This window comes from Zonotrichia leucophrys, chromosome 1A (genome assembly GCF_028769735.1).
Source record: "Zonotrichia leucophrys gambelii isolate GWCS_2022_RI chromosome 1A, RI_Zleu_2.0, whole genome shotgun sequence".
Lineage (NCBI taxonomy): Eukaryota > Metazoa > Chordata > Aves > Passeriformes > Passerellidae > Zonotrichia > Zonotrichia leucophrys.
The window spans coordinates 60,066,162-61,219,594 of record NC_088170.1 but is presented as its reverse complement, the minus strand read 5'-3'; the positions used below and the strand labels follow the sequence as shown (position 1 = coordinate 61,219,594).

General features: G+C 38.7%; 5 protein-coding genes and 1 long non-coding RNA gene across 26 annotated transcripts; 2 read left to right on the top strand and 4 right to left on the bottom strand.

Annotated features, from left to right (window-relative positions):
• Positions 1-202,014: 202,014 nt before the first annotated feature.
• MAGI2 (membrane associated guanylate kinase, WW and PDZ domain containing 2) lies at positions 202,015-921,024 on the top strand. Of its 17 annotated transcripts, none has more exons than XM_064702939.1 (24): positions 202,015-202,685; positions 429,149-429,265; positions 626,679-626,798; positions 676,607-676,822; positions 683,798-684,011; positions 695,584-695,663; positions 762,015-762,072; positions 768,831-768,952; positions 770,369-770,551; positions 798,422-799,057; positions 827,590-827,621; positions 831,932-832,121; positions 842,265-842,306; positions 847,611-847,702; positions 854,048-854,240; positions 855,208-855,294; positions 857,243-857,491; positions 870,411-870,596; positions 874,188-874,392; positions 877,009-877,249; positions 879,101-879,244; positions 897,103-897,241; positions 903,003-903,091; positions 918,023-918,212. In XM_064702939.1, the coding sequence occupies exons 1-24, from the start codon at positions 202,385-202,387 to the stop codon at positions 918,077-918,079; spliced, it is 3,993 nt and encodes a 1,330-aa protein (XP_064559009.1). In that variant the 5' UTR covers positions 202,015-202,384; the 3' UTR covers positions 918,080-918,212. The 17 variants fall into 17 exon arrangements, with proteins under 17 accessions (XP_064559009.1, XP_064559010.1, XP_064559011.1 ...); XM_064702940.1 differs by having other exon boundaries at positions 902,981-903,091; positions 918,023-918,160; XM_064702941.1 differs by lacking the exon at positions 903,003-903,091 and adding an exon at positions 902,722-902,758 and having other exon boundaries at positions 918,023-918,160.
• On the bottom strand, positions 903,551-907,579 carry LOC135442764 (uncharacterized). The gene is made up of 2 exons (XR_010438718.1): positions 907,077-907,579; positions 903,551-903,726 (listed from the first exon to the last, which is right to left on the bottom strand). It is a non-coding gene; the product is annotated as an uncharacterized LOC135442764 (long non-coding RNA).
• Positions 921,025-949,559: 28,535 nt separating the features above from the next.
• On the bottom strand, positions 949,560-1,012,856 carry PHTF2 (putative homeodomain transcription factor 2). Its single transcript, XM_064702925.1, has 18 exons — positions 1,012,739-1,012,856; positions 998,505-998,581; positions 986,909-986,965; positions 983,446-983,515; positions 980,737-980,895; positions 976,186-976,351; positions 975,322-975,486; positions 970,237-970,438; positions 968,370-968,528; positions 965,341-965,559; positions 963,273-963,401; positions 961,793-962,065; positions 960,522-960,653; positions 959,573-959,659; positions 958,376-958,531; positions 955,095-955,190; positions 952,662-952,787; positions 949,560-951,915 (listed from the first exon to the last, which is right to left on the bottom strand). The coding sequence occupies exons 2-18, from the start codon at positions 998,547-998,549 to the stop codon at positions 951,895-951,897; spliced, it is 2,262 nt and encodes a 753-aa protein (XP_064558995.1). The 5' UTR covers positions 998,550-998,581; positions 1,012,739-1,012,856; the 3' UTR covers positions 949,560-951,894.
• Positions 1,012,857-1,013,274: 418 nt separating this feature from the next.
• On the top strand, positions 1,013,275-1,021,293 carry TMEM60 (transmembrane protein 60). Of its 3 annotated transcripts, none has more exons than XR_010438716.1 (5): positions 1,013,275-1,013,389; positions 1,016,481-1,017,639; positions 1,018,104-1,018,212; positions 1,019,197-1,019,302; positions 1,020,462-1,020,488. XR_010438716.1 is itself a non-coding variant. In XM_064702924.1 (2 exons), exon 2 carries the CDS (start codon positions 1,016,523-1,016,525, stop codon positions 1,016,925-1,016,927), a length of 405 nt encoding a protein of 134 aa, XP_064558994.1. In that variant the 5' UTR covers positions 1,013,275-1,013,389; positions 1,016,481-1,016,522; the 3' UTR covers positions 1,016,928-1,018,012. The 3 variants fall into 3 exon arrangements, 1 of the variants encoding a protein (XP_064558994.1); XR_010438717.1 differs by adding an exon at positions 1,021,211-1,021,293 and having other exon boundaries at positions 1,013,318-1,013,389; positions 1,016,481-1,018,212; XM_064702924.1 differs by lacking the exons at positions 1,018,104-1,018,212; positions 1,019,197-1,019,302; positions 1,020,462-1,020,488 and having other exon boundaries at positions 1,016,481-1,018,012.
• Positions 1,021,294-1,021,974: 681 nt separating this feature from the next.
• RSBN1L (round spermatid basic protein 1 like) lies at positions 1,021,975-1,068,605 on the bottom strand. 3 transcript variants are annotated; one of them, XM_064702922.1, is made up of 9 exons: positions 1,067,999-1,068,605; positions 1,057,554-1,057,667; positions 1,046,473-1,046,733; positions 1,046,090-1,046,154; positions 1,034,293-1,034,430; positions 1,033,950-1,034,092; positions 1,032,226-1,032,393; positions 1,027,464-1,027,572; positions 1,021,975-1,027,367 (listed from the first exon to the last, which is right to left on the bottom strand). In XM_064702922.1, exons 1-9 carry the CDS (start codon positions 1,068,591-1,068,593, stop codon positions 1,026,714-1,026,716), a joined length of 2,247 nt encoding a protein of 748 aa, XP_064558992.1. In that variant the 5' UTR covers positions 1,068,594-1,068,605; the 3' UTR covers positions 1,021,975-1,026,713. The 3 variants fall into 3 exon arrangements, with proteins under 3 accessions (XP_064558992.1, XP_064558989.1, XP_064558993.1); XM_064702923.1 differs by having other exon boundaries at positions 1,026,821-1,026,978; positions 1,027,086-1,027,367; positions 1,046,090-1,046,733; XM_064702919.1 differs by having other exon boundaries at positions 1,046,090-1,046,733.
• Positions 1,068,606-1,080,173: 11,568 nt separating this feature from the next.
• Positions 1,080,174-1,149,483, bottom strand: PTPN12 (protein tyrosine phosphatase non-receptor type 12). The gene is made up of 18 exons (XM_064702918.1): positions 1,149,152-1,149,483; positions 1,117,609-1,117,717; positions 1,114,503-1,114,579; positions 1,113,395-1,113,490; positions 1,112,329-1,112,367; positions 1,111,538-1,111,609; positions 1,110,117-1,110,176; positions 1,107,495-1,107,637; positions 1,106,044-1,106,110; positions 1,105,375-1,105,452; positions 1,105,189-1,105,287; positions 1,095,992-1,096,077; positions 1,088,080-1,089,035; positions 1,085,084-1,085,161; positions 1,083,675-1,083,763; positions 1,082,707-1,082,737; positions 1,082,085-1,082,201; positions 1,080,174-1,081,481 (listed from the first exon to the last, which is right to left on the bottom strand). Exons 1-18 carry the CDS (start codon positions 1,149,248-1,149,250, stop codon positions 1,081,420-1,081,422), a joined length of 2,358 nt encoding a protein of 785 aa, XP_064558988.1. The 5' UTR covers positions 1,149,251-1,149,483; the 3' UTR covers positions 1,080,174-1,081,419.
• Positions 1,149,484-1,153,433: the final 3,950 nt, after the last annotated feature.

Here is a 1,153,433-nt window from a genome sequence, read left to right as displayed (position 1 = left end):
GGCACTGGTTTGCTAGGCTGTGAGACTGTGGTTGTAATACAAATTTAGTGATGCACAGAGATTGTTCAGACACTTTGGTACAGAGCTGGGGGTCCAAAGGCTTAGATAGGTGTGACAGTGTTCACAGGGGTCTTAGGATGAGGGGAGATATGAGGATCTGACTCCATGTTTCAGAAGGCTTGATTTATTATTTCATGATATATATTACATTAAAGCTATACTAAAAGAATAGAACAAAGGACTTCCTCAGAAGACTAGCTAAGAATAGAATAGCAAAGAATGATAACAAAGGTTTGTGGCTCGGACTCTCTGAGCCAGCTGACTGTGATTGGCCATTAATTAGAAACAACCAACATGGCCCAATCAAAGATCCACCTGTTGCATTCCGCAGCAGCAGATAATCAATGTTTACATTTTGTTCCTGAGGCCTCTCAGCTTCTCAGGAGGAAAAATCCTAAGGAAAGGATTTTTCATAAAAGATGTCTGTGACAGATAGGGTCTATTATAATAACCAGAAATAATATTTTTAAAGTGTTGGCTGTCTCTGTGTCTGGAGGTTAAGCAGCCTCAGCACACAGTCAGCCCTGAACTTCCAGTTTATATTTTGCACTGGGTTTGGACAATCCTCTCACAGACTCACCCAGGGTCGCAGGGAGGAAGGTCCACGGAAGGGGGTGAGCAGTGACAGAGACAACAGAGCACACATCACGCCAGAGAGAGGGGCTGGATTGCCACTGCCTTGACTCTGCCTTCAAATAAATTCAGTCCTTAATCTAATCACCTGTCTGGTCCTATTCAGAATGGAACATTAAAAGCAGAAACCAGAAAAAATACTTTTTTTTCTCCATTCCCCTTTCCAAATAGGGTGGAAGTAGGTTTTGGTGGCAATATTGAAGAATCAAAGGGTTTAAGTTCCTAGAAAAGGAAAAAAAGGAATGGTTACCATCCAGCAATCAAAGAAGGCTTTATGATTTCAGGCAGTGTCATAATCTTCACCTGACAGGGAAAGAAGTTCAGGGAGCACCTACAGTTTGGTTTTGTTTGGTTGGTTTTTAAGGGTGGCTTTTTGTGTTTGTTTGGTTTTTTTCGGGGGATGTTTTTCTGGTGCTTAATACAGAAGGAGCATTCTCCTGCATGTAGCTCTGAGTAGTTATAATCAGGTTAGGAAAGCACTTTTAGCAGCCTAGAGCACAGCTGTAACCTCCCCCAGTGTTAACTGGACGGCAGCAGATGGAGCAGATGGAATAGTGTCAGAGGCTGCAGGAGCAATCAGCATGTTGAAGTTGAAGAGTCCCTGAGGCAAGAAAATTCTGCCTAAGTATAGTTTACGTCTTGGGATTTCATTCAAGCTTTGTTGAACTTTTAAGACATGTGGTCCATTCTGAACTCTTATAAAAAAATATCAATAGTTTGCAACAGCTACGGTGCTTCTCCAGTGTGCTGCCAAATCATTCCTGCTCCTCTGGTGACAGACAGTCCAGGCAGATGATTTATTTGCTTATTGAGATTTTTTCATTGCAGATTTTAGCAACTCATCAAAAAAAAAAAAAAAGGAAAAAAAAGCACATTCCTCATAATGTGGAATGTATTGAAATTTGCCATCTGCTCCACTCGAAGCATCTATAGGGTTTGGTTGACAACTGCAGCCCATCACTTCTGGCACTGGCTAACACACAGCCCAGTGCTTTTTACTCCCCTTTTTCTGAATTTGGCATTCTTCTCTGCAGGTCTGAAACAAAACCTCATCAACTCTTTACAATTGCTTTTAACCTTTAGGGCATCACTAGTGACAAGAATTTGCTTCTGGAGTGTGAAATTAGAATATTAACAAAAGTGTGTATATTTTCTTCACACCACATAAAGGAGCAGGAATGTTGGCAGATGAATTATGTACTCCAAAAATGCTGGCAATTCAGGCAAAATACTGTGAAGTGGGTAAAATATATGTATATCTATATTCTGGGATGTAACTGTCTGTTGCAGCCAGCCCAGCTGGCACATGCTGCACTCTGTGCACCAGCTGGCAGGAGATCAGCCTCTATGGTAGAAATATTTAAGATGCCTATTAAACTTTTGGCATAGGCCATGGGGACTGTTATCACCACTCTCCTGATCTATGGGATCTATGTAGTTTCAGCCCAGTTCCTTGGAGAAAAACATTCCCATGACAAAACTGTGGGTGCTGTAGGATCCTGAGGAAGTATCTGGATAGGCTCCAAGGACTAAATGGCATCTCTTAACTGCTGCCACCACTTCCATTTCCATTCTGCTGCCTTCCAGACCTCCAGCAGCCTGGCTCCCATGCTGCCTTCCAGGGATCCCAGCCTCAGGACCCCTGTCCATGGCTCTGAGTCACACTCAAGGGCCACTTTCTGTCACTGCCCACGCTGGGGAGCTGATTTGTGCTTGCTCAGTGACTTCCTCAGAGCATTGTGATGGTGCTTCACAGGGGTTTTCAGATGAGGGAAGAGATGAGGATTTGACTCCGTGTTTCAGAAGGCTTGATTTATTATTTCATGATATATATTACATTAAAACTATACTAAAAGAATAGAAGAAAAAGTTTTCATCAGAAGGCTAGCTAAGAATAGAAAAGAATGAATAACAAAGGTTTGTGACTCAGACAGAGACTCTGAGCCAGCTGACTGTGATTGACCATTAATTCTGAACATCTACATGAGACCAATCACAGATGCACCTGTTGCATTCCACAGCAGCAGATAACCATTGTTTACATTTTGTTCCTGAGGCCTCTCAGCTTCTCAGGAGGAAAAATCCTAAGGAAAGGATTTTCATAAAAAGATATTTGCGACAGAGCATCATGTTCCTTCTCTGGTCCAGTGCTGGAAGACACAAAATAACTACAGAAACCAGGCACTTTTTGATTTTTAATGTTGCCTTCCTTGCTCATTTGACATGCAATGAGCCTACAGTGCAGGAAGGCACATACTCTGTGAATTATTGTTGTCAATCAAAGGCAAACCACGCAGTAAATTCAACAGTGACACAAATGACAAATAATTTTATAGGAAAAGAGAACCAGGACTTTGCTGCCTACTCAGTACTTTTCCAGGAGACAGACAAAGGACTTCATATTCTTGTGCTGTCAGTCTTGCACATTTTATAAGCAGTGACTTTGCTAAGAAATTTTAAAACACTAGAGAATGCTGATAAATATAGCAGCTATTTTATCTCCATTGGATTGCATATTCCCTGTAGCCTGTGTAATGATATTTTATCTATATTAATAGCTTATTCCAGGCAGCAACATATATTTTTTGTCTCTTTCCCTTTCTTTTCCTTTCTCTTACTCCAAAGGCCTAAAATGTTTATTGAGGGAGAATGTGGTACAAAGAGAACTACTTGATTGTCACATGCTATCACCTCTTATTTTAAGCTCTCCATCCTATGACTCATTAAAATTTCCTGAAGCTCTAGCATTTCTGAAAGAAAAAAATAATCTGATACCTTTGTAACTGGATATTAAAAGTTGTTTTGTACAAAATTTCTTTTGCTAAAAGTTTCCCCTTTAGATCTTTTAAAAAACAATTTAAAACACTTTTCATCTAAGCAATAGAAACATATTTTTCATGGTCTCAATGGGATGTTATAATCAGTGTAATCAGAAACAATAGGTGAATAATGTATAAATTTTCATCATTTCAAGTTTATCAGTACAATGATATGACCTTTCATGTTGCTCACATTTGCTAATCAGTGTGTCACTCAGTTGATCCAAGCAGATTTCTAATATCAGCTATGCTAAAATTAATTTACTACCTCTGTCCTAATCTCCTACTCTCTGATCAGTAATTAACATCTTCCACATGGAATAGTTAAATTTCCCATTCTAACAAAGCCAAACCTTTCAGCTGTTCAGTTTTAAGATACAAACAATTGCATTTCACAGAGCAATGCAGAACTCCCTTTTAAAATTTATTCTATGGTCCCATCCAATGTGAACAAACCTTTAAAGAAAACCTCATGCATTTTATACAGTTATGAAAAACCTTTCGTGTAGAAATAGCTTGTAAAAATAGGAGTCTTTATTCTGGATCTTATCCAAATAAATATTGCTTTAAAGTGATTATTACTAAACCCAGGATGGTCCTTACCTAATAACCTTCATCTGTTTTCCTTGTGAAAACCACTAACCACTCTCATAATGGTCATAAAGGACACAAACACAGCAGTGTGGACTCCACCCTTGGCAGGCCATGAAGGAAGGCCAGGGAGTCAAGGGCTGGAGAGATGTGTGTTCCATGCAGGCTTCTTCCTGCTGGGCTTGGGGTGTTCCACAATCATTAGTGTGGGTAATTACATTTCTTCAGGCCATACCACCAGTTCCAGAATTTTTTTTCCAAGGGAATTAATTTTAATTAAATTAATTACAGTATGAGGAAATGGAAATTCATCTACAATTCTGTGACAATGCACATGGCCATGCAGGGAAATCTATGAGGGCTTCACTGCCATGTAGCACACTGCATGTACACAACAGATCACATTGACAAAAAACTTGTTTGCAATAGGAAATTGTGTTAAGAGTTATTGTCTGTGCAAGGAGAAATCCTGTTACAGCAGTATACAAGGGTTTATGCAGGCATGTCTTAGTCTGTGATGTGAAATAAGGTAAACCAGTGTAAGATCCAAAACATTTCATACCAGGCTTATGGCAGTAAAAATAACATGGCTAATCCATCATACATGAACTCACATGTTTTAACAGCTTTCACCCTGTATGCAAGGCTTGAAATGCTGCTTGTTTCTGACAATCTTTGTATCAGCAATCAAGATAATTTTCATTAATTTTCAAAGGATGCTGCTGAAGACTCTATGTTAAATATATGCACGTATTGAAGAAAAACAATGGTAGGAATTTTATTGCAGAGTGTTTTGGCACAACTTTTTAGAATGTCATGTTGCAGTCACTGCTTTCCACTGTGTCACACCTGCTTACACCATTTATGACATGTTACACTCCACAGCTGTAATGCAAAGTGACTTATCTGGTGTAACACAAAGTGAGGCATTAGCAAATGTATAAATAGCTTTGGGAGGGAACCAGATTTAGCAAGGAAATTTTGATTGCATCAGACAGTGCAGATTTTGATAGACTTTTAGTCAGTTTGCAACAGAAGTCTATATGTTTGCATTATTCAGTGCAATTTAATATGAATTACAAGATGAAGAATGTAGAGAGACATTCTGGTAAAACTCTGTGCCATAATATATTAAAGAATCACGAGAGCTACATTTATGGACACTACATATCAAATTTGAGAAAAACAAACCCCAGGTATTTAAGGACTCATGACATTTACCAGAACCATGGCCCAGTCCTGAAAATACTTCAGCCTATGAATAATTTAGCATATGAGGAGTTAAGCTAATATACATCAGTTATTCTCTTTGAGTTAGAGACTAAGCAGGCACGTGCCTTCAAGCATGTGTGGGCAGTGCACATTTTGTCCCCCAGGCCTTTTATTGTCAAACATTTTTCCCCTTTACTTTAAGGAAAAGTACTTCTAGTAATAGCAAAATAAAATTTTAATATATGGAAATATACAAAAAGATGTTATATTATGTAACTAAAATTTTACAGGAATATACTTTGGCTCAGCCAAATGAGTACTTACAGTTACTTTATTTCAATTTTTAAATTTGTAACAAGTAATAATCAGAAAATTAAAGAAAATGGCTCCAACAAATAACTGGGAAAAAAATTCACTGAAAGATTTACTTCATATGATTTCTTCAATAAATTAACTTTATTGACAAAAAGAGTAAAACTTTCCACGAAAAATACTTCAGAAAAATAGCTAAATTTAATCATCATAAAACCTTGATGAAGAATTTCCATTACCATAACATAAATATAGAAACAGTATATTTTATTACTTCCATGATATAATTGGAAACTGTCGCAGACATTTTTCATAGAAATCCTTTCTTTCACATTTGTCCATCTTCGGGGAAGCAAAGGCCCAGAAGATGAATGTAAACAATTGTTATCAGCTGCTGTGGAATGCAATAGGATGCGCCTGTGATTGGCTCATCTTCCACGTTTCCAGTTGGGGGCCAATCACAGAAGCAAGCTCAGGGACAGATTCCCTGGAAACAGAACTTTGTTATTCATTCTTTTCTATTCTATTCTTACCTTAGCAAGCCTCTGCAACTTCTCTCTTTATTCTTTTTAGGATAGTAATAATGTATTATATATCATATATCAATAAATCTAGCTTTCTGATCATCAAACAAGATTCTCGTCCTTCTCTCACCATGAAGACCTCCTCAGGTCGCTGTAATAGGAAACTATTTGGAAAATATATATATAAGGATACAATTTTAAAATATGCAACCTTTACATTGGTGCCCTGTGATTTAAGACTTTTTTTGTTGTACTACTCTAATACTTCCTCTTCATAGTTTTGGATGGAGAATGCCTAATATTTTAGAGCTCTTCCTTGATTACTCCAATATGCTTTACAGGAAAACATTAATTCTGTCAGTAAATGCATAGAAAGCCAGCATGTCCTAATCAGATCTGAATTCTGAAATATTTTTAATTTATGTAACATGGCAGTGGTATTTCCATCTACTGAAAATTGCACATATATTTCTGTAGTGAACCCCTCAAAAGTGACTCACAGCAGTTAAAAAGTGGTGGAACATGTGCACTTAGCACGATTCTGGCCTTGTAATTTTTAAAACACATTATATTTTGAATGGGGGAACATTTCTGCACTCATTAGCAGAGCCTGTTTTTCTGCAACAGGGTTGCTGATGTATAAATTTCAACATATTCTGGGACACAGATTAACTCTGGAGCACAGATTTGCAGACATAGGATAAGAAAAGAGAATAGCTTTAAATATTATTTGTACCTAGAAATGTTTCAGTTTTTGCAACATGTTTGTGGTTTGGAAAATAGAACTTAACTTCCCAACTTAAGATCTGAAACCCCAACACCCCTCTTGGAAACAGGAGCTTAACTTTGCCAAATCTCAGCATTTTCTCTGACATCAGCAGTTCATACACATGTGATACAATAGAGAATGAGCCTGCAGAAAAGTAAGGCACAGCATTATTTTAATAAAATCTAATGATAAATGAATTTTAATATCCTCTAATGCATTTTTGGGGTTTTTAGGTTCACAGGATTAGTTGACTCTTTCTGGCATAGATAACATAGTTGAGATCTATGAGACAATCACTCACTTCCGAAGTGTGAGAATAACTGAGTTAATTAGCAGATGTGAGTGTGAAATAGCTTTCCCATTAAAGAAAAAATCAAGATACTAGAAAATAATTGCTGCAAAAAGGTATGAAAATTAAAAATTGCATACATATGTATTAGCCAAACCCACATGGAGAATTGACTGCAGAAGAGTTAAAACATTAGATTGTCTTCTACATGTTTATATTTTTATAATTTAGTATTTTTTACACAAGATAGAAAACAAATCCATTTTTCAAATCTTAAAATGTTATTTTTTGTTTTGTTTTTTTTTTTTAAGTATTTCTGAAATAATTAATTCAGTACAATTTTGAGAGGAAAAATCCACTGTCCCCTAAACTTTCCACAAATTTGTAAAGGTTTCAGTTTTGACAAATAAACACCATCAAAACCACCCCCCCCCAAAAAAAAAAAATTGTTTTGTTCCTATGAAACCTTCCTTATGAAACCCTCATAAAACTTCTGATCAATTCTATTAATCCATTCCTTTCTGGTGGAGAATTCTTTTTCATATTCAGCTCCCTCCCACATTCTTCTGCACTGCAGACTCCTTCTAAGTTAAGCCATTCTTTGATGTAATGGGGAAAACAAATTTTCTAAGTTCCTTAAATGTATTTTTCCAGTTGTCCAGGCTGCTGAATCATTCTCTTAGGAAAAAAATTTTGTTGTACTTTCAGGTTTTTGAGGGCAGAAATAAAGAGTTTCTGCTTGCTACAGTGCAAATGTGAGCAGTTCAAAACTCATCCTCTAGCAGTTAGATCCCATTTTATGTCATAGGATATGAGATATCTTCTGCAATTATTTCATACTGTAAATTTTTGAAGACAGATCCCATGCATTTCAAACAAGGACTTTTAATTCTCAGTTAGTGGCTCCAGGTGATCCTGTTACAGCAAGATAAACACTGATGATTAACCTGAAACTCCAGTATTTCCCAAATCCATACCCTGCAGAGCTGAATCAGAAATTAAATTTAAATGCATAACACAGTTTTGCTTAGAAAGAACAATTTCTATTTATTTTCTTGAAATTTGAAATTACATAGGAAAAAAAAAAAGAGTGGTGGACTTCCAGAATGTGTGAAATAAGTAAGCAATGTAAGATTCCTAATTGCAGATTCGGTCTGGGATTCAGCTGATACCAACCAAGAGTCATTCCTCTTTATTTCAAGTAATGACCCACACTAGGAAAGAAATTGTCCAATTCTCTGTTTCTTGTGAGAATAAAAGACATTTCCTGAGGCTGTTCAGATTTCAAGTGTACTTTGAAGGACATAGATGTCAACATGACCAGGTTGTTCCCAGTTTGTCAGGCAGAACAAAACCTGCTTCTTCTGATGAAGTGCTGAGGTCCTCTTTCAGGATGGTGACAACTGCAAAGAATTTTAACTCAGAAGTTGGGGCTTCCAGAAAGAGCAAAATCTTGGGGGTTGATTCATTGAAAATCACCAGACCTGAGAACAAAATAAAAGGGCACGATTTACATAGGAATACAAAACATTTGTTCTGGTGAAACATTTTTAGTGCAATCTGATGGAGGGGGGTAATTTAGCGTGCACATGGTTAGTGGAGAGAAGGAACTGGTTAGGTCATGGCTGTGTGTTTCTGCTGGAGACAGAGGCCAAAAGCCAGTGGAAAAACTATAAAACCCAAACACAACAAATCTGAAAAGCTGTGGCACTGCTGTATAGGCACTTTTGGCACAAAGAGAGGGAAACACCACATGGAAGGGAGAGGCCTCTTGATTCTGTTACTGCAATGTTGTCATAAAGAGGGCTCTGTCTGAAATTTCTATAAATTCACAGGGCTCCATTAAAAAACAGCTACTTCTGATCAGAATTATTTCATCCTCATGGAAATATTCCCTGAGCCCCTGAATTCTGTTAGAATTATAGGATCAAAAAAGGTAAATTACACAGACTTTCACACACTTCATATTTATTGAAATGGCCACATTTTAACTGTAATGTATTTTATTCTATAGCTTAAGAAATACAACAGATAATAGGATTTCTGAATCATTTCCTCTGTAAAAATTACTGTTACTTTTTAAAGCACAGTGAGGTCCAGGGCACTGTACTGTAACCTTTAAATTTCTTTAACACATTAAGATGGGAATTGGAAATGCTTTCATAGCTATGCATCCTATTAAACGCTGACCTAATATTAAAGCTCAGTATACAAGTAGCAAGAGTTGAGAGAATAAATTTTGATGTGCTTTTTTCACAAGCACATGAGAGTAAGAAATAATTTGTTGTTTAGGTGCAGGCTTCATATTTTCAAAGTAGATTTGCTCAGATATTTATTTAAATCTCTTAAGAATAAAAATGCAATGTTGCATAATTCCCAGTTTTACTATTTCTACAATTACACTATTTTACCTAGTCTTTCTTTAAAGTACTCTAAAGTAAGCAGATTCACAAACAAACACATATGCAGCAACATCTGGTTAGTTATTGCCCTTTTTTAATCTGGTACTGGTAAAAGGGCAAGATGAATGTTTTTTAAGCAGTTTAGTACAATTAGATGGGCAAAAGCATCAAATTCTATATTAAGAGGATGTCTCAGGAAAGTTTCTGCTAAAATTCAACCAGGGTAGTTCAGCCATCATACAAATTTGATGGAAAACTCTGTATTTAAACTAAAAGCACATTAGTTTCTGGTTTTGAGAGGTATTGGAATAGTAGGACATTTTATTTTTTCTTTCTACATACTCAATTGAAATTATAAAATCACCAGTGTCAAAACTATTGAACACCCACATCTTTGTGAGGCTGAAAAAATAATGCAGGTCACAAAATATGTTCTTAATTTTCCGTTCCATTACATCTTTGACTATTTGAAGAAAACACAGCCTCATCCTTCCCCAAATCTGCCAAAAGAGCACTACAGATTTAAAATACTTCAAGATGGTGGATAATAGGCACAGATAAAACTTGGTTTGACTATCTCCATCCTGCTTTTCCACCTCCTGGGAATTACCAAGCAAACACATCCCATTTGCTGCCACCTGAAGCTGCCAAGTGAGAAGCCTGGCATGAGTGATTGCCACGTGCCACAGCAGACAAATGCTGCTCATCTGTGTCTTGGCTCCACACTGGTGCTGATACACATAAAGCATGATTAACACCACTGCCTGCAAATGCAGGGATTTAGTCCAGGTAAGGCTGGAAAGTACAAATCTCTGTATCACTTCACTGGTATGGTTAGCCAAAAGCAATCCCTGCTTCCCTCATGCTGGAAGCATTGTGGTGGTGCTGTTGCACTTTGCTGGAAAAGCTCTTGTTTCTGGCTAAATTAGAATGCCTTACAAGGCATTTGTCATTCATGGTAACAGTAGGAGAGAAATCAATAGTACATTCACAGCTGATCCCCAGCAGCTCTTGTTCTTCCTATTCTTTAAAAAAAAAAAAAGAAGAAAGTGCTGAGTTCCTCAGTCTGGATAACTTCATTATCTAATGCAAGCCCCAATTAGAGAAGATTTAAAAGGTAAACAGTCTCCCAAGGTACAGAAATTCTGTAACCCAGTTTATATCAGGGATGGTGAGCACCTCTCATCATTGCATTTTTAAGCTACAACTACCTTTAGGAAGTTGTTTGCTCTTATCTTAGTACCTGTTGGTTATGCAGCTGGTCAAGGGGTGTGAGGGTGTGGGGAACCTGCCCCAGTGTTGACTGGGGTGACTGTGTGAAGGGACACCACAAATTGTGTCCATACTAGAATGTGAATTTCCATTAACTGATGTGATGTAAGGGCAGGACTTACTGCCCCATCCTGCTTCACATTTTTTGTTGTTTTCTCACTATGGCAATTCTCTCTCACAGCCCATCTTCATCTTTAGCTATTCTAAAGCACATTAACACACACCTCACCAACACTTCTGGGCATCAGTGCAAGAAAAATGTTACCACCTTTCTGTTTTCTAAAGAAATTGAGTTCTACTAACTAATTACCAGTGTGGGGTTTATTTCTCTTTTTGAACAAAGCAAACCTAGATGACTTTGCTCACCTTAGACAATGATTCTTAGTTTTCTCTGCTTTCAGAGCATAGATAGATGTGAACTGTTACAGCACAGAGATTAGGCTATAATTGCTCTTTTATACAATTGGATCCCAAAGTACTGTGTACTGGTATTCTTTATTGCAGCACCTAGAAACCCCAATTGATTAGGAACTTTTTTCTAGAGGATGCTTTATTCTTTGTCTTCTGAGGCTGATAATCTTCATGTTCAATGGAAAGCTTTGTCCTCTATTTATAAAGTAAGGATTAAGATATAGAGCATCTCAATGATCTCTTACTATCACCCTCAAAGACTGTGACAGCAGAAACACTAAACTTGGTTTCTTAATTGAGAAATATCTTTGACTTTTTTAGAAAATTCATTGAAGGAAGACATGTTGCTTTAATTGTGTTTTTATTCATATTTGTCTATAAATACATGTAAATAGTGTACAAATATGCATTATTATTTATCCATAGATACACCATGTATATATACACTAATATATGTGTGCCCTAGCATACATGTATGAGGAAGGGCCATTAACAGGACTCTGCTGTGCTGCTGGGGCAGCCTCAGGGCTCTGCTCAGCACTGCCCTTCATGGGCAACACAGACCCATCAAAGAGAAAATCCAGGACAATACCAACAACAGAGGAACCTGAGGGACATCAATAGGAAATAAGCTTTATATTACTCTTGTCATTGGTGCCTCAGGCAGCATTTTCCTTTATTTGTGTACCTGATTCATAAATTGTACTGAGGTGCCACAGTCCTGCAAAGCAGAATTCTCTTATTAATCTGGCAGGCATTGTTGGTCTCAATTTTTTTCCAGTCTGGCAGGGTGCAAGGGATGTAACAGGAACATACACCCTAATATTAATCACATTTTAAGTATTTTAAGTATTTATTTATTTTATCTTTGTGCCAGCTGTAGTACCTGGAGCTGGATGCCTCACCAGGGCTGTTGTGGAGAGCATCAACCCTAGCCAAAACAAAGGCCTGCATAGGTCACCCTTTAGTGAGTGAAACTGTATTTGAACACACTTTTATTAGCAGATTTTAATGATCATTCTAGTAACTCTGGAGCAGCTGTCCAAATTATTTGATGAGTCTGATGATAAAATATTGGAACAGATTCTTTCTTCATATTGTGAAATATTAGTCCTCCAGGTCTTGCTAACAGAATGTGAGACTGAAGGTACAAACCTCATGGAGCTGTTTAAAGCTGAATTTCAATGTTTAGCATTGTATGAGACCAACTCTGTGATGGAATCATGGAGAAAATTCATTTCTTCTTACTAATATAAACTCTTAAAAATGTCTGCCCTAATTCCCACTCACCTCAGTTTTCCTTGCGCTTCCTAACAATAGATTTCTGAAACTGAATTCCATATTGCCTATCTGGCATTGAATGCTCCACTGCTAATGTCAGGAGAGAGTCATTTGCTGCTCCCAGCTGTAAAGGTGGCATTTGATCCTGGATCAAAATCTATATCTGATAGCAAATGACATCTCTATTATTGCCAATAAATTTCTGATTAGCCAGTGGTGTAGTCCTTATAATACATAACAGAAGAGTTGGTGACAGTGTATTATAACTCAATGTTTCTTCCTCTTCTTCTCAAACTTTTTTCCTCAGTTTTTCTTGGATAAGAAGGTACTGCATGAGTAATGTGCAATGAGAAAGCACAGCACAGAATAAAGCTTATGAGAATCCAATAAACCAGATATTTATGAAGACAGGATAGGATAGAATTTATAGATAAAGTGATTGCATAGAAGGAAATTAATTTCAATATTCACTTGCAATTCTGCAGGAGAAAAATTGAAAGTTTGTCATAGTACACTGCTGTATTTTGAGGGGCAACATCACAGGCCTGTTGACTTAAGAAAATTTACAAACCACTAGAAGTAGCTGTCATTTTTTTCAGTAGATAGTAAGTATTAGGAAATAGAAGCCTGGGAATCTTTTAGGCCTGTGGAAAGCTGTTGGAAACATGTTTATATTGATATGAGTGAAGAGAAAATGTGAAAACATGGATGCAAAATACCAGCGGGAGAAGAATTGTAAAAATTGGACATGTTGGTGAGGCCTCCAGAAGCAGATGATCAACATCCCAGCACGCACTGTGACCTCTCTGAACAAACAGGTACGAAACAGAGACTGACTAAATGCTGATGACTCACAGCAGTGGGACACAGTAGAAAGATTAATCACCACCAGCTTCCAAAGGGTACAATGAGACACATCCAAATCAGCATTTTCCTAAAGCCAGAGGCTGCTGGGACGGGTCAGAAATGAATCTCGTGGTGTTCCCCAGCAAAGGAGGGGGGCTCAGCAGAAACGGGACATGATGTGGGGCAGAAAAGGATGGGCTGGGGAGGAACTCTGACCTCTGGTGACGCATTTTTCATCATGTTTGTGTCTATCATTACCCCATTTGTATTTTCTACTACTCCAGAGATGTGAAGGCTTCTCCAGCAGCCCTTGAAGAGGAGAGCCCTACAGTAGCCTTTTTATTTCGTCTAATTACTTTCTATTCACATTAAAATTTAGCCAATTATTAATTTGCTCTTATTTAAGCTGGTTTTTTTTACTCACCTACGCATTCAAAGATATGCATTTACTCCAAATATGTTCAAATATATGTTATAGATAAGGATATAAACGTATTTTATATGCAGCTGTGTATATGCAAATAAAATATTTATTTACATATATTTGTACAATTTTGTATATAAATTTATATGTAATACATTATGCATATAAAAATATCTGCCTATATATGGAAGGAATGATAGGTGCATGTTGTATATTTTTACATAGGATCACTTCCTGGACAAAAGGAAATATGGAACCAATCAATTGGTTTCAAAAATGGCAACTGGCCAATCACATGAATGAGAAAATATGTTGGCTGTGAGGCAGTTGTGCACAGCAGCCACTGTGAGAGCTGGGATGGGGCTCCCACAGTGCCACACGTGCCTGGCACCACCAGTGGCACCCTGGGCTTTGCCCCTACAGCTCCATCCCGAGCTGCACCATGTCCAGCTCTGCCTCTTGGCTTTTCCCAGCCTGTGCTCACCCAGCAGCACCCCTTGGCAGCTTTGCAGTGCCAAATAAACACTCCCATTATTCAGTCGTCTCAACAAATTTTCCTGAAGCTTTAACTCACTTTTTACTTTGCAAATCTTGCCCCTATCTGTCTCTATTAATTGTTCCAGCAACAGACTAATTGCTGAAATTACTTCTGTCAACTGAACTGCTTTCTTCTTCAGCCACTGTGGGTGTCTGTGGGCTAACCCATGATGCCCCACCTCAGTTAATGGAAGCCTTTATTAATGTTCTGTGGTTGCTCTGTGTCATTTGCTTTCCAACTCTTGCCCAAGACAGGAATATTAAGAAACATGTCCACAGCTTGCATCCTTCATTGGACATACTGAACTGCTGATCCTGCTTTAGCTGAATGTTGTTGTGTTTTGTACAGACTACAAGTCTGCCAAGAAGAAACATTATTTTTGTGGTCCAATGGTAATGAAACTTTCCATTTAAATAAAGGAAGTGTGTTCAGATCAAACAGAACATTATATGAAATTATTTGGTTGATGCATCTGTCCAGAGCAGGGACGCAGAGTCCTGGGTATGAACTGGGCTCTGCATTTTTTTTCTTTTTGTGTAGTAGAGAAAGAATTCAAATTGGATTTGCTGCTTAAGACCTAGAAAGTATGCACAGCTGAAAATCCCCAAAAGGGGTAGATACTCATGTTCATCTAGCCCAGCTTTAGCAACCAGAGTTATTCCTAAGTGCAGTAATCCTACTGCTGCTGTATTACACTGCTCCCTTTTTCTTCATGCAATGAAGATAAAAGGATAATAGGCACAGATTGTTTTTTTCAACTAGGATGTTTTTGGCTACTAAATATTTTCACACATTCAGAAGACCATGAGAAAAAAGTAAAGAAATCCACTGAGAACTATGAAAATACAAAGATCCCTGAGGTACTAATTACTAGTGGCTGGGGGTTATTTGCCCTGTTCTTATGCATTTTAGGACTGCTGCTGTCCAGAGTCAAAGAAAAGGCTGGGCAATAAGGTAATACAGTATTCATCATATCTCCATGACATTTATTTGCTTTGCAGTGCTGCATTCAGACACAGCAGTGCTGTTTCACTGCAACACTTTAGTTTTCATTGCCATTGCAATCCGGTGAAGATGAGCTATAAGTCTTGATTTGCTTTGATTTATTGTGCTGAGCCATACTTTGTTTCACCAAGATCATGATGAAAAACTTGCTGAAGTGCAGAGGGCACAAAGGATGTGTCAGGTACCAGGTAACCAGGGAGGGTCGCATTGCCTCCTTGGAACGTAGACCAATACTAACAGTCCCTGCAACAAATACCAGAGTGGTGTATGTTGACATATAACTCATGTGAAACTAATCAAATTCCAGTGAATTCCAGGTATCAAGAAGGGATTCCAGGTATTGACTGAAGAAGGGAGCTTGAAAATCAAAGCAGAATTTGACAAGATGAACATATAAGCAGAAGATGATGTAAATAATTATATGAATTACTCTGTGCCTGAGCACAAGATTCTTCAATTTAGCGGTTTGTGTCTATGCTTAAATAAAGATGTGCATTTGCCTCATGTTTTACAGGTAAGAAGCTCAAGTACATTCTCCTCTGACTGCACAGCCATCATTTCTTTTAGTGTGCAGGAAATTTTGAGTAGGTTTACTCTGCTATATTGATTTGGGCTTGACTTACCCACGCAATATACTCAGACTCAGTGTATGGCTTATGTTCTTTAATAAAAACAAATCTTTCATATATGACCAAAACCCAAGCATTATGGCCTCACTAGAAGTTTCATTTTTCTTAAATAATTTTTATTGTTTCATCTCTCTACCAGATCTGTGATCCTTGTTCATCCTCAAACTTTCTTAACAGAAATCCTTAACCATGACACTCTCGTGTTGTGGCACCACCATGTGTGTATGTGTGTTGAACATTTCCATTTATAAGGGGGAAATGAGATTCAAATAAATGCAAGCTTCAGTAAAGCTATAGAAAAGAAGTATCTTGTGATTACAGAGCTTTAAGCTCTCACTGTATTTAGATATTTTTATTCTTTTAAATATTCTATTGTTTCTTTGCTGCCAAGGTGGGACATGAAGGCTCCTTATGATTCTGAAATGGAAAATCCTGAAAGTTTTCCAAACCAAAATTTTGTTTTAAGACTCCTTGCACACAGAAAGTCTGTATGCAAAGGTTGTAATATGAATGGTTATTTTCAATGCTGTTCTAATTTGCAAGAAATCAGGGAAGTCTCTAAGCCATTAATAGAAAGAGTAGAATCTTCAGAAAAATACACTCTGTTTTCCATATTTATTAAGTAATATAAATACTCGTTGTAAAAGTATAAAATATTAAAGAAATGGAATATTTCCAACAAGATAGGGAGAGGCCATTAAAGAAAATATCAAGGCAAACTGCTACTGTGACAGCTCTATCAGGAGGATCAGTGTCATACATGTGCTGTCTCCTGCTGGGATGATTAGTAAAAAATCATTTTAAAATTATTTTATTTAAATTTTTGTCTCCATACCTTAAATTTGCAGAACAGTTTGCATTTTTCAGTATGCCTAAAAAATTACACTGACCATGTTTATTCCAAAGTATCTCAGAGTCTTTGAAATCCTTATTTATTTCCATGGGAGTTATGTACATTTATATTATTTTAGTTCCTCCTTGAGAGAAGTTTTCTGTTGTATTCATTTTTAACATACCAAACTGTCCTTTTCTTTCTCTTCAAGCTGGTTCTTTCTGGATGAGAACAATTAATTGCAGCTCTGAATTTGTCAGCTTGTAGGACTTTATGGGTGAGTATGACACTGATTTTTATCTCTCCTAGTACATTGCAGGCAATCAGTCTTAAGGAGTGCAGCTGCAGTGTGAACATGGGGCAAATGTAAATCCCCAGTAAACAGTGGAGGATTTAAAATATAGGTCTGCCATTTTACATAAAATTAATATCCATTTATAGATATTTTCTAGTAGTGATGTTTTTTTCCAAATGTATAAGTAAAGAAAGTCTTCAAGTGTCATTCTGATTTATCAGATTCTGCAAACATGAACCAACCCATAGAGAAGCAAATTCTCACATTAACTGCTATTCTTTCCCACATCAATACTGATCTATCCAAGACAGGGACATAATACAGCCTGAATCATCTGGGACTTCAGGTTATAGGATCAACACAGCAAAGCATATATGAACTTCTGGTTTGGAAAAATTAATAAACCTCTGTGTATATAAGTTTAAAAAGAAAAACAAATCAGTTGCTTGAAATCCTGTAAGAAAATGGACTTGCTGAGCAGCTGTGCACAAATCATTCATCTGAATCTGCAGGCAATACACAAAATTACTTTCAAAATTCCTCTGACATTCCATACACAATTTTTTAAAGCTAGCTCTGATTAATGATATTGCAGACATATGTCTTCCTTTAGCAGGCAGTGGAGGCTGGTGCTCCTCTCTTCAAGAGTTCTACTAGTTTGGTTCCTATATTTCATTCGTATTTATGTTTTGCCATTTGTAAGTTTACAAAAGTTAATAGCCCCCAAGTGGATCTGCTGGCTGGCATTTAGAAAGTTCATCAGAAGCACTTAAACTTTTTTATCTCAGATGGAATGGTACAACATTCCCACGGATTTACAAGAGTCATTTATCACAGACGACACCAGCCGTGACACAAATATCAGCCAAGGCCATTTTTTGGTCTAACGCACTGCCACGTTCATTGATTTTTTAACTCCTACTACCTTTCCACAGAATCCTCTAAAAACAGATTTTTTGAATTTCCTTTTTAATGTTCATAATCACACTTAATGCACATTTCCAGGACCACGACCATTCACTTTCCACCTGCTTTACAAATGAGCAGGAAAATCTCCTGTCAATGCCTGGAGAAGAAATACTTAATAACTTCCATTAGTATTAATAGAAGTTGCCAGCATGGATCCCTGTGCATTTTATTGAGAGCAGACTTCAAATTGGACTCTAAATGTTTTCATTAATTTTTAATTTTGTAAGTAAACAGGTCTAAAAATCCAGTGGAGGATTTACTCCCTTTCTAAACTGTTTCTGGATGAAATGTTAGCACTTTTGTAAGGGAATAAATATTGAGATAAATATCGATATTGCTGTTGAGAAGCCAGGTACTTTCCAGTAATAAGAACTAGAAAAGAAAACTTCTATTAAAAAAAAAGGAAAAAGAAAAAAGAAAAGGAAAATGCTGTTATGACTATAGCAAACTTTTGCTTTTAAATTAGGAGATTAATTATTAAAGAGGCGCTGTCCATCCTTAATTTGCACCATTTCACACTTCAAGTAAATTTGACCTGCAGTAAAGAATATGTTTTTCTAGCAAATACAAAAGATCCTTGTCAAAAAAACATATTGCTACCCTGATGACTAAAGTGTATCACCTCAGTTAGGCCATCCAAACGGTATCTCCCTGATGTCATTGTCACACTCTCCAATTGCTTTGATTCATTCAGTGTCCCATGTTGTACACCAGAAGAGGGCTGCCAACACTGTGAAATGGCCGGGGGGATACTGACAGCTTGTCAAGGATCAACATTCTGCAGACACAAGAATCCAGGAGATTCATTGAATGATGTTGTCATAGGCAGTGGAAGAAAACTGATTCAGGGGGTGTTACATACACATTTATGCAAAGACTTCTGGAAATACCAAGTTATTGGTCAGAACAGTAAATTACGTGAATAATTTAGGAACTGCCTCTGAAGGGTCACACTATTTTCCGCATTTGAAAAATTTTTAGGACAAGAGAAGCAGCAACAAATATGATGCCATCAATGCATGTCAGCAAATTACGTGCCGTTAGCATCCAAGATTTAGACATTGACATGATATACAAACAATTTAAATCATTTACTCTCCCTTTTACTCAGTAGCATCAGCCCTCCCCACTGATCAGAGAGAAGTGTGGCTGTTTTCTGCTATGCTTTTTAAGAGGTAACCAGGAGTGATATTTGTGCTGGCAGTTTGGTTATTAAAGTCTTTGCATGGGGCTCAGAATGAAAAAGCAAGCTAAAAATTTAATTCAAATAAGAACAAGAATCCCCATTATGGTCAACCCAAAAATGCATGAAATTAGGATGGGTTTGGCACAATGCTTTATAATTAAAGAGCTGTGGGCTTTCAATCAGAGACAAACGTCATCTCACTCTCTTATTAAGTGCCAGAGTAACTTAGCTTCATTTCATGGTTCTTGCACATAAATTGCCCTTAGATTGATCAGTGTGGAGCAGTTCCTCAGTGTTGTACATAGCAATTTATGTCATGGCAATTCCTTTGGGTTCTAAGGAGAAATAGAGCCATCCTAGCAGAAATGTAATCATTACATTTACCATGGCTATGCTGCACTAGTCACCTTCATTTTCAGGCGCTGTATGGTCAGGAGGGGCCAGGGAACATAGGCAGGGGAATTGTTCACAAAGTTTCTTCCCTTTTCATGGTTCAGTGGGAAGCTGAGTCCGACATTCACAGTCCCTACTGAGCTCTGAGGGATACACAAAATGCTTCTTATTGTTAGTGGTGTTGTGGGAAGAGGGAGACAAACAGATGTGTTTTGCTGATTTGATGTGAGGCTCATTATATCTGGAAGAATTTTTCTGACTGAAGGAAGGTACCTCTGTGGTCAAATCTAGTGGGCCAAAAAAAGCTTTCATCAGGGTTGTCAGAGATACACACACCTAGATAAAAATTGGGATCTCACACAAAATAAATCTCTTCTCAAAGGAGATTCCAGGGTTGCTGTATCCATTACTTTGAAGGTAAAGTCATTTATTCTGCTGTTCCTACATAAGCATTGAAGAAATTAAATTTGAACAATCAAGACTAAGAATTATGTACAAAATCACTATTTGTCTCAAATTCTTTTGACCCTTCTTGAACACCTCCAGTGCCTCAATCTGCAGTCACTGGTTATTACAAAGGTTTTGCTGTAACCAGGTGCTATAACCTAGAAAATAAACCTAAAGCATAATGAAAATTTGTCATTCTAAAAGCAGGCAGAATAGCTAAGATAAAATATGACATCTTAGTCATAACTACAGATAACTTCCTTTGTAGATTGATGCCACTTAGGGAGGGAAGTTGATGCCAGCTCAGAAAACTACCTCAGGTGAAGTCAAGAGCACATAAAGTTGGAATACAAACTTTCTGTAGAGTCAATATTTTAAATCCCCCAAAAGACAACTGAGTCTACCCAAATCTGATTCTTAAATCTAAGCTGTGTCAAAAGATGTGTATGATCTTTCGGCTATCAACAGGGTCAATGAGAGGTATTTGGAGGTCTCAGTCCCAGATATAGATGGCATTTTAGCTTTAACCCCCTCAAAATACCCCAAATCAAGAAGAATAAGAGTATTCCAAATCAATACTGACTCCTGTGTAAGACCTCCCTGGTAATTGTGAAGATATGCTTATGACATCCAAAAAATCACTGGCATATTCTTTGTTAAAGTAGGTTCTGGAATAATATCCAATTTAAACCTGTATTCCTTTAGTTAATATTCCAATCAGAGATTTTTATGGTTCATTATAAATCATTAATTTTATCCATATAGATTTTAAATGGCCAATATATTCCCCTAGTTGCTTAAACTTTAATTTTTTTCTTTCATGTGTTGATTTTGGGATTGAGCTACTTCCTCAAAAAGCCAAAGTACTGATTAAACAATGATTTATTATAAGATTATCATTTATTGATCCATGTTCTCCAAACATTACATAAATTGAGTTCAAAGCCTGACACTTTTTTTTGACAGCGAGATCTCTAAACTTACTTGCATGTCTTTTGAATTAGCTACTTACCAGATTAAGTATCACTATTACAGCAAAGGTGTCACAATGTCACTAATCATTTCCTGGTTGCTTTTTATGTTATTTTTTGTGAATAATACAATCCTATCCCATAGTTTCCACTTAGCTCCTTAATAAACTCTCTTCAAATTATTCTGTGGAATTTTCTGCTTTTACAAAGTCTGTTACAGGATTACAAATTTTTTAGCCACTGAAATAATAAAAAAAGGTGCATTCACTTCAGAAAGTAAAATGGGAGAAATGAGAGCATTCCAGTATGAAAATACAGTCTAATCACAGGATTCACATTAATCATTTTTGCAGAGGAATCCAAACATATAAACTGCTGACCTGTGGGCAGGTATTCCTGCCTCTCTCATCATGTAGGGGTAATCCTCCAACACCTGCCACATTGCCAGCATGCCTAAAAAAAAGAAAGCTTGGGAAATCTTTACTGCATGCTCAGCTTGATCAGTTAGAGATCCAGCTGATCTTGCTCAGCACAGCAGCAGAACAATTATCTCGCCAGAGAAGATCTCGAGTAAAGTGATGGTTGGGTGAAATCCTGATTCCTGTGTGGGACTAAGAGGCACAACAGCCTCTCTGCCCTGGAAACGTTCTTTAAATAAGAAAAGAAGATTTTGGCTATTTGTACAGAATTTATTGATCTGCTTTTGCACTGTGAGTTTAACATATCTAGAGCACATCTGGCTCACTCTTGCACAGAAGGCAGCTGTGCAACATGTGTGTGTGTGTGTTTCAGTCCAGGAAATCCCAAGCAGAAACACGACAAACAGTTCCTGGCTTCTCCCATCAATTGACAAACATTATGGATAAATTCACCGACTTACACGTTTCAAAAATCAGTGGTTTAAGAAGATGTCTTCCATCTCTATATGTTATTTCAAAATGTGATGTGGGGTGATTTCTGTCTAGTTTTGAAACGTCTCAATGTCCCACATAGTGATGGACCATGGATTTTTATCCACATCTCCTCTTCAGAATTCTCTTGAAATACCTGGAGGAAGAACCACTGAACTTGGTTTTACAAATTAGTGTGCTATGATTCAGAGCAGATGTGTCAGTGCAGAACTCCTGTCCCAGTATTCCCACATCTTTTCAAAGCTCACACTTGAAGTCCTGCTAGAACTGCACATGCTGGTTTTTATTTGCCATTTATCCTAAGTAGGCCCCTATGGAGAAAATGTGAGAGACGTGTACGGCAGATCATTTTCATAAACAAGTTGTGTAATTACATTGGTTTCCAGAGCCATCAGAAACAGAACTTCAACATAACCATCCCTTCCTGCAAGTTCCTCTCGCATTTTTTCCCTGTAAAACTTCTCATAAAAAGCCTCTTCAAAAAGAGCTAAAAGAAATTACATTCCCAGGATGTATCAGATTATACCTAAAATAAGGAAATAAATGTCTCTGGTGCAGCATGTAAGTTTTTAAACAAAAACTACTAAAGTCATTTATCTGCTACAGGAAACAGCACAAATACTTGTAGATACTTCCAGTGATAGTAGAGAAGGAATAGAGAATGAACTGCAAAGCTTTGCATACAGATAATTTCAACATAATTTTTGGATGGGTGTTTGAGTTGCAAAGAACAGTGTTTAGTAGCAAATGGTAACTGTGACAATATATCCAAAGGATGATGCATGTTAGGGGTTGGTAGATAACTGATCTGTTTGTTCTCTACCCAGTTCCAGGCCATGCAGACTTGGGCATACAAATAAATACAGGTGAACATTTACCAGCTGCCTCGAGACTTCACCAGAAGAAATATGATTTTATCTTGTGTTATAGATCATACCTATCAGTGATTACATCTTCAGTTTGCATTCAGTAAATTTATGGTGGTCTGGGGTAATACTTCATGCCTAAAGGGAAGCATGGTCCAAAGTAGCTAACACCAGTTTAGGATCCAGGCTCTCTGATTTGGCAATGTTGTCTGAATAATCAGATGTTATTTCTTTAAGCCAGCTTTCAACAGATTGGAACAATATAATTGCACAGGCATTGCAAACATGTCCCAGAGTTTTAAAAGCAAATCACAAGACAGAAGATTAACAGATTTCATTAGGTACAAGCTAACACTGCAAAATGTAGATGCATAGAGTCATAGAGACAACAAATATTGTTAGAGGTAGTTATGAAATACTTGGAGATATAGAATTCACTGAAAAATTATTTTTCCTCCTTTGTCTTCTGTGTACTTGCTTCCTACCCAGCAAATAAATCTTTTAATAATGATCTGTTTGAAGTGTCATTTGTTATGACTTGCAAGAGTCTTCCAAAAGTCTCCTAGGCAGGACAGGAATAAAACTTACATCATTAAAATGGGAAGAAGTAGCTGGAAAGAGTAGAAGATATGCTGTATAAAAATATTTTACAGGTATCTGAATTTGCAATTAGTTTACTGTCTTGTTTCTTTTTAGAAAATAGTAAAGAGGAAACAGTTTCCACAATAGCAACCTTTAAAACAATGTTCCTCTTAAAACTAAATGAAATTTGAAATAGCCTTTTAGTGACTTTCACAGTAAACTGGTAAAGAACAGTAGTATTATTCAGGGTTTACATGCTTTGGGCAAATACATCTAGCACAGTATTTCACCTATTAAATTTGAGCAATTCAATCAGCCTGCTTGATTGGATGGATGGCAACATCTGGTCTGCTTAAGACTGAGTAGTTTTGCTCTCAGTTCTATGTGTATCTGCCTTTTGTCTGTGTGGTGGGATGGATTTTTCTGTTTTAATTAGAGAGCTCTGGTAAGTTCTCAATTCCTTGATTAATACATTAATCACCTTGGCACAACTAAGTCCCCTTTTAAAACACTGTCAGGTAGGGAATGTTAAGCTTGTATCAAACTGTGTCATGTAATTACACATTTCAGTTTCAGCTTTCATGAAGCCAGCAGCTCTACAATAGCCTCAGTACAATTTGTCTAGCCTGAGAAAGGATGTGCAACCCAGATTGCACCAGGCAGTTTATGGCCAACATCTGAGAATTAAACTGAGTGCTTGAAGAATTTCTCCAATGCTCTGTCCAGATCCCAGTGGAACAAATGAGCCAAAGATGAAATTTCCAAGATTTTCAAGAGAAAAAATGAAATTCTACTGTAAAGAGATTTTCTTTTGTCTTCCTTTTTTTCCCTCTCTCTTGTGATATGAATACCTGAGATTTGCCTTGATCCAAGGGGTTGCCTTGCAACAAATGACAAGGAGTGGGGTCAGCTGGTGCCTGTGGTGAAATCTCAGTGGAGAAAATTGCTGTGTTTTGGTTATTCAAATGTGAGATAGACAATAGATTTCCATCCCAGCAGACATCTAGGGCAGATCTGTTGTTTGGAAAGAGTGGCTTGAAATTGGAAGTGGAAAGGCACAGGTAACCCTGGAAATTAATTCAGAATTAGGACACTTCCAACTAGAATCAAAGTTCATCCAAAATCACATCCTTCATCTTGCTACAGGATTTAACTGCTTCCTGCATAAACTTGGATGAATTAGTAATGATGATGTTGAGTTCAATTAGATGTAAAACCAGCATTTACTCTTTTTGCTTTGTAGGGTACAACCTGTCCAGTGGTAATATAATGAAATCCAAGCTGCATAACGAAGTCTTACATATCTTCAGTGGAAAACAGTGTGCTAATCATTAATTATAAATAAAGGGACAAGTAAAGCTGAACTGGGTGAAGAGTCCCATCAGCTTGCAGGCAAAAGATATCACTGATACCCTTTTCATGGCAGGATTACTGATGATTACTGAGTATCACAGGTGGAAATCAAATCTTCTGGTTGTTATTGAAGTATATCATAAACGAGGAGCTGGATTCTATGAATAGAAAACAATCAATGAGAGGAGACCTACTTCTCATTTAGCATTGTTTATTTTATGTTTCCTATTTCCAACTTCATATTTCTTTTCTCTTTCTCAATTTCATATACAGAGATGATCTTGAGAATCCCTAGAGTAACTCCACTAGTTTTGTGAAGATGCACAAAGCATAAAAAGGCTCAGAACTCTGAGATGACAGAACTGAAAATGTACTACTGCAAAAGCGAATTCTATTTCACAATGAATTGGGTTGAAGATGAGTGGGGTGTAAGCTTTACCTGTCATTTATTCATGACCTGGTGTGAGTAAACCTGCGCGGGGGTGTGAACGGCCCTGGAATTTGGCTATCTGGTGAGGGGCGAAGGCCAGGGCCCCTGCGCATCAGAAAACAGCCTTTCTCGGCGTCTTGGCCTCGGGCTGAGCTGGGGGATAGCTCGGAGCAGCGCGGTGAGAGACTAATTAGGAGGCGACTACTTGCTGGGGTAAACTGTCGGTTTATTACAGAAGAACCAACAAGGAGGGAAACACCCAGCAAATGGCCCCGAACAAGGGGCAGGAGAGGGTTTTAAGGGAAAAGGGGGGAAGAAGGCAGGGAAACTCGGCTATCCAATAGAAATACATATTTGGAGGTACGAAACATAACTGATATACTAAAGTAACCAACTGTTATAAATCATAGGAGGGGCTCCGGGCTACAGCTAACTATACCTCCCAGAGAAAAGAAAATTCTCGAAACCTGGGAGGAGAAAAAGAGTGATTGACTGACCCCAAGGAGGAAACAACTTTCACTTTATAAGAGAAACCAAGGGAGGAGCAGTTTCATTTCCATAGCAACCTAACTGGCAGGGTAGCAGCAGGAAGTAATACAGAAAATGGGGGAGCAAACTAACGAACTTAAGAACACACCACAGCATAAACCCTGTGAGGGGTTTACTGTGAGGACAGGTCTCTGCTTCCACCTCAGCTTCAGCCTACCAGTAAATGAAATGTAAACTTCTGACATCACCTTTCCATTGAATCTTTGTCATAAGGCAACTCAATTTGTTAAACAATGAGATTAAAACCAGAGCTGGACTAGATGAAGTTCAGCAGCTGAACTCCATTTAGCTCCTGGAAATGACTGTCATAATCACATCCAGCACAATCCAGTAAGAACTAGTTATTCAGTTATTCCAGTAATTTCTCTAGGTCAGATGCTCTCGGAAGCATCAGGCATGGCCTGATATGACAGCAGATTTTGGGTGCCCTGGGATGTGCCATTCTCCTCAGACAGCCAGTGTGTCAGTGTCTGCACAATGCAGACTGGCAGTGATTTCTGTAGGGGCACATGTGGAGCTGCAGCTCTAAGCCAGGCAGCAAACATGTTGAATCCTACCACCTTTTGTCTTGTGCCTATGATCCATTGTCTAGCACAGGCAATATACTTTAATTTGCACATAATTCATATTTTGCTTTAATATCTATCTTCACACACCTAAAAAAAGGCATTAATTAATGTGTTTACAAGGCAAAAAATTGTCAATAGCCATTAAGCAAAAATCTAATTCCACAAAAAGTCAAGTAGATTCAGCTTTACTTTCATGGTCAGAAAATTTATTTATTCACTGTCATTGGGGCATATGGTCAAGAGTAACAATATTTTTACTAACATCTTATATGCAGAGAAGTTTTGGAACATTTAGTTTATTCTTTTTGGACTTTTATGCATCTATGCATTCCAAATTAATTTCATTGCCCATAAAATTTTAATGATTTTTCAGTTTCTCCAGGTAGATTGCTAAATGTATTAAATATAAGAAATATTTGGATTTTTTATTTATTTATGGTTACTAAGCACTATAAAGACAAGATAGAACTAAAACCAACTATTTAGGCATATGTTCTAAAACACAGTCACCTTGGATAAAGAAAAATTTTAGATGCAAAATTTCTTTCCATTCTGTGATGATTGAAAGTGTTTTTTCATTCTTTCTGAATATTCTGTAACACATTTTAAGAAACTTTTATCCCTCTTTTGTAAAAATATGTAAAGTAAAATTTTGAGGATACCTTTTTTAGTTTCATTTAGAAAGGAGTTGAGAAAAAAATTTGACTCAGAATTTTTATTTACTTGGCTGCTTTTCCATTAACTATTAATTTAAAATAAAGCATATGGTTTCTCTTCAATTTTCATTCATCTGTCAGAAACATTTAGTATAAGTAGCAGAAGGCAAACTATCCAGTTGCTGTTAATTCATTTTAGAGCTGAGCAAATATTTGGTTTTTCTATCTGAAAAATCAGATAGAAAATCAGAGAATATTTTCATTTCAAGTACTTGCTCACTTTCATCACCTTCATAAATTTGAATACTTAGATTTTGTAAAACAGAATAATTCTATTTCATGAAATACAGTCAGTAAGTTAACTGGATGCAGGAGAAAGGGATGTTTTAATGTTTGAGAACAGAAGATCACATAGATCCCTTGATGGGACAGATGGTGGACACGGCACTTTGCGAGGCTGAGTGGTGGATGGAGTTACAGAAGTGTTCCAGAGCAGGGACTCCTGAGGTGCAGCAGACAGCACTTCCAGGGCATTGAAACACCTCCAGGGAATGCTGAGCCCAGTGTGGAAAAGACCAAGGTTCTCAACGCTTTCTTCACCTCTGACTTTCCAGCACTGTTGGCCCCCAGGTCTTGGGAGCAGAAATCCAGGCTGATGTGAACACAGACCCACTGTCAGTGAAGGAAGGATTGGTGGCTGAACTATTACAGGAGCCTGAGCCCTACAAATCAAGGGGCCCTGGCAATATCTGCTGAGGGTGTTGGAAGAACTGTCTGACACCATGGCAAGACCACTCTCCATAATCCCTGAGAAGCCATGGAGACTGGGTGATGTCCTGTTGCCCTGTTGCCCTCTTATTGCAAAGGTTCCCATACCTTCTTGGTGATTTCTCATGGGCATCTCCTTGCAGCACTGACTCCACCATCTTCACAGCACAACTCTCTCCTCACCCAGCTAACCCTTTCGTAGCACTCATCTTCTTACTGGACACAGCTGTGGCCTGTTAAGGGCAGGGCTGTTCCTGATCTTTGGTGATTAGTACAGCTGAAACTCCTCAGGGGTGAGACTAATTTCTGCAATGTCTTTATTTTCTTACATTCTATCCCTCCACAATGTCCCAGAAGACTGGAAGAAAGCTAATGTTGAATCCACCTACAAAAGGGGCTTAAAGGAAAATCCAGAAAATGATAGACACATCAGTCTAGTTCAGTTCCTGGGATAGTTATGGAATAAAGCCTCCTGCAAGACATCAGTAGTCAAATGAAGTGTGTGATTGGGAAAATCCAGTATGGATTTGCATAGGACAAGTTGTGCTTAAAAAAACTTCTATGACAAAGTAGAAGTTTTTTCAGTTGATGGGGGACCTGATGGAATCCTGGATGCTGAGAATTTTAAACTTTCTGTGCTTAAAGGCACAGACCTACAAGAGAACACTGCAATTGACCTGAGGCTGTGGAGAAGGCTTCCAAAAATTATTAACAGCACTGGGGTTACGGGTGTGTAGGTGGTTATGAGTGTGTAATATCACAGGGTGGAAAACTTAGAGTTTGGGGTTTTAGAATATAGAAATAAATATTAAGCAAGAGGGAGGTTTTAGGGCAGAGACAAGTTGTTCTTCTTTACCTTCTTCTTCCTCCTTCTTTGTGGGTTTGGGTGATGTTTTGTAATGGACAGAAAAGTCCGTATTGAGGGCTTTGAGGGATCGGTTATTGGGTTAAAAGGGAAAATAATCTAGGTGTGATTTCTTAATTGGATAGTTTAGTCTTAAAAGACCTTGTAACAAGAGAGAGCCATTTTGTGCCTTCTAATGAAAGGCTGCCGAACTCATGGCTGTGAGATTGTTTCACTGATAAGAAATATAAACACCTGAGTCTGAATATGAAATACTCTCTCAAGTGCCTTCAATTCTGACCTTGAGAAACTGGTAGGGACCAGCAGGAGACATTGTTTACATAGATTTCTCCAAGGTTTCTGATGTGGTTTCCCAAGGTCTCCTCCTATGTTATGGTCTGGACAAGAGACATGTACAGTAGATGGGAACTGGCTGATGAGCTGCACCCAGAGTGTGGTGGTAAATAGATTCCTTCAAATTGGCAGTTTGTCACATTTGGATCCCCAGGGATCAATACTGAGTCCAACACTGGTTAATATCTTGGACCAGAGGACCCCTGAGGCCCCTTCTAATCTGATATTCTGCTATTCTACAATAGTGACGTGGGTAAGTAGTGGAGCTCAAGGACAGCACATTAATATTAAACTTGACAGTGCAGCAGAGGATAAGTTAATTAAAGAATAAAGAAGAAAGATTCAATCTTCCCAACTCAGAGCTGCTGTCAGCCTTTGTAAGTTGAGCAGAGTCATGCCTGTAAGGATGTCAGATCTCCAATGAAAAACCCTCTGCTTCTGGAAGTGATGTTAGCATTTTAGTTCTTAATGTCACTGTATGGGGACCTGGCCGATAAGGTCAGTTCTGTAGAGAAATATAAGCATAAGAAAAATTCACCTGAAAATTCACATTACATTCACATCTGCAGGAAGAAGGATTGAATTTTAAAAGACACTGAATCAGAAAAATATTTTGATCATCAAAATGGCATATGTTCTCAGTGTGATGTAGTGGCTAATATAGTCTTTGGATGCATGGACATGTAGGGCTGTCTCCCCATTAAGGCATGCTCGAGTTATCATTCAGAGCTAGAAGCATCAATTCTGTCTCAGGGCAGTGCTCCACACAAGACTAATCTGTCCTGCTGAGAGGTGACACAGCCCTGAACTGTGCCAGGAAAAACTCACAGGAAAACAAGTCTTGGGAAAAAAAATCCCAACTCACTGCTCTTGCACACAACATTAGAGAAATCTGATGAAATATCATACATGTTCAGTGACTTCTGCTCAACTTAGTGAAGATTAAGATGAATGATTCAGTCATGGTGCACCAGCACAAACTCCCAGCCAGCATCACTCACTACTGCTGGGCAGCTGTCAGACCCAATATGATTGCTGTGCTGTTTTGACTGTAGCTGACACACTCATGAGAAGCAAATATAAACCCAGGATGGTAACTGTCTCCACACAATTTTTTTAAGTGTCTACAGTGCAGGTGTTTACAGACCAGTCACATTTTTTGGCCCTCAGCACAGCTCATGAACATCTGATCAGTGAAGTCAACGAGTAAGAACTCAGTTGCCTGAATAAGGATAGTGGATGCCATTTGAGATGCCCTGGAGGATGTCACACATCTGTACAGAGATGGGCTATATGACCCCATTCCAGAGGAAAAACAGGGTTCTGCTGCAGCAGGAAGATGCACAAGTTAGTCCACAGCATCTAAGTGGCACTAGGCAATGATGATTTGGCAGCTGAATATAGCTACTAATTTTTGTTTTCTGAGAATAGGCATCTATACTTTGAGTCCAAAAATCTCTCTGAATTCACTGTTTATTAAATTTCTATTGTCTATGATTGCCTAAACTTATCACACACACAGGCATTATACAACTCTGTAACACCTAAATTTGGTGTCTAAATCGGGAGGCTCATTTACAACAATCAAGAAGACACAGAAATATGTACTGGATGTTCCAGCCTATGCATAGCTGAGGCACAGTGCTACTACTGTTTTCCAAAGCACTACCTCACTTCCAGAAATTAATTTTTGGAACACAAACATCGATTTTCTCAGATTTCCCCAAATACTGATTTTCAAAGGATGATCCCAGGGATGAAAATTTGTAAAATAAAGAATTTGCATATGTGTGAATGCAGGGTAGAAACACAGCAAGCTTTGCTGCAGTCTCCCTTTGAAACTCCTGATTTTGTGTACATTTTCACTTTGACTCACACCTGCAAAACTAATCTGTCTAATCCCAGTTCCAGAGGCAAATGACCTGAGACATGTCAAATGAAATTTATCAATCACAATCGCTAAGGCTGTTTCACGCAGTGGAGCAGTGTGCAGAGATTTAAGGTAGCATAGGCCCAAGTTAATAACCACAGGAATGTGTAAAGACAGCTTGGACCTGGAATTAATTGTTTATTTATGTGTAGCCACTGGCAGAGTTTATCTAAGGCAAAGACAAGGAGCAGCTCTGAGCAAGGTTTGCTGTACAGATTAAAGCCTTCTCTGCACTACTCAACACTCCTGAATCCAGAGCTGATGTCCCTGTCCCTCTTTGGAGTGAGCCACAAACCGAATTGAGGAAGCCCAAGCTGAAACCTCCTCATCCCTTTTCCATGGAGAGCTACAAATTCCCATTACAATATGAGACAGATAACAGGAAAATCTGATCACTTGTACACAGAAAAATGAAAATGTCACTGTCACAAAATAGTCACTGTAACAGGAAATGGATTATCAGGTATTTTGAATTCCATCTGGCAATGTGCTGATAAAAAAAAGGCAAAGAATTCCAACTTATCTCTCCTACGTATTTAAGTTTATTTTATCAGACAAGCAAGAAAAATATAACTTTAAATTTATAAAATGCTGAGCTCATGATTAAAAGTAATGGGTATGAGGTCTTCTCAGAGTTGTTTTTTTTCAGTTCAGTTTGACGGTTTTTTTTCATCTGTTGTAAGTTAGGAAAATGAAATACACTTATTTTATTCAATAAAAACTGTAAAATAAAGTACAAATAACCCCTCCTATTGCCTGTTTGAAGCATCAGAGACCTCAGATGCTTCAAACAGGCAAATTAGAAAAAAAACAAAACAATAGTAGAAACACTCAGAGGAATCTAAATTACATCTTCTATCAAAAACGGAGACTTGGTGTCAGGTGAAAAGACACAGTAGCCAATCCAAGCTATCAAATATTAATACAGTCAATGTAGAACAGACTTATATTCGTAGTCCTCTTAGACTAATGACAAGTAATTTTACATGTTTCCTCTATTTAATTCCCTTTTACTCTTGTTCTTGTCACCTGGAACATCACTGACAACCTACACCATTTGGTCAAAATATTTTCCTTTCATTTTTCACAGAAAAAAACCCATCTGCAGCAGATGACTCAAAAAAGTCTTGGTAGGTTACAAGGCTGCACAAGACATTACATGGGTTCCTGGCGAGCTTAGAGAAATCTGCCATGCACTGGGTCGGTTTTAGGCTAATAGCCAGGAGATCTCTTGGCCCAGGCACCAGGCAGAGATAACATAGAAGCTTCACACAACAAGCCCTCAGAAATGGCACACAGGGACTTACATGCCTTGGCAGGCTGTGCAGTGGAATGTGAAGGGAGGAGATAACTTTTACATTTGGATACACTAAGACACAGTGATAAAAATTGTAATCAGATCATTATCACATTGCCAGAATATCCAATTCAATTATAAATCTTGGATGTATAATAAATACATCTGTGTAGCCTTAGGCCCATATTCTTTTCCCTGCACTAAAATTTCTTTTGGCTACAGTACAAGTTTCAGTCAAGCGGTAAATTTCAGGGCCAGAAGAACATCATGGCTACAAGATGAAACTGTGCCTGAGTGAATTTTGGCTTGACAGAGCAGAGGAGAAGGAGGAGGAGAATTGGGGCACTAGGCATGTCTCCAACACAGGCTCCAGCCTCACACTGCAAAAGGTTCCTGGCTTGCTTCTGCCTCATGACTGTCCCTGGTACCATGTTGCAACGGGGTGCTGAGGAGCATGGTGAGGAGCATGGTGGTGAGGAGCTCATCCTTCTTGGCCTCAGGCAAGTCTCACACAAGCTCATGCCTCTGAACCTCCCCCTCTGAAACTACATTTAGCTTCACTGACACAGTTTGTGATAACTCTGGCCTCAAGCTTCACAAAACCCTTTACACCCTGCTGATCCAACAACCTGATCTTAAACGCATGATTAGACTTTGAAGGCAGTAAAGTTGTACTCCAGATAAGCAAAGTTGCGGTCTGTCTACTGCTAAAGGCATTTTCACCTAAAAGTTTCCTTGGTCAATTATCACACTTCAGCTGTCACATTGCTTGGCCAGGTCTCCAGTGGGCAGCAGTTAGAGACACAGAAGCCTTAACCTCTTTTGGGTTCATGTCAAAGGTCTCAGCACTGTGTTGGTGCTGCCAAAGTTGCCACACAGTTTTGTAGTATAAACTAAGGTTACATGTTGGGTACTGGAGAGACTGGCATGATATGAGTAATTGTTTCAGTGAGCAAGTCCTGTTGGACTAACACTGGATACCTTTGTAGAGCAGGAATCAACCATCACTGGCATCAATGTCTGAAAAAAACAACAGGAGGCACAATGAAAACCCAGTTAACAGATGCATTTTAACAAACTTGCTAAGGTGTGTGTGCACAACTTGCAGCAGTGAGAGCAGAATCCTCATATGTAAACACAGACACATACACAAATCAAAAATCTGTTATTACTTGCTGGAACAGAGTTTGCTTTGAAACATCTTTCTTTCAGTTGTTGCAAGTACATTTATTAACTCCACAGGAGTTGTGAGCTGTCCTTTCCTCCAGCAGAGAGGCTGCTGAAAAAGCCTGTATTTCTGTGATGGAATGGTCTTTTCTGACCAGTCTGATTAGCAAGACAGAGCAATTTATTTGCAAGCAGAGAATCCATGATAATGCCATTTTTCATAGCAGCCATAGAGGTCAACTATATTTCCTCCAGAGTCCTCAGCATGTTAACACTGAAATATATCACAGGATCAAATTCTCAGCTTATCAACCACTCCTTTCTGAGCTAAGTATTTTGTTTTGAAAGAATCTGCTCTGATCCATGCTTTTGGACATTTCTCCCTGTTCATTGTCATTTGGGCCTTGTGCTAACTCCCACATGGATCTAATCAAGCCACTCAGCCACCATAATTGTGCAGGTATGGAAAAAATAATTTATTTTTTCCCTTATATCTCACTAACAGAAGTATTTATCATCCCAAGGACTGTTTTTGTGAGAGGAAATCTTCTTCAGCAGTGCATGAATTCCCTAAGGATTATTAGCTATATCACAGCAATTTTCAAATTTATGGATGCAAATTTTAGGGTGACTTATAAAGAGAAAAAAACAAGTAGACTCTTTGCACTTATGTGAGGAATAAAGAAAGACTAGAAAGTTTCTGCTAAAAATCATTTCCTCTATTGTGAATATTAAGTGTACTTTCCTGTTTTGTGGGATTGATTCTTACAGAATCAATCAAAGTACTGGATATATGAAAAAACTCTAATTCAAATATAACTGTGTAAGGTGGGAAAGGTGTTTAGTCAGACTTTTGTGTCATTAAAAATTACATAAGTCAAAGTTTAGCTGCAATCTTGATAGAAATTGGCTAATAGAATTAAATTCTCATTCTTCTTCCATGAGATAACATGGGAAAAAGGTAAGCGTCTATGTTCCTGAAATCACGTCTCTTTCTGTCTTGACAAGGTACCAGTCAGCTCCTGAGAATTTCCTAACCAATTGACCAATTTCAAGCAAATGAGTCTTTGGTGCCTGTGGCACCAAAGGGACTACATTCATGTAAACTTCATGGGAATTGGTGGTTCTGCTGGGGAGAAAAATTGAAATCAGCAATCTTCTGGTGGAAAATCTGGATTATTTGGTAGCATTGTAGACTTCCATGGCAGCCCTTTGGTCAAGTCATCTGTAGGTTGCAGTGTGAGCTGGTAAACAGAGATCATTGGAAAACACTGAGGGTGCTTTATGGGACATTTTGGAAAGCAGAGATATTGTATGGGTTGTAGGGAACATGGAGCTCCCCAAATGTTGTGGAAGAGATCCTTATTTCCTTGGAAATTATCCACAAAAGAAAAGAATCTGGGGCAGTTACTTCTGGGTATAAACTACCAAGAACTTAATTATAGTAGTTGATTATCTGGCCACGGCTGCAGTGTTATGAAAAGGAAGACTGAGGTCATGAAGGAGATTCTACAGACAGAGAATAGCTTATCTTTTTTGTCCACTCTACTTCTGTCAAAAGCTCAAAGAAAACTTGAACATTTAGACCACACTGGATATTGACAGAGTTCAAATATTAATTTATGACATGTCAGAGTAGCCCATTGAATGTTGCATGAATTCCAGAAAAGAATGGTAATGATAATCGGGTGGGGCAGGCTGAAGAACAGAAATTTCATTTCAGGAAGGGAAACGGAATCTTGTAATTTCAATGAGGACCAATTAGGCACTCTGCGGTGGGGGTCCCTGCACTTGACAGCATGCCATACCTTATGATTACTTTCACTTTGGCCAAGAGTTTTATTTTCTTTTATCACTATCCAAGCCACACCATGTCCCTAATATCTTCCACAACAAAGTTCTGTCTTCCTCCTTGATATTTTTGTACTGATTTTGCAGCATCTGTGACGTTACTGTTGCCGGGTTTTGCACCTTTGCACTGCAAAGCATTTTCTTGGAGTCACTAAATTTTCCAATTTTCTTTATTTTTCCTTCAATTGAATTTCATTTGATCGTATCTCCAAACCAGAGTCTTTGTAAGACCTTCCTTCCTGTTGCAAGATATTCAATGGGAAGCAAGTTTGGCAAGATTCAGTCCATGTCCCTAAACTTGATGGCATGCCATGTCGTTTGATGGCCTTTATTTTGGTGAAGAATTTTTCTACTATTTTCTTTACTATATATCAATGCCATGTAAGTCATATCTTACCCTCAAAGTTCTATCATCCACCTTTATTTTTTCTCTTGAATTTGAACAATCTGTAAGCCCATTGATGCCTTTGAATGTCGTTAAGATTTTAGAAGTTTTTTTTTTTCAGTATCCATGCCATATCCCTCATAACTTCCCCTCCAAAGAGTGTCTTCCTCGTTGACTATTTCCCCTGCATTTGCAACACCTATGAGCTTAGTTTCCCCACTTTGGTCCTTTGCACTGCACTAGATATAATCCCAGTCAATTTCCTGGTAGTAAAAAAATTTCAAAAATGCCAAAAGTTTTTTATTATTTATCCTCCAATTGAAATTCCTTTGATGATATCTATAAAAAAGAGTCTATGAGGAAAAGACCGGCATTGCAAAGGACCACAACATGTCAAAACTAAGCTCATAGATGTTGTAAAAGCAGGGGAAACAGTCAAGGAGAAAGACAAAACTTGGAGGGGAAGATATCAGGGACATGAAATGGACACTTAAAAAAACCAAAGAAAACCAAAAAACAAAAAACTTTCCCTACGTTCAAAACATAAGCTGTGAGAAAACAAGATACATTGCAAAGGACCAAAACATGCCAAAACTAAGCTCACAGATGTGGCAAAAGCAGGACAAAATGGCAAGGAGGAAGACAAAACATGGAGTGGAAGATATCAGGGAAATGACAGGGATACTTAAAAAAAAGAAAAAAACCTTTCCCTTAGACAAAGCCATGCAAAGGCATGGCATGCCATCAAGGGCAGGGACATGCACCAAAGATTCTACTAGTGGTCACCATTGAAACCGCAAGATTCCGTTTCCCTTCGCAAAAGGAAATTTCCTTTCAGGAAGAGAAAAGGAATCTTGCGAACATGAAAAGAAAGGCTTACTAACAGTCTGGAAAGGAGATAGGATCAAATGAATTGCAATTGAAAAAAACATCAAAGAAACAAAAAAATTAGGAGTTTTCGTGTCTTCAAAAAAGTGGCTTGTGAGGCAATTAGATGCATTACAAATGAACAAAAGATGACAAAACTAAACTCACAGACATTGCAAAAGCAGGGAAAAACGTCATGGAGGAAGACAAAACGTGGAGGGGAAGACATCAGGGGCATGGCATGGATACTTAAAAAAAAGAGAAATATTTATTCCCTAAGTAATAAACATAAAATTTGAGAAACGGAGCTATATATCAAAGGACCAAAACATGCCAAAACTAAGCTCACAGATGCAATAAATGCAGGGGAAAAAGTCACAGGGGAACACAATACATAGAGGGGAAGATATCAGGGACATTGCATGGCTATTAAATAAAAAGTAAGAAAAAGCAAAAATACTTTCCCTAAGTCAAAGCCATCAAAAAACATAGCATGACAAGAAGGGCAGGGACATACACCAATGATTTTTAGTGATTTCATTTCCTTTCAGGAAGGGAGACGGAATCTTGCGATTTCAATGGGGACCAATAGGGGAATCTTTGGTGCATGTCCCTGCACTTGATGGCATGCCATGCCTTTGCATGGCTTTGACTTTGCGAAAATTTTTTTTTCTTTTTTTCACTATCCATAGCATATCCCTCATATCTTCCCGCCCAAGCTGAGTCTTCCTCCTTGACTTTTTCCCCTGCTTTTGCAGCATCTGCGAACTTGGTTTTGGCCTGTTTTGGTCCTTTGCACTGCGCTGGATAGAATTCCGGTCCATTTCCTTGTAGTCACAAAATTTCCAAATTTTTTTTTTTTCTCCTCCAATTCAAGTTCCTGTGATGGTATCTCCCTTCCCGAGCGTTAGTAAGTCCTTCTTTTCTCTTTTGGCCTTCAGCGGGGATCAATTTGGGCAAGCTTTGGTGCATATCCCTGCACTTGATGGCATAAGGCCGGCCGTGTGATTGCTTTGACTTTAGGTAATATATTTTTCTGGTTTTGGTTTGTTTTGAACTATGCATGCCATGCCCCTCATATCTTCCCCTGCAAGTTTTGTCTTGCTCCATGATTTTTCCCCTTCTTTTGCAACAGCTGTGAGGTTCCTTTGTGCGTGTTTTGGACTTTGGCACTGCACCCCATGTAATTCCGGTCATTTTCCTTGTAGTCATTATCATCACTAATTTTTCCACTTTTTTTTCTTCCTTTCATTTTATTTCTTTTAATGGTATATCTTTTCCAGAGTTTTTTTAAACCCTTCTTTTCTGTTTGTATGATTTTCTTGGGGATGAATTTTTGCAAGCTTTTTTCCACGTTCCTGCTTCTTTTGCTGGCAGATGGCCTGCCTTTTGATGGCTTTCACTTTAGCGAAGAGTTCTCTTTTTTCTTTTTTTTTTTTAGCATGCATGCCATGTCTGTAATCTCTTGCCTTTCAAAGTTTTGTCTTCCTCCTTCATTTTTCCTCCTGATTGTGTAATATCTGTGAGCTTATTTGTGGTAATTTTTGGTCCTTTGCACTGCATCTGATACAATTGTCGTCCATTTTCTTGGAGTCACTGAATTTCCCGATTTTCTTTTGTGTTTCTTCCTCACTTGCATTTCTTTGATGGTATCTCCATTCCAGAGTGTTTGTAAGTCCTTCTTTTCTGTTATTAGCATTTCAGTGGTGATAAATTTTTGCAAGCTTTGGTCCTGCACTTCATGTCATCCCATGCCTTTGATGGCTTTCACTTTGGTTGGGATTTTTTTCTTCTTTTTCCCTATCCATGCCATGTCTGTCCTATCTTCCACATCAAATACTTGTCTTCCTCCTTGATTTTTTTCTCTTGCTTTTGCAGCATTTGTGAGGTTAGTTTTGGCATGTTTTGTCTTTTTGCACTGAACTTCATTTCTTCCCAGACCATTTTGGTTTATTTTGTCACTAAACGCCCCAATTTTATGAGTGGTTTTGATTTTTTCATTTGTATTTTATTTGATTCTAACTTTTTTCTTGAATGTTTGTAAGGTTATCTTTTCTTTTTTCACAGGATTTCACTTCTCTTCCTGAAATGAAATGAGATTGCTTTTCTTGCTCCCGAACATGTAGAGAGCCAGGGGGACAGGAATTCAGAGTAGCTGTGCACTGTCCCTAGGAGAGAACTTCAGCACTGCTGGAAACACAGACACTTAGATTCCCCCAACTCTTATCCCAACGTCAGGAAACGAGTTAGGGAATTATGTCAGTCACCAGTTACAGTGGCAGAGGTCTTGGCTCTTTTTTGTTCATTTACTCTGGAATTCCATTTCTGCAGGCCTACATGCCAGTGCTGTTCAAGTCACACTTACACTAAACCTACTAGGTTGCCGAGAATGTTATTTGCTGAAGATTGTTCAGCACTCTTTAATGAGAGCATCTCGAACAGCTTTTAGTTCATCAATCAAAACAGCAGCATCTGCATTTTTTCTTCCCTATCAATTTTGCCATATTTTTGTTTCTTCATTCTGGGCTCTTCATCAGCTGTATTTCCTGCCAGCCTCCCCCTCACCACTCATCAGTTGCCACTGCAGAAAAAGATACTGATTTCCATACCGTGACAGCATCTCAAGGAACAAAACACAAATAGTTTACTCTAAATTATTTGGACAACAGCCACAACCTCCCCAGCAGTTACCTCCCTGTTCTGCTCTTAAATTCTCTTCGTGACACAGAATTTCCAATGAATGCCACACATCACAGGGACCACAGCTGCTAAAAGAGCTGGCAACTGGCGTTATGCATGTGCCATTCTGGGGGAGGGTTGTGGGGAAAGTCCTGTACAGGTGGGATAGATCCATGCATATGGAACCCCTAAAGCAGACATGGGTAGTAATAGATCAAAAGCATCAAACCTTCAAGATAAGAAAATCTATTTCAAAGATGTTGCAGGAAACAGAAGGGTGGAGGTATTTTTGGTTTTGGTTTCTGATTCTTTGTCTTTGGATTGTAATCTTGTGTGCTTAGCTCAGGCCAAGGGAAAAAGACGAATTCTATGATTTGGCAATAAAACTCCATAGCAATACTTTGCTTCTCAGTAATAACTTTCAGGGAGTTTCTCATTAAAACTGCAGTACTGCATTACACACGTGCACAGAGCTCAGTTTAATGGCATAGCCAACAACAGAACACTTCACTGCAACTCCCTTATACCCAGCTTCAGTGTGAGGTGTAAATCATGCTTTATTTTTATTAACACGCTGATACCAGAAGGCAAAAGTTATATGTTTAAGCCCATCCCTGTGAGCACTGCTGATATGACTTTCCAATACCAGGCAACTATAACTCACTGTGGGAACAGTCTGGATAGCATTTAAATTGCAAGAACAGGTTCCAAAGGGGCTGGACACATACACTAGCAAAGGCAGGCCTGGCATTTCCTGGAGGACAGGTCTGGGAAATGCGTTTTCTGGTAAGAGAAAGCTGAAAGGATTTACTGATGCTCTCAGATACAGTCCCAGACCATTTTCAATATTTGTCCTGGCAAACAGCAGCAGAAGGAGGATGCATAGTGGCAACAGGGAAATGGAAAGCAGAAGGAAACAGAAAGTAGAGCAAGAAGTAGAATAAGTGTAACACTAATTAAAAATAAGGAGGAAAATATAAATTTTGGTTACTGTGATCAGTAGCAGCCTTGGGAAGAAAGGTAGGTTAATGTAAGTGTGACTCTTACTCATCTGCCCCTTGGTTTGAACTATAGTTATATACTCTATAACAGCTACTTTACAGAAATTATCCCTTTCAGGCAGGGATAAATAAGGCACTTTCTATGCAAGCTGCTGATAAAGGATGATACTGAGACATTATTTTTCATATTGTACTGAGCAATCTATTATCAGTATCAAATGATACTGAGAGATTGGAAAAATACAGATAAATTTTTTCAGGTTTTTTAGCCTGGTTTTAAGGCATTGGGTGAATGCAACCATGTTATTTTGTTGCAGAGGCTTCTTCAGCAATAAAAGTACTATTTAATTACAAATTCCAAGCTCAAATAGCCCTTAGTTACGTACGCTTCATCCTGGACTATTCCAAGGTCACTCAGCCAGCCAGCACAGAGACTGAAACGGTCTGATCAGACTTTTCTCAGTATTTCACTACGTCTGAAATGAAAACTGTCTTCAAGTCACATCTCACATTTCTTTCTAGTCCCTGAATGTGTCTCTCATGTTGTGAGACATTACAGAAAATGATGACCAAGAAAATGAGTTTCTACTTTAAATGATGCCTACCCACTTAAATCAGCATGATGCTATTAGAACATCACATGACAGACTCACATTGAGTTAACCTTTTACTATTGCATATTCACTGCTTAATCAGATGAAGAAAAGCCTTGCTAGCTCTTGAAAATGTTTTACCATGAACATTGGCTAATTATCATATATTTACATATATTCAGGAAGCTTCTGGCACACTGCACAAGTATTTATCTGTTAGTATGGTAACTGTCTTATTCTTTCACAATTAAAAGGTCTTACAATTTTTCAATTTACTAAAAATCATCTAGCTGGTATAATCTAAAATATCCTCTACTCTCTATATTAAAAAGCCACAGGTTTCAAATGATAACAAAGGAAACTTGATGAAATAGATTATATATCCTGGCTAATATTTGTGTGACAGTTACTCTTGATGAGAGCAATCTATATTTGCAACGAATTCAGAGACAATGCAATCAAGTTTTACTACCTCTTTTGCCTTCCTTGAGGCTTGAATTAGAACTAGTAAAGGGCAGTTACTGAGTGATGCAATTGTTTGTCCCTTGAAAGAAGACTGCTGGCATTATGGACCATGAAAACAAGCTCCTAAGATGTAGGGCACTCATTCCTTTTCTGAAAGGTTCTCTTCTTTTCATGGCATGATATTCATAAATTGTCTCACTCAGAAGACACATCTTAATCCCATAGAGTAAATATCTCTTAGCCATGGCAGCAATAATTAGCAGCACAAGTTAGGAACTAACCTACCTTATGAGAAAACTTTCTGAGAGATGATGATTTTTTTCAAGTTGCCAAAAATGTGCTTATGAACGGCTGCTGCTGCTGACAGTGCAATTCTTCTGATTAGTTTATCCCCAAATTCACTCCTGCCTCAGAAAAAACACAGCTCTATTTATCACTCACTGTAGATTACTATCCGAGCTAACTACCTAGATGTCAACAGGTTTATATTCTGAATAGACACACTAGTTTAACACATCATTAATATTATTAACACAAAAGATCCCAGCTGTACATAACGGAAAGCAAAACCCCTGTATTTTTCACCAGGTGCTCTTTTTTTATTTAAAAAACTTAAAAAATCTCTGCTCTTGTTCACAGCCCTGACTACATCAATATACATGTTTCCAAAGGCTTGTTAGGGTATATTTTGGGTCATACTTTTACATTTATGTGTGAATTTAAGAGGCACATTAGGATTATTTTGTGTCACACTAGTACATTTATACGTAAGTTGAGGAGCAAAGGCCATAATTTAACTATCTAGTATTTCAATAGGAAGATATCTTTTCCCATTAAGAATACAGATGCTTTAGTCAAAGTCATGTTTGCATTACATCAACAGAACATCAAAAATAATTGCCTTTTTGTGCAGCAGAGCACAGAGGTCTCAAAGAGGTCTCTAAGTCTGGTATCATAATGAAGGTTTAGAGCATAATGGCAGTCATAAAGTTCTATTATAGACTCGAACATGGCAAAGACAGAAATAAATCGCTATAATCTGTAGGCCCCCATAAAACAAAAAACTCAGTTTTCCTCATTACCTTTTGCTTACAGAAGAAACCAGAGGACTAGCCAATGACTTTTAAATTCCTCCAGTAATGGAAAAGTGTACAAGACAACCACGGAGATGACCTACACGGAACACCATGGTGGGATACCTCTGTTGAAATTAAGGTGAGAGGCTGGCACAATTCCCCATAGTTCTTTGCTTGTTAATGCTAATATGCTGTTGTCAATTGACTACTGTTCATCCCCCAGTTCCAGAAAGTTCTGTGTTCCCTGTTCCTCCATTGGCTTTCCCTGAGAGACCCCTCCCACTCTGCTCCCCCGTTGGTGTATCCTGTATCACTCCACCTTAACTCCACCCCTGACTCCCTTCCCCATTGGATAATTTGTACCCTGTTCCCGCCTACCTTCTCACAGGTAAATACCCTGGCCCCAGCACTGCTCCTGGCTCTTCACTCCTGGTCCCTTTCAGTGTGTTGGCTGGGAGCTGAGTACAAGTCGCAATGTGTGATTTGGGATGAGTCTGCTGTGAAACGTGCCTTGAGCTGTTTTATTTTTCAGCATCAGTCTCATTACATGGTTATGACAATGGGAAGATGCCACTAGCTCACATCCCAGGCAGCAGACCAAGAACTTTAATGTTACAACTTACTTTACAAGTTTTTTGACCAATCACACAAAGCAAAAGCACATTGACAGTAGTTCTATCCAACCTCTATAAGCACACGTACCTTTGGTTAAACCAATACTTGCTTATTTTGAATACAATACCTGCTTGTAAGCCTTAAAACAATGCACAGAGCTCTATTACTAAGCTTCAAACTTCCTAATATCTTGCTAGATAAACTTTTCTGTAGTTTAGAGAGTTATTCTAAACAAGCATTAATACATAGACCATTTTTCTATATGTCCTTGCTTTTCTACTTTTTAAATAATTATTCTGCTGACCTTTCTCATGGCTACTACTTAGCTCTAATCACAGTTCTACTGTATCTGAGGCCTGCCTTTTGCAGCTTTCCCAAACCCCTATAATTTTGTAGATTCCCACACAGCAGAGGTTGTGTTCCTGCTTGCTCCTGTTTCTCTCCTCACCCTCGCCTCACCTGGACCCTTGGATTTTCCCTTAGAAAACCTTGCTGGATCTGCTATGCGAGGAGTCCTCTCATTTTCTCTGGTGAGATTTTGATTACACCATTCGGGCTCAAGTGTCTGATGGGCTGGGGGAGTTGTCAAAGCAGCCTGAAGTGGAGACACAAGTTATGTACTAGTGATTAAGGGCGTTTGCTGTTAATAGTATGTGCTTTGCTTATTAACTCACCTTCTCTAGGTTTAATTTCAAGCATTTGTATCTTCTGCACATGTCTTTGTGGAACAGAGGTGCATCTGGCTTTATCAGATTTTTGTTCTACGTGTAGGTATTTAAAAAGGCAGTTGGATCACTGCTTGTGACTTCCTTTTTGATAAATTCCTATGTACACAACCAAGATTTCATTAGTCTCTTGGCCAGATAACTGTATTGAAGCCCAGGTTCAGCTGATTATCACAATTGTCTCAGTGTGCCTGTTTTAAAGACATTTCTAATATGGATAGATCTCTCTATGCTGTAATCAGGTTCTGTATCCTTCCTTCCTAAAGGTGTAATTTTACAGTCAATTTTATTGAAGGTCAAATTAATTGCTTGCAGCCTGATTTATCAAGTAATTATTGTGATTGGTTTCTTGCTATAAGATATCTTTCTTTCTGTAACATATTCTCACCATTACTTATCATTTTCATTACTTGTGTCTTCCGTGAACTTTGTCAGCAGCAATTTTTGATTTTCTCCCAGATCAGCAGTACAGTGTGGAATACATGAAGCCGGGGACCAGCCGATAAAAATCCAATTTACAGTGGCACATTGAGACATAGCAGTTGCCTTGCTTTTAAGAGTAGTCTAGGTAGATTGTGGATTCTTGGTGACAATTGCTATAAATATTGGTGTAAGTGCATCACAGAATTCTAAGTTTGCAAATTGTGTTAACTCTAACTTAAAAAGAAGTAGTAAATTAAATTTTAATATAAATTGGACATCATCCACTTTTAAGTAGTTTATTGTTTTTGAACAGTTATGACATTATTTGTTTAAAAATTATAGTTGAGGTCATCCCTCTAACCCCATGTTTACATTGCTGCAGCATTTGCCTCCTTTCAGTGCTCCAGACCCTTCATGCTCCAAGACTTGAGACTCAGGGTGGAGGAGCCTGACCATCTCTCTTGAAGTTACTGGATGCAAGTCTTCTAAAGCCAGTGACAAGATAATAAATTTCCTCAGCTAATTCTTAGCATCGTTCTGTCTGTTGAACAGACAGGTTGTCAAGTGCTCTGAATGTCTCTTGGTGTGTCAGATCTGAGCTATTTATGGCACATGCTTTGTATTACAAATCACAGTCACTGTCCCTGGGCTGGTCATTACAGTAATCAGTACAAAATTATACCCAGGAGAAAACCCCATGCTAATCTCTCCTTTGTTAATCTAGTCACATTTTCTCTCTTTTCCCAATCCTGTGTACCTGTAGAGGAACAGTGGCTGTAATGTGCTAGACCTGTATCTGTTTCTATTCCCAATTTGAGTGGAAGGAGTTGAAAAAAATGGTTCTTTTAGTCTTTAAGGGTAAACCTACTTACTTTTTGTCCCTTTGTTTACACCAAGGGAATTGTGTTTACTGTTGGGCAATGACATTTCTAAAGTCCTATTAAAAAAACCTGAAGTATCCACTACTACTGTCCTTCAGCTTTATAATCAGAAGTATGCCTGTCTGTCTAGTGGTATTTTTACTGCAGGAAAGGTTCACATCATTGTTTTGACATTCTTCAGCAACTGTCACTTAGACTTTTATTTGTGTCATTTATGCTTTTATTTGGGTGGTCATACATGTGCTCTGCATGATGGGTGACCTGAATTTCTTTTGTTCCTTTTGTAATCTGGAACTTGTAACAGAAGTTTTAAATAATCCATCTGATCTAAATATGGTACAAACAGCATGACAAAATATTTCTTTACACAAAATTACAACAAACTCTTAAATTGCCCATTCATTCTTTTTTCTTTTGTTTTTTTTTTAATTTGTTTTTGAAAACTTAAATATCTTTTGAAAAAAAAATTGACATTGAATAAGAAAAAAATTGCTACCACTATCTCATTTATGCAAACACATAACTGCAAAAATTAAATTTCAAGAAAGCAACATTTTTTACAGAAATACCATTAATTGATCTTCATGTGAATACAGAGGCTTTTTTCCCTCCTTGAACTTGCTTATCCATGTTGTACGGAGTTCTTCTTGTGTTACTAAAAATAATAGAAAAATTCCTCATGAGATGAATAAGCCATCTTAGGTCTTAACTAAGTCATTGAAAGACATCTGCCTGATCTCATTGCAGTTGCCAATTTTAGGTTTCTGTGTAGAGGAACAAATCCCTCCAGTTTGCAGTGTGTTCAAAAAATCCAAGCTGCTCATGGCTGATGAGCACTTTTGAGGGCACAAGACTTGTGATATGCTTGGCAACTCCTATTTTATGAGTCAGATGGCTTTTAGAGTGATTTGGAAACCCTGTGTGACAAGCCTCTTGTTTCTTTAACCCTTTACTAACACCAATGCATTTTCTGTGTCACAGCCCAAGATACACAGAAGCCTTGTGGTTTATATTCCATATCAAGCCAGAGCTCATGAGGTTTCTGTATCTTCCTCAGTATAGCAGCAAAACACCTGCTTGAAGAACACTGTCTGTCCCAGTCATAAATAAATTTTTCAGTCTGCTTGAAGCACAGGCAGAGGATGTTAGAGATCTTGTCACATCTTGTCACTTAAAGCATGTTAGGGTGGTGTTGACTAGAGGTAGCTAACACAGGGTCAGTCAGATGGGTCAGATTGCAGCATTGTATGAATAATAATCAGTGTGCTGGCAAAATGGAAAACATACCCAATTTTGCATTTCTCACAGTTCTGGTCTGGGTAGAATACTATTCCATATTTTCATTAATTACTTGGATGATGGAACAAAGAATGAGTCTATTAGATTTTTAGACATTATCCAGTTTAGAGGGACTGAAAGTATGTTTTGAGACAAATCTAAATGATTTTTAAAAATAGAAGAAATATTTTGGAAAACAAGGATGCAATTTAATAGCCAAGTTTTATATTTTGAGAAAAATAACAACAGGAACAGAGGATGTGAAATTATTAATCAAGTACTGGAGTCTCAGGTTGAGATATAGTAGTGACTCAAACTGGAGAGAAATCAAATAGCTTTGAGGCTGCAAAAGAAGTCCAGCATTGTACTTGAATCCAAAACAGCACTGTCAGATGAAGTGAGGTTTTTTTCTTTGCTTATCTGGAGTCCTGAGTTTTATTTTGTGCACACAGTTCAGGCATAGCCTGCTTGGATAAAGGCTGGAGGAGAACAAGGTGAATGTTTATAGCCCTTGGATATATAACTCACTGACAAGCAACAGAATCACAGAAACATTTGGGTTGGAAGATGCCTCTAAGATTATGGAATACAGTGCAGCACTGCCAAGCCCACCACTAAGCCATGTCCCTAAGTGCCACACCTACACAACTTTTAAATTCCTTCAGAAACAGTGACTCCACCACTTCCCTGGACAGTTTGTTCCAATGCTTAACAATGTTTTCAGTGAAGACATTTTCCTAATATCCAATCTAAGCCTCCCCTGGTGCAACTTGAGGCCATTTCCTCTTGTCCCATTACTTTTTACTTGTGAGAGAAGACCAACCCCCGCCTATTTACACCCTCCTTTCAGGTACTTGAGGACAGCAATAATGTGTCCCCTAAGCTGCCTTTACTCCAGGCTGAACATCCCCACTTCCCTTAGCTGCTCCTCATAAGATTCCTCATAAATACTGACTGAAACAGCCACGCTTGATTTTTTTTCTCAAGTTCCTGCTGAGAAACACATTCAATTTTATAGGAGAGGCCATGAACATACCATCCAAATAAAATTATTTTTTAGGTGCAGGAACTACTCTGAATGGTCATGCATGCAGACTGTGCACACCTGCAGCATGTGTTAACCCTACCTGGGGCATAGTAGAGTTACTCTGATTAGCAGATTTCATTTCTGTGCTGCGGGTCCTGGTTCAAAACTAGGAACCCTGTAGGTGGAAAAGTCATTTGGATTCAATATATCTTTGAATCATGTAATGGTTTGTGCTGGAAGGGACTTTATAGTTCATCTAATTTCAACACCCTGCCACAGACAAGGACACCTTCCACTATCCCAGGCTGCTTCAAGCCTCATCCAACCTGGCCTTCAACATTTCCAGGGAATGGGCCATTCACAGCCTGTGTGGGCAACCTGTTCCAGTAAACAATTTCACCCTGATATCTAATCTAATCCTACTTTCTGTCAGTTTAAAGCCATTACTCCTTATCCTGTCACTACAAGCCTGCATGCACACATATATCAAGAGGCATTTTCTTTATTGGGGAGTGCTAAAGGATGATCAACACAAAGAGTTCATGTTTTATGTTTTCAAAGTTCTCTGTAACAGTACAGTGTCTTTGGTTTTGGTATAAGTGTAAGAGGGCTCCAAGGATATGGTTTGCTTTGGTGGTGACCAGTTTACATACACTATGATCCTCTTTAAGAATCCACCTAGTTTCCCCTAGAAAGTTTACAAAAAGTATTTTAAAATACATAGCACATGAATATTCCATTTTTCTTGGATTCAGCACTTTGAATTTGTCTTATTTTTCCTTTTATGATAAAAAACTATCATAATTGTTTTTAATGCACTTTGAAACCAGCATTGCTCTGAGTTTTTGACTCAAGTAACATCATCTTACTCTTATTTGAATTCTTGACATTTTTTTTTAATGATAAGGATGTTCTTTTTCAAATCAACACATTTCTGACCAGATTAGAACAAAGGAAGTGCTGGGTCCAATGACACTTTCATGTATAGAATAGATATAATTCTTGAAAAGATAATTTTTTTCTTGTATAGTAATTAGTCTTGTGATTGAAGCAGGATTATTTTATTTTTATGCTCCATTGCAAGATAATTCAAAATGTTACATTTATTTAATGAATAAAACAATACAAGTGTTTTGGCAGGACAATATTTGTACTGTACCAAAATCTAGTTTTTGATTTCAAGCAGTAAGACCCAGCACCAGAAATATTTTGTTCTTGCTCACAGTATAGTAAATATTTAATTTTTCATTGTCACTGCTATGCATAGCTTTTCCTTTAGCTCTTTCCGTGCTGTGTGACATGACTAACTACTCTTGCCATTATGTTCTCATTTACTAATGTCATCGTGAAGCAGTAGCTTGTTGTCTTCATAATGAGATCAGTGCCTGGAAAAAACAAAGCAGAGTAGTCATGCATCATATTTACCATAACTGACATGTTATATAAGGGGAGACCTTGTTACAGCCTTCCAGTACTTGAAAGAGCCTATAAGAAAGATGAAGACAGAATTTTTAGCAGAGTCTATTGCTATAGGATGAGGGATAATGGCTCTAAATGTAAAGAGGGTTGAGTCAGACTAGATATAAGGAAGAAATTTTTTGCAGTGAGTGTGGTGATGCATTGGAACAGATTTCCCACAGGGGTGATTAATGCCCCATCCCTGGAAATATGCACAGTCAGGTTGGATGGGATTCTGAGCAACCTGATCTAGTGGAAGCTGTCCCTGCTCATTGCAGGTGTGTGGGACTGGGTGACCTTTCAAGATCCCTTCCAAACAAACTTTTCTATGATTCTATGCTGTGCTTAGAGAAGAATAAAATATCATGGATCAGAAGCATTCAGTAATGAATAAGAGAACTGCAGAAGCAAAGAAAAACAAGGTAACAGTCTCATAACATGAGACAGAGGTTTGGCACCAGGTCAGTAAGGGCTGACCTGGGTATACCTCTGTGGAGGATTTAAATTAGGGTGGCTGAGCTCAGATCAATAGAGTTTATGCAGATGTACAATTTAGCTCATAAAACAGAAAATAAGCATCAAGGGGAAGGAAATTGGAAACAAAGCAAAAGGTAGTCCAGAACCATTGGGAAGTGTTTTCTGGTGATGCCCTCTCAATACAGTGGCAGAGATGTAGGGCCACTCACTGCTCTCTCCCATGAACCTCAACAATGCGGTGAGTGGGGCTGGTTAAAGAAAAGTAGCAAGTAAGGCAAAGGTTAATTACCAACACTATATGACCTGTAAACTGAACAAAAAAGGAGTTAGGACTATTATCAATCCTTGATTGGAATTCTTGAGATATTCCTACCCCTTTGTACCTGGCAGCATTGGGTTGTGCAGCTGGCATGTTATGTACACAATCTGCCATTTTCTGCTTCCTCATAGGACATACCATTTGCTCAGTGCATGGCTGCTGGTATTTACACTGCTTTCAAAAGTTACTTAAACAGTTATCTTGTTCTTTGAGAAGTTTAATAATGTCAGGAATTTTCGAGGGGGCAGTATTGTTTTTAAATTTTATACTGTCCAATCTAGCCTGTGAGGAGCGAAAAATTATCTTAAATGTCAATTTCAAAAATTCAGTATCGAAATAGCTGCTTGGGTTTCCTAATGCTGATTACATGGTGTTTTCTCTGCTTAAATCTGTCACTGGGAAAAGGAAGGCCTTTGCTGGAGTCGAGCCATTTGTCGGTGAGGGGAGACTCAGACACTCAATATGAGTGATAAGCAAATTCCGTTTATTGAAGAGAGCATCAGACACTTATACAGCAAGTAATAAGCTTATGAATATTCTGTAAGCTAAGCAATCTATTGGTTAAACTATACTATCAACTCTTCCTCATTCCTTAGGGGTTACATCTCTCTTTTCTCATGTCTCTTTCACTGTTTGTTATCCTACCACAGCTAGGCCCAAGGACACTGCTATCTGTGCAGGTGCAGGACTTGGAATTAGCCATGGTTTTGTACTTTTCCATTTTCTAGCAGCTAAATTCCCAACATAAATCTACTCCAAAAATGCTGTGAAGCATTCTTTTCTGAATATGTCAGTGTTGTTTGTATTAGTTCATAAAAAGCACTTGATTCACCCGGATCAAAAAATAACTCCTATTCCCTTATACCTTAACATTTTCTCAATATAAAGGGAAGGAGATTAGCAATGCAAAGGTCTGCATCTGTTTTAGCTTAGGTAATAGAGTGCCCGGTATAGAAGGAAAGAGAATTAATGATTTTGTTTGTCATGTAACAATGAAGCTGCATGGGAGGATGTTGCTGAAACTTGCATGCAATGCATCAGCTGGCCTGAATGTTTTTCATGAGTAAGAACTGGAAATGGAGAGCTTACTTGTCATTCACACTTAGCAGGAAATAGTAAAAACACCCCCTTTTTCTATAAAGATATCATGATGGTGTCATGGAGTTAAATATTACAAAACAAGCTCAAAGATGAAGGCTCAAAGTGAATTCTTGAGTTCACTCTCTGTGGGTTGTCTTTTTTTTATGTGCAGGAATGCACTCAAAAGAAAAAGTTCACCAATCTAGATTTTTTTCATTTCCTTAGAGTGTCCCTGTTCAAACCCTGTTCTGTGCTCCATGTGACACTGAGTACATGAGGAAAAAAAATAGACAGCAGCTGCATTAGCAGTGCAGGTGCACAAACTTTATTCTCTATTTCCTTCAAGTAATTCCTTCTCCTAGTCTTGATATCAGTTCTGGTTTATTGTGAGCTGAAGAAGTCTCTTCCTGGCTGAAAATCTATATGATGAAAGTACAACAGTGCCAACACTTCATATATACCCAGCTGCTCAGTGGGATCTCTGAGATGAAACAGGAGAGGAGACCTCACCCCCAGGTCTGACAGTACAGGGAGGGAAAATAGTTCTTCTCTTTTCTAGTAGGTAATGGCAATTGTCATCATAACAGTGACATGGGAGAGGGATGGAGCTCACAATCCCACTGTAAAATTATATATAGCTTATGAAAAGGATCAAATAACCTCCACATGCACTGTATGAGGAAACAATGAGCTTTTGCCTCACCCTTCTATATGGTACAAGCAGCCAGGTAATCATTCTTTGCAGGTTTAGAAGGAGGGAAAAAATATTGTTGTGGCAAGAGTTTGGATTTTTCTTGTCTGAAGAATGCCTTCAAATCTCTGATGTTACAGGCAGCTGGGAATTTTACAAGCTCCTCTGACATATAAATTGTTATTGTGCACAAATATTTGCACAGTGTTGTACATACCTTGATGATGGATGAATGAATTACTGGTATCATTAAATAAAAATTACAGTATTGTTAATAACAGCAGCAGTAACAATACTTAAAAGTGAAAATCTTGTCCAGGAAAGAAACAGCATTAGGAGGATATCTGTTTGCACAAAATGTAGTGATAGAAAAGAACATGAAATCAAAGCTCAGCAGAGAAATAAACCATAAGGGCAGACTGGGTGAGATGCCTGGCCAGCTGGACAACATTTACATTCCAAGCAGCATTCCCATGATTTACTCTGAACACATGGTGAGGTCATGACTAGCAAATAACTCCAGAGCAAATCCACATCTTTATGCCTGAAGAGAAAGCCGAAGGACAAAGGGACTAAAAACTGATCATTTAAAGACGTTTTAATATTTCACAGAAGTACATAACTATTTCCATCCACAAGGATTTTCAAAATCTTTCTATAGAGAAATAATTTTCTCCTTCATTGACTTCACAAAGATATTTGATATGGTGGGATGAAACCAAAGATAAATTTCCCATAACATCTAGATAAATTTTCCTGCAAGCTTTATTGCAATAAAAATATTTGTCGAAGCCGAAGGCAGAATACTGGAGTGCTTTGTCATTATAAAAGACATAAAACAAGGACATATATTATGGTGCTTGATTTTTATCTAGTTTTTATTTATTTTCTCTCATTTTTTTAACAGATAGGAAAGAAACTACAGCAATTTAAAAATAAAGAATGCTAGCAAATTCCAACATTTATAGATTCATATTTATCAATTAATGTGCAGATTGTACATTGTTGACTGAATAATGGATTTATCTCCACAGCTGCTTGTTATCAACTTAATCCTAAGTCACAAATTCCATTCAGTCTTCTGTGCTTTTTCCATGTTCTCCTAAGGGTCTTTTTTTTTTTTCCCCTCAAGTATGCTTAAATTATTGACTCCTTCAGTGTCCTTTATATCTGATTACATGTGTAAGACATGTTGTCTGCCTTCTTTTAATTGATTCATTACTATATAATTTGCCCCAGAATTCTGATTATTTCCCCCAGAATTCTCATTTCTGATGAATTCAGAGTTCTGATGAGCTGACTTTCTACTTTTCCAGATCTATTTGGTATATTTGTTATGTATGATGTCCTTCAAACAATCTGCTAATATGAAATAACATTAAGTATCATCTTACATGCAAAATATTATTTTTGTTTCTTATACAGACTCCTCCTATTATTCCAGAATCATCAGGGTTTTCTGTAATTTCCTTTGGTTGTTGTTTTACCTGAAGTATACTAACATGAGCTCTCTCTTTGATGTATCTTATTTTTTTGTTTATATTTATAACCATATTCCTCAGGTGATAAAATCAAATATTCTGTGAACCTGAGACTTCTGAAGAACTTGCTTCCTACCTTAGGGCACTGCTTAAGTCTCCCAGGGTTTTGCTTATTAACTTTGTTAACATAAAAAAATTTGATCATTGTCCATGTAGAAAAACAAGTTAGATTCAGACAGTGGCTAGGAAATAACTCAGATGAAGACAGCTGAAAATTTATTGAGAAAGAAGAAAAGATTCAAAGAGCAGGAAAACACTCCCTATTACTTGTTGAAATGAACAGAGACAAAGAGAGAAGCCCAGCAGGTGGATCTGGGCTGAAATACAAATCCAGTAGTTGGGCTTTAACAGTTTTACAACCCACAAAATAGCTTTGTCTCTTTAGTAATCATAAAGCCAATGTCTACAGTTTGTGACAAATCTAGAAGATGACAACTACCATGATACACTGTATAAGGGTTTAAGGGTTTATTTTCAGTGCCAAGGAAAAAAGAAAAATGCTGTTCTCACAATCACTGAAATGGTACATTGCAGTGTCATGTCCTGTCTGGGGACATCACAAACACACACTACATAAAAAGTGCTGAAAGAGCAGGGCTAAATAAATTTTGCTGCAGTCTTAAAAAGCAACAAATGGAGCTATATTTTATATAGATATATGAAGTGTTAGAAATTAAATGTTGAAGCAATCTAGTTGTGAAAAAAATCTTTATGATTTTCATAGTTCCATTTTTTATCCCTGGTATCTGGAGACTTGCTGCCTAGGAGGCAATGCTATTAAAGTGGACAATTAAGTCTCATTCAATTGCTGTAGTCATTACAGATTTGGAGTACCACTCCACTTATTAACATTCAGGCTTCATTAATCCAAATTTTTGTAAGGGATGAGGTGAGGTATTATTATTATTGCAAATTACCTTATTCCTTATGTTTTCCAACTGCATATAAAGTATTACAGGCAGATGGAAAGTTTTTACTTTGTGCACAGTGGCAAAGACAGAAATCAACACTGAAGTTCAACTGATATTTAGGCTGTTCTGTTCATAACCACCCACACTGCTCCTAATCACACACTTAACCTGAGGTGCAGCTCCTGGTCCAGCCCAGGGGTTGATGAGAATCACCACGTATAACATTCAGGTAAAATAAATTTGCATTGTTTCAGTCTTGGATTCCTGGGGGCAAAAGGCAGGGGAATCTGTTCCAGCAGGGTCAGAGTGACTCCTGATGACTTTGCCAGGAGCTGGCTGAGCAGCCCCTGCCCCAGAGGTGCTGCTGAAAGCCTGTCCCTCACCTGAGCAGGATCACAGTGACCTACTGTCACCTCTGCCATCCCCAGCCATGTGACAAAGTCCTTACAGCTCATTTTTATGGCAAAGGCAGAAAAATCTTCCAGCCACCATCAGCCTGACCTGGTCAGAATTTCTTCCTGTGCCTGTGCTGTTGATGAGCACGTTCTGGCCTCATGTATTCAGTTGTTTGTGGTGGAATAAGTCAAAGGGGGTACATCAGCTGTCCTGGCTGCTTGCCAATGGCCCAGCTCCCAGGAGAACAGAAACTAAACTTAGACCCTTCCTAGTGTCTGCACCACAGTAGCTGCGATACAAAAACCTACCCCTAAGGTGCAGAGTGTCCTGATGGGGATACCCAGGGAATATTTTTATTCTCATTCCTAGGCTGAGTCTAACCAAACGTACAGCTGTAAACCCAGTGTAACATGCTCTCCATAATGACATTCAACAAACACCTTTTTTTTTTTTTTTGCACTCTTTTGATTTAAGTAGTCTTCCATTTGCTAATTATAATTAATGAGGTGCTTCTGAAACAACTGTGATGGAAAATGAACATATTAGGATTAGTTTGCTACTGCAATTGCACCATCTTCAATTTTTCTATCTTACTGTCTTTACCTTTCACACATAATAAAATACCGAAAGTCCTTCCTCAAGTAAACACCAGAATATTAAGTTTCTCTAATATTCTGCAATACTCAAGTGTACTGCATTGAAGAATAGCTGCATTAATTCTAAATGTTTATATTGTATTTTCTATATTGAATTATTAAAATGGCACATTAATTATTTATGTGCAGCATTGATGTACTTCCTAGTAAGACAATGTATGAAATAGAGCTGTCAAATATAAAAGAAGGGGAAAATGTTAATATTTGCAACAGAGGACTCCCTCCTCATTCCAGACTGAAAAGTTTTTTGTTACATTATCCATCACAGGTTGACAAAAAGTGTTTTCCACTGAAATATCTAGTTATAGGGACATCCAGATGATTGCTGCCTTTTAACATTCACAGCAATAGGGATCAAAGAAATGCATCCACTCTAGGTTCAAATAAACTAATTGATAATTTTGGATCTGATGAGCAAGTGACAGAATATTTCAGAGGTTTATGGATTAATTGAGATGTAAGAGGTCCTGAAGGAAAAGGAGGGGAGGAAAGCAGAATCACCATTCCTGAGAGAAAGGTTCATTTGACTTAATTTTATGCTGATTCCCTACAGAACAGAGCTATAATGTTCTGAATATGAGGTTGTTGTCTGATCTCTGGATCTTGTCAAATATTTCAATTTTTGGGGGTTTTTTGCTAAATTAGAGCAAGTTAAATTATAAGAAGAATGATGTGTCTGAAATCTTTTATCTAAAAAAATCAGTATTCTATCTCCTTTGAACTGTAATGTACCCTAATGTGTAAGATTGAAGGAAATAATTAATTCTTTATGCAACTAAAGAGAAAGAAACTTATTTATGAAATTAATATTTTTCTTTTCTGCATCATGTGACATAACTGATTTCTGAAGGCACATCCTAAGCTTCATTAATGGAATATATTTGCTGTTTGTCTATAAGTTTTAGATATAACAGTTCTAAGTTTCCTCTAAGCATTTAAGTCAAAACCTTTCCACAACACACCACATTGTTAAATTAATCTCCACAGCTACTGAAGGCAATGGAATAATGGATTCCATTTGACTATTGATAACACTGGGTTTTATCAACAGTAAGAATTATATATCCAAATAGTGCAAATTGAGTAAAGTTACAGGAAAAAATAAAGTGCCTCATTATGCCTATAAAGCATTTAAAAACGGATTAACTCCCCTGAAGTCTCAAAAACTGCATTTCCAGAAATTGGAGATATTAAGACCAGTCAATATGTGCAAGCTGAGACCAGCTAAAAGCAGCAACTCTCTTTGCTCAGAGGTCAGCCCTAAAGAGAATTCTATATTTATTAGTGATGTGCAGTATATGTATATGAAAAAGAACTATTTGTTGTTCCCTGAGTATTATTAAGACATCAATTATTTGAAACAAGTTAATTTTTCTCTTTCCTCTGGATGAGGATCTATGCTCTGCTGCATGAATCTTTTTAATAAGAGATTGTAGCATTTTTCCAGTTTAGTTTTTAGTTTAAACAGGTTTCTCATGCATTGTGCAGGTGATTAGGTGTTCCATCTACTATTTGAGGTTGCTATAGCTTTAATATGATTCTTAGGTAGGTCCTTCACCTACCTAATCTACTGTGAAGTAATCTATTATTATGAAAATTCATTATAATTGGACTACATTGTGCTTTTATTCATGAGCAAAATATGGTAAAATAGGAAAAACACAATATTTGGATTTGATAAAACTTATAACAGAATCACCAGTCCATGAACATCAATTGTAGAGCATGAAACATCTTCTAAGACATTGATTTCATCCAGGTAGGGCAGAGGAAATTAAAGGAATTTTTTTTACAACCCATTGCCTTACCCTCTGTTCTACTGAATCCTAAAAAATTTTGGAGGGAAGAATTAGAGCTTGAATATTTCATAAGTAGTACAGGGTAATAGATTTTAAGAAGAAATTTAACCTGTGAACATAATTCTCAAAATATCTTGTGCTGTTACAGCTGAAGAATGCTGTAACACTACTGATTAGATGGAAGTTTCACTGAAGATTGATATTCCTTTGGATTGCTTGAACACATTCAAAGGTGCATATTCTATCAAAAAAACCTGTTGTGTTTTATGCACATAAAATGTTAGGAGCAAAATATCCTTGCAAGTCAAATTCACAAAACATTTCTGCAGTCTCAGATTTGTGCAGTAGTGAACAGATTTCTTAGTCTAGAAAGAAAAGTCTAAATTTGCCACATCATTACAGAACAGAATTTTAGCAAGGCAACTCGACTCCTTTTTTAGAATGGGAAAGGTCAGTTCCCTGAGGAATTGTCCATTTTGTCATTTCAGTTACAATAACTTTGCTTTCAAATTGAGCAGTATTCTCTGAATCTTCAGGCCATAAATGTATCTTGGACTGTTAGAAAGAGCAGACAAAGCAGATAATATTGGGGATCTGCTGAGGCACAGTGGCTTCTGGATTCTGTGGAATTTTTGTTTTTTTAGACAGTACTAGCTCTTATATTCCTACAGATTTACCATTTCATCCTGCCTCATCTTTTATAATTTTCCTATTAGCAGTTCTTAAATGGATAGTAATTGTAAGCACATAGAAATCACTTAAAATTCCAAGATCTCCATAAGCATTTTAGGGACTAAGTCTCTGGAAACAGGGCCTTAGGAACAAGAGGGAGAGCTGCTAGAACAAGCCAGCTGTCAGCATGGTCTGTGAAAGGACTTGGAGGTCACGAGGACAGAAATCTGAAATATGCAATACAAGATTATTATTATCCCCAAAGAGCAAACTGAGAAAGGAAAATTTCCCTTTTTTTCTTTCTGTGCTCCTCTAGTCAATTTTTTATCTATGGAAAGCAACAATACTAATGTATCTGAACAAACCAGGCAAGCTGATTGATTTCCATTTTCTTTTAAGACAAAATTTTATTAAAAAGAATTATAATAGGGAAAAATATGGAGGAGAATTTCTAAAAATCTACATATCTTTTAGGGGTTAAAATCCCATGAAGCAGAAAATTCAGTGAGTCAATCTGATTCTGATTCTGATTCTGATTCTTTCCCCACTCCCCACCAACAAAAAATAATTGATCATCTATTTATTCCTGAGAATTTTCATTTTTTGTTCTGTGGCTCTGTGACATGTTCAGTAAGTGAATGCTTGAAATTATTGCCTTGGTGTTTTCCCTATGGTGAAATAGGCCATTAAGTTTCAAATCAATGTGGATGATTGCAATGTGAAACGAACAATTTTCTTGAAATTAATACTGGAAATGAGAAGCTATGGTGAAGAAGTAAAATCAAAATTCATTTTTAGACACACTCCCACTATTTTCACAGAACTTGGATAATTAACCTATACAAGCATTTAACCACATTTTTTAGTTTTTGCTCAATGCTCATTTTCTAAAATTCACTAAACTCAATGAAAAGATTTTTGGAACTCTCATCCTAATTCAAGTATTTTTCCATAGGATTACTTCACTCAGATTTATAATACCCAAAAGCCCTGAGAAATCCCTTGGAAAGAGGATGGATTTTGATGAAGAATCCGTGTGATATAAGCTCTGACCAAGACTACCTGTGTCAATGCCCCAGCAGCATAAGCAATTCCCACAGAAACTGCTGAAATCTCTTTTTAATTTCTATAGCTGGAGCTTATTTCAAGCTAGGGCAAGAAGAAATGGGGGTTCAGTCATCACAGAGGGCATATGGCTTTTCCAAATGGAACATATGCAGGTTCTGCAAGACAACTCATTAAAAGAGACAGTTAGAAACTGTATTTATCATGAAGAGCCTGCAATCTAAGCAGCAAAGTCTGTGACTGGGTAGATAAATACAGGTACAGAGCAGTCAAATGGCTTTATCAAGGTTAGGGACAGAGCTGAAATAAGAAATCAAAGTACCTTTAATTCCAGCCAAAGCATTTCAGATCTACTAAAGGATGTGCATGACATGTGACTTCAATGAAGTTTTAAAATGTATCACAAAGGAGATACTTGTTCATGAAAAATATCTCATGTTGTAGCCAGGCTGCAAACAAATGCAGCTTTTTCATGGAAAGACTACTTTTTCCTGCCTCTTGAAAAAGAAATGAAGAGGCAGAAATCAAATTGAATTTTGATGAACAACTGGAAAATCTTGTCTGCTGTTCCAGCATATTTTGCTGGTGTAGAACAAAGAAAAATAATAATAATAAAAAAAGAAATGCAGCAAATGAAATATATATAGATTAGCTAATTTGGATTTATTGAACCTTACTCCTTTATTGCAACATAAAAAGTCTGGTTTAATAGAGGAGAATGTGAGGGACAGAGATTCACAGAGACTAATAGAATACTTTGACACAACTTTCCTTCAGTGATGTGTCTGGACACGTACTTGCTTTCTCTGCTCATTTTTTTCTTAACCTTTTCAGTCCCAAAGACCAGATTAGATCAGAATATACCACATATCTGCAACACATAAAACATACTATTAAATTTCCAGAATCATTATTATTTCTCATTAATTTCTTTCAAAATTACTTTTTGGGGGGGGGGGGTGGGTAGGGATGTCTTTTATTTTTTACAGATGCAGCACAGAGCTCGGGAAACGAAGCAATAACACATTATAAGGACCCTGATCGTGAAGAAATGACAGCTTCCTGCAGCAGGAGGCTATGAGACAAAAAGATCTGAGCTGTTTCAAAGTTCTGTTACTGAGAACAGCAATAAGGCAGAGGGAACCACATCCCTGAGGTGCTGCCTCAGCAAGTGCAGCACCAGGGGCAGCTGATGCTGCTGCCAGCAGTTCCTCACACTCATGCTATGTGTGTGAGGAGCAGCAGCATGTGCACATGTATGAGAATTGGTCAGAAAGGCTGAAAAAATCTGATGTAGGAAGGCACACTTGAATGGCACAAAATGTCTTTTTCTACTAAGAAACATAAAAAGAAGAGCAGATTATTCCTCTGAACCTGTGATATGGTGTGATACAGACTTGAACACCTTTCAAGTCCCTTGGTTTTTGGTTTGGATTTTTTTTCAACTCATAGCATGAGGTTTCTTATATTTTTTGGACAATAAGACAAATTTACTAACAAAATTCACTAACAAAATTTCTTAACAATAGGAAAGGAGAAGAAAACTGCTGTATTTCTGATGTTAGCAGCACAACTATTCTATGAGAATCTGAAGGTTTTCACCTTCTCAGAACACAGGAAAGGTGCACAGGGAGCACTCTGCAGTCCTAAGTAACTCAAGATGAACTATTTGATGTTATGTGCAATTCACAAGCAAAAACTCTTGAGGCATAAACACTTAGTTGTGAGGGCAATTTTTTTTGTAATTTACACAGTGAGAATGAAGTTTTCATTTGCTTGAACAATTAACCTTTTCATATTATACATCCAGCAAGGATATCTGGAAAAGATACAGGGGCAGAAAAGTGTTCATGCTAACTTGGGATCTCTGCAGTACTTAAATCTGAACCAGCCAGCCCCACCTCTCTAGTCAATGGAGAGAAATAGGCACTTTGAATGTCTATTTTGGACAACTATCCTAGGAAGGCATGAATCATGTCTTAGAAATATTCATTTTTCCTTGAGCCTTCTAAACTGTAAATCTCTTGAGATAAGGATCTTTTATATGAGTTTGTGACTCCAAATGACACAAGACATTGATGTATAATGCCTGGTTTCAGTCCCAAGAAAGAACAGCCGATGAACAAGTTTAAAGAAGTGGTGAAGGACAACAATTTAGAGTAATTCTGAGCGCCATCAGAAGACTTAAAATGGGTGATCGATGCAAATGGCACAAAGATAGGATGAGAGCTTTGTGGATCATTGACTTTTGTGACCTTGGTCCACAAACCTATGTACTAAGAGCTGATAGAATAAATCAGCATGGCTAAGTACAGTGTCTTTGTCACGGGATGAAATATTCCCTCACAAATCTTCATAGCCTTCTGCAAACTTTAAACTTTGTATCTCTGAGGTAAATTATTAGCTCCACTGTCAGTGTTTCCCAGCTAATGCAATGGAAATGAGGAACAGCTTTACCAACAATGAATAACAACCCTACATTAGAAATAAGAAATAGCATGGGAGTCTTCTTAGCAGGTCTGATTCCAGTTCCATTATGATTACTACAGTAATTTTCCAGTTAATTAATCTAATACACTGCAATCCTGACATTCAAATTGCTCATGCTTTCACAAAACACTTTTCTTTGATGCATTGACCCACTGCATTAAAGTAATAAGCAAATTGTTTAAGAACATCAAGTGAAAATAATTTGAACCATTTTCTTTCTTGTTCTTTCAAAAGGATCATCTACACCATATAATAGCCTGCTCCAGCCTCCCATGAATTTCATAGAAAGACTCAAATTCATTTGAATGAGGGCTGACACAGTCCTGTAATTCTACTAATTTAAACCAACTATAAATGAGTCCCCTGTTTTTTAAAATGCATAGCACAATATTGCCAGGAATAAGCATGTGTTCCACAGGATCTTATTTTTCTTTTATTACTGACTTGACATCTTTCCTTATTCCCACCAAATAACTGGAAGAGGTGAAGAATAAAAAATAGTACCCAAAGAAAATATAAAATCCTATATGTGGATGCCATGGGACAGAGAGAGAGAAATGGCAAGCGTTTCTCACAGCAGCTTGTGAGAAATTTTAGGGAGCTGGAAAGGTGTGATAACCTGTTGACTATAAACAATTTGCAGGTGCTCTTCTTCTACTTTATTTTTTTTTTTTTGTTCCTCTCAACAACAGTGCGTGAGAAAGATGTTTGTGTTAGTTAGCCAATAGAATGTATAATACCACTCTATAAAAACTGCACGGTTGTTTTGAATAAAGCCTTCTTTACCTTTTCTATTATCCTGCCTCTCACCTGTTCTTGCCCCGACCCCGGTGCATGAGTGACACCTATATTCAGTCTTGACCATGTTCCCAAACTTAGGAGGTGGCTGTTTGCCAAGCTGGTGAGTGACAGTGTTCTGCAGAGGGTGATGGTTACTGCTCCCAGCCAAGCAGCACCAAAGGAGCCACTGTTCTGTCTCAGCTCAGCCCTAACTGGAGGAAAGAGCAAAGTGATGCTGCTGTGTGTGTGCAGTGAGAGAGCTAAGAGAAGGAGCATGCCTGAAATCACTCCCTGAAAGGGAAAGTGATGCAGAAAACCACTTTTTAGCTAAATCCTTAGCTGATATAAACCAGCCTAGCTGCACTGAAGTCAGCTGATGTCCCACCAGTGGGTATGAGCTGCAAGTGTGGCCCATTGCCCCTGCACATGGGGTGGGCTCACCTTCAGACTGTGCTGCTGCTGGAGTCACACAGCCGCCAGTGGCCTCACAGGTCCACTCTGCCATTGGGCCCCAGCTGACATCACTGCAAGAATGCAAAATAATTCTTGTTTGCTCACAGCTTCACTGCTTCTACCTGTAGTTACTCACCTAAAAACTGGAAGGTATTCTGGTTTTTATACATCCATTCAGATGCAATCTTACATGGACATTCTTCTGGGAAGCAACAATCCATATTTATCAGCAGCGAAGGCAGGAAAAGTGTTAAGTGTTACAGCATTTGAAACATCCACTTCAGCTGCCTTTAGCCTTTCAATAGTTTATTTGACAAAGAACTGTCAAGGAAGTACTCCAGAGCTGGTGAAGGGCACAATTGCTGCCTTGCCTTGTGTGCACTGCAGACATTGTGCAGCATTCTGTAGGGCTGTGCTCTCTCTCATCCCCAGGAAGGATAGACACAGTGGAGGTTCTGGCAGCAGTAGGTTGTCTCAGGATCACATTTATTTAATAGAATGGAAAATCTGCAGAATTTGGAATTGTGAGATAAATATTTAAGGTATTTTTTTTATTTCACCTCTTCATTTTTTTTTTCTTAATGTCTGTCTTGGATCAGCTGCTGAGCTCTGTTTGCTTCTGAGAATTATCACCTTCTTCCTCAGTTTCTGGATTTCAAGAAATGATGTAATGCACAATATTGAAAACAAGCAACAGAGAGACTCAGAAAGTGTTGCTAGTAGCTACTTTTCAGATTTTTTTAAAGCAGTTTATATTTCAAGACAGGATTTCAGGGTTGATTAACTGTCTTTGCTGTTGTTGCAGCCATTATTTTGGTAGGCAGCTCTCCAACATCAGTGTGTCTATTTTGAAGCTGAATGAAATGATGCAGAAGCATTTATTTGTGTCCATCTCTTCTGGTATCTAGTAAAGTTAAGGGAAAGCCTTAGAGTACTGTCAGAGGCTTTGAGTGTGGGCTTGCTGAGCCAGTCAGAGAGCCATTAGGCATGTCGTACCTGACAGCTCACCCTGTCACCTTTTCAGGGAGAATATTTTGATTGTTTATATATAAATGCCATTGTTTGAGATACAAAGACAATGGAAACTATGACAACTGGTGAAAAACATCACATCTTATGGCTAAAGCAATGTAATTGCCAGTATTTCTGGCCAATGCTCAGTAAATGTACTGCAAATTGTTAGCACTTCTTGCTATTAACTTCCCCATGTTTTCTTAATAACATTGTTTTATTTTAATAGACAGTTCCCATAAGGCTGCTCATGTGACTGTGATTCATTATAGACATAAAAGCATTTGTTTTTATCTGAAGAGTGCAGAAATCAAAACACTGCATGCAAATACCAGATTAAAGTTGAGAAGCACAGGAGAAATAAAAGGTCTTGCATTAGGAAGAACCAAGCACCATGAGGGGGAAGGTTACACATCACTCAGTGCCTCACCACCATACTGAGCTCTGAAGCACAAGCCAACATAGTTAAAAACTTCTTTGGTCATCTCCTGTATTTGTGGGGTGCCCCGGTGCAGAAAGGAATGATGAATCTGACTCCATGTTCTCAGAAGGCTAATTTATTATTTTATGATAATATATTATATTAAAGAATACTAAACTAAACTATACTAAAGAATACAGAAAGAATACTTACAGAAGGTTAGAGAGACAATAGTGAAAACTCATTACTCCTTTCAGAGCCTTGACACAGCTTGACGGTGATTGGTCATTAAGTCAAAACAATTCAAAGTAGAAACCAATGAAACAATCACCTGCTGGTGAACAATTCAAAGCAACAAAACACAGGAGAAGCAAATGAGATAATGTTTTCCTTTTTCTCTGAGGCTTCTCAGCTTCCCAGGAGAAGAATCCTGGGCAAGGGGGTTTTTCCAGAAAATATGATGGTGACAGTCATCTCCTTCAAGTCCTGCTCCTCCAGGTGAGCTGCACATCAAGTAGAGGGCACAGACTCCCTGTGGCAGAGAGCTGTATGAGCATTTACCATCACCTGTGCAAACTGCTCCTGATCTCCTCTGCAGAAAAACCTTGGGGCTTTTTTGAATTGTATGCAAAGCCTTCCAGAATCAAGGTCGTGGTCCTTACATGTATTTATACACACACATCCTGGAGCCAGGCTGGAATGGGTACATGGCAGCGCAGACCCGTGGGCACAGCTGCCGCTCTGACTTGCCCCTACATGCAGTTCTCACTTCTACTTATGCCTGCAGGTTTGTATTTTGGACTTTCAGTCTTTAGACCTCAAAGTATGTAAAACATACTTTGTAAAACACAAAATCATGTGTGTAAGCATGAGACATAAATTACATTTACATGTAATGACAGTATTCAGTGCTGAAATAAGTAAAACATTCTGATTGAGAGGCTTGTGGAAACTCCACTGATTATTTCTGAGGGCAGAGAAGGTTAATGTGACATAGATGATCCTGATGAGTCCAAACACCTAACAGACAAGCTGCCTGTTTCTCCTCACCATTTGTAAGGAAATCTCGGTGAGCAGTGTCCATGAGCATTGATATTGCAGGTGCGCACAGGAAAGGAGATGAATCTCTTTAAGGGTGACCAAAAATTTACTAGCTTTTGTCTAAGTAGAAATACATTTGTATTTCTTGTATCTTTGTATTATTAGAACAAGGATTTCTGAGACAATGGAGACATTCACTCAACTGCCCATTCAAACAAAAGGCAAGTTTGGAATTAAATCCTGACTGGAGTTTAAAATATATATCTGCAGTAAGTTGACATAGCAGTTTGCATAACTGCTGCAGCAAAGCTCTTTCTTCTTCAACAAAATGCCTTGCATCACTGTGAACTAATGTACTGTGTGACTAAATGTTTTGGAACGGCAACTTCACAGATCTCAATCCTGGGCTGTCTAAATGTTTGTTGCAGCAACAAGAGAGTCGGGTCACACCTGAAAAGTTTGCAACAGTCTTCCTGGCAGTATCCTGGAATTCTTTAGACCTCTAACTTCTACATGTTCAAAAGCAAAATATAAGAACTCTAAAGAGTATCCTAGCTTTTCAGGACTTTAAAAGCCATGTATTTTAAATTTTTGGTCTGGAAGATAGGCTGGGAGTTATGTTTTTTCTGGTGATTTGGTTTTTCTAATTTAAAATCTTGTCACAATATCAGCTGCTGCCTCTGGCTACTTTATTCATTAGAAGAATGGTGCTTGTTAAAACAACAAAATATTAGCTGAACTGTGACTTCAGATCCACAACTTAGGAAAACATCTTCATCACTGCTTGCTGCTTCTGACAAAGCTACACTGGAAATTCACATCAAGTAAAATGATAATGAGTCTGCTGTTGCAAAAATAATCCTCTTGGTTATTAATAATTGATAAGGTTGGGCACTGATTAATTCATGGCATAATATTAAAAGCACTTTATGAATTAGAGTCAGAAAAAATGGGATTGTTTATGAATAATGAGTTCTTTTGAATAATTTCCAAAATCAATAGACAAAGCTTTAAAACTCCTATGTCTGATGCAGAGCACAATGCTCTGACCAGCAGCATCCCCTGCTCTTTTAACTGGGGAGCTGCTGTCCAGGGTCCCAGGCTGGTCTGGCTGGAAATTCCTGTCCTGCAGACAAATGTGCTCTGAACTCTGCCCGTCCCTATTGCTCAAAAAAGCTGAGGCAATGCAACAAAAAAAAGAGCAGAACACATTGCAGCACCAGAAACAAAAAGATCAAGGGGAATCACTTTGATTTTAGCTTGTCCACCCAACCTTCCCATTCATTCCAGTTTTCTTTTAAATATTGTTCACTGCTCATTGTAGTTGTAAGTTCAAAACTTGCTATCTCAGCTTCTGGTTCAACTTCTTCCAAAGAAACAAAAATGTCATTAACTTCTATAGAAAAAGGATCATGGCCCAAGTGATCACTTCGCAGTGTTTTCTGTTTTCTCTAAAAATGAGGATAGCCACAAGGCTTAAAAAAAAAATTCTAAACAAAGAGTAAAAGAAATCACACAACTCCCCTTGGGACTTAATGAAGAAAGTCTGTTGGGCAGCTTTAATGAATTTTTGCCTACAGAATCCCAGAGAGATGCTCAGAAGTGGATCTGTGCTCCCTCTAGCAGCAGTGAGTCCAACCAGCTCCCAAAGCCACATCTCCAGTGGTAGAAAAGTCTGAACCTTTGCATGAATGTATTGCAGTTTTTACCATATTACCATGAAAAGCCTTGCCCTAACACCCAACCTAGATGTTATTCACTGGGACATGGAGAACAGCTTCTCTCTTTGCAGCAGCTTTTCATGTATTTAAAGATTGTTACCAGAATCTCATTTTTTTACTGCATTCCCATTATATCTCCATAATGCTAAGCAGTTCTACTTAATTCAGCACCTCTTTGCAGGCTCTGTGTCCTGGATCTATGATTGCTTACATTTCTACCTATTTCTCTCACACTTTTGCTGCATTCTGTAGCAGAGGTGAAGAGCTAAGTATGTTCAGTGTGTCCTAGACCATCATGAGTTCTTATTCTATTTAAAATAAGCTGATAAAATATATGGAGGCTACAGAAAGCTCTTTTTTTAAAGTGAGAAACAAATTAATAACAAGTAATGAAATGCTGGGTAAAAAGGATTCAATACTTTTTAATATAATGACAGAAGAATTAGATGAAAGGGGAAGAACTTTTCATGGATAAAGAACTGGATAGGAAACAAAACAAAAAAAAAAAGAAAAAATCCTAGCAAAGTCCATCATAACTGTGTATTGAGTCCACTATCTTACTTACCAGTGAATTTGAAGGACACAAAAACTATTTGAAAAATACTGTGTTAACAAGGGTTATCTGATATTAACTGCATGTCTTATCAGGCATTTGTTACACAACAAAAATATAGCAGCATGCACAACAGTAGTTTCTCCAGTTTATCTTAGGTCAGCTTTTTATGATCCCTGGTTATATTTGTTTTTACAGCTTCCCTTACTATTCATTATGTTTCATAGTCACTGATAGGCAAACCCTCCACGAATTTAACTGGTCCCATTTGGTCTCCACAGTGTATTATGTCAATATGTTCTGCAGCTCAGTGATGTACTCCCTGAAAAAGGCTTTCCTTTTATTGTTTTAAGCCTATTAAACATTATTTTCTTGGCTGCCCTGCTGTTGTTGAATTGTGAAAAACAGTGAATAATCAATGCCTATTCACTTTCTTCAGGAATTTATAGGCTTTTTCCAAACAGCCTAAATCATCTATTTTCCAATCTGTTTGTTCTGCTCTGTTAATTGCCTTATTTTATAGAAGCTGTTCAAACTTTTGATCAGCTTTGTTCTACTCAATCCCCTCTGAGACAGAGTGACCAGGAGTCCACAAAGTGTTCATGGCTGGACATGATGGATTTGAGCGCTACTTGCCTTGCTATTTTTACAGAGAATACATTGGTTTTTTATGTGATTCTGTATTTTTCCAAGTACTGAAGTAAAAGTTATTGTTAGTCAGTACTTTGGTTTTCCTTTCACTCTGAAACATAAAAACAAAGAAGTGGTGTGATATTTTACAGAGTGATATGCTTCCCATTTCAATTGCATGAACTCTCACAATTGCATTCAACTGCATTCAACTCTCACAGTTCAAACAATTTCAAATGTCTACTAAATATAAGTATTCCTTACATATTTATGTATTTTGTGGTACACCTTGAGCTTAAATTTTTGCTGCCCTAATTGCCTTAGCTGTCTGACCACAGCTGCTATGCTTTCTGAAGACCATTGTTAAAAACTTTACTCTGTAGCTGACCAGCTCTTCCCTGGCTTCTTCCTTTCTCTCTGAAGCTACTTACAGAATGTTTTCGTGTTCATCTTAATGACCCTTGCAAGCTGTACCTCATTTTATACTTATTTTCTGCTTTCTGCTATTGTCCGTGAATACTTATCTCTACTTATCTGTCCCTGGCTTAATTTGCCCATCTCCAGACTTCCTTCCTGTGTTCTCACCTGTGATCGAGCCACAGAAATCTCTTCCTGCATTTCATCCTTGGCACTTGCACAGTTTGTAGATGTGCTATTACTAGTCCTTTCTTAAGAGAGCTCCCTATTAGCTCATTTTCCTGTTTATACAGATTTTATTTGAATAGCGATGCTCTGGGTTTGATGATGCCTTGGCAGCACAGGGATGGAACAGACAGTCTCAGTCTCGAGGATTTCCTTCCTTAACAGACCTCAGATTTTTTCAAGAGCCCTAATTCCATTATAACTTGTATTGTGACTGATTTCACTGCCTACTCACAGGAAACTGCATCTACCTCATTTTCACAGAAAATTTGTCTGTAGAGGATCCCTGCTATGGCAATTGCCTTTGTTGCTGTTTAAAGAATTCCTATTAAGTACATCTATCTTTTCAGCACTTAAATAAAAACCTTGCAGATATACAGAAACGCCTTTTTATTTCTGAAAAAGGTGCATATTTTTATGTTAAAATTCAGACCATGTAAATAATGTATTGCAAGACATAAGAAAGTAAATAATGTGATCAATGTAAAGATTTTGTTAGAAAAAGCAAGAATGGACATATATATGGAATTTTTGCAACACAGGCTGCCTTCCCTGAAAGAAACAGTGTATCATAAAAGTAAGCATTCAGCATAAAAATAAGGACAATTAAACTTGGCAGCTCACACACAGGGACTCCAATTCCCAGACTTAGACAACAAAAACATTATTTGCGTTTGTGTGTGTGTGTGTGTGTGTAAGGTACTGTAGAAGGGTTTCTAATTGGTTTCTCTAAGATATCAAAACTTCACAGAGCTACCAAAAGGGTACTCACAGATGTTACAGAATATGAAGTTCATTGGCTACTTCTAAGCCAGCACCTTGGAAAATATCTTCTGCATCTCAGTGTTTAGTCAGGTGGAGTTGCATGGTCTTTACATTTCTACATGAATCATTTTCTCAAACCCTATAGCAGAACTCGGTTCTTCAAGTCAAACACCTCATTAATTTTATTTTGTGTGATAAATGTTACTTTTCCTATGTCTGCCAATCAAATCAGAGATAATCCTGCAAGAAGCTGAATTCAACTAATATCAGCAATACCATATATTCAACTTTGGCCCATCTTGCCATAATTCATATTACATTTAAGAGCCACTGCTCTATTCAATTATTGTCTTGGCTTTGTTGGAAATGTGTCATCATTGCCATTATTCAAGTTATTCTTCATTCTTTCTGAGATTTCTATACTTTTTTTTTAAAGTCCCTTCATCTTTACAAGTGTTTATCAACTGTTCTGCTTCATTGTTTATACTGTATCACAGATAACAAAGTTTGGACTTTTCTTTTTTTCTCAGCATTTTGATGAACTGTCTGTAAAAATCAGAGGTTTCCTTCCAATTTTTTATCTACAGAAACTCCTTGATTATTCAAAAATAAACCTGGGAAAAAAACCCAAACCTCAAAACTTTATTAAAATGTAACCAAATTTATAACAAAATAGTAGATGAGAAAGGAAATTCAAAAGGGATCAGCAATTAAAGGTCATGTCTTACAAAAAAAAAAGTGAATGTTATTTTATTTCTTGATTAGCTAAGTTGTTTCTGGATGAGATGTTCTGTATCAGCCATCCAGAAAAACTTTATAAGAGTGAGCCCGAAGTATATAATAAATACTTTTAGCTTCTAATGTTAAGGTCTTAACAATAAACTTTCTTTTTGAAAGGAAAAGTTCAGTATCTGCCACTGTATGAGTCCAATTTCTAATAAGCCCTTCAGCATTAATGGAGAAGAGTCTCATATTCCATATTAATGGATCCCAGAAGTGCTGTTTGATGACAAATGTACAAGCAGTTTTATCTTTTGGGCACGGTAGCTGAATTTATTTGACTTGGCATGGAAAGCACCAAGATCTGCCTGTAGCCTGAATGTATTAAATAACATCAGTACTAAAGGCAGTAATCTGGAAGCATCCAGAGAACAAAATCCAGGGTCACCAACAGAAGATGAAGAGTTTAAGATCTTTTTTTTATCCGCATCCTATAGCTGGACATGGCTTCCTTATTATTATAAATATTTTTGATGACTTATACAGCCTTACTGAAAGACAGTAAACACTGATTCTGAGCAATGCAGGCTTCTAAGAGTGCATTTAAATAAACAAGTAAAGGTGTCTCAGCCACACAGCACTGGGCAACTCTGAACTGCACACAGAGCTTTCCTGACATGGGATTCAGGTAAACCTTTCCATACAAAAATATAACACAGAAAAAATCCTGACTGGGTAAATCAATCACCAAAAAGGATCCCCAATCTCCTTTCCTCACAATGATCTTGATGTAGACTCATTGAACTTGCTAAACATAAATTTGGTGTATTCCTTGTTATCAGGTGTTTTCATTAATCTGTTATGCAATTTTAAAGAGAGACGCCTATTTAAGGAAACATTATTATCAATTGTATTTTCACATGCCACTTTTGATCAAAGGACCAATTGTTGCATTTATTCACCTAAAACATGGTCCAAATTGTTTCTATATTGTGCTGAGGTGGCTTGTGTTTAAATTTTTATCCCTAGACTGACATGTTCTAGCTTATATAGGTAAATCTATTTTAGGCAGTTTTCTCTTTCTGATATGCTGTTGTGTCTTTAAGTGCCCCTACAAGTGCTGTGGCTCCTGAGGTTTCTATGCTCAGCCACGTACCTGCAGTCACAGATTCTCATTTTAAGATGAAAGCATTTATACAGATTGTAAAAACTCTCTGTCCTGCAGTTCCTCATAGACCCATCTGTGTATTTAATGCAGACAGTTCCCCAGTTTACATCATTTAACTTTGGAAAGTTCCACTTTAGTTTTTTAGCATGTCAGGTAATATATTTTTCTTTTTGGTAAAAATTTCATTTACAAAAACAGAATTACTCTCTGGCACTGGTCTGTGCATGGCCCAGGAATACTGGAGTGATTAGGGGATGTCACTTTCCTGTAGCACTGTGATTTCAAAGGCAGCAAGTGGGATGAGTCCTTTTTCTCCCTGGGAGGCACAAAGGTAACCAAAAATCAGGCAAGGCTGTGAACCAGGAAAAATTCAGTTGAGATGGCAGAATGTTTTTAACCAAGGTTCAGAAGGGAGCAGCCTTTCCACATCTGCACTGATGAGAGAGAGGGAAGAGCCTGAGTCAGGCACTGATGGTGCCATCAGTGTTTGCATCCACTGCCAAGAGCAGCACCAAGCAGCTCTGCTCCAGAAGGCATCAGGACACAGAGCTGGCCACTGGTGGAGCCCAAGGCAGCAGGTGAGAGCAGTGCTGTGCTGAGCTGGCTCTGAGCACAGGGAGCACCAACAGAGTGCTGTCCGTCAGCCAACAGAGTGCTGTCCCTCAGCCACGACACACCAGGAATGGGGGACCAACCCATTCCTGAAAATCATGGGCTGTGCTTGTCTGCTGCTGTTTTAGTTACAGACCCACACTGACACCAGTGCTCAGGGGCACCCTGTAAAAGCCCCCAGCATGACTCTGGGGAGCACAAAAAGGTTTCTGCTCACTTATCTATCTTCCAAAGCCCATCACTCGCAAATCCTATTTTCATAGTCAGGTTGCAACTGTTCAAGTTAAGGACTACTTCTGAAAGCAAGACTGTTCTTTTTGCGTAAGACAAGTCTGCTCTGTGTTTGTCATTCCCCCAGCAAGGGTGAGTGGCTGCTTAGGCCCTGAAAACCTCATTTTCTGTCCCAATATTTTTTGTTTGTTTGCTTAATAGGGGAGGGAATTGTAGGAAATTAGAAGGGTGGGAATTGTTGGGAGCAGGAGTGTATTCAAGTACCTGAATTGTTGAGCTCACCAGCAAGTAAACAAATTGAGCTGAGCTTTTGCTGTGTTTTGGTATTCATTTTTTTCTGCTTCTATCAATATCTCAAGTTTGGATAATTGTTTTTAACTTTTTTTTTTAGGAGTGTGTTCATTAACAAACAAAAGAAAATTCAGGTTCATACTATTTTCAATTACTTGATTTGTGTGAGGTTAGCCACCTAATTAACTGCATGAAGTACCTGAGTAACTGATAGGAACATGGTTCTCCCCATTCATTTTATAACATAAAACTTTATGTTCTTATTTTTTGAGATATATTTGCAGTCATGCTGCAGATAACACACAGTCTTGGGGAAGCAGAACAGTATTCATATATATTTAGCAGGGGCCATTTAAGTTAATATAAAATCATTGTTCCTTGAGATTACATAGGAAAGTAGTTTTACTGCAAATGTGGAGGCATGAAAGCACTATTTTGTGGGCACAAAGCAGTATAATAGTTATTTCTGGAAAGAAAATAGCAATCCTAATCTATAACCCTATTAAAATATCAAAGCAAATTCATTGATGCTCCTGAGAAGTAACATCACAGTGCCATGGAAATGTGAGGTTACTGGAAAGCAGAACATGACTTTGACAATGATGATTATTTTCACACATGATAGTGAGGAGCTGCTATACCAAATTCTGTTCCTTGTGGTTTCTAGGCCTTCCTGGATTTTATCTGTCCAAACCAGGTGTCTGCTACCAGATCCTACACCCACATGTAGAGTTAAGTTACATCTCCCATTTTTAATTGTATGCAATACCATTATTGACTATCTAAAAAAGGCTTTGTGCTGTGTATGCTTTTTGGTTTCACTGTGCTTGAATGTTTTATTGGAACATTTACTCAGGTGACTTGAGAATTACTGGGTAGTAAATGCACTAGTTAGGGAACTTAGCTGTGGGATTTTATATTATTTTTCAAATAATGGGCTAAGGTGCAACTATATTTTGTCTAATTTTATCTTTGAAGGCTATCAGTCATCCTTTGCTACAGATTACCCTTGCAGGTTTGAAGCACTAATAAAAATAAACTTGTGATTTCAGAAGCGAAGCACACAACTCTTTTAATGCATGTATTGCATAGGAGAAATTATTTTCATACATTCCACGTCTAGATTTAGTTCTGATTATTGATTTGAATGGATTTTCACTTAAAGTTGATCTCTCAGTCATAATGAGTCATATTTGACATTTGGTCTTGAGCCATAAAGGTCTTAATATTTTAGCTGTATCCAGGTCATCAGTGTCTGCAGCCATCCATTGGCCACATTTTCTGCTTTCACAGTACCTCTGATCATTTGAAATATGTTTCCTTGAGGAGAATTCCAGTCTTAAAATTCCCTAGTAAAAACTCATGACTCAGTGTTTTTACAGTGTTCAGATCTTTAGGGATACTGAGCCACATATTGCTGATTCAGTAGCACATGAATTCTGTAGTGTTCTAATTACTGTCTACAGATGTACAAACAAGTATTTGGTCCAAAAGATTGATTCATTGCATCTGCCTTAAATACCCAGGTTCCCTGTCAAACAAGGAGATACCTCTCAGAATGAAATTTTCAAAGTCTTTAAGATGACACCTGTCTCTCTAGCCTTTATAAAGCAAATATTTCCTAACAGGGCTATTCAGCTTCCCACAGCCAGTGAGGAGCTGCCCAGAACCAGTGGCATAGGGAGCTCAAGAAGGGAATGGTCTGAACTGTACCCAGACAGCTGCCCTGCACAGGGCAGCCTAAAATCCAGACTTGCTATATCAGACTGTTAACTTAAATTGGTTTTCTCCAGTCGTGGGAGACAGAGGTAACAAAGATTACCTGTAAAAGGCAATCTGATTTTCAATGCATTTTCCACTGATGAGGGCTAGGAGCGAACAGACTGGTGTTTACAGATGTTGACAAGTTCCCCCTTATTTCCATGAAATTAATTACCTTCAGACTTTTAAATCTCCCTTTACATGATGTGGGAAAAAAAAAATCTGATTGCCAATCTCAGTTATTTAAACACTTTGGGAATCACTGCCATATGTCAACATGTATGCACAAGACCGGATCTTGAACACATAATTTTCATTCATCCTTAATGCAGCTAAATGCTTTTGTTTTCCCAATCTCTGAGCAGACTGGGAGCTGTTTGCTGCAAAATCCAATTCTTTATTGCATGAGACTGCAGCTAATTCAGGGACCATCTGTGTGTACTTATAACTTAAATCATTCCTTTCAATGTGCTGTATATTGTGCTTGTCAAGGTTCAGCTTCATCCTCAGTGGCGTTGCCTGCTTACCTAGTTCTGCCCTTTCCCAATGGAACTCATCACTTTCCTTCTGAGCTTGCACATAAACAATCTTGAGATAGCACCATATTTTACAAGTTTTCCTCATTTTGGTGAGCCATGCAAAAAGGCATGAATTGCAAAGGATTCTGTGCTGGAATTGCTGCCCATCCTCCCAGTGCTCGCTCTCAGTTGCACAGCACTGCCCCATGAAGCATCCAACAGCAAAGTGTGATTGTGACCCTAAACACAGGCAGGGCAGGGCAGGGCTGTCCCACCCCAGCCTCCCTGATGTCCGTGTGTCCTTGCTCAGACCAGTGAGGAGGAGCAGAACATTGTCTGCTAGAACAGTGGCTGGCACCTTGAAGAGTCCACTGAAGGTTCATGTGACACACGAAGCACCTCCTGATGGATTACTTCCTTCAGAGAGCATGACAATAGCACAGAGAGGGATAATTAGCTCTAAGGTAGCTGTCTGAGGTACCATGAGCTATGATGCCTGAGGTTTCACTGCAGCTATTGAACCATTTTCCAAAGACTGTGTTGCTGTGAGTATTCTGTATATCTAAGCCAGATGGACTTAAGGTACTGCAGGCAGATCAGCTGCAACCCTTATGCACAGGCAAGTGCTCTTCAACTTGCTTTCTGTATATTTTCTGTCTTTTCAGAGATGTCAATATCTCTTTTTAGGCCCAACCACTTATAGGAGGTATAAAGGGTCTGTGTTTCTGATGAGGGATTAATCTCCCTGAACTCCAGTTCTCAAGTACTTGCAGCTGGAGCTGCAGTACTGGCTGACATTTCTTCAGCACCCTGCTCTCTGTCATCAGCTCATAAGATCTTGTCGTGCAGCTTTTTATTCTTTGGGGATTTTTCTGAAACTTTTACTTCTTCTGTGACTCTGAATTTTTCATACTGCGACTTCTTTTTTGTTGTGGAAAATGTTTCATCTATAGTCACAAGCGCTGGAAAGGAAATAAAGAACTAACATCTATAATTGCCAATGCCACATGGTTTTTAAAAGCCTCAATTGAAATTACCAAAAGTTGATCACTGCTAAATGTAGCCCTCAATCAGAACTGGAGACAACTTTGGCAAGCAGTGCATGCTGTGGTTGCTGTCAGCTGCCCAACTGCAGGATTGTCCAAGGCTTCTCATCCTGAATCCTGGTCTCCTCTGAGGCAAAGAGCAGAGGGACTCCCCATCATTACAGGGATCTGCAGGTAGATAAAGGAGCAAAGTAAAAGTAATCAAAACTAGAAATAAAACTGCTTCATGTCAGGTGTGTAAGGTACAAAAGAGGAGGAATGGGAAAAGTGACAAATCTAGAGGTGCTCTGAGGAACGGAAGAATGCAAGCAATGAATGAAAGTGGTTTCAAGGAGAGGAAACAGTGAGGGAGGAGCACAGTTGAGAAATGTGGGTAAGTCCCTTTCAGGCAGAACCATCAGCATGCCAGTTCCCATCTGAGTGTCCATCCTCTCCTGTGGAGTCTTGCTGAACAGGAATCTGCCAGATGGTGATCTGAGGTGAAGGAAAGCAACACACCCTGAAACATCTGTCCAGGGACATTTTGTACTTGGAGAAAAGGGACAGTCAGGAGAAATCCTTTGGGAGAAGGAAGGAAACCTTGACAATGGTTTACAGGGAGTATTGCTTCTCTCAGCTATTTATACTGCACATACATTGCAACAGAATCTGTGCCTCTGTATCTGTACGATGTCAAGCACATTTCAAGAGCTGCACTCAAATAAAAGGGAAATACAGTGGAAAAAGAAACCATGGGATTTTGTTCCCAAGAATCTCAAGACAATCCTACTGAATGACAATTTATCTACATTTAAAGGTTTCATTCCCACAGTATGTTTGTGGTGTGTCTTCAGCTGTCTTAAAACCTGAAAAGTGATTTTGTGGAACATAGTTTTTTAGTTTGAGTTAGTTTGTTGGTGTTTTGGTGCCTTTTGTAGACATACATTATAGCGTTATCTAAATGTGTGATGAATGTTCCATCAGCACCCAACTTCATTTAAAACTTGCTGATTTTCTGTTGTGCAGATTTCCTTCACAGCTTTCTGGGAAGAACCATGCAGATGCAAGCTGTGAAAGTCAGAGGAAATATGTAGGAAACAAATACTCTGTAAAAGAACAAAATAGACAATAGAAAATTAGATACAGAAGTGAGAGAAAAAGAAGGTAAAATGTAAGGAAATGGAAATGAAGACCAAGACCTGAAAGAACCACCTGTATTCATGAAGTTAATTATACCCTAAGAAACACTAAGTTTCTAAACAGATTGCACAATATTTCTGTACATAAAAATATAACCTGCTATTGCACAATTCTGCCAGAGGTCTATGTAAGCCTGCAAATGCTCATTCTCTTATAAGAAAATCTCCTCAAACATTTTTTATCTTGTTTCTCCAATGAGTGCAAAAAATCAGCAAATTGTGAGGTGTATTACTTCTTGCATCTTCCATTAGTATTTGAAAACTGCATTGTACAATTTTACATGTACTGCCAGGACCTTGATCCTGCACTTTATCATTAAAAAATGAGCCCAGGAACACAGCAGCATTTTCTGACATGTGGTAAAATACATTTTTTGACATTAATGTTGCTCCTAAGAGTGCAGAGTCAGCACATAAATGGGCTGCTTTTGGTAATTCTGATTGTTACACATGGCCCCCCTGCCACACAGAGCTTCTATCTCAGCAATCACAGAAAACTGAAAAACTCCCAAGGCTTCCCAGGGTTCCTGAAAAATTTTAGGCATCATAAGATCTTCCCAAATAAGTGTATGTTTATTAAAGAAAAGATAATCTACATAAAACCAGAGGTTGTTGCAGTGCCTTGAGTAGACTTATGCAATCCTCACTAGAGGGACTTTTCTCTTAATTCCAATTTCATACATTTTTCAGCAATGGAAAACAATGAGGGAAATGTATTTACTAGCTGTAAGTTGTTAAGAGGAGCTTACAGTATTCAGTGTAAATGTCTAACACAGATCTTATTACGAGGTAAATGCTAATAATCTAAAATGCACTCACAATGCCACTGTGCACTCTGCTTATGTGAGACAGTTATAGCAAATGGGAGAGTTTTCCAGAAGAAAGAGTTGTTTGGCTCATCTCCTCTTAGCACACAGCTGTAATTTTAAACTCTATGTATCATGGCTTCATTTCACTAGATAAATTAGGAATAAATAAATAAATCCATCACTTAATTTGGGTTGTAACCTTAGGAAATCTCTCCTGCCTTTACTTTTCTTCTCTTTTTTGGATGCCTTATCAATCTCATTAGATTTTCAAGTCAGGGATTATCCTATGGCATATTTTGCTCTCAGCTATGGCTCAGTAAAAAAGACCTTGATCTCATTGGGAGTCTGCTCACTTCTGTAATATAAAGTAATGTTAATAAAGAGGTCAAATTAGTGATACTTCTGTTGCTGTCCTTGAAGACTATTCTGTAGACCAACAGTCAAATAGAGTAGACTTCAAATGAAGCAAGTTTTCTTTTTTCATGTATTATCACAGCCTTTTCTTTCTCTGCATAACTCTTATCTGCTCTCAGCTCTTCTGCTCAGTGCTGTCCTGAACACTCCATATCTACCTCAGAAGTCCACTCATCAAATATTTATAAATTAGATGAATGTTTCATCACCTCTTAAGTTAAATACACAGATTTCCCTTTCTAAACCCTTCTTCTAATCCCCATCAGCCCCTGGATTTCATTTTGTGGTTTGCCTTTGGCCATCCAGTATTTCGTGCAAAGGTACCCTTTTTCCTACAGACAGCACAAACAAAATATCAGCCTGAAAATTTATGGCCTTAAAAAATTGCTTCACAAGACCTGAAATAGCAAAGCTTTCTTATTAATCCTGAATGTGCCGTACTACAGGAAAGTAACATGGATCCCCAGTGACAGACCATAAACCATGCTTCTACCAGTTTTAGTACCTTTCTCAGAAGAACAGCTTCTGTGTTTAAATTTTAAAATAAATGTTAGATATTTAAAGCAAAAGGATTCCTTTTGCCCTTCAGATGCTCAGCCAGTCATAAGGCACAACAGGAACTCCTTTGCCAGCACCAACATCCGGCTCTTGTGCTGCTGGTGCCACAACTGATTACACTTTACAGAAAATGAGAACTGCTAACAGCAGGGCCAGGAAGGCTCAGCCTTCCCCCTTCCCCCACCTTTTAAAGGCTTGGATTCAGAATGTGATTCACAGCTCCTATATGATTTTTTCCTGTGTAGATATAAATTTGAAACAGTATGACAAGCAAAAAATGTTTGCTTTTCTTTCAGGGGGATATGAATACAGCACATATTTTTCAAATAAAATAACTGAGAACACTATATTAAGTGATGGACTTTTTTACACACAGAGCTATTTTTTCAAGGTCAAAATCTGTTCCCAGTCAGATCCAGAGAAAATTCACAACTGATTGCAGTGGCACTGGGATATTGCATTAAAGTCCAGGTTCTTTCCTCACAATTTAGCTTTCCTATATGCAAAGTCAGTGGTACGTGTATGACATTGTATTATGAAAACTTTCTCATGATTCATTCACAGTGTTATTTTTGTGACTCCAAGTGAGAGCTGGTAAAACAAGAGACAAACTGTAGCAGAATCCATCTGCCTGAAGTGTTTTGTGAACAATCACAACCTATCTAAAAACCAAAATGAGAAGAAAAGCACCTTTGTTTTCATGTAGGGTCATTTGAGTATTTTTCATTCACTTTTTTCCATTCTCTTTTCCTTCATTCTCACATGGCATCCTCCAGTTTCTCTCTTCCCTCCTCCCATTTCTGCCATCTTAACCCTTACATAAGAATATAAACACCCTTCTGCTCTTAAGGTAGATGGACGTTTTTTTTTTTTTTAAGGAACATTTCTGCTGAATGTCATGTTCTAATATAATTCAGTAATGGTTTTTCATGGATATCATCTCAAATTTTTAGAGAGTCCAGCTCCAGACAGCTTCACCTGACCAATTTTTATGCTCTTGATAGCTCTAGTGATGGGGAAGGTTATAAAACTAACCCAGTGACTGTCAGAGGTGTTCCGTTGCCCAAGCATAAGTATCCAGTGATGAAATACCCTGGGGCATCTGAGACATCCCCACAGTGGTGGCAGACGCAATAGAGGGGCCCTGCAACCTCCTGCCTCTATTTGGACCACTGAATCAAGCCACTTTTCCTTGAAGATAAACTGCTGAAGGAACTCTGTTCCCAGAATTAATTATGTCTCTGATGGCTGTAATCATTCTATAAGGGAGCTTAGATGCCATAATGGCTAATGAACACCTACATATATATGTTTAGATCATATGCCTTGGTTTAGAGCTAAGTTTCATTCACATGGTTTCAACTGGCACCAGTAGAATTATGATCATTGCCACACATTTCCACAAAAACACATTACTTGGTGACAGTTTTGATGCCAAAGCAATGTGGGCTTCTCAGAAGATTAAAAAACCACAACTGAAAAGAACCAAATGGCAACAACCTGTTACTTAACAATCACTTCTAAAGGAAAGGGATGTCTCCAGTAAGTTTCTTGATACACAACCAAAATCATACCAGAGCAGATAAAGTATAGGAATTGCCTAATACCTTCCATCTGCTGTGCTGAAATCTATGCAGATGATCCTTATCCAGAGCAGGAATAAAGCCTCTCACTTTGACACAGCATGAACTGTAATTCCAAAGACTTCTAAGTATTAGCAGATAATCTGGTGCTAAAATAAAGTAATTACTATTAATCTTCTAGTTGATATATAGAGTCTGCAATGTTTAAGAAATTATTTCCTTTCTGAGGCTGTAGTGTAAATAGCTTTTGAAAAAAATAAACTTCCACTATTCCAGTTCAGAAACAACTGACTGGCTTTAGTGAATTCTAATTCAAAGATTTTAGTTCCATACACCAATTAAAGCCTGTTTATAAACATGGTGTTTTATCAATACAAAAGTGCTAGATGAAAATCAATACTGTAACTGATGTTATTTTTCAAGAGGAGAGGCATGTATTTTATCTATTACATAATGAAGATTAACTAGCTACAGACTTTAACAATAGTGAGACAGGAAATCCTTGAAAAGCAGCAACACCAAGTCATGATTCAATCTCACACAGCTATGGCAGATTCAAATAGTGCAGATGACAGAAGGGTCCTGAGACAGTAAAACTTTTCATGGAGTTTTACATGGTGGACATTTCTCAGTCTTCATGACAGAGTCAGCTTTGATGATGCTCTGTGTTCTTGACCTTGCAATGTGCTGAGAAATCTGAAATAATGCCTAATCAAAGGCAGATAGAAGTGTTTAGAGTTTCATCTGCTTCTGATTTACCTGCACAAAGTGTTGGGAAGAAGTGTATAATAAAGAATGCTGGCCAGGTTGATGCATGAACAATGTTTTCTTCAGTAAAGTAGAAACATGGCAGTTATATACAACAGACAAAGAGCCCTTCTGATGAGAAAAAAACCTCCCTATTTTAATGCTTTACTAAAGCAGTTACTCTTCTTTGACCCACTAAATTCCCCAACTCTGAGATTATAAAGCAGTATACAATCTGGGGCACAGCAAGACAACTTAAATGTTTAGAATTTAGGGCTTGCAAAATAACAATGGGTTTCTACTGTCCCTTGTGTTAGTGATTTTCAGTATCATTTATAACCTTACTTACCCATTTCAGCACCACATCAATAGATAAAACTGATAGGCTCATTACTTGGGGCACAATCAGGGACTGTACACTTAGGAAGAAAATACTTCTGAGATTATGTGATCTTGATTGTGTTTTAAGTGTCTGAAGTGGAGCATTTCAAGGAGGCACCAAAAGGAAATGTATAATGAATGATGTCCTGAAAATTTCATGAAATTTGTTTTCTGATGGGGAAAACCAGTTAACTTATGACTCTGTCTGGTCTGACACTGCATGTCTAAAGCCATTTAAATGCAATCAGCGAAGCTTTAAACTGTGGAAAGCTAGCACAGTCTTAAAATGGGACCCATTTTGATTAAATTATCTTTAAAATAACCTTTATTTTACTGTATCTATCTCTATAGTGTTTTCTGAGTCTTAATTTTACCAATAAATTAATACTGATCACAAGTCTATTCTGACTGAAAATAAAAACACATTCAGACACCAAGACTATGTGAAATACAGGTACAGATGCTATTAATGGAAGTCAGTGCTGCTGAATACTCAGCTAACAACAATTAAAGTATAATATGTTGTTCTTTCAGGCTTTCATACAATGGAGGCTGTTACAAGCACTCCTTCACTTTTATCAGATAATTTATAGGGGAAAAATTGGGTTTTAGGAAACAGTTAATAATATGGAAAATGAGATAACGAATAGAAAGCACTAAAGCTTTTTGAAAACCAGAGTTTCTGTAAAATCTCTTAGTCTCAACAGGCCTGTAAATACACTGAGGTTTAATCATCTCACCAGGAAAGGAGTGCAGGCAGGGTAATTCTGCTGATCCTTTACTTGAACTGGCTATGGGGGCCATGCATCAGGCTTGGGGTGCAGCATCTGCTCTAAAGTCTGCACTCACTAAAATTTCGGTTCCATCTCATTTCATTAAAGTGGGTAAGGCCTTAGCCAATGTCTGTGCAAGAAATGGGCAAGAATTGGAGAATAGGCTGAAACTCATTTCAGTCTGTTGAGAGAAGCTGAGAAAATGGTGCTGCAATCCTAGACTGACTTAAAGCTTGTGGCCCTTAAACACAGGAGGGTGAATAGCACAGGGATGGCCTTAGCACATGCTGGTCCTCAGTCTGGACAAGAGTCCATTTTGCTATTTTGGCATGGGTAGCACTGAAGTACTCATTCTAGATGTGACTTGCCTTGTCTGTTTCAGCCTTTACCACCTTCAGATTATACTACCAAAACGTGAGGCTCCATGGTGCAGGAAAAGCCAGCCCTGCAAAGCCAGTGCTCATCTGCCTCCTGGTCCCCAAACTGTTCCCCAGGTGTGGAGCTGAAAGCCATGCCCTGGATGGCACAGAACCTGTCTGAAGAACACTTTATTTGCTTTGGATGTAGTTAAATGAGCTGAGGGACTGATTGCCTCTTGTTCTAAAGGAAAGGGCATCGCCAGAAGGGCATTTCCCATGAAGCGTGGAACTGATTTCACAGAGCTGCTACAAGATCTTCTCATGCATGCAGAGGTTATTGATCTGGCAGCTCTCGGGGAAATCTTACAGATTTGGTCAGAAAGAGAGGCAAAGTAGAGTTTTTGCTGTTGATTTTCCTTATTGGTTGGATGTCTGAAGATTTTGCTTATGCCTAGGGGCGTTTTTTGTTTGTTTGAGTCTGTGTAAACAATTGTAATTACAAATCTATTAAATTAAAGTCCATAGAGATTTTGTATTGATTTTTTATTGCTGTTTAAATCAAAAAAATGCAGGTCTGTGTCTTTTTTTTTTTTTTACTGCACGGAGGAGTATAAAATCCAGATATGTTCCAATAATGATTATTTTTACTTTCTGTAATAAAGTAGGATTACTGAGGTGAGACTTCAAGGAAGAACATGCAGAACACTACACTGAAGAAGTGGTTTTTACTTTCAGAAAAATTTAGAGTTTAATTAAAAGCTTTAATGAGGAACATAATCAGTCTTAGATTTCAATAAATCCATAATAAACAGGAACATGAAAGTCTATTTGTACAAAGTCAGAGATAGGCACAATAATGCCTTTGATGACAGAAAAGCACATCAGGTTGTTTACCAAATACAGTCTCAGCCTTCCTATCTCCTCAGCTCTCCACCTAATTATCCAAATTTCAGGGGGAAAAAAATGGATTTACTTATCTTGATGTACATTAAGTAAGTTATCCTTAGGTCTGCAAGATTTGCAGAGCAATTTTTTAGCATCCAAAATGTTTCCATGTTAAATTAACAATTAACATGTGTTACATGTTAATTGCATTAATATCTAGTCTTTCACCACAGCATTGATCAGAAGATGGTTTCTCTTGCTCAGTTTTTTCTGCCTCTGTTTCTCAGTTTTATCTGTTGTGACAGATGAGCTTTGAGTTTCGAATGGAAGGTGATAATGTGCTAGTCACATCATCCCATTTGATTAGTTATTTCGTAAAACTATTTTGATGACTAATCACTTTCACCATGTCAAAATGAATCCTACTCAGTTTGAAAGGTACTGTACAGACACAGTAGTAATGGATTAAAATTACATGAGGATAATGAGTTTAAAATTTTTAAAATGCAGAAACATTAATTCTCTACACAGTTTGTAAACCACACATATGCCTGTGCATAGCAATAAGGGAACAAAACTGGCTCCTGAAGTGTAGTTGTTTGATGGCACATATTGTTTTATTCTTTCCAGAAACCAGTATGGCTCTCTGTCTTAGAGTCAATTAGGTTTTATACCCTTACACTTCTAATTGGAAGGCTGTTTCCAATTCTTGTTTCTCTCATGGTTAAAAATCTCCTCATATCCAGCCTAATTGCATCCATAGCTGGTTTATATGCATTTGTTCTTGTGTCAGCACTGTCCTTTACCATAAATAGTTTTTCTCCTTCCTGATGCTTACCCATCAAGGATCTTTATAGAGCAATCATATCCTCTCTCTGAGACTTCATCTGATGGACTTAACAAGCAAAGCTTTTTTAGTAACTTTTTATGAAAAGCCTCTCCATTCTACTGATCCTCACAGTAACTGTTGTGTTTCTGATCCAGATTTTGATTTAACTTCTTAAAAAATAGTATTTTAGAGGGGATTTTCTCCAGAAACTTGAACAATCCCTAATGATTATATGATACATCTGTTACACCTCAATATTGCATTTGACTGTTTCTTTTTTTGTTGTTATTTATGGTGTTTCAAGCATTGTTTGGTGCATGCCAGTCACTGCTGTTCCCAAGAATTTCTCTATCTACTGCTTTGTGCGTGTACACTTGTGCATTTCCTAAAATCACCGACACTTCTGCTGTGATTAATCACAAAAATAAATGCAGAATATCTGTTACTCTGAGGAGTATCTCTCTCTGCACTTGATTTATGGATAATTCAACTTTTTGTCAATTTGAATAGTGAGAATTCAGAGAAATATTATTTCATGGTTTTGATCAAGAGATGACAGGCTTAAAGGTTCTGAACTTTTCTGAGATGACTTCAGAGTTTGTTAGCAATGATTAACCAAGATCCAAGGTTTTAAAACAAGTCTTAAAGACCTTACAACTATCATTACAGATTTTAGAGGTATAATTACAGACCCCATAGATGAATTCTCAAAATCTCAGATGAGTTCCATAGAGTAGGAATGCAGAGTTCAAACTGAAAAATGTACCGGGTATTTTGGGTAGAGCAGATCAACATTGACAAATGACACAATGAGGCAACAATACCTCTGTCTTGGAGAAAGCAAATTAAAATTTTGTAATGTAAAGGATAAACCATTCAGAAATACTCTTAGGCATCAAACTTTCATTAAATTCTATAACATGTGAATCCAGCCATTTTAGACACTTAAAAATGCAAATTTCAAAACTTAAGCTGATGGACTGGGTATAAGGAATAAGCCAGAAGGATAAAATCATTCACCCTTTTGTTTTCTGCTCTTTCCCCCCCCCCCCCTTTTTATTTCCCCTCAAATTTTATGAGAACGCTGCAACTGGAAAAATAATTTTGCCAGAAAACCTTTCTGCTGAAAAACTGGGATAGATCTGACATACCTTTACAGTCTAAAAAATAATGTGTCCTTGATTTAAGAAATCTGACTCAGAACAGAACAAAATTATGAGCCAGGGAAATTCTTACAATTAAAAGTGATTGCTTTTGCAGTGAACCTCTTCACTGCAGGCAGTTACTTCAAGAGCTTTGTCAGTTGGAATGAGTTTGCCAGCAGCTGTCACACATCTTTAGCCAATTTTTCCTTGTCACACACTAAAGAACCAGAATGACTGTCCTTAGCTGTTATGAAAAACACTTGGATACCTTGGAATACCTTTAAGTGAAATTTCTGTGGTATTTCTTGGACTTATTCAGGATGGCAGCCTGGCTCTCTGGGACAATCTGCTGATACTCAGGGCAAGTGCAGTGCAGATGCTTTTTCCTGCAGAGTCTTGAAAAGGAGTGTATCTGAGCTTGGTCAAAGTGTGAGAACCTCTAGGAGGAAGGATGGCCTTGGGGACCTGCCCTACAGTATTCTGCCCCACACCCTCTGTGTGACCATGGTCAAAACCATCTGTCAAGCAGATCTGAGGAGGGGATGACACTTCAGCACTTAGTGTGGAAACACTTCAGTGAATGATGGTGGGATGTTTGGATGGGGCTCATGGAGGGAAAACTTTGCTCACGGCTAGATGCCAATCATTACCATGGTAAAAGGGGAATGTACCTAGGGATACTGACATGTTAATGTAGATCGTTGGCTTCAGGAATTGCTTTTACTCTCACAATTTTTAGAACACAAGCAGGGAAGGTTACAACTGTCCAAGCCTATCAAACAGAAAATCAAACATCTTAGACCTGCTCATAGGTATTTCTGTCTTCACCTCCATTGTGAGTCTGATTAATAGCTTGTGGGGGTTTTGAATCCTTTTGATTTATTTAAAATGCTAAAACTGGCTATTAGCATCGAGTTACACCAAACCAAAAGTAGAGCCCCTTTTCTCATTTTATGAAATGCTACTGCTAAAAAACACCTCATGGTGGTGTAAGAGTATCTACACTAAATAACTAAGCATGTAAATTCCTTTAATCTTCAGACAGAATTTAACACCTGTTTGCTTGTGAGACCTGTGAAAATCTCAGTCCTAATCATATCTGCTTATCCATTACACTTTTTGGGTTATGTGTCAGATACTCCATGTGGCTGTACTGTGATCAATGAGTTATGAGCTAAAAAGTGTTTGAGGTGAAGGTCATGCCAAAGCCCATATTTTTTCCTGTGGGCTTTCCCCCAGTGAACTCCAAACATGCCACTTTTGCTGAGGAGAAGGGTGCTCAGCCAGACGAGGGCTGAGCTCAGTGCACAATGTGCCACCTGCTCAATTAATCATGAATCTGAGCCCATCCCAGATCACCATGACTGCACTCCAAGGCTGACTGAGTCCAGTGTTCTGAAGATGCTCTGTGGACAGATAAGCCACAGGCAGCCACATCCATGAGAAGCAACCTGAAACTGGTAATTGATAAGCATAGTATAGATCTTTTGTTCATAAGCTTCCGTAACATTGTGCTTTTGCCAGTCTCCTAAGTGGAACAGAAATATGTGTCACAAGTATCAGAACAAGAAATTAGCAGAATAAATCTGAGGGAAGTGTCCCTCATAAAAGTATTAGGTCACAGAGTGCAATTTAGGTGCTGGTCTATCTTTTTCCACTTAGAGGAGCAAATGGGCATTGGGATCTGAAACTGAGCACTCTTTTGCTCAGACCCACTCTACCTCACTCTACCTCGTTGCTGACCTAATCACAAATTCATGACTGCTGTAAAAAACTCAGGCCGTGAGTTTTATCGACCCAAGCATGACATCCAGCAATTCAGGAGAGACCAATCTAAACATCTCGTTTCATTTTCTTTCATGTGGCCAAGAGCCCAGATCACTTTCAAGTTCATTTCATCTTTCTTGTGTGCTTCAGCAGAAAACAACCCCCCTATGGACACTTTTGGGTCACTAAAATTATATGAAATTTATCTATGCTAAATTTCACAGAGTTTTTAAGGGCAACATTTTATATAGTTAGCCATACAGAGAAGTGTATCATGCTGAGGAAAAAGAACAAAATTTATATATGAAAGTGTGTAATGTCTGGGTTATTGTATCCTTTAAATAGGATACTCCTGGAAAAGAGTAAAGAACTGCACAGAGCTTCTCAGAGGCAGGGATTCAGCAAGGACCCTGTCTGCTTGTATAACACCATAAGGAATGAAAGAAATTAAAAATCTTAAGATATTGAAAATCAGGCTAACACAGAATGAATCAAAAGACAGGGTCATGAACAGGAGTTTCTAAATATAGATACATGTATATGTATGTATATATATATATATTCATATATATATATATATGAAATTTCCTTTCTTTTACTTGGAAAATCCCATAGATACTCTTTCACTCAAGCTTTCAAGCTTTCACTCAGTAAACCAATTTTACTGGAAATATATTCAGTTTCCCAAGAAAAAAACCCTGTACCTTTCTTCTATGGCTGAAGCACCAAAAAATTGACTGTAAAGGACTTTTCCCACTGTATATGGCTAAATCAACTTATATCTATAAAAATTATTGTCCTTCTTTTGTTTGTTTGAGACATGGACACTCTAAAAGTTAATATGAGTTTAGGTGAACATTTGTTAGTTAAAAGGCCCTAAACCTGAGTGAGTAGCTTAATTCCCTTTCAAACTGAAAATAGTGAAAAAAATTGCAAACATTTGAATTCTGAACAAAGACACTCAATCATGGATTCATAGCTTTCATTTTCTTTAAAATCATGTTTTTGATTTTAAATAATAGCCCTGAGAGTCCTCACACAAAGAAATCCTGAGTCTGTTTGACTGACTCTAAATTCACGTTTTTTTCCAAAGTGTGAAGCTGTGGTAAAATGGACAGATGCTTTTTTAAAAGGTGATATATAAAGCCTCCAAGGAATTTGTCATGTGCATACAGATGTAGCTAATAAAAAAGTAATAGCTGAACACATCAGGATCTTTTTGTGCCAAAGAACCATGAGATCAAATCAATAAATTTTAATGCATTTGTTACAAGAATCTCTTTCAGATGAGAAATGGGGAAAACTCAGGGAGAGTTGCGTGATCAGAGAGAGAGAGATCTGTTGCTTGATCAGGCAACAGAGGAAGGATTTGAGGAGTGTGGTTGTTTTTCAATCAGCTATTTAGGTGAGATATCACTGTATTTATTTCCCACTTGTTTTCCTCCCACTCCAGAGATGTTTTTGCTCAGAATAAGCTTCTCATGTAAAAACCTGAGAAACTCCCTTTGCACTGCTATGCAGACCAAGATTTCCATGGAACATGGGCCAGATAATGGCCCAAAATATGTGTCATGTTTTCTGTCAGTGCCAGAGTGCACACACATGTGCCTGCTGCTCCTGCCCGGAGCCTAGGGCCATGAGATTCTCATTCTCTGAACCTGGGAGAAGCAGTGAGAGAAGCAAAGAATGATCACAACAATTCTTATCTCCTTTACTGCTCCTGTGTTGTTCTCAAGTGGAACACATTGAGGAAGATTGTTTACCTGAAGGAATTTGCTTGATCCAGGTGAGTTTGTCTTGGGACTGTCGGCTGACAGTGCAGTGGAGTTGAGTGTTTGGCAGATTCAGTTTAGATGTAAAGTAACATAATGTAATATAATTTAGAATAATACAGTATTATAAAGTAATTATTTAGCCTTCTGATAAGATGGAGTCCTCCTCATTATTCCTCCCTGATGTCAGACAAAAATGTCACTGATATAGGACCATCCAGCCCCAGCACCATCAGTCCCAGCCCCAGCTAGGACACATCTGCAGCCCCACCAGAGCCCTGTCCTCCTGTCCATAGGCTGGGTCCCACCCCCAACCCGCATCCCACCCATCCCTGGGGCTGCCCAGGAGCCCCCATCCAGCCCTGCTCCTGTCCAGAGCTCCTGCCCCTCGCCCCTGTCCCACCAAACACAGAGGGGATGGGAATGATCCAGCAGCCACGAGTATCGAATTGGCAGCAGAGGAGTAAATCACAGCCCTGCAGGAGATCCAATAACTTGTCGAGTAAAAGGGTAGCAGGGATTCTCTTGGATTGCTAACAGGACAAAGCAGTTACCAGCTCTTCTTTATTTGGAGAGCAGCAGCTGCAGCTGACTCATACAAAATGTTAAATCTTACACTGACCTGCCCTACCCTCTATTACAATTACGGTGTCTCTACTTGGAGACTTATGTTCTCCATACAATATGTTCAGCTCATCAAAGTGATGTATGCTCACAAGCCTCCATATTCGTGCTGGCTCTCAGGAATACATGCAGATATATATATAGAAATGGATCCTTGAAATTATATAGATATAAATATACACATAGATAGGACAAAAATCTCCATGGAATATCTGTATGCAAAGTCAGATTTTCTTTTAAGCATGCAGTTCAGTCTTGGTAATTGCTCACACCAATTCTGTCTGGAATATAGTAGGAGCTTTAGCAAAGATGTCCAGAAAATTCAGATCTATGCGTGTATATTTTATACTTGCACGATGCAGAGGGAAATATTTCTTTGTGAAGATTTAAAATAAACCATCAAAAGGTCATCAATCAATATTTAGGCAAAGAAGCCAAAAGTGAAAATTCATTTTTACTTAATGTCAACTTCTGTCTCTGAAAATGAACATTTAATATAATGTAATTAAAATAATATCAAATTATCAGTAACATTTTTCAGATGTGGCATTTCAAATATTTTTATTTCAGGTAAAATTCTTGATGTTTTCAGAGCCACAAACACTCCTAGAAAAAAAACACTTTGGTTACATGTACATTAATTTTCAATTAATGTATGAAATACTTCTAAGTCCCAAAAAATCATTTATAACAGGGATTTCTTTACTAGCAGAGATTTTAATAACTGGTGCTCACCCAGCTCTGCAGCCGAGCACTACCATGGTGTTTCACAGATCTCTCAGTTCTCCCCAGCTGAACATTTGCAAACCTGCCCTCAATGACCTTTCCTAAGCCAGTGATTGGTATTTTTTTCTTTCTTTGACCACCCTACACATCATGCTTTGCCAGTCAAAGCCTGAACTGAAAAGAACTCATCATCACATTGACAGATTGTCACATTTCTGACTTGAATCTGCATGTTCACATTAAATTCATCTGTCTCTGCAAAAGATTGAGACCATTGTTTGTCACACAAACGTGTCCAATTGATCAATAATATACTCTCATCAGCCCATGGAAAGCATTTACTTGCTCTCAGTGAATGCCAAAATTCCCTGTCTAATTCAATATGCTAGCAAATGAGGACACATTAAATTGCTTTCCTGTATGTATATGTCTATTGACAAGAGATTTCATGCTAATCTCCTTTATACCACAGAACTATTTTAATGGTTGAATGCTTCAGCCTTTGTCTCCACGGGGTAGTAGAGGTAATCAGGCTTTCTCTTCCATAATTTCTCTTCCCTGCCTGCAGATGTATACAGAACATTTTCTCCATAAGCTTAGTGGGAAAACTTTACATTGTAGAAGAAAATACATGTATTAATAATAAGCAGAAAGCTCTGCAAAGTTGATGCTCAGGCCTGGAATTCATTTCATCCAGGACTATCACATACTTTCTACAATGCAAGAACACAGTTTTAATACCTTGCCTGTTTGTCAGGCCTAATTTAAGTTTGTGGGGTTTTTTTGGGTTTTTTTTTTTTTTTTTTTTGGTCAAGACCTTGTTAGAGATTCCATTAGTTTTATTTGCATGACAGGTTAGAGGCATTATTCTGACAATCTGATCCAGGCCATTGTCAGCAGCTGTATGTGTATCACATCAGGCACTGAGAAGCTCACAGGAGCCTGAGGTTAATCTTTCTGCCATACATCAGGCCCCCACAGCAGGCAGGGTAAAGTTGAGTCATGCCATAGTTCACTACCACCCCAAACTGAAGTAAATTATCCATTCTATACATGATTTCACTGGCACAGAAGTGTGTTCCAGTGTCTCTTCCACCACACCAGTTCCAGGACAACATCTTCATTACAAATTTGCCCAACATTTCACCAGGATGATGTGTAAGTCAAATCAGACAGGACTATCTATGAAGGATATAATATAACCTATAATATTATCAATATGCTATATATGGCATGGATTTTACCAACATACCATAAAATTTGGTTTTTTTGGATTCAAGGATGCCTAAGTATATTTAAAAAAGACCTTAACACATTCACACAAATAAAACAACACCAAAAAACTCATTGAAACAGTCATAGGGCAGAGCCAATCATAGGTTCATGGTTATCAAAATACCAGCCTGGCATCTAATTTATTATTCCTTCCTACAGAAAATAGAACAATAGTTCTTTGCCACCCACACACAGTGTTTGCTGCAGTATCTTACCAGGGTCAGATGAAATAGTTTTGGTGTTTTTAACTGTTAGCTAAAAATTTGGTTTTTATTTGCTTTCTCATGCAAAGAATAATAATGTAACTTTATGATCAGAAGTATTAGAAATTTTATTTTAGCAAGTAGTAGATATTCTTTAAAGAAAAAAACAAAACAATACCTTATGGCTTTTAAAAGACAGCCCTGCAACTTGTGAAGTATTGTAATTCAGGCAGTATCTCTTTGTGCTGCCATGACTCTGAACAGGTTCCTATCTGCATCATGTGTGCTGATAAGATAGTCAAATACCACAGGTCTGTGATTTGTAAACATCTGAATCAAGGGCACTGCTACATTCCCTGATCATTCATGCAGTGGAGTGCAGCAAAATGGAACAGAAAAGCTCTTTGGAGCTCTAACTGCAATGCCCAGAGTTCAATAAATTAGCTGAGTCTGGGGAAAGGTTAAAAGAAACAAGCTGGTTTGATTCAAGTTATAATTATTTTTCTTGTATCATTTTTGGCATTCTCAAAGCTTGTTTATGCCCTAGAAAGGCATGTACTTCTGCCAGCTCCATGCAAATGATTACTCTATGCATGACCTTGTCAGGCAGCCACATTGAGCATTTCATTGTCTATGGGAAAACTCTGCTTTAACTCAGCCAAATAATTATCACAAAAGTGGTGCAGTGAAAAAATAAAATCCCTGGGTCTCATGCTGCAATACTCCCATTTTTTTAGTGATTTGGTAGACATACAAAATGGAAATAAGGTAGTCAAGTCAAAATAGTAGTAATTCTCATTCATGTAACTGATAAAACCAAAACTCAGGGTCCATGTACAGGGTCCATGTACATTTTTATTTCAGTCATGAGACTACATACAGCATCTCCAAAGGGACATCTGAACTGACATTAAACATGTGGCTGCAGCTCTTGCTACCACATTATGCTCACATGGAATTTGCCACTGTCTTCCCAGTTCTGAAAATTTGTCTGAAAGGTACAGATTCGTGTGCCTCAGTAAGAGCTTTCTCTTCATTTGGCAATTGTTCCCTCCATTGTGACATGAAGCAGTACCAGACGATCCCCAGCTTCTCTCTTTGGCAAAAACATTATGCCAATGTTTTTGGCATAAACATTGCAATGATGCCCTCTTTGGATTCATTACCTCCAAAGTAAAACTGCTTCAGATTCAGCCTCTTTTCCTGAGTTCACTTTAGAATACCAGGTCAAATTTAATGTCAAGAGAAGGGCTTTTTTCAAAAAGTGGGAAAGCTCATCTCTTCATTATAAACTGAAAATTTTAAAGGAAGCATTGCTGCCTGGGGAGCAATTCACTGCCTGAACACTGGTAACTGGTAATGAGGGCTTTGGCATGTGGTTTTCTAGAGCTGTTTTTTTCTTTCCCTTTAATAAAAGAAGCAATAAATGATACATTAATCGAAGATATATGAGATGTGGATCAAATCTTCTCTTTTTTTGTGCCCATAAGCACCCTTAACTCTCAGAATCTCTGTTTTGTGCACACCCAAGCTGTGTTCATGTAGGGAGATCAGGTGAATGTTGTAGCTATGGAACAGGGCTCAGGGCACGTGCCCAGTGCTGCTGCTGTGTCATTGCTGACCCCCTTAGCTCTCTGTGCTCTGGAGTTACACTGCCTTTAACAGCAAAGATGAATAAAGCTAATTCCTGGAGGTCTACCTCACCTGTTGTGGCGCTTTGAAGTGCAGGGTGAATGTACTGGTAGAACATGAAGCCATATGAAAAGAGGTTCCAGTGGGACCCATTGCACCCCCCAATACCACAACACCCAGAACCTTAAGGTGTACAAAAAGGTCTCTGAAGTTCCCTTTACTTCAGGCCTTAACCCTGAAATCCCCCACTTTGCCCTCCAGAACCATGGCTATCATACAATTTAAAAGTAGCACGGAAGAAGCAACTTTTCCCCCTGAAGTAACAATCCTAAGAACCTTAGGTTTAGTAGAATGAATTAAGTGGGGCAGAAAAAATACTGTAATCAATGTTCATTTTAGGCTCATTTAATTTTAATTTTTATTTCTGGGCTTCAAAATTGGAAGAATAATCTTCTTTATGAACATTTATACTGCACTGTAAATTTGATAGCATATATCTTTGCAGAAGTGCTAAATGTTACAATATTTAATTTGGTTCTGCTGGTTTAGGATAAAATTTATATTCATTACACACAGATTGTCTATTTTCATTTTTACATGGATATACATTCTTCATCTGGCCCTAGGAAAAATGAAAAGAGTGTCATTTCAGATTTCCCTTAAATCATTCATTTAAAGAACAACATTTTCTTTGACAATAAACTTTAACATTACAATTTTTTGCTTTCAGGTTTTAAGACCTCATAAGAAATGTAAGGATGAACCTGTTATTTAAATATTTCTCGTGAAAACTAATGTTTTTCTCTTTGAGGTCCTGGGACACTTATTGATTGAAATGTCTCCCAAAGCCAGATGTTTCAAGGAAGAAAAAATTCAGATTATATATTTTAAGTCTTGCAGCCATGTATCCCCAGTGTTTTCATATGTTCAAATCTGTTTTTCATGTAAACCAACAAGGCCATCCTTTGTTTGGTTAAGTAAATATAAATTAAAATTAACAATTGTATAATATCTGCCTGTATTCACATGAGAGATTTTGTGGCTTTTTAAATCATAAAATTAAGCCTCAAACAATGTTGCTACTGGCTAGAATTTCAAGTCAGAAGTGCTTTGCATTACCATATGCCTGAGCTCTTTCTATCATGTAATAATCTCAGTTTAAATGAGCCTCTTCCAAGGGCTGCATGCAGACATTGCTGGTGGCATTACATGGGAAACACCAGGAAGGATCATTGCCCTCAGTCATGGATAAAACAAGCAAAAACAGCCTTTAACTGCCTTCCCTCCCCTTTAAATTAATATTAAAAAAAAAAAAAAAAGAGCAATCACAGTACCATTTGGGAGGACATGCAACAGAGAAGTAAAGACTTGTGACCATCTCTCTGCTTACTAGGCAGCACAGAAAACCTCTGATACTGAAGCTCATTCCCAGGCTCAAAAGAAACCTCACATTCATTATTAAGGACACAGAAGCAAATAATATGTGAAAAACAGATGCTCAAAATGTTTTTGGAGAGAGAACCAAGAATTGTGCTTGTGAGTACGACACATTCTTATAAACTAAGTCACAGACAGAGTGGGAGGAAAATTGCAGTGCACATCTCAGCAGTCCTGTGCTCTTTTGCATCTCCAGGAATGCCAGATCTAAACTACTGTTTATTTGAGCAAAAAAACCTCTTTCAGAAGACAGATTTTTCCTCTCAGGCTTTCAATGCAACTGTTCTCCAAGAAGCTCTCATCTGATTTTTGATCCAAATTACATCACATTATTCATGAAATTGTAATATAATCATCTAATCAATTCAACAGCCAAGGAAAACCAGTTAGAAAAACCCATGCTGAGCAAGTTTCCAGACTTAAAGAATTAAAGAATTTATGTTTTTCCACTTTAATTTATGCTTTTGAGAACCTGGGTTAAAACTACTAAGTCATCTCTTGCCAGTGCAGATTGCACTTTTAAAGTAAAAATTTGCTGAAAAGTTCATTTACTACAATTGTTAGACCAGGTATTGAATTTTGAAAAAATATTTCTGCAAAGGAAAGACAGAGTTTATAAGCAGTAAGGAAATGCAGAAGTCACAGAGAATTAGTAAAGTGTCCAGAAGCATGATGAAATCAGAGTAGGGAATGCAGGAGAATTGCTGTTTCTGTAATTTGACTTCTTCAGCATAGTTTTGATGGTGATCAGCAGGATAATTGTGATACTGAGCTGTATGAGGTTGGATCATGCTTTCATTTCTTTGTCTATTTGCTGCTCTGCAGTGGATATTTCCTGTGCTTTGTGGTCTTCCTAACCTCCCAATACTGTGAAAACAACAAAATGTGTCACAGTATTCAGGACAAAGCCCTTGATCATCTAAGTGTGCCATGGTTTTGAGGAAATGTTGGTATGCACCAGGCTGGAGGGATGATCCTAGGGGGATCACCTGGAGGTTGCATATTCTGGGTGGCCTAGCATGAGGTCCTACACCTGCATGAAGACCTGAGGTCCACCACTGTGCATCCCACAGCCACGTGCTTCCATTCCAGCCCTGCAAACCCCAGCAAGGACCTTTCAGAGTACAAGTGTGCTCTGTGTGTATGTGTGTGTGTTTTCTGCTGCAGCCTTCTCACATGACAAGATAATTGAGACCAAAGCACAGAGGAAGTGTGAAGGTATGAGTGAATCTTAATAATTTCTACAAAAACAGAGAATTCAGCTTTCTCATTCACCAGTCTGCTCACAGTGTAGCCTCATGTACAAGGGACAGGTAGAAAGAATCAATGACCAAGGAAGGACCACAGACAGGTTCTTCCAAAGACAGAGCCCACATCACCATCTCAGTCATGAAGGCAGAGTTGGAGAGGTGGTCTGACACACGGCAGCCCCTCTGCACCCCTTGTCCCTTTCCAGCAGCACAGGGCTGGAAATTCCTGCCATTCACACACAAGCAGAGCTGCACAAGTTCTGGCACTGCTGACTAGCCAGCACAGCTCCAGCAGACACCTGGCCAGTGCATTTGGAAGTCCTTGATGGTGCCAATGCATGCAGTATCAGAAGATCTCTGAGTGATCAGGGATGCGCTGGTTTTGGCTGGGATACAGTTAATTTCCTTCATAGTATCCTGCATGGGGCTGTCATGAGAACAGTAGGGATCACAAAGTAATTTTTGCTGAGCAGAGCTTACACAGAGGCAAGGCCTTTTCAGCTGCTCATCCCGCCTCAGCAGTGAGGAGGCTGGGGCTGCACGAGGAGTTGGGAGGGGACAGAGCCAGGACAGCTGGCCCCAGTGACCGCAGGATATTCCACACCATACAAGACAGACATTTTAGGGGCATTCAAAATTACAGTGTTTGTGTTCCCAACTAACCACCAAGCAAGATGGAGCCCTGTTTTCCTGGAGATGGCTGAACACCTGCCTGCCCTTGAGAGGCTGTGAATTAAGTCCTTGTTGTACTTTGATGCACACACTGCTTCTGCTTTACCTGTCAGACCCACAAGGTTTCTAACTTTTGCCCTTTGATTCTCTCTCTCATCCTACTATGGGGGAGTGACCAGTGAGCTGCCTGTTGGGTTTCAACCACAACAATGGATTAAGCATGTAATAATCCTATATTTAATCCCATTGCTCAGCCTGAATGTGTAAATTAATGTCACACTGAAAGGGAACACAATGCTTTTATGAGTCACATCCTTTAACACTGGATTTCTGGACACATTTTCACCTCCTAGCTTACTAAGAGCTTGTGAAGGACTCAAAGGTCAGAATCCTTCAAATTTCATGGTACTTGTGCAGGTTTCCAGATCAAGAGAATGTCAATCAGATTTCAGTATTTTTAAAATTTTATTTTCTGTATATGAAAAGATGCACAGTTTTACTTAGTGGATGCTAGAATGTAACTCAGAACATTTGGTTATTCAGCTTCTGCCTGGGCGTGTTTCATCACAGCCCAACCATTTCTGAAACTCCACAGGGATCAAAGAATATAAGAGATAAAGGCCCCTTAAAACACCACAGTCCTTATAAATTCTTATCATGTCAATTTTTCAGTGGGAAAGGATGACAGAAGCATGAAAAAGCATCCTAACAGAGTACAGAGTCCATCAGTGCCCTCAAAAGAGACATGAGCCTAGCAGTCTTCCAGTATTGTTGTCTTTGCAGGGTAGATAAGAAAGAGCCAGAGGCTGCAGTGTGAAATGAAGATTAAAAGCACTTTTCCTGTAGAGAGGAGCTCATCTGACATCTATTTAAAGATAATGATAGCAGTCTGTTAAAGGCAGGTGAAACAAAGGGACAAAAGAAAATGTGTCTAAATAAAAAATAATGGTCATGGAGCTTAAAGGACTCAAAAATAAACACACATCAGGTCACTAACCAGTAAACAGTAGAATCTTAAAGGCCGTTTATCACAGAGCTGAACAGATATACGCAAAAAGAACAATGTTCTTCACCTCAAATGGTAAATCAAAAGCATGCTTTTAACCAGCAACAGCCCAAGAGAGGGGAACAAAGAAGCTCTTTTGATTCACTAGTGACATTGCAGACATAATGGCATCACCGCTCAAGACAGTGAAGGATATGTCTGAACTTCCTTCTTAGTTTTTTTTTTTTTTGCAATTTATTTAAAACCAAAATTAACTGAAGGAAGATAGGCTGTTCATGACTTGGTTTGTATGCTGGGGGGTGAATGACAGCTCCATGCAGCTGAATTGTTATGTCTTAAATGGTCTATAAAAACCCATAAAACTCAACAGTGTTTCCAACCAATCTGGTCACCATGAAGTATAAGACTCATTTCACAAGTTTTCTTAATTTTCCTCATTCAGGCTGAGCTAAGAAGATACGAAGATACAAATACAGATTTCTGCCAGACTGCAGTTCACAGAACAGATTTGCAGCTTTTATACATGGCTGCATCTCGTTAAACTCCACAGAGACATGCAGATTCAGAGATGAGTATCTTGTCCGTCAAGCAAGTAATGCTGTTGTATGTGTGGAAAGGAACAGTTTATTTTAGAACTAGAAAAGGAAACTATTTTATGCAAGATTGCACTAGCCTTGCAGAGTCTGGTTTGCAACAAAATTTTTACAGAGAAAGTGGATTGAATTCACCTACTTGAAACTTGTAAATAAGGTTTTACTTCACAGACGTGACCAAATTTCCTCAACAACTCAGAATTTGTGTCTTAACTATCTTCCAGAGACTTTAAACCTTCTGGCACAGATGCCACTTATATATGTTGGATAGATGCTTCATAACAGGAGAATTTCTAATGTCAACCTCTTTCTTTTTATGCCAGAGGAAAATGATTATTTGCTTGATCTTTGATACAAAGGGCTTTTGATGCCACCCAGCCACATGGGCAACTTTGTGTGTGTCCACATGCACCTATGCATGCCACCAATCCACTGCAGTGCTTTGGAATGACATATTGCAAAGGAACTTTCTAAAATTCCACATCCTACTTGAGATGTAGCCCACTTGGAAAATTCAAATGTAAAGCAGAAAGATGAATATTTGACTTGCTATTCTAACAGACTTGCATGACTGAAACACCCACTGCCAGTAAAACTGTTCAAGATCTCTCGTGATAACTTAATATACAATTTCAGTAAGTTTGCTGGTCTGGTAATGCCTCTGGAAATCTAGTCATAATCATCATCTTAATTAAAAGATGTCCACAATTAGACTGACAAGAACCATCAGCCTAAGTCTGTCTTCTGTCAGACTTGCTGTAATGTGTTCTGAAGATATCCTATATACCATATACTGCCTTGCTGGTGACTGTGTGGCTGTTAAGAGAAAAAATTTTTTCTTTGTATTAGGAAGCATCAGAGAAGAATTTTCCTACACAGTAAATGCTACTTACAGACACAGATTTTTCATTTCTCAGTTTTTTAAAAAAATCACAACTAATTTCTACACAGGTAACGTGTGTAAACCAGTTGATGGAACAAGTCACAGCAATGCTTGCTTTGGTGCCAATTCCATTACTTCGATCAGTGCTCCTTCAAGGTGGAAAATAGCTTTGGAAGAACAGTTTAAAATGTTTTATACAGACAAACAAATACTAAAGAATTTGTGACTTTTGCTCCACAAAAATCACAGATGTGTTTGATTTAATTTCTGAAACAATTCAGAATTAGGAATGCATTAGAAATGGCCAATGACCACTTTTTAAAATTTTCATTCATGAAAAGCTTTTCGTTCTAAAAATCCACTGCAGCTGAAAATAACTCACTACTGAAAAAAACCCATGCCAATAAGATTCATTTCAAGGCTCCCTGGGTGTTACCTCTTTCTCTGACTTCAGATTGTGATGATTTAATGTTGTTCCTATCTTCATTGAACCCACATTAAAGAGGACATAGGACAAATCATTATGCTTGTATTTAGATAGCTATTGCTTCTTTCTCCATGTGCCCAGGACAGCCCAGAGGAATTCTAGGCAAAGCCACCATTATGAGCATCTCTTATGAAAAAAAAAAGAAAAATAAAAAAATATTACTAACAGCTTTTACATTTGTTTAGAGCACGTAACAATATCTAGAAATTCATTGCACAGGTGATCCTGAGCAAACAATATTCTCTTTCCCACGTCAGTTTAGATATACCTGAGTGGAATGCACATTGCTTGGTGACTCAAGGATGGGCTCTCTGAAATAATGCCTTCAGTTTAGCACTTCTTAAAAGTGCAGGGGAAAGGTTTGACTGGGTAGAAAGAAGAGGATTTGGCAGAAAGAGCAAGTATATTTTGCATGGTCCCAGCAATCTGCTGCCACCATCTCTCCTTCTCTCTTCCTTCCCTCATGGAATGAGTGCAGACTCTGACATGGGAAAGCACAGGAGGAGAAAAGGGACCACAGGAAAAGACTTTGAAAATCAGGGTATCTTGTGTCATGCTGTTCAGGGACTAAGCCTGGCACTCTAAGCCTCCTGAACCGTAAGTTCAATGTTTTCTCCTACCTGCAGACCTATTGTGCTGCAGTCACTCTTTTGTTGAGAGTTCTGTGGTATTCTTTGCAAGAATAAATTACAAACACAAATCAATTCTGTGACTGTCTAAAATATTGTTCACAGAAGCAGGTGAATGGTGGAACAAATATTAATACTCTGTAAAACAGTAATAAAAGTTTATTCCCTAGTTCCTTATGCACTTATCCATGCTGTATAAGGATGACTTTGCATCCTTTCAGTCAGTTCTCCTTCTGGCTATACAGGGGATTCAGTTTCCATAAAGACTGTGGTACTTTTGAAAAGGTTTCCCATTATGAACTGAATCAGACTTTTTCCTGAACTTTATGAGGTCCTCTGAAATGGCAGAACATTGAACTGCCTTTGATATGATCATTTTCTCTCTGAGTAATAATTATAATTAGCTCTTTTCTAATATCCTCTTTTGGCTTTAGTACAGCTAAGGCTATAAAACAGGCCTGAAACTTTTCCCAGGCACTGTTGGGAACTCTTTTGTATTTTAAGTCAATACCTAAATATAATAAGTTTTCTTAATGTGAATGAAAATTCTGTATGAAGTCAATGATGTTCTACAAAGCTATTAGACCTCTCTTCCCTTGAAGTAACCTTGACTAGATGGCTAGAAACTCATGAGGGGTAGTCTAGAATATGTCCTGATTGTCTTCCTTCCTCTCCCATTTCATCATTTTACCCCTCTCTTACTGCCTTCCTTCTGCACAGAATCTTCCTTTCCAAGTGACCTGAGCCTCTTAAACATTCTTGACTCTCTAAAAACTTACTCCCCTTATTTCCTTTTCATTTCCAAATACTTCTCACACACTGTTTACAGCTACGGTGTTTCTTTCTGCAGTAAGAAATCATCCTCAAAGACACCTGCCCATGGCTCTCTAATAAACAAGCTCATGACAAATTGTTTCATAATGGTTTTCTAAAAAGCAAGTATTGAATCTCAGCCACTCCTTGTTGAGGATTGTCTTACCCACTCATATTTTTGAACTGTTTCTTGCTATCAACTTTCAGAATGTGGCCTTGTGGTGGGCATTCAGGTGGCTGCATGTGTCCCAGAGGGCTCAGGCATCGTCTGCTGCTCTTTCCCTGCCACACTGTCAACAGCAACAGCATTCAGAGCACCTTTATTCTGGGGATTCTCCATTCCACTTCTGTGGGCAGCTCTAGCCTCCGATAGAGATGTAAGCCTCCTCTTGTGTTTCTGTCATATTGTTATCAAGGGATCATGCGAAATTCTGGATGGGAGGACAACAGGCATTCTCCAGTCCAATCTGCTGCTCGAATCAGGGTCAGCTCTGAAGTCAGACCAGGCTTCTCAGGGCTTTATGCAGCTGCTTAACGGCTTAAAAACCTTCATGGAAGCACAATGAGCAACCTCTATGAAAGCCTCATCTTGTGCTGGGCTGTTCTTGTGAATCTCAGTCTTAACATCCTCAAGAGTGCTCTAATGGAGTGTAGCTTTTCTCTAAGGCTCACCTACTACAGGAAATCCATTTATTTTCTTGTCATCAGGTCACATCACCTGGATGCTGGTGTTGCACAGACTCTCAGAGACAGAAGTCTTTGTGCAGAAATTAATTATTTGGATTGTGGCATAGGATCAGGGCACAATTGGACTGTCTCATGGGCTCACCCTGGAGTCCCAGTTTTAAGGGTTCTCACAGCAGCATGTTCAGCTGGATTGGGTGAAACTCTCTGAGATGCTCTTCTGCTCATTTCATACAATCTACCTGCCTGTGGGTGTACGTGACCACTTCAGTTCATGTGTGATAAAATGTTATTGATTGTCTCCACTAGATCCAAGCCAGCTTCAAAACACTCAACAAAGAGCTGTCCTACGTGACCATTTCCTCATCTGAAGGAATATTTTCTATTGCCTGTTTACACCTTTTGCCCATGTACAATTTGACTGATCCTGCAGCAAGAATTTCTGTGACACTCTACCCACAGCATTAATCAATAGATGTAAGCAAATAAATTGGATTTGACACAGCAGGAGCAGCCCAGTGGATTCTCTAGGGCTGTCCAAAAATCCCACCTGGAGAGGTGTTGCAACAATCAATAAAATATTTCATTTTCAAGGTGGCTGGTGTTTCAGACAATCACCTAGGTTTTTAATTCTCTGTTGGAGAGTGATAATGACAGCAAGCTCAACTCCTAACTTTCATGAGATGGGGGAGTAACAAAGTCCTGGGAGTCTTTTGCTGTCACTGGTATGTACCTCAGTCATGTCAAAAACTCATGTACTCCTCCAGGCACTAAGTGGGAGTTTCCAGCTGGGAATGAAATTAGCAAATTAGTTTACTGTAGCAACAGCAAATTGACAAAAGCATAGGAACGCATTTTTCTTTGATATTTTTTGGTTTCTGCTTTTAACTATGTATAAAGAAGAAGAACACTGTATTCATGCATATAGTATGGACAGGTCTGTTTTTTTCTGAGCTTGTATATATATTTGTTATGAATGTATTTATGTTTCTTGTTCCTGGTGTATTTCTTGTATTTTATTCAACTCTGTTAAGGGTTGACGTCTGGTATTCTTGTTGTAATTTGGAAAAAAATTCCACAAAAAATCCCCATACAAAATCTTCTCCCTTTATTTCTTACTTTAGATCAATACTTTATTTTTGGAATGAAGGACTGAATTAAAATATTCTGCTGTCACGTCATTAATGAGAACTCAGAGCTGACACTTGCTTGTCTAAGTCCTTCAGTTACCTGTATGACACAGCAAAGCCATTCATTTGATCAAGATCAGAATATGCTTAAACACCAGAATTTATGAATTTAAGATTAGAAAGAGAGGGGGGTTATATGGCCCAAAGAATTCATTAGAAAGTTTTACACAAAATAAAACTTTAAATCCATTTGAACTTGGATATCTGAGATGAAATGACAAGGAGTAAAAGAAATGACAATGAACATAATTTTCTTTTGTGTTGCTCTAATCTTTTCTGTGAAAACCACTTAAGTCTTGATCATAGTACTTGCTTGAAAGCTGCAGGGGAAGAAGTTCATAAAATTAAGTTTCCAAGTCATTCAATTACTATTTAGTCAAACTGTTCAGAAAAAATCTTCATAATTCAAAAAATCATACTTTTTCTATTGTGTATGTGTGCATGATTTTTAATCAATATAGCCCTTAAACATTATAAAACTGAAATATTCATAAATATATTTGACCTGACTGCAAACTTTACTTTTTCTAAGATCTGAAGATCGCAGTCAAGTCTGAGAATGAATTACAAATGTACACAGATGCTCCAACCCATGAAATATTTGGATTAATCATATTTTTGCAACACAAAGCAACTTTAAAAAGCCTGTTGTTAGCTTTCCTCAGCAGAAACATCACTGAACCGCCTTGGCAGAAAAATAATTGCAAGTGGGTAGGTCCTACATAATGACATACCTGGTTTAAGACAAGAACAGAAGTCTACACAGCCTGGCATTCTGTGAATGACAATGGCCAAAACAAATATCCTGGGCATATGGGAGAGGGGCAACATAATGATTTTTTCAGGATATTTTCCACCTTCCTGATATTTGAAATTCAGAGGTATCCTGGAAGAAATGTGATACTTGCATATTTAAGAGAATGAAGGAGATAAATCAGTACCTGTGCCAGCCCTCCACTGCCTCCATGCCCCACTTAAAATGAAAAAGAAAAAAAAAAAGAAAAAAGAAAAATAAGAAAAAAAAATGAAAATAAAAGAAGAAGAAAAAAGAAAAGAGAAAGAGAAGAAAGAAAACAAAAGAAGGAGAAAAACAATCAACAGATGAGCAGTATTGTGAGTGTAAAATATCCTTTTGTATTTTTTCCTCCTGGTAATAGATGTGATATTGCAAGCACAAATCTCACCTACATGACCCTGTTGATTCCAGCAAAAGACAGAGAAAAGAACAAGTTTGGAGTTTGGGGATTAACGTCTTTGTGCTGGCAGCACAGCATTTGGATGTGTTTCGTGCTTCTGTGTCAACATTCACACGTTTTTGGCAGGGGATGATGTTCAGGGCACCGAAGGTTCACAGCCCTTTCCCAGCAGAACACAGCCTGCCAGGGCAGTGAAAAAAAATGCTTTAAAAAACTGACTTGGACTAGAAGGGGTATGCATACTGCTTTCAGATTGTCTTTAATCTCCTGGAATGCTAAAAAACATCATCAATCATTTCAAGATTTCCTGAGGTAGAGACAGTGCTGATAGCTTTTGGGGTCTGATCCCAACCTGCCTTGCATCCGTAACGGTGTTTCTATCACACCTGAGCCTTAAGGGAATTTTCATCCTCCTTACTATTATTTTTAGTTAACAAATGTAGTTAAGAAAATCTGATCTGTTAAATCAGTTTAATTAAGTGAGTGTGAGCTCTTTGTGTGTGAACATTATTGTTTTGGATTAAATGAATTTAGTTTAAATATTCTGAATCAATATATGCCAAACAAAAATAAACACATTATTGGACTGAAGTAGTTGCTCACATGCAGTTTTCAGTGTTCCACATTTAACTCCAAAGCTTAAGTTAAGATAGTGTAAATTTAGACTTTGGACTGTGTGTGATTCCATTCCACAGTACATCAGATATTTGAGACAAGATTTTCTGGGGTTACATTCAGTTTCTCATATGTTTCTGCTTAAAAAATCAGCACTGAGCAGAAGCATTCGCTAAAATAAAAGAGCCAGAAAACAATTTTCACAACTATCAACAGCACATAGACACTTGGAGTGTACAAGTGTCAAGATACAGAAGCTGTTGAAATCAGTTGGAAAATGCTTATCAACATTACAATTTTGTATCCTGTCCAGCAGACCAAATATTTACAACCGATAGCAAATTTTGTGGTAGCTGATGATTTCCTACCAAAAGTTTTTATCTTATTTAAAATAGCAAAAATATCAGTTTCTTTAGGCTATTTTACAAAGCATTAAAAGTGTTTGTTAGAGCCAGATTAAACTCATTAAAAGGGAAAATTTTAAAAGCAATTAGTAGGGGTTTTTGCAAGCCACTTTCTTGTAATCTATTTGGGACAGCAAAGAAGCACTTTTGCACTCAGTCTGCAAAAGGAAACTTTTTTTCCCCACAATCATTGTGTGTTTAAGCCCATTGAAATTCTTGTTTGATTAAATTATTGGTGCAGTATTTTTTTTCCCACCCATGGGAATTTCCTTATCTTTAGTTAGGATATGTGTTAAAATATTGTCCTACCAATACACTGCTTTGTGAGGGACTCTTAGAATTTTACTGAGATACAAACACAGAGCTGGTGACTGCAGAGGATGTTTATACACAAATATCAGGGGCATCCAAGTCCTGGAAATGTAAACGTTATGCCTGAAATCTTTGAGGGGAAATGGGATGTGCACTTTTGTCATTTGTTTAAAAGGAGCAGGGCTGAGTCCTGATGAAGCAAGAGCAGGATGGCAGCAGAATGCTTTTCCTGATGAATCCACAGTGATGGAAACTGAGCAAAGAACTGCATGGTCCACACCAGGAGGGCCACTGCCAGGGAAACAAGGCACACCATCGCTTTCTTTCTCTCCACAATTTCTTGAGAGGTGGATGGGAAGCTGAGCTCTTCTTCCAGGCATTCAGTGAAATGACTTGTGGGAGTGGTTATGGGCTGCCCCTGGAAAGGTTCAGACTGGACATTAGGAAGCATTTCTTTACAGAGGGAGTGCTCAAAAACTGGGTCAGGCTTCCCAGAGGGATGGTTGATGCCCCAAGCTTGTCAGTGTTTAAGGGGAATTTGGACAATGCTCTTAATATTATGCTTTAACTTTTGGTCATCCCCGAAGTACCTGGACAGTTGAATTAGATGGTAATTATAAGTCCTTTCCATCTGAAATATTCTATTCTATTCTATTCTATTCTGGTCCATTCCGTTCTGTTCCGTTCCGTTCTTACAGATGCTTCAGTTTTAAATGTCTTTTTCCTTCCTTACAGTCACAGCATGCTGAATGATCCAGGAGGAGAAAGGGAGGACATTCTTCTTTACCAAGCTGTTTGCCTCTCACCAAAATATCAATTTTCATCTATTTCTCCGTGTGTAATGTATTCCTGTTTACACCGTGATTCATGTGAATTTGTGAAAGACATTAAGTCCTTAGAAACAACCCAAATCTCCATCTTTAAGATTCTGGAAAGTTGGTAGAAATAGTATCTTGGTTTCTGTCAGTAATTCAGTGAATTTACTTCTTAACATAATATAAAAACTTAATTCTCATACTATTTTATATATTTTTTAGAATATGACTTATTCTTTGAGCTCTGTCAGGAATAAAGATAACAGTAGTTCAGTAGGTGAAGATAAATTATTCTCTGATTCTATCATCAGTTTTTAGCCAGAAAAGTCCTTTAACTTTCCTGGTAGATATGAGCTGAAGCCTCTACACAAAGCTTTTCTAGCTCTCCCCTTATGTACATTAGAAACATTAGAACAAGCTCCAAGGGGAACAGCAGAATAGAGAGAATATTGCATGAATTCAAATACCTCATGTTCTTGTCCCAAAAAATATTCACTCATCAGGCAAGCCCATGAGAGCTCATTAACACAAACCAAGATTCTTGGCTTGGTCCATCAGCTTGATGCCACCAAACCCATGGAGTTACTCCAGAGCAAGATTTATAACAAAGTGAAGAGCAAACCTCTCTTATCATTCACATCTTGATTAAAGATACACATTTCTTCTCTCTTCCTGTGAGAAATTTGTATTTGCTGGGAATGAGAATTGGGGTTTATAAAAGGACTGCAATATTATTCTTCCCTCTTTATGTTTTTTCCCTAACTGAAGTGAAGCTGAAATTGAATATTCAACAGTTATGTCTCAACTGCAGAATCACCTTTAGTTTTTACCTTTTATGCTTAGCTGGGAAGGGGTGCCAGAATCACAACTGTCTCCCAACATTAGTGGAGACAATCCAGAGACACTTTTGCAAACTGTGGCTGTGTTATCCTGTTTTGGCCATTCAGCCCACTTTATGTCAGGACCTGGAACAGTTCTGCTCCCACTAGGCTGTGATCAAATAATGTTGAATGAGTTTAAGCAGAAAAGCAGAATCCAGTTTTGTTCCTGGCACAGACAAATTCTGGAAGCAGGATGCATTTCTTCTCAAGGGGATCTGAGACGTCTTCTTCTTATTCCCCACTTGAGTCAGCTTGGTTGTATTTATGTGAAGATACCAAAGCAATCTTGGAAAAAAGGTAGACTATGCCTTTTCTTAGCTATGTGGAGTATCTCCTGCAAGAAATTGTAAAACATGAAGATCCCTTGGTTTTATTTATTGTCAATGTTTATGTTATCTCAATTGTTGTACATTTGCAACAGCTGTGAAATCCCAACACAGAGATATTCCTGGAATAATTATCTCCTGCTGCAGTCTAATCAGAGTAGAGAATGTGACTAGGTCAAGGCTCTGGAGTTTTTTAAGATGAGATGCATGTGATGATAAATAATGTATGTGTCTAATGTGTTGCAACAAGATGTAAAAGAAAATTAATTCCAGAGGCAGTTTTTTATTATTCTTGAGTCTGTATCCTGTCATCTTCACTGTGAGTCAAATGCCATATTACAGCTAAAATCCTGTTCTGCAAATGAAATCCTTTAGTCATGCTAATTTTAATTTTAAATTCGATTGTTTGCATTTTACAACTCTTACTATTAACCTGCAAGCCAGTTATACCTCCTAAATTTTAAGACACACAAAAAAACTCTTTTCCTATTCTAGCACTGCAGATGTAAATCATGATGCCATAGACTTACCTCAAGTGCATTTCAGGAAAGCTGAGGGCAATGAACTGAGGAGGAAACTGGGCCTACTGAGAAGGCCTGGAGGAAGCAGAAGAATTAAGGCAGGAAGGATCTAGAGACCTTTAACAAATATAAAATGTAGGCTACAAAGCCATAGAAAACTGAGTTTCATCAGTTTTACTGGAACAGTTTGTTTCTACAGGAAGGTATACCCATGTAGGCAATAAATTTAAACAGTTCCTCAGGTTCAACCAGCCATCAGTAGGGTCTGGTACCCCTTTGGACTCGAGCTGTGTCTCAGACCTGGGCAGAGCAATTTCCTGCCACCTTTAACACTATCTAGATCAAACGCTCCTCTTATACCTTAAGATTTGGATCTGGCCGTGATCTCCTAATGTTAAAGCTTCAAAATTGTTTCATGGTACCAGCAGTCAAAAACACTAAACCATTTACTTTCCCTTTTAAAAAATTGCTCTGGAGAGAAATACAACTTTTTTTTTTTTTTTTTTTTTTTTTTTTCCACAGGATGAATCAATTTTAAGCAGTATTTTATTACAGGAAATGAAGCATACCAGGTGGAGTTTGACATGCTTTTTAAATTGGCAAAATTAATCAAACTCCAAATTTGACAGGTTAGTAGAGTTAATATAACTAGAGTTTCAGCAAGTGCCCACTAGTGAATACTGCTCAGGACTGCAACTTTCCAAATGGGAAGGAGAACTCAAGCCATTCAGATATCATCTCCTTGCAGTATCCCCTTGCTCCCGCAGAGGTTACAGCAGTGCACTCCATAACAAGTGACTGGCCATGTACAAACAGCATAGGTTAATCTTTTGCTCTAAAAATTCACTAGCTCCAGGCAGATCTCTGTCTGGAGCAACTGGGAAAGTGGGTTTAGATGACCTTGATGTGTATAACATCAGGCACAGAGCTAATCATCTGAGAATATATATCTAAATCTAAACTATCACAGCTAAATGCTAGAGTTCTATGTTCAGCTGAAATTTGTTGAACATATTTGCTCACCAGCTTGGCTAATATCTAATTTTAACTGCAGAAGTTCTGCTAATTGGTTCACAATTCAGCAACTCAGGCTTTGAAACCTTTTTTCCCATTGAATTAGCCATAAGATGCATATCTTATGAGAAGGCAAGTTATCTGGGGAGGGAAAAAAAAAACTGGTACCACAGCACACATCTCAACTATTGATCTGGCAGCTGGTGGTTTTAAATCTCTAATAGCACATTTCTAATCGCCTAAATAAGCAACAGCTGAAAATATTTCCAAGAGAAAGGAAATTTCTCCTGGTAAATGGAATGGAGGAAGAGAAGACAATGACAATATTCACTGTGTCATTCAGAACATGAAATAAATGAAAAATTAAGAGTGAACATAAAGTTAAATGAGAGAGTTGACAGGAAGATTTGAGGTGAATGTAAGATTGTGGTTTTTTTCAGTACAGGATTTTTTGAGATAATCCTCTACATTTTATCTGACATTAAGTTGTCCTGGGATTCAGTTTCTAAACTGACAGTGTGAGCAGAAAGTTATTTCTTTAAAAAATCACTCCCTCAGTGAGGGACATTACTGTCACAGAAGCATTGTACCATTTGCTCATGCAGGCCAGTCGGATAACATAAATGCATTTTCACACTGTGTACATAAGAGATCATGCAAGATCTTGAGTTCCTCCATGAGACAAATTACTCAAAGCTGGGCAGGATGCAAATGAATAAATCAAACATTCTGATTGAAGGAAATCATTGGTATTGACCACCCATTATAGGAGAATTAAAGTCAACATTTACATGGACATTTTAATCCAAAGATTCCCACACTCCAAAGATTCCTGCTTTTATGCATATCCAGGGTCAGATCAGGGTCACAACCTGTACACCCACCTTCCACTCAGCCGGGAGCAGGACTGGAAGCCCAAGGGCCCCACAAAGATTTTATTTCTCTAAAATTGCAACTCCAGCTGCATCCCTTCAAAATAGACCTGCAGGAGGCTTTTGCCTCTCAAATGCTGTTTTCATGCTGGGGTGGCAGGGTCTGCAGTTAGGGGGTGGGAGCATTCACCACTCTTCCTGATGATGCTGTTCAACAGATCATTTGGCTGCAGTGAGGGAACATAACTCACTACCACAGCAGTTACTATGATCCCGTGGGATTACAGAAATTACAGAACTAATAGTTACCTAGCTACTAAGTAGACTTTTCCTGGTTCCAAGTGGATTTAGAGGCTCACACTTTCAGCCACAGGCTCACATTTTCAGCCACAGACCTTCCTTATTCTTGGTAAATGTTAGGACATCTCTGAATAAATATCAGCAGGGGCTGAGGTGCTCGGGGGTCAGATATTTCATCAAGGATGACCATGTATCTGGAAATCCACACACGTCCAGGGCTCATGTGTAGTGTTACTAACAAAAGGTGATTGTTGGAAAACATCCAGCTCACTAATCCTCTGCTCCAAGTCACAGTGTACAAGGGCCTGACATATTGTGCAATGACTCTGCAGTAGTAAGCCTCAAGGGCTTACTACTAAAATGTTATTTCTCTAAATAAATAAATGAATGTATGTGTTTAGATATTTCATTTCAACAGTGTGAACCCTCTTCTGTGCCTCCAACTTTGCAAACAGAAAAGCTTCATAAAACTACAGCTATTTTTGAAGTTTCGGGTAAAGTAATATGGGGGATTGACATGTTAGTTGATGTAATCACAAAATAATAATAAATTATTATAGGCTAAGTATCAAAGCTTAAATGCAGGTGATATGCATGCATTCATTTCTCTTGGAATTATATATAATTGATTGGAATTATCTATATTTGTACTGCAGGAATTTCCAAAATTGAACCTAAGAGCTTAGAAAACCAATGTCAGAAGAAAAAACAAACAAACCCCAGAAAACTTCTGTCCTTCTGCTCTCCATATAATTTGAATCCACATAAATTCTGTAAAAACAAATTGCAACAAAACCTCCTGCTATCTTCATTGCAGCTTCTATATGCAGTAAAATGTATTCAAATAATAAAACAGTTCTTGATTCAATGGTCTAATGTTTTGGAATTTAGAGGGGACATTTCTGTGAGTGATGTTGCAGTACATTGCTCACTAAAATACAAACCACTTTTATAAAGCAACACTACAAATCATTTGGATCTTTTTGTAAAACCTCTCCTGGCAAATGCTTCCTATCACATTGATTTTTGAAGAATACTTCAGATTCTCATGCTTTCATTGTGGCTTATTAGCATAGAGTAATACAAAAATACATCTATTTTTGGACATTCTTTCTATCAGTATTAATTAACTCTTGACTATGCTAGAATGATCAAGACAGATTACAGTTTTATTTTGCCTTTTTCTGGATATCTTGCTCACAAATTTTGAACTTTTTGGCATATTTTCATGAAGAGAAAAAAAAATCTAGTATTGAAATTCTCCTGAGTTTTCAAAACATCAGAAGAAAAATGAAATTGTGGAACTCATATATTTAAAATCAGAGGTGGGAGAGAAAGGATGGTAGAAAAATAATTTCTGTATGTAAATACTGTCATTCTTACATGGATCAAAAAGAGGAGTACAAATAAGCAAGGTGAAAGGAAGATTGTGAAATAGCAGATTTTACTGATGGCTTGTGAACAGCGAGTTCTGTGTCCTTAAATAGTGTTCTCCACAATACAGTGTAGTACTCACTTCTCATTAAAAATCTGCTGTCAGCAACAGCCTGAAGGCTTTTGGCCTTCAAGTTGTTGAAACAGAAAGTAAAATAGAAATAATACAACTAGCTCCCTCATATTTGACAGCTGGGAGCGTACTGGGTGCATACAAATTTTAATAGCCAACACAGAAAAAAGGAAATTTCCTAAACAATTCACTGGTGTACAGTGTGCTCACCAATCACAACTGTTACACTCAAGATGAAGAAAATAATCTTCTAAGGAATGATCTTGAACTGAAGGTTTAGACCAAAAATACAAAAGGAGCCACTAGAGACAATCTCATGCAGTACCTTGTGGTGCTCATGAATGAGTCCTTGTTTGATGTGTTTATAAGACCCTGTAAATAGATTTTGAGCTTTCTTCTCTTAAATAGATGCTATCTATCTTAAATAGATAATTTTCACAGTGATTAGAAAGTGTTTCCTAATATTCTATTTAAATTACTCATTGCCAAAAGTTAATTCACTTTCCTATTTACTTTGGCCATGCAAAAAAATAGCTTATTCTCTTGTAGTACACCTTTCACAAGTCACAATACCATTGCTATGATTTTCCCTTTGTATCTTTCCTAGAACAAACAGAACTAATTCCTTTATAGGTTTGGTTTGATAGTTTAATTACTGCTCTGGATAATAATGGCTATCCTTAGCAAATGCTATCATTAGTAATGGTGAGACTAATTTTTGTCTCACATTCCCTTTAATAATGCTTGGAAAATGAAAGTTTATCTGATGTCAAAATATGGAAAGAAGTGGAGTGTTTCCAGATGGTCAGAATAAAACTGTTCAATTACAAAAAAACCTTTCATATAATGTGTTTGTAAGATTTCTCTTGAAATGGCCATTGCTGGCCTTATCATCTGAAAATGTTTTGGTGTACAGGTGACCTGCAAAACAGGTGACATATTAGAGTGTCATGCATAGAAAAGATTTTGTTTCTCTTCTGGCATGGAAGATAAAGGATCTATCAGTATCTTCCTCACACTAATGCAGATTTCTCATCATTTTTGTAACTCTTTGTAGTACTGTAGCATGTAATATTGCAATAATTACAACTTTTGTAATATTTATTAAAGGTCCTTAAAATTGGACATATCTGACATCAAGACATTGTTTATTTTAGTGCCAAGGTCAAGTCCTTCTACTACCTCATCCTTTGTTAACACATGGCATCACTCAAATAAAAACCTGGAAAAGCCTCTTGCACACCACATCCACATCCTGCAAGGTGATGAGAAAAAATAAAAAAGAAAAAGAAACAAACAAAATGAAAAGCTTTGCCTGTAACTGCTTACATTGTCTTAACAAGCATGTCAACCTACCCTCTACAGCAGGGGCCAGCCTTGACCATTTCTGAAAAATATGCCAGCATGAACTTGTGTTCATGCATGATTGTATATTGCTCCAAATCTCATTAATGTCTTAGAAATAGGAGATATTTAAATTCAGAGTGGGTTAGAAAAGTCAGCCTGTTGGTGAGCAGTAATATTGCTCATGTCTACTGAGCTTTCAAAATAAAGACAGGGATTTGATAGAGGAAAGAAGGACATCAATTCACAAAGTTGCTGTGGGTAATATCACTCATGAGCTGAAGATTTTGGCAAACAGCTGATTTTGAATTTTCACTGTGAATGGAAACTTCTAAATCATTCTGAAGAGAGAGGCTTCTTGAATTTACAGAGATGGATCCTAAAAATAATATGATTTATTAATAATGAAATTAAGGGTAAGAGGATGGGAGTATTTGCATTATTAGACAGAATTAGTTCTGTTCAGAATAAGCTCCTGGGGTTTCCTTATGTCAAAGGAAGACTTTTCCTCACTTTCCAACAGAGAGGCCAATGGAGTGATCATATATAATAATTTACTGTTATTATACACGAGATCCTCTGGTTCTTATAAAAATATAAGAGATTCAAGTTAAGAATAGAGTGGAAACAGGGTTCTGTCACCAGTGCATTAAAATATTATAGTCAATTTAGCATTAAAGAGCTTCTGAGGTGGACATAAACTGAATACAAATTACTCTCAGGTCAGAAACATTTTCTTCCACAAAAGCAACATTTTCAAGGCAGCCAGAGTTCAGGAGAAGAAAACCTAATTAAGTGCATTTTTAAAATTAGGTTTTTGAATATCTGCTGGATTTTTGTATTCAATAGATATCATAGAAGTGAAATCCATTAGATCCTAAAGAAAGGAAGACTTTTCCTTCAGGGTTTATACTACCATTTGCTGTATATTGACTGTTTTGAGCTAGCACCATCTATCACTTTAATCAGGCACTGTAATTCACTCTTTTCATTCTATACGATGGCATTCAAAATCCCGAAAAACTTTAAGGACAAAACAATATACAGCCTCCAGGGAAAACTTTGTATGCCTTTAATATATGATTTTATATGCCAGCATCTCCACCATGACTGAGCTGAAGAAATGTTACCTGTCATCTCATACATTGGGAAGGTAGAAGGATGATCTTTTCAAAGGCTGAGATGTGTATTGGGGTCAAATTGCTTTTAAACACTTCGTCCCCTGAAGAAAATCTGTTGTTCTGATCAAAGCAATTGTTTGACAGATGGATGAATAGTGCCTTTCAAGCACAAGCTGCTGGGCTTCTGGTAGGAATTCCTACAAGGAATTTCATGCCTCATGTGCTATGGAAGAAATCAGGCTACATGGTCACTATAGTGTAATCTGTATGTAACTGAGTGTAGCCCAAAAATTAAAATAAACATGTGGACTAAGGCAAAAATTCATAAAGTGACTATCTTTTAAGTTTGGGTTTTTTTTCTGGAAAATATGACTTCCTTCTTTCTCCAGAAACAATTATTTGTGTTTTGCTTAAAATAAATAACCCACCTAACCTATATTGGTTAAACACCAAGATTTTCAGCATGTGCTGAAAAAAAAGTGAAAAAATTGAAAATCTGTGATGGAAGAAGAGTCAAAAGGATCCTTGGAACAAAATGGCAGTGTGATTACTGAAAAAAAAATTATTATAAAAATGACAATATTATAAAAGAGAAATGGGTCAAGAAGCACTGATGTATGTTTTCACTTCAGCTTAAAAATAGCAACAAAATTATTCAAATATTGAGAAAAATGTGAAGAAAATATTCTGGAAGTGTATAAATGGTAGAATTCAGTAGACAAATCTGGTAATTTTGAAACCATAAAGTATTTAACCATCATCCTGTGAATACATCTAAGTTCAAAAGGACAATAAATGACAGAAGAGAAAGGAATCAATTAATCTTAAGATCATAATTTTTTGTGTCATATGAGAAATGAAGTAGAATCCATTCTAAATATGCATGGAAAAATGCTTCCAATTAGGTATCATGTAAAATTATAATACAGTATTCCTGCAAACTAATTCAGAACTGGTCATATGACCAACATTGAGTAACTGTGCAAACCCTGCTGTAGTGATAGAGGAGAATAGTTAATTTATACTAAATTTTAACATCACCTGGATTAACTAAAAATGTGCTGCACTGCAAAAAAAAATGGGGGGGGGAGTGCATTTGCCTTAAGAATCAAAACAACCTTCTGTGGAGTGCAGTTGTTTACTGAAGCATAGCTATAAAGCTTATTGCATCTGGTAGAATGCCAGCAAATAGAAATTCCCTGTAATATATGAAGGGACTTGATTCAGGAAAGTACTTTAGAAAAAATTCTTTTTAAAAGACTGGGTGAAACCCAGATCTCAGATTCACAAAAAGAGTGCAAAAGTCCAGCCAGGGATATGAGTGCAATGCCTAAACTTGGCTTGGATTTGTCTGAGGCCACCTGAGACCTTGGTAGTTCTGCTACCATGGTTGAATGTCACTACATTTCCCTCTAAGAAAACTGCTACATTAATGAGCCTATAGCTGAAAGGCACTGACTCAAAATACATCAGGCAAGGCAAAAGGAAGGAGGCTAGAAATAGTTGACCATGGTCTTCAAAAAATTGATGGTAAAAGAAATTATATTTTCCATTCATCATGACATTTCCTAGAAATCATGTTAGATACCATTAAAATGCAAGAAAAAACTTTTCAGGATACACATGAAAGCAAATAATTTTTGCAAATATAGGTTTGCACACATATGAATAATCAATTTATATCAACAAGTTTGTAAGGCTTTGCTTCTATTGCTGTGTGCTCCTGTCTTTAAACTGGTGTTTACCCTGTCTCTGGTGTTACCCAGAGGTGACTTTTCTCTCTATTAGAATTAATGGATTCTGTGATGGTGTGCAAAAGACTACTCTGGGCTAATTCTGCAGTGGAGCACAGAGCAGAAGCAAAAGCAATTGTAGTTCCATTGAAAAAAAAAAAAAAAGGGTTTGATGCCAAATTCAAATAAATTTTAAAAAACCAAAACAAAACAAAAAAAAAGTAAGTGTCAAAGTGTTCTAATCTTTCAGCTTGGAATGCCTGAAGTCAATTGTGCAAAGACTATCTAAGTGAATTCTGTAGGAAAGAATTCCATACCTAATAGAACCTACAAAAATAGAAACACAAAGATTGACAGAGTAGTTATCCAAGGTTCATTGTGAAAATGAAGGATTTATTGCACGGGGTTCTGAAAAAGTCGGCTGTGGAAACTAATTGATATTTTCAAGAATTACTTGAATGTTGGAATTCAGAATGTTTCTCACATTTGCTAGTGACATCATGCTGGATAAAACTGCAAGTACACTCACCAGGAATTCAAACAATCTTGATCATTCATGAGAACACCTGAAGAAACATAAGGCTGTCTGTGAAACAGGAACCAGAGCAAGATGCTGATTGTAGGGCAGGAAAAATCAGCTACAAAACATAGGAAGGGGACAACAGGTTAGGGAGTAGTTCTGCAGTGGTATATTCCTTAGAGAGATTTACAGACTGAACCTGAATCTATAGAACTTCCCTGATGCAAAACAAAACACAGATACCATCCAACTCATCCATGCAGGTACACATTTTCCAAAGTACTTGAATCAACATCCTGGAAGACTCAGCTGATGCACATTCTTGGGCTCAAGTATGGTAAGAATCAGTTGAACAGAGTTTGGAGAGAGTAATGGGACAAAACTTAGTCATGAACATGACTTCCCAGTGAGGAAAAAAGTGGGACTGGCTGGCCAGAGGAAGAGGCAGCTGAGTGGCAGCTCAATAATTACTCAAAATTGCAGAAGGTTGCTGCAGAGAGAAAAAATCTGTTATTCATGTTATGGGGAAAAAGACAAGCAGTAATCAGCTTAAATTCAAGTAAGAAACATTAAAATTAAACAGCAGGAATTGTTTTGTTAGAAATGATAGTGGAATACTGAACTTTAGTAGGTAGGATAACCTGCATACCTGGACATGTCTAATAGCAGGTTCTACAACCATGTGGTGCTGGTTCAGGACAGGAAAATGAGCTACATGACCTCTCAGGGCCCTTTAAGCCTTCTGATTCTACATTTAAGGTATTAGAAATAAAGTGAGACTGCAATAAAATGAGACTTGCCAAAGGAAATGCTGAGAGAAATCTTGGAAAGGATTCTGGGAAACAAGAACAAATAAAAAACCCAAATGGTTTTTATCCATTTAAAGACACAGAAGAAAAGAGAAATGAGGTGCAACATAAGAAAGAGTTTTTTAAATAATATTGAACTAGGATAGATGTGTCAGATAACTGCTGAAAAAGTATTTGAAAATCCAAGTAAGTACAGGATGGTGAATTTATCATCTGAGGTAAAGCAAGAAGGTTTTTTTTAGAGTTTTAGGAGGACAGGGCAATTTCTACTGCAAAATAAATAACTAAATAATAGGGCAAGATCCATGATAAAGTATAAAATATTTTTGAGAAAACATAAATACTATAAATTCATCTTTTAAAATATTGAAAATAAAAACAGAGAAAAAGAGACATCAATAGCTACAAAACCAGTTTTGTCAAACCTTAAAGTTCTGTAAGAATTTGAGAATAAATTTTTGGAATAAAAAACAATATTGAAAACACACAGATAAATCATAAATGGGATGATCTCTAGTATCCAAACAACAGATTGCCAAAGGTTTGCCTGATTTCTCAGTAAGAAACTATTTGTAGAGGAAAATTTAAATATAGTAGGTATTTTCTATCTGATTTTCAAATATGGTGCTTTATGGAAAACAGTTGGTAGAGCCTAGCTGAGTGGGAATTAGTAAGTGAATTCTGATGGGAAAAGGAAATGACTTATGGAAAATGACACCTGGCCATGCTGGAGGGAAAAATACCAATCTGGATAGAGTTTACCATTCTCTACCATTGATCTTTTAAAATGTTTTTGACAGCCTAAGCACTAAGGGTAGTGTTATGCTGCTAAATAGGGCACAGTCAGCACATAGAGGGACTGGGACAGCACCAGGAAAGAGCAAGGCAGCCGTGGTTTGTGCACGAAAAAGTATGAACTACAATGTACAGCACAACATACGTGGAGGCGCTAAAAATAAATTTGCATTGTAAAATAGTAGAGAATGGGACAAAGAGCACCATCATTGTGGGTAACAAAAACTGTGTCTCCCCACTCCCCTATTCCTCAGAGTAACCAGCTACCGGAGCTGGAAGTCAGTGATGGGGAGGTGAGTAAAGCCCCCAGAATCCAAGAGGAAATAGTTAGTGACATGCTATGCTAATTAGACATCCACAGGTCCATGGGCCCAGATGGGATGCACCTGAGAGTAACAGGGCAGTTGATGAAAGAGCTCACCAAAGCCATTTTTAATCATTTACCAGCAGTCCTGGTTAACCAGACATCCCAGGTAAGTGGAAATTAACAAACATCGGGTTGTTTAGCCTGGAGAAAAGGAGACTCAGAGGTGACCTTATCACTCTCTACACTCCCTGAAAGGTGGTTGCAGTCAGGTGGGGTTGGTCTCTTTCTCCAGGCAGCACTGACAGAACCAGAAGACACAGTCTGAAGCTGCATCAAGGGAAATACAGGTTGGATATTAAGAAAAAGTTTTTACAGAACGGGTGTTAAAGTTCTGGAATGGTCTGCCTGGGGAGGTGGTGGAGTCACGATCCCTGGATGTGCTTAAAAAAAGACTGGATATGGCACTCAGTGCCATGGTTTAGTTGAGGTGTTTGGGCTGGGTTGGACTTGATGACCTTTAAGGTCTCTTCCAACCTGGTGATTCTACGAATTCCGTGAATTCTGTAATGCCACATACAAGAACAGCCAGAAGGAAAATAGAGGGAACACATCATGCTGACCTCCATGCCAGGGAAGGGCATGGAGTAGATCATCTTGGACACCAATTCCCACAGCATTTTCCTGGAGAAACTGGCTGATCAAGGCTTAGATAGGTGTACTCTTTACTGGGTGAAAAACCAGATAGATGACCAGAGGGAGGGGAATGGAGTTACACCCAGCTGGTAGCAGTCTCTAATGGGGTACTGGCTCCTGCTGAATGCAAGAGCTGATATGGCACAGAGCTCTCCCATGCCCTTGCCACCAGCCAAGGTTTCTGACATGTATCTGTTCTGGTTATTACACATGTCGTTTTGATAAGCTCCAGCCTAAGCATCCCAGTTTAATCACTGGTAGGGTTGCTCCTAGTTCCTCTTGGCACTTACTCAAGTATGCTAATTTTATCACTGTTAGTACAGCTTCCTTTTGTATAACAACATGAACATCTGTGCCACCTCCCCTCTCCACCTTTAATATTAACATTTCTGTGGGTGCTGAGTTCTGCATAATTAGGCTCATATCTGAAGAAGGTCTGGCCAGTCCAGGCAGTCCTAGGAACACCATGTTCTTCAGCTATTATAGTGGTCCATGGACATATATACTGTCTTGGGGAAAAGTAACAAACCCTGATGGTGTAAGGCATCAAGTAAAATTCTCTTCGTAGTTCCTGTTGCCCCATTCAAGAAAGACCAGGTGCAGAATTGGTTATTAAGCTGATTTATTAATACAATGCCAGTGTGTGTACATTAGGGTTTAGTTCAGGTCAGGAGTGCCCTTTTTAAATGAATCTCATCACCCTCATTTACCACATTTAGGGCACATAAATAAGAATATTTTCAAACACAGTGAGTGATACCCAACTGGTGTGTGTTCCACCCACAGGACCAGAGCAGAGGAGCAGGCAGGTGCTCTCACAGGGGTGTTGAGCAGTGGAAATGCCCTACTCTGCTCGTGCTGTCTGGCCTCCGGAGGCTTCTGTTGGGGCTGGAGGTGGTGAAAAGCCATCCTGCAGCCCAGCACACCTTGCACAGGGCAAACCCCGAGGTGTGCAGCCCATGCTGGGGATGCTGTGGGAGACTTTCCTGGCTTTTATGGCACAGAGATGGAAGGGGAGCATCCCCACTGAGAGCAGGGCAGTGTTAGGGTCACAGGTGGGTGACTGGGAGGCTGGTTAGGTCAAAATAACTGAACAGGGGGTGAGAAATGATGGAACACAGGAAAAATACTTGGTTTAACAAACAACAAGGTGAGAAGCTGAGAAAAGTAACAGCATCATGAGGAATAGCTAGATTTGTAAAATTCGCCTTAAGCAAATGTGAGAAACAGACAGAATTCTCAGACAATTGGTAACAGAATAAAAGGTGCCTTTAGGAAGCCCAGACTTATAAGACCACTGCCTAAGAAAAATACTAATGCTTTGTAATTTTGCTTCCTTGTTACCTGGGTAAGTATCAGAAATTCTAAATATGGGTACAGATGCAGAAACAGTGCCAGCAGTGAGGAAAAAAAAAAGTAAGGGTAAGGTAGGAAAAAGGAAGATAAAAAAAGGTACTAGAATATACCAAACATTCTGACAGAAAACAAAAATACAAGTTAATTTTTCTACTTCTGACAAAACAGTAGATTTGTTGGCTGTTTTCTGACAGAAAAAGAGGCAAAATTTTGAATTCACAAAATATTGGTGTTATCCTTCCACAAGCTCAGGTGAAATCTATCTGTGTAGTTCTGGTGCAATATCCTGACAAACATCAGTAAAGGGAAGGGATGACCCAGTGAGAATAAGTGACAGAAGGAACTGTAGAAATGAGAGTAAATAAAAGAAAATTACTTTCACTTCCCAAAGGATTCCAACAGCCCTGAAGCTATGCAAATCAGTGTCTTCCCAACCTCAAGTAATCTAAAGCAATCCTGCACCTGCCCTTGCCCAAATTGTAAAACCAATACAACCTTGCAGAGAACCACTGCATGCTATAATAAGCAAAATCATTCAGCTGCAACCCCATAACTGAAGTAATTAAAGACTTAGTTATTAAAAAAAAGAGCTCCGTGGCAACTTAATCAAATTTGGGATGAGAGTATGAGCCCTACCCTTATGGACGACTTCTGTCTCACACTTGGGAACAGCTGAGGCACTTTCACTGAACATGACAAGGTCTATCACTTTGCAGTAGTGACTAACCAGAAAGAGGAAGAAGAGTTATTGATGCACCTCCTTACTTCAAAGAACCTGATAAGAACAGAACTTGAATCAGGGCAGGATTCTCATCTACATGGATCCATTCTTTAGCAAACAGATTCAATCAAAACTAACAGCACAAACAGACAATAAAGTAAGATACATATTTGCATTCTGATATCAATAACATCGATGGAATCATATTTTCAGTGTAGAAGGTCTCCAAATTATCAAAATATCTGAAATTTTACCTAAATTTTAAATGCTTAAATTGTGGCCACTGAACTTGGCTCCAGTTTTTCTGGAGCTATCTGTCCAATCTCTAACCAAACTCAACAGATTAGCAGATGAAACACTTGGGGGAAAAGAAAAAAAACAACAAAACAAGCTTTTCTTTCTTATTTCAGCATTTAAGCATTTCCAGATTAAGGAATTCATGAATTATGATGGTGGAAGTAGAGTACAGGAGAAAAGGGCAGAGTAGAATAGAGCAGAAAGAACACATGCCCTTGTCAAAATATTGTGGTTGCACAAATGAAGCCAATTAGGAGCTCGGCTGACAAGATCTCTTTTCCCATGCAAGGGAAATCTTTTCTAGACATATATCTTTATGTTTTCTATAGCTAGAGAAAACAAATAGACATTTCTAAAGAAAAGAACAGTAATGATTACAGCTAAGCATGAAAGGTCTCTTGTTTAGTGAATCATCCACATTTTTAAGTGCTCACAATTATAAGTTGAAAAATTTCATTTTCTGGAATTGTGCCCCAATTTGTTCTCAAAGAGAGGTAGCTTTAGACCCTTAAGGGAAATTGGTTGAGCTCACTATAAACATTTTGAATATGTAGGAACAGCTTGCTGATGTAATTTAGTAGAATTATCTCCACAGCAAGAACAAAAAAAGCATAAACTTTAATTCTTGGCTTCCGTAGTTTTTAGAGGGATATATGGGGAAAGGATAGCAACAACTTCAAATGTTATGAATTTTTAAGCACATGAATGATGGACTTATTTTGCCCTTGTAAACCTAGGAAAGGATATATACACATTAGGGGGTTGCCATGGCTTGTGAAGGTATCAAAATCAGTAGTAACTCCTGGTTTCCATATATGAATCACACAGATTTTTAAGCAACATATATATATTATTTATTTTAAATAAATTGTGACATTTTAAGCAGCACTGATACAGCTGTGATGTATAAAAGGAGACACCTGGGTCAGTTCTGTTAAAAAATTCAAAACACGATCTAGGAGTGATTTTCTGTATTTACTGAAACCAATCATAAATCTTGCATTCAATTTAGTGGCACTGACCTATGCACTTATTTTTGCCTGAAGTTCTCTCCTCAGTCTGCCTCACCTGAGGTCATGCAGGTTTGTGAGGGAATCATGATTCACTGATATTCTGCAAAAAGGGAGAAGTGGTACACCTGCTGCAGGAACATATCTTAGGGGAATTTATTTCTAAGTAGATGGATACAAGAGGAGGAAGAAGAACGACACTAAATTGATTTTCCATTGCTCACCAGAAAGTTGGGAATTCTTGTGAGTGTGAGAACCCCATCTGGATATTGGGAATTGTCATGCAACCAATGTTATGCAGCAAGCAACCCAAATGATGTTGCAGATACCTTTGTGTAAAACCTTCTGTGCTGAACCATGATGACAAAAGGTGCAGCCTCACTGGAGGCAGCACTCTGTTCTTTGGCAGACGGGCTGAGAGCCCACCTAACCCCACACTGCCCAGGAATGAGCTGGGCAAGTGCACCAATGTGTGTCTGCATCCTGCGCAGCCAGCAAATCTCTTGTGACAGCTTTTATAAGTAGATCTTTTTTCTTGTATAGCAGGCCCCTTATTCAACACAATCTTCAGATGAATATTACCATTGACGCAAACAGGAGCCCCTAAATGCTCTATAGGGTGCACAATAGAGCAACAAAATCTGATAGAAAAGCCATCTTAAAGTAAGGAGACCATAAAATAAAAGAATAATGGGCTCTCGCTCATACAGTAGGCATGCCACAGAGGAAGGGTCCTGTTCAACACTAGGGAAATGGGATTGGAAAAAAGAGATAGTTAATTAGAGTAAAAAGGGAAAGATAGGGGAGAAAGAGAACTAGTAAGCAAGCCTGCCTCAAAAATCAAGAGCTGTAATTTTTAGTAGCTGCTGGACACTTTCAGTTTCTTTGAATTTGGTAGGAGTTTGATGGTTTTACTGATGGCTAGGTCAAAGCTTTGAGTAATTTGCACCAGACTCCTGAACTCAGTATGAAGTCCCTGCCAATGACTCTAAGGCAGATGATATGGCCTCTATTTCTAACATAACATGAGAGCAGCAAGAAGTGAATATGCTTGGGCTGGCAAGGATAGCCTCAATGAGGTGAGTTCTGTGGTGGATGAGCAGAGGGGGTATCAGGAAACAGCATCATGGATAATGCCATGGTGTTCTAACAGGACAGCCACAGACTCAGGCAGGAAAAGGGTTCAAACATATAGCTGACAACACAGGAATAAAATTTTCAGAAGTCCTATCCCAACAGAGAGATAGATTTGGCTCAGGTAGGGACACCAGGGTGCAGCTGCCTTCCCAGTGACTGTTAATGCTGCTCAGAGACTCCAGATTAATACAGCGACCTCCAGCCACTCATTTATCACCAAAGTTATTCCACGAGTCTAAATCCAAAAACAGCCTCAACCAGAGTCCCTAAACAGGGGCAGTGTCATTTATCAGACAAAACAGAAGCTCACCAGTTGTGAGTTCCATGCAGGAAACTGAAGGTCTCCAGTCTGTGCAGCATAAAGGGTGACAAGTTTCTGGTTGCTGTACATTAAGAGCTCCTCTCAAGATATTCTGTCTCAGAATACATCCTAATTAATAATTTAAGTGGTTAAATTACAAACTCTTCTAAACTTGAGGCCCTCATTTTTCTACCATTGGAATTATGTTTTCTCACAAGTTGCTCAGTGGATTTCAGCTCTGTTTTCATTTAACAGCAGCTCTTCAGTAGGTAGAAAAAAAATCATAAAATCTCACTGCAGTGCTGCTTTGCCCTGCAGAATTACAGACTCAAAGATGTATCCCTGACAGAGAAAAAACAGTCTGCAATGAACATAGATTCACGAGTTTGAAGGCAAAAGATTATTATGAACATTTATTCATTCCTGCATAGCTCAGGTTACAGAATTTCCCACAAGTGATTCCAGTGTCAAATCCAGTAATTTACAGTTGAATTAGAGTACATACCCTGAGAATGATTGGAACTTTTCCATAACGATGATGCAGTATGCTCTATAATGTTCTACATCAGCTCTTACTAGAAAGGCAATGAGGAAATATAAATAACTTCACACTTTTAAAACTTTGTTTTAAAACATTTTTCAGCATTCTTCCATATCTTATTTTTAATTAATTAGACTGAATTTGTCATGAGCTTTGCTACATGACATATTCACTGACAATTTGTGCAAATATCAACTGACAAACACAAGCCCAAGACATAACTGGGACTGTGGATGCACTTCTGCACTGAAAGTTTATATTAATGAAGAGTGTACATGACCAACCTCTTCTTGTATTCTGCTCTGTATTACCCTTTTATCAGACGTAGTTACTCTGAATTTGTGGTCACTGTGCATCTGGGTACAGGAATGTTGGAAGATGCAAGGTGGAGCTAAGGCAGTGTCCTGTGGGTGTTCAGTAAATCTGCCTTTAGCTGTGTCAGCTTCATGTGGCACCGTATGTTTGGTGCAAGGAGCCTGAAATCATTCAGGTAACTCATTAACAGATCTGCCCAAATGGAGACTGCAAAAGCAAATTTCATCTTAGCATTCTTCCAAGCAACAAGACTCATTTCTCAGCTGATGCAGAAATAATTTAATTTCTTGAAGTCAAGAAAACGCTAAGAAAATCAATTGTCACCAATGGGGATAATGTAATCAAAAACTCCCCAAATGGAAGAATTCCAGAATATGCCAAAAATGCCTGGAAAGAACTTTTCAATCAGCCTCGATGGCAAGACCGTTTCTCTTCTATCAGTGATTCTATCTGCCGACTGCTTGCAGTCACCCCAGAAAACATGCAGAGGAAAGGAACCAGTGAGTCCCATAGTGTCTCTTCTGCTCTAGAATAACCATGCAGCTATTAGAAGTCCGCTCCTAGTTCAGTGCATAATTATTGTTATATTTCTTTTGGAAATGACTGGCTTTTATCAGCCCTGATTGCTCCTCCCCTGGAAAAGGTCAGTGTCTCCCCAAGGAGGTCCTGCTCGCAGCCTGAGAGAGATTGCCTGGAAGTCATACCCTTCTGTCAGCTGACCTTTAAATACAATAATGTCAGTTTGTTAACAAGAAAGTTTCATTTGTTAAAGTCCTTAGTGTTAGTCTGACATGCCATTTAGAACACTTACCTGTTTTTTTCTAGCCTGTGATCCCATGATAATGTTACAGTGTTAATCTTCGAGGTCACACACTAGGCAGGTTCCCACTCCAGCCCTTACTTGCAAGCTGAATATAAAAATTTTCTTCTGTCATTAAATTAGTTTTAAGGAAGTTCAGACACAAGTTCAAAGAAATATCATACAATTTCCAAAAGCTTTTACTCCAGAGGCAAGAAGCACTCTTTTTGTTTCTCTATGTGGTTGTAAATCTCAGGGAACTTGGGGGGAAGTTTTTGACTGATTTCATGGGTCTGCACAAAACAAATACTGTATTCATCCTCTATGTGCTAAAGGGGCAAGTACTGAGCCTTTAATTAAGGACAGTGATAGTGCAAAACTGTTTTTCAGACAAAAGTTTAGCTAGAATATTGTTGGGTGAATATCAATCATCCAACACCTTAGCAAAAATTCAAACATGCTTTCCTGAACTTGAAGGCTTCTTCTGGTGATGCCTGTATTCACAATCACAGGCATGATATTAGGCCTTTTGGTGAGCACATACATTATTGACAAAAAGTAAAGGTTTTTTTGGGGGGGAATGTCATTTTTCTTGTAACACTCGTAGAGAAACAGGTCAGGCTCTTAGGGATCCTCTCCTAGGAATCACTCAAGTGGTTTACACACTGTGGGGAGCAAGCTAATTGTAAATCTTCCCTAGAAACTGAGTCCCTGCTGCACCACCCTTCTCCCCAGGCTGCTTGCATAGGCAATCTATCAAGATGCACAGGATGCCTTTCTGCCTTCCCAAGGGGTTTGCTTCCAGAGAAAACTGAGGGAAGTGTGAGTGCTGGTAACCACCATGTGGGGATTAACACTGTGGGACATGACGCAGAGCACACCTGCCTCTAGCATGGACATATCAGTGAAAAGGAGACAAAACAATGAGGCCACCCAGGCCTGTGAGGTCTCAGTCCCTCAGTCTTGTCAGTGTTAACAGGGGGAGGAGAAAAGAGTGACATACCATCAGTCGGAGAGCTGGTTAGAGTCAAGACACTGACAAGAGGAAATACAACTTACCTCATATATCCCTTATCTCATACTGCAAAAGCCAAATTAAAAAAAAATATTCCAAGCTATCATCCAAACTAACCTGTCCAAGCCAAGGAAAAATGTTTTTCCAAACTCTGATAAACACCTTGATCGTGAATATGTGATTGCTTTACACTTGCAGCACATCTAAGGACATGGATTCCCTGCAAATCACTGGAGCATTGACAGAGCTGTGCTGATGATCTGCCTCCAGCTGTGCCCCCTAAGCAGTGCTCCAGGCAAAGACACACACAAACTTCAGATTATTTTCCTACCTCTGCTTGGTGTAGCTTCCCCATAATGTAATTCTGAAGTTCACATTATCCCTTTTAGTCACAGCACTGCAGGCATCTCATGTTGAGGTAATTATCTGTGATGACCCCGAAGTCCTTCTTGGAGTTTAATGTACCTATCATGCTCATTACCATAATATCCCAGTCTCCATAGTACCAAGGCATCTGAGTCAGTCATGTCACTGCAGAGCACAGCCTGGAGAACAGCAAAGAAGGAAAATAGATGAAGATAAAGATTCAAGAGCAAAAGCACAGGCTTTTTAATTATTAGAAGATATTTAGGAGATCAAAAGGGTAATGTAAATTTTCTGTAATGAAATGAAGTCTGAGTGACAATGTTCTGTTGGAAATAATAATGTTGAAATCATTTTGCAAAGCACAGCACAAAACTGCACTGTAGGAACTGACAGGAAATCTTTTTTTTACTAAGAACAAATAGATTGAACAGAAGCAAATTACAATAGAAGATTAATGACACTGCCACGTACTCTGACTAAACCAGGAGTAACTTCATTGCAAACCATGCAGCTACACGTGTGAAAGAGTGCTGTAAGCGTAGAATAAAGCTCAAAGGGAAATTCAGCTCTACTAGTAATGATGTGAAACAGTGGACAGTCATGTAAAAATAACGCACGTTGCCCAGCATGGTTTCTGTCAAATTAAATATTCACTCTGCTCTTACAGATCTGTCCTTGACACTTGTTTCTTGCTAGTTAGTCACTGAGTGACCTCCTTTAACAAATGACACTTCATATCTGTAGTTTTGCACCACTAATAGAAAGAGTATCAATCACACATTTTCGCCATTGAATTGTGCATCTCATGTTTGTGACTGAATTGAGGAAGAGCCATGCTGGCACAGCAGTGCTTCAGGGTGGGAATCATCTCACCTGGCTTTCCATGTCTATGCCTAAAGCAGTCAGACTCAACTCCTCCTACAGCTAATTACAGGCTTTTCTGTATCAGGGCATAAATGGCATCTACTTTAAGTGTAGATGAGTTATGATCTGGAAGTGCCTGTTTCTCTTTATTGACTGCACAGGGAGCCAGGAGTGACTAGATCAAACAGAGCCTACACAGAGTCAGCTGAGTCACCCCCACAGTTTATAATTTTGATAAATCTCACACATATTAAACCAAATTTGTTCAGTGAAACATTCTTTTAGCAGAGCCTTTGGTAACTAGCATGAACTTAGAAAATAGGTCTTCCTGTGTAAACCTCCCCTGCCAACACACTTTTCCTTCAGGAAAGTCTGTGTCACTGTGTCAGAGTATCTCTTAAACAAACACTTTGCCAGGTACCAAAGGACAGCAGACCAAAATTGTATAGCTGCCTCCTGATTGCTTATTAGCCCTCTGTTGCCCAGCCTATAGTAAAGCATTTTAATGAAGAGAAGGAGATTAAAAATGTCCATGAATGGTTTGAAAATCAGACACTTGTTAGAGATGCCAGGTTATTCCAGGAAGCCTGCAATGGATGCCTCTGTGGGACCCCTTGTCATGCCTTGGCTAATTCCCATGCACTTAAGTGTGTCCTCAGCTCACATTTTGCTCTCCTCTTCCAGTTGCCACTGCATGTACCAATGATGAGCTAAAGGCACAGCACTGCAGGTGCCCAGAGTGGCACACCTTCTTCAGGCCAGTCTGGTACAAGGGAGTTCTGGTCTGCAATCATGTAATCAATGTAGGACCAAAGGGTAATGACCAGGATCCCTTCTCTGTTTCATGTTCATTCCCATCATAACTTTGACACAGAATAATAAAATTATGGAGTGATTTGGGTTTGAAGGGACCTTAAAGGTCATCTAGCTCTAACCCTCCTCCCATGGGCAGGTACACCTTCCTTGTGCTCAGACTTCCATCCATCCTGGCCTTGAAGGCTCCTAGGAATGAAGTATCCACATCCTCAGAGTAAAGAGGTTTTTTTCTAACATCTGATCTAAGCCTACTGTCTTCCAGTTTGAAGTCATTCTCCCATGTCCTACCACTATATGCTCATGTAAAAAGTCCCTCTCCATTTTTCTTGTAGGCTGCCTTTAGGCACTGGAAGGCCAGAAATAGACTACCCTGAAGCCTTGTCTTTTCCAGGCTGAACAAATCCAATTTTTTTAGCCTGTTCTCATAGAAGAGGTACTCAAGTTAACTGAGTGCCCTCCTCTGGACTCATTGCTGCAGGTCCATGTCCTTCTCATGCTGGGGACTCCAGAGCTGGATTCAGTACTCCAGGCGGGATCTCATAAGAGCAGGGCAGAAGCAAAGAATCACCTCTCCTGTTCTGCTGCCCACACTGCTTTTGTTGCAGCCCAGGATACATGCAAACATCTCATTAATCTCAGGTTAAAAAAAAAAAACAAACAAAAAAAAAAAAACCACAAAAAACCACAAAACCAAAAAAAAACCTCTTGGTAGAAAACCCCAGGTAGAATCTTCAGGTAGAAAGGTGTTTGGGGAGATAAAAAATGTCTGGACAAGGTCCTGGTTAGCTGGGTCTAGGCTGCCCTACTGAGCAAGGGTTTGGACCCTTCCAACCTCAGCCAGCGTGTGACTCTGTGAAAACTCCCACAAAGCAGCTCCTAGGGACGTTGGTCAGGAGAAAATTGAACTGGTGCATTTGTCCCTGTGCCTGTAAAACCAGTGTGTGGAACAACCTTTAAATATGCAGTGAGGAAGGATATCCCTGCTGCTGCTGCTTGAGATTCTTGTTCAGGCATACAGGTAAAACTGGAGTTGTAGATTTAATCTCTGCCATAGGAAGTAATTGGAATGTCCTAAAAGCCTCTCTATTCATGGCTCCCTTTAGCAGCTATTTCACAGCAAAAATCCAATTTCAACTATCCAGATTCAAATGTAATGGATCTTTCCATGTTACTTCATAACAGCAGCTCTCATTTGTATTGATTTTAAGATTATTCTTACATAGTAGATTTTGGAGTTACTCCTGTTCTAGTCTGCTTATATAAACTCGTAGAAAATCATACCATTTTTCTTAAATTAACCTGTCTAGGGAAAAATCATGTGCAATAACAAAATCCATCCAATGCCAACACACAGCAGGGCATATTTTCAAGGTCTGGAACTGTACAAAGAAAGAACATTTTTGTCTTCCCAAACAGTACACCTACAAAATAAATTGGCTCTCTTCACATGAAACATGAAAAAAACTATATGCCTCACCATGTTTTCAATATTTAGCCTTATTTCAGATTGACTTAATTTCAAAACCAAGTTCTGTCATATTAAAACCAAGATTTGATTGCCAAGAAACAAATCTTGCTGAACAACTCTGGTTTTGAAATTTCAGTTTTTTTGTAAATAAAAGCACGGAGTCTCACTTGTGATTCTCTGTCTTGCATGAAATACTGAGTTTTCAGACAGAAGACAACAGTTCTGGGGTTTAGTGCTTGCCTTAGGACAAGCATGCAGTCTATAGGAGCCTCCAGTCCTAGAACCCTGCTGTAGAACTGTTTATACCACCTTACACAGATTATTTGGGTTTGTACCTTCTAGAGGCGCTGCGGTTTCAGTATTGAACAACACCATCTTGTAATTTTTGTAGTATTTTTGTAATATCCCCATGCACTGCCTTATGAATAGGAGTCTGATGATGCAGTTTTCAGGATAGTCTGATCTTCCTTTGGTATTCTGTTAGTTGTTACAAGATGAAAGAACCACTGAAGGAATTTGTGTTAAATGTCAGTCTCAGAGAATGACGTACAAAACAGCCTCATTCTATTTTCTGCACAGAGATTGACTAGAATTTTTAAATCTTTCTTTTTGGGGAATACATATGGAAAACTCTTATGTGATCCTGAATCTCCTTGGAATTTTAAGAACTTAGATGAGATGAGAAGTTGTCCTTTTAATTTTTTTTCCAGAAATTGACTTTGAGGACATATTTAAAAATTCAGCTAAAAGCAAGATTATATTTTTTCCCATCCCTAGAGGGGCTTATAGGATTCCATTAATAAATCTAAAGAAATTATTTTCCCTCTTGCTACATTATGAACATGTATTTACTCATATATTTACTACAGCATTTACTGCTGCAGTGTTTGTTCATGCTTTGTGGCTTTCATATTAAGGAGGTACAATGGGAGGTGAGCTGAGTCATGTGGACAAACAGAACTGCTTTGGAAGTCACCTTTGCATTAGGTGGAGAAGAAATGAAGAGGAAAATCAGCCAAAAGGGAAACAGTTTCTCAGTTTACACTGTGACATGCCAAATGCTGAGTACTTGCTCTGTGGGGAAATGTCACAGAGCAATTGCATCAGCCACATGAAATCTTCAGAGAGAAAATTCAAGCCCATGAGACTTGGAAGGCTGAATAACAGGAACTGAGAGAGACAGAAAAATTAATCAGCAGCAAGGACATGTTGGAGCCATTTAATCTTGAAAGGGGCACAAGTCCTACCTAATGAGATGGAGCTGTTCATTAAGAAATTCAAAAATATCACAGAGGATGGGAAAGGTAAAAAAATTACATTTTCCTCATTAGATAACATCAGTGTAGCATCCAGCACTAAGGATGCCCCTCTGAAATTAGAAATTCAAACTGGAAGAGGGGACAATGTTGGTAAGGGTAGAAGACATAATCATCAGGCAAAAGATCAGTGTTTTCTTCTTCAGGATGATTATATAAAGACTTCTGCTCATGACAAATGTGGTGGACATCATAAGGAATTACAACCCCAACAGACAAAGAAAAGGGAGGGAAAATGCTTGTTGAGATTTTTTTTTTGCATGCCTAAAGAAGGGCAATAAAGCTGGTGAAGGGTCTGGAGCACAAGTCTGCTGAGGAGCGGCTGAGAGAGCTGGGGGAGTTCAAGCTGGAGAAAAGGAGGCTCAGGGGGGAATTATTGCTCTCCAATACTACTACAGGTTGTAGCCAGGTAGAGGTTGGGCTCTTCTCTCAGGTATCGAGTGGCAGGATGAGAAGAAATGGCCTCAAGTTGCACAAGGGGAGGTTCAGTTCAGGTATTAGGAAAATTTTCTTCACTGAAAGAGTGGTCTGACAATTGGAATAGTCTGCCCTGGGATGTGGTAAAATCACCATTCCTAGGAGTGTTCAAAAGGTGTGTGGATTTGCACTTAGGGCCATGGTTTAGTGAGGACGTGGCAGGACTGGCTTAACTGTTCAACTCGATGGTCTTGGAGGTTTTTACCAACTTGAACAATTTTATGATTCTGTAAAGAAAAAAAATTGCTCCAGGTTCATTGTGAATAAAGGTGATTTGAATAGGAGAGGCAAACCCTAAGGGATAAAAGGTTAGATGGCATTTAAAATCAAGAGGGTTTGAGGACTTTTTAAAAATAAATTGTGGAGGAGTGCCAGCATTTGCAGTGATATTTTAAAAAAGAAACCTGAAGAGCCCTAAGTGAAAAGGAGAGCTCAGGAAAGACAAGTCCACTGAAGAAGGCAGATTAATTCTTCAAAAAGGCCTTAACTTCAGTAAAAAATTGGGGCATTCTTACATGAAAAACTTTCCTTAAGAGCAAGGAGAAAAGGGTCAAGGGTGTCCACAGAGAATCTGTTTGAAACCAAAATAACTGTGGAAAAGACTGTGGTGTAACTACAGAGAAAAGATATATTAGTGGACCTGTGGATGAATACTATCAGATTAAAAATTCAACATTACTTCATTAAGGGCAAGTTCTGACTTATAAGTGTCTTAGAGGGTTCTAAAAGAGTAAAAAAATTATGATAATAATAATTATTTGACTGGTTTAATCTAGCCTAATTTTCAAAGACATTTTAAAGGAAACTGAGCAATGACTTAAGAAAGAAGGTTCTGTCATGTAAAAAATATTTGATGAAATACAGAAAACCTAGAAAAGGAGCAAATAAATAGTTCTTACATATCAAGGATGCCAGCAGTTGTTTCTATAAGGATCTGTTCAGAGACCTCTGCTGGTTAATATATTCATAAATGACCTAGAAAAGACAGTAATCGATGATAAGGTTTGCTGATGGTTCCAAGTTATTAAGGATAGTAAGATGAGAGCCAACTGTGAAGTGTTGCAGAAGAACTGACAAGATGGATTGGGCAATAAAATGTCAGAAGAAATTTACTGTAGACCAATGTAAAGTGATGCCCCTGTGAGAAGCCAATTGCAGCTTCAGAGAAATTGTTTTATTCTGTCTTTTACTGCCTGGGAGCAAGAACTTGGGGTATGATGGTTGGTTCTAAAAAAATACCAGCTCTAGGCTGGTCAGTGTTTAAAAAAAAACAACTAAAAATTGAGCACAGGACAGGAATATGTTGGACAAGAAATAGCTAACAAAGAAAGCACCTGTATATACCTTTATCCTGCTGTATAAATTCACAACTCACCCATGCCACATTCTTCAGTTAGAAAAACACGTGAGTGAGAGGTGTGACACAGATCTACAAAACCGCATTGATCACAGAGAGTAAGGAGAGGGATGGACTGCTAAACAATAATTCATTCCGTGAAAAAGAATCAGTCTTCATCCATGCTTAACATCAATAACAAAACAATAATACAAGGAATTTGACAGTTTGACCAAATAGATTTTGGAAGCCACTGAAAGACCAGTTGAAAGTCTTATCAACAAGGCATGAGGTTAATTTTGTTTAACTTTATGTCTACATTATGTCTGTACCTGAGTTATTTGGCTGGACTTCTTTTGCACTCAACAGAAAAATATTTTCAGCATGCAAAACAGATGATCATTTTAGACATGCACAAAAAGAGTTGTAACCAAAATTCCTGTTTGCTTCCTGTGACCATAAAAGGACCCTAGATAATTATCTCAGACACAGAAAGCTGCACTCCAGTCATCTCCAATTTAAGTGAAATATCAGAGATATCCATATGTTGAACAGGAGAACTGGCTTTCTTACACGAACATATCAATAATTTTGCAAGACTGTCCCATGCTCAACTGACTACACAGATGAAGCCCACTGCCTACTGCAGGATCACCTTTTATTCTTCTAACCCCCAAAATACACGTTCCATTGCTATCCCTTCCCATTGCTGTTATCTAACTGCAGTTCTATGCCCCATGGCTGTCCACCCTCCCACACACAAGTGACTCTGTTCCCCTCCCTTTTCTGCAGCTGATCTCCTCCCTTGCTCTCCGTGTCCAGCTCAGGGGCTGCTCCTGTGCCTTCATGTGCCATCAGCCGGCTCACATCTTCTTTACAGCAAGATCCCACATTCCCTTACCAGTGCTTTCTGTGAGATAAGGCAGGCTAAATGGTGTAAGATGAGCACCACAGGTTTTCTCTGATCATTGGCATTCTGGCAAAATTCCCTAAACTGTTTTCAGCTGATTGGGCAAGTCCACTAAAGAAGCTGCTATTTAAGGAATGCAGTAGCTATTAAAGAGAATAAGTTTTAAATTATTCCATAGAGGCATAAATAGCCAGGGTTTTCACATGTGTGCAGGGCATGTACCAGATCAGTAAAGAGCTAAAGACTCAATTTAGAAGATGCATACTTCCAGTGTAAATTTAATATTTTTACCTTTAAAAGAAAATACAATTCATGTTCTGGCTCTTTAATAGCCTCTTAACATCTTATATATATAATTAAGCAGAACAGGTTTTCCATCACAGTTTAAAAACAATCAGAACATGAAGAGCTAGGATTTATCAGTTTAGAACACAACTGTGTTCTGTTGAGCTAATTTTTGACAGTAGTTGTGTTTTTGTGAAAATGCACAAGAATATGTTTAATCTCAGTTTAATTCACTACTTTAGCTTAATGCTGAGCTGAAGTAAAGCTGTGAGAACCAGAGCATGTTGAAAAAGGAGGCAAGCTCATTTTTCAGTTTCAGTTTGTAAATCAATGATGAGGTGTGAGATGGTGAGATTTACCCAATTTAAAAATTTGAAGAACGTGGAAAGAAAAAAAAACATTGACTAGTGATAAATAATATTTTCATCTAATACCTTAAGTTTCATTATAGCTTGTTCTGAGTAGCTTTTTAATGCATTTTTTGTAGTTTTAAGTCCCAAATAAACAATATCAAAATACCATTAATCTTTAATTGGGCATCAACTAAACAGAATTTCCATTCAAATGCAACCTCATACAAATAATAATTAAAAAGACAAATTATCCACTAACTAATGAATTCACCATTCATTGATTTCCAGCATAATAAAACAATAAGTACTAAGTAGAACAATAAAATTATGTAGTTTTATTACAAGTCAGACAAATATGCAGCAGACATGCATTTTTCACTGAGCAAATAACTACATTAAATTTATCAAAATATTTCAGCTAATTAGAACAGACTATTTTGCAGAATATCTTTCAGAAAAGGATAAACATTATTTAAATTAATCCTTGTTGATTTAAATGGTGCTTAAAGTCACTATGATATGAATCACTCATCTTGGCGCACATTCTGCATATACTCTCTAGTTTTATATGCAAGCAGTGACATCTCATTTGGAAAAGGTTGAAATCCATTCCTGTTCCATTGTTAGCTGTTGAATATTCACATTTGCAATTAATTTAAACTGCAAGCATTTCCTGCTTGGTCTGCTGGTACAAGATTTTGTTAAGAAATCTAAGTACAAATAGAATTTCCACAGCTGTCATAGATGCAGATAATTCATCTGGGTAGGAGAATGAGTCTGAGAACATCTGCATTTTTGAACATTTGCAAGTTGCAGTGCAAATTATCAGTGGCATTATTATATGCAAATAATGTGAAAATAGGAGTTTCATAGTACAGTCACAGGATGTAAAATGGTGGGAAATGATGAACTACTGAACTACCCTCAGCTGGAGAAACTGAAAGCTTTACATGAGGCACAGGCAGTGCCTCCAAACCCTCCACAATGGTCACCTAGGATAAAACAACATCAAGGATGCTGAAAGCCAAGATTAATTTCTAAAAGGCTTTCTGCACAGAAATAATGCCCTTGAAAATTCACATAAGAAAGAAGGAAAGCTCATTATACAAATCCCAGGGGGGAAATGGAGTTGGCATTGGTATAAGATAATTGTATTTAGGAAACCTCTTTTGAGCTAATTCACCTCAGCATAAGTGATCTTGTGGATCGGGCTACAACAGTGAAATTCAAATTTGTACAGAGTAAGCAGACAATTCATGCTGCATCAGAGGAGGCAAGAGTGAGGGAGTCTACTGAAGCACTCAGAAATGCTGCATTACCTGCCAAGCAAATCCAGAGGAGGCATAGCACTGACAAGGAAACAAACACAGGTCAAATAATTTCTCCATGCCTCTTCATATTCGCAACAGGGAAAATACATGTTTATTAATATACTTGCTAAATTCAAATAAACGCAAATACCTGCATAGTACCAGTCAGGTAGCATAACTGTAGAATGAACTGCCTAATTTGATGATATAAAAAATCATAGTCAGATATAAAGTTCAATATTCTGAGGACATTATTTGTTTTAACTACTGAAACCTGAAAAGCTCAGGAGAGAATAGCAGTTGCTTTTAATGCTAGATCCTGAATAATATATATATATATATATATATTTGGCATATTACATACAAAATCACACATCACATTGGAATTGCACATTAAATTGGAAGAATGCAGGTGATTCAAACAGGAGTAACACTTTAGTGCTTGCTCTTCTCTGGCCCTTACAAAAAATAAAAAAAGTAAATTTTTAATGGACATAACTACAGTACATTTTCAAGGAAATAGACTGCAAGTCAGACCAAGAAAAACAACTTACAGAATAATTAGCTAACATAGATGTATTCAGTTAGGCATGGCCAGATGTAATTCCTTCTTGGATGATTCAGGATATAGACAAAATAAGCTCTGATCACTATCTTTTCAAAGCTGTGAGACACAGATAATACCTTGAGGAGTGGAAAAGGACTACCAAATTCTCTATCTCCAATTTAATGTGGAAAAAGGAGGACCCAGTGAAATACAGATCTAATCATCCTAGTTCCAAATCTTGAAATACACTGGAAAGCATATTAGAAGTTCATTTTGTGAATGTCCAAGAGATAATTAAATGATAAACAACGACCAACATGATTTTGCCAAGAAAATTAATATGAAACCACTCTAGTGTCATTAAATAGCTTATTAGACAAGAACAAAAGAAAAATATATTATGTAGCTAAATTTTAATAAAGCTTCTGACATTATGTAACATGATGTACCTTAATGTAATTAAATAAGTACTAAGTTCAAGACGAATGAATAATCAGTTCAAAATTGGATTTCAAATTGGCTTTTACCTGTGGTCTACTCTTAAAATGTTATGGATAGTCCTAAGCATCTCTGATCAGTTTTTCATTCTTCTCAGAAATACATATTTAAAGAGGAGGCTGGGCATATATTAAGTTTCCTGGCTGACCTAGAAACTTCAAACATTCTGCAGAAATCCTAACAGATGAGATGCACTATATTTCTCTTTCTAGAAAATTAGGCACATCTTAGATGAAATATGGCAAATTAGTTTGGACTGATCTGATTTCATAAACTGATATTGCATTTAATCCCATTTTCCATTTATCTCTATGTCTTAATTATTCTTCTCTTCCAAATTTGTTCAAAAGGTTTTCATTATACTTAGGTCAAACTGACATATATCTAGTTTTCAAGATTACTTTTTTTTTCTTCTCTCAAATATCATTACCATAATGCTGTTCTCGCTGCTGTACCATCTCTAGTTTGACAGATTCAATACAATGCCTTGCTGCCAACTTTAAAACTTAATGTACTAGTCCTTTCCAGTAGTATGCCATGTACATCATTCTTTCCCTTCCAACTGAGCTTAGGAACTTTCCTTCCACCTAAAATGGGCAGGCACATTCATCACTCATTGTCTTAAAACTACAGGGGAGATGACAGATGCTGGTGTCAACCCTCCCTTCAAGGCCGTGCTTCTCCTACCAGCCTGTTCTCTAACTCTTCCAGATATGAGCTCAGTCCACACCGAGCAATAATCAGGTTTTCTTTTCTTGTTCAAGAAAATCCAGTTTGTCAAGGCCCATGCTGATGGCTTCTTGCAGGCTGATCAGCCAGCCTGTAGCCCTCCAGAAGGTGGAGACCCCTATCCTATCTGGTACTCACCTGTCAAGGATAACACAACCTGGGGGCTTTTCACTCTCTTATCCTTGCTCTTTCTTTCCTCTGCATCATCTTCATTTATAATATACACTACTGCAGTCATCTCTTTTAACACTTCCAAAATATTTTGACTTCCCTCACTTAAAATATACCTTACTGAAGATTTCCTGCCAAAACACAGTTCATGTATAATAGTGAGAGTATTCTCCCCTCGAAAACCTCTGCTCACATCTTGGAAGAAATTTTCTTCAATAAAAAGAACTCTGATTATGCAGTGCTTTATGCAGTGCTTACTGTTGCTTGAGCCTTGCAATCCTAGTATTAACTTCTTCTATAATTCCCAGTTTCTGGGTTAATCATGCACAAATTTTATTCTACAAAAGCAAGTTGAAATTTTCCCATCCACTGCTTTGCCTGATTTATGACTACTTCCCTCTCTATGCATACAAGATCATGGATTGTAGTAATTCTAATACCTAATTGTAATACAGCATGTCACTAGTAATTTTTTGCATGTAATTCTACAGCCCTAATAGCATACATTTTTCATTTTTGTAAGAGCTAGACAGATATTTAATCTCCTTGTATATTTTTTTAACAGAATGTTATTGAAATTCTGAAATAATATTGATTTACACATACAGATACAGTGATTAATTAATTGTTTGCTTTTAAAACAACAGTCACAAAATATAATAGATCCTGTGTTTAGTGATGATATATGATTTTAGGCATTGGGACCAAAATCCTATATGACTCATACAAAAGATCCAGTAACTTTCTGTGAGCCTTTAACAGTCAAGGTTTTGGCCCCACAAAGGATGCAGGGGCTGAAAATATATTTAGAGATGATTTAAGAGCACAGCTTCCAATTTATGATTTGAGATTTCTGCACTTAAAAGGCTTCCCAACTCTGCAATTGCCAAAGCTCCATAACACTTCAGGTTTTAATTTGTTAAGTTCCCAAGCACATGAAGCTGTGCCACAGCTCATTTCCAGGATGATATCTTTCTTGACTAATTTGACCTCTTTGCTGCCCAATTTATGCCAATACACCAGATGGAGCAAAAGATTGGTCACACTTACTGGTCACTGCTTGTGACCTCCACACTAACAGGGAGAAGATGTCTTTCTCTAAGAGCATACAGACAAAAAGGCCAGGTTATCACAGCACACTGCATCTCTATATTAATGAAATCTATAGCAGATGGCCATTTCCTATATTAGAACTAGCTTCTATACAACACTGTGTATAGAAAAATCCTATGTTGGACCTTATTTGGGCAGAGAGGAGGAATTGAACTTCAAGTTTAAAAAAAAAGCTGTTGAAATGGTGCATAGTTCTGTCACATTTTGCATAAACCACTGAAATCTGATCAAGTCACCCAGGTTAACATAAGCATTAACAATTTATTCTAGTAGATGAAATAAAATTTTAACAAATTTAAAGGCTCTATTTGCCTTACCAGGCTGCTTACAGTGAGTCAGGATATACTCTGTTCTGTCAAGCCCAGGCTGCAGTACAATTGGAAATAAATTTAAAATAAGCAGATTGCTTACTTTACTTTTCCAGGGACTTCCACCTGGAAAAGTGGAAAACTGTGACTTCACAGGCCTTGTATAATTTTTATTCCAGTGAATGTACCATGTCAGGTACATGAACAGGAATAACTTCTCCTGGAAACTCAGAACGATTGCACGAAATAATATGCAAAGCAACATGAATAGCCAAATAAAGGAGAAAAATTGTCTTAAAAATTAAAAACTCGAGCCTTCCATTGTCTCTTTAATCATATCTGACTGTCACTTTTATTTCAAACCCAGGGCCAGTGGAAGGCACCAGGATGAAACAGCCCATGCCTTATCCCAGTGGCTGGAGCAGTCTATTCCCAGCAGCTGTGCAGTCATACACCACAGCATTAAAAACTGACTTGTCCCCAAAGCAGGAGGGCATACCAATCCAATCTGCCAGCATTTCAACACAGCAGCTCTAGGTGTAGAAAATGGAAATGCTAATGGATTTCAGATAATTACAAAATGTATTACTCCTAGTCTGCATTTGAGTGTTGATGTCTGTTTATTCCACATTAGAGTGGAACTGTAGAAGAGAACACAAGCACATAATATTTCTCCATGTGAGACATTTGTAAAGAGTATGAGAGGATAAGGATTTATGTTCACCTCTGGTTTTTCTAATAGTCAAAAGAAGTGTAGAAATGAAGTCTAGAGATAGTCATGCCCAGAATATACTAGTCAGGCTGCAGTCTGCAGTGTGTAAAGGAATATAAGAGAAGGTGCAGGGAAGTTACACACTCCCCATGTAGGTTTATGAAGTGCCTCATGAATACATTTTGCTCAACTGCCTTGATTTATTTCTTTATTCTTTCCTCTTTTTTTTTTTTTTTTCTGTTTTCTCTCCCTTTTTTTTTCTATTTTTCAAAAAAGATTTTGAGATGTTAGTACTTTTGTAGTGCAGTGTGACTCTTCAAGAATTATCCAGTTTGGACCTGGTTCATGGATGAGATAGTGTGCTCACAGAAAAAGACAAAGTTGCATGGGCAGAAAATGTTGCAAATTCCTGGCCCTACAAGTAACAGCAAATTAGATAAGAGCAATCAATGTTACCCAACTCCCTGATCCCCTTCAAGGGTGCGTTGGCTGAACAGATTCGTATGATTCTCTCATACATAAGAAGAAAATACCAAATTTGTGGAGAGACATTATATCAGAGGTTTAGGAGCAGTTAACCACTGACACTAGAATATTATATTGCTGCCACAGAGATTGAAGAGGAGCTAAGGAATGGAGAGGATTCAGAATGATTGACTGACTGAAAAACATTGTCTGCAATAAAATTTTAGAGGCCTGAATCCATTATGTTTTTAAAAAAAGGTGATTTGATTACGGGTTGTTAATTCTAATTTGAGTAACAATCTGATTGTAGCTGGTTCATCAACCTCATAAATAAAGATAAAAGAAGATTCAGGGACTGAAAATTGAGGCAAAGAAAGTTCAGACTTCGAAATAAAACAAGGTGAGAACTTTTAGAAGAAGTATAAGCAACCACCAAGATAACCTAACAATATTAATGTTAGTTATTTTTTAGTTTTTTGATTTGGTTTTTAATTTTATTTTAAATGAAAAAAATATTTAATTCAAGCAAATTTATTCATGAAAGCCTTATGGCATGTATTATTCAAGAGTGCAGAATAGATGGTGATGATGATGATAATAATAAGACAGAACTGACATCTATTCTGAGTGGAAACCCGAGCTTATTTAATCCACAAGTATTTTGCCACTGGCTTGATTTCATTGTTGCTTTAGCTTATATTAAAAACTCTTTCACCGCTACAAATTTACTGATAAAATAAGCACAAACACCAGCTGAAGTAGACCAGGGGATCCAATCAAAGACAACACTCCAGGAATAAAAATGCTTTTTGGGTTTTTACAGCCAAGTATCCATGCGCACCAGTGCAAATAGTTAAACTGGCACAACAGAAAACACAGCTGATTGTGCCAGGACAGCATGATAAATAGTCAAACCTGGCTTTGGCAGAGGGGAGCAGGAACTTTCCAAGCCAGCTTTGCCACCAAAGACTGTATCTCATGTGTCTCCTAAAGCAGGATGCTTGGCAGAACAGGACAGTACTGGTACATTGACCCCTCATTGCCAAGGTTCTAAGACAATAGATCTTTTTAATGCAGTTGATTTGAAATGTGTGTTTGTTTATGAAGAGTAAGAGCTGAAGGCTTTTTACCACAGAACGGTTTTCATGTAAACCACAAACCCACATTTCATTTGCTAATAGCTCTATGTCGTATTTCCAGTCTCTAAAAGAAATAATAGAGAGTCTTAATGCCAATTTTCTTTTTGAAATGCAGCCTCTCCCATAGGCTGTACATTACAGCCAGCAGTCATCAGAGATGGATAGCAGGAGTGTATTTTTCTTAGTGTTGAAGACTCAGTGAGCTGCTGACTCAGAATCACCTTTCTTGGAGACATGCCTTCCTCACATGTTAGTTCTTTGCTTAGACCACTAGAGCCATTTAAAGAATATTTGATTCACCACACGGCAGCATGAATTTTGAGTAATATTCCCCTAGCACTTACAGTGTGGCTCAAAATAGCATCCATAGACAGCTATATCTTAAGTTGATAATTTATTTTTAGAATACAGCCCAGAGCATTTTTTAATACTCACATTTGCATTTGTCTTTGATTTGTGCTATGGAGAATCCCTAGTAAATGAAAAGTGCATCCAACAGATATTTTTTCAGCTTTTTTGAACTGGCATGCTATTTTTAAATGAGATTAGTAATTCCCTCATCTAGATACCATATTTTGATCTGTTGCTAAAGCCAACTTTAATGTCATGTCCTGAAAAGAACAGTAGAGAAACAGTACAAGGGAGACATAGCTGAGTATCTATAGCTACACAACACACACACCATAAAGAAGCTGTAAAAGAAGCTGTAAAGAAGCCCATAAGCTTCCAGGTAGCCAAAAAGCCATCCTCAATATCTTGCTGTAAGGCTTTGGGAGGGATGCCACAGCACTTTGACAATCTATTAGAATAAGCATTCCTATCATTGCCCTGACCCTGGTGTATTACTCAAACTACTGTGATCATCCAAGCTTTTGTAACTGAGGCAGAAGCAAGGCTGGGCTTGTGATTCAGTTTAGTCCCTACCTGTGACGGTGTTCACAGGGGTCTTAGGATGGGGGAAGAGATGAGGATCTGACTCCATGTTTCAGAAGGCTTGATTTACTATTTTATGATATACATTATATTAAAAATATACTAAAAGAATAGAAGAAAGGGTTTCATTAGAAGGCTAGCTAAGAATAGAAAAAGAAAGAAAGAATTAATAACAAAGGTTTGTGTCTCGGATAGACAGTCCAAGCCAGCTGACTGTGACTGGCCATTAATTAGAAACAACCACAGGAGACCAATCCCAGATGCACCTGTTGCATTCCACAGCAGCAGATAACCATTGTTTACATTTTGTTCCTTCTCAAGAGGAAAAATCCTAAGGAAAGGATTTTTCATAAAAGATGTCTGTGACACCTACCTTGATGGGATCAGCTGGAAAAGGGCCCTGATCCATTGGCTGGGCCACTGCAGGCACTGTCACAAGGGAGAGTGGCAATGTGCATCTCACACAGAGGGAGGTCGGAAAGTTCTTCAGTCTGATCAGGTCAATGGATTCACTCTTTTTACAAGTGTGTTAAATGCTTTCCTGGCAAGAATTTAGAATGTATTCAGCCTGTATGAGCTGATGCAAAATCACTACCACATATATTATTGCAGACCATCTACTGGTTTTGTAACAAATAGCCTTAGATTTAAAACCAATCTGTCATGGCAATCTTCTCTTGCACAGAGCTGATTTCAACAGCCCCTAACCCAGGCTCTTGCCCATGCATTGTCCCCCCAGCACTGTAACCCCAAAGCCCTGCAGCACCACATTGCCACAGCTAAATGAGAAGATATAAGGACTGAGGCTTCCCAGGGTGGTCTGGCCCCACTTTTCTTGACTTGCCTGAAACTCTATGGCTAATTTGTTCTACTTTTACTTATCTCTATGTGGTACAACCATGCTTTTATACAGATAGCTCTAAAAAGCCATCATTCTGTGGAGAATGAGGCACTTACACTTTAACACAGCAATGTAAAGTAGAGAAATACAATGCCAAAAAACCTTGGGAAGTGGAGAGGCAGGATGCAGCATAGAAAAATGCATGTCTGGAATGATAAGAGGTAGGCCCAGGCTGGCATTGCAGAGATAGAAACCATCCAGCAGCAGGCAAAGGATTGCAGACTAGGAGCTGGGTTTGATGGTAACAAAGAGCAGAAAACAGCAGTATCTTCCACAAAATGAGAGTTAGAGAGTAAATATGGATGCAACATGGAATTGTAAAACCATGAATGAAAGCAAAGGTGTACAATAGAAAAAAAAGTGTATGGTAGAAAATGTTTAAAAATTGACCAAGTAAAGGGAAGAGACCAGCAGGAACAAGACTGGTTCTTCCCACTGAAGGATCAGGGGCTGAAGGCTTATGGTCTTATCCTTTCCAGCAGCACAAATCTGCTGACTGCTAGTTCAGAGGAGAAGTAAAAGGGTAAGCATTCTTCAAGAAAAGCATAGAAAACCAAGAAATGAGTGCTAATATTTCAATTGTATCACTATTATTGAGACCTTTTGCGTAGAGAAGCACTCTAATTGCATAATTAGTTTCATTTTAGGGTCAGAAATAGGTCCAGAGTAATAATAATACTTGAATTAGGCTGCTGAGATTTCCATCACACTAACAGTAAAGCACTGGATGCGTTATATGTAGTGTGCTCCCTCCTTGCCCATAAAAAACATTTTGAAACACCACCTTCCCCTCAGCTGCACTTGTTTAATAGTTTGGGAACAGCAGCTGTTGTTTGAAAAGGGCAGTGGCCCTTCTGATGGACTGAACCCATGGTCAAAATAACTCTGAAAGAAAATCCAGCATTCCTCCTACAAAACCACTCTTTTTGTTACTGGTTATCAGCTCCTGATCTTGTCCACCACACCTCCACAAAAGCTGTGCTGCCATAACAAAGGGCAGAGCAGACACAGAACAAGAAGAAATCAGAATAGCTTAAATCAATGCTATTGCAAAGAAACAACAGCCAAAGGGGCTGGTCTGGCTTCAGAAAAGAGGTGACATGACTTACAGTCTCCAAGTGCTCTAGCAAAAGGTTGAAGATCAGATGTGTGCAACTGAATTATTTGTGAAATAATATATTTGAATCTCTTTTCTTTTTAAATGAGAGGCTAACCATTATGTAAACCAAAAAATTCAATTAGATTTTGCATATGTAACACAAAAGCAAGAGAAAAAGATCAAACCTGGAGGCACAAATATTGGAGACATCTAAAAACATCTTTAAAATCAGCACACATAGGTTAAGCAAATAATCAGCTAAAAATTTAATTTAAAATTTCTATCCAGATTTTTAATGTGTTAAAGACAGGTCTCAATTTGACTGCATTACCTATGAAAAAAACACAAAGGGGGCTATGGATATCTGTGGTCTGTAGGAAAGAGAGATGGCTGTGCAATGAAATAAATAATGTATAGCTGATGAAGGGACATGATGTAAAGATATACAGGTCATTAATAGATTTAAATATCTGGAAGGGGGAAGATGCTTAAATTCCTTTAATATTGAATAACCTCTCTTTATAAGAAAAGTATTTTCCACAGGAAAACATCAACAGATGTTTCAACAGACTTTTCAAAAAACTTTAAATTTACATATTTTTGCATAATAAAGGTTAAACTAATTTTCCTTATTTTTATTCAATAATAATTTTTCTATTATTTAGAGAAATTTGTTTGTAATTTTTCACTATAAAAATATATTTTGAAAATGTGTATTGGATATTTCTATTATTTTTCCACATTAAATATTATTGATTTTTTCAATATCTTCTCTTTAGTAAAAATGCCAGAATCAGCTTTTTCAGGAGCAAAAACCAGAGCTTTGTGAACTGCATGAGCTCAATGAACAGCTTGATTAAGTCTATTGTGACTGAGATGAGTGAATCATTATTTTACAAATTGCTGTTTATTAGTTCTGAAATACCCATTAATTTCTCCCAATTAAATATTAATAAATGTCTTTGTCAAGTTCATATAATTCCTTCCTGACTGTAATTTAGACCATTGTTTCTTTGGATTTCAGGGCTTTACATGCATTTCTACATCTGTTGTTCAAGAACCTCTTTGAACAGTAGAAAATACTTCTTAGGCTTCTCTTAAATTCTTCATTATGCTATTGATTGCAGTGTATTCTTGACTCCAACTCAACTAGGTAATTAAAAAGTTCTCAGGTTAGGCATGTGAAATGTTTAATTAAACAAAGTTGTTCAGCGTTGATCAGTACTTAAAAGCTTGGGTGAATCTGGCCTTGGAGAACGTTTCTTCTCTCAGAGCAGCTTAAACAATACTTCTCTCTTAGTAAATTATGTCCTTGTCACTGATTACTCTACTTCTGGTCCTCTTCAAAGAGAAGAGTGCTATCTTTTAATTTAGAGCTAGATCTCAGTACTTGGACTACAAAACCTGCTCATTTGAAGAAGTAATTAATGTCTGTGTCAGGAGATGGGATATTTATTACCAGGTTTAAGTTGTTTCATTAGAGGTACAGCTTGTTCCAAGGGAAAATAAAATCAAATAGACACTGTAACACTGAGCACTTTAATGTCCTGATGTTTATGTTCTTTGGCTCCTTGTCCTCAAAGGAATTCAAAGTGGTGCCAACAATAGGAACTGTGCCAGCAAAGAAACACCTAAGCATAATAGGACCCACAGGAGACAGGGATATCTCCTAAATCCCAAATGACCCCAGAGCACCCTCAAGTCCTTACTTGGACAGTTAGCTCCACACAGAGCTGCTCCCTGTGTGGTACCAATAGACAATGCCAACAGCCCCTTGTCAACATGAGCTGGTGAAATACCCAAATGAAAAACTGATGGACTGAGTGAACAGACACTGTCCTGGCTCTGATGCACATTCAGGAAATAAAGAATTGTCCCCTTCTGCAAATACTGCACTGGGCCATGTAGCACTTGGATCTGCACTGATACAGCCAATTCTACCACCTCTCACTTCTCCTACATCACCCAGGGTGGGTGCAACTCCCAAGCTCTGCCCTTCTGAGCAGGGCAGTTGCACTCTTCTCCCCCACCACACCCACATGTTCCTCCTGCAGCCTTGGCCCTGGGAAAACATTCATGTGTGCACAGTGTCCTGAAACTAGTGTGAACCCAGGAAAATAAAGATTGGCTTTTGGTTATGGGGGTTTATGATTGGAGAAGAACCACTTACAAATCCACCCACATGCTGAGAGGAGCGAAAACTACAATCTCTGTCTCTTATGAGAAAAATAATTCAAGACTACAAATAGTCTGAGGTGGGGAACAAACCCTGCTCTACCTGTTGAAATTCTAACAGATTATATCATTTAATTTGTGAGATTTACCAACTCTAATGTGACTTTTTCAGACACAAGGAAAAGGAAGGTTTCTCCCAAGATGAAATCTATCACATCAATAAATTCCGTTCATCGCGAGCAGATCAGTGAGACTCATTGGGGGACCCACAGGTCAGCCCAAGCATCACCTCTGCAGCTCCCTCGTGTCTTCAACCCCTTCTTTACTTCTTAGGGTAAGCTTTTTTTCAGGGTGTCAGACTAGAATAATTCTTGAATCTCTGTATATATAATCTAGTTATGCATCTGCCCTAGACATAATTTCTGTCTGTTTTCTAGAAGGAGTGGACATAAGTGGTTGGACTGAGAAGCAATTTTTTCCCTACACATATCTATTTATGTACCTGAAACAGCAGCCTAGAGATACCTTTATTCCTTTCCTCAGGTGTTGTGACACTTGGTACCATCCTTGTCATGTAACATGGCACATAACCATTCCCGCATTTTAAATTATTATTTTTGCACTCTTAAGTCCAGCGAACACAAAGAGAAACATGAATTTTAAAAATTCAAAATTGCTTTCAATCATATTTTTTTAATTTGGGGAAATAATGTCATAATATATTTAAGGTTTCACAACCTCAAAGCTGACACACGGATTAAATGTGACAGCCTAAGTACACAGTTATTGATTTGACATCCTCAGATTGCAGTAAAGTCATACAGGCTCTGACCTGAGACATCATATTTAAATTCTGCACTAAGTCAGATGGCATTGAGGTCTGGAAGTAGCAGGTATTAAAACTATATTTGCACATGATGTCTAAGGTCTCAGTACAACACAGGAATAATAATTTTCTTTTTGTGCTTAAGACTAATAAACTTAATTATTCAAAGAAAGTTCCTAAATATTTTCAATGATCACATGTGATCAGTGTCTTTCAGAAAAAGGATAATCTTACTTTTAAAAGTTTTACGACACAATTCTGAGCCACAAGTAGCTATCTATGAAATAACTTTGGAAGACCTACCTCTTTTAATCTGCTCAAGGTTATGAAAACATTTCTATTTCTACTGAAAACAGTTTCAGCAAGTTTCAAGACAGGCTCTGATAAAGTTTCTTTTATATCACTACTGAAATATGGATTTAACATGGTACACCTGCAGTCAAGTATTTGCATCACTCCTGTAATTGCTATGGATGGTCACTAATACTTAAGGCTCTTGCTAAACCACTAATTGTAATGATCCAGCTTACAGGCCGTAAATCAGGCTCTTCCTCAAGTGTCTAATCAAATCAAGACCTAAAAGAGTTGCTGGATCTGCATTTCTTGAATTCATTTAATATTATGGTAGTAACTTGAAAATTATAATATCAAATATTATTGTGCCATTCTGTAATTCCTTGTATAGAAACCCTGAAGTGAGCCAGAGGGAAAAAATGTTAAACTTGAAAATTATCCATTATTGTCCATCACTATTAATTATTATTTTAGAAAATTATGCCATAGAGGTGATATGTGTCTATCTAGAATCAGATACATGAAGTATTATTTTCAAATATGATTTCTAGCTCCCTGTGAAGCTGAGGCTCCTGAAGAACCTCAGCTAAAATTACTCTTTTTTTCAATTCCTCTGAAAAATCAAGGTGAAAAATGTCAACAGTTTCACTTAACTGACATCCCAAAGATTGCCAATGTATGTAATGGTGTTGATAGTACAATCCAGAAATTCCCAATTCTGTTTCTGCCATTAGTTGTCATCAACTTTGACAGGTACCCTATTCAGTTCAACATTATTTTGTTCAGAACGCATTTCAATATTCATCAGAACATTTCTGGACTGAGTAATCAAAATTGCTAATTTGTATGAATTTTGTTTTGTTTCTTGTTTTAAGATAGATATTCAGATCTTGAGATTAAATCCTTCCCTAACAAATTTCAAACTTCAGTGTGTGAACACAGCCAGCCTATTTCCTTTGTAACTGCCCTTTCAACATAGAAAATATAATGGGTATTATTAACATTGAACACTCACCATGCTGCACTACTTTTAAAAACTCCGAGCACCTTATTGGTAACCTCATGTTCTAGCATTAGAATCAATTACTGTTCAATTGACCACAGAAAATAAAAGTCTTGATATACCCTCATGCAGAAGATGAATAAAAGCCTCTCTCAACATGTTATTCGTAATTTTAGTGTCTATTTCTATTCGGATTCCTGGAATGTGATGCAACCACAGGAAAAGAATGGACCATTGACTGCAAGAGCAACCTTTCCTGTATCATGATGCTCTTCACAGATTTGTCAGCAAGGGCAAACACTCTCAACTGAGATAGGTTCCTTTACAGCTGGAACAGGTTCACTGTGCCTTCATTTTTGAGCTGCTCACAAGCAATGGCATAAAAGTCACATTTGCTGGTTTTAAGTAGCTTCTAGTTACATGGATGAAATGTTGTTATTTTTTCACCTCATATTTTGTACAGTGCAGAACAAAAATAAAAAGCTCTTGGGAATGATTTTTTTCTATAATTTCCCATTATCATAAGTGAACATTAACAAATCTCTTGTCTGGGTTATTAAAAGAAAGTCGGGAGTTACATAACCATGGAAACACAACTTCCAGCCCCCTCAAGCACATGACTACTCCAAGCCATGACAGGCAAAGCCCTGGCAGCAGGAGCATATGATCCATTGGATCTGCTGACATTCTAGGCATTAAATTTTGCTTGAACTTATGCACTGTGGAGTTTTTTATTATTAGAGTTGTTTTTTTTAACAGAAAATACGAATACATAAAATGATAAAGAGGTTATTCCATTAACTCAAATGAGCTGTGTGTTTACCATGGGCTATGCTGGCACCTGGGGACCTGACCACAGATATTTGGGTATTTGAACAAACATGCAGTGAGACACAGTTCTGGTTCTAAGGATCTTACTCATCTTACAAATAAAATATTCAAAGTGGGTGAAGAGAAAAAAAGTCCTTTTCTGACCACATTTAAATACACACTATAATGACATAATTGGAAAACCAAGTTGCTTTACTGAGTCAATGCCTAAGGATCCTAAGGATGCACAGAAAGTCTGCCCTGGTTTTGAACACTGAGATTCTGTTTCCCATGCACCACTGTTGCCTCAGCAACAAAACTGTACAGTTTTCCTCAAAGAGACTTCTGCTCTGCTGATCAGGTGCTTTTCACAAGAACATATTTCACTACAAATTTAAAAACTGTCACTATCACACTCTTTTCACTCCTCCATAGAGAAGACTACAACCAAAAATCTTCACAAATGTCTTGGGAACAGCTGCTATCTTCCCAAGCCAGGTGCTCAGGGTGGTGACAGAGAGGTGTTGAAGCTCAGTGTTATTGCAACACTTCTACTGTAGCTAAACCTGCCATTTCACCATCTTCATTCCCTGAAAGTTCAGCTTCCACTAGGAAGTTCCTGACAGACCACCCTGTGAAAGGCTGTTTCCAGAATGAAGGGATCTTCTATACCTAAAATTAGAGAGAGAATCTTGTTCGGGAATAGCTTCAAAGTTTTCTGCTCCTGTTGAAGCAATTCTTAATGTACTCAGCACAGCAAAATCATCTTTGCATTCTAAGAGTTCCTTAGTCCTAGCACATCCCAAATCTTGAGAGGGACTGCATCATACTGCTGGGAACACTCCCATGCTCCCTGGGAAGGCAGGACATCCAGAGGCAGGCTCAGACCCAGCACAACCATTCCTTGGCACTGTCAGGAACAACCCCACTCTTTTTTCCTTCTGAACTCACCTTCAGCATTTTTACCAACACACATTTCACAGTATGCATATAATTTATCAAATAATCTTCAAAGACACATGAAAAGTTTCTCCTTGGGGAAAGAAAAGAACTGCTCATGATTCTGGATGACCATGTTGCCTACAGCACTTTCACAAGGGTTTATTAGTGCAGTGGTGTGAGCATACACAAACCAGAGCAGAATATTGACACTGTTTAAAACAGAAACATCCCAGCAGTACCCAAGGCCTCCTGCAGGCTTTAGAGGAGGAGGGGATTATGAGGATTGGAGATTTCCTGAGCTCCATCTGCTTTCTGTGCTGTGAAGAGTGAAATGCCAAGATCCAAATTGGTGGCTGCAGGTTTGTTTCATCACAAGGGTCCTGTAATGGGATGTCCTCTGTGAAATGTGACTAGAGCTTTGCTTCCTGGGATGTACATATACATATACACATACAAACAAGCATGTTTGCTGGTCACATACCTTCCAAGCAGGACCCCATTTGCCCACAGAAGTTCCTAACACAAGATTATTTCAATAAAAAGGTAAATATTTGGTTCTGGGGGCATCCCATGATGCCTAAAATATCTGCTTGAAATTTCTGTGCTCTCACAGTGCTGCTGAAAACCTGCAGAGGGGAAGTCATTTGGCCTACAGTCAAGTGTTCATGCAGGGTAGAAGAAATCACTAGGAAATATCAAGGTTGTTCATTCACTTGTCATCCAAATTACCCAGCCTTTTTTTGAGGATGAGGACAAAATGGGCCAGGGCTGCTGTGCTGTGTATCTTATATTTTAGTTCAGAAATTAAAGCAGAGACTCAAGAAGTGAAAATCCTGAAAACCCAACACTGAATATTATTCCAGGCAGTCTCTTGCATCAGCATGCTTTGCTCCCTCCTGTTAAAGGCAAACCACTGTAAGCTGAGAAGGCAGGACCTAAATGTCCAGAAGGAGAGCAAGCAACTGGGTACCTGCTCTTGCTGTTTGATTGCATTTTCTGAAGCTACAAAGTCTGTTAATATAGCTAAATCTGAATTGAGCCCACTAAGTATGAAAGTCTTGCATCCTAAATGACAAGTCTGGCAGATCTAATGCAGTGTGAGCTCTCAGCTCCCAGGTAACTGTGATCTTCCCCTGCTGCAGGCAGACCTGCTCTGCTGTCAGTGCTAGTTCCCATGTCAGCCAGCTGGAGAAGCTCCTTGGACACATCACACTGCCAGCTGGAGTGCAAGAACACTTTCCCCTCGTAAAGTTACAATGTCAGATTTAAACAAATAGACTTGTAGCATTGTTAGGAATGCTGTCCAAAACGAGCAGATGTAATTACATCCACCTGCAAGAGCACAGTGCCAGCCCAGCTCAGAGAGGCTTCTGCTCAGGCCCATCGCTGAGCCAGGTGAGGGTTAGGAGAGGGAGAAGAGCAGCTCAGGTGTTCCACATCAGGCACTGAAACACGGCTTCACACGTGCAAGGGCAGTTTCATCAAGAGCCACCACGTGTGGTAAACAAAACTATGTGGGGTTTTTAACCCCATCAGCTGCCTGATGCCATTTTAGTAATCACTTATTGTTCTACCTCATCTTAAAATGTCTGCTGGGCCCTCACATGCTCCAGCTGTTAAACTATTAACTGATAAAGGAAATTTGCCCTCCTGTTCTCCAAAGCAGCTACCTTTCTTTTCTTTATCATGCTGGATAAGCCTTTTACTTGACTATGAAAAAAAAAGCCAGGTAAATACCCATTCTTTAATTAAGTTAATCCCAGCAGTCACAGAAAGCTGTCAGAGTTACTACAATAATACTGTCTTTTTGCACAACAGAAATGAAAAATAAACTATCCAGTATTGTAAGTTCAAGGTTCTACGAAGCATGGTCACAAAACCCAAGTTTTCTGGACAACTCTTCATCATTTAATTGTTTAGCACAAATTGAAAAGATAACAGGAGAGCATCACTACTGCCCATTTTAATGTCGGCAATTTCTCCAGGAATTGTGCCAGACATGGGTGTCCTTATGGTAACAAAACACCCTTAGGGAAGATGTGGGAGTTCATCTCACTCCTATTATTCCATGCAACTGAACAGCTATAGTTAGGCATCCAGAGAGATTTAGGCTGAGCAGAGCTATGATTATAAGCACTTATGGGGCAATACTCTTGGAGAATAGGTAGGCTAGATTGGTTTTGAGTTTTTGAGATTCTTTTATTTAGGCAAGATTTGAGTGATCAAATGTCTTTAAAACTGAAGCTTAATGGAGAAAAACACATTATAAAGACTATTTCCTTTATAGTCTAAGCCTTCTTATCTGGATGGAAATTAAAAAAAAAATAGAATTTAAAACAAAGGACTGAAGGAAAACTTGTCCCTTGGTCATGCTCCTTTATCTCCACAGATGTATTAGATATCTTTTCATTTGTGAAATTTAATTACTTGTGTATTTTGGCTTGATCCTTGAAATACCCTATTTTATTTTTTAGACCTTACATTTATATCACTTCAGCATTTACCACATCAGTAGGGCTCCAACGCTGTCAGAGCTTGACTTGGCCAGTACTGTCATAGGTTTGGCATCAACACAGTTTGAATTCAGAAATGTTATATAATCTCAAAAGTAAATTATTTAAATACATTCATATTCATATATTTAAATAATTACTCATATGCATGATGTAGTCCATCATACTAATGAATAAAATATCAGAAGGCATCTTGGAACACTAATTGATTTCTATTTATAAAGACATTTATGTGCCTTAATATATATACTTTTATATATACATATATATAGATATAGATATAAAACAAAATCTTTGTTTTTCTTGAATCAGCCTCTTGCCACCTGTTTAACTATTTGTATCTTCATCCTGAGTACTATTTAATCTGAAGCTGATGCAAAAGTCATGTCAGGATTGATATTTATTCTACTGTGTAGGAGGTATGAATGTATGATAATATACCAGGTATCTGACCAGCAGAAGGGAGTCACTCTAGCCCCAGAAAAGTTCTTTCTTCTTTATTTTTATTTTTCATTTTTATATCATAGGACTACACAAGAAGTTAGGCGTGTCAAGCCACAAGACACATGAGTGCCGAAATGAAAACAGAAGCATTGTTGCCATCCTTCTCTGCTTCTGTGTAAGAAAAACGATGTTCTTGTTGCTCCCAAAGAGATCAGTCTGTCACTGCTGCACAGATTGGCTCTTCAGAAAATCCAAGCAGACCTTACTGGGTTCTTGCAGGACACAGTAATGTACCCAAACCTCAGCAATCTCAAAAGGGGCATGCCTGTCTTTACAGCATGTTAAGAAAAAAATCTAACTGAAAGAAAGACATTTCCAAGAAGCAGAACTTAAAATTATGTCCTATTGATGAGCCACAAATTGGAAAGTAAAAAAAACATGCTTTTATTCATGTCATTAGTCATTGCGAGAGACCAGAAGGATTGCTGGCTCAAAACATTTCAGGTGCATGCGTGGGGAAAGGGGCAAGTCAAGTTTTCCCCTGCAAGGCAGTGCTCTGCTTAATACATCGCACCTGTGTCCCACCTGTGCACACCCCTGGCAGACTGGAGGCAAAGATCCACACCCCACCTCTGGCATCCCTAACCCAGCTCCTGAGTGGCCACCAAAACAGAAGTCCCATCTGGGGGGAGGGCCTAGGAAAGCCAAAATGGACTTAAACCAGAAGGCAACACAACTCTATGTTTTATCCTACTTTCTTGTGCCTTTTTTTGTCACCCAGAGCACCACTGATAGCAGGTGTGGTAGCTATTTTTTATTTTCTGTATCTCTTATCTTTCCCCTCTAATTTCTTCCGCTCAGAGTTTGAGTAACTTAATGGTGGATGAGTTTGAGTTTGCTAAGTTGGGGGGGCTTCCCTTTGTTAAGTTAATGCTTTGTGAAATGCTTCATGTTGATTGAATGTTGCTTTAAACTTTTGCCAAAGTTACCTAATTTTCTAAAGTTTGCCAGTGAAGTTTTTGTTGTTTTGCCTTTTTGAGAATATCTTGATGTTTCCTCTTGTGTCCAACTAAGGGTACATAAAAAGCCTGTAAGGCCTTCTAAGGGACTTGGTGAAGAGTTCTGGGGCATGAAGGTATCTCTGTCACTCCCATGAAGCACCTCAGTGCCAAAGAGGAGGAACAAAATGCATTACTGGGTTTGAGGTAAAAATGAAATGGAGGGCATGAAGAATTATCTCTGTAGCACAGCCCAGTGCCCCTGCATTCCTGGGTGGGTGAGTGGCAGGTGACCCACTGCAGAGACCTCACATAAACCCAGCACAGCTGCAGTGGGCTTCACCGGCTAGCTGGTGGGAAGAGAGAGAGCTGTCAGCTCAGATCCTGCTCCTTTCCCTGTGGCTGGGACCATGGCATCAAGCTACACCAGCAGGAGAAGTGGATGCTGTCACTATCAGATGTTTTACTGTCATCTGCAGATGGGGAACAATGCCCTCAGTGAGCTTGGTGCGTGAGGACCACGCAAAGATAAAAAAACAAAAAGTTTCAGAATTTGATTATGCTGAACAGATTTCCAGGCAGGCAAACAAAGAAGTGCTGTACTCCCTTGAAATACTGGCTATGTGCTCATTTAATTACCATGTAATCATTTTTAATGAGAATTAGAAATTTGGTTTATTCTTAGTCACTGAAAAAAATTTCTGGTACTACTGTTCTAAACAAAGAGAAGAAATAAAAGAACCAAACACATACAAACCACTGTTGTCTGTGTTTTTTGCATTTTCTATTCAAACACAACTCATGTTGCTATATAAAAAAATTTTATGACCACAAGATAATTTTTGTCATCACTATATCTGGTTTTTAATGCGATATTCTTCATAGCATCTAGTAACAAATGTACAGTTATCAGCCTCTAAAGGTTTTTTACAGGATGTATTGCCAATAACAATTAAGTTGATAGTGCCTTCTGAATAAGTGACTATCCAGATCTGTTGACCCAAGAGTTAAATATTGACTGAGAAGATTCAAAGGTCAATATTCTCCCAGAACACCAATAAATCCTAATGTTCTTCAAAATAAAAATGATGCACCTAATACCACATATACTGAAATTTCTTGCCTGGATGCCCCAATCTCTGTACTAGCCAAATTAAGGTTGTTCAAGAAAGGGGGAAATCTTTGTTATAGGTGTGAATAAAGAGCAAAAGGTGCAGTAATCCAGGCCAGGATCCATATTCCATTGTATTGTTTAAAATAAGAAGTCTGTTGCTCTCAAATATGCCAGGAAAAGTTTTTATCTATAATCAGTCTCATAGTGGAATACATATTCACAAATTTGTTTAATGTATAGCATAAAAAATAATTGCTGCACTTAGAAGAGGCCCAGTAAAAGATTTTATTATGCATTGAGTCTGACTCTTACTTAAGGTCAGAATTGAAAGGCAAAACAAAATCTTGTTTTAAGTCAAAACTTGCTTTAAGCCTTAAAGCAGCTGCTTGCTTAGTTAGTGTTATGAGATCAAAGAGATCAGCCCAATTGCACGGTGAGAAGCAAAGTGATTAACATCTTTATTTGATTGATTAAGCATGGTGAATAGATACTTTCACAGATAAACTGAGTCACCATGTTGAGCATCAGGCTCTAAGAGAGCAGCAAAATGATCCTACTCATAACTTGTGCTTCAGGAGCAAATGACCTGTGGAAAATCCTGACCTGATTGATTTCAGCTCATAGACTGAAAGCTGTGTTTTGCATATGAGTGCAAGGATGGAAAATGTAAGAATGGAAGGATAAATAGTGTAAGTAAACATGTCAGCAGGATGGGAAATCACATTCCAAGAAGAGGAAGATTACATTCAATAGTTTGTATGTACATACCTTAACTAGTAATTTTATGAGTTTTATTATTGGTCTAACAACATTCTCTGCAAATTTTTTTCAGATGTATGAACTTTTTCAACACAGGGTAAGATTCATTCATCCTTCCACAAATAAGCTTTCTCAGGCTCTGGGAATTTTTGGGGGAGGATATTTTGCTTTTCCATGTGTGTTCATTAAACCATTATTTCTTTGTACAATTTCCCTGGAATATGGGCTATGAGCTAAATTCAGATAAACAGATTTTTTTTACCAGAGTGGCATTCATAACCTATATGTCAAAGTGCAGGATCCAATAGCAGTTAAGGGAATTTTCTAATATTTACTGGTATTGCTGTATTTTCTACTGTGTACGTGCAATGGTCAGAATACATCTCATTATTTATTTTTACACTGCTCAAAACCAATTTTAGGGGGCAAAGAATGAGAAATTTTTCTTATTTGCTCACTCTAGATACTGATATTTAAATGCAAATTATCTACTGTTAGCTGGATTGTTATTCTTATCTCCCTGAACCTTGTCTTTCTTGTACTGTGCATTTGTTCTGCTTTACTATCTGTGAACTGTCTTTTTTTTAATTCCTAGAGGCAAATTCCCTCAAGCCTGTTCTAAGATGTACAGTAGTAAACATTCTCTTCTCTCAACTGGTAGAGCCATTCATCTACATTTCAAGTCTCATGCTGCTGGAAACTGGAAAATAATCAGAAGATTTGTTTATATATCACTGTTGTTCTAAAGTTCAAACCATTATAATAATAAAGTCCTATCCAGTATTCATAGAGACAAAATGTCAAACAGAAAATATGGACATATCAGGTATTTAGAACACTGAATCTCAAACAATATTGTACTAGGGGAAGGGAACAAAAGCAATTTTGAAGTTCAATATTTCAGAAAATGTAGGAGACAAACAGCAGGCAAAGGTGTCTTAGTCACATCTTTTTTTTCTTATGCTAAAATCCAAAATCATAAGACTGAGCAGAGAGACAATACCATGAAAACACTTTGGTTCACTTTTGGACTTAGGAATGTACTGCCATAGTTGAATTTCAATTTCTAGTGAGAAAATTTTATTGGAAACTGACAATCTGAACACTTGCAAGATGGAAAATATACTAACAATAGCATGCATAAGGGCATGAGTTTGAGGATGGATTCTTATGAGTTTTCCCAGTATAAAATGTTTGGAAAAACTGTAGTGAAAACTTAAAGGGGTGATTGTTCTTATTATAGACAGCACAGCTTTAGGAAATAAATACTGACCTTAACTATTTGCTGCTGATTTTATTCTTTTAATTGAATTTAGTGCTCATGGAAAATGCTAAATCAGGAAAATTTTTCTACATTAAAAAAAATGAAAACAACCATAAAACAGCTTTCCATGCCTAGCCCCTATTTATAGGGCTTTCTCCATTAACAGACCTTTCTCCATTAACAGACCTTCCTGACTGGGTTTTCCTGTGATGTGGCTTTCCATAAGATGGCCCTGCTCGAGTGGGATTGCTGCTCCAATTGTGGCCTCCAGAGGTCCCTTTGAAGTTCAGCCATTCTGGGGCTCTGTGAAAGGGGAATAAATGTGTTGGTGACTTTCTGAGAAGGGTACCTGTCTCCCATGGTCTTCCCAGAGCCTATTAGGGTTTGTTCTTGCAGATCACAAAATTGCCAAGAGATTTTAACAAACTTCCCTCCCTTACAACCTGTCGGGTTCAGAGCTCAGCACAGGAGAGCCATTGAAGCACATGAGTAATTTCAATATATAAGCAGTGCCACTAAATCAAGCCTGCAATGTTTTTACTGATTTTCTTAATGGGCTGTTGATATGCTTAAAATTATGCATTTGTTTTTTTACACAGGTCTCAGTTTTGTTCTGAGTTTCCAGCACAGGCACTGGCTGTTCAGGGGAGTCAAGTACTAGGGTTGAGTACCTCTCATTTCTTCCAATTATATCTGTAGGTTGTTTTCTTTCTCTTTATATTCATCACTGCTTAAACTCTCCAGTACCTTTCTAAGCAGATACTCCTCTCAGTGTAATGCTGTTAAGTCCTCCCCAGAGAGTTTCATTCTTCACTGCTATTCTGGTTTATTGCACATAGAGCCTTGCAGCCAAGCAGAGTGCTGACCCCTGGACAGGGTTGGGTTTTTTCATCAGCAGCTTGTATGGGGTTATTCTTTGTAAGGTCAATATTTCTGCCTATGGCCAGGGTAAATCCTCAAATGTTATTTGAATTCCTTCCATCAGCTTCTTTCTCCTGTAAGTTCAGGGATAAAATTTTCAGCCTGGTTCTTCTAGCAAATGCATTGTTTTATTTAAATGGGAAAAAGGAAATTTGAGAGTGTATTACCACTTCATCTTCATGTATGGATTAATAGCTCAGTAGTAGGATTAGCTAGAGAACTAAGGATGGTGTCACCTGTGACACACTGGAAGGTTCTTTGCAGTCTAGAAATGTTTCTATAAACCTGGTCCTCGGGGGCCAGGTTTTTCTCCAGCCTTTGCTGTTTTAAAACAATATTATCTTCTCTGACTCCTGTAAGATTGTAATTGACTTGCAAATAAAGTAATTCAGAAAAAATAGTCCATTATTTTAGTCACACTGAAAGAATTACCAGTTATTTTCTTTTTCCCAGTATAAACTTATAATTTAGACCTTGGTTTTGCTTTCAGTTAAACACATGTGTTTTGAAAAAATAAATACTAAAAATCCCAAAATCTAATATTTTCCATTTGTTGCCCAATTACTAATTTATTTTTATGTAATGAAGAGCTGAGTAGTAGACAATTATTTCATTATGTCTCTGAAGAAAAATAGCTTATGAAGTATGCTGGAGCGTTCTTCAGCTAGGGAACTAGACCTTAACAGGGCTTGGATACAACCAGAATCTGACAATCAAAAGATAGTACTTCATAAATTTTCTACATTTTTCCCCAAGAATCTTTCCTGATTGAATTGCCTCAAATCCAACTTCATTAATTTTTTTAATCATGTAGAGCAGGGAAAAAGTCAGAATCTTAATACTTCCACTGCAGGTTTTGTAGTAGTGCCAGTCTATTTTCTCAGGAATTTGTTCAGATGTTGTAGGAACTGGCAACAGTATAAAGCATATCACTGTGCAGGTCAGAGTGCTTATCAGCCATATTCAGGGTTTAGATCACCTTTTCTCAGTGCCAATGATGGTGAATTTAATCTTATTAGAAATATCAGCTGCAGTGGTAACAGGTCACTGGTGAATTGTATGGAGAGTTTGTGCAAGAGAGAGGTTTCCTATCTGTATCCATTGTATCTAATATGGATGGATGGGCAGTGATTGTGTTCAGATCAGATTTAAACTGAATGAGTTGAAGATGAGGCTTCAAAGTCTACACCTGAGTTATGTAGGTTTGGTTTCAATGATCACATTCTCCAGGCTTACTTTGAAAGGTCTCTGCCATCCCAAATCAGTAAAATTTTACTCTTATGATGTTCTTCCCAAGTCTAAAGTAGAAAGAGAAGAATTAGGGTTTAGGTTTGGACATGTCCTAAGTGTGACTCCCTAGGAATAGATGGAAATTTTAATATATGCATTAATTATTTTGGGGAATTAAAATATCACTTTTTGTTTTTCAATTATCTTAAAATCCTAAAAATTTGCTCTCCATTTCCAGTTTCTTCTTGGGCCACATCAATTTCTTTTTGGAGCCCATTCTCTTTCAAGCACTTAACATTTACTTGTTTTCTTCAGTAATCTAAAATATTGATTAGATTTCAATTCATATGTTAATATTGTGCCAGTTTCTTTGAAGATTGACTCTAATCTTTCATCCATTTTAGTTCTTATGTGAGCTTGCCGTGAGAAAAGAAATGCCTGGCCAGTCAAGTGCATATTAAAATACAACACTAATAAAGATGAGTTATTGAACTGAAATATGCAACTTTCAGATGTCGTCTTCTTTTCATTTTTCTTCTCTGCAGCACCCTTTCTTGGTCCCACACCACTAATTTAGCTGACAGGCTCAAGACTCTTGGGGTTCACTGATGGTGTTTTGCAAAAGAACCATTTCTTAGAACACATGAATTCTTAGAACAATTACATGAATCAGTTGGGTCTGAATGCAATGAAGATTAGTGTCTTCCTTCTGAAAATTGGCTTAAGAGCAGAATTTCATTTGGAGAGAAAAAATGCGCATTTTACTATTAAAAATGTTTTTATAGTATTTTAATGCATGAAAACCATAGTGGTATTAAGTCTTTTTTTAACTAAAAGAATGCTTTGTGAGACCTCTAAAGGGGAGGATGACTTAAGTGAATATTTTGCAACCTTTATTGTCTCTGTGAATGAAAAGATTAAGTCTACGGACAGCCGAAATAAGTATTCCTCCTGAGGTTTTTGGGATCAATACAAAGTTACCAGTACTCCTATCATTATGTCAGAGGGATCCTTTAGCAGCAGAGAGCACATTTTATGATCACTGCACGTCACAGCAACACAAGCACAAGGAAGAGTAATCACATTTCTACTTTGTTATGCTTTCAACCTCAACAAGAAGGCCAGACACTTTTACTATATCTTCACAGATTCATGTCAAGGATATTCACAAGCTAGCTATTTCAAAATAAAGGCCTCATTTGCTTGAAGGCCTCATTGCTTGAATGCCTCACTCACTTTACTTCACGTTAACTGCTTCACAGAATCTTGGTTATTCTTTCTTGATATTCATAAAATGCTGCAGTGTAACCTTGAAATTAAATGGTCAGGTGAAAGAAAAGCCATCCATTTGTCATAAAACTATAGTTTTTAAAGTCCAAAATAAAAGAAAAATAATTCATTGGGGCAAATCAATTGCTTTTGATATCGTCCAATTTTTCTTCTGGTCCTTTTCCAAAAGGGAGTAGAAAGCAGCAAGAAATAAAGAATGCTAAATGTTGAAGTAGTAATCGTATTAAGCTTTGTCAGTCAGAGCTTATTTTTTCTTAACTTTCCATAATGCCATTAATCTGAATTAATCAACTCACGGAGTGTGGTTTGTGTTTTAAAAAGAGCTCCCCCTCTGAGGTACAGCTCAGAAACTGGCAATTGAAAACAGATACAGAGTGCATTAGTGGGATGAAGTTGGCTGCCTCAACAAAAAATTCAGATTGACACAACAATTAGGCAAGACTCTCAAGTAGCTCCTGTGTCAGATACAGCTTCTCGACTGGATTTGAAGGGGGAATGGCATAAAGCCACTCTTGCTAGAGATAAACCTGGGATCGTGGGGATCAAGTGCTTCCTCAGCCATTTTGCAGATGACTCCAAGCTGGACAGGAGGGTAGGAGGGCTCTGCAGACAGATGTGAACAGCTTGGCCAAAGCCCATGGTATGAGGTTCAACAAGGCCTGGTCCAGGTCCTGCATTTGATCACAACAACCCCAGGCAGTGCCACAGGCTGGAGCAGTGGCTGCAAAGCTGCCTGGTGGAATAGGACCTGTGGGTGCAGGTCAGCAGCAGCTGAACATGAGCCAGCTGTGCCCAGGGGGGCAAGAAGGCCAAAGGCCTTTACTGGTGAGGCCACACTTCTCATCCTGTGTTCAGTTTTGAGCCCCTCACTCCAAGAAGGACATTGAGGTGCTGGAATGTGCCCAGAGAATGGTAACAAAGATGGTGAAGGGTCTGGAGCACAAGTTTGATGAGGGGCAGCTGAGGGAGCTGACCAGGAGAAAAGGAGGCTCAGAGAGGACCTTATCACTCCCGACAACTCTCTGAAAGGAATTGTAACCAGGTGGGGTCAGTCTCTTGTCCCAGCAAGTAATAGAACAAGGACAAACAGCCTCAAGTTGTGGGAAAGGAGGTTTAGATTGGATACTAGGAAAAATTTCTTGCCCAAAAGGGTTGTCAAGCATTGGAACAGGCTACACTTGAGAGTGGGAGTCACCATCCCTGGAGGTATTTAAAAGTTGTGTAGAAGTGGAACTTACAGACATCATTTAGGTCTGGGCTTGATAGTGCCGTGTCAAGAACTGGACTCAATGATTTTAAAGGTCTTTTCAAACCTAAACTATTCTGTGATTCAGTGATACTTTCTTAGCAACAATGTTGCAACATTTGATTTACATAATTAATGCAATTCCTCTTGCCACCTGCATAACATGGCAAACAACTCACAATAATTTTCCAAAAGCTTTACAATACATCGCCCTGCAGTGGTGGCTCTCCAGACTAACACAGGTGAAAATCACCTGAATTGCGGTAAAATGCTGAAGGATATTTGTGGTAAGCAGGGTTTATATGCATTTCTTCCAGCATTTTTGTATCATTACAGGGATCATTCACAGTCAGTGCAAGGTTTTGTCAGTAATTTTCAATACCTTCTTTTACAACTGTAGAAAAAGGTATTTTTCCCTGCTACAATACACATCTCTGCTGAGGAATTTTGCTGCAGAACTTAATTGCTATATTATGTTCTCCATCACTTCTATGATACCCCAGGGAAGAACGAATGAGAAATTTATAACTGCAAAAGGAATCTTTTCACCCCTTTGGGCAGCTAGATCTTGAAATAGTTTTAAATGGTATTTCAGGCATTATTACTTTAGCAGCCATCATCTTTCTAACCACATCTGGCACTCACCCATCACTTGCCAGTCCACCAAAGGAGTAGTCCTTTTTCACCTTAAAACAATCCAAAATGAAACAGTTAAGAGTGTTTTCATTAGGTCTTTATTACAACTCAGTTAATGATTCAAAATTATACTGAGCTAACTGGCAAGATTTTAATTCAGTCAGACCCATGAGGTTTTATCTCAAAATAAAATTCATACCAGAATTCATTTGGGTGAACTCAACAAGCCCATTAGTTTCAGTTGTTTTAGCAACTCGGGAACCTGGTGTTGTTTTTCTGAAGATAGTTCCAAATTGAGCTTCATTTTTTCCACACTCACACTGTGCCACAGTTCTCCCTGCACTGGCCTTATCTGCTGCAAATCCAAAACCACTCTTCTTCTCAAGCCTTATAATAGAGTATTTAGAACAAAACAAAATATATTTCTGGTTCAGCACTAGTGAGATCATCAACATACTGACTCAAAAAGAGAACAGGTAAATGCTAACTATTCAGGAGAGAAGAATTCATGGCTTTGTGATAGTGTAATTCTTTTGTGTGTTCAAATCTTTGCCACAGGAAAATCGCCTACTCAACAGAGAATATGCATTGTGTTTTTCAATTCATCTTACTCATGTGTATTGGAAATCCTCTGTGCACATCCACTCTCCAAGACATTCTCTAGCCCTCCTCACCAAACCTTTCAAAAAGCCTACAGATCATCTCAGGCTTCAAAGAGACACTGTTATGTATTTCTAGTAGTTCTGACTGTTTTGCTACCTCTTCCTTCCAGATTATTTGCCTGAGTTGCCCGTTTGACTCTTTGGCTCAGATCCATCTCATCCATATTTAGACATCTAATATATGTAAAACCAATGGAGAAAGACAAACCTCTCCCATGAGCCATTGGTGGCTTGGGTGGACTGAGTCCTCCCCAGGGGTGCCATTCCTTCTCCTCTGTCTGAAGAGAGATGCTACCCAGACTGTCCCTGACATGGAGACTCCTGAGCAAGACACATAAAGTTACATGCAGTGCTCCAAATGTGAATTCTCACACCCTTACATGCCTTCAGTTTCCACAGGGACAATAAAATAGAGCTTTGGTTTGAGAGGGTTTTTGTTATAGTGTAGCACAATTTGCGCTGGATGCTTTGGGGATATCTTTCTGCATGCTATTATTGTATTACCTACAAGTTGTGGATTATAAAACAAGACAACCTGATGAGTAATATTATATAATCAGAGCAATGATGAGACTCAGGAAAACAGATGGAATTCTTGATTTTCTTTTCCTTCACAGGCCTGTTGCTTTAATTTTCATATCAGTATTGTCACAAATTTTAAAGATCTGTTTTCTAATGGCTTCTTAGCAGAACAAGTGTTATACTCTAATAGACAGCTCTTTCCCATTCAACCCAAGCACGCAAATGGCCTTATTAAAATTTCTAACTTCACCTTTTCTGTGGTATGAGAAATAGTTTGAAGTAAAGAAGCAAAAATCCTTCTCTCTTATCCTTCCCAGATGCACTTGAAATGACACGGAATGACTTGCATGTTGGTGGTAACAAAACAATCTCCAGATACAGAATTGTACTAGTAGCTACCTGAATCTGAGGAAAAAGGATGAGAGGATAGGAGGAAATGCCCACACCACAGAACAGTGCTGCTGCAGTTTGAAGCCTGAAGGAACAGGAAAACTTTTTCCATATACCCCAGAAGTAGCCACTCATCCGTCCCTCAGCTGAGCTGGGGTGGAGAATGTAGGGCATGAATACATACCAGAGATGGATATTATTGTGATCTCATCAAATGGAGACTACACTGATGTCTAACTCTTGCATTCCAACCTTGAAAGTCCATCAAAAGAGTCACAGCACTGACCCCAGGTGAAATCCAATTTCTTTTTCATCACACATCTTTAATTTTCTGGACAGTGCCTCTGTCCCTCTTCCCGTTCCTGTACTGTCTGAGTGTACTTAGTTAAATTTGTCTGTTCTTTCTTCATTATCATCAGGAAAGGTTCTTTTTATTATCTTTCACTTAACATCATTTTACCCTGATGAAAAATCCCACCTACATACATTCTGTGAAGCCTGGCAATGCCTGTTTACATACCATGCATCTTTTCTCTCCAACTAATAAAGTGCTGTCACCAACCAGGTTTTGCATCCCATCTGGCATGAATATAACACATTAACCACCTAACCTGAGCCTACAGATAACAACTACTCTTCAGAATTATCTAAATATTATTTAATATTGTCATTTACACTAAAATTGAGTGGTAACACACTCCTGGCAATACTTGCTGGGGTAATGAATGCTTCTGGTGTTAGGACTGAGGATGACAACCAGAGGCCATAGGACTTTGAATATTCCCAGAGTCGTCATAGTGTTTTAGAAACACTGCACTTAGGATGTCATATTGTGAGCAGGAAATGAAAAGCAAATAATATGAAAAGGCTGTGCATTAAAAATGCCAAGGATATAACCTTTCTGACAACAAAGCAAAGATTCTTGCCTAATGTTATACTTCCACAATAATTATTTTTAACATTAGCACATTAATTAACTTCCCACTGTATATAGTAGGTTGCTGTTTGAATATGATTTAGAACCTATAACACATCTGTGTAAGTTTCTCTCAGTGGGACCTGCTTACCCAGTTTGGAATCAACAACTTTTAAAGCTATAAGGTAGCTTTGTGTCCTGCTGATGTTTATCATTTCTATAGGACATTTTTGGATAGTGTCCAGTGAGAGAAGCTATATTTTTACCATAAAATACCAAAGAGATGCACAAAAAGATGGATTTACAGAGGTAATTGTGCACCTTGAAAGCTGAGGAGAGCCGACACCTTGGGACTTAGAGAATCATGTAAGCACAGCCTGCTCTGTACAGTGGTCTTGGCCAGCCAAACCCAGCTGTGTTCACAAAATTTCTCTGCCATGTGACTGAAACCACCCTTCTTGCAAGGGCAAAGTGCTAATTTGCACATGCCCCTGAGCATTGCTGGGGGTCCCTTTTCAATGTGCCTGCAGGTCTCCCCCAGAGCAAGGCTGGGTTATGAGCAGATCCTGCCCTGAATTTCTGCTGTCACCTGGAACACCTGACATCCAGGGATTATACTCTGGCCCAAAGAGAGAAATTACCCAAAAAAGTATCATAGGTAGATGTGGGATGACAATTCAAAAGTTTAGTACTCTGGAAGTGTGCAATTTTTCACTATGGAAAGATCTCAGATAAATGTATGCAAATCTTCTGTGGTTTGTGTTAAAAAGAATGAAGAACAATGATTTCAGAAGGAGTTCTGGCAATCAGACATAGATTCCATTGCTAAATTCTCTCTCATAGATGCAAACATGCACATAAACATTGATCTAAGCATTTTATTCTCCAGTCCCAAATTTGTCTCACTCAATTTGGCAAATAGCACACACTCAGTGTGTGTCTGTGAGGAAATAATGTTCTCCCTTGTGCCTCAGCTTCCCCTTTCCATCAGTTGAAGCTTCTAATCTAATATTTTTTAAATTTGTACACAGGAAAAATGTTTTCAGGCTTAATATATCACGAAAAATAAATTACACAGAGACGTTTGCAAAAGAACACTGCATCAGTGCTAAGACGTTCATCATAAAGAACAATTATAGCAAATACACTTCGAATATTAAGCCTGAAATGTTTATAAGTGTATAAATCTTCAGAACAAATCCTTTGAGCAAAGCTGCTGCTTTCACAAGAAAGTGCTACGCAAGAAAATGAATGAGATTAAATTTTGTTTATGTATATAGCATACCATAATAATGTAGCTGCATTGGCTGAAAGCACTAATGACATCACATTAATTACTTTAAAGTGCTACATTGTCTCTCTACAAGTGCTAAAGGTCTCCTAGATGTAGCTGAGTTAAGGCAATTCTCCTTTAGTATAAAATCCATTCTTTAAAGATACACTTTTTACACTTAATATATATCACATTCATCTGTATGTTAAATCAAAACCAAGAAGAAGACACAATTACTATCTCTAAGCAGTTGAGGTGCATAAATATCAAGGAGAGAGACATGTCACAAGATTATAACAAGAAGATACAAACAGAATAGTTCAGGCTGAATAGGAGAAAAAGTGTATTAATAATGATAAGGTCTGTTGGACCATGGAATAGTCTTTAAAGGGAAATAATAGAACCCCATTTCTGGGAATAAGTATAAGCACACAGGAAAAAAATATGAAATTAAATATGGCAAGAAACAGTCCTGATATGACTTAAGATGAATCAGCTTGTTGTAATTGCTTTTTTCAATTTAAATTATCTGTGATTCATGGTGGACAAAGACAAACAGAAAACACACCACACAAGCGCTCCAGACTTTTAGGGATAGCAGTTCAACAGATTAACATTTAGAAGACACATTTGCAGGCCTATCAGTAATTCCATGAAAGAACTTATTATACAGAATATATATTGATAAAAATGGATCATTCATATTTAAGTTTTCAAATCTCCATTTCTTCCCCTCATTACCTCTGGACTTCATTTAAAAACAAAACAACAAGGCAATGGACTTTCTGATATTTATCTCTCTAGATCTTGTCAGAACACAATCACTATGGAAATTGTGTTGTTAATGAACTTCAAATTTCTTTTCATTTTTTTTTTTTATTGCCATGGATATTTTCTTCTTTATAAGCACTAACTTAGAGAATTGATAGCATGCTTTGTTATATTACAACTCATGGAGAAAATACTGAAATTGTAGTCTTCTAAATTGAGGTCCTTGAGGTGAAGGCACACAGAAGTATTTTCCATTGCTAGAGGAGGACACTCATCTCTAGGAAATACGAAAAAATTAGGGGTTGGCCAGAATGAGGCCAGCAACCATAAATTTAGTCTCCAGAAATGCTGAGGTCACAATTTCTGGAAGGACTGTAGTTTGAACAGCCTCACAAACCTCTGTTCTAGTTATAACATTAACTCTTCAGAGAGGAACCTCTAAAGATTCCTCCACCCTTCAAGTCTGGATCTGCTTCAGCAGACAGGGACTTAAAAGAACTAGGATTGACCTTCACAAACCCTTGAAAACCGTGTTCTAGAGAGAAGGTGGCAAAGCACCACAATGTATAATATACAGATGTCTTCAGGATGTCACCCCTGCCAGAGATCCTGTGGTACCCTGAAGACCACAGTTATTCCTGACAGTTTCCCATCACAGCCTACAGATCCAGCACCAGAAACAAACTAAATATTTTAGCTAACCTGGCTGCTAATCAGAATAGAAACTGCATACACAATTGTGCATGTAACTTTGTCTGATTGTTGAACAACTCTGTAAATGCTTATTCTCTCCAGAAACACAAAATCTGATCCATACCTGGAGATGGGACACATAAGGTGTCATGCCTGAATGATGAGGTTATTTTGATACCAAAGGGATACCCAATCAAGCATGAAGTTTAAGGTCTCCTAACCTGTCTTGCTACAAAACTAAAATACATGGCAGAAGCAAGCTGGTTTTGTCTGCTTTCTGCAGCTGAACCCTTGATTGTGCCTGTAGTGTAATGTTATCTCCTTTTATTTACACTCTGCTGCAAAAGCATTTTAGTTCTACATTCTGATTCCCTTCCAAATATAAAAGTTAACAGAATAGAGACTTCTTAAATAAAAATCCTCACCTTACTCCTCTACTTAATATGAAATATTGCCTTTTAGTGTGCAACACATATTTTCACCTCTGATTCATGGTTCTCAGGTGTATGACTTTATGTGCTCACATACACTCTCCATCACAACTTCAAGTGCATAAAACCCAACAGTTCTGTTATTCTGGCTGCTCTGATTCTCATCTCTTCACTAGCAAGACAGAAATAACACGAGCAGTAGAGGGCTAGTTCCTGTAGTAAAGTACCTCACATGCCCCTTTTCCCCTGAACAAGTGTTTTGTGTTCCAAATTTCCATGGCACATCCCATCAGCTCCTGAGAGCAGCACACGCATTGTCTGCTTCCGAGTTTGGAACGCGCTGATTGACAGACGTACACGCTGATCCACAAACCTGATGGTATTTTTGGCTTCCCCAAAGCAGAGGGCAGTGATTTACTCCTTGTATACTTGGCAGCAAGTTTTAATGGCCAGCTGGTTCTTTATGGTGGTAGAGGGAGGCGGACAGATGGAGGAAAAAAGAGACAGAAAATTCACTGTTGCTGTTGTGATCAATTGTATGTGGAGAACGTAACTTTAGTCTCTCCATAAAAAGAAAACAATCTTTGGATAAGGGTAATCCAAAGATTTCTATAACTATAAAATGACAAATTATTTTACTTTTTACAGTCAGCTGCGTTTTCTATATATCATTGCTATAGATACCCAGGATAATGAAGAGAAAGATTATTAATTTGCTGATACTTCCAATCAGAATGTAGGATTTAGGATCATTATAACTTGTTCATTCCTGGGTGATAAAAGAATCTGCCAATATCTGGTGAGATCAGTTTTCCAGATTAATTCTGGAAGGAACCTGAGATCCAGAATAAAAAGCTGTGTAAATCTAGTGCTTTGGATAAGGTTTTAAAGACGCCAAATAGTGTTATAATTTCCAGACTTTGAGCTTTATGTCAGCATGTATCTAAAACCCTAAGGCAGGGTTTAGAGAAAAGCATATAGGAAAAAAGAGTAATCCTAAAGAAGTTTTTCTTTTTCTCTTAAGTTTGAAGGCAAGTGACTTGAGCAATTAGAAATACTGTGTTCAAGGGACAAAATTCCCAAATACTGGTGATATTTATGTTACATTTAGCCATCTGAAGTCAGATATCCAATCTAAGATGGTCATTCAGATTCATATTGTAGGTGGAAAGAGGTCAGCATTCCTGTCATCCTCCACTATTTACCTGATAGCAATGAACTAGCTCTTCAAGGAACTTACTGATTTCCACAGATGGTTTCAAACTCACAGTTAATTTTGAAGTTTCTCAGGTTGACTAGGTAACAACTAACCAGGCTGAGTGGGTTGCTGTGCACAACAAAAGATTTGCAGTCAGCTAGGGTGAAACACATGAAAATCACAGGAGCACTTTTGCTATGGAGAGGTGACCATGTGCTCCTGGGAGGGACGCAGAACCAAGGTGCAGAGACAGGGAAGGGCTTGGCCACCTCAGCGTGTCAAAGGCAAAATGAAACCTGAATACAAATCAATGTCAACTTGAATCAACACAAGAGCTGAAAGCAGCCTGGCAGATACCTGCACTTCAGGCTTGCCACATTACTCTGCCTTACATTTGTCCAGACGCTGCTTTACCTTGGGGCCATCTCGAACTGCTCAGCACCTGAGGGCTTGTCTCCAGTGTGCCACACTGTGCCACACAGATAGGAGCTTCTTCTTTTAATTCCCAGGAAACTCGGACCTTGCCATCTTCTCAGAGCACTTCTATGCACAGTAACCTTCTTGAAATGAAAAAGAAAAATTCAGTAAAGTTGTCAGTATCTTTTTACCTTTCTCCTCACCCCCATTCATTTATTAGTCTGATAAACAAACCACTTTCCTATGAAAGCAGCAAATGAATGTTCATTTCCTCCTTCTAACTGGGAGAACTTTTGAATGGCAAAACATATGTCTTGCCAGTCATCTGTGCAGATACAGATTTTTATAAACAGATTTTTATCATCTATTACTAATGATCTATTATGTTAAAGCAGCTGTAAAATGAAATCCATCTTAATAATTTAGCTGCATCCCTACAATTCTAACAAATAGTATTTTCTCCCTGGGTGCGTAACTTGGGTGTGTAATTTGTCTTTTGGTTCTACAACTGAAGTTTCACAGGTCTGATGCCCACTTGCACTTTGGTGTATCATGAAATTTTCTAAAAAGTAAACAGAATACTCATGAAATATAGATGAATCTGAATATTAGTGAAGCACATCTGCTGTATAAGATGATACTGATGCAAAACACAAGACAATGCAGAATTTTAAGTCTTCAGACATTAGTGTCCTTTTCTTTGAGCATTAATATTCCTCCACACTTTTTAAGTTTTCAGAAGCCACTAGTATTTTGGATCTGCAGGAGGTTGTGAATAATAATGTGTATTAATAAGGTAGCAGAGGACACAAGTTGCTGCTGATTGCGTATCCAAGATTGTTGTTGATGACTACAGTACTTGCTAAAAAAAGTAAACAAATTCCTACACAGAGAGATCCAAGATATGCCAGTTGCCTAGATGCTAAAGAATATTAATTTTTCAACAAAAATGCTCTACTGTGCTATCATTTTCAAGGGATGTATTTCACAAGCAACATGTTTTGGAAAGGATATCAAAACCACTAGAAAGTATGATACACTATCAAAAGAAGTGTAAGGATTTTATTCTTTTCATTGTCCATATTATCACAGTCTCTATCAAGTCCAGCATTAAAATGCCCAAGAAATCAAGGAAACTCTCAAATATGCAGTATAAATTGTTTTTATAAACCTGAATTTGACCTTTGTGTGCTATAATTAAAGTAACTACCTTAGTTTAACCAGCAGCTTATTTTGATAACCTTATATGTCTGGTTAGAGTGAGAGTTCATCTTATATGCCTGATTTTTTCTCATTGACTTCAGCTGAGCTTTTCCCATGAGGATTCATGGTAAAAGGATTAGGTTGCTTTCAATTTTTATTTCACATATTTTTATTTACGCGTATGAGCCAAGGCCAGTACTAAAGGAGTTTATTTTTGGAATATGGGAAATGCAAGTAGGCAGTTGCATTAATAGATTTATGTAAAGTTCTTCAACATGAAACAATACATTTCACATCTAGCTTTTATTTAAATAAAAAGCTATAGAGTTCTGGGATAGACCTAACAGAGCCTGACTTACAATATGGTGTCTAGGAAATGACTTATTAGTTGCTATGCAATATCCAGCTTCCTGAACATCACTGAAGAGAAACTGCAGGCTCCAACTGTTAGACACATAAATACAACACAGTATTGTTTGGAGACTCCCACAGAAACAAAAATAAGGATATCAAAATGAGATTTAAGTTCCTCTTCCCAACAAAAAATAAGAAGCCCACGTTTTGGGCTATTCCAATAGTTTCCCAAGGGACTGGCAGTGCAAGGTACCCAGTCAAGGACTGTCTGCCTGCCATTACTCACCAGGGAAGTTCAGGTGATGTTTGCTGATAGGGTGAGTTCTTCTCTGACCAGGGATGTTAATGGCCATTACTACTGCCATGAAATCAACTGCTCTCAAACAACTACCCACAGTAGCTTGTCCATGCCAGCATCCATTTCCAGGCCTTATTTGTCTGGAATAACGTTCATAGTGCTAAACTATTTCAAAACAAATAAAACCATAGTTGATCTTCAGAATAACATTACTTGTCAGTTTAATTTTTAGTGGGAAGTCTTCAGAAGACAATAGAAAAGCCCTGAAGATCTGCACCATGTCCAGGACATGGGCACAGGACTTTTCTCTGAAGATTATTTTACTTCTGGCAAATATATGTTGTTTTAGGACAAGGACCTGCTTAGACACAGACACCACACCAAAAGGACACAGCTCATGCACACAGAGGCACAAGGCTTGTTCTGAATAAAGTGCCAGCAGAGCTGGGACCAGGCACATGCTGCTGCATTATGTGCAATATTTGCTCATGCATCAAAAATTAGGAATGCCCATTTTCATATTTTAAGCATTAGTATTGTGAAATATACATGACAAAACCTAGGCTGGGCGCACAACATCTTCAGCAGTGGTTCAATATCTTGGTCTGATCAGTGGTACCTGAGAAATACACAATTATCATTCCTTGTTACCTTTTATCAAGCCTTTCAGTTGAAAGGTATAAGCATACATAGTAATGCAATGTATAAGAAGCATTAAGCAGCATTTGTTTATACCATACTGTTGAATTTTACATCACACATAGATATTTTTACTTTTCACAATTGAAAACAATGAGGTATAAATTGAATAATGTGTAAAACCAGTGAGTACAAATCAGAAAATTTTAGAAGTGTCAGTGCAGCATGCGAGCATAGCAGAGGGAGTTATTCTTCAAGATATATCTAACTGCTTTGTCAGAACAGCAGTGCCTGCAGAAAGCTATTCTTGCTCTTGATGTTGCTAACACCCCTGCCTTTATCACAACCTCACAACATTTGGCACTTTTCCTAAGTCCTCAGGAAATGTCAGTAAATGTGTGGGGTTTTTCCATTTTTTTAAAATGGAAATTTCCTACTTCTTAAAATATTAATGTAAAGATTGGAAACATTTTGTCCAGAAAAGACAATCAGAAATCCCCAAAATTATAATTATTTTTCATACCTAGATTTTTTGATGTGTATCTTTTTTTTTAAATTTGTGGTACTGGCTTTTCTCATAATCTGTATCAATTGATTATTTATTTAGTTAAATGTTTATGTTTGGCTACTTATGTTATTGCATACTTTTAATCCAGATTAACAATCTAAAAAGCCCAAATTAAAAAAAACAATCAGAATAAATCTAGACACAAATCAAATTTCCAGTTTGCTGACTTATTTTTCTACAGAAGTGATTTTGGTTTGGATCAAAATAAGCAGCAGATCTGAACAAAGTTTGCACCAAAGCAGCAGCTCCCTAGACATGGCAGCTGGAAACTGATGCCCTTGTTAGCTTTCCTGGGAAGACAAAGAACAGCAATTTCACTGCTGGGAAGATGCTGGTGGCTCACACCTGCCTGGAACAAGGGCAAAGTTTCCACTGGATTCCCCTGGGGACAGCCTCCATGGTCTCCTAGCCTTCTCCTACGATTTTTTATAATTTTTCAAAGCAGTCAATATCACATAATACTGCAGTTTTGACAGTAACTGGAGTAGGTTACACACAAAGCTCTGGGAAATTGTAAGAACAATTACTTTTAATTTTTTAAAATTAATTAAATTGTTGTAACAATTTTCATTGGAATCATAGTAAAGTCAATGTATTCCTAGTATGGTGATAGCCTGTAACCATCAAGTGATCCTTTGGACACAAACAAAGCAAAGTGTGTTTTGGCATCTGACAATATTGTAAAGTTTTGAAAACATCATCTGCATGTAAGTCTGAAAATTGAGATATTTCTTTTCAATATTCTCTCACAGCACAGCAGAGCAAATAAATATTAGTCTTGGGTGGCAGACTGAGAATCTGAGATTTTCCAAAACCAGCACTGGTTTAATCTTCAACACCACTACCAGAGTCACCACAAAGAGAAGGAACAACAATTTTAATTGGAAAGGTGAGCCATGGGAGAGATCAAAGTTATTTCTCCCAGTGATCAGCTTATGTATTTCTTTCCTCATCTGACATTTCATAATGCCTTTCCTATAAAATATTCTCTTTCTGAGGATCTCAGTAGGATTTGTTGTAGGTACAGTTTCCCAGAGCTGATTAAGTTCATTGCTGGGTGTCTCTGCTGTTTTACCGGGGTACCTGCAGGAAGAAGGATGGAAATAGGGCCAGCTCAGAGCTCTGTCCCAGCCTAGGAGAAGTGGATTTTGGATTTTTTTATTGGGTGAGAAACACCTGTATGTGACTGGGAGTTTGCAGATGTCATTGGAAAGGATGTAGTTGGTATGCAGAGCCACATAGGGCTGAAAACCTACTGTTTGGAAAGGGAAATAAAGCATGTGGGTGCTGGAGCACAGAAACAGTAATAAAAACTTGTCTGTGTTAAACATTGAATAGTGGCATGATTAACAGAATAGTGGGTTTAGATGCTTAAAAAATGCAGTTTCTAGCAGTACAGCTTCCAGAGTGAGGAATTCCAGTGTGTTCCTATTCTTGAGAAGTCACTGAGTCTGACAAGCAGGGTGGGAAGGATAATAGCAGAGAAAACCCTGACAATGCACAAAGAAATGCACAAAACTGAGAAGGCTTTTCCATCCCTTTCATCATTGTTCATCTGTTCTGACTGTTCTTATACCATAGGTATGGAACAAAAACCCCTGAAATTAAGGCTAGGCTCCTGCAGAGGAGTAGTTTTTCCACAGTGGGCACTGGAATGAGCCGGCACGTTCTCATGGAAGACACATCCATCAAAATGAATTAGTAACTGCACTTGGCTGAACAGGAAGAAGCTGTGGTCCACTGGCCCCATAAGTATGGGGAAAGGACATTTTCAGGAAATCAGGCAAACCCTGGCACTAGGTGAGAAACATTAGATGTGATTTCCATGCCCATCTCTGCCTTTCTCCTCCTGCCTGAACTTGAACAAGTCTCTGAGTCTCTCTGTGCCTCAGTCTGTAATGGAGTGATAATATTTTCCTGCGTCACTGTGGGACAGTCATCCTGATATTGTGTTGATGGGTACAATTGAACAATCTGCCATATATTAAAAAGAAAACTTGTTCAGATGGATGGTACTTTATCACTGAAAAACGTCAAGTGAATGAGGTGTACTCGCTTTTTATAGGCTCCTTGTATGTTCTTTGTTATAATAAGAAATTCATCATCACTGTGGGGACCTGAGTCATCTTTGTCCTTATTCTGCTCCTTTTCTAGTGTTTTTCTTGAATGCAATACACATAAATCAGTATAAAAATGGAGTCACACCATGGCAAATCATAGGTTTTGTTTTTCTCCCTGGAAGTTGCACTAGCTCTGCAGTCCAAAACAATTATTACCATGTAATTTATTTTCACTTTATTATGTTTCTCTGAAATACAAATTGGAGTTTGCTGGTTATGCAACAGCTCTCCATATTCATTTTCCTACACAATGAAACTTCATCTGGGAATACATACAAATTAAGGATTCAAATCTTTCTAAGAAGTTTTGCAAAACTTCCTTTAGAGCCAGCTTCTATCAAATCCCATTTGCTTTTATAAGATGCTGAAAACTCTAATCAGAAATGTCTGTGCTTATGTGCTCAAAACAGAGTATCATCTATACCTTACCTTACTTTTCTGCAAAAATCCCTGAATAACGTCAAAGTGGCATGCCTTTCCTAATTCAAACATTTGGCACAACAGTGTTCTAATAAATGATGTAACAAGGGAGATCATAATAAGAAACATCTGTACAGATTGCTGAAGGCAAGCTCAAAGTATGTCAGAGTCTAAGAATTTACCACAAGGAAAAATTACTGAGAAAAATATGTAAAAAATGTTTATGTTCAATGTTTCTTGAAAAGGAACATGAATAAAATATGTAACTATACCACACAAGTAGACCACAACCCTCTTCTCAAATTTACAAAGCTATTGAAGGCTTTGCACAGGGAAGTAAGATCCCACCACTTAATAGCAGGAAAAGATTATGACCTCTCCCTTTTTGGTAGGAAATCTCAAGTACAGAGAGGCCAAATCAAAATTGTTCCTCTGATTTGAGTGTAATAAAAATTGGGCAAATCAATTTCATTTGCCTTTTGCTTCATCAAAAAACGCAATGTCTGAATCTTCTATCATTTTCATGCAAAGAAGGCAACACTTGGCCTCCTTGAAGACCATGTCCAAGATTTCTCAAGTCAGAGACCTCCAAAATGAATATGTGAATGAAGGTCATCCATCCATCGCATAAGGAATTTGCCTAAGGACACTCCTATACTGACCATCCTAATAACCTGATTCCCTGTGCTTCAACACAACACTGGTTTTCATTTTCTACAGGACTTTCTTTCATCCATCTGTACCAGTAGGAAATGAGTAAGAGAAAGCAAAGAAAAACATGCTGCTGAAACACACTGTGTTCTGAAAATCCATCCCAGGCCTTTGCCAACAGGTAGGGAAGGCAGCCACTGAGACTGCAAGCAGGGTTTTTTTTAAAAAAAAAAAGTGTTCTCTGAATGTAATGCCTTTAGATTCCAGGAGGAACAAGCAGTGAAAGACAAAACACAAGGAAGGAGATTGGACACATTCTGGAGAATGAATAATAAAGTTGGACAAGCACACAGCTCCCTGTCAGCCTCTTGCTAACGAAAAGTCAACTATTCCAGGAATCAATGCACTGTGCCTGGAGTTCAAAAGGCAAAAGTGCTAAGAACATCCAATGTTTTATATTTTTTTTTAAGCTTGGCCAGGTCTAGAAGGAAAATACTTGCAGTATTATGTAGTATGGAGATGTCTGTGCTGCGCCAGATACCTGATTATGAGAGCTCAAGGACTACTGACAGTGCATGTCACTGATACTCAAACTAAAACTTTTGCTCTGTGCTTGGCTAGTAACTGCATTTTTTTTTTTTTTTGGTCATTCCTCAGAGCTTTTCAAAGAGTGTTTTAAATGTGGAAAGACAGTTTCAAGGTTTTAGTTGTTGATAATTTTTTCTCCATGCATGAGGCGACACAGTTTTCAGGGGAGCTGAGGATGGCTTTTTAATAACAAACTCTGTTACTTGGAACTATATAAAATACTTCTGTGTTCTATAAAAATAATGCTGATTCTGTTCAAATAAACTCACTACTGAGATGCTGCAGTAAGCTTCAATATTTTTAGACCGTTTGGGCCCCAGGCAATCTGAAGAAAATATATTTATTTTAGCTTATCCCTGGTGTAAACAGAGAAAACCTGAGCATCAGGGTAAAGGTCACAATCCCATGGGCAACATCTGTTCCCTTGAATTTTGAGGAATAGTTTGGACTGTATGTGCAATAAAACTAAAGAGCTCTCCTCAATCTTCTCACACCCCTCCAAGCCTCACAGCCCCTAAATGTTGAAACCCTTGAATTTCACCTCATGTGTCAGACAGGAGCGGGTCAGCTACAAGTGCTGGAGAAGCTTCAAACTGTGACTCAGTCTCAGAGCGTCCCAGCTTCAGTGAGAATATCCAACAAGCTCTTATTACCTCTTGTCATCACTCTAATTCAGGAAATATGAAGCTTTATAAACACATGAACTTTAATCTTTTTTTTTTAACTGATATTCATTCTTCTAAAAAAATGTTAGTGCTCTTTATTGAGTTAAAACGTCACAGACAGAACAGATGTTTATGTTACATTTTGCCTTTTTACCATTTGCCTTTTTGCCATTTTACTCTTTATGTTACATTTTGCTTCACAGACACACACATTTAAAAGCTTACACAGTTTGTCCATATTTTCCTCTAATTATGCTGGAAAGTGAGGAATAGCATTCATTAATTGTTTTACTCATGATTTCTTGCTTTGGCAGGAATCAGAATCCATTTCAAAATACCGGGTGCCTCAGTTATGCCTGACTATTATTTATGTAAAATTATTTCACATGGTCTAACCAAGAACCAAAAAAAAAAGGTAGAATCACAGAATATGCTGAGTAGGAAGGGACCCATCACAATCATCAAGTCCAGCTTCTGGCTCTGCACAGGTCATCCCACCCATCCCATCCTGTACTTGAGAGCATTGTCCAAACACTTCTTGAACTGTGTCAGGCTGGTGGTGTGACCATTGCCCTGGGGAGCCTGTTCAGAGCCCAGGCACCCTCTAGGTTAAAACTTTTTCCTTATCAGGAAACCAACTTCCCCTGACTCAGCTTGATGCTGTTTCCTCGATTCCTCTCACTCGTGACAAGAGCAAAGAGATCAGGGACTGCCCCTCCTCTTCCCCTCACCGGGAACTTGTAACTGCAGCGAGGTCTCTCCTCTGTCTCCTGTTCTCCAGGCTGAATGGGCCAAGTGACCTCAGCCACTCCTCATAAGGATTCCCCTCCAGACCCTTCACCATCCTCATGGCCCTCCTTTGGACACTCTGAATGTCTTTTTTATGTTGTGGTTCCCAAAACTGCCCCAGTACCGGAGGTGAGGCTGCCCCAGTGCAGAGCAGAGTGGGACAATCCCCTCCCTTGCCTGGCTGCTCGTGCTGTGCCTGAATCCCCCAGGACAGGGCTGTCCCTCCCGGCTGCCAGGGCACTGCTGGCTCGTGTTCAATTTGCCACTGACCAGCACCCACAGGTCCGTTTTCCCATCACTGCTCTCCAGCCTCTCATTGCCCAGCCTGTCTGTACATCCAGGGTTTCCCCACCCCAGAGGCAGAACCCAGCACTTCCCCTGGTTGAACTCCGTATGGTTGGTGATTGCCCATCCCTCTGATTTGTTGAGGACTCTCTGCAGGGCCTCTCTGCCCAGGAGGGAATTCACAGCTCATCCAAATTTAGTTTTGTTGGGGAACTTCCTCAGCATTCCTTCCAGTCCTGCACCCAAGCCATTGAAGATGATGCTGAAGAGAAGCAGGCTGAGGATGGAGCCCAGTGGGACCCCAGCAGTGACAGTCCCCAGCCTGATGTCCCCATTCCCTGTCACTTTTGTGCCTGGCCCAGGAGCCCATTGCTCTCCCACTGTGTAACTCGGTTGTCCAGCTGTGAGCTGGATGTTTTATCTCTTGTGACATAAAAGTATCAAAAGCTCTGCTGAAGTCCCAAAAGATGATCTGCTGGCTTTCCTAGATGAGCTAGAGGGGTTACCTTGTCATAGAAGAAAATCAGTTTCAACAAGAAGGATTTCCCCTCATGAAGCCATGCTGGCTGTCACCAGTGACTGCGTTGTTCTCCAGGTGCTCTTAACTACCAACCAGAATAAAATTTTCCATTGTTTTATTGGGCATTAAAGTGAGACTGATAAAAAATATTCCCTATTGCAATATTTATTTATCTATAAATCTAGATTATTTGAATTATATTATAGAATTCTTTGTTATACTGTATGAAAATATTTATTATTTAAAAGTGTATAAAACCAGAAAAGTAGTTATTGTTTCATATGGCACACCCTTCAAGATTTGAGATTTTAGGAGGTCAGAGTCACTCAGATCTCGGAGATATTCAGATGTAACGCTGCTACAAGTCCATCTCTGCTTTTCTCAGTGTTTGCACTGCTTATAGACACTGGAGTGCCTGCCTGCTGTGTACCCACAGTCATGATTTATAAATAAGAGTTTATAAAAACTGTTCCTGTGTTGTTCTGCTCACAAGAACTGAAATACACATGAAACAGGAGTTCTTCAAGGATAGTATGCAATGGACATGTTTCTAGTGAGGCTGTTCTAAATCTAATGTAGTGAAACAGCAAGGTTAAAACACCAGTATATTTAACTTTATTTATAGCAAAGCAGCTGTACTAGTTCAAGGCATTTTATTTTTCCAAGTAAATTTTGCATAATGGTCTGCCTTTCTTGTTCAAATGACGAAAAAAAAAAAAAAGAAATTGGCAATGTATGAAAGGAAGAAAGCAGACATAAGAAACACATTCCTGACATGGATCCACAGTGACACAATGAAGACTCAAGTCCGGGAATTCACCAAAGTCTGGACATATTTGGAAGAAAATGAGGAAGTCACTTGCAGAGATCTCTCTCAAAGACAGCTATTTTAAGATGAGTTCTAGATCTCCTTGAAATGTCATTCATCAAATCAACTCCAGGCTGCAGATCCAAGCCCTGGTGCTTAGAGGGTGCAGCCTCCCCTGAGCTTTGGTGTTTTACCATTATAAATGAGATATATCACCTTTCACTACCTAAATAAACTGAAATCATGCCTTCACTCCTACAAACCTGTGAGGCACACTGAGCATTGTTTTATGCCAGCATGCATAAGAAATTCCATTTTGCATTAAATTAGATATTAACTGATAGCAAGCAATTATTTATACTGCTACACTGAAAATATCTTTAGGAAGAGCACATGCAATTGTGTTTTCAAGCTTAACTCCATCTCCTGACTGATGGTTGTTTGATTTCTGAAGCTGTGTGATGCATAAATTCTAGGCAATTATAAGCCATTTAAGATGCAGTCAGATTTAGATAAACTTAGATACATCTTCTATATATTTACACACCATTTATACAGATGACAAAAGGTCACATCCTGAGGATGTTGGCAATTTATGAGATCCCAGGATCCGTCCCAAAGAATCACATGAAGTTTTTGTGTTTATTATAGAGGTTGCCTGTGATTTGGCCATCGACCATCTGATGACAAGGATCACATCCACAGTCACAACTTTTTGTACCATCAAGCATTTTCTTGGCTGTGCAAGTGTAAGTGATTCCCACATCACAGCACTAGACATCACAGCATGGGAATTGCTGCACTAAATTACATTTTGGATCCTGAAATTATTAACACTGGAAGCGACAACATGGGTGCCTGAATCTGCTTCAATATAATCTCAGGCAAATATATTGTTGTCACTAAGGCCAGAGGTTCATAAGGATATCATTACTGCAGAGTAAAAACAAAATATAGGCTTTTAAATAATAACAGTCAGTCTTACACAGCTTAAAACCAATAAATGTTCAGTACTAGGAGAGATTTTACTGTTTTCACCACATACTAGCATCTTAGCACTAAACCTGAATTACAATTAAGAGACTGAGATAAAATGGAAAATGATAGGCTCAAGGCAAAAAGACTTACAGACCTTAGAAATGAAATTCTAAATGTCTAAACACAATTTTTCAAAATTATGGTGATAACTTTTTATTGGAAACTGTCCTGTGCTGCTTTTATATTTTATCATGGTAGCACCAGCACAAGTGCACTTGGGATATATTTATTGTCCTGGACTCAAGCCTGATGTGTGTTTGGCCCAGCTTCGCATGACTGCCTGGATTTCCCCACACACTCACACAAGGAAAAGGTTTTCCACTCTCAGAATCCAAGACTGCAGTGGTACTAGGGCATGAGCCCCATGAGGTTAAAACAGTGGTGGGATTAATTTATGGAATTACACGATCCACACTGGGTAATTTCCATACTGTCCCTGGCAGGACATCACCACGTGTCATGCCTGCTGCTGGCACCACGAGCTGCCTGCCCAGCCAGCGTGGGGCAGGTGCTGAGTGAATGAGGCTGGGAGCAGGGGTAGGACACTCATCCTCCCCGGGCAGCAGCTGGCACTGAGGCTCCTGCCCAGGGCCCTGCACCCAAACAGGGCCTCCAAATGCCCTTTTCTACCAGGATGCATGCCCACAGCTCCCTCCCTCCTCCTGCAGCCTCAGAGGGGTGTTTACACCACACTGCACAAACTGTGCCCCTGCTGCCTGCCCCAGGGCAGCAACCTCCCATGTCATTCACTCAGAGAACCACATGGCCTGAGGGCGCCTCAGCATATTTTGCCTGTTCACAGAGGATCCCCTGAGCAGGAAGATGAGCTCCTTCAGACTCAACACCTCCATGTGAGTAACACAGAGTGTAGCTATGATATTTTCTGAAAAATCCTTTCCTTAGGATTTTTCCTCCTGAGAAGCTGAGAGGCCTCAGGAACAAAATGAAAACAATGGTTATCTGCTGCTGTGGAATGCAACAGGTGCATCTGTGATTGGTCTCATGTGGTTTGTTTGTAATTAATGGCCAATCACAGCCAGCTGGCTCAGACTCTCTGAGACTCAAACATTTGTTTCTCTGAGTTTCTCTGAGACTCAAACATTCTTTCTTTTTCTATTCTCAGCTAGCCTTCTGATGAAATCCTTTCTTCTATTATTTTAGTATAGTTTTAATATAATATATATCATAAAATAGTACATCAAACCTTCTGAAACATGGAGTCAGATCCTTGCCTCTTCCCTCACCCTCGGACCCCTGTGAACACTGTCACACACAGAGCATAACACCAGCGACATTTATTTCTTTATTTAATAAGTGGGTTCATGCTGAGCATTATGAAGTTGTCCAGTAAAAGTATCAACCTTGTCAGGTCTCCACAAATGTATCCACAAAGATGAAGTGAATATGACAGTGTTCAAGGAACATTACAATAAATAAATAAATAAATAAATAAATAAATAAACAAACAAATAAATAAATAAATAAATAAGCAAAACAACCTCCAAAGCAACAAAAAACCCAAATCTCCCCCACCTCCCATCCCTACTCCACATCCTTCTCCAGGCTGTTTAAGGCATTGATTGGCACCTACCATGATTTCTTCTTTGGGTATATTACCACTGCCCCAGTTCTGCCGTCTAGCAATGGATTTTTCAGTACCTCTGTGGCATAATTTAGCCAAAAAAGTGAAATTATATTCATATTTCATATGCTTCAGTAGATGTTTAAATATGTTGATCTAATTTTTCCCTTTAGTTTATTTAGCATATAAATTGTCTCTTTTTAGTGTTATGTAGATTTTATCTCTTCCAAAAAAATAGTTTAAGTTATAGGTCAAGAACAGATTTTTCTACAATATTGCTCTAGTTTTAAGCTATTGTGACTGGAAAATTAAAAACAATATTTGCTGCCCTAACATTAAAGCACCAGGGAGAAAAACTGTATATTGTGGGTTGATTCAGTTCAGGAGAGCAAAAGTCAAAGAAAAACCAGAGTGTCTACTTTACCCATCAGGGAACTGTGTAAATATGACTCAAAACTAGTTTGCCCCATGGTGTCAGACACAGCAAAATACAAAGCCTGCCTTGTGTGCACATTTTAACTCTTTTCACAGCCACAGCAAGTGGAAGAGGAGTGTTCCCAAGAGGTAAATGTGTGCAGCCCTGCTGGCTGCTGTTGCCAGCCCAGAAGAAGTGAGCGGCAGTTCTCTGAACTGAGGAGAGCAGGACACTTTGAGCCTGAGCTGCAGGAAGCCTGTGGAGGTGATGGTCACTCCTGCTCTGGCTCTTACACAGCTGCGAGGAATACCTTTGTACCCAGTTTCCAAATGATCAAATAATACACAATGTTAGGGAAGCGTTCATGTTTTTCTTAGCTTTTCTTTTTTGTGGTTTCACTCGTTAGAAACATGAAAATTGTTATTGCAGTGTGACCAGACATCCATGCACCTTTTATGATTTTTCCAGAGACACAGCCATCTGATACGAGGATCAAACCCATTTGATATCAGCCTCATTTCAAAATGTAATTAACATTGCAACTCCCAAGAGAACCAAATGCATTTTTTTTCTGAAGAAGGGCAGATTGAATTAAATCAAAGAACAGATCATCCCACAGCCAGGGGTGGGAGAATGACCACTCCTGCTTCCCCACCAGGCCAATGCATAAGAGGGTGAACAATTATGAAGACCTTACATTTTTGAAATACACAGCATTACGAGCGTTAACATAAATGCGAAAAAAATCCTCACTGAAGCCAAATGCAATGCTGATCATGTATTCAGAAGTTTTTGGAGGAATATCAAATCTAACTCCATATTCCTAATGAATACAAAAAGGATGATTCTTCACAGTTGGCAGGCTGGTGTGAGCCATATAACAGAAATTTGTGGCTGTTCTCGCTCTGGAGTTAGAACTAGGGCTATTGAAATGATGGATGGTAAGGGGTATTTTACAGTATCTGCTGCAAACCTGCTCACATTTTGCATGAAAGTCCCTTTCTCTGCAGTGTGCTGGGAGAGCAGCAGATCTAAATGCTCTCAGTTATAAATGTCAGCTTCAAACCACTCAGGTGGGATCGACAGCACTAAACTGGATTAAAAACAGCCCACATGAGAACAGAATCAGACCCAGCAGTTACAAAACAGCTATATTAGAAGACAGTTAGCTGTTTCCATAGAAATGGAAATATGGATAAAATCCCTTCAGATCAGAGCTCTGAAAGAAGCAGGAGTAACCAAACTGTTTGTAAACGTGTCATGTCAAGCAGAAATCTCTGGTAAAAGTGCAGACTTGTGGTGCTTGTAAAGCTAATGTAAGTAATGCTCATAACACAAAGCCAGGGAAAATGCAGTCCCCAGTGCCTCTGGGCAGCCTTGCTCTTGGGAAGGAGGAGAACTGGAAGGCAACTGCGCATTACTGATCATGGTGACAGCTCCGTCCTTACCGGGGTAGAGCAGGTTACAGTGCTCACACTCAGCAGCGCTTACCCCACCATCCATCCATCCATCCATCCATCCATCCATCCATCCATCCATCCATCCATCCATCCATCCATCCATCCAATCTCCCGAGGCGGGGGCGGCTCCGCTCTCGCAGCTGGAGCCGGGACGCGGTGCCAGCAGATGGCACCGCAATGCTCGGCATCACCCCGTGCTACCCGAACGGCCAGAAACACTGCCAGGCAGAAATGTCCGTGGAATACGGGCAGGGACAGCCCCTGGCCGGGCACGGGTCGCTCCCAGGTGCGGGAATGCCGCGCTCGGTGCCCGCAGCGCTCGGGTACCAGCTGCGGCACTGCTGAGCTCAGCCACGCTCCCAGAGCTGGGCTTTAAATACCGAAATAACCCTGACAGGGCGTGCGAAGCTCCAGCAAACTGCCCAAACAGCGACTAAAAGGAGCATTGAAGAGTGAGCGAGGAGAATGAGCAGGAATTGTGAGTGCAGAAGAGCCGGAGGGAGGCTGAAGGCCCCGGACCGGGTGGAGATGATGATAAATCCCCGGCAGCCCGAGCAGTGTTTGGCCTTTCGGGAGGGAGCCACTGCTCGATCTCTGACTACTCTTACTCTACACATAGCGAAAACCAATTAGCAAACACTTTTCTTTCGAGCGTAATCCCAGTCTTGGGCTTTTCATTAGTTTGGGAGAGCGCTGGCAACTCCCACATCAGCAAGAATTTCCCGATTGCTTTCAGAAACGCTGCTCGCTGCATTCCTCCGAGAAATGCCTTCCCATTCGCACAGCATAAACAAGCACAGACATGGGCGAGACTTTCTGAAACCCTTTGCAGCAGCGTTAAATGGATACTCCTCCACATGCCTTTATTTCTAAGGGTGAACTTTGACTTCTCTGCTTCTAGCAGTACTTTTTAAAGGCTTTTTTTGGTGGGGGGTTGTGATACAATGAAAAGAGGAAAATGGATAAAAGGAAAAAGAGTAAAATATAAGTAAAACAAAAAACCTGACATATTCTGGGGAGGACTGAAAAGAAATAAATAGTTTTGGGAACTATTTTGCACTAATTTATTCTTAATTTCCAGTATATCCTCCTCCCCACTGGAATTTCACTAGGCCTTTTAATTATCTTTGATCATAATGGGAGGTTTCAGACCCTTATTCCCTATTTACAGCAAGTCAGCCTATGGTACGTGCAACTGCTTAGCAGATGTTTGTGTTCTTGGTAGGAAGTCACTTATGTGCCTTTGTTCTTTATTAGGAATGGCTGATTTGGCTAGGCTGAAACTATTGATGGCAATAACAAAAATATGGAAAAAAATTATTACATATCCCAAATACAAATTTTACTATTTTAAGAATAAAACCTGCTATCAAAAGTATTTTTATTCCAATTAAGGTGTTCTAGGTTTGTGTTCTGATTCTTCAAAAATTGTCCAGTATTTTCTTGTCAGTTCAGTCACTATACCAATGCCCTAAACCATTGTTATACATGGAGACATCAGTAATTTTAAAACCTTTTATTTAAATATTTCTCTATTGAGGTAAACAGAGATACAGAGCTAAAGCTCTTGAAATATTATGCAGAAGTTTTCCACACGGAGAGCTCTTGGAAGTAATGAAACAAGAACATTTTACACACATTTGCAACACTGTTTCACAGAGCAGTAACTTGGTAACTATGGCATAAATACCTCATCTCTACTTTGACAGTAAAAATAGGGGGAAAATCCTATTTCTGAACCACCAATGGAAAAATATGGGGCTACATCAATGCTTAAAAAATATTATTTGAAAAGCCCAAAACTTTTTTGAAAGTAAATGATTAATTCTTGAAAAATTTTGCACATTCAGATACAGACATAAAAGCTGAAAAAGTACAGAAATCCCTAATCTCCCTGATTATGCTTCCTTTAAGTAACTGCTCATTAAAATAATTTCATGCATGTCATCCTATCATAAGTGAAAATTAGACTGGCTGTTCAAAAAAGAAATAAATAACTGGAAGAACATAATTTCTCCTCCTTTCTAACATACACCCACTCATCCAGTTTTTGTTTGGTGAATATTTCTTTTTTCAATCCTACACCTTTAGACCTCTCCTAAGTCTTGCAGCAGTGGCCTGATCTGTCCGTGTGTGACACACAAAACTACCTGGGAAAGTTTTGTAGATACTGATGAACTCAGTTAGATCTCAGCTGCTACTGTGACTGTGAACAATTTTGGGTGGGATGTGGTCATTCCTCCCTGTGGCCCCTTCCCAGCTCCATGCCTAGCCCCTGATGAATATCATGAACTAGGTTTCCAACACCTTTTCCCTACCAAAGCTCTAACAGCAAAACTTACCCCACCTTTCAGTCCCCAGAATGAAGAGCTGATGAAGACACCTTCCTCTTATCTAGAAGACAGCACAATGCTTGTGTGATGAGCAAGAAAAAAGGTGTATTTTCTATCCAGAGCTTTCAACCTGCCACATGTTCTCCATGCAAACGCATTTAAACACAAGTTACTGGAACTTCTCAGTCCTTTAAACTGTTCCACTGTGCGTGACATACAGAAATAGCCACTTGATGACACAAAGACAGAGATTATGTGGGATATTACACAGGCATTACAAACATAAGGGTGATCAACTCCTACTGGAAAGTTACATAAATTTCAGCCCTTGCTCCGAGGACTATTTAATCAGGCAGTACAATGCTCCGTGTGAGCTCCTTGGGTTCTGACCGTGGGGTAAAATGTCATCCCTCCTCTCCCTGGAATTCATATAGTTATGCACTTTTTGACAAATAAAAAAGCTGCAATATGAGAAACGCAGGTGCCATATCATCAGGCTGCCAAAGGGAGTTGATCACAGGATTTTTACTGACTGAATGGAGATTAACCATTAGATGGTGGAAAAAAATAGCTATAAAACATGGTTTGTGCACACAAATGTCCTTTCCTGCAATTTAACATTGGACACAAGAATGTTCTAGGAATTTCTACACTCATATTGAAGACACCGATGAATCTCTTTCTTGGGAACAATCTATACACAGATGAACATTAATTATCAATGTATAATTTACACTTAGCCAGGTTTACAGCTCCAAGTTTCCCCTGACTACTCAAAATTAAATTTTGATTTGAGTACACTATAACTCTGCAAGACCCAAGTCCTTCTGGAGTCCTACATCTGAAACCAGTGCAGTGTATCTTCGAAAGATGCTACCCAGATCCAGCACTGATCAATCAGTTGTTCCCTTCTGGAGGAGGTTTTAGAAATCAAGGTGACAATTTACTATCCTAACTGGGGACTTTGGAGTCTACTTGTTTAATCCACATGAAAAGTTCCATCACAGCCACTATCTGCAGGCTCTGAAGTTGTTACATATTTTACAAAGTATATAGATAGAAATGTTTTTTTCCCCAATTAAGTTTTCCTATTCCCATGGTTTCCAAATGACACTTTAAATGAACAGTAGCTGATTTTGGTAGCTTTTTTACAGAAATACAGCATTTGGAGCCTTGCCCACACAACAGCAAAGTTTTATGGGTATTAAGAAAAGCAGAATTTATATTTCAAAAAATTATGTCAATGCTTCCTGCAGCTACTAAAGTCGATTTGTCTGAAGGTAACTGTTACATAAATTAATTTTAATATTTGGAGTACCCATACAAACAAGGACACAAAATATAGCTGTACTTCACCTATATATATCTATTTATGCAGGAATATAGCACAAGAATAAAGGAATAATATTCAGTAAGTTTAATTTTCAAAGCATTTTACTCCTTCTAGCTAAACCCGAGTCCTGCCTCATCACTGCTTTTCCCATGCTGTTTCTGGCATCTCTCACAGTGCTGTAGCTGTTCCCTGAATGAAAACCCTTTTCCCACCATGGGAATCCACCCCGCTCCTGCTGTCCTGAGTTTGTGCCCCTCTGTTCCTGAGACACCCTTGGCTGAACCCCACAATTGTGGGTGCTGGTGGGGCCCTCCTGTGTGAGATCAGGAAAGGTCTCCCCTCTCTGACGTTACCCAAAAGTTCAGAAGGCTCTTGGAACCCCAGAGCCAAGGGATTCCACCCACCTCTTGTCTGTTGGCAGCTCAGTTATTTCTCTGAGCCTTGTCAAAGATGCCTCAGAGGAGTCTGGATGGGGTGGATTGCACCAAGTACATTCAGCTTTTTAGCTCGCTATCAAAGAAAGCTCCCAGACACCAAAATTAATTTTAGCACCTATTCATTCAAGAAGGAAAAATGAACACCACCAGCACCTTACAGAAATGGTTCTGAACCTTGTATCCAACACTTCAGAGAAGACAGGAGACACACAGTAAGGAAATCAAATCCACTCTCCCATAATATTATAGAGTATCAATCTGCATCTATTTTATTCATCAGATTATCATGTCCCATTATAAACATCATACCATATGTCGAAGTACAGTTTGATCACGTTTGCATGAACACATTTGTTAACAGACTCTGGAAATAATCATAAATTATTGAAGTATTATGATGTCTTGTATTTGGACATAATAGTAAAGATTTATTCTAAATAATAATTATGTTTTCTCGGTTTAGTGTATATAGGTAATTCAACTGTCATCCTTGGGAAACAGCATAATTTCTAATTCACTATCAAAAGCTGTTTATGATGACAGATATATTAATATTTCTAAGTTTAAAAAATAAAATATGACTGTCATTCCAAATCAGTTTTAAGATAATTCCCTCTCAAATCAGGGCTTGGCTAGATTTACATTAATTTTTTCCAAAAAGGGATCTCTAAAGATGCAGGAATTTTCAAGCAGTTGCATCTGATTAAATATGCCATGTACAGAGAAGGAATAGCAAAGATTAAGACAAGTAAAAAATAGAGAAGATTACATTTTCCATGACTTTCCTCTTAGCTTTCTAACTAAATCCTGTCTAACGTAGACAGCAGTGTGTTTTAACTTCCATCTACTACTCTGCAAATTATTTTTATGTCCTGTTACATAAGTACTTCTTGAGTGCAATAATGCTTTAGAGGGATAATAAATAAAGAGGAACATAATAAAGGATGTTACACTGCAAAGAGCAGTGCATGGGGACAGCATTCTGTCCAGCTGATTCTTTCCCAAGTGTGTAGTTCACAAATTCAGAAATACATCATTTAAGTTTAAGCACTTGAGCATCAGATTTTCATTACTGTTCTAATAAAATGGAATAATAGATTGATAGTTCCCTGTACTAGTGGCAAATTCATCTGCAATTGTAAATTTTGCCATGTAAGGTGAACCTAAACCTAGTAAACATAAGCAGAGAATTATTTTAGAACTCTTCTGAAGAAAATATGGGAGAGCCTGAGAAAAGTTTGTGAACCCTGTACATAAAGTAACTTTTAAATAATTTTGAATACCTCAAACATGATTGCAAATCCTCTTCTTCCCTTTGGCTTCTTCAAACACCATTTTCTGAGTCAACATAACTACACAGGGCACTGATCCTAGAATTACCTGCAGGAATTTTGTACTTCTTTAATGAGCTATGTCCGTAAAGAAACTGCTTATTTGTTTAAAGTTCAAAGCATATTTAAAAATGTGTGCATTCAGAATCTAAATCCCTTTGCATTATAGAACAGAATCACATAATTCATTTAGTTTGGAAAAGACCTCTAGGATCATTGAGCCCAACTGTTAGCACAGAACTACCATCTCCACCGTTTAACCAAATCTCTAAGTGCAACACCTACACATCTTTTAAATATCCCCTCCAGGGATGGTGACTCCACTGCTCCACTGAGCAGCCTGTTCAACTGCTTGACAACTGTTTCATGGAAGAAATTTCTCCGAAATCTAAACCTTCTCTGGCACAACTTGAGGCCATTTCCTCTTGTCCTGTCATTTGTTACCTCAGAGAAGAGTCTGACCCCCAGCTTGCTACAGCCTCCTTCCAGGTAGTTGCAGAGTGATAAGGTCCCCTCTGAACTTTCTTTTCTCCAGGCTAAACAACCTTGACTCCCTCAGATATTCCAGAGCCTTCATCAGCTCTGTTGCCATTCTCTGATTCACTTCAGAAATGTCCTTAGACATCCCTTTTTGGAAAAAAAATAATGTAAATCTTGCCAAGCCCTGACTTGAGAGGGAATTACCTTAACAATGTCCCCCTTAATGTTCTCCCTTAGTGAGAGGCCCAAAACTGAGCACAGGATTTGAGATGTGGCCTCACCATTGTCAAGTACAGGAGGACAATCACTGCCCTGGTCCTGCTGGCCACAGTGATGCTGATACAAGTCCAGGTGCCTCTGGCCTTCCTGGCCCCCTGGGCATGGCTCATGTTCAGCTGCTGCTGCCCAGCACCCACAGGTCCTTTTCCACTCTGCAGCCACTCTGCCCCAGCCTGTGGTGCTGCCTGGGGCTGTTGTGGCCAAAGTGCAGCACTCAGCCTTGTCACACAATTGACCTCAGCCCATCAATCCTGTCCAGATCCCACTGCAGAGACATCCTACCCTCCAGCAGATCATTACTGCCACTCAGCTTTGTGTCATCTCCAAACTCACGGAAGGAGCACTTGATGCCCTTGTCCAGATCATTGATAATAATGTTAAACAGGACTGGGCCCAATACTGAGCTCTGGGGAACCCCACTGGGGTCATCAAGGATCACCAAGTCCAACTTAAGTGTATTACTCATATGAGGATCGAACCCACAGCATTGGTGTTATTACACAATACCCTAATCAGCTTTTGGGAAAAAGAAATCCCCAACCCAAATGTAAAATAAAACAGAAGTATGAATATACTTTCATTTTACCTAAGTATTAGCTCATTGACTAATTTAGAAGTTTAAGATAACAAGGAACTGTTGCAGTACTCTTTATTCTAAATAAAAATGGTCAATTAAATTCAATTTACCACCAACAGGATACTATTATATAAATGGCTAAATTTATTCCCTAATTTAGTCTGGTGTAGTAGATGCCCCAATTATTTTTATTTGTTAGCCCAAAAAGGGCATTTAAGAATGCTTGTTCCTATTACAAGAAAAGTGAGCTGCATGGTGAGGGACAGAGCCACAATGCAGTCCTACAATTTGTTAAGTTCTGATGGTCAGAGGCAAGGCTATAGAGTACAATATTTGTCCTGCAGTCTTAGAAGAAGAGATAATTATTGTGCTTTCTGTGTGAAGTCATCTAGAAGCATGGAATATGTACCAAAAAAAAAAAAATCCAAGTCCCCAAAAGAGTTTACAAATCTGGATTCCAGCCAGACACAACAGTGAGTGAAGCAAGCAGATGGGAGAATAAGGGCTAGGATAAGGAGCAAGATTCTCCTGCTAAGTAGTAGTCACAGCGTAACACCTGCCTACTGCCATCCTCTTATCACTGCAGAGAGCCAAGTGTTAGTAGTAACAAACACTGTCAAGTGCCATGCTTTTGCAAAAAGGAGTGAGCTCCCAAAGTGTGAGCACCCATAACAGTCAAAATCCCTGCTAGAATCACAATTTCCAGATTCGTAAAAAGCACCCGTGATTCAGAATAAAAAATACAAGCAGCTACATTCATTGTAAAAAATTTACGTTCCCATCTACATCTCCAGAAATTATCCTAGAAAACTATCCACTTTTCAAATGACAAACTGGTCTTATAACTACTCAATGATAACATATAAATGCCAAACTAAAGGTAAACTGTGGGATATATATACTGAAGTTCAAAATAAATCATTAAGAACAGAAATTCAAGTTTATTTTAACTCTTTTTCACACTAAGATTAAAGTGAGTCTCTTAATATTCACACAGACTTTATTTTGATAATTAATTATAACATACATATATGCAAATCAATTCAGTGGAGTTTAATTCCATCGTATTTACACCTAGAAGAAGTGTCAATTACTTTACTTGTTCTTTTGGGCTGGAATTGACTCACTATTTCCAAATCACAAAAGTGACTTATTTCCCTTAAATGTATAGAAACCAAACAAACCTTGAAAAGGGTCAATTTTGACCTACTTTTTATCTGTCTGGTTATTGCTGTCTAAGAAACAAGGTGACTTCTTGCTCCCTTGCAATGACTGAAAACATGTTCTTCAGGGAGACTTCTGTAAAAGATGCTGAAAAATCTAGTCTAATTCTTACTTTGCTGTGGATCTTTTTCTCTAGCAATAAATTGGCTAGCTTGAGAAGAGAGCTTCAAAATTAATGCCTTCCAGATTTTGCAATGGTACAATCCAAAAGCAATGACTTTCAATATCTTTTTATGTACAGAAATAAATTTTTAAAACTCTCACTACATTTATTTCTTTTGAAGACAATGCTAAGATGATGGACCTCAGTAGAAACCAAGGTACAACAGTGTGCAGATCTGCTTTAGGAAGATGATTGCATAGACAAAATCTGCAGGTGGAAACGTGTACTTTCTGAGAGAAGGGCATCCTGAGGTTACTGGATACCAAAACTGAAGGAGCAATATCAGGAAAACAATTAAGTACTTCAGAAAATAAGATTGTTAATTGGGTAGGTCAGACGTTTTCTGTAGGGAAACAGCTGCCAGTGCAGCACTCATTTTTTAAGTGCAAGCAGCAAGGATAAAAGATTTGTTCCAGTGACACTTTAAAATGCACACCCAAAAATTAAATCATGCTATAAAGGCAGCACTATGTGGGTCCCACTGAAAATTTGGTTTCACCTGAAGAGAAGGAAAAAATAATTCATTATTAGCTCATCTCTGTAGGATAAAGCAATATTTTCCTCTATTTCCAGCACTCCTTTGTAAAGTGTACCCTACTAGATATAAAATCCTGTCAAATGAGCAACTTGTCATTTTCTCTCACCACTGGGAGAAATCAGTTTCAACCTGAGACCAGCTGAACTAATACCAATTGCATCTATTTAGTATTGTAGGAATGCCAATATATAAACCCAGTAAATACATTATTAATTCATTCAGGGCTCCTAGGTTTGTAAATTAAGAGAGTTATTAATTTGGGTTTGGAAGAAGTGTCTTAATAGTGTCAATTAATTTTTAAATTGAATTGCATACCAAGAGCTTAACCTTCAGGTCAAGAGGTGCTCAGAAGCCAATTTAATATAAAAGTCAATGGGAAAATTGCTGTGAAGGAGCACTGCTCAATCTAATAATTGCAGAACTGGTCTCCATCCACAATATTGCCTTCATACAACTTTATGGCAAGGATGATGTGGCTCAATGAACAGCTGTGTCAGAAGACTCCAGTGATTTGGTTGGCACACAACCACACAGAATTACTGAATTGTTGAGATTAAACAACCTCTGCTAAACAACACCAAGTCCAACCCAATGCCCAGAGCAGGGTCAAGCAGAGCAAATTGCTCAGGGCTGAGCCCTGTTGGATCACAGAAGCCCACAGTGAGTCAATCTCTCAGCAGAGCTTATTACAGTGTTCAGTCTCCCCCAAAATCTATTATGTGCTCAGAAAGCGATCTTAGAACTTTGTGATCTTGCCTGCTTTTACCCCTATTATCCATTATATCTGTATTAAAAGCTGGTATTAAAAGCTGTTCAGAGCATAAATACTAATTTATGATGTAAATACATGGGACAAAGCTCACAGTGATGGCAGGAGTCCTATGAGAATTGCAAGTAATTGTATCTGACAAGAAGTTTACTGAATTTAAAATCTAAAGTGAAAACAAGACACATCCCAAACCAATATATATCACAAAGTCTTCAGGAAGTAATTAAATTATTTAAAAGTTCTTTCTAATTAGAATAGTTCTTTCTTTCTTCCTCTCTACTTTTTTAAAACCTCTTTTTAAAATAAATCTCAGCACTGGTGTTAGCCTCCTTATTTACCTATGGTATGGTCATTATTCCACTACTTCATTATTAACCTTGGGGTGAAAAAGAATTGGAGTGAAGGACTGCAGCAGCAGAACCGTGGATTAGAGTCACCACTGCCTACATCATTAATTTACAGGGACAAAAGAGCAAGTGTTACTGGCTTCAGACACAACAACCCAGGCAGTGGCTGTGACAGAAAAGTAGACTTACAAATAAAGAATCCTTATGAGAAAAAAACATCATGTTTATATGAAGGCCATGAGAGCTCCAATATTATTTAGATAGAAGAAAACTAACAAACCTGTCCTTGAATAAAGTCTCTCAGACTAATTAAATAATCTGTAGGAAATTGCAAAAATAATCTAATTGCCCATGCAGTGTTTCTTCTTCATGTGTTTCTAACTGCACAGTGACTGAGAACATTTTTTCCTTTGATTAGTGATAAAAAAATTCAGCACCTAGCAAACACAGTCTTTCTTTCATTTCCACCTATCATATAACAAGGCAATGATAAAGTACAGTATCTTTTCCTCTCAGCTCAAGAAAACACATTTCCAAAGTAAAAATAAGAATAATTTGACTTCTGAAACTTTTAAAATCTATTTTTATATGCTATGTGTTCAACACAAATCTCTCAACTGAGTGCAGTAAGGGCTGACTTGCACCTGTCTTGCTTCAGGAGGATGAGCATGCTTCCTTCTTCAAATTCAGTGGAGGTGCCTATCTGAGCATTTTCCCCAGGAAAACCTGGATTTCTGGTCAAGCATCAAATATTCCTGGAGACTGTGGCCTTGACCTACAATTTACAGGAACAAAAACCTTGAATTGAAGTCTTGATTGAGGGTTCTGTCTTCAAATCATTAGATTTAGGTCATTACATCAATTGAAGCTTTTTTTCTCCCCCTGAAAACGTCATTCAAGAGCAGCATCAGTGACCTGACAGTGCAGTGCAGTCCCATCCGTGAGCTGCTATTGATGGAAGCACCTGTGCAGAAATGTTCTGTTTGAGAATGATGCACAGCCACCAGTGTGACACAGCATGGGGCCATGTTCTGAGAATAACACCAAAACTGCACAGGAAGGTAATTCAGCATCCTTGAGAGCACTTTTGTTTATCATCCTGAAAACACAGCAAAGCCCATCTTGTGATTTTAAGCAGGTGTGGGCCAATTCCAGATCTACATAAACAAAATTGCACAAAACCTCAGGGTGTGCAAATGCCCTTATGTCACATCTGGAGCACACACACTCTGGTTGTGGGGCAGAGACAAGGGCTCTAGGTTTATCCTAGTATTCAAGTTTTTGGGTATTTATACACCACTCTGAAATTAAGCTTTGCTAATTCAAAACCATTTTTGTCACCAACCTCAGTGTGATGATACATGATACATAAAGATGTCTCCATCACCAGCTAATTCTGCAATACAGCCAGCTGGTGAAAGCAACCCAAATGTTTCTGCATTTGTGAAAAACACAGACAGCAGGGAGTGAAGAGTAGCTGGATCCTGATCAGACAAGGGATACCCTGTCCTTCAGCTGTCATGAGGCAGCACGAATCAGGAACTCTGTTGAATTTAAAAGTGTGGTAGAGCAATGGAAATGAGGCATCATCCTCACCAGCTGAATTCATTAAAGCTTCAGGCTTACTAAGGGAAAAACATTGAGAATTTGGCCAGTTGGGTGCTTCAGCACCACTTGCACCAAATTGCTAAATTGAGTGAGGTTTCTTTCGTGCTCAGTTTGGCTCATGCATGGCCTCTGAGCAGTGACAAGCATTGGGAGAGTTTCTGCAGGTATTATTTTTGAGTCATTTTCTCCAAACTCCTCATTGCACCATGCTTTAATATTTATGGAAATGTATCTACAAAACATGCAACCTCTTATAAATTTCCATGGTGATGTCTGTGTGAATACTTCTAACTTCAGAAGTATTTGTTAATTTTCATGACAAAAAGGCTTTGCAATCACATTAAGTGCTAGAATTTTGACATGGAGAAGTTACTCCTCTCAAAGAGATGAGAGAGATGTGCAAATAAGGTTCTGAATGGACATGCTGTCACAATTTTACATGGAACATCAACAATACATCCCTAGAATAATATGCTTTCATTTTATCTTTTATAAGTTCATAAAATATTCATCTCCTTTCCCAGCCACGCTGTGAGATCAATCTCAGCAGCACTGTTAGTTCATATGAAATGTAAAATGAAACCGATTATAAACATGAAAGAGGAAAGTCTCATTTTGTCTAATCCAAGGGAAATGAAAATAAGGCAAGGAAAAAAGAATTCAGAGAATAGGCCCATGGTAGTTTGCTAATCTAAGATATCACATACCAGAAACAGCCAAATGTTTATGGATATTTTAATGGTGAGGTAGATTACTGAATACTAAATATTAAAATGGGAAACTGAAGAGACCAGATACAGAATGACTTTGACTAGCAAGTGCACAAACTGGTGCCATGGTGGTAGAGGAGACATCAATTCAAACCCAGGCTCTTACTGAGCCACTTTATCTGCTATTTTTCAGAATACCAACCACCACCCAGCAGGAGTAATTCACGGTGAGCCTCCCGTTTCTCTTCCATTTCACTGTAACAGATACTTGTAGGCTTGCTATCTTTCTACTGTCAGGACAAATTTAAAGGATTATTTTCTGATGGGGTGTTGTGTGCAGTTTTGTTTCTGTCTTATTCTGTCTTCTGCTGTGGATATTTACTGGGATGCAATTTAAACTTGCATTGCTGTAGGAAGAGGCTATCATTTGTTTATTTCAATGGCTCTTTTCAAATTTATTTTGACAGACTGTCTCCACAACTTTGTCCCTGGGGAAGTTTTTGACCTCCAACAAATTTTCTATGTCTCACCTTAATCAACTCATGAGCAGCTAGCAAGAGCAGCATGGGAAGTATGTACTACCAAAATTTGATAGCAAAAGGGAAAAGTAACTGAGAAAGATTATTTTAAAACAAAAGCCAACAGAGATGAGAAGGAGAGAACAAAATGTTTCCTGCAATCTTATAAACCTGTTGTAAACAATACCATTTAGATGAACTTCAGTCTTTGATTTTTCTCTGCTCCCAAAAGTTGCCTTTATCCTCCAATACAGCCATAGAGACTATTTTCTTCCCATGCAGAAGTGATCACATTTGGCCTCTGCAAGAGCTATTGCCAAAACCGGAATCCTCCAATGGGTTGAGACAGCTGAGTATTACCCATTAGTTTGCATTTTTTGCCAGATGTATGATTTACAAAATGTTGATGTTTAAAATTAAATAACAAATTATTTTGAAACACTGATGGCCAAGACTATGGAACATTTTGATCTAAGACAAATAAAAACCCAACAAAACACACACAATAATTCTTTTTTTTCTCTGTAGTACTATAAAACATGTATTTTTTATCAAACTTGAGAATTTGGAGGACTTGGGAAAAGAATTTTTAGATAAATAGCCTGAGGAATTAGCCTTTCTAAAGCAAGTGTTCTCAAAAGCTGAAGCCAGGGAATGGGAAAAGATTAATACTAGAAATAACTCTAGACTCATACTAATAAAACTAAGACTCACAGAAGACATGTGTGACTGTAGTAAATGTGGTAACAAATTTCTAGTGGTTTTTTGGTGAAATTTGCAGCTGAGAATATTAGGAATTTTTTGTTTTTATCCAAAGAAATAAAGGACTTGGCATTTTTGCAGAATCCCAAGGAGGACATTTAGAACTCCAAGCTGAAGAAATCAACTAAGACACTCTGGAGCTCCACTGATGGGAAGATAATATATTACAAACTTTTCAGGTAACTAAAGGTACAGGGAAAATATTTATGATTTTGGATTTAATCATCTGAATTCCTGGCCCTAGATGAATACATGTCCTATGATGAATTTATATTGTAGCGTTGAGAAGCTTATTTAAGAATAATTGTTGGGTGGCTGACATGTTAAATAGAAAACTGTAGAGAAAAGAGGAATTATGCCCATACTAAAATGGAAAAAATGAGAGAGCAATATCATGTTGTTATCATCCAGTCACACAGGAAGCATGTGCTGAAGAAGGAAATTTAATGTCTTCTGAGTTCAAGTCCAACATTACAAACACAATTACAAGGCAGAGAACTCCATTCCTGCATAAATAATAGAAGATAATGGATGTATTTTCTTTTTATCCGCTTTGGCATGTGCAATACATCATTTTCTGTCTCAGGAATTCACTTATCTAAAAACATGGCATACTGAAAATAAAACCAGAATTCAGTTACTTTTTTACTGAATCTGTAATGTTACAGTAGGAAGGATTCCTTTCCAGCTACCAAATATATTTATGAAGTCTCACGCTTCAGCTTACTCATGTGCTCAACTTTACTCCCAAATGTACAGTGACTTACTGGTTCCTGTGTTTACAGGCACAGATTTAAAGGAATAATAAAGGCATTTGTGTTGTTTGCTGAATGTGTTTCATTATATGCTGTTGTTACTTTTGCTCAAGGAAATCCCTTGTGTTAGATACCCTTACATTCACACTCAGGACCAGCTCACGGGCCCTCCTGGGATGAACCAATGGAAGGGAATAACAGAAAGGTCTTGGCAAATCACAAAGTGCTTTTTGAGCTCTTCAGGGGTCAGACAGTAAATCTGCTCACTCACTTCTTCAGCCACATGCTGGGGTGCCTGCTCTGTCAGAGACAAGAATAATCTGGTTGCACAGATAACCCTCTACCCCTGTAAAAATTAAACAAAATGAGCTGAAATGGTGCAAAGCAAGCTATGTGTTTCTGGTATTACTGCCCTAGGCCCAAAGCACATAAGCCAGCTATGATATGATGGCAAAATTTCACTCATAAACAGTCAACTCAAAACTCTAAAATCTTATGGCTCCTGTAAGAGAATGCTGCAGAGGAACACCAATCTTCAGCCATCCTTCACTCCCTCCTGTTCTTAACAGGTATGGCTGCCATCCTCCTCACCAAGTTTTCTTGGTCCCTGAACCTGGAAACTGCCATCTTTTCCTGACATGAGGATCAAGCAACAAACACACAGATCTGCTTTGGGAAAACTGCTAAGGCTCCTTCCATCTAATCTCCCACTTCTCTGCCAAACTGCAGATGCCTGTGCTAGGATCTGCCTGGCTCACATTGCTGCCCTCCAAGTTAATGCCACTGCAACACCAATTCCACCACTTCTACATGTTATTATTTTAGATTAATACAACTGCAGTTAGACATTAAGGGTTTATTCAGCTGGGTTTTTCCATAGCACATGTGAAATCAGAAATGCTCTATCCATTAGCTATCGTTAAAGTCATCTGTCTTAAAATGGTAATGAGCATTTTAAAAACTCTGATCAATACTTTACTAGAGACTCCTAAGAAAAGTAACAACCACAACATGCCCTTCCCCCATCTAGGGATATTTCCAATATTTCTTGACATATTTACTAAGAGCTGTATTTTTGGCAGATGTCCTAGCGTTGTATATATATTGTGGTAAACATGGACTTACTTAAAAATTTATTTTAATTATAAGACAAATCAACAACAGCAATACTCTACTAGCAGAATGACTACAAACTCCAAATTAAGAAATGGTGACCACTTTTAAAGAGTGGACTTTAGTAGAGCAGATGACTCAGCAAAGAAGTGATTTTGGTAAAACATAGGAAGGATAATGGGATGTTGTGTCTTGTATTCCTCTTTTCAGCCATTTCGTTCCTACCCCATTTCTGAACTAAAAACCAAGACAAATTGAAAAGGCAGGGCTACAGAAAGACTCTACAGGGCTACCTACTGACCTCTTTTTGTCAGACCAGAGCTCCTGCTTCCCAGTGACAACAGGACATTCATGATGGTCTTTGGAAAAGGAGCCCTTGTTACATAACCCTTGTCCCACCAGTGAAAATATCTCAGTACCTTCCAGTCAAGACATCTTCCCAGATCCCCTCTCATCTTCAGCTGTCTGTACTTATGCATCTCATGTTTCCAAATATCTGGGGTCTTGGTTTCTTTATCCTTTGAGCCCACTTTCGTGAAGCCACTCACACACAGAGCTTTGCACTTCTGACCAGGCCCCCACAGCAAAACAGGTGGAATGACTTGCAAATACAGATGTCAGCAATTTCTCAAAGTTTTCTTCCCCTCTGCATGTGTCTTTCTACCCCTCTGGAACCCGAGTAGTTCTGAGGGAAAATGGACTGAAGAACCCTGTTTTCCCACAGACTTATAGTGAGGCTGATAACGAGCTGTAATTGAAACTTTTCTCATTACCAAGACATTTATATGGTCTCTCAACCATGTGAATCACTGTTTAATAAGAGGCAAGTTCATGTTACAGCCTTTGGGACATTTACAGGATCTCTCAGCCCTACCCAGCTGCCTGTTTTCATGAAATAGCTTAATTATATTTGAGATAGATTTGGGTGAAACTGCCCAACAGCTTCAAAAGTTATTGGAGAAGTAAAGGAGACACAGCCAAGCATGATCACATAAAGGCCTGTTTCCATAGAAACCAAGAGGAAAACAGCGGCACAATTTGGAAAATTTCATTGCGGAGTCACTTTAATTGAAATTTCAAAAATATCTGACCATCTTTAAATCACATGCCATAACGCAAAGTACATTTCTCCTGCCTTTTCCCATTTAATGCCCTGTCTGCAGACCCCTGCCTTCATGTATCCTGCTCTATACCCCGCAGGCTCAAAAACTACATTTCCTAAAGTCAGGATGTTGTTCTGAGTGTTTTTTGTCAACCTCCACTTGGGATGGAAACTATTTTTTTCGTCAAGGCAAGTTTCCTAGAAAGACATGCCTATTGCCACACTCACTGCTCTCACACATGTGAGGCATATGACAGAACTAAGCAAAGGGAGAGCTCACAGGAGGATTGAGGTACAGTATATGCTGAACAGTGCATCCCACTGCTGGGGCTCCAGGGAGGGTCTGCAGGCTGGAGGGTGGGATTTTGGCTAAGGACAAGTAGCAGAAGGCAACCAGTGCGAGGGTGGTGAACACTTGCTGGGTGACAGTAAATTCAAGGAGAAGAACTGCCACCCTTCTCTTTGTCATACCCTCTTCAGGTGTAGCACCCTCCTGAGCCATCAGCTCTGGGCTCAGCACCCAGCGTAAACAACAATGCCCATGTGCAACTCAATGAACTGAGGTTTTCGCATGGAGTGAAATAACTCTGCAGCAAACGCCCGTGACACGGAGATCCCCGAAGCAAGCAGATGTCTCTCGGCTTTGCAGCCACAGCCAAAGCCCAGCTGCCTTTGGTGCTTCCCGGCCGCAAGCAGAGTTCCTGATCCGCAGGACCCTTCCCGCTCCGGCTCGGGCAGCTCCCCCAGCGGTGCCCCCGACTGTTCGAGGGCTGCCGCTCCCCTCACAGGGGCGGGGCGGGGCGGTGCCGGGCCGGTACCGGGCAGTGTGTCCAGCCGGGCCGGGGCGGCACTGGGCAGGGTCCGACCGGGGGCAGACGCTGGGCAGTGTCCGGCCGGGCCGAGGCGTGCCAGGCAGTGTGTCCAGACGGGTGAAGGCGCTGGCCAGTGTCCGGCCGGGCCGGGGCGGTGCTGGTCAGTGTCCGGCCGGGGAAAGACGCTGGTCAGTGTCTGCCGGGGCGGTGCTGGGCACTGTCCGGCCGGGCCGGGCCGGGGCGGTGCTGGGCAGTGTCCAGCGCGGTATCGGTCAGTGTCGGCCGGGCGGGGCAGGCGGCGGGGCCAGCGCCCCAGTTCTCCCGAGCGCCCCCTCCCGGCCGGGGCCGCGCTGGGGCCGGGCGGAGGTCGCCGCTCTCCCTCCCGCTCGCAGAGCGCCCTGGCCCCCCCGCCCGGGCCGCTCTCCGCCTTCTGCCGGCCGTGCCAGGCAGCCTCTCTCTCGGCCTTCACTACCGGGTCAGGCGAGGCGGGAGCGGCGAAACAGCGCCCGCCTCGCTCCGGCACCGACACCGACAGCCCTCCTCCTCCTCCCCGCGCCGCGGCCGTCCCCTCCCTCCCGCTGCCTCCCTCCCTCCTCCCTCCTCCCTCCTGCCAGTTTCTCTACAACTAGTGCATCCACGCGCAGGCAGGGTCCGGCCGCCGCGGCTGCCATGGATATCAGCTAAAGCCGGGAGCAGCGGGCACTGAGGCGCTCCCCGACCCAGCTGCAGCCCGCGGGGCCGCCGGCCGGCACAGCCGCGGCCGCTCCGCCCGCCCCGAGCCTGCCCGGAGGAGCGCGGCTGCCCCGGGGACTGGGGGCACAGAGGGACGGGGGGAAGAAGCACAAGACTGCAGGGAGGGAGTCGGGCAGAGCATCCCCACGGCAATGTCCAAGGGCTTGAAGAAAAAAAGCCACTGGACGAGCAGAGTCCACGAGATCGTGATCGTGAGGAACCCGGAGGGACAGCTGGGCTTCGAGCTGAAGGGGGGCGCCGAGAATGGGCAGTTCCCCTACCTGGGGGAAGTGAAGCCCGGCAAGGTGGCCTATGAGGGGGGCAGCAAGTTGGTGCCGGAGGAGCTGCTGCTGGAGGTGAACGAGACCCCCGTGGCCGGGCTCACCATCAGGGATGTGCTGGCCGTGATCAAGCACTGCAAGGACCCCATCCGCCTCAAGTGCGTCAAGCAAGGTAAGGCAGGCACGGGCCCCCCTCCCTGCCCATCCCCCGGGGGCCGGGGCAGGTCTGGGGGAGCGGAGGGGGAGCAACTTTGTTGCTGCAGTTTGACTTTCCCCCTCCCCGCCGGAGCCGCCCCCTCCCCGGCGGCGGGGGGAGGATGCGAGCGGCGCTGCGCGGTACCCGCAGCCGGGCGAATTAAATGTGCGTCAGTGACAGCGCTTCGCCATGCCGGGGGGGCGGGCGGGGGGCGGCGGCAGCACCCCCTGCAGCCCCGCTCTCACGGGGACGGATCCTCCCGGCCCGGCCCGGCCCGGCCCGGCCCAAGCCGCCGGCCCCGGTCCCGCCGCCCCTCCGGTCGCTGCTGCTGCCAGGGGCCGGAGAGGCGGCCGGGGCCGGTGCGGAGCGGGGCTTGCCCTTGGCTTCGCCTCTCTCTGCGCTCCTTGGCGTGGGGACAGGGGCTGCCGCCACCCGCCGGGTCCCTGGTGGCGCCCGGGGTGCCTTCAGCATCTCTTAAGTGTCATTAGCGGAAAAGTCATTCATTTGATCCCTGGTGAAAACGATCGCTAATCCCAGGGAAGCTCAGAGCAAGTGAGGGGATAGGCAGAAATAAACTTTTGGGAGAGAACGGTGCACTCTTGCCTCGCCTCTGTTTCGCTTATTTATTTTGAAGTACTGTATAGGTTAATGCGTTTCCAGGAAAGTCAATAGAGAAGAGACGCCACAGATGCTGTTTACATGTTTGTTTCTGCCCTCTTTAAACTATGCTGAGTTCTCTGCAGCTGAACGTTCCCGAGGAGGTTTCTGCTACCCCAGCAGCGTTTCTGGAGCACAGGAGCTGCTCTGGGAGCCGAGTCCGTAGGTGCTCCTGGGCTATGGGTGGTGCAGCGGCTGTGGGCGTATCGCTCAAGTACGCATTCCAGCCGGGCAGCGAGCCCAGCCATTGAAAACTTGGGAATTTCTGCGGTGGGAAGTTTTTAGATACCATGTATCAGAGGCGCTTGTGCTCTGCAACTCCAGCCGTCAGCCTGTGCTCAGAGGACACAGAGGAGAATCTCTCTGACACTGGGTATAATTTGGCAATTTTGCTTCCTCTTTGGAATTGTCGGTTTATTGTTTAAAATATAATTTGCGATACTTCCGAATGCTTGAAGAATATGCTAGTTATTAGTTTATCCAGACATGACAGAACCAGTAGAAAGAATCTGATTTCCACCCAGGCCTTCAGAATGTACTTTATTGTCTGTTCCGTTATCTCCATGAGGTCAAGCCTCTATATACAGATATGATCTGGGACCTTTTTATTTGTCCTTATAGGTAAGTTGTGCAATATGCTGTAGATCATATCTTGACAGTCAGGCTGTGCAGGGAGACAAAAGAGTTCATGTGATAAGTGAAGATTAAAAATGACTATAATGGATTCTGTCTTGCCAGTGTAGGGTCATCTTTGGGCACCTGAACTCCAGGAAAGCTGCTCTGTACTGTCCTCTTTTTATTAATAATTTCAGTGTGAGTGGTTTCACTGTGATTGGGTTCAAAAAGAAGCAGCATTTGAAGTGTCAAGAATATAAGGGTAGATTGTCAGCAAACCAATTTCAATTTTTTGTTTCAGAAATCCTATAGATTCTTTACAATAAGGCAAACTTAAGGTTACTTTGAGTTGCTATGTGAATCATATGTCCTATCTCTTCACTGTTTTTATAACATTTCTCCTTAAGTCAAAGCAACCACTGGTGATTCATTAATGTGTGCACTCTTAATGAATTACCTGTCATACATGAATTAGGGACACTAGTCAGGCTTTTAGTCTGGGAATTACTGCAATCTTCTGCATAAAACTTAAGGGATAAATTCTGAGTTCTACCTAATTCTGTGTATCTGTACCTGTATCTCTACATACCCAAGGAGTTTCAGCTCAGTATGTTAACTCACTGCAGTTTTAATGCAAGTTCTCAAAGCACTGGCCACATGTCTGTGTGTTTGGAAATGACAGTTCAGCATAGATTCTTGGACTGAGAAAGACTTCCTGGCTGGAATATCTTTCAGTGCTCCAGCATCCTTTACGCCAGAGAGAGAGGCCTTCTGGATCCAACTTCCTATTGGAAAAAAAAAAAAAAAAAAAGTCAATGGTTTGTGCACTTTACTACCTGGCTCCTCCTTCCAGTGTCAGCCGGTGCGTCCCTGCGCCCCTCGCTGACAAAGCACAGGCAGCCACGTTACAGCAATATTACTATTCCCTGACAGTGCTTTGCAGCAGTGTGTAGGAGAGAAAAGGCTGAGCAATAAAATCTTTATATGTTTTTGCAACTTTTTAACTCCTTTTTAATTGCAAAGCACCTTTAGTGTGCTGGAGCAAGGTTAATGACTCCATTATCGTTTTTTCCGCATAATTTATCAATGCTATTGCTGTCAATTAGAATAGCATGACCTTGAATGCACCATGTGACTGTAGCTGCTTCTTCAGTGCTGCCTAGGAATGAAGTCAGAGAGAGAAATGTGGAGGTAGGACACGACTATTTATAATGTGATCTTTATGAGACTGTGAGTATTTCTCTTGTTTGAAAGTTTTGACAATTCAGCAGTGAAAATTTACTTGTAGCTGGAATCAGGGAATGGCTGGATTAGCTGTTTTAAAGCATAGAAAAGGTGCTTTCATGGTTTTTCCTTATGTTATGTTTGATTAAACACTCCCCTCTCTGGAATAATTAAATACTTCATCATTTATCACATTACTAGATGAAATACTACTTTTGAAAAGTCTAATGGAATATAGTGCTGTTTTGTGTTAGCTAAATATCTCGAGTTATAAAAACCCCAAACATACAATGTAGGAGTTGCTGCATATTATGAGGGGGAGTAAACTTCATGAGAAACTGATTTGCAGTTCCATGATATAATTCAACATGAATTCTTCTAGGTATAACACAAGATAAATAAATAGGCTTTTAATGCAGGATGTTGTGCCTCGTTTTGCATGAGGAGAAAAGACTGCAAGAATCAATATTATTATTATTTAGTCTTAATTGTAAGAGTTCACAAAGAAATATTCCTTGGAGACTATTTCCTGTTTGGGTTTTTTTGGTTAGTTTCTTTTTTGAGAGCCACTTGTTGTGCTACTGTTGGCAGAATCACAGAGAATCTCTGGAAACACATGGGATGAGGTCTTGGCCCAGATGAAGTCAAAGGCAAAGCTGTCTTTGACATCAGATTAAGTAGGCAGGGTTTCCTCTGCAAACCCCCGTGCTTTTTTTGAATATAAATCCTTCCAATGAGAGAATTGTATACAGCAGTTACATTAGTTGGGTGTACTGCAAATGCACATTTTGACCTTCTGCTCCTTTGGGTGAGGATAAGAGCCTTTTACTGTTCCTTAAAGAAATACTTCTGAATTTCAATGTGTTTGTTTTCACATGCAGAACAGTTTGGATTAAGTGCTGTCTTCTTCCCACACATGTACAGATGCGTAGTTGTAAAAGTAGCAGCGTGTTAAGGAAAGGCATCTTAATTTGGATAAGTAATCACATGGAGAAGAGTCATACAGGGAGCAGTGTTGCCTCCAGTTCCACTGTGTGTTCCCTGCTGTCTCAGATCCACAGCAATTCCCAGCAGTGGCTGGCCAGGTGTGTGCTGTGCGCACTCACTCCTGGAAGGGTTGCACCAACAGCCCACTTGGATGTACTGCATAAACCAGGATCTTTATTCTTTACCAAGAGTTATAAACTTCCACAGATGCCCTCAGCAGAATCCCAGTGAACAGTCTGAAAACATGGATTTCAGAACTCAGGAGCATTGGAGCAAATTTTGTCCTGGAGCTCCTGCCTGATGCATCTCTTTCTCAAGGAAAGTGGTTTGGATGTATTAAGTAACCAGGTGATCTGGCCAACTGAGCAATTTATTTTTAAAAGTATTTAGTGGTATGATTATTTGAAATGTGAATAAAACAGACACTGTCTATGGATATTTTCTAATGGCTCTTATCTGACTCTAAATAGTCAGACTTTAAGTGTCAATCCCTAATTGTTTAGCAAAAAATGCCACATTATGTGGCATTTAGTACACATAATGTAAGGAGGAACTGAAGTTTAATTTTCTCAATCCAATCATTTACTTAATAGTAAGCATATTCTAGAATGTTTTGCTGACTATAGATGTTGGGCATGTTCTCAAGTGTTTTCTCAGTCAGGAAAAGGTTTGGACCCTCATTAGGATGGACACAGGAGCAGCCAAGTTTGGGCAGACTGCATCCTCCACATCCTATTCCTGGTGGCTGTGACTGTGGTTGCTGAGCCAAGACTGAAAGGACACAGGATGGTACTGTCCCAACACCCACTGATTTGTGGCTATGGGGTTTAGTAGCCTTGTAGTGTTTTTTCTTAACGGGTTCATCCATAAACTTTACAATTAAAACCTGGCTTAACTTTGAAAATTTCGTTTTAAAGTCTGTGACAGGCCATTTGACAGAGAAATACAGCAATGCTGTCATTTTCCAAAGCTTTGGCTGCATGTGTAAACATGTTAGCCAGTTAAAATGTTAGTATTTTACTACAGACTTTTTCACACACAAATTCCTATGTATAGTTATGGATTTTTAAAAATGTTTCTGGTTATTTAAGGTCATAAATAATTATCTTCCACATTCATTAAAACACTGTGTGCATATAGATACTCTTTTGGTGATATTTCATCCTGGATATCACATACACTATTCTCCAAGATGGGAATGTTGGATATAGCTATCTTCACAAGAACAGTATTTTGAAACAGAAAGCTGCATGATCTTCCAGAAAAAAAGAAACAAAATCACAAGGGTCTTTCAAAAACCAGACCCAAAGAACCCTGAAAACCTACGTGGTTTACTTTTCTCTATAACTTTTGCATAGATAGTATTTGAAAATAAACTTATTCCTTTTTCCTAATTTGTGCTTCTTAGGATTTTATTAACTCCTGAAATTAAATTCAGAGTTCTTTTTTTACCATTACTTTATGTTATTCTTATGCTTGTCCATCTTAATTTAAAGACCATTGAAGCTGACTTCTGACTCATGTAGCTTGTGATTTATTCTTCAGCTCCTCCAGAGAGCTTGTGATGTTTCATGTCAGGGACTCTGCGTTCACTGGCAGCAGAATTATAATCATCAGTCTTTTTCCTTCCCTGAGAATTACAAATGTGCCATTAAAGGATGGGGCCATGACTTTGTTAGTGCATCATTTCCTCAAAGAAATTAAATAATTGAGAGTGCTCTGCTTAGCTCTGTTTAGTCACATAAGGTAAAGTTAATTTTACAGTAAGACTTGTACATCTGTTGATATTGTTGACATCAAAGGAAAGTCCTGGTGTGAAGGGGCAGAATTGTGTGTGACTTCCTTTATGCATCCTATAACCTCACCTGCATTAATTCAGCATTTCATGAAAGATATGGATTCTGAGCTTTTCTTTCAGCGTTCTTGATCTTCTCCTTGCTCTTTATAGATGAGGAGCTCCTTTCATGACATGAAAGATTCTATAAATTATTCATCTGCATATTTTGTATACAAGAAGTGGTGTATACATGGAAAAAGAACTCCTTCAAAAGGGACTTATGGGAGGAGGTGGTCACAACTGAGATTTAGAAAGAGTGATGGAAAGTGCTGCAGTAGCTGCAGAAGCAGATGTTTCTTGTTCTTCTCTTCCTCATGGTGCTGTAAACAAATAAAAAAAAATAATTACTGGGGACCATCGAGTCAAAGTTCAAAGAACATAATGATATTTTTTTGACTGTGTCAACATTCTCAAACTAATTTTTTGCTTATGTACCTATGTGTTTATAAATATAACAATATACATAAAAACTTAAAAATTAGTACAATCTTTGGTTTTTTTGAGACTGGTAGAAATTTTCATCTTTAGGTTGAGATTGTGTAAGAATTTGTATAGTACTGCTGTATACAAGTATTGCTACAGTACTACTCTAGAATATTTTTTATTCAAGTTTTGGTGCAAATATATATGACAGTTGCAATGAACCCATATGCTCTGGTGGTTAAGCAATGTACAGAATGGCCAAGGATTCTGCAGTGCGAAATAAAATAATCATAAACTTTAGAATAAGATTGACCAGATGCCTATCTAAGTAGGTGCAGTCTAGAGCACAGAACTATTGGAACTATTTATTGATTTCAGTGGCAAAGTGCCTGTCATTGAGTTTTGTTGCTGAATGCCATTGCAATGCTGGCCTTAACTGAATTTTTAAAAACCACAGAGGCTGTGATCCCGACAGTATCTCTTCAGCACACCCAATTTGTTACAAATCTGCTTTTCCTCAACCTCATAGAAACCCATCCAGTAAGAAGGTGTCATACTTTTCTGGCCATTTGTTTAGCTTTCTAACTGTAGGCTGAAACTGCCCAATGAAAAGTGGAATGTGGGCAGAAGCATGAGAAAAGAAAGATACTTAAGGGCTTTAACAAAAATTATTTAGCATTCCTAAACTGGACAAAAATTGGTAAAGGATAATCTCTAAAACAGTACTTATATGGTTTGAATGTTCTTTTAATGTTAACCTGAAATCTCTCATTTGTTCAAACCTGCTATCCACAATTTGGAGACTTCACTAGAAGCTGAGCTGAAAGAAAGCTGTTGTTTGTGTGTATCTGCCATGTATTTATCCTTTTTACATTACTCTTGAACTCCTAGTCAGTACCTTCAGATTGCTAGAATCCAGAAAGCTTAATCAAAAGGTAGCTTGCTGTCAACACAGCACTACCAGGTGTCTTCTCATTCATACATACATTATGATTAGTAATATATGAATAATGCTGTTTCGCTCTGCTTATCAGCTTCAGACGTTTCTCCTGGGTGTCTTTGATTATTTCCACAGCACATGAATTTGAGATGAAGGAAAGCAAGACAAGGAACAAAACGGAGAAAGTAAAATTGTGTGAAAGTTCCAGGAAAAAAAATTTAGAGATTATTAAAGTACATTACTGGTTTTAGAATTTACATATTCTGTCATATTCAAGAGAGAGTACAAACCTGTGCCTGCAGCACAGGAAAAATCAGCACAGGGAACATGTGTTTCCTAGGTCTGTCTTAGTTTCTCAAAACATGTTGAAATCATAGAATCATTTAGTTTGGAAAAGGCCTTAAGATCATTGACTCCAAGCGTTAACCCAGTGCTGCCAAGTCCACCATTAAACTGAAACCCTAAGTGCCACATCTCCAGGGTTGGGTTACTCAGCCACATTCCTGGGCAGCTTTTTCCTATGTTTGACAATGCTTTCAGAGAAGAAATTTTTTCTTAATATCCAATCTAAACCCCCCTTGTGGAACTTGAGGCCATTTCTTCTTGTCCTATTATTTGTTACTTGGGAGAAGAGGCTGACCCCCTCTCCTTTTGGGCAGCTGTAGAGAGTGATAAGGTCTCCCCTGAGCCTCTTTTTCTCCAGGCAAAACACCCCTGCTCACTCAGCCACTCCTCATCAGACTTGTGCTCCAGACCCTTCCCTCTGTTGCCCTTCTCTGGACATGCTCCAGCACCTCAATGTTTGTCTTGTGATGAGTGGCCCAGAACTGAAAACACAAGATTGTTGATATACTGAGCAGCCCTGGCCCAAATAGTGAGCCCTGAGGAACCCCACTGGTGCCTGCCCAGCGGGATGTAGCCTCATTCCCCCTACTCTCTAAGCCCACCATGCAGTCAGTTTTATGTGCAGCAAATGGTGCTCCAGTCCAAGCTATGACCAACTGGTTTCTCCAGAAGAATGCTGGAGTAAAGCTGTCCCTCTAAAATATGCACAATTAACTCATTCCAAAGGAAAAAAAATAGCATTCCTGCTTCTTCAGATGAAAGCATGAGTTATTGTTAACATGTCTGTGTTTCTGTCCCAAGTTCTCATGAAAGTTGGGTGAAGCAATGGTGCCACCTGAGAAGAAGAGAAACACATATTTGTGTAGGATTACTTTCCTACATGAGTGATGTTCCTACAAAAAAAGAGATTTACCAGGTAGTGTTTCATCATTGACAGAACTGCATGCTGGGTTCCTTGCTGCTGAGGCAGCACCTCAGCCTCCCTGGCTCTGTTTCTGCTTCCTTCTTCTCTGGTACCAACACAGCCATGGTGTCATGGCCATAAACACTACATAGTGGTAGTGCAGAACCAAAACCACTAAGTCATTACTGCACCTTTCTTTTCAGGCCTCTGACCTTGGAAAGCAAGGGCAACAGTCCAGGTATTCAACACCATGTGAAAATGGAATTAAAATACCAAATGTGCATGTGTTTTATGATTTTCAGACAAGACAAACTGGCTGTCTGCTGCCACATCCATAGATGAAATAATGCCTTTCTATATACATTTCAGTATAATATTTTTGTTACTTTCTTGAGCCATCCTTGGTTCAGATGTTCAGACCAGCGCACTTCATGGAGGCCCCCCATAAATTTGCAAACCATGGAGCCCTGTCTGCCACCAACATTATTCTTCTTGCCCACTCCAAGCCTTTTGTGCTAGTGAAGTACCTTCCTGTGTTGCTGAAATTAATCTTGTACCTTTCAGGTAGCACATCTTTCAGGTCTGGCATTAACACCAACTAGTTTATTCTGCCAGAAAGATATTTCTACCCTCTGTGCTTGAGTTCAGTTCAGAAAGCATGCAGAAACTTGTTCTGACATGGAATTCTGGCACTCCAGATCATGCCTGTTCCAATGGGAGAAGGGCTGGTGTGACAATCTCCCATTGTGCCTGGTCTGGGGGATAGGTGGCACAGCCTTGACAACATATGCCAGTCCCTGTAGCCAGTGATGGCAGCCATTTCATTGACTTACCCAGAATTATTAAAGTGTCCACAGAGTTCACAGATTACTACGCTGGGGCCCAGGGTTTTCCTTTGACAGTCTGTTAGGTCAGACACTGAGGACAGAATTGAGGTCACTCACTCACTCTCTGCAAAGTCAGAGTGTGTTTGTTTTTAAAAATGCTGAAGAAATATTGTGTCCTCATTATGCAGGAAAAAAAGGGAAAAACCCCCTAGAAATAGACTTTATCATTATGAGTAGTGCTCTTAGATTCACTGTACGTAGCAGAACTATGGAAAACAGTGGTAGAGTATAATGAGCAAAAATTTCTACACTATACTAGCAGGTACATTGTGTAGCTGTGTTAATGTAACATTAGTATTCCAGAGTAGAAATCCTTCCTGCAAACAGGTACAAATTGTATTTTATTACTTATCTATTTATTAATAGCTTTGTATCTCACGTTGTCCTTGCATTTCTCCAAATGAAATGTGCAAAATGATTTTTTAAATTGCACATTTTAAAGTTCTTTTTGTAATAATAATAAAAAATTCTTCCAGCTTTGTTCCTGTCATGCCAATCGTGAATTAATCTGCATATTTCTGATAAAATATTGCCATTTCATAAAACAACACCTAACCAGTCCTATAGAAGTTGAAAGCAAAAAAAATTGGGGCATCAGTCTCATTCCAGGACATCCATTTCACATGTAAGTTCTTATAACACACACCATTTTTTTCTACCTAAACTTACACTGAAAAGTGATGAACAGTGCTATTTGTACCCCATATGAGTTACACTGAATAGTTTCTATCATGTTACATTCTCACAGCTGATTCTAGTATGAAATGGAATGGCTGTGTTCATTTCTGTTATTCCCTTACTAAGTCCTTCTTTGTGCTAAATCTGCATTAATAAATGTCACATAAGCCTCTCACATGCTTCCAAAATGGTATGTTAGTATAAACAAGTATTAATCCCATTATATTTTAATTCTCTGGCCTTGTTTTTTTTATAGGAACAGCAATTTTTATTTCCAAGTGTTGCAGGGTCCTGCTGCTAGCTTAAAAAGCTAAAAGATCATGCAGGTGCTCCTATCATGGCATTGAAATCCTTGTGAAGTGGGAAAGGGAGCAGTTGCTGAACTCTTGTATCAGACTGATGGAGGAGCTGAACACTGCTTCAGATTAAACTATTGAGTGCTTTGCTTAGGTAAAGTGTGATTACCCCCCAAATTCCCTGTTCAGCCACTGCACTACTCATTTGGAAAACTCTCCTTGAAGCTCAGGCCTGCTGGGATGTCTGTTCTGCACTTGGTGATATTAGGTGGTTTGCTCTGACTCCTTTTTATATATATACATATCCATGTATATAAATAGTAATCATACAGTCATTATTTTTACTGGTATTTCTGATTTCTCCTTCCATGTGGGTTTGTTATATCTGCCTATTGTCTCACACATGAAATCTGAACTCGTGGTGAGAGAAGCTGCCTTTTTGTTGTAGCAACTAGCATGGCAATTTCAAGTTGAGAGTCTCTCGTTTCTATGGCAATGTGAGGAAGTATTCACATTAAATTCAGACTCTAACATAATGAATTTCTTGGAATTAGTTGCTGGAAATATTCTGTATCATTTTAACATAGGATCTGTAACTCTAATTGATTATAATTCAGTCTTGGTGATAGAAGCTTTAAAGTAGATAAAAGCTTAGCAATATTTTTTGATTTAAGAGAATATAGTGGTTATTACTAATGTGGAGCTTCTATTATTGGTAGTGCTGGTCTGTTGTCTCATGGTTTTTCTATTATAGCTACTGCTAGTGAAGCCTATTTAAAAAAATCTCTGTTATACTGTGTACAGAGAATATGTTTCCTGAAGAATTTGGTTTTTCATTTTATCTGCTTGCTTACAGATGTGGAGGAACATTTCTGCCCTGTAAACTTCTAGAGGAATTACTGGAATTTCAGACAAGCCAGTAAAAAGAGCTTTTTCTACACTCACTCTATTTGGTCATTTTCCAGTAAAAATAGCATAAAAGATTTCAGGAAAAGAATCCATTACAGTAGTGGAGGTTTTGTTAAGAAAATAAAGTAAAATCAAGATGTTGAGTTTGCTTAATTAAAATTGAAAGTCGGTAATTCAAATATCAATTAAAAGGTCTTCTGGATTAATATTTATATTGAGTTTTTATGTTAAGCCTGTGATACTTATGTACTGAAATAGTCTTCAGAACGGATGAACCCACAAAACTTATATATGCCACTTTTAAATATGTGTGAAATATTGTATAGGTTTGTGTACAGTTTATCTGACTTGCAGAAGTGTTACAGCTGCTTTGCCTTGATAGGGAATCATGTCTATGCCTGTGCTTTAAGGGTAGTGAAATTAAGGTTTCTAAGTGTAGAAGTCAAAAAGCTGAAGGTTTGGTTGTGGTTTTCTTTGCATATGTGAGAAAGAACCTCCTGCATGTGACTAAAGCAGTATCAGATCTAGAAAAGTAGTAAATCCAATTAGTATTATTTTGGGTCAATATTAAGAAGATTTCTGGTAAGTAGTGAGCAACTTTCTCACCAGTTTCTGTAGGAACAGGTTGCATGAGCTGCAGAACTCCTCCCTGTGTGTCTGTGCACTGCTGGCCAGCTGGTGAGGATGCTGCTGCTGGGAAAGAAGTTTGCAGCTGGGACATTGAACCAGAAGTCTTCACTTGTATCCCTTTAGATGCTAATATTGGCCTTGTTATTTAGACTGAGTAGCTTCCAGATTCTAAAAGTCATTTACAAAAAAACGGCACAGTTCCCAGACAGGGGGTTATTCTTGATGTCCTCAGCTGCCTCAGTGAATTTCAGTCTGAGGAGGGAAGCTGGGACTGTGTAAAACTTCTTCCCTCTTTGCTCTCCTGACCTGGGCTATGAGATAGAGTCCTTAGAAACCCATGGGAAATTACTGAGTTTCACAATCATAATGATTTTTGTCCTCTGTGCTGTCTTTTTATGGTTTTGTTTGTTTTTTATTTTTTTTAAATGAAATTTATTTCATTATTAAAGCCTGCCTAACTTTTTAGGAAGAAAGGATCTTTTTGAACATGCATGGTTTGCCCGTAGATGTGGTACTGTATTTCTCCAATAGAATTGCTTAGTTTTTTCCTTTTATTCTTTAAAAATATAATCTCTTACAACATAAATATTGTTATTAGCCTATCAAGCCAACTGAAATAAGATCCCATGGTGACAGGTACTACAAACTGGCAGGGAAAAACACTTGCTGCCCCAAAGGGTTTATAAAGGCAAATGAGACACAGAGGGTAGGTAGGAATAGAAAGAACTGCACAGTGGTGAAATGACTTGCCAAAAATCTCGGCTCAATCAATAACAGAGTGGAGAACACTGCAATGTAATTTAGAAGTCTATGCAAGCAGTACTGCATACAAGTAAAGGCACACAAACCACACAAAACCCCCTCTCCTGTTCAATGAGGGTTTCTATTCATGGCTCGAGTAAAACATTTTTGTAGGTATTTATTTTATATTTTACATGACAAATCCCACGTAATGCTTTTTTAATAACAAAGAGGCACAAGCATGCAGAGGTATCTGCAGATGAGAGTGTGATAGAGTGTTTTCTCCTAAAATGAAACACATTTCAGAAATATATTGGAAGTGGTAAAGTGTAGGAAATGAAAGTTATATACATTTATATATTTTAATATTTATCTTTGTTTGCACTGCTAATTGGACAACTAGATACTCAGTCACACTGTATGAGACATTTATTAACCTTCTTTTGGCCTGTTAATGCCACTGTTTGACAAGTAACAAACTATAAGTAATTTGTGTGGGGTTTATTTTGGGATGTTTATTCCTTCACCCACCCCCTTTGTCTTTTTGTATTAAAACCTTTTGGAAATAGAAGAAGTCCTAAAAATATTACCATAGGCAGAGTTTGGTTTGCTGAGTGAAACATACAAAATGCTAATTAAGAACCCATGGGAGCCTCTAATTTATCACAGTGGTGTGGCACTTCAGATTGGCTCCGTGGGTGGTGGCTCCTTTCAGAGCCCTGGTGTTGCCACCTTTCGATCCAAACTGGAGGGGGTCATTGGCATAATCTTCGATTTAGCCCAACCTGCCATCGCAGCAAAGTAATGAGGAATTGTGAGAAGTGAACCTGTCCTGGTGTGACAAGGACACCTGGCAATCCCAGGCAGGGCTCTGTTGTTGCTGTGTCAGTTGTGGTTGCACCAAAGGTTTCCTTTGTGCCTCTGTCCCTCTGTGAAGAGCTCTTGGTGCCTCTTTGTGCTTTCACCTCCTCTTTGGCATTGGTTTCTCACTTCTCACTGGAAACTCTTTGCTCCCACTGCCCTTGGAGAGGCTGGTGCAAAAGAATACTGTGCTGGAGTGGAGTGGGTTTCACTGTCTGGAAGGTCTCTCAGCTCTCCTCTTTCGTGCTTGGAGCTGGTGTGGAGTTAAAGCAGTGATCAGTGAGAGGTCAGGGTGGGATTTAGCTTTGCACAAGCAAGGCTGCTTAGGCCTTGCTGAATCCACCGTTTGTTTTCAGGAAAAAGGAGTTGCATAACATTAAGATGACATCTAGCTGAGGTTCTGCAATCCTTCTTTTAATCCCCTTCTATGTACCACAGTACTTCTAGATCCTTTAAATAGACTTGGCACAAGCCAATGCAGATTCCTGTGTTTTTATTCTGTTGAAGCACTCATGTGTCCTTTTGACAGCCATCATTCCTGTTTGATCTGCAGCACCCATTATTATTATAGTTAGCCTGATTGGACTTTGGTCCTGAAGTTGATTATGAGCACGCTGTTGTCTTGTTTGCATTATTAATTCATCAGGCTTTTTACAGGTGCAGTCATTGGTAGGTCTGAGAACAGAGGAAACCCTGAAAAGCTGATGTCTTCAGGGCAGCTGGTTCACAGTGCATGGTGAAACTGTTCAACAATTTGCTGCAGAAAATGTGCAATGTTCTGTGTGGCCAGTATCACCAGGGAATAGTGAGATGAGCTAGACTTTGGCTCAGGCACCAGACTCACCAGTCTGTACTCCTGTAAAGCAAAGGTCCAAGCAGTACTTGATGGAATAGCACTGGCATCATTGCCCTCCCTGGAGCAGGTGTCCTGAATTCAGCCCAGGATCAGGCTGTTCAGGCATGCCAGGCGTCCTCATAGCAGAAGGTAAAAACACCTGTGTTTAAAGGGTGCTGGGTCATTCTGCACTGGTGAATATTCATTTTCTTTTCTCATGGCTCTGGATGTGTCTCCCACTGTGCTCAGAGGGTTGGGATAGCTGAAGCTGCACAGAGTGCTGGGCCCAGCCACATTCCAAAATAGATGATGGAGTAGAGCATTGCTGTCTGTGTGAGAGGGAACCTGAGCCTGCCCTCTGGGGATGCTGTGTGGGGCACCATAAAGCTGTTGCTGAAGGCACACTTGCAAGCAGGTGACCTGGATGGGCTCCAGTTACACCTGTGGAGCAGGTCTGTACAATTATGTCCTTGGTGTGGGACTACACTTGGCTATAAATTCCTCAACTAATGCTTGTCAACTAATGTCTTCTTTCTCCTCCCTTTTGTTTTTTAAAAGCACGAAATGAAACCAAATGTTAATGCTTTGTTTGTTTTTTTTTTTTTTTTATTTTTAGAGCAAAATCCTTGTTTACTGACCAGTCTTTCTCAGCATAGTTTTATCTGTTTAACTCAAGGCTTCCTGCTGCTTTGCCTGACCACATGTTATGCACTCTGAGAAGTCCTATCCACTCAGTCACCAACTAGTTGCATCTTTCCAGCTATTCCTTTTTTTGCTCTTTGGAAGCCTTTCGAGCAAGAAATGACCCCATCACATCATGTTTATCTTCTGAGATCTGATGGATCACAGAACTACTGTGGCATTGCTCTGAATCCAAAGTTTATGCACATGTTTATTCATGTTTCGCCTGAAAACACTATTATGTGTCACTGTTGAGAAGTGATTTGTGATCAAACCCAGGAGTAGCCAGGCCTCTGTGAGTCTGCAGCCTTTTAAATTTTTTTTCCCCCTCTGGCTGGTAGCTAGAGATAACTGCTGTCTCTTGAAAAGATCCTGTAATTAAGGTGGGTGAACCTGCAGAATATGATTTACACAGGAGTTTTTCAGAAGGGCAGCAGAATAGAGAGGGGAAAAAGCCCCTAGCAAGATGTTTCACCCAAATTGGCAAGTCAGGGATCCCTCATTATATTTTAGATTTTTTAAAGTATATTTTTCTGTTACAAAGAGTATATCCATTCAAGTTGCATTACTTATTTTGTCAATAAAATATTTAATTTTTATTATAGTGTAGAAATGACTTTACAAAGATCAGACTTTTTTTTCTGACCCCATTTTTCCCTTTATTACCCTAACCAGCACACTGCAAAGCCTGTGCCGTTGAATTGTATGTAAAATATATCTTCAATAGAAAATGGGACCTGTAGCATAGGGGCTCCATTTTTAGCACCTAAAGGTATCTTACACATATGGGGTTTTGTATAAAATACAAAGAAGTCCCTGGAGAGGAAGTTTTTACAAGAGTGTGTAGTGATAGGACAAGGAGTAAAAATTTCAAACTGAGAGAAAGTAGGCTTATATTAGAAATTAGGAAGAAATTGCATACTGTGAGTGAGGTGCAGTTACCCACAGCTGTGGGTGCTCCATCCCTAGGAGTGTTCAAGGCCAGGCTGGATGGGGCTCAGAGGAACCTGATCTGGTGAAAGGTGTCCCTGCTCATGGCATGGGATTGGAACAAGATCATCTCTGTTATGGTTAACAGTATTACAAGTCATATAACTTCAAATTTTGGCTTTGAGGGACTAGCAACTGCAGTTTTCTCAGAGAACATAAATTGCAGGTGTTCTGTAGCTTTCAGTGTGAGGTGCATGTTTCTTGCTATGTCTGAGCCAAATGGAGCTGCCCATGCTGAGCAGCCCAGCGTGTAGCCCAGCTGGAAGTGGCTGTCATGCCCCAAAATGCTTCTAAAGCTCCTCTGCTTCCCCCAGGAGCAGCCTGTTCCCAGTGCCGTCCTAGCACAAACAATAGCTGCTGACTGCCCCAGCCCAGGAGTGGTCATAACTATTTCCACCTGGGTTTTTTCATTTGTCAGCTTTGAGATCTTCCTTCAGCTTGTTTTCCTTTGAAAAAAGTTTGTCTGTTAACAATCAGCTGGGCGTCATGTTTGCTTGCAAAACACCTGCAACAACACATCCTTTCTGCTTCCCTTATGTCAAACAAGATCCAAGAATTACATGCCCATGCTGACTTATGCTATACTGCTTGGAATTACATTGGAAATGCATGAATTTCATGTGTCCTGCTGGGCTTTGCTTTATTTTCACGTGCCAATATCAACTACTTAGGGAAATTTCGTATCAGTTTTATCAAGTTCACAGTACAGCATGGAATATTTCATATTTCTCTTATAGGAGAATTCCAAATCAACTGTTTTCAGATACTACATTTCTGTATGTTGGAGCTGTGTTTTAAAGGTTTATAATTGAGTTTTGGTTACTAAAGCTGTCTGTAAGCAATGCCTATAATTTGTTTCTGTCTTACAACTGTTTATGAAACCAAAAAAATTCTGATTGTTATTCAGGGATGATTGCAAAGTATTTTTATAATTGTTTACTATACATACAAGGAACAATGTGGTCAACGAAGAAGAATGAGGGAAAGGGAAAAAAGGTAGAAGTGGAAGGAACTGCTGAGTAATTCCATCCCTTCCAACTGTCTAAGAGGCTAGAAAGATTTGCTAGTCTGTAATGCTGATGCTACTGCCTGGGAATGTCCATCTTTCCAGATGACATATTCTTGCAGAGGGCTGTTCAATTGTTTTTTCAAGGAAAACAGCCTCTAATTAAGAGTTGCGCTGAGAACTGGAGATGTCCTGCCTTTGGAGCCCTGGCTGTGATGTGCAGGAAGGACTGAGAAGAGCCCTGGAGGTGGTGCCCTGACTCTGACTGCAAGAGTGGAGAAGGAAGAGAGATTTCTCTCCCCAAGAAGACAGTTCCAGGCCCTTGTGCTTGTTGGAAAGGATGGGAGACCAAGGGATTTGTGCTTTTGGTTGTGTTTTGTGCGTGGGGCAGAAGCCAGTGCCCCTGGCAGGCTCCTGCATGGTGCCTGGTGAGCCAGAATCCCCATGCAGACATTAAGTGTGAGAGTCTTAGTGTAACAGATTGTTAGAGCTGTTTGTTGTCCTTCATTGTGCAATTCAGGTCAACAGAGGAAATGAATGTACTTGGTCTAAAAAAATTCTGTGTTCCTCCCAGTTTTTATGAGTGTGTATAACAAGAACCTTTGGAAAAGCTGCATGTTAATGCATAAGTGGTTAAGTTATAGTAGCATTAAGGATTTGATTTAAACTAACAGATTCAAGGTTTTCCAATAAAACTGCAAATCTGTCTTTTCATCCAAATTTTAAATGTGTTGTGTATGTAAAATATCCTCTTTTTGTGATTGTGTTTTCGTGGACATGCTTTTTTTTCATTTTATCAGTGGAAGAGGTTCAGTTTTTCTGTACTACATTAAAGCAGATCCAGAGCAACTAACTGATCCCTTCTGTTTGAATCCTTGGTGAGTTGCAGCATATTCAGCATCAATCAGATAAACACTCTATCACAGATTTTGACCCTGTGATTTGATAGGAGTTATGTTCATAATCTCACTATGTTCCAAATATCTTGGCTGTTTTGGCTTTTTTCACACGTCTACCCAGTGTTTTAAATATGTTTTACTATAAAGCTCTTACACTAGAACACTCAGTGCATAGAAGCACAGAAATAGTTTGGAAAAGGCTGCTGAGATTGAGTCCAACTGGTCACCACCTTGTCAAGTAGACCTCAGAGTTAAGTGCCACATGCAGTAGTTTCTTGAATATCTATGAGGACAATGACTATGAGGTATATTGTTGCTATCATAGAATCACAGAAAGGTTTGGGTTGAAACACCCCAAGAAAGATCATCTTGTTCTAAGCCCTCTGCTGTGGGCAGGGACACCTTTCACCAGACCAGGTTGCTGAAATCCCCAATCAGCCTGGCCTTGAACATTAGGGATGGGGCATCCACAACTGTTCTGACCAGTTCCAGTGTCTCCAGTCTCCCATTACCCTCACTGTAAAGAATTTCTTCTTAATATCTAATATAAACCTACTCTCACAGAATCACAGAATTTCTAGGTTGGAAGAAACCTTTAAGATCATCGAGTCCAACTGATGTTGGACTCTCTTTTCTTTTGAAACCATTGCCCCTTGTCCTGTCACTGCATGTAATCTCCTTCCTGCTCTCTTGTAGCCCTTCAGGTACTGAAGGATATTCCAAGGTCTCTGGAGCCTTCTCATCTCCAGTCTGAAGAATCCCAACTCTCTCAGCTTGTCTTCATAAGGAGGGGTGCTCCAGACCTCTGATCATCATTGTGGCCCTTCTCTAGATCACCTCAGTGGGTCCATGTCCTTCTTTTATTGGGGGCCCCAGAGCTGGACACAGCACTGCAGATGGCATCTCAGAAGAGTGGAGTAAAAGACAGAATTACCTCCCTTGACCCCTTGGTCATGCTCCTTTTGATGCCACTCAGGATTTGTTTGGCATGTTTAATGGCCTTGAGTGTGGCTCCTGAAGTATTGATAAAGATGCTATCTCAAGGAGTAAACCAAAACTAACAAATAGACCAAATGATCAAATAAACAACCTCCCAAAACAACAAAACAAAAAACTCCAAACCTTCATGGGAAAAGAAAAAAAAAAGAGTAAACAGAAGGGAAATTAAAGTAAAAAAATTGGGCATTCAGAAGATGCTGTGTAGACTCCATAATTTAAAGCCATTGTTAATCCATTTGAAGTTATGTGATGCCTCAAAAAAAAAAAAAAAAGCATGCAGCTTGCGGCTGTTCTGGACTGGGGATATCTCTGCTTCAGTTCATCAGTCCCACGGCCAGGGGAAGGAAATCAGGGGGGTGGTCACCTGGGGGTGTCAGGGCAAACTTGTCAGGGCCAGCGGCTGCTGGGAGGGGGACAGCGGTGCTGGGGCCACCTGGGCCTTTGCTGGTGATGTCTGGGTGGATGGAAAAGAGATTGGAGGTAGCTACAACCTCTTTTGGCCATCCATGCCATACCAGTGCATCTCTTCTTGAGGGCTGTTGCGCTTGATACATGTGGGAGGATAGAACGTAAGAGAATCGTGCAGAAGGCAGTCTCACCCCTGAGGAGTTGCAGCTGTACTGATCACCAAAGATTAGAACAGGCCTGCCCTTAACAGGCCACAGCTGTGTCCAATAAGAAGATGAGTGCTACAAAATAGTGGAGGAGCTGGGTGAGGAGAGAGTTGGAGTTTGTTGGTAGTGCTGTGAAGATGGTGGAGTCAGTACTGCAAAGAGCTGCCTATGAAAATTCACTGAGAAAGATGAACTTTTGCAATAAGATGACAAAAAAGGGAATTTTTGCATTAAGATGATAACAGATATAGGCTTGATACAGTGCTGAGATGCAAGAATGTCATTATTTTAAAGTGGCAAATCTACCAGTTGTTTCAGTATTGTGAAGTGTTTGAAATGTGTAATGATGTAGGTTTCAAGATGCTTAAGTAGATTAGGGAATGGACAAGCACTCAGAGATCTGGGCTCTCATTCTCTAGAAACCTTAAATAAATTTCCCAAACTCTCTACTTTTGTTCCCCAATGATAATAAAATCACATAGATTATTAAGCTAATAATAGGTCTGTTCCTCAGAAAGAGTTCTGAGGGAGCTCAATTAATGATTGTGATGCATTGGACTGCAATAGCAGTCAGGGTAGCATAGTAATGGGATTTACAGACATGTAATTGCTAATTATTCAATATTGACCTGATCCTTAAAAAGTAAACTTTAAAAGCTGAATCAGATATTGTGTAAATATTATCTAAGTTATAATTTTTTTTAATTCAGAGGTACGTTCTTTGTTCATTTTCTCTGCATATCTCAGTTTTGAGACAATTCTCTGATCAAGTCAGAGATCTTTTTATTATGCCTTCCTATTTTTCCTGGATTTTTCTCCTGAGTGTTTGTGAACATTTAGGAAGATATCTGGCCAAAAAATATCTCTGTGTTAGTTTGTTATTCTTCTTGTGCATTGTTATCATTCTGTGATTTGTCTTATTTCATTTCTTCATTTAAGGGACCTGCATTTTGCATTCTATTTAATTTCTTTTCTAATGTTTTGCACTTCATTTTCATCCAAAATCAAACTTGTGGTCAGTCTCATGTTGGTTGTGGATGCTCCGTTGCAAGTGAAGAGAGTTACACAAACCTCAGTCTCAGAGTCAATACTAAAGGTAACTATATTGAACCCTTTATCTGTATTTGCTGGATTCTAATTGCCCAAATCCTACAGGGTTGTTGCAATATTTCATTAAACCTTGGGAGGACTAGGTGCATAAAAAAAATCAGTCAAGGAAAAGATAAGGCCACGCTCGGCAACCAAGTATTAAACTTGATTTCAAATTAAGTTAGTATGGAAAAAAGTGTGAGTTATTCCTTTGATTTCTATTTGATATTAAAGAAATTGAAATTCAATGTTTTTTTCCTGAACATACTGATTCTTTTAAGCACTTCTGAACTGTTTGGGATGTTTTAGATAGCTTGTCAGGTATCCTGCATGCTGGGCCTAGGGCTGTTTATTGCTCTCAGATGTCAAGTAAGAGAGGGTATCATCTTCTTTTATTTTGCCTCAAAATGATCTTAAAAAACTATGGCTGGTTTATTTGAATAGTCTTGAAAGGGCAATTCTTTCAAAAGAAAATAATTCATCTGCATAAACAAATATAAGATGTAAAAAGATTGAATTAGTTTATTTGTATTTGAGATTTTTTTGTAAAATTTGGGGACAAAATCTGCTCAAATGGTTTTCATAATTTGTCTTTGAGCAGTTCTAGCTTTTATTGATTCTAGATTTATAGATCCTTGACTTTCTGAATAGTAAGCTTTGGCATCAAAGATCTAAATGAATTTGATCTGAAGCTGAGCTGGAAAGCCTTTTCATAGCCTCTCTGAATCATTGTTAATCTCACTAGGAAACATGGACAAGTAATGATTTTTGGGAAATCATATTACAATTTTGGGCAGTACAGACCATAGAAAACTGAAAAACCCCTAAGTATACTAGAGCGTGTAAGCCTGGAGGAAAACATGCCAAGACTGGGATTTCAAAAGGACACAAGGGAGCAGGAAATCGCTGAAATAGAATAGCCCTCGTGAAACTTCTCTAAGAGAGTGAGGTTGTAATAAAGTGTTGGTTTCCTCAAATAATTTTATGGTCTCAGGGACCCTGAGAGAGCTGTGTTGAGCGTTGATGATCACTGGGGATTGAGGCCAAAGCTTGTCCTGCATTGACATACATGCAACTTGACCTCAGTCCATGTCACAGCTGTCTTCTGCTCTCCAGGATTCCAGTGCAGGAACTAAACCTCCAGGGTTATTAGTGAGTCTGGCTTCTGCTGTCCTGCAGTCATGATTTACTTTAGTAATTTGTTTAAAAGAGCAATCAGATCATTTTAGCCATTGATTGTGTTTGGTGCTGTCTAATTCTACTCAGTAATGTACGGGTCTTAATTTCTGCAGGGGCTATTATTCAAGAGGAGGAAATATATCTTACTTCTCCATAAAAAATAAGAATCAGTATTTACAGAAAGGGAAAAGGAAGTAGCCATATACATTGAAGACACGAATTAATTATCTTTTAAATTTATGTGTAAGAGGCAAATAACTGGATGATGCAAAGAGGGAGAATTTGTGTTGGTTTGGCTTTTTTTTTCCTACTGGCACTTTGTATGTTCCCTATAAATAATTGAGTGACCATGGTAGAGTCAAGTGTTTTTGCTCTTGATAAAACACTGATTTTCCCAGGGTAAATAACATCTAAGAAGTGGTAACTTGGGAGGCACCTCTAATGCCCCACTTACTTATTTTCATCTCATGCAGGATTTCTCTTATTTTCCAGTTGCTGCGAGAGTTCAAAAACTTTGTGCATGCCTTGTAAAAGAGCAGATTACTGGTGTATATAGGATAGATTTGGGAGGTATCAGTGACAGTTGTCATGCAGATTTACTGCAGTTTCCGATAACTTGCATTCCTTAGCACTGTAGGGTGCATTTCACCACCTGATACAGAAAGATATATTTGGGTTTTTCAAGAAATCTGTATTATATTTCTGGAATTACTAGGAATAGCCTGTGAAAGTGAAATATGTTAAAGTTGTCATCACAACCCAAAGAGTAGTTTTGTGTTTCAGTGTCTGCATAGTTTTCTGGGAGTGAGGCAAAAGAAAAGAAAAAAAAGTTTAAATTAGCTAAATCTGGTTTTATTATGTATTAGTGGGGGGAAGAACAAAATTTTGTTCTTCAGTAACATAATAAGATGCCTCAATGAATTGTCTCCATGTAGTTTAACACTGTTTTATTATATTGGTCTGATCCAGGCTATGAGGTTCTTTCTTTTGTTTGGCCATAGCTGATTATAGGTCATAAGCATTAGTATTCACTGAAGCAATGTAAAACTAGTGGAGGAGAAAAGTAAAATCACCCTATTAACTACAATAAATAAGTGGCTAGGTTTTTATACATAAGGATAAATCAAGGAAGTAATGCCAAAGGTGTGTCAGAATTCAAGTTATTATCTGTGTTTATAACTCTGTGGTGAAATTTTGCAGAAAATCCGTTTTATCTGTAGAACTGTTGCCCAGAATTCTGTAACTTTGACAATCTTAAAATTGAGTTTTAAAAATACAAATGAATTCAAAAGGATGCTTTCTAAAAAGTATATTTCAAGTGAGTTTCAGTAAAGAGAACACAGAAGCAGAAACTTGATTTATGTCTGACTGAATTTATTAATTTATTTATTAATTTATTAATTAATATTTATTAATTTATTTATTAATTAATTTATTAATTTTTTTACTGGGTGGTAAAAATCCCTTTCTCAGAATTCCTGTCTGACCACTAAGGACAAAATTTACCTCATTGTGTATTAATTAAAATTTACCTTGTCTATTGTGTATTAATTATTGTAATTTGCCTCTTTGATTCACATGTTGGAAAAATCTTTTGTACAAAAGAAAAGCAGATTTGGTCTCTTATTTGTGATGTGTTTGGAATCATGTGACTTAATCACTTTGGGTAGGAGCTGGAACAGATAATCCCCTTGGAGCTTAAGGAAGTGTTCCAAAATCAGGGTATGATCTTTCAGCCCTCAATTACTTGATTACTTGACCAAAGACCATCAGCCCTGTTTTTAAAAGTGGGTGTTGAAAGGTACCAAAGCAGCTAGTGGGGTTTCCAGGCAGCTGAGGAGCTTAACAAAACTGTTTACCAGCTGAATCTTTATAGACTCACAGGCATTTATGTTTTAATATGGGATTATGAATGGGAACACTTATTTTATTCTAGCCTAAATATGCTCTTGATTAAACATCAGAATGTAGATCAACCAGTTTTAATTCCTACATGGATTAAAGAAAAATGGAGTGGACCTCCTCTTTAAAAAGCAGAAGGATTTTCTTCTTCAGTGCTTCAGTGGTTTGACTGAGTGTCCTCTCCTCTCTTTGGCTTGTTCACTGAGGCTGTAGGGATGCAGGAGAGAGGAAAAAGCTGGTACTCAGCCAACTTCCAGCATTTTGGTTTGTTGGTTGGAGCAGCCCTATCCCCTAAAGATGACAGATAAAGGGGTGGTGCTTTTTTGGGTTTTTTTTGGGTTTTTTTGTGTGTGTGTGGTTTGGATTTCTTACCTGGGTACCTGTTGCTGAAGAGAAAATGCCAATTTTCTGTTTTGAAAAGTTGTAGTAGTTTGTAGTGGCTGTGATGCTCAGGACTTCACTGAGCCCAGACATTGTCATGGCCCTCCTCAGTGCCTTCCTCCCTCCAGACCCCTCTGAACAACATCCCAGGGCACAGGGGTGGGTTTGGGCTTTGTGGTTTCTGTGTCTGCTCACCTTGGTCAGCCCATGAATCCTCCTCAGCTCTTTATCTCACTGCTGGTCCTCTCTCCTGTCCTTCCCAGTGCTGTGTCCCACTGTTTTAGGAAAGGCCATCCCTTTAGTGCTGTACATGAGGCCTTTGCTTACACTGTAAAATTTCTGTTGCATTTGCACAAATGGGGAAATTTGTGGAATTACATTCTTAAACCAGGAAACAGGTTGTGGAAAATAGTTCTATTGAGATCACAGCACACAGGCTGTTGTGTGAAGAGAGGGGTGCTTCATGGATGTTGAACCCCTGTGAGGAAGAAAGGTTGAGAGGTTTTCTAGGTACTCCAGGTAAGCTGAGTTTTAATTTTCTTTTTTTTTCGTCATTGTGGACGAAGTATTTGAAACTGTTTGAAATTTACTCCTAATCTAATTGTTACAGAATCTGAATACCTGAACATAAATAATAAAAAAAAATCTATACAGAATTTTTCTTTGCTTAAGCTGCTTAACAGCTTATGTTTGAAGAATAATTTAAGCACCTCAGTTCCAGAATAGAATACCAATAACCAGTTCAGACTGAAGAATGGTGCTTTCACTGTCTTTTAGTGAACAGCAGCAGCCTGAAAAATCAAAGCATCTGTGCCATCTTCCCCATAGGAGAATGTGCAACCACTGTGCAGTAGTTTGCATGCTAAAATACATATTGCCCAAACTGGGTGAACAGTTTTGTAGGTTGCCTCCATACATATTTATATGAATGAATGAATGAATGATTAGAGTGTCTTGCTTCTCCTTGCGCTTCATAGTTGAAATCTATTCCTATATGATCGGGTATCCATTACACTATGACATTTCACTGCCAAGTCACTTTCGCAGAGGATAATTTATTGGCCCTTTTTATCTGCTTGTTTAAAAAACTGGTATAGAAAGGAGTTTTATGTTAGGGAAAATGAGGATTTGTCTGTAGGGAGGAAATAAGGAGCCTAAGAGAATAGCTAGAAACCCTGCAGGCAAAGAGGATGGTCTGTTTCATGGTGCTGTTACATCCTTCGGGGGTACATCAATACTATATTATGTAGGAAGCAACCTCTGCAGTTTCCCAGCCAGAGTGTCTTGTGAAGTCTCTGAGTCAGCAGATAATGGAGATAAATTTGGGATTTGAGAGAGTCCTTAAAAGAGATTTTATTCTTTCTTTAAATTGACATAAAAAACAAACAAAGCTTCCTTAAACCACTTTCTTGGTCTTTCTATGTTTAATTTCTTTTGTTCTTATTCAAGAGTTATTTTTGTAACGCTTCTTTTTAGTCTGCTCTGTTTAGGTTTTTATACCATTCTCACCACTATTGTTTCTGAGTGGATTTGAATACTATATAAAATGACATGACAAACATCTGTCACATGTTGCTCTTTCATCCTCTCCCCAGGGAAGAACCATGCCTGCAGTGCTGTATTTTTGTAAGACCTTTGTTGTTGCTTGGGTTTGGATTTTTTTTAGCTGTATACATGCTGCTGTAAGTTTATGTTAGAGCACAATGGCTCAGAAGAGAATCCTTTGTACTTGGAGGAAAAGAAGAGGAAGATTTTGAGTTACTACCTGAATGTCTCACCCATAAACATGGGAAAAGGTGGCAACACTCAGGCACTTGTCTGTACTTTCAAAATCTATTTTGTGGTGCTTTTTCAGCCATGCTATAGGATTATGGAGGGAAAGTTAAAACAGAGGACTTAGGCATGCCTTTGGTTCAGCGTGTGGTGAGGTCAGCAGCTGTCCTGGTTTGTGTTTGTGATCCACTTCGAGCTCCTGTGAGGTTTTGTCTCTTGGACAAGACCTCTCCCCTGACAGGTGACAAGCAGTTACAGTCTGCAGCTACAGTCATGTGCCTTGAGTGCTGTGTTGTAGCACAAACCCTCACTGTGGGTTTGTGGTGGTACTTTTGGCAGGATTGTCTAGTTGAGGAAAGGGAGATAATCATGACCTTCTGCTCACTAGAGTATGACACTATGCCAGCAGTAGATTGAGACAAGTGCTCTTGCAGTCAGAGTTGCTGGATGGCCCTGCCTCAGTGGCTGCTTTGGTAGGAGCTTCAGTCTGCAAAGTCACATTATTGGACAGAGAAAGAACACTGCAAGTGAGTTCCTGTGCTCTCAAGGCACCTGGCTGCAACCCCAGCTTGTTCAGTTCTAGCCAATAACTCTTGGTTCCCAAGGGAGACATGAAAATAATTGCTTGAGTCTGGGTTGAGGAAGCTACTGGTGGGCAATTCTTCCATACCCCTTTAAAAATGTATGGAAAATATATGACCCACCTTTAACAGGAACAGCTTTAATTTTTCTGACCAATTACATGATTTCAGAACTACATTTAAATTATTTTCTCACTTCCTTCACTTTATTTCAGGACTGTATAGGATGTTCAGTAACAATACTAATTTGTGGATGAAGGTTACTTTTACTCAGTAAGACCACGGGTGACTGTGCAACATCATGCCTGGAGTCACAGAGGCACCTATTCTGGACATGTGGATTTATCATGGAAGGTTCAGCTGAGTCTGGCTTTACTTGCCTTGCATCTTCTGCTGTGTTTCATTCCAGGATTTGCAGTTTTTCAGTCTGGCAAGACCATTACCATCACAAGAACTGACTCCACCTCATACTCGCCATGTAATTTCTAATAGATGGGTTTTTAATGAAGGCCATAAGTTCTAGAGGTTTTGTATGTTGCTTTGTAGCTCAAGCATATCTCTTAAAAATATGCACCCTCTTGATTTAATGACCTATAGGGATGAGAAATTTGTGATAGGTGAAGTGTTCCATAGCTAATTATTCAAACTCTTAAAAAAATCCTAAATTTTTTCTAGTGTATATTTCTAGCTTCAGCTTCCAGTTGTTGAACTTTGTTGGGCATTTGAATGAAAATTAACTCAAAAATACTCTTGTACTCAAATCTGGAGAGGAAAACTAAATTGCTTCTTAGCCTTCTATATGTAAACTATGCACCTGAAGTTTATTGAGTATTATCCATTTTCCAGCTCTCCAGCTGCTTCTGCAGCTCCTTTTGAACTCTTTTAAATTTATCAACAGCTGCTTAAAATACAGACACCAAAGCTGAGCCCAGTGTTCCACTAATGATTCTATGAAACCAAAATGGTACTTGAAATTCTAAGCACTGTTTGAATCCTCACCTTGTTATCCATGTAGTGATCTTTTTCACATGAGATCACCTTTTTTAATCCACCACTTAGTATAACTATAGCATTTCTTATTCTGAGACACAGTGATAGGATTTATGCTCTATTAGGCAATAAATCTGTGTGAACAGAGCTATGAATTGTGAAACTAGACTTTGTCCCCTTACTTGCATGGTTCAGAATGTGTGTGTGTATGTATCTTGCAATTACATTCAATGTCGTGTGACAAGTGAAAGTAACCATTCTGAAAATTGCAATGGGAAAAAGGGCATAGGTCAAATATACAACATTTTTTTGCAGTGGAAGAAAAGAAATTAATTCCCTATTAAGAGACATTTATCAGAAAACAGAATTATGTCATTGCTAAGTGATGCCCTTATTAGTAACCCAGCCATTAGTGGGGACTTAAGCTACTTTTGGTCATAGGCAATTCTGCAAGGTATGGTAGGAAAGGAATAAAAAATATCAGAAGATTAAATAATTAATGAGTCAACAAGGTTAGATAGGGCTCTTAATCACAGTTCCCCATTTACAATTTTGAGAGGGTAGTGAAGCAGTCAGTTTGCTGTGCCTCATTCAAATGTCATTGCTGGTAAAGGGAAAAAAGGAAGAGACAAAGTCCATGCTCTTCGCAAAAGGACAGCATGTATCTGGTGACAACCAGTCACACAAGTGAAGGGAATACAGCTATCAGACCACTTGGAAAACCCATGCTGTAATTTTTGGGTTAGTGATGATGATATCTGGGACTTCATCCTCACAGTTCAAGCTTGGTCTCAGCTGGATAAAGTAGGATGCTTTGAGCAGCCCTTTTCCCTCTTTAGATGTGTCTGATCACTTTAGGCAGCTTTTTGCAACCTAAAAACATGCGGCAGGTTTAGCTATGCTGGGAGACAATGTGAGATCTGATCTGATCTCACAGCTCACACAGATTCACCTTCTGGCTGGCCAGCTCTGGGGGCAGCTGTAGAGAGCAGGTCTCCATTACCTTCCCATGTCTGAGCTCATCACAATCAAATAAAACAGAAGGGAACACAAGGGAGGATAGCAGTTAAGGGAACAAGTAGATGGGTCTGTCACTCATGGGGAGTATCAATGGGTGAGACTGAAGAGATGAAGAAGAGAAAATGTGGTCAAAGGAGTACTTGAAAAAAATACAGGGAGTAAGAGGGAGAGATTTTAAGATTTGCAGAGGGCAAAAAGGATATGTGGACAGATGTGTGGGGAGTAGGTTGGTGAGACACAGGGTGTAGTGGCAGAAGATGGGAGTGTGAACTTCAGTGTTGCTAAACAGCAATCATTAAATACCAGCTCCATCTGATCAGCACCCTACCTGCCTTGGGCATCATTTGCATGGCTTATGTGCCAATAGCATGTGATTTTCTGGGAAAAGTGATTTAATCTATAAAAAGCAATTTAAGAAGCAGGCTATTCAGGAGGTGCTTAGGGCATGAAGGATGATATGGTAGATAGGAGTACAGTGACTTAGAAACATAAATAAGAGCAACTTAGCAGCATTATTTGCATTTCTAAAGGTTTTACTAGAGCATGTGTCAGTACAACAAGTAATGCTTTTATGTCTTATCACAGTAATACTCAGCACATTTATTCTACTGAGCAAAGAGTAAACATAAACTATAAATAACTAGGGCTTCAGATAGTGTGGGTTTTTTTCTTCTGACTTTGCAGATAAGATACAAAATTGGCTCAGCAGAGCTCTGCTGGAACATGTCTGATTGTTCCTATTTCCCTGCTTTCTCCTTCAGTTTGGGAGCAGTCTGTTTTATTGTCTTGGGTCTACTGGTCCTTGAGATTGAAGTTTACTAAAGTTACTGTCTGCATTGTGAAGGGAGACTTAGAAACCTCAGTCCCTTCAACAGATACCTAAAAAATGTGGCATTTGCATATATATGTGTGTATATACATTAGCCTGTATCATTTATATGTAATAGCCTAATGACCAGATTCCTTGCCAGGAAGTGGGAGGCCCAAGATGCAAACTCTCTTCTCCCTGAAGAGATGTAAAATGTAATTTGCTATCTTCTAAGTAGATGTCTCTATCCCAGATGCCAGGCACACTTAAATGGTATAAGAACTGCTCTACACAGTCCTTTTGAAATTATACAACTGAGAAGAACTGAATGCAGGCTGGTCTGATTTCTCATTGTGTAATTTTCTTTAATTTTGCCCTTAGATGGTGAAGTCATTGAGTTTCCTTCAGTTGTTCATCACATACAATGGGGGCGTCATCCCATTTGAGATGTTGGAATTCTGAATCATTTATTCAGGCAGTTAAATAATTTGTTTGGTGTATGAACTTATCAAAAGCCTAAATGTAAATGTTTAACACCGTCCAACTCTCTGTTCTATATGGAAATCAGCGTAAGAGTGTTTTACTAAATTGAGCCTGGTAGGTGGCTACTCTTCTGCTATTTGGCAATAAGTCAAAATTTAGTGAATGTAATTTGTCATAGACAGAAATAACACAATATCTGTGAGAAAACCCAAACTGTGGTTCTTGTTTCTTCTTTTATTATTATTTTTTAGCATATCACTAAAGAAGTACCAGAAGTATATGTTTAAGATCAAACCTTTTTGGGTGTTAGCAAGGATTGCAAAATTTATTTCTGATTAGTGAATCAATATTTTTGCCTTACACAATTGGGGTTAAATCATTCAGCAAGCCTTTTTCCTCTGAGATACGTCAGAATTACAGTCAGCTCTGTTCCTCTTGTTCTGTGATTTCCGTGTGAACTGAGGTCATGCTGTCATTCACTGTGGTCAGTTCCTCTCCTCCTTGATCTGTAAGGTCAGATCAAGAGTTACACAGAACCGTGGCCACATGTATCAGGGATCTTTCACGTCCCTCTGGTCTTACTTACCTGGAGTCCTTGCTGAATGAAGTGGTGATAAATGATCATCTGCTCCATTTGATGTGGTCTGGCAGGAACGCTGGGGAACTGGGCGGAGTGGTGAATTAGCCTTGCTCTATGGCTGATATCTCCTGAATCCACTAAATAATCAGCCTGGGGACAGCACATGACTCCTATTAGCATTCCATACCTGGATTAAGAGTTACAGTAAGCTCACTGATCTGGCTGTACGTTTGCTATGGCTGGGGGTTTGTGTAAACAGATCTCTAGAGAGTGCCACAAAAGCCACTATCCATAGAGGGACAACCAATGCAGAGCTACTTGGTGAACTTCTGGGGGTGGGGAAATCACTGCCATATTTCAGCACTCTTTGCACAGTTTACCAGGCATGTCATGTTTATGTAACTAATAAGGTGATAGCAAGCAATTTAGTTCTTACTCTAAAGTTATGATTACTATTTGAGCACCAAATTATTCCCAAGTAGTATCACATTGGGGGCCATGTGTTCTGTGTAGTCAGTGGTGGGAGACAGGGATGACACACACCCCAGTGTCCATGAGGCAATCAGGAGAGTTTATTGTTTGAACCCCTCTTTATACAAGGGGTTTGAAAAATCTGGTCTGGGTAGCTCACTGATCTTTGACACTGCCCAGCTCCTGCACCAGTGAGATGTCTGCAGCTGAGGAAGGACTGTAATTGGTTGAGGTTCCTCTCTGTCAACACAGGGGCTGGTTTCTGGAACCAGCTGAGTTTCTTATTTATAGCCAGATTAATTGCCCAGTACAAAACAGCTTGGACTGTGACATACTGGGACAAAGTAGCACAAAGAATTATATAGACATGGACAGGTCTGAATTTTCTTCATTTTTGGCAAATGTGAATTCTCTTGCAACTCTGCTATGTACTGCTAAGTGCTCAGGCTTATATTAGGTCAGATTTTGGAATGTAGTGCCTTTCACTGTGGGAAATAGGCAGCATAGAAGGAACTTAAAATTTCAGGAAAATTGAGCTGTGCTGGACAAAGCTATGTTTTCTACTGCTGCTGCAAACTGAAAGACAACACATGAGGAATTGTCTGGATGTTGAAAATTAGGTTCAGTTTCATGCCCACATCTTTTTTACAGGTAGAATACCTTATAAAAAAAATTATTAGCTTAAATGCTGAGCAGACTGAGTTCAAATCATAAGCTCCTTAACAGAGAGGCTTGCTTTTTCACATAGCAGCAATCATTATGGGCCTTGATCTCAGGGCTGTTTTGTGCAGAGTTCTGTGCAGTCCATAATGATAGCTGAATAGCTGTGCTACTTAGTGAAACTCCTTTCTATGACACCATAAAATATCTTTTGCTGGAAGTCCTCTATGTATAGAGCTGTGAAGTATTTAAAAATGAGCTTGGAAACTGCCTTGTGTGGGTGTGGAGTGTCCCCATTTTTTTTCCTTTACAGTTGGAATGCACCTGATTGGCTTAGACCTGGTCGACTTAGGCATTTTTTTCCTATGACTAATTTTTTTTTTGTAACACACATTCATTTTGATAACTTACTGTAACTGTTTAATTACATTTTGCAATTCAGTAATTGATTCTTGACTATATACCAGAAATTACATAGATTGTAAGAGAGGTAAGATGCTAAAAGGGATGGCTAATTATCTATGCTATTTCTAAAATGCAGTTTTTAAATGGCTACTTTATTAGTAGCTCATCAAAGCATTCTTTTAGAAAGAAAAAAAAATCTGCTCATGAAAACTGTCTGCAGCCTAAAATGCCTATCAGCTTTAGACTTGATAAGTCAATGAATCAATCATAATATATACACACCTAATCTGAGCACCCAGCATTTTATGAAAGTTGTAAGAGTTAAGGGTACATAAAATATTTGAGATCTGGTCTTTAATTAGAAGTTTTTATATCCAAAGTTTTGTTCTTGGGTAGACTGCATTTCTGTGACAGTTAGCTGATTTGGTTGGTGTTTAACATATGGCAATTTCTTAATTTATAACTTACATTTTATTATAATATATATAAAAAATGGAAAATAAGAGTTGCATAGTTTCTTTTAAATCTGTGGATATTGGTTTAGATGTAAAAATAATGAGGCAGATGAAATTAATTTATTTCTACTTAGGCACCCTCTGTGGTTCCTATTCAGTTGGTAAGCCATAGAATGTGCAATCCCTGTTTAAGCAATCACAGATGCATAGTCCACGCCTATATGGAGTAAGAAGTTCTGGTAGTGTTCTGTTTTGCAGCAGGTATCTCACCTCTGGTTCTTTAGCACAGGGAGTCTAGTTTTGGGCATCACATGGGAAATTTGATGGAGTCAAAAACTTGCCCTCCAGTGTCTTGTCTGTAGGGATCTTTTTTGCTCCCATCAAATTAAGAGGCATCCCTCACATAACTTCAGGCAGAGTGTGTGCATCTGTTTGCAGCCTAAAAAGAAGAAAAAATATCAAGTTTGTTGCGCGGGGGCGTGAACGGCCCTGGAATCCGGCTATCTGGTGAGGGGCGAAGGCCAGGGCCCCTGCGCATCAGAAAACAGCCCCCCTCGGCGGCTTTGGCCTCGGGCTGAGCTGGGGGGATAGCTCGGAGCAGCGCGGTGAGAGACGAATCAGGAGGCGACCACTTGCTGGGGGTAAAACTGTCGGTTTATTACAGAAGAACCAACAAAGAGGGGAAAACACCCAGCAAATGGCCCGAACAAGGGGCAGGAGAGGGTTTTAAGGGAAAAGGGGGGAAGAAGGCAGGGAAACCCGGCTATCCAATAGAAATACATATTTGGAGGTACGAAACATAACTGATACACTAAAGTAACCAACTGTTATAAATCATAGGAGGGGCTCCGGGGCTACAGCCAACCATACCTCCCAGAGAAAGGAAAATTCTCAAAACCTGGGAGGAGAAAAAGAGTGATTGACTGACCCCAAGGAGGAAACAACTTTCACTTTATAAGAGAAACCAAGGGAGGAGCAGTTTCATTTCCATAGCAACATAACTGGCAGGGTAGCAGCAGGAAGTAATACAGAAAATGGGGGGAGCAAACTAACGAACTTAAGAACACACCACAGCATCTCCCCGTTTCTTATCAAATAAAATTAAAATTTTCTATGCAACTCAAAAGGAAGGTGTCTGCGGCTTGTCCTGCCAATCTTCGCTTTCTTCGAGCTGGAGTTCGCTAGCCCACTTATGTTCTTGAGGCAGCTCTGTGGATTCCTCTTCATCTGAATCTCCTCCGGCTTCTGAGGAGAGGTCCTCCAGCTCAAAATGTTCCTCCAGAGGAAGTGCGGCATGATTGACAGTCGTTGAGGTGGCTTTAGCTATTAGTCCTTTGATCAAACTACGGATCAGTACGATCAAAATGCAAAATACAATCAAGCTCAAAACCACTTTACAAACAGATTCTAACACCGAACTGGCCCACCCGCTAAGGCCCCAACCCTTGAATATGTCCCCCAGCCAGTCTGATGTCTCTTGCCTGACCTGATGGACGAGGTCTTGGAGTTTTTTGATGGAGTGTCTGGCGTCCTCGGCCCGAGAGGACAGGTTCAGACAGCAGAGGCCCTCAAACTCCTCACAGTGATGGTGATGGAGCAGTAGTAGAAAATCTATTGCTGCTCTGTTTTGGAGCGTTGCCTTCCTTGTAATTTCCTCGTCCTTAAGGAGGTCGTATAACGCGGCTGAAGTATAATTGGCTTGTTTAACCACCCAACACTCCAGGCGGCCCAATTCACCCAGAGATTTCGCCACCGATAACCATGGCAATAAAATGGTAAAGGCGACGGATTTAGAATGAGACCAATGGGTAACTTTACCATCACAATCTTCAGTGAGATCTTTAAGATCTCTTTTAGATCTGGCCAATTCGGATGTGATGTTATTCCTTTTCCAATTGATAATTTGGGTGATGTTGGGGGTAAACAGCGTCAGACGGCCAAATGTGCACGGCCCTCCGATCAGACCAGAGGGGATGCCTGCCCACGCTCGATCGCCACAAATCAAGAGCACCCCCCTGGGAAGGGCGTAAGGGGTCCGCTTGGTAGAGGTGGGGCCCATGATTTTTAGAACAGCGCGGCACCACTGGCTCGCTTGATATTGTTTCTTTGTCTGCCGGACCACCTCACTGCCCTCATATATGGGGGCATAACTATATTCAAACTGAAAACAAATTGAGGAGTTGGTGGAACCGAGTAGATGCAGTTCTGTGGGCTCGGAGGGCGCAGGACTGAGCCTAGCTACTCCACTTCTCCAGGCATTACTGGGTTCAAAACCGGGGAGGAAAGTTAGGCTCTGGGCCAAAACGGGGGAAAGGGCAGACTGGAAGGCAGGGGGGAACTCGCCTGGGGAGAAAGGGATCCTCACAAGGCAAGACGACATCGGGTCCTCTGCTGCGCCGGTGTCGAGGCATATACTGTCCTGTCCTAATGATTGGGCCAAGGCACGCCAGACGTTGATTTTTGGCTGGGGGATGACCCACGGCTCCGCAGGTGGCAGAAGGAATCCGCAGGTCATCAGTACGGTCAACAACAAACAAGGATTGAGAGCCAGCGTAGTCAATTCGAAGACCATTCGGGGAGATAAAACTGAAATGAAAGGAGAGCCGTAAAAGTATGCAGGATTCACAGATATGGTTCCTCTCCAAACAACCAATTTAAGTAAAACTCACGAGGGGTAATGGTTGGAGCCGGGGGGAAAAAGGAGGAAAGGTGGTATAAAAGATCAAGGGGTGGAGGAGAAGCTGGGGGAGAGGGTTCTTCAGTAACTGGAGTGAGATCTGGAGAGAATGAGGAGGGTTGATGGGATAGTTTCTTCCGCCGACGCCAACATGCTTGCCGGACCTGTGGTACTGCCTCCTTCTTGATCCCCTGCTTCGGGACGAAGGGCCTGACCCACTTAGATGGTACCCACTTGGGACCCGAGGGAGTGGACACGCAGGCATATCCCCTCCCCCAAGTTACCAGGTCAAAGGGGCCCTCCGTCTGCCAGGTCTCCGGATCTTTTACAAGAACCGGTGGCCTGGTTTTAGGCTGCAGCTGCTGGTGACTGCCGAAATGTCGGACTATCGGAGGGTTTTGGCTGTCAAAAGAGCAATTCAGGAAGTTGAGTGTGTACAATGCCCTTGATAGCCGGACTTGGGGGGTCTCTGCCTTCATCGTCGGTAGTTGCCGGGATAGGACCTTCTTAAGGCTCTGGTGAGCTCTTTCCACCATGGCTTGGCCTGTCGGGGAATAGGGGATGCCGGTTTTATGCACTATTCCCCATTGCTGCAGAAAGCTTTGCAGCTCCTTGGAAACATACGCAGGGCCGTTGTCTGTTTTTAAGGTCTTAGGGATGCCCAAGACAGCGAATGCCTGGAGCAGATGCCTCTGAACATCCGCTGCCCTTTCACCTGTGTGGGCAGAAGCATAGATCGCCCCGGAGAAAGTGTCCACTGAGACGTGGACGTAACACAATCGGCCAAAAAATGGAATGTGCATTACATCCATCTGCCACAACTCGCAGCTTGCTTGCCAAACCCCGGGGATTAGCCCCTGAGGCTATGGTAGGCATTTGATCTTGCTGGCATTGGGGACATGTGGCCACTATTGCCTTGGCCTGCTCCTGCGTCAGATTGAATTGACGAACCAGGCCAGGGGCATTTTGATGGAACAGTTGGTGGCTGATTTTAGCCTGACTGAACACATCTGGGAGGAGGGCCTGCGAAACAGCAGCCGCCGCTAAAGAATCGGCGCGACGGTTACCCTCCGCAATGAAACCAGGCAGGTCTGTGTGTGATCTCACATGCATGACATAGAATGGATGCTCGCGGTTAGAGACTAACTCGACGAGCCTATTCAGCAATTCAAATAATCTCTTATTAGTGATCTCTTGAAGAACAGCTGACTCAGCTCGAGACACTACACCTGCGACATACTCAGAATCTGTGACCAAATTGAAAGGTCCAGGGAATTTCTGAAATGCCCTGACGACTGCATCCAACTCAGCAACTTGTGGAGAGCCCTCTACAACAGCAACATCGGACTCCCACTGCTGAGTCTGAGGATCTTTCTAAGTCATCACTGACCTGTGGGATGCTCCAGACACGTCAGTAAAAACTGTCACAGCATCCAGTGGCTTCTTGCTCTGAACCTTTTTCACCGAGAATTTAAACTCTGAATTGAATAATTCAGAGTTTATCACGCGCGGGGGCGTGAACGGCCCTGGAATCCGGCTATCTGGTGAGGGGCGAAGGCCAGGGCCCCTGCGCATCAGAAAACAGCCCCCCTCGGCGGCTTTGGCCTCGGGCTGAGCTGGGGGGATAGCTCGGAGCAGCGCGGTGAGAGACGAATCAGGAGGCGACCACTTGCTGGGGGTAAAACTGTCGGTTTATTACAGAAGAACCAACAAAGAGGGGAAAACACCCAGCAAATGGACCCGAACAAGGGCAGGAGAGGGTTTTAAGGGAAAAGGGGGGAAGAAGGCAGGGAAACCCGGCTATCCAATAGAAATACATATTTGGAGGTACGAAACATAACTGATACACTAAAGTAACCAACTGTTATAAATCATAGGAGGGGCTCCGGGGCTACAGCCAACCATACCTCCCAGAGAAAGGAAAATTCTCGAAACCTGGGAGGAGAAAAAGAGTGATTGACTGACCCCAAGGAGGAAACAACTTTCACTTTATAAGAGAAACCAAGGGAGGAGCAGTTTCATTTCCATAGCAACATAACTGGCAGGGTAGCAGCAGGAAGTAATACAGAAAATGGGGGGAGCAAACTAACGAACTTAAGAACACACCACAGCAGTTTGTGTTTTCAGTTTCTTCTTCATCCTGTGAAATGAAAATCTCATACTCACTAAACGGAAAACAAGCCAGTGTGCAAAGAAAAATGGGCATCCCTTCCTAGATTCACAAGCCAGAGGGTCCTGAGAGCTCTCAGTTTCTCAGAGCTGTATGAGGCCTGGCAGCTTTTAGTCCCCTACATTGGAACTTATTGCAATAAGAAGTTATCCGAAGAGGCAGCATGTCTGCACTTCAAGAGATTTTATAATCTGTAAAATATGAATAAAAAATTTAGCAATTTAAGGGAATGAAAGAGCTGGAAATGAGTTGCTGTGTAAGCTGACCACGAGGATAGTCTCTGGAGAGAATTCCCACTGCTCTCTCTGCACCTGCATTGCAGTAGTACCTATATATACGGTTTTTAATTGCTTCCCTCTAAAAATCCCCTTTGGTTCCTCCTGGAAGCAAGATTCCAGGTGGTACAGGCAATTGATATAATTTGGTATAAGAGGTGTTTTCTTATTAGGTAAATATAAATAGTGAAAAAAATTATAACAAAATGAGTGATGCAAATAACCAACCAAAACAATTTTTGCAAAAACCACACTAATTTAGCATGGCATGTGACCAGTCAAATCTAGACAAGAAAGAGTACAGCTGTACAAAACAGAAGTGTCCCTTGTGAAGAGAGATGAGCAATGCGTATCGGGTGTTCTACTGATTTTGAGAACAATCATTCTATTTTTGGATTGTTGTGGCCAACTGTGACACAATATCTCATAGGGAGGGCTATTACAGAACTACCCATTATTTCAGCTATACTTAAAATTCTACCAGCATTTGCATGATAAATGTATTTTTAAAGGCTACAGCGAGGCGGTAAATGTTCATTCGGCAACAATGACAGCTGTGATTAGCCATTTAAAAATATAGAAATAGAAGCAGAAGTTAACAAAAACAAGATTCTAGCATTTGTTTACAGGAATTCGGAAGGTGGACAAGCACTGCAGGGATGGGGCGTATCACTGGAGTCAGATTGTACAGAACACAGAGCAACAGTTCTGTGTACCCGTTTTTCAAGAAAGCTATTGTGTTGTCTTTAGACCCCAAACCTTTGATTATTCAATTTCTCTGAATCATTAGGAGTCCCAGAAGAAATGCCATGAGTAATAGTTGTGGACCAAGTCAAGGTTTGAATGACTAAAATAACGAAGAAGATCCTGATTTTTATCAGGCTGAAAGACAAATGCCATAACCTTTCTCCCCGTGTCTTTACACTCTCTTGTTGATTGTTTTCAAGACTTTGCTTGGCACGGATAACCCAGTATCAACTGGTCTCAGAGGGCATTTGTGTCTATTCTTCCCATGGGTAGAGTGTAGTTGGCACCACAACTTTGCCAAAGCCTCACTTGTGTAATGAACTCATTACCTGGGAATTTTCCAGCAAATGGGTCACCAGTCTACACCAGGGTAGAAAAACTGGGGGAGTTTACATGGTTGAGTACAGCTGCCCTTGCTTATGGGTGATACCCGCTTCTACATATATAAGGTTTTATGCAACTTGCTGGTTTTGCCATCCAGTTCATGTCCTTAGGTCAGCCTGTCTGTTGGATGGAGAATTACAATTCTCATCTCTCTGGAGATGACAGAGTAGGTTCAGGTTTCACCTTTTGTGGAAGTATCCATGTAGGTTCAGGCTTCACCTTTGTTAGGCTTTCAGTGTGATAGTCAAGATTGTGCCACCAGTGTGATAGACCAGCTACTTTCCAGAAACATTGTCCTTTCTTTCTTGGCATGGCCCTCATAATGCATCAGGCACCACTTATGCCCAAAACACTCTAGTCTGGAGTCCTTGCATTGGGACTCCCCTTCTCCTTTTGCCAGCAGGCTCCAGTTTACAGGCATGACTCAACTTTTTATCTTCAGGCCATTACCACCTGATAGCTTCCTGAGAGCCCTCTGGCTGGACTGTACACATTTACCAGCAGATGTGGAGCAGGGCTTGTTCTAGGCTCCCAGCCCAGATCATGCAGGAGACAGTTCTTCCTCACTCCTGCTGTACAACAGGCAGGATTAGGGCATTGCTGGGTCTGGGTTTTGGCCTCATGTTTGAGAGAGGGAGGATAGGTTGAGGAACCTTTAGGTAATTTCAAAGGGGGCAGCTCTGGGGCTGTGGTCACATGAAGAAGACAAGCAGGCCTATGAGAAATGAGTCTTCCACATGAACTGGGCTTAGTACCTTATAGGTTTTTTGGTTCAGAGGAAGAGCAGGTTGTTCAGGCTGCCCAGAAAGAAATGTACCTGCCCAGCTATTGCCTGTGCAAGTCTGACCCACCTCTGGTCAGGATGGTCAGCTAGGAGTGACAGCCTTGTCCCTCGCTTTTGTCACAGAGTCATCAGGCAGAGTGTCTCGGTGTGATGGGTTTTCCTGTGCCCCACTGCCTCTCCAGCAGCAGTGCAGGCACACCAGCCATGAGACATCCCAGATCTTCTGGCTCCAGTCGACCTGTACAATGCTACCAGGCCATAACAAAGCTTTCCAAGAGTATAGATGAGCAAAACCAGCTGCAGCAGGATTGTGTAGGGTGGAGGTCTGGTGCAGCTGTGAGCCCATAAGGTGGAAGAACCCACTGGGGCATGAGGAGTTCCTGGCACTTCTCTCATCAGATATGTGTGTTTGGCTGCCAGTTTCCTGGAAAATTCCATAATCACCTGTCAAGTGGAGACACCCAGGCATCCTACTCCACTTCCAAGCAGAAAGTGTTTTCCATGACTGGTCTGCTGGCTCACTTCTGAGTCCCTGCATTCTCCAGTCTAGGAATTCCACTCACATAGCTGGGTTGATGGGTGATGCAGCTTTGGAGGGCAGACCTGCAAACTCATCAATGCCAGAAGTGTAATGTCCGTAGCCTTTAATGGGATTTGTGCTCACAGTATTCTTAGATTTTTGTTGTTATTGTTGGCTTTGACTTTGACATTTGGAGGTGCCCTGTCACAGATTACCAACTCTTAATTAAATTTGGATAAATTGATCTAATGAGAAAGTGGACAGACTCAGCAAAAATAATAGGGCAGAAAATACTAGAAATGTTAATCTTTTTAGTACATTTTAACTGACATATGCTGGTACTGTAGATTTTTTTTATTACGTGGCCCTTAAGATCACAGAATATTTTAGTTCTATTTTTCTCTGCCATCTCATTCAGAGGGATAAATCCCTAAGAGTGCTCCTTGGTGCATGTAATTTTTCTGAACTTCAGGCCTCCCTCGCTAAGGATGACCAGTTTCTCAGTCTTGTGTGGCAAGGTTATGCCTGATCTCATCTGGCCCTAGTAAACAAGGGTGGCCTGTATGAAAATATGTATGGGACAGTTCAACTGCTGGCTCGGAGTGTGCTGGCTGCAGCAAGAACAGCTGCCTCATTCTGAAATGTCTTCTCTATTTGCTCACTGGTGTCCCATTGTGGTAGGTAATCCAGAGAGTTAAATATTAGTTGGCTTTCAGGTCTGCTCCTTGCCAGTGGCTCTTCTATATAAGGTTAATACAGTTGCCTTGCACTTGTCAAACCGGAAAACAAATGTGTGAACAATTAAAGCTTCTTTTGCGCTGTACAGTATGTGACTGTTCTCTGTACTCAGTGTCCTTTGGAAAGATTCTGAGCTTTATCACTGCCTCAGCCTCCTGTAGAGTTTAATTGCCACTTGTCCCAGGGTCAGGGGGCAGTTTTGGGATGAGCTCTTAGTTCCTTACAGAGGGAAATGGAGAGTTTGGCATGGTATGAGGGGACCTGACCCTGCAGCAAAACTGCTGAACTGAGGAAAGAACAAATGTTGGCAAGTGCATGACTAGTATTTTCTGGGCAAACTTGTAGATTTGGCAGGCACCTGTGACATTTGCTGCTCTTTCTTATGTTGATTGCTGAGTAACCCTGTTTTTTTTCATGACCCTTGTGATAGATCAAGCTTCTGTAAGTTGTGTCTACAGAGCTCAAACAAGAATTTTCCTACATTAAAAAATGTGTTTTGGGTGAGTTCAGGGAAGTTTGTCTAACTCTTAACAAAGCTCCTGTCCATTTTCATGGCAGAGGAAGAAGGATCTGTTGTCTCCAAGCCTTCTCCTGTCAGTGATATTCTGTCTCTCTTGTATCAGAAAGAAAAAAAAAACCCAAAAAAACAAAAAACAACCCAGGGGAAGAACTTTTTAAAAGATCAGAACAGGAATTTGAAAAGATTGGGAAAACAGGTGAGCCTGAAGCTGCAAAATCAAGCTGATGCAACTTGCTGGCATAGGAGGATATTGGCAGTGCACAGGAGTCTTTGCTTATCACCCTTGCTGGCATGGCAGTTGCTGTGTTACTATGGCTGCATTCAGGGCTATTGCTGGGCAAGAGCTGCAGTATCTCATCCTCAGACAGCCCCAGCAGGATTTTTAAGAGTTCCCCATTGTCTTTGCACATGTTTGCATGAATACCATCTCACTGGCAATGCCACATGGCCAAAGCTAGGGACTGTGTGAAACTCCTGAGCGCTGTGGTCATTGGAAGGGATCACACGTGCTTATGGCACTGGAGAATGGATGGAGAGCTTTGCCAGTGGGAGTTTCTGTTCTTTGGCAGGAGCAGGAGAGCAGCATGTCCCAAGAAGTACATGCTAAAGCTCTGACTGTGTGTGAGGGGTACCTGGTTTTACCTGTGGATTTTGTACATCACCATGGAGATTTCGGAAGCCTTAAAATGTGGTGGGTTTAGATTCCTTGTCATCATAATGATCATGTATTTCTTCCTGTGGGGTTGAAGGGGAAAATATATCACATTTGAACCCTACATCTCTTGGCTCTGCACATCTTCAGTGAGGAATTACAATCAGTACAGCAATGTCCTTGCCAACCTGACAGATCTGCTGACAGTTGTAAGAGTTAAGAAGCCCTTAAAAAACCCAGTGCCTGCTACTACAGCGCTGATGATTGCGCTTTTTCATTTGCCTGGCCCTCTATGGAGCCTTTAGCTCCCTCCTGCTTTTAACTGAACCTTGCAAGTGTTCACCTGTCATAGCAGGGCTGTGCAGCAAGATCAGTGCAGAGGCAGGAGGCCACTGACAAACTGAGCCCTTCTGGGTGGATAATTGATTACCTGTGAAACAGGCAGAAGCTGAGAGACCTGGGAGGAGCATGCTGGAGTATCTGGAGATCTGGAAGGTTTCTCCTCTTTGATGGAGTACCGAGGCACCAAACACAAGGTCAGTAAATTGGACATTGGCAGGCAGTGGTGACTCTCAGCTCTCCCCCGAGGTCCTTGGGAGGTTGCACCTACCAGTGCAGTGCAGTGTAGCCCCACATTTTTCCTCACAGTGAAAAGCAAGGCGCAGTTCTTCCCAAGAATATTTCTGGGTTTCACATTCTCTGAACCTCAGAGAAAGGAAAAACAATCCGTATCATTTGCTGTGCCTGTGTTGTGCAAAAGTGGAATGCAATGCAGAAACTGTTTACCCAAAGTGTCGGGTGACAGTCCCAAGATTCTGTGTAGTTGTGTGCAGGGTTGAGTGCTCGGCAGATTCAGTTCAGATGTAATGTAATATAGTATAGAATAATATAGTGTCATAAAGTAATTAATTAGCCTTCTGATATCAATGGAGTCCTCCTCATCATTCCTCCTTCGTTGGGGCCTTCTCGGCACAGCGATAGTGCAAGGCCCAGGCAGTTCACTCCTGGTGCTTTATTGGACTCTTCAGTACTTCAGGTTTAGTGAGGGTGGTAGAAGTTTTAGGGAATTAGGTAGGTAGTAGATTTTGTTACCCTTTTTGTGTCAGATATCTTAAGGCAAAGTGAGAGTTTACAGTCACAAGGCTTTAGGTTTTGAGAATAAGAGGTGCATAGGGCCTAAAGGGAGCCTGAGAGCTTCATCTGTGATGGAGGGAGGTGTCAGCTTAATGTTCTCAAGGTGTTCAATTAGACCCAGTTCTTCCAGTTTCTGGTTGAATGGCTTAAACATTACTTTATGTTAAATATTTAATACTTATAAGTTAAAGAAGGGTAATGGCCAAGTATTTTCTTCCTTTGAAAAAGCATGTCTCTCTCTTTTCAATTGGACTGAAGATGATGTTTTTGTGGCATAGTAGGTGACATTAGGCAACCTAACAAATCAGACAGCTATGGGGGTGTCAGCAGTTATTGCAGAGTACATATTAGCACAGGGACTAATGTAAATGCTGTTTTGGTTTCCTTGTGGTAAGGTGCCTGTGAGATGTCAGGAAGCTGTGCAGTCAAATTGGATTTCCACAGCTTGTTCATATGGATTTATTAAACTGCCTGTTTGTAGTGAGTGGGTAGTAGGACATCTGTACTTGACAAAGGGAGTTTGAGGACAGACTGTTATAACTGTTGTGTTTATATGGAGTCTTATGAATCTGATGAAGACATCCTTATGAATGTCCCTTAAATGTAAGAATGTCCAAATACTTGGGATTTATCAATTATTATTGACATATACATACAGAAAACATTGGTAGTGGGGGACCTCTAACATCTTTTAATGTGGCTGTAGTATTAGATCCATAGGGGTTTTTTTAAAGAAAAGGGAAAAAATCTGGCCAAATTTGTTCAAGATAATTACCATGAGAACAGAATAAAAAATTTTGGGCCTAAATACAGGGATAGCAAGATTTTATAGTGCTAATGACTGTTCTTTATGGCTAATTTTTTAAATCAAAATCTAGACTCAGTCCTGGAATCTGGTTTGCACCTGCAAACCAAAAACTAAATTTTAGATTAAAATTCCTGTAATGCCATTATGCTGAGTAGTACAGTAGTGTGGATTTACTGTATTTCTCTTGTAAATGCCCTTTCAAAATTACCTAAATAAAGTTCAGATCATTTCCTACAATAGTTCAGACAATTTTCTGGGTAAATATTCTGTATCTGGAAATTTCCATACAAGGCAGTTCAGATGCAGCCGCGTGGAATTAGGTAGTAAGATGTAGTTTATAGAAGTTTGTGAGCTGTAATAGCATTGTAATCAGAATCTGTAAAGAAGAACCCTACAAAGTGAGAAATTTTTCCCTTTTTTAAGATGCCCCAACTAAACCCACCCGAGGCAACCTCATGGCACAGCATGAAATGGGCTCTGCCTCAGGTATTGAGTTATATTTGCTTTTAAAGCCCATCCATAAAGAGCACTGTAGAAGATTGTTTGTGCTAAAAAGGTAAGCTGTCCAAAGTTAAGGCTCTGTGGGAGATCTTTCCTAGGGCGCACTCAGACACAAAACTTCCATCTCGCTGCTCAGTGACCCTGGTGCTATCAGGTGCTGAGTGCCTTCAGGTTCCTTTGCTGTCAGTGGGAAAAAACCTACACACCTCAAGATCAGGTCCTTGCCCCTCAGTATCTGCACACTCATGCTGGCACTGTGTACAATGGGATGGATGCTGAATGCTGGCACCAAGGACTGACACTGCAGCTGTCCTGGAAACACTTGTGATAGAAGCTGAAGGAGCATTTGCTTTGCTTACAGGGTAAGAAGAACTTTAAAGCTTCTCTGGTATTTCTTTTCAGATTTCATGCTAACGTTTATGCCTTTCTGCTTCTTTCTGTGCTTAAATTTTCTACCTTGAAGCTGAGTTACGAGTTAGAGCTAGTTATCTCTTGGAGACTGGAGAGACTTTTCCCCATCTCTTCTTCTCTCAGAAAGATTTCACAGCCCCCAGTACCCCCAGTGCTGTGGCACCCCAGAGCCCCCACGTCTCCTGCTGGCTGCCCCAACCATCAGGCTCTGCTGGGCTCTCCCTCCATGGGCTCAGCCTCCCCAGCCTGCCCAGGGTACCAGTGCCCAGAACCAGGGCTAGAGGTGTTACCACTGTCTGCAGGCAATGTTCTCTGCACTGATGTGCTGGAGATTTCTCTGCTAATGTATTCTCTTCTTCTGGATGATCAGTAAGTGTAGCAATTCCTATTACTAATTCAGTGACTTTAAACAAATCCCAGGAAGCAACTGAGGCTTTTCTCAAGGGAGAGTGTACTGAAAAAGATAAATGGCATAGTTCTTTTCCCCTTTGGTATTTTCTTTGCTGAGTATACCTGTGCATTTACATAATCATAGAGCCAGCACTACATGTATTTTTGTTAAATTTTGAGTTGCTCTTTTTTTAAACCCCATCACAAATTGTGTTACTGGAAACAAGATGTACATCTGGTCTGTAACTAACATGATTGTTGTTTTATTGGCTAATTGTGGACCTCTATATGAAGTGTTTTCATGTGTCTTGAACTCAAACAAGAATGTTACTTGCATTGATGCATGCATTTCATGGTCTTTTGGAATTAAATGGAGAAGACAGCCTTTCAGCAAGTCTTAATGCCTTTCCATATGGAGGCAGTGCCTTGCTGTGCACATGGTCTTTGATTTTTTCTCAGCTCTGAAATTTCTTACCTTATGGTCTATGTTCCTTTATTAATTTTTTTTTTATAAATAAGGGAAATTTAGCTTTATGGAACTTTATGTATTTATAATCCTGGAACTTTTCTTGTTTAGTGTGAGAAGTTGTAAATGTAATTATTCTACAACAGGACAACAGGTTGCTATATGAAATTGGAAAGATTTGTTGTAAGACCTGTTTCTGTCCATAGAATAATAATGTAGAATCATAGATTTGTATGGTATAAGAAATACAGAACATAAAATAATATTATCAGAAGTACTTTTTTTGTGTGCTGTGTGTGATAGCTCTTCTGGTCTTGAAATTAAATTAGAATGAAGAAACTTAAATGGAGTTTTCTGAACTGTAAGGTTAAATTGAAAAACTCATCTCAGGTTTACTGAATGTTAATTTGACTGAGGTTACCTTTCCTCTCTGTCAGGGAATTTGATTTCCCCAACCTTAAAGAGCTGTCTGGTATTCAGATGTTAGGACCCAAAGTAAAATCCAGTGCACTAAAGTCCTTGGAGGCTTAAAACCCACCAACCCAGACAGCAATCCAGCAAATTTACTTTCCAGGACTTCATAACCTAGTAAACATGTCCTTTCCTTACCTGAAAGCTTCCAGGACTCCTGTTATAAGGAGATAAGCGCTTAGCTCCTGCCTAGACTGTATTTGCAATTGGATTTAAGGAGGGAATAATTTATACCTCAGCTAGGTCCCTCGAGAAGCCCCGGAAAGTCCAGAATTTAAATTACTGTTTCAGGCTGAATTGCTGTCTGTCTTTCCATGCTCTCTAAACAGCACCCACAGTGCTCAGCTCCTGTGAAGTGTAAGGGTGAGGACTATATGAAGGCTGATGCCATGATAAATTAGCATTTCTTTTAGTACATCCCTAAAAATAGCTCGTGATGGAATGATATCAGCCATGAAGGGAATCCCTCCCTCTCCAGGCTGCTGTTCAGGGAGGAGCTTTCACCAGATGTGAAATGAGGACAGACAGTGTTGTCAGAGTCTGGATGAACATTTCAGGTCTGGGTGCTGATCCTTTGGGTTTGAATTGTCCTGTTGGGAGAGGGGGCAATATGGAACAGAGATGTTTTTGTCTTTTTCCTGTTATTCAGCAGTATCCCTTAGAACCTCTGAAAAACCTGAATGTGAACAGCTAGTGGGCTCAAATTCTGTATTCCCTGTAGCTCCCAACCAAATGTACCACACCATTTGCACATAGGAGTGATCATGTGATAAAGCTTCAATAAGAGTGCTATGCCAAGCTTCTTAGCCTCTTTCTTGCTGCTACACAATCCACTCATGATTCATCTGAATTCTGTGTTTTCCTAGTATTTCATCTCCTCTGCTGTGAGTGTTCAATTGTTGGCCTTACTGTGGGCATCGAACCAGTTCCAGAAGTGATGGAAATAGTCTGCAGTGCGTCTGCAATTTGAGACCAGGAGTTCTGCTTCATCTGTAGTGCCCATATTAATTCGAGATAATCCATCTATAAATTGACAGCATAAAGCCTTATAAGTTGTATTTATTCATTTGTATTATAAGCAGTGTTGTCAGATACACCTCTCCTGCAAAAGACAGAGAAGAAGAGTTTTTTCATCAGTATACTTCCAAATATTCTTAATAAAACTGAGTAACTTCAGCTTTAAGTCTGGTGGCACATGTATGTAATGTTAACAAGACCAGCTGGGAACAAGACTCTTATTGTTACTTTAATAGAAAATTAGAAAGGTTGGATCCAGCTGAGCAATGTTCTCAAAGTGATGAGTACCCTTATCTTCCAGGAACTTTAATGAAGTTGAAAGCACTGAATTAACTAGATTGACCTGGCATGAATTAATCAAGATATCCCATCAGCCATTTAGCAGAGTAAAGCTGAGCAATGTTTGAGTGGTCAGATCTCATTGTATAAGATAGTGCTCCAATTCTCAACAGGAAAGTTATGTATCTGGGGTACTACATGATGATTTTGTGCTTGATGGATGAGTAACCTGCAGGATGATGAAATAACTGGTGAAAATGACTTTAATTCACCTTGCTTTTGGAAAACTTTAGTTTTTTGTTTTTTTTTTTTGATGAGCAACATGCATTATTTAGATAATTGCTACTTTAGTCCTTTCTGTGGACGCTAATTATGGTAGTTTGAAAAGTGCATTGGAAAGAAATATATATCCTGTTCATCAGTGCTGTGTGCATTCTAGCATTAGAAAATGGAGAAAAATGCACCATTTTAGGTCATACACCGTTAGAAACTACTCTGAGAATCCTGCAGCTGCTGAAGTTCTGAGAAAATGATGTTCTGTACTCCCCAAGTCAATGAGAGCTGACTCATGCTTATGTAGCAAATAGCTGCTGCACTTAAAGGGTACTATCAGCCCCACAATATAAATGTGAATTGCATATGCCCACACCCTGAGTCACATCAGTAAAAATCTGCCATTGTACCTCAAATACACTTTTACCACCGTTCTGCAGGTACTTGGAAAGAAACTGTATTATAGTGGGGTTGAATCCAGGTGATGTAGAAGGAGAGCTAGGACATTTTCTGCAGTAGATCTTGGGCCTTGGAACTCCATCCCAGAAGGTGTCCCAAAGCCCATATGAATTTAGGAACAGGATGCACATTTTTGATACAATTATATTACTGTATGTGTTTTACAGTATATATGCATCCTAATGTACAGAGCAGAGGAATAGGAAAATATTTTTTTCTCTGGTGAAAGTCATATTGCTTTGTAATTTTGTCACTTGTGTACCTGCTTCCTCACTGAAAATACAGGTTAGCATTTGGATGGCACAAGCTTTTCATTTAGGTGTAAACACAGGTGTATGCAAAAGCCCGTGCAGACTCTGTGTCAGTGTGTCAGGTTCACACCTGCTCCCTCCATATTCCTGCAGCTCTTGTATTGCTTGGTTTAGGCAGCAGCTCCTGAAGCATTATTTGTGTCTCTGTATCTAACCAGGACCTCCCTCCAGCTGACCAACCTTCCAGGTGCATACAGAGCACGTGGCCACATGTGCTTGGAGCATAAAAATTGCTAATGGTCCCAAGACATCTGTGAGTTAACAGACAGGAGCTGCTCTTTGTGACTGCTGCTTTGCAGCTGTACAGGCACAGCCAGGGACTTAGAGAGGAAATGCTTGGGGTTTGGATTTGTTGCCTGAATTTTCCATCAGTTCCTAAGGAGGTAGAACTGTACCTGCAAAAGGTAAAGCTATTTGTCTCTTCAGAATATTTGCTGAACCACATAACTGAGTAATCTCGGGCATATTTCTGTTGAATCACGGTTTTTATGGGCAAAGACATAATAAATTCTTATTAAATGAAGAATCATGTAAAAATGGAGATTACATTGGAGATAGTATGTCCCAAATTTTGCATTCTTGACAGTGATAAATTAGACCATTTAGCATATCATAAGTTCAGTGAAGCAATATTTCAAGAGAATCCCTACAACCAGTAAGTTCTATAAATTAATGAAGGCACATAGAAACTGGAGTGCAAAACTCAATTAAAAAAAACATTTTTAAAGAAAAGCAAGAGGATATAGCATGGTTTATATTATTAGTCCATGCATTCTCCCATGAGTAAAGTATATTCCTGAGTGAGCAGGAAAAATTTCAGGCTGTGGTCACCTCCATAATTTGTTTGAGTTTTTTCATGATAAAATGTCATGAGAAGATGCATGGCACTCATTGCTTCTACTGTTGGCAAGACTAGAAAGGAGGCTTCATGTTATATACTGAGGAATGCCACTTCTGAGACTAATATTGAGTCTAATGCCATTTCAGATGCTGGAAAAGACAGCAGAAACTACTCTGCTCATGTGAGGTACTGTTTCCTCACATGCTTCCTGGTTTTGTTGTTAGAGAGCCTCTGGCAGAAGTCATGCTAGCTATAAAAAATTTGTGACAGGGACTTAGGTCTTTGCATCACAAGCAGCAGAAGTTCTTGACATTTCTTGTCATCTGCACCAGACATGCCTTTGCCAGGTATGAAAAATTAACCTAATCCTGCAGCTGAGTCTTCTGGGAGTTTGTATGCCTTTGGGAGTTCTGTAGTGGCAGAGGAAAACAACAAGAATAAAAAAGCCATCAGTCTTGACTCAGAAATAAGTTTCCCTTCCTCGAAGACTGTTGGAAACTTAGTTTGCTTTATAGAATCATAGAATATTTAAGTTGGAAAGGACCTTTGAATCCAGCCATTAACTCCACTGCAAAGTCCGCCTCTATGTCCCTTAGTGCCATATCTATGTGACTTTTAAATAGCAGGATTGGAAGTAAAGTCTTTGCAATAGCAGCTCACAATTCAAGCTGTTGCTCTGGATGCTGTGCTTTAGCATCATTAAAGTTTATTCAGGGAACAAGAAACTTCAGAAATTCTGTTTCACCCTCAATATTCAGTGGGCTGTGGCTCCTTACTTTTTATATCTTTCCCCAGAACTCTTTGGACTGGCAGGGACTTTTTTATTGTCTGGTGTGTATGATGATCATGACTCTGGCTTCTGGAACTTTGTCTACAAGACAGCATTTTGCCATAAGCATTATGCACTTGTCAGTTCACAATGTCCTTTATAATACAAGTCTGTTATTATAAGCCCACTAGGTACAAAAATTCCAGAAATAGTTTAATGGCTTTTTTTCTGACCAGGGATTCTGTCACCCACTGTCACCACAGCAGTGTCTGCAGTAGTCCCAGTGTCACTGCAGCAGCAGTGCTGAACAAAGATGCCACTCAGACACAAAGATGCAATGGATCTTCCCAGTGCAGTCATCTGTCACTGATGGCTTATCTCCAAAGCAGCACGTGTGGGGCCTGAACAGCATCTTATGCCATTCCCACCATCATTTGCAGAACTCAGCTGTGGTGTTACGTGTCCTGCCTCAGCTCTGATTCTTTATTCATCAGCCCTTCTTCCTAGGCTCAACAAAAAAGGCAGGGTTTAGATGCATTTTTCTTTCCTCTTTGGAAATTTGTCTGAAAGATTCAAGAGGAGGCAGCAGGACCCACAGTGAACACACGCACACAAAGTATCCTCACAAACTTCTGCTGTTGCCAGTAAACACCTACCCTGCTTGTGGGATCTGAAAACATATCACAGATGTGAGAGGTGTTAAGATAGATGAGCTGAAACTCCCTGCTAATTATTAGATACAAATAAAGGAAGCTGTCTCAGAACTATTCTCTTTTCCCCATTTTCACCTTTTTTTTTTATTTTTAAGGCATAGTACATACCCAAAGGAATAATGGGTGAAGACAATCAGCATGGATCAGGATAAGAAGGCCCATAGAGTTAAATTGTCCTTTGAACCTGGGCCTCAGTAGAGCCTTTCTGGAAATGCTAGAAGAAACTGAAGACATAAATAAAATAGTTAAAAATAAAAAATATAGTCAAAATACTTAAGAAAGCGAGATTAGAAGAGTTTAACAGTGAAAATTATAGCAATCAGGAGAAAAAGAAAGGAGTTAACTTTTTCTCTTTTTTCCTACATTTACAAATCATTAAGCTCTGGCAAAAGACCTCCAGATATCAAAGCACTCTGTTTTTCACACATAGCCTGCCGGAATTGTTCCCTGTGTTGAACCATGAAACAGTTCAATAGTAACAGCACTTGAGTTACTTTGCCAGGACCTACAGAGCTCCTCCTGCTTTGGGATTAGGAACTGATGGTCTAGAATTGGCTTTACATCCTTCACGCATCAGGTTCTGTGATGGTTTGTCTTTTTAGTTTTATTTCTTAAGGCTGAGAGGCTCTTTGGATTTTTAGCTTTTCTCCAAAATTTTCAGAATTGCTACTAGCAATATCTAATAATGTTTCAGCCTTGAGTTTTCATATGAAGTGTACAGAGGTAGGTATTAATTGTCACAAATCCTTATGCAAGTTTTCTGCTTCTATGTAAATAAAGCACCTCAATTTTATATGATTAATCTAAAACCCATTAATTTCAAATTAAAAGCATTATTTTCATATAAGTTTTTATGTATATTTCTGTCTTCCTTTCGTGGTTTAACCCCTGTCAGCGTTCAAGCCCCACTCAGCTGCTCACTCATTCCCCTACCAGTGGGACTGGGGAGAGTGTTGGAAGGATAAAAGCTGGAAAACTCCTGGGTTGAGATAAAGACACTTCAATAGAAAAAGCAAAAGCAGGCAAGCAAAGCAAGGAATCAGTTCACCGCTTCCCATGGGCAGGCAGGAGTTCAGCTACCGCGAGGAGAGCAGGGCCCCATCACGTGTGATGGTGACCTGGGGGACAAGCACCATCACTCCAAATATCCCCCTTCCTCCTTCTTTCCCCATTTTATACACTGAGCATGGTGTCACGTGGTCTGGAATATCCCTTTGGTCACTTGGGGTCACCTCTCCTGGCTGTTTCTCTTCCCAGCCTCCTCACCAGTGTGGCAGTACAAAAAGCAGAAAGGCCTTGGCTCTGTGTGAGCCCTGTTCAGCAATAACAGAAACATCTCTAGATTATCAATCCTGTGTTTAGCATAAATCCAAAGTACAGCCCCCTAACACTGTGAAAAAATGAGATGTACCTCAGCCAAAACCAGCACGCTTCCCCATCTGTATCATTGTTTGTCTCCTATCCTTATTTTCCTATTAGTTATTGATTGTATCTCATCCACAGTTCATAAGAACAGAATGGTTCAGAAGGTGGTTTGTAAGCCCAGATCTGGACTCCAGTTTGTATCATAAATATCAACATTTTTTCTCTTCTAGCTTCAGAGCACTCAAAGATCCAGAGATCTTTGTCCTTCTTGCCTACCTTTGTCTAGCAGTGAGGGAGGCTGGTGACCAATTACTCTGTCCCTTAGTCGTGGCCACATGTCGACATTTTAAGGTTGAACGCACTCAATGCATGGAGATTTTTCTTTTCTTATTATCATCTTACTTGTTCTTTTAAATACTCATTTGATATGACAGTTTTTTTATCTGAATGAGGGCAGAAAACAACACAAGAACAGTCTTTAAAAGAGTGGGAAACCTCTGCCTGGTGTACCATGCAGTTTTCTCAATATTTTCACTCTTGTATCTTTTATAAAGTGGCATTTTTTAAATAAAAAAAAATTGAGTAGTTTAGGAATTCCTAATGGCTATCTCTCAGGTATTTTGGTGGTTTTCAGAGAAAGTAGTTGAGCAGCTTTTCAAACTTGGCATTCATTTGCATGGTGTTTTCTATCGCAGTTAATTTTTCTATCTCATGTAGTCTGTAATTTCAGAACTAGATCTCAAAGAATGTCCCCCTCCTTTACATTTCATTAAATTAACTGGTAGACTTAAGGTATTCAAAAATGCTTTTTGGACAACGAACATTGATGCTTAAGCTTAATTTCTTTAGTTGGGTGTGTGAGAGTTCATTCCTGCAGTGCTCAGTAGAATCTACTCTAAATTTGGAAATCATTCAATTTTTAATGGAAATTTTGAGTAGTAGGAAGTTTCTTGGTCATCCTCTTTCCTTGGACAGAAGCATGTCAGGAAATGGAAGCTGTTGGAGCCAGTTTTACAATGGATGAGGATGAACCAGTTCCACGACATCACCCCATCACTTCATGGAATTTGATAACAGTGGAAGACTCAGGTCCATGGAATTGTGGTTCTCATCCTTTTGAGACTTGGTGGAAAGGAAAGAGAACTTCTATATACCTTTTTTTTTTTTTTTTTTGGTCAAGAACACCAAACCAGGAAAGAATGGGAAGAAGGTATCTTATTAACACTGTCAGTGTGCTGGAAGCCTGCAACCCTGTATGCTCTGCATGTCCCAAATCCAGAGACCTGCACAGCCTTCACAAAAGAGGTATTGAAGGAGTCCTCCCTTCAACCTGAAAGCAGGAGGAAGAGTAGAAGTTTTGTCAGTACCCGTTTTAGTTGAATATTGCACACAGGTATCAGTTGATGCCTAACAAATGCAAAAAAAAAAAAAAGTTATATTTCTATCATTACTGAAGTCAATTTGGCTGTCATACTGTTTTCATCTAGATAAAAGGAAGTGCTCTGAGAATGTCCATCATTATAAGAATGATGATTGCATTAATATAATACATTTCAGCTCACAGCCCTTCACAAAGCACAGAGCTTTACAAGCATAGATATAAAAGCTTCTAGAGACAGAGAAAAAATAATGGTCATATTAAAGCACAATCAACAGAAGTGGGAAAAATACATAATTCATAGAAATTTCTTCTAATTAAAAAAAAATAAAGATATAAGGGATGCTTTGTGGTCTTCATGGCATTTAATATCCTGCATTCAATTTGCTATCATGTAAATAAAAAAAAAAAAACACCCAAATTCCAAAAATGCCTCTTCCAAATTTACTTTCATTTACAGCAAAATTTACCACCTCACTGACTTCTTGTTTAATTTACCTTTAAGAGTTGTTTTCTTCAGCAGTCTATAATTAACTATTCTTGTTTTCAACTTACATGAGGTTCTCAGTTGCTGAACTGGTAAGGAAGAGCTGGTCCTGTGTGCTTAAGGTATATAAAATCCTTGTCATAATTATTTTTGGCACGTTGGTCTCTCAGAATAAAAGGCCCATGAAATGCAATTCCAATTTTGACACTTTCCTACTGTAACAGCAAAAAACCACAAGAGTGTGCTGAACTTGAGTTTTCACTGTTTTCAGCTTGCTGGTCATGCTTGATGTACCTGAGAAATGAAGTGGTAAACTCTTGAATTGATTTTTAGGGAATGGTACAGAGAAATATAAATTTGCTCTTTATTTTTGCTGGGAAAGACTGTTTGGAACACTTGGAAATTAGAGCACCTCCTTCTGAGTATAATTGCAAACAGCCATAGGTGACATGATTATTTTTATTTTTGATGCTGACTTTACATTATTTGGTTTAGCTTGACCTGATGTAGTATCGTCACATACATGATGTGACTTATACAATTAAAATTAGTTGGATTTTGCATCTTGAACAACTGGTAAAAGCAGCATAGCTTTCCTGTGAAAGAAATAGTTTATCATCAGAAAACTTGTAATTATGCTTGCTTTCATAATTTATTTTATGAGATTCAAGAATTAAAACACTCTGCAGTGCTAGCAATTATTTTTAAAGGCTGTCTCAATAAGTAACAATATTTTCTAATTTGATAATAGATATCTTGATTTCTAGTCTAATATGACCTTCACTGCCTTGAAGAATTTTTATTGAACACCTTATGAAATTGTTGCCATTATAAATTTTACACATCATTTACATCTGTGTGAAGAAATACAGCATCATTGGAATGTTGCAGTGGAATCTGGCCAACTACATTTTGTCTGTCTCATCTCTCACTCTATGTGTCAGCCTTTCCATCTTTGTGACCTCTATTCAAAGAAAAGAATTTTCACACTCTTCTAGTCTATTAAAGTAAGAACAAAAAAGGAAGAAATATTAACAATGATAAACCTGTGTAAACTATAAGTGTGTCTTTCTTTTGAAAAGTTAATGCATAATATTCAGCCTTAAATGATAGAGGTTTTATGGAATGAGCTTTCAGTTTTTTATATTGGATTTCAGTATCTAGCACCTTGCAAGTTTCTCCTAATTACCTTTTCATAATTCATGGGAACTCCTGAAAATCTCCAGGGTTCATGAATTGCAACTGTGAAGTGTTTGCAAAAATAATATACCCTATACATGGAAATAATTAAATGTTCAGATGGCTGAGTTACATCTTTGTAACAGGGTCTGTGTAAAGGGATGCAGAAACTGCCAGAGACCTAGGCCAGTATCCAAAAAGAAGTCAATAAATTGGTCCCAAGAACTGCATCTTAGTGAAAATAACTCAATGGAAAATAGAACCTTCAGTTTTATGAGCATATAGTGAAGACATTGTGCTTTTTTATTGAAACTCAAAAATCTTTAACCTAAGAGTTTACCCAAAGACTGGGAGAAATTGTAAAACACTAGAGTTTACAGAAATCCAGTCCAAGACCTGTTAAGATTGACTGGATTCTGAGAGCAGAACATGGACTTCAGCTTTGGTTTGATCCTCCCAAGGAGATTACCACCTTGTGTGAATGAGGAAGAGAAAGTTTGGGCAATAAACTGATCAAAAATAGTCATATATAAAAAATTAATATTAGTTGAGACAAAGCACCAGAAGGCGTACTGCTGAGATTTTAAATAAAATAATAAAATCCTAGTACAATGTAGCTACATTTGTGTGATTAAAGAGCAGTGCTGAGACAAGCAAGATGGAAAAGAATGCAAATGGTAATGGAAAAAGGGAAGGGGAGGTTCTTGTCCATAGGTTTTCTTCCAGTTGTTCCTAAGAGGCTGGATTGCTTTTGACTCTGCAGATTGGAAAATTATTCAAGATACAGAAATGTTTGAACACATATCATGCACCCCAGCTACTTGTGTAACATTAGGCTTGAGTTTATGTCCAAACCTATGCCACTTAAAATACAGGAGCTCTAATTCTAAGACTGCAAAAAAAAAAAAAAACAACCACCTATAACTGCAGAATTTTTTTTGTGGGAGTTTTAGGAAGCCTTAGACAAGAAGAATTGTCTTCAAGTCCATGTTTCCATCTTCTTCCCATTTTTTTTGTGAAGCTGGTGTGGTTTCTAGATATTGTGGGAAAGGAGCATTGAACCACAGAGACACAGTTCTCTGAAATGGCAATGTATCTGAAGAATCCTTTAAAGACACATGGAAATTGTTCCTTCTCCCTTCTAAGCACACTTACATCAGCTGTATAGGTTGTAAAATATGTAGATCATTCATGAGCACTCCAGTAAATTTCCAGCACCAGATTGGAACTTCTATTTAACAGTGGATAATCAGAATAGATAAATACTTCCTTACCTCACTGCAGTGCAGGACAATGATAGCCATTGTCACCCAGAATGAGGACAACGAGAAGAAACTTTGCCTTTTATGTGGCTGCTCAAATTAACAAGAAGCAAGAAAATCTTTAAGAGAAAGTTATTTTTTCTAGATTAGGATCAATAAATATAACCAAAAAAGCCAGAGTTCCAGTGAAAAATCTCTAAAGCTTAGCATAAAACCTCAAAAAAGGCAATTTATACTGTGGGCATCAACCATAATTTTCCTTCTTTATGTGCAAATCAGTCTAAGAAGTTTAATACATAATTCATGTGTGTGAGTAAATTCATTTATTTTCATGGCATGGAATGATATTGTCTAAATAGAAAAGGATGTGAAAGCACAGCTATTCAGTAGCATCATCAGATAGGATTCATTATCTTCAAATGTATTCTGTGTGTGTTGCCGATGGATGATTTAATATAATGCAGCTCCATTGCCAGTACTCTTTATGCCACACAAGCTTTAAAAGGCATTATCTGGCTAAAAGGCAGAGATGGCCTTATTTAGAGCTCTACTTATTATCTGATCTCTGAAAGTGCAGGGAGAAAAAGTCCACAGACTTTAAAGGTTTTTCATGTTAAAGGGAGATATTGAAACCCATTAATTTAGAGCTGAGAAATCTTCCAATGGTCATAGGATGTTGAGAAGATATATAAAGGGACAACTTTGTAATTTAAATTCCTACCTACTGTCATTATTTTGCCAACAACACTTTCAGCCTACTTTGTATTCCTGTCTTCCTTATTTCACAGTGTACTGTGCTTCAGGAACACCAGCAAGTCAAAGATAGGTATCTAGATAAAGGTAATGTTGTATATCCTGAGTAAAACCACTTTCTTAAAAAAAAGCAGTCCAAAGTAACTGTTCAGTGGATGTTACAGTAATATGAAAAGATCAGAGATTCAGTCCTTATCCATTCCTAGGGCTGCAAAACCAGAATTCATCCTGCAGGCCTTGGGTGCTCAAACCTCCCAGAACACACTGGGCTGTGGTGGAGAGGGTCTCAGTGGACATTCTGCATTTGATAGACAGGGCATCCTGTATCAAAGTGTTCACAGCTTCTCATCACCCAAGTGATGCCCTGATAGTCTTATCTACATTGGACAGAACCCAGCTGCTTCATTTGTTTCAGAAAAAAAGGAGTCTGATGGTTCAAAGGCAAGAAAGTCTGGATTCCAGGTAGGGAAAGCAGAGTTGCAGGGCGATGCTGTTTGCTGAAGCCTAGGAGAGATGCAATTTTTTGGTTTTATGAGATTCTTGTGGGAGGGAAATAGTCAGGTCAGCCATATCTTATAAAACACTTGGCAAGAATACATGAATTTTCATGCTTCCCTAAAATTGTTGCTAACTTCTCAGATTTGTTGGTTTTCCTGTATTAAGCATCTTGTATGAGTTACATACGTGCTTGGCTATTTCATATGTGGTAGGAATGGAGGACTGTTCATTTAAAAGGTTCAGATTTTTGTTATGGCTTTGTAGTTTTGATGTATTTCATGCTGAATTTGGCTAGAGTGGAGTTTTTGGGGGTTTTTTATTGAAGTTGTTTGCCCACAAAACAATGTAGTATCCTCTAACAGGTCAGTTTCTTGCTCAGTGCCAGTTCATTGTATCCAGAAGCTGATGTCTGAGCTGAAAATACAGAAGTCAACATTATTTAAGGCTGTTTTGATCTCCGTGACATTGTTGGCTGTAACTTGTTATCCCAGTAGTATTGTCATTGAGGGTACAGGAATGACCTGCTGGAGAATTTCCAAATAGGCTTGTGCTTGTGATTCATTATTCATTAAAGGAGACAATCTATACAGGGTTTTTAGGGTAGTCTAGTATGATGTGCTGCTTTCTTCTTCATCCCTTGTTCTCTTTTCTGCTGATTAGAAGCAGAGTTTGAGTTTTCTGGGATAGAAGAACAGCTTGATTAAATCAAAAGGCGAGAATATGACTTTAGAAAATGAAAGCCATTGTTTCACAAGGAGAAGTTAGTGATGTGTAGAATGAGTTTAAGTGACAGAACTTAAACCAAGAGCTGTGTCCTCTGTGTGAAGATTCTTGCTGGTTCCATCTCAGCACCAAGACAAAGTGCTCCTGGAATGGCTTTCCTCATTGCCCTTGGATGAAGGGCAGAGCCCTAGAAGGTGATATTTGATTCCCCAGGTGAAAAAAAAAACCCAGGTAACACTGAATTGACAAGGACAAAGGGCACCTCTGTTTGGCAAATCTCCCAATAAAATTACTGGATTATTTATGATGATTATTAATATTGTGAAGTGAAAAGCATGATTAGAGGAAAATATATTAATAAACAAATTATTAAAGGAAAATTAACTAATGAAAGATAAAATGATAAAGTGAAAGAAATTAACTTTCTGCAATTACCAAAGTTATTCTGATATCTGTTTTGTACTTGAATGTCCCTATAACAGCCATTTTGCAAAGAGCCAAAGGACATTCCTTCTCTCATAGTATCTCTCAAACAAACCAATGTAATAAATGACGTGAGTCAGCACTTCATTTACTGTCCAAAATTTAAGAATGCAAGCTACTCAGTTTATTTTTGATTATCATATACCTCAATTCAGAGTGGCAAATGCATAATTTTAATCTAGATATTTAATGTTTGTGCTCTGTAAGTAGCAACTCGTGATACTCAGTGTCAAATTTTGAATTATACAGATCTCATTTTCTGGAGGGTAGGGCATCTATGACTTTTTGCAAATGCTTTAATTTGTCCTACGCAAAGACTGTAGTTCAGCAAATTACCTGCACGTGTGCATAGTTTAATGTGTGGATGCTCATTGATTTTAGCTTAAAATTTTGATCTTTAAAGTCTTAATTTGTTTAATTGCATTACTGAATTAAGGCAAGAGTTGTTTAAAAAATGTCTTGACCTGAACTCTTTAGGATGCTATAACATTCAATTAAAATTTGTACTTGAATGTACACTTCCTATAGCATCAGCAATTACCCATTAATTTGTGCTTTATTTACTGACAAGCACAGGATAGAAGTCTCTGTGCCAGAAGTGGAACACACTGCTTTGCAATGATTCCACTCTGTACCACCAAAGGAGGAAATGAAGTTTTGAGGCATTTTCCTGTGGCAGAGTTTTCCATAATCACTAGAATACAGGGCTGTCCCACATCCAGAATGCTGAAAGAGGGAAGTACAGGCTAAAAAAAAGAAGAAAGCATTCACAGACTGATGGGGGAGAAAAGACAGTTGTAGAAGTGGGATGTGACATGATTTGCCTAGGTTGGTGGTTTTTTTGTGTGTTTTTGTTTGTGGATATGGGTGTTTTTTTTAGGTAGACAGTTCCCTTGACATTGTTTTATCTGTAATTGTAAATAAGCTGTGCATAGGACTGGAGTAACTCTCTAGAGTCAAGTCTATAGCTAGTCAGAGCTTATTTGAGTCAGGGGAGTTACAGGAGAGCTTTGACACGTGGAGGTTTAGTTAGTCAGAAATGTGTCCTCTGATGGAAAGCAAAAGAAAATCAGCTTGAAAGGTACTGCACCCTTTGAGGGTCAGTATAATCCTGTCAGTATTTAAAATGGATTTCACTATTGGTAATGTGACTGAAGTTGGGTCTGCACCAGATTCCTGGTTCAGTGAACAAAATTTAAGAGTCTGTGTCACTTTGAAGATAAAATAATCTCTCTCAGGACATGCTGTCAAAAGTCTGATGAAATGAAGTGCTGCAGCTTTGACTGGTTCTTTAGTTGTGCTTTGACTTCAGAGTCCTTTGGGTTATTCTTTATTAATCTAAAGAAATCTCACCTTCTGGCTATTTCACACTGTTTGAATTGCTAAACAAGTCTGGCTCCTTGATTTTGAATTCCAAAGGAGTCCTCTAGATCATATGAATGACCTCGGGCAATATTGCTAGTACCTGAAAACAATTCTCTGGATTTAGTTACTAGCACGGTAGTCAGTGTTACACAGGCTTATTTCAGGAATTTCTTTGCATGCATGAAAGTCACAGTTGCAGTACTTGACTTCAGAACTCCAACTGCAGTTCTGGGTTTCTTCCACAGTTCTGGACTTAATATTCCACTCTCCATGGTCTTGATCCTATACTAGCAACACTAGTTGAAATTAATGACTGTTCCAAATTAACTATAGCCACTAGTTTTCTTTGATGTTGAAGTGTCATTGCAGAGTCAGGTGACTTTTTAAATTAGTTTCTTACTCTCTGCATAGCACAGAGGCCTTAAGTCACTTGCTATCTCAAAATACCAAACAAATGTTAGTATTGGTAATTGCTATGATTTATGGGGTCTGGAGAATCATTATGGGGTTATTAAGGGAGTTTTGAATTTACTTCATATCACTGTGTTGACTGTTAGCTGCCACAGCCAAGTATGAAGACTTCATCCCTATCCTAATGAATAGTTGGTTGGGCTTTTTCATTTACATTATTTCACTCGTGCTTATTGAATGTTGAAGTTACTTAATGGCTTAGAAGGCAATGTATTTTGTCTAGATCTATTCATCCCAGAAGGCAGAGGTTTCGATTTCCTTCTTTTTATACTACTCAGTACAGAGTAAAAGCACACTGAGGAAGAATTCAAGAGGCTGACAGTATATATTCCCTTGAGAATAATTGTTCCTCAGGTTGGAGACATTTGGCTCAAGTTCCTTTATTTTAAGTTCTTTTTTTTTTCTTTAACATTTAAATTCTACTGAGTAATTGTACGCCAGTAATAACTTCTCTGAAAAGAGATGTTCTTTCTTCTAACTTTATTAGCAGAGATTCCTGATGTAAAACATTGTAGAGAATGAGATATTTGCAACACAATAGATTATTCATTAGCTGTTCCTGTAGACAAGTTTGACACAAAACCATTTCAATCTACTGATTATATGTTTGGAGTAAAATGAGTTTAACATTTTTTGTAAAATCCTAGTTGATCTGAATATTTTTTATTCTTCTATAAAGTATTTCTGTGGAACTTATTCTTTAAAGGTAATGTTTGCAAGATGTGGAAAGAGCCTTCCATTCCCTCCATCTCTGCTCTGCAGATTTGTTTTCCTAAAGCCACTGTCCCAGCCTTGGATCCCCCAGGTCCTTGACTTTGATGGACTCTCAATCCACTGAGCTGTTCGTTTGATTTCTTAATACCTGCAAATTCTCAGAGCTCAAGCTTTTCCTGCTTCACTAGTACCTGTTGTCCTGCTGGTGCTGATCTCTCAAGTCCTCCTGATGAAGCCTGTTAAGTTTAGGGCAGCCAGCATGATGGAGAGAAATGGGCCAACATTTCAGGCTCTTAGAAATCTGGAGAAAAACACTCAAATCAAACTGCAAATGCAAATTTTAGTCACAGTATAGAGGCAGACCTGGCCTGCACATGTAAATCCTTTAGTTATTATGGATATTTTGAGCCATGCCATCATGGCACTCAGTGCTAACCTGGGTCTCATAGTCTGCACTGAGTCCCACAGCCCCACAACTTTTACTGGTACCAAAGCTAACTGAAAGTTCATGTTTCCATCTTTGTGGGCAAGGTAAGTAGAATAAATGTATCCTGAGGCTGGCAAGAGGTTTTTTTAAGGATCATCAGAAAATGGTGGAAAAATGCTGTCTAGGGGAAGTTTCTGTTTTCTGTGACAAAGAGTCAATATTTCCCACTGAAAAATCTAATGAGAATGAAAGCTTGTATTCTGGGAAAAGATCTGCAGGGCAAAAAAAAAAAAATTAATAAACTTTCTGAGTTTTATTCAAACATTAATTTCCTTCTCTTGCTTCTATTCCCACTTATTTCTTTCTCATTTTTCCTCCTGCCAACTGCACCACTTATGACCCTCACATTCCCTTATCATATTCTTTCAGTTCATTTGTTACCTCCTCTGGCAGCATCAGACACATTTTATCTCATCGTAATTTTACATGTTATCTCCTGCCACAAAATAAACTCCCCTATTTGTGAAAGATTTACACAGTCTCCTATTTTCTCAGTTGTTTCTGAATCGTCACTTTATGCTGAAGCTCTTCAGACTTACACCTTTGGCAATAAACCCTATTTATTCCTTCATTTATTAGATTCTTATGGCATCCTGTTCTTTGTCTTTCCTTTGCATTGTAAATTCCTTTTGTATTGGTTCTCCAAGAATTTATAGTGCATCTGTTGCTCTGACTCTGTGCCTGTCTTCCTGTTAATGATACTGAGCTACTTTATCTAAATCTATGGCAGTGAACAACTTCAGACCTGCTTTGAAACTGGGGAGTAAACATTCTGGATGATCAACAGTTTTTGCTAGAATCATCAGAAGATTACATTATTTGTTGTGTAAAAGAATGTGATTGTGGTGTTGAACCACTGGTTCATGAATCTTGAACATGAATCTTGATCCAAAACAGTTAATTCCACTTTAATGTCACATTTATGACCATCCCCCTGCTAAATCAAAGGCTGTTGGTATTGTTCTCCAGAGGAAATACTGCTAAAGTAGATTCATTTTTTTCTGAGTATGAAAGGCCACAAATATTTCTAGAATGCTAATGACATTTAACACTGTTTAGTTGTGTTGCCTCATACACTGTGCTGTTATTTTTTGTCTTTCATTCTTGCCTTTTTCTTTCTTCAGAGCATAGAAAATAAAATTCAAAAAATTTAAAGCTTGATTATTTGTCTTGTCAGAGGTGAACCAGAGCCTAGATGGAAGAGAACTGTCTCCTGATGGAATAATATTGTGTAACTGAGGTGTTGGGACCAATTCTTTAAAACTGTGGCTAACACAAACATGTGACTCCCCTCTAAATTTCTTTTATAGTAACAGTGTTTTATGAAGCATAGAGTGTGAGAAGGAAAAAAGAGAAGGAAAACATATCTGGGGCTTGTTTCATTTTTTAAATGGATTTGAGAGCTCACATTTCTTTTCCACTGTGGAAGATTTACTGGAAGACTACTACATATTATAATTACATATTTTCATTTACTAATATCAGAATTTTATGCCTTCTGTTACACACTTCTGATTTTTCAGAAGTTGGTAGAAAATGAAAAATAATATTTCACCAGATCTCAGAAATTATTATTATAAGTGTGAAAACAGTATTTTGGGGCAAATTGTCTATTTCCAGAATTGAGCAGACTATCCCTATATATTTTCATGAAAAATGCCAATTTTTTCATTTGAGCTTTTGAATTTCTCAGGGTTTAATACTATTTGAGAGGACAAGAATACTATCAACCTTAACCACCTCACTGAGGAGGTTTCAATATTCTGTTGGGTGTTTACATGAAGCTGTGGATGCAGATGAGAGAATGGAGTCCCTGTTTGATGGGTGCAATCTCTCTTTATGCACAGCTTCATAACAACCAGTCTGGTTCTCCAGAGGACAACAGTAGGCCTTGATTTTGCATTTGTACATCAGAGCTACCATTGGAAACTTATGTCCAAAAGGAGATTTTTTTTTTTCCCTTGACCTTGTTACTGTTTCTAAAGTACAAAAAATAAGTTATGGTTTATAAATCTATTATTCTAGACATGCCTATCCACAAAATCTTCTTTGAATCATTTGTCACCATTGCTTGCTGTGTCTTAGTTGGTATTTCTGGTTTTCAGTGCTGAAATGAATGGGGGTAATGATGTCCCTCACAAGGGCATGAGGAGTATTAAGTGTTTTGTGCCACTCTTTAGCAGCTCTTGCAGCTCTTAATGATACCTTTGTAAATAGTAAACAGGATTGTTCTCAGTGATTTATTTAACGATATATGATTCACTTAGTTCAGATGATTTTCTTAACTATAAGAACTTATAAACTGGGAGCCATTTAGTTAAAGTCCTGTCTTCAGCTGAGTCAGATGGAATTCTCTAAACAGTGTAGATATCAGCATCTAATTGATTCCCTTGCAAGCCAGGTGCAAAGCTAATTTCTCTCTATACATAGTATATGGCAAAGAACTGCAGCAAGACTGTAGTGGCATGAATATAACTCTGTGTTGGGTAATGGAAAAGTATTAGTTAATGAGAAAGTATCTGAAAAACACTTAGTGACTCAAGGAGGACAGCAGGATGCAGGTGAGGAAATCCTCCTCCCTTGACATCTAGTGGAGACACCCTTAGCATGAGTAAAGATTTGCATTCATTTTGGTGCATGCAGCATGCCATGTGACAGTGCTCTTTTGACTCACAAGCAGCTGTAATGAAAATACACAGCAGTTTTAATTGCTCAGCACTGCAAGCGATAATTTAAATACTGAGGTCTGCTGTACAAGTTTTTAAGGCTGCGCTTCTCTCTGAGTGCTCTCAGTTTCAGCTATGTGCAGTGTAGTAGGCTAATTCTCTCTCAAGGAAAAATAGATTATTGGACTTTGATACTTTTAAATATAGGCAACTCTCCAATAACTGTAATTGTGATGTTTATTTATGTAACACCACAACCTTGATTTGAGGTTTTAATCATTTTAATTGAAGGTTTTATTTCAACCTAAACTTGCAAATAAGAGTATTTTCAGAAAGTACAGTAATTTCTTTCACATCACTGCTACTACTGAGGCTGCCGTTTAGCATGTGGGGAAAAACCTGCTATTGATAGAGCTTTCTTGTCTATGTTATTTTTAAACCCAAGGAAGTTGTAGTTTGCCAGTGTAAGGTGTTCTCTTTGAGTGTGCTGAGTGGCAGTGTGAGCACCTTCTGTGTTTGCAAGGGCAAACTGTCTAGTTAAGTGATGCTACTTAGAGAGTGACTGCAGATTCCACTAACAGATTCCAGTAACACTGTGTTCATTTGGTGAGAGTCTGTGAGTTTGGGCTTTTTCATAGCCTCTACTTAGCCTGAGTTTCTGTCAGTTTCCACATAGGCTACTTCTTCCCTGTTAGTCATTTCAGTTGTGCTATTTGTGAAAATAAGTCAACAGCCTGCTCTAGGAATATGGTCCTCATGTCTATCTCATTTCAGGCTGGTGGCCTAACAGCCCTGGGTGGCCAGGCTGCTGTTCTGCTTCTGCACAGCACATCTTTCATTGGTTTGAGTGGGCATGCACCAATCCATCTGTGATGTTCTTTTTCATACTCCTGACTCTCTTGGGTCAGACCCAACTTTCCTGGGTCAGCTTATCTCACCCAGGTCTTTGACCCCATCCTGTTGCACAGTCTAGCTGCATGATGACCCTGTTTGGTTATTTTCTATTCCTGCTCCATAGAAAACATCCTTAGGAGATTTAAGAGAAGACACATTGTCCAAATGGATTCTTTGAGTCTTGAAATCTGTGACAAGTCAGAAATTACATTCATGCTTATAGTGATAAAATTTTTAAAGCTAATGTGGCCCATTTGATCATGTTATATGACATTCTCTGCCTTACAAACCAGTTGTATTTTTTACGGCTTCCCCTCTCTTAATCCTTATTTAAAAATTCCTAGTATGATTTGACATCTCTTTTTACGGCAATGTCCGGTGAGTCTTATTCATAGCAATAGAAACTGAAAAGAATATTTTAAATATTATTTTTCACATTTAATCCTTCTACACTTCTTTGTTTTCTGGAGAGCTGAGGTGAATCTTTTCAGTGTTGCCTGGACATGCTTTCTAAAAAGATGCTTGGCATTATGCACTGAGCTGAAGAAGAATCTCTCCAATTGTTCCATAGCCTGGTCTAGCTGTCTTTCTGGTGGGTATTGATGATAATAGGAAATCTTTTAATGTAAACAAATTGAACCCAACTCTAGGGTGCTCAGAATTATTTTGATTTTTCTGCCGTGTTAGCTGGGCATCTGGTAGTGTTTGAAACCCATATTCAAACTATCTTGCTGTTGTTTGTACCTGCATCTGGTGTCCTCAGATTTGGAGATTTTTTAACAGAAATTCCTACTGCATGTTACATCAATTCCCAAACCATATAAAATTTTCTGTTACGCCATATCTTACTTCTTTTTATTTTCATGCTTAGAAGTTTAGTACTTATATTTTCCTGTCCTGTAAAAATACTGCTGTCATAAAATCTCATTATATCCTCTGTACTTAGTGACTGCAGCATATTGCAAATATATTTGCTATTTGCCTATTGCTTATTTATGTAACATGTGCCCGGTGTTTGTCCAATACTCTGGAACACTTCATGGGAGGCAACATATGGCACCTGTTCTTAGTTAAAGAAAATGTTGCTGAATCAGAGACTGATTAAGGATTCCTTTGCCTCACACCCAAAATTCCACTGCCTGAGGGAAGAAAAAAAAATAAACTGAATAACTTTGACTGAAGGCACGGTTTTGTTGACAAATGTGTGCCTAGCTGCTATGTTGTACTCATTCAAATCCTTCCTCAGAATTTCCCACCATGCTGCTGCACACTCATGGAGCTCAGTAGCAGCCAGCAATCTGCTAGCTGCTTATGAAGCTAATCATGAATTTATCCTGCTGTACTCCTTTCACAAGTATTTGTGGTTTCCATTAATTGTTTCCTCTCATACAGTTAATATGATTGTAAAATCATTGTTTTAGGGTTTTTCTCTCTGAATCCATAGTATGTATAGGTGCATACATAATTCAAATAAATCACTTTTAATAAATTTCCAGCTTGCTGCAAGAGAACTTAATCTATGGAGAGCTGTTGGTTTAATTCAAAGGAAATATTTACCTATCCATCCCCTCAGGCTGTGCAGGAGATATACTTTAGATAAGAGAGCAGGCTCTGTGCAAATAAACTTGAGATTATTGTCTACCTTGAGATGACAAACAGATCATTGTCTGCCTGAAGAATTCCCATGGACTTGTGGAAGTGGGACTTTCCCTCTCTCTAGTTTTATTTAGGATCTGCTAGTTTTATGGCCTCATTATCCCTTCTGTCCCAGTCAGAAATAGTCTGACCTTTGACTTTCAGTTAGCAGTAATTTGGAACTATTTTTATAAAATCATGTGTATGATTTTTCTTAAGATTCTTCTCAGGAATGTAAAATATTCTTAATATTGGTGTTTTTACCACTAAGTTGGTAGAGAAATGGAACTTTATTTAGATAGAGAATTTTTTCCATGCAAAAAAAATTATTTACCAGGTAATTGTCTGTGAGACTAGCATGGTATTATACACGAGGAGCATTGAGCTCAGTGCAGGTTAATGTAAGTAAAATAGTCTAAAATCATTGTAACTTGTGTTCCTTTCTCTACTGGGCTAACCATCACTGTTGAGAATATAAGCAGGGATTTTAGAGGGTCTTTTGTTGTAATTGTGCATTCTTTTTTATATTTTTATTTATTTTTTAGCTTGCAATTTCTTTCTTATCTAAGTCCTTTCCTAGCAATATTTTCCTTACCACAAGCCCAAATAATCTGCTGTCTGTCTGTTACAACAATACCCATTGACTCCATCTGAATTTTCCATAGAGAAAAATTTCAAGATAAGGTGTTAAATATTAAATCTACAATAATATTTTTCATTATTTGCTTGAAGTGTTGTTGAATTAGATACAATGGGCAAAGCTGAGCAGGCAGCAGAGAAGAAACTGCTTACAAAGTCAAAGGTTATGATGTACAGAGATAAAGGACAGAGAATCTGTATTATTCAACCAGCCAGGAAGAGACCCTAAGTCTAAATGAGGAGCCAATTAAAGCAGGCTGTTCTCACATAAAGACTAAATGCCATATTATAACATTGATCCATACCTTAAACACTCATTGATTTTTGCAAGGTGTTTCATCTGTAAAAGGGTGGGAAAAGGCACAGATTTTAATGAAAATTCAGTTGAAGAGGATAAATGAAGGTATAATCATACCATTTCAGATCAGTAAGATCTGCATTTTGGGAACAAGCACATTATATTTGCACCTGCTGTGTCCAGAGCTGGGCTGCCCAGCACATGGACTGACTGCAGAAAGTCCAAGGAAGGGACAGTGAACACAGAATTCCTATTAAAGGAGATTCTTAGGGATCTAGGAAGAGAGAAATGCCAAGTGGATCTGAGCAATGCATGAAGGAAGGGGATAGAGAAGACAGAGCCCAGGCTTTTACCAGTGGTGCCCAGTGAAAGGACAGGAGGCAAAGAAATTCCATTTAAGCATTGGATAAAACACTTTTGCTGTTAGAGTGGACAAAAACCAGGACAGGTTGCCCAGGGAGGTAGTGGAGGATTCATCCCTGGAGATAATGCAGCGGACACAGCCCTGAGCAAACAGCTCTGACTCTTTTCTGAGCAGGAGGCTCGATGAGATGGTCTCCAGAGATGTGTGCCAGCCTCATCCCTGCTCTGATTGTGCAATTCTGCACATCGGGCTGCTTTCTCATTGTCAGGAAAAATTTTCTAGGAGCTCAGATTTTCTCCAGCTGCTGCAAGCCAAGATTAATTGTATAGATTTTTTAAGGTACAGGAGAAACACAAGGTAGAAAACACAAAGAGCTCACTTTGAAAAAAGAGAGGTATTTTTGAAAGACTGTGTAATGTTGGTTCAGAGTAAACATCTGTAGAATGATAGCTTGTATTATTCTGTCTGGATGCTGAAAATTTTGATATGAAATAATTACTTTTTTAGTATTTATTCTGCAAATGAGTAAAGTGAGAAACAGAGAATACAAAGAAATAATACAGTAACATGGTGTCATAGCAACCTATCTAGGAGGTGTAATTTCTAGACTCTAATTCAAGATTCCATTGCATTAATTGAAAATTGCATTGTGTTATACAGTAAGTCTTGTAATAAGGAAATTCTGATGATTACATTAAATCCATCAGAAGTTAAAATTAATAACTTGCTGTTTAAGTGACATTGTAGAGAACAAATTTGTTCTTGTTCTGTCAAATAACTAGTTTTTGAGGGACCCATAAAGATGGAATCACAGCTGCGACTGAAATTAAATAAAACCCAAGATCCCAAATCCCACAAGTGCTTTCAAGAATTGTACCTTCTGTGTCTGACAATACACATTTCTATAAACTCACAGAAAAGTAGCTGGAAAATAGTGTGAAGAAGATGTTTGCATAAATATGAAGTTGGGTACAGCTGTTCTAAGAAAGCATGAAGCTAAAATAGCATAGGAAATGGAAGCAAGGAATTCTTTTATGTTTAAAATATAATCCTACATAAGAAGAGATTAATGAGAACAGTTGTGAAAATGAATTCATTTAAATATGAGCTATTTCCTTTTTTGGACCTCTGAAGTTTTGGTTTCATGAATATTTGTCAAAGTTAATGTTGTGAAGCTGAGCTGTTGCTTTTTCTTGGAGAATAATTCTTGTTGTCTTCCTTTGTGTTACATATTCTCTTTAAGAAAATGAAGATAATGCAATGATTAATATATATGCTGCTAAATCCTCATGCATAGCTTGATGCAGCCATGGAACAAGAACATTTTGCTTCTTGTGAAAAAGTAATGAACTGTATAAATATAGGAATCAAAGCTTAAAGTTGGCTGAAAATGATGAAGGGCTCTTCTCCTTGGAAACTTAATCTTTGTTCCATTTCTTGACATTCAGATTAGAAGAGCCATCAGGTTTTTCCAGACTTGCTCATGCAGGGTCACATCCATTATGGTGCTGATGGTCTCATGGGAAGAACAATGCTTTGTCCAGTTGTGTGGTGATGTACTTGAAAATGATACAGCTGCTACTGCAGATGTAAAAACAAACAAACAAGCCCCGTCATGGTTTACTACAGAGAAACAATAAAGCAAAAGCTTTGTTAAATGCAGTTTGCATATGTATAAAATTATTATTTTTATTATTTTTTTCTGAATTTTAATTCCATTAAGAGCCTCAAATATATAGTTAATATTGATTTTTAAGAAGCCAGTATCATCATGCATGTGGGGTCAGTGAAGGTGTTCTGCCTGTAGTAAGGGAAGGTACTCCAAAGCTGAAGGGTGAGTCAGAGTCATGGTTGTTTCCACTAATACCCTTCAATATTCAAACACAAGGAGCTGCATTCTGTTCAGAGTGGCAGGACTCCAAAAGGATGTCTTCTGGATAGACTTATTCTAGTTACATTGGGCATAGACCTCGATATGTTGTAAAAATCTCAATGTGTGCTTACAGCATGGGACTTTACATACTTGGGCAAAAAAGTCTCTAGCATTGTTTAAGTAAAAAAAAAAAATGTCATTGTCTTTAATGGCTCCTTTTTTTCCCCCTGTATATTGGTTGAATATTGAAAAGTTGTTTATAGTGTTGTTTATTCCAAACTATTTTACTTAGGCAGGTAGGTTTTGCCCTATGGAGATAACTTTAGAAAGTTAAAATTAAGCCGTCTGCAGTTTCTAATCTTATGAGGGAGAAACTCTCCTCAATGTATTGAAGTTGTCTCTTGAGTACTCAAAAATTTGCTTACACATATATCTCTAGTGCCATGGCAGATGGCACAGTCTGTGGTATGGAATGTCTAGGAGAGAAGTGTGGTAGAACATAGGATGATAGAACTCCTGCACTCTTGGGACCACAAGAAGGATATATAAAACATCTCAGCTATTGTTAGAAAACTTTTAAGCAGTTAAACTGTGAGCCCAAGTCATATGCAGATACCTACATCTAGATTCTTATTCTGGATCTCTACCTCATGCCTTTACTCAATTAGTATAAAGGAGCTGAGTAAAAGGACACTATGCTGCCTTCTAACCACATTTCCTACTTTAAAAGTGTTCTTATATCTATATCTATGTCTATCTATGTCATCTCTATCTATATATATTTATATTTAACTGTAAATGAAGTCCCACATGGTTCATTGGTATACATAGGAACTTTCTCATCCTTGGAATTACTCAAAAGCCATCTGGACAATAGTCTTGTGAATTCTGCTGTAGTGACTCTGCTTGAGCAGAGGGGTTGGACCAGGAGGCTTCCAAAAGTCCCTTCCAAACTCATCCCTTGTGTGGATCTGTGTGATATTTGCTTATGAGCAAATTTTGAGCTAATAGAAATATGCCAGTAGATGGTGCTCATGAATATATAGCTTTGTTCCCACATAATTAGCAATTTTTTGGTATTGAATGCTACCAGGATTCCAGCATATTGTTTATGTGGCTCTTTTAACAGCTGCATGATTAAAGTTCAGCACATACATAATTGTTTGCAAGGAAAGAGCCTAAATGATGTCAGAAGGTTGTAGATGAAACTGATCCCATAACAATTCCCTCAGCTGCCTTCATGCTAGCATGAATCCTCCAAAATCAAATTATTTCTAATCTATTTGAATTTCCCACTACAGAATGGCATTGTTCCTTGGCTCTGGAACTATCCAAAATCAAAGAACTTTGAGCATGTCAGGGAATGTTGGACATGAACTGCTGGCCTCAGTGCTTTACCACAGATAAATTAGGATAATAACATCTTCTGTTTGCTCAGGCTGCAGGAACTGACCTGAGAGCTGTATTGGACTTGACTCTGTTGAACAGATGTTGTAACAAGATGGTAAAAAATCCAATTCATTCCACACAAAAAAGGAAAAGTGTTTTATTTACATGAAGAGCATAACCACAGTAAAACAGTTTGATGAACACATTGTACATTTCAGAAAGTTGTTGCTGAATAGAGTGGGGACTAGGGCTTATAAAAGACACATTTACAAGCTGGTATCTCAGTGGTTGCTGCGCATAATGACTCCATGAAAATGCTGCAGTGGGAAGTTGGTGCCTAAGCCCCAGGAAACTGAATGGGTAAAACTGGAGGCTCAAAGAGGCAACTTGAAAACCTGAAGCTGAGTGAGAAGCCACTAGAAGTTAATTGTTAATGTATAAGAATGGTGTCTGAATTCCTGCCCAGTGGCAAGAGCTAATCTCTGTCCTTGGATCCTTTGAAGTGATTCAGTTTGGAGTTGAGCCACTTAAAGATTTATTTTTATGGAACAAGTGAACAGAACCTGCTGCAGTCATTGTAGGAAAATGGTAGTAGCATGATAGTACCTGACTTTCATCCACCTCCCAGGAAGCAGAAGAAAGCTGCCTTCAGCAGCCTCCATTCGTGTCTCCCAGGTGACAACTTCACCCACCCCATGGCTGCTGCGGCAGGTGGGGCACTCTCTGCCCAGCCCAACAAACACTGGGATGTGACTGAACTGAGGGGGTGAAACAGAGCCTGACCCTGCAGCTTGGTGCCTTGGCATGCACTGGTGAGCTGTGCAGACACAGGCAGGTCACAGTAGTCTCCAGTAAAAATGCAGAACCTCTCCAGAGACCAGGCACCATGGAATAAAACTCTCCAGTCTAGGTGATTTTCCCCTGTACTTAAGTAGATGTACTTACTGTTCCTCCGTGCCTTGTCTCCCTGTGTCCCCACAGTGCTTGATTTCCTACCCACACAATGTCTGTTTCAACAGCTCCAGAGTATTCCTCCACCTGGGCCAGCCTGCAGCCTGTCACTCATACACTATGGGCAATGTGCTTCGGTTCTCCTCAGGCTGAGGAAGAGTTCAGTCCAAACTCATCTTTGTCCCAGGAGAGGGTTCTCTTGTGTAGATCAGGGTTTTTTATCAGCTGGTGAAATAATTTCCATGCATGTTTCCAGGCATGTGACCCACAATGGAGGTGGTGATTTGGGAAATTTCTCATATTGACTGAATCCCACGCTGAAGATTTGGGAAATTTCTCATATAGACTGAATCCCACTCTGAAGAGCTTTCGTGCTTAGGACTTACAGAGAACTTGAGTGTGCCCATGCAGCTCAGGTCCCAGTGCAGAGTAGGGGGAAAAGCATCTTCCTGGCATTCTCTTGGCATGGACAGGGTGCAGCCCACCAGGAAATTGATCAAGCTGGTTTTGGATCTGACTCATACCTGAATAAAATGCTAAAATTATTTAGTAGCTCATGTGAGTAAATTCATGCTTTTACATGATAGGAAAATGGGGGATTACAAATTTTACACAGAAAAGCATACACTAACCTTATTTTAGTGCAGCATAAGGCAAAAACTGATTGTTTTATGTTAATGAATTCACATACTGTTTACATTTTATTTGTATTATTTTGTTGCTCCTTAAATACAAAAACATCATTATAAATATTTTAGATATTTTCAGCTTGTAAGTTGTTTTGCCACAGCTGGTGGTCTATTTTGCCAATTTGGATTAAAGGAACATTACCAGTTGGAAATCTAATCCATTTTACAAACAGAGTTAAAAGGAGAATAACTTGCAACACCTGCTAATAACCCCCCAGCCAGTTTCCCTGTTTCTTTTTAAGATTTTATTTCCCCTTGCTTTTCTCTCCCTGTGCCAGGGTTTGATCATTGACTCACTGCTGTGAAAGGCAGCATTGCCACCAACTTTGGGTGCAGACTTTGAAGCTCTAGAGGTAGCTGCAAGGCTTGGTGTGCTGTGGAAAGCTGCAAAGCTGCAGCTGTGTTGCATGATGGACTGCCTGGAGATGCTGTGGGGCCACCCCTCACACATCAGCACTCTGATATCAGCCCTGCAGGGGCTGCTCTCAGTAGAGATTCTGGCATTATCTCCTAGTCAGGCAGCTCAGTCTGCATGTGGCACAGCTAAGCTTGGGGCAGGCTGGTTTGATGTGCAAGAGCCCTTGGTGAGACAGCGAGGAACTGACTGCACAGGGAACCAAACAACTGTGCCCAAAGGACCAAAATATGCACAAAGCCATAAATTAAGGGGAGAGGAGGAACAGAAATGCTCATGAATAAATTGATAGCTTGTGTTGTGTGCTTGTAAAATTCATTTTATAGCACACAGACTCTCGAGTGCATCATCTTCCATGAGGTAGCTAGCAAACTTGTGAATGTGAGAGCAGTGCCAGCAGATGGAAAGCTACTACTATGAGTTTACACAGAGTTCTCTGTCAGTCTGACTCATCCACCCACCTGGTCTGTGCTGCCAGTGAGGTCAGACTTCACAGGCACTTTGCTTTCTCTGCCTTGTGTGGATTCCCATTCCCATTCCAGCACATGGGATGCCTCCCCAGCACACCTACAGGGACACGGATCACCTTTCCCTGTTCTGCTCCCTTCTCACCTGGGTCTGTCCTGGGATGCCTGAAGTAAATGAGGCTATCAGGAATGGGAAAATATCCAGACATTTGGGTAGAATTGGGACCTGATAAAATAATGTAATTTCTTTATCAGTAGCATATTAGATTTCCCAGCAGTTACTTACCAGAACGTGTCCCCATCTGCCCCCCTCTCTTTGCAGACATGTTCACATAACCTCTTGGCAGCCAGACCTCCCTCCCACTTTTCCTTTTGCAGGCAGGATAGTGGCTGAACTGCCTGACACTCATTCACAACTCCCAGGATCACCAACCACTGCCACAGTGCATCAGTTCAACCATTCATCTCCTACAACATCTTGCAACAATTACTTCCAAATACTGCTCAAAAATGTCTTACTTTCCCTCAGTATGCAAGTTATACAACTACAGGCCTTGGAGGAGAATTTTTCTTTTAACCTCAGGCATCATAGCATCTAACTTTCCCTGTTGACATCTTTTTTCTCTAGGCCAGAAAGATGTTTTTGTTTTTTCACATGCATACCTTTTCCAGCTTCATTATTATAAAGGTCTTGATAAAAATGACTTTCGTATTTTTTCCAGACCATCTCAGCCACAAAATGTTTTCTATGTCCTCTGACATTAATCAGTAAAACCCTGTTCCTGTGATGCATAAAAAAAGCCATCTTCAGCGCTAAAGTAATCTTTAATTTATGCAATGTTTGAATGATTTTCATCAGTTACTAGATACAATGATTTGATTTTCCTGTATAATCATTTCATCTTAGATATCTCACTTGCCAAAAAAGCATGACAGATGTGATGCAAACACTATTTTTTATTACAGTAAATTACTTTGTATTCAGATTTTTTTACATTTTGATACTTGATTACCCTAGGAGATAATTCAAAATAATTATACTTTTTTTTCATGTTGAAGTTTCATTCTTTTACATGATAAACCTGTTAATTCCCTGATGCAATTCAGAATCCAGTCTGCTATTTTAAGTAACCAGTTACTTCACAAGGAGAGCAAGTGCCCAATTCCATATTCATATGGTTCCGTCTGCCAACCATAATTTTATTTTTTCTCCTTTATATTCAATAGAGGAACTTCTGAAGATGAACAGGATCCAGTCTGCCTCATTTAAATACTCACTGTTCTCCTTTGCGTGGGGTTTTTCAGCACCTTGAGAGACTTACTCAGATTTAGTGCCAAGCACCTTCACAGAAATGAAGGGAAACAGTACAAATGCTAGAGAAATAGATTTGACACCCAGTCAGCCCAGCCTTTTTTTGGCAGTGTGTGGTAGCATGCCAGCAGCCACCCTTTGCATTTTGATAAGGATGCTTTTCAAACCATGGGGATCTATGGGCTTATAGGGAACCAGTGAAAAGGAATGAGGACAAGAGGGATAATTCTGGTCATCTAAAAATCACTGTGCAGAGCCCTGCACTTCTGTATGAATTAGGGTTATAGTAATTTTTCCATTGAACTTTTGGTTTTTACATTATATTCCTGCTGTATAAAAACCTCACACTGCTCCAAGAAGCAATGCTGAGATCTCCCCTTGTCAGTGATGCCAGACTTCAGTGTGCTTTTCCTCAGGACCTCAGCACTACCTCTGGACTAGCTGCCCTGCTCATGGCATGCTCAGGATTCCAGGAGTGGGTGCTCAGGCAGTGTCTGGCAGCATAAAATGCTGTACCAATTTGCAAATACAGAAAAGCTAATATCATTGAATCACCTCGTACTCGGCTGATTAAATTAAGGCAGGCAAGGAATTTTCAGACTAACTGGGGAAGTACTTAATTAAATTTCCTGGAAAGCAGACAATGGACCAACACATAGAAATCTGAGTGGGTTGTGTAGGCCTACCTCCCTACTCAGATAGAAACTTCCCCTTGGTTTGCCCTTTAACAGAACCAGATTTGTGCCAATGACATTGCAAGGTTGGAGCTGGCCTTCTGAACTTGATACCAAGGAAGAGATTGTCCGAAAGCTGACATAGTTTGCACTTTACCTACCTTCATTAACACCTTAATTTGCATATGAAGCCCACCCCCTGGCTGATAGTTGACCTTTGTGTTATTCCTGGGCAGAAGGCAGGTAGGAATAAGAGGAATAGAAGCAGAAACCTTCAGAACAGATTTTTGCCTAAGTGTACAATATCTGAATGAGATCTAATTAAATACACGTAACTTACAAATTAAATTTTTGATCCTTCAACAAAATCAGTCCCTTACTGCTGTGACTAGTCTTAGTAAGCAGTTTCCAGAATGAGATACTGAGCAGAGAATTTTCTGTACTGCCTGTCTACATGGGGATCAGCTTCAGTTGAGTCTGTAATATTAATACACACATCTACAGATCAAAATTTCCCATTACTTTTTCTTCTAGGGGAGAAAGATTTTTGCCTATATCAAAGAAAAAAGTGTAATTACTACAGCATTTACTCCTCAGTATTAATTTTGTATGCTTTTTTAAACCCAAAAGTTTTTACATACTTGCGAGTGTGTCCTTATAATAATTTAACTTAGATGAATTCATAATCTGACTAGGAATAATTTATTTATGAACTATTAGAGATTTAATTTCTTCTTAATGTTGTTTTGGAGACATATGCAATATATGAGTCCCTTGACTGCCATGGAAAAAAGAACATAGCTTTCTCTTCAAAGAGAGTAAAATAGAAGAGGATATTCCTTTTTTGGCTAAGCTTTATGATGTTTCTGGTTTGTTTCAGTTTTTTGTTTCAATATTTATACTATTTTATATACTTTTTAACTCATCAACAAAAGCAAGTTTTATTACTGTACCCATTCCAATTAATACTTCCCTAAACAGCAATGGTGAGACACTCTTGGCAAATTTTTAAATGCATTTCATCAAATATATATTTGGGTAACTTCTTCAGCATTTGATGCTACCCCATGAGCAACAAGAACATAATTTCCCTGCACTTAGTGCCCCCAGTTTCACAGAATGACAGAACAGTTGGGGTTGGAAGAGGCCTCTGGAAATCACCTTGTCCAACCTCCTGCTAAAGCAGATTCACCTGGAGCAGGTTCCACAGGATTGTGCTTTTGAGTATCTGCAGAGAATGAGACTCCACAGGCTCTCTGGGCAGCCTGTTCCACTGCTCTGTCTCACTCACAGTAAAGTTTCACCTCATATTCAGATGGAATTTCCTGTGTTTCAGTCTGTGCCCACTGACCCTTCTCCTCTTGCTGGGCAGCACTGAAAAGAGTCTGGCCCCATCCTCTTAACACCCACTCTTAAGATATTTGTATACATTGATCAGATTCCCTCTCAGTTTTATCTTCTTCAGACTAAACAGGCCCAGCTCCCCAGTCCTTTCCTTGTATGAGAGCTGCTCCAGTCCCCATAACATCTTTGAAGCTCTCCACTGGACCCTCTCCATCCAACAGTAGACTTAACAAACACACAAAAAAATCTTTCAATTTGCATGAAATTACATACTTTCCCAAAACATCACACCTCCTGGCACAAGTTCTAGATCTCTTCTCTCCCTCCACCCAAAAATACCAATAAAGCAATTGATTCCACATCCTCCAGCCCCAGGTTCTTCACAGAACTGCACTGTTCACAAATTCCACCAACAACAATCCCACAAAACCCACTCTGCAGTCTCTGCTGTTCCACAGACACACGTGCAATACTTCTCCCATCTGCCCCAGGATGCTTCCCTGTTACCTGGCAAGATTCAGGAGTGCTTTACCTGCCCCAGCTTCAACACAGGGCCTCAGGTGAGATGGAAGGTCAGAAGGACCAGACAGTGGCCAAGGTGACAAAGAAATTCACTGTTTAGCCAAATCCAATAACACTACCTATATTTTTGTGTATAGTGACCAAGGTTGTGTATACTTGAGAGAGGACATGAGTATGAGCTGCTTTTTAATGATTTACCTGAGATCCCCGTGCACATCCTATTGACTTCTAACTGTTTGGACTCTCCTTCACCAGATAACTCTGCAGAAGTGGTCCTGATTCCCCTCATGATTCCCTTGATGTATCAGAGCCAGGGAAATGCCTCTGTTGTAGGACAGGAAAGAGAAACAGACAGGTCTGTGCCACTCTTCCAAGAAGTAAATTGGATTCTTAGTCATAGAGTGTGTGTGCAGTTTGGAGGTGCTCTTGGTGGCAGAAGAACATTCAGAGGTGACTTTGGTGCTTGATCTGCTGTGTGGTGGGCAAGCAGTTAAAGGTTTTGGTACTATACTCATTTGGAAGGGCTACCCTCAGCTTGGAGACAAATGTGTTAATGAATCCATAATGTTCAAAACTCAGGTTCCTAAGAAAAGATTAGATAGTTGCCATGAGTTCCAGATGCTGTGCATGCGTTCAGCCTGGAAGAACTGGAAAACAAAAAACCAGAAACATTTCAAAGAACTAAGCATGGTGTCTTCTTACACTTTTTTTTTTTTTTCCTGAGCCTGCTGCTACTCATTTTTGTAACAGCTTTGTCAATGTGTAAAGATTTAAATGGTTAAAAATCTTTAAATCGTTATTTTTGTGTTGAAGGATGGGCTAGAAAACTACAGGGAGGTAAAACTCAAGTCACATTTGAGCCACTTAGGTTGAAATGTAGTCTGTGTTACATAATGTCCATCATGAAAAGCCCATGAATTCTTAACTATGTACTTTGATAGTGGCTGACAGATTGATTTACTGCACACAGGCTCCTTTGCAGGCATGTACCCATCTCTTCATACCAGAGCTCTGAAGAGAATGCCAGGGGAATCCATCTCCTGGAATGATTCTGGCTTCTAGTAATTCCATTTTTGTTGAGACCTGGTGTCAGTGGCTTGGATTTTTCTTCCTTTCCCCCCCCTCCCCACCCTTTCCCTTTTTTCATTCTTTAAAGCATTGCACTTTTAATTAGATGCAATTTTTGCTTACAGATGGGAAAGACAGTTGTGTTACATAACAGACTTTGTGAAATCCTTCTTCTTTCCACAGCGTTTTTGTGTAACTTGTGTTAACAAATCTTTTGTCCTTAAGGAATGGAGAAATTTTTTTCTTTATTCACTTCCCTTAAATGTTTTTACCCATCTTAGTTCAGTTGGACTAAAGATTTTCAGAAGACCAACCAGTTCTTAACTTGTACGAAAGACTTGCAGTGAAAGTCCTTGTACTTTTAGTAAAGAAGTGCAAGTTCTTCTACTAAAATCTTAACTTGTACTGAAAGTCTCCTGATCTTCCTGAGGCCTAAGGACATTACTATGAAACAACAGCATCAACAACAACAGCAAAATATCTTAATTTTATTGGCCTTTCTGCAAAACCTCTTCAGTGAAGTACCTGTTCACTCTTAAATCTGTTGTTGTGTAACATTGCATAAAGAATGAAGCGTATTCTTGGGCACATCTCATAAATGATTGCTGCCCTTGTTGAATGTATAATACTCCTTGGCTGAGAAACTTAAGGTTAGAAATACTGTTTATTATCTCCCCACAACATGTCAGTCCCTGTAGAGCAGCATAAACTTCAACATCCCTAAATGCCATGTGGCAAATTCTAATGTTTAAAACTTTATTTTGCCACACTTAGAGATTTTACTGTTTCTCAAGCCACAATTGCATCTCTTGCTACTGCTTTGTTGCTTCTCCATATTTTGACATGCAGTGTCATGCAGAAAATTACCCAATCTTTATAAGATTTTTAAATTGTTAACAGAGTTGTAACCCACTTAAACAGGTATGTAAAAATTATCAAAATTACCAAAATATTTTGTAAGCATGTTATTTTTTACCTTTGGCTCTTGATTGTTAATTAATTTTAAAATAGAGAGGAAAATGTATATTCAAAAGGATGCAAATATTAACTAGTTCCCAGTTTCTTTCCTTGAACCTGTCTCCTTCCTGTGCTGTCTCTGCAGTCCTTGAATCAAATAAACTTATAAGTCCTCTTTCTATGCCAGAACTGTCCTCTCCCAGGAACTAAATCACTCCCAGGAATTGCTGCTGTATATAACATGAAGTGGAGTACACATCTGACATAGAGAAATTGAATGTTTGATCACTGAGCATTCAGCTGGGATATTTCTATTGTGAATAGTTTATAAGCCAGGAAGTATCAATTTAAAATTTTCAAGAATGTGCAAAACTTCCTCATGTCTCAGTGCTTATGTATGCATGTGTAACATGGTCTAGCTGTTGACTCTGATATATTGATTTAAAATGAAGCTATTCTATTCTAGAAACATATTTTTCCCTAGAGACACAAGTAAATTGGAATAATCTCATGAACTGTGTTTCATTGTGTATTTTAGGGATAGCTGCAGTTGCTTGTGAATCTGAATACTTTGGTTAGCTGGTCAAACTCACTATTTTAAATTTATTTTTACTTTCATATTGAACATGCTGGTGAAGGGTTGCAATTTTTTAATTAAATTTCTCATATCTTGCTGTAATTCATCTTACTCATGTATTTCAGGGCTTTTTGTATTCACTGAGTATGCATATCATAAATTGTTGTAATTATGAAAAAGTAAATAATGGTGTGCCTTAGCAGCAATATAATTTCTTATTATTCTAAGTTGTGCCAAATGACAAACAACACTATTGTGTAGTGCTCAGAACATTACAGCAAATAAAACTTTAGGGATAAATAAAAGGCTACTGTAGAATATGTCAAACTGAATTTGCTGCAGTCCTTTCGGAATAGCAAACTTGTTCATGATCATTTAAATAATGAACTGGAAAAGAGGAATGTAAACAATACATGAAATTTATGGCATGGAATTTATGCTATGGAAGTAATTAGGTTATTCTGCTTACAAATCAGTTCAGATAAATTCTTTAAACTCTTTTCCCCCACAACAAAATGTTTATAAAAATCTCAAGGAAATAGACTGCATGCACACAACAGAAAATGGCTGCTGGAGACTACAATCCATGCAGATCTTTGTACTAAAGCAATGATTTAATAACTAGGAAAGACTGAGTCTTCTGCACAAACATTGCTACATGTCTAACAAATAATTCAACTTTTTAAAAAGTCTTCTAAATATGTTTTTCTCTTTCAGTACCGTTAGAATGGAACACATCTTTTGTTTATAAAGGACCGTGTACATCTGCAGCAGTAAGACTTTTATTAGGAATTAGGTCAATAAAATTCCCATTTAAAATCTCTTAATTATCTATGTAAGTGACAGATTAACCCTCAGAAGAAACCAGATAGATTCATCAGGCCTGTAATGCACACTTAAATTGATCAGTAAATTGATCTAAAATTGATCAGTAGTAGACCCTAATACAAAAAGCATGCACAGATCATGTTATCAAACAAATCTCTCTTATCTTTACTCCAAATAAGCTAGACAAGATTTATATTTGCTATCTTTAGAGTTATATTGTCGTGTTCCTTGGATGGTCTTGCTTTCATGTGTAGAGCTGCCCTATCCCACATAAAATGCTTCAGCTGTTCTCCCTAGATCTACTTTAATAATAGAAATTATATTTAGCCCTCCAGAAAAACTTTCATGCATTATCATCCAAAAAAAAAGCTCTTTTTTTTGAGCGAGTTATTGAATACCTTTCTTCTATCAGTTGCTTAAAAGCTCATTGAGAAGCCAGTTGATTCTATGATATATCCCAGATGTTTCTTTAGAGCTAAGGAAATATTCTCTGTGTAGTGGGGCTAGCATTGTCTGCCTCAGTGCTGTCATCAGTGCTCCAGGGTGTGCTGTACCCCACGTCAGTCTCTCTCATTAATATTTCTCTTGCAAAGCTGTCCTTTCAAATCAAGTGTTCTTCCACTTCTAATGCAGTCTCCACTGTTTCTGAAAGCAATTACCTTGCCAGACAAGGTGAGAATAGAAAAAACAGCTTTTCTTCTTCTCCTTTAGCTGGCTACAGATTTCCCTCTGAGGTCGTAGGAGTCACAAGTGTATTGCATTTTCTACAGCAGGAATTTGGGGCTGTGTTCCCTTGTCAGCACTTTGATGAGATCAGCTGGGATACTGCTACTACAAGGATTGGTGTGCTGTGTCCACTGAGAGACAATTAGGTTGTTGCTGGGTACACTTCTTGCTTTCTGAGCACACTTTGTATTGCTTGGGTTTGTTTTTTTTTCCCTGAAAAATGCATGTATAATAATGATTTTGCTCCTGAGAAATTACTAATACTTTTATGAGTCTTTGTATTTGGGACTGGCAAAGGGTTCCCACCAAACTTCTACTTTATCATCTTCAGCAATTGGTAGAGAGCATTATCTGTTGTTGTTTTTATTATCTCTCTCTGTACTTATGTTCTATCTAAATTTACTTTCCATGTTGCCTTTGTGTATTTGACAGAAGATCTGCTTTTATTTGAGAGCTCTCAAGAATGTGTTCACTGAACTTCAATTATTTGATTTACCTGGGGGAAAGTATTCTAAAATAGCATTTGATTCTTCTGTGAAAACACTATAGTCCTGCAACTTTAATTTGGATGTGTATATTTCAGAGATTGAGGTGATAAAGAGTGCATAAATTTATGTGCATAAATTAGCATAAGAAAATATATTATAACCACATACTTTGTGTATGAGTTTAAGGACTTGTGGAATTTTCACTAATGTCAGTTTATTTATGTCTTTCCCTTTCTACCCACTGGATTTTTTTGCCCCTCCCTTTATTAATTTTTCTTTATTTTCCATTGGAAAATTAAAATATTGTGCGATAGTAGGAAACTTGTCTTTCTTTTTTTCCTGGAAGCAGGAAACTTAACCCTGCAACTGGATGACATACCAGCTTTTACTTTGTGGTTTTGGCATGAGTATAATAAATCCCGATTAAAAAAGGAATAACTCAACAGCCTGGACACTGTCACAAGGGATCTACATGTGTTTGTTAAGTAGATACAATGAATTTTTGACTTGTGTTCATTGACATGGTGTTTAAATGAAGTCCTAACATCTTAAAAGCATCTTGTTTAGATGATGTGTGCATGCTGCAACAGCTTAATTCCTGCTGCTCTACTTTGTTGTCATGACTGGGTAAAATGTCTGGTGATTTTTCTTATTTTAAACATGATACAGTTTAGGAATTAGAGGGAAAGAAATACTCTTGAAGTGGAACAGAGAGGGTGAAATGAAGCTCATCATAACTGAAACTTCCAAAGAAGGTACTACTCTGCCAGACAGACATGTAGACAACCATGTTCTTACAGAGAAGCCTTTCTTTGAGGGCCATGAAGATGGTGAAGAGCTGTATGAGGAACAGCTGAGGTCACTTGGTCTGTTCAGCCTGGAGAAGACTGGAGAGACCTCACAGCAGTTACAGCTTCCTCATGAGGGGAAGAGGAGGGGCAGACCCTGATCTCTGCTCTGTGGTAACAGTGACAGGACCGGAGGGAGCGGCCTGAAGTTGTGCTGGGGGAGGTTTAGGTTCAGCACTATGGAAAGGTTCTTCCCCCAGAGGGTGGCTGGGCTCTGAACAGGCTCCCCAGGGCAGCGGTCACAGCCCCAGCCTGACAGAGTCCTAGAATTGTTTGGAGAGTGCTCTCAGGCACATGGGGTGACTCTTGGGGATGGAGCTGTGCAAGGCCAGGAGTTGAACCCAATGATACTTGTGGGTCCCTTCCAGCTTGTCAGATTCTGTGTTCTGAGAGAAACTTTCTTTATGCCTTTTAAAAGTAAAATAAAGTTATATTGAGAAGATTGAGGCTTCAGAATGTATTGAATGTATTCAGGCTTTGCTGCCTGACTCGACTACACCTTGAGACTTGCTAAAGTCTATTTTCAAGTCTCTTACCCTTGTTTGCAGAATTTGCAGGAAGACTGTTGTATTCTAGTTGTCATTCCTCTCCTCTGGCAAATCAAAACACAGTGCCAGCAATCTGCTTTGCAACCTGTCAGCTCTCCAAGGTTGTCTGCTCATGCTGGTTGAGCAGATTTTTTGAGCCAATGTTTTTGGGTGCTGGGTTTTGGGGTTTTTTCTCTCTTTTTATTTTGGAATTGTATTCCCTTTCACTTCTGCTGTTGCTTTAACTTCTTGTTTTTACCTACCCAATGGTAATTCACAGAACTAGAATCTGCCAGTTGGAATTTGTTATTCTGAAATTCTGGAAAGCCTGGGAGCAGACTACAGATTTGTAGTCAGACTGCTTTTCATGGAGGATTGGCATGTGTATGTTTTTTATCTTACAAGTATCACAGTATTTTTTTGTTAAGAGAATTCTCATGATCAAAAGTGTGATTCTTTGGGGGACTGTGGAGAAGAAAGTCTGTTTCACCAAGACAAATGCTTCCAATGCACTTGGAAAGGAATCTTTTTAAAGTTGCCTTTGGACCAAGTCCCAAGCTAACATGGTAGTAAAGCTGGGGCTGTCACTGAGCCTTCAAAAAGCTTAAAATGCAATTGTTATGATGGAAGTAAACAGGAGAATATGGAAAACACATTAGTTGAAATTTATCTTTTTAGATGAATGTGTGGATTGCTTTGTTCTTTTAAAGTTAATCTTCATAATATTCCAGAGACCTGATGTATAGAGTCATGTCCTTAAGGCATGAGTCAGCCATGGCACAGTCCTTCTCAGGGACTTGTGACACATGATGCACCTGTGATATTTGTAAACTCAAAAACTGAATTTTGTTGGGTAGGTAATATTTCTTGTGATTTTCAGCTACTGATGTGTCCAACAGTCCTTGCAGAGACTGCAAAGCCAACCTTCCCATTTTCACCCAAGTGTTCCATGCAGATGGCCACAGGCTCAAGCCTAAGCTGGCTGCTTTCTTGTGTCTGCAGTTCACAAATAGGGCCACTCTGCAAGAGCACTTGAAACTGAGGTAGCTCCTGGGCCAGACTTCTCTGTGCCACAAGATTCAGTCAATGCCTGTAAAAGAGGAATTTGTGTCCCTTGAAACGAGGAACCTATCGCATTTGAAATTATCTGTGATATAATGCTCTGAGAAACTGTTGGATAAAACTGGGGTAACTAGCTTCAACCTAAAACAAAATGATGACTACTGGCCTTCCTTGAAAGAAGACTGTTGAGTGTCTGGTGCTGATCTATAAGTATAGAAAAGAACTCCTAAGACTTTCTGATTAATATTAAAGGTGCACCTCTCTCCACTCCCTGTTTGTAGTATCTGAAATAAATGCCACCCTATTCAATCGGTTTTGTCTTTCTGCCACTCAGCCCCTGGAGATGCTTATATAAGAAGCTAAGACAAATCTGATTGCTGACCTTTGAGAAGTGCCTGATTCTCTCCCTGGTGAGTAGGTGAACTCAGGGTGACCAGCTTTGATTTGGATACCTGAATTTCAGCTTCCTAGAGTTGAAAAATATTAATCTCATTTTCTGCTAAATACAAGCCACATTGCTGAAATGTCTCTGAGTAAGTGAATGGCCCTTTCTTTTTTGCTTACCAACACAGTTTATTGTATTTTTACTCTTTTCAAGGTTTTGTGTAAACCTTACATAATGTTAGTTTAAGTAAAATTAGTTATATTATTATATTCACTTTTGCTTCTCCAGGGCTCAGTTGCCCAGAATTGCCAAGTGTTATCTAATGGTGCTGTTGAATACCATGATTGTGAATATACTTTAGGTCACATAATTTTTTTTTAGGTGCATTTGTGCATTTTCCTCTTTTTTACAACTTCCTGTTTATTTTTACCTGAGCTAAATAGCTATTGTACATCTTACTCTGAGTAGTTTAACTAGAGAATAAGGATAAGGAGTTGGCCAAACACTCCCTTTCTGATGGATGATCTTGCTAATAGTCACAAGTGGTTTTCTTAGAATGGTTTGATCAATAAAATTACCCTGAATTTAAGATCTCATTGTCTTTCTGTTAAAAAGTAGTAGTGCTGCTCTTGTAGGCTTGGTCAAGCATTTGATTTCTCAGGTGAAATTTTCTGCTTTGCCCAATTGAGACCGTCACTAAAAGGTTTTGCAATTTTCCAAATTACATTATTTCTTATTTCAGATCAGGCAAAGAATTTACTCAAATGATAACTGAGGGAAATCTAGCCTACAAAAAAAGCCTGTCTGTGAAGGGAGGAAAGGTGGCTTTGTAGACAGATGGAGGTTAAGGTAATCTAACAGCACAGGTCTGTGAGTAGAGGTAATCAGATATATCAAGTGACATCCCTGAGGTGTTGGTACTGGCCCTTGTACTGTTTAATATTCCTGTTGGCATTCACAGTCCTGAAAGCCACCTGTGTCCTGAGCTGTGTCACAAACAGTGAGGCCAGAAGGTTGAGGGGGGTGATCTTTACTGTGAATCTTTACTGTGATGGTGAGATGGTGGAATAGGTTGCCCAGAGAAGCTGTGGATGCCCCTGGAAGTGTGCAAGACCAGAGCTGGTGCAGCCTGGTGTAGTGGAAGAGATCCTCTCCCATGGCAGAGGGATTGGAAGTGGATCATCTCTGAGGTCACTTCCAACCCAATCCACTCTATGACTCTACTATGTGACAAAACAGTTAATGTCAGAAAATATACTTGCTCATTGCAGTGAGCTTGTTGCTCTTGACCAAAGAAAAATGTGCCAAGAATTCCCTTTAAATGAAATTAACTGGTTGTGCTAGCTGGCAGAATGCTACTTTATCTTAGTTTTTCTAGACGGATATCAGAACTTTATCAAATAAAGCCTAATTTCTCATAAATGCTGGTCATAAACATATATAAACATTTCATGCAGAGTTATTTTGTGGGAGTTGGAGGAGTAGGGGAGTTAATATTTATTGTTACAATGTACTAGGAATGCAGCCAGACATCCTCTGATGCAGGCTGTGCTCAGTAGCAGTGAATATAAGATTAGCAGCCCATGGAGTGAAAGACTGGCAAAGACAGGACTGTAATTCATAAACAGAGAAGTTGGATTTGTGCATTGAAATTGTTATTGTGCAACACTGTACAAAAGGCAGCACTGGAGAGGCCATTTACTTTGACTTTCCCCCTACTTAACTAATTGCTCCCTCCTAGCTGCTGCTGTTATGATTATAAACTTCAGCATAAATGCCTCCAGGTTTCACTGTAATTGATCATAACAAATCTTTTGCCATCAAAGCTCAACTGAACCTTTTCAGTTCAGTTTACTAACAGTTATTTTCACTGGTCTCTCTATGCCAATCTTAGGATTGGCATATCTTTCACATAAAGTTTGTCCAAAGAGCTTGTCCAGATTATTTACATAAATCTTGCTTTTTTTTTTTTCCGAGAGGCATTTTTAAGATCTATTGCTTTTACCTGGGTAGTACTGGAGATCAGATAAATGTATTCCATAAGCTTGAAATACCTTTTTGTTTAAGGAAAAAAGCAGTTTTACCTAGAGGGGCTTTGGAATTTATGCTTTAAATAGGAAAAAAAAAAATCAGCCAAATGGCCTTGTAGGGCTTGCCTAGAAGCTATAGGAATTGCATATATGGGAAATTGAATGATTTGGATTTTGGCTGTTCTTCCTACAGGAAGGAGCAGCTTCAGTGAGGGGTAAGGCAAAGGAAGGATGCCTGTTTTTTGCTAAATTATAGTCTTGCTTTGCATCTGTGCAAACAGTTTTCTCAGTAAAAATATATTGAAAGTAATAGAACAGGATAAATTACTGGGATTATCTAATTAGAAAACAAAACCAACAAGATAATTAAACTTTACACAGTAAGGCAAATTTTTTACACAGTGTGTCTGCAATACAGATTAAATGGCAACTCCTGTTGGTGTGGTTGGGCTTGTTCTTTTGGTGCTACACAGCACCATTTATTTTGGAGAGAAGAACTTTCTGTAAGATGCCCTTCATTGTAGGCCTTTTTTTATTAATGGGGCCACTAAGTAGCTACAGCATTTTCATTTCTACATCAACACATCTCGTTGCTTTAAAAGATCCCACTCCTCTTCTAGAGTCTGTTTCCTCTTGAAATGATGACCTACAGTAGGGTTCATTAATAAGTAGCAATAGGTTTTACAAGGACAACCCAGAGCAATATTAGCATGGCAGTTGTCTGTGGGGTTATCCAGCCAAGGAGGGCACACAGCCTTTGTGTTTTGCCCAAAGGAGAGCTCAGAGGACTTGTAGAAAATCCATTTGTGCTCTCACTGTAGGACTTGTTTAAAATACTTGTCCTGTCTTGCCTGTCTCATCAAATATCTGTGCCTTCTTTAATTTTTAATTTCTTCTTCTTTAGTTTTTCTTAGGTACTGTATTTATTGTCGTTATAATATCCATCAATAGGTGATAAAGAAGAAAAAATCCCAGGCCTTTCCTAAAGTCAGCTATGTAATTTGCATGGTATCAGATGGTGTGGTGGATCTGGTGACGTGTCAGTTTTGAATTAAAATATATTTTAATTTTATTTCTTCAGGGATAAAAAAAAAAAATCAAAGTCTTTTTCAGTTCCTCTAATAGAAAATTTTCATGTTTATTGCTGAGGCTTGCAAAAGTTTTATTCTGTGTGGTTTTTTTATTAGTACTTGAAAGTCTTAGATTGTCAGTTTACTGTTTGGATGGAACTGCCAGGCTTTCAGTGAATATCTTGCAATATTAGGGGTTTTTTTGCTGACATTAAATGTCTAGGTACATTTTCTTTCTGAGCATCTAGGTTTTCCTCAGTGTAGTGGAGGGATTTGAAGTTTATAACCTGGATATGCTTTTTTACTACGCCTGTAAAAATCCACCCACATTTGGCAAAGTTATGAACATTTGAAAAAAAATTGCATTTCACACATTCTTGGTCAAGTTTATTAGATTTTTTTAGCAGCTGCATTTCCAAAAGATTACATATGTATTGGATGTTTGCCTCCCTTAAGGTGGGACTTTCCTTGAAATTGCTGCTCTGAGTTGAGCAGGTCAAACCAGTACAACCAGAGGAACTGAGACTGGGGAATTTGCCTGTCATGTTTTCTAGTGAGCATCCTGTTATGATCAGTTAGCACAGCAATATGAATTAAACATTGAGGATTAAACTTCAGATGGGAGAGGAACCGAGCAGATGAATGGGAGTGATTATTAGTTAAGTGGTAAATAAAATGTTGTGTTTAGCATGCAGTGTTTTAGCATGGCTAAACAGGAGTGGGGACAGGACTAAGATAAGATGAGGATCACAGAAGGTGCTCTGGCTGACCAAGGGACAGGGGGTGCACTGGTGGTTGGTTTGCTGGACTGCATGAAGAGACTATGCTGCAGTTGAGAGGGGAGAGGAGGCTGAGTGGGATGGCCTTGATATTGTAAAGGAGAGAGATAGCCTGGATGTGCTGGATAAAATCTCCTGTGTGACTTCAGTCTGAGTTCTGCCAGGAGATAAAGTACTTCAAGTGTGCAAGATGTGTGCTTGAGAACAAACCATGTGACACCAAGGATACGTGCAATGAAAACCTTTTATTACAAACTGAATGCATTAAAATGCTAATATAGATGAATCCGGCAATACTTTCATGTTTTAATACAGAGCTTCTCAATCATTCAGTTATGTTGGCTGCCCCTTGTAGCCAAGATTTTTGGGATCACTCTCTCCCCCATGTTTTTGGCTAGACCATCTTTCCTTTTGTTTTGCATTGTCAAAAATCCTTCTGTTGATTGACAAAGATCCTGGAATTGTTTTTCTATAACTTCCGACTACATTTACCACCTGCAATCAGAGAGGAGTCAGCAGGCTGTCTTTGGTGTCAGTAGAGAAGCTTTATGCAGCAGAATTTATGAGTTTCCAAGGTTTAAAAAAGAATTTGTTTATGTATTGATTTAGTTCTCTTAGGAGGCCATGCATTCTGTCTGCTGTAAGTGAAGACTACAGCCCTGCCTTTGTTCTTCTGCCTCAAGTCCAGAGTACAGTAACTTTCAGTATCTTCAATTTTATTTGGAATACTGCTGTTGCTTAATGTTTTCTTGACCTGTTGATATCCTCTGTAAGACAGGACTGCAAGACTGACTTTCACATAAATTTAGCATTCCTTCTGTAGTCACCCAGCAAGAACAAATTCTTATCTCTTTTATTTTCTTTTTTGCTCTCTGTAAGTGTATGGGTTTTATAGGCATTTTATTTCTTCCTGTCTTTCAAATAGTCTTTGCATAAAGAAAAAAAAACAAACCAAAACTGTCTGGCAGAAGTGAAAATCAGATGGTGAGTCAGCAGAACCTGAAACCTCCTGAAATAAATTTTTGCCCTGACCCACTGAGCTGAAGCTGATGGATACAGCTCAGCATAATTGTTTCAAGCAAAAACATGGGGAAGAAAAGTGAGCATTAAACAAATATCTCCTTTTTGACTTACTGTGTAGCTTGAGAAAGAAAAATTACTTCATGACTTTGTGAAGTACACCTTTTCCTCTATGGATCAGCATCATTGTGTTTTTGGCCAGCCTGCAATTGAGGAAGTCCCCAGTCAGAGGAAGCTTCTCTAAAGACAGAAGTTCTATGCACCTGCATCTACACCTTGCATAGAAGTTCATGGTGTGAAGCAAGAATGTCTGTTTTTTTGACTTAATATCTTCCTTCTGAATGTCAATTGAATGATACAATTCTGGAAAGTAGAACAGCCAAAGTATAGCAAAGCTTGATTTCTGTATTAAGTGATGACTTTCCAACTATGACAGAAATTTTCTTGAAAAAACTAGGATGACACTGCAGCACCTTACCAAAAATCTTGATATTGGATTATGGGGTACCCTCTGTTCTAATGGCATTCAATTGATTGCTTCAAAGGAATGGGAAAGAAAGAGCCATAAACTGCTGAATTTATTAGATGTTTTGTTTTACTTATCCCAGCCAAAACAAGAAAATCAAGTAAAGTGTCAAAACTGTACAGCTTTCTATAGTTGCTCACTTTTTCCTGATTATAATGTTTTCTTTATGTTTTGGAAGAAAAAATGGTTTATAACCATGCAGTGAAATTCTTTTGAGATGTATATAATATAAAATCAGTTAATGCCCAACAGAAAGGAGACCCAGGGTAGAATTACTAGGCTTCTCCCAGGGCACATGATGAAAGTTTGACCTAATGTTTAAAAAGAGTAATTTAGACCCAATTCAAATTGCATTGAATTGAGTGGAAAGTCACTCTACTTTTAATGGAAAAAGAGTTGGGGCCATTATTAGTAACTTTAATATAGTACTGTCTCAAGAGGTTGCATTCTACTGCATTTTATGTTTGAATATGACTGCCTTGCTGCAAATGAGATGGTTATTGTGATTTCAGCAGCAGCAGACAATTTCTTGAACAGATTACCATTACAAGTAATGGCACAGAGGGAGGAAAGTTTATTGCCTGCTTGAATTTTTTTTGTGGATGAAACACTAGAAACACAAAGGCTTAAAGGGGAGTTGCATTCCTTAGTTTTACTGCACACTGCTGCGTTACAGAAAAAGGGGAGATAGGGGAAAATGCATGTGCATATGGAAAATAGGTCATGAAGTAGCTGATTCATGGACAGCTGGAGCTGAGATGATACAAAAGTCCCAAGAAAACAGTTACAAATCTTTGACCAAATGTTGTCTGGAGGCAGTGGAGGAAAACTTCTCCCATTCTAGTAAGTGAAATGTAGACTTGTCTCCTTGCTTTACTTGTGAATGAAGCATTTAAATGCTACTGGGCAGTGCTGCTCCATGGGAGGAGCTCCAAAGCTGGAGACGAGGCCGTGGTGCTGATGCTGGGCTGTGGCAGAGCTACTTTCTGCTGGTGGCCCCATCTAAGCTCTGGGCAGGACATCCCATGGCTCAGCAAATATGCTGGCTACAAACTTCTCCAGGAGTTAGCTTCTTATTTTGCTCCTTCATCCATGCTGGGAAAGAAAGAGGACCTTGGTAGACCCTGCCCAGATTTCCTCCTGCCACGCTGGAATAGATTTGGAATAGCTCCCAACTCCAGAGGTGTAATTCACATTCTACAGTATATGTGCTTGTAGGCTCTATCTCTCACCTGAATGGCTTCTGTCTTTTAAATTTAGAGCTAGTTCGTTGGGAAGCAAACTAAATGTATCTGGATGATTCTGTTCTGCCAGTTCTAAGTAATGCCTTTCTGAAACTTTATTCAGTTTTGGCTCCTGGATGTTTGGTATATTTCTGGATTAATTATATTTTCCTTTAAAGGCAACATTTTTCATGTCTGTAAATCAGTTAACACAGTAAAAAGTTAGGTAAATCATACCCAGATGGTTTTCTGACAAATTCATTGTCATATACATAGAAATGAAAGTACAGCATTGATTATTGATTGGAAAATCAGAAAAGATTTTTAATTTTTTTTTTTTAACCAAAGAAATCCAACTTAAAATCTTCTTTTATGTCACTTCCATCATGTTTTAGACTATAAAAGCATAGCATTGTGAAGTGCTGAAATAATAATAAAAAAAAATTGCATTTTTTTTCCTGATTTCAATGCTGATGTGAGGAGGCTCTGAAATGACGTAGGAGAGCACAAGTTTCTCAAACTTGTCTAAGTGTCATCTAAATATTCAGGAAAACAGGTAATTTAACAAAGACATTAATTTTATATGTTGTTCCATAAATGTATCAGGACCCTATGTTAATATCACTGTGTGTATTGAATTTTCTTCAAAGAAGTTGACCCACCTTCCTTTATGCAAAACAAATTTCTGAAAGCAGGATAGTCTCTAAGTAAGGAGATGGAAGTGGGCTGTGTTGTAGTGCTAACAACTTTCCTCTTATGATCTTTTGGAAAGGTTTTTTATTGTGACCACACCCAATTCTACTTCTACTCCTCTGTCTTTATCAAGGCCTTAGTCTGATTGATCAGCTCAGTCCAGATCTCAGCTGATGCCCCATAAGGATCTTGTTTGAAGCCCCACAAAGGACTTGGATGTTGGGTATGGGAAGATAAGAGATGCAGATTGCAAAATTGCTGGGTTAGCATCGGTCCAAACCAGTGGAGGATGTGCCTTGGTCACAGGAGGCAGCTGCTGCTTTTCAGTGTTGAGCATTCACTGCTGCATCCATTGGCCGGGTGAAAGTGAGCATTGTTTGCTTCTGGCACCAAATCCTTTGTGTCCCTAATTTTCAGCAGTTTGCATGGGTTTAAATACTTACAGACATACATTTACTAATTAGCTGTGTGAGTGTTGTTTGACTCCAAGTTTTACTTCAGAGATATGTGATTCCGGATTTCATGTACTCATTCTAACAATGTGCATTGGCTAAACTGCCCTTCATGCTTATGCAGAGTTTCTTTCTAGAGCAGTGCCAATGAACCTCCTCATCATCATCTATTCTAGTGCTTCATTTCCAATCAGTTTATTATCTCAAGCCAAAATGTCCATTACTCTAGCTTACAGATAATCACAAACCAGAGTCTAGACTGAATTTCTGCCTTTGTTTTCCTTGCAAGGGTTTGTATCTGTGGCTTTTAGAATGAAGAACTGATGTTCAGACACAGTGATTTTTCTGCAGTATATCATATAAAAGGGGATAAAATAGTTTAACATTGATGTTTCCATTAAGTAAAAAATGAAAAATCTCTGTAGGAAGCACCATTAAATTAGTCCAATTATATATCACTCTAATTTCAGGAAAGAGCATTATTATTAGTTGTATTTCTACTCACCACTGTCAGCATGAAGTAATAAAAAAAAATTAGAAAGCATAGAAGAAAACAAAACACAGGGACATGCATATGCCCATTTTTGTTGTTTCTGAAATGAGCAAGTGGTGGGGGAGTCTGTAAGAGCAGAAGGCTTGTAAGAAAGAGACATAGAGCTAAAAAAAAACATTGGGTAAAAATCATTCAAATATCTGGAGACCTGTTTTCTTTGCCTTGGTGGTGTAGAAAGAACACTATATTTTGGGGGTGGGAAGTGAGGCTGGGGGGGATGAGTAGGGTTTCTTTTTTTTTTTAATACAGTATTGAATCAATATTCATTATAACAACCCGCCACTTCTGTGACAAAACAAGGCCACAGGAGCCTAGGGGGAGATCATCAGCCTTTCCTTCCATCATGTTATCAGCTGCTTCTGTCCAGGTTGGCACTTTTTTTGGTTATGTGTGCCAAATATTCAGGATTATTTGTTTGGCCACACAGAAACACTGCATGGATTTTTAACACTCTGGTCAGTCACCTTTAATACCCCTCCTTTGATTTCCTTTTGTAGCACCATTTTGGTTTTTGTGCAATGGTTGCTAATTCCTTTCAATTAAAAATAACCCTTTTCCAGAGCTGAAATATTTCACTTGTTACTTTGTTCTATGTAGAATTTTAATCTTTTCACTCTTTTTAATATTTTTTGATTTGGGACTGGATTTCAAGGCTGTATATGACACATTTTTATTTATTTCCTATTGTTTCTCTTATATTACTCTGAATTAAAAAAGAATTAGCTATAAACAGAATAAATTATCCAGCATGCTTAATGTTGAGAATAGCTACATAGTAAAGGTGTACATCTCTTGTGAGATGGTATCCAAAAGCTTGTGTGAACTAGTGAGAAATTCAAATTTGTGCTTGGAAATAATTTCACTTAAATTTTCATTTCATGAAATATGATCAGAGAGAGCTGTTCCTAAAAGAAAAAAGTAATTTAAATATTTTTACACTTACCAAAATTATTTGCATCCCTAGTTGCTCAAAAATAGTTGCTATTATTTTACAATTAATTCTAAATTTAAATTGTTGTTTTCATTTATTTAACAAAAGTAAAACATTATTTAAGGGAATCATGTAAGTTGTTGAACAGGCAGTCTCTAATGAAGATTGCAATTCTGGTGTATGCTGCAGAATCTAGTACAGCTTGCGGCTGTAAAGGTATCTGTATTAAATTTTGTAGACATTCCTGTAACCCCTTCTCATTTTACATTAGTACTCTAGTGTGGATTTTTTCCAAATTCATCACCCTTTTGCTTTTAGGATATATAGGAGAGTGATCAATAATATTTTCATAAATCCCGCTGAACCTGAGAGCACACACCCTTCAGTCTTTGCAGAATTAGGTCCAATAATAATAAAGAGAGAGTTCACAAATGTCAATTTTGTAGTTCATACTACCCAAAGTAATTTATTCAGGTGCTGATAATGGGCAGAAGTAAACACTGATTAGGCTGGTAGGAAACTTCAGAGGAAAATCTGAATTATTTGGATGTATCTATGTAACAGTAATTGTATCTTCTGCTTATCCTTCCATCAAGAGAAAAAATGTGACCTTTGCTTAATGATGTGCTCAAACACCTTGTGGAATGTTTTAGGTTTTTTTTTTCTTCTTCTCTTATCTTTTTTCTTGAAACAAGACATTGGAGAATTTTATGATTCTGTGATTCAATATTTATGATTTCATTTTGACCCTTCTCAGGATTCAAAGTACACACAGATTTATGCTATGTACTAGTGAGGAAATGCTTCCTTGCATTCCCTTTCAGAGATCTTGAATTAAGGAAAGGGTCTTGATTTGATGCGTAGCTCCATCACTTGACTCTTTCTTCATAATTTTGTACTGTGAGTCTTAAACACATAGGCATCTTTCCATCATTGGGCCAGATGGAAGTAACTTTTTTACTTAGCAAAACCCAATTTGATTTGAGCATATCTTTCTCTTATTTATTTTAATGCATTCCATTTCATGTCTCCAAATGTTTTCATTTTTACCCAGCTCTCTGGGTGAGTTCCAAAATTCACATGCCATAACCATTCCTCTCCCCACCTCTACCAGAATGAGCAATCATATTTTATTCCTTATTCTCCCAAGTGAGCTACTTTTGCCAGACTTGTGTTTGTTTTGTTTGCCTGCCAAACTCCACCAAATGTCTTGTTTTAAAGATGATGGGCCTGGGTCCACACGAATTCAGATTGTTCTGCAGATTTTTTGAGTTTTATTTTTGTGAGAGTTTGTTTTTTTTTTTTTTTCTTCTTTTGTTTTGTGCCTCTTTATTTAATTTTTACTTGCAGATTTTTTTAGTCTGTAAGACATTGCAGCTAAAATGATCTTCAGATGAGGAGTGAATTTCCTTCTGTTCTCCCAGAATGATACATGTTAAAATATACTTTAGAGCAGTCTGGAATTCAGAGACCTGCATGGCAAGATCTTTCACTCATTTATGAAAGAGCAATCACCTGTCCAGCAATATGTGGTTTAAACTCAGTATTTACAGCTAGTACACTTCAACAGCTCTTCACTTTGTTTACATGACCTGTTAAAGGCAAAACTTTCACTCATATTCTTCTACAATCAGTGTATTCCTGAAAATTGCCATCAAAGTTTGATTTCAGTAGTTCACTACTGACATTTTTATGAAACTCCTTTGGGATGTGAATTTTTATTTCAGTGCTGTGGGTAATGCCTATGTAAATCTGTCTGGGAAAATAAATCAAATTACATGCAGGGCTGAAATTATTATTTTTTTCCCTGAACTATTTATCAATTCTATTCCACTCCAGAAAATTATAATGACGTGGCTGTCCTGGCTGTCATCTGAATATTACAATGGGAGTGGGATATTTTCCACACAGTTGAGAGCTCAGCCAAAAGAAATAGCTATGTTTGAAATACTTTTGGTTTGCTTTTTTAACTTTTCATTTTTAGCGTGGATTAAAATCCCTAAGTTCCATGGTGCTGTAGCAAAACTGCCTGTATAGGAGAAGTAGATCTATGTGTCATATTCCCATTGAGGCCATACAAGTCTGTGGGGATCAATATGACACAAATTTTGGGTGGTGGGGAAGGTTGTGGGGCCCCTCTTGTAAGAAGCTGCTGTCACTTACACTGCTTTAGGGAATGGCTCTGAAGAATAACAGGGAATCCTGAGAGTGCTGATGTCAGGAGTGGTTTTCCTCATTAAAACTCTTGCACTGTGCCTGGAGAGGTGAGCCAGATAGGTGAGAAGGAACTCAGTGCAGGGAATGTATTTAATCTGTGTCTTCTTCCTGTGGTAGGGGTGTCTGTGAAGGACTGAGAGAGGTGTCATGGCCAGTGTTGAGCCCAATTCATATCTAAGGGGGTATATTCTTCCATAATTGAGGCATTACAATGAGTCCTTTCTTCTACTACTCCCTTTCATCTTAGATTTTTTTCCTGCTTCCCTGATGGTAAATTCTAGAAGAAAACCATTGCTGATAATCCCAGGCAATAAAAACATAGAGGAGAGCAGAAAAATGAGCATCCACCGGTTTTCCTATTCCTGTCCTGTGAAATCTTACGTCACAAAGCAGTTATCAAAAAAAGCAAGGGAAGGAGAAAACAAGACATATAAAATAATTTCCTTATCCAGTTTTGCAGCTTCATAAAACTGAAATGAAAAAAGGGATTTGGCATTTGTGAATTGCCTGTGGATTTAGCACTTTCAGGCTGACTCTATTTTGGAGGCATTTATCCTGATTGAGTCTGCTGTCATTCAAGAATAATAATCTAGGAGAGAAAAACTTTGTGGATCTTTTGATCCCAAATTAAAAGTACTTTTGTCTGTCTTGTGTGCAGTCATTTACAGCCATGACATGAGATGAGAGCATTGTGGTATTATTTTACTCTCACTCCAGAAAATGTATAAAACATCTGTAAGACAGTAGGTAGTGGAACACTCAACCCACTCTTCTCCAGGGACTAATGTTAGTGTGTTAATTTAATGTTATCTATATTAGAAATGGCTATTTAGCATATATTAGGTGCAAAGAATCATTCAGGTTGGAAAAGATCATTAGGATAATGAACCTCAACTGCAGATTTGAAGTTTAGATATAGTCTGCTTCAAGGAATGGATGAAGAGCTCCCTGTGTTTCCTTAGGGCTATGTGGTTGGTTGGTTATGTTTTCCTGTTTTCCTACTTGTTTTTTGTCTGTTTTTTTTTTCTTATAAAAGAAGTAAAACATAATGAGACAAAAGGGATGTACTGCAAACATAAATCTTGAAAGGGTCAGTGATCTTTTTTTCTTTTCTCTCAGCAAACTTAAGGTAGCTAGAATTAGAAAATTCTGGCCAAATATTTTAAGTTTTAAAAAAATTGGATAAGACTTCCTGATAGACCTTTTATTGGCTCTTTTTTTTTTTTTTTGCATAGAGTCATATAATATGGTGAGTTGGAAGGGACCCATCATGATCATTGAGTCCAGCTCCTGGGCCTGCACAGGTCACCCCATGTCTAAGAGCAGTGTCCAATTGCTTTTTTTACTCTGACAAGTTTGGTGCTGTGACCACTCTTCCCTGAAGAGTTTGAGTGTTTTGTTTCTTTGTTTTTAAAAAGCATGTATTAATCATTGCCTCTGAAGTGTCCTTTCAGAGAGTTAAATTTTGGACTGTAACAGTCAGTTGTTTATCTCCAGGGAGCAGTGTGTAGAGGATGCTTTGTGGAAATTTTACTCTATGGTGATTATTCCTTGAACATTTTCACCCCAGAAAAAGCCAAAAAGCTACAAACCTCCAGCATTTCTGACGCAAGAATTCTGGAGTCCAGCATTTTAAGGCCATTTAAAGACTGCAATAGAGAGGACAGTGATGCATCTTGTTGCCACTACTAGATCATTGAAGTTGAAGAGAGGAAAATACGAGAGAACCCAAAGGAGTGCAAGAGAGAAATGGGATCCTAGCTCTGCATACAATAACTGGACTGGGAGACACTGCAAGACTAGTGAGGAAATGCCAAGTCACAAAGTTTGAAGATGCAAAATATGTTTTCACTGCTATTTTCTTCGTGATGCAGATAATGGGAGACTCAGAGGTATTTTACCATCCTCTGTTACCAAAGAGTGGATTAAAATAGAAGTGCATCAAATAGATTGATCCTTCAGGGCTTTTTGGGGCTTTGTGTGTGCTGATTTCCTGTGGCAATGTTTGCCTGCTTCCAGGGAGCTGTCTGTAGAGACTTTAAACCAGGTGTAACATTAGACCAAGAGATCAAATAGCATCTTTCCCTTCCTAAGGTGCACTGGAATGTGATGAAACTGTAGATTTGAAGCACTCTTATAATAGCAAATGATGATAAATTAGTTTAAAGACAACCTTTGAACCGGACTAGGATTTCAGTGAACTACTGCAGAAACAGAAATAACTCATCTGCAATTTCATTTGGCTGTGTGATGCACAATGGAGAAATTACAAATGGTGTTATTTACCACAAGGCTATTTTTAAGTGCATGTACTGAGCCTGCAATGCAAAATTTATAGCTGGGTAGTACTACTCAGTGACTGAAGCTTGCACACACCCTATAGGAGGCCATAAAATACTGTGGATTTTTAATCTAGAAGAAAAATTATTTTAAAAAGGAGGAAAGGGAAAGGGCCTCACATGCCCTCTCTTGCTATTTTTAGTCTTACTGAGATGGACTTTGCCAGCATGAAAATATTAAGACTTGTCCTCAGAATAACTTTTGAGCCAACCAGCAAATAAATCATTACTTGAGGAGAAGCTATTTTTATGTGTGGGGGTATATGTGTTGTGTGTTTTTCAAGAAAAAGCAACATGCTTGCACACAAAGATGTGACAGGATATTCCTTCAGACAGCTTTCAGGACACAGAAAGAACAAGCAGAAGTCACTGAATTACACGTTTGAGGCAGACTTTTGCAGACATGCACAGCACGGGGTCAGCATGCCAGCTCTCCCGTCCTGACAGCAGAGGCTGCTGCAGAGCCTGGGCTGTGGCTCTCAGGGCACTTTGTCCTGCTGAAGTCTCTGAACAGGGCCTTTTTCAGGGTAGGTGATGTTATATAGATAAAGCTTTACACACCTATGCACATTTATGCTACATGGATGCAATTCTAATGTATTCAGTTTCAAGATGTTTCATTTGTCAAAAGAAACTCAGAGAACGGTAAGACATTAAATGCACAACAGGAGTGAAGAGATAAAAAACCCCAAACCCAGCTACATGGTAATGAATACTTTCTGGTTTCTAGGATGGTCCTGGTTACCTGAAGGTAATGAGTTTGATTTTAAGTTCTCTGATTCTTAAAAGTGCAGCTTTGTTTTGTAATACCTGCTTTATTGTGTAATATCTGTCTGCCCTTTACCTTCTTCTGAAAGGAAAAGCAAATCCATAATTTTTTTTTTTTAGTTTTTTTTTTTTTTTTTTTACTTTCTTGCTGACTAATAAATACATCATGGTAGAGGACATTGGAATCACTGGAACTTCTATCCATTGGTGGTGTCTGTAAGCTGAATACCCCAATAACAATGTGAAAATGTCAGACTTGTAGGAATTTGCCATTTCAATGCATCTTTATCTGTAAAGGCCAGATTTATTACAAGGTCTATTTCTGTACCTTCTATAACTGGGTTGGAATAGTTGTCACTGAAGCTTTAATAGACTCACACATCAGACAAGCAGAAAGAAGAAGAGAGTGGCAAAAGCTTTTTAATACTTCATTAAAATTTTATTTCTTTGCTTTTAATAAAATCTAGTTAAGGAAATATATTTGTAGGACTTGTAGTATATTTATGAATTCTGAAATATAAGGGGAAAATCCCCCACGCTTGCATAGCTCCACAGCAAAACATTGCTCTTCAGACACTTTTTTCATTCTTCTGTTTTGGGTAACATCTTACTGAGTGAATAACAAACTGTGCTAACTCCCACAGTCTGTCACTCTGTACCACAGCCTCTTCTGTGCCATGCTGCATCCAGCCTGTACCTTTGGCTTTTCCAAGCTGCACTTTTGAGTGGAGTTGCTGATCCTTGTCTGGCATTTGCATTGGCTTTGTGGGGCAGCTCGCCCCGACCGGCGCTGTCAGAACACGTTGGGTCGCACGTATCTCAGCACCCAGGGCGCTCTTTTGTCAGGTCTGTCTGGGTTCTTCTGCTTTGCCCTCATCTCATCTCCCTTTTGGCTGCCAGGAGCACAGGAGGACAGTGTGTTGACAGAGGTCTCCACCTGACATTTTCAGGTGTTCTGTCAGGCAAAGAATTCCGCTCTTCCCTCTGCTTCCCACACCTGCCTCTTGCTGCCTGCCAGCATGGGCCCAGTCTGGTGGAGGGGTGCAAAACTGCTCCCCCAAACACACACACAAGGTGTTGTGGGTGCATGTGAAGCAGTGAGTCTCTCTGATGTTATTGTTCCACTCCTGAATTCTCAGGGACATGAACATTCTGCAGGCTCGCTCCTCATCTTTGATTAACCATCTCTGATGAACCGAAGGCTGTGGTGATGCTGCTGAGTGTGGTATTTGCTGGGTCCCCAGGATGAAGGAGGAATTGAGAATCTGACTCCATGTTCTTAGAAAGCTAATTTGTTATTTATATGATATTATATTATATTAAAGAATACTATACTAAAACTGTACTAAAGAATAGAGAAAGGATGCAGACAGAAGGTTACAAAGAATGATAATGAAAGCACATGACCCTCTCCAAAGTTCTGACACAGCTGGACTGTCATTGGTCATTAAGAAAAAACAATTCACCTTAAACCAATCAACCACCCACTTGTTGGATAAACAATCTCCAACCACATTGCAAAGCAGTAAAACACAGGAGAAGTAATCAGATAATTATTATTTTCATTTTTCTCTTAGTCTTCTCAGCTTCCCAGGAGAAGAAATCCTGGCGAAGGGATTTTTCAGAAAATATGACGGTGACAGCTGAGCTCTTCTCTTTCCAAGAGTTAAGGTCTGCCAATATATAAACCTGAGTGGTCTTGAAGAACTCAGCGTGTGAATGTAGGATAAATTATACATAATAAATATTTTTTTTTTAATAAATACTTCTTCATGGAAAATTTGGAAGCGATCTCTTGTGGATGAGGGATTGCTTGCGACATCTAACAAGAAATCATGAAGAATGAGGCACTTACGCCATGATGATTTTTTATGATTAAACAGTCATGATGTTAATCAACATTTTGTATTTTGGTCACTAAAAAAAATAAAAATAAGAAAGTTATAGCTTGGTTTTTTCCCTACTTTTTGCTTACATTTCTGGAAGTTAGTGAAATAGTTAATTATTTGACTGCCCAGGACTTCATAAAATGGTCTTCATTCAAACTATTAACTTTCTTTTAGATTTTGGTTGTGACTATTAAGTTTCAAAAAGCCTAAGTTGCTTTCTAGAAATAAAATCTGCACATGAGCCTTGTACTTAAATGAAGGTGTCTGTCTGAGAGTATTACCAGAGTCTCTACAATCCTGATCTTGCCCTTCCTCAAGTAAGTTGTGTTGGGAAGGGTTAATTGTAAAACAAGGCAGGCTGGTGGAGCAAATTCAGCATACAAGCAAGAATATGTGTGCCAGTTTTTAGGGATGGATTTTTGATTTTAATTTTTTTAAAATTAGTTTTTAAGTGCTTCATAATGAAATATTCATGCTTCATTTTATTTAACTTGTCATTTGGTCACATGCTTCTGGAGGAGAAGATTGCCAGGCGTGACTGAGCTCTTGGATCCTCCTCAGTGTTGGTCCATTTCTGTTTTACAGATTTAATTGACTCCAGATTCCCTCTGCACACTGAATACAAATGTATTGTTTGCTTAAAATCCTGGAATGGAAATCAGACATAGGTCCCACTGACTCAATGGGATATCATTCCCAAGTTTTGTAGGACTGAACTAGCTGAACCTGTTGTGCTTTGGAAGCAAAAGCAGCATTAATGTCTTTCATATCAGAATTGCATAGAAAAATACTATCAGTCTCTCAGTTAAACAGCAGCTCTTCAAGTTTTTACTCCAATTTTACTTCTTTTGCAGTTACACAAAAACCCCCATGGTTTGGGTAAAGCTCTGTGAAGGCTGAGATTGAGTGAGCTCTTTTAGGTTTCCGTCCGTGTTTCCCAAATCCTTCATGTAGACATTGACCTTTAGCAGTTAGTTCTGGTTTGCCTCATCCCAAGGAAGGCAGGCTGGAGCCAGGGAGGTGTTTCAGGCAAGGCAGGCAGTTTGGTTGGCTCGTGGCAAGGCACAGCAGCAGTGCCCTGAGTGCTGCTCCGAGCTGTCCTGGCAGGGATGGCAGCGAGCTCAGAACTGGCACAACATGGGAGCTGCTGCTGGCCCGGCTGGCAGGCACAGGTCAGTCAGAGTGTGTAACCCTCCTGAATGCAAAGTCACAACTGAGGCACCTCATCTTGATCTGCAGATTAAAAATTATGTACTTATAAGGGTCACCTCCTGGCTTATTCCTTTCCACAAGTCTGCAGGAACAAAATAACAAAAGGCACTTGAATGCAGTGGGAATGAGAACAATCAAAAGAACATCTTTGCTGATGCCAAGCACACTTACAGATTCTCACTAAATAATTTCTCCCAAAATTTGGCAAAAATATGGCAATAACTTAGGGTAAAAATCAGGCTGGCATTAACTATACTCTGATATCAGAATCACTAGAGCCTCATTAAAATTCTTATGCAAAACTTCTAAAGTGTTCATAACTACTTTTTTAAATAAGAGCTCAAGCTTGTCATTTAGATGATCGCTGAGAGTAATTTCCTTAAGTATAGTATACAGCAAGGGACTGCAATGGATTCTTCAGTCACAGTAGCTCTGATAAGGTATGTAGGGGCACAGTGTGTGGTGATTGGGATGGGGCTGTGGCTGAGCCCCATCCCCAGTGGGCACAGCTGTGAGCAGCAGGTGAGCAGCACTGACAGCAGTGAGCCATGGAGTGCCCCACACAGGGGCAGTGCATCAACATGGGGGATATCAAAGGTTGGGCTAAAGAATAAGAAGGGCAGATGCCTGCAGCCTTCTGAGGTGGTGAGGTGTTGCTCTGCATGGTTGAAGCCTTCTGGAATTGTATGGTGATGCTCTGTGTATCGTGCTTGTCTCGGCTATGAAGTACGCTGCAACAAAGGTACACCCTTGATTTGTGAGTAAAGGTGTTGTAACAAATAACATAATTTGAGGGTCCTAATTTTGGTTCTGTGTAATTGATAGGATGCACAATGGTCTTTTTATTTCTCTGTACTTTAAGATCTAGCACTTTCCCCCCAAAATTAATTCAGTAACTGCAGTGTTAGTCCTGACACTATGTGTTGCAAGAGGATGAGAAGAGCTGGTGCTGCCCCTTGCCCTCAGTTTCAGAGGGTTTCTGTAGGTTACTTGTGTAAAGCAGAAAAAGCTTTAGCCTGGCTGTATTAATTCAGTTGTGGCTGAGAGCAAGGAAGAGATAGCTGGGATCAGGTAGTCACAGTAAAGCCTTTGCTGGAAGAGCCAGATCTTAGAGAATGATGCTTAAAAGGTCTCATGTCTTGGAGAGGAGGAAGCTGGAAGCAAAAGTGCTTTTCCACTTGAAAGATAACTTGCTGGTACAGAGTTTCCATGCCAAAGTCAATTTTTCAGAACAGTATACTGTACAGACTTACTGCCATGTGTCATACTGAACAGAAAAAACTGTCTCCTGAGGTACAAGGGAAATTAAAGGATTAACTGGTGATGGGACTTCTTCCCCTCTCTAATTAAATAAATTAATTTTATTCTGGAATGGAATTCTGACTTCATCTTGGCAATTCTGGTGATTGACCTATCTACACCTGGTTTGGACAGTTGAATTTAAGCACATTTTTGTGAAGTTAAATTTTAAGAAGTCTCCACAGTCCTCTGAAATTTGGCTCAGCTGTGGCTTGCTTTTCCCTTTTGGAAGAGTGAAAGAGCCATAAAGATTTGAATGTTTTGAGGAATGTATGGTTTGGGAAATAAAGGGTGTAATCTTTGCTCTAAAAAAATCCCCAACTACTTGAAATCACTGAAATGAGAGGAGGAAAAAAAAAGAAAAGGAATGTTGGGAAGAGTCCAAATCCACAAACCCCACAGACGGTCCACATCAGCAAATGCCTTTTGTTTTTGATGATGTTCCCAATTATATATTGGGGTAGACACAGCAGATTTTGCACATAAATGCAAATGATGGCTGCATGATAAAAAGTAAATGTGTAAGTAGTGATGTTGTTGAGAGAGGGTGATAAAGGTCTAATGCCAGGTAACCAAAGAGAAATATTTTGAATGTGTAGATAATTGGTAGCTCTCACTCCCTAGTCCTATATTTGTGCTATAGGTACGAGTAAGAAGCTACTGAAACTCTCACGGGTATTTCATAGAGGCTGTGATCCACCAGGACTGGTGTGTGTAACTTACACATAAACAAGTGGTGTTTACCTAAGAGGATTGTTCACATGCTTGAGCTTACTGAGGTGCTGTAATGCTAAAAGCAGGTGCTCTGTTTTCACTCACATGGGTGATGAGGTGAACACCAGCTGTGTGTGTACCCCCCTGAAATTCAAGAACAAGTCTCAGGTACAAGTCACAGTCTCAACCTTGCAGTTGTATGAGTGCATGTGCACATCTGTGTGTTGTTTGGCAAAGAAATAGGAAAACACATTCTTTATTTTGACAGATGTTAGATCATTCATGCTATAAAATTCTGGTCCATCAGATAAAATTGTCTGTAAAATGGGATCTCCTTCTCTAGCTTTTCATCATTAAGGACAACTGTTACATTAACATCAAAGATCAAATCAATCCCATTTTATTTATAATATATTTAATTTTGGCTTGTAGCTATATTCTGCAAATACTATTTATGATTAAAATGTTAACTGATAAAAGTTATTGTAGAAAAACTGATTGTAAGAGTGTATTGGGGTTTGAGGTTTTTTATTTTGACAGTAGAAAAAGATTTGGTGTCTTTTGAGTTCTCTCTTCAGTGAGAGTATACAAGAAGTTTCTGCTAAAATAATTTAGAAATTAGTAATAGTTACTTTATAATTTTGGTAATTACTAAAAATATTGAAATTGTATCACTTAGAATTAAAATAAGGAAAAGGTTGCCTGGGGACTTGAGAACTCACCCAGCTCCTCTCTTATCTGGAGGCTGGATCAGCTATACCTACAGTACTTCCTGACAGATGTTTATCTGGCTCTTTCCTAAAGATCTGTGGTAATGAAAATTCCATAGGCAGTCCATTCTGGTGCCTCTCATACCAGAAGTGTTTTTTCCATCTCTTTTACCTCAGTGTGCCTTACTGCAATTCTCTAAATGAGAAGAGATTCTTTTATTTGTAGCAGCCACTTCCATTTATTTATTTAGAGTTATTATTATCCTTCCAAATCTTCTGTAAGTTAAACACGATTCATTCTTCACTTAGCATTTATCCCAGGATTATACCAAATTCTAGAATCTGTAGTGTAGGGGATGTAACTGCACTTACTGTGAGACTGATTTGGAGTACTTTAATTACAGCTCTTAATTATACCTGCTTATTCCAGCAGACAGCTGTAATGCCACAAATGATTGTCATGCCAGAATTGGAGGAACAGAAACTGTGTAGAATATCAAAAGCATTTTAGCTTTGGGTTTGTGGTTGTGATTGCAGAATTTTGTTAACATGGCATTTCTGCACTACTCTTGATATTGTATTGCTGTTACAAATTTTTTGTATAATATTGAAACAGCAGAGATTATAAATCCAAACATATTAATTGTATCAATTGTATTAATTTGGGCAATTTTTTTATAGAAACAATGAGATATAGGATTTTTTTTTGTTTAAATGTAAAATTATAAGGAATGTGTTAGGAGGTTGAAGGGGATTAAATTAAAATATTGCTGCAAATATTAATTTGTAGTGAATTGTGAGCACTAGACAGACTTTTCTTGCTCTTACTGGTCTTGATTTCATTACTTTTACTAGTGCTGCAATTCTGGAAGCTGGAAAGTTTATTTTTTCCTTTTTTAAAATGCAGAGGAAGCTGCAACTTGAAGTTAGATGTTCTGAATTATTTTGAATGCTTCAAATTTGCATTTGTGTTTTTGTTGCTTGATTGGTTTTGTTTTCTTTTTGCTTTCATCTGGGAATAAAAGGAGAATTATCTTAAAAAATATATATGGTTTTGAAATGAGGTATCACAAGTAGAGTATAAGATGGAAGCAGAAAGATCAGCAATGCTGTTTGCAGAGTATCTCAGGAAGGGCTTCAACAATGAAGACTTAATCAGCTTGAAAATTCATTTATATGGAAAAAACAAACCAAACCAAAAGAGTGGCAAGAAGCCCCCTTGAGCATGTTCCAAATGGGAAATTTGTGTACAAGCACATTTGTTTTTTTCCTGCCAAATCATGCCTAGGGATAAACATGATTGGAACAAAGGAGAAGGGTGAAGGGTGCCCTGAAGGATGAAGTGAGTGGGACCTCCAGCCTGAGTGCACCCCATGGCTGCCAAATAGAGCTCAGACATCACTGCAGCACCAGCTGGGTGCAGGCTACACATTAATACCTCTGATCCCTTGTTAGACTCTCTGAAAATCACTCAGTGTTTGAAGCAGTCTTTTTCTAGATATGAGGTGGATTTCTGTTAATTTAGTTTCAAGAGCAGTGCAGCCACAAGGAACTTCCTCATGTTCTCCTGCCTTTGAGGTCAGCCTGTTGGAGTGGGCTGATAAACAGTTTCAGTTATGCATCAGTAAGGGCCAATAGCTTATTACCCTCCATCTTTGTGCTCTTATGATTAATGTGTGACGGTGTTCACAGGGGTTTTTGGATGAGGGAAGAGATGGGGCTCTGACTCCATGTTTCAGAAGGCTTGATTTATTATTTTATGACATATATTATATGAAAACTATACTAAAAGAATAGAAGAAAGTATTTCATCAGAAGGCTAGCTAAGAATAGAATAGGAAGGAATGATAACAAAGGTTTGTGTCTCGGACTCTCTGTCTGAGCCAGCTGGGCTATGATCGGCCATTAATTACAAACATCCAACATGGGCCAATCACAGATGCACCTGTTGCATTCCACAGCAGCAGATAACCATTGTTTATATTTTTTCCTGAGGCCTCTCAGCTTCTCAGGAGGAAAAATCCTAAGGAAAGAATTTTCCATAAAAGATGTCTGCGACATTAATGTTTTTAAAGAAAACTTTTTTTTTTTTTTTCCCCTTCTGCTTTATTTCCCCTGAAAGGATAGGCCAATAGCAAACAGAAAACATCTACTTCTGGTCTATGCAAGCTTTTGAAAACCTCATGAGCTTCACAGCTGTGGTGTTCAGCTGCCTTTTATCTAATTCATTGTCATTTTGTGGTATCTCAGTGACCATGACTGTTTTCAAACATATTTTTTTTCTCTTTTCTGTGGGGGTGGCAGATTCTTCACATGGAGCCCTGGACACAAGTCATTCTCACACCAAGAGGAGCTTGGGGATCATTAGTTTGGGGTGGGAGTGGGCTGAGCATCAGCTCTGTGTGGATATCGGATGTTGTGGATCACAGGGAAAGGAAGCCCATTGATCTGAACCCTGTTAAGTGCCTGCTTGGACGTGTTCTTGAGACGCAGGAAGCCTATTGATCTCTGAACTCAATAGGGCAGCAATCCATTATTGTAGGTCACAGGGACAGCCTTCCTGTTAGATTTCTGATGCTTTTTCCCAGTGTGCTGGAATGTTATTTCATGGAATCTTTAAATGATGCTTCCAAAGAATCATCCCTTTTCTGTCTTTCCTGTTTGTGGCCATTGTTTGTTGCTATTTATGTTGGCGGGTACATATATCTAGAGAGAGAGATAAATATAGATGCTATAGATATTAATGTATGTAGTAACCCAAATTACAATTTCATTTCCGGTAGAGTGAAATTTGTTGCAAAAATAAATCAAAAATTTTCTAAATTAATACTTTATTTCAGAAAATATTAAAAGTGGAATTTATCTGACCAAATGTGTTCAGCTATAATAGATCCTTGAAGTGATTTTATGTTCCTACAGAAGGTGAAATGAACTTCTTGTGAACTAAATACATGTATCATCAATAGAGATTTTAGGATTGGTTTGCTTTGGGGTGTCTGGGGGGAAATAGAGTGTTCTCTAGACCTTGCTATATTTTATTTCTTGTGCAGAAGTGTATTTTTAAAATTTTCCTATCTATGTGTTTTATTTGTAAATATATATTTTTATATATGGAAAAAATTCTGATGTAACAATGTTTGTGTAGTTAAACTTAGACCTGGATAGCACAGATAATTATGAGCCTGTAGAGAAATACAAGGGTAAAAGAGCATGTTGACCCAAACACCAGCAGAGCTGCTGCCTGGTTTCTGCATTTTAAATGTATAAGCTTAATAAATTAGCTAACATGATTGTGAAATGAGTTTAAATTGAGTTACATGGAAAAAATAATTTCTTCTTTGAAAACAAGAACATTGCTAGCAGAAATCCAAGTTGCCATTATTAAATTAATGCAATTTTAGTGAATAATTAAATTAGAAAATTACTGTTTTGGCATTTTATCAAGCTATAGTTTTAGGTGTTATTATCCTAAACATGTGAATAACAAGCAGATACTTAAATGAAGCATATGCCAATAAATTAAGAGGCTTTCTCAAGTAGAATATTTTATGGTGACTAATTAAGAAAAAAACCCATAGAATGCATTTAGGAAAATACAACCATGGAAGTTAAACTAACAACAAAACCCCTTGGTGTTTAATGAATATAGAATTTACTGGTGCCATCTACTGTTGGCAAAATAGAGATGACAAAAAGATGTTTAAGGAGTGGTGAAAATGAGCATGAGAAAAGAGGTCAAATAATTCCACTCAATATCAATCTGAAGGAAAACATGATAGAAAGGTCAGATTAGTTTTTCATGTTTCTTAGCTTATACCAAGGGAAAAAAATAGACATAAGAGATATACTTGAAAACGTATTTGAAAATGTCAGACTTTTTAATCCCTCAAACTTCATGATTGTTCACCAGGAAAGGAAAGCCAGAACTGGATGTGTGCAATTCAAATATTGTGGGATTGGAGTTTGTCTTGATAGCTTTATCCTGTTTTTCTTTAACTTTTAAATTTAGTGGGGTCATTTCTTCAGCTTGTACAAACAGGTGGTGTTTAATTAATGTTAGTGTTGAAATGCCATATTAAAATGTGACTGTAAGGAATGCTCTTCCCCCCTCCTCCCTTCCCCTTTTCAGGAAAAAAATTCCTTCTTTGGCTTCTAGGGAAGTAGATAAATGTTGGAGTAGTTTGAAAAGTTTCAGCAAAAATAGCACAGAGATCAAAAGGATAGCTGTAATAGAAATAATTCAAATTTTTCTTAATAAAAACAACAGTAAAGGACAAGTCTCTCAACATAAGAAAACATGTTAGGAATTTAAGAAATTCAACTGCTCGTGCTTTCCAAGTGAGCTTGAAGTAGTGACAGAGGCGAGCCCAAATGTCTGCTTGTGTGCAGAGAACTTTAAGGGCTCTCCTGCTGGAGATTTAATGTCCCTCATTATGGGCTGGGTTGGGTGGTTTTCCCCTTTTAAAATGAAAACCTGTTTTCATTGAAATCAACATCAAAGGTCTTGATTACTTTAGCCAAGGTAGAGTTTCATCCACAAGTGACCCTGAAACAGGAAACTTGTCCATCTCCTGGATTGTTAGATGTTTTGTTCCCTTCCAGTGTACCTTTGGAACATGTGAGATGATTCTTAATGTGACTAAGATTTCATTTAAACTTCAAGATCAAGTAGGTGAGCACTCTGTCAGTAGCCAGATTGAAATATTAATATAGAGGTCAAATATTTTTCCTTCATGTTGCTAGGAGCTTGCATGTAAAACTCAACAGGACTTTAAACACCACTGATGAAACAGAAATACCACACAAACATACAGGTAATTAATTGGATCTGTTTTAGGAAAAACCTTAGACTGCATTTTTTTCAGGAGGGAAAAGAAAGCAAACAATCAAAATGTAAATTTGTGCTCTCATAGTTCATACATGACTTAAATTCGGGACAACTCCCCAGCAAAGCAGAATCCCAAGTGTGAGCTGTTGCTCAAGCTCCTTTGGAGATTGGGTGAGAATGGAGCAGCTCTGGCTGCTTCTCTGGAAAGCTGTGTCAGGAGTGTTTCTGGGCCTGAGGGAGGATTTGAAATGCTCCAAGCTGACTCAAGGCACATGCAGTGAACATGGTTTGAAATGGTACAGGTGAGCTGCGGGTACCAGTGTCTTTCACTGGTTATAGAAAGTGAGTGATGAAAACTTCCCACATCAAGGGATTCAAGCCAGTGTTTCCGACCTCAGAGCAGTGAAGTACCCTCTCAGGGTGAGGAGGATCATCCTGCATTTGTCTGCTGAAGATGGCTGTGGTGCAGCCTAGGGAGTGAGGTCAGGGCGTTTGGGTCAGGACAGAGACTGCTTATCCATTTCCATATTCCCAGACTGCTTTTGCATCTCATATTATGCAGCCATTTGGTTACCAGCACTGCCACTTCCCTGGACAGGGAGTGAAGCCCCTGCAGTGCCACTGGCCACTTCCAGTGGTCTTGTGTTGTCTCATTACCCAGTGTCAAGGTGGTGGTTGGTGACTACCAAGCTCCTTCTGGCACGATGTGTGTGTAGATGTTGGTGCGCTTGCAATAATACCTTCACAGTCCTCTCACTTTTAATGTGCACAGTGCTGAGCTGATCCTCTCCTGCCTGAAATGCCAGACAGAGAGGTTTGCCCACTTCCTTATGGTGGCACCAGATGCATCACTGGAAGAAAGGATGGAGGGGATTTAGGCAGAAGGATTCCTGCCTGTGGGAAGATAAGGAAATTGGAGGCTTGAGAACACTTGCAGACAAGGAAGTCCAAAATCTTTATACATAGAAAACAGTGAGATTCGTGGTTCTTGTGATTCACCATGAATGGTTTTTACAACTTTGCTTCATTTCATGCAGAAAAGAACTTCACACATGGACTGAATCAAACTGGAAGGTAGGAAGAGAACGGACTGTCTTCTCTTTGAAAAAGTTCAGTGCTGCTGTGAAGGACTGGATTATAGCAATGCTGCTGAACTCCTATATTGTTTTAATCAATTTCTTTAAATGTGAATTTTCACAGAAAATAAAATTGGGATTGCAGTTATAAGCATGCTGAGCACTCAGAATTGACAGAGAAGTTGAATGCTTTGGGTATGTAAAACCCAAATAATATGAAGAGTTCTAGAAAATAACATTGTATTCCTTGCTAACTGGGCTTCAAATCACTAAGTATGTGATTTTTTTACTGTTTTGAAGTTCATCTGAAAATTTCAGTTATTATTCTCTTCCTAGAAGGAGTCTGATGAAAGTGAACTAATATTTCTGATCATTGAGATCATATCAAGGAATACTAGAAAAAATCTACTAGCAAGTGAGTTGCTTCTGTCTGAAGTGCATGTTTGAATGGGGCATGGGAAACTAAAGCACGCAGTGAACACTGAGAAAAAAGGCAGATTTTAAGTATCTGTTCATTGAATGAACGTTGCCATCCATCTTTTACATTAAAATGGGCAAAGGCCTTGCAGAAGAGTTTGGATAAAGTCATACAAAAATGATTAGATCATATTGCAGACACATGGAAGACTATCCCATAAGTATGGCTTTCTGTAAGTTTTTAGGTGTTTATTAAGATATAGCTGAAGTTGCTGTAAGCAACTGTGGTTTTTTAATATATCCTGACCTTCTGCTTTTACAGCCCCTACCCATTTAATTTGTGTATGTTCTATGTTGCAGCTCCTTTGCAAACACCGTTCTCTGTTAAACTGCTGATTCCAGAGTGAATCAATGCATGTTAATGTATATGGACTGAAATTGTATCTTAAAATGACTCAAGACAAACCTAGGGAAAAAAATTAAGAGTCTTATGCTAAATATGTTCTCCTTGCCCAGATAATTGATGATCAGATATATTTTAAGTCTGTGCCAGAAGTACAAATCACCACATAGGTGTCTCTCTTCTGTGAAATTGTTCAGCCCATCCAAGGTCTCCACTACTTAAAATATTGAGTATTAAATATATTTTCACCTGTGTATAAAATATACAGGTGTATCTGAATAACAGCATTGTATCACCTTGCTGCTTTTCAAGGTTTTTCCACAGCTTGATTAACTCCCATCTAGCGCTTTGGTAATGCAGATAAAATAACTACATTAATCTTTTTGTTGTGCATGCTTTAGTTTTAGTATATGTTGCAAGAAAAACTTTCCTGTGCTGCATGTGTATAGTTTTTGTTTGAAGGTTGCTAGCATTTGCTGTTGTTCAATTTTTGTTAGTGTTAGATGAGTGCTGCAGCACTGCTGTGAAGCTGTAGTGGTGCAAAGGCACAGCACTGGTCTGTGTGTATGGGCAGGGACTGGCTTCCTCTTAGGTTGCTTTTTTGGTGTGTATGTGTTTATTTGTGTTTTGGAGGGGTTATTTGATTAATTTTTTTTTTATGTTCTGGGGTGGGTTTTGTTTTATTTTGGTTTTGCATGTTAATGCTTTAGGATTAGTCAATGCATTGTCTGCTGCAGAAGTACTTGTGTGTCCTTGGGGAGATGAGAGGTATTTTCAGCAGTGCATTGCACAGACTCTGAATAAGTGATTTGTAGCAGTATCTTCCCTTTGAAGTAGATGGCTCCCAGCCTTGATTGAAGTGAAAAGTGTTTTCTAGCAAATGAGTCAATGATTTGATAGAATCTCTAAACCTGGATGGGTCAGGGGGAGAAGTCTGTGTGAAGGTTAAAACTTGGCATGAATCCAGGTTAAAGTCTTCAACAGATTAAATGCCCTTAAATGAGCAGGGTGCTCTGCTCCAATAGCACTGCCTTGTCCCTAGGCAAAGTTCAGGTTTACCTTTTTTTAAAAAACATTTTGAATTGTTTAGTTATTTATTATTTAATCACTTCTTGTTGGTAATGAAAAGTCTCAGATGTAATGCATTACTGGACTTTCCTTTTGAGGTGTTTCCATACAAACTTCATAGTGATGTGTGAGCCATAAGGGTAGAATTGCAATCTTAAGTAATTTTTACCCTAATTATGTCCAAGGTACTTTGCCAACAGGTACACTAACCAAGCACATCACAGTAATGTATGGGTTTGCATCAGTTTGGAAATCTAAATTATAGCTTTATTATTTTATAACACTGGTAGAAATCTGTTCTAGGTCCAGCTCATCTATATATTAATAATGTAAATTTATATCCCTTCTCTTCCTGTCCAATAAAGGTTCCTTAGCTGCTCTGGTGACTGCATCTGGCTACACATTTAAATAGAAATAATTTTTCTCAAGTGTTAGAAACTCTGGAAACTGTCAATTTTAAATTATTATCATAGATATGCATATTTAAAACTCTGGAATTGAGATAGCAGCAACCAAAGTCAGTGCAAGTGGTTTTTTTAACGTAGCTTTCTCAAATGATTTATATTCTGGTTTAACTTGAGTGAAATAATTTAAAATCAAAAAATCTAGGTTTCATTTTAGTGTATTCAATGTGGTGTTTTGAGGCTTTGCATTTGAGTTTCAGATCCCATCAAAAGATAAACTTGATAACACTTCTGGCCTTCTGGTTTAGGGAGTCTTTTGTTGCAGAATACTTCTTTGCTTTTTGCTAAGCAATCTCAATCAATAGAAATTTGTTCTGGTGGGTAGGGGGAGGAACAGATCAATTTAAGCTTTACAATATGATGTTGTTGTTATTGTTTTTAGTTCAAAGCAGTGATTTTTGATAATGTGGTACCCAGACCCCTGTGAACAAGCTGTTCTTGCAGTGGCCACTTTCCAGTGACTTGGCTGGCAGTGTGTTTTCCAACAGCAAGGTGACACTGCCATGGGGAGGTTTGTCAGATTTGGCAATAATTAACAGCACTGGAGGCTTAGCAGAAAGCTCAAGGTCAAACTGTTTCCTTGCACAATTTCTTTTTTACCCTTCTAGGGACGTGATCCTTGCACAGAGAGGTTGAGGCATTCCTGGGGTTAAATGGGGAGGGATAGATTTTTGCACTTTTCTACATAATTAGAGGCCTTTAGTCTCTGAAATTCCCATTCTGCAGCTTTCATGAGTACTGATTTTTCACTGGAAAAAAATTGGGGAAGGGAGAGAAGGAAAGCAGAGAAGGCTGCAGGACACTTAATTTATGGGAACTTAAGCTAAAATCTCAAGCATATGAAAAGAGAAAATGTGCTTAGTGGACTTGATATTTAAGTGTTTGCTTTCCTCAGAAGACCAGCCTGCCACTGGGTTGTTTTAGCAGTGTCCAGTCAGCAGAGTCCCAGCCATGAAACAGCAGTGACCTTGCCAGTGCAGGGATTTTTCTTTAGCAGTGTTTAAGCACTGCTCAGATCCTTCCCTCTCTGTGGTCGTGCTCAGGTTAGTGATTTTATTACTTTTTCTTTCTTTTAGGAGCTTTATGTTGCATTTTTAGAAGGGAAAATGTAAATGAAGAAAGTAGATTGAAGAGATATATTTTGGACTTCTCAATTCAAAAACATTACTTTAAATGCAAAGACTGAAATTAGGCATGTTAGTCTATTCTTAGAGTCAAGATTTCATCACTCTTCACTGCCAGAATAATAGTGGAGCTGTTCCCACCATCTCTATCTGCATGGTGTGTAAAGGAAGGAGTTGATATTGCAAGTAATTATGTTGGTCTGGAAAATTTATTCAAATGTAATTAAAAAAGCTTTAGTATAAAGAACTAAGAATTATTTTTCTGTTATAATAACTATCCTCCTAATAACCATCTGTTTCTGGAGTCATCTTGGTTAAGAGTCTTGGCAGTTTCTGCCTTGCTTATACTACGTACAAGGTTAATTTTTTTCAAGTATTGATGAAAAATGATCAGCCACTGATTTTGTCTTTTCTTTTTTCAAAGTAAAGTACTGTGATAAAACAATAAAAACAGACAACGTGGTGGTTGCTTATTGGTGAGATGACCAAAGGAAAGGTCAAATAATCAATTAGAGCATCTTATGACATATATAACTCTTAAATATAGCTCTTGGTTTGGAGCATTCTCCCTACTGGCAAGGAGAGACATTTGAAAGCAGATTAGGCCACGGCCCCCATGCTCTTTTTGACTGTTAGTAAGCTGTTTCAAATTTTTTTTTCCCCAAAGAATAGAGAAATCAGATGGGCTCAGTTTTACATGTGGACTGGTAGTTCTGGGCTCCCATATTCAAACATGATGTTCTTCAGGTTTGGGTTACTGACACACCCTCAAAATTTACTGCCAGGGAGTTCCTGGGGCCAGGGAGCTGTGGGTGGGGAACAGGATCTGACCCAGGGAGAGGAGCAGCAACCAAACCCAGCCAGGAGGGAATGGGCAAGGCTGAGGGGACAGGGATGGGCCAGGACAGGGGTGTCTGGTTTGGTGGGGTGGGATTTGCCAGCTGACATCTTAAATCCTGCCATTGGTATGCCAGTGAAATGTAACATAATGAGGTATTGCCTCTGGCAAAGTCAGAGCCATTAGCTGACCTGGTGCACCACAAAAGCTTAAGATGAGTTTTAGGAACTGAGGCCAACTCCATACAACACCATTTTACCTGTTATGGAAATTATTGACAGTAAATGTACCCACTGGCGCACAAATGTGCTCTTGCACAGAACAATCCATCAGACACAGTCTGTGCTACTTCCTGTGCAACAGGAAAACAAATCAACAGGAAAACAAATCAACAGTGTTTGAAAGTTGACTGGACTACAGTGTGGCATTCACATTCTCTGAAAAAATCCCTTTGTCCAGGACTTTTCTCCTGGGAAGCTGAGAAGTCTCAGAGAAAAGGAAAACAATTCTTATTTAGTTTGCTTCTCCTGTGTTTTGCTCCTTTAGAATGGGTTTGGAGATTGTTTACCCACAGATGATTGCCTGAGTGGATTCTGGTGTGAGTTGTTTTCGCTCTTTGGCCAATCAGGGCCAAGCTGTGTCAGGACTCTGGAAAGAGTCATGAGTTTTCATTATTATCTTTTTAGCATTCATAAGTATCCTTTCTGTATTCTTTAGTATAGTTTACTATTCTTTAATATAATATAGTATCATAAAATAATAAATTAACCTTCTGAGAACAGGGAGTTAGATGCACCATTCCTGCCTTTGTTGGGGCATTCCCCTGCAAATACAATGCTACAGGCCAAAAACTGGCTGGAAGAATTTGATCTGAAATTAAAATCTGTGCCCTCAAGAGCAGTGGCATCCCAGTGTACTTGATGGAATCTGCTTTATGTCTCAAGTTGTCTAACAAAGAAAACAGTCCATAGGTTACGTTATTGTGCAAAATGTAAAGTAAGAGTAGTGAAAATAAAATTAATAGATTAAGAAAAATTATCTAGTCTAATATTTCTAATATAATAACATTGACAGTTGCTTTAAAAATATACAAAACTCACTTTTCTAGTTCTGAGTGTATTGCAAATGTACTTTGCCATTAGTTTAAGTTGCAAAGAGAATAATGTTGTTATACTGGTTTTGAAATCCTTCTCCTCACTGAATAAATCATCTTCATGCCATGCCAAATTATTCTAAATATAATATTGCAATGTTTCTTTTTTTATTCCTTTATCTCATCTCAGCCCACTGGAATTTGTGGTCCCAAGCTGTGTAATGGTTAAGTTTGGCTATTGATTTATTGCTCAATGCCTCCTTGCTGGCATGCTGAACTCTTGGGCATGATTCCCTTTCGAATCCCACTGGGAACAGAGTTCAAGAACTGTGTGGTTTGCCTAAAATATGCTAATCTCAGAGAGGTCATCACTCATAGGTTTGGCTGTGTGCAATCCCTCCCACTGGTCGCTCTGACAGGGTCTGTCCTGCTGGCTGTGAATGCATTTGCTGTCGTTCTTCAGAGATCTTTCAGTTAATTTCCCTATCCTCACAGGAAACCTTATCAGTTTATAAAGACCTTTCCAATCCAAAAATTTCTAGGATACTTTGAAGTTAGGTGAGGGCAGGGGGAAAAAGTCATTTTCACCTACCTCCTCTACCCAGTCTATTTTTGTTCAAGGACATTTTGCCTCTGCAGAATTCCTGTCAGCCTCAGGGCAGGGATGTTTTGTATCACTGAGACCATGATCTGCTTTATTGCTTTGAGCAGATGCATGCAAAAGCTGTGCAACATGGCCAAAATGGGAGTTAAAGGCAGTGTTTTTTCCAGAGGAGTGTATCATATTTGCCTGACAAGGCAAAGACTGACAGTCTTTGGTTCTGTTGTTAGGATGAGCATTTAATCAGAATAGCAGTGGATGGATCTTAGTTTAGGCACACAACTCTCTTCTAGTTTTTCATCACTGTGGTTCTTCAGCCTCATTGTGGTAACACATGGCAGTCCTTGGGAAAGAGAGAAGCTTGGGAAATGTAATTTGTTATTCTAGCTTAATTTTTATGAGTTGATAGGTAAAATTGCATCACTCTTGTTACCTATTTTTGTTTTGGCTCTGGAAATGTGACATGTACAAGATGTCTTAAATTAGCGTATCAATATGATAGTGATAGGTAGCAGTATGGTGTTCCTGTCTTTCACCTCACAGAGGCAGGGACCAAAATGGCAAAGCATTCATGGTGCTCCAAAAACCCTGATATAAGTGTTCTGTGCACTGGCTCCACATATTAGCTGGTGGGAGACTTAGGTTGTGCATTGGGTTTTTTTCAAGCTACTTTTCTTAGTGCATATTTGTTAATAGCACTCTCATCACAGGAAGTTGTGCATATTAATTGATAAGGGTTAAACTCCTGTGGGTCCGGAGTTCCCTCAGCTGCAACCTGATCTGAAATAGAGAGTATGCTAAGCAAGTGTACTTCTTTCACATGGTTGTTTCTATATCCAGTTTTGGTGCCTGTTGGAGGCAGGATCTCAGATGATCTGGATCTTTACAGGAATGTCTGCACTGAGCCAGAGCCCCTTTTATCTTATGTTCTTGTGATATTCGGGATGGAGGTATATGACAGGCAAAATCTCAACTCTGAATATGTTAGCAAAGTTTTCTATAAAATCATCTCCCAGTGAAGCAGATATTCTGTTCTATGATATTTGCATTCATTAAAGATGAATAGTGCAGCTTTTGTTGAACATTAGAAGGTGTTCAGGTAATATAAAAGCAGGGGACCTTTTGGCCTCAAAGTCATTGGAGAGGTAATTACTGTAATTGTAAAACTACATTGTTTCTTTTTATCACAGCTTGATGCATATACTGTATATTTTACTTAATATTTGTGTAAAACCTCCAATCTTAAATAATACATGCTGTTCTTTGGTGCATGAAGGTCTATGGTCTGTTTAAAAGGAAAAATGTGATGTACTTTATGGTTGGAGAGATGCAGTGTGAGCAGTGACAGCAGACAGAAGATGGATCAGAGCTACCAATCATTACCATTAAGGGAAGCGTTGGTGAAAGCTCTCTGTGCTTTTTAAAAACCAGATGGGTCAGCTTCTAAAGTTCTAACACTTTGGCTAATAATTTAGATTAGTCATCCAAGTCTAGCTCTTTCTTTTCCCTGAGTCTTTCTGCCTGAATGCTGACAGCACTGTTTGGAAATGCAGGAGGGAGAGCCAGAAGGAAAAGCAGATAGTACTTCAGTAGCTTTCCATAGCATACAGAGTAGCTTTGGGCCAGGAGAGAAAGAACACAATTTGGTAGCTGTTGGCCCAAGTGTGAAAGCTTCAGGTGTGGAAGGTTCCCTGCTTCCTTTCCCTTCAGAGATCCCCTCTGCCAGTGAGGAGGCACCTGTGTCCTGGCGGCTGTGCTGGAAGGCATTGATCAGGCTGAAGGACTCAGCTTTCTGTGCTCCAGCTTGAGCATGCAGTTATGGAGCTTAGTGCTGCCTTCCTTTTCCATGCCAGCCTTCTCAGGAGGTCAGCCCTGGTATCTCAGTCCTTTAGGGGCAAAGCTGATCACAGGGTTTGTGTCTTGGTTTTATAATATTTCCTGACCTTCAAGTGCATCGAGAGTTGTTTGAAGAAAAATTAATTCCTAGAAATGTCTGCATTCAGTTTTGCTCACCTTTTCAGAAGAGAATCATAAGAACAGATTCCCCAAAGTACATAAACAGGTGGTCTAAAGGATAATCTGTTTGAACTGTTTTTTCTTACATTTTGAAATCCAGTAGGGAGGGCTAATCTTTTGGCCTTCAGTTCCCTTTCTGCCCTCCCAGTGAAGGATGCAGAAGAAAGAATAAGGCGCAGATCTAATCTGATTTGCCAAGAGATTTGGATTTTGGTTTTTTTTTTCTTTTTTCCCTTCTACAGGGAAGAAAGATCCTATCTGAACTGGGAGATTAAGTGGAAACGCTGGTGTATAAGTAGTGGAATTTCAAGGAGTGTGAAGATATTCTTAAAAGGACTGTGAATGTAGCTGCCCCAGAAAAGCAATATCCACTCCTGTGTTTAATGCTGCTTGGGAAGATGGAACTTTTAAGGAAGAAGTCTTTCTTCCACTTGTAGAAATCCAAACCAGTATCTGGGTGTTTCCACAAATTACAGGTACCACTGTGAGTTTCTGTGCCCTTGTGTCTGCAGTTGCAGATTACAATGTTTTAGCCCTGCTTCAGATGATACTGTTTTTATTCCTGCTTCTTTCTTCCTGTGACTAAAGGGAAAAAAAACTAATACAGAGAAAGAAGTGCCCTCTTGCTAACAACACATTTATTAGCCTACTGTCCTGACTGCTTCAGTCCCCAGAGACAAAATCTTCCCTATATTTTGTGAGGCTATGGAATTTATCACTCCTACTAATGGTCTGATGTGCGTGACTGTCTGACAAGGATTTGTCCCTTGTTTTTAACTTGGAGATGTTTGTCCTTTCTCTTGCTAACCCTTTGCAGACTACAAATCAAAGTTGTAGCTTCAGCTTCTATGTCTGTGTGGTAAAAAAGCTGCAAAACCAAATTTTTGTTACTTAATACCAAGATAGATAAAAGCCTGAAAGATCATGTAACATTGTGCCCTTGCTTTCACCAGTGTTCTAACACGGGGGCTCAGTGTATGATTTCTGCTCTTTTTATATTAAAAAAAAACCAAGCCACTTTAATAGGAGTGAGATATAGCTGTGTCAGCATGCTCACACAGTCCTCTGCATCCCCTCTTCCAGAGGTTTATCTGTGGAAGTGATACATGGGCACTGAAGTTAGATGCCTTGGAAAATCCCAGCTCTCAGTGCCAGAGCAGAAAATTGTGCTGAAAGCTTGAGACTGACCAGAATCCATCACAGTTGGTGAACTTTTTAATTTCTTTCTTCTTTTTTTTCTGTCAGATTCCTCTGAAAGGAGTAAGTGTTGAGTGGCAAGTCTGGGGCAGTCCCCAAAGCAAAACAAGAGGGAGTATCACTTTGCAAGTGGTTTCTGGAATGACTCCAGACCTTAGAACAAGCTGTATGGCTCCTAACCACCCTTCCTGGACTTGGTCCTTGCAATTAGAAAGGAACTTTCAGTCTGGGAAATGACAGCCAGCTATAGCTTCAGACAAAAGGAGAAAAATGGGCATTGTCCAGAGGGGGAAAGTAGTGGAGCTGTGCAAGAATCTGGCTGCTAAGTTGTCTGTGGAGAAGAAACCATGAAACATGGCTGTTGGATCCTAATGATACAGGATCTTTAGGCATCTTTGGATAAAGCCATGGGAAGCAATGTATAGATTCTCTATAAATACCTCCAAAGAAGCTGCTGTTGTTAGATCCCCATTCACTGTCCACATCTCTTGCAGTACACAGGTGATTTTATTAATTTAGGACATTGGCTTTTCTTCACTAAATATAAATGTAAATAATGTTTCATTTTATCTTAAAAATAATTCTTAATATTGAAAAGTCTCCTGGGTTACAGAAATATTAAAGTCAGTGCGTAGAGTAATAGAAGATGGAAATGCATTCTGCTGATCATTCCCTCCAGGGACAGCAAAAAACCTCTATGCTCTTTTATGCAGTATCATGGTTTGTGATTAAAACCAGACCTGGTGTAGTAAGTGCTATACTAGGAGGCCTGGATGGAATATGCAGCCTCATTTAGTAGAAACTGATTTTGGAAGGATACTAGCTGATCTTGAAAAGGCATGTCTGTGTGAGGGGGAAAAAACTCTATAGCTGCTTGGGAAATCATCTGGGCACCATGATTTCATTTGCAGGTGTGCTTCAGTGACTTGGTGTTCATGTTAATCCTCTCAAAAATTTCTCCATGCTGCATCATATCACCCTACTGGCAGAAGTCAAGATCCAAAATTTCATTATTTATAAGGGATTCACCTGTTTAGCTGATGAATGATCCTTAACCATGTGGTATCAGGAAAAGCAAAGTGAAATAGTTTGGGGACTGGATAGCTAATAGAGAAGGTGTAATATCCCCTGAATCTCAAAGGACCATTGTCATCTCTCATGAATAACTGCTTTGTTCCTGCTAGGACAGCCAGTGTGTGTGGCAGACTTTGTGTGAAGAAATTGGAAGATATATAATAGTGCCTTGCAGCTGAAAAAAATCAGCATCTTTTGTGGACTAAGTACGAGTACCAAGGAGAAAACTCGCCCCAAGGTTTGCAGGGTCAATAGCGTGGAAAAACCTGTCCCTAGAATATCCTTGATCATTGTATATGTATTTTTCCCTCTTCTTTTTCTCTTTTTTTTTCTTTTAACATGATAACAGTTATGAAACACCTTGTAGTCTCTTCAAGCATCAGAACTTGTCTGAGCAGGTGATAAATGATGTCTTGCAGATTGGAAAGGTTGCTGCTATGTATCTTCACAGAGCTCTCGAGAGCCAGATAAAATACGTGAAGGAAGCAACAGAAGAAATACTCATGCATTTTTGCCAAGAAGGGTTGGAAATGCTGATTAGCATAAGAGGAGGATTTAAAACATACTTCTTTCTTAATTAGCATGTGTCAGGTTATCAAACTCAGCTCTCAGGTCATGGAAATTGAAATAGATACCAGCATGAAAGGGTGGCCACTTTGCTGAACTTCATAGCAAAGCTAGAAAACCTGGCTAATTCTTATGTTAAAGTCAAAGCATGACTGTGAATTTATTGTCTCTAGTATCTTAGTGCTTGCATGTTTTGGTTCTATTGCTGCCTTTGGAGCATTTTTCTTACATTCATTAAAATGATCATTTTAAGTAGGTCTGTGTTTAGCCTGTTAAGGGAAGAGAATCTTCCTGAAAGGTTAATACATCCTGATGGAAACCATTCTGGCAGTGCTAGCTACAGGGATATACAGATGAAGCATACATTCTCTTTGGTCCTAAACTAAAGCATTGATTATTTTGGTCATTTGTTGAGTTGGAAGCCTTCTTGGTTGAGATCCAGAATGATACTTATACTTTGGAAAGCTGTTCCTGAGAGCCACAACCAAAATTTTCCTCAGTAAAAGCAATAAATATTTATTTTCCCTTTCAAGCATAAACATTAAGAACATTAGTACTGTTACTTTTACAATGAAGGTGAGGAAATTGCATGTCCTATAATGAGATCTGCTTGTTAAAATGTCATGGTGTACTGAAAACATTAATATGGGCTTTTGCCAAGTAATTTATAATGGTCACTTGGTGGCAGATTTGAGCAGGTGTCTTTTTCAGTGGTCAGAATTAAATAAAAACACGTTCTTAATTCTGAGCCGTCCATATTTAAAGAGTATTTACATTTCATCCTCTGGAGTTGATAATGCAGCAAAAATCATATTTTGATAATTCTCGTAGAATCATTGCAATAAAGAATAGGCGCATTTTCCTCTGCTTTCCCCTTTCATTTTTCCTTCTCTGATACAGCAAGAAGTATTTGCTTGGTCATCACAGAGAATATTTTCCAGGTTCAGAAATGTAATTTTCTATCGGAAGTTTTCATTATATTGAATTGGAGATCTGGCAAGCCTGTGATCTGTGATGAGACACTAAGGAAAACCACCAGGTAGGCATAACTCCTCTGTAATTGAGGAAAGCAGAGTGAAATAATGGTTATAAAAGTTGTACCAGCAGATTAATTTCCAGGGGTGCTTATTATTATCAGAAGAATGTGACTGTTATTGTTGTGATGGAAAGCTGCCATCCATTTTACTGGATCTGCACACATTATTAAAGACCATAGGAAGAAAAGCAAATAGTTTACAGTTGGAGTAGGGTAGGTGTTTTAAAATTCTGTTATTTTGTGAAGCTTTAACTGCTGACAAAGACTTCCAAGCAGAAGGAATGTAGTACTGTGGATTTGCCAACACTATTTGCACAAGAAATAAAATGTTGTTTCCTCAGAGAAAAAAACCTTCAGAGGTTTTGACAATTTGGCCCTTTTTTGGTGCTAAAATGTTAATGAGCATTAGTGGTTCATTTCCATTAATCTTCCCTGGGAAAAAGAGACTTGTGCAGTCTTTTGTCTCTGAATGCAGATATTGGGATGCAGGTGATAGTTTCAAAATCAATTGTCCAATTTAAGCCAAGTTTGACAGAAAAAATAAATTCCAGTGGTTATGGTACTGAAGGCTTTGGAAAAGGGAGAATCAGGTTTGAGCACAGGAACATTTAGGCACTGGTGAATTCATGTGGGAAAGACCCCAAGCTGGATTGGTGCATTTACCAAAACTTTTCTTATTCTGTTTCTTGTAAATTAAAAGTTGTCAAATGAAGATTAGAACAACCTCATCAGCTTCTGTTTTGTTCCTGTGTCTGATCTAGTTCAAGGAGGATTGACATTGGCACAGGGAGACAGTAATAGAGCTTAGCCCAGCATCATGTTCTGCTTAGTTTCTTTCAGAACATAACTTTGTTTCTAATACTGCTTCTGATGTTTGTAAATATCACTCCTATTGTTCATAGACTTTTTGAGGAAAAAAATAGAGGCTCGTTTTTCAAAATGCTTATTTGATTTAAGGCTCATGTGATAAAGTCAAGCCAAGAAACACCTTTTACCTTTATCTTGTCCCTAAAAGATTTAAAAAACGTGTGTCCTTTTTAAAGTATCTTGGGAGACTTTTTCTGGCCTGATAGTATGTTGATTCCATAGTGTGCACTGCCTCATCTTCCATACCTCTCAGTTTCTGCAGCAGGGAATACAGGCAGATTTCAGGAAAATCCCACCGAAGGAACACTCGAGAATTTCACGGTTTTGACATAGTTGATCAGTGCTGTCTTTTCAGCTGACCTTCATCAGAAGAAAGATGATCTCTTTACCAGTATTTGTCTCAATTCAAAAGTCTTTTATAGAGGTTTACAGATGTATGAAGCCATTTCTTTTTCTTCTTCCAACTATTCCCATATTTATGTCTGTACCTCCCTTAATTGCATTGGATGCAGAAATCTCTCTTAATAGAATGAGCACCACATTTTTCAGTGTCACTGCAGTGCCATCCATCAAGGACTTTATCCGTCATCTAATTGTATTAACCTTGAGTAATTTCATTAGGTCAGCAGAACACAGAAAGCAAAAAGGCTTTACCAGTTCTGTTTCTATACTTTAATGTAGAAACTGATTGCCTATATAGGCAAATAAGCACACAGCCAATCATGTGGGAAACCAGTCATTAGACTGTTACCCCATTACAGTGGGCAACAAAAAACCCATATCCTTCTGGGCCTCCTTTTGATCTCCTCCTAGGCCATACTTTCAGAAGCCATCTCAGGATTTGTGCTAATCGTACTGAATATGCTAAACAAGGAAACTTGCACATTTCCTTGATAAAATCCAAGATTAGTCACGTCTTTGTAGAAAACAGCAAAGTCCCCTCTATCTTCTCTTTCACTATGAGCTCCAGCATCACTTAATACATTTGGAAGAGAAGGTCATGAAAGTTTCTGGACAAAAGATGATTCAGTGATCAAGATAGAAATGTATTATTTAGGTACAGATTTGGAGGAAAAAAAAAAGTTTAGTAAGAATTTTTTCTGGGGCAGGGACAGGAGGCATATTTTTACGATTCCAGAACTATGTTGCCTTATGATATAGGTCATCTCAATCTGCTTTTGACACAAAATAATCATTGAAAAGAATTCTATTCCTTTGTGAAAACATGTCCTGGATTTTGCTGACCACTTTGTATTTTTTGAGGAGCCTGTTTTAAAAACCCAGAAAAACCATTAGCAAGACTTACAGAGCCTTAGAATCTCTATTTAAAGACTTTGGTTCTTAATTTGACCCAGCTTTGATGTAATTATGTCTGGAAAGATGTTACTTGCTAAGTCCCTAGCTTCACTGAACACGAGCAACAGTTTCCACTGTTCCAGTTACAGCAAACAGGTCTAACTCAGTGGCAGTTTGCAAATCCATCAAGAGTGGTGCAAGATGTGGATATCACACGATACTGTAGCATACAGAAAGAAGAAAATGAAAAATTCCCTTCACATCCACATAGGTCACTGCTCAGGACCGTTCAATCCTGGGGTGATAGCAGGAAAATGTTTTGCTGTCTGCCATGCTGTAATTTCTGCTGCATGTTAAATACAATGGACAAGGATAATGGTAAAAGTTCAGGTCTGTTTTAAGTGCATTTAAGTGATCTGTAACAGTACTTGTCTGTTTTTATTCTAGACATCATAACTGCTTATAAGACATCTTGCAATATAACCCTCTGTATCTTCTATCTTTGTCTTTGCTGGAGAAGGTGAGCTTTACACAAAATGTCTTTCCTTTCTTCTTTGTAGCTAGTTTTAATAAAGTAGGAACTGGTATTTGCCTTTTGAATAATGGCACTGAAATGAATAAATAATTGAATTAAAAATGGAGCATTATCTAGGCATAAAATTTGTTTAGAAATTTGTCTTCACAGTGCCACTGTGTGTATATTCCTTTTCTGCATGATAGCTGATTAATCTGTTTCGACAGCAACTTAATTTTGCTAGCTGAGATATAGGGCTGGGCATCTATTAGCAAGTATTTCTTGTGAGGCACTTGCCTGGGGCTAGTTTCTTATTTAAATGAAGAACCTTCTGAAGCACATCAACTAAGTAACTCTACCTGGGTATGCTTGAAATATTATGCATGTCTCTGTTACTAATCAGAGAACAGCATAAAAATAAGACTGAAAATCAGTGTGTGAAAACCAGTTTTAAGATGGGGTTCTTCTTCTCTTTTCTTGAAAAGAAACTAATTAGTATATGCTCCTTCCTCCTTTAACTTTTATTATGTATTTTCTTCTTCTAGGATGCTCTTATATTAGCTATCTCCATATGTACTAAAATTTTTGACTATTTCTAATGTAGTATGATTTTAAAAGTGGCAACATTTGTTCTATTTTGGCTGATCAGAGGTGGACTGTTTAAGGAAACCTAGCATTTGAAAGAAACAGGAACCAGCAGCCTCTTTATACTGAGTGGGGAAATGTGACCGTGTTCTCAGGGGTCCAAGGATGAGGGAAGAGATGAGGATCTGACTCCATGTTTCAGAAGGCTGATTTATTATTTTATTAAAACTATACTAAAAGAATAGAAGAAAGGATCTCATCAGAAGGCTAGCTAAGAATAGAAAAAGAAGGAATGAATAACAAAGGTTTGTGTCTCAGACAGAGAGTCCGAGCCAGCTGACTCTGATTGGCCATTAATTAGAAACAACCACATGAGACCAATCACAGATGCACCTGTTGCATTCCACAGCAGCAGATAATCATTGTTTACATTTTGTTCCTGAGGCCTCTCAGCTTCTCAGGAGAAAAAATCCTAAGGAAAGGATTTTTCATAAAAGATGTCTGTGACAGGGAAATTAAGTGTAAAGGCTGAAGTAGTGCTTGAGGGTGCAAGTGTAACAGGAATGAAGGGTGCAGCAGCCAGGGGACAGCACTGTGTCACCCTCATTGCACCCACAGCAGCCAGGGGACAGCACAGTGTCACCCTCATTGCACCCACAGCAGCCAGGGGACAGCACAGTGTCACCCTCATTGCACCCACAGCAGCCAGGGGACAGCACAGTGTCACACCCATTGCACCCACAGCAGCCAAGGGACAGCACAGTGTCACACTCACTGCACCCACAGCAGCCAGGGGACAGCACTGTGTCACACCCATTGCACCCACAGCAGCCAAGGGACAGCACAGTGTCACACCCATTGCACCCACAGCAACCAAGGGACAGCACTGTGTCACACCCATTGCACCCACAGCAGCCAAGGGACAGCACTGTGTCACACTCATTGCACCCACAGCAGCCAGGGGACAGCACTGTGTCACACTCATTGCACCCACAGCTGCCCCTTGCACACAGCCAGGGCCACCCAAGCTTCTCTCAGGATCAATCCTTGAAGATACAACTACAGCTGCTTAAATAAGAAGAGTTGCTCCATGGACCAGGGAGAGATTAAATTATTTTCTTTTCCAATGATGTTCTAGTCTGCTGCTGTTGTAGGCATTTTTAATATTTTTTTTTGGTGTTCAAATGAAGCCAGAAATGGGTTGATCCCATTCTGGGGGGAAAAAAACACCCACAAGCAAACCAGTCAACCAAAAAACCAAAAAAACCCCACAACTAAAACGCAAACCAAACAAAGAAAAAACAATAACAAAACAATTTCAAAAAAAGCCCTCAAAGGCACAGTGTTTTTTGCTTGTTTACAGTATTAAATTCTCAGGTAGCAATGATGACTGTGAGGCAAGAAAAGATCTGGAGGGTCAGGGAATAATATTGAACATCTGAGTATGGAGAAAAGTGTGTGATGCCTCTGAATTCGCTTTTTATGAGGGATTAGTCACCAAAATATTTAGAAAAAGAAACAGCTCTTTGATGGAACATGAGTTGTATTTGGGGCTAGATAAAAATAAAAAATGTCTGCAGTGGAACAATGGAATGGGTGAGGGGAAATACCTTCTGATCATAGCTTACTTGCTAGAAGTAAAATGATAATTTCTTAAAATAAGAAGTCCTTGGAAGCTGACCTCTAATCCTATTTTTGACCTTTATCTTTATTTTCTAACAGATTCAAGTTAAAGAGCCATCTTATTTCCTACTGAAATATTTTATTTCCTTTCAAATTGCTTGAAATGACTGTTCCTCATCCTGACCTTGTGGCATTTAAATAAAATAGAACAAAATGAGTACACTATATGAACAGAAGCCACAAGAAAGGACAGCCATAAGGAGAAGCACATTTGTGTAAAATTGTTTAAACTGTGATGTTCTTTTGCACTGCATAACCAAATGCAAATATTGTTGAATGAAAAATGCTAAAGGGAGCCACAGAGAGTGGAGAATAACTGGAAGAAAAGAAAGGGCACATGAGGTAAAAACAAAAAATAAAAAAGGTGGATTCTGGCAGGGCATATGTGACACCAATGATGCAAAAATACAGAATAGAGCAGAATGTGCAGCAGAAGAAGTGAAAGTAATAGAGATTAAAGGGAACAAAAGAAAAGTGGAATAAAAGAGCAACATAAAAATGGAGAATAAAACATTATAAGAATTGAAATAAGATGGAACTGAGTTTTAAGTGGCTAAATGGGGAATTAAAGAAATATGGAAATATAATCCAGAGTTGGAGTAGACTCCTGTCTTTAGCAGTTGATTCTTTATAGACTTTGAATGCTGCATGTAAATATTCTCAAATGCTGTGTTAATCTGGTGGCACTAATATTATTCAACCTTTAAAAATTGCTACTTTCAGGGAACACTTCCCACAAAAGTAATTTACTGGACAACCCCAGCAATTTTGAGTTTTAATAAATCAAAAGCTACAAGCAATTAATGGAACTGCTCTGTTAAGTACTTGCTAGTAAAAATCCCTCTTAAAATAATGTTTCTAGGATTATGCCCCCTGTAGTTTTTTAAATATTCCAGAAGTGGTAGAGTTCCCACAACTCCCCTGAAGTAATTATTTCACAGTTTAAGAAATCTGTGAAGATAACTTCTGAGATCAGCTTCAGTCTTTGTCTTTAACTCAGTTAATTGCACAGAAACAATTGTGAGAAACAACTCATTCAGTATTAGCTTTTGTCCCTTGGAAAACTGTCTCCAAGTTCCTTCACAAGCTGCTGTCTGGCTAAATTGCAGATATATTTGAAACTACTTTCTTAGCTCTTGGTTTCATTTCCCAGGTCATCCTGTAGCTCTCCTGTGGTTCTTTTCTGGACTCTGAGCAGTTTCTCCTTCCTTCTGCTTCACTCTGCAAAATTGAGTTTAGATTTTATGTGGGAGCCATGGAGTGCCACAATTACTGTGTATCATGTCTGTATTGTCTCTAACATTTAATGTGAAGGTCAGAGCTAAGTACAAGTCATCACAGTTTAATCAGATTTGTTTGGTTTTTTTTTTTGCGGGGGTGTGGGGGGTATGTTAGTGGTGTATTGGATAGTTTTGCTTTTTTTTTTCTTTTCCTCAATCTCTGTCACAATGGAAGCATTTCTTCCACCTCCACCCTGAAGAAAACCCGAAGTGTTTTATGACAACACTGCTGAAATTGAGGACACAGTCCCCAAATTTGTTCCTGTAGGTCTCCAGTGCTTGCAGCCAGGGAAAAGAAAAGCTGGAGGGATCTCAGAGCAAGCCCTGTGCTGCTCCTCCAGCACGGATGTGAGCAAAGGTTGCCACCTGCCAATGGATTCTTTAAGCATCCACATGTGGAATGTACTTGGAAGTGGCATCAGCAGGCCCCAAGGCTGGATGTGCCCCAGGCTGTGGATGTGTGGGTTCCAGAGCCTGGACCCTGGGATGTGGCAGCGCCTCAGACCTCTGCTTCCAGGCTGGAGCACGTGGTCTGGGAGGGCCTGAGGAGGCAGGAATGGGGCAGAAAGCAAGCTTGACCTGTCTGCTTGACTATGTCAATGAGTATTTTAACTTATAGGTTTTATAGACTGCAGCTGATACAGTTAAGGTCTGAGATCCCCTCCGTGCCCTGAGCTGGATGTAGTTTGCTATGCTGAATTGTTACCATTTAATTACACATGTTCAGCATGTGTATAATAAGCATGCGTAAGATGCTGCTTTCATGGAAAAGTAGTTGGCTTCAACTACCTAGTTGAAGATACCACAAATAAACAGGGATTGTTGGATGGCAAACCTCATTTGTGGACAGCTATGAAATATTCCAATAAGACAGTGGTGCAGTAGTAGTGAGCCTGAGTTACTGCAGACCTACAATTAATCTGTTCACCAGGGTTTTTTAATTTGGTTGAGTCCTGCTCTGGGTAGAGCATGGTTTTCCGTGGGGATTCTGAATTTGGTTTGTATGACCATGCAAGTCTCTAATTCCAGTTGCAGAAACACTTCTTGTTCTTTTAGTGCAAGTTCTGCTCCAATCTTGCTGTGTTCTGAGCAAAGACTTAATTACCACCTCCCCTCAACAAGGACCCCAAGTAGGTAACTTTTGCCTGAGTAACCTGATTTTGGTTGTACTAAACCCAGACCTCAGATCCATCCACACCCTCAGCAGTGCCTGCCACAGGTGTTTAAGAAGGCTTTTTAGACAGGATCATCTGGTTGTGAGAATTCCCTAAAGGACTTTAATGCCTTCCAGCACATCATAATCAGATCTCATAAAGTTTAGGAGAGGGCTTGCTATTAAATAGTTGTCAGTGGATTTTTCTTCCATAAAATTGTCCAGCCATTTTGTGAACTGAGGTATAAACATTGTAAATCCTTTGGGAAGTAAAATAACATCTTTATAGTGAGATATATAGAGAAATGCCTTTTGTTACAACCTGCTATTTGATGGCATTTTTTGATGCCTCCTAGTCCTTGTTTAAGAAGGCAGTGAACAAATATTGCCTATTCATTCATCATTCCAGATTTCTTTATTTCTTTCCTGTCTCACCTACTTTTATCTTTTCCAGGCTCAAAAGTCCCATTGTATACAGTGTATGTCCTCTGCTGTAATATTTCCCATTTTGCTTTATTTCAGTTTGGGTCACTGTGCCTAATGGACTTTGCATTCATTCCATCAGTACTTCATAAGAGTTGATATGGTCAATGAGTTTGTTTCTCTGAAACCCTAACCTTGAGGTCTCATTCCTTTTTGGTGATAACTATTTCAGAACCAACCACAGCATACAGTTTCTTTCATTAGATATTGATATATGTGCATTTTGTTTGTTTCATTTTATATTTCATTTTTGTCTTTCTCTTCACTCAGTGCCTTGACACTCTTCTGCAGCATATGGAGTTGGCCTTTGTCTTTCCTCCATGGAATAGTTTATATTATCCCTCACATTTGCTGTCGCCCTGCTCATTTCCTCATCCAGCCAGAACTTGCCCTTTTCCTATATTTTCCCCTTTCTTTTTTGCTGATCTTGTTTTAAATATTCAAGAAAATAAAATTGAGATCTCTCTGAGTCTTGAAGAGGTTTCCTAGAGCTTCATGCAAATTTGACTCAAGCCTGTGGGTAAACCTTAACAGCTCTAAAAATAACACCTTTACCTTCTCCTGTCACTGACAGGCTATTCCACCTGCCCAACTAAGATAAACTCTCTGCCTGAAGGAAGCACAGCAAGGACAAGAGCAGATACTGCAGAGGCATTTAGTAGAAGAGATATTCAGAAAGCACAGACGAGGCAGATGGCACAAACTTACAGGCAGAGGTAGAGAGGACTATGAGGAAACGGCAGCCAGGATAACAGCAGAGCAGTCTGATGTGGTTTTTCCTCTGGCTTTTGCTGAGCCAACAGTGATCTCAGTTTTTAAAATGTGTCTTTGCAAGGTTTTGAGGAGCTCAGAGGCTGCAGATGCCCTGGCTTTTTGCTAAACTGTGGTGGTGGTAGTTACACTTCACGGAATAGCAAGGGTTTCTAACAAGTTACTTCATACGAGCTGCTAGTTTATAATCAGTGTGTGTAAATTTATTACCCAGTCCTTGATTCTTGAAATTATTAAGAGTGTGGAAAATATTTTCAGTTTGAGCATTTGAAACTGCTTGAAAGTTATGCTTAAACTGCTTGAAAGTTATGCTTAATGCAGTCATTTAACATTTTATGTCATGATGTTTGCTTTATTTTTTTTCCCATTTCCAGACTCGAGGTACAGCTCATTAAACACACCTGTGGCTGTACAGATACAAAATATTTTGTCATTCAAGATGCATCCCTTTGGTATTAAAATAGTGCTCATGCCCTACAGGGTTTGTTTTCTCTATTAACAAAATAGCCACAAATGTGCTTTTTAAAGAAAGGAGCTCTTCTGCTTCCAGCTTGCTCACCAAATGGACATTGTGTACTGTGAGGAATGGGAGCAATCCAACTCACTAGAGTCAGAAATTTTCATATGGCTATTTGTCATTCACAAAGAACAACTGACTATTTCTTGTCCAAATATTATTTGTGTAATTTACATTTCTGAAGGACAAGCAGAAATGTTATTTCTACTGAAGGTAGAATAACCCTTTAAAGCAATGTTTGGCTTAACAGTGAATTTACTGATTAAGCATTTGATTGTTCACTTTCAGGGTCAGTTCAAGAAACACCATGGAAACATCATAAAATGATGGAAGGGACTATAAAAATTATTCAGTACTAAGCTCCCTTCCAGGAGGAGTTCAAGTCCTTTTGCTTTATAAAATAACCATTAATATGTAATTTGCTTTAATTACTGTTATTAATTATGTAGCCTGTGCTTATCTGTACAGCTTTGCATGACTTAGGCTGTATTTGACTAAATAAAAAAAACATTACTTCTAAGTAGGCAGAGACCCCTACTCCTTTATACCAAAGGAAACCAAACACTGTGTGAACTTGTAATATACACAGTGCAGTGGTTTGACTCAGCTGACAATTTAAAAAGGATCTGTCATCAAGTACAGCAGCTGTCCTTAACATGTAATTGAAAGTATTGTTATCATGGGAAAACAACATAAAACAATTTACTTTTCTATTCAAGGTCTATTCTTTGTGGGCTAGTTTCTTGCTTTCTTTCAGTTTTTGTTTGTTTTTTTCCTATGATGTCCAAAGCAATTCAATCTGAAAAAGATTGCTTAGTAAATTTAAGTAAAAGAAAACTACCAGATTTTAATTTTGGTGGATGCATCCCATACTTTTTTGTCACAAAGCCTTAAAGTCCAGCAGATCAACACCTTTTGTTGCTCAAACTATTCTGATACTCTTTCTCTGTCATATCCAGGAGATTTGGTTTAAAATTGTTGCTTTCTTCTATTAGAATCTGGACAATCTGAATTCTCCAACTGCTGGCAGTGGCTTTTTTACTGTTACAAATAATCCTAGAAATATGAAAAATCAGAATGTTATGACAAGATTGATTACACAAGTTAATAATCTATGAAAACTAAAGCAAAGCTTGTAAAATAAAACCTGTTATTTAATCCTATGTGCCTAAAGAGATGAAGGAGAATTTGAGCTTCTTAACCAGTGCTGCAGTTTACCATCCACAGTGGGCAACTTAAGAACATTTGCTTGATGTTATTCTACGTTTTCCAGTATTTATTCATTCTTCAAAATTATTTGTATTTGTCTTACTCAGTAATGCCTTTAAAATTAGTAAATTTGACTGTAACAAATATATCTTCAGTTTTTAATGATCAAAATTCTGCCCTGTTTGTGCCTGCCTTCTAAAACCAGAAGAGAACAAATACCCAGTTTTCCTAAGAAAGCCTCTTCCCTTGTGTGTGGCAGGACTGCTGGCAGCAGCCCAAGGTGTTCCTAGAACATGCTGTAAGGCTTTGCACCAGGTGACAGCCAGCAAAGGTACCAAAGCCTGCAGGTAGCATTTAGCTCCCGGCAGGCAATCCCCAGCTGTGCTGCTTTGTGTGTCAACCATAAAATGTGTGTTGTCTTTCTGAAGCCTGACTAAGCAGCTTTGGATATTACAAAGGCTCTGCTGCATGTTTTAATTTACATAGATTAGTCTTTCTCCTTTTTTTATTACATTGACTAATCAGGACGATATCTTAGCCCAGACATGTTTATAACTGTGTGTGGCTGTGTTTGGCTACATAGATAAAATATCCTCTCATTTGCATGATTATTGCATGAAAGCAGTACTCTTAGGAGGCCCAAACACTAATTTAATACTCCTTCCCTGCCTCTCTTTTTACTTCCAGAACCCAATTGTCCACATCCTCACCTTCTTCCACTTCTTTGCTTTGGTGAAACCTTTTCATGGCACCGGCTGAACTACTTGGCTCAATTCTCAGGCTCAAAACCAGTGGGAATATAGGATGTGGATTTATCAGGGATGAGGTTTGCTCTGGCTGGATGTTTTGCTGCTCAGCATTTGTCCTTTCCAAGTTGGGCTAACAGGACAATCCAGGTGTGAGGAAGGAGGTGAATCCATCCATGGTGGAAACAGAGAAAGGGAAATATGAAGCAGTAGTTGACTGTAGAGAAAGTCTTGGGGAATCTTTTGGGTGTTTGAAGCCACCTTTGAGTGGCTTTTGTGGCTGGCTGCAGCTGCCTCACAGGCCCGGGGATGGCAGGCAGGGGGAAACATCTCAACACTGAACTGCTGCTCCATGCTCTGTGGTGTTTGTGAGGCCCCCAGGATGAGGTGAGAGATGAGAATCTGGCTCCAAGTTCTCAGAAGGCTGACTTATTATTTTATGATATTATATTAAAGAATGCTGTACTAAAACTATACTAAAGAAGGAGAAGGATATAGACAGAAGGCTTAACAAGAATGAATAATAAAAACTTGTGACTGACACCTCAGAGTCCAATGCAGCTGATGGTGATTGGTCATTAAGTAAAAACAATTCACATGGAACCAATCAAACAGTCACCTATTGGACAAACAATGTCCAGGCCACATTCCAAAGCAGCCAAACACAGAAGAAGCAATCAGATAATTATTATTTACATTTTTCTCTGAGGCTTCTCAACTTCCCAGGAGAAGAAATTCTAGTGAAGGGATTTTTCAGAAAATATCCCAGTGACAATGCTCGAAGCATAAATTGCTCCAAGTAGAAAAAGAAACAATTGGTTTTACATAAAATTCAGTACAATAACAGCTTCATGTCTTTTTATTTCAGGAAACAAAATTGTCAGAGTGTTACCAAATCTGCAGGAACACAGCTATAGTAGTTGACTCACTGAACTTTATAAATGTGGGATAAATTTGCAAAGAAACATCTGGGCCTTCAATTTTTCCAACAGATGGATAAGAGAATGGCACAAATTCAGACCCGATACTGCTTCCAAGATTTCTTTGAGATCTGTATTAGCAGATTTAAGCTTTGGTATTTCATATCAAGTGTTCAAACCTCTGTAATGAAAAGAGAAGACATTGGCTTAGATTCTGATAATGAGTCAAGCTTAGAAATAATAAATCAGTCAAAAGAAAAACAAATTTAAGGATGTCACATCTAAACCAATCTGTCATCTTAGTTTTGTAAGATTTTAGTAAGGCGTATTGGATAAACTTTCAGCAATGACTACCAACACAGTTCTGTGAGATGGAAATACCACTTGAAAATGTGGAATTTTTTAAATCTTGTTTGGAAAATGGGAATTTTTATTGTGAAAATGGAAATCATGTGAGTTTAACCTGAACTCAACAAGCAATAATGGTAAAATGCTTGAAAATGCCATGGAAAACCTTTGAAAAAGGGAGGACTTTTAAAATTAAGAAATTCCCAAATCTATGGGAAGAGGTATAGGAATTTTTCAAAAAAGTGATGAAATTTAAACTATAACCTAAATGTTGCTTAACTTACTTAATTTCAAACTTTCGGTTTTTCTTGTTTCACCAGAAAATCTAAGGCACTCCTCTTCCCAATGAGTGATCTACTTGCAGCAGCTGGGAAGAGCAGCAGTGACTTTTTAAGTGTTTTGGGGAGACACATCTGTCAGAGCCTCAGCTTATCACATCTAACCCCATTACAAACCAGCACTGGCTGCTTGCTCCCTGCGCTGTCCTAAACAATTCACTTGGTTTTCTTATACAGACATCTAAACATTGTTCCTAGAAGAGAAAACTGAGTAAACCGTCTTCACAGATGGATGGCTCTGCACTCTGATTTATTCTATTGATTCTGCAAAAACAGCAGTTTGATTTAAACCAGGGACTGTGAACTGCAGGCCAAGTGGGCAAGGAGAGCAAGGGAGAATGGCTGGTGACTTCAGAGACAGGTAGAGTTGTCCTTGTCCTTATGCTGTCACAATAAAAACAGTCAGGATGAGGTGTTTCTGTGCACTCATGTACATTCTTGCTTTTCACATGAGCTTTGACATTTCCTTCATAGCACTCTCAATCTGTGTCTTACCAGTTCCAGTGCTGACACATCCCTGCTTTCCAAATTAAAGCATAGGATCATGGAGCCCTCATTTGCTCCAAATCTACTTCTATTTGAAATAACTACAGTGCACAGTAGAAGGGTTAACTGCAGATCTGTACCATCACTTGCTGTTTTCCTCTGCTTTTCTTTCTCTTTTGTCTTTTAAAACAGGGAATTTGAGCTTCTTAACCAGTGCATATTAAATGCGCATTTTACCAGCCTAACATCTTTTCCTTTGTATTCCTTTTACCTTTCACAGTGGGATCTCAATTCTAAGCTGTGCATCTGTGCACTGCCAAAGTACAAATGCTTCCACACATGTCCTAGATGACTGGGGAAGTGTATCACTGTACCATACCAGAACACCCCTTAATAGCACTCTTAATAACGGTTTCCTGAAAATGTTTCCTAATAGCTGTAAAAATCCATTCTTTACCCTTCGCTTCACCTACTTTCAGAGCCTTTTTTGCTAAAGCTTGTGTGGTAAAGTGTCTGATATTATTATTAATACTTATTTAAAAGATGGTTTTGAGAAGCCAAATGTATAATTTTGTATTCATGGCTTTTAACAAATTTCTGATCTATTTTCTGATCTTACTTACACTGCCTAGTATTGTACAAATCATCTGAGCTTGTCTGGAAAATGAATTTTGTGTTACTTCTTGTGCAGAATAGTAAGTTCTAATTTTTTTTTTTTTTTGTATGCATGCAAGTGTAGTTTCTTGTTACCACAGTTTTAGGGAGAAGAATGAGAGAGCAGGGTAATGACTTGTGTCTGGATTTCCTATGCCTGTGTGGTTTTAATTTCTTTAGGATATGGTGCATTGTGGAGAACACTGTAATAGTTGGGATATGGTAGGCTTTTTGGCTTTGGTTTTTTTGGCTCATTATATTTAAATTATAGAAATAATGGTAGCTTCTCAAGAGTCAGGAACTGTCAGTCCAGGCTGGGCAGTCAGTGCTACATTGACATTCAGACCCATGTTACTATGATGGTAATAATTTAAAAGTGAATTTATTGAAGTTTAGTCATGTGACTGTCAGTTTCTAGTTAGAATTAAGTTCTATGAACATGTGAATAATTTTGCCATTGCCCAATCTGTCTGTGTCATTATAAAGCTGAGTACTTACCAAGTGAGCATACCTAGGCTTGGAAGTCTTTTCCCCATTCTGAGTCTTGCAGACTATTCCATTTTAAATCACATGAATATGTTGCAGGATCAAGCTCTCAGTTTTCTGTTTCACTTATGGTTATAAACTGTATACTTGTCCGGTTTTCGGCTGTTTGAAGGGCCTGGAAAGGCCCGGAGTGGCCTTGGGGCAGCCCGCGTATCAAAGGACGAGAAGAGGCTTCAGTTCTTCTTTCGGTCTTTATGTTTATTAATTGTTTATCTAAAAGATTTTCTTTCAGCCCGACAGAGGTCTGCTCAGCAGTCAGCCATGAGCACACTGTGTCCGCCCTCCAATCAGTCATCTATCTTTATACCCATGGTTACGTGTACAATATTTATCATTTTTCCCCAATACCATTTATTCTTATTGCCCGGTGCACTTTTAGTAATGACCAATCCTAAAGTGCCACCATCACCATAGAAGATGGAGGAGAAGAAGGAGGACAGGACACACCCCAATTCCTCCATCTTACTTCTCTAAACCCCCCTGTACAGAAATCCTAAACCCTGTGTCTCACCCTCTAATTAACTAATCCCTTCACCATTCACCCCGGTGAAGTCCTCTTATCGTCATACAGGTGTCGTCTCCCGTGTAGGATCAAAGTCCAGCCACCAGACACTTCTGGCAACATTCCAGGACTCCCGAGCCCCCCAAGGGTGGTCTCAGTGGCTCGGCACCTCAGTCCTGAGGTGCTGAGATCCCACATATACTATTATAAGTAAATCAGAAAATTTAGGGCAAGACTTCTTAGGGTTGTCTTAAGCTGCTTATATTTAAAATCAGTTGATTTGCATAAAGCTGGCTTGCCTCCTTATTCAGCAAAAAATAATGTTTATATTCCTAGAAAACTTAGGACTGGGAGGCACTTCATAGTGCTTGAATAGTGAGTGGCTTTTAAGAAGTTCCTGGTTTTAAGCTGAAGTAATTTGAAATTTTGTTGTACATGACCCCTTTTACCACCATTGATGCATCTGTGCTCCTCTTAGTACATGCAGCACCATGCATTCTGTGTGATAGCTTTTGTTACATGAACACTGGAAATTGATTTACCTTTGTCAAAATAAATGATACAATCATCCAAATAAATAACACAACTAATAAATTAGAGTTTGACAATATTCCCTAGTCAGTGATTCAAAAAAGTAATTTGCTTCTGATTCATTCATGTGCTTCTGTGATGGCATGTCAAATCACCTGACTCTAAAAATGACTCATTAGAATATAGAGTTGTGTCAAATGTATCTCAGTGAATTGCATTCTTAATTGTTTTCATTTTGGTCTCTCACTTTCTGCAATGTGTAAGAGAGATGTTTGCTGCCTTTTTTGTGGCTGGAAGCCAATCTGATATCTTGTTTCTTCAGTGTTGCCTCAAATACTGTCAGATCTAACTTTTAGTTCCTTCCTACTTTTGGCTGACTGTGCAGAGGATGCTGTGACTAAAGTGTTGATGTTGATTTCTGGATTTAATCCCTTTATTGAGTGGACTTTTGCAAATCTGTGTTGTGCAATTATTCTTTTTTCTATCACCAACTTTAATCATGACTGTGAGTAATTAGGGTCAGGATGTCAGACTAGATTTCCACTTAAAAGGTGTGCCCAGTAATCATGCTGATCTCAGATGATAAAAAGGATTAATTACTGTACTCATCCTGGCTACTGCTGGAGATTTTGCTAGGAGGAACAGCAAGAAAGAGTGCAAAGCTATTAATTAATTGCACTGTATGCCTTCCACTGCTTGTTCTCTTACTCCTTTTAATCCTTTGGAGTGCTATTATCTTCTCTGAAGCTTTTATGAACTCTTGTGCATATTTAAGCACTTTTGAAAAATTACCTAACAAGTATAATCTGTGGCACTCAAATCCATTAGAGTCTTTTCTCCCTCCAGATCGTGTGAGATTAGTAAAGAACATTGTAAAGAAAATAAAATGGCTACTTGCCTTTTCCCTCTACATCCGATGTGCTATCTTATATGTGGCAGCAGTTGAGTGCAATTTTAGCTGGAAATATAAATCCATGAGCTAACATTATTATAGAAAGGATTTACAGTGGTTTATCTACCTTTTTATGAAGAGTAAAACAGGTGCAAAACATGCCTGGGATTTTGTACATGACTAATTATATTTGACTAGCATTTCCCATTTCACATTAAACCCACAGCCAATTGCACCATGCACTGATTTTACACAGTGCCTGCAGACTACACCTGTGAGAGATCAGTGCATTTCCTGCTCTTTAAGTTCACCTCTGAGGAATGAAGGTGTCAGTTTTGGTAGAAACTTCAGAGATGGTGCAGGGAGTGGAGGAAACAAGAAGTAGTTCAAGCCCATGCAGAAGGGCCCCCCTAAATTGCTGGTGCTGCCCCAGGGATGTTGGTGGGGCAGTGGGGTTTGATGGAGTCAGGGTGATGGGTAACAGAGTGTGCACGAGTTCCTGGGCAGGGCAGTTCCTTCCTTGGATAGCAAAATCCTCCCTCCCAGCCAGCAGCAGCAGTGGGAAGGGATACAGATGTTTTAATGACCTGACTGAAATTCTCAGCCATTGTGGTCTGTGGTTCTCTGCACTGCCTCCCCTCATTCTCGGGCTGCTGCTCCTGCTTCTCACATTTCTTGGTATTGGCATGTCACTCTTTTAACTCAGTTCCTTAAATAATGTGAAGTGGAACTGTTTGATCTTTGTGGACATATTTCTGTTCACGAGGACATAGATTGCTATCATTTATTAATTGTTACAGTGTGGCAGATAAGCCCTAACCAATTATGGCCCCACTACACAAGCCAGTGATTCAGCACAAAACCAGAATGTTGTTCTGTCCAATAGTTTTACAGTTCTTTCTTTTCTGTTTTATAGAAGGGAACTAAAGGCAGGGCATGAAGATATATCTTTTTTAATGTCACATAGCAAGACACTGACAGAATCTGGAATTTAAGACCTTATTAATCTTAGTCCACTGCTGTAACCAGAACAGCAATTTCTTGCCTTGCAGTAGCTGATATTATTTACTTAGTGTAGCTAAGCCTTCTCGCTTGGCTGGTAAGAAACACTATTTAAACTGTGGTGTGAGAACACCATAAATCTAAAACAATTAACATTATATTCACTTGGGCAAAGACTTTTGTGGTTTTAATATTTAGAGGGTGTAAAGGCTATTTATTTCTACTCTGAAGCAAAAATGCGTGTGCATGTTGTGTGCAAAAACCGTATTTGCTTGTGTTTTGCTTTTTCCCTTAAGGAAAGAACCAATTACTTCTCTCAAGCAGAGCATGACATACTGGAGAAAATGTTAAGAAAAAAAATTAGTCAAAGTTAAAATAAATAGTTATGGTAAAAGCAAAACAACAGCCCTCTTTGAATTCAAGAAATTTGAAGTGAGACTGTAATATGTCAAGAAGAAAATTACAGTAGGAATTTTCTGTATTATAAATGGTGCTGCTCTGCAAGCAAGTATTATGTAGATCTTTCTACTTCATTAGGATGCATTCACCTGTGAGATTATGGGATTCCCTGCAATCCAAATGAGGATATACCCTCCTGTAGGTGTCTGAAAACAGCTCTGTGGCAGTGCAGGGGGAGAGGAAGAAATCCAAGCAAAATAATATTGATTTTTATTACTTGCAATTCATTTGTAGACGAGGAGGAAGAGGAAATGAGTGCTGTTTCTCATGTTACCATAGTAAACCTGGTGTTTACTATGCTCCTTAAACATTTTGCAGAGACCCAAGCAATGTAAGTGCATTTCTCCTAGCAATTCAAACCCAGCACTCAGCTCTGGGACATGTTAGAGTGTTCTCAGGTCCAGCAACCTCCCCATGGCCCAGCTCTCATCCCAGGGCTTTGCTAAACTTTGCAACTGTTTTTTGTGAACAGTGTTTATAGAATCACAGAATGGTTTGTGTTCAAGGGACCTATAAATGGCCATTTAGTTCAATCCCCCTGTCATGAACAGGGTCATGTTCAACTGGACTCAGTTGCTCAGAGCCCTGTCCAACCTGGCCTTGAATGTTTTCAGGAGTCTAGAGTCTCTGATGTCCATTATACCCAAACATTATTACCTTTGTCATTTTTTGTGTCAAGAAGGTCTGGTACTTAAAGATTAGGACTCCCTATGTATGAGTGATCCATAAAAGTAACCAAATCTCTGTCAGGATTGTGACTGTAGACAGAAGTATCAGGAAAATCTGTTTTGAAACATTTATAATGTTCCTGCTAAAATTCTCCTGCCTTGTATATCCATATTGGTTTTCCTACTTGCTTATTCTGGTCCCTGTGCAGAGCAGCAGGAAGGGCTGAGTAGGTACTGAGGATACCCCATAAGAACACCCTTCTAAAAACCAGTACATGGAGGAAATAGCTCAAAGGCTCACTGCTGTTGGAAAAGAAAAGAGTTTGAGGACAAGTGGTTTCAGGTTAGGAGAGGTGGAGGTGAGAGCAGCCCTGGCTGGGGAGAGCCTATGGTGTGACAAGGGACTGCAAGCCACTGCCACAAAGGGCCTGAGCCTCTGAACAAATGAGGGACTTCCCAACTCAGGGGGTTTGTGTTCATCTGGGAGCACACTGTGAATCAAGGGCAGCCTACACAGTTAGAGGTAATATATGTGCTTTTGAATCTCATAAAAGGTATTATTTCTCTCCCTCAAAACTTGGCTCTGATAGCTAAGGTGGTCTCAAGATAATGCATTTAATGGAACAGCACTTTGCTGTATCTGCATATTTATGTGTGCAAAGACCTGGCTGTAAACTTCTCTCAAAAAAAAAGCTAATTTCATCTTTCTGAATTTGAGACAACACTTTGTATACAAATAAGAAGTTAATACCTCAATGTTTTCATAATTAATGAAATATTTAGCTAAACTTGCGCTAGGGCGTACGCGGCCCTAAATCCGGCTAGCTCGAGGGGTGAGAAGGCCAACGCCCCTGCGCATAGGAAGCCAGCTCCCTTCGGCGTCTTGGCCTCAGGCTGGGCTGGAGGAAAAGCTCGGAGTTGCGCACGTGAGACGAATAAGGAGGTGACCACTTGCTGGGGGTGAACAGTCGGTTTATTGGGTGATCCGGAGGCACCAACAAGGAAGGGCACCAACCAGCAAAATGGCCCCGAACAGGGGGAGCGACAAGGTTTTATAGGGAAGGGGAGGAGAGAGGAGGGGAGCCCAGCTATCCAATGGGGAAACTCAAAGGGAGGTACTGAACGTAACTGACATACACTAGAAACCAATGAATACAAAGTAAAGGAGGGGCCCCGGGAACACAGCCAATCACAACCCCCAGAGAGGAGAAGGTTCTCGAAACCTGGGAGGAGTGGGGGATGATTGACTGTGCCCAGGGAGGAGAAAAACATCTACTTATAAGGTGGGATGAGGGAGGAGCGGTCATACAAACTGTAACATTAGCAACTAAAAATAGCACGGTATCTAGGCAACTTAACTGACAAGGAGGCAGTGGCGGGAAAAACTGGGGAGAGAGGAACCATTTACAAAGAACAAAAGAGGGTACATTACATAAAATGGGGGAGTAAACTGAGAAACTTAAAACACACTACAACATCTCCCCGTTTCTTAACAAATTAAATAAAGAAAACAGGAATGTCCGTAACTCAAAAAGAAGGTGTCCGCGGCCGGTCCTGCCAATCTTCGCCTTCTTCGAGCTGGAGTTCGCTAGCTCACAGATGTTCTTGGGGCGGCTCGGTTGACCCCTCCTCGTCTGCAGCTCTTTCGGCCTCTGAGGAGAGGTCCTCCAGCTCGAAAGGTTCTTCTTGGGGAATTGTGGCATGATTGGCAGCTATAGTTGTGGCCCTGGCTATTAATTTTTGGACCAAACCGCGGATCAACATGAACAAAACTAAAAGTACAATCAAACTCAAAACAATCTTAGAAACTGATTCTAAAACTGAACTGGCCCACCCGCTGAGGCCCCAACCCTTGAAGATGTCCCCCAGCCAGTCTGATGTTTCCTGCTTGACCTGATGGACGAGGTCTTGTAGTCTTTTTATTGAGTGCCTGGCGTCCTCGGCTCTGGAGGACAGGTTCATGCAGCAGAGGCCCTCAAACTCTTCACAGTGATGGTGATGAAGCAGCAATAGAAAATCTATTGCTGCCCTGTTCTGGAGTGTCGCCTGCCTTGTTATTTCCTCGTCTGTAAGGAGGTCGTATAGCGCGGCTGAAGTAAGATTGGCTTGTTTAGCTACCCAACCCTCTAGGCGGCCCAATTCACCTAGAGATTTGGCTACCGATACCCAAGGCAACAAGATGGTAAAGGCAACCGACTTTGAATGGGACCAATGAGTAATTTCATCATCACAGTCCTCAGTGAGATCTTTAAGATCTCTTTTAGATCTAGCCAATTCGGATGTGATGTTGGTCTTTTTCCAATTGATAATTTGGGTGACGTTGGGGGTAAACAGCGTCAGCCGACCAAAAGTGCACGGCCCTCCGACTAGACCAGAGGGGATGCCTGCCCACGCTCGGTCGCCACAAATCAAAAACACCCCTCTTGGAAGGGCATAAGGGGTCCGCTTGGTGGTGGTAGGGCCGACGATCTTCAAAACGGCCCGACACTACCGGTCTGCTTGATATTCTTTCTTTGCTTGCAGGACCACCTCAGTGCCCTTCTCGATGGGGGTAAGTGTATAATCAAACTGAAAACAAATAGTAGAATTGGCAGAACCGAGTAGATGTAATTCTGTGGGCTCGGAGGGCGCAGGATCCAGCCTCGCCACTCCGTCTCTCCAGGCATTACTGGGTTCAAAACCAGGTAGGAAAGTAAGGCTCCGGGCCAAAATAGGGGAAAAGGCAGACTGAAAGGCAGGGGGGAACTCTCCTGGAGAGAAAGGGATCCCCACAAGGCAGGACGACATCGGGTCCTCTGCAGCGCTGGTGTCCAGGCAGATGCTGTCCTGTCCTAGCGATTGAGCCAAGGCACGCCAGACGTTAACTTTTGGCTGGGGAATGACCCACGGCTCCGTAGGTGGCAGAAGGAGTCCGCAGGTCGTCAGCATCAGCAACATCAGACAAGGGTTGGGATCTAGCGTTGTCAAAGCGGGGGCCATTCAGGGAGATGTAACTGAAATGAAAAGAGAGCGGTAAAAGTATATGGAAATCACAGAAATGGTTTCTCTCCAAACAACTAATTTAAATAAAACATGCGAGGGGTAACGGTTGGAGCTGGGGGGGAATAGGAGGAAAGGTGGTACAAGAGGTCAAGGGGTGGAGGAGAAGCTGGAGGGGAGGGTTCTTCAAAAACAGGGGGAAGCTCAGGAGCATAGGAAGACGGTTGGTGGTGTTGCTTCCTTCGCCGACGCCAACACGCTTGCCGGACTTGCGGTACTGCCTCTGTCTTGGTCCTCTGCTTCGGGACGAAGGGCCTGACCCACTTAGATGGGACCCACTTGGGGCCTGAGGGAGTGGACACGCAAGCGTATCCCCTCCCCCAAGTCACCAAGTCAAAGGGGCCCTCCGTCCGCCAGGTCTCCGGATCTTTTACAAGAACCGGCGGCCTGGCTTTGGGCTGCAGCTGCTGGTGACTGCCGAAATGCCGGACTACTGGAGGATTTTGGCTGTCAAAAGAGCAATTCAGAAAATTGAGGGTGTAAAGAGCTCTTGACAGCCGGACGTGGGGGGTCTCCACCTTCATTGCCGGTTGTTGTCGGGACAGGATCTTTTTGAGGCTCTGGTGGGCCCTTTCCACCATGGCTTGGCCTGTCGGGGAATAGGGGATGCCGGTTTTATGAACTATTCCCCATTGTTGCAGGAAGCTCCGCAGTTCCTTGGAAGTGTACGCAGGGCCGTTGTCTGTTTTTAGGACCCTAGGGATGCCCAAAACAGCGAATGCTTGAAGCAGATGCTTCTGAACATCCGCTGCCTTTTCGCCTGTGTGGGCAGAAGCGTAGATAGCTCCGGAGAAGGTATCGACTGAGACATGGACGCAACACAATCGACCGAAAGATGGGATGTGTGTTACGTCTATCTGCCACACCTCACAGCTTGCCAGTCCTCGGGGGTTAACCCCCGAGGCCACGGTAGGCATTTGGTCATGCTGGCATTGAGGACATGTGGCCACAATCGCCTTGGCCTGCTCCTGCGTCAGATTGAATTGACGAACCAGGCCAGGCGCATTTTGATGGAACAGTTGGTGGCTGATCTTAGCCTGGCCGAACACGTCTGGGAGAGGGGCCTGCGAAACAGCAGCCGCGGCCAAAGAATCGGCACGACGGTTGCCTTCCGCAATGAACCCCGGCAGGTCTGTGTGTGATCTCACATGCATGACATAAAATGGATGCTCGCGGTGGGAGACTAACTCGACGAGCCTGTTCAACAATTCAAATAATCTTTTGTTCATGACCTCTTGAAGAACTGCTGACTCAGCTCGGGACACTACACCTGCAACATACGCAGAATCTGTGACCAAATTGAAAGGTCCAGGGAATCTCTGGAATGCCCTGACGACTGCGTCCAACTCAGCAATCTGTGGAGAGCCCTCCACAACAGCAACATCGGTTTCCCACTGCTGAGTTTGAGGATTCTTCCAAGTCATCACTGACTTGTGGGATGCTCTAGACGCGTCCGTAAAAACTGTCAAAGCATCCAGCGGCTCCCTGCTCTGAACCTTCTTTAGTGATAATTTGAACTCCGAATTGAATAATTTGTGGGCCGGCCGATCTACTGCGATGCGCCCAGTGTAGCTGTCAAGTGCAAACTGAAGATATTCATTGGTTTGCAGCAGTTCCTCAAAGGTCTTTAATTTTAATTGGCCCGATTCTAATTCAATTGGAATATGGATGCATGAGAAATCACACCCTGCAAGCTCCCTGATCCTCGATCTCGCCTTGAGGATCAGTTCGGCTACCAACTCCTGTGGCCGTGTCATTCTTTTGGACCGATGGTGGCTCAGGAAGACCCACTCTATGATTAAGAGCTTCTCTCCTGAGCCTTGGTCCTTCTGACTGTCGTCCCACTGATGGATGATGCCATGAAGGTGTGGCAATTTTCCCAGTACTATAAATTTGAATGGCAGGCCCGGATGGTAACGATGGGCCTGCCTGGTCGAAATAGCTTTTTGTACCCTCTCCAAGGCCACCTCCGCCTCTGGGGTGAGAGCCCTAGGGGAACTGAGCCCTCTCCCCCTTTCAACAAATTGAAAAGGGGGGCTAGGTCTTCGGTTGAAATGCCTAGCCAGGGTCTCACCCAATTCAAAGACCCACACAGTTGATGGACATCTGCTAGGGTCTGGACTTTTGTCCTAATAGCCAATTTTTGCGGAACAATGGTCCGCTTTGTAATTTCAAGGCCCAGGTATTTCCAAGGTGGCATCCGCTGAATTTTGTCCTGCTGGAGCTCGAACCCTGCAGCAACCAACGCATTGGTTGTCAGGTCAAGCGCATGGGCAAGCAGACTGTGGTCGGGCGCACACACGAGGATGTCGTCCATATAATGGTGAACAATGACGGCATCCCCGAGGGCTGTACGGATGGGTGACAGCAGCGAAGCGACATACCATTGGCAGATCACAGGGCTGTTCTTCATGCCCTGTGGAAGCACTCGCCAATGATAGCGCTTGGCTGGGGACTCACAGTTCACGGACGGAACTGTGAACGCAAAGCGCGGAGCATCGTCAGGGTGAAGGGGAATTTGGAAGAAGCAATCTTTTATATCGATTACTGCCAAATTCCAATTTTGGGGGAGCATTGCTGGGGAGGGCATCCCTGGTTGAAGAGGACCCATCTCAACTATTAATTCGTTAATTTTGCGGAGGTCGGTCAGGAGACGCCACTTGTCTTTGTTGGGCTTCCTGATGACAAACACTGGGGAGTTCCAAGGTGACATGGTCTCCTCCAGGTTGCCTTTCAGTAGCTGCTCTTGAACGAGCTCGTTGAGCGCCTTTAATTTTTGCTTATTGAGTGGCCACTGCTTGACCTGTACTGGTTCATCAGAAAGCCAATTCAGCTTCCAGGTCCGGCGCTCCTCAGTGGCCACTGCCCGAAAAACCTGGGGAGCCTTCGGGAGGTCAATTTTGGCTCCCCACTGGGCCAGTAGGTCTCTTCCCCAGAGAGGCTCTGTATAATCCAAAACGAACGGGCGTATCGAGGCCAATTGCCCGTCGGGCCCCTTAATTTGTACAATGCTCTTGGATTGGTTTGCCAATTGAAGGCCCCCAACACCAGAGATCGTGCCCGCAGCGCTTTGCAAGCCCCAATGTGACGGCCACTCCCGAGAGGGAATGATCGTCACATCTGCACCTGTGTCCAAAAGACCCCTCACTATCTTCTTGTCCCCGCCCAACGAAAGTTGACAGGTCAGGCGGGGCTTTTCCCTCCCCACTAGTTGTGCCCAGGCCACGGTCGGAGGCGATGTCTTCTCCGACGAAATCGTCCAGGGATCTTCTTCTGGCACTGGGATGGCCTGGGCAATGACCTGTCCCTTGGGGAGGAAAAGTGGGGGTCGGACACAGTACAGCCCTACCGCGAAACGGTCCCGGTCGGTAGTTACCAGACCAGGGACGATGTGGATGTCTCGCGGTGTGTGCTTGGTGTCTCCGACAACGGTCCACCTGCAACGTCTCAGTTTCCTCCAGCGACCCGGATGTTGCAGGTCGACAGACACCAGCTGGATGTTACTGCTAGGGATGTAAAGGTCCCTAGTCAGCTGCAGCCTGTATGGAGAAGCAGAGGACATGGTGTTAATTGCAGGTATAGCACCACAGGTAGATAAGGTCACGTCAGAAAAATATGTCAAATCCGGCAACATGTATGTCGGCGGTCCTCTCCTGTCTCCTCCCTCCCCGCAGGTTGTTGAACAGCCCGCCGTACTTTTATCATCGCGCAGGGAGGGGCTGCGCTCCAAACTTAGTTTTTTGCTTCTTTGTTCTCCTCCCTTTCTCGCTTCCGCCTGTACTCTAAGTAATCAAGGCGCATCGGGCACTGGGGCATCCAATGCCCGACTTTGCCACAAAGATGGCAGGGGTGGGTGGCCGATGACTTTCTGCCGGACCCAGGTGTTTGGGGTCCGGCCACGGGGGCAGCTTCTGCTTCCATGAAGTCCGGCTCGGGGCATTCAACAAAAGCCACAGATGTTCTCTTGGGCCGTGGTGCCAGGGAAACCTGACGCACCACGACCTCAATCATGGCCTCTATCGTGGGCTGGGGACTTCGAGGGAGAGTTTTTATAGCCTTGCGGCACTCAGCGTTGGCATTGCTGAATGCCATCCGCTGAAGCATCCTCTCCCTGTCATCATCCTCAAGCGCCTGCGCCTCCACATATCGGTAGAGGCGCTCGATAAAGGCCATGTATGGCTCTTGCGCTCCTTGCCGGACCTCATCCTCCTCCCATTGGGAGGTCACCACCTCCAGCTTGAAGAAAGCCCGCTCAGCTGCCCGGGCGGTCTCCACAAGCTGGGAGGGGAATAAGGCTTTCGCCTGAGCTGCCCCCTCTGCCCACTGTCCCTCACCCAAAAGGTGTTCCTGGGTGATTACCAGACCATCTGCGTCATGAGACATTGCAGGATTCCCCTACATATTGGGGAGAACCTCCAATATCTCCCTCCTCCATTCCCCCACCCAGACCCTAAACTCCATGGGCCTAGCAAGGCTGGAGAAGAGGGCCCTCAGGTCAGCCGGCACCAGATCTCCCTGTGCAAGGGCATTGCGGAGCATACCCCGGAAGTACTCTGACCCCCGGGAGTAGTCCTTCTGCGCCTTGCACAGCTCCTTGATCCGGGCCTGTGCTAAAGGCACCCACTGGGCCTGAGGGGTCCCCTCCCCACTCAGGTGGTAGGTAACCGGAGCGGCTTCCAACAAGGGCGCCTGCTCCGGCTTCCGGTCATCCACCCCCCCCCGCCCGGAACACCAAGCGTGGGAACCGGAAGGAGGAGCGTGGGAACCGGAACTGGAGGAGGTTGAGGCGGGGTCTGGCAATGACGCAGGGTGAGGGAGTGGGCGTGACCAACCACTCCTCTCCGCCCCCTGGGTGACGCTCGGAGGCGGAGGGAAGTACAGAGGCGGAGCGGGGGAGGAGCGAATGGGGGCTGAGCCGGGGGGGGAGTTCGGGGAGGAGCTGATGGAGGGGCGGAGGACGGAGGAATGGGTGGGGCGGAGGGAGGATATGAGGGAGGGGTAACCGAAAAGGAGGTTGGGTCTGGGGGAAGGAAGGGTTGGGGCAAGGGAGGAAGGGGTTAACCGAAGAAGAAGGAGCCCTGGCGGGAACGACCACGTGGCCCCCGCCATCTTGGGCTCCCAGGGAGCCATTTTGTGGATCATCAAGAAACCGAACAACTTTGGTCTTTTCAACTGGGGATTTGGGAACTGGGGTAGAGGGTGAGGAAAGAAGAGGAACCTGGCCAGGGCTCCTCGAAGGGGGAGGCTGAGCAGGTCGAGGGGGAGCAGGGGAAGGATGGACCCCCTGCCTCTTGTCGGCCTTCAAAATCCCCCTCGAGGGCTCCTGCCTAAGGGAAGAGGGAAAGGATTGAGGGGTAAGGGCAACAGAACGAGGGGAACGGGGGGATAAACCAAAACTTGCGGGCCTTTTCTTAGGTTCCCCTGACGAGCGGAGTGCCGCAAGCACTCTGCCCGCCCAGAATGCCACGGTTGCTAATTTCGTCTCTCCGGAATTAACAGCTTCTTCTAATTTGGCCAAAACGGCTGCCCAAAACCGTGGCTGCTTGGCAAGTTCCGGGGAAACTTCGGGGAACTTTGAAAAGACCCACTTAACTAAAAACTTTAACTCTTGCTTGGGGGCCTTCTGACCACCCCCAAGCAGCAAACCTTTAACAACATAATAGACCTCCTTTTGGGATTTTCCCAAGCCAGCACCCATGGCTCCTTTCTAGTGCAGGAACTGCTGTCACTAGAAAGGGGGAAAATCCACTGGTGGTACAACCACCCGCCTGAAAAATAACAAAAACTAAAACAACAAGCTATTCGCCACCAGCCCCTGCTCCCCCCACTGTCCCCAAGTCTGGGGTTTCAGCAAAGGGAAAAAGGATTTGGGTGGTGGGTCCGGGCCCCAAGTCTGGGGATACCGACCCCACAGGAAAGACAAAACAAAAAAGGCACGGGGGTGAGGAAGAGCCTCAGGGGAAGAGGGTGGGGGGTAGGTCCCCAATGCAGGGCATGTACCCCTAGGGGAAGGTTAAAAAGGCAGGGGGGAAGTCGGAAAGGTCCCCAGAGCGGGGCCCGATCTTACCAGCCTGGTGGCGACAGCAAAAGAAAAATCAGGTGGGGGTCTTCGTCTCCGGGGTCGTCCTCACTGGGTGCGAGGGGTCTCGATCCCGATCCCCAGGGAGCGCTGCCCCTAAAACAGGGCCTGCTACTACCTGGGGTAGTGCGGCGTCCAAAGGAAACGAAATGTCCAATTCCGAAGGGTCCGGTGGTCAGCTGTCCAGGCGGTCAGTTGTCCACTTCAGGCCCCACGTTGGGCGCCACACTGCGCTAGGGCGTACGCGGCCCTAAATCCGGCTAGCTCGAGGGGTGAGAAGGCCAACGCCCCTGCGCATAGGAAGCCAGCTCCCTTCGGCGTCTTGGCCTCAGGCTGGGCTGGAGGAAGAGCTCGGAGTTGCGCACGTGAGACGAATAAGGAGGTGACCACTTGCTGGGGGTGAACAGTCGGTTTATTGGGTGATCCGGAGGCACCAACAAGGAAGGGCACCAACCAGCAAAATGGCCCCGAACAGGGGGAGCGACAAGGTTTTATAGGGAAGGGGAGGAGAGAGGAGGGGAGCCCAGCTATCCAATGGGGAAACTCAAAGGGAGGTACTGAACGTAACTGACATACACTAGAAACCAATGAATACAAAGTAAAGGAGGGGCCCCGGGACCACAGCCAATCACAACCCCCAGAGAGGAGAAGGTTCTCGAAACCTGGGAGGAGTGGGGGATGATTGACTGTGCCCAGGGAGGAGAAAAACATCTACTTATAAGGTGGGATGAGGGAGGAGCGGTCATACAAACTGTAACATTAGCAACTAAAAATAGCACGGTATCTAGGCAACTTAACTGACAAGGAGGCAGTGGCGGGAAAAACTGGGGAGAGAGGAACCATTTACAAAGAACAAAAGAGGGTACATTACATAAAATGGGGGAGTAAACTGAGAAACTTAAAACACACTACAACATAAACTAAATATATACTCCGATAAAACTGGAACTTTAAATGTCATTTCCCTTCTGATAGGCTGAAAAAATTTTTGACCATGTATTGAAAGATTTTTCTGGAAAAAATCAAAGCAAAACAATGAACAACAAAATCCATAAAACTTTATTCTGCTGACTACCAGGGAAAGTTGTAAGCTTTTAATTTTTTTCTTAATTTTCCTCCTCAGCATATGAAGTCACTCTCCAGATTCAAAAGAAATGAAGGGTAATATACCTGAAACTCTAGAGAATAGCTGTCTAGTTCAAATTTGATGCTGTAACTGAATGTAATTATTCTAAGGACCTATTTGAATGAATATAGCCAAGATTAAATGGCTGTGGTACTTACGCTGTAAGCACAGAGAACCAGGAGTCCTGCTAATAAGCAAAGGATGTTTGTTTATGAAAATTTATGGATTTTTTATGTACAGCTGAACTTTGTTGCCTATATTCAATTTAAAAATGAAAAGTTTTGTACTATAGTAACCAAACTTACAGTTTTTGTTTTAACAACTAGTGTAATCAACCACTGATTGACAGTGTAAGTTTTCATGTGGGTAAAGGCTGCTGATTTCAGTTAATAATTACAAATGTATTCTAAATGACTGTCATTACAGCTCCATTATGGAAAGATCAGACACTGTGGCTCTGATTCTGATCTTAAGGTGGTCTAAATAAGGCATGAGGTCAAGTGAAGTTCCAGGTACATAAAATACAGGAGTAAAGCCTGTCAGAGATACCTGTCCTGGTATCTCTGAGATGGGGAGAACAAGTCTAGAAATGATCCTTCTCACAACTCAGTTGTGACTGTGCATTTTATGCAAAATGGTAGGAAAACATTAATGGTCAAGGCCTAAAGTCAGTTTATCTTGATTCCTTGCCCCCTGCCTGCTCTGTAGTTTACCTGAGACCACAGACTGCAGAGCTGTATTGTTAGTGTGCTAAATTCCTTGGATATGAGAGCAATGCACACACAGCATCATGATAATCATTCCAACTGTCTTTGCATTCTGATGGTTAAAGAGAGAAATCTTTGAATTTCCAAGTCCTGCAGAGCATGTGGACCAAAGATCAATGGAAGTTTTTCCATTAATTCCCTGGGACACTCTGGCATTATCAGCCACTGTTTCTGTGAAAGCTGATGTTCATTCAAGAGACCACTGGCTTAATGCATCTAAGGATATCTGCTGAAACCTGTAGGATTTCATTATTCTGATAAGTTACATGCATGTATGTACAGACTAAAGGCTGAGAATTTATTGTTTTAAAGGAAGAAAACTTTAAAATTTTAAAATTGTAAGAAGTACAAAATTCTTACAGTACCTCTTAGATCCTGCTTATTAAATAAATCTCCCCTGCTTTATTTCTGAGACATTAACAGGTAATCTGTGTGTAGTAAATTCAGAAGCAGGATTTTCATTCTGCATTTCATTCTGCAGTTGCTTCACTGGGTACTCTTATCCCTTATCAAGTTAAAATATGTGCTAACTTGTACAGTCACATATCTAACTGCCTCCTTATTAAGATGAACAAGATTTGTTCTATGATAGCAGGTGGTAAATTAGTTTTTAACAATCTTGCCCACTAAAAAAGTAATTATTTCTGGGCCTTATTTAAAGACTTTGTTTTAAACTGTTGCTTTTCATGCTGCCTTGGTTATTTTCCAAGCTTAATACTCCTTTTGTTAATTATGATTTGTGATTGCCAGACTACTTGTTTGGACTAGTAGAATGTAGTATTTTTCAAATAGGTATTCATTAGAAAGGATTTGTCTCTCCCAATTTTGTTATTCATAGGATATAAATGAGCATTACAGTTGAATTAAAGCACAATTATTGCTCATAACAGTCTCTGAATATTTTAAAACTTTATTTTTTCTCAAGACAATTTAATTTCTTTTAAAAAGTTCTAAAATTTCTTCATAGTCATAGTTCAGGTGCATATCCAAAAAACCTTATCTGCAAGAAGCAGACATGCACTGTAAAAATCAATATGAAGAATAAGATTGTTTTAATTTTTAAAATTATGTGATGTATGACATAATTTGAAAGATAGATTAAAAAATACCAATTTTACCTAAGAAGGAAAAACCAAATTTCTCTGGTTGAAAAGCATTTTCTAAAGAAAAGAAAATGAATTCTGAGCTGCCTGAGTTAGGAACTGGTTTTGTACCAGACTAAGCTCTCTTGCAATGGAATTCTCAGATGTGTAACTAAAACTTTAACCTGTGTGTGGCCAACATCCAAAGAATGGCACAGTATAAGAGCTTACAAAAGGACCATGAGTCAAACTGTGAAGGTCTGTGATGGGCCACGTGAGCTAGGAAGTACTGATGGTTTCCAAAATAGGAAAATGCTTTTTGTTATTAAAAAAACCCTCATTTTTCTCAGGAAAAAATTCCACGAAATATCAATTAAGAATTTTTTATTACTGTGGATAAGTCATGTTGATGGGCTGATCTTAAAAAGTTATTTCTGTTTTGTACTGCTGACCTCTATTGGTTTATTCCCACTATATGCTGATGTTGTGGCACTGCTGTTTTCCTCCCCTGGGAGGTGAGAGCTTATATTTAATTTAGTTTAGGAAGTTTTGTTGCAGAATGCCAAAAATTTGAGCATATATATATGTGTGTGTGTTTCTTGTCATGCACAAGTACAGCCATTAAGTTATTTTTAAGCCTCAGGTAAGTCAATGGAAAAGCCATTATCTTGGAATAGTGATTTGGTAGGGGCTTCTTGTGTCCATGAATTTATAAATATGCTTAAATGGTTTTATTGAGGTGTGGCCCTAGATATACTACGCTATAAAAATGAAAATAAATGCCATAAATGCAATTTTCCTGTTAGTCAAAAGTTTTAGAAAGGATAATTTGGCAAATCATCCGACTGTAGCATAGTCTAATTGGTTTTGAAGCCACAACATAAAATTTAAATTGGTGAAGATATTTAACTGTGTCAAATATTCTGTTCCTTCCCTCATTGAAGTCAATGCCACAATGTAATTTCCTTTGCATTTGCTCTTATCACTTTTTGAGTCTATTTCTGCTTGATGAGAAGCTCAGTATGGCCTGGCAGCGTTCACTGGCAGCCCAGAAAGCCAAAGGGATCCTTGGCTGCATCAAGTGTGCCCAGTATGTCAAGGTTTGGATTGGATATCAGGGGAGATTCTTTCCTGTGATGACAGCAAGACCCTGGCACAGGCTGTCCAGGGAAGCTGTGGCTGCCCCAAGACCCTGGCACAGGCTGTCCAGGGAAGCTGTGGCTGCCCCAAGACCCTGGCACAGGCTGTCCAGGGAAGCTGTGGCTGCCCCAAGACCCTGGAACAGGCTGTCCAGGGAAGCTGTGGCTGCCCCATCCTGGAAGTGTTCAAGGAAGCAGCCTGGTCACGTGGAAGGTGTCCCTGCTCATGGCAGGAGGGTGGAACAACATCCTTGAGATCCCTTCCAACCCAAACCATTCTGCAGTACTAGGATTCACATAATTGACATAATTTTTCTGATATTTGTACACAGAGGCATAATTTTATTTGCTTTTGTAATGACAGTAATGTCTTGAATCAATTCATAGCCTAAAGCCACCTGTGCTGACAAATGACAATATTAAGACATTCTAGCTCATACTGAGCCTCCCTATCCCAGCCTCATCCCCAAGATAAGACTTTTATTGGGCCATTCTTTTGATCTCTGAGAAGTGCAGATGGTAATGGAGGTTTAATTTCCAAGTTTTATCAGAGAGAGGGCCTGTGGTTAGCTCTGTGACAATGTACATAGCCCTGTGGAGTGCATGCAGTAGGTAAAGTGATGCTCAGTGTGTGCTTTTGAGAAGAAACCTTGGTTTGGAATTATTTTTAAAAGGAATATTTGCTTTAAAAATTAATTGTAAAAATGAATTTTTAAGCATCTCTAGGATTTTGCTGCTTAGAGTACTGTACTGGAATTTCAGATCTTAACGACTTCCCTGTGTGGAGAGAACAATTAAAGGAAATAAATGTCTGAGAAGCAAGTTTTCACATAGTGGCAGGGTGTGCATGGATTATAAAGTGCAGCCTGTAAGAGCCTGATGATTCTCCATGTAAATGTCCTGTAATCACTCAAACCAGTGGGAGCAGAAGTAAGAAATAGGCTTCAATTGCTACATTAGGCTCAAAATTTCTGAGAATCAGGCCCAAAATAGTTTGGGATTTTATTATTTCATTCTCTCCAGGGAAACATAGGAAACAGCACTGAGAGGATGAATAATGAGGCTTAGGAAATGCCATGTCCCTTTGGGTAAATTATGCAGCACATGCCCAAATAGGAGATTTTTTTCCTTATTCTGTCTTAGAGCTGCCAGAGAAAGACCAAGAAATTTCTAAACCCTTGGGATTCCTTCAGATCTAAAACTGTCTAAAACTGACTCCCATTGTCATCGAGTCCTAAAACATGCAGAGCATTCTTTTTGGAAAGGAAACTGCTGTTCTGGCTGTTCCCTACTGAAATTTCTATTGGAAAGAAGCATTTCAAAGGGCAGTTGCACTTCCAGACAAATGTTTCATATTTCTTGGCTTTCCTAGCAATCAAACCTTTGCCAGTGAAAGTCAAAAATATCCCATTTGTAGCAAGATGGATTTAACTCTATCAAAATTCTTTATAGACCATGATTATTAGTGCTATTGCCATATCCTGAAGATTTTTCCAGCTAAGGAATCTAAGCTAGTGAAACTCTAATGATGGGGCTCCTCACAGTGAAACCTTAGGTTTAGGCTTTGGGTATGTAGCCAGGATAATGGATAGCAGAGATCAGAGAGATTTGCTGTGGGTGAGGCAAGGCACAAGGTGTGGCACATGAACTGTGGATGCAGCAAGTGGAGTCAGACAGGGAGAGCAGGGGCAGGTGTGAGAAAGGCAGAGAATGATGCTGAAAGAGACCCAGGACTCAGCTCCAGACTGAGGTGAGGATCAGAAGCAAAGGCGGAGCAGCACAGACGTGCTGGGCTGGCTGCCTCTGCTCTGGAAAACCCAAACAAGGGTGGGACCTACCTATCCACCCATCTCCAGCAATTGCTGCAGGCACTGTGTGATCTCTGCTCTTCTGGAGGTTTCTGGAAGCAGGTTTGGGATAAGAATGACCCAGAACAGGGGAGTTTGCAGTGTAAGAGCCTCAGCAGGTACAGCCCAGTGTGGCTGCATCACAGTGAGTGGAGAAGAGGCGCCAAACAGGAAATCTGGCATTCTTTTTTCATGGGCTGCATCCTTGACTAACTGGTATCTGGTGACTGAAATATCTAGGTATTCCAAGAGTTCTTTAAAATTTTGCATTAATAGCTAATTATCTTTCTTCACTAGATCACTGTGGGTGCAGTTAACCATATTTTATCATCACGATAAGGATTTCAAGTGTTCTGTTTAATCTTGCCTCATGAGGTGATCTGTGACTGCTAGACGTACACTAGTGACCTAAATTTTGAATATTCTGATTTTGTTTTTGTCTTTTTTTGTTATTTCCCATAAGGAGCTTTATTTTAATAATATTTTCTGGAAAAGAAAAAATGTATTAAATAATTTCAGGAGAAATTTGCTATTTACCCCTGAAAAAAAAATTAAAATTAAAGCAAGAAAAGTCACTCTCCTATTTCCTTTTTTAATTTGAGTAATCAGCCTTGAAAAATTTCAGATTAACAGAATATGAAAATCTGAAAGACTTCATTTTCAACTCCGATTTATTTAACTTATTCTCACAAGAATTTTACAACCTAGATTTCTCAGTGCCTCAGTGACTATGCAGTTTCATAATGAAAAGTATTCCTGCATTGATTTCAGAATAAGATCAAACCCAGTACTGAAAAACATCTGATAGGCTGGTACAGCTCAGCTTGCTGGTGGGGAGAAGTCTCTTTTAAAAAAGACTCTACCCATTTTCTAGTGTTTTCCTGTGGAAAGGCAATGAGGCATCACACAACAGTATGGTGCTCTTAAGGTACAGTTTTAGAAAGCTCTAACTGTAGTTGCCCTTCAAGCCTACATTCTTGTTTAATCATATTCCAGAAGTTTAGAAAAACTATTCTGCACTGAGTCTTTGTTAAGCCTTTGTCAGGAGTGTTTGATATTTTAATCTTGCAGAGAGCAGTGAGTGAATTGTGCTAATTAGCACTACAGTTCCCCTGTCTCAGTGGTAGCAAGAATGTTTCTTAAGAAAAATATCTTTTATAAGGTATCTTTTGTACATCTAATATGTAAATTTATCCTCTTAAAATATTTATAATAGAGGGATTGTGTACCTACTCTGAGGTAGGTTTGTAAGGAGGACGGAGCTGCGTGGTGTGTGCAGTGGGTAATTGGCCACTGCTGAGAAGGGCAGAAAGCTCTTTGTGTTTCCCTGTACAACTGCCAGAGCAGTGTAGCTCACAGCAAAGGCAGTCTGAGGAAAAGTCTTCTGCACTCTGTAGGATTCAGTCTTGTGTACAGGATTAAGCTTTAAGAGTATGTATTATAACAATAGATTTGCATGAAGCTTAGAATTTAGAGATTCTGTTCCTCAGACATCAAAGAAAAATCCAAGCGCTAAATAATAAATCCTTCCCCAAGATCATCCCCATCATTTGGCATAGCACTAAACACATTTTAACACCTGGTGACAAGAGATGGGTAACTCTATATTTTCTTCTTCAAACAGGCTTTCACTCAAAGAAATTTCTGCCAGCATTGTCCCTCACACCAAGGGCACAGGAGCCCTGTGGAAAGTTCCAGGCCTCTGTGTTTGCTGCACTTTGTGGCTACAGGAGCTGTTTTCCTCATGCTACAAGAGTCTGATGTTTTCTTGGAAAAGCCCTATTATTCCAGAAAAAATTTAATGGCCATTTGTTTTCACACCTTCACACTGTACATACCCTAATTCAGAGTTTCCTTCTTCTTTCTCCTTCATCTGGTCATGGGTTACTAAGTGGTGACTGGGCAGCAGTGGGTGACACATCCAGAAAACAATTCATTAGCATTAAAAGTGCTGTTGTCAGAAGTACATCCATCTGACTGGGTAAGAACATGTCCAGATTCAGTTTGTTTTATTTTTCAGTGCCATCAGTCTGATGGTTGTTTGCATCCAGTTTGAGCTGTAGCAAAGTGGCATTTTCCTTGGCAGTTTGCACAAAGACAAGAACAGTTGCAATGAAAGGCTGGCTATAAAGTACTAATTCCTACAGGATTTCAGACTTTTGTCTTAAGTTTTAGGATAAGAGAAGCTTTGCAAATTTGTTTTAACAGGCCTTTCATCTGTAATAATAATATTTAGGATTTTTCATCTTCAAAATGCCTTACAAATTATCATTTCACAACACCCCAATGATACAGTAAGTATTTCATTTGCCCAAGACAATTAAGGGAGTCACCACCAGCACTAGGAATAAAGTGAAAAGAATGATATATATGGAAAGAAATATTTTTAGGAAAACTCTACAATAATTCTTTATTTCCTGTGTGTTCCTCTTTTTTCTTCTCCTTTTCTGAAATATGCTTTTTAATACTGAGGGCATTAGAACAAAAATAAGGGAGAAGATTTCAGGTTTGGATTTGTTCATGGTCTTATCTTCCACAGCTCATTGTACACAGAGATTTGACACTTTTCTGTATGATGACAGTATCAGTTTTAAATGACCAGATATCAGTTATAAACGACCAGACTAAGATAAATGTGTATTTTGGGGAGGTGAGAGGGAAATCCAGTGCTTGAGATTATTTAATGTACTGAAAACAATGGAATACTGCATGTTTTTTAATGAATAACCCAGGGTGTAAAAGTTAGAAAGGAGTTGCAATTCCATTTTCATTGTCCCAAATTTCCAGTTTTTGCTTGTATCTAGAGAGGGCAGCAAAGAGCTGCAGTTTGAAACTTCTGCAGCAGGTAACCTGACCAGTCTGCTTTTTCTTTGATTGCAGCCTCAAAATAACTCATCATGAAGATATTTTCAAAGTGTTGCTTGGTTTTCTGACTCCAAGTTTTTTGGGCGTAGCTCTGTGTTATGAAACAGGATGGTCAGAATTAACAACTTGACCACAGGCAAAGGATGTTTGCAAATCAAAAAGACGGTGTCTTGTAATCACAGCCTAAGCTCAGTTTATCTGTCTCGGTGCCTCCAGGTAATTTAGGATATTAGAAACAGAATTTTTATTAAACCTCTGGAAGTCTATTCAATGTCAAATGCATTGGCCTGAAAGAGCAGGCTGGAGATGTATATCCCAGAAGGACTTAGCAGACATTAAAGTGAAATTCAGTGGTTTCACTGCTCTTCAAAAGGAAATCCTGCTCCCTCATGCACAAACACACTGCAGGAGCAGATGAACTGCTGGCAGAGGGGACAAGCCTTTAAAAGTGAGGGAAGGGAGGTGATCTATGGGATATTTGGAGGGCATAGCCATGAACATCACATCATTAAAGAAAAAAGAGTGGATTTCAGTGGGTTCAACAGAGATGACTCCTTTGGAGCAGAGATGTAAGGACAGACATTGCTCTGAAGTCCAGACACTTAAAACATCTGAACTTTCCCTCCACTGTTCATTATTCCCAGCTGCCTGGCTTAGGTACAAATTTTTGTCCTAAATGAGTTAGTGGGAGTTTTGCCACTAATTTCAAGAAGATTGGCACCTGAGGTTAGCAGAAGTATCCTTACTGGGTTTCCTGTGTTCCCCTGTGCTCATCTACAGCATGGTTGGAATATATCATGTTCACAGCCCCCCCGACTACCAGCTTGTACATTTTGTGGAGTGTAACTATGCTTGTCAGCCTCAACAAGCCATGGTTTTTTACCAGTTTTATTTTTCTCATTTTCTGGGACCTAAAAGGACTCTATTTTTACTGGAGTGTGCCACTGATGTAGTTTGATTCTTTAGACAGGCAAAGTGCTGGTCCTAACCTCATGCACTGATTACAATTGATTTCCATAGCATCCCTCTTGAAAGGGATTTATATCATCCTTAAGTGGGAATTACCGGATGGAGGGGGATCAGTGGGATGTTATTTATGTGTACAAATATCAGATGGGTTGTATAGAAGGTGAAGTCAGACTGCTCAGTGACAGAGCAAAAGGCAACAGGCACAAAAAAAGATAGGAAAATCCATTCATGCAAAAAAAAAAAGAACATTGTGGTTTAAACTGTTAGGATGGATGGAAACTTGGCATGGATAGCTCAGAGATCTTGTGGAATCACCTGTCATGGAGATATCCAAGAGCTGTTCACAGCCCAGAGCAAATGATTGTAGGTGATCTTCCTTTGAGCAGAGGGGTTGAGTGGCAGGATATCTGGAGTTCCCTGCCAACTCAACCATTCTGTGATTCCCCAGATAGATCTTCTTATCATAACCTGCTGGAAAACAGTCAACAATTGTACAAATACAGTTAAAGCGGCATGAAATGTTTATTTAAATGTAAAAATTATAATTCATTGTAAATTAATTTGATTCTTTCCCCTAATAATCACAATAAATTAATGCATCTTTTAAAAATATGTAGTACAATATCTATTTAAATTATAATCTCCTGCTGTCTGATTTCTAGAAAAGATTTTTTTCCTAATATCTGCAATGCTTTATAAATTCCCTTTAAATATTCCATTTGATGATCTTCCTTCCATTATAAAATTTTTGAACTTTAAATGTCACTTGAAAGTCCTGAGCAGATATAAAATATAAATTATGATGGAAAGATGTCAAAGATATAAAGAAAATGGACATGCTTTTTCTCATGCTGTTTGTTTTATAAATGTTGTGACATTTTGACTAGGAAATAAAATACAACTTTTCCAGAACTGTAGGAAAATGACTGAATTTTTGGTAGTCATAAATTGTCATTCCTGAAAGTCAATGCATGAATGTCTTCCTTCACTCTTACAGCCTCAGTGCTGTAGAGTGAGAACTTTCCTAGTCATGGAACAATACTAAAAATGATCATTATTTAAAAAAAAAAAACAAAAAACACCCCAACAACTCTCTCTGAAGCTGTGTGGAACATTCAGAGAGTATCTGGCAGAGAGAAACAAAACCAATTCAGAAACAGCTACAGATGCTGCTTGGCATCAGAGGAACTTTTCAAGTGAGCTCTTTAGTAATCTCATCTCTTATTAATCATTCTTAGATATTGGGTCTATCATTTGCTAATAATCTCTACCAAACATTACTTTCTTACTCTTGGCAGCAGCCTTTTGAGTAATTGATGACTGTTTTCATGCTATGTCTCTTCATTGGCTGTCTTATTTTTAGACTAAACTGTCATGTGTATTTGTTGGTTTGGGGTTCCCCCATCCATCTGTTTATTCTTATTGCTGCCATGTGGATTCTGTCCAGTGGTTAATGCCTCTTGTGTTGTGTGGACATGCACCAATCATCCTGTCTGCCAGCCAGCAGAGACTGCTACAACAATTTACAGTTGCAATTTTGAAGTATATGCAATTTTAATTTTTTTTTTTTCCAAAGAAGGGCATTTCAAAGAGCTGTTCTCTATCTGACCCTTCTTTACTTGGATGCTTTTCAAGCCTTAAAGCTGGAAAGGAGAGCCTGGCCCTTGTGGTGCACATGTTTATTTGTAGAGAGGAAAAGCTGCCCCTTGGTGTTCCTAAAGAGTATTAACAGAACATCAGTACTGTTTTAGACTGATTAATGCTGATCACAGCTGTTCCATTGTGACAGTTAACCTGGGCTGAATGGAGTGAAAGGAAATATGGCTGATTATGATCTCCTGGTAAGGTGTTTGCCCTCCCTCCAATAGCCTGAGACAGTTGACATATTTGGCAAGTAGATGGTGGAACCATGGAAATATCTGTGCCCTTCTCTACTATCAATTCAAGTATTTATTTCCTTTAACAAAATGTATAGAACTCTAGTCTTCATTACAGGTCATTTTCCTCCTTCAAATTCCTATGATCAACTTGAGTACAGCCTTTTTTTTTTTTTTTAAGTGTACTACCAGTTAAGATTTAATGATGCTCTTCAGGGTACTGGCAGTTCCTCCCAGCTTTCCCGAAAATTTACTTTCTAGTCTGTTACCAAGGTCCTTGCTGCTTCTGGTGATTGTTATTTTTAGGAGAGAGAAAGGAGTGATGTTGACTGGAGAATGTACACTCATCCATAAATTTGGAGAGAATGTTCAGCTCATCTGCCATCTGTGTAGCTGTCCTTTCTTCATCATCCATATTTCTATCCCAAACACCCAAACAGTATGACTGAGAGCATCTTATTTACATTAAAACCTATCACTGGATGTGGAAATTTCTATTTTGAAAGGTGGTGGGTAGATCCACCATTATATGCTGTGAAAGTTTTTCCATGTGCCTGCTTGATCAGTAGAGCCACAGAAGTGCCCGTGTTGTTGCAGTTTGCTTGGAGAAGATGAATTGGGAGAGTGTTGCAGGTCACTGACCCTCTGAGGTGCCTGAAATGGTGTGACATGTTTCTGCAGGGCAAGGGTGTAAGAAAAGGGACAAATCTGCTGCCTCCCTGGGCAGCCAGGTCAGCCTGATCTCATTATCTCCATTCCTGAGATAGAAGAGCAAAGAAATTGTGTAGTAGTGAGAGAGAAGCAGCTGAACCTTAAACTGTTTTTAAAGACCAGCCCTGGAAGCAAAATTCAAGCTGTGTATGTTCTTAATTGGGGAACAGAAGACAAATCAAGAAATGAGTGGGTTAGCTTTGCTATATCAGTGGGCTTGTTTGTGCTGAAAGTGATTTTTAAATTTTAGCTACTCGCAGTTCTCTGTTTGTTTAAATTTGTTTGACAGTAGTTCAATTTTAATTAATTAGAACACCTTTGCCTAAAGAAATCATAACAGAGTGAAACACTGTATTAAGAAAACCAGCTCAAACCTTCCTGAGTACTTATTCTTGCCATGCAGAATAAAAATTGAAGGTAAAGGATCCTAGAAGAAACTCAGAGACCTTAGAGAAAGATAACTATTTTTTGTTTTAATGAGTGCTATTTTTCATGTGATGTCTAAACTCTCTCCAAAAAATTGTTTTGACCCTTGTTCTGACAAAGAATCAGCTAAGGAACCAGAGGGGAACAGACATTATGAAATAAAGATTGCTTCAGTCTCAGATAATTTTTTTAACTTCCTTGTTTAATGCTGCATAGAGTGCCAATAAATCTCCCTCTAGGCTTTATGAGTCCTACTTTGTAGGTGGCAGATCTCAGGCATTGATAGGTAGTCAAGGATTGGGGAAAATTAATGTCATAGAAAAGTTTGAAGGGGAGAATACGCCCTGATTACACAACAACAACAACAACAAAAAAGCATTCTTCACTGTCCAAGTTTAATATCTGCAGATCTGGATACAGCTATGATTTCTTGGCTTTCAAATGCATCTCTAGTACCACTGAGTTGCCAGCAATGTATTTCTGGGTGGTTCTGAAAGTAAGAGTTTCCTGCAATGTCTTAATTATACCTTTTTTTTTTTCCTTCTTGATGGGATTCCACAAAGCCACAAGCATGCATTTTAAGATGAACTATTCAAAGGAAAGAAAATAGTCACCAAAGCTTCCCCAGTGACTGATGTTGTGTAAATACTGCCATGGTACAGTTGGATTTATTTTTAATTATTAGGCCAGCCTGGGGAAGTGCTGTCAGAGAGCAGTGATAGCCTGTCCATTGCTCGTTTGAGCAGAACAAAGGCCTTGACTTGGAGCAAGTTGCAATGCAGATAGTGTTGTCTGAGTTTATTCTGCCTTTCTTGTTCTCAAGCAGCAGAAATGTAATCTGGAGCTGAAATGGAATTTAATGCTAGGGTAGATCCCTGTGGAGTTATAACTCAGCTATATATTTCTTAAGAAAACCATAGTTTTTCCATTTTGTTTTTGTAATATGATTTTGACTGTAGTTAGGAAATCATAATTCTGGTCTATCAGGGGTCTTAGTCTCATTGATCTGTTTGCTCTTTTACTGCTACTTTTTTTCTACTTTTTTTTTTTAGCTTTGACTTCTTTTTCTTCTCAAAAGTGTCTCATTTTATTCAAAATTAGGCATGATAAAATCTTAGGATCTTTTCCTCTACAGATTTGTTCACATTTTGTTGCTTAGGTTTTCAGGGGGCTACACATAGGGAAATACTGTTTAAACGGAATTGGAATGAGCTGATTTGGAATAAATAACTTACACAATGCTTATCTTAATTTATGGTCTTGCATACATTGTGTTGTCTTCTCTTACCCTTTACTACAAATGTTTTGTTTTATAAACCCACTGTCCAGTCCAACTCTGTGCTGCTGCTTTACAGAAGTAGATACACACTAAAGATGATGGTTATTTTTTTCTGTTACAGAGTTTTTCTGCTACACCTGCAATTTTACGAGTTTATTCTATTTGTTTGAAGGAAAAAATGACACACAGGAGTACCTTGAGACAGATTGATATTTGGGGGGAGTAGTGGAAACAACCTGAATAATCCCAGACTCAGAGGCCAGTAAATAACAGGATGTTACATTTGGAGTAGGACTCCATTGTTTGCCCATGGACACCTAATGTAATTTTAGATGTCCTGCAATATCTGAGTATTTGCATAGCATATATTAATATGGCACAGGTGCTAATCAAGACCTGTGCTGCTCTGGATGTGCAGCTTGGTAGCCAAGTGTCCAAAAACCACATGAAGCAGCCCCAGATGTTCTTTATTTTAGAAAGCAATAAAAAACTGGCCCTGCACCCTAAGAAATCACAACAGTCTTGCAGTGGGAGGTGTATCCCAGATGCTTTCCTGTCTTTATTTCATCTTTTTTCCTGCACACTGCCACTTTACGGGTGGGTTTTGCTTGGTTGGTTTTCTTATCCCCACACAGAAGTACTTACAGTCTGGAAGATATTTGTAAGGGAATACTTTCACACCATGTGAAACTTAAGCTAGTTTTCTGTATGCATTTGTATATGTAGGTGATATTAGGTTTTAGGAGCCTTGATATGGACTCCTTAGCCTACATGTTGGATGTCATGCACACACCCTTCCTGCAGAGGTGATGTATGGCATTAGGCAGGAAAGTTCAACACACTGAATGTTGCAGTGCACTTGCAGCATCTGTGGGTGCTGAGATATTGGGACAGCCAAATTCATCTCGAGCTCATTGGATTCAGAGGATTAACAGTGTCATAATCTGTATTTAGTGTCTAAAGGAGCTGTGCTGTATTGAAATCTCTGTCAGATGAAATCTCCTCCTCCAGCAGGCTTAAGCACATGCATTTGAAATGTTTAGGATCAACAGCAAGCAAAAACTTATTCAGAACTTAATTCTTAGGGTCTTGATGAGGAATGAAGGTCATGAAACCACACTGCATGTTGTCAGTTTTTGTTTTTTCATACTAATTAGAAAGGAGGCATGGAAATATTTATGACCACGAATAGTGCCTAAAATCTGGATAGCAGAGCAGTTTTGAGTGGATGGGGAAAGACTGTAAACCCAGCAGAGACAGATAAGCAGAAATATTTTAACTGTACCTTTTGAACCAATTTGGAAGGTCCTGGGAGTTCAGGATGGGAACACAGCAAATATTGGTACTCGCTCCTTGCAAAGCATCAGGGTGCTCTCAGTGTAAAGAAGATATCTAAGCAGCTGTAAAAATATTAGAACTTACAATTTTAATGTGTTTGATTGTAGGAAGTTCAAGGAAGGTTGAAAATGGCATGTACAAGTTACATTTCATTTTTCCTAGCCAGAATTACTCAACTCATCACTGTAGCCATTTTAGTGAATGCCAGCTCTAATCCCCTTGAGAGAAGTCAGTTCTCATTTTATAAAGGAACAGAATGGCAGAAGGGCCAAAATATTATTGTTCAGAGGAACAGGTGAGAAGAATCTGTTTTCTGAGGCTCTGTATATGTATAACAAAGGTATGTTCACAAAAGGACAAATGATCAAGGTAGCTTCTCCTTCTTCTGAGAGCCCCTTATCTGAGATACGGTTACTGCATGCACTCTCCTTGTCACCTGGGAAAAACCACACACAAGCTGATCTGCTGTCATGGATAAAGGAAGACAGAGGGTGTTGGTTTAAACTTCAGTGAAATCCCCTGTTCATGTTTGGCTATAAACACACGTGTGGTGACTTGAGCTGACAGACAGTATCTTGGTTAATTTCAGTAACTAGATGTGGGCTTTCAGCCCAGAGAGATAAATAGAGCTGCTATCCCCCTTGTCTGTCTGGGGAGCTGATGAAGCCTGTGAGAGGCTGAAGTGCAACCCCTGATTCCCAGCCAAAGTCTCTATCTGCCAAAGACCTTCCACACCCTTCACAATATGCAAAAATCCTCCAAAACTTTAATAAAGATTTAATTTTTCAGCATTTGAGATGGAAATGCCAGGGTGTGCTGTTGATGAAGTCTTGAACTCAAGTGTCTTGCAGTTATCTCAGAGAAATGTAATGGAAATCAAAATACAGTCTCTAAAAAAACTGATAATGCTGTCCTAGAATCTGTTTTTATTATCGCTTAAATTTCCTTCACTTTTAGTTGTGTATACAAGATGAATAAATCTATTTGCCATAACTGCTTGATACTACCCAAGTACTGAGAACTGGAAATTTTATGAGGAAATATTTTCTTATTCTGCGAGTTAGATTAAATTAGGTGAAATTAGACCATATGTTCTGGTGTTTGTGCCTGTGATGCAATTGTATTTTCTGTGAAGACATTGTCAAAATCTTTTTTCCCAGAAGGCAAAACTATTGAAACCCCATTTTTACAAGACTTTTTTTTGCATAACAGGTTAGAAGTATAAAGGCAATGTCATGTGAAAAGCATGTGTGCATTAATACTGACAGCTTTATCCTTTCTATTCCCATTTAGATTTCATTCACTGCTTTAGTCAAGCATCTTTTTAAGAGTTTTCTGTTTCATGATTTCTGTTTGGATTAGAAAGTAACATTAAGCAGATAGGGGGTTTTTTGGATTTTTTCCTGACTTTGTAATGATAGAAAGTTGTCAACTATCCACAGGTTTTTATCTACAGCCATCTATGAGATTTCTTCTATTCAGAAAAGTTCCAAGAAAAATATAAAGCAAATATTCATAGAATTTTTTTCAAATTAAAGTAAAACATATAATTTGAGCTCTGTCTTTGCTATATTGTGATAATATTATATACGTGTTCTAGTGCAAAAGTTAAACATAGAGTTCTCCTCTTAAAAATTATTACTTCTCATTGAAAATTGCTTAGGCTGGACTTCCATTACTCATTCCATTACCTAACCTGAAGCAGGAGATGGGGACCTCCCTAGTTAAACTGTGCTGAATTACAGGTCAGGAGCAGCCCAGATTCATCAAAATAGAATTGTGTTCCCAACACGTGTCTTAAACAGGGACCTCCAAACTTAGTCTTGTTAGCATTTAAATTTTAAGGAAAATGGAGATCACAGACAGAATCAGTATTTGGCATAATTTGTATAGATGTAATTAGATGAGTAATAGGAATATGAACAGGAAGATCTTCTCTGGCTCCTATTAAAAAAATTATTTATTCCTTAGGAGTTTGGAAACATGTTAAGTGTAGCTGATTTGTTGTTGACATGGTTAATCTCGTATCTCTTTATCTGGTATTTCTTTTTATTTAGCTCTTTAAATATCAAATAATTCAGCTGATATATTTTGTAAATTTAAAACAAGTCTTTGCTATTTTATAAAATATTTTTAAACCTGTAAAAATGAATGGCATGTAAATATAATAAAAAGAGTTGTTATCACATTAGAAAATAAAACCACACAACTATACATAAAATACTCAGATATCAGTGCTCCTCGCTGTGGACAAGGACTGCAGAGAACAGCAAAATTCTTGCTTGCTTACCCTGAAATTCCATTTTTATTACATGCAGAAATTAAGTGCCCAAAGTCTTGGTTTCTCACTTCCTTTCTCTTTCCCTATCATTATTTTTATCCTGGTATTGCACCTCCCTTGGCTCTGTAATCCCCTGAAACATTTCACAGTCCTGATTTTCCCATTCCAGCTCTCCATTTTTTCCTGTGCCCAGTCAGCTTTGTGTCCTTCGTAATCTCTCCTGCTTTCATGCCCATGTGTTTATCTCTCTGCATCCCCCTTATCTATTGGCTCTCAAATCTCCTTATCCTAGATTGCTAACCTTGCTCATGCTGCCATCTCCCCCTTGCTTTGATGAGGCACGAGGCTTTCAGCTGCCCAGCCCTATTACATGTAAGATTGCTTTTCCTCTGCTACAACTCTTTCTGCCCCACTTGGATACAGTGTGAGTAGAGAAGCTCCAATGACTTGTGAGAGTCAATGTAAAAATCCTTTTTTCGTCACTTCTCACATGGTGACAAAACTAATATCTGTTTTGCTGTGAATCATTGCAGAAAGCTGAAGAAGGATAATTTTTGCTGCTAGAAATGCATGTCACCCCTCTTTCAAACCATGGTCCTTGACCTTTGAAAAACTCCCATTATTTTTATAGTAGGGGTATTGTTAGTTTATTAACTAGCTGTAGATTGTGGAAAGTCATAAGAACACTAAAATAGCATAGATCTTTTGGGTTTGATCAATTAAGTAGCCTGAAAAATCTCTCTGTCAATACTTAGGATAACAGTCTGTCATGTACAACAGCTTTAGTTACAGGTTCGTGTGGAGTGGCCCAGCAAGAGCTTCAACCAAGGATCTCCTTGCAGTCTTCCACCACTTGGAAATGTGTCTTTACCAGATGCTGGAGTACTTGTTGCCTCTTACACTCCCATTAGTCAATAGATTTTAATGACTTTTTAACACAATTATGTGTCCTAGGCTTCTTGCTGATTTCTTATTTATTATGTTAAGTATGTTGAGTCCATCCTTCTCCAGTTTTGAGGCAGAGTGATTTGGGGGAGAATGTGCTAAAGCTGTGTAAGTTGTGTGAAAGAAAGCTGGTGTTGAGCTGAGATGATCAGTTGGTAGAGTGTGTCTGCCAATGGTAAGGAAGAGTATGGTGCATTTATGAAATTTCAGTATATTCTGAAATTAACATAGGAAAGCCACTGAGCTTCCAGGTGGGTTGGGTTCTCTCCTATGTTCTGGCAGTCAGGAGCAGATAAAAGGAGAGCTGAAATGTTCCTTCCTTTCCTGCCTTGTTGCTCCCCTCTAAGCTCCCTCCACAGAGAAGTGACATCGACTGGGAGATACAGCAACAAGGAAAGGGAATTTGGTTTCTTCTGATGTTTGTGAAAATGCTACTGCTTCTTTCTTAATAGGAATTTCTGTTCTCTTGGAGATGAACAATTTAATGGACATGAGCACACTTTGTACTGATGGTTTATATAGTGTACTTTAGATGCTGGGTATCATTTCCTTTGAATTCAGAGGCTCTGCTGATGTAGATGTACAAATACCCTGTGTCCTGGGATGCCTTTGTAAATGAATTTTTCTTCCTTTTTTCCTCCTTTTTTTGGTCCTCTCTTCAGTGGCTGATTTGTGCTATTCAACATCTGTTGCCTTTTATCACAGTGAATTTCAGCAATAGGCAGAGTGATTCCTGTCAGTTTATATATCATTTTTACTGCAGTTATGGAAGGAGCAGGAATGAAATGCCACACAAATACTGTTAAGAGGAAAAAAACCCCCAAAACTGAAAAAAACCTCACACCTCAACCAACCAAGCAAACCACACTACTGCTGTGTGAAAAAATAAGTGAAATATGTTAAGTTTCTGATTCTTCTTTTGATAGTTTTAATCTGATGAGTGGTTATTCAGGTTTATTGAAATCAGCATGATAAAAATAAGTGATTTTATTTATAAGACTATTCAGCATTTTTCACAAATGGTCAAGACTGCATTGCATTTAATCAGCTTTTGAAAGAAAATGAAAATTTTGTAGAGAAAAACCAAATGTGACATGAAGTTGCCACGTGTCAAGTGGATTATTTAGACCTCCTTCACTCTTGTTAAAAGCTGAAGAGTTGCTCTGAATTTTTTTTATCACTGAGATTCAGTAGGTGATTAGTGGAAACAACTTGTGAAGAGTTACCAACAGAAATATGATCAGAGTTGGGTAAGCAAAAAATTGAGTTACTGTACTAAAGGACTTTCTTCAGATTTCTTTAGAGAGAAAACTTCATTTTTTAACATTCGAGAAAACTGAAATTTTTCATTAAGACTTGGAGGTCCCAAAAGGATCAAGTTGTTAATTATTTAGCAGGAGTCAGGTAATTTCATTAGCATCAAAAGGCTTATGAGACACAGTACACATGTGGAAGCTAAGTAAGCAGCAAAGAGAAACAAAGGCTTTGCTTGTGTTGTGCAGAAGTGTGCTGTGTTTGAAATATGCTGTAATACTGAACTTGCGAGGTGCTCAGGGAAGATTCCAATGGTGAAGGGGTACAGGATACAGCCTTTGTGTTCTAGAGCCTGGTTTTGTAGGAGTTAAAGCAGAATGCAAGGTTGATAAGACTAATGATGTAATTAAGTGATTTTTTTTTAATGGCCTCCTTCACAGAGACAGGGGATCTGCCTCATCTGTTGAGGTGACAGTCAGCAACGTTACAGAAAAATAAGGAAAGAATCAGATAAAAGAGGACATGCTTGCTCTGGCTGAAAGCATTCAGGAAACTGGAAAGGAATATGATTTTCATATTGGAGGGTATTCAGTGGTACAGTGGTAGATTTCTTTTTTTTAATTGTGGGTTCTTACCTGGTCATGAATCATCTGGAAAATTACAGTGACACTTGTTGATGATAGTAAATTATTCTGTATAGCAAAGACAAATGCCAACTTGAAAAGCTGCATTGAATAATTGAGAAATGCAGTGGTAGAGGACAGGATGTTCAATATTGGAAAAAAATGCAAATGAGAGAGAAATATTTCCTGCTGTTGGCTCAGCAGTGAGCACTGGGATGGCACCATCCTGGTTTCAATGCCTGTAAAACATCCGGGTTGTTTTCCTTTTTTTTTTTTTTTTTTTTTTTTTTTTTTTATCTTTCTGATAATTTGAGAGCTGAAGTTACCAGCTGGTGGTTTTCCCTAAAAATAGTTTTAGTATGAGCACAGTATGTGCATTTTCTTTCACTGATTTTGTAAAGGTACATTACTAGTGGTACAAAAAAGCCATAATTTGCTTTTGGATAGTAGAACTAAACAAAAAGATGAATGGGGCATATATCTACTGTATAGACAGCTTTCCTTTTGTTGCTTTGGGCAATCATATAGTTAAGTGATAATGTTCCTGGAGATTGAGTCCATGAAGCAATAAATGGCTTTTATAGTTTATTAAATGCCGAAGTGCAGCTGGAGCTACAAAAGCCATCTCAAGCAGTAAGTATGTTATTACCATTATGGAAAGATAAAAGGAGAATATCATGGGAACAGGAATTTTTAAAATTTTGAGGCAGGGAAAAAATCAGAAAGGATAATATTTTCATTAAAACTATTTATACTTATAATAGTCCACCTTGAAAAATATGCTTATAAAACCCATCTTATTGTGGGGTAGATATGAACCAATGCTGTCTCTAACCTTTGCAATTTCAAACAAATCCAGATCCATAATATGTAAATGAACACTAATAACATTATGTGTAAAATTTTGAAGCAATAGAATGAAAAAAAAATTAAATTTGAGCTGGTTTGAATCTTAACTGTGCTTTTCTCCAAAAAAAAGCACTGAGAAGGAAGACCAGTAAGAGTCTTTGCAGCAAGAGTAGTTTTGCCCAATTTTCCTAAATCAATATGAATACCAAATTACGCTGGTATTGGAAGCTACCCTCTTAATTTCTCTTTATAATCTCTGGCCTCCTAAGGCATGTCCCTACCCCTGGCAAATGTCTGTTATTATCACAGAAGGTTTGAAAAGGAAGTAACTGGGGAAAAGACAAGACTAAGTTCTTTCTAACTCTGTCTCTAGTTGAGCCAAGTCCTGCAGCAGCTGAACACATCCTTTCCTGGTTCAAGCCCACAGCAAAAGGAAGGTTTCAGCTCCTTTTCTCAGGGCCTGGGTACCAAACTTGATCAGGCCAGGACTGAAGTGAATAGAGGCTTCTTTTATGGGTGATATAAATAGGACCCTGGTGACCAAGTGGTCATGCAGGAAAACATATTGATGCATTATGCCAAAGATTTAATATCACTAAGCAGTCGTGCTTTAACCTAAGTATCTGATTAATTTTCTCACCTTCTCTGACCCAGTGAAATATATAAGAATAGCTGTATGATATAAATAAATCCATAGTTGTATTGAAAATTATCAAAAATATGAAATAAGTATTCCCCAGTATTTGCCTGAAAATCATATCATCTCTTTTGAACCAGCTCTTCAAGACTGGGGAAGCAAATGCTTCAGCACTTAAGTGCATGAACCGAGTGCTGACATATTCTCTGTCCCAGTCAATTTCAGTCACTGCCATTATTTTATCCAGAAAAGCAACTGAGTTTACACTGCAGTACTTGGAGTTCAAAACTGTAGCAATTGGCTGCTGGCACCTAGAGGAGTGATTTTTTGTCACATTTAGCCAACTATGTTGTGAGCTCAGACCTTGTAACCAGAGTCAAACCTCCAGCACCTATGGCCCAATGTATGTATCCCTGAATTTAAGGCTGAAATATGAGTCAACAAATAAATAGTGGGCTGAGCAGAGCTGCTCCTTCATGGATGGCATCTACATTGCCTGAGAAGCTTGATGATTTCCAGGACAACAGCTTTGGAGTCTTCCATTTTAGATTAACAGATTTTAATCTTTCCACATATTTTAATATTCATGGAAAATTATTCAGGAATGAGGGCCCAGTCTGTTCCCATAAAGTCACCAAAACTTTTGTCAGTGACTTACATGGAAGCAGACCTGAGCCCAATACAAAAGCATCCTGTCACAAGCAGAGCAAACTGAAAAAACTTAATTTAACCAGGCATGCTTTGGGTACTGTATTGTTTAGATCAAGTTGTCTACAAACACGTGTCTGTACCATAGTTTTAGCTTTAACTCTCCATTGAACTTGAAATATATTTATTATAAATAATATTGGAAAGCAGTTATTTTCACTAGATCTTGTATATAGATCTCAAATGCATTATGTGACAATGCCTGGCAGCTGTCTTTCTGCGATGTAACCTGATGAACAAAATCTCCCAGGGACTGAATGCCAACCTTTATCCTGAATTACAGTTGTTGCATGTCTCTTTTGTCAGCCATTTATCTAAATCTTTGTCTTGTTTCTTTAAGGAATTTTTAAAGCCTTGGGAGGAAAGCAGTCTTTATATCACATTACTCTTTTTATATAGAAACTAAGGTACATGTTATCTTCTTCTGCCTTTGCTAAAGGCATGAGAGAAAAAACATATCTGCACTTTTCTCATGTAAGTGTATTCTTCTGGCCAGCCCTTGAACAGATTGCAGTTGTTAACTGAAAACTGTAACTTCATCAGGTAATTTTAGCAGCATATATTCACCCAGGTGGGAGAGGTCTCAAGAGTCCATGTGCTCAAAGCAGAAGCAGCACTGAATTCAGAGCAAGTTTCTCAAGGCTTTGTCCAAATGGGTCTCAGAAAGTCCAAGAATGGTAACCTGCAGCCTCTGGGAATCCTCTTCCAGTGCTTAATTATCCTCACAGTGACTTTATTTTTTTCTTATACCCAGTAGGATCCCTCTGTTTCAAGTCACATCCATCACCTCTCTTCTGCACTTCAGTAGAGAGCTCTCTTCTTGATCACCCTTTTGATATTTATTGCTAGGATGAGGTAGCTGTCCCTGAAGCCTTCTCTGCTCTGGACTTAACCCCCAATCCCTTAGACCATACTTGTGGAATTATATATATATTGTTACATACAGGATCTTGCTGCAAAGCCCATAATTAATTGCATATTTTGCTGTGTTTTTCCTGAGGTCAGATCATTTTGACCATTATTTGTTACAAATTTGAACGTCTTTTCAACTAACCAAATAACTGAGCAAATGGCTTATAGCTTTTAAAGATTAGTCATAGACAATGTCTATCTGAAATTATTTGAACCTATAATTGCGTTTTCAGTCAACAGTGTTCATTATGATTGTGTGTTTCAAAAAATTCTTTCAAAAAATTGAGATGCATACCTTTATACTTCATGTGTTTTAATCCCTAAAACATCAACTCTATAAGGAAGTGTCAGGTTCCTTCAGCCTGCTTTCAAATAGACATTTCAATGTTGGATGCATAAAAACACATCATTTTTGGAGCAGAACAAGAATTGAACATCTACCTGCTGACACACACATCAGGGATCTTTTTTTTGTGCCAGTCCTATGGTCATCTTCAGAGGCAGCAGATCTGAGCACAGGCAAAGGTAGCCCACACAAACCTTCCCTTCATGCTTTCATTACTTCATAATTACCAGCTCTACCCAAATGAGGCACAAAAGTTCTTTCATCACTAAATTACTAACAGAAATCTCAAGTGAAAGCCATGAAAATTTTAGTGTTCAGATTAACTGTGTATCATGTCAGTGCTTCAGCATGACAGCTCAGAGATTTCTCAGCAGGCCTTGTTCCTGTAGCATCTCTGTGAGTTGTCAGGAGCTGTTCAAACAGTCAAGTTCGTGCTGTGGGACCCATGTTTGAGACTAAATTATGTCCCTTTTTTCTCAGTTGCAAGTATGTGGATGGACACTCATAGCTGGTTTATGGCTTTGGTAGCTCTCCACAAGATTTTCACGTTCAGTTAAAGGGAGTGTAAACACAGCTGTTTACTTGTTTCCTACTCTTGTGGCTGTAGATGAAGCAATGTAATCTTTTCACTTTTCAGCAAGTGACATGGGTATCCATTGCTGACATTTCAGCTAATGGCATGAAATGCTCCTACTCTAACCCATGTTCCACTAGAGTTGTTATGGTTTGCATTTGGAATTTCAAAACCACAAAATTACAGCTTGTACTTTTTTTTTTTTTTTTCTCCAATAGCTCCATTTAAAATAAAAATGGACCAAAAATCCCGCCAAACAAATCTAATTATTTGTGCTTATTTTTTACAAAGACTGACATCTGACTCCTAGCAAAACAGGAGTTGATATTTTGTTTTGTGTTTCACCCATGGAAGCAACTGTTTGGTAAGTGAGGCTGCTGTTGATGAAAGTGAAGGTATGCAGGGTAAATGGGATTTCATAAACCATTGCATTTGAGGGCATAGGACCATTTGGGTTCCTGATTCATGGGAACTGTAGGGAATCAACAGGCATATGAACAAGATTTTCCTAGTTGCCTGAAATATTTATAGACAGCCTACTATATCTGGAATATTTAAATTATTTAAGTGATACAGACCCCGTACAGTTCTAACATGAAGGTTATATGTTTCTGGTAAAATATATAATTTACATTTCTTTAAGGAATTGTGAAGTGTAGATTTATAGCACTTGATGACCTTTGGCAATGCAGCATATAAGCAACAAATAATTCTCTGACTTGGGGCATGCATGAATCTCTTTTCTCCATTATTTAATCTTATAGTTGCACAGTAGGTCATTCTGTCAGATGGTGTATTTCTGTCTGGTAAACAGAGATTTATTTGTTTAGTAGGGATGTTACTGAGTGTGAGAAATGAGAAGTATTTTACCTGCTCTTGGCATTATTATTATTAATTATTTTTATTGCCCACAAAAGTATGCTAAGCACTTGAAAGAACCATTTAAGCAATTTAATGGATTTTGTGGTGGTTAAACAACCAGGGATATATTTCTCTTTATGTAGATAATTATACAAGATGTGCTGCAAGCAATCACCTAGCAGCTCCTTGTGTCACCATCATGTGTGATGTGATGTGATTTTTCCTGCTGTCTTATTCTTTCCATTGCACAAGGGACACATTGATTCTGACTTATATCATCACAGTGCTTTATATTTTAGTGTGATCATTGATTTGTATTTATTACAATATAAATTTGCATTCGGCCCATCCTTAGTCATGCCTGTATGTGTTAAACCTGTGGATGTAGCCAGAGAAGCTGAGGCCAGCAGGTGCTCTTATGAGCCCACACTTGCTTGAGTTGTACCCCGAGGGAGAGTTTGTTTTTCAATGGAAGATGAAAGAGCCTGGTTCTTTTTTGCTGAAAGGCAGCTCTGGTTTTCTTACAGGTGGTGAGAGTATGTGACAGAAGCAGCCCTGCAGGCTCCCAGGTCAGTGCAGAAGGAGGGGCAGGAGGTGCTTGCTCCAGGTGCCAGAGCAGATTCCCCTGGGGCAGCTCCTGCTGGGGCAGCTGTGCCCCTGCAGCCCAGGGAGGTCCCTGGGGGAGCAGATCCACCTGCAGCCCTTGGGCACTCTCCAGCCTGGAGCAGGTGGGTGTCCAAGGGAGGCTGTGACCCCATGGAAGCCTTTGCTGGAGCAGGCTCCTGGCAGGGCCTGTAGTGCCATGGAGAGAAGGGCCCATGCTGGAGCAGCTTTTGTGGCAGGATTTATGACCCCTGCATCCCATGGCAGAGACGCACACTGGAGTAGCTCATGACTGATAGCGTGTGGGAAGAACTTGCCCAGAAGTTCATGGAGAATTGTCTGCTGTGGGAGGGACCCCACACTGCAGCAGGGGAAGAGTGAGAGGAGTCCTCCCCCTGGGAAGGAAACTGTGGCAGAGACAGTGTGGGATTAACTGACCACACTCCCAGTACCCATCCCCCTGTGCTGCTGAGGAGAGGAGGCAGAGAATTCAGAGAGAGGTTCAGCCCAGGAAAAATAGAAGGGTGAAGGGAAGGCCTTTTTAAGATTTGGGTTTTATTCCTTGTGGAGGGATGGAATGTAAGAAAATAGTGCAGAAGGCAGTCTCACCCCTGAGGAGTTGCAGCTGTACTAATCACCAAAGATTAGGAACAGGCCTGCCCTTAACAGGCCACAGCTGTGTCCAATAAGAAGAGTGCTACAAAAGAGTGGGTTAGCTAGGTGAGGAGAGAGTTGGAATTTGTTGGCTGCACTAAGAGAGTTGGAGTTTGTTGGTTGTTGCTGTGAAGAAGAAAGAGCCAGTGCTGTGAGGAACTGCCCATGAGAAATCAGTGAGAAGGTATGGGAGCTTCACAATATGATGACAACCATTCCTCATTACTTACCCTATTCAGATTAGATTGGTAATAAATTAAACTCGTTTTCCTGAGTCAGATTTGTTTTGCTGAGGATGGTAATGTGTGACTGATCTCTCTCTGACCATATCTCAGCCCATGAGCCTCTCATATTTTCTCTCTGTCCAGCTGAGGGGAAGAGGGGTAGAGGAGCTTTAGTGGGCACTTGTTATCCAGGCAGGGTTAAACTTTGTACAATTTTATATTTGGACTAATCTCATTAACGTTTTTTCTACATAATTTGTGACAAGGGTTCATAATTATGTTGTTAACCCAAACAAGGATTCTTTTACATGTGATATCAAATCTTGTATGTTTAATCAGCCATCCAGAATGTGAAAACCAGATGGACTGTCACCATCTCTTGTCATTCCTTAGCAAACCTAAATCACATCTTCTTAATTAAAATGTAACTTTTTCTTTCATTTGCGTGGACTTGGAATGAGCTGTAATAAAGAGCAAATGCTAGGTTTAATAAGAATGAAACTTATATTGGGCAGCCAAGAGGAGTGTTGGAAGCAGACCTTGTTAATCAGATTGGAAGCATTATAGATGACATTGCAAATGGCTGCAATAGCAAAAAACCATTAAGTGCTATTTGAAATAGAAGTGTGCCATTTCTATTTGTGTATGAGTTTTTCGAACTGCATATATACTAGGTTTAAACAAATTTAAACTGCAACAAATATGCTTCTGTATTTAAAAGACAGTAAAAGTTTATAAGAAACCAATCTATTAATTTGAGACAGTTCCACTAAGCAAAGAAAAAAAGAAGAGAGAGAAGGAGCTCAGTGAAGCATAACTGATTCCATTTATGTGCTGAAACAAAATCATAGTGATAAAGATTTGTTCAAACAGCAGCTCAGGGCAGATTTGAAGTTGCTTTAGAAACTAGTGTGTGTGTTTTTAGTGCAGGTTTTTAATGGTAGAGCTGCTATATTAATATTTTTCTTTTCAGTTAGAGAAAGACAGTGTGTGTTTACGAGTCCATGCATCCTCTTGGCATTTAACATCATTTCCCTGGAGGGAGGGTTACAGCAGTTTGTTTAAAAGATCTGGAATAGAGAGACAATATTTTGTGAATATCCAGAGAGTCGAGTTTGAGTGTATTTTTATAATAATAGAGATTTTTTTAAAGCACTCTTTTTCATAACACATTCAACAGAGCTCTGCAAGGTGAAACACAAATCTACCTACCTGGATGTATTTATTGCAGCCCCTTTTCAACCTGCAGGTGAAATTAGTGCTTTGCAGCAGCACATACCTGCCTCAGAGAGGGACAGAGAAATTTCTTTGAAGATTATCTGCCTAAGATATGCTTTATTATTATTATTTTAAAACCAAAGTTGTCCTTGAGTCTATCCAACTTGTGTAAAAATCGTAGGGGGTTGTTTTGATGCCTAAATGTTCCACATGGTGTCACTTGCTCTTCCACCTTCCTGATTATGGGTGTTCTGTTTGGGCCACTTGCACACACATGCAAATGCTTCCAGAGCTCCTACCATGCAGGCTCCTTCTTTTGAGCTTGGCCCAAAGTGTTTTAAATTGGTAAATTAATCAGACATGACTGAATTATTGTAGTAAATTCAAAAACCTTTTCTGGCAACCGTTAATGAATTGATTTGTCCATCAAATCTCTTGCTGTGGAAATGGGGAGAGCTTTGGCCCCAGTGTAAGGGAGCTGTGTAAAAATGACAAACACCCACAGGCCATTGGCTCTGGTGCTGTGGTGATCCAGCTCAGTGCTGAGCCCCAGCCCCATGCCAGTGGCACAAGCATCACCATTGCCTTCACAGCTGGGCAGGGTAGCATCTCCTAGCATTAATAAAGGCTGCAGAAATGTTCTTCTGCCTTTGGAGGGCAAAGAGCTTTCCATAAAAAAGCATTATTAGCTGTCAAGTGCCCTTCTATTTTTTTCTCTATTTTGCTTCTGTCAAAAACAGAAAAAAAGAAACTCTGTTGAAATCCATTAAATTAAAGCCTTGTATTTAAAAGGTCTTGAGATTAATTTCATTACTGAAGCTTACAGAATATCATTATTCAGCATTTTTTAATGCCCCATTCAAATTGCTGCGGCTTAGGAATTGTTTGCACTTTCAAGTGAAAAAATTGCTCAGAGGGATTTGATGCTTCAGAAGTAAATTGCTCCATATTTATTGCTATAAAGATAATCTTCCAAACATGAATTGATGGTGCTCTGACTTCCTGGGAGTTTAGCACTTCTACTGTAGAAAACCTTCACAATCAACAAAAGGGGGAAATCGCTGATTACTGTGATAAAATTTGCTACCTGAAAGCATGAAGGACAGAGAGGACAGATATGACCCTAAGTACTTAAATATTCACAGAGAGTTAAAAAATCACATGGGTAGTTGTTAGCTAGGAAATGCTTCTGAGCATTTAACAAAATAGTTTTTTTGATTGTAAAACTATGCCAGACATCTTTTTCACTAATCCAGTTTGTGTATGTTCTTAGTAGTTCTAGTAGTTGTGATTCCTCAACTGAGATGTAAGCTGCCCTCTTATGTTTGGTCAAGTTGGCTTCATCAAATTTAAAAAAAACATCTTAATGGAAATAGAATTTTTTTATTATAAATCTACCATCCCACTTTCTTGCAATTTTCTTTTTCCCCTCTTGTCTTTGCACATAGGGATGAAACAAATGGTGGAAAATAAGATAACCTCATAAAAATAGTTCCTGCCTTCCTGTTGTTCCAGTCTCCAGGGAACAGATTGGTTTGGGCACCTGTTATATGTAATACATATTTTATAATTTTCTTTAAACAAATGTAGTGATAAAGAGTTGAGAAATTATGAATTTTAGACGCTATAGGTGCTGAACAAACAAATTCAAAATTTGAATACAAGTCAAAGATGTCTTCAAGCTGCAGCACGGGGCTTGTTAAGGCAGAGGTAGATAAAAAGGGTATATTTGGACAAAACATTTGTGGAAAAGTGGATCAAACCATTAAGTAGCAAACTTAAAAAATACAAAAACCAAAGAGATTTGTTTTACAAACTTATTGTCCGTTTAAATGGAAAAATGTAGCAGCCCTAGACTAGACAAAAAACCCTTAATGTTTTTAATTGGATTAATACGTTATCTTTGAATGAGAAAATCGATGCATTGTGGATGTGCTTGGCAGAGATTTGTGCTCCTCATGATTGCTCCTGATGGATTAATTTGCAGGATTGAGGTGCCATTTTTTGGAGTAGCATGTGACGTATTTTTGTAGTGCTTTCAAATTACTGAAATCACTGCCTTAGGAAACAGAAGAAAACCCAATGTATTTCCTCTGAATACAAATGTACAACATGCTCCTTTGCCTTTTAGGAGCTAACCTTTGCCTTCTATTACAGATCTTTTCCATGGGCATGATTAACTGAGTCACATGTGATATGACAGTCACATTTCTTACATGTGTGACAAAACCAAAGCTAAATTAAAAATTCAGTTACAATCTAAGTATTTTGAAGTACAACATACATATATTTCAGACCTGTAATTACATTATTATCTAGTCAGTGTCTCTGTTAAACCTGAAAATACCTATTTCCATTCTTTTAAGGATATTATCCACTGCTGCCGAAGTGAAAAGTGAGAATTCATCAGATTTCATTGGTGTTGGGGTGCCATTGGCAGTGAGAAAGAAGGCTATCAATCCTAGAATATCCTTTCTTCTTGGTCATTTCAATTTAAACTTCAGAATGAGAAAAGATGAACCCCATAAAACCTATTCATAATCAGAGAGTGAATTTCACTGCAGTTATTCAGCACAACAGAAGCACACATCACAATTTCATCTCTTAAGATGAAAGAAGATTTAGAAGCTGCTCCAGTGCTGAATAACTTCTAGAGGTGAATAAGCTACCAGCCTCTTTTCTTTTGTGAATTCTGTAATCCAACTCCAACCCATTATAAATGTGGAAGTGATGCCGGTGAAGTGTAGGCTCCACAGTGACCTTGGGATCAGTTCTCTCATGTTGCTAGAAGATACCTCATTATCTAATAAAATCAGAAATTTTACATTAACTGTTCAGATCTTTTGTTAAGTCAGATAGTGTCATTAGGTCTAAATTACATATTTTGATGTTCCTTTACCATGTCTTTGTATGTATTCTGCACGTATTTTTGTTCTGCACAAAGTCTTCATGAAAAAGCAGCTCAGCTTACTGCCAACTTGAGACTGCAGTAAAAGAATTAGAAACATCAGGTGATGTGGTTGCCCTGAGACAACATCCTTTAAGTATTTGTACAGCTTTATAAAAAATGACCTGTTGTTGTCAAGCCAAGAAGCTCAAAGAAGGAAAAAGCTAGTATTAAATATAATACATGTGACTTTTACATAATCCCTAAATCAATAATAGATTTTGGAGTTTGTGGAGCGTATTTGGATGGTGTCCACAATAATAAAATATAGGGCTAAATCTGTAGAAACCTTCTGTACTATTAGTTAAGTTCTGCTACAAGCTCTACTATTAAGATCTTTAGTAAAGCCACTTTCCAAATAGCCTTGGAACATGTTCTTCTCAGTAGAATAGAAATAATTCCAATTGATTAATTGATTACGAATTGAAGAAGTGATATTGAGAATAAAGATCAAAGACTTCTAGAGCATAGCATGAAGTTCACTCTGTTCTCTGGCCCCTGGAGCAGCTGGCAGAGTCTGGCTCACATCCCTACTGCTGTTCTCTTTTCCAGTCAGAGACAGTGGCAGGAGCACTGCAGGAAAATTCATTATTTTATCCCTTACATTATTTCCACTGGAAAATTTCTTCAATCCAGATATTTTTTTCACAAATTTAATCCTTATTTTGGGGCTTGAGAAGATTTTCAAGTTAGTAATCTACACCTTCTTGCGTATGATTTGCAGGCAGCTTTAAGAGCAGTTTCTACAATTTTCAGTGAAATTTTCATTCTGGTTTCCTTTGTTCTCCACTTTGTTCCCAAGTTTCTAGTTTGCTATTTAAATATAAGAGCCATGCATGTTTTTCTAAATGACAACAGGAGCTGCATCTAATATTTTTTATGAACATCCTGGTCATCTGTGAGGGCTCTCTCCTACATGAACGTCCCAAATAGTTAAACCAAATGAGCTTGGTACACAAACACTGTGCTGTTGGGCATGCTCTGCTTTTCTGCTTAGAAATCAGTGGCATGAAAGGCAACATGGGAACAAATACGTGAGGAGCTATAGTGCTCATTGAGGTCTTCAAGATGAGAACAGCAGCCTGGAATTTAATATTTTGCTAAAGAAGTTGATGAAATTTATGATTTTGGCTCTGTTCCAGCAGTGTACTTAAAGCCAAAGCATATTCCCATTAGATAAATCTATTTATGGAGGTGGATACATTGCCTCTTTAATAAATGCAAGCAATCATTAGATTGATAAAATTTGTGAGTAAACTGTAAGAAGAAAATGCAATAATTAGTTGGACAACAGTTCTTTTGGGTTGGGTTTTTTTGGTTGGTTGTGTTTTGGTTTGTTTTGGGGGGTTGTTTGTGAGTTTTTTGGTAAAAACATCTAAACTTTGTTTACAAAAAAAATCCACACATTACATTCATTCACACTATATCTCTGAGAATCTATGGGTTCTTTTGGCACACAGAGAGCATGCTGTTGGTCACATTCATGATTTCAGCTGGAGCTTTTGATATGCAGCCTTTATTAAAAAAACCCAAACAAGCAGAATTGTAAATTAAATTATTGAAATCATTAGAAGATTTAAGGCAGCATCCACAAGTATGCTTATTTTCTAAGAATGGAAACCCATTGATAGTCCCCCTTCCAGTGTCTTTTAAGAAACTGTTCTCACAAATTGGAAGTCATTGATGCATCATTTATTGCAGGATACTGCAATTATTGATGAAAGTTCAGAGGATTAATGTCTAGAGGTTGAAATAAGCATGAAAAATTCTTATTCAACAGGCTCTGGAAAGAACAAAGATTATTTGATATAAAGGTAGAAGGGACTAGAGGCAGCTCAAGTTTTGACAATATATATTGTAGTGTTACCTCAGAAAATAAGTAAGAAGCAGCAGAGTATTTTCTGTGCTTTGAATTTGAGTTTAGCCAAGTACTGGCTATTACTGAACTGTTTTTAGATTGCTGAACCATAATAAGAGTTTCAAACATGACCCACGTGGGAGTTCAGAGTCTGTGTGGAAACAGTGCTTGGGGATTGGCAGAGAGCAGTGAAGGCAGCAGGAGATGCCTCAGAAGACTCAATGGAAAAGGAAAGAATTTCTCCAAGACAAGATGAAAGGAAAGGTTTAGCAGACCTGGAGAAGAAAAGCAGGAGCCAAAACAGAGTGAGAAGGGAATTTGGAGTAAGGCTGGAAGATTCACAAACCTGGGATAAGGGATGCAGAGGGCAAGGAAAACCCAGAGGTGGTATAGCACAGTTGTGTGCTGTGGAAGGGCCAGGTTTACTGTGATCCCTGTGCTGGGATCTGATACTTCTCAGCACTGCTGGTAATGAAAATTCTTCATCATCAGAACCAGACCAGTGATGCTTGTTAATTCTAACAAAACTGAGTATTTTTGGCTCTAAGTACAAGAGAAAAATCTTTCTCTGGCTACTGCAGGAGAATGGGAGCACCTCCCTTTGTTTCCACTGCCCTTTCCCAGGCACACAGGCTGTTGCTGGTGGCAGTAATAACAGCAAGGTTATCACCTTGGGACAGTGCCATTGAGGACAGATGACAGTCAGGACATCTCTGACTAGGACAGTCTGCCAGTGACGACATCTACTTATTTTGCCTCTGCCTGAAGCTGGCCTTATGTTCCTCTCTGGGTGGTAAATCTACATAGAAAGAATGTCATCTTACTGCCAGACCCTACTATTTCTTCTGGAGCAAGCTATCTTAGCCTGGGCCATGTCCTAAATAGCACCATAAGAATTATTTTTTTTTTTAATACATGAAATTCCTTACAGTTTCCTCTCTCCTGTTTTCCTCAGTGCCCCTGAGCCCTTGTTTTCTCCACAAAATTGTTGTCTCAGTCAGAGCAAGGGATAAGTGGTGATCACTGAACGAGTAACTCCTCAATATTTCTTTTTAACATCAGCCATATGGTCAGTCTGTGATCATTGCTGAACTCGGTCAGGGGCTTAGAGACACAAAGCTTCTTATGCCTTTGTTAGGCCAGCTGTTTCAATTGGGAGGCTGAGTATCAAGCATCCATGGTGCTGAATTTATCTAAAAAATCTTACTATCTGGGGAAGGATTTAAAAAAACCTGACTCTAGTATGTACTGAGGATTCTTACCTAAGAATTCTTACCACATATCCAAGGCTAGCCAGAACATGACATTCCTTCTTTCTTATCCTTGTTGCTGGTTTTCTCCTGTTCTTAATCATAGTATCAACCATCCATGTCTTTTATTTTAACTGATTTTAGCAATGTCAGAAGGGGAAACAAGAATATTTCATTTCCAGTTTTATTTTAAGCAGAGTTCAAAAGTTTCCATAACACCTGGTGGCAATGCAAAAAACATTTTGTTTCATACTAGTTTATTTTACACTTTCCAGCAATATCGCAAAAGCAGTAGCATTTTGATAAAATTAATTAATGGTAGTGCAATTACGTGACAGATGTCTAGTAACTTTCTCACTTTGTAATCAGATGTGTTTTAAATGCACCTTATGAAGTAATACTGTCCTTAAAGCTCTTTGGAAGTATAATAAACTTCCTGGTGATGTTACTACTGGGAGTGGGGAGGAAAAAGGTTATTAGCTAAAAATAAAAAAGAATAAAAGCTTCTATTTTTCTGATGTACTTGCGGGTTTTACACTGAGAATGGAGCTGGGTGCTGAGCTGGCTGTGGGTGTGTGCTGTGCTCCCAGCCAGAGCTCACTCAGATCTTGCTTTTGGCTCACCCAAAATTGTCCCATCAGCTGATTCCCACAGGTGTCTCTCCTGCCTCTGTAAATTGAAGCAATTGGATAGAGAGAAATCATGCTCATCTGGTGCTTGAAAGAGGAAGAGAAATTGGTTAAAAACAACTTATCAGCCTCTCCCCTTCAGCTTAGGAATTGTGTTAGAGCCAGAAGGTTTCTATGGGTGTGTAACCCTCAAAAGAATGGTCAGCGAAGGTGTACACCCCTTCACTCTCCTCCTGGCCCCCCCCCAGTACACAGTGCTGGGTTGACTATATGATGCTTTTATCCCGAGTCATGTTGTTCTGTTTATGCTGAATAATAAGTTTTGCCCCTCTAAGACTTGTTCCAGAGAGTGAAGGAGGGAGAGAAGAAGCGGCATTTTGTTTTCAGACATGGCACTCACTCCTCCACACTCCTTCTCCTGGACTGTGCTGTCTGTGGAGGGACACACAGCAGGACAGAGCTTTCCTTTATTTTAGCTAGTTTATCTAGCTGAGGTAAAGAAGTTCCCTGGAATGTTTTTTTTTTTTTTTTCTTTTTCCCTTTTTTTGGAGCTGTTCAGCCCTCCTCTGGCCTGAACACCAGCAGAGCACCGGCAGCTCCACCTGAGGCCCACCAGGCCGGGCCTGGGCCGCGACATTTCCAGCACTGAGGGACTGATGAGAGACTGAGTGAGCTGAGCTGCAACCTGGGTAGGGGACTTTCTGAGTTTGTCATCTCTTTTGGAGCATCAAAGGGTTTTATTGCTTAATATTGTTTAGGTTTTATTGTTTAATAAGCAGGTTTTTTCCCACCTTTCTCCAAGGGATATTTTCTCCCAAACTGGTTGTGGGGAGGGGCCAATAGAATCTGCTTTCCTAGAGGAGCCCCTTTGGGGGTTCTCTCCCAAATCTGCCCTCAACCAGGACAGCTAGTAATGGATGAGGAGGAGGGTGAGGTATTCAACAGCTTCTGTGCCTCAGTCTTCAGTGGCAATGGAGATGCTGCTGGATAAGAGTCTGGATGCGACCCAGCAATGTGCAAAGCCAGTTGTGTCCCAGTGGGCATCCAAAGCAGTGTGGGCAGCTGGGCAGGAAGGAAATTCTGCCCCTCTGCTCTGCTTTGACCCCACCTGAGTTCCATCCAGCTCTGGGATCCCCAGCAAGGAAGCACATCGACCTGTCAGAACAAGTCCAGAGGAAGGGCACTAAGATGATTAACGGGATGGAGTCTCTCCTTTGAGGAAAGGCCTCGAGAATTGGGATTGTTCAGCCTGGAGAAGAGAAGGCTCCAGGGTGACCAAATTGCTGCCTTCCAGTACCTGAAAGGAGCCTACAAGAAAAGTTGAGAGAAGCATTTTACATGGGCCTATGGTTACAGGGACAGGAAAAATGGCTTCAAACTGAAAAAGTGTAGGTTTAAATTAGTTACTAGGAAGAAATTTTTTGCTGTGAGGGTGGTGAGGCACTGGAACAGGTTGCCCAGGAAAGTTGTGGATGCTCCCTCCCTGGAAGTGGGCCAGGTTGGATAGAACTCTGATCAACCTGGTCTCGTGGAAGGAGTCCCTTCCCAAGGCAATGGGGGCTGGAATGAGGTGATCTTCATGGTCTCTTCCTACCCAAACCATTCTATGTGGTTTCTGTGAATTTGGATTCTTCTGTGAATTTGTCAATCAAAAAGTCCTGCTCTTGAGTCCAAATCCTCAATTAGAAGTAATCAAATGGATCATTCAAGACCAAATTTACAGAGCCATTCCTGTTGCAGTGTCTGCACAGAGGGTTTTTTGCCCCCTGGAACAGGAGAAGGTGGAGTTGCAATCCAATAAACAGAGCTGCAGCATCAGCTACTCCTTATTGTAACTTTCTACAGTATCTCACAACACATGCTTCAATAACTGCTGGCAAGCACTGACTTTGGGAACACTAATCTCCCTGCCAGCTTCTTCATGGTACCAGGGTAACAGTGTGTCAGCAGTTGTAGTTACTGCCTCCAGGTTAAGAGGCATTTTCCCATGCTCTGTAATTACTAGCCAAACACCAAAGAATTAGCTCTGTCCATCTGACAGATTTGGTGATACTGTGTGATTGCTCCCACTGAAGCAATAACCATTCACTGACCGACTCGTTCCTGCAGGAGACTTGTTTTATAGCTCCATTCAAACACATTTAAGAAAGCAGAAATCTGAGGAGAGACTCTATGGCCTTATAAAAGTAAAGCTAAGATGTTGTAGCTTATACCCTGACATTTTCAGAGTTTTGATTTCAGACACCAAATTGCTCAGTCATCGAAGCAATCAAATTAGAAATGACAGAAAACATTCAGATAAACACAAAATCATCTGTTGCATAAATAAAGGTATAGAGAAAAAAAAAAAAAGAGATGATTTTTATAGTGGAAGGAAACAAATAAAAAGCCTGTCTATAGAAGAAAGCTCAAATAAAAATGGAGTGATGGAGATGTTCTCTCCAAATATCTGTTTATAATGTGCAGTCATTTCAGTTTAGCACCATGAGGAATGAAAAGTATAAGCCAGAATCCAGGGCTTCAGGCCAAACTTAGTGTTCTGGTTGTCAGCAAACAGTGAAAATGCTGTCAATTAGCAAAAATCGTTCTCTGACCTCTCACATCAAAGCAGTGATAATGTTTCCTTTGATGGTCTGGCAGCACTGGGATGAGAGAAGGCAGCCTGCTGATGGGAAAGGGCCCCCACAAAGAGGAGAACCCTGTGGAAGGATGGAGGGGCTCCTGTGCTGAGCCACAGCCGTGATGTGGCCAGGTACCTACAGAGAAGGGGATGGCTGGTGGGGTCAGCAGGGAATAGCACAAGCCAGGGGTCTGGAAAATGGGAAAACCTCAGTTTTCTGCTTATTTATGTCACTGGGTGATGCAGCTAAGCCCTCGCTTCTGCTGAAGGAGCGAGGAAAAGGAGACTAGGGGATCCCAGATAGACATGAATGACTTTTCTTTAGGTGTTTGACATTTCAGGTGGGCAATCTGTCTTGGTTCTGAGAAGCAAAGGAGAGTGAGACATTAAGAAAATCAGATCCAATGCCAAAATATCACCAACAATTATTTAGGAATCATAGATACAGGGGTACAATTTTTATTTTGTTTAGGAAAATGGCTTCACGGGCACCAAAATGAAATCTGATCTTGATTATATTGCCATAAACTAGTAGTAAACATAGCTGAGAGCAGAAATACATCAATAAAAGTCAGTCATAAAACTGAAAATAGAGAGAGGTATTAGGAGTTTGTTAAAATGGAAAAGAATATGAACATGGCATGTGAGAGCCAAAATCTTTAGCTGGAGATTCAAATTTGGTTCTACTAATCACGAAGTGATCCCACAGAGTTTCATGCTGCACAAGGGCAAAGAAGCTGAAGACTTGACAAAAACTGGTCACCTTTTGCTTCAAACTGTGGTAAATGGGAAGCAATTTTTCATGATCTTGTTCTTTGAAGTTCTCAGATCATTGAGTTCAACAATAAAAATGACATCAGCAGCATAAAGTTTAAAGTAGCGAATTGATTTTTAAGTTCAGACAGCCAAAGGCAAAAGTTCTCAGTAACAAAAAAACATTAAGCCATGGGGTTCTGGGTCTAAACGTTGCTGTAGATCATTTCCACTTGTACTGCAATGTGTATAGGACAAATCTATGTCTTGGCAAATGCCTTGCTTTGAATTTCTCCACTACAAGTACATTAAAATCATTCATAGGTACTTAGAGCATCAACATCTGAGTAAAAGATCTGAATGGGAAAGAATTTTCTGAATCCAGAACATCACTGTAAGTTTCTGTATTACTAAATAAATTCTGTGTTACTAAAAGGAAAAGAGTTGCTTATAGATATTCAATAGTGAAGTATTCTATTCAAAAATGTAAGAGAAGACCTTGCTGATTAGGCAGTGCACAGCTTGTCCATGTCAGAGTTGTCCTGTTGTCGCATCCTTGGCTGAATGCTTCTTTTAATCCCAAAATTCTGTGTTGTAAATTGCACCTTTTTGTTGTCCTTCTTGCAGTTTTAGTGAAGGTTTTCAGCCTCTCAGAGCTGAGCCCTTTTCTGCTACAGGCAGCCAACACTGCACAGCACAGTGCTGTGCTCTGCTCACTTGCCACAGTTGCTGGTACTGCAGTAGTAGAGAATTGTGATGCAGGTTGCATCTGCCTGTTCAGTACACTTGGAACTTAATAGAAAAATCAAAATATTTTGTTATTAGGAAATTGAAAAGACAATACCCAATTAAATTGGAGTTAACAGCAAGGGCTGAAATCACTGCTGTTATTAGGAACTGTGTGGTGTAAATTTGCTTGCATTTTGTCTCTGCAATTTCACGATAATTTCAGGCTGCTGAGCAATGTTTAATGTGTTCTTAATATTTCTGGTTCCGAGCTTGTGTCCATGTGTTTTGAAAAGCAATACTTTTGTACATTTGGGAACATTTGTGTAATAGAAAATATTTCAGTAGAAAAATATGTGTCTCTTTAACCTCAGGACATGTTCTTCCTGCTGTTGCAAATGAACTTGGGGAGAGCTGGGGTTTCCCTGAGAGTGCTGACTCAGGGTATATTTTGTACTGCATGAGGATGTTTTAGACTTTCCCATTTCAAAAGCCAGAAGTTGCTGACCCTTTCTGCCATCAACTTTTATTTTAAATCAATGTGTAGGGCTTCTGATTGTGTGGTTTAACAGTTTAGAAGATTATGGTTAGTTTGTATTTAATATTTCTTTGATATTGAACAGTGAAGCAGAAAATGACATTGTCTCACCTCTGCTGATACTTTGGTGGCAAAAGTGATAAAATTATATCCTTTTTACATGTGATATTTTGTGAAATTGCAGTGGGAGGTTTGGGTCAGTGTTTCTTTCAGCAATCATCAGTCTTGTAGTTACTAACTTTGGTAAAACTGCCTGGGCTAGGGATGGCAGCAGTGAACAGGAATGTGGACCTGTCTGAGCTTGTGTCCATCCCAGGCCTGATTTTAACCTTGCAGATTCTTTTGCTGTGTGGACAAGCCTGCAAGGCCTCTCTGGAGATAATAAGGTTTGAGAAGCCTCATATGAAAATATGATGATAAACAAGTTAAAGTAATGTTGAGCAGTTGGAGAAAAACCAGCATCAACAATTAAAACTAGTTCCAGCAGAGGATCAATGAAATTAAGGACTTCTAAAATTTTTTATTTTCCCCATTGAGCATGTCTGAAGTGTAGGTAAATAGTTCCAAGGCAAAATGCCATATGAACCTTTTCTCCTTATTTTTAATTCACACAATTTATACACAGCCCCTGCACAGAAGCACGGATAGTTCCAAAAGAGAGTTATTCAGCTGGAGGAAACATTAATCTTTAAATATAAGGTGGTTCACTTTATACTCTGGTACGGATTATTTAGTGCTTTTCATATACTATAGCTCAAAGCCTTTTACTAAGAAATGAACTATGGTAGAGATGTGCCCTGAATGCAGAACTCCCCAGAACTACAGATACAAATGCATTAGAGTTATTTTTTGTGTCTGAATTCTGTCACTTGGATCTATACAAATGATGCATTGGCATGAATCCTCTGCAAAATAGATGTCTGCTTTTATGGACTAACCAGAAAATGGGAATCCAGGAGTAATATTTGCAAAGATAAGAGGTGTCTTTCAGCTAAAGATTTTTTCCACCCCATAAAAACACAATTGAGTATGTATGAAAAATGCAGGCAGAAAAAATATTAGTAAATATGAAGCATTATTCTGCTTTTTTTTTTCTTTCCTTTTTTTTTTTATTTCACCGACAGCTAGAATTCCAAAAAATAAGCAGACACCAAATTTTGCCATGTGCTACAGAAGTGTGTGAGAGGAGACAGTTCTTCCCTGAAGACTCTTTACTCTGGATTGACAGGACGGGAAAAGGGTGGTGGCAACTAAAAGATGAGAGTTGATGTTTGAGAGCAGATGAGTTATAGTAATATAATAAATTAATGCTGGGCAGCTGCTGAACAATGCACATATTTTTAACCTCTTCAGTCACGAGGTCATACTCATGTGCTTCATTATCCTTCACTGGAGAGGCAGGCCAGTCCTGGCAACTGGTGACACTTCCTTGGCTGCTCTGAAGTGACTTTGTTCACTGCTGTCACTTGACCTTGTTTGGTCATTTGCCCACATCCTCAGCCACATAGAGATTGAAGTGGTTTGTACTTCTTTGATATTTGAATCTTGCTATTTCTATTCCTCTTTCCAGAATATTGAACTTTCTTATCCTTCATGGAAATCCCCTGTTTCTTGCTGTTTTTATTGAAGCTTATGAGAAGATAAAGAGTCAAGACAGAATTCAGGAAGTAAAGAGAAAATTATTCTATTCTTTCTATATCTATATAGATTCTATATAGATAGTAAAGATATAAAAAAAGATATAAAGTTGATTATATATCTACTGTGCTTGCTTTAAGTCTCATCCTTCTGTAGCACAACAGTGTAAAGGCAGCACTCTAAGACTCTGGGAATACCAAAGAGAAAGGTATCTTGAAAATTAGGTATTACAATTGATGTGTCTCCAGTCAAATGGTATGTTGCAGCATTTCTTAATGGATACCTTGGGCAAAGTGAGTATTTCAGAGATTACTGCTCTTACTGGTTGTCACAGAAAGGAAGCAATCTGAAGGTTTTTTCAAAAAAAAAGAAGGAACATTACATTGAAGTAACTAGAGATTCTTTTTTCTTGTTCTCTCCATTCTTCCTATTGTCTTTATTCAGAGGAGTTTGGAGGATCACCGAAATCAAGTTACAATAATTTCCAGAACTAAAGTTTTTTTCTTATTCTAGAAGAACAGAACACCCCTTTTCCTGTGTACCTCTGGCTCATGTAAATGGTATTGTACAAAAAGTACAATTCAATTAATATAATTATTGGACTGAATGACATCAGCAGCAGAAGACCACAAGAACATTGCCTTTTTGAAGAAATAGACTATGGTCTTAGTAGCCCAATTTATCAGTTCTTCATGTCATGCTGCAGGTAAAGTCCAGTGCCTTATCCTTTCAACTGGAATGCTCAAATTTGGGGTTTGAGTGAGCTTTTATTTTGTTTTGTTGTATTTTTGCATCTGTGCAGAAAAGTTGCATCTCCTTCAGGCCTTGGGCAAAGTTAATATTTTTTATGATTGTTGGACTGTGTGCACTTATTCAGTACCTCTATTTACAGCTCTGGAGTTACCTGATTTAGAAAGACTTTAAACTCTTTATTTCAATTTCAATTAATCTTTTTTTTCTAAGGAATGGATAATCTAGTTAGGTGAGCTATGAAACTTTGGCATAAATGCTCCAAGCAGATTGAATAGATCAGACCCATTTCCTTCAAGATCTTCCTCTTTTATTCTGTGCCACCGAAGGAGGTCAGCTCTGATGCCCTACAGGATCTTCAGGGCAGGTCATTAGAACAAACACCGTTTTCTCTGTGGTTATGTTCTTTTGCTGTGGGGGTTTAATAGTCTCTCTTTCTTTGCTATGAATTGTTTGGTTCTTGCTACAAGCACGCCAGCATGTTATTATATTAAAAATAAATAAATAAATAAAATTGGTGGCCTGTTAAAATGGGTTCTTGGTTCAATGTGAAACAATATTTTTTATGTAAGACTGGCTATAGCTTAAGATACCAAGATCTGTGTTCTGACCCTCACTGTCTAACAGCTTCTTCACAGCCCCAAGCAAGTCACTTCAACTTTGTTCTCTGAGAGCTGTGGATAATAATGAGTGTTTCAATATCTCTCAGGGCACCAAAACACAAAAATTCTGCTGGCTAATCTGCAAGAAGAAGGTACTATGGCAAAGAAGAGACCCATTATTAGCCATAAGTTAAAACCAAATGCAATTAAAATATCAATAAAATCATATGTGTTTCAGGGAAATGTACCCTCTGAGTAGCTAACAGAAAACAGCAGCTATTATATGCTGTCAGGAGTGGAGAATTAAAATGTCAAATGTGCTCTGCTTTGCCACATTTCTTGATACACTCGTTGTGTGCTCCAGCACTCAGATTGCTTTTGTGTTTCTCTCTGGACTGTGTCTGTTTCATGCTGGAGAGCCCAACCAGAACCCACTCCAGAGCTCCAGCTGTGCCCTCACCTGTGCCAGAGTGAGGTGGGAATCACTTCCCATGAGAAAGTCACATGCAGTGCTGAAATAGTGACTACCTCCCCAGTTTAAGCTCTTCCAGAGCTTAGCACAATTTCTCTCTTTAAAACTACTGAAGAGGTCTCAAACACTTTAGGATTGGAGCTCTATTAATTCACCATTATTTTGCCCTAAGGATCCTGGAGGGTGGAGGATTCTGTAGTATCTTATGTGTAGAAAGCCCAGAGTAGGTTTCTTTGCTGTTAACTGCTAAGTTCAAGCTCTCAGTCTCTCTGTGGAACAATTTCATTCATGTTCTTGCAGTGCATCTGATATATTAGTTGCCAGAGAAATAAAATCATCTGACTCTTCTCATGCATGACTTTTATTGTTGTTAATATTAAAAGTTTTCTAGCAGAGACAAAACTGCTGTCAGGAGTAGCATGGTGGGAGGGATGATGCTTTCCAGGTATGCCTGGAAGTTGTATAGGAAAACAACTGTGGGAGAAATCACCTGTAAAATAAATGAAATTGCATGGCATTGATAAATACTATGGCAGTTATGTAGAACTTAGGAGTGGTAGTAAATGGGAAAATATGAAAGCTTATTTACTGAAATGCATGAATATTGTAACCAAAAGAGTAAGACCCTGTTTGTCACTACTGTTACACATCAGTTTGTGACACAAAACAGCAGGGCAATATTCCAGTAGTTGATGTGTTGATTACAGCACAGGGAAATAAAGTCTATTGCTTTGCAACTTGTCAAACAGCTCTGTAAAATGTGGAACTAATGTAAAAGGTTATTTTTCTAACTGATGGTGTGGCACAATTGATATAAAAATATGTACATTTATATAAATAAGTCTTCAGTCACCTTGGAAGAATATCTATACAGGTGAAATCCTAATATGTCTGGTTATGCTCTGGTTTTGTGAAAAACTGGTTTTCATGTAAGGGGCAGCAATCAGATCTTAAAGTACATAAGCAATCTCGTGTACCTGACTAACATTTAAAGCTGTCTTATGGAATCTGTTTCTTGCTTTGCTCTTAGCCATTTGAACTTTCCTGTTGTCAGGAAAATCTACAAAAAATGACAAGGGAATTCTGGTTTATTCAGAAGTGAACTTTGAGCTCTTCTGAGACAGCGGTCACAAGCAAAATCTGAACATTTCAGAATTGTTATTATTTTTATTATTATTTTTATTATTATTAATTCAGAAAGAACCAATGTCTGATTGTTTAGTGCACTTGATGTTCAACTCATCCAGCAAGATTCTAAAACAAATCCCCGTTCCTGCAGTACTGCAAACAATATCCTCGAGTAACTGGTTTCCGGAGTGGGAGACAGGGTGTTTCTTAAGATTCATACTTATTTACCCAGAAGTGTGTTTTGGACAGCAAACTGAATAGGTCAGATTTAGCTGCTGTTTGGTAGTGGTCTATACACAAACATGTCCAAGTTTCTGTGATCTTCAGCTATTAAGACTGTCAAAGTATTTCTGCAGGAAATAAAGCTCATAAGAAAGGCATGGCTTCACCTTTGAACCCCAGCAAGATGTTTTCCCTTAGTCAGTACAATACTGTTGTCTGAGTAAAGTGCTGCTTGTTTATCTACATCTATTTCTAATGCATTAGCTGTATTTCTGTATAATTTCAATTTTATGCACTTTTTGGAGAGGACTTAGAATGGCTATTTTTAATATTTTCATGGCATTTGTTTCCTGGGGTAAGTATCGGCCAAGGTATGGTCTGGGGAGCATGTATTCTGTGAATACCTAAACGATTATTGCATTGAGGTTTTATGTAAAATTCTAGCCTTTATTTTATATTTCTGAAAAAATTACTTTCAAATTGAATTTGACATATCCTTCAATTCTTGGTAGTTTAGGAGGTGGCATCCAGAATGAAATAAATTCAGTGACCTCAGTACTAGCCTTACAGTAAAATTGCTTTCCTGATTCCTTGGTGTGCTTTATAGAAGCTTTATGAAAATGGTTTTATTTTTCTTTCAGGACTCTCTTTTGGTATTTGGAGCTTCTTTTATCTAAATGTTCATCTGTTATAGTATTAGTAAGTGACTTCCTATTTAGAAACTATATACAAGATTCACAAAAGTGCACATAATTTATATTTAGAAGGCTGTACCTTTCACTGCAGGTGTCTGAAGGTGCTGTTCAAATGGAGAAAAATGAAAGCAATTTCTTAGATATATTATGTTTTATTTGATATTTTTCACCACCTCTAAGGCAGCACTGTTATGTTTAAACCAAAATTTAAGACTAAAATCTCATATTCATGTATAATAATTGTATGGTGCAGAATAAATCATATGTGGTTTATGTGAAATGCTTGGATCTGAACAGTAAAGGCAACAGTTTTGCTGTTTGATTTCTGACATCTTTAAATATGAAAATAAATGTATAATTCTGCTTGGGGAAAAAGCAGCAGAGGCTGGTTGGGCTGCTGCACACCTGTCAAGCTTTCTGCTGGAAGAGTTGGCAGGCTTCAGCAAAGGTCAGAGAGGATATCGAGGGGATTATGGATCCCCTTTGCTGGCAGATGTTACCTGATAACCCTTGCTACCAGCACCAGCTCAAGAGGCTGTGCAGGTTTTTACCAGCCAATTTGCCAACACACTAAGAAAGGGCAAAATTTACCTGCAATTATCCTGACAAAGCAGGTCTGGTCCAGAGAACCTCAGGCTAAAGCCGGTTATTCTCATGGACAAAAATTTAATCATGTGATATTGAGGGAGTTTGTTGTATAGTTACTTCTTCTAGATTTTGCAGTATTCTTTAATATCAGATATGACAGATTTGCTTTTTCTCTTCTGTGTTTCTGAGTGCATATAAAACTCCCAATATAAATATATGTGGAAAAAAAAGTCAAAATAATGGAGCTGAACAGAGTTACAGGGAAAGCCAAGGGCTCCTTTCTTAAAAAGGTAGATTTTGAATTGTCTTTATTTCTGTGTCACAAAGGTTCACGTCCTCCAAAGTGTATTATTAACATTTTTATGACCATTCCCAGACAATTTTTACCAAATAAGTCTGACGGAAAAAAAATTATTGATCAAGACAGAATACTATGTAACTATGATAAGCAGTACTTCATGTCCTTGCTAATTAAGAAATGGAGCAAGATAATATTTCACTCATTTTTCTGTATTAATGAGTTTCTAATTTTTCTTGAAAATAATGCTTAACTAAATTACAGAAAACCAGTCCACTTTCTTTATCTCTCTGAAATATTTTTTTAAAACCCTATCATTTTTTTAAAGTAAAATAAATTGTAAAACAAATTGATAGCTACTTTGTCACAATCACATTATCAGAAATATATTTAGAATAGGTAATTTGATAATAAAAAAAAGTTATTGTGCCTCTTCACAAAGGCAAAAAGACTTGGTAATAATAAGCATGTAAAAAAGTATGCTTAGGAAAATAAAAATTAAAATAATAATGCTTTTAGGAAGCAGTTCTCGTGGGAAAAAAGCGTCAGTAAGACTGAGATTGCTTTTCTCTTTTTTTTTTAGAAAGACAAATAATAGTAAATGTATATTGGAGTTGACCAAATAATATGCAAAATAACATATTGATCTTCAGAATGTTTGATCATAATTAATTTGATTTTTTTCTGAAGACTGTGAAGATGTCCACATCAAGGCTTGTCCTAATCTCTACTGTTAGAAATAGATATTGATCCAGTGTTACTGCACATAGGTATGATATGGTCCTCTTGCACCTGTTTCTGAAACATCTGTTATTGTTAGGAACAAGATGCAGAGACAACTAATAATTTGTGTAGATGCAGACTTGAATTTCCTTCTGATTATAAGCTCAAATCAGTCAGTGGCTCACTGCCCTCTCCAAACCAAGATTATCAATCTGTGAGCACTTTCAGTAGCTGTAATTTTGCATACCCCATTGATAAAAATAAATCTGTTCAGCTGGACAATCTTAGTTTCAGTCTCTCTGATTCTCTAAAGAATTAATCTTGCTGTTCAAACGATCCCTTTAGAAATGAGCCAAATTTTTTTTTATTGTTGAGTAGCTCAGTACAATGTACTTGAAATGCAGCAATGGCCATGAGTATTTTGAAGGCTTCCTTACTCTTCATGCTAAGTTCCTCAGCAATAGAACCAGTGGATATTCTGGTTTTAACTTGCATTGTAAAATGCCTTATGGGCTTTGTATTATAGCAGGAAATAATATTAGGAACTACCCTGGCAAAGGAGGTAAAAACACTGGAGGTCCATCTATTGCCTACTCAACAGGCCTGCACAGAACACTGATTTCTGAGCTTCCTGCACCTGGAGACTCGTAGCTTGTTTGATCACACCTACACACCGTGGTTTCTGAAGTGCATCAGCTCCTCACTATGTCAGTGGAAACAGAGGAGGGCAATTCCAGATGGAAATTCCTCTTACTGATTTCCCTGAGGAAGTTCTCATTTCTTTTGTTGTGTGTAGAGGCAGTTTATGGTAATTATGGTGTAATTAGGTTCACCTTATTTTAGATCTCTGCAGGCATTTGTAGAGTCTGGCTAGTGTGGCATATACTAAAGCAGCTGCTTTAGGGTAAGATGAATCATGTCTAAAAATGCTCTTTCCTCCCCATTTACTGTAAGGGAAGTCTGTTAACTACCTCTTAACTAAATGTCTCCATTTTCTGTATAGGAAAATAATTAGGCCATCAGCATTTTCTATGATGAAGGATGTAGTCTAAATTCTTCTCATAAGGGCTGTTTCACTTGGCCCAAACAATTCAGATCCATCAACTAAAAAAAAAAGAATGTTAATGAACATTAACATAAAAAAAACCCAGAAGGAAAATTTGATTGTCACAGTTAATTAGCCATACCACCAAGGAACACTAGTTCTGGTTTCAGGAAGTGCTGAGCAAAAAGTTACAGCAGGGACTGGAAGTCAGAACTACAGATAAATAGTCACAGATAAATGCCCTAAAACGAAGCCTTGCACTGAATCTGTCTCTTTCCCAGCAAATATTTATACAAAGTGGAAATTAGGAACGATTTGTAGTTGCCTGTAGGGCCTCTGGAATACCTTAGACTGTGCCTGGCAAACTGTGCTTGTTGGGCTGAGCCTGGATGGGTTTGAGTCACCTTCTGCAGAAGAAGGATTTGAGTGCAGGTGCCCTCACATATTTCTGAGTGTATTCCTTAAAAGCTGAAAGGCAGAGAAGAACCACTGGGGAAACAATCACCATTCATTCCCCTCAGCAGAGTTTTGAAGGACAGTACTCATTTCCCCCTGACTTCTGAAGGACCTGGCTCATGCTCCTCCCTGCAAACCTTGCACCAGGTGCCACCATGCCTGGGTGAGGTGCCTGCATGTTGTAGAGCACAGGCTGGTTTTGAGGTAAGGGTTTCCTGTTCCTTATTTTGTGGAATTTCACATGCAGCAGATCTATTGCAACCACCTTTTATTTTGTGCAATCCAACTCTTCTAAGCATTGCCATCAGCCTCTCTCAGTGCTGTGGATTCTGTCTGGGAAATAAGAAAAATCTCTGTGTTGCTTTGTTCCTTTAGTGCTGAACCTTTCCACCCCTCTTCCTACGTGACCAGATCTCTTGAACCATAAAGGACATGCCTTCTGTCATCTCACAGAAGCATTTCAGTCTCAGCTGAAAGTCTGAAGGTTTTTAATAAAAATGGAAACAGAGTATACGTATGTGCAAATTACATTTTCACAGAGTAAAAGACAGCTCCAAACGTGTTTCTTCCTTATATTGTTTTCGTTACTTAGTGTGCTCCGTGTGTGAGCTCTGTTTATCTTTCAGGCATATAGTCTACCCTCAAAGTAAATGATAGAGGACACTGTATTCTATTAAATAGTGCTCATGCTATAGCTAAAAAACCTTAAACCATAAATAAGTTACCCAGACACTTCCACTGCACTTGACAAAAAAGTAGCATAATTTTAGTCTGTTCAGCCTAGAATATGGTTGATGGTGAGATCTTATAATTATATAGAACTTTTCATTTTGAACAACCTATATGTGGTCTGTAAAGAGACAGTGTGTTCCTGTGCCACCTTCAAACAATGAATTGGACATAGAACAGTGAAAGAGTAGGAATTACCTGGCCAAAACCAAACTTTTCCAGACACTGGAATTAATTCCTTATTCTTGTTGATTTTTGCCCTTTGTTTAATCTGAATGAATGGACTAATAAAGTAGCACATCAGTTTTAAATGCTGCCACTATGCTTTTTTGATTGCCAGTTTGCCATGTGAATGAATATACTTTCATAAGCAAATATTACCATTGAATTTTTTAATGCTAAAGTTTATCATAATAAAAATATGCAAGCTATCATCACACAGGTGATAAATTAGATAGTTTCATTTATTGGTGGAATGAACCAAACAGTAAGGAAACCCAGAAAGAATCAAGGATAACACTAAAGATGAAGCTACAAATTTCAGATACTTTAGTAATTGAATACTGTAAACTTTAAGTTATATTTTTTAAAAATTGCAAGCTTCACTTTTTTAAGAATTCTTCCACTGAATTTTTTTTATTTCCAAAAGGAATTGCAGTTTCTCATACTTCATGTGTGAAGTATGCAATTATGAATTAATATTCAGCTATGAAATTTGGGCTCACATAAAACCAAGTAATAAATAAAGCTGTCTTTATTTCACTTTACTTTGAAACATCTAGATTAGCTACAGCTACTTGGACTAAATGAACTTTAACTACAAAAGCAACCCCATTTTATATGCCTGGAAAAAATATTTTAATTTTTAATTACTATTTTTCCCATTAATAAGCTTTGATAGTGCATGCACCATAAGAAAAAAAATTCCTCTTTAGAGTGCTTGTTGAAGCTTCTATATATTTTCTATATAACCTGAATTAAAAAAAGGAAAATAAATTAATTCTGTCTAGAAGCATTTGTAGTTTGCGACCATTTACTGGTTTTCTCAGAAATCATTCTAATTATGGTGTCATTTGTAACAGAACATGGGAAAATATGTCTTCATTAGCTGGCACTTATTCCAGGCTGCACAGACCCTTGTTGCGCGGGGGCGTCCACGGCCCTGGAATCCGGCTATCTGGTGAGGGGCGAAGGCCAGGGCCCCTGCGCATCAGAAAACAGCCCCCCTCGGCGTCTTGGCCTCGGGCTGAGCTGGGGGATAGCTCGGAGCAGCGCGGTGAGAGACGAATTAGGAGGCGACCACTTGCTGGGGGTAAACTGTCGGTTTATTACAGAAGAACCAACAAGGAGGGGAAACACCCAGCAAATGGCCCCGAACAAGGGGCAGGAGAGGGTTTTAAGGGAAAAGGGGGGAAGAAGGCAGGGAAACCCGGCTACCAATAGAAATACATATTTGGAGGTACGAAACATAACTGATATACCAAAGTAACCAACTGTTATAAATCATAGGAGGGGCTCCGGGGCTACAGCCAACCATAACTCCCAGAGAAAAGAAAATTCTCGAAACCTGGGAGGAGAAAAGGAGTGATTGACTGAGCCCAAGGAGGAAACAACTTTCACTTTATAAGAGAAACCAGGGGAGGAGCAGTTTCATTTCCATAGCAACCTAACTGACAGGGTCCTGGGAAAGGAAGAAACCATTTAATACAGAAAATGGGGGGAGCAAACTAACAAACTTAAGAACACACCACATCACCTTGTAAATGTAGTTTACAATGAACCACCCATGAAGCTTCATATTTTGCTAGCAAGTATTATGAGGCTGTACAGAAAAAAACCCCAAACAATCTTTCTCAGGTGTTTTGGGACTTGTCAGGGTAAACATTTTGGTTTTTGTAACACAGACCATGTAACTTCTTAAGCCACACTGAAAGACATGATTAGCTATCCAGTGGGTTAAAATTATATTAATTTTTATTACCTTTTAAAAAAGGGCTTTGCAAAGACTCATTCTTCTGCACTGAACACAAGTGACTGGTTTTTACACTAAGCATAATTTATTCAAATGGAAATTTAGAACATGAAAAATTGATAAAACTTATCTCTAAATAATGTTTCTATAGTTAAGACCTGAACATTTGCTGTGTGCAATTTTTTTTTCTCTCTAAAGACCAATGATAAAATGTTGGCCTCTGACTTGGGTTAGAGGACACATGAGTCACCAACATGCCATGAGAATATCCAGTTGTCAAATCAAATTCATCATTTGTGTTAGCAGACTTGTTTAAGTAGAAATAATTATTTCACATTGGACTTTAGACAATTAGGTCAAAACTTCATTTAAAAATGGAGGGAAAAGAAACTGCCATTATACACAGTGCCCACACTGCTCCAGATCTTACCTCAAACTTCTGTCTTGGTGAGAGAAATCTCTGTTTTCTAAAAGAATTTATGAGTTAAGAAGAAATTACCAGATTATTAGGCAAACAAGTAGATTAAGAATATGTGTAATGTGCAAAATATTAATATTCTTATAATGAATCATAGAGTTTATTCACTGACATAAATGCACAGACATCTCAGTTTGGGTGAACCCATTTCAAGCAGAATTTAACTCTTCTAGTGTTTGAACATTTCTAAGTGAGGATATTCTTTTTTCCAGGGAAAGTATGCTCCAAACTGTTTCTTGCAATTTCTAAGTAGCTTAGATAAAATTGCTTCTAGATTTTGCTGTTCTTATGATTCCTGAAACCAAGGCTGTAAGCAAAAACTAAAAAAAAAACAAAAACAAAACACAAAGACAACACCCCAAAAAGCAAAGAGATAAAACCAAAACCCAACAGCAAACAGAAAAATAGTAAAATAGACTAAAGACACCATTTTGCAGTGGAACAACTGAAACTGGTATGTGTAATAATGTTTCTTCACCATTTAAATGTGGTTGTTCCCAGTGTAGATCCCAGTAGAGTTTCTAGGAGGGCAGCAAAGACCTGTTCCTCTGGGTCAGACCTTTTTTTGCCCAAATTTTCTTTTTCTCATTGACTTTGTGTCCACACAGGGCACCTGGGGCAGCCAATGCCCTGCAGCAAGACCTGTCGACCTGGCAGTGGCTGGAAGAAGGGCAGCAATGAGTTTGTCTTTGCAGCATCCAAACTGGATCCAGTTTCTTAGCCCTAATAAAGAGTCTTTAGCATCCACTCTTATAGCCCCCTTGGAAGCCTTTTGACTGAGATAGAGAGAAAACTGAAACCATCTCCTTAGGAGAGCTAAAGGACTGCCATCCAGAACCATGAATGAGCTGCTTAGCCAACACCAGCTTTTAGCTTTTCTGAGCAGCTGCTGAGATCTTCAGCAATTGCACAGCTCTACAAAAGACTGCAGTTTCCATGTGTTGTGTGGGGGAGTCTGTATTCAGTTCATTTACCCTAACATCTATTCCACAGCTGAGATAGCAAGTTATCCCTTGTCTTTTTGTCTCTGTTTAACATATAATTATGGTTTCTTAATTGCATTTTAATACCATCTGATTTTTAATTCTACATGCGCCCTCTAGGTACAATTTAATTCATGCGCAAGATGAATGTATTTTTTTATTTAACATTTTTGCAAATAGGTAATTTTGTTTGCATTGTAGTTACAAAAATGTATGTTGAATTATTTAAAAATTCCTAAATAAATTTTTCTTCTATGTTTCAGCATTGTAATTAAAACTGTGTAATTTAGAGGACAAATTACAAAGTCTTATGACTACATGGCAGATAATTGAGTGATAAAAACCAAAATCAAGATTAAAAGTCTCATCTTGAAAGTTATTTGCTTCTGCACAAAGTACTGCTACCAAAACAATTTACAGAAAGTTTCTTAAATTTGAAAAAAAAATTGTAAGAGCCAATCCTCACTTGATTTCTTGCGAAAATCTGGGGAAAGCCTCTTCTTGCAGGCATTGTGCTGTACTGCCCAGTTATGTTACCAATTTGAGATCAGCCCACAGTACTTATACTGAGTTTTTATTTTTGAAATGTGCATTACCCATATTTTACAATTCCTATTACCTACCTATGCAGCATCTGTGCAGTTTGGTTGACTTTAGTGGAATTATTTTTTGTAAAGAGTGGACTGCCCTGGGTGCAAACTGTGTGAGTTCATGGCTCTTTGTGCTAGAATTCAAATGACACTTTTCCAGCTCTGCACAAACCTTAGGAAATATAATATTGTCAGCAAAATGTCTTCTGGTAGGAGTGAAGAATCCTTTTAGGAGCACCTTCCTTCCAGGAAAAAATCACTGGTAGAAATCTGGGCAAGCAGAAAGCTTGCTGCTGCTTCTTAATGACAGGATGATGGTGAGGAATGTCCGTTGCTTTGGACTGGGAAGCAATTAATTGTGTAAATGCAACACTGTAATAAAATTAGCCTATTGGTAATGTGTTGGGGACAAAGCAAGAAAGGAAAGTCACTCATAAACAGGCGATGGAAGTAGAAGGTCTTACAGGTACCACGTAAAAAGTTACTGAAAAATCTTACTAAGTCTGTCTTCCTTTTGCAAGACACCAAGTTTTATTAGATTTCTTTATTTTCATATTCATTAAAGGCTTTGAGTAGTTGCAGGTTGAGAATAGTAATGTTCACATTTTAAGCCCCTGATCCCAAGAGAGTTATGAAACCAAATTGTGTAAGAAGGATGTGTAAGGAGGTGTGAGAAGGAAGAGCAACTTTAAGCGGTCATAATTTTAATCTCTAAAAGGTGAAAGATGGAGGCATGGATTAAGCACACCTGAGTAAGGGGTTATTATTCTCCTCTAATAGATGTAGTTTGGTCAGAATCTTGGGGTCCTTTCCTCAGTCATAGCCGCACTTGTCAATAAACAAACATACATGCCCGAGGAATTTTCAAACCATGAAGCCAGGAATGTCATTTGGGGTTTTTAGGACCAAGAGTACAACAGACTGAGGTATGTTACATCTTTTTCTTGCATTGGGCTCAAAGCACATCAGATGCAGTTACTAAGAGAACAAGGACCTGTCCGTGGCTCAACATAGTCCTTTGTAGTGTGAGGTGGTTGTGTGTTCTCCTGGTAGCACCAGCTGGAAAAAGGACACCAGGAGAAGGGTCAAGTGATGTTAGCATGAGTCAGTCAGAAGCGGAATTGATATGTTCCAGCTCCATTCACAGGACTCTCTGTTTTATGCATTAATGCATAGTCTCACATATTTATGTCTGGCTTTAGAAATTCTTTGCGAGTTTTCACTCATTTTTTTGACAGTTTAAGGAAGTTACCAGTGTTTTGTGCTTGTGCCTAAAAATTAAGATTCTTTTGTAAGGCGTTCAGCAGAAAATGCTTCCTGTGTTAAGTACTTGCTGAAAGAAAGGATTAGAATGTAGTTAAGCATTGGACAGATCATGCTGTGCACCCATAAAATATAAAGGATATAAATAAAAAGGCTAATAAAAGGATATAGCTATTGTGGGTGTTTAGAAAGTAGAAAGCAACAAACCAGGCAAGGATTTTAGTAAATCTTCAACAGGTTTTCTGTGTGCTGATATGTACAGTAATCTGAATAAATCTTCCTATTGCAGCAGACCATGAACTGAAGTTGTTCTTTTAAATTTAAACTGGGTCGTCTAACTCACCACACTTCTGCCAGAAGCACACTGCAATAATCATAGAACCACAGAATGGTTTGGCTTGGAAGGGAAATTAAAGATCATCTCATTGCAATCCCCCTGCCATGGGTAGGGACACTTTTCACCAGAACAGTTTGCTCAAAGCCCCATCCAACCTGGCCTTGACCACTCCCCAGGGATGGGGAGTTCATGATTTTTCTGGGCAGCCTGTTCCCAGTGCTTCACCACCATCACAGGAGAGAATTTCTTCCTTATCTCTAATCTCCATCCACCCTCTTCCCTGAGCCTTCTCTCCTCCAGGCTGAGCAGCCCCAACTCTCTGAGCCTGTTTTGAAAGCCCAGCCCTTGAATCATCCTCATGACCCTCCCTGGGCTCGTTTCAGCAGGTCCATGTTCCCATTATGCTGGGGGCCCCTGAGCCACAGGCAGCCCTGAAAGTAGTCTTGCAATAAAGAAACTATGTTTGAGTCATACGTGGGTCACTACAGAAACACTTTTAGAAAATGTTACTAGCTAATGGTAGCAGTGCAGAACATCTTGATTTGAAAGTAATTCTTTCTGCCAGAAACTTCTGTGGAAAAAAAATCTGGGCTTAAGATTTGAAGAGGTTAGAAGTTAAGGAACTGGAGAGATGACTTACTAGAACTCATACATATTTTATTTCTTTTAATACCTCACTTTTCAGCCCACCAAAACAGCTTCTAAAGGATTCTCAAATCTCTAGAGACGATTTTTAACATTATTTTTTGATGGAATAAAGTGCATCCATATGTCTGCTTTATTGAATGTTCCTAGTGCTCTCTGGAAAATAGCACTTCTATTGAAAGCAATATTTTTTTGCCTTATGGGTTGTTTTGGTTTTTTTTTTTTCAGTTAAACTTTTGGAAGACAGTCCATACAGATTTAGCCTTAAATTCTGATTCTCGTTACACTGCTATACAGTGTGCAGATTTGACATTTCAATAAATGCCTGAAAAGAATGAATGAAAAGATCCTAGTTTCTATGTCACTTAATCAATGTTGTGTCTTTAGTCAGATAAGGAATCAAAGTGATATTCTTAGTACAATACAAGAAAAACTTTATATGCTTATTCACTTCCCATATGGTATTGTAAAACAAAGCTTGATGGATACTTTAGCAAATTTTAGTTGATGGTTTGGCTAGGAAGTTAACTGTCCCAGCAGGAAATCTAATTAAGAATTATGCCAAAATGTTAGGGGTAGAGGGAAATGCATGGGAAGGAGTGACAAGGCTGTAGGTGGAAAGTTTGCAAGTGGACTGCAGGCAGTCTTATGCCACACTGTGTTCTAAATGCTAGTGTCCTGTTTTCCTGCATCAGACTAGGATAATTTTTTTCCTCTTTCTCCTTTGTGATTCTACTTCTCTTTTACCCTTTCTAAAGTCATGTCTACATTGTTAGTCACTGTATTAGCTGCCAAGGGAGACCAAATGACTATTTCAGACTGGATATCTGATTCTTAGACAGCTGAAGATGAATCATATTTGTTTAATGGTATTATTTAATTTATCCCCGGTAAGTGAGGAATGGAAAATGAGTGGAGCTGTGAGAGTCATGAATCTTTCAGCTTCGGTGGTTTGGGTGCTTTCAACTTTAATTTTCATGTTCCAGTATCTGTAGAATTAATTCCCTGACAATTCAAAACAGCATCGGGGAGGCCTTTAAGAAATTAAAATCTGAAAGCAAATGAAAGGAAGCAGGGCATGGTGGTGGAAATGGATGAGGAGTAAGGACCTTTGTAAGAATTGTGAATAGCCCAGGTGGTGCCCCAGGGGCATGGCCAGTTCTCTCCCTCTGTGGCCTCTTTGGAGTTTGCAAGTTCAGAAGATCAGACACAGGTATTTTCTTTTGCCTGAAAAAAATTGCTTTCAGTTTTGAAACCAGCCTAAAGGGATTTTGAAGGGAGTCTGAAATTTATACCCTTGCAGATACTAGACATGTATGTCTGCTTCATAGTATTAATAGAGACGTGAAATTGGGGACAAAAGGAAGTATAGGAAGAAGTATAGGAAGTGGGGACAAAAGCAAATGGCTAACAAGTTAAATGTAAAGAATTTGACTTACTGGCATTCCTTTCCTCTGTCACTGTAACTCCCTTGTTTTATAAGTACAGTATTTTTATTCAGGATTATGCAGTGTAAAAGCTACAGTGCAGCCTTATGTTGGGAGAAAAGAGAAGAGGGAGAAGCAAATCAATTGATGAGAATAAGTGCTAACAGCATAATACCTCTGCTTTCATGCAGAGTCTATGAGTTTGTTAAGTAATTTTTTCCTTGAAAACTAAGGAGCATATTTCTGTGATTTTGATAAAAATCCTACTGGAAGAAATCCCAAACATTTTGCAAGACTCATCAACACATTTTTAAAAGTCCTTCTCTAACAGTGGAGCAATTTGATTTTTGTAAAAGTGTAGCATGCTGTGGCTAAAACCTACTGATGTGAAAACACCACTGAGGTATTTTTCTGCAAAGATGTTTATGTGCAAATAGCAAATGGTGAAGCACAGCAGCAGATTAGCTGTGAAATTTGATCTTACTCATTTTCTGTAGGTATGTAGAATTAGAATTTCCAAACACAGTAAATTTAGGAGTTGCCTGATCCAGAATGCAACTTCATAAATATGCTGGTTTTACAAATGAATTTCAAATGATGGTTTCAAAGACAGCACCTCAGCAGGCATTTATTATCCAGCCTGGGAGATGTGTTCTTCAACTGACTCCAGTCTATGAACAGGACAGCATTATTCTGATTGGCCTTTGGCACATGAAATCCAAGTTGTTTTTTTTTTGACCACCTACTTAGCAATGGAAAGAAAACAAGGCTTTATTTTAAATGTGTATGTACTTTACAAGATACTTCAGCTTTCTGAAGCATCTAACATTTTTAAGATAGCCTAAATATCGACTAAAGAGCTCTACTGGGCTGTTTATAGACTATTATCACCTCTTAGATGTTCGTTCTTCAACGAAAAAGTCAATCATATTACTGTGAGGTAAGAGAAGTTCCACCAATTCTCAGGTGCTCTCTTCCACCTGTAATGCACTTGGCAGCAGCTGATCTGGTGTCTGTAGGGAATCTGTACCAGGAAGCCCTGGTTAAAAAATTGTTTTCAAAGTGTGATGGCAGCTGCAGCACCACAATATGTGAAATCCTACTTTTCAGAATATGCCTGGTACACATTTAACTGATACTCTGCATCTTTTAATGAAATATCCTGTAAAGGAATGTTTTATTCCAATAAAGCATCTTCCAAAATAGCTTTTGAAGGACTATATGACCTTGGAATAAATTGGCAATTGTTTCCAAATACAAAAACTCTTTATACACAAACTTAAATTTCTTTTAAAATAAAGCTTGTGACATTTTTAATTAGGCAAACCAGGAAGCCATATTTACTCCTTCCTTCTTGAGTCTTTTAAATGCAATAGCTAGAAATGAACTTTGGTTCTTCCTCTCTTAGGCATGCCAGCACTGGAAACAAACAAACAAAAATCCCTTGTTGAGGAACAGGCTCAAAAAGTCCTGAAACATCTCTCTTACAAGCTTTTTCTAAGGGAATCACAGTTCATATTTCTTGGAAAAAGGACCTGTCAAAATACTTGTCTTTTAAATGCAGGCAATTATTTTCATCTAGGAATATTCTGTGCTATATCTAGTTTGGGATGTAAATATTAATATACCAGTTGTAAAGGATTGAACCTGTTTATGGAGGTCAGGGCAAAAATTGATTCATTTTGCACTTAAACTTCAGGAGGATGGAGCAAGGAATCTTGAGGCCTTGAGTGATGAAAAATTTTAACCAGAGTGCTTATAAGCAAGACGAGCTTACACAGCTATACAAAAAAGGCTAGAGTATCATGAATTTTGCATGTTATTTTGCCATAGGAATCAGCTCAGAGAAGTGGCATTTTAGTTGGGTAGGTCAGCAGTCTTTCAGAGGCAGGAAGGCATCAGAGCACCTGTTTGTCCTTGAAGAGCTTGGTTATTAAAAAGATCTTAGTTACAGAAAAGGTGTAAGTGATGTACCACACCCATCATTATAGAAATGTGCCATAGCTTAGGGCATGATCTAGGAAAAGAAGGAGAAGTTATTGTTACAGTAAACTGAGAGAATTTGAGAGAAAATTAAGAATTATCATGTTGGATAATCGATGATCTGATCTGTGGACACTGACTTCATTATCTTCCATTTCTGAGGGACTTACAGCTACACGAAAATAAATGTGAAAATGAAATAATACTTCATTTGAAAAATCATGTCAAGTAGAAGGACTTATACAATCCTGTCCAGCAAAATGGTGGTCTGTCTTCTGTGGTGTGCCAAAAGGGGTTTGGAAATTTAAACATTCATCTTGTGTTGATCAGAATAATTTTCTCATTATTTTGTCCTGCTCATCAGCAATACATATTTTCCTCTGTCAGTGCAGCAGCTATTTAGCCACCAACAGAGTGCATTGGGGAGAGGGAGGGACAGGAAACCTAGCTGCAATAACATTTGCCTTAGCTAAAGGAGTGGTGTAAAGAACATCCCTTGAGTGCAAGAAGAATGTTAATGTCAGACAATTAAGCCTTCAGAAGCAGTGAAATGCCAGTTAATATGGCATTATTAACTATTGAAATGTGTTAACTTTTCCTTCTGCACAGGTATCTCCTGGTATTGGTTAATGGTATAATTGCTTACAGTTTATCACGCAAAATTCTATAACATCACATATTTTTTCATCTGTGGCATCAAACCTGTCTCTATTATTAAATATAGGCAATAACAGAAGAATTGTTAATGATAAAAAGGAGATAATTTTCTATTGGCCTTCCCATATGTGTACAACTGAAAGTAAGACTTTAAATATTTTTATTCTCATTTTAAATTTGTTGAAATATCTAGTAGAGAAAAAAAAACCCAGCAAACCAAACAAATTTGGGATGGGGAATCTCAGCACATCTAATTTTTTTTCTCATCAAATTGCAATTTCCAATTTTTCTGAATTTCGAAGATTTAAGAAAATGTTTTTCAGTAATAACAATAAATGTGAATCTACCATAGCATCTTTGTGCTGTAAAATTCAGAGTTCCTTTTATGTCATAAGCCACTTCACCATTTAGGGATATCAGTACCTATAAACTTTAGGCAAATAGGTGAAAATTATGAAACTATATGAGTAAATGCAAATTAGAATGTTTAGGATATTTTTGCAGAAAAGTGCAAGTTCAGTTTTCATATAGGAAATAATGTTTAAGACTTTATTGTTATTTCTTGCAAGGATTTTTCTGTTTGTTTTAAAGTACTCCATCTTTTCTCCTGCAGTTTCATCTTGTAATGCCAAAGTTATCTAGGCCCAAATCACAAAAAAGTATATATAGATATCCACCTCCAATATTAGTGGCTGACTTTGAAATCGTAGTAAATACTTTAGTCTTTTCAAATAGCCCTTAGAGCATATTTCTTACTGGTCACCTGTGGCATTGAATGCCATGATTGATGGTTTTAATAAAATAGATCCTATTCTTGTATTGTAATTTTCCTATTTCTCATAGTTGTGTTGAATCCTTGTTTTTCTGTGTCCTGTGACAGCCTATTTCATTACTATTAAAAGCTTTCTTGTTCTGATACCGAAATACTCCTAAAAACAGGGTTCTATTGCCCCTGTGAAGAAATGAAAGACTTTTCAGAAGAGTCATGAGTTAATTGCAGTTTGTTCCTCTAATGGAACATCAAATTTCCTTCAGTTCCAGTGGTGGTAGAGTCATGGGTCCTCTGTGGCTCTTGGGGTGAGTGGCAGTGAGGGGTCTGTGTCTAGCTCTGGTCTTATCTTTATATGCAATGTAGACAAATTAGAAATCAGCTGCAGGGGAAAACATCCAAGAGATATAAAAACAGGGAAATTTGTTCCCTGCGTTTGTTCATCTCAATATTAATAGGAGAAAAAGAACAGGAAAAGGAAGAGAACAAAGGAGAAAGAAATAGGTTTAATTTGCAACATAAACTTTCTTTCATAGAGCAGTTACAGGTATTTAATTATTGAAGGAGGAGAGGAGTACTGTAAACAAAGGACTGGAAACAGAAGTCAGAGACATTCAAGTTAAAATTAAGGCATACATTTTTAAGAGTAAGGCAAATGAAATCACAACAGAAAGGAAAGGGTCTTCAGCTTTTCCCATCTTCAAGACTGTAGATATTTCTGGAAACAGCTGTAGCAACATGAATTAATGGGCTTAGTGCAAGGGTCACTGTACTGGTTGAAGCAGCATATCCTGCAACATGTGGGAGGTCAGACTAAAGGATCTAAAGGGTTTTTTCTGACCTTGAATACCAAACATTAATATTTGTAATCTTAAAATATAACTGCACACCTTTGCTCATTTTTGGATGGTTTTTGATCTTTCCAAATCAGCAGCACCAAATAATAGATATACCTTCTCTTTGTATTATGCTTTTAAATTCCCCCCATTTTTTGATGCAGAAATTCAGAAAATGTAATTTGCCTTAAAACAAAAAAGAAGTAATCTTAAGACTGTCTCATGACTGGGTTCCAAGTTTAGAGACATAAATATTGCTCAGTGACATTTTTCTAACCCAATCATTCTTTCAGTAGCCTTTGGCAGCCTGGCTTGTTTGAATCTGAAACTCTGCATAAATTATTTCTAATACGCAGCATTTTTCAGTAACATTTTTTCTTGTTTGTGGTGTAGTTGTTGGCTGCTATCCCAAAATGTATCTTTTTTCCCTTTGTGGTGTTCTATTTTTGGCACAGATTAATACAGGCATTAATATTATTAATAATGATGATGATGATGATAATGATGAAAGTAGCAATAGTAATGAGTATATTGTTGGGTACTTGTTAGGGCAGCAGATAACCATTATGCTTGCAGAACAAGCAAAAAAAAGGCACATAGCATAAGTTACTATAGAATGAAAAGAAAGATTTTCTAGCATGAGAAACATATTTGCAGTGAGAAATTAATTTTATACTTGAGTTCATCCTTCAGATCAGTATCATAAGATACAGGCTGTATTCATTTTGATTGAAGATAAACCATAAAAGGCCAGCTGTGAGGCCTTAAACCAGTTGACACTTTTTAGGAGGTGCTATAGTGCTGGCAGCATCCTCAGAAGTTAGCTTTCCTCTTGGTTTTCCTTGATGTATGGCATTCCTTTGTTGTTGAGATATCTCCAACCAAAAAAAGTTGATATTTTCCTACACTGACTATTCCCTTTCTGGGTAAGGGCATCTGCCAACTCTTCTTTGACAACTGGTGAATTACTACATCTTTTACATGTTCCTTTAGAACAAAAGCCATATCCCCTTTTCACGGCGTCTTTAGTCTCTTGCAGATTCAAGGATGCCTCCAGACTGCAGTACAGGACAGACTGCTCTACTCAATTTTCTTTGAACTGTCTCTCCTCCATTTGTTTAATTAAAGCATCAAAAATCAGATGCCTTTATGGAATACCTCTGAATTCACCTCAGGAATAAAATCATAGCTTCAACTGAAGTCAGTCTCTAAACAGCCAGCCATGGATGCTCTGTTCCAAGCTTCAACCAACATCACACATTCATAACTTTTTGAAATGTTTTGGTTTCTTTCTTTTTACTGGGATGAACAGGATTTTCACTTCCCTCACTGTCTCAGTTAACACAAGAGAACTCCCCTGCTTTAGATGTTCCCCCTCAGGAGTTCACTGTATTGATGTAGAAACTGGTTCTGAATCTGAGTTAAACTGACATTCTGACACCATTGCAACTTGTTATTTGTGCAAAAGAAATCTGATTAGCAGGAGGTCTAAATTGTTTTTTGTTTATAATGTTCTTTGGAACAATATTTCTTCCCCTCAGTATTATAGAGTCTGAAGGTCCTTAGGGTGAGTGGCTTGTGCTATACTGATATAGACACATACAGATACTTCCTTTTTTTATGAGGCATTTCTTTAGATCTGACATCTGTTGCAAGATAGAGGTATAAAGATACAGATGTGTTAGGTTCATGCAGATTTATACAGACCCAATATTGGGACATCAAAAGCCTTGGTCTTGTGGGGTTCACTTGTTCTGAGGACGCAATGTGGCTGGCAGGGCCAGTAGGAACTGCTCTCTATTAATACTGATCCCCAAGATGCATTATTTTTTCAGTTATCCATAAAGTTTCTAGGAACTTCACATTGAGCAAGTCCACTGCAATCTTTAAGTTCTTCTGTCATGGAAACTAACTTGCAGTTTTGAGGCATCACTTGGCAGCTCAAGGAGCTTTCAGAAGCAACCTCAACGTTCAGATTGAACCCTTAGCACATTTTAGTCTGAAGGGACACTTGAAACAAACAGCATCCTTCCTAATGTGCAGCAGATTGTATGGTTTATTTGTTGCATGAAATATGCATTTTAAAGTCATTGTTTCATTCTGTGCCATCACCTTTGCCTCATTTCCTAAAGCAAAATAGACACTTGCAGAGTCCCTAAATGTAACCATCAGTGTCTTTCTGCTCTGACGCCTTATACCCCAAAATCTGAATGCAGACCTACTCTGGCATTAGCATTATTTGAGCTTGTTAGTATAGGATGAGTAAACAATCTGACTTGCACACTAGCATTGTTCTGCATGTGAGGCCCAAGTTCACGAGTGTTTGTCCAAGAGGCCTCACAGTAGTAAATGTGTTCAAAATGGGTAAAGGTAAAATTCTTCAAGCCTACTACTGAAATTATTCTGTTTCCTTTCAGTCTTCAAATACTGAAATTCCTTTCAGTATTCTCATGTATAGAAGAGAATACATGAGATGAACAGAAATTTACTTTTCTACAGCTGTACAAGCGTCCAAGAATCCGGCCTTTTATTGTTTTAATTTCCTGTTTTATTGCAGTCTTAGAGAAACAGAAAATTTTTATTATCTTCCTGATTTAAAACCATAAATCTCTCCATTATATCTGCATGCTGGTTTAATACTGTCAAGCATGTTAAAAATAGGAAAAGGTAAATTGACTGCTGGCATTTCTTATATGGTGTAAAATTTACTTACAGTATATTGGACCTGTAGCATTAAATGAAGGAAATGGCATTGGAAAAGTACAGATCTAATATTTTATGGGGTATGCATCAAAATGTCTACAGAAAAGGCAGGTGAAGTTACAGGCACATCCTGCTTGATAATGTTCGTGTTTGAGGCTCTTTTAATGGCTTTGTACCATATGCAGATTGATATTGACCTTAACATGCACAGATAAAACTGGAAATGTGTAACTATTAATCCACACCTCAGTGGCTTGCCAAATTCTTTATTGTCCCATGATTTTATCCCTCTAGTTTTCTCTTTTAATTAAGTAACAACTGTGAAAATGTAATAAATTCTCTGCAAAACCACTAGGCATACTCCTGAACTACAGACTATATTGATTTTAGTCCCGTAGATCATAGCTATAGGGACAATGTGCCTGAAGGGTAACAAAGTGAACCTACAGATTGTCATCTCATTTTTGTCCCCTGATGTGACACCTTTCTGCTTCTGGGGATGCAGAGTGAGCAATTTTAGTCCAGCTGTAATTGTGTGTTTTGTTCTGTGGCTCAGCAGACTGGGGTATTAGAGAAATGCAGCAGCAGTCTCTTCCCCAGAGGTTGAGGGCATCGTGTCTCTGCAGGCAGAGTGCATGATCTTGCTGGAGTACCCACCATCTGCCTGCCTACAGCTCCTGGGAGCAGGAGCATTTTATTTCTCTGTTGAAACATATTATGTAAGCACACATATTTTTCACAATCTAATTCTGCACAATGCACAGTGCCTCTTTTGGTCATTTGCATTTTCCAGCAGTGCTAATTAAATCAGCACGAGGGGACTCAGCTAACCAACTGAGACCATCCCAGAACATAACAGCCTCTTCATGCACTGAGCAGCTGGTTCAGTGCTCCAAGACCAAGTGCTGTCTTTCATGCTAAAGTACCATTCTACACAAAAGGTACCTTTGATGGCATAAAGACACTGCTCTGTTGGCTACACATACAGTAATTTTGAAGTGTTTGTTGAGTAGCGTTAAAAAGACTTCCATTTTTTTGTTTTAAAAAATCAGTCCCATTTTTGTAGGTTTTTGAGACCAGGCTAATTTGAAGCTGCATTGTGTTTGCATGCTGGGGATCTACTATTTGTGTCTGACCCAGAGCCATGGGCTCATGCCGTCTGGCTGTGCCTGGAAGTGAAGAACGGTGTTGCACTGCTTAGAAAGCTCTGTCAGCAGTAAGTACATGGCAATCGTTTGCTTTGTCATCTACAAATCTCTGTGTTGTGTTTTGTGGTTATTTATTTGCTTTCATTTCATCCTGCCAGCTTATCTCTGAGACAAGTAGGAAGATTTTCCTTTCCATATGTGTAAAAAAGAGTGACTGTAGGAATTGTATCCTCAGTGGGAATGATTCAGAGGCAGAATTAAAGAGGCTGTCTGCCCTGCCACACTGCAGAGCTAGAACATCCAGACTGATGGTTCTTTTTTTTGCCTTGATAAAATGTTTGTCAGAGACAGACCACCCAACACAACAACCCAGACTGTGATCCAGAGCAATAGTTCTCTAGTGTGGAATGTTCTGGTACCTGGAGCTGAGTGCTGTCATGACAAATATTTTTACATTTAATTAACACCTAAGTAGGGTGTTAATTCCCGTTCAGTGGGATTAACAGTATGATCTGCTTGTAAAACTCTAAATATTACATCCACTATTATATTCTGTCTGATTTATTTTTAAGCCTAAACATGACCTGTTCCACTAGCAGAGCAGAATTTTTTCCAAGTGACCTCAAACACTCCAGTGTCTTCAGTCTCTTCTGCCTTGACTGAAATGCAGGTTTCTTAGTGTGCAGGGCATATCACCACTCCAGTGTTATCCCACAAGGGCTAAACAGAGCATCCACTGCTCCAGTGGCCTCTCAACATGCCCAGGCACTCCCCTGCCCTTGGCTTGGGGACAGAACTTGCTCAATTTCCAGCATGACTCGTTTAGTTTTGTGTGCTGAGACATTTTCTGTCTGTCCTGGCTAACTTGTGTGATAACGCTGAGGTGGTGCCACTGTGGGCTGCAAGCTGAGAGGAGCATCCCACATAGGTGAGATGCAGAGGGCTGTGACACTGGTGCTTAGTATTGTGTTGTTTGTAAAACTGGAGGATACCTTCTCAGCTTCAGGCTTATTTGCAGCTTAATTTCCCATAGCTGAAAAATAGCTGCAAAGCATTTCCCCTTTTAATTTTTCTCAGTGTTTTACACTTGTTTTGACTTGATATGAATGGCACTTGATTCTGGAATACAGCATTTTCAGGAAAGGAAGCACTTTTGATAACATGTATGCAATTCAGTCTCAGAAATTATCAATAAATTTGTGAAATCAAAAATTCCGATTATCTGTTGCAAAATTGAGTTTGGAATTGACAAGTTTCTTGAGTACAAAGTCTGCAAAATGCTGTTGTGCTATCAGAAAGCAAGAAAGTAATGTATTATGGTAGTGGTTTTTCATGGTACATTACGAGTTCAGACTGAGATGCTGCAAAGACTTTAAAAAACTGGGCTGCCATTATTCAGATACCAACCTAAATCATATTTTTAAACTATTATTAGAACTCATACAATGGTAACCTCTGTGAGCTTACTTCCCTCATAAATTGTGTATTACTGGGATTCTTTTACCCAGATTAATTTTTCTTTTTACAAAGTGTCAGCAATTCACAGCCTATTAATATGGCAATATTATTTCCAGAAGTAAGGAAAATAAGTCTCTATCTCAAGCAATTAAAATTGTGCAGCTATGATTTAAGTAAAATACCTTTCAAATAATTCAAGTCTGGCAAAATTATGCCACTATTCCAATTCAGTCTTTCATATTTTATTTAAATACATGTCAGACCTCAAAGTTCCATCACAGTTGTCTTCCACAAAGATAAAATGAATAGAGTATTAGAGAAAAAGAATATTTGTGTCCCTACTAGTGAACAGTTGTACTGATGTATTAATAGAAAAAGAGTATTAAACAGAAGAGTAACTTTTCCATTAAAGGTGGGGATCAATTTCTGACTACTTTTATGAGGAGCTGGCTTTACCCACTCAAAGCAAGGACAGGAGAATGTTTGTCCTCTTGTAGGGGGATAGAACTTAAGTAAATAAAGATAGTATAGAAAGTAATCTTACTGCCTAAAGAGTTGCAGCTGAACCAATTACTAAAGATTAGGAGCAGGCCTGATTTTAACAGGCCACACCTGTAGCCAGCAAGAAGAGGATTATAAAAGGGTGGATTGGTTGGCTGAGGGAAGAACTGGAATCAGTTGGCTGCTGTGAGGACAAGGAAAGAGTCGGTGCTAGAGGAGATGCCTATGAGAAACATGAAGGAGGTACAAAACTCTGGCAATGTGGAACCCTTGCAATGTAATGAAAAGAGAACTCTTGCACTTTAATGACAGCACCCACTGGAAGAGAAATTTGAATGTACAAGTTGTGCTTTTGCTTGAATAATAAATCCTGTAACAGCACCTTCATGAAGAGTGACAATCTATCCATGTAGCTCCCAGCACAAGATTTTAGGGGCAGGTGGTCCAGAATGGGGCTCAGAGGGGACTGCAGAGGCTCTGGATGGGAACAGCAGAGGTGGCTTTTGGTACAAGTGAGATGTGTGTGGAATTCCTGAGGAATATTGTCTGAGCAGGCCCTTCTTGCAGGTCTTCTGGGCATGCACCAGCTGACCCCAAGAGGGCTTGCACGGTTTCAGTGCTGGGTGAGTCATCCTTGAAGCACAGAGAATTGCACTGATGGAGTGAGGCACAATTTGTATCCGGGCAGAGCAAATGAGGCCCCCATTATCAGCATTACTGTGTATTGCAGATTAATGCTGCATTTTTCAGAGAACTCAATTTGTCTCTTTTTTTCTGAGAGAAGCACATGGGTGTTTTTTTCTTCCAAGTATACACATTAAAAATATTTTGCTACAGTTTGATTAAAAATAAAATTCTTACACCTTCATGACTTTTTTTTCCTCATTAATTAAGTTTTACTGTTGGACATTTCTGACTAATATAGATCTTCCCAGTATACAAAACATCTTTCTGGAAATATATCCAACTGAAATAATGATACAAATGTTTTTCTGGAAGTAAAACCAGCCTTACTAATCTGTTCAAATGTTTTTAGTATGATACAGTCAATTTCTGGTTAAACCTATTTGTGAATTTTCATCTTTCGCCATCAATTTTCAAAGAGGCTTTGTCTTCAGAAGAATACCAATAAAATTCATTATTTCCCTTTTCCAGCTGACTTCTTCAAGTCAGTTTATAGAACTTTCTTTGGGAGCTGTATCTGAGAGCTTGGTTACATAACAAACATTGGTGCTAGCAAATTTCATACTCTGTTGTGATACCCTTTGACCAAATAGAAGGAGATTTCCCAGAGTGGGAGCATCTGAATGCCAGGTAGTGTTTGACTGCTAGTAAAGACTTCAGTAAATATGTACAAATTTCAAGAGAAAATATTGCTGCCTTTATATGAGTGCGCAGGATGAGTGTGGGTTTTGACATTCTCATTTTGTAAGTAAATGTATGATCTCTTACAATTTTATGTTTGTCAAAAACATCTGTAAAGATAATTATTTGCCTTGTAGCAAGTCTAGTAGGAGAAACACGAGTCTTTTAAATAGCTCAGTAGCAGTCATTAAAGTTTGTGTGTAAATTAAAAATCAGATCATTGATAAACTGGAGGCATCTACAAACAGCTGGTTCATCATTAGATTTAGTGAATTTGAAAAACTGGAGTAAAAGGCAGTTCATTTCCAAACAGATTTTGTAGAGAACAGCAACATTATTTGAACGTCACTTTATTTATGCACCTATTAAATGGAGCACCAAATAAAGGATGAGTATTCTGAAAGCAAAGTGCCCCAAACTGTCCTCTCTGTTACAGAAATGACAGCTGGACTTTTTTTACCAGTCAGTTAACTCATGGCATTTCCCAGCAACTTCAATCTAGAACGGTGCTGAGTCGTAAACTAACTCTAGGAAAACAAAACAAAGTACCTCTAAACAGCAAAGGTACAAAATTATTTTACTGGGTAAATATGCATTTTTTGAAGTTGACTTGGGGTAACTTTGAGATTAGAAAGTCCATGTTTCATGTTGCTAGCAGCCTTTGGAAGGTGCTGCAGCTGGCTTTGCAATGGAAAACTCTCTCTAGCTATGAGGAGTGGAGCTCTGTGTTGTAATAAGAGCTGAAGTTCAGCAACCTGAGTTCAAGCACAAAATGCACATGTGTTTGGCTCAGTTGATTCTCCTGCTGACACAGCCTCTCTGTATCATTACAAACCACATTTTTTGCTTCCAGCACAGTGCACACTTGTGTCTTCACATTTCAAACAGAGGCTTGAGGCTAACCACAAAAACTCAGAAAATAAATCCAGGGAATGATATGCTTTTACAGTACTCCTAGAATCAGCCTTCTCCTGTGGTGCTGGTCTCATTTGTGGCTGCTCCAGGGTTTCCTGTTTATCTGGTCCTCAGACTAGCCCATAAGGTGCAACAAAGGCAGGTGTAACACAGTGGTGAATTAAATCCAGGGTGTCCTTAGGCAGTGAGGACTCCTCTGCTCCCAGAAACAAAATGGAAACTTTCTCCACTGTGAAGATCAAAGAGTGTGCAAACCTCAGCCAGTCTCTTGGTCTGAGGAGAGCAGGTGGAATATGTCCTCTGTAGAGATTAGGGAATTGCATATTTGTACAGAGACAGACATCCAAATATGAATTCTCATAATGGGGTAAAATCAGTCATTGGCTAGAATTTATTGCAGATTTTTAAATATGGTCTGTATGTAGTGTCATCCCCATGCAGTTTAACTTGTAAATCCTACAATTCTGTGTTTTAAAATTTTGAATTTAAAACACTAGGAGGAAGAAATCAAAGGATAAATCTAAGGATACAAGTCTAAGTGCTGTAAATATGATACATGTGTATGTAAAAGATCCATAAGCAAAAAGGTCAGTAATATAATCCATACCAAAGAGAAAGACTAGAAAATAGCAGTCTATGAAAGAGAAGGCCGTTTCCCATCAATAAATTAGATCTTAAAATGTTTTTCATTGTATTTAGCACATAGAAGAATACCAAGATCTAATCTTTTCCAAAGCCTTGAAATTTGTTTAGATCTCCATTCAAGGATCATAGAATACAATTTATTGGAGTAGCCCCAAATGTGAAAGAAATTATTTTTTTCCTTGAGGATTTTCTTGCATAATTCCCTCTTGGTTCTCCGTCACACACGGTCCACAGAGCTCATAGCTCACCCCAAAGGTTTGAGGCTTTGCAGATAAGTCAGACTTGGCTGAAGGTAGCAGTGAAAGGCAGGCAGAAGTGCAAAGATGATGAACAATTTAATCTAGGGATAGAGAGGCTTTAAAATAAAATGTGTGATCTTCAGCTGATGGCTGACAGTGAAATAAATGCTTCTTATTATTTACTAAAGTGGTTTTTTACTGTTACGGTGTTTCCATGTTTTGCATGGAGACTTGAAGGATCGTCCCTTGTTGAGAATGCCCATTATACCATGACTGGGGAAATGCCAACACTCATCTTTATACTAATCTGAGCACTAGATAGGTTTGTTGAGAATGATTGCCCTCAAATAATAGGCTTAACTACAGGCTGTATTTTAATAATGAATCTTCTAAAATCCAACCAAGAGTTTTCATATTACTTGGAATTTTCATATTCTCTCTTCAAAGTGATTTTTCTGGTTAACTGTTGGCAGTTAAAGAAACTATTTAAGTAAATCATTTTATACTGACTCATATGTTTAAATGCCTGAGATCTTTATTATTCAATTATTAAAATAAGACACATTCCATTTGTTTAAAAAGTACCATTTGTATTGCAAACAAAATGAATTCATCTGAGTAGGTGAAATCATAATTTTTGTTCTTTAATGAAGCATTTCTTGAGGATATTTTTTAAAGTTGATTACAATAAAATGTCACTGAACTTGTGGGAGGGAAAAAGGAATTGTGGTGCTCTTTTTCTGAGAGGATCATCTGGGGAAAAACCAGGAGATACAGCAGGAAATTTTGGCTTAAAATCTTTCAGGGTGTAAGACAGAGGGTGTGTTCAGGAGCTGTGGCTGACATGGGCACTCTCACAGCTGTGTGGTCCCCATCCCTCACTGCTGCTCATTTCTGGTTTTTTTGCATCAGCCTGGAGGTGATGCAGGGTCGGAGAACAGGACAGGAAGAGGGAATTATAGATCATCTCACAATATTTGTATATGACAGAATGAAAAAAAAATGATAGAGATGTTTAACGATAAGTGGTAATGGTGTCACAAAATTATTGGAACGACTAAGATGGGTTCTCTAAGGTCATTTCAGGTATTCTGGATTCCTACCAGACCATTTGAAAAGACATTCAGAAATGAGCATTTAGATCATGCACACAGCTTCTTACCTGTGATGACTATGATTTTCTTGATACATCCCAGAGAGTCACAAAAAAAAAAAAAATATTCTTGCACTCACCTTCCTGGGTAAAAGAATAATAATAAATCAGATAATAACCTGATATAGCTGATAATAAAAATAATAAATCAGATATTCCTGATATAGCTGAATTTAAAAACTTAGGTAATAATTTAGGCTACTTATAGAAAGGTCAATTAGATTATCTGTGAACAGTGAAGGATAAATTAATCTAGCAGGCACCAAATTGCATGTATTACACTGAAGAGGTGCAGAAGGAACTTGAGCTGCTCTCAGATGGCCACAGACCCACCCCATGGTTTGGATATGAAGCTGCAGGTTCCACCTGAATAAATAATTGGATGAGACTCCAGTAGAGTACTCCTGCTGAAGCTGCTGAAAGCCAGCTCATTCAAGGCATTTGACTTTGCCAAATATATGGCTTATGTTTAAAGTCAGAAGTAGAAACTTGTTAAAAACAAAGGGAGAGCCAATCTGATTGAAGTAGAGCTGTAGAAGAGAGGGGGCAGTTTATACTGAAAGTTTATGAGCTTGTCTGCTTTCCGAGAGTAACAATACTAAGATGTTTCCTCTAGTTTCTCCAGATGCAGAGCATGTAGAGATGCAAATATAGATCTAAAATTCTTGCTTGCTCATAGATATTTCTAACCAGGAGTATTTATAGAAGACAGGGAAACTGAAATCTTATAAATTTTAATCCCAGCAAATAAAATATTGAAGGCAAATTATACTCAGAAGAGACGCAATTGATTTTACTGTTAAAAAAATCCAAAAAATTTACCACACCACTTTTTTGGAAGTCAATTCAATGAAAGATTATGATACAAGATGAGCAAATACTAATGGGTGAATACTCAGAAGTGTTTGTTGAAAATTTACACCAATAAAAATGTCTTAAGGGCAAAACAAATTATTTAACATTGCAGGAACAAGAGGAATGTTTGTGTTTACATGTTTTTCATGGAAAATATAATGCAAGTGTAGACTCCAGCTGGAACATCAGTGAGTTACCACATAGGAAGTTACAAAAAACCTGTTACAATATTTAGAATTAGAGAAAATTATAAACATTTATCCCTTCCATTTTCTTGGAAATGGCAATTATCTTCAGATTTGTATCTTCTAAAGATCTAGAAACTATTGAGTACCCTTTTGTCTGTGTGTTCTTTATTGTATTTCTTTTCTGATTGGTCTTTTCTACTAGATTTTATAAAGACAAGCAAACATGAGAGAAATACATTACAACACTGTAAAAAGTTATGCTTTGCTCATTGGATTCATAACTATAACGTGCAAACAGAGCAGTTTTTAGTTCAGCCAAGTATGTCTTATTCTATAATGTCTGGAATCAACTCCAGTCATGGTTATGAGTTTGCCATCATGATTGGTAGCTGTACCCAAACCACACATACATTATGCAAGAGATCATTACTGGAAGTATTTAATTCACAACCTATGTTTCTCAGCTAGCAAAGCAAGGGGGGGGGGGGATTCATTGGAGTGAAATGAAACTGAAACAGAGCACATGCCTCAAGCCAGCCAAAAGAAAATAAAGCATAAAAGCACTGCATGGCTGCAAGCCAGTGAATGCTCCATCACGCAGTTGTCAGCCTCCTCCTGTGGCCAGAAACCCTGTATATCATGGTCTGTGGGTTGGGCTCCTGAAGCTTGAGCTGTATAACACCTCTGGCACACACCAGTGCTCCCTGCTGCTGTCACATGCAGCGAGCAGGACATGGCCTGGGGGAGCTCCTTCCCTCTGAGCTCCAGCTTGGGAGCCCCAGCAGCGCCGGGGATTTGTGGAATGGTGATAGGGGCACCGGGGGTCCCTGAGCACCATCCCCAGCTCTCCCGCTGTGGGAAGCTGGAAATAAGAGAAAAGAAGGGGGTTTGGTTCATGTCAGGGATTTTTCAACATCTCAGTAACTCTCGGTGTTCTACAGAAAGAGAAAATAAATGGAAGTTGTATTCTACAGAAACCAAGTCAGTCACTTGTCTGACGGCGCTGGATAGGGCCATTAAATAGTAGTTACGGTAAAAGTGCTTTCCCCCTGTTTCTTTTTCTATGAACTTACTGCCAAGGTCACTGTTCTTCTTTCCCTACCAAGTAAACCAAATGACAACATTTTCTGTGTCTTATTTTCAGCCTTTTGGAGGACACAGTCCTATTACTATTACACATGTTATTCTTGCTTTATATAGTCTGTAACACAAGGTGTAATTCACTGCTGCTGAATCAAGGCTGGTTTACATATTTGCAATTCACTGTAGTTTTTTTGGAAAAAGTCTTATGGACCCAAAACTGCACACACAAGATGCTGTTGTGATTGTACTTCAAAAGGATCAGGCTGCTCCAAAGCTTAGGTACTTTAAATACCACAAAAGCACCTCTGGAGTCAATATGCTTTAAAAAAGCATCAGGTAAAACTACAGAATTTTTTAGGGGAGAAAAGCAAAAGAATGACAATTGAAAGGATGAACTAAAAATATAATACATCTATTTTTTTTTTGAGTTCTAGAACTATTTTATTTTTTAAAATTCCCAGGAGAAAAAATTCATTGTTATACCAGATTCAAAAAAAAAAAAAAGTAGCTTATGCCCAAAGTATTGAAAAACATGAATTAGTTCAGACAACAAAATTACTTTTGAAGAAGAAAATTTGTAATTGTACATTGTAGTTAATTGTAGTTAATCTGACTGCTCTTTAAAATGCACAAAACTCTATATTATGTACTCAGATATTAAGAAAAATTTTTTTTTCCATTGTGCTTTGAAGTTTTATTTCCTCTGCACCATGATTTTAATTTCTGTTTATTTCTCTTAGAAACTTGCTTTTGAATTGCATGTAACAAACGCAAGGCTGTAGGCATCTCTTCCTGTAAATACACATTTCTATATCTGGTTTGGAATATGCAATTTGCCAAAAATATCAGGTGACTCTTTTTATGAAGTACTTAGGAGGTTTTAGTGCATTCATTACACAGGTTGAATTTAATGAAATAAATGGCCGTGCTTGAAATGAGAGACTGTAAATAAAAAATGCACTTGGAGGGTCAGAAATCTGTATAGGTTCCTAAACTTCCTAATGTTATAAGTTGAATGATTCAGGTTTGTGTCAGTGGGCAGGCTACAGCTGCTGTTCCTGAGCTGGCATTTTCTCAGGCTGCCGAAAAGTATCTGCATCACTGGGCATGTTCTGTACATTTGAGTGAGAAGAGCAAGAGCTGCAGGACCTTTGCTCTCTGCAGCCGATCACAAACGACCGCAGATGCAGAGAGTTTCTGTGTCTGCAGAGAGATTCCTCAGAAATCTCTCTGCAGACACAGAGAGATTTCTGAGGAAAATTTCTGAGTCCTCAGAAATTTCTGATTCCTCAGAAATCTCTCTGCAGACACAGAGAGATTCCTCAGAAATCTCACAAGAAATTAGAAGTAAGGGTGGTCTCTCTGCAAAAACTTTTCTATTGCAAGAAACAGGGTTAGTGGTACCAAGTAGTTGATTACTTAGAGCTTGAGGATCCTGGAAGAACAGAGATCCATATGGAAGTTCTCAGCCTCAGGGAACCAGGCATACAGGTATTTTGTGTCTTATGAGCTGGGGTGCTTTTTTCCCCTCTTCTTTTGATTATGGAAGTTTGCTGGCTTTTTTGCCTTTAGCTAAAGAAGAGAGAAATTATTTATAAGCTTTTTATAAACTTGGAAGAAAAGGTTTTGAAGTTATTGACAAAGAACAGCAGTAATAACATTATGGACTTACAGTAGGCAGATAAATAGGAATATCTGTAAGAAGAAATATATTTTAATTTATAACCATTTATGCTCTTCAGTGACTTTCAAATAATTTGGTAGGGATGTTATGTGTTCCTATTTACAGGAAAATCTTTATATTGTCTAAGTCAATAAGGCTTTTGGCAGAGGGTTCAATAGCAAATGACATTTGAAAAAATGTTTTAAGGTCGCATGTATGAAGCAACAAGTTAGGGATCTATCTACTTGCAATTTTTCATCTTGGGAATGTATGTCAGAACTCAATGCAGTAATGATTTTCTATATTTTTCCTATGTCAGAATTTCAGAGAGAGAAGAAATTGAGTTATTTATAGACTTCTCCATAATTATGTATTTGATCCCTATTCAAGGTTAGGAGAAATTGGGAGGAACTATATTGGGAAATTCTTATTAATCATGTTGGATTAGATTTATAGATCTGCCTTTCATAATGGAACATCTTCCAGTCAGTAGTTGAAATTGTTTTGTCCTAAAGTTATAGTAAAAGTGGCAAATATAAGGTTTTTAACTCAGTTTTCCCACCACATGCCCTGCTGTGCTGGGATGTTGTAATACCATTTTTGGTGGTGGAAATAAAATATGAACCCTCAGTTTTGATAGTGTCTCTCTCAATTGTGAGTTCTATCAATATAAATAAACCAGAACATATAAAATTTATGTGATCACTAAATAAAGCCACATTTCATTCTAGTTACATATGGACTAGAATCACTGAGCACTGCAGAGAGATTTGGAGCCAAGATTTTTACTTGAATAAGAAATGGGAAATTGGTACACAGTCATGGGAAATGTAATGCCTAATACTTTATTATTTAGATACATATATAGGTAGTTGTATGATAACAATATGGTCAAGTTTTGTGCAGGAAGATAATTGACAGCTCTATGATCCTATATTTATTTTCTGAACTGTACAGGTTTAGCCAGTTATTTGAGCCAGTTATTGAGCCATTAACTTTTTTAACCTTTGCAATTATCAATAGTAAAAAATATTGTACCAACCACATGCTTTAACCAGAAAGCTCTGTGAGCTTTTTGTCCTCCATCAGGACAGAACCATGAAGGAAAATGAGCCACAAAGACTTCACAAGTGATTCATTGCTTCCATCAAAGCAATATGATTTTCAATTGTACTTTCATTTGTCTTTTCCCTGACAGGAGGCATCGTTGATAAGGACCTTCGTCACTACCTCAATCTACGGTTCCAGAAAGGTTCGGTGGACCATGAGCTCCAGCAGATCATAAGAGACAATCTCTACCTCCGCACCGTGCCATGTAAGTAGGGTGGAGATGGACAAACCTCCTTTTTAGTGCCAATAGGCTGTCTGGGTGAGTGCTGCTGAGGCCCTTTGCAATGCATGAGGAGATGTCTGTGGATAAAACAGACCTGTAAATAGATTTGTGGCTTGGTTCCAGTCTTCTACATTACTGCTGAGAAATTCAGCTGTGCAATGCTGATGTTTTTGTGGTGTTTTCAGAGCTGTAATTTCATCAAGTCTGTCTCTAGAATAATAATAATCTTATTTCTTCTGTGGTCTCAGAAAGCACAAATTTAAAGAGAAAAAAGCCCACTTTTCTGGGCTGGTTCAGTGGATGTCCAACAGAGAGAGTTTGATCTGCCTCAAGTTTCACATATCCATTATGTAACAATGCTATTGGGTTTAGAAAGCAATAGGGCAACAGAAGAAATGTATAAACTAGATTTTATTTGAATGCAACAGGCATGGCAATGAAAGTTTGTACTGTCTTGCAAATGTGTTTGTTGCCACATAAGTCAATATTCAACATATTCTGAAAACTCTGAAATGGTTTTTGTTGTATTGGCCATATTCAACTACTTCAACAGTAGACATGAAATTAAACAGAGTCACGCAAGCCATGCCCTACTGTCAGGGCCATGCCTTTCAGAACAGATCTACTTGGCTGACAGACAATATATCATTTAAAATGGACTGAAGTTCCATTATTCTTCCTTCATAAAATAATTGCTTAGCAGACATAAAATGGGTCTTCTGGTTTTGGCAAATAGGGGTGCACTTTTGAACTTACAAACTTGACACTGGAATGATAGGCAGAGAAAGGTGTACTGAGTTAGTGGCTGTGCTATTTACATGGTAATGAGTGGGTACTCTGAAAGCTGAGTTGTTGTGAATGCTACTGTGTGTTTTTACTTTCATAATTTTAAAGAATGGAGCTTTGAAAAGATCCTCCTAAAAAATAAATATAAATTCCTAATTTCTAATGTTCCATTTGCAACTGATCAGAAAGGAAGGTGGAGAAAAATATTTAAAAATTATTACCTGTATACAGAAAACAAAAAAATGTAATATTTATGTGAGAGTTATGATGAATTAAGTTTGTCTGAAAATGCTGAGAAACATCACAGCTGAAGGGGAAATGCATTCACAAAAAAGTTTTGAGACTAAATCCCACTTCGGAGGATGTCTGGGAGCATCATTAGCCTGAGCATGTTTTTATTATAACCCCAGTCCATGCTCATTAGTGCCACAGGTTCAGGTTAAAGAAGGAAAACACAACAATATTGCAACTACTGCACACAAGTGTATGACAGACATTGTCAGCAATATGGGCACAATGAGTATTTTTTTTGAGGTTGTTTTGTTTACATTCAAGGCAATAATAAAGTAGTGTCAAGTAAAATATGCTACCCACAGAAACAAATTTTTCATTCAAAATGCAACACTACAACCACAAAGACTACAATTTGAACCTATAAACAATATAACCTTTTCTTTTTGCTGTGGCTTCTCCATCTTCTGTGTTATTTTAGATTGTTAAGTTCTTAGTTCAGTATTGTATTATATAGTGAGCATTTTTGTCGAAGTAAAAACTACATTTTGAAATATACTATAGTGTTGCAGATGGCAGGTAGTGATTTGCCAGGTAAGTTGGCAAATATTCTTGGAGAGTGGAGGATTCTTTTCAGTAGTAGTGGTGGGAAAAAAAACAACCAAAAAACCTCCATAGTGCCTAATTGGTATATTTTCTTCAAAATTTTCTTGAAAATTCTATGAAAGTAATCCTTTTTCAAAGTGGGTATTTAAAAAAAAGAGAAATTATCAAATGCAGACAGGATGATATCTCATTAGCTAAAGAATTTTTCATAATCAGTCAAAAAAAAAGGACACCATCACACAGTTTGCAACCAAAATTTTCTATAAATCCTAATTGTGGTGAAAATCTTTTTTTAATGCAGTTTTACTCTATTCCCAGCATTCATGCCTAGGACAGAAAATATTTTCAACTATTTTCTTATTTTCATGTAACTTCAATAATTTTTGAATTACGAACTTACCTTTCAAGGGCATTGGTATTCACAATGTTCTGCTCTGGGCAGTATTTTATTTTTAAGCTCTGTACATAGACTAAGAGTACTGCTTGATTGTCCTTAGTATGCAGTGGTAATGTTTAACTGCCTGTACCACTGCCCACAAGTTCACTTATGAGTGCGCCTAACCATGAACTTATTACAAATCTGTCAACAGATACCAACACAGCAAAAGCAGCACTCATTTTTGTCAAATTCTTGTGCAGAAGAATGGAGAGGGAAACTCAACTGCAGACAGCACAGACTTAATTTCCAATGACAAGGTTGTAACACAAAGAGGAGGGGAAAGATAGAAAAATAGGTGGCAACATTTTTCTTTTAAAAATGCGTCCACAATCTTTGCTCTGTTACAGAGGCATAATTGACAGTAAAGCCATGAGAAGGTTTATAGAGAGTCCTTGACCTTGCATTTTTCTGTCCTTTCCTTTCTGTTCACACTGGCAGCACTAGCCCCAGCAGAGCAGTGGGCATGGCCATGGGTTTCTCAGCCCTCTAGGTCAGACTAAGTCATCTTTCACTTGCATTTTATGAGTGAGCATTCTCTATGAAGCCAGGAAGCAGAGAACTAATCCATTCCTCTTTTAAATCAGGGTAAGCCAACTCAAGTTAGACAACTGAACTGGTATTTACTAAAAACTAAATAAGTTTGGGCTTTGGACTCAACCTTGGCAGTGTCTAAAGCCAGGCTGGAAAAGGCCTTATAGAACCAGCTCTAGTGGGAGCTGTCCCAGCCCATGTTAGTGAGTGTTGGGACTAGATGATCTTTAAGGACTCTTCCAGTCCCTTAACATTCTATGACTCCAGGTAAGACTTTCAAGTGTCTGTTGTACAAGTGTACATCCCTGTGACACCAAGGAATAGATGGGCCAGAATCATATGATGTGATGATAATGGGTCAATTCTGCCCTCAGAATTTGTATGTCCTGAGAATGGGATGAATTGGTTGGGTTTGTGATCCTTAGGTTCCTCTTTTTTTGCTAGTGCAGTACCCCTTTCTACTAAATTAGAAATGACCATATACTCCTGAGAGTCAAATGCTGCCTTCCATAAGTGTCACAGGTCTCAGTGCATATAAAATTGGTTTTCCCTGCATTGCCAAGAGGAATGATATGGATATGTCCCAGGGTGGAATGTACAATTGTATTTGCAGCAGTTACCAAGCCAGTTCTGGAGAAAGGAAAATTCCTCATTTTCCAGTTTCAGAAGACCTAGGTGAAGGTTGTGTCATGCATTTTCTTCCCCTTTTCCTGTTGTGCAGAATTTTAGCACTTTTCACATCCTAAACTTACTCCTGATTTAGGAGCACTACTGTGCACTACTATGTTTTACCATGCCTGCAGAAAAATAGGCATGCTGAAACATGGTAGCTTTCAGCACTGTCTGACTCTATCCATCCAAATCTAGGGATTTGGAGAACAGCCACAAAACATGTAAGGCTCTGAATGCTATAGGCAGAAAACACCTTGGTCATGCTGCATCTTGTCCTTGGTAGTGCTCTCAGCAAACTGCAGTTGCCATGTGGGCAAGCAGCTTCCCAGTCTTCACTATTGTGAGAAGAGATGGCTCTAGCTCTGTGTCATCTCAGGAATTAAGCTTTGAGGAGAGTAAATCACAGGAAAGCAGTTTTGGTAGTGACATTCATGGCCAGACCTATCTCCTTTGATATGTCCTTTCCAGCAATTGCAAATTCCATTTTCTTTAAGAGCTGGCAAAACAGGATAGCTGTGGTTGAAAACAGAATCAGTGTATGCTTCCTTTCCAGACAGGGAATGTGAAATGATAGTGGAAAACATTGTGATTTAACAGCACTGTAAAAAGTCAAGGACAAGCTGATTCATAAAAGTAAAAAGTCATCCATTAATTGGAAGAGAAGCTCATTGATTTCCTCTGGGATATAACTTCAGATTGACAGTAGCTCAGATGGTCTATCCTGCTGGAGAATGTAGGAGGATGCTGCCCAGGAATACTTTCTTCACAGTGAAAATGGGGAAAAAGTAGCCTTAAAAACATTATGGGGATGAGGAAGCTTCCTCCCTAGTTTTTCAGTTTAGACAAAAAAGGAATTATATAAGAATACAGAGGACTGGGTATGTGGCTCAGCCTTACAGTTCTGGATATTGCAGTGTTACCATTAGCACAGAAATTGGAGGAAGGATGTTTTATTCAAAACATTTATCAGCAGCATAGGAAAAAAAGTTAAGTTTGTAACTGAGCCACATGTTGTATGTGAGTGACCAGGGGCAAGAAATGGAATTATTATGGGCAGCAGTTTCCCACACACCAAATTATGATAACAAATCCTCCATTTTCTCAGCTTTCCTGTTGATGTCATGGGTGCTCTGTGTTAGGTGAATACAATTAACACTGCACTGCAAATATGACACCTATGAACACTTAATAAGTTACTTCCACTGTGACTTTTTTTTTTCATCTTTTGTGAATATTTAGATTCAGGTTATTTTGAGTCAACATAAATAAGAGCCTCATTTTCAAATATAGTTTTGTTCTATTGTATTTTAGTATAGTCTGGTCTGTATATAAATTTAACTCACATGCTGCAATGTGTCTGTGTACTGTTGAAATGTTATGACTTACAGCATGCATATGTTTGTTGTCTAGTCCTCTTCCCAGAAGAAAAAGTACATGCAGTGATGCAGTTTTTTTCTGGGTGTTGATTTTATTTATGATATACAGTAAAAGTAGAGTCGTTAGCTTATACTTTGGTGGTACTAAAGTCAATAAAATACATTTATGCTTGAAGCTGCAAGGGAATTCACACTTTCAGACCTGAAGAAATCTCCATCTGAAAAACAACGCAAAACAAACAATGTCATTTCCTTTGTCAGAGAAGTGCAAACCTTATTGGTGAACCTTACCCATAATCTACTTTATGGGTACCAATCAGAAATAAAGAACTTCTGGGAGTGTGTAAGACTTTCCTCTCCTGATGATAGGTGTGATCATAGTTTTTATTTCTTCTATTACCTTTTATGTGGTCACAATAATTAGTAAATACTAAATCCACATTACATACTTAGGTTTTCATATGAGGCTTCTGATTTCCAAGCTGAGAAAAGAATTGCAGAATTCAAGTGGGCAATAATTCTGTATTGGTTGAGGGTAGCCAAACTCATAAGTTCTCTGTGCATAGTTCTGCTGCTCTGGATAAGGTTGTGAGCTATACCTGACTAATCCATATTTGGACAAATATTCAGCCTTTCCAGTCTTTTCTGAAAAATGCTTTTTTCTTCTTCTAAAAAGTGTATAGCCAAGAAAATTGAAATGGAAATGTGTGAAACAGACTTGCCAATGGTATAATATATTTTTCTTACAAGTTTGTTCATGTCCAAAGTATCTTACAAGAGGTATTGTCAGTGAAAGAGCTGCCAGTTTGACGTCATATGGAGCTATTGCTAGGATAAAATAACCTATGCTTAGCATACCATACTGCCAAGAAATGTCTGCATCACTGGAAATAACAGTACCTAGCTTTAATGACTACATTATTCTTCCAGTGTTAGCTATTGCTTAGACTTTGATGGTTCAGAACAGAGCAATGCAGGGCTCTTAACAATGTTCTTGTTGTGTATCTCATGGAGCACATCTCCAACGTGTACTTGAAGTGAAGCCATTGGCATCTCAAGCAAACTCAGGTAATTATGTGAGATGAGGGCCCCACTGTGCTGCTTGCAGAACAGCCACGTGTACCAGAAGATGAGAGAGTTGTCACTGCTTCCAACAGCAGACAGCCTAAATAGAAGAGGAAAAGAGCAGCTGAAAAAACCACAGAGCACCAACAATGCCTAAAATGTCCTGCATAAGGTGGAGTGGTGGTTAAACTGTTGCCTGTGGAGTTTGCTTTGTTTTCCACTGCTGCATTCAGTATTCTTGATAATCCACTGAAAATGCACTTGGGACAATGACCTGTTTTCCTGAGGGCTCTGGGAATTCCTGATCAAAATAATTTGGCTTATACATCCTTGTATTGACTTTTCATGTTATTTTATGAGACCTTTTGTCTGTTTCAGAGCAGGGTAGTAAAGGTTGGAGTCAGCTTCTTCTCCATCAGTTTGTACAAAGCATTGCCTGTGCTCAGAGCATCTTTGGGCTGTAGGCGCTGCATTGCCTTCAGCAGGAAGTAGATAAAAATAAAGCCAGGGGAAAAAAACATTAAAATTTATTTATCAAGGTGAACCCCAATTTTAATTAAGGTCTTAATTAGGATAAACAGATGTCTAGACTATATCTACAAATAACAACACTGATGGAAAATACTATACTGTCTGTTAATCATGAGAGAAAAAATGTACATAATTTCTGTCTTTTTTCCTCAGAAATTTCTCAGTTCTACATATTGGGAACATCAGCTTTCAGGTATTCAGTGACTAAATACTCACCTTAAAAAAACATGTATGCAAAGAAAATAAATACAGTTCAAGAAGGGGGGAAGGAATGTGTCTGGTGTGGTATAACTGTAGTAGGAAGTGAGAACAGTTGAAATATATTTAAGAGGAGTAGTTGTGTACCACTTCTGATATTGTAACTTAAATGTTCCATAAAGGTTGTATGAAGACATCAGAATGCTTTCATTGGCTGTACAGTTACAACAGTTCTGTTTCTCAGAGATTTTTGCACCTAAATTGCATCTACCAGACACTGAGGCTGATAATTCTGTTCCCTACTCCCATTCTTCCCACTCCGTTATTCTCTCCTTGCTGCTCTTTTAAATACCATGTTTTTCTACCATTTTAAAAACCAGATAATCTAAAATCAGGTTTTTTTTTTTGGTAAAACAGTGCCAGTGTAAATTATTTTTCTAACAGATAATCTGATGTCCTGCCAACTGGAAAGTTGATACAATACCACTAAAGTCACTAAAGGTTTAGCAGTGAAAAAAAGGATAGGAAAATGCTCTGAAATTGCAAACCCAATCTTTCTAAAGCTGCTTTCCTACAAAAGTGTATCACGTATTATCACATATCTTCCTTCACTGATGTTACATGGCATGTGATTTAAAGACTGATGCCAAGTATCTCAGGTTGCTCATCACATCTGTCTGGAGTTATTTATATGTGATGTAATACATGCATAACTCCAGATGAGAGTTTAGTTTATGCTGGTTGTCCCCAGGAATCAATAAGTGTTTATTTAAGCTCTGGGGAGGCTCTCTAGTGTTGCAAAATAGGTTTTCTAATTTCTGTGATACCAAAAGGATAAAGGATACTGGTATTTTTAAATGAGTTTTGATGATAGCCCTAATTGAATACTAGCAGCAAACTGGAAGGGCAGTAGCATGAATCTGGTGAAGTACCTTGCCTCAGCAGAACTAGAATAGTAAACAATAGAAGAGGCCACAAATATCTTATTTCACAAGTACAAGTCATAGTTCTTGAGTAGCCTAAAGCACCTGAAAGTTTGTGTAGAGTTTGTCTCTCCCTATGACTGTTGGCTTTTCAAGCCTGAAGATCTAAGATATACTACTGACCTTTCTCATTAAACAAAGTATCTTAGAAATTTAGGAATTACAAATATGATGAACAGAACTGGCAGCATTGTTGAATGTAAGCTTCCTATGATTTCTAAAGTATTTTTTTTCCTACATTATGCTTCCAAATAGCCTTTTGATGTTAAAAGTTTTTAAAATATATCCTCTAAGTAAATTTAACCTCCATCTGCATGCAGTCAAATAGGTCAAAAATTTTTGATTTTTTTTCTTAAAGTAAGCTGAGATACTCTAAATATCTGTGTTTTCTCTCAGTCTGGATAAGATAAACTGTCAGAGACAGTGGATAATCTTTACTTGTTGATTTTTAACTGAAGAACAACTGAACAGTGAACCTGGAACACCAAAACCTGTCCTTAGAAATTCAGAACAGTATAAACAAAAAAAAGAGTTGTGTCAAAGAGTCAATATTCTTAACTGAATGACCAATTAAACTGCTAAATCTGTATTTGCATCATTGAACAAAAAGGTCTAATACCAGTTTTGGGAGGATGGGCTTCTTTTGGTTTTTTTCTCTTCTGGAGCTTTCATCTACAACCATAAGAAAAAGCAAATGAGTGGTAGTAATGATGGATCAGGAGTAGATCATCTGGTGCCTACTGAGAAACTTATGAGAATTGGTAAGGACTTGGCCAAATTCACCAAATAACCAACTTCTCACATTCATGTCTCTGAAGTGCACCTGCAGCTCAGCAGTCTCCTGACAGCAGCTGGCGCCCAGGTCCTTCCTGGTTTGTTTGGACACCCTGCTCTGTGCCCACTCCCTTCATTCAAAGCTAACTACATTCATAACACTATACAAATTTAGATGTTTTTTCAAGATTTAAGGTTTTCCCACACAGATGAAGGCACAACTTTCTGCATATTTTCTGTGTCTTAAAAAAAAGGAAAGAATTTCAACCTTCTGTGCATAAGCTCAGGTCAATCAAGAAGTGTCTCTAGTGGCACCATGTTTTAGATTCAAAAGTACCCTGGCTAGAATAAATCCCTTTGAGAAGAAGAAACATTAGAGAATGAAGATTACAGAGGTGGTGTAACACCTGAAGATATGCTTAAGACCTGAAGAGTGAATAAAATTTTGGTTTCATCAATAGGGGTGAGATTAATTTGTAATTTACTGGCTGAAAAACTGTTATGAGGAAACTACTTTTTTGCAAGTCCTTTTCTTTTTATTTTCCTGTATCCTGAGGCTATTACTGTCCTGGTTTTGACCCATGACAGTTTGTCAAAACCTTGTATTTCTGCTTTATCTCCAGGTTTTGATTCTACCTAATGCATTTTTCTTTTTCTAATGTATTACTGTTATTAACATATCAACCTCTTGACTAGCAATCAATCTATTATGGATTATTCAAATAATTATGTCAAATTTATTCCACTGAGTCTGAACAGAGAAAGTTTCTTACTGTGGAGATGGCAGAAATATATTTTGATTAGAAAAAAATAATTAGAATAATGCAGAGGTTCCAGACCTCTGTATTTTAAATGAAAGGAAGGATATGGATTTAAATGCAGAACAGTGTTGTCATTTTGACTTTTAAATTCTTGTCTTTGAATTTTAAAAGCTTGCATGGACATATATTACAGGGTCTAGAAAGCACTATGCTTTTCAGTTAAGAGACCAGATTTTCTTAGTAAATTACAGATTTTCACAGTAAATTACATTTACTATTATTATTTGCTATTTTATCAATGTTTCTTTGTTGAAACTAATCTCTAATACCTGTTATACATTGCTAAAATATTTTCATATTGCTCACAAAAATAGTGAATCATTTCACATATAGGAAAGCACAAAAGTCACTCTAGGCGGCTGAAGGTGCAGTCTCCACATGTGTTGTAGTGACCTTTAGCTAGTGACAAAATGCACACCAGCACTCCCTTATACTTATGGGGAAATTCTGATTCCTGTGCTTGATTTTGACTCGTTATTGAGCTTTGTTTTTCCATGTGTTATTGCTATGATTTCTTCAACTCATATTGGTACTGACTTGAGTAGATGCTTCACCAGTTATTTCATTTGACTTTTTTTAATACAGAGAAACCCAGAAATGTCTTTTTTTTTCTTAAAGCTTTAAATCAAAACCATTATACCCCTTCTTGCAAAAATGGATTTTTTTTTTCTGCAGAAGAATCTGTGGAGCCCTTCCTGGTCACAGGTGTGTCAGAAGTCTTGCAGATTAATTTGTTTCACAGAACACTTCATTTAATTGGGAAATGCACATTGCATTGTACTCCTTCTTGAAGAGGTCTTAGAACCCAGAGGACAGGCTATCATTCAATTACCTTTAATTCATTAGCAATTGTATGCTATGGGAGCACTCAAAATGGTGATTTGGCAAGACTTGCTTTCTGACATAAAAGTAGAAGTCACTTTTATATACAATATCCTTGTAGCAGCAGCATCTATGAAAAAATTCTCTTGTTCCCTTGGAGATGTCCTGCTTTGACTCTCACTGAAATCTGAGCAGTTCTGAGCCTGTGCACGTGGTTGGCTCCAAATTTTTAAACCCAGCCTCACTCCCTGCTCGTGGTTTGGTGTCTGGCTCTGAGCCTGCCATAACTGATCAGGGAAAGGGAGCTCATGACTCCAGGCTGTCGGTTTTACACAGGTTGCAGAAGGTGGCTTTAACCAGAGCTGATGCTTATGGCATGGACCTTTGTAACTTTTGTTCATACAATAAACAAAGCATATTGCCAAATATACTTCAAGGTTTATATCCTCTAGATAAGCTAGTGCAGCTGCCTTCTCAAGAATAGGATAAAAATCAGGCTGGTTTCAAATTTCTCCCTTTCTCTTTTCTGAGTCTTGTGAGGACATGGTGAAAGGAACAGCTGAGCAGTGAGTCATTCTACTGTCCAGGGTTTCATTCAAGGAATATGTAAAATATAAACTTCCCCATCAATTACCAAAGATTATTCCCTCTTGTGTATCATGCAGAAGGAGGCTAGCTGTTTTATATATTATCTAATCTTTAGTTTATCTTTATGTACTTCAAAAATAATTCTTACTTCCTATAAAGCTTCAGAACTTGCCATGAGATCATTAGTTACTTTTATCTACACTGCAAATGCATCTCTACTTATATTAAGAGTTGGGCACCAACAAACTATTATTTAAATACACAGTTAAAATTGCACTTGGAGCCAGAAACAATTTACTGTAAACTGTCAGAGAATAGTTGTTGTTCTGTTTTTCTACTTTATAATGCAATGTCCTGAAAGAAAGTGATGAATTTTGGAGAAAATCCTTTCTTTCATCATCTTCACAAAAAGAGAGAATCTAATTACTCCTTTCCTGTTGTTATCCTCAATTTACTTTGCCCAGCTCTGGCATGTCTGGTAGGTTTTTGCAGGGAGCTTTAATTTTCAGAATCTTCAGAGTGAGAGACAGGGTCGTTTCTGTCCTGGGCCAGAACTTCTCAGTCTGAGTTGGAGAAATCAAGTGGAAAAAAACCAGGATATTTCAGGGATTCAGTCTGGACCCTGTTCCCACTAGCTTTCACATTAAAAAAAAAAAAAAATTAGAAGTCTGCATGGCACTGTGTTTCTAAGAGCATTTTTTCCTACACAGTCAAGGAAAGTAACCAAGCTGTAAGTTGTGAAATTTTTTTTCTGTTGATTCCTACTCTATTATATTCTTTTAAAATTCTGAAAAAGCAGCAAAGTCTAAAAGAAAAGAGAAGGCTTCTGCAAGATGCAATTATATTGTCTCTCTGTCCCTCTTTCTTAAATGTGGGAGATTTGAGCAACAATAATAAACATGAGAAAATGTTAGTTCTTCTGTAATCCTCCATTAGCATCATAAAAGAAAATTCTGAATAAAGATTAAAGGTTTATTTTTGAAAAAGGAAAAGGCTTCCGATTTAAGTTCTCTCTTCTACAAAACAAGGAAGCTTGGAAGTTGAACATAAAGGAAAATGGAGAGGCAAAGCAGAAGGGACTGTTCAACAAGGGAAGGTGACAGAATCTGCATGAGGGATGGGACAGCCCTGGATGAACAGACAAACTGGAGAACAAGAGGATGGAAAGCAGAGCCACAGAAAGGGACCCAGGGTCCTGGTTGATGCAAAGTTAAACCTGAGCCAGCTCATTAGTCAGTGCACTCTTCTAATGGTAATTTTTACTGATTTTGGAAACATGGAGGGTTGCTGAGGGCATGTGTTTAACTGTGTTATGACCAGAGGCCAGATCATGCTCTCTGGCTCAGGCAAGAGCTTCCTGAGGATCACGGCATTGTTGCCATTGTTAAGGACTCATTATGTCATAAACTGCAATGTAAAGTGCAATAACTGGGGTTTTTTCTCTGCTTTGCAAATGGTTGTGCTCATAAACTGTTACCAATGACTAGGCAGAAGTTTTAAGTTTTAAAAGGATAATGATGGATTTGGAGAGACAGTAAACTCTGACCAAAGAATGCACCTCCTATCCTCCCATGGAGTGACACCTCACAGGTCTCAGAGTACACGGCACAGTATCAATGAGGAAATCGTCTGTGAAGCCATTTGGGTGGTGGAGGGAATACCAAAGATAACTGAAGGTAAATTTGTAAACATTTGTTTGTGTGATAAATTGAAAACTTGCTAGTTTTCTGCCTTTTGTTAATACTCAGTCTGAAACCAGATCATTGGTTTAGACTGAAGATCATCTTAAATCCAGTTAATATATACATGCAGTTCAGAAGAAAACACTTTGCATTCATTTCTTGATACCTTTTCTGATGTGATTACTATTTTTTTACCCATTTCTGCTCTGACCAGTCTTAAGGGAAGGAAGAAATCTACTACCTTAGCTTGGCTGTGAAAATAAACTGTAAGTCACCTGAGGGATGACTTTAACCCACTGGTTAAGAATGTAAGGAAAATTACCCAGGAAGTGTACAGAGAAACAGTCATAACTTGGAGCACAATTTTTACTGTTCAAGTGAAATATCATCATGAACTTTCATTGAGTTGAAGGGAGAATTAATTTTATTCTCTATGTCTCTTGTAGAATTTTGTTAAATTACAAGCCTTGGCTTTCTGCAGGTTAGAAAATAATGCATCTCTTCCCCAGATAATATGGTGAGGTTTATAGCAGCTTAATTTTCTTTCATTATATGATTCCATGTGGGCCCTATAAAGACGTGATCTGCACAGCACTAACAATCTTTCAAAGCTAAAGCTTGAACAAATCAATGTCTCCAGGTCCATTAAACTCAAGCACAAAGCACGTCACGCTCCTGGACAGAAGGATTAATAAGGGTGTAAGAGTACACAGAAGTAAGAAAACAGTGAATACAGAAACTAGACTCGACCTGATTATTCCAGAAGTCATTCACAGGAGGGTCTATAGTGCTCTGGCTCTGTGTTCTTCCACTCCACTTTTATTCTGGTGCAGGTCATGGCATAAGATAGAAAATACTTTTTCTTCCCGTTATGTGGTCTAGCAGAGGTGTTTTAAATGGGTTCACAGAAACTGCTTCTAATTTATTGCCATATCAGTGCAGAAAGAGAAGGGGGATTCTAGTGAGAGAGAGGAACATTTAAAATATGTAGGCCTGGTTTTTTGTTCATACCATGTATGTACCTCACTGTGCAGAGCTGCTCTGTTCCCCATGCTTGTGTACTGTCCCTGTTCAGGCAGGATTGTGCACTGCTGCAGCATGTGACAGACAGGGAAATCTGTCTCAATGCAATACCGCATATGGTGCTGTAGTCTCCCTTCATGTCCCAGTTCTCCTTTCTTACCCCAAAGAGACATCAGAGAAAATGTGGGAACACAATTTCCTGGGCTAGTATGGAGTGTCCTCATCAACAATGCACAGTGCTAAGCATTTCAAGGTGATGGCTGTGTCTGTGCCAGAATAAACAGATGGAGATGAATGGAAAATAGTGACCCTCTGGCTGGTGGGAAGGGATTTCTTTCCCTGCACCTACACTTATAAAAACCTCTGATGTAGTTAAATGTTCCATTTGTTCATCTCCACTACTCCATCCATCTCCTACAGAAGTGTTCTTCCAAGCTTATTTACCAATGGCTTGTGCTTCCAAGTTTTAGATAGGAAAACTGATTCTGAATGATATAGCCCAATTTTCACTTTTGGAGGCTGAAGAATGCCACAGCAACTTGGCAAATATTATTCTGCAGTATTATATCAGAGCAGTATTCAATATATGTCTCTTAGCACCAGTAGCTTTTTTGAAGTGGTTTTGGGGGTCTGGGTGTTTTGTTTTGGTGGGTTTTTATTTTGTTGTTGTTATTGATTTTGTTTATTTGTTTAATGGTTTGCAATTTTGTTGTGGTTGTCTATTTTGGTATAGTTTAGGGTTTTGTTTGGTTTTTTTGTTTTTTTTCTTTTATTCTGGGGCTGGTTTTTTTTTTCATGTTCTATGTAGACTTATTTAAAATATTATGAGTCAGAGTTTTGGTTTTCTTCTCATTGTCCTTGCCAGATTTGGGATTCTGGCCCACTGCTTTTGTTAAATCTGGGCCATATACTACTCCTCCTTCTAAAAAGCTTTAGCAGAAGAAAACAATCCCAGCTGTAAAGTGTGGAAGAGAGTAGCAGTAATGAGTTCACCCTCACCTTCCCCTCACCCTCCAGCTCCTCAATAAGTTCTGCAGTAGCACAGGGGAGAGATGATAATTGATATTGATATTGATAATCAATCTGCTCTCACTTCATGGCCAGAAGCACATGAGCTTGACTTGCCTGTTCATTCTCTGCAGGCACCAGTGCCACTCTGCTGAAAATCTCAGCTTCTTTGCTGTCCACAGAGGCAAGGATTTGGTTCTAAATGTCACTGTAGCCAGAAATGCTGCAATAATGCTGTTGATTGTGTAGAATCCTGCTATCATGTATTGTGCATGGCTAACACTTGAATGATGGGTCAGGATCTGTAAGATATTTCAGATGAGTAATGCCAGGAAAGTAAAAATAATTGTTATTAGAACAGTTTGGTGATTTTATGAAGCAGCCTATTTTACATGAATGCAAACAAAAAGGATTGGCAATCAGATAAACCCCTCTTAGCTTCTTAATATTTTTTTCTGTTTCATCTGTTTTATTTTTTTCTCCTAAACTGTATTACTCAAATGAAAATTCAGTGCATGACAACTGAAGTGTGCCTAACAATTCTACTTCTTTTTAAAAAGGCTGAATTTCCTATTTAAACCCAGGGGCTTCAATCTATGAAAATGCTACATTACTTATGATATATGCTGTTGCCTGTTGATACTGCCTGGAGTTATGCAGTTGTTGTATTTCTACATGTTGGAACAAATAGCCTACAGGGATTGCAGATGGGAAGGGCTCCATGTGCTCTTGGGGGCCACCCACAGCACCTTGGAAGGTCAAGGTCTCAAGTGTACTGCTCACAAAGACTTTGGTGGACTTGGGAGGGTCAGAATCTGTGCCTTACTGATGTAACAACTGAGTCAGATCTGCAGGTAGAACTCTTCTCATCCTCCTCTGCAACTTATTTTGTACAATGAATTTTAAGTTGTTACTCCTAAGAGTTTCTAGTTGTCTGAATACACACCAGCAACAATTTCTCTGCTGATGTCAATCAGTTTAACTTCATTATTGTTGAGGATTTTTAGAAATTAGCACAGTTTCAGGCTTTAACCTTGTTATGATAGCCAGGAAACATCAAGTTCCTTTTCCAAATGATTACTGAATGCTAACAGCTCTCTGGGTGTTACTGATGTACATTGGCACAACTAGATTTGTTCAATGTTGAGCTAAATATGTTCCTGAAATTTCGAAATAATTAAAGTTTTGTAGCGTTTTTCTGTAGAGACTTGTAAATTGCTTTGTTCTCCTGAATTACAAAATTAGCTAAAAGTTTAATCAAAGAACTGTAAAAGGTTGCAAATCTAAAAACCAGGAGCAGCTTTATTGTTTTCTTAAAATAATGTAGTTATTGCCATTTGCATAGTTTAAAAACAAACAAACAGAAGCCCAAAACCCAGTGCTCACCCTAAGATTTAAATTAAGAGAACTGTTTTCATTCATTTTTGTTTTTCAAATAATTCACTTTGCCGGCTAATTTTGCAGCATGGTGCAGATTGTCATAATTGCTGCCTAGGAAGGGACACCTTTGCGAGGGTTGCTTTTGTCACTTCTCCTTATTTATTTCTTTGACCTTTACCTCTGAGAATAAATGTCATGTTGTGGCTTAAGCACTATTATAAGCAATAGCATGCCTGAGTGCAGCTGTAATTGAGGATCTACCTATTCTTCCCTTTGGAAAATTGATGCAGCCTTCACAGCTAAACCCAGGTGCTCTGATCACAATCAGGGGCAATTTGGAAAACTGAAATTGTGTGGTCTCGTTTTCATAAAAATCATTTTGATGGGGCCATTTTTAGCCCACATGTGCTTGTGAAAACAGAAGCAGAGTAGTAGGAGCCTGGGCCAGCACTGTTCACATGGACAAGGGATATCAATTTCCTTGAAAGGAAGAACAGGAGATACTGCAGAAAGACTGTGGGGTTTTTTTTACACTGGGCTTTGCTGTTTTGTTGTTTGGGGTTTTTTTCCTTCTTTTTTTAATGCTCATTTACACTGGTTTTCTGCATAAGGACTAAGAACTAGGAAGGTGTGAGATGAGGCTGCTCAGTGATGATGGGCTCAGAGAGAGCAGCAGGGAAGATGGACAAGGGGAGCACGGGGCTCTCTGCAGTAAATGAGAATAAGGGGTTGTATTTTTCACAAGACTGATTGAAGTGGCAAAGCTGTGGGGAGAGTAATGTGACAGGATTATTAAAGATTTCATTATAATAGAAATAAGAAAGAACATGAATTAAAACTGCTAAACTGACATTTTCTAATTTTTAGTGCTGTGGTTTATAAGTGTAGTAATTTTCTTCTATCATAAGTTACAGTGTATAGATAGTCATAAAACATTTTTTAATTTTTTTCCCTTGCAGAAAACAATAATATTTTAAGATGGGTTTAAAAAAATTAGACTTTTATCTTTGTTTCTTTTTTCTTTTGTTTACTTTTATTTTACTGCTTCTGCTAAACAGTACTCTGCAAAAAAAAGGTTTTCATGCTTGCTTTACTGTAAAATAACTACAGCTCTCAGTAAATGTGAAGACTGAAACAACCTTTTAATGGAAAACTCGGTATTGCTTTAAATATCAAAAGAAAAAATTTAGCTGGCTTACACAGAGAGACTTTCTTCCCATAAATTTGCAGTTTTACAAATTGTTAATTAGTCCTCTGCAATCATTCTGATGTTGGAGGGAAGAAAAATAATAAAATATATGTTGGCAGCTGCAGCTAAACCTTGAGTAATACAGAAAACAAAGATAAATAAAGATTCTGAAAAAGCAAGAAAGCTTGCTAAGAGCATATCTAGCCCAGTGTTCATAAAATTGAGATTATGTTGTTTATTTACAGCAGTTCTGTAAAGGTAATGTGAGTCGTGAAATAATTAATAACAGATAAGAGAACTTGTTCCTGATCTTTGTGCCAAGCAGGCATTTAGGTATCAGCTGGAAACACAGTAGCATTCTTTAAAGAAATACAGTGGAGCTATGTCAAATGAGAATAGAAAACCTTACATTTTTATGTGGAATTTATGTCTTTTAATCCCAGACATTTCTCTGGGATTTCTCCTAAACTCAGAAGCATTTGAGATGCATTCTCAGTGCTGGGGTAGCTCAGACATGCATTGCAGTGATATCCTTTTGAAAATGAGAGTAATTTTTGTCTCTCAGTGTGAACTGAACTTCAAGGAGTTTTCTCCAAGCAGCAGTACTGCCCAGTGTTTCTTACCAAGAAATGTCCATGGACTGTCCATTAGTCCAAATGTCCATCAGTCAGAAGGGCTCAGAAATGTCCTTGTTCTGTGTGGCTCAGGTGAGGAACCAGGAATCACTCCAAACTCTGCAGGAGGGAAAGTGGGACATAGGAGTTGTGCCTTATGAGAAATGAGATGGTTTTGACCAAATTGTTGCAGTAAAGAAGACTGTTGTTACCAAAAAAACCAAAAAAACAAAAAAACAAAAAAAAAAAAAACCCACCAAAAAAAACCCCACAACTATATTCAGTTTATTGTATCTTTAGAGGCTTAAAACTTAAGAGACTTAATTTCAAACTCTGTAACTCTGTTTTTGGTAATTGAAAATTAAAAGAGTTTGGGTTTTATGTTTCTTTTCAAAAATCATTTCTGTGTTGGTTACATTGTTTCCTGACATCAAAAACAATAATTTCTCAATAGTACTTTTGGGAAGACTTTACATTGGCACAAAGTGGATGCTAACCCCTTCTTTTAAGTGCAAAAGAACTCCAGTTACATCAAGAAATGGACTTGACTGCCGAATCTATTCACAGGAAATTTTACATTCCATCTTATGAGAAAGTGGCAGCGTTGCTTCTCAATTACAACTGTGCACATTACAGCATTCTGTATCTTTGAATAGTAATACATCTTTTTGGATGTATTGTGGCATCCTGTAGTTTTACTAAGAAAACCAATCTAGAAAATCAGCAATGTCACACCTCTTTAATCTCATTGTAACTTTTATATTGACGATGATTTTATGATTTGAGATTTTAGAATTTCTCAATTATTACCAAAAATTCCCAAAAATAATGCCTCCATTAAATTCTTTCAAAATAAAACATTTTATAGTTCTGTTATCCAAAGGGCCTTCTAATGGTCTTTAAACTGTGTGTGTCTTTCATATAGCTTCAGAAAGATACTCACAGAGTTAGGGAGGAATTTCCAGACTATGTGTCTCTGTTATCACCCACCAATGGCAGTGACACCAATGGCAGTGACAGCTGCTATCATTGCAGATCTCCATTTATGCATAGAAAGAATAGTGTAATCTCCCTTCTCACTTTCCAAAGTGGAACCTCCATATTATTGTCTTCTCATTTCCCTTATTCTCTTCTTTCTCTCCCTCAAATTTTTCCTCATTCTTGAAGGAGCCCCAGAACATCTGTCTTTTTCTTTCTTCTTTCTTCTTAAAGCAACTTCATTGCTTTAGGGGACATCCAGTCTAAGTCACAGTATAATCCTCTTGATGCAATCAGGGCTAAAGGCTGCTTTGTTTTTCGCCTGGTTATAAGCATTTCACATTGATCTGTTTCTACCACCTCACCTGAGGAATTCGTCTTTTTAGCTAATAAAAATTTTGTTCCGAGTCACACAACTAAGATGATGCAAACATCTACTGAGCAGATTTCCTTACAAAACTTCTCATCTATGTAAATGTTAATATAGGTGACATTTATTTATTACCAGCTTTGAACTTGTTATGGATACCATATTCACAGCCTGCCTTCTTAGTGTCACTAGCTTTACATATCAGACACTACTAGGACTTTTCTTTCTCTATATTTTGCTTACCACCACCATAATAATAATTTCCCTCAAAACATCATTTTGGGATTCCAGATCTCAGTTAGCACTGCTTCCAACAGTACCAAAATATTTTTTTGGTCACATCCCATTAAATAGTGATGGGAACCCTAATGTTGTTTTGGTCTCACTTGTGGCCAACAAGGCTGCACCACTGTAGAGCTGTGGTTTTGCTTTGATCTATTTCTGAGTGTATTCCAAGCCATGCATTTGATCTATTCTGACATGTACCCTGGGAAAAAATGTCCTTTTCAACATTTATACACAGAGGCCAAATAAGCATTTTAAACACAGATGTCTAGGTACATAAAGTCGGAGTTCCCTTCCAGAGTCACTATTCTGTTTATTCACCTCTTGCATTCATGATGCTAATTTCACTTTTCCTTCGTAAATTTGCATCTTTTCCTGCAGCTGGTATTTTAAAACCTTTGACAAAGGTAGTTTTTTCAAAAGTTAACATCTTTTATACAACAAATCATCAAGGTAACTTAATTCACTTTGAAGTATAAATGAAGGAAACTGAATTACAATTGATTCTTCTTTAGGATATTTTTCTCTATGTTGAGGCTGGACACACAAAAAAAACCCTGCAGCAAAGGGGTCCCAGCGGTGCCTTGCTTGTAGTGATTTTTGCATTCTGCATTTTATATGGAACCTTTTGTATACATTATGTGAGTGATCTTCAACTGTTTCTAAGTTAATTCCAAAGGGGGCTGAAGGAAACCTAGGGAAAAGGAACAGAGCTGATGTTAAAAAACAGGCAAGAACTGAACTGCATGCAGATGAGAGCAGGCAGAGCTATTTTGTGGCTAATTCCTCAGATGAACAACTCCCCACCACTTCCCTGCCCCCAAGGAGGTGTAAAAAAAGGGGAAAAACGTCACTAGTGCTGTTTTCCATTGACTCTTGTTCAGTGGAAAGTGAAACTGCCTGCAGTAGAAATTAATGGAGTTTGTCTGCTCTCACACACATCCACTCAAACTCCATGGCTCATACTTAACCCTTAACTTATTTTACATTTCTTTATAGCTCCTCAAATCCGATAAATTTACAAAGCTATAAAGCCAAAGGTAAACTCTCCCTTTAAGTCTGGCTTTTCTGAGAGATGCTCTTTGCAGAGACATCCATTTTGAATGTCAGAAAATACCCTATAGCTAAAGAGACATTGACAAAATCTATTTGTCATATTCAAGTAAAAAGAAATTGTCATCCTTTTACCGTGAGGTAGAAATGAGCAGGGGAAAAAGCTGAGTTAAGTATCTTATTGTATGCTAATGAAAGCCTGAAATTACAAATATTTCAGTTATGACTCTGAGACATTTTTTTCTTTCCTAGTGAAGATGTGAAGAACATATCAAGCTGCTTCTGTCCAATCAAATCCCTTTTTTGTTCATACAGAACTCCTAACAAGACATTGACCTTTATTACATCTTCCAAAGTCCACTGTATACAGCTGATCATAGAGATTACACTGCCAAAATTATAAAAATTATAATCCTGAATTCTTCTGTGCATACTCTGGCTTACTGCTGCCATTTTCTTTGAGTCAATGAAAAGAGAATGCTTGAAATAATTTAAATAATCTACAGTTATATACAGCTGGTTTTTATTAAGTGTTTGCCAGCCTGAGTAATGACATACTTTCTTAGGCATGTCACAATACGGCTGTGGTAAAATATTATACATTATGATTATATGAGTTAGTAACCAAGGAAACTAAATTGGTATTGTACCAGTGTCCTCTAGAACATATATAATTAAGAGCCTGTCAGGTTTTCTGAGAAAGATCTCCACTGTCTCAGGACTTAACAACAGCCTTGCGAAATTCTGATATACAGACTGAAATGTTTGAGGTGAGAGAGCAGGTGCTGTATCAGCTGTAACACACTTGTCTGTGTCTGAAAAGGTGTTCTTCAGCAGACTATATACACAGTTTTTATATTTTTCAATGGCGTTTTTGATGTCTTCTCAGTTGCTCACTGAAAGCAAATGCCTCAAAAATAAAGCCTCCATTAAAACTGAAGCCAAAAGTTTCACTGAAAACAGAAGATGTTGAAAACACTGAGTGACTTCCTGATGCAGTGGGTGACTTCCTGATGGATAAGATTGTAGGATTAGAATTATTTTATACATTCTCTACATTAAGACCTTCATTCATTTCACCTAACCTTGGGTGAAAGCCAGTCAAGTTTTACATGAATCCTACTTGAATCTCGGTCCTATGGGCACCTTTTGTCCAGACAGAAAGCAAAAGTATCTTGGGTAAGGTTAAATTGGATGTCTCTTCAAAGATCCTCAGAGAGAAATGATATCCACTTGAATATGTGAACCCAAATTAGACAGGGAGTGCCTTTTACCACTTTCATTTTACACTTTAAATTGATGCCTTTTTTGTTTTGAAAGTTCTTTTAACTCCCCATTTTGGTTTAATCCAGCTACTGATCACCTTCCTCTTTAAGATAATTTTAAGAAAACACCTGTTCAGGTATTCCTAAGAGCCCTTGTTATCCAGCCAATTTTGCCAAGGGCAAAAAGTCCCCCACAGATATCCCCTTGTTAAGGTTCTATATTAACTGTGGACAGATGTGTAACAGTGAATGCTTCTATTTCTACCCATGGAGTTCTCAAATGTCATTGTCTTAGTTTTATGAACTCCTGAAATCTGGGTTTTTTCTTGGTTTTTTTTTGAGGTTTTTTGAGGTTGTTTTTTTTTTTTGCAATGCACTAGGGCTGTATCCTGACAGTACAGTTAAAACAGTAACTTAACACTTCCCTCAAAACCAGCAGTTGAGGCTTGACAGCTTCATAGTATTTCTTAAAATTTTAAAAGAGCACATGCTGCAACTCAGAAATAGTTTGCTGTGAGCTACAAATAAAATATGCTCATAATAAGAAATCTGAGAACATCACTTTTCTCTGACTGGAAGGAGTGGTGATTTCCCACTAATCTATGTCACTCAGTGAGTTTGGGTAGTATGCAGAACTTCTCTTGTGGTAACGAGAAAATTATCTGACATTGCATCTATTTATCAAACATATGGGTGCAGAAGAAGACTTCAGAGCATAGAAAAAGAAAACACAGCTTTGTCTCAACGTGCCCATGTGTTTAAACAACAGCAAACTCTGCTTTATTTTCCTAATATTTTCAATGGTCAAAAATGGTATCATGGTATGAAATGGATCATGCAATTATGGAACACACAAAATGCCCAAAGTCATTGGGTCATAGCTCCTACACTGATGTGTGTGGAATAACCCCTTCTCTTGCCTAAGTGTGAGGCAGGATGCCCAGGGTTTGCTGCCAATAAGTTTAAGTGATTCATCCAATAAGTTCCCAAAGAGGTAGAGGAGTAGCATGAATATATGTAAGGTTTGTAATTTGAAATATCACAAATAAATACAATGATCCAATAGCAGCTTCTATGTTGTCACATATTGAAATCATTCATACTTTTCACAGGTAAGAAATTCCATAGTTTTGAGACTTTTTGTTAACTTACATTTAAATACACCATTGTTTTATTGTAAAGAACTCCTTTGGTTTTGAGGTATTTACACAATTGGGTCTGTTATGAACTTTCTACTCTTTGTTAACTGGCCATGATGGGAGTTGCACACCTGAAATCAAACACTGCAGAGCAGAATCAAGGTCACTTCTGGCATGCAGCAGAGACCAACACAAAAAAAAAAAAAAAAGGTGATTGTTATTTCCATACACTGTATTATAAAGATCCAGGCACTTCAATATTTTTCTCTCTGCTTGCTCCACAGTTGCATGAAAATAATATGTCACAGCACAAAAATTATATCATAAAATCATTCTGAAACCTCCTGCAAGCTGTTGTCATGGCAAAGGAATCTAATGAGAATGCTTTTAATTCAATGATGTTTCAGTGGGCCTTAAAAAATGTGAGTTGGAGCCAGATAGGAAATGTTTGTGAGTACATTACAACCTGGCATTGTCTCTGTGTATTTTAGATACTGTTTTTCATCATAACCCCAGTACTAGGAATACTGGAGGGTGAGATCTTTCTACTTTATACATTGTCAAGGTAATTGCTGGACAACTTGCAGTGTAATAGTGGTGAGGAAGGAACCACTCCATTGATACCCACCAGTCCTTATACAGTGTGTGGAAAATGTCACCACACTGGGAGGCTTATTCTTTCCATCTCTGAACCTGAAAGATGTAGAATTAACCTTGTTTGGATTCTTTTATGGCACAACTGGAGAAATTTGAAATTATTTCTGCTTATGGTTTCTATTTAGGAATAATTTCAAGATAATGTCCTTGGAAAAAAAGTTAAGAGCATTAATTTTCTCTGTAATTTTCACTCTTTCTAAGGAAGAAAATAAAGAGATGATTGGTCATTCATCTGTTCAGTGTGGCGGCTGGCATCTCTGTGCCAGCAAACACAATTAGGGAACAGATTTATTATATGAGCATTTCAGAATCAGTAATAACACCAATTAGTTTTCTCTTTTCCTGGAGAGAAACCCAAGTAACCCATCTTTGTGTCTGTGCAAAAAAAGTAGTTTAAGATTCAACTGCTGGAAATAGAAATCTGAAATATTCAGATTGGAAATCAAATGCTGCTGCCTAACAACGAGGGCAATATGCCACTGTAAATTTCTTAGAATAACTGATCAGAGAAAATGAGAAATTCATCTTTACTCTCAATCAATAGTAGCAGAGTCTCAGAATGGCTGAGTTGGAAGTGGCTTCATGGAGGGCATCTCCTCCAAACCCCCTGCTCTGGCAAGGCTGTCTGCATCCAGGTGCCCGGGACTCTGTCCAGGCTCCACCACCTGGAGTCCTGCAGGTCCCCTCCTGCCCAGCTGCTTTCTGGATGGGTGAGCCCCAGCATTGATGGGTGGGGTTCTTCTTCTGCACTTCTTGTTGAATTGCCCATCACAGAAGCTGGAAAATTTTAAAAATTTCTTTAAGTACAAGATGGTATTTAATTTCATAATTTGAAATAATAATTCTTTTTTTCTACAAATCCCATCTGCTGAGGGTGCACTGTATAGGTTTGTCAACACAAGATTAGTTGTTCTGGCCTAACAAATGCCAAAAATGTCAGATGCCCAACATGAACCAGCAATAGTGGTTTGAGTTTTAGAAATATAACTGCATTTCAATACTGGTCTGATTTATTTTTTATTCATGCTCAAAAAATAGATGAATTACATGTTACCAGTTAACCAAATCTCTAAATCAGTTTAGCATTTCATGTCATGAAGTTCAAGGCAGAACAATAATGGCCAGATGGTTATGTATTGCCATGCTTTAAATGGTTGTTAAGCATTAATTGGCTTATCACTATAAACAAACTGTTTATAGAAAAATGCATATTTAATAAATTAAGTAGGTTTCACATTTTATTATGTTAATTATAGCTCACAAAAAAAAAGGAAATACTTCTATTACAGCTGACTAGTGGTTTTATTTTTTTAATTTTAATTAAAATTTAACCATCAGATGGAAATTAAAGATATGCTACCCTGTCTTTTTCCTTCCAGGAGACTGAAAGGGTTGAAGACAATACATAAAAGCTCTCATTTTAAAGGGTGAAATTTATGATTTACACCTAATTTAGAAGTAGTGTGAGCTTTAGTCTCCTGATTTTAAGTATGTGAGGACATGTAATTCACCCCAAAATAGAAGGATGTCAGGTTTAGGTATTTTAATAAAAACAAAAATTATCTGAAGCATTCTATGTCTTAATTGCTGATGACCCCATTACTGACCTGGACAGTAATTGCAAGAACAATAATTTTCTGCTCTCTAATCTGAACCCTAGTTGAAATGCAAGAGTTCCTGCAGAGGGAACTGGCAATTTTTTGAGTGAGGAACAACTGTGACTCTTCCAGGTCAGTGAGAGATGTCTACTAGACGTGTATAAAGATAATCCTGTCACCAGGAAAGTGAAAAGTAAATATGAACTGAATGAGCAGCAGGACAGTTTGAAATTTAATGCATGTAAGAGCAGTGAAAACAGTGAGAGGATAGGTAAGTGATGAAGAAAAAAATTTTACTGATGTAAAATTCAGTTATTCCACTTGAGAGAAAAAGCAACTTAGAAGTGTGGTAAGGGCATCATCTGAGATAACTGCATGTCAAACACTTCTCCCAGTCCTTGTGATACAACAGTACATCTTTTCTTGACTTTCCATTGGCATGTAGCCTGGCCTTGGACCAAAAAGAGTGAGTTAAATGGATGCCCTGGGAGATCATGATGAAATGAGCAATCCTGCAAAGGGTTTAATGATAAACCTGTGTGTGTGTGTGTGTGTGATGCAACCTTTGATTACAAAGTGAGCTGCAGAAACACATTAAATTGTAAAAGAGCAGTACTAAGATAAGAACCTCTTTCTTGTAAAGAAATGAGATTTCTTGGTGTGTTGAATCTGTGCTTATGTGTACAAAGTCCCCAAACCAGAAGAAAATGTGTACCAAGTACTCCAGTTGCACACTAATAGGCGCAACAACAGGGTGGTGCAGGATAGCAAAGAGATGGTAAAAAAGCAGTTCTATCATGACTTAAGTGACTTAGAACACCTGATTTCTGCAATACATCAGAAGAAAAATTAGTATTGAATTAATCCTAATAAAAATGCAGGCCTTGAAAAATAATTGAGTGTGAGGAATAGTATGCATAAGATAATTAACTTCTCTTTATGATGAATCACAAGTTAAAACTTCCTATCTGTCCTGTCGCCTCATTTTTAAAAATAGGATTGTCAAGGAAATGGGGGAAGAGTTAAAAATTGTACTAGAAATGAGAACTCAACTTAGTGTTTAGTTAATCATAGTCACAGAAATATCACAAGTGAGAAAACTTTTAAATGCTCACAAAGGAAAGAATATGAACATACCCATGTGGAAAGGCAACATTGTTTTGAGTGGGGACATTATTTGCACTCTCCTAAGTTAAGAGAATATAATAAACTCTAAATAAACTCATCTACACTGAGTCATTTATCATTTTAAGTTGCTTTCTTAGGAAAGTGAACAAAATATTTGACAGTTTTAAGATGTTAAAATGTCTTAGTGTCTGACATAATTTTTTGTTCTTGCGTTTCTGCAAAGTTATAGCTACTTGGACACAAATGTGTGGTGAAATCTTTTATTTATAATTTGCCATATTTCCAGTAGTGGGGAATGGCCTTTAATAATACTTTTAAGGCTTCCTGGTCCTTTTTGTCCTTCTTAACTCACAAGTATAATCAAGATGTATACTAATTAGTAAAGTGACCCTTCCCCTTCATCAAAAGTAGCATGAAGCTTCATTTAAGGGACATGGGGTCACAGAAGCAGTGATATTTTCAGGTGAGATGACAATCAGGAGCAGTGGATATGGGCATTCCATGGTGTTCTGGGTAGGGATCCCTTCCCAGATTGCCCAGACCCACTCTTTGGTCTGCTGGCAGTGGTAGCGTGAATGGAGGCTGCAGTATCTCTGTCCTTTCCAGATGTACTCATGCAATTTTAGATGCTTTTTTCCTCACACAAACACACGGTTCCCCTCAGAGAGCACTTTGCCTTTTTTCTTTCCTTGTGTGCCTATGACATTTCTAAGGAGCTTTTAACAGCTTGAATTGTGCTTTCAGCTGTCTCTGAGAAAGCCCTATTCAAAGGGGCAATTACACGTGTGACAACTGTCTTCTCTCAGTAATTCCTAAATAGCCCACCAACAAAAAACTAAAAGCCATGCATGGGAACAGCATTTACCCCAATATTATTTGTGTGAAAACTGTGTAAAAAGCTACTGTTTTCTAGAAATGTCTGGAGTACAGAATTGTAGAATGTACCACTTTTTTATATTTTCCCATTTAAAATTACTCTTAAGGTAAAGTGTTCCAATTGTGAAAGTGCTCTGTTGATTATCCTGGTCAAACTTTGCTAGAGAAATGTGAGATAAAGGGAACCTCCAGAGTTAAAGGGAATAGCAGGGCCTTCTACACAAAGTATCACAGAATTCTGATGCCACCAGACAGTTTTCAGGCCTCTTGCTTTTTGTACCCAAGTAAAATAAATTTTGCAGTCTGGTGCTTACCATCCTCATTATAAGATCCAGTGCTATCATAATCCCTGTGCATAAAGCGGTGCAGAAAAAACAAGCAGTAAAGAGAACTATAAAACTTACGAGCGATAAGGAAAAAAAAAACAGGTTTGTACCAAAAATACTTTAATTAAAGCAAATGGAATAACTACAGAATTTTTTTGAAAGAAAATATAATGAAAAATCTTAATTTCTAAGATAAAGCCTTCAATAACGTCCCTTCTATTTGTTTTAAAACTGAACATGTTTTTAATAGGCTCCACTAGGAGATTAAATAAAATATTCCATTTAAAATGTCCTTTTTATAAATGTTTATTTTGGGGTTAGATTGCAATCTGTTAAAAAGAGCAACTCTTCCAAAACTGTCAGAGTAGATCATGCAGGAATGTGAAAGATGCAGAATATTTACTTAAGAGGAAATGGCCTAAGGAATTATTGCTAATTTTAATTAAGTTTTTTGCATACCCAATTGGTCTGCTATATCTGGACGTCCTTAGAACTACTCGTTTCCTGCAGAAGACATTGCTTCATGGCTGCAGCAGCACCTTCTGGTAATCCATTCACAAAGATTGCTTGTCATTTGATCTTTATTAATGAAAGAGTGGAAGGAACAGTTTATTTATAGTATGGTTAAGAAAAAGTATTTGGTAAAAACTAATTATGTGTGATACTTAGTCTTCACTGAACTTATTAAGTTCATAATTTCTTTACTCTTTGCTGCTTGCTGCTCTTTGCTCAAATGAAATATCCTGACAATTTCTCAGTAATATCTACATGTTTTTCTTTTCCTGTAGAAAGTAGTTGGTTGTTTGAGACACCAGCAGAGAATATTGAACTCCAGAAATTTTTTCTCCAAAGTGACCTGTGTGGCCCCATCTGCACTCAAAGACAGTTTGCTAACTGACCCGTGAAGTTATGAAGGACATGAACTTGTTTAACATGCCCTGTAATAACCACTAATGGTCTGTTCAGGGTAGGGAAAGCGTTCTTGTCCATCTCTTCTCTTGCATCACTGACCCTTTTTAGAAAATTACTAAGACCTAAAAATCAGTTTACTATTCCTGTAAAAAACAAGTGGAAAAGACCCACTTTTTAGCAAAATAAAAAACAACCACAAACCAAGCCAAAACCCCCAGCTTCCCTCCCTAAAAAACCCTCACCAAAACCACCAAAAACTTCTCTATCCCTTTGCTAAAGCTATATTTTAGTCACAGTAATGATACAAAAGAACAACAGTCCAAGCTGGGCAGTTCTGCTGTGGTTTTTTCTGTACATGTGCATAGTCTGTGCAATAAAAAAAATCCATAATCCAAAGACCAACAAAACCACAGGTGCAAGGAGATTATGAGAAGTCTCTGGGTAATTACCCAAAGCATTGGTTTTTGGGTTTTCCTGTAGTCTTCATTCAATGGCTATAATTAGACTGCATGTGTTACAAAAAGCTTTTTAATGAGCTTCCCTTTCCAGTTTACCTGGCAGGTACCCAGTTTATCCCAACAGATTTCTAATTACCTCCAGTGAGTTGAAGGGAAGTGACTTGCCAAATCTACCCCCATTCTCTGACCGAGGAACCATTTTCACTCAATGAAGATGAGTTATTTAGAGATCAAGTTTCTTAAAAGAGCTTAAAATTCAGCAACTACAGATGATTCCTCCTGCTGGTGAGGAGCCCTTCCTGTAAGCCAGGAAATTGCTAGACATCTTATAGTTCCTCACAGGTTGATTGTAAGGGGTTTATTGCCATGGCAATGGCAAAACAGCATCAAGTGAGATGCTGTTTGTTATAGTCTGGTACCAGCTGCCAGTGAAGGTCACTTCAGAGAACCAAGTGGGGAATAAAGTGCACAGTTCTTTGGCTATGATGCCTTTGATATAATGTCTTTGCTCGTTATATCCTTCTTCTTTTCCCTCTTTCTCCAAGCTTAGGTGGGAGAATCTCACTTCTTTCAAAGAAATGGTTTTAACTTAGTGTTCAGAACTTGAACTGGATTATTTTATTTGTAAAGAATGTCTGATTTATAAGATCAGAAGAAGGCCAATCAACACAAGATTTTTGGGGTCAAAAGTGTTGATTCCATGGATACATTTGTAATGCAGTAAGTTCTCTGTGCTCATGACAATGCAGCTTTTTGGTTTTCTGCCTAAAAGATTTTGAAAATATGTACATCCACTTGAATGAATAACTGGACCTGCAAGTTCCAGTCTCCCACAGGAGGTTTTACTTTGGGTAAAACAGCTGCAGATTTTGGCAAACTCAGACATGAGTCTACTCTAAATGAATCAATATAAGCAGAGACATCAGCTTCATTGAGGCCAATACACCAGCATTCCACCTCAAAAAAATTACAATCCTGTAATTATAACAAGTCATTAAAAATGCCCTTCCATGGGAGGATTTTGGTCACAGCTGTCCTGAACCCTGCAGCAAAATTGTCATGGGCACTTATTTGTGATCAAACAACTCAGCACCATGAGCAAGAGTTTGGCTGTTGATGATCAGAAAGTGCCTTTGTGGAAAGAGCAGCATTTTCATCAGCCTCTGTGCTCTCAAGAAAACTAGACACAGCAGGATGTCTCTACAGGGGAGGGTATTTTCATTTGAAGAAACAGCAGTTTCCATAATGAACATTTTTTATCCTGATGCAAAGCTAAGTGACATTGATAGTGACCTGATAACATTGAAATATAACTTACTTTTTAAATGACAAGTAAATTTAGAACCAATACAAAGAGAAGGTGGGTCTACAGTTAGGAATTTTTTTTCTATCTGTCCTGTTCATAGCACGTTTCTTAAAAATATGCTAATGTATATAGTTCTTGCACAGTGCAGTGAAAGGTGTTAACTTTAGATATATTTACAGTTTCAAAGAGTGGAAGTCTCTGGAAGGAAGTAGTTTAAAGAAACAACTCTCTGTCCCCTTCCTCTCATCCAGTTCTTTCCCCACTGCTATCCTATCTAACACATGCTGTACATCCCAGAATAATTTCAGTTGGCATGATATGCAAAACTCATTAAAAATGAATAGGACGGTCTCCACATATCTTCTATTTACTTAAAGTACTTGTTAGATATTTTCCCTAAGGATGACTTGATCCATCTTAAAGTAAACTGTTTCAACTGTGAGAGTGCTCCCTTGGTAATAAGGAATGGTAATAAGAAATCATGAAACCTGTTAGGACATTAATACAAACAATGTGTGTTAAAGCTGGGGAATAACTCTTCATACCACCAAAGTGAATGTCTGTGAGAAGGGCACTTTGGATAATACCTTTTGTCTGCTCTTCCTGGCTGCACACACACACACAAACTCTCACACTCCTTCCAGCATCCTAGCCAGCACTGCTGGGAAGGTAAAGAATATTCCCTTTAGAAAATAAAAATAGGATTATTGGTAGCACTCAGATTTTGTCTGGACCACTGAACCAGGCATTCCTAAATCCAGCTGGGAACTTAATCTTGTCAAAACACCGCACTAGGGCAAGGCCTAGGTAGGCAGACGTTCCTCCCCTGGTTTATTTTTGGTGTGAAGGATGCCCAAGAGCATAACCAAGAAGGGAATTGTTGATCTCTGGTTGGGGTGGACAAGACACCAGGGCTGACCATGGTGTGCACCTGTGTTTCAGCCTGTGTGTGGGCAATCTGTGCTAGCCAGGGTGTGCTTTCCGCATGGGATGTGTTGGATGGTGAGCTTGCCCCCAGTGTACCCTTGCTTCTGTGAGGGCTTCTTTCATCTTTTCGTTCTAAGTAATGAGGGATTAAAAGTCTTTGAGACAAAAATAAGGTCAGCTGAAAGAGCCTTTTTATGGCTGTATTTCTCAGTTGTATAAGACCTCAAATAAAGCATCTGACTTGGCATAAGAGCTCAGTGCCACAAAAGTTAATATCTGAGAAATGTAGTCATGCTTCCTGAGAAGTTAAGGGTGCAGTTGTAATTTCTTTCCTTTTAGATCTAGGTCAAAAATGTCAGTACCTATCAAAGAGGTGAAGCCTGTAAAAGAAAAAAAAAAAAGAAAAAAAAAGAAAAAAAAATCACTTCAAAGTGTGTGAATACTTCCAGGGACACCATCATTGCCAGTCTCAAACAGGAGAGGGGTTCTATAAGACACCAAAAAGGCAATGAGCATATGTCATGGTGGAGTTTTTTTAATGAAAACCAGTAGAGGGAAAATACAGAGGTAAATTTCTCTATCCAAGCAGAGTCTGAACATAATTTAATTTTTTTTTTTTTTTTTTTTTTTTTTTTTTTTTTTTTTTTTTTTTTTTTTTTTTTTTTCCTGAGAGGAAACAGTTCAAGTTCTTCATTCCAGACAATGGAATAAAAGCAGCTTTTAGCCTAAGGTAATTACTCATTATCATAATCTTCACAAGAACTTCCTGAGATGGACATGAGTGTACCTGGGGATCTTTAATCAAATTGAATGGATATTTTCCTTTTGCTAATTAAAGCTAGGAAGTTTGGTGTGAAATAAATTAGCAAAAACTGGTTGTTCTATGAAATGTTAATACAGTGCTAGCACATCTTGGTCTAATTGAAGCCCAGTATGTCATACATCATAATGATTCTCTAGAAATGCACATGGAAAAAGAAAAACATTTTGAGGACTATAAAGTATTATATTTCATTTAGGAGGAGGAAACTCATGCTGATACTGCAGAAGGCAGTATCACCACCTGTTTTGAATAAATGTCAAAAATATTCATGTTTCATAAAACACTACCCAAAAAATCCATTAAATTATATTTACTCATTGGGATTATATACAACATAGATTTCCCAGGAGCAAGAGAGATTTCAGTGCAGTTGTAGTTTCTTCTCCCAGAGCCACTGGCCTCAAAGAAAATTCATGTACTGGGTGCCAAATGTTTTAGGACTTACTGCACTACAGGTCAGCAGCAAATTCAGTGAATGTGGGTGTCTGGTTCAGCTGTTCAATTTCATATTTTTTTCAAATTTTCTACTATTTAAACATTTAGACAAACATATCTGAATCCATGCATATGGAAACTTGGCTCAGATGTACCTCTGCTTTTGCTCTGGTGTGGGTTTTTTTTGCCATTTATGACATACAGCATTCTTAGCTTTAGACAATAGTTTCATTTCAGAAACTTAAGCATCAAGATTAATTAGGCATAAAGCATTTTTCGTTTTAATGTTAAAATTATTGCCTCCATGTAGGACTGTGTAAATTTAAGTCCACCTGAAAGGATAGGTATATTTAAGTAAAATCAATTCAGCAGGTAAGATTAATACTGGGTTGTTTAATTCATGCTGTACTAATGTTAGGGTAAACCAAACCCTGACAAAACACATCCTTAAAAAACCCAGTTATGATCTTAAAAATGCAAAATCCTACAAAATATCTTTATTAATTATTCTTAAGATATGAGCTCTCACATGTGGCATAACTAGTCAGGAGGAATTGACTCAGTTGCAGGTATGAGCATAATGTGTTGCTCTTGCAGTATTTGTACATGCAGCTCTAATGGATTTGGAAATCTGCTGCAGCATGTTTATTTTAAAAGCACACCCAGTCTGAGAGGAAATCTTTATTTTCAACCCCAGCAATCTATCCTTTCTTCATTAAGGCCACAGGAATGGCACAGCCTCGTTGATGCTCTGCAGCTGTTCCTTTGCTGGAGTGTAATTCCTGTGCAGTTCCTTCTCACCTCTGCTCCTCCACATAGACACTTGACATTCAAACCATGTGAATGTCCTCCCATGGAGGATTTGGACATGGAAATACATAAAGCTCTAAAATTAGGCCATGATGTTCAAATTCCCAAAGATAAGGACGTAGATTTCAACTAGTATATGAAATAGAAATTGAGCCTAGTTTCAATTTTGTTGTCTTATTTCAGTGTTGAATGAAAAAATAGTCGCAGAATGAAATTGGAAAGGTCCTTGTGACTGCCTGGTATTTTACAGTTTTCTAGTAATTAATATTCAAAGCAGGATATTTCTATTGTCACTGTTTAATAAGTGGATGTTTCCTGCTAATGTGACTGTGGTTCTCCTACGCCTTTGAAAATTATAAGCATGCTCATGACAGCATAGAAATATATACTGTCAACATTCAGGTACCAGAAGTTCCAACAAGTTTAGTAAATCATCCACCATCATAAGGCACAATGAACTGTGATTGAGGAAGTGATGAATACTGCAAAGCTTGGGAGTGTCATCTGGCTCACTCTTTATTTTGAGCTCCAGTTGAACAATTGTCACAATATGTTCTGAAAGTGGTGGATTGCTACTAAAGATCAGAGAGATGAGTAATAGGAGAGGATCTGAAACCTTAAACTGTAACAGCAAAATGCCATGGCTAAGAAATTACTCTTCATATTATAAGGCGTCTAGTCTAGGCCTAATTAAACTTGCAGATTTCTTTGAGGAAATCAGATTTTGAATTTTCCTTTACTTCAATGAATTCTTGTGCAGTGACTAAAACCAACATAACTTTCTACGTTTTTGACTAAGCAATTATCTGTGCATAGACAACCTATATATCACTGACATTAAAGATACTGTTTCCATTGCAAATCCTGACACTTTCCTGAGGCTTTCAGATTATGGAATTTCCTTAAGCTTCTATTGTGAAGTACATTCCCCGGACAATACCTTTTGTATTCAACTGTGAACACTTACTGAATTGAACAATACATTCCTTTTAAGATCAGAGAAATCTATCATTGTTTATATGCGGTTTGGTCTTCTAGTTCAATATGTCAGCCAGAGAAGACTTCAGTTTTTCAGTATAAGAACTTCAGGTCAGTAAACAGACAGAGTAAAAAGTAAATTGAAAGTTTACTTTGAAAATTCTTAAGGAATAGCTTCAGTCACTCATCCAGTAGAGGGAACTCTAATACAGTACATGGCAGGTGACCTGGGACTGCAAGATCACAAACACAAGGCAAGTGTAAAACGTGTTTATGTTATATATCATTTGTAAAGGAAAGTACCTACCTCATATGTGCCATTAATTTTTTAGTGAGCTTATTCCAGTTTGTTTATTTTTTTCCTGCTTTTCCTTGTATTCTGTGGTAAGAGTCCATATATGTCTGCCAGATTTAAGGGATGACTTCCAATGACAGTGTCATGTCCTAGTAGTTCCTAAATATTACAGACCATGTACCATTGACCATTTAGTTGAAATTTTGTCAGAAGAAAAAAAACCAAAACTGTTAGCTTTTTAAGATGCCACAATTATGTGTCAGAGTGGCAGATAGTAATCTCTCTTGGAATGACTGGCACACATCCTTTGGAGGAGAGAGGAGCAGTTTACAGCACAAAAACGCAATAGTCACCAAAAAACTCCAATGTTGTATTAAGCTGCCTTTCTATAGAAAGCCCCAAAAATGAATTCACTCGCTTGGCTTTTTCTCCCTTTTTGGTTTTTTTTTTTTTTGACCTTTATCACCTGAATCTGCTTTCAGCTGGTATATCACTGTTTCATTGTTTTTAAGGCTTGGTGTCTTCACTCAGTCATCATTCTGTCATTTACTGCTTTCTTCTTGTAGTTGCTGTTGCTGTTCTTGTCCTTAGAGACAAAATGTCACCACCTTGGTTGATCACTAAATAGGCTTCTTAGGGAAAATTGTTTCTTGTTTCTTCCAGACTGCTAGAAGTTAGAAATAGCTGTAATATTTCTCTGTTGCAATCTGAACTTAAGATCCTTCCCAGGTCTGTCTTCTCCAAAGAGCCTTAGTTCTCCCATACTACATAGAGACATTTTGTTATTTCAACACAGTGAGATATTCTATGGTCTTCTATAAAATATAAAGAAAAGTTTAGAAATGCAAAACCCGCTGACATCACTGAACATTTTTGAAAGTTTTTTCAAAATATATTCACCCAGGGTAGGGTTTTCAATATTAAGATCTCACATGGAAAGGGATTGAATCGTATGGTTTTAACAAGTATTTGTTCTTATAGAAAGAAAAAATATCCCAGGACATATGATGTGTTGGCATTTCCAGTGGCAGCATTTCAGATCCTGTGCACAGCTGTGAAAGAGAGCAAAAGTCTAACCCAGCATCTGCTGTGGACTTGACAAGTGCTTCAGCTGTGGCCTCTTCTCTGCTTGCATTTCCAGAATTAAAGTTCCAGAAAGACAGACCTATTAGCTAACTAATCTGCTTTTTCCATGAAGTGCCCTGACTATTGTTGTTTTCAGATAAAACTCAACTTACCTTTCCACTATATTCAAGTAGTAGCTTTTTTTAAGAGGGAATCATCTTGGGTCATCTAGAAATGATTGTTAATAAAGAAAGTTTCAGGAAACTGAATTTATTTTGGTTGCACCCCTACAAAAAGAGATTAGCTCAGTTGGTTAGAGCATCATGTTGGCAATGCCAAGTTTGTGGGTTCTCTCTCTGTTTGGGAAACTCACTTAAGGGATGGACCCAACCGCCTTTGTAAGTCCCTTCCAACTCAGAATATTGTGTGATTTTGTGAACAGCTTTATCTTTAATACTGTTTAAGTCAATGCAAAGCTATTTTTTAGCTTCTGCAGAACCAAGAGGCAAAAAATTGCAGGAATGCTTACAATTTTGACCAATATTTTGTAGTTGCAGGGCAGTATAAATTTTATAGAAAAGTGGAACCAAACTAAATATTGATATGATATGATATGATATGATATGATATGATATCTAGTATTTCTCATTACTCAAATCTTTTGCTGCATCCCTTGGAATAACTCTAAAATTCCAATTCTAAGCTGTAGTACAAAACCTAGGAGAAAATTAAGTCATGCATAACAGAGATCAATTCAGAATTTCCTGAGGATGCCAAAAATAAGGAGGAATTAACTTCATGTTTACCTTTTAATTCATGGTCACTCTTGAGTATGTATTGATACCCAGATACAGAAAAAGATATCTCTGAAGTTCCAAGCTGTGTACCTGCATAAATTCCCTGTTCAGTGTTTTGTATTAGCTTCCTGTAGAGTATCCTCCTCTGCAATATATCCTGCATTAAATATGCTAAATGCATCAAATCTTCCTTGAAATATGTCTAAACACAAGGGGGAGAAATAGGTGCTTCAATTCATCAGAATTCGGCAGTGGTGTCAGACTTGAGAACATCACTTGGGCTCTCTGAATGATTACACTAATGCCAGATATTTCATTATATAAATTACATGTCTAAATGAGGCATAAAGTGGGCAGTCAGAATATGCCCCTTATTCAGGATACTTGTGCCATGTTACTATCAGGTTGGGTTTTCTATCCTCTGGCCACTCAGGGTGGCACAGCAGGATAGCTTGTTTTGTTTAGGAAAACAGTTTCAAAAATAGAAAACTGTAAATGCATATTTATCCACCTAAACAGTCTGGAAGTGTGAGTCTTGACAGATAGCTCCAGCTGCTGAAGTACAAATGCCAGGTGACAATACTTGTAGAACCTTGACACACCATGTCTTGTGTGTGTTTACTTTTGGGTTTGGTTCAGAATTGTTTTTACTGGTTTTTTTTCCCTCTGTTTTCTGATCCATATCTAGAGGCAATTACCAGGTGCCAAACATCTCCATAGGATTATTTTGATCAAATAAGCAGTTTTTTTCTGCACAAGGACTACCTTGAATTCAGCCCCTTCTCCAAGATGCTATGCACTGTAAATGCTGAATGGTATTGACAGACGTAAAAGTTGTGAAGGCTTATTTTCATTAATTGTTTAAAAATGAATTATTCTTTGTAAAGGTGTTGCTATAATGATGCAAAATTGCTTGTTTGGCTCTTGCATTTTCAGAACATTTCCCTTTTGTTGGCATTTACACCAATTGCATAGAAAGGGTTTTTGGTTTTTTGGGGATTTTTTTGTTGTTTTTTGGGGGTTTTTATGGTTTTGTTTTGGTTTTGTTTTCCTTTGGTTTGGTTTGTTTTTTTATTCTGAGATAAATACTTCTCTGTATATACAGTGAAAAGCAGGTCTGTGCAAATAGATTGCCAGTTCATGTTCCAGTTTTCCTAATACTGCTGGCATCTAAAATATTTCTCTTTTAGCACATTTGAAATTGATATGGATTGTTAATACATTACTCTAAGTGATGGAATGGATAATAATTTCCTAAAGTAAATGCAGGACATATCATACAATATTAAATAAAATGTGTAGAGGGACACATGTATAAGACAGGAAGGTAATTTGATCTCTGTTAAATTATTTAGAACACATTTCCATTTAAGTAAGGAGCTAATGATAAGCAACCAGGTGAAGATTTGCACATTGACTTATGGATTTGTATTAAAGATTTCACATTGCTGATTACATTTCAGCAAATTTCGGGGTTTCTCTTGTAAACAGATCATTTTATATTCTGTATATTGAAATGAGAGTTGGTGTTTAGGTTTCCAGTGGAAACGTGCAACAGGACCGATGTAAAAGGGCAAAAGACAGTTACTAAAATACTGGATTTCTTTTTTTTTATTGGTTGTACTCCTGCCATATACAGTGCTAGCAGAACCTCAGGAATGATAGATTTCTTTAATGATTTTTTTCAGGACATCAATATGCTATATATGAAGAAAACATTGAGATGTTTTAAATTTTTTTTACAATTTTGAGTTGTTTAGAATGTTATTAATTAGTAGATTGCACTATACCTAATATGCAATGGTTGCCAATGATACAGACAGCAGGATGGCTGGACTTGAGTTATTGGAAAATATTCAATAAGCTTTTTTAAAGTTGATACTCTTAGCAGATTCAATTTGTCACTGAAGCCAAAACTAAATTCAATGTATTAATCCACATTATCATCTTTTATTACATGTATCATGACTATCTTGAAGGGGTTTATTTTCTACATTATATTTGTAACATAATATTCATTGAATGTTCTGCATCAAAAGATAACTGATGCTGACCAAAGAAGAGGTTCACAATTCTTTTCTTTTTGAAATGCAAGATGAGGGAGAAACCAAGTGCTTGTCTGCTCTCACGCCTTGGTGGCTGCAGTAGCTGAACTTCACTGAGTGAATTTCCTGAGTAAGTAACAGCTCTGCCTGTGGTTTGCTGACATCACTTGGAGAATGTAGATGAGGTGTTCCAAGCATCAGCTCAAAAGCTGCTCTTGGTGTTTGGTGTCCATTTGCAGCCACTCTTAATCTTCACTTTGAATGCTCCCCTGCACAACGTGAGCCAGGAAGATGCACTAAAACTGCAAGGTAAATCTGTGGAGCTTGTGATGCCTTGAGCAATGCACCTGCTCAAATAAAAATTCCAGAGGACATATTTGCCCCCTTCAACCCTTAAAGAAAGGCACCACAGCCCCAGGATCAGTGGGTCTAGAACTCTGCAATTACAACTTACCATGATGTTCCAGAATCTCTAGCTGATTTCAAAGATATGTCTTAAATCATTAGTGCAAAATTATTTTCTTCTATGTGCAATGGGATTACTCTTTTGAATAACAGATGAGAAAGAATTCAGTAACCTTTAATCTCTGCCAGCTGGTTCAACCAAGCAGCCTAAAGAGGTGTGCAAATTTCTTATATACAAAATAGGAAAAAAAAATCAGCATTTGATCAATGAATTGTGAAAGTCAAAAGGGCATTTGTAAAAATAGCTGATTATGTTAACTTTATCTGCTTGCCAGTCTGCTTGTTCCCAAATGTTTGCTTCACAGAAGATGATAAATACACAGTGAATTTTCTAGACAAGCATGTACAGACTTGTGCCTTAGCAAAAGACAAAAAATATACATATCAAAGATTTAAATTTTTCATTCTTTCATTTCTGACCTTAAATGTTTACTATGTTCAGCCTCAGCATAATGATATAGTAGAGGGGATTTATTTAATTTCATTTTGCACCTTTAGAAGATCATATACAGGTAGTGCTGGATACATCTCTCACAGGTACTTATATGGTTGCATTATTGTGTTATCTGGGTATTTCACAGTTTTTTTTCTGTAAATTTATGGCACCTTTGCAAACAAAAAAATGGACCCATTATTCAATTAGGAACTTAGGCACACCATTAGGGAATGGTAAAGGAAATAATAGGTAGTGGGTCTACCATGCTTCAAAGTGCTTTTTCCCTTTTTGGGCATTTTTTGAAGTGACTTTTCAATCAGATAAAATAGAAATGGTTTTATATTGAGTCTGTCTAGCCTAGCCAGATCTCTAATGCAAACAAGATTACTCTCACCTACATTTGTACTTTTATAATGCAAATTCTGCACTTGATCTAGTTGCTAAACTCCTGTTGGAGGCCCTCAGTGGGAACTGGGTGATGAAGGCATGAGTCATCTCATCTTATTAACCACACAGGGAGTCTGGAAAACTAGCTGAGATATCTACAGAGAGGATAACTAATTAAGTTAAATCTAACTTAAAGCAGCTAGATAACTTGGTCAGGACCACATAGCAGAACAGGAAGCTGAAGTACTTCACCATTCCTAGGTCTGTGTCCTAACCTCTGATACAATGTGCCTTTCCATGACCTTGATTACATCCTTATCTTCTAGTCTTTAGTACTTGTCAATGTACAGCAATAAATTGTACAGCCAATGTCTACGATGTGGCCACCAGTACAAGTGCTACTCACTTTAGGCTCTGCTTATTAAAAATGTATTGTTGATGTACTGATTCCATTGACTATCAGTGGAGATTAGAGGATTATCTCAAAAGTGAATATTGAAAAGGTCTCATTGTCAAAGACGGTGAAACCAGACATTTGGGAAAGCCAAAAACAAACTCCACTAATTAATTTCCAATATTCAGAAAAAACTGAACAGGAGTCTCATGGCATGGTTTTTTAAGCTTGCTATTGATGCCACTGTTTAGGATTTGATCCCATTCTTTCTTCCTGAGAACAGTAGTTACTGTAAAAAAGCATTTTTGTATGGATTTTATACATATATAATTTCAGACTACATTCTTGTTATTATCAATGTCTTAGATGTCACAATTTCTGTTCTTTTTTTGTAATTGAAGCACTGGGATGAAGTAATTGACAGCAGGACCTATATTCCTGATGTAACTTGAAAGAAGTAGAACTTAATGTACTCTTGACTAGATTATCCTAATTTATCCAATAAGATTAGGGTCTGTAACATACAGAATATTTTCTACTTTCTGGACCAGAATTTTTTACTTCATACTCTGTTCTTTGAAAGTAAATTCTACATAAACCTGATAGGCAGTTAGGTTTTATAGTTTTTGTGCTCCTGTCTAGTTAAAGAACCTTCTCAAGGTGATGCCAAGTTTTTTTTTTCTTTATTTGTAGTTCCATAAATGATATATGAAGTCTTGAGACAAGAGACTTTTGTTGTATTTCATGAAGGACCTTAGGTCTACCAGGGTGATGAATCGTGTGATTGGGAATTTCTCTGGGAAGCCTCTGGTTTGCTGAGATTTACAACTTAGTGAAGGTTGGTCTTGTACAGTGACTCAAAGACCACATAAATCAACTAAGAGATTTTGGGATGAGTATTCTTTTCATTCATTCAAGCCCTAGAAAGAGCAGAATTCTTTCTCTGCGTCCCATTTCTATCTCTGAGTCTCACTGCAAATTCTGAAGCTTAGAAATGTTAAGATATGACCTGCTTTTTTATTTCAGACTGTGTTCTTTTTCCCCCTCTGTAAAGAGCATAACAAAGCTCATAAAGGTTCTGGAAATATTTTTAAAGTTGGAAAGGGAACAAGGCAGAAAACAGTGATAAGTGGAGTGATTATCTGCACCTGGGGTTTCTGTTGCGTACTGATCTATCACCCCTTCTCTCTTTGCCCTGTGAAGTCAGTGAAATCACTCAGCTGAGTAATAGTGTAAACTTTCAGAAAAACAGATGTCAACAGGACAGAGATTACAATGAACTCAGATAGATTATAATACCAGGGAGTAGAAATGAAAGACTATTAATTGCAAGGAAAACAAAAAAGCTGAAGAGAGAATGATATTAAAACAGAAGAGTTAAGAAGGAAAGGAATGGGATTGGGAATGATGCTTTTGCTCATTTAGAGAATAAACCTAATGCTCATTATCAAATATCAAAATATTATATCAAAATATCATATGTATTTACTAAGAATATCAAAGAAAAAAAATTGAATTTGCCAGCTGTACTGCAATATTTATATTCAAAGCCTTAAGGATTTCCCTTTTCTTTGTCCTTTTTCTTGTCACTTGCTGATGAAGACACAGAGTGTCTGTGTTTCTAATGATTACAACTGTCAGAATAATGTGGTGTACAAGCAATTAGATCTGTATTACTAAACAGGGTGCACACATGTTGAGTGCATATGGGAAAGGGCAGGAAAGAATTCACAACTCTGGTGATAGGTAGAAGCTCCATATTAAGGAGTTGATAGTGCAAATATATGGTCATAAAAAAAAAAAAGCAAAAAGTTTTACGAGCCACTAAATATGAACCTATCAGTAATTTGAATGAAAAACCTGAGTCTTGTAGTGCTCAGAAAATCCCAATGTGAAACAAGTGCTGACTGTTGAGGACTCAAAGGAGTTAAAGTGTTCAGTATTTGCTGTGCTGCAATACTACTGAAGCTGCAGCAAACAGAAATTGAGATTTCATATGTGTAGTATGGGGAGAGAAAATCAAAAGAAAATGAAAACAGTTGTATAAAAATTACTGTTCTTTCTATTTAGGTCAGCTTCTATATTACAAGGAAACCTCATGGTGTTGGCATTGTTTTGTGCCAAATTTTGGTATAATTGAATAATTTTATTATTTGGCTAAGGAAATAATGTAAAAGGTCCAGTCCTGAATAGCATGCAATGATATTAAAATGTTAGCTGGAACCAAAAACTGTATTATGAAGATGGGGTAATAACAGTGTAGTTAGGAAATAGCACATTTGTGGCTTACATCTCAATAAACAGAAGAATAGTGAGGTCAGTTTATGATTCACAGTTGAGAGAATTAGACTTTATCTGGGCAAGTGCTGGTCTTGTATCCCCTTCACAGAGGGCATGATGTGGGATCCTTATGCTTTTCCTAAGGAATAAAACCAGGGCCTCACACTTATGGAAACAGAAACAGCTCCAGGTTTTTTGTTGTTTCTATGGAAACAAACTCCCACTTTGTTTACAAGGCAGAGGAAATGCTTTTTAATGCATGAATTAAGGGCATGAAGCACTGTGCAAAACAGGTGAGCCTCCAGAAATCCTAGGAGTCAAGACCAGCAAAGCCAGCTGGGGCAAAAGCAGGGTTTAACAAGAGCTCATCTGAGCACTTTGCTGGTTAAAAAGAGGAGAAAACCAAAGCATTAGCTGCTGCTTTAGGGAGGATGGATCACTGCTATTATACCAACGAGTGTTTCAGAGGTTCCTAAATTGTCTTCTGTCTCACACTCAAAACTGCCACGTTTGAACAGTGAAAAATATTGTTTCACTTCCAGCTAAATGCACTTTAATGGCTTCTAGACAGCCATAAAGCTGAGCAGCAGGCATAATTCTTTCAACAGGATATAACATCCAGTGTGTTTCTTGATTATCCAACTCAGTCTGATGCTCTACGGATTTCCAGTGCTTCACACTTTTGTATAAGATGTATTTCTAATAGAATGGATTCATTTATGGGTTGGATATTTTTCTTTATGTTATACTGTAAGGATTTTTCAGTCCCCATGAATGTGTATTTTATCAACCTACCGTCTAAATTTCCATAACAAGAAATTATTTTGTTTCGTGATCTCCGTTAGCTTGAAGGATGTATGTGGCTTTCTGCAACATTTTTTTCAACACAGCAACTTCAGAAAGTTTGGCTGCAGGTCAGCAATTTGGTTTTAGTTAGGCCCAAGTGAAAGGGAACATGAAGAAAATGATGAGGTCTATAAATGCGTTGTAGAAAGTATTTTCCTTGTTGGAGTCATTAGGGAAAAAATTCAGTATTCAAGCCTGTGCATCCACCAGTCACAAAATCTTTACTGTTATCCTGTGAGTACCTACTTTCACCTCCAATGGTCTGCAAAAAATCTGTACTAATAGAGTAGGATATTGTAGAACATCTCAAGTTGGAAGGAACCCATAAGGAATTTTCTTGTAGTAGGTACTGGGTATTTTAATTTACTAGCTACATCTCTGTGGTAAATTAATATTTTAGGGTAATCGTGAGATAAATGCTCTTAAACAGTACCTTCCACAAACTTACTGCACAAAATCATTTGCATAGATGTACTTCTCCTCACAAGTATTAGAGTTAGCCATTCTGAGACTGCTGCCTTGTCTGCAAGGTTCAGTCATTGAGACTGGTTGTTTGGCTTTCATTCATAATGTTTATTCCTGCATCTTAAGTGAATTGATTAACTTCAGTGATTTTAGAGGCTTTCCTGAATGAGGTGGGATGGGTCCTTTTTCTGCAATAACTCAGAGGAATGCATGGTTGTAATGTCTGGTGAACTTCAAGCATGTGACAACAGATTTAAAAAGCAAGAGATGGATAAGTATCTAAAAGAATGAGGTTAGGATTAATACTGTGGCTTTTTGTTTCATTCAATCAATCAGTGACATTTGTAAGAATCTCTCATGACAGTTTATTTTTCAAAGCTACCCAGTAATCCCAAAGGCAGTGGCATTTTTGTTAGGTTCAAGTACAGTTATATTGTTCTCCACTCTAGCTCTCTGATATTTTGATAGTCAAATAAAACTCTATAATCTTAGTTATCATCCTAGGGTCATGCAATTTTTAGAAAATAAGATTGGATGAAATATTAGGTATTCCCTTCTATGCATTTTTGTTTCTCTCAGCCCTCCAGTTCAACTGGCAGGTCTTCTTGAAGCACCGTGAATACCCATTCAAAACAAAATGAGGATTCATTTACTGTGGTGACAGAGAAATGTATTAATACTGACTGTGATACAACAAACGATGAAAAAGGACAAAAGAGACCTGGACAATGTGTACTATTGTCTGATTGCCCTGAAATTTCTTCATGTTGTTTGGACCTGCATGTTATTCAGTGGTAATTAAACCTTATTAGTTTGCTTTTCTCATTATTTTTTAAACCCCATTTAATGCCAGGAAAGCTGTTGAACATTGCATATTAGAAAAACTATTGGCTGCATTTTTGCCTTACACATAGCTAGACGTCTCCTAGTTTGATGGGGAGCTTACATGCCAATATAAAAGCAGTTTATACATTGAGTTACTTTGTTAAATTACATGCACAAGTACCCCTGGAGTTTCCTTCCTGATGATGCTGTTTTCATTTTGAACTGCTGTTTTGACATTTGTAGAGTTTTAGCAAATGCTTCAGGAAAAGGTCAGTTTATAGCGACATTTTCCCTTTACAAAAACCTGTGGAGAGGACACTGAATACAGGTTTACTTGATAAGGCATAAGAGATTTTAAACAAGTCTTTTTTTACTGTGTTTTTGAACACTTGTTTTTCACAATCTTTTTTTGCGGTTTTGAGCTATGCTCCAACCTTCTACTAGAAAATTCTTTTCATAGATCTCCATTCTGAATGTTTTCCTTACACACTGTTAACTTCAAAAATATTTCACAGCTTAGGGGTTTTTGATACAAGAATGAAGTGTTTAGAAAACATAAGGCTAGGGTATTTTAATGTTACTGACAAAATCCAAATAGACCGAAAGAGCTCCTGCAAAAGCCTCCCTGCATGTCTGTGTGGTTGTGCAGTGTTTGCTCCTGGTCAGCTGTGCTGCCGCTATATCTGCAAACCCTTTTTCCCCCCCATTCAACTGGGTCATTTCCACCTGCATGTCAGTCCTTTAATGGTTTGAAATCCACCAAATTAATTAGATACTGTCTAGCAACATGAATCAATACTTCCCAACATAGCCAGAGCTTCTCTCAGTGATGTCATTGAGTAATTTACTGTTTAGGGAATAAAGGCCCATTTATTAATGAGAATGTCATCAACCTTTTTTTATTTCACATTTTCAAAATCAGGATATTCCAGTAATGTCTCTCTGACATATTTTAAAACTAAAAGTACGGTTCTTCAAAAACGTTCTCTAAATATTAAAGAAGAAATAGTTCACTTTTTCAAAAATACAGAGTTACAGCATGAGAAAATATATTGAGAAATGCATTACTGTCTGCCAATAAGTATAAGAATTCTCTGCGCCTGGGAATTCTGTGCTTTTAGCTATCCAGGAATTATATTGATGCTTTAGTGAAAACAAAATTTGTTTCCATCAAAGCAAGGCCTCTTAACTTCAAATAATAAACACTTAGAGAAGACTTTTAAGAGGCTGTTCACTGTTTCTATTGATGAGGTGGTTGTTAGGAAATACATATGATAGAAAAATGTCCATAAGTATATATTTTTAACCTTTGTATTAACACCATGAATGCTCTATGTTTAATGATTGAGGGAATTGGCCTTTAGTCATTATGTACTATACACTTTTTATACAGCAATGAGACAGAATATGCAAACTGACCTTTTCTTTGAATGAATTAGAATAGAAGTTCTACTGAATTCTCAGGACTGTGTGTACAGAACTCATTAGAGCTGTCAAATTACCTGTGCTCACTGAGCTAGTAGGACAGTGTGGTGGCAATATTTTATGTGGCCAGATGAGAGAAGTCCCATGAGCAAAATGACGCAGTTCAGCTTGGATGAAAAGACTAGTCAGGATAGGTCAATGGCATATATTTAGTCAAATATTGTATAACCACTCTACCACCGGAAAACAGAGAGATCTGATTAGAAATACTTGGTGAATTTGGTGGATGAGGAGGATGAAAATACCCACACCAAAATTATCCCATTTTTGAGAGTCAGTAGGCATTCATGTGAATTTTCAGTCTTTTTGTTTTCTATTTTTCAATGTCTATTGTTTTACAGGATATTATTTTTCAGTATGTATGTAACATGCCCTTACTGACACACTCAAAGATAATATTTTTGATTCCATCAAGTCAGAGCAAATTTCTTCCCAAATTGTTTACTTCTCTTTTGACTGACCTAAATTGTATAACAACAGCATCTTCAAATAAAATCTATGTTCATATGTAGTAAATGAGGAGCATGTGGTTATTAAACAGTTATAACAGTATTACAGCTAGGCCAGTGAGAATATTCATAGCATGTACTCCTCTGAACTGCTGCTACACAATTATTTTTGACAGATTCACTTACAAAATGATATTACTCGTTTTCAGAACACATCACCATATCTTAAGTAGAAACAGCATAGATGCTTCATTAATTGATTCTTTATTTTAAAAGAAATACATATAATTACAAGATATTAATAGCTTTTACCCTTTAGCTTTCAGTTGCATGGTCTTGGACAGAAAATTGCAGGGAAATGAAAGTGCAAGTGATATGCAATATGATATTCAAGCATTAATGTTATGTGTAATATTGAATTTTTCATATTTTTCTCGGACAAAAATGTCCTCAACTGATCCATAAGAAGTTTAAAAGAGCTTTCCTTGCAGTATTAGCCATGCTTTTTAAAAAGCATTTTTTATAATATTTGTTCTATTTTTACCCAACTTGGCTCAACATTGTTTCATGGGTTTCTGTTGGTAACCTCTTCAACTATAATAATTTATTATCTTTCATTTTTTGTGTTCAAGCCAAATGAACAGATTGCATGAATTATTTCTTTTCCATACTAACTAAATGATTCCATCAGACATTTTTAAGAGAGATTTTTTTTTTTCATTCTTCGGCTCAAATTAGGGAAATTTTCAAAAATTTCCTGGTTTAGCTCTGTCAGTGAAAATCTCTTTCCCTTTCCTGTCTTGTTTCTCCATGAAAATTCAGTAGTGGAGAGCAACCTGCCAGCAGAGCAATTGCCCATCTGACCATGTTCACTCAGTCTCAGTCATAGTCCATCCTGTTCATAAATGACTAGTGACTATTTGGGGAATTTAAATATTCTGTCTATTATGAAAGGGCCTAACTGAATTTTTTGGCCTAAATATCCAGTGCCAGAAGGTTTTGGGTTAGACAAAATGCTCCTAAATATATATGGAAGAATTAAATGCTGAATACTGAGAATAGAGCTTAGTTTTGTTTTGATTGTAAAGTGGTGATTCAAAACTATAACCTTACCATAGGTCTGTATACCTGCTGGGGTTAGGGCTGCTGAGATTGTTGAAATTAACTCTACACAGAATTAAACATGTGACTTTCTGTTTTCCCAGTCCGTGCCTTTAATGCAAAAATTAAAAAAACAGTTTAATAAGGCTTGTAAGCTACCTTACACAAAATAGAAGAGTTAACCATGCTTCTTTATGCCACTGCATTTTCCAAAGCCCGTAATAGTTGTCAGCTGGTGTTACTTGGAAAGCATAATTCTGAGTTTTCAGTAATGTAAGAGAATAGAGGTTCATGACAGAAGTAAGAGATATATGCTATTCAGTAAAATGTGCATATTTGGAAAGTGTTCAGGAAATAACAGTAAGATAAGATTGATTCTAATTCTAGAAAAGCTGACAGAATCCAAATAATCTGAACATATGTAGTATAAAGAAAAAAAGAAAAATGAAATCTGACTTGATCATGGAAAAAAAGTGCTCAAGAGGTAGTTATGGAAAAAGTAGTTTCTGAGAGCAGAAGCATTTTACTTTAAAAGACAAAGACTAATAAAAGCTGGAGCTGGGGAGTGGATGAGATCTGAAAAGAAATGCAGGAGAGCAGGTGGTGCTGCAGCTCACCCTGGAAATCGGGGGATTGTTCACTTGATTGTGCAGGCTTCTATAGTCTTACAGTGTTGAATTGATTTCTGTTGAACATAATGGTAGTTAAAGCATTGGGTTTAAGTGGAGACACCTGTGTTCAGGTTTCTTAAAAGCAAGTCATTCCCTTCATGCTTTCCTTAGAAGGAATCTCTAGGTCAATGAGATGCGATTGATACAGGATTCGCTGTATGAAATCCTGTGTGGGCCATGCCTTTGAAAAGGTCAGATTAATCTATCACATCACCCTGTGAAAGGCATTTTCCTACAGCCTGGAGCCTTCCTTGATTGCTTGATGTGCCTACATCAGTAGAAGAAATAATAAAGAATTTTTAGATGCATTGTCCAATATATCAGCTGAGCTTTCAGGTTATTCTGCATATTTCTGGATGGTTTTGGTAATGATCATGTATTTCTGCACCTATGTTGAAGAAAGTAAATCCATGGTTTATGCTCTAGCTAAATTCCAAACCTTTCACTTGATTCAGACATCTCCCATTGGGCAGGGAGGGAGGTGCATTGTGTGTGTCCCACGGGGATTGCACACACAGGGGAGTTACAGGGTAGCTCCAAGGTCCTGCTGGAGCTCCTGGTGCTCGTGCATCAAGTGGGATTGTGTAAAAGTCACAGGCTGCTCTGACACTCCACTTGCATTCCTGGGTGATGGTGGGCAAATCAGACACAATGACAAGAGTTTGTAAGCCAGTCAGAAGTGGTAAATGTTGCTTCTGCATTAGAGGTTAGCATCTAAAACACAGCTGAATAAAGAGAAGGGAAGAGTTTGGAAGGCGTTTAGGCATAAAATATATATACACACCATAATTTACATCTGCTCTTTTTACTTTAAAAAAGATCCTTCTTTTAAAAAGTTAAAAAAGTAGGAAAAAATAGTAAAGAAGCCACTACATTTATATACTTTTGCACTATGCAAATGCTGATTTCTATATGCCAAGTAATCAGAGAATTACATATCTAAATATTTCTAATTACTTTGAAAGTAATGCTGCATATTCTTTCATGTTAGTGCAGTGCTATGCCATTTCCAGTATCTGTGAATAATATTATTTTCTTCTAGCTGATCTGCAGTAAACTTCAAATTTTGTTGCTCTAGTTTGGTCATGCTGGAGTGCACTTATATTCTTCATGGTATCAAAAAAATTGGGTTTTTTTAAATTCAGTTACTTAAAACTTACAGTGTTCTGTAAAAAGCATTGAGTATTATTAAAAAATCAATTTAGGGTCAAATATATATTGAATGTGTTTTCTGCAAGGCTATAAAATATTTCAGAGTGTAAATGAGTGCTAAATTTTACATTTAGTTAAGTTCATCACCTTTTAAAATTTCATATCATCTCTCTCTGAGATATGCAATCACTTCCACTGGAGCACTTAAAGTTTGTAGTCCTCTAGAGCACTGGTGGGTATTTTCTGGAAACTGCTTGGTCAGTTTTATTTTATTACTGTGTAAAGGGCTTTGCAATACCTTAAGTATTAAAGAAATGTTTTTAAAAAATTATATTCCATTATGTGTAATGTTATGTGCAAAGATTATTGAGGAGGTCAGACTGGCTAATCAGAATGGTTCCCTTGGGCCATAAACAAAAAAATGTAAGACTAAATAACTACTAGCAGTTTTTTTGTGAATATGTGAAAAGGGAAACACTAGTTTAATACTTGAAAAGTATTGCATAGGAGTTTTTTATTTCTAATAAAGCTAGAGAGATATTGCAGTTCTCTTTTCACTTATGCACTCTCATATTTATTAATCCTTTTGAATTTTATTTATTCTGATTTAGGAGGGTAAGTGAATAATTTCATCAATTTTGTGTTACTTCAATATGTTCCTCCTAATTTTTAAGAAAACCATTTTAGTCTTCTCTAATAATTTATATAACATGCTTTTACAGCAGGAAGAAAAACATCCTCAAGCTATAACTTCTGTTGTTTACTGTGAAATCTTTAGTATTTTTTCAGAGTCTGAAGTCTGAAAAATATAGTAAAAAATCTTATCACAAGAGATTACTGGATGATCAAAATTTACCTGGATTAAAAATTTAGAAGTGGCTATCCTATTACTTAGCTGAAGTGTTGAACCCTTCTCTTAGTTGAGATGTGAATGCCCTAAAACCTAGGCTACAAGCTTAACTTTACAAGGAAGATGGGCATATATATTTTAAATGCTACTCTACAGTGTAGGGTTTTTTCATTCATTTTTTTATCAGGAAGCTTCCAGGTTTGTTGGTTTAAAATAGATATCCTGATTAAAATTAAAGAATCCAACACTTTCCTCCATAACAGCAATATTAAACCTAGATACATTTTAAAAAAGTTTAAGGTACACAAACTTTTTCAGCCTTCTAAAATACAAGGAGAACCTGCTGCTTCCTTCACATTCTTTGTGTTTTATACAAAAGGCAGCATGTGAAGCTGAACTGAAATCTAAGAGCTTACTGTGATAATGACAGTACTACTATTGCCCTTCTGAGGAAAGATAAAAGATATCAAGGACCTGTAAATCATTTTTGTGAATAAAAGAGTAGTGCATAGGGTATTACCATTTATTGAGATTTCTTTACGTTCTTTCTTTCCATCAGTCTCCAATAAAGCTTCTTGCAAGTTTGGGACAGGTGCATCTTTACTTCCAGAGTTCTCTAACCTGGCCCTCAGAATGAGTTTATTATGGTGAAAGAAACTTCAGCAGAGCTGGAAGAGCAAGGCAACAAATGATCATCTTTGATGCTCACAACAGCTCCTTCCAGTTCAGGATTTTGCACAGCAATGAAGTCAGGGAATTTTCCCCACGAACTTGGACAGAAGGACTGTGCCAGGAAGATTACCTAAACAGATTAAGTGCAATAAATTTTATAGTTTAACAGAACCATGCAGTGACATTCACAATGCAGTATGACTACAGTGCTTTGTCTTTGAACCCACAGCCAGGGACCACTTCATGCACTCTCTCAGCATGGCATAAGGCAGTTTAATAGGGCATAGCAATACTGTAAAGCTATTTGGAGCAGGAATAAAGACTGCCCTAATTACATGAAATTCTTACCAGAATTTTGCTGTAGAGTCGGAACTTAGGCAGAAAGACCAACACCACATGATAGACAGAAAAAAAAATAGCAGCCAAAAATCCAGATCATTACAATAAGTATTTAAGAATATTAAGAACCAGCCAAAGTCATGTTTATCAGGCTTGAATCTGTTTTCTGCTTGAGACAGTCTTTCTCATAACATTTTGAGAACTAAGGAAAAAAGATAACAGAAACATTGTCAGTTTTGCTTACAGTTAGCAAATCTATTACTGACAGAATTTTGTCTCACAAAAGTGAGACCTGTCCCTTTAATGCTAAGAATACATGAATTAAAGAATCCTCTTTTTGAGTTTCTGTGTATATGAAGGACCACAGTCCCAACAAAACTGTCCATTGTGCATGTAGCTGCTCAATTCATAAAAGATAGGTTTGTGACTTTTGACTCCTAAACTGCAGATGTGTGCAGAGAGGATCAGACCTAAGCATAATACTTGAAAATTATTTTAACTAATTGTAAATGACCATATTCCAGATTTCATCAGTATAATGGACTGATTAGAAGACACATTCACGTCTACTGCATATTTGAAATGTCTTGTGCCAAATATAACCCTTAGATAGCAACAGGACCTTGCAAATCATGGTAAAAGCCCATGGACAATGTGAGGATTTCCTTGTAGTCCTGGCTTTTCCTCAGGGTGGATTTGAAGACCCATAAACCCTTCCTCCCTTAGCCAAACATAAGGTAGCTTGATTTGAAAACAACTGTCTTTCATGCTATTTACCTTTCTTATGCTGTACCCAGCATATCTTGCAGGCTGGTTTTTACACTAATAAAACCCAGTGGAAGGCATGATTGGGGACCATTAACCTTTAGAACACAAAAAGCTTAAGCTCAGGGAATATTTCTGAGCTGCCTCACAGGGCTTTGAAGCCACTGCTTCCATCCTTCATCTAAATTGCCTGAATTCATTTTCAGGGCTGATAAACTGTCAAGTGAATTATGAGACATGGGCCTTGGGTTAATTTATAGAAATGCTCCTGCACCAATGCTGAGTAAATCCACCTTTCTTGGTTGACTATACCTGCTTCAGCATTCAGAACCTATTTTGGCCCTTTACAACCTCTACATTTCAAACTCTCCTTTCTTAATTTAAAAAAAAATCCTAATTTACTAAGCATTATTAGGAGGGGCATATTTTATCCCATATTTCACACTCTTTCAGATACAGTAGTAGCAATACAATATGTAAACAGATGGTCAAGTTGACTTATTAATTATTTTTTTATTAAGATGAGAAAGTCTGTCTCACTAGTCTGCCAGCATTTCACCTGTCAAAAATTAGTTCAAAGGAATAATTCACCTTTTATCTTCCTATATTCAATGGCTAGACAGACTGCAATTTATGCTTATCTGGCTAGCTGAGTTCAGAGGCAATTACAAGGAAATCCTGTACTTGCCAGTTACCTTTCAGTGTTGGGCTTTGGCTCTTTATTTCCATAGGTGTTCAATATAGGTAATATGGAACTAGAAATAGTTTGGCTGTCCCTTTTTAATTAACTATTTTGCATATTTTATAGATGAGGGAGACGAGTACCTCAAGCTGAGATATTCCCATGAAAATTGCTAACAAAAAACAATTAATCACTGTCATGTTTTGCTTACCTTTGGGTAGCTCTCAGATTGACATTAATGTTCATATTTAAATATTTGTATAATTGGACATTCAAATATAGCAACTAGAGTATAAATTGTTTTACTGAGAGAGAAGTTGTGAATACATTTCTTTGGAAAAAGAGGCAAAAGTAAACTGTTCACAGTACTTTGGGGTTTCTTTGCATACATCATTGTCATCTCTTAGCATTTCAGTTTGGGTAAAATCTATTTATACTTCAATCTTTATAGTATATGCATGATTACTTCTCAAATCCTGTATCAACAAGATCCTTCTTATGGTAATGGCTGTAAAGACCTTGCATGTATGGCAATTATATATAATATGCCCCTAGAGAATGCTTAGATTTCTTAGCACTGTGTAAGCATCTTGTCATGGTTTAACCCCAGCTGGCAACTGAGCTGCATACAGCTGCTCACTCACTGCCCCTGGAGGGGATGGGGAGAGCATCAGAAGAGCAAGAGTGAGGAAACTCATGGGCTGGGATAGAGGCGGTTTGGTAGGTCAGGCAAAATCACCACTTGTGAAAGGAAAGCAAAACAAGGAATTCATTCACTGTTCCCATGGGCAGGCAAGTGTTCAGCAGCCTCCCTGAAAGCAGGGCTCCATCATGCCCAGGGGTGACACCACCACACCAAAAGCCTCCTGCTTTCTTCTTCTTCTTCCCCCTGCTTTGTGCTGAGCGTGAGGCCCCGGTGTCTGTTGGGCTCAGCTGTCCCAGCTGTGTCCCCTCCCTACTCCTTGTGCATCCCCTGCCCAATTGCTGGTGGGGTGAGGTGAGGAGCAAAGACCTTGACTATGTGTGAACTTTGCTTAGCAATAACTAAAATATCCCTGAATTATCAACTCTTTCCAGCACAAATCCAAAAGGTAGCCCATAACAACTGCTATGCAAAAGCAGCACACATTTGGAAACCTAAAAATCCTATGATTGAACAGAATTTACCAGGCAGTCATGAACTGTAAAAGGGGGTGATAGAAAGTATTTCTTGTTCAGAGAAGAGGTACCATACCAATCATCACATATCTAATAGTTATCAGTCACTTCTCTACCAAGAAATCTCCATCACATTTGCACCCATTACAATTGTTTTCAGTAACAAAATCAGGATCAGTAAATTTGCATCCTGTTTCCTGCAGCACCTCTTACTAAAAAAAGCACCACATTGCTACGACATACTCCTAGCATTTAATATTTGAAAGCAAGATGCATAGAATGGTAACATAAACCCAACAGAGTTTTTAGCTTCAGAGGTCTTTAAGCTTTGTTATATATTTGGCACAAAGAACTGTGAAGATCTGCAAGGAGAATGATTTGATTTTTTTTCTTTTTTCAATTAGAATACTTTGAAGCAAGTTACTTTTTTTGCTCTGAGTTTTTTCCTGACCTGAATAATTGGAATGGTAATGTTTTCATAGATCAGAAGTGCATTCTGAAACTTAATTCCCTTGGCACCATAGACAATGAGTATTGAAATGGTAAGCGTTATTTTCCGAGGTCCTGATCTTACAAAGAGCACAGTGTAAAAACTTGGGAAGAGCAAAGTCCCTCTGTGTGGGAAATGGGTGTGAGAGGAGGTGAAGGTGAAAGAGGTTATGGTTGACTGGCACCACTTTCATCCCTTCTATGGAAATGGCTGTACTGGTAGGCATTTCCCACTCCTTGTCTTCTGTACATACACAGGGGTTGTCAGCTGTCCTGAATTTCTTTGCTTTTCTTCCTGCACATCATCAGAAAGACATTCTGTCCAAACACAGAAGCCTTCAGACTTTGTTGTAGGGCCTTGATAGCCCCATGTAGAGATGTTCTCCCCAGTCACAACACAAAGTTCTTTACCCACAGAATTATCCAGGTAAGACACACAGCTGCACATCCATGCAGCTTTTCCATCCAGAGCAAACCCCTGTGGCTTTACAGAGGTCACAGCCCCAGAGGAAGGACTGTTCTCTAGATTTTATGTTGCTCTCACTATAATGCCCAAGCTTAATAAACAGAATGTAATTTTAAAAAATTGCCAAATATATGAGAACTAGGCTGATCTGTCATGCTTATTGTAGTAATGCTTTTTTTTCTATTATTTACCTTTGGAAGGTATATTTGGGTTATAAAGACTAAATTGATTGTGTTTTCTAATTAAGAAGAAAATGAGGAAAGGGGCTGAATATTTATTTCAGAATTGCAGTCTACAGTATTTAAAATGCATGACGAGCTACAGTCTTGCTTCCTAATTACTTAGTCCCTGTCACTTCTCATTAACATGTAAATCATGTTATAAACATAGTAAAGGTGGAGTAAAATATGTCCTGAGGGGAGGGGGCACACTGGAAAATGGCTCTGGGCAGTGTGGTGATGAGAGTGTTTCATTTGCAGCTCATCTGTATTCCACTCCTATGGGAAGATGCATATATGAGATTTAAGCAATCATATTTTCTTTGTCCTAGGCTGGAGTGGTTGTTGCACTTAAACAAATTGATCTCAAGGCTTTAAATTATCTACAAGGAAATTAGCATACAAAATCTAAGACTATCAAAAATATTGAGAATACGTTTAAGGAATAATTGTATTCTTCTTTAAAAAGAAATAAAATCTGCTTATGATTTTAGGTGATAGTCCTGAAAATAAGAACATTGCTAATAAGATGTTTTGATTCATAGCAATCCACCAGCAAAAGTCTCTTGCCTCCCTGCTATATAAAAATGGATTATACATAAATAAGACAACATTCAGAATATTCAGAATTACTCACTTGTCTTTTAGTATCTAATATTTAATATTTGTAAGAATAATTGCTTCAAAACAAATTCAAGCAATATCATTAACACTTTTTACTTTACTCAGAGGAGTCTGCTTCTGAAAAGACATCAAGGCCTATAATTTTAATGAGAAAATCAGTTTATACCTATGATTTTGCTCTTAATTTACTTATCTGTCACTGACTGAATGATGAATGAGTTAGAAGTAGAAGGTCTTCTTCTCAAACACTACACTCCAATATAAGGGAAAAATACTTCTAAAAAAATATAATTTTTGTTCTTTTTTCTCTGTGAACAACTACTTTGGAGTCCTTTGTCTGAATGAGAAACTGAATTTGAAAATTTCGCCTTCTCCATGTAGTCAAACCTTACAATGGCTCATGAAAAAAAATATTTGGACTAAATACTATAAAGGAGTGAGTGGCTTATATGTATTTAGCATAGTTAGTAATCTGATTTAGCTCAAATTTCAGTGAACTGGTGAAACATATAAAGGTTCCAGAAAGACAAAAATGAGCACATTATTGTTTCATTAAAATTAGCTTACAGGACATAATAATATATATTGTGTGTATATCATGTTATACTGTAGTTTTTAGCACTTTCCATATGAATATGGCAGCATATTTAAAAAAGAGATATTGGCAAGTGATTAGTGGACAGCTGGGACTTTTGGCATGAAGGATGTGTATTTCACACATCTAGAGCTTACTGAAACATCTAATATTGAGGAAAAGATTAATTTATGTCCCATCTTCAGAAAGGGGAAACAATTTTCTTTATTCTGGGAGGAAGGATTATCTCATTCCCCAGTTTCTGCAGATTTTCATGACAGCTGGTTTCCCTAGACCATGCCCTGTTATCTGCCATTACATCCACTCACAAAGCATCAGTTCAATCATCCCACTAAAACGATGTGTTATGGTTAGCAATAGTGTAGGTGAAAGCAGCAGCTTTGATTAGAACAATTTGCTTGCCTCTGAGTCTCCCTATTTCAGGAAGCCAGTACTCTCAGGAAGACATTGTACTCAGGTTTAGTGTTTTATTCACAGACAAAAGAGCTGGAGATATATATTTTAGCGAATTAATTGAAATTTTAGACACTTCTTTGCAGTGGATCTTTTTAATTAGATGGCAATGACAGTACAATAACTGCTCCCTCATCTTGCCTTGTGGTTTGCTGGACATACAAGGCTCTCAAGCAAAAAGGAGATAATGGTTTCAGCAAACAGTATGTGAACTTTAAACTTCCTGAGTTAAGAATATTGAAGTGATTTGAGAAGATGAAAATGAGATGAGAGTTTTGATGAAGGCAGAAAGAAAAGGGATGTTTTTCAGGATGGTTCTTGCAGGGATATGGGCTGAAATAAAGCTGTCATCACATTTTTTGGTAGAAGTCAGTGTTTTCAAAAATCTGTTGATTATTACAAGAAGTAAAAAGTAAGAAAGGTAATATATCTTCAGTTAAATGAACCTGCACACAAACTTGTCTCAGCATACCAGGAGGCAAATTAAAGTGGGATTAGTCCTTGCATTTTGATGGTTTTCCCTAAAGAGAGGGAATTTAGTTCATACCTGAAGCTGGATTCTGGCTAAAGGGTCAGAGTCTGTAATTTCACAACAAAGTGATAATAAAATGGATTTACAGACCCTGGTACACTTGTGTGCTTGAGTCACACAGGAGGCAATGTCTTTGCTCAGAGTGGCAGGAAGAGGGAGGAGATGGGAAGTGACAAATTTGGGTCTCTCAGAGGTTATGTAAGGCAGTGCCAGGGCAGGAGGAGCTGAGGCTGCCGGGGTCAGTGGCCTGGCTGCTGGGCAGCTCACCAACACTCAGCCCCAACGGGTCAGCAGAGCCTCAGTGGGGCTGACAGGGAAGGAGCCCTTGCTCTTCCCATCTGCAAGGGCAGAAGGAGCACAGATGCTGAAGAAGTTGCAAGTCAGCCCCTTTCTGAGCCTCCCTCCTGAGGGCTCTGGATTGTGAGGGACAGTACATTATATAGAAAAAGGTGCTCTTCAGCAAGGGTGGGAAAAGGAATTCCCCAAAGCCCATGGTTTGTCCTCTGGCACTGGTATCCTTTAGTTATTGATGGCACTCCAGCCCAAAGACAGTTCCCAGATGGGTCCAGATGACTACCCTGTTGAGCACCAATTTCCTTAAGCCAATAACTGCTTACCTGCCATCACAGCAGCATTTCACCCTGCCTGCTTCATTGGCTTGGAAAAGAGTGTTACTCTAGGAACAGGCACTTAACTTCCCCTTTGACCCATCCCAAGCCCACTTTCCTGAGGGCACTTTTGCTCACAGAGTATTATTTCCCAGCCACCAGCCTTGCAGGACTAGAAGTGTGCAAACTCACTCAAAGATTTGGCACAAAGTGTCATGCATAGGGCCAGCAGGAATCTGTGACCTGCTGGAAAATAACAGGAAAGTACTGGAAATGTGGCTGTTTTCTCCAAAATAGAATGGAGGATCTGGTGAGTTAGCACAGAAGTACAAGGTCCTAAAGTGCCTCACTTACTGAGGGCAAAATGTAGAGGGACAAAAAGATTAGCACCAAATGCAACCTTTGGAGGACTGCAATGACAAAAGGATGGGAAAAGGAATGACCACAGGGTCTGGGCGGGCATTACAGTGAATAGGTTCTAAGTGATGCTCTACAGAAAATAATTATTTTTTCTTCTGTACTTGTCTTTTGCTGTCTCTGTGATTTCTTAATGGTTATTTGAAAAAATAATCTAAAGACAAAGTCGTGTAAGAGATATCAACAAAAAAGGTTAGTTTCACTTAACGATAAGTGAAGAAAAAGAGTTAAGTAAACCAGAAAATGGACAGTTAAGAAAAGTTTCCTGGTAACCAAAAAATTATGTGAAGCACAAAGCAGAAAATGAAAATTGAAATAGAAGTTGGGGAGAAGCTATGAACTTTTGTTAAATTTTTCCATTTGAATTCTGACCTGTTATTAAAATTTTCTGAGCCAGACAAAAAATTGGAGGCAGCCTGGGAACAGTGCTCAATGACAGTGACATTTCCTGACAGAGCAATTCTTTGCATATCAGTTGTAATAATTGTATTCAATCTGACAGCAACAGTTTAACCCATTCACCAGGGGAATTGTCTTGCTGCGAGACCAGTGATCTATGTTTTCATTTAGATGTCAATCTAGCCTTGTGCTGTATATTTTAAAGGTAGAATTAGCCTTAAATGATTGTACTAATATGATAAACACCATCTCCCCCTGAATTGTTTCACAGCAGAATCTTAAAAAAACAACTTGTTTTCTCTTGCAGAAAAACTTAGAAATCTAAGGGGTTTTGCCTTTTTCAAAGACAAGCTGAATGAAATAACTTATTTCCTAGGGCAGTTTCCTTTATTTGACCATAAAGGAAAATAATTTTGGGCATCAGAAAGTGTTTTGCCTCCAAATATATCCCTAGTGCTTCATACAGTTGCAACAACTAAAATCCAAGTGCCTGTGCCATTTTCTTACAGTATGAGTGGGTTTTTATTTTTTACATGAGAGGCAGGAGACCCTATCAGGCTGGAAGACAGAAACATCACATGAAAATCAGTTAAATACATCCATTCATTGTAGAAATTATGCTGCCCATAGAAAGCTTAATGGTGGGTGGAAATGGAGAGAGATGAAAATCCTGTGTGACTGGCCAAGCTCAGAGGGTTGGAAGCTGCTTTAGATGCACATTCGGTTGTCCTTTGAAAACTGTCAAGCCTTATAAATGCTTCCCAGGCCTGTTTCTCTGCTTCTGCAATACTGCTAGCTGCTGCAGAAAATATCACCAGAATAAATCTTCAGAAATTACACCCTGCCACTGGGTTGTACTGAAGATGATGGGTGCCTGAATAGACTTTTGAAATACAGCTAAAGTAGTCACTAAATGCATTTATGGTGTGAAAAACTCACCGATACAGGATAGTCTATTAATAGAAGGTGTGAGCTTAATTGCAAAAGGGAAGAAAAGAGGAGAGGTAGGGAGAGCATTGTAGGCAACCTTCAGGACATGAAGACTTGTAGCTTTTAATATACAGCTGTTTTCTGTGTGGTGCTATTGGCTTAGGTGGTGAATTGTTTATATACCATGTTAAGGATTATGGGAATGGCCCACTCCTCTAAAAGACTGGGCAAAGAGAACAAGCAGAAAGTTTGAAGACACTTGCAGAAAAAAAAATCAAAACCAAAAAAATTAAATGCAAGTGAAAGAAGGAAAGTTTTTTAGAGAGATTACAAAAAGAAGAAAAATAGAGATGGGGAAAAATAATGAAGATAGTTTGTGTTTTTGGAGAAAATCGATATATGTTAGTGTGGAGGGATAGAATGTAAGAGAATAGTGCAGAAGGCAGTCTCACACCTGAGGAGTTGCAGCTGTACTGATCACCAAAGATTAGGAACAGGCCTGCTCTTAACAGGCCACAGCTGTGTCCAGTAAGGAAATGAGTGCTACAAAAGAGTGGGTTAGCTGGGTGAAGGGAGAGTTGCTGTTTGTTGGTTGTGTTGTGAAGAGAGATGGAGTTTGTTTGTGCTGTGAAGAAGAAGGAATCAGCCCTGTGAGGAACTGCATGTGAGAAATCACCAAGAAGGTATGGGAACTTTTGCAATAAGATGACAACATGTTAGCTTAAAAAATTATCTAATTAATTGTTTGACATAACACAGAAAGCTACAGTGCATCTATCAATGGACAAAGTTTTCAGTGCCATGCTGTGAAGGCAAGGTTTACCTGCTAGCGCAGGTTCAGTTGGTGTGGTGGAATTTTTTCTTTAGATTAAGTCTGATTTCTCTTCCCGTGGACCCTTGAGAAATAAAGGCTGTAGAGCACCCCTTGAGCTTTTAGTGGAGATACTTAAAAATTTTCCTTGCAGAGAGATGAGGAAAAACTTAAATAAAGTAAAAAACCAACATGATGGTGAATGACTGTTTAACTGAAAGTAATGGACATTGATTCAATACAAAGTTCTTTTAATAGACCTTGTTTGCAGCCTCAACATTTACATGATCAATGTATTTACACCAAGGTAAGGGATCTGTGTGTTACTGTATGCAACACAATGAGACATCATGGCAATGTTTAACTACTGTCTCAAAATCCTTGCAGAAATAAAAATAAATACAGTGTTGAATGCACATATTCCCAAACCAATCCTTAAATGAAAGACAGATGATTTGAACAGGTTTAATTTTATCTAACTTCAGTCCTGTTAAAGAGAGTTGTCTAATTTCATGCTAGTCACAAAGGCTTCCTTTCCAGTAAATGGAATAAATAGGCATAGCTGAAAGATAAATAATCTGGCCTACTTTAGAAGCTATTTTAGGATGAAGCGTATTATCTTTTGGAGGTGCTTGTTTCTCTTTGACAAGAATGAAGAGAGCTGACTGTGACTGACCTAGAGTAATAGGTTTAACTTTTAGACCCCTCAAACAGGGTAAATCAGTTGCATTCTTTGTCATATGAAGGAGGGTCAAAGTAAAACACTGGTATGCCAGTAAGAAGAGTTTTAATTTTTTTTTTCACAAAGCATGAGTTGTTGTGTGTTAGTAATTCAGATTTGGAGTAATTCAAGAATCCCTTTGTTCTGCCTTTGTTTTCTCACTGTTACCCACGGCTCTTGCTGGTCTATGCTTCAAAAGCTATGTCACAGAAGTTTATGAGGAGTCAGATTATGATTCTTTTTTTTTTAAAAAAAGAATACTTTGTGGAGGATTTATATTTCCGTATTTTGTATGCTCCGCTGAATAGCATAGTAAAGTTAAAAATATCTTCCAGTATGAATTTTTTAACAAACAAAATGTCTTAGATGTTTCTGAAAATTGTGTAAAAATAGAACCAAAACAAAAATCAAATGTAGAACAGCACACAGAAATGCAGCGTATTCTGATAGATGACTATAGATTGCTTATTGTTTGCTTTCACTGGGTGTCTCGTTTTGAACAGGTTGGCAGCAGTTTCCCAGGAGCTGTCCTGAACATTTGTACCTGTATTTGGGTTATGTGCTTCTCACAGTACCACACTAAATATGATGTTGTGCTCATCTTCTGGACATTTTCCCAGTGTTATGTGGAAGCGTTCTTGTACATGGATCAAAATATGGTATTTCCACATATACACAGTCATCTATTTTCCTTTGAGTTTGGAGCTTGCTGTTGTGAAACACTGATTGTAATGAGCCCTGTTGTTTTAAGTAAATATTTGAGGTTCCATCTGAGCAGATCTCTTATTACGTGGCAAACGGCCTCGTTACAAACTGCCAAGGAGATGCAGTGCTGGGCATGCACAGTTGTGGTCCAAATGCATACAGCTGCATGTGATTCACTGCAGAAACTGAAAACCTGATAATGTCATTTGCATTACTTCATTTTTCTCATTATGTTATTCTCTTTATTACGATTTTGAAGTTACAGATTTCTGCTAAGTAAACTGTTGGCTTTTTTATTGTTTTTTTAAGGATTTTATTTTCCTGTTTATTGAAAGGACTTTAAAAACAGGAGCCACTCTTAACAGGGCTACTGTAGTGTATCATTGTAATGTTAAATCTGTCAAGGACACGAAATAGCATCATAACATTTTGACTGAGTATAAGTGACTGTGCTGTAGTTTTGAGATTGTGGCTTGCAAGTCAAGTGTCAGTAGAGGTAACTCATTAGCTACAGGGCTTTCAGTAAAAGACCATGCAGTGGATTGGCAGTCACGTAATGTTCAGCTGTATCTTCACAAGTGGGGTGGGGGTTTTTGCAGAGCACAGGTTCTCAAAAGGTTTGCTTCTAGGTAAGCAAATGTATTTTGGATCCCTAGATTTCAATCTCTTCCTTATTAATATTAATCAGATAAGGATAGAAGATGAGGAAGGGCTATTTATCTGCCCTGACATTAAAAAGAATTAAAAAAGAAAAAGGGCAACGAACATGCATACACAAATAAATATCACCCCCCACCCCAAAAGTAAGATTTCACAGTTCAGAAACAGTTTGTACTGTTCTGATCAGAGAACAGTACAACCATACACTGACTGCTTTGCTCTGGGCAGTCATCATTTGTACAGAACACCTGATATTACCACTGTTTTGAACTGATATTTTTCACTTTTTTCTTGTTTTAAACATGATTTCAGATAATATTTTCTTGTTGAACCTACCTGTTTTTAAAATAGAAGAGGAAACAGAACATCTCACATAAGAGATGTCTTAATAAAGAACACATGAGCAACTTCAATTTTCTGCAGTCGTTAATGGTGCTAATTAAGACTGCATTTTCTCACTCTCTCTTTGGACTCATGAGTCAGTCATCTGGAGAAAAGTCAATAGTGTCAGCCAGGTGATGGAAAGTTTCTTGAGGAGTTTTGTTGTCTAAAAAGCAGATCTGTTCCTGTAAACTGCCATCAATTATATGTAACATGTGTTCTAGGTTCTATATTCAACAGTCAAAATAACTGCAATTTCTCTTTCTAAGCAGCAAGTCTATATCAGGTTTTTCAATATTTTAGTGAAGAGAAGTGAATAGGGGATATGTTTTTCATGAAGTGAAAGAATCTTGTTTGAATCACCACAAGCTTCCTCTAGACTTGATGGGAGTTTGAATAATCCTAGAGAAAGTTTTAAGTGAGAGTGGAAAGGACTGTCAATAAAAAAACCTCCAACTAAGGATAAAGTATTTTATGTATGTGGTATGCTATAAATGTCTAAATGGTATGAGAGCTGTTGGAAGGTGTAGGAGCTACAACAATCTTATCTCAGTCATATAGGAAGAAGAGGGCTTTTTCAGAAATACATTGGTCTGTTTGAGACAAGACCATGAAAAATTTTCCATTTAGATCAGTTCAACAAATACAAATTTGAGAAAGGAAATTAACATTTTGGCGTTTGGGGTTTTTTATGTTCTTAAAAAATAAATAACAGTTTTTATAAAATAAGATACCAAAAGGATAATATTTCCCCCTGTATTTTCAGACTGTGATGTCTTTAAAGTCATATAGAAAAAGTGTCCTCTGATTTCTAACTTCTTTTGTTATTGAATAGATACCATTGAAGACTTTTAGTCATGCCCATGCTTTTTAGGCAAATCAAATCTGGCTCTTGTACTCAGAGATTATAGTAAGAAAACCATGACTCTTGGAACACCAACAGCTAAAGCACAGTAGATTTACTAAATCCTGACATGTGAATCATATGTCTAAAATCTTAAATGATGAAATAAGTGAGCGATGGAACACACCAAACATGAAAATATTTGTTTCTGTGAGCCACTCATTATATTGGCCCACTAAGGGCATGAGACTGTGGGAAGCAGAGCTGTATGCAACATTTCATTTTTTTTTAATCTGTTACCCAGAACAATAGTTTTGAACATGGATTTTAAAGAAATACTGCTTACTTGTATGAGAAAATTTGTCATTCATAGTCAGGAAGAATCTAGTAATGTTTTTGTGAGTGCACCCTCAGCAGTTTTGCCAGTGATACCAAGCTGTGCGATGTTGTCGACACATTGGAGGGAAGGGATTTCATCCAGCAGGACCTGGACGGGCTTGAGAGGTGGAACTGTGTGAGCCTGATGAGGTTCAGTGAGGTCAATTGCAAGGTCCTGCATGTGAGTTGAAGCAATCACAAGCACAAATATAGGCTGGGTGGAGAATAGATTGAGAGCAGCTCCCGAGTCAAACCCTGGAGTTCTACATCCAGTTCTTGGGCCATCAACATAAGAAGGGCATGAACCTGTTGGAGTGAGCCCAAAGGGGAAAGCAAAGATTATCAGAGGTCTGGAGCACCTCTCCGATGAAGAGGCTGAGAATGATGGATTTATCTAGTCTGTGAAAGAGAAAGTTCTGGGGTGACCTTAGAGCACTTACCAGTACTTAAAGGGGGTTTCAAGAAAGGTGGAGAGGAACATTTTACAAGGGCATGTAGTGATGCAAGGAGCAATGGCTTTTAACTGAAAGAGGGCAGGTTTAGATTAGATATTAGAAAGAAATTCTTCCCTGTGAGGGTAAAAGAAGACTGGAGATACTGGAACAGCTTATCCAGAGAGGTTGCAGTTGCCCCATCCCTGGAAGTGTTGAAGGCCAGGCTGGATGGAGCTGTGAGCAGCCTGGTCTAGTGGGAGGTGTCCCTGCCCGTGGCAGGGGTTTAGAATGAGATGATCCTTAAGGTCCCTTCAAATCCATCTGTTCTATGATCCTCAAAGCACAGATTGTTCAGTTTAGTTGGTGTGAAACTTGTGACTGACGGTAATAAATACATGGTTATTCATTTACGATTATGAAATGCCTTTTCAGTGGTTTGCATCCTTAGTATTGCACTTATATAAAAAAAACCCAATATATTTCTCTTATCTGACTTTACACTGAGAAATTATTTTTTGAGAATTTGACTCCTTTATAGGACTTGGTATCAAAGTAGGAAACCACAGCCAAAAGTGCCAAAGGCTAGAGAGGTTAAGATGAGATGGCAATGTAATCTTTTAATCAGTATCTCTGAATATAAATTAAAATATAATTCAAAATACAATGTAGAAAGACCAAATGGCGTCATATAAGTTTTGGGTAACATTTCTTATAGATAGAACATCAATCACTATATATTGTTCAAGTATTACTGTACTTCTTAAAAGGAAGTAGCAAGAATATGACAACAGTGTATCAAAAAAATCACAACTCCAGCAAACTGATTTTGGGCAAATTAGGAGGGATCGTTTTGTTTTCTCTTGTCTTGAATAGAAGCACTAGAAACATCTACTGTAAGCCATTAGGTCTGCTGGAAAAATAATTTCCAAGATTCTTTAAAATACAGTTTATTCAAGTCAAATGAAATATTACTGGTCTAGATATCTACTGCTATACCACAGTCCCACAAACAGACATCAAAGGCTTTCCTAGGTTATAAAAGAGCTATCCTTGTGATTTTGGAAACATCTGGAGATTATATCTGGAAGAAAGGCATTCTGAACAGATTTTAAAAAAAGATTAAATTCTCTGAGAATGCAGTAATAGGAGAGCTCTACACAAGTAACTGTGAAATCAACAAGGATGTGAAATAGATTCTGTATTTAAAATAATTCACAAAATTACTGTGTGAGCTAATTAAAGAAGACTAGAGGGAGTTTTATTGCTTGGAGTGTTAAAAATTAGACTGGATGAGACACTAGGGGGCCTGTTCAAAAACCTTTGAAACCTTTTGAAGTTATCATAAGCTTTTCCCTTGAATTTCAGCAGTTTTTCAGTCAACCACACATAGTTGTGCTAAAAGAATTGCTCTCCATTGTTAAGCTGTGCACTACATCACTGCAAAGTGTTTTCATTTTTTAATCTAGAAATATGTAAGTGTGGGAAAATAGAAACACTTATATTTTTATCTCTTGGAATGAAATTAGTTGCAATATGAATAGAAAAGATAGATTTCACATAAAGTTAGATGTTTCTATATTTCTCAGCATTGGTAAGGGATACAAACTCTGTTCTTCGCTAAAACTAACAAATCTTTTGCTAACCAAGATACAAAGATAGGAGTAAATTTTCCAAGTAGAAAATTACTGCTGAAAAAAAATTAATCTGAATTAGGAGTCAATAAAAAATGCAGTTTTTCGTTATAACTAATTAATCAGGTGTAAAAAGGTGTGGACTATAATATGGAACCTAAGAGGAGAGAGCCATCTAGTTCCCATAAGTTTTTCATTAGGTATTCCTACATTCTAGAATAAAATTTTTAAAATACTTTAAAATGGATGAGTACATTCCATTAGACTTGCATATTCATAACTCAGTTGTTTTTTTTCTTAATAAAGACTAGAAAAGCCCACGTAAAGTTTAACTTCTCCTCCTGTAAGTCTTGTGGAACTGTATTATAGGTAAGAAAAATTGTATTCAAATTTCTGTTTGTGCAGATATTTACCTATATTTATAATTGCATGTGCAGATGTGAAAAGCTGAAAAGCCAGGTGAGTGGAAATTACTCTTCCAGTCATTAATGTAACATCAGAACTGGATGAGAGTGTTAGCCATGTGCTTTTGGAAGTGTCTCTGTGATCAGTGCAAATGCTGACCCTTGGCTGTGACAGATTGAGAACAAACTGGAGGAGGGCAGAACCACTGGCCAAACACCAGCTCCTGTGCCAGTGTCCAGGGGGATCTGCGTGTAGGAGCTCACTCTCTGGAGCCAAGCCATGTGAAATAACAGCAAAGCAAAGTGGCTGAACTGGTACCTGTTCACTCAAAATCCCTTCTGCACTAGAACTGCTACAGAAATCCTAACTATTCCACTTCTGTCTAAAGTGTCATTAATTTATATTTCTAAATAACCTAATTCCATACCTTCAAGCAATCTAAGAAATGAAACTAGCATTTTTAAGGTCATCAAAAGATGGCAATTTGGGATGCCTTTGTATTATTTACAGATCAGAGATAAATTTGTAGCTTTTTTTTTCTGGTCATAGTTTTCTACTCAGTGGAGTTAGAGCCTCATCCAACTAGTTAGCTGTGAATTCCATGTATTGAGCACCATTCATCTGTATCTTCTTCACCCAGAGTTATAAGGAAGAAAATTTTTATTTATCAAAGCTTGAGTACCCATTTAAAACACCTAAAAAATATAGTTAAAGTTAATTCCAAGTTGATCCATTGAAATTTACAATTACTATGGATCCCTGTATGATGAATTTGTGTCTCTAAGCCTTGAATAATCCAATCAGTAGTTTCCACTCAAACAAAACCAGTTAAAGAAGTAGAGCTGAAATCCAAGATAATGATGTTTCAAGAATATCTATACAGATTATTTAATTGTAAGAGAGAGGTTTTACTGATCACATTTGTTTTATGTCTGTATTTCTCAGAGATGAGTAAACAATAGCTTTTTTTATTTCCCCAAAGATTAATGACATTCTGCCCAACACTTTGATTGGTTTAATCAGTGAGTTCCACCGACAAGGTGTGCGGACAGAAAATACCCCAGCCCCGAAAGCTTCTCTTATGTTTTTTCTATAACATCTTACTTGGAATAAGAGGTTGATTAAAATTAACAATAATTTTTTAATTGATGCAACTTCAGTACTATAAAACTTGAAGTTAGTCAGAAAAAAAACCCTCATAATTTTGTCGTCTTATTATAACTAAATACAGAATTCAAAATATTTGCAAGAATAATTTAAAATCAACTGAAATATGGAACAACATAAATTCAGGTTTAGTGATCCCATACTATCTGTTTGTGATACAAAGAATAAAATTAAAATTCCAGTGCTGTTCATATTTTTTGGAAAGAACTCTTTTAGAAATATAAAACAAGAGAAAGTAATATGAACGTAGGATAACTCTGTAAGGGAGGGCAGACACTGAGTTCTGACAAAACGGGTTGAAAGTCATTCTGATCTTTTGGCTATAAATAAACCCCAGTGAATAGGATTTGACATCAGATTTTGTCAGTGACTTGGTTTATATAACAAAACCATTACAGACTAGACACAAATGGCATGCTCCACTCAGGGAAAGCTTAGGGGGAAAAAAGAACTATAGGCATTGCATAATTTCTCTTCAGATAAGTTACATGAAGGATGGGCTTCATACAGTCTTGCCAAAAACCCAGGACTGACAGCCCCTGGATTGGCAGGACCCAGGCAGAGCTTGGACAAGGCACAATTGGGTATTGACATCAAAGAGAGCATGGGAAATATCCCCCTTTCTTTGACCATTATAGGAAACATGCCATGATGAACAAATCTGGTTTAATATAACATTCATATGCCAAAACAAACCAGTACAACAATTTTTGCTGAAATTCAAAGCATCTCTGCAGTGTTCCCGATAATGGTAAAGGTGCATCACAGAATACTGTTCAATGGAGTCCCTGAATACTGTTAATTCATTTTTCTTTTACTATCTATCCATAAGTAGGCTAGAATTAATCTTTTCAGTATATATTGATATATGTTTCTGAGGCTCTATTTTCTTCCAGTGTGTTTCAATTACCTAAAATTGAAACCATACTGTTCTACTGAAAAAATACCCCAGAAAACAAGCAAACAAAAAGAAGCCAGCACCCCCCCAAAACTTCTATGAGAACAAAAATATCCAAAAAATTGTTGTCATTTGTAGTATTAGAAAGTTTTTACTTTTACCCAAAGTTTTTCATCTCCTAAGATCAGGCTTTAATAATGTTTTTCAAGTTTTTATAGAATATTTTCTGCTTAGGCAATCAAAATACTGTGAAAAGGTTTAAATCATGACTTCTTTGTGACGATGTGAACCTAAAAATGTAATAAGTCACTTAAATTTCCTGAGGTCACATGAAAAGCTTTTTGAAGAACTAGGAATAGACCAGGCATTTTGTTCATAAATTAAGACACCTTGGCAAACAAAAATCGGTTTTAAATTCATTAGCTATAGCATTTTCCCCAGTTTTTGTGAAAGAAAAGATTTTCTATGTAGATGGGAAAATAATTTCAGTGCAGTTTATGACTTTCAGAAGTTTCTTCTTTTTTTTCTGAGATATGAACATTTTTGCAGCATCATAGAAATTATTGAATGCTATAAGGTTAAAGTAGTTTGCATGTCACTACCAGCAATTTAATGGAACCTAAATATTAGAAAAGACTTTCTTTGGTTCATGGGCTGACAGATTTAAGGTTTTAATTTTGTTATCACAGTTAGTGACAGTAGAGGTATCAATAACCAGATATTTGAAGAGTAATAGTTATTTCAAAGTTCCAGTAATAGATTTTAAAATCTATTTTGTTGTTTGCTATCAAAGCATAGAAAACTTTTGAACCAAAAAAATAATTTCTAAGAAGGCATATCATAAAATTAAAGTAGTGTTTTAGAATATGACATCCAAACAAATAAACACAGAGATGAATTGTTTATCAAATTTCCTCCAGGGCTCAAATCTATGAGCATGGAAACTTGCTAATGCAACCTGAATTATTAGGTTCTGTAACTCCCTAAGTTAATTCAAAATATATTTTCTGTGAAGAAATGCTATTTGTGTATGAAACGAGTTGGATGGAAAAACCCTTATGAAGGACGGTGGAAGTTTATTGACAAAATGAAACATATTTAAATATGTTATTCTTCATCCATTCTAAAATCTGAAAAACTGCAAACATAAACATTTATTTATTTCATCAAAAGTTTTAAATCAATTTTCTCAAGGAAGGTAAACTTAAATTCCAATTTAACTCTGCAGAAATGTCTGTGTTATGTAGGAAAGAAAGGAAATGGATAATAGTGGAAAATGCATTATGTCTCAGTCATCTAACATTGTTTAATGATACTACAAGTAGTTTTATAAATTCCTTTATATTAGATTTATGGATTGGTTACTAAAAATTTCAGATTGTATTAGACATTTCTTTCTTCAGTCCTCATTTAAAATGGGCTGTTGCCACTTCAGTATATAATTGCCTCAAAGAAGAAATTTCTATATTAACTGAGAGGTATCTGAATGTTTTTTTAGATTGCAAAAATCATTGTTAGTTTATGTTTATAATAATAATAAAAAGTCTTGATAAATATGGTGAGGGAAATGTAGAAAATTACCTCCATCAAATAAGATTGCCCTGATGCACATGTAATTGGTCAGAAGCTTCTAACATTCTTCCTCAGCAATGTAATGTTATTTACACAAAGATATTTTTCTAGCCTTAGACATTATCTCTCTGAAAATTAGTAGCTGATAAATTAGGTGCTGATGGGGAGCCAACAGAGTGCAGTCAGCTGTGAGTGTGAGGATAGCACTATTTGCATTCCTTATTATTCATAAAGAATTACAGGACGCCCACACATCTGACATGATTAGAACACGTGAACAGTAGATTAAAATCATTCTGTATTAAATATAGAAAATTAAGTAGAAATGAAAATACATTTTGGCCATTATCATGATGTGATGTTTGTTCAGTATTTCCTAACTGATCTGTGTTTCTGTGCCAGCTGTCTTTTCAAGCAAAAGAAAGCTTTAAATTTTGCTGGAAATTCTTTGCTTTAGATTTCAGTACAACTTACTGCCTAGGAATTACATTGGAGGCTGTATTGTAAACTCTAAGTCTCACTGGAACTGAAAACTCAGAGGTGATATTTCTCCCTGGCTTGCTTATGGCTGTTTTTTGGTTTGGTTTTATTTCTTTTTTTTTTTTAATTTTTGGTATTAATTATTTTAATGTGAATTTCTAGTTGGAAAGGTTATTTTTGAAGTTCATGCATCAGTCTTAAAAGGTGGCTGAATCCTTATATTCCGTTAAGCAAAGGTAAATGTACCTGTCCTTAAATAATTACACAGAGCAATGTTCAATGTTGCAAAAAATAGGACAAGAGAAACCTAATGTGCCTGGAAAGGTACTTGTCTGAAAGTTGGTGTGAAAACTCACAGGATGCAAAAAAAAAAAAAGTATTTTGGATCAGCCCCATGCTCCTTAATCACAATATATACCCAGACATGTGTTATTGCTTTCATTTAACTTGCAATTTTCACAAGTCTGGAGTTCCTCTGAGAGCTTTCAAGTCAGAAGAAGTTTACTGGCCTTTTGTGGCAGAAGTCCGATTGACACAAACATGTATACTGTCTTTGTAATCAAAACATTCAGTCTCTACAATCAGACACTTAAATTCCACTAGACGTTTAATCTGATAGTTAGATTGGTATACTGTAACTCAGTAATAATTACACTAAAATTCCACTGATTTGGGGACCTTTTTGTGGGTAGACACAATCAGTCATCTGCTCACTCTGCCTGCCGTCCTGGTCACTGGTCAGCTGTGGTCCGGGTGCCAAGGAGCTGTATTAGCTTGCTGAGCCTGAGGTTATATACCTGTATATACCTATTGCAAAATCACACAGCTTCTGGATCAGGAGGCTATAGGAACAGTGATTTTGTTTGATTTGACCATGTCTGTACTACTTGAGCAAAATTTTTCAAACACTCTCCAGGAAAGATCAAGAGCAGCAGAGAGGATTGCAAATTAAATCACAATAGTTAAGGGTTAGGCACACTTAGCTTCTGAGAGACTTCGTGAACCTTTATTACAAAGTTGGTATGATAGCAGAAATTTGGAGGTGGCAGATGCAAAGTAAAGAATACTAAAATATATATTTGAATTATCTGTATACCTCATTGGGCCTAAAGATATGGAAATTGCTCCTGCTGAGGAACACGGTACCATTTCATGGAGGTTTTGCTAATAATTCTGTTTAGAGCACTGAAACTTTCAAATAGACAATCACGTTAAGGAGATCAAAGACTAACTAGAAAATAAAGTGCAGAGTATTCAGTATCATCTTATCAGTTTAAATTTCCCATGCTAAATTTTAATCACCTCATTTAAGAAAAAAATGAAAGAATTCTGAAGAGCAAAATAAATAGGAGCAGAAGACATTCAAAGTAATGAAGAGACCTTGAGAAGTCTGATGCTAACTTGTGTACACAAGCAAGATGTTATGCTGAGAGGTAATAAATTGGAAGTACTGACAATGTAACTTATTAGCTCCTTTTGTGTCTTTTACCTTTATACAAAACAGGAGTACTCATTAAAACTGAAGATAGTCACTCATATTGAATGATAAAATGATGGATTTTTTCTATTGTTTTTTTACTTTGTATTACATTGAATTTGTCTTTGAATAAGTTGAGTTTTGGAGTTGAAAGTATTAAAAAACACAACAAGATATACACGTGACTGAGGAATACCCATAGTCATATCAGATAAAGAATGTCCTTTAGAGAAGGGATACAGACTCACAGATTTCTGAGTATAGGACAAAACATTAACTAATGGCAATTTTGCCTATGGGCTGATTGTTTCATAATTGTCAACTGCTGAGTTCCCTTCACCTTCATTTGAAGCATGAGGTGATGACCTCTGTCAAAGATGGGATGGTGGATTAGATGGATAATTGGTCTGATTCCTCATGACAGCTCAAATTATTCTATTCTAAAGTCAAAGTAAAGAAGAAAATCAAGCTCATACTTGATTGGGGTTTTGTGGGGAGGCTAATTCCTGCAAGCATTTCTGCAACACCTAAATAACACTGAAGTGAGAATTTCTGGAGATTGCTCCAAAATGCAATTTCTTGTAGAAGTAGGTTGTGCTAATTTAAGTTCTGGAAAAGGTTTAAAGCTGCATGAGGATGGCCTCCTGTCTGTAATAATGTACTTTGCTGTGCTGCAAAGCCTTGTTCACCCAGGCAAAATGCACCAGTAGGTATGGTAATATTCCTTCTATCATCTGAGCCAGCTTTCCTTTGACCACTGAAATATATGTGTAGGATCCCATATTCTGTTGTGTGTACTCATCCTTGTGGAACAAACATCACAAGCCACTGAGACTTGTTATGGACATTTTAAGCCTTTTAGGTCCAATAGATTGACAAGATAAAAATAGATGTAGCTACCTTTCAACATCTACATGATTACCAGGTCTGTATAATGAAGTTGTCTCTTCATTAGAGAAATAGCAGGAGCAGTTCTTTTCATGCTGAAGGGTACTTGAAAGAGAGTCCTTTCCTTCCTTCTTGGCTTGCTTCTGGTTTTCAAGGAGAGTATGCACAAACAACCCTGAGTTATTTAATGAATGCAACAACAAACTTTTCCTCCGTGCAATCTCTATTGTACATCAGAACATAGAGAACATTTTGTTTTTCTTCCATGTTCTATTGCTTATTTTTGTGTCTGTTTTTGCACTGTTTTGGGCAGCTGTGGTCACTGGAAGGACAAAATTCTGATTGCGAGATGATGGGAAGCTTAGAAACAGAAAAGGAGACTGTTTATGCAAGGAAACAGAATGTATACGTAAAAAAAGAAAATTATAAGACTCATTCTCAAAACAATATATCTCATATTTTCAATAATTACTAATATTGTGAGTTCTGCGCTCCTCTAGTATTACCTTTTGATAGAGGTTGATTACCTTTTTTAGACCTCTTCTAAAAATTCCAGTATGATTTGGTTAGTAAAAGACTGCTGTGGCAAAATAACAGAAAAACAACATTTTCTGGAGACTGCTTGTCAAGCAGCAAAAAAAGAGCAGTGCAACTGTAGAAATATGAGGTCAAATGGTCTTGACCACCATGAATTTACAGCAGTAGCTTTTAGAGCAGCACTTACCTAACCAGTAATGCCAGACGTGTAGTGAGATCTTGAGCAAGTCGTGAATTTCTTTAGTGCATTTCTATAGATAGCTGTGTGATGGCCCTTTCAACCCTGTGCTCCTTGGGGCATCTGGGGCATCTTTAAACCACATCTAAGTTATACAAGTTTTCCAGGCTGTCAAACAGGGTCCACTGAATCAGCTCTTTGGTCAGCTGACCAGCAGCAGTCCTGCTGGGGGACCAGTGAAATCAGAAACACATTAAATGGATTTTCTTGTACTCAGTGAAGTCTGAGAATAGTGCATGGCATACAAGAATCGTGGAGTAAATTTTATGCATTTGGTTTCCCATCTTCTTTATGTAGTGTGCTGGTTTTTTTTTTTGTTTTTCTAGCACTTTGCTTAGTTGTTTTTTATGTCATGTCTTTAGCTAGACAGTGTACCTACAAAGGTTAAAATAGGAGAGTCCTCTAAGCCAGAAGGTGGTATTCCTTTGCTTTGCCTTACTCAAGATGTAGCTTTTCTGGAATTATTTTCCAATACCCAAAATACAGGAATACAAGGAGAAATATAAGTACAAAATATGTCAATAGCTCCCTACAAAAAGGTGTCTTGGACTCATTTAATACACTCATTTATCAGTGCCTTTATTTTTAGAGTTTTCAGACTTTATAGTGCTAGTGATTGAAAAAAATCCTCCTGTTGATTTGCCTCTATCCTTCCATGTAGTGCGTGGGTTTTTCTGGGAAACTTTGACCAGGAATTGCAGGGATGTGGAAGGCTGCTTAGATCATGCAGTTGAAAGTGGCAATTCAAATGTCAAGCACTGAGTGAAAAACTGATTTCCACAGTTTCATAATTAATTCCTCTCTTATGCAGCCTTGCTCATTTTGTGGTCCCAGGTGTGAGAAGCAGCTGGTTGGCTGAGCTTGTGTGGGTGGCCAGCTGTGCCTGGCATGTATTAACACAAGAGGAAATTGCTATGAAAAGGTTGCATTACCTAAGAGAACATGCTGTGTCCACAGGTTAGTGTCACACCCTGCCCCACAGAACAACCAGATGAGCCTCTGCTTTTCAGACAAATAAATATATCAAATGGAGCAGTTCCTCAGACTCCTCTACATGTCCTAGTGCAGGGATGGTGCAAACAGCAGGTACACCCAACCTGGGAACTCAAAATGGCATTTCATGCATAGACTGAATTATATATCTACTTTACACATAGGTGCACCTTTTTGTGTCTGAGTCACACAGCTTGACATCCATAGGTAAATGTTAAAAATCTGTCTGCAATTAGAAGTTTTTCAAAATGTACCATGATACTGCCCCAGGATTCACTGTGGTAATAAAGTCTTCATGTGACAAGGTTTATATTTATCCTAAATGAATGAACTGTATTTAATCTTGCAAATGTTAATATGATTAGGAAAAAAAAGTGTTAATGTCAATGTACCTAAATGCCCATTTTTCAAATGATAACATGTTTTTCTTGCATTTTTAGGAAAATATACAATTATGATAAATGACAGATTCTGTATTTTTCATTATCCTTGGTTGCAAATGCTGGTATTAAGGTTGACTGATGCACACTGCACAAATAGGATGCTTTAAACTATGTACCAAAACACAAAGTAAACAGCTTCATGTGGCAGATAGTAATGAGTAATCCTGGACAAGCACAGGCTTACCAGTAATACAACCTTTAGGCTATACAGTTTTGTATTCTTGCTTTATTAGACATTCTTAAAAAGAAAAAATCTTTCTCAATTACTAAATGCCCCAGCCAGACAGCAAATGCATAGACTGGATAAGGAGGCTGGAGAATTTATTTATTTCCAATATATCTCACATAATCTGAGTTTTGAGACTTACCTACAGTCTGTGCATACAAAGCATTCAAATATCAATTTTAAATCACTTGTAACAAGAAGCAGCTTACAATTTTAGTCATTGTTTTTTGTTTGTGATCTTATTTCTCAAGTATGCAAGATTTTAAACAATCTTCTAATTTTAGAAATGTAGAAGATGTAATTTGAATGTTGAAGAATCATAATAGAGAATAATTGAGGAAAGATTGTTTTGTGATAGGGAGACAAATAAACCTGAGCTGCTAAAGCAGAAGACGGGCAAAAATGAGGCTTGAAATAGTAAATAAATACTGGACATTGATGGATCATGGGTTTACAGAGAAAGATGGAGGCGAGGAGGTGATTCTGAAGGAGGTCAAATGCATCCATTGAGACATGGAAAAAGAAGCAAAGTAGAAGGATGACAAGGTTGAGCAAGTGGTAAATGGATGAGTTGATCCATGACCAAAAAACGGTCGGGGAGGTGGTGCTAAGCAGTTGAAGGAGATGCCATTGCAGCTGTACCAAATACCAGTATGATAAAAAGAAGCTTGAGTAGAGGAAGAGTCCAGTCGGCATTATTTTTCTCTTTATTTTCCTCAGTCTATGTAAGTTTTGAAATAATATATGTATCTTACCTATAGGCTCTGAACTTTGGCCATGTCCATAGTGCAATAGGTGCAGTTTGATTCCTAACTCTCTTTCTTTATCTGAGTACTCACTTAAATGGATTTGGATTTATATGTGCAAGTATATATTTAAGGAGATTCAATCCAGTAAGATCATTTGGGAAACTGTAGTTTTTTCTTCTTACATTAGACAGGAAAACACTGAATGCTAAAGCTGTCATCCTCACACAGTCAAGGCTGAGGCATCATTATAGAGCTGTAGTGTCAGGAGCTAATCTTTTTGAATGCTTAAAGAAATTATATTAATAAATCTGATCATAGAAGGAAGTTTTTATGTGAATGGAAGGATTTGTTCATTATAGGCAGCCTCATTTGGCTTCTCATTTAAAAAAAATGTCCTTGTCTGTAACATGAAGAAAATCATGTTAAGGTTTTTCTACAAGTGTCATTTGGCTGTAGGAAAAGATAAACTGAATCAAAAGGCTCTTTTCTCTTGGGACTACTTCAGACACTCCTCAGAGACTTTGGAGACGTGCAAAGGTGAACTGGCATTTGTGTAGAGCACACATAGTCACTACTATTCTCCTTTAGTGTTTCATCTTTTCTCTTTTCTATATTCCTGAATTATAGAAGATGGATATAATTTGGTTTTCAGTGTGTAATTAGCATAGCAGTATAAAGAGCCCAATGTTTTTGCCTCAGACAGAGACAGAAAGGAGCACTTATTGTTTCTTTGCAAGTTAAGAGTTAATATCCTAACTATGGGCCTGGGAAATGTTTTCCTAAACCCCACTACTCTGAGACTGCTTATGTCCCATGAGCTCTTGTGCCATTGCTGTGGCTGACCTCCACAAAGTCTCAGCATACAATTGCATGAGCTCTAACTACCCTTTTTTTTGTTAAAAAGAAAAAGATTCAGTGGGATGAGTTGCTAAAGCCAAAATTTAAAAATAAACAGCAGTTTATTTTGCAATGAAAGCCAGTGCCTGACAAATAAAATTACAGCAGCTGTAAAAGAAAAGTGTCCCAGTCTACACAGTTAATGATATCTTTGGTAATTAAGTTACAAAACTAATGTAAACACTGCAGCTCCTTAGTTATAGCAGAGCTCATAAAGTGCTTTTGTCTGCTGTATTTTCTTTCTGAGTGAACATATAATAGGTTTATTGTATAAGTTGAGAATAAACTGAATTACAGAATTAAGCCCTTAATTATTTGACAGTTTGGAGGGCAATTAACTATCTCTAAAAATTGTTTGGTAGTTTAGTTAGCACTCCCAAGTTTTAAAGGAAAAACTGAATGATATTTTAAATCTAATTTACTTAAACAGCCAAATCAAATCTTGCTGTGAGTACTTGCAGAAATTAATCTCCACTTGTGCTTTTTATTAATTGGGAAAACCAGCTGTATTCAACCTGTTCTTTAAACCTGGCTTTCTTTCAGTGAACAAACAACTGGATGAATAGGTATTATCTTGAAATAGAGTAATTTTTATTTAAAGGCATGCTTGCTGTCATATGATTAAAAAAAATGTGAAAAACCTACTAAAACTTTGAAAGGACAGAGGATATGGTAGTAATCTTGTATTTAGATTGTCTTTCCTGCAAGTAGCTATGTTCTGAAATATGTTCACGGGATTTTTTTTTTTAAATTTGGTATATTTTTGGCATAACAGACCATTTTGATGCTACCATTTTGATTACAGGAGAGAGATACATTAGCATCTAGCTGTAATTTGATTTTATCCTATCTCTATTTCCTACATGGTTCTATTTGAAACTGTATTTCAAATAAACTGTGTATGCAGCAAAGTTGTCTGGCAACAAAATCTATGGAGCCAAGGAGGTATTTGCTACCAGATAATGTGATCCTTTACCTTTTACACCATTTTGAATTCTTATCTTACTTTATCATTTGCACCCCACAAGATGAGATCAAAGTCACCCATATCTCCATGAACATTAATAGAAAAACCGAGCTTGTCTGATGATTGAGGGAGTTATATAAATACTTACTGCATTTTATTTTTAAAGAGCTTTGCATTGAATAACCTCTGAAAGATGAGGGGTTGTATGTTTTTATCTGTATAACACTGAGCAGTTTCTTAGCTGATAGGTGAATTTACTTCAATTTGTTTGAATGCAGGGGAAAAAAACCAATATGACAATATTTATTTAGATTGCATTGACCATTTGGCATTGACCATATCTGTAATGTAACTCTATCCAGGATAATATAAATATTTCAGTATACCAATATGTGAAGAGTTTGACCCTACTCCATGTGAATTTCAGCATTTCAATAGTTTCTGTGTTTAAGTACAGAAATCTTAGACAACTTAGTCCCATGCTAAAACTATGTCAGATGAAAGGGAAAAAAATGAAAACTAAAATCAAAATGCAAAAGCAAAATAAATTAATGCAAAAAATTGTATAAATGTCTTTTTCAGACTGAAAATCTTGGTTGGAGTTGCTATTTTAGACATGCACATATAGAAGTCTAAGAATAATCCTGTCTCTAAATTTTGAGTTGGCAAGTGTGAATAATGGCTATTTTTCCAATTTTGTCAAAGCAACCCATAGTAGTAAGAGCAGAATATCTTCTCAGTGCAAATGGTTATAACAGCCACAAACGGGCACCCTAATGTGGTACCCACAGTTGTAGTCAACAGCTATTGCAATCTGTCCTCTACAACACCTCTTTTTATTTTTGATTATTTCACAGCTTAAGGCACCACCAGGCAAGTTGTTTCCTTCTCAGCAGGGGCTGCTGCAGCCTGTTGTGCCAGTGCTGAGGCGAAGTGAGGCTCAGGGTCACTGTGAAATTGAGAGATGGGCAGAGAGCAAAAAAAGTAGGTAGTCAGGAGGGCAGAAGGGAAAATGGAGCAAAATCTCATTTGTGGTTGGTAGGATTGTGTTGGTGTCCTGGTACAAATCAGAAATCCCTGGATGTGCTTGGCTAGATGGCCAAGTGATCAGGGCTCACTGAAAAGGGGTAGAGTTTTTAGACCACAACAGAAGATACTGATCTTAACAAAGGATTACTCCAGGAATTCTTACCTTTTTTTTTTTTTTTTAATTAAAAATGAAGGGCAGAGAGGTGAAAAAAAAGAGACTAGAATTTATTTTCTTTAACCTCAGTTCTGAGATCCTTCTTTCAGTTCACAGCTTTCTTACATTCTTTATTCTGATTTGTTGGTAAAGTTCCTAACAGACCTTGGATTTAATTGTGTGTTCTTTGTGTCTGTGTTTAATTGGAGGTTTGTTGCCTTCTTGAGCCCTTGCTATCAGAACTCCATCTTACCCATTAACATATCACTTTATCAACTTGCCACAGCTGAGATGGTAATTGAGATAGATCTGTAGGAACCAGTAACAATGATAAGACACAGACCCAGTGGATACTGAGAGGCATTTCCATGCAGCTTGGCTGCTGTCCATCACTTTGACATCAGTTTCTCCCTCACAATTCTACTGAAGGGGTTTTTTGTGGCCAGATATTACCTGTTATGCCTATTTGAAAAAGGCACAGAGTGATGCCCTGTGGATCAGCAGTGATTGGTTTTAGTGCTTGACCTGAAAAGCACGGAGAAAGGAATTGTTTTTCTAAGGCCTGCTGATGGAAGATTTGCTGTTATTTTAACTGAACAGAGGAATAGGTTGCATGGTTACCGTGCTGTGTACCTCAGAGACAGCTTTCGTACCTGGAAATGTTCAGGGAAGCTGAGTGAGGAGAGTTCTGATGTTCTTAGTACTCATATTCATTTGAACTTGACATCACCTTTATTCAATTTATATGGCCAAGCACAGTAATTCTTCAATTTTAAGAGGTCACATCAGAAATTTGTCACTTAAACAGTTTTTATTGTTGAAACAGTCTTTTTTTTTTTTTCCTTGTATGTAAAAAAACATGGAAAACATTTTCCCCGATATATATATATATATATATATATTGAGCCATGTGTTTACATTTCTTTGTCTCCTGGTGACTTCCTTCTTTTGTTATTGGTTATTATTAAATTGACATAACTGCTACAGATAGAGTAAATAATGCCATTGTTTTAAGAAGTATCACAGAAGGCCACTTCTACAGCTGGGGTCTTATTTTTGCTTTTGAATGTCCATTTCCATTGAGATACCCTCCCATCTGCCTAAAGCTTTAAACATTTCTGTTATAACCTTTACATGGAGATTACCTAAAGAAAGGTGAAAAGTCCTATTTTAGATATATTTATTGCATGTTCATTGGCTTCTGATCATGGAATCACCTCTGGAGATCATCCAGTCCAATCCCTTGCCAAGGCAGGGTCGCCCAGAGCAGGTGACAAAGGAACTTTTCCAAGTGGATTTGGAAAGTCTCCAAAGAGGGAAACTCTAGAACCACTGTGGGCAACCTGTTCCAGTGCTCTGCCACCCTCAGTGTAAGGAGGTCCTTCCTCGTGGTGAGGTGGAATCTCTTCTGTTTAAGTTTATGGTCATTGTTCCTTGCCCTGTTGCTGAGCACCACTGAAGGGTCTGGCACAATCCCCTTGTCACTTTGAGATATTGATATGCAAGAATCTCTTCTCCTGACAAAACAGGCCCAGCTCCTGCAGTATCTCCTCATGAGAGAGATGTTCCAGATTCCTTACCAACTTTGTGGCCCTCTACTGGACCTGCTCCAGTAACTTCTTGTCTTTCTTGAATTGTGCAGACCAGAACTGAACACAATATTTCAGATGTGGCCTCAGTGGGCAGAGTAAAGGGGCAAGATCACCACCCTCGATTTCCTGGCCTCAGTTTTCTCTGGTACTTGGGGTTGTTCCTCCCCAGGTGCCAGACTCTTCACTTGTTATCTTCATTATTCTCTCTGCCCAACTCTCCAGCCTGTCCAGGACTGGTGATATGGCAGCACAGCCTTCAGGTGTATCAGTGACTCACCCCATTTCATATCACCAACAACTTCCTCAGAGTGCATTCTATCCCTTCATCCAGGTCATTGGTGTTGAACAAGTTGAATAAGACTGCAAACAAGCTGAATAAGACAGAAACAAATTGAATGAGACTGAATGATGATCAATTTGAGGTTTAGGTTGAATGGCTCAAAGTTTCTGCCAGCACAGAAAAGATTTTCCTCTGTACCATTACTTGTACAGAAGGCAAGGATCACAGATCCCCCCTGCCTGCGTGTGTCTGTGTCTTTGGGTTCCCTTCAAAAACTTTTCAACTTGGTGCATTTTAACTGAATGTGACAGAAGTAGAGGAGTCTAATTAATTAAATAATTAGATTTCCACAGAATTATAAATGTTTCAGTTAGACATCAAGGTCAATCAGTCACAAGACACTTCAATAATGAATTATGCTTTATTAGTTCCAGTGACGTCAGACCTTACTGTTGGCTTCCATCAATCAGTCAGTTGCTTTGGTGCTAGAGGATGTGTAAACACACGGTAGATGCAGATGGCTGTGCAATCCATGACTTTTGAACAGTCTAGATTTTCAAACATATTTAAAAGCAATTGTGGTGGTATTTGAGCATCCAATAAAATGTTAAGCACCTAGCAGGGTTTCTTGTGTAGAAAACTTGAGTGAAGTGACTAAGCATTTTTAAAAGTGTCCGTGTATCTGCTCAAGCATATGAGAGAACATCTGTTGCACTTTAAGTATGAGCAACAAAGGTTCCTTTTCAGTCCACAGATGTGCTCATTTCTAGGAAACACTGATGCTTTGAACTCCACATTCCTTTCTTGTACCCTAAATTAAAAAAAAAAAAAAAAAACAAAAATAACAAAACAAAAAAATATGGACAGAGAATAGAAAAAAAATTTAAACAGAAGCTTCAGATTTTTCAATCAATTATCTGCAGAAATCTATTTTTCCTGAGGTGCATTAAAAATGTTCACAAGTAATCTGCTAAGCATATAAATCTGAGATAGTTGCCTAGGATTCCCTAACAGAAAAAGATAGTGATGCTGGAGGCTAATTCCCTCTAAGATAAGTACAAAAGATGAGTGCAAAACAGTGCCCTGTGGACATTCCTGTCTCTTTTTTTAAGGCAGGCTAGATGATTAGGTTGTATTTGACATCTATCATTTCTGTTGCTAAAATTAACCAAAATTATAGCCCCATCTAGTCTGCAAATTGACATATCAATTTCTGCTAAGTAAAAGTGTTCCTCAATGTGAAACAGGTAAGATCTACCCCTAAATATTCCTTTAAATTGTTTGTTCTATTTCATGAGATTCATCAATATAGCTTTGTCATCATATTTAAAACTTAAAAAATGAGAGCCAGTATTCAAAGATGATTATAAGATCTGAGTTCATACTTCTGCAGAGACTAAAGCAACTTCAAAATTTTCTTTATCTGTTTTAGTGCCCAGAGATTGGTCCTGATCATGCAAGCATTTTTCCTGCTGATTCCCATTGTTTGCAGTTAGTCTTGCTAATTGAGAACTATTTGCCTTGACCAGTCTAAAATCATGTTCATGCCATCACAGTCTCTTAAATATTTATCTTTTTCTTTGATAGATAAACTGTGTATAATCAGCTCAATGTTGTGGGTGAAAGTTGAGCTGAAAGGTTTTTGCCAATTATTAAGAAAGACTAAAGATGGCAATTTGTCTATGTTGTCTGTAAATATATTCTGAAATTCCTCTAGGAAGAATTCAGTCCTGGATTGTTTGTGAGGAGCTTGTGTTGATCTTCTAATCCACAACAAAACCACATGCCCTCTTCTGGGAAGTGTGCAATTCACTGTCTCCACTCATAAAGTAATCTCAGGCTTGAGAATGTGAACAAATTTTATTTTTTTAAAAAATTATTAAATTTCCTTTTAAAATCTCTCAGTAAAAAAGATCCCAGTAGCAATGAGCCTGCTTCTAAATAAAGCTTTTATTCCAAGCTCCCTTTTTTCTCACCTTACATACAGAGGCACACAAGGGACTCACTCTTGGCAGTTTCTGCCACTTTGTCTCCTAAAAACAGACAATAGTTTGTCATCCTAATTGTAAGCTCTTAATGTCCTATTACACCAGTGACAATTCAAGAAAAGGGAGCTTCCAAGCTTGGCAAAGGGTAAAGTCTCCTCTCCTGCTTCCTATTCATTCACCAGAGCTCTGCTGGAAGCATGAGAAATGAGTTTGCTGCATGTTTCTGTGCAGCTCACACAGAAACATGAATATCGTTCACAGCCACCACCATGCTGTGTAGAGCTGGCAATGCCACACCGGCCACACTTTGAGGGACAGAGCTATAAGCCTGTCAGATGTTCCTTTGTCTTCCATGTACCATTAATCTTATGCTCATTATCAAGGCATCTTCAAGGGCTAACACAACCTGTTTCCTTCCACAACTGACATTTCTGGGTGACAGGATAGGAAGGGTCATCTTCAGATTCTGCTAAACAGGAGGTGGATTTGCCTTGGTCTTAGAGGTCATTGCAGCATCTTGCAAAGCAGTAAAAATAGAAATGGGTCCCATGTGTCGCTGGAAATCTACTTTTATGAAAAAAAATAAAGAAAAAATGTTATTTACTTTTTTTTTACTATAATGTGTAAGAACAGAAATAAATGCCTTCTGTTCGTGAATTGTGAAGGTATTTTTATACTTCTAATTCACACTGGCCAAGTTTAGTAAGGAAAACAATATTCATTTTGGAGGATTGCTTTGGCTTTTATAAGAACCATTCCAAAACCTATGGAGATATTGGAGGTATGAGAAAGGGATCTGGATCCTATTCCCTTTCTGTGCTACAGCTAGAGCATAAGCCAGTATCCCTTGGTCAGTCCATCAGAGGATTGCACAAACATGGAAAGGAAAAGTGTGGAGGCAGACAATTTAGTAGTGGAGTCAGTGGAAATCCTGAACACATTTGCTGTGGAAACCATGGAGAATTGCAGTAGAAGTTGGTACCAAAGCAATGCACCAGGCAGGGCAGAGGTGCACTGCTCCCTGCAGAGCTACATCTCTCCTGCTGACACATGCTGCTACTGCTTATTAATCCCAAAAATTTCATTTCTCCTAACAATGTCCATCACATTTTAAGAGGTGCTTAAAGAGGAGTATCAATGGTAGCTAGAAATTGACAGTTAAGTTGCAAACACCAGTGCATACTCAGTCTACCAAAGATGCTTTCAGAAATATCCTTTCTTCCCTTTATATGATGCAGTATTGTTGGAAAATCAGATGCAAATAAACATAACTTTGGAAAAGATGGAGAAGGAGGACATTATCACATTCATTTAAATAAAATGAAGTAAGCACAACTGACATTTTTTTTCCTTCACTGCTCAATGTGGTATAATAAATCATCCTTGATGTTTCCCCATTTTATTATCATTATCTGTGAACAAGCTAGAAGTAAGTTGATTCTTTATCAGCTATGACATTCATCTGAAAAACAAGACTAAAAATTCAGTCTCCAGAGTGAAAAATTAAAACCATTAGGGAAATATGGAACAGAATGTCTAATCAAATGATTATATTGGATGAAGGAAAACCATGATTTGGCAATGAGGCATTTTGCTTTGTAGTCAGAATTAACTTTCTAATTATAATGAGTTATGAATTTTGCAATTATTATTTTTTAGAAATGTATAACTCTCCAAGAGAGTGGATTTAAAAACAACAGTGTTTTCAACATCAGGAGAAAAATGTACTAAAGTACTACATAGAATTAAAGTTTATACACACACAAAACTTAACTGTAACTTAGTTTGCACTGAAACCAGTATTTACTGGGCATGTGATCTGAGAGGAATATAGTAACACTGTACCAGCTTGCAGGAATGGGGTTAGACATGTCAAAAGCCCTCTGGATTTAAATCCAGTGGGGGACATGATGGGAAATAAGAAGGTTTCTGCAGGTACATCTATAGAAAAAAAATAAAAGTAGAGCAAATGTGTTCCTGCTGCTGCAATGTGCAGAGTACTTGGTGGAAAAGGATGAGGTGCCCAGTGTCTTCTTTGCTTTGGTCTTTACTGTTAAGACTGGCTTTCAGCAATGCTAGGTCCCTGAAGTCAGTAGGAAAGTCTGGAGAAAGGAAGAATTACCCTTAGGGAAGAAGGAGCAGATAGGTGGGGCAGGATGGGACATACAGAAGTATGAGTGCATCCCTGGAGGGTTTTACCCATTAGTACTGAGGGATCTGGCTAGTCACCACAAGGCCACTGCTTGAAGGTCACAGCTCTCTGGAAAGGTTCCTGAGGACTGGAAGACAGCAAATATTACTCCTATAGCTAAGAAGAGAAAGGAGGAAGGTCAAGGGAGCTGCAGATTTGCCTGCCTCACTTCAGTTGCTGAGAAGGGGTGGGAGTGAAAAATCTTGGCAGCCATTACTAAATGCACTAAGGACAAGAAGGTGATTGGAAATAATCAGCATGAATTTATGAAGCAGAAATCAGACCTGATCATGCCTTTATGCAGTAAAATAACTAGCATGGTGAATGAGAGGAGAGCAGGAGATGATGTACACCTTGACTTTAGCAAAGCTTTCAGCACTGTCTCCATATTATCCTCATGGACTAACTGATAGAGTATGGATTAGAGAAATGGGCTGCCAGGTGGATTGAAGACTTTTTGAACTGCTGGTGCTAAGAGTTTTAATAAGCCTCCCAAAGTCCAGCCTTTGAGGTCAGTCTGTATAGGGCAGGTTAATAATGAAACAACAACAGCATCCTGCTTAGCAGGTGTCTGTTCAAAGCACACTGTATGGACAGGCTGCTGCAATACAGAATAGACTTTTTTGGGGGTAGATGAACCACCTATGCTTAAGTTCAGAAGTAGTCAGATCTTAGAGTTCCTTTGTGCTGGCATGGGGATCATGTGGTTTGTAAGCAAGCTTGGTTGTGAGACAGGATTTTTCCTGTAAAAGTACCTTGGTCAGTTTTGGGATGGATCAGGACCTTGAACTAGCACAATGAATGAGGATGAGAGAGAATGAGGCCATGGCAAGTTTACTCTGCACTGACATAAACTCTGTCCCTTTCTCAATGGGAAACAATAGGAATAAATCAAAGAGCCAGATTTCAGGAACTAGACCAGTATGTGGTCACAGTTGCAAAGATTTTTTTCGTACTGGAACTACAATCTAAATTATCTTTCATGTATTTATAGAGTGATTGTCTTTCACTCTATAAATCACTTGACATTATACAATAATGTTGAAAGGAAGAGCAGTTTAGGCAAAGTCACACTTCTCACATGGAAGCAGGACTGCTTTGAAATGTTGCCATTAGCTTGACTTTTTGCATATCTATTTTAAATTTTACTAAGCAGGGAAGTATTCCCTTGGAAGTAGTGTATCTAGATCTATATTTTGTTACAAACAAGGTTAGAAATATTTCATTATTGGTTGTGTGATTAATGAGAATGGTAACTAGAAGTAAACCTATATTAATGTTTAAATGAACTTGGTTTGTTTTTCCTTTGTTGGATAACTATATCAAGGGAAATTGCTTTGGAATGGATCAGCTGACTTAAAAGGGTTAACTGCATTTCTGGAAGGGCAAACCTATTTATTTCCTTATCTGTCTTGTTCCAGAGAAAAGTAACTGGCATGGAAAGTATTTTCTAACTCTGGCTAAGCTGTTAATTAGAACACTTCTCAGAAACAATGGATTTTGTGAACAAAATGAAAGAAATCTGTAATTGAAGAGAGCAATTCAGAGTAACTAGGTATTAGTTTTGCTTATGATTCCCTGCATACTATAATTTAAGTTTCTGGTTTATAAAATACGTATTTTTAAAATTTGTAGATGTGTATTTCAATATGTGTTTTTAAAATTTGTGTCTTTGAAAAATACTCAAATCTCCATGTATAGGTATAAAACTGTAAGAACACAAAATCATTTTGTTTTCTTCTTCTTCATTTAAATGTGCACATCCATAACACAAGGCAATGTTAAGGCAGTGATAGTAACAGGCTTAGCTATTGGTGACTTTTTTCTGAATAATAGTATGTTTCCTGAAAATTGCAATTCAGGGATTAAACTCCATATGATCTTTGCTTTAAGCTCTTAGATGAATTACAGAGAGAGAAGGGAAATATCTCCTTTCAACTTTTTTGGAACTAAATATTGCAGCTTTTTGATTTCGAAGTATAACATGTAGATACCTATGTATAAAAGTGAGGGGGTTTTTTGGTTTAATACACTGGACAAAAAATAATTTGGTTTTGAGGTGACCTCAGACGTGGTAGTGATGTTACATGAATAAAAAGAAACATATAGCTTGATTAATTATCACAAAAAGTAAAAACTATTTATGCTAGGAGAGAAACAGATGTCCAGAATTCACTTGGCTTTGCCACTGTCATATCGTTGCCACTGTCATACCTGAAGTGCTCGTTCACCTAACCTCCCAAACTACAATCAGTCATTCTTATCAATACTTGTCTTTGTTAACTCACTCTGCATCACCTATCCACCTCTGACATTACAGAAAGAAACACAAGAGTTTCTGTTTGTCCTTTAGTCTCTTGCTCTGGAATTAAAATTAAATGCACTCCTTTCCTTTCTTACCTTTTCTCAGGTTTGGTGTGTTCGCTTCTGCTGAATGAGCAAACTTTTTTCCATATAGCCCATTTCTTCCTTCCAATCTAAGAGTTTTGTTTTGCTTTTCAGAAAACTGATGTGTTTGCATGAAATTTCACATAGTAGTTTGTCAGCACTTGAAATAAGAAATACTGTACAACAAATTGTCCATACTGAAGTAATGCAGTTACAGTATAATTAATGCAGCTTTTAGGGCTCTCCTGCCTTCATTAGTGTGTAAGAATATTTTCCATTCATAATTCTCTCCATGACAACTCATAAAATGAACAGTTTGTGCTCATTTTGTGCTAGTACTCATTTTGTTTCTCAGTCATCCAAGACCATCTGCACACTCCTTTTACTCTAAAGATATATATTTCCATTTCAAATCAACTTGCAGTTTGCTGAATATAGCAACCCAAATACTATGATTGAAGATCTCTTCAGATAAACTCAAATACTTTAATTTCTTCTTCTAAAATTCCTGTGGACTAGGTACTTCTTCCAATAGTATGCTCTCTCTTGTGTATAGACATCTAATTTTGTCTTTAATTCATAAGGCCCGTAATGATTTATTTTCCATTTTAAGTTGAATGGGTTTTAAAGCATAGATCCCATATTTCAACTTGCATGATGTTATTTACTCTAAAATATCTTATCCTCAAATCCAGCAAAAGTTGGGAGTAAACTCAGAGCTGACTTTCTAAAAAATAAACCTTTAACTGGTTGTTGTTATGGTAAAAACAAATTTCTTAGGAAAACTGGCTCCTTCTGAGTCTGCCCCATTTCCTTCCATGACAGCAGAAACTGACAATAGCGAGAACACATCTTTCCCCCCAATACATTTTTCTGTAGTTTTTATCTGTTCTTTTACCAGTATGGTACCTCTGCACTATGAGTCTTCAAGTGAAAATACTAGTAGGACGAAGCATTTAGAGAGAGGTCTCATCAAACATAGGAATTTTTTGCTACATAAATGCTATAAATTTTGCCCATTTATTTTAAATTTTGTCCAGAACTTACTTTCTCTTCCAACCTCTGTCTATATTATGTCTGTTTTTTTTTTTTTTTAATTTTCTTTTTGCTGCAATTTAAAAGATAAGTTCAATTATTTAGGGATGGCCAAGGACAGGCATATAAAATCATATATAAAGAAACTAAGCTTTTCAGTCATGAACACAAGGGGTAGGGGAAATAAAGTAACATTTCTATATTTCACTGCTCCATAACATCCAGCTCAGGTTATAACTTAAATAATAAACAGTTCATTTTTCTATATTTCACTGCTCCATAACATCCAGCTCAGGTTATAACTTAAATAATAAGCAGTTCATTTTTCCATGTTCAGGAGACAGGCATGTTCTTTCACAAAGAACCAGCAAGCCAGCACACCCCTTCACCATCCAGGCTTCATGCTGATCATTAAGAACCCCCTGCAAGGAGCCTGAGGTCAGGAAATTTTGGCTCTGTACATACTCTTTCAAAACTAGAGATCTGTAAAACATCTGCCTTCTTTTTTTTTTTGTACTTGGAAGCTGTGTAACACAGAGAGACTGATGCTATTTAGGTTTGAGAAAAAATAACAATCCATCTCTCTTAGTATCTTAGTAACTCCAGCATCCAGTGATGAGAATTATAGGAATAATGGGAACAATGATTACTCTTCTGCTGTAGTAATGTAGTCAGGAGTGGAAAAAAACCCCGACTTCCTTCTGCCTAATTGCAACAGTTACTCAGCTTTCAACTTCTGCAACAGCTATATCCACCTAAATTAGTTTCAAAACTTGTGTAAAACTGGGTTTGCTTTTATATTTCAGCATTCACAGATCTTCAAAAAAACCAAAATTAATGTTTATGGAAAATAGTCCAATGTATTTAGTGAAATATATTAGTTACCTACACATCTATAAATATCCCTCTGTAGCCTGATTCACAAGCTAACCATTACTGCTTTTACCTGTCAGATTCAAACTGAGGTAAATGAGGAAATATAAAATTAACCTTAGCTCTGCCCTTGCAAATCCATGGCCTGCCGTATATATTTTGCATTCTGTGTTTGCAGATAATATAAAAGAATCATGGAAAAAGCACTTTGCTTACTTCACAGAAACACTTTTTCTTCTCTTTAACTCACTGTGTATTTTACCACTCTGCCCTGTCATGCACTGCTTTTGGAGATGGGCTGTCACAGATATTCCCAGTGGCTTTTGCAGAGGTAAAATTGGAGTGAGTTAGACTGAGCTGTCATGTACTGTAATTCTTTATTTTATGCTTTTCAGAAGGTTTAATTTTTCTAAAGTGATGCTCTGTAAGAGATACTAGGGAGAGTCTTAAATGTGTGTTAACAATTTTTTTTTCTCAGAGATTGTAATTTCTTAATGTGGGAGGATATAGATTTTTATCTGATTTCTGCCATACAGGAATATTGTCTTAAGATTGAAAGCCTAACTAAAACATAGAATCCTCCTACAGCAACAGCAACAAAACAAAGAAAAACCCAAACAAATAATCCCCACACAAACCCCACAAATTAACCCAAACTAAAAGAAAAAAAAATTAAAAGAAGGATTCTAGAACTGAATTGGAGGTGTTTGGTAAGTCAGAGGCATCACACATGCAAATTTCTCACTATCTGAAGAGGCAAGGACGTTTGGAGAGGTGCTTAGAATGCAGTTGCCTCTTCAGCACGATGGTATCCAGAAAATGATATATCTAACAATATTTTGAAGTTTTTATAGTAAATAGTGAAACCGTTTGCTGAACTGTTTTGTCCTGATGGCAATGCGAATGTCATAATTAAAGTTATCATTCAGCTTAGGAACATGGATCATCATGGTTTGTGCCTGTGGCATGATGATTAGATTAGATGATTTAGATTCTGATGCATAACCTTGAGTTGAGTATCTTCCAAACAAATATCAGAAAAATGTCCTAAAAATTTATAGATTTTTGCATGTAGGATGATGAGTGTTGGATTCTCAGCACAGTTATAAAGTGGTCCTATATTCTCTTAGTTTTCCTTTTTCTAATTATGTGTAATTTACTATACAATGATAGAAAAAGCACCATCTTTACACCTCCAATCCTGCAGATTACATGTCTTTTATTGTTTTAGGAACTGTTGATACAAATGTTGTACTCATGGAAATTCACATGCATATGTCTCCTACAATGATGCCCTGTACCTTATGAACATAATTACGCCCCACAGCACAGTTAAATGCCATTCTGGTTTCATAAACAGGTAAACTGAGGCATTGCAGTCATTACTTGCTTAAAATTACAGCGTTTTAATGATAGCATTATTGGTGCAAGCCAGGAGCTGTGAATAGCAATTGTTTGATCCAAATTGTAAGAACATACCATTAACCAACTTCAACTACAGCCACACTTCTTTATAAATTTGTACTACAAATGTTTCACTTGCATTAAGCTAGAATGGTTGTTGACATTTATATTTCATCAGCTACCTCAGTTCCAAGTGCCTCTTTCAGAAAGTTCAGCTTTCTAAGGCCACATCATGCATCTCATATTTTTCCCTTATTTCTTTCCACTGAGTTTCCACCCTGCTCTGCAAAACCTTGTCACTTGGACCCTGCAGTGTGCTAAGCACACTTTAAAATTCTCTTTCCTTTCCTGATGATTTGTTTCATTAGTGACATTCTTCAAATCAAATGTACCTAATCCATGGTTCAGTCTACTAACAGGAAATCGGTTCAGTGAACAGGGTTTTATATAACAAAAGAAGTGCTCACTTAGAGAGTACTTTAAATACTTTGTTCATTGAAAAAAATGCTGACCTTCAGATTTTTCTGGCTTTAATGCTCTGGTGTTTCAGTTTGGATTTAACTGTAAATGAAAGCCTTCGAAAGCCATATAATCCATCGATCTCATACTTGCTGAAGCATAAGTTCCATGGTACATGAGTTTTTTTATTTCTTTAATTTTTTTCCTGCCGTAATTATGTCAGCTATGTTATTTCCAGGCGTGCCTAATACTGGTGTCTGTCCTGCTGTACATTTTCTAACCAAGGCCCAAATGTCTTCGTCTTTTTTTTTTTTTTTTTTTTTTTTAAATTTTGGAATTAGTCATTTCAATCCCAGCATCTGAATTCATTTGATGGGAGGAGGTATCCTCTTTTTGGTGCTATCAGTACTTGTGTTATTGGACTGTTGGGGCTTAGGTGTTCTGCTTTGAGATTTGGGTATCTAAAGATATGGTAATCTTTCTTGATGGATTGTTTTTGTTGTTGTTTACACAGACTTTAGCTATTTCCTGAGACTTTTTTAATCCTGGCAGGAATATGTTTTTATTTCTCTTTGCTTTTAGAGAGGGTATAGATATCAGAAACTACAATAGACTACAGACCATTAGATTATTTATCATCTCTCACATCAGTTTAACTAGCTGCACAATTCAGTGTTCTGAGGAAATACTAAAACCTACTGTCACCACCACCATTGTTAGCTTGGCAGGCTTTCAAAATTATTGATCTATTGGCAATACTCTAGAAAGGGAGAAAGATGGCCATTAAGGTCAGAGAATGAAAACAAGGAAGACCAATTATGCCAAAGAAACTCTGTCTTGAAACTGGAATAGTCTAAGGAATTATTATGCCAATTAAATACATTTATTTATTAATTTGTTTCTTTCCTCAGGGAATAATGATTCCACAGTGTTATTGATTAGAATATTTAGGTCCTAAAGTAAAAAAGCCTTTTTACTGAGTCATGTCATGCTTCTTTTATTCCTTCATTTTAAATCTAGTAAAATAACCTCTACCTCACAGAACCCAAATGACCTTGTGCAGCTCAGCTATCATTAAATTATTAATATAAATACATTTTATAGTAGAAGCATGCATGGTGATCAGATTTCAAGGAAAGTAGGTTTCCAAAGAAAGGAAGTGAAAAGAACCCATCCAGAATGTGAGCAAGAATTATATAACATGATGTTTTACTCTTAGTATACACTTGAAGAGCTTTTTTCTTATGATTTATCTTGTGGTTTTCCCATTACTCTTCAGTGGGATACAGGTATTCTTTGAAAATCCTAGCCACAGAATCCTGAGATGTGCATCTTTTCTATTTACAGATCCATAGTTTTCAGAAAGGACTTTCAAAAAGGACATAGTTTTCAAAAATGACATTTTCTGTCACTACTCCTAGAAGTGATGGCCTGGCTCATCACTCATCTCTATTCTCTTCCTTCCCTCTGGAATATATATCTTATGAAAGGAGATGCATAGATGGAAGTTCTAACCCTGCCCTAAATAGGAAGAAATTTTCTCCTGATACATCCTGCCCTACCTTCTAAGAGAGGACAGAAACAATCCAGCCATTCATTATCTAGTTTTCAATTCAGAATGCACTTTATCTGACTGGAGCCTGGTTTAAAAGAAATGAGTTCTCCCCGTTTCAGTCATCTGTTTTTGCTGTTGTGATGAAATGCCAATAACACTCAATAGCCTGTGCTACTGTCAATAAGATTATTTTACTGATTAAGGAACTCTTCCTTATCTAGGACTACGTGTGAAATAGAATATTTGCTGTGAGGTAAAAAAGTTGAATAGCAGAAAAAGAATTCCAAAGCTCAATGTAGCATCTGCAGTACATCCCAATACTGATGAATTCTTCTTTATTCACACTTAAAAATGCCCTTAACATTCTACATATGAAAATTGTTGCCTGTGCCATCACTGGAATCAGATGCAAGGCAAAAAATCCACAAGTCCTCTTATGACTCCTCTAGGGAACATGAGACCAGCAGTAAAGATCTATAATCTAGTCAAAGTTTCAGCTCTCATTTTAGAGTAGCTGTATACTGTTACTTTTGCTGCAGTTCTACTCTTTCGATGAAATGAAAAATCCTTCTGTATCATATTTTAACGGGGTGGCAATATTGATATTTGCAATACAATATTCTATTTGTATTTTTTGCTTGCTAGGCCACAAGATTTTTACAATACTCAAAAGTTTGTTCTTATTTTATCAAATTCCTTATAAGAAACTGGAAGGGTTGAATGAATATGCACTGAATTTTGGTATGTGTAATCTTGGTTCACAAGAATTTTTTTGTCAGTGGAGAACAGTGAGGTAAACTGTGATATCAGAAATCTTGACATATATGTCAAAAACGGGTTTCTCTTTATGTGTGAAGGTGTTCCACAGAATACAGAAAAATACAGTAGAAGAAAAAGTAAGACTAGGCTCTTGGTGTTGATTGTGACAACTGGGTACAGGCCTGACACTCTGAAAAATGAGTAGTTGCAGGTACCTACCTTCTAAGGAGAGTGTTAGCTGTGTGCTTGGGATGCCAACTCATAGCTTTAAATCATAACATTTCCACCTAAAGTAGTATTAAAAATTGGGTGTTTAGTATTTAGTTTTGACTTACCCGTGTAGCAGCTGCAACTGTTCCTCTGTATTTTAACTCTTTCTAATGTTCCCACTGCATAGGATATAAGACTTAGAAAACCTTAATTTTCTGTAGTTGCACATTAGGAATTCCTATTGATAGCAGTCACTACCTCTTGCCAATTCTGACTTTCGGCTCACATTTGAATTCACACACTTCCTATAAAATCTTTATTTGTCAACTTTCTTTTGCCAAATGTAGGGCTTCTTAATTCCAGAATTCTTATAGAAAAAAACACTTCTTTAGGAGGTTAAAAAGTTATGATTTCTGTCAGACTCAAGTTATCAAAGATTCTTCTAGAGAAAAGATTTTTATTTGTGCTAGGGAAAAAAAAAAGTACGTATAGAAGTAAAATGTTATTTACTAAGAACATGCTGTACCAGTTTTGGTTTCAATTTGACATTTAGTGAGTGCCTACAGAGTGAGTGGCACTATTTGCTCTGCTTTTGAATTTGAAGGCATGGGGTCTCAGCGATAATAACAGCTCCTGCCTTGCAATGAGGATGGTTTGCCTTCCTTTTTCACTACATGTGGAAGTAGGATCTATGATTTTGTGCTGAAGAAAGGGCTTCTTATATGTTAGCCAAATTCACTTCTGGGTGATCCAGAGTAGGGTTATGATTCATTGGTGGTGTTTGAATGTGATGCATTTGTTGGCACCTTTGACTTACTCTTATCTAAAGAATACATGTCCTTATTCTTGCAAATATGTGGGGTTTACCCTTTAGACCTCCCACTTTATATCACCTAATTTTCCTGCTGTATGTTGATAAGAGCTTTGACTGAAAGTGGATCTTTGGTAAAAGGTGCCTTGGAGCCACTATAAACAGTCCATCACAGCATGTCAGTGGTTTGACTTTTTGTTCTGAGGATTTCTTTTTGCGTGTGTGTCTGAATCTTCCAAAGCACATTGCATGAGTTTTTGTTTATTGTGAAGAAAGAAAGGATATTTCTTATTCTGATGGGGGAGGCAGTGCTGAGGATGCACTCTGAATTCCATATAGCAGAGTAAACCTACAAAGCCACAAATTGAAAGAGAGATGTGAAATATATTTTCTGAACTCTCCTGGCTTTTAGAAAGAAAGAATGCTTCCATGATGCCAAATCCACAAACAGGCTGTCTTATAAATCTTGTGGTTGATCTCCATAATGTGCTCATTATTCAGGCCTTCCTGGATTCCCCCTACCCCTTTGTATCTTCACAAAAATTCTAAAAGCTTGATAGGTTGAAGATGACTATTGCATTTGAAAATGACTTTTATAAAAATCCTTTTAAATTGGCCATTATGCCCCAGCATAGCCGGGGAGACTGAAGGACAGACAGACAAATGCATGTTTTTGTGTATGCCTTACCCACATCCTCCTTTCCTTCCTTCTTGCCTCCCTCTCATAATGCCATTACAGAAACTTGGTTCTCCTTAAGAAACCAAAATAAAAATATTTCGCTGAGTTACACCAGTGAGTTTGTACTGACTTTTGGGAATCACTCTTGATTTGTATCTCTCTGAGAGTTAATTAAACTCTGAGGGCTTAATGAGATCGTTTAGGAACAGGTCTGCAAGGATATACTATGTGGCTTTCTGCAGGTGAATAGGTGCAGTGAATGGACTGGGCCTATTCACCCTTGTAAGTTTTTACAGAATTGGATTTTTAGGTATGATTTCAAATTTTAGCTTTTCTTTCAAGTTTTGAAGAGAATCTGAAATATTAAAATGTGTTTAATACCTGCAAAAGGATTAGTAACTGCAATTGCATTGTTATGGCTGTACTGAACTACTTTTTATGACTACAAACACAGTAATTTCAGATTCAGGATTTCTATAAAGTTTTCTAACAATAAACAGTGTAAAAGAATGCAGTGTATCCAGCCAGGTACATTGTAAAACAACAAAATTGTAATGCCTGATACAATAATTATATCGAATGTCCCATGATTACATTAACATTAAAGATAAGGCAGCCTTACAAGACCAAACCAAAACAAACAGACAAACAAAACCAACACACTTTGAAGAATGAAAGGGAGAACATTTTGTTTCTGAGAAAAAGTTGCTGCAATAGTTAATGTCACTATAAGAGAAAAGGACAATTGGAGGAAGAGGAAGGGGAATATGGAGCAGCCGTAGGAGAATGACGGAGAATAAGAAGAGAGGATAGCAATGACGGGAGCCTGAGAGGGCCGGGCTGAGCCTGTTCCGGTGTTCGCTGCGGGGCTCGGGGCGCTGCTGCTCTCCAGGGTCCTGAACGCTGAGAGCCGCCAGGTTGGTCAGGAGGAGCGGGGAGAGGAGTCGTTTAAATAGGAAATTTGAAGTGAATGGGTCAAAATTAATGATGAAATTTAAATTTTGGAATAAATTGTTTGTATAAATAAGAAAATTCATAAATTTTATTTATTAATTTATTTATCTACTCATTTATTTATTTCCCTGTTGCAGTACAGATTGTTTTGTACATCCTGTGCATTCACTATGGTTCTTATGGGAAATGTGCATGTTTTTGCATACTCATGCACAATATTTAGAAAAGAGTTTGATGTGTTCTGCTGACACAAGCTTCCCATTGTTGCATTCCTTGTGCATTAGATCTAATCAGAGATATGCTTCCATTCTGCTTTTCATACTGAGTTAATTCCCTCTTCCAGTGGGCAAGCACACCACAGAGTGTTTCATTTACTTGTCATGGTGAGATCAGGAAATCTATTGTTAATTATTATGGTTTCAATTCCCAACTCAGCTTCCTGTGTGAGATGTGCCACTGTGTGAGTGTTTGACTATTAATGACTAGATGGAATATTAGTATCTACACTATGAAGCTTTCTCTCTTTATTTAGGCAAATTTTTCTAGAAAGAAAAAAAAATCAAAATGGTACCAGAAAAATCTCTTGCCCACTTGTCCAGTAATTGTTTTAAATACAAAACTGTCAGTTTTATGTGTGCATATACGAATCAAGTGATACAATTCTTCAGACTTTTAAAATGCACATAACATGCAAACACAACATTTAAAACACTGCATGAATACAGAGGTGGATACTATTCAAAACAATAAAAGCAGATTCATATTAATGAGAAAATATTATCACAGCTAGTTAAAATACTGAAGGTACCAGAAAGATTAAATAAAATACTTAAAATTGTAGCTGTCATACCTCATAGTTACATATAGCTACAATTCTTTTTATATGTATTCTGAATAATTTAATGATCGTCTTTTGTTAATAGGAAACAAAAAACCTAGAATTTCAGTTGAAACTCCTACAAAAGCCCCAATGAGTCCCCAGATTGGAAGCTTCAGAGTGGGAGAGCAATTGTATGAAAAATGCTTACCTCCTCTTCCCATACAACACATCAGGAGGGGGGGAAAGGAAAAATGTGTCAAAATTTCCAAATGTTGAGTTTCCCAGAACAATCATATATGAAATTTAAAATCAGCCACTTCACAGTAAAATACTGTTGGCTTCAGAAGAGGATTATAGTCTTCAGTAACCATTAGGAGTTACAGTAGTGGATGTGTTATCTTTCTGTAAACATCAAGCTGCGGATTTGGATTATTTGTAGAAAAAGTGTAGCCCTTCCATTTTCTTTTTCAAAGGTATTACAGCAACCCCAAATATGACTTATTTTAAACAAGGTATCCTAATATAGCATATACAAGCAGAATACTAAAATGTATTTTGCTTTCTTTTTTTACTTCCTTTATTTTAATATGACATTAAATAAATAAAGAACATTTTCATAATTACAATTAATAGGAATATAATACATTAGTAGACCTAATGTTTTAAAGATTGGTTTTCTTAATTTGTTATTAGCATTATCTTAATCCAAAATTTGCAGTAGAAATTTTGAGAACTGTTTTAGAAGAGGTTTGTATCATATACAGGGACTAGAGAGGACTGAGCAAATATGCAGTGGAGTAAATAATCTATAGCAGGTAATAACTTGGAAGCACAGTGCAACAATACTAGTTTGAGTAGGCTCTGTCAAGAGTCTTTTTATTTTCTAATATTATATACATTCCTCTTGCAAATTTAAATTTTCTTATTCTTTCTGTTTCATTCCTACTAGTAGTAGCACACAAGATTAAAGAGTGTTTGCTAAAATGTAATTTAGCTCTTCTTAAGTTATGGTGAAATAACATTTCAGTATAAACATAGTCATGTCGTATTAATTTTGATACAACCACAGTGATTTTTCAAATTTACATGTTAAATAACATTTAGAGATCAGGAAAATATTTTTTTCTGTGAAGAAGTTTTATGAAACTTATTATGCTTGGCTATTTAACAAAGGAAAAAAAAAACTGGCAATTTTTTTTGTTTTGTTTTAGTTTGTTTAAAATTGTATTTAATCAAGATATCACTTACATAGAAGGAGAATTGGCAAAATGCTTGACCAGTTTTCATGGATTTAGGTAACTGTCTTTGCAATATACTAGGCACTTTTAGCAGAAACTTTTCGCATCTTTATGGTTTCAGGTCTCAAACTGGATGACGGAACACTAGGGAGCAGTCAGAAAGATAGGTGAAGAATTTATTTTTATTTCATTCTTTCACATAACCTAAACACTTGAAATCTAGAAAGATTCTTTCCAAACTATTTGCTTTTCTCAAAAAAACAAACTTTTTTATTTTTTCTATCAGACAAGAGTTTTGCACAATTCAAAAAATTGTATCTTTCCAGTTCCAGAGAGGAAAACTATCAACACATGGGCAAAATCATAGGAGCAGGAAGACATTCCAACTCTAGTTTCAAATAAAGTAGGTCACATGCTGTAAACTCAGACCAGGTAGAGATTTAATTTTTGCAGTCAGTGCCACCAGAGTTGTGTGAATTAAGCTGCTGTTTAATAAAGATCATGGCATCCTATTCTCTGGGAAGAGGGAAAGAGGTCCTCTAATAAGAGAAGTGTGCTGAGTCAATCAAGTGCCATTGGAAGAAGAGTGAACACTGAATAAACCAGTAATTGACATCTTGTGGTTACCCCTATTGTAAATCAATTAAACTGTACTGAATTCCAACAGGGGAAAGCAGTAGGGGCACAGATCCTCACTGCAATGCTACCATAGACCATCCTACTGGCAGGCACTGGAAGCCAATTAAAAAACTTACTTATCCAAAATAACACACTTAATGAACACACTGTCTGAAGAGGACTGTAATTATCTTCTCCTTCTCATCATGAGCCTGAACAGGCAATATTATAAGCTCAAGGAGAAACAGTTGAACTATCCCAAGAAAGTTAAATTAATATCCTCAAAAAAGTAACCAGGCATTTTTATGGGACTTTTCTCCCATTGCTATCCACTGGCTTCTGCCAAAGTTATTAAGGCTAGTGTGTTTATCAGATAGATGAAGACACTGAGTCTTCTTTGAAACACAAGTCTCAGAACTGGTTGGCAAAGTAATTTTGTTAAAGTTTCTCTGGAAGCTGTACATTCCATTCCCCAAATCATCCACAAGTTAAATGTTATGGAATTTAATTGAACCCTGTGCAAAGTTTGTACGAAGGAATAAGCTTCCTCTCTGTTGAGCCCTAATGAGGCTGCTGGTGAATCTGGTGTGCTGTGGCTCCTCAGGATAGGAGAGACCTGGTGCTCCTGGAGAGAGCCCAGTGCAGTTCAGTGCAGACTGGGGGACTGCAGCATCTCTCCTAAAAGGAAAGTAAAAGCTGAGGGAGCTGGGCCTGTTCAGTCTTGAGAAGAGATGACTGAGAGGGGACCTCAAGAATGTCTGCAAGTGTCTGAAGTATCTGGACCAGGCTTCTTTTGGTGGTGCTGAGCAACTGGAAAAGAGCGATGGGCAGAAACTGATTGACAGGAAGTTCCACCTGAACACAAGGAAAGGTTTCTTCACAGTGTAGGTGACCAAACAGATTACCCACAGAGGTTGTGGAATCTCCCTCACTGTAAATAATCAAAAAAATCTGGGTGCAATCCTGTGCAATGTGCAACATACCCCATACAAGGGAAAAAAAGCATGGACATTCCACCATTCATTGATGGTGACTTTCCTCCTCAATGTCAAGGGAATTTTGTTATTTCTATTTTTATCATTCACCTGGTTTTTGAAGAAGGGAAAGTTTCCATAATTTCTTCTCTTCTTGTAGCAAATTCATTTTTGTCATGCCTCAATAATTTGATAAGGAAAGGTCATGAATTCCAAAGGACACTTGTGTTAATGTAACTAATAATTTCTCAGTTCTTTGTCTGTTTTAAAGTCAAATATAACAACTAATCCATTCCATGGAAAGGCCTTCTATGGAGGCTTTCTCTAGCACGAGTCACAGACCACATGTCAAATGGCTTATTTATAATGCAACTGCATTCATACCACATCTCTACCTCAGCCTTCTTTCACTTTCTTCTTTGTAATCTTTAACTTGTGATGGCAAGGACTGTAGGTAAAGCCAGAACCCGAACGAAATCTACCTTAAAATTGTTAAATTTCCTGATTAAAATTTGCAATATTTTTAAGGGTGGAAGTAACTCAAACTACTGTAAATGCCATATTTGTTGGGGTTTGCCCCATTGTATAAAGCATGTGTGTAACTTGTGTGCACTTGGTTATTTTCATTCATCGATAATATTGATGTAGTTGTAGCTGTTTTCTTCCTTTAGCACTAATTTTGAAACATAGACTTGCAAGTTCTGCATCTGAAGAGTAATGGAAAAAGAAGCCATTTGTGCCTGTTTGCTCCACAAATTTAAAAATACTTCATAAATACATGGCATACCCATTTTCTTACTGATTGAATGCAGTTTCATTTTTAAGGATATATGTTTTTGACTTGCATATAAATGAACTGTAAAAAAGATGCAACCTATTTCTATGACTTCATTTAGGAATAAATCCAGCCTTAAGGCTGATATTATTATAACTAAAATAGGGATTTTTTATTGTTATTTTATGTAGATATATGCATTTTTTTACTGTTTTGAAATTAACATTGCAAATATTGAGACTATTTCTCTGACAAAGTAGACCATTAATTTATTTTTGTCATGCCTCAATAATTTGATTATGTCTGTGTTGTTTGAATTAAAGCTCTAATTTTTAAAAGATTATGATTTAAAACTAGTGATTCTTCTGGGAAACTCTCAAATTCTTCTCTAAAGATTACAGGAGATAAACTTAATGATTAAAAAAACCTGTATGTATTTCCTGAGTGAAGTATCAGTCTGTACTGGTTTTTATTTTAATAAATATTACTGCACATAATTTCCAAAACTTAATTGTTATCTGCATGGTTGAGACAGGTTTTCATCCATATTTATTACATGGTTTTATTAATTATGTATACATGTCTGTACACATTATTTACATACCTACTTGCATGTATACCTACAGCCATCAGATGGAAGATTAGCCTCCAGTTTCTTCCAGTGGATTAGACCTGTACTTACAGCATCAACATGAAAAGTCTGAATGTTCCTGTCAATGCGTATGGCAGCCCAGGCAATACAAAAGGCTTTTCTTTGGAAACCTAAAATCACTGCTCTATTTCTTAGAAAGGAAATTGCTTCCTTTTGAGAGTTGTAAACCATACTTTGCAATAGCTGGGTGACCGCAGCATTTCATTGTTGAAAAGCTCTACTGTACTCAGCTTTGCTGAAGTGAACATTTTGATGACTGTAATAAGTGTGCATAAGATGTGATCCTCTTGCTTATCAAGAAACTCATCACATTCAGTGGGAGCCCTGTGCAGAATGACACAACTGCATTCCAGTAATTGACTGCATCAGAAACTTTGTTGAGCAGTCCCATGATTTACACACTATTGTAACTATTCTTAAGTATCAGGCAGGGTAATTTGTGTCTATTTGCCTTTTCACCAATGATAGTTTAGGCCTATTTTTGTGCTAGAACCAAGTTTTATGTTGACTTTATAATAATAATAAAAAGGCTGACAGTATCCAAGTTAGAAAACACCAATATATATGCAATTCTGAGTTCTGAAGATGTGTAGCTTGGCTGGCCCTGCTAGCCTCTGCAGGAGGCTTAGTCAGCTGGCTCTCTCATATTTGTCCCATTGCATTCAGTGAACATCACTACACTGCTTGCAATATTGTGGCTTCAGGAGAGTGAAAGGAAAAAAACTATTATTAGGGTAACTACATAAGGGCCCAAAAGAACTGCAGAATTCCACCTGTAACCAGAAACTTAGACAACTGATATGAAGTTGTTTTGTTCCTGTCTTGTGTTGATTCCTATGGTCTTCATTGTTGGGATCATCTTAAACATGTTCTAGTGTTAGGTGTGCAGTTAGGTGTGTGCAGTTGTTTGATATCTTTCTACTAGGATGTGCTTACCTAGGCATGACAAGTGTCCCACTTCTGATATTTTTTTTCAAGATATAATTAAATGAAATGTAGAAAAGCAAAAGTCCATGATTTTTTTTTCCCCCCACGAAGACTGGTTTGAAATAATGCCTCATATATATATATATATATATATATATATATATATAATAGTAATGTGAATTTTACCAGCCCCTTGGAGTGATTCTTGGTTTCTGCCAAAAGATCATGGACTGTGGTAAAAATTTTGGCTGTGATAGGAATGATGTGAAGCACTCTTACTAGAACATTACTGAAAAGGATGTGCCAGGGTTAAAAACCGTAAGTCTCTGAAAGATAGAGTTGTTATTATCAATCTAGTAGATATAATAACAGCCTCGTCATATGGTGAAGTTAATCTATGTTCTCTCATATAACTCTTTTCCCTCAGTGTCCTAAAAGAAATCCAGGTTGCTCCTTTGTGTACTTATCAAAAGAATACGCCTTACATCATAAGAATGATAGTACAGAAAGTAAAAGGTGGAAATCTCATTTAGTGTGTAGTGCCAGAGGAACTGAGGTGTCTGTGGACAGACCCACAGTTAATACAAGATGAGTAAATGGTTATTTGTTATATTGTTGGAAACATTGGGAAGTACTGGAAGTGCCTCTGTTGGGTGGTGGATGGATGAGTAGGCTTTCTGGTCTTAACCTGAGTCTTTAACAACCTTGTCATAGGAAAATGGCTTTAGATTTCTTCTGGAATAGGTGGTACATTACATATACACATTTAGTTTCTCAGAAAGACTGATTCAATGTGGATGCCTACTTTCCCCTTTGTGCCTAGTTTTGCAGGTGTTTCCTGTTTGTTACCATTTTATAATGAATGCATAAGGAATATTTTGAGTGAAATTGTGGTCTCATTAAACATGATATAAAATTTTTAATGGAAACTGAGGTTCTAAATGCAGCATTTTATCGAGACTCATAGTGTGTTTCCTATAAGATTTTCTTCTAACATATTGTTTGCTAGTAATTCTGGCTGTTGCAACAATATTTGGGTATTCCTTATTACTTGGCAATAACTAGGATTCTCACAGAATCTGAATTCTTTCAGTCTTTTAGAGCCTAAATTCCAAAGCCCTGCACCGTATGGTGGCTTTAATCAGGGTAATCCCAGGGAGCAGGGCCATTGGATAGCCTACAATTCAGAGAGTAAGTTTTAAATGTAATGGCCCTTACATCAAAGATAACTTGAATTGCAATATAATAATATGAATAAAGAGCTAATAATTGTTTTTAGTTGAGTACGGTCCATTTGCTGATGAGAAATTAAATATGGCTTCAGCATAAATATTTAAATATTTTATAGTAAAAAAAATTGAACAATTGGGAAGAATCTGTAAAGGGATACAGAGCGAGCATAGCATCTAAAAAAAATTATGTTTATTAAGGAATAAGCCTCTAACGTTAAATATTTAAGGGGTGTCATGGTATCCAAACTATGTATGAATATTGCCACTGAAAAGTTGAATTGCACATCTTGTGTGGATTGCCAGCGCAGAGCTGGAAAGCAGAAGGATGCCTGACGATCACCTCGGAGCCCTATTTCCCTCCCTGCTTTGTAATGTAAATGGCTAGTTTGAATCCCAGCACGGATCCGTGCGCTCAGTCCCCGAGCATCCTCTCGGTTTGCGAGCGGAAGATCACCTGACCGCCGCCCGAAGCTGCCCCTGCACGGGCGGACGGAGCGATCGCGGCTCGGGCAGGGCTGCGGGGCCGGCGGCGGCGCCGAGCGCGGCCGGGGGCGGAGGGAGCGCCGGGAGCGCCGCTGCCTCAGCCCGCAGAGAGGCACAACAAAAGAGCTCAGCTGCGGTTCTTGCGCGGCTCTGCCTGGCTTAAGCAGAAGATTCTAGACATTCGTGCCGAAAACATCAAAGCGCAGCTGAGACTACGTCTGCCGGGGAGATTATTTCCGTCCCCAGAATGGGCTGGATCCAGTACAGGTGGTTTGCAGATCATGCGAAGACAGACGGGCTGAGAGCCATGGAAAGGTGGGATAAGGCGCTGCCTTCTCTTTCTTGCCGTTTTTTTTTCTTTCTCTCTCTGGATTTGTAAAGCAGTGTAGCTGGAACCTGAGTCAGGATCACTTAAAGAGATTAGATGGGGTTTAATCCCACAGAACAGAACGAAAATGGGAGGCACTGCTGTGTTCAGACAGATGTTGAACCCAAACTTGCGCTGAGTTGGACTTGCTGTGAGCGATCGTAGTGTAGCTTTTGACGTTGTCTTTGTTTAGAATAGTTCCTTCACGAAATACGAGGCTTTAGGACGAGCTGCATGCTTCTGTAACAAATTGACTGTTCCAATGCTAGTAGATTTTTGCCAGAGAAGCTGCAAATGAAGGCTTTGGAGGTGAGTTTATGGAAATAGGAAGAGCTGTTGACTTTTAATTCCTTGTGATGTGGGCATGGTTAGAAGTTGAGCTGTGCTTGTTGTTGTACATTGTCTGAATTGTAACAATGGGCAGTTCAAGTAGAGCAAGTTTGAATGGTGTTTCTTCAGCATTGTAAATGCATTTCACTGGTATGATCTTTGGCTTTTCACAGAAGTCAAGGAATTTCTTCCTTTTTTTGGGGAAAAAGCTATCAGATTTTTTTAAATATCAAAGAACAAGGGCAAATTAGCATTTATATTTGAATGGTTGTTGTTGTTAACACCAGCATGCCTAAACATCTAAAACATATCCCAGCAATTTCTCATTTCTTTTGCTGGGCAGAGGCATTTCTTTTGTTCCTGATTTTTTCCCCTGCCTCTTTAGAACAAAAGGCATTTCCTTTTTTTTTTTTTTAATGGCAGCAAGCGAGTTACATACAAATTAGCAATTTTATACAGGTTAATGCTCTGCTTCATTCTGAAGTAAACTGCCTTAAGGTATTAGGAGGAGAGGGGGTGGGCAAACCGGGGGAGGCTTGACCGATGCCCAAGAAATACTGAATTCAGATGGATTTAGATCATACAGAGAAGCAGACATTTATCTGTAACTGGATTTCAGCTCCATGTCATGCAAAATCTGCAGACTATAGCAGGAAGACTCTTAGCAACCAATAAATCAGATTTGTAATGGGCCTTTAAAAATGTCTGTGAGGGGTGACTGCTTGGGTCCCCTTTGGCCAAATTAAGATGCAATCTGACAGTACAGTAACATCTGTGTGCTGACATTTTCTCATGAACCTAGTGAAAAATGGCTCCAGATCTCTTCTTCAGTCCCCAAAAGACAGTTTCTGAATAGCCATGCATTTTCCCCTTGTATTGTTGTTTGTTATAATCACCATTCTCTCTGGTAATGTCTGACTGGCTTGTTTTGCTTTGCTTTCTTTGACTGTGTGACTGGCTGAGGGGCTGTAGTGGGCAGTGGTTGTTTTACCTGAAACCAGAACCTCGTGCCAATACTACTGCTTACAAAAAAGGAATAATTTTACAAAGTGTGTATTGCAAATGTGTTGTACAAATACTGCTAATAGAGCAGATTCTGCCAGTTCTGCTGGAATTAGGTAAGTGGGTTGAAAAACATGTGTCTTAAATGATGTGCCGCCCATGATACAGGTGAAAAAGAAATGCCAGCCTTTGGTGAGTGCAGCTGGCAGGTAAAACTGAAACTCCTAACAAAAGGTGCTGGAATAAAGTCCTTAAAGGCCAGAAGGATATGTATGGGTACAATCATTTGTTTATCCAAGGGAGTTCACGTTCAGATACTACAAGAGCGAGGGGAGAGGAGGAGCAGGGGAGGCACTCCTTTAATTGTACTACAAGTGTGCTGGGTGGAAGGAGCCCCGCATGGAATGGCCATTCAGTGTGATTCTGCAGCTCTGCTCCAGCCCTCCTGAGCAGCAGCTGCAGCCCAGAGCTGGGAGCAGCCTCTCCCTGTCCACGTGTGGGGTATTGCAGGGCAGAGAGGAAGGGGACCGTGTTTCTCCAGAGGGATCTGTGCCAGGGGATTCATGGGGCGAATGGGAATTTCACTCCAGTGAAAATCACTTATTTAAATGTTCCCGCAGATAGGGTGGCTCCACAGCACTAAAGTAGGGCAAGTAGGAGGCAGAAGGGTAGCTGTGAGGAGTTGTCAGTAGTATGGATCCTCTCCAGAAAATGTGGCCAGTGTTTTTTGTGACTGCTTAATAGCGCCTACTATTTTTGTTGGTGCTTAGAAAGCATGTTGCGTGCAGTACTTATAAAACCCCCAAATGTTACTTGCCAGACTTATTGCAGTCATTTGAGATTCATTTTCATAGACCTAAATGATTCCACTACCGCCAGAAAGGAGCAAAAAAGGAACTTTAACACTGAGTGCAGATCCCATTGCTCCTTCTGTACAGGTTGATAATTTGACAGTAGTAAACACCTGCTTCATGGAAAGTGACACAATTGCACAGTGGGATTGTGAAAAAGAAAAACAAACATCTTGCAAACCATCAGACAAGCAGAAATGTCAATGAGAGGTGTTCAAATAAATAGAGTTAAAAAGCTTTGAGTGACAGAAGGATTCCAGGTGCCTTATTCACACTGGCCATAGTTACAAAGCACTGGAATGCAGATGCAGTTTTGGAAGGTAAACGAAACCTGGCTGATTTTCAGGTGTGTATGTACATAATCAGAATAAAATGGGAGTCCAATACTGAACTGGAACAAATTAGATTTCAGAACTTTACACATTAAGAAAAACTGGATTAAAGATCACTACAGGCAGAAAACTTTCCAGAAAGAATTAAATGAGTAAATTTAACCCTAAAGAACACACACATCCAGTTAGGGGCACTGTCTATTGATTATGTGGTTATTAACTACAACATTATTTAAAGTGGGATTTAACAGTGAAAATCTGATTTAAGAAATGTAGCATGACTTTTGACTTTCATTGTCATTACAAAATGAAAATTGTCCAGAGACTTTGCTTGGAAATGCACATTTTCTTGTGGTGCAACGCTGACACACTGGACCTCTGTAAAGGGAGAGGGGAAACACAAATAAAATGGTGGCACTAGGAAAATTTCTCACCATCACTTTCTGAAAGCTGTGTAAATACATCCTGAATCCTGAATGGTAAAACACATGATAAACATAAATGTCAGGATTGTCTTCTGGTTTTGATGAAAATAAATAATAACAAGAATTAGATAGATTAGTATATACTAACAGGAAAAAAGACTCAGACCCAGAGTATTGAAATCTGAGAAAATTCTATTTACATTGAAGCAGTCCAAGTAGCAATTGCCAGTGTTCCAGCTGACAGACTCATCAAACAGCCCACCTATTTCCCATTTCAGTAGCAAATGCCTATACAGAAACCATCATGCTCTCACTGCAAAATAAGCTTAAGAACATTAAAGACCATATAGTATTCCCAGCTGCCCTAATGCAACCAGTTTAAATCAAGTTTGTTGTAAATGATGTCACTATAACAGGGCTGATTGTAGCCCACAGGGCCTGGAAAAGAGTATGGTCAGCATAATTTACCTTTTTTTTTTTTTTTTTTCCCTGTAAGAACATCCCAGCTATTTCTATTCCCATTCCTCTGTCATTGCTTCCTCATGTATAATGTATATGGCATACCTCAGACCCACATGTCTGATAAAAGCACCAGACAAAAGTTTCAGAGAGAACTCTCTGATCACTGTAGCAACTGCTTTCTGACTACATTATGCTGTGGGATGGAGAGGAGGATGGTTCTTTTGGTGACCTTTGGTGTTTGTGTACAGAGCATACCTATGTTTAGACTGCCTACTTTTTGTAGAAAACGAAACATCAATAGTAGAGTTAGCTGAAAACTGTAAACTGAAAGCTGGCTGGGTCTGTTCTTTCTCTAACCTTTGAAGGTTAAGTTGACTTTTCAACTAAATAAAGAAAACTCTCCTGGAAACATGCAAGATGCTTCAAACCTGACATTATATTTCCTGTCACCATTCTAATTTTTTTTTTAATATTTCTCCTCTCATACGTTTTTTCTGACTCTCCACAAACTTCTTTATTTATGTAAACCTTCTTTGATTTAAGCTCACTTACCATCTATGACTTTTCCCTTCTGCCCCAGAACTCCATGTTCTGGGACAGTGAGAAGCAATTTCTGCCACCAGGTCTGTCCTTAGTCCAGGTGAAATCAGTATTTGGTGCTTGGGAACTGGGTTATAGAGAGGTGCATATCCAGATGCCTGCAGAACCAAATACTCTCAATCTCATCAGTCTTCCTACAACAAAAAGGAGATTATTTTTCATCCCAACATCAGCCACATACACCATAAAGAATTTAGCCAATATTGCCATGGTTCAAACTGCTGAAGGGAGCAATGAAAGCTGGTGGCTTTCCTGGGACAATTTTATAATCTGAATCTGTATCCTGAATACCTGTATGATCATAGGAATGGTACTAAAGGAGAGTGGAGTTTACGGCTCTGTTCTGCCTCTGCTGAAATCAGTGCCAAGTTTCACTCTAGAGATGAGACAGAGAACATTTAGGAGGGAAAATCTGATCTTGCAGAGGGGCTCAAGTTAAATACATTTTATCACCTTCCTGGCAAAGAAAAAAAGCAAATAGGGTTGGCAGTGGGTGATCACGGAACCTCTAAACCGCCTAACTGTTATTCCTTATGAAAATATGAACAACAACAACAACAACAAAAAAAACTGCCTGGGAAAAATTTTTTAATCTGAAGGTATTAGGAGTTAAGTCTTTACAGCCATGACAATCCCCATTGACAGAATTGCTCATAACCTAGAGGTGATGGAATACAAATGGGCATGGATGTGAGAAGCATTGCAATGGAGAGCACATCACAATAAAAGCTCTCTTTCTCAGTTATCCTTTCCAGTCAAATAAATAAACTGCAGTGAAGTACAGTGGGAAGAATTATTGCCACTAGAGTGCTTTTCTGATGACAGAGATGATGTAAGCTATAAATGTCTGTCCTAGATACCAGAAATAAAAGATTTTTGGAAGTTTGTAAAGATTTAGGAACTCTTAGAGTCTGGATTGATTCAAGCAGACTAATTGGATATGGATAGTGTAACTTCAGACTTAGTCATCTGCTGATAAACCTGTTCTGATGGGAGCACAAAGCCTTGGCACTCTTGTGCTGCTCCTGCTCTCCATCTGTCTCCCCTCCCAAGGTCATGGCTTAAATCTGCAGGATTGTTCATGACATTGGCCAAAGTTGGAGTGGCTGTACTCATTGGTCACATTGGAGTGGCTGTACTCATCTCTGTGATGGCAGAAGCCATGATGATCCAGGAGGTGATAATATTTGTAATGAAACATTGGTGAGCAGAGCCTCTGCAGGGACAGGACCTCCAGGGCAGAGTTCCCTTTCCTTGGAGGATTTTTTTACCTTCAGAATTAGCTTATTGGAAGAAATTCTGAAAGGTAACTTGGCATCATCCAGTAATGCTATGCAGTCAGATACAATCCAGCATTTTGTATTTTAACAGTGCACATCACCCAGAGAGGAGTGAGGAACAGTGCCTTTGTCACTAATTAGGGTTCTCTGTCAATGGTTGGGATCAAGAATATCTAAAAGCAAAGCCTGATAATGACACCAGCCACTGTAATGTTCCATAAATTTAGAGCATTTGGAGAGAATTGCAGATGGCTGAATAAAGGAGCTTGATCAGATCATAGTTGTTCACTGTTTGATCATACAACTGACTGGGGTGACTGGAAGCCTGTGTGTCTCTGTTCAGAGCTCTGCAGCTCCTCACTGACAGAAGGAGACTGCAGTTTTGGTGTTTCTTGTTCAGGTGATGCAATAGAAAGAGGTTCTGGAAAACACAAGTGAACAGTTTGTGGAAATGTATCACTGCACCCCAGAAACCCTTATGGCATTAGTGGCAGGTATCCCTTGGACAGCACTAGGAGGAATTTGCTGCACGAAAGGAAAGGGTAACTCCAAACTTTCCTAGCTTTTGCATGACTGGATTTTAAAACCTGTAAAAACTGAGGGGATAGTATGCTCCCATTCTGTCATTGCAGCCATCAAATGCTGTTGTTGAACCAACTACAGTGACATAACCATCAAAAAACACCTGCCTGTGCCTATTGGAAAGTCCTTCTGAAAAAGGAGGAGTGTGCCAGTAGGGAGCTCTTTATTGCGTTAGGTTTTTTCCTTCTGCAGATTCAGCAGGTGCTATATATTATCCTTTACAACCTTCAGCCATTTGGAGCTAGGACACTGTAATTATGTTCCCTGTCCATGGAAGTTACTGACTATTACTGTGTGAAATACGAGCTCTGCTCAGAATTCAAAACTAAACTGAGGAAGCATGTTTGCTGCTGTTTTCATACCAACAGAATAATGGCATTTACAGTACTGTTCCTTTACACTGGTAAATGCTCTCTGCCCATTAAATGGTGGAACCTGTATAAAATACCTTATTGCTGATATGTAAAGAAGTCAAATTCCCAGTGTTGACAGATCTCTCCAAGTAGTAGTTTACATTAGTGTAGTTAATTTTATAAAAAAAAATTCATAGGGGTTCACTCCTTTGTAAGTGTGAAAATAAATTGGGAGGCTGAGACAGAGAAAGTACACAGTCATTTTTAAACAGAAGCAACTTTGTAGGGATAGTCAGGTTCTCAGGGCCCTTCCCAAGTCTTGAATATATCACTCTTGGATTTGTATGTGGCTATTTGTAAGTACCTGCACCTGACTCCCCCAATAACTCAGGGGGGAGTACCTGCACCTGACTCCCCCAATAGCACAGGAGAAAATAAAGTTGGGTTTTCTGTCTCCTGCTGCTCCTACTTCTGCAACCTCATCCACATGAGGATTGCCTTCTGTGAGGTTTCATTACTTTCTCACTAAAAAAAAGCAGCCTGTTTTTATCTTGCCTGAAGTTATTCAGAGGAAGTGAGATATGGGGGGTGCCTTGCACACTATTCCATTAGGATAAATAATGTATGCTGTCTATTGTGTTTCGAAGCATGTTTCAAAGAAAACTCTCCATGGCATAGTTATGATAACAAGCAGGAAAGAAATAAAAGGAGAGAGAGCACAAGAAAATATAGGTGCTTTGGTATTATCTGCTAGTTCAGCATTACAATGTTTGATATTAGTGTCTTTCTTTTGCCACAGCTCTTGGCAATAGCCACAGCAGGCCATGGAAAAAGATGTGTAGCCCTAGGAGAAAGAAGGAAAAAGTTTTTGTTGTTCTGTATTGCCAAGAGATAAGGTGCAGACTGTTCTTGGCAGAGGCACACTGTACTGTGACCAGCTCTTGAATATTTTCTTGTCTTGCTCATTTCTTCTTTCCACTTTCATTTTAATAGCAAAGTCCCACATGCCCCTGCAGTCTCTCGGGGGAATGACCATGGCTTTTGAGAAGCATTGATCTTCTCAGTTTCATTGATCTTGGCCCACATCAGGTATGGTAGCTCCTGAAGGTAGAGAACACACTCTTACCTCCTACCAAGCATTTTTTTTATTGTATTCTGTTTTTCGGTCACTTCTGTGTATAAAGCTTAGTGTATGTGAATTATCCACTCTAATAAGAATATGTGATAGACAGTCCAGATTCCACCTCAACAGCAAATACAAAAATTACTGGCAAAGTATCTTAAATGTTTGATCTGGAACTTGTTTCCTCAGCTGGAGTAACAGCAGGGTATTTGGCCCAGCATCCTGCTTTACACACTGGGAAAGAGTTCCAGCACCAGGCCATGTGGGGTAATACTTTTCTTTTATGCCTCCCAGTTTCCAATGTAACTCACCAGGATACTAGGATTTTTTTCCAAATGATATGACATTCTTGTTCTAAAGCACAAATTGATATTTATGTGGTCACACAATGCAGAAGAAATGTCATTTCCAGCGTTGGTGCCATGGATACATGCTCAGTGGTGTGTATGTAACCAGACCTTTACACCTCAGTACAGGGTGACCCAGTCATGGAGGAAAATTGGTTTGTTATGCCTTCACTGAGCTTACTGCTGCCTTGGTGATGAGCCTTATATCTTCAAGCACATCAGACCTTCCTGCCATTATTAGAAATACTTTAAAACTTGAAAAGTCAAAAGCCTTGAGTTTTGGCTAAGTCAGCATGTAAATCTGAAAATGTGTTTCATTTATGATAAAGGCATTTCTGTGCATATGAGTCATGCCTGGCAAAGGCAAAGCACAGTAATCCAAAAAGGAAAAAAAAAGAGAAAATAAAAGGAATCAGAATAAACTCTTTTTTAGGCAATTACTATCAAAAAAATCTAGGAAAGTGTTTGACATAGAATGTGCCTCCTCTTCTGGGATCATAGTATTCTCCATCAAATCACCTCTTCTCTGGGTGGGAATATTTTCCTCCTTATTTTTTTTCAGGCATGCCTTCGAAATGTCAGTTCATCTTATAACTTTGCATATGAATTCGATTTGCCTATTTGTTCATCCTTTTTAGGGTTCTTTGACCTTTCCCCAAAGGTGTGAAGGGAGATTGGATTGAAATAGATGTTGATGAACAAACCATTTCTGTCTGAGTGCAGGACAGTTATCTGTGAGAGACAACTGTTTGCCCTTAAAATTACTGACCCTCTCTCTGAAAATGGCTATCCTTGAGTCTCGGCGTGAGCATCTTACACTGACAGAGAGAAATGGCCATTGTCAAAGGTTCTGGCCATTGTTACAAAGGTTTGTAACCAGCTATCTCTGCACCAAGGAGTCAGTGGGAGGGAGAGTGTTTACCAAGCTCAGTGAGTGGCGCAGAGGAAGAAAGGCCATGGAGAGGAGCTGAGAGCAGAGGGCTTGGAATAAAGCTCCAAAAAGGAATGAAATCAAACAATTTATAGAGAAACAGAGAAAGCAACCAAAAACAAAATTAGGAGAAATAAGAAAGAAAAAATAAAATGAATGATGGCAGAAACAGGAATTGTTATGCACATCCTCAAGCTGTCATGGCAAAGAATATGAGCCCAACAACTTTTCCTTCACTTCTCCATGGAAATAAAGCAATTATCAGGAAACTATTCTATTTTATTCTTCAAAGAGGTTATTTAAAAGCAGTTCCCCATTCTGGAAAGACTTGACATCAAGAACAGATATTGTCTCATGTTCTTTATGGTTACTGTTTAACTCAGATGCCAGAAAACTGACACACCATGCTACTTAACAGAAATGGATGGTTTTGCCTTATAGAACCTGAGGAGTAAGGAGAAAAATGCCTTTGAAAAGAAAAAGAATTGTGAGCTGGATTGTGTTGAAGGAGAATTAAACCAGTGATAAAGTTTCCTTCCCCAGGTGGTAAGGTTTTCAGGGCAGTGGAGACCTTCACTTCCACCCCAGGCTCTTCTCCTGATGCTCATGCCATTCTCCTGTTGCTCTAAAACATCCATATCCCATCATCACAAATCCCTCCCTCCAGAAGCACCCAGTGTTTGGTGTGTTGCACCAGGCTCCTCTCCATCACTGCAGTTTGGGGAGGGATTCATGTCAGGGCTTTCACCAGGGCAAAAAGTCTTGTGCAGGTTTTCAGCATCCTGGTGAAGCACAGGCTGTTGAGGAAGAAGAGGGTGGAAGGGTGAAGATGAAGAAACCCAGTCATTGTGGCCTCTACACAGCATCCCTACCCATGACAAAAGGCAGAGGGGAAGCACTGTGAGAGAAACAGTCCCAAATCCTGGGTGCTTTGTGGTGTAATGTTATATGAGAGCATGAGAAAATTGTGGTTTGTGGCAGAAAGTCAGCTTCTAGCACTTTCATACTCAGGTTCCTTGAAGCTCAGCCTGAATGAAATCTGGTTAAATAGAAGTCTAAAAAATGTGCTTTATCTTAAAGTCTTTGAAGAAGTGTCTTCAGTCCTGGAACATATTGCAGCTTTATTACAAGCCGTACTCTGATCTGAGGCACTGTGGTGTAAATCTGCAATTACTTGCTCAAAATCAGTGGTATTTTGCTAGCAGTGGAAGAGAGGAAGTTCACCCCTTCCTCCCAAGCAGGGGGATGAATTCCTTCTAAATAGTTGGCACAGTAAATTTCTCCTGATACGGTGCTGGCAGTTACTTTCATCTGGAGGATTAGAATTAAGTATCACCTTCATTTTACAATTATACTAAATTAAGTTAAATCATTATGTTTTAAACCTTCTGTTACACTGTAGAAAACTTACTTCAGCTAAAACTCCTACTTCTTATTTAACTTTAAATTCTATGCCCAGGAGTGTTTCCCAAAACGTGGAAACACATAATAAAAACATGGAGAGCTAGTTGTCTCTGAAATGTTGCTATCAGTATTTTTGTTTTTCACAGTTACAGATGCATTAAATTTCAGGATAGTCCAAGGTTTCTCTGTTTGTAATAAAGACAAAAGTGCTGGGTTTATCAGAGAAGAGGTGTAGATGGTGGTTAATGAGGAGTCAGTGTTGCAATTTATTTTAAAGTGGCAAGAGGCAAAGACTGAATATGCACAAGAGAGGTGAATAATTTCATTTGCTTCGACACTGTATTCTGCATTCCAGGTGGTAGTGTCAAACTGAGAGGATATTCCAGGAAATAATCAAAAGTTCTTTTCGAGGACCATTAGTCTTAATCCTCCCGTCTTTTTTTTTTTTTTTTTTACATTATTATCATGCTCTATTTTAGTCCTCTTTACCAGTTCTTCACAAATAATTCCTTTTTTCTATTCATTAAGTTGACTATTAACTTATTAGTGATTGCCTCTGATGCAGTAGGTACTACAAATCTTGATCAGTATGATTTGTAGACATTTGTAAAGAGAAATTCAGTGTCCACCTTAAAGGGGTTGTGAACATGCACTTCTACATTTGACATGTTCTGTAGCTGTACAGCTGTATTCTACTGTTCCAGGATTTCAGAATTCTTAACATAAAAGCATATTTTACGAAAGTTATTTTTAGAAGTGTAAACCATGCAGTATTAGAGCATTTCAAAGAACTTATTCATCTATCCATCCATAATAGACACTGCAAGGCTCATACACAAGTTTATAGTTTTACACTGATTTTTTTTGCATACGAAGGACCAAACCTGAAGCCTTTCTACATACAAATTAAATTATTTTAAAATTTCCTGGTAATGAGAAGCAAAATAGTGACCATGTATTGAAATTAGTAGAGTTAGAACACTGTATCAGAGATTGCATATTTTCTTTAAATTAAAATACCTGTACCATTTTTTTCAAAAGTGTATAACTGGAAGAGACATCTGAGCCATTGAATTCAGTCCCCCTATAATCAGGGGCAGCTGTATCATAAAATCTCCTGGATAAGCAAATCAGATTTTCTGTATTCAATGTGTGGAGCACCAACTACACTCTCATCAGTTATCAATGTTGTTCATTGATTTCAGTGCTGTGCTCTATTCACCAATTAACTGGGCATATCACCTTCACTGACCCAAATACAGACATTTTGCAGAATAATCTCTCGTCCAGCAGCCAGGTTTGCTGCTTTATACCCTTCCACCTGTCTAGCTGCATTGTGATCATACTTTTTTCTACTGAATTCTTTTCCTTTTTATTTGTTATCTGAAATTCATAGTCATAATATTAAGTAATGGGTGATTTTTAGATGTGTCATTCCATACAGGGCAGAATAATTTCTAATTTATGCTTTAAAAATAAATTTGTTTAAAAATTCTGTTCACAACAGAGATTGGTTTAACTTCTGTTGCCACAGTGCACATCCAGTTTGTGTCAAACAAATCTAATAACACAAATCTAGTAACACAAATAAGCATTGCCCTTGGTGCTTGAATCAAGGCATGCACTACACAAAAGAGGAGATCATTAAGCTGTTAAAAATGTGTGATGGTGAGACTTCCATTATGCCAAATCTTCTTCTGGGCTCCTGGTTCTGTCTGTGGTAATGATGGATCAGTGAAACAACCTTCGTGTATAAACATGATTGCTGTAGTTGTTGCACTCTCAGTTCTGGATGTCTGACATTTCACTAGCTGTAGCTCCTTTAATTTTTGCTGTGTTCTTATTAAGTCTCACATGATTTTAACTCTAAAGGAGAAATCACATCACATTTATTTATTTTATTTTTTCTGCTTCAACATTATCTTAAATTATTCTTCCTGTGACCTTGCTTGGTCCAGACTTTCAGTAAAGAACTTTCTTAAAAAATTAATACAGGCCATTTCTTATACACTGTTGTGTTGTAGGGATCTTAAGAAATCTGTAGTTGACAATTAAAATCAATATTCCATAAGAGTAGTAGAATAAACTTTTGAGTATTGGGAAACAGCAATGAAGAAACAGTTGTTGTCTATAGAGCACCCAACTCTCTATATTAATAGTCTTCCTTTGATCTCCTCCTGGAGCTGACGAGATAGGAAGCAAATTTGTAATTTTCAGGGTTTATTTCTTCTAATAAAAAAAAAGGAAAATAAAAAAGAGAGAGATAATTGCAAAAGCATGTTTTACATCAATATGGGACTTGCCTAGCTAGAGATCCAGACAGGCAGAAAACAAAATCTGGGTTTCTAAACAGCAGTAAAGGTACTGTGCTAGCACAATCCTGTGGTAAAAAAATAGTATTTCCTGCTCCTAAAAATAGCAGTTTGTGACATAAATCCTATTACATAAACAAACTATGCTGTGTAGGTGAGGTAGCTTTTGTTCCTTGAATATTTTTCTAGCTCTTTAGTGTTACTTTGGCCATGATGAGCTGCTGTGGCTCTGGGCTGTTACATTTCCAGACCCTTCTGTCAAGGAGGATTCAAACCACTTGTCGGTTTGCAGGCAGCATCTCCTGCAGAGAAATTAGAGCCTGAGCCCTGTAGTGAAGTGGTAACTTTGAGCTGTACTCACAAGTGTCTCTCAGCCCTGAGATGTCACTTGAGAAAAAGCCACATTCCAGAATGCTTTGAGCTTCTGCTTTTGAAGTGACAGGAGGAGGCTGACGGATGGGAGAGCAGGCTGAAGTCAGGTACAGCAGAGGTAAGAAGTGGCCACAAATGGATGGCTGGGTGCTCTAGCCTTTCATGGCAGAGGTGAATGACAGAATTTATACATAAAAGCAGATGGCAAACTTTTGTTGGCCACAGCACATAACACAATCAAAGTGAAAATTCATTTGTTTCGCATTTGGTGGGTGAAGATACTTAAAGATACTTAGTTTCCTGAAACACCTTTTTTTTTTTTTTCCTCTGAGAAATGTTGTATGACCTGTGAAGAGATGACTGACAAATAAAAGAAGTACCACCATGACCAGTGAATTCTTCATGAGAAATACATTTTCATATAAAAATTTCAGAGCAGAGCATAGTTTGATAAGCCCTGGAAAGCTGCTATTTTGTTAAATACACACAAAACATTACTGGGAGATTTCTGTAGCTGACATTAGAAATGGAAATTATAAAAAAAAAATTAAAAGTTTACACACATGTAGCATGAAGTAGGAGGAGTGTGTACCATGCTTTTTTGTCCCTTGCAGCTTACTGACCAATGCTGATATCCCAGGAGTGAACTTCTTGTTGGTTCTGCCAAGTGATGCAAAACCAATACAGCTGGAAATAAATGTGATGAAATGACAAGAAACCAATACATAACAACCCAAGGATTGTACACCCACATTTATGAGTGCTGATTCAAAACTAACAGAAATCAGAAATCAAAGAGGCATAAAATCACTCCAAGAAAAGTGTTAGGACCTGTGAAACAGCTTGTGGTAAATGGAGAAATAATAAAGAAAAATTTTGTGGATTTGTTTAGAAAATAACAAAGGGATTGACATAGTAGGAAGCTGTGTAATTGCTAAGAGAAGGATATTATTATTTTTTCACAGTAACCTGATGATGGGTTGGTACACAAACCAAATCTGAAAAGGAAATATTGTGAGAACAAAATCTGTAAATGTTGTTAAGCAACTGGAGGAATGAGTAGAAATTCCTCCTGCTGTTGACATGCATTTCTAAACAGGCTGAAATCAGGAAGAACCTCTAAAGATTAACTCAGTAATTTGGAAATTACAAGGAAAGGATTCAGTGGCCAGCACTTTATACTGTGCTATCTCTCTGTGATTGCCAAGCCCTTACTGGGGCAGTATATTTTGGTATATGACTGTGTGAACCGAAACACAGCTCAGTCCAAAATGAGAGTGGGAAGAAACAGACGGCACTGGGATGGCTCAGCTCGTCTATTGCTGTTTTACACAGGGATTCTGATCTCATTAAGATTCATATAGTTAATGAAAAAAAAAAAAAGGGCATACTTGGGAGTTTGAGAAAGACACTTTTACTTTAAACATAATCTACATTATATAAAGCTTCCTGTGTTTACACTGTGAAAGTGCTGACACAAGCTGAGTCACTCATAAAGCAAGTTTATTTTTCAAATACATTGAGTACAGAATGCACAAAAAAGCTTACAAAAGATGGAAGCATATCTCAGAAAGACAGAAAAAGATTCAAAATACATTTTATTAGCCTAGAAAAAATGCTGGTTTTCATATAAAACTTTTCTTTGTTTTCCTTAAAGACTTAACCATAGTCTGTGACAGAAATGTTATGACTCGAGATACATTGTTTTCAGATGCATTGTGAAACATCCAATATTCCTTCTTGAACCTTTCATATAACCTTAGCTAGAGGTTTTACTTAAGACTAAAGCCTCTCATGAAGAATTAAGGCTGTCCCAGCTTTTCCCATTTCATTTCTTCAACCATGCAGTAGAAGAAATGAAAGTACTAATCCTGCTCAGCATGGCTTTTAGTTCCAGGCAGAGCAGGAGTTCACAGAGCAGTTGGACTCTGGGATTGCATCACCCTGGAAGCCACATCCCCATTGCCATGGCAATGACATGCAACAGCTTCTGGGAGCTGAACCTCCTCCCCTGAGCAGCAGCTCCCAATAGGTGGCAACTGAGCACTGCATCCGATTTTGGAGTTTTTATAAACCACTTTTGGTAGAGATAGGGTGTGGATTCTCTGTGTGTGTGTCCTGTGTAGTTATATCGGTAAAAATCTCACTTAGCATGTCTCTTCACATAGACTCTGTATAGCAATAAAAATCACCAACTTTCCATACAAATGGGTTATGCTCCCCTAAGTGTATTCTCCGGAATCTGGGAATTATTATTGTTATTGATCTCAAATACACCGATACAAACACAGATATTAATGCTTGTGGCAAAGTTGTGTGCTTGAGACAAGTCCTTTCTTGTGTCCTTGACAGATGTGAATTGGTTGAGCTCTGCTGGGCAGAATAACTGTGACTTGGCTTCCTAGAAGCAAAGACAGCACTGGGGTTCCAATGAGTTGTGGATTTCTTTTTAATGGTGGTCTAGTCTGTATTCATACCTAAGTCCCTAATGCTTTTGATCTCTTGACAGTGAAATACAGAGCTTGATAACCATGCCATCCTTCTATGCAACATGCTTAAAATTAGAGATGTGATTATGCATTTTGCATTTTTCCAAAGTGACCTGGTATTCCTTAACAATAAAAATAATTATATAATAAGTAATATTCAATGCCTACCTTACTTAAATACTGATAAACTTACTTTTAAGGGCTTGTTGCTGAATATTCTTTTGACATCTTATTTTTGTTTATATCTTCCCTGAGAATGTTGGCACTTCTGTCAGGTGCACAACAAGTTCCATATATATCCACCTCTGGGTGTGCAGGTTACTTACAACAAAATTGCTCTCAGATTTCACATATGCTAGCTTCTTGTGTGTTGGAAGGTATTGGAAAATGTGTAAGGTGGAAGAAAAGGATTACACTTTTCAAATACACTCATCTTACGAGACTTGCTTTCCATTGATTTTTCCTCAGGATCTCTTTGACTCATGCTAACTTGATGACAGAAATCCTTGCTCTATAGGGAAGAAAACACTTCAGCTGCGTAGCTTTAAAACTGATGAAAGGTTTGTTTAAACACTGGGGGAATAATCAAGTCACCTTAGAATCATCTCTGTACCTGAGATGAGCACGGTGTTGTCTCAGTTTGGGAAAATGAATGGTGCTGATGTGTCTAGTATTTTTTTATAACTGCAGAGACTGCGTATTTAAAAAGCAACACATCAAAGTGATTTAATGCATTAATTGGATAAAAGGAAAAACAAGTAAGTCTCTAAATGAAGGAGACCTAATAAAGCTGGCAGATCTTTTGCAAATAGAGATGTATTTTCTTTGTATAATGCAGAATTCTTCTGAAAGCGAATTTTTTCTTTGATTTAGCCTTGATTAAGTGTTTCAGGGGTAAAAAATCCAATTATACCTAAACCCAACGTGTTGAAAATACTCAGAAGAGAACTTAAAGCTAATTGATGTATCTGAATTCATATTCAAAGTGAGGAATTACCTAACATATGTCTGTAAAGTGTTGTACCAAGGTGTTCATTTCCTTGCTGCGTCTTTATTCTTTCAAGATACTGCCCTCAAAAATTTAAATCAAAACAAGCAAATCCAATATCACAAATGCACTGATTGCTTTTCAAACTGTCTGAAGAGTTCAAACCACATGCTGAATTAGTGGATCAGAATTCTCTAGAACACCTTCCTTGACTCCAATTAACTTGTTTTCTGAGCTTGGGGAAAGTCATTGGACATTCCTTTTTGTCTGTATACCAGTAATATAAGGAAAATTATGTTTATGAAGTGATGTTAACAGGTTTTTTTTTTAAATCTATTTAAAGTGAAAGATAAAAATGTGAAGTCCTACTGTTAATAACTTTCAAATCTCTTTAAACCCAAAAATCTCCAATTTGATGTTACTTTTTAATATTTCTTACTTCATGCTCCATTACTGTGTGATTATTGCTGTGTTGGTAATGTAGCTACACCTTATCAAGGGCAAAGGTATAATGTTATGTTTCAGTGGCCTAAGAATTTAGACACCAACAAAAAAACCAGTGAGATAGGAGTAAGTTTCCAATTTCTCACTCTAAGGAAAGAGTATACTCTGGGCCTCTTATATGAGAAAAGTGTTATTTTTCCTTATGAACTGAAAGATGAACTTTTCTCAAAACTGAGAAAGGTTTAGGACTACACCAGATAAGCTGGCATATTTTATTGGCAGGACTCATTTGCTTTCTTCATGCTGTGCAAGCTGACATGAATACGTTTTTAAAAGAGGTGATAATACAATGAGAGATAGTTACAAAGAAAATTGGAGGAAATGTAACCAGTTCATTTTCCTCTAAAATGTAATTTAGTTTTTCCAAGGAGCAATAAAACATAGGTATTTAGGACAGTAAGTGGAGGTATGTATATGTCCCAGATGGACTTTTAACTGAAGTAACATCATAATGATATTGGTATCTGCTAAAAAAAATCAGCAAAGATCATTTCTATGTCACATTAAAGTAGCTGGAAAATTGTATTTCCTTCCAGTTATTTAATTTGTACATATGGTCAAATTTCAACAGCAAGGAAGACACTGAGGTGCCTCTTTAGAGAGCCAAAATGTGCCTAGGAAGATTTGCCATGGCTGCAGTGTGGAATGAGTCCAGAAAAGTTTTTAGGGCTGGTCCAGAGGTGGACTTGTGGAACAGCACAGGCTGGTACCTGTGCTGATAGCTGGGCACATCTGCAGGGACCCCTGAGACTGGGAGTGGTGTAGCTTTGGAGCAGGGTCCCGTGGGGCTCCTCACAGCAGCACACGGGAAGGGACCTGTGGTGTTTGTGAGGATCCCCAGGACGAGGTGAGAGATGAGAATCTGACTCCAAGTTCTCAGAAGGCTGATATGATATGATATGATATGATATGATATGATATGATACGATATGATATGATATGATATGATGCTATACTAACACTCTAATAAAGAAAGAGAAAGGATACATCAGAAGTTTTAGCAATGATAATGAAACTTGGTGACTGACTCCTCTGAGTCTGACACAGCTGATGGTGATTGGTCAATAATTAAAAACAATTCACATGGAACCAGTGCACCAGTTGGTAAACAATGTCCTAGCCACATTCCAAAGCAGCAAACACAGGAGCAGCAATCAGATAATTATTGTTTTCATTCCTCTCTGAGGCTTCTCAGCTTCCCAGGAGAAAATCCTGGACAAAGGGGATTTTTCAGAAAATATCATGGTGACAGGGACCAGTGGTGGTGTCCAGTCCCAGCCAGGTCAGGCTCAGTGCTGCACTGGGGATGGCTGGGGTGTGCTGGTGTGCTGAGCTGAGAAAGGAAAGCTGCTGTGAAAGCCACTCTGGATGGTTCTGCCTCTCCCTCCCAGCCTCAGGGACAGCATATATCCTGCAGACACAAACGGCTGATGCCATCATTGCACTGTATATTTACAGTGGTCATGTAAACACAGGTACTTCAAAGGCATTGTATGAAGGATATAGCAAAGGCTCTGGGCATCTTTCCTTTGATGTTTTGAGTTGTGGATGAAGCCTGCTATACTAAAAGAATTTTTCTGTTTAGCTCCCAGTTTGGCCCCAAAAACCTGAGAGTATGCTATTTTTTGACTTGGTGTTGTTATCAGTTTTTACACAAAGCCATAAAGTGGATAAGTTAAAGAATATTTTGAGCAGTTATTTCTAGTGTGCTTAATTAGAACTGAGTTAAGTGAGGACAAACCCAGACTTGGGAATGACTGTTCCATTTAACCACAGATCACTGGTCCATGAATCTTTTTTCTATTAATATGATTGCTTCTTTCCATTTTCAGGTCATATTGCATGGGTGTCTGATATGAAAAATATTCACTAATGCTTACTCTGCTTATCTTGGGGCATACATGTGTTTAGGCAAAACATAGCAACTGCCCATTTAACTCATTGCATTTCATTCTCATGAATATACAACGTCAATGTCTCAGATAAGGGTCAAATAAACAAATAATTAAATCTATTTTGTATTATTAGCTTTGTTTTCTCTGTTATTAACTTCAGCCATTCAGCTTTTGGTTTTGGATGATGTGAGTGAACTTTTCGACTGTTAGAGGCCCTTTTATCAGCTTTGCCAGTAATGTGCATATGCTTCTCAAAGGAAATGCACTTTTGTCCATCTTGCTTCAGAGAATAAAAGGGAAGTTTAGAAACTGTGAAATGTATTATACCGAATGACTGTTAATTCCCTATCTGATATAGCTGGATTTAGTCAACAGAAATGCTGTGTGGCTGATAGGAGTTTTTGAACTACGAAGACTGTGATTAAAAGTAATTAAATATTGAAATGTTTAAAAGATAACCATGAACCCTGACTCAACAGGAGTATATTTAAATATTTTTCCTAGATGAGGTACATATTTTCTTAGTACCTGATGATTTTACTGATTTCAAGTCCTGTACCAGTATTAAAATGACATCAGACAGCTCAGTTATGGATCAGCTTATGTAATTGTTAAGTGTAGCAATCTGTCTGTGTAAACTGTATGAAAATGTGTTTCAGGTGCATTAAAGGAACAGCACTTTATGAGTTAGAGCATCCCTCCAGGAAGGTCTTTGCCAATGCATTGTGCAAAGGCGAATTGGAAAACTGTTGCAATCTCTGGTAGTTTTTGCTTCATCTCAGCAGGCAAATGAGTTCATTGTGTACTTTGGAAAACAGTTCACAACTCAGAATATACAGTTCTGTCTCCCAGAAATGAGTAGTAAAACTTTAGATGATTTCTGCAAGAGTTGGGACTGACATACTCCTACACATATGAAACAGGACAAGCAGAAGCTGCGACATCAGTTGATTTCAGGAATATCCAGAAGTTTTATCATATTAATAGAAAAAACAATCTGCCTGCATTTACTTTACCTAACATTTCTTGTCCAGCAGGAATTGCACTGGCTTTTACCATTGGAAAATAGGCATGTTTTAGCCTTTGTATTATCTACATGTTTGTGTTCAGCTTTGTGTGTGGGGATAAACTGATCCATCCAAGCAGGCAGGTCAGGGACACTGCTCATGGCTGCACTGTGGTCACAGCCTTCTCTCCTCACCAATAAACATGCACTCCTTTTCTTTTTATTTTCTCTACAGCCCAAGAACTGCTGTAGAGAACAGAAACCAGAAAGAATACTGTCTGCTCCCACTGATTTTCAGTCTGCTGCTAATTGAGACATAGCACTGACTCTGTGATGCTGCTGTATGTGACAATCACACCCATTTACTGTCTATTAGTGTTATTCTGGCTTTAGAAACTAAATCTGGCATCACATTTTACAGCTTGGGAAAAGATCCTGTGAGGAACAAAGCAGTAAGATGCAGTCAGAAGTGTCTAGTCACTAATACCAGTCACCACAAAAAAGTACCTTGATTAGTGTTTGACAGAAGTCTATTTGTTAAAAGAAGGAAAATGTTTGTTTTAAAAGAGAATGTCTTGGTAAGATGCCTATTAAATAACAATTGCAGCCTATAGAAATGGCAGTTTTAGAGGAATCTCGGAAATGTTCTGCTTGTCTTCTACCCACCCAGTGCAAAAAGCTTGTGTAGATGTGATGTCCTGAGTTCATTAAAGGGACAATTGCCAGGCTGACATACCAGGAATCAGAAGATCTAAAAACACACAAGCCAACCCTACAATTTTTCCCCATATAAAAATATTTCAGTCATAGCAAACATTTCAAAGAGCGTGCATTTTAAAATTGCAGCAAGCAGGAGATCACTTGAAGCATTGTTCATGACCCAGAGTGTCCCTTCTTTTCTAAGGATGCTGCTTGAAATTAGGTGGTAATTTAGAAAATATCTGTAGTGCAGAGATAAATCATTGTATCCTTTCAGTGTTGCCCCAAACAAAACATGCACAAAAATGCCTTCTTGGAGTGTGCTGCCTTGTGAAACCTGCCCTTGCTGTCTCCTCACTGCCCTGACATGAACTCTTGCTGCTCTACACAGGGTTGCAATGGAGATAAGCAGGTGCTCAGCCTTCCCTTTCTTAATATTTCCCAAACCTCCCAGGCTCACTTTTGAGTCTCTAGTTGTTTATTCCTATATTCTGATATGGACATGTCCTTCAACTTTAATAAATTGTAAATAATTTTTGGTGCAACTCTGTCCTTGCAGCGTTTATATATGACTTCTATTAGAAATTTCCATCCTTCAGGCTGTTGTCTGCAAGGCAGCTGTGATCCACTGTGCTGGTCTGCTCTTGGTGATTAGGGAACTTCTTCCCCCTCTGTAAAGTCTGCCAAGTCAGATAGTCCCACACTCAGGGATCCACATGAGGCCCTGCCCCAGTTTGCTGCTATCTGAAATTAATATTTAAGCCTGACAACATATTCAAGGACCTGTGGTGTAGGATTAGGAAGATTCAGCCTTCAGAGCCAAACCCAAAACTTCCCCAGCATTTTCTCTCCAAAGTTAGCTGTGAAAAAAAACCCACAAAATTTCTGTATTAACCATCAACTTTGGAAAAGAGAAAATCCACAATTTCTAATGCAGAACTCATCTTAGAATATACTTGCTTTATTAGGAGGCTGAAGCTCCTCTGCCTGACTCAGAGAAGCTGCATCTGGAGCAGACAGTAGCGCTCACTACCTCAGTGTACCTGTAAAAAGCTGCTTAGGGAGAAAGAAACCATAAAGATTAAGCAAAAAAAAAAGAGTAGAGAAAGGGGGAGAGTCATATTTCTTAAAGGCAGGACAGTATGAGAGCATTGAAAGGTCAGCACTGTCTGTTTAGGGCCAGGCTCTTAATTTAGTGCACTGAGGGATGCTTCATGCTAGAGGGGAGGCTTTTCAAGCAGTGTCAGTTTACATTTGGCCAGAGGAAGAAGGATTATCATCTCCTTTCCAGCAATGTGGAAAGGAGGCCACCATCCCACTCATCTTCAGGCATGTGGAAACAGTGGGGGAAATTAAACTCACTACAGCTCACACTGTTCCCTGTGATATCCAAAGCAAACCCTGCTTCCCATCCATTGGCTGCAGGGACTGACAGACTGCAGTGAGACTCAAATCACTGCTAACTGACAGCATTTTTACAGGCATTCAAACATTAAAGAGGGACAAATGGCTGAGGAAATGGGTCTGTAACCCTTGCAAAATCTTCCAACAAATTTTTTTTTTAGTATCTTTGGAAGCTCAGTTTCTGCAGGCTGGCCAGATACAGCTGCAAAAGCACACAGGGCCATCAGCATGCTTTCTTTGGATGCCTCAAACCCAGCCTACCTGTCTAGATGCTCCAAACTAATTCATGAACACAGCAAGCTTTCCACAGCCCATCCATGCTGCTTTCTGGCACAGTGTGTCCACAGGACTGTACAATGGGCCTCACATCACTTTCAGCCCCTGACCCAGGCTTCACACTCTGCTTCACACGGAGCTCTCCCACAGCTGATATAGATATCTTATGGCTGCACAAAGGACTTCACTCTCAAGATTGTCTATTGATCATCATTTGTGAGCCCTGCAATTCTCACTATTGCTCTCTTGTGAATCATTCCAAGCTACTCTGAGAAATTTGCTGCCCTTTCTGCTCTCTCAATAAGTCACCACCTCCTTCTCATGAGCTGGCAGCTGATTGAAACGGATATGAGATTTTCAAAGCATTGAAATAATATTTAGCATTCTAATTATATTTCTGTAGGTGCAAGTAATAATAATGCAGTATTGATTCATCAGATCTCAGGCTGGAAAACTCAGCAAGTCAGCAAGATTGGAAAATGCAAAATGATTTTTAAAGGCACTCTGTAGTGAAATACTGACTTAAAAATTGTAATTGTGAAAAAAACAGTGAATATTTCTGCACACTCTTCCCTAAGTGAAAGTTTTAAATTGCAATATACAAATTTTTATATGTCAGAATTATACTAGAGCAAGGGAAAAATAAAGAGTTAAAACAATTCATACTAGGTTAGGATAAAAGGAGAGCTGAAAGAAATCCCACTGAGTCATAGAACAAGCTGAATTGGAAGGGACCCACCAAGATCAATGAGTCCAGCTCCTGGCCCTTGAGCTGTGTCAGGCAGGGGCTGTGACCACTGCCCTGGGGAGCCTGTTCAGAGCCCAGCCACCCTCTGGGGGAAGAACCTTTCCATAGTGCTGAACCTAAACCTCCCCCAGCACAACTTCAGGCCGCTCCCTCAGGTCCTGTCACTGTCACCACAGAGCAGAGATCAGGGTCTGCCCCTCCTCCTCCCCTTGTGAGGAAGCTGTAACTGCAGTGAGGTCTCCCCTCAGTCTCCTCCAGGCTGAACAGACCCAGTGACCTCAGTGCTCACACAGCTTCTGCTCAAGGCCCTTCACCACCTACATTGCCCTCCTTTGCACACTCTCTATCAGTTTAGTATCTTTTTTATATTGTGGCACCCAAAATGGCCCCCAGCACTCGAGATGAGGCCACCCCAGTGCAGAGTAGAGCAGGACAATCCCCTCCCTTGCCCAGCTGGTGCTGCTGTGCCTGATGCCCCCAGGACAGGGTTGGCCCTCCTGGCTGCCAGGGCACTGCTGGCAGGATGGTGGGGTAAGCTCTGGTGAGCATGCAGTGCTGCAAAACAGAAGACTGAGGTGTGAATTTCTGCCTTGTTGAGTGCATTTCTTTCTTTGGAATCATTGCTAGTGTTAAATTAATTTCTCTTTCTGTGGCTGCTCCTGTGAAATACATTAGCTATTCATAGGCATGGAGATCTGTCGGGCAGGAAGGGCACTGCGTGAGGGGAAATTTGCATTATCCAGTGTGGTTGAGAGTTCATGTAAGCTCTGTGGCTGAGAATATGACTCTTATTTAGCAAGCAAAACATTCCTGAGGCTGCAGAATGTCAGAAATTGGTTGGTATTCCATCCATTGTGCGCACATCTTCCCCTGTCTCCTGGAGGTACTGAGGCTGTTCTTCCACTGAGCAGCAGCTGCCAGCATAAGAGATGCTTTGGAGATCCCAAGGACAGCTTAGCTTTAGGTTTGAGACATAATCAGGAGGAAGAGGACCTGTGGAACAAGAATGCCAAAAGGTCACAGAGAGAAAGGCCATTTTATCTGTTTGAACAGCTGCCACCTGCATGGGCATGATGAGGAGAAGCTCAGTGTCTGGAGATCCTTGTGAAACTGCACAAAGAGCATGGGGGGCTCAGGTAAATGAGTGCTCCTCACCTGAGGCAGCTCTGTAATTGCCACTGCCAGTCTGTGGTGGAACAGGTCTGGCTGCCTGAGGACTTAATATTCCCCAGGCTTCCACAGATCTCTTCCTTAATGTTCTCTAAAGGAGAAATGCCAGCACAATGCAGTAGATAAATATGTGTTCCCAGTACTATTGACACTGCAGATCAGGCATTCCTACTCAAGGCTTATTTTCCTCATTTGTTACTTACTTAAATAGAGAAAGAAAAGGGAAAAGTGCAAAAGGCAAAGGGCTTTTATTTGAAGGAATAGCAGCAGTAATAACAAATCAGTCTAGTTATTGAACTGCTCAGAGCTGTCAGAAGGTAAGAACTTCCTGTTCATTTTTGATGGCAAATCGGGAAGGCAATCTATTCCCCCTTCCAGCCTCTTGTTCTTGAGAGAGCTAGTCCTTTCAGCAGAGAATTTGAGTGATAGAATTCATATAGACTTCAAAAAGATCAGATGCAGATGCCAATGGCATCATAGAGATAACATCCTCAAGCTGGGGTGGTAATAGTGTCTATTTAATGGAAAGTCATGCAGCCATCAGACAAGCTCTAAGCAGTTGCCTCAATTGCCTTTTCCTAAAAGATGGGCCACAGTACATTACATCCAAAAGTTGCTCTGTTTGCAAACAGATCTAACAAAATGAGTTTGATTTTAGATAGATTTGTGCTTTATTTGTTTTTTAAAATCCTAGTTACTGTAGAAAACTGCTTGACTCTTTTAATGGCAGTAATGCATAAGCAGTTTTGCTCCCTCCCTGCCCTGTACTTTTGTTACTGTAGGCAGACAGATAAGTGAGATATGCAAAAATCCTACAGTCTTGTTCTGTGAAGGTCTCACAAAGACAGAATGTTTAAATGTTTCACCTCTTCACTATAATAAGAAAACAGAGCAGACAAATATGGCTGGGAAGAGCTGGATGTGTACATAAATCCCAGCCTAAAACATAACTGCTGGGTCAGATCTTCTGAGAGCAACGACTTCAGCTCAGTATCTCTGGTAACAACATTGATCTCTGCACACAGCTCCTAGCCTGTGGATGAGAATGGGTTTGGATGAATAAATATTTCTTGCTTTTATACCAGATACACCAAAACTAGTTTGAATTGAATAATTACAGAGCAAACTCTGTGGGCCAACAGAATTGCATGAAATAACAATGCTCCAGAAACCCTACATATTTTAAGAAAAAAATTCAGAATTTGTCTTCTCTCATTAGACAAAATGTCAACAAAAGTTGGAGCACTTCAACTTTGGAGTTTTATTACGGTTCATACTGAACTAAGAAACTTGCTGAAGTTGTGATCTGAGTTTAAAGGGGGGAAGGGACACAGATGGCTCCTGCAAACTTGGTTTTTCTCCAGAACTTTTGTTTCTACACTAACTTTACACATGTAGCTAGGCTTTTATAAATAGGTATCATATGAAATGCAACATGGCCTGTGAAATTGAAGCAGCTCTTGGTCTAACCTCCAAAAGACTGCTTTGGTTTAGCTAAACTCTGCCAAGTCAGGAGTGGATTTGAAGGCAATTACCAAGCCATATGTTGTCCTTATTTTAACACAAACAAAGCCTTTTGTTATAGCACAGCTCCTTCACGTGTTCCTTCACAGGACACCGCCCAGTCTCCCACCAGTGGTTGTTTCCCTTTTGACTGTGCCCACCTGTGCCTGCAGACCCCAGTGGGCTGCTGGCTCCACTGCCCTCGTCTCCAACATGTTTTGGGGCTTGGCAGGCACGGCAGCCTCCACACTCATCCAGCTCCCTGGCAAGATGCCATGAGAGCCTTTCCTGAGCACAGCAAAGGGGAAGCAGGGAGGTGTGATCATTAAAACAGCAACCACTGTGTGAGCCCAAGCAGGATGAGGTCCTAGAGTGCTCTTCACATGTAAACTATTAAAAAATTGCAATGATGGTTAAGACGGGATGGCAACTGGCCAATAGCCTGGAATAACCCAACAGGTGAACATGGCTTTGATTCTGCTGTGTGCTGAGCTTTTGGGACCATATACTGTAAACTTTGGTTAGTAAGAGAGATGTCATGATAGCTTTATTAATATTTTATGTGCAGGGAGTTCAGTAAACTCTGGACAAATCTTGGGAAAAAGGCAGGGAGTGTGTGTTTTGTGGGGAAGGAGAGAGAGGGAAAGGAAAGGAAAGGAAAGGAAAGGAAAGGAAAGGAAAGGAAAGGAAAGGAAAGGAAAGGAAAGGAAAGGAAAGGAAAGGAAAGGAAAGGAAAGGAAAGGAAAGGAAAGGAAAGGAAAGGAAAGGAAAGGAAAGGAAAGGAAAGGAAAGGAAAGGAAAAAGGAAAGGAAAGGAAAGGAAAGGAAAGGAAAGGAAAGGAAAGGAAAGGAAAGGAAAGGAAAGGAAAGGAAAAGGAAAGGGAAAAGGGAAAGGAAAGGGAAAGGAAAGGAAAGGAAAGACCCTTTCCCTAGGGAATAAATGCAGTATTGTTCTTCTCCATTACTTTGTAAAGCTTTCATTGTTCATTCATTTTCAAAGAGATGTGTACTTCCCCATGAGACCAAAAGGAATGCATAAAGTCCCTCGTTGAATTTACCTTACCAAAAAATCCATACTGCCTTGTTACTGCAAGACCTCATCAGAAACACTGTGATTTCTGAAGTCTCATGCAAAATTCAGAAGTGTCTTTAGCACAGGAGATTGTTCCACTACAATGTATTTCTAGAAATCAACCTGTTGAGAATGGGGATGCAGATGCAGAACTTGGAGGACTAAGCTCAGCCTTTAGTATTGCCCCAAATTTCTTTCTGACCAGGAATAAATGCCAATCTTAAGGTTTTGCATTTTTAAATTGGCATTATGACGGTGCTGAAAGTCGTGCATGTGCACAGCATCAAGTGACAGAAATGGGCACAAGTTGGTAGTGTCTCTTGTCAATTCCATGCCTATCCTAACCTACCCATCTTATCCAGCCCTAACCCACCCTATTTGTGAGAACTTTCTTCCTTTTCAGATGACTGCAGAGATCAATGCACAGTTTGATAGCAGTAAACATCACCTTTAGTACTGCTGAAGGTACAATTCCTTTGAAGTTATGGTAGAAGTCCCTTGGAAAGCCCATACCATGACTGCCAAAGTGGGATGTTAACATGAAAATAACTTATAATGCCAGATACATAGTTAATTCCAAATATTATGTTATATTCTTGAGGGTTTTGTTTAAATATCTTCTCTGATTTGAGAACTTCAAGCAACAATCTTCAATATACATTGTCCTACTGATTTAAAATGGGATGCTTTCTAGTATCTGTATTATTTTTCAAATACTCTAAGTATCTTCTGTTTTAAAAGTTTTCTCAATTAATCTTAATTAGGAAAATGCATTATTTGGACTTTATGCTCTAGATGGATCATGAGAGATAGTTGCATAGATATTTATGGATAGGAAGGACCATTCTGGTCTAGTCCAACTTTATGCATTCCTTTAAACACAGAATTTCACCTGATAATCCCTAAAGCAGAGGGAATTATTTTTCCTTACTCTATTAGCAAACCTTATTAGCCTTAAGAACCTCTGGTAGAATTTGAGCATATCTTTATGAAAGGCTAAGTATCTTAATTTAAAGATGATTTAAAGATGAGGATGCATTCCTGGTGCCAGCCCATCCCAGTGCTGCAGGCAGTAGAACAGTGGACAGGTAGGATAATTAGCAGAAAATACAATGGCACTTTCTCTTCTGTGCCACATCTTTAAATGGAGGAGCCTCTTCCGGAAGCTCAAAACCAGACAGAAATATGCCCTTTTCTTTGTTTCTCTTGCCTGTCTCCTTTCCTTAAAATGTCATTAATATGAAAATGCAATTTTTCCTTGTTCACTGCACTTGAAATGCCAGTTGTGCCATTGCCCTCTTGCCACTCCATGCTCTTCTCTAAAATCCCCCCTTGTTCCTTCTGCCCGCAGCCCCTGTAATCCCAGCACAAGAGAGGAATACATCCAGGTGTATGGACACCCAGGACATGGCAGGGTCCTCTGCCGCTCCCTGACCTTGCTGCTGTGCAGGGGGCTGGACACAGAAGCATTTCTGTGCCCTGCTGGGGCTGTGTCAGGCCACATCTGGAGTGCCAGTGGGAGCCCTGGGGCCAGGCTGGGGGCACCTTGCAGGCAGTGGCTGCTCAGTGGCAGATGATGAGCTAATGAAGCTTCAGCGATGCTAAATCAGACTTTGGGGCATTTAAAGCAAGGAAGTAAGGTGTCACACAGCCACGCTTGGGGGAGGGGAGAGAAAAAATCTTTTAATGATCCCAGATTAGCAAAAGGAATTGCTAAATTAAAAGTGTGACTTTAAAATGGCGCTTTGTGTGTTGCAGGCAGGAAGCTGTGTCCTGCTCTCCCATCCATTTTATAGAACAATAATGCCATTGACTTTGCTATAGTTTTTCCTGATTTACACTCATCTGAGATAAACACAAAGCCCAGTGTCTTTCCAAGCCATCCATCTTTGTTTGTGGAGAAGTACTAGTGAGAGAAACAGCTCAGCCATGCGTAAGGGGAAGTCATAATCTGACTGTAGGATCTGCAGTGGCACATTGTATTATTAGCTCCTGAGTGCTCTGTTTTATAGCTCAAATGGACTGAAACATGCCTTTTTTTCCCCCAGCTTCAGAGAAAATATTTTTTAATGCAGATCCAACCACGTCAATAACCTATCCTAGCAGTTTTTCTATTTTGTTCATATTTTCACTGTATGAAAATTTGTGCTGCCCTGGTATATTTTCTGCAGTGAATTTGAGCTTGTTAAAATTGGAAAATACATTCCAAAGATGTGGAGCTCTCTTTCCAGAGACCTTGATTTTTATTCCTTTCCCAAGATTCTGAGGTAGATTATAGCCTTCACTGCCTGCAAGACCTGCTGTGTAAATTGTGAGCTCTTTAAGACCAGCATCTGGTTTTAGTGAATCATATTTTCTTCCTTGGTGTGTTTCTTTTGCTTCCATTGGCAAACACAGGAGGGATGTAAAATTATACATCCTATGAATGTACAGATCCAAATTGATGCTGGTTTAGGACACACTCAAAAATAATGTTTTTTCTGCTGTACACAGTGAGTGTACAGAGCTACACACAAAAAAAATGAGATTAAAATAATGTAGATTTCTTCTTTATTATTCTAGTGTACTTTAGGTGGTAATTGCATAATGAGATGAAAAAGATATTATGCAGAATTGTATTTTAATTAAAACATATTTTTTGTATATTTACCCTCAGAAAAAGTAGAAAAAAAAAGAATATTTCAGTGTTTTTTGAAAAGTTTTAGATTACCTTTTTCTTTACATGGACATTTTTGGTTAAAGGGGTTGATCTGCACTGTAATTGCACAGCTTCTCCTAATTGCTGGAATCAGGATTTTTTTCCAATTGCTCAGCACTTGCTGCAGAGAGCAAACTGGGAGCATTGTCGACCATGTATTTTTTCATGGAACTCTGATCTGTGTGATGGATCCTCCCACTGTGTTCCTGTTGCCATTTCCCTCACTGTAGTCATGCTGGATTCATGACTGAGAGTACTCCAAGGCAGTGACTTCTTCTCATGTTTTATCCATGCTCTGGTACAGTTCTCCTATGTTACCATCATCATATCCATAGTGAAATATATGTAGCTATCTATAGAAAGTAAATGAGAGACTAAATTTAGACAGTTAATTTATCCTTATTCACTCACTTTGCATTTCCCTCTCTGAAGGAAATTTCATGTCCCTTGTAGCAGTTTTGTTGGAAAGTTGTACTAATAGCAGTGGTATCCACCTTCTGACTAACTGATTTCTGTTATGGATTAAAAGGTTCCAATGTCAGCCCAGTTTTCATAAAGTTATTCCTTTCATCGGGAACCTTTGCAAATACCCATAACTTTCAGGATTTGCTTTGTAATTATTTTCTGTTCCAAATAAAAGTCAAGCTATGTACCTGAGAAACTGAACAAAATAATGCCTCCAAATAGGTAACAATGCAGTGAAATACAGGGTACAGCTCACCTTCCATGGTATTACTGGAGATGTTAATTTGTATTGTACTCATTTTTATTTTCAGAAATTTTCTTTCTTTAAAAAAAATATGAAGAAATCTGAAGTAAAAGATATCTAAACATTCTGACCATTCAGTAAGATATTTTGAATTAAATATTAGTGCTCCTTCCTGAATGAACCCTGATTTTTACATATACTAAATTTCTTCAGATTCAGTAGTTGGAAAATGTTCTAGAAAAATGTGAATACAGACTAAGATGCCTTCCTTTAGGAGCTTGCTTTTGAAAAATATGGCCACCATGTGCAAATAGTGGTCATCAATATGGTACAGAGACCGTATCAGCATTGTTATATTTCCTTTACTGGCTTTCGATCACGCTCTACATTTCTCTTTATGTGCCACTGCTGGTGTGTTGTAATGGTAAGGCTAATTATAATAATAGATGCAGTAGTGACTTTTCAACACTGGATGGATTTTTCAGTAACTTATTGAGGTCACTAATTCCTTTCATGCAGGCTATGAATAGAAGTGATTTTCCAGCACTACCCTAGAAGAAAAATATTCTGTGATCTGTTATCAATTCATAAATCTATGTCTCCTAGTTCTCACAAAGTGACAGATAGTCTATTAAAAAAAAAAATGTAAAAAGTGATGTACTGCATACAGTATCAAAGGTGTAGGTTATATTTATACTTCATAATAGAACATTCTGTACACTAAAAGTAGTGCTAATGATTCCCCTGTTATAATTTCCAGCTGCAGAAACTGCAAAGATATGTGTTTTATTTAAAACATATTATGCACAGAAGAAGACTCTAATCAGAGTGCATTCGCTTTTGAAAAACCAAAATTAGTGGTAGTGCAGACTTGTGAAAGCTTCTCTGATGGTTCAGTGCCAGCCTGTAGCTCATTTTGGTGCAGCTGGAGCTGTCTGTGTCTGTTGGAGTAGGTGCTGCTGGGGGTGTGCTGGAGGACAGCAGTACATGTGCATGGCTTTGGTGTGTGTGTGACAGTCACTATTTGGTTTCCTAAAGGGACTAGAAGCCGTATGATATGAGGATTTCACAAAAAAAAAAAAAAAAAAAAAAAAAAAAATTCCAAATCCCATTCTGTTACAGCCAGTTGGGCTATTCCTGGAAGCACAACCTGAAGATTTAGATGGAACTGGCAGGGTGCCAGTTTGACACCTGCACTTTTTGTCTACCTTTTCTGCTCTCTTCACTTTTCAATGAGAAATCTTAAGACACCTGAGAGGAGATGTAATTCATGTGTTATGGTAGTGATGACTGACTAGGCCGAGCATTTCAAACCAAAGGAAATTATGGGTAAGAAAAGGTCTTTCTTGTAAATCTAGGCAGGTGTGACCATATGTATTTGATTTCAGAGATTTCACTGAAAGCTGCCTTAGACAGAAGAGACAAAAGTGAGAGAAAGAAGAAAAAAATTATTAGGAAGCTTGTCTGTAATCTTTCTTCACAGGAATCTCTAGAGTCTGTTAAAGGTAAAATTTTATCTATGGAAAAGGATATTCTCCCTCCTCCTTGTGCTGTCTGGTGACCATTGTTCTTCAGTCACCACTGTCTGTGATTAAAGGGAAGAATAAAGAACATTTTTATAATAGTAATACTTTAAATACTAGTAAGGAATATATAAACAGGGCTATTAACATGTGCCTGAACTGCCTTTTGGAGAGCAATTTAAAACTGTGGTTTAAACTGGTTTTGCAGTAAAGGTGCAATATATTCACTGGATGGCACTTTAAATGCTAGCTTTTAAAGGTAACTTGTAGGGTTTTTTAATATAAAGAAATCAAGGGCAATTAATTTTCAATAAAAATAAATCTAAAATTCGAGTTTAACATTTGCAATGCACATATTATTGTACTACTTGTCTCCTGAACAAAGTCATAATTCCTTTTTACTGAGACACTAAAAATAGCTGTGGCTGTAATATATGTCATGAGTCATAAATCAATAAGAATGTTCTGCAAGACAATCTATTGATTTAGTGCAATTAAAGTAAAACCTATTTTGGACTTCTTGGGTGTGTGAAAAGGGTAGTGCTTTTGTCAATGGATTGTGTTTTGGATAAAAGCTTTGTTCAGTTCTAGGCTGGTATTATTAAAGAAGGATATTTGTTATTTTTCATGTTTGCCTATCTTAGGAAATAAGGAGATTTGGTTAAGAGGAAGGCACTAAAGAGAAGTGTTTAGTCACTAATGGGAAGTTTTTATTCAAACACATAATAGCAAATTCTTCATTTAAAGTGCAAACATGACCATTTTAAAGGTGCATGGCATCAGTGATGGAAGTATGACCTGAGCAGTATTTACACAATCACTATACAATCGAAAATGTGACACCGTACATGAGTTTGGAAATATGTTAATCTAACTTCTTCTTTTCAAAAAAGTGAGAGGAGCCACTGACACCATGTGGAAAACTTGGAAAGTGCCTGTGACAAAATAATCTCCAACTTGGTAGCCTGTTCTATCTTTCTTTCTGACTCATCCACTGTTAATAAGACAGGGTGAAGAAGGGAGTATTTTCCATCAGTCTGCAGTCCTTTAAAGGTGAAAATGCTGTTCCTTGTGCTTAAGGCCACGTCCATCACAAAAACCCATGGAGTAGGGATGACTGAGTTGGATTAGAAGAATTCATGTCAACAAAATTTCACTGTGTGGTTCACAAATCTGAGAGTCAGAGGAGGCTGTTTGCAGCAGAATGCACAGGGTTTGGGGATAAAGGTGGGCAGAGTGTGTCTGCATATATTCTACAGCTAATGTGTCTCTTTGTGGGCCAAGGCCCCCACTGTAGTGCCAAAACCCTGAAAATAGAGACAAAAATGTTCCTTCTCTTTTGGGGAGTCAGGGGAAAAAGCAGTAATATTATCTTCTTTCTCAATATATATTTTTATGTGTAATGGTAATGCTTCTGAGAATAAATCTTCCTCCACACCAAATTTCACAGCAATATTTAGATCAACACATTATGTAAAAAACAATTTAGTATTACCTTCAGAAAGAGAATCTTATCAGGTGGGAAATGAACTATGGGCAAGCTAGAGGAGAGGAAGATACTCTTTCAGAATTAAACTTTTTAATTCAATATTCCTAGAGATAAAAATGTCCCAAATAATATACTAGGAGAGGCAAGAAGCACAAATACACAGGAAAATGACTCAGATATTGTTTTGTCTAATTAGATGATTTTGAGACCACAGAATCACTAACAGCTTTCTAATCGTACAGTTTCTCAAGAATGATATTCATCATAGCCACAAAAATGAAACTTTTGTTCCCTCTCTTTCTGAAGGATATTCTTAACAGAAGTATGATGTACTATTTCTATTTGTGACAAAAACATTTGAATGGATATTTGAAAGATTTGCTAAGACATTCAGTTCAGCTGCAAAAGCAAAAGATGTATTAAAAATTATTTTACTTCATTCAACTTTTTCTTCAGTGAAGTGCTTCTGTTTTGCTCCAGTGTGCATGATGTGTGCTTTAAAATTAGGATTTCATTCATTTTCTATGTAATTATTTAAATTGTCTGCTTTCATTATTGAACTCATTCATAATTAAGTGAGACCCATTAGGGTCTTCTACAGTGCTGTCGTTAGCAAATCTGGATTGTTGGATCACTTTTCTGCAATTATTTGCTTATTATATTTTTTGGTGTCCTATGTTTTATTTGGATTACTATTATTATTATTGAAATTTTTGTGTAATTGATAAAATATATTATCAATTAACAAACATTTCCACAGAAATATTGACCAAGTCTCATAATTTCCAGTTTATTTTTCAATAAATTTTTGTTCTTATAGGAAATCTGTTTATTACTTCACACATTATTTAAATAAAAACGCTAATTGATGAGAGAGCCTGATAACTTTTATGAAGAAAAACTGAGAAATAAATTTGACATTTAGGTCAACATTTCACAAGTAGATCAGCAGAAACTAATAATGATAAGTGCTTATATACTTAAAATAGGCAATCACACATTGAATAATGGCACACAGATTTTCAGTATCTTTTGTGAGATGATTCAATGTCCCTGTGTAGACTTAAGGTCTAATCAGTCTCAGTGGTTTTGGTTTTTATTGCTACTGAGTGTATCTGCTGCTTGTTTAAAATATGTTCCATCAGTCTGTTTGTGCTCAGGTGCATGTAGCATAAAATCATAGTAGTCTCAGTAAGTCTGTGATTGAAGGAGCTGTGTAATAAAATAGTATCTTGGTTTTTAGAGTGTATTTTTGTGTAGCAGCCATAAAAGTACTGATGGAATGATCTTACAGCATTTTGACATTCACACTATTTTCAGTGGTGGTCGTTTTGTTCCCATTTGAGCTTCACTCTTCCAAGTGATGGTTATTTGGAAAGACACCTACACCTAATCAGATCCCTTTTAAAAGACTTAAGTCATCCTCACAGGTCCAGAAGCCTCTCCAGTTGTGGACAAATGAAGAACCATGGCCTTGTTGAACAAATCCAGGACTTAAATGAACACCAATAATTTTTATTGTATTTACTTTAACAATTTGAGGATTTTCTAACTGCATCAATTTGTGGCATTTGGAGTAGAGAAGAATAAGGAGGAGATTGCCTTCATTTTGCTGCACACAATTGTTATTTATAATTATTTTGATAAATTATCTACTTTACATTCCCTGTCTTTAGTTAGTTGTTTTTTAAGAATATTACCTATTTCTGACCTGATCTTCAAACTTTTCGTTTTTCGTTAAGTTACATGTTGTGTTTATAGCACTGTTAAAACACAACTTCATAGTAAATTGAAAAATGATACTGCCGTTGTTATTGAGTCCTTGTGGCATTAGAAACATTTCCTCTGTAACCTGTAAGATATGAAAATTCTAACGACCTAGATAAGCACTTCAGTAATAGCACCACTAAAGGACTCTAAAGATCTGAAGGTCTTCTTGGAGACCTTCCATTTATTTCTCTTCATTACTGCTATGTAATAAGTTATTCCTTGCTCTTCGTTAGTTACTTAGGGAACTTGGGCTTTTATTCTAGAAACATCTAAATAGTGAGCAGGTAACCAAATGCTATGACTACACAGAGAATTCCATGTGTTGGTATGAAAAAAATTATGCTGAATTGCTCAGGATCATAACTCCTATACCATGACATAATATTTAAGAAGTTATTCCTTGTATATGAGAAAGTCATGTAGTCTCAACTATTTAAAATAAAACCCAAAAAACCAGAGCTTTTTCCTCTTCCTACATCAGTTGAAGCAGAATATTTTGACGCATGAAGTGACTTTTAAAAAAACACAGGTAAAGTGTATGAAAGAGGTTCCACATACCACCAATCTTATTTCCAGCTAAAAATACCTGATTAAATGGTAGGCACACGTTTGGAAAATTCTGACAATTTTTGTGTCAGTTGCATGAGTTAGAGTTAAAAGATTTATGTAGATTTGTGCCAGAGACAGAGCCCTACAAACCAAACGGTGATGTAAAGTTTCTCTGTACTCTTTGAGCAGTTACCTTTCAGCTTCCCAGCAGAAACCATTCCCTACATGCCCATTGCAAGCTCCACACTCCACTGTCCTGTTCCTCAGATGCCTATAAAGCAAAACTTTAATATTTTCTTCCTCATCTTAGCTGCCTGTGTTGGACAGAAAAGGAAGAGTAATTACTTTTTTCCTTTTTATCCCATGGTTCCTTTTCTTCAGCAGCTATGCTCAAGGTTGACCTTGCCTGCATGCCAAATTCCAAAGTTTGATACTTGGTGTGGCTGTAGCTGTTGTGTCTTGGTGGCTGCAGGGCTTGAGTTACACAGATCTCAAGGATTCTTCCAAATCTTTCTGCATCCATGTTGATGTGCACTGAATTATGTCCCTAACCAGGCTTTAGGGACACCCTGGCTTTAGGTGGGTCTGGGTTTTAATACACTGATCTGTATGTCAGCCCTGAAAGACCAATTCCAAAGAGGAACATATAGCTTCTGCAGCCCAAATGAGTTCTGGAAGGTTGCTAAGGAATGTGAAAAGCATCTGAGGAAGGGGATAACTTCTTGGCATGCTGTTATTTGACCTGGACATTGGTATCAAGGTACCATTCTTCATGCTGAATATAAAAAAGACATTTACAAATAAACCCAAGAGAATTGCATTAGAAAAATATGATGAAAATGTTTCTGCACATCTGCTTTCACTAGTGAATGATTGCAATAATTAGCAGCTAGCATACAGATCCCTATTTGTGCCTTCAGATATCCATGTTTAACCAAGTATAAATTAATTAAAAATGAACATAATTTATCGTGATGATTTTCAGCAATATTCTCCTTATCACATTGATATGAAATGGGTAAAATTTGAAATGGAAATGGAAGCTCCAAGACTTTTTTATGCTAATAAACTGCATTTTACTGTTTTAAAATTGCTAGTACCAAAATTTTGTGACATTGGAAAAGCTGAGTCTGAGTTATGATAAACACACTGAAATCAAGGCTCAATTTAGTATTCCTGCATACAGGTTCAGGTTTTATGTTTATATTTAAATATGGCCAAATCTGTTATAATCTGAAAAAGTTTCCAAATCCCATGTTTTGCCAATCATGTAGAATTGGTGACATTTTTTGAAAATGATGGCTTAAAGTAATCATTGAGAACTACTTTATCTTTGTGGGATCCTTTTTAGGCTGGCCATTGTTTATGCAGTGAGACCTCAGCCTGCTGGTACTTGGTGTCAGTAACTCAGCAGAGATGATTGGGGTGGCTCAAATACACAGTTTAGGTTGGTTCAAAATGGCTTTTGAGAGAGAGCCATTTGCTTCCTGCTGTCAGATTTGTGCTTTCTCAGGTCATTTGACAACTCTTATTTGATCCAGAGGAGCTACACAACTGCATTTATGCTGATTTAGCAAGAGCAAGAGCTAGTGAGTTTATGCTGCTTTTAAAACAGGTTAGACTTGCAGAAAAATACCTGGATTGCCAATGCCTAACCTGAGGGGGAACAAAAGCACCTCGCATTATAATTAAGCTATCAAAATATTCTGACATGTTTGAAATAAAAATGTGTGTTAGAACAGGATCAGAACTCTGTGTCATATGGTGGTTATGATATCTTTGATCTGGTACTAGGAACCCTAAAGCTGGATTTACTTCATCACTGAACCCCACCTGGGAGTCAGCAGAATCATCCGCATGGGAGTTTTCTGTTTGAAAACCCAGACAAAGACACTGACATCTGGGTTTTTTCCCACTTGTAATGCCACCAACCTTTATTTTCCAATAGTTGATTTTAACACATTTACACAGTAAGTGAAGACATTTATAGAACCTATATTTATCATATATTAAACTGAACTGAACTGAGATCCAGCAGACTAGAATTGCTGCAAGTCATTCCAGTACATTGGATAAATACATAATTACTTACATTATTTAAGAGACAGAGATAAACATATACTGGAGGTATCAGTGAGGAAGGTCTTTAGTGCTGTAAATTGTTACAAATTTCTATGGAGAACATTTATAGTAGCTTAAGTTTTAATCAATATTATGCATGTATTTGTGGTCTAGGCTGTTGTACTACTTCTGTTAAATGAATAATAATGCCATTAAGGCAAATACTAAAGAGGAAATTATTTTATTGTGTGAAGAGCTGATCTTTACCTGTGCTTAATACTATTGATTTTAGTGAGAATATATATGAATTCAGATATTCTTTTCCTTAAATGTTTGTCAGAACTGCTTTTATTAGGTGTAGCCTAAAGGAGAGGTTGTGTAGGCTGTATGAAAGGCAATTTTTTTGGTCAAGTTTTGTTGTAATTCTGAAAGTTTTGAGTATCTATACTTAGAAATCAGCATTCCTTCCTCTTGGTGCATATTTATTATACAAAAATAATGAGATTCAGATAGTCTTATTCATTCTCAATAGAGTTAAGAGGACTTTGTGAGTCAAGTTACTCATTCTTTAAAATGATGCTCATTAAACATGAAATACAACAAAGTTAAAATAGACATTGCTGACCAGGGGTGAGATATACCCGTAAGCCATTGTCTTGCAAATTCTTTTACTCCTTCTGGATTTTTTTTCTGAGGTCTTGAGGCAGCTTGTGTTACCTACCATGACATGCAGTTGCTGAATCTGAAATGAGTTAATGGCATTGCATTATCTCCTGATGACAAATCCATTAGAATATGTCACTGCTCTCACTTATAATTCTAGTCTCTGCTTGTTTGGTGCTCATTGCAAAGGAAAATATGCAAGTTTTTATACTTCCATTTCTTTACAAATGTTTTTCATAGCTTTATAAGGCTGAGCAGTACAGTCAAATGAAGGACTAATTTGTATGTTCTAACAACTATACATAGATTTGTTGCCTTAAATTATTTAAAATCCTCTTTGTCAACTGGAATGACCTACAGTATATAATTCATAGTTGTATTAATTATGAATTGCATGGGTTATTTTACTCCACTAAAATGAAATATTTAGATGACTATTCTATACTCTTCTTGAATCATCTGCTTTGCAGCAACTGTATGCAGCATACAGAGGCAAGTTTTTATTGTGTTTTACTCTGTGTTAAAAGATTTGAGGTGTCATAAAGAAGCCTTCTTGATCCCCATTTTTACTGACCCTCCTGGGACAGGGGTCAGGGTAGGGCATACTGCAGAGCCTGGGAGCAGCTGTGCATTCCTGCATTCCCTAGCATGTGATGAGTTGGATTAAGTCAGCCCTTTGGGGTGGTGTCACTTACGGAAAGCACAGTTCAAACAGGGCAGCACTGAGCTGGGAAGCAGCACAATGCTTGGCAGACACCATGACCTGTCTAGCTGTTGGGTTTTAATTCTGTTCCTTCCCACCTGAATTCAGTGCAATAGGCATGAAATATTTGTACTGAGAATTAGGAAAGAGACTTGTCTGACTTTGGTGAGACAAGGGCCAGCAGTGAGGGAGGGCAGGAAATGTGTTCAATGCATAATAGTGGGAAAAAAGCAAAGGGAAGATAAAGTGGGAGAAATGAAGTCAGAAATGGATAGATAATTGTCCTTGGTGGAGGCAATAATGAAACATTGATTTTTTGAAGGGAAGATCAGGAATCTGTAAGAAGCCATAGGAGGGGAAGAAGTTATTATGGTCAGAGAGTCAGTTAAAGTAGGGGACATAACTGCATCAGGTTAAGAGCAGGGTATTATTGCCTTGTCAGAATACCAGTCAGTGAAAATAACTGTATAATATTGCATTAAATTTATAAAATAAATTGGTTGAATAGCAGACTTGAATAATATCTTTAAACCAGCTACATCAATGGACAAGGGAAGAGCTGTCTATTCTGTGTGGACTTCTGTAAGGCCTTTGACACAGTCCTCCACATCCTTGTCTCTAAATTGATGAGTTCAGTGGAAATGGTTGGATGGTTGTATTCAGTGGGCAGTGGTCAATGGCTCCATGTCCCAGTGGACATCACTGACAAGTGGTGTCCCTCAGAAGTCCATACTGGGACCAGTGCATTTAGTATCTTCATCAATGAAATAGACATTTGCAAATGACACCAAGCTGAGTGGTACAGCTGACAAGCCTGAAGGAAGGGATGGCGCCTCTGAGCGCCATCTGGAAAAGCTTGAGGAATGGCCCATGGGAACTTTGTGGTGTTGAGCAAGGCTGAGTGCTGGTGCTGCACCTAAGTCAGGGCAAGTCCTGGTACCAATACAGGGAGGGGATGAAGGGATTGAGAGCAGCTCTGTAGGGAAGGATTTAGGGTGCTGGTGGATGGGCCACAAAAGGGATCAGGGGTCTGGAGCAGCTGTCCTATGAGGACAGGCTGACACTGTTGTGGCTGATTCCCTTGGAGAAGACAAGGCTCCAGGGAGACCTTATTGTGCCATTTCTACACTGAAGTCTCAATTTTGGGTGGAATAATTAATTTTCTGCCTAGTAGCTGTCACAGTGCTGTGGTTTACATTTAGTATGAGATTAATTTTAATAACACACTGATGGTTTAGTTGTTGCTCAGTACTGTTTGTTCTAAGTCAAGGACTTTTCAATTTCTTAGCCTGTGCCAGTATGCAGGTGCACAAGAAGCCCAGAGGGAGCACGGCCAGGACAGCTGACCCCACCTGGCCAAAAGGATGTTCTGTACCACAGAACTACACCATACCATACCATGCTGTGCCCAGTATATAAGCTGTGTGGAGTTGGCTGGAAGGGGATGATCACATCTGTGTGTCACTTGTTTTTCTCAGGTTTTGTTCTTCTCTCTGTTTTTATTATCTCCCTTTTCATTACTATTACTATTGACACTTTTATTATTATATTTTAATTTATTTCAGTTATTAAACTATTCTTGTCTCAACCCATGGGTTTTACCTTTTTCTGACTCTCATCCCCATCCCACTGTGGGGGCTGGGTGGGAGTGGATGAATAGCTGTGTGGTACTTAGTTGCCATCTGGGGTGAAACCATGACACAAAGCCTGCTAGAAGGATGGGGATGGACATTTTAGCAGAGCCTCTTGTGATAGGACAAGGGTTAATGATTCTAAACTGAAATAAGGTAAATTCATATTTGATAAAAGGAATAACTGTTCTACAATAAAGGTGGTGAAACGCTGGCTCAGTTTGCCCTTAGGGATGGTAGATGTCCCACTGCTGGAAACCTCCAGGCCAAGCTGGGTGGGGGTCTGAGCAACCTGATCTAGTTGAAGATGTCCCTGGTTATTGTGCCGAGGACTAGATGACCTTTAAACGTTCCTTCTGACCCAAACTATTATATGAGTCTATGAAGATCAGTGGTTATTTTATAACAAGATATTTATTATTTATTTTTAACTTAACATGTTTTAAAACTAGAAGTAATGTGGCCTATATTCACTCTGCCTAGCTTTAAGCATTTAACTGATGCATTAAGTTAGGTCAAATACCAAAGTTAAATAATGAATTGGTATTTAGTAAAGCAATCATATTCCAGGAAGTGCCTAAACTCCTTAAAAGTATCCAAGAAATGAATGTCTTCATAGGAAGAATTTTCCCTCCTAGCATACGTACTTCATTTTTATTGTCTTCCTAAGTATTCATATTCTATAAATTTCTCTTTTCATTATATGAATTCTTACTGAATATTTCCTGTTTTATAAGATTCATTGCTGAAGTTATGGCCCCATATATGTTAAATACCTACCAGCACAGAAGTTCAGCTAATTTAGCCAGCTTTAGCTGTCAAATTCTAATTTACACAGCTTCAAAATTTAGCGCATGCATTTCAAGTTCTTTCCTTCCCCAGTAAAGGCCTTCAGGCAGGCAGAGAGAATACAGCAGTGGGGACATTTTATTCACCCATTATGCACCCATTGTTCCTTGCATTATTCTTTTATGCTTTTCTTTTTCCACTCTAGTTCTCTTTCTCTTATTTTACAATGGGAACTGATGAGGATTCTCCATTTTAGGGAATCACAGCATGTTTTTTCAAGGCTGACCATGCAGTGCTTAAATTAATTGGCAATGCTTTATGATCTACCTTTTTTCAGTTGGGTGAAAGCAATCAGCACTGCTCAATGTTATTATATAGGGCAAACCCAGCAACACAAAAAGTCAAAAAAATGCAAAATGGCTTTAGCCTGCAGACATAAAGAAGGAAAAGTTTCTATGTGTCTACCTCAATACCTTCAAACATTAAATATCTCATGGTTTTATGTTGGCCTTTGGGCCACAGGTTGGCTATTTTTAATTTGTGAAGTTTGCATTAAATTTATTATTACAGTTTTCTTATTATTCATTCAAGATATTACCTGCTTAGGAAATAAATTGTTATTAAATATTCTACAGATAAAGAATGAGTAATTAGGCTTCCTTGGAAGTACTTAACAAAGGAAGAAAGCCCTCACTGCCACCATTTTATGTAGAAGCTGACCAAGGCAGAAAGGTGAATAAGTTACCTGCTACCTCCACTTTTCTAGGCTTGGGCCTTTTACAAAGAACCAAAGTAACATTTTACTGCCTCAAATTTTGAAAATTTTCTGGAGAAATCTGGGAATATTCTTATCCATATAAAACAAGTTTATGTATGCTTGGTCTTCCACGGTGGTGAGCAAACTCTTCATTCACTGACTTTGGTAGCTGAGAGCACTCAACATTTATTAAATGAAATCCTTTCTAATTATAAATGGGGAATGAGTCAGGCTGTTCCAGTCATGATAAATGAACATGATTAAACATTTTGTGTCAAATATAGCACAGTGGAAAGGAAAGTTAGGAGTGAGCGGATTGAAGGGCTGCATAATTACCAGGAACTGAACTCATTCATTTCAGGGAGGCAGCGCAGTTCAGCAGCTTCAGTGCTGTGAGGTTTGGGGGAGAATTACAGAAAATACAGGTTCTCCACTGGAAATCAGCCTACAAGACGTGAATTTATCTTTCTGGCCTCCATCTCTGAGCTTTGTGTGGGTTTGCTGTACATGCCTCAAACTTTAAAGGTGAACTGAATGACGGCCAGTGACCAGCTCAAGCCTGGACTGGAGGGTTCATGAAACTTCTGCTGGAATTGCCAATGAGGTTCTTATGCAGGGTTCTGAAAAAAAGCCAGATGAAGCAGATAAATAAGAAAAATAAGTTTCTAATAATGAAAAAAATTAAATCTGTTCTAAATTATGCCATATTTACACTGTATTTTAATTGATTCTGAACATTAAATGTCTGATTTTATAATTGCTGATAGTTAAGGCAGTTTTAAAAATCTGAGTAACTTCTACTTGTATTTCTGCCTGTGAAGGGCTGTTTTATAGTATTTTTCTTGATTAAGAAAACAAAATTGTTTGCTTTTAAGTTTTGCAAGGAATTCTGACTTACACTTTCAAAGGAGTGGAAGAGTAAAAGAAAGAACAGATAAGGAATGGTTTAGTGTTCTGTTGAGATTTAATAAGTAGAGGATTTTTGTTACCTAGACTAAAATTTATAGAGCTGCTGGACAATGTTTGCTGCACAGGACTGGAATTTTAATTCCTTGCTGGGATTGTTTGCTGTAAGGTTTTTTGCCATAGCTACATTACAAGTTCAAATATGCAAACTAATATTAGTATGGCCACCCTGGGAACGCTGCAAAGCTGGCAGTTCGTGTCTCCCATGTTCCAGATGAAATAGCAATAGCACAAAAATATGCAATCCCACAAGGATCCTTCCATGAGCTTGACTCTACATACGCCATTAAAGCATTGGGGCTATTCAGGGGCTGCAGAATGAAGCATTTGCATCAGGATCAAATATGGGAGAATGCACAAAAGCCTCTGACATTTTGCCAGTCATGGGCATTGCAGAAATCAGTGGCAGATTTCTGTTTCAAAGCACAGCTGCATTTCTCAGAACAAATGCAAACTTCTCGTCAAATTTGTATTATGGAAATGAGGATATGGCAAATTTCACCCTGTTTTTCTTTTTCATTTTTAAAATGTCTTGTTTTGTAGTTATCTTGTTTTGTGTGTGGAGTTCTTGGGGTGTAAAGTAGAAATGTCTCTCTTGTGGTTTATTAAAATCTCACAAATTCAGTAAGCTGAGAACAAATAGTACTGGAAACATCGGGCATAGTTTCTACTGCAGAAATAATTCAGTCTTCATTCTTGTGAGAAGAAATGTCACACAAAGATATGGAATCTCTGGTCAGTTTTTAAATTTATCAATTTTTGCCTCCTGATCACATTTCAAGGACACATTTTTTAATGATACCCGTTCCACTAAATTTCTAAGACTTCATGTACTCTTCTATAACATAGAAGAATATACACCATGTACTTTCCAAAGGATACTATTGCTGCAAGCTAAATTAAAGAGGGATCAGTTTACTCTAGAATAAAAAGCAAACACAAAACAACTTGCTTTTTCTCTTAGAGAATAAATTCAAGGATGATATTTTTGGAGAAATCAAATAATCCAATTCCATATCTCCCTGGACATGCATGAACATTTTTATTTCAGAAATACAAGCAATACTGAAAAAAATAAATGTCATATTCTGCCTTCTTCAGAGCTCTATGATTTAGTAATGATCTTTTTTAAGCTCTATTCATAAAACATCTTGTATGAGCAGAATCTGTGTGCTGATACAGACTTTTGCATGAGGTGTTGTCATTACATCCTTTTTAACTACTGAATGTGTTATTAAAAACTAATTATTTCTTCTTCATCATTAGTGATTTTTTTTGTTTGATTTACTGTGGATAAAGTCATGCAGAGGCTGAAAATTTAAAGATTACATTTTTTGTAGTAGTGACTCAATTAAGGTCTTCCAGTTCCTGTTGCTATCTAATCGTTTTCTAAAACAATGAGAATTATTTTTCGTGTGCTGCAATTCCCCTTAATTCAAGACTCAGATCACATTTGCCATATGTCCCCTTCCCTCCTTGGGCTTTGTCTCTTAATGTCTTCCTGGATTTAGCACCTAAATCCTCAAAAAATGAGAGCTTGTGAATAAAAAGTGTGCGAAAGCATAATCCTTAGAATATTCTGGACCATGATGGTGAACTATGGTGCCATCTGAAAAAAAGAAAAAAACCAGTATATATTTTCATTAATGTCAAGTGATCATTGTTCAAAGACAAGTCAACCTTCCAGTTTATTGACAGGAGTACATTAATAAAATTGTGCTTATAAAATTAGCAGGCTGTAAAGGAGAAGAATGAGTGAATTAGGGAAGACAGGTCTTACAAGTAGCAGAAAATTAACCAGGTTAGTTCATAGATTAAAACAGTAGTATAGTATAGTATAGTATAGTATAGTATAGTATAGTATAGTATAGTATAAAGGTGTATTTGATGAACCCCCTACGGCATAGATTATCCCCCAGTAATTAGTATGTCCTTAAAGCAGAGGAAATACTCCAGCTTTGCTCTCATCAAGATTTTTTTTCCCAGGTAATTGTGTTGGAAGCATCATGTTCCTTGAATTCTTGGCTCATCTAAGCACTGATCAGGAGTTACTGCTGACACTTATGAAGAATGAAATTTAATCAGAGGATTAAAAGGATTAGAAGGTGGTTTTAATTATTCAAAGAATGAGGATCCTAAATGAGCTTCCAATATAAGGGTCAAGAACTTGCTAGTTTTCATCAGAAGGCTTTATCACTTGATGTTCGGGGTTATTTGGCAGGGTGAACTCCAGCAGGAGGCAGCTGGATTTGAGGACATAAGCAATTTCTCTCATGGTAGGAATTGGTCTGACTGAAGGCTCGCTTCTCCTGAAGAAACTCTGGAATCCTTGCATTAGGAAAGATACAGTAGAAAAATTCTGTCCTGATCCTTTCCTGTGGCTACCTGAGAGAACCTCCTTGGGTGCAGTCACATTGGCAATAAAGCCTCAGGCTATAGGCACATTTTGGTATAAAATTCCTTCCTCCCCCCTGGAGTTAGAGTTCTGTCATCAAATCAAGAAGAGGTACCATTAATTACTGAGGTTTGTCTCTCTTTCTCAAATATGTACCATGGCTGGTTTTGGATACCTCCAAATCTTTCCTGGTTCTTTGTAAACATGTAGTAAGATTTTCAGTCTTTTATGGAGAGGAAGTCAGGCAAAGAGATTTTTCAGTAGGATTTAATGCTCAGCCTTTTGTCCTGGTAAGAAATACCTGACAAATAAACCCTGGCTCCAAGATCAGCCAGAGTGGCAGAACTCTGCTCCATGGTAGCTGTTATCTGTGGTGGCTACACCACAGTAGCTCTGTCAGAGGTAGTTTTGCAGAGCAGTGCATTTTTTCAATGGACATACCTGACTTTCTTGCCCAATTGTCATTAGCTTTTTTGAGTCCCCAGGCCACTGCCTAATTTCAGGTTTGTACCTATGCTGTGACTATACTGAGACATTTTGCAAACATATGCCCTGCAAACAGTGGAGAAACTGCCAGTGACTACATGGCTTCCTTAGTTAATGAAAAAATGGTGAAAAGTAACTGAGACTCCAATCAGCTGTGATTGTCAACACCTCCTTCAATGCTGGCAACCTACTGGCAATGCTAAAACAGTCTGTAATCTGGCCATGACTCAAGAAAATATCACTCTAAACTAGTAGTCTTGCCAACTGTTATCCTAGTTCTAATATTTTCTACTTCAGTAAGGTAACTGCCTCACTTTTACCTCAAAAACTCAAGAATCTTTTGAATATATTTTAATTAGACTAATGCATATTCTTTTAGCAATTAAGGACAAATATACATACTTTTATGTCTATAGCAGATTTCACCCTGGTTCATCAAGAGATGTTAACATGCTTAGAGGAGCTAGCAAACAAAGCTTAATTGAGCTGATTCTCTTCTTATTGAGATTAATGGTTGTTTCCTCTTGCCAGGTATTCTCATGTCAGTGTCCCTTTACCAAGTCCTATTTTTCTGCAGTTTTCATCTCTTGTAACAGAATCCTACCCTGAAATAGAAACACAGGCAGCATTACTAGAAAAGAAGTTCATTCTTCTTAAGCAATATTCACCTCTGAATTTGGAGGTTTTTTACCATTTTTTGTATAAATATCTGCATGAATGTGTGTGTGCATCTGAGTAATATCTGTCTCTGTTTCTCTGTAGCAGATGTGGGGATATAACTTCTGATTGTTTTCCTATTTTCTCCTCAGTTGTTTCCCCAGAGGAATACAACTGAGGAGAAAACAGGAAAACAATCAGAAATTTCTCATAAAATCCAGTTCTGTCATCATAATTAAAATATCACTAAATGCTTTGGTTTTGTCTTCACTGATTGAAATGTGATTATTTCTGCCAGGTGCATTCAACATCTCTAACTTTCCTTCCCTCCTGGAATCCCTCAGTGGGAAAGCATGGGGAAGGATGTCTTCATTGTCTCTTTTTTACCTGCTGTTCTAATGTAAGTGTGAAGGCACCGTGAAGAATCTCTACACATTCTTGACCAAAGAAAATTCAGGAATAATTTGATTTATGCACATCTAAATGTCATGGAATTTTGTGGGAAATGTCAGCAAAGTCAGGAAACTTGCTGTTTGCTGAAAAATTCTAAGTGAGGAAACTGAGCTCTGAGAGATGGAGGGATTTAAATTTAGGAGCCATAAAATAAGATGTTTCTATCTTTACATTCTGCCCACAACTTTGTTAAAGGTTATAGTTCCAGCAGCAATTGATGCAAGAGCAGTATTCCTGTGCTGATCCCTCAGTTGCTGCTATTCACAGTCCTATACTTTGTCTTAAAGCACCTTAAGCTGAAATTTATATTAATACCACCCTGTGAATGGCAGTGGAATGGAAACTGGTATGTGTTTCTTCTGATATGACGATTTTGAGGCCAGCAATTGCTTTCAGAGCACAAAGTGGACTGAAAGTGCTGGTATCAGATTCCCCTGTCTCAGCTGTATCCAAGACAGACTGTCACTGTCCAGCTGCAGTCTTAAAGAGCCAAAAACAGAATTAATGGGGAATTAGGAAGTCTTCCGTTTGGCTTGAATATTTTTAAACTGGCTTTATTAGTCCCATCAGTGAATAATGTGTTGCTCTCCGTAAATCATCTTTCAATGCATGTGGCCATGCTGCCTCCATATCATCAGAAGGATAACATCTCCATGGTATAAGATCTCCACATTACACAGTACAGATGTCACCCAGATTGCTTTCTGATGTTTCTGATGCTTTCTGTATTGTTATGACCACTAAGAACCCTCACACACAGAAAAAGTAGTTTAGATGATGGGATTTTTGTTTTGCTCCTATTCAAATGGCACCAATTTGTTTTACCAGCCAGGGGTGTCACTGTGGTGTTCCTCTTAATTACCTTGCCTGGAGAAGTTCAGTCACGTGCTAAAGGTCTGGTGCCTTATTGTTACATATGTGTGAACAGCTTGAAATGAATAGAAATACTAAAGGATTTCACATAGCTCCTGTTTCCAAAGAAACCAGTTTCCTGTTGTCTGGGCTTGTTCAAAGAGGGTAGGTCAATTGTAAGACCAGCATAAACCTTGCTGTGATTTCGTGCTGAGAAAACAAACAAGTAAAAACCCTCAAATTATGATAGAAAAGCTGATTGTAATTAGCAAAGCATTAAAGAAAATTCTTTTAACACTTGGGTGGATGAATGGCTGAGAAGGTGTCTCCAGGGATAAAAGCAGAAGCTTATGGGAATGTCCTCACTTTCCTGAGTTTCTTTGATTAATTCTCTCCCTTCTGTTTTTCCTTTTTCTTTCTTCTACACAGCTATTTGAATTAGACTAAGGAAAGGGGAGCTGGGGCAGGGTGAGATATGTCTTGGGAACTTTGATATTTACATGTAGCTCCTTTTTCCATACTTTCATTAAGGATGACAGAGAGCATTTTTAAAACCTTTTCTGGCATGTGTCATTTTCTCTGAGATTTAGATTTATCAGCATTATCTTTCTTTGCTCACATACCAAAAGACCTTAACCACCTAAAATCCTGGGGTTCAGGTCCCTCCATTCTGCCCCCAGATCAGCCAGACATTGCATCCACATGCTAACAAGGACAGCAGTGACCAAAGCCACATTTGAGTTGCACATTAGGAGAGGAGGATTGCTAAATGGCCGGATGTAAGCAAGGGCAGGCAAGGGTTAAAGGAATGACTGATCTCTAAAGCTTTTCCTTTAGTTCAGTGGGTCCAGTACAACAGTCTATACTGCAGTATTGGCTAACAGGTATTGTCATTAAGAGCTATTCTTCATTTCAAGGCACACCTGTCAGGAAATATTAGCTCTTATGGGGAATTAGCATAGATCAGTACGTATCTCCACTGCCTAGGAGAAAAGAAATAAACAAGTTGTTCAACTGGGAGACAGAGTATAACAATCTTATTTGATCTGGATTTTTATCATGCATTCCCACTCAGTCTACCCCAGATATAGACACCCCTGTCTCCCTTAGTCCACATTCACTCTTTCAGTACCATTAGTTCTTCCAGCCCTCTGGATTGGGTATCACACCCCAGAGTTGATTTCAGTGCATTCTCTCCTTTCCTGGTGATGGGAAACCAATGTGAGCCTTTCCCTTTGAAGCATTTCCATTTGGGCTGGGTAGTGAAATCACTTTAAATCTGTCTGTAATGACAGAGCAGAAAATCCATGAGGAGACTTTACAGTATCAGAGTTTGGAAGGGACCTCTAGAGGCCATCTGATCCAACCCCTCTGCTCAGGCAGGACCAGCTAAATTGTCCAGGACCATGGACAGATCCTGTGACTTTTCTCTGAGGATGGAGACTCCCCAACCTCCCTGTGCCAGCTGTGCCAGTGCTCAGACATGGTCTGCAGGGAGAAATGCAGCAGCTGGTCATTCCCAGTCCAAACCAGAATTTTTAAGGTCTTATTCTGATCCCAGTTAACTATGAATCTGCTGAAGTCAAGAAAGTGACGCTTCATTTATACTGGTGTTAGTAAGATCAAAATCTGCCCTGAGGCTCTTATTCTTCTATAGATGTCTTGCAAGGAATTATGTGTTCTTTGAACAGCCAAAATACTGATTTTTGTTGTTGTGGTTGTTGTTGTGCTTTGGTGGGGGAATAGGGGGTAGAGAGATGTAGAAGAGGTTATTTAGAATAAAAAAAACAGTAGTAATGTACCTGGAGCACTTTTCTGAGGCTTCTTTATAACAAATATTTCCTTTCCTGATATAAAAAATCTTAGCAACAGGCTTCCAACCTATTTTTCTTCTTTTGAGAAACATGAGTCAGTAATAGAAAGACTTAAATTAAGATATCTAAATAAGAGTTCAAAAGTTGTTTTCAAGTCATCCTTTAGTATTCTTTGTTTTTCGGGGGGAAAAATAGCAAACACCAAACCAACAAAAAACAGAGTATCTAAAGTTGCTGCAATAACTCAGTGGAAACTTTTTTATTGAGAAATAAAATAACTCTGTTTGGCAAGGCATATTGTTTGCTGATCTGTTTGGGTTGGCTAGATGAATGGCCTAGCAATTATGAAATTGTTGTACTGCTAGTCAATTCCTTATCAGTACAGACTTTCCTCTTGAGAGTAGTCTCATGACCTTGGTGACATTTGCAAAGTACAAGGAGTGCACTGAAGTAATATTCAATGAGATGACTAACATTCAATACTAGTATGAAAATTACAATATACCAAGTAATAAAAGTTGTATATTTTACTTGGTGTAAGTGGGATCTCAGACCTTGATGCTTCAGGCTTTCAGTAAATTCTAAATTCTTAGAAATTTTTTTATGAGATATTTGTTTTGTATCTAGGTACTTTATCAACACCAATTTGCACTTTCATAAATCTAATTATCATAAATAAAATACAGCATTATAGTAGATGAATGAAAGCTTATATCACCCATACCATTGTTCATACTGTGTACTTCTGCAATCCTCTACTCTGTTACAAGACAAAACTGTTTTCAGAAGAGAGCATCTTCTGAAAAAAACATATGGGCACTTCCATGTGCCTATATGTTTATCTAGAATGAAATTATTCCTTCTTTTTAATGTATATTACATTTTTTATTCTATGCCTATGTTTTTAACAATAGCAAGATACTTTTCAAAGACATTTTAATGGATCAGGCTAAGTATTTCCTATCAACTTAGTAACATAAATCAGTGATCCTAATGTAGAACATTTCAGCTGTTTTTGAATTTGTCATTTGAAAGTTATCCACTAAGGATTTCTAAAATCTGTTTAAAGTAGATTTTATAACTATTTTAGTAGATTTTATTCTATTTTAAAAACTGGGATCCTTGCCAAGGTCACACAGTTTATTTTTCCTGTGCCTAGTAACATATAATGTACTATTTGCAGTTCACATTGCAAGACTGAATGATGTGAGCTCATAGACTCCTTTTTATACCCCTGCATTTGTGCTGTCTGAATAATGGAATACATTCTGAATATATTTGCTGCATGATGATCCCCCAAAATAAACCTTAGCTGCTTTAAGAACTGTTCCTGAAAAACTGCCATTGCTCACATTTCCTTATCATCCTTAAAATTTAGATTCTCTACTTAGCCTATTTAGATTTAATATTTAAACCACTGCATGGTGGACTAGGAAACCCAAGTTTCTCTGGAAAAGCTAGCTAAAGTACTAAATACAGCAAGAGGCACCAGTGAAGCTTGCAAGGCTTTCTTTTCTCCTTTCCTTTCCTTTCCTTTCCTTTCCTTTCCTTTCCTTTCCTTTCCTTTCCTTTCCTTTCCTTTCCTTTCCTTTCCTTTCCGGGAGCAAGAAGTTCTCTCTCTGAAGATGTTTGTAAGAGGTTGAGGACTGGAGTGAAAGGCATGTATGGAAGTTTCATTTCTTTCTAGAAAATATACAAGTGGTAGCGTATACATCATCAGGCACATTATTTTCCAGGACCCTTCCCTTTCTTCCTCCCATCCATTTGTCTATATTGTTGATCAGTAAGGTCATAGAATTTCCAAGTAGAATTTTCTCCTAGAAATAGAGTGTTCTCCTTGGTTCTGGAGTGGTGGGCAGGAGGACAGGTCCTCAGCATGGAGGGCACTGCACCCTCATCAGTTTTCCCCAGGAGAAAGCCTGAATGTTCTTTGTGAGTGGGCCCCTCAGAGAAGATCAGGTGGAGGGACAATTTCTCTCTTCCATTCATTTTTCAGCTGATTTACCTGACAAAGGTTCCATAAAGTTTTAACATTCTGTTTAATTGCAAGGTTGAGCAGCACAATCCATAATAAGCTCTATCCACAATAGATATGGATAGACATATCCATATCTACCCTCCATAATAAGCTCTATCCAATTCAGGAAAGTCTTTCTTAAGAAACAGCTTCAAAAGAGTCCTTGAAGAACATCTGCAGAGAGTCAGGATAGCTTTTTGTTGAAAACAAAAATGTCTTGGAGTTATTTTGGCTAGATGGTTCCCTTTCAGGCCGATGTACTGTAGGATGCAGAGTGGCAGATGACAATTTAGGGCACAGGCTTTCTGAGCAGAACAAATGTATTTTATTTGCAGTTACAATCTATTTTTTTTTTCAGAAATATGCTCATTGAAAGAAAAAAATATTTGAAACTATGGTTCAAAACAGTAATATAGTATGTCCCATTGTAACAGTCCACATTTTAATGCATTCTTTATGAGAAGAATTGAGTGAAATGGCACAACAGAATCAGTAAAAAAAGGATCTAGGTCCAAGTGTCACATGCTTATTTGTTTAGTTGAAATGAAGTTATCAGCAAGGATAAATTATCCTATCAAAGAGCAACCTTCCTTCACTGACTTCAATAAGAGTTTAATAAGAAATCTTTTTTTTTTTGAGAAAAGAGAAAAAAATCCAAGTTTTCTGTGAAGCTCATGATACTTTGTAGTCACTCTTTACTGTTTATCTTATATTGATTTCTTTATAACATTCTTTGAAAAAGATAACTATTTCAGGAATTGCTTATTCGCTCCTATACCAGTATTGTTTAGAGATGCCCACACACATCAGAATATTATTATACTTACATTAGTTGTTCTGAAAAAGTACATGTATTTGGAGAGAAAATTCCTAGTTTTCTTTAGTAAAAAAAATGAGCAGAGTCAGATAGGGACTGGGGCACAGAGCAGAAGTTCTGCCAGGAATGGGGGTGAAAACTGGAGCAATTTTGGTCGCAATGGAATATGATTAATGTCCAGCTATAGCATGTCCCTAGTAACAACAATTAACTCCAGCTATACCCCTTTTTGTCACCAAATAGTCCACAACCCATGAAGAAGTTTTTGTCTTTGAACTTACTTTAAGCAAAATATTACAGAAGTTCCCATAGAAAATAGACTGACTGTTCATTTCTTTATTCAGTTTAACTTGAATGGAAACATAAAGAAAATAGGTCTGCAGTTGAACACTCTAATTTTGAATAGGGAAGACTGAGGGATTAAGAAAACTAATTAGTTTTCTTAATCTCTCAGTCAACTGGAAGAAGTCAACTGGAATGAAGAGCTAAGAATTTTAATATAGACAAGACCTGGAGTGTAGAGGAAGCTGACCTAAAATGCATGCAAAAACTATGAACAAATTTTGAAAAGAAATAATAATGAGGAATATAGTGGTTAAATGATAAATGCATCCTGGGTTTAGTCAGGTTGATCACACTAAGGTTGTCTAAAATAACTGATATTTCTGAAAAATAAAAGCAAATTACTTGCTACAAAGTTAAATTTAATCTGTCAGGATCTCAGAAAAGCATTTAATATGGTTTCACATTGGAAAGTATTAAGTAAATTAGAAAATGAGAATTAATAAAAGAATTGTGGGGTAGTGGACCATAAAGGAATCTAGCTAACAACAGCAGGCTTTGCTTAAAGGCCACTATTGGTTTGAAAGGGATTTTATAAATAGAACTAACAAGGATCGTTATTAGAACAAATTGTATGTAATGATTCCTTCAGTGGTGTTAGTGCAAAATACAGCATATAGATGAATTTTCAGTACAAAGTAGGAATGGAATATTATAGAAGAGTACAAGTAAAATTAAACCTAATATTTTATTAAAAATTGCATAGCTTTGCACTAAATATTTCTGCTATAATTTGGAGACTCGTCAACATGATATTGTTGATGGAGATAACACAGCATGGATTAAACAGCACAGACTATTTAAACTGATGTGACCATGTCTAGAATTTTATGCCCAGTTGTGGCAATGAATATTTGAGAAGACAAATTGGAGTTGTGTTAGGAACAGAAAAGGATATTGTTCTACCACTTGTAATGAGAGACTGTTTCATGACAGGAAAGAGAAAGAGCTTGAAACAAAGGCAAAAATGTGTGTTGATAAATGATTGCTTGGTTCCAAGGTGCAAACACAAAGGTGGTAAATGGTACTTTACTGCAAGTGCAATCTTGGCACAAGGATAAATGGGAATAAATTGGCCATGAACAGATGTTGGCTGAAAATTGGAAGATGTGCCTTATTACTCAAAGGTGCCTGGCCACTTTTTCTGAGGGAAGTGTACAGGTAAAATCTTAGTTTGAAATTAAGATGGTAGAATTATGAAAGTGAAAATAGGACCTGTCTTCCAGGAAGAGTGGTGTGGATTTGTTAACTCAGTTATTTCTCTTGTTTTACATAGGCAACCATAAATGCAGATAGATATATATTGTCTGCCTTGATTGTATGTCTTGCCAGTGTTTTTATTCCAAATTGCCTTGAACTTGGCAAAGCAGAAGCATTAAATTATTTCTTTAAATTATTTATGCACAGTTGCTATATAATGCTTAGGTTTTCAAAGTATTCTGTTGGCATGTCTGACATTCTGACAGTTACCCAAATACATTAACTTGCTCAAGGTTATACTACAATCCAGTCCAATGATCACATTGGAGGTCTGTTAGAAAGAAATGGCAATTTTTAGTTTTAAACCCTAAAGTACACTGTCATTGCTTTTCCAGCACCGGGTATGAAGGGTTAAGAAAGAGGTTGGCATGACCTCTTTTTTCCTAATTAGGGGTTTTTCAAAACAAGGTTATTTCATTTGTAGTCCTTTTGTTCATTCTATATCAGTATTACCCAAGCACTGCTCATTGTTATGCTTAGAAGGTAAGACTAAAGAGTCTATGGATAGGTAAGCAGGCAACACTAATTCCAAATAGTAATAAAATTATAGGTATGTAAACCCAAGATGATCTCATTAAAGTAATAAACTCAGAAGGATTTTGAAGACCAGATGGAACTCCAAATAGGAAAATCTATAATGGGACATAAGGATGCAAATTACCCAGAGCAGAGTTTTTCCACATTTGAATGTAGTTCCTTATGTCATAAAAAGATATATACATAAAATACAATCTGTTAAAGTATTTGTATTGAAATCGCAATTTCTAAATAGATATACTTCAAAGGATTCTGAATTAATGAATATGTATGAAAATGTTTTCTTTCATGCAAAGATTCAGTGGAAAATGTCAAAGTTTGTATGATGTGCAGAATCAAAATTTCACATTTAACATGTCTGCAGCTTCTCAGAGGCTCTATACCTATTTCTGTATATGCACTTGAAAGTATTTTACTGAACAGTTCATCTAGAATATTAAAGAACTTATGGATAACTATGGATCAGTTGGAGATTTCTTGTTTAGTCAGTGTCCATTATTCTCCCTTTATCTGTCTCTATCAAGCTTTGGTAGTAGGAGCCATGCCAAAAGGATATGATCTGGCCAGAATCTGGGCAGTGAAGTGCAGAAAGAGCCATCATACTGGTTTTAGAAATCCATCTGTTCTTCTTATGCAAATAATATTGCAGTATTGGAAAAACTGGCTACTTTGAACATCCCTTTATGACTATCATAGATCTTGCTTAATGAGTATTTTAGGATGACTATCAGAATATTTCAGCATTGGAAAATGTCCTGTATCTCTCTCCCCGAGGGCTGGTAGTGTCTTTGTGTCAAATCTGGGACTGGTGTCCTACAGCCATATTGCCAGTCCCTCTCCAGAAATCCATTCTGGCTTGGTGGGGTTTTATTTGTCTTTTCTGTGGAAAACACATTTGGTGTGGAAACTTACAAAGCATACTGGAGAATGGAATAAGTGTATTAGGATGTCTGTGTAGGAACAATTATTTTCTCTGAATAAGTTTCTGTCATATGCAGACAATGTGTAAAAATAAGGCACAAGCAGGTGTTTGCTGGGCCTTAACCCTTTGTATCCCAGGGATCAATGAAAGGATATGTGCAGCTCCACTCTTAACTGCTGTGAATCAAAGGAAATAAGCACTATGCAGTGTTGTTCACTCAGTGGATACTGTGTGTGGTATCATTCTATGGAGGGCTCCAGGGGGAAGCAGGCCTTGTTTATATTGTGTCTTTTTTCAATAAAATGTTACTGACTTCTAACAGTGCAGTGTTTAGCACTTGTTTCAGTTATTAGTAGGACTGAAAAATGGAGCATTTAACAATGGCCCAAGTTCTTGCAGGATGGTAGCACTTGCTGTGACTTGGTTTCCCAGACATGCTGGCTAGTCCTGGCCTGGAGATGACACTCAATACCACTTTTTCAGCAAAAAGGGAATAAATGATGTAGCATAGAAATGTCAGGTGCAAATATTTTTTGTGCTTCCTTCCCTTCTGCTACTTCTTTCCCTTAGTTACTAGTTTTAAAGAAGACTCCTGTGGAGATGTGGCACAAAACAAAATAGAGCAGCTGGTAAACCCTAAACAGAGCAATGCTTGTAGTCCTTTTGCATTAATTGATCTTAAGTCATTCTTTAAACTACATTGCTTTACACATAGGTCAGTTTGGTTTTCAGGCAGTTTGTAAATCATGGTAGCAACTAGATGTTTTGCAATCTGCTTGATCTGTTGCTGTAACCTGATCTTGTTTTAGTGATAGGCAGGTTGAGGTGGGGAGCTTCTTCACAGTAAAAAAATAGTGAGACCACATGAAAAGGCTTGGCAACGTATTTCTTAATAATTTGGGGATTGGAGAGCATAATGGCAATTGAAATGAATATTTGGGATTATTATTCTGTGTGGCAAATGTTCACAAGCACCTTAAAGCCTCACTTAAAGTCTTAAGTGTGAAGTTACAAACCAGCCCCATCTCAAAGCTTGCAGTAGACAGACAGTGTGTATTTTGTACTAGACGCTGCTGACCACATTACAGTAGAGTTACTTTTAGAAAGCAGTCAGCATGTGATGTGGATTGCATTCAACAATGAACTGCCAGGTTCTGACCTCACCCTGGTCTCACTCCAGCAGGAAACTCCAGTGGAGTTAGAATAAGTCAATGGGACTATTTGAAATTTACACCAGAGGATATTAATTTGGAATCTTGCCCACGCCTATGTAGCATCTTCTGAAGCAATGTTCTATTCTAGCAGCCCTCTGAATTGGTATTCTTCTGGTTATGGGAGTTAGAAGATTACCCTAACTTTATTTGGACAACAAGTGGTTATCCAGTAAAAATGTAACATTGAGTAGTAATAACGCTTTGTCAGTTTTCAAATATCACATACTGGACTCTTCTCCTAAGCCACAAGTGATTTGGAATCTTGTTTCAGCTTCTAAACATAGAAAAGACTAATGTCAGAATAGGAAATTATATATAATCAGCAGCAAAACAATTACAAGCAATATAGAGTCTGGTCTTTGTGAAAGTACGGACTAGACCAAAACACTAACATGTAAAAGTTGTTAATTCTTAAAATGCTGTAGCATTAATTTCATTAACTACATTGAATAAGGAATTTTACTCTGTTATTTCACGTGACTTTTTTCAGACTAAACAGATGGTCAAATACATATTTCCTCAAATTTTTAATTCAAAGAATGTGCTAAATAGCACTTCTTTTCCCCAGGTCCTGTGATTTAGGCAAATGTGACTTTATCCTATTTTTCATCACTATTCATAAATTTAGATTTTGAGGAAAGATTGATAATTCACCTCATATAACAAAAATGAATATCTTTAAATTCCAAATTCTAAAAGGCAAGCAAAAGTACTGTGCATTTATTTTTTAAATGTCATTTTTTAAAAATACTTTTCAGAATTTTTGAACTCAAATTATTTTGTTAGTTGGGACTGGTGAAGCCTGAGAAGAGGCAGGGTAGTGTCTGATGGTGTGAGGTGCCTAAATAAACAAAGCTTTTCTCTGTACAACCCCCTTGTGTTATAGACTTTTCTTGGTATTGATTCTCCTGGGAGAGAGAACCATGCCTGAGAGTAAGTTGTGAGACTGAGTCACTTTTCAGAACTCAAAAATCATGTAAAACAGTGAAAGAGTGGAAAGTTTTTCTTTATAGCTTTGTGAGTCTTTCAGTGCAGAATCATAGGAATATGAATTCATATTTGCCATCAGGGGTGTAAGTGGGTATTTTAGACCACATGTCATTTATTTGCAGAGTTAAACTTCCCTAAGAGTCACTGGTGAGCTTTTCAGAACAGATTAGTCTTACAATGAGGTTTTAAAATCTGATTTAAACCAGTTTCTTTATTCTCTATTTCCTTCTCCATTTACCTTCAGAATCCATTTACAGCACATGTAGACAAAACTATTATTTTCTGCCTTTAAAAAATAAATTGAGCTGGGATAATTGAACTAATTGTTTGGGTTGTTTTTAATAGCTCTTTAAAGCCATTCATCTGAATATTGTGCTAGGACTTCATACTTCCTTGATGAGCCACACAGTCCACTGGATACATGGAAAGAAACTTCTAAACAAAGTCAAGGTATGGAAATATAGATCTAATTTCACTCTCATGAATCCAATGGCTCAGTTTTATGTAACTGCAAAATAACAGGCAAATGTCATGCAAAATGACATGCAAAAATGACCAACTCAATTAAAGTGTGCAGAATATGTCTTCTTAGTTTCTACACACGCCAGTGTGGCTATCTTCTGTTTCCTCTGACTGAATAGTAATAAAATGCTCAGGGTTTTCTCTGACACCTCCCAGGTGTGATGTCAAACTTAGTGTGTGACTGCATGTAGCAGAGGGTAAGGTCTAGTTTCCCAAAAAACTTAAATTGAATATTAAATTTAATTTAATTTTTTTTCTGAAAATATAGGATTTATAGGGTGAGGACAGGCTTTCCTGAAGTAGTTCAGAAAACTTGTATCTTCCTTTAATAATACTGTTGATATTTCTTCCCTGTGTAAGATCAGTTTTTAATGTCTAAGGTCAAACTGAAGGTGGGAATGAGAATGAGGGTTCTTAGAATATATGGATTCAGTTTTACTTTCTCAAATGATGCCACATCAGGATCAGTAATTCTGTCCCTTTCTCCCTTCTTCCAACCATGGTAAATTCTAATAATTGCACAGATTTTTGACTGCTTAGAATGGCTGACCTTTAAGCAAAAAATTATTTTCAGCCCTAGTTAGAGAGAAGACTTTGCTGTGATAATTAAGGGAACTGGGGTATTAAAGTAAGTTCAAAGTATATTCATGGGAATGAAATGCATTATTATTAGAATTTAATCATGATGCAGGAGTGTGATTGAGAAATTTCATATGTGGGAGGAAATAAATGTCTCTCATCAGCACTGAGCACACCAGTGGCTTAGGGTGACCCCTCATCCTCCCACTGTCACAGGCTGGGAACACCCAGATGTTCAGCTACCGCCTGTCATCCAAGCACTGGCAGTTTTCAGCTAAAAGCTGTTCATTTTTTAAGATGAGCTAACTCTGCTCCTTAAAACCATGAAAGCAGAACCTGTTGGACAAATTGCACACAATTTTACATTTTACCCTTGTTACTCGAGGAGAAGCAATGGCATTTTGGAAATAAGAAACAGAAGTGAGCATGTAACATCAACTCAAAGTTAAAATTAAGTTACTCAGTTAGTTCCTGGAACTTTTAATTGATCTAACTCCTGTAGTTCCTTCACACTGGCAGAAATAACTTGTGCTAGACAATGTTATTGAATACAAAAAAGATACTTTGAAATTATCGAAAAATGGTGAGGGTGGGATTGGATTGGTTTTTATAGTCTGAAATATTTGACATATCTGATAATTAAGATATTTCAGACAAGCAGTGGCAGTCTTTGTCATGCATGTTTGTTGGATACTCTGTTGGATCTTTTCCTGTGATTAAGTCCTGCAAACTAGATGTGATCATTGTAATCATCTATCATTTCTGACTACATGAAACAAAACCCAGACTTCTACAAATGTTTCTTGCCTGAACCTCTCATCTTCTCATAAGTATTACACCCTAATTTCATTTTAAAGGCTTCATATCAGAGAAACCCTCCAACATTAAATTTGGCCTCTCTGCCCTGGATTTTTGATTTTTCACCTTTGAAATACATTTAAACTAATGCTGCACATTACTAATTTTTGCCCATTTTAGTTATAACAAATATACTAACATAATTTGTCACAAAAAAATGCCATTGTTAGAGCAATGTTGAAGTGAGTTGTTTCTTGAAGGAAAAAGTCTGTTAGAGTCTATTGAAGACAGAAATTAGTTATGTGATGCCATCTCACTCTTTTCCTGTAATACCAGGCTATTTAAATTTTCATTCAAGGCTGCTGAAATTGATGTGAAGGTGATAAATCATTGAATGAAGCTCTCAGTTATTAGTTGGAGCCCTAAAGCAAGACTTCAGAATCCTGCAGATTGTGAGGTACATGTACCCTGCTTCTATGCAGGCTGGACTGGGCCTGCCTATGCAGTTATATTTTATTAGCAGCTGGCTGAGCTTTCAAGCTTTGCTTTTGGGATTTTTTTTCTCCAGAATAGCTGTAACCTCAGCCAGTTGACTTTCCCCAGAGTTGGTCAATGACCACAGAAGAGATGGCTGGAGTGACACTGTTTCAGATGACAGTAGCACCCAACCCATATGTGCTCAGATCTGCAGCTTGAGCCAAAGATTTCCCCCCAGATTTGGCTACTTCCCTCCTTCAGTTTTTTTCTCCTCCTATCTCACCCAGAGCAAACTAATGAAGAAACTAACAATTCACAAAATAAAAACCAGAGATTGTAAGAAGGGGACACATCCAGCAGAGGTTCTCCAATAATTTCTATAATTTCCTTCGGCAATCAGTTTTGCTGTTTTCAGTCTGTTATTCTTGTGGTTTGAAGATTTTGGTCAATAATCCTTGTGGTTTTCAGTCTAGCTGAGTCAGACTAAGATCATACTACAGCTGTGATAAACATCTTGGCTAACCCAATTAGTTTCAATAATACTAGATGATTTATGCATTGGCTTGTTGATTCTGAAATTATTCATCCCTGCTGTGCACATAGGAGGTGTATAACTTTTGATCAACTTGTATTCAAAACTTTTTTCACATGGGACTTTATCAACCATAAAATTGGTTTTCACTTTACTGCTTAGAAAAAATATTGCAAAAAATCCGAAAAAACAAACAACCTCCCCGTTTTTAAATGTGCTAAGAAAATTATGTAACTTTTTAAAAAACAGAATTCTGTCCTTGGAAATGCTGTTAACAAATTCAGAGAAATTTAGAAAACCACACAATAATTATATTTAAAATCTGTAGCTATTCATCAAATTTGCTCTGACAATTCTTCATAGAAAAGAAATCAAAGCACATTGTTTAGTAGTGCTTCTGAAGCTGCCTTGGACATTGCAGGTCTCGCTTTGGCAGTTCTCACACATGCTAGACAGCACAGAGAAAAATGGTGCAGCAAACTCTGAAAAAGAGGTTGGAATGGATTTTCCTTTGTCTCCTTTCTCGTCTTTCTCCTTCCTGACTTTCTTTGCTCTCCTTTCCCCTATTTCTTCTTTTTCTTTCATCCTTTCTTTTTCTTTCCATCTCTCCTACTTTCACTATCTCTTTTTCTTCCTCTGTCTCTCTATTGGCTGGTGGGTTGGTTTTAACTGTCCTATGGCTTTGTTCTACATAGAAAGATTCCTCTTACTTTGAAACTAGCTGTTTATAAAATGACACAGAAAACCTTTAGCCTAAAAGGGAAAAAAAAAATCAACAATTTTAACAGAAATATTTGAAGGATTCTATTCCAAAATTATGCCTCTGCTGAAAGGAAAGCAGAAGTTAATCAAAGTGATATTTTTTTAAACTATTATAAGCTTAGAAGGCAAAATTATGTATTTAATTTTGATTAACAGTAAGAACTTGATCCACACAATGTTAAAATTGATGGTTTTAGTTTTTTTTTTTAAGTTCACTCACAAAAAATCAATTTATTTTCATAGCTATAGTCAGAATTCTTCTATCAGTCTGTGCTTCCTTTCTCAAATTCCTGCCCTTCCTTTCCTTCCTCCTGTGCTACATTTTTGTTATACATCAATTGATCTTTAAACATTTTTTGTTGCTGGCTCTGTGTGCTCTGTTACGTTTCCAGTTACAAAAAAAATATATCACTTTTAATCCAAATTCTGAAGGTCACTAATTAGCTCATTTCTGTTCCATAACAAGGGAAACAATGTTAACTTCCGTAGCATCAAAGCTGAATATAAATGCCTCATTAATCTTAGACATATGAAGGCAAGTATCCGAGGATGGATGTCAGTGGAGAAAAATAGCCCTGGAGGGGAAGACACAGAAAGATCAGACAGTGTTTATTACCATGAAGACATTCTTATGTGCTCCATAGACTGGGTGATATCAGGGCACAATGCAAGGTTCTGAAGCAGTAATGTTCTATTGAGGAAAATATTGGAAATGGAAGTTGATTTCAGGTTCAAGCATTCCTGCCTGAGCCATGCCAGAAACTCTCCCAGAGCAATACCCAGCACCTTATTAGTTTTTAAAGAAGGTGGTGGTAGTTAATATCCTCAGTCAGCAGAAAGCTTCCTTCAGGGACAGGGCACTTCCACTTTGTTGCCATATATTTTGTTTCTCTCTTCTCACAGCCTTTTTGGGAATGCATTAGGAAACGAGCTCAAAGTCCTGCTGGATTCAGAGCAGGACCCTGAGTCAGAATTTGTGCAAACATCAAGCCACCTCCCATCTGGTGGGAGCAATCTGCAGGTGGTACAGTGTTCATTTAAATTAATTAAACTAATCAATGGATCATTTGGATTTTACATAATTGTGTGTAAGTTGGAGATGAAAACATATTCATTAAAATTGAGAGCTAATTATTTCCTAGTGGTAGTGCACAGCAAGTCATAGAAGTTTTCATATGTAAAACTTAAGATACTGATATTTTCATTCATTCCAGTTAACTTAATAGTCAAAGTTGATGGGTTTATGGGTTGTATTTGGGAATATTTCAAGAGCAAATATACAATATTAAGTACATAAAATAATACTATAATGCATAAGATTATAATACTAAAATGAATAAGGATTAAGTAGTAAAATCTTAATGCCTCATTTCTACACATTTGTTACAATTTCTTAAATTGACATGTTCTGACAATGCACTTTGATTATAATGAAGCTGTCTTTCCAGTTGAAGAATCTTCCACTATAGTAATTAAGATGCTCTTAGTTTTCCAGTTAAAGTACTCTAGAGAATTGTTTATTCTTTCGAAGTGTTTCTTTTCAAAGAAAAGCAAAACAAAGCCCCAAAAAATTAACAAACACACAAATAAACAAAAAAACTCAGCACAAATCCTGCTAACAATTTTTTTTAAAAAAGTTCGTTTCTGTTGAATCTAACTTGGGATAAGTAACTCTTTGATGAAATCAGGATGACTTCCGAACAGCTCTTAGTGAAAGAAAAAACAAAGCAAACAAAACCCCAAACAAGCAAAACCAAAACATAGCAAACTGTTCTTACCTTATCAACATCATTCCAGAAATATTATGGTAGGATGTGAGAAACTTGAGACTAGAGAGACCTGTGGTTGAGATTTTTTTAAGGAAAATTTTAAACGTAATCTTCAGGCCTTTGTATACTTTATTCAATCATCTGGTTATGAATCTATTTTCCATTCACACACTAATGGCTGTAGCTGTGAAAATTTGCAAACTATGATATCCTGACTTACACTTATCCATGTTTTTTCTAATAAGATTTTTTTTCTTCAAAACAGAGAACTAGAAATATTGAAAATATATGACACTGAGTATCACCACTTAAACTGAAGGAACCAAATCTTATTTCTTCACTTGTTTTAACTAATTTTTCATTCTGAAAACGGAATTATAATTATTCCCTGAATGGAAATTCAAGAGACAATGCTAACATTTTCTTTTCCCTTATTAGTGTTCCTGGGAAAATCTCACAAAGGAGATTAAAATATGATTTCTGCAATATTAAAAGTCAGTGCTGTGTCTCAGTGCTCCCTTTTTTGTTTGTGGAAAAGTTTTATTTGACAATTGAAAGTTTATTTTGAAGCACCATCATTTGCATTTAAGAAAACTAACCTGTTTATAGGAGATTATACTAGAAAGATGCATGAGATAGCCTACAAATTATAAGATTCTTTTATTCCAGTTATATTTTTGCTTCCACAGAAAGAAATGTAGTGTGTGAGAATAGACAGCAGTCTCAGATTTTGTTTTATTAACAAACTTGTAAAATGACTAAATGAAATTGAGGAAATCTAAAAAAAAAGAAAAGGAGAGGGACTCTAGCCTGCTATATAAACAATAGCCTTTGTTACATCATCATATTGTAATTAGATTTATTATGGCTGTATGCTCATAGTTTGAATAAGTGGAAAATGTGATGTGAGTTTAATTGGCTTATTTGTCGTGCTGAGTTCACCAGTGCATTGGATCCAGCCTTGCCCTGCTGCTAATAGAAACATCTCTTTTAAAAAATCAGCCATTCCACTGCAATCTTTCAGAAATATTCCACTGCAACCCATGCCAACATTTTTTAAATTAGACTTAACCCATCAAAAAAGTATCAGTTGCCTCCTGTTCTTCCCCTCCTTCTCATCATATTTGAGAAACCTCTGTCCTTCCAGTTCCGGTGCAAAACCCACTCATCAAAAGCACAAATTCTCTTTTTATTTCTGCCACAGGCTTCAGACTATTTCTGCCTGCTCAGAGAATGAATAAACTGGGCAGCTCGTTTCATCTGTCTGTGTCTGCATACAGCAGTTCTGTGAATAGAAGGAGTAGAGCTTAACCCACCTCAGAGGCTGCTGAATGAGGGGTAGAGTAAGAGCATGGTTTGTAATGAATGTCATGGATACTCAGAAATAATCATATGGAGTGTTGGAATAACATAATTGCCTGTATTTTAGGTCTCTGGTCTGTACATCATTGCAACAACATCAAGGTGAACTGTGTCTAGGGAATTAGAATCTGCAATTGAATGGACTGAATTTACTTCTCTTTTCCATTTACTTATAAAAACCAGTTGTGAGGTCTATTTTAATGTCACTAACAGTATGGATCAAACCTAAATGGGATTTCAATAAAAACAGGTAAAAATAGGGAGAAATTATTTAAATGCAATTCAAAGAAAATGTTCATATTCAGTTCAAGATCTTATGGAGACTGAAACCCTGTGATAAATGGTATTATTTTCTTTGAGGAATCTCTTATTATTAATACCAGGTATTCACTGTATTTCTGTGCAGAATTTATACAAACTTATCCTATTTATATTACATCATCTGTGCAATTTTTTTCCCCATAAATAGATAGGGAAGAGTATATCATAAATGTAAAAGTGTACATTCATATATTTAGTCTCTAAATTATTACTGAAAAACTAGTTTTTTTATAAACACAGCCTTGCTTTTTAGAGAGACAATTGGTGGCAATTTTCTAGTTGCAGCCTCAGCTGGTATTGTATATGGATTTTATTGTCTTGTTATCTTAGAATGGAGGGTGACCCTGTATTTCAATCATCCAACAATAATTAGCAAATAAGTAAATTACTTTTGAATATTTGTCAGAATCTGTGAGTAATCTAGACTGAGCCATGGTCTGACATCCTGTCTGGTCAGATGAGATCATTTGAGTTGTCTTTGTGCATCCTGAGTTCAATTTCCCTTTTGTTTGGAACCAGTAGGCTTGCAAGGCTAGTTAAGTCCTGTCTGCTCCCTTAGGACATCCATTATATCGAGGACTTTAAAAACAAACAGAAGTTAAATCTTTCATTTTGCCAGGTTACTTTATGATTGTGCAACAGTTCTCTTTGTACAAGATAATTCAGTTGTGGTGTCACTGAGCTCTAGACATTGTTTAAGCTGGGCTTTTGTTGCAGGATTTGTCAAAATAGATACATTTGTATGGAGCAGATATGTTTAAAAATGCCATCCTAATCAATTATTTAATTAAGCCCATAAAATAACATGCAGAGGTCTTTATTTTACAAACTTAATAAAATATACATAAATCAAGACCTGAAATAATGAGTAATGAGTATAACCTGTTTTAAATACTATTCTTTGCATATAACTTTTTTTTGTTACTATTTTGACTAAGAGTATTTGTAGGATTTTTTCAAAAATATACTTCAAATATTTTTAAATATACTGCAAATATACTTCAAAAATATAGATCAAATCAAAGTTTTTGGTGTATGATGGCTTGTAGTTTTTCCTTGTCTTTTTGTAGGTGGTTTACTTCCAAAAATACAAAATTTGGTAATAGAAATATCCTACTCCTTGTTTTAGAAGGAGAGTCAATTATGTGTGAGACTTGCATTGCTGTTACATGGTTTTGGGCAAAAGGTGAATGATGCTTTAAACTACAGAGAAATGTGTGCACAAATGGTGCATGTTTGTTTTGCTGAGCTCTGTGATTATAAGGATATATTAGAAATTGGGTATTAAAGACAAGTTATCCATGGTGCAATCAGCAATTGCAAATTTTGTTTGAAATTACTGTGCTGAGTGTTGCAAACCATGTCTTGATCCTGAACTGCTGAAATCATGGGAACTTTATCATTGTCTTCAGTCCAAAAAAAGAGGGTGCAGGAGTATAAATTAGAATCGCATTGCATAAAAGAATGGATTTGAAAAGTAGGAACTAACAAGGATGGTTATAGATCTGGCCATGTTCACTGGAGGAAAATGCAGAGAAGCGTAAAAAATATCTTATAAATATATAAAAATACCATAAAGAGTGATTGATTACTTTTCTTAATTAATAAAAACATAACTAGGAGTAACAGGCTTAGTCTTTTAAGCTTAAATGGTAGAAATAAATTTTATAGAGCACAATTACACAATGAAATATTCTGCCAGTGGAAATTGTGTAGTTACTGGTACAGGAGGTATTTAGAGCTGAGCCTTGTAATACATGTGTAAAAGAAGCTTCATCATGACAAGACATATCCAGCTTTGAAAATTCCAATTGTAGGAACACAAATCTAGCCATAGGTACCAGCTGTAAAGGAGTCCTGTAAACTCTAGCAGTGGCTCAGCCTACAGTCCCAGGGGCCAGAGTCCCCATTCACCCTGAACTCTCACTGAGCTGCTGGGTGATGTCCTTTGCACAGGAAGGATGGTGGCATTTTCTTCCAGCCTAGATTCCAGCTGTTAGACCTAGACATTGTAAGGTGTCTTAAGTGTGTAGGATAAAGAAAAAATATATAGAAGGACACAGAAGAAAGGTGTGTCTATATGCAGGGTGTGTGTTTGCACTTGCATTCATTTCCTGAATTGCTGTAGTCTTAACTTTTTCTTTCATGGAAGCAAATTTAAGCAAGTCCCAGCATTTGGGGCATAACAACGTGCTGAGGTCCAAGAGGGGAATCTGTTCAGCTGTGGAAGGGAGTTATCCTTCCTGCTTTCTATTTCCTGTGCTCTCTGCTCTGCACTGCAGGGATCTGACCCATGGTGACCAATATCTGTAGGGGGATACAGTGTGGGTAAATGAAGGTGGTACAGAATATAATTTTATCCCCTAAAGAGTTGCAGCTGAACCAATTACTAAAGATTAGGAGCAGGCCTGATGTTAACAGGCCACAGCAGTAGCCAATAAGAAGAGTGTTACAAAAGGGTGGATTGGTGGGAACTGGAGTCAGTTGGCTGCTGTGAGGACAAGGAAGGGTCAGTGCCTAGAGGAGATGCCCACAAGAAACATCAAGGAGGTATGAAACTCTAGCAATATGGAATTTTTGCAATATAATGACAATAGAACTCTTACAATATGTATATGACAACAAATATCAATGTAGATCTCTCATTAAGAGAAGGTGAAAGTATCCAGTTAAGAAATTCACAGCATTGCCAACCTTGGTTGTCTCCCCACAGCTCAAACAGAAGTGTTTACTCCTTCAGAAACCTTTTCAGAGATACTTTCCCAAACCTACACAGCCACAAGTTGTAAAGACAAGTGCTAGTGGACATAAATGCTCCAAAGCTGCTCAGACCATGATCACAGAGCCCAGAGTGGGTCACCACAGTGTCTGGGATGGGACTCTGTTTGGGAGATGGAGGAGAAGTCAGGCCTGCCCCAAAGGATCTGTGATACTGAGATCTTCTCTTCTGCAGTGGTTTATACACAATGTTTTCTGCTTTTCTGAGTATAATAGCACTGGGCTTGCTTGAGAATAAAACCTAAAGATGTACATGCATCTGTTTGGGAAAAAGAGGTTTTGAAGGTTTTTGTTGTCATGTCTCCTGGTGAGGTCTGCAGATGCAGCCTGTAATTAATGTAAAATATTGTCAGGTGTTTGCAACTATACTCTTCCATCTGTGAAAATCTGGCCTGCCCTGAATCTCAGTGAAAGGCAAATGTTTTTGAAAGCACTGAGCTGAACCCACAGGAGGACTTGCTGCAGTTGTGTGAAATGTAATTTATATTTAAGGAAAGCAGGATTTGTGGGCTAAATAGTTTTTGTTGTTTTGAACCTAGTGGATTTACATTAAGAGTGGGTTTGGCCTTTATACATTGCCATTTAGAAGCTGTCACAGCTCTTAGAGTTTTCTCACAGAGCAATAGGTTCCCACAAACCATGTAATCTCTTCCTTACCAGACTGTGAGTTTGATTTCCTGCCTCTCCAGGAAATAAAAAACTGATGTCTGCTATATAGGATAAGGCCAATCTGTGAAGGCATGAATCAGCACTTCAGTACATCCAGGAAAATGTCTTTGGTTCTGCAGAGGGAATGCCATTATTGTTAGTTCCTTCTTTTTAGCAAGTAGATTAAATAGATTTGTAAATTCCTCAGCCAGTAGTAAATAAATGGAAATAGCATCACAAGATAGGAAACCAGCTAAAGAGCTGAGCTTCTGCAAGTTTGTAAAATGGTTCTGAGACTGCCAATGTAAAGGATGCTTACCAAGAAATCTGAGCTACTGTGAGTGATATTTGTATCTCAGAGACTCTATTAAAGGGATAAGAGACAGCAATAGCAAGGATGCAGCTGAATATGTGCCTGCTCAGTTAATTTTGATGTAAATCTTCTAGGTTCTGCTCTTAGCAGTATCATATTAGCCTTTACTGAGTTGTTATTCTACAGTAATCCATCAGTGGTCTGCATTTATTCACCCCCTGAAGAGTGTTTATGAAATGTTTGTGTGCTTTTAGAATTACAGAATGAGTGTTTCCAAATGAGTGTGCAAATTTTGTAAGAACTCATGTAAGTGTAAAACAAAACAAAGTTGTTGATGGTTTTTATTGCACACTTTTTCTCCAGATGCTTTACAAATTAAAATAATAAGGCCATAAGAATTAAGTGAGAAAGAAGAGGGAGGAGGGGGGATTGTGAAGAAATGGGGTAAGCAGTAGGGAAGGGTATTTTCAGTTGGGATTGTGATAAGTGAAAGAGAGTTGCTGAAACAGAGACTTAACAGGAGTCTAACACAGACAAGATGATCTGCAGGGACTTAATTGACCATCGCTATTTACAGAGGAATTTTGTCTATTTCCATTGCTTTAGTGCTGTTTGCCCAAGTATATTGGAACAGGTAGCACAAAACTTAGGAGCGAGGTAGTTGTAACAGTCTGTGGATACCTGAGGACACGTCAAACACTAAAATGTTACATTATGCAAACAAGCAGGGTGAAAGTAGTCAGGGTTCTGCCCAAGCTGCACCTTTGCAGCCATTTGCTGGCCAGTCTGTCAATGATCTGAGTGATAACAGAGGAAGAGAACCCTGTAAATGCACAGGATCTGTCTTGTTATTGTTATTTTTACTGTCCCATGCTTGTCTGCTATCTCTAGCTTGTCATGTTTCTGAGTTTGGCCTCAGCAAATTTTCTGCAGAACAAGATAACATCAGTGTTTTAAATTCCTCATTTCTACGAGCTGGAGAATGTACAAGCATGTAGATACTTAATTCCTTCAGAAGAAAGAGGTCACAGACAGGAGGTGAAGCAGTGCTGCCTTAAAAATTACAGCAATGACAGTAAATGTCTGCAGAACTGCACTACAGGAGAGACAACTCTTTCCTCCTTGCAGCATGATCAACACCCCCATCCTCAGGAGTTTGAGCTATTTGTGCCTATAAATTGGTGTATTTATTGCTGTTCTAACTGGCCATAGACATGGAATCTGAAATTAGTCCTCTTTCTCTTCCTCAGTAGGTGGAATTATTTTCAGAGCAGTCAAACTCTTTTAGAGTCTGAGGAGAAATATTTTTACATGGCCAATGCAGAGTCCCTAAATGGAATTGCCTTCAGGGTAATTCATGTATGTTTCAATTGATTAAATATTTAAAATCCAACCTGATGAAAGCAGACAATCAAGTACACAGTGGAAAAAGATCAGGAAATATCAGCAGAATTTGTTTTAAATCAAATCAAGAATAAGGAAAGATTGTTGTATGTTACAGGCACCTTTTTATAACATACATACTTAGTATGTATTCATATGTGTGTGCACAGGTGCATGTAAATATTGCAGAAAAATCTGTCATGCAAAATCAGCAATAATATGTAAAATGCAAACATAGCTATTTCACCAGACCCTGTAATGTTCAGCTTGATGATAATGAATGAAAAAATCTGTATACGTCTTTGCAAAGGGTGATTGAAGTAGCAATGCTTTTCCAAACTGTGTCTTTAAATTATCCTTAATGAATTAATGTGCTACTATGAGCAGATAATGCTGAAGTGTCTTGGGGATGAGATGTATAGTCCAATGCTGAGCTTTACAAAATGACTTGAACCTTTCTTCTGGTTGTTTAGAAAAAATGCCCAACAATAATATTGGCACCCTTTCCATCTCTTTGCACTTTAGAAAATTGTTAGCCTGTCTTGTGAATATTCCACTTGTCTTCAATGTACATCTTTTACTCTGCTGTCAGACCTTGTGGTTATTCTGAGCTCATTTTTTTCTCTCATAATCTTGGGGAAAGTAATCTGAACAAAAGTTAGCCAGCCTCAAATTATTAGCACAGTTAGACATCAGGTGATACTTGATCTGTTACATTGACATGAGCAGAGTCACTACAGGCTGCAAAAAGATGCATTTCTTAAATTTTGGGTGCAGACTGGACACCACAGTGTATATAATCATATGAGAGTGTTTCTGGAACTGAAAGGGTGCTTTTTTTTGATCTTACTCATGATGAAACTCCACCTCCTGTATTTGCTGCCTCTCACCCATTATTTCTTTAACACTGCATGATAGCATGAAGATATCAAGAATGCATTATTGTTAATTTTTAGCTTGAATAATTTTTCCATCTATCCTAGCACTTTCATGCTGTGGGAATAAGTATTGAGTTATTAATTTTGCCACTCATACCGACATAGTATTATGATAAATAAAATTAGAGTAGAATACAATAGAACAGAGCAAAGTTTCAAAAGATTTTTCAGATGGGAGAGTCCTAAATCCTAAAGATTACCTGAAATCTTAGCTCTGTGCATTCAAAGTGTGGGGCAATATACCAGTAAAGTTTGAAGTTTTGCTGTATTTGTGCTAAATTTATGTATTAGGTCCCTGAATCAGTGATTGTTATGGACTGTATTTTCAAAATATAACTTTAAAATACAAAAAAACCCAATTTCTGAGTACTTTGTTTCAGACTTTATCCTGTTTCTCAGACTCAGCTGAAATCTGCGGTGGTGGCTCTAGGTGGCACATTCTAACTGTTTCACTAATCCAAAATGAGGATGTCACCTCTGGGGCAGCACTTCACTAATGAGAGAGAAAGAGACACGGTGAATGTACATTGCATAAACATGGGTGAGCTCATTCCAGTACCTGTTGGATGGACACTCAGCATCACATTTGGAGCAAAAAATCAATACATTAATTGAGAGAGGACACTGAATTCTCTTCTTTTGTGAAGAGTTGTTTCTTTCAAGGACATGTGAGCAGAAAGCCACCAGACATTTCTTCTTCTGCAGCTTTAGTTTTCTTATGTGTAGAAGAGCATTGCACTTGTAGTTTCCAGAACAGTTATCAAATAAGGAGATATTTTTATAAGAAAACAGAATGAAAATAGACAGTAATTTCATATCAGGGGCAGTATGTGCATAATTTTCTACCTTGCATTTATTTCACGTCAAGGTTTGTATGTCGAACTGCACTGGAGGATGACTTTTTAAGGACAGTTTTGAACTCTTAATTGAAGGCATTTGTACCCAGTATTTTTATAGTATAGCAAAGTGTTGTAAAACAATAATTCAAAAATTGAAGTATCAGAAGTGAAATTTCATTTTTCATAAATTATTTTAAAATAAACTAGAATAAAAGCTGGATTTAATTTTACCTCATTTTGTATATTGCTAAGAAATCTGAAGTCTGAAATATTCTTGATTCTGTGGCATAAATTGGTGTAATGGTAGATTTTATTTCATGGAGGTGCAATGACTTCCCTTCATGCTGTGAATCAAATATAGGAGATCATATTGCAACTGGCCTAGGAAATTTATACAATGAGTAGTCATTATTTTTCTGAAGGAATGGATATTAAGGGAAAAAATACTCAAGCTGGAGAAGCCCATTATATCGAGGAAGGACACTGGGTACCTCTAAACACAGTAAAGTTTTTAGTTCAGGTATAGGGTGGTATTTTATTGTTCATCTTTCAAGGCTGAAAAACTTCTACTACTTTAACTACACTCCTCTGGACTCTGGGGTTTAAAGGTTTTAGGTGTTACATATAAAATAATTCATTTCTTACATTTAGTATTGCATTGCTAAGAACACAGTTAGAATTAGTTGTACTGTCCCTATTTTATGTGAACTGTCAGCTGCACTGGGACTTCTGTTGTCAACCTCATGCCATTTTCTGCTTTCTGGTTTTCCTGGTAGTTTTATGCTGTGTACTTTGCATGGTTTCTAGTCTCTCCTTATTGCTTTTATTTAACTTTAAAATTTACAAACAGAGCCTGTATAAAATAATTAAGAATCTTAATCTCAGGTGTGATGAAACATCAACTAATGATTATTAGTTACATTTTTGCCTGCTGTTTATGTGACAAAGCAATGTGAATTAAAACCATTCTATAGGACTTTGTATCATACAGCTAAAAACTCCAGAATGCAAAATGGAAAGATGAAATTAAAAAGATCTCATTTTTTTTTTAAGTAGAACATAATTCCCAATCACAAGAGAAAAAGTACACTTACTAGTAGACAATCTATAAAATTATAATCATTCAATAAGTAAATATAATATGCTGTTAAGTTTTATAGGATTAACCATACTATATTTATTTAACTTCAGTACAAAATGTCAGCAAAAATTTTATCACTTGAAAAGATAAAATAGCCATGTATTAGAATTTCAAAAAATCCAAAGTTGTGCACTTGAAAAGTGCCTCTTCATGTATGGGTTGTGTTTTTATGCAAAAGCAGCTCTTTAGAAGTTTTTTACAGGTAGCATAATAATGGGTATCTCATTCAAAACCTTTTAACAGAAATGTAGATTTCTCAATAATGAACCTTTAGAAACCTCCTTAAGTTCTTCATCAAAATACCTTGTTAAATAAGCTGCAGAATCAAAAAGTCCATGGAGAATGAAAAGTTAATTTCAAATCTGTTAATTAAAGCAAAGTAAAAAAGTGTGTTGCCAATGGGAAAATCTATATCTCTTTCACATCTGTACCATCATGCAGGTTAAGAAAAAAAGAGGAATTACAAATTCCCTCTAAGGTCTTGTCATGCCAATGTGCTGTAGTGCCATATGTGGTAAACACAAATCCAGCCATTAGTTTACTTTGACAGCATAAAATAATTTTACTAAAAAGAAAAAAAAAATTTCATAGTATTCCAATAAAGCTGCTTATGCTATTTCTGTATTCCTGATCAACAAAAGTGAATCATTATGACACAGCACAAGGGAGATGGCTTTACAGGGTAAGATTTCAGGTTCATCTCTGTCCTGTTCCTTGTTATGAGTATCATGTAACATCACCATTCCTCAGAAAACATTTAGCTATACAATTGTGTACGGCCTGTTGTATTGGTAACATCCCTTCTGTTAGCTCAAATTAACAAGGATGAGTTCCTTCAGGGCTCCTGTGGGGCTTTAGAAAATGGACTCCTGAATATCTTATGGTTCTTTGTTCAATAAACATTACTACTACTACATTTTACTTTTTATTATAGCACTATATCTGTTAGCAGAAGGCAAAGAGATTGGTTTTCATAAAGAACCAAATCATTCTTTAAAATATAACATACTGAATTTCCCATTTTTAATTCCAAGTGACTGGCTTACTGTAACTAAAATATAATCTATTTCTTGGCTCCATTTTTACATCAGGTAACACTTTCTCAAGTAGTCCTGTTTGCAGGCCAGCTGAGGACAAGAAAGCAGAGGTGTAATTGAACATTCAGGATGGACTTTAGGGCACATGGCATAGTTAGTTTGTTAGCAGTGACAACTGCTCCGTGTTTGGGAGCTCTGTTAGACACTCAAGTTCCGAACTGAAGGGCATAGGAGTGTTCCTTGCTAAATGAGAATTTTATTCTAGATTCAAAAGCACAAAACAAATCTCAAGCAAAGCCTGGTGCTGCTGGTGCACTTGAACTTTGCTTTCAGCCCTCTCCTGGGCATTTCTAGTTGAGTACTAGTGGCCACTTCTTTTATTGGTGAACTCCATTATCACAGGATCATCTCAAAATTAGACTGGAAAGTCTCTCTGGAGATCATTTGGTCCAACATTCCACTCACAGCTGGAAAACTGAAAAGTCATAGCCATGTTGGATAGTAGATCATGTTGCTGAAGACTTTATTAAACTAACTTTGAGAATTTATAATGATATGCAGTCTTTCTGGGATACCTGTTCCAGTGCTTGATGTAATTTTTTTCCCATCTTAGTATTTTAATTGATAGTGTTTGCTACTTTTTGTGTATTTGGAATAATTAGGGGAGAATTGAGGCTGAGAAAATTAACACCCTGCTCATTGTTGGATGTCTCTTAATAAAACCACTGTATTAGTAGATCCAGTTTCAGGTGGAAGCAATGGATATTTTTTTGAATTAAGAAATAGTGACTGGATAGTGACAGTTAGAAGTCTGCTTATGTAAAATATTTGAGATTGGTCACCAATTCTTGATCAGGACTGAGAAGGTTTTAAACTCTGGGACTGGAAATCCCTGAGATCTAAGAAAGCAAGATAAGTGTCATACCTCTTCCAGAGAATATCATTTATCCCTGGATGGATGGAGGTGTGCTGTCCATATTATTGAAAGCTGGTGCTTCTGTGTCTGTCTCATCCAGTTACCTGCCTTTGATGAGAGGCAGCTTGAGGAAGAGTAGCAGTACACTGTCCAAAAATGAATGTGCTAATACTTCTGTAGCTAAAATCATCACTAACTTCATGTTGAATGCAGAGAGTCATAAGTTCTACAGCCAGAGGGGATCATTATGTTCACCTTGTCTGACCTCCTGTGTTATATAAAGGACAGAGTTCTTCGACCATTTTTAACAATTAAGACAATTCCTATGAAAATAACCCTAAAGATACCCAGAATTTACTACACGATAATAATTCAAATTGTTAATTAGCCTCAATTAAAAACATACACCTTTTTCTAATCTCTGGGCATGAATTCTCACCTTCTTGCTACTAGATAGATCATGGTACTAAACATTTTATGAAGCACATAATTATTCATTAAACCAAATTCCTGCTTTAAAAATATTGTATAATTGAAGACATAAATCACTCTTCTATAATGTAAAATTTGAAATATTCATTAAGTCCCTCCATTGTGAGATCCTAGAACATACATGCTTTGGACCTACATCTGCTTTCACTCATCTTCCTGTTATCTCTTTATACCCTAGTTGCTGTAACAGTGACAACATATTATGAGTTCATTTGATTTATGTGTGTTTAAATGTGTTCCTACAATAGCACAAAATCTCCAGGGACTCTGGGATCATTTGGATAAAGAATGTGTATGTAATTCATGCATTTCTCTTTCTGTTCTCTAATGGCTCTTTATTTCAAGTATATAATTATTCATCAGGTTTTCCTGTACCTGTGTTGTCATTACCAAAATGCAGTTAAGAAATTTTGGGTATGACTGCCATATGTTTCAGCTTTTGCAACATTGTGAGTTTGAGCTCTTTCAAGAAAAAAAAAAAAAGGGAGGGAACATTTATGTCGTTCAGTTTCATTTTTCTTAGAAGGACAGTCATAATTACTATTAAAATGTCCAACAGTATAAACTCAAGTCTGTCATCAAAAAAAAACAACACATCTACATAACAACAGCCAAGGTTGGAGAACCAAAGAATGAAGATATATTCACATTGCTATAAATCAAGGTTTTCTGGGATGTTGAAGCATGGGGTGACAGCAGAGAACTTGGTGCTGTACATTTGCTCTCCATTCTTGTGTCTTCTTCTGAGGGCACTTTTGAAAGAGCTTAGGATCCATTACATTTCACCTTAGGAGATTTTTCTCTCTGCTTTTTCTTCATTGGGAGAAATGAGTTTTCTGTCAGTAAAAAACATTTTCTATTGAGATGGTCAATTGCTTTATCTTCCTACCATTTTCCCTGTGAAATCTCCTGCTTCTTCCAAACCTTGCAATATGTCAAGACTTTGTGTTGTCTACATTTTAGTTAGAGAGCACATTTATGGATCTCATATGTCATGGTTTGAGCCTGGCACAGAGCCAGTGCCCCCCCATGAAAATGCCTCACCCTGGTGTCTGCTGTGAGATGTGACCAGGAATAAGCAAAACAGGCTCTAACTTAAACATAAAGACCACTTTATTACTTAAACTACAGGGAAATAGGGAGAGACTATAAAGAAAAGAAAAAAAAAATTGAAAACCTTACAAAACCACTTTTCCTCCTCCCCACTCCCTGACTTTCCCAATCCAATACATTCTCTCAAAAATACCAACTGCCCAGCCCGGCACGACACTTTAGTATACTCAAACTGCAGTTCATGAAGAGGAAAAGGAGTCCTTCTTGTTCCATAGGCTTCTGGAAACACACTGAAATCCCGGATGCTTCCTTGTCACTTCGGCACCGCCCGGAAAGTCCATTTGCCGCTTGTGACATGTTCCTTCCATGCTCAGTGCTCTCACCACCGAGACATGGCCAGAGCTGCTTTTAGGGTGGTCTTTCAAGGATGCCTTGTCTCACTCCAAAAAGGCACAGTCTCTGCTTTTGGGACAACTGTCCCCCCCATATTTTTCCAACCCCCTGGGGCCGGGGGGTCCTCACAATGAACCCTCCTGGTTTTGAGGCACTGCCTCCCACTAAATGCAGTCTGTGTCACAGGAACAACTGAGTCCATGGCTACAAGAAAAAGTCCAGCCAAAAGGCCACTCCAAATCATCTCTCCCCATCCAATCATCTCCACAATCTCCGAGCCAAGTCATCTCATCTCTCATCTCCCTTCTTATTCAGCTTCGAGGAGGATTAGCATTTTTGTAAGGCCCCAATCATGCAAGAAAGGGTTAAAAGTTTTCAGTCTCTGTCTGTCGGTCCCGGAACGGCTCCCACGCATGCTGCCCACACGCTGCCGCTGCGGCCGGGCAGTCTTCCTCCCCCTTCTCGCTGGCTGCTCTCCTGGGGGGGAAGGGGGGGGGGGGCTGGTCTGCCCGATGTCTCTTGGGGCTCCCCCACCCTTCCATCCTCGAAGCCCCCTCAACACCATCTCTGTCCAGGCCCCAGGCCTACGGCATGGCGGCCCCTCCCCCGCCCAGCAGCAGCGGGCCGGACGGGGGAGAGATCTGAACTCCTCGCCCGACGAGGTCCAAAGAGGAAGTGCCAGGGCAGTGCCCTGCTTTTAACCCCCTGTGTATTCTCGGAGGTGTGTCCAAACCCCACTGGCTACACCAGGTGTCAGTATGAAACCCAAAACCTTCATTGGTTTGACCACAGCTTCCCAGAATTCCCACTTCTTCCTGGTCAAACCATGACAATTTGGCTATTCTTTTTTAAATAACAACAGGCAAAAAAAACCTCCACACCATAATCTGTGAAGGTTTAACAGTTGACACAGTGGTGCTCTGTGATATTAGAGAACTAATTCACCTGTACCGAATTCCTTGACTTCACTGTATTATAAGACAGAAAAAGCAGCAGTAAGAGAGAGATTGTTATTTATTGCAAAATTTTAGATTAAATTAATATTAAAGTATGAGGAAATTGTAATGTGTGATTTATAAGCTTGATTTCAATTACATGAATTTTTTTAAGCCACAGAACGACATCTTGGCTGGTATAAATCAATGAAATTGCTGTTATTTATGCTAGTTGCAGGTATGATTATATATTGTTAGTTTCTTCATAATTCTGTTCTTTCCTTTGGGTATTTCACAAGAAAAGCTCCACAATCATACTTCAGAATGTCAGGAACTGTAGAATTGATTCTTATGGGAGATTTGCATCAGCTGAGCCCACTTAACTTGATCGTTCTTTATTTGTAGCTGATCAAAAATTTAACAGCCTGCATTGTGCCTTTACCTTCTAATCTAGTGGCAGTTTGGGACTGCTCTGAAAAGAGATAGGTGTGAATTGTTTAAAACTTGGTTTACAGTATGGGAAAAAAGTGTGAAAGAGATACAGACTTAAGGTAGCTAATAGATTATTTAAGATAGAAATATAACACACTCCCTCTAGTGATTAATAGATCATTTCCAAAATTTTCATAAGTTTATATGACTTATTCAAAATGTTGTTGACTACTAAAACTTGTAAGCTATCTTTTATGTTCTGGTGGTACATGGTATGATTATGCTTTACTGCATACTTATTTTGAGTAATATCTCAACAAGTTGAAATGTTTCATTAGATGTATTTGAATGCAAGATTTCTGGACATATATCATCATCATTAGTTCCATTTTTTTTATTTTTTGAATCTTGGTAAATCACAGAACCTGTCAGGAATGTATTAATTTTCTCTATGCAGACAAAAAGTAAAGAACAACTGTGAGTTAAATAATAAATAGGCCAATTTGCACTCATAATTCTTACATCTTAAATCTTCATAAAGTGTCATTAAAATTCTATGTTCCTTATACAGATTGATGTGCAAGCAATACATATTGCAAAAATTATATTCAGTGAATATGTAGAGGGGTGGGTTTATGCAGTAATTATAGCATTGCTTAATTTATAATAATTATCTTTATTAGATGTAATTTAGCCAACCAATATAATTTAGATACACAAATTCATCTACTACTTTAATAAAATATGCTTGCTGCCCTTGACAGCTGCATGCCTTAAGCAAACACAATGTATTGGAAACTCTCTTTTTCTTTTAAGTTTTCTTCCTGTGGAGTTCAGCAAACATAAAACTCTGTTATTGCTGCCATTGTTTTATTCTACTTTCAGAAGCTGTTTACTACAGCTAAAATTAAAAAGGCCTTGGTTCTCATAATTTTTCTTCCTCAAGGTCAACTGATGTAGCTACTAGTTCTTGACTAGGTTTTCAATATCTAAAAAAAGTGGTATTTATTTAGATTTATTATTTTTTAATTCAGCCTTTTATACTGCAATTCAAATTACATTTTTTTAAACACACTATTTTAAAACCAAAATAGAACCAAGCAAACATTTTAAAAGCAAGAAAAATATTTAATAAATCAATCAACTTAGTGTTAAACTGTGGGAATTAGACATTAAAGTCACAGCTTTATGTGAGCTAAAATTACTTGGTCACTGAAGACACTACACTATTTTTGTCAAATGGTTGACAAAGATGCTCCATCAGTATGTCTGTGTTTCCTGTGGGCTAACAGTTTTGTCTGCATAATTTCTTGAGTTCCATGCCTGTTTGAGGTAAACTGGTCCTACAAAGTGGGAGCTAGGTTTGAAGTTCAGTCTGGTAACCCATCAGATGAAGTTCATGTGAGCTGGTTCAACAGCTGTATGGAAGAAGCCCTACTGAGTGGCAAACCTGAGGCTTGTTGGTAAATGAGGAGAAAATTCACTTCCCATGGTGTAAATGACTCCTTCCTTCTGCTGAGCATGTGAGTTGATGTTGGTAATGCTGATGTGTTTGTGTTGCTGTTCCCATAAAAACAAAGCAGCAATGGCTTGTCCTTCCAGAGCTCACTGTTGCTCTCCCCTGGAGAAATAATTGCAGCAGCAGAATTAGCTGATGTTTGGCAAGTCTGAGTGCAGCAGTACATCCTGACTAGCACCAAGTGAGCACAGCAGTACTCGTGTTGGAACAGCTGAGTGACAAATGCCATGTGCTGCAAAAACACAAGGAAAGAGCCTGAGCCAAAATAAGCTCTGTGTCTTGGTGCTCCCCACCACAACACCCATGGTAGGAGGGCAGCCCTGCACTGTAAGCGTGGGGACACCACCTTTTCCTACAAAGGGTCACAATGCTGAAAGGTGTCCCAAAGGAGAAAAATATCCCCCACACATTATTTTAAATAAAAACCTGCTCAGTTAGAGAGATTGACCACTGCTCAGATATGGAGAAGCTTGGCTGGTGTGATGATTCCTAGAACTGAAGTGTCTGAACTTGAGCCCTACTTCATGACAAGCACATATTTGTGGATTTGACAAGCACAGAGCTAGCTAAGTAGCAGGCAATGTATGTATGCCAGGTACACTGCTTGAAGTAAATTGACAAGTTATAAATTAATCTCAAATTTTACAGCTATTGAATGCAGGGGCATTTTTAGGGATAAAGGGACAGAAAAAAAAATCTTAATAAACAAAACCCAACCCATAACGGGTCAAGATTTGGATAAGAGAGATGTGAAAAAGCAATAGTGACACTCTACACAGGTATACAGAGCTCTTGAACTTTGAAGAAGGAGAAATCCTAAGATGCTTAAAAGGAAAGAAAGAGTATAACTAAAAATACAGAATGTTCATGTTCTCTCATAGCTGGGGAGCTAGAATAATTGATCCACACTTTTCAGGAAATTTTGTTCCCTAATACTAATTAATAGAACATAAATTCCTAGATAATAATTAATGGCATATATAAAAATAAGAAGATAATTAGATCTGCCTCAGTTTGAGGCAGGTACTTTTAATTTGCTCAGTTATCATCAGTAGGAACAGATGCTAGCTTTTGCTAACTGTTTGGAGCTAAAATAACTGCTCTCTAGTGACTATGGAATTGAGTGTTGCAAGGCTGATTATTAGAACTCATCATATCAGGAAAGGAAGCCTCACGGTATATGAAAAGCATCAATTTTTGTTATCCAACCAGAATAACACTTGCTACTCACCAGTAACTTTTCTTTAAGCTTTGTCAAATACAAGAAAAACATCAAGGTCACACCTGGGGCTGAAATCCTTGAGATTGTTCCAAACCCTTTTTTAATCAGGCATAAAATTTATGGTTTTTCTGAAATAAGGATTTTATCCATTAGTTGAATCACAAAGTCCTCCTGAAACAACCTTCACCAGGGCTAGAGTTACACCTCAGAAATAATTCCTGTTGGAGATAAGAATAGCAATGGCTTCCTATATTCAGAATTATGTGGAATTTATTTCCTCAGTTTCACTGTATTTGACTCCCTTGAAGTTAAATCTAAACTTATTTTTTTTTCTACCTTCAAAAGAAAAATGAACAAGGTTTTAAATTTATTTTTAAAAATTGGAGGCAGTAGTAATATTTAAGTTTACATCATGCACTTTTGAGTTTGTAGATATGCTATAAAATAATGACTTCTGTATAAATAATTTATTCAACTTGCTATCAAGGAATGTGATATTTTGTTTTTTTAATAATGTGAGTTGTACTGAAAATAGTTTTTTTCCTAAAAACAGATCGGAAAAAAACTGTTTCAAATACTTGTGTTTGATGGGAACTAATATTTTTAGGGAAAGTAATTTAATATAAAAATTAAGATGGTTTCAAAATAATAGATTTATTTTCTGAATACTATGGTAGAAATGTTCCATGATGCATTCATTTATGTGAAAGAAGAATAGATTTTCTCTGCTACTATTCTAAACTGGACTTGGTTAAACAGAAAAATAAAGCAGTGTGTTTCCTTGGAATTTACTGCATAAGGTCTTAGTTCAATGAAAACATTATTCTCTATGAGGAACAGTTGAAAAGAAAGAGAAACAGAATTTTTTTTTAAGGTGTTTTTACCCAGATGACATTGGTAAAACATGTTCTTCTTAATAGATACTTTGGGGTGCATTAGAGGAAACAACAATGAATGATCTATGTTTGAAAATATATATATATATTTTAGGTAAAATAAACCCTATATAAAATTGTTCTAAAATATACCCTATATAAAATAGGGTTTATTTTAGAACAATTTGGTTGTGTTTGGTTACGAAGGAAAACACATAGGTAGTCATTTTGGCTATGATTGTCTATAGTAACAAAGCAATATGAAAGCATAAAAAATCACCTATGGAAATGTACAAGGGAAAAGGAAGAAAGAGAAAGATAGCTACCCAAAGAGTTCATGATGAGACTTGTTTGTTGCAATGTAGTTTACCATTGGTCAAAGTGATGGTCTTGATCTGTAGGGGGTGGTGGAAGAAACCCCTGAAACGCAAAATTCCATGGGTTAAAATAGGCTCAGGCTGGGTGGGGACGCCCAGGCACCTTCCCCATGTGGATGGGAAATTTTACACTGTCTCCTCCAACACATCCTGGATCTGTTCCAGCATCTTTAGGTCATGTGCAGTCATCTGGTGGAAGGCCTCAGCAATGGGTCTGGGGACACTTCAGGGTGGTTTGTGGCACCTTCCAAGACACGACGGCTGCCTCTCAGCACATGGAGCCCGTAGTGCCCCATCAGACCTTCCGTGGGGGAGAGGGGACAGTGTTACCCCTGGGCAGAGGACAATGACCATGAGAAAGAGAACCATGCGTGACTGCAGGGCTTGAGCTCCTCCCTCAGGGGTGCAGACCTGGCCTCAGCAAATGAGTCTGTGGGCTTTGGCCTCCCCTGCTGAACCCAACCAGAGCTGCTTTCCAACACAGCTGCTGAGAAAGGCTGCCTTTGTGGGTACATTCTTCTCCCTCCAGGTTTGTTTACTTCTCCTTGGAGTTAACATAACTGGACAATAGGACCAGATTTATCTTTTCTCAAGTTCCCATCAGGTGGCTTAACTCACAGCCCATTTCCAGTCAGGTGAGATTTTCTGGGAGGGATTTGGCTTCAGTGGTCACAGATGAGCAGTTTGCTACTGTGGAGAAAGGTCCATCCTTTGGTGATTTTAACAATGTTTAAGCTAATAACCCTAATATTTCAGTATCACAGGAGTTCACACCATTATTGTGTATATCCTACTTTTGCTCTTTGTACTGAGAAAGCAAGAGGAGCACAGAGGGACCAAGATTTTTTTGTCTTACTCTAAAAGCAGACAAGAAAATATGTGCTTATTCTGCCAGTGTGCCTGAGAGGTGCAGCCTTCAGCAGTCTGTACCCTTCAAATGGGAAATGTGCTTCCACAGGGACAGAGCAGTGCTGCCATGGGAAGCAGTCCCACTGCGTGACTTCTCCTTCTGCTCAAAGCCCTCCACAGCATGTGGTGGCATCCCACAGTAAGAGATCCTGTCTAGCACTGATGGGATCCCTGCTGAGGGACCAGCACTCCCTGTGTCTCAGCAGAGCATTTGCTCTGCTGTCTGGATAGCAGTTGGCCACCAGGGATTTCAGCTGGGAATCTGCTGGAAGTGTGGTTCACAGTACTGCACAGCCGCTCATTCTCTTCTTTGAACTTGTTCAGTAAAAATGACTGCCGCAGTATCTGCTGCTGCATCTGAGTATCTTTCAGTCACCAAACCAAAGTCTAGTCTGGTGAATGGTACAGAGTTTTGGCTGTGTATATCAAATTTAGGGCTGAAAGCCAAGGAATACAACCATTGGAACCAGCTACAAACAGGAATATGAGAAGCCCAAGTAACATGTGACTCTCTTCTACCATTCAGACATCATCCATATTTGTTTTTGAAAGTACCTTTTGATTCAGAAGTGCTCTGGATTGGGTCTTGCTGGCATGCCTTGTGGCCAGATGCTGCTCAGAGGTGCATCAAAACATAAATCTGAAGACTATGGAGAGAGAATGGACATATCTAAAGGCTGCCACATTTTAAATAGAGTTGTTTTTTTTTAGTTCACACATACTAATTAGCTGCCTATTTTAGCATAAAAAATGCCCCTAATTTTTCTGTTAGTCATCTGCCCTAATACTCTTAAAATACTTTTATTGTTTCATATTTATTCATTATTAATTGTTCAGTTATATTGACACAAATTTAAGCAGCTGAAATACTGAAGTTTGGCTAAGAATACACATGTGGATGGTTTCTATGGTAGCCTATTTCACAGTCCCTCTTTTATTGCCTCTCAAAGTAAGACTTTAGAAAATCCATTTTTAAATATTTCCTGAGATTTAGTAGCAATGGCTAACAACTTCACCAGTCCTTTTAAAATGTTCTATTAAATAGAAATTATACAGAGTGGCTGGCTTCCTATGTTTGAATAAAATATGAAAGGCAAATAATAATATTAGTGGTTTTTGAGTTGAAAAGTTATTATTTCAGACATTGCAGAACCTTTCAGGGTACACTATGGTGTGCTTACAACTTAAGAGAGTTCTTCAGCACTATCTGGTAATAAATACGAGCTGCATAACAGAAGTCATGCATAACAGTTTATTTATAATGTTAATAAAATCAAATGGTAAAAAAGCAAGTTCTTTTGTTGATAGCAGAAATGTTGTCATTTACACAGAAGTGGTGTGCTTCCAGGATTTCTGGAGGTATATTTGAATCATGCACAGTACAAAAAGATGTTTTGGCACCACAGTTAAACAAATCATCGCAAATCTCACTTAATAATATTTCCATTGATGATCCCATCCACTGAGCCATCATCAGGAATAACAAATTTGCTAATATTGGACAAAAAATTCATCTGTAATATCTCACTGTTTAGCAGAGATACCCATGCCCGCTGACTACTATGGAAATAGTTCTCTAACTGTGTTAGAGAGCTATATATATAATAGTTCTCTAACTGTGTTGAAGAGCTGCAAAAATCAGACATTTCCCAGAAAAGACTGTTCATCCAAAGACAGTAAGAAATTATTTTCTAATTAAGCTTTTCTAGTAGTAGAAAGCATTTTGCATGTAATTAGGTGAGCTTTTTATTTTGTTAGTAGCATCAAAAGTTTCTGTCTGGATCTCAATAGCTGGTGATTTTTATAAATCTGTGTAGAAACATAAATGTTCATACATACATGAGTCTCTCAACATGATGCTCTAATGTATGTCTTCATTATTCAGATCATTCTCTTGTCCACATATATTCATTTTTATGTAAAACCAATTTTTTATAGTTGTAATAAAGATTGATGGGGGTGAAAACAAATATGTGCCATAGGAATCAGAGTCTAAATGGACAAAAGAGGAAAAACTTTGTCATGATCTTTTAGTTTATATCTTTACCTGAAAGAGTGAAAATCCATGAAAGAACAGTGACTGTCTAAAGCATATACAAAAAAAAAAATCTTAGACTCCATTAATTATTTATTAGCTCAAGAAGTTCCTAGTTAAACAAAATAAAACCCCAGACTTCATGCACCACAATCATTAATCATCAGGTTTTCAAAGTTGGGTTCTCAAATGTTTTTTTTATGGCAGTTTACTGCTTTCTTTCATGTCTGTTTGGAAAGCTGGTATGGATTTTTCATTTTCTAATAAGTACTAAAGATATTGGGATATATTGCTGGGGTATTTGCTAAGACATTAACATGTTTTATGGCTAAAATCCTAGTGTCCTCTGGTGCTTCCTGGGGGGTACTTATTTTTGCTTTAAAAAAAAAAAAAAACAATCTACCAACCAGTCAAAAAAAACCACAAAAACCTTTTGAGGCACTAATGTGGAATCCAAAATTATTCATACCTGATTTTCCTTCTTTTTGTCTTTTTCACTTTTTGAGTATTGAAAATCAGATTCTTTTAGGGACTTTGCTAACTCTGTAAGGTTGGTAGTTCCAAATGCCAGAACAGCCATATCACAATTTGGCATTTTCCAGGAATTATGAAAAATATAATTTAAGTGTTTAAGATACCTGCATTAGAAACAGCTTTTTTGCTTTTTTTGCAAGTATTTCCTGCAGTCATCCATGCTTGACTTTACACAAAGTATTCACACTTCTCTGTTATTGGATATTCTCTTTGCAGTTTATTGTTAACGTTTTGAAGACGACTGTTGGCAAAGATAATGAAAAAGAAGTTATTTTATTTGCTCAAATTTATTTGCTGTATTGGCAATGAAACTTGTGTATCTGGCTTAATGCGGGGTCATAGTTTTTCTCAAAAGAAAGTGCCCTGCAGATTTCATGAGAATTCACCAAGTGCAGGGAAGTGCCCCAGCTGATGCCACCCTAGGCAGCAATGTCACCCAGCCTTGAAGAGGGAGCACACAGTGCAGCAGTGCCTGACACAGGACAAGGGCACAATGTGCAAAATTCAAATCCTTGCACTGTGTAAGAGTAAATCTGGATGTGCCACTGTTTAAAGAAAATCTCCAATATCTGTTTCAGTGCACAGCTTTTGTACTGCATTTCTTCTCTGGGTGCTTCTTGCTGGTTCCAGTGGTCCTCTCACAATTAACAAAATAAATTAACAAATACACAATGTTCCTACCCACAGTCTTTAACTAAAACTACTGTCATTTGCATCTCTCAGTTTTACTTTTCTGTTCAGTTCCAATATGACTTTATTTTACAGTGCATAAATTATCTTAGGGCTGTTCACTGTCTGTCACATTGCACAAAACCAAGAGAACAAATAAAAAACCCAGGCTGTGTTTAATCAGAGGCTCCTGTCTGCATATTGAATCTAAAAATAATTTTTTTAAAGGTATTTGAAAGCATGTGCATCTGGAATCTAATAATCATGCTAACCACCAGGCAGGAGCTTATCTAGGCTACCTAATGCATATGTCTCAAGTTTGGAAATAAAGAAGATCTAAAGAAACATTCAAAGAATGCATATTCCATAAAGGACATGCTTATCTGCTCCTATGTGCATTATAAATCTCAAATTTGGGAATTTTTTATTTCTGTTCTACACCATAAAATATAACATATTTGTCCTAAGAATTATGTGATGCTGTAGAATGTGTGCACCACAACCCAGTGCACAGACCCTTAAGACTGCTTTTCAGTCTTATGTTTTGCTTCTTCAGCAAAAATCAAAACATATCCAACAATGTCATGAATCCCAAATTGTAATACAAACTGTGAAAACCATGGTTGAGGTTTTTGTTTTCTTTTTAAAGGTTTCTTTTCATGTGAATCAAATTCTCTACCTAAATTCAGTAGACAGTGGATTGAGCCATGTTGTTCATCTGTTATTTCTGCTACTCTCAGTGAATGCTAATTATGCACAGGGATTGCAAAACTTCCTTTTTAGTTTGCATGAATTAAGCACCTAGACATGAAGCTTTTAGTTCTGTGATGAAGTATGGCTAAGTGCTTTTCACTTTCTTCTAAAACTTGATCAGAAAATCCAGGCAATAGTAAAAACACACTGCTTCTTTAAAATAGCGTCTGATTTTTTCACTCTGTGTACAGGTAATTTTGCAAATTATGCTGCAGTCTCAGAGCTCAGCAGTTGCTAAATGCCAGCTTTCACAGAGTGATGGAGGTTGGGAGGGATCTCTGGAGATCATCTTGTCCAACCTCCTCCTAAAGCAGATTCACCTGCACCAGGCTGCACCTCCTTGTGTCCAGGCAGGTTTTGAATGGCTTCAGAGGAGACTCCACAGCCTGTTCCACTGCTCTGTCCCCCTCACAGTAAAGAAGTTTTTCTTCATATTCAGGTGGAACGTCCTGAGTTTCAGTGTGTTCATTGACTCTTGTCCTGTCACTGAACAGCACTGAGAAGAATCTGACCTCACCCTCCTAAGGCCTGCCCTTAAGATATTTTTATGCATTGATGAGATCCTCTCTCAGCTGTGTTCTTGCCTCACTAGAACATTCAGCATCTTTGCTAAATTTGAATTTATTAACACCCAGATCTTCTTCAGGAACACATTTGCCAAATATTAATGCAGTTTGAAACTATTACTCCTGAAAAACATTTTCAGGAATCTGGAATTCATTCCTTTGCTTCTGCAGCTTTTTTTTTTTTTTTTTTTTAATAGGAATAAATCAGAGAAATTGCTGGTATTGCACACTTGGAAAGGGGAAACACTTTTATTTTTCATGACCACTGGCAGGAAGGGACTTACGCCATTGTGGTTTATGTTGTTGTTATGAGAATTGTCATAAACACTTGAAGCTTCTGGCTTTGTAATATGCCTGAAATCACTTTACTTGAAAATTATGTGTATTATTCTCTTGAGCTGGAAATTCAGTATATCAAGACAAATGTGATGCTTCTCTGCTTAATGCAGTTAGTAATTTGACAAGATAGGTATAATTTCCCATACATTTCAGTTTCTCACAGTAACAGTATTCCAGAGTAATTTGGCAAACAAACAAAAGACCTAATTAAGTATTGTTGAATTTTTCTAAGGCAAAGTGTATTCAAGGTCATAGCAAGGGCTCAGCTGAAGTTTATTAAAGATTAGCAGTCTGTTTCTGCAGGAGGGATCCCTCCAGCTACTGTAATGTATGACAGCCTGGCAGACCATGCTCCACAACAAGCTGTTGTGCAGAGCTGAGCTACGAAACAAATTCTCAGTAGAATGTCTCATCAAAGGGCTTCGTATATTAAAGACATTTTTCTCTTTGCATTTTGTTACATTTGGAAGAGATAAGCAAAACCAGACATTTTTCACTTCCATACATTTGGAAAATTACTCTGGAAGTAGGTCATTGTGCAAAAAGGACTAGATTATTCCCCTGCTCTTCTTTTACACTGTAAATCCTTGTGGCAAAAACACACCTTTCCTTTTGAAATTACCTCATACATAGGAACCAATCTGTGATTCCAAATATAAATCAGCTAAGTATGTGTGAAGTGGATAGCGGTGTGCCAGGTTTGGATAGTGGTGTGCCAGGTTTGCCCTTAACAAAAAAAAAAAAAAAAAGTAAAGATTTAAATATTTATAATGTTCCTGTTAGCTTGGAACATTGCAACCTGTGAGCCCAGTTTATGAGTTGGTATTGGACCATGTAGGGAAGGCCTTTACTTCTACTTTCCTGACCATCATATAGACTCTACAAGGGCACAACTAGTACAATATTATCCTTGAGATGCTGCTAAAGACAGTGAAATACAGATTATTTACTGCAAGGATGAAGTGTTCTTTAAAATATGTGTAAAGTACTGAGTCTTTCCTGTCACAGTTCTGGGAGCTTTGACTAATATTCATATTCTCATGCTGACAAATAAATAAAATTGCCTTTTTTTTTCTTTTCCATAACTACATGGAGTGTAGTTATGGAAAAGAAAAGGAAAAAAAATAAGGGAGCACCACCTTTCCTGCTTTTAAAAGTAGCAGAGCTGAACAGAGACCATGAAGACTCAGTGGCCTCTAAGTAGTAGAAATATGTTCCAAGTCAGGCTGTGCACTCTGCTCCCAAGTAAACACTAAAATGTTATAATTATGTAATTGAATACTGAGATTAAAAATAGACATAAATTCCTAGTTCTTCTTCTGCCTCTACAAACTGGTGCAGAGTTTTCCAACCCTGGAAGTCTTCTAGAATCAATAATTCTTTCTTTTTTTTACTAATAAAGGCAATCTGGACTGAACACTACATGAAATGACCATTTTTCCAATCTGCACTAGAAGTCAACATAATAGTTCCATTTATTTATTGTTCCCCTAGCTCATAAAAGAAGTATTTCAAAAATAGTTTATTTCTATTAAATTAACACTCTCGTTTTTTAATAGAAGTAAAGATTTCTTACATGTCTAAGCACCTGCCCTCAGGTGCCTTAAACTCATTAAAAGAAAAATATTCTTTCAGATGCTCCTGGGATTAAGCACCATCATACAACACACATGAGCAAAGAAAGCCTGGACTCAAGTTGGCAAATCACCATAATTCCCCTGTGGAAGAGAAGAAACCATCTGCAAAGGCAAAGGGTCTTTTTAAAACATAATAATAATAAAAATATATATCACATAACTTAAATATCTCTAAAATGTACCAAGTATCCATCTTAAAGTTAAAAATCTAAACAAAATAGCTGCTCACTGAATGACCTTAATACATGTTTTGAGAGGAGATAGTTTGGTGAATGATGTGGTCATAAAATCAAGGAAGGTCCAGATTTTGTAGACCAAGGTCCTGCAATGTCTAAGGTACCTACAGGTTGTGTGACAGCACTTTCATGACTGGCCTGGTCATGGTTACTTGAGAGCTTCTCATTTTGTGTCTTCAACTGCACCTATAAATTGCATTTGTCAGAAATATGCATAGTGCAAATACCCCTTGTTGATTTTGGTCCTGAAATATCTAAAAGTATAATATTCTTTCATTATGGAATTCAGAGATAATTTTTTCATAGGTTTCCTTGGTAACAAAATTGTAACTGAGTTCTTTTTGCATTAATGAAGGGCTAAATATTACAAGTAGCAGCAACTGTGTCCTATTAAGCCTTGATGCTGCATAACAAAAGATGAAATATATTTCTGTACAAATCTGAGGTTTGGAATTAGTCCTTTGTTTTCAGTTTTGAATCACCGTAAGTTTTAGGCTTGCTTATCTGTCTATATGGAGGCAGTTAAAGACAAAATCTATTAAGAAGTGTAGCTCTAGGTTAAAGGCAAGGAAAGAATTTGCTTGTGGTCTGTAAGATTGCTATATATAGATCTCATGTTCAGACCTTGATGGGTGTTTAAGATGCTCTAGTAGCTGTGTCCACCTCTGTAAATATGCATTATTAAAATTACAATGTCTGTAGTGCTTACAGAAAACTATAAAGGATGGCAGAATTACTGTTAGCAACAACTCAGTTCCTCCAGGGTGAAGGAGTAAAAGAGGCAATAGCCATTGATTATTCCATTAGCCAGGGAGTTGCTTTAACCATTTCCAGGGATCTCAGGTCCTCCAGCCTGAGGAAATGAGAACAGATGCAGGAGGGAAATGGGACTCAGCAAGATTTTATCAAGAACAATAAAGTTCTTCAGGGGATGGAAGCTGCTGTAGCAGGGATAGAGTCACCCTGAATTCAAGCAGCTATTGATCGTGGATTGCTCCTTTCTCCATTTTTTTGTGGGAAGTGACCACCCGATCTTTTATAGGTCTGCAGTACACAGTGCAGTGCAGGGCCCTTGGAGCTGGCTCCCTGAGTAGTGTAAGAGGATGGAACCATCCAAGTGACAGTGGGTCCTGGGGTGACTTTATGATGCTTGTATCCCCCTTCATCTGTTCTGTTTGTGCTAGATATTAAGTTCTGCACCTTTAAGACTAGTTCTGAGAGTGAAGGGGGAGAGAAGATGTGCAGACTTGGTTATCAGAACACCCTAAACCAAGGCACAGTGTTATCTACCACTGTTGTCTAAGCAGATTAGATAGAATATTTAATTAATAGTTAATTAATGCAAGACATGCAAAAGGTATTATCATATCTCTACCATATCTGAAAAAAACATGACTCAGTAATGTAAGGGCAGAAAGATTAGGTCCTTAGCTTCCAACTTAAGAGAGGGATTCAGAATCCAAAACTTAGTCCATTAAAGTTTTCCACGTGAGTTGAACAAAGACTGTGATCAAAGCAGAGAAACACAGGAATAACCAGGTCTGTTGTTGGACCTCCTGTGAGACTTTGCCATCATCTGTCATTAATGACTGCTGAATATCCACATGTTTAAAACAAACCAGGGTGTATTAACACTAAATAGTATAAAATCATTAAAATTTCAGTTGTGAGGGAGCTCTTTATATCATCTGGTCCAAATTTTCACTCAAAGCAGGGCTAACATTTTCTGTAACTTATATTTTTTCTTAATTGATAGACTAGTAATCCAAGCTTGTCTACATTAAAAATATATTGAAGAAACAGTAAGCTAGTGATACTCATCTAATATGTGAGCTTCCTCCTGCGCTGAGTCTGGAATAGCCTTGATTTGCCAGAGTGTTTTGTGAGGAAGATCCAGTTTCTGTCAATATTCTTTGATAGTGAAAAGTTTCTCAGGAGAGAGAACGCAGAACAAACATCTGATGTCTGTGCTGTTGGCAGAGCTCCCTGGAGCTCAGGGGCACACCAGAATCCCTGTGCTCCAATACAGTTCTCACAAAGGGCTGGAGATCTTTAGGGGTGCTGCTGCATCCCCAGACATCAGATAATCTCTGGGAAATTAATTCAGCATGCTTATTGAAAATCCAAGTGTCTGAGTGCTTTAAAAATACCACCTCCAAAACACAAAAGTAAGCACAAAATCACAGAGTGGGTCAGGTTGGAGGGGACCACAGTGGGACATCTGTTCCAACCTCCCTGCTCCAGCAGGGTCATCCCAGAGCACATGGCTTGGGATTGCATCCAAATGGTTCTGAAATATCTCCCAGGAGGGAGACTCCCCACCCTCTCTGGGCAGCCCGTGCCAGTGCTTGGTCACTGCAGAGTGAAGTTCTTCCAGATGTTCAGATGGAATTGTGCATCAGACACTGCCTCGTGTCCTAGTGGCTGGCACCACTGAGCAGAGCCTGGCTTTGTCCCCTTGGCATTCCCTCTTCAGATAATTATGCAGTCTTCCCTGGAGGATGAACAGGCCCAATTTCCTCAGCCTTTACTCATCAGAGGGATTTCAAGTCCCCCAGTCATGTTCATCACCCTCCATTCCATCCACTTCAAGAGCTTCACATCTCTCTTTCACTGAGGAGCTCAGAATTTTACTCCAGATGGACAGAGTACCCTAGAAAATAGTATGAGAATTCCCATATATTAAAGCCAGTTTTAGTTGTAAATGTTGAGATGGGAAAGGAATTGGAGAAAATGAGGGAAGAGTCTTACAGATTTATCAAAATTTATCAAAATATTTTCCATGTTAAGCACTGAAATGTTGTCTTGACAGTCTCATGCAGTCTTTGCCATGGACTTCAGGCTGTGTCTGAAGAGAAAAAGGTCTCTATGACAGGCAGTGGAGGTAATCTAACACTTTTATGTCTCTGTGTCTTCAAGTAACAGAAAGGAGATTGGACACGTTTCTAGCCACTTCCCAGTGTCAACAGTCTTTAAACTAAACCCTACAAGTGTGATGTAATCAGTACAGTATGGATAAAAAATTGATTAAGATGTTTCAAACACTCTGAGACTGAGGAGAACCAAAAATTCTTCCATTTCCAAATGGAATTTTGAGACTTAATTAGTGGTTTCAGTCAAATCAGGGATAGCCTGACCACAATAAACTGGACCATTAGGAAATCAGGTCAGTTTCAGACTCTTCCCTGCTAACATCCCAACTTCTGCTAGCTAAGCCAAGTCACTTGTCAGGCTGTGTGTAATATTATCTGTCAGCTTTTACAGAGGTCTGTCATCCAGGGATGACAATAGAGGCAATAACTAAATATAAACACCTGTGCAGCTTGACAGCATGGTTAGCAGGTGATTTTAATCCCACAGGCCCTAAAGCCTAACCATTTGTCAAGTCCACTTATGGCACTGAAACAAGCAATGTGAATATAACCCTTACAGATGTACTTACAGAACTATCATTTTGTGTTCTAAATAAATTTTTAAAATATCACAAAGCAGATTAATTGTAGAAAAGACTATTTTGTGTTACCTCTGAATTCCTGATGTCACTAAGGGGCTTTCTAGTAATGTAAAAATAACAGCAGTATGATAGTTTTTCATTAGTGAGAATAAATATAGATCCAAATAATATCTGGCACGATCTTAAGCGTACATCTCATATATCTCTCTGTCAGCTTCAGCAAATAGAGCTAGATTGCTTTGAAAGCATCCTCACAAGGAAGATGTGCTATCTAAGATGTTGTGTAAGTGGTTTACTTTGTGACTTTTCCAAAGCTTTCAAAAAGATCATTCTGCATTTAGGCCATGTGCTTGACAGTGTGTCTTTCATCTTCCTAATAGGCACCACAAGGCCACATAAGGAGGGGGAAGTCCCTGGTGTGGACTATATTTTCATCACTGTTGAAGATTTTATGGAATTGGAGAAAAGTGGTGCTCTCCTAGAAAGCGGAACATATGAAGGTAAGCAGGCTTTTTCTGCTAAATTTGTATCATGTTTCCATTGTACTGTTTCCTCATTTGATGGAATTGCTCTGCTCTATCCTGTTACAAAGATGTCATTGCTACTGCTATCAGAAATTTGTGAAGAGCCATGTGGCAATTCTGAAAATATTTTCATATATAAAATCTAAATGCAGATGAGTTCATTGTAATTTTAGTATATTATAGTGGTTAAGAGAAACATTGCATGTACTACATTGCATTTACAGGACAGAAACACTAGTCCTTTACACCAAATACTCAAGGGCATTTCCACAGAATTTCAGCTTACAGCTGCTTTTCTAACAGGATAAATACATTCTACCGCAGAAATCAAGTGTAAGGCTGAGACTTTTCCTTTGCATGTTGGATCCTGCCATTATCCATCTATATCAGAAGCTGAAACCTCACTACTTAAATAACAGAGGAAGAATTTGCTATGTCATGTCTTATGGACTTTATAAAGTCATTGAAAAGAGCTCATTAATTTTGTAATATGGCAGAGGGATAGGGGCTGTCCTAATGTCTCTATTAGAAATCCTGCCTATGGGGCAAAGAGCCAGCAGCTTACTGCATGACTCTGCTTCCCAGGAGAACCAATGATTCATCTGATTCCAAACCTTTTCCACAACACAGCTGTCCTGAAAGTGAAACTGTTGTAAAGAGGTGGGCAGTTACACTGCAGGGTATTTTAATAAAACCAGAATAATGATACACTATTTTAAACCAGATGCTTCTTGCAAATATACTATATTTAAAGTAACTAGGAAATGGATAGTGGTTTTTTACTGCAATATTCAGAGGGAACACCATTTATAGGAAAAATATGACCCATATATGTGGGAATACCTGGTGAGTAGAGCCATTTTACAGAAATCAGCCCCATCACCTTGTAGCAAAAAAAGAAATAAAGACCTTTTTGTCCTTACTTTGTCCCTGCCAAGAAAAGCATCTGAAGATAAATAAGGAGCTATTCACCCCAAAAAAATCATTAGCTGTGTTATAAATAGCAGCAAAGAACGCAATTTTTTCCCACCTAATCAGCACAAAGTACCCATTGTCCAGTAAATAAATTTTCATTAAGAGTTATATCAATACAGAACTTGTAACAAAGATTTCCATTTAAGAAGGTCAAATAAAGGAAAGTATGTCATCCTTCAGGTTTGTACTTTTTTTACCACTGTCTGGCATGTAATGGTACAAGTTACCTAAACATTAATGCAACACCACAATTTTGCTTTTATCACAGGTTAATTTAATAACAAGCCTTTCTCGGAGTGTCTTTTTGTTACCTTAGGTGTTTGAAAGTAACATTAGAGGAGCTTAAATGGAGCACAAGTCTGTCATTGCTTGACCATGTAATTTCATTAGTTTGCAGCAAGTTTGTAGAGATTGAACTGCTATGTTAAATTAATTCACAGTGCTCTTCTGTCCCTCGAGGGATACTGAGATGTGTCTTTTAATACCAGCTACCAGAGCTGAGTGGACAGCAAGGTGAAATATTGGTTGAGGAAGTCTGCGTAACTCCTCAAACCAGCTGAGCACCCAGCTGAACACAGGTCCAAAGCTGTGACAGTACAACATCTGCCAGGTCATTTGCTTATCACAGGTGACAAGTTCACTGAAGCCAAGAAATCAGAAGCTAAACTTACAGCTAACTAAACTCAACAGACCAGTTCTGCCCAAATCCTGTCTTTGATTCCCAGATTTTCTAATTACCAGATGCTCATTCTGACAAAAAACAGATAATATATTGTCTGCCTATGCCTTATGGCAGAAAATAGGTAACACATGAGAAAATATAGCTATTTTACAGATGTATTTCTCCTATTCCCACACAGTCTTTTGGATATGACCATACAAATTTACAGCTCCACAGTTTCCTGGTTAATTATTGACTGTTATGCCTTCTTTGGGGAAGAATTTTACTGATCATCCTGTCACAAGTTCTCCTGAGCACATTAGGACTTCAATGATTAAGTTTATTGGTAAAAATTACACAAACCGGAGCAAAGAAATGTTTGATTTCCCTCATGAGGAGATAATGTTTGAGTTCTTGAATAGATCAAGCAACTTATTTGAGCATACATACTCTGGGAGATAAATTTTTTCTTATCGAGACTGGTTTTTATATTTATGAAACAAATCATTCTTCTTTTTAATTGTTCTCAGTATTAATAAATTGGTTTAAATATTTATTTATTTAATTTTTGGTTTTAAGAAAATCATTCTGCATTTAGCTAAGTTTCTATGTAGAGTAGCTGAGTCAGTCTATGCTGATTATCTAAACACAACCACCATGAACCAGTTAATCTCTACCAGAATAATGTTTTAAAGAAGGGATTTCTCATTCAGTTGAGATAAAAATTCAGACTGTATACCTGTGTTGTTTTTCATCCCTTTTTGACTAGAAGGTTTGTTGCAGTCAATTTACTTTCTACTGTGTGAATTCCAAAGAGAATCAGGAACATCCAGGTAAGCCAGAAGAGAAGGAGGTCAAGTGCAGACTTACCTGACACTGAGTGTTTGTATTGTTCCTTGTAGAATCTGGTATTGTTGGGAAGGGATATTTTCTAATAGTAATGGTAAAACCATTAAAACAATCTGAAATGTTTTGTTCTATTGTAGTAAATAAGAGTTGTGACTCCAACTTGGACAGGATACAATCTAAAAGTGAAAGCAAAATGTATTCTTAGAAAGGTAGAGTTGTATAGTTTTTTTTTTTTCCTTGAAGCATACTTTTTTTTTTGTTTTAAAATAAATTTTTAAGTTATAAATTCTTTAGAATTAAAAATAGGATACTCTGTGACCTCCTTACTGCTTTAGGCTTTGGATACACCTTTCTTTGTCTACTGCTTTTGTGACAGCTGTGAATGACTGTAGTATTCCAAAGGGCTGTAGAAAAGCAATAGTATATTCAGGATCAAAAATCTACAAATCTCTTTTTTTAGCAGTTTTGCAAATGTGAAAATATTTCATTTCAGTAGGACTAAATGCATTATTATTTTGACGTTTTCTGCTTATGTCTTTTTGAGCAACTGCTGATAAGAAAGCTATCTTTATAGATATTAATTATTTTAGGCATACATGATATTACATAAACAGTTGCTATGCTTTGCAGCTTACCTGTGGCTAAGTTCCCTGTCAGTCTAGGTAATATTATTCAATGCAGAACAAGAGAAAGAATACAAGAGGCAGTTCCACTCTCACTCAGATTAAAAATCAGAGTCACATTAACTTCAGTGAGATTGTTACTGGGTTTTGAATTGGTAATAAAATTACAAATTTTATTATGCACGTTTATCTAAAATTGAATTTTTTTATACAGCAGCACCTTGCTATTTCAGGCAGGGGATATTTGCCTGAAGCACATCAAACATTTATTTCAAGGTCTTTGTATAATAACACAACCAAAACCTAAAGGTTTCACTTTGTTTGCTTTTTAGTAGGATTTTAATTTACTGTGCTGATTAAAGAAATTCTGAATAGGCTCAAAATGATAACTTCATTATCCAACACACTTATTTAGATGACATAACCATGGTTCTGTAACCAGAGGAGAAGGTGTTCCTGTGCAGAATGAAAGCCACTGCCATGCAGACTCGTGTAACCCAGGAAGACCTGCCCCAGCAAAATAACCCACATTCCTTTCCTTATTTCTGGCATGAAGATCAAAGATGGTCCTTGAATTGACACAATATGTAAATCTATAATATGCAGAATAGCAAAATCTGTGATGAACAGACAAATTGTGTGTCTCTGTGTGTGTACAACTTCTCTTGTAGGAGGTTTGGCTCAGCACACTGTCATCTCTCCAATGTGTCAAAACTTGCATGGAGACTCCATGGGTCACTGATATCAAATGTTGCTCCCACCTCCTTATTAGATCAGCAAAATTCTTAACCAGTGTAGTGGTAGAATTAAAATGCACTTGATCTGTATTTTGCTTAGGAGTGTAAACACTCATTAGCAGGAATGTAACAGCTTCAGTGTTTCCAAAACCCAGATATGTTAAGGCACATGATTGAAGGTTATAGTAAGACATCATTACAAAGTGTTAAAATGTAAGAGTTTAAATGCAATGCATGCTATGGGTAGGATTGCCTCCTAAAAGTGACATATGTAGTGGCAGTACCAGAAATAAGGAGAGATTTTCAGTGTATAAATACTGTAAGAAAAAGAAACATGGTTGTTGGCAATCCATAAGGATAGAAATGTATTTCAAATACATTAAGCAAGAGGTATTTTAACAATGTGGAGCTCTATAACAAATGAAAACATGAAAAAGCCTGTTCATAACCATTACATGTGGCAAAAATGAGAACAGAAACTAATTCAACCAATACACTTACCAATAATGCACTAAGTAGAACTCTTTTTTTTTCTATCAAATTTTTGTTTTCCTCATAAAATCTCCATAATAGTTGTTTTGTAAAGCACATCTTATTTGCTTTTAATATAATAATCTTTAATTTATTCCATGAAAAGCAATTGTTTTAGTTATTGTGCCATTAATTTTGTCAAAAATCCACTTTTTATTATTTGATTGTTTGGAATTGTCTCAAATTCATTTGCTGGCAAAAATTCCAAGATCACTGAAGCTGTTTAACCCCTTACATGATCAGGGACTTTCTCTGGCCCCACTGAATTCCATGGTAAATTTCCAGCTGGCTTAAATGAAAACAGAATTTCACCTCTGTTTCTTTTACTGATGGAATATTATTTGGCAAAAGGGTGAGAGTTAGCTGGGATTTCCCTAACAATCCAGAAATCTTTAATTATTATATCTTAAAAAACCAGGTTGAATACATCCCATGGGTGAAACCTTGGTGTTTTGCATTACTTGATTATTCAAGGACAAAGCTTGCAGTTGTTGTAGGCACAGGTATAAAGGGTCAGCAATAGAATGAGCTCTGTTGGGGAAGAGAATGTGGGTCACAGCCAAAGTCTTGCCTGTGACTCTTCCAACAGCTGGCACATAAGCAGCACTGAGAGGTGCTCTGATTCCATTCACCTGGAGACAGTCCCCATGCTGTCTCCTTGAGAAGATATTAAGTTTTACATAGGCTTTCATTTCTTCTCTCAAGTCAAATTTAGCCTAAATGATCAAAACCCTTCTGTTCAGCTAATGCATTTTCAATTAACATTTCATTTTAATATCTGTAAATTTAAAAAAATGAGTTAAGGACTGTTCCATGTAGGCAATGGAGATTTTAATTACTGTATTGTGGTGATAATGGTTTTATAAAGTGCTGGTGTTTGATTCCAGTAGTTTTGATTCCATTCTTCCTTGTAAAAATTGTAAGGTATTCAAAATTCCACCCACTTACTGTGTGCAGTGTTCCCTTGTGTGCAGGACATCCTGAGCACTCCACAGCAGATGGATACAAAAGAAAATTAATCAACATAAAGATAATAAAATGCTACCCTCCTAAGACCTAAGCACAGTAGTTAATGAAATATTCTGATTTAAAATGGAAAACAAAGCATTCATGAGGATAGATGAGTACAGATAAAAATAGTAGTTCTTCAAAAGCCATGTCTTTTAACAGCAGAAAGAGTTTTCAAGGGCATAGAAGAATGAGAAGAGATACTTGATAGTAAAAATCATATTCTTGTTGAAAGTGCCTCTTGAAGAGGTAGGTCTCTTATTAATATGATGTCAGATTTTCACCCCCACATTCAGGGAACATGTAACTGTGGATATTTCAACATTTAGGAAGAAGAAAGAAGAAATCTTAGAAAAGAAGAAATCTTAGATAAAGTCAGTGACTTCTTGATCTGATTGGGTTCTTGCACGTGTTCTTTATTAGTAAGATTTTATGGGCTTTGTTGTATTTCCTCTCTTATTCTTAGGCCAGAGGCAGGAGTTGGGTTTCATCAAAAATATGAAATGCAAAGAAAGTAAATGGTCAGAAGCTCCAAAACGTAATGGTAGTGACTATATCAACATGTATGATATTTTTAAAATTAATTTTTAGTCATAAAACATAATATTTACTATTTTAATGTTATAATTAAATATTTTGTCATTTTCCCAGGGAAGTAATAAGGAAGGAATCAAAATTGGATACATATAATTTCCTTTATATATGAAAAAACAGCCACTTCTAAAAATAATACTTTTGCATTGAAAAGGGTGACTTTCATAATTTCTACAGTGCCTTTTTAAACTCTGAAAGGTTGGAGTAGTGTTGCACATGGTATACTTCGTGTCTGTTCTGAGGCTGCATAAATGGTCATTATTTTGACAGTTGATATACCTGGTGTGTGATTAGCAACAAGGTTCATGGTCAGAAGGCGGTGCCCTGTGGCCAAGGCAGATCATCATCCTCCACAGCACTGCTGACACTGCTGGGAAGCTTAAAGATCCCTGAGCCTGCAGATCATGACAATAGACAAATACTATTATTTCATAGAAGTTTAAGAGATGGTCAGTTTTGATGTACTGCAAGAATGCGACCAATGAGGAAAGATAACATCCAGGTCAGGTGTACATCATAATACAACATTAAAAAATGTCACCTGGGGACTACATCTGTCAGTACAGGTCAAGCCCATTCCCACAGGCATCCAAGAAATAGAACCTTAAGGAATAGGGTTTTATGCATGAAATTCAGAGAGTGAGGCCATTCAGCCTTTAGACAGCATCTTCATCCAAAGATGACAGCTCCTTCCTGCTGTGTGCTTCCAGAGGAATCCAAGAGATCACTGGCTCCCCCACAGCTTCTGAAAGGGTTCAACTGAAAGAAAACCAGCAGTCACTGGAGTTACCTCTGTCTCCAGGAGAATCTGTCAGCTCCATCCCCTGCCCAGTAGATAGCCATGGACACACTTGATCTGTGTGTGAATTCAGGAGGCTGAGTGGGATGAACTTGTCTGAGCTGTGGTGCAGTCAGCATCTCAACTGAGCTCCCTGCCTGCCCTGCCAGACAGCTGGGCTGCCAAGGCAGAGGGTTCTAGGAGGCCAGAACATTTCTGGCTATTCCAGGGTGCTGGCAGGTGCTCCTCTGAGTCAGTGTCCAGTGCCCCTCTCAATAACATGTGTCAGCACAAGGTCACAGACTAAGCCACTGTCACCTGTGGCTTGGCAGAACCCATAATTCTGCTGGCTGGGCCTGCAGAGTTCAACAGAGGTGCACAGACATTCAGTTCATCTGATTTGGGGTTTTTTGAGATTCTGTGACTGCTGCTAGCAGAAACTTGGCTCAGTTATTGGCTGGTGATTTTCCCAAGTGTCACCATCATATTTTCTGGAAAAATCCCTTCTCCAGGATTTCTTCTCCTGGGAAGCAGAGAAGCCTCCGAGAAAAAGGAAAACAATATTACCTCATTTGCTTCTCCTGTGTTTTGCTGTTTTGGAATGTGGTTGGAGATTGTATATCCAACATGTAAATTGTTTTGATTTAATGACCGATCACAGTCAGGCTGTGTTGGGACTCTGGAGAGTCACAAGTTTTCATTAGTATCTTGTTAAGCCTTCTGTAAGTATCCTTTCTCTATTCTTTAGTATAGTTTTAGTATAGCATTCTTGAATATAATATAATACCGTAAAATAATAAATTAGCCTTCTAAGAACATAGGGTCAGATTCATCATTTCCTTCCCTTCATCCAGGGGACCCTGAAGTTACCAAACACAAGAAAATCAGAAGGATGTATGTTCACCAGGCAGACAACAGTCTTCTTTGCTCAGGTGTGTTCCCAGAATGTAGAGCTGGGAACACCTGTTGTACCACCAGGTACAACAGAGCACAAATTATAGGGGTTCAGAAACCTTGAGTGCTCCAGGAACCTGGTCTGCTCCTACAGGCTCTCTGAAACAACTGTCAACATACTTTAGTTTGTATCAAACCTAGATCAGCACCAAGACGATTTCAATTGCAGAAAAATCAAGAAAGAAATTTTGCTTTCATGCCTTTTCCCAAGCTGGGTTCATCTTGTATCAGCTGAGCCCGGGACCTCAGCCCTAATCTTTAGAATTCTGTATAGTTACTACCAGAAAACTATTAACAAACTGAAGTGTCCAGGCAAAAGTAATGCAAATTACCAGGAGAGCTGTAGGGAATAAATTTAGAGAACTCATCAGATAGGGCTTTGTTGAGTAATGATTGTGAAGCTCAGAGAATTTAAAATGTGCGAACCCAATGGATGAATAAAGATAATTCAAAGTTGGGCAAATAAGTAACCAGGGCTAATGTGATGAAGCTGGAAAAGATTAACATTTCAATTTAATATTGGGGGGGAAAATTCTCATACTGTGTGATTTAAAACCTAAAATAACCTCCAGAGGTGTAGATACAAGTTAATCCTTTAGAAATTTTAAAAGTAGTTATTAGTAGAAATATTCCTGCACTAGTAGAAGGATTAATTAAAGGCTGTAGTATAGTACTGTATGTTTCAGTATAGTATATATTAATGCTGTCTGTGTGACACATTGTGCTTTGATTGTGGTTTTTTTTTATAAAAGAGGTCACAACCAGTTCATGTTTGCATTTGAGTTACATTTCTAAGTGAATTTTGCCTGCAGTGCATATAGTGTAGCTTTAGTTTAAATGCAAACAGGGTTAGGAAAAAAACATCAAACTGTACAGCCTGACTTACCAGTTTATCGTGCTGATAAGCCACATATACCTGTAGGTATTACAAAAGATGTAAAATAATTTAACATTCAAGTTGCAAATCATTATGATGTGCTCTGCAGAAATGTTTTTCAACATTGCTCAGTTACAGAGATCTCCATTTTTCAGTACGTTACTGGAAACACACAATATTTGCTATATCCAGTTTATATGTATTTCTCATGATATGTTTTTGTGAAGGTGCTCTAGATTTTATATCTTCTTGGATACTCCACATTCGTATTTATGATATTCCTCAATATTAAGCTTCATATCACCTTCTTGTATCAAATAGTATTCTGCTAAATACCATAAACTGCAGTCCAAAAGTGTTTGGGAGGTTCTGAAAACAAATTGAGAAAATCCCCTTTCTGTTTCTCCCAGTCTCGGAATTTTCAAAAACTATTGAAGCCATTATATTTTCTGAACTCAAGCTTCCACAACACATTTCTATTAATACCTTTCTATGAATCAAAAGACTATGCTTTTTGTGAGTATATTCTCTAAATCCTTCTTGCCTTTTTTTGAAGACTAAAAGTGTATTCTCTAGTCTTTGCTCTCTTGATCACAATTTTTCAAACATGATAGAGAATAGTCCCAAAACAACCACAAGCCATTTTTTCTGGGATTTTCAGGTACATCCTATGCAGTCCTATGGACTCAGACATGTTTTGCACATTGGCTGACCTAATTAGTGCCTAATTTGATCCATCTGTTCGGTACCTGAACAGTACCTGTTCCTGCCATCCTGTGGTCCTAAGCAAAGACCTGGATGGCCTGGGAGTGAGCAGCAGATTTTGCCAGTAAAGGCTGAGGAAAATGAAGGTATTGAGTCTTTCACACTTCCCTGCCATGGGTTATCCTTTCCTACGCTCTCCATCTCTTGGTCATCCCTCACACTGTCCCATGTTCTCCCAGTCTTCCTTTAGTTGCTGCTGTGGCTGTAGAAACCTCTCCTGTTGCTATTGTTGTGCTTTAGCAATTTCAATTCCACCTTTTCTTAGCCTTCCTGATTCTGCCCTGTGTATCCAGGAGCAATTCTCTATTTCTCATTGTTTGCCTGTTCATGCTTCTGCCTTCCTGACACACCTGCAGTGAGGAGTTTCCTGGGAGCAAAACCTATCTTTGTAGTCTTCCCTTGTTTGCACAATGTTCTATAAAATCAGTATAAGGCCTCTCTATAATAGCAAGGATTGCTGTTTCTGTATTTCTGTTCTTTCAGCAGAAATGGCTTTGCAGCAAGATACAAAAAAATTCCATTTTATGGCCTTGGATGGAATTGTGGGTTTGTTTTTTTTTTAATCCTCACTTTGATTACTCTGCTTCAATAGCAAGGTATTGGAAAACTTTGCAGTCCTGCATGCAACCCTGGCCTTGGTTGCTATGGTGGACTCCAGACAGGTGAAAATAAGTGTGCATCTTTCTGCCTGCTGGCACAAAATAAGACAGGAAGGATCCTGTCTTGATGACCTTAAAATAATGAAGGACTTTGAGAGGAGTAGGTTGTGCCAAGTGCAAAATAATGCAGTATGAGTGTGGGAAGAAGGCCTGGATTTGTATAGTTAATTGAAAAGAAGGATTCAGCTACTCATACAGCTTTTTGTGCAATAGTGTTACATTACTTCCCAAGTGAGCTAATTAAAGCAAGATAAAAGACCAAAAAAACACACGCACTAAAAGAAGTGTTTGTGTTTCAAAGCAAGGAGTTTCTGATTAAAAACAAAACAAAAAAACTCTGAAGATATTAAAAACAAATGAGCAAAACCTTTCAAGTGTAGGGAAATCTGTATATTTGGTTTGCACTGTTTTCAAAAATAATGGCTCTGTGTTTTACCTTGTGTAAATGAAAGCATAAGCAGAACTACAATGGAAGGTTCTCTCCAAAAAAATAGTGGAGAAGCAATCAGAAATCAAGACCAAATATGCAGCTAGAGAATTAAATATAAAGCACAGGTGATGACCTGCATTTACAGTTATTTTATTTTGTGCATAGAGGAAAAAACAGCCGGGAATATAGAATAAGTTTTAAAAGATACTACTGATGTAGCAGAAAACTACACCTGCATAAGTTCACCAGCACTGAAAGTGATGCAGGAGAGGTGCCACAATCTGTAAAATGAGTGGCTCTTCAGAGATTGTGTTTCCAGACACAGTTAAGGGTAAGTCTAATCTGTTTCAGTCATCACCAGGAGGAGACAGGATGCAAGATAGCCATGACCATGGCAGGTTGATATCTGATGTAGTTTAGAGCGTCCTCAAGGCTGCTGAACATCAGAGGAATGCAAAGACAAAAATATTGCTTTGATCTAAGTTCACCAACAAATTGTGTTATGTGCTCTAAGTTCACCACCAAATTATATTATGTGCTCTTTCAGGACTATGGGAGAAAAAAAATCTACAATTTAAAAAAAAAAGTCCTGAAAACCTTTTGAATCGCCTAATGATGTGCCTGATAAGAATACTGAACTTCCAAATTGCTGACTGGGAATCAAATACTTTTACTGTCCATGGGTAGACACATTTGTGGGTTCTTCCACAGACATTGAGGTCAATTGTAAGGAAATTATATTGTTGCTCTTCCTTTGTGTCTTGTGCCTATGAATGCTCTTCCCTAGTAAGGTTTTAGGAGCTTCAGGTAAACGAATTGTTGCTATTTCTATTTATGTGGTGTCAGACAACCCCAGGCGTAGACTAGAAATCATTGCCTAGGTAATGCAGAGGCAGAGAAAATAACAGAGAAAGCACATTCTTTTGTGAATTTATGAGTATATTTTAAGATGAAGGACAGTAGATAAAAGGAGCTAGGAGGGAACCCAACTGAATGCCAAGCCATGGACAAGTGGTTTGACTGCTTTCACAGCTGTACATTGGAACACTAGAGATGAAAGATGTGAGAGAGGTAAATAGAAGTATTGAAGAGGCAATGGGCACAAACATGTTCTGTCTGAATATCATAAAACACTTTTTACTGTGAAAGGGTCCAAGTGCTGGCACAGGTTACCCAAGGAGGTTGTGGAGTCTCCATCTTTGGAGACATTGAAAAGCCATCTGGCCATGGGCACCCTGCTCCAAGTGACCCTCCCTAACCAGTGGGGTTGGACAAAATGATCTCTGCAAGTCCCTTCCAACTTCATCTGCCTGAAGTTCATGACATCATAGTGTGGCTATAAATAATTCTTCCTGAGGGCATGTCAGGAGCAGCAGGAGCTACAAAGAGATTTTGTAAGAGCAGGTGCTAACAAGAACAGAAAAGGTAAAGCAAGTGCTGAGTTGAGTAAGGAGTTATGCAAGTGGGAAAATAATGTTGGTATGGAAAATAAGTGAGGAAGGGAAAGAGATGGGTGCTGTGATGAATAAAAGGCTGCTGGTAAATTAGTCAAAAGTGGCAGTGCTTAAAAGGTAGGTAAATACAGTGAGGATTGAATGGCTCGTGCAGCTGGGAGTGCAGTGTTCTCACTCTGAGGAGCTGGAAGATCTCACCACTGGGAAGATCTGGAACTGGTGTAGTTCACAGCTGCTTTTTTGCTCAATTTAATAAGAAATATGTTATATTAGTTTAATAACCACATGTTAAAATGAGAGCAGCTGAATGATTTCATAACTTAAAGCTTCACTAGGAAGGTAAATTCACAGCTAAAAAACCTTAAAGCATAGATTCTAGCATGAGCAATATTATTGTCAACATTTTTAATACTCTCTGTTAAAGAGAATTATATTCAGTGTGGTTCATAATAACTGCAAAGGATTTATCCAAAGCAAGTTGCTTTCCCATTTTCTACTACAGTAGGCAGGATAGGCTGCATGCCATCACAAAATATCCCATTAACAGTCTTTTATGATAAGGTTTGAAAGGCTTTTACAAAGAGACAAAGGAGTAATGTGCAAGTCTTTCCTCCTCCCTTGCCCAGGCCTGTTGGAGACTCCACAGCAGAGGGTAGAGGCTCTGGAGCAGATCCTGCACTGTCACTGTTTTGAGCTGCACTTCATTTGCTATGGATAGGTTGAGTGTGACAAGGGAAAGAGCACCCTCCTCACCATGCTGGCACTGGGGCTATGTCAGACTTGAGGTGTTTTTTACAAGCTAGACTTAACCCAGAGCTGCTGGCTGTTGTAACTTCATAATTGAGAGTCCTTTGAGAAAAATTCTATCTCACCTCCCTGTAGAGATTTTGGTCGCAGGTACTCGTGTTGGTAATCCCTAACACACGTTTTGTTGTCATATTGTTCCCAGCTGTATTTGGATACTAGTCTGCTGAGCATAAAACCTCCACAGCTAAAAGAAATAGAAATAAAATCTTCTGCAGGCTACTGAAACTGTTATCTTTGGAAAACCTCTACCTCTCCATCTGGGACAGGATAAAAATCTCTTGATCGATGAAAATTTAAATTAAAACTCTGATTGACTCAGCTGTAAAAATTTAAAAGAGGACAGATGGTATAAAGATGTGCATGATTGTATGCTCAGTGGCAAAATTTAGCTGGAAAGAGAAAGGAAGGAAATCAAAAGAAAAGAAGCAAAAGAAATGAAGGAGCTGCCCTTATGGCACTATTTAACAATTTCCCTTCATAATCTCACCTGGCAATGCTTTTACAGTATCAGCTCCCAGCCTTTGGTGGCTCATTGCAGCCCCCACATTAAGGGGTTACCATCAATGCTAGAGTGGATTGTTCTGCCTAAAGGAACAACCTTGAGACAAAGGCAAGTATGCTTGCAAAAGCAAAAGTTTGGTTTGCCACCCAGTGGTGCTTTTGTCTTTTCCTTACTGGGATTGTACTGGAGGATGAGGTAGAAACCACTCACAGGAACACAGTCAACAGGAGATGCTTTGTGAAGAGGCTGAGCTGCCCACAGCACAATAACCCTCTTGCCTTACCTTTAATGCAAACTCAGAGAAAAATATTCGTAGGAATTGTGAGATGGAAATTTGGTATTATCTTCTATGCTGAGGCTTAGGTTGAATCAACTGGAGCAGAGCCTGCATCTGTAACCTTCAGGACTTTAAGCAGTCTTTACCTAAATTCTGTATGCTTTTTCAGTTTTATCAGTTATGAGTAATTTCCTGCATTCCAAACTATTTTTTGACCTTTGGTACTACTGCTTTTTCCAGTGAAAGTCACATGGGGGGGAAAAAAAGAAAATAATTCCAAGCTAAAGATTAAAAGGCGTTTTCTTCTCCTAAGGAAAATCATTCTGGCTTTTGAAAGTTTCATCATTTCTCCTTATTGTACATATATAGTGTGTTTGGAGTCTTTATCTTAATGGTACAGGGCTTTTCACAGCCTAATTTTTACATGTGTCTTCAAATGGTGAAACAGCTAATATGAACTCTAGGGACCTTTTTTTGGAGTGTGGCAATCCAATCAGATAAGGAAGATTCAGGAAGAAACATGCATCATATAGACAGTAAATTTTTTGAGACAGGTTTTTTACCCATAGAAATGCATTGTCCTGTCAAAATGCTGTTAATGTATAGAAAAAGTAGGGCAGGAAGGGGATTGTTTTATTGCTTGATTGACAGGTTGCAGTTTCCACTGTTTTCAGCACTGTCATAACTTTTCAACTTATAATCTTTATTTGTAAAAAAAGGGTTGGGCAAAGCAAAGTGATGCATTTTATAGTAGTCTTCATGCAACTGACCTGAAATATACAAAATAATTACTGTGCTGCTTAATCTCATTCTTTCTTTATTCCAAAGATGCTCTGAAATACATTGGTTGTGAGGCAGCATTTACTTTCAGAAGTGACATTCCAAAAAAATCCTCAAGGTAGAAGAAGGTAAAGCAAACCAGCTACTTCCACTGCCTTCTTTGTATTTTTGGACTAGGTATTGAAAAAATTCTTCACAGCATCTTGGCATTATCAACCACAAGTGTGCATGATACATGTTATGAAGATACACAGCATTCAGATAAAATAAATATTTTATATCCTTCTTTCATTTCATTCTGTACATTTCCATTGTATGAATGAGTCAGGAATTCACCAGGAAAAATTGCATGTGACTGAGAGGTAACTGAGGGGTGATTTACATATTTATGTAACTTAAAGTCTTTAACTTTGGTGCTCCTAATAATCTCCTAGAGAAATTCAATTCTCTTCATTCTCTGTATTGAGAATTTCAGTGCTTAGCTTTGGGTGCACTGAATTGCAGGGCTCTTGCTGAAGGAGTGAAGTAGATGAGTGAACACTCCTCCACAGCTGAAGACCTGTTTAAGATCCCAGAAAAGGCCCTTAGCAGAACAGGGACTGTATTCCAGGGCTGATGATCAAACAGGGGACAGGAAAACACATCAGTGTTTCAATCTGTAGGGTACAGATACAGAGATGAGCTACCATTTCCATCAATAGCCCTGATGAGCATAAATCCAGAGGAAGTCAGTTCTAACATTCCTTAGGATTGCAAAAGAATCCTGACAGGTGGGGTCAGGTTCCAGGTTTACCCATATCAGTAAAGCTGATATTCCTCAGTGCCAACCAGTTTGGCGCTACAGAGGCTATCTGAGATCTGACACACAGGCTGCCACAGTCTGTCTGCTCCTCTTGTCTGGCACACACAGATGGTCACCCTCAGCGTCACAGGCTCACAGAATTGCTTAGGCTGGAAGGTGCCTCTTCAGGTCACCTAGTGACCATCTTTGTGAATGAAGAGGGGGCGGCAAATATTTCCTACCTGAGCTTTAACAAAACTTTAGACACTGTTTCCAGGAACACTCTCTTACCAAGCTGGCAAAATACAGACAAGACAGCAGCCTGATGGATTGAAAAGTGGCTGAACAGCTGGGTTCAGAGGGTTGAGATCGGTGTACAGAGTCAGGTTGGAGGTAAGACACTGGTGGTGTTATGCCAGGATTGATCTGGGGCCAGTACTCTTCCTCAAACATCCTCATTAATGGTCCAGAAAGTGGGACAGCATACCCTCTTCAAGTCTGTAGATGGTACAAAACTGGAAGTGACTGATACAGACACAGTGGTGTTACCATTCCAATGGACCTGAACAGGCTGGAGAATTAGGCTGAGAGTAAATTCATGAAGTTCAGTAAAACTGGGGAAGAATAACCAGTGCAGCAGTACTTTATCCCCAGGTGGAGTTCCAAGCTTTCCAGCTGCAGTCTCACAAAAAGTCACCTCACCTTCTCAGCCTGTCTTTCCAAAAGAATCTGTACCCAACCATTTCAGAAATGTAGTTGCCGTTGCATCACATGTCCATTAGCTCAATGGCTGTAACGGTGTGTGGATTTCTGATCCCTCCTGTTGGTTTTCCCATGCCATATCCATTATTGTCAAGCATTTCAGAGAGGCACTCAAGACAGGTTCATTCACCAGAACAATCTCAAGATCATTTCACGGGCACCTTCTTTCTTACGGATCTTCTTTCTTTCTCACCTTCTTCCTAGGCTTAAGGTCATTCCACTTCATCATTGGTTTTGTTGATTTCTATGTCACTTCTCTTCCCATCTCTCCTGGCTCTTACCTTGCCTATTCCAATCTCAATTTGCTCACTTGCTTTTTGAGGAATCTCTACCTCTCCTGTAATTACCAGTTTAAAGCTCTTAGTTTGGCCACCCTTGACACACACTGTGTGCCTCTGGTTGCATGCTTTGGATACAAGAACTTCCTCCCTCATTCTGAATCATTCTATTTTTCTAAGAAAGGGATTCCAGACTTCTGCTGTTGTAAACTTACCAAGCTCTATCTCACAATCATAGTATATCTTGTTCTTATTTCATATTAAAATATTGCTCTAGAACATCACTCCTCATCTACATAGAAAATTACCTCTAATTTCTGGCCTTATAAGCCAAATGCATTCACCTTTATGTCAATACTGGATTTCCTTTACATGACTCTTTGCTTTGGTAGATAATCAATGGTCTAAACATAATTTCCCTTTTAATTTTTGATATATCTTTGAGTGTGACTGATATCCAACATAGTTCCCGTGTGGTATTGGAGGATATTACATATGACCTGTAATTATTGAGCTTTTCTGTAATAGGTTCTAGAGGCTACACAGGATAGACTACAATGTGTGAAATGGCATTAAAAATTATGTTTAAGTACCAGTTATTTTTTCATTTTACTCTTCCATCACCCCTTGCAAACGTAGAATCTTTGTGTTCCACCTCATTCTCTTTCTGCTGAGCTGAATGAACCCACATTGCTTTAGTCACTTCCTGTGCAAGGGTTCATGCAAAACTCAAACTGAAGAGAGATCAGGTTCCCATTTTTTGACTTTAAAGTGTGTTTTAAAGCCCTGTATAGTTCTGAGGTCAGAATAATAGCCCACTGTGTACTTGGATGTTTTTTTCCCTCTTTCCCTAATATTGATGTTTTATTTGCTTTTCTTCAAACATAGAATTTTATATATATATTTAATATCCTCACTGCCAGTCCAAGAGGTCAGGTGCTGGCTTTCTGCAGTGGAAGTTACCTGTTATCCCTGTTTTGAGAACACTGAACTTTTCTTTGCCATCCTGCTTTCTCCCCCACATTCTGCAGTGTATAATTACAGACATGTTAATTCCTTTTCAATCATGGAAAATAAATGTAATATTAAAGAGGAGAGTGAAGTGAATTTCAATATCAGAAGTAAATTAAGAATCAATTAATTTTTTTTCTGTGTTCCTTTCCTGTAAATTCCCCCAAAGCTGAAGGCTAAAGCTTCCCCTTTGTTAAACCATGGTGGCTGGAATCAGAAAAAAGTAGCAGTGAGGTATTCAGCCCTCTGAAATACATGCTGAAAAACTCAGGGGAGCAAATTTGGAATGTCTTGCTGCTCAGACATTAATGTTTTCTTATCAGCACTGTCTTCTTTTCTGTTGCTACCATTTTTACTTTGGCATTCTTAAGAGGTGTCTGAAAAGGTAGATATTTCAAGCAGTAGGAGTCCAAAAATAAATGCTCTAACCATAATCATCCCAGGTATAACTAAAACTTGTTTATGTATTTGATTACCCCTGGCTGGCTCACCTTCTGTCGGGGAAAATTTGTCATTTCGGTAGGGGGGAGAGGGGGAATGTTTTAAAATAACTTCCTAAATAATAACACAAACCAGAGCTAGTCATTAGATTTACCTATCAGATGTCTGAATATTTATGACAATTTATGTATTTTTCATTTGTAATCAGTCACTTGAGGAAATGAATACATGAGTGCTACACAGAATGCTATTTTTTCTCATTTTCCTTAATATGAATAGACTAAAATTAAATAAAATGACAAAAAGGAGAGCTGGTTAAGTCTTGTCAGGTCATTGAGGTTGTCTGCCTGCCAACAAAGCTATGTTGCCTGAGGTATGTGCAGGTGCTTTGCTTCAGCCTAATTTTGAATGACTCATATGGTGAAGCTCCTTGCACCACCTCCCTTGGGAGACAGCTCTGTGATCTGACATTCTAAGGGGGAGAAAATGCCTCCTGATCCTTGGCTGGAGGTTTTATTGTGCACAGGTTTAATCCACTGCTCCTATTTGTATCCACCGAGGACATTCAAAATAATTTTCCTTCTGTCTCTGGGTTTGACCCTCCCAAGAGAGGTAATGATCATATTTCCCTCTGATTTTTCCCCACACTGTATTCTGACTTGTAATTAGTTCTGTCTAACTAAACTGTTTCTAAATACTGTCTAAGTATTCCTAGAACCATTGCATATACTCTGATGCTATTCTTTCATGGGTTTTTTTTTTCCCACTTGTTTTCTGGCACTGAAGTGCTTCAAATTCTGGATCCAAGGTATAAGTTATCAACATATCACTTCACTGCAGCTCCTTCAGTCAGTGCTCACTGTTGTTTCTCCACCAGATTCACTGCTTTAACACTCTCCTCAATAGCACTTGGATGGGTTTGGCATGTGTAACCTGGGACTTCATCACAGAGCATTTCAGGAAGGGAGAAAAGGAATCAAGATGAAAGTGGGAAGTCTGAAGGAAATTAGTATTTACAGATTAAATTAGAGGGAGTGAAGTGGTTTTAGAATTAAATATCCTTTAGTAGTAATGGGAAATTTCAGGGTGTTAGCCTGGAGGAAACTAAAATTTGAGGTACCACAAATTTATGCAGAATGACTGGAAGCTAAGTATATAAAATAAGGGGTAAAAAAGTGAAGTCTGGAAAATTCTTATTACAGCAAAAATTAATTTTTTAAAGAAAAAAGGCACAGAAAGCATCTGTGCCTTAGTTCATTAGAATTGGTTTAGAAAAGCCTCATGTTCTGTGGTCCAGAGGAAAATCAAGTTAATGGTGCTGTGGTCCCTGTGGCCTCTTCACCCAGAAATGCTGCTCAGAAGAATGGAGTCTTGCAGCAAGACTTCAGTCCTTCCCTTCAAAAAGACTGGGGAAAGAACTCCCTGCCCTTAGAGGCAGCCTGGAAGCTTCACTCTCTCCACTGGGACCTCCTTGTTCCTCTAGTGGGGCTTCTGTTCCAGCTATCATTACTTATTAATAATTTTGCTTTATGCCAGAAATTTTCCCATGGTACATTGTATTTGCAAGTCAGATCAAGCACAGCATATGTCCTTTCTCTCTTAGCTAGAATTAGTTCATTTTGTCCTCCACTGATGAGTTCTTTTTCCTGAACACCTTCACTGACTTGTGGCTCTTACCTAGACGTGTTATTGTTCTTTGCATAGCAGCAAATATAAGATATTCCTGAAGGAGCTTTCTTGTCTTTTTGTTAATCCCTCTGGGATGATGCTTGCTGGTGCCTGGTACCTATTTGCAACTTTTAAGCTTCCGCAGCATTATTTGGGGTAAAGGATCTCAGAGGTGCCTTGTGGAGAACCATAAGGAACTTCAATCACCAAAGAACTCGTTTCTCAACAGTTCATGTTTTTGCTTTCATGGAAACCATTTCTTAATAAATGCAATCAAATGCTTGTCATCATGTTCACCAAATATTCCAGTGTTTGTCAGGTCATTAACTATTTCATAGTTTCTAATAAGACATATATTTATTTCTTGCACTTATTATTCGTAATTCCTAGACTCTGCATTTTCTGCCTGTTCTGGTCCTTTTGTGGTATATTGTGTAATGATAACTTTTGTTCTAGAAAACTTACAAGTGTTTTTGAAGATCTGTGTTTAAGATGTATTTTTACACAACAGATAGATTCCTGAATGGTCCCACATGAACGCTGAGTAAATAATTGAAACTGAGTATCTTTCACCTATAATTGGAAAGCAAAGGTGGCGTTTGCATTGGGCTATGATAGCAATAAGTTCAGAAAAATAGACATCCATGAGGCTGAGATAACATTCCTTCTGAAGCACAGCAGTAAAATTAGATTTCAAACATATATGTGGAAAGGGAACTATGTCTGATCACTTTGTCTCCTGATATTCAAGGGTATCCATTTAGGTACCAGATAAATCAAAATTACCTTAGTAGAAAAACATACTTCTGTTTTCCCCCAAGCAATATAATTATTTTTAAGCTAAAAGGACATTAGTAGGATGAAAGACAAAGAAGGCAGTAACAAAAGTCAGAAAGGAAGATGTATAGACATGACCTAGAAGGTTTCTAAATGGTCTGGTGAGGAATTTCAATATTAGAGAAATCATCTTCTAAAAACGACAAAATAAAAAATACTGGATCTCACAATTCTGAGATACATAAAATACCTTTGGAAATGTCAGGAATGTGATGAAAACTTTTCCTGAATGTGAGGTAAAATTTTCCTATCAATAACCATCATTATTATATAAGTTAATATTAATTTTTCCAGTAAAAGCATTAAGGCTTGAGTAGTATAATTTTGTAATTGAATTTAAGACTTCTTACACTAAGACATATTTGCTGATATATTCACATCAGTAAAACATTCTTGAGAAAATGTGCCTTATGTTAGCAAGAGAGGTTTTGTAAGGACAGAACTCCCACTGGTTCCCTGAATAAGATAAACTATCCCAACGAGAGGCGTTCTTTGCTAGTATAAATATGTCCACTCTGAAGCTTTTGTCAAGGCAGTCCTGCTAGTTGAGGAGGCTGTGAGGGATATTTTTTCACACTTCCAATGAAATTACTGTGGCAAAAATCCTGATTAGTCCTCAGTCATTTCACAATTAAGGAAAAAATTTGGCAATCTAGGTGATATTCCCATGTTTGTTCTAAGGAGAGCATAGAGGCATCTGTGATGTTTTGGATAATTAGGAAAAATAGAGTACAACATCTAAAGCTAGAAAAATTGTGTATTGCCTTTCATAATTTCATCATCACCAGTTTCAGTAAAGTGGCAAAAATCCTGGCTAATTAAAAGGCCTTTTTACTAAAACCATATTTTATAAATCAGCAAAAAAAAAATTAATTTGTGATAGTGAAGACAACATGATCACTGAGTGGGCAAGTAGGATTTGGGCCTCAGGAGATTCACAGTCTCACTCAGGTGATTCATGTTCAAAGTTTCATGTTTGATTTGTAAGGTGTAGTTGCATCATTAGTATCATAACATTTCCCAATTGTGTCTCTTACTATTTTATCAGTGGGGCAAAGCTGTCACACATTTAGCCAATACATTCTCTGAAAAAAGCAACTGAAAATCATCATGAGGTAATTTACATCTTTTGCTACATATGTTTAAAATATTAATTTCAAACTCAACACCTAAGGTTTTTTTATGTTGCCCTGTGCTTAAGATGTGCCTTCATAGAAGGAATAGATTGAGTGTTTGGAAATCAGATCATGGGATATATATTTGGTGAACATACCCTGACACTATAAAAGTGTATTTTGTAACCATGAGATATCTTACCATTTTGAGAAATATACCTGAATGCAGTCTACATTAAATAATGTGAAAAATATAGGACTAGAAGCATCTTATTTCCAGTAGGCAATCATAGGGCTAAGAAGGTAGTTAAACATGAAAATTACTTATGAGATAGGTTTAGAAGTTTGGAGGTTAAGTATCATAAGCCTTCATTTTCTCATATTAAAGTCACTTATAAATCACCATCCTATCCAAATGTGAAGTTAGGATGTACTCCTCCAGGTCAGTTGATGAAGCTGGAAAAGCCAAAACCTAAAGAGCCAGATTTGTGTTCCATTATCAGTTAAAATTATGTTTTCGCTGCTAGTTTTCAAAAATTATCTTAATGCATATTATTTAATCTGCAGGTTTGAGATGAGTGATGTTAAGAAAAGAAAATATAGTAAATAGTACAGTAAATAGTATGACATCTCTTTATTATCTTGGTAGTTGAAATACCCCTTCACTCTAGTACGCTACTTGTTTCTGCTCTCATTTTGCTTCTTCTATTGTAGCTTATTTGAATCTAAGCAGATACATCAATAATCACTGTGAATATTTGTTGCAATGTTCCCATAAACATACTGTTTCATGATTGTTCTCCATTTAGGATTTTTATATTATTCCTGTGATAACAGAAAACATGTCAGTTCTCTGTTCCAATCAGATGACTAATCACAGCTCAGAATTTTGATAATCCCTGAAATGAACTATCCAAACTAGTTACCTGCAGACAGAGCTCAAGCAATAAGAATGAGTAAATTTGAGAAACTGCAAAATGAAAAGACACATTTTTGTAGTCACGTTCTCTGTATTTTACTTCATATGCATAAGGACTGTTAGTATAGTGAGTAAAAAAACCCTTTCCACAAATTCTTAGGAGAAAGTCTTTATTGTCTACAGAAAATAATTATGGGGCTCATAAATTTTCACATTTAATTTCATATCTTCAGAGTTTTTCATTATTACAGAACCTGTAAAAATGGGCTCCTGTATTGGGAGTCACGTCTCCAGTATTAAGCAGTTTTGTTATCAATTATCTCAGCATTAGCTAAAATAATGATATAATTTCTGAAGATTTATCTAACTGTTAAATCCAATTATTGTAGGTTGAAAATTATGTAAGATGACTGAAAATACTTGTGGCAAAAATCTTAGAAGTGCCAAGGTGAGTTAGGTGTTTAAGGTGTGTTGAATACTGTTAAAAGTTTGCACTCCAGGTATTATTATATTAATGTTTGGGAAACAAAACTAGATAAAGGAGTAAGCTGTAAATAATAGTGTGGATAAAGTAGATTTAGAATTTTTTACCTGATTATTCAGAGTATTTATGTATTTATTCAATTTAATTTTTTATCAAGCACAGAGAGACCAGAATAATGAAAAGATTAAATTGTTTATATAACTACAGTGAAAAAGTGATTGCAAAACAATGTTTCAAACATTTTAAATGTGTAAATGTCAGCAAGAATGAGAGGTTATTTAGGGTGTGTGAGCAGTATTAGTAAAATAGCCAGATTAAATTTAAAAAGAGAGGATTTCATCTAGCTCTCAGGGTTAATTTCTGAGAGAAATTTTTTTTTATTATAAAATGTTTTTTAAAAGAAGCAGCAGCATAGTTCTCTTTTAGGAAATCAATAGTAAACTAAAGCACAGACTGAGAAAATTATTTGGGGAAATTATTATCCTAAATGTCCCTGGAATCCAGCTTTAATAACAAAATAAATCTTTCCCATCTGTACTTTTGACCAAAAATGCTAATTTTTATGCATTTATTTTCCAAGATTCATCTTAGTATTCACATGGTGAATAAGTGTTGTTTGTTTACATTTTTTAAAAGATTGGAGCAGCTTTTGATTAGTGCTATGAATTAAAATTCCTATTTAAAGCTAAAAGGAAAATTCTCAGCAGAAACTAACATTTGTCTGCAGATAACAGAAATTTGGTTTTCACAGGCAGTAGCCTGCCCCCATGCCTGTTGCTTATATATTAATTGTAATTTGTTCTCTATTAACTGAAGATTTTAGTGGTGCTTGACTTTTAGGTTTTCTTTTGATGTTTAGTGTAGAGGTTTTGAAGGATATTGGATGATGACAAGAGCATCGAAGGGCTCTGCTTGCCTACCAAATATCCAGGATTACCCACACCCTTTCAGCCATTGCCAGCAGAGGATGGGTCTATGGGGAGGCTGAATTTTCTAGGTAACAAAACTATAGTCCCTAAAAGATTCTGTGATGCTGACACAAATGGTGGGAGTCAGTTCCATGCTAAGACACTTGTGTCCATGATTCTGATGTCCCACTGCTGTCTGTTAATGAGATCCAGCTAATTAGCCAAGGGGAGTCTGGAGAGGGCTTCAGCAATCAGCAGCTGTATGTCAGCTTCAGGCTGGACTGAGCCATTCCCTCCAATGTCAGGCCCGGAGATTTCAGCTGCTTAAAACAGTCCTTTAGTATCATTTGAGAAAAGGATACTAGCCTGCCTTTGCACTGGAAGGTAGCACAGGAATACGGGAGCAGCTCTGTAAGGAGAGCCATTCACGTGCTCTGGTCCCAGCTGTCACTGCGAACTAGAATAGAACCTGACCCACTGTGAGTTAGGCTCTATCCTGGTCTTGCAGGCTGGACACACTTAGGGGACAGAGGACATCTTCTGTGTTAGTTGCATCAGAAAATAGTGCAGCCTGTGGCCTCTGAGATGGCTCCACATGCACAGCAATGCATGGGAAACAGGAACAGTGGGGGGTTGCATCAAATATGCACTTCTGATCCAGACTTAAATGCCCAAATGTATATACAGACATGATGTATCTCACTGGGCCTTCAGCTGCTGTTCCAGAAGGGCACAGGTCTCCCAGGAGTCCTGTTTCAAGTGTACTAGTCCTGTGTGAATGCCCCAGACATCTTACTGGCTGCAGAGCTGCAGGGGACACTTGTACTTGGTCAGCTGGCCTGGAATACTGACCTCCAATTCATATCATCAAAGATTATACACTAAAGGTGGACATGTGGGTTCAGGATTTGTTATCAATTGCCCAGTTCCATACAGTGAAATAGACTGAAGTTACAAAATTCAGTCTCTCCTAATGTTAACAATAAACCTTCAACTGCAGCAGCTGAATCTTTTTTTTTTTTCCCCGATGTTTCTGGCATTGCCAATGGTTTCTAAGTTCACTTCATGCTCTAGTTTCACATACTTCATTTTTCATTTATATTCATGTTTGAGTAATGTAATATTTATACATTTGGTCTTGGCATCCAGTGAATACAAACGACAGTGAGACGTTTTCTCAGTCCCAGAAGAACCAGCAAAGAATTTTGTAAATTACACATCGCTTATCACATAAAATCTGAGACAAGTATTTGGCTGTGTGTCAAATGCCTCTAGATCACAACTGTAGAATTAAACTATGGAAATTTTGGAAGTGCTCTGTTTTCTGCTTTATTGCAGACCAATATTTCCAGTTTCTTTAGCTGATAAACTTGTGCTTTTTGTTTTATTCAGCATTTAGTAGCCACAGTCTGGAGTGGACTTTGTTAGTTAGTCATGGCTGGAGTATGGGAGAGTTTCCTTTACACAAACTATAGTATTATTTTTTTTTTAGTTGGATGCTCTCAAAAAGAATGATGAAAAACAGACTGCTGTAAAAGTAGCTGTGCAGACAAGACCACATCCACTGTTAGTATTCCCACAGAAATAGGGAGAAGAAAAGGTCTTCACCTATACTTACATCAAAGAAATATATGTAGATATAGGTGATACAGATATAGATATATATATACTGTATAGGATGAGCTACCTTATAAATAGTGATTCTAATCTGTAAATGTAAATGCTGAATAGATGGTGTGAATGCTACCTGACAAAAGCAGACTGATAACGACTCCTTCTAAACAATTACAGTTTGGTTTTCTCATTTTATTTCCCTTTTATTTCCCACAACATTCCTAGGATGGAAAAAATCCACTTGCCAATGAATGACTATTGTAGGGTGAGCTGAAGTGGCAAGAGAAACTCAAAATGGTTGAAACTGTGCCATGTGCTAGTTGATATGGTGATGTTCAGTCACAGGTTGGACTCAATTATGTCAGAAGTCTTTTCCATCCTAACTGATTGTGTAATTCTGGGATGGGTAACAGATCTGGGGAGAATTTAGCTGAGTGTTAAGCAATCACAAACTAATTTAAGCTTTCTGCAGAGCATTGGATCCAAATGGCCACTCCATTCTGTGGTTTGTTAATTAACTGCTGTTTTTCCCCCATCTCTTTATCATATTGAAGGTAGAACCCATGCTTCTCTTAATCTCCAATATATTATTGCTATCAGATCAAACTGCTGGTAAAAATGAAGTGTAAGGATATTTTGCACATAGCCTGACACACTAAAGTATCTCATGAAATGACTCACTGAATATAATATGAATTATTCCAAATGCTGGTGAAGCTGTGTCAGCTGATCCAGTAGTTTATAAATAGCACAAATTCCTTTGCTTGCTTTCATGCTGTCTCTAGCTATTACAGTTCATTAAGATCAGATGCATGCTGCTTTTCTCTGCTATTCAGATTACTCAATCCATTAAGACACAGGAGTGAGAGAAACAATCATGAGAACTTTTGTGTCGATATTGTTGCCAGGGAACCACTTTTTATTTCAGTGCATAGGACACTGGTGTCACTTTGAGTGTGAGCTACAGAAAGACAATTTCAGAGGAAAAGATTAGGGATGTAAAACAGAATTAAGAAAATCCTAAACTTTCATTTTAAAAGAGAAAAAGAGTTATGCCAGTTGTTTCAGAAGAATCCTGAATGGTCTGAAAGTTTGGGGTTTTTCTTATAAATCTGACTAGAATTGTGAAGGGAATGTTAAGGACAGATAGGAGAGGCTTCTTGGTCTCTCCAGACATGTCTTAGATAATATTCCATACCTTTTTCTGTCTGTGCGCCATTGTGGTGCATCACCATCTGAGCAGAATGGTGAATATCTGTCTGGAATGACAAGGAATATTTCAGTCTTTCCAGAGCTGTCCTCTGCTCACAGGTGTCTGTACAAACTCATTTGGACCCCATATGCCTGGAAAGGTTTTCTGATTTAATCTAAACAGACTTTAACCATTCTATCATTTAAACAGCTTTATAGGCCACATTTCTTTTAAGAAAATCTGTATATGTAGTTTTTGAAGCACAATAATTATGAATTATAAAAGAAAAACTAGAACAAATACAAATATAGTCCGTAGCTATGAAGTCTATATAACGTGAGAAATTTCATCACTGGACTGCCTTATGTCATTTAAAACTCATTTGACACTTTCATTTTATTCAGATCTTCCTGAGGATTAAACTATACATAAAAGGAAATTGAAGAAGCACAAGTAAAATTATTCTAAAACTAATTTTTTTCTTCATTCTTTAAGGGAAGGAAGTATTGACAGCAAAGAACCACTGCAACAATAAAGTTGCAACATCCCCCCACCTCCTGTAAGGAATTGGAGTATTCAGCTGGTGGCTGGATAAGTAATGTGTAAACTGCTCTTTTCAAATTACAATATCTGTGAGATTCTGATTTCTTTTTTCTCAACAGAATTTATCTTAACTGTGTGCTTCTTATTTGGAAGGCATTGGATTAAAAAAGGGAATTCATTAAGATTGATTTTATACCTTAATTATATTTAAAATAGACACAGACAAGCAATATAACTGCAGGGCAAGGAAAGGATCTATGCTGGTAGATGCTAAAGTAGATAACACTATGTGTTTTTTCTGCCACTCATTTGTGATGTTCTAGTCATTAAAGCACCTGGGAGATGAATGGTACTAAATAAATAATAAGTTTTGAGTGATCTTATGGAACACTGAAAGTCACAAAACTTTTTAGAGAGAGTGGGATTTGCAATGAATCCTAAATAAAACTAAATAGGTTCCTAACATCAAAGCTTGCTGTCTTCACATTTGTTTTATCTCCTTCTTAAATTTCTTCTTTTTCCCACTCATGAGAAGTGGAAGCCAGTTTTTCATGGATGAGTATCAGAATCAGGTTACAGTCTGAGAAAATTTTATATGTTCAGTTTTTTTCAGTCATTTTGAGAAAACTTCAATTTTCCAGTTATATTTATTGATGTGTGATTGATACAGAGCATTTTAAGCATAGTCTAAGCATGTCTTCCTTAACCAGTCATATTAAACAGATAAAAACTGTATGTCGGTGTAGCTTGCAGCAGGTCAAAGGGATTAAAATTCCAATTCCAATCTTTCTCCCACCATGGCACATACTATAGCTGTAACCACATGTCTAAGTGTGTTATGACCTGGATGAGTGTGCAACTAGATGAGAGGACACTAGATATAATTTATTATATAACTTATGGATATATGCATAATTTTTATTAAAGAGTTTATTTGAATAAATCATGTAAATAAATCAGCTAATTGTTTTGCTAGCCTAACTAGGGGTCAAAATATCTAGGGAGCTTCTGTGATGTGCAATAATACTTAAAGTATTAATAAGAATATGCCTCTTGCTTGAACACTTGAAAAAGGTTTGTTAAAGTGAGTGTGAAGAATCTTATTTACATTAGTTAAAATTCAGATAAATTGGAATTTGACTTTGCTCTTTCTTGGTCAAAGTTACAGCATTTCAGTGGTCTATGATGCATTCACTATATAGTATACCATTTATTCTCCAGTTCCAAAGCTGTAGAGGTAACTAATATCATCTCACCTATCATTTTTGCTCCAGCAGTTTGTCATGCAGTTTCTGTCAATAACGGGATGGCATCCATAGCTTTATACATACACACATTTCTTGGCTTCCTAAGGTTTTGATACAGATCCTTCTGTTATGTAAACTTGTGTATATCTACCTCTCTTGAAGGCTTCTCAGTCATAACAACTTATTAGTAAGCAAAATATTTCAAGAAAATATTTGTCTGTGTTAGCTTGTCACTGTTAAGTTTAATTCATTTTGTTCTCACAGCTTCTTCTGTGCAACAGCCCCACAGACATCTTTCTTATGCTTCAGTAGGTATAAAATTGTATATAAAAATTGTTTTTCTGATAGGTAGACATCATAGTTTTCAGAGTGGTGTATACTACACTGTCTTAAAAACTAAAACCCAAATGTGTGAAGAGATGTTTTACTGAGTGGGGAGCTGGTTTCTAAAAGGCAGATGACCAGTTCTGTATTAGAAGAGCTCAGTAAATTATGGTAGGCTGTAAACATTAATTTTTTAATAAAGGGATGTGTGCAGGGATAGAATGTAAGAAAATAGTGCGGAAGGCAGTCTCACCCCTGAGGAGTTGCAGCTGTACTGATCACCAAAGATTAGGAACAGGCCTGCCCTTAACAGGCACAGCTGGGTCGAATGAAGAAGAGTGCTACAAAAGAGTGGGGTAGCTGGGTGAGGAGAGAGTTGGAGTTTGTTGGCTGTGCTGTGAAGATGAAGGAATCAGTGCTGTGAGGAGATGACCATGAGAAATCAGCGAGAAGGTATAGGACCTTTGCAATAAAGTGACAACAGGGATGATGGGTCTGGGACACGTTTATGCAGGTCATGATATTTTTTTCTCATAATTGATGGTAGTTAAAGAGCATAGGAGACCACATTAAATGGGTGTGAGCTCCTTCCATGGTGTTAGGGCAGAGATAAGGTGTCTGTAGGCTTGTAGGACCTGAGAAGTTACATTGTTTGTATATGAAACTGCTTGAAGCTCTCCTGGCTATCTCTGCCCAGTTGTGGTGCATGCAGTGCAAGCAGGAAGATGACAAGCTGGAGAGGAATTCATAAGAAATTTTAAAGTCAGACATGAATCTGTTTGGTTTTGCACCATAAAGGCAAAGAGGTGACTTTGTCACATTTTTCAAGTGTTTCTGCAGTGTTAGTAGAAACAGATACCAGGTAATAGTTCTTCAGTCTTGCAGCCAAAGTGAAATACAATCCCCTGGCTGTAACCTGAACCTGTTCAGATCAGACATGAAGCACGTGGTTTTTAGCAGTGGAGGCAAATGAGGCACCCAGGGTTACCATGTATTAAAATTTTAAAATGAAAGTTATTTTTCCCAGTCAGCAATTCAAATACCAATTAATTCAGGGATGGATGTGTTCACAAGGGCGCCATGATATGTTACAGTCTGAGAACCTGGATATTATTCCCTTTCCAGTTAATAAGATTCCTGTAGGGAAGAAGAGAGGTGGCTTGGTTTGGATCACAATAGTGTTGTGGTGTTGTGAGGGTCGCCAGGATAAGGTGAGAGATGAGAATCGACTCAAAGTTCTTAGAAGGCTGACTTTTTATATTATGATATTACATTATATTAAAAGAAATTGTATACTAAAACTATACTAAAGAAAGAGAAAGGAGACATCAGAAGGATAGACAAAAAAAAAATAAAAACCTGTGACAGACCAGAGAGTCCAACACAGCTGGACTGGGATTGGTCATTAAGTAAAAACAATTCACATGGAACCAATCAAAGATGCAGCTGTTGGTAAACAATCTGCAGACCACATTCCAAAGCATTATGATAATAATTGTTTACATTTACAAGAGCCTGTGCTACATTCCCAGCAGAGAGAAATGCCAGCAGGCTGGAGAGGTCAGGGTTGGAGTCACCCTGAGGCAGGAGTCCCTTTTCTGCCTGTGCTCAGGTCACAGGCTGAGCCTTTGCTGGTGCAGTGCTGCCCCACAGCATCCCAGGTGAATCTGTTTGTGGCATCCTCTGCACTCACAGCAGATGGGGCCATCCAATGGTTTTGGCATTGGAGCTCCACCACTGCCAGCGGGACACTATGGGGGAGGCAGATCTGCAAACAGAGAGGTGCCCTGGCTGCGTGCAGGGGACTGTGCGGTTAGTGGCACTGCCAGAAGGCACTTTGTGGGGTGCACGCGCGGCCCCTGCAGCCCAGCCAGCTTTTGGGAGCCCTGCTGTGTGCCAGGAGCTGTGCAGGTGCCTTTAGAGCCAGGTCTGATGCTTGGGCAGGGCACTGCACATGGGCCATGTGAGGCTCTGGCTGCTTAGCAACTGCATAATAGGGCTGTCCCAGAAGAACACACCGTCTGTTTAGTCTATAAATGTAAAATACCCATTTTAAATCTGCACAGTACATCCTAGAGAACACTGGAGCACTCTGTTTTTACAGTGCCAGGGTATTTGGCATTGTCAGAGCAGCACCTCCCCAGCACAGCAGCAGTGCCAGAGGTGCCTGTCAGACTGTGACTGCCCAATGCACTGACCCCTTCATCCAGTGAAAGCTCCCTCTGCTTTTCCTCCTGTCCTTCCTGTCCTGTTTCGCTCTGTAGAGAGCATCATCAGCCATGAAATTGTTTCATTTTCAGTCAGTTTAATTAAATATCAATGGCTTGGAAACTAAAAATTTACAGTGTGTATAACAAACAAGTGTAAGTTTCAAAGCAAGCACAGGCAACACAGCTCTTAAAAAAATGTGTTTCTTAATCTCAGATGTCTTCTTTTATAATACATTTTCTAAGAAGCTCTAATCCAAATTAGACAAAATACCAGAATGGAAATATATGAAATCACAGGTATAGCTTTGCTGAACAATTCACATTTCTGTTTTTCTATTTCTTCAAAAAAACATTTTTAGTTCAACAATTTTTACTTGACTTAAAATGTAATCAGCTGAATGACAAGCACCTTCTAGGTTTTCTCGGAGTAAATAGTTTGGCATGTTAGCTTTTCAGTTTAATACAATGAAATGGTAAATCAGGAATAGTAAGAAAATGGAAATTAACATGTGGTTATGTCTGCTTTTCAGTCAGTGAGTGATATCTACATTGGTGGTAGATAGGTTAAATTTAGCTCAAAAGCTGCCATGAAGAGCATTCTTATGGGAAAAAAAACAGGAAAAAACCAAACAACAGCAACAAGGACAAAAAGTAATGCAAGGAAAAATAATTTTTCAAGTAATTAATTATCTTAATTTTTCCTGAAAAAGAGAGTCAAGTGATTAATCAGCATGATAATTTTAAAAACATGTCACTTAGGTAAAAAAAGCATCCATATTCATGGGCATCCATACATTGCTTTCTTCAAATAAAGTCTGTGAATGGATTTGGTCCAAAGGTTTCTAACCACCAGGTAATTATGATTTAAAACTGTCTCTCCCATAAACAGTCCTGCTATTTTATGAACAAACTGACCCATGAGCAGTCAAGCCCAAAACCTCTTTCCAAGTTGCAGAGGTACTGGCAGACTGAAGCAGTTCTGATTTTTTGCTTTCACATCTACCCAGTACAGCTTTACATACACTTAGTACCATTCAGATTTCTTGATTTCCTGTCATTTCTCCACCGCACTCAGTGTACAACAGTCTTTGTTTTAAAAGCATCTGAAGGACACAAGAGTTCTGCATCTGGAAATCTTTTTTGATTACTAACCTGAAATATCCATATTTAATCCAGATTTATATGAAACTAAAGGAGATTTGGAGATAGAACACAAGAGAGTTGGATATTAAGGTAATGCTAGGGCCAAAAAAAGGTTTTTTAATGGATTAAAAGATCCTTACATACTTTAGTGTGCAGTGTTTGAGTTGTATTCATTATGTCAGTATGACAGCTGGATCTCACTCCTTTCTTGGGGCATTGACAGACATCCCACCCAGCACCAGCTGGTGGAGAACTGGCCAATGTGGCCACTCACTGCTGCTTTCTCCCATCCCTCTCTTTCCTGTAGCTCCCATTTGTCTGCCAGAAGAGCAGGCTGTACTCAACAGCCCTCTGGTCTGCTTCAGACAAATTCAGCTAGGAGCACTAGAGAGAATTATCCGTCCAGAAGGATGATGGTCCATAACAGGGCAATGATGAGGGGCATCAGTACAACTTTCACAAGTCTTGGATTTATTCCAACTTCCAACACGTCTTGCAGTCTAAAAGCTATTTTGAGAACTTCACACAAAAATAGGTCTGGCTCAGCAAGGTTGGTGAATATAGTGACAATGACATCATTAGTTCTTCTGAACAGAAAATGTGCCTGGAAACTCAGCATTTCCAAATGTTATTTGTTATAATTTTATTGCACAAAACTTTGTACTAGAGAGGCACTGATGTTAATGCAGTACTGTTAACACAGCACTTGATCTAATGGCACACAGCAGCAAGTTTTAGGATCATTCTGAATGACATTTTTAATGTGGAACATCCAGCTTAAAAATCAGAACTGACAGTAGCTCTGTAAGTTTTTCCTTGCAGCCTGCTCAGTGATCTGAGGATCAAATTCTTGTGCATTCTCCATGCCTGGGTCACCTTTGATCTTCTGACACTGTGAACCATTAATAGCAAGGCTTACACTGTTGACTTATTTTCTACTGGTGATGACATATTCCTTTGATTTAATATAAATTTTGGTTGTAATTTATGTAGTGCCCTAACAGGGGAAATGCCTGCATCACCTTGTCATTGCAATGATGTAGCTTCAACCTGGCAAATTTGCAGTTCCTCAGACTTTTCTATTTAGAAATACTGAGTCAAGTTCAGTGGTATCAGCTGGCCACAATAACATCAAAACTCTTTAGAACTGAAGTTATTAATTTTTCAATTTTAGCCCTCTGTAACAGTGTTTAGTATGAACAAGTAGGAGCAAGTGTTAACTATGTACAAGGAGTATACTGGTTTTAGACATATGATATTATTTAATCTTCTTGGCTTTTATTTATAGGATTAAAGACATTGATTTTAGCAATGCTGTTCTGGGTCTACATCAGACTAAGACAGTTCCTTCCAGTGTTTAATCTTAGGAAGGTATTGTTTGTATTGCCCAAATAAATTGTTCTTTGAGGGCCCTTGCATATTCCCACTGGTAACTCCTGGTGACCTAGTTATGGTCAAGCTAAGATGTGGCTCTCTCTCATATCAGTGTATGAGAAACCTTGCCTGAGCATGATGTTACTGTTGTGTGCATGTAAATGGAAATACTTGAGCACCTCTCTGGCTGCGCAAGTTGCCATCTTTATGGATGCTAAGAGAAAATGCAGGTTGCTCCACAGACTATCATTATCTATCTGCCAGTTATTACTTTCTGTAGAGGAATGTGCCTCATGATTCAGCACACACATTTTGCCCACAAGCTCGTAGACTGGCACTAGAGTCCAGAAGGGACTTGAACCCAGCAAAACTGGTTGAAGACTGGTGCCCATGTCTACTCCTAGTTATGTCTGTACCTGCTTGTTCTTTGCCCCTTTGGGGATAGGAATGTGAAATGTGGGTCTCAGAGCCTGCAGAAACATAGTACTTCAGAGGTTCTGAGAACATGATGTTCAGCCTTTGCTCTCTGCTGCTTTGGCCTGTGAAGTAACCGTGTAACTGTGGCCCCTTGACTCAAGTCCATCCTTGGCCACTAAAGCTGTAAGAGCATATGCCCAGTGCATGCAGATGCCCTGCCAGATTTAAGAAATATTGCCAAGAATTAACTCCTTAGAATCCAACCTATTCTGCAATAATGTATCCCAACATTTAAGGAAGGAAAGGTGGCAGTGGCCTTGTGAAAGTCCATGAAGTTTTGCCGGTCTAGGCTAAGTGTGATGAGGAGAAATCTCTCCTGCCCTGCGAGTGCAGTCATGTGTTCCTCTCTCTGTCTCCTCAGCCTACACTTTTTTGCTGCTTTGTCCCTGCTGTGATGTGTGCAGGCTGGGCTCAAAGCCCTTGCTGTGGAGCTCAGGTCAGCACCAGGCAGGGCACTGGGCACTGCTGTTGCCAAGAGCAGCCCATCCTCTCCCAGCTGCACGTGTGTGCCTCGACAGGGTCAGAGCGTGATTGAAGAGTGAGACATGCACAACAGCAGAGAAGGCTTGAAATTAAATAGTCTTTGACACTTTTTCTTAACTAGTCTCACTCTGGCACAGACCCCTGCCTTAGGGGAGGTGATCCAGTGGAATAGCAATGACCTAAAGCTGCTGGTCTACCTAGTGAAACATGCAGGGAGGAAAATTTATCTCAAAAATGATATGAGAATATCTGGGCTGCAAATAAGTGTTTTTGAAAGATCTCCATTAACATTATAAGAATAAGGACTTCAGGTTTTTTCTGACTAAAACTGGAGCTTTTTTTTCTGAAGCACTGAATGCTACACAGAAACAAAAAAGTGGAAAAAATCCTGGTGGGTGAGACCTTGATCTCTCCTCTCATTTATTACTAGTACCAATGGAGTAGCTGTCCTAATTAAAGAGAACTTGCCCTTTCAAACAGAGGAGCTGAATTCTGATCCAAGTGGCCCTGTAGAAAAGAAATTGGTGAATGAAGTCATTACTCTAATTAACATTTATGCTCCTGATGTTAACAATGTACTTCTAAAAGGAACCAGTTGCATAGATATTACTCTTTAAATCATCTAATGGTCTGGCATGGGTACTGATTTTAATTGCCCTTTGGTTATCAGTTTAGACAGATCTGCCAGGGGTAATTGCATTGTAAATAAGACATCTCAAGAAATTCACTAATGAGCTAATGAATGATAGTTATTTGTGAGATGAAGCTGATAATGCTTATTTAGACAAATGGTGTATTTATGTGTTCTGTGTTCCACACATGACCATTCAACAGTAACTAGGTTACATTGTCTTAGCTGTTACTCAATCTACTCCAGAGTTTTATCTTCCATTTTCCAGGAAGTCCCTGGAAGGCTCTTTCTGTGATTTCTAATTCACAGAACTGTGGTTTGGAGCCCTGCATTTCTATTTGACTTTGTTTATATATTTCTTGTCTCCCTTAGCATAAATCATAATGACAGCCTAATTGGTTTACATTTCTGAAGCAGTTTGAAATGTGAAGTGTTGCATAAGTGTTCAAGGTTGTTATTGCTTTGTGACTCTTCCCAACCATTTGCTGTCCAGACTGAAAATTAAAGAGAAATTACTTGCCATTTACAAGAGTAAATATAGTGAATCTTGTCATAAGTAATCACTCAAAGATCACCAAAAAAACCCTTTGTTTGACAGAATTGCACTTTTTAAATGCTTGAACTTTGCATTTCCTTCATAACACAGTAAGTCCATTAGCTTCAGTGGAAGTACTTGATTTATGGTCACACAAAAGGAGAATCACATCCTCGATACCTTTGAGAGGGTAGTTTCATGGTGGAATGAAGGTTGTGGAAAACACAGGTCTTCTCTAAAGATTTAGGTATAATTACAACACTGGAACACTTGATAAACTTTGAATTTGAGATCATGACATGTTTATTTCACAGGAGGCATTTGCATAGTTGTACCAGAATTTTACAGATTATAAGATTCCTATCAGTCACAGATGCATAGTTTACCTAAATAATTTACACATACCAAACTCTTTTTTTTTTTTTTTCCATAGAGCACTAACCCTTTCGTTTTTTCATAGGACCAGACCAATGCTTGGTATTACCAGAGAATTTTTATTAGGTGCAGTTTTCAAAAATTAAAGTCAAACAAGACAAATGCTTTTAATTTTCTTTGTTGCTTCCGCTGGCTAACAGGGCAGAGTCAAGAGGTATCCATGACAGAGTAGAGAAGTCTTTTACCCCAGAACAGGATTTTCGGATCAGAAATGAAACAGGCAGGCAGGCAAAACAAGGACAGCCAACAAAAGGTAGCCTGGGGCAACACAGTGTGTCAATGAGAAAGAGAGAGATAAGAAACACTTGGACAGTTGTGCACGTTGGCTTCAATCTGTAATGACTGTGCAGACCACACATCAAAAACATTTGGCTGTCCTTGACAGAGAATGAAAAGAGCACAGATTTTTCAGCTATCCTTTTTTTTTTCCCCCACAGTCAACCTGGTGAATAGCAACTCATTTACTTTACTTCTGTTTTTAATTATTTGTCTAATGGCCTTCAGGCAGTTATTAGAGATCGTCTTTCAGAGACAAAATGAAAATTCTTCATCTTTTTACAATGCTCTTTCTGCGTTTGGTCAGATGGATCTACAAATCTCACTGTTTTAAACAACATTTCTATTGTATCTTTTTAGTGTAAATTAAAGGCAACATTGCCACCATCAACTCCAAAGACACTTAATTTAGTCAGCATTTGCAGCTGCTGCATTCCTGCAGTACTGGGCATGCAGAGACCTCCATGACCTTGGGACCAAAATGTCCATTGGTGCCTAAATTCTGTCAGAGTCAATAAATGAGTGGAAAGCACCTGTTTTTACCCCACTTCCCCAGCAGTCCTATCCACACTCAGAGATTGAGCGATACGAGTTGGCTAAATGGCAAAATGTCCAGGCTCTGGTGGTGGTTATGACACTTTCTTGTTTGTCTCATGTCCAAAGAAAAGAATCAGCGGAAGGTCAGGGTTTATTTAATGTCTCACCTTGCCCTCCCAGCGGTGGCTTAGCTCCTGAATGAAGGTGGCCCTCCATTCCTTCTTTCGGAAGAATGACATTGTGAAGTTTGTAATTTGTGGGGCCTGAAGAAGAGCATGCCAGAATGCCTCATTATACAGCTTAGGAGCAAGAACTAGGAGAAAAGACTCATCAAGCATGATCAAGCTTTTCTTTTTTTACAAACTTCAAAACTCTTTCCCTGTTTTTGGTTTCTTTTTTTCTACTAATGTGTGATAAACTCACCCCAGGCAGTATCAATTACTCCATTCCTCAATATCTCTTAGTTTGTGTCTAATCAGAAATTTTTGGAATTATTCAAAAATAACTAGTTTTTAAACCTTCTTTTTTCTCTCTGGCTTAAAGTTGTGTTTTAACACTGGTAGGTTGTGTGGTTTTAGGACAGGTTCTTGGGGTTGTGGATTGCCTCATCATAGATCTTTATGCAGTAACTGAGCTCTGGAGGAGCTAAAATGTGTTCTTGTAGCACAAGACCTCACTGGCAGTAAAGTCATGGATTAAAACTCACATGAGAAAGGTAAAGCTCTGTATCTCAGCCATCTCAGGAGCAAGGTGGTGGACAGAATAGCGAGGTAAAAAATACCACTTTAGAAAGAGATATCCCACTGGCTTTAAGGAAAACAGCGAACACAGAGCCTCCATTAAGTGTTAGTTATGGTTTAGTATTTCGGCTTTATAATTTCAAATTACTTTAAAAAACACCTGATGATTCTCACTAATATGGCAAAATAATCTGTTGATGAACACAATTTATGCAGTTTTTTCTCTGGGTTGGTTTTTTTTTTAAAGTTTTTTTGGTTTTTTTTTGTACCTGGAATCACTGTGAGTCTCTGAGAAGTATTTTTATTTATTCTGACAACTCCTTAAGGAAAGGCCAATAGGGACCATCTGATTTATTCATGTTGTGCAAGATGACTATCCAGGACAATCTGCAAAGGCTTTTTAGGCACAAAAAGAAAGGATTCCCTACACACTTCTCCAATTGGCAAGATAACTTTCTCTGGTAGCAGCATGAATAAATGAATAAAAAAACTGATTGACTACAGGGATCTCTTTTCTTCCTCAGGTTTGAAGAAACTGTCAAATGAAATTAAGTCTAGAGTATCTTCACAAGGTTGTCAAGGCTGTTGGAGACAGATTTCCAGCTATAACACAGAGAAAATGCCACTCTGAAAATGTATAAGGTGTCTATAAACACAGCTTTTAAAATAAGCTTGAAGTCCTATGAAAGAAAAAGGAGGCACAGTAGTTAACAAACCTGGGGTGGGGGCATTAATCCAGCTTCTTGTGTCAGGCAAAAAACAGATCACACAATTCTCATGACTGTAAGACCACTGCAGTATCATTTTTGAATAAACTTCACCTAGCCCTACACATGGCATTTTCAGATAGATCTGTGGTAACTGTGAATTGATTTAACATATGGGTAATCTCTCAGAAACTTCTAGTGTAGTGATTCTATGTTCTTGAAATTCATTCCCATTCCCAACAAAACATCTGAAAAACTTGGCACATCCTTTCCTTCATACCACCTTCTACAGAAATATAGCTAATTTGTACAACTGAAATGCATTTTATTTTTATTATAGGAAGCTTATAATTTTACTTGCTTTTCTTAGAACATCTTTTCTTTCGGGAACTTTTTTTTCCTTAAACAAGTCTGCGCCAATGCTGCATGCAATAAAGTTCTTAACCACTTGATGAGTACTGCATGACATTTGATTCATTTAGTTCAGTAAATGATTCTAACTTTGCTTATTATTTAGCAGAAGGAAGCTGCTACTATACAGTGAGATGTCTGCAGCAATGCCAGTATCACTCTAGAAAGAACAGTAATTGGCAACCAAATCGCTCTGATTTTCACTAATCAGTAATAAATTTTACCTAACATAATTACTTCCCCTAGACTTATTTTTTTCTCTCTTTTTCAAGCCTTCTGAACCTTCAGAAACATTCATTTCAGTGGCCCAGACTGAACTAGATGAAATTTTGTCTAGAAATATTCTTAGACTTTTCTCATCTTTCCAGATAATTTGTAAGGGTGTAAAACCATGTAGGCACTACTGTCAAAAGGGAGGGACTCTGCTGCAAGCTGTTCTCTAATATGGCACAGGATTTTTTACTTCTACAAAAATCTTAGCCATAATATGTAAAATATACAAAGGGAAGCAGGAAATCTTTTTTTTTTTTAGCTTTGCTTAGCCTAAATCTTTAAATGAAGGAAGAAAGTAATAGCATGATTTAGTGTGTTGGGACCTTGTTCATTAGGGGTCTGAATCATGTCCTCTAACATTAGTAAGCTTAAAGGTGTCTGGACCTTCTTTTAAAGTAACAGCCAAAACCCATGTACACTTCCAGAGGTCAATTAATCTCATCTAAAATCGCTACCAGGGCAGATGGGGGAAGAGAGTTCATTATTTTAGATACTGAACTTTTGAGCAGGAAAAGTGAAATTAGCTAAAAACCTACTCTCTACATCACTTAAGGATCATACACACTTAGGGACAGGTGATTACTCAAGGGTCCCATCCAGACAACTCACAGTAAAAATTATAAGTGAGGTGGGAAAAAGTATCTTGGTGTCTGTGCTTAGCTGCAGCAAAGAACACACTGTTTAGGAATTGAACCATGTTTCTTTTCTGGAAAAGCAGAGGTTTTAGATTATACTACTACTTTTAGAAGATGAGGTCAGATGACAGAATTGCTTTAAAGTGTGCAGTAAAAATACTATAAGACAGTTTCTGATGTATTTATCAAGCTGTATTGTTGCGTAGTCTTTTTCCAATAGTCTGCATTTGTACCTTTGTGATTCCTACTTTTGAAGTCCAAATTCCATTTTGTATTAATTATTCAATCCTTTCTCTTTGTCCATGGTTTTCCTTAAATATGTAGGAGTGGCCTTTTCAAGAGGTCTGCCATGTCTGTCTAGATTTTTCACTTCTGGTACACTGTGCTCAGCAGAAGATCAAATTATGGAAGTTGAAAGTCATTTCATATTTGCTGATGGTTGTGAGATGTGTGATGATTTGCTGTGTGTGGAGCACTCTGCTGCATCTGATAAGCAGTCCTCTCTCTCCTAGGCCATTATCTAAAACTGATATGTTCTGCTTCTCCGAAAGAAATACAAACTTGAAGAATATTTGGGAGAAATAAGGTCAGGACCTTAATCTTAGAGGAATCTTAAAGTATGACAGTTCCCTCTGTGCAGCCACCTCCACCTGGGCTTAACACAGGATGGTTTATAGTTACTTTATCTGAAAGGTATTTACACCTTCAACCCCTGGGATTCCCACATCTGACAGGAGAACAGTTATTTCCCAACTGTGAGAGATTCAGCGCTCAAGAGAATTGTATCTGTTCACATGGTTTGGTCTTGGTAGAAATTAAAGGGATGATGAAAACAGTCTGGGCTGTACCCGATTTTATGAAGGTGAAATTGTTGTCTTCTTGCTCCTTGTACTGTTACACAGAGCTTTAGGGATTAATCTTGCATATGTGCCAAAATTTGTAGATGGGCAATCAGCTAAAAGATTAATTAGCAAAATCTAAGGAATGCAGAGTATTTATAGGATAAAACCACCCTAGTATTTAAAAGGTGGGAGGAAAAAAAGAGTCATTAAAAGGAAAAGCAGCTATGTAAAATGGAACTATGGAAACAGTGATGAAGAAAACTTAGAAGTTTGAGCTCTCTGAAATACACTAAATTGTGAAGTGATGTCTCTGAGGAAAATATATTTTTAAAAATGAGAACTAGCTTATATATGCCTTAATTTGGGGGCCTTAAAAATTTTCAAAATCAGACCATGCCCTGTGCATATCTGGTGTTACTAAAATTAATTAATTAATTATTGTTACTAAAATTAATTTGCTTCTGATATTTATCTTGAAAATGCCAATTAAGAAATAAAAACCAAACCTGTAAATCCTTACTTATAAAGTCTGTCCCAGTCTGTATGGATGGAAAAGAGATGCTCTTATTGGGGACAGTTGGTGTCCAACAGCAAGAGAACAGCAGTTTTGTCACATTGGAAGGTTTGACAGCCCGTCTTGTCTCCATCTCTGTATTTTTGAATTTAGAAACTTCCTCTGCTATTGCATTCACTGGGGGCCAGAACACTCTTGGGCAAAAATCCACAGCTATAATTAGTGACTTAATTTTAATGTAGATGAATAGACAATCCTGAAGCCAGTTATTAAAATGTCATTACTTGACACAGAAGTTAACATATTGCCTAATGTCTGTCACCAGAAGCTGCAGAGACCAACCTAAATGAGAATTCAGCCTGGGGAAGAGGCGCAGCAGCACAAGGCATCAAATGTGCCCCTGTCCCCGGGAAACAGCTGGATGGCCCCTGCCAGGAAATGCTGAAGTGTTTCTTGGGAATGCACAGGCAGTGACTCTGACCCCTCTGTTCCAGCAGAATCCTGGGATGTGCAGAAAGTATTTCTTTCAAGTAACTTGATTTGTAGCTGAAGCCCAATGCAGTTAGGAAATAGAAAGGGGAGAAAAAACAGACTGTGTAACAAGTAGCCCTGGGTATCATGTGTAACTCATTCAGACAGCACTCCCAAAGTAAATAAATTTTAATCTTTATTTTTAATTCAGACTTTAATTTAACAGCAAGGCTCAGAGAACTAAGAAATCTGGATTCAAAGGCTTTGTTAGTAAAAGAAGAGCAAAGACATTTCCAGGACCTTCAGTGTTCTGTCTAAAAGAAACTCAAATTAGCCACAAAGATCACAGAATAAGTATAACTTTTCTTGTGAATATAGAACAAAATAGAAGTTAAAAGCTGCTGTTCAAAAACATAATTGTGAATTTATATTTAGTAACTTTTTTCCTCTAAATTCTGGGAGATCTGAACTACAACTTTTACTATTTCTTTGCCATTTTAATGACACTAGTCCATGAGTAAAAATAATACCAATGTAAATCTACAATCTAAATGCTTCAGACGGCTTCATTTTTTAATTCCACTTTCTTTGGAGTCACGGTAAGAGTTCTGCAACTTCAATCCATCAAGCAGCTTTGCAAAACTGTCATGAAAATGTATGAACCCAAGAACAAAATCTACTCACCCAACCTTACAGCAATGATTAAAAAAAGACCCTAATTATAGTATAGTCACCCGTCAAAATAAATTACTCAGGGTGAGTGGGTGAAAAGAAGTTTGCTAGACTTCCTTAAGGAGGTGGTAATTGTCTTGGATTTTGTTAAAATACATCACTAATTATATTTTAACAAAGTCTACGTACTCTTCCTCTTTAGGAATTTTATAAGATGGTTGTAAGGAAACAGAGAAGTGGATTTTTCAGGTTTAGAATATTCTGTACTTGTGTGGTTTTACTGCAGAGCAAAGCAGGCATACAAAAATGCTGTAAATTACATATACAGATGATCAGAAATGTTAGAATAAAGCGATTTCACAAGCAGATGGCAATTGACTGGACATACCTCTGTGGCAGTGCTGTGTGTGCACAGTGAAGGGAAAGCACAGTGATAGCACATGCTTGGTTCATAGAAGTTCACAGAACATGCATTTAAGAATTCCTTCCTGTCTTTGACATTCATTGCACACAAATGATGCTCAGGAAAGTGTTTGAATTACCATCCTTGAAAACGTTCAATAAATTTGTAGTTGTGGTTCTTAGGGAGATGGTTAGAGGTGAACGTGGCAGTGCTGTGTTAACAATTATATTGATGACCTTAGAGGTCCTTTCCAGTCTTAACAATTCCATGGTTTAATACCAGATCCTTCAAAGAGGATGTCTGCAACACCTCTTCCTGGGATATGTTATCCAGAAAAACTTCACACAAAATTTAAAAGACTGCCAACTTCATATAGTCTTACCCTGCTGGTTATACTGCCAGTGTGTTGGGCCTGCCCTAAACAATACCAAAACCATGAGCTTGTTTTCTTGCTGTCTTCTGGAGGTTAACAGAAAGCTACACTTAAACTTACATGCCAAGAGTGCACAGGCTGTGGAGAGTTGCAGATATCAGCTTGATGTCGCAGGGCTTGCAGGCTGGGGGTCATTACAGAAGGAGATTTTTTTTTTAGGCACTTCCTGAAAGATGATTGCTTTACTTAATTCCAATTAAATACTCCATCAATTAAACACTTAGAGCCAGATAGAGTGAATGTAGACCATAATAGTTAATGTGCAGACTCCAAAGCAGGTTAAGTTAAAAAAAATTAAATACCTTGTTTTGAAAAGATCATTGATTTTCATAGAATCATGGAATAGTTTGTGTTGGAAAGGATGGTCCAACCCCCTTCAATGAGCAGGGACGTCTTCAGCTAGATCAGGTTCCTCATGTTAGCATTCAGAAACACATAATCATGAGAATGATTATATGCAGGTGCTTTTATTGAAGAGCTCTGGGTGTCAAGGGTACAAACCCAAATCTGACTCTGACATGGGTTCAGGGTGAACATGTTTTTATATTCTATCATTATATAACTTTCATGTTAATTATTAAACTTATATTGTTCTATTGTATACATAGATTTCATTCAAGCATGGGCTCCCCGTGATCCCCCTCAAACTTCTAACATAGTTTCTCATTATTCTTCTTACAATTAAACAATAATTATATTTAATTACTAAACAATCATCACATCTAACAATTATATCATTTATCATATACTGCTTATGCAGGTTCAATTTCACATGATCTGGCAAACACAAAGCCTAGCATTTTCAGGGTCTATTTTTAATATTTTTCCGGGGCCCCACTAAGTCTAGCTTTTTCTAATTCCCTGAATTTTATGATTTTAAAACCTTTTACTATCACTCACAGCCTTGTCAAAGTTGACCTTAAATGTTTCCAGGTGTGGACATCTATTACTCTCTGGAAAACTTCCAGTGTTTCTACATCCTTACAATAACAAAATGTCTTCCTTATTAGCAAGTCTGAATCTACCCTCTTTTATTTTAAAACCATTATCCCTTGTCCTATTGCAACAGGTTTTTCTAAAAAGTCATCCTTTTAAGCCTCCTTTAGGTACTGACTGGCCACAGTAAGGTCTCCCTGGATTCCTCTCTTCTCCAGGCTGAGAAAACCCAGCTCTCAGCCTGTCCTCACAGGAGAGGTGCCTCTGAACTTGCTCCAACAGGTCCATGTCTTTCTTGTGCCAGAATCCCAGAGGTGGATGCAGCCCTGCAGGCCTGGTCTCAGGACAGCAGAGCAGAGGGACAGGACCCCCTCCCTCACCCTGCTGGCCACGCTGCTTTGGATGCAGCCCAGGGTACAGTTGGTTTTCTGGGCCGTGAGTGCTCATTGCCAGGTCATGTCCAGATTTTCTCCCAACAACACCTCCAGGTCCTTCCTGTCAGGGCTGCTCTGGATCTGCTCATGCCCCGCCTGTGCTGACACTGGGACTGTCCCTCCCCAGGTGCAGCCCCTTGCAGGTGGTCTGGGCCCACTTCTGGAGCTTCTCCAAATCCCTTTGGATGGCTCCCTGTTTTTCAGGTGCACCAACCAAACCACTCAGCTTGGTGTCATCTGCAAACGTGCTGGGAGTACACACAGTCCCACTGGTGGTGTCACTGATGAAGATATTAAACACTATTTTTCCCACTATGGACCCCTGAGGGACACCAGTTGTTACCAGTCTTTGTCTGGATACTGAGTATAAACAGACATAAATCATGAACAGATGCTTCTTGTGGAATGCAGTTAGCTTCTAGTCATAAATTCAGCCATCTTCTTTTAATGAAATTATAAAATATTCATATTTGTTCACATTATTATTTTTTTTAAACTTAAGCTAATTTCTGCCTACCTAAAACTCTCTATACCATTGGAATCTATTGCATTTCCATATGTATTTGTGAACTGTTAAAATATCAAATGTAACTCAAGTCTAGGCAGCAATTAGACCCCAGAGTACTTCCCCTTAGTTTATTATCAGTCAGTGATCACAAAAGCAAATATGTAGGGCTTTAACATTCGTCATAACATTTGCAGTTGTTCTCATAACTGAAGAATAAGGTTTGTCTTTCATTTCCTAGAGTTGTGGCTGACTCACACAATTTTGACTGATACTTCAGCATTTCAAAGCTGTATAAACAAAAAAGACAGATCAATCCAAATGAGGGTGCTGAATAAGCAGAGGCAGGTGTGTATTTGTAGCTGGGTATTGTTTCATCTCGCTCTAAAAATAAGTGTGAAAAGGAATGTGTCTGCTCTGGGCTGAGAATGTGAGTCACACCACAGCTGGAAGCATTCATCCTAACAGCTTCTGGCACTGGCACACCTCTTGTTTTCTGTCTGGTTGTTCATTTTTACTATAATTTCCTAATTCCTCATCACTATTTTAACTTTTCATGATACATTTTTAAACTAGAATTTTTAATTCCTTATGTGAGATCAGGGGAGCTTCAGGAGCCAAGGGTGCTCTCAGCAGTGGTCCCCTTTCTCCACAACCTGATGGCTCAGGCTGGCCTGCCCAGGAGCTGAAGGAGCTCCTCCTCCTCCTCCACAGCCTGGAGTGCAGACCTGGCCCAAAGCCCTTCCTCTCCCTCTTCTGTCCAGAAGGATGGCAAGAGGAGATGTCCACTCTATGCTGCATTTTGGGCCTTTCCTCACAAAAGGAAAGGGACAGGGACTGGGAAGGTCAGGAGAGGAAAGTGCATGTAGGTCAGTCCCTGTAGTGGAGCACAAAGAAGAGCACGACACGGGGGCACATTTATAACTGTGCCCAGTAACTGGGATCACTGGGTGTTGAGCACATCAGTATAGGCACTGTCACTATATCTGAGTCTTGTTACCATTTCAGCATGAGGATTTTCCTGCTTCTTTGCTACCACCCAAGTGCTCTGCCTTTTTTTCATCCTCAAAGGCTTACCTTTTTTCAGGAAGCAAGTTAGGATATCGCTTCACCATCAAACGCTTCATCAATAAAATAAAAGTCTTACTACATCCTGACATAGGTGAACTAAAGTTAAGGAAAAAAATAAGCTGTTTCCTCCTCCTTATTTCCTCACTTTCTGCTTCTTGTGACTTTCTGACTTCCTGATCTGGTTTCTGTCATCAGAGCAAGGCTACCCATCAGTTTGTCTGACTCTTCCTTGTAGAATCAGGGTGCTGACAGGGTTCATGCAGCTCGGGTGTGGCAAGGGACACTTGGTAATTGTCACTGTGCCACGGCTTCCAAGCTGCTTTGGCAGCCAAGTCAAATAGGTTAGGCCAGACCCTCTCCAGTGCTCAGCTGCACTCAGAAGCAGCTGGAAGCACTGAAGCAATCAGGAGCAGCAGCCAGATGGATTCAGCAGAGGGGCTTTTTGTGCACTGCCTGCCTGCACCGAGGCTTTGATTCAGGGCCAGCACAAAGAGCTTCACTTGGGCTTAAACTGACCTCTTGACTGTGCAGGGGTGGCAGGTGAGTATACAGACATTTCTCTGAGTACAAGGAGGAACCTGAGTAACAGAGCAGCTGCACTTAGTCAAATGGAGGGAAAATGTCTTTACTACTGCCCCTTGGTGGATCACAGAATCACCTAGATTGGAAGAGACCTGTGAGATTTAAGGCATAAAATACAAGAAGAGGGAAGGCATGCAGAGTTACATTCTGCACTCTACCAATCTGATTGTATGCAACTCTTGATTCAGAATTTGTACCTTTACATTTAATAGGCTTTCATGGCCTTTTTTTTTTTCTTCTATGACTTTGTATAATTGCTTTTTGACTGCATTTATGTAATTGGCAGCATCTGACAATGAATGCCACTATTCTCTTATGCTGTGTAAAAAAAAAAAACAAAACACTTCTTTTCCGTGTTTTAAACCTGCTAATTTCCTTGGGCATCCTCTTGTCCTCAAGTAGTGGGAGCTAGGCATGCATTCATTGATTTTCTAGGCACTTTCCCAGGGTTGTCCTGTTTTTATACATATGTGCCATATCCCCCTTCAGTTGCTCCATTTCCATGCTGAAAACTCAAAATCAATTTAAGCAGTTCCAAGCTTTAATTGGCCTTCTTTAGTTCTCCCATGTAATTTTTGAGAGGCAAGTACCAGAACAGCAGGCAGTATACAAAAGAAAGGATACTATGTGATTTTGTATAGTGCTATAAAGGTGTTGTCTGTTTTGTGCTCCATTCATTTTTTTTAAAAAACTCCTAACTGCTGGTATTTCTCATTGCCAATGAGCATAAGATATATGTTTTCTTCTAGAACACTTTCTTTTTTTACTTTTTTCTCTTTTTTTTTCTTTTTCTTTTTCTTTTCAATAATTCCTTTTTAAAACTTAACTACAGTTGAAATTGTTTATTTGGTGTTCCTTTTTTTACCTACAGGAAAACAAATTTCAGTACCCTATGATTAGTGTTTCAACAATAACCTATTGAACCCTTCCCCTTGCACAGGGAAGATGAAAAAGAGATCAGAGATTTTCAAAATTTAATGGCAACAAAAGTTATTTTTTTTCAAATATTTAGTCTTTATATTATGCTTAGATATGACATTTGCCAAGGTTTTGTGAGAGTCTTCCGTCATATCTAATCTCCCAAGTCTTATGTAAGGAATTTCAAGACACTGAGAATCTCTTCTTCATAAAAGAAACAGTTTAAGTTGATTCTAATTTTTCTGTAATGGAGCATTGCTCCTTCATTTAAATGGCTGGATATCTCACTCTATATATTTTTTTCCATTGGAGTTTACCTAATTTTTTATTGACACATTGATTGTATCAGTATGTGTATAGTTTCTTATTTTTATTTCCATTTTTTCTGCATATTTTTGAATTGAAAATATAGATCAATAATTAGCTAGCAATAAATGATTTTAAACTCACTTTTAAATCAGTGGTTACTGGATCATAAAGCACATAAAGTTTTATGTTGTGGGACAGAAGTGGGAAATTATACAGTATTTTCAGTTTGAAATCAAATTAGTTAAATGCACTTTGGCCCCTGATCTTACATGTGCATTTTTTTCTTATATTTTTATATATGTGATATTCATAGATTTTTTGTGTGTATGAATTTTATCTCTGTCTCTCACTAATGCATACAGTCACTCAAAGTGAAAAAGTGTCTAATATTTTAAAATAGCATGAGAGCATCCTTCAGTTAAAACACCTCATCTACTATTCAGGATATTAGCATTACTGCTAATTATTACTGCACTCAATTTTGTATGGCAATGACAAAACTAAGAACAAAGGAAAAAAAGCCAAGATACTGCACTTGAATTTCACACTTTGTGTCGCACTTGTACAATATCCCTGGGATAGATCTTCTGATATTTATGGAATCAGTGGAAATCAGTTCATATTTGACGAGTTTTGTCAAGCTTAAGGCCTCTGAGGCACTGATTATTACTGGTAAAATGGCTTAGGCCAGGGAGATTTTTAAATTGAGGAATCCATTTTTCAAAGTATGAGGTATTACAGACACACAGTCTCGCCAATATAGGCAACATGATCTTAGAGCAGTACAAAAGTAAACTTCCAACTGAGCTCTGTTGGTTTTCAGATGTTCTCAAAACAGCCTGGACTGTCAGAGCATAGAAATTTGACTGCAAACAGATCTGGTCTTGACATTTTCTGGAGGCACAGTCTCTGTGAGTGGATCAGTGTAGATTTCCTTTTTGCCCCTTGGACCCCAAATGCTGCTCCCCTGCTTTGACTCTGGCAGCCAGGGAGCTCCCACTGTCACCCCCACAGAGCCCTGCTGGGTTAAACCTGCTGCCATCTCACAAAATCCTAAGAAAATCTGCAGTGAGTCAAAGTTTCATTCAAACATGCCTGAGTCCAGAGTCACTATGAGTGTCATTTAACTCAGTACATTTTTACTGTGTGTTACAATTACAGAAACATCTGTTGTTAGTATTGTTTTGCTAAACTGCTGTGAAAAATTTATTGAGTATTCAGTAGTTTCAAGGCTGTTCAATTACTTACCTGTATTGAGTTGGTCATGTGGCTGAACATAGTGAGTCTTTGGAAACACAACTGCCAATAATAATTTTTACTCTGCCTGCAAAATGTATTTTATGATGGTTTATTGTGCATGTATAACATATATATTTTAATGCATTTATTCTTGTTATGCTTATATGTGGTTACAATAATATTGTCATAATATTGTCACACTATTTATGTTTCTTTCTACAAAGTACATGCTTTTTAAAATATTATTAATTATGTTACTGATCTATTTTAACCATATTTTTAATGAAAAATTTGTGGTACCAGCAAGACACTAATTTTGAGATCAGATGTGCTAAAAATGCAAGCATACAAGTATTGATAGATAAGATGGGGCTGTGGTCCATCTAATCTAATAATCCTTCTGACAGAAAGTAGGTGACTCAGAGGAAGTTGCCAGAAATTTCAGATGACACAAATAGAGGGTAATCTGTCAGCCCCTCAAGTCTTCTCAGAATTCCTTAGTACTTGGAGATAATGTTAAGCCCTAAAACATAAGGTTTCAATCTTATTTTCAAAGGTTTCTTTGAAATATATTAGCATTGGCTATTACAAAGTTTGAAATCGTGAACAGCAAAGATTTCACAAATATGAAAAACAAGATAGTGAAAGTGTTACTGAAAACTGCAAATCTCTGATTCATTGGATGATTATTTAGTTTCTAAGCAGGTGAGATAATTTGAGGGAGTGAAAATGACATAACATAAAAATAATCAATATTCTCATCAAAATGTTGATCGTTAAGAAACTCTTGTTTTGTGGCATAAATGTTGCAAAACTAATTTGTCCTAACTAATGATTTGAAATAAGAGAGTGGCTCTGGTTGTCAGGTATTTGGATGAGAGGAATGTAAACTTAACCTGTTAAACTTTCAGAAATACATTTTGTTGGGCAGGAATGTAAACTTCACCTGTTACAGTTTCAGAAATTGTTAATAAGATACGTGTTTGTGAGCATGATTGGATCACTTATGTTACCTCAAAGAAAATTAATTACCATTTCAGGAAAGGTAAACATTCGATTTTGCAGAAAACATTTTGAACTATTCTTTATTTAAGCTGATGAGCCAGGTCCCACCTCACACATCCATTAAAGTAAGACAAAAGAAGCAGCAGCAGCCTGTGTATTTCTGCAATCTCATGTGTTATTCCTTTCCTCTCTTTGCAGACAACTATTACGGCACTCCGAAGCCTCCAGCAGAACCGGCCCCGCTGCTGTTAAATGTGACAGACCAGATCCTCCCAGGTGCCACTCCAGGGGCTGAAGGCAAACGAAAAAGGAACAAATCTGTGAGCAATATGGAGAAGACAGGCATTGAACCACCAGAGGAAGAGGAGGAAGAAAGACCTGTGGTCAATGGCAATGACGTGACAGTAACACCAGGTCTGTTCTTCCTTCTTAATTTGCAGTCAGTTTCTGTTATTCAGAGTCCTCAGTTACCTCCTTCTGCAGTGAGAATATGCATGTTCAGGTAAGGATGTTCTTGCAAGAGGGAAAGCAGGAATCCTGAATATTAGGATTTCTCTGAAGCCTAAAAATAATTACTTAACCTCTATTTTGGGGAGTCATCTCACTTACCTCAGCTACTGTAAAGATTTCTGTCTCTGAACTAGTCTCTTTCAACCCTCTTCATAGACCAGAGAGAAAAATGCCTTCTTTCTGAGCATGGATTGTGACCTGGTTTAGATTTCTGTGTTAGGAAATCATTCACAAGTGCCTGTTCCTCTCTGTTGACTATAGAGGGAATCTAGAGAACTGCAAATTGTTGACAATTTAAATAGTCTCTGTGTTTTGGGTCTTGTTGTTCTCAAATGGTGACACTCACAAGATTGTTCAGCACCTTATGAAATGAAATTTTGTAAATTATCATGAAGACTTAGCAATATAGTGCAAGACTAAAGTCACCATATTAACAAAGGTGTGGCACTGCCATTAAAACCTACCCGGCAATACCATCTGGAGGACACTTTTCAGGAATGTTTCAGAGCCTGCATAAAGCTGATAAGAGTTTCAGATGTCAAAGACCTCTGAAAGACAATTGTTGATTTACTTCTTGGATCATATTGCTTCAGGGAAAAAAAAGGGGTTCTGGGTACTGACTGGTATCTTGAGTGAAAGCACTCCAGCCTGTTCTGAAGCAGGTAATCAATTTCCCCCTCCACCTCACACTAAGGCAATATTTTACAGAACTTAATAATTCTTATCCTGAAATAGAATTTAGGAAATTGTTTTGTTGTCATTCATGAAGAAAATGGAAGAATTCAGATTTTTATGAGAAATGTTGCTGTGAATCCTTTCTGGCAAACTTAGAGACTCAGACTGTTGAAGTCGAAGTATAGTGACAATGACACAGATGAGAAGACAAAATGAAATATTGCAAGTTCTATAAATATATAGGTTACTGTGGAACAAAAAATCTATTGCCTAATCTTCTATGCTCTGTAGAAGGATTTTCGTATTGCAAAGTCTATATATACCCTTTTAATTCCCGCTTCACTACAAAGTATACTGAATTTGATATGTTTCCATCCAGGATGATTTTGCCACATGCTTTTCCTTAGCTGTTGCCTAACATTACATATAAAGGAAAATTCCTGTGCATAACCCATCCCCATCTACCAGGGGTGTCCAGGAGCAGTGGGGTGAGAGTGGATCTGGTTCTTCCCCTTGGCTCTCCAGAGGGCTGCAGTGTTGCTCCCTTGCCACTGCCACCACATGCTGCACAAGCCTTGCTCATCCCTGCCACACAAGATTGCATCTGTTGGCATCTCTCTGACACTGAGTGCCCTTCCTACACAGCTAAGCAGGAAAGGATGGAGCTCCTAACATCAGCACTGCTGCTGTTGCCAGGATACTTCCACAGTGAAAGAGGCAAAGGCAGGATTTGGTCTCTGATGTGTACTGTAGGAATCGTTAGAAAGATCATTCTTTGTAGTTATTCAAAATGTGCCACATAGGAGACCATTGCTGAGCAGCAGTTTCCAGGACAATATGTTTCAGCTCCAAGCGGATCAAGAGGCAATATTTACCTGCGTTCTTCCTTGAATTCTACACCTATAATATGCTTCTCCCAGGCAAATTCTGTGTGAACAATGACTAGGCAGCCCAGAAGAAGCAGGCGCTGGCATGTGCTGTGTAACAGAATGAAATACACGAGCACGGTGTAGGACAGCCCACCCCCTCTTCCCCCTCCTCTCCCTGCCAGAGTAAATCCTATTGGTGTGGCCAGCAGAACAAGCGGTGCCTGTGTTGGCTCTCATGGTTTATAAGCAGTGTTTTGTTGTTCAGTTACACTGATTGAGGACTTTGGGGATTGTAGCAAAGCAGCTCTGCACATACATGCTGTGCTGCCTTTGTTGGGCAGTGTGGCTCCCACAGACCCTGCTACCCGCAGTCATTTTCTCTGTGAGCTGACAGAGGCTTAGTCACCTCTAAAATGTCAGTGCATTTCCAGTTTGTGTCTTTAAACAATCAGGAAAACCAGAATATTTTAATTAATTTATTTATTTTTAAACTCCTGGTGGAGAGAGCATTTTAGCTTTTATAAAGAATCAGCAAAGGTAGGACATTTGTTATTGCCAATTCTTTTAGGAAGAGTGTTCTATTTTAAATACTTCACTTCCAGGAGGAGGCTTTTATTAATTATAAGGCTCCTGGGACATCTGAAACATTGATTCATTTTTTATAGATGCTCAGCAATTTAATGGCTTATTAACTGCATATCCAAGCCTGTCAACTCAAGTACCTCTCTAACACATAGGACCATGAGGTTGAAATATTAACAGATCTAAAATGATTCTGAAGAAAAGAAACCCATCCTTATCAGACCAGTTAAGTTATATCTGTGCTTACAGAGATTTTTGTGCTTTTGGTCTGAATTTTCAGGCAGCTTTTCAGTGTCGGCATAATCTGTGCAAGTGTTGAGCTTTAGAAATTTTTCATTAATGCCTTCCATATGCCATGCTTCATGTCCATCAGATTTCCCTGAGACAGTTGTGTATGGACAGAGTGACCATAATTGTCTGCCCAATATGTTTATTCTTTCTGATTTGTGCCACCTGTCCTCAGCCCTAAAGCCACCAGGAATCCTTCTCAGTGCTTTGGCTTTTGGCCCTTTTAGGATGGAGTACTCTTCACCCTGGATCAAGTTCTCTCAGGACAAAATAGCATAATTTGGGAGATGAGATTTATCTCATCCAGCTTTAGTAAATTATATGCCTAAATGTCTTACTTTTTTGTTTGAGCTATTTGTCTCTGCTCTGTAGATATAAAATTAGAAGAAAAAAGAAATGTCACAATGTAAGAGATCATAGCTGTTTTAGATACACATTTTAGGGGATCACCTCTACAGTTTAGAGTTATTAATTCAGACTACAGATACAAAAGAGCTTAAATGGATAAAATTAAATTCAGAACTTTACTATTTGCCAAGAAACATATGGGAGACATAATCTATAGATTAACTGTTAGGATGGGCAAGTCTAGACTTAGTATTGGGTTTCTTACACTTAGTGCAATTGAGCACACTACTGGGTGCGAGATATTGCACCTGAGAAGACTTTCCTGACAGACACTGTGTTGAAATTAATGATTTCTGCAAAACTAATGCTTTGACCAAATAGGTAAAAAGAGTCTTGATCCAATAGTAACCAGAAACTTGTCAGACATTCAGCAGTTTTTACTGCTGTCACTGTTAATGTCTGCAACGGATTGAGTCGGTCTCCTTTACAACCAGCATCAGTATTTTTGACACTGTGTTGGTCATGTCACATTTGCTTTCCACTGCTGACTGATGAAGTTTATCATCCAAACTCCAGAAGAATCACTTTCATATTGAAAGCATGCTTATGTATGTGCATTATTCTGACAGTGCTTGAGCAATGATAAGTTGCACCCAGAGAATGAAGTTCTGTCAGGCTCAAATTAATTGAGGCATAAGATATGACATAAAGTTTCAAAATTATCATTCCAGGCCTTAGGAATGAACAAAAGACCAGAGTCCCAATGCCATCAATCACCATGCAAGTTGCACTAGACCCAGGCAACATGTTGAGTTTATTGTTTTATTATTACACAGCAAAGACAGCCAGAGGCATGAAAACAACATACAAAGCTTCCAAAACCACACACATTTAAAATACAAAATTTAAAAACACACAAAAGTTGGTATCCATTGATTTTTCTAGGTTCTATAAGCTCATTTTATTGCAACAAAGTCACATCCTGTGACCCACAGAATACCCTGTGCTCTCCATGACTCCTGCTTTCCTTGCCCAGGTCAGCTCCTGGCTCTCACTGTGTCAGGAGTCAGGGGGAGCAATGCCTCCATACAAAAGCACCGAGACTGAATATGGCTCCAGCTCTATAGAAAAGGGAGAAACTCCAAGGCTGCAAAGCTACATCTTTATAAGAAGACACATTCAAATATATTGGCAAACATGAGTTAAACTACTCAATTAAAACTACTCACTCCTCAGTTCAACAGTTATTTCAAAAGGATGGACTCTTTCCTGTACATAATTTAAAAACTTAGCAATTTGATACAATAAGGTTATAAAGATATGAAATATTTTTATTCAGAACTGCTAAAACCTCCTCATAAATTGCCATATTTTTATTTTCTGATATTACTTGGTTCATATTAGTTGGTTCTTTTGAATGAAGACGCTAAGTTTTTGAACTTCTCTGCATGGATAATCTGCGGCATTAAAATAAAGGAATAAAGTGGCAAGGTCCTCTTGCATGTTTAGATGGCAAGTTTCAAAAATTAAACTGTAAATAATAGAAACAATTTTCACTCTTTTTTTTTTGTCATCATTATGGCTGGGATTTGTTAATATAGTAATTGAAAATCACGAATTTGACCCCTTGAGACCTGTTGAAAATAAGATCTTGAGGAAGAACACATATTAAAGATATGGTAAAATCCCAGGGCACAGCAGTGTCACCACATCTGTGCCCTTCAGACACATTGGCTGATCAACAGTCATCGTGTGTGATTCATCTCTGCCCCAAATGAATTCATTCTGCTGTGCTCATATCTCCCATGTAACCTTTGTCTTATATTCAGTTTAATCTTCATGTTTTCTTTCCTTTGGTAGAGATGTGGTCAAGGCTGCAGCCAGCCTCAGAAATACAACTCACAGATCTGTTAATAATGCCTGAAGTAGATGAGGACTTTTGCTTTGCAAAGAACAAAACACCCCAAAAATTATTCAGCAATTATTACATTGTCCTGTTCTCAGGGGAAGTGGGGACCATACATCATCTCTGCTTCGCAGGAAGCTTTTACATATTTGAAAATGCTACAGACAGATAGATTCATGTTTCCAAACAGCGTAAAATGATTGTAATTCTACATAGTTCAAGCATGAGTTAAGATTTACCAACATGAGCTGTGTGTGGATATAGAGCTGTAGATCATTACCCTTTCCAAGGTTGAATCTGGGTTTTTTTCATGCTGTTCTGAAGGGTTGATGTGTCAGGGTCAAGAGTATTTTTTAAGATCACAAAAGCTGTATATACCATCTATGTCCAAGAAGCAGCACCTTTTACTATGTCATGTAAAGAAAAAAAGATTAGTTTGACACAATTTCTTCCTGAAAAGTCTTGACAAATATTTATGACCTCTGAAGAGTTTACATGTCAGTGGTTTGATTCTTACTCCCCATCCTAGGAATTAAAAAGAGAAAGATGTGCAGCTAGTTTCATGGGTCTTCCTCCTCCTTCTATTTTTTTTTTTACAAAAAGACAAAATGGCCTAATTGAGCAAATCATTTCAGACGAAACTTAGGTACTCAGAAATTAAGAATATAAAACTATCTAAAAACCCAAATCATATATACTTTTCTGAAACCAGGGTTCTGTTTGTCCTTTCCAAGCTGCTTTTCCCCATGAAGTCTGGAAGGTGTTGGCATTACTTTCCAAAGAGTCTGCTTATGTGGTACTCTCTGTACCCTGGGTTCCATTTCATCCAGCTCTGCCAGCTGAGAACATTTAGGTAATCTGCATTTCACCTGACCTGTTCTCTGCCCACTCCACCTTCTTTTGCCCTATTGCTGATATTAATTATGTTAGTCATTTAATCACAGGTGATTTTTTTTTTTTTTTTTTTTTTTTTTTTTTTTTTTGCAAAAAGAGCACTAATTGCCTTGGGGTTTTTATGCGTCATAAACTATTAGCTCTCCTTCCCTCCCACATAGCAGAAGGAATCTGCTTTTGGTACTATTATTATTGAACTTACAGAAAGTTTTCTTGTTAGCCCTAATGTCCTGACCATATCCTACTTTCTAGACTGACTGTTCTGTTTTGCTGTTATTTTTCTGTGCTCATCCTTAACAATTTAATCTAGTTTTCACCTTTTGTACAATTATGCCTCAAGTAGCAGCTCATTGCAAATTCATGACTTAATTAAAATTATCTTTGATTATACTTACTATTTTTCTTTTCCATTAAAAATTGTTACTTGTATTCTTAGTATTGCTTATTCAATCTTTAGTAGTTCTCCTAAACCTTTTCTCTCTTACCACTGCTTGCCATAGCAGCACATTTATTGATTCTGTGGGTTAATTAAAATCTACACCTTTATAAACAGTTTTTGTTAATTTTTTTTGCTCTTCTTTCTTGCTGTTGTAAGCATCACTAATTAGAACATTTCACCCAAGCTGTCTTCTACTTTCCTACATGTTTCACGTGGTATCAGCATACTTCCTTGCGTGCACTGTTAGATCATTTAATAAATTTTCATCTTTGTGAACTTTCCTGTACAATACAGTGTTGATATGTAGAAGCATTTGGTATTGGCTCTGGAAAGCTAAGCCTCCTCCTACAGGTCATATCAACAATGAAATCACAACCACTTTCTACATGGTTAATATATTGCTATGACCTCTTGGATAGCATTGGTTTATTTGATACATAAAGAATGGATACATAAAGAAATTAGTGCATATACATTTTTAAGTGAAAAGGATCTGTAGTCTGTAGTAAAACAGTGGGGTAGTTTTTTTATGTGTATATATATGTGTTTATGAGTATAGTTTGAGAGGTTAAGACATGAGACAGTAGAGCTGCTGGATATGAAGCTGCCTTTTGCTCAGAGCTTACTGCTGGTCTGGAAGGACTCCTGGGACAGAATGAGCCAGAACTCTTTATTGAACTTGTTTCAGTTTGGTTTTATTCCTTTATTTTCTTTTATTGCGTTCCAAATAAAATGCATCATCAGAGGAACCTTTGTGTAAACCAAACAGAATTGTTCTTTTTATTTCAAGGCTGGCAGTTCACGGAGACTTGCACCCCGTAAATTCTTCCCCATTAACTTGGATATCCAAAACCTGTAATTTTTATTTTCTCTTGTAGAATCAAGTGAACATGAAGAGAAGAGTACAGCTGTCTCAGGTGAGGCATCTACCACCCAGCCTTGTCCTGCACCAGGATATGGTCAGCCTGAAGAAGCAAAGGAGGATATGGATGTAACAAAACAGACTAAACCTGAAGAGAATGATGACTTGGGCCCACTGCCTGATAACTGGGAAATGGCTTATACAGAAAAGGGGGAAGTCTACTTTATTGAGTAAGTTTTATTTCTTCTATTTTTAATAGCTGTATTGTACTTAACTGGGTGGGAAAAGGGTTTGTCTGGTGAAGTGGAGCATTGCACTCCTTCTCATTAAAACAGCAGGAGTGTTCTGGCTGTCAGGGCTCCTGAGGGCTGGTGGCAATTCCTGCATTAGTGATTTAGATGGAAGCCTGCTGGGTTTTAAGATAGGTAACTGGTCTGTTTCCTTTAATGGTAGGAATTAAAGCTTTTGTTTCTTCTTAAAAGCAAGGCCTTTCTGCTCTTCTGGTGCTTTCTGCTGGGAAAGTAACACAATCACTGGTTTTGTCCTTCCTTATGTGGACAGAGGTGGAGAGGGTGAAGCTTTTTTCCAGTTAAAGGAAAGGAAAATGAGTGGACTAAAAGCTAGCTAATGAACAGTAGAGGGAGACCATGCTGTATATAGAAATAGTAAAATAAACAACTATAGGGAGAATTAGTTATGTGTGGAAACTTTTCCCTGTTGGTAAACTATACATACCTGTTACTATTTAGTAAACTCATTGAAGTAATGGATATGAAAGTTCTTTATGCTCTATGTGCTCTCATTAAGCTGTTAGAGAGCTTTCAAAGGAGGGTCATGGGAATGGTGAGGGGTCTGGAGGGGAAGCCTTATGAGCTGCAGCTGAGGTCACTTGGTTTGCTCAGCCTGGGGAAAAGGACACCGAGGGGAGAACCCATGGCAGCTTCCTCATAAGGGAAAGAAGAGGGGTAGGCACTGATTTCACTCTTGTGACCAGGGACAGCACTCAAGGAAATGGCCTAAAGCTGAGTCAGGGACTTTTAGATTGGATGTCAGGAAAAGGTTTTTCACTGCAGAGGGTGGTTGGGCTCTGGAACAGCCTCCCCAGGAAAGTGCTCACAGCACCAGGCCTGACAGAATTAAGAGAGTTTGGACAATGCTCTTGGGCACATGGTGTGATTGGAGTGTCCTGCACAGGGGCAGGAGTCGGGCTTGATGATCTTGATGGATCCCTTCCAACTCAGCACATTCTATGATTCTATGGCTATTGTAAATTACCAGGATAAAAATACAGCTAGTTTCTGAGTTGGTATAACATTTTGTTCCTCCAAAGAAAAAAGAAAATGGAAAAGCCAGCATTTTCATCAGCACAAATCTACTACAGAGGTAGAAGGAGCATGTATGTTTGCTTTAAGGAACTGTCTCAGTTTGGAGCATTATCAGTTATTCTGATTATTAGTAGGTGAAAATAACATTTGGTGGTGTCAATTATGCTTTGAATCCTGCATTTAATTTAAAATGTTGTGACTATCACATGAAGTGTAAACAAATGTTAAGAATAAAGTTTGTGCATGTGACTTTTTAATGAATACTGGCATGACCAACTATAGCTTCTGGCGTGTACAAGGCTGAAAATAGCAGTAACTATTAAAACATAAGTGTGTTTGCTGAAAAGGGCAAAAATGTGCCTATTCTAGAAAAAGAATAATTATAATTTGTCCAAGCAAGCAGAGAAGAGCTAGGATGACCTCAGGGCTAGTTGAAACCCTTGTTTCCTTCTTACCTTACTCCCAAATTTAATTTTTCCACACATATTGAATGCTCTGACAGAAAGCAGACGGAATTATATGGCACTTTTATTTTACTTATAACAAAAACCTGTGGTACATTTGGAGGACGGGGGAAGGGGTGATGGGTACCAAAAAAACACACCAAACTGTGAGAGTAGTAAATGCTGCAGGAGGTAATTTAATAGAAAATAAATATATATTTTGTAACAAATGCAGTGAATGCAAATAGCCCTGATGCTCTACAGAGCAGCCATTGCACTCCTCAAATTCCTTTAATGTTACATCTTGCTTCCTTTCCTTGAAATGCTCTGGTTTACACTGCAGTTCTGACAATGCTCATCATTCACTTCCACTAAATGAATGTTATGTAAAGCAAAGAAATCAATCAGAGGTGCAGACTGCATAGGAAGTCCTTTGTAAGGGCTTCTTGCTTTTGGGATTATAATCTTGAACAATATATTTGCAAAAAAAAAATGCAATTGCACATCTGTAAAAAGATTATTTACTAGAATCCTAGCAAAAGGAACAACTCTCTGATCATTTGAGCTTTCCCATTGCACAGTCTTTGCAGGGTTAAGTAGGAATGTAATGCTGTGGGGATGCTGTTAAATTGCCTCTTTGTTTACAAGTCACTTTGGTTAATGGCATGAAGAGACTCCATTTGCTTTCACAAAAAAACGGAAAGATAAAAAGACAACAAAAACCTATTTGTCTAACAACATCTCCCTGAACAGTAGTAAAGATTGTACTAGATTATTAAATAATAGATGAAAAACAAACATTTTTAAAGTGTACATCACAATGAGTGGGGGAAAAAAAGCCACACTAGGCAGCATCTTTTATTGCTTTATTTGAGGCTCATGTGAATTGTGCCTTTAAACGTTAAAGTCTTCCAGCAGCAAACGATCTCAAGTTCCAGGTTGTCACAGGTATACCCAAAGGTCCTAGATTTCATGCAGCAGTTTCATTCATTCACCTCAAAGTAACCTCTAAAATTCAGATGTGACCTCACTTACCAAAACTGCTATCAGAATAGTGTGGCAGATTTACAGTGAGAGAGGAAGTGACTTCATAAGGGGAAAGATAATTGTCTATAGACAGGATTATTTATTTGTTAATCATTAATGGTTCAGTTAACTTTTTGTAAAGCACAGTGGAAGGAACTTCCTCTGCCTCAAGGAGTACAAAAACAAAAAACCATGTCATCTACCAGATTCACTGAATGATTCAGAGGATGGTTGTATTTTAAAGCATGTCTTGCTCTGTTTCTTCCTTTCATTCCCTTTCTGACATAGGTGCATGACCTTACATTTACCTATTTTAGTGTTCACAGACAGAACATGAGCATCTCTTCTTGCAACATAATACTTACCAGTGTTTTTCAGGAAGAGCTACCTAAGTACATTTCTTGGGCTGTTTCCAGCCTTGCTTACATATGAATCTGAATTTTCAAATACAGGCACACACTACACAAATAGGACTCCATCTCCTACATTTGGTTTCACTCAGAACATATGCTAATGAGAACATGCAATAATTAAGAGACTGTATATAAATTGGAATGCCATCAAATAACACTCCAGTTTTGCTCCTTCTTTCATGCTTTAAATATGGCTGATAAATGCCGTATATTTTGGCATGATTAAATAAATCATAGTCACACTGATTTTTAGCTTTTCCCTCTCCCAGGGCTAAGGAAAGGCTGTGATTCCCCATAGCCTTCAGACCTTGCCTTGCCAACAGCTCTCAAACCACACACTAGGGACCCAAATTTGTGTTGTCCTCACAAAGTCAGCAGATGTGGTTGTTAGATCCCAAGCAATCAGGGTTTGCTGTGTTGGTCCAGTGCGATGCCAAAGCATTGCAAAACAAGAAAGGACCAGGATTCTAGGTGCACATGCTATCATGTGCAGTCAGCCTGAAATGTGGCCCTCAACTATCCAGCTTCAACAATTATTACATCATAGACTATCTTGTACAGTTGGCTACACAATTTAATACTCTTTTATAAAAGGCAGAATTTATTCTCTCTCTCTCCAGCCTTCTCTCCACACATAGGCAGCAGAACTCTGAAGGGGCTGCAGGGACAGTAGGACATGAAATCTAAAGCTGTTTGACTCTATACTGTTCAAAAGCATATATAGTTTCCTTTGCTTAAACTACATTAATGGTTTTCTTAGTGGAGAATAGTGTAAAATGAATGCAAACCACAATAGAACATCTTTAAAGGATTATCTTTTTTTACTTGTGTGGATGAATTTTAGGAGAATGTGGCCACACAAGGTTTAACAAAACACTTTCCAGTACATCTTGCAGACATTCAGTCTCTTACTACTTCAACACCTACTTTTTAAAACAGTATAGTCAGCATTGCTTTTTGGACCTGTTGCAGTATCTTTTCTAGTTGCTAAAGGTTTTTTTTTCTTTATGAAAGTATCATAAAAGACTGAAAAACAGCTATAAAAGAGTCCTTTGCCAAGGACTCTCCTTTTCACTGTAAAAAACAGCCATTAAGTTTTTTAATACAGCTGGTACAATTTCAGGTGATATCTGAAGAGTACAGCTACCAGAATATTGCTATGGACTTCAGCGGGATCAGTTTTTCTTCATAGTAGTTTTTAAGACAGGAAAGTTTTTTGACTGCAGGAATAACATTTATCCCAAAATCTTATTTACCTGAAGAACCATGATGTGTTCAGTTGTTCCTGACTGCTCCATTAGTACACTATCACAAAGCAGGATATTTTATTTAAGCCTGGATACACCATTATTTTATACTATAAGATACTAAAAGTACTGGGTGGAAGTATAACCTTCTACCTGCTCAAGATTACTTTCATATCCTGCAGTAACTACAGGAACTTTTATAAGTTAGTTCAGCTAACATATTTCTGCGAGTATGTTACATCAGAGTATCAGCCTATAATACTGTAATGTTTTGGTTGTCTGGGTATTTCTACTATTTGAATTAAGCAGCATCCTAAGCAGCAATTAGGATGAAGGGATTTGTTGGTTTTTTTCACATACTGTTATAATATTCACTTCTGATAGGATTTTTCTTTGGGAAACAAGCCATCTTGTATCAGTAAGGTACGTTGTATAGACAATTTTGATCCATCAGGGGTCTTGCGAATATGATTATAATTGGTTTTCTTTGTTTATATGTTGGATTGGAGCTGTCAGTTTTGGTCAGCATAAAAAGTCAGATTTCTAGAGCACTTTGGACTTCAACATGGCATACAGCAGGACAGGCAGCTGAAAAGAGGGATCTTTTCTCCTGAGTACACTTCCTTGCCTCATGACAAGTTAATTGGTAGAAAGATGGTAGAACTGTAAAGAATTTGTGGAATGATGAATTCTTTTTTTTTTTTCTCTTGTCTATTGATGTTATAAAGACATTATCAGTCTGTACTAGTGGTGTGCTGTCCCTTGCTCTCACTTGCTGTTTTTATCTCTGCTGACATCCAGGTCAAACTGCCAGCTTAACTCCTCTTGTCTTTCCTTTCTTATTTCTAGTCTTTCCCCCAAATGTCTCTGCTGCTGTTCTCTGCAGAATTAATCTTCCAGCACATTTTCTCAGATATTTGTAGTGTTGTTATAACTTATCTCCTTTGTATTTATTGAACTAGAAGAATCAGCTCACCTGGCTTGCCATATAGCATTAGGTATCTAACATAAACCAGTTGCCAAGACTCCTTCTGTGGTCAATGGAGAGAGATAATTATCTCCAGAGGCTGATTCATCCTGTCCATATATAAGGGCAGAATTAATTTGCCAAAATACAGCTGCTTCTACAAGTAAATATGTCTTCAGATATCCAAAATTTTGTCTGAAGTAGCATGTAATTTGTGTCAGGAGTCCACTTTTGAAGGAGAACTTCTGGCTGTCTTCACACACTGTGATTTGGCTCACATTTCAGTGTGGCCACATTGGATTCGTTTCAGACAAAATGGAAAAGAAGGTTGGACTCTGGAAGTGCACTTAGTTTTCTACCACCTCTGGGCCCTGAACTCCATCCATGAGACCAGATTTGAGTTAAAACCAGCCTGAGCTCCTTTTGGTCTAAGCCATTTCTATATCTATATTAGCAGTATCAGAAGAGTGAACACATCTTGGTTCTGATGACCCAGCAGGCAGAGCTTCTAGATCTCTTCAGGTGCCATGGGCTGCATGCATGAGAATGCAGCACACTAGGTGAGCTCCTGCTGTCCATCTTCTGGTTTAAATTCAAGTGAAAAGCTTGAAGAGCTACAAGAGTGGAGAATACTTAATGTGAAAAAGAGGATAACTGAGGGAGGGATTAATTTGCAAAGTGACCCCCTGATCTAAGCCAAAGCACCACTGTAGAGGCACAGTAACAGCCCAAGACATCTCCATTATCTGACAGAAATGACACAGAACTTGTCAAAACCAGAACTCTTCTGGAGTGACAGCTAGAGGCCATTGGGGAGATAATATGACCAGGATTATGTCACTTAAGAGCATATAGTTAGGTGGTTCTGCTGGATGATAGGTAAGATAAATTTTGCTGTATAGGTGTCTCTCCCTTGAAGAGAGACAAATCCTACACAATTAGCTATGTAATTTTTGTAGTCACATGAGATGAAGCCCATTCTTTGTCAGAAATTAAACTGCCTCAGTCAAAGAGAATTTCTTCAACAGCAGAAATAACCATAGGAGACTTTAGGCAGTTATATATTCCCCAAAAAGTCATGCATAAGCATCTTCTGCTCCTGTGAATGCCTAGAGGCAGTGATACTGTCTCTAGGCTGAGTGCATAAGTGCTTATCTACTGCCCAAGGCCATCTAAGATTCAGAGGATAGGAACTCCCAGACCTGGGTCTCTTAAGGACCATGAACTCTGAGCACATGGTGAAATGCAAGGCAAGCTGGCACTCACAGCTGCTGCCATGCAAACCAATGCCAGAGGAAAACTTCCTTTTGTATCTGTTCCTGCATGTGTGCACGGAGCTTAGGGAGCATCCCACAATGGATGGGTTGCAAAATTCCTGGTTTAATGCTCTGTTTTCCTATCCATGAACCTCCATACACAAATTACTTGAGGATCATTATTGTGCCACTTGAAAATCTCTGCAGATAAGCAATGCTCCAGCATAAAGAAAAAGGAGGGAGGAGCATTGCTGAAGTTAGGGCATTACAGAGCATTGTGATTTTCTTCATGTCTTCTCCCCTTTGCTCAAGTTGTTAGATCAAGGACCAGCTTAAATGTAATGTGTTCACAATAAAAACCCAAACACACCCATATGTGCTGCCCCCAAACACACTGAAACAATGCCCATTTGGAAATGCTTTCCACAATAACATGCAAGGTACGTATCTTGCAAGATGCACAATTTAGACTAGGTCTGCAGTACTTTTAAACGACATTAAGGCTATTCCTGTCAGTAAGTACTTTCTATATTTCCTTCAAAAATGTTTCAAGAGATTGCCCACAGGCTTTGTTAGTACAAGAAACTTTATCTGTCAAAATGCTTTAAACTGACAGTTTGTTAACACAAATCCATTATATTCAAATCTTAAATAAAATAATATACTGTCTAACAAATAATTATAATAAAAAGATAACACTTGGTTAGATAAGAAAAGCCACACTCCTAGTGATTTTTACTCCTAAAGATATTGAGTAGTATCCAGTGAGATTCCCAGAAAGCCTCTGGCCTGGTAGCCAGCTCCAGAGCTATTAACAGGGAACAGAGGCATTGCAACAGTCTCTGTGAAGCCTTAAAAGCAGAGCCACAAAGAAAATCTGGAGAAGAGCATGAGGTTGAGTCAAGGCTTCTGGGAAGTATTCTGTGCTTTCTTTCACTCTTTGTTTCACTCTTCATCCAGCTGAAGAACATTTTTTTCCACATATATTTAAAATTGTGTGCAACTAATACCAAACGACAGATTATAACAAACTGTTTCTGCTAGGTGCAAATACTTGGTGAAGAGAGAGGATTTAAGTTAGTTCGGCAATAATTATTTTATTGACTTTTGGCAAAATATTAAGCTCCACTGCTTTCCTGAATGACCTTAAAAAAAAAACAAAACAATTGCAATACACTTCAGGCCAATATTAAGTTTCTATTTTGTACATAGGTATCAAATTTTGGTGAATTTTAAAAATATATGCTCTTTCCATGCTCCACCTGCTTGAATCAAGACCAAAGGGATCCTTTGTTAAGGAAATTTTGCTTCCAAAATTTCAAAAATTAGGATTTTACTGTTGATTTTTAGAGAGATTCTAAGACATGCATTGTTGATTTGCCAGCAGTTATTTCAGTAGTCCTAACTAGTAATCAAAATCGTTGAAATTATGGGCTTTCTAGACATGTTTTTAATGATAAGATGTAGTTATTGCCAAGTAATGAAGCGTTGGTGAGTGTACAAACGTTGCTGGAGCCACAGCTGTATTTCTCACAGGATGCTTTTGTTTCATCACTCTCATTCCATCGCTGACAACTCCAAATGCCTGTTTGAGACAACTGCTGCTGCAATTCATCTGCTGTTCATTCGTAACTAATTTGTAAACCCCCAGCCCCTTTTCCTTCTGGTCTGTCTAAAAGACTTCCCAAGTGGACACACATAATTATACCTGGTGGTAAGGTAGGCAGGTTATGCCCCCTACAAGGTCTTTTAGTGCTTGAGAATTCAGTGTACACAGCCTATGCAGCAGATATGTCTTCATATTACTCTTGCAATTAGTGTTAATTTGACCAATTTGCAATTTACTGTTCCTTCAGTCTCTTCTCCCACTGTTGAAGCTTTCCTATCAAGGCTTCCTTTAAATTATATTGAAAGCAGGAGATAAAGGTTGTCTCCCTTTAGCTTTTAAACATACTAGTCCTTTGCAGAGCTGAAGAGGGAATAGCTGACCCAGGGGAGACTGGAAGAATACCCTGCCAAGTAAACCTTCTATGCAGGACAGAAGTAGACATAAAAACCACAATTCTGTACTCCAGGGCTACTCATTTCCCTCTTTTACTGAGAGCAATGTGACATTTGTCACGTCTCTCCTCCTTGAAGGAGTGTTTGTGTGTCGTGTACCTGGTTGCTAAGATGATCCAAGCAAACAAGCTCTCTCTAGGGAGAGCATAGCAGGACACTGATGTACTATGGAGGTGTTAGAAGTCAGGTGGGGTTGATTGTGTGTTCTTTCAAGTCCTGCTTTCAGAGCAGGAAAGGATTTTTTACCCACTGGAGTACTTGTCTAGAAGCCTTTGAAGTCCCATTGCTGGAGTTGTTTAGTCCCATTATATTGTATGTTTAGTAGAGATTATAAAGTGGAGAGGCAGGGCAAGAGAAAAGGCATAGCAAGGAGAAGAAGGATGAATTTCAAATGGTTCTTTGCCCCTGCAATTATTTGTTATAGACAAAAGTTCTTGTGGATGAGTTTTGCTGTTACTAAGTAGCTGAACAGGTTTGACAGATATCACCTAGAAGAGGATATTGAGTGCTCTAAGAGCTATCCAAATGAAATATCATCTCCATTCTGTGAAATTTCACTGCAGACTGAAGGATCACTCTTCTGTTGGAAGAGCTGTTGATTTTTTAGTTCTTTTATGGTTTTGTTTAAAGTGGTCATCTTGCACAAAACTGGGACATCAGTCCTGCTGGCTTTGTGGAAGCCACATTTATGCTAAAGGGAAGAGTAACTGCTTGTTGCTCTTAGTTTCAACTAAAGCCTTGAAGGTGGCAATTCAACTAATTCACATTTTTAAATATTGATATTGAATTGGGCTTGTTTCCAGTTTGGCACCTGTTTTTGTAGATACTTGAAAACTCTTTCTAAAAATATTTTAGGGATGTTTCCAGGGCTGGTGAACTGGCCCAGTCTGATGGGAGGACACTGGCCAGTTGACTTGCAGCAGAGCTGGCTTTTAGTACTGCTGCTGTCACTGGCTTGTTTGGAGGCTCTGGACAGTAATTTCATGATTTTGTGACTCCATTTTCTTGCCTCTAAACCAAGGGTGGTTATTTTTATTTCCTTTGTAAAATGCTTTGAGATTTGCTTTATACCACAGCCAACATTGCTAGTAGTAATCATATATATTGCTCTTTTAAAATCATAGGAAACTATCTGTGATTCTAATTTAGTCCCTGCAGTCAGTGGGGGTCCCTAAAATAATTCAGAATTAAGATGTGGGAGAGAGTGGCTGTTGTGCAGACATGCCCACACTCCGGAGACGCAGCTGCAGCTCCCGCAGGAATGTCCAAGCTCGCTCTGAGCTCTGGCCCTGCTGACAGGGTATCCCTGCTGGTGTGGAGCCCAGCATGAGCTGCTGGTGCACCCAAGGAGCTCAGTGGATGGATGCTGGGGTGATGAGCCCATGCTGAGCTCCGTCCTGCAGCACTGGCACTGCTGGGGCATCTCCCCCAGTTAATTTAAAGCTAACACAAGCTGTGGTGGGGCTGTGACTGCAGCATAAAAATGCACCCTACAGGAGACCACAGGCAGCCAGAGCTTCTGAGAAAGTGTCTTAGTTACACTTGCAACCAAGCACAGGCTGCTGGCATCATTTCAAATTAACCTTGCCTTTGGCTCATCATTCTTCATATCTGCAAATATAGCTCAGCTCTTGAAGGGAAGGGTTTGTTTTTCATCTTCACCTGTCATGAATGGTGTTCTAGACTAGATAATGCTTTTAAGAAAAAAAAAATTAAATGCCTCAATTTTCATTTTAGTTGCCATTTCATCCATACATAACTCTGCTCTACCTTCTTTCCCATTCAGAATGTGGAGGAAGCTTTAACATGGTGACAGTTCTGCTGAGAAGTAGGCACTGTCACTGTTTTGAGAGAGAAAGAGAAATTGAGGCAGTGGAAAATTTGTCTGCCATGGAAGACAAAGTGGGAGAAGGAATTGGTTCTATTTATTTATCTTTCCCTAGGGGAACCAGTGGTGTTGGGATCACATGGACTGTATCAGTAACTAAGAAATTCACAAACAGTTACATCCTAATCCATTTTTGTCAGGTCCCCTGTTTTTGTACACCTTGTACCAATGTTTATAAGAGAAATCATAAGCGCACTTTAAAATGACACAGCAAATTAATAATAAACAAAATAATTCAGTATTTTATGGAATGAGCTTCCTCTTAGGATGTCTCAGATAAATAAAACATCATTTAGAAGTGTCTCTGAATGATGGTATTGTAGGAAAGGCATCTCAAAAAATCAAGTAGTAATGATGACATCATTTTCTGGTTTATAATCTTCTTTAACATGTTTACAATATTTGGCTCCAAATTTAATTGCTTATGAGTAAAGTATACATAGAAAGGATCTGGCTTTTAAGTCTCATTAGCTGTGCTAAGTATCAATTCATTTGGCAAAATAATCTCCCAGAAAACAATTTTTGCCAGTTCAGTGCTCTTTGATGGCTGATTTCTCAAAGATCTATTCTGAGTATAGAAAGGAGCCACATGATTCATTCAGCTTGTGCATATCTATTTTATCTCTATAGAAGGATTATATATGGAGAGATAAAGGTTTGTTAAACAAAGTATCATTAATCACCCTGTCCGGAAATGTAGACTTTGCAGGAGCATGCTGTAATTTGCATCACTTTTGCTATGCCTTGTCACTGCTGCTGGAGAGAAATAACAAACCTGTATTTATGAAAAGGACAGGTTTAAGACGAAAATAATTCTATCCGAAAACTGTGAGAATGGTACAGAATCCTGTCGCCTGCACTCGATCAACGGCAGAACACTGTATTTGTAATAAATTCCTTTTGCTCTGGATGAGTTCTGCATTTTCAATGAGGTTAACTTGGCAACATTCTAGTTGATTTTAATAAAAATAGCTGCTTTGAGGACAGGGAGCTGAGGTTGCCAAATTTACAACTGCCTTGCACAATTACTCTTACACCTCCTTCAGGGCTACTTAGAACCAGTAAGCAAATTAAGTGTATCGATTGCAATTTTGTTGGACTAACCCTTTTTTCTTAAGGAATAAACTTGATTCCTTTCAGTATGTGTCTGCTCAGAGTGATCTCTTTTCTTTTCAGCCATAACACAAAGACAACATCATGGCTGGATCCACGACTTGCGAAAAAGGCTAAACCTCCAGAAGAGTGCAAAGAAAATGGTAGGTGATTAAGTTTTCCTTGCTGCTCAGAGGGGATTTTCCTTTGTGTGTGTGTGTCTCTTTCAGTTCTTACAAAAATCAGGCATTTGGGGGAATGATGAAAGGTGTTTAATTGCTGCTTTGGTTAGAAGCCATAAGTGATACCAGTTCTCAGTGTGCCATGTGTTTCTGCTTTTTATTCCCCTTTCTGATGCTATCCAAAGCTGAGGATCACAAGTGTGTTTTCTGCCTGTTGTGTGTGTGACTCCGGGACTGACCCTCTCCCTCATCTCCTACTGAGAACTTTGGTCTGCAGAACAGAATCCTTTTCAGATTCTGAGCTTTTAATCTACAGGCGATTCAATGCATAAGGGAAACTAGCAGCACCGTGGGAATATGAATATTGTTTGATTTGTATTTAAAGGTACAGTGCTATGCTATTTAATAGCCAATTTAAACAAAATAGTGTCTGATAAAACAGGGTGTGGGAGGGAGAAAAGAGATCAGTGTCTGTCAGAGTTCAAGGCTGGATTTGGGGGGGTACTACATTGCTAATGCCTTAAAATTTAAAAGCATACATACTGCTGAGGATGCTTAAAGGAGCTGTGGCTGTTTTGCAGGAGAGATTATTATATTGACAGATTCAGAGATTTGAAATAATACAGATCATACCAGTATAATTTCTGATTTTTATCTGGTAAAGTTTATCAGTATTTAAAGCATTTAATAAAGTCAAGGCTAGGATGTGTTGTAATCGATCTGTTTCTGATAAGGGTTTTTTTTCATTGTTTTATACTTCCATGTCAGATTAGTCAGTTAAGATGTTGTGATTTCTAAGTACTGCTACTTATTTTATTGTTGTGAGATACAGAGCATTAAATGCATGCATGCTACGTGCATTAATTCAAAGCATTTTGAAATATTTTAAATGTGTTCATAAGTTTTCATATACTGCATCTGATTTATTTTAAATTTTCCAAAACACATTCATTTGGTTAATGTGAATACTATTAACAGAAAGGAAGCTCAGGGCTGATTAAGAGGTCACTGAGGAGTTGCTGGCTGTATGAATTGCGGGGTCAGTGGTTTGGTAAAAAATGTTCCCGGGTTGGATTTTTTTGTAAATGGCTTTCTTTTGAAAGATTGCCGTACTCCAAAAATAGCTTCCTTATTTCAGCAGCATTTCTGACGTTCTCTTCTGACATCAGAAATTACATGTCTGAATGATTTTGTGATGCTTATTCTAGCACAGACAACACGAGCTCCCAGACTAAATTCTACAGTGATTACAATAGAGGTCTGATACTGAAACAAAACAAGGGCACAGGAGCTTTGCTTTCTAAATCTCTCACATTACTTATATCATTGCCTGCTCCTTAGATAATAATAATGCGAAAAGCAGGAAAAAATCTACCAATATCTGTGGAATAACATTGCACAGAGTTACTTGGAGTAAATATGTGCTGGTTTTTTGGCTTTTTTTCCGTTAACTGTTGTATACTGAGATCAGAACAGCACTGACATGTTAAAAATACCCAAGTGTCTGAAACAATTTAAAATTAAGATCAGCGCATTAAAGAAAAAGCATTATTTTATAGTTATTTGACTACTGGATTACTGAATCACCATAGTGTGCTGGGTCATGTTGTTCTTTTAAGGTTGCTTAGCTCATTAATGCAAAGTACTTGGAGTGATGCATAAAAGACTTTAGGGAGAGATTTTCTATTCTTACAATGATTGTTCTTCCAACATCTTATCTTTTCTAAGGTTCTGTTTTTCAAAATTGTCATTTGTCTTTTTTTTTTTTTTTTTTAATCTAATACCTGCAGAGGAAAAAGTTCTTCAAAATCACTTATATGCCTTAAAATTACTGTACCTTGCCAGAGTAGTCCAACACAAGGAACTTTATTATAGCACACAGGGATTTGTAATTATTGTTAAAATTTAATCTAACTTCAATAATTAATTTCAGCTATGGCTTGGTAGATTTTTTTATGCCAAACATATTTTCTGTTACACTTTGTGATTTATTCTGGCATATTTTACTCAGAGAAACAAAATTTAAGAAAGACATCAGTGTTTAGATAGGAAATTATACCTACCTTGATGCTTTATCACTACATTCATAACTCTTGCTTTTCATTGACATTCATTTTGCCACATCTGAAACTTGTATTGATTCTCTGAGATACATTATGACTTCTTTATCATCTACCAGATTCTGCTATCAGGTTTTGATTGTGAATAACCCAAATTTTGTGTTCTCCTTTCAATGCAAATCCTGATAAATCTTCCTTCTTCTTTCTGCCACCAGCATGCAGTTTCCACACCAGGCAATGTCCAAGCAGAGCAGGATATCTGAGTCCTGATCTTCTGGGCCGGTGATATTGAGGGCCCCCTCTGCTGCAGGCATTTCCTCTCTTCCACTTTCTGCTCTTCAATGCTCCTTTGACAAATATGATTTCTTCATTATCTCTGGCTTCTGTGGCTGCAAATCCCAGAGCTTGCTCATTTCCTTTCGGAAAATCTGAATCAACCTTCCAGCACATCCCTCCTCTTAAAAAATTTTCACATGCTTTTGCCAAGAGATTGACAAGCTCTACCAAGTCAACCTTTCTTCACCTACATCCTGTGGACTCCTTCTGTTTTTCTTTAATGATACCTACTGCTCTAAATCCCTTTGTAGGTCAGGAGATTTTAAGTGATGATCTTCATTTCTGTCTCTCTGTTGTGGAATTTCTGTGTGAGTTTCAGCAAATTACTTTGACTTTTGCTCTGTCAGACCTACTTAGATGGCAGGACTTTGAAGCAAGAACCACCTCTTATGCTCTGTTTTTATGGTGCCAATCTGAGTTTCATAATAGCAATAAGCAGAAATAGCTGGCAGTTCTACAATAACAGTTGAATTTTTTACACTTTTCTGATTTCCTCCAGAAAATCTTAACCTTACTAGAAATATTTGCTTTTTTTCCTGCTGAAAACGTAAGTTAAATATTTTTTGTTGTCTGGATTTAAATACTACTTTTAATTTTTTTTTCACATCAAAATTAGTTTAACAATTTTTATGTGCAGAGTACTAGAGAAGTTACAGTTCTGCTCCCTTTGCATCTGTGAGCTGGATTCCCTCATTGCTAAACTTCCTGTAAAGTCATATAACATAGCAGATTCACAGGCTTTGCATGATTACAGGTATATTATGTGAGTGGTTTTCTAACTGAGTCTGTTCTTCAAGAGAGAATATGGGAAAGAATGATGAGTCCCATAAGACAGTAAAAATGCAGTCTAATACTGAAAGGCAGCTCAGCTGTAATGACATGAAATATCCCAGGTTTTAGAAAGTTCATTTTTTAATTAAGAAATGTAGCAATTAATATTTTCAAGTTCTTTAAGTCATTTTAGGGAACTTTTATTCTGGAGAAAAAATCAACAATTTCTTCTATATCCAGTTTGGGGATTAAACAGCTCTTGAAATTTCCTGGGATCAAATAGGTCAAGTTTGACATATTTCCTTTAAAAATTTCACTAATTTCATTACTAATCCATCCCATTCCATAGTCTCTATTACTCTTAACCCTCTCTTTCTTTTTATGTCAACCTCCTTTTCCCCATCCCCTACTTTTCAAATATGAGTAGGCCTACAACTATAAATAAAACTTTGATTTCACCTAGCATTCATCCATCATCTGTCTTTCCATCTCCTCTACACCCACCAACTTGACTGCAAAATATAGATATTTATGTAGGGTGAGCTGAGTTGCCTTTATACTTCATTGACTGCAAATGTCAGCTCTGCTTTGGCACTTAGAGGACACAGACACCAGATTCACCTGTGTGAGCCCTGCATGCAGACAGGCTGCTGCACTTCAGTGTTTTCATGTTGAACTGAAACTCAGCCCATCCCATTTTGTTGGGTTGTGTATTCCCCATTCCTGCAGTCCCAGGCAGTGCCTTTGATGCTCTCACTGCCCCACACAGCTCTCCAGAATTCATCATTGCTTACTTGATTCCTTACTATGCTGCAGTAACATGTACCAACCTTTCATATTGCTGTTTAATAGATGCATTTGGGCATAGGCATGATGGTTTTATGGGCAAAGCATTACTTCTTGATTCCCTCACACATATTTCTTGCTGGAAGCCATGTAGAGAACTTTTATCTCATATGGATACTGTTTGTGTTTTCTGATACCTGTTAATGGCAGCTTGTAGAGGGTTGCCATTAACCCGACAAATAGTTGCCATACTTTCCTACAAATAGTTTTTATTTTATTGTTTTTACTTAAAACTCCCTTTTGCAGATTATTAACCCCATTTTAAGTATTATTTAATCATGTAATGTAATGGAGCTGGCATTACTTGTAGTAATATTGATCACAATCATTTTTTTCTGTCATTTTTTGATATATTGAATATGGTTTTCTCTGCTTGCCTTTTCAATTTGCATTAATTAAACCATAACAAAATATTTTGAACCGCTATGACCTTTGGAAGGGCATTTCATGCTGGCAACACCATCTGGGCATTCATTGACCAAAACACTCTTCCATGCCAAACTCACAATAATGATAATAAAAATAAGAAAAGGGTCACCTCATTCCTGGGAGTTCAGAAGACACTTTTCTGGACAGCCTGGTTCCGTGACACAGCTTATTAGAGTAATTCTTCATCCTTGGATAAGTTTTCAGACAAAACTGCTGTCCACATATGCATAGCTTGGCTGGCTGTGCCCTGGGCAGCATTCTGGTATCTCTCTGGGGGGAGGTCTTGCATAGAGTGAAGCTTCCTTGGAGGACACTTATCAGTGGAAGAGATAAGTCCTTTGAGCTGTAATGGACTACTGAGTATTACTTTGCCTTCAGAACCATTAGAGTTTCTCACAGTATCAGCCACACAAATCCCTGCAGAGTGCTAACAGTGATCTTAAATAGAGCTGGTAATTGCAAGGACAAGAAGGAGTAAAAGTAGAGAAAAAAATTCTGTTTTCCTTGATTATTTAGTGAGCATTTGGCTCTCTCATACTCACTGCTCCCACTGCTCACCCAGATAGTGCATTTGAATGGGGAGATGCCAAGGACCCAGAGGCACACAGCCTGCAAGGATCCCTGTCTTTGGAGGTAGTGGCAACCCATAGTAACTCTTCCAGCACTCTGAGGATTTTAGGGGTTGGGGTTGCTAAATGCAGGTCAAGGAAGCTACTGTCTTGTCCCATGGTCTTTTGTGAAGAAAACCACAGGCTTTCATTCTAATTGCTTCATGGTGATATGAAAACAAATCACTTCCAATTTCTGAGTTTTATGAAAGAGGATTATATAAACACATCTTTCATGTGCCTGTAAAGATTATTTGCTTGTAAAGTGAACTGAGATTCACAGCTGAAAAGGTTCATAGAGATATGAAATATTATTTTTGCTAATGGCCCTTTATGTGTAAAGTATTATAGCATGTATAACAACTGCCCCCTGTAAGGAACACAGCATGCTCATCAGTGGTGCAAGATACAGTGAATTATGCATTTTCTAACAGCAATAAAATTTTACTATTATTTTGTAAGACTTTTTAAAATTTTAATTTACTTTCAGAATAAAAATAGACACATTCACCAGTGACATACCCCCAAACAGAACCAGCACACTGGAGCTAAAATGATAATACAGTTTAAACTGCACTGTTACTGGAAGGTCGTCCAAGGCTACAGGACCACTACAGAATGGCTGTGGTAGCTTGGATTCCTGCTGGAGCTGCTGAAGCTACTTACATCCAGTTTCTGAGAGCATCTCTTTTTCATTTTCTTGCCAAGTTAAATGGCTAAGCTTAAGTAGTTTTCAGATAGAATGTGTAATGAAATTTAGAAAGGCAGGGAGAGAGATTTTGTGAATTCGTAGGGAGAAACAGGACCAGAGTTTTAACAATTCACATCTTTAATGAGCTGTAAATTGGATTCCACTCACCACTGAAGCAAGTAGCAAAATTCTCATTGACAGCCGAGGTTGGTTTTTGCCTCTAAAATGCAAACAACACATGGTATGAGAGTAGAGGTGACCTGAAACATTCCTACAAGGACTATTGAAAGAAGTGGTCCTGTTTTTTCACATTATGCAAAGATCAAGGCCTTGATGCCAGTAAAGAACAACAGGTTGAAATTCCTTCTGAAATATGCACCTTGTTTAATCATAGATAGAAACCAACGTACATGATTTTTAATCCTATTCTCTCCATAGCTTTAATCCTTCAGTCTCTGACTTCTAAATGACAATGCAGCATGATAGATTTAACAATGAGGGGCTTGTGAGATTATATTCATTACAATATGGCCAGCTACCTTTGGCTTTATTATTTCTCCTCCCTCTGATTTTCTGTGAAAGCTCTCATTTTTAACAGAGATCATTAATGAAAAAGGAATGTCAGTCTTCTCATTTTCAAAAATTATTCTTCATAATTCTCTCATTTTGTATTTCATCTAGAAAGTCAGCAATTTTATCAAATTTAGAAGCCAAAATTTGGTGTTCTTTGATGGAAATCTTGACTTGTTGCAAAGTGGTTGGCTATTTTCTGGCAATCATTTTGGAGTCCATTGCTGCCAAATAAGAAATACAATGACTTGCTAAAATCCCTAGTAATGCTTGTTATTTTGCAGATAGTTTTAAAGGTAGAGTATTTGTCATCAATTCCAAACATTCCTTGGCTGGCTCTTTGCTTACAATGCATTACAATTGAGGAGAAGATGCATCCAAACTGAAGATGTATCCAAACCTTTCTGTTCCATTAGCAGTTGAGCTTCACAAATATGCAGCTACCTCAGGGTTTTGTCTTTCTATTAAGTGAATTCCTTGTATTTATTATTTCCTTTTTTTTTTTTTTTTTTTTTATTCCAGTATACTTTAAAAAAGGTCTCAGTTATTTTCCTTTTGTGACACCTGGTCTTTGATTCCAGCCTAAAATCCTCAAAGTGAGTGCTGGAGTCCCTGTTAAATAGAACTGGGAAATCCTGTCTGAGCACAGATATCCTGTATTTAAGATTTGACAGATAATGCAGCACTTTAAAAAGCCTCTGTCTTTCATGACTAATACCCTCAAAGACCCACTGGCAGATAATCACTGTTTGTGGGACAGGGGAAAAAAACGTGGTAGCATTTCAAGTTTTTTGAGAAGTGTATCTGCCTGAGTGGGAGGAAGGCACAAGCACTTAGTGTGTGGATGGTAGATATTGCAGGGCTGTCGAGAAGGGAGGAACTGCATTTGAAGAATTCATAGTAGAAGGCTTTGGAATAGAATAAGTGGCTAAATAAGGTGGAAAGTATAAAAAGCAGACATGTGGAGAATGTGTTGCTGGCTATATAAAAACACATTTGGATTTGTGATGTCTTTAAGCATTAGAATTATTTCAGTATAGAAACGTGTAAAGGGAAAAGTATCTCTGGATATGAGGAAATCCTGAAAGCTGGTAAAAGGACTGATAAGGCAAACAGGCAGGATTTTGGAATTCTGACAAGAAATGTTAGAATTTGTTTCCCTTAAACATCAAACCTTTATATGTAATTACATTCTACAGAATACAGTCTAATGTTTCATCAAAATAATAATTTCTGATTACACATTCTGGTGAAACATTGAATCTTTTTATCTATGCAACTGTAAAAATTAAAAGGCCATAGAAATGCAGAATGATTCCAGATGAATGTAGTCACTTGCTCTAAACACAAATGAGCCTTACTTACATATCAATATGTGCATATTTCTGTAGACATGCAGGCCAGGTTCTGGTGACTCCTGAGGTTGCTCAGGGATCTTCCCACACAAATGTGAAGCACCCAGCTCTTCTGTTGGATCCTCTTCCTTCTGGTGCATGAATGAGGGGAAAAGATTCATGTGAGGGGGGAAAAGTCATATCTTACTATGAAAACTATTAAGAATAGCTCAAACTAGCCATTTTGTCTGAGAAATTATCTAGTCTAGATAACATCTCACTACTGATAACCTACATCTTTCCTATACTGACACTGCAGTGATAACATTGCTCTGCTTCACTGTGGAGCTAACAGAAACTACAACTTCTTTTGTCTGTGTACTTAAATGTACTGGACATTGGACTTTGTTTCTGTGTACTTTGCTCAAGTAGACTAAAAAATTTGTGAAATTTTTAAATTATAGAAATTTTTATTTAATCTTTCAACTCTGACACCAGCATGAAAGACATGAATTGCTCTGTCTAAAAGTTTTGTTGCTTTGGAAGGAGGGAGCAAAGGTTAAAGGAGAGTTGGATTTATATTTTTAAAATACTTTTTCCTCTTTCAATCCCAGCTGCATTTCTCTTATCTATTTTCTTTCAAGTAGTCTGTGAGTTTTCCTTTTTACAAGAAAAGTCCTTGACTAGAGAATTTAAAGTTGTAGTTTACCTTCTCTATAACAGAATATTTACTGGAGGGAGCAAATTCTTACATTTTTCATTCCTTTAACAAAAATTCGGCCATTCTGTTTTTCCAATGGCAGAAATAGAAACATTTGATCCACATCTGAAATTCCTGTTCCTTCTATTCAAAAAAGTGTCTGGAATAAGTGTATATCACTTTCATAATTAAGCAATTCAATACTTCAGCATTCATTGTGCTCATGTGCAGCTACTGAATCTGAAAGTGTCTGCCACTGCTCTCACAGGATGGGCCTCATGCTTTCCATACTGTGGCTTTTGCCTGACCATCATTTTATCTTCCAAATGGGTAATTTTTTAGAAATTTTCACCCTTGGACAAAGGGTGGACAAAGTCAGCTATTTTGGGACTGTCATTTTTTTATGCTCAGACATTCATATTTTAAGGGTTTCAGACTAGAGGAATCATTCAATTTCTTTTAGCTGTGGAAGTGAGAAAGGACTGCCCTCATTGGTGGTTTGGGGGGCAGATGTTTTTTAGACTTATCAGTCTCATCATTCAGAAAGTATAATGGGGACCATTAGGCTGTTGCCAGTTGTAGCTCCATTAATATTCATTTAAACTTGCCATTTTTTTCTGGTGGTCCACTTTGTTAGAAAATACAGATACTTTCATATTTTCCACCCTTCAGTTCTCTATGGTCACTTTCTGTGCCATGCTATTTCTGCTTGGGCCTTTTGTCCCTGTCACTGTTTGACTTACTTGGTCTCTTCATAACTGAAGAAAACACCAGTATTTGCAAGTTCTGCATTAATATACAAGATCATAAAATGTTGCTCTGATGAGTAGTGAAAAATGATATGGAAAGACCTTAGAGTGTGTGTGTCTTGCAAACTATTAAACACATGACAGATAATGCCTGTTCACAACACAGGTGAGTTTCAAAATTCTTTGAACTTTCTGAATTTAGTCCCCTTCCTGCCTCTTTTTTTTTCAAATTTCTTGGAGGATTTTATAATCGTCAGTTTTGTCTCACCATCTTTTTGTTCTCATACATCCCTACACTGTCTGGTCTCATACTGTCATATTTAACATCTCCTGAGTAGTTTAGATTATTCATTAAATGTGGGCGGTAATTTTTGAAACGTTAAATTGTAGTTTTGGACTTCTGTTGGTCTAGTGAAAAGATCATGGCAAGTATAACAGTATTGCTTGCTATAATGATTGCTAGAATTTGCACAACAGTTTTTGTTTTTAAGATTCCTGATTGTTACTAGAAGATATTTATTAATATATAAACTTCTATAAATAAATTGAACAGGTAATGCTGGATAGAAAAATATAGTCTTAGATCTATTTCAGTAAATGGAATTTCATTAAAATTTCATTATGTCTGGCTTAAATTCCATATTGTTTCAATAACTGAATCTAACACATGGTTTTAAAAGTAGAATTTGGTCTAGCAAGGAGTAAAAGCAGATAATCATTCCCCTCTAATATTAATCCTGCAAGAAATACAGTTCTGAGGTTAAGGAACATTGCCTTAGTAAAGAACTGAAGAATTTTTTCTAGCTGCACTATCACTAGGTAGGCAAAAGCAGAATTAGAAAAAATTGTTATGGATTAGGAACATTAATAAACATACTTTAGTCTTAAGCACAAGTAAGATTATAAGTGACACTACTAGAAGAAAAGAAGGCAGATCATCCTGCCATTATTATTTTTTTAGATTAATTTTGAAACAGCCTTACTGATTTATTTTTTGTTTAGAGAAGCCCAAACAAACTCTCAGTTAGTGAAAGGTGATAGGGGACTTCTTCAAAATTCACTGAATGGCTTCTGTTGAAAAGCGTTGGATTAGGTGGAAAGATAATACATCTGTAAGAAGGAGGATTTTCCTTTTTCTCAGTGTAAGCTTCCTTCATTGATTGACTTGAAGGGTTCCCTATTCAGATGAGGAGTGTGCTTTTTGAGATTTTGTTTATGCAACACCAAATATTGTAATTATGTCCTCATGAATATTCTTTCCAGAGAGAACAATGTGCATCCTCGTGGCAGTGAAATCCCCATTTAAAATGTGTGTGCCAGCTGTGGTTATTCTGGATTGTTTATGCCTTTGTGATGCACTTTCCTTCTCTCACTTCTAATTGTTTTTGAATGACTGTGGCAGCGGTCACTGACAATTAATGACTGATGGGCAAATTGCATGAGTCCTGCCTTTGTTCCCATGATTACTGGTACACTCTCAAAACTAAAATTAACACCACCCTCACCCCCCACATTTCTCTGCCAGCCATCATCTCTGAGTTACTGATCTGCTAATGTTTCCTTCACTTGAGGTTCAGAAAATGTAATAAATTTTCTCTCTTTGGAATAATTTCTAGTAATGACCTGATTGATAGACAACCCAGCTAGAATATTTAGTGTGCTAGGGTATTTCTTGTTGCATAGTTCTTAATCTGAGAAAGAAACATAATGGCAGATTCTTATTCCTTTTCTGGGTTAGTAAATGAGCCTCATTATTGCCACAGTAGTTAAGCTAGGCATTGTTGTTAGAATAGTGAAGGCTTTGAAAAATCAATAAGAAAACCTTTTAAATGTTTGTCTTGTGGAAAGGTGGAGCTGATATTTATATAATGTCCTTCTTTGCAAAATAAAGCCTGTGTCCCCAGGAAGGTTAATTGTGCTTTATGTTCCTGTTGCATGTACAGTGTTACACAGGGGTAGTGAATTTGCACAAACTGGAGAGTGCATTTGCTGTTGTTGGTGTGCTTCATTCAATATTTATACTTTGGGCAGTATTGAGGGCATGCTCATCTCATCCTCTTGACCTGATCTAGCTGTTTCTACCATTCTAATCACCATAACTTCTGAGCTGCAGGTTCTGTGTTTTGCTACCTTGCTCTCCTTATGTACACAGATCTCCCACTGATGTTGCTGTAGGGAGCTCTATAAGATAAGAGGAATATTGATATTCATTAGTATCATATGCAGCTGAGAGGAGATTTTGAACTGGGAATATTGCCCTTCAGCTTTTGCTGTTGTACATTGCCTTTCACATGACTGAGTGCCCATCAGCTGAGACGTCATAGAGACTTGAATTTGAGGTTGAAATAATGCCACCATGGATTTGATCCTTCTGAGAACTGAGCCACAGCTTTTTATTTTTCAAACATTATGTGTAGCCAAATTCTATTTCAGCTTTGCATATATTCATACACGCAGATTTTGCAACACCAAGCAAAGCAAGATAAGCTTTAAAGTGGTTGAAAGAATTTTGGATTTCTGCTTGGAATTTCTCCTTCTGTGTAATGTATTTCCAACACTGTAAGTCTTTGAGTTTAATGCCAGAGATATATTTTCTCCAGTAACTTTAAACATTGCCTTTGGGAATTGCTCATCAAAGGAGTTAAACTAAAAGGATGACTGTGATCAGGTGTTCCTAGGCTGCTTAGTTCATACAATGGGGATTTTTGTCATGCTCTGATGAAAGTCCCTGATGAGAGATGAGAAATATCTTGCTACCATTAAAATTAAAATAATGTGTGGCTACCTCAGCTTGAATTTTTTAGAATGTTGTTTTCATATTGGGCTTTAACATTGTTTTAAGTTGCATTTTTTTTTGGTAAAGTGTTTCAATATAATTTTTTTTTGAAGATACAGGAAATCAACTCCCTCAAACCTTCAGCACCAGAATAATGCACTAGGGTTGTCTAAAAACTCTATACATTGCAGGTCTTTCAAGCTTATTCAATGTTGGTATTTTTCATGAACTGTGGTCAGCACTGGGAAAGTATAATCCTACAAAAGGTTCTACTAAATATATGGATTACAAGCTGTAGAAGTCTTTTTGGTCTAAATTTATGTGTGATATCTGACCAGAAAAACTTGATACACTCATTTCTTGAAAGCAATTTTTTATTCCTGGATAAGTTAAACATAGTTTTCTTTCTATTTTAGTAACTGTTTAAGTTGTTTGAAAAAATAATACATTATTAAGTGAATTAGGGCTATTTGTTAGATTTAGCATGTTAGATTTAGAAACAGAATTCTGGAGTCCTTTATTGTGATTCTGTAGCTGAAGTAAAGTTGAATCTTACGTAGAATAAATTCCTACTTTACACATAGTGAGGACAACATAGTAAGTGCACAAAATCTGTTTTACTGGCTCAGAATAGCTCTCTGTCTAACATGGATCCTGTCTCTAAGTACTGCTTGGAGCAAATGGTTGAGAAAAGGCTACAAGAAACAAAGCAGACAAAAGCCCCCTCTTGCACCTTCCTACCTTTTATCTCTTACTGTATTACAGAATCTCTGAGCTGGTGATGGTCTCAGGATCACTGTGCTCTGTCCTTTATAAATGTGTCTAATTCCTTTTTAAACTTTTCCACCTTCTGGGAAAGGTTTCATATGTCATTATCATATTCCTTTATGTGATATTTCTCCAGCAGGAGAGCCCTAGCACAAAATCTCACATTGGCAAATGAGGTCTTCCAAATCTCTGACAGCATTAACTATCTCCTCCTGCACCTCTGCAGGTTTTGCTACCTGTTTTTTGGTTGAATGACCAGAACTACACATAGTACTCAGGGTGTAATTGCACTATTGATGGCATAATGCTGTTTCCTGGTTTAGCTTCAGTTCCCTTCTTGACATTGCTGACATTATGTTTGCTTTTTGACTCCCCATGGGCTTAAGCTGATGTGTTGAAGATCTCTTCTCTGAGTGTTAATATTCACTTTAGAGCCCATCATTATGTATGTGTGTATGCACAGTTAGCATTTTTATTTCACTTTCTGCATTTCTTTGCATTTATGGAGATAAAATTAATCATCCATTTTAACATTCAGTGTTATGAGATTGTTCTTCAGGTTCTCACAAGCCGTTTTAATTTGATTATCTGGAATAAGCTTTCTGAGTCTTTCACCAATATCTCAGAATCAGGAAAGTGACTTCAGAATGAGAGGATCCTGAGAAAGAACTTATGACAATTTTTATTTACCTTCTTTATGTTTGATCCCTTAAGATGATTATTTGCATTATTTTATTCACCAGTAAAATGGACTAAATCTGTGTTAAAAGAGCCAGAAAGAGAGTTAATACAATCATCTTGTTTCTGAAACGGAGGCTTTAGGAATGCATGGTAACAGCAGCTCCATTTAATTAGCTGAATTTAATTACTCCACAGAAATGAAACCAGCTGGCCCAACTTAGTGATGGAAAAGTGGGGTATTGAAATCCAGAGCTGGACAGCAGGGACTCTTTGTATCTGTAGACACGTCCAAAGAGTGCCTCACCTCACCCTCAGCTTTTATGCTAAATAAGATGGATTTTCCTCCTGACACCCCGGCCTAGCGAGGTGGATCTGAAGGGAATCAGCGGGGATCGACCCTGGGTGAGAATGACATGGAGCTCTTTGAAGTACATGAGATGATTTTCACTTCAGTCTTGGCACACTCTAGGAAAAGCCTTCCCCTTTAAAGATCCTGAGGCAACTAGTTTGGGGGATTGACAGAGAAATTTATTTAGTGTGGGATCTCCAGCAAAACTGGTCTGACAAAGCAGCAGGAGCAGGCATTACCTTCCTTTTCTTCTGCAAGACACTTTAAGCCTTTTACACTTGTCCTTTATTCCATTCTTGTGTGACTCCATTGATGCTGTGCTGCTGAAGAGCTCTGTAAGAGGTGAACAGCAGCCAGATTTGCTGGGGAATAGGCTTCTGGCTTCACTTTGTTGCTTTGAGAATGTTTTCTAGAATGTACTAGGTGTTTTGTTAAAGGAAATACAGTTATGCTCGGATAGAGCCTTGGAGTCAGGACCGTGTTCAATTAAAAACTGCAGGTAGAAGGGGAAATTTTGTAATATATATATATATATATATATATATACACACAAACAATTTTTAGTTTTAAAAATAATTTTCCCTGGTATTATCAGTTCATCTAAAGACTTGGAAAAACTTGAATGGAAGATTAAAAATGTGGGGCTAAGTTTAAATTTACTTCATCCAAATTTGAAATATGACACATCAATACTGTAGAATCATTAAAAATGTTACACTGTTTTTCAAGATTAATCATCTTAAGAGCTTCATGAAATAAAACTAGTAGCTTTAGAAGATTTTGCTACTGTGTTATATCTACTAAGTACCCTTAAATGGCACAGAGAATTGGAAAAAAAGAGAACTTTGAATTAAGGGAACTTTCTGACAAATAATGCTAATGTTTAATTGCAATTTGGTGACCCAGTAGCTGCGTTATTTTGGCTTATTAAGAGTATGTAATTACTCAGAAATTCACATTCATTTGTGATATATCAGCATCACAGTTTAGTGAGACTCTCCTATAGCTTGGTAAGCTGCAGGACACTGCATCTGGGAGTTTCTGAATAATTTATCTGAAGTAACGAGTATCATCATGTGATGCTGTATCAAAGCAACTGCTCGAGTGAAAGCCAGCTGGGTACAGCCGTTGTATATCAAATAGCTGCTTGAGTTGTCTCTCTGGAAAAATTAGAGAACATAATGAGCAAAATTAGAAAACCTGGGGAGCAGCCTCCATGGATACCTATTAGCAAGAAGTAATTTAATTAGTGTGAAATCTGTGAAAGTTCATTATTTACAAAGCTTTGTAGTGTTATAAGAGAAATACATGTCTACATACACACATCTATTAATGCAGCATGGACATAAAAATATATAAAGTATGAGATGAGTGCTTATTCTTCTGTATCAGCCTTATGAAACACTAATAGAATATTGGCTCAAAATCTAAGGACCCATTTTGTCCCTAACAGAAACTTTTGGGTTGTTTCCCAAAAGGCTTTATACAGTCTCACTAAAAGTAAATGCTTCAAACACAAGATCCAGGAGAGGCTGACAAAAGAGATTTGCTAAGGAGAGATGCACAGCTCTATTAAGTATTAGATTGATGTTTTCATGAGGCAGGTCTATTGAGAGGGGTCAATTTGTGCCCACTGCCTGATGCTGACTAGAAATAGAGAAACATGATGTGCAGAACTGACTAAGAGAGGAACAGACCTGCTGAATTTTCAGCAGAGTCAACGGATGATGCAGCTGCTCTGCATCTCTCAGGATCAAGCCCCATTCTAAACATTATAACTGCTCTTACTAACTTGTCTCCTGGTCTCCTAGCAAATCCAAGATCAGAGTGGTTTAACAGTGAAGTCATTTATAACACCTTTTGGATCCACAGTTTAAATCACAAAACCAATTTGAGGATGGATTTGTGTCAATGGCTTTTGTAGCTCTGGCTAATTGTTTTTTCTGGGAGACATGGGAGAAATACTGCTTCATAAGGTTGTCATTAGCCTGGGAAAAAAGAGGCCATTGATTAGAGGCATGAATAGAATGGCTTGTAAGCCAAATTGCCAGTTGGGGATTCCCGAATGGCCAAGGGCACAGCCTGTCTGATCTTAGCAAAACTCTGCATTGCAGTGGGGAACTCTAAAGGATGCATTATTTTGTGATGTTGACCTTAAATCAAGTCTTTTTTGGAGGAAATAAACCAAAAGGCTTTTGTTTTCAATAACAGATTTGTAATAGACTAATTCAAATGTGATCCAACACCAGAAAAAATCCTATAGCAATTCAAAGTGACAGACATTTTTTTAATATAAATTTAGGCACATATCTGCAGTACATATAAGCAAGAAAAGGATCCTTCTATAGTACATGAAATGTGAATATTGCATCATTATTACACAGGAATTCGAAAGGGGAGGACAGCATAATAATTCTCATACATATACTAACATAAAGCAATGACACTCTTAAATTGTAAAAATAGAAAAATATGTACATTTCGACAGTACTTTTGTTTCTTTTCATTGAAAGACACTTTATAAAAATATTCTTTTCAAATGATACTGCCATTTGAAAGACGTTAATAATGACAAAGTGGAATCCTTAGGTATCCAAAGACCTACTGATACTGTGTTAAAATTCAGTTTGCTAAAACATCATACTAACATTAAATGTGTATTGGAACATTCTTATGACTTATTGAATTTTGCTAGCTAATATCTTTCTAAAGGAATAAAAACTAGTAAATTCCCTAACCTTAATGTGACGTGGTCCATTCCACATATATGAACAGAAGTGTGCATCATCAGTACATCAGCTTGTTTACAGTGTAATTATGAAAAGTAAAATTAAAAGCAAATCAATTCATAAAAGCAATTTACAATATTTACAGGGTGAATTAAGCATTTTACTATTTTCTTTCTTTTTGTCATAAAGGGAAACTGGGTCAAAATGGAAGGGACAAAACCAGTCTCTTACAAGGTCTAATTTGACCTGCAGGTTTTGGGCCATTACAGGAACACAGGTACTTGTAGTGAAGTCCACACTATTGTGATTTCTAGAATGTCATCTTTTTAATGATTCTAGTTAAATTGCTAAATCCATTATGAGCAAACAGAGCTTTCATTTAGCCTTGTGAATCTCATCCATTAGCCTTTTAAGAGAACTTACATCACCTAGCCATCAGTAGCACATTGTGGCATCCAAACCTTCCCTGAAATCTTAAAATTCATTTGTCAAATTACCAGTTAGCATAGATGGACAAAGCTCAATGTCACATCTTGAAGAAATACTTCTTACTGGAGCTTTAAGCACACTGTCCCAAGAACCACAAAGTATCCTGCCAACTTCCCTTTTGTGGAAGAAGAGGCTGGTAAGTGGTTCTGCAACACCTCTGTTAGAGCTCACTGTCTATTCTGCAGGGAACTGCTGTAGTGGTTGCTGTTTGAGGAGCTTTTACCTGCATTCTTCCTGAATCCCACCATTGGCACTGTTCTGTACAACTTCTTTTGCCAGTAATTGGATTCTGAATATTCTCTGATTTCCATTCCGTCCCCTGGAAAGTCAAGGCAAAACAAAGATACAACATAGTCTACTGCCTATTGGAATTATTAGTGTTAAATGCTCTATCACCACTGGGCTGAAAATTGAGTTGTTTATTATCAATTTGAATGCCATTCTGGAGTTCCACTACAGTTAGCCCTGCACTACTTTCATTACAAAATCAATTTCCTGGAGATGCCTATCTCCATTGGTTTAATATATACCACATTGAAAGCTGGCATAGAGGAGCTGGTGCGCTTCCAAGGTAGAAGTATTGACTGCTGAAGAGGAGATGTAGTTAGAATAGGAAAAAGCAATAGATTTCCCATGTTTCAGACTGGCTGATGCTCTCTAAGCCTGAAGGACACATCTTAGTGATTTTTTTTACTTAAAAGTTCCTATTCCCACTTCAGCTGTGTGGGGAACTGCTCCCATTCTGTCCTGCCTTTCAAGAAGTACCTCCTGATTAATCCCAGCTGTCCTTTTCCTCTTACCTCTCAGCTGTCCTTCAGTGAGTATTTTCCCAGGGATGTTGTCCTAGATTGACTGGATGATGCTTTTATCCCAAATCATCTTGTTCTGTTTATGCTGAATAATAAGTTTTGCACCTCTAAGACTTGTTCTAGAGAGTGAAGGGGGGAGAGAAGAAGCTGCAGTTTGTTTTCAGACATGGCACTCACTCCTCCAGATTCCTGTTCCTGACTCTGTTGTCTGTGGATGGACAGACAGCGTGACAGAGCTCTTCTTTGGTTTTAGTTAGTTTAGCTAGCTGAGGCAAAGAAGTTCCCTGGACTGTCGGGAGGTTTTTTTCCCTTTTCTTTGGAGCTGTTTAAACCTCCTCTGGCCTGAACACCCAGAGGAGCACAGGCAGCTCCACCTGAGGCCCACCGGGCCGGGCCTGGGCCGCGACATTTCCAGCACTGCAGGGACTGATCAGAGACTGAGTGAGCTGAGCTGCAACCTGGGTAGGGGACTTTCTGAGTTTGTCATCTCTTTGGAGCATCAAGGGGTTTTATTGTTTAATATTGTTTAGGTTTTCTTGTTTAATAAACAGGTTTTTTCCCACCTTTCTCCAAGGGATATTTTCTCCCAGACCAATTGTGGGGAGGAGCCAATAGAATCTGCTTTCCTAGAGGAGCCCCTTTGGGAGTTCTCTCCCAAATTTACCCTGAACCAGGACAGATGTACTCTAGACTCTAGCTTCAGGAACCTCCACTCTTCCCACACCAAGACCGTGGAGGGCCAGAGCTCCTTCTAGGATCAGAGATGGGGGCTGCCTGCCCCTGAGGGACCCCTGTTTTCCTGGGGAGCCCTATCCCTGCAGAAGGGAGCTGCTGTGCCCAGCTCTGAGCAGCCAGCTCTCAGCTGCCAGCTGAGCACAGCAGGCTCAGCCGCCCTGTGCTCAAAAGCAGGTCACCTGTATCCTGCACATTTCAGACTGGGAAATCCCCACAGCAACAGGGAATGTAACATTTATTCAATGTGGAGAAGTTTATAGCTGCCTTTGCTTATGCTCTGCCAATGTCACTGCAATCACAAGGTTACAGGAACAACAAGGATACTACATCATGCTATTAATATGTCTGGTTTGGGGCTTTTTTAAGAGGATTTTGCAGCTTTAACAGTTTTATGTGCCTACAGATACTCTTAGTCATGGATTTATTAGGATATTTTTTCTCTTCAAGTATTATTAGATATATCTTCAGAAACAGGGTTTAAACCTGTCTTTTTTGAGATAATTTAATGTGTAGAAAAAGCCCAACTTTTCTTCCTTTAGGCTACAGGGCTACTTCAACTCTTAAACTGTTTATCATCCTCATAACCTTTCTTTACCTCATTTCTATTCATCCAATTTCCTTTCCCATCTCTCTTCCCCTCCTTACCCTTTAAGTGATCTTAGCAGATGCTGAAGATGTCAGGCTGATAGCTCTGCAGATACAGACTCTTTATCAGACTTTAAAGGTGTTGTTAATTCAGGAGTAAGCAATGTCAGTCCTGTATCACAGATTATCTGTCATGGACTTAACCCAGGCCCCTGTTTAGAGAAGGAAAATCTATACACCATGGTCTTTATCTTCTTCAGTGGTGACTGCTGAAATATTTGCAGATTGACCACTGATGATGAATTATTGTGTAACAGATGTATGCTACTCTGCATTGTGGCATTGTGTCAGAAGCTCCATGTTTGATGGCATTTGGGCTATTAACCAATTATAATCATGGTTATTTAGTATTTGCACCATATAATGCCCCAGATAACCCACTATAAATGAATCACTGAAAGCACACAACTGAAAGCCACAAGTGCTGAGCTAATTAGAAAAAAAACAGACAGAATGAAAAAGGAAGGAAACAGTGGTTTTTTAATATATAACTTATTAAATTCTCCTCTAATCCCCTCTTTCTATAGCAGTTTAAGATTTACATATTTTCCTTTTGCTGTGTATCATAAACCAGGCCTATTTTCTCCTGCATTTTTTATTTTTAATTACTTCTGCCTATGTTTCTTAATCTTTATTTCGTAAATTCCCCTTTTCTGCTTGTGTGTCTTTTAATTAGGCATTTGCCCATCACCCCTTTTTCTGTGAATTTTCCAAACTCTAAGCCCCTATTTCTGTAGCCTGCCCTTGGGTTTCTGCAGGCAGGTGCCTCTGCCCAGGCAGAGAGCAGTGAGGTACAAGGAATTGCAGATGTCATTATTCTGCAATTATTTTGTGTGTATGTAAATTGGCATTTTTTTCTCTGTAATTATTTTTTTCCCCTAGATCCTGGTTGGGTTTTTTTCCTTATCAAGTTCCTCAGACAGAGAATATCTTCACTAGACAGGCAGCCATAAAATCCTTCTGTAGGGAAGGAGGCTGCATGTTTACAGTGCTGGGTATGCAGAGTAGATTTCCACTCAGTGGACTAAATTGAAACTTAAGTGATGATTTTAGCTCTGCTAGCTTCCCATTCCATCATTTCAAGGAAATGTTTTGTATTTAGGCTGTATAAAACTAAATGAAAAGCTTTACCATTGTTTATCAAGCTACATGCTCTAGTTTCAGGATTATCACCTTCAAAGAAAAGGAAACCTATAGTCTTGTTCTAAAAAAGGATAGATAAATGCATTACTGCATAAAGATAATCCTTACCAGTATCTTTTTTTAAAATGCCTGTTGAAAATCATCACTATGGAAAAGCACATATCAACCTAGAAGTCTGAAATATCAGTTTAGAAATCCACCATTATTAAAATCAACTTTTCAGGCACTTAAGGTATTACTGTAGAAAATTAACAACATAAATTTAAATTTAGAGCTTGGCAGTTGGCAAAAGAGAGTCACTTGCTTGGCTGTTATGTAATGACATGCCCAAAGTTATTGAGCTGTTAAATTAAACCTTTCCTGTTATAGTGCTGATAATCAATACACTAATATTTGTGTAAATTTGCTGTGCAATTTAAGCAAATTAAGGGGGGGGGGGGGAAATGGTGTCTGTATTATATTTTTTGCCTATAAATTTGAGTTTTGGGTCAATTTAATTCAACAAGCACTCTCATCTTTTACTGGAAAGATTTGCTGTCTGGTCCTAAACTCTGGCTAGCCCCAACCATCTCGTCCTCCCTTAAGCTCATGTGTGTCAGCAGTTTGAAATCTTTTACATGAAATTCCTCACACCCAGGGAGCAGTCTGAAACCACACGTTTTTGTCTTTGCTATTCTAAAATGTGTCCAGTGGGCATTGTCAGATTTCAGGGGGATTTAACAGTAGAAAGCTGCTCCAAAATCTTTCTGGTACTACAAAAGATGGTGAGAGTTAATTTGCTAAACTTTGCACCTCTAAGAGGGAAACTGTTCTCTGGCAGAATCATGTCTGAAGCTGGTGCACAAGCAAAGATTTGACTGTACCTTGGATTTCTTCTTAGCTCTCCAGAAGTGCCCAGTGCTTTATTTTCTACAGAGTATCTAAAAATACAGTTAGGCAAGGTGTCACCTTCCTGAGAGAAAGGACTTCATCAGATGATTGATAAAGGCATCCTGGCACAAGGAAACAGCTTTATTAAGTGCACAGGACATGTTTTGTTGGCTCTCACCTAGAGTTGCAGCACAGACCTGTCCTTCAAACTTCTGACAGGGAAGTACAGAGACTTTTGAAAACCAGGCCTTTTGTACCAGGCTCTTTATCACAAGGAACTCTAATTCAGTAACTTAGTGTTCATCTGAATGCATACTACAATGAATAGTCAATCATTTTTCATTTAATAATGTAACATGTCGTTTTTCCCGTTTGCCACTTGCAGCTGGCATTTTTGCAATGCATTTTATTTTTCAGACATCTTCTAGTGAATCACCAGATAGAGCAGCTGTGACAGCTATCCATTAATTATATCTCTGTATTAAAGTCTAATGAAAATATGACTTTCAAGAGAAAGTCTCCAGTAGTGCCCAAGCAGCAGCAGTTAAACCAGCACTATCTGGTAGTTGAATTGGTGGTTGATTAAATATTTGTATAGAGATTCACATAGCTGTATTAGCCTCAAACATTATTTATGAACAATTTGCCTTTGGGATTAGAATGAAGAAAAGCAATAGACTTTTTATGTCTCAGTGGTAATTAGTATTGCCTTGATGCACATTTGCACTATGCCAATCACAGGCAATCCAAAGTCACCCACATGTGTGTCATGGCCTTTCCCTTGATTTAGGCCAAGCAGAGCTTCTGTATTTCAGATACAGGAAAGTAGATAAGCTGCCTTATTCTATCGACTTCAATTTATAAAAAGTGAAAAGAAAATAATCAGCAAGGGTTTAAAGATCTTTCAACACATTAAAAAGTGAGTGATGTGCAAGATGGAAGCAGCTTTTTGGCTTCACTGGAAGCAGAAACTGAAATCAGAAGGCAATACATAAATGCATTCATAATTTTGTATCCCAGCTCTCCCTGTGACTCTCCAGCCAGTACCTGACTTGTGTGAAGTGAGATAGGATCAGCCTGGGGACACATTGTTAACCCAAAGGGCACACTCTCCCTGTGGGCTGGGGCTGGAGACACCGCACAGCTGCAGCCATTCCAGGGGGGCAGAAATAAGGGGAGTTTGATTATGCAGACACCTACAGAAGGAATGCTCAGGTCCTGGAGGGATTCCCAGGAAGGTCCAGAAAAGCCCCATTCAGTAGGCTTCTATTACAATCCCATTCAAGAGTCTACAGACTGAAGCTTATGCTGGGGAGGAAGACCTGTTTCATTGATTACTAGAACTTGCTCATCATCTGTTTTGTATGATTCTGACCTTTCCCTAAATGAAATGGAAACTTTTCAATTTTCTCATTGAAAATAGATGCAAGTGGTGTCAGCAGGAACCACAGACATACCATTTCTGCCAACTGTGATTTTCCTGTCAGTTTTTTCTTTTTGTTACTGGTATGCCACAATGCTGACAGCTTTTATTCTTTGAACAAAGCCTAGCAAGGAAATGTCTGTTGAAATGTGATTATTCCTTTCACTGACATACATGGGGACTGTTTCCACTTCTGATTCTGTAACCATGCTCCTGAAATTATCACCCTTCACCTTGTTGGGTTTTTTCAGATGCCACATATTTTCTAGGGTCTGGCAGAATTCCAGAGAAAGTGCTGCTTTGTTCCTGCTGAAATCAGCATCAGACATGACGATGAACACAATCCTGTGTATTTCAGTTGCAGTGCATTCAGGCATAGATTTTTACTTACACAAATACAGAATATTGCTTCACCTTGCAGTAATTTTTTCTTCATCAGACACAAAAATTAGCTTCACTATGGCTACATTTAGAAGCCATCTCTCTTTACATGCTAGCCTTTTTCTGTTTCTCCTAGTGGGAAAAGGTGGAATTAGTAGCATGGATTTATTGCCACCAAATTTAATACTCCACGAGAAATAATATGTCTATTAGCTCTTCTCTTGGAAGGTTTCAGTATGCCCCAAAGTCTAAACCACTTAACATTCATCTCATCCATTATATGGTACCCACTGCATCTCTGATACAGCAGAATTAAACCTTCAACAGGGAGAGGAGGTGAGGACCTCAGTTTTCACCCTGGCCTGGCAGGATGTGCATGAGATTATGTCTCTGATCTCTTCTGTGAAGCTGAATTTGTGGGGGAAACATCTGTAGAGTTTCGGGCGATCTAAATGGATCCTGCCTGCTTTCTGTACATGGACTCCGAAGAGAATCCCAAGATGAGTCATATCGTGCATTTCTTTCCCTGTCACCTCAATAAAGGTCAAGGAATCCTGATGGAAATACATCTGAAGCAATTGATTATTAATAAGTATAAACTAAGATATATTTCCTCATACGCTTCACAAATCATTTCACTCTTCTTTTGAGGAAAATGGGATAGGCAGGTGGCTAAACAAACTTAGAGGGACCTGTCCAAAGGAAGGAAGGGAATCCAGATAAGCAGAGCATAATAGTGGGACTTAAGGCCTTGTTTTGGCAAGTAGCCTTATCTGTAGGAAAGGAGGCATGAAACTTTTCCTTAAAGAAGAGGTGACAAGGAAAGTTTTGTTGCTGTTGTTGTTAGGATGACTTGTAAGATGCTGGCTGTTTAGTGCCAGATGAATGTTAAGAAATGTAATGACAAAAAAGGACTTAAAATTCAGCTGAAGTGCCTCTCACCCCAAATCTCCAAACAACAGAGAAAAGGAACATGTATTTTAACTCCCTTATCCTTTATCAATGCCCCAATGAACCTAATTGCTTACCTTGTGTATGAAACATATCATGAGGCTATCTGATATATTAATGCAGTCTACTTTACAAAAAAAAGTAATCATTGCTGTTAAATTTACTACACCTGTTTACACCTAACTCTGCTGCTAGCACCCCATAGAGCATTGGCCTCCACCTTCCGCCACTGAAACTCTTCATTGGAGATGTGTTCCTTTTCCCTCTAATCCTTGAGAATAATCAGACACTTCATCCAGCAAGATCATGTCACTATCTGCCAGCCTGTTCCAAATGACCTCTGGACCAGCTGATACTTTATTCTACATGGTCACCCAATATTTGGAGTGGCTCTACATTTTTTCCACTATGTTTTAACACTGTAGGAAACACAAACTTCCTTGAAACAATCAACTTCAGATATGAACATCGGCATTCAAGATATGATTTGTATCTCATTCACCCCTAATATACAGCTACTAATTTATGCCAAAATTGTAACTTATAATGATCAAGACAATCACCATAGTGATTACCTGTGGCAAATACTGTTTCTTGCTACTAGATTTCAGAAAAAAAAATACAGAGTATATTTATAGTCTTTCCAGTTGATTTCATAGGGTTTATAAATAATCCCTAGGCTTCTTTGAATATTTTTAGTACTTAGAATCTTAACTTCTTACACTCCTTCTTTAGATTTCATCTTCTTCAAAGAAGCATTTATGAATATAAGGTACCTCTTCACAATTCCTTCCATGTTCTTTAGCTTAGGTGAGACAAAATGAATTCTGCAATAAAAGACAATAGAGAAAAATTACAAAGTGATTCTAAATCCTCGCACTCTCAGTGGTTTTAAAATAAGGAAAGTAGCATTATTCTTAAAATTACTTTTCTCTTGTTTACCACTCTTTGTGCTTACTCTGTCTAAAGAATTAATCCATTCCTCTGCATAGCTGCATTGAACCATGGAGAGCATTCTGCATTCTGCAGCCCGCTTTGTTAACATTAAAATACATGTTACATGGGCTGTCTGGAGGTGATAGATGTCCTTTTCCTCTGCAGTCTCAGAACCCCAAATCTAATCAAGTCGTGGAAGTCCTGGGAAAAGGCCAGGATCCAGTAGTGCTAGGGGAGATGATGGACAGCAACAAAGTGTAAAGTTTATTAGTTAAAAAGACCTCCTGTCTTCTCTTTTTAATGGTTTCAAGAAGAAAATTTGGTGCAAAAAACTTTGAAGGGCTTACTCTAGTTCAGAAAAATTAAAGCAGACTTTCCAGTGTGATTGTTCTAATGCTTGTTTTAGATTTTGAAATTTGAAATCTGCAGAGTCTGCAAGGTAGAAAAAAGACTTTATATCTTTTATGTAGATCAATTCAGAATGAAGTGATTCAGACTATTGAAGGAAAAAAAATACTTTAAAAATAATATATAAATAGCTACAGAGTATTTATGTTTATATACACCAAAGAAAATATCAAGCTATTTGTCCAATTGTGAAGGAAAAGCTTTCTTTTGAATAAAAAACAGAAAAAATATTTTCTTCTTTTCTTTTGATTTTATAGAAAATATATTTTAATTTACTGTGATTTGCTGTAGGATTGAAAATTAGTGGGTCTAAAGTTTTGTGTTATTTGGAAATGGCATAATATTTTTGTGAGCTAGTTTAATTCTGTGTGCACACTCAGTGTTTCAGACACTGTTATAGTTCCACTGTCCTGAGCAGTGCAGAGAAGGCAGACAGCTGGTAGTTCCTGCTGTTTGGATTTTCTCTCTGGGGCAGAGCACCTTGGAATGCCCAGTGAGCATGGAGCACAGAGATGTTGACAATGCCAAGTGTTTAAACCACATTGTGCATTCTGCTCCAAGCTCTGCATGAACAATATCACTTTCTGTGGCCCTGAACAACATGTTTTCTTAAATCCTGCTTATGGACTTAGCTCTCCTTGCCTGGGCATATTTCATAACCAATGCTTCTAGGTTAGTTACACATCACAACAAAAGAGAATTCTTCTGGCATTATAAACAGCTGTGGTTTAAGCAGACATCAAAACTGGAAAGTTTTCTATCTGAAAAGCACACACAGTGGACTTCTCAGTAAAGAATTCAGTGTGTTTAAAAACACTGTGTATTTGTTAATAACACTGGGGGTACAGTCTTCCTTGAGAAATAAATAACTGGAAATGGAAAAAAAATCCTGTCTAGTTCCTCACTGTGATTTTTAGCACTTGGTGGTGTCCATATTGTCAATAATAGAGAAAAAACCCATTTCACTAAATGCATTACAAGCATTACTGTTGTGCTTTGGTAGACTTGCTGTATCAAGTTTTGCAGTCTTTGTTAATATACTTAAAAAAGATAATGGCAGTATGTTGTCTGAACTTGTGACTTAGGAGACTAAAACCAGTTAATAGAGCAAATAAGAATTACAGTTTTCCCTGAGTGATAAATGCCAATGTTTGTGGATTATTAGCTAGTCCAATGAGCAATAGAAGCCATCTTTCCTCACAAAAAATCTTGTCTTTGAGGAAATATTACTGATTTACTGTTCCAAACAGTAAAAACTAAATCAAGAACAATGCTCTATGGAAGTTTTGGCTAAATTTGAGTTAAAAAGGGAGTGCACAAAAATAAGAACTTTATGAAGTACATGCACCTTGATTAGAGTTGGTGTAGAGCTGTTCAGCTGTGCAACCTTACAGATCTGTAAGTCTAAGGTCCCCACTTTTGCCATATAAAATAGGTCAGTGAGGGGTTTTTAATCACAGTGTGAAAGGTGGTCCTTATGATTTGTTGAAGGACACATGATTTTTTCAGGCACTCCTGACTGTGACAATTTCTGCTGAAATTATGAAAGAGACATGAGACTCACCTTGAATCCCATTACATTTGTGGCACAGGTGAAGGCACACCACTGTACTCAAAGCCCACCCATTCCAGTACATAGGCTGAAGTGGTGAATGTGAAAGAGCTCTCCACCTATTACAACATCTTCAGTATTCCAGTTCCTCCCTAAAAATTGGGATTTATTCAGAGGTAGCTGCAAAGAGAGTAGAATGACTGATTGACATCACTAGCTCCTTGTCTGTGTTGGGCCCTCATTCCTCCAGACTCCAAGGAGTGAATTCACTCTGAGAAGTGAATTTTAGAGAGTTGAAGAAAGCAGTTCTCTGCTCTAAGGATCCACATTTGCCTTTCTGGACTTCTTCCCATCATGTCCTATACACCTTCCTCACCCCAGACTGAAATATTGATGGCTTAACTGTATGGCAATGAGAAAGCAACTTGTGTGTCAGGGGACAACCAAATTCACTCAGCAAACTAGATAAGGTTTATGGTGATGTTGTTCAGTGTTTTAACAGTCTCTGCAACTTAGCCACAGCAGGAGACTCTGTTGCTGTACAGTAAACAAGAGCTGATTGATTTTGTAATCTCAGGAGAGACACCTGCCTTCCCATTTGACTAAAGCTCTCATTTCTTTTGCTCTAGTAAATCTTACAAGCTAGAGAACAAACAGCACTCTAGTACTTCATACATTTAAAAAAAGAAAATCCATTTCCATCTTCCAGAAGACAGAACTGTAGGTGCAGAAGGTCAGCAGTGCAAGTTCCCATGCACTCTGTAGCACCATGCTCTTGAAAAAGAGCTTTTTCTTCTTGATACAGCTGAGACTATTTTAGCATTTGTGTGGTATGAACTGTGTCTTCCTCACTGCATGCATGTTCCTTTTCTACAATTCTATTTATACAAACAATAAGAAATTATTTTTTTGAAACCTAATAAAAAAGAGGAAAAGCAATCTATAGGTGTTAGAGAGTAGTGTAAAATTTATGCATTTAAAAGAAAGAAAGCCAAGTTTTCCATAAATTATTCTTCATGTGTTTCGAGCCTTCTCATATTGCTTTCTTCTCTGATTTTTTAATTTTTTTTTCTTTACATACTAATTTTGAGAGGTATCCCTGAAGTTATTTAAAAGACATGTAGATGTGGCAATTAGAGACACACTTTAGTGGTGGACTTGGCAGTGCAGAGGCAATGCTTGGACTTGATTTTAAAGGCCTTTTCCAGTGTAGTTGAGAGTTGGAAATTGTATAATTCTATGGTTTATATGTCTCTTAAGGCAAATAAAACTGCCTCTTATGGCATGTCTCCAGATTTTAGAAAGGCCACTCCTGTTTTCATTGTGCCTTTTTAATGCTTTGTAATTATCAGATGTTTGGGGTCTCTTTGCAGTGCTGTGTTAGCTTGTAATCTAGACAATTATTTTTTCCATTTACTGTGACTTTAAAGAAAATTAGAAATCTTTGGAAAGACTACAAAGAATAACTTTACAGTAATTCTAATTCTAGGGGAAAAGTATCTGTTTCATTTTCCCATTGAGGGAGCACCTTGTTTATTTCCAAGGAGCTGAAAGCTGTCACAGGAGTCATGGTGTGGGATGGGAATTCCCAGCATGTTCCTGAGCCCACAGGCACCAAGGCAGCTGGATGCCTGCTGAAACCCCCCACATTCCTTGGGAAACTGTGCTCTGGGGGAAAAGCCAGTTTGCCCAAGCCACTTTTCTTTAAATTCAATGGACTCTACCCCTTCACAAAATTCAGAACTACTCCTAAGCCTCGTTCAGTTCTCCAAGCTGCACCCTGGGCCCTTTGCTGTCTACTTGGAATTAAATCCCAGTGCATGTTCTGCACACCATGTATCCCAACATTCATTTCAGTTCCTTGTAGAATTCAGGTGGAAGATGTGCCTCTGAAAGCTCTTAGTAAACTTACACAGCTCCTAAATTCACAGTCGTGCCCAAGATAAATGCATTCAGATAATAAAGAGGTTGTTTTCAACATTAAGCACCCAGAGATGATGAAACACCAAAATGTAGGCAGCATTATCCAGTCTAATCCAATCCTTTTTGTGTAAATCAATGTATGTGTTAACTGCATGAATTTATTAAAAAGAATTCCTGGTCTCATTTAGTATGGCAGACACCCAGCACATAAGTTTTATGTAAAGTGGTTAAAGATTTACAAAATCCTTAGGCAATTAAAGTTTATTTTAAAATGGGAAGTGCTTTGTGTTATCACCTGTTCAGCCCACTTCTTTACCCATAGTCTTCCTTCAAATTTAAGTTCTACTAGTTTCAAGTGACCACTAAATTGGGATTTAACGTGCTAAATAATGCTGTTAGTAAATACATATGTGTGCATTTTGATATGTCCAAGTTCTTTGAAAGAAAATTAATTTTCTAACAGCATTTCCTCTAAGATGGGAACAAGTTTTGCTCATTTCAAAGACAAGGAAGAATTTTCATTGTGAAGAGCAATGACTAAAAATTGCAAGGTAATTTGAAAGGAAGATCATAGACTGAGTTAATTTACAGCTGAGTTATGGTCAAAGGAAAGTAGTTTTTCTTCAGCATCTAACAAAACTTCCACAGCAGCAATTGTGTTGAAAGATTATATTAAATTCTTTAAACTTCTAGTCAGCCTAGCAGAGATTTAAAGCACTACTAAAATTGAGTTCTAGCAATTGAGGAGTACTTTCTCAGATATGGTGTAACCACTTTTTCTGGTGCCACTGGGAGGCACAATATTTTTCAAAACACTTAATTGCAGTTTGTCATAGAACTGAGGTGTCTTCACGAGTATTTTGTCTTCATATACCAATTACTTGCATTTTCAATACTGCACAGAAAAAGAAAGTGGTAATATAAGGAAGAAAATGAAATATTCTAAGTGAGAATATATTTTGCGAGTGTATAAAACAAAAAATATGTAAATATGTAAATACAAACAAAAAAGTTCTGGTTTGGTTTGTCTGGGGGGAGTTAATGCCTTTTGAAGTCAGTGTCAGTTTCAAAACTGTAAGGGAAGAAATGAAAAATCATCAAGCAGTGCTATGTCCTTAATCTTCAGGTTTCACTCCTCCAGGCTGTCATTACTCATCAATAGTCTGACTGATGTGAGCTGGACAATTTTCATGTTGTTCTGAAGTACCCATTTTGACAAGGCAAAATTAGTAACATTTGCAGATTTCTTAGCAAATATCAGTTATATTGGCAGGCAGCATTTATTTCTTCAGCCTGGGAGTCCTAGAATTGAGGATGCAGTATCCCAAGGGAGAATAATTCCCTTCAGGGATAAGTTCATGTCAGCTTTCCCTTCAGAGAGGTGGGTGAATTTTAATTAGGTGCATCTGGGATTTCTCCCATTTCCCAAGCCTCCCCACTGCCTTCCAGCTCTGGCAGGGTCATGTCTCCCTAGCTCCTGAGTTCCATTTAATCTTATGAGAAAGTCTCAGTTGAGATTTAATAAATATAGCTCCAGAAACTGTGCCTCTATCTCCATATTTACAGCTATAACAAAGCCACATCAGAAGCACCAATATAAAACACACCAGCTACTGAAATGGAGAAAGGGAGCAAGTTATGCAACCCTTTATCTATTGAGGTTAGATAGCCAAAAATAAAATCACCATTATGAAACCTCCAAAATTACAGAGAAACTTATTTGATTCACTTTTTTGTGCTATACATACCCAGAAAGGGTTGCAAAAAGATTTATAAGAATCAGAAACCTTGGGCATCCCTACCCTATACTTTCCCCCTATTCCAGTCCCTGGTAACCTCTATCCCATGTTCTCCAAACCCATCATATAAATATTTCCTGGTTAAAGATATTTACACCTGTCAGTGAATCCAACTTCACTGGAAGCTTTTTCTCTATTACATCTTTTGTATTCCAGATTAGCTATGGTCCATAGTCCTTTCCTTAGAGCTGTTAGTTTTTAGAGAATGTTACATTAATTCTTTAAAAACTGTAGAATTGCTTTTGTTTGTAACAAAAGCAAGGGACTGGTTTTCTTTGAAAAGAAAGTAATGCTAGTAATGCTAGTTAATGTATGGTTCTGGTTACCTCTGAAAAGGAAAAATTCTTCCAAAGCCTGTGATCCTTTATAGCAGTAAAATTTGATCTCATCTCTTTGCCCTTCAGACAGCCTCGCATCACTCCTCTAATACATTAGTAACCTTCCCCACCCAGATCTCAGTGAAATGGCAATAATTATCTGCCATCTAGAAACCCAGTACCCCACAGGAGGCTCGTGTCACCTCTGAGAGTGTGTCTGGGTGAGGAAGAAAAGCAGAATCATGTCTGACTGCTTGCCAAGAATGCAGAGGAAGGTGATACCACAACCAAGAGCTCAGTTTAGTGAGGCTGGAGAACATGAAATGACTGGACAGTTTAGGTACCTTGCACTGAAGTCAAGGTCAAGCTGAAGACAAGATCAGAATTAGTTATTTTGCCTTGATGGGGTTTTGCTATTCTTTGAGTTCATAATATTTTTTAAGAGAAATATATCAGCAGATGGAAATGCTGAGCCACAGAGCAAGGTCAGCTGCTACCTTGAAATATGTACCTTGGACTATACAATCAATATTCTCTGTCTCTTATCTGATGTCTTCCTTTCTGACTTGCTAGAAAGACGTTTGGGAAAAATCACCATGTCTCAAAGTTAGGGATATCATCAAAAGAGTGCAAGTGAAAAAGATTATGTGAGACATGCAAATTGGTATGTACAATATAGAAGTTCAACCTGTATAAGGCTGCCAAAAGCTGAAGTTTCATAATGGGCATCTAATTAATATTTGTTGTTCTTCATGTTCCTGAAGTCTTTCTTGGCACCGGATGCTCATATTTCTCTGTCTAGCTTCATCAGATCTCTGTCTCTGATCACATCTCTGGTGAGACAGACTTTGATAGAAACCCACTAAGTTATTCCAGTACATGAAAGTCTGTGTCTTGGTAATATACATTTTTAATTGGTCAGAGCTGTTGTTTATGCTGTACCAGACGGTTCCTTTACAGTCTCATGTTTATCATTTAATAGACTATCAGGAAGCAATTATCAGGTTGGTTTCACTTTGTCAGACTAGCTGCAGTATACTTGTATTAAGGATTCAAATAAGTGTTGAATTGTGTGTGCTGCCTGGTTTGCAACTGGTGAAAGTACACACTAGCAGAACATCCAGAAGAGAATTATCTGTTTGCTCAAGGTACTGAGGAGCTTAATTCTTAGATGATTCCTTATTTCTTTTCATTTTATTCGTGAACATAAAAAACCTCGTTTACTTAAGCATTGTGGTGTGTCATTAATTCTATGTAGAGTCTGTAACTACTGTGCTGTTCTCATCTATAATTTAAATGAGGCTTTGCACTCAATCTGACTGAACAGAGGAGACAGGTACCATAATAGCTTGCAATAATTGACCTGGCGGAGCCATTTTGGAATCATTTGAGAGTAATATGCTTGACCCTGCAACCCTTCCTCCCACAGACTGTCTACTTTCAATCTTACAGTTCCAACAGAGGCTATTAGCATGGCATCATCTGTGATTCATGGGGATGTGAAGAGTGAATGCATTATAAATGGAAGAAAACATTTTGGTCTTTCTGCCATAGTAGGATGTTGGAATTGAGAGGGATCAAAACACGTTGTTTGAATCTTGTAGCTGAGGTGATGGTGGTGATCAACACAGGCACATAGACAGGATGGATTCCAATAGATTTTCCAGTTAAAAGCTGGAAAATTTAAATGTCTTGCCATTGAGTTGGTTTGTCTGAACATGAACCTTTTCTATGAAGGGGAAATTCAAGGGGAATATTGTCTTTTCCTCTTCTTTATTCACTTGGGAGGTGCAGTTTCAGGTCAGACCACTGTTCTCATAGGAAACCAAGATTGTGAATTGTTGCATTCCTTGTCCTCTTCAGCAAGAATCTTAGAAGCAGAGCTGGGCTCAGAGGTGTGAACAACCATGGGATGGTTTTGGTGGGGTGCTTTAAGGACAGAGTATATTTGGTGAGAGAATAAATGGTTTGGGCAGGAAAAAAGGAAGTAATGATTTGTTGCAGCCCTGCCACCTCAGTCAGAGCTGGGCTCTCCTGGCTCCCCTTGCTGTTCTCAGCTGTGGTGAAGAGACGCTGGGTGTTCCTGTTTGTGTGTGCACAGGCATTTGCTGAGGTTAAAAGTGAGAAACAAGTAATGGACTTCCATGTGAAATTGCATAATATGGACAAAAGGAGCAGAGCTTATGAATGAAAGGGTGAGATTTACCTCACTGCAACTGAAATAACAGAGTAAAATCACACTGGCCAGTCCTTCCCCACAGGCACCCCCCACACCTGGCCTTGCTGTGTCCGTCATGTGCATTGCATGTGGATGAGGATGCTTGTGAATTGAAGAGCTCCCAAGAAGGAAATCACTTCAGGTAGACCTCTCTCTGGCCTTGGGATTCCTGATATTAAGAGCTAAAGGAGTTGTAAAGGCAGCATCCCGCTTAATAATTGTGTGGGCCTTTTGTGACCAGGGTCAACAGTTCCCAGGAACGGCAGCAAACGTGCAGCAGCTGGAAACTACATGGGACTAAAAATAAATTGAGGATTGCTGAGGCAGTCTGAGTCAGGCAGGGAAAAACAGGCTGGGATAAAAAAAAGAAGCAGCTTTGCCATGGAAGCTCCAGACAGTGCAGGTGGTCAGAAGGGGTGTCAGGCCAGCCCCACAGATCCTACACCTGGGCTGTTGAGGCTATCTGGTGGTTTGGTAGGGAAAATAAGACTCATTCCCAGTGGATGCCAAAGGCTTTCTTGACTGAACTTAGTGGCATCATGATTCTTCTGTTTTGAGGGGAGTGGGCAGAGAGGCTTTGGACCTCAGCCTCTGACTAAGTTAGAGTTCCTTAATATCATTTAAGTGGGAGGAATTAACCCCCACACATAATATCTGAGACTTCAAACTCCTTTCTCTTGTCAGAGTAAAAAAAAATCCCTGATCCTGCAGGAAAGGTATTAGTGTTTCAGGCCTATGGGGCACAGCAGGGCAGGTACTTCTCTGAGCACTCTTGTGCTTTTAAGTGGCTCCAATTATTTTTGAACGACTAAGTAGAGTGCTCATTAAGCATTTCCCTTAAATGAAAATAATGACCTACAAGGTCATGTTAATTAAGAAGCACAGTAAGTCAGTGAGAAGAGGTTCAGTTAGTACAAACAGTGGGCCCAATGCTGCATAACACCACACTCACAATCAGTCTGGGTTTGTGTCCATCTTTGTAATATTAAGAATTTGTGGGACAGGATCATTGCACAAATAAAAATTGCTGCAGATCAGTTCAATCTGACAGCAGCCACTGGCTCATTATGTGGCCATGAGCAGTATCTGCTTTTAGATCACACTGACCAGAGTGCTCTGGCTTACTGTGACCAGAAGCAGTGCCAATTTACCCTATTGAGAAGAAAACTTGACATTTTCCAAGACTTTTACTCGCTTTTCAGAGTTTGTCATTTGGATGGTATGGTGCAGGATCATACTCAGTGATGAAATTTCACAGTTGAATCATCATATTTCAGCTACAAGTCCCATTAGCTGCAGGAGGCTCAGGCTGTCAGACACCTGTGACTCCAATTAGAACAGCACAGCCCAGCCTGGGCTTGGATTTCTCCTCTGTGAGCAGCTTTAGATGTGCTGAGCCTCACATGTTCTTGCCACACATTTACCAGCCCTCAGCTCCTCTCTCTGAGAGTCTCAGCTCAGCCCCACCATGCTCCCATGGGAAACTCCCCTGACTGCTGGATCTGGGACACACAAGGGAAGGCTGTAGAGATGCTCTGCAGCCAGGGGTTCAGAGTCACACACAGCCCTGTGCTGCCCTGAGTCCTCCTGGGCAATGTTTTGGAGACCAGCCACAGCTGCATCCCTTTCCCTTTGCACAGCATACCCCTCACAGGAGCAGCATTCTGTGTCCATGCACCCCCTTATCTAACAGCAGGAACCCAGGAAATTCACAGGATATTGTAGCATTCACATTCTCTGAAAAAATCCCTTCTCCCAGGATTTTTCTCCTGGGAAGCTGAGAAGCCTCAGAGAAAAAGGAAAACAATTCTTATCTCATTTGCTTCTCCTCTGTTTTGCTCATTTGGAATGTGTTTGGAGATTGTTCACCCACAGGTGATCGTTCCATTGGTGTGAGTTGTTTTGACTTATTGGCCAATCAGGGCCAAGCTGTGTTGAGACTCTGGAAAGAGTAATGAGTTTTCATTATTATCTTTTTAGCACTTTAGTAAGTATCTTTTCTGTATTCTTTAGTATAGTATAGTATTTTTTAATATAATACAGTATTATAAAGTAATGAATTAGCCTTCTGAGAACATGGAGTCAGATACATCATTGCTGCCTTTGTCAGGGCATTTCCCAGCAAATACAATAGGATATGGCACTTAGCTTCCCACATATTTGTACTTTGGGAAGATGAAGTATGCATGCTGTTACCAGGATGACAAAATCTTAGCATCAAGAGCTCTCTCAGAGCGTGTATATGATTGTTATAGCTGACAGACCCCTATGAACATCGAGGAAAAATGTATTTGGCCTAAAACTACAGAAAATTAGCTTTTTAATTTAGGTCTTACTTTGGAAAGGAGTTAAAAGGCTCATTTTGTAAATGCCTGCACACACCCATACACTCCACTAAAAAGGTACCAAAGCTTGGTGGAATATTGTTGCACATCCATGTGTAGTAAACACTGGCTTTGTTCTGATTATTAATAGCACTTTGTAACAGCAGAGGAGTGACACTGGGTTTAATGCATTTATATCCTGAAGTCTTTACTTTTTCTCGCCAAACAAGGAGTTATTAATTAAAATCAATATGTTAAAAAAAATAAAAATTAAAAAGCAGATATTAAAGAGTCTGGCATTTGACTGAGCAAATTGAGTCATTACCTCATGAAATAGGAGATGTTGTAGTGGAATTTTTCCCGTCATATTCCAGTATTGTGTCTCTTACCATTGCTTTTAAGTCACATACATGATGGGTATCTGCTTTTTTGTGTGCAGTAGTCAGGGGCATATCTCTTCTCATGTGAACAGTGACAGCTCTGTTGAAGCCAGCAGAGCTCAGGCAATGCCCACCAGCAAAGATCTGCCCCTCACTATTCACCCCCCTCTGCGCTGTGACTCAGTCACACCAGAACTGCTGAGCACCTGCCTGCCTGATGTTTTTTTAATGAGTTGAACTCTTCATGTTGGGTTTGTGTCTCTGCCAGGTTCCAGTTTAATCACATATAATTTTTAGTGTGAAGTTTCACCTTGGGCTTTGAACTTGTAGGCACAGAACAAAAAGTCCTGTTTCTAGTAGAACTTGCATAAGTAGTAATAATAATAAAAGCTAGGATACAAGGCAAGTATTTTAATTCATAGGTTATGACATTCAGCTTTTATGAACAGGAAGAGGAATTATCCTCAGTAGACAGGAAATAATGAGGTTGACCCATATTCCGTAATAGTGTATGAAAATTAACTAAAGATTTGTGTAGCTAAGATAATGAGCACTTATATTTAAAGTTATAGCCTGGCCTAATTGCATAAAAGTTTGTGGGAGAAGATGTGTGTGTACACTAATAGATTAGTGGCTGTCTCTGGAGTTTCTACTCAGCTCCTGCAAAGCAGTTCAGTATGTAATAAGTCAAATTTAAATGGCTTGCTTGTACAATGTTTGGCTAAAAGTATCCTAAGATGCATGAGCCCTGCTTTTCCAAGAATGGAGTGTTCTTTTTTAACTTTCAGATTAGAGTCAGTACGTGATGTGTGTTTTGCAGTTATTTAAGTAATAAAATTTACTTATTTATCAGGAAGTAAAACTGTCACGAAGGGAAAAAACCCCAAAACCTGGTTCTGACATCCTGGAACCATGAACATCAGCTTCTAGGGAGCTGTTTCAAAAATATTAATACTAATATATATTGGGATTTGTGAATTTCTTGATTTGTCCTTATAGGAGAAATTATTTTCATCTTTAAAATTCTGGTTTTGGAAAAACATTGTAAAGGAGGAAATAAACAGGCACAGACAAACTTCTTAGTACAAATAGTTTGTGAATTTGTTAGTTGTAATAACTATAGAATTTGATTGGTACTAATAATAGTATTTTTTGGTGTTTTGTTACACCATTTATCTGGGAATCTGAGGGGTTTTTGTATTTTACCAGTGATTAATAAAACATAATAGATTTTCAGTATGGTTGAATATTGAAGCTAAAGTACATTAGAACATCTTAGTGAGATGAAATGGTAATAAAGAAACACTTTATAATAGAAAGTGAAAAGAATAATGCTAATCTGTTGAAATGGTAGGAGGAATTAGGGGTAAGTTTTCCCTTTGCCAAAGTAGAAATCCACTGAATAATGTGCATTCATGTTGTCATAAGAATATAAGTAGCCAATCTCCAGTGATTGAAATATTACATATAAATTTTGTTTGAAGAAAAAGATTCTGAAATTTAGTTTCTGTCACTTGCAAAGGACAGCCATCAGGAAGTATCTTCAATGTGATTATTTAAAAATTGCATACACAACAAATACTCAGCTACAGAACCCTTTAAACTTCATGTCCTAATTTGTCTAATTTACTCTGAAAATTAAAGGATGATTTCCAGTGCACTGTTGCTGCTAAAGACAATCATTTGGGACAATCTGAGGACAGCATATCAAAGAAACTCAGGCCCACAATTCTGTCTTTCATTTTATTTGTAGGGATGCATCTTGTCTCCCTGTCTGCTGCCTTTCTGGTTTTCCCCTTTGCTGTGACTGGTAGGGTGGCACTGGTGAATATTCTTTTTGCAGCCTGGAAGGGAAAGTCCATCAGCAAAATACTGATACAGACAATTCACAGCATGCTGCCAATCACAGAGTTAACAAAAACACACACAATTATCTTAGTGGCTATTTCTTGCAGTAGAAATCACAGCACTTGTACAGAAATCTGTGGAGAGTTTCGGTTAGTGGTCTTGCTTTGCAGAATGTCATGAGCATAGGCACTCCTGTTGCTGATCAGCACTAACAATGGCAGGTGCTTCGGAGAAAAGCACAGGAAGCCCAGGAGTGGCAATTAAAGTTTAATTTGAATTACAGGAAGTTTCCTCTTAACCTTCATGAGCATGTGATAGGACCTCAATCTGAAGAATATTTTTCCTTCAGTTATTAACAAAAATATTCATTATATTTACAAATTGCTAAACCTGTTCTTAATCCTGTTAAGTCTTGGTGATACTCTGTGGTGCTGAGTTAATTAGGTGTTACAGAAAAAAAAAATTATTTCCATTACTTAAATTCACTGGCTTTAGATTTTCTATTTAAATGTGCAGAAGATAACCATGTTCAATTTATTTTCTGTGTATCCATCTGTAAAAAAAAAAAAAATTAAAGCAGCTCTGATCTTTTTAACCTGCCTTTGTGTAGAATTAATTTGCCTCTACCTTTTCATTTAATAATAATTAAATTTCCTAGTATGAGAATCAATGGCCTTGTCTACATCTGGCCTGCATTACTGCCCTGGACTGCAGGCAGATTTTAAGTTATTTCTACACCCATTGCATTGTGTAGGAAGAAATGTTTGCCCATTTAATCTCCCTCAGCGCACAGAAGTTGGAAGAAGTGACTGTGCAAGCTCTTTCTCTCCTCCACCTGCCAGCTGGGTTTGCAGTGGCTCATTGATTGGCTTGGGTGTTCGAGGGCCAGGAGCCCAAGGCTGGCTCCAGTCCAGCTTCTCAGGATATTTCTAGAAGGATTTCCAATGCTTATAGGAGGCAGTGGTGCTGGTGAGAAAAGCTGGGAGCAGGCACCTGCAGCAGTGGTGTTTCCTCAGGGTAAATGCCCTTCCAGAGCTGATGAGCTGCTGAGGGGCAGGCAGTGGGTCCCAGAGAGCTTTTTCCCAGCTGGAATGGAGGAGTGGATACTGTGGTCCTGGGCTCCCAGTTTCTGCACAGAACAGAGGCAGAGTGACGGACAGAAGGAGGGAGGCTTTGCTGTGTCTGATCTCACCAGGACAGACAGTGTACAGTGCAGCCCACCCAGATGGCTTGGCCTGCAGGGGAACGCCTGGAGGCCCCTGAGCAGCTGGAGACCTCCTGAACCTGCTCTCAGGTCTTGTTCCTAAGGGTTACAACATGAGTTGAAAAGCACAAGATGTATCTAAAGCTCCCACTTAGAGCAGTAACACCTGAGCTGCCTCAGAGCAGTCATTTAGAGCATTTCTGAAGGCAAGGAAATGTCTGGCTGGTGAATTCAGTCTCAGACCTTGCCTGGAGCGTGCTCTTACACTGCATTGTCAGTACAAGTGCCGTGGGTTTGAGAATATTACATTTTGCCTAAGCCAGATTTCCTAGTAACTTTTGTTACAGAAAAGTTCTATGAAGCTTTCATTGAAATTCTGATCAACTTCCAAAACCAAGGAAATGTGCCAATGACAACAAGTTCTCCTGCATTTTGGGTAGCTCTTTTCCATGTGCCTAGATAAGGCAACAAGAAAAAAAAAATTGTTGTCCAAAGCATTTGGTAGTTTGATTTTTTTCATAGTGATTTCCTCTGCAAAAATATAAACTAAAACTCCTGCTAAAACTTTCTAAAACCAAATTAACCACAAATATTACTGCCACAGATCAAGAGAAACTGTCTTATTAATGCTGTGGAAACTGTTACAACAACTGTATACTTTTCCACCTTTCCAGCTGAGAAGTAAATACAATATCAGGAAGACAATTTTATCAGCTAACTGTACTGTGAAATCACTATTTCAGCCTATACATTTCTTCAGTGGCAGAAAAGCACTTGGAATAATATTAAGAATTAAGATAATTGATGGCTGGAGCTACTTATACACTAAAGGTGCTAACTACACTAATATTGTCGAATGCTTGCTGCTGTGTTACTGCTAAACATATTCCTGAATGAGATTAATTAACAGTATTCCTACTCATAGGTCAGATCACCTTTTGTGGATATGAGGCAAAAGAACCAGTAAAACCTTGTTATTTAGCTGTTGGGTTTTCTGTCTAACTCTAGAGATGGAATCTCTGGAGTTATAATCCACAATCTGCTTTTTGATTTTGTTTATCTTTTTCAACTACTCTGTAGTAGTATGATAGTTAAAGTTGGTTTAAATCTGTTTAAACCTCAATTTTCAGTTTTAATATATACATACAAGGGATTAAGGTGTCCAGTTTCCTTTTCTGTCACTGTGCATAGGAATATACAGCTGCTTTGGTTTTGTGACTCCATATTCTGGTCCCTTCAGAGACCCTTCAGGTCTTCTAGGTACCTTGAAAAAAAATGCTCAGACTAATGTTATTTGCATCTTGCTGTATATATAGATATATATATAAATTAATGTACAGCATTATCCTTATGCCACCAAGTAATCAAAACCAGAAACTAAAATGTTAATCACTCTGCATTCCATTTGAGCTTTGAGGAAAACTAGGATTTTTATAAGTAGGTTGGTTTTCTGTGATCATATCAGTGTGAAATGTATATTGAAATAAACCTCAGGTATTGAAAAAATTGCCATGTGGTAATTGTCTTCCTGAATCCTGTTATACATGCGGAGACAGAACAAAACTTTGGCCTAGATAATATATTTCAATATATGAACTCACACAAAGAAAAAGAGACAGTTAAATAATGCTGCTAAGATGATAAAAACATAGTCCTGAAAATCCAAACACATTAAAATTCAGGTTTCTTGTGTGATTTCAGTTTGGGTTTTTTGTTCATATAGACTGTGGTATTGCTTTTTTTCTCATGTGAGTATGACTATCTTTCACTTGGGCTCTTTCTTCCTTGAGTACAAAGGACAGAACTTTGTGTACTCTGGCATGGGTCAGAGCTCTGTAGAAGAGACTGGTGGCTGTGGGATGTTTTTGCTTCTTTTGCAAAGTGCTTGATGCAGGGAATTGCAGGAAGAAGTGGCCAAGTGGGGCAGTTTGAACCTTGGTTTAACTTGCTCTTGCTGAATCTAGCTCTGAAGACCTGCATTCTTACACTGCATGTAATGTGGTGTTCAATTATTGAGTGGTGGGTTTAAGACTCTGGAACTCAAATTTTCAGTTTTAATTATAACAGTTTAGTATTAATTTCCATGCATTTTATTTAAATTTTTTTATAAAGGGTGGGGGGGAGAAATGACACTGAAATATCTCTGTTCATGTGGTTTATCTGCAACTTTGCAAAGGGCAGCTTCAATAACAGAAGTTCCTTCACATGAGAAAACAGCAGGGTGGATGGGTTGTGCCTGTAGACTGTTCTGTAAGGTCTACAGGACCTTCTGATAGGGGTCCGGATAGTCTGCAGCACAGCAGTGCTCCCAGCAGACAAGGAATGGTGAAATTCAAGTATCTTGGATTCCATGATCTTGAAAGAACAAGTACTTACAAAGCCTGATATTGTCCCTCTGTTATCTCATGCAGATATGTTTGTAGTAGTTGTGATAAGAAGGTGCACATTTCTGTCTCATCAGCTGACACATTTATGCATGCTCAGAAAGGACAGGATCTGCAGAAATTTTACCTGACCAGGTTTTGGAACATTTGAAACATGAGTCTAAAAAAGGCCCTGCTTGATGTTAAAAACATTCTCTTTAAGTTCTGTTCCCAAGCAGAAACTTTCTTATAGCATTTCAAAATCAAGATCTACTGATTTCTTTTATCATTGTCCCAATATATTTTTATGAGCCTTTTCTAGGAAATACTTGGACCACTTTCATTTCAATTTTCTATCAGATTCTCAAAGCAAGTGAAAGGAAAGTTATGAGGGGAGTTTTCCAGCAGCCTGGTGACAGTCATTGTGGCCAGCACTGCCCACAACATAAGGGTCGTGCTCTGAAGCCACCAGGGAGCAGCTCCATGGGCAGCTTGTCTTCCAGGCTGATATCCTGCCCAGGAGTGTTCTCCTGTTTGCCTGCAACACAGCCAGGAGAATCACCTGGGCTCTGGGCACACATTTTAATAATCATGATTGCTACAGGATCACAGGCTAGTTGCCTTTAAAACACAGTTGCCACCTGTATGAGTGTGACTATGGCCTTGGTAAAATGGGTATGTTGTGGTATTTTCAGGGTCCCCCATGGCAGGAAGGAAATGATGAATCTGATTCCATGTTCTTTGAAGGCTAATTTATTAGTATAGTATAGTATAGTATAGTATAGTATAGTATACTAAAACTATACTAAAAAAATAGAGAGAGGATACTCACAAAAGGCTTAACAAGATACTAATGAAAAACTCGTGACTCTCCCCTCAGAGTCCAATGCAGCTGGACCATGATTGGTCATTAAGTCAAAACAATTCACATGAAACCAATCAAACAACCACCTGTTGGAGAAACAATCTCCAAACCACATTCCAAAGCAGCAAAACACAGGAGAAGCAAATGAGATAATATTGTTTTCCTTTTTCTCTGAGGCTTCTCAGCTTCCCAGGAGAAGAATCCTGGGCAAAGAGGATTTTTCAGAAAATATTATGATGACAGGTATATTTCTTTGTTTGGCAAGTTTTCTGGACAGTTTCCCTTTTCCTTTGCTTGATCAGAGGGTGATGTCACAGTGCTTGGTTAGATTTGAGACTCACCAGACCTGGCTGTAAGCAAGAGGTACCATCCCTGCTTTTATTCATGTGATCATTCATACTTATCTGACCTCCACTCCAGAATATCAGAATATCATGGGCTGAAGCTCCCATTTTATAACTGTGATTTTCTGCATTGCAGTTTCTCTTTCTGTTTTTTTTTTTCTCCAAGACCAATTATTTCTCCTTGCTCTCTAGATCCTAAATTGAAGTGAGTCACACTAAAGGCTTAAAGTGTACTTGAGGAAATCCAGCTGAATTTAGTTTAAAGAGACAAATCAGGTAGATTTCTGTCTTCTGAGAAACTGAATTATAGAGATGTTAGCATCAGATACCCTGGCAGGATTTTATTTCTTTTGTTAGCTTTTTCTATTTTCTTTTATCAAAGAAGTTTAAAACTATTGAGTTCAAACTCTTTAAATCAGATTGTTTTCTAGCATGGTTTCTCATAAAAAAAATAAAAGACTGCAAAAAGTGAAGTGCTGTTTCTGGCTGAGGTTATTTAAGGTTTCAAAGATGGGAATGCAGTGTTGCACCTTTAACTTTAATATATTCTTCAGTGAGATAGTGTAGACTCACTCACTGCCTTACATAGATTCTTTTTCCTTTTGGTTTGGCTTTCCATTTGTTTTAGAGCCATTCTCTGCTAGCTTGTTACTTCCACAAGAGGGAAAAACTACGTCAGTGTTAAAAAGATAATACTTTGGCAACATCCACTGAATTATGAAATCATGCTTCATGTGTCTAAATGCTCCAGAGTGAGCTCTCCAAAGCAGTGTGTGCCTGCAGATGTACAAAAGTGGAAGTGTGAATATTTGGGTGCCTGCTCTGTTCAGACCCCAGTCTGGCAGCTCCTCAGTCTGCTCCTGGAGCTGTGTAGCAGCATGAGTGGGGCACTGAGCCCAGCTTAATACACCATCATTTGGGTCTGAAAAGTTGGGGTTTTCTTCCATATTTTACATGCTACACTAACAATCCAAGTGCCTGCACAGTTTCCAAAGCCCTTTGAGAGATGAATTTATTATAATACTGTTGTCATAGTTTCCTTGGTCACCTGCCATTCTCCAAAATCTCTGCTGTTTGTTGACTGGTGCTTTATTACACCATTTTGATGCTGAAAAGAAATGAAATACCATATTTGCACTATGATTTCAAAGCATCCACCACAACTGCTGGTTTGAAACATTCTGTGAGGCTGTGTACTTATGATGCCTGTGAGCCAGGAATAGAACATTTCAGCAGTTAAGAGTTACAGATGAGCTAAAAAATTTGTCACAAAGGCATTGCTGTCTCTTGCATCATTCAGTGTTTTCAGATGTTGATGTGCAAGAGGTTATTAAACATGCTGGTCAACCTTGCTCAAATTTACAATTTTTATATCCAGCGCACATGCCATGTTTTTTACTTCCACAAAGAACTCTAGTATAGCACCAGTACATCTGTAATAGCATCAGTAAAGGATTTATGCTTGTATTCTGCAAATTATATTATGTCAGTATTTCTGCAAATTATAAAAAGTTTATCACATTATATTTTACAGGGATTTTAGAAAGTAACAATGGTCATAATAGTCTGGGGAAAAGGTGAAGAAGGAAATTTCAACAAGTATAGATCTTGATTGAAACATTTCCACAGTAATGATTGCGCCTAACATTTTCTTCAAAATATGAGAATGAACTTACAGATCAGAATTTGTCTTTTTAAAGTGTCTGTTCTAAATATTGAAAATTTTCAGCTATTTTAGCCTCAGAATCAACACAATATATCGCTGATTCTTTGAAAGGTCTATTATAAAGAATATAATTGTGGTCCCTCCATCATTTGCTTCTAATGTTCATTTGAACAAACAGATTCTAGTGTAACAAATTCAAACAATATACAGTAACTAGGGCTGAGAAATTAGTACCATGTAGTCACCAAATATCTAATGATATTAGAGAAAATAACTGAACGCCGAATTTAGAAGCTGCATTTTGCTGTTTGCATAATGGCTATAAGCAGTTTATAATTTTTCATGTAACCAGTCATGTTAAATGATAATTTTTAAAATATTGTGATGCCGCACTTAGTAAATTTCAGACGTCAATTTTAAAATTTTGGCATAGCACAAAAATGTGCCAAATTTTCAAATTTTACTGATATAATTTCTACTCTGTGATCAGGAAAAACGGTTTTCAGGAACAGTGCAGTGATCATTAAATTTTCACAATTACTTTTCTTCATATACTCTAACTCATCCTTATCATTCATAAAGGTGTTTGTGACTGCTAGCTCCTACAGTGAGAAAAGTAACAAAAAAGATGATGAGAGCATAGAAATGGCACATACTTATTTGTCTACCTGTTCCAGTAAACCCTCAGTACTGTAGTGTAAGACAATACACATAAAATGGACGTTTTGTGAATCATGTCCATCATAACCATTAAAGTCTTGGTGTGGGCAGAGGTTTGCCAGTTACAGGTTTATGCACCAGACCTTCATAGGCATTGCTTTCTGAATCTGTCCTGTGATTAATCCCTTCCATGTTGTGCACAGCCAACCAGTGAAAAATACAGAGTATGTGTAATTTTTTAACCTTGTGAGATGGATGCTCCTTTACTGAAAAATATGTGAAGTACAGGTTCTAGTCTGTTAAGCAAATAATCGCAAGAATTGAAAAAGCAAAAGCAAATGAAAACAGTTATTTTTAGACTGAGAACAATGGCAAGGCTGTACTGCTGGGAAATGGTGAATTTCCTTCAAATCTTCTCTGAACATGGAGGCCATATCTTGATGGGAAGTAATTGCACACTGTGTTTAAATTAATCAAGTATTACTCTTATGAATAATAGAAAAAATATCAGCAGCCAAATCTATTCCAGCTCTTATTCCCTGTTTCTGAATAGTTATGGGTCTGTAAGTAAATTTACTTATCATCCAATTCCATTCAGAATAAATATTTTAAACATTAATTTTTATCATATTTTGGTCTCTAGTTATGGATTTTATGTTGTAGCATCACTCCAACTTTAAATGACTAAATTAATTCTGTGTTAATTTCTCAATTTACAATACTATTGCCCATGTTATTAATTGTAATTAGCATTATCTGATCCATAATCCATGTTTGGCTGAAACTCAAGGCTCTCAGAAGCTAATCCCAAAACATATTGTGAAATCAAAAATCTGGGAAATAGCATGAGTGGAAAAAATTGGACTTAGAAGTACTGCATGTGAAATCCAGCTGAGAATCTTTTGCAAAATTATACTGTACAAAGCTGTCTTCTGAGAATGAAGGTGGCTCTTTAAATCATGCTGAGAGTAGTGTAGTGTAGTGGTTCACAGAGAATCAGCAGTCCTGGACTCTTTCCCATCCACTGCCAGAGATTTAATGTGTGACTATGAGAAATTGCATCTTTTTTTGTGTGTGTTTCAGCATCCCCATTTGCCAAAATGAGCATAATATCATTTGCTTATTTTATTTGATATTTTAAAACATTGGTATATTGTGTAGAAAAGACATTATAAAGCTAATGCTTTTCCTGTGAAATATAATTTTCCATCTTTTCCTTTGAGTATTTCTACCCCCCTGCATGAGCAAAACATGTTATTAAGGGGCATTATTAAAGATAATTTCCTTAGGAGAAAAGGGCTTGACATTGTGCCTTTGAAAATATCCCTATTTCTGCAGCCCAGAAGTTCTTATGACAACCATTGCTTCTGTAGGCAAAACAAGCATGCATCTAGGAAACTAAGCAGACAATACATACAATTTTGCTAGCTCTAAATGTCACGAGTTCACTTCTGATTGATTTCAGTGCAAGCAAATCTCCTTTCTATTGACTTTAATGTGTGCTGGCCCAGGTCCAAGGGATTCAGTACAAGCTGTAGCTACCAATCTCAAAGCAACTTTAACTATGCCACCAGCAATAACAGCTCCACATTCAGAAGCAGGTGCCATTATTTTGTCAGATTTAATCAGCTAATCTCTTGGTTTAAATATCATGAATCAAAAGCACCATTTAAACTCTCATATCTAAATGCTTCTTAACATAATGTTATTGTACTTTGTGGATATTTTGGAGTCGGGTGTAAGCACATATCAGTAGTCTTGTGAAAAAAGAAAGCTGAGCACAGAAACCAGATTTGGCATTTCATATGGTAAAGATTCTGCTAAGCTCTTGGAGAATTAGTTATTCAGCTACATATTGGGAAAGCAAGTAGTGCTTTGAGCAAGTAATTTAAAGAACAAACATAAAATACCTCAGCAGTGAGGATGATGCTGCTGAGAATCATGATTTACCTGAAGTCAGCATATGAACTCTTGAATATCAGGATCCTTGCAATTCAATAAATGCTGAGTTGTAACTGGAAGCAAATTCAGGCTTAATTGAATAGAAATATATCTGCATATCCTGGAAATCTCAGAAAAGCAAAAATGCTCAACAGTATGGCTCAGAAGCTGAAATGCCATCTATCCCATTTTATCAATTTCTCCATCTGCTTCCATCTCAGCCTGCAAAGATATAGAATTCTTTTCTAATTTGATGTTTATCATAAATTTAAAAATTTCATTATATATCACAGATACAACCTTTTACAACAGTCCTATGTGTTTATTGTGTTTGCTTAGAAGTTTTACAGAATAAATAATTTTCAGTTACTCTGAAAACACTGTTCTGCCACTGCTTGACCTGTTGCTGCTATAACTTTATGATTACTAATATGTACTGTCACATAGTATAAAAGAGAGCCTTTTTTTGAGGTTACCAAACAAATGGGTATTAGCTGATGTCAACCCAGAATAACTTATTATCTAAGAAAACTCTTGACAACTCCAGTGCAGCAAAGAAATTAAGGATCAGCTTTCCAAACACGTTGAGGGGATGCCTGACTAGCTTTTAAAGGTCTTATTCTGCATGAGATGTAGCAAGATAAATTTAGATTTCTTGCAGCTCTGTGCTGCCAAGTCTATTGCTAGACAGTTTCTGGGACCTAAGTTGTGTAAATGTGGCTGCATCGAGGGCTTGCACACTACAGACTGGGGACATCATTTAGTCCCTTTTGTTCAATGGAAATCCTGCAAGTACACCTCAGTTCACAGTGAGGAAGAAACTGAAGGCTTGGTTGGACCTGAGAAGAGAACTCAGATGAGAGAATTTAAATCAGCCATTTTGCTTTTCTGAATTTTACACCTTTACACTTAATTGGGGAGGAGTGGGGGGGTTGTTTGTTCACATTCTGCTCTTTTCTCAAGCATCAGAACAGCTGTGTTTAATGAGCTTGAACTGAAATAGGTCAATAAAATGTTGCCTGTGTGATTAGAGAGAAGTTACTTGGATATGTAAATATGATTAAAAGTCCTACAGCTTAGATTGGAATGTGAAAGCATGTACTATTAAGGATTAAGGGAACACTTTTGTGAAACAGGAAAGCAAATTTCTTTAATATTCAATTAACTTCAATGAAAAGGATTTAGATTTAAACTATCTAGTCAGTAAAAGCAAACACCTAAGCATTTTCAGAAGGTGTGTGCCTGCTGAGTAGGCTCTGTATATGGACATAAGCAGGAATAAATACAGAGGCTAAATTTATTTCACCCATTATATACTATTGTACATTTCACTTTTTTTTGTGCACTTGCATTGTCTTTCTTGTGCCTGTTTCTATGCAGTTATTTAAGCTATTTTTAATACTTTTGGCAAGTAATTATCCAGTTATCTAGGCTACCTCAGATCTTGTAGATGCTGCCAGTGTCTTGTGCCCTGAGAGAGGGAATCACAGAATGTTTGATGTAGGGGGGGACCCCTGAACTCCCCTAACTCGTGGTCACTGCAGCCAAGGCTAGCTTTGACCTTCCCATCCCCAACCAGTGAGTTTGACATCCAGCAGATCACTTCTCTTTGTCTTCACTTGTATGAGAAAGCTCCTGCTGCACTCCAGGAGCCTCTGCTGTGTTGTCCCTTCAGCAGATTGAAGTACTTTCAATCTGTACCTGAACCTTCAGGCTCGGTGAAGCACCCCAGGGCCTCCAAATGTGGGGCTGCTTCTCTCTTTCTGTAGAGAGTTTAATCTGGTTCTTCTCCTGAGGGTCTAATGCACATGTCCTTCCTGGCCAGGCAGCCTGTAGAAAACACAAACCAACCCTTTCCTCTCTTTGATCGTCATTCATAAGCTGTCAGCTGGCTCCTCATCCATCCCCAGCAGAGCTCCATGCATTCCAGCTGTTCCATCACATAAAGGGCAACTTTCCCTTCTTGTGTTCCCAGCCTGTGCTTCCTAAGAGTCTGTAAGAAGCCCTCCTTCCCCACCTACAATATTGGTTTTTGTCAGGCCAGTCAGGTTTTGCACTCTGCACTGGATCAGTTCACAGAACTTCAGATGCTCTAAGATCATTATTATGGGGGAAGAATGCCATATAAAGGACTAATGTATTATTAGACTTGTGTCTGCTTCAAAAAAAGTAGTGGCAATGACACCTTGCTGGGCTGAGAAGCCCACCCACACCATCATCAAGAACCAGCAGTCCTGAGAAAAGCCACTTTTTGACATATTTTGTAAAGTCACAGCACTTAAGATTTCTGATTCATTTTGAAGACTAATTCAGGGTGAATCAACACAAATTATTAGCAGAAACTTGCAGAAATAGTTATTAAGAAAGGAGGGAACACATTTGTGAGAAGATAAACAAAAATGGAACTGAGGATCTGGAAGTATCTCTGAACAGTGACTGGTTGGAAGCTGTAGAGAGAAAAGAGGTGGTGGAAGAAGCAACAAAAGACATAGCTTGTATGCAGAGAAATTGTCACTCCTGGAGACAAGTTGTCCACATTGCACATCACCAATTATCCTTTATATCACAGCATGGTTTGTGTTGGAAGGGACCTTCAAAGGTCATCTGGTCCAACCCTCCTTCCATGCGCAGGAACATCTTTCACCAGACCAGGTTGCTCAAAGCCCTCCTCATCTCTCCTGAGGATTGCAATTCCATTGGAGTTTTTAATGTAACTGTTATCTCATAGGTAATTATTCCATCTTCTGAAGATAAAAAGGAAACTGAAGAATCCAGTAATCTATATTCTTGGAAAGCACAGCCTTGAATACAGGGATTTTCCATGATTTTCATATTTCCAGCTCCATTCCTGTGTGTACATGAAGTGTTCAGAACTCAGCTGAAGGTGAACCTGGTAAAAGATATCCTCACCCCAGAACAATACCCACATATAGCAATAACCACAGAAAAGCAAAGCACAGCCTACGTGAACCCTAAACTTCTTTCAAGGGGAAGTACATTTTGATGGGAAAAAGAGAGTTGAGATGAGAAATTCTAGACTTGTATTAAAACACAAAACTAGACAAGTCACATGTTTCAAGTTAAAAAAAAAATTGACAGAGCAGCATATATCATACTATGATTTGATGCTATGAGGACCACTAATGTGTGGGCTGAGATTTTTTTTGATATAACAGATATAAGAAGCTTAAATATTCTTAAGCTATTCAAGCCATAGTTCCTTGAAGATTTAATTGTAAGAAAAAAATAAATGTGAAGCTACTGGTCAAAGATTACATTAAGATCTCTAATGATAGTTGAGAGGAAGTACTGAAAGAACCTGTAACAATATTAATAATAGGAAAAAAGTGGAAAAAAAAGAATAGGAATGTTGAAGGGAAAAAGGGGGCTAAATTTGTTTATTTAATTTAAAACTGTTATCTTACCCATCTTTTAATTCTTTAGTAGATTTTTTTAGGGTACATTTATTTTGCTGCCTTTTTATATGACAGTGATGGGGTGTTGGTGTACTATAATTTGCTTCTATACTGGAACATATGGCCACACTGTCTGGTTTTGATATCTTCATCTTTTTTGTCTTGCATCAACTGAATACAAATGGAGTTACAAGGTATTTTCTTTGGCAAATGTGAAAAATAATCTGTGGATATTGTCAGCCTACTCTATAGTTTGGAATGGACATCATAAAAGAGACTATCCTTTCTGAAAATTGCACTTTGACGCTTTAAAAATCTGCTTATGCGCATTTGTTTTATTTCTGTTCATTTAATTAGCTTATATCACTTCAAAAAGGAATGTGAAATGCTAGAAATAGAACCATTAGCAGAAATTCGCATTTTCTGGTCTCTAGATGTTGCAGTGTTGTGAGGGTCCCCAGGATGAGGTGAGAGATGAGAATTGACTCCAAGTTCTCAGAGGGCTGATTATTATTTCATGATATTATATTATGTTATATTAGAAATGCTGTACTAAAACTATACTAAAGAAAGAGAAAGGAGACATCAGAGTGCTAGAAAAGAATGAATTAAAAAACCTGTGACTGACCAGAGAGTCTGACACAGCTGGACTGGGATTGGTCATTGGGTAAAAACAATTCACATGGAACCAATCAAAGATGCACCTGTTGGTAAGCAACCTCCAAATGACATTCCAAGCAATCAGATAATTATTGTTTTCATTTCTTTTCTGAGGCTTCTCAGCTTCTCAGGAGAAAAATCCTGCAAAGGGATTTTTCAGAAAATACCATAGTGACATCTAGATAACACAAAGGTTATCCAAAATAGCCATTAATGTGGGGGAAAAAAAAGAATAGGCAAAAACTGATCTAGGGAACACATTAAGGACCTTTGTGTGCTATCCTGAAGAGACTGAGATATTATTCTGGAAGGGAAGAGAAGAGGAGAAGTTATGCAGTTGGTTCTGCTCTCTTTTCTTTCTTTCAAACATTTTTCATCTATTTAATAAGATTTGCATTAGACATGAGTTTAAATCAAAGACTGCAGACATACACTTTTAGATGGATTAAAAATTGAATTTTGTATTCATATTTGGCGTCTCAAGACCATTCATATTACAGTAACTGAATGAATTTTCTCTTTCTTTAATCCAATACTTTGTTCTCACAGATCAAGTGCTGATGTCCTTGGCTTTGGTTTTTATTATATTTTTCCTTTTACTGTCACAGTCTTTAATTGTCCTTAATATCAGAAATGTTTAGCAATTTATCAAAATTAAAAACATAAGTGGCCTGTGTGTGAGGCAATAACAGTAGTTTCCCTTGAGGAGTGATCTCCCTCTGACCATTAGATTAGGTAATACAACAGAAAAAACCCTCCATAAATAGTTTCTGTTTTTTAAGATAAGACATGGGTAATGGACAGTTACCAGGGGTTAAACTCTGCTGCTTCCCATCAAGTGGTGACTTTGGTGCAGGTTTTTTGGGAGAGGGGCCTGGTGTGCTGCAGGGGACAGTCTGGTTCCCACCAGGGCTGGGAAGGTATTGCCAGTGGGAGATGTAAATTCATGTGTCCATGCACAGAAATGTTCCTACTGCAGCGGCTTCCACATTACGTGTCTCTATTTCCTCAGTCTTTTTGCCCTGCTAAATATCCCTTCCTTCTCACTGCTATAAAATTACCCAGATTATCTCAGGTTTGCACAGTGTCATGAAAGAAAGGGTTTGGCTTATTTGTGTATTCTTGAATTGTAGGAGACTGTAAAAGTATCTGTATCAAAGTTATGCGCTCTGCATCACAATTTATGCCTTTATTGAGAGCTCCTCCTCATGAGAGACAAGTGTGATTACACAAAATAACATAGTCATCAAAAGACCCACAGAAAATTTCCAGTCCTTTAAAGGTTTTTTAATGTTTATTCTTGTAATAAAAAGAAATAAACCTATTGCTATTAGCAATTAGGAGAAAGATCGCAAAAGGCTTTGGGAAAACTTTCATAAGAAAACAATGTAGAATCAGGAGCAGGGCTGAATATAATCTCCCATCACTCAAGGATAATTGGATCTGTGAAATGGTTTAATTGTTGTCTGGTTGAATTATTTTTGCTACAGCAAAGAAGGTGCTGCTACGTGCCATTTTTAGGGCAAAACAGCCTCCAGACTTCCAATATTGCTGTGTGAACACACTGAATTGAGAACTGATGATTTCTGGGACCTTGATACTAATCCAGCATTTTTCATTACTTTCATTGGCTATTTCAGTATTTTGTCATCAAGTGTGGAGGGGAATGCCTGTGGTTGATTGCTATGAATTGCTGGTGTCTCAGTTCACTTTATTAAATTATTTCAGAACCTTGGAAGTGTCCTGACAGCAGAAGCCTGACCTGCAAATCAAAGAGTGGGCAGAGTTTAGCTCAGAGACACTGACACCCGTTGCTTTTAACTGCCCTGTTGAGAAGGGACGTGAGAATGACCTTGATGTTTGTAGTGTTGCAGTTGCTCAGGAGACCCCCAGTTTTGCAGGTAATTAGATATCACATACCTAACACAAGAGTGCAGGATGGAAATCTGAGAAAACAATGTGTATTGGGCTCATGGCAAGGTTTTGGTGGCAGATGTCTTCCCCCATCTCCAATGGCTACAAAATGGAACCACTGCTGGCCAAGGCCAAGACAATCAGTGACAGTGGCATCACCTCTGGGATAGCATAGCTAAGAAGCCGAGTGGGAAAGGAAAATAACAGCTACATTGTCCAGAGAGAGGAGTGAAACAGCCCTGTGAGAGAAACAGCCCCCAGACACCCAGGTCAGTGTAGGAGGAGCAGGAGGTGCTCCAGGCTCCAGAGCAGATTCCTCTGCAGCCCCTGTGAGGCAGCTGTGCCCCTGCAGCCCAGGAGGTCCATGGGGAGAAGAGATCCACCTGGAATCCCTGGAGGACTCCATGCTGGAACTGGGGAAGACCTTTATTTTATTTCCTCTGCCCTGTTCAGCTGAGGAGGAGATTAAGAGGGTGGCTTTTGTGGGCACCCCACAGGGTCATCCCACCCCATAGCACTTCAGTGTTGTGAACATCAAACTCTTAGGGAGAATGTAAAACTGACAGGCCTGATACAGCCCATATTTATCCTGTTTACAGTTGTAGTCCTAAAAATACTGAGTGGCATTAATTACCTTTATTATAAGAAGACAAGGAAATGCAAATATTCTCAGGAGGACCTTAGACTGACATGTAAATGATTTTTAATATAATGAAATCCTTGGGATGTTAAGCACTCACTGGTGAGTTATATATTTGTATCACTGGGGGCTTTGTGTTTAAAGGAACAATCATCACATGATCTTAAAATCAGATTATACAGCCCCCCTCCCTTTTTTACACTTTGTACAGATATGCAGACTCAGCTTCTGCAAACTCAGAATTTGTAAACATAAATATTCTCTCTTCTTTAGGCTATGTGGTACAAACTGTGTGAACAGTTGTTCTTATTTTAACTTGCAGGAGACACCATTGTCTTCTGTCATTTTTAGGTGACCAAAGGTATCCTGCTTATTACAGACTCAAACAATTTCAAAAAATAAAAGGGGAAAAGTAGAAAAAAAAATAAATAAAAAGGAAAGGAAAACTGGAGGAAATAATCATCATATATGGAGGGAAATGAGCAATTCTGGGACAGTCCAAGCAAGACTTTCCCAGCTATCATGCCATGTCTTCTCCCCTCACAGGCACACCATTGCTTTCTCTCAATATTTCCACCAGTCTTCCTGTTCCTTAATCCTTTCTCATCATCTAGTCATTCTAAAATGCTGAAAGGAAAAAAGAGATTAAAGACCAAAATGAGACAGTTGTGAAGCAGCACCAGGTCCCCTCCTTCCACTTAAACTCCTTTACAGTTAAACAGTACCGATTTTCCTGCAGCACCAGCTGCCTTGTGTAATTAGCACTGCAACTGAAAAGTGGAAAGATAATACATTTTTATCATTTCACTGTGTACTAAAAGGCTGGCAGAGCCTGCCATTGCCACAGGTGTCAGAAGTGTTCCAACCCAAGCAGTTTACAAACATGGCACTTGCACAACTATTTTTGTCAGTGGAGCAGAGACAAATATGCACCTAAAATACATGTAACATTCAGTTCCCTGCATTTTAAGGCTTCTGATAAAAGATTGGAGGCTTATTTTTTTTTCCCATAGTACAGAAATCGTCTTTTCTGTGAGCACAGAGCAGTGAACCAGATGTGAACCTGTGAAATGCAGGCACCTAAATACAGTTTGAGGAAGAAAGTAATCGCTAGTTTAAATCCACAAGTCTTCACTGTAGCTCAGCCCAAAAGGCAAACTTAGGAACTGAACACACATATTCAGTAGGTATATAACATTTTGCTCAAAATAATTAAAGGTTGCTAAGGAAAAAAATAACTAGCTCTTGGAAAGTGCACACGGTGGATATATCATAAATTATAAAGAAACTTATTTTTTTCCCATTCTCCTACATCTGAAAGCTATGGCTAATAATGAAACCATTACTTTATGTATCAGTAGAGTGCATATCAAGAGAGATGTAAAATCCCTTCCAACTCTGCTTGCCTTTAAGACAATAGTCTCTACACCTGTCCAATATAAAAGTCTCAATAAATTTTCATCCTCTGAGTTCTGTCTGCAGATGGTCAGTACAGTTTATTAAGTTTCATGAAGACTGCAAATGACTGAAAAGAAACATAATCAGCCAGCAAAAGTTGATCTGTTCTGTACTTATTTGCTCCTCCCTAGTTATTATACAGCTATTCATTGTCACACACAATGACAACAAAATCAATCTTATCATTTCTTCTGCTTGCAATTTCTGCAGTTTATTTGTCTGATGTACTCAGACTCTTTTCTAGTGCTTTAGGGACAGCCTTGGTTGAACAGCATTTTTTATATTATCTTTTGGGCCCTAATCCATATATTTTTGTAAATAACTGAGGCTGTAGTCAGTAAGGCCATGCTGCTGTCTTTTTTACTGGGCTTTCATTGAGGGGACCCAGCCTAATCACTCTAAATTTTTCTCCTGGCCCATAGGGAGAAACCCTCAAAAAATTTCAATCAGGTGTCCACTACGTTAGTCTGTAAAAGATATGTCTTTGTATGCCTTTATTTGATTACTTCTAGGCTCGTTTACAGAAGAATTGGAAAGGCAAAAAATAACTATTTTTTTAATGTTTGTGTTTTGTGTTCCTGTATTCTGTAGTAACTTTGTGGCAGACCATACAGCTTTTGGGATAGTTGTAACAGAAGCAGTCTGGAAGTCTCTTTTATTTAAAGAACTTGTAGTGACCTTGATATTTAAGAAGCTGAAGGGACTGGAGTACAGTAAAGAGCAGAAATTAAAAGACTGACAGAAAATGAGGAAATCAAATTTAAATTTGTTTATTCTGCCGCTGAGTTGGTACAGCTTCAAATTGGAAACTTTACTTCAACCATTAAGCACAAATGTGATTAAAATTAATTAATTTAATTCAAATAACCAATTTATATAATAACCATGCCAGGGCATACACTGAGGAAAAGGTTACTTTCTGTTGGAATTAAGTAGATCAGTTGCTGATTCCAAAATTGCAGGTATCAGTATCATGAAAGTCAGATGCCTCAATCTCTCTGGGCTGATGTTTGTGGTAAAGGCAGCCATGACTGAGTAACCTGCAAGTCCCCTGATGAGCAAATAGTCTGGTGTTGCAATAGATGAAAAAAGTGAGCAGACACTCTCTTCTTCCAATAACTGCTTTTTCCATCTCTCTGTCCCATTTCCATCTCCATCACACTAGCACAGCTCAGTCCCCTCTCTAGTGTTTAGGTTGCTACTCTGTTCACTCTTTGGGAGGTTTTACACATAGAAGGAAGAGAGAAAAATAGAAGGAAGGCAAAGTAGTTCTTTCATCTTCTTTCACAGTAATGATTTTTTTTTTAATGTGCTCAAATGTCAGAAAAAGTGACGACACACATATTTTGCATTCCCTTTGCCTTCCTTTTATTTTTCTTTCTTCCTATATCTTGTCTTCTATGATGGGATATGCCAATATTAATAAATATTGAAACATGAAGAAAGAATGGGTAGATCTTTATTGTATTATTATCTCACACAGTTAAAACTGTTGAAGGCAAAGTGACTTAGAAACCTGATTAGTTTGTCATTGACACAAATAGATGTATTAATTCAACACTGAAATTGCAAAGTGCCCTTATGAATGGAAGCACATTGTGTCTGGTACATTAACAAAGGACCACACACCTGTTTCTCATGCAAAGATCCTTCCTGATGCTGTCACAGAACCATACTGAGAGTGATTTTTGGCAGGTGGCATTACAATTCAAATAAAGAAAAATAAGCTTGTGAATTCGTATATATTTTCTTGTCACTCAAATGCCAAGGGATTTTTTTTAACAAAATGTTTAAAGTATGGAGTGAGTGTCCCCATAAATATCAGTAATGCATAACGATGAATAAGTTATAACAAGAGGTTTCAGAAAGCAGTTTCATGCAACCAAAGCAGGTTTTTATTGATTGTACAGCAAAGCAAAAAGTAATAAAAAATGAGTCTTTAAAGTTCTCACCCTCAGCAAGGCAGTGAAGCCACTGAGAAGAAAAAACCAGCCTCTAATCTTATTTCAATAGTATAAATGAAGAATTGCTGCTTCAGCAGGTACAGTGTTAACATGAATTTTCCCCAGTGCTATGTAATCTCTCTCATCAATTGTATTGATTTATCTATTTCATCAAATACTATTTAAACAACTACTGTATCTGCATTATGTATATGCAGCCAAGTTCAGAACTGTAAAAACATGTTATTTAAAAGCATGGTAGTCATGGAAACAGATCATATAGAAAGTACCTTGAGGAGGATTCTGCTATCTGATTGTATAGAACTTCACTGGCCACTTTATAAAACACAGAAATGTAGGATGCCTTGTACTGGATCACAGCTCTAGTTTATTTAACCTGCTCTCAGATTTCCATCCAAGGTCATCTGGTGATTCTGAGGCAGTTGCAGCTCATCAGAAATAAGTAAAGTGCCTTTGAAATTTTACAGTCTGGGCAGGATAGCTTTCTATTTGTAGACCACCCACAGATAATCAGTTCGTTGTAAGCATTCAAAGTAGTATTTGCCTTTTTTTTTTTTTTACATTATCACTACAGATGCTATATTTTTCTCTCTCCTTCTATAATACATCTATCCATTTCCATCACTGGCCTGTCAAATAAAATCAAGTAATTGCCATTTGTTGTAATAACAAGGCAGAAAAAGCCACCAGAAACCCAGACAGTATTATTCTATGTGATTTATTTTGAAACATTGACGAGATTCCCAAGGCCCAGTGAGAAAAAGGCAGTCATGAAACAAATGTTTTCTAATATTGATTGAAATTTTGATTAAAGTTCAGTGTTGTTATTTTAAAAATCCTTCAGAAACAAGGCAAAATAACATGTTTGACCAGGAAAGAGGGTTAGAGAAGATGAGGAAAAAGTGGCTTCCTCCATGCACAGGAGCAGCATGGCTGTATGGAGCTCTCCTGAGCATCTGGCTGCTGAAGAGTCTAGGTACAGTCTGAAGGAGGCAACAAAGTCAGCTTTGCAGGTGACCCCACGAGGACCCATCATGGGCATGGCTGCACTGGGGCCTGGCCAGGCTGCTGGACTGGCCCCCTGTGAATTTCAGCAAGGACACATGCAGAGTTCTACACTTGGGCAGAAACAAAATCTTGCAACAGGCTGGGAACTGACTTGTTAGATTGCATCTGTAATACTGAGCCCAGTTTTGGGCCCCATGATACACAGGAGTTCAGCAGAGGGCAACCAGCACAGGCAAGGGCACGGGCACTTACCCTGTGAGAAAAGGCTGAGAGTATTTCTGTTTTCCCCTTCATAAAGGCATCGAAAATAGCACTGAAATGTGTCATTTGGGTTTATTACAGAATAATAAACATTTTAATTTGTAAGACTAGCGGTTAAGAGGTGAAGAGATAACTAAAATTGTTGAATTTGAGAGACAAAATACCTGGAAACCTCCCATAAAATTTGGCCTGTGCTTTTAGTCACTACACACTTTTTTATATGGATCTTTTCAGGTCAGTAACCAAATTTGAGGGTTAAGGTTTTATAATAACAGTAAATTCAGAAACTCCAAAAATTCACAGGATATGCAGTTAAACATATAACAAAAAAACAATGAATATAAATAAAGTTAGAGACTGGAAAGCAAATAGGACAAAACCCTAACTTCATGACATCATGCATTTGTTAGATAGAAAACATTGGTTTGCAACGAGGCTGAATTGATACAGTCAGTAATGAGATACAAGCACTGAAAGGTTTGAACATCCAAAAGATCAAACAGAGTGTTTCTTTTCAGTCTGTTTTTTTTTTCTAAGTTTAAAGAATATAGCACAAAACAGCTGTGTTAATAAAATCAGTTTCAAAGACAGAATTTTCCACGTTGCAGCTCTACGTGGCATGAAGCAAATCTGCTGAACTTCAGGAATACAAACTGATAATGCAGTGTGCAATTGAGGTACTCAGGGCTCCTGTTCTGCAGGGAAAATGAGAGGGCCAGTACCAGATCATCTCATTGCAGCCCCCTGCCACAGGGGTGCCTTTCACCAGACCAGGTTGCTCCAAGCCCTATTCAGCCTGGCCTGTAACACGGCCTGGCTGAACCTTGTTATAGATGGATGCTGAGGTGATTGGCTCTCACAATTAAGGGTTCACTGTTGTGTGAATATTAAGAAAAGCATTAGTGATGTATAGTTATATTGTTGTAGTTTAGATGTCCTCTGCTCTCCCCACAGTTCCCTTTCCCCCCTGTATTGTTGCCATCAGACAGCCAGGGTTTTCTAGGACAGGTACAAAGAAGCTGCACAGGCATCCCTTGCATGGGGCAATTGGGAATGGAAAAGCTTGGGGGTGCTCAGGGGGTGCAGCATGGCACCTGAGCTCCAATTCAGTTACAAGAAAGCAGTCTCCATTGATGAATGGCAAAGAAGAGCTGACTGACAGACTTTGGGAGGGGCCAGGGCTGGCTGATGCAACCCCCAGGGGTACAAAAGACTGAGTATCCATCTTGAAGATGAACTAGCCATGTGGTGTCCATGAGAGCAGTTCCCAGTGCTGTGAATTTTTTCTTATTTAGTCCTTTTGTTGTATTTTTGTCAAGGTTTAATAAACTTTTTTTAATTTTCAATGTGAGCAGTTTCTCACAACCTTGAACCAGCTGGAAGGGCCACCTGGGCTTGTGGGCATGGAGCCCAACAGGGCACAGGTCAGGCTCCTCTGGCAAGTTGGCATCTACAGAAATGTCCCTCATCCTGAAGGGACTTCACTCCTAGCAGTGCTCATGTCAGCTAGTTTAGAGCTCTGAATTGTGAGGGTGTTGCAGTGACTCTGCTTATGTATACCCTTTGTTATATTAAAAATGAGATGGTGTGTAATTCAACACAGAAATTTTACCATGCTCCTCTTGGAAGTTAAGGCACACACTGCTGTTTTAGTATTCTAAGGAAGCCTGGGTGCATTCTTATCCAGCCTTCTGAGCAAGAACTTGTAGCTAAAATGTGAGATATCTCTGTTTCCCCAGCAACAAGCTGGTCACTTTAGTGGGAACCTTGAGATCAGCAGGGAGCTGGTTTAAGCTTCTCTCTCCACAGTAGTTCTGTAATATGAACCAGGCACGTGGCACAACTAATGCAGGAGTAAGGACAAGAACAAGATAAAAAGATAACAAGATTTGATGAAAAAAAAGTAATGTTTTAATAATCTTTTTCCAATACTTCTGCTTTCCTTAAATCTGTTCTTTATAAATACATGGAAATCAGGATTTTGCATTTTGTTTGAAATCTTTGAACACAAACTCGTGATTTTCTCTTGAAAAGGCCCATGGAAAGTACTTTTAACCAGCTTATTGCCCACTTACCTCTTGAGCACTGAGTTCCTTATTAAACCTTTATTAAGGAAACCATCTCAGGCACTGCCGACAGTAATCTAGCTGAGTTCACAACATGTGAGTTATTTCCCCCTTATTTATTTCTACTTGATTGGGGGTTTTAATTTTTATTTGACTGAAAAGCTAACAAGCCTTTTATAGATTAAAAAAAAAAAAAGAACCAAAACCAGGCAAACAAACAAAAAAACAAAAGCAAAATAAAAATACCAGTAGTTCAGTTAACACTTTGTCACTGTATTAATGCAAATCTTAATTAGCACTGCACAGTTCTCCATGTCAGAGGAATAAAGTATACATAATGTTAAAAAATATCCCAACTGCTGCCAGTATTTCACTTGGTAACAATGCTGGGAAAAATATTATTGAATTTATAGTAATATTAAATAATCTATGTTCTACATAATTAAGGATGTGGCATGTCACAATAAGCTGCACAGAAGGAAGAAGATGCATTTATCAGATGTATTACTTACACATTTATTTCCATTCTGCAAGGAGAAATTTTGCATAATGACATTTTATTTGTTAGAATAAATTGCACATGAATGTTTTTTGATTGCAGACAGAACATAAACAGTCTGATTCTGTGAAATTTGCTGTTATGAGAATGGCAGTTGGAGGACACAAGTTTCATTGAAATTGAACTTTCATGGCTTGACTTGGAGGTGGTACATTCACTAGGTTTTACAGATCTTCCGTGAAAGGAATAGTCAATTTGGGTTTTTTTTGTGGAGGTGGAATTGTCAGTCCTACCTTTGTTGTTGTTTTCACTGAGAGAGTGAACAATTCAAGTTCCATTTTTATCCAATTTTTTTTTCTCTCCCCACCCACTCAGTGTTGCCATAGCATGTACCTGTTGATCTGGTTCAGTTTTTGAGCTCCAGATGGAATGCAGATAGGTGGCCTAGAAAAATTCACATAGGTATGGGGGTAATAGGTTGAGTCCTAATTTTCATTGGATAGTGTTATCCTCTCTCTCCTCACGACAACCTGTATCAGAGGTTTCAGGAGCAGCAGCACAGCCACGATGTGTTTCCTGTATCATCTGGACCATGTGGACTTGCACAAACAAAAGCATCCAAAGCAAATATCTCCAACCCTGAGCTCCTGAGGGAGCAGCACAGCATGCCTGGAGCAGCCTCCACCCCCTGGGAACCTGTGTGCTGTGCCTTGGGCTATTACAAGCCATGTTTTTTTGTGTAACCTATGCAGTGAGGAACACTGGTTTAGACGTAGAGATAAATATGTGCAAGGACTGTATCTCTTAGAGGAACTGGAGCACTGTGACACTGCATTGGACTGTGGCGCTGCACTGCTTTTAACTTGTAATCCAATTCTTTTGATACCCTTTCCAGTAGGTAACTGACTTGAAAAGGCAAAACTGAATTTGAAACAGGGAGAAAGAAAAGATAAGAGAGAAAGCAAAAGATGAAAAAATCACAGGCTTTTGAGTGGGAAGATGCAGTATTTTTTTTCTGAAAAATCTCCTATACAGGTTAGAAAACAATTCCTGGCCTGTGCCTGGGTGTTAACAAGGCAGGTGAACCAAACTTGTGCTGACCTCCCCAGTTTCCACATGCTCATTGACAGTATTTTCAATAAAAGCAGGCATTATATTATTTTTTTCTCTCTCATGCTATATTCCTTTGAACTAAACAAATATTTTGATTTGCGGCTGAAACAGGAAATATGCTCTCATCTTTCTTTCCAGCATGTCAGTGGGGTGGGTAGTGACACAATGCTGTCTTGTTGTTCTGAAACCTTGAGAAGTTTTTATGACTCTCTAACTCAGTGAATGATAAACTTCAGAAAAATTAATCTCTGGGCTTGGTGGTGTGCTTTTTCATCTTGGCACACTGAGATCCAGAATGTACTCTTTCCTCCATCCCTAGAGAATGTTAAGTGGCACCATTAAAAATCATTCTGAAATGCAACAGCTTTCAGAAGGCAGAATAAGAGCATCTGCACCATTAGCATAAGCAGTCTGAAATGAGGAGGCACTACAATTGATTATTAAAGCAACCTGCTCAAATGCATATTAGTCTTTCCTTTTTCCCTTCTTTCTCTTTTTTCCTTTCTTTTTTTCATTCCTTTTTTTCTTGCTTTCTTGCTTTCTTTTCTTCTGACTTTCATTACCACTCGGCATTTAACTTTTAGAAAGGCAATTCTGAATTAAAAGCTCACCCAGATGGTTACTGAGCAAAGGTTGTTTTGGATGACTGGTATTGGCTAGATGCTGCTTGTCTTGTAAGGAATAAAGCATGCATTGCAAAAACTGGAGGATATAAATATATCATAGAGACTATCTAGCACCCTTACATCCACTCATGGTGTCAGCATTGCCAACCACTGCACAAACTATTACTGACTTTTAAAAGGTGATTTTATAAATATTCCTGAACAGGCCCTGCACTGGATGATAGGAGGACGTTAGATATTTAAGATTTAAAAATGAAAGGTATTTTTAAAATTTTTTTCTTTCTATAGAGAGAAAGCCTTCAGCAGTCTACAGACTTGGAGGACAAGAGTGGTAGAAGTGTTGAGTGCTTAAAGATGAAGATGTCTGTGCAGTATCCATGAACCAGTGCTTGCAAAAATTGCACACAAATGAGCATGCTGATGCTACCAAATGAATATCAGCTGAAAGATATAGCTCCTTTCCCTATTCACATCCATTAGCAATCTCCTTCACTAGTCTTGTACAACAATTCTCTTTTACAAATATTTAATGTTCACTTTCATCCCTAATGATCATCCCTGGGTACAGTGAAATCAAAAGGAGAAACTGTAATGCCCTCACCCCTAATCTGGCAAATGCTAAGCTTCCTGTTTTATAAAGCAGTAAAGTATTTTTGTCCTTTAATCTTTCATTTCAAGAGTGAAAAATGGAATAGATGCCACAATTTAATCTAATGAAAAATAATCACAGTGCTCCTGAAAGCTAATGTAGCAGAAGATTCTTCTTAGAGAAGCTCTGTAGTAAACTACACTCCGCTAATCTTATCTGCCGTTCTCAACAGGCAGGGGCCTGGGGTTTGAGCTCTAGCAATTCTGTTTTACTGGTCAACACAGAATTTTAATTAAACATAGCTTATAGGCCAAATATTAAATGGAATAATAAAATCAGAGCATAACCTCACATGGAGTGTATTATGGCGCACAAAGGTAATCTTGTTTTTCTTTCTTCTGAACCCATGGATATCTTATGATGTTAAATAATCAGTCATTCAAGCCATGCATTCAAAAGTGGATTCTCCTTAGTATGTCAAATACATAAAATTTTTACAGATTTTTACACTAGTAAATGGATTTTTTCTTCTCCCTTATCAGTAGTTGTGCCAGTTTATAAGTACAATTAAGTATTACTTTAGGAAAAAATAAGCCAATAGGTTAATAGTGAATCCTCAATTATTTCAGATTTTTATCAATATGTAAAACTAAATATGTTATCTGCATGTATATACTTTAGTGTATATACTTACATAAAAATATCCACTTTCAAAATTGGACAAAATATCTGCTTATTTATTTATTTTTTTCATACTCTGAAAAAATGCATTTACTGATGGGCTTTGGGAGGGGAGCCTGTGCACACCTGTGTGTGTATGTCTATGGGGAGGTGTGTGTGTTTGTGTGTACTTTTATGTACAGGTCTTACTGATACCTGAGTTTTCTTTAAAGCAAATATAATTTTAGATGGACAGATATGAAAGGAACATGAAGTTAATTAGCAGAAGAAAACTGTGCAAGGTTACATGAAAATAAAATGTACTAATGGTACTTAAGCTAATATTTTATATTCATCCTGTATCATAGTGTTTGGTAAGAGCATCATTTTTCACAGCAGATTTTTGCCTTGCTTATCATGCATGAGTTGGCAATGAAACTTTCTGTAGGGACAGTACAGGACTTGTGCATCAGCTGATTTCTTTTTGAATATTTATGGGTTACACTACACAGTCTTGTCCCAAGATACACAGGATTTTGTGAGAGCTGTTGTAGGGTGATTCACCTCATTTCACTCACGTTCTGAGAAGGTCTGGGAAGAGCATCAACAGAGCTTTCTAATGCTTAGAGCCTCGAAATGCCAGTGATGTGTCCCTGCAGTACAGAGGTCAGCAGCCTCCTGGGTTGCACCTGGCAGAGCATCACCAGCACACCAAGGAAATGCTCCTGCCCCTCTGCTCAGCACAGGTGAGGCACAGCTGGAGTGCTGCATCCAGGGCTCCCAGTGCAGCAGAGACATGGACATGAAGAAGAGAATCCAGTGAATGGCCACTAAGATGATTAAGGGATGGAGCATCCCTCCTAGGAGGAAAGGATGAGAGACCTGGCACCTGAACCTGAGATGGTTTAGCCTGAAGAAATGAAGGTTCAAGGGAGATGTTATCAATCTAGGTAAATACATGAAGGGAGGTGCAAGGACAGAACCAGGCTCTCTGCAGTGGTGTCTGGGGACAGGGCAGGAGGCAAAAGGGCACAGGCTGAGTTACCCAGAAAGGTTGTGGAGTCTCCATCCTTGGATATATTCAAGTGCTGACTGAAGATGGTCCTGAACAATCTGATCTGGCTGACCCTGCCTTGAGCAGAGGGGTTGGGCTAGACAACCTCCAAAGTTCCCTTCTAACATCAACCATTCCGTAATTCTGTGACCAGCTTGAATACCTTATGCTGCCTTAATTCCTATGCAAAGACAGTAACAAAATAACCCTGACAAAAGTAGTTCAAAATGTGGACTTAGGAAGATTTCAAAGCTAACAATATTCTAAGAATAATAGGAAAAATTGGGTATCAACATTAGGCCTTCAGTTAAAAAAAAAAAAAAAAAAAAAAAGGTAATGTGGAGTTTCTTCATCTGTCTGCAGAGGGTTGTATCTCTCACTGCAGGACTGGAATGGGCTGAGCAGGAATATCCCCTGGGGACAATGTGACATGAAGATCCCAGCAGTCTAAACAGGTTCATTCAAGGAAGGATCAGCTACTACAGATACATTTAAAGGAGAAGTAACAAGAAGAGGTTAACATGGCCTTTTAACCCTTTAGCCTCTCTTTTGCTGGTCAGGCTTTACTTTCCTATTTGCCCCTTTGAGCAATAATTGTCTATCCATACTGTCAGGGAAAAAATAAAAAAAGCTCATCCTTGAGTACTTCTTTATGACCAGAGTAATGACTGTTCAATATGATCTGCATCAGTTCTATTCTGTCTAGTTCAGTACTCATTGTCTCCAAAACGTTAATTTAAAATAGGAATTTAAAAAGAAAAAAAAAAATCTGAGATAAGGAATTCTAGAGTCAAATTTCCTTTTAGAATCTCAGCACCACTCCCCATACATTGTGTCATAGTCTTTAACTGCACAGAAATCAAGACCTGTGCAAAATGGGAATGGGAATGCCCATCCCTTTGTGAGCGTCCTCCATTCATGTCACCACTTGGTACTGAGGTTTTTACTCTGTTCATGTCAGCTGAAATACTTGTTGCCTCTGTCTGGTGCCTTTTAAACACAAGATGAAATTCTGTTGGCATTATAATTCTTTAACCATTCAGTGCTAGTGATAATAAAATAAGTATCAATGTACATGAATATATATGTGGCACTTTGGTTATAAATTAATGCAGATTGATTTTCAAGATTGTTGAATTAATATTTGCAACAGTTTCATTTTTAAGACCAGAATGTTTTAGGGATCTCTGTTTCTGAAAAATGTAGTTACCTTTATGTCCAGAGGATGCTACAATACCTTATTTTGGTTTGCACTTTCATGTACTGTTCTGTGCTCCTGTGTTCCTGATATATAACTTACCTTTGGAACAGGATGCCTTTGGAAATTGTGGAATTGCTATCCCAGTAAGATGAATAATGCAAACTTTTCAGTATGCTAACTGTTCTTATATGGCAGGAGACAAACTCCTTTCATTCGTTCTAGACCAACTTTTCCAGGATTCCTAAGAAAAAAAGCTCAAAAAGCATTTTTTGTATGTTTTATTCATAAAAATAGAATGCTCTCACTTCCTCTGTCAGTGATGTCACACAAGATGTGCTACAGCTGTTGACTGTTACCACTCTTGGAACAACAAAGAAGTTCAACCAAAATGTGTTGCTCTATAAACTAAGAGTTGGTTTTACATGCAGATTTCCAAGTTACTACTACTTGTGGCTGCCATGTGGTGTGTTCATGATTTGGCTTTGCTTTAGTCACTGTGTCTAATTTCACTATTATTTCCCTCAACACCCAGCAAAGATCCACAATTTTGTTTTTAGAAATCTTTGCGTTCTGTGCTGTATATACTGAGAGGGATTAACTCTTTGTTTTTCAGAGCTTCCATATGGCTGGGAGAAAATTGATGATCCCATTTATGGCACTTATTATGTTGAGTAAGTTCCTAAGTTCAATATTAAGTTGCTATTAATATGTCATGACCTAATACTGGTATCCTCTGCATTGCTCAGCCTGGCAAGGAATGGGTAAAATTACTTGTTAAACTAAGGGTATACCAGGAATTCTCAGTCATCAATGCAGTCAGTATATCCAGATATATCCAAAGTATCCCAAATCAGTGACTCAGTCACCCTCTCTATCCAGAGTTTGGTTTCATGGTACCATTCCAGGTGACACTTTTACAAAGAACATATCCATTAAAGAGACATTGCATTTTCTATCTAAGGTTTGGATGTCCAGCAAGGTATAAATCTTGTTAATCAATGAATAGAGCAAAGCATATTCATTTTAGCTCAGTTAAAATCTGAGTATTCACTTGCTGCAAATTAGGTGTTAATACTGGTGTACCAGCAGTCAAGTTTTTTATAAGCTGCATATAAAATTTTATGTTTTATTTTGTATTTAAAAGTGCAGCTGAAAACAATATAAATTCTATTTTCATAGCACAATCCTTGGTTTCATTTTCTTCAGATTTTGTTTTAGTTATGAAACAAGAAAGAAGTTTCTTCCTCTGTGCAAAGGCCAAAAAATGCTTTGTTTGAAGTAATGGTACAACCTGGCCAGTTTGTACATAAAATAAGTAAATCTGAGAGATTATTTCCTCTTCTTTTTAACTTAACATAGTGAATAAGACTTGTGAAAAATGAATCTAGATTCAGATTTTGATACCTGTTTGGGAGGGGTCTGTTCTCACTCTGCTCTCTATAGACAGTATGCAAGAGAGGAGACAGAAAACCACTCTATCACTGTGCAGATTGCACTTGAAAGGTTGAGAAACAACTGTCCATTAGTGCCTTTTATTAAACAAGAGAGATCTTTAGGGAATATTGCCCCTGACCTAAAATTTCAATTTCAAATCTTGACACTCAAGCTGTATATTTATCTAGTTGAGCAGTATATTTATCTACTTGTTTCACAGAAAATAGAAAATTTCCTTTGTGTCTCATATTTTTCCCTTGGTCTCTTGAATCCACGCCAGCACACTGACTCCAGGATTGCCCTGGACATATATTGGGGATGCAGTTTTTCCAGGCTTCAGGATATGCTGCTCTTATGCAAGGGTCCAGGTGTGCAGGGAGATCAAAAAGTCATCTGATTCCTGGAGGTCTAGAAGATGTAGGATGCCCCTTTCTTTCCTGCTGTCACAGCAGCAGCTTGTGAATGCCCCTGCATCCCCAGCCTTCTACAAAGCAAACAGTCAACAGAAAATGGTGTTTGCTCACTGCTCTGCTGACTCCTTCTGTCCCATTCTCCAAATGCCAGAGCACCTGCTCTCCTTCTTTGTCCCCAGCTTGCTTCCTGCCCTCCAGTGAGAGAGGCAGCAGCTCCATCTACTTGGCTGCTCAGCTCAAGTCACCTCAATCAGTCCAGACTGAGGCAAAAGTATAAATTTTGAAGTCTCTACATAACACCATTAAATTACTCCCCCTTGTGATGCCTGAGTTCTTTTATGATGTCCCCAGGTAGGTAGGGGCTGCAGTTCTCATATCATTTCGTACTTAACCCCTGCCAAAGATTTCTGCACATGCTATTAAGCAGCTGCTGGGTGTAAGTAAAGCTTCTGCCCCAGTGGTTTTTAGTGTATTTTGGAGTGTAACAGGTGTTGTGCAATTTCTGAGCAGTAATCTCTTACTGAGACTCCCTTGGCTGCTGGTGCAGCCTGAGGCATTCTGGCACCAGCAAGGCTCACACTGCGCTGCAGAGTCAGAAAAGGAGCAAGTATTTATCTACATTTCATGTCCAACCACAGGTAAACAGATGCAAGGCACCAGGCCCAGATGTTATTGTGCAATTACATATTTTAAGGCTGTTATTGCCAAATTTATTAATCCTACCACAGAGAAGATTTGTGGACAGATACATCAAACCTACTGCAGTCTATGAGGGTTTTAGAAGTGGAATGGATGCTCATGGTGTGGCATTAAAATTGCAGCCCTGCTAAATTCACGTGGAGTTTTATAGTCAGTAAAATGTAGCTGTAGTTTAATTTGCTGTCTGAGCTCAATAAGTTTGAAACAAAGATTGTTTTCCATTTTTCCTGCTACAATATATAACAGTCACAGCTTTTTTAATTACCAGTACTCAACAGATGAGTTCATTTTTAACTAGATAAAATCAGATAACAATAAACTCTCTCAATTTTGTCATAAAAGTAGGTAAATTATGAGAAGTAAGATTACAAACTTCCACATATTTAGGGCCAGTCCAAGTTTACATGCAGGCCTCCAAAATCCTTATAAAAGAAGGGTTTGTACTCTGCTCACTGAGGTGCCTGTATCCCATGGGAAGTTTGTATGGTTGAGCAATGAGGCAGACAGACTCCCTTTCACTTACAAGGAGCAGCCATGTTCAGCTCAAATATTCTGAGACCAGAGAAAAAGCTAAAAAAGAAAACAAACCAAAACAAAGAAACTTAAACCTCCTGCTAGTCAAGTTACTAAAAACAAATCACAATGTATTTGCAAATTCTGTTAAAAAAAAGGTCTCCAGTATAACTACCTCTCTTAATCATGCATTAATGTAGGTGTGAGAGAATATTATAATTTTCATTTACTTTTTTATGCAGGCCCAGGGCTCATTTGTAATGTGTAAACATTGGACATAAATGAGAAATGTTTGCTATATGTTTGTTAGCTTTCAGGCAATCTGGTCTTAATTTGTAAACTAAGACCTAACAGCACTGAGCTGTGCAGAACTATGGAGAGAAAGTAGTCATTAGAGTGCACTGGGTCTTTCAGGATTCTAATTGCCAAAAGATTGTTTTCCTCTTTAAGGATGACTAACTACAACACAGAGCTCAATTTTCAGACATGGGCTCTTTAATAAAACAGCTAAATTAGCCATATAGGTATTTATCCTAGGAAAACATTCTCCTTGATTTACAACTTCTGGCAATTCTCTACTCAAATAGAAAAAGTTATCTCAGGTCTTTTTGTCATTATTATGTGTTCTCAACTGGAAAAATGTGAATATAAAGGGTAGATAGGCACTAACAAGCTGTACATTAGAATATCAATTTTATAGGCATCTTGATCCCCAGGATTACTTTGTTGGGTAATAGGCATTGTGTGTACCCATTGGGTAATGAGTAATTTCAAAAGCTATAGGCAAAAACTGAAAAAACCCCATCTCATATATGAAAGTAGCTAAGAAAAGGAGATAGGTTAAAATCCTTCTACTGATGCTTATGCTCTGACCTGCTACCATTTTGTCAGAGCTCAGTGCCTTGACCAGCAACTAAAGTCTGCAAATTAGGCACTACAGCCCACAAATCTCCTAATAATGTGTTTCAGTTGTCTTAAGTGCATCTAACCTGAAACTCATCACAAAAACCACTTAGCCTGGCCCCACTGACTGGTGAAAGGGCAGAACTGTGTCTGTGTCTTATAGCTGGGCTGGTGGTGATGGTAGCTCCCCATCACACAGAGTATTTTGACATCACAGGTAAACATAGCTCAAAAGAAAATCCGACCTCTGAGGGTGTGTCCCCAGTTGAGATGCAGTGAGATAACAGGGGCCAGCAGCACCAGCCACTCCTTTGCACAGCCACAGTGGCACTAGCATAAATTAGTTGGATTAGGTTTTGGATTAGGATTTTTTATTTAATATATACTGTATAAAATAAAGGAAGAAAATTTAAGTTAGAATTGTTCACTGAATTAGATCCTATGAGTAATGAGCAATATATTTTGGCTACCATCCAAAATCTGTTTTAACCACAAAAGCACATACTTGTAACCATCTTTAAAACTCACATTTGGCTTGTCTTATGAAGGTCTAGGCTAGTAATAAATATTGTGTATGCTGTTGAAGTAGCTAGATGTAAAGCTAGAATGTCTTTTCAAGAGAATTATTTAGCTTAATAACTTCTTTCTCGAGTAAACTCATCTGGAGCACTTTTTCTCATTTAGCCAAGAAGCTGTATAGCACTTAAAATTGCATAAAAGAGATTTGTTTCATGTAATATCAGTACAATATTACTGACTGTTAAAAATGAATGATTAGAACTTTCTTTTCTTTGAGTCCTCTTGGACACAGCATTTAATGCAGTTTTGGGGTTTTTTATAATAGTTGGAAATTTCACATTGTGCTTTGGAGATTGCACACTACCAAAAAGCAGTCAAAATATGAGAATAAATTGGAGCTTAGAATTATTAAAATTGCACCAACAACATGAGGTGATTCAAGAACCTGTTAGTCTTCCTATCTGATCTTATAGGAAGAAAATGTCATTTTCAGCTGTTGTTAAAGATATTTCTGTTTAAATGGACCAAACAACAACTTAAACTATATAGAAACTGTAGGTAGGCAGTAGAAAATGGATTTTAGCTGTGATGTCAGTACAACAATAATTAATCTTTCTTGAGCCATGAGCACAGATTAGCTAAAAGCCCAACTTCTCTTATATCACAGAACCACATATAAGTTGAATCTTGGGTCTGCAGGGGCCCTCCTCCTTCAGGTGTGCCCTGCAACTGCAACATGACACTAAGCATAATGCAAGGTCCTGAATGAAGACTGGAGTGTAATCTTGGATATCCATTACATCTGCATGATATGGCACAAAAGCCGTGGGAAACCTCTGCTCTTGTGGAGGGCAGCTGGAGAGCAGGGCAGGATAATTTAGAGCCCCTAAAGTAAGAGATGATCCCTATGTTGAAGCAACTAACCCACATGTATAGCAACCCTGGTTTAAACCTTATCAAATGCTAACATAAAACAAGCTAGGTATTGTACTCCATACCTCCTACTAGAAGCTGTTTTCTAACTTCACACTTCTCTTGTGAAAAGCCTACAGGCTTCAAGTCTGAAATCCTGGCATCTTTAATACATTCTAGTATTTACTTCCAAATGTATTCATAGAATGCAATTATATATCAGAATTAATTTTGCTTGAATAAAAAGCTAAAACTCCTTTGATCTTCTATAATAAAATACTCTATTTCACTGGTCTTCTTGTAAAACCTTTCACAGAGATTCTTTTCATTTGATCATGGGTGCTCAGAACTTTATGTAGTATTTGAGTTTCATCACTGTCTTGTGTAAAGGCAAAAGCAGTATTTCCTTTACAACATGGAAATATATCAAATGATAAACACATCACATATTTACTTTTTTCATGCTTATGTTAATAGTTCATGATTACCTTTTTGTAATGCACATAAGTCTTGCTTTCTCCATTTTTAACTAGTGAAGTTTTCCTCCCTTTATCATAAGTTTCTAGGTTTGCAATAGAATAAGGTGCTGAACACCCTGACAATTACTAGAAATAACAGAAAGCAAAAGTGAAGGAAAGGAATAACTGCAATCTTAAACAGCCTGTCTGAAGAATGGAAGGAAATGAGAGGGACTTTCTCTGTCTGCAGCATAGATCAAAATTTACTGAAAGCTATTAATGTAAATTTTAGAGTATGAGAGTAAGCTAGCAGTCCCTTGAATGAGTTATAGCCATGTGAACAAAGCAGTAACTTAAGGATTCATCACATTTACTTCAACTCATTAAATCAAATATTCTTTTACATGACTGAAAGTCCTTTCATTTTATTAGCATTGGCCACTAAATCCTATTTTGCAAGTGTATTGCACTCCCATGGGACTTGCTGGCTTTCTTCTATCTCACTTCCTAATGGCAATTCCACTTATCTTCTTTGAAGCTGTGGTAGGATCAAAATCTCAAAGGACCTGAAAAGTGCTTGATATAGCACAAAAGGTCATTGATATGTAAAAAAAAGGGTAAAAAATACCCTTTTAGGACCTTAGAGTCATGAAAGTTACCAGGTAACCTGTCCAAGTGCTTAAATCCATAATTGGGCTTGGATTTTTAGAAGACCTCAGTAGATGGTAACCCAGTGAGAACAAATAAGGAGTGACAAAAGCCTGCCCTTCTGTAACAGGATTGAATTGAAAGGTATCTCAGTGATGGACAGGATTGAAAGATAGCTCAGTGATGGACAAAATGCGTGCTTTAAAGAATTAAAATCAAGGATATGGTGACAGTAGTAGTAAAGATCATAGTCCTAAACACAATGCAGAAAAATGCATTGTAATGCCAGAGATGGACTTAATGACCTCTAGTAGGAAATGTAAAACATCAAGAAAAAAATGTATGTACTAACTTTTATCATATTTCATATATCATCTGCATAGTTCTAATCTGCCATCTAATTTCGTTTCTGTATCTGATTTTTGTGTACAGCTGAGCAGATACACACCATAGTACTAAAAAGGAATAATCTTCAATTTATTACCCATTAGATTTATTTGTAAATTACCATCATAAAAGCACTCTGTTGTATAGGCTTTTCTTTTTCTGCAAGTTCACTTACAACTAATTTACAATACAGCACAAAACTGGTTGAGATCCTTTGAATCATACACAGAAGAGTGGTCATGCCGAAGACATGAAAAACTTACTGTAGCATGTTTCAGCAGTGCTGCTGTTTAATTTTACTATCTATGTAGTCTCACAGATCACAACCATTTTTATGTGGCAGATTTAGCATATTGAAGTGATAGGATGCTGCTCAGTGCTGTTCATTACACAGGGCACTGGTTGTATTTCCTCATCCCCAGCTAAATTGTGTGGAAGGTAAGGGATACACTCTGGCCCATTGGGGCCTGCAGCACCCCACTGTGAAAATTATCATTTCACCCAACTGAAACCAGTTTTTAATCAAAACCAATTTTTTTCCAGCCACATAAATAGAAGAACTCAATTTGAAAACCCTGTCCTAGAAGCAAAAAGGAAGCTACAGCAGCATAACATGCCCAACGCAGAACTTGGAACAAAGCCTATGCAGGCCCAAGGTTTCCGAGGTACAGTACCATGTCAGCTATCTTGGTTAAGATGAAAGATTCTGCTCTCCTGTTTAAGTGACAATGATTTTGCCATAGTCTGGTTAAAGGAGTAGTGTTGCCAATGCTCAAAATGTTATCACCTATATCTTAGCAATTTTCTCCCTTAAATGGCCAGGTTCCAATAGTTGTAGGACTCACCAATAGTTGTAGGACCCACCAGCCAACTAAAACTTTGAGAGGCGCAGAGAAAAAAACAGAAAAGATGAATCTAGTGTTTCCTAAAGGCTGAGGAATTGAAAGCACAATAAGACTCCCAAAGTAATTTTCTAAATAAAGTCATAAATTCTGTTCCTGGGAATGTACAACTCTCTCTTGAGCACCCAAGGTTGGCAACACTGAAATACTTAATTGTACTTTCTCTAAATTACTCTTAATTGATGTTTGGTATGTTTCTAAGCTAGCTCATCTAGCAAACATCAATTAAGTTAAAAGCCTCAAGCACAGTGTTATAGGAGTTTACAGGAATGCAGCCACTTGGTAACATAAAAATGAATGCGCTCAAAAGGAGCCGTATAAGCATCAAGCAGTACTGGTATCGACTAATGGATTTTAACGTGAGGTTATAGTCAGAGAGTGAGGCTTGTTCTCCTTTGTGGCAGTAGAAAGCTCCTCATCAACCTTACCTAGACCCAAATTTGCCCGCCTGCGCCCCGCTCCCAGGAGGTCCCGCAGCGCCAGTGACCTGTCGCAGTGCCGGCGCGACCCCGCCGGGGCCGGTGCGCTGTACGGTATGTCCTGCTGCTCACCAGCCCTGGGGCCAGCTGGGCTCACACATCTGCACCTTCCCCAGCCCTCCCTCACCCCCTGCAGCATGGGAGAGCAGCACGGGGACCCGCACTGCACCCCGAGGCACGAGACACGGAGCTTGCACAGCAGTCATGTGTGTCACTTGTTGGATGCCTAAACCAGAAAAGTTCATCTGGTATTTACCTCTTCTGGGTAACAAATGGAATGAGACATTCACAGGGGATGTTTTCTTCACTGTGGCTGGGAGGGAAATTATGAGGAATGTATTACTTTGTAGACAAAGCTGAATTTATAGGTTAGGAAAGAGGTTTTTAAATTACCTCACAGATCATTTTTATTGTTGTGATTATTTCAGCTGCGCAATAGCCACTTCTAAATGGATTTCTGATATCAAAGGATATTTATATCTTTTCATTTATGGCTGATCTGCCATAGATAAGAAATATGTTTTACGCTTTGTATTAGTACAAGAACCCACAAATATTTTTCCTGGAATGCCTGCACTCTTTATTTCCTTGCCTTTGATACACTGCCACTTGGTGTCAGCCAATATTGTTATCTGCTGTCCCTGCTATGTTGTGAATAGATCAGAACTTTTCTCTTTCTTGTTTTTGTTGACTGATGTAGAAAAACCACTCTTCACCCGTGATGCATCACAGCTGAAGGGGACTTTCCTCAGCACAACTCTTAAGAAAAGCAACATGGGTTTTGGATTTACCATCATTGGTGGGGACGAGCCGGATGAGTTTCTCCAGGTGAAGAGTGTAATTCCTGATGGGCCTGCAGCACAAGATGGGAAAATGGAAACAGGTAATTATGAAGGTTCATCTGTTCTTATATATAAGAAATAGATTTCTGAGTCTCACTCTCTCCATAATTACATTCATTTTCCATATGACTTTCTGTGTTAATAGGTAGAAAAGGTAAGTTTCTTGGTAAAAATTTCTTCCTAGTAAGTGTCAGGTAGATATTTTTCCTATTTCGCAATATTTTAAGAGAGAAAAGATCTCTGCATTTCCCTACATAAAAGTGGGTTATAGTTTATAGACTGTTTACTTAAGGGATGTCTACATGGAAAGAAAAGAGATAGAGAACACAGACTACTAAGTGCAAATTTATTTCTTTAGAAAGGATGGTTTTGCAAAGTAATCAGTTGAGTCTCATCCAATACTGTTCTCATTAGAACCATCATAACAAGAGTTTTCAGTGTGGCATATGGACACACAAGCATTTGTGTCCTTTGAAAAAATTTTGTGAAAACTCATGAAACAAAAGAAACTTCTGAAGAGATTGAAAGCTGCTCTGAAGATCTGGACCATCACTGCAAACATTTTCATGTTCACAGATTGATAAAGATTGCAAACCACTGTCTAAAAGGTCACATCAGGTCTATGAATAGATGAAACTCTTTTGAATGGAGATGAATTCTTTTTCAAGCAGTTGTCATCTTCTTTTGGAAAAGACAGTCAGAGAATTATAGAATTATTTCAGGCAGGGACCTCCATTTACTAGCAGCCTGTCTAAAATAAGGCTAACTTTGTGCTTGGATCAGGTTTCTCAGGGTCTTGCGAAAATTTTGTTTAGACACAGGTTCCACAGCCTCTGTGGACTCCTGTGCCAGCATTTCTCAACTCTCATTGTGAAGACTTTTGCCCAGAATTTGTGGATGCCTCATCCCTGAAAGTGTTGAAGGCCAGGTTGGGCAGGGCCCTGAGCAGCCTGGTCTAGTGGGTGGCAAGGGAGGTAGATGATCTTGAAAGTCGCTTTCAACACAAGCCTTTCTGTTCCATCATTTTTGTTCTTTGGGTTCATTGGGCTGTCCACGGGTACAGCTGGTTACCAGGGACTGTGTTGCTGTGTTTGTGAGTCCTGGCACTCTGTACCATCTCTCCCCAGTATCATTTATTGATGTGCATAATTTTTTACTTCCATTTCTCACCAAGATATTGAAATAAAGAAATGCTAGTTTGGGATTGTTTTTGCCTCTGTAGAAAACCCATTTCATGGTGGCCAGAGCCACTATGAAGATAATTTTCTAAATTTTGGTAACAGACCCATGTGGAAGGGTCACAGCAGCAGAGAAAGATCCTTTTAGTATGTTACAGTGCAGGGAGCAGACACAGAAATAAATGCAGGGACAAATGATGCAAGTGAAATATGCTGAAGTGATTTTTCTGGAAATTTCATTTCATCTTTCTTTTATTGTAGTTTTTTTTTTTTTTTTTTAATCAGAGTCATATTCGTATGTCAGAATAAATCACCCTGGATTCTAGTTTATTTTGTTGGACTCTCCAGGACTCACCAAGCAGGAAGTGTAAAGATTATGAAAAGTATTGTTTAAAGAAAACCCAAACAGGATTTACTTCAAAGCTAATGTTATAGCCATCATGATGTTTCTAATGCCAAAGATAAACAGAAAATTTGTATGAAGAAACAAAATGTAAGAAAGAAGTAGAATTTTTTTGCACTGATTTTACAAAAAACATTAATCTAACAGCTTTTTAATTCTCAGTACTTGTTGCTATTTTAACTTAATACAGTATAGTTCCCAAAGGGAAAATTTATTAAATTAGCTGATTAGGGGAACAAAGGATACAATAGACTTCCAGAAGTTCAGAAGATTTCAGTGACATAAACTTCATTTTTCCTTAATATTTTCATACTATCTCATACATGGCATGAGACTTTTTCCTTGTTTGTCATGGTTTAGCATTCTCAGATGCAGAACTCAAATATAGTTACTTGCTAATCCCTTTGAAGTGTGGATTGGTTATTAGTGAACTTGACCATATGGAGTTTTTTCCTCTGGAAAACAAGGTGTCCTTACAACTTACTTGAATTTTTATGCTGAATTGAATGTGGGTTTCACAACACTGTTGATGGTCATTATTGTAGTCATGGATTGTGCTGAGAACATGTAAGAAAACTGTTTTCTAAAATGCATAGAAATAGCATTGTTTTTTTCTTCAGGTAATTAATTCAATTATATTAGGAATGCGAAACAGAAATTTACATTCAAATATATAACCAAACTATAATTATATGACCCCAAAACATATAAAATTAGATCTCAGAACAAATTTTGGCCTCAAATATCTTTGTTTTTAAGAAGAGTGACAGATTCTGATATAAAGTAATTGGAGAATCTCAGACTAATGATTGTGACATCTAACATTGGTTCTATGAATAAAGCAATTTTTAAATACATTAATGGAAAACTGGAAAAATATATTTAAGGTCAGAATGTTTATAAAAGCATTGTTCAACAAAGTGCTTGCATTTCCTGATATGAAATTCTTTTCACATTTCCTGAATTAGAGTTTCTCTCCCTATTGAGCTATTGTACAATATAATCAATTGAAGATATGAAAGCCTCCCAGGTTCCATCAATAGCTTTTTGTTCATAAAGCTGTTAAAATCTTACTTTGGAAAACTACTTGAAATTACATCTGTTTCTTTTTGTTTGTTAGTTAGGCATCACCGGATAATGGATAGAGCTTTTAAAATATGTTATTTATTCTTTTGATACTGTGTGTCATTGTTCAATTTCTGTGCACTCCATATATGATCAGAGTCATAGGAAGCTTTGGTTATAGATCAAAACATCATATTGTGCCAGGAAGGCATCATAGTAGAAAGTCTGAGGGCAGTGAAAATTATCTGTGAAGCAAACTGAGTGTAAGGAATAACCACAGAACTGGTGCCCCAGCTCAAATATCATTCTGGACCCTATCCCTTGCAAAGCTGATACTATTTTTTGGCCCAGTGGTGATCAAAATCTTCATTCTTCAGACCTGCATCAGATTTGGGGGAAATGCAAAGGAAAGGCACCATCTCATTTATCTTACCTAAACTTTGGCCACAAGCTGAAGACACTGAAGCTGTACTTCAAGCTAATTGTTAAAGAAACAAGCTCATAGAAAACTACTTTGGTTTATTTCTCCACCCAAAATCTAATATAGGGGTCAGAGACAAATGCTATTCAAAGAGTGAGTCTATGTAAGACATTGTCACCCTTAAATGTGATCATAACAACGCAGTTTGACCTGAAGGTTTAAAAATGGAGCAATTCTGCATTTCATCCTTTGGAACATAGATCCATAGAGTGGTTTGGGTTGAAAAGTGACTTCAGGATCATCCAGTCCAACCTCCCATGCCAGAAACAGGTGAGCCTTCCACTAAACCTGGTGGAACTCCAGCGTGTGACCACACAGCTTGAGGTCATCAGCAAGCTTGTTGAGGGTACACTCAATCCTTGTGTCCAAATCTCCAACAAAGATGTTAAATGGTGCCTGTCCCAGTACTGACCCCTGAGAGCCCTGCTGAAAGCCTGGAAGCCACTGGGAACACAGAAGCAGCACTGCCTGGCAGTGACTTGGTATTGCTGTGAAACAGAGCCATGAGGCAAACCGAGTGCACTGAGATGCAACACGAGATATCTGAGGTACTGACAAGCTATCAGAACCCCTTGGTGCCCAGTGCTGGGCACTAAGAGGTATTTATATTTGTCCTAGACCCACAATAAACCTCACAAGCAGACTCAGAGGAATCACATCTTAGTGGATGAGTCAACAACAACCGAAATTACATTCCTGATCCCATTTGCCAGATGTTTCAGTATTTGTAGGGGCTGTTATGCCCTCATGTAAATCTAGCATCTGTGTGTTAATGGTTGTTAATAATCCTGAAAATGCCTTTCTAGGACATGTTTTAGCATTTGGAGCTCAATCAAGCTGCTGGATATGAACATTACATTCCACAGCATCTCTGTCTATATCAGGACAGCCTAGGAGCTGATACCAAGTTCTTTTCTGGGAGGTTACATTGCTTTATCTTGTCTGAAGCCTCATGCAGCCAACAGAAAACTGTCTGTATTTAAGATGCCCCTGCATTCAATTCAAATGCTGGTAAAAAACTGCATCTACATGAAAAGATTTTTATACAGTGAGTGATTTTGACTGACTGCTGTTCTAAGGCAAACAAAGATTTAGGCCTGTGGCTGTGTCAGATAAAAGCTCAAGCTGCAGAGGCAAAATCTCTCCTATAAGTCTCAAGGTTATTCAATGGACTGGATAAACTGAAACACTCCCACATAATCAAGCTTGGGGAAAGATTCTCACTCTCTGCATTTCAGCAAGCTCCATTTCCTTTGGTGAAAGTTTGCAGGAAACAGCTCAAAGACATGGTCCAAAAGTGGTTCTTGGAGTCTGGGGATGACCCTTCTGACTGATTAATATCTTTGATCACTGCAGGTTAAACTTTCCAGAAACATAAATCTGTGGGGAAATGTCATAGCTCAACCATGTGAATCAAAAATGAGGGAATACATTCTTTCATTTCATCTGCCAAGTATGCACTTGGCCAGCTTTAAGATGCTAAATCATCTGTAAACAATGAAAACTTGGACTTTTTTAGATGTTGTTCTCTCAGGAATGGTAGTTTTTCTGTATTAGTTGATCTATTCTAGAGATAGAAATTAATAAATTAAAGATAAAGTTCAGCTAACAGATATACTTGTCTACAATTCAAATGCATACACCTACCAAATAAGAAGACATCTATTACTTTTGAATGACTGTAATATGATGAAGCCTAGAGAAAAAAGCTAGAGATTTGTCCCACATCTACCACTCAGAATTTCCTGCACCTTAGAGATCTCCAAAGGGAATGAGTTGTTAGAAATGCTGGAAGGAGTGGCCCATTGCCTTGCTTCTGTCCATGGACATATGTCAAGACCCGTAACTGTCTTCTGCATATGATGCATTTTTCAAGAAGCTGAGGTTACTTTAAGAAAGAAAATTGGAGAAACCACACTTGTTGATCTACAAAACCATGAATGTTATTATTTAAGTGAATAAGAGCAAACCCAAAGCCATTATCAGGTGGTTGAGCCTACAATGTCACTAGGCTCAGGAAATAATTACCTTGTTTCATTAATGCATATTTTTTCACAGTAAGGCTAATGTCTTACAACCTTTATAAAAAGTGGAGTACTCAAGACAGAAGGAATTGGGGGACATCTACAAAAGGATGTATTTTTACAAGTTCAAACAGATGCTTAATTCTGTTCCCTGTTTATCCATTGTCTGATTATGTGAACAAACCATCATCTCACCTAATGTGAGCCCAGCTGAGATGCAAACCCTCTAGTTTGAGCAACAGAAAAGATTAACTATGTATGCATAAAGAATGCCTTCAATCCAAAGAAGCAAATATGTTAAAATTAAAATCAATGTTTTGGCAGTCATCTGGAAATGTTAATAATTTCAGAACATCACCCAGTGTATCATGACCACACACCACATTTCCTGTAGTCATTTTCAAACAGGTCATGTCTTTCTGAAGTGCTATCAGTCAAAACTCAACCAATAATCTTCTCTTTTACAACATTCCTTTCCCTTGGTAGCCAACTATTTACCACCATGTCAAGAGGTGCATTGGCCAGGAGCTGGGCACATAGATGTGAAACTTGATTTCCACAGTACCTAAAGCCGGCTGAAATTTATTTATCGCACCTGCCTGGCACCTTCTCATCCAGTGGCTCCAGGAAAACTGGTTCCCAAAGTTAGGGCATGGTGTTAGGAAAATGAGAAGCTGTGCTACTAGTGGGACCACTGAGGAAGGACTATCTTTTCATTGGTCTTATGCATCTCCAGGCTAAAAAACTTCTTTAATGTGCACCAAGGCCTCATGAAGTGTCAGTCTTGCAGCTGCAAGTTGATGCCAAGTGAGGCAGGACTGTGAGAGCAGAGCAGCACATATAAAACCAGCTTGTATTATCTGCTTCCCTTACTTCCCCTGCTTTATTTGGAAGCTAGGATGTTTCACCTGGTGTTTTAGTCTAGCTGAGACTGCACATCTCTCTCTCTCTCCATATGTGGCTAATCATCCCATGGAGTTCAGAGAAAGAAAATTACCTGTTTGGAAAGTAACTAACAGCAATAACAGAAATTACTTCAGGCATTGTGGAGAATGATTTCTCCCACCCACGTTAGGCCAGTCAGTGTGAATTTGTGTTATATTTACTGCTTGCATTCCAGCATCCTCCAGGCAGATGATGAAATGGTGCAAAGCACAGCAGAAGCACTATATTTGCATCAGGTACAACCAAAACCGATAGTTCCTTCCACTAGCAGTGCTGGTTATATTTTCTTGTTTGTGAGACATATAAAGACTAAATGTTTGTTACAACCTCAGCCTGGTTTTGCAGTACCAGTCTTCCTTCATTTCACAAGTTAATTTGGCTTTTTAAATCAAGGAGATTTTGAGGGTCTGGGGAGTGGAACCACGATGTGAGTGCTGTGGTCTTTACACCACAGATGAGGACAGAGTTAGCAGATGCCCTGCTAGTTCATAGCTGAGACTAAACTGATATCACCTTTATTTGTTGTTTTGCAGTACACAGCATCCCATTTAATTTAATCCACTTTATATTTCTCACCATAAAAACTTGCACGTCATGTAACTGGTGCGAAAGCTATGCAAGAGGAGTAGAGGTAAAATTAACCCTCTTTTAACAATTTGCTAGTTCTCACAATTTCATCCTGAGTCTCTAAGTAACCAGAATTCCTTAAAGCAAGACTCTTAAATATTTTTTTGTTGTTTAAAGGGAGCTAAACCTGAATAATATCTTAAATTTTACAAATTTAAGAACAAATTAAGGACAAATTTTCTGTTCCCCTGTCACAAAGGAAAGTGCTGAAGTATGACAACATTATATTTAAGGGGTTTCAAACACAAAGCAAAGGAAAAAATGCCTGTTTAACTATTTATTTGATATCATATATTAAGACTCAATTTAGCTGGGGAAAGAGATATGACAGGTAGTTTTAAATGTGTGATGGTGACAGTAAAACTAATCATTGCATCTTATGAATATTAATAGCAATTAAGAGACTCTTTCAGTCCCCTGTTCTTTCAAACTTTAAGGCAGGCAATTCACTGAGCACTGTATGTAAATAGAAAGATAAGAAGGTAGTAGTTAGGTTGCTAGAAATTTTTCATTCTTTTGGTACTTTCTTCTAAGATTAATTTTTCATTATATTTTTTATGTGTCTATGGCTTTCAGATAACTTGATGCAGTATTCGCATTAATATCTGTAAATTTTTCCTTATGTTGACTAAAGGACAAGGAAAGGTATCTACTTTTGTCTCAAAGTTACTGAATTTTAATCTCCACGAGATTCTTATTTTAGTGTTTTCTTCATATTTTTCCTCTTTTGATATTCACTATATTATGAGGTACTCACTGAATGATAACTAGGGCAAAGACAAGCCTAGGCAAAAAAAAGTAGCCATGTTTTGTATACCACACCCTAGTGCTGTCTACATCTTTGTGTGCACCGTGTCAGATTTTTCAGTTGGCTGGTGTGATATTCAATATCCTTGTGCTTTCTCTGAGTTGCAAAAAATCCATGTGCCACTATCTGTTCTGCCTGATAGGGATTTAGAGCTTGAGTCTGTGCTGCCCCTCTGAGCTACTGAGCATTCGTTAAGTAGTGCCTACAAACAGACATTCCTTGAGCTATGAAGAGAGCTTTTGATGCTTTTTAGCCCTGTCAATTTGCTATTCCCTTGAAGTCTCCAATTAAAATTACTGATGCAAGCTGAAAGAGTAATTGTAGCAGAGCATCTAAGTTGAATTTCAAAATGCTTCTGAAAAATGGACAGTGTGTTGTTTAAATCACAGGAACAATTTAAAAAAATTCTTAATTACTCCTTGTCTCCACATCACATGCTGTCTTACTTGATGGGATGACTCTGGGCTCCCATTATTACAAATGGAGCTAAGTGGTCTCTGACTCTGTCTTGGGGTTTATCCCTAAAGTCTGCCATAACATAGACATTTTGGGAATCTTCTATCTCATATTTTACACTTAGTACCTGAACTCGAGGTGGTTCAAAGCAGGACACTATGGAAGATAGATTCCCTAGAAGGGTGGCAGTGGGGAGGAGAAGGGACTGACGCTGCCAATATGTGGGTGCAATTCAGTTGCACAGACATAGGTGTCCAGTGCCATTAAAACTTCCAGGGATCCCACCTAGCCTCCTCCTGCCTTCCCAGGCAGCCCTCTCTTGTAAGTCCTGTGTGGTACCTGCAAGTCACATACTAAAATCTCATTTGGCAAAGGCTGTCACAAATGACATTAGACACCTGCTTAAACAACCTCATTCCTCCTTCAGCAAGGAGTCTGTTTACAGACTCCTTTGGTTTTCCTTATCATCTATTAGAGCAAGCAGTGATTGATTGATTAATTACTGTAATAATACTCCTTTTCTGACAATTTAAACAATGTTTGTTTCCCCTAGCCTAATTCAAAAACTCACATTTGTGGTTTTATGAATACTTTAAAAAAGAAACAAAAACCTTTTTAAAATGAATAGGCTTAATTCTCTCTAATTTAACTGTTCAAACAACAACTTAATAAGAAGTTTGATGATTGAGTTCAACCATATACTGGGGATTATAAATTCATTTTCATCTCCAGTACTTACAATATTTTACTGGATATGTTATTGGTACCCATAAAGAATATGCCAATATCAGGATTGAATAAAAAGTATATGTAACTTGTTTTCTTTCCTATAGTGACTTTTCTTCAAAATTCATTTTGAAGTGAGTCACTTATTTTTTTCAAGTCCACATATTACACAGAAATTAAGGAGAACTATGAAAAGAATACCAGTCTTTCCTTTTGCTTTGATAAAATTCATATTTATACACAGGAAACAGCTCATAATACTCATGGTTTGTGGCACTTCATTTTGAAAGAAATTCACATTTGTTGACACTATATTTTGATCAATGATTATCAATCCCAAGAATGATAATGTGTGTTTGTTACTTGAAACAGCAAAATACTGGACATGTAAATAGGTGAAATTCTGGATTACATAACTGATTTTCTGCAGGAGAGAGTATATGTACAGGTCTGCTTATATGTGGTGTTTTCTAATATTTAAGCCATTAGAGCAACTCTTCCAGCACCTGCTATAGATAGAGAAACCAATGACGTAATTTGATGGGAAGATATAATGGAAATATGATTGATGATAATATAAAAATCCACTCTCTTGTGACAAATGCAACACAAACCATAAACACAAGGTATACACACCCTGTCTAACCTAAGACACTGGCCTCAGTCTCTTCTAGAAAGAGTAAATGGACACATTCTGATGCTCAAAGGTGCTATATCTTTAGCAGAAAATGAGATCATACAGAAATCAAGAAATATGGTAAAGTAAAATGTGAAAGAGTAAAGGTGAAAAAGCAGAGAGATCATCATCAAATTATTCAAGTATGTGCAGTCTCATATTCCTACTAATTCAAGGTCTGACTCCATGGAAAAATGGCCACGAAGGCGAAAAGCATAAACAAGAATACTAAAACTATTTTATACTTATTTCAGTACGCAAAATACAAAGGCAGAAAAAATGTTAAATTATTTATTCTCTGCACTATCACATCCCAACACACCTCTATCCAATTTGACTGTTCATATTGAAATAAACACTTGTTTTGTGCATGAAAGTTCTAGGAAGCCCATAAATTCATTCTTCAGTCTGAACTTCATCATGCAAAATCTGCACATTCTGCTACTAGGATATTTAACATAGACCAGGAGATGATAAATATATTGTCATAATCCTCACATTTATTGGGACAGTTTTTGTAAGTTTCGCAAGTTGCCACTTGAGTAAGCAACATGCACTGAACTCAGTGGCTACCAAAAATGCTGCAGTTGCAGAAATTACTTTTCTTCTATCAAATGTAATTAACCGCTATCTCACATGATTTGGCTATTTGTATGAACAGACAAAAATATACATTGAAAATAATAGTCATCATCTTCTCATGTACTATTTCATTCAATAAATAATGATGTTTTGTTTCTTTAGAAGACTGATCTGTGAGGTCAGAAAGAGATCTCACTATATAAAAAGATGACAGGAAAAGTGAGAATTTCATATTGCATGATGAAAATAATCTAGAATTGTACTTTTCTATATTGTCAGCCATGCCACGTTTGATTTTCTTTTGTTTTGGCATATAGGGCTTTATTTTACCATTCAATTTTCAAAACAAAAAGTAAGTATTTAGCTGAGTTTCAGATTTTTATTTTATTTTTGAATTAAAAAACTAGCAGATTGATGTATATTCACCTCTGCCTCCCTTCTTGTGCAACCAAATACAATCTGTACCTATATTAAAATTTGAGAGTTCAAAAATTCCTCTAATTTTTTTGCCTTTAACCACTTTTGAGAACAAATTTTAAATTCTTGGAGAATTTAAGAATAAATTAACTAATTAATTTTAAGATACGGTTTCTGCTGTACCTTTAGAATGGCAAATATCAGTCTTGACAGTTAGCAAATATTTTGCTTCAATGTATTAGTTTACATCGGTGTACCTGAATTTCCCCATCCAAAAGGAGGAATAGCCATTGTAGAACTTAGTAACTAAGTCCAATAATTATTGAAGTTAACAACTCCCATCATAACTGCTAAAAACATAAGTGAAGAGAAGCTTAAAGGAGTTCAGCTTAAGGCCAAATTAAGGCCAAATACTGTCAAAGTCCAATTGTGCAACGTATATTAAAAGAGAAATCTGTGTTCAATCGCTTGTGGATCAATATTTTTGTCAGTGCTCTGACTTGTATCATTTGATGGAAGTAAAACTATCCAGAGTTGCATCAGAGATGACAAAACATTTCCAGGCATTTAAATAATATTTGAGGAGCCTTACAAACCTTAAAGTAATGGGGAGTTTCAGAGACGTTTGAGGCCATTTTATTAGAAGTTCACTTCTAAAAGCATCTTTCACTGTCTGTTGCCAGAATCAGGATATTAGCACAGATGCACCTCTCATCTGACCCTGTTTAGCTGCTCACATGGCCTTTATAAGAAGAGCAAGGTTTGTTCCAGCACCTGTGTGACTGCCTCTTTGTAATTGATGGTTCTGACATTTAAAAAATGGCTTGTTTGTTTAAAGACCTGTAATGAAAATTTCTCAATGACATAAGGAGCACTTTTCCAACCAGGAGGTTGGCAGGAAGTGAATCCTGATGCAAAGTGAGAAACCCTTGGAAAAAATTCTTCCAGCCTTTTCTCTCTCTGCCCCACAAAACTTCTCCCCTCCAGCAATCACATAAGTGTGGTGCTGTCTCTGAGTCCATGGATGGAGGTGGAGCTTGAGGTGCCCTGCAGCCCCCAAAATCTCTGTGTGTGCAGCAGTGGGAGCTGCCTGGGCACCGCTGGCTCCTCCTCAGCTCCTCCTTCAGCAGGTACCAGAGGGAAGCTGTGCCACGGTGGCAGAGCCAGGGTGCCCAAACACTGCTGTGCTGCCATGCCCAGATAAGTGAGGGCTGTGTGCAGGAGCTCAGACAAATTCTTGGTGTCTGGGTCTTGGCTGTCAGCCTCAGGGGGTGACTGGCTGGTGGAGAGGGGAGAAGAGGGTCCAATCTCCAGAGACTGGTGCAGAACAGGGAGAAAACTGACTGCAATAGGATATGCTGGAGCTGAGGATGACATAATTTGTTTTTGTTCTGCAGGGAGGCAGGGAGAAAAGGCAGTAATTTCATGCTAGAAATGGCTGGAGAGTGGGTGTTTCTATGCATGTGTGAGTGTGTAGGAGGCAGGAGGGGGAGGGCAAGGTTCTAAGGAAAAGAAGAAAGGAGCTCTGCAAGAAAGGTCTGAGAGCACTGATGTGAGTACAGATCTTTTAAACACTGGCAGTTTCACTCCTTTTGATGTATTGCTTTCTTCTTTAGCTCCAAATGGAAGTAAATTAAAATTCTTTGTATTAAACTAATCTCTTCTGCATTAAAATCAGCATCATTGTATGCAGTATTTACTGAGACTTTCTCTGCCATACTGAGCATCACCTGTAGAACTGCTGGGGAAAAGTCAGATAATATTGGACATTTTCTCTTGATAGGTGTTCCTTGAGAATTTATTCATAGGCTAAAATTCATGAAGCATGTTGAACTGTGCTGCTGCTCTGTTATTTGTGATCTCCTCTATTCCACCTTAACATAAGCAAAATAGCAAGTCTCAATAGGCAAAGGCTATCAGCAGTTCATGATAATTGGCCTGAAATCTGCATTTGAACCATCAGTTCTGAAAAAACTGTCAGCCTTAAGCCTGTAACACAGTGAAAGGCTGAAAGAGCACTGAAAAAAAAATTGGGTTTTTTGCACTGGGATGGTTGAAAAAAAGCATCAGAAAGAGGTGGGACACTGGAAAATGTGGAAACTGAGGCAGTGATGAGAACTTGACAGTGGAGAAGCATCATTGTGTAGGACTGAAAGACACACAGTCAGTAGATGTGTGGGGCAGCATTAATTATACTCCCTGCACTAGCAGGTTACCAGGATTTTTCTCCTGATGTTGGGCAGAGCCTCAGCCAATGCTCTTGGTACTTGTCTTGTTTGTTGGAGTCTGATTGACTTCTTGCACTGAAACTTCCACAGAAGGTTATGTGCCCCACAGCAGCCTGGTATGCTCAGGCAGGTTTCCTCAGGCAGTTTAAGAGGAACACATCCATCCAGAGTAGACACTGCCTCCAGTCAGACCTTGGCACTGGCATTGGAAACCACACATGTATCCAACCTTGTTTATCTGACAAGTGGGATTGAGGGTGGATTCCTCTGTCCAATTCCACAGGAAAGTCATGCAACATGGCAGTGCTACACGTGGTGTGAAAACATTGATCACATTTATGTCTTTGTACTTTTCGTATCACTTTAGAAGGTTGTTTTATTTTAATGGCAGGGCGTTGTTCTAACACAGAGGTTGAAAACACTCATATCATCTCTGGTCATTTTCTAGACAGGTCACAATGGCAGCATCCTTCCTCAGAGTTCAAAAAAACCATTTTTTGGCAGATTTTTTTTTTTAATCTCTTTAGTTTGTCTTGTTCCAGTTATTTTCTGGATATCAGACAGGAGTATATTTTTTTAGGCCAAACTTGATTGCATCAAAAGAAAATGCCGTTGACTATTATATAAGAGATTCAACTGTTTCTAGCACAGTTGAAAAAGTAGCTCTGAATTGTTTGGGGAAATAGGGATAATAAGAAGAATTGTACTTGAGCAATTGTTTATGCCAAAAATTCCACTCCTGCCAAGATGCTGAGTGGATGGATTTTTATTTTAAACTGTGCAGTGTTGTAAATACTATCTTTCAATAGTCCATTCAGTTCTGAAAGCATGATTGTGATACTTTAATCTTTTTTTTTCCTACAAGAGTAATGTATTCATCTTTGCTAGGACATAATACTTGTAATCTCAAGTCAACTGGAAGTAATATTTTTCAAAAATGTTGGGGGGATAGTAAAAAAAATTCAATTTGAAAATATTATGAGCTTAAGAACATTCAGTGAAAAAAACAAAATCACAATATTTCTAAATTCTAGAGGGTTTTTTAATTTACCTATTCCAGAAAAATTGCCACAGACTGGGAAAACCTTCTACCTAACCCCAAGCTAGGTTTGATCACCCTAGTCCCAGGCATATTGGATTTCATCTTTTCCACATAAAAATATAACCACACTTAGATGTTAGTCTCATTTTGCCTGTGTGTGTCAGAATCAGTTGCTAATTTTTTCTCCAGTATGAATTCTGTGTTAAACATGCTTTACCACGAGCTGGCAGAAAAAGCCAGGCTTTCCCTGATTTGGGTCTCCAGTTAAGTTGAGTACTGGCAGTGGCCATAGCAAGCTGCATCAGGCTGGCTGTCTCTCCCTCTCTCTCACATAACTGGAAAACAGCTGTGGGAAACAGCCAGGCCAAGTGTGGGGAAAAGCAGGGGCTAGAACAAAGACCCTATAGCAAAGAATAAAATACAGAGTGGGATCTCAGTAAAGATTGTATTGAAATCTGTTTGCACAATGCAAACACAATCAAGACAATGTAGACAACCTTTAATCTATCATTTTCCAGAAGATCACCCCAAATTTGGAGTATATAATAGAAATCATAAAAGACGCTTGAAGCAACCTCTCTCAGAGTCAAGACTGGAGGGAGAAAGTCAGTGTGGTTAATCAGTTTCTGACAGCAGTCCCATGGCAATGCAAGCAGCCCTGTCCATTTGACAAGCAGAGTGATGCATGATACCTGTACAGTATAATTGCATCCACTTCAAGTGATTGCAGCAAGATTTTTACTCATTCTTGCAGTGACAGCAAGTTCTTCTCCCAAATGCTAGAAATTATATGAGGTGCAACTTTTTTGTGACCTTGGTTTTCATCCTGCAATAGCAGGGTTTAGGGACAGGCTAAATATCAAACCTACTCCTTCAGAGAAATTTCAATTTCTCATGCACCATGGCCTTACTATTTTATTGTTATTAGTGATGAAGTTAGACATGCTCTTATGTCCCATTTTATGTATAAAAGAGAAAAATCACATTAAGCTCACATAATTTTCATTCCTTTTTCTTTCATATCTTTGCATTTCAGTCAATTTAGTGAAACAGTGTTAACCTTCCATTAGATGAAGGCACACCTCGTATTTTTGTGTCTGATTTAGGCAGTGCATCTGTCTTTTAATTTGGGAGAGTGAGAGGTTTGAGCAAATTGCAGAATGCTCATGTAACTAATTTCTCTTTTAATGGAAACAGTTTTTAATCTCTTTCACTTGTTGTGTTGGTATCTAAGCACATCTGGGTCTTACTTAGGTATTCAAAGTCCTTGTTATGCCTCAAGAGCATCCTTCCCAAAAGGATTCTATTGGTGCAAATAGAGGAATATAAGAGGAATATATTATCATTCATCTTAAACAGTCTTGCTTTTGCAGATTCCCTTTAACTACCCAAAAATAACTATACATATAAGTACTCATTCTCCTTTTCATGGCTGGGGAGAGAGCAAGCAAGAATCCTTCAGCAGAGGAAATGTGGGGTGAAGAAGAGTGGGTAAGAGAGCTGAGAAAATATTTAGCTCTGATCCAAAGTAGGACCTGCATAGTCTTTAGTGGAACAGAAGCACATCTGTTATGTGCAAATATTTCTTCCCTGTGCAGAAGGCTTGCAATTGGACCTGAACCTCATGTGTGCTATTACTCATTTTAATGATGATATTTTTCTTTAATGACAGGACAAAGCCAATAATAGGTTTGAGGAGAGTGCTCTTTGTAAGATTATCTATGGACTGGCAAGGACTGTGCAAATACAGAAATGCCTTCCAGCTGCCTTGGCCTGCATGGGGGGGACAGCAGGCAGTATCAGAGGGATTTGTCTCACAATTTCTTCACATCATTATATTCCTCCTTCCATTGCTGCTAGTATTTTTCTCTATTTCCATCACTTAATTGACACTATCAGTTCCACCACTCCCTTGTGCTGGGCTGGCTTTGAGGGGTCTCTGGTGCTGTGGGGTTCTTTCTGATAGCAGCAGCCTGAAACTGGGCATGTGGGCAGGTGCTCTCTGCTCTCTCAGGGTGAAGGTTGTCCTGTGCCTTCAAGTGAACACAGCTGGAGGAAAATGTGCCACCTCTGCTTATCAGAAGCTCTGCACCAGACGAACAGCTATGTTTGCTGTTCTGTAAATTCCAGATTGCCTCAGAATCCAGAATCCAGTTTTTAGAGTAGATGGACCACTTACTTTCTTTCTAAATCAGTGCTATTGTTGAATCTAGCTGAAGATATATGAATTAGTGTGAAAATACATGTACTTCTGTTTTCAAAAAGTACCTTTTAGATGAGTTCTGCTAGGTGGAACTGTGGCATTTAGCATTTAGTTTGCAGCTCATTGCAATAAATCTGGGAGGACAGTGAAGTCAGAGAACGAAAATGTGGTCACTGCTAATATCAGAGTTACTGTCCTCTCTTTTTATCGTGTCTGTCACGTAACACATAAGCACACACTGAGAAGAATTCACACTAGCTATCCCAAGCATATTGAATAATTCATAGAAGTAGTGCTAGGAATTGTGCTATAGGGACATTTCCAACATGGTATCAATTTTTTTTTTCATAAACCTCTTCCACAGTCCCAGTTAATCAGATTACTCCTTGCCATGGGAGTGCTGTTACAATAGTTTTGCCATAACAGATACAAATATTTGGGCTTTTGGAGAGATAGTGAAAAAACTGGATAGTTTCTATCTCAATAAAAATAAAATTATGGAACTCTTCAGAATTTGTTTCTTCACAGTGTTTAATTGTATATTTAATGCTGAAAGCATTGAAAATGTTTCAAAAGCAGTTTACAGTATTACAGGCTCACTAGACACTTAATAGATTGATTGATTGGTTCATCTTTATGTATGTAAAATTTCTCAAGGCTAAACAATTTGAGGCTTCCTTGCTGAGAACAGCTAAAGGACTGTCAGTTTCAAAATTATGCAAAAACCATAATGTATCAACTATTTATGGAATAAAATTAGGGACAAATTATATTTTGTAATTGTAACAGTACATTTTTATCAGTTATTGTAAAAGCTTGCAAAATTGCAAAATACAAAAGTATTTTGTGAAATGATTTATTGTTCTTTATTTTTTATTGTATTGAACTGGTATAAAGTCTCTTTGGGAACCATTTTCTGGTTGTGCGCGTATGTGAGCATTGTTTGCATACAAGTCTGAAAAATTAATAATTTCATACTTAAAAGGACATAAGAAGCAGAAAGAACTAAAGGAGTTTTAATGTAAATTGCCCTCCATTTTAAAAACATCAACTTTTGGAGCAGGATCCACTAGTATAACTCCACAAACACACTTGTTTGTGCCTTCCTGAAGCAGCACTGGGCTCGTGGACAGGCAGAAGTTAGGGTTTTTTAAAGACAGGGAAGAGCAAAGCACAAAATGCACAGCAATTTCTGCTTCCTCTCTCACTCTGCTGCTGGAATTCATGTCCCACATTCCTCCTGCTCCTTCCATTCCTGAGTTCCACGTCACACACACTCATCCATTGCTCACCCTTAGTCATCCCCTGACTCCTGTGTGCTGCATCCGTTAACACATGGCACTTGTGCCCTTCTTTGTGCACTTCTCATGCAACATTTCTTAGAAGGAAGTGTATGGGGTGGCTCTCCCACTTCACACCATTTTACAGGCTTTCCAAAGAGGAGGATGTTGTGCATATAACATGCTTGAGAGAACTTTTCCAAGAATCACCTCCAAAGACTATGGCTCCCATCTCCAATGGGATGGGAGACTGCAACTGGATCTCAGTTTCTGATGGACACACAAGCAATACACTCTCAGGACTGATGGTGCCACCTGCTTTGTCAGGAGCAGGATAGAAATACTGTGTGGAAGCAAATGACAGCTGTGTGGTAGCCTTCTGAGGAAAACTCAGATACAATGATAATTTTGGGAAAGGCTTTTTAATTACCATGGGATGATTCACAGGAACATTGGGAGATGGCAGACATAGTGTGAGACTGCTTTATCATGGTCTGAACAAATAGTCTGGTGTGGCATCACAGTTATTCATAATAACACATTTTAATGTACTTTTATTCATTAGCTAATTAAAAAATTAATAAAGATAGACATCCAGAAAATTAATTCTTTGCTAAAGGGAAAGATATGGTTGTTCTCATACAGAACAGGGTTAATGCCCCTTTATATATAAAATCTGAGATTTGACTACTGAGCTGTAATTGATGTACCCATATTGCAGCAGTCTGTGGCAAGTTCTGGAATCCAAACATTCAATGAAACCCCTACATTGCAATGGAAAATGATGGAGTATTTGCCCTGCAATGGTGTTGTAATTGGTTAAATATTTACTACAGTGGAAATCAAGTTCCAACAATATTGTGACTTTTCACTGCTATAAACCATACTAGAGCACCAAAAATTCTCTTCTCTCTCAGAAAGCAAAACACAAAATAGAGAAGGTGGATGAGACAAAGAAGGAGGAAGAGTAGCTAGTGGGAGATAGGATAATCCTCATAAAAGGAGAATGTGATTCTTAGCCATAAAGCTGTAAGGCTAGAGAGTGACCTTTTCCTATTATAAGGCTGGAGTTTTCTGTCTGTTATAAAGCAGTTTTAAAGGAAGAGCTTGGTGGGACTTGTGTTAATGATTTTGCCTCCTTACAAAAAAATATTACGCAAGTTGAATTTTGTAGCTTATACTCAGTGTAGTATTCAGAAATGAGCTGAAAGTATAATTATTCAGTGGTGAAGGTGTTAAATTGTTTTGCAAAGATTAAAAATATATTGTCCTTGAAAATGAGTGCTTGACAGTGCAAGAGGCTCTAGAGATATTAAGGCAACCAACATTTGCTTGGAAGGAAGGTCAGTTTGATAATACATTACCCTCTATTAACCTGGAAAAATACTGTAAAACCTTAGAGAACCTAAAGGAACTCCACTATTTATCTTCACAATGCAATTTTAAAGCAAGTAATGCATTAATACATGCCTGAAAAACTATTGAGTAGATCTTTCATTATAGAAATATGTGAGAAGCTCTCTGAAGTTAAGGTAATTATTTTTGTAGATAATTTTGCTACCAAAAAAGAAATAAAATATAGACATAAAATATAAGATAAGCCCATATAAACTAAAATTTGAATGACCTTTATAAAACTTATGAGTAGAAAATTAGTTATATATTAGCCGTACATTTGTATAAGCATATGTTAATGAATCAGTAATCAAATATAGCTCCATTTCAAATGCACTGAGGTATTTCTATGTAGTAGAATATCAGTGAATATCCCTTTATTTAGCTGGAAATTTTTTCTCTGCATTGATACATTTAATTTCTGCTTGATAGAATGCTTCCTGTCTTTAATTTTGATTAAAAGCATTAATCTGTAGTAATCCAGACCTCTTTTGAAATATCTGCCTCTGAAAGGTGCTGACCTTGTAAACCCAGTTGACTGAAAAGATAGAGCAAAATTTGAGGATTTATATATATCTACATCAAGGAGTGCATATATATATTCAGAATTTCTGGTTTGGCATGACAGGAAAAGCTCCAATAACGAGGGTGAAGCAGTGAATGAGCACACATTTCATTGCAACTAATGGCATGATTAAGATGTTAATCAGATTCTTCAGCATGAAGTTTGGTAGTGAATTTTTAGCATAAAAAGTAGCATCAGGGATAGCAGCAAGCATTTCTTTTGGGAAGAATGTGGATATATGTTATTATTATTGTAGATTAATGTCTCTAATCAATACATCAGAGCAGCACCTTCAGATTGGGTGCCTGGTGTTTGGCTCCACATCCATGGTTTGGATCTGAAATAAGGATGCTGACTGCTGGCAGCTCATGTTGATCTCAGTCAGCAGAATGTGGACTTGAGCAATGAACACACAAAACATCCACAAATCAAGGCTGTAAGTCTTAGCCTTAGATTAAATTAATAACCTGACTGATAGTTAAATCAGATTTGTACTGGTCTCAGAGAGTCAGCTGGGGAATTAGGCACCTGGGCACTGTGTGAATGTTGCACGAAAAACAAAGTATTGATCAAACAATGATGAAAATCATAGTTTTACCAAATAGATAACAGTTATAAAACTGACCCACTTCTGGAAGTAATGCCCACTGCAGTAACAAGGAATCTCCTTGGAAACCATATAATCTCTAAAATAGAAATGAATTTTCAAGTTGTACCTCTATAGATTTTAAATAGAGATGAATCCTACTCATCTATCTTTGCGCATATTTTTTAACTGTCCAAAAAAGTGCTGTTGCTTTCACAAATTACTAATTTAGTATGTGGCTAGTTATTCTTGTCCTCATGGTGCTAGCATTACTCAAAGAAATAAAATAGCTCTATTAACCATTTCAGTTCACATGACTGCCTATTACTAAAAATTCCCAGTAACATTTATATTTATATTTCAATATATGAAGGCATTTGTCACTGTGCTGCAGCATCTTTATAAATGCTCCATCTAATTCGTCACCTCATCCATCTCCCTTTTTCCTTCCTGGCAGTTTATGTCAGGAATCAGCAGTGGCAATGGTGTGCAGTTGACAATGCTGCTGAAAATGTCTTCCACCAGGGACAGGTGGCACATGGCCAGGATTCCCAGTGGGGCACAGGGGCAGCTTGGTATTTACCTCATGCTTTTCCATGCCCTTCTGCCTTTAGGCTGCTGGGAGGCTGGCTGGGCTACTTTCCTCCTCCTGGGAGCCATTACCTAGATAAATGTGATGCGCTGCCTGCAGGAATAAAATGTGCGTACAAAAGCAAATGTGTTGTAAATTTTGACCTCCTTTTTCTAAAGAAAAAGAAGGGCTTCATTTCTTCCTGAGCCTCTGCACACAATGACACCTTCCAAAGTGATCCCAAATAGCTATGCAAACGTGGCACACATTTTTTATCTCGCTCTTCAGATCCACTGACGCTCTGTCACGCAGTTCATTCACACCAGGCTTTTCAGGATGCACAAGCAGTTCCTGCAAGCAAAGCTTAGACAGAACAAGCTTACATAATTTGTAAATAAGAGGCTACCTTGAAAATTGGACCTTTTTCTCTTCATGTGGTCTTGCCTCCAATATACTTACCATCTTTTAAGTAAATACTTTTTCTGTAAAGCAGCAGCTTTAACATCCATGCTATGCTTTCAGATGCTTGAAGTGAAAACTGTTTCTAGGAAGAAAATTTGCCTATTCTTTACTGCTTTATGGCCAGCATTCATTTAAGTATGCTTTTGCTATTGCATTACTTACATTTTTTTAGTCTACAATGTTTCATGTTTACTAGATCAGCAAATAATCAAGGTCTTTAGATTTCTCTGGAATGTATTTTATTTCTCTCCCAAATAAATGCCTCTATTTAAATAGCTTTTACCGCTATAATGCAAAATACAAATAAAATGGAAACAGTTTTTTCTGCTAATCCACATCTGCCTGAGTGTAATTACATGACACATGCTGGTTAAGCACAAAAATTTTGAATAGACAGCTTTTTAATTAGGCATATACATTGGGTCACAGTAGAATTAAAATGGGTTCTAAGAAAAAAAAATTAATTGTATAAAAATGGCACCTGCTTACTCAACAGATCTGAGTCTTGGGTAAAGTTGCAGACAAGTGTCTGTCTCACATATTTGTGTTGGCCCCTGAAGCAAAGTTCAGAGCCACTGCTCAGTCCTTCATGACAGGAATGATGAAGTCCAGTGGTGGGAACAGATTTTAGCCCAAGTTATCACCCCTACAATGCTGTTTGTACAAATACTTGCTCAAATCTGACAAGCAGATGATTTATATCTGTTGTTCAGGTTTCAGAAAGAGGAAAATCTAAGCCTATTTTATGTCAGTTTGACTGCCTGAATGCCTAAGAATACATGTTGGCTTGACTTTTTGTCCGATTTAAAGAACTAATAAATTATAATAATCATCATTAATGATTGATTAAATAAATAATAATTTTATTTTTATCATATATTATTATCACTTTTCCCCCTGAACCTCAGTTTCCAGAGTTCAGTAGTGAAAGAAGGAGCTGTGGAGAGTGGTTACCTGTCAAACACAAGTAAAACTTTCTGTTTGTGATGAAGCCTGGGAAATGGGTCAGTATCAGCAGTGATATTTTAATGGACTATTTAGTGTTCTCACATGCCAGCAAGAGGTCCTGAAACTATTTCTGAATGCAGAGGCAGCTGCCCATTATGTCTCCTAGCAGCTCTTTTCATTTCACTGTGGCTGCTGCAGTACTGTCTATCAGTGAAAGTTGTTATAAAGCTGATAATAACGTGGTCAGTTTTAAATTTAGTTCTTTTCATCAGCAGCTGTAATTATTGAGTTATTGAATGCATGTACTTCTCCCCAGGTTGCCTTTTTGATATGTTTTAGCAGTTAATCTAATGTTCCCCTTTAGAAGAACTAAGTATTTTCTTGGCAGGTGCTTTAAGTATTTCAGTACTAATACACAATAGTCATCTTACACGGCAATCTCCTTTAAGAAGTTGTTGTAATTCCAAAATTTTTATTTAAAAATAAGGGTAATTTTATACCAAGTATTAACAAAATTAGGGTGTTTTTTTTGTTTTTTGTTTTTTTTTTTTTTTTTTTTAATACTAATCAGGCTGCCATGAACTACAGGACCCTAGGCTTTATCTTTTGCCCATAAAAGTCAGGCAATCAGATCTCAGCAGCTAGAGCTAAATAGGTTTTACAGGGTTCTGTGGTGAGTCAGAGTACAAGAAATAAGAGAATTTCTGTTTATGCAGAACTTTCTGGAATCTTTTGCAGCCAAAAAAAGCCACTTCTAGCCATTTGTAATGGAAATTATTTATTCACACACTGGATTAACATCTATGGCAAGTGGAGGGAAGTTGAGTCTCAAAGTTTCAGAATGTTGTTTGTCTGTTACTGTCACACACTAGTTCTCTGTACTGCTGCTTGTAAATGTGTGTGTGAATGTGAAAATGGCTCATTTCTTACAAATCTTCCTTCATGACCATCAATCACATGCTGTTGTTATTAAAATTATCCACACGTTTCATATTTTGATACTGGAAACGTGCTCTGAATTCATGATTAACAGGCTCTAGTGCCAGCAATCTTGCAGCACTCTGCAGAAAGAGAAGACAAGGTCACTGCTGAGAAGTGACAGAAATATCTGGTAATGACAGTAGAGAGTGTGGGTGGGCAGGTGAAGGGAAAGCTTCAGCGATGAAGTAATCATGTATTGCCAGCTCTGAAACTGATGCAAAGTATGCATATGCAGCATTTAGATTATATGGGTGAGAAATGCAAGTGGGAATAAGTAATGCTGGAGAAGCTAGCAGAGTTTATGTGGGCTATAAATGCAGCAAAAAAAATTATGCTGCCCAAGTCCTGCAGAGCTGGTGTGTCCTGTGCTGGCTTGCCAAACCATGAGCTGGTTTTAGCACCGTTGCTATTGGCTTGTGCTGGCTGCAGGGCTGTCTCCACCCCAAATCACAGCATTCTGTCATATTTTAAGCACATAAACCTAGCACTAAGAGCATGATCAAAAACCTGTCAGAAAGAATGGAGATATTTCTACTAAATTTCAGTTGAAGATCTGATCTGCACTTTTTTTCTCTGCATTCATACTTCAAAATTTAGTGAATTCTAATTAATAATGAGAATGACAGTCTAGTAGGCAATTAAATTCACTGAAGTACAGCCAGAGACCTAAGTGTACAAGGAACATAACTAGAAGAAATAGGCAAAATATTTGTATACAAATAGTGGGAACATAGGTAAGAAAATGGACAAACTTTACTTACAAAATATTTACACAGAGAACCTAGGGGTAACAAAAACCTATCAGAAACAATAACTGACATCAACTGAGTAGTACAGGTTCTTCACAAAGGAGGTACATAGAGCTGGTAGCATTGCCTGAAAATATAAGATAATTTGTGATGAAACAAGTTATGTCAATAAAACAAATTCTGTTTGCATCAAGCACTTCAAGCATGAAAAAGGTTGGGGTTTTTTTCAGAATTAAAGCTTGTGGAAAATCCCCAGGGTGTCAGATTTAATTCTGAAACATTATTGTAGAGACGAATGTAAAACAGAATCTGTCATTAAAAGATGTTGAAGCTCAGTAATTTCTTCACCAGTTACTAGTCCAACTAAAGATAATGACAGTACAGATCTGGATTTTGCTTTGAAATACATAAGTAACAAAATGGAACCTCTAATCAAACATTCAGGCACTGAGTCAATTAACATTACATGACAATAAGTAATGATCAGCACACTTTAATAAGCAAAATCAGCTAGTTAAATATATTAAATATTATGGGAGTTCATGGGGTTTTTTTGTGAAGAAGTGTAACATACTGTGTTGTATCTGACAACAGAGGACTAGGTTCAGACATCCAGGAAGTCCCCTCCAGACCCATTTTCCTAAATTTTTCAGTTAAATGCAAGAGCCTTAACTAAATCTGAGGTAACTTTAGGACAGTTTGACAAATTTTCTTGCTGTCAGTATTCTTTAAGATTCTTCAACTCAGTGCTGAATTTAGACATTGAAGATTCTGTTTTTGTGGCAGTATAGATTTTTGAGAGGTAGGCCATGGTATCTGTTGTCTGCTGGGTGTCTATCAAACCTGCCAGTTCATCTAGAGAGTCTGATTCAGATGCCTTCCCCACAGATCAGATCAGCCCTTCTGGGCTCCCTCATCCCTGAGCAGTCCCAAGTCAGATGAGGCTGGGGTGGCATGAGTACAGTTTGTACAGGCTAGTGAGGAAGATGGAACTGGAGAGCACCTGACAGAGAGGATGTTCACCCTGGAGAAGAGAAGGCTCAGAAGGATTTTATCAATTTATCACATAAATACCTGTACAAAGAAGCTGGAGCCAAGTTCTTTCCAGTGGCAAGAAAAGAGGCAATGGGCAAACACTCAAACACAGAAGGTTCCATTTGAACATCAGAAAACGTTTTCCCGCTGGGAGGATGATTGAGCACTGACTCAGGTTGCCCAGAGATGTGAAGTCTACCCCCTTGGAGGTTTTCAAAACCCACCTGGACATGATCCTGGTTCTAAGGGATTCTGATTGAGCAGGGTTTGGATACTCTGACCTCTAGAGATCCTGCCTAGCTCAATCAGCAAGCTGTAAGCAAGCTCCAGTCATTTTAGCAAATTTAATTCTAAAAGTCAGGCAAAGTTTGATGCTTAATATAAATGTTCTGCATAACTTCAGAGATACCCACTCACTGTGAAACTGTGATTTCTGGAGGCAGACTATGGCTTGCTCAGAAAATCAGACAGGAGATATAAAGTGGATCACTATTATGCTTGTCCATATGCACCCATTATTATTAGAAGCAGCAGAAGAGAACAGGCAGAAAAGATGCTACAGGAACCTTTAAGGGAGGTTTCCTAAAGCAGACAGGTTTTGAACTTTGCATTAGCATGGCACTGGCTCTGTAATGCTCTTAACTTATCTCTCTCTTCCTACCCAATGCTTAGTACTTCTCTCTGTGTCAGCAATGAGGAACTCTCAGCCTGGAAAAATTAGTTAGGTTTGGAGAAAGTACAGCTGAGAGATGAATTTGAAGGGTTTCTGAAATTAACCCCTTTTTTACTCCTTCCTGTCTCATGATCTGAAACTGTTTCTCCCCACTGCAGCCTCACTGTAGCTCCTTTCTTGGAGCTGAATTTAATAACTCATGCCCTTGTGTTTATCACACTGTCCATTCTCCATGTGACAATACAGCAGGTGGGTCCCAAGCTGCCCCACTGTGACTGAGTTAGAGCTTCAGGATTTGCCCAGCCATGCTATCCATGTCATACCTCAGAAACAACAAAGAGCTTTAAAGGTATTGATTCAGGAAATGCTGAAGGATTTCTGCTGGCCTGTGAGGGATAATGGAAGGTTGTTATTTGAAGAAGTTCTTACCCAAGATCTTCTAGTGCTCAGTTTTGCCTGTTTAGTGACTGGGGAAGGGGATACATACATACTTGGCGTGTATGTTTCCTGACTGCACTCCTTTTGCAAAAGCTAATTTCTTTTCACTACAGCTCTATATAATGTCAACTAGTTTATGTAATTTTCTGATATATCGAAACCATATTGATTTAAGTTTTATATCATAACTAATCCTATCCAAATACTTAAAGTGAGGGGTTGAAAACAGGCAATGATTTACTCGCCCAACACAAAAATTGCATTTTTCATTTTGCACTCTGCTAATGTATTGTAAGAGAGGATGAACAAACAGATTGGTCTCCTCCCACCACATAGCTGCATTGCCAGCACTCAGGGAAATAAAGACTGCATGGATTAAAAAGTCTCAAGGTTACTATTAAAGCATAGTTACTGAAACAGCAGCATGCACTGAAGAGCTCTCAGCTCAACAGAAGCAGTCCCGAGCAATGTCAGCCTCACTGCTAACGTGGGAGCCAGGCATGAGAATGCAGGTAAGATCTTTCTATACCAGGGCATGAGCAAATCATGATGAATTGCAGCCATTGCCACAGTAATTTGTACGGTGCATATTTTCTTTTAAATTCTGACTTCTGAAAACGGCTTTATTGTCAGCTGCTTGAGACAAAAGCATTAGAGTTTTTTTCAGCACTGCCTATGAAGTGACATTACTGTTTGTGCTTGTTTTGGAATCTATTTATGGTGCACATTTAAGAAAGCATTTGCAGCTCCTAAGGTTTATGTGTGTAATGCTCACAGTCATTTAAACAAACTTCCTTAGCATTTTTTCCCTAGGCAGCCTCTGAAGAAATCTTCCTCTGAATCACAGTTTGTGCATATGCAATTAATTACTGTCAGGCTGTTACACAGACTGATCATGTGGGAATTGACCATTTCATTTTCACACAGAAACAGCCTTTGCCTTTTGCTCTCACTTAGATACTGCCCTTGCATGGCATCTTGATGATGCTCTTATCCTCTGTTTGCTAGATTAGATATTTTCATTGAAGTACTTGAAAGACATAATTGCATAAATACACTTGAAGCAATTCCACCCAAACCACCTCATTCTCCCTAAGTCATTCTCATTTTATTGCAGAGTTTTCAAATACCTTTCAAAGGCTTTCTGTTGTGATGTGTAAATTTTTGAATTGTGTACCTTGTAGACATCTCATAGTATCCTGGTGATTAATAATAGGATAATAAGACAGTCTTCACTAAGAAAAATACTTTAACTTTTAGAGTTCTCAAATGAAATATCCTTTTCTTTTCCTATGAAGATGTAAACTTTTTTATGAAAGTGAAAACTGAATGTGGGTCATCAAACTATTCTGAATATTTTTTGCACTGATAACTCGTTTTTATTTTAATATGTGCCTTAACAGTACGTGAAAAATTATTTATGGCTATAAATATATAGATCTATTCTAACACCAAGAAGAATCTTGAACTTATTTCTGAGCATTTCAGTAACAGTAGATGGTTGGTGCATGGGCAATATGGGGACCCATAAATAGCCTATTGACTTAAAGAATTCTGCTTCTATATGCTCAGACTGGTAGGTCTGCTATACATGAGACAAGATTTGAAAGTAAAGGTCATATCTTTAGAGCTGCTTAGGTGAAAATATTAAACTGATTTTCATATATTTGCCTAGATTTTTCTAATGTTAAGCTATTGAACCCACCAAAAAAATTTGTTGTGTCATTGTCCTTGAGCCTTTTGGCTACAACAAAATGCCATGAAACATCTCTATATTATGTAAGATAGATAGTTCATGCCTAGAATAGGAAAAGACAGTAGCAGTTCTGAATGGCTGATGGCAAGTAATCACATTTAACAGAAAAGTGTCAATATCATGATTAGTGCAAAAACTGTTTCCTTATGCACATGCATACACAGTCTTGAATTGCTATTCATTGATTCTGAAGTCCAGGAATACTTACTTTTTCTTTTTCTTTTATTCTTCACCAAGCATTGATATTTCTTGACAACACAGTTTCCAAATAATCATTCACTTTACCTTATTAAAAAAGTAATCTATAGAGACTGCACTGAAATAAGTTGGAAAAAAAGGGAGGAAATGTCAGGAAAAAGTGAATGTCTGGGTCCATCTAAATTTTCCATCTGTGAGCTTACAGAGAAAATAACTGGTATTGTCATTGTGTCTTTGTATTACATTTACTGCCAGACAAATTTTACTTTTTTGTCTCTCCTATATGAGTCAGTATGTTGATTGAATTTATCATTTTTTTTTAGTAGACTTCTATCTCATTCAAAGAAAAATGCACTGCATATACAGCAATTGAAGTTGTCTCATGTTGTCACTGTTTGTTCTTCTCGTTCTAGGTGATGTGATTGTCTATATTAATGAAGTTTGTGTCCTTGGACATACTCACGCAGATGTAGTCAAACTCTTCCAGTCTGTTCCTATTGGTCAGAGTGTCAACTTGGTGCTATGTCGTGGATACCCTTTGCCCTTTGATCCTGAAGATCCTGCCAACAGCATGGTGCCACCCCTTGCAGTAATGGAGAGGCCTCCGGTAGTGGTAAATGGAAGACATAACTATGAAACTTATTTGGAATACATTTCTAGGACTTCTCAGTCTGTTCCAGACGTAACAGATCGACCACCACACTCCTTGCACTCCATTCCAGCAGATAGTCAGCTTGATAGCACATTCCCACCACCTGCCCATGATGATAATGTATCAATGGCTTCTTCTGGGGCCACCCAAGCTGAACTCATGACCTTAACCATTGTGAAAGGGGCCCAGGGCTTTGGCTTCACTATAGCAGACAGTCCTACAGGACAGAGGGTGAAGCAAATTCTAGACATTCAGGGATGTCCTGGTTTGTGTGAAGGTGACCTCATTGTTGAGATCAACCAGCAGAATGTACAGAACCTGAGCCATGCAGAAGTAGTGGATATACTTAAAGAATGTCCTGTTGGAAGTGAAACTTCTTTGATTATCCATAGAGGAGGTAAGTTTGGAAAGTCTGTACAATTACAAAAATGTGTGTAAAAGGTTCTAAACCATAAAGACATACATATACTCACTACATCCTTGTTTGCTAGTTTGGAAATTAATTTCCATGTTGTGGGAAGTAACACCATTGGTTTTGGAAAAGTGTGTCTGTAATTAAGTATCCTAGGCAAAATCTTACAGTTTGTTGTACATTCCTTTATGTGTTTTGAGTGTCAATGGTCCCATCTCTGTATAAGAGTAAAGCTAGGCCAGTTCCAGAACTTTCACCCCATAATAGTTTGTGTGGTGTCTGCAGCAAACTCACGTAGTCCCAAAGCAGTGCTGCAAGCTTTAGATATAGTTGTATGTATTGACTCACTAATGTAGATCAAACTCAGAGCAATTTATTTGCCCTTTACAAGGTTACTGGTTTTCCTAAGCCACTTTGCCTCCATTCTTTGTAAAAAATTTGTACAACAGTTGTTGGGGTTATTTTTTTTCCTGGTAACAGAGATCCATGGTATCTATTTCTCTGATTTAAAAAAAAAATAGCTTTTAGCAACTTGTTTTTTCTCACCAGCCTGACACAGTAAGTTTGAATGTTCACCATTGGAAGGGGAGAGTGAAGACATCCATAAAGAAGCAATAAGAACAGAAAAAGAGTTAAAAACTTGACAGAGATTTCATAGCTTTTATTATTTTAGCCAAACAAAATTTCTTTGGTGGTTTGAGGTGAGCACCCATCCTAACTTATTATTACCTGAAGTAAATAATGATTGAATTTTTTAAATTAAAAATCTTTTTTTTCTCTAAAGGCATTCATATGTCACTTAATGTACATTAATCTGTGCTTCAAAAGAAAAAGAAAAGGATCCTATGCTCAAAGATGCAAAAATACTAACTACTTTCCTTATGAAGAATAGAAATTGGGAAGTGAAGCTTTAGTGTTTGCATATGCCAAATGTTTATCATTACAATACCTAAAAATCCTTAGAATAAGGAATATAGTACATTATATCAAACTGCAGAAGTAACAAACATAAGGTGATTGTAGGAGATCTATAGTCACATAGTCAATAATGGCACATAGTCAATAAAGTATTTTTCAGGTATATATATATATATATTAAAAAGAATGATTTACAAGAGACAGAATGTGATATTTCCTTGGAATGAAACCAAATTAGGACGATAATTAAATTAGACTCACTGTAGTATATGGACTTGAAGAAAGTTAATTGTTGTATTCATTGGTATTAAATCTTGTTGTCCTTAATGGCCATTAAGAATCTTGAACAATAGAGTAAGCAATATTTTTTTTATTAAGTTGATAAATTAGGGAGCATTTCATAGCCAAAAAAGAGCATCAGGATGATTAGAAGTGTTAGTGTAACCCCAAAAAGGTGGAATTTTATTTTGAAAAAGGCAGGATAATCACCCTCTAGAGGAAAACAATTTAGAACACCAGTCTTCAGAGAGAAGTGGAGTGTGAAATCCAGCATGCTGAACAAGCCTGGGTAATAATATACAACAAAATAGGTATTTCAGCAATCAGTGTAGGACAGGAGCAAAAAAAACCTGAAGTAGCCACATACTCAAGCCCTAGAGGATAATTGCTCTCTCTGAGGAGAATTTTATTCGTAGATCATTGATTCATAATCAAAACATGATAGTTGAACATTGATCAACATGATAGTTTAACAAGTTCTGGTACATTAACTGAGCCGTGGTTATTTCCTGCATGTGGCTGTGGCAGGTAGGAGATGCTGCACTGAGCTCAACGCGCGACAAAGGCACTGAGAGTTCACAGCATCTCCTCTGTCTCAGGCCAAACACTGAGGTACAGCTCCTTCCCCTGCCTCAGTGACACATCCTAGCTCCACGTGCAGTAGCATTTAACCCTCTGCTGCTGGGGCAGGAAGTGGTTGGATGCTTTAGAGAAAGCAAGGTAGAGAAAGAGAGCGTTTTGTTCATGATAGAACAATTACCAAGACTAAAGCAAATGTGTGGAAATACTGCAGTGTCATTAAACTTGATGGGTGGTACAGAACAAATATGAGTTTACTATCATAAATTTTTGTACATCAGAAATATTGAGTATAACTCAAGATTGTGACACTACAAAATTAAAATTTTTTAAAAGTTCACTTTTTTGCTTGATTCAAAAGAACTGAAAAAAATAATGTATGAATCAAACCTACTCTACCTAAGAGATGGCTAAATCATGTCTTAACACAAATATGAGAACTGTTTTAAGATGAAAACCAGGGTTTTGTTTCTTTTTTTTTTTTCATCTATTCATAGGAAAAGGGAATTTATGTGACTAACTACACACCCAGAATGCAGGTTATTATGTGTGTGTTGGTCGTCGTGTCTCCTTTTATAGTCCTTGTGCAGAAATGGACTTTTCTATGATGTAATTCATGTAATTCCACTGTAGATGTTTCAAATAAGTCAGGTATATCTAAGTATATCTTAAACTACATTTGCTGCTTGACTGATTGTAAAGGGAGTAGGGGATGACTGATTCAGGTGTATGTGTCTATCCAATATGTTATGAATAATAAACAGGTGGTAAGATTTGGTCATGTGAGATAATCTAAACACAAAACCAAATACTTAAAGAAACTTCCTTTGACTCAAATATTTTGCCAGTGACATCAGTAAATCAAGGCATACTTTCTCATTACTCATGGATCCAAGTTTTAGTTTATTATCTTTATGTGTAATGAACTTGAATTATGCCATCCTTTTCCACCATTGCCTATGCATCCTGTCTTTAATGTCTCATTTTTAAGATTAAGACCAAAGGGCTGTTCCTGCCTGTGGAGGAGGGCTGTGTTTTGCATAGGTTTTTGTGTTTCCTTGTAATGTTTCTGTCTGTGATATGAATATGGCCTGACTGGACACCTAGTTGTGGCATTAGGTATGCCACAAATCCATTTCTGTAAGTGACTTAATTTCTCTCTCATCCAGCCATCTTATCTACATTGCAGACAAGAAACAGATTGAAATTGGCTGAGATTTATTCTCACTACAGGAAATAGTATCTCACACTGGAAAAAATACTCCCTTGGATGCGCACAGTATGCATGCTACAGCATTTTAAAAACCATTGTCCCACAAGCTTAAAAGGTCAACAGCCAGAGTGTGCAGGAGAAGAAAAGGTCTGCATGTCTCAAAACAGTACTCAAATTTGAAGAGGCCAATAGAATCTCTCTCACCATCACCAAACAGAGACTTGTCATGGGGTACAATCCTGATGGAGCAAGTCCCACAGCTCAGTCAAGTCATTTTAAGATTTCTGAAGCAGAAGTAGCAATCTATCTGCTACAAAAACAAAATGGTAATGGAAGTAATACACTTCTCTATCAAAGGAAAGAATTTCTCTAGCACTGGCTAGGCCTCTTACTGTCTTTTTCTTGTTTATTGGAAAAGTTCTTTGCTAAGTAGATGCACCATAATAGTTCGCTATCTTTACATCTGTTTTTGCTGAACAGCCATATTGTTTCCATTGATTACTATGAGCTGACAGAGGTGTTTGCACTGAAAAACAAAAACTAAAATTGGTGGAAAAGTTAGTGGAAAAGTGTTACCCAAAAAAAAAAAAAAAAAAAAAAGGAAAAAATTATTATAAATGAAAGAAAGTAACACCCGAAGATATTTACTCCTTTCCAGCTTTGCTTCAGGCTTTACACTTTATCCTCAGCTTCTGCAGTAGATTTCATTGAGTTTAGGCTGCTGAAATAGTGTGGAAGAGCTCTTGAAAATCAGTCTTTCTGAATGTAGATCATAAATTCTGAATTAGTCCAGTGCTACTGAAAAACAGCACTTAGTGGTTAAAGTGGTATGTAGCAAATTTATGTGGAGCAAAATATTGAGTAATGAGGACTTCAAAAACTAGGTTTGGCACATTCTACTAATTTAACTATCCGTGTATTTGACATATGCCACCTCATTTGGAAAGTACCTTCGAAATATATGGACCTATAGACAGCAGCCCAGCTCCAGAAGTGTTCCTGTCTAAAAAAGAACTGATAGATTCAAATCTAGATCCATCAAGACTATGTCTGAAATGCTGTTGTTAAGGAAACCTGCAGACAAGCCAGGACTGATTCATGCAGTTATGGCAACTCATAGCAGGTGCTGAGAGCGAAACATTAAATGCAAAAAGTGGGAGGCTGACAAAATTCCTACATCAGATGGCTATTTTGTAAGCATGGAATCAGAAAATGGTATGATCCAAACTGGCTGTGAGAAAGTGAGAATGTTGGTATGAAACTGAGCCAGAGAAGTGACACACTGTGGACACTGTTTAATTGTTAGCCCAGTCCTGGTGTGGGACTGGACTGCCAGCAGCCAGTGTCACCGTGGCATGGCATGGGAAATAGTGAGGGCCACGTGCAATGCACAGCCAAGGTGAGGAGGCAGAATTTAACTACATGCTTGTCAATTGTGTGAATAAAAGGAAGGCAAATTAGCTTTCTCAGATATTGTATAGATCTTACTTGAAATGTGTAACTCCTTAAAACCACTAACAGATACCAGTACATCACATGCAGCATCAGCAATTTCAAAAACAGGCAGAAATTTCACCAAAAAAATCTCTGAATATTCTAGTGAAAAACACTAACCCCTCAAAATAAGCAGACTTAGTGGAAGGAGCCCTCCATCCTCAGTTCCCTTTCCATGGACTTATTTCAAATTTTCCAGTTTTGCCTTTTTCCCATAGAGGTTTGCTGTTTTTTTGGTTTTTGTTTTTTGGTTTTGGTTTTTTTTTTCTTTGTTTTGGGTTGTTTTTTTGGCCAGGACTGCTGTGTGTTTCAGTTCCTCTGGTCAGGAAAGCTCATGCTTCTTTATCTCAGGTTGTTGCCTTTTAGGAAAGCTGCACAAGCTGAGGCAGCACTAGTCTGGCCCAGGAAATTCTGATCTCTTTGTTCCATGACCTCAGCCCACTGCTGAGGTCTCTGTGGCTTTTATTCTCAGTCTGCAGTTCTTCATACAAAATAATAAGAGTCCATGTTGCAAACTGGAGACCCTGTATCCCATGGCATGCTCATCCCCAGTTCAGGACTTTCTAGTCAACAGTCCTGAGGATTTAAAGAAATTCAATTCTTGGAAGTATGATGTAGGTTTTTGATTTGGGACTTACAGAGTTTTTCCATCATCCTACTGTCTCTACTGTTTTACATCCCTCAGTCAATGGAAAAATTTTCCTTTCCAGTCACTTCCTAAAGGAACCCAATCTTGGCTTATTTGCATCCTATGGTACTCTAAATTAACAGTAGTCTATTCATACTTGTCTGGTTCACAAAGTTCTGCTTCTTTTATTGTTTCTGAGAGGAGATTTTGGGACAGACAAGGTCTCACATCTCTTCCTGTTTCCTGATATACTTTCTTCTCTCCAGATGCTTACTTCAACTGTATATCTGCTCCTGATCCATTTCCTCCTATTTGCTGAAAGCAGTCTAATGTTGAGAGGAATATTTGGCAATATCTGCATTTTTAGCCCTCCTGTGTTCTTAAATGCCACATGTATTTCTTGTTTGTGAGCTTAAGGGACATTTTGTCACACAAAGGGAATGTGCACATGAACTCAGCAGTGAACCACAGACCCGTTTGAAGTGAACCACATGATCCATTGATACCTAGAAATTGGAGACATCAATGCCTTCTGTCGAACATGCTGCTGACAGCATCCTCTTACAATTTTCTCTTTCCAATTTGCCACACCATTTTTGCCTTGCCATCCCTCTAAGTGCTCTGTTGTTCCTGGATCCATCTGCTTTAAAAAGGATGGAAAACAAAGGTTCATAGCTGACCTTTTGCCTTTCCATCTCAAAATTAGGAGTTTTTATGGTATCATAAGCTCAACAGTTTCCTCAGCATGATTTCTCTGTAAACATATTCTTCTCATGCTGGCTTTTGAGTTGTTTCCCTTTTTTTGTGCTCATTTTTGTTGCTATTTTAGCTACTGAAGCCAAAAACATTTAATGATCAAAAATACTGTGAGTCATGCTATATTGTCCACTTTACTGACTTTTCTGTTAGAGGTGATGTTGCCCTTTTCCCAGCCATGGACACTTGCCCCTTCCTACCTTCCCTACATAGAAATCAGAATTATCTGCAAATTTTTTTCTTAGCAGCCTTGTGAGAAGGACAGTTGTCTTTCCTTTGTTAATTCCCAAAATAAAATTTCTGAAAGATTATTAGAAAATACCGTTAACATGCAACAAAAAAAACCCTGCTGTTAAATTATCAAAAATTCCTGAAGCACTGCTTTCCTGACACATTTTTACAAGATATGTCTCACCTTGCAGAGTATCATATTTTTAACTGTGAGATATATACTCTCCTAGCAACCTTTCAATTATTTGAATCCTTTTTGCCCTACACCTTGAGACTGTTTTACACTTTATATTCACTTGAAATATTTCTTGTTGCAATTATCTGGTACAAAATTTTTTTTCAATAAATATTACACATTATAGCAGGTAAACAAAAATAAATTACTTATAGAGCCTTGTTTATGAAGGGATTCAATCTAAATCTTTTTACTGAGAGAAGTTTAAACCTTACAGTAACCCAGGGGATGAGAAATTTGAACAGGAGGAGTTAGGGCAGGAGACCAGTTATCCTAAAATTTGCACCAATTAAACTTTCATATCTTTTCTTGTGTAGCTCTGATTAGCTGTGAAACAGTGTGCAGTGCTTCCATATTTCTGAATAAAAGATAAAGACATCCTTAATGAATATGGATTCCTGGAAAAATAGACATTAATAATAGTTAGTAGCTGTTACACTGTATTACTAGAAGTAGTACTAATTGCATTGCATTTCAAAGTGGTAGTGCTATGGTTTTGTTGCTTCTTTCTTATTAATCTTTGTGCACTGTGTGGTACATTTGTGGATAATTTTGCAAAGCATTAGGTAAACTCTTTTTACATATACTACACAGAAGGTTTTTAATGGCTCTTAGAAAGCATTTTGTTTCAAAAGTGCTTTTATCACTGGTGAAACTGTTTTCTAATGAAGGCTTATATGGGCTGTGTGAAATTTGAACAGTGCTTCTATTAAAACTTGGGGACATTTCTCCTAGGGATATGTGTGCCTAACTCTTGCTGACATTGGGAGGAATTGGTTTGCACACTGGAGAAATAAGTCCCTGTAGAAAACCTTTTAGCAAAAAGAAACACAAGAGTGTAGGCATTTATTGTCATCATTGCATGCCACAAGAGGTAACTACCAGTGCTCCAGTGGCTGTTCTGCCATTAAATTCTTACACCCAAAAGGCTGCAAACAGTGAGCAGTCAGACATTAGAGTTAGTAGGACTACAAAGAGACTTACTTTTCACACAGGACTTGTGCAGAGCTGCCCGAACTCTGCCTTCAGAGCAGGCAATTGCTCTTGAGGAGTGCAGGGCACGTTATTGTGTGCCAGCTACAGCCGACGTCACTCTAGAACCCAAGAGCTCCACTGGCAGGACTGCAGACTGGTTTCAGTCTTACTGGTATTATTTAGTGAATTCACACAAATTGAAGAACAATTTGTTTGAGAAAACAGACTTTTTGGCTTGCCTACCTTGGAGTCTGGCCAGGCCAGAGAAGTTTCTCCTCTGCACTTGCAAGCAGTATTATGAGAAAACTTAATGGTATTATCTTGGAGTGTGCATCTCAGTGAAAGATTACATCTTTTGAAGCCAGATACCTCCCAAGCATGGTACATGGGAGAGCCTACTGCAATGCTGAGGGATGAAGAAACATTGGGTTTTTCCCCAGTCACCCCTAGTCTAGTTTCTAAGAGAATCTAAGAGAATCTCACCTTCTTCAGAGGCGATTTGGGAGATCTCAGCCTAAGGATGGAGAACTACAGAGCTGGACTCTATAAAAGTACCATACAACCTGTGCTTGTGTACTGAGGCATGTCTAAAGTTTAGTCTAAATGTGTTGAACAATGTTTTTGTTGGTTCAGTACAATGTAATGTCCTATTAAACAGCATTTGTTGGGCTTCCAAATCTGTTGTCAAAGTACATTGTGTAGATGTTGTGATGTGGTGATTTGTAAAATAGTGCAATATTTTATAGTAATAAAGTAAGCTAATACACTATGAAACAAGTGACTACATTATCTATTGTACTACAGCCTTGAGACACAGCACTGGGGAGATGGGAAGGTGTGCTTTTCAGGCACTTCCTAAGCCACAAAACTCTCTTGGCCCCTATGGTTTGCATATCCAGTAAATATGAAACTAAATTAGTCTTCTAAATGAGGTGTTAATCCCTGTACAATTCTTTGAGCACTTTTCATTTACATTCTTAAAAAGGGAAGGAAGGCTTTAACAATGGCTACGCTTGCCCTCTATGATTCATGCTCAACATTTTTTTTTAATTTTTTTATAAACCAAGATTATAACATTTAATAAATACAACACTGGCTTCCCAGGAAACCTTTGGCTGACTCATAATTCAAACTCAATCAAAACCAGCACCAGGATTCATAACCTTTTGTTGTGTCACCTTCAGTTTACAGTTTTAAAAAAGTACATGGAAGCCAAAGCTGCCAGGCACAAATTCTGAAAGTTGACTCCAAGTATATCCAAAACAGATTTCTAAAGGAAATAAATTGCTTTCCAAAGCCAAATTTTTCATAAGTTGGAACAGTATTTCAGCACAGAAGAAACATACTGTGCAGTGTTCCTGTTTGGTAAATGAGAGAAATATTGACTTTTACTTCTTTGTTACCTTTAAAGACCATAAGCTAAAAGAAATCAAGCTTTCTTTACATACATTCTCAGGGTCACCTTTTTTTTAATGTGTATTTCACATTGATGCAAATTATAGTCAATGGACTTATTAGAATATTTTTCTATATTTTAAGCATTTTTAATTGCATTTCATGTATTCTAGACTGAACACTTCTAAAAATTCTCAGATAATTAGAAAAATACTCTCTAGGCATGAATACAAACACAGATACAAAATATTTGAATGAGAAAATATTTTCATCATCTTTACATCCATTCTATCAATTAATTTCCATTTCTATAATTAGGGTTTTTTCATAGCAGAAAATTTGATAATGTTTTAATTTGATAAATGATGATGACAATAATAATAGTAGTAGTAGTAATATTAATAATAATGCCATTTTCATTAAAGAATTTTTTTTAATTATTAAGTAATACTTCAGGGATTATTTGACATCATAGAAAAGGTTTGCTGATTATGACAATACTGCAGTATTGTCTTTATTTTAATAGTTTAACTAAATTCACTCATCAATATAAAGCCAATATCTTTTTCTTACAACCCCTTCATAACTTCCGTATTTTAACTTGTTCTCAATAAATTTGATTATTTTAGGCATCTGGGGCCAAGCAGTGCCTCTCTACTGCAATTTAAACATAATCATATCTCTGAAGTACAGCAAAAGACACCTTAAGCTGTTCCTTAAGGGGGAAAAAAGAATGACCAGTTGAGGAAGTGTAAACATGATCCTAGTGCGGTGGTGTACCAGAAGACCCAGGTTCTCTTTTGCATCACTCTTAAGCCTCACAGGAGTTAACATCTCGTGTTCTCTGGAATAAGTATGAGGAATTACTTAGTGAAAATAGAAAGATCCTGGCAGATGACTCAGTTGTTTAGCCAAAATGTAGGAAGATTACATTGATGGAAGGCCCTAGAGCAGCCCAGAGAGAATTCTGGGAAAAATCCACAGGGCTTTGATCTGTGGCCAAAACAAATGTGGCAGAGTCAAAGATGGTCATCTCCATCCAGTTTCTGCCACTCCTCACTAGCTGTTTCCATGTTTTACCCAGTCCTTCCTCAGTCTGCATGTTTACTGCTTGTCGTTCTGGCTCCATTTTCCCTTGTTTAGCAATTCAGAGAAATTGCCATTCTTGAATGTCAGCCCAGCCTTTGAACTTAGCCTTGCTTTGAGCAAGAGGTTGGCCTAGCTGAGATCCAACTGTCCCTTCCACTATAAACACTTGGAATATTCTGTGGTTTTCCATACTGCTCATATTTAGGCCAAGGGTGCTAAAAGAGAGGGTCTCTGATTGAACAAATAATCAGCTGGATAATTTTAAACTCCTTCCACAGTACTTCTCAGAGAGAAAGAGAAGCTTTTTAATCTTCTCTCCTTATTACACCACACTGAATATATATTTCTTTATATATGAGAGTTGTTTAAAAGTCAATGCAAGCAGGAAGAATGGTGACATGCTTTTTGATTTCAGCTTGCCAGATGTGTTTCTTGAGATTAAATAAACAACAAATTATTCTTCCACTGTAATTGAAAAATAATGCAGTGTTTATTTACTTTTTTTGTAGCATCTCTGAGGTATCTCAGTGGCTTGTGGGGTTGGCTCTAAAATAGAAACACTTGGAGAGTCTGACATAGCTAATATTCACTGCATGACCACCAACTGGAATGATTATTTCTACTAAAGTTAATCTTGAATAAGCAAGAGGTTTCTCTTGTAATTTGTTCATTGCATATCAGGCTTTTAACTTTATCAAGTCCTTCATCCCAATACCATCACATTAGGATGTGTTGTACTGAAAGAAGAACCATCTAAATACAGCTTCAGTCAATAGGGTCTTTTTTAACCATTCATCTCACAGTGATTAATTGATTCTATGTTTTTTCACATGTCCCTAAAGGCAGATAAGCCGCAAATGTTTTAAATGCAACATCCTTCAGCCTGTCTTCCCGGTCTTTCCTTGCAACTCATAATGCCACGTTCTCCTCAGCACTTGTTATCAGGGATCCTGTGTAGGCAGCTGCAGTGAATCCTTCCTCATCTGCTCTGGGCAGCAAGTAGGGACTCTTTGTGGTGAGGGAAACAGGCATCTCTATGGTGCCATGCAGCTTCTGTAAACATCTAAAGTAGCAGAAATCAACTGTATTATAAAAGAGCCTTTTCTTCCTTGCTGATTATTAAAGTTTTTAAAACTCACCTACCAATATTTCAAATTTAAATTTCTACTCACTTTTGGCCAGATGAATCCCAACTTAACTGTAAAACAGATTTCTAGTCTACATGAGTCAAAATATTTACCCCTACAGCCAGTGGTGGAAAACAGGCAGTGGTGGAAGATGACTTAAATAATTTTATTCAGTCACTGTATAGGCAGCTTGTTCTCTGGGTTTGCCCATTATGCTCACAGATTGGAAGGAAGTCTGGATGGGAGCCTTAGGTTAACTGACAACTTCATCTGACAAGCCAGATGAACAAGGGTGCATGGGATGACTCCTGCCCACACACCAGAGGCAAGCATAGGTGATAATCAAAGTTATTAAAAACCCCTGCATTATCACAAAAGATGAAAGTTATCTCCTGCAGTAAGGCTAAATCTGGAATCCCATTCATGCTACTATAGCAAACAGTCTAGATTTCTTTATAAAAGTGAAGTTAGAAATGTACAGTACATAAAATATTTTGTATTAAATATATATTAATATATTTATTAATACTTAAAGTTTTATTATAAAATTTAATTGGTTTTACATAATGGACTTTTGTAATTCTTTATATCCAACAACTCCCCTCCTTACCTAAAAATGGAAACAAGTAAAATTATAATGGCTTACATCGGATTGGAAGATTGCTTCACTTATCAATCTTTCGACCTAATTATAAGTAGAAAATCAGTGACAGAATTTATTTTTAATGAACTATCTCTAGGAAAAGTTCTTGCCTTCTGACTAAATGCACTTTCTTTGAAAGTCCTATTAAAAACATAAAGTCAATACTGGTAAATTTTGCAGCTGGCAGGGAGTTTGGTCGATGTCATGGAGCAGATAAGACCTTACTGATAGAGAGCAATGTGGAATGCTTAATAAACTAAGTATCAGCAAATGGGAAGTGTTTTTATCCATTCATTGCAAATTAATTCTTGAAAGAGAGTAAAAAATGTAACCCAAACTTGTAAAAGTGCTTTTGAATGATTATGTATAATCACCTAAGCACAACATCATAATGAAAAAAGGCAGATTCAGCAAAACTTCTTAAAACTAAAGGGTTTGTTTATATTTTTCTTAGTAAGATGCCATTGGTAAACTATTTTATTGCACTTATTTTTAATGTTAAGATCAATGATGTCCTGTTCCAGACTCTTTCCCTGCTTCTTCATACTTCTTCCATCTTATTTTTCCTTTTTTTGTCCTATTTGCTTCAAAGTTACTATGTGACACTTCCATATGCTATGCAAAGCATCTTGTAGATGTCTTATCTTTTACTCAAGTTTTTTTGGGGTATTTTTTACCTGAAATATGGGATTTCTAAAGGATTTTCCATGCAGTTCTTCATTAGCAAAAGTAATGGCTGATTCAGTTGTCCATGTACAAGGAAGATGGAAAGATGTTTCCTTACTACCTAACTCCTATAATAGATCTCATTTCCTGTGGAGACAACTAGGCATGTAATTTCAGTATTTATTTCCTGTGAGGAATCTTGCAAGGTGTTGTTCATTAAAAGCTTGTAAAACTCAAAGAAAAGAACTTTGCTTGGGAAAAGCAGTCTAAAACAGATCTGAAAGGATAGAAACCAGCTAGTGAAGAGTTAGACATTCAGAAAAGATGTTTTGGATCACATAAAGAGTACTGGTAGGAGCTGTGTTGTCAGGGGATCATTTTTTCAGCAGATAGGAGGCACAGCTGACCTACAGCTCTTAGACTCCATTAGCTATAAAACTGCTCCAGAGACATTTGTGGTTACCACGAGTAAATATTTACCCAAAACAGCTGCAGCCATCTTCTGTGCCAAATAGACCACAGCAGTCTGATGGAGAGACCTCTCTGGTTTCCTCCAAGTGTGTAGGCTGTCTTGGTTCCTCTCGGAAGTGCCTGAGTTAGGCAGGTCCTTCCTGAGGTCCTAGAGACATTTCCAGCGGCTGTGGCTTCTGAGCAAGTGGAAGGAGGGTCAGGGAGATCTACAGCCCAATCCAGCAACCTGCTGAAAGAGCAAAGCACAGATGGAATGGGATGAAAATCTGGGGACTAGCAGGGACTATACAGAGCTTTTTACATCCCAGGGAGTCATTGATTTCATGGAAAGAAGGACCTCTAATGTAGGGACATCGTGAGCAGGGCAAGCTGTTCCAAAGTTTCTTTGGTTTGTATGTTCTCCAGTCAATGATTTTACATCTTCCCTATTTAAAAACATATGTGGTTTAGTGCTATTATGATAAAGCTCAGTGGTTTGGGTTTTTGATTGGTTATATGTATAATCAAGTCTTTGGAGATGTTACAAGAAGGAGTCTAGACAGGTCTAGATAAAATCTTTGGCCAGCCTGGGTTCAAGCTTATGTGGGAAGAAAACACCAAATCAAAACCTGCTATACTGCCACAAAATAGAAAGTAATTTCTTCACCAGTTTGGTATATCCTTTACATTGCAGATTAAACACTTGATTTCTGGAACTAAAAACTGCAGCTGCTTTTTCTTCTGAATTGATAATCATTTCTGTGGCTATTTAATTGTGAGTTAGTAATGAAAAAACAAAAATCACACAGAAATTCTAGGGATTTCAGAGAGTTTTACAGAGAAGGAAAGTTCTACTGCACCAGTTCTACAATTTGGGGTGACAAAGACAAAAATAATATGCATTATTATAATTCTGAAGTCAGAATCAAAGAGACTGAAACTGAAATATATTTCTATCACTTTCTCTTTTGCAACTTGAAGCTATGAAATTTATATTTGTCAAAAAACATAGACATCAAAGAAATAAAAAAGAAATAACAGTGGTTTAGAATGCAATATAATAAATAAGAAAATAATAATTTTGTGTATTGAAAAAAATGTTGCAAATTAAAAAAAAATTAGGAAAGAAAAATTATTGCCTCAAATTTTGCAGGTGGAGAATCAGGCCTAGTCTCTAGAGAATAAATATTATTTCTGAAGTACTCAAAAGCTTTATCATTTTTTGCCTCTGTTGTCTGAAAGATAAAGAATTGCAGTGTAACAACATATATACTTTTGTCACCAAATTTGAATGCATTTATTGCAGATTACTGGTGTAGAATTTCAACTGAGTTACATTTCTAACTTGCTTCTACTAGGAAAGGGAGGAATAAAATTCATTACTTGTGTTTCTACAGAGCTACCCATTTTTTGTTCATTAATATGTGATAGCTACTTGCACACTGGTTTGAGTTTTTTCTATTTGCCTCAGCGGTAAATAAACTTTACCAGATTAAGGAGAATTATGGGTATTTGCCATGTGTCCCATTTGAGGTCTCTTTGTATGGCAGAACACACAACTTTCAGAACATTCTTCAGAGAAAAAATTGTTCTGTGGAGAGTCTGAAAACAACTTTTTTTTTGTTTTCTCTTGCATAATAATTTTATTTTCAACCTGCTGCAATTACTTCTGAATTACTGACTTCTGAGTAGACGGAAACATAATTTTTTTTAATTAGAATGGATTTGTAATTTGTTTCCTTATCCGATGAGTCCTAAAGCTTTTAAAAAAAAACTCACCAAAGAGAACATCACTGAAAAGTAGAGCAACTTAATCTGGAACTGTCAGTTTCCTGATAGATCAAAAACTTTTTGATGGTATGGAGAGCAAAAGCCTGCTTATAACAGGGTGAATTACTTCAGGCTCCATGTTATGAGGGACATCTAATATTTAGTGCTTGATAAATATTAGATGATCTGCTAAATGTTAGATGGTCACTAGGTATTTTGTCTAGAACTTGAATAGAAATTTCATCTGAAATCTGATTTATTCTGTTATTTTACCCATCAATACATTCTGGAAATGCAGCTGCTTTTCACAGAAATGGCATTAGAGAATTACCATTAACTATGAAAACTCCCTTTGATAAAAGGCTCTAATTTGAATTAACATTCTCCTGCTCTTTCCTCTGAAGTGGACCCTTTGTTGTTGGTCCCTGTGACATGAATTATACTCTTTAAGTTAGCTTGTTAGAGTTGAAAAATATAATTTAAAAAAAAAAAAAACACCAGGGGGAAATTTCCTCTACAAACTATTTCCTATCCTATCAGATTGGAATTATACACCTGTAGGGTGGCTGGGTAAAGAGCATACAGATCTACCTTTAGTGTTATTTTATTTATCTGTTATTTGGAGAAACTCCAGGAGAAATTATCATGACCATCACAGATTAATTTTGCTGTTCATCCAGATTCCTTCAGCCAGCTATGTCCTTCAGGCATAAATTCAGTTTTTGTCTTGTGATCATTGGGGATACTGAGGTATGAGGGTAGATTGAGGAAGAAGATGGTTTATGGATCCAAAGACTACATCCAAGTTTGTTTTCTTACACGGTCAGTTCTGATTTTAAATAAGGAGGGACATTCATGCAATGTACCCTAGCATGTCTTTCTAAAAATGCTAATTTTTAGGGTCCACAAAGTGCTTCACACTTGTCAGCACCATAATCTCCTCTGTTTAACTTGTCATGTTTATGTACTGTTCCAATTTTCTCAGCACTGAGGGGTTTATTTTCCATTATGTTGGACATGTCGTCTAACTCAAGTCTGAAACCAATTTGTGTTCCTTTGAGAGACACAGCAATGTCACAGGCAAAAAAAAATCAATCTATTCACAGTTTTTCTTCCTTTTCCTTGTAATACATTCATTTAATACTTATCACTTCCCAACTATCTTGTCAGGATCCTTTTTAAGCATCATTTTTTAGTGTTCTGTTCATTAACTTTTCAAAGTCCTACGCAGGACTACATGTGACCAGCACATAATCTAAACATCATAAAATTCACATCAATACTGTTCCTCTCTCTTCACTTCAGGACACAGCTGTTCTTTATGTTAATTTCTCTACTCCAAACTTTCAGAAATTCATAAAAAAATTGACATTTCTTAACGGGTGGTTTTGCAAACCAGGTCATCTTGATCAATTTATCATGCTTTTACTCTTCAGTGTTCTATACTGCAATAATATCATGCCCATCAATCATTATTACTCTCTCTTTTTTTTTTCTTTCAGGCACCTGTGGTCTTATGCTAAACCACCTGAACTTCATGTCTTTTTAACTAATAAAATTTAAATCACTGAAATTATCAGAAAGGCTTTTACTAAATCAGTTTTGTTCTTCTTGATAAATAAGTTGTATACTGAGAATTACCTCCTGAGTGGGAATGTGAAAGCAAAGACATTTGTCTCTGCTAGGTACGTGTCAGAGTGGACAATATCAAATCTTGAGTAGCTCAAAGCAAAGCATCTTACCTGGAGGTGCAACCAGGGAACTGCAAATTTAGAACTTCTCTGTTCTTTTCACAGTTTTGTTACCCTTTGTACATGGGCCTCGCATTAACATCCCTTGCCAAATATTCTGCATTTCAATACTAAATGTTGTATTTTCACATCTAAGAGTTATCATGTAAACCTTGGTCTTGTGATAAGTTTTTCTTCTCCAGTTGGTCTTCTCTTTCACAGTCTCCAGCTGTTGTCAATCTTTCTGTTCTACCTGAATCCCTGTAGCCAGGAATAAGCTCATCTGTCAAGCTGGTGTGAAGGAGTGGGAAATTGGAAATTAATTATTCCTTTCAATAGCATCTGGATCCAAAGCATCAAATAATCATGATAGTGCTTATCCCAGCTTTCACCACTGTGGCCAAGTGGCATGATTACCTTTTTATTATGTTGCCATTGGGTGTTTGTCATTCCACCATGTGGTATGAAAATGTGTTGATTATGGTTAACACACCTGAGCTCCTGACACTACCCATTTCCACTGAACAGATTTCAAAAGAAAATTAATGACATTTAGAACCATGCAGACAGCCTGATGCCTATTAAACTCTAAATACTGAAGTTACTACTGTGTAATTTAATAATGACAAGCAGTCAAAGGAAACCAGGAGGTTCTCTAAGTCTCCGTAATTACACTTATTTGTTGCTTTATGGTGAACTTCTGTCCAGTGCTCCCAAATCTCAGAGAAATCAGGAGGAGGGAGACTCTGAGCTCATTAGCAACATCCAGGGCCATCTGAAATGCACTGGCATACCAAGAAATCTTCACTGGAATGGCAGAGTAAAGATGACAACTGAAGATCTGAAATCTTCCATAGATTCTGTGTCATATCTGCCAATCTGGGACACGTTTCTGAATAACATTAGGTGTGGCACCCTGGATACTAGACTGTGTTAAGTTCCTAATTCACAGACTATGACATGAAAATTTACTTGTCTGAAAATCAATATCTAAATCTGGCATATGTGTTGTGTGTCAGCTATAACTGATGGGGACTTAGATTAACTGCTGACATGTAGGCATCCTGTTCTATTGAGATGCCCATGGATATTCCATCTCACTTCCCACCAAAGGTTCTTTTGTCACAATTGACAGCACTAGGATACATATGCAAGCAAAAGAATGGATTTATTGTTGAATGTTTTTCCCCCACACTTGCTGAAGTCATTTTGTGAATGTATTTTCATGAAGAGGACTTTAGGGTGCTGTATTAAAACAACTTATGTACCATCTACATTTTAACAGAAAATATTTGGAACAGGCCTTGATATTCATCAATGTGACATACAATAATTCACTGTGAGATTTCTTTATTGGGCTTAGAAAGTGTTAAACCTTAAATGGGAATAGAATCTAAACACATGAAAGAGCAGAGAGAGTGATATAGTTAGGCAGAGTTTCTGACTGTCAGAGAGCTCCAAAAATATGATGCAGTATTCCTGAAAAGTTTTGAGGCTTAAATTAGCTTTCACTAAAGCCAGGCTGAGTTGTCAGACGTGTTCTTAGCAAGCATACAAAGTCTTTATGGGAATGGCAACACTTGCAGACCCTTCTAGAATCAACAGCCACAAGCTGTCAGGGCTCTGAAGTCTCAATTTATATTCCAAATGATGTTGCTGGTTCTGTGTGTATGACACATACCAGGCTTTTCACCTTGCTGGGTTTGCTCTGCTCAGGGGGAGTTGCATTCAACAATGTATTTTTTGCCTGAGACAAGGAATTGCTTTCATTTCCAGTTCTCACAGCATTAGAGCAGCACAGTCAAGAGTGTAATTTCTAGTCTGGAAAGAGAACCAGTGACACTGTTTTTAACAGCAGTCATTGGACAACAGACACGAGCAAACCTGGAGATTCTTCAGGGAAAATTTCCCTTCAGGCAAACAAAAGGTTCTTTTTCATGTCTGTAAAAAAATATACCCTTGACCTTTTCAAAATGCAGATAGAACCAGTGAGCAAACATCTGAGATGTCTTGCTCATCATGTATGAGTACCTATGCATGCAGACTTTTCCTAATTGAGTTAGTATTTAAATAAAAATACATATTCTTAGACTTCAGAGAGGAAAATAACAGTTCACCCAATACTACCTGCACCTCCAAAACAAAAACTAGGATATGAACTTAAGGATTTGAACTTTTAGTAGAAACTTCTGTCATAAAAAGAGGCAAGGCTCTTCCTCAATTCCATAAGATAACTTTTTCTACTTCAGGTCAAGTTGTTCCAGTAAAATCTGTTCTGCAGCAGCATTTTCTCAGTTCCAAGACATGACTGTCCTTGAGATAATATAGTTTGCTATCAGCAAGGAAATAAATCTGTACCAGAGTAACACTATTCTGGTAATCGGTGTCTGAAAAGAGAAGACAGTTTGTGCACAAATGAGACATTCTATAGGTGTTTAGTATCTAACTTTGTCCTTGGAAAATAATTCGTTCTTATTGACCACATAAAAAGCTTGTTCCAAAAATGTATTTTCATTTCCACAAATTGGGATTTTTATTATTTTTTCAACCTCTAGTATATTTACACATCAGAAACTGTCCCTAACTATTGCATTTGCCTCTGCACTGTTTTAGATATGATACAAAAATTCTCTGCCTCACATCCAGATTAATTAGAAGGACATGGTACTTGTTGGGTTTTTTTCCTGGTTTCATAAATTATTTTAAATCTCTGACTGATAAGCAATTCATAGAGCTGTAGCAGCTAAGGAAAATAAATACCTGTGTGTCCATTAGAATGTAAATTAACTCATTACTATGCCTGCTCCTGACCTTTTCTGATGGCTGTGTTCTTGCTAACAAAGACACTTTGCTATTCATGAAAGTGAAATTTAATGGTAGCTTGAGATTCTCTGACATATTTTAGATTACATTCTGATAGACTCAGGTGACCGGTGAGGGTTCCAGCTTGAACAGCAAATACTTTTAGCATTCATGACTTTGAATAGCTATCCTTTTTCTAATTATTTGTGAAGATTTGAATATTGTTGAAAATTTGTTGCTTCAGGAGGCTAGGTCAGTAAAACTTCATGAACTTCACAAAAAGGGCTCCTATGTTTAAAAAGTTGAATATTGACAGTACCTGACCTCACAGTCATTTAAGATTTTGTATCGGCTCTATAAACATGGAAACTTACAATCATAGAATCATGAAAAGGTTTAGATTGACAGTACCTTAAGATCATCAAGGCCAACCATTAACCAGCACTGCAAAGTCCATCACTAAACCATGTCCTGAAGTACCACATTTACACATCTTCTAAATACCTCCAGGGGTACTAACTCAACCAACTCCCTGGGCAGCATGTTCCACTGCTTGGCAATCCTTTGGGTGGAGAAATTTTTCCAAATATACAATCTAAACATGCCCTGTGCAACTTTAGGCCATTTTTTCTTGTCATATCTCTTGTTACTTGGAAAAAGAGATCAACCCCCACCTCACCACAACCTCCTCCTGAAATGTGTGGAGCAAAAAGGTCTCCCCTGAGCCTCCCTGTGTCCAGGTTCAACACCCCCAGCTGCCTCAGCTGCTCCTCATCAGATTTGTGCTTCAGATCCTTCCCTGGCCCTGTGCAAGCCCTTCTCTGGACCCATTCCAGCATCTCAACGTCTTTCTTGTCCTGAGAGGCCCAAAACTGATTAAAGGTGTGGCCTCCCCATTGCTGAGTACTGGGGAATGATCACTGCTCTGGGCCTGCTGGCCACACTATTGCTGATACAAGTCAGGATGCTAGTGATTGTAAGACTTCTCCCAGCTGCTTATAGAATATTTCATGAGCCTCTTCATCCTGGTTGGGTGGTCTACAAAAGAGGAATCCCACCATGTTATCTGTCTAGCTGGCCTCTCTTAATTCTTAAACATTCAGCCGTGTCATCTCATCACTAAGGTCCAGACAGTCAAGACAGCCTCTAAAATACAGAGCTGTCTCTCCTTCTTTGCCTGTGTCTTCTGAAGAGTTTATTGTCTTTCATTGCAGCAGTCCAGTGATGTGAGTCATCCCACCACATTTCTGTGGTGGCAGCTATATCATAGATTTCCTGTGGTACCAAGAACTGGGCTTCCAGCTCTTCCTATTTGTTGCCTGTGCTGTGTGCAGTGGTGCAGGCATTCTCCAGCTGGGCTATTGATCCTGCCACCTTTTTGGGGAGATAAGCCCTAATTCCTGTGTGACCACTGTCAGCTGCTTCCATGGTTTCTAGCTCATTAATAACCCTCATGTCTCTGGTGCTGCATGGATCCATCCCCTACCTCCACTGAGGACATTGGTAGCACACTGCCCCTCAGTGACATGCAGCCCCCAGGGTTAGCTCTAGCAAGCCTGCTTTTATCCCTTACCCTGTTCGAATGCAGTTTAAATCTCTTTCAATGAGCCCTGCTACCTCCTGTGCATAGATTCCCCACTATGAGACAACTGTACCCTATCTGTTCTCTGAAGTCCTGGTGTTCTCTAAACTAACCCATGATCAAAAATACAAAACTCACACTTTGCTGGTGGCACCAGACTCAGAGCCAAGGAATGATCTGCTGGTTCTTCCTGTTTCTTCTGTAATCATCTTCTGCAACTGTAAAAATAGAGGAGAACCCTATCTGTGCTTCTGATCCCTTAACCACTCATCCCAAGGCCCTGAAGTCAGTCTTGATTTCCCTCTAACCTCTTGTTGCAGCTTCATCACTGTCTACCTGAGAAATTAATAATGGGGCTGTGTCAGGGTAGGAAGCTTTCTCTTCATATCTTTAACCAAGGCTGGAGGGAGGCAAAAGACTTCCATAAGAGCTGGGTCTGTGCTGCATATGAGGCCTTCTGTTCCCTTCAGAAAGGAGTTTCCTGTGACAATGACCCATCTTTGTTTTGGGAGGCAGCTTTGGCGCAGGGAGCAGGCCAGCTTGCTGACAGCATCACACCCATGCTGCATGAAGCACCAGCCTTGTTATGTTTGGTTCCACTTGCAGAGTCTCATACCTGCTATGCCTGGACATCTGGAGAGGTGAGGCAGTCCAGTCCCAGGGGAGACATGCACTGGGCAGGCACTTGTCACCACTGCCACCAATCCCTTAAGTCACTGTGTTCAGCCAAGGGGAGGGGATAACAAATTCCCTCTATCATCTGTCCTGTCTATCTGGGGAGCCTGTCCCTGGGAATAGAGGGAGTGAAGGTTAAAGCACAGTGCTGGTAACACCAAAGTCATGGGCTCAGTCCCTGGATGGGCCATTCACTCAGAGATGGACTTGACAATCCCTGTGTGTCTGTTCTGACTCAGAATATTCTGACATTCCAGTAGTCTGATACTCTTACACTCCCCCTGATTCCTCAGCCTATTCACTTCTTCCCAGAGGTGTCACTGAGCACAGGAGGTCCTCACTCACTATGCCAGCTGTCCTGGCACAAGGGCAGTGCAAATCCTGGTACTGGGGTGGCAGTATGATCCCACTGGAGTTCCACCTGGGCAGCTGTGCTCCTCATGCTGGGTGCAGAGTTAGAGAGGCCTTGTCCTTCCTGTAGCTGGCAGGGTTTCAGCACCATTCCTGTGTGCCCTTCTGTGCCAGCTGCTGCCAGACTATCACATCATGCCCTTAGCCACACCATGCCCTGTGTGCCCACCCTGCTGATGGTGGTCCTGACCCCCAGAGATCCCTACAGGGTATTTTGTCCTTGGGAGGAAGGTTTGGCCTGGTGCTCCTGGTTCTGTTAGCCTGGCATGGGCTGCAGGCTGCTATTGGCCCTCCTCTGAGCTTCCCAAATTCAGACAGTTCCCCCATGCATCTCACTGGAGCATTCCACAGGCAATCATGTCAGCACCAGAGCCACTCGCCTCAGCAACTTCAGTAGGATGAGATCAGGTATATTTTCCTGAAGTACTCTTCTACTTCTGCATCATTACTGATAAACTTCTGTCTCACACTTCATGCTATGTGCCAAGAAGTCTGAAACTCTGAAAGAAGAGCTGAAATAAAGACTTGGACTCACTAAGTCACCTGGAGTAGAGATGAACCATTGGGCTGATACCCCAATGGGGTAGAGATCTAGCTGACCTTCCTTTGAACAGTCCCTGCTTTTTGCCCATACTTTCATAGATTGTCTGTAGGCAGAAATGTATTTAATCTTTGGGATCACTTTTCATAGGTGTAGTAGGCCAAAGAGTGAAGAACAGTGATGATTTAAACTGGAGCACTACTTCTGTTGAAGCTTCACTTGGGTTGAGAACAGGAGCAATCAAGTAGTGGAACATAAAGCAAAATGCCAGCACAAGCAACTACTGAGAATCAGTTTGCACCGTTCTGAGTCTTTTTTCAGGAAAACCTGATTAATAACATCTGAGCATATGTATATAGCCATAAAGAAGACAGAAGTATTTCTCAGTTTTGTTAATGTGAACCTGCATTTGATGCAGCTGATGACTGTAACCAGCCTTCAAGTTTCTGCAACACAGTGCAGTTATTTGCCATGCAGCTTCTATGTCACCTACTGCAGGGGAAAGGCACTGGCTCTAAACACTGGAATATTGTAGTCAAAGGCAGTGGGTCGTTCATCTCACTCTGATGTGGGATGTGTTGATTTTTGGCCCATTGCATCAGATGCCATCCCAGCTAAAGACCAAATGGACCCTCCACAGCATGGCACCATGTCTCTGCAGGACAGCTGACAGCAGGAGTAGCTTACTGTGCTTGAAGAGCTAGAGCTTGCAGTCTTCTTACACCTACTCTTTATTTCAGGTAAATCAACCTTTTGTTGTTGATAGAGTAAGAGTCAATATTTAGAGCTGTTTGAAAAAGATGGACCGTTGAAAAATATTATGTGATAATGATTGATTTTATTAGAAATGGAACTACTAATTGCTATTCCCTATACATCATCTGATACTTTAAATATGGCATGATCAACTGAAACCTTTTATCACCTCCTTTTTTTCATAAGTATTATTTCCATTTATTTTCATTCATTGTCTCCTTTTAGATTTTGTTTACGACAGTATATAAATTAATTTAATGTACTACTTCTCATTGATCATACTTCTTTTCCTTAAAAGGAGAAAATATCTGAAGAGTAATTGAATTAATGATATACATTGGTTCTGTATACACACAAAAAATACCTCTCCGACAAATATTTTCAGAATTTTAGCTGTAGGATATTTTAAATCTTAATGAGTCAACTCAATGGTAGAATTAGCTCTGTGCACCCAATCTGAGCACACCTTACATAGCTCAACAAAAAGCAAACATACAGAGGGAGAAACCAGGTGTAATGTGAATGGTAAGAAACAGTTCCCTGAACCTGCTAATGGTGAACACCTGAGTCTGAGCTCTCAGTGTTCTCACCTGTCACATCAATTTGAAGTTAATGAGTATTTGATACCTTTGTAAATCAGGCCCATATAGACAACTGATAGACATCTCAGGGATTGCAGTAAGAGAAAGAAAAAAGCACAGAAAATAAATCTAGTGCTACAGTAAATTTATCCAGTAACTTTTCTCGAAGGAAAAACTTTTGCTTGAAGTGTTGTCACATGGATGTTGATAAGATGCCCATGGAGTCAGTTAATGCTCTGGGAGTGCTCATCAGCCATCTGTTCAGTGACTTCCAAGCGTCTTGGAAGGAGAAAGGTCTGTTCAGTGCTTAAGACAGCTTTGCTCAGGAAGCCATATGCAACAAGGATATTAAAGCACAAAAAAACTCCCAAGAAGCCCAGTGAAAGCTAGTGGGCTTTCACCCATTAAAAGTGAAACTGTGACAAGTGATGTGGAGGGATGTTGACTTACCCTGAACGTTGCTTTAGATTAAAAATCTTTGTGTTGGATGCTGTTGAGTTCCTCCCTGCAGCACACGCCGTCACAGCAGAAATCAAACTGTTCCCAGGCTTCAGTTTAATTATCCATACACATCTGCCACAGGGGTAAGCATCCTTAAAAGTTCTGTGACTTAGCAATAGCTGTGTGAGTTACTTAAGATTCTACGAGGTGTGAGAACTTCTCCAGGAAACAATGCAAAATAATGTGCAATAATGAATAATGAGAATAATGAAGATGGAAATGGAGCACAAATCATCCCCATGGGAGCAGCCTAATAACCAAGGGCTGGTTTTGTACTACTGACATTACAGAATTTGCAAAAAACCTGAAAAGGAAACTAATCAGAGCTCTGTCTTGCAAATGCTCTAAGTCCTGCCTGATAAGCTGCTTTTAGAAAACTAAACTTTTCAACAGTAAATCCTTGCTGAAGTGTAACGCACATGATATCTGTAAGGATATTTTACAACAAAAGCATACTTAAACTTGGCTATAAGAGGAAGTAGATACAATGAGTGTGATGTGATTTGTCTTTTGTTACAGGATATCTTCATCAAAAAGGAGAAGTACAGTAAACTGAAGCTGGAATTTGCCTTGATATGAAAAAAAAAAAGGAAAAAAGTTTTTTCTTCCTGCTACTTTTGAACCCAAAATCTGTTTTCAGTTCACAGTGTTTTTTAGTTAAGTTACAACTTAGAAACCGTCACAGCTCTGATTTCCAGGGAAGCTCATTTTGGAAGGTGGTAAATACAACTTAAAAAGCAATCTCAAAAATAATTTTTGTAACACTGCTTTATGAGAAAATGTAAATCTGAGTTTTAGAAGACATGTGGTTGTTACTGTACCTCAGCTTATTTTTTTTAAATTAAACAATTAAAATGTTCATATGTGTTGGCCACCAGCTGCTGTACCTTATTACAGTTTAAATAGCCAGCCTGGAATAAGAAATCATTATATTCTCAAAATCAATTTTGCAGAAGCATATGAGGTCATGTATTTTTATTGTTGCATGCTTACATGTTACCACAGTATTTTCCTGTTAGCACCTGGCTTAATGGTGGGGCTTTTTTAACAAAAGCCAGGAACCCAACTGTCCTTTCCTAAACTGATGCAGACCTGCACTGGCTGTCTTTACAAGGAGTGTTAATAAAAAAGATACAGGAATCTTCAAGAAATGGGCTGCAGCTTGTGTGGTGAGGTTGCCATGAGGAGGGGAGGCTCTCAGGCACACGGGTGAGCCAAAAGCCACTCATGGGAAGAACAGGCTGCATGAAGTCTTTTTAGGTGGATCTAAGCTGACTTCTGTTATTTCAAATTTTAAACATGTATGTGGATATGGAGGTGAGGGGTGTTCATATGTAAATGTATATAATATTTTCAGCTACTCAAGTTTTTATGAAGACATCCCAAGTTGGACAACAGAGGGCTGGGAGTTTGGGGAAGGAGAAGCAGAAACCTGGAAGTGGAATGAGGTTGTCAGAGCTTGTCCAGTACATGTTTCTAGTTGGATGTGAGTTGATCAGAAGGTTGCACAGTATTAGTATTGTACTAGTACACAAAAGAAGTTGAAAGCTGCATTTTTTGGAGAATAAATTTCAGCCCTGTTGATAAATCAACATCTGTATATGAACTGATGCCAGTCTGCTGGTAGCCATCATTCAGGTGGGATCCTGCTCTCCATGGTGGGGAGGGCTCACATGGCATGTAAGGAGCTCCAGAAAGTGAAGGAAAATGTGATGTGAAGTGAGGTCAAACTAAATGAAAGTCCACTTCTCATTGCCTGCTCTAGATGTGGCTGCAGATGGCCAACACTGCTGAGTGGACACTGAACATACATTATTAAGGTATATTCTTCTGGTGAGATTTTAAGCCTCAGTTTTCTACTTGTAGAGGATTTGTTTATTTTACTCTTGCAGTGTTCTACATACACAATATTCTCTTGAATTGCAGCAATTGTTGCATATGTTTAAATACTGGTGATAATTATTTTGGTACACAACAATTATCCATGATCAGTCTCACATTGAATAACTGATGATGTCATATATTCTATAAAAGTCAGTTTTGTTTAGGTTGGGGAAAGGATGTTTAGTTCAGCTGTGAGTGTAGGTCTTCTGTGAGACAATATGAAAATTGTCAAGAAATAGGTAAGAGATGTAATGTAAAGCTCCTTTATGGAACTAGGCCTTCTCCCCTTTAGCCCAGCACCTAATCTTTGACAGAGGTGAGAGATTATCTCGTTTTACATGAGGTCAAGGTGTAACAGATGGAATTAAATCAGAAGAATGGATTTTACTATTAGTCCCAAGGTTTGTTACCTTTAGAGATTGTTGCTTCTATAGCATCTGTTTGTACACATATGGATCTCCAATTTATTTTTTTTTTTCATTTTCCTTTGGATCTTTTACTTGTCTGGCATCATATATCCGTTACTTTTCTTAACATAATTTCATGCTGTGTGAATAAATACTGCTTTTTAGTTTTTTTGAGTGTAGATGTTGTCATTTGTATGTTGCAGTCTGTGCCCATAACCTCCAAGCAAAATATAAGTTTATATTCTCTTTGTTTAAATGAATAATTGGATTTTTTTTAATTGAGGGGCTTTAAAAAAAATCTTGACTTGATGTTTATGTCACTGTTTATTTGATTTTTAAATACTTCTTATATTTTTAATTGATAGTAAATTTTATATGATATCTCCAGCATAACTTATTTTTAGGTGGAGAAAGTAAATAAATAGGGAAAAAAAGACCTTTCAGTTTAATCAGGAGTAATTTTTTACGACAGTAAGTTATGGGAGGTGCACCAGTATCAATGGGTAAGGAGTGTTACCTCTGCCATTATTTTCTGAACAACAAATCAGGGTAGTAAGTTGATTTGAGCAAATTTCTAGTCTCATCTTTAGCTCAGAGCAGAAAAGTACTTTTTAGTTTTCACTCTTATTAACAGTACAGAAGTATAGTGGGTAATAAAAAGGTAGCCATCTGCCATCCAATAAGTTATTTAATAAGGTTCTGCTACAGAATCTTTAATACTGAAAGTGATGTACAAGCCAGATCTATCAAGGATGCCTGTTATCTCAGCTTGAGTTTGCAGATGGAAAGAAATCTGTCCACTTGTTAATAAAGCAGTTTTTATCCAGGGACTGTAGAGTCATTAAAAGTAAACCTTTCCAGGATTACTTGTTTCAATAGGCCTTTTTTTTAAAAAAAAACACATCATCATTACTAAATACCCAGTGTTTCACTACAAATGGCTCAAGTGCTTTTACATTGCAAGATACTTCAGTCAAAATTAAGTAAGTATCAGGGCAGAAAAGATTACCTCATTATCACAGAATTCTAGAAACTTTAAATATACGTGCACATATAATTCCTGTTGTGATTTTTCTGTAGAAAGATACTATGCTAATCCTCTCATAATTTTAATTATCTTTTTAGACTCACTTTAGAAAAAGAAGTAATGAAGTCAGTACTACTCTTTCAGCTGAATTCATTTTTTGAATGAAAGAGCAGCCCTCCTATTAGATATCTCACTTTAAGTGTCATTTCTGTTTCCAACAAAACAAATGAACTCTGTTATTAGTTTTTAATTTTACCTAGGAAGGTCCACAGCCTTTTTTTTACCTGCTATTATGCTGAGAATGAGTTTTTTAATGAAAGCTATGTTGAGACCTGGTATTTTTTTAAAAATTGATCTAATACCTTTTGTAAGGCTTTTTTTTTTATTATTTAATACTTTGTGAAGGTTTTTAACATTGTACTGCATAAGATGGGAACAGTGTTTTCAATGAGTGTTTCAAACCATTTCCTTTTATGAAAAAGACATATCTGGAGTTTTAAACATTTGTAAGCTACAAGAGTTGAAATTTAGGGAAGTCACTGAAGCAAGTTATCAATCAGTTAATAACTAAGGAAAAGGAGTTAACTACTTGTGTAAAACAGATAGTCATGCATGACTTCTTGCTAACTAAGACCAAAACCAGGACAGTATCAAAACAAGCAATCCTCTCGAGACTTGGCCACCTTATCTAGACTAATGAAACCGTTATTTTTCTTCAGGCTTTTCTTCTAAAAAAATCTCTTGTATTATTAGGTTTTGTTGATGGGATGTTCTGAATGCTTCTTCCTAAAGATGCGACTGCATTTGACACATCAATACCAGGTCATTTGGTGTCTTATCCAATGTCCAGCAAGACATTTGGAAGTCCTTTTGATTAGTTCTTTTAATTTCAACCTAATCCCATGCTGTTTGTAAAGTATGGCAATGATCTCAATAGCTCCACTTGCATATATATATATGTATATGTGTATATATATATATATATATTTCTATCTATTTTTTCTTAGAAATTATCCCTTGTGTTTTGTGTTTTCACCCCTTGTGTGTAGAGAATTTCCATATCTATCAATATTATCTGCAGACCTGAATGAGAATGGGAGCATAGACACCACTTAGCCTCCATTCTTTATGCATCAGAAAAAGCTGCTAACATTATTTTTTGTTTATTTCAGGTTTCTTTTCTCCATGGAAAACTCCAAAGCCTGTAAGTTTCCTTTCAAAACTGTACACATTGAGTTCATAAGATGGCTATCATGCAAAGCAAATTTCTGTAGACTGTCACCTACCCATCCTGTTCCCAGCCCATGGGACACCTCTCAGCAGTGCCCCAGCTCCAAGTGACACAGCACCAGGGGTAGCCTCCCTGAAAAGCTCTGAGGGTCTGTCTGTTGGCTTGGAGCCTGCCAGAAGGGGAAGAAGGAAAACCCTCATGTTAAAATGGGTGGCAAGAACCAGAAATGTAATGGCTTAAAAATAAGAGGTCTGGAGAAAAATGCAGCAGAAATTAGTCCAGTCTAGTCTTCTACTTGGCAAATTCTTTGGAATTACCAACATGCACTTTTTCTGATTTACAAGTGGCTTGAGTTTAACATCCTCAAGAAGATTGTTACTCTTTCTTGCCTTAGGAGATCTAGAACTGCAATAGTCACACTTCAAATAAGAGCTTGGGCTAGATAACTGACTGAGGTGCCTTTTAATCAACTTTTCTATGTTTTTATGATTTTGACAGTAAAGACCAAGGTGTAAAGACTTCCCACTGTAAGACTCTAAGCAATGACTGTGTTTATTCTGCTGGCATCACATTATATATTTTTTTTGAATTTGTGACAGCTTTCACAGTATGAAAAGAATTTGTAGGCTACTATTTTTGGTTGTCTGGTTTGTTTTATTGTTGTAGGGGGTTGTTTGGTTTTTGGTTTTTTTTTTTGTTTGTTTGTTTTTAATTTGGCTCTTTAATTGAGATTTTACAGGCCTTAGAGTAATTCTTAATTCTCCACAAGGGTGTGTAGAGGAAATAGATCCTGAAGACTCCTAAGAGCAGTGAGAATAACAATAGCAATACCTTTTAAAGGACTTAGAGCCTTCTTACTGGGGAGCAGGCAGGGGAAGTACATTAAATCTGAAAAACTTTAAATACTCTCATATTGGAACATGGCATGCTTAAATTTTGCCAAAATAATTTTTGTATCCTGTCAAGTACAAATAGCAATTAATCAGCTCATGCAACTCTGTCAGACTGCTTCAGGTTGTGGTGGTTTTGCTATAAAAGGATAGAGTCTGTATACAATACATTGGAATAAGTATTGCATAAGTTGCTTTGTTCATCTGTGTAGCAGAACATTTTTGAAAATAAATTGGAATATTAAAGGCTGGCTTGCTCTCACCAGTTTAAGACTCCTGAATTGCTGGAATGTTCAACTTTTAATCTCAGATAAAAAGTGAGGAAATAGATAGCTTGCTGCTCTCTTGTTAAAGATCCACATTTGAAGACCTCCTCCTGTCCATACTTTGCCCTTTTATGTACACATCAAATATATAAATATCAGTGTATTTATTGTTGATGATTTTCTGCAATATCTCCTTATATAAACAGTATGGTAGTTCATGCTCAAGAAGCACTTGCCAATAATCAGGATCTAGAAAAACAACCTGAGCTGATGCAATTTTTCATGCAATGGTGTGAGGAAAACCAGGGCTTGCAGAACAATATAACACCATTGTGTGCTGTACCTGCAGGCAGACTGACTGCTCACAGCCACTCTATTTTGGGGTAATCTCAGCAAGAGATTTCACTAATGATTAACCGAGTTAAGGTAGTGTGAATTCCTCTATCTGGCACCACTTTTAACTAGAGAAATAGTCAGACATCAATTTCTCATGTCCAAGGCCTGAAGACTGAAACTGAGTGCCTGCAGCAGTGTGTGCAGACAGTCTGAAGCAGTAAGGCCAGCACAGCAGGTTTAGAAAGCCTCCCCAACACCTCAGCACAGCCTGTATCTGTGTAACAGCACAGGAAACAAGTAACCTGGGGTAAGATATTTCCAGTGATTCCTATGTATATCATACATATCTTATATAAGTATATCATGTATAATATTAGTGCAAAATGACCACGAGTAATGTCACCAAACCATTGCCCCAGTTTGGATTTGGTGCCCTTCACTCACTACTGTCCTTACTCACTTTCAAGAATGCCTTTTTTTCTGAAGTAGCATTATGATAACTTCCATTACTGAATGCTAGGTGACTGTTTAATTAGCTAATACAGGTTTGGGAGATATAATTCCCCTTCTGTTTATCTGCTTATTTAGCTGGTTGAACTTCACACTTGAAGATTTAGAGCTAACCAGCAAGCAAGAGTTAGACATATGGGACCCAGTAGGGTTTTGCCAATTGATCTCCAGTTTCCTGTCCTTTCTCCAGGGTAGTTTGCTCATCAAAGATAATTATATTTTCCTCTCTTTTTTTAAATCTTTCTTTAAGTATTTTAATTTTGTCAAGTTTCACATTTTGAAAGAGGTAAGTGATCTGCTTCCCCAGCACTTCCCAATAAATTAGAAATCTTTCACTTCTAGGCAGACATGGCCCTGCATGTCTTTCCTCTTCATGAGAAGTTTGGTTTCACTGGCTTGTGTTCTTTTAGATTCCTAAGGGAAGGTAAAGCCTATACATATTTTTTCTGGTAATTTCCTTTATCATAAACTGCCTGAATAGAGCTTAGTTCTTTTTCCCCTTTAGACATGGGAGTCATGATCAGGTGTGTTTCTAGAGACCTTTGCATTTACAATTACATAATGCAATTATATTTGTGTTTATAGCTACTGGATGTAATTTATTTAGGGCTCGGAAGTAGTGCAATCCTATCCATATGATTTACCACACAGGCTAATTTACCCAAAGGGCAATATTTGCAGAGGATAAATTTATCTTGGTGTAAGAGGTACCTGAAGGTACCCAAGGTAAATTCCTAAGCTATTTCAGTGGCAGCTCAGGTATTTCCATATGCCTCTGCATTGCACAGAATGTACATACTTATAGTTTTGAATGAACCAGCCCTACTTACTGCTGAAATTCTGACAGAAACACGCCTTGACTTATAATAATACTTTTTAAAATAGTTAGGTCCTTCACAACTGAAAATGGCCAATATCTATAATCTATGTGTTCTTAAGTATGAGCCTAAGAAGGTCAGATCACCAGGGATATGCAGCAGGATAGTTATTCAGCATATTCACCAGGAGGACACTAAAATATCTATAGTCCACACATACTTGGTGTGAAAAAAGCCTGGTGCAGTTAATCATCAGAACAGAGAGTAAAGCCTGCCTGCTGACCCAAACACCTTCTGAAACCAAGGAACTAAAGACAAATGATAGTCACAGAATTTGTAGAGCAAGCCCACTCTAAATCTGCAATCATCTTTGATAAAGGTTTGCTGATACAACAATAGAAGTCAGTGGAATTTAATTGCAGATGAGTTTGTTTCCAAGAGGCGTTTTTTGTGTAATTACCATTGTTGGGTTATGTGTGAGAACACACTGTTCTGGAGGCTTTACCACCCTTGTCCTCAGGAGGGGTTATAGGAATAGCTAAGTACTCATTTCCTGGGATAAACATTTGTGTTTTGTTTAATTTAGCCTCTTCAAAGAAATTTGCTAATGCAATTTGATTAGTAGCCAACTTCTTCAAGAAATAAAAAATCAGATCCTCAAGCCATCTTTAGCACAGCCTATCATGTCTTCAAGTTTGATGTACATGTAAGACTGCTAAAGACAGTCTTGTAAAAAGCGTGAACTGAGGTGTCTTTCATGCACAGACAATAGGCTGTTGTAGGCTTTCCTGTAAATGGCCTGGAAGAGTTGAAAGCCTTATCCTGTGCTGGCTTGTATAATGCCACTTTAGTGGGGTTTTTTGAACACTTAGATGCCTGAATATGTGCTGTAATAATTTTCTCTTCGGTTTTGATTTGTTTTGATTTTGATTTTGGTTTTTTAAATCTTGCATTGGAGGTGTAAATTCTGGTCCCAGTTACAGTTATCTCCTTCTCCCTGGGCAGTTTGTTATTTTCATGTATTCTCAGAAGATACAGCATTAAAGCCATTCACTTTCTACACAGTCTGTCCCTTCTTTGCTAAGCACTAGCTTCATGTATGTTATGTATTTTGATGAATCTGATAATTGTGTCTTTACAAACTGGCAGAGTCCACCTTTAGCAAATAATTTCCAGTAGCTCAGCACATTCTGTGAGAGGCACTCCACATGCTCCAGAGGTAATGCTGGGCCTAATCTTACCTGAGAAAGGTCACATCTCGCCATGAGCAACAAACTAAGAAGTAAATTTAACCAAGTCATTTTATAAACAGCACAACACACACCTTTCATTTCAAAAGGCAGAAAACAGATTTACTAATTTTGAAAACAGATCCTCAACAGAAATCACTGGTTTTGGTCTCATTGTGGAAGTGACAGTTTTTGCAAAACTTCATTTTTATTCTCTGTATATTTTTATTGCAGATGATGGAACGATGGGAGAATCAAGGCAGCCCTCAAACAAGTGTGTCCGCTCCAGCTATGCCACAGAATATTCCCTATCCACCCGCCCTTCACAGGAGTTCATTTCCTGATTCAACAGAGGCCTTTGATCCACGAAAACCTGACCCGTATGAGCTGTATGAGAAATCAAGAGCTATTTATGAAAGTAGGCGTAAGTGAAAGCTCTCTTGACCCTGCTGGCCATTTAGTATTTAAAATTTTGCCTTTGAATGTGTCACTATTGGCATGATTTTCTGTAATTATCTTTTGTAATTTAAAGGAACTACATTTCTTTCCAGTAAATAGAGTCCATTGTAAATGTTTCAAAAATTGTACACTTACATATTTTCTTTGATCTTACCTAAATTCTCATATGTCACTTTCATAGGTGTTTTTTCCTTATATTTTTGATCTCCCCATTTTGACTGTTAAGTCCTTGGTGAAGCACAGTAAATATCCCACCACATTTTACTGTGGTTATTTTTTTTCATAGTCAACCAATAGGAAGATGTGAATTTAAAAATGAAAAAAAGAGTGTTACCTATTTTCACTTCAAAGTGACATTTTTTTAAGAAATTTCAAATGTATTTTTTTATAAAAATGTCTTTGACAAGTTTTCACATTGTCCTTGGTAGTTAGAAAGCAGCCCATAGCATGAAGTACTATTTGAAGACCTATACAAAACAATACTGAGCCATTGAGATGCTCATTTTGATTTAATTTCTCATGTTTTTGGAAGTATTGTCCATGTTTTTGACAGCAAGAATAAAAGAGCTTAATCTTATTTACTTTTTTTGTAAAGAACATTTTGACTAAAAATATTGTTCTAAATTGTCTGCAACCTTTGCACTTAGTAAGATAAATTCTTAAATATAGTTAACTTTTTTACTGAAAGCTTCCTCACCACTGCCATTACTTGCACATGCCACTTTTCAATTCATTTAGTAAAATACTTGTGCCTATAGACCAAAATATGCTATAAATTACACACAAAATATTGGAGCTGATCAGACCAGCCCATTAATATTAGTTGGGCCCAGAGACCTGGAATATTCACATTTCTTTGGTATGCAAAGGGATAGTCTGAAGGAAATACATTATTGTCCCCAACAGTGGGCTCATACCGTTCTTACTTGCCTTGCCTAATACATTAGTTAGAGCATCAGCATCTCCTCTTTGGCTTTGGCATTCCCAGTCTCCACAAGAATGGATATGCTGGAGGAACCCCAGACTTCATTTCCAAGTAAACCTTTATCTAGTCTTGAAGCTGCATGTCATATTCCTCAGTTTTTGCCACTGTGGCCAGTGCCACCATCTTCTGCCCCACTGATCCTATTACTGGAACACTTTTCAATATAGATTGTCATCCTAAAAAATACAGATTTTTTTTTTTTGAGGGAGACAGTTGTTGATGTTTTATTTAACTCTGTGTACTTAAATAAATTGCTGGTTTTTTTGAGGAATACCAGTATTTTACCAGGGTATCTTACTCTCCCTAAATATGGATGTGAGTACTTAGACCCCTGTAAAAAATGTATTTAATCTTCAATTATAAACTGTTAGGCATAGTAACCAAACTTTCCAGTATATTTACAAACACCATGTATGTAGTCCATGATGACCGGCATTCCCAATGCAATGTACAAAAAAGAGACTCTAATTTTTGAAATTTTAAAACTCATTGAAGTATGGATCAGGATACTGTGTGGAGTAGACCAAATAGCTTTGAAAGAAGTAGGACTAGTTTTGATCAAAGATTGGAAATAATTTTCAGACATCTCTCCTCTTTCACTTTCTCTTGTGCATTAAGGGCTAGACTAGCATATAAAAAAAAAAAAAAATTGCTTGAACTGCCATGTTATTCTCCAAAGTTAGAAAATTGGATATATGATAAATTAAAAGAATCCATTCCATATTTAGAAATTACTTTATGTAGTTCAGCACCTCTACTGAAAAAAACTCTTGGCTTTGTATAGAGCTCTAGCAAACAGAAAACGCTTTGCAAATAATCATTTCCCATATCAGTAGATTTTAGAAGTGATGTAGTTTAACAGAAATCTTTTCACTCAACAATCAGAACCATCTCTGTAGTTGAAGTCATCAGGCCAAGAATGCCAATTTCCTACACAGAAACAAGTATCTCTGGGAGACAATTAAGAAAATATTATAAATACCATATGGATGTATGACATATGTATTTATATGGCATTTTTTTTCATCCTGATCCCCAATCTATGCTTGATCTATGTGTGCCCTTCATATAACTGTGGGAATACAGATCTGATGTCAACCACAAAGATTCACTTACCCCCCAGAAGATTATATACTCCATTACAAGATATATTATACCATGCAATATTCATGGGTGCTTTCATCAAGTTTTCTGAGCACTTCTTTGACTAACATGAACTCTTATGTTTTACTTATATGATCTACTCTGTTAAGGAGTATATGCTTTACAATAGAAGGAGCATCTAACATGTGGGTTGGAGTTATGCTAAAGCCTGTGTTTTAATGGTATCATTGCATTTCAGTTCTGTCCAAAAGGCAACTGGAAACTGTATGTGAGATGTTTTCATCACCAGCTGCCTAGAAAACCAAATAATTAAAAATAGTAAAGCTGCTAGGCCCAAACCAAGAAAGTGAGAGATGAAAAGCAAGACTGCAGTAACCTTATCCTAGATTTTGATCAGTCCCCCATCTTCCAGCTAATCTTGGAAACTTAAATTTCTTATCTTCTTTCTCCACTATCCCCTCAACATTTTCTTTAAGATTTGATTCCACCAGTTTCCAACCAGAACAACCAGATCTTGTCTGCATTCATTCATATCCCTTATTTATAAATAGCTACCTCCAAAGATCTCTATTCTCCCTGACATTTTTGTTTTATGAATGCCATAAGCACACATTTTAGAAAATTTAATTTGTCAAGCCTTAGCACCACATAGTTGTCCTGTTTCCTGAAGATGGAAACAACAGAAGGAAATCCAGTACTGAGTCAAGTAATTGTCATCTAATTTGAGTACATAGGAGGGAGAGTTTCAAGACAACACTCTTTCCTACCATATGGTGATGTCAGGTTGGTTATCTTTGGGAAGAACATACCCTAAAAGTGCACAGGAAAAGTTCAGCTACTTGGTTTTTTTAAGTACTTTTTATCTAAAGGCAAGTTTGTCTTATCTCCTAGCAAGACCTTCTTTTCATCTTCTAAAAATAGGGCAGAGAAGTGAACAATCATGACCTGGAAAACTCAAAAAGAAAGAGATAGTGCAAAATTTTTATTTCTCTCATTGTGAGACTGTTACTAAACAGTTCATTTTTGTACTTCTATAACTCTGAATTTACACAGAGCCTTTTATCATAGGGTTTCCCCACAGTCAGCAGTCACCAGGGCCTCATAAAATTCTCCTGCTTCCCAATCAGAGAGGGAGTGAAGTGAGTTATGAAAACCAGGGTCGTTCTGTGAGGAGCACAAGGAACATGACTCAAAGCAAGAACTAGACCAATGTGCTGCCTCTAACTCATGCCTACCTAATAATAGCAAGAACAGGGTTGCAAGCAGGAAGTCTCGATGAAAAAGTATGAGTTTTATTCTACAGAAATGTTTTTCCACCTAAAGAACATGAAGAACCTGCAAGACCCTGTGTGATGGGAAGATTTCAGTTTGTTATGGTTACATATGAATTGCAAAGCACTACCACTTCTGCATGGGAAATAGTTCCATACAGGCAGAGTGCAACTCTATTTTGGAAGTCATAGTACCTTTGAAAATTGTTTGCTATGAGTTGGCTGTTACCTGTCAGGTCTTCCCTCTTAGCTGTCACCAGCCTCTGCTGTCACCTATCCCTATGCACAAAGCTCCAAGTAGATAAAAAAGGAGCATGAGGGGTTTCCAAACACTGAGGAGGACTACCATGTCATCTAAAAAAACTGCTTAAAAGCAAAAGATGGGAAATTGGTTTATGCTTTCTTTCTTTACTTTGTCTCTCTGGTTTGGGTTTTGGTTTTTTTTTTTTGCTTTTATGTTTTGGGGTTTTTTTAAGTCTCTTTCCCCATTTCTTCTTGTTTCTTCTGCATGCTGAAGAATACCTACCTAACTTTCTGCTGTGACATAATTTTCTCATCTGGATACTTTTTCATTTTTTCTGTTCTTCTATTAATTCAAAGCAAAACCTTTATCTCCTTTCTCCTTACTAAAACTGTTAGATTGTAAGTGACAGTGTGACTCTCCCCATAACCAGTTTAGGTCCAGCAGGTAGAAAATGGAACATCAGATCAGGAATTTCCTATTAATGAAAAAATGATTACTTCATATACACCAGATTAAAACAGCTGTAACTGGAGCCCTTGAGTTATCATTAGGAGACCTCCTTCACCTGAATTTTAAACTTTAGATTTTATAAATTCTCCTTGTCATACCTTATGTTTTATATTGAGCTCTGTTTATTGTAGATTCACAGTTAGTAAAAAACTTCATTCAGACCCCCTGTAGGCATTAGTCAAGCAGGAGTCACAAAGCAGTTGGGAATCATAATTCCATAATATTTCTCTAGTTATAATAGAAATTTGAGGTTATATTCCTCTAAGGAAAGAGGTAAAATAAAATATTTTTTACATTGATTGGGTTACATTTGTCCTTCAGTTAGTGTGGTAGCCAAGGCTGGTGATGTGACACAGAAATGCCAGTAGGAAGAATGAGATAAGCCAGTGATAAGCTCTCATTAAAAGTGAAATCTGAACAATTACAGTTCCACCTTTAGCTGGAAGGACAAAAGTTACTTTCTTCAAAATCTCCCACATTATTTTCTCCTCTGACAACAGTATTTTGAATTTCTTAAGTCCCTTTCAAATCTACCAGCTGTTTTATGCAATGCATTATTTTTTTACTGCCAGAGGTTTTAAAAAATTGGAAAGCAACCAAAAAGCAAAGTTCACCAACACCTGTGAAATATGTAAATGGCAAATCTATTTGCATAATTTGCCTCCACATAATAAGGTATATTCTTTGGCAGACTTATAAATACCTTTCTGTAAGGGTCACAGACAAGCACTTCAATTCATATTCACAGGCTACATTTCCTCCAGAGCATCAGCACAGATATGCATTAAGGTAGGAAAGATTTGTCAGACAGCATTATACTGATCCATAATGTGTTAACTACAAAAACACCAGGCTTGCAGAAAAATACTAAGGCAATCAGGCTTTCCTAAATTTGATACTCATGGATATAAAAAAAAATTTAGGTCTAGCACTGAATGCATGACCACCTGAGGGGTTTTATGGCATAGTCTACAGCTAAGCAGAATTTTCCTGACAGTGCTTGTTGGCTGAAGAGCTACAGTTAAAATTAAAGATTGAAATTATTAAAAATTGAAGGAAATTTTTCACATAATTGGTACTACCACTTTTTTCAGATAATGTTTTCCTCACAAAAAAAAAAAAAAATTGCCTCTAATATTTTTTCCCTTTTTTGTTCATTTTTAGTCTAAAAAGAAATCAATTTTGGTTATGATGCTTTAACATACATGTATACACATCTGTGCACAGGTGCATATAAATGCAGAACTATGATAGCACTAAATATAGAGTATTCTAAAGTATTGTAGAAAGGGAGTTTTGTATGGGTGAAGGGTTTGGGACTGTAAGCTAGAAAATCAGGTTCTAGTTTCAAACCTTCCTTGCACTCATTTTACAATATCCTTCAATATTTCTATTCACCAGTTAGTGCCCTTTATGTCAGTAAGTCATGCCTGCCTTCACTTAGTAAATAAAAGTATTGGGAAATTGCTAAGTAAGGTCAATTATCATCAAACTGCTCCTTGATCTTGAGTATGAACAATTGAGGTATAGGAAGGGAATTTCTCAAAGCAATTTCCAAACAGTCCATGTTGGTGTTTTCCTTCCATCTAGTGCTACCCTAAGCAACAGCATGGAGATGGTCTAAGAACTGATATTATTAAATTAATATAACTCTTTTTAATAAGAGATGATATACAATAAAAGGAGAGGAAGTTCAGCAGACTAAAGTCAAATGGTTTTATATTGTTCATCACTGCAGAAAGAGTTACTCACAATGACAAAATGGATTTGTTGCTTATAAGAACTGACAGTGAAACCAAAAGCACTTTCAAATGGAATTATGAGTGTATAATCATCGCAGTGCCATGGATGTAAAATGATTTTGATTGCTGGCTTGCAAAGTAGGTCCCTAATGACCTCTGCTAATATGAAGTGTCAGTTTTACAGCTGATGTCAGTGTTAAAGATGCAGAATTTCTTTCTCTTTAGCAATTTACACTTTACTAAAAGGTATACAAATAGATTTTGATCTGCAAAGTGGCAGCATGTACTTAAGAGTCAAAGTAAAAATTTAAGAGAAGTGACCTGTGGGCATAGGGGAGTTGGTGCATGTTGGAGACAAGTGGGTGCTGCATTGCCTATGGGCTGTGGCAAACTGCTGCTGGCACAGCTTTGGAAGGGGCATTGCAGCGTAATCACACTCATTCTTCTCACTTGTGAAGCTCCTGTTCACCTGAAGCATGGCTAGCACTGAGATGCTGAAATGCAGATATTCCCTTGTGCTAGTTTTGTTCCATGTATTCAGCATTCAACAAAGACTGATCCAGAAAACAGCAGAATATGGAAAACAAATATTATCAAATATTGTCCCTACCTTTCATCAGCATAACTCTTCCTCCAGAGAATACCAGCAGCTCCACTGGTGTAAATAAAAATACCCTTGTGTCATGCTGTGGGTGAATTGTGCTCCTGTGGCTGTATCTTGGCAGCAAAGAATCCTGCTATTTTCACCATTGATTTCATATAAATCAGGATTATGTCCCAGGCCTTGTTTGTTGCTTGGCTGTTTTCACAAATATTTTACAGTTTTCAGTTTAAAATGAATGAGTGAAAGTGAAATAAATCTATTAATTTATTTTAGACTAAACAGAAAGGCAGGTATGCAAGATTTTTAGTGTTCTGTCCTCTAATAGCAAAATTAATCTTGGCTTTGCGTTCATCTGATATGCAAAGAATCATAGAATGATTGCCATAGAATGGTTTGGGTTGGAAGGGATCTACTTTCAACCCCCAAATCTTGATGTATGGCAAGACCACTCAAAATGCAGAGCTGTATCCCCATTCTTCAGAGCACAAGGAGTCATCACCATGGTGGAGATTTATTTTAATATAGTCATATACAAACAACAGTTCAGAAGATTTCTTAGTTTTACTTTCCAGATTCTTGTTTCTAGGACAGGTTAGCTGAACTAAAAAATTAATCAGTGAATTTAACAAATGTTTTATTATACTTTCAAGCTCTACTTTGTAAGTATTTCATTCCTATTTCACATGAAAGACTACAGCTGCCCATGGCAATGCAGCTGCAGATGTTTAACCAAAAAGGCATCTCAGGTAGAATACAGAAATTTTATGTCATAATTTTAAATCTTTCAGCACTTTGAGTGCCTCTTCGTGGTGGCAGTGTTGGGTAGACTTGTCTCTTTGTCCTGACCTCTCCAAAATTTCATTCTTCTACCTCATTTCCTATGAGGTAGAGGCAGGATATCTAACATATTAAAAAGAATCTATTAAAAGTTTAGAAAAATGTCAGAATTAATTTAATAATAAATAAATGGAAAGTTTCAAATTGCCTTGTGTAAACATATATACCTATATATATAAACCTAATTGACAGATTTTTATTAAACAAGGTTCACTAGAGTCTCTCAGTATTCTGGTAAAATTACCAGCTCAATTTATCCTTAGCGGATAGAAGGCACCAGGATGTGCACAAATGACATGCATTCTGCTCAGCTGAGGGCCAGGCACAGCAGTCCTTTCTTCTCTGTTGACAGTTGCTTTTTTGTAGGGTCTCTGAGAACAGAATTAGGTGAGTTCTGAAAAAAAATTCTTATCTCTGCATTTGACAGATTGAGACAGTGCTAACTCAGTCTCTTCCTCTATGTTAAAGGTTCATTGAAGTTTTCCATTATTTGCTAACAGTTTGCTTGTCATATGAGCACAGCTATTTAGAGGATATATTTTGTTTTCCAAAGTGTCAGTGACATTATCACAGTTATGTGTACTGCACAGAGACCCATACTGCTGACATCAGATTCTTCCTAATATGAACATTGTTTTGCTATGGTCACCAAAACCACAAATCTGCACCTGGGTTGATCGTTCTGGTGATCAGACATTTAAAAACTTTAGGGCTTGGTTCAGCATCTTCAGCATAGCACAGTGCCAATTTTCATGTGTGTTAATTCCGAAACTACAGTGAAAACACGTGCTAGGTGCTGAATGGTTGATTACAGGATGATAATTAGCACTGTGAGAATCTACATGAAGTTCTGCAAGGCAAAGGAACCAAAGCCAAAGCAGACTTCACGAGATTAACTTTGAAGGCACTTTTGCTTGACCACAAATTACAGTTCCTAAAAAAGGACACTGCTAACTTAACTAAAATATATACCTGTTGGTCTTAACAGAGCAAGTTGTTCCCTAATTGGTCACAGTTTGAGAATGGTGGTGATTCTTTCACTTTGCTGCTTGAGGCCAGTTTTGGGTGATATTAGAGTGACTGCAAGCAGAAATGGAAACAGAATGAACCAATCTTACAGCAGCTCCAAAAAGCAATTCTAGCTGAGTGACCAAAAGAGCTTGTGTACCTTCAAACCTAAAAACTTATTGAGACTATCAAGATGAAATTGCTTTCTCTACATTAAAATCATTTTGTCTCTTAAAAGAGTTCCATTAAAATCTTGAAAGGCTGTGAGTAAAAAAAATCATTTCTCCAAGTTTGCAGTGGAGCAGCATCAGTTTCAAAGGTTTTGGTTTTCAGGAGCTGTGCTGGTGCAATATTTTACATTTAGATAGCATGTCTCACTGGAAAGATCTCAAATCACTACAAAATCTGAAGTGCATGAAGGAATTGTCTCCTTTAACCATCAAAACAAAGACATGCAGCCACCTATAAAGTCGAAGAGCATAGCCCACATGACACAACTCAACACAGACAGTAAACACAAATGCAACAGGAACACCAAATCCAATGTCCCCATTCAGTGGACCCAGATTTGGACAGGTCAAGGCTGTTATCTAAACATCCTTACCAAAAATTTTTAAGACATCTCCCTTCTTGCTAGCTATCTTTTGAAAAACATCTTTGCCCTGCAACAACCATTTCAGTATTATCTCAGGTGAGCTCTGAATCACTCAGCTGCTGCCATTGCAGCCAATGCTGCCTTTAGGAAGGGCTGAAGGGCTAAAGCCACCAGAAGGCAGGTGGCTTGAGTCCAAACTCTTTCAAAGTTGTACACAGCTTCCCACAGAGGAAATGCTGTATTATGTCCCTCACCACACCCTTCTGTCTTAGGAAGATGGTCTATACTCATAGCTTGCACCACTGTCCTGCAAATGCTGTTGTGAAGGCCTCACCTCCTTTAGAGCATGAAACATGCATGGTACGATATGGTATGATATTCTGGCTTAGAGTCATATAAATGGGTTACCTGATTTGCCCTCTTGTTGTGCGTAGGTCAATAGAAATCACCTCTGGCTTGGAATGTTTTGCAAATCACTCTGGGTGCTGCCAAAATAATAAGACAGAAATTCTTGTTCAGAAAATTTCAAAATTAGGACAGGAAACATGACTGAATTCAGCTATTGACTCATCTAGCTTCCTCTAATGCAAGCAAAATAGTTTTATATGGAAACAAGACAGTTAATTGCTGCACTTCATATAGTGAAATACAAATACTTTGAAACTACCTGCATAAAAATACATTAAAGGGATTCACCTGCATTTCCCTTCATCTACAATCAGTTGTTCTTATTGGCAACATACATCCCTCTGGAAAAGTCTTCCTCATCTTGATGATAAAAGACACTTTGCAATGGAGTTGTATAAAAGCAGGAGTCAAGCCATCTGAGGTCAAATCATCCAAACACACCCATTAAAGTTCCCCTTTATTGCTGTACTTGAATAAGCACAAATATTGTCACTATTTTTTAACAGTTTTAACCAAACTAAAATTTTTATCTTCATCAGAACCTACATTGTGTTAAAGAGACATTACCACCTCAACGTCTTTTTCACTTTGCACAGAAATGGCCAGGGAGGTCTTAATCTAGCAGGAATATGTACATGTACCACATGGAAAGTAAAGAAGGAGGGGAGGAGAAATTAAAATTTCAAGAAAAAATAGAAAATGCATTTTAGTAATTCAAAACACAGCAGAGAAATTGATGCTGCATCTTTAAATAACTTGAGAAATGTATTTCACCTTTAATTCCCCATTTTCCTATTCAGAACAAGTGCTGCCCAGGACTGGTTTTCGAGCGGATTCCTCTGGCAAGTATTCTTCAGCCTTTGTTTTCTGTAAACTAGTTGTCCTCCATTTTATGTTTTAGCTATTCTTCTTTTTTTAATCATTTCTCAAGATGATGGACAGTCTTGACTGCCCAGTCACCATTTTATTGTGTATGATCTTTGTGGGGTTGTAAAATGCTTATGCCAAACTTTTTTATAATAGATTTGCATTTTGAGCAAGGAAAGATATTTCTTTTTCCTCAGCCAGTTTTTATGTTTTACTGTGTTTTATGTGTACTTTCATATTAGTGTTCACTCTTTAGCATAAAATTGCATCTCTATAGCTCATGCCCAAATCTAAGCCAAATATTTTTTTTGTATCTGAATTTACTTCTGTCTTAACTTTATCACCAGTTCCTTGCTTTCATACCTATATCTTGTGCTGTAAAAATATAAAAGAAAAAGCTTTCAAAATCAAGAGATTTTTGGGGTGTTTTAGTCAACACTGATCTTGTAAAATGGCAATGGACTTTTTTAAAAAACAGTAATATTTGATTTCCCAGTATTATCATGCTAAGTGAACAGTTAGAACATGCATCCCATACAAAAAAAAAAAAAAAGGGCTGTTTTGACAATCCTATCAAATTTTTTCTAGTCCTATGCAAGCTGGACAGAGATCCTAAATTAAATATAACATTGGACTGGTTTTGCATAAAACAGTAGGGTTCATACATTGAATTACTCTGTTAGCACACCAGTTCTTTTTTCTTTTCTTTGATGATTTTCATACTGAATTTTTTATTTGCCAGCTTTCCTCTCTATAAATATCAAGAAGGAATATGTATGCTTTTTTAAAAAGCTACTTATGTTGCAGAGCAGCAGATCCCTGACTGCTTCAAGCTTTTCACATCTTTCAAAAGCATCTGAAACTCAGATGAAGTTACTGTAGTTTTGTTTCAATCCCAATTCACAATTTATAGTTATTTGTATGAAACAAAAATCTTCACTATCTTCAGCAAAGGAGTCCAAATTAATTTTTCTTTTCAGTAGGTAGCTGAATACACCCAGAAAGACTGAAAAATTATTACAGCAAAGCACTTCATCTTTCCTTTAATTGCAATATAGAAGAGATTTAATAAAAATTTTATATCAACATTTACAGGATCATCCTGAACATTTACAGGTTCATCACTGTAAAATCACATAGCACTTGTTCAATTTGTCTCACACAGAAAATTAATTAAGCATTTTCAGGTGTATATTTTCTCAACATTTAAGAAACAACAACACTCGTGCATCTCAGTGTGTTGTCCACCCAGAGATTCAGAGGAATACAGTGCAGAAAGGAAGCTGGGAGCTGATAATCACATCCTCACCTGTGAGATCTCACTGTTATTCAGTAACAATCTATTCTGGTACCATTACATTTAAAGTAAATCCCCCATCATTCAGGAACCAGAAAGATTTTCCCAAAGCTCTTTACCCTCCTCACTGTGCAGGGATGATCAGATCACAGCTTGTCCAATACCATTCTCAAATTCATGGGGGAGCCAGCTGGTTTTACAGCCTAGCAAAGTGAATTGGTGTGATTTTTTTTCTTCCAGGCCAAATGAACTGTTAAGAAAGTTTTCCTTCACACAAAAAGAAGAAACAAAGTGGTATAACAATAAAGAAAAAAGAGATTTAAGTTACTAGCAGGCAAAGTTAAAGTTGTTTTTCTAATATAAATGTGTAGAGAGGCAAGGAAGGACAGGGAGCATTGTCATTCTGGCAGAGGGTACCCATATTACATGAGCAAAAATATTGAATTTATGGTGAAACTCTCAGTAAGACTGGTAGGAGACAGGACATTGAGGTACATTAAGCTGACTGGAAGGATAAACAAACTGGAAAAGACAGTGTTAATTCAGGATTGGCTTGTCTGCAAACCGATTCATACTTCTTACCTGGCATGAACCACAAGGTGCTAATCTAGGTAAGCAAGAGAAAACAAAAGGACACATTTTCCACAATGACGTTATATTAACCAACAGTTTGTAGTATACTGCAAGGCTCAGGAGTGTCATTTTCTGTAAGTACAGATAATTTTCTCTGTATGATCAACTGAAAATCTGCTCCAGTAAGAAAACACAAAATTTAGCCTATCTAAAAATCCTTTGTGAGGAACAAAAAAGTACCAGAATCCTGGAGAAGCAAGCACTAGAGGAATATCAGATGAAATTGAATCATTTAAATGGGAGAGAATACTTAATCAATGTATATTCAGGAATATTGAAACTGCTGCCACACAATCATAGGGGCTTTTAGAAAATCTATCAAACATGAGCTCCTGTGAAAAAGTACAAAGTAGTGAACAATTTACCTGTCTTTCAAACACAAGAGAAAGGATCTCAGCAGCAGCAAGGCTTTAAAACCTGTTTTTGATCAAAGACTAAAACTGCCGATGTGGAGATAAACCAAGAGCTGTGCAAAGGGAGTTTAGCAAAAGTTGGTTGGTCTAACCAACCAACTAACCTGGCACTAACCTGGCAACTGATTTTTTTACACCAAACAAGTGATATGTGCTTAATTAATCTATATTTTCCATTTTAAAAAATGACAGTTATAATTATAACAATTCCATGTTAGCCTGGAAAAGACAGTGCTTAGCATGAAATGTAAAGATGAATGGGTAGAAAGCAGCTAAGCAATTCTACTAGAAGAATCTGGACTGAAAGATTAATGTTATTGGAGAGCCTTTCAATAAGTCTTCTGTCTTATTTCATGAATCTCTTAGGCACATAAACCAAGGGTAGAAGTCAGGTCCACTTTCAGAGATGTAGGTTCAGGAATGTATGGTGTAGCTGTCTCCAGAGCAGTGGAAAGGTGATCAGTCATATCATACCCAACATGAAAGCTGAAACAGCACAGAGGTTTGTGTACCAGTCAGTCACTGGAGATACTGTGACATTATGATATTCCTGCAAGGTGGGTGACCTAGTGACAAAGGCCACAAACCAGCTCAGTTGCCAGTGTCTTCTTTGCCTGTGTCTGTGTCGGTAAGGTCTGTGTGCTGTTTGTTTGCAGAGGTTTGCAATAACAGGAAGCTAGACTTGATGACCCAGGGATCCTGTCCAGTTTTGCCTCCTTAGTGGGACTGAAAAGAACATTTATTTTTTTTTTAAACGGTTTTCAGTGACTCTTGGCAGACAATGGACTCCACAGAATTCCAAGTCTTTGGGAAGGAACATTGTAGCCCAGTCATTCGATCCAAAGGCTTCCAAACTGTGTTAGAAAAGTATGCCCCTATACAGTATTTTTAACCTAAACTTTTTCATGGTCGAGCTGGCTTATCTATTCCACTCTAAATGGGGTAGAAAAACAGCATCTTTTAAAAAATAAATAATGCCCCTTATTTTAGAGTCTGTTGCCAGCACTGGTTTGGCTCAGCTTTGTCAGTGTATCTGAGTGATGTTTTCATCTCAGTTTGCCAGAGCAAGTATTCTTCACAACCTGACATTCTTATATTTTCTTATTGTATTCCCAGCTGTGCATATTCATTCAATTGTACACAATAAAGGCAGTGCTCAGGTTGTGACAGACTGCTGGAACAGTGCCTTTGAGTGTTAAACCTGGGTTTCAAATGCTGATCACACTGTGTCTATCTACAAAAACATCTCCCTAGTGCTAAGCCCCATCCTGGTAGGCACAACAAACCTGATAAAGTACTGCTTTCTTCTGAAATTCCTCTGCCTCTCACAACTTTTAAATTATTTGCATTAAGCTAACATACTGTACACACCCAGAATTCATTTGCTCCTTAGTGTTGAGACACATCAAATAAATGGGAAAAGTCAGTATAATCAGCTGCTTGGTTCTGTTTGGGTTTGTCTTATCAATATATGGGAAGGAAGTTGGTAGGGAAAGGTAATACATTTATTTTACCAATTGAAATATTTGTGATTCAGTCTCACTTTCACCAATACAGATTGTTGAAACAATGCACTATGCTGCTGTTTACAGGGGATTTTGTTGCACAGTCATAGTATAGAGCCAGTGCATGTCTTTCTGTATCTGTCTTTGCAATAATACCTGACTGAAACTAACCAGGCTTTAATCCCAGACTACACATGGCACATGCCAAATTCCACAGTTTATGAGGTGCCCACGGATGGCTCTGAGGGGAGATCTGTGAGAGCTGCTGAAGTATTTCAGCCATCTGTAATCCCTCCCATTCTGAGGGACCAAGGCACCACTGGAGACACTTATGAGCAGTTTGCTGAAATAAACTTTGCCATCCCTTTTTTATGTTGGGGTCAGCAACAAGCTGACACTGACCAAAAGCTTTTGTGTTCACAATGTATAGACCAGAGTGCAATCCATAGCAAATGCCATTCCTGTTAATCACTGCTTTAGGTGGTGAGCCTAAAGCATCTCTGAGAATGCAGACAGCAATAGTCACAACAGACAACAGGTAACTTCTTAGTCCTCCAAATATTTACAGTTTCTATTACTATTATTATTATTATTATTATTATTATTATTATTATTATTATTATTATTTATCCCAGAACACTGTGTTCTTTCAAGTGAAGCTAAAGACACTTTTATAAGAAACTGACTTTAAAAAGACTCTATATTCCTCAACTGATATATTACAGGACATCATATATGTATGTAAAGACAGGTTAGGCAGGCATATGGAAATGCAACCTTATTGATTCACAAAGCTGTTGAGACTTTAATTGAGTAGCATTAAGGAGTTCAAGTTAATGATGTTAGCTTTCAATTTAAACTCTGAGGCTGAGAGGTTTATAATGATAATTTTCATCAAAACTCCTTATTGAGGGTACTACCTGGAAGTGGAATACTTTAAAGCTTCATTACATAAAAAGACATATATATGTGTCTGTGTTTGGAACTTAGATGGCCTGTAATGGTTTTCATATTTTGTGAGTTGGACTGATATATCTCTGTCTCCCATTTCAGTTTATTCTTTGTAGGATTTGATGAACTGCAGGGAAAAGACAAATTAAAGATCAGAAGTGGATGAACAGCAGTCAATTATACAGTCAGTTTTAGGAAGAAGACATATTTTTAACCTCTACTTTGGACAGACTTTTCCATACCAATCTTCTGTGAATGTATTCTAGTTTGCTTTAGTGTATTCTACTGAACATAACCACCTAGAGAGAGAGAGACACCTACATTTTCAATTCTCCTCCTTGTCTGTGGCCCATTTGTTTCCACCAGCTCCAGCCAGGATGCCATTAGTCATGTGCAGTGAACACAAGGTGGGAGGGATTGGTGCAAATTCTCAAGATAAGACCAAAATGTTTTGCTCAATGGGATTTCTCTTTAAATCAGGTCCCGATTACAAGGAGCTGGATGTTCACCTTCGGAGAATGGAGTCTGGGTTTGGCTTCAGGATCCTGGGAGGAGATGAGCCTGGGCAGCCTGTGAGTTATTTCTTCCTGATTTCCCTTTTCCTTCCACATTCTATAATCTGTGTAAAGGTCAGAAAAATATTACTACATAACTGAACCCAAATGAACACCATATTAAGGCTACAAGTAAAATTACTTTTATTCATCCATAAAAAAGCCCAGGACTCTCAGGTTTTTCACATCTGAGAATTAAGATAGAATAAGAAGGCACTAAGGTGGAAACAGAGCATCACTCATCCCATTACTGCAGAGTGTGACCTGGCATCTCTTAATCTGGACTTTTCAAAATCAAGTATAAGCAGAAGGTTCCAAAAATCCAATTATGTAAGACTATCCATAACCATGTTCAGAGTAGACAACTTGTATGCAAAATGTATGCATGTGGTTAAATTACATGGTCAACAAAGCAGTTTATTTCCAGAAACAGAAGACCTTACCACAGAGTGATAGTCAGTGTTCCAGGTTAAATGACAGCCTCATGTGAGGCAACAGGCATAAAAATGATAGCTTTATACCATTAGGAGGGAGGCACCCCTGTAACCAAATAACAGATAACAAAATGAATATAGATGGTTTGCTAATAAAATATAAAATAAATCTTACGCACAATATTTAAAAGAAACAGTGTAGAAGCCCAGAAAATAAGGGTCAAATGTGTAAATTTACACATTTACAAATGTGTAAATGTTTTTATAAGTTACTGATCTATCTAAATACTATAATTTTGAGAGCAGGCAGAATTACTGGTCTTTGAGAAAAAACTCAATGTTGTATCTATAATCTGACAGCTAGGACTAATCTCAAGTCAATAATGATAGTGCTTTACTATCACAATTTTAAGCAGTTTGCATCTTGGGTTACTACATTTCTGAGATAATGTATAATTAATTATTAGATTTGTATATTCCCTAGTCTATTTATATATTCCATATTCCAGTAATACAGAATAATACATTTTTCATTCAAGAATTAAGGTTAACCAGCACATGCCTTTGAAAAACAAAGAAGCTCTTATATTTTAAAATTGTCAACATCTGTCAAAGTACTGATAAGTCTTCACAGTTTACTGATGTCTCCCATAATAAGAAAAGAATGCATTGTATTCTAAAAATTATGCTTCAAGTTTGTTTGGAACTCAGTCTAGTTTAGAATAAGTGTTTTCAATGGTTTTTCAAATGTAAAGTGTAGCTGCTCAGAAGGACTCCAAGACAGCACTGCTTCATCCTCTGCACTTGCAGTGTGGCTGAAGCCCCTCTGATGTGTAACTTCCTTCTGTGGAGCATGGCCCAGTGCACATAGAATGAGGCCACTGAGCCATCATCTGCACATTCTCCAAATGAGCATTTTTCATGTCCCTTCTGGACAGGCCAGCCAGTATAAATTCTCAAAGCACACATACTGGGTCAGGCCAAAAAGGAACTCTCTGAGGTGTTAGTGGAAATGTTCCATTTTATCTTCTCAGATTGTTAGGAAATGGCACTAGAAAGGCACTACCTTTAAAACCAGGCTGGCTGGAGCTTTGAGCAACATGGTGTAGTGGAAGATGTCCCCATCCATGGCATGGCAGGGAGATTGGAGTTAGAGGAGTTTTTATGTCCTTTCCAACCCAAACCATTCTGTGTTCTAGGACGATTTGGAAATCTCCTTCTACCTGCTCCAGAAAGTAATGTTTAATGGCATTTCCTATCTCCCAGGAATGACCAAGTGACTCTGGTTACAGGGCTGCTCAATATTTTGTGATATTTGGTGACAGCAATATTTGGTGTCTCCTTTAGTGCTTTTTTCATTACAAATGGATAATTAGGCAGTCGCTTGTTGGAGGTTTATGACAATCTCATGGGGAAAAGTGCAGCTCAAATGCCTTATCTAAAAGATGATTTTTTATATAAAACTGAATTATTTCAACCCAAAGGACTAAGAGAAAACTTGTGTAGCATATCTGATATTCTGGTAGCTCATATCCATAATACATACCAGAGTTGTGAGAGACTTGAGTCTCTCAGGCTGCTCAGCAGTCCAGTGGAAAAGAAATTTTGAAGCAAGCTTTTTGTCCTGCAGCTACATGCATTATGCACTGAAGTATTACAGAGGATCAGCTCTTTCTAGTGTCTCTTCAGCAAAGGACTGACCTGACTTTACTGTCTGAAGTCAAAGAGCCGTAGCTGGATATCAAGGGCAGAGATAAGCACCTTGCTATTTTTGGAGAGCAGGACCAAAAACGCTGCCCTTTGTGAACCACCCTGCAACACATTTCCCTGTCCTGTTGAACAATTGCTCTCAGCCTGCCCTTAGCCTCAAGGTTGCTGTCTCTGTTCCATGGTTTGCACACACAAAAGCATTTTTCCCCAAGACTTATCAATCCAATGGGCTTTACGTGGCTTTGCAAACATTTCTCAAAGTCTCCAGGAGTTAAGAAGAGCCTAACTTGAAGCTGAGGATTGTGCAAGGAAAAAAGAACTTTCTTAGAATTAAGTGTGGCAGTGCTGAGGTTTTCAATTCTCACTCCCTCGTGGTTGTCCATCTTGTTTTCACTGCTCAAATTTAACACCAACAAACACAACTCATGTACTCTTTTTAGTGTCCCTCTATTTCATATTCACAATACAAGACTTCTTAACTCTGTTCTCTCTCCTCCACTGCTTCCCTGCCCCCCATGGACAGCCCACCTGCAGCCTCCCATTCCTTTCACTCCAGAAAAGCAGAAGCAGTTTTTGCCTGTTCTCCAAACCCCTGCCTTTCCCATGAAACAAGAACTGAGAAGCTTTGAAATTTTTATTTCAGCTCTCCTGCTGTGCCGTCAGGTAACACGGAACAAAAGGAAGCTTTTGTCTTTGTGGTTTGATATCTAAAAAGAAATATGGATTCTTCAGCATAAGGCAATAACTTTTTCAAAGAAGCAGAATCCAAATAACATTATTTTAGAAGGATAATACTGACACTATAGAGGGACTGTAGCTTAGTTTCCTTCTAGTTATATCAGATACCTGGCATCTTAGAAGGAGAAAATGCTGCTGTACTACTCCCCTTTCCATATTTGTGAGCGTAAAAATACTTTTGAAAGGAAATACTTAAATTTATTGAGAAATTTCAAATATCAAGACTGTGAGTTGTGCTCTCAAGTCTTATATTGCACTACAACAGCTATTTATCACATGTCCCACTAACTTGAGGATTTAGAGATAATCTCTGTTACGGTGAATCATAATATTACTGAAAGATTGCAAAAACACATAAATTGGAACTTTACTGAAGTTGCAAATTGCTGTCCCAAAGGGGAGATGTATTTTGCATATATTTGTGCAGATCAAACTCAGAATCCCAGGAACATACACATAATATTTCTAAGAGTTTTACCTTTTCAACATGGACAAACTGGGATTTTTCTCAAAACTGTCCTCAAGATATATGTTGTATTCTTTTTATTGTCAATGCCAAGATATATTCTAAGTATCTTTCTACATTTCTAAGACATAGAGCAAAATGTTAGGATAAGGCCATGCCATAGAGCAAAATGTTAGGATAAGACCATGCCTTGGGAAGTCCTATTTTAACAGTGATTAGACAGTGTTCAGGTGATTAGCTTGGATTTAGACAACCCTGAAACTTCAAATTAGGTAAATCACCCTTTATGTGTATATACTTAAATTTTGCTATGTGCCTGTGAAGCTATTGTGTTCTATTCAGAAAAACTAATACAAATTCAGATAATTGCCAAGAATCACAAAGAAAGTCAATGTCAAAGTAGATTAACCTGTATAAATTAATAGACACGGGCTTTAATTTCAGATAAGGCTCTGCCACAATCATCCTAATCCCAGAATTTGTCCTGTTTAATCTCAAACAATAGGAGAAACTTTTCTTTTTTCTCTGCAACACACTCTTTATTACTACATGCCATCATCCTTCTCATTATGCATTCAAAGCCATCTCATGCCAGTATGAAACTGCATTTCAGAGGTAATATAATCCTGATATATATTTTTCCAATTTGTGCTTTACATGTAGAATTGATAACTATTATGGCAGCTTCTCAGCCATGAAACAAAAGCAGATACTTCATAAGAAAAAAATTCAGACACAGAAAATGAAAAAGTTAGGGAAATTAAGTTATTCTTGCTATTAAATATCCCAAATAATAGATATAGGAGCCATCATCTTGACAAACACACCTAGCTGAAGTGTTTAAAGTATGACTCTGTGCTTATGTTAGGAATCCAACACTGAGGTGAGTAACACAATCGCATTACATGGTGGACATGTGAAATATCATCAATAATTACTTAGTCAGATCTAGAAAAAGTTTTTCTAGTTTGCTTTGTGTACCAATGACCTACCATGCTATGCTCTGCATTTTTTTTTACAAAGGTTAAAGATGCTCAAATTGTTTAATATTTTGTCAGAAAATTATGAAAAAACTGCAAATGTTCAACAAAGGAGGAAGCCAATCCCTACAATCTCCCAAGCTGTAGAGGGTTATCATCCATCTCTTCTCAAAATAACTAGGAAGAAATTCTTACTTATGTGAGATGCCTAATTCTCAAATGTTTTGAGAATACTTTGTGGATATCTAGCTAAAAGTAGCCTTGGAGAGCTTTTCTTCTGTCTGGTAAAGGAGCATAAATTCATATTTCATGGTTGAATTTTGCACAAAGTACTTTCCAAATCTTTGAGGTCTACTTTTTCACCATTTGAAGAACAGGATGGAGAACCTGAAACAGCCTCTCTAGCCACTCAGCCTGTCACTGCTTAACAGGATCCCAGGAACACCAGAAAGCAGGAAAAAGCTGCATCATGTTCTCTCTTTGCTAAGTTTTGAAAGCAAAAGTAAGCCAAAGGGAGGTGAAAAACTGGGGAAAATTCTCCAGGCTCCACAGGGGATGTCATTTAAACACTATGCTGAGATACTTGCAACTCTGCAGCTAAGACCAAAAAAACCACAGGTCCACCTGTGTGATGTGTGATTACCACTTCTAGCCTTTGCAATTCATCATGAAAAGCAATACTTCAGAGCTTTTATCTTTTATTATTAAAAGCAGATTGTCACATGGCATGTCATATCCATCATTTTATGCTCACTCTCAGACTGAAAAAGAGAACAGAAAATTTGAAACACGCTCTGTGAATGCTTTAATATTCTTTCAAAGAGAGCAGGTTTGGTTTGAATCAATCTCAGCTGTTCTACCAGTTATTCCACAGGGAAAATATATACATCTTCTTCTAGGAAATTATGTGAAATTATCTGCATATAAGGTGGAGAAAGTCATTGCAAGGTTTTGGACAGATTTTTTACTAGTTTATATGACCCATACAAACTACATTTCAAAGTCAATTTGGGAAAACAACATCTGCCCAGAAAAAGCTGACATTTTTTCCTCTTTTTTCCATTTTAATCAAGCACTGCCTGAGCAATCATTCATTAAGAGTAGTAACATTTAATATAGTAGTTCTTTTCCCCTAAAGAGTCCCAAAACCAGCTCTGTGTAGTGGGGTCACTTCAACTGCTGACCTCAGCTATATGACTCCAGGTGCTTAAATCACACAGCAGTGAAGAACCTTTGATAAGAAATACACAGACTTTATAATTTTAAATAAAAAGACCCTTATATGGAATTAATCTTTTTAAGTCTTTGTTATAATGTAGTCCATAGAAACTCAACACTCCTTAGAGGCAGATTATCTTGATTTGAACATATCAAGCAGGACTCAGATTAGGATTCCCTGGTGTATCTCTCCTGTGCAGGTCGGAAACTGTGGTTTTGGGGTCCCCTGGATGGAGGAGGAATTGATGAATTTGACTCTATGTTCTCAGAAGGCTAATTTATTATTTTATGATATTATATTATTATATAAAGAATGCTATACTAAAACTATACTACAGAAAAGAGAAAGGATGCAGACAGAAGGCTAAAAGACTATAATTAAAAACCTGTGACTCTCTCTTCAGAGTCCAACACAGCCTGACTGTGACTGGTCATTAAGTCAAAACAATTCGCATGTTGAATAAACAATTTCCAACCACATTCTAAAGCATCAAAACACAGGAGAAGCAAATGAGATAATATTGTTTTGCTTTTTCTCTGAGACTTCTCAGCTTCCCAGGTGAGAAATCCTGGGCAAAGAGGATTTTTCAGAAAACATGATGGTGACAGGAAACACCTTACCTTCTTACCAAAGACAAGAAAGCATCTTCAGTCATACCCACCAGAGGACAAACACAGCTTTCAGACACACACAGAGCTCTTCACATGTGCTGAATCACTAGCTTAATTTCACAAGAAAGAGAAAATCACTGCAATGTTCATGTCACTAAATGGGAGTCTCAGTGCAATATATGACAGGATTTTGTTTCTTGCCTAGATTCTCATTGGAGCAGTGATTGCCATGGGCTCAGCAGACCGAGATGGCCGTCTCCACCCTGGTGATGAGCTGGTGTACGTGGATGGGATTCCAGTGGCCGGGAAAACCCACCGATACGTGATTGATCTGATGCACAACGCCGCCCGAAATGGGCAGGTGAACCTTACTGTGAGGAGAAAGGTGCTACCCACGGGTGAGTGAAGGCTGGGAAAGGCAAAAGGAAAAACAGATCCCAATGCTGGCAGCACAAACTGGTGCTGTTTTAAAATAATAGAGGAAATCAATGTGAATGTTTGTGTCATTTTGAGGAAAGAATTATTGTAAATATGTGTCCCTTGTTCCTCTGGCAAAAACAACTGCGTGTTGTTTCCTTCAGAAGTGGAAACATACTGGCAACTCTGGTGTGGTGATCATAAGTGCTCTGGGTTTGTTCCATGCTGTCTTGGTCTGTGCTGTCTCCTTTTGTCCACTTTTGGGACTAAACATTCACCTAAGTTAAAGCCATTTGAGCTGACTGTGTCAATAAGAGAAAGGCTCAAAGACTGTTAACTGTTTTAGGGCAGGAACTCATTTCACTCTTATATGTGTTAAAAGCCCATTTCTGGTCTCACTGATGTCATCTGGAATTTCCCACTGAACTGCAATGCAAGCTGGCTGAAAATCTTCTGTAGGGCACAAGGGCCGGATTCTTCCGTCAAGCAGACATATTCAGAAAATGAACCTAAACCACTATGAAGTATTTGTAGTAAATTAGATGTTTAGACTAACTCAGTCTCAATTGCTAAAAGACATCAGAACCTTGAAAAATGCATGTGGCAGCATCTATTAAAGCTTTAATGGGATAATTTGATGACCTTCCATTACAACCATTACTTACTTGAGGAAAGAAGTCTATTTAAGAACTTTTAAAACATTTTTGGTGAGTACACCTGCCTGAGGTACCAGAAATGAGCAAAACCACATTCCCAGCCTGTCCTGTCTTCCGCCTGCCCGTGCCCCAGATCCACTGTCACTGCCTGCGCCGTTCCCCTTCGCTCCTGTGCCAAAAGAGCCGCCCTCCCACTCACCTTCGTCTTCGCAGTCCCCCTCCCACTGCGGCACCGCAGCTCCCTGCCAGCCGTGCTCCTGCAGGACTGACTTTCTTCTGTTACTGACTCCAGACTCCTCCAGCCAGAAAGGGGCCCCCGCGCCTGGTGCGACGCCCCCTCGCAGCTCCCCCAGCGCGAGGAAAATGGCCAATAACCAAGGTAATGACCCGAGTCCTCGCCGCCAGCGCCGCACGCACCGCGGGCAGGGCTGGCACAGAGCACTGCCGGCCTTCCCTGCTGCTCCTGAAATATTAAAGGCTCTGCCAGCCACTCTGGGATCCTGGTGCAAGCTGGTAAAACACCTGAAGTTATTCTTGGGCCTTGAGAGTGCCACACCAGGGAGCATGGCATGTAGCTCATTAATGTATGAGCATTTTGGGAGCTGAACAGGGTTTTAATGTGGTGTGTTACAACATAAGCTCTGTGGAAGAATTTAAAACAACTGGTGTTGGGCGTGACTGAAAAAGGCTATGCTAATACATCAGGGCAATTGATTTCATGGGAATTTCTCACGAGCATGAATGTATGCAACAGAGGGATCTGGGGTTTTCCTTACCTCTCTGTAGCTGATACACATATCTTAGCCGTCGCCTGGAATTACCATTTTGTACATATACTTACCCAGATCTGGAACAGGAAAGCACAATTCACAAGATCTGGAAAACAATTTGATTAGGAAAATGTGATTTTTGGATTGAAATGCCATTTTTTCACAGGCAGGAGCAAAATGTAATTTTTGTGATGAGTATCTGTTGTACAGTTGACAGTCAAATAGCCATTTAAGCTTTTCCTCCTTTTTTATTCTTTTCCTATATTTAATGACATTCAATTGCATTCTTTCATGGCCAGGCCAGGTCTTGGTCATTCTACAGGGCAAGAGAATTTCCTTTCTGTTGCAGCCATAATGACATAAACAATATTCCCCTTTCTGAAACACGACAGCCAGAAAATGAAAACTCTCTTGTCACTTACTATGGCATTTAGTTGCAGATTTGGTTCAATAACTCTTAGAGATTTTCAGGAGTATAATAATTGCTTGTTTTCCTTCCTCTTTGTACTCTCTAATTACTTTATTTCATAGTTGCAGAAGGACTACTAAAGGACACACCTGACTGAGAAAACAACAGCTTGTCCTTGGATGCTGTTTATTTTATTAATATATACACACACTGAAAATCTAATTTGTAAACTCTCTACCTAGGATGTATGTGTATATGTGGGAGCTCCTCACATGTTCAGGAAAATTACTCTGCCACTCTTGTTGTTCCAAACAGAAAACATAATACTTACAATTATCTGAAATTTCTGTATTAAAACTGTCAAGCAGTGCTGATTTATGTAAACAATTTAGATCTGTAAAGAATATAAATCTTTTTGTTTCCATCTGGAAGTGTAAATTTACTGTTTTCAATTGCCAAAATGCTCACACCAGAAAATACGTAATCCCACAAGCTTTAACTTGTTTCGTGTTCTTGTTAGTGTAAAGCAATACTAAAGTGTACATGGACTCCATTTTCATTTCTGCTCTTTTGAACTTGCCAAACAAGAGCATCTCCAAACCTTTAAATGACCACTGCTTCTGCCATGACACCCAAGAAAAACTACTTGTGATGATTTTGCATTGTATAACAGCTCTGCTCTTTGAACATTTTTTTGAACAAGCTAATCAACTCATAAGAAGAACATTATGCAGCTAATCCTAATTACTCTGTTAGCTCCCTGCTTAAATTCTTGTAATCCAAACACAAATAATTTTTTATTGGATTAGACAGTGACATCTTTCTCTTGATGACAGATCTACCAGCAGACAAGGAAATAGCGCCTGGTGATGGTTTTGCAATCCAGATAGACACAGTTTCATACTTTCCTCTCTTGTAGCTAGTGTAGCAGTCAGTGTTCATGCTTGCTTTATCTGATTGCCCTTGAATGCTCTGCATAATTGTGTAGATGCCTGTCTCTCTGCATCTATTACAGCTCCTAGTTTAACACTTGGGGTAGTCTGCTCTGCAGACAGTCAGCTGTACTCACGTTGCATCAGCAAATGCACTGCAAGTCACAGAGCCACCGAGCAAGTCAGGCTGTGACACTGGTGTGATTTATGTTGCAGGAGAACCCTGCCCAGAGAACGGCAGAAGCCCAGGCTCAGTGTCTACTCACCACAGCTCTCCCAGAAGTGACTACACCACCTATGCCAACAGCAACCACGCCGTGTCCAGCAGCACGGCCACGCCGCCCGAGGGCTGCGCGTCGCACAGCCTGCAGAGCAGCGACGTGGTCATCCACCGCAAGGAGAACGAGGGCTTCGGCTTCGTCATCATCAGCTCCCTCAACAGGCCCGAGTCTGGCTCCACCATAAGTGAGTAAAGCAGCTTTTCAGTTCATAGCTCTCCCAGTTTGCCCCAAATAAAATTTTTAAAAACCCACTGTCGCTATAGGACACAGAACAACACGAGCGTGCACACTGCTGCTTTCAAGGTGAAGGAAAGGGAAGTTTATTTTCTGATTCTAACATTTACAGTTTTCTAAAAGTAACAGTGAAAGTGCCACACACTGGACAAACTAACAGTCTATCAAATTTCTCTTCCTCTATGAAGGACTGCAAAACAATAAGTTATTTACAGAAAGTGTGAGAAAGTTCGTTACAAGAATGCTCAGAAAATCTTAAAAAATCAGGGCAACACTCCACAGCAATAGTTTATTTAAACCTATCTGCTAATAATTTATCACAGCAGAGACTTAAACTGAAGATACTTTCTATGTTTATTCAGAGGCACTGCTTGTTTTGTCTTCAACAAAACCAAAAGTTACTCTGTCCTCTGGAGCCCTGTGCTTCCCACACTTCTTTGGCTATCAGAGCAACAGAGGATTCACTCACAAAGTGGATTTTGTCTGTTACTATGTCTCAAAGAGACACTGCAAGTAACAAGTAAGGTTATGTGAATAAATTATTCTCCTACATGGAACTTAATTAGACTTTTTTTTACAATCAAGATGAAGTTCAGCAAGTTGAAAAAAATCTTAGATCACAGCAAACCCTATGACAAGAGCTGTCCAAATATGGGACTGCAGGAGCAACTAGAAGGTGGGAGAACTTCTTAAGTGCAGGTGATAAGAGACTGATTTAACTGGGTGGAGTATAGACAGCATAAAAATTACAGCTGAGTACAGGGGATAGGTGTAACTCTCTGTACTCTGTAGCACTCTAAAAGCAAGATCTGCCCTTAATAATTATAGCTCACTTTCTGTCCAGAGGACTGATTTTCTCTGTGAGTCAATTTTATTGCTTTAATATAGACATCTGGTGCCACTTGAGCTGTTCGTGGTACATCCAGGGAGAGGTCAGATAGGTGTGACACAGGACCTACAGAGGACTCAAACCCAGGTAGTGGCACCTGCAGGCACAGGGGCACCTTTGTGTCTTTCCAGTGACATTTGACCCTGAGAGCTGAGCCCTCTGGAAGAAGGAAGCAAAGGAGGCTTTATGTTGAGAGACATCCACATGCCCCACCAAATAATGCTAACCCCAACTGAAAAAACAAAATAAGGGAGATTTATCATTTTTCAAGTTGAAGCCTAGTACAATGTTTCCTCTACACTAAAATATGTTTTGAAGGAACTGGTTTTTTGCCTGAAACTGGTTCCTGACAAAATAAAATCACAATTTCAACTTCAGGGCCAAACACCATTCTTCTAAATTCACACCTGAAAAGCAGCCAAGAGAATACTGGGAAAACCTTATCTCACAACAGCAAGTTACCTCAGAAAACTTTTTTGCAGTATTTCATGATCATGCAGTTCTTAAAAAAGTTGCTTTTCATGCTACCTCAGCTGAATTTTAAAACTCCATGACTGCTGGAATTAATATTGTAACAAAACCATAGCTAATTAGCCTCTTGGGACTCTGAGTTTTCACATTACTGAATATAATAGCCAAAGAACTGGAAGTTCTTTTGCAGAAGATAAGAAAAGAAAAAAATAATTAATTGTGGTACATATATATTAATCAGTTAAGTCAGTCATGATTTTTTTCACGAAAATTATTTTATTGAGAGAATTTCTGGTTGAGGCAGATGGAGAGGGAAAGAGGAGAGAAAGAGAAAACCAAAAATTCTGTGACTGGAATAGTCTCCTGAAGATTACAGACCCAGGTTCAAAATCCTGCTTTGCCTCCTGCCCTCCAACTTGTTCTTTCAGCACTTTTCTTTCTCCACAAGCAACTGTGTAAGGAGTCATTTTTGACGCTCAGTTGAACACCTCCAATAGTAAAGGGAAATGACAGCCTGCTGTGGAAGTGACAAGAGAATTTAATCAAATAATAACTGCATGGAATTTCAGTGATCCCCAAAAGTACCAAATCCTAAGTTTACAAGAACAGTGAACAAAAAATTACATTTGCTGTAGACAGTGACAGAAAAGAGAAGAAAATACCCTTCCTATATAAATTCTGTTACAAAACTGTAGTAGGAAAAATATCTTGAAAATTCCATCATCTGTCATCAGTAATGAAAACAATCTAAAAATTATTGACTCTTTCTAGAGTAAGAGAGGTTACTTTCTCTACTTAATATTTACTTGGGTGAAGTCATTTAAGCTTTATTAACAGGAGCGTAGCCAGTAGATTGAGGGAAATGATGATACCCTTTTACTCAGCACTCACTGGCATCCTTTCAGAATACAGCAGCTAAGTTTTGGGCCCTTTGTTACAGCAGAGAAACTCTCCTGAGGTACCTTCTATCTTGAAATAACACAAAATCCTTTTATTGAAATGCACAATCAGAAATACAAAGCATACCAACAGTAGGAAAATATCAAAAATGGATATAGGAATATCCATAATATATGATACATCACTATCAAAATGTGGACCTGCATGGCACCATGCTAGGTACTCCTGATAGCAGCAATATCTTAATTGGGTGAGATATTGTGCTCTGGTTCCAGTGTCCCCTGTTTCAGAGGCAGGGCACTTGTTGCCAGCTCCTGTATCCCCATGTGGAACAGAATGATGTTATGCAGACATGCATGCACAGAGTAATGTTAATGTTCTAATTGCAAAGCAATTCTGAAAACTTCAAAATGGGCAAAATAGGTCAAAAAAGGGAGCATCATGTAGTGCCAGACACTGTTAGGAGGAGCAGCACCCAGGAAGTTGTCTCACCGGGAGCATCCTCAGGGCAAAATTAGGAAGGGTTCCTTTAATATAAGAATGTTTATTTCAATAACTCTATTCCCTCCTCTACTTTCTTGCAAAAGCAAAAGACTTGAGGTCTTGGAAGAATAGGTATCATCACCACTATTACTCAGGAAGGCAATTAATTATGCACTGACAGTATTTTCCTCGTTGTTGAAATCGCACTTACAAACTGTGTTTTACAGTCCAACAGATTACAACAGCTCTTGTGGAGTACAGGAACAGGCACTTTGTGTCACCAGGTGCTTCAAGCCCTGCTGAAATTGAAGCATCATTCCAGCAAGGCTGCTCCTGGCTACAGAGGTCTACTCCTGGCTACTCCTGCAGGGTCATTGGTTTGCTGCTCTGCGCTTGGGCTGAAGCTGGAGGGGTTGCACAAAGCTGTCCTGTTTGCCAGGAGAGTTTGCTCTGTCTGCAGGACCATCCCATGATGGTGCTCCAGCTGAGTCTCAAATCCCTTCTCCACCCTCTGGTGGGTTGTGGGCTGCACTGCTCCCTCCTCCTTTTAGGAAGCCTCCTTTTAGGAGTGCTTCATGCTCCTTCTGACCTGAGAATGAGCCATGACAGGCTCAGCAGCTCCCAGAACTAGAGATGAAACTCTTTTTCCAAGAGGTTTAGGGTCCTGGTCAGCTTTTCTCTCGATATGGTTTGCAAGGGGTTTGTTGTTACACTTGGTTTATGGGCCTGCCTTTACTGTGCAGACATATTCAAAATACTAAATGCTAGTTTTTTACTATTGATAGACACAGAGTGAGGACAGACTACAGCCATAATTAGGAAACACACTATTCTTTCAGATTTTGTGATGGACAGCACTGAAATAGCTGTCAGTTTGATAAATTAACATTAAGTACTTTGCAGCCAGCCTTTAGATATGAATGTCATTTTTCCTTACTGGTACTTGCTTAAACATCCAATTCTTGGAGCACACTTATTTTCCTGTGTCTATAAATGGTAGAAATTTTGTTTCCCATTTGTCAAAGCATTGCTTGGGATGTTCTCTAATCCAGCACAAGGGATTATCTTGCACTGAACTACAGTTGTGATGTGGGGAGATCAGGAGTTGAAAACGAATGACAAGGATTGAATGAAGAGATTTTACAGGGCAAAGCAGAGTCCTAGGAAAGGTCAGCCATGCTTCAAAACTGTATCAGTAAAAAGAGATAAAGTGGATAAATAAAGAGCTGTGCTTGAGTGGTATATCCAGGAGCAAGTCATTTTGCCTAGTGCAGCACGCAGAGGATCGTGGAGTGCTAAGAGATTAAGGAAAGAAAATACACCTGTCCAGGCTCCTGACCTATTTCTAACGAAAGGATTAACTTCCACTGCCTCTAAAATATACTATTGTGCCTTCCCCCAGATCCTGTTCCAACATTAAAGGGGAATGTGGCTCTCATCCCTTCTCCACACATGAGAAATTATATCTAAAATACCTAAATTTAAGTAATTAATCCACACTTTGCATTAAATTTAGGGAAGTTTTTTTTAGGATATCAAGATAATTTCACTATCTGCAGCCTATGGAAAAGCATTTGCAGACTTCTGGAGGTGACCAGAATGAGATTTATGTCCCAGAATTTTATGGAGTTAATTTTTTCCTGCCTTCTTCATATCTTCCTGTTACTTTTACATTTTGTGTTTGGAATGCAGCTTCATCTAGAATAAGTACTTGTGATCCCCTGTAAATCTCTTTACATCATATTTTTTTTAGAGAGAAACCACATGTGGTAAACAGACCTCATTAAATTGCAACTTCCAATGAAGTTGGAAAATTGGCAATATTTCCAGGAATTTTACTGTAGCAGGTACTGTCAATTAGCACAGTTATAAAGTGTAAACAAACTGAAAATACAGGCCTAATCAATAAAAAAAATTCAAAAAATTAAAGACTGTGCATATTTGTTATGATCTTCCTCCTGCTTTGCAAAAGAGGAGTTGTAGATTTAATTTGCCCCTACACTGCATGTGCCAGTGCCTGCTGGAATTTGAAAACAGGATAAAACAGAGTCTAATGAAAGAAGTTTCTTTCATTTCTCAAAACATGCAGTCTTAACTAAAAAACATAAATCCAAGATAAGCCTCAGCTGACTGCAGAAAACAGCACTCTGAGTAAGTCCCATTCAGCTCAGAGTTTCTTTAAATTCCTTACAGTTTAGAGATAAAAACCAGTTTATTGATCAGTGATAGCTGTGTGATCTGTGTTTGTGCAGCAATTTCACCTCTGCTTTGCCTGGGTAAGATGGTGGTTAGGGACATAATTTTATGTGACCAATCCTCAAATTCTAAAGCATACCGAGCTTTGGAAATTAGGATGTCTGTCTATCCCACCTAGGACATTTTTGGAGCATAGCAGTGAAAACCCACCCACAGTGTGCATCCCCCATGGAAGATATTTGCAGTTTGTGGGCAAGGAATCTGGATTCTCATTTCTATGCAGCTGTGATACTCAGGTTTGAGCTGTTCTGCCTCCTCAGCTACAAAAACACACTTTCTAAGTATGTTTAAGAGACAGTAAAACTTGCAGCTGAAAGAAAATGCTATATGTGATTTAGTTTCTCAAATCAACATAAGCAATTATCATAGTGAAATAACCTTAAGAGGTCAAAGAGGTTTTTAATATCATCAAAATACACTGCTGCAGTTTGCAAGCATGAAATTCAATTGTCCATTTGATATTTTTTGGAGATAAATAATGAAGGATCTTAACTGCATTACTCCCCTCTCTAGATAATTTTTGTCCTCCAGTGTATTTCTGAATACATCATTTGGACCTACAGGTGCTGCTCATGTGTTTTCAAGGAAAAAACACTGTAAGTTTTCTTAGCAAAACCCATCAAGACAACCAAAGATTTTCTAGGAATTCCACAGGGCTCACTTTACTGTCATTAGAAGCATTAAAGTCTATGAGTTCCATTATTTTTTCTTAGATCTTCAGCTTTCTAAGGTATGTGCACTCCTTTCTGCTTAGCTTTCTTAGGCAAGCAAATATGCTCCATGTCAGCACAAAATGGGATGCTTCCATTCATAGATTCATTAATCTTATAAAGAAAAGGGATTATTTTCACATGCAACTATGCAGAATGCATGCTATTTTTATTTTCCAGATAAGTGTCACATAAAATATCCTACCCATATCAGGAAAATATGTTTTAGCCCTGATGGAAAGTCCACCATACTCAAGTTTTCAGAAATAAAGATTTTTCTATAGCAATGAAATTACAGGTGTTTATATTTAATATATTCTTCCAATTAAAATCTGATATGCTGGAGCCTGCTAGTTGAATGAAAACCTTTGCATGTTTAGAGAATTGAGAATATAATAAATATTCATTTGATCACTGTGTAACATTGAAAAGGACATCTGGCTCAGGAAGGCTCATTTGCGTGGCTTACTGTCTATATCTGTTAACACTAGAAAACATTGCAAAAATTTATCTGCCAGAGGGTTTTAATAGATAAAGTATAGGTTTGATTTTTTTTTTCCCTTAACTGATATTTTTTGACATTTAGCTACTATATAGAGGGGAAAAACTGGAGAGTTGCTGTCTAAAAAACAGAGTCTCAACAATTGTGTCTAGAAGGACTGAATAAATGTAAAAAAATTACTGATGTAAATTAGAAAAGCTTTACATATGGTAATGTTTTCTTAGAATCCACTCCTTTTTGCTTGTGGGTCTTTCAAATGAGAAGAAATTATTTTCATATTCAAAAAGCAAGAGGCTGGTAGATATATCAGTCTTGTTGAACTTATTCATCAATGGTCTGGGTGAAAGGACAGGGTGTACCCACAGCAAGTTAGCTGATGTTACAAAACTGGGAGGAGAGGCTGATACACCTGAAAGCTCTGCTGGCCATACCTGGGCAGTCGGCAGAGTTGTGGGGACAGGAACTTAATGAAGTTCAAACAGACAAATGCAAGATCCTGCATTAAGGAAGGAATAAACCCAGGCACCAGCACAGGCTGGGGATGGCTTGTGGAAAGCTGCTCTGTGGAGATGGCCCTGGGGATCCTGCTGGACAACAAGCTGTCCATGAGCTGGCACTGTGTCCTTGTGGCCAAAAAGCACAGTGGTGTCCTGGGGACCAGTAGGAAAAGCATTGCCAGCAGGCAGAGGAAGGTGGTCCTGTCCCTCTACCCAACCCTGGTGAGGCCATATCTGGGGTCTGTGTCCAGTTCTAGGCTCCTCAGTCATGAAAGTCATGAAACGACTGGGGAGGGCTCAGTGAAGAGCTAAGGTGTGGAAACAGCGGAATAATTAGCATTGACTCCATGATTGCAGAAGGCTGATCAATTTTTTTATTCTCTATCCTATATTATACTACACTAATTAAGAAGCTCATAACCCTTACAGACAGCCCCATACAGCTTTGACCTCATTGGTCAATCAATCCAAACACCATCACCAGTGTCCAATTAAGAAATCACCCTTTGGTAAACAAATCTCCATAACACATTCCACATGTGCACAACAACAGGTGCAGCAAGTGGAGATAAGAATTGTTTCCTCATTCTTTTCTCTGAGCTTTCTCACAGCTCCCCAGGAAAATCCTGGGACAGCTTTGTAGAGAGACTGTAGGGGATTTGTGATTGCCACACTAAGGGGGTGATTAGGGAACAGGAACATCTCTCTCACAGGAAAGGCTGAGAGAGCTGGGCCTGTTCCACCTTGAGAAGAGGTGGCTGGCAGGGGGCTCATACCATTCCATACAAATATCTTGAGGGTGGGTGTCAAGAGAGTAGAGCCAAACAATGGGCATTTGGAACAAACACAAAAAGTTCATTCTGAAAATCTTCTTTCCTCTGAGGATGACTGTGCACTGGACCAGGCCCTGAAAAGGTGGTGAAATCTCCTTTTCTGGAGATATTCAAAACCCTTGTGACAAAATTCTGTGCAATTTGCTGTGACTGAACCTGCTTTAGCAGGAGGTTAAGCTATGTGATCTCCCGAGGTCCCTGCAAACACCCTTCTGTGTTTCTGTGATATATGGTGTTAGGAGCAGTATCTGTACTCAGCAACTGCTCTGGATTGGTGTGCAGCTGACCCAAGCATATGGACACTCAGGTATAATGACACGAAATTTGTTCTCTGTTCTGTGACATGCAGGTGTGGTAAGGATATTAATTTGAATCATGGAGAGCAAAAGTGAGTGATTCTTATCAAATAAAAATATAGAGAAAAATGTAAGTTTCTGAAAGCAGACCTTATCCACTTTCTAAATGCAAAGATTTCCTTTAAATCATTTTGTCTTTAAATTTTTTAATTTAATTTCTCTTCAATGAGCTAAGTGCTGCTCATTGCATGATTAAATACATTCAGGGAAAGCCTCAGCTGCTACAGCCCAACTCTGGGTCAGTTTGTGTTGTAATGCTGTAAATATCTGAGCAAGATTGAGAAGGTGACATTAATGACTTCAAATATCAGAGAAGCTTTGGCACTCTCAAGATTCAAATCTTTCCCAAGTCATGAAATTTTGAAAAATACACTACAGCAAATTTACATTCCATTGTAAGATCTTTTGTTAGATAAGGTTTCTGCAGCATTGCTAGTCTCTGAGAGATTATTTTGGGTCTAGGATTATGCCCTCTGTCTTGGAAGAATTTATTTTATCTTAAGGTAAATATCCAACTATATCACTCCTGAGTATCACATTTTGCATTACTTGATAGTACTAGAGAAAAAGACTCTCTATATCTATTTTGAAGGGCTGTGTGGTTTGTATACATACAAGCTCATTCTTAATTTCCATCCTAAAATTTCCCATATTTTCAACAGTTAAAAAATAAGTATTAATCCTTGTTTGCAGTAATTTTTCCCTTGCAGTCTCATTCATTGTGTAGTATGAGAGAACCTAGAAATTAATTGTTCTGCAAAGGGACAGCTTGTTTTCTACATTCACTTTTAGCAAAATCAATGGATTTCTTGAAAAAAAAGTCACAAATCCAAGTCTCTCTGTATAGCCTGCTAATATTAAATGCTGCTCAGGAAACTCAGTGTTTTGAAATAAGTGGATCAGATTCTGCGCAAAGTCTCATCCAGGCACAGGCTTCCACTCTTTAATATATACATATGTTTGGAGAACAGCTTGTGGTGATTTGTTAAAAGAGGCATTAATAGTTCAGTAAAAAAAAATTAAGGGTGATAGGAAACAATTACACAAGTCAGGATTTGGGACTTCCTTTAAAAGGTTACATCATTAAATGCTCTGCTCAGACAAAAATAAGACCCAGAAGATGCAATTTAAGAAAAAAAAGGTATTTTATGTTAATAAAACCCTAATTAAATGCCAGACATGGGAGGTTTCTTTCCAGGAAGAGAATTGCCACGCTGGGAGAGACCCAATAGGCACACAGCTCCTTGCTGTCCCTTTGCTGTGACCAGCAGCAGAGAGAACAGCACATACAGCAGACAGGACCTTTCCCAGGCATTGTGTCAGTTTTTACAGCCAAGGTTTTCTGATTTATTCAGAAATAATAATTTCTGTGTACACCCCTATAAATTGGTCAAATCCCTTTTTTAATTCTTTTCTGCCCCTCCAGAAGGTTGCCCCAAATTCTCTTTTGGAAGGTGTAGACAGCGAGTTCACAGACAATTCCTTTGAGCAGAGGCTTCTTTTCTGCTTCTGACTTCCATGCTCCCCTTCTCTGAATCTTTGTGACTTCATTGCTATGATTTCTGAGATGAGGGTACTGAAGCAATTAGCAATACCAAGACTCTAGGTGCACAGCATTAAATAGCAATAGTTTGTTTCACTTGTTACTCTTTTAGAACTCTTAGTGTCATATTGACTGTTTTAATGAGTTTATGTTTTTAGACAAGTAGGCACACATTTCAAGGTCTCTTGAGTGATAATAATTAATTTAGGGTGCATATCTGCTTAATCTTAGGCAGGGTTATTTTTTCCTTACTTGCATAATCTTGCATTTCTTTTCATGAGATCCTGTCTGCCACTTCTTTCAACCCACTCCCTACTGACAGTTTACAGCTCTTCCCCACTTGTTTTAGATGTGACCATTCTGAACAATAAAAATTCTCCATTATGGAAATTCACAGTTCATTTCCACCTTTGCTCCTTAGTTTTTACCGCATTAATCCCCTATGAGAGTAGTTCCTTCTTATCCCTTTGAAGTATTTCACTACCAAAGGCTCTCTCTAAAAACTGAAAGTTTTCTAACATATTTTAACGTGGGGGTTTTTGTGAACAACCTACACATCAGATAATCTGCGTCCCTTAGAAGAATTCATGCTTGTAAAGAAAAAAGCCCTAAATAAATCCTCCCATCCCAAGGAAGCATTTGGGACCATGGCAGCCAGGATTTTGTGGCTTAGGAGGGTGCTCAGGCAGAGTCCCACTGGGAAGAGAAGCAACGAACAGAAATTCCTCAGGATAATATTATCCTGAGAGGGAAGGAGCCAGGAGATAAATGTCTCCTCATATTATCTAGAAATGTGCATGAACCAGTTTCTGCTGCATGGCCATGAGCTCCTCTAGTAAGTCCCTAGATTTGCCCATAAAACCTTATAGAGCATAGCAGTGTAACCTTGAATCCAACAGAGATTCAGATTCCTTCTGCAAAATTTCCCCACACCCTACTTTGCAGCAAGATCAAATGGCAGCATATGGCACCAATACAGCCTGAGAAGAGGAACATTAAATCCCCAAATAGCACAGTGGAGTAGAAAAGGTACCTTGACAGACACAAGTTTTCATCTGATGGTCACCTACTGTTGATCCTTTCATAACACAACAGAATGAAGGGAGTTCAGGGATACCAAAACATTTAGAGTAGGTACCTCTATCAGGAAGGTGAAGACCATTAGGCTTAAAGGGAATAAGAAAAGAACACCAAGTTCCTCGTCTTTCTCCTCTCCTTCCTTTGTCTCAGGATTTGGATCTGAGCTGGAGTCTCGTGGCTCTCCCACCTCCAGCTTCAGTTTCAGCAGACATCTCAAACATGCAGACATCTGCTCTATTCATTTGGCAGGTACAAGAAGTCCAACCAAAAATTTTTCTGCCAAATTAATTGGACTTCCCACCCCCCACCCTCCCACACACCTTACTACTGAAATTATGTCTCCACTTAGGCTAGCAAAAACATCTTTAGGTATGGAAATGGCAAGCATGGAAACTTTAGTTGTGGCATCTCTACCATATTTCCCCTTCTTTCTTACTACCGAAATTCTTACTTTTTTACATAAGACAGTCTTATTTTCAGATCTCCACTAATATACAGTCAAGACATGACAATATCAGACAGATCTTTTATTACATTTGCCAGAAACAGGCAGATTTTAGTATTAGTTTAAGTGATTCTTGCTGATGCTTTAAGAACAGATTTGATGAAAAAAGCACTTTGTAAACATAAACTGTTTAAGAGTCAAGTTACTTTTTTATTTGTTTGCTCACTGATATGTATGTATGGCAGTTATATGTCTTCATTAAGGGCAAAATAAACACAATTTTTTTCTAGAAAGTGTAGCTATACATATTTAATCTATTTTAAAATATAGAAATGTTTAGACACTGTAACATAAATTCAGTGCTTATTTCCTAAGCAACAATGCATTTCTGAAGTCCATTTGTTGTGTCTGTGTTAGTAAAGTTGTGTTTTAATTTATATTCATGCCTTAACCATAGTGGTAAACAAGAATGCACTTTGATTGTGGCTTGCACTTCAGAGTACTCACTTATATTTTCAGTGTTCCAAAAATTAATTTTTAACACTGTAAACACTTACATCCATACTAGAAACAAAAGTCATTTTGAGGTATGTCTATTGTGACTTTACATCAGATGTGCAGTCTGTGTTAGTCACCAAAACCTTCAGTAAATGTTTATCAAGGTGCTGAGCAATTTCTTCTGCAGCAATGTATTCTGAACACATCTTTTAGAGCTTTGGTTTATATGAGCATTGATAATCTGGATATTTCTAAAAAATATGTTTGAACCATCTTTTGTTTAATTTTTCCAAGTTCTCTGTAGATAATTAAATGTTAAGGTTATATTATTTTTGAAGAAAGAAGCACACTGGTTTTAACACCAATTTAAAGGTGGATAGTGAGGCTGAGCTGCTTTGTGCTGTTTTCCAGGACTGAAGTGTGGGACTGCAGAGGAATACTCAAACACCATTAGGATATTAATAGACTATATAGTCATTTAATTGTGATAAGCATATTTATGAGTACTTGGGAGAAAGAAAAATAGCATGCTCTTTGGGGAGCCTAGAGAAAATACTCAGCTATAGCATATTAATTTAGTTAAAAAACAGAATATAATAGAGTAGAAACACTAGTCAAAAAATCAAGAACAATATTTGGAAAATTTAATGAAAATTGAGAGAAGAGACAAAACAAGAGCATGGATGGAGTAAACAGAAATGGGAAGAACCACAGAGAGGAAAAGGAGAAGTTTTGTTCTGTAATGTTTTAAGAGGGCTGAGATCTTTTGATGTACTACATGTCTATGTACTCATAGCTAGCTGTCAATTCAATTCTATTCATTTATTATTAATACCTAATTAGAGAGCTGCACATCTCAATAAATCTTCAGTATTATTTCTACTTATCCATAAACACATTTGGATGGAGGAGAACAATTTCATGTACAATTTCATGTATTTTCAATAACAATTTTTTGTATATAAAATTAATAATACTTTTGGTGCCTCTATTGCAACATACAAATAAAGAAATTCTGTAAAACAAGAGGTGGGAGACAATTTATGACTGCTACTTACTGTATAAATTTATATCCTTTCCCTGTTTTAATGCCTTATTGTTTCCCTGATGTGCTTATTATGTTGTTTCATGCCAGGTTTGCAAAATAGCTGAATTATAAACTTTGGACTTCATATGTATATGCCATGTGTATATATGCATCTGGATTCTGAATTTTTAGTGAAAAAACACAGTACTGTGTTACTGCAAATGACATTGCATAAGAATTTATATTCTTATATGCTTTTACACAAGCTGCTTTTTAATTCATATAAAACTTCCTTCTAAAATGAACTGATTTTCTTTCATTTGTGAACATCACCACTTGTTTCAGCACATGTTAACTGTGTCTATTGTCTCTTGTCTAGCTGTACCCCACAAAATAGGGCGGATAATTGATGGAAGCCCTGCAGATCGCTGTGCGAAACTTAAAGTTGGAGACCGGATCTTAGCTGTGAATGGCCAGTCTATTATTAACATGCCTCATGCAGATATTGTGAAGCTCATTAAAGATGCAGGTCTCAGTGTAACTCTTCGCATCATTCCTCAGGAGGGTAAGTCAATGGCCCTTAAAGACAGGAAGAAAATTTTAAGTAGCCTCCAATTAGCTTAAATTATGTCACCACTTGAAAGAGCATCTTTTGTTCTCCTTCCTCCGCTGTAACGTGCAGCACACCAGAATTATGAGCTTAGAACTGGCTCAGATAGGATCTGCATTCTTGAAAAGGTTTCCAGTTATGAAAGGGGTATTTAAAGCAAACCTGCAGAAACCTGACACAGAGAGAGAAAGAGGATATTAAGGTCTTTTGCAAGAATTGTCTTCTACATGGAAAAGCACTCTACAAGAGAGACAAGTTTTGAGTTCATTCCTTTATATCTTGCTATAAGCCAAGCCAAAGTTTGACAAAGTGATTCACAAGAGACTGCAATGGTTGTCACCAGGCATGTTCGGCCACCAGCTACGTGTGACAAAAAGTGATGTGAAGGAAGAGTTCAGATTTGGCAGTTTCCTCCATCACTATCACATAGTGATACATCACTGTAAATGCACAAGGCAGGAAAGAACTGAACCCTAAATTATCTCATTTTTAGGGTGAGGATAAGGGGATAGACTCATTATTCTGGTCATTGCTCCACATCTAATCAGTGAAGATCTTTTGATGTTGGTTCCTTGAGGTTTGGGGTTGATTTCAGGGCTTTTTTTAGTTTAACAATGTGCTGCACTGCTGCATGAATTGTACCACATTAATGAGACCATGTCTTTATATCTCAGCAACAAATACCAGTAGAGCTGGGAATGACACACAGAAAGTAATGGAATTACTTAATGATCCATGGCCCAGTTAGATGACCTTCACCTTATGCTGCTGCATCCAGCAAAGGGACAGGGAAATTGTCTGACACTGGTCACAGACTGCAACTGAGAGAACTCATCTACTTTGTTAAATGAATTCAGTGAAGGGAAAAACACAAACATATGCACATTTAGAATTCACTTCAATTAGCACCCTTGTAATTACTGGAGGTCAGCTTTACAGGCATCTAAAACAAGTGTGTTACTTCATACAGTCCATGAAGTTTGTTTAAGCCTCTCTGGTATCCAGGTTAAATAACATCATTAATAGTTTAGTGTTAGAGATGGATACATTAAATTAGAAAGAAAGCAGAGGTGCAGCTGACTTGCAGTACTACAAGATGTTCTCAGGTGCTAGTGATGAGAAATCATCTGTGCCAAGGCACAGCTTCCCTGTGTGACTGTGTGACATTGGACACCTCATTTGCCTTCTGATATTAGCTTCTCAGCTTAGAAAAATTGGTAAAAAATCTAATACCTCTGTAATACACTTTCAGGTAAAAAATACCATATAAATGCAAAGCAGTTTTAGAAGCAGCTCATGATTTGACCAGTTCATCCATAGTTATGAGAGTAATGTAGAAATGAGGGAAAACATTTCCAATCTTCCTCTCTAAAACTTGCAATACAAAAGAGACTCGCAGATGCAAAATGGGCAATTACAGCCTTAAGCATAGTAATTACACAGACAAGTACTGCTTATGCCTGCATGAGGAGTGTTTTAAGTGCAAATATACAAGCTTTTTTTGACAATTAATCCTAAATTGAAAATATTTGCAATAAAGTAGCCAAAATTTTTTATAATTGTGGGCATAAATTAGATAAGTAGAGAATATGTACCCATAGGGAAAAACTCACATGTTAAAAGTTTAAAAATAAACCACATGAAAATTAAAACTAGATTCAAATGTAAAACTAGGCAAGATCTGTATCATGTGTAGCTCTTGCTGTTAGGGATGCTCAGCCATATGTGTGTGTCCATTTTGTTTGCTTTGCACCATGCCACACTGGCCTCACTCCTTCTGTTGCAAGGAGGAATAGCAAAAACATATTTGCCTTTGCTGTTGATAATGCAGGAACTTCAGCAGTGCTCTGTCCTCCTGTGGGCAGAGTCTTTCTCATTTATGCATCCTAACAGGTAATGGTGAACAGGACTGTGCTGGTGTGTTGGAAAAAATACACTTGATATGAGCTCAGTACAAAATGAGTCTTCCCCCAAGTCCAGCAGGAAGCCTGAATGAAGATTGGCATCTTTTATTTATGGCAAAGCAACAAAACCATATTTCCTATGCCAATCTCTCTGACTTTTTGGAATTTGTGTTGTTTGGAAAGAATGATTCTGTTTTTCTGCACTGTTCCTATGTGGAACCTCAGTCATTTGACATAACACAGTGAAATAAACTATCAGTTCAAATGGTTAGTCAGAATTTTTTGAGATTGGGTTTACTGGTTTACTGTTCACAGTCCCCAAAAATTTAAAGACAAAAAATTCTTGATAAGCTCAAAGACAGCAGGACCTAATATGTTCCTAACACTAAACACCAGTGTTTTAGCTTTTGTGACAGGTCTATCATCCCACTGGAGAAAACAGTAAAATGTTCATTCTCTCAAAATGAATTTTTTTCGAAATGGAAAGCATTTCAAATATCTTGTAGCTGTGCTAAGGCACATGAAGGACAGGGAGGTCATTCAGGACAGCCAGCACAGCTTTACCAAGAGTAAGTCCTGCCTGACCAACCTAGTGACCTTCTACAGTGGAGGAACTACATCAGTGGACAGCCATGGACAAGGGAGGATCTACAGGTCTCACCTATCTGGACATCTGCTAGGCCTTTGACATGGTAGCCCACAGCATCCTTCTCTCTAAACTGGAGAGAGATGAATTTGATGAGAGGACTGTTCAGTGGATGAGCAGGTTGAGGGAAGTGATTCTGCCCCTCTACTCTGCTCTCATGAGACCTGACCTGGAGTTCTGAATCCAACTGTGGGGTCCTCTGGACCTGTTGGAAGCAGTCCAAAGGAGGTCATGAAGGTGACCAGAGGGCTGGGGCATCTCTCCTATGAGGAGAGGCTGAGCAAATTGGTGTTGTTAAGCCTGGAGAAGACAAGGCTCCAAGGAGACCTTATTCTGACCTTGCAGTACTTAAAGGTGGCTTATAAGAAATATGGGCATAGACTTTTTAGCAGGGCCTGTTGTGGTAGCACAAGTGTTCTTACAGCTTTGAACTAAAAAGGGACAGATTCAGACAGATATAAAAAAGAGTTGTTTTTGGTTTTTTTTAATGATGAGAGTAATGAAACACTGGAACAAGTTGTCCAGAGAGGTGGTAGATGCCCCATCCTGGCATTCCTGTCAAAATTCAAGGCCAGGTTGGGCAGGGCTCTGAGCAGCTTGGTCTTGTTAAAGATATCCCTGTTCATTGCAGGGGGATTGGACTGGGCAATCTTAAAGTGTCATTCCAACCCAAGCTCTTCTGTGACTCTATGATTCTATCATTCCATCATTCTGTGATCTGTAATTCTATGGTTTAAAAGAATATGTGAAACGTGGAAGAAATTTCCCTTGTTCAGTTGTGTTTTAAATAATGACAGTGTCAACCAGAATTATAGAAGTCACCAAGATTTCGAATCCCACAGACTATCAAAAGGAGACCATTAGGTTCAAATGTCTTAAAATCTAATTATAACCTGAGCGAGTGAAAGCGACAAAGCATAAATTTGCCGAGGCAGCGCGTGACCAAAAATTATCATTGTGTACCTTTGCCCTTTATTAAATGCTGCCCTGTGACAGGTGTTCCATCTCCATCTCCCCATGAAGCAGAGCTGAACAGCCCGGCCTCGGCACCCAGCTCGGAGAAGCAGAGCCCGCTGGCGCAGCAGCACAGCCCCATGGCCCAGCAGAGCCCCCTGGCGCAGCAGAGCCCCGTGGCCCAGCACAGCCCCGTGGCACAGCCGCCGCCTCCGCAGCCCCTCCAGCCACAGGGACACGAAAACAGGTTCTGCACTTTCTCATTTATCCTTTTTTTTTTTTTTTTTTGCCACTTGTATGTTAGTTTGGAGCCAGGAAGAATTTTTTTTATGGTGGGTTTAATCTCTGGTGCATCATTTACTAGCCAATTTCTCATGTGTAATTTATGCAAATTTATCTATAATGGAAATCAAATGGTAGGGGGACAGAAATTTTTTGGCCAGCTGTATTAAATGCTGTTTATAGAAAAAGCACACACAGGCTGTGGGATGATAAAAGTTGCTGTGACCTCCAATCAACACTATTTAGTCTTTGTATTATTTTTTAGCATGTTAAACACGGCTGATTACACTCACTGTCTTTATGCTAATCTTCTGTAACCAACACATATCATCAAGATCCTCTTCCCCAAATGATGCTAGCTACAGGACTGCAACTTTTCTCTTCTGAAAATACATGAGTTCACTTGTGATTCAGACACTACACCCTCTAATTCTCCTTGCTTAACAGATGTAGTACTTTCACTTGCCCAAAATTATTTTCTTTCAATTAGTCATACAAGGAAAATTACTTTGCCCTATATTTAATTGAGTACTTTCTCCAAAAGTGATCACCTCCTAGAAGACACATGTTTCTGACAAAATTCAATATGAAGTTTTGACAAAAGTCATTTAGTGCTACTGGAAGTCACTATTAAATATCTGTTAAAGTGGGAATTTTCAGATGGGAGCAGCAAACGATATTAATCAAAGTTCCAGAAAGAAATTCTGTAATAATTTTACTGAAAAGTGTAAGCTCTAATTGCTCATGTCACCATTTACATATTCAGCAAAAATTACAGTGCCTTCATCTGTGAATAAAAACATCATCTACTGATATGCAGCTGTGGCCATATATTGGGCACCTGCCTAGAGATGACTCGTTTTTCAGGAAAAGGTCAACTCTTGCTAGTTCACACAGTATTATTTTTCACTAGATTTCATAAGCTAGATTACAGCTTGTTTGTATAGCCATATACATTGTTTCTTTACCAAAATAAGATTTTAAAACTCAGGAATATTAACTAGGCTTTTTTACTTCCAATATTAAGGCTCAGCATCACAATGAGCCTAACAGTAAGTTTGTCCTCGGTCTTCTTTTTACGGGATCATGATACTGAGTAAAGAAAGTAAGAGGCTTGCATGTATGCATGCAGGTCTTATTAATCATGGCATCAGTCTATTTTAACCTTCTCAGAAAAGTCAAAGGAAAATAGTTCTGATTTTTTTGTGTGTGGTTAGACATTCTGGTTATTAAAACTACTGTGTAGGAAGATTAGACATAATTTCACTGTAACTACATAAATAAATTAAAGAAATCTTGAAACATATCAGACAATTTGAAACATTTACATTCAGATTACCTTTTTATATATAAATCAACATAATCAAAAACAATGCTGTCATTTTTTCAGAGTGTAATTTTCAAAATCTCTTTCAAAGTCTATATATGTCTCCGTGTCTGTATGTGTCTATGAACAGACACGGTCACTTGGTTGACTGAAAACTTCCAGTCTGTTATTAGAGCAGAATTTTAAATGTCTATTTCCTGTACAGGAAAGAAATGTTTCCTTTGGCACCTAGGGAAGAGTGTAAGAACATTCACTTTGTGAACATTTTTGTTCAAATATAACCTAAACCATTATTACAGAATTACCTTGCTAAAAGTGTTCAGGACTTTGTGCCTCTTTAGCACACCACATGGCTGAGGTAGGGAAGTTTACCATTAGGAATGTTCTTTACTTCACCCTGACGTACCATTGTGCGCTGATTTCCATGTGCTAAGGGAAATTCCCATCTGAATTAAGTAAATAACTAGGCACTGTATCTCAGAAAGTCACATTTTCTTTCAAATTTTATGACCCACCTCCTTGTAACCATTTACCAGCTAAAGCGATATTTTACTTGTTATTAATTCCTCATAACCAAATTTATTTTCTTTTCACATTGTGTTATTTCTATTCATAACTTACTGACATGAATTTACTGACATAGCTTTTAGCCAGATAGCATCATAGGGAGTGTATAATAAAAATAATACACACTATAATAACAGATGTTATATCAAAGAATACCTTTCATTAAAAAGGTAACAGCTAAGACAAAGAATTTATCCTTTTTTAACCTTAAGAAGCTCACAATGATACTTTGTGTTGATGGAAAGGAATATAAACTATACAGATATTCCACTTATTCTGTAGAAATATTAATTGTGGAAAAAACCACTTTATAAACTCAGTTATTTTGCAGTGAATATAATGGGTGTTTTCACATGCAGGTTCATTTTCAAAATAGGCAAAGTGGGAGTCAAGATGCTTTTTTGTTCCTGTCCCTTTGAGTCCAATCCTGATCTCACTGATACAACCTGGAAAATAGCACAGTATGACCTGAGGGAAAATTGCTTATGCCCATGTTTCAAAAGTCCTCACTGTTTTCAGCTGCCTCAACTATTTACCCCTGAGAGTTTTGCTTCCCTGTGAAAATTTGTTCCGTGTAATTTTGCAGCCGGGCAGCTGGCTCTCACTCCTCACTCACAATTGCATGCAATGCAAATTCCTAATGAGGCCTGCTACTCTCTGAAACTGAACCACTGTTGCCTCCCTCAGCTACAGGTCAGAAGTAAAAGCCAGGCAGGATGTGAAGCCCGACATCCGGCAGCCGCCGTTCACGGACTACAGGCAATCCTCCACGGACTACCGGCAGCCCCCGCTGGACTACCGGCACCCGCCGGTGATGGACTACCAGCAGCCACCCCCCCTGGACTACAGGCAGCCCCCGCTGATGGACTACAGGCAGCACTCCCCCGACACCCGGCAGTACCCCCTGGCCGAGTACAGGCAGCCCCAGGTATGGGCAGGGCTTGGGAAGGATGGAAGCTTGACAGGTCTCACAGATGTGTGTGCGTGGCAGAAAGATTTTTTTTTTTTAATGTAGAATGTGAAGAAGAAATAGAAATGAAAGCAGGTTTTGATACAGAAGGAAAGAATTGCTGAGCCAGTCTTACTGGATAACCAAGGAGGCAAAGGGTGTGTTAGTTAGAAGGGGTTTTTATGGCTTAGAGCAAAGGATAAACCCACCTCAAACAAGATGTTTTTACCAAGCAGAAAGATAGCACAGGCAAACAAGTCAGCAGACACTGCAAGTAGAAAAAATGTCTCAGAATTTTCCATTGCAAGAAAACCGAAAAACAACTTCCAGCTTTAAACTGTAATGTACTAACTTTTAGTGATGGGAGAATAGTAGTTATGACAGGCTATAGATAAAATTTAAGGGATAGATTGGTTCTACTGCATTAAGATGCTCAGCAAAGTACATAATGCATTGTAACCCAAACTAAGGGTCCCCAGGCCTGCCTGCAGCTGGAGCTGACAGCTGTGGGCACAGGCTCTGCCACCCATGGCCCTGGAGTGCTGTAACATCATGGATGCAATAGGCTGCATTTTGGAGAGCTGCCTGGAGCCCCACATCCCTCATTTTGGCTCTTACAGGCAGACATGCCCAGAGCACCCCTACCCACACAGAATGCTGCAGGGTCTGTAGGGACAGGTCATGGATGCTAGTAAGGAAGATGCCACTATGGAAGGAAAAGTCACATTAAAGGGTTTTACTCTGAGTTACTACTCCTCTGTAGAGGAAATTACTTCCAAACCATTAATATTTATGTATTAATGTGTGTGATCTGAAAATTAACATTACATTTATAATTGTATGACTGTAATGTTAAATTAATGCCATTTTTAAGGTACTGGAGTGTTGAAATAAAAATTCGAACATAAATAGCCTTTTCATCAGCAGAGGACTTTTTTCATTCTTGGCATGTATTAATTCATCAGACAGTGGGTGTACTTAGGTCCGACTGCATTTCTACAGCATTCTTGAAAATTGAGATTTTTATCTAATCAGAATAAATAAATAAAGGAATGAAATTCTGACTGATAAAATTAAATTTCTGTTGGTAATAGTCTGGATGAGTAGAAACTAGCCCATGCAACTAGTTTCTTTGACATCAAGCGTGATCTGACAAATTCAAAGCGATGATGAGTTAGATGAAGAGTTATGGTACCTTGGACAAGTCTCCTCTGATGACAGATATTTACTGACAGTTTTGAAGGTTGAGGATTTAGCTGAAAGTTCAGACTTTAAAAAAGACCTTCCTTTCTCCTTACATAAAATCAGGAAAAACAGAGGTCAAAAAGTATTAAACAGGAGACTGCAAACTTCTGGACACTATATGCTGGAACCACGTATAGGTGGTTTGTATGTCCATGTTTTCAAAACCAGACACATAACCATTTTAAGAAAAATACTGAAATTCCTAAATGGGATCCAGAGAAACCTATGAAAATATTGTGCATTTCAGTATCTCTATCCCCATGTGCATACCTTGTAAGATGCTTCTTAGCATCTACAGAGATGCTTGGGTTGGCTCTTTCCCAGCACTCCAGTTTAATTCTCTAATCAGTAGACTGCCCAACCCAAGCTTACTCGTTATTTTCTGCTGCTCCCATGGATCTTGCACTCTTGGCTGACAATGCATCAGAAGCTACATCACAGTTTCCCTCCCTGACCTCTCTATGGACCTTTGCTTATATCAAGTGGATCAATACATTTTTGAAGAGATCAATTTAAAGTTCTGTTGAATGCATACCACAATGCCCATATAGTTAATTGTATTTCATTTTGTGTTTGTCTGTACAGGACTTTGATTATTTCACCGTTGATTTGGAGAAAGGAGCCAAAGGATTTGGGTTTAGTATTCGAGGAGGAAGAGAGTACAAAATGGATTTGTATGTGTTGAGGTTAGCAGAAGATGGACCAGCAGTAAGAAATGGAAGGATGAGGGTGAGTAAAATACATTGTGACATTTTTTTTTACATTTACAGGTATTTTTGGTGATGGGGTCAAAGGGAAAGCACTTTTTTCACCTCTGATTAGGTTTTAAAAAATAATGCCAAATACCTCTTCTAAAATAAACTCATTCTGTAGGGACTCAAAAAATTAGTTGATACATATAGTAGATCCCTGTCATTTCTTTGCAAATAAATTTATTACTTCTGACTGATAATACCTTTTACCATGTTAGAAATTTTTATTTTCACTCTTATCTAAGCAACTTAAAAATCTCAGACAAAGTTTGGTGTTTCTTAGACAATAATAACATGATTAACATTTGGGTCTCTAATCACAAAAGCAAAGTGATCACTATATGATATGTATTAGATAACTATGAAACCTAAGACCTTATCTGTGTTGTTTTACTTATTTAAGCAAGTCGTCTTTGTATTGTTTGCTTAATTTGTCCATTGATCTTAATCTTGTTTGTAGGGATCATGATCTTGAAGAAAAGCAAACACAGAGTCTGTATAGGAAAAAAAACCTAATCAAAATTAGAGACATTTAGTCTGTCCAGTTGTGATAAACACAAGGTATAACTTCATCCAAGCCTGCTGATACTTTGCAGAATTGTGAGTACACAAAAAGGAGAAGGAAAGAACGTAGGCAAGACTACCAAGAGTCAACATAAAAAGTTGTTTATGTATCTAATTAGTGCAGTCATGTTCAACCAGTGTTTAATTTCAAAGATGGGCAATGAAAATTGTGTTCTGTACGTACAGTGGTAAGAACAGATTTTACAAATGTCATGGTTGTTATACTTACTCTGTTTCACAGTCTAAACAATCTGATCCAATTTGATGTCTTACTGAAAGAGCACTGTCTTTCTGTGTATAGCTCAGGAGTTTTGCTGTGCTTCAAATGACTTGGTAGAATTGCAAAACTCAATGGTAATGGAAATATACTCCCACTGCATTTTTTGTGTGAAATACAGGTGATTTCATGCTGCAGCTGGAACTTTAGCTTTCTAATATCTCCCCTGGTCCTCATTCTTTCCTTTAGTTTAGTATTATCATTGTCTGTTGCTCTTAATGAGAAGTCATATGCAAGATGTACATTAGTAGCTATAATGTGATTAAAGACTGAGAAAAAGCTGTGCTTTTAATAAGCTCTGGAATCACATGTTTGCAAACATATGGCTAAGAATATAGAAAAAAATAAAAGAACAACTTTGAAGAGGGTTAATTTCAAATAATAATCTGTATTAGGTAGAAAATTAACATTAAAATCTGGGCATCATTTAAACAAACTAGTACTAAGGAATGAAGTTAGATTATTCACTTTGTGAATAGCCAAAATATAGAAAGTATTTAATATGAATAGGAGTTGATGTTTTTTTTAATTGCATTAGGAAAAGTTCTGCATGCTTTAAGGAATGCTGCTAATATAGTTTCTAAAACATCTTGGTTTAAACTTTTTCATCGTAGCAGCCACAACAGATAGCCAAACATAAGAAGTGTTTTTCTGACCAGATAGATGTAACTGGGGGTTTTTCTCCCTTTTAAAAGCATCATTCTTTGGAACCAGTTCTACCATGCATCCTTTTCACTGAGTGTTCTCTTTTATTCTCCTGCCTCACAGACATTTTAACCTGACAAATGGGTTTGGAATGTGAAAGATTCTTATATTCAGTGACCTGTGACTGATGGACAGCAGAAGTTCAAGAAAAAGCTTCAAAACAAAAATAGAAAAAATAGAAGCAAACAAAAAATAATGTTGAAAGAAATATGTTACCTAGGAGGGAGGGCAAAGGAAGCAGAGTTCTGTACCCACATCTCCTTTCCTAAGTTTACATCAGCTGTTAACAATGCAGGTTCATTCACACTTCTTGGCTGCTTGTTGCATCTCTGTATCTCTGTTTGACAGGTGCATCTCTACAGCAAAACATGCAAAAATCAGGGCAGTGCTCCTTGCTTTAGATACCCTTGTCATTAAAGACAGGATTCTCTGATCCTTGGCTTTCAGCACTGAGGACAGCAAACCATGCTTTTGTGAAGGATCTTACCAGAACACTTTCCAGCTAGGAGTCGTTCTGATAACCTACTTGTCTCCATTATTGTTTTGCTTGCTGTTTCCTCCTCCTTGAACAGCCTTCTTTAATTTAACTAAAGCTTTACAGAGAAACATTGAAGCAGGTAGCACAGGTGCAGGTTATGGTTATAAAAAAAAACATACACAACTCCAGCCCCATTCCCACTCACAAAATCAAGAAAAGAAAAGTAAAACCAGATAAGTTGTTGTAAAAAATAGATCATATAATGAAACATGTTACCTGTAGGACACTTAGATGTAACAGCCAAACATATTCCACAAATAACATTTTGTTTTCAATCTACATATAGCCAGCAAAAGCCCTGATAAAGACTCAGCCATATTGATACAAAGCTCCCTATTTTACATAAATAAATAAAATAATTACCTTAAAGTAATAGAGCTGAAGCTATACTAGTGGTTTTATAAAACTGTATAATTGAAGAAATGAAATCTCAAACTGAAAACAGCTCTGGGTAGGGAAGTTAAAGTCTGTATGTTTACTCTATTAGTAGGCACTGCAAAACCAGTGTTGGAATGAATCCCAACAGCTATATTCCACTTGGACACTTGTTTAAAAAAATCTGGGAGTCCACCATCACACATTCAAAAGATTTGAAGATCTAAATACATGCAAAAGTGTTAGGCATTACAGATGCAGAAGATATTAGAGTAAAACCTATGATTATAGGAAAACAGATGTAAATAAAGAACTGGAATGGAGCTATCTCTTGTGAAAGAAAAAAGATTAGATGGATTACTGAGGAAGGTAAGTATGGAAGGAGCACAATATGCCAATAATAGCAAAGAGAAATTGAACAAGAAAGCAATGATAAAACAAGATGAAGAAAGTGACATAAAAATCAGGACATCCTTATGAAAATTCCAGTTTGATCTTCTGGCTTTTATGAACTTCAGTGAGACTTGTGAGCAGACAGAGAACACACTCACAGAACAAGCCCAAGAAGTGATGATCTTCCAGTAGCCCTGCCAAAACTGTCTGGATTTGTAAATATTGATGTAAGAAGGAAAAAGATTTTATGAAGTTCATTATCACATCACCATTTCCAGTCATAATTGGATTATTATTCTGGTCTCCCTCCCTACTGGGGATGGCATGCTAGGCATGTTGTTTTTTTATCGGAAACAAATTCACCAAGGAACACCCCATTTTAGGATTACAAGATCTAAAGTAGTCTATAATTGCACTTCATGACAGATGAAGCTTTCTACTTTGATTTTCTTCAGAATTGTTTTGGGAATTGGAAAGGTGGAAGAGCACTGAGTTGATGTCAGAGTTCATCAGTTCTCCAATCCTATTTCTCTTTGACTCAGGGATCCCTTTTTGCCAGCCTAGATAGACACACCATTGTCTTGAGATTCAACAGATTATTCCCTTAAAAGCAGGTTTAAACTTTCATGGTCTTGTTACACTTAGTCATGGCACCTTCACATGCACTGAGACTTTTATTTGAGCCCATAGACTCTGCAGAAAGCCCAAGCATATATTTTAATTTAACCTGGATTCATCTATCACTAGATATGGGAAGGAAATTCCCATCAAAGGACCCAGAGGTCTACAGGAGCTCATTCTTTGCATGCATCCTCTGCCCATGTGGTTGTTAAACTATTCTCAACCAGTGTTGGAGACCCACAGCCATAAGTGCAACTTTGTATAAAATCATATATCAGATCATACACCACAATTAACTGTGGCAAGACTTTACTGCAATTTATGGATAAGATATATGGCAGCTCCTCACAGGAGAATGCTGTAAGCGAGAACCTCATCGCTACACTGGAATTAAATACTCACAGTGTATTTTATATAGATATATAAAATTTATGTAATGTATGTAAATACTGACTTAATTCTGACAGCTGAGCAGGGAGCAAGCTACAATGGCAAATTCTGAAAAACATACCTATGTCTGTGCTCCATTAGACAAGGATGTATTGAAATAACCATGAAAAAAGTTTGAAGAACTATTAGTGCCTTTGTTATCTTTTCCCAGACTGGCAGAGGTCTAGCAGGATTCCATTTCTTAAGCAATTCTAACATCAGGGAGAACCACTGAAAATAGTTGGTGATGGCGATATTAAGAATGAAGCTGCCAGGCCCAGTCTCAGAGCAGGACAAGAACATGGCACACACACTGTCAGTGGCAGTCATATTGAACTGATTCTGTCACCAGAGACAAGGGACATGACACAGACCCTGTGGAGCACAGTCCCCACAGCCTTTGAAGATTCAGACACTACCGGAAACAATTTAACAGGTCTATTTAGATAAGGCTCATGCTAACTTATATTTTATTCTTGCCTCATGCTGAGGACAATGATTGGCAGAGCTCTGCTTGCAGATCTCTATCCCTTCCTGTCCTAGAAGGAAGGGATAAGTTCCTTACTGCTCTCAGGGGGATTGTTAAGCATGTGTAGTGTTGCTAGACATGAGATGTAGTGTTTGCTAGACATGAGATAGGATCAACAGATCTCTTATTGCCTTGAATGGTATCTCCAGCAGCCAGCATGTTTATTGAAACCAGTGTCAAACAAAGAGACTGGCTGAGAGCTGCAAAGGTACAGAATAACATTAAATTCTTGAAGAATGAGGGTGAAATGTGCTTTTTTATAGGCAGTATACATCTGTGTCATTTTGTCACTTTGTGATCCTTTTTTACATCGTCCACAAAAGCCATACATCTGACATTTCTGACATCTCTAGTTTCATTGTCTTGTCAACTCATTTTTCTCAGTCCTCATGCACCATTTAGCCCTATCTCCAGTTCCTCATATCTCCTTATGCTACATTATTTTTCTCATTTTATTGCATATTTTTCTTATATTTTGGCAGGACAGACATCTGAAATCCAGGCACAGCAGAATTCTGTAACTTTCATGCTCTGCAGTTCTGCTTTGACTCTTCAGTCTTTTTTCCTGTTTGTTGCATTTCTGTGGTTTGCATTCCTCTTTTTTTTTTTCAGTTGTACACAGCTGGAGATAAAACCAGGCACAATGGACAGGAGGCTCCTATAGTGTCAATTATGAGCTTCTGTGTTTTTGCATAAGAGTCTGTGTGGCCTTGCTTGGTTGTTCCAGCTTGCTGAGTGATCATTGCAGTGATGCTCACACCAGTAACTGATCTATGCTGTGGTCAGGTTCATGGCATTCTGCAAACCAGCACTGTTTGTGTATTTAATAATTTCCTGTAATAATAAAGTTCACACCAACCTTATCTGTGGTTATTCAGAAACCTTCATCCACCCACACCAAGAATTATTTCTAGCAGAAGGGGAGAGCTGGGTATCCAAGAGCCAAGGGTCAAAAGAGACAGGCAGAAAGAGGGAGTCTGTCTCTTATTTGGAAGGAAACAGAACTAAAGTTTCAAATCATGGAGGACATAAATATTAAATTTAAAACTGCTGTCAAAACCCATGTATGAGCATTTGGAACATTCAAAGCTGACATTTTCCTCTTTTTGCAAAAGAGCTACAGAGCTCTTATCAAACTCATAATCTGATATTTAAGCCCTCTCTTGAGCCATAAGAGAAGTCCCCTCTTTAAGTCCCCTTTGAGAAGTCTGGACTCCAGGCTTCTGAGCAGTAGGGTGGGATATAATAGTTGGCTATAGCTAACTATGTCTCACAGAATTAATTTGTTACCATTAAGACTCTTCAGGCTTCTCAAAGGAGCAGGTGGTATGTGGGCATCTGTGCTCTCTAAGTGCTGTACAACGGTGGAGTTTGACAAGGTAACATAAACCTGTCTCCCTGCAATATGACATTTCCAAACATCTCAAGTCAGGGGCACCCTGAAATCACTTAAATTGTTCAGGGTTCAGTGAATAGATAATCAGAGATGAGTTAATTAGGATCCCACAGTTCTTGGAAAGGCTTTTATACTATGCAAATCAGAAGTCTCTTGTTTCATTACGGTGTTTTTTCCATTTCACATTTCTTTATTCCTAGAAGTTGCACACATTTAGCTGGGTGTTCATCTAGTCCCATAATCACTGTGTCCCTTTTTTGCAAGCCTTGATTTTTAGGTTCTTAGTAGATCAGTTGTCTGTTTCCACCAAATAAGCAATCATTCCCTTTCTGAGGCTTGGATATAACATAACTTCCATAGATACTTGTTAAAAGTCCATGTTAGCATGTACAAAATATCCTCACTCTTTTTTAAAATTATTTTTCAGTTGCTGTTGTCTTGCATCTCAGAGATGAAAAAATCCAACAGAAATGCCTGGACTGCCACATACCATTTTGTTAGATTCCTACTGCACAACCAAATTTTGTACCAGAAATCACATGCAGTCCCTGTAGTTTTATACACAGGAACCTTCTACCATTTGTGATTCTGGTCTCCATACATTAATATTGTAAATACAATTAATATTGTATTTCTTCAGTCCTTCCAGAACAGTCTTTGCAGGGTTATCTCAGCTGTCTGTATTCCTGTTGCTAAAGGAATATGGAAAATGGGAAAATACAAAAAAGCACTGATTATCAACAGGACTGATTGGTTTTTGTCAGCGACCATCAAATCTAATCAAAGCTTAAAAGGAGGAATGAACAATTTTTTACTCTGCAATAAATGGAAATCCTTGAAATCACTTTGCCATGCAGACACCACAATCTGCACTGACTCCTCACTTGTGTAGAGCCTCTCTGAGATTTCTTGTTAATGAAGAGCAGAGCATCTATTTGGGATGCTCCATCAGTGATTGGCCCCACATTAAAGGATGATTTCCTACAGTCTGCAGTGGAAAACACATAAGGTTGCAATCAGCAAGAACAGTTAGCAAGAAGTAGCTCAGCTCAGCTTGAGAGTGATTAGAGCAAAAAACATTAAAAATAGAGAGAAACATTTGTCACACAGTAAAGAGAGTAGGGGACAGATACAGACATTTCTTTGTCCAATCAAGAAAGCTGCAGCAAGGAAACAGGAAGAATGAAGGAATAGCTTGATCAGTCATGAGTTTTTACAAACATTTAAGGCAATGCCAGCATCCAAAAATGAATAAAGGACTTAACAGTTTAATCTTTAATTTCTAATATAGCATACTAATGAATCCTATTTTATATTGAAAACAAAGAACAGGACTGACATACTGCTGAGTGACTCATGAAAATCCTCAGGTTCTCCAGGTGCTAAAAAGCAGTGAAGTCTTATGTTCAGAATATTGGAGGAAAGTGGATATTGCTGCTGGGAAGCCTCTTTGCAAGTTTACTCTAATCACAGCAAGCACAAAGGTAGGAGGAGCAGTGATAGGTCCTAAGTGCCAGAAAGTCTTCTCCACATGGTGTGCTGGCACAGCAGGGACTCAGCTGCTGAGCCCTTGACGTGAGTGAGGGCTTGAGAAGGCTCTCAGAAACCCCACTAAAAATTTGGAATATATATAATACTAATATTTAGAATAATCCCACACATCAGGGGCAGAAGTACACCCCAGGAAAACAGAGTGCTCCACCAGCAGCAGCTTGGCTAAGGTTTTGTGCACACATCTGGAAGACAAATGCCCCCGGTGTGATTCATGCCAGTTAAGCAGCCCATCTTTTCTACATAAGTAGCACTTACTCTTAAAACCTGCAGCATACCTGGCTTACTTTATGCAGTAATATAAATCTTACCTTCATAATAAGCATTCAGTGAATGTCAACACTGTCATTTAATGGAACAAAAAGACAAAGATATTCTTAGGCCCATCCATTTATTCTGTGATTTGTGATCCACCTGAACAGGACAGGAAGATGTTAGCTATGCTTCCCCACCAAACTGCATGTCCCTTTGGGGTAATCTAACTCACACTCCAATTCCCTACTACATACATCACTGTCCAACCTCACTTGTGGAGAGACTAGGTGTGATTGATCTGAACTCAGGGAATTCAGCTGGGATACTCAAGCACATGAGCTGGATGCCAGCCTGTGGCAAGAGGAGCTCAGTGCTGGGTTTGTGTAATTGGCAGAACTCAAAGAAGAATATATTGACATGCAGACATAAAGCTGATCAAAATTCTGCTGTCTGCACAACAAAGAAATGCAAACTGAGGCCCTCGAGGATCCTGAATATATTTTGACAGTATAAAAGCTTAATAAATCAAGAGTGAATTAACTATAGGTGAACTATTATTCAGCATTTCTCCAAAAATCTGTGTGTATTTTTAAGAATTTGTTTGCAGAAAGGTAAAGATAGGAGTATTCCTCTCACACACTTAATTAAAATCCTTCTTACAAAAATGTATCCAGTTTGGCACATTCAAAACATCCTTCTAACTCTATGCCTAGTAGCAAAATCTTTCAAGCCAGCTGTGAAAAAAATACAAGTTAATAATTGTGATAAAAATAGTGAGGTATTAAATTTTAAGACTAAGATACTTAGTTGGCAGGCAGGCATCTTATTTAAATCTGGGGTTTATGGAATATTTATGAAGGTTTTCAGGTCTAAAAAATTAATTAACCCTAACTTAAAAATTAAGAATAAAGTGTTAGAAAACAAATGAGCACACCACATGATGCTGCTCTGATAATTAAATAATTTTTCCAGCAACAGGAGTGACATGGGCATCAACTTCTCTTCTGTGTTTTCCCAAATCACAACAAGTGGAAACTGGGAGAGGTCATCTCTAAGGGTAAAATGAAAGATACGAGGCCCATTGCTATGGCCTCAGCCTAGTATCCTCATTCCAACAAGGACAAGTAGAGGATGCTTAGAAAAGGAATGTAGGACAAGAATGAAATGATTCTTCACTGCATATAACATCCAGGATGCTGTCAGTCAGGGGTTTATATATTTTTCTATGCTAGGACTCAGGACTATTTTTAAACACTTATTTGAATGTATTCATGCTTTTGACATTCCAGATATAATGTATCAATGGATTCCAAGTCAAAGTGCCTGCATTGTTTGGAAAAAACCTCCTTTGTTTGTTTGTAGTTACAATATAATAACCTTACTTCATCATTCTGCATATCTTTCTTTACTCTATTGATCTATATCATGTTCTGAACCTGATCAGTCTATTTCACCTTGCATCAAAAGGGAGCTGTTGTTTACCCCTGACCAGCCTCAATGGCCTCCTCCAAGCCATTTCTCAATGTATCACATTCATTTGGAGATGGAAGCACCAGAACAATTTGCAGTTTTCAGGATATTGGTGCTCCTAAACGACACAGTGATGGCTTCTCCTTTATTCTCCACTTTCCCCCTAGCAGCTGGTATTCTGTTTGGGTTTTTGGCTGTTCTGACATTTTCAGCTTAGTGAGCTGAGCACAAGGACAGCAGGATCTGTGTTTTCAGGAGTGATGGCTGATTCAGGGTGATGGACTATGTAGTTTTCCACATGTACTGTACTTGCTGCATAGCCCTCAGCACCACTGGATTTCACGTGCTGCTTTAGCACACAGGATTGTGCCATCTTTTTTTAGAGCTTTTAAGTTTAGATATAAGAATACTGCATGGTAATGTGCTGTCTGCAAATCCTATCACCTCTTCCCCACACCATTTGCAAGTATGCTGGCAGAATAATCACTGTGATAAAGTCTTTTGATTGTGAAAATTGACCACTTATTTAAAGCATTTTTTCCTAGAATTTAATCTCCTGCTTAGAAGAACCTATTCTTTTTCATCCCACAGCAGAGCCTCTATTGAAGACTTTACTATTAAAAGCTTTCTGAAAATGTCAGTATACTAACCAGATCACATTAATCTATATAGTCATTGAGAGCTCCAGTGACCTGCAATAGATCTGTGAGGAATGGCTTCCCTCTACAATAGCCACACTGACCCTTTCCCACTAAATCATCATTATCCATGTGCCAGCTAAGCCTCACCATCCTTATTGCTTCCTTCCATCTGCTCAATTGAACGGGAGACTCGCTTGGTTACTTTCCAAGACCGTTCTTAAAGACTGGTGTCACACTTGCCACTTCCCATTCCTTTGAAATTCAGCAATTTACTGATTTAGGCAGTAGATTATATCCTATAGCTACTAGTAGAACAGCTTCATATCCAAATTCCTTTAGAACTGAGGATAAAAGTCATCTGTGTCTGGTGGTGTCTCACTATCCGTTTCATCAGTCTGCTATAAAATACTTGCCACAGACTCTTCTGTTGGGTCAGTTCTTCACTAAACCCTGCAGTGAGCAGACCCTCTGCAGGAGTTTTGCTGCCCTCCTCTTCAGTGAAAATTGATGAAAAGAATTAATCTGTTTTCTGCAGTCTTTTCTACCTTGTGCCCAAACTGTATTTTGAGATCTGACAGACTCCATGCCTATGGTGTGCTTGGAAACATCTTCTTAGATCTTACATTTCAGCATTTTTCCTCCTCAAAATCTTTTTGTGGTTTCGTCTTTATCTTGTTGGAGTTTATGTTCTTTTCTGTTTTGCTGTGTGGATGCAACTTTGGATGAAGCAATCTCCATTCTCAGGTTTCTCTGTAGGATCTGTAAAATCAGCTTGTCGGACCTTGAAGTTGCTTTGTTTTTGCCTGATAAGAACTACCTGAGACCATCAAGAAGATGCCAGAAAATTTTCTTCTTCCTTTTCATAGTCTCTATTGGTTCCTATCCCTGATTTTAATGGTGAAGTAGATGTTATTAATATAACATTATGCTGCAATGAGTTATCCTATCTCTGTTTTAAAAAAGTAATAGTGTATCAAATACAGTAGGACAATGCATTTACCTTTTATCTTTGGCAGCTTTATTTCACATATACATGGATTATTTTGCAGCAATGTTGTGAAAGGCATCAAGTGTACTGTAGTACCAGAATGTAGTACCATTTTGTAGTACCAAATGTAGTACCACTTTGCTGTCTTTTCAGCCCTCATGACTGAAAACTCCATTTTTCCCTCTTGCACTCCCCACTCTGCAAACAATCAGGCACGTACATTGTCCTCTTTCCAAGATCTCTTTCCCAAACAGCACTACCATTTCTCTCTCTCAGGAAAAGGTGAAAAAGTAAAAAGAAAAAAGCTGGAGCTCCTGCTGAGGAGTGGTGGGAAGGCCTTTTCTTGTTCCGCACTATGTCCTGTGGCCCCTCTCTCCCCCTTCTTTTGGGCAGGAGTCAAGATCATCTCTCTGTGGGAACAAAGGGCCTGGCATTTCCAGGAGTAAGAAGCTGCAGTTGCTTAAATAGATGGTTGGCCACAGAAAAAAAAAGACTTTTTCACTTAAAACTTTTATGTGGCTGGTTCAAAACTAGCATGGGACATGTTATTGTAATTCTCCCAAAGGGAAATACCATGTCTTCTGCTGAGACATCCTAGCTCACATACCTAAAATGCACTGGAGGGAGCCCAAGATTACCAAAAGCCCACAGCTTTGCTCAGGCTGTGTGTTATACCTGGGATTTCCATTCTCTGCTGTGAGGAGATTTGCTCAGCACATATCCAGCCTGTACCTAACTCCAGGCAATGATACTTGAGCTTGACAGTACTTGGAAATACACCAAAATAAATACTCTGGAATTGCCTTTTGGTCTCCAAGTACTGAGAATTTTTCAGCCTTTGGAATTGACAATAACAACCTCAACAAATAACATGTAAAATTGTTTCAGTTATAAAAATAGAATGCCCACATAAAAATAATTAAATGTGATTTGTCTCTTTCCTGAGGTTTAATTATAAAATGCATTAATAAAATGACAGATAGCAATGCCCTCCACACAAATCATTTGAGGCTGCTTTTATCATTAGGTTTAACATGGACTGAAAATGTGCATACACAATTAATTTAATTTCATGCAGCTGGGAACCATACACCTGCTTGGAGACTGTTTCTTACGCACCAACAGAGGCAAACGTACACAAGGCTCTCATCCCTGGTTTAAAAGAACACTCAAGCAAGGAAAAACCTCTTTACTGCATTAAAGCTATATGTGTTTCCCTTCTGGTTCACTCTGTTTCTGAAACCCTGTTTGTGTGTGTGGTTGGCTTTTTTTAACAAGACCAGTAATAATTGCTTTAAAATATGGCCAGAGCCAAACAAAGGCTCTGCAGATAAACCCACATGTACTTAAGGCACTTTATTCTAATGATTTGGAGAAGCTTTACAATTTTCTTTCTAATTAACCTATCAATAGTGATGTTACTTAAACATTCCTTAGGAATATTATCTTCCCATTATTGCCAGAAAACATGTTGCCCAATTTTATAGCTCAGTTGTTCTTACACATGGATGGAGCATCTGAATTAACTTGAACTGAAGCAGATTTTGTAAAGAAACACTTTCCATACACACAAACTACTTTCATGATTGCATTTAAATCATTAATATTCAGATTTCAAAGTATTAAGGGGTTGAAGCATTCAGTGTTTACTTTGTGCTTGCACATTGTAAGAATATAATAGAGGAGCGTTCTGCTTACCAAGTGGCATTGGGTTAGGAGGAGAACCAGTGGGCTTGGGTAGGTATTTATCCCAAACATGGAAACGCAGCAAGGGTCATATTCTTCAGGAAGAAAAATACAACACAAAGCCAATGTGAATAAAATTTCCAGATTCACAGCTGCAAAGAACATGAATTTCTTCAGAATAAATTCAGCTTGGACAGCAGCCAGGCAAATTTCCCAGGCTGTCTTGCCAACACCCTTCATCCTTCATCTGCTGAGAACATCTGGAGGACACAGAGGTAAATCACTCCTGCTTTGTAGTCTTTGCTGAAGACCTCCAGGAAGGTTAAAAAGCAGAGCTGATGCCAGCCTGGGGAGTGTCCCACATGCAGGGCTTGCCTGTTGGGACTGGGAAAGGGTACATGTGTCCTATGTTTAGAGAAACATCAAGAACTGGAAAAAAAGAGGTCTACTGCCTGATGAGAATGTGGAGATGGCTGAAATATTCAGTGTGTTCTTTGTATTAGCCTCCATTGAGATGTTCACAAAAACATCAGCAAAGAAATTAGTATAAATCAGAATAAAGAGAAAACTGCTTAAAGCATACTTAGATTCAAGTTTGCAGAACCTGCTGATGTTCATGTATGCTCAATGACTAAGGCAAGTAAATTTATAGACTATTAGTAATTATGTCCAAGAATTCATGGAGGACAAGAGAGTTCGACCAGAGAAAGCAAAACAATTACCCTATTTTTAAAGCCAAATAAAAAAAATTCCTTTAAGTTTTGTGCTCAGAAACAATCTGTGGCAAGTTACCAAAAAGCTGAGAAAGTTCACTGGCATGTGAATTGTGGAAAGCAAATCTTGTCACACCAGTTTAATTTTCCTTTCTTATGTCTGATTTTCATTCTTATTTCTAAATAAGAAAAGGAAAAAGGGGGAGGAGAATGTACAATCTTCCTTTCACCTTTTAACACTACCTTCTATGAAATTCACATTTAAAGGTAGAGGCCCTAGGTGGAATCCCTTTTAACGAGGTTACTGTCAATAATTCCTCTCAAAGGTTGCTCTGAATGATTTGCTCCTTAATAGTAATTACAAATGTAGTTCTGAGGTGTCTGGGATGAAACCAACTCAGTTCAATATTCCATTATTAATTGAAGACCTACTGATAAAAAATAAAATAGAATTTGCTGATGCCAGTATGTCACTATTCACAGGGAGTTTAAAAAAACTTTGAGAAACAGACAGTTTCAAAATAAAAATTTTGTACTAACGCAGTCAATCTGACAAAATTCACAGAGGTGCACAGTACTCAGTTTAGGGCAGAGAAATCAGATGCACAATGATAAATGTGAGATAACTGCTCAGAATCCAAACTGACCACGGGTTGCAAATCTGATGTGTTACAAAAAGGCAAAGAATTTGTTCTGTGAACATGATTAGTAAATGTGGAAAGAATGTTTTCATTTTGATCTGTTCTACCTACCTTCCCACGTTCATAATATCTTCAGTTTGGGCACTGTGAACAGACATGGAAGGATCCAGAGGAGAAGTGTAGAGAAATGCTCTGTGGTATAAACTGCAGGAATCATCTTTTGATCCTAAAAAGAGAAATGAGGATCCCATGCAACAGACACTGATTTTGTGTTTCAAATCACCTCTGGCCTCACCTAGGTGTTTCTCCAATATGTGGATATATCTAATATCCTCTTTAAAAGTCATTGGATTTAGAAAAGACAGAAATAACTCCACAAATATAAAAATTTATTCCAGAATAGAAAAGTTGAGGGAGAAAGCATATTTGAATGCCTGGACAAGGAGAGCCCATACAGCAGGGTTTTGTCCCATATCAGCCATAAGAAAATCTACATCATGGAGGGAAAGGAAGAGAAGGTTATCAAGGTTTAACTGCTGGAGAAAACCAAGAATTGTTTCTTACTGACACATGGGGAACATCTCCTCAGCCATGGTTTTCTCTTTTGTATGAATTTCCAAATATGAGTGCAAAGTCTAATTGAAGCTTTTCTCAAGGTAAGAGTGTTGACAACTTTTCCTTGCTGTTTTCTCATCTAATCAGAGCTGGGCTTGTGCTGCAAAGGCAGAATAATTCAGCTGCACATCAGTCAGCCACAAGACACAAAAGCAAGGAGCACAATTAACCCACTGCTCCTGCAACTATTCATTATAGCTCTGGTCTCACCCTTTCTGATGTAGATTTCAGAGCACCTGATTTCTGCCATCCTGTTTCTGTCCCCTCCTTCAGTCACATAATCAAGCTGCTAGCCTGTTTTTAAGCTTTCTCAAGTTATTTGCACATAATATTTCAGAAGAAAAGGAAATATCAAATCAACTACAATATTTTATAATGAAAGAAAATACCAAATGAGCCACGTGCTGCCTACAGAGAGAAAAATTGTGAATTCACAGAAATACAGAAAAGGTTACATTAATACAAGATAGTTCCTGCATAGTGACCAGTGAAAACAGAAAGAAGGCAAACAGCAAGGGAAAAATGTGACATTAACTTAACCTTTTTACATATTAAACTGTATTAAAATCTTTCTGTCTGTCTGCTCTGGAGTGCAGAGGATTTTATTTGCAGGACTGCACATTCCCAAGCAGCTTTCAGTACTAATTTTAAAAGCTATTCATCAAGGAGTGTTAAAAACACCTCTTTCATTTGATCTAATCTGGCACTTATCTCAAGACATGCTAATAAAAACATTTTAAATACCTTCTGCAAAATATGGTCTACCCAGGCAATGTTCCACAAAAAAAAAGAAGAATTATCCTCAAGCATTCTGAATATCTGACTTTACTTTTACAGGACATCTATGGGGTTTAATTGTTTCATGACATTTAGAAACAGGTTTTCCCAAAATCATTGGATTTTTTTCTATATTTGGCCTGACTAATATCCTTGAGGGGATGCTACAAATCCATTTTCTGTCTGTGTTACAGGAGTGGTAACACAGATTTTTCTCTTTTTGCTCCAAGAGTGGGAACCAACAGCATTCTCCAAAAGTCTGGGGGATGCAGAGAGCCCTGTATGGCCTGACCTGGGGGAGATCTCACCATGATCCTGAGAGCACCTGTGTTGTGTCTCAGTGTGGCCTGAAGGCTGCCAGAAATATTTTAAATTTTGCACAGTTGGTACAACCAAAGGAATTTTTTTTTAGAGAGAAAATCAACTGAGGAAGAAATTTGCACTGCAAAAATAATCCTGCACAAAATAATTCTGATTTTTTTCCCTGCCACTGTTAATACTGCAGCATTTACAAAGTGTAATAGCAAAGCTAATAGGTTTTATTTGGATCATTGGCCTTTCAGTTACACAAAGTATCAGCATAGATTGCATACAGGATCCTGGGATGATGGTGCTCCTATTGACAAATATGAAATCTATGAATTCCTATTGAGAAACACTGTCATAGTACTTCTGTTAGCATTCTTTCTGTCTCTGAAGAAAAGGACTAGATAACTTCTTGACATCCTTTCTAGTTTTCTTTGATGCTAGGGGTTGTATTGACATTTCATATTGTGCACATTTATTTGGTAAATATGATATTTCAAACTCAGGAAAGAAGGAAAACCTCTGAAGGATTAGACCTCGAGCTGACAGAAGTACAACTGTAGCAAAGAAAACATTCAAAATAGAAGATATTTCAATGTCCAAGGCCAGCTAAGAGCTGGTTTTGTTAAGACAGTCTTGTAAGAGGGAAAGAAAGTGTGTGTCACCTTGAAGTCTGTATCATCTCTTGTCACAGACACATTTTATGAAAAATCCTTTCCTTAGGATTTTTTCTCCTGAGAAGCTGAGAGGCCTCAGGAACAAAATGCAAGCAATGATTATCTGCTGCTGTGGAATGCAACAGGTGCATCTTTGATTGGTCCATGTTGATTATTTCTAATTAATGGCCAATCACAGTCCAGCTGTCTTGGACTCTCTGTCCAAGACACAAGCTTTTGTTATCATTCTTTCTTTTTCTATTCTTATCTAGCCTTCTGATGAAATCCTTTCTTCTATTCTTTTAGTATAGTTTTAATATAATATATATCATAAAGTAATAAATCAAGCCTTCTGAAACACGGAGTCAGATCCTCATCTCTTCCCTCAGCCTAAGATCCCTGCGAACACTGTCACAATCTCTTGTCCAGGATGTGTAGGCGTTGTTGTTTTAGTGTGGTGGAAACCCTGTGAGGAAGCTGTGTGTGCACAGTGAGGCAGGTAAGATCCTGCTGAACAAATGTGTTCCTCTGGCACTGACAGATGAGTGTGCTGACCCACTCACTGGGACCCTCCTGCCCTGCTCTTGGCTGCCATCACCTGGACCTGCCCCTCCACCAGCCCCTGGAGATCATCCCTGCTCCTGGGTTCACTCAGGCTGCCCTTCCAAGGGGGCTGGGAGGCTTCTGCAAGGCACAGATCCCAAAGCTGTGGTGCTGCTCACAGGAGGCTCAGGTGTCACCTCTCTGTGTGCTGGCTCCAGGCTCTCTCCAAGGGATCTCACAGCACAGCAGGATGTGCAGTGCTGCTCCCTACACTGCTCTGAGCTGTGCTGACCAGGCACAGCAGAAAGCAACCGCTCCCCTGCTGAAGGAGAAGGCTTCCAGCATGGAGAGCCAGCCAAAACCAAAACATGCAGGCTGGAGGCAAAGCCAAGCAAGTTGGGGTGGATGGGATGTGCAGACATCAGTGCCACATTTAACTGCTGTAGAAATAGAGCAGAAAAATAATGATGAAGCCAGCTCTAACTGGAAATCTGGCCAGGAGATGAGTGGCAGAAATCCATAATCAGAACCCTGGAGTCAGCTGCTCTAACTAGACAGTTCAGCCACAGGCTGTGCTTACTCCCAGCAATAAGCTCCTGTGGTAAATAGTTCAAAGCCTGCTCTTTGAACCCCAGCAAACCTGCTTGTCCTGTGTCATAGCACTAACCTTTCTTTGTTTAACAGTGTGCTGCATAACGACTCTTAATTCGGTGTGAAACTTTACTACCGAGGTTTGGAAATTCAAATGATGGAAATTTCTGTTTGTGCTTTGAACCTCTCTTTTCTCTATGAAAACAGCAACTGCAACAAAGTTCTTCTCAGGCTCACCCAACACTGCATGTTACAGAGCAGCAGGGATAATGTTCCAGTGATTCCACCACGTCAAGCAATTCAACAAAGCCTCTTATGTGCAGAAGATGTGAGCAAGTTACAAAGGCATTGCACTGATTTCAGCAGAAGACAAGCAGCATTTGATATACCATATTCAGAACCCACTTTGGAGGTTATTTGATCTGCCAGTAATATTCCTCAGATAGACAGGAACAAATTTTCCTTGATGTGTCTGTCTGTCATTCAAGTAACCTGTGATCCATTGAATATGTCTCCTCCTGAAACACTCATTTTACTGCAATTCTGTCTGACTCAATATTCTTCTTACCTGACAGGTAGGAGATCAAATAATTGAAATCAATGGAGAAAGCACAAGGGACATGACACATGCCAGAGCAATAGAGCTAATCAAGTCTGGTGGCAGGAGAGTGCGACTGCTGTTGAAACGTGGGACAGGCCAGGTCCCAGAATATGGTGGGTTTTCATCTTTATATTTTATATGTGCATGACTCTATACAAATTAACTAAAATGTTTCTGAATTAAGTAACAATTGCAGATATTTATATATTGTAATTTCCTGGAGCACATTAAGTATTGCCTTAAGTGCTTACCTGTGATGGGGTGGATTTACTCACATGTGTGTACATCGATGTCATCTGCTGCCCTCCCAACACAGGCAGTGGCTTCTAAGATGTGCATTGGAGGAAGCACTACAAACCTCCTAGGGGACATCTCTGAGTGTGCTGGGAGTTGCTGATTTGCCCATAAACTCTCCTTTTCTTCCTTTATTGGAATTTCTTCCTTATTGGTACTTCTCTGCACATTTTGAGTCACAGCAGATGATCTTGTTGCCATGCAATTGAGTGGCTCAGGTTGGAGCTCTAAGCATTGTCAAGAATGTACTCCTTTCTTTGACAACTTCACCCATTGTATTCTCTCTGACAAAATACATGCATGATCAATTAGAAGTCAGTTACTAATTTAAAACATGAGATTTTGCTCATTGTGGTGGGAAAACAGGATCCATTCTTCTTATATTTTGTTTCAGAGAGATTTCTGGGACTTTTTTAATATTTCAAAAAGTATGAGTCATTTAGACAATATAGAAACCTTATTTCATAACTGAAATGACAAAAATTAAAAAGAAATTATCCAAAGGTAATTTCAAATACGAAGAGTTTTTTTTTTAAAAAAAAAACTGAAATCAGGGCTTACTGTATAGTATGGTATAACAATTTCATGTATTTTCATAAGTTCTATGATGTGCACCCCTGGGCCTAAAATCTCTCAGGAAAAGGGCTACTTTTTAATGAAAAGTCCTTATCTTCTTTATGCTATGAGGTCCAAAACTCTATTAAACTTTATTACTTTTCCTTTTAAAGTTCCAGAAAGCCTTCCCATTAGAATCAGAAATTACAGTCACATAAAAATTCAAATACTTAGGCTTAACTATAGGTTCAGGTGAGCCTTTGTTGCCAACATAAATTCAATACCTCTGTTAAAGTCAGCTGCACTCAAAGTCAATTCTTTCCCAGTTGTCAATACACAAGGTAATTGCACTATTTTCTTCTCTAAACAAGAGCTAATTCTATGGCTAAACCAATACTCAGGACACTGTGTGCTGCATTATTTACAACTTTCAAGGGCTTCTGAATAAAGGCAGAAAAGATGGGCCTTGGCCCACCCATGTGGTAATAAAGTTAGTGATTTATACTTTTGGTGAGTAGAAACAAAGACAAAATGTCTTCCAGAGGCTCTGATAAAATCACACTAAGACATTTAATTTTAACTAGTGTGCAATCCTTTCAGAGAGACCTCAAACAGAAATTCACCCTCAAAACTGTTTTATGGGAGAGGTGCATCATTTTTAATGATAGAACAAACAAATGGCCAGGACTGATGCAGTGGCAGTAATCCTTCTCAGACAGCAGAACCCTACACCAGCAGTCCTCTGCTTCTTCAGAAAACATTCTAAGGTAGGCCCAAGAGACTACAATGAGCAAAGAATCACCTGCAGTTCAGACCCATTCCAAATCTGAATTTCTTAAGGTCCCAGTTCCAAATGGCACTTAAATCCAAAATAAATTTCCATTATTTATATAGCCTTATAAAATTGTACATTATTCCCGTTAAAAACATATTTTAAAAAACTTTAAAATATTATTTTAAAACAACCCAAAACACAAATACAAAAACAACCTTCAGTGTAAGTATCATTGATTTAGGAAAACAAATCTTCCAAAATGTCCACAGAAGATGATGAGTAGAAAATGCATATAAACCACTAAAAATTGAGACACAGCTTTTAGTGCTAAGAGAAATCAACAAGGTTCACAGTGTTGTTTAAAGCCAAGCTTGCCATTTGGGAAGGCATTTGGAATATTTAGCATTAGTTGTTTAAAAATGCAGATTACTGAGACATAAACCTTGCTACAAAGAAAATTCATCAAATAAATGCTTTTTAGTCAGACCATTTTTCAAACTGCATCTCCAGATTACAGCTTTAGAAAGGAGGAGAACTAAGTAGCTGAGCTTGAATGGCTTTTTCCTGCTGCACTGAAAAAGGAGTAAAAGTGTTCAGGAGTTACTTCATAGTGTACAAACAACTTGCAGAAAGCATCAGAGCAAAGGAAAACATCTGCTGATCTGCAGTTCTTAATCTGTGAATTGTATCCAGTCTGGAGGGGGAATGGAAGCAAAATGAGAAGATGCCTGTTGAAATTAACTGAGATAATGAAAGTCCTCCCTAGGTCATTTCCCAAAGGTGTGAGAAGTAGTCTAAGAACAAACAGAAGGTGAACTTAAATTCCAACAGCAGCCTGCCTAGGAAGTTAAAAACAGAAATTAACAAGCAGAACCAATTAAAATGGGAGCCCAGGTCTCAAGCAGGCCACATTTCAAGGTGAAGTCATCATGATGCAAAGAACACCTGTCAGAGACCCCCAGAAACATCTTTTGCAAATTTAAAACTGAATGCAGAGAAGATTGTGACTGTAGGCTTGAGGACAAAGTGGTCCTGAGGACAGCAGACAGTCAATATTTAGTAACTCCCTCTTCCTTCAACCAGAATTTCACAGCTGAGTTGTAACAAGACTAATTGGAGCTCTTTTTACTGAAATAATCAGAGGGTTTTTTAAGCAATTACATGTCAGAAATATTTCTTATACTCATCAGAGTCCAGCTGTGGAGAGCATCAGTAGGAAATAAGACTTGGTTGAGTATGAAAATGCAAGGCTGGAGGACAGAGCTGGTGTTGGGACTGCAGTGGTGGTGTGCAGCAGAAGCCTAGGGATAAATCTGATAACACAAGTGTACCAAGGTCCTCTCCTGGAAATTCTCTCTCAAGTCCTGACAGGCAAAATGGTCAGGGACTTCCTAAGCCAGGTTTAGTAATGCTGTGCTTTCCAACAGCAGCAACACTGATTCACAGCACTAAAAAGGAGAAAACTTATTTGGAGCTACCCAAACCAGCCAGCCAAGACTGCCACATTATTGTCTTCAGCCTTCAATTTGTTGATTTTCCTTGTGTTTTAAACTCCAGTGCAATGTTTCTGTTAGTGCAAAATATGGTGGTATGTACTTATGTGCAAGAAATGTCAATGTTTAAATGATTCTGTGATTGACATCTGTAAAAGCAGTATTAAGGAAAATTCATCAATAATAAGAAAGTGATTTGTGAAAGAAAAGGATGTGTACTGAAAAGAAGAAAGCACTTAGTGAAGAAACAAAGAATGAGCTGCTGAGAGAGTGTAAATCTGAATGAGTTATGTCAGTTTATACTGCCTGGAAATCTGTCCATTTCCAATCTTGAAAAATTCTGGCTGAGCTGAAGCACTCTTCAAATCTAGGGTAAGAAATAAAGTGTGCTGTGAATGCATCATTTACCTCCATTCCAGCTGCTGATTTTGCTTGAAAACAAATGCCAGGGATCCCAGCCCATTCCAGAGGCAGCAATCCCCTTGTAGCAGGCACAGAATGTAAGCCAAGGAGCTCAGATATGATTAATGCTCCAAAACTACAGCTGATTTCACAGCAGGCTGCAACAAAAGAAGTGTTGAAAACAGGTGTTTTATCACCCAGCATCTCAGAACATGTTTGCTGAGGATAAGGATAGCCAGAGGAGCTGTGCTTCCATGGGAGGTGAATTATCACAGCTCATCCTAACCCGAAGAGCATGAGCATCATGTTTCATAGGAAACAGTCTGCCAGCTGAGTGCTCCAGAGAACCAAGTCATAGCAAGAAATCATATTAATGTGCAAGAAAGCCTAGAAGTACTGCTGGGAGTCCTGATCCCAAAAAGCACCTAATGCCTGGGAAGTCTGCCTGCAGAGAGTGTGAGGATTCATTCATGTCACAGGACACAAAACCCAGAGTCATCACTGCAGAACTGAGCACTTCTCCCACCAGCATTAAAAACAATTTGAATGAAGTGATGGATCAAGACATTTCTTGAAGTGGCTGCCTAATTTCCCATGTGTGCACCTACCTAAGGGGTCACTGACGTCAGCAGGAGCTGCTGAGTGTGCAGCAGCTCTAAAAATCTGCCTGTTCACATTGTGGGAGCCTCATTACAGATGGTTAAATGTTTCAGGCCTTAGCCAGAGCTGTAGAAACATCATGAGAAGATGCAGAGCCAAACACTGGGACAGACCATCATCCTCAAAGGCAAAATGCAGGAAAGCTGTTCACAGAATCCCAAAATGGTAACATTCAAGAGGAAGTAAAGCTGACAAATCAGTGTCTCTTTCCAGCTGTGAGTTCTGCAAGAAGCAAGTTACATCTAATGATTGATCAGCCCTAGAAAACTCCAGTTTTTGTGGGAACATAGTCCTTCCTCTGGATGTCTTTGGAGGAAGCTCCATAGGAAAGCCTGTGGTGTTTCACTCTCAGTCCCAGCAGTCCTGGCAGCTTGTTTTTTCTGGCTTTCTGCTCTTGGCCTTTCCTGACTGGAGATTTTATTACTCACAGTGCATTAAAATATGTAAGTTTCTAGAAGTTCCTGAAAGCAATGAGTCTTATAATGAAATGTAAATGTGGAGAAGGCTGAGGCAGGTTAGCACCTGTAGGTGGATTCCATCCCTCCAATAAGGAATAAGCCCCTGCCCCAGTTTCTTTCTGTCTGGTAGTGCAGAGGGAGAAAAAACACTGAATTTCACCTGTAAGGAATATCTAAACTATTAATAAAAAATCTAATTTGTTTCCATTCCTACTTCTAGGACTACAAAATCAGGTTTGATATAAGGTTTCTATTAAGTTTCACTTTGTTTAAGTTGCTTAAGAGCTCTTGTGGGAAGTTATAAATTTTAGAGTCCCCAGCCCATTTACACTGAGCTTTTGGAAAACTTTTCCATTGCCCTATCTTGGACATCTGGATCTGGCCCTGAGCATTCTAGGTCACACTGTGATGTGACACTAACAGATACACAGAGCTGTGGGAACTGTAATCACTGAGGTTTGGAGAACAAGGAATCTGCATTGTGAGCTGATGGTTGGTGCTTTATGGATCTGCACAATGATGGTGCCTTTCCCTCTTTTCCCTTTCTTTGTTTGGCTTTCTTAGAAGACATGTCCTGGGGGTGCATTGTCTATTTTTGGAATCTCTGTTTCTTCACACAGTGCCAAATTGTGTACACAGCCCATGGGTTCATTACATACAGGTGTTTTACAGAATTAGAGTTTAGATTCAGTTTGGGCTGTTTAAGGGAGGAAGATTAAAGTGTCAGTTTATGCAAATTGCTGGTTAAGAGATAAAAGCCACAAGTTATTTAGCAATAAGTCATTTTAAAAGAAATTTTGAAGAAACTCTCATCTCCTGCTTCAGCACCACCCCAGCAAAAAAATCCCCAAAAATGTCAGAGCTGATACCAATACAAGGATTTTTCATACAAGTAAATTGGCGCAGTTCTTAAATGCATTAAACCCTTTGCTTTTGATTTGTTATGACTCCTTCAGGAAGCACCTCAAGATGTACTCCATATCCATAGACCAGGTGAATCTATGTCCTCAATATATATGTACAGTAGTTTCAATAATCCACTAATATTTAGACTTACAGCATGCCTGTTTGTCTTAGCTTTACAGAAATACTTCTTTCCTGTTACATATAAGCTTTTCTCTCAGTTGTTCTAAACTTACTAAGAATTCTCTGCTCTAACAATAGTAAAAATGTCTGTATGTCACTGGTTCTGTTAATTCTAATGATTGGTCCTAGGCTGTTCCTCCCCTTCCTTTAGGAATGGTTCCTTCCAGTCTCTCCATGTGCATGAAAAGTGACAAGCATGGGTCCCCATATTTCTACTTATTGGGCCACCCTAAAGACACGGTTTGTAAACTCTGCATGTGTATTATCTTTCTAATACATTTGTTTCTCACAACTGTTTAGAGAGTATTTTCCAGCTGCTTCTTACATGCTAGCTCACTTAATAGTTTCTACAAGTATTCAACTTTTCTTTCATAACTGATTATCTAAGACATCACAGCAGCTATGCATTCTACAAATGTATTTTTAATATCTTAAATAATGAGTTTTGCATGTCATACTGCTGCTAGTGCATAGTTCTGCTATATTTCCATTTTTTTCTCATGACAAAAATTTATCTTCTGAATATGCCTTTTCAGGTAGAAAATCTTGAACTTCTGAGTTTAACCTGTAATTTTCCTCATTTTTATGGCACTTGGCTTGCAAAAATATTAACAAAATGAAGGTGGAAATTAGGTGCTGATCTCAAACAATATTTGTATGCAGCCTCTTAAAGCAATAACAAATGTAAAATTGAACACATTTTGAAATGTGCTGTAAGGCAATAGTCATTTATTAAACCCTGTGGTTATGCTGAATTTACACAAAGCTCTTTGCTCTCAATTTCCAGCAATTTTCTTCAGAGAATCAGATCCAACTGCACAGATTGTTCAGATGCATCCAATTTGTAATACAGAGTCAGGGCCCAGATATGATACCTGGAAAGCAATGGAAAAGAAAAGCTTATTTTTTCTATTTTCCCATTGATTGCTGTCATCACAGCAAAGAGCAGTGTCCAGATGCATCCAGCTCTGCCTGCTGCTGACTTTGCACAGTGCAGAACATTTGCTGCAATTGCAAGAACAGTCTCACACATGGGAGCAGACAGATTGGAAATAGAAAGGGAGCAATATCAGAGATGTTCTTCCAGCCTTTGAGCTTCAAGCAGCTCCTCCAGTGTGATGCTCACAGAATTTCTGTCCCTAGCAGAACTAAACTGGGTTTAAGTTATCAGTCTTGAGCATGCAGATCCAGGTAACCTAACCAGTGTGATTTCAGTTGGAGTTTATTTCCAGTCTGTGTTGATAAATAAGATTTTTTTTGAACACAGACACATCCATATGCTTTGCTGCTGCAGAGCTGGACACATCTAGAGGCTATTTGGAAATGTTCCCATGTATTTCAAGTGTGTATGTCACCATCAGAGACCTCCTAGCTGCAAAGTTCCTGCATCATAGAGAAATGTAAATTCCACCATTCCTTGTATTCTCACCTTGCCTCTGTTTAGTTTTAAACTGAACATAGAGAGGTTAGATAGAGGTTAGAAATCCAGGCTGGCATTAAGGCCATTTCACAAGTCCCAGTGTTCAGCTCAATGAACTGCAGTTCAAACACAAATTCTACATATTTATACCCTCAAGTTTCTGGGCATCATCTTTATTTTTCCTCCTACAGAAAAACATACACAGGAAATAAGTATTTTTCCTGAAATAAGTAGAAACGTAAATACTCTATAAATATAGCTAAAGCTAGTTTTGCAGTCACCCAGCTGTGAATGGTTCTCATTTATTTGGCAGGAAATGTTGCAACAGAATTTTTTTCTCAGTATAATGTATCCAGAAAATCAGAACTACTTCAGTTCTGGTCAACACCAAAACTGAAATACTTGCTTGATAAAAAAGCAATGCCATGTGAAATGAAAATATGTTTGTTATAAAATGTTTCCATTTCAGGTATTTCTAGTGAAAGAGTTTGGAGGGGAAGAATTTTCCTAAAGAGCCTGTTTTGATGGGGCTTATCCCAACCAAAAATGTGGCTGTGCTACCATTCATTAGATCCCTGAGCAAGGAGTTAAAATTCCTGAAGCAGAACAGATAAATTGACCATTCTAGTGTGCCTTAGGAGAGGCCCTACCATAACTTCATGGAGCAGTCTAAGACCTCATCTCACATGAAGGAATTGTTCCCTTTTGTATAAATAATCACTTCTGGAAGATGATCAGCAGCCTGACTGGAATTTAGACACAGCACGTGGGGGATGCAGGTGGTTTGAAAGGTTCCTGCAGATCCAGTGACACCTGCCTGTGCTTCCTTGCACCACGGGTTTGGTGGCCCTTTCTAGTGACCACTGCATTCATATTTGCAAAAAATAGATTAAAAATAGGGAGCTTATACTGTGGGGTGATTGTTTGAATATAGAATATAGTTATATCCTTCAGAAGATGCCAGTTTGTAGTCCACTACAAACTGATTTTTCTAGTTCTATTAGAATGTCTGAAGCTTTTACATTTTTCTAATAAATGGCTAAAGCACCTTGGCCTATACTTTGAAGCCAGATACTCCTATCTGTTCAGAGTACTGATCAGATAATCCAGTTCATCTCATTTTTAATGCTCATTTTATAAATCTCCAGAGCTGAGGTTGGGTGTTATTTGAAACTTGAACTGCCTCATATATCATTTATCTGATGTGAGTGCAAAAATCAATAGTCATTTTGGAAAAGTGCCCTTTCTGCCTGTGACCACCTTGGTGGAACTGCAAACATTCATTCATATTCCTGCTGCATTTCCAATACCACCTTCTTATTTCTAGCAATACCAACTTAATTTCAGGAACCTGTGGTGTGTAAAAAAAAAAAAAAAAAGACTAACTAAATGAACCAATATACTGGTTAATAAAATTGGTCTAAAACCATCAGGCAATTTGAATAGGGGCTCCCAAAGGTTCTAGAATGTTTTATTGCTATGGGTATAAAACTATTCAAGGGCAAAAATTAATATTAAAACCTGCTTTACAAACATATCTTTAGTATTTAATAAATATGTAGCAGCTGGCAGAAAAGTAGAACATCCTTCTATTAAATAACAGTGGATGTGTATGTATAAGTGGGTGCATATAGGTATTTCTGTCTTATATAAAATTTCTGTTTCAAAAGATGTGCAGACCTTTATCCCTTGATATAGAAAGAGAAAACACAGTCTTGAAAGAAAGAGGGACACATGAGATAACATTTTCAGTTTTCTGGCAATGACTTTGAGCTTCCAGGAAGGCAATACCTCACTTTTTAAATGCAAAAACACTGAATCCTAAACATTGCTTTGGCAATTACACTCCCAGTGGATTCAGACCAGTCTAGCTGAATAGTCTAACCCAGGCTTCCCCCATCTGTATAACAGGGATAGTAATATTTACTTACCTATCTCATGGGAGTGTTATGGGGATTAATTATTTAATGCTTGAGAAGCACTTTAAAGATTAAAATTCCTAGTTGACTACTCAGGATTATTACTAAAGCAGAACCTTGCTAATCCACACCAAAATTGGCAGTGTCCCCCCATATCTGAGCAAAGATTTATTAATAAGGTTGTTCAGCAAGTTCTCTTATAATTAAAGCTTCATTATTCTAATATAACATTCTGGAGTAGATTTACTAATATGGTGTAAAGTGTAGATAATTACAGCTAAACTCCAGTGAATAAAACAGATGAACAAACATTATCCTGGGTTTGGTTCACATAAACTGGCTAGCAGACTTCCCAAAGGGCAAAGTTCCACCCACAAATCTTTTCCTAACACTTATTTGTGGTGTTTGTGAGGTCCCCAGGATGAGGTGAGAGATGAGAATTTGGGTCCATGTTCTCAGAAGGCTGATTTATTATTTTATGATATTGCATTATATTAAAGAATGCTATACTAAAACTATACTAAAGAAAGACAAGGACACAGACAGAAGGTTTAACAAGAATGATTAATAAAACACTCCTTAGAGTCTGACACAGCTGATGGTGATTGGTCATTAAATCAAAACAATTCACAAACATGCATCTGTTGGATAAACAATCTCCAGACCACATTCCAAAGCAGCCAAACACAGGAGAAGCAATCAGATAATTATTATTTACATTTTTCTCTGAGGCTTCTCAGCTTCCCAAGAGAAGAAATCCTGGCAAAGGGATTTTTCAGAAAATATCACGGTGACACTTACTTTCATGGCTCCCTGTATTTTCATCCAGTTGACAATACTGGAAATCAGTACCCAAAATAGAGAACCTGAGAGAACACAGCCATACCTCTGTCTCCACATCAGTTTTTGCTTTCCTCATGTAATCCAGACAAGTAGGTAAAACAGGAATTCAGTAACACTTCCTGTGTCTCTGCCATTTGCCACAGGACTAAGTCCAGTCCTCTGCTGTTGCAGCACAATATCCCAGGAAATCCTCTCCTCCTGTGGAGGCAACAGGAATATTCCTGTGTCCTGTGTCAAAGAACCTTGCCAGTGGCCTGACTCTGTGATGTTCAGGACTAAATTAAGCTAACAAGGCTCCTCATGGTCTCTCCTCACCAACATCAGAAATATGATGAGTCTAAGTGCTCACACAGAGAGTGACACAAAGAATTGTTATTCAAGCATTACGGAGGCAAAGGCAAGCTCTGTCCATAGAGGGACTGGCAGGTGCTGCCTCTGTCCTCACTCCACCATCCCATGGTGCAACTCCTGGCTGATGCTTTGTGGTCCAAACACAGGGAAAGGTAGGCAGAGGTCATGGCTTCTGCCAGATTTCTTAGAGCTCCTTATTCCTATCTTGGGAAAAAAAAAAAAAAAAAAAAAAAAAACCAACAGAAAATAAAATGTGCTTTTTTTTTACTTTAACAATATGAGGTAACTGTGACTCTCCAACCAGTGCTTAACAAACACAACTAGAGAGTGTTGAATTTTGTTGAGGAAGAGCAACACAGATGTGCAACCCAGAATTTTGAACATCTGGATTTTCTAACAACATGTAGCCTGTGTTTACTTATTAGGAGCTGAATATTACAGTGTAAAATTAATTTTTTCATACACTTCCATCTCATCATAGAGTTTTCAGATAAATTTGTCTCAGCATTCCAAAGATATCAGATACTACAACAGCCCTGACAGCAGGTGTGGTCCCAGAGTCAGCTCTGCACCCTCATTGCCTAATAACCCCCAGGCTGAGGAGTTTGCTGAAGAGACACTGAACGGCTTCTGCAGCTTCTACCCTGAGCAGAGCAGGACCACTTATTCATGAGCTTTGGGACTGAGTTCAAACCAAGTGTTTTGCTTAAGATCCTGCTCTCACTGAATGAAAACCTCAGTGCCTACCAGAAACAACTTTCTAGGAGCATTTCATACACAGTCAAAGTGCTCCTCACTTATTAAGTAAATTTTATTTATTATCTACATGCTTTTAATAATAACAGCTATTTGTTGACCTGACTGAATGTGATGCCTACTGTTAACACCCATTTTAGCTGTGATAATTCATAATTTTAATATTTAACTTTAATTAAGTGTGTAATATCCAACTCCTAAATTATTCAGTCTCTGCAGAATGTTTTTCATTAATACCACACATTTTATTAACATATTTATGAACACCTTTTATGACTTAATGTGGCTTAATTCTATTAATAAAAACTAATTTGAAAGTCATTATCTTTTTTAATTATACAGTAACTTCCAGTGTAGTTTTTCCCGCTCCAGCATAGCTTTGGGAAAGAACTGCTGAGGTTTCTCCAGTTCTACTCTGCTGCCTGACCACACAGGGAAAAATAAAACCTTCTTTATTGACAGGCTGAATATTGCCTGAGTAGTTCTGATCTGGTAAATATGTGAGATGCTCAGCACTTCAAAAAGGGCACCAAACCACCTGGAGGACTATTGAATAACAATGTGTGGTCAGAGCAGCATCACTCAGACTGGCACTTAAGCTGTCCACACATTTAATATTGACACCACAGAGAGGAGCTTCCTGTGGAGGGTGACAGCCCCGTGCAGGCTGCTGCTCTTCACTTGGGCTCTTCCAGTATTAGTAATCCTGCAACATTTATGCAGATGGATTAAGCTGATTCAAGGAAAAATCTAATTTACCAAAGGTTACAACCTGTCCCTGGAGGAGAGGGTAACTGCAGTTCTTGTTAGTAAATCCCTTGGGGGGGGATTAGAGTGAAGGAACACTGCATGATTGGTGTTTATAAATATATATATGTATATGGTTTATTTTAGGACTATTTGGTTAAAATGGAAAGCAGGTATGTTGCCATTTTGGTTATTATTGCATATAATAATATAACAATATAGAAGCATATTATTAATAAGAAAATATATAAGGGAAGGAAGGAAGGAAGGAAGGAAGGAAGGAAGGAAGGAAGGAAGGAAGGAAGGAAGGAAGGAAGGAAGGAAGGAAGGAAGGAAGGAAGGAAGGAAGGAAGGAAGGAAGGAAGGAAGGAAGGAAGGAAGGAAGGAAGGAAGGAAGGAAGGAAGGAAGGAAGGAAGGAAGGAAGGAAGGAAGGAAGGAAGGAAGGAAGGAAGGAAGGAAGGAAGGAAGGAAGGAAGGAAGAAGGAAGGAAGGAAGGAAGGAAGGAAGGAAGGAAGGAAGGAAGGAAGGAAGAGAAGGAAGGAAGGAAGGAAGGAAGGAAGGAAGGAAGGAAGGAAGGAAGGAAGGAAGGAAGGAGGAAGGAAGGAAGGAAGGAAGGAAGGAAGGAAGGAAGGAAGGAAGGAAGGAAGGAAGGAAGAGGAAGGAAGGAAGGAAGGAAGAGGAAGGAAGGAAGGAAGGAAGGAAGGAAGGAAGGAAGGAAGGAAGGAAGGAAGGAAGGAAGGAAGGAAGGAAGGAAGGAAGGAAGGAAGGAAGGAAGGAAGGAAGGTTGGTTTTAAGACATGACAGCCACCTCTCATGTCATTGTAGCTGAGCCAGTTATGCCCCATCAGAAGGGCTGAATAAGGTGAATGTCCTGATACCTTCCCTAGAGGGGTTTTGCAGCTGAGCCAGTTGTGTAAGGGAGGACATTGACATGATAAAAACTATTATCCCACCTAACAGGATCTGCTTCTTATCAGCCTCTTCTCCTATCTGGCTCAAAACCCAGCTTGTCCCTAAACAAAAGTTAATGCACACCTGCTTGGCTCCTGGGCTGTGACCTTGCACATCTTTAGCAAAGCACCAGCTGCTTTTGGAAATGGACAATTGTTTGTCATCAGCCATTAACATTTCAGTCTCTCACACTAAGTTAACTCTAATTGGTGATCACGATGCTTTAAATATTTAGTTGATAGGACTGTTTATTAGAATCATGTCTATAGAATAAACTAAATTGGGTCTTGGATTGAGAAGTAAACTGTGTACCCATAACATCTGGCCTTAAGATTCACAGCCAGAAGACTATTACAGTAAATTAGTAAACTGATTTACCACATTAATTTACCTGTTCCTGAAATACAACCTGCTCGTAGGTGTGGCTCCTTATTTTTTCCCCTCTCCCATCCTGTGCTTTGGATAGCTTTTTTCTGCACAGAAAAACGATCCTTTTTTATTCTTGCTATTGTAAAGGCAGTGTCAAAGTCTCAACCCTGTTGTAAGGTGTGAGGGATGTTGGAGAGAGCCAAAGGATGCAGAGCTTAGGCACTACTACAAAGTTGCAATGAATTGTTTATGGATGTGATTTATGTTTAAGGGGTGAGCAATGGCAGAGTAACCAGGAAAGGGCTAAAGCAGCACCCCACCCCAAGATATCCAAGACAATCCAGGCCACCTGCTCTCCATGGCAGAAAGTCTGAGTGTTTCTGAATTCATTAGTTATCTCCTGTGCCAGCCTGAAAGGTCTCAGGCCCCTTTCTTGAGTGGCCTGTGTTTTCTAAAAAGGACCTGGTGTGGGGTGATGGGTGTAGATCTCTGTGTTCATCCACTCAGCTTTGATCCACAGCCCCCAAAAGGGTTTCCATAAGGAACTCCCCTCCTTTGGTTGTGTACGTGTTCAACAGAAGAGCAGGCATCTATTTCCAGAGGTCTTTTGAGACACCTCTCTCTCTGACTCTGTGAGGCAATTAAATTATTATCTCAAGTGGTAAGAACAGTAAAATGCTGGTGAAACAGTGCCATAATTAAAGAACTGACTCAAGGAAAGGGATTTACTGATGATGCCCTGGGTATAATAATGTAGGATCAAAACCAGTGCAGAATAATAATAGGAACCCTCCAAGTCAGATCAGTTGCTTCCCATGTTTCTTGGTTAATCATATTTAAAGACTAAATTACATAACAAATTGAAAAGTGATTTCATACATAGTGCTTGCTGCAGACTAAAGCCCACACAAATCAATGTATGTGGCTTTCTTGTTTCAAGAAAACATGCAGCATTTTCTAAAGAATTTTTAAACTTTTTTCCTTGCAATATAGTTTTCCCCTCTCTTACTGAAGTTTAAATTTTCCCTTTCTGTCTGTTCCCTTAGCTCCAATACCAAGTAAGATCATCTCCTGAGCTTCTGTAGATTTGGTCTTCCAAGCATAACTAACAATCTGCTCTTTCTGAAGTGTTGCAATAATTCTAAAATTAGATCTTGGAACATGAAAGCACTTCTCTAACAAACCTCTAAGCAGAGGACAGAAAAGGTGATGAAAGTGAATTTTACCTGAGATGAAATCATTCAAAGTCTCATTAAATGGCCCTTGCAAGAACTTCATGAACACTGAGTCTGCTGCAAAAATATTTAGGGCATCTTCCATTTAATATCTAAGTAAAGTATACAATGGAAGATGGATATACTGAACCCAAAGGAACTAAATATTTGCTCATCAGTAATGACCAGGAACATGAAAAGAAGTAGTGTATCAATGGCACTAGGAGCTGAGCCAAGCAGGATGTAGAGCTGTGCTTCTCAGCCTTGGAATTGGTCAGTGGCTGAATTTTCTGGATGTAAAATTAAACATTTCAAGTTTACACAGGAGATTGAGGTGTTCATCACTTACACTACACTTACATTCATATCTCTTCAGTTCTTGTGAACATCTGCAGAAGCCATGTCACCAATAGCTCCATGTAATAGGAATAGTGGCCACCTTTTCCAGTATTACACCAATGACAAAAAAATGCACAATGACTTTGGGGACAGAAGAACTAGGTCTGGCATTGTTTCATACCACAAATATCAGTCTTTCTTAATGAATCATTCTGCTCTTTTGAAAATGCCAAGCACAAAATTTAGAAGTGAACGATGTCAGGATTTAGATGCATGTTTGGTTTCCTCTAATCTTTTATGACTTGTAAAATAACTGATTACCCTGAGCAACCATCCTCAAACTTTGGAAAAGCAAAAGTGCGAAGCCAAAAGAGCTAATTACTAAAAAGTAGAAAGATTCCATTCTTGAGCAAAGCAACATTTAAAGTTATTTTTGTAAGGTGCTCTAAACATTCAGAGTCACCATGACATTGTCAAGTACAAACAGGCAAGTGATATAACAAATATGACTACATTAAGATAGAAAATTAGATTAGGTTTTCATTGTATGAGAAACAAGGTTTCAAAATACTAAGCTGATCACTCAACTGCAAGTGTGAGAAAGGAGAAGTAGTTCATATGCTAAAATAACCAAGTATAACCTGGGTTAATTTTTATAAATATATATGGCATGTATCTAATTCCTATACATAGAGTTAACATTTTTCACCCATAGCACACTGCCATCATACCTTTGTAAAGCATAAGAGCAGTGCTAATGATGGAAAGGCATTCCCACCTGGATGTGCCCACAGTGACTGACCAAAGGAAGTGTCATATCCCAGCAGAGGACACCTCAACCCATTGGTGTTTGCTTCCAGGGCTGCTGGTGTCCAGGGATCTGGATGTGGATAAGTTCAGGGGAAGGGGAGACCAGGGAAGTGTAATTTTAAGCCAAGAAAAGTGCAATTTGTGAGAAAACATTTGCATAGCATATTGAATAATTAACAGGAATTACAATTTATAGCTATAAGTACAGGCAAGCTGCAAGGTGGGGGCAGAGCCCATTGCCACTCACTGTCTGAGAGAGGCTGGGGGAAAGGGTGGCATATTGTGTCACATTTCCATAAGGCTCACAGCTGAACAAAAAGTACCAAGGGCTCTTCTAACCATGAAATCTTCAGAGAATCATTTATTTCAGGAGACAAAGGGTGCTGTGTGTTTGGGTTGTGGAAGTGTCAGGATAAAAGATTAAAGATTCTTTATATATTCTGAAATATCCCTCCTCAGAGAGCATTAAAGAAAAGCTTCAGGAGACCAATGCAATCAGGAACATCAAAGACATGTCAAGCTATAATGAGAAAGACCCAAATGCCCTCCTGGTGCAGCACTGCCAACATTAGTGGATACTCACCAGGGGACAATTTGTCCCATTTTTGTTATTAGCAGCATCTGTAAGAACTGCTTGCCACCTCCTGGCAATACATAATTGCAGGCAAAAAAAATGGGGGGAAAAAATAAAGCACCATATTTTTTATTCAATCAAGCCCTTTTTGATTCCCTAGGAAAATAATTCTGGGAAGATATGAGAACAGCTGTTTAGACAGTTCAGAAAACACTTCATCCAGACTAATGAAAGTGTTCAAAGCTTTAATATATTGTACATTATTCATATAATTTGAAAATTAAAAAGGCTTTGAGATTTTATTACTTAAGTAATAAAATGTGATGTAATTTCTACTCTTACTACTAAATATTCAATAAATTAATATTAGTACTTTATGGATACTTATATCTGATGAAAAACCACACATCCTTGATAAATTACTAAACAATTATTGAAAATATTTTGATGCTAAGGGAGAACCTAGTCACAAATTGGAGGTCCATGGGCAGAGCTCTCCTCCCTGTTAGGACCAAAGCCAGGGTTCTTTTTCTCATGGCTCAGCCATCAGCAAGCACTGGATCCAGGCAGAACAGTTCAGACAGGAGCAATAGACTCATGAGAGCACTACCCTCATTTCCACTCCAGTGAATGTGTGAGAGCTGACAGAGCAAAACAAACAATTCATGTATGTAGCAGCTCTACTTCCAATAAAAACAAAACCCTTTTAGACAGAAAATTTCTGTTCCTGATGTTTTCCCTGTGTCACTCTTGCCCCAGAATGGCCATGCTCATCTCCCACTTGTCCTCCCACACACTCAATCTTGTGTCTGTGGTGGTTCTTACTCAGTTAGCAATTTTTGCTGGGGAGTTATGTGGAGCTGCTCGTAGGTGAGTCATTCTTGCACATCCCATGGAGAAGTGCCACCAACTTGTGTTACAGTAGCTTGTAGAAACTAAAAGCCACCCAGTAAACACCTACTAAATTACAGCAAATGAAATGCCATCACAGTGACAGATTATAGTGCTGCTCCCAGCTCGTTTGTCTTGTCTAAATTAGTAGGTCAAGGGAGATTTTCTCCCTTCAAAGAAAGAAGGCAGGCATCTATTAGCCTTCAGTGAGAGGTATACTTTTGAAAACCAATTTCTCTCACAGTAAGAATGTTATCAATGGTGACAAAGTCAGAAACAAATTCAAAACTATCTCTCTAGCAGTTGCAACTGAATGCAGTATTCTACACATCTGCTTGCAAGTTGTTTGGGCATTAGTAGTTCATGCTCTGTTAAACAAATATTGTTTTCAGTTCCTCATAGAGGTGAATGAAGAACAAAGTAAAATCACTGCTCTGTCCCTGGTTTGGTATGTTTACAAAATGCTTTGAGATGTGTTGGAATAACAGACAGTAAAAGTAGGTTATGTTCCCAATTAACTCAAAGGTTTTATAAAGAGCCTTAGACCAACAGAATAAAAAGTATTCAGAAATATTAATAACTCTCTCAAAAGTATAGCTAGAAACTGAGTATAATCATGAAAATAAATTACTCGTTTAACTGCTCTGCAGGATAAAATTTTACATTTTTCTCCTGTTTATATTTGCTATGGAGAAGCAATCATTTTAGTGCTGGTTGAACAATTTCAAATGAACCCTTATGGCTTGAACACAGCTCTTTAAAAGGTTTTTTTTTTCTGAGCAACAAATTACTTACATTCCTGCACTTTGCTCTACTCTAGTAATTTTTACACTTTTCCACAATGTTCATACATTAGAGGGAAGTTAGCTACAATACCTTGGCATTAGTATTCTCCTCACTAGTGAGTGACATATTGCAACAATGGCTTGTTGAAATTAACATCTACCAAGGCTGAGGATGACTTTCTATAATATAATGTCATTTCATTTGAAAGAAAATCAGGTTAGGTTGGGTTTCACCATCTCAGACTGATGGCACTTAAACCTTAAAGAAAATAATTTTCCTCTTACTTGCAAATGCTATATTGCCAAAGAATATAAATGATAGTTTTATTCCATGGCAGCATTGTTCCATAACCAATGGAAATACAACCTATGTATAGGTGCCTTCCTAGCAAGCATTTTAAACACAGTGCAGCCAGTGACCCAACCTGGGGTTGTCCCACAGCCAAACCAAAAAAGCTGTGGCTACAAGTTTTCTTACTTGGCTGGCCAAGTTGTCTTTTACCTAGGGTTTTCTGGGGGAGAGATAAAATCCAGTAATGCATATAATATCCCATATAATAACTGGACACTAGGCATGTCTCAGTTTACAGACACCTATACTTATAAATCAGTATATGTGAGAGATATACTGATTCACTTTTGTTGAAGTACATTCTAACCCACTATGATTTCTCACTACAACATTTGGTTGTTATTTCATCCCCTTTAAAATAGAAAACAGAAGAAATTCTGTAATCTCCAGGCAATAAAGCAGTAGGCCACTAACCTCCAGGTCTCTTCTCCAGAGCATCCTACAAATAACTGGTACCATATTATCCTTTGTGCCTCAGAGGAGCCACAAGGCATGTTTGACACCTTGATTTTGAATGGTGCACCCCTGGGTTGTCCTCCTGGAGGAGAAGCAGCTGATTTGAGCATAGTGGTACCTTTTCCACAGAGGCAGTCTTGTTACCCCAAAGCATCTTGCTGCTCCAGGCTATTAGGTGTTTTCACTGGTGTGTAGCTGATATTACCCAAAGCAACCAGAATTCTATTTCTGTAATCAGAAGCTCTCACAGCCTAACATGAGAGTGGATAATGGCCACTGCTCTTCACTGACACTTGAAAAACTGTAAAAAAACCATATCTCATGGACAGCTAGGAAAGAAGATTGTAGTTCAGACAAATACATTGATCCAATCCTTGGCACCACCTCTACCCTGGCTAGGAGTGGCAATGCTATGAAAAGTATAAACTTAATTTTCCAAAGCTCAGCATGGCTTCTTCAGTTTGCTCAGGTACCTTGCTGGTGCATGTAGGCAGCTTCATGCTGAGTCCCAGGATAGTTTCAGTGATTTGGACTCTGTGCATGGTCCCTGGCTCAAGTATTAGATAAAATGAGATCCCCTGGATTTCAGATTGGAGAAGACCCAGGGTGGGGTCTCTGCTTCCCCATCAGGCACAGGCTGTGGGCCTGTACCAGGCTGGTGGTGCAGAAGAACAGAAGTAAAGAACAAGCCCATCAAAGTCAATGCTTTTTGTAGGCAAACTCCTAGGAGCTGATCACCCTATATGCACGAGTCTTCCTCTTATTTTTTCTTGCTTGAGTGCCAAGCTGGGAGCAGATGGTACATTAGTCACCCTTAACTGGAGGGTAAGAAAGTGTGATTTCTTTTTTTTCTAAATTCAGTTGAGACCCTCATCCCATTTAGATTCCCAGCTCAATGTTTATTTGTCTTACACAGAACTTGTACTTTCTACCCCTCTCAAATGCTAATCCTCTCCACACATATGCTCATTATGCAAAAGCATATGACAAACACCATCTGGGAAAATAAATAGCTCCTCAGCTAACTGTGCTGCTCCCTCCCTTTACGTCACCCACCTCACTATTGTCTCTCCTATTTTTATCTGCAAGACAGCAATCACTCAATCCAGCTATTAACTTAAAAGTGCTGTTTTAGTCAAGCAAGCTGCAGATCCCAGGCTGGGCAGTAGAATCTATTCCATTTTTCGAGACGATGTGCGTCTCCATGATAATTTGAAAGCAGCCATAGCACTGAGAAAAAAGCATGTTACTTTTTTAAAGGGCAGTTGATACCACTGACAGATACTAGTCCTGACCTTAAGAAGTCCACGCTTGTTTTTTAGCTAGAAGGTTACATTTTCTCCCCCATAAAATATGCAGCTCTTGCCACAATTCTACCTCGTTTCCATGGATTCCTGAGACAGTCCTTCATCTCTGACAGATTATTCCTCATACTGTTCAAAGCCTAACTAAAATGGTGCTAAATAGGGAATGACATTAGCCAAGTTCAGTGATTTCTCTAACCTCTAAGTAGATGGATAAGAGTGGGAGCCATGCTGTCATTAATCATGGTAGATTTGTTTTCTGCCAGAAAGTTAATCAAAAGAAATGAGGATGTATACACAAGAGAAAGGCATCCCAGAATATTCTGGTTTGGATTAGGAAAATCATCGTGACTCAGCAAAGGAGACATTAATTTGGCTAAATCAAACAGGATCTGCACAAACCAACCATATTGTGTTGAGGCTAAGTAACCAAGAGAAATTCAAAATGCACAACCAGGAGACTCAGCAGCTGACACTGTGATATAAAGGCAGAGCTGTAAATGTACCCTGCAAGAATTGTGGGGCCATAAACACCGCAATACTATATCTGTTTAGAAAAAATATGAGACAGAATTCAATGATGACCTTATCTGAGCTACAAATTCTTGTCAATTATTATATGCTTGTAGGGACATGTTTAATAGATGGCAGAAAGTCCTTCTCATTTGTCCTCAGAGACAGCACTGATATTGCCCAGCTAAGAAATCCATTATACAGCTACAAAAGAGGCTATTTGATTTCATGAGCACGTGCCTTTATTATTTTAAGAATAATTTAACATAGGCAGAGGAAAGCGGAATCTGTATAAAAAAAGACCAGGATTTCCAGCATTTGCAGTTACCACCAGCTTTGGGGTTCTTGTGTTGCCTGTACTTTTTTTATTTTCTTTTTTTTTTCTTTTTGTGGAGAGATTATTTTTGGTTTTCTCCCTGTTGGTTCCACAATTGAGGGAGTTTCACCTCAGCTGAAGCAGAGGGGTTTAAGGCTGGTGCACAGTTTGGGAGTCAGTGTTGCTCAGAATACATGCAATAAATACACTCTGTGCTGCTGGATGCGCCCTTAACTCTCTTCTCTTTGTTGTTACAACAGACGAACCAAACTCCTGGAGTGCTCCCTCTGCCACCTCCCCAGGTCTGCCGGAAGTAGCTCTTTCCCTCGACGACATAATCTCACCATTATCTTCATCACACATAGCCCCACCCTCTGACCCTTCTCACCAGATAAGCCCAGAGCCAACATGGGATATCAAGAGGGAACACGATGTAAGGAAACCAAAGGAGCTTTCGGTGAACGGTCACAAAAAGAAAAGGTTAGGAGAACAAAGAGAAAGGTCAGCAAGTCCTAAAAAGGTAGACAGGTCAAAGCACGAAGAGGCTTCTTGGAAAGGCTATTCAGGAGGCAAAAATAAGACCACTGATGGTGGCAGGCCCACCTCAGAAAGCAAAGTGGTGGGACACGGCGTTATGATCGAGGCTGGCGCAAGAGAGCACATGTGTGCTGGAAGCAGTGATGAACAGTTTGGGAGGCTGAGGAAGCCAGAAAGCAAGAGAGGAGGATCTCTTAGCAAAAGAGACCACAGATCCACAAACACCAGTGAGAAGTCAGCTGCAGCACCCGACCACGTCAAGACCGATACGGGAGCTGCCAAGACCTACGGTAGCAACCGCTGCAGCTCGCCTGGAAGCGATATGGACCACAGCCAGAGGGACCCTGATGGGAAACCCAGCGAGTTCCCCAGGAAGGGACATCTCCACTCCATCAGCACTCGCAGCACCAACACCACAGTTCGAAAGGCAACGGTCTCTCCAGGGCCGTGGAAAATCCCTGGCTCGGATAAGCTACCAAGCGTCCTGAAGTCTGGTACTTCTGCCATGAGCAGATAAGCAAGGGACTGTTGCCCTCTAACTGTCTCAAACTGACGCAGAACATTCTTCTTAGTTTTTGTCTCACATTGGTTTGTTTTAATTTATTTTAACTATCACACATATACACAAAGCATTGAGGAATGAAAACATTAGTGTGTAATTCCATGACAATGTGCACAGTATCTAATAAGTTCAAAAGCATATAGTCAACACAGAGATTTAAAATCGACCCTAAAGTCCCAGTTCCATTTTAGGGACTTTGGCAGCTATGGAAGAAACCAAAACAATATGAAGGACAGTACATCAGAGAAGGATAGTGCAGTGTAGCTTTAGCATTTTTTTCCCACTGCATGAAGGACTTGGATTTCATTCAAACTTTATATCAAGAAACTGGAACAAGTTAGAGCAATCACAAACTGGAACATCGCCTTAAATAAAACTGCACGGAGCAAGCTGAAACCGAGAGAGGATCTTTTCATGGAGCTAAAATGTTGTAAATAAATTGTTCTCGACATATCTAGACAGGGGTTAAAGGGTTTCTTTAAAGCATCGTTCGGAACTGTACACCCATGACACGTCTCCACTGTTAACGCTTTGGGATAGTCCACGTGGCACCCTGTAGAATAGTTCACCGGGTGCTGCGGGAGGAATGGGGAATCCAGTGGATTAGTTTCTGTGATACCATTTCTACTGCCATTTTTGTGAACAAACCATGTTTCTGTACATTGGAAAGGAGTTAAGGTGGAGTTGTATTTGCAAATTATTCTCAAAAGTGATTTATTACAGGTTCCCCAAGTCCTGCGAGGTAGCACACAAACCAATTGGTCAGGCTCAAATCCCAGGCATCTGCAAGGCCCTTGCAATGAAAGGAAGAGTGCTACAGAGAAAAAGCTGCAGTTTCCTTAAGGAAAGGCCTTTCCTTCCTGCAGAAGATGATAGCATCACTTATCAACAGTGCTATGTTTCATACCCATCCGCATTTACTTAGGACACTCTCACCTCTCATCCCCTCAGTCTGGCAGAGCAGGTGCCTTTCAGGCACATGTCAACAATAATTAGACTGGTTTCTGAAATACAGTTGTCGGTGTCCTCATTCAGTAAATTCAGTATTTTTCCATTTTTAAAATGGTTTCCATTTTACCATTTTTTCCCTATCTCCATTTTTTTCTTCTTTTTGTTTTTATCTTTCTTGCTTGTCTGTTTTGAATTTTAAGCCTTAAGTGCCAGGTAAACATTCCAGTCTGCCTTCACAGGAAATAACTCCAAGTTCAGTCAATCAGTCATTATCTTGTTTCAAACAGATGTGTGTGTGTCTGTGTAAGTGTGTGTGTGCTTATTCGTCTGTCAAAATTAAAACAAAATCCTGGGCAATAATACATTGGTAATTAAAAAAAAATTGTAAAGCTAAGTACTGTCAAAAATTCATATTTAAAAATTATTGTTCACTAGCAATCTTAGTTCCTCACACGCTCTGCTGAAAAACTAGATTGAGATTGGCTTTGTTCCAAGAAATTAGCACATTACTGTATGTCTCAAACATTGCACTGGACTGCGAAATTTATAGACATGTTTCTTCCTGTCCAATTATTTGAAAAGCCTCAAGTCAAGGATTTTGCAGCTTTCAATTTTTTTTTTTTGAGAAAGAAAAATCCATTTATAATTTTTAAAAAAGCACAAATCCATGTAGCTGTTTATAAAACTCTTATTTAATGGGAAAAAAAAAAAGATCTTTATCCCCTGAACTAGAATACAATATAATTTGCCATTAATTTATTGAATCTGATTTTGGACAATGCTTCTGTAGTGTAGATGCACGTCCCGGTATCTTATTTTTATGTATAAAGAAAGCAAACAATGAAATCTGAAAACCAGTTGAGATTATGCTTGCATAAACTCTAATTTGCACAGTTCACAGCTACTCCTTGTGCAGTAATTGCTTTATGCGGCTGTAATCGATAACCTGTGAAGACAGCACATCATCTAAACCCCATTCCAAATAATATTTCTGTGTAGTGTTAGCTGTGAATTTACCTTGTACAGCTCTATCTCTATAAATATAATTCCATGTATTAATAGTCACAGAAAGGCTGTAAGTGAGCAACTATTTTTATGAAACGCACCACTATGGATAAATTAACTTTTACAGAAATCTTGTTTACTGTATGATATTCTAAACCACTGTCAAATAAAATATATATCCAAAAATCTTTCATTTTTTCAATTGCATATAGTTTGTGTTAATTTTGAGTAACATGCTTCAGTGTTACCCTGACAAACAACCATTTTCTTGCATATGGGTACAGGTAATTAGCTACTGCCTTATGAAAACGGGAAAAGACCATTTTAATTTCTTACTGCAATATATGAATAAACATGTCAGTGACCAAACAAATTTTATAATGGCAATCAAGGCTTATGAGGCAACACAGGCACAGAAAAATCTCTTTCTTTATGGGGAAGCCTAAACCCTTATTCTGCTTCCCATCCAAGAGACAAAGGACCAGAGTGACCAGACTCCAGCAGTGAGAGACAACTTCTAAGAATATATCACATACACAGAATTAACCTGAGTACAAACCATATTTACCTCAGAAATCAGGCAGTTCTAACTAGCCCTAGAAAGGTTTTGTTGACAAGCTGTGTGAAGGGGTCACAATTACATTTTCCATTTTACAGAAAAAAAAGTCTCAAAAAACATCATAATGGTGTAAAAATATTGGTAACCAGCCAGCTTCTTTTGGGACCAAATCTACCTCTCATTAAATACTCCTTACCTCCAGTTAGGCAAAATAAATCATTAGTTTATAGATTCTAGACACACTAAGATGTCTAGCTGGAAAACAAGCAGGTTTTTTCACACAAATACAACACTTATTTTTTTAAAGTATTTCCTGTTTCCTTAGAATATAATTTTTTCAAGATATAATAATGTCTTGATACAGCCTGAGTCAACTTCTGCAGAACTTTGTTTTTCAGATTAATATTCCCCATAGAAAATTTCAACCAGCTGAACCAATAACATAATTTTGCATTAAAATAAACACATAGAAAATATGAAGCATATTTAACACTCAAAAACAATTTGCTGCTGTTTAAATAGCCACTATTTTCATGGTTGGAAATCTGGGTGTGTGCCTGGTTCAGACCCAGAGGTATCACAGGGAAGTGTTCTGAAGACAAATGGTTTCATCCAGTCTAACTTCCTCTGTTAATAACTGTTAATGGTCTTTTAAACACAGTAGTACAGCATTTGCATTGCTCTCCTGCTATTATGACACCTTTTAATATCTCTTTCATACCTATGCAACAAGACAAGGAAATAGATGCCTTTGATGCAGATTCTCTGCTCCAACTGCAGGCTGAGTGTAAGTAAGCCTGCCAGCCTGTGATCACCAATGCACGTTTGGGCAGGAGTTTTGACCAGAAAAACACCACAGACAAATGTCAGTGCAGCCCTTTGCTTAATCAATGGCAAATTCAATAATTCCCACAAGATCTCGCCAAAGAGGTCATCTTTTCTTCCAGAAAGCTGCTGGACAGACAGCACTCTTTGTGTGGTTACAACAGAGCATAGGTTGCACTGGTTTCACTCCACTGTGCTCCCCTAAACAGGAGGGGCATTTGCAGCCCAAATATCCAATATGTAGCCCATATATATATATATATCCACTTATTCCATGGCCTCAGTGATCTGCCAACAATTTATCCCCAGGGTGGATAGCTGCTAGGAATTGATGCAGAAGTTCAAACATGGACCCAGTTCTTCCCTGATGCTTTTCATCCGAACGTGCAGCCAGCCACCATTGCCAAAACCTTCTCATCCCCATCAATGGGGAGATTCCATCTGATTTGTGCCATCTCTGCTGAACACAAACATCTCATGCTTAGCCCTCTCTACATCCCATGTGCTCTCATCACCACCAGATTCATTCTGAATCTCTTCTCTTCCTCCTCAGTTCTCCAGTGGTTCTTAATCCTACCTCTGAGATAAGTGCTGCTGCCATTCAATAAATCAAATTGTCCACTCTCCATTTTCTTCTATCCCTCAGAACATGTCTTCCTTTTTTCCCTTGTTCTTTTGGCTCTCTGTCCCCATCTGGCATCTCTCAAGGTCCACCTGATGTGCATCAGCAGCTCAACATGAGATACCCCTTCTAAGAGATGTCATGACCAATTAGACACCAAGTCATTAACCCACTCCTGGCTGTCATACAAGTGTAAAGACACACCCAGCACCTTGCATTGAAGCCCAAATCACGTCCCTTGTCCTCCAGAAACCACCAGTGGTTACTTATTAGACATACTAAGTCTACATGCAGCCAGTAACCACTTTTGCAAGTACAAATAATGCTTTATCTTCTCTACTGAATGTCTGTACTGATAATGATTCAAGCATTCAGGCCAGAGTTTGTGGATGCAACACACCATGATCTCTACTGGAAGTCTCCAGATTCATTTTACAAAGTCAGGGACAGGCAAAGCTGCAGGCACATTTCTGCCTTACTCTCTGTGCTCTTTCCGTACATCGCTGCTGCCATGGAAACCTGGGGCCAGAACTGCAGAGGCAAAAGTGGAAGAGCACACCTCAGCAAATGAGGATGTCACCCTCCAGGTTTCTCCTTGCTTGGAAGGAAGCCTTGCTGTGAAGTGGAAAGGTTTCTCAATACACTGCCATGGAGCTCAAAGCTGGAGAAGGCTTTGGACTTGCCCAGGGATGTCTGATCCCATTAGGGGCTGATTTCACATAAGCCTCCAAGAGAGCCTTTCCCTCTTCTGTCCCCTAGAAGCTGGGATAGTTTCTCTAATTGCTGCTAAAAAGGCCACAAAGCATGGCCCACCCTCCTGACTGCTGAGGGCTGGGAGAGAACTGCCATGGCTGTGTCCTGCAGGACTCCCACCCGCCACAGACTCCAGGACCCCCAGGGCTCTGTCACCAAGTGTCAGTGGAGGGCCCAGAGAAGGGGACACTCAGAACCAAACACTTTCACCTTCACAGCTGTCATCCAAAGAGTCAGTGACTTTGGCCATCACTGCCAAAGGGAAATCCAGTGCATTATCTGGACAGAAATAGCTGTGTTTGGGCCAGGATTCACACATCACTGTGGCAGTACCAGTTGTGGGTTTCTCTGGGTCTGCATTGAAGGCACCTGAGACAGTAATTCATGTTCAGACTCAGGTGTTTATTATTTCTTATCAGTAAAACAGTCCCACTGCTGTGAGTTCAGCAGCTTTTCATTAGAAGGCACAAAATGGCCAACAATCTCTTGTTACAAGGTCTTTTAAGACTAAACTATCCAATTAAGAAAGGACACCTAGATTATTTTGCTTTTTAACCCAATAACTGATCCTGAAGAGCTGCAATGGGGACTTTTCTGCCCAACTACAGAGTGCCACCCAAATCCAAGAAGAAGGAGGAAGAAGCAGCATGAAGAAGAAACACAGAATGACACCCTGTGCCCTCCATCTTGTTTCCTTCCACAACATACTAAAAACCCCATAAACCTACATTTCCCACCAAGTGATACACCTGCACTACTCTCTATAATCTATTTCACACTTTTGTGGATTCTAGTCTATTTCACACTTTTGTGGATTCTAGTCTATCTTGAAATCTAGGAAACTTTCTCCATGGATGAGGGTCAAAGTCAGTGCTCCCCTGGGGGTCAGGGCACCCAGAGCAGACACAAATATTCCCAGTGCCCTGGGTTTCCTCAGTCAGCAGTACCCCAGCTTCTCACAGGTCCCACAGCACCCAGAATTGTCCTCTCCCTTGGAGAGGGACACCCAGAGCAGCCCCTGCCCACCACCCAAATAAGCACGGTAGGCTCTGCATAGCCACCACCCTCCTGGAGCCAAAGCACACACACTCAGTCCAGCCTTGAGCATTCTGGAATATTTTTCTCAATATTTCTAACAGCAATGATGTGATCACACATTTATCTCCATAGCTGGCACCTCAGCTTAGAGCAATCTTTTTTAAAATGTCTTGTCAAGACACAGTAACATAAGCATTATCTCTGAATTATAGCCAATCTGAAACTTGTGTTGTGCCCCTCCTGTCTTTAGTGCCTCTATGGCAATAAGTCACTCTGCCAGTTCAATTAATCGATAAGGAGAGTTTTGCTTGCAAGGTGCAAATATATATCCTGCAAACAGCTGGGGGAACACCAGTGCACAGACCCAATCCCAGTCCTACATAGGAGCCTGGAACACCATCTTCCATCCCCATTCAGGAACTGCCCAAATACCCATCTTTGAGTTGGACAGCTGCTGCTCTCAGGAGAAAAACCAAAACACATAGGAATGCAGACTAATCCAGAAAGCTATTGTTCATCCACAGATCAACTCCTGCAAGTGTAAAGACATTTAAACTGGAAAACATAATAAATAAGCAAGGTGCAGGGAGAAAGAGGAGTGGTGAGATTTTCTGTGATGTGGCCACCTGCTAACCTGCTTTAATTTTGATTTCTTCAAGCTTAAAACTGAAAAAGATCAACTATCAAACATGACAAATGCTGCAACAAAGCTCTGCAAGTCTTGGGGACAGCAAGAAAGAATATGTAGTGATTACATTTCTGAAGAGAATTCATTTATTTCAGTAAAGTGCCTGGGAGAGGAGAACACACCGTCCCCTGCCCTCCAGCAGCAGCTCCAGGGTGTGGATGGGCTTCTCCCAAGAACGAATCCCTCAGTTTGCCCAGGGGCTGCAGCCACACTGAGCAGCCTCAGCAGTGGGCTGGCACTGCCATGGTGGAACAGCACCACTGTGGCACAGGAAGGTGGAGAATTCAATCCCTGGAATAATTCCCTTTATCTCTGCACCCCAGGAGTGCTGCATAGCGCCAATGGACCTCTTGTCCACCCAAAGATGTTGTAGATGTGGAAGCAGTGGAAGGAGCAACCAAAATAGGAAAGCCAAACCCAATCACAGTGAGAGCCCCAGTGCAGCTGCAGGCAGGAATAAAGGTTCTGAGGAACCACAAATCCACAGCTTCAGCAGGAATGAGACCAGGGCACTGGCACCATTCTATCCTTCCCCTCTCAGTGAATTGGGGACATTGCTGTCACTGCAGCCACCTGAATATTTACATTTCTTTACTAACATTCTAAAAGAAACACAGATTTTCTTCCTGGAGTGCTCTTTGCTCAAAAGTAGTGAACAACAACAGGCACCCCAACAAAACTCTCCTGCCACCACTAAGCAGCAGGGCTGCCCATGGCTCTGAAGTTTCTATTCATGCATATATATGGAATTAAAGAATTTTGGTGTTAGTACTTTCCCAAGAGGATTAAAAACTATGCCAAGAGCTTTAGCTAAAGTACTTAAATAATTGCAGTCCACAAAGCAGAAAATTGTTCATCCCGTCTCTAAACCAGCAGTACAAAAAGCTAGACTTAAGTACCTATTTAATTCAGGAAGAAAATCAGACCTTTCCCAGCACAGTCCAGTCACCATGTGTGAAACACCTATTCTAATTAGCACTTCATTCACTCCAGAAATTTTTAAAATATAAGCCCAGCAGGCAACACGGAACACTGCAATCTGTTAATACAGAACATTTCAGAGTACTTCTCAAACCTTGAACATCACAAACAATACTAATTGATTACTTTTTATATTTCTCCAGGAAAGATGAATGCTAGCATCTGCCCCCTCCTGAGTGACTCCTGTCTGCAATATCCCTGGCACTGCCCAGCTTTTCAGGTTGGTTTCTGGTGTCCCTATGCCATGGGCAGCTGCAGGAGGTCACAAAGCCTTTTGGAGGCACCTTCCCATCTGACTTGCCCAGCAGCACCAGAGCATCCCCCTGCACCCAGAGCACAGAGAAGCACCTGTGTGACATCCAGCTGGGAAGGGGTCCCAGCTCTGCCTGTGGAGCTGCACAAACAGCTCTGCATCATTGGCACATGGCACTATGTTGTCATTAAAGTGCAAGGGTTCCATATTGCTAGAGTTTCGTACCTCCTTGATGTTTCTTGTAGGCAGCTCCTCCAAGCACTGACTCTTCCTTGTCCTCACAGCAGCCAACTGACTCCAGTCCTTCCCTCAGCCAACCAATCCACCCTTTTATAACACTCTTCTTATTGGCTACAGCTGTGGCCTGTTAACATCAGGCCTGCTCCTGATCCTTAATGATTGGCTCAGCTGCAACTCTTTAGGGGATAAGATTACATTCTATACCACCTTCATTTACCCACACTGTATCCCCCTACAGCACCAAGTCCTGCCTGTGACACCTCCCAACAACCTCCACCCAGCACCATAGGCCTACAAATGAGCCTCATGTCAAGGCCAAAAGCTCTTCCCCTAACCACCACAGTTTCTTCTGATGGTCTGGTTTGGGGTGTACAAGCCCCTTAACCTGGCTGTTTATTCCTTTGGCATGCAAATTTATAGTGAGGTGCTCTTCCTGAAAGAGAGCAGCTCCAGCAATGCTTCTGCCCTGAATTCACATCTCAACACAGGATAAGCTTTACATCTGACAAAACTGAAAGATAACGGCCCCAGGCTCTGGTCATGAAGCAACTCTGGAGTCCTGTGGGAACACACCTCAAGCAGCCTCTGCCCAATTCCCTGCTCTCATCCTGCTATTTGCACTGAGCATATTTCACACTGGCATACAAATTGCAAGCGCAGCCCAAATTGATCCCCTCCACGCCTTCAGTCCCCTGAGGTTAACAAGTAGGTCTGTACCTCATAGTTTTATAGGTCCATTATGTTCTTTGATTAGCAGCTCTGTCCCAGACTCAATGGCTTTGGAATAAATTCAGGACATTTGATAGCTGGTGTTTTTAAAACTGATTGTTACAGGATTTTCCAAATTACATAGAAGTTGCTCATATTTCAGTCCCACTTGTAAGCCCCAGCATCCCTGGTCCTCATCAGCTGCAGTGAGCACCCCAGCAATGGCAGTGGAGGTGACAAGGTCACTGGAGGTGATGCCACCAGAGCTCTCCACCTTTTGTCAGACCTTCCCTCTCAGGTGTCCCTGCTCTGATGTGCAGGGCCTGGCAATTCCCATGGCTTATGCAGCTGATGGAGTCCAAATGGAATATTTATTTATTTATTTAATATTTATCCAAATGGAATACATTCATTCCAATTTGAATAAATGATGGACCAACACAATGACAAATTCCCCCTAATATCCCCATTCATTCCAGGCATTTCCCTCATGTCAGGTTTATCTCGGCTGTTTGTGGGGCCTGGGAGGCCCGGAGGTGGCCCGGAGGCAGCCCGGGTTTTTTAAGGACGAGAAGAGGCTTCAGTTCTTCTTTCTGGTTTTATGTTTATTAATTGTTTATCTAAAAGATGTTCTTTCAGCCAGACAGAGATCTGCACAGCAGTCAGCCATGGGCACACACTGTGTCCCTCTCCGGGGCAGGCACCTATCTTTATACCCTTTGCTACGTATACAATATTTATCATTTTTCCCCAATACCATCTATTGTTATAACTCGGTGTACTCTTAGTAATAACCAATAGAAAGGTGCCACCGTGGCCAAAGAAGATGGAGGAGAGGAGGAAGAAGGAGGAGGACAGGACACACCCCAATTCCTCCATCTTACTCCTCTAAACCCCCTGTACATAAATCTTAAACCTTGTATCTCACTCTCTAATTAGCTAATCTTTTCACCCTTCACCCCGGTGAGGCCCTGTGAAGCCCTCATCCCTGTCGTCTCCTGTGTAGGGTTAAAGTCCAGCTACCAGACACTTCTGGCAACATTCCAGGAGTCCCGAGACCCCTAAGCTGGTCTCGGAGGCTCAGCATCTCAGGACTGAGATATTGAGATCCGACATCTCCCCCTTCTGTTTGCCCCAAGAAAACCTCTTTTACAATCCGATTCATGGTATCTGGGACGACATGGATGGGGACTAGAAAAATTATTACAACATAAAATCCTACCCTTAAAATTCTTCTCCAAATGGGAGAAATGTCAAAGAAATCTGCCCTTAAAATTCTTCTCCAAATGGGAGAAATGTCAAAGAAATCTACCAGCTGATCAATATATGATCCTTTGTCAGTTTTCCCTATAATAGGTAAATTTACTCTATTGCCTATTGCAATTCAAGACCCTAAGGAGAAAACTCCCTAGTCTTTCGTTCTTATACAGAAATATTCAAGACCCCAAAGAGAAAAAAACCCCCCAGAGTCTTTCGTTTCTCTTGTTTCTCTTCTGAGTTGTCCTTTGCAGTCTGAGTCCCGACTTTTGTCTGAGTATTCGTTTCTTCTTATATCTTGTTGAGGAAAATCGTTGCATAGTTGCAGACTTGTTACGAAATGATGCTGTAGCTCTGCTGAACCGATCTGGCATGTCGTGCACTCAGGGGTTACCTAGTTTTTGATTCAACTGACAATAGGGTTAGAAAACACACAAGCCTCCCCAGGAGGGGAGAGGCTTAGGACCCCGAGGGTTTTTACCAAAGGCACCAAGTCTGGAGAGGGCCCCTCCTCGCCTGAGACGTCACCGGGGGTCTGGCCCGCCCCCGCCCGCGCTCGGCGCATGCGTGCTTTCCGAGCTGCTCTGTGTCTCTCCCGAGGTAATTTTTTTTCTCTCCCTTTTTATTCCGCCTCTGAATTTTCCCCCCTCGGTCTGCCCCTGACTGTCTCCTCCTCCTCCGACGCTGTGTGTGTGTGTGTGGCCCTTCGTCAGTGTGTGCCGCCGTCCCGCCGGCACCCGCGCCCGCCGCGACTCGCTCCGATCTGCGTCCCGCGATTTTTGCGTCACAACCGCGCGCCCCCAGCGTCTCACGCAGCTTTTCTGGGATTGCGCAATTTCCCCCATGCCGCTGCATGGGTCAGACGCCCCGGCTTTGGTTTGTGGCTTCTCCCCCCCGGGTTTTTTGCGAGTTTTGCCCGCCGTGCGCGTTTCTACTGCCTTGCCGGCCCCCGGGGCCGCTGCACCCCCGGCTCTGAGCTTAGCAAAGCCGTATCTGAACACGCGTCTTTTGTTTTTTCTTCAGCCGCGCTCCCCGCCTGCTCTGCCGCCGCGTGGCTTTCGCGAAAAAGCGCCTCCCCCGATCCCTTTTTCTTCCCCCCCCTGCTCTCCCCCCTCGGTCCTGAGTCCTCCATGCTCTCTGGACTTTTTGGACGCTTTTTGGGAGTTTCTCAGGGTTTCTGGGTTTTGGGACCGGGTGTTTTAATAATATTTCTTGCTCTTTTTTTTTTTTTTTTTCCAAGAGCATTTCCCCCTGGCTTCTTAAGGCCAGAGCTAATCTTTTCTTTCCCGGGGCTTTGCCCCCCCCTCTCTTTCAGAGAGTCCCCCCCCGGACGTCTGGTGCGTCTCGGGGGTCTACCTTCCTGGCCTTTTAAGGCCAGAGCTAATTTTTTCCGGAGTCTTGCATTGCTCCCCCCTCTTTTGAGGGCCCCCCCCCGGACGTCTGGTGCGTCTCGGGGGTCTACTTTCCTGGCCTTTTAAGGCCAGAGCTAATAATTTTTTGTATGTTTGTGTCACACCTTATAAGGTGGACAAAATTTCCCGTTGTTCCTGGGAAGGTGTGCCTCCCATGTTCTTATTTTCAGGCTTTCTTACCAAATCTGTCGCCAGAGCAGTCTGGACGTCTCGATCTGTCCAGCAGATCACGAGAGGTGGACCCAGGGCGCCTTCTGGTTCCAGTCCGGGCTGTTCTGCTACGAATATTCTTCGGCAGAAACTGAGAGATGGAATTCTCAGTGACTGCTGTTTTTTTTTTTTTTTTTTTTTTTTTTTTTTTTTTTTTTTTTTTGCAGTCTCTGCTGGCTTTTTTTTCTTCTTCTCTCTTTTTTCTTCAGGGCTTTGAAGGTGGTGGTGCCCCCCGAAAGGTTGTGGTGGTCAGAGCTCACCCAGTGGAAGCCAAACGTCCGGTTTATCTTCCCCCGAAAGGTTGTAGTGATTCGTGGTCCGTCCAGGGACGCCAATATGTCAGGTTTTATCTCGGCTGTTTGAGGGGCCTGGAAGGCCCGGAGGTGGCCCGGAGGCAGCCCGGGTTTTTTAAGGACGAGAAGAGGCTTCAGTTCTTCTTTCTGGTTTTATGTTTATTAATTGTTTATCTAAAAGATGTTCTTTCAGCCAGACAGAGATCTGCACAGCAGTCAGCCATGGGCACACACTGTGTCCCTCTCCGGGGCAGGCACCTATCTTTATACCCTTTGCTACGTATACAATATTTATCATTTTTCCCCAATACCATCTATTGTTATAACTCGGTGTACTCTTAGTAATAACCAATAGAAAGGTGCCACCGTGGCCAAAGAAGATGGAGGAGAGGAGGAAGAAGGAGGAGGACAGGACACACCCCAATTCCTCCATCTTACTCCTCTAAACCCCCCTGTACATAAATCTTAAACCTTGTATCTCACTCTCTAATTAGCTAATCTTTTCACCCTTCACCCCGGTGAGGCCCTGTGAAGCCCTCATCCTTGTCGTCTCCTGTGTAGGGTTAAAGTCCAGCTACCAGACACTTCTGGCAACATTCCAGGACTCCCGAGACCCCCAAGCTGGTCTCGGAGGCTCAGCATCTCAGGACTGAGATATTGAGATCCGACACCCTCACAGCAGGAGCACACAGTAATCAATGTGTACAGCAGCTCTGCCACCATCAGCCCAAGGCTGGCCCGGAGCAAACTGCCCTGCAGAATCAGATGCTGATTTTCCCCATCCAGGTCTGGATTGCCTCCTGGTGACCCAGCCAACACAGAAAAGTGATGGGGGCCATGTAAACATTGCAGGCTCAGGTGGAACAAATGGGCCCCACGAGTCAAAGCAGGCTACTGTGAGCTGTCACTGAACAGCAGCAACAATCACTCTCACATCAAGATGCCAAGGCCAGGAAACCTCAGCCAGCATAGCCTGAGGGACAGTAAGGAACTATTGCAGGTTTCTTTATAAAAGACCATATTGAAGTCATAGATTAAAAACCACAAAGGCAGTTGTAGCTTAGTGAAATACAAAGTATGAATTGACCCATTCATTTAATAACACCTCTTACTCCCTTTTCTTGCCTTTGTATGTCAAAAAGCTGTCCACAGCCAGATTTTATTGGATACAGGAGTGGCGGGAGCTTGTGGCATTTTCTGGGGTCCCCTGTCTTTAGGAGGAATAAATCTGACTCCATGTTCTTAGAAGGCTTATATCATATTACATCATATCATATTATATCATATCATATTATATCATATCATATTATATTATGCTATACTAAAGAATAGAGAAAGGATACTTACAAAAGGCTTAACAAGATACTAATGAAAATCTTGTGACTCTCTCCAGAACCTCAACACAACTGGCTGTGATTCGTCATTAAGTCAAAACAATTCACATGAAACCAATGGAACAATGACCAGTTGGTAAACAATGTCCAAACCACATTCCAAAGCAGCAAAACACAGGAGAAGCAAATCAGATAATTATTGTTTTCATTTTTCTCTGAGGCTTCTCAGCTTCCCAGGAGGCAATCCTGGGCAAAGAGATTTTTCAGAAAATATGATGGTGACAGGAGCTGCCCTGGGGGAAAGGGGGATGAAGTCAGCCCTAGTGGATGCTGCTGCTGCCTTTGCTCAGTGCCCTGAGCACAGTGCAAGCCTGCACAGACACGTGGCCAGAGCAGAGAGCTGGCAGAGGGCAGCTCAGACCTGTGATCCCTGTGGCCTCTCCAGCCCACAGCAGGCTGGCTGCCCATGGGATCGTGCCCCTGGCATGCAGGGTGTGCCAGCCACGCAGGCAGGGCCCTGATAAAGCTCTTCTGCTCTGTATACAGAGTTATTTATAGAAAATAGACTCTGCAACCCAGTGCTGATCTTCTGAACTTTAGCAAAAAAGCATTAGGGAAAAATGCAAGCAGCATATTTTGCACTAAGGTCTTTCAGTAGAAAGGTCATTCACCAGCATAATAAAAACCGAAATACTTTAAAAGAAAACAATTTTATCCTCTACATCATAAATAATATGCATAGTTGCAGAATTCTTATTATTGGCTAATATTGCACCATTTAAAAATATTTTAAATTACCATGTATGTGACCTCAGGGAACTACCAGATATTTTATGGTGTCTGATGGAATCAGGGCATGAAAACACGGAACAAAATGGACACAGGAAAAATTACCATGTCATAAGACCTCAAATCACAGCAACACAGTTAGACAGACTGACCTACAGCTTGAGTAATGCAATCAATATAACCCATAAAAAGTAAAGAAAGCTAGAACTACATAAACTTATAAAAGTAGGATTAGAAAATCAAATAATTTAAAAAAACAGTCAAATTTGAGTCTTTGGCAGAGAGAACTCCCCAGGCTGGTATCCACAAGATGTCTGGTGAGCTTAACACCAACCAGTCATCCTCTCAAGATTAAACCTTCTCTGTGAGTTCATTATGCAATATCTTTTTAATTAGTTTTCGCCTTTGAAACAAACTTTTTAGGGTTTTCCTATTACTTCTAGCATGACAAATGTTGTGCAGTGTGTCATTGTCAAAAACTCAAAGGACATGTAGCCTTATCAATACTGGGAATTGGTAGTCAGTGGATAAGACTATGTTGTATAGCAAGGAGTTCTGTAAGCACAGACATCCCAAATGATGTGTTAGGATGACACCAGGATCCCAAGGTGACAAACACAAAGCACAAATCACCAATCAGTGTTCCCAAGAGCTGTGAGGAACCTGTTTAAGGCACAGCTAAAAACATAATGTGAATATCCTGCACAGGGTGACCGTGCAAAAAAGGCAGCAAAGGGGTACAAAAGGCAGTTGTGGACCCCTCAAGACCAGGACCAAGGGAGAAAGAGAGAAAAGAATTACACCAGCACCATCTTCCTTGCTGCTCTTAACATAAACAGCATTGCTGTGCACCTGCAGCAGCTCCTCCTTCACCTCTGGCAGGGACAGAGCTCTGCCCTTGTGTTTGCCATTGTCACATTCTGCCACTGCAGCTCAAGCAGCCACTTCTGGAATGCTGCCTTTTACCGTGTGACTGGGCAGGGAAAACCAGGATTTTTGGAGCAGTGTGAGTGTGTGTGTGTGTGTGTGTGTGTGTGTGTGTGTGTGTGTGTGAGTGTGTGCAAACATGGTCTCTGCTCCAGCTTTCCTCCTCCAAAGCTCCATGCTGCTGCAGTGCTCTGAGGCACAGCTGTTCATTATGGATTAAAGGCAAGTCAGCAGCCCCTGTAAACATTTATACAATACAGAGCAAATGAGACAGAGAATATCCAGTAGCCCAATGGTTAAAAAGATGAATTTCAGTATCCCAAGTTCAGCTGCTGTTCCAGAGACTAATGGGATACAAATACAGAGCAGGATTAATCTCATCCAAGTTTAGACATCTACATTACCATTCCTCATTCCAAGCTTTTTGTGCAGGCCCTCAATGGGCACTTTTAGAAAACTATTAGTCTGACACCTGTAGGAATTAATTAATTATTCTGCAAAAGCATCTAAAAATTTCCACTGACTGGAAAAAGTGTGCAGGGTTACTAGCTCCAAGTCATGTCCAGCATCTCCATTTCTGAAGTCAGGATAGTTAAATCCCTGCTAAAATATTCTCAGATGCCTTTAATTTGAGACGTGTCCAGATCAGTCTGCATGAAGGAGTTAAGCAGGTAAACCCTGAGGTTTCACCCAGTTATTTGTTATGTTATTTGTGTGCAACCTCTCCCCTCAGTCACCCCCAGCTGGGGCAGAGGCCCAGCCCCACAGGCAGTCAGTGGGCAGCTGAGCTGCAGCTCTGCCACTGAGGGACAACCCAGAGAATTGCTACCAGCACCAGAAAGGAAGGTGACCAAGCCCTTCTGAGGATTGGAGCCTTCCTTCCCAGGGAGTCCTGCTGAGACCAACACTCCCAGTGCTGTTTCTGTGCTGCCTGCTCTGCTTGCACAGCCCCTGCTGCAGCCCCAGAACACACGTGCAGTGCTCAGAAATAACAAAAAAGTGAGTAACTGTGGGTGTCACAGGTTTATAAGAATGGATTTTTCACAGTGCATCTAACTAGCAGGTAATTACTAATGTGTTCGCAAAGGTGTCATGTTGGTAACTTACATTCTCTCTTCCCAAAGCTCACATTTGCATGGCAGATCCTGCGTCCTCCTCTGAGGAGCTGATACTGCTCTTCACTGTGATGTGCATTCAGAGCCTGGAGAGCACAGCTCAGGGTTTGGTGTGGAGCTGTCAGAGAGGTGTGTGTGTCTAACACACCATGCACATGGCTTCCCTCAGAGTGCAGTTCATCACAGGGCCCTTCTCCCAGGTGCTTCTGCCTGGAACCTCTCAGTGCATCTATCCCTGGCCCACAGCCCACCATCCCAACTCCAGTTCCTCACACTTGTTTACCTTTCCTTCTTGCAGACCTCCCAGAGAATTTTATTTTTGGGTCTGGTATTTTTTTTCCCCATAAATTGTACCTATGTTTTTTCCCCATAAATTGTACCTAGGTTTTTTCTTTTAAAGGTGTTCCAGATATTTTCAAATGCCTGGGTCTCTCAGAAATGGGACTGGGTCCTCTCAGAATATGAAAGAAATCAATGCCTGGGGTCTAACTTCTTCCTTTGGGGGCACAGAAGCAGAATTATTTTCTACTTCTTTGCACACGTGATAGGATTGGTGCAGAAGGGAAAATTAAATGGAACTTCCCTGCTTCCTCCACAGTAAAGAAGACCTAAACAAGCATGGACAGACACACAGGTTCACAAAACCACATCCCAACAGTGGTACGAGTAACCCCTGCTCAGATTCTCACTGATAAACCCTGTGTAGGTACATTCAGGCCTGACCTCCTCTTGTATTGGGATTATTTTGGTTTTCTATCATGATACCTGAATTTTGTGTTGTTTTTCTTACAGTAGTCATGACCTTGTAGTTATGTGTGTCAAATGATTATTCTACTCTCCAGGAAACAAACAGTGACTCATATGAAAACAGTGAAGTGAGCACTGTCTGTACCATGCCTGAATCCCAAAATACTCTTTAACTCCCTTTGCTTTCTGAAGAATGGTTAGGGGCTGGTATAGAAGCCCAGTAGACAAGGGAATAATGTGCATGTCTGAAATACCAATAGCTGGATGGCTGTGGAGCCAAGCAAGGATTGCTGGTAATAACATGCTGTGGAAAAGAACAAGATGTGTCTGGAGAAGAGGAACACACTGAGGTAGGGCTATGACAAACATCCTTTTTCTGGCTGCTGGAGAGAAGCACAACAGAGTTCAGTGCAAGCATGAAATGAAGCTGAGAAGTGGGCATGGAACGTAGGGAGGACCAAGACCACCCAAGACCCATCTGACTCATACCCAGAAAGGTCTGAAAGAATGGACTCTGCATGATCACTAATTCACATGGAAAGAGAGGAAATGGTCATCAGGGCAGGGAAAATTATCTACAGAAAGGTACCCCCACCAAGCCTGGGCATCCTTCCTTTTATTCTTTCTCTCCCTCTTTCATTCATCTCTTTCTTTCTCTGTACTTTTTCCTCTTACCTCTTTATCCAAAAGCCACTGTCCTGTGCTTATATAGCAGATCAGGGACTAACATGCCAATTTCCATGCCAGGTGTGTAGTTTACTAATAAAACTTCATGGGTTTGTGGCTCCTCTGTGTTTTGCAATTCCTTTCAACCACGAGCATTTACAAACCTTGAGGGCTCGCTCTGTCTTAAGGGTGGGACAAGCCAGCTGTTTTACCAAGTGATGAGAACTGTTCTCCCCCTGTACCACACAGTGGCACTGGTAGAAAAGCAGGATATTATGGTCATGATATGCACAGCTGAACTGTGTTTGGCTATTCCAGACTTAGCCCATCCAGGGTTTTTCATATCATAAGGAGACCACAAAGCAATGACTGTGGTTACAATCTACCTGCACCACTCACAGCTCACACTGACACTCCCTTGCTACTAAGTAAGTGACATGAAAGGTACAATGCAAGTTGGAGGACTGGTGGCAATATTTTGTTCTTACCTAGGTGGTACATTCATCAGTTGTGTTTGTAGCACAGGGATTTCGAGAATGGGAATTCAAAAGCACTTTTTTTTCCCTAATCCCTTTTAATGACTGCAGCACTTTTGTTTCCTTCTAGTATTTCCTCCAAGGAAGCAAAAAAGCCTTTGAATTAAACTAATGTTAGTTGTCTATTACTGGATAGCACAAAGAGAGACCGAAATTAAGTACTAACAATGTTCTGAAACTAGCATGACCTTAAATTACAGCAGGTTAATAAATCACTTCAAATGTAAATCTCTCTCTGCTCTCACCTTGAGATCTGAATACCTTTAATCAAGTTGCATAATGGAAATTTTGATGATCAAAGCCTGCAACTGCTGGTAGAGTGAGACTACAAGTTGGAGAGACAGCTGGGACTTAAAGTTTGTGCTGTTCAACAAAAAATGCTTTGGAAATTCAGTCTCTCAGGAACCTGTAAAACATAACAAGGTGTTGCAAAAGGTTTCAATATTTAACAAAAGCCATTGTAAATCTTTTGAAGCCCAGCATGGGACCTCAGGGGGACCGAGGAGATAGGAAGAGATCAAAGAGTCTTTGGGGCAAGTCACAAGATTGACGTTCACCAGCACAGGTGTGGGATGAGTTGTGGCAGCCTGTGTCCCAGTAGGGCTCTCCAGTGATGCCCTTCCCCTGGGACAAGGACAGCTTGGGGACCTGCACCTTGCAGCACAAGCACAGGGCATGCAGAGTCAGGCCAAACTCACAAACCTGAGAGAGCCAAGGGTAAATGTCGGGGTTCAGTCCTGCTAAGGGACTGGAGGGTGCTGCAGCACCAGCATCTTAGCACTGCTGTCCTGCAGCAGCTCTTGGTGGCAGCTGAGGCAAACGGCCAGTGCCACTTGTTCTGTGGTCTTCTTTAACATAACAAAAAATAGACCTGACTGCATCTGATTTTTTTTTTTTTAAAATTACCTACATACCAAAATTCTGCAAGTATGAACAGGCAGTGTTCATAAGCCTTCAGTGTGAAAATCTGGGAGGAGGGAGACAAAAGGACAAAGGGAAGACAGAAGAAAACTCGGAGTGGCATTAACCTCCTTGACATGCTTCCCTCTCTACCCTGTACCAGGCTGCCAAATTTAAAGTGTTTGTGATTTTCTGAGAATGTTCCTGTTCAAGCATTTGCTCTCTGTGATCTTCCTACTGGGGGGCAAGGCAGCATAAGGCTGTCATGGATTTCTTCCTGTTTATCAATATTACTGCTCACAGGCACAAAAACAGCCTCATCTTAGAGATGTAATTTATGGGAGTGTCTCTCCCTCCACACTTCTAAAAGGGGGAAAAGAGAATAATTACAAGAGAATGATTACAAGAATAATAAGTTTTATAAAAGTCTTCATCATATAAATCAGACCAAACTCCCTGTGAAATAAAAATGAAAGCTTGGCTCCACTGGAATAAAACATAAACCTCTGATTTCAAGGTGGACAGGATTTCACATAAACCTAGAAGAGAAATGAGCAGTAATGCCTGGTTTATTTCAGTGCAGGGGAAACATCCCCAGCAGAGTACCAGGCTACTTGAGCTCTTCAAGACTTTTACAAGGAACATAAAAGCCAGAGATCTGGTGCCAAATCCCCTGGCTGGCTCTTTTCAAAACAAGGAGTAATTCTTACACACCATGGAGGATTTCAGCACGTGCTCAAAAGCAAATACCTGGATTTGCCTCACCCAAAGTGAAGCAGTGCCTGCAGGTGTGCAGAGTGCTGCAGTGCCCTTCTGCCCCTGCGTGCTCTGCAAAGCTGAGCTGGCCTGGAAACATGGACAACACAGTCCCAGGGCACTCCAGCTCAGCTTAGGAGCATGATTCACAGCAGCCATCTCAGATTATCAGCGTAACAACTGCTAGCTGCATCATCTACAGTCCAAATCACCCCTCTGCAGAGAAGCAAAGCCAGGCTTGCCAAGCTGCCCTTCCCTGGCTTTGTGCCCCAGAATAGGCAACATTAAAAACATTTTGGCCATGGGGTTTTTTATCCAGCATTTTCTGCTTGATATGTAAACCAAGGCATATTAAATGCATGTATATGTATTCATAATTGTAGACAGCCCACATATTTGAGCCCATTTCTTACAGAAGTCTGCACTAATAGATTGTATCCACCACAGGTCCTTCGGTTCCTTCTGTTTCTGAGCAGAGGACTTGGGGAGGCAGCTAAGGGGAAAGGCTGCTGCTCTGTAAATGCTGCATCCCCCCTTCATGAGACGCTGGGCTCAGGAGGAGGCAGAGCCCAGCTTGCAGCAGAGGAGTAATTGCCTTCTGGAAGCGAGCTGCAGCACTCAGACCATCTGTGCCTTCCAAATGCAGTTTTCAGTCCCCACCTGCAGGCAGGATGGAGCAGGGCAGCTCAGCACCCCAGCCAGGCTGGGGGACACTGAGATGAGCGGGGTAAACCATGGCCCTGCAGGGCAGGATGAACAACAGCCACCCTGTCCAAACCACAGCAGGGATCTGCAGATAAAATTTTGTCTACACTTCACCTAGTCACCAGCCAGAGTTTTGAGGGTCTGGTCTGCACAAGTGGCTGTAAAGGGGCAGCTCTGGGCAGGGCTGGCAGGGTCAGGCTGGGGTAGGTACAGTGTGCAATATGTACACACACCTATTTTTGATGAGACAGAAAGGTGGGAACAGGCAGATACATCTGTGTGTGCAGCTGGGGCAGAGCAGGTCCATGCCTGGCAGTGCTTTGGGAAGCACCAGGGATGCAGAAGAGAGCAGCACAAACCCTGCAGGAACGGGGGGTGTGCATCCATCCCTCAGGATGGTGCCTTGCTCTGGTGACCCAAAGCGGCCCAAAGCACAGCAGCTTCCCAAGCCACCTGAAAGAAGAAAGACAACTACCCTCTCAGACAGCAACACAGATAAACTACGTGAGCACAACCAATCAACTCCCACATTTCCAGCTCGAGGAAATGGCTAAACACAGGACAAATGTGGGGAGAGGGGTGTGTGCAGCTGGGCTGTGAGCTCCACAGCACCTGCATGGTGTCTCACTGCTTCCTCAAACACCAACAACCACCAAACTCCATCGGTGTTTTTTGCTTTTGTCTGCTTGATAAGTTGATGCTCAAACCCTAAGGCAGTAAAATCCTAAAGGTAAATTTTCCTTAGTCCTCACACTGGAAAATGAAGATTAAGAGGAACATGTTGAGCTTCAGCCCAAGGCAAAAGAAAAGAACAACTTAATCAATACTTTCAGGTGAGAAACTCTTCCCTTTAGCTGAGGAAGCAGGAGGAAGGTTTTGATTAAAGTCCACCTTCCAGCCCTTTCCCATTTTAAGATGTTTCACCATTATCTAAGCACTCTCCTTCACCTGCTCACAAACAGGTTGCTAATACAGGCTATGTTACTCAAATTTGTCAAAAGTGATTTAAAATCCCATCAACATCAGAAAACTCTAAAGGATAATATTAACCACTAAGTCCAGCAAGTCAAGAACTGCATTTCCACTAGTTTCTAATTAAAATTACTCTGTAGCAAGTTTGTCTTAATTTTCTGTTGTGACACAGTCCTCTAATTAATACATTTTTACAACCAAAATAATGAGTTTTCTATATTATATCTGTCTAATAATGTATCTTTCAAGAAAAATGAGATTAATCATTATTTTAAAACACTGACTTTATGGGGTTTCTATTTTCCTTTATGAGATCTGCACAGATAAATCAAAAAACCACTGTTTCCATCACCCTCCCAGAACAGGATTAATTTACCATAAGGAAAATGGATGGGAGCATCAGAAGTGCTCACTCCAAATATGCTCACAGTGACTAATACCATGAATATGAAAAACTACCTTAACTGATATCTAGGTTGCAGATAGATCTTGGCAGAAAGGAAGACAGAGGAAATGAATGCAATCACTGCAAAATATGTAAAAATGACAGAGAGAGGAAAGTCTAGACAATGTGAGATGATTGCCACACTCCCCAGCTTGGAATGCAGAGCCTGTCTTCTGATTGTTCTGAGGTTTAAACTGCTGAACAAACACTGCTCTTCAAACCCATATGGGCAAGCAATTTGCCATATGTTTCAGAACATGGCACAAGTACCCAGAGATGCACCACTGCTAATGCTGCAAATAGAAAAAAGCCAGAAATGCCATCCCTGTCGCTCTGATACGTTAACAAGGGAGTGTAGTGCTCCAGGCTTGTTTTTAAAAATAAATACCAGCCCTCTGCATGATAACTTCTCCATCTCCATGCTCATACCCAGGTGAGCTTGCCCTGGCTCCCAGAGCCCTGGCACCAAAGAATTGGTCTGGGACTCTGGGTTGATGGTAAATTGTCAGCAGTGTGTGCAGGGCCAGCTGTATCCTGGGCTGCATCAATCCCAGTATTGCTGGCCAGTCCAGGGAGGTGATTGTCTGTGATGGTGGTCACAAGGGGTTTCAGGTGAAGAGAGACGAGAATGTTGATTCCATAATCAGAAGGCTTGATTTATTATTTTATTATATATATACTACATTATGACTATACTAAAAGAAATAGAAGGAAAGCTCACAGAAGGCTAGCTAAGCTAAGAATAGCAAAGAATGAATAACAAAGTTCTGTGTCCCAGCAGAGAGCAAGAACCAGCTCTGCCATGAGTGGTCAGCAAATCCAAACATCCACAGAAGACCAATCTCAGATCTACCTGTTGCATTCCACAGCAGCAGATAACCATTATTTACGTTTGGTTGCTGAAACTGCAGCTTCTCAGAAGGGAGATAAACCCCAAGAAAGGATTTTTCACAAAAGATGTCTGCGACAATTGTCCTGCTACACACTGCCCTGGCATGCTCTCTGTGCACTTTTGGGCATCTCAGTTTGAGGAGGATATAGAATTATTAGAGAGCATCCAAAGCAAAGTGACTAAGGTAGTGAAATCACTTGAGGTCAAAATTCACAAGGAGAGGCAGAAGTCACTTGGCTTGTTCAGTCTACAGAAGGGAAGTCTGATGGGTGATGTCATGGCAGCCTAAAACTTCTTCAAGAGGGGAGAAAAGAGGTGCTGATCTCTTTTCTGTGATATCCAGTGACATGACAATGGAACAAAGCTGTATCAGGGGAAGTTTCAATCAGGCACTAGAAAAAGGTTTTGCACAGAGAGGTTGGCCATCACTGAACAGGCTCCTGGAGCAAGCAGTGATGGCATCAACCCCATAGGAGTTCAAAGAGCATCTGAATGATGTTCTTAGTCATATGGTTCAGTTTATACTTGTCCTGAAGGAAACAGGTAATTGGACTTGATGATCCTTATGTGGTCCCTTCCAACTTGAAATGCTCTAAGATTCCAAACCATCCAGGTCCAGCAGTGCACTGTATCCACCTAAATCTTGCATGGAGAAAAGATCCAGGGATAACTGTCTCCATGTCCTCCCGCCCCCTCTGAAGCATGGGAAGAAATCCTGGGCACCAGGACTCGAAGGAAACCCCATGTGCTCCATTCAGCTTGACATCTTCCCTCTCCTATCCCTCAGCCTCCCTACACCATGAAGAGGTTGCATGTGTGCTTTTGTGAAGCCTTACTGCCAATTTCTACCATTAATTTAAACACCAACATTCCATGCACTCAGCCTTAAACTAATGAGGCAATGCTTTCTTTCTGTAGGGAAAATGTGCTCTCCTCAAGATCCCAGCTGGTGATTCTTGGTCTGGACTCTTCTCCTAAGTGTTTCTTCTGCCCCCTTGCACACACTGCTCTCCTTCTCCACGTCTCAGTGATCCATTTGTCTGCTCCTCCCAACCACATCACATATAACAGAACACCACTCCATCATAAAACCAACATTTCCTGCAAATATTAAAAGAAACCATCAACTAATGATGGTTCATTCAGAGTGTGCAAAATTCCCAAATATATTGGAAATACTCTCTTATTATTGAATGGAGCATGTAAACAGCCTGTACGACCTCATTTACTTACTGGGGTTACATGCTGCTGGTACACCATTCACCTGAACAGTTGTCAAACATCAGGGCAGGCTGTGGACACCTGCACACAGGATATCTCTGGTCTTTTGAGTCTGATTATACTGATGCTGGTTATTACTATTTACAGATCATAGTTTTAGGACACTAACAGTGTTTGCTTGTAGTTAAACAGTCAGTGACTTGCTCCTGCTTAAGTCTGACATCTTAAGCTAAAAAGGTAGGACTTCAATTTACCTTCAAATAAAAATTTGCAATAAAAATTTCAATACTATGATTTCTTCCCTCTGCCACATCAATTAAAAACCAGATAACCCTGCTGCTGGTATTAAATAAAGTGCATTAGTAAGCATAGAAATAATAAAAATAGGAATATTCTTAGAAGAAAAATAACAAGAAATGCTACTCACAGCTGATAATTCTGTGGTTGCCCCAGTCAGAGGAACTTGCTGTCAGGGCCAGTCCTCACAACTCTATCCCAAAGGCTGTGGAAATGTTTTCTTAAATAATAACTGCATTTAAGAAGGAGTATTGCAGGGAATTAACAGTCCTGCTGTCTTTCTTGTTGGGTTTTGTGTTCTGACACTGTGAAAGCCTTTGCATTTTTAGAATGCAGAACTGCATATGCAAGGCAATTCTGTGGCTGAAATAGACAATTTGTACCCATTGCCCCCTGTGAAGAGAGAGCCTCCGCTCTCTTTGTAGCTGTCTCTAAAGCACTGTAATGCCATGATGAGGCGCTCCTGAGCCTTCTCTGCTCCAGGGAGGAGACCCAGCTGCTTTAGTCTTTCCCAGGGCAGGTGTGGATGTTGGCTTGATCATCTCCAGCCTGTCTGCATCTCCATCCAAGGTCAGTAGATGCTCCTCAACCACTACTCAAGCTATCTAATATACATTATTTTCTTGTACTACAGTCACAACTGTAAGTTTTATAGAGCTGGACTGGTGTCTTGATGAGTTGAAGTCACAGCTGCTGTTAGAAGCTGATTCAAAGGCTGAGATCTAGAGAAAAGAGAATTGGTGTTCTCAGTACATTCCCCACCTGTGAGCTCCAGGTACAATATCTGTATTATCAGTAGTAACTTTAACAAGGCACCAACCTAATCTTCAATGAGACCCTCACTTATCTTCATGGGTTGGTTTAAATGTTATTTTTAAACATTAATAAATCTATTTTGCCTTTTATTTCAAACGGCCCAGCTGAGAGAATTAGAAAGAAACAAAATATAAAGGTAGTGGCAAAAGCTGCTCCACTAGTCCCAGTAGAGCATTCCTTGGCTGTGCATTATTAAGCCAACACAAAGAACATTTCCAGGAATACCATTATGCTGCTGCATAGAGAAAAATGCTTCTGATTAGCATGTACTCGATATGCTTGGAAAATTAGTTCTCCTTCTGAGAATTCCAGCAACAAGTGAAACATCTGTTGTTTCCTCCAAGTTATAACAATTATTTTACAATTACTCCTTTGCATACTTTGAATTTCTAATTTTTTATTTTTATCGAGAAAGCCAAGATTTGTGGTGCAATTGGAATTCACAATGTGCACATGTGTGTGGGAAGGAAGAATAGGAAATAATGGCAGTCCCTAACTGCAGCGTTATGTCACCCCAAGGCTAAAATTGTTGGCCATCTACATTATTTGCATCCACTGTATTAATTCCCCTCTATACACAATGGGAATTAATCCCATTTCAATAAATTCAATGGCTCCTATTTATTCCAAGGTTGGTGGCAGTGATCCCTATTGTTTGCAGCCACACAATATGCTTTCTGCAGCCAGAAATCCAGCTCCCACCCCTTCCAGCAGCACACTGCTTGTGCAGCTGTGGCAGCACCAGTGCTTGGGGTACAAACAATACTGAAATAAATGGTGTTAAAAGAAAACCCTGAGTGGGTTGGAGCAGCAGCATGGCAGCAGAAACGTGCAGAGGCACTTGGGAGAGGCTGGAATTGCTGCAGCCTGTTTCTCAAGTGGTGAAAACAGGTCATAGCACGGGCAAAAAGAGCTGTGAAGAGTCAGACCCCTGGACAGCACAGAAGTCAGAAGCCTGATAATATTCACATCTATAACACTGGAGACAGACTCACCTCATTATATTCAGTGCAGTTTATCTGCTCTCAGGAGCTGTTGCTTCATAAGGTGATGCACAAAGGAGATGTGAGAAATGCAGGTTAAATACGGTACTTTGCTCTTCCTGCTGTGTTTGCCTGCACAATGACAGCACAAGAGCCAGGGGCAATGGCCTGTTTTCAGCATCAGCCCCCGAGGGTCACTGTAAGTTATTTCTGTCATCCACACAGGCTGGATGAATAAATAACTCACCATATACACTTATAAACAGTCAGATTTAGCACAGGTTTACAAAAGACTGGAACCAGAACACCTTGCTGAAGGACAGGGATAAAATAACAGTGGTTCCCCCTCTGCAAACTGGAGAGATTTTTGCTATTTTTATCCACCCTGCAAACACTTTCAGGGCAGCCAGCAAAGGCCTTTGAGGAGTATCTTTGACTCAGCTGCAGATCTACAGCCTGAAGATAACAGAGGAGACATAAGGCAAAGCCTTGTTTGTCTCAGCCCTACTCCCTCTGAGCAGAATGCTGCCACAAGGGATTTCCAATGTAATAGGAAAAAATGGAGGCATAACCCCTGCAACTCTGCCAAGACAGGAACAGCGTTTCCCATGTGTGAGGTCAAGGCCAGAGCCCATCTTACCCATCCTTCAAGTTACCCATTTTAGTAATAAAGACACAGATCTCTCCAGGTACACCTGTGTGTCACCCTGGCACAGGCTGTGCCTGCACAGTGCTGCCTGCAGGCTCTGAGCTGCAGCTGTACAGATGTGGGCAGCTCACCAGCTGCCATTCCACAGCACAGGGAGAGAGCTGAGTGCTGGGGCAGGAAAGTGGAATACTTGTTGGGAAATCTTTTCTATGAGAAAACAATAAAATTAAAAGAGAAAAGAAGAAAACAATTGTCTTCCTTTCCAATAGCAGTCAAACTAATTATGCAGCTGCAAACAATGTTAAAGTTTCACTGCAGAACAAAACAGTAAAGTTGGAATATCTGCCCTAATTTAAGTGGCTGGAAGTTTTGCATCTGATTCTAAATTATCCACACACTTCTTTTCCTTTTACACTCAAGAGAGAAATATCCCAGAGGATCCCTAAAATGAAGGTCAAAGATCAACTGAATGAATTCTCTTCTAAAGGTAAATGTGACTTTTAATGATTGGAAAGGAAGCCCTGGGTCAATTTGGCATCTAAAATTCAGACATCTCAGGACAAAGAACCCGACACAAAGTAGAAAACCACAGCCGTGGGTACAGCAAGCAGAGCATGCAGAGCTGTTGGAAAGTGACTTTTCATCGCGGTCAAACCTTTATCCTTAGGCTGGTTGTCTTTGGACCCAATCAGCACCACTGTAGAAATGGTTTAATGGAATAATGGAGTACTCCAAACAACTATTTCACCAAAACTCACTGGTTTAGTGACAACTTCCACTTAGGTTCTATTTGTTTAACTGTGATTTTCAATTAGTCAAGTAATTCACTTCCCATTTATTTACATGCATGAGACAGAGCAAAAGCAAAAGATTTCATTTGATGCATAATCACATACCCAGACTCAGGCTTGGATTGGGATATAGGCAGAAGGCAGCCAGCTAATTCTTGACAAATTTCATTACCAATAAGGCCATGCTCAAGAAGCAGGAGCTGTTTATGAGGGCTAGAAATGAAAAGTTGGTGGGTGTTTAGGAATGCGAGCCTGCCTAAACATAAAGTATTGTGTCACCATTAAACAAAAGACTGAAGTTAGAATTTGAATATTTTTGGGGGCTTGTCCCTAAAGTGAATGTGCTTTCCATTCCTTGAAATGATTAATCAAACATAGGGAAAAAAAAAAAGAAATAAAATGGACAAGTCTTTCTGCAGCATGACCTTATTTCCTACTCTGGATCATGAACTTATACAAACCTGTATTGGAAAAATTGAATCTGACCTGCCATCAGTGCTGTTTATTTTATCAGAGGTGCTTGTGTCCATACTGAATGTTGTAGCTTCATCTCTGAAGAGCCAGAAAGGAAACCTCTCTTGATTTCTCTCTCCAGAGAATTCTGTTACTGACAGCAGGAGACAGGGCATTGCTTACAGCCCAGAGAATTGACTTCTTATCACAAAACCAAACCCACAGCAACTTCAGATTTCTGAAAGTTTGTTTAAGGATAGCAAAGTGTCCACTCAAGTGTAAAATGATTAAAGACTCAGAAGAAATAGGGAAGATATAGGTAAAACCATAAACTTTAAAAAATATTTTATCTTACTTAGTAACACTTTTGGAAAGTTATTTGTAAGATATTGAGGTACATACTGACTCTCCAGTGCTTAATCTAAACTAACTAATCTGAAATAATGCTCTATGTATATTTTACACTTGCATAATTCAGACATTCCATATGGACCTACATGCACTAAAGGTATCTGGGGGAAGCTCTCAAAAGGCAGCCTGACAGACAATCCAGATGGCATCAACCAGACTGGTTTCTTTCCCCTTTCCCATTTATTCTTATAGCCACACTTCAAATTTTCCCTGAAGAAACCAAGATGGGACTTAAAATTTAACCTGAGCTTCTACATTAACACCCAAGTAAAGGTCTTACATACTTGCTTATAGTTAAAACTCCAGCAGGTCTTGGGCATGACAACACCAAAACAAAGTCTGCTGAGACCTCTTTGCCAGCAAGCCCAACCTGCCCTAAATGTGCCATTAGAGCAGCTGGAGTGCTGCCCAGCAGAGCCTGCTGCAAGGCACTGCTCCTGGGCTGGAGAAGCAGATCCAGCTCCTGCTACAGCAGGCTGGCAAATTCCCCTTCCCATGAACCTCCCCTGTACCAAACACCTCACTCTGAGCAATACAGCATCCTCCAGAATACAGTGGCTGCCCATGCATATTAAACTGCACAGGATGTAGCATTAGAGGAGCAAAATGACCAAAGAGGACAGACACCTGGTGGCAGCAGCTGATCAGCTCTGAGATGCAGGACATGGGGATTCTCTACATTTAGAACCAACCTCTCCACATGCTTTACCTCCCCAAGATGATTTGGGCAAGATGCAGAGTTCTACAGCCACAGGCTGACAAAGCCTTCAGCCTGCAATATGACCATCCACAGCAAGACCAAGTAACAAGGGACAAGACTTACAGCTGCAGCCTCCTCTGATTTCTGTTATTATACCTAAACCATCCATTGCAAGTCCTGTCCTCTCCCAGCCTAATCAGGGGAACCAGCAACACACTGTGGGGAAGACCTTGGTGTCCCAAAAGGCTTCACATGAAGCCCCTTCTCAAGGCTGCCTGTGTGTCTAGGCAATGTACATGACATGCCAGACAGCAGCAGTGATTGACTGCTTGAGACACTAAGGAGGAAATCTTAACTCAGCCTAGCCCCAGGCAATGCTGGGCTCAGGGGTTACATTTCACAGTGCAGATATCTAACTCTGACAGCAGAACTGTCACCACAAGTGGGTCATCAGTTCCAGGTATCAGAGGTATCACACTCCCTTTCTTTCCTGAGTTATCCCTCTCACAAACTGTCCACAGCAGCCTTGGACATTTCCCCCTTCCCAAAGCAGCTGCTTGGTGGCTGCCACCAGCAGGGTCTATTTGCTCAGTCAGGAAGGCAACAGGCAAAGGAGCAGATAAAATGAGCAGAGCTGACAGGTATTAGCACCAACACATGTACCAGCCCAGTCAGGGACACTGGCAATGCAGGCATCTCCTGGTGGTTTGTGGTCAGACACTCCCCAAGGCCCAGCAGAATTGCCAAGAGCACCTTCTGTCTAACACCCCCCATACAGGGACTTAAAGGACATTTGCAGGCTCTGTCCACCACCAATGACAAGATGATGGTGATTTTCAGGAAAAGGAAGTGTCAGCAAAGCAGGATCCTAACAACCCAGCTGAGAGTCACTACTTTTCCTAGGACTGACAAGGAACAAAGGCAGTATTCATGAGGAAAGGCACAGTGAAGTGTTGAACTGTGTGAAGACTGTTGTGGAGGTTGTTTAACAAAACAAACAACATGAGCACCTTCTCAAGATGAGTTCCTCTGCTTTTTTGCAAGAATTACACTGGAAAAGATGACTGCTTTTCCCATTGGAAAAGATTACTGTGTCAGTTGCTATTTATTACTAAAAGATTTCCTTCCCCAGCTCCTGCACCAATACAGATACATTTTGTGCAGTCATGCAATAAAAACCTGATTGCTTTATGGACTGAGAAAAACAATCAGGTATTCCTCCTTCAAAGTCTTCTCTTACATTCCTACTGAGGGAAATTCACTACTGAGAAACTCACTACAGAAGTCTGCCTAAGGAGGCAGCAGTGGGCAGATCAACAACACCAACAACCTTCCTGCTGCTCTTCCCCCAGACACCTTGGGTGCCTTGGAGTTTGAAGTGCCCAGTAAAGAGAACAGCAGCAGCCCACTACCACCACCTGTAAAAAAGATAATTCTCTCTATCATTTGCTGCTGGATGCCAAAGAAATCTCAACCACTGATATCCTTAAGCATTACCTGGAATGAAATAAGCTTGCAATCCAGAGAAGTTTTTTGAAGCTACTAAATTTGGTAGCTACCCAAATGTTTTAAATGTCCTATTCCTAGAAGATAACATGGAAAACTAATCAAATTATTAAAGTATCTTTTTGATTTCACCAGCACTTTAACTTGGGTTATTCCAGATGATATTCTATATCATTTGCATTGTGTGCATGTTTCTTTCCCAACTGTGCTTTAAATTAAATAGAATATATGGATTTAAATCAAAACAGGCAGACACAGAAATATGCTGGATGTTACTAAAGACATAGCTGACTGCATTTTTTTCTTTTTTACCATCAGCCATAGAAAGCTTTATTCCAAGCCTGATCACACTTTCAGTTACAAAACACGTGGCAAAAAATAACAGTTAACAACGCAATATCTGCCATATTTCTACTTGCCTCTATTCTTATACTGGACTTTCCACATTGAGGGATGGAGAATAAACCTCTCTCATTTTTAACATAATGAATATACCTAAGGGTAGCAAATAAAGGTTTTTATTATTTTTAATTTCATTTCACAAGTGTTTTACTTTCCCCAAGCCGCCATTTGTTAGTGCAACAAACCGCACAGTGCTAGTTGCTGAGGTATACATGGTTCAACTAATTTCACCTTCAACCCAAATTGCTGTTTTCTCTCATCCTTTTTTTTTAAAGTAATGAAAGCCATATAGTCACGGTTTCACATGTCTAAAAATAATTTAATTCCACTCTAGACTAAAGAATGGTTTTCTTCTTGGTGTTAATAATGACAGGCTGTAAAAAGCATCAGCCTTATCTTTTATCACCCATAGAACTCCTGCTGTTCTTTTTTTTGTTTTTTTAAATATATTTTGTGCAAAATTAAGTTCTGTGTAGGTCTGTACCATAATTTGGAAAAAACTGTGTATAAAATGTACTTAATTTTTAAAAACAATCCCAACGTCAAACAACAGAGAAAGGAGAAACAGATCAGAGGCAGCTGAAGTTTTCACATGAGAAACTAAATATAGTATGTTCTTAAAGCTCCAGTAATACATTCTTCCAAAAACCAGAATGCACTTTGGTCATTATTAAACATTAGTACAGAGGCAAATAAAATACAAAATGCTTGTTTGTGTTGCTTTATATATAAAAATATTTTTATACCACATAAGTTTAAGACTCAATACTTCAAATCTTTCAAGATTCTGAACATTAGCAAACATAGGGCAATATCCAGACTCTTGTCAACAATTACTTGTAATTTTTCAGTATGAAGCTAGCATTTTAGAAACAGAAAACATAAGAATACTTGTGCCTTGTGGTATTAATCCTCCCAGAATAATTTCCTTGTAGAAGGAAAGTTGGTTACAAGTTACTTAATTTCACAGGGATGGACACATTATTTTTGTCACACTGAAGAACCACGAGTCAATATGACTGGTCCTTGTGGGAGGCAGAGGGAGAGGCGTTAGAAAGCCCAGCAGAAAGCACATGGCAATGACACCTGCTGGGGAGGAAGGGCAGTTATTTCAAGACACAAACCTGCCAAACACCCGGCTCTGCAGCTCTGCTGCTCACCAGAGCCACTTGTTCTTTGTGTTTAGTTGTTCTTAAACTTCGATGTGGTATGAATGGCATATACTATAGTGTACAAGAGGAGAGCATCTATCTAGCTATCTATCTTTTGCTCAGTCATTCAAAGCATTCCTTTCACCAGTAAATAATTTGCTTGTTTAAATATTCAACTTCAACATATAATACATACTGCTCCATAGTTCACCATAATATATCCCAATTAATATACATTTATATGTATAAAGTTTCTCATTAAAAGTAACAATAAAAAGTGCACATGCACAGTCAGAGCTGCACAGAACAGCTCAGTATTTCAAATAAATACAATATTTAATTTTTATCAAAATATCATACAGCATGGTAACCATTTACAATTATTGCTCTAATAAATGTGTTATCAAAGAACACTTGTTGACTTCTTATATAATACCTTTTTAACATCCCAGGATATTTAAACTGCAGCCTATATGAGTTTAGATCCTGGAATTACTCAAAATATTAGAAATTGTTTCTAATAGAAAACATTTTTGCTACCTGTCATACTGTATTGTCAGTACTCTATTTTTTGAGTATGTCTCACTTTTCTATTGCAACCAAACATCTATTGACATTGTCCTCATAAATGACTGGTGCAAATGAAATATTCTAAGCAATTTTACCACACTATCAAAAATCAAATGACTTCCATATAGTGTTACTGGTAACTAAAAATGCTCAGCATTGGCTTAGCTTTAACAACAGAGAGAGCAATTTAGTGTGATCGTATTTCAGGATTTCAAACTCTCAGACGCACAGTTTTTGACCCTTCCTAAAATTGACCTTTTCCAGAACAGAACAAGTAATTGGAAAATAAAACATAAATGTCAACTAAAACAAACATAAACCAGTGAGAAGATGAAATAAATACAAAGATTGCACAAGACAGATGTAAACACTTCCGTTTTCCAAATTACTTCCTTGAAGAGGTTGTAGCTTCTGAAATACAGGTTCAGTGGCTGCTGTGAGGCAGTTTTGTCCACCAATGACCTTTTCTGTAACACTGTGTTATTTCATCTTCTTTCTATACTGTCAAGATTTGATCTTCCAGAGCTGGAAAAATTAGAGCAGGACATCAACTTATTTCTCAAATTATTTCTGTTTATCAGAACTGCAATACCACCACATTTTTTCTTACTGCATTTGCTACATGTTCTAATAACACACAGAATACATTTTACAGCCATTTATTTCTAACAAGAAAAAGATAGCAGATGTAAGCAAACTTAATGGCCAATAAAGGCCAATGTGACAACAACAAGGTTGTGCCTCATAACCTGAATTTTGAAATAGCTTCCAGAGTTTGCAGCTCAGGGTGGGCCTCAGAAAGGATCTAAGGGGACAGTCTTACAGCAGTGACAAACAACACTGTAGGACTGGTCACAGCAACACCATTCCTACTGCAATGCTTCACTGCAGTGCAAGACAAGGACAGCCTGCTCTGCCTCCCTCCCACAAAGAGCTGCAGAGTCAACAGTGAGGAATAAAGAGAGAAATCAAATCTGGGATATGAAGAAAAGTTAAGGAAGGTCTTGTATTTATGTGTACAAATGTCTCCGCATGTCTATCTAAGAATTCTTGTAATTAAGTGTCCCAAATGAAATTACAAAGCCACATAATGAAAAAAAAAAGTTTTAAGGGCTGCTCTGACAAATACACCATTATTCTTCTGATATAGATTTAATTTAGTAATTTAGTAACAGTTTTCAAACAACAAATCTTCTAGATTCTAAGAATTAACTATGCTTCAATATGTGCTCCATCTATGGTGAAAAAAGGGATGATTCTCAAGTATTTACCTTTAGATTAAATCCAAGCAAGTCACTGATGACACCAGAAACAGCTGACAGGATGACAACCTGGGTGATGTTATAAAGCAGTGGATTCATTGTAAGCCCATATAACCTAAAGGGACTGTCCAGTTCCTAATAAAGCAAAACAACAGCATCATTAAAAACCAAAATTACACAAAGAGAGTTTTGTTCACATATGTATTAAACAGTATTACTTTAGGAAGTCTTCAAGTCTCAATGAAGCAAAACATTCTCCTATTCTACATATCAAACACAATGTGCAGGAAAATATCCATCACAGTAATTGAGTGTTTATTGATGTTGTCTAAATAACTCCTCAAAAAACTGGAGACTACCCATGTACAATACCTACCAACCTGCTCATGAAGCCAAGAAAATAAAGAGCTAGGTGACACCATCTCCAAATTCCTTACAGTTTTTCAGAAATCATCTTCAGTGTTAAAAGAAGTGACAGGCAGCAGAACCACAAAAAATAAGAAAAAGATTTTTCATAATGACAGAAGACTACCTCACAACTATGAAAATTAACAAAAATATCTTTCCTATTGCAATTTCCTTCTTTTTCCGTTGATTTTGAAACTAACAATTGATCCATATAGCCAGAAAAGGATGACAAAGGAAAAAAAGTCCTAACCATCATTAGACTGCCAACATTTTACTTTTTTTAAGTTGAAAGGAACAAAACTTTAGCCCAAATTAATCTGTAACAAAACTTGAATAAAGAAGCTATTTCACTGATTTTCAACTATTGGTGTGTGAATATAGTCACCCAAACTTTTCTGGCCTAGAAATATGTCAAATAAAGGAAATAAAAAGGAGTTTTAAAATATAAGAGTGGATTATATAAAGTCTACCAACTATCACTGCTTTGGTCATTTATATTTTCTAGCTTTAAATTCATCTTCATCCTTCTCCTGCATTACATCCTGAGCCTTGAAAATGCCCTTATAAACCCTTTCTTAAACATGAAGAATTTCAAAGGTATGATTCTTCTTTCAAAAATGTGAAATAACAATGAACAACCTTTTCATTTGGATGTAATGTTGTATAAAACTCTGCTGCAAATACAAAAGATACAAAAGACATGATTCTGAGAAGGACAGCAGAGAGATTCTGTAAGGAAAAAGGTTTTAGGTTCTGGATTCATCTTACCAAATTTTTGAGTAAGAAAACAGTAAGAATATTCAACAGAATCTAGTCTTTATAAAGTTTAAAGACCAAAACCACCCAAAATCAAATTAAAAAACCCTAAGCCCATTTAGCTACTGGACACGAAGTATTGCACGAACCACTAACTACCAAGAATTTATTTAAAGCTCCTAGTAGGTGGCTTGAAAATCTCACTTTTTGGTATCTTCTCACAGTAACTAAATGATGGCCAGGGTCTGGGATTTGTGCCACAAAAGCTAAGTTCCCCATTGGAAAAGGCTGACTTTTGGCAAGAGGAAAACATGAAAGCTTTTTTTGAAACACCAAGAAGAGCATGAAAAAAATGGAAGCCATTTAGAACAAGACTTGATCAACATGGAACCTACCCACATTCTCACAGCACACAAACACTTCAGCCCATGAGGAGCTCATGAGAGCTCATCCTAAATCTGTTGGGCTTTGTCTGTTCTTGTCCAGTCCCTCCCTGAATCCAGATAACCCTCTGTATCCACACCTCGACCACCTGATGCACTGAGAAGACTTCCTTCCATTTGCTCCACAACCAGGCCCTGAAAGCCTTACAATCCCTCATTCTTACACCAGGACACAGTCACTGATGTAGCCAGGTTCTCCTTATTGCTGCAGCACAGCTCCCAAGCAGCTGCTCTGTCAGCTCTGAGTCCTTGCTGAGTCCATCAGTCCTCTCAGGAAAAGTGCTCTGTATCTTTTCAGAGAGGAGGGAACCAACACACACCTTGCTCCAGGTGTGCTGGTGGGAGGAATTACTCATCTAACTAGAAGAAATACTCTGATCTCAGCTACTGACTGGCTAAATTAAACACAGTTTTAACTGCATTTTATGGGCTGCTCCCTGGCACGTGGGAATCAACAGCCTAAGGGACCTAAATTCAGTGTGTGGGAGAGTGAGGTCACAAGATCTTAAATCATCACCGTATTGACACTCAGACAATAAAATTTCATCATTTATTTCCCAGGCATCCATCATCCTGACCACCCCGAAGTACCTTCTCTCACACTGCTAATACACAGCTAAAAATAAAACTCCCTGGATGTAATAATAATTTGCAATCCAGAATGATGGCAACGTAACAGAGTGCAGTGTATGAACAAGCAGCATCCCTGTGAAGAGGTACAGGGCAAATTTCAACCAGAGCACACCCTACTGCCTGCAGAAGTCACACAAGTGACTCTTTAACCAATCTATTCTACTTCATTTTTACAATATGAGAATACCACTTTAATTCTTACCTTCAATAACTTAGTAGCAAGTTTTAAAACATTGTTCACTAGTGTCAGTTCCTCCTTTTTATTAGGCTTTTTCTCCATTTTCAAGTACAAGTTTATCTGATTTAAAACAAAAACACAAGTATCACCACCTACTCAGAATTTAAAGGAATTAATTTTGAACTATTTAATATTCCAACAATGTGATTGCTCAGCAGCCATATGACAAAACTGCAAGAATTTCTGCAAGCAAGCAAGCGTTTTGTTTCCTTTTTAATATTCAAGAACAAGTACTGGCTCAGCACCATAGGAAAATACAATGCTAATTTATGATATAATAAATTAATTACATTTGACATTATTATAGCACCAAGTTTAAAGTTTAGTCTGATCTATAAATTAGACACAAAAAACCAGCATAGGTAGGGTTTGCATAATTTTTTTTCCTCATTCAAGGGTTGCCTGAGGTTTGACAATTCATTCCCAGAAGGTTTTTATACCAGTGGGCAGACCTTACAAGACTTAACATCCTCAAAAGCTATTGAACTGAATGGAATGCTAAACCATAACTCTGCTAAAGTGTAATTTCTTTTAAAAGATTCTGGTGTAATTTAGTACTTCACGAGCACCTCGAGAGCAGAAAAATCAATCTTTCCAGTGCCTTGAAATATCTGAAAAATTATTAAACTCTTCATTGCTGTAGGAGAACAGTATATTGAACATTTCAATGCTTCTGTGAAGTAGACTTTTTTAGGTCATTATTTCTGACAAAGTTAAGAGTTCAAACTAGCTCTCTTTTGTCCTTTTAGCAATTTTGAAACATCAGCTTTCATTCTCAAACAACCCATCTTTGATATCCTACATCAAACAAAGCCTAGGTTTTTTTTCTTTTCTATTGCACAACAAAAGCAAATCAAAGCAAAAAATGTCTTGAAAAGCCACTAACTTTTTATTTTAGGGTGACAACCTTCAAAATAAAAAATGAACAATTTAGAAATGTGCTGAAGTAGTCCTTCAGATGTCACTTATCTGACTATGCTATGATATATTTCACCACCTCATTGTATGGTGGTTATTGAAACAAGGGCCATAGACATCTAAAACAAGTAATTGATTATCAGATCTCCCTAAAAAGACCACTGTAAATTTCTTACACAGGTTAAAAAAAAAAAATCTATGCCTAATATATTCCAAGGTATACTAAGCTCCTGAACTATTATTATTATTATTATTATTGCATTATACATTAAAATTCTGCTTTCAGAGCCAAAGAGATTTCAGTCTTTAAAGATAAAACTATTGATTTCAACAATGCAAGATTTATAAGCAGGACTAAACAAAAAATAAGGGCTCTAACTAGCAACTCTGGAAACCCTAAGAAGATTCAAAGATCTCTTTTAAGAGCTATTATGATTTCCTTAATTTCAATAACAAACTTGCCATCAGGAGGAGTGTGTCTGCTCAGCCATCTACGACACCTGCTTTGAGATTCAAAACTGGCAAAATGACAGCTGTGGTCTGACCATACATTCTATTTTGCTCACAGATTTACAAGAGCAATTAAAAACACTTTCAGAAGGACCTGAAAAATTATAACCAAACAACATAAAATCAAAAAAATCCCTTTTATATTCCCATCATAACTCCTAATCATGAAATTCATAGGTTGAATGTAAAGCACAAAGAAGTGCCTGGAACTCTGCTGGCAAAAGTAGAATTTTCAATTTCATCTTATCTGTGGAGCATTTTAATTGCATCAGAGAGTGGAGACTCATTTGTTGGTTTTTTTTGTTATTGTTGTTGTACTTCCCTGTTTGTTTTCAGCTTTGTTCTCTTCTCACTATGCCTAATAACTCCAGTGTGCCATTTTCCAGGACACTAGATCAGATGTTCTTTTTTAGATAAAGTATTAGTCAATATTTCAAAAGGCCTGACCTTCCTTGAAAAGCCAAAATGTTAGACTTCCATGAGTCTGTCTCAAGACCACTGTAAATAAGCTGTAGTACCCGGCTTAAGCAATTAAAGCAGTCTAAAATGAGTCCTACCCAGGGTGAAGTGTATCCTTTTCATTTTCTGAGAAACAATTGTGAATTCTATTTTGGTTTTCATTTCATAAAGCTCTCAGGCATTTTTAAGGGAAAAGATTTGTAACAGGATAAGCTGCACTCAATGCAAAGGTGTCTGATGACATACAGAAAGTGTTTCTTTCAATATCCATGCTAGGTTAAAATGCTCAAACATTGACTCCAGGAAGACCATAGTATAGAAACCTATGAAAGCAAAATAAAGGCTTGACAATCTCTCTCCCCTTGCTCTTTGCAATCCTTATCCCAAACACTTCCCTCCATTTTCATTCCAGAAACAGCAGACAAACTTCACTGGGACACTCAGCTCCGAGGATCAACAGAACAATTGAAAACTCTCCAGGCTCAGGAACTCAAGAGTTTTCAGACTGGTGCAAAATATCTCATTCAGGACAAGGGAGAGGGGCAGTCAGGCTTCTCAGTGTCCAACCTTATCTTTAGTAAAGGCAGAATGAGTCATTTATTCATCTGCCAGAGGCCTCACATCCTGACTTTGGGACACACAGTGTGGAAGATTTTATTCTCCTACTTTAACACATTTTCTGTAGGAAACCTGTGAAGGTTTCTGGAACTGCCTATTTACCTTGCCCTGAAAGGGTTGTTTTGTACCAGTGTGAAATTTCAGAAAAAAATATTTCTTTCTAACCTAACACTACCTGAACATGCTTAGCTTGGAAAACTATCAGCAGTGCCAGGCATAGCAGAGAGGGAAGTTTGAAGTACAAACACCAACCAGAACATTCCTCAAAAGAAACACACACAGACCCAAAGACAAGCTTGAAAAATGACTAAAAAAAGATTTCCAAGGAGTATAGAAGAGACTACATGTAATCCATGCAACCTAGCAGTCCTAAGGTATTGGACTGGAAACAGCAATTCACTTCATAGAGGTTTAAGTTTGTCTTCAGATCTTTTTCTCACCCATCCAACATTGAGATTCCAGGATTTTTTTTATATTTAAAAACTATTTTTTATGTTTGTGTTCTGTTAGATGTTAAACTGTATCAAAGGAGATGGTACCTCTAAGTTCACTCACTTAAACAAAAGTTGGGATGAAGTCAAACATTTATCTCAGAAACTGAACTTTGGGTTGCAAAGTTACTTCACTTCCCCATAATTAACTCCCTAATCCAAACTATTTTAATAAATCTACAAGGCCTGAGATGTACCAGATGAATGAGTTGTTTAGGTATAAAAATATAGGTCTATACAAATTCTCACCTGCTCAGTAAGTAATATTGAGGTATTGCTGTACTTTTTACTTGTTTCAGATCCAAGAGTAACAAATCTTAAGAGAAAAACAGTTAGAGAAATGCACCAAATTACGAGTTCCCAGTTGTAGTGACAACCAAGGAAAATCTCATGCATGTGAAGTAGCTGAAAAAAGAAAAACAGAGAAAATAAATCAAAATTTAATTTGAAATAATAATTACATTGCGATACAAGAAAATAGTAACATATCTCCACAACTTCAAGAAACATATCCCAGTAATAAATACATGAAGGCTTTTTAGGCCTATAAGATTTGACTCATAATTTTAAACCAACAGTGTATCAGAGATATGAGGTCTGAGAAAAGATAAATAAAAAAAATACATTCTAAGACAATTTTTAACTCCTCTTCAGACTTGCAAAGGTGCTACGTGAGATAAAAAAAATACACCCTCACATGTACTAAGTTTTATGTAAATTACATTCTTAATAAAATACTTACAGCTAGCTAGCAGGCAAACACAATAAAGGTAGATAGAAATTGTAAAGAAAACACAACCAGAAGCCATTCAGAAGATCCTCTGTATTTTGAAACAGAATTTAAAAGACAATTCTTAAGCAACAGAGAGCTTCTTTAGACATAGATTTGCTTACTAAAAGATTTTCCACTAGAGGGCAGGCAAATATAGCCAACAAGCCTGTTTCTCACAAAAAGCATCAACCAAGGTCAGTATCAACTGTCTTTGCAGAAGTGTATTTTGATGCAAAATGAAGAAAAAAAAAGTTCCAAAAACCACAATGAAAAATGAAGGAGGAGACAGATTTAAAATATAACAGTGATATTACAGAATATCCTGAGCTGGCAGGGATACACAGGATCACTGATAGAGCCAACTCCTGGTCCTGCACAGGACACCCCCAAGAATCACCTTGTCCCAGGTGCAGAATCCACCACTGCTGATAGCCTAGCCCTCTAATTTGCTGCAACAGAACTTTCTTCTGCTATTACAGAAAATATTCTAAAGAAGATGAAACATTGATACAAAATGGAGCTGTACTCTAAAAAGCTCTAACAGCTTTTACTGGTTTTTCGGTTTTTTACTGGGGTCTTTTAACTTACTAGACATCACCATGTAAAAGGCACTCAAAACTGTTTTCAAAACTATTTAAGCCATGGCTGTTTCTCTACAAGTAAATTTTCCTCACCTGTGCACAACAGATAAACACAACTGAGATAGTCAGCAGGAAGGCAGATGACACTATCACATCCACCGAGCGCTGAGGACCCCGACGCTGAAAACAGGAAATGCACATGTGAGTGAAACCCACCCAAGCAGCACTGGGATTCAGCAACACTAGTTAGAACACACAAATGTTCTCAGTGGCACAGGAAAAGGTGAAATACACAAATTTGGTTCCAAGGAAAGAAAGGAAGACATTCCACAACAGTGCCACCATATGCAGAAATTTAAAACACCCCAACTACATTCTATTATCCAAGTGATGTTATCCTCCTTTCATCCCACCAGCACCACACTAAATTGTGTTTGCTTATAGCTCCTGTTTTCCACCCTCTCCAGCCTCTACACCATAATTCCTTCATGTTTTCACTAATCTTTTTCTGTTTGTAAAAACTAGTGATAGAAGATTTCAGGGATCAGAATGTCTTATAGATAATACTTGGGTATAATTTCTAGCTTCACCTGGCACCCATACACTCACAGCACAAATACACAAGAACTGTATTGCTTTATAAATTCCTTGGGTTAACGACACCTACTCATGAGACTCTTAAAACAAGAACTGTCAGTATTAGACTACATGTGATCACTTTTTTACCCAACATACTCACACAACTTTTGAGCTGGCATTACTAAGACAAGACTCCAACTCTGAACACGCTAGGCTTTAAAACAATGTGAAAACCACACATTAACTTTCTCAAAATCTGTCTGCCTGCAGGCACTGGTGGCCCAGAGTCACAAAAATGAAGCATATATGGGATATATGAACCAATAATAAGTGTACAGAAGGAAATAGCCTACAACACCAACCTTCCATCAGCAAGGAGATATTTTATGTTAGAACATAAACAAGATGTTTAAAATGTATTGTGTTAAAATCTTATTAAAAGAAAAAATATAAATTATTTTACCTTTAGATAGGACCTGAGAGAAAGCCACATTTTTATATTCTGCACTTTCTTTAAGCGAAAGTGAGGTACCTCTGATTTTCTTGCCCTTCTGGCAGATGTGAGATGACCAAAAAGTTTAGCAAAAAGTAGCCTCTGCAGAGAAAAAAAAATACCTTAGCTGTGAAATGATTTTCAGAGGTACTAAAAAAAAAAAAAGAGAAAAAGGCTTCACTAAATATGTCAGTGTAATGTACAACATACTAATGTAAATTAAAATATGTTAATATAAACCAAAAGTAAATGTAGCATATTATCAAAGAGAGGAAATGCATTAAAACATTGTAAAAGTCTCCACATTCTAATGATTAACAAAATTTAGCTACACTGAGTTCCTGTCTTCAAATTTTAGACAGCAGATCTGCTATGCTCTTAAAATTTGGAAAAAAACACAAACCTGTCAATCATTTGCATTAGAGAGCACCTATACCACAGAAGTTCATTTCAACAGAAATCATTATTAGAAGTGGGTTAATACCATTCTACTGTATTACATCACATATTTTGACTATAATTTGAGAACAGAAATTATAAAAATGTGTCTTTTGCAGACCAGTAAGTATTTATGTGCTGCAGTTACATAAGGTAGCTCTCTGAAGTTTTAATTCCAACAACAAGCAATGGAACAGAACTTCAGAGAGCAGCTCTCACCATCTCCAGCTACAGAACTGATCTAACAGCAAAGCAGGCAAGGCCTTGGCCAGGGATGGAGAGAACTGTTTTGATGTCCCATCCCTGCAAGTGTCCAAGGTAAGGCTGGATGGGGCTCTGAGCAGCCTGGTATAATGGAAGGTGTCCCTGGAACTGGATGATCTTTAAGGTCCCTTCCAACCCAAACCATTCTATGATTCCATGAATTAAATTGAAGGTTTTGAATGAAATGCACTGGAAATTTATAGAGCTCTTTCCCTGAAGCTACTTCTCCTTGTGAAAACCTGAAACAAACTGGGACATGACTAAGCATTGGGTAAATGCATTGAGCCAGCTTTCCCCCAGAAATTCTCTCCAGGAAAAAAATAAAACACCAACAAAAAAACCCTTTTAGCTTCAGAGACTTCAGTCCACTGGAACTGAGTCATCTCCTGAACTGCAAGCCCACTGAAGTGTTTGTCATCACTGATCTATGACTCACAGCGCGCTGAAGAAAACAAGTTTAAAATAGCCACAAAGTCAAAAAACGCAAACATTAAACCTTGGTTTGCTTTAGATGAAGTCTCTTGGTTTGCTGTTCATACCTGTTTATATGTTCTCTCTGCTACACAGAGCAGAAAAAAGAAAATCCACACAAGAGACACCCGGACCACAAAACTTATAATAACCATGGAGAGAACCAGAACGTCTCCATCTGACCCAAATGCAGTCATGCAGAGCTCCGTGGCAGAATGAGCTGCGAGCTGTTCTAAATCTTTAGCTTGGAAAAGTCGAAAGACAAAGGGCATTAAACCCAAGATTAATGATATGACATTTCCAAAAATCTGATAGCCAATTCCTGGTATATGGCTGTTCACCTAAAAACAAAAGAAAACAAGGAATGTATTTAATTTTTGAATTATTTTGTCATTAATTCAATAAACAAAATATTAATGTTTTTCTTTTATCACAAAGAACACTATATCATCTGGTAAACTGTATGAAAACTTCAACCAATCATCATCCCATTTTATTATTTGAACTCCAGGATGTCCTCAAAGAGCACTTAATGCACAGGAAACAAGTAATTTAAAAACCCAACAATAAAACACTGCAGCTAAACTCCAGTGCATATTCCTGCATTAAAAATTCACTGAATGCTGAATTAGCCAAGTGGGCCAATCAGACTGGGCTGCTTAGATCCTGTATGTTGCTCCTATTTCTGTTGGGTTTAGGTTGTATCCTTTTTAGTGGAATCAAAGTGTTTACAGTGCAGACAGGCCCGGAGTTCTGTTCTGCTGGCCATGGCTTGCTGGGTTTGTCTCTGCTGTGTCTTGCATCCAAACCTGCAAAGCCTCTGAGTCAGGCAGAGATCAGAACTAGGTTTGTGAATAAGTTGCTTTTTAACAAGTGGGAGAGAGTGAGTATCAACTTGTCAGAACTAGTGAGAGTTTTCTTTGGCTATGCTTGGTTTTATGAGCAACTCTACAAAATACTCATGTTGTCTATTTTGAAAAAGAGCACATCAATTAAATGCATTTCCAACTGTTTCCTCAGGAGGAGTACTAGGAAAAAGGAGGGAGGACTAGTGAGAACATCCCACTCATCCTCTCAGAGGTTTGCTTCCTAAAGAGGAAAGCTTTCTTTTCCAATCCAAACCTCAGCATCCAGATACTCAGATCTGTATATTCCTAACCCAATAAATTACTTGTTCATTGAAATCAAGGAGATAAACTCGATTATTCACAACATGTAAAAGTGAGGTTGGCTATTTGAGCAAGCACTTTACAATGCAAACACCTTTTATTGTCCCAACACTGAAGATTTGGTAGCTCTTTAGTCTAGTAGCAACAAGTAAATCAGAGTGATGTAAGCCATAGAATAATAATATGAATAACAGGGACTTAAACCATAATATGAACAACAAAACAAATTAAAAAACCCACAACCAAACAATCAAAAAACACCCAAAAAAAACCCCACCAAAAAAACCAGCAAACCAAAAAATCCACCCCACATAAACCAAGCCTGGTAGTGCTTACACTTCTAAACACAATATTTGCATAAAGTAAAACAAATACTCACTCTGTTCATTATCATACCACTGATTTCAAGCACAGACATATCTGCCTTCTTGCAGTCATTACCCTCCCATACAATTGCACTTATTTTTTCTAGTCCTGGATTCAAACTGTGGATCCAAGGCAAATGACTCTGGGAAAGACAAAAAATATCTTCCATCAGAATTAAGAATCTATTTTCATGTCAATACGCCTTTGTCAGAAATATACTAACAAACCTCCTCCCCCAAAACAAACAAAAACAAAACAAAAAAACAACAACAAAAATATCAACCACACAAATAAAAAAACTAAAAACCACAAATAAAAAAAAAAACACCAAAAAAACCAAACCAAAACACTTTAGACTGACACAAATATTGCTATATAGCATTTACTTCTATTATATGTTAACCTCATTCCTTAAAATCTTCCCCTTCTTTTCCAAGAAATAGCTGTGAGATCTCCTTCTATATACTCCATTTTCTAATAGGGATGAGTTAATGGGATTAAGGATTTATTGGCTTCTTTTTCACTCAAATGTATCAAAGAAGAGAGAAATATGAAAACAAAGTGTTACTTATGAGTCATTTTTAATTCTGACACATTTAATGAATTTATTTCATTTATTTGCCCCTAACATCCTGAAAAGCACTCTTCTCAGGTTTTTTCAGGGAAACAGTTTTTTATTATTTGCTCCTAATGACTTCAAAATCCTTGTTCTGCACAAAGACCCTCCCCTGTGCACACTGGATCTGGCCAGACTCAGAGCAGTAGGTGTCTAATCAATACAAGCAGCTCCTACAGCCAAGCAATCCCAGGTTAATCTTCTGAATGCACTTAGGGCTCAGGGACCTTTCTTTCAAACCACAGAGCCAAGTGAGAACTAAAGGATATGGAAAAAATGTTGAGGTGACAAATACTGCTGTGGCCATTTCTTGATTTTCCTCAGCCCCGTGTCCCTCCTCCCCCATTCAGGAGATGGAAATTGCTTTCAGCTTGAGTCACCTGGCACTGTGTGCATCACACTGCTGGAAGTGCTGCTGCTGGCAGGGGCAAGGGCATGCTATTATTTCTACATTTTAATTATCATTGATTGCAAGTAAAGCTTTATTTTCATTTTATTGCTTGCTTTGTAAGTATTGATCTGAAATATTTGTAATTTTCTGAGCACTCAATTATTTCCCTCATTTCCATTGGGTGAAGAAGAAATTATTTATAATATTAAAATAGCATAAATATTTGTTGCAGGTTTTTCTTAACCACAGTTTTCCAAGCTCTCCCTCTAGAGGGAGTATCAGCACCAGGAGCTGAAACTCAAAAATTTACAATCTGCAATCAAGTAGAAAAATTCTCAAGTGGACAAATCAATATAAATCCTTAAGTCAATATATGTACTGTAATTCAACTCACTACTGCAAGGTTTAGTATTTTATTGAATGCAAGCAGGAAGAACTAATAATAAAAATAGAAAACATTGCATGAAATTATCCAAATTGCTACTGTTAACTTCAAGGTAAAAAAATTATAACCAAATAGAATTTAGGCATGTATAATACACCCATGATATCATATATATATATATGCATATACATAAAACATATGTTATCCTTCTGTTTGCTTTTCCTATATATACATTTCCAAATAAGCAAACAGAAAGGTGTCTGATAAGTACTTATAAAAAGCAATTCCACTAGAGAAAAACAAAAGGGAGGAAAAACCCAACAAAATCCAAACAATTAAAAAATTAAACAAAATAAACAAAGAAAACCCAAAAGAGAAAAATAAATACCCAAACAGAACCACCTATCACAGAGGAAACTTAAATCAATCAGTCCTTGTCCTAAATTAGAATTAAGATTCAAGCACTCAAATATTCTGTAGCTATTTTGGTATACTGTCATACACTCTTCTTTTGAAAAATTAATGACTGAGTAGCAGAAATCAAGTTTTACTTGTTTTAATTCTATCAAATCACTCTGGCTTTGTTACTTCCATCTGATATAGGTCTTTCTTCCAGGTTTTCTGTGACATATGAAAGGTAACACTGACCTTGTGTGTAGTGTAAAAGACCAGAACTGGTGGGTACCAACCTGATGGAATGGGTCATCTCTGAACTCCTTCTTCACACACGGGTTCACCTGAGGGCTCTCCACGTCTGTCTCGCTGGTGCAGGACGAGTGGCACTCAGCACAGTGCAGGAGGTCCTCCCACAGCACATCTTCTGTTTCTGACTCTGGCCTTGTGCTCTCAGAGTCTTGTCTGGAGCTGGAGCACCGGGAGCTGCAGCTGGTACCTGATTTAGGTGTGTCCTGAAAGCCAAACATCCACTGGAATTAATGCTGATGGTTTAATCTACATCATTTCCTGGCAGAGATGTTTTAAAGGTCAGATTAGTGAATCTGTGTTCATCTGGATTTTTAGGTTCTAATCCATAATCCTTTTCATCAGAAAGATTTGTGTGTTTATTGCAAGTGTGTCTAAGATGTTGCACTTTTTAAGATACTGTACCAAAAAGTAAGCAACAGTCCATGGCCTTTGCTTTTTAGGGAGGGGTCACATAGGGAAGAATCTAATCATACTCATTATTAAAAGGAAATAATTACTTCACAGATTTTTAGAGCTCATTAGTTCAGAATTTAACAGCAAATTTCAAGCCACAGATTCCAGCTACAACTCCACTTTCTGAGGAATTGACCCTTAAAGTCCCCTAAAGTCACATTGTTACTACTAACATACCTTCTGAAGACAGAGTGGGTTTGAAGACAGTAATGCATCAGGTATAGAGGGGGGAAAAAAAGCAAGGGTACACATAGCTAATGCCAGGTTTATGCGTAATCCAAACAACTAGACATAAAAATTTAATTCTTTTAAACACTTTTAAACTGCACTTGACAAACAAGTATGCCTTTGTAAACTCCAGTTTTACCTAGCTCTTGGATAAAGAAAGAAAAATCTGAAGTTTGGGACATTCAAATCTCCCAATGTATACACATGAAACAATCTACTGCTGTCTTCAGAAAAACAATGTAGAGTTTAAACTACTTTCTACAATAAACAGAATCCATTTCCAGAAGACAGGGGTGTAGTATTAAAAGCAGCATCAGCCTACTCACTGCCATCCTCTGGCAATTTCCATCCCCTCTTAACACCAAGTTTGTCTCTACTAATTTCTCTAGAGAACATACAATTTTCTACACTTAAAAAATATTAAGTACTGTTTCAGCAGACATACTAACTGACTGTGATTCATAGTCCATTACTATCTGAAGAAGTGTTCTTCATTCTTTCTGAAAACCATGTTTAATGTACTTTATGCAAATCATTTTGTAAAGAAATGTTTAGAAAAAATTTGGTCTGAACTCTTTCTCCACCTTTTACAAAGACAGGGATAATATCAATACAGAAAGAGCCTGAAATTAATTTTTTTCAAGCAAAAAAAAGATATTTATAGAAAGCAGTCACTACTGGGTACCAGTGAGGCTGAAAGTTAATAAAGTATGAACATGAAAAATAGCTTGCTCAAACAACAATTAAGTAGACACATAAACATGAAGATAAAAGAAAATGCAGGACAGAATTTGAGAGTATACCCACAGACTTCACTTATTAATTTTTTTAATACAAAGAAAGCTTTCACTGATTTGAAAACTATTGTTTCATTTTCTTTGTAATGGTGTGGGGGAGGCGAGTTGGGAGCAAGAAAGAAAAGCTTCCTCTTTCATTGCATCAGTCAGATCACTGAACAGGGAATAAGTGTAAAACAGTACTGCCACAGCTAAACATGGATTACATTCTGTCTCTAGCTTCTGAAGGTATCTACAAAGTCTTCCCTAGCTTTGAAGAACTTTACACTAGAGAAAAATATATCTAAGCTGAAAAACAAAAGAAATCAATTGTAATGGTGCCCTTCTGCTTTCTCCTGTGAAGCACTATGGCTGCACAAGCACACAGTGAAGGGACATCTTCTCTAACATGAAACAAACAGTGCCATTATCACAAACCACACATGGCAAAAGGCACTAAATGCTGACATCAATCAACATTCTGGATCTTTCTAACCAAAGTCTGCAAGAAATGAGTGAAAGAATAGCTTATTTAATGTTTTTTTATGCAAAGCATCAACTTCAAGGCCTTGCAGTTGTGATCAGTGCAAGCAGTACCTGAACCCTTCCAATACACTTTTCCTATAACAAGTACAGAGTTTACTTATGAAGCTCTGCCTATCAAGCCCATCTGTCAGTGGACTTTTGTCAGTGCTGATTTTACTCTTTGCTTTCTTTGCTCAACCTTTAAGAAAAAATAGCAATACAGCCTTTAAGAAGTGTTCCATATCTGTGAAGTTGCATTGCATTAGCAAAACAGCATAATTTTTTAAAATAATGAATAAATAAGCAAAACCACACTAAGATATTCCATTCTCTTAGAATGTCTGAGTCCTTACAATTAAAAATTATGCTCACATGCAATCTGTGAAGTCCGCTATTACAAGCTGTAATGTCATCAAGTCTCATAAAATTTTGGTATTTTTTATACATTGACCATTTTGGTAAAATTTCATAACAAGATTTAATATTATTGTTTCAAGGAAGACAAGGAAATGAAAATTCAGAGTCAATCAGACTTTTCTGCAAGAAAGTGAGTGGATCCAAAATACTAAATGGAGAGAAGTAGGAGCAGAACCATGCTGAAAATTTGCAAATCCCCAATTACTACAGTTTCTGTAACAAACCAGTTTTCCAGAGGAGATAACTGGTGTCACAGGACAGTAACAGTTACCATAACCCGATGCAAAATCTACCAAACATTTTAATTCTCCTTACAACAAACTGAAAAATAGGATGAAGCTCAAGAAAACTAGATTACAGTCTTTTCATTTCAAAACACTGTCATTAAAGAAAAGCAAAGGAAAAAAATTGTGTTCCTCACTAGCATGACTTCCAATTTACAGACTCCTAAAATCCAAGATAGGAAAAAAAAAACCCCATTTATGGAAATGTCATAGTTTAACTCCAGCCAGCAACCAAGCACACGCAAGCTGCTTGCTCTATATGCCTTACTCAATAAGAAGTCAAGTTTTTTTTCAGAACTCACAGGCAAGAAGCAATAGAAATGAACCTACCTCCAGAGGATAGTGTTTCTTGTAATGGTGAGATTTCCTGTTCCGAAGGGTACAGTCGCTGGAGGTGCGTTCTGCATTGCGGCGTAAGGAGTAGCCAGTGTCAGGCCCCTCCTCACTAGAAACTTCATCTGATAAATTTGTCACAGTCCTGGGAGTATCCTAGGGCAGGAAATACAGTAGTAGTAAGACAGAGTAATATAAGTCTTGTTCTCAACTAGTGAAATCAAATTTCTTTCTACAACTTCAGCATCTACACTCAGTTAAACCAGATATTAATGCATTTTCAAGACTCAAAATTGACAGAGCAGGAATTATAGAATAGAAACTGTAGCATCAAAAATATTTTTTTCAAAGGAAAGCCTATTTCACATTAGCCTCAAGAAAGATTATGATGCTCTTATTTTAAATATGATTTTTTGTAAACTGAACATGCCAAGATACATTTTCTCTAAGCCTATCTGCATCTGAAAAGAGAACAAACCAAACCAAAAAATCCAAACCAACCAACCAGTCAAAAGTAACAGTATAAAACTGAATTATCAACATATTCAGTACAAAGTTAACATTTACCACCTCTTACAAGGATGAAGGCTTAGAGGATGTATGTTGAACACTGAGGTGACTGTTGTGGTGTGTTGCAATGTCCGGTTTTAAACTTCCGGGGCCCTTCCCATGTGTACCTATCCCTTCTCCCTTCCCCCTCACCCCTTGCTGAGTGTGCCCTGTCAATCAGGCTAACATACCAGCAAGGCGTCGTGTGATTCGTCGATTTCAAAGGATGCTCCTCAGGCCTGGGGGTCATTGGCCTGTCTAAGTGTCATCCTCCCTTGAGACCCTGCCCCCTTCACCTGGTTGGTAACTCACCTGTCCCCTCCCCTTCCCCTGTCCCCGAGCTTATAAAATGTGAATGAGACCACGCGGTTTTTATTCTGTTATCAGCAGTAGCCCAGTGCAGACATATCTGTGCTCATGGAATAAACATCTGGCTACCTTCTAGCAGAATCCGCTCCCTTCTTTTCTTCACCATCGCCAGAAGCTCTCCCCTGAGGAGAACGGAGTCCTGTCTTGTGCCCCGCTGCACTCTGCCGCCAGCCAAGGTATCTTTGAGGTAAAACACCGCTGAGCTGCCTGTGGCCCAGCAGCGAAGGTCAGAACTGGCCTGGGCACCATCTAACTGGTTATATTGGGATACATATTCCAATAGGTGACTAATGTGTGTTACTTTGAATACAGGATATCCAGGAGATAATAAGACCCAGACAAATTAAAAGTTCTGCTTTCTTCCATGATCACTTCCTATGATTCTGTAATGATTCTATTATTCCCTCTCATTCCTATTCCTCACTATAGAGAGTCCTGCCTATTTCACTTGGAGGGAAATCCTGCTTTCCTCGTCTTTCACACAGATCAATTAAAAACAAAAAACAAACCAAACCAAACCAAACCAAACAAAAAAAAAAAAAAAAGAAAAAAAGGAAAAGGAAAAGGAAGACGATTCACAGGCAAAGAAATAGTCAGAATGACCTTCAAATTACAAACTGTCAGTAATCCAAAATCTGTTCCATTTTATCACAGAGACAATAAAATGCCCAGACTCTCAGAGAAGGCACAGAAGGTTTACTTGGTCAGGAAATACCCACAGATAAAGGACAGCACACAAATTTGTGCATTGAAATAAAGAATACCAAAAAATGTAAAAACACCATTAAGGTTCCTCCTACAAGAAAAAGGAAAGGCCAGGAATATGATGAAGTAAGACAACTCGCTATAAGTTTTGGCTCCAGGACCCTAAGCCTAATTTCATTTTTAAGAATAAAGCAGATAAAAATGCATCCAAGGCATCACAAAAAGCAACAAACACACTTACTTTGTGGTGACTGTGGTTGCCCAGGGCATCTCTCCCTGGGGCAGGGCTCCACCCTGTCTCCTCTGGCCTGATCACCTCGCAGCGGCGTTCGTGGCCCTGCACTCCTTCTTCACTGCCTCTGCCTGGCTTCTTCCCATCAAGGGACACATAGCCATTATCAGTTTCAGTGGATTTATCTATTGAGTTTTTTGCTTTCTTAGATCTATATTTAAAACAAATACATGTATTAAATTAATTATTCTCTGAATTATTTCCCAGTCTAAATCCTGCTTATTCCTATCAACCATTGTTTTAGCTTTACTAAGATGTCCAAAAAATAACAATATTAACATTTGATTTTGATGCTATATTTGTAACTATTTAATCTTCTAAATAACACCCATTATCCTCTCTTAAAATTGTTATAAAATAAACTGTCAGGGTATGAAAGAAATGTGTATCATTAGCTACTGAAAGAAGAGAAAAAGAAACCTGTTTTAAAAATAAAACTTCACAGCAGCTTTGCTAATGGAAGAATCACAAGCGTCAAAAGTGAAAGAGAAATCCCTCTATTTAATCTTAACAAATAAAAGAGGTTTGCTAGAAGTTGCTTTAATAATTATTAATTCAAAGCAAGCATGCAATTTCCTGAAGCTGCAAACAAACATGCTGTTTAGTACTCTGTACACTGATATTTGGTGGTGTTTTGAATATACTCTGCTTACTGACAACCCTACTAAACAGAAGGGGATCTACTCTTTTCTGCATTATCCAGCAACACCCCAGGCAACATTTTTCCCTATCTCTTACAAACATACCAACTAAGCTGCTTTTTAAAGGACAGAATCTCCAGGATTTTAAAGGACAAATCTCTCACTGAACAGTCTCCCATAACATCCTCTAAAATCAAAGCCCTTTCCTAGACAATAAATGTACCAGCAGACTATCTCCTGCAAGAAGAAGCTCTCTCAAAGCAAACATTTGGATGATTACACTCCCACACTAGAAAGTGCAGTGGATGAAGGCATGAAGAGGAATAGCAGCTTGCTACCTTACTGACAGGGACTTCTAGTCTTAAGCTCCTCTATTGTCAAAGTAAATTAAATTTTGTTTTTTAGATTTTTCAGAACACTAAGTGAGAAAAGAGAGGAAAGAAGACAAGTGTTATAAATAATGCTTCTGAAATTTTTTATTTTTATTTCAAGTAGAGCACTGGGCTATCAAGAACACTGAATTATCAAGAATCTGTTCAATTGATCTGGTGCTCCTGTGAGGGAATATGCACTGCCTTTCTCTTTAAGGACTGAGGCATTCTGAGAGGGCTTGGATTACACAGCAGAAGATTAAATTCCTCTTTAATATGTACATCAAACAAATTGGGAGAATTTGGAGAGTCGCCTCACATTCCTTCCAAGATAAGGTATCCCACACATAAAGGGGAGTCCTGAAAGCAAAAAATGGCCAGGGACAGCTGGATAAAATAGGAAAGAAATCCAAAAAGGACCAATTCAGCTCAAAAAATAATGGTATGCAGAAAAAATTATCAAGAGAAGAGACAGTGTTACTAATGTGTTTAATCCTTGTTTACCATCTTTAATTTGTTACCCTAACTAAGAAAAGAAGTTAACATTTATAATTCTTTTAAAGCAAAGGGACTGCCTTTCAGTGGCAACTCATTGCAAAATAATAAGCAAGGTCAGTTGTGAGTAATGAGGAAGAAGCACTAAAATTAAATTATCTGCAATAAGGAGGAATCCAGATAAGCTAATTTGTAATTAATTAAATATTCCTCCAGCACTTCTGCATTTACTTCTTCACTGTTTGAAAGAAAATTTTAAGTTCTCATCACACATACACATCCAGTCAGAAACACTTCCTCCACAAGTTACTAAACTGTATGAGCAGATTAATGAGACAGCTCTTCCAAATTTGATTTGAGAAGTTTTTATGCATTTTACACAAAACTTTAAAGCTAGAAGTAGCCTCAAACAGTTGAAAAGGAATAGATAAGAGAAAGAGGGAACACATACATGAATGCACAACTTTTTCAGATGGGATTTCACTACTCAAGCAATGTTTGAGTGCTAAAATCACAAGACCAAAGCTACTGGGCTGGTATCAACTAAGGCTCATTCTAAATATCAGGGAGCTTGACTGAAGTCTATTTGCTTCTAACAGAGAAACTGAAGTTATTTTTTTGTATAAATTTAAGTGTAAGCCTCAAGCCAGAAAAGTGAATATTGGACTTAAAGTTAGGCTTTTGTGCACATGTTTTAAAGAAAAACAAAACAAAAACCCCCACAGTAATAAACACAAACAATATATCCCTTGCTGGCAAAAATGCATGGTTATCTAGAATTACTATATATACATACATCCTTAATCAATTTTTACAATTTTAGGCTATAACTAAAAGTATTTAAAATAAAACAATGAACACCAGGACTAAATACAATGTCTTAAAAGGCTTGAATATATGCAAAAGCTAAATCAAGAATGATTTTTAGTCCTCTTCATGCATTATCAAGGGAAAATACTAAAGAAAAGTTCAATAAAATTTCTGAAAGAGTGTGGATTTGCACTCTCATGTATTCAATATATTTCAATGTATTTTCATTGGGGTTGATCAGAAAAACTCTTCTCTCTGTTCCCACTGCAAAACTTTTCGAGATTACAACACTTTAGAGGTTATAAGACTTCCACTGGAGTAAGGACACATGCAGAGCAAATTCTGAAATCAGTACTGCATTCTGAACAGATCACTTGCTTGGATACCACCCTCTTTTCAAGTAAGACTTATCAGTAGTATTTTCTAAATTGCCCCTGTGCTGGATTAAAGTTTAGAATTATAATTTTTAAGTCAGACTGAATTCTGCCATTGGAAAGGATATTTATTGAATACACACTTCCAGTTTACTAATGATCTGAGCACAGGCAAATGGTGTAGGTACACAGGGTCCTGCCCTAACACAGAAAATTTAATTTCTGAGGTGAATTTGAATGACCTATACTTAAAATTCCAGAAAACAGTATGTCAAAGATTTGTGTAAGTGAAAAACTGCTGAAAATAAATACTCAGCAGACATTCTATGTAAGACATTTTAATGTACTTATCTAAAGAGCTTCAAAGTTTGTCCTAAGAAACAGGCCAAGTGTAGCTGTGAAGCTTCCTTGCACTGAGATTTCATAAGATTTTCTTTAAGGAACCTCACCAAGCAGTCAATGTACTCCACACTGTGCTCTTGCTTCCTCATTCCCAGCCCCACTCCCATTGTGCTGACAAAACTGTTTGTATTACCATGAAAAAAATTACATGACGAAACTGAACTGCATGTTCCCCTGGGGAAAAAGAAGGTTATTTTTCATCTAGACAAGTTTGTATGGCTCCACACATACAAACAACTGTGCCTCTGCAATGCAGGGGTAACAAAGGACTAAGGGCTGTTTACAGCACTCTCAGTCACTCTGCCTTCTTCTTCCTTTGAAGATACTGTATATACTAAGTACTCATCGTGGCAGCTTAACATTTATATATATACACACACTACCTCTCATTAAATGGTTTAAACAAGTTTTAGGGTAAGTTCCACACAGCCCTTCTCAACTGAAAATACTCTGAGCCTCACAGCAGGAAAAGAAAGGAAAAAAAATAGACTTCCAACACTCTTCTTACTGCAGAACAGTATCTTCAATGAAGGGAAAACAAGACATTAAAAAGTTTACAAGATTACCCTTGAAGCATGCCAGAGAGTAATGCCTACAGACCCTGGTGCCTATCACTATGACCCACAGATTATCAAAGACAGCTTAACCCACGCAGGAAAAAGTCAAATGAATTCTCCCCTTACAACACTTCTAAACATTTTTAAAACTTGTCCAAGGTTTCAAGTATTCACTCCCAGAAGGTAACATAAGTTTTACCAGTGGTTAAGAGCACAGATCACAGGTATAGCAGACACGTTAGTGTTGCTGTATATACAATGCAGCATGCACAACAAAACATCAATGTCATAACTTGCATTATCCCTTTTCTACATTTAATACTATTTATTGAGTGTATTTTCACTAATTAATACATGCTGATACATAGCATTCAAAATGCTGCATGCATAGCATGTCTTGCACATACATACAGCTACAGAATGGGCTTTTTATTTTTTAATAGTCCAATCAGTGTTTATTTGAATCCTGAAGAAAAAGTGTGTCATTTGATGACAGTGACAGAGCTAAATAAGCATTCTCTTGGAGTAACAAGGACGTAATGTAATACAGTAAAATTAAACAGCTGAATTTTTCTCTTTGGATTAAAACTGAGACACTAAGTTGTTTTTTTTTTCCTGATAGCCTACACGGTGTAGTAAAACAACAAAACATAATTTAACTGGAAGTTAATTCTGTACTCTGCTCTCATGAGATCCCACCTGGAGCACTGTGCTAATCTCTGGGGCCCCCAGCATAAGGAGGACATGGGACTGTGGGAACAAATCCAGAGGAGGGACAAAAAGATGATCAGAGGGCTGGAGCACCTCTCCTGTGAAGACAGCTGAGAGAACTGGGGTTGTTCAGCGTGGAAGAGGCTCCAGGGACACCTCTGAGCACCTTCCAGAGCTGGAGAGGGACTTTTTACAGGAGCAGGTAGTGATGGGACATGGGGCAATGGTTTCAAATGGAAAAAAGTAAGTTTAGCTTTCAATATTAGAAAGGAATTATTAAGTGAAGGAGTGGTGACAGTAGAACAGTCTGCCCAGAGAAGCTGCGGCTGCCCCCATCCCTGGAGTGTTCAAGGCCACGCTGGATGGGGCTCTGAGCAACCTGGTCTAGTGGAAGTTGCCCCTGCCTATGCAAAGGGGGGAGAACTAAATGATCTTTAAAGTCCTTTCCAACCCAAATTATTCTATGACAATTCCATATTTCTTCAAAATCCTTGCATCAGCATTTACAAAAGTCAAGAAACAACACATTAGACCATTCTCAAATACTCAGATGAGTTTGCTATTAAGAGCAAAAACTAGATCAACAGAAGTTTAATCATTACATCAATATTTACTTAATTAGAAAAGGGATAGTGCATCTCTAACACTTATGTAGCCTTGAATAAATACAAACCCTGATAAAAAGAAAGCAGCATGCCAGATATCTCTGAAGACAGCGCCAATACTGCAAGAGGTGCTTGTACCGTAGCTCTGCACTGTTCCCTCCTGTGTGTTATCTGTGGTACTAGAGCCATCTCCTTCCCTATGTACTTCCAAATGTGCTGCTTTCCTTAATTTCCTTCAGCAGAAGAGATTAAAATGGGAAGGTAGTTTTGTAAGTGCAATCTGCTAGTTTTTTGTGTTCAGCAGTTTAAGCATGCAAAAAACAAGCAAGATTTCAAAGTATTTTGCTAAAGCTTTGTCATATCAATTTAATAAACTCTATTTAATAAAAAAGCATGATACATTCATTATTATATACTTAAACACAAAACACATTTCATTTCATCATCAGAAGCTTAGACTACAAAAGTCACTGCTGCAGTGTTTCCCATTTTAATGGGACAATTCACTGTAGCAAATCAGTCAGTGGAGTGCTTGGAAGACTTAAATTCTACATTTCCAAGAGCATCTCTTTTCACATATACTTTCCACAGATTATTAGCCAGATTTATAAAACTAAATTTGAAAATAAACACTGTCACTCCACCACTATTCAGATAACTGTTTTGAGACAAAAAGTCTGATTTAATGCATTAAAATTCAAATAAAACTGCCTAAATTAGTCAATGCATAAAAGTTAAAGAGCACCAATTAAGCACAATTTTGAAGTTTCAAATAAAAACAGAGCAACAATTTCTCATCTCTAGCAAAGCACAGACTGTAAACCCCTACTTTTTTTTCATGCACATTCTCTACAGTAGTTTAACAGTCCTAAATGTAAGTACTAAACACAGACTATAAGTCTTTGACTAAAGTACTTTAACACAGACTATACCTTCTTCTTTTACCCCCTGTGCTGGGAGGTGGCTTAGGAGTTCGTGTGGAGACAATCTGACAGTGCACAGTCCCAAGCAGCAACATGAGCCATATTGGCCCAATGACTTCAGTCAGAGGTATATTATGTGGGCTTTGGGCTGTACAGAATAGCACTACAGCAGCAACTGGAAAAGAAGGGAAATGAAGATGAGTTTAATGTCTGAAATGGGCAACTCATATGGCTTTTGTGAAAAACAAACCAGTCAGATGCAGACCTTTACCTGGATTTTAAGCCAATGCAGGTAATTCTGAGAGAACAAAATTATTATTTTCCTGAAAACCAGCAGTATTCAGGGTCTAAATAGCCGACTATTCTCTTAGTACTCATCGTTTCTTTCATACTTGTGATATCATAGGTATTGCTCAAAAAATGGCTGAATAAGGGGGGAAGAACATTTGGAAAACTGTATCTGTCATGAAACCACTTCAAATATGGTGAAACATCAGTAGGAGACAAAACCAAAAAGTAAATATCATCCTTAAAGCAGCCCAAATAAATTTAATTCTGCATCATGTGTTATGACAAAGCACAACCCAGTGAGTTTGAAGAGACTTGAGACTAGAAACTCCTTACACAGCAGAATGAATTTAAAACTCCATGTCCCAGCCAAGGGACAAAATTGCCCATATGGATGGGCAGCCATGCATAAGTACAACCCTATAAACATTCTACATATACTTCTGTGCATCTTTTTTAGCAGTGAGGAAAGATCAAAAGACAAACCATGTAAACCATGGGGTAGTCCAGCTGAAGCGACCAAGGCTCCAACTAGCACTTGTGGTTGGAAAAAGGGGCAGCTTCCAACCCCATGGCTAACTGTTAGTTTTGTAAGCCTATAACCATTTTCATATGCAGCCAACAACCAAGCTCCTGCACCCAGAGCCCAAACACTCAGCAACATCTTCACAGGCTCCAGGTCAACCTGAACACATCCAGCAGGTATGAAGCAGGAGGAAAAGGAACCCCTCTCCTCTCTGCTTACTCTGTCCTCGAGTAAGCACAGGCTTGAAGAGCTGTGATGCATAACTCAGCTGAGAGGAGCTATCAAGAAAAAAACAAAACCAAAGCAAACAAAAAACCAAAAAAAACCACCCAAAAATACACACAGAAACTCCAAGAAACAATTCAGAAACAGATCTGGGAAACAATTCTCTGTGCCTAACATCTGCACATCCCATGAGAACTTGGTTTTGTTTGTGCACTACTGAGAAGTGAAAGTCCCATAATTTAGACCTATTTCTAGCACAAAGAATTACAAGTTCAACAGCTGTCACCAGTTCTCTAGTGAAATTGACTGAAAAAAATGCAGCCACATACAAAGCTTTGTCCCACATTCAAACATCTAAAATAAATCCCATGAACACCTAACACAGCAGATAACCTGGATGGAATGTTCTCCACTAAAAAGAGGTTTGATATGTTTTTCACTAACTAATCTTTAGCAAGGTAACCAGTATTAGAAACATGATGAACACACAAAACAATGGAATAATTTTTGATTGTGGAAAAACTAATTCTAATTTCTCCTCTTTTTCCTAAATTAAAACACTAAAGTTTTGCATGGGAGCATTCTTTATTACTTATCAGTGAAGTACATTTTTGCTGTATTTCTCAAAGACCACATGCAATGAGAAATCCAACTTATTAAAATTAAATAGGTACAGATAGCAAAAGTTAATGTTATCTCTTTCTAAATGAGCTTATCTGAGTTACTTACACATACAATTAGCTCCATGAGGTATAAAATTGAAGACGGAGCTGATTTTGGCTCCTATCATACAATTTGGATAAACATAGAAGCTCAATTTGAAATGTTTTGCAGTAGTAGGCCTACACAAAATAATTTTAAAATTCGCTACTGCTACTCAAAAATATTCAGTAAAGCAGAGCTGTCTGGAAGAAATCATTGTCCAGAATACAAGAATCTGCAGATTGTAGATTCCTAACACAGTGTTTCACATACATTTAGAAAAATATTATCCATCTCCTGATCTTTTTTAAGTACAATAGGAAGGAAATTCAAGAATTTATCTCTGCACAGTGTGACAATACATTCTAGATCAGATTATCCAAGAATTGCTCCTATCAACAGCTAGGTAGAATTGGTTGGAACAGGATTTCTTACAGCACTTTTAATTATTTCTTTATGTATTTCCAGTATTTTGATCTCTGCTTTTCTAAAACACAGGGGCTTATTTTGTAAAACAGACACAAATGAAATAATATCACATTGAACAAAAAGCTGCCTCAGAGAAAGCAACCTTACATTTCAAAGGCCAACAAGCATTTCTTTTTAAAGCATTTGTAGTTTGAAAATATTTTTAATACCAAATTTAAAAATGCATACATATATATTTATATATCTCACCACTACAACAAACAACCATTACATCACTATTAAAGTTTCTTGCTTTATACTTAAGAAATACACAAGAAACAGCAAGTTTGCATTTTATTTTCCCCTTAGAATATAAAAACATTTTAAGTTAAAAATGAGGTATTACTATATACTAGATAGATAAGGAAGTAGAAAAAAAAAGGTTTTACTTCTATCTTAAGTCACTGGCCTGTTCCCTGACCTTGAGCATAAAACATTTCTCTGTAGTTCTCTTATCACACATGGTGCTAATCACTTTACACTAATGGAAACCAATTCAAAAAAACCCTGGAGTTTAAATCTATAGCCAAGGAAAATGTTTTTTTCTGTAGATTTACATAAATGCTAGCAAGTACCCTGGTGAAGCTAATCAATTTTAAAGCAGTAATTCCAAGCAATGAAATTCATAAATCTATAGAAAATACTTTTGGTAAATTATTTAATTATGAACACATACAAATGAAATATAGCCAGACCATTTTACAACAATGTCAATGACAATCTGTCATGATGACAAAAAGTCCAAACTTCAATACAAAGTCCAGATTCAGGGCAGAAATCTGGCCACTGGAATTCAAGGTAGTTTATTTTAATCTTCTATCATGGATTCTTGATATTTTGGTGCTGCCTTACCAAAATTCGTAACTGAGCACACTTTCTGAGTAAAATAGAAGCAAATCTTCTATTTAAGTGCTTAAGGGGGGCTGTTTTGAATAGTTCCCAAGAAGTAAATATGTCCATTTAATTTCACTTACATGTTTATTCTAAGTCTTTTAATTTATTTCAAAAACTATCAAAAAATCTGCAGCTAATTCTGCACAGTTTCAATACCAAGTATTTCAAACAGTAGGGTTATAGTGTAATATGGAGTAGTATTCATTATTTCCTGTTATTTGTTAACTCACAATCACAGAAATACTTTGTCACATAACAGACCATGTGGATTAGGGAAATGATGCATTCCATCCACAGCTTAGTAAACCAGAGACCCTAAGAAATCTGAGAGGAAAAAGGCTAGTTCTAAGAAAGTCCTGTAATTCATGTCCTAAAAACTTGCTTGCACTCAGAAACCTCATTGTCTCACTGTTTTTCTACCTGCAGGGTCTTACAGAGGGGCCACAAATTAAGTGCCAGTATACATTTTTTAAAATAAATTTACAAATAGGAACACCAAAAAATTACTGCAATGGTGTTTCTCAGAATAAGACACACATGAACATGGTAACAAACCAACCACAACTTATGTATTTTACTACCTATATTACTATAAAAAAGATTAGAATTATTAACACTATAGGATCTCTTACCACAGACAAATGAGGAATCTATCTCAGAAATGGGGATAAAAAAAACTTTTCAGAGAAGGCCAAATGAGTATTTTTTAGTACTGCAGGTCTTGAGGCACTGGCATGGTGAGATTAATTTTACACCTGCTAATAACATCACCACACAAGAGGTAGTGCCTTCTTTTTTTAACTCCATATATTGTTCCAATTAAAATTTCCAAATGATACAATGATTCACAACTGAGACAACAGATGGTGAATTTGAAAAAGTAATATTGCATGTTAATTGGATTTCAGTGGAAAATTCATTAGTCATTTAGCTTCTCAGGGTACTTATATTGCTCCCAACTTTCATTAACCTTCTGTTCCATATCTGTTGTACAAACTTCTGAAATACTTATTTGTTTGGTGACTTTCATACTGATAGACACTGACTCACTACATGACATTCTTCCCTTTCTAATTTTCCTCTTATGTATCACATACAATTAAGGAACTCACAAAGTCAGATTGCTAGAACTCAATACTGAATATCCCAAAAGCTGTGAACAGACTTCTGTTTGTTAACAGCTGTCCTGAAAACCTGAATTACATTCAGATGTGACAAACTAACATGCGCCAAATACTGAAGAAAGCCTGTGAGGAGAGTGTTAAATTTTTCATTATGCAACCTTTATAAATGTAAAAGAAATGTTAACCAAGAGACATATGCTTGGGACTGTGTCATTCCAATATTTTATGAAAATGCTGGAATAGACCTTAACAGCATGAAGTGAACCAAGCAGCACACTGCAGCTTCATATGGTTAAAATAAGGCATTCAATTGATGCTGTAATCCAACTCTACCTTGGAGAAGGTAAAGAACAAGCAGCCAGAAAAAAATGACCCTTGATGTCACCTGGAGCCACCACTTGTAGAAGAATGGAAAGAAAACAACTCTCACGATTCCTTTGCGGGTCAAAGATGTCCAAGGACTTTCAGGTTTTGCTTTAGCAAAAGCAGATCCTTTTAAAAAAAAAAGAAATTTGAATTTATTTCATCATTATGGCTAATAGAAATCTCAGCTGTTCAACAGCAGAGTAGCTAAGTCAGTGAAATGGTGGAAGTGCAAGATTTATTCAAATAATTGTATTTAATAACTGCTCCTTTAAATAACCATCTCCTCAATCCAAATATGGCATACATTGTTGATGCCCTCTTGACTGCCATTATCAGGAACTTCTACAAATACCTGTAATTTCAGAATGTCTTAATAACAAAACACTGCCATGTCAAAATTATTCTAAAATGAATTATTAAAAATTGTTCTGTTTCATAGAGGTATCAGAAGCTTTATACAAAGCAACAAGTCTCATGAAAACTCCACAGGCTGTGCAGTCACAGCAGAGTCCTTTCCCAACACAGAAAAGGGATCTAAAATACCAAATACCAAAAACACCTGTAAATTGCACCAGCCATGTCATTGAGGAAAACTGAATGAGGTTGAGAAGCACTGAAGTGAATCTGTCCAGCTGAGGACCAGCCCCAGGAGCAGGGAAGCCACCCCAAGAAAAATTTATCTATGTGTCTCCTTCTATACCATTTCTTATCTCTCTCATTCAAATGTCCTTTCTCTCCCATATCTCTCCATTTCTTTTTCTTCCCAGCCAGAAAACTGTGTAGAATTTATTTAATGGGGATGTGACTTAAATTATGCAAAGTTATTGACTGAAAGGGCAACTACTGCATGCTGCTACACCATCCCCATGTCATTTACAAGCAGCACTGGCACTGGTGAGCTCTGTGCTGCACATGTAGAACACTGCCAGCTCTGAAACACCTTTAATGCCAACTTAGACATTCATGTAGTCATTTAAATGCTATTCATGTACAACACTGCACTGAAAAGGTCCAACACTGTTTTTAAGTTTCTTGTAAGTTCAAATGTTATTTGATTTTGTTCCTCTCTCACACATTTCCATTTTTAAAAAATTAAACTGTTAGGTGGTGTGAGAACAGCGATCTGCACAATCACAGAGCAGATCAAAGACAAAATGGGAGGAAGCAGCCCAAATAAAACTCTGCAGGGTCCTTCCAGGGTTCTCCTCACAGAGCCATCACTGGAACCATCAGCCCAGCTCAGGCCATCTCCCTGAAGCCAGAGCAGGAGAGAGGCAGAAAAGCCGGTGGGAACTCAAACCATGGCATGGACACCATGACCAGGTGTGAACCCTCACCATGCACTGCTGGGAGCAGCTCTCCAAGTCACCTTCCAGAGGAAAAGGGACCCTGCCTGAGGGGTGGGACTCACTGTGGGATGCCAGGGAAAAGGAGCTCAGATGGCACAGCACTTGTAGGGCATTTCGGGGAGAATCCAGGGATGGGGGAAAGAAATGGCTTGGGCAATTTAGGGAGGAACAAGTGCTTTGAAATTGAGGGGTAAGGGGATAAAAAGGACTGGCCACACAAACAGCCACTGCCCAGAGCGCCGTGTGTCTGGCCATGCCACAGGAACTGCTCAGCACAGCCTGGACTCATTTCTCCCTGAAACCCCTGGGCTCTCCTGGGCCAGAGGCTGCCTGCTCTGTGTCCAAGGACACCCACATGGGGCTGAGACACGGAGCTGAGCACCAGCACTGGCCATTAATGCCAGAGCTGGGGGGAACTGTGCAGCCATGGCATGGTGCTGGCAACCCCAGGGAGGGCGGCACAGCCAGGGCAAGGCCAGAGCTACCATCGGGCATGAGGCTCCAGGGACAGAGAGGGTGAAGCTCCAGGGACAAAGGGGGCTGAGGCTCCGGGCACTGAGGGGGTGAAGCTCTGGGGACAATGGGGATGAGGCTCCAGGGACAATGGGGGCAAGGTTCCGGGGACAATGGGGCCGAGCAGGCCTCTGGAGGCCAAAGCTGGGTGTGAGGGTGCCCAACCTGCACTACCCAGCTTCCTGTGCTGGCTGCTGGGTAAAAACACTAAATAATGTTTTCCCTAGCCTTCACAAGGCATAAGGGAAATTACATGCAGATAAGAACAATTTAAGAATAAATAAAGACTTTTCTAAAAGTCTCATATCATCTGACCTTCTGTTGCCATTTGCAAGAAACAATCAAGGCCTATACATTTTTACCCTCCAGAAACTTCAATGTAACATTCCCTCCAGATGTCAGAAGACTTAAAAGAAGTCTAATTACCTGGCAGTAGGAGTAAAACTAGTAAACCAGTAACTCTAAAATGATATAAGACAATGCACAAGACAATAATAAAATATATAAGACAAACTAGTAACTCTAAAATGATATAAGACAATGCACAAGTTTCTTTCCTCTTTTTTTTCCAAAATCCAGACCTATACAACAAAATTCAAATTAAATAATTAAATTCTTAATATTGCAATTTAATCTTAATATCATTATTTAACAATGTTTTCTATCCACCTGCTTTAGGGAAGAGCTATGTAGTGTTGGCTGTGTTTTGTTTCATTTGGGTTTTTTTAAACCTACTAATCCACTTTTGTTACAAGACATAGGATGGCTGTTATTTAATACTGAGAAATTCAACTTTTTCTAGCTCAGAACTCACCTCTTACAAGATCAACATCTATGAGGTCTGGTTTCACATGTCCTGTTTTCTTTGGTTTGTTTCTCAAACCCTGCAATAGATAAATACTATCAAAATACTTTCATGTAGATGACAGACATTACAAAAGACAAAAATATCTATGTGGTCAGTAATTGTATTTAACCTATACTGCTACTGAAAATTCAGACAAACACGTCAACTTCACAGATTTAAATTACTATAAACTAAGCATTCCAAATAACAATGCACAATGGATGCCTTTTACACACTTTACAATCTATATAAAACCCAAGCAATTACTGACCCACCAGGCGATTTTTCAAACAGGCACTGAGCACTCATGGCTTTGCATTATGCAGACAATGTATGCACACACTTGCAAGAATTAGTAATATATTTCTAGTAGCTTTTCAGAATTTTTGCAACAAATTACATTCTTGAATCTCTTTTCTCCTTAGATGTCTAACTCAACTTCACAAAATTCTTATATTGCAACTCCTTAATTCCAAACCCAGATAGCAAATCACACTGCAATGCAGGAGGCAGTAAACAGCAAAATCTCAGAAATCCAAATTCTAGGAAAGTATTGAATTTTTCCTCAGTACTGAATATAGATTAGCCAATTAAAAGGAAGGGAAAAATCCCACACAACAGGAATGCTGCAGGAAGAAAAGCAAGCTTATTTTTTTCTTTAAGAAGCAACAGCTTCAATCACAGAAGAACCAAACTCGCTAGCAAAGCTTTCAAGTTTGTTTTTAATGCTAAAATGTGATGCTGTACTCTCAAGTCTTAAAGACAGCTGTGAGTTTATTCTGCTCCCCTTAGCTTAGATTCTTGGTCACATTAGACAGTAAGGAAATCACAGCATACAATTCATACAGAGTAAAATAAAATATTTCAAAAAATATTTGGGATACAAATGAAATTATTATGAAAACCATTTAACTGTTCTCATTCAAAAACCATGTAAATTGGTGAACTGTACATTTCTACCATTGCCAAGGCTCATCCATGTGTAAAAACCCTAGTAAAACATAAACATTAGGTATAAATGGAAGCATATAAATGAAATTATTGTCAATGAGAAACAGATCAGTGAAATCTGGTAGTGTTAATCTTCGTAAGAATAATATAAAGCAAAATGTTCAACTGAATGCAGCTCAAAATATTTCTCACATTTAAATTAAACTGGATTTCTTTTTCATGCAGAAATAAAGATAAAAAAATCAAACTGAAACAAGCTAGATATGTAGTCATTACCTATTGTGTTTATTAGAAAAATGAGTTTACTTGAAACAAAAAAAAGAATTAATACACAACTGAAACATGAATAGGACAAAATGTGCTCCGAGGATGAAAAATAGACACAACCAGTTGTATTTTAAATGCAAGCACTATAAAGACCTTATAATGCAAGATTTTTACAGAACTGCAGTAATTTTATGTGGAATGAGAAAAGAAACCCATAATTAGAATTGGAAATTACCATAATTCTAGAATCAGCTACAGATTCTTGTGAATTTTGCATAAGTGAGCCACTCCATTTCATAAAAAAAACTGAGGTTTAAAAAGAAAATGCTGAATGGTCTAGTCACTTTCAAATGTATTAGTGCTTATGGACCACAAGATCTCTCTTGAAAGTCTAAATAAAGATGTGCCTCTTGGAAGAAATAATCTCCAAGAAACACATGCTCAATCTTAGGACAAATTTACCACTGTGGTAACAAATTACGTTTTCATGTTAAAGAAAGAACTGAAAAATCTAAGTCAAGAGTACAACTTGATGTGACCTTCAGAGGAAAAGAAATGGTGAATCATTTTTTAAAAATTCCATTGGACAAACAGTACTTTCAGATCCATGGACCTCACTGAGTTGGCTCCTGAACTGTTTGCCACATATAGTAGAAGCATTCCATTTATTCCGATGCAATTTCTACACTTAATGTATCACAAATCTCTAACATACATGGAAAACAGCAGTTTCAGACTAGGGTTATTTAAAAAAATATTCAGTGTTTCATAATGCTCAGACCCATCCAGTTAATTCATATAATTTCTATTCAGCACCAAACACTTTTCAGGTAAGCATTAGCAAAAGAATGTTTAAGAATACTTAAAAAATAATTGTTATTATTGTAAAAACTCTTTTACACAAATTTTATAATTAATCTTAATAGATCCTATTACAGTTATAACTAAATTATAAATGTGTAGTAAGAGAAACATATTTTCTACTACAATATATGAATTTTTCAGATTTTTAGTGACTTTAATTTATAAATCATTACATAATCATTTCTAAATGTATAATGTCAAAGTGCTGAAGGAGCTTTGAGATTAAAGCACTACTGGGCAATCCCTTAACTTAGGCATGTGCCTTGGTGTTACCTGAATTGCACTTCACTCAGTCAGCCCAAACTCAGACACCACCATAATTTTTTAGTTATTGGACTCCTGAGCCAAACAAGATGCTGTTTGCAGTCAGCATTTTTTTGCAGTATTTGCAGTAACTATTTGAGTAACATGCTATCACACAGCAATTAATTAATGAACTCCTCTCAGAGCTGTGATGGTTTCATGGCCATGGGAAGGACCCTTCAGGCAACCTGAGGCTCAGCTGTGCTGCTGAAATACCATGGGGTGCAACTCAGAGTGTGTATTTCTGTACAAAAACTCTGTAGCTCAGGTCAGGAACAGCTCCCACAGAAGCCAAGCAAGCCCCCACATACAGTTTTAAGTCCTGCAGAGTGAAAAAACCCATCCCCGAGGAAACTGAAGCAATGTACATTTTACTGATGTTAAGTAATAGCAACACCTTGAAACTCATGCAGAAATAGCACAATACTTCCATGCAGTGTTGGAGGGGAAAAAAAGATTAATTGCAAGAAAATGTTGACTAAATTAACACCATGGGTATTTGATACACAACCCACAGAACTGGTACCTACAGGAGTGATTCCTTTATCTCCAAAGCGATTTAGCAACGTGGCAGACACTGATGGTACTGTTAGTTAAACCAAAATGCACAGAACACTGTTAAACTGCTTGTTCAGAGAAACAAAGCCTGAGGTACTTACCAGTCTAATAAACTGTACAAAACAATGACAGCATCATAAAGGAGGGAAAGTAAACTGCAGGTATAAGGTAACTAACTGAAAGCAAAGAGAGCTCAGATAACTGACATTAGAATTCATCACAAACAAAAGTGAAAGACAGAGGTATTAACACAAGTAAGCCCTGTCTTAAGATAAGTGAAAAGAAAAAAAAGTACTGAGATACAGAAAGATGCATCACACTAAATGGTGCAGAGTTATTAATTATGTAAAATAAATAGAGCATAGTACACTGGTTACATTTGGTTACACTCCAGAAGTCTAGTTTTACTTTACCAGTATTAAATACCACCACATACAATGTAAATTACTTCAGCATACACAACCACAAAAAAAAGCTGCATTATTACCTTTATTTCTCTTTGCTCTACTGATTTTTCCCATATTTGTTGATCATATGCTCCAATCTAAAAAAAAAAAACCTCTACATTAGGATTTAAAAGATATTGATCAAACAAAATCAAATCAACCTTCAACAAGAGAAGCACAAAGCCAGCAAGTTATTTCCTTGGGGAGTTTACAAAGAAATTTTTATCTTCTCCATTCCATCTTGGCTGGACAGGATCAAGCTAATCTGTAATGGAACTGAGGGGAGAGCAGAGCCTCACACAACCCCAGCCTCAGCCCAGGACTTGTGCAAGCCCAAGCACTGGGAAGATCACACTCCCTCCCACCAGGTCAGGACTGCAGCCTCCATGAGAGACAGCAGAACTTATGGCAGCTACACTGACAGGGTCTTTCAGATAACTTCAAAAGAAATATGCACATCTAGTTGAACCCATACCCTCAATTTATTTTTTTTAAACCATCTATAATTCCTATTCCACTGCACTCACTTTTAAAAGCAGATGGTATTAGCTTTATCTCTTGACAGTGCACAGCAACCAGATATATGGTCAGGCTGGTAATCAACCAGCTTATAGCCGAGGGGGAACCTAATGAATATCAAGAAACAGCACTTTTCCCCACTGACTGTCAGATATTTACAGGCAGGGCAACCTGAAACTTCAGGATTAAAGATGGTGACAAGAACAAGTCAATATACGAGACAACATATCCAAGTCTTGTAAGAAGTTATCAAAGATCATCAGATTGCTTTGGACTCTACACAAACATTATTTCTACACAATAATCAGTAATAATCTCTTTTACTGTGGTGATTTTAAAGCCTTGCCATCCCAGCTGCTCTACCTGGACACATAAATCTTGTGTATCTGGAGATTGATTCACATCACACACTCTGAGCAGTTAAGTGTAAGATCACTTTAAGGTCACAACAGAGAGACAGATGCAGTTCCTGGGACTCAAAGTTCCTTTTCCAGCCTGCAGGAGTGACAAGCAGCTCAGTCAGGCACCTGACAGAGAGGGGAGAGGAACAACTGCCATCACCTGTGCAAACCTGCACAAATTCCATCTCACTGCAAGAGTGTGACTCCTTCCAGTTCACAGCTCCAGTTCACGTAAGAGACCCTAGCACAAGTGCACACACCTTGTGCCAGAAATCATTGTTTTCATTTTTCTTTTAGTATTTCAGCCTTCAGCATTAATGTAGATGTTATAAAAGAAAGACAGAAAAGGTCATTCTTAATTAAAAAGAATCTTTTAACCAAGGATCCAACATAAATGCAAAAAAATACTCAGGGAAACCAACACACACCTACATAAACAAAGAAATCTAAAGGCATCTTCTGTGCCTCTAAACATGACCAATTAGTGGAAATAAATAAACATTTAAAAAATCTAATTTAGAGGAGTAAATCCCAAAGCATATCTAAGATTGAAAATGAAAAAAACAAACTGAATTACTCTTTCCCAAATTTAAATATTTCCCATTCAAAAGAGCTAAACAATTTCTATAGTTTTCTACTTTAAAACTTTGTAAAAGAAGCAATCTACTGGCGTTTTGGTAATAATAAATACTTAACACCTCGCATTTGGAAAAAAAATAAAAGAAACTGTGGAAAATAATTAGGGAGCCAGGCACAGTAGTGGGCAGAATTAAGCACTTACTACAATTAAAGTAATTAAACCAAAGGAAGTTTAACAGCTAACTCCACCTGGATAACAGCCAGCAATTAAAAAGTCAATATATTGAATAACCACTCCACCCAGGCATTTATAGCTAATTGTTCTGGCTTTTTCCTCTAAATACATTTCAAATGAAATTTCAGGCCTTTCTGGTTTTCATTAAATTTGCTAAGAAGAGCCTGAGTAAAATTTGTGTGCTGCACAACATTGTGTCCTCCCCTCCACAATTCCAAAAAAATTTCTTTCTACAAGGACAGAAGGAGGGATGCAAGTCTGTGTGCCCTCTTAAGCAGCAACCAAACAAGGAAGGAAAGCCTTTGTGCCAATAAAGCTGCAAAGCAAACTCCATAATTCCATTCATAGCTGAAACTAGTTTAGAGTTGAAAGTCATTAAAACAGTGTTCTTCTTTGAGACAAATACCAGATCATTTGTTAAAGGAATTCTAGGAAACAGACTCCAGAAGATATCTAACATAAGGAAGTCAACTGATTTTACATCTTTATTATATTTTCCTACAAATATTTATTTTCCCTCTTTAGGCAGCAGCTTCCATCTCCATAAAAAGACAAGAAGCAGGAATTTTGCCATTTCTCTTTTAACACTGCTCTATAAAGCAATTATTCCATCAGGAGGTAAAATTAGAGATCCAGAACTACTTTAAAGGACAGGGTCCTTTACAACTGTTTTACTGGAGAAGTGGATCTGTCCAGCCACCTCTGATCCCCTTTGGTTATTGACATCTGAGCACAGGAGCGTTCAGCACAGCATGCTGGTGGGAACTGAAAGGAGTGGAAGAGAGAATTGCAGACAGCAAGTACCATTACAGCCTCTCACATGGTTTTTGTTGTTGTTTGGGGTTTCTTTTTTAATCTACTTCATATCAACTCTTCATGTTTTAACAAAGTTCAAGCAGGTGTGTGTGCCACTCAGCACATCAAATTCCAACCTGATACTCAACCTTCCTTCTCAACATCTGCATAAGCATCCCTCTAAACTTCACTTTCAAATGTATCAGATGAAAATACATGAAAACAAAGGCAACATTATAAAGTAGAATACTGGATACTGGCACACTTCATTTCCCACATTAAACAAAAATAGGAAGAACTAGTGTTACTCAGGCAAGTGAAAACCACAGGCATTTTTTTTTCTCTCCCTTATGTCAGGAAAGCAGATTTAGAGTTTGTGAAATGTGTCCTGCAGAATTCATTGAAAGGCACATTTTCATTTACAACAAAATTATAACATATAATGATTACCAGAAACGCTAGACATGTATATGAATTAAAATCAACATAATTTGTGAATGAATTGAAGAAGGTAAGTTAATACTAGCAAACCTTCCTAGTTTTAAATTATTGAGTGCACCAGTGAATTCCAGCTTCAAAGAGTTTGGATTTACAAGTATTTGCATTTGAATTCTGTTTTATGTTAAATCTAATGTAAATCTAAAACAAATATAGGCTCTTGGCTATTCATGTATTTCCTTACAACTGCACATACCTGCAGGACATGGAAAAGAAGCCTAGCACCTAATCTAGCACCAAAGAAATTAAGCTCTAAAGGCAAGTAAAAGGAAGCAATAACCTTCCAGAGATAAGATCAGGTTGGAACCTGAATAATTTAAATAAACACAAAACTTGCTCAAGGAAGGTCTCCCTCAATAATCAGCTGTCCCAGGGCTCCTCCCGGCCTTGGCTGGAGCTGCTCTGCCAACAGGAATGCCCTGACCAACTCCAGTGCCCATTTACTGCCCTCCCACTGTGCCTGAGCCTTGTCCCTCACACGTGCAAGTTCTGCACCACCCTTGGGAGAAAGTTTAAAGTACAAAACACAGGAGTCAAAAAAAGGTCCCATTTTTAAGTACACAATTGTAAGAAATGCTTCTAAAATCTCTTCAAGACTTAACACCAGACTCTTTGTGATAGTTTCAATCCATCAGTCTACCCTACAATGGGCAATAAACTTCTCTTAAAGTAAACTACAGAACACAACATCCCAATTTCAAATTGACTTCACACAAAAAATTTAGTCTAATTTAATTTATGAAATACCTAATCCAAACTTGTACTCTATAGCATTTTTTATTTGTTATGGCTTGGCAGAAATAAATTAACAAAAAGTTAGATATCAAGCCTATTGTCTCATTTTGAAATGCAACTTTTATCACCAAGCATCAACACAACCTTGTTACAGGAAACTTGTCAGTAATATTTACAGATATTAAAAACTGTGGTATAACCTATCTGTAGCTGAGTTAGATAAAGCAGTAGATGTCATTTTATACACAGATGTAATTTTTAAATCGTGCACCCCAGGTCTACTCAATGCCAAGATTTTATCCAGTCTATCCAACTCAGCTACCTCTAAAATTCTGAAGACCCCACACCTCAATAAATACCAAGTAAAGAAGATAAAATAGATTCTGCTCATTTATGCATTTGCAGAATTAGCAACCATTCTTCAAGCAACTATACAAATTTTAAGAATATAAGGAATTAAAGGCAACTGAAAACTGCAGCCACTCTTTCACAACAGAGAAGCAGGTGTTTAACATCCTAAATTAACAGGGTATAATAAACTTTCAAATAGGTTTTCTTGAAAAAAAATTTCCTCACAAGTAATCATTTAAAAAAAAATGATTACTTATATGTGACTTGGCATGGGAAATTACAATTATACATTTGGTAAACTTGACAAAGCCAGCTCTTGACGGAAAGATTAAATAAATTTGAGATCCTTTTTAAGGGCAGACTCATAACATTTTCTGGGTTTAAAAGATATGTGCATCTCTTGCAATTATCTAAAAATAACTGCACTTACTCTTGCCCTATCAAATACGTCAGGAAGCATTTGATCAAATTTCTTCATACATGTGAAATTTGGCACCTGTACAGCTTGGCTGTATAACAGCAATAGCAATTAGCTTAAGTGAAAAGTTAAGCCATTGAAAACACAGCAATATTTAGTTCAAAAAACAGTGGAAAGGGCTTTAGCGCTGCTCAATGTTTCTTCCTGGTGCCTTTCTCACAGTGAGCCACGTGTGCATCAAGATTGAATTTGAGCTTTGTGAATGACACTGATATTCACTTTAAGCTAATGTAGTGATGCTATCAACCTGTAGCCCAATACTCACAAGGCCCTTCTGATTCTAATGGAATTGATCAATATTTCAAGAGGCATTTATAATTTATGAGCACGCAGACTAGCAAAGATTATAATCCTAAGAATACATAGCATTTCCTCTTGGATCTTAAAACTTTAATGTTTATCAATAATGAAACTTGTGTGCTAAACTTTGCTCTTTAAAAGCTCTGAACACTTTTACAAGTCACATCACAATAGCAGTACAAATCCAGAATATGTAAGATCTAGAGTTCAGTAAATAAATAACAAAGTTGTTTCCTTGGAGTGTCTGACACCTTGTTAAAATATTTAGTACTAAAATATTAGCTAAATATTTAAGAAGTTAATAAGTTTTAATTATGTTGGACTGTGGAAGTTAATATGCTTTATTAACTTCTACAGTCCAACATAAAATAACTATGATTTTCTGTATCAGTTTTAGTATTAAGATATCCATATATAAATAATTTCTATGTGGGCAGTATTATTAATTTTTGCAATCTGTCTCATTTTATCAAAACTTAGAACAGGATTATTAAAAGTTATTTTGAACTGTTTATTTCTTACATGAACTGATACCCATTGCAGTAAAGGTAATACTCTAACAGCTCAGCAGTATAATTATCTCTGTTGGAGTGTATTTCTAGTCTTGGGATGGGGTTTTTTCTGGATATTTTTCATTTGCAAGGGTGGCAGGTTTTCTTCAACTTGTTTATGGTGGATATGTGGACTGGACAAGCTAAACTAAGACAAACTTAACTGATAAACCACAGATAGAAATGACTATAGAACAGCTGTACACTGTCTGTTAACAGCAAAGAGTTTAGTAACTTTCAGTCAAATGGAGAAGGACAGTGAAGGGATTAAGGTTCTATCTCCTAAGGCACAGAATTTATAACTGCTGAATCATTACTTCTGATTTTAAAATATCCCAATATCCCTCCCTTCTTCTTGTCTGGTGCCAGAGGGAGAGCTGAAATCAGCTATTTAGAGTAAAACTAAGCAATCAATTCAAACTTTAATAAGAGTTATTTATTATTAACTATTTGAATTGCCAACTAATGACCCACTTAAATTCTTTCAATAACTGCAACAGCACTGTATTTACAGCCATTTCACTGAACAATAATTTTGCTAAGGCTTACTTTAGAGATACCATCCCTTTTAGAGTCCAATAAAAGCTAATTAAACATTTATCAACTACATACTAATGGTTTTTTTCTGAATTATTCTTTACAGATTAATTCTTCTTAAGATCTGTCAGCCATACTTATTTATTGCCCTGAGTAATACTTTACAAATTTTAAGGTACCTACGAAAACCACAAAACATTTCTTTTCATCACACAATTAAACATAAAGAAAAATTATACACAGAAGAACAGCTGGAAACCAGGTTTGTAGGTTAAACTAAATGAGAGCAGAGGAATAACCAAAGGTAGACACAGCACCCAGGTGCTGTCTGAGGTGAGCTGGCCAAGAGCAATCCCTTTCCTGGGTCCATGCTACACTACTGCCAACAACACTCAGCTACGCTCCATGTGTTAAGGATTTAACTCTGAAACATTTTATTTTTTTTAATGATAATGGAGTTGCACAAAACAAAACAGCCTCAAGATGTAACTGGGAAAAGAAAATCCCTTTTGACAGGCTCATTATTCAGTATAATTCCCTGAAGACCTCTGAAAATCTAGTGAACTCTCCCGGTGTTGCAACTAGGATTTTAGAATAGCATTGCCCTGATGTCCCTGATCATTTCCACTTCCCATAGCATGCTTTCCTTTTTGCCCCTGCATTTGTCTGGGTGGCTAAAATATCAATCAGATTACATAGGAAAAGAAAAGAAAATGTTAGGCCATAATTTCCAATTAAACAATTTAAGAACCAGAGAACCCTTCTCAAGACAGATTTCATCTCGTTGCTCCCCTGCCATTAGGGTAAGGTCATCTCCTTGTAGACTCACAGTCTTACTTTTAGCTGGATGAGTTTCCTGACCAAATTCAGTAAACAAATGTATGGAAGTCTGTGGGAAGACAAAGCAGGAATGGAAGCCTACAGGCAGGCAAAATGCAAGCCTGCTTCATTCAGCCACAGCCCCTGCTGGAGCTCTCTTTTGCATCAGATTCAGAAACCAGTTTTGTCTCACCAAACAAGGCACTGAAGGTAAATCCCCACTAGGTCAGGCAACTGCTTGAGTACCACATGTGGAAGGAAACTCTATCTGAACACACATTTTCTTCCTCCATGCTCTGACAAATGCCAGCTCCAACACTAGTCAAGTTTCAGCACTTGAAGTCAGATGTTTTCAAATCAATGCAGTTTCAGCATCCAAAGTTTTAGCTAAAGTAGCCATACAGCCTGTCCATTTGGCAAAACCTGTCTTTGTGACAGGGTGAATAATGCATCATGAGAATTCAGTGCCAAACAGGAAATCAGCTGGTTTCAAGGTCGGATATAATCATCATTTAACTCCTCCTTTATTAACTTAACACAGGAACCAAGGTAGGAAAGTTAAAGCACTGACAGAGTTAAACGTGGGCAGGGATCTCAAGGGCAACACAACAAGCTTCTACAGGTTTGTTGATGACAGAAAGAATGCTAGGAAAAATGTGGGCCCTCTGTGGAGAGAAACAGGAGAGCTGGTTACCAGGGACATGGAGAAGTTTGAGGTACTCAGATATTTTTGCCTTGGCCTTCACTAGCAAGTGCTCAAGTTGAAACCTCCTTTAGTGGAAGATATCCCTGTCCATGGCTGGGGGGTTGGAAAATAATGAATTTTCAGGTCCCTTCCAACCCAGGCCATTCCATGAATTTAAATAGGCAAGTATAATCTTGGACTGATGAGGTGTAAAACACTGAATATCAAGATCTTAAAGCAATGCCATTAGAACTCTCATTTTACCCTTTAAAGCCATGAGAGAGAAAACATCTCATTTGTTTTACTGTGCCCTTTAACAGATGTACCCAAGAGACACCCAGGGCAGCAGAAAGCTGCATTGCCAAAGTCAAATGATATGCAATCAGGTGCAGGATTCAGCCTCAATTCAATAAGTTTCATTCTGCCTTCCCCAACAAACATCCTCAAGAGAAGGAACAACATAATTGTACAAATTTGTTGGTAATATTGCAGGAGAAGGAGTTTCCCATTTTAGCAGCAAGGCTAAGGATTGAAAATCAGAAAGTTCTTAAGGTAAATTTACATATCTTCTCCAAACGGGAAATCACACCAAAATTCCCTCTATTATTACCTGTAAAGCTTGAAAGTATTTTAAGAAATTAATGCAAAAAGTTACAAGCAATAGAAGCAGTATTTTAAATTATTCATAGCTTTATTATTTTTAACATCAATTACTGTCACTCAGGCAATACTTCAAGTACATATATAGTATCAGTATTATACAAAAGTTATGCCACCAGATACTGAAATTGTTTTCAACAAATGTGGGGTGTCAGATTTTTTTCACAGCAAACACTGTGATGGCTTCCTCCACAAAATACTCAATTACCAAGCTGAAGCAATTTCAGTATTGTGGTACATCCACATAATCCTAAGGATATTAACCAAGTGATGCATCTGTGTGAGAAGCTGTCTGGAACCCTTCCAGAGAGCCATGCAGACACTCCCGCCACTCCCTTTTATTGCAAGAAGCAGGGCAGCTCCAAGGGCTGAAAACAAGGCAGGCCAACCCTTTGTCACACATAGCACTGTACTCCCCAGTGCACCAAGAAATACAGCAGACGTTTCCTTTATTTTAATTTCTACTGAGTCAACCTGTATCTAGCCTACTGAGTCAACCTATTTTATGCCTTGAAAAAGTATTTGTACTGGCTGGGAAAGGCACTGGAAGCACTAAAACTCTGTCCTTGCAACCTTGCATCTCGAATAACAAGCTGTTGTAATACCACCCTGAAATCTTACAATCAAACTTAAAATAATTCAGAATGGATTACTGTATTTTTATGAGACAGTAATCAGGAGCTCCAATACACTAAAAGCAGAGTAAATCCATTGTCAAAACAGAAAAACATGTTTACATAATAAAAGGTCTGACCTTTTAAACAATTAAGGGTATTACTAAATCATCCTGGTGTAAGGAGCTCAATTTCAGACAATAGTATGAGTCATGAGTAAACTTGCTGTTTGCAAAACTTGCCTTAAGTAGGGCTGGAAGAGCTCAATTGCTTAACTATTTCCATTGAGGAGATATAAAAATGTCTCTTGAGAAACCAAAGACCTGGGAAACTCAGTGGAGAGACACATGAAATAAATATATTTAAAAATACATTAAAACTGAAAACTAAGAAAGACAAGGAGTAAGTTATCTGCTCAGTATTTCTTACACAGCCCCAACCTACTCAAATGCTTCTTAGTCATCTATAACTAGAAATACCAGAAGTGAACTTTCTTTTCAAGGCATTCATACACCAATTTATTAATCTGAAAACACCTCTCCAAAACAACAGTTTATTTTTTTCTCATTTCATCAGAGAGGTGAGTAATACCAGTTTGATCAGTACTGCAACCCTGGGTCTCTCTTGCCCTGGAAACAAACTTCCACTGCTGGAATGTGCTACATTTTGATCCCTCCCCACTTTCAATTCCAGTTACAGGTGTAATGAGTCAGCAGATCGAACCAGTGAGACAACTCTGACAACTACAATAAAAACTGAAATTGAAATTTAAAACTGGAAGCAAGCAGCAGGTCTTGCAATTCAGTATCTTGACATCATAAGCAAGGACCAAAAAAGAAAGTCTGGTATCAACTGAATACTAGCACAACTCTTTCTGTTCCCCAAATTGAAATCTTTGGTTTAAACAACAAATCCATGGGTAAAAAAATACTGTGCCATGTAAGAGATTTAAACAAATACATAAGCAAAACCAAGGGTAAAGGTGAAAGAGTCAGGATATTCCCAGGAACAGATAGCACACACCACACTACAAAGCTAGAAAACTCTTTGGGGTTACCAGCCAGATCCAGGAGAAGCCTGAATTTGTGGTACCTAAGAAATTACAGTCTAATTCACATGAACATCTGCAACTTTTCTGCAATACAGCCTCAAAACATTACACTTCCTCATACTAAAGCAACATAACTTGCTCATTTGGCAGATCCCAGACCACGTGAGGATTGCAATTAAGTTTTGTTCACACCAGGGAGAAGACCAACATCTGGTTTACACATGATCTTATCCCTCTTGTAACAAACCCACCTCACCACAACTCCTTGCCATAAAGGCACTGTGCAATTCCTGGCCAAGCACATCTCTGTAAAAGCCTACAGAGATTTACCACAGAAATGCTGGTTTTACTATGAACCAAGAAAATGGAGATGTGTGTGAAATCACTGGGAAAAAAAACGACAGAACAAGGGTTAAAAGAATGACCTGTACTGATAACAAGTAATCCTGTTAGGAGCAATGTTCTGGGAAAAGTAAAACTGATGAATGGCTGGTTTATATCAAGATCAGAAGGCCTGCCCTCTGTAAAATCACACCTCAGTGACTCATCCTGCCTTCCCAACATCAGGAGGATGGAAAGTTGGAGCATATCAAACGTACCATTCCTTTTACTGCATGACCAACAGGAAACACAAATGTATTTGAAAAAAAAACCCAAAACCAACCAGATAACAAACATGAACTTCACTTAAGATTTACAGAGACTGCAGGCTCTTTCTTGCATCAAAGGACCATCTATATGTAAAGCTGAATATCACGAAAGATCTGTCCAAAGGATAGTGCATCATCACCAACAAAAACAACCTCAGAGACATGATGAGCATCTGACACCCAGCATCTCTTGCACTGCACAAAGGGATCCTGGCCAGACCAAATACAAACACAGCTTGCTGTTTGGAAATCAGTACTCTGGTATCTCTGTACAATAGTGAATTAAGTGTATGAGAGAATGAGTGGAAGCAGGTAAAATCAACATCACTTTCCTCTTCCATGACAGCCTGCGCTGAATTTCATTACATTAGATCTTTTACAAGTCATCTTCCAAATCAGCGTAAATGGTAAAAAATTAAAAAAAAAATCAAAAATTCATAATTAAACTGTGAATTATTTTCAAGTTTTTAATGCATAATTGAATGATTGGTATAAATTAAGTCAGCAAAATCAATTTTTCTGCTCTTTAATTTTTCTGCTCTTTGTACATTTAATTCACTATTGTAAAGACCTCAACAAAGCAGACCTGTATTACCTTATTTCTAGCAAGTAACTGTTGTTTTGCTAGAAGCTAACCAGAATTTCTGTTTTGAAGACCACTGTATTATTTGCTTAAGGACAAGATGTTCCTTTTCCAAAAGACAGCTAGAGACCCAAGGAAAACACTAACAGAAACTAATTAAACCACAGAGAGCAAAGAGTCTCTCTTTTGGGTACGTATTATACAGGGGTTTTTCTTCTGGCAGAAAATTTGTTTCAATTCTTTCTTTCTACTTAAATACAAGGATTCCGTTTGTGCTATAGAAACAACATTTGTCTGTACATTAATTAACACTCAACTGAGAATGCAAAATTTGGTTTTTTGCAGAGCACAAGTAATCAGGGCAGTAAGGAGTTTTCAGCTAGAAGACTAAGACTAAAAGCTATTGACTTAGGACTATAGACTTAGCTATAGACTAAAAGCTATTTCATGTCACTAAATACTTATTTACCTATGGAAGAAAAGTTTCAAGCTATTCATTCTCATACAATGCTAACAAGTAATGCATAAGTATTTTATATTTGTTATATTAACACATAAACACAATAGGCCATCATAAAAACAAATAGAAATCTTACCTTTTTCTGGTACCATACTATAGCATCAGTTACTTTGGACGCCATTTATTCCACTGAATTCACAGAGTCATTTTAGGCTGTTAACAGAAAGAGACAGAACTTTACTTCCACTTCCCTATGAAGGCCAAGCAGGGAATGCAGAAACACTCCCGTTACCTGCAAATCACTGAACAGCTGTATTTACTTTACACATTGCCTCATCTCTGTTTCACTAAGAGTTTGGGCTTTCTCCTCTAGGCAAACAAAAAAAAACTACAAATCTGCTGCTACAGGACATCAAAAGCCCCAGTTTTGTCCTTCCTTCCCAGTAAAACACACAGGCTGCACAGAGGTGATCTGTCATTGTCTCACAGGAACCTCACAAGTGCTTTACTACATGCAGTCTTTTTTTTTTTTCCTGATAAATATTGCAACCTATAGTTATTAGCCCAACACAGTACTCTGAGGTCCTGTAATAATTATAAAATGCAAGAAAAAAATAATGCAGACTACTAGAAATACTTGGAGAACAAAACAATATCAGTGCTAGAACTTCACTAAACTAAAACTAGACCAAAACTAAGTCAAAAGAAGAAAACCAAGAAAGAATGGTATGGTTATTTTAGTGGTAACAAATAGCAATAGCATTAATTAATGTTTGATGCCACTGTAATCAGCAATCAGCATGAAAAAAAGACCAAAACCCAACCTTTCAGCTTATGTAAAATATTTGTATCTTGAAACTAATTTTCACAGTCTTCCTTCATGTAGTCAGTCAGCCAGAGTTCATTAAGAGAGGTAAAAAAGAAAAAGAAAAACATAAAAAGCCTTGAGGTATATCTGTGCCTCTCCTGTACTGGGAAGCCCAGAACTGGAGCCAGCACCCCAAGTGTGGCCTCACTGATGGCAAGGACATGGTTCAGGATGTCATAAGGAGGGCAGTGACTTAGTCCCCAAACACCAAACTACACATCAAGCATTTTCCAAGATCCATCCTGAGTAAAAATATTACACTTGTCAGTATCAATAATATTACACCTTTTATTTCTTCATTAAAAGGAAGCAAGAATGATTAACCTGTAGGGAGTTTATGTAATAAAAGATTATGTGGGATGGAGTTTATGTAATAAAAGATTATGTGGGATCTACTTCTTGATTTAAAGGCATTTGTTTACAGCTTTTACACAGATAAGAAAAGCAAAGAAAAATGCAACATTCAACAAATGGGATAGAAACCAAAACTGTACGATAGATTCAAATGAGTGTCTTTATGAATGACCTAAGCATCAGAGCAACTCATGATACTTTATTGTATATTATGCATCACCAAAAAATTCAGGGTTTGGGTTGTTTTTTCTTTAAAGCAGTTATTAACCATATGAAGTTAATCAAGGGAAAGTGCCACATTCTGCACCTGGGACAACCCTGGCTGTGTGTAAAGACTGGGGAACAAAGGGCTGGAGAGAAGCTGCAGGACCTGGGGTCCTGGTTCATGGAACAGGAGCCAGCAGTGCCCGGGCAGCCAGGAGGGCCAGCCCTGTGCTGGTGACATCAGGCACCGCATCCAAGGGAGGGGACTGTCCTGCTCTGCTCTGCACTGGGGCAGCCTCACCTCCAGTGCTGGGGCAGTTCTGGGCACCACAACACAAAAAGACATCCAGCTGTAAAACTGCATCCAGTGGAGAGCCACAGAGATGGGGCTGCCCTGTGCAAGGCCAGGGAGATGGACTTGATGATCCTTATGGCTCCCCTCCAACTCAGTATGATTCTATTTATTTAAAAAATGACCCTCCAAAAGACTCAGTTCTGCACTGACATTTGTTTGTTCATTCTTCTCTGACTATATCTTTTAAGTAGTGCACTGTATAAAAAAGAAGTATGTCCATTAGGCATACTCCTGTTTTATACAGTGCATTACTTAGAACATATAAATAATACTGCCTTTAGTTTGGACATGCACAATATACACTATAGTACAAACCTTCAACAAATGGATTGATATTATATCAGTGCCTGAGGGTTTCTAAGAGACCTCATGCCACACGTTCATGTTTCCCAAATGGACCTATCTTTAAGATTTCTAACAGTGCAACTCCTGTATCTTCTATGCAGCTTCAGATAAAACTACAACTCAAGAGATAGAAATGTGTCAGAGAGCTTAGACAGTCATTGAAAATTCCAGAAATGTCAGAACACTGACAATTGGTGCAACTGAGCAAGCAAACACCTCAATTTTTCCACTGTTGAAAATATCATGTAAGTCATATCAAGTCAGTTAAAGCTGGCAGCCATGCCTCTGTCAACATCTGTGATTGTTTCTGATCTATTTGCTTCTGATAACAGAGTCTGTTTTCCTAAGAGCAACTATCAATTATTAAGAATCCATTGGCACAATAAATATAAAAATACTATCACATAAAGAAAGGAGTCCAAGAGAGACTGCTATAATCTGATATACCACATGAACTGCTCACCTTTCTATTCTCACCCAGACAAAGCTTACAACAGGACTTGCTTTCTTATTGGAAAACCTCTTCAATTAAATTTGACTTTAATAATCCTTTGCTCCATTGGACTCAACGTGACATAAAACCCTTCCCCACACACACCACCCACATCACACAGGCACAGTGACAGCAGTGACGGGTGCCAGCTCAGGAAGGGGCACACAGATATTGATCACACTTGGGGTGCAGTGCAGGAAGGGGCCACACAGATGCTGATCACATTTACACCTTCTCTGCCTTCATGATCTCATCTTGGAGGACCTTTAACTCCTTCTCATTTCTCTTAAACAACACTCCTCTTAAATCCAATGTACCCAACCTCCTACCAGCCTGATCACAGGATGAGACAAAGGTTGGAACAACTCATTACCAGCCGTAAAGAACTGCTGAACCTGGACAGAAACCTTTCCCTCAACAGCTACATTAACTTCCTTCCCTCAACAACTACATTAACTTCCTTCCCTCAACAGCTACATTAACGTCCTTCTCCAAGGCCAATTATTTTTCAGGAAACCAAACATTAACTCATTAATCCAAGACCTTGAACTGTGTTGAATATGGCTAAAAGTGGATCAGCCATTTTAAAGGCAGTAACCGTTGTTTGCAGTAGCTTTTTAATTCACTCAAAAATCCTTTGCCTCAAGAAAAACTACCTCACAAAACTATAAACCAAATACAAAGAAGTAGCTTTATTTGATTTCTATCAACAAACCTGTTATTTAGATTATCCATGGTTCTCATTTTTTTAAGAAACTCTGCATTAAATCCTCCATAAATCTATTCTGGTGGCATTTAAAGCTTATTAGCATACACATTTGCATAAACAAATGCAAAGATTATGCTTACAAAAGTAAATATGACAAAATCATGGGATTGATGTCTCAAAACAGAATTTGGTGTGCTAACTAAAAATACCTCTACTAGGAAACATCACATGCTTTCTTCAAAAGCTAGGCAGCCATTTCTGAGACAGCACAATAATGAAAGGTGAAAAAGTTTAATTATTTCTCTGCTTCTGCTTGCAGGAGCTGGGATTTATCTGTGGTTTGGTTTTTAGTTTGTCTTTAGGTTTTGGGGGGTTTAATGAGACATTATGAGTTTAATAGACTCAGTCTGAAGCCAGCTTATCTGGGTGAGGGATGGATGGAAACAACTCAAGGCACTTCAGCTGCAGCCCTGGCTCTGACTATCTGCCCACAGCTCACTGAACACCCTAAACTGGAGACTAAGTATTTTCTTAAACTGGAGACTAAGTATTCTAGCAGTTTCATTGGGAATATGAATTAATTCATTGCTAAAATGAATATGCAGCAACTCTGCATATTCATTACAACTTACCCCGCCCGGCTTTTGTGTTTCCAGCTGACACTGATCCTGAGGTCAGCCTGGCTCTAAAGCACACCAGGATCAGCTGGGTAAAAGTGAAAACAGCCGACAGACCAACACAAGCAGACAGAGCAGTGCCTGTTCTCCTGCCTGGTTCTGCCCTCATCCCCTCTGGACCCAGCCTTCTGCTCCATGTTCCCTGTCAAATACCTGCATCTAGGACAGCACCAGCTTCAGCACTCAGCTGTACAATGTCCTCTGCAGAGTAACTACAGCAAGATTAAGTTAATCTTAACTAGCTGAAGACTTCAGAGCAACACAAAAAAACACTCCAAACTTCAAAGATTAGACAGAGCATCCATATATAAAAGCTTTATCACAACCTCTCTGTAACAGTCAACAGAGCTTTTGTTACATTTCCATCAAACAGTTAATGCTATGAATAACTAGCAGTATATTTTAATCAAAGCTTCATTACTTTCTTAAAGCTTAATAGAGAGGACTACCTAGTTTTGGTGATCCCTATTCAAAGGTGGGGTTGCTTAGCTATTTCCCAGTTCAGGGCATAATCATATTACACAATACACCTTGCAATACAAGTAACAGTTTCTCAAAAGCCACAGAAATTTATATTTAGATGCCTTCAGGTAGCTAAGAGCTCAAGCCCCACTGTACTGCAGTGCTTACTGAGTAAGACAGGATTTAAATAAATTCAAAGTATATTTAGAAATTTTACTCATATCCACAGGGCTTTGGTGACCCTAGTCAGACATAAATGTATATAATCCTAAATGACAGTCTAAAGCAATCTGAACTGACAGAAGTTAAGAATAAAATTGTGCTCTTCCATAGTGACAAAGAAAAAAACAGCCTTTTTTAAGAATATACAAGTCTAAGCAGTGTCAACTAGCAAAAGGACATAATTAAAAACACAGCACAAGCAAGGATGCATAGACAAAGAGTTGCTGTCCTTGCCTGTAAACACTGTGAATCACTCAGGATTTCAAGGAACCTGTTCTCTTTATAGCAATCCCAACCTGAGTGGTCAGGATACCATGCAGCAGCTGAGTCAAGACCTGAGTGTCCTTCTCAACTTGTTATGATCTTAGGCTGATGATGCAATGAAGTTGCATGTTCATTATACATCACCAGAATTAAAACTGCAAAATTTAGGTCGCTTTTGTCTCAAACGTTTTTGAAAAGTCATTGATTTTTAGTACCTTCAGGAAATTAAAGGCAGTTTTTAAAAGGCTGTCATATACAGCCATGAGAATACTCCAACCTGGTTTCTTCAACTGCTTTCCAAGCTAGAACTGTTTTACCATTATGTCAGATCCTCCAGATTGCAGTGTCACAATCACAGGTGTCTTTTCACTAAGATTCCCAGCATGTAGGGTAAGAAAAGACAATGAATCAGAACAGCAAAGACTATGGTCTAAACTACTAATTTAATTGCAACATTTGTATCACACAAACTCTCTTAAAGCATTACACTTGTTCAGGCACAGCTAGAAAACAATGATTTAAAAAATTAAAGGAAAAACCCTTCACTTTCTAGGTTCAACATCAAAATACAAATTTTCATTAAATTGCTGACACTATTTAATACTTTAAATGAGCCCAATAAACAGCTCAGTCACATTGGGCATCTGCCGTTGACTGAAAAGCTGCTTCTGCCGTGACATAACAAACCAAGGGAGGCATCCCTGTAATGCAGACATAGCACTAAACTTACCAGGAGTTATCCTCCCTCCACTTAAACCCAGGGGAGCTCTGCCACTGCCACAAACAACAGGATGAAAGCCTTAAAGCAATGCTCCAAAAGATCCATTATTTTTCATGTGCATTACACACAAACCATTAAACCTACATCTCCTTTTTGAAAGGAAACATCAAATACTAAGCAATGCACTCACTGTTCTTTTTAAGTACTTTATCTATGCATCAGTGTTCTCAAAACAGCATTCAGAATTGCAAATTGTATACCAGCAAACAAGAAACTTGTCACTCCTAGGTTCACACCTTTCAGTGGAGGTTTGATCATGTTCCTTCCAGCTACCCTTAAGAAAACCTACAGCAGTCAAAACCAAAGGAAAAAAGTCAAGAAAACCCCAGATGCTGCTAAGTTAAGGACAACATCCAGCAACCAGCATGAAAAGTTCTCTTCCTGCCATGATGGCTGAGCCCCCTCAAGTTGTCTTGCAACCCAAGGTCATACCAGTTTGTAAATAAAAAGGAATTAACATACTTTCTTTCCCCAAGGAAGGCCAAAACTCTGCTAAAACTGCCTACCAGCATTCCTAGGATGCTGCTCATGAGCGTTAATTTTCAAACTCTGCCCCTTCACTCCATCTCAAAAAAACCTCAAAACTCCACAAAAAAAAACTGAAAATCCAAAATGCAATCACCCCCAAACAACTGATTAAAAAAAATTTACATCCCTAAATGCTTATTTTGGGAGGTTTTTGTTTGAGAAGGCCTCTCTCATCAGGCCAACAGCAGCCACAATAGGACATGAATCAGACCCTGTGCTGGCTGCTGGCTATCACACCCTGCCCTTGCACACAGATGTACCAAAAATGCCATATATGATGACACACACACATATCTGGCAGCAAGGCCAGGCCTGCCTGTGCCTCCAGTGAGATGTCAGATACTGAAAGTCTGATACCTTCTTATTCTGCCCACAAACCACTGCACCTGATCCTATTTCTGCTGCTGCCTATTTCCTTATAAGCTCATGCCCTTTATCAGTCACCAGCCAAGCAGGAAGGTCTCACAGACACAGCACAGAGCATGCAGGGAGAACCAGCCTTCAAAACATGATGGGAAGCAGACTCAGCCTCGCCATCCTCACCTCCACAGCAAACCCACCAGTCCCTGAAGCAAGAAGTGCCACACAAAATAAGTGTCACCCAAGGAATACTTGTTTTGTCACTGAATTACACAACTGTCTGAAACAGCAACAAAATGTTGACCATCAGGATTTCTGAGATTTATTTCAGGTTATGGTAAAAGAACATTGCGTGCAGTTGCTGCAACTGCTGCAGACATTTCTGGAATCTCTGCCTTAAGATCTGTGCAACTTTCCTAATTTGTTACATAACTGGTTCATAATTTCATTTGAAGTAACTTGACACAATCTCATAGATACCTTACTCATAAATATAGGAGGGAAGGACTCTGAACTGAGAAGTCCAAGATTCTACACCTCCCATGATTTACTTTTGAGCCTGCTGCAGTATTTATCAATTAGCAAAAAGCTTCCAATATTTAAATATATTCTACTGATCTATAGAGTTGGAGAGTCCAAGCCCTTAAAGTGAACTATACTCAAGTTAATTTTGCTTCTTATCTACTATAAGAAGTTTCAGTTTCAAAATTCTCACCAAATACAGTAATTGCTGTCAGCACACTGGACCTACAAGCCATTTCTGAAAATGCTGTATCGTTAAAAAAAAAAAAAAAACAAAACCAGCACATGGTTGATCTGAAGTTCTTTCTATTCCTGTTTTTTGTACTGAATACTACACACACACACATACATATCCCATTAAACACTGGTAACCTCATACTGAGAAATCCCTGGAATATTGCATGTACACATCTGCTCTTACAACTGTAACAACTTTATTAAAGAACAGAATTTCTATAAACACCAAGTTTTGTAGATAGATAGATAGATAGATAGATATCTATATCTGCCCTAACAAATATTGGAAAAAAACACTCCAAAATATAGTCACCACCTTGAAATAAAATGCCTTTCTTCTTTCTTGAGATTCCTAAGGCAATAATAAATCTTGCTCACTGGAAATACTGACGTGTGTTTAGGAAGACATGTTTATCTGTCACCAGGCACTGCACAGCAGAGTTGTGGCTTCTTGATGACTACAGTCAGGAAGCTGAAAACCACTCCTAAATCACCAAGTTTGCATCATGTTCCACAAATAGTTATCCAGCAAGTTTTTGAAGCAGCTGAGGCATGAAGTGGCTGAGCTGTCGGAAAAAGCTGCTGCCTCTGGCAACAGCCACTGCTCTGTAGGAACAGAGTTGAAAATGCTGAGCAGGAATTTTTAAATTATTTTTAAAAAAAAAGGTGTCTGGAGTGATCCAAGCAAGGAATTGCAGAGTAACAAGCCTTACATGTGTATCTGGCAAGGTCCTCAAAACAATCATTAAAAATGGAACACCATTATACCCGAAAGTCTATCTGATAGGGTCTAATCAGCAGTTTCTACACAGGAAGATCATGTCTCGGTCTATCAGTATTTCTGGACATGTCAAACTAACTGATAGACAAGAGCAAGTGGTAGAACATATGTGGACTTTCAAAGAACCTTTGGAAAGATGTCAAAGGCTTCCAAAGAGTCTGTTATCTATGAAAAGCAAACATTGCCACAGATTAAAACCAGCCAAAACACTGAAGAAAATATGGAATTAACATTCTTCACTGCAATCAGCTAACTGGATAATGAAGATTAACGGCAGCATCCAGCCTGCATAGAGCAGGCTATTGATCACCTATTGATACCAGTGCCAGAATCTCCTTGGATCACAGACCACTGGCCTGCAGCTCTTCCATACACTGCCAGTCCAAGGCAAAGTGCACACAAATCCCCAATCTCCTTCATGCAGAACTATCCTAATCCTGAAACCAAACAGATTAAATTTTCTTAGCCTGGTGTCTCTGTGTTCCACTGGCTTTCACACACCTCAGCACACAGCAGTGACAGAGGCAGACATTCAGGGCCTCATCCAGCCCACAAGTGCCTGGTGACTACCTTGTTCAAGGATGAGAGCATCCAGAAATGGCAAATTCCAGGTAAGTTTTCCAACCATCTGACTTTTACTAGAGAGATGAACACAGACACCATGTCATTGCTTATCAGGCCCTGACAGATAAGGGTAGAGATGCCCCACATTCCTGCTGGCTCCCAGAGCTGCACAGAAGGAACTTCAAGCAGATGCAATCTCTCTCTAAAGACACGTCCACACAACTGATGGCAAAGGTCAGGATGCCCTGTAAGGCTCCACAAGGGTTTTAACCACTCTAAACCAGCACCACCACAGGACACCAGCTGCCAGCCCCAGAGCCCATCCCACAGGACACAGATCTCAGGCCCTGCTGAGCCCATGAGCAGCTCTCACAGGATTCACCTCTGCAGAGGGAATTTCCAGTACAAATGGCACAAAGAGTGAGCACGAATGGCACCGAGGCAGCTCTGACCACAGCCAGCTTGAACACTCAGCATCTCTCCCCATAAGCCTCCTCAATCACCATTAACACAGTGATCTCGACTAATTAGGGCTATTTCCCCTCTCCTCCTCCTATCTGGACCAGTAGACTACGATTTTTATGAAGTACTGCCTAAATTAAGTTCTGAAATAGAGTGAACTGAGCCCTGTCCTATTATTCCAAATTTTAAGCTTCTGTTAAAAGGTTCAGCAGTGCTCACTATATTTATCTTTTATACTGCAAAGAAGAAAAGAAAACCTGAAGCAGTAACATTTCTAGATGGCAATCTTAAACTAGCAAAGCTTAAGAATATGCATAAATTTTAACAATGAAAAGGCAAAATAAATGGAATTCAGTATCAACCATGTCAGTGTTATCTGTAAGGGAAGGCAGGGGGAGAGAACTATGAACACCACTAAAAGCCTTAAGAAATGATATCTCAAATCCAGAAAGGAACTTCAGCAGCTCAGGGACCTCTGCCATCCAATATAATACATTCAGAAGAGCAGGGAGACCTGGATAAAAGGGGGATGACAAGGAAAACACTACAGTACAGCTCTGTTCATCAGCTGTGCAATCTGATTTGAAATACATCTACTTTATTGGGAGAAGAATATTAAAATATTGGGGGAGGGGTACTGAGAAGGGCTATGAATTACCAACAACTTGAAAGACTCTCCTATTGAAAGAGGCAACCATGAACAGAAAAATAAGGCATTATAATAAATTAAATGAGACTTCAAGAGAAAAACAGAAAATAAAGTCAAGAAAACAACAGCTTCCCAGTGATACAGGCAACTTCATTTATTAACTACACTGAGAGGACAGCAAAGCCAAATTTTTAACAAGGAAATATTATATTACAACACATAAGTAGACTGTTAGACTCACAGCCACAGGAAGTCACTGAAGCCAAGATTTTACTCCCATTCAAAAAGAAAGCAGCTATTTAAACACACAATAACAATAATAATAAGGGGAAAAAAAATAAACACAGAGCTGAGGGAGTCTCCAGCTTCATAACCCAGGATGCAAGAAAGCATCCAAAGAGATCACTGGGCTGTGCTGGGCCATGCAAACACTGCCCTGAACCCGAGTGCAGGACGGCCAGAAGCCAACACCAAGGAGAGCCACACACAGAACAAACTGTCCCTTGCACACATCAACACCAAGGGTGCTCAGTGCCAAGGCAGCATCTGCCAACCACCTAAACCCCAAAAGCATCTGGCGCTGGCCAGCGTCCAAAATGTGAGGCTCGCACGATTTCACGTCTGATGTGATACTGCTTTCATTTCTTCTCCCACTCTGCAGTTGTATTTTAGTTTTTAAGAACTGAACCACAAATTATTAGCAAATAGGAGTCCAGTGCTTGGACTCATTCCAGAAAGCCATCTAGGCTCTTTGGAGAACATCTACCAAGATCACCTCAAATGAGCAAAGAATTAAATACTGAACATTACATGTATTCCCAGCGGAAACAAACTTGGAAAAAAATCCCATTCACACGCATAAATTTAAAAATATAAGAGAATAGTTCTAGGAACTCCCTGATATCCTCTCCTTCCACGAAAAAAAACCAAACAAAAAAGCCCACCACAAGCACAAGCTGAATTTCTAAATTTCCTGACAACACAATGGATCTCTCTATATGTGTTTGCTCTAACTTTGAAGCTGCTCTGAGATGGGGCTGGAGCAGACTGATGACCTCCAATGACCCTTTCCTAAATTATTTTATGATTACAAGCAGAGCATACCCAAGCATTACACAGCAATACATTATCACTCTAATCAGTATTAACCCTTTCTTCCACTGTGCCAATTTATTAAGCTCTTTGGTTCGTCTTAAAAATTCTAATATAATTTCTTCAAAGACTTTAACATTTCCTCCTCTGCATCCATCAAGAAGGACCTTTATAAATAACATAACAGTAAATTCAAGGGGGAAAACATGATATTAAAAGCTTTCAAAGTCTGTTACTTTTCACACCACCACATATTTTTTGGTAAGTGATGATCAATTGTCCTCAAACAGGAAGATGCAGTACTACCTCTGACAGGTACCCCCTAAGAGTTTTGTTTTGTTTCCTTCATAAAACAAAAAAACATCAGAGAAAAAACAGGCCTACCTTGCTCTGTGGGCAGAAGCAATTAACTCTGCCTGCTCTTACCATTGTCCCCACCCAAAATATTTTTCCTGCCCCCCACCCATCATAACAACCATCCCAAGTGCTTGGCTGGGCCAGTCAAAGCAGGCTAGTGCTGATGGCTCACAGCTTAGCACACACACTGCCCAGCAATTGCTCACTTCTTGCAGAAGGGAGGGACTCTATGACTGCTTTTTTTGGGTAGGAATATTAATTTGGGACACTACCCATCTAAAGTTTTATAAAAATTTGTCACAGTGTAGGTAGTGTCTTTCAGTTGCCATTAACTTTGGTTTCATCATCTGAGTAAGAAGTGACTCAAATGGGAGAAGAGAGACAAAGGAAGCAATTGTACAAGCTTTGTGCCCTTAATAAGTCTTGCTAAAAATCCACATAAACTGTCTGATGATGAATCCATAAACAACACTGTTTATTATGAAAAGAACTTCCTCACAGACAAAGGAAAACCCAAACCCCAATCTCTGACTGGTATCATTCTCACTCACAAGGGTCCTGAGAAAAAAACAAAAAATTTCGACAGGATTTCTACCAGAAATAAGACAGATATATAGAAAAAGCCAAGGAAGATAGTACATGTAACTTTGGAGAATTAAGAAAGAAATAAAGTCCACTGCTTTCCAGTGACCCCTGCCAGCTGTGACAGGAACAGCATTGTTTAATTCCAGCAGCATTCCACCCCTCACTGCCTGGTCAGCTGCCTCAAACCAGGCTGACTGGAATTCTTGAACACACCTCTGTCCCCCTCTAAAACACACCAATCCTGCTTCCCCTTTCAAAACCTACAGGACTTTGATTGCTCCCAGAATTCACACCAATGCCCGGCACCTATGGATACAGCCGGGATCAATATTTGAGACAAGCTGAGCTAACTCTGCTCTGGGATAAATCCAGAATATTTGAAATTCTCCATGGAGTTCCCAACAACTACTGACACCTTATTTGTATGTCACGTTCCACACAACGCAAGGGGAAAAAATTATTGTGCAAACATTGAATTAAACCAACTAGGTTTCCGAATTCTTTTTCTGGTGACTCAGGCTCATGTTTTATCCTTGGTAATATTTATATCCAGAATAAAAACATACATTGGCAGTAAAACATAGCAACAGAATGTGTAACTGCACAAATATTCCACTTCAAACATGGATTGGGATCTTAAATACACAAGTTCCAAGCACTGCTCTCAACCTTCACCTTCAGCAATGAAAGTTGCTTGCAAGTACTGTACAATGGAGTCCATCAAGGTGATATGCATACATACATTCATAAACACCTTACTGGAACAAAAATAAGACTTCTGAGAAAAGGATTATCCTTTCCAGGGAGTCACAAGCAAAGAGACAAACCAAAGAAGATCACCAAAACTTGAGAGCTACAAAAATAGCCAAATGCATACGGCTATTTATAACTCAGAGATTTATGCACAAACCACTTTTAGCCTCTTAACCTCAGGGAAACAAAGTCTGATGCCAAGCACTAATGTATGTAACAGAAATAAAGAAATACATCCTGCTGCTGCTTACTGACCACTCCAAGTGCAGCTGAAGATATTAGGATTCACTTACTAAGATTAACAGGTTATTTCAAGTGCTGCACTTCTCCCTGATAAAACAGATACCACCATCTGTTTAACATCATCAACAGGAAGATATAAGCAGACAAATTACTGATGACACACCATCCCCAGTCTCATTCCTAATAGAGAACTCGTGTCTCCAAACTGTAAGGCAAGCTGTATTTTCTGTAGGAACATTTCATCACAAAGAATTTCAGAACATTAATTAAAGTACTTTCAACAAGTCAGGTTTTCCAATTAATTACTTTTCCCATTTAATTATATGACAGATGGATAAGGCACTGGCAAATTTGGAACAAAACGCAAGACTCGGCAGCATTGCTTCTCAAGTGACCAGTAACACGTAAAAGCAGTAAAAGGCAAAATACCAGGCACAGAGCTTAACACTATGGACTCAAAGTTTCACTGAATCTGATAGATCTGGGTAACACACCCTCAGAGGGTGTGAGAAACAGAAGTAAAAGTAACAAACACCTGCACAGTTCTACTGCTGTGGGATACATTCTCCTCAGCTTCTTTGTTTCTCACAGAAAGGACAGCAAATAAAACACCAATAAAATGAATGTGACAGCATAAACTTTGAGAGATGAGAAGTTCTCTAATATTTTGATTCCCAAACGGAAAACCAAGGATAAGCTGTAGTCAGGTTGGCACTGTTTTAGGGTGGAAAAGAAGAAAAAAAAAAGGTAAAGCAAAAGAAAACATAAAGGCATGTAAAACAAGAGACACGAGAGAGGTCAGAGACGAACATGAAGATGCCGAAATTCAGGAGCTCTGAAGGGAAGCAGAAGAGACGCTCCATCGTTCTATCACCTGACACGGGCACCGAGGCAGCTCTCGGTACGCTCAGCGGGAGCAGGAGCCGCACAGCAGCGCCGGAGCGGGCAGGCAGAGCCCCGAGCACGGCGAGGGCCCCGGACCGTACCGGCACATCTCCGCCCGTACCGGGGGACGCGGCACCCGGACACCGAGGGCTCCGGGACGGCGCGGCCGCTGCCCGGCCGGCCCCGATGCGGGTGCGCGGCGCTGCGGGCAGGGGCCGCCCGGAGCCGCGCTCGGACCCCCGCCCCAGCGGCGCCGGCTCCGCCGGAGGGAACCGCGGCGCCGCGGAGGCCGCGGCCGCCAGCCCGTGCCCCGGCCGGGGCTGCCCCGGGGGAGCTGGGGGGCGGCAGCCGCGCCGCTCCCGCCGCCCGGCCAGGGCAGCCGCGGCAGCCCCGCCGGTGATGCCCGCCCCGCGCCTCCGCCGCGCTGTCCCCGAGCAACGAGAGGGCACCGCCGCCTCGCCCCGGCCGGCCCCCCGCGCCCCGCTCGGCCCCTTCCCCAGCCGCGCGGGGAACTCGGCGCCCCGGCTCTCCCCCCACCGCTGCTGCCCCGGCGTGGCGGAGCCGCCCCCGTGTGCCGAATCCCCCCCGGGTGCCGGAGCCCCCCCGCCGCCATCTCACCGTTCGCCGGTGCCGCGGGGCAGCGCGCGCCGCACGCAACGGCGGCGGGAGCGCGAGGCGGCGGCGGGAAGGCGCGCGCGAGGCAACAGCTGGCGGGGGAAGCGCGAGGGGGGGAGAGCGGCGCGCGCGTCCAGGCGCCAGCGGCGGCAGCAACAGCGCGCCACCCGCGCGCGCCGCCGGGCCGGGGCGGGGCCAGCTCGGGCCGGCAGCCAACAGCGGCCCCTCCGCCTCCGGGGGCGTGGCTGAGCTGTGACTGGCGGCAGCGCAGCCCAATGAGAGCGCGAGGAAGGCGGGGCTGCTTTTGACGGACAGGCGGCGGGGCGGAGGCGAGGCCTCTATGACAGACAGCCCTTTGCACCAATCGGCGGCGGGGGCGGGGCTCCAGGCTGACCCGCCGCCGGCCGGGATGGGCGGCCCGGGCTCGAGGGGCGTCACCGACGGCCGGGATAAGAGGGCGGGATTAACTTGAGCGACGTCGCCATGGCCCAATAAGAATGGGGATGGCAGGACGCGCGCTCCCGCTGGCCAATAGCAGGCGCGGGGCGGGTGAGGGAGGCGGGCGCTTCCCTGAGGCGGAGCGGGCGGGGAGGGCCCCGCGCCCCCTCAGCTGAGCGCGGGCCCCGCGGACCGGGGGATGCGCCGGGATCTGCGGTAGGTGACGGGCAGCGAGGGGGGATCCCGCCTCCGGGAGTGCCGGCGCGACCGGGGAAGCGGGGCCTGGCGGGACAAGGCCGTGAGGCCGAGGGAGGGGCCGAGTTTGTGAATACAAAGCTGTGTTTAATTGGGGTTTTAAGCCGGGCCTACCGCAGTGTTTCTTTCGAAGTGTTAAATTACCCATAGGATCAGAATAGGCTCTAAAGTGGTGTTTAATCGAACTGGGGTTCTGTTTCACATGGTTTCACCATAATACGAATTTTAGGACTTTTTTAGGCGATGCTCAAGGTTTCAATCTAAATGTGTGGGTTCGTGTTATTACTGCTGAGCTGAGTGTCATGTGTAGGTTGCCTTCCTCTTTGTTTTTTTTCTCCTAAACAGGACAGTGTTAGCTATCACAATATCCTCGTTATGCAGATCATCCCACCAAGGTCAGTGATGCTCCTTGGATAGTTTCTGCTCACTGAAAATATTCACTCTCTAATTATCTCGGTCCTTTAATAGGAGTCAGGAGCTTTTTTATTTCCACACTGACATCCCATCAGTGTTCTCACTGAAGAGCCAGTCCAGACCTGTGGCACAGCTGCCTCCTGTTCCCAGTGTCACCCAGCTTGCTGGGATAGCTGGGCTCTAGCAAAGAATCTGCCCATCATCTTTGTTTCATCATGAGATCATCAAATGCTCCATGTAATCAAACCCTTCATTGTTATGTCAGCTCTATATCCAGCTCTCAACCTTCAAAATCTGGTAGCTTTCTTTACTTGGACTCTTAGATCTCAAAAGTACACTTGGATTTTCTTGAGTTTTCATCTCAGAATGCCTCTAAAACTGACTGGAGCCGTGCAGTCCTGCCCATTGTGGCAGTAACATCTGTTATATCAGAGAAAGGCAGTGTAACTGCTTCCCATGCTGAATTTTCTGCCTGTTTTTCCAGTTGTTGCAAAGTAGTTCTTAGCAAAGTGAAAGTATTTTCAAGTGAACAACCTTCAAACTGAGTAGCCCCATGTAATACATCTTCAGGAGCTTTGTGTTTCCTCCAGAGACAGGTGATAGCTCCTTCTTTGAGTATCTGATAACCTGATACTTCTGAGAGTGTTGAGTTTCTCTTTTCCTTTCAGACCCAAGTTTCCAGTCTGTTTCTGTTTGGTTTCTGCTTTCTCCAGTTTGCTAATAAGAGAGTGTCCTCCTTGTAGTGTTTGTAGCATTGATTTGCAGAGCTGGTTTTGAAAAACATTCTCATGAAAAGAATGTTGAAACTTCATCTCAGACCGTGACTCCTCACTTTAGCCACAGACTTGCACTTGAGAATATTGCAAGTGTTTTCAAAATACTGTCAGTGCTTTAGGCCAGGCATAGCAATTGTTCTGCCATCCCCTGCCAGCTGCTTTAGGTTTGTTTCTGTAACAAGAGCAAAACAGTGCTATCTAAACCTCCTCCAGTTTTTTGTCCCCTTAACTCTTGGGTGCTGCTTCTGAGTTTCCCCTCTTCCCCAAGGGAGAGAAGGGTGAGGGGTTTGTTTCCACCCTGTCAGGAACTGCCTTTGACCAGACCCTTTGGTGATCTGAGCAGAACTGAGACTGTGAAAAGCAAAACTACAAAATCCTGCTTTAAACTTTCTCTTTTTTCCTAGTTCATCTCAGGGAACTGGCCTGATTTGGACACAAGTGTCAGCCCCAAAACAAAGAGGGGATGCACTGACTGCAGCTCCAGTTTAGATTATTTAAGGCAAAACTGGATCTTCTTACAAGAAATCTTACTAAACCAAATCCATCCAAACTTCAAACCCAGACAAAACAGTAGATCTGTTTGTTGATCTGTGTATCAGAAGGTGCAGATTTAAACTGTAGGATGATTTCAGTGATGGGCAGAATTGTTGTCCCCTCACTGTAAAATAGTAGGTCATCCCAAGTTGAGACAGCAACTTTCATTTCCCTCCTTCAAGCAGCAAATCTTATCTGAGCGCAGAATTTGTTCAACTTCCTAATCCTGCAAAGAACGATTCCAGTTTAAAAACAAAAGGGTGGCAGTAGATTTGTAGATTTCTGCTTGCTGGGTGAGTTCAGCAGCCCAGTCAGGAGATGGTGGGTGCTGTGGTGATGCCTCCAGGGAGCAGCAGCAGCTCCTGTCCTTCCCTCAGCATTCAGTGCTTCAGAGCACAACATCACACTTCCAGCAATTCAAATCTTTTTCTAGTCTGGAACAAATCAAAGCTCATTTTCTTATTTCAGGTGAAAGATTATTTGTGTTCTGAAGGGAATTAGTAAAAAATTTAACTCAAATTTTTGAAATAATTAAAATACATATTTCAGCACCATTTCACAGGTAAAAATGATTCATTTTTGTAGCATGAAATCTAGAGGAAGATCACAGTCCTTCACACTTCTGCTTTTCCCACCTGTAGTGAAAGGCTTTTGGCAGGTGCAGTGGTAAAAACTATCCAGTTAGGAAGATAAAACCTTCACTTTGATGGCTGCAGCAGCAGATGCATTTATCTTGTTTTTCTTTTGTCATGACTACAGAGAAATTTAAATACCCTACCCAGCCAATAAACCTGTCAGCCAGTGTCTGAAACATTTGAGATACCTGCCAAGAAGCAAAGCTTATCTGCAGCCTTTGGTCACTTCAGCATTGCTGGCTGGCAGAAAGCTGGGCAGGGCTCAGTGGCTCAGGCTGGCCCAGGTCAGTTCAGCTGCAGCTCTGCAAACTGCAGGAACCCTCCAGGGGCTCCTGTGCTGGTTCAGGCTTTGCTGGGGTTGTTTTGCTACAGAGACACAACTGTGCAAAATGGATCTGAACATATTCTTAGCATTCAGAAATCCCTAAATGAGCCTGACAGCTTGTTTGGGATTAAAGTACAGTTTGTTTCACAGAACAAATTTAGATGAAGGCACTTACACAGCTGACTTAAGGCACTCCAGTGGAATGGTGGACTGGAACAAACCCTGCTCAGCTGAGCATGCTGATCATGAAGGTGTGGGTGAGGCTAGGAGTGGGAAAGCCAGAGCAAGGAATTGCTGTCCTTTATGGAATTTGCCTGATGGTGTCAGTGCCATCCTTTGATGCCCTCCCTCCCCTTGTGTTCCCTTAGGTTGTTGCTGACAGCCAAGGCCTTCCTCTCCAAGCTGTTTAAATGAGAATGTCCCTGGCGCAAAGAGTGCTGCTGACATGGCTTTTTACCTTACTCTTCCTGATCATGCTGGTGCTGAAGTTGGATGAGAAAGCACCATGGAACTGGTTCCTCATTTTCATTCCAGTGTGGATCTTTGACACGATCCTTCTCGTGATGTTAATTGTAAAAATGGCCGGGCGCTGCAAGTCCGGCTTCGACCCGCGCAACGGCTCGCAGAACATGAAGAAGAAGGTCTGGTACCTCGTGGCCATGCTGCTGAAACTGGCCTTCTGCCTGGCCCTGTGTGCCAAGCTGCAGCGCTTCACCACCATGAAACTGGCCTACGTGTTCATCCCCCTGTGGGCCCTGCTGCTGGGGGCCATGGTGGAACTGGGGTACAACATCTTCTATGTACGGAGAGACTAGGCCAGGCCAGGAGCTTCCAGGGCAAGGCTGGCACCAAATTACTGGGTTATTGCCATTTTGCCACAAATTTGATCTTCAGACTAGAAAGCCAAATGAGTCAAGCTGGAGACTTAAGCTAAAGCAGACTGAAGACTGAAAGTAGACATGTTTCTTTTTTTTTTTATTTTAAAACTCACATATGCTCTTGTAAATAAAAGTATTTGTTCAACATAAGCTGTTCTAATATAATTACTGATGATATTTGTTACATGGAATAAGATATGAGTTCTTCACATGCAGGTAGAAGACCTTGTCAAAATAACCACAAATGTTCAACCCAGAGTATCCAGCACATTGAGTAATCCTGGGCAAGAGGACTAACATTTTCTGCTGCTTATGCTGTAAGTCAAGAAATAACCAGTTAACAGTCATTTCCATAAGGAGCTAAATTTGCTTCAAAAATCAGTAACAACTGACAGCAGCCAAATAAGAGCAAGAAAAGGAACACCTTTTTTTTGTTGTTGTTGCTTTTGACAGTGAGATTCCATTACCAGTGTAAAAATAAGCAGTTTTCTGAGCTGCTGAAACAGCCCATAAGCAGTATGTTAACCCTAGGGAACACAGTTGGTAGCTGAGCTGTGCCAGCAGTCCTGAGATCCAGAGAAGAGGGAGGCAATGGTATTTCTTTTGCAAGTGAGAGATCAGCAATGCTGCAAGAGACTGAAAATACAGGGTGAGTAACCAATACTGCACTTGTACCTGCCTCAAAGTGTTACTTGAACAAGACAGTCTTTAATAGCTGAGGATATGAAATTTTTGGGGGTGAAGCCTTGGCTTCATGGCAAACTCAGATGTGAGGAAATGACCTTTGTCAGGTAACAAGCGAATAGGACTTGAGGGAAGAACTGGAACTACAGGTGTATTTTGTGGGCTAAAATGCTCTTCCAGGAGACACAGTAACACCAAATTCAAATGTAGCAGTTATCTGTGACATTATTAGCATGCATACTGAAAATACTGATCCATTCCTAGAGACAAAAGAATGTCAAGTGAATGAAAAACAGTCTAGGGTAACAGGACATACCTAGACAAGTGTTTCACTAGTAAAATTATAAGTATGTACATTCAGCTGTACTTGTCTGTGGAAAAAAGTCTTCCTGAAGTGTTTGGATTTACTCTTGCTGTTTCATCACACAGATGTGGGTAAAAACACAGAGGAACCATATTGTGGGAGACTGCTGAAAAGAGCTGTATCTAAGAAAACATGTTCCATTCTAAGGCAGTGAATCTCAACTCAGAATATCAGGTAATGAATCCTCTATAAAATGAATTTAAGTCATATTTATTTTAGAATGGTTTCCTACCTTGCTAAAGAGAAGCCAGGAAAAGACAGAGACAAAAGAATTATAAACAGTAGCTGTTGTTAAAAAATGTAAAATATTTATAAATGCTTTATTTTTATTATAACAACTTGTCATCTTTTACTAAGCAAACCCAGGTACCCAGCCCCAAGATATGCACATCAGGTCATTTATGGGGAGTGCCTAGCAGGAACAGTTGTTTGGAGGAAGTGTAGCTATGCATTGGGTACTTCTGAAAAATACTTAACCTTGTCTGTGTTTGAGACTTTTTGCGCATTCATGTGATGCTCCCGTGGAGAACTGACTTCCTTCAGTCTTGAGTGATTTTTCAAGTAAAATTGGCACTTGTGATGAGGGTGAGCTGTGGGGAGGGGGTACATTAATGTCAGAGCAGGCTCTGAGACCTGCTGGCTACAGCTGCTGTGAGAGTGAGCACACACCTGTGGGTGCCACAGGTACCCGTGTGTGGGGTGAGGAGAACAGGGTGCCCATGTGTGGGGTGGGGAGAACAGGGTGCCCATGTGTGGGGTGGGGAGAACAGGGTGCCCGTGTGTGGGATGGACAGAACAGGGTGCCCATGTGTGGGGTGAGGAGAACAGGGTGCCCATGTGTGGGATGGACAGAACAGGGTGCCCATGTGTGGGGTGGAGAGAACAGGGTGCCCATGTGTGGGATGGACAGAACAGGGTGCCCGTGTGTGGGGCACAGAGAACAGGTGCTCTGTGTGTATCCAGTTTTGTGTGTGGGGTGGGGAGAACAGATTTCATCTGCACATCCCACTTGGTTCTGTTCTGCAAATGGAGACCCAAGCCACGGAGCCCCTGCCTGGGATGGAATGCCACTCCATGGCAGGCAGCTTGACACAGTGCATTTGTTATGGCTGCTTTCAAAATTTCTGAAGAGTATCTAAAGCCCTCCCTCCCATTCAGGTAAACTTTGATGACCCACTTAACAAGCAGTGATACAAGTGTGGAACAAGCATTCAAGCACCTGAGACAAGATTATTTTATCTGCACACACACACACTTACCTGTGGTAGGTATGGGACCAAGCATAAAATAACACCCATAGTCCTTTTCCTCTGATGATTCTGGAAGAATAAAATTCCCAACCCCCTTTTTCAGAGGATGCCAGGACAGCCCCATTGCTGCTCAGGAGAGCAGAGCAGGTTTCCTCAGCCAAGCTGACAATGGTAATTGATTGTTATGACATAAAACCAAAGATGGAAGAATAAGAACTGGCTTCATTGGAACTTGGTGTATTATTAGCAAGATAGGCCATGAATGGCGACTCTGCCCCCTTAATAAACCCCTTCTCTTCCACAGATGTAATAATTATCAGAAAGTTTGGCATCTCTAATTAACTACAGTCACACACTGTCCCTACAAATCTCCTTGTAATTGTTGCCTCCAATTCAAGAGAAAAAGATCAGCAATATCAGTTTTGGTTGTGGGTTTGGCTTTTTTTTTTTTTTTTTGATAAAGTTTACCAACCTTGAAATAAATGATCTGGAAAGCTGAAGCAGATGCTTCTTGCTGGTGTCATACAGATGTCACACACAGCCAGACAGAAGTGCTCAATTTTCCAAGTTCCTTGTCCTTACAGGGGAACTTGGACAAGAGCATTTCCCTTTTGAGAATTTTGTATCACGTTTAACTGACCTGAACAGTGATAAGATCTTTGTGCACACATCTCTGCCTTATCAGAGCTTCCTGCAGAAGGATCTGTGACACAAAGTACACTAAGCCCACTGTGACCTCTCCAGAAACAGCTGCAGGAATTAATTACATCTGTTCATAATTACGCTGTTCTCAGAGGTGCTGATGACAGCTTGGAAGTGGAACCAATTTCCACCAATCTCCTCACACATTTTCCTAAATTTACCAACTGATCTTCAGTAAAAAGATAAAACAAGTGAAAAGCAAATTTGCTGAAGGTGACAGGAAAAGGAGAGCAGGCTCCATGCTGAGATGACTCACACTGATTTGTGATAAAAAAGGCACAAGGATGTCTCAGCTCCCTGCAGCAGCTGATGGGGGGCAAAGGAGAGAACCTGGCTTTCAGGAGCTTTGTTTTAAACTCCAATTCAAAAGCTTGTTGAAACCAAATGGAAGTATTTCTGTGTACTGATGATATATATTGGACTTGGAGAGATACATTTCACATAATTTCTCTCTTTCCATCATTTATACAGGTTTGAACACTTCAGCATGCATTGCAGGTGAGTATCTGCTTTTGTCTGATAACAAAAAATCATTAACACATGTGTGAAAGGTCATGAAACTGAAATTTGCAACTGCCAATTCTTACTGCTTTTCTTGATTTGTCACCATTTTAGAACAGTATCTAGTTTTGTGTTCTTTTTATACTTGAAAAATGCAGTTCTGTGACACGTGCATCCCCACCTGTAACAAAGTTTAACCTGAAGGCTCTGAGAACACTGCAGACACACACAAAATGCACTGCCAGGCACAGAGGGCAATAACAAAGCCTGAACTAGCACAGGACAGGGCTACACAACCATTTGAGAGATGCATTATCAGTCTTATTTCCTGATACATCTGTAACACAGTACAGATGCAAAAGGTTTGCCTAACCTTATGAAAATTTTCACATTTCCACAGTGTAGAAAGTTGGGTGACACAAAGTGGTATTGAAAGTGAAAATTATGAGACTCCCATAAACTTAGAATTTTAACATCAGGTATTCCCTATTTTAACATCAATATAATTTTGGGAAAAAAACCCAAAACATAGCTTTTCAATCAAAAAGCTCCTGAATAATTGCATCCTTAGAAATAAGTTGTTTGAATTTACTAGCATGGAAAACAGCACTATCATGTAACACATTATGCTTTTTAATTAGGATTGCAGTAAAAACAACTGTGCTGAGTTGTGAAAAGAACACTTGCACCTTTTCACTGTAACTTCACTGGTTTTTAAGGTTTTGATGGAGTTAATCTCCCATAAGAGCCCTGCAGACCTGAATGGGCCTGGGTACCAACTTGCTGCTGAAAATCATCAGGCTTTGAGAACTTGGGGAATCTCTGCAGCTGGACCTAGAGTACTGTTCAATAGAAATTCTGCATTTTTTCCTTGGATTTTATTGAAGTGGGATAAAGAACAGGAAAATCTGCTATTCAGTGATGCCATTCCCTCTGATCTGCCTTTCCTAACAAAACCAACATCCCAAGCACACAAATATAAGAAAACTCTTCCCACAGTGCAGAACAACAGCCTAAGAGCAAGAAAAAGGAAAGCAATGAGAATGTGAGCTTAGTTCATCCACCTTAATTTTTATCTCAGTGTTCCTTCTGAAGTTCATGAAAAAATCACCGCTTAAAGATGTTTTTTAGTCTAAAAATTCCATTTCTGTGATTAATTAAAACCCTCAGTTGCTTCAGCTCATACTGGCAAGTACCTGGGTGTTACTCTTGCATTCTAAGAATAAAGATTTAGCAGCCTTGACTTATGTTACACAGTCTCCCACACACAGGTCTAATTCTCAAGATTTTCATCTCCAGACACCAGGACCAGCTTTCTCTGCTCACTGCCCCACTTTGTCTCAACAGAAGCAGCTGAAAAAGCTCCCACAAAAAGCACAGGCCTGAGCTGCACCCAACATGGCACCATCGTTCCAGTGGATGGCAAATTCAATGAGAAATCATAGTATCAAAATAGCTATTGAAAAATCAAACTTGATAAAAATAGAAGTTTAAACTGCTGTTTTAATCAATGTTTGTATCAGGTAACTGTACACCAAATATTAAAGGACTATTCAGGACTAACGCCCTCATCAGTAGGCTCATCTATCAGCATGACCAGAACAAGAGAAGATCAATGTTTAGCTGGCACTCAAGTACAGCACGGCTTCAAAGCAGAGATCATATCAGCATCAAAGCACAGAGAAAAACAGTGGTTAGAATATAATACACTAAATTTGCAATGTCAGTATCCCTGATGATTCTAACAGAAACAGCAACCTAAATATTGTGAAGTTAATCACTGCTTCTGAACAGAACACAAAATAACTTGCATTTTTAAGAAAAATGAAATGAGTGACTGATGGGAATCAGTTCCCCAAATATTCCCACATGTGCTGCAAATTCAGTGGGATCTGCACAAAATATCAGTAAGTTCTATACAATTTTAAAGTGCATTTCATCTGTTTAAGAAAGTAATAAAATATCAGCTGAACACAGTGACTCATAATCAAACCAAACATTCTTGACAGTCATTCACAGCAAAGCACAAAGCAGTGAAAATTTGTCTTTTCCATTTCCAGCTTGGATACATCCTGCTAAGGTACAGGCACTGTGCTGCCTAAACACAAGGCTCTCTACACACCTGACCACTACAAGAAAATAAATAAAATGACACTTGAGAAGCTTGAGGAGTTCTTTGATCTCTTGATCAGAATCAGTACAGCTTTCAGCCTAGCAGGGACACGTGGCAGTGTGCTATCTCACAACAGTTCATTCTGCCAATGAACAAGGAAAAATCATGGATTTATTTTGGTCAATTCAACATCTTATTCACATGCAGATATTAGAAAACAGTCATTTTGATAAATGAATACCAGTCTTGTGTTTCTTGGAAGACTTACTCAATTTTCCAAATCTGTGATGTTTGGATTGCTTTCACAGCATTCTACCATTTCAGATTTCCATTTCCTACATCTTTTGCAATTCCAACTTATTTACTGTGCACATGTATATCCACTTAAAAATCAACTTTATTTATCACCAAGGAATTCTTTCACAGATGAAGAATTAAATCATCACCCTCTAAAATAATACTTTATTTCTAATACTAGATAGAGTTAATATTTCAGTTAAAGTAGTATTGAAATATTCACTATAGTAACAAGGAAGGGAAAATCTGCATGCCAGCAGTACCTGTAATGAAAATTCTTTCAGAGTCAATTTTCAGGCATTTGGAGGGCTGGGAGTGACACAACACTGAGTAACACTTGTATGTAACACATGAAGTCAGTTGCCAGTGAAACGCAAAAGATCCAGTAATATGAAAAGACAAAAAAAAAAAGGTAGCTACCCCCCTTGAAAGCTTTTTTAGCAACTGTAACAATGCAATTCTTTGCTACCCAAAAAATATGTACCAGGACCTAGGAAAACATCTAATTTTCTGCACATCATGTTTTTAACTGGAACACCACTGCACGTGCAGGGAGATAGGAACAGCACCAATGGCCTCGGGCAGCTCTCTCCAACCTGCACAAGAACAAGGGCCAAGAGAGACAACTAAAACACTGGAGATTTCAGCCAAAATTACAGAGATTCCTATATCACCAAAAGAAAGGGTGATATATCCAGAGAAGGGGGAAATGCAATAAGCAAGGACTAACTGCAGTACAGCAGAACACATGAAAGATTTACTGCTGAAGCAAAAGTCTGAAGATGAAGTTGTATGCAGCAGGAATAAAGGCTACAGCACAGGACTGAAGCAAGGCCTTTGTCAAATTAATGAACAATTTGGGAGGTGACATTCTCAGAAAAAGTGCTCCCCTCTCAAAGGACAACCTCATTAAAATGAACATACCACAGGGAGAGGACACTTCTTTTAAATCTTTTCTTTAAAAAGCAAGTAACTGAACATTAATGCAGCCAGACAGCAGACATGTGTAAATGCAAAGGGAGGTCTGGTAGCCATTGAAAATCCCAATATGGTTCAAATTCTGTCTGCAAGGAATTCTGCCTGAAGTGAGAACCTAGTCTGTCTCAAAAAACCAAAATATTTAAAAACTGCAAAAAAGCTGCCACTTTAAAACATCTCTTAAAATTCTGAAAGTGGTAAGAACAAAATGGGTTGAATATGTGGGCACTTCAGAAGCAAAATCTCAGGACTAAGATAGCTGAGCAGAAGTTCAAGACCATATCAGCCAAGACCACTGAGCAGGTCTCCAAAAGGAAACAAAGTTTGCTCATCATTTTCAAAGATTCATTATTTCTGTGTGAACAAGGCCTGTGCTGCAGAAAGCTGGCAGCTGTCCTGGGGGATGTGTGTCCACACTTCACTAAAATCTGACAGGTCACCAAAAATGACTTGAATGAACCCAAATGAAAGGTCAGTGCATGACCAGCACACTGGTAAGATTCGTTACTCTGAGTCAACTAAATAGTTTTGGGAGTTTGTTTAGTGTGGGTTTTCTTTTAAAAAGCAGTATCTGGGAAGGCTGTTTGGCTAAAGCTGGAGCCCTCACCTATCCCAGCTGCAGAGCTGAGTGCTTGGTGCTGCTGCTCTCCCATGGGCAGCACAGAGCACAGGAATGGCCAAGTAACTGTGCTTGGATGTTCATGAGGCCAGAGATTACAGGTGGAAGCATTATTTCCAGAAAATCCAGAAAACAATAAAGGGAGCTGAGACCCCATTCCTGCTATAAGGAAGGCCCACATTCTTACATGAACAAATCAATTTTTTCAGATCAGAATCTGCTAGAGCAATAAAATACCACATCACACATGGATCATTTGCTCACAGCAAAGGGGAAAGAAAGATCCCTGAGGCTGGAAAACTGGTATTAATCTCTTAGCCAGCATTAAAGAACACAGTAGTAAGACTTAAGGACGTATTAGCCACATCCAAGAGACTCACATTTCTATTGCTTCTCTAATACATATTTATGGCTGTGTAGGAGTAACTTTTAGCAATTCAAATATTGATTTAATTAATAATTTCTTGACAGACATATTTTGTATTAAACCAATCAGGGCACTTATCTAATAAATAACTGATTTTAGTGCCACCTGTGAGTATGCAGTAGTATTTTAAATTTTAAACAACCTATAAGGAAAAAAGCATTTACAACAGAAGGACCTCAGGTAGTTGAACTGGACATTGCCTGAAAATCACATTTTTCTATTGCTACAAATGAAGCCAAAGTGACCACTAATTGCATCAAAGTTTATAATCTGGGTACTTAAGGATGTACAACTTCCAAAAATGTTATACAGAAAATTCCTAACAAAAATCAGAGATACAGAGGGCTTTGGAAATAATAGGCCTTGGATGTGAAATTTTACATATTGAGCTGAAGGACAGGCTGTAGGGCAGTTCACTGCTGTGTGCAGCTACCCAAGAGACACAGATCATTTGGCTGTGTTGGAACTACACAGCAGTACAATACACAGAATAAATAGGTTAATGATCAGATGCTAGCTAGCCTTGAAATTCTTTTCCCTCAGAACACAACCTAAAAGAATCCAAGTGTTCCATAGATAGGGAAAGAACAGTTAACTTGGACACTGCTGTTATTTTCTTAATGAAACACCTCTTGCTTCCAAACTGTGACTCATGAGGAGCCTTCCCACTACACATATTGGCAACACAGCCTCTTTACTGCCTGGCACTGTCAGCACAGGGACAATTCAAATCCAGTATGTCTCTGTGAATTACAGGTCACTGCCAAAGTTGAGGAAATTTTAGCTTGGTAAGTAATGACTTAAATATTCTTTTAATTGCAGTCAGATAACAGATTTGAGGGAGTGATTGCTTTTTTGGCTTGTTTTGTGGGTTTGTTGATTTTTTGGTTGGTTTTTGTTTTGTTTCTTTTTAATGGGAAGTGGAACTGTCTGAAGTGTGCCCTGAGCTGGGCCAAGAGGCAAAGCCCAGGAGAGAGTTTGCTCCCTTGCACCTGCTCATCTCGAGAGATGCAGGCAGGCACTGGCAGCACTCCTGGTGCCCACTGTGTGTCCAAGTGCCCTCCAAACAGCCAGTCTGACTCCCTGTTCCTCATGAGTATCTGATAGCAGGAGTTTGGGGAGTGCCTGAAATAAGGAACTGCGTGAAGGGAGGGCTGATTCTGCCTTCTGACTAATCTGCATTTACAGAGATGCCTCAGCTCTACCTCAGTTTGCTACAGCTCCTCACCCTCAAGGCATAAGGGCATCCTATGCATTAGTGGCAGGTAGAAACATAACCACTAAGAGAGGCAGTTGAACTGAATTATTTTTTGCAGACCCAAAAATAAAACCAATCTGTTATTATGAACCTTTATTAAGCGGCTCACATTTCAGTATAAATCACACTAAAAAGATTCTTAAAAAAGATATTTACACTACAGTGCTGACACATTTAAAATGAAAAAATTGGTATAAATAAGCTCTATGGAAAAGCCTGGAATTGTCAAAAAGAATTCTGGCTCATCTTACAAAAAATATATATGTTAAATGTCAGCTCTACTCTAAAACCTACAACTCAAAATTATTTAAAGACTTCTTTATGTTAAACCTGCAGTGTTTACAGTGCATCTGGCCCTAAGTGCTTTGATACTTCACAGTTATGGACAGGCACTGAGGAATGTTACAAAGCTACATAACTATTTTCTGTAACAGATGCGAAGACAAGTCACAAACTTGCCTCACAATTTATGATCTTTACATTATTACATCATTAAGTTTAAAAAGGAATTTAAAACCATATATACAAATTTAGCACAAAAAATCATCCTCTCTTTGTCCATGCAATTTTGGATATGATGAGCTAGGCTGTCTTGTATCATCTGGATGTACGTGACCTCCAGAGCACAACTTGCCTTGTAAGTCCTTGTTGCCGGTTTCAAATTTAGAATCCATTTCCAACTTTAGTGATGTCAACTCAGCGTGACCCAGCCTAGGCTGAACATTCTGTCCCCCGACGTCATTAGGCATCACTGTCTTTTCAGCAACATCAACATTCATGGGCTCTTCTTTTACTCTGAGGGATGCAAGAGGTTCATGTTTTACGGGCACAAACTCCTGCTGCAGGTACTTGGTCTGCAGAGCATCTGGAAATTTGGTGTCTTCAGAGGTATCTTTGCTCACCGTACACACTCTGTCAGTCTGAAGTCCAACAACCGAAGACTTGGGGTCTGCAGAGGTCCCTGCTTCAACAGGATTTGTGTTTTGAGAGAGTTCTTCCTCTGAATGATAGAGCTTGAGCCGGATGTGCCAAGCCAAACTACACACAGCTGAAACTGTTTTGAACTGGTGCACGACATTCCTCGGGATGAAATAAATGTCATTATCGAATAACTGGATTCTGGCATAGCGAATGCCTTCCCTTCGCAGCTGATTAAGCTTTGCATCATCCACCCACTGGACACACTGCAGGGAAAAGGTGGGCAAAGGTGAAAACTCTGACAGCACTCAGAGGCCACTGACCTCAGTGTGGTGAACCTCATCAGTTTTCAGTGTGCTTACCTGTGAGAGTGGAGGCTCATGCAAATCTAACTGCATTCGCTGAACTACCTCCAAGAAGTCCTCAGCATGAAAACAAATTACATCTTTGGTTATACGAGGCTGCTCACACCTACAGAAGAGTAACAAGTGCACAGTCAGAGGCTGAAACTACCATGCTGCAGAAAATAACAAAAAGTCTGCAAGAAAGGATAAAGCAAATTTTTAACTTAAGAAAATGCAACAACTCTACCATAATCAACAATAAAAAAAAGTTGATCAGAACAGTTAATTCTAAAACACAACCTCATTAAACTGGTTAACCAAATTAACTAAAATTTCTTTATAAGTGGAAGTAAAGGCAGCAATAAAAGGCCAACAAAACACATTATTTTCCATTTCTATTTTTAACTGGCCTCTTGGTTGCCTAGATGATGAAGGACAGCTGTGCCAGATAGACTGGGCTTACTCTGTCAGCACCAGCACCCATCAGAGCAGTCTGACTGGGAGCCCTGTGGCAGCCCCTGCTCAGCACCTCAGCCTCCAACACCTTGCCCAGAGTTGGGAGTAAAAGCTGAACCTATATTAAGCTGCCACAATGCCAGTAATCAGCCAATGGCATCCTCCACAAAACATCCCTTAAAAATACATCCTAATTATGCTCACCAGAGAGAGCTACACAAGAGCAAAGTCTGAATATGGCTTTGTCTCCATATTCCAACTGTTAGGAGAAACATCTCTAGTTCCAAAGCATCTCTCCCAAAGAAATACACACCATTAATATAGCTCCTCTGGAGACAACAACTACAATCAGCTCACAAAAGGCAAAAGCATCTACAATCCTTATAAATTCCTGATCTAAAGGCCAAACTCTGTTCCTCACTGAAAACATGTAAAAAATAAAAGTTCCACATACTCACTTTAGAGGGATGTTTGCATTTTAGAAAGACTTTTTAAATTTAACGTGATTATAGAAGATTACATTTATAAAGGATAAAGCTCACCTTGGAGCAGTTTTGCAAGGACAGTTTCTCAGGCAGAGAGAACCTGGTGAGGATTTCTGTCCTTCCCCCTCTGTACCCCCTGGGCTGACAGGAATGCAGCAGGGAAGGCAGCAGCTCCTCAGTGGGCACAGCCAGGCCCTGCCCACGGGAGCAGGGACCAGAAGCCAGCGCTGCCCTCCTGCAGCAGGGCTGGTGCTGCCTCCCTGCAGTGCATCCTCACCTGCCTCCACCCTCCAGACATGAGGTACAAGTCACACACAGGGAGCCTGGGGAGCAGCTGATGCAGCAGAGCTGAAACATCTTCTGAAATATTTCAGAATCCAATAGATGTTCAAGAGCCCTTTTTCAAAAGCAAGAAGAGCATCTATTTTTATATAAATATGTATATATGTGTCCTGTTATTACTGTTCTCGGAAGCAGGCAATGATGCTCAGTTCATTCAGGCTTTTTAAACATAGGAGACATGTTTATTTTATTTAGGTCGTGGCCTCAATAAAGCAAAAAAATAACCAGTCTGAGGCTATTTTCAGGAGAAAAAAAAATCCCAGATCAACTACTGACAGTATGCTAGGGAGATTTTCAGACCACATATTTTACTTATTAAAGATTAAGATGTGTCTCTTTATTTTGATCCATATACTCCTGATTTAAATACTGAAAGCAAAAAGCTTGAGAAATATTTCTAACCAGTGGTATTAAAAATATTAACTACATTCATCTACCTTTTATAATGCAGGCATTTATTTTTAAAATATGAATTTGCACTTGGAGTCCCCAATATTAGTAAATGAAGTTAAGACTTAAAATCATTTTGCACACTTAGAGAACTTCAATCCAAACTGATGTGTTCTCCCAGCAGTGTCTGTTCTGGTTTATGCATTGTCATTCCTACTCTCAGTCCATATGGATCTGTCCAAGAGGATGAGGGATCACCAGCTCTGTACTGCAGTTTTGCCACAGAACACAACATTCCTATTGCAAGCAACTGAGAAAAAAATACTATCAGATAATTTTAAATTCTGCATTTGCAGATTTTATCTTTAACACAAATTTGAGATGATATTTTGCAAAACCTTTATTTTAGGTATCATGTATCTCCCCCCAAGCAGAACTATAGCACAGACATAGTTAATGTCCAAAAAGACATGAAATGAAAACAAACCATAAGATAACTTCAGAAAAATCTATTTAAGCCTCTACTAGAGAACTGCTAGAACTGATTTTGGCAGTATTTTTTCACCTTAACCTCATTCTTCAAAAGGATTGGATTCCTTTTGCTGTGACTTTTCCAAACAGATTCAAAACTAGAGGTTTCACCATTAATATTCCTGGCCTAATGCATAAAGACTGGCAATATATAAAGAATTCCTATGATCATACAGAGAAGCACAACTTCAGTCTCTAGAACACAAACCTGAAAGCTGCTTGCTGAAGCACAGGTTTCATTTTGCCAACAACAATACCAAAAAGTGCCTTTTGCTGTCCCTGTAAAAACAGGTACACCCACCCAAATTTCCCACGTAAAAATTTTATACATTTCCATAATTAAAATTTCACTGGCACTTCATAAGTTCTAAAGCTCACTTGGTATCACCAATGAAAATGGCATTAAGTAATCAGCATGATCAAACCTGCATTTATCAGATTATAGTTCAATCCTTAAAATGTTTGCTAGCAATAGTCAGAGTTCTGTAAATTGTAAATAGTCAAAGCAGTACAAATAAGATCATAATACATTAAAAATACCTCAAATCAAGATCCTGTCACACTTAGGAAAGGACAAATATTTTTTTCTTCTCCAAAATAAAATGCTTAGTTTCAATGTCTGTCCTGTAACACCATAACCTGCTTTTTGCCTTTCAACAGTTCTGTTCCTGTCTGTTCTTAAAGACAACATTTATCCCACCTAGCATTAACATTCATCCCTATCAACTAGGAAATAAATCCTACTTTCTTTAAATCTACAGCAACTTATAAAGCTTTTTTTTGCCCACTCAATCCATTTTTATGGATTTAGTTCAGGCAGCTGAGGAATTGTTTCATTTTCTCCTCACAGAAAGCATTATTTTTATGTACATTATCTCATCACTGAAAGGTGCATTTTTACTGCCATGGTGCCTTAATCACCCCAGAATCTCTTCAACTTTTCAGATTTGTTCAACTACTCAAACAGATTAAAAAAAGAAACAACTGAACAAAAATCAATACTAGATTTTTCAAAACTTGTCATTCATGTTGTTTCCTTTAAAATAAATCCACCCACAGATTGCAAATTACAGCAAAACTAATACCTGAAATAATTTCAATGTGCTACATTAATCCATGATCTTTCATTTTCATAAGCCCTGATTAGTTCTCCTCATGTAAGTTCAAGTGGCTTTTCAAAATTACATAAAAGTGGAAAGGGAAAGCAGGAATTACAATTTAGGCCAAATCAAGCCTGAAATACATAACTTTTATTGTGTTGCTTGTGTTGCATATTTTATTCCTCTCCATATATCAGTTACAAATTTTTTATTCTGAATTAAAATATATATTCAGTCTTTACACTGAAATGAAATGCTGATACTTCTTTTTTATTCCTCAAACTGAAGGACTTTCATGTATGCTATAAAGCAATAGGATGAGAATGGGAAGTTCTCAGACACTTAAATTACTGTCAATTCAACTTCTTAATCTCCACAAACATCCAAGTTCAGGGAGTGGGGTTTTGTTTGGTTTCTTTACTTCCTTTGCAAGTCCCTCTCTCAAGTGTGCAAAGTGGAATTTAAAACACTCAGATCTACACAGTTAGCTCAGCTCTTGCCCTGCTACTGCTGCTCAGTCTTAGTTCACCACAGCACAGTCAGAGCAAGCAGGAAGCTGAAGGCTCCCACTGTCATCAACTGAAGAGGAAGGAAACTGAAAACCTCAGAGCCCAAGAGACAAACACATTATCATCTGAACAATCCACTTCTTCCCCAATGACAATTATTCTACTTTCTGTTTCTGTCAATGAACTCATTCACTGCAACACAAATTCACATCATTTTATCCACAGGGAATTCACTTTTCTAATTTCTAGACAGACATAAAGAAAAGGTATTTACAGTGTTTACATATGCAAAGGTAACCTGCAAAACTAAGGTCATTCTTCAAAACTAAGGTCATTCTTCATAGTCTGAAGATGTTGAAAAATGCCTCTTCAATGTGGACCAGGAATCCCATATGGTTATGGGCTTTTTTTTAGTTCACATGTAAACAAGCTTCAAACGAGGCACATTTCATTTCCTGAATCTCACACAGCAATTCTAAGGACAAACACCAAAAATATCACCCAACTTCCAACAGGATTTTTCCTAGGTGAGCTTACATAAATAAATCAAGGTTGTAACAACCATGACTTGTAAAACAGAAGCAAAAGAATTCTGCTCATCTCCAGACAACACAAAGAACTACCAGAAGGTCTCTCCATGTGCACCTCTGCTGCAGTAGCAGCTCAGTCTCTATGCACCACTTGAAGCAAAATGAAGTGAGAGGTGTTTTTACATCTAACAGGACCTCAGTGACAGCAACTCAATTACAGCAATTGAACTGTCACTGCCAGGAACCTTTCTGGTTTCAACCACATAGCAAAGCCACATGCAATTAAAGAGAGCAGATAAACACCTGATGCTCAGCCAGCACCTACAAAGTCTTCACTGGATCTTTAATCCTACATTAACCTATTCCACACTCCCTTCCAATTACAAATGGCAATTCAGGCAAACATTTTCCAGTCACCTAGGTGAATCTACACCTACCACTCCCCACAGTGCACAGCCTTCAACACCCCCACAGCAGCCGTGGTCTGTCGCTCAAAGCCTTGTCCTATGTGATCCGCATGGGCTCGCGTCCGGTCCTCAAAGAGCATCTCACGGGGTTCACTGGTTCGAGGTAGGTACTGCAAGTTTTTGATTTCATTGGTAGTTCTGCATAAGAAAAACAGTAACAGTGATATAGAAATTTCCATGAATTAGATAATTCCCATCATAGCCAGTAAGACTGGTCAACTACAAAAAAAATTAAACTTTTCCTTATTTTAAATGGATTTTTTTTATAATTTAGTTTGTGTCCATGTCACTTGGCACTGTTGAAATAAGTTCTTTTTACAACTTTCTGTGAAGTGCCTAAACACATTGATATGATCCCACTGAGCATTTTTCTCAAGAGTAAATCCCAGTTCTCCCAGGTCACCAGACATACTCCAGTATGGCCGTGTCTGCCTTAGCCCGGTGAGCCCAGGACTGGGCAGATACTGCAGATGTGTCTCACCAGGGATGAGCAGATAGAAGAACCCTGTCCCTCCATCTGCTGTGCTGCTCGTGCTTGAAATGGCAACTTCCCAGGATGAAGGTGACACTGACTGGCCTGCAGTTCCCCAGGTTTTGCTTCTTACCCTTCTAAATGATTGGGGTTGCATTTGCTTTCCTCCAGTCCTCAGGAACTTTTGCCAATTGCCATAACCTTTCACAGACAGTGGCCTTGAAGTGATACTGGCCAGTTCCCACTGCCCTTGTGGGATGTGACCCATCCCAGTAGGTCCCACAGGCTTGTGTCTGTCTAATCTGCATGTCTAGGAAGTTTCTTAATCTGATTTTCCTCCACTGAAGGCAAGTAGCCCCTGCTCCAGATGCTCTTACTGTCTCTGTGACAGAGCACGGACACAGAGCATTTCCTGAAAGTAAATCTCACTAGAAAAGACAAGGGCAAAGAAAGCCACTATCTCAGCCTTTTCTGTGTCCTTTGTCCCCAGGCTCTTTGCAGCATTCAGCAATACCTTCCATTTTCCTAGTCTTTCTTCTACTATCCACATGCTGTGGAAGTCCCTGCTGCCCTTCACATCCCTTGCCAAATTCAGCCCCAGGTGGTGTTTGGCTTCAGCTGCATCCCTTCATGGTTGGACAATGTCTCTATACTCCTTCTGAGGCACCTGCCCCTGCTCCCACATCTCACACACTCCCTTTCTGTGTTCCCATTTTGAAAAGAACTCCCATGACAATTCCTTATGACACACAACACTCAAGTTCTGCAGAGGCTGTCCCTACTCTTCAGCTGGTCCTTACACCCAATGCCACAGCAAAGCCTAAAGATTTCATTTAATGTTGGAGTTGTTACCTTTGAGGTGAGAGAAAAGCCTTTGTCCCCAGAGGTCACAACCATCTACTCACATGTGACAGCAGGGGTATCAATTGCAGTCTCATGGCATGTATCAGTAATTGCATGTGTGTACACATTTTCCTGAAGTTTTCACCTCAAATTTCTACTAAAGCTCCAAAAAGGACCAGTACCTTACTTGGCCAGACAGTAAAAATGAAAACAAAAGTTCCAGATTCTTACATTACAAAACAACAAAATTGGTTTGGAGATGGACATTTACACTAATTTATATTAAAATATATCAAACAGTAAAAGGTTGGGGATAAAATGAATTTGTAAAGAAACCACTACTAACCAGACATTTACCAAGTAAAATAATTCAGCTTACCTCTTCCTTTTGAAAGGTGACTTTGGCATGTCAGCCACAGGGATCATCTGCTCTCCTGGCCGTACCCACATTATGGGACCATCATCACTGTCCTTACGACTCTCTAATTTTAAACTAGAAAGGGTTCCCCATGGCAGTGTACACTAATGGAAATACAAGGCACAATTTTCAAGTGAGTTACTTTAAAAAACTTACTAAAAGTAGCCTTTATCTCTCACAATGAAAGCATTTATTAGAACACTCAATTATCTAAACAAGTATCACATACTCTCACTTTATTATTATAGCAGCACTACAGAGCACGGTGTCCCCCTTCTCCCAGCCCATTCCCTTCTGCTCTTACTTTTAAGAAGGGTGATTCTTCCAACATATCAAGGAATTCAGGGAAGTAATCCCCCACTTCCTCATCAACTGCTCCAACCAGGCTGATCTGTCTCATTGGGCCAGCTCTATACGTACCATGAGAGTATGTTCTTTTTACCTACAAGTAGAATATGACAACACAAGTTATACCAAGTCCTCTACTGTGCAAAATCCACATTCCATGAGCACCTGTAAACTCTATGCTTATCCTTTCTGAGACAAAAAGAAAGACTTATTTTAGTCCTTCAGTCTCCAGTGTATTTAAGATTATTATGAAGTGAATTACTACAAACTCAAAGACAGATCTTATTAAACATCCATGACAATTTGTATTTTAATGCCTGAAGATAAACTGGAGTAACTATTTATTGCCTTTCAAGAAGATAACACTCCAAACCAGTAACTCTAAAAAGTTATCAATGTATATTATGCTCAGTGACTAGTCAATAAGGATTCTTACCTGGATTACTCAAGTCTAGCTGAATTTCTACCTTTTCTCTTGCAACAGGCAGAACTGAGTTACAAGTAATTTAACTCTAAACATTTCCTCTGCTGCTCATCCTCTCCAGTACTGCCTCTTTGTGAGCACATTAACTAGAGCAAATTAGTGAACACAAGGCCCATAAAGAGTTTGTACAAAAAGTGAAACAATGATCATCACTCCTTCATTTTTGCTGTGCTAGCACATCTTGTGCTCCCTTCAGACTTTAACAGCTGTAGCATTCACCTCTCATGAGAAATCTACTGTGAAATTTGAACAGAAACACATCTTGTTTTAAAGTTTTCAACAATCTGATCTGTTGTGTTAGATCACCAAAATAAATACTCAGGCATGAGATTGATGAGGATCATGTCCACTTTAAGCTTCTGATTTCCTATTTAACAGGCTGAAGGATGCTGGCATTATGAGATGAAATATGAAGAGCTCAGGATGGAGGAAAGAGCAGAGGGATTACTGCACACACCAAGTAAGGCTCCTCTATGACACCTCTAGACATTCTGCATCCAAAGCAAGAAAAGTAAAACTTTGCAAGGAAAACAGTTAATGAAATACTGCTTAGCTATGGTCCTCACCCAAACAGACCATTAACATTCCTAGCAGTTATGGCAGTGCAGAGGAGAATTCACAGCAGTTCCTGAAAATAAACCATGGAACAGCACTGTGCCCTTCTGAGACACTCAACTAATGTAACCAGATCTTTCCAGAAATGCAGAACCAAACACTGTTCCCATCATCCCAGTCATCTGTTTCCTCCCAGCAAACAGATTTATGGCTAAAAGTAGGATTTTACAAAATGTCTTAGCTAATGCTACAGCAAGCCATCACCGACACACTGAAAAGAACAGTCCAGTAATATTCCCCCATTCCTCAAATCCTTAGTCATACATTTGCTGCAGGGATTTTTTTTCCTTGGGTTTTTTTCGTTGGTTTTTTTTTTTGTTGGTTTTTTTGGGGGTTTTTTTGCAGAGACAGCTGGTGATTTTGTGATAAAATACCACAAAACATTCATTTCTGCTGAATTTGCTTCAGCTCAGTCCTCAGCTACATCTGCACTGGCACAAGGCATCAGAAGCTTGTACAACTACAGCAATGAGCAAGGAATAACCCTAAAGCCACTTTCTGAAGCTGCAGACACCCACAAATCTGTGACACTTTATTAAAATGCCTAACATGCAAAAGGATGTTTCTTCCACTGATATAAGCAGCTTAGTATTCCACCACTCCAGTTCAAGACATTGGGATGCTGTTTCCATCTACATCCCTGATTAAAGAGAACCATTCTTCTGCCTTTTCCAGGCTTCTTTATGCTACCACTCTCCCAGGTAACAAGTGATAAGACAAGAGAAAGTGGCCTGAAGTTGTGTCAAGAGAGGTTTACATTAGATATTAAAAACATTTCTTCACCAAAAAATTTCTCAAGCACTGGAATAAGCTCCCCAGGGAAATGCTGAGTCACCATCCCTGGAGGCATTTAAAAGATGTGGAATTTGAAGATATGGTTTAGTGATGGATTTGGCAGGACTGGGTTAACACCTGGCCTCTTAAAAAGGTCTTATAGGTCTTTTTCATCCTAAATAATTTTATGATTCATACAGAATATGATAAACTGATTGTGAAACTACTCCAAGTGAAAACTCTAAAAATTCTCCTAAAAATACTAAGTTAAAGCTTGGAAAAGCTGTGAAGCTTCCAGCTGGATCAGCCCACCCATCTGGCTTATATACCACTAGGTGCTGGTAAAGAAACCTAAAGCCAGCAAGTATTTAGCTGCAGCATAATGCTTGCTTAAAGAAGGATCAATTAAGAAATTTTTCATTTGTTCCCAAAAAATCCCATGCCACTGAAAGTTACAACTGAAAAATGAGCACAGCTTTTTCAAGCACTGTTTGTCCAAGCCCTTTCACCCCCAGCTGCCTGACCAACCACCCTCCCTTGACCACAAGGCAGTACAATCGCTTCTCAAGATCCAGCTCAGGTGAAGAAATCCAATATGAATGCCTAAATAATGTCAAAGTTACAAATGATGAGTGGTTATTCTGACACCATATTCAGAACCACATCATTGCAAATACAGAATGAAGTGTCTGAGTGATTAAGAACTCTGCAGTGGCTTAACCCCAGGCAGCAGATACTGATCTTACAGGCCCTGCTCACCCACCTCCCACTGTTGTGAGACATGGGAGAGAACAGAAAAAGCAAGGAAATGTATGGGCCCAGTTAAACAGAGTTTATTCAGGGGAGACAAAACTGAGGAAGGAAAACCACCAAGTTTTTTGAGTGTTCTCCACCACTCACCAGCTCCCACAAGCAGACTGATGCCCAGCAGTCCCAAACAACAGGCACCTTCCAGCCAAGCCATCAGGGCCCTCAGGTTTTTTTGATGTCCCACAGCACAGAATGTCCTCAGAGTCACTTGGGGCCAGCTGTCCCAACCATGTCCCCTCCAGCTTCTTGCCCACCCCAGCCTACTCACCGGGGGGGTGGTCCTGAAGCCTTGACACTGTGCCAGTGATGCTCAGCAATAGCCAAAACACCAACGTGTTACCAACAGCTTTAGTCACAAACCCAAAACACAGTCCACAAAGAAAATTAACCCATCCAGACCCAGTATAAGCAGGAAATATATCCATGTTGGTGATCAAAGGGCAAGATTTGCTCTCTTTTCCCTTCTTTCCTGAGAGCATTAGGTCCTCTGAAGATGGACAGGGAGCAAGCCTAGGGAACTGATCTGAATTTAACCCAGGAATTACCTAAAAAATTTCTCTGTTTTATAAAATAAAAAATAAAGACACAGGTCATACATACTAATGCCTGGCCAGGAAGAACAAGAGATTTTGAAAGATGAAGCAGCTTTGGGAAGTGAAAAACAACTCCTATCTCATGTCTTCCATGAGCTGGGTTGTAGCATCCTAAACTCCAGTCTTAGAGAAGAGGGTCATGCTTGAACTGCATTACCTTAGATTAGGCTAAAGGCTTAGAAAAGCATGCATAAAAAGGTGGGGTCATTCTTAGTGAGGAGCTAATTTTCATTTCAACAAAACCTCCCATTGATGTCTGACCAATGACAAACCTAAAATTAATCCAAATAAAGACAACAACCAAATAAATATAACCTATGGCATATTAGACAACAGCAACATCTTCCCTTCCTATTACTGTCAGTATCCTTTGGCTGTTTTGTTCACAGGAAGACAAACAGATTGCTCCATGTATTTCTAAACTCACAAAAACAATATTGATGTACTAAACCCAGTACTTATCAAATTCTATATTAAATTATGCACTGACTGCTAATAGAGCACTACATATATGAAGCATTTTATATACATATACACACACACACCTTCTATAAAACAAATCTTCCTAGATGCAATTTCACAGCTTACAGTGTGACTAGGTTTTTAGAATTTTACAGACTTGCTCAAAACTGGAACAATTTAAATCCATAATAAAAGGAGAAATCAAGGACATGCTGCTTTTCCAGCATGTGGTCAGGAATGAACACACACAAACCACCAAATACATGCAGTATAATACCATGGACAGGTAAAAGAGATAAAAACATAAAATGATAAATATGACATCCTAACTTCTTTCTTCTCATGTAGCTTACATTTGAAGTATGTCACCTAAAAACACACAAAAGGAGACTGTGTCATTCTCTTGCACCACAGTAATGGAAAATTGTCACAGTAAAAGCACCCTGAATCCACAATTAGTAAAACTTGAGAATTATCTGCTTCTGTGACTCGCACGGCCTCAACTGATTTTTTAATGCAATAGCAAATGTTTTGACAGAAATGTCTTGGTGTCTGACAAGAATGTGAAGTCTAAATGCAAAAATACAGATATATATATATATATATATATATATATCAAAAATACATTTCAGAAATATCATCCTACAAGTGGAAACATTTTAGACACTGTATGTTAAAGATTCTGTGTTTGAATAAGTCACAAAGTGGAGGGAACAATGCAGAGAAACCATGCATGTCAAGAGAGGAATTTCAAAAATGTAAACTGGGGCACATAACAACTGAATTCCTATTTTTAATATAGTAGGGTGTAGGTTGTTGTGGGGTTTAGGTGGAGGAGGTTTTTTTTCTTATTTGAAACTTCTTCATTTTCCTAGGATTTTATGGTTTAAATTTATTTCAATTTTTCACCTTTAAAACCAAAAAAAGGCTGAGAAAAGTCTTCAGAGAAAAAAAAATAACCAACAACAAACAAAATTATCCAGCAACTGAACTCAATTTTAAGAAACCCATGAAGTCCCACCAAAGACCAAAAACCCAAAAACATTGCACCACCTAAGAATATGCAAGGACATGGAGGGTTTTGCTGCAGAAGTGCACAAGCAATGCACTTACACACTGGTATCTCAGAACAGAAAAATCTCATTTCAGAGTCAGGGTTCATCTCAAACACTGCAGCCATGAAGAGGCCATTGCCACTCCTGCTAACTTGATGCATTTCAGTGAAGTGCCCGAGAGGTTTTCTGTTCCTTGAAAATTTCATTTAAATCCTTAAATGCCTCCTTATACTTCCAGTTTCAAATGGGAGTTAACACTGAACAAACATTCATCAAAGTTGCTCTGATTTTACAAATACTCCTTAATCTGTTTGGCTGCTTTCTACTATTAAACCACATGTAATTCATACTCCTTCCTTCAACTTTTTTCCTTTTTTTTAGGTCAGGGCTTTGGTATCAGAATGGGATGTCTTTACAGTTCTGGCATTACTCAATTGTCATTCAAAACCTAAATTCAACAACTAGTTTTTCCCAACTGGAAGTTTCTGGAAATGCAGTCTCAAGATTTGATCAGCTTAAAAGCAAGAACCAGATTCTACTGAAAACAAAGTTCTGCTGAAAACTACTGAAACACAACTGAAAAGACATAGCTCCAATATAAAAGAATTCTCTCTAGAACTCAGGAATATAATATATGGAAATAAATACTGCACAAATCTTTAATGATAAGGAAATGAAGCACTAAACAATGAGATTTTCTTTTAAAAATATTTTCAGCAATTCCCCTCAAATACCAAAGGAACTAATGATTTCAAGCAAGATGTCACAAATTATTAAAGAGCTAAACAGTAAAAACCTCTCTGTAAAAGAAATGTTCAAGATCTAAACAAGGAGAACAGCAAGGAGAAGATAGTATTAGAAGAAGCTAAAAGGGAAGGGGAATGACAAGCTCTGTGTCCAGAACCTGAAAAAGTGAGGACAACCCCTCACAAAGCCACACCACAAACATGAACCATCATTACTATCACAGGTCTTCCTCTAAAATACTTATTCATTAATATTTGACTATTCAGTGTCCATCACAGCTAACATAGCAACATGAATTTATTCCAAACTGGGAACAAAATTAACAAAAATTGTTTCTCTGAAGATGCAATTGCCTGTTATTATGGAATGGAGCTGATTGTGTAGACCCACAGTCATCCTTGAGCTAACTTTGACACATTTCAACAATGTAATTTGCCAACTCAGTAATAAAACCAATCCCTCAAGAGTATTTAAGAAGTTCTGCTGGATTAATGAACCAAACTGAACTCAGCAGTTCAAGAAGCACCACATCTTGGCAGTAGAACATGCAATTGGGAGGAAAGAAGGAATGAGGACATCTTCTTTTGGCAGAAAATCTTCGTTAGATTGGCTCTGGCCATTTGTCTAATTGCACACTGTACTGTTAGAGTGACCTTTCCTAAAGTGAACAGGCTGAATGATGTGCATCCTCTCATACCTACAGCACAACGGCAGCAAGGTAAAACAAGACAAAGCTTTAATAAATCAATGAGAACTGCAAGCTGTGTGGTGCAGCTGACAGGAGGAAGGAAGTGATGCCATCCAGGGCTGGAAAGATGGACCCTGTGAACCCCATGAAGTTCAGCAAGGCCAAGTGCAAGGCCCTGCATGTGGGCTGGGACAATCCCAAGCACAAATGCAGCATGGAGAGTCAACTGAGAGCAGCCCTGGGCAGAAAGACTGGGAGGTGCTGCTGGATGAGGCTGAACATGACCCAGCAAGGTGCACTCACGGCCCAGAATGCCAAATGTAGCCTGGGCTGCCACCCCAGCACTGTGGGCAGCAGGGCAGGGAGGGAATTCTGCCCCTCTGCCCTGCTGAGACCCCACCTGCAGAGCTGCAGCCAGCCTGGGGGCTCTCAGCACAGGATGGGCATCAACCTGTGGGAGCAAAACCAGAGGAAGGCCATGAAGAGATGATGAGAGGGCTGAAGCACCTCTCCTGTGAAGACAGGCTCTTCACAGACAGACTGGAGTTGTTCAGCCTGGGGAAGAGGCCCCAGGGAGATCTTAGAGCAACCTTCAAGTACCTAAAGGGGACTGCAAGAGAACTGGAGGGGGACAGTGTGCAAGGGCATGCAGTGACAGAGCAAGGTGGAACGGCTTCAAAGTGGAAGAGGGCAAGTTGAGCTGTTACAAAGGATTTCTCTGCTGTGAGGGTGCTCAGGCACTGGAACAGGCTGCCCAGCAAAGCTATGGATGGCACATCCCTGCAAGTGTTCAAGGCCAGGCTGGATGGAGCTCTGAGCAACCTGGTCTAGTGTCCTGTCCCTGCTCATGGCAGCTCACTGGAGCTACACAGTCCTTGGGGTCCCTCCCAAAACAAACCACTCCATTATTCTAATTCAAAACCACAAAACAAGTTCTTCACATCTGGAAGACAGTAGCACATCATCTTAAAGAAATAGGTGTCAACAGAAGACAGAGGAGCTAGAGACTATTTAGCCTAGGTCAAATTTACAGAAAAAAATCACTTAGCTGGATAATTGATACAACTATCAACTACCTAGAAAATAAGATAGTAAGAACTAATAAACACAGTCATGTAAAAAAAATTGAAAACAATCAAGTCAAACTAACCTTTGTTACTATGGCTGGAAAGAAGACCAATAGACATCTTAACATTTGACATTTCCACTATATTCTACAAACTGCTATAGAAACATGGTCTAATAAGAGCAAACTGTGGGCAGTTTAGTCAGTGCTCACATAACTACCTCATTTTGAGGCAGGCAGCAAGGATCCTTCCTTTGAAGGCTGTCTATCCTCATAAAACCCACAGGCATTGCAACACTGCAAGTCATAGGAAAGGATCAAAATTAACAAAGCTTGAAACTGGAGAGGGGATCTGAATGCAAAGGATATAATTCAGTTTAAACAAAAGCAAGAACTACACTCACATACATATTTAATGAACTGCATGAACCTGAAAAGGGGAGCAACTCAATTAGCAGAAGCTGCTGCTACAGCAGATCACAAACTGCTCTGAAAAAGGAAAAAATAGATATAAAAGCAAGAATTTGCAAGACACTTGCAGCAATCTTCTCATAGTCTTTGACATCAATACACCAGACAGACACTGTCGATTTTTAGCATCATATATTAAGAAAAAAATATGGATGACTGAATTGAACATAAGGGGAGATCACTAAGAGTGATAAGGGTATAACATGCAATCACAGACTGAAATAACTCAAATTACTTGATCTAGGGAGAGGGGAAAAAGAAGCTATTAAGCAATCTTCAAATATAGAGAAAGCTGAATGAAAAGGATAAATTGTTTGCCTTCTCCACTAAAGATCAGAATAAAAGGATAAGAGGTGAAACAAGGAAAAAATGACTTTACAAAGGATTTCTTTGTAAAGAGCGGAATCACCTTGAGATCTCCCACAAACACACCAGACAAGAACTTGTCAAATACAGCTTTCAAACAGTCGACCTTGTTTGGCAGCAGAGGAACTGTCTGGTACTGTGCAGCATTTCACTTCATCTGTACTAAGAAGTTGCCTCTGATGCAAGACAGTAAAATCAGTGCACTCAGCATTGTTAAACATCAACTGTGAGCTCTGGGGTTTCAGCACAGCAAGAAAAACTTACACTTGCCCAGCACGAGGAAGAAATAAAAAGTTCAAAATATTAACATTTGTCTCAACAGCACTAAATAGCTTAAGTGAAGTGATGTAAGCTGCAAGTAGGTGGCAAAAGCTGATTATTTACGTTCTTTCAAATCCTCCTAAGAGCCTGAGGAGATCCATGGCTATCGGGTAACTGATGCAGCTGTTGCCATCTACACAGACACAGAGCCCAGGCAAGACGGAGCTACAAGACAAATTTTCACCACCTGAAGGACTGACTTCATGGCTACAAGGACATCCAGACTAATTCCATTTTGCCCTGTTACAGTAACTGTCTGACTAAGCCTTGCAATGAGTCAGTGAGTTCAAAAAGAGCTGTTACATTAATGCAAAAAAATTTTAAGGAGTACTCAGGCATAGGCCCAAGCTGGATGATGAAAAATTCCCCATTTCCTCTCCCTGCAAAATTTAAAAGCTAATTCTCATTAGAAAGAGCCAGTTCCAGATTCCTCTCTGCTGGAAATATTCTCACAAATCTGTGTCCCTTATCTTTTAATAAGTAAAATTACATTACTCCTATCTGACACAGGTGTATTGGGAAGCAAGCTGAAAGGAGTTAGTTCTCAACTCTACAATTGTGAAAACTAAGTAAATTACTTGAGAGATGCAGATTTTCCAGGTAAACTTAGGAGGACCCCAATTCGACTTCAGCAACAGAATTTACCATGCAATCTGAGTCTTGTCACAGAATTTGATGACTTAGAAATATGCATTACTTAAAAACAAAAAAATCACAAACCCACATCTGTCACAAAACAGGAAGTGGAAAATTGAGTAGTAATAAAAGGATTAACTTGAAAAACAAAAATTGATAAACACTCTAGAACACTTTCCATTTCAGGCTTAGCTCAACCTTCATTCTCCTTTTTATAATACTTTTCTTGATCTTTTTAAATACTTACATTTGTCAGATTGATTACATGTGCTACATGCAATCTGAGAAACCACCAAAGAACCTCTTGTACCCAAGTGAGCTTCATTTCAATGTTTTAGTTAAAATTACCAAAGGAATACTCAAGTTTCTTAAAGCTGATGAAGTCCAAGACACATATTCAAAGCAGATTTGATAAAATCAACTTTCTGCTTAGAAAACAAATCCTTCCTCAACTAAGGCTGTACAACAGCTGCTAGACATTGCTCAGGCTGCCCAGGACAAGGAACACCACAGCACAAAGCTGGGGAAATGTAGGAACAGAAAACCAAACATATTTAAAGTTTCATCAAAATATACTGCAACAAGGTATTAGAATCCCTTTAAAAGATTCACAAAGAACTTAGTGAGACAGGATAATGTTCTCAGTCTGCACAAAATGTAGCATGCCAAAAAGAAGAATACAAAGCTAACAAAACATTTTAACTGTAGCAGACCGCATTAAAAAAAAACCTAAATAAACAGCCAAAAACAGAAATAAGAAAACCATAAGGAAAATTAGAACAAATAACTAGGTAACCAAGATACTGACTTAAATATTCCAGGAAACAAGAATGCTGCACAGAAGACAAAGTCTGCTGTTTGCCTGTACATGTTATTTATACACCCTCTACCCCTTAGTTAGCAAAAATACAAGGAGTCAAGCCTTTTCTGTCAGGCAAACAAACTGAGAAGTGATAAAATGCCATGAAAACTAAGGCAAAAAATGAGGGAACACAAAGGAAAAGAAGATACCAGAACTAAACCTCCAGCCAAGTAAAATACAGCTTAGACAATGGAGCTGACCAGCTGAATGCTGCATTAACACAGCTCAGCTTCTTTCATCTACCACAGCCTCTCTCTGCTGCTCCTTCACTTACACAAAAATGGGCAATTAGGATTTCAACCCCAAAGAACACAGGACTGGTTTAACTAGACATCAGTGTTACCACTGTAATAACAATTTAAGCTATCATTCTAGTAAAATAATTCTATGATAATTCACAACAATAAAATCTGGGCTTTCATTAACTATTTCTTTAGGGCGGGCACTAGCACACAGCTATGCCTGTGTTAATGCAACCCAAGAGAACCAGCTGGATTTAAGGAACATCCTTGTAAGGACAGGTCCAGCTTTTCTTATCTAAACTGGCCAAAGAGCAGCTCTGGAGAGCTGCCCATTATGTGTTCAATGATTTTTATTATTAGTGTTTCAGTTTACATACTCAAGAAAAACGGTGACTGTAGTTCACAGAACATTCATGTTCCATGGCAGTAGATATTTTCTCAGCCAACACTGCAAATGTTCTCTTGCAGCAACATTTTAGTTCTGCATATCCTTATGCATAACACACACCTGAAATTTGTCAATACATGCAAGTGTTCTATGCAAATGTCTAGGCAGCCAAAGGGAAAAAATAGGCATGGTTTTCATGAAAGAGATGACAGTGTAACTTACACTTGAACTCTAATCATCTCAAAAGTGAAGATTAAATAGTTTAAAGCTGATCCATACAACATCTAAGTTCACAAATATGGGAGTTAAAAGGGTAACTGTGAGATAAAGTTGATATAAATAACAGGACTGAGTTTCTGCATAAATTGTTTCATAATCACTGTAGGGCTTTTTGCAATAACCTCATCACCAAGGTGAAAATCAAACAGATTTTTTCCTGAAAACCAGTGCTACAAATTATTTCTGTGCAACAGAAATGTATTTTCTACAGCAAGTTAATAAACAGCAGAGGTGATGCTTAATCAGCAGCTGTTGTTAAGAAAGTATACAGTCATCTCTTCCCAAAAAATAATTATTCTTTTGAAATAAAAGAATATTCAAAAGTTGCCAGCCATTCTTCCATTTAACTTAAGAGCTTTCCAGAGAATCCAGCCAAGTAAGGAGAAATGCAAAGGGATAAGGACCAAATCTGCAGCCACAATAACCCCAAGTTCTTCTTTGAGGATGGATTTAGAAAACCCAAACTACAAATGTAGCTAATACAACCTTGCCCTATGCAGGTTTTTGTGTATAACACTGTATTAAAGCATTTCAGTTTTATGACAATACAGACATATACTACTATTCAGACACCCAGAAAGCCACAGCTAAACCATTTTAACCCTCCAAAACTCATGGTTAATCTTCAGCTACAGAAACAAATCCAAAGAAACCTACACACACAAGCATGCAAACACTTGCCTCCCACCAAAAATCCAATTTGATGTCTCAGTTAACAATTTTATGTCTCTTCTCATCTTCAATAATGCAGAACTGACTTAAAGAAATCCCTTGTTTCCAGTCTTCTGTGTCATCCATATAGCAGAGCTAACAGCAACTACTCTAAAAAATACCCGTTCACAGTTGTTTGAAACCATTATATGACTTTAGAAAGTAAAATGCATAACCTCTTACCTGAGCATGAAAATTTGACATAGTCGTTGTCTCTATATCTTTCTTTCCCAAAATCTCCATTTTCACTGGTGAATTGGGAAAATTAAACGAAAAGTAGTCTAAAAAGTCAGGTAAATAAGTAGCTGCCCCATGAACAATACCCATTACATAGTAAGCTGCACAGTTTTCATTTTCACTAAAAACCAGACCCACAAACTCTTCTGCAAATCTCTCCATCTCCACAGGAGACAAGTGGGAGAGTTCATTACTGTAGGCATGGATAACTGATGCACCTCCGTTAGGCTGGTGCTCAATATGAATCAGCTGTTTGAACTCCAATGTGTCCAACCTTTTGAGTTTATTTTGAACCCGTGGCTCCTTTAACGAGACAAATGGAAACTCACTGTTCTCTGGTATCTTGGACTCACAGTCCTTCTTGGGATCCATATTTTTCCCATTGAAATCCTTAAGATGATCATCTATGATGCCTTTGGCTTCCTGATCCTCAATGTCAGAAACCAATCCTGAGCAGATGGTCTGAATAGATTTGCTGTACATTTTTGGACGCTTCCTCTTCTCATTCTCTTTATGTTTCTTTTTCTTTTTCTTCTTAACTTTTTTAATCTGTAGCTCTTCTGCATTGGCTTTTGGTTTCTCCTTCCCACCTGTTGAGAGTTTAAAGAAAAGATCTCTTAAGGAAATTTTTATACAAAATATATATTTAAAGATTGGGATTCAAAGTCAGCAAAATGCTCACCATGGCACACAAAGCCCAGAGACCAAAAGCAAGGGTCACAACGTGTATGTTACCAAAAGTGAGCAGGGTAAGAGACACCTGCCATGTGCAATTGATAAATAAGCTGAGACAAAAAGGGAGAAGACATCACAATAACCCAAGTGCCCCAAGGCTGCTTCCATGAGGAGCTGCAGTCCATCACTCCCTTTAGCTGCCCCATTTAGTCCAGAGACATCACAGGACAGCTGTCCAACACTGCCAGACAAGGGGCCTACAAACCATGCCTGGATATGCACAGCAGCGCAAGCTGCCCCCGAGATGCCACTGCCAGAACTGACCTTGTCTGATGGGCTTCTGCACAGGGGCACTCTTTCAAAACTAGATAAACTGTGCTGAAGAACACATGGGAACATCTAAAAACTCATCCCATACATATTATAACATAAATAAAATTAAAACAAAAGACACATTAAAGAAAACACTCACAAAAAATAAACTAGCGTCAAGTTCTCTCGTCCTAAATGTCCAAAAGGCAGAAATTACTCATCTGGGGATAGCACATTCAAGTGATTCCCAAGGTAAATGTTCTCACTTGTTTTAAAAAAGTGAGAGGGTATTTTTGCAAGTAATAGAAGTGGCAGCCAAAAAACTTCCAGCACTATACTGCTCTAAGATCAAGCAGTCAAAATGATTTAGCACATCGTAAAACAAAGTTAGTGGGTATGTTTCAGCACCAAATTATATTCACACCAGCAATTCAAACCCAGCATGCAAACACAGAAGCTTTCAAGTTTAAAAATTGTGTATTTCATTGCAAGACTAAGTAATGTGAAATCTGCAAGAGTTAAGTTAGCCAGTCTCTACTACAATGTTGCAGTAGATTATTTTCAGTTTGTTATCCTGCATCCAAGTAACTTAACAAGAGTCCTTTAAAAAAAAAAAACCACACAACTGTTGGTGCATGGAATCACAAATTCTTGCTGATGATTAAGAGGTTGGACATGGAAGATGCAGATACTGGAAAGGAGAACAAGCAATTGAGACACGTGGGTCTGAGTCTCCTGACGTTTGTGACAGCAGCTAAATACTTCTGGGATTCTTGAAGTGGAGGCTGATTTAGTTTAGTTATCTCCCTGGATTCTATTTTCTCACCGAGAGGGGAATGAGAAGTGCCCTGAGGTCACCTCATTTCTTATTTAGTCCAAACAAGGAAATGGATTCTAGGATTTCTTAACCTAATCTACACAGTTAATAACTACAAAGATTCTCTTCACTCAGAATCAGATTTAACACTGCACACTCTCTGAACACAATTTCACTTTCAGCTAGCAAAGTTCAACTGCAAAGTTCAACTGCCAGTATCTTCATGGAAGTCTGTCCTTTCTTAGGCTAAATTTAATGTAAACCCAGCATCAAACCTCAGCAACAGGACTACATGTGGTAGATGCAATATTCACCACCTCTTTGTTAATATCCTCGTTCTGTCAGAGTCTGTAACTCTAGTGGGCATGAAGAGACCAGGAAGAGCAGCAACAGGTGTTCAACAACTGAGGACCTCAGCCTTAGAGGAGGCCTGAAAATGGTTCATTCAGGGTGCCAGGGTCCTTGTGTGTAATGTCACTACCTAGCAAAAATCACCTACTGCTGCCTTCTGGGGTACTGTGATGGTGCCACTACAGCACCAGCTCCAGGCAGTGGGAAATAGAGAAATGTTTTATGACAGTGGGAAGTGACATATTGCAGGCTTGAAATCTCAACACAAATCTCAAAATACAGACTCAGACATTTTTCCTCTCCTCCTGACTGCAGGAATACACAGCTGCAAAAAACCATCCGGGTATACAGGTATTGCAAACTCTTAATAATGTTTTAATGTAGCATTTTAAAATTGTTTCACTCTAAATATGAAATTTTTTGCTATGCTGATGGATATCACAAAGAAGTCAATCATTCTGCAGATATTACATCAGTGTGAATATACAAACTATGGAATTATAGCACCAAATGCTAGAGTAAGGGGATGCAGGGGGAAGCAGAAATTACTGCCAACCCATTTCACTTGTTTTTAAATGGACATCAGATTTTTGTTCAAACTAGTCACTCAGATCTGGGACATTATGTATGGCAGAAAAGTATGGGAATTTGTATTTACTGGGGTTCAATCAGAGAAATATAAATGGCAACAAACTTCAAAGCAAGAAGCTATTGCTGCAGTTAAGGGCCAAATCAGTGTCTCCTACTTGAGCATGTTATCACCAAAGAAAATCCTAAGACAAATGAAGATCAGCATCTGTACATTCTTGCTGAGCACCCAGCTGTTAAATTACATTATATCATTACTAGCTGAAATGTAAAGCACTTATATAACACATGGCTATGAATTTGTGTCTGTGCAAAACAAAAACTGCTGACTTCCATTCCTAAAATACAAGAAGGAAGATGATCTGATTTCCCCTTTCAACCTGTACCATTCCTTTTGATCTTCTGAGAAGTTTTACAATTTCATTCAACTGCTTCTGTAATACCTGGTGGCAGTTTCTTTAATTCATCACTTAGCATATTTCAAGGATGCAGCTATGCAGTAAAATATTAAAAAACGAACCAAACAAACAATTCCATTGTTAAACAATGAAACAGGCTTCCTTAGAGAGGTGGTCAATGCCCCAAGGCAGGCAGTGTTTAAGAGGCATTTGGACAATGCCCTTAACAACAGGTTAAACTCTTGGCCAGCCCTGAGGTGGTCAGGCACTTGAAATGGATCATCACTGTAGGCCCCTTCCAACTGAAATAATTGAATTTTTCTAATCATCAGTGAGCAGCACTCAAAAGAGCACAGCCATGGTCTTGAAAGCAGTGGTGCCTTTCAGACAGAAACAACATAGACGGAATGCAAATCAGTCTCAAATTATGCAAAGTTCTTGTGAACATATCCAAAAAGGGTTTGTCTTCAAACCCAGTTGTAAAAGTACTTCTTATTTAGCTTGGTATGCATCTATGGGAGCACTTAAAACCTCAGAAGGAATTACACTAAGTCATTTTTTAAGTGAAGAATATTTCTCATTCCCTCTGTTTTCACACCATCTCTACAAAGCCTTCAGAAGAGATAGAAGTTTTTAACCAGAGGGTTAAAATTATTCCTTTTTGGGCATATAAAAAAAATTTTCCTCTCAGCTTTAATACATTGATTTTAATACAGATTGCTTTTACTTCTGCACACAAGACAAAAGAGTTATGCCATTTACACACATATCAAGTATTACAATTCATCATTGCACACTTTCTCAAATTACACCAAGTTGCAAAAATTATGCACACAAATTGTAATAAAATAAATATTTGCACACAACCCCTTATTTCTGTGTGCAACTCTCTTTCACAGAATTTTTTGGATCTCTCTGTTTAAGGATGGAACTGAGACCAGTTTTAATTCTGAAACACTTGGAAACCAAGAGAGCAGCAATCACTGAAAGAACAAAAGGCTGTATAAAGTAAAAAAAAACCACCAGAAGATCTGTGATGGAAGGTAGCAGGGCCCCCTGAACTGCTACTTGCAACTAAATGAGAGAAAAATGGTAAGTGTCTATCCTTGGGAGCCAAAACATCAATCCTGTCTTCAATGTCTGAACTACTGATGCTACTGAAGCAGAAAAAAGCCTTAAAACACAGAAATCAGAAGATAAAGAGGATTCCAAATGGGCTTTTTTCAAAACATTACTAGAATTAAACACTTTGAAAAAAATTGCATACCAATGAGAGAAAAACTTAGATCTCTAAAACCACTTCAAGCAGGAATTAGGTAACACAACTTCAAAAACTGCTTAGTTGTTTTGAGCCTTTTTAAAATTCACACAAGCTTTTGCTACTGCATACACAAGTTCTGTCAAAAACTCCATTTCCCCACAAGCAGCAAATGACATACATACAGAAAATTATTTGTACAGATACTTCATACATCCCACATTGCAAAGAAAAAAACATTTTAAAATCAAATTGTATATTGGAAGACTGAAAAAACTGTGACAATTATTAGGCTATGACCCAGCAGAGCAATGTGTGAGCTCACTGCCAGATGATCCAACCCCCAGTGTCCTCTGTCACTGCTCCTGGCACAGGGTCCTGCACCACTGCTGCTCACCAACTGCACAGCAACTCCGTGGCTCGGCAGAAAGCTGCTCCCTGTGCTGCTGCATCAGGGAACTGCCTCCAGCCACACAGGAATGAAAGCACACAGGCCACCGAGAGCAGGACACGGGGTGCCAGCAGCACCCACCCCTCCTCGGGGCAGCAAACCACCCGCTCTGCTCAGCCACCCTGCCCCCCACACCTGCTCCATCCACCCCAGCACTGAACAAAGCTCAATTCTTACAGGTTAAAAAAAAATCTCACCACCTCACCCAACAGTGCATTTATGAGAAGGATCAGTTTCCTAGGAAACCTTCATAGAAAATTTTCTAACCCGAACATTTGAACTTTTAAATTTAACAAAGAAATGATAAAATTTACCTTTTAAAGGTAACATTTTAGTTAATTTATCTGTAATACAGATCAGACTACAATGTCTTCCATCTATCCTCTTGCAATGAGTGTGGGTGGTGCTTGGTCTCCACACTGCTTTGACACCTGCATATACCCAATTTTAGAATACTTATGTTCAACTATTGTAGTGTACAGACAGTTCTCCTGAGGAATACAAACACAAAATAAAAAACTGATTTCTAGAAGTAAATAGTATTTCTCAGTAAAGCTTGAATAGAATATGACAGATAGAGAAGGAAGCACATTTCTAGCCTAAGGCTTCTGCTCTGATGAATTTCAAAGATCCACTCTGAAGTAGATGTTTAAAGCTGCTCAGAAGCTGCAAATAGTTAAGAACAAAAAGAGTTAGCTTGCTGGAATACTGGAACTGCTATCAGCAATGTTCAATAAATAATTTCTTCTTTTTCTTCTTCTGCATTAGCTGTAGAGAAGAGCAGAAAAACACTCATTCAGCCAGTTCTCTGCTGCATATATCAAAGTACTTTAAAGAAAAATGAGCTGCTTCTTCCAAAACCAATAACACTGCTTTGACGCTTCTCTAATGGACACCAAAAAAGAAGAGCAGCTTTCCTCATCTCTCTAGGGCAGTAATCAAGTTACTCCAGAGCAGACAGGCAGAATTTCATGAAAGCATAACTAAGTAATCCAAAAAGTTTAAATAAAGATCCCAACACAAGGCTGAGATATCCAACCTACTTGGTTTTAAGTCAGATTTGGGAACAGCAGTGCAGTCAGTACTTGATGCAAGCTAACTGGATTCACCTCTTACTGCTGAGGCACACACAGGTAACCCAAAACTTTGCAGACAGGTGTTTCAGAGTCTTCACCAGCACACACAGTACAGGTGTGTACATACATACATATAGATACAACTCTTGCAATTGAATTGCACACATTTTGAAGTGCATGGCATGTTTGTCTCTATGTGTCCTGAGATCCATTTAGACACAGCAGGTACTGAACCTATGAACAAAAAGCTTTTTTTCCACCACATGGTTTGGAAAAACGAGGCAGAAGTTAACAATTTTCAGTTGTATTGAAAACATTTCCTTAAATGTGACCCACTGCCCTAGGACCCCAAGAATGAGAAATAACAGGGACAGGGAATAAATAAAAAAAACTCTCAGCATCCACATTTACAGGAACTTTCCCCTCTGACCTGTTGTTAAAAAGCAGACTGAGCTCACACTTTACTGGACTATAAAAAAGCAAAGAACAGCTTCTGCTCTTATTTGGCTTAGCAGTATCTGCACAAGGAGAGAGCTACAAAATCTGCAATGCATCAATAAAGAAATCAGAAGAATGGAAGTTATGTTCATTCTGTTCATGCAGGCACACACTCAGCAGTACCAGAACTAATGCTAAGTAACTTATAGCCATCCTCCAGGTACCAAACTTTACATACCATAAATAGAAAAATAATTCTCACATGCACACATCTATAGGACTGGTAGATCTTTCAAGTTAACTCAGCACACCTTATTTTTTATGGTGCCATAATATACCTGTCACTGTTAGTGACATGGGACTTACTACTAAGGATTGACATTCAAAACTGTTCAAATTTTACGCAAATAAGCCAATGCTCTGTTATTATAAGATGACACATACTTGTAATTAAAACTGATGCTAGACAGCCTAATATCTGGTTTATCTAATTAGACACCTTCCAAATGTAAGTTTTTGCAAGAAGTCAGACATTACCTGAATTTATTTTATGTTGTGTTTTGTCCATTTGTTCTGCTTGATCATTTGATCTGAAATTTTAAATAAGCAGAGACCATGAAGTCGAATACTTTATTCAGTTGTTCCAACCAGAGCAGTTGTTTCTCAACTTTGAGGTCACAGCCAGAATTATTAGAGGGGGACTTAAGACATTTCAAAGCAAAAGCCAAAAATTAGTAACACTTAACTCTGTTTCCCACAGTTTTCTAGCTGACAGGTAGCAGCAGAAAGGCACAAACATTTCTAACAGCAGTCACTAATTTAAATCGGTTTTCACTTCCTTACTTTAGGAGAGCCTAGTCACCAAAATTTAACATTTTTATTTTGATGCACCAGAAGTCTTTGCTTCAAAGTCCAGATCCCCAGCCCCAGCAGAAAGCTTTGCAGCACAGCTCTCCCTCCAGTAACCACTTGTTCCATCTCACTTGACATCTGTTTTACCCTCTACTCACATTTTATTGGTAAAAGTTGGTAACTTGGTGCCTAAGGACTGTGAAGCAAACCCACTATCAGACAAATCAGTGTGATGGATTGTGTGCCCTCCACTCTTATCTCAGTCTCACTCCCTCAACTAAAGTGCACTGCATACAAACACTTGAACATTTTCCTTAAAGATACATGAAGACTCATGTCTCATGTTCAATATACTGATTTTATAATTACTCATGTAAAAACCCATCTAAATTTGAAAAATTTAAAAGGGTCATAAAAATGTACAGTTAAATGTCATTTCTTCCAGAAGAATAATTTTTTAAAGTCTTTAGAAAACAATTTGGATTTATATATGTTCATACCAGCAAATAAAATGTTCATTTTCAGTTCTTTCCTGAGTTTTGGCATTCAATAAAGCAAGGCATTTAATCTTGCAGAAACACATACTAAGAATGTCTCCTACTGCAATTTTTGCAGTTGCTGTGCTCAGATATAAATAATCAGAAAAACAAAACTGACTTTTTTCTAAAATGAAAAACAGAAATGGGATTGTTTACAAATAAACCTATTAATCATCCTCCTTTTTGCAGAACCTCCAGTAAATTTGTCACACCACAGTGGTGCAAATGTTTTGCATTAATGCTCAATATCTAGACTAACTATTTACAATGCAGATTCTTTTTAAAAGAAAATTTAAATCACTTGGAGTTGCTGAATTTTTAACAACATGCATGTGCCAAGCAGCTTTTGTCTGAAAGCTGAACTCTTCCTTCCACACAGCAGACAGACACAGAGACAATTCTACGGCCTTATCTAGAGAGAATACGGTGCAAAAGGATGACAAAATAACCTTTTAATTCTAGGTTTATAAAAAAAGCCATGAGGCTCTCTGAAAGAGCCTCATTTCCTTTAGCAGCCTCATGCACAGCAGAGAAACCCTTTTTCAGAATCACCCTTCTCCAACACGGGCAAGTTTTATCACAGCTTTCAACAGAACGCCAACCCAAGTTTAGGCAGATGAACAGCTCACAACCCAGAGCCTCCAAGTATAAATAAACTCTTCCACATTCAGCTCAGAGCACCAAAATTAGGCTTATGCACCAGCTCTCCCTCAAAAGGCATCAGTCCCTCAGCACTGACCTCTTGCAGAACTCGTCACCCCTGACCTTGGACAGCCAGCTGAGCTGTCTGAAGTCACGTAGGCTGTCACCTACCCCCCTCAGCCAAGGGCAGTCACAAACAGATGGCCACAGCAATATTTTACAACAAGATATAGATCTAATACCTAGAAGAAGGAAATAAGCTGTCTTTAGGCACTGTACTCTTGGTCTCTAAACACACACACACGCTAAAAATAGAAAAAACAACCACAAAAGCAGAAGCCTGAAGAAATGGAAAGCAGGCTCATTCCAAAGCCTGCACTGTAAATCCTGAGCTCAAAACAATAGGGCTTGAAGTTTAACTTTTGTTGCACAGGAAGAAGACCCTCTTAAATAAAGAGTTAGTAATCGAAAAGGTCACAGAGACACTGACCACTGATATATACAAGAAGCTGCATCATAAAGCACTTCTGCCTCTGCTCTCTTGCCCAGGATGTAAAGTTAGATCAGCAGGACAGCTCAGGAAATGTTATACAAACCTCACAGCACATATAAGCACATTTAGTCAGATTTTGGAGGCCCACAGAAGACACCAAGCTGCTGTTCTGAACAGGATACAAATCCTGTGGAGATGATCTGTCTGCTCTAAATAACTGCTCTCCTGACTCACTCCCTTCATTCCCTGAAATAGGAGTCAATTTTGCAGGATACTGGCAAACCAAACACAGCCTCTACAAAACACTTAACACCCAACACCTTAAAGAAAATATGAAATAAACTTGAGTGGTAAAAAGTCAAAATAGGAGTGAAGCATCTAATGCACTTGTAGCACTGTTTGCTGTGAAAATAAGCTATCCTGCTTCTCAAAAGAAGTCTTTTAACACAGTCCCCGGGCATATGAACTTGAACATTAACCTGAAAATAAAGCACTATTTTAGGCTCAACAGCCCCATTAGGCTGGTGCAAGACAACCTGCTGTCTTTGCAGATTGCACATCATCTGCTGAATGGCAACAGAAACAGGGCCCAGTGTAAAAAAAGGCTGCTCCAACAAAGCCTGAAGAACCCACTGCTGTGGCAGCTACGTGTTGCCTTGTAGCTCAACCCTCAACTTCCTTTGCTCAGCAAAGACAAGTCACACCTGCCCTTTGCACAGGAAGTCACCAGCTTACACAATGCTCAAGTTCAAAGCTGTACTTTGAGATCTGATCAACACAGGTTTTAAGCTGTCATTGTTGTTAATACAGTTAGTTGTGTGTAGAGTTTAATACGTGATGCAGTAATTAAAGGGCTCTATGCCTCTGACCTCATCTGAAGTTCAAGATTTAATTTGAGGGTTTCACTTTCTGGTTTGTAAATTAAATCCTACAGTTTACAAAGTAACAGAAAAACATATCAGGAATTTGTTCCTAACTTCAAAAGCAGAGACTGAAAATAACAGATTAAAAAAGCATTTGGTCTGTTCAAATAAGCAACACCCTCACAGAAAATCTGCTACAGCATGACCTAAGTGAAGAGTAAGGTGGTTCAAGTACTGGCTTAACTGCTGTGCTCAAAGGGTTTGTGAGCAGCAGCACAAATTCCAGCTGGAAACAGTCACTGCTGGAGTAATCCAGACCTTAATATCTTGTGTTGTTATTGTTCAGCCTCTCCATTGATGCATCATGGGACAGAGCACACCCTCAGCAAGCTGCAGCTGATCCACAACTGGGAGGAGGAGTTGATGCACCACAGAGCTGCACCGCCAGTGAGAGGGGACCTCGAGAGGCTGTAGAAATGTAGAAACTTGGGGACTCATGAAGTTAACAGAGGGGTGGGTAAAACCCTGCACCAGTTCTTAAATGTTGGACATACATACACAGTGTAGAGTAGTCTGACACTGTAGGTTATATCTGCTGTGCTGTGCATCTGCTTCCCATTGTAACTCAAACTGAACAACCCGTGGAGCACAGGTTGATGACTTTGCTCACTCCCTTTCATCAGGTGTTCCCACACACCGACAGGATCCCCCTTGAGCCTCCTCTTCTCCAGGCCTATCAGTCCCAGCAGTCTCCGCCTTTCTTCACAGACCATACAACAGACACAGCCTGTGCTGGAATGGACCTTTCAAGACCATCTAGTCTAACCTGCTGCAATAAGCAGGAACATCTTCACAATTAGATCTGGTTGCTCAGAGCCAAATTCTTGACCTGACCTTGAACACTGCCAGGGATGGAATATCTGTCACCTCTCTGGGTAACCTGTCCCAGTCTCTTATCGTCATCATCATTATAAAAACAATTTCTGTATATATAATCTGAATGTAGCTGTCCAGTGAGACTGTTACCTCCACCCTTGGAGATAAAGAGTCTGATAATCCTGGGCAAGCTGCTCTAGCTGATCATACCTGGAGCAGCTGGACTAGATCACTTCCAACCTCAACTACTGCACAGTTCTAAGATTCAATGGATGCACAAGCCACATAAGAATGTAACTTTAACTACCTTTCATTACAGAAAACAAAGTTGAAGAAATTAGCCAAAATTAAGACTGCATGTGGCATACAATTGCCTAGTATTTGACAAAGCTCTCCTTAAGTACTCAGTCTTGTACCATTAATGTTAGACATAAAATGTAACATGCATTCATCTTTCCTCTCCACAAGATATAAAATGATAACCTACATCTTGTCAGCAGTCATTCAAGAATCACTAATATTGTTCCTTGAAGTACTGGTCTTACCTACTACTACTATTGCATATACAACACTGTGATGACAGTTTTATCTTTAATTTCCAGTACCTAGCGCAGTTGACAAAAAAATTAACATCTATATCAGGTTTTAATTTGCAACTCTTGTATCAACTAACCAGGAAAAATGGCATAAGTAAATGAAAAAACATAGTATTAAAGCACAGCATCCAATCACAAATACCTCTAGCACTAGAATAAAAAAACAGAACATAATTTGAACCTACCTTTCTGCAGTAATTTGATCTCTCCATTTTCTTTCTTGATTTCATTCATTAGTTTGTGCTTCTTCTTTTCTTTTTGCTTCTTCTCCCTTTCTTTAACTTTGTCTTTGATTTGACCTGAAATGCAAATATTTCACAATTAAGCAAGAACAGAAAAGCAATTGTAACATACACATTTCCTTGTACCCTTATGCAAGCTCTATTAAGAGGATATAGAGAAGGAGTTACAAGGAAATCCCAGTACTTACAATATGAAAAGCTAATATTTATCTGTTGCATAATCCATCATAAGCTTCTTTAACTCAGAAAAGTTTTGTTTGTTATGTTGTGGCTGTATGCAACAACCCAGCACGTTAACTGTACAGTAATTTTTGCTTACTCCTCTACCTTCTGCTCTTATTTTGCATCTGCAGTCAGCTCATTTGTTGAAATTGGAATTGCATGCATTACATAAGCATTGAGGAAAAAAATAATACAGTTAGCATTTTCTTGGGTGCACATCCAGACTGAAAACCTTCCTAACTATCTATCTATACATACTCTGAACTTAAAGGCTTTTGCAAATACCTAGGAAAGATGGTTCCATCTGTCAAATGAAAAATCTTTTACATTACATTCACAGGCTAATGCATCAATTGCAGTCAGATATAATTAATAAAGACATGAGATGTGCTCTATTCACACAGCAGATTTAATTCACTGGTGCCTCCCCTGCTTACCTACAATCAGAACAGCTCACATGAGCAGTCTCATTTTTCATTTACTTTCTTGTCAAGTCACTCCAGGTTTTTAAATCCCTGACATAGAAAAGCAGAGCCTGTAGGCATGCTTTCTGCAAGTAAAATACTAGACCTAGAGGAATTCATAGTTCCAAGCAGTCATCTTTGCAAGCCAAGCTGAGATACACTTCTGAGGGCAAGCACTAAAGAAGTCAGATTTTACCAGGCTTATATGCAGTGCAGCCAGCACTTCACGCCTTACTTCCTGGCCTGAAGCCAGTACCTGCTCAAAGAGTTCACTGGGCTTTTTAACCTCCACAGGGAAAGAGGAAATCTGATTTCAAGCTTCTACATAATGTTATGCTTCAGTAATACAGCTGAGAGACAGCCCTGATGTTTTATTCATGGTACTTGCATTATAAACCCCAAGTGGAAGCAAAGAAATCCAATTACTCTTCCTTAAGCATTCACATAAAATAGAAGTAGTGAGTATGTTCACTACTAACAAATGAGAAATATTTCAGAAGCAAGCCAAAGAAAGCCCTCAGTTCTAGAAGGCAATGTAGAGTGACCCCTAACCAAACTACTCAGGAAGCATGTTGATAAAGGTGCAAAGAGCTGACAGCAATCCACCTAAATGAATGTTCCAACAGTGATTCCACAGCATTCAATCTTTCCTCTGAGGAGTATTCTAATGAGGATACAGAACTTAAACCCTCACAGTTGTTAGAGTGAAGCAAAGGATGTATTTTAGGGAGAGTCATAAGAAAATAAGTCTAATCAAAATCCAAATAGATGGCAATTGAGATATGCCTCTTGCCTCTCCACAGACCATAAGCAGCAGGGAGAGAACAGAAGCTATACTGGCACAAATATAATAAGGTAGCTGCACTCAGAGGATGTTTTAGTTCTAAGTAACTGAAACAGCCATGTCCAAGAACAGCCTCCTCCTAGCACCTCTGTGGGAAGGGATGGATGACAAAGCAGATTTATGTGTAACGCAGACCATGGAAACCAAATAAGCTTTCCAACACAAATCTTTCTAGGAATAGGTTAAACTGACATAAATCTTCCTCTCCAACCTGTTTCTCCCCAAAAAGGAATCTCTAATTTGTAAATCCCCTGCAACTTGAGTATTAAATTGGGTAAATTGTCCAACAGGAGTTAATGTAACACTCCAAAAGCAGACACTCAGCTAGCAGGCAGTAACACCAGGCTTGATTTATAACCTTGGCTGAACAATCAACTCAGCCAGAACTACAATTATCATGGGAAGACCTAGATTTTATCTCGACATTTTTGTATGGTTAAGAGGCACACTTGACTTCTGCTATCACTTACAAATCAAAGCAACATTGAAGAGTATATACAGATGTTGAGTCTTGCTGAAAGAGGACAAAAGACTGAAAGAATCTTTTACTGCCAACTCATGAAAATGAGGCCAATGAATCTTCCAGTTTTGTCAGAAGCAACACATAAAGACAGAGAACCTTTTAAAGAGCCTCTAGTTTATTTTCACATCTACAAAGCAATTAGAGTCAATGGTGAAACTTTCCCAACAAAAGCAACAATGAATGTGTTCTGTAACATCCCCCAGCAACAGCCACAAGTAAATCCTACCGTAAGTGATTGCAAATACAATGCAAATGCAGCTGAGGGATATTTGGAGTAAACTTTCCCTTCTAGAAATCACAGTATTGTAACCAAACCAGTGTAGAGCCTGATGCAAGTAAAAAATAGTTGAGAAGCTCCATCTGAACGTACAGATTTTCTGATTTCCTCCTTCAAAGCTCACAGAATAGCTTAACAATAGCCAGTAGTTCCCCTAAAAAAAAAACCCATAAATACTGAAATTTTAAAAAAATCCTCATACATTAAAAAAAACCTGTCAAAATGAGTTACTCCATGGATTAACACTTGAACTTAATTCTCAGTCGAAATACCTTAAGTTTCTGAGTATTAGTATGTGTTTTCTTGTCTCGCTTGCAAAATTCAAACACAACTTTCAAACAAAAGGCTGTTGATTGTTCTCCTCAGGGAATCCAGAAACATGAACATTCTTCATAAAATTCCTGCTTTAAAATGAATACCCCCAATATTAAGCAATTTACAACCTACATATCACAGAATAAACAAGCAGTGAGTGACACTGGCAAGGAAAACAAGAAAATCTTGTTCTGTTGAAGTTATGAAAACCCAGACTGCTCTTGTAGTTTTTCTGAAATTTACCAGTAGAAGCTACTACTGGTCTCCATTTTACTTGTAGGGCAACAAGATCACAAAGCAGTAAAAGGTAGGAAGATGTTTATAATAAGCTTTCCATGTCTACAGAATATTCTGCAGTTAGCTTCCACCAAGACTACTCCTAACAAAAAAAAAGAAAAATAAAAAAAGTTTTCTGAGCTGCTGTGGATGAAATGAGCCCCCACAGAAATAACACAGCCCAAACACACAGGAGGGAAGGCCTTTACAGACCTCCAAAGGCACCAAAACTAAAAGCCAATTGTCTGAAGTAATTTGTGGCCCAGGGCAAAAAAGAAAGAAATCTATCTTTTCATTACACTTATCCCACCTACTTCTCCAGTGTGAGTCCTGCCTGTGGGCTCAGCTCCTCACAGACTGCTGCAGTTTGGGTCCTTTTGCACGTGGCACAGTCCCTCAGGCACAGCCTGCTCCAGCGTGGTGCCCCATGGGGTCACAGGCCCTGCCAGGAGCCTGCTCCAGCAAAGGCTTCCCTGGGGTCACAGCCTCCCTTGGACACCCTCCTGCTCCAGGCTGGAGTCCCCAAGGGTCTCAGGTGGATCTTTGCTCCCCCAGGGACCTCCCTGGGCTGCAGGGGCACAGCTGCCCCAGCAGGAGCTGCCCCAGGGGCTGCACAGGAATCTGCTCTGGCCCTTGGAGCACCTCCTGCCCCTCCTTCTGCGCTGAGCTCTCTCCAGCTGCAATTGGTCCTGTGCAGTGATTTTTTCCCCCTTTTAAAATACATAATCCCAGAGATGCTACCACCATCACTGGCAGCTTCTCACAGAAGCCACCCCTGTATCTCCCCTGCTACCTTGCCATGCAAACCAATCCAACTCTACTAAATACACAAGTGTATACTTTTTAAAATACAGGGCTTTGTAGCAATAAGTATCCCTGTTCAGAAAAAAATACAACACCTAAGGAATTAAGAGATTTCTAATGTCTCATTCAAATTTACAGCAAGGAGTGTCACCATGAAGTCCATATTCTTTGCTTTGAATGCCACGAGAACTGTAGACCCACACCCAAAAGAAATGCTGCAACAGCAGTACATTAAAATAAAAGAAGTGCAACATACAGACAGGAAGAATTTTATTATGGGGTGTGCCATCTCACCTTTCTAAAGGGCATCTGAAAAATATCTTCACTTTACAACAATTCTACACAATGAACTGAACTAATTAAGAATTATATGCATACTTCCTCCTCAAATTCCAAAGCTACTTTTTCAGGATGTTAGGTTAAGTACATAAATAAAAGAAATTAATATACACTGTATTTATACATTAAATAGCCATTTACAACTAAAGGGTGTAGTAAAAGTTCCTTGTTTCCCAACTCAAGAGATACTCATCATAGTAGTTATTCTCATTATGAGAATGACTGCCACAGTTTCCTAAGCAGTAAATACAGGAACACAAATTCACAGACCACACCTGATTTCGGAAATCTAATCAGATCCATGCCTCTGCTGAAAGCTTTCTATAGACAAAAAGGTAAAAATAGCATAGACAGTGAGTACTAATGGGAAGTGCTCTTGAGGGGATCTCATGTGCAAAGTGGAGGCTGTCACTTGGGAAATCTGCACCCTGAAGTCCACGCAGGAGCTCCAACAAGCAAGCCCATTCCAGCACTACAAGAGGAGAGCTGTGCAGCCCTGTCAGATGCCAAAAGCTGCAGCTGCTCTGCATCATTTTCCAGATGGTAACTCACATTAGTAGTCAGTCATAGATTATGTTCAAAGTATTCTGCCTGCCTCTCCTCTGTTTGATTTAAGGGCTGTCACTGCACATGAGGCAAAATATTTACAGACTACTGCTAAGGGACACCATCAATATGGATAACACCAGCAGCAGGGTAACCGAAAGGGAGGGGAAATAAGGAGGGGCATACAAGAACATCAGCTACCATCCCTTCCATCAGCAGTCTCCTCACTTGGAACAAACACCCATAAAAATAAAACCTCAAGAAGCCATCCATGTTTAACTGGTTATGCAGGTACATGAAGTACATTTAACATCACCATGTTAACAGCCTTGACACCTGCACTTGTTAAATCCTACAATGTACACTGCAGAGCAGGTTTCCCAGCTTAATGAACATGGAAAAACCCATACAGTATGTTCAAGATAAAATACAAACCATCAAAAAAGGGACAAGTTTCACATCCCAGCAACCAGGAACATATGGCTGACACTCCTTTCAGTAATTTAATTTAAAATCTAAGATATCACTAAAGAAATCCCCTTATCAGGCAAGAATATTTCCTCAAGCTCTCCAATGAATGAAAAGGAGGACAAATCCCTTTCAGAATTAAAACACTTCCAAAAAACTGAAATATGATCTTGACAGTTCCCAGTTCCTTTAAGCTTCTCACTTCTAAGGAGACCTTCTACGTGCAGAACTGAATGAGTTTAAGCTCAGGCACTGGGGAGTTGAAATCAGTAACAGAGAATGTGAGAGCTGCAAACAAGGCCTCTTAAAGAGGTTTCAGATCAAATGCTCAGCCTTCTCATCTTGTGTCAACTATGGAAAATTATTTGGTATTCTAAAATCAGAGTAAGTTTCTGCTGCATGAATTACACACAAAGCTGAATTCTGGGGTACAGGAAGGGCATGGTTCTCCAGCTTAGAAAGATTTTGTTCTGCCTAGCAAGTGTCAAGTTATCGTATCAAAAAGGGGCCAGGGTCCCTCAAGAAGAAGATGCACTGCTCCAAATTTATCCCAGCATTGCATATTAATGTCACTACCAGCTCTGAAAATTGAACTGCATGTAAATCTCCAGCAGCAACAGTAATTTGAGAAGTCCCTCTTCCTCCTGAATACCATACTTAAAACCCCAAACACTTTCTAGACATTGCTGCTTACAGTAGGGTATCTAAATAGAAATATATTGAAGAATTCAGATGAGAGTGGTCAAGAGCCTCATAAGCATGAAAATGACTGTTATATTTAAAAAATTCAACAGAATGGAGGGGGAAGTGACTCAAGCCACACAGTCCAAGGAAAAAGAAAAAAAGGGAAGTAGTAGTTAACAGAAGGAGGAAATGTTTAGCAGAAGAAAAGAAGACAACCTTAGAAGCAAGATGCATGGCCCCAGTTCTAAAGAAGGGAAAAAGAAGATTCAAAACTTTGTTCAACCTACTTTGGTAACAGAGACTATGAAATGAGCATCCCACTGGAAGCAAACCAGAATTATTAAGACTGAAAAGTGTAACTTCTTGAAAGGTAAAATCCCAGAAGGGTCACATGATACAAGGTAACTGTTACCAGAAGAATCACTGCTAAATGTTCACCTGACATCTAATCTTATCTATCCTTCAAAGACAGCAGGAGAAAGAAGGGAAGTGGGGACAAAGGAGGAACAGTTAAAAAAAAATAGACTAACACTAAAAACAAGAGCTACAGTGCCCCATTCAGCTTTCCTGCTCATATGGGGAATCCCCATCTGCAAGTCAAAAAGCATCAATCTCATTTTGCAACTGCCATTTGTACCAATCTTACAAATGGATCACTGATAAAAAAAAAAAAAACAGGAGGAAAAGAAAAATTGTACACGGAAACAGCAAGAAAAGCAGAAAAGATGGCTCATACAACTGCATTACACCTTACAGCAAACATAGGGACCAAAATCAAAGATTTGGACAGACACTGTCTAATGCAGAGGGGAGGGGCTGAGCTGAGCTTTGCACTGTTATGAAAACAATGCCAACTATGAACTGCTAGAGCAGAGTACCGGTGAAATGACTGACTGAATCAGCAGAGTCAGAGCATGAACAGCAATCACTCTGTCACACTGACACTGTGCTTCAAAAACAAAAACATTGCACAACTTTAGTTCCACTATCAGAATGTTCATGACAAGTGAAATTTAAGCTAATTTTAAACAGCCTAAACCTCGTTATCTGCAGGATAAATAATGCATCCAGCAAAAGGCTCTTTCAGGCTCTCTGCATGCTAGATCATCTCTGAAGGGGTCACTGAACCTCATTCATTTAATGGAATCACAAGCTGTAAGGCCTGCTTATGACTCTGCAACTTAAAAGCTCTTTGCAATTAATTAAAAGACCAAAGTCCTTAAACAAAGACTTGAAGAAAATACAAAAATTTTTGAAAAGCTTTAAACCCATCATCCATCTTGGCTACTACCAAGCTTGATCTTCCTATCACTTAGGAAATCAGGGTCCCTCAGAACTAGGCCCCCTTACCTCATAATCACTACTGCAAGTGAAGGACACACAACAGCTCCTATCAATCAGCAGCTTTTCTGAATGCAAGGTGAAAAACCTCACCATTTCCTCCTCAGTGTCAATACTTCTATCATCATTACCATAATTAAACTAAAATTAGGAAAATGCAATTGCTACTATTGCAATTGCAAATGCAATTGCTTGAGATTTCAAGACCAGATCTCACATTCATTCACTGCACACCCTCATTCCCTGTATTATTTTGTCTATACCACAGTCCTAACAATCTCATGAGACAAATTTTGCCATTCTCCCCCCGATTCCTCCAGCTTTGCTTCTCACTCTCTCTAGTACTGAAATCTGTGCAGGCCTCAGTCTCTCTCACAAAGGTAAAGCTTTTTTTCCTCACACCCTAAGAGCTCTGAGCAGCAGAGCACACAGCTCCCTGGCCAGAAACACAACTCCTCATTTATAGGTACTGGAATGACTGGGAATTCCACCCCATCCCATGTGCCCACCTGCAATGCATCTCCATTTTTGGCTGCAAACAGGAGGATGGACTTTCTCCATTTTCAGAGCCTCACAACAACCAAGAACTCTCACCCATTCCACGTGCTTATCTCTTAGTATTTCTGTCTCTACATCTCTAGTCTCTCCACTGGCACAACTTTCCTGCTGGCAGGTGCAACACTGGCATGTGTATCAGTTCTGAATGCTAGCAGAGAAAAACAATCAATACCATCAATTCCATGTTGCTGCTCCTTCTCCACTGCACCAAAGGCAGAGGTTGCCTAACTGCAGACTCCAGGAACAAGAGTCTGCACTTGCCTGCATGAGGCTGATTTTCAGAATGCACTGATGGCAGCTTCTACAAACTCAGCTCACTACACCTGAAGGAGAATATTCCTATTCCTATTTTATCCCCTGCCCCTCATATATGCTCTATGTGCAAGCCTTTCAGTTTTCCATAATTACCCAAAATCATCTAAATTTACCCATGCTGTTCAAGTCCACTCTGTAGGCTGCCTAAAATTTTCATTTCTCCTTCTATCCTACCTTCCTGGCCTTTTCTACAGCACCTAAGTATAATCTTTCACCCCAAAACAAAACCAGAATCACCTCCACACTGCTCCAGCCTGCTATTTTCCTCTCCTATCAGTATTTCAAATTCATTCCACGTTCACTCCTTACATGCTGCAACCACAGTCCCTCTGGTATCTTTTTCCAGTCTGTAGCTTCAGCACTCCCAATGCACAAGTCCTGACTATTCCACCCACCCACCTCAATGTCATTCTTAGCTTTCCTCTGTACTCAGGATTCTACGTGCCTGCCCCCCAGCCATTCTTTTCTCCCTGCATCATAACTGCATTTTTCCCTTTCCTCTCTGCACAGTAAATTATTCACAGGATTAACAGCACAAACCTGTTCTTTAATCTACAGTCAAATACTGAATCACTTTTGAAAGGCTGGCAGCTCTCAGCAGAAGAGTCAGTGCATCCTTCACTTTCTCAGCCTTCTCTGCAAAAATATACAGTTTAATTAAAATAAAGTTCTTCTTTTACAGGGGAAAATATGCCACAAAATTTTAGGTTTAGAAACTACTTCCTCTAAATGGAAATGTGCAGACTCAGATACCAAACAGGTATCATTTGCCTTTGAAAATTTATTTGTTGCATGGAGGTAAGTTTTCAAGGAATAAATGTAAGGTAAAAATATCTGTTCTGAGCGCTCAGCAACTAAAAAATAAAAAGAATTTGTGCCTGTGAATATAAGCTCTGAGAAAAGTATCTTTTCCAGATACAAGGTGCAGAATCTCTTTAAAGACAAATCACATAAATTATTCAGTTACCACTATCAGTGTCAATTTCTTTAAGCAATGTGAAAGAATATTTCATCCTGTTATGGCAATATGGTTCTAAGATTTACTAACATGACTCTTCAACACTGGTAGGACACTACAGCAATCAGAGCAAATACGGTTATTAATTACACAACTTTGCAAGAAGGATTTGGATGAGTTTCTCAGCAGCTATCCTTGAAGACAAAATGACTTCACCAACATCAAACAGGTAATGAGCATCATTTCTAAAGACTTTTTCCCCAGACACCTTTTGGACAGGAATAAAGGGGGGGAAAGCCCTAAAATGGAACACTTGAAAGCACTGAAATTACATACTTAAAACCCACTTGGACACCACCAATCAAGATCCAAGTAAATAAAAAAAACCCTCTCAGAGGTAAGTGAATCACAGACTAAGATATTCATGGAAATTAGTGAAAAAATGAAGTAAGGTAGCCCAGACAACCTAATCAGTAGACAAAAAGGCATATTGATATTTCTCTACAAGCTTGGCTGATCCTTTAATTACAGGTATAGGCCACAATCAAAGTAACCTAAATCTACACAACAGCTGTCATTTATCTTTCCTTTAAAATAAAAGAAAATTGATTAAACTAAGTAATGGAGTGTACATTTCAAATTTCTCATATTTCGATGTAAATATAAAAGCATCAACATCTGGTTTAAGGTCACTGGAGACTGGGAAAGGACACACTAGAAATAAAAGCATGTATTCTTGTACTGTCATCATATACTCATGTATTGTCTTGTAGTTCCCAAGATTTACTGTTGATCACAGCAGGAACCCAAGCAAGACTCTTGCCTGACATCTTGTCCTACCTCGTATGGCCATTTCTGTCCAGCACCACTAATGAACTAACCCAGCATCCCCCCCTTATCCTGAAGGCCTCGAGCATTCCTTGGGAGATGCGATTCTCATAAAATAAAGAAAGCCTGGAGCAGCAACTACATGAGATTTCAAAAGTCTAAGTATCTAAATTTTAACTGCATTTTAACTAGTACTCAATGACTTAGCCTCTAAAAAATTAACAGCCTAAGAGACGAGACGATTTACGATTTAATTTTTAAATTACGGCGATTTTTTGCAACACGTTCTCGGTTTTTCCCCAATTCAGTTTTGTTCGCGCATTTCTAATAAATTACTCGGCATCCTCATTTCCCTAATAGGTAAGAAAACCTAAGGCCTCTGGCAGCTTCTGGCTGACGCCATCGCTAATTCCACACCCCCTTTTTTGACAGGATTGACGGCGGACCGAGCCGCCGCTGCCTTCCCCACGAGCCCACACAAGGCCAGCGATGTGTGAGCGGCTCCGGCGCTGCCCGCAGCCCCCGGGCCAGGCCGGGGCCGCCTCCCGCCGCCGCCGGGCAGCTCCAGCGAGGCCCCGCGCCCGCTGCCCCTTCCAGCCCTCCCTGCCCGCCGCCCCGCCGCTCACCTTTGGGGAACAGCAGCTTCACCTCCCCGTTCTCCTCCCGGCTCAGGGCCCCGCCGCCATCTCCCGCCGCCGCCACAACGGGCAGCGCCCCGTGCTTCCTTCTCTCCTTGTCCCGCTTCTCCTTGGGTCTCTTGGGCTTGGCGCTGCCGCCGCTGCCGCCGCCTCCCGCCTCGGCCGCCAGCGCCAGGCGGTGCCGGTGGTGGCGGTGCTGGTGCTGCGGGTGGGACGAGGAGGGGGAGGCGGACGGCGGCAGCAGCACCGCGGGCGGCAGCAGCTTCCGGGACAGCGGGGAAGGGAACGCAAAGCCCCCCGCGCCCGCCGAGGGGCCCGAGGGCAGCGCGGCGAAGCCCCATGGCCCGGGGCCGCTGTAGCTGGGCACGACCGCGGGCAGCGGCTGCTTGGCGCTCCCGCCACCGCCGCCCCCTTCACCGTTGACGCGCTTAGCGCCCTTCAAGCTCCGCTCCTCGGCTCCCTTCACCTTCTTGGCGGCCGGCTGGGATCCGCGGGAACCTTTCGCATCCGGGGCCGTCCTGGCGCCGAGCAGCTCCTGCTCGGGGGGCGCCGCGCCACGACCCGGACTGGGCGGCTCCGCCATCTTGGGCTCCGGCGTCTATTTACTCTCGGCTCGCCCCAACCGATAGCGCCGGGGGCGGGGCAGTGCCACGGCCTCGCCCAATGGGCCGGGGTGGCGCCGGACAGACAGCGAGAGCGGCCAATCGCAGGGCGGGGAGAGGGGGCGGGCTCTCAGGGGATTGGGGGCGGTGGCTCGGCTGAGTGCGCAGGGCGCGCGGGGGCGGCGTGAGGGGAGCGCGGCGGGGACCGGGGCAGGGAGAGGCGGCGCGCCTGGGGAAGGCGCTTGCTTGAGAATAAGGAAGGTTCGGACCCCGGCGCATCCCGGGGGTTTGGTTAACGCCTCAGGTTTGGGGCTTCTCTGCTATGGGAGCGGCTGTTGGGATCCTCGCGGCCCCGTAGCCCGCGGGCTGTTGCTGGGAAGGGCGTGTGTTCGGGAAGGTCTGGACTAGTGCCGTTCCCGGTGGATGTACCCCGGGAGGCGATGAACCTGTCCCTCGGGATGGTCCGGGGCGGGGGGATTGTTCGTTCTGTGCTCTCCCAACCCGAGTTCTCCACGCTCTCTCGCATGCTTGAAGGGACTCAGGTGAAGCTTGGAAGCTCCGGAGGGCCTGAGGGGAGGAAGGCAGAGGCTGCCGAGCTCGGCGGCTCTGCGAGTGCCGGTGCCTGCCCGCCGGGACAGTCGGGTGTCTGGCACCAGGGGATCACTGACCGCCGCGCCTCAGGCAAGGGGTTTGAGCTCAGTGTCCCAAACAGGAGCCCCCACTCGTCCCTTTGGCCACTAAAACTGCCATAGCCGCGGTTCAGGAGCAGACTGAAATTCCGCCAGGTTCTGGTGCCAACGGGAAGCATCGTGGAAGCGCATGGAAGTTTCTTTGGAGTGTTGGCACTGCCGGGCTCCTGCCCAGGTCAGTGACACCTCAGGTCTCCTGGTTGCCGCGGGGAGAACGGAGTCGCTGCCACATTAAACCGAACCTGGCAGATGGCAGCCAGATGAAATTGCTCTGAGAAGTTCCGTACATGACGTATCAGCAGACATACAAGGTTTTAAGTTTCGATTTTTTTGCTCCACAAAGCATTTTCATTTGAGCTGCCACTGAGGGCCTCAGAATAAGCTCCTAGGACTTGGGCTGTCTCCTCCTTTGTTTCTTTTGAAACTGTAAACCAGGTTGAATGCAATTCAGTGTTCATCTCAACAGCAGCAAAGAATAGATTTCCTATATCCAGACAACTCTGCCTTTCCTCAGATGTTTCAAGCTCCACTACTGTAAGAGTGTATCCTCAAACTGTACCTCTGAGCTTGAAGGGGAAAATGGCACGTGTGTCAAAGGAATTGTCAACTCACATCCAAGCCCGGACTGAAATCAAGGTACAAATCTACCCATGTGTACATAGGCTGGTAAACTAGAGTGGGCCTATGTGTGAAGGTCATCCTCAGTTCCCCTCAGAAATGTTTATTTGTGTCAGTGGGTGAGAAAAACCTGTGCATTTTAATGGGCATCTTTTTCAGGTTAAGGGAAGGTGACCCATCCACCTAAGTCCAAATCAGTGTTTTTGTCTCAGCTGATGTTAGAGATGCCACAATATGCACACAAAGCCATTGGTATCCCTACAAACCAGTCCCTAATGGAAACTGGATTCTGGTGACTCTACAGTGAGAATTTGAGGCGCCTCATGGCACTGTCTCAACTTCACAGGCTTTGCAACCAAGTTGATCTTCTATGCCAGTATTGATCCCAAGTCAACAGTATATTAACTCATGCAAAGTTCAGATAAGTCACAATCATATTTTCACCTCTCACTTTTAGGGGCTTTCAGTATCACAAGAGCAGCATTTCTTTGTTCCTTAACTACAGTAAACCCATGGTTTTGGTTCAAGGAGCTTGACCAAACTTCTATGAAAGAGTACATCACTTTTGTCCATGCAGCAGACTTAGCAAGACCTGTTAGGCTAATGAGTGGATAGCTGTATAAATAGCTGAATATCTTGATATGTGCACTTACATCAATGTTAATAATTAAGGCAGTTCATATTTCTGACTTTCATATTAGACATGCTTGGGTATCTTAAAAATGCATTGAATTATAATGCAACCCAGCAATATGAAAATAGATACAAAGATAAAACTGGTGGAAGAACTCATAGCCCAACACTTGATTTAAAACTGACAAATAAACTTATAAATGTGCAGCAACCTTTAACAGCTGACAATATGCTACTAAACTCAGGTCAGGCTGAAGTTGTTTCCTGTGCTTTCTGAAGTAGCATATTGAGCTTGTAAGCATGAGCCAAGTTTTTATTAGTGAATTCTTTATAAAATTCAGCTGGAGCAAGATGACAGAGTACCTATTACATGTAATTGTTGCTTGTTGGAAAGCAGTGTGACTAATGTTTGGAGGTTTGCTGCTGCTATCTCATACCCATTTGTCAGCAGAGGAAATTGCAGGGTGCATGAAATTCAGAAGCCAGCTCTGTTTCAGCTCCCACAATCTGCTGCTGGATGGGCATTAGAGGGAGGGGTGTTGTCCCTGTCACTTGTTTTGTCACCAATCACACAGATGAATTAAAGTGTTCCACCATACCTATGGTGAGCACACATTCCAAAGCATTAAAACTGAATTTCAGGATGTCTTCCTTACTACCTGTTTTTACTTTAATTAAACTTCTGGCTGCTGGTGCACATATCCCAGGCAGATGCTCCTGAATGAGACAGACAAGATGAGAAACACCAAAACTGCTTCAGAAAAAAAGAGTCTCTTTAACAAAAAGGGGGTAAATAGAAGCTGTATAGCTTGTGTAAAATACAGAATCAGAAAATTGTTCTGATGTTAATTGAAAAGAGTGAAATATGTATGAAGTGATACAGTCTTGAGAAACACTGCCAAAACAGTGCCCCAAACCCAGCTGCTGCACAGAAACACAGCAGTGTCTCGTGTCACAAGTGCAGTCCCACAGACAGAGCAGTGTGAACTGGAGTCTGTGTGGGGATCAGTGCTTGGGGTGTTGGCAGCACCCCACACACAGAGACCTGAGAGCCCATCTCTTCCAGCAGAAGCCTTGAAACTGACTGTAGAAATTATAGAAATGTCCTTTTGTCTATAGTTTTATGTGCACTTAGGGAAATCCATGAAGACTTTCTAGACCATGGAGACCAAAATGAGGCAAAACCATGACAGCAAAAATGTCAGACACAAAGCAGTCCAGTATCCAACATGCATTAATAATAAGCTTCCCATGTTATTAGCCTGCTTATTGCAAGTGCTTTGCCATTTAAATTAGGATAATTATGAAATGCTGATATAAATGGTTATTAATCAAAGCATTTCTTTAAACAAATTAGTGTATATGCTCACCTAAACTTAGAATCATTTCAGACATCCTGTATAAAATAAAAAGCTGAATGTAAATGCTGTACACAGGTTGAGTTACAGTGTTTTGGCTTTGTAATCTTAGCTATCTACCAAAGTGATGCTTTGTAGTCTTACTCAAGTCTCCAAAGAGAAAAACTGCTTTCAGAAATGTTATTTAATCTTTTTATAATTCCAACACTTTTCTCTCCATGTGCTTACTTCCTTGGTTTGGCATCTGCTCAGTTCTTAAGTCAAGCATGGAAATAATTGTGCCAAGTGTAAATTGAAAACATTTGATAACACTTAGATGTCCTTATACTGCTTTTTGTCTGCAAAATTAGCTAACTGTAATTTTTAATGTTATTCATTTTTCCTTCAAACTCATTGAAAGTCAGTTAATTCATCTCTGGAAATGGAGGTGAAAACCAGCCTTATGTGCACAGAACTGTACTGACAAAGGTGATCCCATCGTGTAAGAGTGCGATTTATTTTAGAGAGCTTCAGTGTCCATAGTCAGGGTTTTCAGAACAAGCAGTGACATCCAAATACTTCTGCAATTACCACCCAAACAATTGAACTGAATGAGCCCCTGGGGACTAACTTGGCTCCTAACTGGGAGCTGCTGACAGCATGGCAAGCCTTGCTGCAGGGGGATAGGAGCTGCCCCCTCCTGCCCTGGTCCTTGCCAAGGGAGTGTCCCCACGCCTGAGCAATGGGAATGTGCAGCCCAGTTTGATCACAGCAGTAACCAAGGCAGCCTTGGTTATCCCCAAAAGCCTTTTTCCCCTCAGGAGCAGCAGATGTCCCTGCTGACTGCTCAGGGGAGGTGGGTTAGACATTTGGCAGCGTGGCAGAGCAGTGACTGGGGACACGCATGGTTTTTATTACACTGTTCTTCTGCCAACATTTTACAGAATCCATCAAAACCACAAAAAGGAGTTTACACTTCAGGGAGGACCTACAGTACTTGTTTCTTGTTTAATGTTTTTTCAAACAGCTACAGACTACTGCTGTAACAGCTCTTTAGTCTTTAGAACTGCTTTTCTCACTTGTGTTTAACATGTGAAACATCCCAGCTCCAATATTTCTTTTTGGAAGTGTAGTAACAATCACAACAATGGAGCAAACTGGAAGGTCTTGATATGCACAATTTTAAATTATATCTGCTTGCAGTTGAAAAGGTAATTTGCTTAGCTCTTGTCTTCATAGATTCTTGACTATTTGAAAGATCTCTAGAATTTTTCAGTACAAAAGATACATCATTACTAAAATCAGTGTGAAAGCAAGAGGATGCAAGGCAAGCAAAACTGTATTTCCTTACATATGGAGGAGATGCTAACCTCCATTATTATTCCTTAACAAGCAGTTCTATAAGGCATGCTTACCTCTTACTGTTGCCAAAGAGTTCAAATCAATGAACTGAAATCTGTATGGATTTCCTGGTGGCTTTTTTTTTTCCCTATCCCTAAAGGCTTATGGAATGATAAACAGATCAAAGAATGGTCATGGAATGGTTGGGTTGGAAAGGCCCTTAAAGAAAAGGAAAGGACCTGGAAAGGACCTCATCTCATTCCACCCCCCTCTGCCATGTTCTCACTAGAGCAGGTGGCTCAGAGTCCCATCCAGCCTGGCCTTCATTTGGAGTCCATTTAGTTCTAGAACATTCAGGTCTTGTGCCTCAGGTACAGACACTTATTTGCAAAGCAGCAGTTTCTATTTGTAAGTGTACATATAAAAAGCAAACAAACAGCTAGTTATGTGTAGCAGCTAATCTTTCACTGCTCACTTCAGCTTCTTGCTCACATAAACATCTTCATGGAAAACTCCACAATAAAGAGCTTTCTGTCTATTCACAACTCTCACTCCACAGTGGAGGCAGCAGCTCTTCAGATCAGTAGCCACAGTGATTCTGGGAAACAGTTTAAGACAAACTGTTGAAAGTAAAAATGCATTTGCCATAATCTCCTTAGATTTTCTCTGATGTACCAATGGAACTGGAAGATAATTGCACCTGAAAGTTCCAGACCATGGCATTAGGAAAGCATCTCACAGTATGAAGTCACCCAAAAATGTTTAAATATTTGTACTGGATGGCAGTTAGGTTCTTTGGGATTCACTCAGGATAGATGGAATAACTTCACTGTAAATCACTATCAGCCTCAGATCACAGTCTTGAAATGGGAGATGAGCAGGCTCCTCCCAGGCTGCTCATGTGAAATCACACTTGTACCTTGTTACTTGTACAGTCTTGCCCTGGCTTAGAGGCAGGAATGCTGAGCCCCACTTCCAGCAAGTGTGCAGGACAGATTTGTCACCTGACCACAGACTCTGGCCCAGAGGCTGCTCCAAGTCAGCTCCCTCCTGCTGGTTCCTTCTGATGCTCAGTTAATGGGAAGAGAGAGGAAGAAGCAGATGGAAAAAGTCTTCATACATTCTCAATCACTGAAAGAAGAGACACTGAAAAGTGCTTGCTTGATATATCTACAAAACATCATTAAGATAAAAATTGTAATAACAACTCCAGCCAGCCTGCTGAGTTGTGTAACTGAAGTGTGCAGCCAATTTCCAAGCAGTGACCTACCCTGGTGCCCTCTTTCTGGACCTTACTGTTACACATACTCTGGTCTCTAGCAAAGTGAGGATGTGTCTCATGGTTTAAAATATAAGTTAGGTGTGTGATGTGGTCTGTAAGAGCACCTATCCATTTTCTGAGTTATGGGGAGTCCCAAGAGCATATCCCATGTTGCAGAAGTGGTGAGGAGAGGAACCCTGAGAGCCGAAACACAAACATTGGGTTTAGTGACAAAGGCTGCTCCCTCCCAGAACACCTCCCTGCGATGTGGGGACTGCAGACAGACCCAAGAGCAGAGCTGTCCCTTGGAGCCAGAGCCCTCCTTCAGACAGGGCTGAGTCACTCTTGGGCACTGTCATGCAGATCTCTGAGAGCCCTTCTGGCTCCTGTAGCCATTCCAGCTCAGCACCCAGAGGAGGCTGGCAGCTGCCTCAGGTCCAAAGGAGGCCTGATGTATTTCATTTTTTTAATTGTAAGACTGGACACCCCCTTTCCTGTGAATCAGGGGGTCTGAGACCACCCTCCCTGTTGAGGAACAGCTGCCCAAATGAGGGTTCCCTTCTTCTAAATGAAACATGTGAAAGGCAGTAGTGGCAGAGAAGTAAATTCAGGAGAACTTTGACCACCACCCAGTATCCAAACTGTGAAGAACTAATTTATCTGTAGAAATATTTTGTAGGGTCTGAAAATTTATTTCCAAATAGGATATATTTAAGGGGAAAAAATACACTTGAGTGTTCTTTCAAGCATCAATGAACTGGTATGAATTTGCTGTCTGATGACACAGAAGGGGAAAGAGCTGCTCAGCAACGCTTTTCAGAGCTGTTAGGTGTCTCACCAGTCCTAATGTATAATACAAGTTCATTTATATTATAAAAAAGAATTACTTGCATTACTTCTTTCTTACCAGCAATTTACATGTCAAGAGGCAGACAAGGATGTATTCATTGCATGGCAATGGAATTACAGAGTGCCCTTGTTCAGGTAGCACCTTGAGCTCTCAAAATCCCTGACAAGAGATTGCTTTCTGAATTGAACCTTCTTCACACCTCCACCTTTCCCACCCACTCCAGGATGTTTCAAGGGTCAGTTTATCCTTATTAGGTTATTATCCTTCTCTTTCCCCCACCTTGGAGTGATCTTTGTCTGGGCCTGATCAGTCAAAATGCAAGAGGCTCATACTCAATTGCAGATTTGAGCAGAAACTCAAACACAACAATTTATGTAAAGAAGCGTCTTCCTGGTGCTGCATTCCTGTTACCCAACCACACCTCTGCCCTTCTGAGGAGCTTACAAAACAAGGAACCTGCTTAACAAGTTCACATCAGCCTTTTATTACTCACAGGCAAAGACAGTTTCCCCCTTGTACTTGCTACAATTCAGTTCTTCTCACCTCCTGTCCTCTGGCATTATGTGCTCCTTGCTCTTCCAAATCTGCCAAATTCACTTTTTACCTCACACCAAGCAGAGACCATTCTTTGGATCACTTTATCCAGGCAACTCGCTTCACTCCTGAAGTGCTCACTCCCCACGAATCTCATGACCTGAGTTATGAGTAATTTTTTAATTAACTTTTATAAAATCCAGTGTACAAGTGCTTTTTTCAGAAAAGCCTGATGGTATAGGCCACTCACATCCATGGGAAAGGTAACCTTAGATTCCCTACTGGAGTTCACAGGGATGGCTATTGTAGCTTTTGATTCTCTCTAATCAAACAGATCAGAAGCTACATCACTATTTTTTAACAAAACTGCCAGCCTTTCACTGGTGGGTTCTGTGACCAGATACCATAGTAACATGTGGAATTAGAATGTACCAGGCCCAGCCTTCCTTCACTCACAGCAAATAGTGTTCAGTGCAGGCAAGACTGAAACCCTGAGAAGTGCACTGGGCAGGGCTGATGAAATGTGTAATTGATGTTACAAAGTTAAATATTCACCATAAAGCATATACATCTTGGAGATGCAGCAAATAAAAGAACAGCTACAGCCAATGGACACCAGAGCTGGCATGTTTCCTCACAAGGTTTGTTTCTTCTTCCTGCCAGCTTCTCCAGGCTCACTTGAACAATGAATATACCATTTAAAGTGAAAACAGCAAGAAAGCAAATAAAAATTTGAACAAATGTAGCAAAAGACTTGAAAACACTCTGATTATGAATGTGATAGGGTTTCTTGGTCCATTTAACATTAGGGCAGAGATGTAATAGGTGGAATATATACTGGGATGGAGCCACACACCAGGTGTCTTCTGGTGAAGAGTAGAGTTGAGCAAGCAGAAAAGCTCAGCAGTCTTTGATACTCCATGTTTGAAAAACGGGATCATCTTTGATCCAAGTCTGGCTCTTCTTTTGACTTGACAGTCAAGCTCTCTGCAAGGTTGTGGCACTACCTACCCAAGAGATCAATTTTTTTACCTGCCTGTGATCTTTTATATTAAGGACTGTAACTCTGTGGATGAAAGTAGGAATTATAGATGTGAAAGACAAGTTCCACCTCACCAGCTGCAATCTGTGGAGCTCGGTCACAGTGGGGCAGAGCTAACCCCTGTCCCTACGAGTGCCCCAGAGCTGCAAACACAACACACAACCCATGGATCAATACCTGCATTGAGCTCACCACGGCTGTTCACATGCACAGGGGATGTCACTTTGCAGGATTTGAGCCAAAATGCAAAACTGATTTCTTACCTTGGCTTCACCACGGTGCTTGATGCAGACAAAATACAATTTCAGAAGCAAAAGTGAAGTTTTTGAAGAAATCAACTGTTACAGCAACTACAACTCAATAGATTGAAACAGCAAATAACATTTTATTTACTCACTGCTTTAAGGCTGCAAATTCTAAGCTTTTGCCATGTGGTCTTAGAAGTGATGAAGTGAAACATTTGGTACAGATCTTGAGGATATGACAGCATTGCAGCCAAGAAAACAGTTATTTTCTAGTTCTGTTTGACCCAACACTTGACAAACCTGTGTTTTGGTTAAGTACGTGCATGGAAATGGTTGGGAAAGTCACATCAGAGAGCCTGGGCTCTTACTGGATTTAATTAAGCCTGTTACTAAGCACTTCACAGCCTTGCTGCTTTAAAGGCTTTGGACACTGCAGGGCTCCAGAGCAGTCAGTGTGCTGTGCTGGCTGCCCCCAGCTATGCTCAGTCCTGGGTTCATGTGTTCCATGCATTTAGCCTTGCTCTTCAGCCCACACAGGACAACCTCCTTTAGGAGCTGTTTCAGCTTCTCAAGAGCTGAAGAGCATTTTGAGCTTGTGAGAAAGGCAGTGCTTTGGCAGTGGGCTGTAGGAATTGTGACTTGTTTGTCTATACTGCAGAGATGTTACTACTCCCTCAAGCCTTGAAAATATTCTCAAAGCCTGATTTGTGTGCCATTGTATCTGGTTGTTCAGTTCCATTGTCTGAAGTCCTTAATTTCTTGTTCCTCCTCAAAATTCCCTTTTGAAGGTGACAGTCATTGTTTTGAAGGTGACATTCATTTCTTTCTTTCCTCAGTCCAAGCCTCTCTTGCTAGGTTCCCTTTCTCTGCCTGCAGCATGTCAGGGTTGTGCTGCAGGCACGAGCTTTGTGTTTGGGTGCTTCCCAGCAGTCTGACCTGCAGCTCCAAGCAACTGCTCCAGCACACAGGGTTATCCCACTGCCCACTCACTGCAGTGCCCTTGATCTCACTCATTCTTTTAGAGATTTATCTCCAAAGAAACCCAATCCAAGATTCCAATATACAAAAACCCAGAGGCAATTCCTCGAGATTTTAGTTGTTCTGCCCAGTTCCCAAGTTAGAAACTTCTTTTAAGGAAAATTACATGTAAACACAGCAGGTTTTCCTAGCAGATAAGAAACAAAAATGCTGGTGTAATGCTCTAGTTACTACCAAAATAGAATGTTACCTGTCAAATCAATGCACAACCTTAAATATGCTGAGTAACAGAGATAAGCAATGGTATTAGTAGAGGTCAGCTTTCTTCTGAGCCTTGCGAATTCACATTTCTAAAACACAGAGAACTCATTCTTTTCATGTGATAATTCACTGCATGATTTAATTAAATATGAATATCTTTAGAAAAAATTAATAAATTATATATTAGAAAAATACTGAAGGACAAACAAGCCAATGCAGCAGTTATTAATAAAAATAGCTGGGTTGAGTAACATTACTGCTTCTTGCTACAGTGATTAAGTCCATGCCTGAAAAGCTGCACTTCTGAGATGAAAGTTGCAGATTGCTTTCAGAAAAAGGAACATGTAAGACTGGAACTAAACAGGATTGATTTCAATATATGCACAAAATTCCTTTAGTGATAACATGCAAGCCAATGTCATGCTTAAACCCTTTTAGACTCCATTTCAAACAAACCACAAGTGAAGATCTAGGGTTTTTTGATGAAGCTGTTAAGACGATAATATTTCAAAGTTATGATGTGAAACTCCTGAGAGTGAAGCATCCAGAGCTGCAGTTATCTCTGCACCACCCCCAACAGCAGATACACAAAGTAATGACATTGGGCAGGTTTCACCTTGCTCTTCAAACCGCCAGCTTTTCTGAAATACAATAGGTGAAAATGTAAAACTCAAAGCAGGGAACAGCAAGTTGTGAATCAGCTCTGTCAAAAGAAACAGAAATCCATACTGGACAATTGCAGTTTTTAGCAAAGGCTACAACCTTTCTCTGAGGTTTCTTCTGTGACAAACAGCCTGGAATATGATCCACATCTGTGCAAAACAAAGAGGGGGGAAAAAAAGATGAACCTGGATGTCCTTTAATTAAACATAACAAGATGACCTATACGTAGTGCACAGATTTGGGACAGCCTTTGCTGTTAAGTGAAATTCATCTGTGAAAACCAGAAAATCTACTACCTGCACAGATTTGTGTTTTATTGGTGGACAAATATGGAAGGGATCCTTGAAAAGTACATTCAGAACATATTTGGAAATTTTCTTATTTAACTTTTTTCCCCGAATGTTCCAATGATTTGGTGCTGACAGCCCATCTTGCCTTACAAATCCACAGGAGCTCTGTAAGAGTGAAAGTCTGAGCTAATCACCTGCAACATGAGGGGAGGAAAACAAAGTTCAGGCCAGCCTTATTCTGCCAACTGCTGAACATTCCAGCTGTCTGAGCTGTTTACGAGTCAGGAATATAGTTGATATAGATTATCCCAGGTGGCACATATCATTGAATTATTTATTTTTAAATGAGTAACTGCAAAACTACATCCACAGGAAGTATTTATAGTGCACACAGTTCTTTGAAAGAGCTCCCCAGCTTGGCAGTCTGTCACATGCACAAAGCACATGGTGATTAAATGCAGAGTCAGAGTCAGTAATTGCCAGTTCCATCCCTTCAGGGTTACAACAGAGCTGCTATCAGGCATTTGCTCTCTACTAGCAGAGACACTCAAGGTACAAGCAGCACATCAGACAATGTTCCCAGCTCAAGTTCAGATAGCTTCACTACCCAAAATGAACATTTTCTTCTAAACATTCTTCTTTGCTTCTCTGGCATTCTTGCTAGCCAGAACTTTTAAAGTAGTTACTAAAAATAAGGTTCTGAGTGTCAGTGTTCTGTTCAAGTATGAGATCTGTAAGCTAAGCCAGACTGCCATCCTTCACTGTGTTACACTTTGCTTTTGGACACAGTTTTCTTCCTAAGAGTAAAAACACCCAGAGTGAGATTTTTACGTTCTTTAATTTAAAGATTGTATTACAGAAAAGTTTATGTAAGGAATCCTTATAAGGATTAACTCTTGACATAATATATTGCCAAGATACAGTGTAGCTGCAAGGGCTCCAGGTGAACCTTCATATAAGTTGCTTTCTTACATACACAGTGGCTGAACAACAGAAATTGTATTCCCCATCTGCAAGAGAAGACAGTGGTATTGAACAGTCCTTTTAGCAGTGTGTTCTGGTTTTCCCAAATTAGAAACACGCCCTAGTAAAACTGTAAAATCCTACTACACAGGAAGGTGACAGAGATGAACTTCCGAAAGATTGCAACTGATGAAACACTAAAATGAAAACTAAGGAGTGTTGATTATGTAAAATGGTTTCTCTTTTACTGGCAGGTCAAATATACTAAGAAACGTACAAATCTTTTTGATAATCTAATTCCAGATGAACTCAAAACACTGAAGAAACATACACAGGCTAAGAGAATTCAATACTGTTCCAAGGCACTTACTGAATCTCCGTGACCAGATGAAAACCAGAACAAATCAGGTCTGACAATTAAACAGTATATAATATAAAAATAACCTTTTGCTTACAATTTACAAAATGCATTACAATCTTAATCTCTGCTAACCTGCAATTCTGGCTGTGTGTGTCCAGCAATTTTTGTAAAAAACCCCAGAAACTATTTTCTAAAACTTCAGGGCAAATAACTTACAAATAAGGTACACAAAAAATTTAGATCATGCAGAGATTTCTTACATCTTCTGTTAATATTTTATGATTGCAACTTTATCAAATTATATACTTACTTGCCCTGTACATATACAAAATAATGCATACATGGTAATCAAATGTTAGCAAAAAGTAGTCCATAAACACAATCTGTCCAAAGTATTACTATATTAACATATGTCTACAAGCAGCGTGTAACAGGGTTAAAAGACATTAAGGCAATAATACTTGAAGTTACAAAATAAATCATATGTAATACTTTCTCCTAAGTGTAGTAAGGCAGGTAGATGGCCCCAGCAAAAGGTTGTTGTAATACTGGAATCCACTGTTGTGAACCACGTGTCAGGCTTTGCGTGGGATGCACTGCAAGGATGTACCATTGATAGTTAGATCTACACTGCTCTGTGTTAGTCGCCCCCCAGGAAAGTGGAACTCTATTTCTCTAGCTCTCAGTGGCACTTGAGTTTTCCAGTATAATTTATTGATAGTATGTCCATTGCTTCTTGGATCATGTCCATTCTGAGGGTGGCTCTCTTGGTCCCCTGGGCTTTGCACAGCGGTTACCAAAACCTAAGGAAAGAAATGCATTTAATATTGCTGTCTGCTGGGACAGCACAGGCTCACAAAGGCTGGCAGCAGCCAGAAGAGCACTGAGACATGGCTTCAGCTCTTACAGAATAGATTGACTCTCAGGGCTAGAAAACAACCTTGTAATACAAGGAATTCTGAATGCACTCTGGCCATAGGAAATACAGATATGAAGAATTTGTATACCATTGTAGTTCAGTACTTAAACCTCACCAGAAAGTACTTTTCATTACATAAAACATTTATTATATTTTTCCCCTCCTTTTCTGCATACCTAAGCTGTTATCAGGTATTATTTCTGGAAGTTTTCAAAAATTTACAAAACTTTACAAAAATTATAACCCATTTGACAAATTCTATATTTTATACACTTAAAGTTTTTTTCAAAGTGTAACATTCTTTAATCATTTATTCTGGGGAAAACTTCTTCAGCACTGCTGAAGAGACTAGGCAGGTTTATTTGTCTGGGCTCTGCACCTCAATGAGTTGGAAGGTGGCAATAGTAGCAGCTATCCAAAACAGTACTGATAGTGAATCCCCTGTTTAAATCATCTAGTGATTATATTTTGAAAGAATTATAATTACCAATATCTGTTACTTCTGCAGGAAATTCTGAAATTTGACCTCTCGTGTCAGTGGAACCAGAGAAAGGAATCTGAGGTAAAATGTCAGTTGGTGTTTTGTTGCTTCGTTCAGGACGATCTAGAAAACACAGAGACCCCTCACTGTAACATCCACTCAGTCACCACTGTGGCAATGCCACTTGTCACTACACTCCAGAAAACAACTGGCAGCAAATATTATTTACAAAAATAAAGCTTTGAAAGACAATTTCTCATTTCTTAAAAGCAAAACTTGAAAATTGCTCATAAAGTAAATGTTCAGTGACAGCAACATATTCCTGCTTTCCATATCTGGATTATTATTTTGTATTAGTTTGTATGGATACTGAAATCCCACACAGCATCTATTTATAGCAAAAGCTCACAGTGCCATTTAATACATCAACATAAAGGCTTCAGTTCATGTTTTTTTCTAAACTAAAGGTGCATACACATCATAAGTAACAATATATTTAGTATAATACAAGTACATTGGACAATATATTTAGATACCTTCAAAGCAAACACCAAGTTCAGGCAAATTTTTGTTCAGTAGGAAAAATGTATTTTGGAAAAAAAAAATTAGAAAAGTTTCCACCACTTACCAGGTAGTACAGGTGAAGTTGTTTTCAAACCCTGTTAATGAGAGAGATATAAAATAATTACACAAACCACTTCCAGAAAACTAAAAGACAGAAATGTAAGATTATGAAAACACCACCAAAATCATTCATGGAAATACTAATTTACCTCTACATTTTTGACTTGTCTCAACACTGATAAAAATGCTATAGTAGTTAGTATGAGAATTTAGAATTAGAATCTTAGCATTTAATAAAAATTTGAAAATATGACACTGCAACTTATTTGCAAATTTAGGTAGATTGGTTCTCACACTACATTTACAGTCCCTGAAAATTCACATCTATCTTTTTTGTAATATTTTTAAGTGAGATATTGGGAGCACATGAAAAAGGGACAAATGTAAAAAAGGACATGTGCTTTTAAAAGTTTTGCCAGCTGTTCATGCAGGATGACTGTGAGCTGGATGAGAGAAAAGTGAAATCTGATGGGCAAAAGTGGTTTGTTTAAAATAAATATGGACATAAGGGAAAACCATTTTCAGGCAGCAAAACAGGTTGCCCATAAGAAGTGTCCATCCCTGGAGGTTCTCAAGACCCAGCTGGAAAAATCTCTGGTTAGCCTGGAGTGAGGCCCTGCAGAAGTTTAGATGAGAGTCTGCTGTTCCCTTCCAGTTTGAGTTGGCCTAAGATCTATTAAGGGCAGACAGCAAGCTCCCTAAAAGCAGCAGATTTACACTCTTAAGGCCATAGTTTAACATATATTTAGGAGTGCTCCTTTTAAAAACACTGCTGACCTTGGAAAAACAGATCATTTATTGGAAAGAAAACATACTCTTCACATCAATTCAGCAGCTCAGGCAGAGGAAAACCTGGCCAGCTGCAGATGACCAACAGCTGCAACTCCTCACAAGTATGGATTTCACTTTTAGTTGCAGCTGCCGAGCCGAGCAGAGCTGGGTGATGAGCACAGGCCTGTCAGCCGCACTTACAGGGGAGGCTGTCGGCTCAGGCCGGTGCTGCTCCCGCCGCGCGCTCCGCTCCGACTGCGCCGTCACTGCTGCCTTCAGCAAGGGCGTGCCTGGGGAGAATGAACTCAGCTCAGCACACTGCTCCATCTCCTCAGGATGAGCCATGCATACACACCATTAGAAATGTGCTCTAAACCTCTAAACATTTTTTATTTTTTTAGATTAAATGCCTGTAAAAACATGAAAATCTCTACATGAAAAGTGCTCCAAAAAAGGCAAAATGGCACAATATAACTCAAAGCACAAGAGTACTGTGCTTGCATTGTGGGTGTTCATTTTGTTCCTTTGGAGGCTCCTAATCAACAGGGAATTGGCTTCCTTTTCAAAAACAATTTAGAACTTCTGTTACATCAGCTGGGCAGTAATAGTATGTGTTTTACAGATCTCCTAAGCAAACATTCAAGTCAGGACAGCCACACCTGTCCTTTACTGACATTGTGCAAAAAGACAAACAAAATGAAAGTGGTTTTAGTGATTCCAGTTCTGGAGAGAGATTTTGGAAGAAAACAGCTTTGTTCCTTGTGTGGTCACAGAAAAGCAACAGGTCCAAAATAGCCAAAGGATCACTTTGACTCTGAACTACCTATGCTTATACTGCTCAAAGAACACATTTACAAAACTTCAGCATTTTCATGCTGAAAATATTTAGATTAACTACTTGGGCCAAATTTTTTTAAATTTCAAAATGACACTAAACAAAAGTCTCAGTAAACTATATCATTTTAGCTTTTCTGGAAAGTACCAAGCATCAACCTAATTTATCACTTCATTTCAATTCATCTGTTTTGTATTCTGCCATTGCCAGCTTGATGAATGAACTATGGCAATAGGAGCACATCATCTGCACTGTCAGTTTTCTCTTGCAGTTACCCTTTTGACACAGTCAAAGAGTGAACTACACAAAACTTGACTAACTGGGCCTGTTCACTGCATGCAGTGCAGAATCAAGTGTCATCATCTTTCCTTTGCCCAAGAAAGGGGGATCAGATAAACACTGTTCATGTGCACACCCACTCCCTGCCTGGGAGCAGTAGGAACTAAAATAGCTGGGAAATTCCCTAACCACACTGCATATCCCCATTGTATCATCTCATTTCCATACCCTTCAGACTGAAAACCAGCTCTACGAATATTGAAGTCCCCAATTACTTAAATAACATATAACACCATAGTTAGTCAGAAAATGAAAAATAATTTTTCTCTGTTCAAGGGTGTGCAAAAGTTAAATCCCAAAATAAGCCACATGCTAGATTTCATTCCATTTGACAAATTACTCCAACAGACTAACCAAAAATCAGGGGTACTCAAATACAACACTGACATGCTCTTCACATTTCATCTCCAATTATCACCAAACATCAAAAACTCACTCTGTTCACTTGCTACTACAAATGATTCTGGTGTTCTTTCTGGGAGCGGGGGAGAGGAATCTTCACTAGCATCAGCATCTAAATCAAATATGATATTTAAATAAGTTAAAATACATAGATTTTTCTCCTGGACTTTTAGAAGTTGATCTTTTCACATATGAGATAATTCCAAACTTGGTATAGTATCTAAAGCAAAAGAAAAATTTCAAGTATTATAAAACATTTTGGTTTACCACACTAACACTCTGAAGCAACTTCATCTACCAACATTAACTTCACATTAAGGGCATAGGATCAGTTTGTGTGTTATGCAAGCGAGAAAACAAAAACATTTTCAGTCTAAATAATATGGAGGAAAAAAACCCTCAGTAACACAAATAATACTTTTTGTTCATTCTTTCAGGTCTCAGTTTTGCTTACCAAGTCCATGTTGAGGCCCACTGGCTCCCACACCACAGTTAAACAGCCTGGTGCAAGGTTCACTAGGCCAAAGGGTAAACAGGAGCCAGAGGAGATGGCTACTGTTGGTGCCAGTACCACATCCTGTCCCCAGCCTGTCCCCTCTCACCTCCCAGGAGTGTACTAACACAAGCCATTCTGGCAGCAAAAGCCCCTCTCTGACCTGCTAAGAAATTTGGAGTAGTAATTAAAGGTTTAAAACAATTTAAAGGAGCTGCTGCCATGAGAAATCTCATCTGGCAACTGTACTCTGCACAGGATTCAAAAATACAAAAGACAAAGACACATTTTAACTAATAAAGCCATGAAGCATCCCCAGCTGCTGCAGGGACAGAATTCCTTCAAGTTGTACAAGCCATCATTTTCCAAGTGACTTCTGATACCTGCTCCATCTCAAGTTTGCCAAAGAGTACAAGAAAACCTTCATTAACAGAAAGGGCCTCTATAAAACCATCAAATAAAGTCACCATGGACATGCACTAACTGAAAGTGAGTTTTTAGGGTTTTGTTTTGGGGTTGTTTCTGTTTTATTGTTCTCTTTGGTTTTTTTTCTTTTCCTTTTGCCTCAGGGTACAATTACTTTTCACTTCATTTGAATGAAAAAGAGGATTTGACTGTGTGGTAAGATCGTGCACACAGCAGTTCTGGTTAGGCAATCAGGCCGTGCTGAGTTCACAGCCAAGTTTCACTGGTGATTGCAGCCACATTCCCGCTTCAGACAGACAGAGGAGTCCTGAGCCAGTATGGAAATGAGAAAGCCGCTGTAAACAGGGTTTAGGATCACTGGGGCAAAGCCATCTAACCCTATATTCTGGAGTCCCAGAGGGATTACAAAACCTGCAACCAGAATGTAAAATGGGAAGTGGTCACTATCAAACAAATGGAGAAAAGATACACCCTTATTAACAAGATAAGAAAAATTAATGTTAGAATTTTAATCAATTCCTGTGAAATCATCAACATAGCAGCAGCACAAGGGCTGTACTGTTATTTCAAGACGTTTCTGACACACAGTTACATAAAACAAATCTAGAGTGACATTTCTCCAATTCTTTATCATATTTATGACATATCACTTATTTTATTTGCATGTTCTTACAGCATCTACATAATGAGATGCACAGAGAAATGATAATTTCCAAACAGCAACAAACAATGATTGCTCTGGGAAAGAAGAAAAAAATTCTGGCTAAAAGGAAAAATACAATAGCCTGCAAATCTATGAAACAAATCCAAGGAGGACTTCTTGCAAAGTTGAAGTAATTATGACAAAAGGACTTTGTCAGCTTTGCAGAGCATCTTTTAAGTCACAGTGTTGAAGATATACAGGTATGTGCATGTATTGTCCTGTGTTTACACAATCTAAACCAAAATCTATAGATCTACAGGTACAGATCACAATATCTATAGATCTACATGAAGATCTACAGAAACAGATTGTTTTAAGGCTGTAAAACAGTTCATCTCTGGATATGACTTTTGGTGAACATTCAGTTCACAAAGCCAGTATTTTTAATTCAGCTGGTTCTGCATCTTGCATCACACACTGAGCCCCATTTCACTTCAGAAAATCATGAAGTCTGCACAGACTCCTGAGGTGAGGCCATCACTGTCAGCAGCTCCAAGCACAGCAGTCTGAGCTGGATCCAGAGGTTCATGTTCTTCCTTCAGCTCCACAGCTTCACTTCTTGTTTTGTTGGGCTTTGCACAAGCAGCTGCCAAGGCCTAATCTCTTCTTCCCTGCTCTGTCCTCCATCTGCTCTAAGTGAGCCAGCCTGACTGAAATCTGCACCTGCATGTTTTAGGACCCTTCTGCCTTCAAAAAATGATGTTCTAACTTGCAAACATTCATTAAAAAAAACCCTCAAAAAAGTAGTAAAAGATAAAAACCCACTAAATCATTTTCAAAGTGCTAATAAAAGAATAACTTGGATTTTTAGATGAACGGCTGTGTTAGCTTGTCACCCCCAGCCACGTACAGAAAAAGAGGAAAGCACAGCTAAATATTTACAACACTATTAAAATGCAGGAGCCAAATAATGAACAACTTCAAAGACCAATGCAGTGAATGAGGTTACATCTCCATTTTTAGGAACAGCACATCAACCAATAAGCATGAAATTGTTATGTATTTGCACAAGCCTGTTGAAAATGCTTTGACTAGTCAACCCCCAATTATTATAGACACTTCCATGAAACTGGGCATAGAGAAAAAATATGCACCAAATAATAACACAGAAACCTACAATTACATACAAACCTACAGGAATGCATTGTAAATAAAGCATTAAACAAATGCTCACAATAAATCTCACAGTACAGCTTCTGAAGCAGCTAATCCTGGGCTGTAGTACTTTATACCAAAAATAGCTGACATGCAAACTGAAAGCTGTCAGGAAAAGAGCTGTGCCCTCTCTGAAGCTGCCAAACTACATTGATTAAATTTAGAAAATTGCATTGCAAAGAAATTTATGTCGTCCAGCTCTACAGATGCAGCTAGATAAAGAGCAGCACTTCTGAACCTCAGTGAAACCTACCTTTGCCATCTTCAGAACATGTTACAGCTGTTAAGTCTTGCCTAGCAATAGACATTGGCAGTACTTTTCTGGCAGCAATGTTTTCAGTGTTAGTGGCAGCAGAGACCGTGGCACTTGCGGTTGACACATTGGACGCGCTTTTGCTCGTGGCTCTGTCGAAGTCCAGCTCATCCGAGTCAGAATCATCTGCATGGAGAGGGTTAGTGAAACAGAGGGGGGCTCGAACACAAACAGGAGTGTGATCAACAGGATCACTGCAGGGATGCTCAGCTGGGCTGTTGGATACTAGAGAGAGAGTTTGAACACCGTGACACAAAGCATCTGAAGACAACTCTTCAGACACGGAGGTTCTTTCAGGCCCCTGTAGTGCCCACGTGGCGTGTCCCTTTTCTGTCAGAGGCAGACGGTCTGGTCTGGGTGGGGCATCAGACACCTGCTGACTCTGCACACCTTCTGGGGAAGGTATTAAGGCTGTGTTAGACTGTGGCACGCTGTACTCCATACATGAGTTTTGAGAAGCATCTACAAACGAATCCCCTGAAATCTGTTCCTGTGGCTTAAAGCTCTTATCAATTACACAGGATGACACAGGCTTAATTTTAATTGCATGTCCCCTGTTCAACAGGGAGTTGCCATCAAAGCTTCGTGGTCCCTCCTGCAGAGGGACCTTCTTGATCTCAAAGCTTAGGTTGCGCTCCAGCCTCTTCTCTGTGTGTTCGCTGGGTTCGTTCTTCCCTGAATGTTCTGTGGATTTATTGTAATTCTCGTTGAGGTCTGCTGAGTGCTCTGATGAAACCATGTGCAAAACTGGCTTTGGATGGTATCTGTCATTGTCCTGCCACACCGTAGTGACTGTTGGATAAGCTGATGGGGGAGATGGTGTCAGGATTGGTGGTACTGGCTGAGGCTCTGGAGGCTGCAAGATTTCTTCTTTAGCATCTCCTTCTACAAGGCAACTGCAAAACAACCAAGACACAATTGTCTAAATTTTCTGCATTTTGACAAGATTTTAGCTATTTATCCATCTCCCACTGCAGTAGTTAATGCTGTAACACCAATATCAAACTCTACACAGAGCTTCCATTGCTCACAGAAAATGGTTATAGAATATGACTAGTGGGGTAGGCAGGAATTAAGTCAACACCCTCCAAATGTCTTTCAGAATATCACAAGGGCATTCATTCAGGCCACAACTAATCCTCACTAATAGTTCAAAGATTGCTCACATCCTTTCCCAGAAGCATTTTGAAAAGACATTGTAAGACAGGCCCTCTTGTGGCAGCATTTCACTACATTTTTCCTTAAGTGGCTCTGAGAAACTTGACATATGGAATTCAAATTGCAGTTAAGCCAAGAAAGATTTCTTTAAAAAAAAAAAATCCTTACAGCACACTTAAAATTAATTATCTTCCTTCAATTTTATTTTTCTGTACATGCTCAAGAGGATTTTATTTTTATGTTTGTGTATTTGATAGTCTTGGCTTAGCTGCAAACCAAATTTAGTCGACATGAGGTATATACAACATAAAAAAATAATTCCAGTAGAATTTATGATCCGAATTACAGTGCATATTAGTGAGACCACAGCACTTATAACTGCAGTTCATCTCAAGCTACTTAGAAGGAGAAGTTCTTCAAGCATATGGTGAGATTAGATGCAGAGTTGTTGACTACAAACATTTAGCACTACTGACGAAGGCATTTTTTATAACTTCCATTCCTTTAAACATCCAGGATGACCTGGACAAGCTCAAGAGGTGGGCCCATGAGAATAGGAAAAAAACCCAAAACAAAAAAAGCCCAAAGACTGTTTCATAACTGAGTCTTGTAGAGCACTAAAAGCATACCTGACTTGGGACAGGCTACAGCATGTGTTTCATCCTTGTGACTTTGTTAGCACCAAGCTATAGCAGAATGGGTTGCAGAACTAAAATCTTTATACAAGAGATTCCATAGTAAAGAGAATCATTTGGATTCTCAGTTTGTGAAAATCCAAACCCTCTGAAGTACTGCAATAGCTTCCAAATGATCTTCTACAAGTTCCTGTATCTTTGTATCTGGAAAACCCCAGGTCCCCTTGCAGTCCTGGGTGATCTCTTCCATTCTCTGCCTGACTCCTGTCACAAAGAGATGTGCCTCAAATTCTTTCTCTTCCTCACCTCCTTGCACCTGTATATTGCTGGTTTTCTTTACATTAAAACAAAAGAAATACAATCATGTCTAAGCAATTTAACTCAAGTAATTTGGGAATTCTTGCCTCTAGTTGTTGAAAAATTAATAAGGTTGAGAATAAGTTGTTTGCCCGAATTAGTAAAGAAAAGACAGTTAAAAAAAAAAAGACAGTAAAGAAAGTAAAGATAAAATGAGGGGGCATTAATCTTGCTCCAATTTAATACACACTAAGGACAAGAGAATTCCCTCTTGGATTTCTCTCCTCTGTTCCAAATGGGGAGGGGAACACAGGGAGGCAGACAGTGAGTGCACTTGCACAAACATTTACATGCCCCTTTTTACCAGCAGTGGTGCTCATCAGTAATCTCCACTAAATCCTCCTACTGAAAATCATGGTTTTCCCTTATTGACCTGATTTTCCTGACCCAGAGCTATTTGCAATCAGCAAAACCAATTCCTTACCTGGCACAGACCTAACATTATGCATTACAATTAGCTAAAGGAGCAAATTAGCATTCAACTAGATATAACAAGGATATAGGTCCACAATACCAGTAAAAATTCATGAGGTTCTTCACCAATTACTGGTCAACAAAATCACTCTACCCTTTGATCCATTGGTAAACAGAGCCTCACATGGATTCAAACAGTTATCTCAGATGTACCCATAGAACTGATGATAAAGGAAATGCTGCACAAATCAGCAGCCCCAAAGTTGGTGAAACACCTTCCTCCTACACATCTCAACAGAACTACTACAATGTTCCCCATTACATCTGAAGTTAAATGTCACTTCTTCATTTTTAGATTAGAGCTTACAGTGCAGAAATGAGAAATTATTTGTCAAAATAATTCTCTGCCTTATTAATATTGAAGGATATCTGTCCTCAACAATTGAGATGTCCAAATAGCATCTAATGTATTTTTTCACTTTAAATTAGGAAATAAATCCCAATAGGCAACATTTTTCCATTTTACCGACATTTTTAATATTACTATTTCACACGTTCTGCATTGCAAATAATGTTTCTGCTCATTTTCACACTGCAGAAATATAAGGATATGAACACATTCAGAAGATCTCTGTTTGGCAGTAGCTTTTTCTAAAAGTCTTGTGAATCTTTGGGCATTGAATCTTGGGCATTTTGGGCTGCTGCATAATGCTGTCTTAGGGCATGTCCTTCACCAGCTGTGCTCCACAGACATTTCTGCCCCCAGAGGCAGAGAATTATCTCAAAATAAGCTACTAATACTCAAAAACAACAGGAGACAGTAAGACCAGATTGATTTAAAGTACCAGGAAACTCACAGAAAGCTCACGAAAGAGATCTTGAGACAGAAAAGAGTCGGTGAAGCAAACAAAGCCAGGCCAGTCAAGTAAGAGAACTGAGCTTCCCTATATTATACCTTTAAATAAACACATAGGGTTGCAAAAGCTCACGGTGTGATAAAAAAATAGAAAGCTTTGTCATGACTCAGCCTTCAAGTGCCTCCTCAGATCCAACTGCTCCTGATAACCTTGGAATGGCACTGCCTTGGCACTGCCTCAATTACAGCTGGAAATGGAATTGCCCTGGGTGGCTGAGGCAGCTTTTTCATACACTCCTATTGGCACACAGCTGATGCAGTGCCCCAGTGCCAGTGGCTTCTCAGGTGTCATGTAAACCATGGATTAGGCAAAAACACCTTTTTACAATTATTTCTCATTGTAAGAATTACAGAAAATTTGTCAAAAGTACTATAACTTGTCAGAAAAAAAAAAAACAAACCTTCCCACAGCTTTCAACCAAAAATGTACACATGAAAAACAAGCCATTTATTGCTTTCTGCAATACATTACAAATTTTTAGAATGTTTTAAAATCTACTCCTAATGGAAAAGAGCTACATTACTGAAACTGCACACAAGGGGTTCAGATTTAAATGAAACTTGGCCAGTGTTCAAAAGAAAAAAAGCCTTAAGTAATCCATGGTTATTCTATGCAGCATACTGGAGGATGTTTCAAATAAAAGAGAGTGATGCCAAGGTCGTGGAATGCAGCTGATATGAACAACCAAAAATAGATACCAAGCTCTACATCCTCCCTCATCATTAAAATAGGAAAATTAAACTCAACATAAGCAGGCTGAAGCTAGACAGCCACATTATTCTACTTTAGCATTAAATCACTGCCATCCACTTGAAAGAAAAGCAACAGTCCAGGTAAGTGAAGCTGCTGCAAAAGTACTACAAAAATTAATATAAAAGTACAATGAATTAATAAAAATAACCAGCTGGTGAATTTATTTCTTAAAATTTACTTACTGAGGCTTTTTGGCTTTTTAATTGTGGCATACATGTTAGAGACAGTTAACTAAGAAGGAACACCCATCAATGAGGTTTATCTTAGCTTTGTAGGAGATAGAGATGGTTTGCAGGGCTTGAAATGAAACAGAGTAATACATAACCCTGGAAATGTATTTACTATCATTAGACTGAAGTCTGAACAGAATCTGATGAGAAGTTAAAATGCTACAATATTTTACCTTTCCACCTTCAGACAGCAGCACATAGCTCTTCATTACATTGCATACAAAAAATCTGTTAAATCATCTTTGCTTTCATGAGTTTAGGTCTAAGTCTATGCTTTGATTTCAAAATGCATTTGAACTTGAAAATAAAGAACTTTTTGTAACCAAGTCTGGCTAAAATAAACCACCTCTTTTCCCCAGTACTTCAGAATCAACTACTAAGCACACAAATATTTCATGGACTAATACTTAAAGGCATTAAGGTGCTCCCTCTGAATTCTGACACATCAGTCACCTAAAATCAAGCACAGTCCTAAACTGTAAACTTAAAACTTAAATTTTTTGCAGTCTCTTATATAACAAAGTTAAACCTTACTTATGCCCTCTTCCTACCTTAACCTGAAAATAATTAAAACATATCTTAGAAAGACTTTCCATCCCCCCAAGTCCTCCAAAGAAAGTTGATTCCACAAGAAGTGATCATCAGCTGCCAAGCCAAGCAATTTCTAGGATAAGGTGCTGGTGTATGCACTAATGAGTTGTTCCTGTTTACCTCTGTAATAATCAAGGAGTAATATTAGAATATTTTTTATGTTGACATCAGAGAGAGACATTAAGCTAAATGACAACACTCACATAATGTACAGCAAGTTTAATTACACTAAAGCATTACAAGGTGATAAAAGCTTGGAAGGCAATACAATTCCAAGCCTCTGCAAAACAAGTACAGCTAGATGCTTCATGGAGACCTAATAAAACACCAATTTAATACCAATATAACTACAATATCCTAAAGACACTTCTAACTTCCAAGAAGACATAAAAGCAGCCTAGAAAGTATCACTCCTTCCCCAATACATGCCCAGGCCAAAGCAAGCACTGAAAGGATTAATTACACCTCTCTGAGTAAGCTTCCTACCTTGCATGGTAAAAGTCTTTAGTGACATCTCATCCTCAGCACAGACAAGAGCTACAGGATATTAGCTGCACTTTCAGAGGAAGAGATCCTAAAGTCTAAAGAAGATCCTGAGATGTTTTCATTAGAATATTACAAACAGAGCAAGAGAGAGTGAGAAAGCCACCTTCACAGAAAAACTCTGCCATGACCTGCGTGGTTATCCAGTGGAAAGGGCTGCAGATGAGATGTCACCACCTCACCCAGCAGATTTGGGGCTGTCAGAAAACAACTAACAGGCATCACAGACTTCACTGTCTAAGCAAACATGGCTTAGTCCAGTAACAATATGGAAAACAAGCATCCTGAGGCCAAGAAAAAAATCCCTTTTTTTTCCCCTGCTCACTCAGGATCACCTCAAGCAAGTTCACCTGAAACCAAGCTCCCCCAAAGTACTCTGCACTATCAGTCCCTATGGCCCTTCTTGCTTTAGAAAACAAAGCAAATGTTAAACTTGCCTTAAAAAATGCATTTTGGTTTACTAAATATACATTATAAAGCCATTTACAACATAGGTTATAAAGAATGTAAAGCCTCATTTCTTTTCAAAAATAGTAGCTTTAGCAACTTGCTTGTAACTTCTTCAGAGACAGTGCATGTAAAACTCAAGTACACATTTGGCTGGCAACCTAAAAACGTTTCCCTGTGCATATGGGGATTAAATTAAAATATTTCACTGACTCTGCTCTCCCATCCTCCCCAGGAAAAGGATGTTCATCTATGCCAAAACATCCACAATACACAAAACCTGGCTCTATGTCCTGCCTGAATCAGGCTGTAGATTTGTAAAATTACCCCCCACATCAAGAATAAAACATGCTCATTAGGGGGTATTTTGAGCAGATGTGACTAATAGCAAATAAAGTCTTTCCTCAGAAGCATCTTCCAGGAGGAGTTTAATTAATTGTTTTTCAAAAATAATCTCCATTTTAGAAAGACAACAGCTTTGCTAAAAGCTTCCATTTATTCACCTCTAGGAAATCAATCTGCCTGCACTGCTGGCAGATGGGAAAGTATGATTTTATGGAAACAGGCCCAAAAAAACCCCAGGCTTTAAGGATAGATTAAAAGATTTTAACTTAATGCAGCAAGTAAAGAACAATGCAGTGCAGATAAGACAGATGTGTGCTTAAACATAAATTACATGAATTACACATATGTTAATATTATATTAATATATAAAAATGATAAAAACTAAGGTACACCAAAGATTATTTCAAGGAACACTAGTAAGGAAATAATCTATTGGACAGAAATCATATTTCTAAGCTCAGTGATGAAATTTCAAGAGCTTGGAACTCATGAACACAGGTTAACTGACTCCTCTGTCATCATCTTAATCTACATAATTGAATACAATCACATTACCATCAATCCAAATAAGGTAAAAAATATATTGCCTACATAGCACCAATCCTGTAATTTGTCTGTAAAAAGTCCTAACCTACTTCCATCTCTTTCTTTATTTTAAAGGAATTAGACTTTACTTCTGCCTAAATGTTACCCAAGAATATCACCTGGTTGATGGTTCCTTATGTCATTCAACAACTTTAGGAAACCCAAGTGCTCACCTTATTGTTTCCCTACAGGCACTGTAACACAGGCAGATCCCCTGCCAAAAGCCACTCTAAGCTCTGCACAAACCAGCTGGGGGACTTGGACACCCTGTTCAGGAGAGCTGCTTCTTTAGCTGTCTCAACACCTGGGTTGGGTACCCATTTTAGGGTGATGAATCTGTTGGTTCAGATTTACTTTTGGCTTCTGTAAAGCTATGCCTAGGCATTTTAGGAGCTAGAGAAGATTTTCCTCTGCTGAATGAAAGGATTGGTGAGACCAATTCTTCTCAATAATAACAGAATTTGGTTGTCATACTCTAGTCAAAAGCAGTATCTGTCTAAGATTTTTCTAGGATAAATGGGTATGTGTCATTATGGTTTTGTCTCCAAAAAGGAGGATTCAGTCATTATTGGAGGCTATTTAAGTTTGTTTTGCTACTGTCACCTATCAGAATTAAAACACAAGTAGATTTAACACATCTGACTAGTAAACATGTCTATTCACAGATAATCATTGCAAGGTTGGTATAAGTAAACACAGACTTCACAAAAATATTGTAGCTTATATTTAGAGTCAATTATATGACTTCTATTTGCATTGTGTATATTTCTATTTATAAACACAACATATTCATCTTAAGTTTTTATGCTACCAGTAGCTTTATTCTATTTTTTATTCATCTTTCAGCCTAAAATAGTAAAGGATCACAGTTAAGTACCTGCGGGTCCGTGGAGGCTTTGGTGGAGGAGAATCCTGTTTCTCAGCATCTGAAGAACTGACAGCATTTTCTGTATTATTTTCATCCTGATTAAAAGAAAAAAGGATATTTTTACTCATGGCTGTAAAGCTGATACATAGAATATTTTAACTGTGAGGTCCAAAGATCTGTAATGACACTTGGCAGGAATACATAACAATATGACCTATTTTTGGCTCTCATATAGAGACCACTTAGAAAACTCTCTTCTAAACGTACAAAATTATTTTTCACCTTGTGTATCCAGCTTCACATTTTTCTGACTGAAGATTTTGGTCTGTTTGCCATTGAAGAATCCACTAGAGAAATACTCAAAAGCTGATCTTTCTTCAATAGTAGCAAGCTCTCATACACCCTCCCAATTATTCACTTGAATAATTGGATAACAAGGCATTTATTTTCCAGTCAGTCTAGTTATTTTCACTTGTACAATCACCCCAATGAAGATAAGAATAATCTACAGTGTTGTAAGCAAATGAGAAAGATCTTGCCCACTTGTCTCCTAATGCATTGATCTGAGCCACTTTCAAATAACCTCCCATTTGTGTACAAGAAAGTTCAATTTACTCAGCAAAGCATGAAGATTTTAATTTCCCTTTAGGACCATAAATAGAAAATATTTTTTATACATGCACTTACATGTATATACATGTAAAATACTGCTGTGTGTTAACCCTGGCAGGCAGCTAAACCCCACAAGAGCCACTCTCACTCTCATTGCTCCACTCCACCTCTGGAGGGGAAAGAGGAACAGCAAGAAAACTCGTGGGTCAAGACAAAATTGTTTAGCAGGCAAAGGAGAAGGTGGAGAAGATAAAAAGAAATCAAAGAAGCAGTGCAAAAGCAATCACTCATAACCTTCCACAGGAGGGCCTTTGCCAGCTCCTGACTGTGCAAACCCTGTTCAGCAAGAGCTGCAGCATTAGCTACAAACAATCTGCACTGTTTTCACCACAGATCTAAAACACAGCACCCCAAGAGTGGCTGTGAACACTATTTAATGACAAGCAAGCCCCTAGGCAAAAATAAGGAAAAAATCACATATGATTAAGAATCAAAGCAGAACATGCAACAGCCTAAAGCTGACATTCTATTTCCAAACATGTGCCACAGCCAAAGACCCAACAAAACCAAGAAGAACCTTAGTGTTTATCTTAATTTTAATGCCTATTTTACCTGAAGGCTATTCCTGCAGGAGTTCTCTTTTGAAAAAGCAATCTTTAAAAAGAACAACAAATATCCCAAATGGGTGTAATAGATTTCAAAGCCCAATACCATGTTCAGGCAGTAGGATCTGCTATCTGCCAGCCTGCCTGCTGAGACTGGTGATAAGGCCTGACCTCCTTCAGTCTTATAGAACAAAAGGGAATTCCCTGTTAAACTTCTGCTTCAGATGTGATAGTTGCATTTGAATTCAGTGAGCAATTTTTGCTTTGGAAGATAAACTACAAGTTGCCTCAACAGTTAACTAACTTTATTTAAATTCAGATTAATTAGTTATATGTTTTTAACTTCCATTACTTGTCTTAAAGGTTACCATACTGCTGCTGGCTACTGTGAAGAGTCTATTATAAAATTCTATTCTTCAGTGTACTAAGTGAAGCTTTACCTGTGAAAAAATGGAGAAAAAAATGAACTATTTTGATCTTTCCTACTGTTTTTTCCTAACTGCCCCCATTAAGTTGCTGTCAAATATAACATTGCACAAGTACTCCAGCAGAAACACTCCATTGTTCCTTAATGAATGGATGGTGTTAGCCCTTTCAGGGAATTGCACAGGGAGTTCATTGTCCTGCTGACCACTGGCTGTAACCATCAGGGGCTTTTTGGAGTAAGATTCAATCAGCAGATAAAAGCCACTCACATTTAAATGAACACCACTGAAGCTCCCACTGCAGTCAATCAAGGTTGTTTGGTTTCATACAATCATAGAACAGTTTCTGTAGGAAGGGACCTGCAAAGGCCATTTAATCCACACCTTCCTGCAATGATCAGGGACATCTTTGAAAAGATCAAGTTACTCAGAGCCCTGTCAAAGCTGGCCTTGGATCTTGGCAGGAATACCAGGATGGGGAATCTGCAGCCTCTCCGGGCAACCTGTTCCACTGTTTCATTACCCTCACCACAAAACATTTCTTCTTTCCATCTAGTCTGAATGTACTGTCTGAATTTAAAACCATTGTTTTGTCCTACTGCAACAGGCCCTGCTAAAAACCCTGTCCCCATCTCTCTCATGAGCTCCCTGGAAGCACTGCAAGGCCACAATGAGATCTCCTTGGAGCCTTCTTCTCTCCAGGCTGAGCAACCACAACTCCCTCAATGTCTTCTGTTCATCCCTCTGCTCATCTCTGTGTCTCTCCTGGGGATTCACTCCAACAGGTCCCTCCTGTGCTGGAGGCAGAACCCAAGGTGGGCTCTCAGGCAGGGAATCACCTGCCTTCACCTGCTGCCCATGCTGCTTTGGATGCAGCTAATGACAGGGGAAAAACATGAATGTGAGTTGTTTTGGGGTTTTTTAATTAGTATGTCTACAGTGGTTTGCATCCAAATTTGGGGTTCCCAATACTGGAAACATTACCATGGGGCATGAACATCCAATCCTCTACCAGCTTCTCTCAAAAATGTAAAAAAGCAATTTCCTACTTTTTGACATCAAGTAATGAGTGACCATACAGATCATTTTGCCTTTAACAAATATGGACATTAATTTTATTGCCTCATTCAGGCAGAGGACCATGCTGAAGCTTGGTGCCAAAGATACTGAGGCTCCCAGTATTCAACAAGAAACTCTGTTTCCTGCTCAATGGTTGTGTCATGTTCCTCCCCACTTCCCCCAGTTGTGCAATGCAAACTCTGAATCTCTCTTATGTATTTGTCACTATGGATAGCACTGAGTGCACTGGTATTGTACTAAAAAGGCTCCCCTTACTCAGAAGTGCTAACAACCAAAGCTAGAAATGAATGCATCCTAAACAACTGCACCCTGAGCACAGAGTGGGCTGCTGGCCTTGCTTCAGCACCGCAGCCCATCCCAGTTGCACAAGGCAGAAGGATATACTAGAAAGAGAGAGACTCCACAAGAGTTCCTCCCCCTCACCACCAACCTCTCCATCCTACAACAGAGCAGGAAAGTCTCCCACTTCAGTTCCACCAGCACAGAAGTTTTCAGGAACACATTTCTTATTTATGCACTCATTTTTCTAAAGGCTAATGGCAAGGGAAAGGGTGTGCCTGTTGGCTCCAGACTAACTTGTCCAGAAAACAAACCAGCAGCTGCATCCCTGTCCTTCTATGTTTGTAAAGTGAAGTGTTTGTGAACAGAATGTTTCCTGAGATATGCTTTTCTCTCAGGCAGAAGAAAAAGCTTATTAGAGAAGCTAACATATGTCAAAGCTTTTTAAAACTCCACATATACAGTAACAAGCTGTTTCTCATTGAGACTGGCAGAAGTAGCTGAAAGGGCACTGCCATTTTTGTTACTGGTAACAAAACATAGGTATAAGCCTTAAAAAAATATATAAACTCAAATGTCCAAGGCACATGCACAACCACAGAATTTACAAAAACAATTCCTTGAAAAAGAAAAATTTAAAACCCGACAAGATAATCTGCACACACAAAATGGTACTTTTAAACTTAACACCAGAAACACCAGTGGTTACCCCGATTTTGTACACAGGGAAGACAGAGAGGTGTCAAAAGTTTCACTTGTGAATCAGGTTCAACTCCAGATCCATTCACTGTTTCAGTTACATTGAACGAGGAGCAAGAATGATTACAGGATTTGCTGTCACCAAAAAAAAGAGGTACTTTGCTACTTTCCTTAATTAGCTCAATGGATTGATGTTTCTGTGAAGGCTTTGTTTACTTTTAGAGAAGTCATTCCCTGTCACTTGTTCTCAGTTCTGTGTTACAAGAATAGGGAATAACCAGTATTTTGAGTATTTCTCACCCTTGAGTGACACCAACTCACAGATTTCCCTGTCATGAACATCAAACTAAGCAAATAGGCAAACATGCACAAAAACTAGCAGAGAGCAGAAAGGAGGAAGCTCAGCTCTGAAAGTGAATACAGGCTATCTCTCTGGGATGACTGCATCTGTTGAGAGGAGCAGATGGTGGTATTAAGAAAAAGCCTTCCACAGCCTTCCTAACTAAGCACAGCTTATCAACATCAGTCAGCACTCCCTTGCTTCTCTAGACAGATGTTGCATTCTCAGGCACACACAGCACAATTTTTAAAAGTATCAGCTTAGACAAACCAGGACAACACAAGTAACTCACAGGGGTTATCATACAGAATCATGTTTTAAAAATGGATTAACAAATGTGCAGTTCACTAAGTGCTCAGTGTAGCACCCTGCTTTCTCACAGAAGACAACTACCCTACTGTCTCACTGCAGTGTCTTCTCACTGCAAAATGTTGAAAGAAAAGAAAAGGATCTTTCCCCAACCTTTGTGTCTATTTGCATCAAATGTTCAACAGGTCAAGAGTTCCCTTGGAGTTGCTCCAGTGAGGGAGCAGCTACTGAAATCAAGTCAAAGTGCTCATAGTTAGGAATTTCTAGGTATTCTGTTAAATTGCAGATATACAATGAGCACATACCTACAAAGACTACATTAACAACTAACAAGGCCATAAACTCAAATACTTTGTGTAGATTGCCCCTAGTCTACTAAAATGCAGAGTAACTTGTGTTCCCGTAGTAATGCAGAGAAACAAGGAATTCTCACTGGCTGAGGTAACCCAAACTGTGCTATCACCTCCCAAGGGGGGTTTTTCTCCCTCCTGCTTCTACCCCGGCTCAATCACCAAACAGTGCTGTCACTAACTTCAGGCAAATAGAGTCTTAGACTGAGATTTCACACACACTGAACTACAATTCAAAACCTTTTTCCCAGGAATTGCAATGTATCATTTTCTTTTGGAAACTCACTGTGGAAATATTTAATATCATTCAGAAGCTTTCTGTACTAGTAAAATACTGGCAAATTTACTGCAAAGACTCCTCCAGAAGTAATCTCATGTTTTCCCTTAAAAGGAATTGAGGCATTCCTTTTGCCCTTTTTATAAAGCAGCATGGGAATCACTGAGCATCAGTAGATAAAAAGAGAAATACTTCAGATTGAAATGATACACTCAAGTGACTCAGATTTAATAAAACATTCCAACAGAGGCAACGAGATCAATGTCTCTGAAGAAATACATGATTTTTTAGAAGGCTGCAATGACAAAAAATATCCGTCCAAGCTGCCAAACAGCAAAGAGAATATGAACAGCACAGTCTTTTCACTTCCAGTTTCTAAACCATGAATGTTTCAAATAACAACATTCTTCTTATAGCAGCTGATTCCTCTGTGAGTTCTACACGTGCAGTCAACCACAGCAACAGAACTCTGTTGCTTTTACAGCACAAAATGCAAGAGACCCTGAGAGCACCAGCACTGCCAGATTTTGGAGAAAGTGTTTATTAACACAAGATTCTACTGATGGGTAAGGGCAAAGCAAGGACTTGCAGTACCCTAACATGCTTGGTACTGTCAAGAGAAAAAATTCAACAAGAAACATTTCTGAATTGAGAGTGAGCTTGGTTGTTTGTCTTTTAACCAATTTTCTTTTTCTGACTTCCAAACAGAACATCCAACTTGATGAAATTCCATATGATTCAGACTTTCCAAGACAGCTAAAATTCACAGCTCCAGTTCACTTCAGCTCATGAAGAACCTTCTCCAATAACTCATAAAATATTTTACTGATACAAATCTGACTGATACCTTATCAGATGACCAAGACTAATGATTTCACATATCTTTCAAGGCTTCCAAACACAACACCAAGTGTAATATTTTCCCAGCAGTACTAACAAAGCCAATGAGGGTGAGAAGCACAGTTACTGACTTGAAATACATGACAATATGATCAAGAATTTCAGTGGGAAAGGCTTCACTCCAAGACTCTGTTCCAACTTAATTGTTTGGTAACTTGAAAGTACTACTAAGTAGGGGAAGGGAATAGTTCTGATTATCAAATTCACCATCTGAATTCTTTCCTTATCACAAAAAAATGGCTCCTGAGTAGCAATTCTTTACCTTGAAATTTGGCTGCTTGGGGTACTGTTGAAATTACTGGTATCTGAGCAGAGCTTTCCTTATTTCATTTCATTTAAATACTTAGTGTTATGTTAAACGTTTGCAGTTCTACACATTCACAATAGGTATAACTACATGGTAAGAGTATACATTTCCTACATCAAAGCATATTGTGTATTTCTGACATGGTTTGGGATCTATCAAATTCTGAGGGAAATTCTAACGCTATCCTAAGTCCCTGTTCAAACCCTGCATGCCTTGCTGCTGACTTTTTACAGTATTGTTTCCAGCAGGGCAGAGCTGGCAGGTTCCCAGGAACACACGTTTGGGATTGTGTCTGAGCTACTTCCCCATGAATGCTGCCCCTCAGTGCCAATCAGATTAAACTTTTACTGGGATTTACTGGGATGTTGCTGGCAAGCCCTGCTCACAGAGCTCTGGAACTCAACCCATTTCAACACTGCCTGAAATGAGAACAGCAGGAGGAAAACAAAACCATGAAACCGACCCTACGGAGCACTCCAGCTATTCACAGTGTTATCAAAATAGAACAAATAACATTTCCTCTTCAGCCCAGTAGCATCTCCTACTTAACTAACAGAATTATAGCCAAAGTAGGCACATGAATTTATTTGGAATTGTTTTCATTGGACATAACCAGAACTGTTCACATATTGAAGATTTCATAGTTGCTGTAGCATCTGCAGGCAGAGTAACATACATGAAGGAGCTTTAGAATACTACATTTTATTTAATAAAGTTACTAGAAAAATTCCTGCCTCAGATTTAGTTTTTTAACCAGGATACATCCCAGAATGTTTGTTTTTTTTAAAGAAAGCAAACTAGCAAATTTCTGGGGAAAATCAGACATTATACACAACAGATGCTACACACACTCCTGGAAGTAAAAAAGGAGCTTTATCAGAATATCAAAGTGATGTCTCAAGCGAGCTTCAAAGTTCTGAGAATCAGGTTAAAACTACAAGAAAATATTTAACCAGATATGTGAAGTTTCCCTTATAAATCCTGAAGTTAAGCCTATACCAGTTAATTCCTTGAAAGCAAATTTTATAACAAATGGACAGTAACAAATTTAAGTACCAAACTTTTAGATACAGAAATTCTTCACCTATGAGATTTTTTTTCCCCTCAACCTTTCTGCAGAATGATTCAAGTAACAGTAGGAAGAAGCATCATTTCCCAACACAAAAAGGGCTCTGCCTAGTCAGACAAAGATGTACTTGGCCCTGCTTCCAGCAGTGACCAAAAGGGAACTTCCAGGGAAGAATAAGATCAGAGCAGGCATACTGGGATCCTTCCCTGGAATGTTTTCCAACAGATTGCAACTCTGGAATTTCATAGGTCAGAGGTCAGTGAAACTCATGGAAGAAGATTCCAAGATGGTGAGATATTCACCCAAAGACACAGGCTTTCAGCTGCGAGGAGCTCTGCAGCTTCATGTTGCATTTGTTATACAAATGTCACTTTTTTATTAAGTCTTTCAGGTCTCACTGGTGTCCTTAGAAAAAGTTAAGGGTAATCAGCATTCTGTTGTTAGTCAGCCTCTGTTGTATTTAACCTCAGCCATGTTTTTCTCCATCTCAGTCTGGCTGTTCTTTAGATTGAGCCTTCCAACACCTTTGATCTTTGTCCAGTTGTTTAATGTTCAAATTCTGTAACATTTTTGAGATAAGCAGACTTGACATGCAGTCAGTAGTCCAACTGCAAGTACCCACACGAGGACATTACATTCTCTGCTCCCACCAGTTTCCAAGTAACTGCTAAAACTCAATTTCCTTTACAACTTGTTGATCATAAACAAGTAAAACTCAAAACTCACACTCCATCACTGCCTTTTCAGAGCTGGGATTTACCCCTCTCTCACCCCCATATACATTGCCTATCCATTTTCTATCAAGTCTTGCTTTATTAGTCAGCAAATCTCTCAAGCTGTGCTGAAGACAGCACTTGCCTTTGTTACAGAGCACCACCATAATCTGCCACAGCTTTACTCATCCTCTGGAATATGCAAGTCATTTAGTGTATATATAGTAATAGGAATAAGTAAATAAGAGACATTTTTGATCCTATATAAGAGCACAGACACAGGTCAGATTTAAGGCAAATAACCAGAAAATACAGTAGGCTGATCTACCTATTATTTTATAATCAAAACTCCAGCACTTAGAAATAACTTTTGTACAAAGCTAATCAATCTGCATATTCCAAACCCTGCTATGCTCATTTCTCAGGGAAAAAAAAATAAGAATCACACATCAGCTTAATCAAACCTGTAACAAATAAAACCAGCCAGCCCTATCCATACTGCAATTAGTCAACAGGCTCCTTGCCATGACTAAAGACCTCATAAGTACTGCATGAACAATATAAATTCTCAAGAGCTATCAAAAGGGTGGATACATTTAATCCAAGAACTGAAAATATGCTAGACTTCCTAGAAAGCACATATAGGATAACTAAATCCCTAAAATAAATGGGATGCTTATTAATAAAAGCACATTTAAAATTGCTTCCAGATATTTCAGAATCCTGGACATACCCCTCATACTCCCTCTAGAGAGCTATGGAATCTGCACCAATTAGGGACAGAAAATCACTGAATAAACAAAACACAATCCAGGGACAAAGGGTGGTACCGAGTTCTGGACTGTGGGAGACAAAGAATATATTAATTCAAAAACCCATTTTTCATACAGTGTACAGCAACAGCCAAGAAAACATACCTAAACATAAAAAAAGAGGATAAACCTACAGGAGACATGAAACTTAAAGGGGAAGGATAGAAAGACAAAAAAATCCTCAAATACTGTAAATACCAATGAAGAATATTTTTTTCCACTTCCCTGTTCTTTGTTAAAAGGGTGGAACATGAAGCTCTCTGCCAAAAGCATTTTAAACTTCTATTTCTCTCCCCTAACCTATTTCAATGCAAGCAGCACTTTAAAAAACATGAGAACTTAATAAGATCACACCATTGAAGACTAAAAACAACTTCACAGGAGAATTTTCATCATCAGCTAACAGCTACATATGGGAAAGACACCTACCACTCCATCTGCAATCTTCCAGTCTGCACAACTCTCATATTTTTGCAGTTGCTTTTCAAACAGTTGTGCTATGGCTCGATGGACAAGCTCATACTGCTCCTGTAAGGTACCAGATAAAAATTAATGCACAAGATCTTTTCAAAGAATAGTGACATATTATCACATTCATTTGAAAACAAACTCTACCTTTGTTTGCACTGCAGAATGCCTCTGTGTCCTCATTTCCTGTATTAAATTAAATACATTGAATTCTTCAGGTATTTTCTGAAATACAGAAGAAAGTTATTTACAATGACATAACTGTCACAGCAACAACACAAAACCTGTTAAACATCAAAACCATAAGTGTAACTTTTATAGGTAACAATAAAAAAAAAGCTAATCTGTTCTCTTCACACTGCAACTATTAAATTTTTTTTCAAAGCAACTCCAAATTTACCTTTGATTTAGACCAGATGAGAGCATTTCAAGCATTTTTGAAATGAAATAGCCAATGCCATTAATATGGCACTGCAATGTTAACAATGCTTCATAATCTAAAACTCCCAGAATGAAGTTATCCCTTGATATTTGAGCTGCACGATAAATCAGAGACTGAAAAAGTTAAATTTAAAAATCAATTTATATTGAAATCTATTTTTTTTTTAATTAGAATTTTATAGTGACCTATTTAGATAAAAACTTGCTGTCAAAGGAAAGGTCATAGTAAAGCACGAGTGCAATGAAACTAAAATCCAGCCTGTGAAGAGTTCCAGAATGTCCTGAACATTTCCCTATTTTTGAACACTTGGAAGCTCAATCAATCATTGTTATGAAATTACAGAATGTCATAAAACTTCTTTTAGGATTCCTTACCCCAGCTTTAAGCAAATTCCATGTATAATCTATGGCACAGATGGCTCCTGTTCTTCCACACCCTGCACTATAACATAAAAGGAGAGGTGTTAGATATTATTTAAATTTGATAAAAAAGCTATAAGCCTCATATTTCAAAAGTCCAAATAAAAAAAAATTATCCAAATCCCTCAACTATCATTTTAATTTCACTCAGCCTGACACTGCAGTGTCTTAAAAATAAAATGAGCAGAGCAAAATGAAGCATTGAATCTTTTAAAGCAAGTTTTCCAAACTGCCATTTGGAACTGCAGTCATGAAAGATGATTCAGTGTTGACAATTTTACTGCCTCTCCCTTTTGTCACACTATTCCCAGCCACTACTGCTTCATCAGGTGTGGTCTTCTCCCAGTTTAATGATAAATGATGTAAAATGGCAAAACAGAAGACATTGAAAGACTTGCCACATTATTCTGATTTAGTATCACATCCATATTTTTTCCTCTTTAGCTAAAAAAATAAATCTGAAAGTTTAAGAATGACAGCAAACTATCTTATTTATTTTTCCTAATTGTATGAATTCCTCTGTTTTACACATGCAGAGTTATAATTTATTAATATTTATTACATTATAATTACACTGCTGTAAAGAATCAACATTCAGAATTATATTGAGATTCAAAAAGAACAGGACAAAGTGAATAGATTTCAGTGCTAGGTCAGTTTATGTTTTTAGACCTCACTTAAGAGTGACAACTCAAAAAAAGAATGCAGCCCTGAGAGAATAACTAGGCTCTAAAGACTTAATAACTCCCATGAATTTAACCTGTCCTGGCTTATAAATCTGAATTCAATTTTTCCTGACATAACACATGAACTTTTGTTGTTTTAGAAAGCATTAAAAACAAGAGGCAAGACTTTCAGATAAATTGTCAGAAAGTCTCAATGCAGCAAAATATTTTCATAGCAATTCAGTCTCAACAGTTCTGGCAGCCAAATTTCAGGTCAATCATGAAACTGTTGTTTAGAAGCAAAGTTTTCCCAACTGGAAACTGCCACCTGCTCTTAAAGATCTTTTTCATCATATTAGAACACAGAGCTCTTAGTGGTGGTATGTAGTCTCTCCTATTGAGAATGGAGCCTTTACTCTCAAGCTGATTTGCAGTGATCTTCAAAGTCTGTTTTGTCCTCACAAGGATTTATGTCTTAACTTCAAAACAGGTCCCCTTTCAAAGGTTCATTCTTTTCTGACTGATATTCTGTCTTAAACTAAAGTAAAAGCAAAATTTCACTGTGGCATCAGTTTTAAGAAAATGAAGTCTGTATGATTTTGACTTAAATTTTGTCATGAGAATTTTTCAACTAAAATAACTCAATTTGGACTCAAAACCAAAACCAGTGCATCCCATAACAAAAGTCTAGACTTCAAAAAACGAAAATGCTTAAAATGAAAAGATAAATCCATTTGATACCTGCAGTGTATGCAAATAGGAACATCCTCGTGTTCCTGGTATTCTCTCATCAAGCTGATCATGTCCAGAATAGAATCAAAAGACGAAGGGACATCGTGGTCAGGCCAGTTGACATAATGAAACTGATAAACACTGCGAGTCTCCTAAGGGAGAGCAGGGAGAGAGCTGTTAGTGACAGCACACATTTCACCTTGCACCACAGCAGTCCTATGAACCTTTGCTCTGACAAGTCATTTACTGGATTGAAAAACCCTACAGCTTATACCACTTCCAAAAATAGAAGAGAAATTTTGAAATCATATTTGAAGTGCTGATAATGCATGAGAAGATGCCCTATGGGACAGTTCAGAAGGCCCTTTCTATTACATGGGTAAAGGACCAGCAGTGCTGCACCATATGAAAAGGCTCTATGTCCTTACAGCTATAACTTGGAAGTGGAGAAAGAATCTTTTATCTTTCTTTTTCTCTTTGTACTTCAGTAACTTACATTAATGAAGAAAAATGGGGGCAAAGGTGTTGTTTTGTAACACTACAAAATAAAGTGTGTGCACACATGCACATGCTCACAGAGGGAAATAAGGAAAACAACAGAAATAATCGAGCCCATATCTAAATATGGATCACACTTGCAACAACAACAGGCACACTTTTATTCCAGTAGCAGGAGCTAGAACAGTAGTGAAGGCAAGGTAAGAAGCAGGCTTTAGAACAGCTTAGTTACTCATCCACCTGAATCCCTGAAAATCCTCCCTTTCATCACTACCCAAAGCAGCTGCAGCACCCAGCAGAACCAGCAGCTCGTTCTGCTGCACCTTCCCGTGCTGGTGCTCACTCTGGGTTCCAGTATCCCCCCAAGTCATGCACTGCAGAGCATCAAGGTTCTGATCCTCATTACTGCCTACAGGTTTCAAGACCTACACTACCTTCTGTTTCATTATGTGAGAAGAAACATAGCAGGCCTCTTGAGCATAATTTATCTATTTTTGATGTTGACTTTTCCCAGCTCTCTGAAAACACCATAGCTAGCTAAAACAAGAGAAAACACAGCCTAAGAAAGCACAAATTTAAAAATCTAGGCGATGATGTAAAACCAAGGTCATCACTAAAAAGGAAGAGTTACAGCGATCTATTAAGGTCCACCAAAAAATTCACTTAATTACTTTTAAAAAGACTATTGATTTTTCACATAAGCAGAATGATCAGGAGGAAAAAAATAATTTTTTTAAATATGAAAATCAAACATTTAAAACAACCTTCATAGTCCTTTTTCTCTACTGCCACTTATACACTAAAAAACCAAAGTTCTTTCTTGAAAATAATCAAGTTTCAGTCGAACTGGTTTTCCTCCTAGAAACTAAAATAACTTTGTAGATTTATGGAAATTTTAAATCCTTTTGCATAGCTTCTGTTTGTATGATAATCCACTGCAAATGCTACAGAAGTGACAAAACATATAATTATTCTAGAAAACCTGAAAGCAAACTTAAAAGGATATTACTTTATACCACAAATACGCTTTTCCTCCTCAGTGCAAGGCTATGCTTAGAATACTTCAAAGAAAGATGAAAAGTCTGCAGTTAATTTTACAGGAATCCTCAAGCAAATCTGCTACATAAATCTGAAGAAAAACCACTTTATCAGATGCACAGATCAAATATCAACACATCTTGTTAACCCTTTCAGTTAAATTGCTCCTCACAGGAACAAACTTGTTTCCTTGCTAAGATCAAAAGCTCAGCACAAACTGTAACTTTGTGTTTCTGCTCAGTTTTTAAGCAGTACACAGGCTTCTAACTGGGACAGAACTCCCCAGAGCCAACAGCCAAACATCATTTGCATGTGTAGTACAGGCAGGCAAAATCTACACCAGCCACAGTCTCTGGAGTAACTCGTTCATACAATATTTGGGCATTAAAAGAAAAGTATTAAAAGGTTCTGCTCTGGGGTTTTTGGTATCCAGTTCTGTTTTGAAATGCACCATTTCAAACAATGTCACAAACCCAAATTACTACACAGAATTTCTGTTATCTAAAGTGTCTCACAGCCCAGTTATTCAGTTTCTGTTACTGTTTATAAATTCATGCATTCCCAGCAAATACTGCAGACAAAAATTATTCCCCAAAATCACTCCCCTCATGATTCAGCAGCTCTCACAACTGCTGTGGTATCCATTGTTGAAAAGGAGCAAAGCTTTGATAAAGAAAACATAACCACAAATGAGACTAACCTGCAATAAATCATTTATTAATGCTGATTGACAATTAAAATTACAGGTATTCTGTAAAACAGACTCATGCTTTGTGTTTTTACAGGAGGGCTCTACAGTTTTTATTTACTGGTAGCTGTTTTTCAGTCAAATGAAGTCTGACATTTGACATTTCAGTGTAAGTTTACAAGAAAAGCTTAAGCCATTTGGGTAAACAAGAACATAAAAAAAGCAAAGAGTTTCACTATTCCTCCTTTATATCCTGAGATTTTAACATCTCTTCCAAACTTTATCATTAACATCCATAATCAGCCCCTAAAAAAGTGAAGATACTTCCATGAGTTTCTGACATTGTATCATTTTGGAGACTTTTGAACATTCATTGAAGGTGAGACCAGAAGTAACTGTGTACTTACATTTTGAAATTCAAGTAATAATGTTCTAATGAAATAATCTGTTCTTGCTTGCTCAGCTTCCTAAACATGAGAAAACAATAATGAATTAGAAAAAAATATTAAAAAATCAATATGCAACACATAGGGCATAACTAAAACATCAAACTTGAAAGTCAGGATTTTTTTTTTAATTTATTGGTTTTGTATATATGATTTCCTCAAGAGAGGGGCAATCAAAACACTGATTAACCAGCAAGTCAGCTTGCTGCACAGGATGTGCAAAATGGGTTACTTTTAAGTAAAAGTGTGAGTTTTGAAATTGTCTGTACCAAAGTCATCAACAAGCCATAAGAATATTTCTAAGTACCTCTTTTGCTTTATTTTTCCATACTTTTAATTTACAATTGCCTTTCACAGCCATCCCCCTATAACACTTTTGCTGTATAAATTTCAGCCTCTTACCACTCTATCCTGTGATGTCTCCTTTAAGGGTGCATCTAAAAGAATCACTAATTATCTTGGTTGTGGACAAAAAAATCTAGCTTCTAGCTCACAGAATTTTCAAATCTTCCTTTGGAATATCAAGGAAAGTTTATACTGCAGAAATCAAACAATATTATTGTACTTTAAGTATCAGTAACATCAGAATTTGAAGATGCCTTTAAAAACGTTGCATTACAGCTTCCCACAGAGAATTTAGGAATGAATATATGCTTTAATGTGTTTCTATCTCCTGGGAATTTACCATTTCCCATCAACAACTGGAACACTGCAGGTTTTAAAGCTATGCAGCCCACACACACCAGAGTACCCACAGGTAACAGATTCTGCTGTAGTTAAGGCAATCACAACACACAAACCCCTTTCCCCAGTATCTCAAGAAGCAGGGCAAAAAGCAGCAAATTTGAATCGATTTACCCTAGGAAAAGTTACTCAGAATCTTTATAGACTAAAATTTGCAAGTATGTATTTCCCTGACAAGATGAATCAAAGTGTACTTAATTCTTGTTAGACTATTTCAAAGTAGTATTAATAGCTGAATAAGCAGGCATGTAAACTCTTTCTGAACACCTTAAAACATGTCATGCTAACTAACTTAATAAAAATAACCTGTTCCAGTGGTACTTTCAGCTCACTCAGGACACAAGTCATAACACACAAAACAACTGCACAAGATTTTGATTTTTTGAGTCTGGTGCAGACATTCAAGCAATAATACATAAAAATATACAAGAGCAAGGGACACAGGTTCCCATCTTTAAAAAAATAAAACAATCAAGGAGGATTCAAAAAACCACACAGCTTAGATGTGCATGTTCCTTTGAGAGTCCTTGTGTAAAATTTAGTAGTGAACAACTAAAAAGCCCACTACATACATTTCATTGAATAAGTTAGAAACCCACTAAATACTTGAAAATTAATTTATAAAGCTTTATACTTACACAAGAAACACGAAATGGTCCAAAAGTTACAGCTGCTTCTCCATACAGAGGCCAGTAACGCTCACATTTTTTCTGTTAAATAAAAAAGTCCAATTTAATTCATTCATGGTACTGAAAGATGATTAACAGAAGCAGAGCAGACAAAATCACAACCTGAATGCCTTATTCTGGACTTCTTTTAAGATAATAAAATAACTTTCCTTTTGGATAACAAGAGAAAAACAAAACCAAGACCTCAAACAACCAACAGAAATACAGGCAAAAGACACTTTGCAAACTAGAATGCAAACTTCATGTCTGCCTGTACCATATGCCTAAGCATCATGCAGAGGGGAGCAATGAAAGCTTAGTTTTCATGAAAGTTGGGAATTCACAATTCTGGATTTCCTTCTAAGGTCATAAGAATAAAGAAGAGAGATTTTAAAAAAATTGTTTTTGCAGCTGTATGAATTGACAGGAAATTCTGAAGGACTTGGGATTTTCATAGTTGGCCTCCATCCCACAAGGAGCAAGACACTTTTCCCACAGTGACACAGCCAGAAACAGCCCTTGGTACAGTTCTGCACACAAACACATATTCCACTGAGATGACACCTAAAGAATCATGTAACCCTACAAATGGGGCAGAGAAATGCAGTCTCATGAACCATTTCCTATGTACAGAAATGTAAGGATAAGCATTCTCACTTCATCTGGTATTATTATCACAGTTACAGATTTGGCATATGAAGTTTCACAGCTATTGCCCCATATGGGCACAGCTCATTTATTTTTGTATTTAGGACACATACCCTTCCCATTTCAAATTCTCGACAGGCCATTACAATTATCTGAAAAGAAAAAAAAGATGTCCCAAGTTAGATGTTTTTGGATCATGTAATTTTACCCCACACTTCACCCCTTGCTTCTGTCAGGTGATCCTGATCCACTTGAAGTGGTTACTACAGAAGAGACTGATTATTAACAATATTTTCTTTCCTGCATACACACGCTCCTCTAATTCTAAAACAGCAACCAAGTTTCATCCTTCACAAAACCTACATCACTAATACAACACTTCAAGGCTACTTAATTCAAATTCACTGCAATCCTGTACAAATACCTTATTTATTCAGTCTGACTATAAAGTCTAAATTTATAAAAGTATAGAATCATTTGCCAGCTGGAAGAAACATAGCGATATTGGCTTAAAGTGACATAGAATGCATAAAATAGGAACATCCCCCCCCTACCCCCAAAAAACCCTTGACCATCAATCAAATAATCAAATTTCTTAGGTGAAGCTATATCAGAAAGCATGAGTAGCACAATAAAAATGCACCAACAGGTAAGTTATTTGTAACAGTAACAGTAAGTAACAATTACATAAGTGTCAAACAATTACCCCTCCAAAAAAAATTGTCAAACCTATCCAATTTCCACAAGTATTTAAAAGTTAATTCCTGACAAAAGCTGTTTAAACACACATAGAATATATAAAGCAATAACTAACCCAAAATTAGCATAAAAAGAAAGGTAAGGGGTTTGGGTTTTTTTTTTTTGTTTCACATGCTGGTTCTGTATTTGATTTTGTCAGTCTGCCTTAAGCCAGAATTCTAAGCTCTCATACCTTACAGATAAAACAAGCAAAAACCTATTCATAAACATGAAGGACTTAATGTTCATTCAACAAAATTATTACTTTAAATTTACATTATTAAACTGAATAAATAATATTAATTGCATTCAACTACAAAAGGCAACATTTGGGAAGCAAATAATCTAAATTACTGTCAATATTTTGATAATAATAATAAAAAATACACAGTCACAGTGCCATGAAATAAGGTAACACTGAATTTTTCTACAGCTACTTACAGCAACGTTGTATTCCCATATCATCCTCCAGAAGTCTATGACTGTATTGGCTAAGGGACCCTGGGTAGCAACATATGCTTTTGGCCCATGTACTCCCTGGATTGCAGAAAGGAACCATTAATGTTTGTAAAGAACATTTATCTGCACTGAATTAAAAAAGGGTTTGGGTTATAGTGGTGTAAAATTAGAATATCCTTTTTTAAAAATATATATATATATATATAACAGGAAGGGTGAATACAAAACATGACTCCCAATTCCATTGGTGGGAATTTAGCTGGTAATCTCAAGGGAGCCCAAGATCACAGCAGCTACAGCACTGCAGAGACTGTCACAGGAAATGACTATGTTCAAACTCTGAAGATTCCCTTTAAGTCTGCATTTTCTTTGTTACTCAAACATTTAGTGATGAAAAATTGAAAAACTTTCTGTAAAAAAGCATCCTCTTGAACAAATTTAAGTTCTTCCCTCCAGTACATGTCAAAAATACAAAATTTTAGAATTTATATTAATAAATATAATTTTATATTAATTTTCAAGCTAAACATTCAGGCCAGAAGATTTACTGCAAGAAAATTTAGATTTTACCTGTTTCTGAAAAATAAATATTATGTAGAAGCAGCATCAGAATAAAGCTACAAAGTCAGCTCAAGATATCAGTACTTTGAAACAAAACTGTAACAGGCTTTCAGTCAAATTCTGACTTCTCTTTAAGAATATTAGAATATTAATTTCATTGCCACACTTCCTCCATGAACAGAGTGAAATGTACATGAACATACACAATTTGTCAAACACCTCATTTATGGTCCCTAAAAATGTCACCTGTTAAAACAACTGCATCTGAATTTTCCTATGGTATAAATCTCCAATGCACATGCCTACCACTTTAAAATTAGCTATTTTACATATTATTTCTACTTAGGACTAAAATCAAAGCTTGAAAGATTGTCTTATAAATGACATCATGTTTGCAAATTTATTCAAGTCATAATAAAATAATATCTCCCCTTACAGCTTTAAAGTCTTATGTTAGACTATAATATTAAAACTGCACTGACAAGAAAAAACAGCTTAAAAAGAACAGAACTGTTAAACTGGCACATACCTTAATAAAGTTTGCATTGATGTAATCTGAATCTTGTGGAGGAGTTTTTAAGGTCAGTTTAACTCTGCTGTGATCAACTAAAAAAAAAAACAGACCAAAATATTTTTTTGAACAAGGATTACAACACATGGAAATCAATACAGAATAGTAAATATAATATATATAGTATGAAATATAATATATATAGTTCATTAAAGAACATTTTCCAAAGGTGAGTCACACAATCAAGTTAATACATTTGTTTTCTGGGTAAACTGGCTCAGGTAGTGAGTGACAAGCAGAGCAGCTCCTCCTGCTCTGTGCCTCTGATGCTCAAGCTCACAGGGTATCACCTCCTGGAATTCCAAGAGCAATTCATCACAAAGAGGCAAAACACAATTAATCAGAAGCCATGCAAAGTGCAGTTACACAGCATGAACAGATCCCAGTGGTCAGAATTAAGACACACGTAGGGAAAGCAGCAAGCACAAACACCAGTGCCCAGTTAGGCAGCTGGCAGCTCTCAAATCTCTGCCAAGGAGGATTCCATCAGGTACCACAGAGGAAGCAGGACCAGGGTTCACTGCTCAGGCACAGACTGACCCCTGGCCCCCAAATCCTGGGCAAGGCTCCTTGCTGGAGCACTTCTGAACTAGAAAGCAGCAGATTGCTTCATTTAGGGGCTTTGGGAAACATGTCAAGTTCCTGCCTCAAACATTACTGACTGTCTCAGAGAAAGCTTCTGATAAAACCAGCTGCTCTTGGGAGACCAAAATCCTCAGCAATATAAAAATAGCCTTATTATTTGTTGACAGGATAAACAAAACATTTTGTTATTTTTTTTGGCCCTAAAAAAATTGCATATTTAATACAACAACTTGATTGTAAAAATGGTGTAGGTGGTTGGCAGGTTTGCCAGTCCTTCCAGCTCTTGTTGATAACAACACTTATTAGCTACAATATAAAAATTGTTCAGACTATCTTTACACTAGAGGTTCTTTCAGCTGAAAATGCATATCAAAAAGGAAATTATATTTAAATGGGGCAACAGAAGTAAGTGTAGAAACAGCAGCTGCTCAAGCAATTTGTTACTTTTTGCTCTCAGGGTCAGTTCCTCAACCACAGAACAGCTGCTAAACCTTTGATTAGACCTAAATTCAAGAAAAAGACCAAGAACAAATATATTTCAAAAGAGAAAATACAGTTGGGTTTTTTGTTTTGTCAAAACATCACTGGTAATAAAACAAGGAATCATGCCTAGAAGAAGTAAATGCTAAGAATTATTTCTATACAGAAAGCTCTCCCAAAAAGCTTGCAAAATTGTGAAATTTTTCTGCCAGAATACCCATAACATGCAAAAAAATCTGTTACCATGTAATGCTTCTTGAAAAAGCACAAGTGTAAATTAGGAGACTTTTGCATCACAAATCTAAAGACAACACTCTCATATAAAGGCCTAGAAAAACCCTTAAAACACATTGCACTGTTACACACTGACACAAACACTGTAAAAGCAAGAACATTCTCTAAGCATGAAATGGTGTCATGGACTTTATACTAAAAACTGCTTTTAAGTGGCAGAACAGACTAATTAAAGAAGCAGGCTAATGAGGGATCCTATCTCAGCACAGTAGATCCAAAATTCTGGAGCAGTTTCCAAATGTCAACATCACCATCCTGTCTCTGTGTGCCACAGCTCATCTGCTACAGAGCTTAAGGTCTGGAACAGAATTTCCCCCAAAACATCCACTGCAGTTCCCAGCTTCTGAAGATGAAGTGCTTGGATGTTGCTACATCTTGTTATAAAGGCTCAGCTCACAATAACTAATTGGTTCCTCAGGTGACCAGTGAACACCATGGTGCATTTAGCTACCATTTAGGATGGCTTAATAAACTGTAATGGGAGCATGCATCCTGCTGTGAAGCCAGTGTTGAGTTAGTGCTGAGGTACTGATCTCTCTGGTAACAATTTCTGATAAATACTAATCTCTGATTAAGTTATAAATGTATATAATTTCCTGGATTTACAAGAGATAGACAGGGGTACTTTGCCTTTCTCCTGCTTCTCATTTCAAGCTGGTCTCCCATCACTTCATTGCTAAAGACTTTGGATGTTTCAGACATTCACTTAAACTGAAAAACATCTTCAATTTTCCTCAATGTCAGCTTCGAAGTTCAGTGTGGGCTTTATTCCCTCCCAGATCCCAGTGGCTCAGCTTTTATTTCCACAGGAATAAAACCACTGTCTCACCAGTTCAGCCTGGCTGCTACCACGATTTCTCTGTATTGTTCACGATCTACCAAAATGCCAGGACACTGTTAACAAGATGACAGTAACGACTTCCTCTCTCTTTTTCACTCTACCTACTAAACATTTCCTCCCAACTAATAAGCAGAGTAAAGTGGACCTGTTGCTGACCTTCTGGGACAAGAGGAGTGGCATTTGTCAGAAGACTGCCCTTTAATCTCACTGCCAGCTGTTCAGATCCAGAGGCACAGTGAGCTGTGCCTCAGGAGCTACACAAACTTACCATGTAACAGTCTTGTCATTTCATGTGGATCTGTAATATCCACATGGTGGTGGGTTTAAAATCTAAATTGTGCTCTGACTTTTGCTTTCTGTGTCCACACATTAAAAAGAATTTCATTTAGACTCTAGCAAAATAGAAACCAAAGCTAATCCAGCACTGAAAGTTTTTCAACACCATCTGCAGGATACAAACAGGCAAAAAATATCTATTTTACATACAACAGGTTCATTAAGCTTCCTTAGAATTTCACCTATAGTATATGCTGACATTTGTTTGTTTTCTGTCATGAATAACATGGTCCTAAGGAAAACATACATTTAAGCATCTAGTAAAATTCTCAGCTACTCTGAGCTAAAATTAAAGTGTCAGCTCGATACAGCTTCAGAATCAGAACACCTTTATCTTTGGGTGATATCTCTCCTGATAAAATATTAGAACATTCAGTCACTTTGCCTTCCAAGTTAAAAATAAAGACATCTGTCAGCAAATTATCTCCAATTTTGCCTTTCAGTAATAACTAAAAAGTAAAATTCAAAATACATGGAGAATAACAAGTCTATTCCTTTGTCCTCTATCAACATGTAAATCAGACTTACATGGCAATATATCCTTGTATCTATTCTTTTTAACATTTTCTTCTTTTTCTCCAGTGGCTGTTGGGTAGATCTTCTCTGTTCTGTATTTTGTTGATAATCTTCTTAACCTCTGGAATAAAAGATTTAAATTGTTAAATTTCCAAGCCTCAAGATAAACATCACAAGGGATTAGTTTCATTGCCGAAAATGATCACTTGGAAAAAAAAAGTCTCTTCTCTCCTTTTATGATATTCACTACAATGAAGTTTAAGCACCTTTAGTTTAGTACTTTACTTTAGTACTTTTAGCACATCAACAGGTAGCACATACCCAGGTTGATGCCAGCTCTATGCATGAGACATGGAATTTTGGGAAAGCCACTGGAGCACCAGCATGAACTATGGCCATATTTTACTTGGACAATACATTGCCCTGCTGAGTAACAATTTAATTAAGAATATCTGTGAGAACCAGAAATATCTCAGGGTACCTGGAGGAAGAGCACAGCACGGGCTGGCTCAGGAACAGCTGGTACTTGGCTCTGAGGCACCAAGCTTCCAGCACTGACAACTGAACAGAAAGCAAAATCTTACATTTAACCAGTGCCAACTGCTAACACCCAGCTCCTGTGGAGATTCAAGCTCAAAGAAAGAAGGTCCCTGTCTCTCAGACACAAGCTATTCACAATTAAGATGAGTGACAGGAGGTCTGCTCTATTCACAACAGTATGTCAGCTTTCCCCCTCCATCTATTTCAAATCCTACAAGTGTGAGAGAGTCAAAATCTCTAATAATCAAAACCAGTCCCTGCCTTCCAGTAACCTAGGAAATAAAAAGAGCAATACAGCTTTTATCATTCCAAACAAGTTAGGCCTTTGCCACCTTAAAACTGAGGAGTAAAAGTTCTCATTGAAAAAAATTAATACAAGAGGAACCAGCAGTCCTTGTTATTTTAAACTGTGTAGACATCCAGATTTAAAAGGAACACCAAAGAACTAAGAAATTTAACTCTGGTGGTTGCAAACCCAGCCACTCTATCAACACTGACATGGTGGTGCTGCATAAGACTGCCAAAAGGAAGACTGAAAGTAGCTCCAAACAAATTTAGCATCTCCAGGGGAGGATGTTCTGCCCAGGTGGAAGGACAGACACTCTTCATGTTTCCCTCCCTCATATTCAATTCATCACTGTACACTTGAAGACTCAAAACATTCATGATTTGTGTTCTTTTGGGGAAGGGGGACAGTGGGAGAGGTTTTGTGCCAGTTAAAAATGTAAACCTTGTTTGTCACTGACTATGCAACAACCTACAGGCAGGAAGGCCAGTAGATGATCTGTCTGTAAGCCAGTTTTAGTAGCTTTAGAAGAATTCAAGAAGAAAACACCTGGGACACTCACTGCACACTTTAATTAACAAAATGTTTTCGCAACCCAGCCCTTCAATAATTCCTCCTAATTTATTATGCAATTGAGGTGACTAATTGTGCATATTGTCAAATATAGGTCAAATATAGGTCCAAAATTGTCCTAGCCCCACCCTCAACCTGAAGAATAAAATCACATAAAACTTACCATCTCTCTTACAGAGAGAAAAACATGAAATTTATATGGATATAGCGAAAAAAAAATCAAATTACCTATGCACATGTGGATAAAACCTGTCATTAATTTAATTGAATACACATCTAATAAATCAGAAAAGTGACATTTGCAGAGCAAAAAGAAATGATAAATTAAAAAAAAGGCAAATCAAGAAGCACCAGTTTTCAATTTTTTTCCTCTTCTGCAAGGCTTAATCACAGATTCAATCACTGAACACTAAAAAGAGCACCAGAAATAGCCTGCAACTCTTTTTTTTTTTTTTTTGAATGAATGAAATGAATTTTCTTAAGAAATCTGCAATATTAACCAATGAAGCAAAACAATAAATATCTGGAGATGTGGTAGTGTCTGACCACACAGTGACCAAGCTGCTAAATATTTAACCTCAAAGTATTGTGAGAGTGAGGTGCAGGAAGATTCAATTCTTAAAAAGACACAAACAGTTCCCGAAGCCCTCATGGCAGATTATGCTCATCTTTGCAACACTAAAAATAAATTCACAGCATAACCTGAACACAGCAGGCAGAGAAAGCAGGTTTGTCACACAGCACACACAAAGAATGCCACTGCATGCAGGAGACTGCCCTACATAACACTGACCTTTCCTAAGTCAAAAAATATCACTTGTGCTAAGACTGAGCACACCCAGGAGTCTAGAAAAAGCCAAATGAATGCACAAAATTTGGCTAAACCAGCTATGAACTGCAAGGCTGAGAAATATTTTGAAATAGGCTATGAATCTCCAATGAAGAGGGGGGGGGAAAAAAAGCAAAGACCAACAATGATATTTTCCAAGCACAGTCATTGATATGATATTGTGCATTGTTCCAACATGGTTGTGAGTCTTAAAGGGTTTTCCCCTCCATCTTACTGATTATTATAGGGCAAATGCCATGATTCTGCTTAAAAGAAGTTTAGAGAAAAACTACTTCCAAAAAACCATGACTAAAAGCAGAAGTTATTTTACCTGAGAAAGAAGACACTCAAGGAAGTCAGGTTAGGTATCAAAAAGTAGGAAGATGATCCTTCTTGGGTAAGGCCATTTTAAAGGCACACAAGAAAAAAGGCATGCACTTCCACCAACACAATTTGGACAAATTGTAAGCCAAAAAGGCTCGAGTGACTACTACCAACTTTCATTTTCTAGAAAACAATCTATGAGAATCCAGCAGAGCCTTCTTCCCTACATGATTCAATCCCCCCTGCTCTGCAGTTTGCTAAACAGATCAGAAAGTAGGATTAGCTTAGCTCAGCTCCAAGGCAAAGCCTGGAAATGAAATACAGGTTGATTTTAGCACACATCTGTTCCTAAAATACTTCAGGATCCACGCTTTTAATGCAGGTTTGCCACTTGCTCTGTGACATGGGTAATAGAAGATACCTAAGTACAGTCCTGAGAGCAACCAAAACAAGTAAGGAGCATTCTTTACAATTTATAGTAGTATCTGCTACATAGAATAATATCTATTTCATGCTGTGGAAGAGGAAGAATTGACTGAAGAGTAAGGAAAGAATTTTTAAAACTGAGCTTTGAACAGAGTACCAGAGGAATGGAAAAGAGCCAGACTCAGCAGAGGATTCTGCCCTACATGCAACAGAAAATTCCTGCAGAAGGCTATTGCAGTGTGTGCTGACAGCCTGCTGTGGGATGCAAAGGATCCAGTGCTGCCTAGGTTACAGCCCAGAGTGACCAGGAGGAGGAGAATGTACTCAGTAGCAGAATGGGGGTAATGACAGGGCAGGAGAGAAAAGAATTCTGTTCAGGCTACACTAAGCTGACAGGACAGGCAGCAAGATCCGTCTCAGCTCAGTTTCAAGCTAATTCTCAATAAACAACTGTCTAGAGTACAAGGCAAAACTCATTTGGGGTAAGTCAGCCAACTGCCCAAATGCTTCCCTGAAGACACCTGGGCACCAAAATGCTTCCATGCAGACACAAGAGCAGGGACATGGCAGGTCCAGCCTGGTGTCCCTGCAGACAGCCCTGGGTGCCTCTGTGACACCCCCTGCTCAGTGGGACTGCTGTCCTGGTACCACAGAAATCCTCACTGGCACGTCCTTTCAAGAACAAACAAAATGCTCAAAGACAAGCATGATGAGCCAGAAATATGCACTTGAAGAGCTGCATTCACAAGGCCTTTAGTTCCAGTCATTAGAAAAGCTCAATTTTAATTCTGCTTATTCATTGTGTGACAGAAGTGGTTTGTGGGGTGCTGACAAACACCACATGTGACAGTGAGGAGATGAATCTTTGAAACAATTTAAGTTTCAGAAACATACTTCCAACTTCCACAGTGGTTTTACAATCTGTACTACAAATCTACTTCAGTTTTTACAAAAAGACAAACCAGCTTTTCAAGATCAACTTGTGGAATCCTACCATATTAAGAAGAACTTTGTCCAATCAGTTCAGGAATTACAGATCTTTGACTTTCATTGTCAGTTCATTTATTTATTTAACATTTTAGAAAGCCTTTAAAGACACAATGCCTAATATCATAGAAGTGCTGTTTGTGGATTAAAGAAAGCATTTATATAGCCTACTGAAATTTAAAGAACTCACTTCAAAAGTATAAACTTTATTTAAGATATAAAAGTTCCTTTGACTCCTTTCTGGGCTTCTTTTCAAGGAGAACAAGACAAATATTTCACCAGAGTTTGTTATCTCAAGTCTTCAAACTGCCTCCCAAGCCTTGTCAGACATTTCTAATTGGCAAAACAAGTGATAATACAACAGAGACGTTCTCTGACTCTCCTTTCTAACCATTCCTGAGGAGCAGGACATACCAGAGTGCCAGAACTGAGGTGCTGCAGTGTCCCACAACACCCACTTGCCATGTGACAACAGGCCACAGGGCCAGGCTCAGGAAGCTCCACACAGCCAGATGTGGCAGTGCTCTCCTGTCATCGTGCCAATCACACAGGAACATATTTTGTTCTGCAAAATTTGCCAAAGTGCATTAAGAAATACTCAAAGAAAAGCTTCCATAAAAATTACCTTAAAAATCAGAGCATAAAAGAAGATGTTAGGAAACACTTTAAAATGTTGTATTAATGCACTCATTTCATTAAATAAGACAGCTGTCTCTATCATAAGGTGGGCATTGCATTTTTCTTACTAACAGGAAGGGAAGAAAAAAAAAATAATTATGTGCAACTCTGGTCTCATTCAAATAATTTAGATAAAGCTCACCAGGGCAGAGTACATTCCCTAGTACTTATACAGTGAAAAAATGTACCTGTATGGAGCAATGTGAACTAAATGACCACAAAAATTTCAAAATTACTATCTTCTGGTTATCTATAGTCAGATAACTCAGGTTTCAGGTTCTGTACCTATGAATGAAAAAATGCCTTTGGCAACAGAGTTCATTGCAGACTTTGGTGTCAGTGCTCAAATGGGGCTCTGACTCCCTAAAACTGCTTTGCTTCCAGAAGTATTTCAAGTTCAATGCCTTGCCAATCCAGCTGGAGTTTTCCTGTACCACCTTCTCACCAGTGAGGTGAGAAATACCAAGGAAACACCAAGACCAGCTGATGGCAGTGAACTCAGGTGGAGAATGGACTATTCAGGAGAGCAGCTCCAGGTTGCAATAACAAAGAATAAATGAACACAGTGAACACCACTTTGTCTAGGAGTACTTGTAAAATAGCATACACTTGTGACCCATGTCAATATTTCCCCCTTGATTCCTGTCAGCTTTCAAACAGTAATTGTTTGCCAGAGTTCCTGGCCCTCATGAGGGAGGGAAAAAGCCTTCGCAAACACTAGCCAAACATAAACACTGAAAGGAGAATGATTTGGTTTTATAAAACTTCACTGTATCTCAACATTCACCAATGGCTTTGGCTGCAAAAAAACCAGGCTAGCAGTCTGCACTGGACCTACCTCTCTGAAACAAAGCCCTGGAGGGAGATTGCAGGCTCAGCTGAGAGAAGGAGGAGTTTTCACTGCCTTGGCACTCTCTTCTGGCAGCACCAACTAACCCTGGAGCTCCAGGTGCTCCAAGGGAATCTGCTGAAGTGATTAACACACAGGCCTGGTGACTACACTCCCTCGGGAGCTCTGTCCTCAGCATTTCATAGCAGGACTCTGATGAGCCCAACAACCCCCACTGCATTCCAGGAAGCTTGTGGGAACCACATAGAGGAAAAATCCCTCCAAAATTACCCAGACAGCTGAAAACAGCATTATTGCAGTATTAGATTGTATAGCATGTTCTATGCAGCTGTTGTACTTCAGTGAACTTTGTGAGTCCCTTCCAAATCAGGACATTTAATGATTTTACATTATCTTAACTCTGCCATTTTCCCAGGAAAGAGGTGAATTCATGTCACTAGACTAATTGGAGATTTCTATCCCATAAACAAGTATCAGCCAATGAAGACAATGCTGGTAGATCATGCAGGGAAGGCAAAATGATAATCCTGCAAGCAGCCTGTTAAGGCACACATGCCACTGTCTCTGGTACCACATTAAAACAGAATCAGGTAGGAAACTCCAACCAGCAGAATTACTCTCCAGAATTAGGTACTGTCAGAGTAAAACCAACATTTCCTATCTTTCCAAACCTATATTTTCCCCAAGAAAAATGTTAGAGTTGGACACATCTCCCACACTACCAATAAAGACAGCTTTACACAGACACTATCAAAATGCGGGATGACTGCCTAAAGTCTCCTTCCCTTTCCCTCATTTCTAAATGAAATGTAAAACTATATTTATAAATATAAAATTTATAAATTAAATTTTATAATAAATATAAAACTTTATATTAGACTAGGATTAACATGCAAATAAACTAGCAGTACTATCAATCACAGTTAATTTATGTTCAGCATTATAGTTAAGCCATGTACCTACTGCCCATTTTACAGGGTTGGAGAAGACTAAGTAGATCTGTGGTTTGGCAACCAGCAAGGAAATAATTGAGCAAAACAGAACATTAAATTACTAAAGCATATTCTGGTTTTAGCTAACAAGTTGCTAATGTATGTTCTGAGATATTTTAGAAAGTCCTGCAGCGCACTCATTAAGAATTGGGATTATAACTTCCCATCTCTGAACCATACTGTTTCCTCAGCACACTCACATTATTGCAGTGATTACTGTGAACACATTACAAGAAGTGAAAATGTGCTGGACAATGAAACAGTAACAGTTCTTTATGGATGATGAGTGAAGAACCACAAAATTTCTATTAGTATGAAAGCACACAATTAGAAGGTTGACTGCTTTGGACTCAAGTCTAGGAAATACCTTGATACAAAACCAGAAAAGATTAACATTAGCACACACTGCAACTAGCAGGCTTCTTAAGTGTTAGAGCAACTCCAGAACAATTGTTGATAATTCAAAACAGAAATAAGCCTCAAATTTTTTTGCGACAAGATGACTTTTTGTCTTTACAATATAAACCCAAATAGTCTATGGAAGCAAAGCAGTTGAGAAACAAAGAAATAAAACCCATAAACCAGGGAATCCCTTTGTTTAAAATCATAATTTCCAAATCATTGGATTATTTTCCTGTTATTCCTTCAGAATTAGGCTTTATGCATGCTAGAAGCACAGGCATATTAAAAGTATCACATTTAATCTTTATTAATGTGACAAGAATTGGTTATAGGTCTAGGTAAACTTCTTTTCAAGAGCCACTCTGAGTTATTCAGGAGAGGTCACCACACAAAAAGTCCACTCCATCTTTACAGTCTATCCCAGACTCTGACTTTGAAGTAAATCAAATTTTGGCATCCTGGATGTGACACTACACTGTGAGTGCAACATTTGAGTGAAAACTTCTACAGACCATGTCCTTCACCCAAAATAGAGATGAAGCAGATATTTGTCCTCCTCTCTGTTACACACACCAGATTTACTTCAAAACCCAACAGCTCTGATGTAACAGGAACAGATACCAAGTAACAATGTCCGGGGACCAACCCTTGGAAACCTAGAAGAAAGTATCTAAAGTTGAGTTGAGACTTTTTCCACAAAGAAACACCACACAGGCAAGAGGTTTTATTCCAGGTCAATCAGGCAGCTAAACAGAACAAAAGCCATATTTTTCATGGTCACAGGAGGGGCTGGACCAGTCACTATTTGTGACAACTTTGTGGCTCTTCAGCTTCAGTGCTTGTGTCTCAACCAACACAGCATCCTGAAACACTCAAAAGCACCCTGGGACCAGCATTCACAGGAAAACCTGCACAGCAAATACACATGAGGTACAATTCATATCAACAAACAGCGTGAGGCTCTAAGTACTAGCTTCTATCCCTGAAGAATATTGAGGGTTTTTAACCATATAAATTCTCCCTGAAATATTTCATCATCTATCACTTCCTATTACTCCCCACAGTCTTTACCATTCCCTTGCCTGTGACTTCATAGTATGTGGCATGAAGCATTAAGATCCATGCAGAATGTATCTTGCTTTTGTTTCTGCTCAGCACCAAAGAAAAGGGGGGGAACCAACCCAAATTCTCCTCCCTCTTCCTTCACAAGATGCAAAAACCTTTCCTCTTTTCCCACGCCTTGGAACACATTTCCTTGAGGTCAGTGTTTGTTTTCCAAGCAATTCATACAAGGTGGAAAAAAAAAAAAGCACTATGACTGAAACAGGAAACACTGAGCTTTCACTCCAACAGAAGTAAACTAGAATTTCCTACCTGCTAGTCCCCCACTACCAAAGCTGCCATAAATAAAGGCACAGGAGAATAACCTTATTTAAGCTTTTAATAAATCTGCACACACTCACACACACTCCCTCAAAAAAGGTCTGCCATAGCAGTTATGTCCTGCCTTCCCTAAAGAGTTCTAACAGCCATGTCTTGCAAATTTATCTGAAACACAGATCCTACCCTGCAAGACTTCCACTGAGAACGATTTTAAGCTGAAAAGCTGGAGCCTAAAAACTGCTCTGGGTAAAAAGCAGAGCTGTTTGTGCACTCAAGAAACACTGTAACTGCAATCTAGTTCTGAGCCCAAATTACCTTACTGAAACATCTCTAGAGCTCAGAGGAGCTGCTCCTTTCAGTGACATCCCTTGGCAAACAGCTGAATTGCTATTCAATGGCACATGTTGAGTGTTTAATACACAATTCAAATAAAAAATATGCCAATTTTGTCTTTCATCACAAGTCGTAACTACTTTTTTTTTTGAAGCAAGCTTGAACCTTGTATAGAAACATAGTATTTTTAGAGACTTTGAGCAATTTAGGACCCCCACTATTCTGCAGATAAGACTAGGATACTGATAATACTGACAGTTATGCCAGTTCATGATTGGCAAATAAAACCACCACTATTTAATAAATGTTAAATAAAAATAAGAAAAATTTTTACAAATACTGAATCACTACTTCTAATGCAGCAACTCATACACAGAGAATATATAAGGGATTGTGAAAAAAAGATAAGACATCAAACAGAAAATACATTTTTACTATCAGGAGAAAACACGTTTACAACTATTTTCACCCGTTCTTTGAGGCTGTGTTTGGAAGCCAAGGAATGTGCTAGTCATAAAGAGGCCATTTATGATAGAGTTCAACAGCATTTTAAGAGCTAGAAAGAAGCAGCCTCATTAAAGTCACAAACTTGTACTAAGATTCCAACTGTAATAACCCCAGCTAATTACCAGCACAATATTTACAGAGAGACAAAGTAATTTTGTGTTGTAATCACTGCAAATTTACATTTGCAGTATCTGTCATTTTTTGCCTAACAAATTTGTCCCCAACAATTCAGAAGCACACACCTTCCAAGCATAATTCTGGTTTCAAAAACAGACAGCAGAGGGAATCCAATGGCCAACAAAATTCTCATAATTCTGGCACAAAGAGCTATAAAGCAACTACTGAAATGAAACCAAAGCAGTAAAGGCTAATACAGAAACAATAAATTCATACAACCAGTTACTTCCATGCATGACTTTAGATTATTTCTCTCCATAAAGTTCTTGTTTTAATGGCTGAACATTAAGTAGAACTGCTAAATGTTCAAATGCTTGAACAATATGAACTTTGCCATTTAATTTGTTTCTGCTGAATTCAAGGAAAGCTCCTTAAATCATTTTCACTCATGTTATATTGCATGCAATTGTCTCCTACCAAAAAACCCACAGGTATTTGCACAGTATTACCATTAAGAGTACATATTGTGGTATTAATATAGTGTTACAAGTCAAGGAGAATGTTTCTTACTTGCCTCATATTTTGTTCAGTAAGCACTTCAAGAAAAGGAAAAGGCTGTGCTTCTCCAACACAACCATTTATTGTTTGACATACCATTAACACTTTGAATTCCACGGTAACCTTAACCCAGGTACTCCCAGGCCATGCCAATCCAAAAGGAAACAGTTTTCTCTGTGGCAGGCCTGGATCTTGACAAGATACAAACACAAGAATACCTCAGTGAAGTTACCAGAAAGCAAATCAAAGTGATCTTTTAATCAAACAGTTTGAAGTTTAACTTTAAAAATCATTAAGATTTTTGAGGAAATTTTTAGTTCTGAAGACTCACAAAAGCTTGTACCTAAAGAATCAAGTAAAAGACATTCATTGTACATCCTCTTAAAACCAGTGTTGAAAACCCATACCACTATACTCCTTATACTTCTACAATAAAGCCTTTATATATAGTTTTTATTCTGTACATCAAAACCTCAGTTCAAATTTTCCAAATTATTTTCCAAATAGTTTGTAAGATGCCTTTTTTACATTTATAATGCAATCATTTCTGTAATTTTTATGTTTTGAAGAGCAAGGAAAAAATTACCTCATATGAAGTATAGGCTCAATCACCTAAAGGTTTTTAAGTATTCCACAACTTAAATTTGCTACACAGCTAATGTGCAAAATGCAATCCTTCCTGCCCAATTTCAACAAATAGAAAGTTCCTCAAGTCAACTGGTAGATTGAATCTGGTTCAGACAAGGGCCTTGTCAGTCAAGCTGCTGATAAATTTAAAATAAACCTCAGCTGCCATTGCTTTGAAAAGATTAATATTTACAATCCAGAATGTACAAGTCGATAGTTTGTTTGGTAAACAATAGCACAGGGTTTTTATCTGATCCACAAACAACTTTATTCAACACCTCCAGGTTCTAGATGACAGATTTACTTCCAGGTATTTCAGAAACACACAGGAACACCTTCAGATCCCACCTCAAGATCTTTATCTATAATTCTCATCTATGTGGAATATGTGACTCTGCTTCCTTTCTTGGAAAAGGAAACTGTTCCAATCTGAGCCTCAAATAAATATTTGATATGGTGCCAATTCAAAAGAAGAGTATGTGAATTTCTACAGGAATTCAGTCCAGACTAGTCTCTTTAGTTTGTTTTCACAAGGAAAAATTTATTAAAAAAATCGTCTGACTGAAGGGATTTCACAAGCAGAGTTTCTCAAAAGAACTTCCCAGACCAAGCAGGCATTTTCCTTCATGACCTCTCCAGCAAAGCGGTGCACACTAACAAACATCTGATGACAAACCAGAAGGCAGTAAGAGATGAAGATGGGAATATAACATTAATCAAGTGAACCAACTTTCAGGGTAAAAGAAAAAAGAATAAACCTCAAAAGTGCCAAATAAAGTTGTAGCCTAGAAGGAAACACAAATGCATATCATAAATAAGTGGCAACTCCAGAGTTTTAGAAGTAACCAAGGAAAACAGGCACAGAATCGTTGCTGATAACCTGTAGTCAGTAGTTAGTCCAGCATGCTGGCAAACTACAGATGAGACAATATAAACTCTCAACAGACAACAGGACACAGAAAAGAACAAGTTTTTCTTCTTAATTAACATAACAAGTTAGTTAAAGGTGTGATTCTTCTGTTTTGATGGACTATGCTTTTGATTTTCTTTGTGATCTGAAATTAGTAAAACTAATTCAACTTGAAATTAATGAAATTTCCCTCTTAGGACAGAAGCATTCATAATCTACTATTGCTTGCATTGCCTAAATGCACACAAAAAGTATTAATAGCTTTTACATTTGTTTCCTGGTAACTCATATAAAACATGAATTCTTTTTTATGGCAATGATTTTGGTTGTGATAATCTGGTTTAATTTGGAGATACTTTCAAAGTAACCAAAGAATGCGAGCAAATATTAGTATCTTTCAGGAAAAAAAAAATTATGTTCACTCTGGATAAGGAAGCAATATTTTCCTTTTAAAAACAATCCCTGAACATTTAAGTCTAACACTCTCATCCTAAGCAATGTCAGGCTATACTTTCTATGACCCTTGTACCATTAAAGGGGCCTGAAAGACTTTTCTTTAAGTCCTAATTTAAGTTCCTTGAAATTGTCTCATTGTAACCAGATTTACAAAGTTACCAGATGGTAAACAAACCCAAATCCAGTCCATTACTGTTTAATGAGTACTAGTGCAGAACAGTTTAAACACTTGAGAGATCAAACAATAATCTGCAGCAATACTTAAGCAAGACATCTCCTGCTGTCAAGCTTTAAGCAGTGTTTATTTTCACTGACAAAGAAATGTGGATTTTATTACTTCAGAAACAAAATGTCTATTTTTGTCTTTAAAGAAATACAAACATTTTGATGAATATTTTCAATAAGTTTGATTTCTAAGCACTGTTCTCTGCTTAGGAACATTCCTGGAAAATCTGTGGTTTTGTTAAATCTTCTGCTACTTGGTTCCCAGTTAAACTAACATGGACAAGCTGCAAGGCAGCTATTAGGCAATTATCAGGCTTCAAGTTTCATAGAAAGAACAGGCACAAAACTGGAGAAAACTCAGAGGCACTGTCTGTGTCAGAGGTGAGAAACTGGAACATTTGCTGAGAGTTGGGGTTGTTCAGCCAAGAGGAGAAGGCTGCAAGGAGACCTCAGAGCAGCCAGCAGCAGAGATGGAGAGAGACTGGTTCCAAGGACATGCAGCCACAGCACATGGGCAATGGCTTCAAACTGAAACAGAGCAGGTGTAGATATAAGGTAATATATTTCTTCTTCCTTGTAGAAATATATATTTCTTCCTAAGATGCTAGGAAGAAATGCTTTACTGTGAGGGTGGTGAGACACTGGAACAGGATGCCCATAGAAGCTGTGGGTGCCCCATCCATGGAAGTGTCCAGGCTGGGTAAGGTTTTGAGCAGGATGTCTCTGCCCATGGCAGGGCCATTGAATTAGATGATCTTTGAGGTCCCATCCAATCCAAACCACTCAATGATTTTATGATCTACCTCTTGCTGTGCTCCAAAGATATCTTATGTTCTTTGCAGGCTGGGAGGACAACTGCCAATGTCCTAACTTGAATAATTGTATTACAAACAACTGAGGCTCATATGCTGGTGACTTGAAGGAACAAAAAATGCCAAAACCCAACAACAAAACACAACTACTTTAACTGCACAGACATCTCTCCTTAAACTCCAGAAGTTACATAAAATTGACTGGGCTTTGCCTTTTTTTCCCTTTTTCCTAACAACCTCAAGGATCTAAATGAAAGAAAAATTAAGTTTAGAAGAAAGACAGCCACTAAGCAGCTGGCTTAGCAGGAGAGCTGTCAGTGGATGGGTTCCACTGCCAGCTCTCCTGCCCTGTGTCAGTGGAACCCATCCACTAGATGTCAGTGTCCTCCTGGGCAGAGGAAAACCTTGGATCCCAAAGGAAAGAGGGCAGCTGGCAGTCCCTGGTTGTCAGGCCAGCTGTAGAGGAGGAAATTCTTATAAAGCATGCCTGGGCCACAGCAGGAGCAGCCAGTAACAGCAGCACTTGTGGGTAAGAGACACAGAACAAATATAGCACCAGACACAAAGCTCAGCCAATAGAGTTGAGAACCTCATGACTAAGAACTCTTTTGTGAAACATTACTGACATTTTTCAGGATGCTGAACATGAGTGTTAAAAAACCTGAAAGATAAAGTTATTTCTGTTTCCTGCTTCTTTAAATACTCCAAAACACCAACCAGTGGTTTTGGACCAAAAAAAAAGCAACCAAACCACAAGAATGGGTTCCACCTCTACTAAAATATAAGTCAGGCTTAAAGAAGCTTAGACTTGGAAGCAATAGTGTAAATTATTACAGCACAGTGTGAAATCCTCTGAGATAGGCATGAAACACCACACCCTAAATAAAGGGCAGAGCCAAAGTCAAAGTTCAGGCACATTACGTGACTGCTGTCAGAAGAATTGGGTAGAACTTTCTATTCACCTGCACTACATCTAGATATCAAGGCAAACTAAGTTTTGAATGGAATATTTCAGTTGGAAGAGACCTAAAATTATCATCTAATCCAGCTGCCTGACCTCTTCTACAGTGTCTAAATTTAAGTCTAAAAGGAGAATACTGACATAAAAGGAATTTTGAACTTGACTGCAGGACCATATTTGTAAACCAATGACACCTCCACAAATTCTGTTGGGCTGATGGGCAGGGGTTTGGCAGAGGGGAAGCAGCATCTTGCATTACAAAAGGAGACAGACAACAAGGAAGGTGAGAGAAAACAAGCCATGCTTTTATATTATATTTCAATGCACCCAGGATTGTAAGAAACCTATACAAGGGAATTATCACTGTAGTGGTAGCGCACACAAGAAGCCTCTTGATTCTTGTGGAGGAGACTGGGAAGGCTATGAAGTTGAAAAAAAAAAAAAAAAGAAATTAAGTATTTCAGAGGGTTATGAAGTACAGATTTCTTTTTTTTTTGAAGATACTGGATCAGTTTGCCAGACAATCTTTTAATCCCCCAGCAAGAAAAACACCTTGAAGCCAATCTGAACAAGCACAGGACCTGGCTAAAGACATGTGCTGAAGAACCACTTAGAGCTACTGCACACTTACATCTGTAATGCTTGCCAGACAGGAAAAGGCTAAAAAAAATTCACCACAACTTTTTCTCTTAGAGAAAAAAAAAAAAAAAGAAAATGGGGGAAGTTGAATGAAAGGAAATTATACAGAACCAAAAAAGTGAAACACTTGCAAGCAATCCAGGGCCTGCTGAAACCTGCCAGGTATCAGTACCTGCCACTGTCCTGACCAGGGCTGGGCTCTGTGTCCTGTGCTCATCAACCTGCTGCTACCATGGACACAGCCTGAGCTTCTACTCACAACCTGCCATTGAGAAAGACTGGCAGGATGGCTCCATTTCATTCCTGCCATTCTCACAGTATCCTACAATCAATAAAGTCACAATAAAGTATTAGACTAGGTGCATATTTGATATGACACATTACCTTGTTTGAATACTCTGAAGAACCTGAAAAGTATCACATGATCCTAAAATTTATCTCATTTTCCTCCCTCATTACTAATATACCTATTGCACTATGTACACCATAGTGCATTGCACTCCCTGGAAAGGATTGAAAAAGCAATCCAATTAATGTTATTATTTTCTCTCAACCACCACAACTGCAGTTATGATCACTTGAACTGTTCATTTTTTTATAACCAAGTTATTTTTAAGGGACTGTCTGTCTTCTACTCAGATTCTATTTGCCCATGAAGTCTAGGACAATTTTACCCTTTTGCTCTTATGCTGCAAATCCAAAGAAATCTCAAGAAAATTGCCCTCAATACAGAAATAACTCCAGCTTTTATTTCCCATGTGCATGTATGCCCTACAATAACACTGTGCTTGCTAGTCCATCTCTTTCCAAGATAGTTGTTTTGATAATCTTAATGAACAAGTAGTACTTGAGAACAGCAAAAAAAAGGCAACCAGGGGAACATCCTGGCCAAATTCCAACCCTTCAGCACTTCCTGTAAGCCTTATTTAGATCATGTCTTCATCCACCTTGCTAACACTATTGGCTGGTCACACACAGCTGTGGATTTATCTACTCATCTTCTTTCCTAATTATGAATATACCTATTGTACCATGTGTAGCAGATCCTAATTCCAACAGCACTAAAAAAAACCCAGACACCTCACACTGCCCCCCCAAAAAACTCAAAATGTTTAGAACATTTTGAGATCCTTTCCAGGCAGCATAAGACAATCCCATTCATATTATTCAATTGTACCAAACAACCACAACTATTAATATTCAATATATTCAACTAATTTACTTGTTCACGTAACAAGTCCAACACCTCAGCACAAGTAGCTTTTACAAAGCAATACTTCTTTCATGGTTTATTGATTCTGATTTCATTATTATTAAATATGTACCTAAATGTTTAGCTACCACCCAAACCCTGTAAATTACAAAAGCTAAAGGGTTAGTGAGACTGAATGGAAACCACAGGTTTCTTATTTTAAGAAATCCTCAAAAAAAGGAAAAAGCAGCTAAAGTAGATTCTAGGCTTTTCTACCTTGTAGAAAATAGCAAGTTACCACCTTGGATACAATTCTAAGGCGTACTTCAGATTTTAAAGAAGTTTCCCTCTAGCTAAAACCACAGATGCATAAACCGCTATTTATCTGCTTCCTTCCATCCTATATTGCAGAAGCTGACAAATGGAATACAGGAAAGACAGGTTTTGATGGTCTACAAGATTGTAAGATAAGGAGAGAGTGGTTTTTTCTTTATAACTTTGGGATTCTTTAAGTTTGGTATGAGCTATGCTTCATTAATGCAAGTCTGTTCAGCTTCTGGTACAATGAACTAACACAAGGCCAGGGTTTCACTCCCACCCTACAGACACAGGTCAGCTGGTTTGGCTTTCTGCACCAGAGGCAATAACTAATATCAATGACAACAGCTAATTATATATTGAGATTTTCTCTAACTGTTGCATCGAGTTTTAACAATATTTTACCTCTTAGCTTTTTACTCCAATTCTGTCACTTTAATCTCATTTCCTAAACCACTAATCTCCTTTATTGTCATTCCTTCCTCATCTCAGAGCAAATGTTGTCTATCCAGGAACTTACTAGGGACACTGCCTGCAGCCCACACTTGCCCATCTAGGAACAGGAAAGTTGCTCTTTTCTTGGCTTACATCTACATTAAAAAAAAATTCTGAGCTGTGGTCAAATTCACATTCTAATTCTGGAAAACCAGAACTATTTCAGCAAAGCCACAGAATTAACAATGTGACTGGGTGAGACACTGTCAGTGGATACTGGAGGAGCAGCAGCCACTGGATTGGCATCACAAAGCCCCAGTGCCTGCAGAGACCAGAGCCAGCCTTGTTTGAATGCAAAATGCTGGTGACAGCTCCTGGCACAAGCAGAACTCCTTCCACATTTTTACTGTCTCTTTCACCTCAGTACATTGCTCAACACACATTAGTCATGGAGAGAGCAGCAGGCTGCCAACCTGCACACAAATAAGCCATGAACACCTTTCCTGCTTCAGGTCACTAAAATGCAAAGCAATCTCCACAAATTTCTCATTTTGAACAGCTTCTTCCTAACCTTTACTCTTCTCTGCTGCCTTCTCCATCGAAATGCTGTTTTACCTTCCTCAAGAAACATACTTATTCTATCATTTTACTACTGAACTTACATTTCCATTATTTCTAAGTATAGTTAGGTGTCATTTCTCCAATCTCCAAATTTGTGAAACTGCTAGTCACAGCTCTTCAGAAAGACAAAATAAGTAGATAAAATACAGAAAATGAAGAAAGTTGCATTACCAAAATTATTTCCTCCAATGTATCAAAGCCACTCTTGGGAAAAGTTAAATAAGGAAGAAAGGAATTCAAAATTTCACAAAGATAGCAAATATTAAACCAAAGTGGGACATTAAAAAAAAGAAAAAAAAGGCAACTTGGAAAAATGAGGCTACATAGCACCAAACAGCTTAAAAGGAACAAGTAGCATTGCTGCTTACAGCCATGAAAACTATGTGACTTGCTCTTCAGTGTAGAAATAGATGTGCCTTTAGTCAGAAAAAATCCAAACTTGTAAATTCCTGCAGATGTTGAGGATTGCCTATAGCAGTGTTTCTACCTAGAAAACAGGCTATGGATGTTGCATGAAATTTGGACTGGGGAGAAACAATGACCCTTTCCAAATATCAGAATTCCCTACAATTATTACTAGGAGAATTATTTAAGCACAGTTAAATAGGACTCAAAATTTCTCAATCTTATTTTCCCTTAATGGAAGTGGCAGCATTCCAAACCAGATCCATACCTTTAAAAGACCTCAATTAATTTTCAGCACATCAGTTAAATCCAATCTCAACTTCTGTATCTGCTGCTGCAGTTTGACTTTAAAGAACAGTGGCATTTTTCTAAAGCAATGCCCTCTTTAATCCTTCCACTGTGGCTTCCCTTAAAGGCTACCTTCTTCTCATTCTCATTTCTAGCATTGTGCATCAGTATTCCACTGAGCACCCAGAACAGCTATTAATGCTAATAAGCCCAGACAGGAATACACGTTTGTTCTAAAGACACAGTAACTGCATGACAAGTAATAGGATGAGACATACAGGATTGCTAAGTCCTGGCTTTAAAATGCAAAATACAGAAACACATACTCTACAGTCAAAGCAAATTAATTCACGGGAGCAGTGAAGTATCACAATGTCTTATCAGGATGCAAGTGCTCCTTATAGCTGCAGTCTGGTGAACAGCAGAGGATGTGAGCGTGCTGAAGTGCACCACTTACTAGAAGATTGCATCCTGGCCCCAGTGCAAGCCTCACTGCTGTTCCTCAGAGTGCTGACTGCATCCCTTGTAGCTGTCAGGACCCCGTATTTGTTTCTGAATACTCAAATTAGGCTTTGGTCTCCATGAATCTCTGTAATAAGCAAGCTTTGACAACAGCTCAACACTACAGTGGCTCTTTTGAGGAAAGGGATCCATAAGCAATATTACCTGGTCCAATACAATCCCTGAAATATTATTCCTGGTGAAATGAACAAACCACAACAGGAAAATTCATAAGGGACACTGCATGAACATTCTCACAAAGACCACTTAAACCAGTCTGGTTAAATCTCATTGTCCATAGTCATTAAAAAACCAGTGACTATCAGAGTCAGGTAACATTTATAAATGTAACTTTCTCTTTAAGAGTATAACAAGGTCAATAAAATGTGTGGCTAAGCTACTCTGCTCTGAATTTAAAACCAAGACCCAAACAGACCAGCCAGTTCTACTTTTACCATTGAATTAAGAAAAAAGACAAAAAACCCCACAGATATACTTATAATCTAAAAACTAATCATGCAATACTCACAAGGTTAGAAGGGTATCAAACTATACTATAGATCATCATTTACCTTCAGTTCATCAAATCCAAGACAATCTACATGAAGCTAAAGCTTGTTCTGAAGAGCTTCTAGTCTAGGAGTCAGGCAAAGTAGAAGTGTATGAAACTTATTCACATGGTTTTCCACTCATCTTGCAATGGCTTCTACCATCCACAACCAGTAAAAACCAAAGGTTTTAAAAAAATAAGGAAATCATTTTAGCAGCCCGGGGATAAGGTAGCACAAACAGAAATGAAAAAAAAACCAAAAAACAAAAAAACAACAATTAGTAAAATCCAATCAGAACATAAAGAGAGGAGCAGAATTAAAACATTCAAGACAGATCAGAGTTGATATGGCTGAAAAATGCATGTTGCAATTTGCATAAGGTCTGACAGAAGTACTGTGCCCAGTGGAAAACTACACACTTCACAGGATGATTCAACAACTAGCTGACATAAATACAGAATTCCTGAAGGATATCTTGTTTATATAATGTCCAGAAGCTAGATCCAATAAGCTAAAGACAAGTCAAAGACAAGAGTATGAGTAAAAGAGGAAGCTCACATGAGCAAGCATTTCTGTCTTGTCTTCCACAAAAATCCTTCCCCCATGGCCTTCAAGATAACCTCCAGAAGCAAGTCAGATAACTTCCATTTTGCAAAATGTTTTGTGAATTTTAAGGGTTTTTCAAGCCCAGCTGGTAAATTAAAAGATTTTAGGTACTTTTCACACAATATGACAATCATATACCCACTAACCTACCAACCACAGGAAGGAGAGAAGGTGGGGCCTCCATCCAAACAGATCTGCAGCTCAGGCACATGAAGCTGGTAAGCTGCTGTGGTGGGTTGACCCTGGCTGGTGCCAGGTGCCCACCAAAGCCACTCTACCCCTGACCTCTGCAACTGGACAGGGGAGAGAAAAATATAACAAAAGGCTCATGAGTTGAGATAAGGACAGGGAGAGATCACTCACTGACATACAACATGGGCAAAACAGAATTGACTTTGAATTACCTGAATTTATTACCAACAAATAATGACAGGTAAAACAAATATTAAAAACAAGCAAAACAAACCAAACCACCCTTCCTCCAAAACAAACCAAAACTCCCTCCTTCCCAGGCTCAACATCCTCCTCCCAAGCAGGGCAGGGAGATGGGGAATGGGAGTGACAGTCAGTTCATTACATGTTTTTCTTCTGCCACTGCTCAGGGAGATGAGTCCCTCTCCTGCTCCAGCATGGGAACCCTCCCACAGGAGACAATTCTCCAGAAACTTCTCCAGCATGACCCTCTCAGCTGTCACCAATAAACACCAGATTCCAGTACCACACTAAACAGAACCTGTTAGCAGTGGAAGGAGGGGAAAACAAACCAAGAAAATAAGTAAATATTGTCTGCTTTGTTATCATTTATCTTATTCAGGTTTTCCATGCAAACTATTTCATCTGCACCATCAGTACACAATATGGAAACTCCTGACTTCAGCATCAAGTTCTGGGGGTGTTAAAGTGGTAAGTAATACAACAGCCTCATAAAAAATAAACCACATGGCACTCAAAGAATAGAAGAAACTAATTTTTGCATTTACTTACAAAAGCCAATTCCAGTGCCTCCCTGACATGCCCTACAAGATCCTCTACCTAGCAAAAAATCACGGTTTGAGTTTTAGCTCAAAACTTACTTAGAAATAGAAATAAATAATTCTCTAGAAATAAATAAATTCTTTACCTACTTATATCCCTTCAGTGAATTCCCTTGTTACTTCACTGCTAATTTTCTCACTTCTAAACATATTCTGACCTCAGATACAATTTATATATCTGGAAGTTACCTTTCTCCGTAAGAGCTAAAGACATCATCATTGAGATTTTTTTTATACCCACATACTTTTATAGGATGATCATATCATCTTACTGTACCAGACAGAGAATACTTTTTCTATGAATCCAGGAAGGGAAGCCCATTATGTATGCTGTAAGGCTGGAGAAACAGGATGCTGGCTTCATTTTCACAGGATCACCAATTTAAACAGTGCTAATGCTTTCTAAATTGCCATGCCAGAAAGACATGTTGCTAAAGCTTTGCACCAAAAGTACTGCAGCGTTTGATCATGTATAAGGTACAAATGCAAGCTCACGTTCAGGATAATCCATATCAGAATTAGTTATGGAATTAGCTAGCATTTTAGAAAGAAATATTTTTTCCCTTTAGGAAATCACACTGATTTATGGCAACAGCTTGCTGACTTTGGGATACACACATTTTTTCAGTGTTATTGGTCTCTCATTTTAAATCATTTATCAAGAGGCTCTAGATTTCTGTAATTTGTAAAAAAGACAACTAGGCTTCTCTGACACAGTTTTACCTGCTCTTTTCAGAACAACAGAAATAGGAAGTTGACATCTCAGACAATATGCAAGCTGCATTGGTTGCATTTGCAACCACAAAAGGGAAAAGAAATGAAAGCTCTCATTTCATCATCTTAGTCAAAATATTAAGAAAACAGATGGTACCAGTTGAAGAAGCAACTGTAGCAGGGTTATTACAGAATGCCAGGGCAATTTCCACAGCAGTTCTGTAGAATAGCCTCTGGAAAAGTTCTTCTGTTTATAAGGAAAATATAAAAGATTGTGATAGGGCTTAACCTGCAGCTTAATAACAACTTCTTTCAGAACACTCAGTTTGAAAAGCAGACTCCTGTCCAAAGCTTTAAGTGCCTGTGTAGCACTCGATGCAATTCTGTAGCAAAGAGCTATTAAAGGAAAGAACATATATGATATTTCTCCCTTCTGGGCCTAGTCTTCGTGAAGTAGAAATAACAGAAAAATAAAGCATCTATAAAACACCATATTTCTTTACTAAAGTAAATTCCAGTGTGTGCCTACAGTACTTTCCAAATCCTTTCTACCTGCCTAAAACCAGACATTTTTCTCCATTAACATTTTCATATAGTTCCCTATATGTCCATTAACATCACAGTTCTGTTTATGCAATCTCAAAGAAAATGAGTTAAAATTGATTTTACAGTCTAATTTGGTCATAATAAAAATCCACACAGTTTTGTGTAACCACCTAAACTACTAAACTTGACATCTTAGAAGTAACTGTTGAATACTTAGAGCTATCTGGGGACATTCTCAGTATCTAAGAGATTATTTCCTTCCTTTAGCAGTTTGTGCAATAGGGGTGCTGCCCTATAGACAATTTATAATTAATTCAACTCTGCAGGAATTCTTAGTTTTCTTGAAGCAGTTCAACTAACCTACATATATCCTTCCCTCCAGAACAGTGTTTCCTTTTCCAGCTTTATTTTGAGCTAAATGTTTCCCCTGAGTATTCCTGCTGGACAACTGTATTCATTTCAATTAACAATTACCTATTGGCTAAAATAATCAGAGTATACAAGAGGGAGTAAGTAATAATGAAAGCATTCTAGTTGCAATCCTGCTTCCCATGCATGAAGGTAAAGATTCAAGTAGAAAATATAGGAAGAATTAAAACTTATTTTCTACACATGTAAAAACAGTAAAAAAAGAGCTGCAAACATGCAGGACATGATACATTTACCACTGAGACATCTCCATGATTAATTTTACTCAGTCACAGAGCAGCCAGTCATCAGTTTCCAACCCAGCCTACCCACAGACTGAGAGCAGTGCACTCACTATTCCTGTCACTTGTTCTTCTGTCTGTTCTGCTTTTTCTATTAATTGATCTCTCAGTTTTGTGCAGTGAAACAACTAGAAAACTAATCTAATAAGAACCTTTGTCTAAGTGGGAAGCTATATCCAAATACCACATGTGCTACCCTCACAGTTGAGGAAAAAAAGGCACTGTTCCATCACAGGGTTATGCATTACAGAGTCAAACATAATCAAATAAGAAGTGAAACGTTTAGGACAGGGTAGAACACTACTGAGGCTTCTCAAGAGCAGTGCAGTTCCCACAGCAATCAGTCATTTTAACAGGATGCATAATCTACACTGACAAGTCCTCTGAACACTTGGACAGGAAACCCATGAAACATCCCTTCAGTTTGGAACCAAGTTGTTCAAAGATAGCTCTGTCCTCCAAGAACTACCAGGAGAATAAAAAAATGCCATACTCTCATAAGGGAAGACAAAATGTATTTTAAAATGTAATCAACAATGGAAAACAATATGAAAATTCTGGAACAGGCCCCTGAGACTCTCAAATGTGATAAACAAATAGCTGGAAATCATGCTGGTAAGTCCAGGAAAAATGTGCATGAACCAGAACCTAGAACTAGTCTAGCTCAGCACAAGAAATTAATTTCTCATCCATGATATTGACCCTAAAGCAGATAAGAAGATAGCAAGGATAGCAACTCCAGCAGAGGTGCTGAGTGCTCAATATCAATAAAAGCAGGACCATAAGACATCACTCATCACCACATTCCTTTCAGCCTCTTTGGCTGTATTAGCTGCCCAGAGGGACAAGCCTTGCCAGCTGAAAGATTTACCTCTCCAGACCCCAAAAACCCCACTCTTCCACTGATCCACATAAAAGCTGTTCTTCTAGTGGTCAAAAGGGTCCAAAACATCTGTGTGTTTTCAGAAGAAAAACAAAAAGCAGATGTCATCCACATGAGGCAGCAAGAATTAAGACAGCAGGACAAATGCAGCAAGATGGAAAATTGTTTAAGAGGACACCACTCTACTCTGACCTTAGAATAATAAACTCAGCTACACCTTACAAGACTACATAAAAAGGAAGTTAATATCAAAAAGTTTGTTTTAAAATGACAAGTTCAGTGTCATAACTAAATGAAAGAGATTAAAGTAGTACATACATTCTTTAAAGCAATATGGTTTTAACTAAGCTAACTTCCCCTTAGAGGCTGGTGCTTTCCAAACCATGATTTTAGACACCAAAAATCATAGCAAAGATCAGGTAATTAAAATAAATAAATTTCAATAATGTTTAGGAATCAAGGCCTGCTCTCCAACATGTAAAACGTGAAGCATATAGATCTTCTGCCAAAAAGAAAGGAACAGAAGTCAGATGGATACCTTTAACTGTGTTTTCTCCAAATCAAGCAAATATTAAAAATAGCACAATCCAACCAATCCATACTGCACTTAAAACTTTCAGTCTACTCATGCAGTTGTCCTTGGCCCATTCCTAACACTAGGCAACTCAACTCTTTCTGCAGAACTAAGGGAGCTCAGAAGTAAAATTAATATAGAAAATTAACTGTCAGAAGCATTATGGCAGCATTTCCTTCAAAATTATTGATGCTTCCTTACAGAAACCTGAATGAATGAATGCAACACATTTCTTTATTTGCTTTGTTCCTAATGACATGTGTAGCCCATGAGGCAACATCATTCATAGCTTCAGTCATCTTGTAATAGGCAGATATTTTCCCCCATTGAAATAACTGCCTTGCTACTTTTAAGAGCTGATAACTAAATTCTTCTAGGTTTTACTTTCACAAGACACTTCCATTAGGACAATATTGTCTTGAAGTCTTCTCATCAATTAACACCAATAAAATTGCCTTTTAAAGAAATTAAAAGTATTGGCTTGTAGGAGGACAAATAGGAGCAAAAATTAGGTCAGCTAAACTAGGTCATCCATTTATACCTCTATTTATCTGGTACCTTTTGGGAAACATTTTTCTCTACTTGATCTTTTTAGCTGTGTAAGATTTTTTTCATTCTGAAGCTGATGACAAAAGAGCAGCTAGAACAAGGCCCTCAGGGACACAGGCAGTAACCTTCCTCTGCAAACCTCAGTGACTGAAACATCCTGACATTCAGAGATACTTTAAACAAGTTTCCAACCCAGAATGACAGTCCTAAATTCTGCCAGTTCTGACTCTGCTCTTCTGCTCTAACAATTCTTTCCTTACCTCACTGCACTCTCAGCTTCCCCAGTAAAGCTACTGGCTTTGCACTCATTGTCTCCCCAATACTGGGTCTGAACAATCTGGTTTCCTTTAGGTGCAGAGGGACTCCAGACACAGCTCCAACAATACAGCTGCTCTCTGTGCTCCAGGTTCCAAATCCAAAACTCCACAGCCATACTAGAGTGTGGCTCTCTTTTCATAAACACATTCTGATTGCTCAGATTTGAACAAATAATTCATGAGTTAAGTTTATATTAGCAAGGTTTTTTTTTGTCAGATGAAGTAGGAAACCAAAGAGCTTAATCTCTCTGCAACATTCACGTGCTAGTTAAAAGAAACAGAAATGCAGGTCCATGCTTCATTTCAGGCAAACACACACAGCTGAGTTATCCAAGCTTGTGCTGGCATAACCACAGCAATTGTGGAGTACAACAGCTTGAGGAAAACACCAGGATACAAACAATGCACTTCCTAATGGCACAAAGAGCTCCTGCTCTACCTAATTTACCTGTGCTTTACTCAGTTCCTTATCTGACCTTTAACACTGATGCCTCTCCCTAACTGAAGGGCTGTTATATAAGACCAAGAAAAAAAAAACATCATCTACCATCTGATTTCAGTTCTAGAAATGCATACCCAAGGTACTCCACAGTTTCACGTTTTCCCAACACTAAGAAGAAATGCATTTCTATTTTTCCTATGCCAAAAAGTCCTTTGTACTAAGCATACTACAGTCAAACTGTAGCAGCACACAATGGAAAATCCACAAATCTTAAATAGTAACAGAGAAGACAGAACATAATTTCTGTTTATTACAAACTAACAGCTTAAAGATATTAATAAAGAAGCCTCAGACTTCTGTTGCACTCGTGATCAACAAATGTATACACATTAGATAATCTGAATATCTGCTTACCCTTCCCCTGCTTGCAGAGCTGATAATTTAGCTATAACAGCACCAAGAAAAACAACCTGAACCTACTGCAATTCTAAAGTCAATTACATGCAATCCAAACCAAGAAATTCATACTATAGATCAGAGTCACATATGCAGAGTACTACACTGACTTACTACCATGCTTATACAAATACATAAGCATGTACATGGAGCTACAGAACTATAGATTAGGGTCTAAGGTTGATGAATTATGGTCACATGAGACATATCCAGGTATAGCTATCTACTGATATGTATCTATCTACATAGATATATAACTTAATACAGCAAAAGGTGCTGCAGAATTGAGGTAAAAATAAAAACAAAGTATGTATTTGACAGGCTATTTAAATTATTTGGATTGCATGTAGTATGCCATGAGGTGCAAGGTCAACACTACCATTTGCTCCTCCTGAACAATTCTTTAATATTCTGTAAAATCTATACCCAAACCTTTATTCCATGAGAACAGTAGAATTATACACTGCTGTCTTTCGAAAATGAGCAAACAGAACTTATTACCACACAAGCTATTTGACACAACCCAGAGCATTGCCTAACTGACTTGGTTTAGTTTCACGTGCTGAAAGAACAGCAATTTTAGGCAGAGTTTGCAAGTTCTTACACCCCAGGGTCACTACAGCAGCTTTGTGGCTGTGAAAATTCAGAATGCCATCTTTGAAGCAACAGAAACAGCACTCATTTCCTGAGAAGGGGACAAAGAAGCTGAATATTAAAACTGAATGATTGTTCATGCAAAACTGTATTTTCATATAACATTGAATGAACACCATTTCACAAAATTTCAGAAGCCTCGGAAGTCTGGGCTTACTGAAATGACTATTCAGTGACATTGCTCCAACCAGCTTTGGCCCATGTAAAAGAAGCTTTATGAATGGCCTCGATGACTACAGCCACACACAATGGAGTCATGTGCTGGGGTGTGCCCCCCACAGACAAATTAACAGCATCTAGCTGAAACATGTCAATGGAAACAAAACTTTACAAACACATTTACCAGCAAATTTAAGCATAATATGGAAGGTGACTACTAACAGATCCATTATTTAACCCTGAAATGATAAAAATGCACAAGGCATATCTGAAGTGACAGTTGCCTCTGACCTATTAACTGATTGCTAAGAGCAGAGTTCCCTATGACTGATCAGCTGTACAACACATTCCGGGGTCATTTTCTCCAAGGCAATTACCCCTTCTGTCACACTCTAGGGAAAAGAGGTGCCACAAACAGATTTTTCAAAAGAACCCAATTTATAAGAATTCCATGTAAAACACTGCTTACACCAATTAAATCTTGGATTTGAAGTTTCAAGAAACAGTTTACCATGTAGTTGATTCTACCAAAGAATTTTTCCCAGTATAACCTTTACAGATACAAATATCTCTTGAAAAGACAGTATGTATTTTATAACACATATGACAAAGCACTAGTTTTTCTAACAATATATTACAAGCACCAAACTCATTAAATAGATACTAGAAAACATCACTTCCAAAAATGTCTATACGATGGGATCTTAGAAAAAACTGCAGAGGCAGTAAAAAAAATAAATGTTTTATAAGTTTCCAGATTATATGCCTGTCTTATAAATTTGAAAAGTATCTACACAGATACTCAAGAGGTGCACTAATGGCATTTGAATCAGAAAGGCTTATGCAAATGCACATTAATACACAGAGAAGCTTCAAGAGGGGCATTTCTGAAGTGCTACAGTTGAATAGTATTTCTGGTATCCCTAATGCTGCTCCAGAACCAGAACAAAATCTATGTCATGACTGGCATCAGTATGTGGACTTTCACTATGTTTCTTAGTAGTTTTAGTCAGTGATTTAGCATAGTGTAGACAGTTCATTCATTTTAAGCAGCCTTTAGGCACTTTAGAAATTGTGCTTTTTCCTAAGAAAACTGACAAAAAAACAAAACAAAGACAAAAGCCTTAAAAAATGCACAAAGCAAGTTTTATAACATCTGGTGTAGCACTTCCTATGAGCAGCTACATTTTATCCTTACAAGTCAAGCACATTCCACCTCCCATTTTTAAAAATAGCATTTTCACAAAACAATCAGTTAGAAGTGCTTAAATATAAAAATGTCAAAACCCAAACCAACGAGATGTAAAAGGCATAGAAACTAGTTTTTTACCTGTTTCAAACCATTCAAATTCCCTTTCATGCTTCAGAAAACAGCAACTTGAGTACTTTACCGTTTCCAAACCTAAAAGTTTCATTTTAGACAGACTGAACAGAACACAGACACACAATATTCAGTTGAGTTAGTTACCTGAGCCCTCTTGAATGAAAGGTACAGAGATCTCTGACAAGGTGTAACAAAGTTGTTAAAAAATTTATTATTATTTAGACTGATGATCAAAGACAAGACTATTTTGACACCACTCCATCCAAACACCAGCTGAGGGTCCCCTACACAGTATCCATTACAAAAAAAAAAAAAACAAAACCACTCTCAGCCACACACAGTATTCCATGACAACAGATTAGCCAGATATATAACTCAGAAGATGAAGCAAGACTGTCATACACTACAAAACAATTGAAACATCTGATTTTTGAAGCTAAAACTTCACACTATTCATATTTCACTTCTCCTATAACCATGGCAGTCTACATCAAACAAGAGAAATGAGTGTCAGGATGCTTTTGTCATGACTATAACATAAGAAAACAAAAATGTGTTTAATCGCGGGTAGATTAAAGTTTAAAAATAAATCAGCAAACAATATTTATCAAGATCTTTCTAAATTCTAGAGTAGCTGGTTTCTGTTCTTCCATATGGAACTTTGACTTCCAACCTTTGCTTGATGTAATACACATGTTCATTACAAAAAAATCAGAACCTAGACCATGCTGGTCGTATTCATACAGCATGAAACACCAAGAGGAAGCAATCTATACTTATTTCCTTCTACCCAGATAGCAATGTCAGCAAAAACCCAGGAAAAAAATAGACTCCTAAGTGTACTACAACCTTGGTAGCAAAGTCCTAACCTGTATTATTTTAGGAAAAAGCCCACTTGCCCCATGTCCACATACACATGATTACTGGCAAGGCTTACAGACATGTCTGTCCTGTTTTCAAACCATCCACTTCATTTAATCCTAACTGTGCACACCCAGAGTACTGAAGTGATCCACTAATAAGTCCTGCTTACTTCCTAGTGCAAATTAATTAACTGCATTTGATTTCCAGTAACAAACCTGCCACTGGTGCCCAGATCAGAGCGCTTATCTTGCTGTTGGGGGGAGGTGGGGAGGCACTGCTGGAGTGGGTAATAATCAACTTTCCACCTTCCAAGAGGAAGTTGTTTCCAGCTATTTCAATGGCATTATTAAATTGCAGCCTTAGTCATCTACACTCTGGACTTTCAATAGCAATCAGCCGGGCTTATCAGCCTACCTGTGCACACCTTTAGGTTCTCTACCCTGTCCTCCAGCACTCCTGGGCACCCAGCATGTCCCTTCAGTTCATTCACTCAGCCTATGTACAACTCTCTAGGCCTATTACTCAACGATTGCCTATTATTCCAAGGCAATAAAGACCTAAGAGTAAAGAATTGTTTTCATTTGCATTCACCCACTATTCCATTCATATTTTAGAATCCATTTTGACTTGGAAATGAAGCGATGAGTAACAGCAATTCCTATTCCACAAACCTGCCACTATTTAACAGCCACAGAACATCCTGCACTTAAATGAGATAACACAACTTCCTCCCTCCTCACCCCTCAAAAAACATCTACTCATGCTTTAACTGAACAGAATACTGAAACTTAAATCCCCTTTACCTCTCTTTCCTTCTTCCTTTTCCATCATTTCAAAGAAGACCTCGGCACAGCTCTATTAAGATAGCTAAATACACCCCAAAACACATACCCCAAAAATCCCAAAATACCTCAGCACATTCATAGTGAAAAAAAAACTTAAAAATCAGCAATTATAATTCTTGTCATCACACTAATCTATGTCTGCTTTACTACATAAAGGTGAATATTAGAACTGAAGATCCTAATTTCCTGGTTTTCCTTTAATTTCCAAAATAAAAATCAAATATGAAAGTTTGAAATACAATGTGTTAAAGGACAAAATTTTCAACAATTCTCCCCAAAACATCAACACTCTTTCAGGTAATGCATCTCTCTCCTGAAATGTCTTGCCTATTAGTTCCTATAAATCCTATTTTCCCATTTTTACCCATATTCTCTTTTCTTGCTGCTACAGGAAAGCAATGGGAAAACTCACTGTCTACGCTGTTGAAAGCCACAAAAACAACATGCTGTCAAATAGAGAAATTGAAACAAAAGCTATTTTTCCATACAGGGGTGCCACTGCTTCAAAGAAAGGACGATAAAAAGATCAATTATATATCATTTGACTACAACAAAGCTAAAACATCAGGATAATTATCAGATATGAAATGGTAGAGGTGGATTAGCAGATCTAGAACAAAGTACTTAACATAGAGATTATTAAAATGTCCCTCATTTTGCAGTAGCCTAGGCCAGCCTTTCTGAAAAGTATATATAATTTACATGAACAAGACAGGCTCATCATACAAGGCAAGATGTCAATTCGTGTTAAATAGCAATTCTATTACTAAAACTACGACTTAATGAAAAGCTTCTGTCAAATTCTGCAACCTTTAAGCTCTCATGTGAAGATTTAAAAGGCTCCTATCGCGCCAACGGCGCTCTTCACACTTTCCTCTCTTCCTTTCCCACACGCTCAGATGTTTCAGCAGCATACTTTTAGCATTTGCAAAATCCTGCCCAAAGAGCGTGGCCGATTTCCCACGGGCTCGCTCCCCACCCTGGATGAACTCGCTACTTCCCAAAGTCCGCTTCCTCTTCCAGCGCTGGAGCTGCCAGCGCTCCCAACGCCCCTCGCCTTGCGCAACATCCGCGGCCTCCTCCCCACATTTCGGACAATCTCCATGCGACGCTTACATTGAGATTTTTTTTAATTTGTTTTGTTTTGTTTTGTTCCCAGAGCACTAGCACAGACTGACAGCTCAAAGGGCTAACGATGCGCTTTTAATCCCAAAGAGCCACACATAATAAAACGAGCTACAAAGACAGATACGGAGGGCACCGACCCGCTCTCCTTCAGCTCCTCTGCATTTTGATATTAAGTATTTAAATGATATTGAAAAGTGCCAGCAACATCTGCCCAATCAAAATTATTGTTCACAGCTCAGACGACCAATTCAAAAGATAAAACTCCCGATATATTGGAACAGCCCTATTAAAGAGCTAAAATAAACCAGGAAAAGCACTAATTCTCCGATAGAATTTTTCCCCGAGCGCACACGTTAACCAAAGGCTGACGGTGAACTGATCTGGAAGGAAGAAAGGACGAGGGATACAGGCAGGGCTGCGATGGGGGATGGGAGACGTTAGCGAAGGGAAGATGAATATTCCTCCAAGGACTATCAATACGTTTAACACATCTCCTCGGAAAGAAGAGAAATCTCAAGCAGGCAGCTACAGGGGCAAACCAAAGGGGAAGGAGTGCCCGATTGTCCCCAGCTGCCATCACAGACGGCAGCCCTGCAGAAAAGGGGCTGCCGGGGCGAGGAAGCGCTCGCAGCCCCCCCGCCTCGCCTCCGTCCCCTTTATGTGCTCAGGGAAGCAGCGGGGCGGGCGGACGAGCAGCCTCGCGGTGAATTTTGCAAGAGCAGATGACCACCGGCTGCCCAGGAGCGGGGAAGGGCCGGGGCCGCGGTGACAAACCTCCCGGGGCTGGAGGGCAGGAAGGAGCTGAATCCAGGCGGACACTCTCCCTCCCCCCGCCGAGCTCCGAAGCGGCGCAGGGCGCAGGGAGCCGGCCGAGCCCCGGGGCACACAATAGCCGGTCACCCCCGGGGATAGGAGCCCGCCCGCCCCGGCAGCCCCCGCTGGCGGGGGATGGGGCTGCGGGTCACCCCCCCGCCCCGGGGGCGGCAGGAGCCCCGCCCGCCCCGCCCGCGCCGCCGCCCCTCACCATGAAGTCGCTGGCGAAGTTGTCCTCCCCATTGTGGTCCGTGTCCTTCATGGCCTGGACTCGCTTAATGAATTTCCTCAGGATCTCCTCCTGGCTCATCCTGCCCCGCCGGCCGCCCTGCGGAGCGGGAGCCCCGGCCGCCCGCCCGCTCTCCGCCCGTAGCCCCGTCCGCCGCACGACCCGTCACCCGGCTGCCTTCCTTCCCCTCCCTGCCTCGCCTCTCCCCCGCCCGGGCCTGCCCGCGGCCTGCTGGCCCCGCTCTAGCTTCGCTCCCACCCCGCTCACGGCCACCCGGCCGCCCGCTCCATCCTCCCCTCCCTCCGCCCGACCCTCCCTGGAGCAGCCGACACGGACACGACACGGCCCCTCCTCCTCCCGCCCTGCGCACGCGCGGAGCCCGCCCCGCCCCGCCCTCTTCCCTGTGCCCCGCCCCGACCCGGCAGCACTCCGCGCCCATTGGCTCTCCCGACAGTCGCCTCGCTCTATTGGCGGTCGCGCACGCCAATCACCGGCCGGCCAGGCTTCGAGCGAGCGCTCGCTGCGCTCCACGCCTTGCCCTCTACCCCCGGCCCCCCCCCGTTTCCCATGGATGGGACCGCCCGAAGGGAGCCTCATGGAGCGCTGGAAGGGACCACTTGGCGCGCGAGGGGGGGGCTGAGCGGAGCGGAGCGGAGGGGAGCGCGGTTTCCCTTGGCTGGAGCACAATAGGCGGCGGTGGGTGCCCGCGGCGCCGCGCCGGGACGCAGCGGCATGTCGGGACATGTAGTCGCGACAGCGCCGCGTCCCGGGGCTGGGGGCTCTCGCAGCATCCTACTGAAACGCCCGGATCAGACGGGTCCCGCCTCGGGTGGGAAGCCCGCAGCCGTGGGAAGTGCTGGGGGTCCCCGCCGCGGCGGTGCCGAGGCGCGGCGGCGGTGGACGGCGGGCAGCGGGAAGATGGCGGGGGGGACAGGGGACGGGCGCGGACACCTGGCCGGGGACTGCTCCTCGCGTATTTGTATGTATGTCTATTAAGTGTATATATATGCGTGTGCTTATATTAATTTTTCATATACATATGTAAGTTTATACTCTTTATGAAGTGTGTATATATATATATGTATGTGTGAGTGGATAGATAGATAGATAGATAGATAGATAGATAGATAGATAGATAGATAGATAGATAGATAGATAGATCTACTTAATAAAAGTGTCCGCTGGCGAAGCTGGTTCATGGAAGTGCCGCCGGCCGGTGTCTGAGGTGTCTGCGGGCTCCGGGCCGGTGCCGGGCGGGGAGAGGGTCCCGCACCCCTCGGCACCGCAGCGAGAGGGCTCAGGCACCCCGCGCCTTCCTATCTTAAACACAGCGAGCCTAAAATCTCTGCCTTAAGTGGTGTTGGAGGATTCGGCAATGTGCTATTTCGTTCCTAATGGTAAATGGAAAAGTTAAACTCCTTCATGTTTGGTGTCCTGATGACATTTATAACTTCTGCTTAAGCAAAGTAAAGCAATTGTGGAGGTGTGCGTATGTATAGCCTTATAGCTTAATAAATAATCCAAGTGAAGTTGTTTAAAATGTAGTTTCATTGATGAAGATCTACACAGCCTTGAGTGATGCTGTTGATCCAGTAGAAGCGTGTCACACAGGCAGATGACAAATGTCCAAGCTGAGGAGCATAACCGGCTAAGTCACTCCTGCCCGTTCCCTGCCCCGGCAGCGTGTGGCGCTTGCAGTGCCACCAACACAGCCCCTGTCAGACAGGACATCAAACCGAACCTGCTCTGGGAGCTCACTCAGCTGCAATATAAGTCCATAGAAAATCAGTGTGTTTTCTTCTCTGTTCATTCCATTAATCTGGCTTTGTTTCCAAAAGAAACCTACAGAAAACTCGATCCTCCTGTGTTGGTGTAAGATATTAGTGTTTTAGAAGGCTGCCAAAGAATACCACTTCCACAGCAGAATGAGTCCAGTGGCACGTTACCACCCTCAGCCCAACTCATTGCCCACTAACTCGCCATCTTCCTAGTGGAGACAAGTTTTGAGATACAGCTTAGGGGACTGAACTGTAGCTGCTGATGCATGGACACACATTTCCTTCTCCTGCATCTGCTGCAGACACAGCCATCTCAGGCACAGGGATGGGCTGGAAAATTGAGAGGCTTAGCATTTTCACATGACTTGCTGCAGACTTCGGCATCTTATTAAGGGGTTGGGGTTCTTAGCTGTTGATATTCATCAGCAAATATACAGGAGAGAGACATAAGGACACATGAAGGAGCTGGGAAGGCATCAGCTCTGTGGTGAGATTTAGTTAAACCTTTATGAGCACTCCACACAAAGACATCAGCTGTCAGTGCTCAGTCTCCTCTCCACGTCCTTTGCCCTGAAGAGCCACAAGGATATCTGCTTTTCTTGTTTTAATTCCTCTCTTCCTTCTTTTCCAAACCTCCTTTTCTACAATACCAAAAAGCAGCTTTAAAGGGTAAGACAGAAATTAGAGAGAGACCTGAGACTGCAAGGATAGCTGGGGCTTGGATCATCAGATAATTTTTCTCTGCCACCTTGCTGGATTTCCATCTGCTTAGGAAGGTTGCTGTTTGCTCAGCAGTTGTCCTGGTAAACCTGCTCCCAGTGCCAGATGGCAGGTAACTTCAGCAAAGTGATACTTGAGACTACACAACCAATTAAGGAAGTCTGGAATGTTATATGGTTTTCTTCATTTATTCACACAACTGAGTTATAGAGGAGGAAAAGAAATATCATGATGAACCTGATGTCCTTATTGCCTGACATGGAAAGGACCCAGCTGTTATTCTGGCCTCATTCACAATCTGCAACTCAACCGTAACAAACTGTTGTGAACCAGCAAGTGTAACCATGGCCTTTCACTTGGTTTAACTGATAAGAAGGTTATCAGTCTCAGAAGACAAAAAAAGCCCCCAAACTAGGCATGTGTCACTAGCCATTACAAAAGGTAAATATGAAACAGAGAAATGAGGAATAGCATGGAGAACTGTGCCTGGCATTGTCTGCTTGTGCACGTCTACCTGTACCTGGAAGAGCTGCAAACAAAATAGCGCCAGTTTTATCTCCCACAGCCCTGCAAATGGTGCAGGAGGTTGTCTCATGTCTGTGCTGTGAACAGACACCTCAAGCCTCAGCAGCAAAAATAGCATTTCAACCCAGGCTTTTGATGTGAGGCTCACAGTATCTGGGTTAACCCCAGACATCTGACCAATGCAGCATGTGTGCATGAGTGCCTATTTGTGTAGCTGTAGGAGAGGGGCGGAAAAACAGACACACAGCGTGAATTACTCACCCTAGACTTAGAACAGGAAGTTTCAACCCAAATCTGTAGAAGAAAATTCTAGATTTGTCTTAACAATACATATAAGTATGGTCGTTGAAGAAAAGCAAGTAAATCACCTACAGCTTCTCTTGCCTTGCCGTGCACGGCTCCAGCTGCAGCAGGGAAGGCAGACAGATGCTTTTTTCTGTTCCAAGGTGGCTTCTCATGTTCCCACAAGGTAAACATGGAGTAAATTGGTAAATGTGCTTCCTGGCCTGCATACCATGGTGCTGCCCAGTCAATGGGTGGGACACATCCCAGTTTACCAACCTTCAGAGGCTTCCCTCCAGCTGAGATGGAGCACAGGCTCACATCAAAGCTGTCTGGCTTCAGTGCCTCCGAGCTTGGAGCTGTGTTCAAACCCCAGCACATATCCACCCAAAAGTATGCTTCAGAAAGAAATCAAAGAACTGGGGTGGGAGGGAAGGATGAAAGGACCCTACAGCTCTAAGGGCATCACCTCTGACAGTTTTAATACCTCCTTTGTCCAGCAAAACAAGACCTTGTGTATTCCTTGTAATTTCGTGTGACTACTTTACAATGATTGCTCACTTTGTCACTGGTTTCTTCTCCCCTTTGCAATAATCTGCAGACTAAAGGACTTTCACTATTTGGAGTAATGCAAAAGAACCACAATGAACTATAACACTTTATGTTGTTGTATAATTAATAATGCAATACTGAAATTATAATTAAATTATGATAAATATATCCTATACATGAAAGCCCAATTAATTTTGTCTATCCTGAGTGTCTGAAAAGTTTTTGTAATCAAAATTATTTAGAATAAAAAATAGATGTTAGCATTTATAGATTTCATAATAACACTCCTGAAATATACTTTAAATGCAGTTAGTTGGAAGTTTTCTAAAAATGTGTTGTTTCAATGGAAAATGCTGTTTCTGTAAAAGTTACATTTTCCACAGGAAACAATTTTGCCAATGTTTTTC

Coding starts and splice junctions, on each gene's coding strand:
- MAGI2 (XM_064702926.1), top strand. CDS start 202,385: ATGTCCAAGGGCTTGAAGAAAAAAAGCCACTGGACGAGCAGAGTCCAC. Junction 799,058..827,589: donor TTTGATTATCCATAGAGGAG/GTAAGTTTGGAA, acceptor TGTTTATTTCAG/GTTTCTTTTCTCCATGGAAA. Junction 842,307..847,610: donor TTTTCGAGCGGATTCCTCTG/GCAAGTATTCTT, acceptor TCTTTAAATCAG/GTCCCGATTACAAGGAGCTG.
- PHTF2 (XM_064702925.1), bottom strand. CDS start 998,549: ATGGCGTCCAAAGTAACTGATGCTATAGTATGGTACCAGAAAAAG. Junction 986,966..998,504: donor TAGTATGGTACCAGAAAAAG/GTAAGATTTCTA, acceptor TTTTTTTTTTAG/ATTGGAGCATATGATCAACA. Junction 960,654..961,792: donor CAGAGAGAACATATAAACAG/GTATGAACAGCA, acceptor TTTTCTCTGCAG/AGGCTACTTTTTGCTAAACT.
- TMEM60 (XM_064702924.1), top strand. CDS start 1,016,523: ATGAGAATGTCCCTGGCGCAAAGAGTGCTGCTGACATGGCTTTTTACC.
- RSBN1L (XM_064702919.1), bottom strand. CDS start 1,068,593: ATGGCGGAGCCGCCCAGTCCGGGTCGTGGCGCGGCGCCCCCCGAGCAG. Junction 1,034,093..1,034,292: donor AAGAATCACCCTTCTTAAAA/GTAAGAGCAGAA, acceptor TATTTCCATTAG/TGTACACTGCCATGGGGAAC. Junction 1,032,394..1,033,949: donor TCACCTTTCAAAAGGAAGAG/GTAAGCTGAATT, acceptor TTTCTTATGCAG/AACTACCAATGAAATCAAAA.
- PTPN12 (XM_064702918.1), bottom strand. CDS start 1,149,250: ATGAGCCAGGAGGAGATCCTGAGGAAATTCATTAAGCGAGTCCAGGCC. Junction 1,111,610..1,112,328: donor GAGAATTTGAAATGGGAAGG/GTATGTGTCCTA, acceptor TTTATTTAACAG/AAAAAATGTGAGCGTTACTG. Junction 1,096,078..1,105,188: donor GGAAGATTGCAGATGGAGTG/GTAGGTGTCTTT, acceptor TCTTTTAATCAG/GATGAAAATAATACAGAAAA.